The sequence below is a fragment of the Lemur catta genome, chromosome 2 (genome assembly GCF_020740605.2).
Source record: "Lemur catta isolate mLemCat1 chromosome 2, mLemCat1.pri, whole genome shotgun sequence".
Classification (NCBI taxonomy): domain Eukaryota; kingdom Metazoa; phylum Chordata; class Mammalia; order Primates; family Lemuridae; genus Lemur; species Lemur catta.
In genome coordinates, this window is record NC_059129.1 from 116,977,582 (window position 1) to 118,131,014 (window position 1,153,433).

At 35.8% G+C, this 1,153,433-nt stretch overlaps 3 protein-coding genes and 1 non-coding gene across 5 annotated transcripts; 1 reads left to right on the forward strand and 3 right to left on the reverse strand.

Moving 5' to 3' along the window:
* The first annotated feature begins 305,443 nt into the window (after positions 1 to 305,443).
* On the forward strand, positions 305,444 to 860,367 carry LAMA2 (laminin subunit alpha 2). Its single transcript, XM_045544336.1, has 65 exons — positions 305,444 to 305,639; positions 441,663 to 441,833; positions 447,481 to 447,593; positions 477,732 to 477,974; positions 524,265 to 524,444; positions 527,378 to 527,467; positions 528,814 to 528,931; positions 533,913 to 534,091; positions 538,035 to 538,134; positions 544,589 to 544,749; positions 558,353 to 558,493; positions 560,882 to 561,055; positions 608,883 to 608,984; positions 610,485 to 610,696; positions 618,792 to 618,903; positions 624,574 to 624,687; positions 629,259 to 629,386; positions 637,318 to 637,404; positions 644,532 to 644,743; positions 648,090 to 648,196; positions 654,161 to 654,341; positions 657,122 to 657,258; positions 666,274 to 666,510; positions 667,761 to 667,904; positions 668,560 to 668,739; positions 668,849 to 669,037; positions 669,121 to 669,254; positions 673,324 to 673,441; positions 678,709 to 678,843; positions 690,754 to 690,878; positions 697,359 to 697,445; positions 701,393 to 701,586; positions 712,740 to 712,882; positions 716,370 to 716,468; positions 728,229 to 728,340; positions 733,075 to 733,237; positions 734,600 to 734,810; positions 741,148 to 741,264; positions 741,923 to 742,086; positions 743,371 to 743,509; positions 768,587 to 768,689; positions 783,623 to 783,739; positions 786,276 to 786,458; positions 788,120 to 788,125; positions 790,801 to 790,955; positions 797,341 to 797,484; positions 798,487 to 798,620; positions 800,698 to 800,857; positions 804,564 to 804,688; positions 808,751 to 808,913; positions 809,604 to 809,748; positions 816,677 to 816,815; positions 818,901 to 818,912; positions 822,150 to 822,270; positions 824,767 to 824,943; positions 829,487 to 829,635; positions 834,648 to 834,824; positions 835,052 to 835,220; positions 843,913 to 844,025; positions 844,345 to 844,534; positions 851,913 to 852,068; positions 853,499 to 853,652; positions 856,314 to 856,444; positions 858,410 to 858,632; positions 859,996 to 860,367. Exons 1-65 carry the CDS (start codon positions 305,528 to 305,530, stop codon positions 860,151 to 860,153), a joined length of 9,369 nt encoding a protein of 3,122 aa, XP_045400292.1. The 5' UTR covers positions 305,444 to 305,527; the 3' UTR covers positions 860,154 to 860,367.
* On the reverse strand, positions 782,009 to 782,112 carry LOC123633711. Its single transcript, XR_006733729.1, has one exon. It is a non-coding gene; the product is annotated as a U6 spliceosomal RNA (small nuclear RNA).
* A 39,422-nt stretch (positions 860,368 to 899,789) lies between the features above and the next one.
* Positions 899,790 to 1,019,363, reverse strand: ARHGAP18 (Rho GTPase activating protein 18). Of its 2 annotated transcripts, none has more exons than XM_045544337.1 (15): positions 1,019,162 to 1,019,363; positions 955,622 to 955,821; positions 952,418 to 952,653; positions 948,768 to 948,831; positions 943,982 to 944,154; positions 935,413 to 935,578; positions 933,231 to 933,322; positions 928,759 to 928,836; positions 925,417 to 925,576; positions 923,431 to 923,513; positions 918,935 to 919,141; positions 917,403 to 917,543; positions 906,356 to 906,480; positions 902,525 to 902,586; positions 899,790 to 901,313 (listed from the first exon to the last, which is right to left on the reverse strand). In XM_045544337.1, exons 1-15 carry the CDS (start codon positions 1,019,272 to 1,019,274, stop codon positions 901,222 to 901,224), a joined length of 1,992 nt encoding a protein of 663 aa, XP_045400293.1. In that variant the 5' UTR covers positions 1,019,275 to 1,019,363; the 3' UTR covers positions 899,790 to 901,221. The 2 variants fall into 2 exon arrangements, with proteins under 2 accessions (XP_045400293.1, XP_045400294.1); XM_045544338.1 differs by lacking the exon at positions 1,019,162 to 1,019,363 and adding an exon at positions 974,987 to 975,091.
* Positions 1,019,364 to 1,116,744: 97,381 nt separating this feature from the next.
* On the reverse strand, positions 1,116,745 to 1,137,579 carry TMEM244 (transmembrane protein 244). Its single transcript, XM_045544339.1, has 5 exons — positions 1,137,419 to 1,137,579; positions 1,123,892 to 1,123,977; positions 1,122,279 to 1,122,352; positions 1,118,250 to 1,118,375; positions 1,116,745 to 1,116,889 (listed from the first exon to the last, which is right to left on the reverse strand). Exons 1-5 carry the CDS (start codon positions 1,137,449 to 1,137,451, stop codon positions 1,116,798 to 1,116,800), a joined length of 411 nt encoding a protein of 136 aa, XP_045400295.1. The 5' UTR covers positions 1,137,452 to 1,137,579; the 3' UTR covers positions 1,116,745 to 1,116,797.
* Positions 1,137,580 to 1,153,433: the final 15,854 nt, after the last annotated feature.

Genomic DNA, 1,153,433 nt, shown 5'->3' on the forward strand with positions numbered 1-1,153,433 from the left:
TTAAGAGGATTGAGTGAAATGTATATATTTTTCATAGAGATGTGGATTGAGTTATAGGTGTAGATATGAAAGGGCCTGGATGATAATAGCTGCTCAGTAAATGTTATTTTCCTTCTCTAATTCACTGAAAGTTTATGCACAAACTTGTACCCAGCAGAAGCAAGGTTTTATTTCCCAGTGACAGATCATGAGTGTACACACAACATGCATTTATAAGCAATTAGCTAATATTCTCAGCTTATTAATAATAACTAATTGCTTATGCTTTTCAGGTTTGTAAAGCATATTCACCCACATGATCTCAATCTATCCTCACTCCAACCCTGTGAAGTGGGCAAGCCAGGTAGTATGATTAATTTCACTTAACTGCGGAGGAAAACCAAAGCTTAGAGGGATTAAAATACTTGCCCAAGGTTATGCAGCTGGTTAATTGCAGGACTGTAACTCTGACCTGGGTCTTCTGATTCCAAATCTCACTTCCCCCCAATTCCTATGTACCTAATTCATCTCTAAAAATTTTCATTTGAGTCAAGTGTCAAAATCTTCAATGCCAATTCATCCAGCAGAGCTTCTTGGGCTGGTAGTTGGAAATGAGCTTCTATTTTCTCTTTGAAAGGAGAAAAAAGGAAAAAAATCCTAAAAGCATTTCCTTACAGTAAGATTCTTGCATGGGTATGTGTGTTGTCAATAGAGTCCCTGAGGATGAGAGGAGCAGGGAATTTCTGACAATAAAGCTCCTGAATAGAGACTTCCAGAAAACAAAAAGTGCTTATTACATTGTTATATCCTTAAAAGCTGTAGTTTTGCACGAATACTGGAGCCTTGGACTGTAGGACAAAGCCCATTTGCTCCCCAGAATTGCCCTGTGGCCTGGCCAGTTAGTGCAACACTTAGGTCTTGACACCCAGAGTATCCAGGAACAAGAGGCATGGTACGGCTGCATGCCTAAGTCTCTGAGGAAATTCTCTTCTCTATATGTTCTTAGACAATTCTGGATCAGATCTTAAGAAATACACTATATTCAAAATCGGAGTTATTTTGCCAGTCCCTTGAACCTTTTAAAATATCCATAACTGGGGATTAGTTCAGAAACACTAGTCAAGAAAATGCATGCTCCAAAGGTTTTATCAAGGGAAGCAAAAACTGCGAGCAGCTTGAGAGCTCAGTGTTGCCAATTTGGAAGAGCAATTTGCCTACAGCTGGATATAATTAACAAGCATGGGTCAAAAAGGAAGCCAATCATAAAAGTGAGAATTGGATTGAGGTGGAGGGATGGGACAGTGACAGTCACTTCCAGAGCTGATATATTCTCACTGGAAAGCCTCTCCCCATTTTCAAAAAGCCTAGTCCAATGATGTCAGAAGATTCAACTCTGAGGCAAAAATGCCTGGTCTTCACAGTCACCCAGTATGTGTGTGACAAATTGCCTTTCCTGGGACACTAAATGGTGCCTCATTCTCCCTGTATACTAATGAGTACTTTCCATGTCCCCAAAAATGTATTGTGTTTTTCCTGGCTCACTACAGAGAAAAACATATAAAAGGTACCAGCTATGCAGCATCCCACTGAATCCTGTTTGAATTCTTTTGGTCTGAATGCATAAATTATCCTGAGGGTTTTGTTTGTTTGTTATTTTAGTAAAAACCAGGAAAGAGGATGACTTAAAACTAATTAAATATATCATGCATTCAATAATACATTTTGCAGGGTTAAGAACTCATATGCAAAGTTGCAGCCTGACAAGAATTAACACAGCTGAATACGAAATCCTCTAATGATTATGCTTCTTCCTTCCTCCCACTTACTTCTCTAGGGGGCTGGGGGACTGGCTTCACATATGGAACCCTGTGGATCTTGCCATCTTTCTCCTCTGCTTATTCTGGTCTTGAGACAGAAAGAAATAGATTTCTGAACACAAAATACGCTACTTCCAAAGCTTTGGAGATTTTTCTAATCCTCCAAATGTTCTCCAATAAAATCCTCCCTCTACGCTGTTGGTGCTGCCACAGCATTCATAACCCAGGGAAGTCTGACAAGAAAATGAACCATTAAAACCTACACACAAACATAGGGGCTCATTTCCATGCTGAAGTCCTCTTTAACCAAAGCAAAGAATTCATTTTGTCATTTGTAAACATTTATTAAGTGTACAACACAGTGCTAGTTACTCTATGGGGGATACAGGAGAATTAGTAGCTTACATTTGAGTTTAACAGGCAAAAAAATAAGAGACAACAAACCACTTGAGGGAAGAGGAAGATGAGTAAATAAACAAATAAATATATGTATGTCTATGTATGTATGTATACGTGTGTGTGTATATCTCCTAAATGTGATGGAACAGAAAGCAAAGTATTAAATCATGGTGAAGTGCAGTTGGAGGAAAAAACTTTGCAGGGATGGCTAGTTTTGAGCTAGATCTTGAGGAAAGTAATGGTTGTTGCAGACAGGAGAAAATGCCTGAGGGGTAAACCATGTTTTGGAGTTTGAACTTGTTACCTAAACAGACTTTCTGGGAAGTAGCTGAATCTTAACAGCCGACCAGAGTGTGCCTCTCATTGACTGAATACTTGTCTGTCCTGGGGATGGGGTGCTCATTTTATTGATGAATTTTTTAATTCGCCTGAGAAGCCTTGTTGGAAGATACATAAAATACATAACAGATTTCTCATAACATTAGTTTATATGCTTTTAAAGCTTCACAACTGTCTAAACTAAATAAGCCCAGAGAGGAGTTCATTAAGAAATAGCTGCACGAGCACAGTGGAGTATTAAAATCACATGCAATTTCTTTGGGGCCATAATGAAATAGTCAATTAAGTTTTTTACTTGTTGACAACTACAGCTGATATAAACTAATGGTTCACTGATCTCAGCAGAAAGTCAAAGAACAAGTTAAAACAGGCTGGGAAAAGAATCAGAGGCTGAATTGGTCAAAACCTAGTTGTATTTCATTTTCCACATGATGTAAAATGGCCACTTAAGTACTTCACATAAACTTAAGAGGAGCTCCAATGTGAATGTACCTAAGAATTAATATTAGCACATTTTTTAAAAATACATGAGGTGGCAGGCAGAATGATGACAATACTCACCCCATGCAAAAAAAAAAAAAAAAAATCCATGACCTAATCCCCGAAGCTGTGAATATTGTCTCACAAGGCAAAGGAAATTTGCAGACGTGATTAAGTATCTTGCAATGGCAATATTATCCTGGATTATCTGGGTGGGCTTGATATAATCCACAAGGGTTCTTATAAGAGGGAGGCAGTAGAGTTATAGATGTAAGGATAGAAATAGAGGTCATAAAAGAGAGAAAATGGTACACTGCTGACTTTGAAAGTGGAGAAGGGGGCCCTGAGCCAAGGAATGCAAGTGGCTTTCAGAAGCTGGAAAAGTCAAGAGAACGGATTCTCCCCCTACAGCCTCCAGAGGGAACACAGCCCCGCTGACACCTTGATTGTGGTCCATTGAGCCATGTCAGACTTCTGACCTACAGAACTGAAAGGTAATAAATCTGTGTAGTTTTAAGCCAATAGGTTTGTAGTAATCTGTTACAACAGCAATAGGAAGCTAATACACATGGGTCAGGGGTCATCTCATTTGGTCCTTAAAAATTATAGCCATTTTACAGATGAGAAAACTGATGTTCAATTAGTTGTAGTTGAGGAAGGAATGAATGAACAGACTTTTCAAGGCCAAGTGGCTTTATAATCTGCCAGGCGAAGATGTAGAATTCTGAAATAATGAAAGAACAAACTCCTCAAAAGAGGGTTTAAGAATAATAGAACAGAGAATGAAAATCTTATTATAATTCCTGTGTTTATCTGAATAGTTTAAAACTATTCTGATGCAAGATATTTAAGTCTATATTTTCCTTCATCCTATTTCTAATATTTTTTTATTTATGGCTCTAATATTGATCAAGCATGCAGATTTATTAATTTATTTCTTTTTGTATTCTTCCTGCTGTCTGAAGAAATATTTCCCCTTGTATATAACAAACAACTGTTAACATCATTTATTTACACCCAGAGATATTGAAGACTTACTTTCAGAACTCATTGTGTGGTACTCAGAACTCAATTCCTGCTCCAGCTACGAGACCTGTGAGTCTAAATCCAAGGGATCCTGTATAAAGTGAGATTGCACACTAAAACAATTTAGGGCAGTTCAAATCACTTTAGATATCATAATATTTGAGTTTTCCTCTTCCTAGATAGCATTGAAAAAGGAAAGCTAAGTTCATACTTATTCAAAATGTTGTCTTTCAATAGTAATATATGTTAGTAGACAAATCATGATCAGGTTGATGGCCCTAGGATTCAGGCACTGGCTATATACTCTTAATTCAGGGTGATTTGATTAAGATATCTCTCCTGCCAGCCTTCCCCACACAGCCTGATTTCCTCCTTTGTTTACTTGATAAATATTCACTGTGTGCCTCACCTGTGTCAGGTACTATTCTAGATACTGCTTACATACTAGGGTGCTAAGTAGGCAAAAATCTTTGCCCTGTGTCTACATTCTAGTGGAGGGAGATGGACAATAAACAAATAAGTAAAACCTGTATAGATGATCTAGAAAGAAGAATTTCTGTTATTATAGTGAATATTTCAGTATCATAAAAATATCAGAAAAAAGAGAGATTTTTATTGTATTTTGCTCCCAAAACCAAGACTAAACTCAATGTAATAATGTTGCCAAAAGTAAAATTTTGACTCAGTGTATGAAAAAAATATATGATGAATACATTTTTTTCTTCCAAACCATGAGTATTTATATTTTATGAATAATTGTGTAACCCTATTTGCGTTTCCTTTTTCACTTTGGCTGCTAGGAAATTTAGCTCAAGTTGCAGTCATATTTAGTAATTGTGTACAATTTATTGATCTGCATTGTTATATACTGAATTTCTAGTAGTATTATTTTATTATTCTACCCTGGTTTTCCTTTCACTTTGATTTCTTTATTTATTTATATTTTAATATATTGGTTTTATTTCTGTAAACCAAGAACTAAGCTTACTGACTAGTAAGCAAAACTACCCCAGAACAACAGGTACTTAAGTTTTATAGTTTCATAGACTAAATCAAGAGGTTCTGCCTTTATACTTCTTAAAACTATCTGGATGAAAAATGCTAAATCACAGAAAGGTAAGGATCCTTATCCAAGATTTCAAGCATGGCTCATTAACTACCTATTAGACAAGTGGCTAATTAACCACTTAGAACAAAATGGGAGTGGAGGTGTTTTCGGCATTACGGAGGCTATTGGTTAAAATGTAATCTAAGGTTAATCATCTCTAAATCACAAAATTCTACTAGCTTTTAAGTTTCTATCTCCTTTACGTGACATCCTGCCAGTTATCTTTGAGTTTTGATGAAAGAAAGAAATTAGGATGATTCACTGGGTCCTCCAAATTCTTCCCAAATTTGTAAAGAAGAATAAATCTAGGTACAAAATCTGTAAATCATAGCAAATAGATCTATTTGAGGAGACTAGGTAAGACATTAGAAATGCCTTTAACTTATTGCAACATACACCTGCATTAAAAAGAAATTATGTGATTCAGATTCAAAGGTAGGATTTCAAAAGAAAACATGACACCTAAGTCAATAAGTGACATGACCCATAACAGAAATATTTGAAATATTTTGTCCAGTAGTTAATACAACTGCTGATAGGTTTACTAAAGAGCCCAAGGGGAAGATTAATTATTCAGCAGTGGAATAAATTGAAAAGTTGGCTCTAACTACTTCAACACAAATTGAAAATCTGCAAAACTCTCAGCAACAATCACAGGAAATACGAGTGAATTTGAAACCAGTTTTTGCAATTGGTCCTACAACATCTCCTTTTTCTTCCTCTTAACGCTCAAACTCCATTTTCCCCATTCCAGCTTATCCAATTACCCACCTCACCCCCACCCAACCACCCACTCTACACTAACCAACACCTTCCTGATAGGCAGGTCCTCTCTGCATCTTCCCTTCCCCCTCACCTCTCTCTCCCTTCCTTATGCATAACGCTCTATACTGGGCATTGAGGGTACAGAGATAGAACACAGGATCACATCCTCCAAGAGAATAAGTTACCATCTAATGGCGAGTGTGGCAGACAGGGAGAATGACATGTGAGAAAGAATTAGGAATAAACGCGAAAATGATAGGTACAAACAACCTGCTGTGAAAACACAGATGAAGAGGCAATTAATTTCTGTCATTTTCTAGCAAGAGTGGGTGACAAATGTCTTCACTGTGCTTATTCCCCTCCCATCTGTTTCTCTCACTTCTAATGGGGATGATTTGGGATCTGGGTTGTCAGTTTCTGCTACTGAAATGTGAAACTGGAGGATGAAATTTATTCTGATGTCAACTACCAGAAGATGCTGCATTTAACTTAGTATAGTGAAAGAGCAGTTTAATGACCAAATGTCTGGAAGAAACAACTGTTCTACATCCCTGTTGCCAGTTTCTACATTAAGATCCCCCAATACTAGCTGCTTTCAGCCATGTTTTCTCATTTTTTCCTCTCTCCTCCAACTTCCCAATGTTGTTCCAGGATTTCCCAGTGTTTTGCTTTTGCTAACTCATTAGTTCCTCGTACCAGGCTATTCTATTAATAGTTTCATTGTACCGAAAGTATATGTAGACCAGTCAATGTACCAAGACAATTTGTCCATGTGTTATGAATTTAGAGGCACTCTCGAGGGTCACTTTGTCTAAAATGCTATCATTGTATGTGTCTTATTAGTCATCCAAATATCCCTGTGAGGGCAAGGCAGAAGATCTATCAGTCATTTGTACCTCAGTTATAATTATTTTGTCATATCATTTTTCTCAAAACATTCAGCAGAGATGAACTACCCTGGGGAGGGTAATTCGCTCATTCAGCCACCGTTTGCTTAGGATCCTATTCTATGTTAAGTTGTTACAAAAATGAATTAAGACTTGTCTGACTCATATGCAGGCTGGGGAAAGAAACACAACCGTAATTTTAATAAGTGATAATTGTTTGGAGGAACCACCAACAGTGCCTTGAGCATTTGGTAAAGGCTTCGGAGAGAGGACCAGAGATTTGAGGTAAATCTTGAAGTTTCAGTGGGAGTTGACCAGAGCTAGGGAAGGAGGAAAAAAATATTAGGATTATGTACACTCTGAAATGGGAAGGGTTTAGGTGAAGGCTGATATAGAGACTTTAGGTAACTGGGAATTGCATTGTGGGTAGGGGAGAAGAGGTATAATAGATTCAGTGTTGGGGAGACAATGCCAAAAGAGAGAAAGAGACATGGGAGAATTATAAGACAGTCTATAACTATTTCAAATTTTTGCCATTGAGAGTTGTTTTAAGAGGCAAAGAATCGAGGCAGTTAGGATCAGATTACTAGGATAATTTGGAAGGAATTAGAATGTGAATAATGGAACTGACAGGGCATGAATTGTCAACATTCCTTTTAATCAATTCCTTTTCCCAGTCCCTCAGGTCTGTATTTGTTACACATAAACATATTGAGAAGCACAGGAATCCTGATTCTATCATTAACTCCTTAACACCCAGTGATCTAATTTTTCATATTTCACAGGAAATGTCCAGCGATCCAATTTTTCAATGTTTCACAAGCAAGCACAGGAAAAGATGATCCTTAGGATCTCTTTTAGTTCTAAAGACCAATTATTTTTATATCTTGAAAGAATTGTGCTGTGTATAGCACTATCTAAATAAACACCGTCTCCTCCTACTAGAAGTATAAACAGTGCTAGAACACTGACATTAAAGAATTCAGGATTTTATTATTTTAAATTTTAAAAATAACTTTTTTCCTCCTTACAAAAATAATACAAGTTCATTACAGAAAAATTAGAGAGAAGAAAATTGTAAAACATCACAATACCTACCAATCAGATACTACCATAGTGAATACTTGGTATATAGCCTTACTGAGAAGACTATTATTTCATGTAAGATTATATTAAATTGATGGTAAATTATTCCACATTAGAAAAAGCTTGTTTGTTTGCCTCTTATGGAGCCAAGAGCTCTTTGCACAAATAACTATTGATCATTTCATGGGGTTCACTGAATCTAGGCAGATTTCATTCTCGCTACAAAGTCAATCAACATACAGTAAGTAACAGCTAATAGAATTACAAGTCGGTATAAATGTCTTCCCTATAGCTTCAGATGAATACTTCCTTGAAGCCCTTTCAAAGGACACACTCAAATACTAATAGGAAGAGTGAATTATGGAGCACGTAGCAGGCACTGTACAAGGTGCTTTCTAGGTGCTAACCTTAAGCCTCATACTAACACTCTAAGGCAGGTATTTCTGGTCCCAGTTTTATAGATAAGATTTCAGAGGCTTGGAGAGATGAACTGACTTTATTACAGCTACGTAGCCAGTAAAGATCTGAGCCAAGATTCGAACCCCAAGCTGCCTGGTGGCAAATCTCATATTCTTATCAGTACTCCAGCATTCACTGAACTGTTTCCCAAATGATCCTAATATCTACTGAGATAATGTTCCATGAAAAAAAGGCTTCAACTGTGTTTGGGAAACATCATATTGCAGGAAAGAAACATGTTTAACGCAATTTAACACTTAGTTCCTTAATCTTATTTGGCAGTGAAAATCCCTTTTAAAAAAGAAACCCTGTTTTGAGGCGCACATGGTAACTTATACAGGTTACTATAGTTTATTTTTCTGGAATCACGAAGTTGGTTATGAAGATTTTGAAAATCTTCCCCACCTCCCGCCAAGAATACAGAGACAATGAAAATTACAGAATCACTTGGGTCTTTAGACCTTTTACAGATTCATCTCCATGGCTTGAAGTTATTGTGGACTGAGAGGAAGGAGTATTATCTGGGGACTAAAATAAAGTTACTGTCTTCCTTTAACTTCAAGTTTATTACAGGTTGCAGAGCCAGAGGGAATCTGTAAAACTGTTTCCCAGGGCAATATTTTTCTTAACTGAATGAGCTTCAGTCTCTTTGTCTATAAAATCAAGTTGATAATGCTAATACACAATTAATATTAATTATGGGAGAAAGGTTCCTGATTGTGGGAGGACCTTAACTGCCTTAGATTGCAAGACAAGAAATGTAAACTTGGCTGTTACACAACAGGGAGTTTTCACATTTTTTTTTTTTAAGCAGTTTAGTTTTAAGGAAATTGGTGTGATGGCAGTGTATAGCAGAGATTAGAAGGGGTTACTATATTCTGTGCCTACTGTTTGAGGGTCTAGCATTACACCAAGCTGCCTTCCTCCACTCCAGTGTGGGCTCTAGCCATGAACCAGTAGGTCCTCACTTCTTCCTTCAGGACATTCTATTATTGCCTGTGTCAAGGATTTAGTTCATTGACTCAAAGCTTACCTCTTTCCAAGTTAAACTTGATTGTAGCAGGGAACTTAAATTTGACAAAGTTATGACTGCAATTTTTAGTTGTCTCATAAAAGGGAAGATGGAATTGGCTAGACCAGGAAACTTGAAGTGAATAACTGCAGAGGTAGCAAGACTTGTGAATATTAAAGAGCTGGAGGAGAAAGAAAGCTGGCCTTGGCTTTTGGGTACTACATGTCTGTTTCCTCCTGATAGGCCTTCAGCCACATCACCCTAGTGACAACGGGGAACAAATGTGTGAGGAAACCCAGGAATCATTCCCTGAGCTAGGTTCTTTCCTATTCAGTATAGTTTAAATAACCACTGCCCACTAGGAACATTTTGTCTAAGTTCAGGGAACCCTGGAATTATATACCATACAAATGCCAAAAGTCATTATTTTCTTTAGAGTTTCAAGTACAAACAGAAATTGATTTATCATAAAATCAGATTAATGGAGCTTAATCTATTGGCCCCTTGCATGGATCCCTTTCAAAACCCTGGGAGAGACCTGACAATGCCTTTGTATGATCATAAGTTCTTTGTAAAATTTGCAAATAAAGATATTGTATCTGTAATTGGTTAAGACTTTTTCTCTTTCCTCTTCAACCTATCCTGTGCCATATTTTGGTATTAGCATAGTGGTGGGCTTTTGGGGGGTATTTAATTAATGAGATGAGTTGGGAATACAGTTTATAATACAATAATTCTCAACTAGGGATGATTTTGCCCCCCAAGAGACATTTGACAATGTCTGGAGATATTTTTGGGTGTCACAACTAGGAAAGGGGTTGGAGGTGCTACTGCCATTTAGTGGGTAGAAGATAGAGAGACCGCCAAACATCCGGGAATACATGGAATGCCTCCTTCCCCAACAAAGATTTTTTCCGTTCCAAATGTCAGTAGTGCTGAGGTTGAGAAATCCTGGTTTAGTGGAAAGAATTTTAGTGGTTTGCAAGACAATTTTATGTGCAGTTAAGCTATTCCTGGTTGTCTGGGTATAGAAATGGCTTCCAGGAATACTCCGTGCTGACTTGCCTGGTGTTCAGATCTGAAGACGTAGAACCAGAGATTATATCAGCATATGAATTTGCTCTATACTAGTTAGCACTAGACGTATATAGGTGGTGGAGGGGAAAGGTTTAAAATGAGCCAGAAGCTAGTCTCTGATTATTTTTCCAAACATCAAACATGTAAGAGTAAGGGTAAGACGACTATTCAAAACAATTCCTCTTCTGTCAGGAACATAATGCAGCATGTATAATTATAAATGCACCACGTTTTTCTCTCTTTTTTTGATGGGAATTATGCAAAATGGAACTTATACAATTCCTGTGATTATATGGTAAAAACCTATAGCAGTACTATGAACACCAAGTATGTCCGTTTTAAAAGTCATGTGTTTTATGCATCCCAACACATAGAAGAGTCCTTGGTATGACATTACCAAACATGAATTGTGAAGCTGAGGGAAATATTTCTAAACTCTCATTAATTTAAAACATATTGTGATTTACAAGGCTAGAAGACAGACTGAAGTATCTTTCCATTCCAGCTATAGAAAATATAAGAATTGTCATAAAAAGAGTGATCAGAAGTATACAATCAAAAATGCTGAGTGCCTCATGCCTGTAATCCTAGCACTCTGGGAGGCCGAGGAGGGGGGGTGGATCGCTCGAGGTCAGGAGTGAAATTATCTGGCCAGCTAAAAATATATAGAAAAAATTAGCCGGGCAACATGCCTGTAGTCCCAGCTACTCGGGAGGCTGAGGCAGGAGGATCGCTTAAGCCCAGGAGTTTGAGGTTGCTGTGAGCTAGGCTGACGCCACGGCACTCACTCTAGCCCGGGCAACAGAGCGAGACTTTGTCTCAAAAAAAAAAAAATGCTGAGGAAAAATATTATAGAGGTATGTTAGGCAGTTAATAAATTAAGTAAAATACGTTATTCTTGAATTTTTGGGATGTTCATTTTATTTGTCAGCTTTTTACGATGTATAATTTGTGATTTCTTTTATCATTTTGAATATTGACTTTTGAAACTAACTTTGAGTTGGTAACTTTAATTTCTTTTTCTTCAAAAAGGTCTACAAAGTTGTATAAAGTTCAGGCCCCACAGAACCTGGATATTCCCCTATATACAAATTTTATTTTGAAATGAAATATTGAATTGGTATTTCTTTTTATTTCTTTAAAGACAATGCTCAAGGCTCATTTCAGAAAGCAGCCCCACTGAGAAGTCTATTTTTCTCCCCCTCTTCTGCTCTGTCTTTCTAGGACTAAAATATTCTCTTCCATTTCCCTTACTTATTGGAAAACGAAGATGCAAGAAAAAAATCCTATTACCTCCGTGAAACCTGCTGCCCTAAAGTCACAAACATAATTTATGGATTCTAGCCATGCTTGCATTCCTTGCCATGCCAATAAAGTTTATAGAAATTGGAATTGGAATTAAAAAGCTTTAACCAAAAGAACCAGTCCAGAGGTCAGAACAAAATATATATGTAGGCTATAGCCAAATAAGAATATTATTCTACCTCCAGCCAGACTGTAATACAAGTTAGCAAAAAGTACTCTGTTTTATTTTTAAGCCAATCTGATCATGTTAACATTGAGGAAAATTTCTATTTTTGTTTAATATTTTATGACCTGAGACTTGTCATTCCATATTAGAATAAGGGTCCAAGAAAAATAGAACTTTTTGCCTTATGGTTCAGAGTATTAGGGCTTTAAGATTTAGAGAGAACATGACAAAAAATATCTCTGGTAAAGCTGAAATTACTAGTCAGGGTGAACATTATAAAAACGTAAGTAAAAACGAATTTAAAAGTGATATGAGTACATGGAATTGGTTGAAACGTAAAATCCCACAGAGAAGTATTTGAGGATTGCTGCAGGAAATCTACATTAAAGTACATTATTTCATGCTGAGAGAATCTTACTGAAATTATAAAGTACTCCTATGGCAAAAAGGAAAGAAAACCCACAGCTTTATAGCAGCAGTCAGAGTAACAGCACACATCTCAAAATAAATCCCTCACACTTTCAGAGGAATAACTCCTGCTAATCAAATGTCTCAAAACATCTGGGCACTACTTGAAGTTGCCTGAGCATTCTGGCCAAAGAGACAGAAACGTAGGTTGCAATAGGGCATAATAATATTTCAGAGCTCTGCTTCCAAAGCATTTCTAATTTCATTCGGTTTCAGAATGCCCTAGACTAATTGGGAGACCCAAAGGTGACGGGCATCAAGAGCCCTAGATGACAGCTTGGGGAAATATTTGAAGCTAAAAACAATTACTAGGCTGGATATGTGAGGATAATAGCAGAGAGTAGCATTTGAGCTCTTGATTTAACTTCTTATACTCTCTACTTTGCATAGCTCTGGAGTAATCAGACAGGCTTGTTGTCGGAAACTTTTAGGGAGTATCTGTAGACTTTGACCTTTAGGGGAGAATTTAGTTGAGAATTCTATCACTCGCCATTACGGAAAATATCTAGATGGCTATATAGGCTCAATCTTGTACAGAATATGGAGAAAAGGAAGCAGTCAGATATAAAGAAAAGGCCACCAATCTAGACACAGAGAAACTACGCATGACTGTGACCTGGGTCAATTTCTTAACCTTATCTGCAAAATATATAATAGTAGACATCTGAGGGAGTTGTGATGAACATTATAGTCGTGTAAGTGAAACAACTTCACAAGAGCCCTGGAACAGAGTAGTTTTGTTGTTACTGTTGTTGTTTAAATAGTTCTCTTCCTTTTTCCAACCCCAACTACTTAGGTGGTCATATTTAAGAGAAAGTTACTTGTCTACTACATTTTAGAATTAATCATAATAATTTTGTTTCTTTATATGGGTAAACATTTTGGAAATTTGAGGGAAAGGGTATTAACAAAATGATGAGAAAGACCTAGCATTAGATGATTCACGAAATAGTATTAGAATTCTCATTTGCAGAGAAGTAGGAATGGGAACACAACATTCCATAATACCTTACCTTTATAAGTAGCCAAACTACTCTGTGTATTCAGATTATTTTTTCTATTTATCAAATAAATAGAAACCAAATCTGGACAAAAATCAAGTTTAAAAAAATATTACACGTGAAAACATGCTAAAATGAAGTGAATATAGAACCACATTGAAAAAATAAGTGCATATTTTAATTTAAGGGAAATTTGTGGTAACAATTTCTAACATTACACATGGAAATGTCTAGTACATTATTCACCAGCATAAAGTTCACTTGGATTTCTTTCTTTCTATATTTTATTAACAGGTTTCTGATGGAACAGAATTCAGTTGGTCCTCAATCTCAATGTACTAAGTTTTAGACCTAAAAGATTTCACTAAGATAATCTTTTATCTGTAAGTTTGTCCTATATAGACCCCGATGAGAGCATCATAAGCAAGTTCCAATATAATAGGAATATAATAAACAATCTTAAATATATTATAGGAAGTATATGTAAAAGTATGTCTTAAATATACTGAGATGTGTTATATTACAATTCTTACAATTCTGCTTACCACACCACCATTCGCAATTCTTGAATTATTTTTTCTAAATATAGCAATATTGATAATCTATATTCTTTATAGTCTGGTTTCCCTTCAAACCACTAACTTGGCCAGCTGTTGTCAAATTATAATTGTCAGTCTAAAATGCACAAAGTATCCAGGCATGGTGATGTGTGCCTCTAGTCCCAGCTGTTTGTCAGACTGAGGCAAAAGGATCCCCTGAGCTCAGGAGTTTGAAGGTGGCCTAGGCAACAGCAAGACCCTATCTCCAAAATAATAATAATAATAAAATACAAAAAGTATACATATTGGTTTTATGAATCCATACACTTTTCAGAAACTACCTGGTCATTCTGTGAAAACTCTAATAAAACAAAATTGAAGTATAATACCCAGTTGAAGTACAACTCTTGGCTATAATTCTATATTATTTGCACTTTGAAAGTTAAAGTTGTGTGCATATATTTTCATGCCAGTTTTATGCCATAATTTTCTTCTCTCGTTTTTTTAAGATATTGAACTTAACAGGTCCACAAAGCTTCATCTGTAAATCTGAAATCCAAAATAACCCGAATACCAAAAGGCTTTCTGAGACTCATTTGTTGGCAAGTCTGCCATGGCTAAACATGAGGTTATTTATGATCTTTCTGGTTTTTTTTTTTTTTTTCTTTTTCACACAGTTATTGATCATACATTTCCCTGCAAAAATAATCATGTCTTTGACAGTGGATCTATGTAATCTCTGGTATGGGTACCATGTCAGTGTTCTCAAATCCTAAAAGTCTTAACTTTGATACACATCTAGTCCTGTGGAGTTCAGGAAAGATTGTAGGTATGGATTTCCTTCAGGATTGCTCTTGTCTCAACTCTCAACATTTTTTCTTTATTTCTGCTTTTCAAAAAGTCAGTAAATTTGGATTGCATTAAAGGTCAGCTGTGTCTAGAAGTTGATCAAGGGTTCATAATTCAGGACCTCTTGTGAACCATTAAAAGTAGAATTGAAGTTATTTCTGTCAGAGAGGAGAGGAAAACACTAGATGCCAAACAGGAGAATCCATTTGAAAACATACAAACAAAAGATATGGTCATTTATCATGGAAGGAAATAGGATGCTAAATGCTAGGTAAACTTATTTATAAAATAAATAAATTTTATTTACTTATTTATATGTAGGAGTTTTATTTTATTAGCATGTCTCAGACAGCATATGCCTGTCACTGTGCACTAACTGCTAGGAGTCCTACGATTTTCTACCATAATCCAGCTGTTTTTAAAGTTTTTGATAGATGGCTCTTACTGCTCTGCCACCCTGCTCTGTGAATCATGTAATTGTTTACTGTCCTGGTCCATTTAACTCCCATTTAGGACTATATCTCATACATATACAGAGCATTTGTATTTCCTTTCTTTGAGCATAAAAGAAAATACGTTTATGTTTTCTACTTACAAGATTTCAGAAGTCAAGTTATTAATGCAATAAGGTAATTTGGCCTATGTGAGTTCTCCCCTCCCTTCCTCCCTTTCTTCCTTTATTCCTTCCTTCCTTTCTCCCTCCCTCCTTTTGAGCCTCCTTCCTCCCTCTCATTCTCCCTTTCTTCTTTCAAATGAATATTATCTTTAAGGAACTTTGATGCATGTGGAGTCCTTCTCTTGAAATACAATGCTTTTTTTTTCCCATATGGAATTTAAACTTACACAAATGTTGCCCTATTTAAAGTATTTGTAAGGAACTTTTTTCTTTATTATGAAATGCTATAAGACAGAACTTGATCAAGTGATCGTATGATTATATCAATTAAGCAAACAGATCATACGTTCATATCATTTGGTATGGATACAAGAATAGAAATTTGAACGAATACTTCTCCATCTTGGTAAAATTTCCAAATCAATTCAGAGGAAGGATGAAAACATCATTCAATCGACTGCACCAATTTAAAGTGTCCTATTTGAGAAATTTTGACATATGTACACCTGTGAAAACAATACAATCAAGATCATGAACATATTCATCACCCACAAAAGTTTCTTCAAGACTATTTGTCATTCTTCCATCCCATCCCTCCTGGCACTCCTCCCTGTCTTGTCCCCAGGCAACCACCGATCTGCTTTCTGTCACTATAGAATAATTTGCATTTTCTAAATTTTTATGTAAATGGAATTGTGCAGTGTGTACTTTTTTTTTTAACTGACTTCTGTCACTCAGTGTAATTATTTTGAGATCCATCCATGCTGTTAGGTGTGTTAAGAGTTTATTTCTTTATAATGCTGGGTAGTGTTACATTGTATGGATATGACACAATTTCTTTAGCCACATACTTGTTCATGAATCAATTTGGGTATATACTAGTGTTTGATATTACAAATAAAGCTACTGTGAACATTTCTGTGTAAGGACATATGCTTGAGTAAATATCTTGGAGTGGAATACATGGATCATATGGTAGGTGTATATTTAACTTTTCCAGAACTTGCCACATTGCTTTTCAAAGCAGTTGTACCATTTTATATTTCCATCAAGAGTGTATGAGAGTTCCAGTTAGCCCATACTTTCAACATTTGGCATGGTCCAGCCTTTTAGTTTGAGAAATTCAAATAAGGGTATAGTGGTATGTAATCATGTTTTAATTTATGTTTTTCTAATGACTAATGATGTTGAGAATCTTTTCATGTTACTATTTTTCATCTATATATCTGTTTTTTTGGTGAAGTGTCTATTCAAATTGTATACCCATTCCTTAAAATTACTAGAGGTAGAGGAGGACATTACGTAATGATTAAGGAGTCAACCCACCAAGAAGAGAGTGCAATCTTAATGCACTGAACAATGAGCTGCAAAACATGGGAAGCCAAAACTGATATAAATGAAAGGGGAAATAGCCATGTTCACAATTATATTTGGAGATTTTAACTCCTTTCTATTAATAACTTATAGAAAGAAGAGACAAGACTTAGAAGAACTCAACAACACCAACAACTAGTAAGGCACTACTGAGATTTATAGACCATTCTACCCAACAACAGATGAATACACATTCTTGACAAATTCCATGGAACATATATCAAGATAGATAATATCCTGGGCCATAAAACAAACCTCAACAAATTAAAAATAATTGAAACTATACAGAGTGTGTTTTCTAACAACAATGAAATTAAACTAGAAATTAATGACCAAAAGATTATAGGAAAATCTTTAAAAATGTGCAAATAGACCACACACTTCTTAATAATTCGTGAGTCAAAGAAGAAGTCTCATGGGAAATAAAAAAATAAGTTTAAACTGAATAAAAGTGTAAAAAAAATCAAAATGTGTGGGACACAGATAAAGCAGGGCTGAGAGGAAAATTCATTGCACTAAATGCTTATATAGGTACAGCCTGCCTTTTGTATCCACGGGTTCCACCTATGTGGATTCAATCAACCAAGGATTGAAAATATTTGGGAAAAAAAGATGATTGTGTCTGTACTGAACATGTACAGACTTTTTTTTCTTGCCATTTTCCTCTAAACAATACAGTAAAACAATTATTTATTAATACATAACATTTGCATTATATTAGGTATCATAAGCAATCTAGAGATGATTTAAAGCATAAAGGAGGGTGAGTGTGGGTTATGTGCAAATAATACAACATTTATTATAAGGAACTTAAACATTTGTGGATTTAGGTATCCTGTGGGGGGACCTGAAACCAAATAGAAAAGAGAAAAAAGTCTCAAACTGATCACTTAAACTCCCACCTCAAGGATCTAGAAAAACAAGAAAAAATAAACTCAAAGCAAGCAGAAGGAAGTAAATAATAAATAACGAAAAGAGAAACCAAAGAAATTGAAAACAATTTAAGAAAAAATATTGAAAACAATAATAGTAAAATAAATGCAGAAAAGTTTGATTCTTTGGAAAGAGCAATACATTTGACAACCTCTGGCAAAACTGACAAAGAAAAAAAAGACAGAGAAAGGGAAGACACAAATTAGCAATATTAGTAATGAAATGTTGGATATCATTGCATATCTTGAAGCCACTCAAATGATAGTAAAGGAATATTACAAACAACTTTGTGCTCAAAAATTTGACTACTTAGTTGAAATGAGCCAATTTCTCAAAAAGTAAAAACTATCCCAACTCACTCAATATGAAATTGATAATTTGAATATCTTATAAGTGTTAAGAAAAATGAATTTGTAATTAAAAACTCCAACATATTCAGACTTAGATGGTTTCATTGTGGAATTCTGCCAAACTTAAAAAAGAGTTATTGCTAATTCTATATAATCATTTTCTACATAAAATAGGAGATTACACTTCCTAACCCATTTTGTGAAGCTAGTAATACCTTGATACAAAAAATCAAAGATAGTATAAAAGAAAAAAACTACAGATTAATATCTCCCACTAATATAGATGCCAAAATTCTTAAGAAAATGTTAGCAAATACATTTCAGCAACATAAATAAAATTATACACCATGACTTAGTAAGCTTTATTTCAGGGGTACAAGGCTAGATCAGTATTTGAAAATCAATCAATATAATTCACCATATTAACAAGCCACATAAATTGATACAGGAAACATTTGGCAAAATTCAACACATGATAAAAACTCTCAGAAACTTGGAATATAAGGGAACTTCAAATTGATTAAAGATATGTATACAAAACCTACCATGACATCATACTTAATGGGTGAAAGATTGCTTTTCTTCTAAAATTAGGAACAAGGCATTATGTCCACTATAATCATTGCTATTGAACATGGTGCTGGAAGTTCTAGCCAGAACAATACGTTAAGAAAAAGAAATAAAAAGCATACAGGCCGAGCGTGGTGGCTCACGCCTGTAATCCTAGCACTCTGGGAGGCCGAGGCGGGTGGATCATTTGAGCTCAGGAGTTCGAGACCAGCTGGAACAAGAGTGAGACCCCGTTTCTACTATAAATAGAAAGAAATTATCTGGACAACTAAAAATATGTATAGAAAAAATTAGCCAGGCATGGTGGCGCATGCCTGTAGTCCCAGCTACTCGGGAAGCTGAGGCAGGAGGATTGCTTGAGCCCAGGAGTTTGAGGTTGCTGTGAGCTAGGCTGATGCCACGGCACTCTAACCCAGGCAACAGAGCGAGACTCTGTCTCAAAAAAAAAAAAAAAATACAAATAAATAAATAAAACTGTCCATATTTGCAGGTGCTGTGTGTTCTACAGAAAAATCCTAAGGAATGATGAATACACGGACACTAAAATTAGAAAAACTATACCATTTGCAATCATTAAAAATATTAGGTGTAAATATTAAATTATTAAGCATGAAATGTCCAATTTTCTTAAGTACTAAGTTTGACAGTTGATATCTCTGACATTTTGCTTTGACACTTCTTGTTTTATTTTTATTGTGAGGGTACATCCGCATTCTTTCAAATACACATTGTGGCTTGCGATTTTCTTTCACATTTTTTTTAAAAGCAATTTTTGTGAAAACATGGATAAGTCAAAAATTTGTGTTATTTTCAAATGTGAGTTCTGTCGTGTAACCAATGCAGCACAGATAGCTCGAAATATCAACGAAGTGTTTGGGAAGGATGTGGCTAATGAACACACAGTTTGTTGATGGTTTGAGAAGTTTCATTCTGGTGATTTTAATCTTAAAAATGAGCCACATGGGCGACCTGAAACCAAGGTGGATAATACGATGAGCTGAAAACTGTAGTGAAAGTGAATCCATCTCAACTTATGTATGAATTAGCAGCAAGGTTTGACATTACTATTCCAACAATACTGGACCATTTGAAATAAATCAGCAAGGTAAAGAAGCTGGATAGATGGGTACCGCAGGAATTAAAGAACGTCAGAAGAGACATCATCTCAAAGTTTGCCTTTCTTTGCTGTCACAACATAAAGGCGAACCATTTCTACATCCTATTGTTATATATGATGACAAATGAATTCTTTCTGACAATTGCAAGCATTCGGCCCAATGGTTGAGTAAAGATGAAGTGCCAAAACACAAAACCAAATAAGTCATCAAAAAAAGTTAGTGGTGTCTGGTCGTCCAGTGCTGGTATTCTCCACTACAGCTTCATTTAACCTGGTCAGTCAATTACAGAAGATGTCTACTGTAAGCAATTAGATGAAATCATGAGGGTGCTTGTAATTAAGCAGCCAAGATTACTCAATAGGCCAATCGTCTTGCAAGACAATGCTCACTACATGTCGCATAAACAATGCTGCTCAAACTACGGAAGATGGAGTTGGAAACTCTGTCATCCACCATCCATCGACTATCACTTCTGCCAGGCTTTGGACCACTTCTTACAAGGAAAAATATTCAATTCTCAACAAGCTGTGGAAGACGCCTATCAAGATTTCACTGCCACTCAGTCTCCAGGCTTCTTTGCTGCTGGCACAAATGAGCTACTGTTAATGTGGCAAAACTGTATTGATAGCTTAGGTGCCTACTTTGATTAATTATAATGCTTCTTATTTAAGATGTAATAAACTACACTTTTGATTCAAAATTGGACATTCATATTTAATGACCTGAGTAAAACATGTACAGAACTTGTAATGATGAGGAAAGAAATTTTAAAAGTTCTAAATAAATGGAGAGATATAATCTGTCTTAGCATAGTATAGATGTTAATTCTTCCCAAACTGATATGGAAATAAAACACAATTCCTATCAAAATCCCAGCAAGATTGGCTTTTAGGAGGAGGAAAGTTAGTCTACAACAAATGGTGCTAGAGCAATTGGATATCTAGGAACAAAAGAACCTCCAGCTCAACTTCATACCTTATACAAAAGTTAACACAAAATGGATCATAGTTTTAAATGTGAAATGTAAAACTATACAATGTTTCAAAGATTATATAGGAGAAAATCTTCAGGACCTAGGGCTTAGTGAAGAGCCTCAGACATGACCTCAGAAAACATGATCCCTAGATAAAAGGAACCTATAAAGATTATAAAAAGACCAGGCACAGGCTGGGAGAAAATATTTGTAAACATCATATTAGACATAGCATTCATATCTTGAACATGTAACGTGTCCTCATAACTCAATGGTAAAAAGAACAAAAAACAGAAAACAAAATCCAATTATGAAATGAAAAAAAAAAAAAATAAAACCACGAAGAGGTAATTCACTGAAGAGGATATACAGCTGAAAAATAAGCTCATGAAAAATGTTCAGCATCACTAGAGAAATGTAAATTCAGACTATGGTGAGATATTATTTTGCATACATTATTAGAACACCTAAAATAATAAATACTAACAATACCAAATGCTGGTGAGGTTGTGGAGACACTTGATCTCTCATATGTTGCTGTTGGAAATGTGAAATGGTACAGACACTCTGGAAAAGAATTTGACATTTTCTTGAAAAACTACATACACTTACCAAACATTCTAGCGATTGAACTCCTGGGAATTTTATCCCAAAGAAATGAAAACTATGTGCACCCAAAACCTGCACATGATTGCTAATTGCAGCTTTATTTGTGATAGCACCAAACTGGAAACAACCAAAATGTCTCTCAATAGTTGAATGATTAAACAAACTGTGGTATAGCCATTCCACAGAATGTTACTCAGCAATAAAAAGGAATGAATTGCAGATACATGTAACAACTTGATGAATTTCAAAAGTTTTATGCTGAGTTTAAAAAGCCAAACTGAAAGGTGACATTGTGAATGATTGCATTTACATAACATCTCAAAATGAAAAATTATAGAAATAGAAAGTAGATTAATGGTTACCAAGGAGTAGGAATGGTGAGAAGAAGGGAGTGAATGTGACTACAAAGGGATAGCAGCAGGGAAATCTTATAATTCTGTATCTTGATTGCAATGGTGATTACAGGAATCCACATATAGAATAAAATGACATAGAACTATACCCACACATTGCACCAATGCCAATTTCCTGGTTTATATTGTAATACAATTATGTAGGATGTAACCATTGGGGAAACTGGGTGAGTGGTATACTGGATCTCTCTGTTGATATTTTTATTATAAAGGATAATGGTTTTTGTTATAAAGGATATATAAAGCGTACCCATTATATTAGAAAGAACTTTTCAAATTTAGGGAGATCAGTTGGAAAGATGATCAATCCACTTGATAACAGGGCAAAGAACATAAAAAAATTAAGAAGGAAGAACTACAAATAAATAAAAAAGCTTTATGTCATTAATAATCAAAGAAATCAATATTTTTGAAATAAGGTATTTTTTAACTGTTAAAGGTAAAACTATTTTAAATGATTTTAAATATCTAATTGAAGACGACATGGGAAAAATAAGCAAGAGTTACTCTCACCAGCAGTATATGGTAATGCCCATCCAATTTTGTGTTTTGTTCTCTGTTAAATGTTGGATGTTTTCCTAAAACATGTTTGGATTTGATGCTGGTGTTCTTGGACACTAGCAATGGAAGAGGTGGTGGTTAGTGGTGTGGGACTTAGAACTATTCAACATTGAGTCTTTTACTTAAAATTGATTTCTTTTTTCATCCAATGTCTCAATATCACTGACTAAATCTCAGGTCTTCTGGTGTAGCAAGGGGAGTAGAATGAGGGTCATTGGGTTCTAAGGTATACCTGTCACAGCACCAGTACTGGAAGCCTCTTGTTCTAGTCTTTACAGGATTCTAAATGGTGAATCAGCTACATTTTCTTTAATATTCTTCCCTGCAGGTCTTAGATTTCATCTGATCTGCCAATTTGATTACTACTCCTCCATCTGTTTTTCATCTTCCAAAAATTTGTTCACATCTCTCTTCCACTGTTGCCTTCTTTCTAATTCTCTTTGTCCTTGTAGGTTTATTCTTTTATTAACATTACTTTCATTTCTAGAAGTAATGGAAGTAAATGGTAGAGGTCAATCTAATGTGCTTAAGTGAAACCTTTAAAAAAAAACTACCACAAGAAATAGGATTTAATTCTAAAATTTAAAGTTATTTTAAAATGAATGCTGAATTTGACAGATGAGACCAGCTCCATCTCCATATTTCTATGATCCTATAATTAAGCATGAATTAAACACAAAGTAAATTGATTGCTTTATGATGGCCATATCCCATATATTCAACAGAGCCCTGTCAAGTATGATATTTTTACAGTTCCCTTTCTGGTTTTAGATTGAGTTTTAATTCTCAACACGCTGAACTGTTGTTTATATAAGATTCAGGCCCACTGCATGCAGGATGGCTTCAGACGACTTGTACGTTGAAGAACTGTTCCTACTTGAGAAGGAAATAATCTTCAGAGTTAGATGCTGGGAATATTTGTCTAGCTTATATTTTTTAAAATGCAAATTGTGGGAAAATTATGAAAGAAATAACTTATTAACAACATTAGAAATGTAAAAAAGCCAGATAACTACTAGCACTTCTGGGAAAATGTTAATTGGAATAATAATTGTTTTAAAAATGTCCCTTGACCTTTTAGGAAGTTATTGATTTGTTAGCTTGGGTCAGCTTTCACAGATGTTTCCTACAAAATTTGAAAATAGAAACTAAGTTTAACCCGTGTCATCTGATGTGTAAATATCTATGTTATGTAGGTATTTGTTAGTTTGCACCTCCTCATGGGCTGCAATACAGCACTCTCAACAAGAAGCTTGATCTTGTCTGCTCTATAATTGTTTTCATTTCCATTAAAAGAGAAAGGCACAGATAATAGATAGAATGAAATCATGCAATCTATGTTATGTCAGTAAATCCTTGATGTCTGTTAAAACCCCACCTAAACTTGCAATTCCCTTGACAGAGCATGGAGGAAGGCCTTTCTTCAGCTGCTGTTTTTGCTGATGAGATGCCAAATGTCTTTACAGATACATCTTCAAAATAGAGAGAGGAGAGAAAGGGAAATGCAATTATAGGAACTCTGCTCTTAAAAGAAGTGATTCAGAAAAGATGAGTGATTCTGTAGTTGCTAGATCAACATATGAGGATAATTTTATATGATGTTCATTAACAAAAATGAGAATTTTATCTGATTTTTAGATATTAGTTTATATTTAATAAATGATATATAAAATGTCCATCAACTGCCACTCAGAAATGAAGACCTTCATCCTGTCATGATTTTTGTATTCAAACATTTTGAAATTTTAAACTCTATACATTCTTTACATTTACCTGTAATCCAATTTATTTTTACATATCAACATTTGTGAGCTATACCATGAAGGCCTGTTATACCACAGTGAATGTAGAGGCACTCAATATGGAAATATTACTTATTTTCATGCATATCTTGTTTTTATATACAATAATGTAACAACAGGGTAGCACTAATGTTGTAAATATAAACTTTTTAGTCTGAAACAAAAGTTTCAAGAATTTCCTGTTTTCAACGTAAAAGAAAAATCCAAATAATTTTTATTACTTCTGTTTCTCACAGTCTGCCTTCTAAAGAACTTGCTCCTGATGTATGGGGTTGCTGGTTTGGACCAATGTTCTCGTTTGTGAACATATTATTGGCATTAGTCTTTGATACATAACAACTTCTAATGTCAAACTTGGGCTTTCAGAAATATTTATTATTTGCTTATTGCTATGTTCTCTAGGATTTTACGATCAGGATTATAATTTTGTGCTGTTATAACACAGTAAACAGAAATTTTCTTAGGTAAAAAACAAAAAGTAAAACAAAATAACCATGTTCCCCATTAACTCTCTTCTCTCTTCTCCCCCTTCTTCTCCCTTTCTCTCTCTCTCTTCTTTCCCTCCCTCCCGCCCTCCTATTCCTCTATCTTTTACTTCTTTTTTTATAATAGTAAACATAGCAAATTGAGTTCACAGCTATTTGAGATTGGACGATATTTCTTATTCATCACTTTCTAAGTTAAATTACACATCTGTTCTTTAAAGCATCGAATTGTTACAAAAGTGTGTCTAAAAAATAGAACTGCCTTTGAAGTCGGGTGATACATTTTCCGTGTTCTTGAATATAGGTGTAAATTGAAATGGAATAAAACAAGCAAGAGCAAACAGGGTAAGAATTAAAAACACTTTGTTCTTTCATTTCCTTTACTACAGAGTACAATCAATACTTTACAACAGGGTTAATACACGTTCTTCAAACATGCTATTATTCTTTCACAGGAGCACAATAACTTTATTAGTTATGCTGTCTGTAATCTTTCCAAAGTGACAAGATTGTGGGTGTATCGATCACAAGCAATTCTTGGTGCCCTCTGTTGGAGTATTTTCAGTGTACACCAACAATAGGACAAGAACCAGAATCTGTTTAAGGTATCTCCATAATGCTTTCCACAGGGGTTGCACTAGTTTGCAGTCCCACCAGCAGTGTATGAGTGTTCCCATCTCTCCGCATCCATGCCAACATGTGTTGTTTTGGGCCTTTTTGATAAAGGCCATTCTCACTGGAGTTAAGTGATATCTCATTGTGGTTTTGATTTGCATTTCCCTGATGATTAGGGATGTTGAGCATTTTTTCATATGTTTGTTGACAATTCTTATATCTTCTTTTCAAAAATTTCTATTCATGTCCTTTGCCCATTTTTTGATAGGGTTGTTTGATTTTTTCTTGCTGATTTTCCTGAGTTCTAAATAGATTCTTGTTATCAGACCTTTACCTGATGTGTAGTATGCGAAAATTTTTTCCCATTCTGTAGGCTGTCTGTATTCGATCCAGCAATCCCATTATTGGGCATCTACCCAGAAGAACAAAAGTCATTCATAACAAAGACACCTGTACCCGAATGTTTATAGCAGCACAATTCACAGTTGCAAAGATGTGGAAACAACCCAAATGCCCATCAATCCATGAATGGATTAGTAAACTGTGGTACCTGTATACCATGGAGTATTACTCAGCTGTAAGAAATAACAGTGATACGACATCTCTTTGGTTCTCCTGGAGAGAATTGGAACCCATTATATTAAGTGATGTATCCAAAGAATGGAAAAACAGCATCACATGTACTCACCAGAAAATTGGTTTCCCTGATCATCACCTAAATGCACATCAGGGAAGGGTACCAATTAGATATCAGATTGAGATGGGGGTGGGGGGAGGGGTTGGGTGTATGCCTACATGATGAGTGCATTGCGCACCGTCTGGGGAATGGTCATGCTTGAGGGTGCTGCCTCAGGGAGGTAGGGGGTGGGGGGAGGGGATGGAGGTATGACTACATGGTGAGTGCCAGGCGAACTGTCTGGTGAATGGACACGCTTGAGGCTCTGACTCGGGGGGATGGGCAGGACATGGACATTGTATATAACTTGAACTTATGTACCCCCATGATGAGCTGAAATAAAAAAAACAAAAAAAACAAAAAAACATTAGTACAAGAACCATACAGCTACAGGTAATTTTAGTGGTGGAAGTCCTCATTTTAAGTAGTATAATTAACTGAAACAAAGAAAAATAAAGGTTTCCCTTTCTGCTCACTGGTTATTGAATATTCAGGCCTTACATCTGCTCTCTATTCAAGTGAAGCCCGAGTTACATTACTTTGTTTGCAATCAGTCTTAGTTTTAATTCACATAAAGACAATAACTCAACTTACTCCTGGCAGAGTTAGCAGAGTTCAATGTTACTTCTGTTTTTTTTAAATTTTTTATATAGATGGGGTCTCATTATGTTGCCCAGGCTGGTCTGGAACTCCTGGACTCAAATGATCCTCCCTCCTTGGCCTCCCAAAGTGTTGAGATTACAGGCATGAGTCACTATGCCTGGCCCAATGCCATTTTTTGTAAGTAACATTCATATATAGGTTTTTGTGTTTCTAAAAATATGTTGAAAATAAAAATGAAATTATTTGAGCAACACTTAAGACTTCATTACTACAGTGTGTATTTCAGCCTGTGTTTTACAGATGAAAGCAGAATACCCTTTCTCTCTGATGGTTACCTTATTATTACCATCACCACCAAAATGACTAACATTAAAAAGCATTGTAAGTATAGAAATCAAAATCAAATAATGTGAATTAAACATCTACAGCATACATAACATCATATTAGATAATTCATCACTGTGATTTCAAATGGAAAAAAACGGAAAGGAAGCTGTTACAGGTGGAATTGTCACACCCAAAAAGATACATGGAAGTCTTAACCTCAGTATCCATGAATATGACCTTATTTGGAAATAAGATCTTTGCAGATGTAATCAAGTTAAGATGGGGTCATATTGGATTAGAACATTATCCAAATGCTGAAGTCCTTGTAAGGATAGAAAAGTCCCATTTATTTATTTCTATTGTTGCTGTGATTGCCCTTTTGAGTCTTCTTTATAAATTCTTTGCCTAGGCCAATATCTAAAAGAGTTTTTCTAATATTTTCTTCTGGAATTCTTATGAGTTCATGTCTTAGATTTAAGTCTGTGATTCATCTTGAATTAATTTTTGTGAGTGGTGAGAGATATGTATGGATCCTATTTCAGTCTTCTACATGTGGCTATCCAATTTTCCCAGCACCATTAATTGAATAGGGCTTCTTTTCCCCAGTGTAGATTTCTGTCTACTTTGTCAAAGATCGGATGGCAATATGTGGATATCTGTTCTGTTCCATTGGTCTATGTCTCTATTTTTGTGCAGTACCAGGCTGTTTTGGTTACTATAGCCTTGTAGTATAGCTTAAAGTCTGATAAAGGGATGCCTCCGGATTTGTTTCTTGAGACAGGCACACAGGAAGAAGGCTATGATGGAGACAGAGATTGGAGTTATTTTGCCACAAGCCTAGGAACCCTAAGGATTGCCAGCTACCACCTGCATCTAGGGAGAGGCAAGGGAAGATCCTTCCCTAGAGCCTTCAGAGAGAGCATGGCCCTGCTGACATCTTGATTTTTAGACTTCATGCCTCCAGAACTATGAGACAATAAATTTCTAGTGTTTTAAGCCATGCAATTTGTGGGATTTGTTATGGCAGCCTTAGGAAACTAGCACAGTATCCTCTGGCCAAGAGAAATTACTCCTAATCAAGGAGATTCTGTTATATTTTAAGGTCCTTAGAGCCCTGTGTACCACATGATTTGGCTGGGAGTGCAGGCAATGCTGAGAGAACACTTTGTGGAAGAGACATATCAACTGCTTTTGTACAGGATTACAGGAGGGCAATCACCCAACACCCAGTTGCTGAAGTCAATAAATGATACTACCGTAATGGGGCTCATTCTGACTTTCCTCAAATACTGAAATTCTGAAAAGGAAAAATGTAATATGTGCATTATCACCTTATCAACTGCTTAGCACAGCTAGTGTTCTCTTTTAAAAACATTCCTTGAGCAATTATCAAAGTAGAGAATTATGAAATATAAAACAGACCATTGAGTGAGAGTTTCAAATACTTTTAGGGCTGGAAGTCTTAGTAATAATCTTGCTAACTTACTACCCTGCGTGGCCTTTTTCCCCCGGCCCTTGCTTTTTCATGTTTTGGCACTGAATTATGATAATCCAGAGTCTGCCTGCAATATTATTTGCAAATACTAGAAATCCCCTAATATTGAGAGAACAAAACATAGATGATCCAGTGAGGATCATATGTTAGATTGAGAGAATGGAGGAAGATAGAAACAGAACTTTGACAGATGTACTACACATAAAACAATTAAAAGATGGCACATTACATCAACGAGAGGAAATAGATATTGGAAAGGAAGCATAGGAAAGAAATAATCAGAAATAGCACCCTGGAAAAATAAGGGAGATTGAAACAATATTAGAGGCAGAAAAAAAAAATCAACCTAAATTGCATTTGAGAGCAATATTTTAGAATAATATATAGCATTATAACTCCACAAATATCTTTAATAAATGAACAATTTAATTCAAAACAACTGTTAAATAATTATATCTATGTAGCTTATTTTTAAAATCAAATATGTTATTGGAGAGGTTTCTAATAGGTTTGTCAGAACGGTAGAGTAGTATAGATGTTTAGCGCCTACAACACTATTCTTAAATTAGTGTTCTACCTGCTTGTCAGTCTCAGGACTGGTAGGTTCACTATGTTGTTTTCCTTTAGATATTGTTAGTGGGAGCTTCTGTGATATTTAGTTCATTAGTGTTTATAAAATAATCATTTTCACAGTGTGATATAAAATATCACAAACTATAGTCAGGATTTTGTGTGTTGTATGTGTATGTGTGTGTGGGGGTTAGTATCCACCAATACAAGCAATACAGCACCTTTTTCAGATAGCTTGTTTGCTCAAATAATGTTCACACTCAATTACTCATGTGATGGGAGCCAGCTCATCTATTGCTGTGAACAGATAAGAGGCACAAAGTATGCAAGAAGAGAATGGAGTGGAAGGAACATTTTACAGTTTATCATATCTGCTATCAGTAAGTTATTAAAGAAAACATAAATAATATTATCATAAGGTCATCCCATCCCTGTGTGCTTTTCTATCTATGCTATTTTCCCCTTTGTTTCAATTATTTTCCATTTTCTACATTTTTACTGTTAACTTAGCCCTCAAAATCATTAACTTTCTAAAATGCTATCAGCCTGGAAAATGTATGTTCTCTCCACCCAAATCAATCTATACTACCTCACCTCCCTCTTTTAGTCATTTTCCCCCTTTCTATTGCCTAGAGAACTATCACATCAAAATTCTTCCTGTTATTTATAATTCCATAAATAAATGACTGATGAGGGATGAAGACTATTAGATGCAGTTCAAATCTCCTGAAATTCCTCTACATTATGGGGATATAAAATATCCCTTTGGGATGGCAGGGCAAAAAATACTATATATCTCTCTATATATAAATATATATTTATAGAATGTAGGTAATATTTTTTTTAAAAGCAGTGCATCTAAGGGCTGGGTAGGGGTAGCACCTTTGACATCTCTAACTCCTAGTTGCTTCTTCACACTGCCAGTACTAGATGTCTTCGTCTAGTTTCTGTTTTCTGTTTAAATGCAAAACGCATCAATCTATTATCAACTAATATTTTCATGGAAATTTTTCATGAAAATCACTCCAATGGCAGGCCTTGGGGAAAAGAGATTGAGCCCTAAGAATGCAGAGAACCTGGGAGGTTGGAAGGCCTCAAAGGGAAGCAAGACATGTTGGGAGGAGCTAAGGACAAACTGCCTCAGTTTGATGGCCCTGCCAAACAAATGTGCTACAAATGTCCCATTGACCAAATCTTTGCCACAATTTCTTTAATATTCAATGTTTATTTATCATCTGTTGCTAACATTTAGAGTTTCTGTCCATTTGATTTGTGAGCACAGGCAGGTCCCCCTGTTCAATATTAGGGTCAGGGACTTTGCCCTGACAGCCTGTATTTGTGTGTTCTGGACTCAGATGTATTAAACACATTTGTTAATTGGGAATATCATATGAAAAACTTGTCATAAATATTTACATCTTCCATTTGGGTTTTGTCATAGTTTGAATTCTCTAATATATGTATTTTCTTTTGCTGAGTTCAGTTGTCATTTCTATAGCACAACCATCAACTCTGTTTCTTCCCTGAATAACTTTTACCCAATGGCTTTCATTTTACTAACATATCTCTTGGTTACTTGTTTTCCTTTTACTATTTTTTGGGTTTACTTTTTTCCTTTTACTATTTTTTGGGTTTACTTTTTTCCTTTACTTCAATAAGCCTATATTCTTTACATCCTTCTATAGGATGTTCAAAGTCACCCCCAATCAAGGACCAGGCTGTGCTCACTCTCATTCGTCTCCCTTTTTGTCATGCTGCCTATAATCCACTCTGCTTTTCTCTCCGTAGTGTGCCCAGTCTCAGCTCTTTGCACTCTCCGATTGTTAAGAGCTCCCTCTTCTTTGCACTGATATCTATGACCTCCTTGTCTTCAATTGTCTTGCCCTTTTCCTCTTTCTTTTTTCTAATCCACTTAATCTCCCACTCTGCAAATGATTTCATTCTCTCATAAACTGCTGCATTTGTTCAATTCACTTCTACAGAATAAAGAAATATCCTTTATATCTAAGATCCTTCTAGCTCATTCATCATATCTTAAACTTTCCTTAAAATGTACATATTATTGGTTCTGGTAATGAATGATGTGAGTACCTATTTTTAAAGCATGATCGGTCCAAAAAGAACTGCAAAGTCCACATCTGTAAAGTGTAAAATTAGGAAAATAATTCAAAATGGTTACAATCATATAATAAACTCTGCTCATAAATAACAGCTAACACCAGAAAGATTCATTGTTGAAACTACGACTATTGAGGGTTTAAGTAGGTCAATTATATGAATGAGATAAAGCCGCGTTTATTTACACAAATTCAACAGGTATTTATTAAAGTTTTGTTACATATCTGAGTATGCCCCTATAAGATATGAAAAATAGAGATATGTTTGAGAAACTATGCATACCTTGTAGGAATTAACTAAATTTAGCAGCCTTCTTTATCTTTGAACTTGTTGTATTACTGTGCCCTCTTTGCACTTAAAAAATTATTGTCTTAATCAGTGATTATCTGGGCTACAGAATTAATGTTCTAGTTACAACATTATTTTCACAGGACCTATTGGTTATTTCTTTTAAATATTTCTCATGTTTCCTGTTCTATTTTACTATTATTACTTTAGTTTGGGCCTTACTTAACAAGTAACTAAGTAATTATATTAGTCCCCTAACTGGGACTATATTCTCTCTCTTTCTTTTTCTCTCCACCCATCATCTGTCTACCCATCTATTTATTGCCTACAATTTGCCATGTTCTTGACTTATCTCTGCTAATGCTGTGATGATACCAAGATGTTGCCTCCCTTAAGGAACGACAGCCTAGTCCAGTTCACTAGTGTTTCATTGAAGCTTGTATTTTCCTTTTTAAAAACCTTTAACATCTTTCAGTGACTTTTAAGATAAGGTTCAAATTTATCAGGGCTTGCAAGACCCTTCACATTTTGGCATAATATATTATGATTTGAGGGGAGGGGCAGGAGTCAGAAATGATCGATGTCCTGCAATGTACAGGTCAGTTCTGTATAACAAGAAATGACCCCACATATTGCATGACTTTCAAATGTCCCACAAAATGTCTGAAGAGATGAAAATTTCATCTGAACCCAGAGCCTAACTCTGTTTTTCATAATGTACAAAACTTTCATTTTATTTAATTTTTTGGATTAGTCTTAATATGCACTGATTTTGATGCTAATTTCAACCCAACTAATTTCTAGCCTCACTTCTAGATCCCTCTTCCATTTTCAACCTTCAGGAATCAAAACAGGGAAATGAGGAACACTGTGGTAAAACCTTGGGACATTCCCCTTCTGTTGCCCTCTGGACAATCTGTTAGGAGGTGCGTGAGTATATGCCTCTGTGTGTGTGTGTGTGTGTGTGTGTGTGTGTGTGTGTGTGTGTGTGTGTGTGTGTGTGTGTGTGAGAGAGAGAGAGAGAGAGAGAGAGAGAGAAGGTGATTTTTCCTGGGATAGGGTGCCATCCAACAGGGCAGTTAGAGGGTAAAATAGAAAGAGTACAGTTGGGGTCCTGTTCTTGCTCCCCTCACCCCCACTATCTTGTGACAAATAGTGCCTTCTCCAAATCCTCAGTCAGAACTCTTGAGCCAGTGTTCTCAGGAGTAAATTCAGGGCAGTAAAGCAGCTCTTTCCTTCCGAGGTGGTCAGAAAAACAGGTGAAGATGATCTGACTTCAGGCACTTGTGTTTCTACCGTTCATTCTCCAAATTCTTGGGATGGTGGTACTCAACCTTACTGCACAGTGAATTACCTATGGAGCTTTAAGGAATACTAATGCCTGCGCCCCATTCTAACAGCTTCTGACTTTATTGGTTTCGAGTGTGGCCTGGTGATTCTAAAGTGGTTCTCTCCACAGCATAGGACTAAAGAATTATAATCTAAGGGTATCTCCTCCAAATGCTGATTCTGCCTAGGGTGGTAAAGGGTGAAGAGCAAAGACCTGATCTGAGATTTTGCGGGGAAGAGAAGTGATATAACTGGTATTTGGGGCTCTTCATCTTAGGAGTCATCAATTCCTCACCTGCACTGTCTGACACATGGGGCTGACACATTGGAAAATACACACTGGCTGACAGCATAGCTTAAGAGAAGTGGTTTCCAAATTTTTCGACACATTGCAATCAGCTGGACATATTTAAACAAAACCCCTGACACATGGCTCCTCCTCCTAGACATGCTGATTTAATTTCTATGGAGTGGGACCTGGCTTTGTCAGTTTAAAAACGACCACAGGTGATTCTAATGGGCAGCAGAGCTTGTGACCTAGCTATAGCGCAAAAGAACTCATAGAACAATACAACAGGACATTTAAGGAGCACAGCCATTTCAAAAACAGTATTCTGGATTACAGATACCCATAAAGCAGAAATAGGAAGGCAAACAGATTGTGAATTTAAAATTAGGGAAGATATCTGACAGATAAAAGAAGACAAGAAAAGGGAGTGGATAGCCAAATTCAGATTTTTTTTCAGCAGAAAATACTTTATGCAAGAAGATAATGAGGGGATATTTTATAAGTACTAAAGGAAAACAATTTGAAATATGGAATTTTCTAGCAAGCCAAACTGTCTTCAAATATGCCAGCATAATAAAAATATTCTCAGGCATGGAAAGCCTCAAGAGGTTTGCCATGTAGAGACTCACAGAGACAACACTTTTGGGTTAAGTAGGAGGAAAGAAAAGTCCAAGAGATGTGACAAAAGATAGTTGAATTAAACTTGACTGAATAGGTTGGCAAAGTTTGTTGTTGTCTTAGCCATATATTTAAGACCAAATAAAAAGAAGAAATATATTCATAATAATCCAAAATTAAAAGTCTAGAAAAAAATTACATGATGAGGATCTGTGTGGAGAACTAAGGAATTTAATAATTTGCTAATTTCTTGTCTTAATAAGGATTGTCATTTTTTTAAAAAAGAGGAAGTATTACAAAGAAATAGAAAAGGTAATATACATAAAAAAGAAGTTAAGGTTGTAGAAACATGTCCAAATATACCAGTAATAATGGTGAATGTAAATGACTAGATTCACCAGTTTAAAGCTCAATATTGAAAAGTTGAATATTAAAAAATTCCAAGTATATATACTTTAAAAGGCACATGGACTTCACTTGTGTCCAACATGGAACAACAGAAACCAGATTTACCCTTCTATCTGAAACAACTAAAAAAACTGGACAAATATAGGAAAGAATAGTTTTCAAGACATTGGTACCAAACAACACAGGTCAGTGATCCCTGAAGACAGGAAACAAATGAGGAGATGGAGCTAAGAAACCAGGGGGAAGAATGCAGCTAAAGCTCACATGGCTACTGCCAGAGAGGAGATAGTCACACAGAGACAAAACTCTAGACTGCAGAGAATCACCCTCTAATAGTCAGCAAATTACTGATCTGTGTATGCATTTGAGGAAACTACCTCAATAATAATTGAGGGGAAAAGAACTACCCAAAATGATTAAAGGGAAGAGTCTAGCACCCACACAGGATGAAAAAAGTCTTGTCCCCAACATCCAGACTGGAAAATCACACAATGCACAGGGCTTTGCATAGCAGGGTTCTGTCTTGGCAGTAGGGAAAAATTAACCCTAAACTAAACATGGTGTTGTTCTCACTTAATAGATTTTCAAAGCAGAACACCAAAAGATCAAACTGTTTCCAAGTAATTTAATGCATCTCAGAAAAAGCTCAAGATATTTTTAGAATACAAAATATCCAGCACCCAACAGAGTAAAATTCACAATGCCTAGCATCTAATAAAAAATTACTAGGCATAAAAAGAGTGAGTGGGAAAAATGCAACAGATACTGAGGGGAAAAATCAGTTGATCAAGACTATCAATCAATCAGAACTAACAAAGGTTTTATAATTAGCAGACAAGACATTAAAACACTTATAAACTCTATGCTAAAATAGCTAGAAGAAAGATTGAACATGATGTTAAGAAAATTGGAAGATAGAGAACCAAATGGAACTTCTAGGGATGAAAACTACAATGTCAGAGATGAAAAATACACTAACTGATATTAGTAGCAAACCACCCACTGCGGAAAAAAAAGATTAGTGAATTTATAGACACAGCAATAGAAATAATCCAAAATGAAACAGAGAAAAGACTTAAAAGGAAAATGAACAGTGTATGAGATAGCTCTGAGACAATTTCAAGCTTCCTAATGTACATGGAATTGCAGTCTCTGAAGAAGAGGTGGAGAAATATTGGAAGAAATAACTGCCAATTTTGTTTTTTCAAATTTGATGAAAGCTATAAACTCACATGTCCAAAAAAAAAAAGTAATAAACTCAAAGTGCAAGAGACATAAAGAAACCTACACCAAAGCCCATCAAGATCACTTTGTTAAAAATAAGTGATAAAAAGAAAATCTTAAAAGAAGTCAGAGAAGACAGGACAGCTGAGGAACAGAGATGAGGATGATAGCAGATTTTGCATTGGGAACAATGCAAGTGACAGGACAGTAGAGCACCGTCTTTAAAGAGCTGTGGGAAAAAATAAACCAACAAAATCTGTTCACCAGGAATTCTATAACTGGCAAAAATATATTTCAAAAATAATGGAAAAATAAAGATTTTTCAGATTATTTATGCACAGGAATGAAGAGAACTGAAAATGATAACAATGTGGGTACAGGTAAAAGAATTATTTCTTCTCATTCAAATCTCTTTAAAAGATAAGTGATCATTTAAAAGTTATAACAATGTGTTTCAGAGTTTATAGCATAAAGAGAATTGAAATGCATGACAACAATTATGAAAGTTTACAGCTTTCATAAAGGTGGGCAGTTAACAAATAGAAATATATGAGCATAAAGGGAATTATAAGTGAAGTGATATAATATTGCTAGGAGGTAGCTTGTAATAAGACAGAAAAAGGCAAAGTTAAAACATAACAACAGTAAAAAGTTGAAAATAAAAGAACTTCAATGAAAAAAAAAAGCAATTGTAGGTATGTTAGGGCCAGATAAAGTCACATTGAAAGAATCATTGGAGATGGAGGAGATCACTCCATAATGATAAAGATTTTTTAAACATGCATATACCAAATAAAATAGTCTCAAAATATATAAAGCAAAAGATTGATAGAAATGCCATAGAAAGAAATCGACAAATCCAACATCACCCCTTTAATTTTTCGTTGGTCAAAGTGAAAAAATAAAAACAAGTATATAACAGATGAAAACAAAATGAACAAACTTGACTTAACAACACATGTAGATTCTGCATGCCACAATTATGGAACACACATTCTTCTATTGAGGACACAGAAAACATACAATAAGCCTTTAAAAAGCCATGATCTCTCACCACAAGGCAAGTTAAAAGTTAGTAACAATAACAACAACAAATTACTAGAAATTAAGAGCATTTCAAGAATTTCTGGGACTATAGCTTTGACACAAACAAAAGTATATTTTCTTTGAAATTTTCTAAAGAGCTTTTCACCATTTTGGAAAACAACATCACATTAATAATGTCAAGGGTATTTGAATTAGGGTGAGGGGAGTGAGGCAATTTGGGTGTTAAATTCGAAGAGTCAATCAATCTTGGAGTCACGCAAATGTCTCTTTACATTTTTTGCCCAAGGAGACTCACACACCTCACCCTAGTCCTGGCCCTCGTATCTGAGTCATCTGAACAAGTCACCTGTATTGGTCTACATTTGTAGCTTTTGCATGTAAATATGTTAAAGAGGAGATCTGTAGCTCCTTTTAACAGGTTTAGAATATCATTAAATCGACAGTTAAACAGCAAAGTCAAGGATGCTATGACATCTCACTAGTAAAGGTAACCTTAAAAAATATTTCTTATTTTTCAACCTATATATTTTTAATTTATCTTGTAATCCATTGATAAATGAATTCAGTATGAAAAAAGCACAGTGAAATGATTTATGTAATTTTGGGTTGGCAATTTTTTTCAAGCTCACTTAGATAACTCTTCTGGAAAATTAACTCTACAACTTCTCTATGGACTCTTGTTTTATAGTTTTTTTGCTTGTATATTTCCTCTCAATCCATCCTTTATTCCCCCTCACCTATAGGTATACTTTAAGTCCTAAGTACCAAAGCCTAATATATGCCTTGATAGGTAGTAAGCTTTCCAGAAATGAGATGTGTTTTCTGTGATGATACGTCAGGGTCTCATTCCATGCCACAACATAAGGAAATATTTTAACTCTACAAAAAGCTCATCTCATTTGTGAGGGTATCATATTTCCTTTTCTTTTCTCCTCTGTGTAAGTTTGAAATCCATCTTGACTTGCTATCCTTACTTCAGTTAAGGTTATGTCCCTCTTTCTCTCATCATGTAAGTAAGACTAGTCTGTTTCCCTAGTGTATTAATTTTCTATTCCTGCTGTAACAAATGATCACAAACTCAGTGGCTTAAAACAACAAAAATTTGTTATCTTTCCATTCTGTAGGTTAGAAGTCTGAAACAAGACTCACTGGGCTAAAATCAAGGTTTTGATAGGACAGCTCTCCTTTCTGGGGCTCTCGGGATGCAACTGTTTCCTTGCCTTTTCTGGAGGTTGCAGCATTTCTTACCTTGCGGCTTCCTCCATCCGCAAAGGCGCCAAAGGTGAGCTGTGCCCTTCGCATATCTGCATCGCTCTGACCTGGCTGCTGTCCTCACATTTCTCGCTCTGACTCTCTTCTACTTTTAAAGACCCTTATGATTACAGGGCCCACCCAGACAATCCAGGATAACCTCCCTCTTTAAGGCTAACTGATTTTCAATCTTAATTTCATCTGTGCAGCCTTAACTTCTCTTTGTCAAGTAACATGTATGTGGACATATTTTGGCAGCGGCATTATTCTACCTGCCACAATTTTTGGAACCCCTATTTTTGTTCTGTTCATGCCTACTTCTGCTCTTTTATTTTCCTATACTTATATAAAATGAGTGCACCTCACTTGTCACAAATGTATCTTAATAATTTCATGTAAGTATAGCATCTGACAATTTCATACGTCATCTGGTGTACTTGTGTCCTAGTACTTACGTGTTGAAATGTAAGTTATTAAGCTTCTTTTGTATTATGGCTCTATAATTTTATACTTAGGTCATACTTCCTCCTTTCCTTCTTTCCTTCCTCCTTCACTTCCTCCCTCCCTTCCTTCCTTCCATTTTTTTCTTTCTTTTTTGAAATTATGCATGTTGGTCAGTTACATTATCCATGGATTTTATTTCAGGATCATAAAGGAAGTGTAACAAAATAAGTATAATAAAAAAGCAGTGTTGGATGTGTTATGATTGAGAGACATTGTAGTACAAGCAAGAAGTTGGCTCCTTGGACTGTAAGCAGAAACCTCTTCAATGCAAATTGAAGTGTTCCATCCATAAAAAATTATGCAAACACCACCCACCCGCTACCTCCAAATACTTTGGGTATTCAAACAGATCTAGCACCATCGTCGGTGGAAATATTGACTTTGGTATGTCATTTAATTATTATACTTTTATCGAGAACCTCTGCTTGCAGACTTGTGACTAGAATATGAAATGGAGCTTATCTAATATAGATTAAGAGCCCCTCAGAGCAATCGTGGAAAATTAAGCAAATTACTGATCAATTCCAACCAAAATTGGGCTAGTTTAAAGAAATTTTTAGATAAAAATGAAAAATCTGTCTTAATGTTATCTTGGCTAGTAAATGATGATGTGCATAATTTTCAAAATTAAAATAAAGTTTTCAAAAAGTAAAAATAAAATAAAGATTGCATTCTTCTTTGCGACACACTTAATTTCTGCTTATAAGATTTGTAATGGAATTCATCACCAGAAGATTCCTTAATTCTATGGTGACAGTATACATATAAATATATATTAAGTTAGAAAGCTTTAGGGTTTTTAAGAAAAATTCTCTACATATTCTAATGGGATAAATCTCATCCCTGATGTCAAACACTAGTCTCCTTCAGATTTCTTTGACTCGCTAAAGCTAATAGTGCAACTCAGTCTTCTGTTTCAGAATTTTTCTCCCAGTCTTTTCTGCAGCCATGCAGTGATGAGGGGGAAGGTGGTGGTGGTTTAAGAATAGGGTTGGGCATAAAGTTCTAAAAATCCTATCCCTCTCATGACTATTTCACAGTTGGTTCCTTCCAGGGGCTTACTACCCAAAGAAGACACTCCAGGATCCAGAAAGAGTTAAATGAGGATAATTTGTGGAAATCCTATCCCTTGAGTATCTTCAGGGAGAGGTATCCTCAGCGATTTCCTCCTCCTCTGGGCACGTGTGTGTCTTCTAATCAAATTGTGGCTGGGTAGATGCTGGTCTTCTGTCTCTAAGAAACTGCTAATCAACAACTTAAATTGCCTCACTTCCCACATGCAAGTCCCAGTGAACACCAGGATGGGTTCACTCATTCACCTCCTCTCCCTGCTCCCTTTCCTGGTTTAGGCAATAATAATAACAGATAACTGTTGTCAATTCTTTTTGTTAGACATGATGCTCTTTACTCACATTATTTCATTTAATGCTTAACAGCAAGCACCTCTATGTGGTTATAACTATTATTATTTTACCAATAAAGGAATGCAAAAGACATTTAAGGAGGTAAAAAATTCTCTTAAGATTATGCAGTAAAAAATGGCAAGGCCCATCAATGAACTATGGTTTAACACTGGTTTGTATAATTCATTCATTCGTTTATTTTGCCTAGAATGTAGAGACCTGGCAGAGCTGTGAATGGAAGTTTGCACAGTGAGTTAGGTGTTAAGAATGAAATGATTAAGACAGAGAAGGGGAAATAGATGAAAGCAAGGAAGGAGATTGAATAGTAAGAATTTGTAATTATTTTGATGAAGAAATCACCTAGGAGCCCCAGGAGAGAAGGAAGGTATTCCAGATAGAAAGTTCAGGAAGTTCTCTCTGAGTAGCGACCATTCATTTAAGCTAAGTCTTTAGGAAGACAAAGGATGTGGCCAGCAGAGATTGCAGGCATAAAAATAGCATTCCAGATATGCACACACGCTAGTGTAGAGGAGGATGAATCACATACAGTTTGAGGAAGACCAGAGAGTTCATATAGGTAAAACAATTTTTTGGAGTGCAATTTTGTAATATCCATCCACATTTAAAATACATTTAAAATTTTCTTGGGTACAGAACTTTCTCTTCTTGTAGGCTTTAAAAAAAGTCTTGTATATGTGACGTAAGCTACATGAAATCAGGTAAATCTTTCCTTTTCCTAAGGGTCAGGAGGATATGAAATCCCAGGTGGTTGTTGCTATTTTTTCTTTTCTTTTTCTATCCTCTGGGCTCTAAGTTATAATGCTCCACTTTAGACTTTTTTCCTACTCTGCAGGCAGTCACTGATAGAGATCTTTCCTGGAATAGTAATAGGAAAATAATGCATGGCAAAACTGACACACCACAGTTTAGGCTGTATTGAAGGCATAATCATAACTTTTAATAACAAAAGTTTATTTTGGTAAAATAATATCTTTCCAGCTGTCTGCACAGATACCAGTGAGAAATGCTCTCTTGGGACAGGACTGTGGTGGAAAGCCATCCCAGTTCCCCAAGGACCATGTCCTTGGCGCAGAATCTCAGAGCACCCATAGTGCAGTAGTAAGATTGCAGCTATACCAGTAAAACCTGCTCTGTAGGACCGCACCAGGCTAGATTTTATTTCTGCTTTTGTTTTCCTTTAAATCACTTTTGAGTTTCTGTTTCTTAACTCTGGAAGCAGCAGGCTTGTAATTTTGGCAGAAACTTTCTCAGCAGAGTTCCCAGTTTTATTGTTTATTTAGAGTATGAGGGTGAGTAATAATAAAGAGATTGGTCCTATAGGTTAAGACTGGGCACATTTTCATTTCCAGCTCTGCCAGGTCTCCATATTCTAGGGAAAATGGAGGGTTAGGCCAATTATCCAGGTAGTTCTGGCAAAAAGGTAAAAACAAAGAGGATGATTTAGTGTTCCTTCCACTTCCTGATTGTGCTATTGAGTTAACAACCGCAATGTTCTGCTTTAGTTTGGCTGTAGAAACCTGAGCTTCATGGCTGTAACTAGTATTGGGAAAGTAGACTCTGTCCAGCTCAGTAGGCTGCAACTTCTCTGTGTGTGTGACATAAAGAATACATGAGGTTAACTGGGGCATATGGACAGACATGATCCAATTCCTGGTTCAAAACTTACCCCTCTTGCCTTGTTTTTTTTTTTCCCCCCTTTTGTATATTTTAAATCTCCAGCAGAGTTTGGCATCAATATATTTGGTTCTATTAAAAATTCTCCAGGTTCAATTCATGTGGTCAATCTGGGTAGACTGTGACATGTATTCACATGGATTTTATCTCCCTCCCTCCTCCTTTTCTTTCTTTCCTTCCTTTTTCCCTTCCTTCCTCCCTTCATTCCTTCTTCCTTCCCTTTCTACTTTGTTTGCTTTCTTCCTTCATTTCACATTTAGTGTCTATAATATTCCAGAAACTGCTACATAATAGAGAAACAAAATCAAACAAAGCATAATTCATATTCTAATAAACTTACAGTATAGTTGTTGGGGCAAAAGACAAATAAATAAATAATATTTTGATAGAAATATACATTGGAAGTTGCTAGGAAGTGCTACATGGGAACATTAGAGTGCCTTGACTGAGACACTCACATACACAGAAGATACACAAAACCAAACCAAACCAATGAACAAAAAACCAATAGTAAATAGCAAAGATACCCAGAAAAGACAATCCAGAATACCAACCCAGATACACATTAATGGAACTTATTAATAGTTGCTTTTAGTTTTATGGGAAATGAACCTGATACACAGTGATCGATGGTCTGGAAATACAGATAGATTGTATAGAAGAATTTTTTCAAAAGAGGTTCAATCTCTCTCACTGAATTTTAAACTCCATTACAACATGGCACACGTTTATTTATTCTTTGAACTATCTACATTTCCCGACACATAATATATGCTTAAGTGAAATGTTTGGAAGAAAGGAGAGATAAATACTATAACTTAAAAAAAATAATGATTCTTATTTTGGAGAGAATACTTATAAAACATTATATGCCTCTCTGTATTAGTAAGGTCAACACTAAATATAACTTACCGTATCTCTGAGACTCAGAGTCATTATGATGAATGATAATATTTAATTGAACTTGACTTGTACCTGGGGGAAGATATAGGATATGGGACAAAATGGGTATAAACATGATGAGGTACAGCACTTTTTCTTTCTTGAAAAGATCCCCAGATTCCTAAATGCTTGCTTTCTAGTTTATTTTCATTGGTCAGTTTTCTTTCTGACATATGTGAAAGGAAACCAGTGTATTGCTTGGCCCCGAGGGAAATGTAATGTGGCTATTCTTTCCCAGTGTAAATCATGGAATAAAAATACACAATCTTCTTTCAAATTATTTTCTTGCCCTCCAGAAAAATTCTTCTATCTCATTTCCAGTTGATTTCTCAGTAGCATTCAGATCATTATCTCTTTTTCCAACCTGTCACTATTAACATATCAACTTCAATATGCTTTTCTATATATTGATGCTAACATTTATTGAACACATATTTATTGAACACCTGCTATGTAGTAGGCATTGTTCTAAGAGTTCAAGGTACAGCAATGAACAACACACTCAGAATCTTAATTCCATGGAGCGCATAATCTAGTATGTATAACTGAAGTGTCTCTCTCATTATGTTAACAATTTGTGTTAGTGCAATTGGGATGGCTTTTTTTGAAGTGTATTGTATAATGACAAGAGTAGCAATTCATAAAGGATTTTATAGTATTTTATAGTTAACAATGCTCTTTTAGAGAATATGATTTCATTAAAATTTCACAGTAACTTGTAAGATAGATAGTGTAGGTGTTATTATTGTTTCTTGTAGTGTGCAGATGCAGAACTTAGGCTTGGACAGAGCAAATGATTTCTCAAGGTCCCACAGGTGTAAGTAGCAGAGCTGATGCTTGAGTCTAGAATATTTAAAGATTCCAAAATTGCCTCAGAACTTTTTGATTTAGAAAATAATTTTATATTCATTATTTCATTTATTCTTCACAGTGACCTACGTGGTACTTACTTTTTGCTCTTTAATTTTGGTGCCTGATAGTGTAGAAGTGTTGAGTCATCTGCCCAAAGTTATCCAGCTGGTAATGGTGGAACTGGGAATCAAACTATTAATATGTACACTGAAACAATCAACTGTGTATGCTAAATGCAGATTAATATTTTCTTTAATTTCCCTATATTCTTAGAGGCAAATGGAATTTTAAAAATTCATTGTAAACATGGAAGAAATTTTGGAATACTTTATGAACTCATTTTTCATAAAATTAAATATTCTTATAGCATTATATATTCTGAATAATACCCAGGTATACAGTTTGAATAATGAGGTAACAGTGGCAGGCAGCAAAATCACAAAAATACTACCTGACACATTCTGCTTTTAAGAATATATTCTACAATTTTCTCAAGTCAACCTATTATTCAAGCATAGTTTAAAGAAGTACATTGCAGGTGCCAAAAGAAGGTGAAAACAACCAGAAAAACAAAACAAAACAAAATGCTCGCCAACCATCTATTAACACATACCTTGTAAATAAACAGCTAGAAATGTACATTATTTTTGATGGATAGAATATTCAATGGTGAAGGTTTTATTACATAAAAGACAGCAGGAATGGCATATGCAAAAGCTTTTTCTTCTTAAACTCAGCAGTTTGAGATTATTACTCTTTGGCAAACAGGAGTAAATTGGACCACAAATTCAATGGCTTCTTAGAAGTAGTCCAGGAGACAGTGTTGATAAATGAGACCTAAAATACCATATAATTTTCCTGCAGCTTCATTGTTTGATGACTTACTTTCCACGGACACATTATGCCCTTAGGTTTCCTGTCCCACTGCCATATGTGAAAGCTGCTTGTCAGAAATCAACTGCCTTCAAGTGGCACATAAAGAGCTTCTGCTTTTTACTAATAGGAAACACTTTGTATAGTAATCTTCTTTCTATAGAACTCACTGTTATCCTTTTTGTATATACCTGAACCTTGCTGTGGATATTATTATGGTTTCCTTTGCCGGTGGATTCCCCAGCGAAGGGTCCTTTGCTCAGTCAGTACTGTTTGGGGTATCCTCAAGATGAGGACCTTCCAATACAGCAATGCCCTTGAAGCTCCTGTGGTCAATAGGACTCAGATTGTCCTCCTCTTGAAAAGCCTAAACCATGTCTGGGGAACTTTTTCATGTTGGGAGGCTGCATTAATTTAGCTATAATCAAATAAGGCTGCATTCAAGAAAATTCAATTAGATATACTTAAAAATGTACATTATCTTGTAAAAAATCTAACCACTATGTACTTAATCATTTCAAAAAATGAAAACTGTTGATTTTAAAGTTAACTAACCTTTTAATGACTTTGCTGTGTCTGCTTTTTGTTGGAAAGCATGAGAATATTTGGTTGCAGCATGGAGATCTGCAGTTTCAGTTGATGCTCTAGATGGGCATCAGTCACTTGTCACCTTAAGGGCATCTTGATTTGGGTTAGCTAGGAGAATGTAGATTCACAGCATTAAGTGGTTGAAAAGCAAGAAAGCATTTTTGGGGTATGTTGCTGAAGGCATGGGTATTCTACTGCACTTTTCCACATTTCACTTACATCTTAGCATCAAACAATGATTTTAAAATGCCATCTACTGAGAGCTCAATCAATTCCATCTATAGTTCTTTAGATGCCTTGGTGATAACAACTAGGTGAGGCTGAAATGCTAATTTGAGTGTGATTTCATGATTCTCAAAGTCAATGAACCTTTCATTGTAGTCCCCAATTAATAGGTCTATAACAGCTGCATCTTCTTCACATGATTCAAATATGTCATACTGCTCATCAATGATCTTTGCTAACTGGGGAAAATGTTCACCCAAAATTTCCTTTTGAACAGTGTTTTGAAAAAAGAAAGCTATCTTTTTTCAAAATGCTTGGATTTTTTGCCACATATCATATAGACTTAGTTTTACCTTGAAAAGAAACATGCAAGTCATTTTGATTTGACATTATATCACACAGATATGCTGCATTCCTATAGAAATCTTCTTTCAATAATTCACATTGCTGGCCAGGCGCAGTGGCTCACGCCTGTAATCCTAGCACTCTGGGAGGCCGAGGCAGGTAGATCGCTCGAGGTCAGGAGTTCGAGACCAGCCTGAGCAAGAATGAGACCCCATCTCTACTAAAAATAGAAAGAAATTAGCTAAACAACTAAAAATATATATAGAAAAAAATTAGCCGGGCATGATGGCGCATGCCTGTAGTCCCAGCCACTCGGGAGGCTGAGGCAGGAGGATCGCCGAAGCCCAGGAGTTTGAGGTTGCTGTGAGCTAGGCTGATGCTGCGGCACTCACTCTAGCCCGGGCAACAGAGTGAGACTCTGTGTCAAAAAAAAAAAAAATCACATTGCTGATTCTGTTCTTCATAAAATTTAACTATCTGTTCTCACAGAGATTTTGACCAACACTTGTCCCTGAGATAGCTAACACACTTCAGAATGATATGGCAAATCCACACTGAATACCTCATTGTTCAATTTTAGCATGTTACAAAACTGACCATACCTTTTCATGAATATAGTTAACAATACTTATAACTTGTTGCAAAATGCCATTTAAAATGGTAGCTTTAGCACAGAGATTTTGCTGATGCAAGATACAATGAAAAGAAATGAGAGCATTTGGATCTGTTAATACGTTTTTTAATCTGTGCAATAAGCCCCTTATGTTTTCCTGTCATGGAAGGTGAACTGTCTGTACATACACTCACTAAATTTACCAAATTGAGTCCAACTTCATGACATTTATCTTGAAAGTTGTTGTTGAAGATATCTATTCCCCATGTTCCATTTGCAAGAGTGTCAAAGAGAGTAAGTAACTCTTTGTAGCAAAGAAAATCTTCCATTATTGACCTTAATGAAGTATAAAACCTGTGCCAAGTCAGTAGTATCAGTTGATTCATCCAAAGTGATTGCATAATATGTATTTTCCTTTTGAAGTATTGCATGAAGTTGTTCTGTTAAGTTGAAGGCTAATTCATGCTGCCAATCCATTATGGTTCTCCTTGAAAGAGGCAGTTGTTTAAACTTTGAAACATTATTGGGGTCTAAGCATCCTACAACTGTGACAATGCATTATTTCACAATTTCTACATCATTGAATGGCTTCCCTTTTTCCCCGAGTATGTAAACTACTCTATAAGTTGCTTCAGTGGCATTATTTCCAGGTCTTGTTTGCTGCTTGAAAGAATTGTCTTTGATTTTGCTTTTCATCTTTTAATTTTTGCAATACAACCTTTCACATCTCTCCCTCTAATTTAAAATATTTGTGATCCTTATAAGTGTTATAATGTTGATGAGCGTTGAATCTTTTAATGTTGATATTGCAGTATCACAAAGCAAGCAAATCGTCTTATCTTTATCAAAAATGAGATAATATTGCAATTCCCAATCCACATTAAAAAATCTGTTTTCTTTGTTCAGCATTCTCTTCATCTTCTTTGACATGATGGGCTGTTAAGCAGACAGAATTAAAAGATACTGTAGAGCTGTGCAACTACTCACAAATTCCACTTCAAACAGAAACACAGTGCACTCTTGTCAAAAGCTGATAACACACTTGTGCTCTTGACCCCCATAAACTCTCACCAACCAGCCTCATGCGGTAGTGCCACCAGGCAGGTGAGAGAAGTTCGAACTAAATCATGAATGTAGCATCTATGAATTTAGCCATTAGGGCTTACTAATGTTCTAATTGTGCCGATCAATCTGCAAGGATTATATTGTTGAAACTCATTTTATTGTTTGGTATTTTAAATGCTTTCATTTTAAAAATAAAATAAAAATATAAAAAAATGAACAAACATGTATTAATAAAAATAAAAGGATTTGTTCTGTAAAATTGGGATTGAGTCAAAAGGCCACACTTAAGGACCTAGAAGACCAGATGAGGCCTTAAGGCCGCAGGTTCCCACCCTTGGCCTAAACTTAAATATAGTCTAAATACAGGTATTTTATGTTTTGTTCTAAGGGGTCATTGAGGTATTCCCATAGGGTAAGGGAAAGATTGGTAATTATCATATGTTGTGTACCTATTATATACCAGGAACTAAGAAGTCCTTTCCATGTACTATTTTATTTAATTTTCACACAAAAACTCTATAAATTACATATTATCCCCATTTTACAGATGAGAAATCAGATACTTAAGAAAGTTCAATAGCTTATCTAAAGTCAAATAACAGAGGAGGGATTTCAAACTCAGATTTATCTCACCTCTAAGATTAAGCTCTCTCTACTTACCGTGGGGTTACTGGGCTTAATTTACCCTTATACCAAATGACAGTGAAAGGATTTCTCTTCTGACAGACAAACTGGCAAACCAAATTTTTTTTTGAAAAGTCTTTTACTTTCAATGACTTTATTTTTTGTATGTTTGTTTTCTATTGGTAAAAATGGAGCATATCCAGTCAAAAGCAAGTATGGTTAAGACGGAATTTCAGAAGTTGGGTGGGAGTGGGGACTGCCTTACTAGATTGGTCCACTCTTTGCCCCAAATCTCCATTGTAATAGGTAGGGTCTACGCAGTCCAGGTATGTGTTTGTGACAATAGGTTAGAAAGGTTCTTGTACTTGAGGCTTTATGAAGTTGACCAAAAGACTTACTAAGAATGTCTACCTGCACTCAGGAATGGGGACTACATTCATTTTATGTATAGATAACTGAGGTCTAACTAAGGTAGCCATGGGAATAGTTTCTACATGTAATTGTTCCGAACACTTTGTATCCTCAGAGTGTTGAGTCCTGTAACCCTTTTGGTGTTTATCCAAGCTCTACTACCTATACTTGCTGACACTTTGTTTCGGAACCCTTACAACAAGATCTTGGTCCTTGTATCTACAGATAGCTAAAATTTACTTTAAGTAGAATGTTTACCAATAGATTTCTGTGAAGACTTGGCATCCCTCCAATATACTTGCTGCTTGATTTACTTATTAATTCTCACATCTTCTTGGCTTTTTCTCTACCTATTTAAGTAGAAAGGTTTTTTCTTTTGATTTTTTTTGTTTTATTTTTGTTTAAGTTAACAGAGAACCAGACTCAATTTGGCTAAAAAAGTAAAAGTGATAATCCATTCACATAACTGAAAGTTTTCACGGTATAGTGGGCTTTAGGTTCTGATCAGTGAAGAATCTGGTTCTATTTCTCTGCTATTCTTTTGGCTCTGGTCTCTTGCAATTTTAGCTTTGCCCTCAGTCTGGCTTGTCTTGTGGTTATAAAATGACTGCCAGCAGCTTCCGGAGTGACCTCTTTCTCCACTCAGGTTTACAGAGGAGAAAGAAAGAATTGCTTCCCAAGCCCTTACACCGAAGTTCTAAATTTTTCTCTGAGGGGATCAATCATGTATGTACAGGATGAATGAGATTAACCTAACTGATTTATTCTAATCAAGGTACATCTCTGGAAGAGGTCAATTCTTCCAACAAATGTGTGGTTTCTGTATAATAGAGAATGACAAATACTTGTTGGTAGGTAATCAAAATGCCCATCACACTGCGCTGAACCTATTAATGTTGTCTTCATTCTTTTTGTTCCCTCTTTTGCCACTAGCACTGGATCAGAGAAAGCTGGAGAAAGAATATTGGGATCTTTTTGCGGAGAAAGTGACATTCTTATTGGTAGCCATGATGAAAACATGTTTTCTTCCCTGTATCATTCTGAGACAGTGTCATAAACAGCTTTCGGCAGTAGTTAATATGGTCTAACCAAGTGGTTCTCAATCAGTTCTAATCAGTGGCTCTTTCTCCCAGGTCAGCAGCAGCAGCATCTGTCCTGGGAGAAAACGTTTAGAAATGCAAATATTGAAACAGATACTGTAGGGATAGAGCAAATCTGAGTTTTAACTAACACTGTAGTTGATTCTGATCTTGCTAAAGTTTGGAAACCACTGTTCTGACATTTCCATCATCACTATCTTGTGGTTTATATGTGGACTTGACAGGCACATTTCCTTTCATTTACTTGCTATTTGAGATTTTATGTGGCCAGAAAACTTTTGTTATTATATTCTGGGAAATACCAATAACATTTTGAATTCAGCCAACATTGTACAATCAGTTCCCCTATAATGACTTTTTTTTAAAAATGTGAATTTGTTCCAATGCAATTGATATATTGGGAAACTAGTTTAGCATAAGGAAAATTCTGCATTTACTTGTGTACTATTTCATCTGCTAGAAAAACCAGGTGAACGCAGGAAACTGCATACAGTTGAGCTGAGTGGTAGAAAGACACAAAACTTACACACTCACAATCAGACACCCATCCACATCTAGTGTTACAACCTCCTGTCAATTTCAGAAAAATGTCCCTTCCACCGCTTCACAATTACAAGCTGCAACCCTTCCACAGACTTAGGTGGTTTTCAAGATAAAGTGCCATATTTGTGGTAGTATTTGTGTGTTTTTTTAATCGCTTAGTTGTAAAATTGTGCTCCCGTTTATCACCTGATTCTTTTTTTTTAATGTCCTACTCACAAATTGTTTTAGTATTGTGCCCCAAGACTTATGATTTTTATGGTGTTCTTTTGCATATTGAGGAGATTTTTAGAAACTCCTAAATTGCATTAAAGCAGAATGGAGTGTAATTTGAGCAAAACTTAGCAACTTATAACTGTTACAATCCTTATTTCAGTGCAAACTTTTCATTTTGTGATCACAATGATTTTAATCCTTCATTAGTAGCACAAAAAACAGAATTTAAAGTGTTAAGCATCAGAAAGTGACAGCCTTTAAAATATTTACCAGTTTTTATGTTGATGTATTTTGTTTGAATTTAACATTCCAGGCTTCAGATACTACAATATATTGGTCTATGTCACAAAACATTTCAAGAAAAACATTGCATTTACCCTTATTTTCTCTCTTTGATAACCTATTATCACAGTAATATACAAATATCTGAAAATTGCCCAAATTATGCTTCTATTCTTGGAACAAAATTTTATTGATAAGAGCCAAAAGATTTTTACAACATGAGAAGTTTGATATCACAATAGGAAGATTTAAAAGCAAAAGTTGTTCATTATTAGTATTATTATTGCTATTAATATTTCCTTGAATATATATTTCTTTGTCTTTTTTTGATTCTCCATGACTGTGTTTATGCATATTTCTTTGTCTTATTTACCCCTTTTTTCTTATATTTTTAATCAAATCTTTAAAGAATTTGAAAAAAATGCTTGTTAATGATAGTTATCCTTCTTTGGTAAATAGATATGCATATGTGCCCTTAAAATAATTGGCTTAAGTGATGTTGTACAGCAATGACTCTTTGGACTTATTCATTTTTCACTATGTTCCCTACTCCCCCATACCCTTTTATCCAATGGAACAGTGCTAGGAAAGCATGATCTCTGGAGTAATGAAAGCTCAGCAAGAAAATAATATCACCTGATGGCCCTATAAAGCATTTACCAATTACAAGTGAGTTGTCCAAAATTCATCTACCCTGAACAGAAATACAGTGAAACTACTAAGTTTTATCTTTGTAATTATTCATTGCTTATTATTTTATTGTTTGCATACTCTCTGTTTCCCACCTCAGTGTTATCTGTCTTAGATTGTGATCTGTCTTAACCTAGACTCTGTTTTCTAAATTGCTGTGTGCAATTAAATGCTTTGTAATCATTATAGAAAGCATCATTATAACTGCTAGATGTCTCCATACAAAGCTGTATCCCATGGAGAGCAGCTACTGTCACTGAGCAACTGCTGGAGACAAACTGTATAAAGGAGAGACTGACAATTAGTCAGCTTAAAACAATCATTTCTGCATGTCTTTCAATAGAGAACACCAGGCTAGTTCTCTCTCTCTCTCTCTCTCTCTCTCTCTGTGTGTGTGTGTGTGTGTGTGTGTGTGTGTGTGTGTGTGTGTGTATGCAATTCACTACTTACTGTATAACAGAGAGAACAGCTCTTATATTGGGCCATACAGGAAGACCAATTAATACCTTTGTTAACTGAGGACCTTTTGATGGTTTTGTTGATCTCCTATGGTTTGGTCTCTTAAATCTGCTGTCTTTATTAGACTCACTAGTGACTCTCAGTAAAGGGTGAGGCATTTACATCAATAAATGTATTTTAAAATATCAAACTTTATATTTTGTAGCAGGTCCCAGACAATATTCTCAATTAACTTTCATTGATATTTGCCTAGTGTCTGATAAATCACTAGACATAGGGTCCCATATAAGCAACAAAATACTCTTCTAAAATTAAACTAACAGCATTTGTTAAGATGTTCACATTTTTAAGAAACAAAAAAGAAATCAAGGCAATGGGCCTGAGTCAGTTGACAGTAATACATATTTGGAACTCCTCCAAATAGTCTATAGAAATACCTGAAGAAATATGAACAGTCATTAATTTCCTTATTTTTAAAAGATTTTTTTCCCTGAATTTTTAGTCTTTTACTTGCTACCATGAACCAATTGGGCTTAAAAAAGGAAAGGGGAAAAAACCAGAAATGAATGTTTCATTCAGACATATCAAATTTGACATTAATGAAATACTCCTAAATATTTGATGAATGAACATCTTGAATGCCAAGTGGATTTCCCGGTGACATATAAACTGAGAAGCATTTCTAAATTTCTACAATAAATTTCCAAATTCTAAGTTACCCTTTCATAATGTACAAAACCCTTCAGTCATCAACACAAAGTACTTTTTTATTAAATAAAACACTGAAGCTTGAAAATAAGTTTATATCTCAGAGAGTTGGTGAGGAAATAATCAATTAAAGACTGCTTTTATAAACATAAACTTCTGGGGAAAAATAAGAATTTTAAAAGACAATGAAAACATTCTGACATTTCAACAGGATTTAGCACTGATGACTATATCTCATACAAGAAGTCTTTGTTTTCTACTTCTGGCTTCTTCAGAAACTCAGTTTGACCTTGGGCAGGTCATGTCATCTCTCAGGTCCTTGTTTCTCTTATGTCAAAGGAAGAGGTTTGCCTGTGAAATCTCTAAAGTCACTCTGTTTCTCAACTATTATAAAATTATTATTTAGGCGCCATGGTATGATTTTTAAAAACTATTTAAATGTTTACAGAAAAATTTTAAAATATCTTTTATATACTGATCTGTTATGTTGAAAAATCCCAGAGGTATCACTTAAATGTACTATTGCTCTGATGAAGAACTACAACTGGAGAGGGGTATAATTTCTTTCTAACAATTTATGTATTCACCTCAAATATTTATGGAGGAAAAAAGTACATGAATCTTTACACTAAAAACACAATTAGATATAATTTATCATAATAGATCTGTAGATGATATGGACCATTATCTACATATTACTTGTTAAATTTAATGTCCTTTAGCACTCAACTAATTGTATTGTGTATGTGTGTTTATCTCGAGTTAAGTTTATTTCAAAGATCAGTGCACCTGAATTAGGAAAAGGTCAAAGCTCTTAAATCAGTCCAATGCATGTCAATTAAAAGCCTCAGAACTAGTGGTATTTCACATTAGTCTCTTTCAATTTCAGGGTAGACAAAAAGTGTGAAATCACAAGGCAGGTATCTTTCTACAGTAGCTCGATTTAGTGAAAGTTGGACTAGTAAACCATCAACTAAATATAAAAACATAGCAAATACATATTTATCGTGTTTGTTTTCATGTTGCCTGCCATCCTGATAACAAAGGGGAAAATAATGTACTTGTAGGAGTAGGTAATCTTTGTGTCTCTGAGTTTCCTGGGCCTGAAATAATTGGCAATGTAAATCTGAAATGCAGACATAGAACGTCACCCTTGGTTTGATATCCTTTTTGGCTTTTCATGTTTTTATTTTGGTGCATTTTTTCCCCCTGATATTAAATATTACCTTAGTGTTAAAAAATTTAAGAGGGGAAAGTACAGGGAAGAAAATGAGGAGAATCAGCTCATTACTTCTTTCCTGGGTATGACTGGGCACATGTGATTGGTGCATTACACTTTGTAGTGTCATTTCATGCCTTTTGCTGTACACATCAATACTAGCAAACGAAAAGCAAAATCCTAAAGTGTGAAAATAAACACCAATTATTTATATATGCACAAAGTTTACATAGCATTTCTAACTATTGATCTTCAGGTAGATGTCTAGGCTGAAGTAGATTTAAATGTATAGGTAGTTGTGCTGTATTTTTACATTGATTGTAATTAACATCTGGAAAAGCAAGCAGGAAAAGACAAATAATCACTCTTATTATTTTCCCTGCTTGCCTCTGCGAAAGTAGGAAAGAGAAGGATTGCTTTCTATCTACCTGAAACAGACATTTGAACTATAGTGAATTCAAAATCCTTAGGCATTTTCCTCAAAGTTTTTTTTAGTGAAAATTGATATGAATCAAAAATTTATATTAAAAAAATGGCAAGGCCAATGTTCCTAGCAGAGTTGTCTGAATGATTTGTTAGGTCAAGCAATCTGTCAACAATTTTCCTCTAGATCATAGGATTAGTATATCAGGCTAGATTTTTATCTTGTATAATGTTGAGCAAAGTTATTTTTGGAATCTGAGAGAATATGATTTGACACTCCTAAAAGAGACTTTCTAAGACTTTACTTCCAAAAAATGAGTGACTATTATAGTAAAATATAATTCCTATACTAAAATACAGCTGTAAAAAACCAAAATGTAGTTTGAATACATTCAGAGTGAGTCTTCAATGCTTTCTCCATTAGATAAAAGGATTGCAAATTAAAAGTACTCAAAAATTGCAGTTGACATTCAGAAACTCATTAGCTTCATTCTTTCCCAAAATCACCATAGCAATTAGTCTAAACTTTAATTGGTCAAAATTATTCATCATTAAAACACTGATTTTTAAAAGACTATTTTTTCCCTCTGCCTTGGACTTAAATTTTTTAGAAATTTAAATCTTTCTCTACCAGTTCCTGAAATGATCAAGCACATTTGCATTTTATCTGTCCAGAGAAGATATTCCTTCCCTTGAACTCTTTCATTCTGACCTCTTCTGCTTGGTCAAATGTTGGTGAGAATCCTGTGCTGATCACCTATAAATTGCATGCCAATCTATGTTTTCTAAGAAAAATAGGAAAAATATGTACACAGGGTACAATTTATATTCACAAATCTCAGTATCTTTTGTCCATTTTTACTGTCTTCATGATAATCTTTAAATTTTGATCTGTTTCACTTCTTTTTAAATGTGAATCTTTTTTTTTTTTTTTTGAGACAGAGTCTCACTTTGTTGCCGGGGCTAGAGTGAGTGCCGTGGTGTCAGCCTAGCTCACAGCAACCTCAAACTCCTGGGCTTAAGCGATCCCACTGCCTCAGCCTCCCGAGTAGCTGGGACTACAGGCATGCGCCACCATGCCTGGCTAATTGTTTCACTTCTTTAGTTTAAGATATTGCTTCCTTATTAAAATATTTACCATCTTAAAATAACCCACTATAACTTAGTATATACAAACCTGTGTATTCCTTTGTTCCTTCATGTGTTCAGTCACTTGTTCATTCAGTATCTTCCAGTGTTGGCATCATGTTAGAAACATGGAGTAAGAAGAGGAAAGAGATGTGTTCTATGATCTAAAAGTGTTTATAAAGGTCAGCTAAACAAACAAGTGCATTTAAATGTTAAGAGAACAAAGGCAGTAGAATATGCAGGACTTGCTGGAGGACCACAGGAAGGTGGGATTTTAACCATCTGGGAGGCGGGTGGTGAAACACGAGGCTTGTAGGTGCAGATGGTGTTTGAGCTGAGTGTTGAAAGATGTTTTTTGCCAGATAGTCAATGAATGAAGGTACTCTCCCTACATAAGGAGAACCAGAGGAAAAGCACAGGGCAGGAAACTGCAGGATGAATTCAGGGAAAATGAAAAGTAGCACAGTTTGGCTAAAGCAGAATGAGAAGGCACATGTGTGAGGCAGGGACCAATTAATGGATGCTACTAAGAGAGTTTGGATTTCAAACCAGAAAATAGGGATCAGGGGAAGACTAAGCAAAGTTAAGCAAGAAAAATATATGATGTATATTTTTTCTGTTATGGAGAACACACTGGATATTTGAAGAAATAGAAATAAGACGTTTTAGAATCCAGCTTCTGCTTCTTGTTAACAATGTCTTCACTAAGGTGGAGTAAAGACAGAAGTATGGAGCAGAGAGAGAGAAGTTGCTTTCTGCACGTGATGACAGGACGAGTGGACTAGGCTGATCTGAGTGCAGCCATGTTTACAACTAATTGATCTCCACCAATTACAGATTTCTTTGTTCTTTCTCTACTCCTACTGCTTTACTTGACTAGCCTAACTTTTTTTAATGGTGAATTTTAGAACTCCAGAAATATGAGTACCTAAGCACAGGTCCAAAACTTCATCTCTTTTGCCAGTTCTTGGTAAATATGTGGGTAAATATAAAATTATATTCAATTAAGTTCCTTAAAAGCCATATGACAAAATGCAAAACAATAAACCATATGATTGGGAATATATTTGTAGATATATTTGACAACACTAGCAAAATGACAGGGATAAATAAATGGAACTGTTATTTTGCAAAGTTCTTACATTTTATTTGAAGTGTTATAAAATTAACTGTACATAGATTGTGGTAGTTGATGATGCAGATTATAATCCCCTCAACATACACTAAAAATAAGGTGAAGATGTATATTTAAAAAACCAATTGAGGAATTCAAAGGAGTGTTTAAAAAATTTGGTTAACCTAAGACAGGAAAGGAAGAAGATAAGAAAAAAAAAAAAAACAGATGAGACAAACAGAAAACAAATAGCAAGTTATAGCTGAGTCTTGCTTTTTTTAAAATCCAGGCTAAGAATTTCTGTTTTTAATAGGAAGAAGTAATCCATTTATACATAATATAATTATCAATTACATTGGGCTTAAGTCCTATTAAAAGACACAGATTCTTAGCTTTCATTAAAACATATAGCCCAATTATATCCTGCTTATAAGAGAAAAACTTTTCATTAAAATATACAGATTGATTGGAACAAAACAATGGAAAAGATTATACCATGTAGTCAGTAAGCATAGGAAATATGGAATGGCTGTGTTAATACCAGAAAAAATAGACTTCAACACAAAGAGTATTACTGAACATAAAAGATAATAAACTGTTGATTCATTAAGAAAATATAACAACTATATATGTGTATATGCCTATAAAAGAGCTTCAAAATCAATTTTTAAAAACCTGACAGAACCTAAAAGAGAAATAGACCGCTCCGTGATCATATCACTTTTCTCTCATTAGAACAACTAGACACAAAAATCAGTAACTATATGGAATATCAGAGCAATATCAGTTATCATGAGCTAAATGACATCAATAGAGTATATCCAACAACTGCAGACTATGCTTCTTTTTAGGTGCCCATAGAGCATTCACCAATATAATTGATGTGCTAAGCCCTAAAATATGTCTAAATAAATGTCAAAAGATTGCAATACTGCTGAGTAAACTCTCTAGCCACAATGAATGTAAGTTAAAATTAAATAAAATATCTAGAAAAGTCTGGAATATTAAAAAATTAAAATAACCAACTCAAATAGCATTGGGGTCAATAGCACAAGGTGAGGGGAGATGTAAGTTTTCCGTACATTGTACATAAGGAGGCATAGTATTATTTTAATGGTGAACACATTATTTAAATAATTTAATAATTTACTTGGGAGGCTGAGGTGGGAAGGTCACTTGAGCCCAGGAGCTTGAGACTGTAGTGACCTATGACTGCATCACTGCACTCCAGCCCAGGTGACAGAGTGAGACCCTCATCTCTAGAAGAATAAGCAAATAAAAATAATACTAACTTAAGAATATTGTAAAAAGTTAAGGATGCATATGGTAAACCATTGAAAACCACAAAATATAAAACACATAGATATAGCTAATAAACCAACAGTGGAGATGAAATGGAATACTAAGAAATACTCATATAATCCAAAAGAAACAGAAGATGAAAAAAATCACAAAGAACAAATGGGACAAATAGATAACAATAGCATAACGGTAGACTTACATGGAACTACATCAACAATCACATTAATTCAAATGGTTTAAATGCTCTAAATCAATAGGCAAAGATGTCAGACTAGGTAAAGAATGGAGCACCCAACTACATATTTTCTATATGAGATCCACTTTAAATGTAATGGCACAGGAAGGATTAAAAGTAAAAGAATGAAAAAGATGTACCATGCATTAGAAAACTGTTATGATATACTGGGAAGGCTATGGCATCACTTCTGTGGTAGTCCTAGCAAAAATGTGTGTCCTAAATGTAATCATGAAGAAACGTCAGGCAGCCCAAACAGAGGGAAACCCCACAAAATGACTGACCTGTCCTCTACAAAAGTGTCAAGGTTATAAAAGTCAAGGAAAAACTGAAGAATTGTTGCAGACTGAAGGAGATCAAAGAGGCCTACTGGTGTGATTCTGAAATGCATCCTTTAAATATAAACATTATTGGGACAATTAGCCAGATTTGAATACGATCCAAAGTTATGAGTTATTAACAAATGATAGTATTGCATCAATGTTAATTGCCTGATTATGATGGCTGTATTTTCTTTATACAGGAAAATGTTAAATGCCTTTATTTACAGGAAGTACACACTAAAGTAATCAGGGTGTTGAGGCTGTAGGTTGCTACTTATTCTCAGATGGTTTAGGTAAAAATTCCTGCTGCTATTTGTGCAACTTTTCTGTATACTTGAGAATTTTTTTTAAAAAAACCCAACTTTAAAATTGACCATAAAAATGAACAATAATTGGGATATCACTGAAATTCTCAATAGCAACATTAGGTGCTAGAGATAGTGGAGTAGTACCTTCAAAATTCCGAGCAAATCTGTTCACCACAGAATGCATACCCAGATCATCTATTATGAGGGCAGAATAGTAACATTTTCAGATACATGAGAACTCAGAAAACTTATTCCCTATATCAGAAACTGGAGAATCTATCAAAATGAGGGAATTAAAAAAATTCATTCATTGGGAAGAGAAATATTAAAATGACAGTGTTCAGGTCATCTAAAGAGTTAAAAGAGGGGCCAAAGGGTAGCAGTACAGGGGAGCAGGCAGAGGTATATCTGGAAATTCTTCTTCTTCTGTGTAGATCTTTTAAAATAGGTACATGTGTTACTTTAATGATAATTAAAAATGATATTTAGGATGAATGAAATATGGGGAAGTGAATAAGGAAGTGAGGATGGTAAGTGAAGGCTATTTTTAACAATAAAAGGAAGGAGAAAGCAGGAAAGGCAGTTAGAAAGGAATCTATGTTTGAGAGATTTTTTTTTCCTGCTAAATTAAGGGAAATAAGCATGGTGCTCCAATTTGAGGAGAAGACAGAGTGGGTGACCAAATAAAAAGTACTAGAAGGGGTGCTTTATCACTGAGGCTGGTAGAAAGGAGGTGACGTCCCACGTACATCTGTAGTCTAATGTGCTACAGAGAGCCTCATTTTCCTTTATACAAAGGCATATGCTAGGCAAAAAATAGGACATAGATAGGATAAAGAGAATTGCAAAGCTTAGTGAAGAGCTGAAATAACATTTGTGCCTCACAGTTGAGGGAGCTGAAAGAGGGACACTTAGAAGAATTGCCAAGAAATGTGGATGGTCCCACTTAAGAGGTGAACATGAATTTTTAGCAGCATTAATCACACATTTGTATGTTTTCTATTCCTCAAATGTTTTCAGCAGCCTGGGTGTAGATACTAAATTTAGATTTGGGATTTGTCCAATGGATGCAAACAAGGAATAACCCAGAGTGTGCTATAAATTGAAGAGAAAAGGAAAAGAAACTACGCAAGAATGACAGCCAGGATTAAGAAGGAGGGGCTGAAAAATTGGAGGTCAAAATACACTGAAATAGCAGGTGGAGTGGGATTAGAGGAGCAAAAAGCAGAGATGATGTGAAGTTGTGGTCTAAGAAAGAATGGAAGGTGGAGAGGGAGAACTCAGAATTGGGACTGACTATTCAAAAGATGCACTGGCAGAAAACACTGCCAATGGATAATCAGAGGTCCTTGCACAGAAAGAAGAAAAGCAAAGAGAGTTTCCTGGGGACCATGGAATCCTCCAGTTGTTTTAAGGGAGTTAGGCTGACTTAGAGCTTCTTGCTGTAGCCTTGTGTTCTTGGGGATGACATTTCCTGGGTGAATCAAACTTCCACCACATCAAACTATCTGTGGGTGATAAACCAACTGCTATGGAGCTGGCCTTTTCCACGTTTCTGCCTTGGCACCAATTTAATACCTGAGTCCTTTCTAGCAAGGTTTTTTTTTTTATTTATGTTTTCGATTTCCTCTGCATTTCAGTGATAGTTGTCTTGGCACACAGTCCCAGCTGCAGACAGCTTTTATTTTTAGGTTTCCCTATTCAGAAAGAATAGTCCCTGTTTAGGGATTTCACTGTCATTCTAAGCTTTCCACCCAGCTACGACCCTGCAGCTTTCTTCAAATTCAAGTCACTGGGGAGGCCTTTTGAAATGCTGAAAAGACAAGACAACATTTTGTACAAAGGGGAAAAAGCAACCAAAAAGAGTTTCCAGAACCAAGCAGATACCACGAAAAGGATGGAAAAGAGAAGACAGCGACAACAGCCAAAAGGACAAAAGACAATATGTCAAATCCTTAATAAACCAGAAGAAGCCCTAAGACCAAGGGCAGTAACCTGTAGTTACAGGTTTGCACACAAGGGAAGAAAATTCTTGCTTCATAATTCTCAAAAATATCACTCAAGTTACTACAGGTAATAAAAATACTTCCTCACATTAAAATAATAATTAAAATAATTTAGTCCACATTATTAGTGAACTGGGTTAGTTTCTAAGAGCTCTCCTAGAAAGTCATTCAGGTATACATTTTCAAAGTTGTAAGTACCTTATTTGAGTACAAGAACATTACGTTGAAGGTGCATTTTAAAAAGGGAATAGTATAGTTAAGTAGACTCATGCCTGGAATTGAAAATATATTTATTTAAGCACTGTCATATTTTATAAAGGATGTTATAATGCCCTTTTCCAATATTTGGCAATCCCAGCCATGATGCAAGATAATCCACAAAGTAATTGTAATCAAATATAAAGGTACAATGCAGGGCACGCATAAGGTATCTTTAAACACAGATGTCTGGAGCAATATCTACTTCTCATGCCCAGATATGCAACATTTTGTTCTGTTTGAGGAGCATGAAACTAGTGATTGTCAGGAGAGGATGCAGACCAGTCCCATGGCAGCTACAAAGTTGTAGGAGGAAGGTCCTAGGAAGCTTTAAAGTTTTTGGCTTGCAAATGAGGCTCTTTTTGTCTTAAAATGTTTTAAGAATGATTTTTCAGTCATTTATTTCCTAAAAATCAAAGGTATTTTCATCTAAAATACTTCGGCCACTCGAGGTGGACTTGCAAAAGACATACAAGACCACTTTTGTATCCTCATTGGCAATGTTGATGAACTCAGCTATAGCATCTCCTGTGCCTGCCCCCACCCTCTCCTGGTTACTGCCTTCTGCTCTCAGACTAAATGGGGCTTTGCCCAGGCTCATTCATTCCCAGCAGGGTGAGCTGGAGCTCAAGGAGCAGGGGCAGGAGAGCCGGCTGTGTGCAGCCCAGAGTCCAGTCCTGGCTGCGGGTCAGACGAGGCTCCCCCTTCACCTTTCTCCATGTCTTTGGCTCTCCTGAAGATTTTGCATGGCCTCCCTCTTTGATCACACATTTTGCTTTTCCCCTTGTATTTCTGTTGATCCTCTGTAAGCTGTTTGCTGGGACCTCTACAACTACTGACTTGCAACTTCTGTCCATGCTCTTGATTCTTCTGTTTACCTCTTTCCCTGACATTTTAAAATGTGTTTCTCTCCTGTTTTAGCTCTTCTCCTGACCTCCACTTTGTCCTGCCCCTAGATATCCTGCCATCATTTTTGTTGAATCAAAGAAGCTAAACAACCAATACTTTTTAGGACAAAAACTTCATTTGCAGGCCAAAATTCATAAACACTTTGAGGTGAGAAAAAAATCTTGCATTTTTTTTCCAACGGGTCCCTATAGATTTTGCTATCACTGTGTATACACAGGCATCAGTGGCATTAAGTGACAAATTACTTCTGGGGGTTGTATGATGATCCTGGGTCAAGCTCTCCATTCAGATCTAATGAGTCACTAGTTCCTGCTTGTGAACTGGTATTAACTTGTTTCATTTGCAAACACCAGCAAGAATTTTGGAGACAGGCCACAGTTACTGTAAGAACTGGCTTTGGAGTAAGTTAGGCTTTCGTTCCTGCCCCAGCTCTGCCATGTCTTAACTTTGATCAGGATAGCAATAATGATAATAATTTTCTCCCTAGTCTTACCATAGAGATTGACACAGCGAAAGTACTCAATAGGTATTAACTAATATGGTGATGAATAAAAATGTTTAATAAATTGCTAAGATTTAGATTGACTTTTAGAGGGGCTTTTGTCCATGGCACTCACTCTACCCCGAGCAGAGGTTATCAGAACCCTTTATTGACTGTGCTGTCCTCTAGAACGTCCACTTCTACACTTTTGGCTTCATGGAAACACTGCCCCTCCCGACACTCTATGCTGAGAGTTTCCACGTGGCATGGTATTGCCTGTCTAGTCAGATCTAACTTTCTGCCCCAGGACACACTTTCCAGAGGGACATCTCCCAGAGTTCATCAGCCGACCTTAGGAACCACTTGAAAAGTTTTCCTCCTGGACGTGACTCAACATCTCTGGCTGAGCCACTCAAACCTCTTCACCAATGACCAAGATCAATAGGAAAGTGGTGCTTGCCTCTTTGTCTACATCTTTTCCTCATTATGACTATTTTCATATTCCTTAGGTCAGGGTGACTTGTGCTAACTTGTCGCTGCTAGAGCTCTTCCTTGGCTCTTGTAGCATTTGCCACTTATGATTGTAACTGGTTGTTTTCAGCGTGTCTCCCTTCAAAACGCTAAGCTTTATGAAAACAAAGACAAGTATGTAAATCTTTGTTGTCCTGTCCCCTGGGATTGGCATTATCACGCAGTGGTTGAGAGCTTGCAATCTGGAGGCAGACTGCTTGTTTAAGCTTACAACTTCGCTCCCTACTGTGGATGTGCATTTATTCAGGCAAGTTACTTAAATTACCTCTACTTCAATTTACTTTCCTGAAAAATAGGTATTTTAATAATAGTGTTTACCTTTTAGAGGAGATTAAATATGTGAATATGCATAAGCACTTAGGCCAGTGCTTGGCACAGAGCAAATAGCTATTAAAATAGGTGCTCAATAAATATTTGATGAATTAAAAAATGCCACGGTAGGTCCAGCCATCAGTATTCTGTAGACATCATTTAATCAATCTGAATGATCCAGCTGCTTTCAGACTCTCTTGATTCTTTTTTCACATATTTTTTTCGTTTACTGCCTCCCAGGCTTTATTGTATTTGTGTCAAATCCACTTGTCTAAACATTTAAAAAAGCAAAACACTGTTACATAGTTTTAAAAACCATTATAATTTGACTCTATGGATTTCTAAAACTTCATATACAAGTACTTAATTGCCTCATTCGTGATTTTACATTGCTGCAAGGAGTAAAGTAGGATGCTAGGCCTGTGTGTGTGTGTGTGTGTGTGTGCCTGTGTATTTTTTTATGTGTGTATGTGTGTGTGTGTTTGGGGTGGAGCTGGCAATGTCAAAGATGAATAAGATGAAGTTTCTGCTTTACAGAATCTTGAAATTTAATAAAAGAGATAACCATGCAAACAACTAACTAAATCACAAAGCACAGTCCTCTGTGAGCCTCTGAGTATCTGCATCCTGCTCTGGGAAAGGGGAATAATCTTTCTGCATGTCTATAATTTTACCCAGGCTGGCATCTGAGTTAAGATTGTAGGTTCCTAATGTTTCACCTTATCAGTTTGTACAGTGCCCCACAGCTCTGCACGCTAAAATAAAATGTTGCCATTAGCACAATGTGAAAACAATTTTATTTTTCAAAAACAGTGCCGCGAACCTATAGAGAAAGGTAAGACTTTTCGCTGGAAGGATTTCCTAAGGAACACTTGGAGATATTTAAACAAACAAACAAAAAAAATAAGACAACTGAAGAGGGTTTAATCCTGTGCCCATTCTGTATTCTTCAATGCTGGTTCTTTGGACCTTTAGTGAATCGCTTCTTTGAGTTATTTATTTCCACCCCCACTCTGTCATAACACTAAGCGAATGCCCAGAGGGAGGCTATAGAAGTCTGTCAGCAGCAGGGTTTAATCTGGCAGGAAAACCATTCTATAAAAGAAAGAAGAAATGGATTTCCTCTCCCTGTAGTTCAATATTCTCCTCCTCTACATATTGGTTAAATTCCTCCATCCTATTTCCTCTCAAATGTCAGGGTTGGGTTGCCCCACTCTCAGACAGCTCTCTTCATTATGATTATCAGTGTTAATGCCTTGTCATTAATCCTCATGGGTATATGAGGCCTTACACTGAATGAATGGGGAAGGTCACCATGGAAACATTTGTCTCCATAGCTGACTCACCGCAACCCCATAACTGCTGAACCACATCCTGTCTCCCAGTTGTGCTGGATGAAGCCACAAATTTGGCATGTTCTATAGGACCATATTCTTTTTAAAAAGCTATTAAAAATCTATGCCAGGGAAACGTTCCTTACGAGCATAGTAATAATACTATTTGCAGCGTGTTTAAGTGGGTGATGCTATGCAATTAGTTGTTAACACCTTTTAATAAATGCACACAGTAAATATTACTTGTGGTTTTTCAGCTCCTGGTTTCTGCGTGGTGTTGTTGTCTCTGGAGAGAGGCACTGGCAAGGAAAAAAGTGCCCATGTAGAAAATAAGCAAAACACCTGCACTCTCATATTTCAGAAATGATCCTCCTTAGGGGTTAGTGTGGTCTATCAGCCTGTATCACAGTGAAGTGGAGGGGAATAAAACGATCTTTGCTGGATTTTTTTTTTTTCCTGCTTCGGTGAAAAAAGCAGGTAAGATAACCCATGTAGAAAAATTACATTTGAGGACTGCAGTACTCACATAGCCTTATCATGGGAATGCAGGATATCAGCATTTCCTAGATGGGAAATTAGGTCTATGCTGGGGGATATCAGCATAGACCTTAAATAAAATCACATGAGAACTACAGTGTACCTTGCAGTCACCTCAGCAGAGCTAAACTGAGCAATCTGCCCAGGGTTGCTATGATTAGAGTTGGCCATAACTATGCACACCTAAGCTCAGCTGGAGAAGCAAGCATGGTGGTAAAAAAGGAATGGACAACTTCCCAAACTGTGTACATCCACTGGATCATCAAAGAGGCAGGTTTTCATTTCTTGTTTATACTTTGAATCCTAGATGGATAATTCTTGAGTGATAATAATGGTAGACATTTATATAGCACTCGCCTAAGCATATGCCAAGCTGTGCATATATTAATTAGCTCATTTGATTCTGTAACTGATCATAGGATGTAGGCAGTATTCTTTATTTGATTAGGAAACTGAGGCATGAAGAAATTAAGTGATTCCCCCATGGTCACATAGCTCTTAAATGGCAGTGCTGGGACATAAACCTATGCAGTCGGCATCCAGAGTTCATTTACTTAAACATTAAGCCCTATCTCTGTCTCTCATGAAGTCATATTTATTCATTCTCCCTGCTCCCTCTCTCCTTTCTCCTCTCTTTCCCTTCTTAAGTCTCTTTCTCTCTTATCTTTTTCTTACTGCTCTTCCCTACCTGCCACCCACCTCTCCTCTTGTGCCCATGCCCACCTCCCACCTCTCTACTCCCTCTCTCCCTCTCTGGGCACATCAGCTGGCCCCAGGAAAAGGAAGTCTGGCTTCTTCCAAACTAACTCCTACTTGTAAAGCAGGAAAAGCTGCTTCTAACCTCCCAATCTTCCCTTCCCACCAACCCCCCTTTTCCCTCTCCCATCTCCTTTCTTTTCCATAGGCATACAGTTCTCCTGCACTCTTTACCAAATTTTTTCTTAGGAAACAATGGGACATCTTAAAGCCATCATATAGTAAATTCAATTGCTTTGTTTGTCTTAAAGTGTTCCCACTTTACGGACATTTGCTTTTTTTCCCCTTTTAACTTTGTTATTGAAGTACAGGATACCACAATAAATGGTGCTGTGGACTGAACTCTGTCTCCCTAAAATTCATATGTTGAAGCTTTAACACCCAATGTGACTGTATTTGGAGGTAGGGCCTTTAAAAAGGTAAATGAGGCCTGCAGAGTGTCCCTAATCCAACATGGCTGGTGTTCCCATAAGAAGAGGAAAAGACACCAGGGATTTTCACAAATAGAAAACAGGCCATTGAGGACAGAGAGAGAAGGCAGCTAGAGACCTCAGGAGCAACTAAACGTGTTGACGCTTTGATCTTGGACTTTCATCCTCCAGAATTTTGTGAGAATAAATTTCTGTTGTTGAGTAGTTTATGATATTTTGTTATGGCAACCCTAGCAGACTAATACATATGGTGAAACATACAAAAATACATGTCTTAGGTGTACAGCTTGATGGATTTTTACACATTTATAGACTCCTGAAATCACTACAGATCAAGAAACAGAACATTCCAAGTATCCCAGAGAGCTCCCTCCTGCCCCTTCCCACTTACTTTAGCAACCTGTGCCCGTATTTTGAGATCTGCTTGCCTGCAGACAGGGTCCTTCACTTAGGACCTTTTTTGTCATGCTGGAGGGCTCTGCTTCTGCAGGTGCCCACTGTGCCTGGGCCTGGATAGGTGAGTCGATTTCTGGGGTCAGGGTTAACAGGGCCACTTGGCCAAAGATCTAATGCAACAGTCTCCAAGCTATTTCACAAGTGATAGGATAATATTATGATATTTATCTGATTTTTATGTCTATTTCTAAATCGTTTCTGAACTGGGGATGGGAAAAGGGTATTATTAGCTCCTTAAAACCTAACATCTTGGCTGGGCCCAAGTTTGTAATTTTAAAAAATAGCTTACTATTTATATTATAAAATATTTTAAATATTCAAAAATATAGATACTAATATAATGAACCTACCATCTGATTTTAATAAATCAAGACAATTTACTGTATTTGCCTCTGAAAAAAGTTTTAACTTAAACTATTCTAGTATTAAATAAATCAGAGTTTCTTCTATTATTTTTGATATCTAAGGGTTCTGGGTCTTACAAACAAGTAACAGGTGCCTCTAACAGAATCTGATAAAAAACACAACAGAAAGTTCTCATAATTGTTAATCCTATTTTTTATCTAATGCACTTCCCATCATGTTTCATACCATCTGTTCATCTAATGAAATGCTCCAAGGCTCAAATTGATAAATTTAAAAAGTTCTCTTCCTTCGATATGTGATTGAGGATCCCATCTTGATTTGGATTAGAGCTTTGATGTAGGAGTAGGGGCAACTGAAAGTTATGCATATTTGGGGCCGTCCTGAATCACTAGCATCATTTGTCTCAATTCCCAGCCTCCAGGCAGGAATGGGACTTGGAATCTACTTACTTGCCCTTCCCTCCAACCTTACAGATAGGAAGAGCACATGGTGAGACACACCTTGAAGATAGGGCAGATACACCAAATGGTTTCAGAAAATCTGAACAGATTTGGAAGGGGAAGAGCATCATAAATTCTTCAAAAAAAATTGCCTAATGTGTTTAGAGATGACAAAGCTATATTGGTGAAGAGTCATCATGAAAAGTCCTGTGTCCTGAGTAAGCATGCTTAAAGATGAGAAAATGGGGGCTTTAAGGGAAGACATAGACAAACGGAAGCATTATTTCAGGTGTGTGAGGCAGAAGATTAAGTACAAACCAGGGTTTGTTACTGTTTTGCTGGAATTATCCAATCTAGGGCAGTGAAGGTGAACAACTATGGATGATTTGGGGCATACAGAACTCTTTGGCTTCAGTTACTTACTCCAGAGATCTAAAGATCATGTTTAAAAACAAATGGCCAGGCCTGAAAAGATGGGGTGTTGGGGCAGGGGTGGGGTGGAGTAGGGAGAGAGAGAGGGAGAGAGACAAACAGATATTGAGAGATCAAGAAAATGGAAAATAAATTAATTACTAAAAGCCTGCAAATAGTGAGAGCATTACATTATATAGAAAAGAAAAGGGACCAATTTAAGAAACAAGTTAAACTGGGTACATGCCTTCATTTTCTTGTGTGATCATCTTTTAACTCTTTGTAATTATCAATGTGAATGAGAAACCACATGCGTTCCAGTAAAAGAAAATCCCGTGCTATCACTGCTGAGGAAACTCAAAACCCATCCAGGTGTTTGAGTGAGATGCCTCTGTCAGGGCTCAGGAGTAGTTGTGTGGGTCACACCTCTAGTCTCTGTCTAGCCCTCAGGTCCCCCTACCTTTAGGGAGAAGGAGGGACTTATCTGATAGGCAAGTTTGGGAGTAGGTAAATATCATCAATGCAACCTGGTCCTCTCTCTTTTTCTTGAATCTGTATGCCAGGAGGAGGAGGGTATTATTGTCTGCTCTTTGCCATTTGATAAGGATCCTGCTCCACTATGGTTGGTCTGCAGCTTCCTGGATGTACTTATGATCAGAGAGGAAGGGGATAAATTTGTCCATGTCAGGGGTGAAGTGAACAAGTTCACTCTGCCCAATGTCTAAGTTATAGTCTCCCATCACCTTTGTAAGTAATAAAGATGATATTTTGATGTTATTTGATCCTAAATTTGAATATGGAGGAAAGGAATTTTTTTTTGACAATACCCTCATCAATATTTGGCTTTATTCCATATATGATTTAATAGAATTAAAATAAATTTGTAATAATATACAAATATAAATAAATGAAGCATCAATAATGAATATATGAATTAGGATAGGACACACTGACTTGGGCAAGTTGGGAAACAGAATATAAGGTCTCACATAATGATGATCATGTTAATGACTGACATTTACTAAGTGTTTATTCTGTCCAATTAATTTTGGTAACATTGTGAGCCTCTTTTTTTTTTTTTTTTTTTTGACAAGGTCTCGCGCTCTGTTGTCCAGGCTAGAGTGCAGTGGTGTCATTATAAATCATTGCAACATCAAAGTCCTTGACTCAAGCAATCTTCCTGCCTTAACTTCCCATGTAGCTGAGAGTACAGGTGCATGCCAGCACACCTAGCTAATGTTTCCATTTGCTGTACAGGCAGAGTTTTGCTATGTTGCTCAGGCTGGTCTTTAACTCCCAGACTCAACTGATCCTCCTGCCTTGGCCTCCCAAAGTGCTAGAATTACAGGCATGAGCCACCTCTCCCGGCTGTGAGCCTCATCTTTTGAATGAGGAAACTGATGTGTAGCAAGGCTAACTGATGACAGCCAATGAGAGGTGGAGACTGGATTCATAATGAAGGGGCTTAACTCAGAGTGGGTACTCTTGACTTACAATACACTGTAACTTTATTAAAACAAAATAGTCTCTGAACTTCCTGGAAAATAAAACTTTTGTTATCAATGCTAACACTTCCTTTTTCCTTTTAATACTCAAATACATTGTTAGAAAAAAAATAAGTTAATGATCTGTTAGGACATCCTGCCAATGTATACTCCAGAAAGTTTCCCCCAATTTATCCTACCACTAAGAGTACATAAGTGTGCAATTTTAATCCACCTTGTAAAAATAAGCTGTTATCACTTTTTACATTTTATTTCAATCATGATAGGCAATGTTACTTACCTACAGTAACAAGTAGCCCCAAAACTTCAGTGCCTTAAAACAACTTAGGTTTATATCTTGCACAAACTACACATCTTTTGCAGCCTGGATGGCTACTCTGTTCTGTATCATCCTTTCTCTGGATTCCCACTCAGAATAGCTCTGGAGGGGTTTGCAGCAGCTATTAAATGTTCTAGTCCAGAAACGAAAAATATCACTTTCACAATCCTATTAGTCATAACAAGTCATATAGCTTTACCCTATCACAAGTTGCCCAGGAAGCGCTAATCTATCATGTACCAAAAAGGAAGAGAGCTAGACAATACTTTGTGACCAGCACTAGGATTGCTACACATTTTTACAAGTTTCATAGCTGAAAAATGGCAACTTGCCTTATTTGGCATTTCTATTACCTTGAGAGATTGAGCAATTTTCTCTTTTGTGAATTGTTTGTGCATGCCCTTTTTGTCTTACATATTAAAATGGGTATGTTGGCAGAGTCCAGTAGAAATGTTGCTTGAAGAATTTAAGTTGTTCTCAAGTTACCAGCAAGGTTTATTCACTGCCTCTCTCAGCTACCACTCCCTGCCCCCCTCTGATCCCCAATCCATATGGGGAAACATTCTGGAGCGTAGTGACCACCTGATCTGCAACACACTACAGGTAATGTATCTTACAGTGGTTTCTGACTATTGGCACTGGGCACTGGGCCTACTAATGGGCACTGACCATTAACGATGTTTCATGACCTATGATTGATTCACAGGTACACCAAGATGACATAAGTCAGCCAGTCTACTTGGGGTACTCTGTCAAAGATGCCTATTCTTCCAAGGTATATTTGCTAGACCTCTCTCAATTGGAAGTGACAGAATTCCAACCTGAACTAGTTTTTTAAAAAAATAAAATGGTGCATCCTCAAGTAAAAATTACAAGGATTTTCTAGGTTTAGGCATGGCTGGATATGTGAGGTCAATAATATCATCAGAAATCTCTTTCCTTCGCTCCATCTATCATGTCTTTTTTCTTCTGTTACTTCTGATCCTTGACAAGTTTTCCTCTCAGGGCTGTACAGAGAACCTTTACACCTCATAGGTAAGCTTCAAACCTATATCATACTTATAACTAGGAATCTCAGAGAATAGGGTACAACTTTCTTTTACCACAGTTTTTAAATTTTATTTTTAATTGTCAAATAATAATTGTATGTATTTATGAGGTACAATGTGATATCTTAACATATGTATTCTTTCTGGCATGAGTAAGTCAAGATAATTAATATATTAATCACCTCACACACTTATTTTTTTTGTGTGTGGTACGGACATTTAAAATCTACTCCCTAAGCAATTTTGAAATATACATTATATTATTATTAACTATAGTCACATGCTGTGCAATAGATCTGCCATCCCCAACCCCAGGGAGCAGACCGGTACCAGTCTATAAGCTGTTGGGAACCAGGCCACATAGCCAGAGGTGAGTGAGGGGTGAGCCAACAAAATTTCATCTATATTTCCAGCCGCTGCTCCTCATTGCTCGCATCACCACCTGAGCTCGGCCTATGGTCAGATCAGCAGCAGCATTAGATTTGGCATTATGGTGAGTTGTATAATTATTTCATTTATATTACAATGCAATAATAGAATTAAAGTGCACACTAAATGTAATTTGTTTGAATCATCCCTAAACCCTCTTCCCCCACCACTCCGGGTCTGTGAAAAAATGGTCTTCCATGAAACCAGTCCTTGGGCCAAAAAGGTTGGGGACTGCTGCAATAGATCTCAAAACTTATTCCTCCTGTTTAACTGAAACTTTGTACCTTTTGACTCACACCTCCTTATTCTGCCCCCACCCACCCCAGACTCTGGTAACCACCATTCTACTCTCTGCAAACTAGAAAACTAATATGTATCCCCACTCTTGCAGTGAGAGTTACATTCCCATCCTGCAATGGCATAAGTATGGCCCTTTGCTTGGCTACCCAACCACAAATTCCGGAATGGGATACAGGCTGTCCTCAAAAGGAAAGAAGAGATTCCATGAATTGAAGGAGATAGGAGAGTCACCAATCCATGTTGGTCCAAAATGTCATGATTTCTCAGGACTATTCTGGAAGGAACTTTATTATTTATGATGGATTTCTCATTTAATGTTCTAAAACATTTTGAATCTCAACTTCAACAACCACAATTTGGCATAGGTTGGAATGACAGCAAAGCATAATGTTCACAAGGCTCTTGAGTCAATCAGGTCTTAATTTGGATCCCAAACCCATCATTTATGCTAAGATTACCTTGGGAAGTTATTTGAGTCTCCATTTCCTCATCTAAAATTTGGGGATAATGATTGCTTTTCTCCTGTAGTTGTTGTGAGGATTCCTTAATTAATTCATGCAAAATTCTTAATACAATGCCTAATGCAGTAATAGAAGTAAATATTGCCTACTACTGTTCTTGCTACATCTACTATTACTGCTATTGTTATATATAGATTATTCAATATACTGAAATGACCTAATTGCATATAAGTCATTCAGAGATTTGAATCTAGTTTTACTATTATCTTTAGACTTCATCTTTGATATACAAATGAAGATGATGGATCTAAAAGATCTTAAATATATCCTACGGCAGATTTAAGAAAGAGTCTAGAAACTGAACTTGCCAGATCCCACATATTTCAATGTTGAATATGTTGAATTTGAAGTGCCTGTGTGGTAACAAAATGGATAGATCCAGTTTACAGCTGGAAGTTTGATTCTGTAATTAAGGGGAGAGGTCAGGATAGTGAGCACTAATTGATGAGTCATTTGTTTATGTCAGAGATTGCAAACTAGCAATTTGAAGGAATGGGTTGTGTATATTTTTCCCTAAGAAGATTTTAACAATAAATAGGCTACTTTAATATCATATTGCACAAAAATAAAAAATTGAGCTTTTAAAAAATAAATCAGGTGATCTAGGCACAGTGCTTGTCATTTTCACATGGCAAATATCAAAGTGAACTGAGGAGTAGCTGCTTCTTTTGGCCGTGATTTCAACTCTTCACTCAGGGTATGTGTGCACACCTATTCCTCATTCATTCAGGCCACCTTCTTCCCATAAGGAGGAATTTGAGCACTGAATCCAATCAAGGGCAATAAAGGACCAGTTAATAAGAACACCATGTCAAAGTAGGAGATAGTGTTAATTAGAGTGGAATTGTCATTGCCACACCCCTCCCCCAAAATCTAATAGGCTGAGTAAAATAATCTATTAATTTAGTCAATTAGAAGATTATCGATGACATACAGTAATGAAAGCAGTTTCATTCTTGTGATGGGGCAGAAATCTACAATGGACAGTGGAGGCGAGGAAGTCTTTTTAAAATTATTTTTAATTTTTAATTCTTCTGTCTAATGGAGTTATGAGAGGGTTGCTTTTAAAATTACAGAATCAAAATGTTTTATTAACCAACTAGGAAGAAGTTTAAGGAGGAGTTACTGCAAATAGAATGAAGAGATAAAAACAATTGATGGAACGTGTTCGTACTGCGACTGAGCAAAATTTTAATCACGCCCATATGTGTGAATTTTAAGACTTGCTAGTCTTGAGGTGCATGTCCCATAGGTTTTGGAGCTCAAAAAGTTCAAAATTAATTTCATTAATTGATCCTACCCATCCTCAAACAGATTTCTATTCTTGTGTTCCCTCTTCTAGTTACCCAGTCTCTGAAATCAGAACTCTGAAAGTCATTTTATGCTTCCCTTTTTCACCACCAATCTATTCCTCTTATCTTTTCTGCCACCTCCCATCCCATCAACCGCAAAGCTCTATTGATTCTTCTTTTAAATATGTCTTGAGTCTTTACCTTTTTCTTTTTCTTTTTTTTTAATAAGGTTCTTTTTTTGTGATCTCCACTGAACTGGAAGGTCTTTGAAGATTAGGCCTATTCTTATTAATGTTTTTCCTCATTTCAAACCCTAAGTGTGTATAAAACATAAGATCCAGTAAGTTTTGTAGAGATGAACCAAGTGATCTAGTTGACAGTTTTCCAGGTTCATGTCGTAGGACCCTTGCATCCCACACTGCAGCTACACTGAGCAACCAATTCTTTCTCTGGTACCCCAGAGTGTTCCTTTGTCTTTGTACCTGTTTCCTTGCCTTTTCACAAGCTGTTATTTCTGCTTGAGGTGCTCTTTGATATGCATTGTTCACCTGGAAAACAGACCATATCTTTGTAGAGTTAGTAGAAGAATTAACACCCCTATGAAACTTTCCTTTGTTCCTCTACTTTTGTGCAGACCCTGCTGCAGAATACCAAATACATTTCTTTTCTTTTCTAGCATAGAAAAAGAAAACATTTCCCAGCCTTGCTTGTTGTTTGAAATGGCCATAGAATGTGAGTGGAAACAATGTATACACTCTCAGACTTGGCCAGTAAATTCCTCCCAGTTGTGATCCTCCATACTATTTTCCACTTTCAGATGGCTGATTTAAAGGACCCCCTCAAGTAAACCTCAGGAGCCATGTGTTGAAGATGGTAGAGCACAGGTCCCTTAGTTGTTGCTTAGAGGAAAGCTGCCCAGCCAGCAACTCCTGCACAGGACCATCTTGAGGGTGTGAACTAAACTTCCATTGTGTTAAACCACAGATTTTGGAATTTATCCATTATAGCCACTAGGGTAATCTTAATTAATGCAGCTCTCATGCATCCTGTATACACCTCTATTATAACTCATCATATTAGTCTATAATAATCTGTAGATATGTTTATCACTCCAATAGACTGTACCTGTCCTATAGACTTAGTGTTTATCAAATGTTCCCATTACCTGGCATAAAATATGTACCGTTTTATAAAAATAAACCCTAAATTTTATGAGAGAGCAACAGTTTAATATACTATCCTTTTCTCAATTTATTTTTTGTGGGAAAGTTTTTTCCAATTTTTTAAATCAAGATAAAATAAACCTAACAAAATTTACTATCTTAGCTATTTTTAACTATACAGTTCAGTGGTGTTAAATACATTTATAAAATTATGCAACCATCACCACCGTCCATCTCCATAACTTGTTTCATCTTGTAAAACTGAAACTCTATACTTATTAAGCAATAATTTCCCATTCCGTTATCCCCCAACCGCTGGCAACTACCATTCTACTGTCTGTATCTATGATTCCTGACTACTAATACCTCATGGAGGTGGAATCGTATAGTATTTGTGTTTTTGTGACTGGCTGGCTTCACTTAGCATAACTCCCTCAAGGTTCATCCGTGTTCTGGCATATGTCAGTATTTCATTCATTTTTCAGGCTGAATAATAATCCACTTATGCACCACAGTTTGCTTATCCATTCATCCATTGATGGACATTTGACTTTCTTCCACCTTTTAGCTATTGTGAATAACGTTGCTGTAAACTTGGGTGTACAAATATTTCTTCAAGACTCTGATTTCAATTCTTTTGGGTATATACCAAGAATTAAAATTTATGGGTCACATAGTAATTCTATTTTTAATTTTTGAAGACTTGCCATACTGTTTTCTACAGTGGCTATACTATTTTACATTTCAGAAACACTGCAGAAGTATTTCTATTTATCCACATTCTTGCCAACATTTGTTATTTTCTGTTTTTTAATTGTAGCTATCCTACTGGGTGTGAAGTGGCACCTCATTATAGTTTTGATTTGCATTTTCCTGGTGATTAGTGATGCTGAACATCTTTTCATGTGCTTATTGGCTATTTGTATATCTTCTTTGGAGAAATGTCTATTCATGTCTTTTGCCCATTTTTTAATCAGATTTTTTTTGTTATTGTTCAGTTTAGTAGTTCTCTACATATGGGTTGCCTTTTTACTCTATTGGTTTTCTTTAAAAATGTATTTATTAAAGAATTTCCCACCAGCTTTATTAAGGCATTATTGACAAATAAAATGGTGTATATTTATGATATACAACATGTTCTGATATGTGTACATTGTGAAATGATTAAATCAAACTAATAGACATATATATTACCTCACAAACTTAGTTTTTAGTGTTGAGAACATTTAAAATCTACTGTTAGCAATTTTCAAGTATGCAATACTTTATTGTTAGTCACCATGCTGTACAAGATAATGTCTTCTGATATACATTTTTTTTTTCATTTTCATCAAGTTCAATTTTTTGTCTATTTTTTATTTTGTAACCAGTGCCTTTGGTATCATTTCCAAGTACTCATTGCCAAATCCATCATGAAGCTTTTGTACTATGTTTTCTTCTAAAAGGTTTATAATGTTAGGTCTTTCTTTTTTTTCTGAGACAGAGTCTCACTCTCTTGCCAAGCAGAGTGCCGTGGCATTAGCCTAGGTCACAGCAACCTCAAATTCCTGGGCTCAAGCAATCCTTCTGCCTCAGCCTCCTGAGTAGCTGGGACTATAGGCGAGCACCACAATGCCCAGCTAATTTTTCTACTTTTAGTCCAGATGGGATCTCTCTCTTGCTCAGGCTGGTCTGGAACTCCTGAGCTCAAGCAATCTTCCTCCTCAGCCTCCCAGAGTGCTAGGATTACAGGCATGAGCTATTTTGCCTGGCCTCAGAATATTTTATATTTTACTTATGTTATTGATTTCTAACTTCATCCCATTGTGCTCAGAGAAGATAATTTGTATGATATCTATCTTTTAACATCTATTGAGACTGAATTTTTGCCATAACATATAGTCTATCCTGAAAAATGTCCCATTTGCACTTGAGAAGAATGTGTACACTGTTAATGTTGAATGTTCTATATATGTCTATTAGATCTAGTTGGTTTATCATGTTTAAGTCTTCTACTTCCTTACTTATCTCCTGTCTGATTGGTCTACATTATTGGGGGGGGCATTGAAGTCCATATTATTGTAGAACTACATTTCTCTCTTCAATTCTGTTTTTGCTTCAAATATCTTGATGGTCTGTTGTTAGATGCATGAATGTTTATAATTGTTATATTTTCTTGCTCTATTGAAACTTTTATTAATATGTAGTGTCTTGTGAACTATAGTTCTACATTTAAAATATATGTACTATCATTCTTTGTCTCTTGTTAACTTTCTTGATTTTAAGTATATTTTGTCTGGTATTAGTATAGCTACCACTGCTTTCTTTTTATTATTATTTGTATGGAATGTCTTTATCTATCTTTCCATCTTTTCATTTTCAATCTGCTTGGATCTTTGAATCTAAAGTGAGTATCTTGTAGAAAACATATAGTTGGATCATGTGTTTTTGTCCATTCTGCCAGCTTGTGTTTTGATTGGAGAGTTTGTTTAGTCCACATTTGTTTGAAGTAACTACTGATAAAGAGAGACGTCTGTCATTTTGTTATTTGTTTTTGTATGCCTGATAGCTTTTTTGTCCCTCATTTCCTACATTACTGTCTTCTTTTGCGTTTAGTTGATTCTTTATAGTGAAATGTTTAAATTTATTTCTCATTTCCTTTTGTGTATATTCTGTAGCTATTTTCTTCATAGTTACCATGGGGATTATATTTAACACCCTAAAGTTATAACACTATAATTTGAATTTATACTAGCTTAACTTTAATAATGTACAAAAATCTGTGCCTTTACAGATTCATCCCTACCCCCTTTTCAAATTTTTAAAAAATTTTTAATTATTATGGGTACATAATAGTTATATATATTTATAGAGTATATGTGATGTTTTGATATAGGCATACAATGTGCAACAATCAAATCAGGGTAATTGGGGTAGCCATCTCCTCAAACATTTATCATTTCTTTGTGTTAGTAACATTCCAATTCCACTCTTTTACTTATTTTAAATTATACCCTAACTTATTATATACTATAGTTTATTTGTTGTGTTATCAAATAGTTAAGGTTCATTCTATCTAACTATCTAACTATATTTTGGCACTCATTAACCATCCCCACTTTATTCCTCCTCCCCACTACCCTTCCCAGCCTCTGGTAATCATCATTCTACTCTTTGTCTCCATGAGATCAATTATTTTAAAATTTAGCTCTGGCATATGAGTGAGAACATGAGAGATTTGTCTTTCTGTGCTTGGCTTATTTCATGTAACATAATGTTCACTTCCATCCATGTTGTTGCAAATGACAGGATTTCATTCTTTTTGTAGCTGAATAATATTCCATTGTGTATATGTACCACAATTTCTTTATCCATTCATCTGTTGTTGGACACTTTGGTTGATTCCAATTCTTGATATTGTGAATAGTGCTGCAATAAACATGGGAGTGCAGATATCTTTTTGATATAGTGAATTCCTTTCTTTTGGATATATATATCTAGCAGTGGTATTGCTGGGTCATATGGTAGTTTTATTTTTATTCTGTGGAATCTCCATACTGTTTTCCATGGTAGTTGCACTAATTTACATTTCCACCAACAGTGTACAAGTATTCTCCTTTCTCCACATCCTCGCCAGCATTCATTATTGCTTGTCTTTTTGATAAAAGCCATTTTAAGTGGGGTGAGATGATATCTCATTGTGGTTTTGATTTGCATTTCTCTGAAGACTAAGGATGCTGAGCATTTTTTCATATACATACTGTTGGCCATTTGTATGTCTTCTTTTGAGAAATGTCTACTCAGATCTTTTGTCCATTTTTTAAATTGGATTATTTGATTTTTTTTTCCTGTTGAGTTATTTGAGCTCCTTATATATTCTAGTTTTTAATTCCTTGTCAGGTGAGTAGTTTGCAAACATTTTCTCTCATTCTGTGGGTTGTCTCTTCTCTTTGTTGGTTGTTTCCTTTGCTGTACAGAAACTTTTTAGCTTGATAAAAACCCATTTGTCCAATTTTGCTTTGGTTGCCTGTGCTTTGGGAAATCATTGCCCAGACTAATCCCCTGAAGGACTTCCCCAATGTTTTCTTTTAGTAGTTTCGTAGTTTTAGACTTTAGATTTAAGTCTTTAATCTACTTTTTAATCTCTTCAATGATCCACTGGTCATTCAGAAGCACATTGTTTAATTTCCATATGTTTGTATAGTTTCTATTGTTCCCCTTATTGACTTCTAGCTTCCTTCCATTGAGGTCAGAGAAAATACTTCAATTTTTTTGAAATTTTTAAGACTTGCTTTCTTGTCTCACATATGGTCTAATCTTGACAACGATCTATGAGCTGAGGTGAAGAACATGTATTCTGCAGCTGTTGGATGAATCATTCTGTAAATATCTGTTAGGTCCATTTGGTATATAATGCAAATTAAGTCCAATGTTTCATTGTTGATTTTCTGTCTGGATTATCTGTCCAATGGTGAAAGTGGGATGTTTAGATATCCAGCAATTATTGTATTGGGGTCTATCTCTCTCTTTAGCTCAGATAATATTTGTTTTATATATCTGGGTGCTCCATCCAGTGTTGGATGCCTATATAGTTAGAATTGTTATATCCTCTGTGGATTGACCCTTTTATCATTATATAATGACCTTCTTTGTCCCTTTTGCAGTTTTTGTCTGAAATCTATTTTACCTGATAGAAGTATAGCCACTCCTGCCCTTTTTTTGTTTCCATTTGCATGGAATATCTTCTTCCATCCCTTTATTTTCAGTCTATATGTGTCCTTATAGGTGAGGTAGGTTTCTTGTAGACAACATATAGTTGGGACTTTTTTTTCCCATTCTGCCATTCTATGTCATTTGATTGGAGAGTTTAGTCCATTCACATTCAATGCTATTATTAATAGATAAGGACTTACTTCTGCCATGTTGTTATCTAATCTCTTTTTTATTTTGTTGCCCTCTCTTTCTTTCTTCCTTCCTTCCTTCCTTCCTGTCTTCCTTTGTCTAAAAGTGATTTTTCTCTGGTAATGTATTTTAATTTCTTGCTTTTCATTTTTTTATGTATATGTTGTAGGTTTTTTGACTTGAGATTACCGTGAGGCTTGAAAAAACATTTTTTAACCAATTATTTTAAACTGATGACAGCTCTGCTTACAAAAAACAAACAAACAAAAAACAAGCAAAGACAAATCTGAATGAAACTACACTTTACTCCACCTCTGTGCCTTTTGACTTTTTGTTGTTCCCACTTGTATCTTTTTATACTATCTCTCAAAAAGTTGTTGTAGTTATTATTTTTGATTGGTTTTCCTTTTAGTTTTCCTACTAAGTTATAAGTGGTTTATTCACTGTAATTATAGCAATAGAGTATTCTGTACTTGTGTACTAACTGTTACTAGTTTTATACCTTCAGATTATTTTATTGTTCATTAACATCGTTACCTTTCATATTGAAGAACTATTTTTAGCATTTCTTATAGGACAGGTCTGGGGTTGATAAAATCCCCCATCTTTTGTTTATCTGGTGAAAGGTTTATTTCTCCTTCATGTTTGCAGGATATTTTTGTAGGATATAACATTCTAAGGTTTAGGTTTTTTTCCTTCAGCATTTCTAATATGTCATGCCACTCTCTCCTGGTCTAGAATGTTTCCACTGAGAAATCTGCTGTCAGATGTATTGGAGCTCCTTTATATGTTATTTTTCCTTTTTTCTCGTTTCCCCAAGACCTTTTCTTTATCCGTGATATTTGGGAGCTTGATTATTAAATGCTTGAGGTAGTCTTGTTTGGATTAGATCTGCTTGGTGTTCTATAACTTTCTTATACCTGAATATTGATATCTTTCTCTAGGTTTGAAAAGTTCTTTGTTATTATTACTTTGAATAAACTTTCTACCCCAGTGTGTCTCTCTACTTCCTCTTTAATGCCAATAACTCAAACTTGCCCTTCTCAGGCTATTTTCTAGATCTTGCAGGCATGCTTTATTCTTTTTTATTTGTTCTCTTCTGACTGTGTATTACCAAATAGCCTGTCTTCAAGCTTATTAATTCTTTCTTCTGCTTTACCAATTCTGCTGTTGAGAGTGTCTGATGCATTTTTCAATTGTCAATTGAATTTTTCAGCTGCAAAATTTTTTAATTATTATTTCACTCTTTGTTAAATTTCTATGATAGGATTTTTTCTTTTTCTTTTTCTTTTTTTAGTCAGGGTCTTTCTCTGTTGCCTGGGTAGAGTGCAGTGGCATCATGATGTCATTATAGCTCATGATAGCCTCACACTCCTGAGGTCCAATGATCCTTCTTCTTCAGCCTCCCAAGTAGCTGAGACTACAGGCATATACCACCACTCTCAGATAATTTTTCTTTTTCTTTTTTTGTAAAGATGGGGTCTCATTCTTAGGCTGGGCTTGAATTCCTGGCCTCAAGTGATCCTCCCTCTTGAGCCTCCCAAAGTCCTGGGATTACAGGTGTGAGCCACTGCACCTGATCCTCTGATGAGCTTCTGAAGTCCTTCTCTGTGTTGTCTTGTATTTCACTGAGCTTCTTCAGAACAGCTATTTGGAATTCTTTGTCTGAAACATCACATATCTCTGTCACTCCAGGATTGGCCACTGATGCCTTATTTAGTTTATTTGGTGAGATCATGCTTTCCTGGTGTTCTTGAGGCTTGTGGATGTTCATCAGTGTCTGGATATTGAAGAGTTAAGTATTTATTCTAATCTTCACAGTCCATATTTGTTTGAACCCACTGGCTTTCTGGGTATTCAAAGGGAATTGAGTGTTGTGATCTAAATCTTTGGTCAGTGCAGCTGTATCAGCACTGGGGGTGGCCAAGGCCCATTAATGCTATGAGTTTTACAGACTCCTGCCTTGAGTACTTCCTTGGTGGACTTGTGTAAGATATGGGAAAATTCCCTAGATTACTAGGCAAAGCCTCTCACTGTCTTCCCTCACTCTCTGCGCTGGGCTGCTGGAGTTGAGGGAGGAGTGATTCGGGCATTCCTTAATGGCTACCTCAGCTGGGACTGTGCCAGATCACACTTGAAGCCAGCCTAGTCTTGCCCAAATCCCATGGTGACTGCTGCCTGGCTGCCTCTGATGTTTATTCAAAGCCCAGGGCTCTTTAGTCAGCCAGTGGTGAATCCTGCCAGGACTGATTCCTTCCCTTCAGGGCAGTAAGTACTCTTCGGATCCAGGGTGGGTCTAGAAATGCAATCTAGGTCCTAAGGCATAGAATCAGAAGTCTTCTTGGTACTTTATTTTACTGTGGCTGAGCTGGTACCCAAAATGCAAGACAAAGTCCTTAGTAATCTTCCCATTTCTTTCCTTAAGTGGAAGACTCTCCCCAACAGCACCACCTGGAGTTGGGGGAGGGATGACAGAGGCACTCACTTGGCCACCACTGTTGGTGTATCACTGGGTCACATGTACCCCATATCCACTGGCTCCAAGGCAGCACAGCCATAGGACTTGCCCAAGGACCGTAGACTTTGTGGCCTGACTGCCTTTCAAATTTATTCCAGGCCTAAGGCTTTGGTCAGCAGTGATGGAGTTATCCAGAACTCAGGTTTCTACCTTTGGGGCAGAGGATTTCCCTCTGGCTGGGCTGGTCTAAATGCTCCCTCTATGGGCACTGGCAGAATTCTGCCTGTGCTGTGTTCCCTTGTGACAGGGCAGCCCTGAGTTCCAGTGGAAAGTCCTACAATCACTTCACTCTCCCTTCCCCAGGCACACAGATTCTCTCTCCACGCAGTGCTGATGTGGTGCTTCTGGGGGATGAGGAAGGGGTGGTATAGGCGATATAAGACTATCTTTCCTACCCTCTTTAGTGCTTCTTTCCTTGATGTAAAGTTAAAACCAGATACTATGATTGGTTGCTTGATATTTTGGTTCTTCTGAAGGTGTTTTCTTGCATGGATAGTTGTTGCATTTGGTGTTCCTGTGGAGGGATGATTGCTGAAGGGTTCTATTCAGCCGTCGTACTCCCCACACCCCCACCATTTTGTTACCACAGAACCAGCCCAATCTAGTTTAACTTACCTTTGTGTAATAAACTGGTGAGTTGTTTCTCAGTTGCCACAGACACCCAAGTTGTAAGTCATGTAACCTGAGCATTCCCAGATGAACCAAGTATGTAAGGATGGGCAAAACCTAAGTGCTTGGACTGAGAAATGGGGGCTAAATTAAGAAGTAGACACCACATAGCAGGATCCAGCATCCAATCTGTTCAAGCCATGGTGTCACTCCATGGCAGGGTGCAGTCAGATCATGCCTCCCAACATCACCTGATTGCAACATTCAATCAGGTCATGCCTCATTACCCTCTGACTATAAAACCTGCCCCAAACTCCAGCTTAGGGAGAAAGGCTATCCCTTTCTCTGTTTCTTCTGGAATTTCCACAATGTGTATGTTGGTCTGCTTGCTGGTGTCCCACATGTATCTTAGGCTCTGTTCATTTTTCTTTGATATTTTTTCTTTCTGTTCCTCAGACTCAATTCTATTTTCCTATCTTCAAGTTCACTGTTTCCTCTGCCTGCCTAAATCTACCTTTGAATCCCTCTAGTGAATGTTTCATTTCAGTTATACTTTTTATCTACAGAATTTCTTTTTTTTTTTTTTAGGTTTTCTGTATCTTTACTGATATTTCCATTTTGTTCATACATCATTTTCTTGACTTCTGCCACATCTTTCTCTAGTTCTTTGAGCATCTTTAAAGTAGTTGTTTTAAAGTCATTGTCTAGTAGATCTGCCATCTTTCTTTTTCAGGGATAGTTTCAGTTGATTTATTTTTTCTTCTTTCAAAGGGACCACACTTTACTGTTTCTTTATATGCCCTGTGATTTTTGCTTTTGTTGAAAACTGGGTATTTGAACCTAATAATGTGGTAACTTTAAAAGCCATATTCTACCCCCAATCCAATGGTTTGCTGTTTTTTGTTATTGCTTATTGGTTTTTGTTTTTGTTTGCTTGAGTGTTCTAGGCTGTGTCTGTGCCAAGGATCAGGATAAGATATAAACTTATCTTGTCAGGTCTTTTTTGAGCCTGTGCCTTTCCCTGAGCTTGTATGGCTACTTTCTAATTTTCTCCATCTATGCAGGCACTTTTGAAGATCCTAGTATTTAATGTCTGGCTCTCAAAAAGGAAAAAAAGAGAAAAATGAAGAAAGAGGAGAAGGGACACTGGCCCTTTAATTTCCTTGGACATCACTTCAGCATGGTGGAGAAGAGGGGATTCAGCCTTGGGGGGAGGTGCAACAATAATGACTGCCTGCTTCTTTACACTTCTGAGATCAAAAGCAGCAAATCAGCAATTAGAGCACAGATCCTGATATTTGCAGGGCAGGATCCTTATGCCCTCAGTTCCTACAGCTGTATTCAAGCTACTCCAGGAACATTTGCATGTCTGCCTGCCAAGGAGCTGCATGTGGAGGATGGGTTGCTGCTCCTGTGCTAAGAGCTGAAATTGATGAAAACTAATAGCTGTTCACTGTACAAGCCTTCCTTTGGAAGTTACAATCCTTCAGTAGACTCCAGAGTTCCAAAACAGTTACATCAGACAGATTCTGCCAGTGCAATTGTTCTAGGTGGGAAGATAGATTTCTGGTTCTTCCTACTCTGCTGTCTTCCCAGAATCATCATCAAATTATTTTTTTAAGGTGAATTCATAAAAAGTAGTTCTCATAATTACAGGTAACTAGATATTTTGCACATAAAATTCTCCTACTGGGAAACACATTAGGTGTCAGCAGTCATATTTTTAACCAATAACTACAGTCAGGAGACTTCCAGCTCTAACAGATCCCAGCAGATCTCCTTTCCGTTCTTGTTCCTTGGCCTGATGGCCTGGGTCCTTACCTGAGGACACCCAGCTCTAGCAAACCCCAGCTGGCAAAGTCTCTCCTTTTCCTTTCCCCTTCCTTTTTTCCCTCCTTACTTTCTAGGTGGGTGCACAGGGATTAAAGATCCCTCCTAACACCCATTTGGGGCATATTCTCTCAAAGTGGGACAAGATTTATCCAGACACTCTGAAGAAGAAACATTTACTCCTCTTCTGCAGAACTGGCCACAGTACAAGCTGGACAGTGGAAAACAGTGGCTGCCACATGGGACTCTAAATCACCCTACCATCTTACAATTGGACCTCTTTTGCAAAAGGAAAGGAAAATGGGCTGAAATACCATACGTACAGGCTTTCTTTTATTTATGGGAAAATCCTTGGTTGTACAAGGTGTGTTCAGAGCCAAGTTATACTATGGTGTTAAGAGATCCGTTCCCACCTGTTCTGAACTGGCCCCATAGCCAGGGAGGCCTGAAGGGGGCCTTACAAAGAGGGAGGTGGTGCTGTCTCTACCTCCACCAGGGGGAAAGGTGGCTCAGCTTCTACCTTTGGTGGAAGCAGCAGGGGAGTTCAGACCAACCTTCATCCATAAGCCCTTAGTTTAGTAGATATAAAACAAATAAAATAGGATCTGGGAAGCTACAGTGATCACCCTGATAATTTCCTTGCTCACTCTGTTACTTTGCTTCCTGGGAATTCTAATATTGAGTCCGAGCCTCATAAATTTTCTAAATAAATTCAATTTCATCCCGCCTAGAGGCCGTCATGCTAAAAATAGACCTATGATCTCAACCAACCCCAGCACCTACCTCCTCCTCACACCTACAACCACAACTATCTACTGAGAATATATACCAAAGTACCCTGGAGAATCTGCAAGAGGCCACCCTATTAGGAATCGTCATCCTCACTCAGCAGAAAGCAGCCAGATGAGCCAAAGCCCCTATCCAATGATTTGGGCCTCTAGAATAGAGAGTGGGGAAATGTTAGGTAGATAGCAAGGGACCTGCAACTCTCCTAGGGAAAAAGCAGGTGCCTCACCATGGTTCTGCATTGCCCCACCTGGGGAAGAAAGACAAAGGCTGGCCCCTGTCTTGGTGCTGCACCACCTTAATCCTGACAGGAGCAACTGCCACACCTGGGAATAAGGAGGAACCCCCGTTAATTTGCAAAAGATTGCAGGGAATTCCCCAGCCCAAGGGCCAGTCAGTCCAGGGAAATAGGATCTGGAAAGTGAACTAGAGTAACCTAAGGCTAATTATCATGTCATTAACTGTCCTTCAAAGTGGTTCAGTGCTGACATCTGAACCACAAGGAAGGCCCAAACCAGACGTTATAAAACAAGACCCCAGACCATTACCAGAGCACTTTTATTATGACAGGGGCAGCCCATTAATCATTTGTGGTGAACGTATCTACTCTTGCTCTGTGAACCTAATCTTGTCCTTCTTCAATAAACTTTCTTTCATGCTTGAAAAAAAAAAAATCCAAAAGAATGACACTGAACATATTTTCAAATTCAAATGTGGTTCTGAAATGTGTAATTTATTATTTATATTTTCATCAGTGCCAAATGCAATGGTAGTTTGTGCAAATTAACACTCACAGTAGTACTACTGAATAATAGCAGTGTAATTTGAAAGGTAATTTCATTATGGCAAGCATCCTGGGAAAAACAAGTGATTTGCCTGTTATAAAATTTGGACTCATTGTTAGAAATTACAAGTTCCTTGAATAATAAATACAGTAGTCTCTTGGCCTTTAAAGATGAAGTTTTGAATCAGTGGTAAAAGGAGGTAGTTTTCTTAGAATTACCTTCATTGTCTCTTTTCTTCCAAATTATCAAAACTTGATTTGGAAATAAAAGTGAGTTGTGAAGGGATGAAAGGATAACTCTTGTTCAAGTACAAATAATAACTCTTTTAGTTCTTTCTAAGCATTTGCTTTGTTCCAGGGCAAATAAGATATTTTTTAGTCACTATAATTATAATAAGTGATTGTTAAAATCATAAGAACAGAAAATGCCATTGTTATTCAGGATTATTCTAGAAAGTAATCAGTACAAGTAGATCTAGGAAGTATTGGTTACTAAAATCCAATGTAAGGTCCTATGAATATTATTGTTCATAGAACTTCATTTTTATTTCATCTTTAGAGTAAAATCTCATTAATTTGAATTGACAATTATTTAGAATTTATAAGTCAAACATTTTAAACTGCAGTTTGGTTTATTTCATTATTTTATAGAGTTGATAGTAGAAATAATATTTCAGAACATTTGTTTACTCTACATACACAGTTTACAGAAGAAAAAAAGGCATAGATCCTGTTCATGGAGTTAATGCCAATTATTAATACAACAGAGTCATAGCTCACCAATAATCAGGTTTATGTTAGTATATATACTTGTGTGTATGCAACTACATTTCTTTTAAAATATCATAGAATCTTAGTTTTCTTTGTTTTGTTAATTAAAAAAAAATTAAACAATAAGGGGTAAGTAGATAGAATTTAAAAGATCAATATTGAAATTTTTCTGTTGGAAAGAAATGCCTCCTTAAGTTAATGTGTACAGATTCAAAATAGGAGATTCTGGGAAGATAGTGACCTGAATTGAGTGCTCTTCCCTTCTACTACCTACCTACTCCAACACAACTGTCTGCCTCTCCTGAGAAAAATGGCTTCTGGGACCTATGAAGGGGCTGAGGGGAAAGGAAGTCTTGTTTCTCCCCCTTTGGTGGGGTAAGTACCCAATAACCTCCAAAGAAGCTTTGGACTAGATTGTTTATCACTGGATCCTGTAGAGAGCCTGGCACTTAGAGTCTAGTGGAAACCCAGTGGAAGGTTAACATGTTTGTGGGCCTGGTTTTTACTGGTTTCCAAAAGGGGAAAATATTTTTTTTTAATAAAGGAAAGAATATTTCATAATCCTTAGACTTCCTCCATGTCTGGGCAAGAACGTCTCATGCTTTAACAAGGACTTCTATACTCTTGGTAGACGATGAGAGAGTTCTCTTCATCTTCTAATATTTGTGCTACTGTAATCATTTGGGACTTGACAACTAGCCCTGAGTGTCACTGAGCAGATAAGTGAAATGAAACCAAGAACATCTAAAGTGGCGCAGTAGCCAGGAGAAAAATATGAGTCAGAACAAACAAAACACATGCTAATCAAAATTAAGCTCCTGGAGGAGATGGAAAAATAAATAGAGTGTTCAAGTATATTCAAGGCCTTCTCAAGAAGTCTTTTCAGAGATAAAACAAACCAACCATCAAAAAATGCACCACCACTATCTCCCCAAAAAGAAAAAAAACAAACAAAAGAAAAATGTAATTTTCTAACTTAACAATATACCAGAAGAATGGAGTGGTGGTCTTTGGTGAATGTGACAAACAGCTATATGTTCCATCAAACATGGCTCCTTTTTTTCCCCAGGGCATGTAGGTAGATTACATTCCCAGCCTCCTTTGCAGTTATGAATGCCCATGCCATTGAGTTCTTGCTAATGGACTATGAATAGAAGTAATGTGCACCAATTCCAGAACTAACAAACTTCCAATGTGCTCCTCCACTTCCTGCATCTGCTGGCTGGATATAGATGCCCAAGATGGCCTGGAAAGCCCTATGTTGAAGATAGCAAGTTTCTATTAGACTGGGTTGATTGAGTTACACATACTCTCCCTAACCTTTACCACCTACAATTTATGTGATCACAAAATATACTGCAATTGTGTTAAGAAACTGAGTTTATCTGTTATATCTTAATGAGCTCACAATTAGTGGCTTGGAAGATCAAATGAGAGAAACATCTCAAAGCACACATTTTATAAGTAGATTTATGGAAATTATAAGACACTTGGAAGGTAACTAACATGTGAATAAGTGGAATTCCAGAAGGAGGAAAAAAAGTGGATAGAGGAAATAAACTAATAGTAGAAAACTGCTTGACATAAAGAGATACCCACAAGAACTTAATGGTGTTCAAGTATAATTGATGTAAAAATGCATGCACCTTAGAATTTCATGATAAATGTTTAAAGAGGATCCTTATAAGCATCCTGCCTGAAAAAAGAACACAAAGTATTACAAAGGAAAGCGAATTTGTCAATGAACTTCCCATCTGTAAAAGGTTAATATAGAAGAGCATGAAATAACACCTTAAAGGTAAAAAGACTGCAAGCCAGGAATCCTATGACCACTCATAAAGATATTCATATTTCAGGGTGAAAAAAGATATTTGTGATTATGCAAAATCATGTACTATATACTGCATTGGAATAAAATAAATGAGAAAGGGTTGTATTCAAACCATAAGTAAAATAGAAGAGAGAGCCAATAATAGAAGAAGATTATAAATAACCATATAGCCATAGTTATATGGGTAATAATATCCCACTGGTAACACAAATGTTAAATATGGGGTCTTGAAACTGAAGGGCTATATCAGGATTGACTAGTAGCCTACAAACAAACAAAAGTACTAAAAATTATTTGAGCAAAACTGTAGAGTTTAGAGTTGATTGTAGAGACAAAAAGTGGGAATATTTAAATAGTTTTATCTGGACCATGCAAAAGAAGAGGAAACAGTACAATTCACTGGTGTGTTTAGTATGTTTGTACGTGTATATGTGTGTATATATGTTTGTGCATGGTTGTGAGTAGGGGTGGGAAAGCAGGAAGCAGGGTAGAATTAGAGCATTTTGGTTGAAGGAAGAGTTATTGTCTAATTTTTAAATAGTAGCAAAGAGTTAAGAAATAAAATGTGTCTGATTAAGAATCTCATTAATGTAATCATTAAAAAGTAGGAAAATATAGAACATTCCAATTCACATGAGTAAAAAAATGAAATGAATTAGAACAATTCAAGCAGAAAAAATAAGGAAAAGGAAAAAGAAGGAAAGATAATGTAAAATGCAGTCACTTCTACCATAACTCAATATGTCCATTTCTAAAAATGGTTGCCTTCTGCAAAATTGTGCAATTAAACAATGGCAGGGTGTATGGGGAAAATGAGGTTAGAAATACAAAGTTCAAAAACCTTGTCAATGACATATTTTAAAAGATAGGAACATGGAGGATGGGCATGCTTGCTGGGCGGTGCAAAGGCAATTTATGTAAACAAAGCATTTGTACCCCTGCGATACTCTGAAATTAGAAAAAATAAATAAATTTTAAAAAGTTGAAATTTAATGTTGCATGTAAGTGACCCTATTGTAGGAAAAAGAATATAGAGAAAAAAAGATAGAAACCTAATAAAAACTGTAGGACATTTTTTATATATGTTAATTGGTTAAACATACATATCAGTAGAACAATAAATATGGCACTTTACCTTGAAAAAGTCTGCAGTTTGCTTGTGAAAGTGAGAGTTGGAAGGATTTCAGTTCCTAAGTTACTATGAAGTGGTGGAAGGATGGTTACCAAAATTTGCAATCTTTGCAGACTTAAATTCTGGGACAAGTTTGTTTGTTTTCTCTTTGAGAGGCAGGCCCTTGGAGGCATGTGTTTATAATAGATACTTATTTCATAAATATTTAATATTTGATTTAATGCATAGACTTCTCCTTCAATTTACTTCAGTATCACTGCTGGAAATCCTCTGTGGCTTCCTCATCTGCACCCAGAGCTTTACCAACATGAAGGTTTTGGGAATCGTATTGGTGTTGGAAATCACCAAACCAATTGCTAGTAGCGCTGAGAGGAGCCAATTACGCAGGATTTGGTGATAAGGGTCTTTGTATATAGATAGTGCTTTCTCTTTGATTGTGAGAAAGGGTGCTCCTGATCTTTGCACTATTTGGTCTTGTATTCAAGTGCTCAACATTTTTTCAATTTCTTGTATTTCTTTAGTTCTTATTGATTTCACAGTACTTGAAGTCATTCCAGACATAGATATTTATTTTTGAAGAGATGTCTCTGGTGGTCCACAATGTGGATTCCTTTATGTTTGTTGCTCTGGAGATATCACATATTTTTTTGTTTCTTTCAAAACACTTTAGTTCAAGATTCTAGCCAATACTTATAGCTTTTGTTTCATATTCATTGCTTGCTGTTTTGGAACCCAGATGCTTAGATATGTTTGAGAAGTTAATTAAAAGAGTGTTTTTTTTTTCCACATAGGAAAGTTCATAAATTCAAAAGCATAGAAAAATACAACCATGTAGGCTAACGCACACTGTGGACTGAGGTAGCTGGTAGATGGTTCAGGTGTGAGTATATGTGCGTGTGTTGTATGTTAATTATCATGTGGCTTCATTGAGCCATGCAGTTTTCTGCCTTTACCTAGTGTTTCTTGAGATGAAATAATTCATAAGGAGACACAAAATTTGTTTTCATGCTCAAATTTTTCCCTAATATGTCAATCACGTTGGAACAAATTCTTGTTTTAAAACAAGTGCTATAGCAGAACTGACTGTATGTGATAAAAAGAAAGTTAAAAAAGAAATAAAAAGTTGTATCTGTCATTACACTGTGCTAATTGACTGAAATCTCACTTTGCAAGGACACCAACAGACTGAAGTAAAAAAAGCACAGCTATGTACTGCCTTTACAGGGAACGCATAATAACGAAGAGATGAACAGAGATACATGTGGTAAATGCAAACAAAATAAAGCAAGAGTGGTACTGTAAATATTAAATAAGCTGAAATGTACGGATAACAGCTCTAATCAGGATAAAGAAGGACATTATATAATAATAAAATTACTATAGATGGAAATATACTAATTACAGACTTTTATATAGGAGGATAGAGGCAAGATGGAGGATGAGAATCACCTCCAGCCAGAGTGTCTTTGCAAGAAGGAAACATTTTAGATGACAGTGAAAAAAACAAACAGGCAAACATAGATCATATGAGGGTTGTCAGGATGGATGCCTGAACCTACAGAAGACTCCAGGGAAGATGTTGCAGAGCAGAACTGGAAGGAGAAAGATATCGGTGCGGTGTAAACCCTTAGAGACTTGGAGACCAGCGACAAGGGTAGGTGGAGGGGTTAAAGTTCCCCTCCCTTACATCTCGGACTGCTGGTGGGCTCCCGAGCTGCTGGAGAGACCTGCCGACACCAGCCCAGAGACAGCTGCTGCCAGTGAGCCGTGAGCCTCTTGCAGATAGGGCACCAGGCTCCCAGCTTCCTCCAGACACGTCCCATCCCACAGACCCAAGCCAACTCTGACTCAGGTGAGGCAAAGGCAATACATGTAAACTAAACATGTGTACCTTCATAAGTTGCTGAAATAGAAAAAAACGAAAAAAAAAGAACAAAAAATCCCCAGAAACTTTTATATACCAAAGATAGTAACTAGGTCTATAAACTAAAACATTAGTAATCAAATTAAAATCTATTAAATTTTATAGTTATAATAAAACTTTAGGACACCACATTTAATTTTGAATAGGCCCACTCGGAAAAAAATAAAAAAAAAACTTTGAATAAAATAATATTATATATACAGACATATACAACATACATATATACATGTACGTGATAGCAAATATAACATTTTATATCCCTTATCTAGAAAAAATATAGATCAGTCTTACATTTTAACATATGGGTAAAAAATAGAAATTAAAGATTTTAAAAATAATCTTTTAATTCATCAAAAAATTAACACATGATGATAAAGGTTTTATTTTAGAAATGAATGCTGATTCATTATCAGGAAGTCTGCCACCAGAATTTAATACAAGATTTAATAAGAACTTAAAGAGAATAATAATATGGTTATAACAATAGCTGATAAAAAAGACATTTAAAAAATTTATCAGGGATTTCTAATCAAACTTCAAGGTAGAAAAAACAGAAACATTTTAAAATAAAATAGGCCATTTACCAAAATCACGGCTGATTTTTTTTCTTTCCTAAATGCTTAAATACTAAAAATTCCTCAAAAATCATTGAGGGACTATGTTTCCAAATGAAAAAATGGACAGATGACATCAATGGGAAATTCATAGGACAACAAATCCCAAAGGCCAAATGATGATCAAATTCACCAGGAGTCAGGGAAATACAAAGTAAATTGAAAATGAGATATTACTATGCACCTGGTTAGACTGGCCAAGATAAAAAGGGCCCATATCTTCCTACTGTTTGTGGTGGTATAGAGAAAAGAGTATTTCCAAATATTGCTAGTAGATACATGAATCCTTTTCTTTAAGACAGGAAATCTTGTAATGGGTATTACAATTAAAAAGCAAACAAATCAACCTCATATACCCTTTGACCCCAAAATTCCAAACCAGATATTTAGATCACAGATTAAAAGCACCAGTAAGGATAATTATATCAGGATGTTCAATTAATACTTTAATTATTATCATTCATAAAAGCAAAAAAATGAGAAGAAAAAATATTCATTGTAATGGTTGGATTATGATACTTGCATATAATGAATTATTCTGTAGCTATTTTAAATGAATTAGAGCAATATCAAGGTACTTTGCAAAATTTCCATGAGGTACTATTTAGTAAAAAGGAAAAGAAGCAAAAAAGTATGTATAAGATTTTATTTTTATATGGCAAATAATGAAAAAACCTATATATTTATGCATGTATGATATATGCTGACAATATGGTAGAATAGCTACTACATTTTTAACATGATTTTCTCGGTGAAGAAAGATGGAATAAATATATAAAGTGGTGAATGGGGAAGGTGGTGTCAAGAATAAAGAAAAACAAACAAGTGATAATAGACTACAAAAGAAAAAATAAGATGTCTAATATATGACCACATTTATGCGTTTGTGTAAATTAGTATTCTGCTAGCTTTATGCTTTTTAGAAGAGCAGAAAGATTGGTATTTAGCAATAATAGGCTTAATTATAAATGCAGTAAAAGCCCCAGTAATGGACAGCCTCACTCTATCAGAATATCAGGTTCCAGAAATGTGCAATTACATGACAATTTGGGATTAAAAAGGGTGTATTTTGTCTAGGTTACACTTACATCCTACAGACCAAAGAGGGCACAGGCAAGATGCTGACTTTACCTTGCTTTAAGAATAGTGCTGGGTTGAGGGCTGCACATTTCAAAAAGAACCAGTGAGATTATATTTAAATAAGGGTCATATTACTCTGCTTTGCCTTCTCTGCTGATCACTGGAACCAATACCTTTGAAGGTTAAGGCAGCAGCCTCCTCTGCATAGGAATATGAACCATTCCTACCTTACAGAAAGTATCCCTAGGTCTAAAAAGAATTCTGATGCCTGGGTCTCAACTTCAGAGATTCTGATTCAACTGTTACAAGAGGAGGGGCTGGGTTTCTTAGCTAGTTAGATAGAGATAGAGTGAGAGAGGGTGCTTTACTTTCCGGGTCATTCTATTGTTCAGTGAGAATCGTAATCCATTTCAAATCTATCTAAAGTTTCTGCCGTTGCAAATGATTCCATGTTGGGCTTAGTTACCAAATGGAACAACATACAGCAGGGGCTGCATTATTTAATTCTCATCTGTTAGTAAACTAGGACAAAAATAGAGTAATTAATTAATTATTACCTCAAAGGCACTAAAAGAGGGGATAAAAGGAAATGGTGATGTTTGTCATCAAGTAAATATATATGAGGTGGAACACAGACTAGAAGAGATGAGCCTCTGTGTGAGCAGCCTAATAGCACGTTGGAATCACCTGGGGAACATTAAAAAATAGTGATGACCCCACAAATTCTGATGCAGTTGTCCTAGGCATAGGGATTTTAAAAGTTACCCATGCGATTCTATTATGAAGGCAGTATTGAAAACCACTGACCTAAAAGGAAACAGTAGTGAAAAAAAGTATTTGTGTAGCGGTGCAAAGACCCTTTGAGATGGATGTCACTCACTCATTCATTTATTTATTCAGTTTAGGCATTCTTTTCATTACATTCAATTAATTCAATATTTATTAAGCACCTACTTTGTATTTGTCACTGAACGAGAAGCAGAGATTCTCTACCCAATCCCCAACCTCACCACTTATAGCTAAAATGTGAATTTGTTTTTACTAATTTCTCCTTGTGCCTGGAAGGCATCTCCTATTCGGGCTCTGGCTTTATTAGAAAGAAAGGCAAGTTTTTTATTTTCTCTTTTCTTTTCCTTTTTCTTATTTGGTTTTAGTAAAGTGGGAAAGAGAGGGATACAGAAAAAAGAGCCTAGGAAACTTTTATTTGGTTCCTATTCCATTAGGCAAGGATTTCCTTGTCACAGTTGGAACCTTACAACTCTGTGAAGGAGGCTTTATTAACTCTATTTTATAAATGAGGATACTGAGACTCAAAAAGATTAAGTAACTTATTTAAGGCCAAAAAAAAAATCACTTATTGCAAAACTAGGATATAAACTAAAAAGTGCTTCCCAAAACTTTTGATTCCAGTTTCTCTAAAGTCAGAGAGTAAATTATGTCCCCACTGGAAATTGTATTTATGTCCATGTATTTGGGGAGTTGTCTGGGAATGTAGTTTCTTTGAAATTTTTTCTTGTACCTTTAAAATTCACTGAATTTTTATTTGACCTTCTATATGTTATTAAAATACAAAAACTGTGTTTAACTTACTATTAGGAAAAAAATAATCTGTTTCTGTGTTAAAGGGTATAATTACATTGAGTTTATCAATTTCAGAAAATTGTGCTGAACTAAATACTGATTCTACTTAAAGGCTCAGCCTCTAAGCGATTGCTCTGCTCTGGTTTGTAATCACTACATTTCAGGAATTCATACTAACATAAATCTGGGGACAAATGGCAACTGACTCTCTTTCACTATGTTTCTGACTCCAAGTCTTGCTGAAAAGAGACCCTCAAATGCTGCCTGAATTGAAAAGTCCTCTGCATCCAGTGAGTTTGATTTACTCACTGATGTAGATCTTTATTTTCCCCTAATGGCATAATTTGCATCTTAAACACTTGTACCCCCTTAATATTTTGAGATTAAAAAAAAAAGGAATCTCCAGTGACTCATACTCCCTATTATTAATTCTCTTCATCCAGTTAAAACTTCATTTTCTTTGTAGTGTCTTATATATATTTCAACCATTTGGTTTCATCACTTATGTACTCTTGCAATTATTTATTTAACTCTTGTAATTATCTGTTTAATGTGTTTATTTTTGGCTGGTGTAAGATCTAGGAAAGTAGGAACTTGGTCTATCTTTTTAACTAATATATCCCTGACACCTAGCATTTAATATTTGTCAAATGATTATATTACGGGCTTTCTCAAATAGTTTACTCCTAAGATATACTTTTTACATGTCAAGCTTCCTGACCTTGAAGAAAGCCTGAAGTAATTTTTAATTTCATTGATTGTGCTTTTCACTGTATTGTTCTATTCAGAATTTCTTTTTAGTTGCAAAAATTCTGAAATTTTTCTTTAGAGATTTATTTGAAATGTTGTGATAAGACTGACGATATACTGTTTTTGCCTAGGGATTTTTAAAAAAGTCTCACCCAATATTCAGAATTATTTATAGCTCTTGATAATAAAAATATAAATAAGCATCAAAATTTATCAACACCTTTAATATTAATAGCTTCTATGTTACAACCAATTCACAAGTTTGGGTTAGGAAAATGTCCTTTGGTTGCTTCTTATGTCAAGATTATCTCAGGGACATCTGAGGGATAATTAACCATACTCTCAGATTGCTATGCATTTCCATTGCCTTGTATATGTCTGGTTTCAGGCTTATTTTCAAATTACTAGGTTTTAAATCCCTGTCAATACTGCCAGTTGAAGACATAACTTAAAAATTATTTCCCTTCTTGAAAGTAAATGCAAAGGATAATAAGTTCTCTTAACTACCCACAATTATCAAAATTCTCATGTAAATGAGGAGCTCATAATATCAAGAACCAAAATAGTATCAAACTTGCCCTGTGTGTATCTAGTATCCAGATACATGCAACCACTGTATTTCATTTATGATATTATTTCATATGTATTCTTTATCACATGACATTGTGAGTATACTAATTGAATTGTTCATTGTAAAATGGCAATCTTTGTTATGTGAATTTCACCTAAAAAGAAAAGTATAAAAATTAAAAAAAATAAATTATGTAATTTTATCACACACGTCTATATTATTTTTAGTAACACATGACCATTATATATCATTTCATGTTATCTTCACATTAACGGAGAAGATACTTGCTGTACCTTAAAAAATAAATAGCAAGAAGCTGAGAATACTGAGATTTAGTCTTGCCCAAGGTCACATATGCTCAGACAGAGTCAAAACCAGTCACAGGTCTGCTCTTTGTCTAGTGCTGTCTATTCTGATTTTCAAAATAGTGGCTGCTGTTCACTCTCTCCTATTTTAATTTCAGAGTTCTGGCAGAATGGGAGGAATATAAAGAAAATGGTTCACTGCTTACTGTGGTATACACTTTATCTTGTGAGAATTTATGGTGGGTGGTGTTGGAGAACAGTGCCTGCATGGCAATTCTTGCAGCATCTCTGCTGCAGTATATCATTCCATTTTCTTATTTGCCACACTGTAAATCAGCTTTGCAAATAGCCATTCATACAGAGAAGTAACGTGGCTGGATAATATAGTACTTTCCAATCTCGTATATGGTTTAGTAAGCTATATCTGCTAAATATGCCACATTTTTTTTATCACTGTCATCTCCAAACTACAATTAATATTAACCAAGTGGTGGATCAAGGGAATAGTCTCAAAACTCTTTTGGCAAAGAAATGATGCTATTGCAGCACAACTTTGTTAGATAGGATGTTATGTAGGTAATTAATACTTGTAGGGATTATCTAAATAAGTAGCATTTCTGTGGGGTTGAGGTAGAAAACTTTCACCAGCAGTTGGCCAAAATAAATAAATAAATAAATAAATAAATAAATAAATAAATAAAGTGAAAACAATGTAGTATAGTAAGATGTTGCTGAAAAATAACCTTGGCAGAAAGCAGAACGGGCACAAAGTATATATTTGGAGCTCTTTTCAAGAAAGTTTTGAGCTGATCTAACTGAATATAAAGTGCAGCTGCATGCTCAGGGTAAGGCTCTGCAGAGCTTAGCATTGGCTGTGTGTTTGTTTATGGTTTTCAAAGCTAAGAACTGTTTACCATGCCCGTGGCTTTGACAGCTTCTGGTAAGAGGGAATGGGCATGAGTCCTTAAGGGGGCATTGGACTGGCCAGGGCACCCCATACTGGCTAAGAGCTGACCTAGCCTCTTGCCTGGGGCTGGGAAGCTACAGCTGGCCTAGATCAAGATACTAGGGAGGAACTAAGCAGGTGGTTTGATCTGAAAGACTTGAACTAGCATAAGGTCATGTGGGCCAGACAGGCGAGGCAGAGGCAGACGTGGCAAGAGCTCCATGAACCTGTGGCTTTGAAAGTAGATGTCCAGCCTCAGTTCTTTTTGGTTAAGGGCTACTCTGTTGTTCTTTACCTTTTCTGCTCCCCCTCGGGTGGAATTTGCAAGTCTAAAAGGTTCAAAAAGTTAGGAAAAGCCCCGTTACCTGGAAATAATATCATATTCTTTTCTGGGAAAAGTCTTTGTGTTCTGAATTAGAACTTGTTATCGATCTTTGTCTTCATTAGTAAAACCATTCCCTGGTGTTAGGGGAAGGGGAATTTGTTCTAGGGAAAGGGGGAAATCTTAAAGCCAAGGATCCATCTGTCCTTAAGCAGTAAAATCCTAAGCTGAGAGGATCTATAAAATCTGCAGCTCTCCTTATTTTGCCCTTGACTGTGTCAGCTCCCTTACTTTTAAAAAAGCAATGTGGGGCAGACTGATAAGATGGGTTCCCTAGAGGATATCCACCCCCTCTTCCACCTGGCTGTGGGTTGACAGTTTATGTAATACCAACTCTGAATATGTGGAACTGACAGTTGTCAAATTAATATTTATACAGAATTTTCTCCGTATGTGAAACCAGTCAGGCTCAAGTTTTAAACAGGGGACACTGGTTTTATAGTTTCTGATGCTTTAAATATCACCCTGGTGTGATTGAACCTTACCTTGGCTTAGAATCGTGGTAGTATAAGTGCTGGGCCACTTTTAGTGCATAGTAATTGAGTGTCTCTTACAAGATAACTTTATTATTATCTCTCAAGATAACGACAGGATTTTTAAAACTATTCTTCCTTTTCTCTCCTATCTAGCTCCAGCCACAAATTCTCACAGAAAGGAGTCTTAACTAAATGTTTTCCCCAGAACTTTGGTACAACTCTATCAGAGCTTCAGCATTTGGAATAAAAGCTCCCTTTGGTCAGTCCATTCACTGACCAAAAGTTTCTCTTCTCTGCATTTACAAAATAGATGATAAGCTTATGGTGTCATTACTCCAAGAAATTGAACAAGCTGAAAATAGACACATGGTTAAAAGGCATATATGAACATTTAAAAACATTTAGACATATCTGAGCAATGTCCCTGTTACTTGTAAACATTATGGAAGATAATTACTCTCATAGTATGTCTCAATGGCAGTTAAATGGTCAGAACCGACACACCTGGAACCATGAAGATGTTTGAGAAAGAAAGCTTTGGGAATGGGCAATTCATGAAAAATTTCTGAGCAGAAAAGTAAGTAACACTAAGAGGAGTTAAGAAAGAGAATGCAACAGAACAAGGAAGAAAATTCTCTTTCATTCCTCATCAGATATCTTTATCATTTTATATATTTTTCCTTTATGATACTTGGTAAGTTTAGAATTATATATATTTGAGTCTTTGCATGATGCCTATTTCCCCAAATAAACTATAAAATCCACAAGGTAGGGACATTGCTTATTTTCCTCATCTTGTATCCCCCACACACTGTCCAGAGATCCTGCACAAGGTGAATACTCAGTATATTTTTATGAAAGAATAAATGAATGTATGGAAGAATGAATGAGTCTAGCAGATAATTAGAGGTTTAGACAGCAAGGAAGTAAATCCAAGGATGCCACAGAGAGTCAGAAGAGTTGACACTGAATAATAGACTGATGATTTTTTGTTCTGTGCTCTGATTTATAGCCTGTTGGATACCAGTGGCCCTGAGTGCCCAGGTGTTGACCATGGCCAGGGAGCACTGTGAGACCTGAAGGTGACTCTTTTCTCTGATTATGTTGGTGGCACAGCAAGCTGTTATCTTACCCTGGATTCCAATTACGTACTATGCATACAGTAATTGTGTAACAGGCCAGGTGAGCATTAAACAAAGGCTGTTTTTATTTCTTAAATTCCATGTACAACTCTTTAGCATAAAGGATGATAAACAATTTTGGCAAACAGTCAAATGTTTTAAACATATTTTTAGGGTGGTCATTAATACATTATTATTGTAATTCGTTAAAGTTTATGGTAACTTTTAATTGTATGTTCAATAGGAACAAATCCAAGCTGACCTGTCTAACTAGTTGGCTGTGTAATAGTTATTATATGTAACAGAGACATTAAAGAACCATCTTAGCTAATAATAGCAAGCTTATCTTCCCTAAGTGGGCTATTTTTTTTTCCAAAACAATTTGCAATATAATTTATTTAGGCTAGTTTATGTTCACCAATTTTCCTTATATTCTGTCTACTAGAAGCAATTTGTCTTTTTCTTAATAGGTTTATAAATTTGAGTTTTAAAGCCAATTAAAGAAAAAAAACCACCAAATTAACTCAGCCTAATTTATTTAACTAACTGCTTTTACAGAATAAAAAAATATGGAATTTTATGTCTTATTTTGTCATTAATGACTTTCATTGAAGTACCTTAGACTTCAGTGCTCCTGTTTCATATTTTTTTAGAATGGAATTAGTAATTTAATGGCTATCTAGAAGGTCCTCTAAAGACTATCAAACATGAAATGTCCAAAACAAACTTGTATTAAGAAATTTGTTTTTACCTCTTATTTACTAAAACATTAAAAAATTGTTTTAGAAAAAATTTATTCAAATACCAGGCTAGATGTTGAGGATATAAAGGTAAAAACATATACTTTGTCCCCAAAGTACTTTGTCACTGTATATTGGGACTATAAATAAGGAAGCCAAGCATTTCATTACAGTGCAATGAGTGGTATAATAGAGGCATTCACAGAATATTTAAGGATGAGAGCAGAAAATAGAGGCATGTTTTTTAACCTAAAAATTTACTTTGTTGTCAAATAGATATTCTAAATGCAACTATACTTGATGGGTGTCTTGAGGGAAAAGAAGATACCAGCCAGGAGGAAATGTTCTTAGGGGTTTGTGTACGTGCAGGGTTAGCAGTTTGGGTATTTCAGGTACATGCAAAGACATTAAGGCATCAAATACCACTTTCTCACTTGTAGTTCTATATCATATTTATGTTTAGTAATCATTGATGGAAGAAACTTGTAAATCATGCTAAACAAATGTCTCTTTATTCTAAGTATAACATATATTTGCTGAAGACTTTTACACAAATAGTTTTTTCTTTTCTTTTTGTTTCTAAAGAGTGCATGCTGTCTTTCAAAATATATATAAATAACATGCCTCCTTTACAGGATTTTGAAGTTCAAAATAAACATTATTTCTAAGAATAAAGCAATTATAATCTCTGATAAGACTTTCCCAATTATCTATCATGAATATGATATGCTTAATTAAAGAAATCTCCGTTCTTTTACCCTACTCCTTCCCAACACTTAGATGGGATTATCGTATGATATACTTGCAGTTACTCAGTTGAAAATAACAGGTTTAGGATCAGTGTGGAAGGTGGATAGAGAAATCTCAGAATAAACTTGGGAGGTCTGTTAGCAGGCTGTTGGGTATTGCAGGTAAGAATGATGAGTGCCTGTGCTGAAGTTGCTGGGGTAGAAACTGAGAGAATGGGATTGGTGTAAGAGATACTATGGAGGTTGGATCAATAAGACTGGGTGATAGATTGGGGGATGGAAAAGACACAATGGTTAAAGTTGACTGCCCAGTTTCTGACTCAGCCTATTGGGTAGATTGTGGCCCATATCATAATGTTTTGAAGGGATGAGTACAGAAAACAAGTAGGAAAGATGGTGAGTTCAATTTGGATTTATTGATTAGAGATGAATGATGTGTAACTAGCAATATGTATATATGAACTGGAGCTCAGAAGAGAGATCTGATAAAAAATATATTAATAGAATTGAAACTTATTGCTGACTAGGTAGTAATGTCACAGGTTCCGCTAACACATTCCAGGACAGATAGTTAACTGGAGTCAGAAGAGTAGAAATAAAGAAACCTTGGGAAAAACCCATATTTACAGGGATAAAGAGGAAGATAAAACCTGGGCCAGATTGAGAAACAGCAGCCATAGACATAGGAATTAAACCAAGACAGCAAAATCTTGGAAGATGATGGAGGGAATAATTTCAAGGCAGAAGAATAGTCACAGTGTCAAAAGTGACTGAGAGGTCACGTAAGTTGAGGAGCTAGTGTCCAATTTTGGAATTAAAAAGTCATTGGTGGCCAGATTGCCTCATTTCTGAAAATTCAAGTGGCATTTTAGAAATTTTTATTAAGCAAAACAATTTCTCTTTGAGTGATAAAACCAAAGCAGACCAAAAATACTCTGCTATCATAAAAGCATTTCCTTTACTTATTTTTCTAAATATTATAAATTGATCTCTCAGATCTATTTCTCTTTCTTTTCATGACATCACTTGTATTTCTTTTATAAATTAAATAATAATTCTGTGTGGTTTTCTAGAATGATTAATGATTCTACATTCATAATGTAGGGATCACAGTATGAAATTTAATATCAACTTTGGAAGGTAAGAAGGTAACTTTAAAAAGTATAACAAAAAAACCATAGCGTGCCTTATGAAGACAGGCTGTGGCCTTTCCCAAGTTAATCAATAAATTAAAATCATCAAGGAAAATTTATTCCCAGAACAAGATTTTTACCTCTGATTCAGGTTTTCTAGTTTAATTCTTAAACATGGGAAACAATGTACATGAAGTTTGAATTTGGTGACGAGAAAGACAGGAAAGAGGAGGGAAATACAAAGACTCACCTTCATTACTTAACAGTATTGTTGTAAACAACAGGTAAACTTCTATTTCAAAGTGAAGTGATCACAAAAGTTCAAAATAGCCTTGGGCACTATAGGAGAGCAGAGAAAGTACTGAACTGGATGCCAAGAAGAAATCAATGAGAGAGAACAGGTGAGAAAATGGCAGCAGGAGTTACATTGTGGGCCTGGGAAAGAATGGAATGGTTCCAAGGGACTACTCACTCCCTGAGACAGGATCGTGTGAATTATGATTCCTAGTCATACAGCACCTTCAGTGTATATAGTTGGGAATTTTGGAGTAAAATTGCTTATTTCATTCCAGGTCAATGCAAACATTTCTCAATAAATAGACCATCTCTACAATGCACAAAGGAAAGTTCCAGAAAATATAGCACTTCCTAAGTCAAGGTCTCCTTGGTGAATAAGTAGTTCACCCAAGGGACAGAGACAGGACCGATGAAGAGGGTTTCTATAAATTTAGCAGAGATGGTTGGAGCCCTTGGTCTTCAGAATATCCACAGAGCAATCATGTTCCCTAAATCAGATTGTAGGGGATAGAAGAGCTCATGTCTCTCCAGAGTCAGAGGGCATTCTAGATATGCTAGAAGGTTACAGGCACAAAAACTTTCCAGAAATCCCGCATGGAACTATATCTGGAAGTAGTCATTTCCTTTCTAATCTGATTTAAAAATCTCTCAGTTTGGAAACAAATTAGAGTTTTTGCCTAAATGTTTCAATAATCTAGCACTGTGCATCCCACATAAGATACCTTTGAAAATCAGTGTCCACATGAGCACACGGCCACACACAAGATTTCGAGATTTGATTCAAGATATGACTCAGGGAAATGAGATTAAAATCTGCCATGGAAAGTTTTCAAGTTTTGATATTTGTATCTATAGCATAAATTTCATCTTGCTAGATGTATGTAAATAATTTTTAAAATAATTATGCAACGGTGCTTTGGAAAAGAGGCACACTTCTCCAAAAAGGTTATCAGCCAAATGATAACCAAATGTTATCAACTAGGAACAGATGATTGCTCAAATTTCTATGATCTTGTGAAACATCACAGGAATGGCTAATTATTCCATAAAATTTATCTCCAATTTTAAATATGTGAGGGTTGCTGGAAACAAACAGTGTTAGTAAGCATATCAAAATCTCTTTTTGGAAGGAATAAGATTTCCACTAGACATGTTGAGGCAGTTCCTTAGGTCCTGGTTGTCAAACCCTGACTTCTTCTGAGGGTGACATCTTTCTGATGCCCACCTCCTACCACTCTTGTTCAAAAATATTCACTGACTGTATAGTAGCTAGCAAATAACTCTTCCCCCCAACTCCACCTGACAAAAATCTTACTCATTTTTAGATTCATTCTGAAATGTCACCTTCTTCATGAAGGCTTTTCTGAATCCTTTCAACCAAATGTAATTTCTCCTTCCTCTAAACTCACAAACTATCTCACTCTTCACTTTGTGACATTTATTTGTTTAGTTTGTTCACTTGCCACACTATTTTGTAACTTCCTTGAAGGCACAGAGTTTCTTCTTCAGGTTTGCATTCTCCATCTCAATAGACCAATATCAAGTATATAGACAGATCAGATCAATGGGTAAATAATTGCTATCCAAATATCTTATTTTTAATTGAATTAAATCACAGAGAGGAAAAGCAGGCAAACATAAAAGGATTTTAGAAGATAGAAGACACTTTGGCCAAAATGATCTTCATGAGCAGCATGCTAATGGGCCTACATTTAGAGGCATTATGCCAGTCTCAAGTTTTTTTCTTTTCGTCAACACATTTTTCACTCTTATCACAATAGCTTGTTTATTATATTTTTCTCTTGACTCATTTACTTCCTACTGGTGGGTCTTAGAATGATCATGTCCCAGCTGGCCAAAGCAGGAAATGTTTAGCAGTTTACTTGCAGAGGTCAAAGTTTTCACAATTTCAAGGTTATCTTATCTCTGCACTTTTAATCAACTATTTAGTTCACATTGCTCTTTGGCTTTTGTATACTTCCAACTCCAGAAAGTAATTTTGCTTCTTACTTTGGCCTCTATCTTGGGACCTTCAATTCTTGGGCCTCTGATGGCCCTTGGCTCCTCTACTTCTGCCTCTCAGTAACTCCCAACCCTGGCATGATCTTTTGTAAGATTCCTCATAGGTATTTTTATTGGATTAAAGGGAGATGTGCGAAGTGGGACGGCACAGAAGAAAATATATTTCACTGCTTTTCAGCGTTATCTTAGTTCATGTGATTATCACATAGCTCTTGCCCTTTAGTTTGTTTGATGGTTGTTTCTCTGTCAAATGATCTTGAAATCTTGTTAGGGATCTTTCTGGTTCAGCAGTCATTTCCATAGATCAAGTGCAGTCCAGAACATTTAAACTTGGGTTTTTGTCTTCTTGATTACTAATCAACTCCAACTTCCAGTATCCACAGGTAAAACTTTGGAGTCAAAAGTCTTTAATTGATTACTTTAAATTCGAAGGACATGTAACTTTATTTCCTGCATGGAACTGCAAGATAAAAGGAGATGAAATTCTAGAAAGTGGTATTGTGGCCCACAAATCCTCTGTTTTTACCTGCTTTTAAGGATATGGAGAAACTTGGGATATTCTGTGATGATCTATGTCATAGCTTTCAGGAAATAAAAAAATAAGAGTGAAAAAAGCTTCAAAACACATTAATAAGAAGGTAAATTACACATTTAAAAAACTTTCAAATATGTGTGAAAATCATGATGCACTTACCAAATTAATTTTAAAATATAGGCAAGTAAAATAAATTTATTTAATTTTGAAATAGTTCTACTTTTGTAATTTTTAAGTTCCTAATAGTTCTGCTTTTATAACTTTTAATTTCTAAAAATTGTATATTATAAAGTAAATTTCACTTTACAAGAATGATTTAAAATTTTGTTTTTTCTTAAATATACTATAAAATCATCTCACAATTTTAGGTTCAGACTCATTCAATGTAGTAAGCAATTTAAAACTCACTTGTAGCTCCCAGTAATGGTATGAAAAGGCAACCTCTCCTTATTTGTTTACTTGTCCAGGTTATCAGAACTTCTTGACAATTCATGGAATATTTACTTCTATCTCATTTTAGTTTTGGTTAATTTCTCATTGGAAGAATGTGGGAGACAATGAAATCTCATTTTAGGAAAGAAAAAGAGAAACTAATTCTTATTCAATACCTGTGCCAACAGCTGTGTCAGATACTTTAATCTGTATCCTTTGAAGTTGATAATTTGGTTTTTTTTTTTTTTTGCATTTATATGGTTGAAGAAACATAATATCAAAATGTTAAGTAACTAAGTTAGAAATAATCTAAATGACTCAAAGCTAATTGGTTCAATAAATTATAGTACATTTGTGTGGTACAATGTAAAAAATGAAAAATTAGTATGCTATTATTTGGTGACAGAAAATACCTCCTAGATATTGGTAAATTTAAAAAAAGGATTCAAAATTATTTATATATCCGTGTTTATGTATACATGTATATACACACATCTATTTTTTAAAAAATAAGTTAAAGACACGCAACACAAAGACTCAGAGAATCACATAAAGATAGAGAAAAAATTAACTTGGTAAAATTTGCTTTAGCACTTAGGGTAATAGATTACAAGTGACTCATTCTTTTGTTTACTTACTCTAAATTTCTGACAGTGAGTATATCTCAGTTTTATATTTTAAAAAAGCAACATATCAGTCAACATTCTTAAAAAGATACATACACAAATGTCACCCAATTGTAAATATTAGAGGTCAGATTTGAAATATAAGCCTGGATTCTTTCTGCCATGATCAAAGACAGACTACCTAAGTCTAAGGAAAACACTCATACACTCTTGTCGGGGTGTGTGTGTGTGTGTGTGTGTGTGTGTGTGTGTGTGTGTGTGTGTGTGTGTGAGAGAGAGACAGAGAGAGAGAATACTAGAGAGCTTGAGTTTACATTTGGCTCTTCCTCACGTTAGTCTACCTTCACATTGTTTGTGCAGATGTAAAAATCCTTCCAAAATTTCCCTTAAGGATAGTTTTTGAGTTCTACTGGCTGCTCTTACAAAGTCATCAAGATATTTATAATTAGCTTCAGTCAGCTAAAAATCTAGAGTTCCAGGGAAATACAGGTATAGATTCTTTTGGAATAGCTGGGCCAGCTGAAATTATGATGAGGTTAATATTCAACACAAGGGAATTTGGTTCTTCCTGTTTAAATGGCAAATTTAACCAAGGTCCAGTTTAGAAAATTACAAACCAAATCAATGGTTCACAGAGAAGAACCTGGAACAAAGAAAAAAATCGATTTGAACAGCAGACTAGGGGTAGTAATTGGGCCCGGAGACCACAAGCCCAACAAACAACTACTTTGTATTACCAGGTTGTATTACAATTCCAAAATCAGCAATAAAAGAAAATGAAGCCAGGTGACTAAGTCAAGGTCTGGTATGACAATGGTCATGAATCAGCACAAATCTTCTGTCCGCTGAAATTTGAGGACAGGTTGGCTAGAAGCAGGTAAGTGCAAGACTCAAGTAAGCTGCATGTGGTACTTGCTCTGATCTATTCTCTCCTTCCCTCCATCCCTTCCTCCCTTCCTTCCTTCCTTCTTCTTCCCCTCTTTCTCTCCCTCCCTTGCTCTTGTCCTTTTTTCATTTCCTTAATTTTTTTTTCTCATTTTCTTTGTTTCATAAAAAGTCTCTACTACATGGCACTGTTTGAAGCACTTAATGATGAATAAGATGTGTCCCCTGCCTAAACAGAGTCTTCAGAGTGTGTGTGTTGAGATCATAGGTTAAAATATTTGTCTTTACTTAGTATATCTTGAATACTTATTCGTAGTGTTTTAGTTGTCACCATCTAAAATATGAATCTAATGCTGAACACATGGATCATGATGTAGAAAGTTATGGGCCTTTGGGCAGAAACCCCACCTCTGACCTTCCAACAGAAATGAATCTCCTAATTGATGTAATGTGTGTAGCTAATGATGTTATACAGTAGAATTCATTTGTAATAGTGGTGCTGAGGGACTTGGATAATGGCCACATGTAGACTTAGAGGTAAAATAAGAGAAATTCATGATGGAACTTTAAGTAAGAGGACATGATTTTTTTTGTAGTATAACTGAATCGTTGCTATCATAAGAAACATTGGGGTGAAATTTTATAGAATTACACAAAACATACTGAACTACTGTTGCAATCATATGAAGTGTGATATCAAAACCAGAGTTGGATAGAATACAAGCTTAAGCTTAAAATATATTATATTTCAAGTTGAACTTCATGACAGCTGAATAAGGGATATGATATTGCCTTTTAATGAGCTAATTTCTTCCCAATTTTGAGAATGACCAAAGGTCAGCCCTTTTGGATTGCACAGCACACACTTGTAAGAAACCCTTATAAATCATCCTTATGTTCAAGTATAGGGCAGCTATAACACAACTCCATGTATTAAATCAAAAGCGCCTTTCAAAATACGGGAGGGAGAAGCAAATGTTCACAGTAACAATATGCTGAGTGCTTTCTGAAATAGAAAATTAACCTTGGTAGTTTTTCTGTGGACAAGGCTTAGATAAAATAGAAGGTTATTCCTTAGAGGATACCAAACCACATAGAATAATTCTCATTTTCATATGGATATTGTGCTGTCTGCTCATTTCTGGGTGTCAGTACATCATCACATGTTAGAAAATGTAAGCTATTTACAGCATGGCCCTAAGGGATAAGGTTGAGAGGGGAAGTGAACACACTGGATCATTTCTAAATGTTTGGTTCAGAGAGACTGAAATACAGCAAGTGCCCCATCTGAAACCAGTACAGATCCTGGGGGTGGGTGGGCGGTCAGAACTTGAAACTCATCCCCAGACTTCAAAGGGGATTCAGAGAAGTGTTTCTAATAAGATTGTAGTTAAAAGGATATGGCAATGGAAATACCAGTTGGTATAATTATTCTGAATAGCAAATTATTATTAAGAATTAGGTAGCATTAATTTAGAATTTATATATGCCAGGAACTATATTAAGTTATTTACATATGATCTGATAACTGAATTATTTACTATGTGTCAGGAATCTTAAAAGTGTTAATGTTCTTGATATACTATTTCTACATCTAGGAACTTATAGTAATAATCAATGATTTATATAAAGAATTACGCACTAAGATCCTTGCCCCAGCGTCCTTTATATAGTATAAAGTCTGAAACAAATATCCAACAATGAAGAAAGCTTAGGTCAAATTACATAATAAGATATCATGCACTTACAGAAATCATGTTTGAAATGAATGCCTAATAAAAGAACAGGATCTCCACGCGATGTTAGGTGAAAAATAAAGTAGAATGCAAAATAGTATATATAAAATAACTGCAAAGTTACAATGAACAACACATTTAGGCCCTTTGACATAAAGATTTAGAGGAAACAGCAAAATGTTAATTGTGGTTCTACCTGGGTGATGGGAATTATGAATAATTTTAGTCTTTTAAAATACATTTTCTGTACTTGCCAAGTTTCCTACACTAAATATATATTATGTTTATAATTTGAAAAATAAGCTTAAAATTTTTGTTGCTCAATGTAATTCCTGGCTTCTCTACAGGAAGATTCCCTTCACATGGCTCCCTGCCCAACTACCTTGTCAGTGGGACACCCTGCTTATCTGAAAATTCCTTTGTGCTAATTTTTGGAGCTCCAGGATACAGTGATTTTCTTCTGGGCTTTTGGAGCATTTAGTTTCCTGCCTCTTAGGAATCCACCACCCACAGCAGACTATTGATTTTGTCACCTCCCCTTGGTGAGGTGATCCTTGAGTTGAGATGTTTTAAACCATTCTGTTCAGCCTACAGTTGCTCACTGCCACCCTGTCTGGCTTCATGCTTTACTAAGGGTACTCTAGCAGGACCTCTAGGGATATACCGAGTTTCCCAAAAGGTACTTAAAATTTGAGGATGTCAAGGGGGGTGTATCTAGCAGTCCTCAGCTTTCAAAGGCTTGGCTACACATCTCTACACATATGACTGTCCACATTGAGGACTTTACTGGCAATACAGGCTACAAGAATGTTTTCATGAATGTGCTTAGGACTCCTGGGTAAGTTCAGGGTAAGGGACTTTGGGATTAAGAGTCAATTGCTCTCAGAGACTTTGGAGCATTATAGGAAGTCAAGAAATATTTGTTGAAGGAAAGAAGACTGGGGGAGATAAAGGTAGTCTTTAATATAATAAGTGTTTTTGTTAATCAGAAGAATAAATACTATTTTTCAGAGAACAGGGAGGAAGTGAGGAAAACATATGACGGAAGTAGGAAATCATTCTGAAGTAGGAAAAATTGAAGGACAAGTGCCCCATCTTGGGACAGGTATTCAGGGTTAATAAGATAAATTATGAGAACAGTTCATAGTGATATCAATGAACATGGAGATACCTGATATCAATCCTTCAACAAAGGAAATTGTAAATTGGCTTTTTTCTAAGGATTTAAAGAGGTAAAAGTTTCATGGGCCAGACCTTCAGTGGTTGACTGACTATAGTAGGTTGAACAATGGCTGCCCACAACTATCAAGTCTGAATCACTGGAACTTGTAAACATGTCTTTGCAGATGTGACTAAATTAAGGATTTTGAGATGAAGAGATTACATTGAATTATCCAGGTAAGCCCTAAATATCATCACAAGTGGCCTTATAAAATAGAAGCAGAGGGAGATTCCACACAGACACACAGAGGAGGAGACAAAAAGAAGAGGAAGGGGCAGTGTGACCATTGCGGGAAAGATTGGAGTGAACCCGCCACCGCCAGGAAACATGGGAGTCGCCCAAAGGTGGAAGCAGCAAGAAAGTGTACTCCCCTAGAGGCCTCGGAAGAAGCGCAGTCCTGCTGACATCTTGATTTTGGACATCCAGCCTTCAGGACTCTGGGGGAACAAATTCCTGTTGTTTTAAGCAACCAAGTTTGTGATAATTTGTTACAGCAGCCCTAGAAAATACATATAGTGACTAAAATGACTTACATTGGAGAACATCCTCATTTTTATTGGTTGGGGGGAAAAGCGATTCTTAACAGCGTGCTTGTAGGATGGTGGAAAATGAAATCAGCTTTGAATAGCCGGAAGCAGTGGTGTAGGTACCTAGGAACACAGTGGTGACAATCGCTTCTGCTACTGTAAGAGCACTGGGGAGCAAAGTGGGGAGAATAGGAGGGGAGGGGTCAATCTGTCTTATAGTTGACACATCAGACCTAGCCACCCAGATGAGATGAAACTGTTCTCGTTACAATACTGGGTGGCAACTGGAGCCAGATATTCTGTGGGGTTATTTACCCAAATCCTGGGTTATTCTTCAAAATTTCATGGCTGATCAAATAGGTTCATGCTGTAGTTCATCAAGATGGAAATCAATAGAAGTAAAGTTGCCTGATGAATTTTTCTGGGCCTAAGGACAGTTCTCTTTAAAGGAATGGCTTAAAGTACAGATTAAAAAAAAAAAAAAAACACACACACACACACACACAAAACCCCCCAAATCCCTGGCTGCTACAAAACTCAAATTAGACCACCTCGAAAAGCATTCTTCCCTGAAAACTACCTTGTGGATGCCAGACCTAGTAAATTTACATTTGACAGACAAATGGGAAACTTTTTCATGTTACACAAAGGCAACATTATAATCCAGCTGTCAGGCCTTAGCTCCACTGATGCACTGAGATGTGGGCCAGATGGAGATAATTCAGGGAACCCAGCTCCAGCAACAGTCTCAGGGAGCCCTCCTTTAGTTAGCTGAAATCCCAAACGCTTATCACAAAAGCAGGAGAAATTTGATAATGACCTGGCAGTGGCGACCAGACTTATTCTTGCTAGAACAAGAAAGTGATATTCAGAGATTGACATACTCTTAAAACGATCAAAAGGGAAATGCAAGGGGTTTTCTTTTCAGCGGTTCCAATCACACTGGGTTTGGTCAGATAGTGTGAGGGGCCCCGTCAAGTCACTTGTGACGATATGTAAAATAAAGTTGGGAAAGAAAAGAAAAGATGGAAAAGAATGAGGTATTTATTCACTAAAAGGACCAGTGAAACCGATCCCCTCTGAGTGTAAAAGGAGGAGTGGAGGTTACTCTGCCAGGTGTTTAAAATGTGTGGATAAAGGATTATTTCTAGATGACACTTAGTGGAGCTCAGCCATGGTATGCAACAAAGGCAGCAGAATTCTATTATTTTACTTATCTTAATAGATTAAAAAAATCAATATTGATGTTTCTGTTTTAAAAAGCAATACATATTCATCATTAAAAAAAAAAACAAGAGCTAATAATATGGAGGCAAATAATAGGGAGGTAAAGGCAAATAATATGGAAGGTGATGTTCCCACAAATGTCCGCTCCTTGGCGTCAGCCACACTTAATTTGGTGGACAAAATCACAGAAATAAGAACCAATAAGTTTGCAGACACCATCTAATCCAATTTGCTTATTTCATAGTGGAGGAAGATGAGGCAAAAACAAGGCTTTTGGGTTGTTGAATTTTGTGCAGCTAATCAGAAAAAGATCCTGGTTTGTGCTTAGATTACCTAAAGATACAGATAATTGTATTCACCTGTTTATTCTCTTAAGCTACCAGGGAGATATATCTTAGATATATTTTTTTATTTCAGGATATTATGGGGATACAGACATTTTGGTTACATGTTATGACTTTGCCACCCCAAGCCATGAAGCCATGATTTGAGGTGTGCCCTTTCCCCCCTACAACACTCACCACATTCATTAGTTGTGAGTTTACCCACCCCCAACTCCCCAACCCCCAATGAATATTAGTACCGTGTGAGCACCTTAGTGTTGATCAGTTAGTGCCAATTTGATGGCAAGTATATGTGGAGCCTATTCTTCCAATCTTGTGATACCTCACTTTGGAGGATGGGCTCAAGCTCTATCCAGGAAAATATAAGAGGTGCTAGATCACCATCATTTTTTGTAATTGAGTAGTATTCCATTGTATACATATACCACATTTTATTAATCAACTCATGGATTGACAGGCACTTGGGTTGTTTCCACATCCTTGCAATAGTGAATTGTGGTGCCATAAACATTCAAGTGCAGATGTCTTTATTATAGAATGTCTTTTTTTCCTTTGGGTAGATGCCTAATAGTGCTATTGCTGGATCAAATGGTATTTCTATTTTTAGCTCTTTGAGGTATCTCCAAATTCTTTTCCACAGAGGTTGTACTAATTTGCAGCTCCACCAACAGTGTAAGAGTGTTCCTATTTCTCCACATCCTCACCAGCATTTGTTGTTTTGGGATTTTTTGATAAAGGCCAATCTTAATGGGGTTAGGTCATATCTCGTTGTGGTTTTGATTTGCACTTCTCTAATGATTAGAGATGTTGAGCATTTTTTTACGTTTGCTGGCCATTATTTTGTCTTCTTTTGAAAAGTTTCTGTTCATGTCCTATGCCCATTTATTGATGGCGTTGTTTGACTTTTTCTTGTTGATTTTTTTGAGTTCTAGATAGATGCTATTAACAATTATCAGCCCTTTAGCAGATGTGCAGAGAGCAAGTATTTTCTCCCATTCTGTAGGCTGTCTATTCGCCCTAATGATAGTTTCCTTGGCTGTGCAAAAGCTTTTTAATTTGATCAGGTCTCATTTATTTATTTTTGTTGCTGCTGTGATTGCTTTCGGGGTCTTCTTCATAAATTCTTTGCCTCAGCCAATGTCTGAAAGAGTCTTCCCTAAATTTTCTTCTAGGATTCTTAAGGTTTCATGCCTTAGGTTTAAGTCTGTTATCCATTGTGAATTGATTTTTCTAAGAGGTGAGAGGTGGGGATCCAGTTTCAATATTCTTCATGTAGTTATCCATTTTTCCCAGCACCATATTGAAGAGATTCTTTTCCCCAGTGTATATTTTTGTCTGCTTTGTCAAAGATTAGATGACAGTATGTGGATGGTTTCATCTCTGGATTCTCAGTCCTCTTCCAAAGGTCTCTGTTCTTGTGCCAGTATCATGCTGTTTTAGTTACTATAGCCCTGTAGTACAGCTTGAAGTCTGGTAGACTGATACCTTCCTTCCAGTTTGTTCTCTTTGCTTAAGATTGCTTTGGCTATATGAGGTCTTCTCTGGTTCCATACAAAGTGTAGAATTATTTTTTCTAGATCTGTAAAGAATGATGATGGTACTCTTACAGGGATTGCATTAGTTCTGTAGATCACTTTGGGTAGTATGGACATTTTAACAATGTTGATTCTGCCAACCCATGAGCAAGGTAGATTTTTCCATCTGTTTATATCTTCTACAATTTATTTTCTTAGTGTTTCATAGTTTTCCCTGTATATGTCTCTCGCCTCTTTCGTTAAATATATTCCTACGTGTTTAATTTTCTTTGAGGCTATTGTAAAAGGTACTGTGTTTTTTATTTGATTTTTGGTTTGACTGTTATTGGTGTATATGAATGCCTCTGATTTGTGTGTATGGATTTTTGTATCCTGAGACTTTACTAAGTTCATTTATCAATTCCAGAAGTCTCTTGGTTGAATCCTTGGGGTTTTCTAGATATAACATCATAACACCATCAAAGAATGAGAGTTTGATCTCTTCTGCCCCCATTTGGATGCCCTTAATTCCCCTCTTTTGTCTAATTCCTCTAGCAAGGACTTCCATCTAGCATTCCATTCCATTGTTGGGTGAATTCCTATTGTTTTGTTTTACTCCTTGGGCCATTGTGGACTCCAGGTTCTAGATTTTAACTCTTGAGTGATTTTAATTTGGAGAGTGTCTATTGCGCTGTTCAGTGTGTAATGCAGGCCTGAGTACTTCCTATGGGCCTGGTCTGGACTTCGCAAATTCCATCAGTGATTGCTTGTCTGGGAAGGTCTTTATTTCTCCCTCATAGATGAAGCTTTGTATTGCTGGGTAGAGAATTCTAGGTTGGCCATTATTCTGTTTTAGAAGATTAAGGATAGGCAGCCAGTCCCTTCTGGCTTGTAAAGTTTCAGTTGAGAAGTCTGCAGTTAGTCTGATAGGTTTTCCTTCATAGGTTATCTGCTGTTTTTGCCTCACTGCTTGAAGGATTGCTTCTTTCGTGTTTACTTTGGTCAGCCTAATAACTACATGATGTGGTGATTGCCTTTTCACATTGAGTCTCTCAGGAGTTCTGTGTGCTTCTTGAATCTGGATATCTAGATTTCTGGCCAGGCCAGGCATATTTTCCTCCAGTATTCCATGAAATAAGTTTTCCAGCCCTTGTGTATTTTCTTCTTCTCTCTCTGGGTTGCCTATGATTCTTATATATGGCTTCTTTACATAATTCTACATTTCTTGTATGTTTTGGTCTTGTCTCTTGTTTCTGTGTTCTTTTTCTTCATCCGATTTGTTTAGCACACAGGCATTATGTTCAAGCTCTGAGATTCTTTCCTCTGCAAGATCCATTTTGTTCTTAAGGTTTTCCACTGTGTTTTGAAATTCCTTGAATGCCTCCTTCATTTCCAAGATTTCTGTTTGATTTTTCCATAGTATTTGAATTTCTTTAGAGAATTTCTCATTCATTTCCTGTATTGTTCTTGTGGCTTCTTTATGTTGGGTTTCTATTTTCTCTTCAATTCTATTGAGTTTTCTTACAATCCATATTCAGAATTCTTCCTCTGTCAACTTAATCATATCGTGTAAGTTGGTATCTATTGATGGAGATCAAATGTTTTCTTCTGGGGGTGACTTTTCTCTCTGATCTTTCACGTTTCCTGTGTTCTTTCACTGATTATTTCTCACCAGGCTACTTTGTCGAGAACTTGGGATGCTGGGGCTGGTTTATGGCCTATCTGTAAGTTCCCAAGGGATGTCCCCCTTTTTTTTTTTTTTGAGACAGAGTCTCACTCTGTCGCCCAAGCTAGAGTGCTGTGGTGTCAGCCTAGCTCACAGCAACCTCAGACTCCTGGGCTCAAGCGATCCTCCTGCCTCAGCCTCCCAAATAGCTGGGACTACAGGCATGCACCACCATGCCCGGCTAACTTTTTCTATATATATTTTTAGTTGTCCAGCTAATTTCTTTCTATTTTTAGTAGAGACAGGGTCTTGCTATTGCTCAGGCTGGTCTCGAACTCCTGAGCTCAAACGATCCTTCCGCCTCGGCCTCCCAGAGTGCTAGGATTACACACGTGAGCCACCGCGCCTGGCCAAGGGATGTCCCTTGACAGTGCTGGGGAGATATGCTCTGGTCCTGTATTGCCTTAGAGGTGTTTTAGCCTGTTGGGTTACCTCTGACCTGTTGTTTTCACTTCTTGCCAAAGGAGATTAGTGAATTTGGACCCCTTCCTTAGTCTCCCAGTTGGTGAATCCCTCGTGTGTGTGTGTGACTCTGCTGCCCTCCACTAGTTTGGGATGGAAGGCACTGTGTTGAGTTATGGGGTTACCCTCTCTGTTGTTGCTTGTAGTTTGCATGAAGGAGTCAATTATCAAGGTATTCCAATGACTTTGTGTTGGGCTCTAAACCCCTGAATGGGGTATACAAGTACCCCGATCTTTGGTAAATGTCTTGTCACCCCAAGGGTAACTTGAGCCATGTTGCCACTTTAGGGGGGGCAAGGGTAATAGTACCTGCAAGCCTGAGAGTGTATACTTTTGTGGTTGCTTGATCTGCTGCTAGGGGAGAGTGGCTAGTATGTTATTCAGGGCTCTTTTGCCACACTTGTGAGGCAGCTCCAGGTAGGGGGTGTCAATTGGGGCAATTGCTGAAGACTCTGGCCAGAATTTTCCTTCCCAGTCCACAAGCCCCAAAGCGGGGAGCGGCCTGGGCGCCAAGAGCGAGCCCTAGTGTTATGTTCTCATCAGATGATCAAAACCAACCCACTGGACTGAATCAACCGCCTGCCCCTTTTTGCTGACTTCCAGTCACACTGAGACAGTGACTTTTCTCCCTTCTCCCTGCCTCCAAGGGCGGAGTCTGCCCTGCTGGCCTGGGGTGGGGCGTTTCCTGAGACTGTAGCACGTCCCAGCCCCAAGAACGTCTTCTCTTCTCTCTCCCCTCTTCCAAGGGTGGGTCTGCCCTGCCAGAGAGGAAGTCAAGCCCCTGGGGTGCGGGAGGGGTGCTGCCCGAGGCCAGTGCCCTCTCAGCCTAGGAAGCGGCTTCTCTCCTTACTGCACCCCTCCAAGGTCCGGGTTTACCCCGGCAACGCAACAGACAAGCGTTCAGGTCGGGAGAGGACCGTGGCCAGAAGCCACTGTGCATTCCAGCCCAGAAAGCGGCCTCTCTCGCCAGTCTACACCTCTAGGGGTGAGGTTTGACCTGCCCACGGGAACAGGCAAGCGGCCGGGTTGGGGTAGGAACGTTCAGAAAGTGGCTTCTCTCCTTTCTCCCCTCCTCCGAGTCGGGGCCTGCTCTACCGGGCAGGGACAGGGCCAGGGGCGTTGCCTGAGACCATTACCCGGGCTTGCCCTGCCGGGCTGGGGAAGGGGTGGTGCCCACAACAGCAATGCGCCACAGCGTTTGCAGACCGCCAAAATGGCGGCTGCCCGCTCACACACAGCGAGCACCGGAGGCGACTGCTTGGGGGACAGCGGGTGCTGGGTTTGGCAGGCTGTCTCAACGAGCCCTCAGCCGTCCCCACTGCTTCCCTTACCTCGTGTCTCACGTCAGTCCCGTAGGGGGTGCTGCACTCTCCGTCCCACCCTGCGCCAGCCGAGTCTTCAGCGGTTTCCAGGGGCAGAGCCTCCCTTTCCGCGTTCCCCTCCTTTGTTCCGGTTCCGGCGACGCCAGAGGCAGGTACCCGTCTGCAGACTCCTGCGGACCCGGGAAGTCCGCTCAGTCCCGCCCCTCTCAGTGCGGCCCCAGCACGGGGCACTGGAGAGTTCAGAATGTTTCCCGCCATTGTCTCTTCTCCACACGGCCTGTCACCCCGGGCCACAGCTTCACACTGACTTCAGGCGCTTCCCCGCCCGAGGGATGTGGAGGTCGGTGAAGGAAGAGTCGTCCTCCCGTGGGTCGGGTCACACTGCGGCCGCCGACGGGCGCGGCCACCCCACGCTCTGTTCCCCACCGTATGGCTCGCACGCTCCAGACGTTGTGGTCGATTCTCCAATTCACCTTTTTTTTTTTTTTCCAGAGCTGCTTGTCCGGTGCTGCTTCTCTGCAGATTCGTGATGCTGTTCTTGTGGCAGAGCGACCCACTCGCGTGAAGCTGTCGGCATTCTTCACCCCCTACTCTGGGAGCAGAGGCCAGGAGGTCACCACACATCCTCCATTTCTTCCGGAGCCATCTTAGCTATTTTGAACCCTCTACTAGGTTTACTAAAACAAAGCAAGGAAAGAAATTTGAAAAATAGCAGAGGGCCACTAAAGACAGCTGCCTAAGGTAAGCAAATGAAGAGGTGGTTTATTATTGAATTCTTAGTCTCACTAAATTGAAAAGGGCTCCATTCTTATTTTCAAGCTTGAGATAAAAACACAGTAACAACAGAGTATTTGCCAATCTCCAGAACTTTCTTTGTTGAGCATAGGAGTATATTTTTAGCTCTTTCTCTAGGATATCAACCAGCAGTTTCTGAAACATTCTGGTCAGTTTCTATTAATATATGCTTCCAATCTATCCTCTGCAGCATCCCCCAAAGCTGTTTATTTTATGGCAAACAATATCAAAGGATTTTTTAATTTTTTCTGAGATATTCAGAATTTCACCTAGTGCTGAGGCTTTTTCTTCCAAAAGAATCCTTATGAAACTCCTTTTCTTGTTTCTATATCTTATAAAAACCACATTTAGAATTTACTTTCTCCAGGGAGGATTGTTTCAGTATATGAAAATCCCAGAAAAGTAATGAGAATTATTTTACCTATTCTTGAGAGCTTGTTTGGAGGTTCTAGCAGGGGAGCGCAGCTACTCGTATACCCTTGACCGAAGAACGGTCCTCCTCTATCAGGGAAGGTCGTCCTCTTCGACCGCTTCGACCGAGCTCGCAGCTTCGGGAGGGACGCACATGGAGCGGTGAGGGAGGAAGGGGACACTGGGCTAGCCAGCCAGATAAGCCGAATCAACCCTGGCGATCAATGGGGTGACAGATGTCGCAGCCAGATCACCCTCACATCCTATTTTACCTATTCTTAACCTGTGTTATGCCTTTTCTTTCTTAACTATCTCCATTTTTTCCCCATGATTGTATGCCTTTTTAGTTTTTCAAAGTATGGTCAAGGTAGCTCTCTTTCTCCCCATAATGTTGAGCATGATCATCAAAATGCCCTAAAATACATGTATGAATGATAATCTAATAATATGTGTATAAATATTCTGTAAACGTCTGTGTGTGTGTGTATGTGTATATATATATATATATGCACATACATATATATAAACACAAACACACACTTATGCACTGGTAAATATCTGAATAGGAAAGAAGCTTGGACTTTGAGATCAAATAGTGACGTCTACTTGCTGGTTGTATGATCTTGGTAAAGTCATTTAGCTTCTGAACCTTAGTTTCCTCATTTATAAAATGAGGATGACAATGACTCTCTTACAGTGTTGTCACAAGAATTAAATAAGATAATGACATAATGGGTATGTCTAATACAATGTCTGACGTAGGTATCAACAAATGACAGTTATCATTATTTTCTCATAAAATCACATTGTATTCTCAAACAACTAAACAATATTGCCTGAAAATATTCAGTATTTTTCCTTTCTGTTCCAATTTCTGTCCTTTAGAAAATGCTACTTCTTTGAGATCATTTGCAGATTGTAGCTTTATTCAGACTTTCTCCAACTTATATTTTCTCCTCTGCTCCATCTCTGACAGCTATAGCTGCTCTGTTATTATCACTTTCTGGCTTTACTCCTTGTTCATGCATCGTTTCAGATTGGATTGTAACATGTTCTGGAACCATTTCAGGTATTCTGCCCTCTGTGCAATTGCCTTGGAATCAACTTCTCCCACAATTGGTTGTCACTGGTTACATTTTTATCAGTTGACCAAAGCGCTTAGCTGAACATAGATTAGGTTGTCATGCCTCTGGAGTGAGTGCCTGCAGTTCAGAACTTTTTACTGGGCACTTTCTCTTGTCACTTGATGCTAAGAAGAACATGTCAACAGTGAAACTTATCTGAAAGCTGAATATGATGTAACTGATAGATTTAGGTGTCACATTATATAGTAGACAGTAGTGTTGCTTGATAGAACATTGTTTGACTCTGTGCCAAAAGGCACATTGGGTTCACTGTAGCTGTCTAGCTTTTCCCATATCAGTATGTCATTTGCTAGCATGCTAAAAATGTAGCAAGAGACCAGGATTATTTTTAGTTGGAAAAGCTTCGTTTACTTTTTATAGGCTAAATAGATCTTTAATGAATAACTTCTTTAATTTAGTCTCGTTTTTAACACACAAAAATAAATATTCAGTGATTTGAATGATGGGTTCTCTGTAACAATGAAATATTTAAATGTTCTTACTAGGAGCATTAATTGACCACAGTGTTTCTTTTTGACACCACAAGTATTTTCTGTTAAGTGGGAGTAATCTTTTTTAAACATAAAACCACAAACAGAGAGAGTTTTCATTTTTAGAAGTGAGCCTTTATTTAGATTACTCATGGAAGTATTTTCCTTATTTGTTTCATGCATAAAGATCTTCTAATGTAGTATTAATTTTATGATTAATTTTGAAACAGAAAACTAAATTGTAGTCATTGGCATGAAATGTTTCTTAGAGCAGGAAACTGGTATTTGTTTTTGTTTCCCACTAACTCAGTCTGATATTAAATGCCATATTTTCAACAATCTAAAATGATGGATAATTTACAAAATATTTCAATCCTATTGTTATGATATTGAGTATGGTGGACTATATATGGTAACACAAGCTCGCCAATAATGAGTTTGCTGAGATTAATGGTGAAATCTGGGTGAGAGATGTGTTTATGGAGGATTATCCTGCCTTGAGAACGAGACCCCTAAAGGTGATTCATTCATTTGACTAAAGCTTTTGAGTTCACACTCATGTGGTAGACTACTTTTCCTCCATCTCCTATCAAAATATGTGTAACTGGAGAAAAATAGTATTTTCAAATAATTTTATAGTAGGTTACGACATTAGTGCTATAGTTTGAATATTTGTCTGCTCCAAATCTCATGTTGAAGTATAATCCCCAACACCGTGATAGTATTGGGAGGTGGGGGCTAGTGGGGAGTGTTTGAGTCAAAGGGGCAGATTCCACATGATTAGATTAATGCTCTCCTTTGGGGGTGAGCAAGTTTTCCCTCTTATCAGTTCCTAGGAGAGTTGCTTGTTAAAAAGAGTGTGGCTCCCTGCTCTCTCTCTTGCTTCCTCTCTCACCATGTGACCTCTGCACACTCTTGCTCTCCTTCCCCTTCCACCTGGTAGAAGCAGCCTGAGGCCCTTACCAAATGCCCAGTCTTGAATCTTCCAGCCAGCAGAGCCATGAGCTAAATAAATCTCTTTTCTTTAAAAATTACCCAACCTCAGATATTCTTCAGAGCAACACTAAATAGACTAAGACAATAGCTCTTCCATTTTCCGTGCATATAACACTTGAGGTATATCATTAAGTAGCAAAAAGCCTTGATCTGTGTGGCTTTACCAGAACTGATGTAGAGATGAGCTATTGTTGTAGTTTATTTTCTTCTTTTTAAATTGTCTAAAGGACTATTTATCAATCACTTTTTGACCATTTCAAACTTGTGGCATTTTCTTGTACCAGTAGGTTTCAGTCAGGAAATCGGAAGCTACACAGGGTGTCTAAATAGGAAGGGTTTTAATACAGTAATGATCGGTGTAACCATTGTTAGGGCTGGGGAGTGAAGGTCAGGAAAGCCTACCTGCTGATTCCAGTGGCCAGTAGACCCTAGACAGCATTTTCAAAAGTTCATCTGGAAGCTTCAGTGAATCTCAAATTCTCCAAGAACGACTGCTGATGTTCTTCCTGCCTGAAGCATGCAAAGTGGCTAATTTGGAAGCCCTTACCTACAGAATCTCCTGTCTGCCTGTGCATAGTTCTTGAATTGTTGCTAGAAAAGAATGCTTCTTTTCTTCTTTGCTACTTTCTGCATCTTAATACTTGCTTGCCATTTGCAGACTAATCTCTAACCCGTCAGTTAAAGGGGTTCTGGGAAATGGAGTTTCAGCTTCCTCTCCTTTGAAGCAGATAAAAAGATAAAACAGGCACAGTAATGATGTCAAGTTGAACACAAATCTGACATAGTCCCTACTTTGTCAACCCAGTATCCATGTACACTCTTTTATCCGTAATTTAACTTCAAAAACAACCACCACCCAACTTCATGCTTCCACATGATATGATGTAACTGTGCCTTATCCACCATATACACATGTAGCCATATATACAGTTTACCAACTCCCCAGAGGAATGGACATAAATTTCCATAAATCACTGTATACTATCTTTGGGTGATGTCCACTTTTGTTCTAACTCAGTTCCAATTCTCCTTTGATATCCTATAACTTATAGACTGAATTATAAGGTTAATCTCTGCTAATATACTTACATATATATGCAACTATGTATGTCATAAAGCAGAAAAAGAAATAGGCTTAGCTTCTATGTGCTTCATTTCTGCAAGTGAATAAGAAGCCATCATTCGTATTTACAATTCCCTTCTCTCACTACCCATTCCATTTGTCCTCAGTAAGCACCTTATCTGGTCATGGTTATTTACCTGACGGGGTGATGCAAAACTTCATTTTTGAAGGGCTAGAGTTATTAGTAGCCTTACCCTTTTTCAGTTGCTCTACTCCTTTACTGACCTTTTACATGAGACATATGAGTACTAAGAGAAACCTAGAGAATCCTCTTTGCCTTTGTTATATAGCAACCACTCTATTTCTCCTTGATAATCAGTGTTATTTACTCCAGTTGGAACAGCAAGCCTTCTTTGCCTGTTATCTTAGTGCCATAAAGAATTCAAAGTGACAGGACATAATTTAAACTTCAAGTTCGGTGGAATCATTGTTAGGTCCACTAGTGGAAGCATTTATTTTTCAGGGATTAAGTCCTCTAAAACTGCAGAGCCAAAAGACTGGAAACAGGAAGCAAAGCTTTTGTGATTGGGTTTTTTAGGTTAATAGACAGAGGAATAACTCTCACTCCCACCTCTTGGTTCCTTGATCCATGTCTTCTGGCTATGGAAAAAGATAGTATCATATTGGTTCCTGGTTCTGAACACATACAAAATTTGTAGGACAGCACGTAGCCTAACATGGTGTTATTACTTAGTCAGCACCCTAACTGGGTCTTTAATAAGGTATCCCACTGTTGTCTCAGGCAAACCAACTTGAGATGTGGTACATGACAAGACCTACAAATTCTATGGGTGTGAACTTTTCCCCCATTCTTTTCTGGCAAATGTGTTCTTTGGCCAGAAGCAAAGTTGTGTGGGCATCATTATAGAGAATCGGGCATTCCATTAGCCTGTGCATAATGGTGCTTACAAAGGCAGAGCAGACAGGGAAGACACATTCATATCCACTGTGTTTATTCTGGTAAAATATGTTGCTTCTTCTTCCATGGCAGAAAAAGTCACCTTGAATAGGAGATCCACTTGAGAATGGTGCCACAAAAGGGAATCAGCCTCAAACTCAGCTGACAGTATGCTAGGTATTCAGCAAGAATGGTAGCTAGAATAATCTTGCTGAAAGGAAGACCCTGTGTTTGAGCCCATGGATAGCCTCTGTCCCTGATGCTTTGACCACTTTGTTAACGAGGCCATTTGGTCAAGCTGCAGTGGCTGGGAAAAATGTAATCATCTCCACTTTATTACTGGGAAAATGCTCTGCCATTGATGCCTGTTTGTGAGTATTTACTTAGGGCACAAGCATTTTCAAAGTCTTACCCATTCTCAGGAGTTTACCATTTCTTATTCAGATCTTCTTGTTATCAGTGCCTCATTTTGTTTCTTTCAAAATCCTGAGAAATGAGAAAACCATTATCCATTGCCCATTGTATTGTATAGACATGCCATCTCTTTCCAAAAAAAAAAAAAAAGGAAAGAAAGAAAAAAACTGAATTGCAGTTTTGCCCACCAGGAGGATTTCCTTTCTTTCTCACTATCCTCACAGGCTGTTACACAGTGGGACTGAAATGCTACAAGGTGACACAAGATTATCACATGGACACATTTGTAAACCAGGATTGATTTGTTTTACCTCAGTCACTTAATCATGAACTTCTCCTGAGGTCCAAAGTGTGGTTTGTGGTATAGCTGTCAATGTAAACTTTTGGTGGCAAAAGTTTGAATTCTGGTGTCAATTCAAATTCTACCCAATGTCCCATTTTCTACTCTGGCTGATGTGAAGGGAACTATTGCCAAATCAACATGAGCTTTCTGAATTTTTCCCTCTGATGTGATTGATCTGTGCTTTCAGAACAAATTGAGCTCAGTTTCACATATACATACCATTTAAGTTTGATAATGGAGTGCTGCTATAGACTCTGTAAAAAATTAACTCAATTTTGTTCAAATTTAATTTACACACAAAAGTACAGCCATTTTAAGTGTATAATTTTATGAGTTTTGACAAATGTATATCGAATGTATGACCTCCACAAAAAACAGTATATACAACACTTCCTTCATTCAGAAATCACCCTGTGGCCCTTTCTAGTCAATAGCCTTCTCCCAGCCCCAAACACACACTGATCTGTTTTCCATCACTATGGATTGGTTACACCTATTCTGCATTTTCATATAAGTGGAGTCATGCAGTATAAGTCTTTTGTGTCTGTTTTTATTTCACTGTATAATGTTTCTGAGATTCATCCATGTTCTTGCATGTACCAGCAGTTGATACATACTGAGTAATATTTCATTGTATGACTATGTCACAATTCATTTACCCATCACCATGCTGGATATACTTGTAAAAGTCTTTCTGTAAACATATGTTATTAATTCTCTTGAGTAAATATTTAGGAATGGAATGACTGGTTCCAATGTTAGGTGCATTTTTCACTACATGAGGAACTCCCAAAATGTTTTCTGAATGGTGGTAGAATTTTCTCTTCCCATCAGCAATATAGTAGAGTTTCTATTGCTTTTACATTCTTGCAAACATTTTGTATTGTCAGACTTTTTCATTTTAGCAATTTATAATGGATATTTGGTGGCTTTAATTTGTATTTTCCTGTTCATTATTGATGTTTCATATGTTTATTAGCAATTTATATATCTTTTTTGTGAAGCATCAGTTCAAATCTTTTTTCTATTTAAAATGTTGTTTTTCTAATTGAGTTATAAGAGGTCTTTATATATTCTGGAAACAAATTCTTTTTCCGATATGTGTATTGTGAATGTTTACTATCAGATTTCTTGCCTTTTTATTTTTATAAAGGTATCTTTTAAAGGGCAGTCATATTTAATCTTGATAAAGTACAAGTATTAATTTTTCTTTTATGTTCATGCTCTCTATGTAATATGTAAAAACAATACACAAAAACAAAAAATAGTATACCAAGGTCACAAAGATTTTTTTCCTATGTTTTATAGAAGTTTTATGGTTTTAACTTTTATACTTAGGGCTGTGATTTATTTTAAGTTAATTTTTATGTATGATTTGAGGTTAGCATTGAGACTTATTTTCACATTGCTGTTTTTATTTCTGCTTTGCTTTAGGTCTTTTTCATATCCTCTATGTCTCTATTTTAAATGCTTAATGTTTCCTCTAGCTTTTTGAATACCTGGATACAGTTGTAATAACTGTTTTAATGTCCTTATTTACACATTCTCTCATTTTCATAATTCCTGGGTCAGTTTGACTTATTTATTTTTTTCCTCATTATGAGTCTTATTTTCCTATACTTTTTATGTTTGTATGGCAGACTGTGAAATTTACCTTGTTGGGTGCTGGATATTTTTGTATTCCTATAAATGTTTTTGAGCTTTGTTCTGGGACATAGTTAAGGTACTTGGAAACAGATGAGTTCTTTCAAGTCTTGAATTTGGGATTAGAGCAGCTATTAATAATTTTGTCACACTACTGAGGAAAAACCATTATGCACATACTACCCAATGCCCCACTTTCCACTCTGACTAGTGGGTAGAGGAACTATTCCTGGCACTGTGAAAACTTTGTGAATTTTTCCCTCTAATCCTTTTGGGTTGTTCTTTTTCTGTCCTCAGAGAGTTTCCTCACAGAAATGGACTGATCAGTATTCAGCCAAAGCCTCAAGGGAGGGGGGAATCCTGGGAAGGTTTCTGAATCTCTGTGTGTGCAACTTTCTCCTCTCTAGTACTCTGACCAGAAAATGTAGCCTTCTGTCCAAAGAGAACTGGACAATGTGTCAGGGATTAGAGTATACTGGCTCTGAAATAGCATTAACTACCAAGGAAATGAACTGTTTTTTTGTGGTTATACCAAATTTTAGGGCCCGATTTCCTTATTGTCAGAAATACCTCTCATGCAGGCAAGAAAGCTCATGCCAGCTGACCACACATCCTCTCTCCTGGGCAGTGCTGGAGACCCCCTATGAATCTGGCCCTTTGGTATTCTTTTCCCTTTTGCATGCTGACATGCCCTTGCTTGATAAACACTCTTTCTTTAGTGATAACTTTGTACTTCTCTTGGTCCCAGTCACATTACAATCTTTGGTCATTAGTCATCTGACTTGGGATTTCCAAAACTTTTTATTCACAAATACTGATAGTCATAAGAATTATTCTCATAAATGAGTAATTCAGTAGTTATGTGTTAATTTTTTACTAGTTTTACTTTTAGAGATCAATTCCATTGTAAAATTATGACTACAATATTGTGAATTAAAATTTTTTGAATATATTCCTACTTTTAAACAAATTGTCTTTACTGGGGCCTTCTATCTTATTTGTATGAGCTTTTTTATAATCTAGTTTTTTGGGTATTGCTTATTTGTTAATATTTTCTAGTTTGCTCTTAACCTAATTTTAGTTATATTTCATTGTCTACATAATTAAAACTCTTGTATAGTAAAAACTGTAAATTTTTGCATTTACCTTCTCTCACTTCCATGCATAAGAATGAATTAATCTTTAATTCAGAGACCTAAAAAACATTAACTTCTATTTTCTGCTGGATTTTTGAATATTTATTTTATATTTACAAACATGTTAGAATGTTGTCCCATCTCTCATATTTTTCTCCCTCCTGACTGCTCCCCTCAGCACTTGGCTAATCCATAGTGTCATGGGGGCAGGTACATGACGGCTATGTTGACACCATCCAATTCTTCCTCTTTGATGATAATGAATATCTGAATCAAGATAGCCTAATTAGCATTATTTTCCTGGAAATTTTAAATCTGGGCTGTAAAATTTAAATTGAAAACAAGGAGAGCCACTTAAATGAATAAGATGTAATTTTATAATAGGACACTGTAGGATAAGCATCTTTGTTCAACCATATCACTGAGGTTTTGAGAGACAGAGAGAGAGAGGTGAATGAATGAAGTTAATGTTCAGCAAGAAGCAGAAGTGAGAGGAGAAACAGAATTTTCTGTGTTTTTTGTGTCTTCCACTTTTTAGTTCCAATGTTTCTCTAAAGCCACCCTATATTTCTGTCCTTGGACATTAATGAAATATACTTATATCTTTATGGTAATTCACTGTCTTTCTCTTTTGCTTAATTTAGCTAAATTTAGTTTATCGTGCTTCTATTTCAGGAGTTCTAACTAATAAAGTATTCAACTGTTTTTCCTTTTTTGTAATAATTTTGGTGTAAGCTGTCAGATGTGATATCCAACATCCACGCAAAGAGTAGAAAATATATAAACTATATTATCATCTTCTGGGAAACATAAAGGCAGTTCACAAAAGAAAGATGCTGAGGTCAAGTCAGAGGCTAGTTATGCAAATATCTATCAGATCTTATAATTTCTAAGACAACAGGTATTAAACCTGAGCTAGGTTTAAAAACAAATGCTTTGTGGGAATTTGGTTTTTTAAGTACCAACACTCTAGACCTACAGAAGGGGCAGAAGCAAAATGGAAGGGTGGTAAGAGCAGGCTAGAAGTAACATTTAGTAAGACGAGGCAGTCGATGCAGGATCAATCTAGGAAGATCTCACGACTGAGGAGTTTAGTTAATCATTTATTTTTTTAGTTAGCAGCTGTGTATGCATAAGGCACAGGAGAAAACCCAACATACAGCAGAAATCAAGGCAGACACTCCCCTTTCTTGTGGAACTCACATTCTTGGGGGTTGGACAAGGACGATATTAAACAATTAAGTATACATTATATATTCATTATTACTGTAATGAGTACAGTTAAGGAGTACCATTAAGGTCTAAGCTGAAGGAACTTGACCAGGTCTAGGCGACAAGGAATGATTCTCTGAGGAAGTGAAAGAAAGCATGTTTGTATATATTTTCTAGACTAGATGCTTAAAGTGGCAGACTTGTTCCAGTGAGCAGGTGGATTTTTTAAAAAAATTACTTTATAATTACTTGTAACAAAAAGTGGAAGAAATGTAAAAGTACATGGGTTTGAATTTCTGAGTTCTTTTTTTATGCCTTTGACATTAATTTTCTTCTTGAAATAAGTGTTAGTCTTGTGACTTAAAATGCAGAGAATAATACGCATTGTCTATCTTTGTCAGAAGGATGCAGTGAATGCAAAGAATTACCCTGGTTAAGAAATCTACCATTCTAAGTGGAAAGGCTTTAAATATCAAATATATGGGATGCTGGTTTATTTGATATTTCCTTACAACATTTCAGTTAGGTTTTCTTTCTCTGCTACCCAACTCACGTGGCTCAGACTTTTCTCCAAATCTTCAGGCACAGGCAAGGAAAAGCAGGTAAGAGAACTAAAAAAATTTTTAGCATGAGTCATACATCAGGTCCAATAGGAGTTGCTTGGCCATTTCAGCTGCTTGCTTCCTTATCCTTAGAAATCCATTGTTTTTCTCATTGATCTCTTTAATTCTCCATCAAGACAGAGCCTTTTCAGCAAGGCAATAAACTTTTGGAGTTATTGCATGGACTTCAAAGTGTCAGTGAAAACTTAGAAAATTCACATGCCATCATATATTTCTACTTTTCTGTAAATTACAATTGTATTTTATTGTTGTTCATAGAAATGTTTTATTTGTAAAAAACATATGTTTAGTTTAACGAACAATACGTGTAAAATTAGTTCATTCAGGTTATTACCTAATATTCTTGGGCTATTTTGAAAAGGGACCTTGTATGTGTCAATTTCTTTTCCTACTATGCGTAATTTAAAAAATGTTAGAGTTAATAGATTAAATAATATTGTTTAACTACTCAGTATGTGGTAGTCAGAATAATAGCCCCCCCAAATATTAATACATCTACTTCCTGATCCCAGAAGCTGTGAATAAGTTGTGTCAGGAACTTCACGGCAAGGGGGGAGTAAGGTTGCAGAAGGAATTAAAGTTGCTAATCAATTAGCTTTAGAATAAGGAAATTTTCCTGGATTATTTGGGTGGGTGTGATGTAATTACAAGGTCCCAAATATGGAAGGGAAAGGTAGATCAGAGTCTGAGTGATGCAATGTGAGAAAGACCCCCGAGTCTGTCACTGGCTTTGTAGATATTGGAAGGCCACAGCAGGTGTATCTGGCAGCTGGCAAAGGCAAGAAAACTGGCTCTCCCCTGGAGCCTCCAAGAAGGTACATAGTCCTGTGGACACCTTGATTTTAACCTAGTGAGACCCATTTTGAACCTCTGGCCTTTGAAATTTTAAGTTAATAAATTTGTGTTGATTTAAGCCACTGAATTTGTAGTAATTTGTTAAGAGTAGTAACAAGGAACTTAATACACGCTATCAGTCAGGAATATTAGATTACTTTTATTGTCTACACACTGTGGGACAAGTAATTGGTTAAGTACTTTACAATTTTTTCTTTTTTTTTTTCGGTTCTGACACCATAATCTATGGTCTTAACCACTCTCCTACACAACTTCTTTATTAATCACTGAATAAACTATTGAAATAGGTAACACCAAGCCAGTACACATATAAAGTACTCAGCACATGCTTATAAATAATTCTTTTAATAATTATAAATTGATTTTTTTATTAGAATTCAATTCTTAATTTTTCAAAGAGCAGCATTTTGGTCCATAGGAACGTTCAGGAGGCCAGAGTTATTCTACTCCCTGGATAGAGGTGTCAATGGCCGGAGCAACTTTGAGCTTAGCTCATTCTATTTTAGCTGATCATTACATTCATCATTTTAGATAAACTCAAGCCTTTGAGAATTCCTTTTCTTATAATTCTGAGAATAAGAAGATATATGAACCTCCTAGCACACCCTAGTGAATCATCTTAATCAGGGTGTTTCCCTCAAGGTGTTCCAAACCAACATTTTTTACAGTGTGAGAAAGCGAAAGCATATTGAACCTAAGGCCAAGTTATAGATTCCCTAATGGTAAACATCATATAAAACAACCGATCCATTTTTTCCTTCATCTTTCCAAACTTGTTTTTATCCATTTGCCTGAAATGTTTTTTCTCTTGCTCTATAAGTATGTTATGTGGAACTCCTGATTCTCCCTGTGGTATTTGCTTTCCATTAACTTCCTATTGATTTTCAGTTATGTGTACACAGTACTGCAGGAACATAAACTGCAAACACCAGACTTTAGGAAGTTCTGAACTATAACTGTTTTATCTTGGTGACAGTGTATACAACGTGGATATTATCAGTGGCCTCTTTTAAAAAATGTATTTAAAGGCAGTTGTGACAAGTAGGGTCAAGTCTAACTGAGTGATGATGTATATAAATTACAGTAGGAAGATAGTTGGAGTCTGGGGATGAAAGATGTTCAAGCAGAAAGGACAGGTTGGAACACATAAAGATAAGTTTTTGAAAATATGGCATTACAGAAGGTGAGGCAAAGTGTAAATCATTACAAAAAGAAAGGTACCAAAAAATGAGAAAAGTGGAGGGGAATGGTAAGGAAGTAGTACATGGCAAGTTGAGATGACACCTAAAAGGGAATACAGTTTTTGAAACAAATGAAATTTAAAAAGCTATTGTAACTTAATATGATTAATAATGCCTTTCACATTTAAAAGCATTCATTTTTATTGTTTTGGTTTAGAAATCTCAAACACAGTAGTACACTTTCAAATCACTGAGACTTGAATATCTATTGGGCAAAAACACTTAACTTCATCAGTCTCAGTTATGTCATCTGTAAGATAGACATTAAGTATTAACTCACCAAGTTAGTGAATGGGTTATTCCCAGGTCATCAGTTTCAGACTGGGAAAGCATAGAAGTTTAGCAATTGAATCTACTCCCTTTCTAGTGAGATAAAGCTTGGCTCTTTCACTGTGTTCATAATGTCAGCACTTTGTGTTAGAATTTAAGATGGAAGCAGAGTGGGGACTTTACAATACCTTCAACATTTTTTTCAGTGCCTTCTATGTGAAGCATGGTGACATGTGCTACCAGCACTGAGCAAAAGTTTTAATGGGAGGAAATACTAGTGTAAAACAGGAGCAGAGCAGTAGGATGTGTAGCCATCAAGGAAGTACCTCAAGATAAGATATGTTTATATTTGCTACAGACAATACTTTTATGTGTTTCATGCAGACCATTGATGATTTAGGAGATCAAAATATTAGCTAATAGTGAAATAATTAAATGACATTTACTGGTCTGGAAATTATGCCCAGTCTTTTTGAATGGAAGGAAAAAAAAAACTTACCTGGTCTTGTTCCCTAACTAAAAGGAAAACCAAAATCCAACAACAATCTGAGAAACAAAAGATCTTTCAAGAATAAGGCTAAAACTTATCGTATAACTTTAATAAGTAAAAGTAGAAATGTGGAAATCAACAGAAGTTAGGCAGAAAGAACAGATATAAAAATTGTAAACCTCAAGAGAAAAAAGAAAGTCTAGATCTTCATGAAACAAAGCTTTAAAAGAGGAAAGTTAATGTTAGAAACCACACAAAAGTCTAAAAGCTTGGAATGTTCAGCTCCCTAAAGAAATAAGGATACCATCACATAGATTTTATGAGACATTTTATTTTCACAATAGTTGATACTGAAAGTTGTTTTTTTCCCAAAGAGAATCTACCATATAACAACTAGCAAAATAACAAAAACAACAGGTAAAATTGGATAAAAGACTCCATTTTCTAGCAGCCCAGGAGTTTACCCTGTAATTTGTCTTTGAGTTTTTAACTTAGCCCATTCCTGACTGTTTCATATAACAATTGGTTTGTAGATTATCCTGTCATTGAGCAGTTTGACTGTCCCTGAATCATAGGCCAGGAAAGCTTATAGAGAGTCCAGGTCAACAACATTCAAACTAACCTAAAAATGTCACTCTTTTGGTTCTTAAAAATCTTTTCTGAAGGAGATAACACAACCTTCCCTTTATAAATTCTGTGGAAAGCATCTAATTGGTAGGCTATTTTTAGATACATCATCAAAAATTATGTTTTTTCCAAGTCTCTTCTCAATATGGTACTAGCACAGGATGCCAACAGCCCATACTATCATGTCATTCGAGTACTTTAACAAATAGACCACTGGGAATAGGACAATGAGTTTATTCCTTTTAAATGAGGCAAAGCTGGGACTTCGTCTTCAGGACAGGTTTCTTGGAGAGGCAGACCAGTGTTTTTGTCAGAGAAAATTCTGGACCAGGTGAACTGGGAACATTAATCTAGATTGGTATAGTACTTGAACATAGTGACTAGTACCTTGTAAATTGGCATGTCTGTGTTTTTTCTACTGTCCTTAGGATGCTAACATTATATTTTAAAATATTCATCTGGATTTATCTGCTACTAGATATCTGCTACTTTTGCCCATCTGTTACCTTTCTCAGGTATAGCATCATTCCCCTCCTCACCTCCTTTGGAAAACTAATCTGCCCCCACTTTTAGGGTTTGTGTTTTGGAAGGACAGACCACCAACCTACATCCACGTGTAGCTGTGATCTGGGCTTAGCCAATGAGTTTATAGAATTCCTATACCTACAAAGCATGATTGATAGGAAAAACAAATCACACTTTTCAGAGACAATCGTAGGGTTGAATTTTGAAAAGGAGGGACTCTTTCCACTGTGATTGATGAAGAAAGAGACACAGTCTGGAGCTGCTGGTGGCCATCTTGCCACTCCCTGGGATAAGTCTGACTGAATGAAGTCCACACAGAGAAAAGCAGATCTGAGAGAAAGAGAGAGACCAAGTCTCTACTGATCTCATTTGATCCACTCCTTCTAGTGCTTTCTGAAGTTCAATTTCTTGAGCCTATAGATTACCCTACCCCACTTTGTTTCCCACAAGCCACCATGACTTGCATTTTTCTGTTACAACCACAACATTCCTAGGTAATAAAATATGTCTGTTTTGCATTCACACCCATAGAGAGACTTGGGAGCGTCTATATTTTAAAGGCTAAGAATTCACAAAATCCACTTGCCTTCTGTCTTGCTTTCCCTTGTGAGGAAAGAACCAGGAAGTCAGGCATTAGTGAAAAACCAGTCAGACACACTACATAAATGACGGCCATGGGTCATCTCTTTTGTGTTGACAGCATAACAATAAATAATCCCTTCCCTTCTTAGAAAACAAGGTGGGTTCATTTCAAATTATAATTTCTTCTGCATTGAATAGCAGTGAAAAAATGATATTTTAAAAGAGGGATTCCTACCAGCAACCTTTGGTAGAGCCCAATAGGCTACAAGGCAAAAGAAACAAAATGGCACTTCTACTCTCTAAGCTGCACAAATAGAATATTAATGTAGAAGTTGTTGCCTTATAGCCTTCTTTCTATCCAGCAAGACTGGATGTTACAGAGGATTACAGATGCTAATCACTTGTTCTTGCTAACCTTTGAAGAGGTGGATAAAAGAAGAAAACAGACTCCACTGAAAAGGCATGATCTACAACAGTTTAAGTTAAGTTCTTTCCCTGGAAAATAACATTATGATGAGACACTAGGATATTATAATACTATTCTGGTGGCTTAAAGAAAAATAAATGTGTAACAGCAAACATTTATTATATTAGATGACATACATCATTTATAATACTAGTATAGGAAAAAAATCTTATTTTCTTTATTAATTTTCAAGTTGTTGCATCATTTTTTCCTTCTCAGTACTCAGCATGAAGGCCATTCATGTACTGGCAGATGAAATATCAAGTTGAGAAGGTTCTAAGTCATTTGACAGTAGGGAAAGTTGGGTTTTTAACTTGGCAGTAAATTTTATTTTATTATTTTTAGGAAACTGTAAAAACTATATAACTTAAAATTGATAATTGCACTAGATCATAAATGGGCAGCGTGATAAATTCTCACAAAGGGAGCATATCAGTGTAACAAACACCCAAATTAAGAGATACAATGTGATTAGCTCCCCAACATCCACTACTCAATTACTGTGTACCCATGTTCCCACCAAGGGTAACCACCATCCTGATTTCTAACACTGTAGATTAGTTACTGGTAGAGATTTTGAAAGGCAGAATGTCCTACTGAAATGTGAGGGAAATTCCATTAATGGTTTTTTACCTAAAACTATTAAGAACATCTTTTACGACACCTGCTTTCCTCCAAATCACACAGAAGCCCACCTGTGCCTAAGCCACATTTCCTTTAGAGCATTTTTATACTAACTATTAAATCTTTGGGATGTGTAGGTCAAGTAGGCATGTGATAGTCATGGGGAAGAAGGGCTAAGGGGAAGGTAGCCCTGTGCTTTCCTCTTCCCTCTTGTCCTGCTCTGTAACTATCACTGTTTACTCTTCAAATAAGAAAAGGGAAAGAAATAAGTGTCATTTAAGGAATTCCATTTTAGCTGCCTTGCTTCATTCTTAAACTCTGCTTAGTTTTTCCTGATTTCTACCCTAAGGAGTACAAATCTCTTTTGGCTGCTTCACTTTTCTTCTGAGAAACCAAAATTGAACACAAGTAAACAGGGTGAAAGATGGTCCAGGAGCAATGGCTAGTATGTGTCCTATGTGGCTGGGTCAAGTGGAGGGAAAAAGTGACTAGCTTTGGGAGGATGATGATCATTCCAGTGTCCTACTGGCTGTTCTGGGATTTGGCATGGATATTCTGCATCCAGCTGAAGTAATAATATTTTGGCCATTCACCACAGAGAATTCTGAATGATTACTAGAACCTAGTAATGATGTGGATGCTCCTCTTCAAACTAGTAGGTGTTACTCATCATGCTGGAATATTGAGAGACATTTGACTTTTAGAAGCATAGAGAAACGACTTGGTTTAAAATTAGAAACTCTGGATTATACCAATTCTGATAGCATTAAGCAGATTCAGAATTAAAAGAATGTGCCTTCAGAGAGACAAATACCAAATGATCGCTCTTATATGTGGAATCTAAAATGGTTAAACTTATAGAAGTGGAGTAGAATGATGGTTATCAGAGACTCGGGGTGGTAATGGGGAATGGAAAACGGGGAGATGTCAGTTAATGGGTACAAAGTTTCAGTTAGAGAGGAGGAATACGTTCTGGTGTTCTATTGCACAGCAAGGTGACTATAGTTAATAATAATATTAATATATTGTATATTTCAAAATATCTAAAATAGTTTTAAATGTTCTCACCACAAAGAAATAATAAATATTAGGCCAGGCGCGGTGGCTCATGCCTGTAATCCTAGCACTCTGGGAGGCCGAGGCGGGCGGATCATTTGAGCTCAGGAGTTCGAGACCAGCCTGAGCAAGAGCGAGACCCCGTCTCTACTAAAAATAGAAAGAAATTAGCCAAACAACTAAAATACATACAAAAAAATTAGCCCGGCATGGTGGTGCATGCCTGTAGTCCCAGCTACTCGGGAGGCTGAGGCAGAAGGATCACCTGAGCCCAGGAGTTTGAGGTTGCTATGAGCTAGGCTGACACCATGGCACTCTAGCCCGGGGAACAGAGTGAGACTCTATCTCAAAAAAAAAAAAAAAAAAAAAAGAAATGATAAATATTTGAGGTGATGAATATGCTAATTAGTCTGATTTGATTATTGTGCAATGTATACCTACATGTATCGATATGTAACATTATGTCTCATAAATATATGCAATTATTTGTCAATTAAAAGTAAAATTAAATTAAATTTTAAAAAAGAATGAGCCTTAAATGATATTTTGTTCTTTTCATTGAACAGTAATCTCAGTAACATTGATAGTGAGAATCTATGGATTTAGCAATTTTCAGAGCAGTCATTGTAATTGGATTTAAATGAGACATTATCTGGGATAAAACCCTCAAAATGTTTTTATATAGTAGTGCCATGGTTTATTGTGCAGAATTTATTTAAAGACACATACGTAATACATTAAAATTAGCTTCTTATAATCCTATATACTACGTATCTTTCTTCTTGTAATAAGTAATTATTGAGAACAGTTGATGGGGTGATTTTAAGAGTTTAACAAAGAAAGTCTCTACCCTAAGAAGTTTTCAGTCTTCTTGAAGATAGATGTTCTAAGTTTGTGTTTTGGTAAAGTGTTACCTTTGCCTGAAATAGTATGTGGAAACCACAATAATGGGAATGAGCAACGTATTGGAGGGAGGAAGAGACAGATCAGTCCAACTGAATGCTATGTTTATGCAAGCAGGTGTGTGTGTTTATGCACCACATGTAAAGTAAAGTAGAATACATAAAATTGGACATGTTATGGATAGTCTTGCATAGTAATAGATACAATTGTTCTCCATAAATGTGGAATGAAGGAATGGAGTAACAAAAAGCCTTGAATATCTAATCGAGGATTAGAGTCCTCATCTTGTAAGTAACAAGAGGATATATTATTTCTCTCTTTGTGACCAGAAAGGCTAGAATTCCTTGGATAGACAGAGCAAAGCTGCAAGTTCTCAAATAGGTTAAAAGTGAAATGACTTTTCAACTTTATAGAGAAAATTCCACCTAAATTGTACACAGGCAGTGGAATGAGTCAGTCAAACAAATGATAAAGAAACTCAAAACATCTCGTATGTAAATTTGGTGGTTCAGTATCCTATAAACTATAATCAACTCATCTTTCCCATAGCCTAATACCACATTTTTGGTGACAGTAAAAAGCTTTAAATTATAACAGCAAGATTTGTGACAATATCAAATGCTAGAGTGATAAATATCAAGTGATAGAGTGATAAAACCCAAATGCTGTAATATATATGTATGTATACATGCATTTGCCATAATGTTGTACAAGTATATGCACATATACTACATATATAAGTACTGTACACAAACTTATTAATTAGGTTATTAAAAATTCCATGTGATAAGATTTTGAAAACTTTAAAAAAATACTAGTTCATTACACTTTCTGATAGGAATCCAAATTTTATGTCTTTCCTTGAAGTCAGACATATGACTTTTTAAGTATAAACTAATTATTTTATATTGTTTTGATTTGTTTTATTTTTATATTTTTGGTAATTATTTCTAACACAATAGTTCACTTAGTTTTGCTCACATGCATAGCTGATGTCCCCATATTACCAGCCAAATGTAGGTGACATCTTTTGATTTCTGGTCCCATCATTCCATTGTCACATCAACATTGTTACCAAGCATGAGATGGGTAATGCAAGTCAATTATTTTCTGACCTTTACAGTCTGCATAATTTGGTTATCTCCTAGATACAATCTCTATAAAGAGTGTTTGTTGGGTTCTGGAAATTGGAGTAGACAGATGGCATAGGGAGAAATAATCACCAGTCTTACCCAGGTATGCAACAGAGTCAAATATACTATGAAGAAGGCTTGGATGTTGCTTGTGGTCAGCATGACGTTTTGCTCACAAGTTTCCAACATAATATATTAATAAAATTAGAAACAAAGTAGGTGAGAAAAAGAAAGCTTTAGGAATGTTTTTAGCCTGCTATTTTTGAGGAGCAACTGAAAGAGTCTGGTTATCATTCCATTTGGCATCTTTGAATTATGTTAATGGATTATGTCCCAGATGGATATTAGCGTATTGGTAGGGCCTGGTCAGCTAAGTGGTCAAATTTTTTTTTTTTTTTTTAAAAGCAACAGCTACTGGATTGGCTTCAACTGTTTCCTTAAAATGGCAGATTAGTTTTACAAGTGGTGTTTTTAATACAGCTTCACAGCAAAGCAGATTTGTGTAATTTGGCCACCTGCTATGAACATCAATTTTAATCAATCACGTATATCTTTGCCAATATAGTTTATCAGTGGTAAATGTTTGAATATTTTGAAATAAATTTCATGACAAAATTAAGCAGCCATCTGGAATTATAATATAGATTTCCTCTAAATGGTTTGCAAGTCATAAATCTGAAACACTGTATAGAGAGAATATACACATATAAGTATACATCCATTCTGTCCCTGTTTTGTCCCTGTTTACAATATTGTTTGCAAGGACATTTAATTGTGAATAATATAGAAAATTTACCCTCTTAACAGGGCCTGAAAGCAACTATGGGCAGAAAGAGGTCTGGGTTCTGCTGGTCTAGACCTGTGTGTTTACATAACGAGTCCAGCTGCTCTCGCCAGGGCTGCTTAGTGATTATGACTCAATCTCTGTAGCTTTTCAGTCAGTGTAAAATTATTGCAAAAATCAAAACCTGCTTTCTGATATTTATCTCAAGTGATATTGCTTTAATAATGTTCTCCCAATCCAAATATAATTTGTAGGAAAAATGTTTTCTTTATCCTGCATATGCAAGTGAGATGCCATTCCCCAACCACCATCAGAGCAGTAACTTCCCAAACTGTTTAGGAAATTCAAAGAATTTGCATAAAGATTACATTACAGTCTGGATCTGTGAAACAAAAGGTCTTCAGTATCTAAATTAGTAGTAATTTCTGTACTTAACCCCTCGATCCACTTATTTCAGCAGCATGGCTTATTTTTGGTTTTCTTTTCTTGGCTTATTTTAGATTTATTGGTTTATTCATTACTAGTGGTAGTGAATGTGGGGGTTGGTTTTTATCTCCTCTTTTTATACTCTTTTATTGCTCATTTTAACATGCCACCTGTGGGGGTTCCTCCTTGAAATAGCTAGTATTCCTCCAGCTAAGAATATATTTTATTAGTTTTATAGATTATCTTGCCTTTTACTCAAAATCATAGGTCTTAAAAAAGAATGGATGCAAATTTAAAATGTAAAATGTAAAAATGAACAAAAAAAACATTAAAAAAAAAGGTTTGGGATTGCCAATATAAGACCTATTGTTAGCACTTATAAAGTAAAACTATTTTTTAAAGCCATTTGAAATGGGATGACATGCTTTACTTTTAATTTCTGTGGCAATATTGAAAATACTGTATAGGGGACACATAATCCCTTATTTATAGAGATTAACTCTGAACATCTAAATAAACCAAGAATCATATAACCAATCTTGTGCATTCCAGATTTCATCTAAAATTAAAATATTTTATATATTTGAAGTGTATAACCTAGGTTATCACCTCATATAGAGAGATGTGGAAGTCTTTAACACACATAAAGTCAACAAAACAAAAATAGTGGGCTGGGTACTTATCTACATCACTGATACAAAAACCCTGTGAGATAACTGAGGCTAACTCTAGATGGCAAACTACTATCTAGAGACCACAGTACCTCTTATGTGTACAATATTTGTGACACAACTTGATGCATGGTATCACAGTTATGAATCCTTATCTGTTTGGAAAATATAGGAGGAAGCAACTCACTCTTCCTTGAATAATAATGATTTCACTGAGGAAGTCATATTTATACTGGGCCTTGAGGGATGCATAGGAATTTATCAGGCAGAGATTAGAGGTACAGAATATTCTAATAAAAAAATAGGATGCCTGTAATCCCAGCTACTGGGAGGAGGGAGAGGAGGAAGGATCACTTGAGCCCAGGAGTTCGAGGCTGCGGTGAGCTATGATAATGCCACTGCACTCTAGCCTGGGCGACAGAGCGAGAACCTGTCTCAAAAAAATTAAAAAATTAAAAAAAATTGTATGAGCGAGTACAATCAGTTAAGAGAGGGCTAAGAAGTTGAAGTGCGTAGTGTTGGAAAAGTGAACAAAATGGTGAAGAAGTAGAGTAAGGGGCTTCAGACTCATCTAAGGTCAGGTTATTAAGGATATTAAGGGGTTACTCTGTAGGCATGGAGAGCTACACGATACTTTAAAGCAGAAGACTGACATGAAATGATGGGCTTTTATAAATAGATTATTTGTAACAATCTGCACACTAGTAGTGTGGCAGTTGTACCAAACAGGAGCAGACTGATAGCAAAGCCAATTATATAGAAATGGCACTGCTCTGAGATTTTCTTTTATTAGCAGAAAATGAAAACATGGATTTTCCTAAAAAGATTTGGAAGATCTCTCATACATGTCATTTACTAGCACTGGTTTTACTGCTAGATTATAATAAAATATATAAAGATTAAACAATATTGTGCATACTTGAATTTTAAAATTTTTTATTTTTTAAAAAAGTTTATCCTCCTGTGATGATTTTAGTGCATCTTAATTCTTTTTTCAAGTCTTAGAATTTTTTTCATATGTTCAAGTTACTGTTACCCATGTTGCTCGGAGAGGTCCACAAGGTTGATGAATTAACTCCATTGTAACTAAAAAAACCCAATTTTAAAAAATAAATATATGTCTCCTCTACTAACGTTATGCAGATATCGAAAAACAAAAGCAATTGATTTGAGTTTTGCCTCCTTTACCAGACTCTTCCTCAAAAGCAGACACAAGGTAAACTACTAGAAAAATATCCAAAAGGCAGCTGACTGCAGAGAAAAGGTGAAGAAAGTATATAAATGAGGAATTCATCAAAAGATAGTTTAATTCTTGTGTAACTGAAAGTTGAAAAGACAAAATGTCATTGGCTTTGGAAAATAAGAACTTTTGTTATAAAGATTATTATTACTAGTATATACAATGTCTTTTTTTTTTTTACTGTCTTGTTTACATTGCTCAAAATCCCTACTGTGATGGGTTATGAAACAGAGTATTCTTGTGCCTGGAATTGTTTGTCCATGTCAAATATTATTTGATGGTTTTGACTTGATTTGACAGGTCAGGTCAATCAAAACAATCAAACAAGCCTCTATACCAGATCCAGTCTAATTATACTGTCAAAATTTAGATGTTTTGTAAGAGTAAAGCATATTAATTGTTTTGATGCAAGGCGTTTAGGGTCCTTGGCTGCCCTTCTAGCATGGAAAATGTTGTACACTTTAGTGAATATGTAAAGGAATAGTTGGATTAACTTTCAAGCAAAGCAATTTATTTCCTTACTTAATGCAAGACTAGTACTAATGATTCTTGTAACAATTGTCATAAAGATGATTCATATTTTTCTATGTGGCTTTATAAATGTACCATCTAGCATAAAATAGAAGATTCTAGTTTAATTGCTAACATTTATCTTTTTGGGTCTCATTTTCCCCCTGGATTAACATTTCTAGAAATGATAAAAAATAAATCATTACTTAAAAGATTAGGCTTTAAAAATGGAATTCAAGGTTATTAGATAAAAGTTTATATGGGGGCGAAATCATATGTATTATCCTAGTTTATATATTATTTGGTCTGTTAGGCCCTAGATATAATTAAACGGTTAATTGTTATGATTGTCTTTGGGGTTCAATGTTTAAATTAAATAAGTGATTGAAATTTGCTACATTTTTAATATAGGAGGAGGAGAAGTTTGCTTTAAGGTTATACTTTTTAAACAATACCTTATATGAATAACCTTTTTATGGTCATTCTCCCTCTCTTGTCCTCCACCTCCCCCAACTTGCATTACTTCCTCCTTCCTTCTTTTCCTCCCACAAATATTTATTGAGAGATTACTAAATGTATATAAAACGTGTTAATGTAATGACAAATATGTTGCTGTACAAACAGACGCCAAAATTTCTTAGATTAAAAATACTGTTAAGATTACTCTTGAGCAATATTTGAAGAAAGACAGAGCCACACTGTTGGAGGGAAAGCATCATGAGGGGGAAGTGACTACATCAGGGCAAAATTAACCAGGTAGGACCAGGTCCAAAATCTGGTTAGGTAGGAGTCTTGTAGGTCCTGCAGGTCTGGCAGACAAGAGGTTGTGTTCCAGCCAGCAGAGAGGAAGGTTCTATTAGATGATGACTCAAGTGAGATAATAATAAACAAATTGCAGTTCTACATGGCCTTTTTGCAGGCCCTTATGTGGGAAAAGTACGTGGTGCAGAAAAGGGGCACTGGCAGTAAGGAGGAGAGAGGCACAAGCGGTGCCTTGGGCTGTCCAAGAGGATGGGTTCATTACAAGAGAAACCAAGTCATTTTGTTTGGAACACTAGCTGGACCTTAGTGGGGATGGCCAAACAGGGTGGACCCTTGTCAAAAATATTAATTTAAATTGATTGGTTAGCTGGCTTTGGTTTTGTTGTTGTTCTTCTTTTGAGGGGAAAATATAGCTATTATGGAATCAAAATGGTATCTAAGTAGGATGATTTTAGGGAGTGTCATGGTTAAGAGCATATGCTTTGTAGTCGCACTGGCTGGATTCAATCCTAGTTTCACTGCCTAAAAACTATGCAACTTTGGGGATAGTTTGTAAGCCTCAGAGTTCTTATTTTTTAAATGGAGAAAATAATAGTAGACACCTCAAAGGATTGTCATAAGAATTAATTGAAATATTAATAATATTTGTAAGCCCTTAGAGTAATACCTCGCCAATAGTAAATGGTTGATAAATATATAAATATATAAAAAGTAAATAAAGGCTGTATGCATGAATAGCTCATGGCAGAAATGTTAAATACTACCATTGTAGGGGGAAAAACCCCCAAATGTATGGTAGTTAGGGTTTGGGCTAGAAGTGTTGTGTGGTATGTAAAGGAAGGAGTGGATCTAGAATTTATTTCCTCTAATTTTATAAGGCCAAACTAGTTCTTTCCCAAACATGCCAAATTTGCCTAGATGTACTGTAAGCTCAGTCATATGAGTATTAAAAGAATCTAAAATTTCAAATCCCTACTTGAAGGGACAAAGGCTATTGAGATCCAAAATCTACTCTAGAGTTAGGGAAATTGGACCAAATTTTTCTTTCCAAGTATCGTGAGACTATTCAGAGATAGAAACCTTGAGGCTTTTGTTAAAAATACCATATCCTGTAATGCACATGGTCCACATACTCTGAACAAACGGGCCAAACACAACAGCTGAAAGGATTTTTTAGAATTGGTTTAGAGACTGTAACCTGTGTTTGGCTCCTTAATGAATAGCTGGTCCTTGAGATTTGTATAGTTTTTTGTGAGTAACACCTGGGCCTTTTTGACACTTGAAGTATAATTTAATCTTTGAGTCTGTAAGGTATCCATTTGGACAGTCCTAAAAATGTGGAGATATTTTGTAGAAATTTGAGAATGATGCAGATTAAGAAGTGGTTAATTGTCCTATTGCAAGGTTGATTCATATTTTCCGTTATTTTAGGGGAAGAGTTTTATTGATGACAAAAATATGAATTTCTCTCTATGTCACTTAATTTAGTCTGTGGGGAGCAGCAAAGGATTATTCTTTACAGTATGTTTTCTAATGATTTGTCCAAACTACTTTTGTATTCCAGAGTCACGTATTGCTCTTGGGTTTTTCTCTCCACATTTCCCTCCAGTGGATTATTTATACTTTTAGCAAAATGATGAATGGTTCTTTGTATTCTAAATGTGTTTATTTCCTCTGGAGAATGTGAGTGAAATGAGTACAATCTTGCAGAAGAATCCTAGTATGGTTACCTATTCCTTTGAAATTTGCTTTATCTTTGACTCTAAAAATTCTCTACAAATTGAATGTTATATATTAACAAGCTACAGTATTTCATATTTTCAATAGCAGAGGTAAAATTGTAGAAACAAGTTATAATGGAGAAGGAATTTCAGTTTCTTCTGGAGAGAAGTATTTAATAACATAAAATAAATCCACTTAGGGATTTACAAAGTATATTCTCTATATGTTACTATGAAACTTTTAAGAGATGAAGTTATGTTTCTTCTTCTTGGAGATCCTTTCTCCCTTTCTCTCTCTGATTCCCTTCACTAAGCTGAACCCCTTTATTGTACTTTGGGACTTAAACATTTTGGTACAATTTTGACCTAAGAGATGTATCTGTTTATTTCCATAGAAATATATAATATATAATGTATTATATATATTATATATAATATATAATGTCATATAATATATAATATAATGTTATATTATATATAATATATCATATATAATAGATGATTTTAGGGAAGAAAGAATAGGACAAAGTAAAGATATAGAGCAACTAAGTCACAAAATTCTCTCATGAATTGCTTAATTTTTTGGCTTCCCTATCTAATCAAAGTATTATCAAAATTTATATTTAAATTTTTGGAATTTCTCAAATTATTACAGAATGATAGTAAATATCATTTAGAGATTTTTAAAAATGTAGTTATAAATACAACCATACTTAATTTTGTGGAATGTTGCATGAATAGAAAATATATATAATATATATTATATATGTAATATGTAATAATATATTAGCTGTCATTTACCCTGTTGAAAACAATTTCTAAGATGGACTTCAATAGACTATAGATTTTTAAGTTTTAAAAATTTTAAGCTCTGATCAAGGCACTGTGACTGCATGTACATGACTTGGTCTATACTCTCTGGGGCTTATAATTTAGTTTAAGAGAAAAGAAGTAGACACCATGAAGATACAAGCTAGTTTTTGAGCAGCACAGATCTTAGCCTAGCTCAGAAGACTAAAGGTACTTTTGACCCCTTAGGAGGATGTTGGGCAGATGTACATATGCATAGTTCTCTGGAGAAAGAATTTAAATATTCTATTAGCTTCTCCCCAAACTTTAAAACCATAATTTCTCTTATTGTCTAGGGAGCTATTGGAATAATCAGGGATGACCTCTTGGAGGAAGTAAGATAAATCTGGAACCTAAAATTTGTGTAAGATGCCTATGAGTGAGTTCACATATAGAGAAAAGGGAGAACGTTCTATGAGAGGGAAGAGAGTATGAATGGATGACATAAGGCAGGAAAGTGTAAAGTAAATTTATTCAGAAAATGATGAGGAGCCAGCCAAGTCAAATTAGAGCTGAATTAAGTTGGGCCAAATTATAGAAGGCTTTGGATTCATTCCAGTTAAGACATGATCAGTGTTATGATGTCTTTAAATGTTTTTGAAAGTCAAAATTGACTGTGACATATAAAACACATTGGGAAGTGGAAAGAGATGAAGTTGCTGTTATTGTTATTATTATTATTTTTATACAGCTCATATAAGTACATGTAAGATTTAACTGGAGGAAGAACAAATGAAGATGAGAGAAAATGATTGAAAAATGGAAAAATCTTTTCAATTAGATATGTAACTACAGGAGTTATAAATGCACTCATTCACTCCAACAAAAAATGATTGAGTGCCTATACTACGAGCCAAGCACTGTTTTAGAGACTTAAAATACATCAGTGAACAAAGCAAAGTTATTGCTCATGAGGTGTTTACATTCTAGGAGACGATACAGGAATTCTAAGCGATTGGGACGATTATGATGATGCAACATGCTAGTTGTAGGAGGAGAAATTATTACAAAGTGGTGGAGCTATTTCTAAATTTTTGTGACAAAACAGTAGGTAAAAATTTTGATCATTGGAATTGGGAAGAGATGATATCATTTGTCATTAATATTCTATTTGAACTAATGAGTAAAGTAATTCAAGAATATTTATGTTAAACAATTGTTTCAGAATAGTTTTACAGCTCATCAGTGTGATGAAGAAAAAAAGAAAGTAAAAGAAAAAGAGGAAGATATTTTAAAAAATGGGAAAAACTGGAAATGCTTTGGACAGCCAAATAGCAGCATTGACTTAATTGGGTATTGAACATCATATGAAAGAGAAGGTCTTCAATATATGGAAGTTTCCAATCATGTTTGTAGTAGTGAGATTTAACTCTGAGAAATACATTTTAGAGTGTTTCTGTCAGTAAAGTTGACTAATTAGCATCTTATCAGGCAATGTGAAAAGATTGGAAGTAAGGAGCTACAATTCCCATGGGACACTAGTCTTTTACTAATATTAAAAACTTTCTCTGCTTGGTGTAGATTTATGTGCAATTGAAAATTTTAAACTAGCAATATTTATTGAGTACTTTTTATATTTAAGGAACTGTAAAAGGCAATGGAAATAATTTTTTAAAATTATTAAAAAGACAGAATCCATCTCTAAAAAATTAGCTATCCAAATAGGGAAACAAACATGTTAAATGATCAAACCAGACCAAACCAAAGCTTTGGTCAAACAGTTAGGAGGAACTTAGAAAAAGAGTGTCTAATTCTGTTTGGGGCTATCTGGCAAGCTATGACCAGAGAAGTGAATCTCAAGGTAGACCAGGTAGGAACGGGAATTTCAGACAGAAGAAACTATACAGGTAAATGCCTTGAAGTGGCATAAAGTAGAGAATGCTAAGGAAATTGCAAACTAGATAGTAGAGTGCTGGTAGAGTTGTCAAAGGCTTGACCCCAGAGTGTGGCAAAGGCAGCCCATGAAATACTTTGTGCATTAGCTTGAGGTAGAATGTTCTGAAGTAGAGTCCTCTGAGCCTTGTAATGTTAGTGTAACCAGCCCCATGAACAAATTTCAATGACCCCTATATGTTTTTTGTAATCCTCTCCCTTAACTAACTACTTGATCTTTTGAGTTGTTTCCCAGAAGTGGTAGATTTTTTGGTAAGACAAAGGCACTGAGATTCTGAAGGCCCCTGGGCAGACTTCCTGACAAGATTCACCATCCCCCACAATCTGCCCCCAGTGCACAGAGACATGACAACCTTCCCCCAAGCATGTGGCCCCTCCTTTAAAAGCCCATGATCTCTATTAATTGGAGAGATGGACTGTGGCAGTTTCTCCCATTCTCCTGAGATGTCTCTTGTATTAAAAGTTCCTTTTTTCCTTGGCAGTCCTCACTGTCTCAATAATTGGATATATGTGCCACAAGCAACTGGATCTGGACTCAAACCTCCTTGTAGTTTAGACAACAATTATGGGGGCTCATCTGGAATGGTGTTGCTTGTGGTTCAATGGCTGCAGAGTGGGGAGAGACCAAAAACTTTCCTTATTAGCTGCTTGACCATATTTGCCCGAGGACAGCTTTGAACTTTCCCACCAGCTCCACCATTACCAGCCTCCATTTCATTGGTGACTACCTACTGATTGCCTCCAAAGAAAGGAATTCTGGATTTGGATTTTGACATTTGTATCTTAATGCACGAGTGCTATTTGAAGGTACCAAATGATGGGGGATATCACTCTCAATTTGGGGAATTCTGAGGGAATTCCTGTTTATTTTGGGTTGGATAAGCCCCCAACCCCTGTGAGAGTGGGAACTAACCTGTTTTGATTTGGCACTCCCAGAGATTATTAGGTAACACTGCAGTTCATTTGTTTGGAACCTATTGAATTTCTCCTTATGTTGAGTGTTTATCTGTACTGGTGTGTAGGCATGTAAATGTGGAGTCTGTTAAGCTCTTTGTCCCCTTTCTGTTTGGCTACTTTAAATTTGCTGTTCATGGCATTATAACTCTAGTACAAGGTCTGGGAGGTTGAAAGACACCTCTGACTGTAGTTTCTCTTGCAGTAGGTTCTAAGATCTGAGGATCTGAGAAGTTAAAAAAAAAAACACCCTCATCCTAAGGTCTAGGAGATTAGAAGACATCTCTGTTTTTGGGTCTAAGGAGATTGAAAGACATGTCCATCCATGGAGGCAATCTGGCTGAGATGTGGGGACGCCTGCTGTTGGACAGGGAAAGGGGAATGGAAACATAATGTATACAGTTTATGTGGAACTTCAGAGTATCTTATGGCTAGAGTTCTGAGATAAAAGCTATTGAAACTTGTTTGTGTGCGTGTGTATGTGTTTAGATGTGTTTTTTGTGTGTACATGTATTACATGTCTACATGGTACCAAAAGTAGCTTTTAAATAAAAGGAGCTCTTGTAAATTAAGTAAATAAGACCAAATGCTTTTCAAGTTTTTGTGAATTTAGTAATCTTTGCTAAATAAGCTTGTTTTTAAAAAATTATTGACAAAATAACAATAAAAAGTCTTCAAAATTATCAGTATTCATTTTTGCCCGAGTTTACTAGTCATTTTTACATTTGAAGGTGTCAGGGTTTGAAACAAAGGTTATAAAACTTAAAAACCCAGCCAAAACAAAATGATCTGTGTTTATATGAATTTTGATAAATAAGACTAATTTAATATTGTCAGTTTAATAAAAATAGCTAAATTTCCTGAGTTATTTGCAGAAATATGCATGTATTTAATTTTAAGGTTCTTACCTAGGTAAAAATGTAGACACGCCTAAACAAAAATAATTGCCAGTAAATTAGAATACATAAACCTCTAAGTAAATGATAGCATAAAAACAGAAGCTTATGGTCAAAGATTATGAAGATATTTTGGTTTTGGTTACTTTTTCTGAGTACTGGTTGCAAACTAGCCTGTTATGTGTACATTGTGTTGCCATAGCAAAGGCCTTTACCTAGATAATTTTAAAAAGAATCCCTGAACTGTTAATTTTTGTATATTAATTTATTTAAAAATGAACAAAATGGTTCTTAGAATCCAAAGCAAATCTCAAAACAATCTTATTCCTTAGAATTATTACATATAATTGAGTTTACACTTAAGTAGAAAAATGTTTTGAGACCAGTTAGATTGTTTTTGAAATAGCTTGATCTTGATCCTTATGTAAAAAATGTCATAACTTCATGCCATTATTTGAGATGTTAAGGATTAATGTTAGACATTTATTCATTCTACAGTCAGATAGTGTCATGTCAATAAATTTTATTTTGGGATATTGGTATTTTACAAAGATAAAATTAGTTAACATCTTTAAGCAGGATGTGTTCTAAAATTTCTACTGTATTTATAGAACTTAAAGATGTCACATTATTCAAAAGACCAAGTCTTACTCAAATACTTATGTTTGTTATTTTGGTAGGTGTTTTAGTTTAAAAGTAATAGTTAAAATGATATTTGTGATTGTTTCTTGGTCTATGTTTTAAAATTCATTTCCTTCTCTTTTCTCCCAATTTTGCTTATGAAAATACATTTAGATATTAAATTTGTTTAGGCCCTAAATGACTTTGTTAGGGGCACAATTAATCACATTGGTTGTGTATCTAATGTTCACAGGCTATCAAAATGGTTAAGTAAACTGCTAAAATAGGCAAATGTAAATGAGATAAATGTAATAAAATTGCAAGAGGTTTTCTATAATCTAATTCTTTTGAAACTTCTCAGACTTGTATCTCAGAAGTTCAAGTTTTGCTGTGTCTGACTGCTTTCAGTTTTCCTCCCGTGAGAAAGCCTGAGATGATAACTCTCTATTTCAACCTTTTTGTTGGCTATTGTAACTTTTTTCTATTTCTGGTTCTAAGTCTGCTCTTGAGGTCTGATGATGAAATGTTTACCTTAAAGGTCTGAAAAGCAATGTTTTTTCTTAGTTTCTTGATATGTCTGAATTGCTCAATATGTTAAAAAAAAAAAACTTCCTGTGCTGTTACTAAGAGTTGTGTATTCCCCTTTGCAAAGTCTTATACTTTTCTAGTTTCTTGTTTCCTTTATAACATAATGTTCTTCTTACGTCTGATAAATTCTGGTACCCTTTTCATGAGGTTTGACTTCCAAGCGTCTAATTGGGTTTCCCATAAGAAAAGCAATTGCACTAAAGAAGGTTTTCTTTACCTTTTAATAGATGGCCTAAGAAACAAAGATTAAAGTTTTATCAAGATAATTCCAATGTTGTCCTTATTAGTTTTTTGATTACTTGGGAAAACTGAGCTTTAAAAAGTTAAGGTTTTTCTCTGTGTTGCCTTTGAAGTCCTCTGATTATCACTCTTGGTTAAGTGAATTGCTATTATTTTATAATAACCTATCTCTCTGTTTTGAACACATGTTTCAGCCTTTTAACATCTTTGACAACTGTCCAGATAATTTAAATGCTTAGTTCCCTGTAAGCTTTCATTTTCTTGCCATTGTCAGAACTAGGCAGGACTTATAACCTTTTTGTTTAAAATGTTGTTTGTTCTTTTTGATACAAGAATCTCTAAATCCTTAGCTTGAATGGTTTTAACAAATGCGTATCTTTTATATAGTGAATTCCTATAAGTCTGACAGTAGATTGATGCTTATAGATAAGTTAATTTTTAACCTCGTTTTTGGTGGTTTTTTTTTTTTTTTGTTGTTGTTCTTCTTGCTCTTATGTTGGATAAAATGTTTTAAAGGTTGGTAAATCCCTTTCCACCTCCATTCCCATTTGGCCTAGAACATTTTACTGTCTATAGGCCTTTTTACTTTAAGCCCTTTGGCCACAGGGTCCTACTGAAGGACAGGATGGAAGAAACCTCAGCCGGTAGGCACATTACCCCAGTAATGATGGGACAAAATAGAAGTTTGGCCATTGATTCTGCCTCTGGCAAATCTTAGCTAAAAGAGGGGAAATGTAAACTAAAATAAAATCTTAGGCACCTCTCTCACTGACTGAATGGACCTCCTCTTGGCCAAAGGGAACTCATGGGAAAAAAACTTAAAACTGAGTTCCCGAGTATGAAGGGAAGGAAGGTGAGCCTCATTATACTCCCATTTTGTTGGTTAAAAAGGAAAAAAATCCCTGGAACTCAGGAATATCAGTTCATTCAAGATATAAAGGGAAGAAACCAAATAGTGGAGGATATTCTTCCTATGGTACCTAATCCTCACAGCCTCCTTACCACTTATTTAGAAATTTTGTCTGATTTTCAGTAATAGATTTAAAAGATGCTTTCTTTTGCATTCCTATTGCTCCTGAATCCCAAGTACTATTTACTTTTGAATGGGAAGGTACTGCTGGACTGTCCTCCTTCAGGGGTTAAAAACAAAACAAAACAAAACAAAAAAACTTCACAACAATATTTGGAAAATTCTTCCCAGAATTTTGAGGGAAATGGTTTTAGGCAAGGGAATGATTTTACAGAATGCAGACAATATCCTAATGACCAGTGAGACTGAATCTGAATCAAGACAACATGGCATTAAATTTACGACTGACAAAAGATATAAAGCATCTCAAAAAAGCTGAAATCTCACTGCCCATTGTCCGATACTTGGGGTTCGAATTGTCTCTTCAGTTCAAAACCCCCTTCCAGATTGGAGAGAGGATGTAAATCAAGTAGCCATCCATACCATCCACACGCAGTTGCAAGGATTCTTGGGTATAGCCAGGTTTTGCTGGATTTAGATTACTAACTTCAGGATAATAGAAAAATTACCCGTGAAGCCTTAAAAGGAGAAAAAAAAGAACAACTTACTTGGACCAGGGAATGCCACAAGGCTTTCTTGACTATTAAAGAAAAATTAATGGCTGCCCCACATTGGGCTCCTTGGACTTATATAAGCCTTTTGATCTATTCATTCCAGAAAGGCAATGGATTGGACTCAGGGCATTGACACAAACTTTGCTGGCTCATAAGCAACCTGTACCTTATTTTTCTGAGCAATTGGACGTGTTAACAAAAGGATGGCCTCCTTGTTTGAGAGTGGCAGCTGCTACTTACGATATTTTACAGTAAACTGAAAAGTTTACCCTTAGGCAACTGGTGACTGCTCATACCATGCATTATGTATTACCCCTACTAGAACAAAAGGGAGGCTTTTTGTTACTGGTAAGTCGCTGGATGGGTAAATGTGAAGCTACTTTGTTAGATAATCCTAATGTAACTCTGAAGCTGGTATCCACCTTAAATCCAGCCACCTTGCTGCCGATGGACACTCATTCCCCACTCTGATTATGTTCAGATTATTGACCAAATCTATTCTAGTCTCCAGGATGTGACTGATCAGCCCCTATCAGACATGATGAGGAGCTCTTGATGGACAGAAGCAGTATTATGAAATGGGGATAAGGCAAAGCTGGGTATGCTGTGGTCAAGAGATATTTGAGGAACAAGCCTTACTCCCTGGGATGTTTGAAAACATAACTCATATGTCTAACCTGTCCTCTGGGGATTTTCATTTTCCTGGCAAGACAACGTTTTAGTTAAGATCTCTCAATCCATTGCTTCTTCTGCTACCCTATCTCACTGCTGGATTAGCTACCTAAAACTGTTTTCATGAATTCCCTTTCTTGGGAATTTCAGGGTGGAGATTCCATCTGGAGAGCACTGGGCCAATATTTCCTGGGAGGGATAACAGAGGGGGTTGGGTACTTCTTTTGATATACTTTATTACCTTGGTGGGGAGAAGGTGACAACTCAACAATATGCACTAAAAATTTCAGTTACAGGCCCAACATTTTCATTGTTCCTCATACCCTAACTGTATCCCATTTCAGCAGGAAACAGCCAGACAGACCAACATCCTGATTCCCCAAGATTGAGGAAGAAATTGTATAGAAGGGGGGAGTTGTAACCAGCCCATGAACAAATTTCAATGACTCCTATATGTGTTTTTATAGTCTTCTTCCTTAACTAACTACTTGACCTTTTGAGTTGTTTCCCAGAAATGGCGGATTTTCTGTAAGACAAAGGAGCTGAGATTCTGAAGGCCCCTGGGCAGATTTCATGACAACCTGCCCCCAAGGGATGTAGCCCCTTGTTAGTTACACCATAACCTGCCTCAATGCATGTGGGCCCCTCCTTTAAAAGCCCATGGTCTCTGTTAGTCAGAGAGATGGATTTGAGGCAGCTTTTCCTCTTCTCCCAACAAGACATCTGTCATATTAAAAATTCCTTTTTTCCTTGGCAATCTTCATTGTCTCAATAGTTGGATCTTTGTGGGATGAGCAAGAGGACCTAGACCAAAACCCCCTTGTAGTTTTGACAACATTAGAAGAAATAATGCTGTTGTTATAATCCCCAAACATATTATGTCAAGCCATAACACAAATCTGTGAAGTGTTGTGAAATGGGATTGTGCAGTCTAATGTGAAGCAAGTGGTCATTTTTGCAGGATGAATCTAGATTCCCTGGGGTGAAGGAGAGTCTGACCATAAATAGAAACAAAAGGTTTCATGAGCTTCCAAAGGCAATCTTCATCTAGTCAGAATGTAGAAGACAGTCACAAAATGAATAATGCAAATTTATTAATTTAGGTATTAAGTATTTATTAACTGCCCATAATATATCACTGTGGGAGATGAGAGTCTTGCTTTTGAGGAGTTCATGAGGTACCGCAAGCATCAAGATCTTTGAGTAATAGAATTGGCTCGGTGATGTTGTGGCTACTTCCCACCCCCTGGTATCTTGAGTAAATTATAATTGCTGATCTTCAAAGAGTAGAAAGGTTAATGGACAATTTTGTTTCTTAATGTTCTTGTAAATGCTTCTTGTGTGAACTGAATGTTAGCCTATTTATAAGACATGCCAGGAAATAGTCTAGTGGGAACTCTTTAAGCTCATTCTATAAACTTGGGGTTGTGAAAAATAAAGCAAATTAGTCAGCATTTTCAGTGTTTAATGAAAGTATGGGAGAAAAAAATGAAAGAGCAGAACAAAGAGATAGCTATAACAACTATAACAGATTGTGTCATTTGATGGTCTATACCCAAACATTCATTGATTTTGTTCATACTCTGCCCTGGAAACTTGAGCATCAGGAGAATTTGGCTTCCTCTCCACCTCCAGGAGTGAAGCTTGATTAGTCCAAGCCAATTATGGTAATTCCACACCCCTGCCAACTGATTCATTCTGGCATAGGCATGTGACAGAATTTTGGCAAGTTAGATATGAAGGGAAATCAGTTGGGTAGCTTCTGAAACAGTTTTAGCCACTCTTATTTAGGGATATAAGGAAAAGAAGATGCCCTTTCTCCATTCTGACTTCTGGATATTGCTGTGTGAAGATGTAATATTTTTTTTTTTTTTTTTGTTTTTGAGACAGAATCTCACTTTGTCACCCTGGCTAGAGTACAGTGGTATCATCATAGCTCACAGCAACCTCCAACTCCTGGGCTCAAGCGATCCTCCTACCTCAGCCTCCCTAGGTGTGGGGAATACAGGTGCACACCACCATGCCCAGCTAATTTTTTTCTATTTTTAGCGGACACAGGGTCTCACTCTTGTTCAAGCTGGTCTCAAACTCCTGAGTTCAAGTTATCCTCCCACTTTGGCCTCCCAGAGTTATAGACACGAGCCATTGTGCCCGGTCTGCAAATGTAATATTTGAAGCTGCTGCAGGCACTTTGCTGTCATGAAGGGACAAGCCAGAGGACATAGGTCTACGTTCTGATGATGGTAGTATGGAAGGGATGGAGAGAACTGGAGTTATTTAAAGTATAATGGACTGTTGAATTAGCCAGCTAACCATTCCTGCCCTATCATAGCTCCAAACTCCTATATAACCTAGAAAATGTCTTTATTGAAGCCAATTTTGTTTTAATGGCTTTTCTGTTTCTTATAGTTGAAAGCATTGTTGAGAATGAAAACTTTTCTTCTACCTTCTTATTTGCAGTATCTGGGGGCCTGAAAATTAAACTGACAGAAGACAGATTAACAGGAGATAAGGCATTGATTTGTTTCTTTTTTTAAAAAATGATTTTATTGAAGTTTGATTGACATACAAAAATCTGTACATATTTAATGTATAAAATTTTATGAGTTTGAAGATAAGTGTACAATCATGAAGCCATCACATCTATGCCAGAAACATATCCAACATCTACAAAAGTTTCCTCCTGACTTCTTACTTATTATTTTGTATGATAAGAACACTTAACACGACATCTACCCTCTTAGCATATTTTTAAGTACACAATATCTTATTGTTAACCATAGGCTCTATACTGTACAGTTGATCTCTAGGACTTATTTATCTTGTGTAACAAAAACTTTATCTTCTTTGACTAGTAACTTTCTCTTTCACCCTTCCTCCAGCACCTGGCAACCACCATTCTATTCTCTGCTTCTATGAGTTTGACTATTTTAGATTCATTATGTAAGTTGTATCATGTAGTATTTGTTCTTCTGTATCTGGCTAACTTCACTTAGCATAATGTCCTCTAGGTTCATTCATGTTGTCACAAATGGCAGGAGTTCCTTCTTTTCTGAGACTGAATAATATCCTATTGTATGGAATTTTATTTTCTTTATCCCATTATCCATTGGTAGACATTTAGGTTCCTTCTATTTCTTGACAATTGTGCATAACATTGCAATTAACATGTGAGTGCAGATTTCTCTTTAAGATTCCAATTTTAATTCCTTTGATATATACCCAGAAGTGGGATTGCTGGATCATAGTCTAGTTTTAACTTTTTGAGGAACCACCATGCTGTTTTCCATAGTGGCTATACCAATTTGCATTCCCACAAATAGTGTACTAGGGTTCCCTTTTCTCCACATGCTTGCCAACACTTGTTGTCTTTTGTTTATTTAATAGTTGTCATCCTAACAGGTGAGAGGTGCCTTATAGTGGTTTTAACTTTCATTTCCCTAATAATTGGTGATACTGAGCACCTTTTCACATGCCTGTTGGCCATTTGTATGTTTTTATTGGAGAAATGCCTATTCATGTCCTTTGCCCATTTTTTAACAGGGCCATTTGCTTTTTGCTATTGAGTTGTAGGAGTTCCTTATGTATTTTGGATATTAACCCTTTATCAGATGTATGGTTTGCAAATATTTTGTTCTATTCCATAGGTTGACTTTTCATTCATTTGATTGTTTTCTTTGCTGTGCAGATACAGTTCTACTTGTCCACTTTTTCCTTTTGTTGCCTGTTCCTTTGTTGTCATATCTAAGAAATCATTGCCAAGACCAATGTCAAGGAATTTTCTCTATTTTTTCTTCTAGGAATTTCATGGTTTCAGGCTTTTTTTTTTTTTTTTTCCATTTTGTGTTGGTTTTTATGTGTGGTATAAGATGAGTCCAAATTCAATAGTTTTTGCATGGATATCCAGTTTTCCAATCATCATTAATTGAAGAAACTATCCTCTTCTCCATTGTATATTCTTGGAACCTTTGTCAAAGATTAATTGACTGTATATGTGTAGATTTATTTCTGGGCTCTCTGTTCTGTTTCATTGGTCTGTGTGTCTACTTTTATGCCAATACAAAACTGTTTTTATTACTGCAGCTTTGTGATATATTTTGAAATCAGAAGTGTGATGCCTCTAGTTTTGTTCTTATTCAAAATTGCTTTGGCTATTTGGGGTCTTTTGTGCTTCTGTATAAATTTTAGGATTTTTATAAAATTTCTCTAAAAAAGGGCATTGGGATTCTTATAGGGATTGCATAGATTCTGTATATCTCTTTAGGTTGAATGGCCTCTTTAACAATGTTAATCCAGTCCATGAACATGAGAATCCAACAATTTTCCAATCCATGAACCAGGAATGTTTTTCCATTTATTTGAGTATGATTTAATTCATTTTAGCTTACTTTTTGGTTTACATGTCTTTCCACTTTTAGATTAAGTTTATTCCTAAGTATTTTATTCCTTTTTGATGCTGTTATAGATGGGGTTGTTTCCTTAATGTCGTTTTCAGATAATTCATTATTAGTGTATAGAAAGGCAAATGATTTTTGAAAATTGATTTTGTATCCTGAAAATTTGCTGAATTCACTCATTAGTCCTATTTTTTCATGGAGTCTTTAGGTTTTTCTACATATAAAATCTTGTCATCTGCAAACAGAAATAACTTTACTTCTTCTTTTCCCATTTGAATGTGTATTATTTCTTTTTCTTGCCTAATTGCTCTGGTCAGGACTCCCCGGACTATGGTGAATAGAAGTGCAGAATGTCGACATCCTTGTCTTGTTCCAGATCTGAGAATAAAAGCTTTCAGTTTTTCACCATTGAGTATGTTGTTAGCTGTAGGTGCTTCATTTATGGACTTTATTGTGTTGAAGTAAGTTCTTTCTATACCTAATTTGTTGAGAGTTTTTTCATGAAAGAGTGTTGACAAATGCTTTTATCTGCATCTATTGAAATGATTATGTGATTTTATCTTTTGTTAATCACATTGATTGATTTGTGTATGTCAAGCCATACTTACATCCCAGGGATAAATTTTGCTTGATCATGGTGTGTAATCCTTTTAATGTTGTAACCGGCCCAATGAACAAATTTTGATGACACCCAATATGTCTTTTGTAATCTTTCCCTTAACTAACTACTTGATCTTTTGAGTTGTTTCCCAGAAATAGTGGATTTTCTGTAAGACAAAGGAGCTGAGATTCTGAAGGCCCCCGGGCAGACTTACTGACAAGGTTTACCATTCCCCACAACCTGCCTCCAATGCACAAAGACATCACAACCTGCCCTAATGCACATGCCTCTCCTTTAAAAGCCCATGATCTCCATTAGTCTGAAAGATGGATTTGAGGCAGCTTCACTCATTGTCCCAACAAGACATCTGTCATATTAAAAAAAAGTCCTTTTCTTTGACAATCCTCATTGTCTCAATAATTGGATCTTTGTGTGACAAGCAACTGGACCTAGGTTGAAACCCCCTTGCAGTTTTGACAACAATGTACTGTTGAATTCAATTTGTTAATATTTTATTGAGAATTTTTGCAGTCAGTCTAATCAGGGATGTTAGCCTATAGTTTTCTTATTTTATGGTGCCTTTGGCTTTGGGATTAGGGTGATGCTGACCTTATAAAAAAGAGTTAGAAAGTGTTCCCTCTTTTTCTATTTTTGGAAGAGTTTAAGAAAGATTAGTATTAATTCTTCTTTAAATGTTTGGTAGAATTCCCCTGTGAAACCATTTGGTCCTGGGTTTTCCTTTGTTGGAAGGCTTTTGATTCAATTTCCTTACTTATTATTGGTCTGCTCAGGCTTTCTATTCCTTCATGATTCAGTTTTGGTAGGCTGTATGTTTCTAGAAATTTTATGTGTTTCTCCTATGTTGTTTCATTTTTTGGTATATAATTGTTCATAATAATCTCTTATGATCTTTTTAATTTCTGTAATATTGATTGTAATATCTGCTCTTCCACTTCTGATTTTATTTATTTGAATATTCTCTCATTATTTCTTATTAGTGTAGCAGAGGGTTTTTCAATTTTGTTTTTCTATTCAAAGAACTAGCTCTCAGTTTTATTGATTTTTTTCTATTCTCCATTTCATTTATTTTTGTTCTAATCTTTTTTATTTCCTTCTTTTTAACTAACAGGAGCTTAGTTTGTTATTCTTTTTCTATTTGCTAGAACTATAATATTAGGTGGTTTGAGATCTTTGTTTTTGATGTAACAATTTATCACTATAATTTGCTTCACATAAGTTTTGGGATTTATGTTTTCATTTTTTTTAATTTTAAGATATTTTCTAATTTCCCTTTTGATTTATTCTTTGACTCAATGATTGTTCAAGGGTGTTGTTTAATTATCATGTATTTGTGAATTTTTCCATTTTCCTTTTGTTATTGATTTCTAATTTTATTTCACTGTGGCTGGGAAGATATTTGGGACATTTTCAGTCTTCTTAGATGTGTTAAGACTTATTTTATGACCTAGTTTGTGATCTCTTTTAGAGAATATTCTGTGTATGCTTGAAAATATTATGTATTCTACTGCTGAGGGTGGAATGTTTGGCATACGTCTGTTAGGTCCTTTTAGTCTATATTGTTGTTCAAGTCTGCTGTTTCCTTATTGATTTTCTGACTGGATGATCTGTCCATTATTATAAATGGGATATTGAAATCACCTACAATTATTGTTACTGCTGTCTATTTCTCCCTTCAGATCTGGGAATGTTTGCTTTATGTATTTAGATGCTCTGATATTAATTGCATATGTATTATTTATACTTAAATATTACTGTTGAATTGACTTTTTTATAATTATGCAATGACTTTTTTGTCTTTTGTGTCAGGTTTTGAGTTAAAGTCTATTTTGTCTGGCATAAATATAGCATCCCATGCTCTCTTTTGGTTACCATTTGCAAGGAATATCTTTTTCCATCCCATTCTTTCAGCTTATGTGTGCACTTAAATAAAAATTTGGTCCCTTATAGACTGCATATAATTGCGTTCTGGTTTTTTTTCTTTGTGTCCATTCAGCCACTCTATATCTTTTAATTGGTGAGCTTAATCCATTTACATTTAAAGTAATTATTGATAGATAAGGACTTATCTCTGTTGTTAATTGTTTTTCTGTTTGCTTTGTAGTTATTGTATTTCTTTCTCTGTTTCTTTTTGTCTACCTATGTGTTTTCTTGATTTTTTTTTTGTGGTGATATCCTTTAATCTTTTTCTCCCTCTCTTTTTTGTATCTGATATAGATTTTTTCCTTGTGATTTGAATGAAGCTTGCATAACACTTCTTATTGTTATAGTAGTCTATTTTGAAATGATGACAACTTAACTTTAACTGCATATAGAAAATACAATTTTACTCCACCCCTACTTTATTGATGTTGGAATTTGCTTCTTTTTATATTGTGTATCCATTACAGAATTTTTTGTGGTTGTATTTATTATTAATATTTTTGTCTTTTAAATTCTGTGTTAGGGTTACAGTAATTTATGTACCATCACTACTGTATTACATTTTTTACTACTTGTGTATTTATTTTCCTTTACTGTTGCAATACATACTTTCATATGCCTTCATGTTACTCTTTATTGTCTTTTCATTTCAACTTGAAGAAATATCTATCATACTTCTTGTGTGTCATAGCTAATGATAATGAACTCCGTTAGTTTTTGTTTATCTGAGAAAGGGTTTATTTCTTCTTCATTGTTAAAGGAAAGATTTTCCAGGTTTAGTATTATTCATTGAAAGATATTTTTTTCTTTCAGCACTTTGAATATATCAGTCTAAGTCTCTCCTAGCTTGCAAGGTTTCTGTTGAAAAATACACTAATAGTCTCATGGAAGTGCTTTCTATGTGATAAGTCACATTTCTCTTGCTGCTTTCAAAATTCTCTCTTTGACTTCTGACAATTTACTTATAATGTATCTCAGTGTAGGAACTTTTAGTCTTTAGGTTTCATGTGAGGGCTTTGGGCTTCATAAATCTGAATGTCTATTTCTTTCCTCAGATTTGGGAATTTTTTGGCCATTATTTATTAAGTAAACTTTCTACCCCTTTCTTTTTTTTCTTTTCTTTCTGGGATACCTGTAATGTAAATATTGGTTTGCTTGATGGTGTCTCATAAGTCCCATAGGCTTTCTTCACTCTTTTTCATTTTTTTTTTTTATTCCTCTGAGTGGGTATCTTCAAATGATCTATCTTTTAGCTCACAGATTCATCCTTCTACTTGACAGAGTCTGCTGTCGAAACTTTCTATTAAAATTTCAGTTCAGTGATTATTTTCTTTGGCTCCAAAATTCCTGTTTGGTTCTTTTTGTTGTTTCTATCTCTTTATGGAATTTCTCATCTAATTTATGTATTATTTTCCTGATTTGTTTAGTTGTCTGTCTGTGCTTTCTTGTGGCTCACGGAACTTCTTTAAGGTGATTAGTTTGAATTCTTTGTCAGGCAGTTCATAGACCTCCATTTCTTTACGGTTGACTACTGGGGCTTTATTTTGTTCCTTTTGTCATGTCATATTTCCCTGATTCTCTGTATCCTTGTGTTTATGTCTATGCATTTGAAGAACAAGTCACTCTTTTCAGTCTCTATAGGATTGGCTTTGACAGGGAAAGCCCTGCACTCAACAGTCAAGCCAGAGATTCTGGGTGAGCTGGTTGCTGACGTGGTGCGGCAGGACTACTGTTGGGGACCATAGGAAGGTGGACCTAGAACCTGAGTTTCTGGAGGCAGGCCTGGTGCTGGTTGCCACTGGAGTAAACCTGGTGCTATGGTCCATGGTCAGAGACTCACTTTGCTCCCTCCCTTTTTTCCTCAGGACAACTCCTGGCCAGTGGGATCCCTTTTGGTACTTCACTAAGTGGTCTTGGGGTTATGATGATGTAGATAAAAGGTGAAACTGTTCTTTCTACTCTGTTTATTGTGTCTTTTCTCAATTCTGTGCTCTACTTGTGTGTTGTAGCCTCTCATCTGAATTCAAGAGCTCTCATAAAGTTATTTATGCCCACGGATGACTTTTAAATTAGTGTTTCTATGGAAGGGTGAGGCATGGAACTTCCTATTCCACCACATTGCTGATGTCATCTCCTCAAATGTTGCTTTACTGATGTTAATATTTTTATGAACATGAGACCTCATGGAAAAGAGGAAGTTAGATCCAGGGACATAGATACCACTTTAACAGGAGCAATAAATTATAGACAAGTAATTAGACAATGAGAAAGGAGTTTGAGAGTCCTAGAGGCAGTAATTCTAAATATGACTAGGAATGTGGAATGTGTATAGTAGATAGGAGCTATTTAGTATGGTTTGTTATGCAGATAAGAGTCGTTTTCCTCTTTCTGCTACAGGACAAGAAAATACCTTTACAAATGGAGATTCATGCCAATTTTATAAAGGAAAATTTATGACCTGATATTAGGTAGAAAATGAAGAGCAGAGAATTATTCCTGCTGCTTCTCAATTACCTTCAGGTCAAAGTAATACCGATGCCAAAGTGAAATATTTTGAGGTGGTATATTCTGATCATCTTCAGCATCCTACCTGGTACAATTACCTCACTCTTGTGTTCTTAGAGTTGGGCTTGAGGCTTTTGTTCAGGCTTGTGGGTATATTTTGTACTCTCTAGTAGCTAAAGCAGTTTGGAGGGTTAGTTTTTATGACAGCTACATTTGTAAATTATAGTTTTTGTATCTATAGTAAAACCAAATTTTAAGCATCATTATAGCAAAGCTGAAGGTGGTAAATGAGTTGTGAAATTTTTTAAATATTGAAACATTAATAGTTAAAAAATCTATATGCAGGTTTTAATTTAATATTTAATATCTTAAAATTAATATTGTTTTTATTTTTATGAATAATGATAGTAAAAACACAAGAACCTAAAGCAAATGATCAAAAACTAGCAATGGACTGGGCAGACAGCTATTTTTTAGATATAAAAATAATTCTGTTCTGTCTGGAATTGAAAGGGAGTGGATGACCACCTTCCTTCCCCTCACTCCCCCCAGCTATCCCTTAACATAGACATATAAGGAAGACAAAGTTTAACCCTTATTAATAAAGCCTGGAATGTGGGAAATTCAGAAATTTGAATCATATGACCAATAAAATGTCTCTTTTTAATAATATATCACTATTACATTATTTGTGTAGGGGTTTGAATGACATTTAAGAACCCTTCGATTATATGAAATTAAATTTCAGTGGAAGTAGGCTGTTATTTTGTGAAGTATCTGACAGGATTTTTTCTTTAGGAAGATATCATTTTAATTAGTGTATTTGAAGGTCGAGTTGATAACTTTATTCTTTTTAAGTAGTGATTTTCTTCACAGACCTCAGTTCTATGTCATATATTACTGACCTTTACAGTGTCTCTGAATTACTGCTGTTTTCTCTTCTTAAATTGGGAGAACTTTATTCCTGATTGAGAAGCAAGAACTGAAAATGTCATTTCTCTCTTTGACGTGGGGAGGAAATCTTTTGGAAATATTCAGCCTCTAGTTTTAATGACGTGCAACTTGTATAGAATGTTAGGTCAAAATTTTTCATCAGCAGCATTTCTCACATTCAAGTGTAAAGCCTTGATGCTCATGTAAATACAAGCAGCAGACCTGACAAAAAATCTCCACCTGTTTCAGAGACTTCAGTACCCAACTGAAAGCAATTATAGGCAATATTAACATGTTGGCAAGAAATGTCAGAGTTCAAATGGCCAGTCTGTTCACTTTTTCCTTTACTTGCTCTGTGATCCTGGCTTAAGAACATTCTCTTTTTAAGAAAAGTTGTGACCTCACATGGATTTAAAGGTGGAAATAATGGTTCTTATCATATGTGTCATGGCTTCTGACCAAGTGAAAATTATTCATTCACTTGGAAAATGTCTCCAGTATGGGAATTGATGTCCTAAAATGCACTAAGTTTTGGATCGTATGGTTGGATTGTCTCTAAAAATCAATCATAAAACTTAAAAAAATTGTTCTAATATCTTCCTAGACTGCATGGAGAAAAATTTCATTTTCTTATATTTTAACTGGGTACCAAACGGGACATGGACCTGTACTATGTTATTGATGACCATAGATAATTAAGAATAAATACAGTCTGGTAGAATAAAATAGGTGTGTATATGCAGAGATAACTACAGGTAATGAGCTGCAGATGAAATAGTTGAGGAACAATTAGCTGCAGGTGATATAACTATAGTACAATTATTGTTGAGCTAAAAGACAAAGGACGAAGATTAGGCACTCTTTGATAAGAAGAAAATCACCCATCATCCACACAACAACTATTCATTGATCATCTCTAATGTGCCAGAGACCCTGCTTTGTACAAGTGTTATGATGGTGAACAAAATAGACTTTTGGAGCTTATTCTTGGATGATAATATATTAATTAATAGATCTCTCTAATATTTAATGACAGCCTAGAGTAAGTATTGTAGCTGAAGTGTATAGTTGTGTGTGGGGTGTGATATATCCAGGGCAGAGAATTTAACTTCTATGTTTTGTTAATGAACTGGGAACTGTGAGGTGTGTTATATACTTAGATTTAACTTGTGACTTTTTTGTGCTTTAATTTTTTCATCTTCAAAACTAAGAAAAGCTATATTCATCTTATCTTGTGCATCAAATTAACATAAATGTAGGAGCCCTGGAAAATGAAAAGTATTATACAAGTGTAAGTTGCATAGCATTACATGATAATTGTTAGTATGGAAGCAAGGAATATCCTTTGTAGGGAGAGGTTGTGTTGACTTTTGAGAACAGATTAGTAGAATGTCAGATGCAGAAAACAGGTCACAGGAAGAACTCAGAGGGGAGGAAGTTTTGATTCAATTCCTTTAGCAGAGGCACAAGCTGGTAGAAATAGCTCCTTATTAAATTCTGATGTGTTTTCTCAGGGAGAAATTCTTTCCCCTCAATCTTCCTCTTGAGCTTTCCCGTGCCCTTTTGGCCAGAAATGTCTCATACCTCCAGTGGGTAATTATGACTTCTCTGCAAGCTAAATAGGTAGAAGATCCCCCAAGGACCTATGCCTGGGGTCCTTGCAGGTTTAGGTCATACTTGAAGACGTTGCTCCTTCTTCTTCTTTCAGAGTACTTTGTATTGTTATCCTTTCATCTGTTCTGAATATTTTTCTAATTTATATCGTCCACACATTGTTCTTCTGGAGGTAAACCATTAAAGATGAAATTCTATAGCTCTTGTGCTTTCTTCAACCTGATACTATGGCACACTGAAACAAGATTCAATATTACATGTTTTTGACTTTTTGCAGGTAGCCAGGGCCAACAGATGTCCCTAATAGTAAACTCATAACAAATCAGTACAAGAGGTAGCCCATGACTTCATGTCCTTCTCAAACCACTCAAATTTATAATCCATTTTAGGAAAGAAAAAATTTCTAGAGCTCCCTGTTACCTTCCTTTATGTCAGATAAGCATCCTGTTTGATTTCATAGCTTTTTAAGGAACATTATCATTTAGAATTGGTAGTTTTTTTGGTAGAATTACCAACTGTGATATTTATTTTATGCCTACATATAAGTCTCAGCAGGTCAAAAATCATTGTATTGTGAACATCTAAATTGGTTCTTTAATATATTTATGTTAGCAGTAGCCCATCACCTGAAAAGCAGCCCTTAAATAGATTCTTATGGACATGAGGATGATTTGGCTTTGATGTCTGTCAGCTGTTAATAAGAAAGATTTGACTGATTTTATTTGTTTTCTGGCTAGCCCCTTTGTCTTCTGCTCCATTTTGTCCTTTACCAGGTTGCAATCTTGGGCAAATTAAAGATAGCTTCCAAGGTAAAAGTTTTCATGAGAGGTATGAAAATCAAGTACTTAAAGGTAACATCAGTTAAGTTCAGTTTCCAGGATATACAACGTCACTGAGGGTAAGAAGAGCTTTTTGGGACCCTCTGTAGAGGAACACTCCAAATTCATTAACATTTTTCAGACATTTAATGACAGTTTGCTATGTGCTAGGCACTCTCTGTAGGATGTGAGCTCAGGCTGGGGACCAGGTGAGGGTGGAAATGCAGATGAACGTAAGTGTGGACATACACAAAGAAGGCACTTTCAGGCCTTTACTTTCTTATCACCTGCCTGTATTTCTATTCAAACATGAAGAATTAAAAATAAAGTAAGGGGTATGGTCTTTCTCCAAACAAGGTAGGTTATTTTCCCGTTTGTACTTGCAACAATCTTTCCTGTAGTGTACATTGTCCTTGCACGCCTCCTGTTTGTTTCCCACCTGATAGAACCCTGTCTGTTTTGTGTTTTCATGGCCATTTTTTTATTTTCATGGAACATTGGAAGAAAGTAAAACCGGACAAGCCTGTATTACTTTGTGCTCTGTGTTATGTCTCATCATTCTTTTTCTCTTTTCTCCACTACTTTAAAAAATAAAAAAACTTTGTCCATGCTTTTCCCTCTCTTCTGAATACCTTTTTTGGTTTTTTCTTTCTTCTCTTTTGTCTTTCCTGTCTTAGTTAACATTATAAGTTTTCTAAGTTTATCTAAAGTTCATTTTAAAAGGAATCCTATAATATTTGTATAGTCCTCTAGTCATGTTCTCTACCAGAAAAACTAGAATAAAGATTGTCATTATTTCTATGTAGATTATACAGTGTGAACAAGACTCTGTCCTTGTACTTTCCATGAAAACACATTTACTGTATATGTATTGCAATTCATGTTTAAGTGCTCAAACACTGATTTAGAGCCTTATCTCAGCACTAGCACTTATTTACTCTAACTCTTCTTTATTTGAGTAGGGAATTCTTCTTGTGACTTCTTTCAGGGTATGTACACACTGGAAGACTAATTATTCGCATGTAACCTGGGAAAAAGTGAGGTGGCAAGTGTTGACATTTGAATTTCTAGAAGAGACACTTTGTTTTATCAGAAAAGAATGGTGCCAATTAGGATTTTATATGTGTTGTTTCATTTTCAGAATTACGAAGTTAGAGGAAAACTCAAAAGTGAAGATCTTCGTGGAAGTGATCAGATGATAAAACTTGCTACCTATATAAGAGGTGAGACAACCAAAAATTTTTAATAATATATTTTTAAAAAGAATAAAAGAAAGCTGATTTTAGCACTATTAGAAATTCTACACTAGGAATGGGAAAAATGAAATGAAGAGAAAGTAATTTTAATCAACTCTAAACTCCTTATTTGAAGGTACTGCATATTATGTATCTATTAATCTTGATAAAATAACACCAATGTACATTTACCTGAACTCTATCAGTACTGTCATTATCATTGTCATCTTCATCAATATTATCATTACCATTGAACACTCCCTCCATACAAAGTAAGACATGTGTTTGAAGTATAAGCAGAGATTAGACAATAATATGATCACGAGGATGCTAGAATAGAGAGTAGATATGCATAACAATGAAGGAATATTTGGTGGTATCTAAGTTGTATACATTAGCCTTAAAGAGTTCCTAGAATTTGCCCTTATTAATTGTGATTTTCTCCTTCATGTTGTTACATATAATTTCTCTAACCATAGTGATTTGATTAATATCAGATTTTAATTTCTGGTTCATATAAAGAAAATTTGTTATTCCAGACATTATTTGTCCTCTTTACAAAATTACTCTGGTATGAACTATATTTGACTCAGTAGAGAGTACAGTATAGAAATTCCTTAAATTATTGGTATCTGTATTAATCAGGGTAACTAATGCTTACTACTAGAACAAGTAACCCTGAAAATCTCATGTGCTTACCGCAAGGTCTGACATGGGTTTTGGTGGGGGTAGGTGGCTCACCTCTAAGCAATGACTGAGGTACGTAGGCTCTTTCAGATGTATGGCTTTGCCATCTTGAAGTCTGTCACTTGATGCCTCAGTTATAGGAAAGAGAAAGAGAAACCATCAAATGGGACTTTTTAGGAATAAGTCACTTATGTTGATGTTCCCTTGGCTTGAATTTAGTCCTGTGGCTTCAACTTAATAGCAAGGGTGGTTGGGAAATGTAGTCTTCCTTTGTGTCTCCCCAAAAAGAGAAATGAATTTTGTTCGTACACAGACTTTTCTCTGTCGCGCTGTAGACTATCACAGTAGAGATGGCAGTAGGCATTTGGAAATTAGGAAATTAGGAGAGAGGATGAATGATAAATGTAGCTTTAGAAGACAATGACAATGATATATTAGTTGGATATTGGATAATAAAAGCCATTACTCAAAAGAAAAAGGGTCACAGATGATTAAAAAGAAGAGTTAAAGAATCGTTTTAAAAATGAGGGATAAAGATGGAATCTTGGCATGGCATAGCCTTTTAATTGCCTCTTAATGTCTTTTTTCCTTCTTCTTTTGTAACACAACTCTGATTATTACTTGGCTAAAAGAATATTTTGTACCCTTCCTTGTAGTAGGGTATAACCATGTGACTGATTTCTTTCTAATGATATATAAGTGAAAGTGTTATGTGGGATTTTGGAAAAATTGTCTCTGAAAAGAGTGAGTTGGCTGTTTGTCTCCCTTTGCTCTTTTTGGAACCATGAATTGACCCCTAGAAGGGAAAGCATGCACTAGGATGGTGGAACAGGAAGATAGAAGAAATCTGGGTCTCTGAAAGCTCTGACTGCCTTCCTCTCAGAATTCTTTCCCATGAGAGAAAATTATACTACTGTTTTGTTCAACCCACTATTAATTTTTGTTTTCTGTCTCATGCAGCTGAGCAAAATTCTAAGTGGTACACCAGGAAATATCAACGTTTAACATAATTCCATTTGGTAGTTCATATTTGTGATTCTTTCTTAATAGACATCAGAGTTTCATGATATCAGAAGAACCAAAAATCAATAGAAGATATAACCTCTGACTTTTTGTCATTCTCAAACCACTCAAATTTATATTTTATTTCAGGAAGAAAAAAAAAACACCTAGAGTTCCCTGTTATCTTCATTCTGTAAGATAATCAATCTCTCTTTCTAGGTTTTTAAGGAACTAATACCTTTGGAAAATCACCATTTAAGAAAACATAGACAAGGGATCTATTTTTAGGTGTTTATTGCTACATGATATATAGAGATCCGATGGAAGGTGAAAAAAGTGTATATGGTTATAAAAAATTTAATTGATTTTGATAAACCAGTTCTTCCTATAAGCTGTTTATATATAAGATATCTTGGAAAATTTAGAGGGCAGTAAAACTAATGAGCAATAAGTAACATGGTCTTATAAAGGATAAATCTTATTGAAATTGATAGCTTCATATAGAATTAAAAACTTTTGATAATATTAACAGATAAAAGACCATATATGCAATATACAGTTTCTAGAACTTAATAAACCATTAAAAACACCTGAAGAAAAATGTGAAAGATTAATTTGAATTGGCACTGTCACTTTGGCTGAGAAACGAGTGGCATTGAATGAATTGAAAACTGTCCAATGGGTGATAAATACATAGTAAGATTAATGCATTGCGTTGTATTTTGGGAGAGCTGTCCAGAAACAAGTCTGTCCTGTAAAGATCTTCTCTTTCTTTTTTTTTTTTGAGACAGAGGCTCGCTTTGTTACCCGGGCTAGAGTGAGTGCCGTGGCGTCAGCCTAGCTCACAGCAACCTCAAACTCCTGGGCTTAAGCGATCCTACTGCCTCAGCCTCCTGAGTAGCTGGGACTACAGGCATGCGCCACCATGCCCGGTTAATTTTTTCTATATATATTTTAGTTGGGCAGATAATTTCTTTCTATTTTTAGTAGAGACGGGGTCTCTCTCTTGCTCAGGCTGGTCTCGAACTCTTGAGCTCAAAGGATCCGCCCGCCTCGGCCTCCCAGAGTGCTAGGATTACAGGCATGAGTCACTGCGCCCAGCCTCTTTCTTTTTTTTTTTCTCTTTCTTCCTTTTCCTTCCTTCCTCCCCCTCTGTCCCCTTCCTCCCTCCCTCTTCCTTCCATCTTTCCTATTTTCCTTCCTTCCTTTCATAAATTGATTGTTTTGTTTTCATTTAATGCCTTTGGTTTTTATGAAGCTGCATTTCTTGTTTGTGGTGGTTGCAAGTTTCTTTTACACACTTGTGATCTATATTGTTTTCCTTATTCTTAAAATTTTTGGAAGGGGCACAACTTTCTACTACTACTTCTCTTTCTTGCTCTATTTTCTTGAATGAATTTTTTCTCATCCATCTTCCCAATCTCCCTTCTTTCTCTTTATCTATCCAAAGTGACATATTTGTAGCTTAATAGAGATGACAGTATCTAAGGCTTAACTTTACTATACCTCTTAAGTCACACTTTGCCAAATTTTATTCAATCAATGGAGCATTAGATTGCCTCTGAAAGAGAAGAAAGGAACAAACAAAATATTTCTGACTGTGAGTGTTTTTTTATTTGGCACATTCAATGTGAATTTAGGGGAAATGTTAGTGTTGGCTGTTTTTTGTATCATCTTGGGAATATTTTCTCGTTCCTGTCTTGATTTCACCCTCCCACCCATTCTGATGAATGCCCTGGTGGTGGCAAGCGTGGAGATGCCTAAAACGTAGAAATAGTAAGAAACAGGCTGGTACAGGGCAGGGTTTTGAAGTGGCTACTGTTGTGGGAGTTAACCATATTTTTCTCCTGCTGGAATTCATGACCTTGGTGATAGCTTAGTCAAGAGCAATGCCAACAGTGAAGAGGTAACAGCATTGACAGTGACTACTCCTAAAAATCCTCTTCTCTGCTCCTGTGGAAACTCCTAGTGCTCGCATCATGACATTTCCTCTCCCTCATCTTCCTGAGTGGACGACTTTCACTGGAAATGTTAAGAACCAAGCCAGTTCCCCTCTCACCATTCACTCTCTTGCTTTGCAACACTGCAGCTAATGATGAATTAGTTTATGTTTTCTTAACAAGTGATATTGTTGTCAGTTGAGCTATTATGTAGAAGGACATACTACTCAGTAGAAGGCAAGTTACGATTGTAGAAATTGGGTGTTTAGTGAGAAATTGCTACTTAAGTGACTACTTAGGAAAAGAGGTGCAGAAATGCTTGCCACCCCCAAGGAGCCACAGATCCATTTCAGTTGACGGTGCTGCTGCAGGTATCACTGTGAATATCTGTATTGTAAATAAGTGGTAGAAATACAAGGACAAATCCATACTCTATGGAAGTAAGAGGACAAGAAATTTGTTTTCCTAAATCTGTGAACATACCCTATAATTCCTCAGAAATAGCAAATTCACAAACACCAAATTGACAGAAATATGCAAAACTTTTCCAACAGTTTACTTTTGAATATATTACAAAATGTGACATAACATAGTAAATTTCTTGTCATTTTATTTCCCAAGGGAAGTGCTAGGTTTGTAAATTCTAGAATATCATCAAACTCTGTTTTGAACTTCATCTCTGTTTGAGCTAGAATTTTAAAATATTACATTTTTTTTTTGCAGAATATATTCATCCAGTTACTAATAATGATGCTGAAGGAATGGAAATGTAATTTCCAGAAATCACTTACCAGTTTTTGAAGTTTTATAGTTTGTGAACTAGAATACTGAAGATTGAAGTTTGATTTAATATTTGGTAGAAACAGGAGAGTTTATTATTTATAGCTCAGATATTAGAAATTATTTGAAGTTTCTGCTACCAAACTTAATAAAATAAATTTCATAAAAATGATTCTTAAGTCAGGTTGTACATTTAAAAAAAGATATGCTGACAAGAATTAGATCTTTAACATTGTAGCTGACCTAAATAAATTGGAGAAAGTTCTTAAACAATTTTGTTTCATTTTCCCATCAATAAATGGAATGATAATGATACTTAATTATTTATTGCACAGGAGTCTTGCAATAATTAATTAATGCTTTGAAGTACTTTGAAGATGAAAACAATTTTATAGGCCTTATTATTAAAGGAAAAATTTTATGATAAATATTAACCAACCAAAGTCATTCGTTTGGTCTCCTACACTTATTTTTAAATGCTCCATTTGGATCCATGTGTTAATTTAAAATATTAAAAACAACATCTAGGAAAACACATATAAAATTCTGCTTCAATCTTTATGCTTAGACTATGGAATCATGGGTAACTTGTTTTTCTGAATTTTGTTTTTTTCATGGTCATAATCCTCTCCCACATCTCAGTGAGTGAACAAGTATTGCTCCCAGCTCAGTATTACAAAAATAGGTTTGCATGTTAGAGCCCCTAAGATTTGACTTTTTCTGAAGCCCTTTATTTAATGTAAAGACAAAGTGTCACTGTTTGATTGCAGTTCTGCACAGGAAACACAAATTTATTCATTCATTTACACAAATAGATGTTGAGCATATGCTATAGCCTGCAAAAGATACACACACCACTAGGTAAATTGGGACTATAGTAATGTTCTCATTGTCATGGAATTTTTATCTGATGGAAGAATTCCAGTAATTAAATTCCAAGTAGAAAGGGATAGGTGCTACATAGAAGGTTAAAAATTGGTATTACAGGCTGGGTGCAGTGGCTCACGCCTGTAATCCTAGCACTCTGGGAAGCTGAGCTGGGAGGATCGCTTGAGGCCAGGAGTTCAAGACCAGCCTGAGCAAGAGACAGACCCCATCTTCACTAAAAATAGAAAAAATTAGACAGGCATGGTGGTGTGCGCCTATAGTCTCAGCCACTCAGGAGGCTGAGGTAGGAGGATTGCTTGAGCCCAGGAGTTTGAGGTTGCTGTGAGCTAGGCTGACACCACAGCACTCTAGCCTGGAACCCCGGGGAACAGAGAGAGATTGCGTCTCAAAAAAAAAAAAAGTAGGTATTACAAAGGCTGAGACATTATATATAGAGAGAGACATGGAATGTGGTTTCAGGAAGCACTCAATTTTTGTGAAGATAACATCTGAGGTGCCTTTATATTTAATAGGAAAAAGAGAGGAGTGGTATTCTAGACCAGTGGTTCTCAACAGGCAATCACCCCCTATCCCCAAGACATTTAGCAATGCCTGGAGACATTTTTGGTTGTCAAGGCTGGGGAAGTGCAACTCACATCTAATGGGATGTGCTAAGCATCCTAAAATACACAGGACAGCTCCACACAACTAAGGATTATCTGGCCTCAAATGATAGCAGGGCCAAGCTTGCGAAATTCTGTCCTGCATGGAGAATACAGAACTATCAAATGCACCACATGGAGAAAGTATAGCATGTATATCATGAATAGTTTGACAGGAGTAGAGAAACAGAGGTAGGTAGTATTGAAAATGTTATTAGGATAGCCTGATTATTAGATTAGACTACAGTGTTGATTCATTCTTTTTACTCAATCACTCATGCACTCAGTCATTCGATAAACATTTATATCTCAGGCAATGGGAACAGAGAGATGAAAAATGCAGTTCCTGCTCTCAAGTTTACAGTATATTTGGAGAGTCAGGTAAACCAGCTACTGTATGTCTAGTGCTCTTGGACCAAAAGGATTTCTGTAAAACACCAATTCTACTGTGTCTTTAAAAAGGGATCAATTAAAAATAAATTTTGGAAAAGAGTACCCACTATATACTTCCCCATACCTCAGGACTATGTAAAATTCTATTTTATATATTGATTTGGCTTTATCTCAGCCAGCATTTCTTTTGCCAATGTACTTTTTCTTTCCTTTTATGTAACAACTACTAGCAAACCATGATGTGTTGGATAGCTTCCATTCTACCCTCTCCATGTTGGTCGATGCCCCATGATGCTGATCTTTATGAATTTCATGCTTGAATGGCCATGTGTTTGGTTTGTGGTTGTGTTTGACCCAACAGAGACATTTATAGGTGACGTCCCTCAGTTCCCTCTTGTAAATAACCAGGTCACCACAGATTTTTCTGCATCCCTCCACTGAAGGCCACAAGTGCTTTCAGATGGCCTTTCCCATAGAGCTACTCTCTCTGGGTCCTTATGATTTCTCCCTCTCTTTACCCCTGCAGACCTAGGGCTGGCAAAGCTCCTCATCTGCTGCGAGCCTTGTGCTGTTGCGTTTTCCCTTTTTATGAAACTGCCTACACATTTGTAAAAACCCTTTATTAAGCACTCCTCAGATCACACATCTAGGATTCTTGTTGTTATGTACAGAGCACATGACTTTGGAAAGCATATGGTAGCTGCTTATAAAAAGTTGTACAGGGGAAGAGTTTCAGAAAAGTGAAGTGGCTCAGAAAGAGCTGTGCTTTATTCTGGCAGATGGATTGCAAAGGAGGGACGAAGGCAACGAGGCAAGGAGAGCAACATTCAGTACTAAGGAATTAATACTTTATTCCTCATGTTTTCTTTTATTTTCTAGTTCTAAGGAAATAAAGACAGTACATTAAAAAGGCAAGATAATGACTTGCAGAGAGAGTAAGCATCATGAATAATGCTTATTTGCACACACGTGTTTGTGTAACTGTATGTTTTCATTTTTCTTGGGTGGACACCTAGGAATGGAATTTCTAGGTTATATGGTAAGTATATTCTCGACTTTTTAAGAAACTACCAAGCTACCACTTTTCCGGTATTGCAGTAGCGTTGTACATTGCCCCCAGCAATGTAAGAGGTTTCCAGTTTTTCCACATTCTTATCAACACTTGTTGTTGTCAGTTGTTTTGATTATAGTTACTCTAGTGAGTATGTAGTGCTATCACCATTTTCTTAATGATTACTTGTGTTTCATAAGCTTTTGTATAGCCTTTTTAAAAATAAAGTGTCCATATATTTTGCTCATTTTAAATTTAGTTATTTTCTTCTTGGATTATAAGAGTTATTTTTATATTCTGGATACAAGTCCTTTATCAGATATTATTTGCATATATTTTGTCCCTGCCTGAGACTTGTCTTTTATTTTCTTAATGATGTCTTTTAAAACCATGCTTATATAAATATACATATCTATAAATATAAACATATGTAGGGGTATTATCTGGTCTTCTTGATTTTATTAAAATGGATTCTCAACTCTATATACCTTTCAGCAGCTTTATTTTCTTACTCAACATTACCTCATGGAAATTCATCCATGGTTTTTTTTTAAATTTTTTTTTATTCCAGGATATTATGGGGGTACAAATGTTTAGGTTATGTATATTGCCCTTGCCCCACCTGAGTCAGAGCCTCAAGCATGTCCATCCCCCAGACGGTGCACACTGCACCCACTAGGTGTGTATATATCCATCCACTCCTCCCCCCTCCCATCTGCCCGATACCCGATGAATGTTATTCCTGTATGTGCACTTAAGTGTTTATCAGTTAATATCAATTTGATGGTCAGTACATGTGGTGCTTGTTTTTCCATCCTTGGGATGCTTCACTTACTAGAATGGGCTCCAGCTCTATCCAGGATAATACAAGAGGTGCTAGATCACCATTGTTTTTTGTGGCTGAGTAGAACTCCATGGTATACATATAACACATTTTATTGATCCACTCATGTGTTGATGGGCACTTGGTTTGTTTCCACATCTTTGCAATTGTGAATTGTGCTGTCATAAACATTCTAGTGCAGATGTCTTTTTTATAGAATGTCTGTTATTCTTTTGGGTAGATGCCCAGTAATGAGATTGCTGGATCAAATGGTAGTTCTACTTGTATCTCTTTGAGGTATCACCGTATTACTTTCCACAGAGGTTGTAGTAGTTTGCAGTCCCACCAGCAGTGTATGAGTGTTCCTATCTCTCTGCATCCACGCCAACATTTATTGTTTTGGAACTTTTTGATAAAGCATCCACTGGTTTTAATTCATTATTTTTAATGACTGCCTACCATTCTATGGTCTACATTCCACTATTTATGAGTATTCAGTTTGTTTCTAGGTTTATTCTCCCACCTCTTGAACAGCCAGTGAAAGAACAACCACAATTGTATTCATATCTTTGTATCCTTAAGTACTGATGTTTTTTTATTTCTATAGCTTGGAGCCCAGGAGTAAGATTTTCGACTGAAAGTCTGTATGTACTTTCTATGTTGATAGATGCTGCCAGATTGCTTTCTGAAATGTATGTGACAATTCACTTTTCTCCCAGATGTGTGAACATCCTTTCTTTCATAACCACATAAGTCAGAGAGGTGTCCGTTTACAAAGGTTTGCCAGTGAGAAAGGTAAACTGTGACTGGGCATTTGCATTTCTTTGATGACTAGCAAATTTGGGCATTTTTCATATGTTCACTAGTTGATCAAATTTGCTCATTTATTAGCTTTGATTTAACCCTTTATATATTTTTCCATTGGGTTGTTTGTCTTATTTTTTCAGAATATGAATATGTTTGGATATTGTATATATTAGCTTTTGCTATTTGAATTGGAAATATTTCTTCCAGTCATATTGTTTGACCATTGCTTTTGCTTTTGTGTCCTTTGCTATAAGAATTTTTAATTTTACAATTCCTAGTCTTGGTTAAGAAAGACTTGTCTGCAGTCTTATGTAGTTTCTTGAAATATTTGCATTGTCTTTATGATACATTTTCTAATCCTTTTCTAATTCTCTAAGGTAGGTACTAAATTCCTTTATTTTTGTCTTTTTCTTTTAATGTCCTGAAAGCAGTAACATGCCAGTATTAAATACCTAGAGCCCAGATCTTGGTTTCTGAATGCCATTCACTTCCCAAAAGAACAAAGTGTCCTTGGAGAAATGGCTGATTACAGGTTGTGGTCAGGAGAAAACAACTGAGTCTGGATTATATTGTGATGCCAGAAACAAAGAAATGCTCAGAGACTAATGAGGTCATGTTAAAAGGACTCTGAAATCAATTGAAGGAGCTCCTGCTGTTCTAATTTGGGAAAATTTGAACATGAAAATTAGAAAATAAATAATAATGGTAAATGATCATAAAACATTTAGATGAACAACAACAAAAAAAACCCCCATGAATCAGTAGAGATATTCCAAAAACAGAAGAGAGAGAGAGAGAGAGAGAGGGAGAGAGAGAGAGAAATGTGGGAGAAAAAATATAAATTTAAAAATCCCTATTGCAGCCTCAATGTAAGATTAGGCAGGGACATGTATGAAGACTAGAATTTTTTTGCCATTAGATTTTTGGGGAATACGATAGTCTCATAGTGATAAAGTATAACTCCAAAAATTGCTTACAAATTGCTTACTAACTGCAAAGGGGAAAACATACTTTCAGTATGGAAAGATCTGACAACCAAGCAATTTAACATTGCTATTAATAGCAATAGGACGACCTGACAGTTTGTTTCTCCTGTGCTACCTGGTATAAAGTATACAAATCATCACCAACAAACTATTCTTGCCAAAAAAGTTTATTCTAAATTAAGCATCTACTTACCTTCTAGTTTACAAGAAGCATTGGAATTAGAGAAACAAGTTAAGTGGCACCATTATGCATCAATAAGACACATCTATAATTTGGGACATTCTCTAAGTCAACTGGTTTAGATGTTTTAAAAAGTTAAAGTCAAGAGAAAATAAAAATGTAGGAGGACTACCTAGATTAAAAGTGATTTCAGAGATATAATCTTTATTGCAATATGTGAATTTTTATTTGGATACTGGAGTTGTTTAAAAGGTATAAGATATATTTTGATGACAATTGAGGAAATTTGAATATGGACTAAATTAGATGACATCAAATTATTATTAATTTTTTCAGCTGTGATAGTGGTATTGTATTTATGTAGAAGCATGTCCTAATTAGGATGTGTGTGCTGAAATGTAGGCTTTAATCGCTGGAAATTCTTCTTTTTATAGAGTCAAAAATCTTTTAAGTACTACTATTGGTCCTCATTCTACCATCTGGAGTTGAAAGCATGAGTTGATACTGCCACAAGAAAATTATCTTCTTTGTTATTAACAAACAGTTAAAATGAAATGTATATATACAAGAGATAAGATTATAAAAAATACATACCCTGATACTATTATATTAATTTTATGCTACTGTGGCATAAACACTTTTAAATATATGATTCCTCCTAACAGATATGTTTAGGCAGAGGTCTGCATTAGCACTAAGTGGGGAGACAGGAGAAATTTCTCAAATCCGTCTCCTGGATAATTTGGGAGACAAGGTTTTGATTAGCCAGTTAGGTTTGCTAATTGGCTTGGTGCAGAGCAAAATTATAGGGGTGTAGAAATCATGCTTCCGTTCCTGGGGTCACAATTCCAGTTGAGTCAGTTTCTTAGTATGGGCCCCTGGTCTGGGTAGGTCAGCCAATCCACTGGAATGCAAGACCTGGAAGATATCTCAGAAACTACCTTTAGGTTTCTAAAGGGTGATGTTGTCTATGGAGAGAGTTAAGAATCTCTGTGACTACCAGCTATGTGACTCCAGAGTAGCAATTATGGACAGTGACTAATTAATTATTATCATTACTTTTAGATTGTTCCTTCACAGAGTTTTGGGGCCCTTACCCCAGTTCTCACTTTGCACCCCTTTATTGATTTGTGTAAAGGGTGGTTTCAGAACTTGGAGACAGAGAGAAGGTTAAATTTAGTGCGTCCCCCCCAAGCCCAACATTTGTATCACTGATACAAAGATATTTTGTATTTTAAGCATGTGTGGTAGTAGCCAAGGGGAATCCAGAATGCTGTTGTTTATTTGCATTTTAATTTGATTCAGAATTGTTTATTTTAGGTACTTTGATTGACTGCTAGTTTAAATCACTTTCAATAGAACATTGTTTCTTTCCCTTCATGCTTTACAACCCCAAATAATAAAAGATACCGTCATTTACTTTAAAGTCCGTATTCTCTAGGCGTGATTTTTGAGATTGTGTAGGTTTAGAAGAAAGGCTGATGAATGGTAGTGATGCCATGGTTATAGAAGCAGTTGCATAGGGCAAAAAGCTTGGTTTTAAATCCAGCTGTGCTTTATATTAACTGTGTGAATAGGTTAAAATTACTTAATCCTCATACCTCAGCTTCCTTATATGTAAAATAAGAATAACAATCGAGTAGTTGGGAAGATTAAATGAGCTAAGGCAGGTACAGTGATTATGATGTTACCTGTGTATAAACCTCAAACATTTAGCTCTTTTTATGCTTATTTGGTTGATAAGTAGGTGAAAAATTAGGTGGGAAAGCTGGGAATTCATGATTACATCATTGCCATGATTACAGTGTATGATGATCCATTTGCTGAGGTTGTAAACAAAGCTGAGGAGAGAATGCTCCCGAAATAGAAAGGGGCAATGACTGATGTCTGCTCTAGAGAATTGAAAACAAATGGGAACACACTTCATGAAAGACAAGGAAATCAGAATACCAAGGACAGAATTCTGAGGGGAAGGAAAGAAAAAGAATAGAAAAATTATCACATATGTTGGGGGAAAAGAAACTTGAAATGAGAAATTTCACAAAAGGGACTAAAGAAACATAGAGGTGATTATTCTGAATTTATCTTCTCATCAATGGACTAATCAAACAGTAGGTGTAAAGTTGCAAGGTGGAAGTATGAATTTTTCTTGACCATTTATTTACACAGTAGATGGATGCTTTTGCTTATTAATGACAACTATGGGAAGTGACTGGAAAATGTCACTTAGCCCATGTACCCGGGTACCTCGATCTTTCTTGACTTTCCCAGGGAAAGCTTTTTTTATGTAGAGACTACACATTTTATTCTAGATACCAGACTGACTATAGAGGTAAGACATGCAGCAGCGCTTTGGAGTTTGTATTTTCCTATCTAATTTTTTTTGGTTACTAGTTCACAGATTTGGTGAGAAAAACAATAGTGTTAACATATATTAAGATTCAGCTGTTACCTTTTTTATTTAAAAAAGATTCTGGTTTGAATTATATTTTTTCAGGTGTGGTCTACTGTTCCTATAGCATCATTTAAATAGTAGTGTTTAAATGTCTCCAAGCCTGAAAGTTCACTTCAACAAATGTGAAGAATCATGAGCACTGATTTCAAAGAAGCTAATAAGAAGTTTAAGTAACAAATTAGCTTAATTTGAGTATACAATAATCTAAAATTTTGGAAAGATTTATTTATTTACATCTCACAATGTGATTTTTCATTACACATTTCTTAGAATAACATGCTTACTTTCAAAGGCTTACAACAGGGATGCAATACACATCATTCTGTTTAATATATATACTTGGGGATACATTTAACATTGAAAGTTTTAAGGACTTTTTTTTAGAATTTAGATTTTTATTTTTACCCTCTCTAGAAAGATAACTTTGAGATATGTGTGAGAAGAGAAATATAAAGTAGATGACAAAATAGAATGCTATGATATGAAGGAAAATTTGATGAAAATATAATTGATTAAGAGATTTTTGTTGAACAAATGAAACCAAGGAGTTTTTCCCCAATATCACAAAGTAATTGCATTTCTTTCTGATTTCCTTGAAGACACATGTGGAATAAAATGTAATAAATACTGTGCTTGTGTGTTTACTTACCAGAATGTTCTCCTCAGAAAAAGTAATGATACCCTTTCATTGACATCATCCAAGTGATAATATACTTTTGTTTCTGTCATTGGAGTAATAATAACCTTTCAACCACATCACTGCACGGTGCATCTTTCTTTTATTGTACATAATGCATAAAAATAAAAAGGCTATATCATTTCTTAAGGAAAAAGGTTGTTATTTTAAATTCATAGGCATCAGAAAACTACGGTGCCTTGATAATATGTACTAAAATTTCTATAGATACTTGTAACTTTGTACAAAAATTTAATTTTAATATTCTTTCAATTGTCATGTTATACTTAACTACAGATCTCTGCTATTTCACATCTCAAAAATATCATTTAAAACTAGTTATAGTTGTTTATACCCTGGTGATAAGGGATTAGATTTTTTTTTTTCCAAATCCTTCTCAGGCTAGGTTTCAAAGTCTGGTTTGTATAAAAAATTACTGGTAGATAAATTCTTTGATAATAAAGGACAAAAGTTTTGTTCCAGCTTATGATGGTGGGTGAATTTAATATAATTCAATAAGTACTGACACTACTCACAGTGAAAATTTAAACTTTTTCTTTCAAAATTCTTTAATCACTTAAATGAACTCATAGTTTTAATGTAAAACATTTGATACATATTAATAGTCTTTTATGCATTGCTTCCTACCGTGATAAATTGAATACAATGTAAAATAAATTGTTACTTTGATCTCTTAATATTTCCTAAGATTGAAGAATATAAGTGCTTTCTGTTTTTGCTTAAGTTTGATTTACTTTATCATAAATTGTAATTATATGATTTGTACTGGATGAAGGAAATCCAAACGTTGTTGCTCTGTATAAGAAGAAAGGGAACCATATATTGGATGTTTAAAATAAAGAACTATTCTTAATAAACTAATCAGATAGTTTGATCATGCAGACATGAATCTCAGGAAATAGGCCTAGTGGAATTTGACAGTAATTAATTATAAAAATTTTGCATACTCTAAATAAATGTTTATTAAAGAAGTATCTATATTTGATCCTGTTCCACGCTCCAAAGAGCTTCATCTGAGCTCAATAAGATTAGCTTGAAGGCCCACTAACAAATGGAGGGCAGAAATGTTATCACTGTGTTCAGATTTCTACTACTGCAAATAGTCACTAAGTTAATGCCAAAGTTGTTGTCTACTGGATTTTATTGGAACAGGGAAGCCTAATTAAAGCATTTTTCAAAATACATATTTATTCAACAGAACAAGAAAACAATTTCAAGGTGACATTTATCTGTTATAAAAGTCATCTTTGATTTTATTGTTGGAAAGAGAGGGATTGTTCATCAAATCATTAATAATAAGAGTGCTGAGATGACCCTGTTATTTAGTTGGTGTGACTTAGTATGCCAGGTTCCTTTCTGTGAGGATTAAAAATGATGTGTTATTCTCAGCTGATATTGGCTAATAATTTTTTTGGTAACAGCTTTATTGAGCTGTTAATTCACAAACCATGAAATTCACCCATTTAACATGTACAGTTTAATGGTTGTTAATATATTCAGTTATATAACCATCACCACAACCAATTTTAGAACATTTTCTTCACCCCAGAAAGAATCCCATGCCATTAGCAATCACTCCTCATTTTTTCCTAACCACCTCTCACCCCACCTCCTGGCCATAGACAACCACTAATCTATTGTCTATCCCTATAGATTTGCCTATTCTAGGCATTTAATATAATTCAAACTATATAGCTTATGGTCTGTTGCTACCAGACTCTTTTATTTCTCATAATGTTTTCAAGGCTTATCCATGTTGTAGCAGGTATCAGACTTTTATTGCTTTTAATTGCCAAATAAAATTCCATCCTATGGATATACCACATTTTATTTAGCCATTTCTCAGCTGAAGTACATTTGGGTTGTTTCCACCCTTTGGCTATTATGAATCATACTGCTATGAACATTCATGTACACATTTTTGAGTGGATATATATTTTCATTTCTCTTGGGTATATGTCAAGGAGTGGAATTGCTGGCTGATATGGTAACTCTATGATTAACCCTTTGAGAAACTGCTGGACTGTTTTCCCAAGAGGCTATGCCACTTTGCATTCCCACCAATGGTGTATAGTGATTCCAATTTCTGCATGTCCTTACCAACACTTTTAATTATCTGTCTTTTTGATTATAGCCATCTGGTGGGGGTAAAGTGGTAGGTATTTCATTGTGGTTTTGAATTGCGTTTCCTTGATGATGTTACCATCTTTCAGGTGCTTATTGACCATTTGTATATCTTCTGAAAGAAATGTCTATTTAGATCCTTTGCCTATTTAAAAAATTGTGTTATGTTTTTATTATCATTGTAAGAGGTCTTTATATATTATTTTATCAGCTTTGCTTTGTGTAGTTTATTGCGATAAAATCTTTATTGTGTCTGTGATTAATAAATTCAGTTGTTAGCAAAAATATTAAAATAATCAACTATAATTTTTGGTCAACCTGATATAGAGAAACTAATTTGACTCAACTTTTCTTTCAATTGTTCTGGAGTTTGGTTGACTATCAAACTTTGTGAATCTTAATATGTTACCTAGTGCAAAGCTTATAAAATAATAGGATGTATTGATTGGAGTTTATTTTCGAAGGAGTAAAATTTTTTGTTGTGTACCTTCTGAAAGATTCATCCTTTTGGAAAGATATCATATAAATAAAGAAGTACATTTTTATAGGCCTATATTTTTTAAAACTGCATCTCAGTTATTTTTTAAAGAAATATTTAAAATATTAGCATTTGAGCACCCATCTTTCCTTTCTTCAAATTTTTCTCATAATCTTTTCCTTGCACATATTATTATTTATAGGCTGTAAATTAAAATTAAAAGAACATACATGTTTTTCCATTTCAACAAAAACAATCACCTCCAGTGCGCACTCCCTATCTTCAATTGAATAAGTAAGAAAAAAGTAAGAATTATGATTGCCCCCTAGACACTGCTGTTCTGACCCACTATCCAAGCACAGTGTGGTAGAGATATAATAACCTGGTTTGCATGGAACATCACTTAAAAACAATCAACTCTTGGAGAAGAAATCAGTTGCCACTAACGTGTCAAAGTATTAAGTATTTCTGCATGTGTACCTAGAGGAAATGGAAAAGACAGCAGAGTCCTCATTATGAGGCCCATGATCCTTGGCATTTGATAGAAGGGTGACAGGTGTTGATAGTCCCTTCCTTTGAGTCCCTTTTCTTGGGTCAGGGTTGTACAGGAAAGTTGCCTTAATGCACTGGTCAGAAAGAATGTGTAGCACAACATAAATATGACCTCCTTTTTATGAAAAGAAGAAATTCTTGGGACGTATAGTTGAAAATTATCATGCCACTTTACAAACTCACTGGACAATATGAATTTCTTTTAGGTTCCTAATGTATTTTTGTTAGACAATAAATCTTTATCATGGAAAAAAATGAAATGTCTCATAAATATCTATAAATACATTTATAAATATATACAAATACTTTTTTAAAGCAGATGCAATTCTTGGTCATAAACAGATGAAATCCTAAATATCAGAAAGTTTCTACTTACAAAAAGATGCAAATGAAAGTCATGATCCAAAACTTGGACACAGTAATAACTTTGGTGTCTGGGTTGAGTATTAGCTCCTTTCATCAGCTGTCAGCAAAATCATCTTCTGAACTTCTCACTCTTATGCCTGCTTGTCTTTATTTTAGTGCATAGACAAGCAATTGGAATTTTGCCATTTAACAGCCAAGCCCTGTGGCAGGATAATAAGTAACAGTCCACTAACAGGAATGTGGAGAAAGCATATGTTAGGCCAGGAGGGATGGAAATTGTCCACATAGAAGAAAAAAAAAGTAAGTAAGAGAAAAAGAGAGAGTAAGAGAAATAAAACCTCAAGGGCAAGAATTTTCTATTTACTAATAATCATTCCTTTAGCACTAGCTTTTGCAAGTGGGTGACTGCATTTTGTAGTCTTAGTAAATCATGGTTGCTTAACCATGCATTTAAAGCTACTAAATTAAGTTACCAACAGCCAATCCCCCAAACTTATATGCACGAAAAGGCGTAAACATAAAATAAAACAATAAAGAAAATTTCCTATTTAAAATTTAATACTGATATGATTAAAAACATATATCAGCAGCTTAAAGGCAATCAGGCTTCCTAATCAAGGAGTAGGCTTGTTATAATAAAAACAAGCTTTATTGTCATTTCTGGTGCAGGTTTAATTTATTATTATTTTTTAAACAGCTAAAAATGGTACGAAGTGATTCATTTATTTGGATTGAAAACTGCATCTGGTTCAGAGTTAATAGTCATCTACAAGTAAAGTATCATTTGAGAATGCTTGAGGGTATGCCTGAAGTTTTTACTTCTACATCATTTGCTAATAAGCTAGTTATCTGGAAGCTACTAAATTAGAATATTTGATTTTGCTGAGATTAAAAAGAAATATTGTACTCATAGTTAATATTTTGTGCAAAAAGCTTCCACTACATTCTCCAAAGTTTTTAAAATCGAATGTAACAGCCTATTTTTATTTTTGTTTTTGTTTTTGGTTTTTAATGTTTCTCTATTCATTGTATATAAAATGAAATAAATGTAAAAGTGGAAGAAGGATAATGTTCTGGGCTTATGTTTTACAAAGCTTTAAACTTTAGAACTATTCCAGGTTTAAGGAATTTTACGGTTAATATTTGTACTGTATAAATTCACTGATTCCCAATACTACATGCTAAATTTCAGAAAGCCTGTATCCTGTAGTTATAACAAAAGAATTTTTTTCTCTTTGGCTCTAATAGGAAGATCTGTACAATATAGGAAAATGTGAGAATATTAGTGAACTGCTTAGGAATAAACTAAAATTGAGAAAAAAGTAAAAAGGTTAGAGGTGAGAGAATATCATGACCAATACAGGACTTAACATACATTTATAATATTTACCAAGTGTTATAAGTTTTTTAGACTGAATTTTTATTCACATTTGGTTTCCCTTCATTCATCTTTCTATTTTTTTTATTCTTTCCACTTCTTCCTTCTCATTCTTTTATTTGCTTCTTTTCTTTTCTTTTTTTTTTCCCCCACTGGTATTATTTTCTGGCACAAGCAAGACATGGTTTCCTTCTGAGGAGAATTTTAGAATGCCAATGTCTTTCTCTTTAGTTTCTCGAGCTCAAGGCACATATGTATGAGTGTATGTATTGGAGACGTTTTTATTCTAAGAAAATTTTGAATATAAGTTTGAATTTATCACCTTTCTCCTCTGCCTAGCATATTAAACAAATTCTGCTTAGTTTTGGAAACAAAATTCAGTAAACAGTTCACAATCCCTTTGATCATATTCTTTCCTTAAAATTCCTTTCTTATTAGAAATATCTAGATTGATTTATTTGAACTACAATATAGTCACAAGTAGATCTCCCTATAATACTTTTCTCAAGTTTCCAGTTAAGGAACTGCAAATATGAAAATACCACAACAAATTTCTTCCACTAATTGTTAAACACAGTCTTCGGTTACAGTTGAAGATCAACTTCTTTGGAACAGGGAGTTTTGACTTATGAATGAAGTTTTAAAAATTTCCCTTATAAGATGATTATTCTGAAAATTTAGAAATAATTTTCCTATTTCAACAATATTAAAAGAATGAAACTTGGCCCAGAATGACCCCAAAACTGGTTGTTTTATCTCATAATAAAGCTGAATTATAAAAATCTAGACTGTAATGCATTGTTTCTGGAAAAACAAATTTGATTGAAGCTCTCTTAATTTTCTGATTTACTGGAATTTTGCGTTCCCTGTGTAATCTGATTCTTATCTCTAGCTTCACAGCTCCATAGGGAAAGAACAAGGAATTGTTCAGAAATTGTTCACCACAATTTCATGCTTATTTTGACTGAGCCCATACCCATACTCTTCTATTTTTATGTATCTCTTACTGGTTCTCTAACAAAATATCCAAAAGAGTAGCTGCCGTGGATATTTCATTATCTTTCCCCTTATATTTCCAACTCCACATTCCCTTCCTCCTCAGCTTCTATCCTATTCTTCATCAAATGATTACTCTCTATTTATTTGAAAAGATTTAGAGCATCTTCCCTTCTTCTCAGCTTGTCAAATTGTTATTTCCTTTGATTTTAGAGAAAGAGATGATTCTACTATAAAACCAACCTCTGTGTCCTTGACCCAGGTTTTCCTGTCTTATAAGGGATATTATTCTGAGAGATATTCTTTTCTAGTCTTTACATACAGATTTGTTCCCCCATATCCCTCTGGCGACTGTCCTCTTTTCTTCTTTTCCTTTACTGACAGACATCTTCCATGTCCTTGTCATCTCTATCAACCTGGTCTTAAGTTCATTTAATTGTTTTTTCTTCTTTCCTTTTCTATTGGGATTGCCTTCTCAGGATCAATTTATTGTCAGCTCTAATAGCCATTTATTCGCTCTCAACCTGCCTAATTCTTTATTGCATTTTATTCCTTAACACTGCTTTTCTCTTGACCTCTGGGAAAGTACATTATATTGCTCCACAATACTCAAATTCTTCTTCTCTTCCTACCCTTAAATGCTCAATCTTTTTCAAATATTTCTTTTTATTACTCTGTTGTTTTTTCTATTAAATTCTAAATCTCAGCTATTTCATCTTCCGCAGAACTCTCTCTTTTCTGTGTGAAAAATTACAAAGTAACAATCATTTCCAGTTTTCAAAGAGCTTTTACTTGCATAATTATATTTAATCTTCAATATGAATCTGTGAGGTAGATATTAACTCATTTTACAAACTCTCAAATTCATATTTTAAGTTTCCAACTATCTTGCCATTTTCCAAAAGTTAACTAGACATTTATTGCACTTAGGCATTCAATATAGTGTAGTAATATACCCAAGATTAAATTTCTAATCTTTTTCTGTCCCATGCATTGTCACTTCTCAATTTTCCCATTGGGGTTAATAATAAAACTATTGGCCAAGTCTGTTAGTTCAAAATCTTAGAGAGAAACCTGATTTCAAACAGGAAAGACTTCCAGTGAGATTAATCTGGATCATCGTCCCTCTCTTGCTGGGCCCTCTCCGTTACCGCATCAGCTCATCCTCTAGAAGCCCATCGGGTGCTGACTCTTTCAATGAGTCAGTCGCCACCTGGGAAGGTTCCTGGGAACCTTCTTACAATTCTGTGTTCCTGTGGCACTTTTTTGGTCCCTATCCTGATATTAATAAATAGTGCAGCTGTCAGAGCTCAGATTCTTGGGTCAGACAGATCTGTACCCTAATAAAGTTGTCCCCAACCTTTTTGGCACCTGGGACCAGTTTCATGGAAGACAATTTTTCCATGGATGGGGGTGTGAGTGGCGGATGGTTTTGGGATTATTCAGGTGCATTACACTTACTGTGCAGTCAGATCTCTCTGCTAATGATAATCTGTATTTACAGCTGCTCTCCGGTACTTACATCATCTGAGCATCACCTCGGATCAAGCATTAGATTCTCACAAGGAGCACTCAACCTAGATCCCTCGAATGCACAGTTTACAGTAGGGTTCACGCTCCTATGAGAATCTAATGCTGCTGTTAATCTGACAGGAGGCGGAGCTTATGAAGTGATGCAAGTGATGGGGGAGAGAGGCTGTGAATACAGATAAAACTTTGCTCACTCCCCAGACACTCACCTCCTGCCGTGCAGCCCAGTTCCTGACAGGTCTCAGACTGGTACCAGTCAATGGCGCCAGGGGTTGGGGACCACAGCTCTAATAGATCTGAACTCTAATCTTTGTGTTGTCACTTACAAACTGGATGACTCACTGCAAGTCACCTTTCTGAACCTTTATTTTTCCATATTGGTAAACAGTGTTCACAATAATAATGCTTAATTTGTAGGATCCTTAAAAAGATTGAATGAGATAATCATTCATGTAGCTGGAAGATACTAAGTGCTCAAAAAATTGTTAGCTGACTCAACTCCTAAAGCATAATATTGTGAACGTATGCTGAACCTGGACTTGTAAGATCCAGTTCCTGGGTTTGTGCCCCAATGCTATGACCGGGTCATGATACACAAACTCGGAGAACTTTGATTATCTCTGCTATACAATGGGATGAATTATAATTAAATGAGTACTTGTGGATGAGAAAAATTTCTGTAAAGATATTAATAAACTGTAAGATTCTTGGTAAAATGTAAACAATGATTAAAATCAAGCACCTGAACATAGGAATCGAGTTTTGTACATCTTTGCTTGTAGTACATTATATAAGCCACAATACAGAGTGGCTTATATATAAAACTTTTAGATACTTGTTGATTGAATTTACTCTGATATCAACCTTCCACTTCTCATATATAATTTCTAAAACCTATTGATAAAAAAAGAAAAAAAAGAAAATTGTCAACTTCATTACCCTGTAACCCAAACCACTTCTCTAATAAGACTCCATCTTCCTTTCAGAATAAACTGTCAGTGCCTCCTACTTGGACCTCATAACTGTACTTTTAACTCTATTAATCCATTCATTATAACAATGTAGAATAAATAATTTTCCTTAATCCCTTCTTTGACCATCTCTTGCCTTCTTTAAGAACTTGCAATGGCTTGCTTTTTCCTAGCACAACAAAGCCAAACACTTCCTCTGAATTTTAAAGGCCTCCATCTGTTTCTACTCTTCCTATGCAATATTATTTTCCATTATTCCTTAACAAGCTTCCACTGTCCTACTGAGACAGGTATATTTTTTGTCTCTAGTAAACTAGGCCCTGAAGATAAAAATTTGCATAAAATATTCAGTAGCATGTTCCTTATTTCTCTCTCACCTTCTATGATTTTACACATGCTGTTTAAGTCTCCTGGAATGTCTTCTTCTCTCCCATCACCTTACATAAATTTATCTAAACTCCATGACCCAACAAATGTTTTTTTCTCCCCTATCAAATCTTTTCTCATTAAACTCCCCCCACTCTTGTTATCATTATATAGTCTTTCATAGTAGTCTAAAATAGGTGATTTAGTCATGTGGCGTACGATTCAGAAGGGACCATGGGACATGTAGTTAAAGTCCCTGGGCCCTAGTAGCGCCCCTCCCAATTTCCCTCCTTCTCCCAGAGACGTTCTCTATATTAACAGATATTATGAACATTTTCCCTCATCCCTCTCTCCCTTCATTTTAATACAAATGATGGAGGGAGTGATGAAGCTGTCCCTGAGGAGGTCGCATTTGAGCCGAAACCTAAATGATGAATGAGCATGTCCAGTGAAGGTCTGAGGAAAGAAAATTCCAGGCAAAGTGAATAGTAATTGCAAGTCCTTCAGGTGGCAGTAAGTCTCTTATGCCATGGGACAAAGCAGCTGGATAGTGTCATCTGAATGGAGAGTGAGAAGATTACAGCAGATGAGGATCGGGAGGTGTGAGGGACCAAATCCAGGAGAGTGCTCTAAGCCATGGGAAGGAGTTTGGAATTTATTCTAAACTTGATGAAAATCTATTGTCAGGTTTTGAGCAGAGCATGCCACAAACTTCATATTCTACAATGACCATGTGGATTCTCTTTTGGGATTTTTCAATAGGCAAGTGTAAGTAAGCAAGGAAGATGTTTAGGAGTCTCAGAAAAAGATGAAAAGTTTCCACAAGAAAACTATGAAAACACTTTCCTAAATTGCCCTTGACATTACAAATCAACTGAAATTACAGATTTCCTAGAAATTAATGACATTAAGATTACCATATATTAAAACCTATAGGATATAAGTGGAGTGGTGCTTGGGGAGCGGAATTCATAACAGTAGATACATCCTCTTAAAGTGTTGAAAGTAAATAAACATCAACTAGACAAAATAGAAAAGTTAAAAAGTAAGATAAAATAATGTATGGAAAGGAAGAAGCAAACTATAAATAGGAATTAAATATAAATAAAATAAAACCAAAAATTAAAATTGGCAAGTTTGAAGAAGAATAAAAGAGAGAAGATACATTAATACCTGTTATGGGTAATTCTTATGAGGGTGGTCCAGCTCACAATTCCACCTTTTCAAGGCTTGGCCTCCAATGTATAGAGATTGATGCTTCATGGCCCCATGTGTAATATGCAGTCCTATCCAAGTAACCATGATTCATTGAAGAAGGACTAGAGAACTCACCCAACATGAACCAATTATATTATTTCCTGGAAATTTGACATTTACAATTGTTAAAAAAAAAAACAACCAGCAAGTAGTTAAGAGAGAGCATAGAGCAGAGATCTTCATCGGGGGATGTGCCTCTGTGGATATATGTAGACACTCCAAGTATTACATGCATTTATGGATTGTTCAAGGGAATCAGTTTCCATAGCCACATTATCCATAGGTACTCTTTCCTAAGTTGATCTGCCTGAAAGGAATACAATAAAAAAATTATTTCATTTTCACAGTAACCTTTTTCTCCTTTACAAAAGGAAGGCATATGCTTCCCTCAGTCTTCTTGAGTATTACAATGGTGCATTGTACCAGTGTGTACAAACCACCAGGGTGCCAAGCAAAGGACAATGGAAATATTGATGTTGGTGTTGAGAAAGTGAACGCCTTCTTGCAAATCAGATTTCTTTTTCACTGAATTAAATAAAATTTAAAGAGAACCTAATAGAATTTCCATTGATTAATCATTGAAAATAATTTTTGAAGAAATATCACCAAGTAATTCTTGTCATAAATCCAATAATGAGTTTGAAGAATTGCATAACATTGCTATATCAAAACTCCCTCTAGGACCTGGTTTTAATTTATATGAATAAGCTAAGCTTTCTTAGCACTCATATCTATGGAAATGTAAGTGGAGATAATATAGATGCAAATCCTATTTCATTCAACAATAATAACATTCATCAATGAATATATGAATTAATAATAAAAAATAAGTCAGAAATCAGAAAAGCTGATGTCATTAAAAAATCCCATCCATTTCATTAAAAAATACATTTTCAAGGCCAGGTGTCGTGGCTCATGCCTGTAATCCCAGCACTTTGGGAGGCTGAGGGGGGAGGATTGCTTGAAGCCAGGAGTTCGAGACCAGCCTGGGCAACATAGTGAGATCCTCTCAAAAAATAAAAAAAAAATAGCCAGGTGTGGTGGGGCACACCTGTAGTCTCAGCTACTCAGGAGGCTGAGACAGGAAGATTGGTTGAGCCCAGGAGTTTGAGGTTATACTGAGTTAAAATCATGCCACTGCACTCCAGCCTTGACAACATAGCAAGACCCTGTCTCAAAAAAAAAAAAAAAAAGTAAATATACACCCACATAGTTTTCTTGTAGTATTTTTTGTAATATTAAAGGATAATCAAAGATGACCAAATGTAAAAATATATATTACCTAATATAAAGTTTTACTACGGGTACAAGTGAAAGACAAATAAATGGATTATGGTGGGTGTCAAATCACCACACCCACCTGTTTAGACCTACTGGAATCTAAATATGTTTTAGATTCTACTAGATATATTTTAAGTGACATAACAGATTAATTTTTTAATCACATATTTGCAATGAATAGAAAAGTATCTTTTTGCAACTTCTTAAATTTATAATGAACAATTTTAATTCTCAACTTAAAAATTCTTATGGAGATACATAAGAAAATGTTTGAAGACTTCTGTTATAGAGAGAAGACCTACTCCTGAAAACTGTGCTGCAGAGGTCTTACTTACAAAAGAATTTCTTCCTTTCACAAAGTAAGTTAGATTTACAACTGAAAGAATCTTAAGAATTGTCAGATTTTTGTAGTGTATAGGTTAGGTACACAGGTTTTGAGTTTGAAGCCTTGGTAGGTGACTTGCTTTCTGTATGATGTTAGACAAGTATTAATAATGTATTGATTTATGCTTCAGTTTCCTCATTTAAGAAATGGGAAAAATGTGGTACCTATCTCAAAAAGTTGTGAGATTTAAATTGATACAGTGCCCAACATAGAGTAGACATTCAAAATATTAGTATCATTATTATAATAAAAGAGACTCTAATTAAAAATGTGATAAGCAGGGAAAATATTACAGTAGCTTAAACAAGTATTTGACAAAATAACTGTGAAAACTGAATTAATTGGATTTATTTTTAAGAAAATATAAATTACTGATTTTGAATTATATAAAGAAGAATATTTGAACAGGGCAACAATTATAGAAAAAACCAGTACCTAAGAAAGTTACCTGGCATCGATGATTTATGACCAAGCTCTTCTAAACTTTCAAGCAAGGGAAAATTTTTAGGTTTTAAAAAAATGCTTCTGAAAACAGGACAAGATGGAAATCTTATTGATATATTAACATTAGCATAACAGTTATAGCTAACCCTGTCATGTAAAGGAATCATTTATACACATGCACACACACACACTCTTATGACAAATCTCACTTATAAAATATAATTTAGAAATCAAAGTTTGTTCCAGGAATACAATCATGCTGAAATATTAGAGAAACTACTGCTACAATGGGATGAAAAATTATTAACCACAACATACTACATCACATACTTACATTGATAGTTGCTGACCTGAGAAATACAGGCATATAGGATGTTCTTAGATTGGAAAACAGTATGTTCAGCTGTCAATTGTCCTTAAATTAATCTATAAATTAAATGTAATTCAAATAAAAATTTCAATACAGACTTTATTCTCAATTTCATCTGAATTTAACTAATCATTGTGTTCAAAGAAATGGCCATTCTCACTCCTGCTTGGTGGGAGTGCTATTTGCTACAATATTTTTTACCTAAATGCATAATGTACACATCCTGTGATCTAGCAGTGAGATAGATATTAATTGATTGATTGGTGAGTATTAGTAAGGGTAGAAAGCAAGTTGAAAAACTATGTTTTATATAACTTTTTTGCTAAAAATTCATATTTATGAATTTAGGCATATTTATATTTAGAGAGAAACATATCTCAAAGATGTACATCTAAGTGTGAACTCATGAGGCATTAAGAACTCTTTACTATTTACTACATATGGTACTGTAATGTTAGACTTTTTTAAACAATAAGAGCACACATTTTCATAATTAAAATAGAAGTCAAATCTTGGAAGGAGTCACAAGATTGGCAGTGGCTATTGGCAAAACACTTAGCTTGGAATTACAGTCGAAGAGACTGTAGGCTGATGGGGAGAAGTCAGGCTCAGAAAAAGTATTTCCTTACAGCCTCTTCTCTATTTAGTAATTAGTGGCAGATTTGTGTTAGAAACTAGATTTACTCTCACTTCAACTGAACCACCCTATCTATTTTACAGTTGAATATTTAGACTTAAGTATAAGACCTCACATTTATCTCATTTAATGTTATCTTTAAATTATCCGACCTCACATTTATCTCTTTTAATGTTATCTTTAAATTATCCGGTTCTCCTAACTTAATCCAGATGGTTTGGGGACTTTTGGTCAATTGAACAACACAGTTTCTTTCTAGTTTTGTGTCATGTTAGGTATTTATCTAAGTTATTCCCTAAATGTTTTCATCTTATAGAAAAAAGGGTAGGACATAAGTCTGAGTGCTGGTACCAAAGGCCTCCTTTTTTCAAGGATATGGATGTTAGAAAGATAGACTTTCATAAAACTGTGATGTCGGCATCTATCCTTGGCATGTTCCCACATTCCTGTCTTTCCTGTCATTGCTCTGCCTTGCAGTGACATCTTCCACTCTGAACCCACCCAGAAGCATTATACTCTCATTCTTCCCCAATTTTTCCCCTTGGCTGTCCCTACGTTCCCTACACAGCCATTCAATATGGTCGTCATCTTCTGTCAGAGTGCTCTGTCTCTCTCTCTCTCTTTGTCAATCTCCTTATCTTATCTATCTACATATCATCCGTCTTTCTGTCTGTCTAACAATCATCTATTTTTTTTTTGTTTGTCCAACTCTTCCTGATTTTCACATGGATATGATAAATACACTTACACTTTTATGTTAACAGCCTTATATGTTATCTTTTCCAGGAGAGTCTAAACTTGAAAAGAGAATTTGATCTTAAAACTTTCTATAGATTTATTCCAAATAGAAGAATAAGAAGTCTTTACAAATTCAATGGACTTGGAAAAATAGCTTAAACCACCCCAGCAAACTACTAAATGTATATATTTAGTATACATACTAAATATCTTTGAATCCCCATGTTTTATCTCTATAATTCAAGTATTGCCAAATTCTACTTTATAGTATGTTTATTTTGCTATAAAATTCTGGTTTCAAATATAAAGTAAAGTGAATTATTATTTTGCCAAATCTTTAATGAAATTGATTCCCTAAGAAGATGTATTCTGTTAATGCTATCACTCCTCAGACTTCCTTGCATAGCACCTCCCCAAAGCACAGTACTTACTAAGTTAACGTTCATATGCCTTTGTGTTTGGGACTGTGTGTGTGTGTTTGAGTAGGGTGTTATTATTTGGTAAGGAGAGTTTGTCTTCTCCATGTTCCCTAGAGGATTGCTATGCTTACTTGTAGGAGTTAGACATAAAGAAAAGCATAATGTGTGCATAATCTCCTTCCTAGGATTTCTGTGCACTTTGAAAGCTGAATTTCTAAGAGGCCATTTCAGTATCTTTTGAAATTAGTCACTGGAAGGAATTGATGGAGCTTTTAAAAGAAACAGAAGTTCCCAGAGAGTGCTAATGCTCTGCTAGAATGAGCATCAGTAGGCAGGTAAATCAGTCATACAAAATGAAATTATGTATGCACCTATTAAAGATTACCTTCTAGCTAAATAAATGAAAAATTTTATGATAGACATATTGCTTGTAATTGAAAGTCCTTGATTTCAGGGGTACAGTGACAGCAGGGACTCAAGGCAACCTGTTTTAATAAATTCCTTTTTATAAAAATATCCAAAATGCACATTTAAAAAGCATATTTTACTTTCTTCCAAACGTTTGAAATCAGAACCATAAAAGGAGTAAAATAAATCTCTTAGCGCTAAATAGGGTTAGAGAGTTTATTTTTTGTTATAAATAAATATAATTCTTTCAAAGCATCATTTTAAATAATTTAGCATGTGTGATCTGAATAATTTACAGTTACAAGGTAGATAGCAGATGTTTACTAGAAACCATTTACATGAAACAAAAAAGGGATACTGTCCTTGCTAAAATAAAGGTGAGGGGGCAATAAAATAAAAAGCAAAGCCTACTTTGAGCAAAATTTAGGGACTTTGTTAAGGATTAAAGTGTTTCAATGGCTCACAGAAATTGTTTGCTGGTAGAACTGGCACTTACACAGCACAAGATACCAGCTGTGAAAGTCTCACCAAGCAAAAGATTCTCTTTTCATGGAAGCAATAGAACAAAATGAGAAAATTAATCCAGATCCTAAGAAGTAAATGTGTTGTATGGGTGATGGATGAGTGTCATCAGTCATTGTTTTATAGCACAAGTTCTATTGTCCTTTTAAGTTCTACCTACCATATTAAATTGGCAATTTCATCACCATATTCAATTTCCTTCTCATCTTTAATTCCCTCATCATTCTGTACTTTTTCTTGTTGCGCCCATGTGAGTAAAAGGAAGTGGCAGAGCTGTTCTCAGCACAAACTTTCCCTAAGCGACTCTTATGTCACTTTGGCACCTGAAACTCAAAAGAGGGAGCATTGCATGTCTAATTTCTGCTTAGCTCTGTGCTGGTGCCCAGCCAGCTCCAGTCAAGAGACTTAGTAAATAATGGCAATAAAACTTACTAGGAAAGAAGTTCAGGACTTTCTTACATATTGTATTTTTTCTCCAGGGAGAATTCCCCTTCAAGTATAAGATTTCCCTGTTCTAATATGTGCTCTTTTTGCCAAAGTCTCTTCTTGCGGAGTGACAATGAGTTCAAATGATGCAGTAAGTCACTTTGACCTCTCATTTCATTTCATTTTTTCACAAGTGACAGGTGTTTGAGCTGAACTGTTTTCCTGTTTCTGCAGAACCAGTGACCTTGAGCTTGTGAAGGTAAATTTTTTAACACAAAAACTAGTAAGGGAAGTAAATGATTCTCTCAAGATTTTCTTACTAAATACTTCACATTAGTCTAATGTTGTGGCTTAAGTATAAATTGTCTTCTTTGGTACAGTGTGGAGTTAATGTTTAGGCTTTATTTTTCTGTTGGCTAGTTTTTTCTTTGCTCATTCGAGCAAATCTTGTGGCTTTTCTTTTTGTGTTATTCTTTTTTGATTTGTGTACTTGTAGTGAGTGAAAAGGAGTTTGTGTGGGAGGAAATGTCATTTGAAAAATTATCTTAAAGTATTTTAATTATATTTTAAATGATAGTGATTTATGTGTCTAAAGACAATTAAGGTAAATAAATTTGGTATTTTGACTTGTTTTATAATGCATACCACTGAACTCTTCCCCACATTTTTGGAGCTTTGTATAAATTTGGTTTCTAAAGGCCAACGCTAGGGGTCACCCTTCCTTATTTAAACGTTTTAGTCACTGCCCAGAACCCACTGACAGTCCATTAATCTCAAAAGAAAGTAAGCAATTTTTTAAAGGAAAGCAAAAGACTTTTGGCTTTAAGAGCGCTAGTAATGTTGCTTTTTGTCCTTGCCCTTTTGTGAAGCCCAAATTTGTAATAGAATTTTATGAATGAGGAAATGCTGTTAAACTTTTAGGGCAAGCAAAAATATTTTGAGAATAAAAATTAACTCAGTTGGTTTGAGGGAGGACTGTTCAGAAAATTAACATTTTAATGTATTAATATGTAGAGTATTACCTGAAACAAATTTAAAATAAGTTTTTAATTTAATAATTTATTTATATTATAGATATGATAATGTTTTCTTAATAAAATGGTACAAATGTCTTCATAAAATAAAATGGGAGGAGTTAGGTAATTAATAATTATGGATATCATGACTATGGGCTTATAAATAAAAGTTAGCTGAGGCTGGCACATTAGCTCTCGTCTATAACCTGAGAACTTTGGTAGGCCGAGGTGGGAGCTTCCCTTGAGCCCATGAATTTGAGACCAAACTGGGCAATATAGGGAGACCTCATCTCTAAAACAAATGTAAACATTAGCCAGATGTGGTGGCATGTGCCTATAGTCCTAGCTACTTAGGAAGCTGAGGCAGGAGGATCCCTTGAGCCCAGGGCTTCAAGGCTGCAGTGAGCTGTGGTCAGGCCACTGCACTCCAGCCTGGGTGACAGAGTGAGACCCCCTTTCTAAAAAAAAAAAAAAAAAGAGAGAAGAAGAAAAGTAAAAAGTTAGCTGAGAATGAAATTTTAGATAAAAAGTATATGCTGAACCATATGATGTCTGTTCATGCTTTGGGGGGGGGGGAGTGTATCTGGTTGAAAGAATATTTCCATCTATAATAGTGCAAAGAATCTGCAGAGTAGAAATCACCAGTTCGTAGCTTTGCTCTGCAGTTCAATTTTGAAGCTATGTCTTACAGTTCTATTAGGAAGCTTGCATCTTCCTGTCCCTATTGCTTCTCAGCTGGATTATTTCAAACATAATGAGGCTCAAAAAGAGACCGCAATTCTGTTTGGCAGTCTTAAACTCTTTTTTTTATCTTTCATTTAAAAACTGTTAACTATGCCCTCTTTGCCCTTAAACTTTTTCTTTGTTTTGAATGTGTTCCCCTTAATCTTTCATTTCAGTTATCCAGATAATAAAGATAATAATCTCAGTTATTAAATGCTTATTATGTGCTAAGCCCTGAATCTTTACAACATCTTCATTTTAGAGAGGAAGAAACTGGGACACAGTGGTGTAAGCAGAGTGCCAGAGATCTGAACTGTAAGAGATCCGAACTGATGCTGAGAGCAGAAGTTCTTCAGCTCTGGGCTGTGCTGAGTTGGCCAACTGACCACCAAATTGCATATTGGTTACGCAGCACACAGGCGTAAGCATGCCAAGAGCACATAGTTAAGCACTAAGTGCTAAACATACAATTATCAGGAGCCTTCTGAAGATAGTGATCTAATTTCAAAGGAATGATTCTAATAAATGGCATTTTAGGAAAAGTAGTAGGGCAGCTATCTGAAAACAGCGAGGATTACACAACACCCTAAATTCTACCCACAAAGGGAGCCCCATCCACTTTGAGAGAAAAGCCTCATTATATGGTGAGCAGAGCCAGCAGCCTTCGTGGCAACACTAGGGTGAAGCTCTCCTATTCCTTGTTAACAGCGACGTTTCGGGGTGTTGGGAAGACAAGGAGTGGTTAACTAAGGATTTAATGACAATTAATTGGTTCTTTAGGTAAGTTATTTTCCTTCTGTGTTGTGGCTTTCCCCCAAACCCAGAGGAACAATAAATTTCTCCTTCTACTGTGCTCCTGTAGCAATTTGTATATATATTATTACTATAATTTTCTCATTACCTCATAATTATGTCTTTAGTTTCCTGCACTTAACCTAGAAGCTCCTTGAAGCTGAAACTATGTCTTGTTCTTTGTGGCCTATCCAACACGGATTACAGTGTCAGATGTGGGAGAAACTGACAGAATGCTTGTGAAGAAATGAATTCTTAATTTTAAGGGACTCTTTGCCATATTTTGCAATATGAGATTAAAATGTTGCTCAGTACTAGTAAGGTAGGGATTGGGGCTGGGGTGAACAGGATGCTGTGCTGGCCGGATGCTGCCTATTAGAGGTGATTAGGAGAGAGAATCGGAGGGAGAGAGGCTGCGAGGAGGAAGCTCTGTGGCTAGCTTGTGCTCTGGCACAGGCTTCGGAAATGGGAAGAAAAGGCAAGTGGCAGCAGGCAGGTGAGACATGCTCTTTATTATTGGAGGGATACAGCAGTGGCGAAAAGCATGGCCGAGAACATGGTGAACGCTTATATATATGGCTCTCAACAATAGTGGCAACACACCATGGGAAAGCGTGATCACATGGGTTCACACAGGAGACAACAACTTGGTTACATGAGTGTGCTGACTCACGGCTCCCCAGAAGGCCACCTAACCAGGGGGGGCTGGGCTGGAAAAAACACTGCTGCAGTCATCTTAGTTTGGCCTAAGAAACCTGTTGCCTATACAAATGCAATTTCCCTTACAGAGAGACCCAAGCTGAATTTCCCGGAAGGGAAAAGGAGGGGAGGGAAAAGGAGGGGAGAGGAGTAAATGGGGAGGGAGGAGCGGGAAGGGGCTCACCCCATTCCTGGACCAAGGCAGCTGTTCTGTGTCAATTCGCAGGTGGCAGTCTGTATATTGCACTGGAAAGTTTAAAATAATCTTTCGCCAAACTGAGTTTGGTATAGACTATTAAATCGTCCCTGCTTCATTTTCAGAGTTGACAGAAACTCTGTTTGGGGGCTCCTCTTATAATCTAGATGCCTATTGCGGCATCTATCACTCTGTACCCACACCTGCTGCTTTTGTTTACACTGCATCAATCTAGTTATGAAATCTGCCAATTTTCCATGTTTGCCCACAACATTCTCACACACACTGAGTATTTTTGGAGTTGAGAGACTCTCTTTAAGACGTAAGAGGTCATGCAGAGCAGTCACGTGCCCACCTCTATATGGGCTTTACACTGTCCGTTTAACCCATCACGTCTTTCTCCTCTTCTCTGAGCAAATCCTTCTCCATGCCTCATACACATACACCCTCTGCCTTAGCTGGTGGAGGGAAGAGAAGAAATGAGCAGGAAAATTCTTACTTGACTGATGTTTTCATGAGCTGGCATTGAGCTCTCCAGAACTTGATGTTTTTTCAAGCTACCTTTTTCCTCAAAAGGCAAATTTTCTTCCCCACCTTTATGTTTAGACATACATCACTCTCTAAATGGTTTCTTCTAAGAACTGTGTTTGGCCTTGAGGTAAAGATATGAGAACCTCTAATTCTCTTTCCCTTGTAGGGGAGAAGTGCAACACAACTCTCCAAAAATTCTCTACCGAATTCCTCCAACACTTTTAGACACTCAGTGTGGATGAGGTATTAAAGATCCCCCAAATCAGTCATCCCACCATTTTCTGCAAATTTCATTCGTAGTCTTACACCTGACTTTGATATGTAATCTTAAGGCTTTAGCTGAAAATTGAGATTAAAACAGTTCTATTTTAATATTCTATTAATCAAGCCAGAACTTGGGCCAATATGCTGAAAAAGAACTAAAACTAAAATACTCTCCTAGTGTCACATATCCACTAAATGGAAGAATCTACTTTTTAAAAAATTTGTGGTAAAATATATATAACATAACATTTATTATTTTAACCATTTTTAAGCGTACAATTCACTGGCATTAAATTGTACCACTGTTAGCTATGTGCTAGAAATGAGCTGAAAGTTCATTAATATAGGACTGGTTGAATAAATTATGGTACCCATTGTACAAAAATTTCCTGTAGCTATTAAATTTAATGAGGTATATTTAGGTGTATGTGTTTAGGCATAAACAATATTTATCTATGTATATACCTATTTGCATAGGAGAAAATCTGGCTAAAAGTCTGACAAAAAATAGTTTTCTCTGGAGGTGAAATTATGGCAGACTTTCATTTCTTAGTGCATTTCTAAGTGTTATTAACATGTTTTCCAAAGGACATGTGTTGTTTGTACAATCAGAATTTTTCAAATGAAGTATAAAAAAAGAAAAGTTATACTAATAATCAAAGAAACACAAATTAAAACTATAGGAGATACCGTTGTCTTTCAAATTGGTTGAAAAAAAGAAGAAGAAAAAGCTAACACAATGTTGGCAAAGATGTGGAGAAGTAGACATTAATACATGGACATTGTATTGGCACCACTTTTTCTAGAGGATAATTTGGTAGGGTCAGCTACAACTGCCAGGCTAGCTCATGGCGTTAGGCAATACTGCTCCCTGGAGGTCATCATTCTCTGGTCATACAAACTTTCAGACTTAGTCCAAGGGACTTAGAAATAGATGGCCTGCTAGGAGTCTAGGCCTAGGAGTCCATGCATGGGGACATTTCTTAAGCATCCAGTAAACCAGCAATCTGTCCACACCTAATCCTGCGTTCTTCATTAGAGAAAGAGATCAGTGATTTGAAAGAATTGTGTCATCAGAGGCCCAGAGCTTGTGAAAGAGCAAGGTCTTGGGATGTAAAGAGCTTTCTTGTTATCTGAGAAGTGGAAAAAGTGCCAGTGCTCAGAGTTCCACAAGAGGGCAGGGTCAGGTTCTGCAGGAAAGAGGAGGAAGGCTGTAAAATTAGCAGGTAGTCCAGCCGGGAGACTGCAGAATTGCTGCTATCTCCCTCTACTCCTCTAGCCCACTACATATATGAGGAATAGTTAGGAGAGCAAAACTGGACAACACCAAGCCCCCTCCTAATTTGTGTCATCACACTGCATTAGAGTCATTTTTATTTCCTAGCAGGGAGGCCAGTGACAAAGATACACATACCAAGGACAAAAAGCATATCTGTTCACCTAACAATTCCACTTCTAGGAATTCATCCTAAGACAAAATATTTGGTATGACCACAGATTTATGCATAAGAATGGTTATTACAAGTAACAGAAATAATCTAAAGTCCAATAGCAAGAGATTGCTGAAGTATGTTTATGACATTATCATGTGATTGGATATGGGGAAGTCTTAAGATAATCTTAAACAATATTTACTATCAAGGGAAATGTTGAAATATTTTAAGTGAAAAAAAGGACTGCAAACCATACATAACCAATTTTGTAAGAAATCTAAAAAGCATGAATATATTCATATGCTTGAAAGAATACACGTACCAAAATGTTAACAGTGGTTATTCCTTATAGGTGGGATTTTTTGATGAATGTATTTTTCTCCTTATATTGTTGTATACTTCTAAAATTTTTTATAATAAACATATATTACTTTTATAATTAGAAACTATTTAATCTAGGCAAGTATCCCTATGTGAATTATGGATACAATTCAAATTCTTCCTCTTATGTAACTGTTTTCATAATAGTTTTTTTACCAGCTTAATTTGACTCAATGATTTTAGATAACCTAATGTGTATCTTTAAGATTGTGCTCTTCTTATTTAATCATGAAGAACATAATGATATATATCATTTGGTTTTTTAAAAAATATTTTTTAAACTAAGGAGAATGGTATATGTAGGTTGGGGAAGTATCCTTCTCTACAAAATAGAGCTAATATCACTATCTATGCCATAGGCTCTTTTTGAGAAGTAAATGAAATTGATTCATGCAAAAAGCCTCACGAAGTGCCTGGCCCATAGCAGTCTCTGCTTATTACCTATTAGCACAGCAGCAGCAGCTCATGACTATTATATTATTGTTTCTTCCTTTGCTTTCATTGTTTAGCACTGGCCATGTATACTTTGCAGAGAGTTGTATATATTCAGTGTACCTCCAATTGTTTGGTTAGATACTGGTGAACAACATGTTCACTATTCAACAATTTTTATTCTCCATCCTTCTGAGAAAAATTCTTACATATTCACCAGATTAATGAAATCTGTTGCCAAAATCCATATGGGTAGAACACAGTTAAATGCTGTTTGGCTCTCCATTTGTCCTCATTTTAATCAGTAGTTGAAAGAAAGTGCCATCTTCATGTCAAAACATTCTAAGTTCTGTTGGTTTTCATTTTTTTATAAGCTTGCTTCTTGATATAATCATACTTTGCTCAAATTCATCATCTAAGTAGAAAGCAATTCTGAAGGTGCTACATTCTACTCAGATTTAAACTGTGGATAATATTGGTAAATGGATTAATTAAGCAAGAGATGAGCAACTACAAAAGGTACAAATAACTACTTCATATTTATAATAAAAATGTCTCACACCCACACCCATACCCAGAAAATTCAGGGGAAGGCTGAGCTTTAACTGTTAACCATTTTATAATATTTCAACATTGTAATATTTCTAAATAAATATCATGATAAGATCCCTATCAATTCCTCTGTGACATCTTACTACCCAAAAGCGAGTTGAAAATAAAAAGGATCTCAAAAGTCATTTGAGATGCACAGTCTTAGTTTGAAAGATGATTGTTGCATTTATTTTTTGCAGTTCTTCCACATCAAAGAAAATCTGTGGATTGGGCAAGCCAGACTTATTACAGTAGTACAAATGTGTAAAGTTAAATAGATTTATTAAAATGCAAAGCACATACCCTATGTAATTATTAGCCTCTTAAACTGTAAGTAAGAAACACATAATTTTAATGGAATAAATTACTAACTGAAAAGTTTGTCATGGGAATTCGAATGACCAACTTTTTAGGGTATGAATTATTTATTAACAAGAAATAATCATCAAATGGCCCTTTTCTATTATCATGTTTATAGGGCCAAGATATGAAAAAGGAGCAATATTTAAAGTGTCAAAAGAAGTAGCAAGATCAATTTAAATTTATTTATACTGAGAATTCAGAACTTGTAGCTCTCAATTTCTCTGATTTAGCAGCTTTTAAAAATCAAGAAGGACAGGGAAATCTACTCCTGACTTGTGAACCGCAAGGTTATTGGACTATCCAAGCAGGGTTAGTCTCTCTTCAGAGGCAATACATTAAAACTTCTTACTGATTTTTTATGCAAATTTATGCTGCCAACTGGAACTCGTATAGTTATCTCTAGAAATTTCACTTGGTCTAAATTATTGCAGATTTTGACTTACAAAATTTTAAACAAGTTTTTACTGGAAGTTTGAGAAAATGAAAATAATAACTAATTGATCTCAATCATATTGTATAGGTTTGCTGCTATTTCCAAAAATATTTTGGATAATATTCCCTAAATGACTCTACCAAACAAAATAATTACAATGCTTTTAGAATATTTAAACATCTTGAAACGTATTGCTTAACTGACACAAAGGAAAGGAATTTAAACAGGACAAACACAATATGAAAGTAGAAAACCTTGGAGGTAAGTAAGAGTCCAAACTTAATTTCACTCTGAAAGGCATAGAGTATAGAGAATAAGATGTAAAACCTAGAACCATTGTATGATGGAGAGTTTTGCAGGAGATATTTGCACAAAACTAAGACCCTAGTGTAAGTTTTTAAGAGTTAAGAGAAAAGAACCCGCAATGCTGATGGGGATAGCAAGGAAATTTTCCTCTATCAATGTTTGTTCTGAAATGGAGGAAAAAAGTAATATGAAAGTTCATTTCCATAATCCAATTCTTGAGTAAGTTTGCGGTCCAAATTTACACTGAGTTGTTCTAAAATATTTAAATGGAGAATTTAGCATACGGTTGTTGAGGGTTGGTAATGCCTTCAGGAAATTTCCTAAAGCAAACACAATTCTCTCCAGTGAAATACAACTTCAAACATGTCCTCATGAATTTCCTCATATCAGGTTCCCAGAATTGTGAGTAAAAAGTAAAAAAAAAAAAAAAAAAAAATTCTTTCTTTCTCTCTGTCTCTCACACACACACAGAAACATACACACACACAAAGAAATAAGAGACCATATGAAAGAGCAAGATGAAATAACAGACTTCACAAATAGACTCAACACTTTAGACTTTGTTACCAATGCATCTTAAATTACTGAGGATAACTAAAACAGTATATACCAACAGAGTATAATTTTCAAACAGGTAGAAGGAAAAATGCTAAGAAAACCAAACTCCAATCAAAAAGAATACAAGAAATTAATAAAAGTAAAAAAGATACAGGAAAATGCAAAAACCAAGTCAATAATAAGTACATAAAAAGTTGGTATAAGTAATTCCAGGCATAGCAGTAATAACAATAAATATAAATGGATTAAAATCTCAAGTGTATCATTCCCAAACTAATAGGAGAACATGAGGAAAAAGACTAATCCAAAAGAAGACAAGAAATTAGTAAAAGCAAAAAGCAAACAAAAACAAAAAAATGCATAAGAAGGCGGTGCAAATAAATCCAAACATATTTGTGATCACAATATATATAGTTGAACTAAACTTTCTCATTAACACAAAATTATAAAATTATAGTAAAAATTATAATACATGCTGCTTATGTAAGATAAAGTTCATATTATAACGACACATAAGTAAAAAAGTGAGAAAAAACAGACTGAAAAATACTAAGTCAAAGAAAGCTATGTTATTATCAGACAATATCAACTTTTAAAGCAAAAAGCATTATTAATAGATATGAAAAAGTACTAAATTTGCTATAAAAATGATTAAAATGATAAATGAAAAAATTCACTGTTTCAGTAGAAGACTTAAAAATGCAACTTTTCAGGAATGGATAGTTCAAGAAATCAAAATGAATAGAAAATTACAGAACATTGATATGTTTGGTCTAATAAACAGAGAATGATGCCCCAAAGGTATCAGTGGAGTGAATAAGGAATATTCACCCTCACCAATGTGGGTTCACATCATCCAATCCCTTGAGAGGCCACCTTAACAGACCAAAAAGGCAGAGGAATGGTGAATTCTGGCTCTCTCTTCTTTAGCTGGGACAGCCACTTGCCCTGGGATATTGGAGCTCCTGGTTCCCTTAGGGCTCTGCAGGCACTTACACACCAGTACTCCCCTCCCCTCACTGCCTTTGGCCTTGAACTGGGAATTGTACCACCACCTCCCCTGTTTCTCTGGACTTTGGACTTGAGCAGCATTACAACGCCAGCTTTCTGGGTTCTCTAGCTTGCAGATAGCATATAATGGGACTCCTTGGTCTCCATAATCAGGTGGGGCAATTTTCATAATAAATCCTCTTTTATATATGTATTTCCTCACCTATTATAAGGTTCACAACCAACACTCCTATGAGAAAAGACAGGTTAACAAAAGAAAAGCATAAGAAATTTATTTAGTCTAAATTTTATATCATACAGGAGCCTTCAGAAATGAAGACCCAAAGGACTAGGAAAAACTTCATTTTTATGCTTAGATTTGATGAAGAACAGACAGCCATGTAGAAATGTGATTGGACAAAAGGGATATGATCCAATCATAACAGACTGGGGGGAGAAACCCAGCAAGGACTCTGTCAGATTCTGCTTCACCTCTGTGTATCATTCCTTCCTTTGGGGTATTGGACCCCTTTGGGACAAAATTCTTGTGACCTATACTATCAGACCAAGTAGGTCAGAGAATTTCTTTATTGCCAGCTACTACACAGAAAGGTGGGGGAGGAGTCAAATAATGTTTCTAGGTTTTATGGCCAGCTTTGAGAGGGAGGGGTTCTAGTTTCTATAACTTGTGGCAGGAAAGAGGAATTCTGGTTTCTATGATTCACTTGAGGGGAAAAAGTGATCTGGAGACAGGAAGGCAGAAGATCAGAGAGAGACTGCTCTGAAGCCTTCCAATGTTCTTTAGTACAAAGTACTCAACATGCCAAAGCATCACACTTTGGTGTGTGATCTTCTGAGCCCTTCCACTCTATGGTATCAGCACATTGTTTATATGTGTGGAATTTACCAACGAATCAGAGTACCATAGTCCCCCTTTTATCCAAAATGCCCTGTGGATGCCTGAAGTGGCGGTTGATACTGAACCCTATATAAACTATGTTTTTTCCTCTACGTACATACCTATGATAAAGCTTAATTTATGAATTAGGCACAGTAGGAGATTAACAGCACTAACTAACAATAAAATAGAGCAACTATAATGATACTCAAAATGGCATGCAATTTAAAACTTATAAACTGTTTATTTCTGGAATTTTTCATTCAGTATTTTTGAGCCACAGTTGACTGAGGGTAACTGAATTGTAGAAAGTGAAATCGTGGATAAGGGGGGACTACTGTACAGTTTTGACTTGAGGGCTGGCTCACGTTGGAGAATTCTGGAGAATGCTCAAGCAGTAATCTCTTCAAAAGTTACATCTCTACTTATCTCTCCCATTACATAAATGTTTTAGCCTTTCACTCCATCCTCCAAATTTCTTAACTACTTTTTCATATTTATTCTAGCTTCTCTGAATTGTATTCTAGATGAGTTCCTTCCTTATGTTCATCTTCCTAGTTATTCTAGGAATGGCCAGTTTCCATTCTAGTTGATTCCATTTTTATATTAATCACATATTTTGCATTTTATTTTAATGGCATTATTTTTTATTTTTGGCATATATAAGTAATCTTTTTGTATTGTCTATTTCTTAAGGATCTCTAAATTTTATAATTTGTTAAATTTAAAGGGACCTATCCCTCCATTTTCCCATGAAAATCTCCATATTTATTTTAAAATTTTTGCCCCAATTTTTTTTACAAGTTTAAATTAATAGGAATTAATTTACATTCGAATTGTTGATTTTCTCAACTGTGTTTTTATATTATATTTCTTTATGTGCTTTATAATTTTCACTGTCTCTCTCATTTCTTTTTCTCTCTTTTCCTCCCTCTTCTACTTCCTCTCTCCCTCTCTTTCTTTCTCCCAGCTGTCATACCCCCTCACACTTCCTCACCCAGCATTTTATATTGTTTCTAGCCGGCCCTCTGATTCTCCAGTTTGGAACCAGGGCAGACACCATAGCAGTATGATACCACAGTCTGTAGTTACGGGCTGGTGGTGATATCAGGAATATCAGATATATTCACAAAGCCAGTGATTGGTTTGATTCAGCCACTTGTCACAAGGTTGTATATCTTTTTGTCTATTTTCTTGTCCTGAAACATTAGTGTCATACAATGTTTTACATTTATATTCCATTTCTGGTCAATGGAGATATTTACTTGGAAGTAGAGTCTGGCTATGTCATTTTGTTTCTCTATATTTTATTTGCCACTATCATGGAGCAGGGGAGTTTATCAAAGGGTGTACCCTTTGTACTATTTTGACCTGGATATCTGTTTATTCATGTTAATGTTTGCTCTTCATCTTTTCCTGCCTTGATTCATATTTTGTCTTCTTGGTATTGTGATAAGTTTTGAAAGTTGGCTATAAGTCTTTCAAGCTCCCTTTTAATTTGTATGTTGTCTGGTTACTGAGTCATAAGCCTTCACCACCCTTCCAAGAGTAGTTCTATTATTGGAGCTGCTAATAATAGCTGCTCTAATAATAATTGCTATGCTTCTTGGTCCTCTGCACTTTAATCTGTGCCACAGTTTATTCTTCCCTTAGACTCTTCTGTTATGTTCCGCATTGTCTCTCAAATGCACTGTAGGGGAGAAAAAGTAATATTTTTTCCTCATCCATTGCTAGGTTCGTGACTGAGGCATCTACAATAAAAGCCAGATTAATAAGAAAAAAGCATACAAATTTATTTAACATAAGTTTTATGTGACATAGGAACCTTCATAAGTGAAGACAGCTAAAACAGGCAAACCTGTGTATTTTTATGCTTAGGTTTGATAAAGAGTGGACAGTCATGGGAAATATGATTGGAAAAAGGGGCTATGACCTAATAGTAAAAAACCAGGGGGAACTTAGGAAGGCCTGTTTGTTCAGATTCTTCTCTGCATCCCTGTGTCTTCAGGGATAAGGACATGTCTTTCCTTTGGGTATAGGGAGAGCACCTCTGGAATCAGGATCTATGACCTACTTCAAAGGAAGGTCAGAGAATTATTTTATGGTCTACTTCAGGGTGCTATACACTGTGGGATAGTGTGTCCTGAACTTCATCAGCACCAGTTTTGATTTTTCTATTGACCATTTAAACATAGATCTTCTTTTTAAAAATCTCAATTCTGGCCATCTGACAACAGTGTCTTTGAATTTATGGGATGTGTTCTTGCTAACTGTGACCAGCTCTCAGCTTGGTTATTTTTAACTTTGGCAGATGCTGTTGGTGCCTCATCCACATCCTGGTGGCATTCGCTCTAAATGCTAAGGTTTTCTTTTTGCAAACACATATGACTTTCCCCCTGAGGGCATTTATGGCTGAAGTATAGTTTGCTTGGTCCACATGCAGTACAAATCAGGAGTTCTGGAGTAGTGTTGCCTCCAGAAGCAGTCCCCAGAAATACTGGAGAAGATGTGGAGTGTAACTATTAATATTACAGGTTCCTTGTGCCTCATTTGGGATAACTCTAAAACATATTTTACAACATCATCTCCCAGAGTTCCGTAATGGGATTTAGTTCCAGTTGTCTCCAGTGGTAACTTACTTGTTACCAGCATTTATTGGCTTTCTTTCCTTCTTTTTTTCCTCTACTCTTTTATAGATATTTTCCTGGATCACTTAACAAATTACTCACATTCTAACCTTTTTCTCTGAGTTTTGCTTCTGTGGCAATTCAGACTCAGATCCCACCTGTCTCATCTATATATTCTGTTTAACTAGTGTTCTTCCATTCCTATTTGGTATCACAACAGATTTTGGCTATTTCTTCTGAATGTTTTCATTTGCTCTCTATGTACATGTCTGCTTTTCCTATGTGCTGAGCTATGCATGTACTCTTTAAGAGAAATCACCTTATTTTTCAACAGGTGCTAAGATTCCAGCAGTGCCTTTGAGAAAAATTCTCCCTTATCAACTCTTAGGGCCTTCCTTTTAGTCTTTCTTGTGTCTCTTTTGAAACACTATAAGCTGCTAAAAAAATTTGCCGGATTCACAGTATAATCTTTATAAACAGGCATAGTTTGCAGTAGGCATAGGTAAAGCCTTTAACTTTCTCTTTCAAGATAGTTACTATGAGTTGGTTGATTTTGCACCAGCAAAGACATGATTGCATAGCCTGCTGAAGGATGGAAAATTAGACTTGTTTGTTTGATATGAGAATTTAAAAGAGTAGAATGGAAGATGGTGTGATTGAAAATTTAGGTTATAGGAGTTAGATGCAATGGTGTTTTATCGTCCTACTACGTCTCTCCCTCCTCCTTTTCTTTTTATATAGTGATAAAATTATTTAATGGGTAAAATGGTAAATCTCTGTAAATGTATTTTGGATACATAACTAACTTTTGTAATGCTACAACTAGCAAGAGCTTCCTTATTTCCCATTTCTTTGTCTCGTTTCCTTTTTTTCAGGAGGGAAGTCATTGATTTCTGCCCTGGAAAGAAGGCTAAAAACTGCCACACACTGCTCTGCAGGGCAACTTAGTCTCAACAATCAGCTAGCTGAATGAATATCATTCAGAGGCAAAAACACCACCATGCTAATTCAAGAGCATGTAGACCCAACTTATTTTTAATCTCTCCCCAGTTGACAATAGGCAAATATTGATACTGGGTACTAAAATCTGTAAAGCAAAAAAGAATGATTTTCATGGCTATTGAATAAAGCCACTGGAGTCAGTTGTGGCTTTTTATCTGCCAGTTGTTGTTCCTTTTTCTCTCTTTGAATTGGCTTATTGTTTCAGGCTTTGTGCCTCACTTAGAGGCAATTTATATAGCAAAGAGGTTTCATTTGCATATTCTGTTGAAGAATTCAAAGCATGTTTCCTTGGAAACTTTGGTTGTCTGAAACAGTTATTTACATAAACAATGTTTTCATCAAATCTAATGTTTCCAAAGGAAGGAGAATATTAATAATTTGCCCCAAATAAAGCATGAATTAAGACTAAAATATTTTATCCTAAAATTCATTGGGATTAGCAAAATTTAATTGCCTTTGTCAACAACATGAAATAACTACAAATAAAACCTTTCATAGTATATAAGTGCTTATGTGTTGTGTACATTATACAACAGTATCCCTCCTAGCCAATTCAAGACTGGTAGATGGAAAAGTTAATAGCTGTTTTAAAGCACAGTATCAGAAAAAAGGTAGATAATCTTAAAGGGAAAAATATTCATGACACTGGTTAAAGATTGTAAGGCAGACTTTATTCCAAGGGGACCATGCATGGAGATAGGGGCCACTGCAACAGGATCCTGCAGTGAGGGATTGAGATTGGTTGGACTCAACTCCCACTGCAACCAGTACAAGTGGGGATTTATAAGCAAGGAGGGGTGGGGGTAGGGTGGGAGTGGAAAGGGGGTAGGGTGGGGGTGGAAAGAGTAGGGGCAGTGGATGGGGTCAGTTCATGGAAAATTACTTAGAGGGAACATGAAGGATAAAGGGCATCTGACTAAACTGACTTGATAGGATTATTGCTGAAGGTAGACCAGGGTGATTATGTCACAGCCTTACCAGGTTCATTGCCCACTGCTCAAGAGGAAGCCACTACCCTGAGGCGGCAGGAGTTGCTGCAGAGAAAGAGCTTAATATTGCAGTTGCCATGCAAGGAGATGGAAAGAAGTTCTCAAATCCAACTCTCTGAGAAATTGGAAGAAAGAGTTTTTAAAGATAGCTTGGCAGGCAAAGGGCTAGGCAATTGGGTCTGCTAATTGACTGGGTTCAGGGCAGAACCATAGTGGGGTAGAAATCACCTTTTTTGCTGAGTCAGTTTTTGGGTGGGGCCATAAGATCAGTTGATTCAGTTCCTTGGTATGGGCCACCAGTCTGGGTGGGTCAGCTGGTCTACCAGATTGCAGGGCCTGGAAGATGTCTCAAAAACTGGCCTTAGGTTTCACAAGGGTGATAGTATCTGTGGGAGCAATGGAGAAAGCTAGGAATCTTTATGCCCATCAGCTGTATGACTCCTGAGTAGTAAGCAATTATGGGAAAGAAAGCTAGGGAAGAATGTCTGGTTATATATATATTTCCCCTACCACAATTCTCACCTTGTGGCCCTTTATTAATTTTATAAAGGTTGGTTTCGATCAGATATTGAGGGTGGTCAGATACTGATACTGACAATGGGAGATCTTTGCTAAACAGACTTGGCAGGATTCTTGCTCAAACATAATTCTGCAGACAGAGAGGGAACCCTATGATTGGACCTAGTCAAGTAAAGGAGTCAGAGGAGACCACTAAACTTTTGGTCAAAGGACAAAGTCTTTGTCAATACGTAATTCAACATTTTATTTATTTATTTATTCATGTATTTATTTATCCATTCATTTATTTATTTAGAGACAAGTTCTCACTCTGTTGCCGAGGCTAGAGTTCAGTGGTATCATTATACCTCACTGCAACCTCAAACTCCTGGGCTCAAGTGATCCTCCTAAAGTGCTAGGATAATAGGCATGAGCCACCACATCCAGCCAACATTTCATTTTAAATTAACACAAGTGAATTTGTATTCATTTGCCAGTCTTTTGATGGAGATCCAAGACCATTACTTTGGTAGATCTGCCGAGAAAAGTTCTACATCTTCTTTTTTATATAAGCACATCCATAATGCACTATGTAATTTACAATTTTTAGACTTTAAATTTAGACTGAGAGTCCATGTATTTGCAAAAAAAAAAAAAAAAACTTGAGTGTAACTTCTTTCTAGTTTTTTTTTTCAAGTCTCTTGTCAATTTTTTTTTACGGTTTTCTTGCCTACAACTTTATACAACAGAGAATATATGTTAGGGATATACATTTATGGAATCTTCAAGTGTTTAACTTAGTTTCCATAACAAACCATTATCAATCACATTTCATCTATTTGCATAACATTTAATTTAATTACATAATTTTGGTGTAGGGGTGGAAAAAGTGTGATACATTTGCTCACCCCTCATAAGGGTCACAGCATATACTCCTATAACAAAAGACAGGTTAACAAGAGAAAAGCATAACAAATTTACTTAATCTAAGTTCTAGGTTACACAGATGCCTTCAGAAATGAAGGCCTAGGGAAAACTGTCCATTTTTGTGCTGACATTTGATGAAGAATGGACAGCCATGTAGAAATGTGATTGGACAAAAAGGGTGTGATCTAATGGTAATAGACTGAGGGGGGAAACCCAGCAAGGCTCATCTGCTTAGATTCTTTTAAGCCTCTCTGTTTAGTGTTCCTTCTTTCCAGGTGTAGGGCAGGAATCTCGTATTAGACAAATTAGGTCAGAGAATTTCTTTGTGACCAGTTCCTACACAGAAAAGTGGAGGAAGGTTAGAGTAATATTTCTAGGTTTTGTGGCTGGCTTTGGGGGAGAGCAGTTCTAGTTTCTATGGCCTATCGTGGGGAAGAAAGAGGGATGAGAGCTAGGCAGGAGAAAGAGAGACTTTGCTTCTGAGGCCTTACAATCTCCTTTAGTTCAAAGTACTCAGTATGCCAAAGTGCCATCCTTTGGGGTATCATGTTCAGAGCCCCAACATTAGTAACAAGTACAGCTGATATAAACTGTTTAGGTAATTCAGTTGACTTTTGGTGAGCTTACAACTGTGCTGGTGGGAGAGTACCCACTTAAAACAAAACCAAAAACATATTGAACACTTATGTATACGAGTACTTGTGCTTTCTTCTAGCGATATAAGAGTAAAAAAACAGGTAATCCCTGCCAGCGTGGAGGGATGGGTTAGTAAGTTAGTAAATAAAAGGTGATTAGTAAATAACTATAACCTTTCTTATGACAAATCAGGGATGTTCTCTGCTTCAGTACATTCCCACATTCACAAAATGCGTGTGTCCTTTGTCTGTCGGAGGTTCCTGATGTTGAAGTTAAAAGCTATCACTAAGGTCCTTCCCAAGGTTGAAAAAGATGTACAGTCTGGCTAAGGTGTGACATCTTTTCATTCACCTTTTCCATTCATCATAACTTTTCTGACTTTGAACAAGGTATGTATTCTGGCTGATGATTTTCTGCAGCACGCGCTATCTGAGCAGAACTCTGAGGGCCCTTAAAGAATATTTGGCAGCATTCAGGATGCAGTGGACATTAGTTAGTATTTTTCTAGTAGGAACGGAGACAGTAATGCACTTTGTTGAGTCAATCAAGTAGACTGATTCTTCCTTATGTATTTGTCATTACATTATGATTTGGGGCATAAGAATACAATTAAGCATGCCTGATCATTATTTTTTCTGACTGGCATAATGAAAATTTTTTTCTAGAAAATATAAATAATGCTGTATTTACCTTATGTTAAAATATTAATATTATTTTATTATATTATCTAAAAAGTAATATTTTAATAATGAAGTATATGTTTGTTTATAACTCTTTTCATCAATGCCACAAACCAACTTTCTAAAACTAAAAAAATTTTAATGACTTTTTTATTATGTCTTTTTAATGCTTTTCTTTGTATTAAATTATGTCATAGCCCTACAGAAATAAGTCATAAAGAAATTTAGGATAAACACTATGTCTGGTTTATTTTACCTTGTAAAGAAAAGAAACGAGGACTATGGCTCTTTTCAAATAAACACAAACATTAAACATATACAATGTAATCATGCATCCATTAGAACACTCCCACTATGTCAGTAAATAAAACACTTTTATTTTTCAATTTAGCCTCTTCCTATTTCTCCACCAAAACAAACTCATCTTAATTGTAGTTTTCTGGGTTTTTTTTTTGGTGATTTCTTAAGGAGCAATTTTAGGCAAATGAGAAACACTTATATGTGTGGGAAATAAGTGATGAAATGGGCTTGGAATCTAAAAGAAATAGGTATAACTTGCTCTGTGATGTCTCTTTTTAAAAAAATGATATTGCATTTTTATTTGTCATATTTTTCAGAAAATATTTTTGGTAATATTTTCAAGTTGAAACTGAAGTTTTAATTCATTCATTAGCTAAGCCTTTACCAAACACTAAGTGGTAGGCAAAATTCTAAATATTTGGGATATATCAATGAAAAAAACAGCCAAGATTCCAGCCCTCTTAGAGCTCTCCTTCTAGCAGGGAAAAGCAAATTGTAATAGTAAACATAAGAAGTAAGTAAATTACATGTATGTTAGGTGATAAGCACTAGGAAAAGGAAGCAGAGGAGAATAAGGGGTATTGGGAGTTTTAGGGGAATGGTAAAGGCAGAATAGGTCCCATTTGGAAGGTGATAGTGGGTCAAAAACCTGAAAGAGGTTGGGGGTAGTTTAGGCAGTTACAATGTGGAGAGGAAACTGATTTAAATTTGTAAGGGGGAAAAAATAATTTTCTCTCTACCCTCCTAAATTCTCTTCTGGAACCTCTATAGCATAAGACAGATTAACAGGAGAAAAACAAACAGAACTTTATTAATATGTATATTTCATAAATACATGGAAGCAAACTCAGGGAAAGGGTAGCTCTCATAGAACTTAGAACTCTGGCTTATGTAACATCTTCATCGAAAAACAGTAAATATTTAGAGAAGTGACAAAAGAAAGGAAAAGAACTCTGTGTCTCTAGGGGAGGGAAATTGTGGGAAGGTAGATATATGAAAAAGTAATGGTGGATAAATGTTAGTTAATAAAGTCTGTTATGTAGATTTTTCTCATGCAGTGTCTAGACTGCTAGGAGTCCAAAGTTGTTTTAGTCCATTCGGGCTGCTATAACAAAACACCATAAACTATTTTTTTTTAATCAATTTATGCTTATAAACAACGGAAATTTGTTTCTCACAGTTCTGGAGGCCAGGAAGTCCAAGATTAAAGCAGCAGCAGATTTGGTATTTGGTGAGGCCCTCTTTCTGATTCATAGATAGCTCCATCTAGCTGTGTCTTTACATGGTGGAAAGCAAGAACTCTGATCTGTTCAGCCCCTTATAAGGGTATTAGTATCATTCATGCAAGCTCACTCTCATGATCTAATTACCTCCTAAAGGCTCCACTTCCTAATATCATCACATTTAGGGATTAGGTTTCCATGTGAATTTTGTGGGTATCCAAACATTCAGACCATAGGAAAAGGATCTAAAGTCCATCTCTGATTAACTTTTGTCTTTCCTAGTAGAGAGGAGAGAGAAACTCCTTTGTAAATTTATATCTTAATTTTAGGCAAATAGGGGGAGAGTATCTTAAGGCAATTGAGAAGAAGCAGATACAAGGAAAACTTTCTTAAAACTTTCTTAAAGCTTTAAGAAAGTTTTAATTGCTTGAAACGTACTTACGCTAAAGTGGCTTTTTTGGGGGGTAGCATATTCGGCTACCTTTCAAAATCTCTGAGGTAGAAGTATGCCTGGGGTGATGGAGGATAGACAGCAAGGGGGCCAGGAGACAGGAGCTGAGTGACTGAAGGGAATATTAGAAAGAGAAATGTTGGAGCAGTAGAGAGGCATGAGCTCAACATTTTAAAAGGATCACTCCAGTTGCTATGCTGAGAATAAACGGTTTGTGGCCACAGGAAGAAGTAGAAAGGACAGTTGGGAGGCTACTGAAATAAAACAGATGAACAATGATGGTGGACCAGACCCTGGGTTTTACATGGTAGGATTCTGGATATATTTTGAAATCAGAGTTCTTAACATTTATATTATTACATATTTTAAAAATAGTATTCTGCTTCTTGGCATAAGATGGAAATCATATCTTGGAAAGATTCAACTATTGCTTTGTAATAATTCTAGGCACAATATACTACTCTTCCTTAACACTAAAAAATTTTTGAAAATCTATCTGGCTTATACTCACACATAAAAAAAATTATTTTTTTACTGAAGGTGATAGATGATTGGAGATATTGTTCCCAGATTGTACATAGATTAGTTTTTAAGATGAGCTTGGCTCTCTATGGTGTATCACTTCTCAGTGCTTTGAATATAAAAATGTCTATTAATTATAGAAATACTATAATTTATGCCATGTTTTAATGTAGTTTATTTTCAAAATAAATGCTATGGTTATGATGTAAAAATATGTATATATAAACAAAGATGATATACATATATGTATATCACACATATATTCTAATTTTTAAAATAGGAATTCCTAAACTAATAATAACTTCATGTATTCTTTTTTTATTACCAAATTACTTGAAATGGGGAAGCTGACATTCTGAAATGTTCTCAGATGTATCTTATAATTTTCCTCTTTTTCTCTAAGTGCCAGTTCTGTTCAGAAATTGAAAAACAAATCAAGTATCACCAGCCTATTTAACATTGTTGTCAAAATCATTCTACTTCACATATAGTTGTTCCCTAGATTTTTGATTCCCAATTATGATGAGGTATCTAGTGTTCCATTTTTCAGTCTCTTACCCTAATCTCTATTTTAGCAGCTTATTTTCTTTCCCCAAATTGAAAGTTATGCCATAACTAATTTATTGCTTTTCTACTGACATAAAGCTATATTGAAAATTTTTAGGTTGTAAGAAGTGATGTGATAATGGAAAAGACAGACTTGGAAACAACTAAAGTTAGTACAAGAATAGGGAGTAGATGTACCATAGTGGTAAAATCCAGTTATTTTAGATAGAAATCTAAATGTCCTGAACATTTTTTACATCAGCCTGAGTTTGGCACCCTAGATTTTACTGATAGTTAAAAAATATGTGCTGAAAGTTTTAACATTTCTTGGATATCAGTAAGCTCATTTTTCCTTGCAAAACTAACATGTTCTTTATCGGAATTTTGGTAGCTCTTCATGGACAACATAGCCTCAAAATGATGGTAGAAATGAAGAAAAAATGATTCCCTAGTAAACATTCTCAATTCTCAATTTGTTTCCATGTACTTAGGGGTTCTTCATATTTTATTTAGCTCAATTTCCATTGTCAAATGAAATACCACTGACAAATTTTTCTCTCTAGCCAGATCTTTCCCCTGAATAACATGTTTGTATATCTAGTTGCCTACAATTAGTGAATTCCAAACTGAACTCCCAATCTGTCCCTTTTCCCATCCTTTCCAAACTCTGTAAAAGTCGTCTCCATCTTAATTATTGCAGCCTGTAATCCTTTCAAGTGCTCCTGCCCAGAACTTGGGTTCATTCTTAACTCTTTTTTTTCTGTCTAATCCTATATCCAATCATCAGAAAATCCTGTTTGTTATCATTTCAAAGTATGTACAGCACCTTAACCACTTCTCTGTCACCTAATTGCCATCTATAGACTATAGACATCTAAATGTTCTTACTAGACTTTTAAATGGTCTTCTTACCTCGAACTTGCTTCTTTCCAATTTACTCACATTAAAGCAACTAAGTGAATCATTTAAAACACAGTTTATTTTCATGTCACTTCTCTGCTAAAAACCTCCATTGGTGCCCCATTTCAATTGACATAAAAGCCAAAGTTCTCACAATGGCCTATAAACCCCGCACAACCTGGCCTACTGTTACCTCTCTTACACAGGCATCCTGTTCCAGATCTACCAGGGGAAGGGGCCTTAGTGAACATTCCTGGATGTCGGATGAAAACACTGAGGAGATTACCACAGCAATGAGTACAAACCAGAGGAGTCTCAACAAAACTGTAATCCAGACTCTACTTAGCTCAGTCCCTTAGTAGATGCAGATGACAGATAAACCCCTCAACTTTATCTGACAAGTGTAAAGAGGGAAAAACTTTGAATGAAGTCAATATTCTCTGAAGTCACCCCATTTTTTTTACATACAATTCATTCTATTTCACTAAATAGGCATTTTAAGAGATAGGGGCATATAATCAGAAATACAGAGGAAAAACAGACAATAGAAGCAGATTCAGAGGTGATCTAATTATTAGAGTTAGCAGATAGGAATATTAACATAACTATAATTAATACATTCAATAACATAGAGGAAAATATGAGAAAAAGGTGTAAAGTTAAAGAATATTATCAGGGAATTAGAAATCGAAAAACAAATTGACATTTAAGGCTGAAGTTAAGAACTCTATAAAAAATTAGAAATAGCAGAAGACAACATTCAATAGAAAATATCCAACCTGAATTCTCAAAAGAGAAAGGACATTAGAGATATATGGAACATATGGATATGATCTGAAGTTCCAGAAGTGGGGAAAAAATGTAGCTGAGGCAATATTTAAGTAGACAATAGCCAACAATTTTCCAAAATTGATGAAAGATTCAAGACAGAAAGACTCACAGAAAGACTGTACCTCAAGCAAAAATAAATACAAATAATTCACAGCCAGGAATATCATAGCAAAACTTAGAAAACCAAAGTCAAATAGAAAATTTTCAAAGCAGCAAAAGTAAAAATGACACTTCATCTTCAAAGTCTGATAGCAAATTACTCAGCAAATAAATGATGGAGTCCAGAAATCAGTAGAATGATACTTCAGAAGTGCTAGAGGGAAAAAAAAGGCCTACTTCAATTCAATATCAAACAAAATAATCCTCCAAAAATGCAGATGAAATAATTATGACATTTTCAAGTTAACAAAATGTGACAAGTCACCATCAGCAGATCTGAATGAACACAAATGCTTAGGGAATTCCTTAGGCAGAAGTGAAATAATTTGAGATAGAATCATGAAAATTCAAGAAGTAAAGATAAACATGAGAGTAAATTCCATCATATACTGTTCATACAAAACAACAATAATAGTAATTATTTGCAATGCTTCAAATATGTGAAGAATTAAAACACATGACAATACAAAATATAAGAAGAGATAATAACCAGTTTATACTATTATATTAACATTCTTGACTTTTTCTAACCTCTTTCCTTGGATCTACAAGCTGGATGACTTCCAATATGTTGATGTTGACAGTTTTACCAAATATTTTATCATTGTGTGTTACAGTCTTTCATCTTTTCTGTTTCTAATTTCAGTTTCCTCATTGTCTACTGCCTGATCACTAAGCCAACCCCACACAAGCAAGGTATTTTTTAAAGAAAGTATCCCACTTGAAATTACCAATATCTATATTAGCTATAATATCAGAAGCTGTAAAATTAACAAACAAAACAAAATTTTTAGTGGGTTTATATAACTAAAGATTATTTTTTGCTCAAATAATAGTCCAGTACAGGTGCTCTTCTTGGATAAGTAGCCTTATATCCAGTGATTCAGGGCCTTAAGCTCCTCCCATCTTATATGTTCACCAACCTTAGGCCCTCGAAGTCCTCTGCATCTAGTTGGCAGATACAACAAGAGTTGAGCTGTTGTTTTTTAGTGTGAGGTGACATATATCACTTTGACTGACATTATATCAGTGTCCTTACTGAAAGGTGGCAAAAGATTGAAATTGCAGACTTTGAATAGACAGCTGCTTCCCAATAGAAACTCTTACATTACTGAGAGAAATCATGAATTTTTGTTGGACAGTTAGCCAATTCTGTCACAAGAGGCTTTATGAATGAAAAAAAAATAACCCAATGGTTTTAAACTTATAAACAAAGCTTACCTCCTATCACAATAACCTTATAACACATTCATAATTAAATAGACTTGATAAGGTATCTATGATGGAGGGATAGAAATGTCATGTATTTTATGCCAGTATGTAAAATCTTTCAGTTAAATCATTTATCTGGGAGTACATATCGCTAGAATAATAAGCATAAATTGAAAATCAATGCTGTAATCAATTATATACCATATAAATGTTGCAAAAAATATATTTTACTTGAGAGAAATATTTTTATATTGTAACCTATCTGTAATGAATTTAACTTAGTTAAAGACACTAGAAATTAAGAGAAGGTATTAGTGAGAGTGTTTTATTTTAGTAAGTTTCATAAATGATGACTGACAGGGTTGTTTGAAGTGAACTCCATTTACTATTCTCTTTCCCCTTTGCATTTAGATATTTGCTCTTTTCTCTGCGGATCTTGTGTCTATTAAAGCACAGGATACATTCACTTGAGTTAAGTTCTTGTTCAAAAGGGACCTTCCAGTCTTTTGATTTTGCTTTCGATAGCAATAGAGTTCTGAAGTTACTCAAACTTTCCAGACTTTGATTATTCTTTCAAAACTTATTCCTCTTCACCATAAGAGCGTATAAAACAAAATGCTCATATTTAAAAAGATTGTGCTGAAATGCTTAATTTCTCAAAATTACTCATATCTCTACTTTAACAGTAAAAGAAACACATGAGAATTATGGTCCTCTCATTTGTGACCTCAGTCCGCACCTCCAGGTAATAGAGATCATTATTTTGACACTGTAAATTCAAACTCACAGTCTATTGCATATATTAGATACATGTTGCAGTATCAAACACATTTAACTGGAGAACACATTTTATAAGATGCAATAACAATATAACACATAAAAATGTGTCTTATATATTAAATCTAAATTAAATATCTGCTCTTGATTATTTATATTAACCATTTACTATAGAAGTACTACTTTTTATGTTTTAATTTACAAATAGTAACATTTAAAACAATTATATCTATCTATGGATATATTTATTTGCAGCTAAGAATCAAATGAGATGGCCATTTAGAAACTGCTCAATCTGATAAACTGAATTTATGCCTTTTATTAGTTTGCTGAGCCCATTTAGATTTAATGAAAATCTCCCACCAGTTATCGAATTTTTGAAATCCTTATTAAATTAGTGCTGAAAAATTGTGCCTATTAAGAGTAGGATTCATTCACTCAAGTTGAGTTCCTGTTCAAAAGGCACCTTCCAGTATAACACAATAAAAACACCATTAAAAAGTTTTAAACATCATATTAAATGAAAATTAGATCCAGTTAAATGTATATTAAATTTTTATTATAGTTCATTTTGTCCTTGATTTATTATTGAATATGGCAGATGCATATTTTTTAACTTGGTAGCAAATGAATTGTTTTCAACTATACAATGATCATTAAAACTGCAAATAACCTGTTGATTTTCCTTTTGTTTGATTCAGAATTTTTATTTGGATTTCACAATGGAATTTTTTGAATAGACAAAGTAGATGAAGACTTAACTTTCAGGTATTTATTTTGCCTTCAGGGCCAACACTAGAAAAATTAATGTACATATTTCATTGCCAGAACCAAGAAAACTGTGGTCTTTATAAAGACTGTAAGTTACCTGAGGGCAACAATTATGTTTTAGAGTCTTATAGCCTAGAGCTGTGACAAAGGAAGGGGTGCAAGAATGGGGAAGGGTGGGCAGGGGAGGGCAATCAGAATCCCAGGCCGCAAGAGCCAAAGTGAATGAGAAGTTGCCTTGTGGCAGCCTCTCAGAAGATCAGTCTCCTTCACCAGCATACACTATCTTCCTCTACCCCCAGCATGGGAGCTGCCTGGGCTTGTTGCTCCTTTATGTGAGGTTCATTCATTTCTTGCTGAAATTTAGCTCCTCAAGGCTTCCATGCATTGAACAACCTTTGATAGTCCCATACAGTATTGTCACATAGTGAATTTTCGGTCAAGGGATGGACTGTATATACAACAATAGTTCTGTAAGATTATAATGGAACTGAAAAATTTCTATTGCCTGGTGACATCACAGCTTTCATAACATCATACGGCAATGTGTTACATGTTTGTGGTGATGCTGGCGTAAACAAATCTACTACACTGCTAGTCATATAAAAGTACAGCACATATAATTATATGCAGTACATAATACTTGATGATAAAAAATGACTGTATTGCTGGTTTATGTATTTACTATCCTATACTTTTTATTATTATTTTAGAACATACTATTTTTACTTATAAAAAAAGAAGTTAACTATAAAGCCATCTCAGGTGGGTCCTTCAGGAGGTATTCCAGAAAAAGGCATTGTTATCATAGGAGTTGACAGCTTCATGCATATTATTGCCCCTGAAGAACTTCCAGTGGAACAAGATGTGCAAGTGGAAGACAGTGATATTGATGATCCTGACCCTGTGTCGGCCTAGGCTAATGTATTTTTATGTCTTAGTTTTTAACAAAAAAATTAAAAAGTAAAAAACAATTTAAAAAAATTTAAAATAGAGAGAAATTTATAGAATAAGGATATAAAGAAAGAAAATATTTTTTGTGCAGCTGTAGATGTTTGTTTTTTAAACTAGGTGTAATTACAAAAGGGTCAAAAAGTTTAAAAAGTTAAAAAAATTATAAAGTAAAAAAGTTACAGTAAGCTAAGGTTAATTTATTATTGAGAAAAGAAAAATATTCTATTTATAAATTTAGTGTGGCCTAAGTATACAGTGTTTACAAAGTCTACAGTAGTATACTGTAATGTCCTAGGCCTTCATATTCACTCACCACTCAATCACAGACTCATCCCCAGCAATTTCCTATTCTGCAAGCTCCATTCATGGTAAGTGCCCTATACAGGCGTGGTGAGCCTCTAGTTTATAAAAATCAATAAATGGTTCATGAAGCATCATTGCTATGTTTTAGCAAACCATGCAGGTTGTTAGCACCTTCTTTTTCCCTTTCTCTTTTGTCTCACTCACTCTTTTAGCAATCCTTGGGGAACTGCCCTGTCCTCAAGTGAGCTAAGCTCTGCTTACAGAAATCTGTCTTCTAGATTTTATCCAGCGTTTGTACGTGCTCTGTGGTTGGACATCTACTGTGCCATATTGACAGAAAACAGAAGTCACTTCTTAGGGTTTCTTATAGCTTTTGGCTTTTACTCACACAAACTAGAAATACTATTTTTCTTTCTTTGAAATCCTCCCATATTTTTCATGTTCTTTAATGACACTTAACATGTTCTGGGTTGTGTCATTGCTAGTTTGCATGCACGTCCTAGCTGTACTACAAGAACGTAAGTTTAATATGGAAATAATTTTCTTATATTCTTTACATCATCTTTAGGGCTTGGTGCAATACATTGTGTTTACCGTGTACTCAGTGGAGGAACTGATGTTTAAAGAGTGTAATAATGTCAATGAATTTCTATAGGGAAAAAACAAAAAACATTTCTGTGGCCAAGGAAAAATTCTGAAGCTATTTATCCCTTTAGCTGTAAAAGCAGACAAGAATAAATCCAAAGGCAAGAAGACAATGGTGCTTTTCTCAAATCAACGTTACGTTGCCTTCATTCTACAGTTGCCAAATTTAGCAAATAATCATATAATCACTGTAAAACACTCAGTTAATTTGAATTTCTGATAAACAACAAATAATTTTTAAATATAAGTATGTCTCCAATTATAATATTTGTTGTCTCCAATTATAATGTTTGTTGTTAGGTGAGGAGATAGAATTGAAAATTATGTCTCCCATTTTCAAATGCAGTGCTCTTTCTAATACACTGAGTTTTACTACACTCTTCATAAACTTATCTTAGTGTCAGTAATGATTTATCACTTAGGTTGACAAATACATGTGGATTCTTTAAATAATTTTTTTAAAACTGATTTCCTTTAACTGTTGAAAAACAGAGGGTCTCTGGCAGAGAAATATTCAAATATGAATTGCCTGAGTTATTCCTACTTTGATGCTTCTTGACAAACTCAGAGGTATCAATAGAGTTTTACCTGTCTTTAAGCAGATCTAGTCTTCTTTTATTAATTTAGGGTTTGGAACACATTGTTAGAGTGTTTAATCAAGGATGAAAATGTCAGAGCTCTTGCCCTAATGATTAATTCTAATTAACTCATCCAACCAGTCTGGTTTACATTTCTATCCTGGGGTTTCACTAATTTCATAAGTTCAGACAGTGCTACTGCTAGGAGGATAATCTCAGGGGACAGCATCAGTGATAGTGCACATTCCTTTTCTGGTACTAGAGACAAGTGGGTGAAAAAAGGCATTGTTATGAAGCTTGGATTTGTCACTGCCTGTTCAAGCCACCTGCTTCTTGGGTGGGAATCAGAGGCCATCTACTCAGATCAATATAATTCATTCTACTCACAATGTAAATTCTTTTACATCCATCAATGTAATTTCTAAACTTTGAAAGGTACTCTAATTTTTTTTGCATGTCTTAAACTTTCTTTTTTGTCTATTAAATATGTATGTATATAAACTCTTATCAGAATTACATTCTCTTGGTACAAATTCACTCATTTATTTAAAAAAATATTCATTGAGTACCTGCTATATGCTAAACAGTGTCCTAGGTCGTGAGCACAGAGCCATCAATAAAACAAAGTCTTTGCTCTCATGGAATTTATAGTCTGGTTGGAACTTAGAGATTTATACTCTGGTAAAGATTTTATACACACACATATACGTGTGTGTGTGTGTGTGTGTGTGTATGTCTTCATATATATACATATATATTAATATATACATGTTTACGTGTGTGTGTGTTTGGTGGTAAGGGCTAAAAAAATAAAGTGAGAAAGGGGACAAAGAATTTCACAGGGGTGCTATTTTAGCTAGTCAGGGAATGCCTGTCTGGTGCAGTGACATTTAAGTAGAGATATAGATAAAGTGAAGTGAACCAAGGCAATATTGAAAGGGAGAATGTTTCAGGGCAAGGTTGGAGCTTGCTTTGTATGTTTGCAGAATTACTGAGAAGTGATGTGGCAAGAGCACTGTGACAGGAGAGTGTGAGGACATGTGGTCTGAGGAGATGTCAGGAGCCAGGTCAGATAGAGCTTTATCGGCCCAGTAAGGCTTTTGTATTTTATTCTCTATAAAATAGGCATATACTGGAGGGTTTTGAATTGAGGAAGGACACAATGGACTTATGTCTTAACAACATAGTGCAGTACTATGTGTGTGGTGTAGAGAATAGACTATCATGGAACTAATGTAGAAGGAGGCAAGAAATGATGCAATGTGGCATCTATAGATGGGTCAGATTCTCAATACATTTCTAAGGTAAACCAGCTAATGTTTTGGATGTGGAATGTGAGGGGAAGAAAAGCTAAGATGACTCCATGAATTTTGGCTTGAAAAACTGGAAGAAAAGAAGTTGCCATTTTAGTAAGAGGGAGAAATAATATTAGTTAAATGGTGACCTCCAAAATTTGGCCTAGTAATATAACAGTTCTCACTGGCTATAAGTAAAAACTTGCCCAAAAGATTGAATTGGTTCAGTTCCCCTTTCTGTTGCTTCTTGAGCATTTTTCACACTTGCTAATGAAAGCTCAGGTTGGCAGCAGAGATAAAAATGATTGGTGGAGCTATTAGGGAAATACTCACAGAGGCTAACAACCATCTTGCTTGACAGGCAGAAATGACAATTATTTAAATGGATTTTGGAACTGGGAGTGGCCTAAAAATCCCTAGCTTAAAGGAATGCCAGCCTTCCCACAGCCACACAGAGTCCCAGACTTCACTATTTATGTGCTACTGCAAAAGAAATAGGGGAATTTCCCCTCCTTGGTTGGATTTCAAATCAGTACTAAATGCTTAAATGCTAAAAATTAAATTAACTTAATTTTTCCTTTTTAATTAGAAGGAATGGACTTATTTTTTATTTGATCCCTGGGAGTGGAAAAAAGAAATCTAGGGCCATTTAGTACACTGATACTTTTCATACTGACAGAAAAATAGTTAGACTAAAAGCATAATTAGAAAAAGATAAAGAGAAATTTAAAAAATAATATTTAAGAATAATTCCTAAAATTTGTATAATGAACTTTTTTTTCTGGATACACACTTTTTAAATTTTTATGTGTGGATTTCATATAATCTAGGATATTTTATTGCTAGGGAAAACTATGTTTTTAAAAAGAACACACTCAAGTAGTAATTTGAAAAAAATAGAAGAATGTACCAGAATGTAAACATCCCCAGTAATGGTACAATGTTTTCTGTACTATATTTGTATCCTACAGCTTCACTCCTATAGCAATCTGTCTTTTTTTTCCCCTAAAGACTCATGCTATGCTCTCAGATATTTCAAACCAAATCCACCACTTATTCTGAGAAAATAAACTGCAAAACAAAAAATTTCCAGGTTCCACAAAGCAGGAATATTTAAAATTTTTAAAAAAATTTTTATTTTGAACTCATTCCTGAAATATACCACTTTTCAACTGAGCATTTCCTTCAGTTCTTTGCCCCTCCTGATGACACTGCTAATGCTGTCCTAGAACATTGCCATCAGGTACCAGGACTGTCCTCTTTGGTTTATAAACCATTACTCCGCTGGCATCATGTAAAATATTTAATACCTTGCCTTGTTTTGAGACCTTTACCATGACTCCAAGCCACCTTTCTTATTTCTTTCATAAACAGGCTTCTCGGTCTTTCCATTCAATGAATGCTTCAATATATGATTACAGTTTTCTACTTCTCACCACATTCCTGCTATCATTCTTGGTGACTGCAACAAACTTGGCTGATTTATGCAACATTTGAATTTCTCAGTTTCTTGTGCTCTTATCTCTACCCATCTTCATTCCCTCAGTCATATTGTCATATCCTAAAAATGTTACCACAAAGGACTTACCCATCTCTGAAACATTCAATTCCAAATCCCAATTTCTGTCCTCAACCTCTTCTCATACCAACTTTCTCACTTACTTCCTTTACCTTGTCTGTTCTCTGTCCTTAGTGGAGTCCCCGGCATCTGACCCTTTCATTTTCCTCCTTTGCCTGCCCCTGCCTTCACATGTGTTCTTATTCAGGGTAGATTTTCTGGTTTATTACTTTACTTTCTTTCCAATGTCTTTAATCTCACATCAAATTCTCCTCCTATCTCATCTGCTGGGTAAAACATGCCTGTATCCATCAGGAATCCTTGTTGCAAGTGACAGAAACTGCTTCAGACTCATTAGAGCAGAAAGGAATATATTAATATTAGAAGGATATTTACCAAGTAGCTCACAAAATAGGTAGGAAGACAGGAGAATAAAGATCAGGCATTAGGCTGGCAGCTAGGGAAGTTCTGTACAGAACCTGTGAGTAGGATCAGACCACAGGGACATCTGGTTAGTACACTGACACTTTCTCAAGATTCAAAGTCTCAGATGGGAGTGTATGTTAGACTGAACCTGGTTCAAACAATTATATCCCAGTTTTAAGAATGGGGGAAGAAAGTTCTCTCTTATTCATCTTCTGTAGTGGGAGGTGAGACAGTGAGTACTATCCACCACACAAAATGAGAATTTTTCCCCAAATAGGAAAAGTGTTTGGAAGCTAGTTGGCCACAATATTGAGAAATGCCTGACATGCAACTGTGTATTAATTCACTTGGCTTCCTTATCTCATTTACATGTGGACTACCGAACACTGTTAGAAAGAATCCTGCAGCTCCAAATCTATATTCTTTGATCAAAATTAGACCCTTACCATTTCCTAAAAATCCCTTCTATAGATTCCTAATTATCTGTCTCTTCTCCATAGCAATTATTGCAATTTTTTTTACTTTCCTCATTATTTTAATCCTTCCTCTTTTCTTTTTTCTTAGAGGTTGACTTCATCACTTTCTTTAGAGAGAAAAATAAAAATTCAGAAAAGTCCAATTTCCTGCCACCATGCAAACAAATTCATCATGTCACATTCATATTTTTCTATCCTTTGTCTCAGTTATTAATCTTTCTATCTGAGCTCTAGTTCTGTGGTCCCCAACCCCCGGGGCCAAGGAATGGTATTGGCCCGTGGCCTCTTAGGGACCAGGCTGCAGAGCTCCATCGTGCTTTTCTCGCCCCCGCCCTTTTTATTTATTTGTGTGTTGACATAAATGTGTTCAAATTGCTCATAAAAAAACTCTTCTTTAACCCATTTTTCTCAAGCTGCTACCTTATTACCCTATTTAATGATGCTAGAAAGCTTTTTATGGTTGTACTGAAAGACTGTTTCTTTCCGGTAGTTATATCTGGGATGGTTTTGCTGGAAACCAGATGGAAATTTTAACTGAGCAGTTTGCAGAATTAAAAGGTAAGCTAAACACACAGACTTTCCAAGTCCTTGATTGGGAAGGAGTAGGACCCTAAATTAGGTTGACTTGAATGGAGATGAGAATTTTACAGATACTCTTTGCCAATAGAAAGAGTTCCTGTTCCTGGGTCTGAGGAAACTATCCTCCTCTTTCCTGAACCTCTTCTAACATTCGCATGTAAGGCAGTTGCATGGTAATGGGATGCTTACTCTCTTCACACTGAGTTGATTTCCTGACCATAAAATGCTATCTCAAATTTAGTGGCTTAAAACAACACAAATGTATTATCTTATAATTTTCCAGGTTAGAAATTCAATACAGATCTCACTGGGCTAAAATCAGTGTCAGCAGGGTTGCATCCTCTTCTGGAGGCTCTAGGAGAAAATCCATTTTCTTGCCTTTTCCAGATTCTAGAGGCTGATTGCATGTCATTGCTCATGGTCCCCTTCCTCCCCCTTCCAAACTAGCAACAGGGGTCAAGTTCTTCTTCCATCACAAGCTGACCTCTCCTTTCTGCCTCTCTTTTCCATTTTTGAGGACGCTTGTGATTATATTGAACCTACTGGAATAATCCAGAATAAGCATTTTAAGGTTCTTAATTTAATCACATCTGCAAAAACCCTTTTGCCATGTAGGATAATATATTCATAGGTATGGCAATTAAAACATGGGTATCATTGGAGGGCCATTATCTTCCCTACCACACACCTCAAGCACTCTTTTTTTGCCACTGGATTTCTAACTATGGTCACTTATCGGCATGCTCCAGAGTGACAGGTAAAGGTCTGAATAGGGAGAAAATAGCTTATTCACTAAAAGAATTGCAACATTTTTCTGATATATATTGCAGATACCTGATGAATAGATGTGGAAGTGTGTTCTAAGTCTGTCAGACCAAGGAGGACAGAATATAACGTATTAGACCAATTTTTTGAAATGGTTAAAATTATCAGATGTTTTAGATCTTATATGCTAACTTATGCAGCTGGAAATAGCTTTTTTTTGTTTTGTTGGTGATTTAAATTGTAATTGAAGGAGGTTGATATGCCCAAACTTCCCAGCTTAGTGTGAAGGAAGAAATCCAAAAGCTTAAGGAAATGGGATGTTGGAAAATTGACCATGTATGACCTGTGCATCCCCATCCGTTATATATTCCAAGGAGACCTAGAGGATCCCCCTTAACTAAAGCATTGAGCACCAGTGTCCCAAAAAGGCCCTGTGGTCACTGTCTTCTGTGGGCCAGTGATGACAACATGAAATACTACCAGTGAGATAGGTTCCCTGATTTCAATAGGGATACAAGAGCAACAGAAACTTAGCAGCTATGCATTTATAGTACCAAGGACAAGGTAGGTACATTTACCAGAATACTAAGTAGGGATGAGGCGGTAATTTAAATATTGTAACCCACAGAAATCTTTGGAGGAAACTATTAATATATTTTTTAAAAATGTATATGTGCCAAAGGTGTATTTAACCTATTTTTGGTATAGCTAAATGATAAAACTGATTAAAAAAAAAACTGTAGAGTAGAAAGAATTTATAGCCATAGAAAGAAAGAATGCTATATTAAGATTTCCAAATTATATACCAAAAAATTCCAGTGCCGTACAGGGCATGTGAGGTATTCTATGGGATAAAAATCCTTTGTGTATCTATAGGACAAAATTAATCTGCCCTGCTATAGAAACAAAATCATCTGCATAACCATCAGTTTTCCACTCTTCAATACCTACCCTTACAGAGTTGTAAAATACTATAATCAAAGGTACATCCCTCCAGGGGGTTAGATAATCCTTATTAGATAAGCCTCTCACATAATACCCTCATATGACATTGAAAGGACATGCAATCCTCCATTTGCCTATTTCCAAGTGTTGCACAATTTATTTTGTTTTAACAATCCGTCCCTTATAAACACAATTCTCTTTACCCCTGGCTGCAGACAACCACTGATGTTTTATGTCACTATAAATTATATTTGTCCTCTTAGAGATCCCAGAAATGGAATAATGCAGAATGTACTCTTTTAAGCCTGGATCTTTTGCTTATTATAATATTGTTTGGCTAAATATATTTTAGTGTTTATCAGTAGTTAAATTTTTTGTGTTGTTGAATTGTATATGCATACACCAACATTTATATATCCTCTTACCTACTTTTCATGTCTTTTCATTTCTTTAATTTTGAGCTATTTTAAACAAAGCTGCTAAGGATCTTCATAACTAATAAGTCTTATGTGAACATATTTTAAACTGGATAAATAACTCTGAGTGAAATTAATGAGCTATATGAATATTTACCTTTATAAGTGTCAACCTAAATAACAAACAGATAAAGGCTCTCTAAAAGCAAATATATTTATTTGGGAATAGAGCATTGCAATGAAAATAAGCGTGCCACAGTAAATTATGTATGCATTCGGGGAGGTAAGGGAAGACTAATGTTTTTAAAGGAAAAAATGAGGAGGATTACATAATTGTTTTGAAACAATATCTTTGGTTGCAAAGATTGATAACAATGGTGATACTAGTCTGAAGTTGGATAGGCACTTGCTGGGTAAATGTTCTTGCAGAAGTATTTTTGGTATAAAGTTGTGATGGCCGTTGTGCATGGTTATAGTTTTTGCCGCATCTTTTGTAATAGCTTTTGTTATCAGGCACACATGTGAGAACCCTCTCTTCATGGCTTTCCCTGCCTCTATTTTTCAGGGTATTTTTAATATCAGTGACTGTATTTTGATTCCGGCAACTTTCACATTTCCTCTTTTTGATCAAGGTCTTTCTTCAAAAGCATTACTAATCAATCATCCTGTAGTTAAATTTTGACACCCTGTGGTGCCAGGATGAAGCTGTCTTGGAGCCTGGTCTCATGTCACATTGTGGGGAATGACTGGCAACTAGGAGTCAGAGTCAAAACCCTTTTGGCCACATTTGAGCAACAGAGCAGATTTGAGGGAAGTAGCTCTAGGCTAAGTCTACCTGGAGTCTGTTATTAAGTTCGATTTTGTCTGTTCAGTCTTTTGCTTTTATCTCAAATTTCTGGGTCAGCATTATTTTGTTAGGAGTTGTACTTCTGCAAAAAATTTTAACAAGCAACAGATACAAAGTTCAAAAAGAGACAATACAAAGTAAAATTAATAGTAATATGACAATTCCAGATTGCATAGTAGTTTTGAGCCATGAACCTGGGCTTAAAGACAACCCATTGAACCTAGGCAACCAATCAAAAATAGACAACCAATAGAAAACTAGGTGAGAACTGCTGTAACCATATGGCCTATTTTCTTATTTCATGTATATGGGTCTCAAGTTTCACCGAGGAATTTATCTAAGTATAGCATGTAGTATTAACAATAGCACATATTTTTTTTTTATTTAACCAGTGGATACTAAAGGATTTCTTAGATTAGGTTCTGTTAAGTTGCCAGCAGAAGCTAGTGATTGTAAAATTTCAGTTACACCATCATCCTGTCAAGTGAAAAGGCAGCATAAGAGGGGTAAGAGTCTTATTATAATATCAAGTCTTATTCAGTATCTTGGGAAAAGCTGTATACAGTGTGAAAACATCAACTTTTCCTCCCAGTTTGCACTTTCAATGTCTCTGGTCATGACATTGGGCAGTTTGGTGAACTTCTTGTGTGGCTCATACATCAGGCAGGAGGCTTATTCCTTAAAATTTATCTATTTTCAACTTATAGGGTTATAGAAACAGAGCATTTTTTGTTTCTAGTTAGAGAGTTGTAGCCAAATATTGGAAGATATTAGGAGAATCCAGGACCTAGTCCTGTATATGGGCAGATAAAAGGAACTTGAAAATAATGCATAGGGTTACAATCTAATAATAGATGTATTATAGTTTTTCTTTAGAAACATAAACTTTTCTCTCTACTTTTATTACATTGGAATCTCAGATTTCAAAAACTCTTGAGGCTAGAAAGTCAAAAAAGGCAGGCTTTAGATTTTACTTAGTCTTAAAATTCTTGGGCCTGCCAGAAAGTGACAATTTTTATTTACTCATTGTAAGGCTGGGAACCCTTGAAACCAGGCATTCTGCACATTCTCAAATATGCTAGTACATATTCAGTCAATGCCTTGGTAATACAACCAATGTTTCCAATTGTACCCTGATTATAAAGAGGGAGAGAAAGGTCTTTATTGAACTTATGTAAATAATCATATTGTCATAAGAAGAAGAATACTCCCAAATAGTTTTCTAATTTTGGAGGAATAAAGTAGGGAGAAAAAGCAAACGCTTCCATCTCTGTTCACAAAAGTATACTTTACCAAATTATTATAAACTATAGATAGCTTATGAGAGAAAATTTTTTCTTAAATATGGAAAATAAAACATTTAAATAAAAAAACAATGTTTTAAATAAAAGTTAGAAAAACATTACCTCCATTAATTACTTAATTTCATATAATTAATTTTTTGTTTTGCTTGATCTCAATAAGCAGTTTCATGAACCCATCAGTTTCATTATTAGATTCTGGAAATTTTTATTTAGACCATTGATCATAAAGTTATTAGAAATCTGTGTTGAAGAATATTTGTTAGTCTTTTCCATGAAAATTAATTTTGCAAATGCTTTTAGAGAAGAATTCAACAGTAAACTGGATAACAAAAACCTAGAATACCCATGGTTAAAAATCTAATGAAAGTTCACAATTGACAAGGAAATTTACTTATTTCTATTACATGCAGCATTTTAAGATAACCACCAGATTCATGACTGGCAGCATCACCATCAGGACAATCAGATTTTTATAAATTTCATATAAGCTTTAGAATACTTACATTAATACCATACCCATACAAATATAACTTTAGAAAAGATTTAACATAGGCAAACTTATGAGTGATAACATTAGAATTCTATGAATTTATATAATTTTTAATACATTTCTATCAATAACATACCCATAAATGTAACTGAAAGATCCAGTATCATTTGTTATTTGACAATGCCTCCCATATAATTTATCTGGCATGCCTAATCATTTAATATCTTTACGAGATAAGAGATCCATTCTTTGAAGCCAAGTGGAAATTCCCAGAGTTAATTTTAGATTAAAAAGACTTAATTTAAGACTTTCATTCTGGCGAAACCTGCCAAAGATGTCCACAGGTTCAAAACATTTGATCAGAAGAGAATCACAGGTCCTTGTAAAATAAGTCATTCATTTAACCAGACTGATAATCAAAAGACTCTAGTTACCAGAGGCTTGGAAAGGTAGTGGGGACGGGGGAATAAATGTAGACTGGTTAATGGGTACAAAAATATAGTTAGGTAGAAGGAATAATATTTGGTGTTTGGTAGCACTATAATTAACAATAATTTATTGCACATTTCAAAATAACTAGAGGAGTGGATTTGGAATGTTCCCAATATAAAAAAATGATAAATGTTGGAGGTGATGGAAATCCTAATTACCTCGATTTGAACATTACACATTTCATGCTTGTATCAAAATATTGCATGTACACCATAAATATGTACCAGTATTATATATCTGTAAATTAAAAAAGAAAACTTCAAAAGCAATACAGAAAGTTACATGGATGTTATAAACCTTAACCCTTTAAAAGCTCAGTTTTCCTAAGTAATCAAAAACCTAATAAAGACAACACAGGAAATTATCTTGATAAAACAAAATATTTGTTATATATTTTTTAGGCCAGTTACCAAAAAAAATAACAAAAAACCTGCAGTGTGATTATTTATTTTTATAGGCAGACCATTTAGATAACCTGACAGTCAAACCTGATGAAAAGGACACCTGAATTTAATCAAATGCAGCAAGATGTGTCCAAGGGTTATGTGTGTGTATCATATTATAGAGGAATGTAAACAAGAGAACTAGTACCTTGAGCAGGGAAATATTAATACACGGCTCTTAGTAACAGTATAGGAAGTTTTCTGGTCATATGAAACAATTCAGAAACATCAAGAAAATCCAAGAGTACCAAGTTATTATAATGAAGGAAAACATGGCTTTTCTGGGCTTTTGAGATAAACATTTTAGCATCAAGCCATAACAGCAGAGTTAGAAACTGGAAACAAAGTTACAGGAGTTGACAAAAAGGTTGAAGGAGAGAGTTATCACCTCAGCCAAGCAAAAAAATATATCTTTTCCAGAGGAGAAATATCGGAAGGCAATGATGTATGACCTGCAAATCCCGTGCTGTGAGGTACAGCAAAAGTTGAACTTCTGAGATATAAATCTGAGAAGTTTCAAAAAGGAAAATTTTACCTTAAAAATGAAATTACCATTCAGAATGAAAAAGACAGCATTTTCAATCTGAAACTAAGGAAATTAAATAGATCTCAGGAAGAAATGTGTCAGAAATGGAAACTATCTAGAGTGCAGAAGATGGCTATTAACAAGACATTTCAGAATTAAAATCAAAACCTCTTGCAATTTTATTAAGAGAAAATCAATACTTTGAGAAAACACATTTTTTAAAATTTTGTATAGTATGTTTTTAATATCAAAGCTCAATCTTTAGAAAGACTTTTAAGTAATTCCCTTCTAATTATAGCCAGTTTGATCACACACAAAATTATTTTCATAAATCCTCCCCCACAAACCTTTTTACAATTACCCAGACTATTGATGGAACCCTTGGACTTTTTGCTTTGTCCTATATTTCTTCTTTCCTAAAGAAATAGTCATTTTATTTTAGGACAAAAATTAGCCATATAGAATTTTCCCCATATAAAATTATTTTCTTTCTTTTTAACTTTTCTTACCAAAATTACGTCTTCATATCCATAACTTTCTTCATATCTCTCTTTCCTACACACCGACTCCTTTCTATTTTTTTTCAAATCCATATTTTGAAATAACCTTTAAATACCCTCTAAATTAGACAAAATTTCTCAATAACATGTTTTATGACTTACTTATAATTTTTTCAATTGAAAACACAGCTTACATTTTTGGGCACATTTTATATATAAAGTTATACATATTAATTTGAATTTTTAACTCTTAGTAACCTTAATTTTTTGTGAAAACCTAAGAAGTAAGAAATCTTGAATTGTGTGTCACATATCAGTATTTCATAGGTGAGAACCATTTTATAATTTTCAGAAACATTTTCTCCATAACATAATTTTTAATGTGTATTAATAGACCCAATTATATTTAATCTTTTCATAAAATTAAGAAGTCAAGAACAAATTTATATTTATGTTCAGAAATTTGTTTCAGTTTTAATTTTATTTGGAAATGAACTACACATTTAATGAGTGCCCATTAGTTAATGTGACATAATTTTAAGATCTCAAATTATATAAAAACTTTATTTATAAGCATTTGTCCCATTGATATTGACATTTACAGTTATGTAATTTATTTTTTAACAGTTTACCTAGATTACTTATGAAAACTGAGACATTACATAAAGCTAGTCATCATTTTAATTTGTTTCTTTATTAACAATTTTTTTTTAAATTGAGACAGAGTCTCACTATGTTGCCCAGGCTGGTCTTGAACTTGTGAACAGTGGAGTTCTTAGTGGAGACCTTATAAGCTAGAAGGGAATGGGGATACATTTTACCCTTTTTAAATAGAACAACTGTCAGCCAAAAATTTTGTATCCTGCAAAACTAAGTTTCATAAATGATGGAGAAATAAAGAATTTTCCAGAACAGCAAACACTAAGGGAATTTGTCACTACTAGACCTGCCCTACAGGAAATACTCAGAACAGCGTTATACATGGAACAGCGCAGTGGATACCCACGAGTGTAAAAACACCCAAAAGTTAAAGCTCACAGTTCTAACAAAACAATAGCACAAAATGGAAAACAAAACAATAAGGTATCATTCAACATGATGAACAGAATAGTATCCCACATATCAATACTAACACTCAACGTGATTGGTATGAATGCCCAATTTAGAAGGCATAGACTGGTTGAATGGACGAACAAATGCAACTCAAGTATCTGCTTTCTCCGGGACTCACACAGACTCAAGGATGGAGGGATGGAAAAAAATATTCCATGCAAATGGAACCAAAAGAGAGAAGGTATAGCCATTCTCATATTAGATAAAACAGACTTTAAATCAACAATGGTAATAAAAAAAACAAATGGTCATTATATAATGGTAAAGGGAACAATCCAATGATAAAACATAACAATCCTAAATATATATGCACCTAACACAGGAGCTCCCAGATTCATCAGCACACGGGACATTCTCCAAGACTGATAATATTTTAGGCCACAAAAATAGTCTCAGCCAAGTCAAAATGATCAAAATAATACCATGTATCTTCTCAGACCCAGTCCAATAAAAATATAAATCAATTCCAAGGGAAACACTCAAATATGTAAAAAGTCATAGAAATTAAACAACCTGCTGCTGAATGATCCTTGGGTCAATGATGAAATGAAGATGGAAATCAAAAGATTTGTTGAACTGAATGACAAAGGGGACACAAACTATCAAAATCTGTGGGATACAGTAAAAGTAGCCCTAAGAAGAAAATTTATGGCCTTAAATACCTACATCAAAAAGAGAGAAAGACCAAAAATTAACAACCCGATGTCTCATCTCAAGGAACTAGAAAAGGAAGAGCAAATCAAACCCAAATCCAGCAGAATAAAAGGAATAACAGAGCTCAAAGCAGAACAAAACAAAATGGAACCCCCCCCAATATAAAGGATCAATGAAACAAAAAGTTGGTTCTTTGAAAAGATAAATAAAATTGATGGACCTCTCGCTAGATTAACCAGAAAGAAGAGAAAGGACAACCTACAGAATGGGAGAAAATATTTGTCAACTATATATCCAATAAAGGGCTAATATCCAGATTCTATAAAAAACTTAAATAAGTCACTAGAGAAAAACAAACAAGCCCATTAAAAAGTGGCAAAAGACATGAACAGAGGTTTTTCAAAAGAAGATAGACAAATGGCCAACAAACCTATGAAAAAATGCTCAACATCACTAATCATCATGGAAATGCAAATTAAAACCACAATGACATCACCTTACCCCTGTCAAAATAAGCATTACTAAAAAGTCAAAAAACAATAGATGCAGCATGGATGCTGAGAGAAAGGAATGTTTATACATTGTTGGTGGGACTGCAAATTAGTACAACTTCTATGGAAAACAGTATGGAGATCCTCAAAGAAATAAATATAGACTTACCATTCAATACAGCAATACCACTTCTGGGTATCTAGCCAAAGGAAAAGAAGTCATTTTATGGAGAGGACACCTGCATTTGAATGTTTATTGCAGCACAATTCACAATTTCAAAGATGTGGAATCAACTTAAGTGCCCATCAATTCATTAGCAGATTAACAAAATGTTATACACACACACACACACACACACCCCCCATGGTGTACCACTCAGACATAAATGGGAATTACATAATGTCTTTTGCAGCAAGCTGCATGGAATTGGAGATGATTATTCTAAGTGAAGTATGTCTGGAATGGAAAAACAAGCACCACATGTACTCTGTAATAATTGGGAGCTAATCAATGGGCACACATAGGCACAAAGACATGTAAAGGTCATAGGAGATCAAGAAGGGAGAGGGGAAGAAGGAGAGGGTTAAAAACCTACCTATCAGGTACAATGAACACTATTCAAGTGATGGGCAAATGAAAATTCCCAATGTAAGCCTTATAAAAGGTATCTATGTAACAAAAACATTTGTACCCCTTAATGTTTTGAAGTATATAAATTATTTAAAAAGCCTTATGTAAAAGCAGGAAGCATATGTGAAAGAGGGTAAGTTGTTACTGTGACTTTAGAAGGAATTGTTCAACTTTGCTCATTCATTAGTTTATTCAATCTACAAATATTTATTGAGCTTAGCACCTGCAGTATAATACATTGCTATGTGCTGAAGATATAAAGTTATGTAAGCTCTCCTTTAATTTCAATGAGATCACATGCTCAAAAAGAAAGAAGTTAATTTTGATACCATGGTAAAAGTGGTAATATAAATGTATAGTATGTATGCTCAATGAATAGATACATGAGCCATACATTTTATAATGTTAATAATAACCATGCTAATACTATAAATTATATTAGCCTATATTTTGTAGTTTCAAAAATAGTACTTTATTGTACTGGCATATAGCTCAGAGTTAGATCCCATATTTGCACTGAACACAACATGTGTTTGGTCTTTCACAGTCCTATAACTTGGGACACTAGAATTTTCATGACTAGAGTGAGTCTTTTCCAAAAGGTTCTGCAGTCAAGAGTTATAAACTTGTGCGAGACCAAAAGAAAAGCTGAAGAAGAGTGTAAATCTGGCATGATGACTTCATCTGACAGACTGGTTTCTAAGCATAACTACAGCATCCTTAAATGCTTCCAGGAAAAAAAAAAAAACCCCTAGTGCATAATGGAGGGCAGCCTATTTCCTGCTTAGGCACATTGGAGAGAGGGTGATGGCTCATAATTAAATATCTCTCCATTTTTTAAACTACAGGCTGTTAAGGCTTGGAAATACTGGATATAATTAAAATAAATCCAAATCAGCTGAGATAACATCTCCATATTATATAATGTTTGTTTCAACCTGAATAAAACTAACACAATTATATGGAACACTTCTCACAAAAAGTGAATGCAGGCAGCAGTATTGAGAGCTTTTTTTATTAAACTAAATTAATCAGGGGATTAAAAAGGCTGATTTATGTTATTTTTATTTTTGCCATGTCAAACCAGAAAGGGTTGCTATCAAAGAAAAATCAACAAATAAAGAAGCATGTGATAGAAATTCTGTGATAGAAAGAGTTGATTTATATAACTTCTTATTAATATATTCTCAACAAATACCATTACTATTATTTTTATTCAACTTTTTATTTTGAAAAAATTATATATTTACTAGTCCTTTCAAAAATAGTATAGAGAGGGTCGATGTATGCATCATCCAGTTTTTGCCAACAGTAGCATCTTATGCAGTATATTATCCAAGTCAGATATTGATATTGGAAAATTGTAATTAAACTCGAACAATTTCTTAAATACTACAAATTACTTAAACTTACCCAAGATGAGATAAATAATTTGAATGCTATTGCAGCTATTAGAGAAATTGAATTTGTAATTTAAAAACTTCTGAATAACAAGTTTCATTGGATAATTTTACCAAGTACTTAAAGAAGAATTGATATAAATTCTATACAACCTCTTCTGTAAAACAGAAGAAGAAGGTACATTTTCCAATAAACTTTTTGAGGCCAGCATTGTCATGACACAAAAACCAAATGAAGACTGTAGAAAAAAAGCAAAGTACAAACTAGTATTTTTCATGAACATAGACGTAAAAATTCTCAAAAAATATTGTCAAATTGAATTCAGCAATATATAAAAGATTATACACTATGACTGAATGAATGTTATCTCATGTATGCAAGTCTAATTCAACATTCAAGAATCCATCAAAGTAGCCAACATATTAAGAGACTACAGAAGAAAATCACATGGTTATACCAATCGATGCAGAAAAAGCATTTGACAAAATGCAATGTTCATTCTCGATCAAAACTTTCAGCTAACTGTGAATGAAAGGAAACTTCCCTAACCTGATATAGAGTACCTGTGAAAAACTTACAGCTGACATCATCCTCAACACTGAATACACTGGAAACAAGGCAAGGATGTTGCTATGGTTTGAATACCTGTCCTCTCCAAAACTCATGTTGAAATTTAATCCCCAATGTGGCAGTTTTGAGAGGTGGGGCCAGTAAGAGATGAGTAGATTAATGCATTTATGGATTAATGGGTTACCTTGGGAGTGGGACTGGTGGCTTTATACGAGGAGGATGGAGACCTGAGCTATCATGTTCAGCCCTTTCACCATGTGATGTCCTGTACCACCTTGGGACTCTGCAGAGAGTTCCCAGCAGCAAGAGGTGGTCACCAGATGTGGTCCTTTGACCTTAGACTTCTCCACCTCCATAAAGGTAAGAAATAAATTCCTTTTCTTTATTAATTGTCTAGTTTTAATTATTCTGTTATAAGCAAAAAAAATGGACTAACACAGATGTCTACTCTCACCATCTATTTAACATAGTATTGAAAAAACTTGATGGTGTAGTAAGTTAAGAAAATGAAGTAAAAGGCAAGCAGATTGGAAAGGAAGAAATAAAACTGCCTCTATTTTGAAAAGATGTAATTTTCTGTATAGAAAACCACAAGGAACTTGATAAAACCTCCTAGAACTACTAAGTGGGTTCAGCAAGTTCACAGGATACAAGGTCAACATATAAATTATTTGTATTTCTTCACACTAACAACAAACTATTGAAAACCAAATTTAAAACACAGTACCATTTATAATCACTCCAAAAATATGAAATACTTAGGTATAAATATAACATACATGAACAGAATTTGTATGCTAAAAACGTCAAAGCCATTATAAAAAATAAAGATCTAAACAAATAAAGAGACAGACCATGCTCACAAATTTTAAGGCTCAACATAATAAAAATGTTAATTCTTCTCAAAATAATCTATAAATTAAACACAATTCCTGTCAAATTCCCAGGAAGATATTTGTATATAAATAGAGAGATGTACCTTGAAATGAATACAGAAAGGCCAAGAAACTATAATAGCTAAAACAATTTTGAGAAAGAAGAATAAATCTAAAGGATTCACACTAAACTTTACAACCATATGGTATTTGCAGCAGCATAGATACATTGATCAATGTTAAAATATAGAGAAATAAATGTATACAAATATGCCCAACTGCTTTTTGTCAATGACACTAATGCAATTCAATGGAGGAAGGATTGTGTTTTCAACAAGCGATCTATGAACATTTGAAAACCAATAGATTAAAAAAAAAGAAAGAAAGAAAGAAAAAGAAAAAAAAAAACAACCTTGCCCAAAACCTTATACAAAAATTTGCTCAAAATAGATCATAGATCTAAAGCTATAAACATTTAGAAGAGAATGTAGGAGAAAATTTTCATGACCTAGAGTTAAGCAAAGACTTCTAGACATAATGACAAAAGTGTGATACACAAGAGAAAAAGTAGATTAATTAGACTTCATAAAAATTTAAAATGTTTGCTTTGCAAAGACTCTGTTAAAAGAATAAAATAAAAACCACTGACTGGGAGAAAAATGTTAATATTTGCAAATCACATATATGACAAAAACTTGAATCCAGAATATAAGTTTTCAACTCAATAGTCAGAAAAAGAAGTAATCTAATTAGAAAATAGGCAAATTCTTGAGTAGATACTTCACCTAAACAGATATACAAATGGTAAATAAAAAGCATAAATGAAATATGTTCAATATCACTAGCAATTAGAGAAATGCAAATTAAAAGCCACAATGAGATGCCAGTACACATCTATTAGTACTGCTAAAATAAAATATGCCATGAAGGGTGTATAAAAACGGGATCTCTCATACATTATGGGTGCAAATGTAAAATGATATAGATGCCCTGGAAATCAGTCTGGCTTTTCATAAAAGTTAACTATGCACTTACCACACAACCCAGCGATCGTAGTCCTGGTTTTTCATCCTAGAAAAATAAAATTTTATGTATACACAAAAGCCTGTACATAAATGTTTATAATAGCTTTATTTTTTATAGCCACAACTGGAAACTATCCAAATGTCTTTTAATAGATATGGTTAAACAAATGATGGTATAGCTAAACAATGGGATAATACTCTGCAATAAAAATCAATGCACTATTGATACAGCAAATTACATGAATCTCAAGGTCATAATGCTGAATGAAAAAGGCCAACCTCAAAAGGTTACATGCTGGATGACTTCTATCCATTTAAATTCATCAGTATTTATTTATCTTCCAGATTAGAGTCTATCTTGGTATATGTTCTGTGTATTCTTGAAAGGATTTGTATTCTTTTTTGACTAATGAAGTTTAATTTCATGTTTAAAGTGTTCCATAAATGTCAATTAGGTGAAGTTGGTTGATAGTGTTGCTCAATTCTTCTATTAAATATATTCTTACTGATTTTCTCTCCATTTACTCTATGAATTATTGGGAGTGTGGAATTGAAATCTGCATGTGTAATTATATGTCTATTTCTCTTGCAAGTCTATTCTTTTTACTTCATTTATTTTGAAACTCTATGACTAGGTGAATAAATGTTGGTATTGTGATGTCCTCTTGATAAATTTACTCTCTTATCATTTATGAATTGACTTCTATTAACCCATATTCTTTGCTTTGAAGTTTACTTTGATATTAATATGGTCATTCCACCTATCTTTTGATTTTTCCATCCTTTATATTAATGTTTAATGTTTGTGTATTTATATTTAAAAATCAATTTGTTGCTCATGGAAGCAGAGAGTAGAGTGGTGGTTATGAGGGAGGGGCTGGTGGAGTGGGGTGTGGGATTGAGGATATGTTAGTCAAAGGATTTGAAATTGCTTTTTTATTTGTTTCAAGTAGAAGGGTGAACTCAGTTCCTGTAACCCCTTAGCTAGATGTGAAAGTCTTCCACCATTCTATTTTACCTGGATGTTTAAATATTTCTCACATTTTTTCCCTTCTGCCATTTTCACTCCCTTCTAGTATATTTCCTTTGTTACAATCATAGTGGTTCTTTTAAAATACATAGTTGATCAAGAAGAACTCTGTTTAAAAAATTTTAGGGCTTCCCATAGCATTTAACATGAAGAATAACATCTATTAAATAATAAAAGATTAATATGATTTAGAAGCTTTCTGTCCAAATCTTGCCTCAATTCCAATCTAAAATCTTTCAAGTCTTCATTTCATAGCCTATACTCCAGCTACACTGGACTTTAAGTGTTCTCCTTGTTATCTCCTGTTTATCCTTATTTCCTACTCATCTTTAAATGGAGAACATTTAAAGTACACTTCCTCTAGGTTTAACTCAATACCTACTACATAACAGGCAAATAATAAATACTTCCCTTTGCATATTGTTATTTGGGGTTGGAGAGGGAAAAATAGAGTAGAAAATAGAGAGACTAATTCTGAATATTTGTGACATGTTTTTAAAACTAAATGAGTTCTAAATAAAATTATGTTATTCATGCTCATCATCCCAAGATCTTTCTTTTTTTAACTAGGTAGCTAAAAGTATGTTTGTTTTCAACAAGTCAAGTTGGCAGTAGTTTATCTGCCTGCTTCCTGTTCTTATCACTCCTACTGAGTCATCTGGACTTTCTCCATGTCTCTCCATTTAGTGCCAGATTTTGCCCAATTCAAGGTTGGTATAATCATTCAATTTATTCTAGGAAAGGTCCTTCTACTCCTTCCCCAGGCCAGCTGGCATCTTTTTAAAATCCTTTCCAATATTCATGGGCTATCTTATGTTCCAGATTCCTCTTGCCTTGGCTTTTTCTCATGACACCAGATTCTCTAATGAGGCAAAGGCTATTTGTCTTGACTGGTGGTTGGCAGAATTCCTAGCCCTATTACAAACCACCAAGCAGAAATTATTTAACTAGTGAAACAAGATAGCATTTAAAATTTAAAAAAATTAAAGAATAGAAATAAAGGGGAAAATCTTATTTGTACACTTGATAAAGGTCCCCAAGACAATATTCTCACATAATGTTTTAAATTATTCACATAAAACTGTACTTTGGAATATGTTTCAAAGGAATTTTTTTCCTGTTATATGACTTGAAAGTATGTGTAAAATAATGCTTTCTTAAAAAATAGTTTTTTCTTTGATATTAATTTTTTGAGCTCTCTTGAATATAGACTGGGTTTAATGTTTGCTTTGCATATTCATTTGTCATAAAATATTTATTAAGCACTAAAATACACAAAGCACAGTGCTTGATATTGGCGACACACAATCTACATGTGGTGTCTGCTTTCATGTACCTACATGTGACTAGATCACTAGAAGGCAAGTTACTGGTTCAGAGCTACACAATTTTAGAGCATGTACATTGTCTATTTTATATAACTATTATATTTTTTCATATTTTGCAGAAACTGATACGTTAACTAAATTTGCCTTCCGTTTTATCTTGTTTCTTCATACCCTAGGGATATAGAACTGGATTAATATTTATCTTTATTTTATCACATACTCTCATCAGTGGCTCTTATGTACCTTATTTATTAGTTTTTGTTTATAAGTGATAATGTAAGAAATACCAGTTACCTAACACCAAGTGTAGAAACTAGAACATTTAATGATCTTGTCCTTCCCCTTTCTGTTCCTGACCTACTCTCTCATTAACTTCCAGTCACTATTCTTCTGGATTACATATGGATATTCTCTTACTTTAAAAAAAATATGACTTTGTCATAGCTATGTTTCCTTAAAGAGTAAATTATTTTGTTTTATTGTTTTAAATTTTATAAAAATATATTATGAAGTATTTTAACTTTCTGAATTTACTTCTCCCACTTAATGTTATGTACCACAATGTTATGTACCACACAGTAGAGCATTCTGTATTTGTGTCCTGACTGTTATCAGTGAGTTGTATACCTTCGTAAGGTTTCTTACTGCTCTTAACCTTACTTTTCTTTCAGATTGAAGAACTCCTTTTAGCATTTCTTGTAGAATAGGTCTGATATTTATGAAATCTCTCAGCTTTTGTTTGTCTGGGAAAGCCTTTATTTCTCCTTCCTGTTTAAAGGATATTTTTGCAGGATAGAATATCTTAGGGTTAAGGTTTTTTCCTTCAGCACTTTGAATATGTCATGCCACTGTCTCCTGGCCTGTAAGGTTTCCACCGAAAAGTTTACTGCCAAATGTATCGGAGCTCCTTTATATGCAATTTTTTTTTCTTTTTTCTTACTTCCCTTAGGACCTTTTCTTTACTTGTGACCTTTGGAAACTTGATTATTAAATGCCTTGAGGTAGCCTTGTTTGGGTTAAATCTGCTTGGTGTTCTATAATCTTCTTCTACCTGAGTATTCATATCTTTCTCTAGGTTTGAAAAGTTTTCTGTCATTATTTCTTTGAATAAAATTTCTACACCAATCTCTCTATCTACCTCCTCTTTAAGGCCAATAATGCTTAGATTTGGTCTTTTGAGGCTATTCTAGATCTTGTAGGTGAGCTTCACTCTTTTGTATTCTTTTTTCTCTTCTGACTATATATTTTCAAATAGACTGTCTTCAGGCTCACTAATTCTTTCTTCTGCCTGGTCAACTCTGCCGTTGAGGGACTCTAATGATAGATTTCTTTGTCGGTCAGTTGGATTCTTAAGCTCTAGAATTTCTGCTTGATTTTTAAAAATTATTTCAATCTCTTTGTTAAATATCTCTGATAGTTTTCTAAATTCCTTCTCTGTGTTGTCTTGAAGTTCATTGAACTTCATCAGGGCAGCTATTTTGAATTTTTTGTCTGAAAGGTCACCTATCTCTATCACTCCAGGATTGGCCACTGGTAACTTATTTAGTTTGTTTGGTGAAGTCATATCTTCTTGGATGTTCTTCGTGCTTGTATAACAGACGTTTGTTGATGTCTGGGCATTGAAGACTTGACATTTACTTTAATCTTCACAATCTGGAATTGTTTGAACCCATCCTTCTTGAGAAGGCTTTTTAGATATTTATAGGGAATTGAGGGTTGTGGTCTGGTTTTGGTCACTGCAGCTGTATCAGCACTGGGGGTGCCCCAAACCCAGTAATGCTATTCCTCTTGCAGACTCCTGGTGGTATCATCTTGTGAGCTTAGGTAAGATACAGGATAATTCCCTGAATTACCAGGCAAAGTCTCTCATTCTCTTTCCCCACTCTCCGTGCTGGGCTGCTGGAGTTGGGGGAGGAGTGACATGGGCACTCCCTTGTGGCCAGTGGCACAGCACCAGGTCACACCCAAAGCCAGCCCATTCTCACCCAAACCCAGTGGTGCAGTGATGACTGTTATCTGCCTTCCTCTGATGTTTATTCAAAGCCCAAGAGCTTTTTAGTCCACAGGTGGCAAATCCTGCCAGGACTGGGTTCTTCCCTTCAGGGAAGCATGTTTTCTTCTGGCCCAGGTTGGGCCTTCCAGGAACTAAGGCCTGGACTCCTAGGCTTCAGCAGTCTTCTTGGTACTGTCTTTATTTTATTGTGGTGCTGGTACCCAAGTTGTAAAACAATGTCCTCTGAACCTCTTCCCTTTCCTTTCCCCAAGTGGAAGAAGACTCTCCCTGAGCCACACTGCCTGTAGTTGAGGGAGAATGACACAGGCACTGGCTTGGCCATGGCTGCTGGTATCTCACTGGGTCACATGTACCCCAAGTCCACTGGTTTCAAGCCAGCACAGCCATAGGGATTGCCCAAGGACTGCAGCCCTTTTGGCTTGACTGCCTTATTAATTTCTTCCAGGCCCCAGGTTGCTCTTTGCCAGTCTGTAGTGGAGTTAGTGCGAACTCGGGTTTTGGGGCAGAGGATTTATTTCCTTCTGGTAGAGCTGGTCAAAATGCTCCCTCTATGGGCACTGCAGAATTCTGCCTGTGTTGTGTTCCCTTGTGCCAGGGAGCCCCTGAGTTTCAATGCGAAGTCCCATAATCACTTCACTCTCCCACCCCTGGGCACACAGATTCTCTCTCCACTTGGCCTACTGGCAGGGCAATGCCAGGGGATGGGGAAGGGATGGTCTAGGCAAAGCAAGACTATCTTTTCTGCCTTCTTCCGTGCTTCTTTCCTTGATATAATGTTAAAACCATGTAGTATGATCACTCTCCTGATTTTGGGTTCTTCTGAAGTTGTCTACTTGCATGGGTAGTTGTTGAATTAGGTGTTCATTCATAGGGTTGATCACTGGAGGTTTCTATTTGGCCATCTTGCTCTACCCCCTCTCTCCTACTTAGTTTTGGATCGCTTATATTCATTTGTATTGCTGTATGAAGCATTTATTCCTTCATTATTTAACATCAAATTTTGTGAATATAAACTAATTTATTCATCCATTTGTCTGCCAGTGTGCTTTTGGATTGTTTTGAGGTTTTTGCTATTAAATATTGCTAATATAAACTGATATTCTTATACAGATGCCTTGGTTTACCTATGCAAGCAATTATCTTTGATATAAAAGTGTCTCAATTAACCATGAGTTTCCTAAAATTTATTGAGAAAATAGAAATGTCTTAGACCAAACTTTGTTGTTATGTGAACTCATGTATTTCAGATAAATTCTATTTATTGTGAAGTACGTATGTTTAGAAATGTATTTTTAATACTTTTCTAAAGGTTAATTTCTTTCAGCAATCTCACATTTGCTGTTCAAGGATTAGATTCAACATGAAAATATTTTTGTTTGCCTCACAGGGTGCTTTAAAATATTAGATGCTGACATCTATTTATTGAGGTATAAAATACAAATCCTAGTTTTTATATCCTCTTGAAAAATAGAGCAATTTGGCAGCACTGAGCTTTCATTTCACCACAATTAGCAATAACTATGTAGTGACAGACTCTTTAAAAATGGGTATCTGTTAAGAGGCATAAGGCTGCAAGTTACAGAATATCTGCCTGAAAGTGAACTAAAGAAAGGTAGTTTAATAATAACCCTTCCTTTACTCCACAGGTAGATGGTTTCAGCAGTTCAGCTTCTCAGTAACTCTCTTGAATTTCTCCTCATGGCCACAAGATAACAGTTACATTGTCAAGAATTATATCCTCAAATTACAATGTCTGAGGCAGGCAGGAAGAAATTAGCCTTCTCCTCTTTATCTGGGAGGACAATTTTCTCAGCCATCTCAGCAGGTTCCACTGGCTAGGATTGTGTTCATCTTAGTCTGTTTTGTGCGGCTATAAAAGAATACCTGAGACTGGGTAATTTATTATGAACAAAAATTTATGAGCTCATAGTTCTGGAGGCTGTGAAGTCCAATATCAAGGTGCTAGCATCTTGAGGGGACCTTCTTGCTGCATCATCACACGGCAGAAGGGCAAAGAGAGATCAAGAGGGAGCTGAACTTGCCCTTTCATAATGGCACCAATCCCACCCATGAGGATGGAGCCCTCAAGGTCCAGTCACCTCTTAAAGGCCCTCCTTCTTAATACTGTTGTAATGGCAATTGAATTTCAGCATGAGTTTTAAAGAAGACAAACACCGAACCACAGCAATGACAGATGCAATGGTCTAGCTGCAGGGGAGGCTGCATACGTAAACACCTGGGATTTTTAATCTTTCCAGCAGGAAGCAGGTTCTGCCAAACAGAAAGGAGGGTCCTAAACAGTTTTCCAATGTTTCTACCTAGACTATTTCACTGATACACAATTCATTCATGGCCTATGTAGGCATTTGTGAACTTTGCTTAACATAATCATTTATCAGATAGTTTTAACAGTCCTCAGGCTCATGCAAATTTGAGCAACATTTCTATTGACCAGAACATAGAGCAGTCTCTCATTTCAATCCATGTGCTCCTACTAAAAGTGTAATATCTTTTGGCAATATACTGTGACAGTGACTTTTCTTTTTTATTTTTTTAAATTCAGGATATTATGCAGATACAAACATTTTGGTTACATGAAATGCATTTGCCTTGTTCAAGCCAGGGCCACAAGTGTGCCCTCCCTCTATACAGTGTGCCCTGTCTCCATTAACTGTGGGTTTACAGTGACTTTTCTAATGCAGATCTCAATGAAAAGAAAAAAAATTAACTAAAATGGAGTATTAAGAATTTCAGGCTTTTTATATAAGACTTGGGCAAACAAGTCAGTACTTATTACTTTCAGACATATATTGATTCAAACTTTAAAATTCTGTTAATAGAATGTTTTGCTGAAAATTTTGTAGAAAATGTTATAAAGTGAAAAAGAATACAGGAAAAAGTACTTTCAACTTATGAAGTCTTATTTGTCTGATTTTTAAAGGCTAACAGGTGCTCCTTTACCTAATTGGGAAAAAAAGCATGTTGTTTCTCACTGGCTATAGCAAAACATCCATTTTTATACTGGACAAACATTTTTCATGTTAGCTAAAAAAGGCAAGGCAAGACTTTTGAACAGATTTGACAAATTGAGAGAAATTGGAAAGCATTTTCCAAATACCATTTTTTTATATGAGAGAGCACATCAGTTTGAACAAGCAACTTGGAGTAAATGAATCCATTGATACATGTTCAATATGTTGATATTATTCAACATCTCTTTTAATGGTCTCTTACAAACTTAATTTGAGATTTTCATTTTGTCCTAAACCCTCTTATTCCAATCATTTATCTTGTATCTCCTTTTCACACAGCAAAACTCACACCAAACATTTTTTCTGTGACCAGGTAGAACAATGGTAGTACTTCCTGAAGTTACTAAACACATGATTCTTATTTGCTTTTCTTAGGGCTGGTTTTATGCACAGAAATTTTTTAAGGTTGCATTTGTAATTTATTACTTTACCACAAGGGTGCACTAAGAAGCCCTCATAAACACAAGAATCAGCTACTTAATTTGCTCTAACTCATTTAACCAGAGCAGTAAAATGTTTTTGTTGGATTCAGTTCAAAGTATTCATACTCAACTTTCTTACATTGTTAGAGATACTGTATTTAGGAGCAAAAATGTATTCCCTTCACAAATATACTACAAAAGATAGAGTTTGTCTTTTATAATTGATTATTAAGTCTTTAAAAATGTTTCATGGATTGTTTCAGGCATGAAAATGAATCTAGTCAGGAATTTTTTTTTATTTCTTTGGCAATTAAAAGTAGTTTTCCCCTTAAAAATTTTTTTAATTGTTTGGGAGAAATAGTGGTTGGATTTTGGCATATATTATAATTATGAACTATAAACCTCATATTTTGTTAGGAATATGGTCAATTTTTCTTCATTACATGAATTGTTAAGTAAAATTGTGTACTGGGTTTTTACAAGCCTTACATAAATCAAGAGGCACTGCACATATTGCACATACTGATCTGTACTATTGGAAGTGAATAAATTACTTTTTGAAAAACAAACACTCACATCAACAACAGTGCCCCAAGCTTAATTATATCTATATATTAGAAACACATTGCCTCTGTCATCTTATTGACAAAAAGTGGCTATCATTTTGCTTTTAGATAAAGCTTTGCAAATGATGACATATATCTGCCACATCCTTTATTCTCCAGTTAGCACTTATTAACTGCCTATTGTATGTCAGGCACTGTGATAGATCTTGCAGAATCAAGGATTAATAACATGAACAACAAAGTCCCCTTTAAAAGGCCTTCACCATCTATCAGGATGACAGTGGAGCTGGAGTTATTAAAAAGGAGTTTGAGGGGTCAGAGTTTTATTGAATATTCACTGAAGAGTTTGCATTAGCAGACTGGATTTATTTGCAAGGTACATTCTCCCATATTATGATTTTAGGTTGGGTAGTGGAAGAAGCACTAGGTTGAGAGGTAAAAGTTTTGGATTTTAGTCTGAGCTCAGTCAATAACACCTTTGGAACTTCAAAAGATCCTGTTTTTTCCTTTGTAAAATTCAAGAGTTTAGAGTAAATGATCTTTCAATTTTCTTTGAACTTTAACATGCTATGATTCCACTTATGTGACTACATATTTGGGAGATTTTCTCTGCTAAGATGTTAAAAAACGAAACAAACAAAAAAAAACCACTGGATTGCAAATTGAACATTTTGTAGTAACAGGACAATACATATATTGTGAGCTTTTAATTTCAAACATAGAGACATTATTCATTTTTACAGTTTAGTTCAGCAGTGGGCCTCCTGCCAATACGATAGGCACAAAACGACCCCTTACATACAAAATAATCCTTTGACTACCACAACATTCCAATCCACTGCTATTCATCACTGTAAATTTCTTGGTAGGCTAATTGGCTTAATGATGGAAAAAATATAGAATGCCAGTCCAAGAAATTATTTTTAATACTGGAGATTAAGTACTGTGGAATTTTACTGAGGACTTTCTTATGTCCCATCACACTTACCGTCACCTTTATTTGACATTTACATAATTTTACAAGCCTTCTTTTTAAATTAGGGAAAATGTCAAACATATAAAAATGAAAGAGAATGGTATAATAAATTCCCACGTATTATTCACACAGCTTTAACAATTATCAATCCATGACCAGTCTTCCTTACCATATGGTGTCTACCCTGATTATCATGTCATCTGTAAATACAATCACAAAGCCATCAACACATTTGTAAATCAGGCTCAGGCTTTTTCCTAGTCCTTTAGCTGTTTGTATTTGACCTCCCTCCTGCCGCATGGCCAATGTGAGCTGAGGTGGGTGATAGGGGATTCTAGGATGCCTGATGACATGTCTTATTAATATGCTTTAGTCTTGTCTGGGCTTGATCTGGTTGACTGTTTCTATCATATGATGGATTACTGCTTAGGTCTGTCTGATTTTATGACTTAGTGGACCCAACAGAACATCGCTTGTGAGAGGCGGTTCCAAATCCATGGTCAAGTGTTCTATCTTTTCCAGGACCAAGTAGTCCACCAGGAGCTGTTTTTAATACAGGTCTCCAGTGCACATGGCATGGTTTCGCTTCAGAACCCGAGTTGCCTGCATTGTGATTTGCCTACTGGGACTTACTATAAATTCCTCACTATCTTTTTCCACCACTGCAACTTCCACTTTTATAGGGTCTACTGTCTTGTATAGCCTAAGCAACAAGCTCCTTACTCCCTGATCTGAACCTGTTTCAGATCCCCAATCTGCTCTGACTCTAGTAAAAGACAGCAGCATTTTATGGACCAGATCAGTATTCCTAGGCAAAGAGTAAGTTACCTTCAGAAGCTTAAGAGAGTTCAGAGGCAATATGTTTCCTACTTTGTGGTTGGGGATACAAGGTCTAGTAATTTGTCTTAATTTGAAGGTGTTCTGCTATCTCTTGGACCACTGGACCTCTTGAAATTTTGCTGCTATGGCAAGGTGCTGAATCTTCATAGAAGTTTACTTCCCAGATGTTCCCTGGAACTCATGTGTCTTACCAAGGCTTCCAGTGTGTTAACTGCATTTTGCTCATCCTTCCTGATCAGCATGGTACAAGTGATGTAGTAGATCCGTGATGTTCTAGGGGTTGTTCATGTGATTAAGGTCTCTTTGGATTAAATTATGACATGGAGCTGGAGAGTTAACCTAAATTTGAGGCAAAACTGTGATTGTTGATTATTCTTTGTAAGTACAAACCCTTTCTGTTCCTTTTTCCTGATTAGGATAGAGACATACATGCACACTCTCTCAATGCACCCCTTACCATGTACCTGAAGGTGTATTAACGTGTTTGAGCAAAAATACCCAGTTCAGCAGAGCAGCTGCAATTGGAATACTAGTCGGCAACCTACAGTCAATCTCCAGAATCCGTCTTTTTTTTTAGGAGCCAGACTGGTGACTTCAATGGATGTATATGATAGGGATCACCACTCTCTGTCATTCACTACCCTCTACCCACCCCACTCCAGAATTTGATTTTCTATCTTATCAGAGAGGTGAGGGGGCTGAGAAGGTAACGTTTCTGAGGCTTCCTCTTGGTATTTTCCTCTGTGATAGCTCTTACCCCACAGGCCAAGAATCCGAAGCAAAGGCTAATCCAGCTATCAAGAATATCTATCCCAATTATACATTCAAGGACAAGTTTGGTTTCTCTATCCAATGAACCACTATAAACTTTAGCTAGAACTCCACTTACTACTTCCCCCACCATTTATACTCACTTTGAAAGGGAAGCCATGATGATTCTTTGGAGATCATTGCCAACCTAGATCCTCTGACCAAGAGTTCTCAAAATGTCTGTTTATCCTAGTGTACAGAGACTTGAGGCCTGAGAAGATGGCCATAGATACTCCTGGAGGAGGACAAGGGGAGTCATTACTATAGATACTTGTCATGTGTTTCAGGGTTTATCCTCTGGGATAGTTGCTTTGGAATAATCAGACCTTTAAAAGATTGGTATCATAGAATTCTCTGGTGTGTTTTTTTTTGTTTGTTCAGTCCCTGATAAGCTCTAACTACTTTCTATTTCTTTAATAGCAAATGGTTATGTTTAAGCTTTCTATTTCTATTGGGGTCAACTTTGGTAAGTTGCCTTTTGTGGGGAGAATTATCCTTTTTATCTAGATAAAATATATTAGCATAGAATTGTTCAAAGTAATTTCATTACTTTTTAATATCCCTCGTTTTCAAGGAAGTTCCCTTTTTTTCTTTGATTATTGCAGGTAATGTTGCATCTATTGTGTTGACAACTTCACAGATCCAGGCTTTCAATGTTCTACTATTTTTCTGTTTTTTTATTATATTTATTTTCATTATTTATTTTTATTTATTAATTTTTCTCTTCTGCTTACTTTTGCTTTAATTTGTAATTCTTTAACTTTCTTAGTTGAATTATCAATTATTTTCATTGATCATTTGTCTTGAGAGATGTATATAATGCTATTAATTAGCCCATGATAATTATTTTAACTATATCCCATAGTTTCTGATATATTTGTTATTTTCAAAAGAATTTTGGAGTTCTGTTTTTCATTTTTCTTTGTTTAATCATGTGTATTTAATTTTCAGTTGGATAAAACTTTCAAACAAAAAAATTAATATCTAGTTTTATTACATTGTGGTCAGAGAATGATTATATTATTTCTATTTTATGGAATTCATTGAGGTTTTTTGTGGCCTATATCTTTTTTATCCTTACTTACTTTTTTCTATTGGTCTGTCTTGATATATGTTAAAAATCTCTTGCTATTAGTTTATTGCTATGTCTTCTAAAAATCTCCTGTAATTTCTTCATTATCAAATATTTTCTTCTTATTATTTTAATAAATATTAATACTATTCTTCATTGCCAATTATAAACTTTACAAACTATCCTGCTTTGTCTCTTTTAATTTTTTTGTTTGAATACCACCTTATCAAAAATCAAGATTCCCTGATTTTTATTATTTTGGTTTCCTGATATAGCTTTGTCTATCCCTTTACCTTTAACATTTTTGAATTTCTTTGTTTTAGGTGTGACTCCTGAATATAGTATAGTGTTAGACTTTGCTTTGTTAGTAAATCTAAACACCACTCTTCAAATAGGTGAGTTAAGGCCACTGACTTTTATCAATACAATTGATGATTGTCTTTAATCCCATAATATATTTATTGTTATATTTATATTTAAGTATGTCAAGTCCTCAATCATATAGTCTTCAATGTTTTGTCTATTTTATTTGTGCTTTTTCTTTGACATATCCTTTGATATTTAGAAACATGTACATTTCTGTTCTTACGGTTATCTTTATACTAATGCCTTTATAAAATACCCTTATTCCTTCCCCACTGCTTTTTTGTTTTGTTTTGTTTTGTTATTGCCCATTGGTGTTCTGCTATGAATATTAATGAATTTAGTTAGTATATTTCTTTCGTAAGGGTGCCATAAGAAATTACCACAAACTTACTTGCTTAAAACAACAGAAATTTATTCTCAACAGCCCTGAAGGCCAGAAATGCAAACTCAAGGTATCAGCAGGGCCACACTCCCTCCTTGCTTACCTATTCCAGCTTCTGGTGGCAGCTGGCACTCCTCTGCTGAACTGCTCTAATCTTTGCCTTCGTGGTTACATTGCCTTCTGCTCTTGTCTATTCTCCGCATGTCTCATAAGGTTCTTGTCATTGGATTTAGGGCACACTCACATAATCCAGGATGATCTCCTCGCAAGGTCCTTCACTTAATTACATCTACAGAGACTCTTTTCCCAGATAAAGTAACAATTACAGGTCCAGAGATTTGATGTGGATATCTTTTGGGTGCCAGTTTTTGGCATACCAGAATTAGTTATCTGTTCTACTTCCTTCCTACACCCAATGTAAAATAGTTATAGTGTATGTATACCTCCAGATAAATATACCATTGAGACTATGCTATTTTCTTTATGACCACTGTTTACTTTTAGTTCTGCAGGCAAATATACACTTAAAGCTCATTTCAGACCTCATACTGATGGCTCCTCCCAATTTATGTAGGTTGTTGAAACTTGCTCTCTAACAGATTCCTCCAGAAGTGCTTATGGAAGCAATATTCTTTGTCTTCTTGATGTTCCTAATAGTTGAATGCTTTTTATGCTTGTATAGAGAGTATGTTTGTATGTGTATGTATGGCAGTTAGCCCCAATACAAAAATAATTGGCTTCCATTTTCTTTCATTATGTTTTTCAAATCTGTTTCTTCATTGTCTTCTGGCATAAAGTGCTACTGTCACAGTCTAATAACAATCCAATTTCCTTTCCCTTTTAAGCATCTTGATATTTTCGTATAGATGCTCAAACCTCCCTTCTCCACATTTTTTTTTTCTTTTTCTTAAAGAATAGTTTTGTTAAAATGTGTTTGGGACTTATCTGTTCTGGATCATTTGTCCATGTATACCGTTTGCCTTACAATATGTACTTTCAAATTTTTTTTCAGGGTTTTTTGAATCATGTTTTTACTGTTCTTTGTATTTCATGATCTTGATTTTTTGGTTTTTTTTTTTTGAGACAGAGTCTCACTTTGTTGCCCGGGCTAGAGTAAGTGCTGTGGCGTCAGCCTAGCTCACAGCAACCTCAAACTCCTGGGCTTAAGTGATCCTACTGCCTCAGCCTCCGAGTAGCTGGGACTACAGACATGCACCACCATGCCCGGCTAATTTTTTCTATATATATTTTTTAGTTGTCCAGATAATTCTTGTTTCTATTTTTAGTAGAGATGGGGTCTCGCTCAGGCTGGTCTCGAACTCCTGACCTCGAGCGATCCACCAGCCTGGGCCTCCCAGAGGGCTAGGATTACAGGCGTGAGCCACCGCGCCCGGCCATGATCTTGGTTTTTGCATGTTGGACCTGGCCTATCTTCTAGTTACATCTATTGTTTTCTTTTGAATCCCCATTTGTCTCTTTCTTCATTTTATTTTGATTTTTAAACATTGGCTTCTTTCTATCTTCTGTTTCTCTTATGTCATTATTTGTGTGTGTGTGTGTCTATGGGTCCTTTCTAGTTTAGGCTTTATTTCTGACATGCTTTTTTCTTTCATTTATAATTCTGAGTTTTATCAGCTCTCTTTTTTAAATCATGCTTTTGTCAGTCATCTGATTTACAAATTTGTGTAGTTTTTGTCTGAGCTATTCATTCAGAACTTCTAGCATTTTCTTAATTTCTTGGATTCCTTGTTTTACAATTAGGAAACTGTTTTGTGGGAATGTCTTCCTAGTGCCCCATCATTATCTATAAGGCCATAAACTTTCTCCTTAATCTTAGTTTTAATAGTTTTATTTGTGATTTGACTGTAAACTTTTTCATTGTTCATGCTTGAGATTAATTTTCCTGCAGTCTTAGGAGAGAAGAGTGAGTAAGATTACATTTTTAGGTTCATGATCCTAGATATTCTTCTGTTAGCTTAGTGATGTGTGAAAATAGTTTGTTATTGTACTTTCTGGGATCTTATAGCTGTTTTCTTCTCCCCTACATTAGGTGACCTCTCTCTTTCTTTGCCTTATTGCCCATCTCCTGTTTAGTTTGATTCTACTCCCCACCTGGTTTTGGAAGAAGCTTTGCTTGAGTTTTGTTTTTTGTTTTTGTTTAGTTTTAGTTTTTTAAATTGTTTTTACTAAGTTCAAAGGGCTTAGACTACTCCACACCATATGACTTTACCATGTTTTCCTAGATTATAGCCACAAATTGGAGACTGTCAGTCAAGTCCTTTGCCAAATTAGTTACTCTTCCTATTTTGCTTTCCAAGCTTTCCAGAGCTTGGAGGTTTGGGTGTTTTCTAAGTCTCACGGCTCTCAAAAGCCCGAGTACCTTTTCTTCTGTTTCCTCCTGCACAGTCACACAGACCATTTGGCTCATGTTCTTGCACTGTGGATCCTCACCTATGAGCATTTTAAGGTTTGTGAGGATAACCTGCCAGCTAGTATTACTGTAGAAGTTGTCTGTGGTTTTTGATTTCACTACTCAGTGCTCTGTCTGTTTTTACGGGAACATTAGGGAAGATTAGAAAACTATTGGGAGGCTGAGGCAGAAGGATCACTTGAGCCCAGGAGTTTGAAGTAGCTGTGAACTAGGCTGACACCATGGCACTCTAGCCAGGGCAACAGAGTGAGACTCTGCCTCAAAAAAAAAAAAAAAAAAAAAAGACAAGAAAACTATGCATATTAGTTTGCTAGGTGGCCATAAAGGGTACCAGAGCCTGGTTGGCTTAAACAACAGAAATTCATTGTCTCCTAGTTCTCTTGGCTGCAAGTTCAAAATCAAGGTGTCAGCTCCTAGTTCTTTCTGTGGGCTGTGATCAAAGAGTCTGTTCTAGGCCTCTGTCATTGGCTTGAAGACAGTCATTTTCTCCCTTGGGGAGGACACAATTCAAACGGCAATACAATGTAAGAACTGCTGACTTCTAATTCTTATTTTCTTATTTAAATTTCTTTAATCACAAGTCAAAAATTAATCAAAGCACTTTATGTAATCCATAATATGTATTTATAATGCCTATAAAAGAAGACTATAGTCTTTAAGGAGTTTACAAACAAATGGAAGGACAGTTATAAGACTGAAACACATGAAAAATTGAGCGGTAAACAAATGATTTAATAGTTGAAACAAGAGAGCTCAATAAAGGTTTGTATAATCAGAAAAGATTTTCTTTGAACTGAGAGTTGACCTAAGTGTTAAAGAATAATGGGAAGGATCTGGATAAATTGAAAAGAGCATGTTTCAGATGTGATCAAAGACCTAGATGTGAGAGAATGTGCATGCCTGTCTAAATTGTCCAGGGAAGACTTAGAAATTACAGTGTACCTAGGGAAGTAATTGGGAAATGGCTGGATAGGAATAATGTGAGCAGCTTTTGGTGACCTTGAAAGTGAGGCAAAGAAGCTAGACTACTGAGAAAAGAAACTAAAAACTGATCTTTTTAGAGGTATATTGTGTGTTAAAGCAAATTTAAGGAGATTAGTCTATCAACAATATGCTTTGTGTATTAAAACTAAAATTAGTATATTAGTTTATAGTTTATAATATATGTTTACATCCATTTTCTCAATGCTAGTGGAAGATAGGAAATGAAGACTTATTTAGCTTTTGTAATTGTCCAGGAGATTTGCATGATTGCTGTCTCATCTACTCTTTGCAAAAGCGCATTGATTTATGTTCATGTTTATGTTAATGTTCATATATTATGAATGATGAAATTAAGCCCAGAGTTGGAGTTTCTCAGAATTAACTTCCTCAAAAACATATATTTCACAAATGTTTAAGTTGAAATTTCAATGTAGGTCTTTCCTGCTCCAAAGTTCATGCTCTTTCCACTATCCTTCACTGCTTTATAAGAGGTTACTAGGTTTTAGGAGTGTTAAATACACACACACACACACACACACACACACACACACACACACACACACTAGAGGTTTGGCAAAGAGAAAGGAAAGGAAGGGATAAGTATAAGAGATTTTGGAAAGTATGTTAAGTTAGTGAGTGACCATATTTTCTTTGAAGCTAGGGCTTATATCTAGCTCATTTTTGCATTTCCTGCACTCAGTATATTGTGGCAACACCTTAGTCTCTTTATAAATTTTTTAAAGCAAATTCAATATTGAACCTTATTCTCAGTATTACGCAAGTCAAAATAGCATTATATAATCTTTTTTCTCTTACCAGAGTAAAAATGTTTAAAAAGTTAATAGTACCCAACTAATGGTTTATAGATTTACTTGTTCTACATATTAAAGGGAGACATTTCCTTAGTCATTTAACTTAAGTTAGTGGTCAACTTTCTCCTACTTATTATGAGTGTTTTGGTATATTTTAGGTGTTAACTTGACTGGGTTAAGGGATACCCAGATAGCTGGTAATGCATTGTTTCTTGGTATGTCTGTGAGGATGTTTCCGGAAGAGGTTGGCATTTGACGCAGTGCACTGAGTAAGGAAGATCTGCCCTCAGAGGAAAGGTGAATTCTCTCTCTCTCTCTCTCTCCCTCTCTCTCTCACCCTCCTGAAGCTGATACAGCCTTATTCTCCTGCTCTTAGACTTCAGAACTTCAGGTCTCTGGACATTGGTCTTGGGACTTGCCCCAGTGGCTCCCCTAGTTCTCAGGCTTTCAGCCTTGGACTGAGCTATGTTACTAGCTTCCCTGATTTTTCAGCTTGCAGACAGCCTATCATGAGACTTCTCAGCCCCCATAATCACATGAGCCAATTCCCATATTAAATCCCTTCTCATCTGTCCGTCTTTATCTGTATTCTATTGATTCTGTTTCCCTGGAGAACCCTAACCAATACAATGGGTCTAAGATAAGTCTATATAATAGTTGAAAGTACCAAAAGAAAATTGAGAGAGGGAAGAGAAGAGCAGGAATCACTTCTAAGTCTTATACTGGGGGGTTGTATTCAGCTCAATAGCAACTCAATCATGCTATTTTGTCTATCTTCCCCCCGGGTCTGGTTCCTAGTCTGTCATGTTTCTACATTCTGAACAAATTTTGGAGCCCTCTCAATTATATCATATTATGGATAATGTGAGGATGTTACTGTGTTGTCTCTACAAAACAGGGTTGAGAAATAAGGGATACTAATTACAATGAAAACATGAAAAGAATGAGGAGTTTTCTGCATTAAATATTTTAAATTCTGTTTAGTATGATGTTTAAAATAAAGAAATTATGTTAAAGTATTATGTTAAAATTTAATTATGTTACATTTTTATGTTAAAATTATGAAGTTAGGTTAAAATTGAGGAATATATTTGTAAGCATTATTAATACTTATTGATATTATTTTAAAAATACTTTTAATGTATTATAAAATTTAAAACCTTACAAAATTAAACTCTAACAATTAAGCAATGAATAATCAATTTGAGTTTATTCTCATAATTAAAATAAATTGATATATATGAATCATGGGGGAGTTGCATTGTAAAACATTTTTTTAACCAAAAGAGCATTGATTAGAGTTTGATTCCAGTAAGGTGAATAACTTTTATCAAACTGATCCTCCTATTGACAACTATTATAACTCTGGATTTAAAAAACCCCAACTATTTGAAGATATTAGAAAGTAACCAAAGCATCAGAAACTGCATGGGACATAATCTTTTAAACTGAAGAAGTGAACACGGTGATACTTTCATTTGGTTTGCTTTGCCCGTAAGGGTACTTCCCAATTTCTTGCAACATATAAACAAATAGAGGTCAAATAATAATTTACAGTCTTAGGGGATTGAAAAGGCAGAGATTGCAAAAGACAAGAACAAATAGAAATGGAGGGGAAAATCTCAGAAAGGAGAGAGCCGCAGAGAAGGGATGCCCACTCCCAAATTCTGCATATACAATTCTGCACACACATTTCTTTCAAGTCCTTCAATGATTCCTAAGATATACATAAGACAAGTGAGACTCCTAAGAGCCAAGAGGAAAGGAGAAGCTGGGAGATAAAAGAAGCAAGAGGAGACTTCAATATCATCCCCTTGCTCAGGAAAAAGTTTGCCTTTTAAATGTTGCTGAGTTCTAGTCTCTAGAATTGTGAGACAAGTTTTTGTTGTTGAAGCCACCCAGTCTGTGTACCTTGCTACGGCAGCCCCTGCAAACCAATATAAAAAGCCAATTGCATGCAGCCATATGTAACAAGGATAATAAATCATGACCAAGTGCAGTTTATTCACTGAACGCAAGATTGGTTTGAAATTTGAAATCAATCAATGTAATTTCACATCATTAACAAAAAAAGAAAAAAAATGATCAATAAATGTAGAAAAATTATTTGACAGAATTCAACACTGGTTTATGAGTAAAAAATAGATATCCCAGGAAACTAGGAATACAAGGAAACATTTTCAATCTGAGGACATCTAGGAAAAACCTATAGTTAACATAATGTATATTAGTGAGTGACTAAAAGTTTCTTCTTCAAATGGGGAATAAGGGACTCATTACTCGCACCACTTTTATTCAACATTGAAATGAATGTCCTAGCCAGTATGTGAAACAAGAAGAAAAAAACCAAGAGGTTCCAAGCAAATAAGAGGACAAGCCACAGATTGGGAGAAAATATTTGCAAAAGATATGTCTGATAAAAAACTGTTGTCCAAAATATGTAAGAAATCTTAAAACTCAACAATAAGAAAACAAACAATTCAATTATAAAACAGACCAAAAACCTTAATGGACACTTCACTAAAAAGGAGATACAGATAGCAAATAAGCATATGAAAAAATGTTTCACAGCATATGTTATCAGGGAAATACAAATTGAAACAACAGTGAGATACCACTATGTATCTATTAGAATGGCTAAAATCCAGAACATTGACAATGTCAAATACCAGCAAGGATGTGGATCATCAGGAACTCTCATTCATTGCTGGTGGGAATGCTAAATGGCATAGCCATGGTGGAAGACAATTTAGCAAGTTTCTTAAAAAACTAACCATACTCATACCATATAGTTGAGCCATCAAGCTCCTTGCTGTTTACCCAAAGGAGCTGAGAACTTATGTCCACACAAAAACCTGCACACAGATATTTACAGCAGCTGTATTCATAATTGTCAAAACTTGAAGGCAACCAAAATGTCCTTCAATAGGTAAATGGATAAATAAATTGTGGTAATCTAGGTAATGGGATACTTTATTCATTGGTGGAAAGAAATGAGCTGTCATGGCATGAAAAGACATAGAGGAAAGTTAAATGCATATTACTAAATGAAAGAAGCCAATCTGAAAAGGCTACATACTGTATAATTCCAAATATATCTGATATTCTGGAAAAGGCAAAACTAAGGAGCTGATGAAAAGACCACTGGTTGCTAGGAGTTGGGGGAGGCAAGGAAGAGGGATGAGGAGGAAGAGAATGGAGGATTTTGGGAGGCAGTGGAAATACTTTGTATGATACCATAATGGTGGGTGCATGTCATTATGGATTTATCCAAACCCATAGAATGTACAATGCCAAGACTGAACCCTAATATAACCTATGAACTTTAGGTGATAATGATATGTCAATGTACATTCATCAAATGTAACAAATGTACCACTCTGGTGGGAGATATTAATAAAGTTAAAATCTCTGTACCTTCCTCTTGACTTTTCCTGTGAACTAAAAGTGCTCTAAAAAATAAAACTTTAAAAAATTTTATTTTTTTAAAAGTAGGAAGATTAGAAAGGAAGAAGTAAAACTTTCTTTATTGAGGATGACACATTGTATACATAAAAAAAAAAATTCTGTGCATCCTACAAAAGAAAACAAAAGCAAAAGCCTACTGGAACTAATGAGTGAAATTAGCATGGAGACACAAACTCTTCCAGAAAATTGAAGGGGAAGGAATACTTTCCAATCTATTCTTTGAGGCCAGCATTATTCTGACAGCAAAAGCAACAAAATGCATTACAAGAAAAAAAAATGATGGACCAATGTCCCTTGTTAACACAGATTCAAAAATTATTAACAAAATTTTAGCAAATCAAAGATATACCATTGATAAAATGTTATGACCAGATGGTGCCTATTCCAGTAATATTTGAAAATTGAAGAATGTGATTCACTATATGAACAAATTTAAAAGGAAAGACTACATGTTTATCTCAATACATGCATAAAAACCATTTGACAAAGTCCGGCTTGTATTCCTATTAAAAATAGTAAACAGACTAAGAATAGAAGGTGTAGTAGTCAGCATTCTCCAGAGAAGCAGAGGAGATATAGATGGATAGGTAGATAGATGGATGAATAGATGCATGGAGGCAGAGAGGCCTTCATCTATTCATCCTAATTCCTTATTTTAAGGAATTAGTTCAAGTGATTCTGGTGGTTGGCAACTGTGAAATTTGCCAGGCCAGTAAGCTGGAATTTCTGGCAAGATGTTGCAGTGTTGAGTCTAAAGGCATTCTGGAAGCAGAATTCTTTCTTATTTGTAGTCTTTTTCTCTTAACACTTTCATTGATTGAATGAGGCCCAAGGACATAGTGGAGGGTAACCTGTTTCACTCAAAGTCTACTGATTTAAGTGGTAGTCATATCTAAACAAATACCTTTACGACAATATCTAGACTATTGTTTGACAAAACCACTGGACACCATAGCCTAGACAAGTTCATACATAAAATTAACCATAAAGAAGGGAATGCCCTCAACCTGATAAAGGTCATCTATGAAAAACCTACAGCTAACCTCATACTTGATGGTGAAAGACTAATGCTATTCCTCAAAGAAGAGAAAGAAGGCAAGGATATTCTATTTAATATCTCACCACTTCTATTCAACCATTGTATTGAAGATTTTAGCCAATATAATATGGCAAGAAAAAGAAATAAATCTAGATTGGAAAGAAAATTGCATTGTTTGTAGATGACATACTCATAGAATATCCCATGGAATCCACAATAAAGCCACTATAACTAAGTGAGGTTAGCAATGGTGCAGGATATAAGATCTATATATAAAAATCAATTATGTTTCTACATATTGGTAATAAACAATAGGAAAATACAATAATACTATTTTTAATAGCATCAAAATATGAAATAGGGATAAATCTGATAAAAAGGGAAAAGACCTGTATACTGAAAACTACTAAACATCTCTGAGGGAAATTTTTTTTTTTTTGCCCGACTCCCTCCCTTCTGTCTCTAAGGAAAATTAAGGAAGAACTAAATAAGTGGAAAGATATACTGTGTTCTTGGGGCAGAAGACTAAAGATTGTTAAGATGTCCGTTCTCCACAAATTGATCTATGCATTCAACGAATTACATTCATTTACATGTTACCTAAGGTGATTTAACACTATAATAGCAGATTTGAGTAGTAGTTGTAACAAGAGACTGTATGGTCCACAAAGCCTAAACTATCTACTACCTAGTCTTTATAGAGTCAGTTTGCTCTGTTTTATTGTTTACACTACGCTAGTTATTTTTCGGACCCCCTCTCGTGTCACCTCCCATCCCTATACACCACCAAGAACTTCTAATGGATTATCTAATGTGCCATGCTGTCTCTCATCTGTGGTTTTGCACATGTTATTTTCTCTGCCTGGAAAATTCTTTAACCTCTCTACCTCCCAACTCACTTGCTTATCTCTTTTCACCCTTCACGCCTGAGTTTAAGATGTTGCTTCCTTGAGAGCACCTCTCTGAGCTAAATTCCCCGGGAGTTGCCCTGACCATGTGCTCTTATCATTGCATGTTTTCTAGGGTAGGGGTTAACACACTGTAAATAATTGCTTCTATTTTCTCTGAAAGATTGTAAGCATGAGGAAGGAAAGGATTTTGTCTAAATTTTTTACTGGGACTGGTATTTAAGGTCTTCTCAGTAAATAATTATTGAATAAATTAATATATAAATGACATCATTGGATTAAAATAGCTTTGGAACTAGACAGCATGGTTAAAAAAAAGCTTCGTGAATATTATAATGGCACTGACTATTGTTCTCTTCTCCATGTCATTTCTCCTTGTTAGACTAGATTCTAATTTGAGACACAGAGTTACAGTTCTCTGACTCTAACATTTAAAAAAAGTTGTGGAATCATATCACAAAGCATTCTTCTATAAACATTTGTGAAATTTCCTCTGGTATAAAATTGATAGAATTCTGCCTAAGACACACTGAAACTAGATTCTTTTGGTCCTATCTTAAATGAAAAAAACAAATTAGACTACTGACTGATATGCTAATTCAAGAGGCAAATTCCCTAGGCTCCTTTCTCAGACAAACCACTGACTTATTTGGTATTAAGAGTGCACACTTTTATTTGCAGCCCAGCTCTTCCTATTTAAAGTGGTGGGACAATTATTTTCCACTTAATTCCTTAATATGATTGTTGAGAGGATCAGTATTCCTGCAATATTTTAAAGCACAAAATTAGGAAGATCTCTGAGTGTAAGCTCAGGGTCCATGGAGGAAGAACAAGCACAGCCATACTTGGCTGATAGAAAGGGTAGGTGTTAGCAGTTGGGTAAAGAAGAGGAGGAAAAAAATTACACTTTTGTTATGTAAATAAATACTGTGTTAATATTCAAAATAAATAAATGAAGTGCTTTAAAATAAAAATAAAATTTGACACTGGTGTGTGATGGGAACAACCATATGATGTTGACAAGTAAGATAGATGTGCCAAAGTTTTACCAGTGAATATTACAAATGGAATCTTGAATGCAAATTAGTGATTGAAATAGCTAGTTACCTAGTCTTACAATTAGAGAATTTGACCTAGGACAGCTGCATTTTGACTAGAGGAGAAAGGGCAAGCTGGCTTTGATACTACATGCTAAGTAGTTTGGATTAAATGCAGGAGGAGCAAATTTAGGAAGCTAGAAGGTAAGTGAGACATCTAAACAATGAAAGGTCTATAATTGGGAAGGAGATGAAGATCCATTATTGAGACATTAAAAAGTTAAAAGAGGTGTTAGACATAGTGGTTTTTTTTCCAAGATAAGGATTTATGTCATAATCATTATTGGATTTTGAAGAAATAGCAAAAACATATTGCAATCTATGGATTTTAAGTTGGCTAGAAAGAATACAATATGACATCAGTCATGTTGCCCCAGAAAAAAAATGTCCTAAAATCTCTATCTCTGTTTTTTGCACTGTGCATTTGGCTTCCACCTGTGCAGAAAAAAGGTGACAAGCAGAAGCTGCTATCATCCCTGCAGAACATTTTTGACTCAGCAGCAGAAAGTGACAGCTTAAGTTATAGAAAATTGGTGGAGATACAATTGGATAAATAAAAGTCATTTTTTCAGAAGTTAGAGTGTATAAACTAAGAAATGGAAGTTTGTAAATCCTAAAGATCCAAACCTTAGAGGAGTAGGCAGAAACTATTGATTTAGAGTAAAAAATAAAAAAGGTAGAGAAAGAGTGAACACATAATAGGATTACTGTAGTGTTTTGTTCTCTTTGGGTCATCTCTTGGTTTCCAGAGACAAAGGAAAGATGTGTGAGAAAGCGAGGAAAACAACAGCAAGGAATAAAAACCAACACCAGCCCCCCAAAATGTGAATATCTATTTAAAAAAATTACTTGAGAAAGAGAGAGACTTCAAATCAATTAGTAAGTGTGAATTAAGAAATACATTTTCAAAAGATTTATGATATTTATTGAATTCAGAAAGTATCTTCAGAGGGAATGTGTTCTTGGAAGAAAAATAATAAACTCTTTGAAGTTGCATTCAGGGGATGGTTTTTCATTCAAATTTTTATAATAACAAGAGCCATTTCTTGAAGAGGTGCTGTCGTTAAGATAATAAAAGTGTTAAAAAGCCTTTAGATATGGGGAAAAGGCGATTTATTTAACATGATTCCTTTTACATTGACAGGTGACAACACTGCCCTTGGATACTGAATAGCAGAGCTATACTCCACACACTCTGCTGGGCACTAGTGACCCTCAGGAGACGGTCACAGTACCGTCTATTAAGCTGCTTATAGTGTGAGAAAGAGACATGGAAACAAGGAAGTACACGCCCATGTACTTTTGGAGAGGTGCACGTGGTCCACATATGAAATATTGAAGAAAGAGCTCTTATGTCTCAAATTGTCAGAATGGATTCTCAATTTGCAAGGGAGAGAGACCTTACCTTTTTTATTCAGTGCTGCATTTCCCATTCCCAGGATAGTGAATGACATACATAGAAGACTATTCAGAATTTTTTAAAAGAACGAAAAAAATTAAATCTGTCTTGGGGTGTTAGGCTAAATTTCACAGTGGAGGTGATGCATAAACTTATTCAGTAGGAAAGACAGGAAAAAAGCACATCAAGATACCCAATGGCTGCTGGGCATGGTAGCTCAGGCCTGTAATCCCAGCACTCTGGGAAGCTGAGGCGGGAGGATCGCTTGAGGCCAGGAGTTAGAGACCAGCCTGGGCAAGAGTGAGACCCTGTCTCTACAAAAAATAGAAAAAAATTAGCCAGACATGGTGGCGTGTGCCTCTAGTCCTAGCTACTTAGGAGGCTGAGGCAGGAGGATTGCTTGAGCCCAGGAATTTGAGGTAGCAGTGAGCAGTGATGAGGCCACCGCACTATAGCCTGGGCAATGACAGAGAACAAGACCCTGTCTCAAAAACAAAAACAAGCAGACAAACCAAAAACAACAACAACCCCCTCCCCCCAAAACCCCAAAATAATACCCAGTGGCACAGAAGGATAAAGCAGCTTGATTATCTGGTCAATAGCTGACAGTTCTGAGTCGCTGCCAGCCCTGTGGAGGAAATGAAGCCTCTAAAGGCCGAGGAGTCTGGAGAGGTGGGCAGGGGTCATCATTTTAGATGGGTTAGAAATTTGGAGGATATTGAAGATTTGATATAGACATTTGCTGAGATAATGGGAGAAAATCACACAGCTGAAATTTTCTTCCTGAAGAAAATGAGTTTTAACACCCTGTTAAATCTGGTTTGAATGAGCATCTCAATCAGAGCAGAGAAAGTTCTGAGACTTGCAAATGTCAGGAGCATTTCTGGGGCTTGGACTTTTTGTGTGTGTAGATTGTCTGTCTCTGGGGTGAGGAGGCAGCCCAGGAGAAGGAGTCCCTAGGGATGGACTAGAGCTACTCCTAATTATAGTATAAGTCATTTACTGTTCAGAATTCTGTTCCACTATCACAGACTGGTGATATCACCCGGTAGGACTTGTGTCCAAAGTTATCATCCAATCTCAGTTGACTATGGGATATTAAGATAAAACGTTGGGATATTCACAGGGAGATTGGCCATGAAGCCATCGATGTCTTATGTAGTTGCAGTTTGATAAGACACATAGCACTTAACACATTGCTTGGACACAGGAAGTATACATAAATATTAGTTGCCTTTATCTTTTTTGCCTCATATTATGAATACACCCATCATCACAGGTATTTGTCTCTCACTTGTCTGAATTAGTGAGCGTGCGAATTTAGTGTCTAATCTTTTTTTCTTTGTAGACAAATTTTATTCCTCTTTTTCCTCTATTTAAAATGCTTACCAGCTTTCTCTCCAATGAGCCTTGTTAATTCCATTGAAATCTGGGGATTATCTCTATCAAGATAATTAATATCAATCTAACCTTGTGTGTTTGTTTTCTATGCTTGAAACTGCCTTTCCTATAGTCCCACCAAACCTTAGCCAACCCTAAAGGCCCCTCAGCTCCCACCTAGTCCAAGGAGATATCTTCAACCCTACTGTGTTTGAATTCAAGCTACTAGGTCTTAATGATTTCGTGTGCTAGTGATGGTGTCAGGGATAGACTGTAAACTCCTTAACTGTCAGGCCTTATGTGTATTTGTACCCCTCACAGTGCTAAATCCAAAGCTGAGCATATGATAGATACTTTAGGTGCTTGCTGACTTAAAGAGAGCTCACGCTCACGTGTGGGTGGAAGAAAGATTCTTAAGTCTCTGGACAACATTAACATTTGTACCTTTCTGAATAGTCAGAGTGGGAAGGTGCCTCTTTCTCTACCCTTACCTTCCAGACATCTTCATGACCTTTCTTCTGCCATTCCACTCTTTTCCTTCTGTCATGATTTCCTTTCCTTCAACAATTTGCTCAGCTCTGCATCTGGGATCTTTATGATTATAAAATGACATGAGGTAAGCATGGAACAAATTTGTTGCAAATCACTGAATAAGAGATGTTGCTCATATGAGGTAATGTGATATGGCAAGCCCCTAATCACTGGAATGTTCTGAGTATATTATTGAACACAACAAAAATGGAACAGTTACGCCATGCACATATGACTTTACAAATTTATTCTCAGATTTGGTGAAGTAGTAACCATAAATAGCTGCTTATATTTGGCTGTGTTATATATAAATGTAACAACTAAGTATAGACTTATCTCCAGCATCTGGTTTAGTCAACTGGTTATCAGATATTTAAGGATTTTACTATCATATAAATACAAAATAGAACCGTGCTTGGTAAAACTTTTCTTTTGTGCTCCATAAGGGTAGAAACAATAAGCATGAATATTGGAACATTTCTGAGCAAAATAAATGTTGTACAAAAAATTTTGTGTAGACAGTTGGACCGTTGATATAAAATTGTCATCTGAATATTTTCATATCCTTTTCTCAGATCTTTTTAAAGATATAATTTTCTAAGTTATTCTAAAGAGTAAATGGACATTAGTGAACTGAACTACAGTTGTATTTTTCTGGTGAGTAACTTGGAATATTAGAAAAGGCAAGTTGATGTATTGTCTGCATTTGTTCTGCAGGCATAGCTGTGTTTTTACTTCTACTGACCATAATAAAAATTTTCTCCCTGAGTTGTAGCATGGAAGGGAAGAGTCATTTTTCTCTAAGAATATCTGTGGTTGTTATTCCTGAGAGAAATTGCCTAAAGGCTCTCTTCTCCAGTTATAAGCTTTCTCAAAGATGGAACAAAACAAAACAAAAAAAAACCTAGTCTTTCAAAAGCCACGAAGAGCCATGAGCAAACTAGGCCTTTCCCTGTGGGTTTTTCCATAACACTCCAGGTCTAACACTTCAACTATTTCCCTCAGCACCTTTCAACTGGTTCTGATTTTGAAATTGAATAGGGTTAGAAATTGTTAGTGCTAGAAAGACTATTTGGGAATGCTTGGTGAGATCAGCTTAACAGCCACTGGTAAGCAGTCATAAGCTATGAATTAAATATGATAAAGTGAGGCAGAACCCTAGAAGAAAAAAAAAACAATACAGTTGTAGTACTGTTTTTGACTGTTCATTGGTATCTTTAACAATGAAAAATGTGATGAAATAAGGTTTATGCGTAGACTGTGTACATACGTATGCTTTGTTACTGTTAAGAGAATTGTTAGCTTCAATTAGTTACAGGCTGATCCTTTTTTTTTTTTTTAATATACTCACATCACCTTTCTAATGGCTGTTTTCCTGTTTGTGGATGTACTCCTTGAAGCCAGGAAAGAGGTTTTCTGAAATGAGAGCCACAGTCTGTGAGAAATATGCTGGTGCTGATAATTTATTGCAACTTTTTTTGCCTTTGTTAGTCTGTCCTTAGGATTTGGACCACATCAGCCTTGGACATAAGCTAAGTCTAGAGTAAGAGTTACAAAACCATTAATCTGTATAGTTTTCTCATATTCCAAATTGCTCATCAGAAAATACTACCATAGTTCAGTTAATTAAGTCCCCACCTCGCACTGTTGCCGAAGCCCCTAGTCATCACACTGGCTTATGTGTCTAAGTTTTCATCTACTCATTCCGACGGTCCAGGTAATCTTTTGCTGTGACAGCTGCTCCCACTACCACTGAGAAGCTCCTGCAGGACTGTTAGTGCTCTTTCACCATGTCGATCTTTAGAATATTAATTCAAACTTATTTTTTCTCACCGGTACTCATGTTTTCCACTCATCTCTAAATACTACCACTGAATACTGTAAAGTTCACAGAGTTTGGCAGAGATTTTCTTTATTGATTTCAACGTAAGTGACCAAGAGTGAGTGGTTACAGTTCCCAATGGTTACTCCATTTTATCTCCAGCTTTATAGTCCTTTTCACTGACGTTACAAAGAAGAGGTGTAATCAAGTATAATAATTTTCTAAAAATATTTTCCAAAATGTTCCTTTGGCAAACACATAAGTGGGCTTTTTGAATCTCCCTTCATGAAAGGACTTGCTGTTTAACTGCAATTATATCGGTAACCTGAGTGCCTACAGCTGTGATCACCCTCAGTCTCTGTCCCAGCTTTTGCTCCAAGTCCATGCTGTTCTCAGACAGCCCCTAGTCAATGACTGAGCATGGTTTGAGTACTGGTGCATCTGCCCAGTACCAGGCTCCACTAAGGGACAATCTTTGCTCAACAGTTCCCTGTTGGTTGAATGAGATTTCATCAGATGTCAGAAGGTTGACCTGTCCAGTCCTTTTTATAGCTCCTTTTTCCTCTCATAAGAGTCAAATTTTTGTTGTGATCTCAAGCCTTTCTCTGCCTAATCCTACTTCCTCTAACTTTTATCTTTCGGAGGAGTTACTTCTCAGAGTTCTTGACCTCCTATTTTTGTCTCAGAGTCTGCTCCCCAGAAAGCCCAACTGACATGGTATTTTAACTGATTTGTTTAATACTTTAAAAATTCACTATAGTTTAATATCCAGTTTCCCCTTTAACTCTCTTAAGTTCCCCAAGAAGCAGAGCTTGAGACTGGGGCTTATGTCCAGACAGCTTATCTTTCTAAGACATTCCAGTGAACAGGAGTGGGCACCAAACAGAATGAAACAGATAACCCTAGGGTAGTTAGATGATCACTGTGAGCTCCTGAGGCTAAGTTCTACTAAAGACTTGCTGAGGAGGTTGGTCAAACCCACTCAGAATTGTCTGCTGGAAGAATGAAAAAAAGGAGTAATTTTTCTCAGCCTCTGTCCCTCATTGGTCAGGGGTTGCCCTTAGGGTGTTAACGCCCTTGCACTGCCTGGTTTGCCCTTGTATCCAAATGGCTGATGGACTCCTCCTGGCAACTCAACAGTGGGATAACAGAGAATCCCTCCTTTGCCAAGAAGTGAGAGAGTTGAGGAACAGCTGAAGAAAGATGCTGTCATTTACACCTCTTTACAGCTGTTAGCTGTGTTAATGCCTGGAATAAAGTGTCAGGTCAAGAGAAAGTGAAGTGTGGCCCAAGATGTGCCCAATACACTTCCTGTAGAAGACTTATTACCACTTAAATTTAGGTTAAATTTCTCTTATCTTAAGGGCTTATGGAAATTTTCCATCTTTAAGCATCTATTTACTGTATTGAAGAAATTTTGAAATAAAACTATAAAGGATGGTGTAATAGAACCCCATATACTCAGCTTTAACAACTGTCAGTCTTCTACTATTCTTATTTCACCAATCATTCCCCCACTTTTTTTCTGGTGTACTTTAAAGAAAATCCAATGTAACACATTTATTTTTACCCACAAGAACTTCAGAATATATCTCAATTAGATAAGAATTTTAAAACCTAATCATGATACCATTGTTAACTTAGCAAAAGAAACATAACCTAATATCGAGTCCATGTTCATTTTTTCCTGTTTCTAAAATGCTTTTTATAAAGTAGCTTTATTTGAAATAGCATCTTAACATTGCATTTGGTTTAATGTTTCTATTCATTTAATCTAGTAATACAATGGTTTAGAAAAAAACATATTTATATACTTACATAGCTCATTTATTTGTTGAAGTAACTGGACCATGTGTCCTGAGGAATTCCCTACACTTTTCCATTGACTATTAATAATTTCATGGTATTTATATAAAATATTCATCCACACCAGAGTTCTTAACCTGGGGGTCCTACATCCGTAGAATTCAAGTTTGTCAACATGAACTAGGAAAAAAAAAAAAAGCATCTTTATGTTACCTAACCTCTAGCAGAAATGCAGCATTTTCTTCATGTTGAATGTAGGAAACAAATAACAAATATTAGCACTACTACATAGATTTCTTTTCTATTGTCATAAATAGAAGTATTTATGTCCATATCATATTAGAGTAGTTGCAGATTCCTTGAAATATCATATTTCCTTCATCATTTCACTGATTATTATTATTATTATTTTTGAGACAAGATCTTACTCTGTTGCCCAGGCTGAAGTACATTAGTGCAATCATAGCTCACTGCAGCATTAAACTCCTGGGCTCAACCGATCCTACTGCCTCAGTCTTCAAGGTAAGTAGGCCTAGGAATGTGCACCACCACACCCAGCTAATTTTAAAATTTTTCTGTAGAGATGTGTCTCCCTATGTTGCCCAGGCTTGTTTCAAACTCCCGGTCTCGAGTGATCCTCCCTCCTTGGCCTCTCAAAGTGCTGGGATTATAGGCATGAGCCACTGCGCCCAGCCCCTACTGATAATTTTACATCAAAACTTTACTGTGGTTATTAGATATTCCATTAGACTCCAAGTAATCACAGGGTTCTTGTCCAAAAACCTCATTGGCCAACTAGGAGGCAAACTAGGCCTAATAATTATTTAGGAACAACACAGTGACTTCATGTGGTGAGGCTAAACCACATGAGAATTGTCAACTCTCTGTGTTATAAAAAGGCAGTAGCCTTTTGTAACACAAATTGTTGAACAGGCTATGACTGTAGACCAAGCAAGTTTAAACATGTCTTAACAGTTGAGGTAAATACAATGTTTGCTATTTAATGTAACTTATTATTACTACAATCAGATTGTGTGCTACCAACTGTAAGCTCTGTGAGTAGCAAATTCTTTCTTTTGTTTTTCTGTTTTTTCTGGTACACTTTGAATACCATGTTATAAAATAAAAACATTCACATACCGAAATACTAGCAATGAAATTCAATTTTAGGGAGTCTGTTTACATATGTGAAAGAAATCTTGGATGTGTATGTGTTAAAGTCGATTCTGGTGTATTTCTTTTGATAAGTCTAAGTCAGTTAACAATCATTGCTCCTAATCTGTGTCACTTGAAGATGAAGAAAATAAAAAAAAATGAAAAAGTATTGTCTTAGAGATAATTTCTTTTTACTATTTTATTTGAAGATTTATAAAAATTCTTCAATTGTTGAGAATCCTTTATCAAATTGCAGATGGCAAGAAAACATTTGGGATTTTTAAGATACTTAAGTATTACCTTCCATGTAATTTAGGGTGAGTGATTTTGAGTGAAATAGGATTGCTACTATTGTTTGACAAAGGTTACTAGTGGTACACTGTATAAATTTGACCTATTATCTAGTATATCTTTTGAAAGACTTCCTTAATATTTTAAATGTTAAACATTAGATTTCTAAGAAGTTATAATTTATTAATATATTATCAATATTTTAGTACTATAATATTAATAAGTTGCTATTTGCAACACTGCAAGATTTAGAATCCAAATGATACTAAAACACTTTCCATTTTGATGTCAACCAGTAGTAAACTAATATCTGAAGGAAATAATTCAATTTGTTTATGAGCTAAGGAGCTCTTTCTCTTCATACACTTTTTCAATGTCATTAATTTAATGTGGAGGCACTCAGATTTATAGTGATTATAAATCAGTGGTTCTCAAACTTTTGCCTGCATCAAAATCACTTGAAGGCTGTCTAAACTCAGATTGCTGGAACCCAGAATTTTTGATGCAGTAAATCTGGAATAGGATTAGGGAATATGCCTTTCTAAGAAGTTCTCAGGGAATGTTGATGCTGATGATCCAGGAACCACACTTTGAGAATTACTACTATAAAATATAATGTGAATTTATTGAGTCATTAATTCAATAATTATATAAAATTTAGAATGAGTATCTACTGTATGCCAAAACCTGGGGATAAAAAAGTAGGGAAGTTGCATTTTCTTTACTGGAGGATATTATTCTGAATGAGAGTGTATGTTTACTTTATATCACAAAATAATTGTCAGTGTTTAGCTTCTGCCTGCAATTTCATGTTTCCACATCATTTTTACATCACTCAATTTTTTTCCCATGTGGAATGAACTAATATTTTATTTGTCAAATCAAGACAATTAGGCTTAAATAAAAGGTGATGTAGAACTACCTCACTAAATATGAAAAGTGAGTTAGGTCAGAAGATCTTATATTTATAAATAGTGCTTGAGATACTGTATTAGCTTGCTAGGGCTGCCATAACCAAATACCACAGGCTGGGTGGCTTAAATAACAGAAATTTATTTTTCACAGTTCTGGAGTCAGGAAGTCTCAGATCAAAGTGTTGCCAGAGTTGTTTCTGGTAAGGCCTCTATTCTTGGCTTGCAGATGGTTGTCTTCTGCCAAAGGCCTCATATGGCCTTTTCTCTGTGCCTGTGTGTTCCTGGTGTCTCTTTTTTGTCTTATAAGAACATCAGTCATATTGGGTTAGAGTCCCATATTGGCCTCATTTTAACTTAATCCTGTTTTTGCAGGTCCTATCTCCAATGTGGTCACATGCATTAGGGCCCACTATAGGATTTCGTATAACCTTAATTACCTCTTTAACACATTAACTGCCATGTGAGTTGTATTAACTCATGCTAGATCTGAGCCCGGGGCCTTGGTGAAGCATATATAACTTACATGTCTCTTCACCTTGGGAGCCACGTGAACTATTTTTCAAGTTGCATATAACTCACACACAGAAAACAGTAAAAAAATAACAAATTTTTCATTAAATTAGGAAAGATTGTTTTGTTTTTGAAGTTTTTATTCTATTTTTGTAACAAAACACCATGGCCTCAAGGAAAATTTTTTTTTCCTAGTGTGGCAGTCAATGTGTTAAAGGTTCTGTCTCTACATTTTGAGGTCCTAGAAGTGGGACTTCAATATATGAATTTGGGTGAATGTGATTGATCCCATAACAGATATTTGCAGTTCTTACAAGGAAATATACAGCTTTAAAATTGCTCCCCCTCCTTGAATTCCTTTCCAAAACATCATCTTTTCTTTTTCCTACAATCAGTCCCTCTATAATCATATATTAAGAACCACTACATTTCCAGGACGACAGTAGGAGCAAAAGGAATAAAGGAAGCTTACTTTGCCTTCATTTCAAAGGTTATTTCCAAATATTTATTTGTGAAATTATCTGTTTGAAAATTACAATGAATAGTTCTCTAGAAACAATATTTTGGTTAAGGGTCAATTTCTCAGAAGAACTCAAAATGTCTATTTAATTTCTAATGAGGTTGAACTGTCATACAACTCACTACATACACTAATCTAATTTCAATTGGAGTAAGTCCAAATTTTCTTGATACAAGTGGTAAAACAATTCACCCCAGATAGCTTAAAGGAAGGCTCCTGTAAAAAAGAACTACTTAGGGAGATGTGGGCAGTGTGGAGGAAACAAAGAAGGTATAGTCAGGTCCTCAGAGCCCACCCATTACCACTCTTAGATCTGAAGGTTCAAAGGCAGGAAATCCTGGCATTGGATCCTGGTAAAAACTGGAATCATGGAGGAAGGTCACAGAGTGATAGCCGTGAATTGGGTGAATTGGGGTGTGGAGGGAGTGAGATGGGGATAGTTGCTGACAGAAATGTAGCCCAAAGTGAGGAAGTAGTGAAAATAAAATGTGTCAACTTCTCTTTCCTTCTGCTCTATATTCCCCTGATGGTGACTTCTTTTATCCAAATCCCATAGGAAGCCAAAAAACAAGGGAACTTGAGTGATGCAGTCTATCCAGATCAGCAGAGATAGGAGAAGAATAGGGAGGACGGGAGGTCCAAGGGGTAACAGCAAATAACTAGCACAGACGCTGCAGTGGACTTGAGAGCCCAGTCAGAACAGCCATTTGGACACGTTATCTCCAGACAAGAATACTTGCAGGTGAAGTGTTGTTTTTATGAAGTAGAACTTGTATTCTTCTGCCTCTAAAATCAAATCATGGAGAAGACTAAGTAACATATGCAAAATATTACAGAGCCACAAATAATAGTAAACGATCATGAGCTAAGTAAGTTACCAAAAGTGGAGGCTCAGGCAGAGTGAGATCTCTAGGGGTTATAAGTTTATATTTTAATAGAAATAAAATTTGATCAATTGACCAATTTATTTAAGGATGGCCTAACTAGTTTTTCCTGAGCATTTACACTCAGTGTCATGGTAGTTCCATGGCTGACGTAAGATATTTTCCCAGTCTTTGTGAGGATATGCCCTAATGGGATCTATTTCTATGAAAAGGTTTTGACAGTAAAGTCTTGACAATATTCCCAGGTGACCAAGTCTTTCTATCTTTGGAAAGAGTTGTACAATTTCAGAAATTACTATAGTAACTGGATGGTATTTGGATTCAAAATGATTGAATGATATTTTCAGGATGTTGTGTGAGCATGAAATATATTAAGTGACAAGGTAAATGAATCTTGTGGAATAATAGGAAATTACCAAGTATTTATGTACACAAAACAGCAAAAGTTAGAAATAGCTTTATAAAATATTTTTACCTCATTTAACAAAATAGTTGGAACAATTTTAAATATTAAGAAATCCACCATCTTATCAATTTACTCCCATCTCTGCATAGTTTCTTGGCTTTCTGAAATGCAAGATATTATCATAGACGATTAACTCCATCTCTTAAACAGTTGCTACAACTTCATCTCCTCTGACAAGTATTTCTAAGTTCAATGTATCTAAAAATATACACACTAGAACTCATTATTCCTTAGTGTATCCTTTGTATAAATATATATCACTACTGGAAATAATTAGATTATTTAATTACTAGATTTAATTCTATTCATATAACTGCTTGGTTGTCATCTGTCTCTTCAAATATTTGTGGTAATTATTTTATTTTTATTTTGATCAACTTTAAATTGCAGAAGGATAGCTATTCTGGGAAAAATCATCCACTGATTAATCCTGTAGGTTGAAGCTGGATTCTATGGATTTGAGCCTCAGTTCCCTCCTTGCTAGCTTTTTACCTTGACCAAGTTATTGAACAAGCAAAAGTCCTAAAATGCACTTTTTAAAATTCAGTCTCTGATTGGATCAGTTAGGATCACCTCCATATCTTTGAACCAAGGGAATAGAAACATGCTGATTGACTTAGATCAATCAGATACCATACTGTTAAGTTTGACTTCCCTCAGAACACATAGGCTGCATAGTGGAATGGTGTACACCCAACTTGAAATTAATAATGCTTTCAGGAAGGAAAAAGGAGCCAATAGGTGCTAACTAGGTGACCAACTAATTCACCACAGGCACTTTTTTCAAAGTCAGCAGAAAGAATCACAAAAATCATGAAATCTCATCTTGGAGATTTTGTTAATATAATCATACATCTTAAATTATATCTAGAAATAAATAAAAAACAGATGTGTCTACACATGTCTACAAATATTACAGTAATCCTAACTTTTTTCCCCTCAAAATGAATCTGTATTCCTAAGGGTTATCTATTTTTCTATATAGATCTTATCGAAGTTTTTGAAGTCTAGAGATACAAAAGTCTTAAATGACTGTGGCTAAGTATGTATTGGGTAATGTGTTCTAATGAAGTGCCTTATTGGTTATGTAAATTGGACACTTGTTAAAAATGTATCTTTAAATAAATAAATAAATAAATAAATAAATAAAATCTTGTAAAAATATAGCCCTTAATGGCATCTGGATGACACCTGTCATGTGAACCCATTGTGCTCAGTTCAGATATCTTTCTATCTGGCAGCATGGTAATATTGGATTTCTAGATCTGGTTGAGTATTGGATGGTTTAAGAGTGTTAAAGTATAGCATATATGAAAGTTATAAGTGATTTTATCTCTTCCATTTCTCTGGTGCCATCAAAAACCACACCTCCTATTTCAGATAGAATTCGAGGACTGACAACTGTGTCTGAAGAGGGAAGGAAGAGTTAATATTCCTCTTTGTCTTTTTGGTTTTAGAAGAATTACTCTGGATGAGCTGAGGCAGAACTCCAGTTAGAAGGATCTTGAGAACACTAGACCAATACATAATATGTATTGGTTAGGATTCTCCAGGGAAACAGAACGAATAGGCTCTGAACCTGTAGGTATATTCAGAATCAATAGAATCTATATGTATTATAAGGAATTGGCATATGTAATTACGGAGGCTGACAAGTCCCCAGATCTGCAATTGGCAAACTGGAGACCCTGGAGAGCTGAGGGTTTTATTCTAATCTGAGTACAAAGGGCTAAGAAACAGATGAACTCATGATTTAGTTCCAGTATGAAGGCTGGTAGATCCCTGACGCAGGAAGAGCTAATGTTTCAGTTTGAGTTAGAAGGCAAAAAAACAACAAAAACAAAACAAAACAGAAAATGAATGTCCCAGCTCAAAGGCAGTGAGGCAAGAATTCTTTCTTACTCAGGGGAGGGTGAGCCTTCTTGTCCTGTTCAGGACTTCAGCTGATTGAATGGGGCCCACCCACATTAGGAGGGCAATCTGCTTTACTCAGTCTACCTATTCAAATGTGAATGGCATCCAGAAACACAATCACAGACACACCCAGAATGTCTGACCAAACTGTCTGGGCATCCCTTGTGCCAGTCAAGCTGACACATAAAATTAACCTTCACACAAAATAAGCTCAGGATAGTTTGTGTGAGAAGTTGAGAGATGCTGTAAATTCTTCTTTAGGTACTGAAAAAGGCAATTCTGTTTGCAATTCAAATGAACAAGATACAAAGCTTTGCTTCAAACCTTTTAAGACTTTAGACCCAAAATTCTTCAGTCTGTATACATTTGTATCCACATATAATGACCTACACAGAACAAATAAATATGGGTTTGTATATGACTATATTTGGAGGAAAGGAATAGAAAAAATAAGGATATAGGCAATATTATTTAGCCCAGAAAAGAGTTCCAGAAAGGATACCTTGATAATGTGCATATCTTCAGGCCAAACTGTGCTTAAAACTTTCCAGAAATATTATGGTGCTAATATTTCTTAAAATCTCAGACAACATTTCAGTAGTCAAGGTATTGTGTACTATATGTAAAAGGGATTGCTGCTAAGTCAGGCCATATATGAGTTGACCTGCATGAAGAAGAAAGGGCTTGAAGCTGCTTTTCCTTGGTTGGGGTGGCAGGGTGGGAAAGTGCAGAGAAAGATACCCGTGACTACACCTGAGACTATGAGCAGAGGGGTAGCAGCCAGTAATCAAAACAGCTCTTTTTATAAAGGATTCCATGAAACAATGGAGGCTCCAGCAATGCCATTTCAGGGCTCTGGTCTGAAATCTAACAGAGAAAGAGAGGGAGGTACATTCCACTTGTTTATTTTTTCTAAGCAACACAGCATGATGCAGACATAGTGAAAACTGAAGGACATTCAGTGTCATTTTGTTCCCTAGTGAGCTTGCAGCTTTGTGAGCAACAAGAGAAGCTACCCTTATCTGGAAATAATGTTTTCATGGAGGGCACAGACAGCAGCAGCAGTGTGAGGGGGCCACCCTCCGAGTCCTTGTTAGATAGCAAACTTCAGGGAGATGCTGGACTAAGACCAGAGAATTGTTTGTAAGCTTATATGAGACAAAACAACAGAGGATGGAGGACTGGGTGAGGACATTGAGTATTTTTCTAGACAGATGGAATCATAATCCAGTGGTATTTGAGTAGTTGCTATTAATAAGATTATTTCATATTGGTAAGGAATGTAGACAATAGCCCATTGATCTATGATCTTAGAACATTAAACAAACAAATGAAAAAAAAAACAATTAATGAACCTCAAGGCAAAGAATGGTATATTTATGCTATGTATTCCAAGAGAACACTGTTTTCCTCTTACATTGTTTTCATGTCAGTTACTTCTAACTCCAATTGTATAAAGGACAGTAGGTTACTTACTTTCAATTTAGAGGTTAGTTTGATCACCTGGGGCATGAAGAATTAAATGTACAAACGAAGACACAGGAGTCCCGTTTTATCTTGTGGGACCCTAGCATTTTATATGGAAACCTTCAGAGAGTAATTCCTCAGATTGCTTAAAGGTATTAGATTTGGGAAGTATTTACTTATGAGAATAACATGGGATGGCTTTGATGAGTTGGCATAAATGACTTCTCTACATTGCCCAAATTCTAATATTTTTCAGCGTTTTAAGTAGAATTTTTTTGAGTAAAGTAAATTGCAAGTATGTGAGCTTTATAATGTCTTTCAACATATTACTGGTTGTGTTTATTTTAGAAATGTTGGTTTACGTAGTCAAACAATAACTGTCTGGTAAATGGATCATATATTTTCTATGGAGTTACTAAAAGACACTTTTATTTAGAGTATATTTATTTAGATTTAACAATTTAATTTAGAGTATATTAATTGTTGACTTGGATGGTGTTGGGTTCTACCTGATTCTCTAGGCTCTGTAATTTTTCTTCTGTCATATTCATTGCCTCTTGACTCCGTCAACTTTGTTTCTGAACTGTTTTTGACACAAGAGAGGAAAGAGGTAAGGGTATTTCGTTTAGTAGGTTGAGACTCAATCATCACCATGACCAATAATCGAGCTCTCACCTTTTACCTTTTTTTCTGAAAACTGGGGTTCTGCCTTGCTCCATTAGTAGGATGCATGGATTAATTAAATGAACTTATTATTTTTCATGGATGCAAATATGTTCTTTCTTCCAAACTCTCTGCTTCAATAAAACCACAGCATCCAAGTAAGAAATTTTGGAATCATCCGTAACTCTACCTTCTACCTCATACCTTCTATCCTACATTTAGTTGTTTATTAAGTGTGATTATTTTCACCTCAAAAGCCTTTCTCATCTGTTCATTTCAACTCTTATGTTTTAGTCTATGAATTCTATCATCTTTTGTCCAGTCATTGGTATTGCCTCTTATTGATTTCCATTGCAACTAGACTTCCATTTATAATTTATCTTTCAAGCCACTCCCAGAAGAGTTGGAGTTAATATGTGCAGAGTGAAAAAAGAGTCTTGATTCTGCTGTCAGACTACAACAGTTTCCCTTTATTCACAGGGGGCACGTTCCAAGTTCCCCAGTGGACATCTGAAACTTCAGATAGTATCAAATTATACTATATACTGTATGTACTGTTTTTTTCTATACATACATATCCATAATAAAGTTTAATTTATAAATTAGGCACAGTAAGATATTAACAATAAATAATAATAAAATAGAACAATTATAATAATATACTATTCTAAAAGTTATGCAAATATTGAGTCTCTCTCTCTCTCAAAATATCTTTTGTACTATACTCATCTATCTTCAAACTGCAGTTGACCATGGGTAACTGCAACCACAGAAAGTGAAACCTCAGATAAGGGAGGACTACTGTATTTAGGTCCAAATTCTAACTCTACCTTGGCAGCTTGACCTTCGGTGCATTGCTTTACCACTTTGTGCTTCAGGTTCCCATTCTATAAAATGGGGGTAGTAGTATGTATTTTGTGGATTTGTTTTGAGGAATAGGGGAGAATATTTACATAAGGCACCTAGAAAAAAGTGTTCCATGAATGCTGACATTGTACAACATGGTTCTGATCTGGACCCTAAGATGTTTCTCCTTTAACCTACTGAGTCCATCTGTACCATGGCATGCAAAGATTTTCGCAAGGATTTCCCAGTAATATTTCCAGCTTTGTCTCTATGCCCCATAAGGTAGCCTTTCCTCTAAAGTATATGCCATTTAGTAGGCACATACTATATATTCCAAACATATCTCCTCATTTTCTCTCCATAGTATGATCTTGTGGTGTTTTTCTTGGAAAACACTCACTTGCATTTCAATGCCACAGTCCAATTCACTCTTGCTTGTAAATTTTTCTGACTCTTTCTTTCTACAATATTAGTTTTTGTAGTGGACATTACTGGCATTTTGCCCATACTCTCCTGGTTCTGCCTATCCTTTCCATGTACAATGGCCTGGGTTCCAATGGCCACTTTTGTCTAATGGCAGCCCTTGGGATACTGAATCCACTTTGCCATCCTGCTACTGAATCCACTTCACAAAATAAGAGCTGGGATGAGAAGATAAGAAAAGAGGTTCCTGGAAATTAACATTCCTTTAGGAATGGCTCTTAATTACTAAGTAGCATGTTGGCTCAGGGTCTGTTCTTAGGGGATTTCAAAGTAATACACTCTTTCATCTGTTTTTTATAGCATTTTATACCTGTTCTCTCTATGTCTCTTAGAATATTTGATTATAGAACATTTATTAGTTTTTCTCTATTCTACCACCTTTTCTGGACCATGAGATGCTCCAGCAAAGGGCCATATCTCATCTACCTTTGCATTCCCATGATCTTGGGCTAAATTTGGCTCATGATGGACCTTCAATAAATTGGCTACTAAAATGAACCAGAATTATCCTTTGTGTCATCTAAATCCCTTAATCATTCTTTTTAGTCACCTGACTCTTCTAAGATTCTAAAGTGTTTTACCCTTCTGTTTCAGGGACTGGAATTTTGTCACTGAAATTCATACTCATGGCTTTTGCCCTCTAATTGATGATAGTTTTTTTCTTTTTGCCTGATTCTGCTTTCCTGGCTGGTTTTTCTAGATAAAAAAGGAAGGAAGAAAAGAATTAAGAAGGAAGTGAGAGAAAAAAATATGAAAGAAAAGGAGGGAAGGAACCAGCAAAATGAGAGAGAGAGATGCGGGGGAGAAGGAGGGCAGAAGTAAAATGGCAGGACAATTGAAATGGGGAAGAATGTTGAGCATTCATGTTTTAGATGTTGTTCCTTTTCTCAATAAAGTTGGAGAGGAAATCAATTGCTGAGATAAAGAGGCAAGAAGATACAGGCTTCAGTGACATGAACCAGGCTTGGGAAACCTGTTGAGAAGAACAGTATAGATAAAAATAGTCAGTAATGAGTCACAGCATTGGCATTTCTTCAATCAGTAAACAATTACAGAGCGCTTATTATGTAACATGTCCCATACTGAGCATGATTGAGACCGTTGTATCTGACAAATACAAATCCGTTCCTTTATATTGATATTTTCGTTCTAACTTTCTTTGGCCAAAGTTACCTCATAATACATACAAATAATACCATTAACCTAAAATATGAAAACACTCATTTAAAAAAAGTAAAGAAAATTAAATTATTTAGGCCTTGAAAGTAAGCATTCCTCCATAATGTATAGCTGCTATCCATGTCAAAATCTATTATTTTGATATTTTGTTGTCCAGTAAAGAGAAAAGCACCTCTGGCAATATCACTTTCTTTATTATCTTCACTGATGTTATCCAGAAAGCAATATATTGAGTCATTGTCCCAAAGCAAAAAAAAAAAAAAAAGAAAAAATATGTGTACATCTATATGTCTCTGCTGAGGTCTGTTCAGAGGTTTTACAATATATTCTAAAGTGTAATTTTATAACTAGAGTCTTTGACTCAATTTCACAATTCTGAGAACTTTTAGGCCTATGGCAAAAGTTTTAATCAAATGATTCAGGTTTTAAATTCAATCACAATCTTACATTCTTCTTCTTTCATATGACATTTCCTTAGCACTTTATCAGTTTTCCCCAAGAAATAAAGCAATATTATATGTCAAAATTACTATATACTTTAAACCTTGTAAGAATTTAATTATGCAATTATAAACAATGAACATAATAGGTAAGAGTGTGGATTTGGAATAGACCTAGAATAGAATTTCTCCTGTCACTTATTAACTGTGACCTCAAAGAAGCTATATAACCTCATTATATTTTAGTTTCTGCTCCCAAAATGGGGAATGGAGTAATGTAAGAACCAAATGAATTCATATATATTAATAGAAAGCTAATAAAACAGTGCTTGGAAATGGCCAACATTTGACGTTAACAATTTTTATTGAAATTTGCCTCTTAGTTTGTTTTAAGCTGTTTATTTTATATACTTTTCTATATATAGGGAATTCCTGACCTAAACCCGTTAATTATAGGGAGTCTACTTCCCTATACGCAAGCTTAAATGGCAAGTGTTTATGATACTTGCCTGTCTAGCCTCCTTTGCATTTAGGCTTGGAAACCGAGTGCATGTGGCCTACACTTTGAATTATGAGATAATGCTGCAAAGAAATATACACAGAATCTGTTTGATGGAAGACAAAGACAGGCTTAGCAGTGGCAGATAACCACCTTCTAGGGGCAGCAGTAATAGGAGTCCCAGCAGTGACATCCAAAATTGCTAGTGGTGCTTCCTGTAGCTTTGAACATGTTTCAGCAATAGCAACAGTCACACGAAGAGTGGCAAGTTGATAGGGTATCATTTTGGCTGCTTCTCTAGCTGTGTGGCTTCTCATTCTGGTCCTCTAATGCTGTTGGAGTTTATTTCAAAATATTCTTTTACCTTGAATCAGCCAGTGTCAGCCTTTGTTGCTTTCAGTGAAGATCCCTTATTAATATAAAATTAGGATGGTGGAGTGCCTGGGGATTGAGAAGTCTGGGATTTGTTAACTGGCCCAAAGGCAGAAAATTCCAGTGAATATTAAAGGATAGAACTTTGGTAGTCAATGGCATGTGTACCTGAGCCACGAATTCAATTATCTCCTGTGGTCATATACTATGAAATAATCAGTCAAAGAAAGGCTGCAAGAGACCAGTGGCTGTGACAATGTAGTATGAAGAGCAATTCAGTGAGTATGAAAGATTTTTTTCATAAGTATATGAACATCTTAAAAAGAAGGGTGATTTGGTCAAATTCTAAAGTTCTTGGCTTTTGTCACAGACCATAATTAAGGAAACATTTCTATGTCCATGCTAAAAACAAAACAAAACAAAATTATCTCTTTTTGCTACATAGAGCTAAGATATTGGAAATGAAACATAAGTTTGAGTTTGTGTATCGTTATATTATGTTGGGTGAATTCCTTGTTAACACTTTTATTAGTGCATGGATTACAAATGCAAAGCACTGCCCAGATAAAGAGATAAATAGGTCTTGCTTTTCAGTACATAGAGTCACAAACAACTTAAACATAGTTGTTTAATCTCCCAGATTACCCCATCTGTTTTCATTAGATTTATATTTGCCTGCAAGTAGGAAAAATCCAACTAGTGTGGTTTAAATGAGCAAGCATTCATGTTGCACCTAGACCAAGATGTCTGGAGGTAAGCAGCGGTCAATGAATTCAACAGCCCTGCATGCTGTTCCCTCATAGCAAAGGATGGCCACTGCAACTCCTGCCTATACATTCATGTTCAAGGCAGGCTCAAGTTAAGGAACAAAAGGCTAAATCTGCTGCTTATTCCCCCTTTGATCAAGAAAGCAAACACTTTCCAAGGAATGCCATCACTCTGACACACTTCTGCTAGCAGTGGTTCCCAACCTTTTTGACACCAGGGACCAGTTTCATGGAAGACATTTTTTCCATGGGAGAGGAGGGGGAAGGGATGGCTTCAGGATGATTCAAGCACAGTACATTCATTACATTTGCAGCTGCTCCCCAGTGCTAGCTAGCATCACTGCCTCAGCTCCACTTCAGATCATCAGGCATTAGATTCTCATAAGGAGTGCACAACCTAGATCACGTGCATGCGCAGTTTATAGTAGGGTTCACGCTCCTATGAGAATCTAATGCCCCTGCGGATCTGACAGGAGGCGGAGCTCAGGTGGTGATGTAAGCGATGGGGAGTGGCTGTAAATACTGATGAAGCTTTGCTAACCCCGCTGCTCGCCTCGTGCTGTGCAGCCGGGTTCCTAATAGGCCACAAACACGGGTACCCTTTGGCAGCTTGGGGATTGGGGACCGCAGTGCTAAGGTACCATTGCTAGGACTAAGTCAAATGTGTGTCCACCCTGACAATAAAGTTAAAAAAAAAAGGATTTGTCATGGGCGCACACATTGCTGCCTGAATTAAAGTGAGGGTGTTAGCAAGAATAAAGTGGAGAATGAATATTAAGTTGTTAACTAATAAGGTCTGCCCCATTACCCCATATTTATTTTGCCAGATCCTAAGTGTATGATTGGCATACATACATTCAGCAATGAAGAGCACTTCGATGTAACCCATCTAAGGCATGGAATAAAGGCTCCTATGATAGGGAGAGCCAAAAGGAATCTGTGGAGCTTTTTTTTTTTCCTAGCAAGATAATAAATTGAAACCAATCCCTTATCCCTGGAGAAATGAATAACATCATCAAAGTCTTGAACGAACCCCAGGAGGCCCACTAAGAGCTATGCTTCCTTTTTAGTGTTGGGAGGTGTAACAGCGGTCCCCAACCATTTTGGCACCAGGGACCAGCTTCATGGAAGACAAGCCTTCCATGTACCAGGAAGCGGGGGCGGAGTGCGAGGGAGAGAGCAAGGGGATGGTTCCGGGGACAACCCAAGCGCACCACATTCACTGGGCAGCCAAACCCCTCTGCCAATGACAATCTGCACTTGCAGCCACTCCCCCGCGCCCGCCACCGCCCAGCTCCACCCAGGACCATCAGGCACCAGACTCTCGCGAGGAGCGCACCGCCTAGATCCCGCGCATGCGCAGTCCACAGTAGGGTTCGTGCTCCTGAGAGAATCCGATGCCGCTACTGGTCTGACAGGAGGCGGACCCGGCGGTGACACGAGCGATGGGGAGCAGCTCAAACACAGATGAAGCTTCGCTTGCCCGTCCTCTGCCAATCTCCTGCTGCAGCCTGGCCCCCAGTAGGCCACGGACCTGTGTAAGGTACAATTTGCCCTGTCCTTTGGCAGGGATCTTCTGGCATGCCGTACCTCAGACCGCTGACCTCTCCCCTTCCCCCATTTCACTATACCCCTGAATTTCCATGGAATATGTTTCCTGCCTTCTGGAGCTCGTTTGTCTTACCAAGGCTTCCAATGTAGTTGCCTTTTATTGCTTATCCGGCTTCTTCAGCATGATGTTATTAATATATAAAGAAACATCTTACTGTTCTGTGGAATGTCCAGATGCTCCAGGTCCTCTCAAGCTATGTTATGAAAGTGTGTGTGAGAGTTAACAGAGATGAGGGAGAAAATTTTCAGTGCATTTACCAAGAATCGGATCAGTGTCCTGAGCAGTGCTTTAGGTTGGAAAGCCTGATGAACCACAGTCACGTGAGTGTGTGCATATGCGTGTGTGTGTGTATGTATGTGTGTGTGTTTGCAAAGACAACTCCAAGATAGGCACTGATTTTTTTAAGCTATATTTTTATAAATTGGTTATTTGGACTTTAGATTATCATTCCCAAAGAAAAACATATTGTATTCTTAAATAGGATAGTTACTAGGCTAGCCCACACCAGCCAACTTAATCCTATGAGGCTATAAAGTAGGTACAGTATGATTATGCTAATGTACATTTTAGGTCCTGTGAAAAGGAATCAATGAAATACAGTGAGAAAAGAGAAAAAGAGGCCTCTTCCTGTTTTTAAGGCTTTAGGAAAAACAACCCAAATCTTTCTCAGCCTACTTATTGATCCCCTTGCACATCTACTTCTCTGCCTACAATTAATTTTCTAACCCAGTATTGAAGTATAGCACTCACTGAACTTCACTGCAAAATCCAAAGAGATGCATATTCCAAAATTTTTGACCTCTTTTTAATGAATTTACACCAATATTTGTACCTCTGTATTTGCCTGTAAATGTGGGGATGCTATAAATGTGGTTTGATGAGCGACCGTGGTAGTAGGCTGGCTCTGCCTGTAGGTCACCAAGGTTGGCTCACCAAAGCTCTTTGGCTTTCTACAGCCTCCCCTTTTCTCCATTTCTAAATATACAGATGATTCGAAAAACTTGAAGCTTCTTCTGGAAGTTCCTTTGGTGGCACAGTTTGGCTTCTGAGGTTGGAGAGAGTGGGTAAAGGTAAATGGTTACATTTGGGGATTATCTGTAAATTGGGTTTTAATGAAACTGAGGCTTGTTTGAATAAACATTATCTCCTTATTAAGCAGATATCATTGTTAGGAAGTACCAGTTGTTTTATTCAGGGGCCCTTAAGGCAGTAGGAGTTTCCAGAAAGAATATCAGGGACCACTGCAAGGGAAAAGGAGGGAAAAAAGGAGAGAGCTGTTGAATGGACAGGGCTCTAGCTCTCTTCTCCCCCACACCCAATTATCTACAGGGACTTCCATCTGAGCAAGTTATTGGTTATAAAAATCAGATTTTCATCTAATTTTATTTGAAGAAAGAGTTCTGTTGCTTAAAGGCTTGGGAAGCACTAGATAAGATGATATTTAATGTCCTTTCTAAATCTGAAATTCAGTGGCTCGATACAAACTAACCACTTATAAAATCTTTTGAAATTTTTTAAAATATGTGAAATATTTTTTGTTTAAAAATCTTCACTGAATTTCAGAAAGATTAAACAAAGTATATTTTTAAGTTTATTATAAATAAAAATATAAAAATTAATAATAAATGAGTACATTGAATTTTAGAACAAAATAAAAGTCTTTTATTTTCTTCCAAGGCTTGACATATTAAAATAGGATTAAATCCCTATTCCAACATTTCCTAGCAATGTGAACTGGAAAATTGTCTTAAACTCTTTATTCTTCAATTTTCTCATCTGTAAAATGAAGATAATGACAGTATCTATTTAGTGGTAATAAAAAAATCACAAGACATTTAAAAGCTTTAGGAGAGTGGTGGAACCTAGTAAGCACTCAATATAAATTATAATTTTTATTATTGCTTACATGAAAATCATCAACTCTATGTTTCTTGACCACTGAACATTTGAATAACTAATCTATGCAACTGCAAAAAAATTAGGACGTCTAGAATAGCTTAAAGTAGAAATGCAAAGAGGAAAACAGATGGGCAGTATCCAGAAAGAAAATTTTGCTCAGTATTGCCATCTGCTTCTCTCTGCCTGCATGCTTTGCAGTCATATAAATTTTCAAACAGCCAAGTAATATAATCCTCAATCTAGTTTAATTTGTGTTTGCACTTCATTGGCTACTGGCAAGGGAATGGTTAGGTTCAGATTTGATGATAATGCCACATAGTCCTCATGTTTATCCTATGAGAGGCAAAGCTGTACAAAAGATTAAAATTAGTAGGAGGCAATTATTCTCCTTATTAATCAATTCTAGACACATTTGGCAGCTTTTCTCTTGCAACAGAAGTACTATTCAAATAAAGGTGGTAGAGACTCTTTTCAAAAGTGTTAATTTTAATTGAAAGCATCAAGTTCTCTTCAGTAGGCCATAACCTTCTTTGCCCAAGAATTTGTTAAGATTAGTGTTTTTCATTTGTAAATTACATAGTTTTCTAAAAGCACCATCATTATTCATTCTCTTATTACTTTAAAACATACTTATTCACAGTAAAAATAAATAGAAGCTTATTTGATTCAGGAATTAAAGAATAATGCATTTTTCTCCTAATGGAAGTTAGTGTTATTTTGATTTCTTTTAATAAATGGCCATTCATATAGATTCAGATCAGAAATTGGATGAAGGTTTTTAATGGCAAGACTAAAATAAATCTTCCATATTTAGTAAGCAGTAACCAGTTTTTATAGCAATAAAGATAGTGATTATGTCTATAGATTACTAGACCAGATGATCCTTTTTCTGTTTTAATAAGCCAATTCAAGCAGGCACTTGGGAATGAAATATAAAAAAGAGTACTTTTTCTTCCTTTTAATCCAGAAGAGGAAAGTAGACCAAATGCTTATTCTCTCCTTTCTCCTGGATCAATCTTGGTATCTGTAGGGATAGGAATGCTCTACTAAAATCAACAAATCTGAACTCCCAAGGTCTTAGAACAACAAATGTTTATATCTTACACTATATGTCGCTTAGAGTGTCATGGGACCCAGGCTGATGGCACTGGCTTCTCTGGACCATTGCTAGTCCTATGACAGAGTAGGGGAAAAGCATGATGAAGTACACAGAAGTGACACATATCACATTTCTTCTTTCACCCGCCAAAACAAGTACATGGCAAGCCGGAGTGTAATACAGTGGAGAATTGTAATGTCTTACTGTTAGGATGAGTGAATGGCTCTTGCAGCATTCACCACAAATATAACTAAAAGAAGTCTTGTCAAATCCCCCATAGACCAGCATCTGAAAAATAGGGGGAGAGGAGAATTTTACTTGTATAAGGTTGATCATTTTTCTAGTATGGGAAGAAGTAGAAAAATTCAAATAAAAGCAAAAATGTTAAAAGTGACCTTTTATCCTGAGTATCACCTCTAGCCATCCCCAAATTACTCTGGTTAAGAGTGTTTTTAGATTATATGCCCTGACATGAAGAGGGTGCTTAAATCTTGTAAGGACAATTTGCTCACTAACTTAAAATTAAGAGAGTCTGTCAAATCATATTCTTTCTCAATACCTCTTTTGATGTAAGTGTTCTTTCAGCTGAATACTTCTGTAGCACTACACTTGTTATAATGAATCTACAAGTACTTTGTAATTCTTTCTATATTCCTTTTCATAATTTTTGCCTCCATGTAGATCATGGATACATTTCAATCCTAATTAAATTATAGTATGATGTAAGGTAAAACAGGTTGGGAAGACATTTGGATTCTAAAGAATATTATTTGACACTTAAAATATAAATTTCAACCCTGTTTTTCTCCTTCAGAGGAGTGCTGATTCAGGAAACTGTTCTATATTCTTAAACCTCTAAGTTGAGGTTAATGTTAACATTTTATGTTTCACATAAGGGCTTCAAGTTTATCTACTGCAGAAGTTATGTAAAAAATTCTGAAAGGAACAAATTTATTTTAAAATTGTAGAAGCTGTTTTACAATATATTTTAGCAATTATATTAATAACTAGGAGTTCCTTAATTATTCTTTGAAAGGTTTTCATCTCTTTGTGGTTTACTACCCCTAATTACAAATTGAAATCTTTACCTACTCTTCTGGCACACCCCTGCCATTCTCAGTGTCCTGACTGTTTTTTGTCTATGAGGGGAGGAGTGAATTATCCGGTTGATAAGTTGGGGAGGAGGAATTAGACATATAAAGCTGTGGCTTTTCTATTTTTGGTATTTGTCTGCTTGCTTAGGTCCTCCACTCCATAAATAAGTTCTCTTTGAGTGGGGCCCTGTGGCGGGGTAGGGTGGTGCTGGTAGTTTCCTGGAATTGCCTGTGAGTGGATAAGTGGCTCACCCTGAAGTTTGGTATTGAGAAGTTCTCCTGGCTACATTTTCCAACAATGCTATGGAATATATGGATATTTTATTTCTCTTCTGCCTGGCTTCCTTGTCTGTCTTTAATTGTCTGTATTTAATTTGTCTGTCTGAACTCAGGCCAGGAAAAAATTATTCTTCTTCAATCACTAAACATCTATCCTTCCTCCAGCTAGCCCCATCCTTTGTTCACAGCTACAGATGAACTGGTCTATATCCCCTTGTTAGTCCATCCAGCTTTCCTGTTACTCTTCACTGGCTGAAATGGAATTGCTACAGGTGGGTCTGGGAATCTATATTTTTATAAAACTCCACATATTTTTGATGTGCTCACAGGTTAAAGAAGGTATTGATATATCGGTTATGTGTGTTGCACATGTTTTTCAAGCCTGTGTTTATCTTTTCATTTTATTTATGATTTTTGACATAATAAAGGTTTGAAATTTACTAATACAGGCTATTCATATTTATCTTTTTACATTTCTATCTTCCTCTATTTTGAGAGCTGAACATTTTCTTGTAGATTTTCAGGGTTTGAATTTAAAGTAGGTTATTTAAGAATCACTACATGAATGCATGCATATTGTTTTGAAAGCCTTAAATTGTATAGAAACATATTTATTAAAACATAAAAATTCTCCACTAGTAACACTTCCATCCTTACATGTAACCATCAGGAACAAATTTAGTACATGCAGGTATAATTTTATATTCCTACTTTTAATGTTAAAATACATATTGCTTAGTAACTTTTAAAAATTAATATATCTTGGTGAAATTTTCATGCCTACACATCTACTTATTTTTGATAATAGCATAGTATTCTACAGAAAGGAAATATAATTTATTTAATCATTTCCTAATTGATGGACTCTAGGTTTCGAAGTATTTACTGTTACAGTCCGGAAATCATCATCCTTATACTCACATCTCTTCACTCACTTTTGTAAGTACAGGCTTTCTTCTTTGAGCTCCTAAAAAAGCCTCATGTTCTTCAAAGCAGTGCAGTTAAGATAACAAGGCATAAAATTTGGTTGTGCAGACCACTCAATACCTGTGCACCTTTGAAACTAGATCACCAACAAAAACAGAAAATGGTACTTGGGGAGATGGTGTGGACTGCACAGGCAAAGAGCACTGTGTGTCTGTAGGCTGTCACAATGGATATTAAAAATGTACAAAATCACTAAATGGAAATGCTGATAAGAGTAGGGCTGATGGTGCTGAAAGAGTGCATTTATAGTAGAGTAGTGAGCTGGGTAGAGGTTATTAGGGTGAGCAAAGGTAACTTTGGAACCTGCCATGAAATGAGCATTATTTAAGCCTGAGGGTGACCCATTATTATGGGGAAGCCTGGGTGTAGGCTCTGCTTCTCAATAGAGTCCTGATACTACTGCATAAGGCCAGCTGTGGGCATTTTTCCTTTCATGCTGAAGGTTGTATTTCTACTCATGCTTTCCCCACTTCCTTTTCCTGGAAAAAATCATATGGAAATCTACACAGCTTCTCTGTGATATTTGCATCCATTACTCTATTTATGAATCACGTATAAAGAATTCACATTAAAGAAACAGGACTTAGGTAAAATAGACTTTGTTTATGAAACATGTGTTTCTACAAGTGGAATAATTAGGTGAAAGGAAATGAATGTTTTAAATGTTGCAGATTGTTGTTGTTATCATCGTTTTGGGGAACACCTAGGCAGAATATCTGTTTTCCTATATTTCCATAAAGCATTAGCCAGGATTAACCTTTAACTTTTGTTTGATCAATTTATTTCACCCATAGAGTGAAAATAGATACTTTATTATTAAAATGATATCTTATTAAGTAGTTAAGCAATTTTTATATCTTTTTTTTTTCTGGTTGAATCATTGTTCTTGTGAATTATTTGTTAGTATTTTTTGCCTGCTTTTACATTGGGTTGTTTGCTTTCTTCTTAGTAGTTCATAAAAACTTTAAAAAATAAATGTATATAAAGTATGTGCTCATTAAATATTGAAAATATTCCTCACAGTCTGTGGTATGTAATTTAACTTTACATGTGGTTTCTTTCTATTTATGTGGTCAATTCTGCTAATTTTTCTCTTGTGGTTTGGAGCTCTATGATTTGTTTAGGAAGAACTTTCCTACCCCTATATTGTTCACATATTCTCTTATATTTTCATTTACATTTTTGAAGTGCTATTGTATTGTTAAAATTTGAATCCATTTGGCATTCATTTTTACGTAAAGTATGCAGTAGTAACCTAATTTCATCTTTTCCTCAGTTGATAATGGTCACAGTGACATCCTTTCTCCACTAACTCACAAGTACTGCACTTATACATCTAAACATATACTATTAAATTGATCTGTTTTTAAATTGCTGAAGTGTTAATGTCTTCCCTGCTTCTTTTTCTTTTTTGTAATCGAAATTTTGTTTTGGATATTTGTAAACATTTTTCCCCCAAAAAAACTTTAAAGTGACAAAAACTTTCTCCTTGACCAAATTTGAATCAGGCCCTGTGAGCCCTCTTCTCAAGGAGGCCTTGACTCTGGGCTTCCACGTGTGTCCTTGCAGAGTCTAGTTTTTAGCAAGAATCCTGCTAAGTAAATTTGGAGAGAATCCCTGACCCCTGATGTCTCTCTTACATGTTTCCATCCACTGACCCTCATAACCTGCTCCTTGGCTACAAGAGTTGAGCCCAATCTCTCTCCCCTATTGTAATAGTCTTGACATATACAGAAATAATCTTCAATAAAGTCTTCCTTATCTTTTCAACAAGTGTCAGAATAATTTTTTCTTTAACAAGAGTCAGCTTATCAGATTTCATAATGAATTCTTCTAGGATTTAATTAGTATTGATTAATTTTGGGAATAATTGATATATGTAATAGTTGATTCTTTCTTTAAGGCACATGGTCTGTATCTCTATTTCAAGAGGTCTTGAGGTCTTTTTTTAATGCCTATTTAGAAGACTATTATTTCATTTTTATAGGTGTAGGATATATGCATACAAACACATATATGTAGTTTTAAGCTTTAGTAACATCAGAAATATAAGCATGACAAACTTATAAAACATATTTAAAATTTTATTTAAATTCCTTTACATTTATTTACTTTTGAGATTTGAATAATAAATTTTTAAATCTTTTTAGTAAATGTTTGCCATCTTCAAGCAGAAAGACTAAAACAAAATTAAAAATTAAAAATTTATGACTCACTAAATTAAATACATGTACTGGATATAAACAGATAAACTTTCAAGTGATTTTTGAGGTAGGTTTGTAGAATTTATAAAAAGGAACAACATTTCAAAATAGATGGAGGGGCAAGGCTTTTATTGACTTTTTATCCTGAGAATAAGACTAAAATTACAAAAACAAATATTTCTCTTATTTTATAAAAATAAGAGATATCATTTTAGCTGCTCTTATTTTTGGCATATTGAAAGAATGAATTGAGAGTGTTTTGCAGTCAATTTTTCTGACAAAATTACATAAAACATGATAAGAAATCATTTCACATTTGACTTTTGCCACAGGGTCCTAAAACAGGCCATTTCTACTTAAGTATGCAAACTCTGTTTGCTAAAACTTTGATCTTAAAACCTCATTTTAAAACATTAAGATTCTTATTTAAAGCATTCATCTTATTACCATCCTTCTTCATTTTCTGTTTTTTAATTGCTCACTGGACTAACTTCAAATGGTCTGATCTGTGCCTTGCATAGTTCCCAAGGTCACTTTCAATGATTTCCTGCAGTGTTACAGTTTTTGCATGGTTTTCATTTTCATATTGCAAATAATTTTCAGTGTGTTTTATTATATTATAGAAAATAATTTTTGATAATTAATAAGAGACAAATTATTTAGTGTGACACACAGGGATAGATGCTTAAGTTTGGGAACTAATTTTAAAATTGAGCTATTGAAATAGACTATTTTAATGTTATAATGACAATAATGACTTTATTTTTCTCTATTAACCTCACAGCTATGGGGACTTAGGTAATTTTTACTCAGGTAATCATCATACCATTTGATCATGCAAATATTATTATCCTATGTATTTTCAGCCAAATTCCTTTTTTTTATATGCTATATTAGGTATCTTTTCATGTCAGGACCTATAAATATATTTTATTCTTTTACCTGGTGTATACCCTTTATATGTTTATCTATCTTCTGTTGGTAGAAATTTAGGGGACATCTGATTTTTCAATTGTACAATGAAAATCATAAATAGCCTTTTTTAATTGATGTGAGAAGAATATTTCTCTAGAATAGATACCAAGTGGACTTGCTGGGTTGAGATGATAGGTATTTTACATTTAATTATATTTTATCAATTTTTGCTCCTTCATGTATTTGCCAATTATGCACTTTTATAGATAGTATATGAACATACTATGTTATGCTTTGTCTATTCTTTGAAAGTTTCAACTTTTTTTTTTTTTTTGGTAACCTGATTGATGAAAACTGACATTTCATTGTTTTAATTTGTATTTTCTTACTAACTGGCAAGGTTGAGGATGTTTTTGTATGTGTATTACTCTTCAATTTCCTCTTTTGTGAATATCCTCAACATATTCTTTGCCCATTTTTTTTATTGAATTGTCTTCTTTTGTTAATTTCTAAGAGTATACTTTGAATTCTAGGTTCTAAAATTTTATCTTTTATATATGTTTCACATACTTTCTACTTGTCTGTTGCTTATCTGTTACTTTTATTTATTGTAATGTTGATAATGTTTATGGCTTTTGAATTTGGGGATGTTAAGAATGATTTCCTACCTCTGACTTTGTTTACTTTTAATGTGTTTGCAATTTTATTTTTAACAATTTTAACATTGCATTTAAAACTTAGCTTTAAGTTAAGTTTACGTTAGTTTCTTAATCCATTGGAAATTTGATTTTGTGTGAAGCAAGGAAATACTGTGGGCTGTATCTTTAAAATATACTTAGTATCTGCCACTTCTTTCCACCTCTGCTACTCCTTTGGTTCTAGCTGCCATCACAGTTCTAGATTTCTGCAGTAGCCTGCTAACTGATCATCTTCTGTCTACACTTGTTCCCCTCAGGCTATTTCAACACAGCAGCCAGACACATCTTTTAAAAATGTAAAATAGCAATAGCTGCTGTTTTCACTAAGAGTGAAACCAGTGTCCTCTGAATGGCTAACATGGTCTAGACCCATTTTCCCCAAGCTGTCACTTTGCCCACCTCTCCTCTGTCCCTCACTGTCTTCAAGTCTGCATTGGCTTCAATTTACAAACCACCCCAGATCTATGCACATGTCCTGCTTTCTACCCAGAGTAACCGTAAGGATGGTTTGATCTGTTCCCATAGGCTTCAAGTCAGGCTGCTGCTGCGGCAGCTACTGTAGACTAATGGGACTGCAGTGCTTGCTGTTCCTGGTCCCTCTTATATGTATGAATGCAACTTCCCTCTTGCCTCCTATTTGCAGGTTTCTGTATTGCCCCTGAGTTTCAAGACACAGGATACAACTCTCCATTTTACTAAGCACCCAGATGTGCAACTCAGAAGTGTGTGGGGCTAATTCCTAAATGGTGAACTTTGACAAAAGGGGAATGGAATCAGTGGATAAATTCTTTTCCCTTCTCTCTCCTTTTGGAGGCAGAGTAGCTTCATGTGATTTCTCTGAAAATGTATTGCATGACCGAGCAATCAGCTTGCCATAAATCTGCGTCCAGCTAAGTAATGCTTTCCCTCATTTAGTTCTATCTCATTCCCTACCTTACTCCACTTTTCCAGCATTCCTTCTTCCCTGGGATTGTACTTCCTAATAAAATGGTAGCACAAATATGTTTCATTCAGGGTCTGTTTTCTATAATACAATGACTAAATCAAGTCTTTCTGCAAATGTCACACTTTCATCGAAGCCTACCCCAGCCACCCACTCCCACCTCCCACCCCACATCTCCTTGACCTTTGCATTTATTATTATCTAATGTATAATTTACTTAATTATCATGGTTATTATTTTTACCTGCTCTTCTTCTCCAGAATAAAAGCTTTAGGGTTGTAGAGAAACAAAGATCTTTGTTTTGTTGAGAACTATATAATATCCCTAGCACCTAGGGCAATGCGTGGCATATAGTAGGCCCTCAGTGAGCATCAGTTGAATGAACTGAAAGAAAGAGTGCTGGTATGAATGCTATTGACTGGGCGTTACCAGCACTGCCACTACAACACATTTGAACTTGTCTCTGCTTCTTTATATTACCACTTGTCTGTTAGAAGGCCGGCTTGTGTAGGAGCATCTGATTGGCAATCATTGATACTTTTGCCCTCATCAGCATCCAAAAGAACTATTTGTCTTCTGTATTGGATGAGAAGGCTCTTCTTCCTATCAAGAATCAAGTAATAGCTGGGTTCCCCAAGGAAGGACAAGCCAAAAGAACAAAAAAGATAAATGTTCCTTATAGGATTTATAAATTTATAAATTAATTTGGAGGGACTACAATGTTGAATCTTCTTAAGAATATAGAAGAACCTTTTATTTATTTAGGTCACATTTTTATGTTATTTGGATCTTTTTGAAATATTGTTTTACATATTGGTCTTTTGTATTTCTTGTTATATTTATTACTAGATAAGATTTTTCAAAACTAGTGTGAGTACTCTCATTTTCTAATTGATTGTGTTTGTACATACCCCAAATATTATTTTTATTTCTATAATAACTTTGTACATATCTTCCTTGCCGTGTTTATCATTTTTAAAAATAATTTGTAATTTTTTGCATTTAATCATTAAATTTATTGGGGATTTTATGTATGATATTTAGTGAAGATCTAACTCACTTTTATTTTTTCCGATTGCTCAGGAAATTATCTAAGCGATTGTAGTTGATATTCCTTTTTTCTCTTCATTAATTTATGATGCAAATGAGCATAAACTAAATTATTTTGTTTCTAGGCTAGCTATGTTTTCTAATTATTCCCTCCATACACATTCCTCAACTTCATAGAGAAATCTATTCCCTTGACTCTGTGCTCTGCTCATGGAATGACTGTGAAATGCTTTGATAAGAGCTAAAAATAACCATCTGGACATCTCCAATAGCAATGACTTCAACATATCTAACTCACACCTGGCAGTCTTCCTCTATTTCCTATCTCAGTTATTAACACTGCCAGACGGCCAGTTGCTCCAGCCAGAAACTTTAGAATAATCCTTAAATCCCTATATCCGGTTGGTTAGCAAGTCTTGTCAATTTACTGTCCTAAACATCTCCAAAATATTTTCTCTCCTCTGTGCTAACACTGCATTCATTGGAGTCCTGTCCTCTGTCAGATCTTAGCTTAAATGTTACCCCCTCACAGAGGGTTACCTGACATCCTATTTAAAAAAGGCTTCACCTTATAGTTACTGTCATACCACCTTGTTTGTTTCTTTTATGAATGATATAATAATTTGTAATGACTCATTTAAAACATTTTACTAATTTATTATTTGTCTCTGCACTAGAATGCAAGTGGTATGACAGTGGGGACTTACCTATCTAGTAACCACAGTGTCTAGTTTTTAGTGTATAGGAGATTATAATGTTATAAGAATGCATGAAAGCAAGAAAGAATGAAACAATGTCCTCTTATTAGGTTTATTTGCTTCCATTTCCCTTATTTATTTATTTTTTCTGAACAATCCTCCACACTGATAGAATTTTTCTTTATCAAAAATAGAGATCTGTTATATTTCTCAGCTTATAAATCTGCAGTGTTTTCTTAAGCACAAGATAGACATCACTTTCCTCAGCCTATAAAATGTGGTAGAACTACTTGGAATCTACTTTAAATGAAGTTTTGGGTAGAATTCAATGTATGATATTAACTCCAAATCATAAAATTATTCATATTTGGTCTTAAATTCTGTATTTAAGAAAAACCGATTATATAGTTTTAGAGGGAAAAATACCCATGAGTTTGTCTAGATTATATTTATCCTTTCTTCAAAGATGTTGCCATCTTATAGTTTTCCATATATTAAATTCTATTATTTTTATTTTCCATCAGTTTCTATTATTTTTATACATTTGTTTCTATTAATATTTTCCTATATTTTAGAATCTTAATAGTTAAACATTATTCTTCCCTGAGTAGAGCTCTAAAAATTCTACAGAAAACATTGTATTTTGTGATTAGTCTGTGGGGTTGATTTCTCTCATACCATTCTCCTTTCTACAGCCGATAACCAATACAGTATGATAAAACTTTCAGTGCCAAAGGAAATGTCTGTGTTTCCATATAGTCTATACTGTCCACATGTGGCTTTTGAACACTTGAAGTGTGGCTAGGTGACTGAAAAACTTGAATTATTAATTTTATTTTAATAAAAAAACGATGTGCAGCTAGTGGTTACTGAATTGGACAGTACAGGTCTAAACATTCCAATAAGAAGGCAAAGCATATCAGCTTGTTTGGAAGAACAAGACAGTTGTATGCTGACTGTATGAGACAATCTCTACATATAAGGGTAGAGGATGGGAAAATATGCTAATTGAACATTAATTATCAGAAATATAGAGTAGATATATGAGTTTAAGGCAGATGGATTTTAGTAGATGAAATATCATCAGAAATAAAGAGAGACACTTTTTAGTAATAAAAGGTATGATTTTCAAGAAGACACATCAATACTAATGTATAGACACTGATAATAGAGCTTCATTATTATTAAAAATCTTATGATGAAGAAATGTTAATCTTACAATGAGGAAAAATCTTGTAAGATGGTGGCAGTTTTAAAATATATCCACAAATTTTTTTATATTCCTTCCTATATAAGGTGGAACTGATTTCCCCATTCCTGGAGTGTGATCTTTACTTATTGATCTACTTTCATAAATAGAATTTGATGAAAGAGATGGTGTGTAACTTCTGCAAATATAATCCATAAATAGCACTGTGGATTCTCCCCCCCCCCCATCCCGCCTCCATCACTTGCTCTAGGTAAGCCAACTGTGATGTCATAAGGACACTCAAGCAACCCTTTGGTGAAGCACATGTGGCAGGGAGCTAAAGCTTTCTGCCAACAGCCATCTTAGAAGTGAATTTTCTAGTCTAGCCCCATTTTAGCCTTCAGATAGATGATGGTAACCCTTGTTAATATCTTCACTGCAACTTCATGAGAGACCCTGAGTCAGAGCACCCAAGTAAACTCTTTCTGAATTCCTGATCCACAATAACTTTGAGTTAGGAATTATTTACTATTTTAAGCTAATAAATTTGGTGGTAATTTTTTGTGAGGCAATAGATAACTACTAGAAAGCCTGAAAAGTGAGATAGAAATATCCACAATTATAGTTGAAGATTTCAACATTTATCTATTAGTAATAGAACAAATAAACAGCAAACAGATAAGTACGAAGAAAAATACTATGAACCAACTTGACTTAACCATTATAGAACACTCCATCCGAGAACAGGAGAATACGATTGTTTTCAAGTGAATGTGGAATATTTGCAAATATAGATCATATTCTGGAATATAAAATAAGTTTTGATAAGTTTAAAACTATTAAAATTATACAGAATGTTTTTTCTGACCATAGTGAATTAATTAGAAGTTAATAACAACAAGATATCTAAGAAAACCTCAAAAAATTTAATATTTACAAAGCAGTTTAAAATGATACATAGGTCAAAGAACAAACCACAAAAAAAATTTAAAAAAGATTTTGAATTGAGGCCAGGCACGGTGGCTCATACCTGTAATCCCAGCGCTTTGGGATGCCAAGATAGGAGGATTGCTTGAAGTCAGGAGTTCGAGACCAGCCTAGGCAACATAGTAAGACCCTGTCGCTCTAAAAAAAAAAAAAAAGCTAGGACTAGCACCTGTAGTCCTAGCTGCTTGGGAGGCTGAGGTTGGATGATTGCTTGAGCCCAGGACTTCAAGGTTACTATGATACTATGATTGGGCACTCCAGCCTGCCTCTTAAAAAAAAAAAAAAAAAAAGGTTTTGAATTGAGTGAAAAATTTTAAAATTTCAAATTTGTGACATGCATATAAGGCTCTGCTTAGAGGAAAATTCATAGCTTCAATATTTATATAAAGAAAGAAGAAAGTTCTATAATCAATGATCTATTCTTCACCACAAGAAGCTAAAAAGAGTGAAGTAATCACAAAGTAAGTAGAAGGAAGAAAATTTTAAAGATTCAAGGGGAAATTAATGAAATAAAAAATGGACAAATAATTTTTAAAAATCAAACCAATACCAATTCTTTGAGGCAATAAATAAAATTGACTAGCCTCTAGTTAGACTGACATAAAAAAAATAGAGGAGACAAAATTTACCAATATCTGGAACCATTATTGGCAACCAGTGATGGTCTTTAACCATTATTAAAGAAACTACAAACATTATAAGGATAATAAAAATATTCTGAATAACTATTTCCCAATAAATTTGACAGCTTAAACAAAATAGACAAATTCCTTGATAGATACAAGTCACCAAAACTGATATAAGAAGAAATAGAAAATCCAAATCCCTCTATGTCTACTTAAAACATTGAATTTATAATTTGTAATAAAAAAACCTTTCAAAAAGAAAACTATAGGCTGAAATGGTTTTACTGGTGAGTTCTGTAAAACATTTAGGGAAGGAATTATAGAAACCCTACATAAAGTCTTTTCAGGAAAGGTTGTATTCCAACTTACTATATAAGGCCAGCATTACCCTGATACCCAAACCAGATAAAGATATTACAACTATAGATTGATATCCCTCATGAATATGGACACAAATATTTTTTTAAAAAGCTTTATTAAGGTATAATTGGTATACAACATTATACATATTTAATATATAAAATTTGATGAGTTTGGACATATTCATATACCTGTTAAACCATTGCCACAAGCAAGGTAATAGATACATTCATCACTTCCAGAAGTTTCCTCGTGTCTCTTTTTTTATGTGTGTGGTAAGAAAACACTTAACATGAGATCTGCATTTAAAAATTTTTTAAGTGCACAATACAGTATTGTTGAATATAGGACACAAAAATACTTAATAAAATATTAGTAATTTAAACCAGCAATATATAAAGGGATAATCCATCATGGCTAATTGGGGTTTATGCCAGGACTGTGAGTTTGATTTAACATTGAAAAATCAGTCACTATAATTCACTATATTAACCAAAGAAAAAAATAATGTTTATTTACAGAAAAAGCATTTACCAAAATTTAATACTCCTTTTGTCACAGAAACTCTCAGTAAAGATCTCAGCAAAGAAGGGAACTTCCTCATCTTTATATTGAGCAACTATTGAAAACCTATAGTTATCATCATAATGATAGGTTATGATAATATAAGTTATGATGACATAAAGGAATGAGTGTTTTTCTCTTCTGATCAGAAACAAGGCAAAAATGTCCATTCTCACCCCTTCTGTTCAACTTTTTACTAGACATCACAGCCAAAGTAAAATGGCAAGAGAAAATATAAAAGGTATACAGATCGAAAACATAGAAGGAATACTGTTAGTATTTGTACACAGCATGATCTTGTATACAGAAAATCCTAAGGAATGAACATATAAGCTAGTTCAAGTGATTTTAACTATTTTCTTTGGGATTCAATGTATAAAACCTAAATCAATTGTATTACTATCAGTATGAAAAATGAAATTTAAAGGTACTGCTTACAATAGCACTCAAAAACCATGAAACACTTAAAGATAAATTTTAGAAAGTATGTTCAAGACATGTACATTGAAAACTAAAAAAGCACTGCTTAGAATATTAAAGATGTAAATAAATGATGACAGTCTGATTTTGTGGAATGGAAGTTTCAATATTTCTAAGATATCAATTCTCCCACAGTTAATCTATACATTCAACCTAATTGTAACCAAACTCCCTACTAGGTTTTTTTTTTTTTTTTGGTAGAAATTACAAGCTGATTTTAAAAATTATGTGGATCTTAGAAAACTAACCATATATAAAAACCTACACAATCAGCTCCAACCTGGTTAACTCCGGGTGGGGAGGAGGGACAAAAAAGGAGAAAGAAAATTAAACATACTCTTAGCAATTGTGCTTCTGGGTATTTATCCAAAGGAGTTAAAAACTTATGTCTACATGAAAACGTGCACAGAGATATTTATAGCAGCTATATTTATAATGGTCCAAACTTGGAAGCAACCAAGATGTTCTTCGTAGGTGAATGATACATCAAGACAAGGGAATGTCATTCAGTGCTAAAAAGAAATGAGATAGCGAGCCACAGAAAGACATCAAGGGAACTTAGATGCATATTACTAAGTGAAAGAAGCCAATCTGAAAAGGCTACTCACTCTATATGATTCCAGCTATATGACACTTTAGATAATGCAGAACTAAAGAGACAGTAAAAAGATCAGTGGTTGCCAGGGTTTGAGGGTAGAGGATGGGAAGGAGGGATGAGGAGGGGGGAGTACAGAGGAATCTTATGACAATGAAATTACTCTGTACGATACTGTAATGGTGGATACATGTCATTATAAATTTGTCCAAATAAAATATATAACACAAAGATTGAATCCTAATGTAAACTATGAAGTCTAAGTGATAATGATGTGTCAATGTAGGTTCATCAAATGTAACAAATGTACCACTCTGACAGGGATATTGATAAGGGGGGATGCTATGCATGTGCATATTGGGGGAAGGGAGCATAGGACAGATCTTTGTACCTTCTGCCCAATTTTTCTGTGAATATAAAATAGTTCTAAAAAATAAAATCTATTAAAAATAAAAACTAAAATGTTCATCTTCATCAATAAATTAAAGAAATTTTCACCCCAAAATTATATGAAAATTCAAAGCACCTGAAATAGTTAAAAGAATTTTGTTTTATAAACCAATATTGTAGGATTTATATTACCTAACTTTGACACTTACTGTAAAGTTGTGGTAGTGGCATAAGGAGATATATATGTCAATGAAAAAAGAGTCCAAAAATAGACCCACTTGTGGTCAATTGATTTTTGAAAAAAGAGGCAAGGTAATCAGAAGAGGAAATGATATCTTTGTTAATAAATGGTGCTGAAATGAATGGATATCTGCCTGGAAAAAAGAAAAACCTCACCTAAGCCTTTATTAACTTCACAACAAATGTCAAATTTACTTGAAATAAATCATACACCCAAATGTAGAAGCTAAGACTATAAAATCTCCAGGAAAAAAAGGAAAAAAAAGTAAAGAAGATAATGTTTCCAACTTTGATATAGGCAATGATTTCTGAAAAGGACAAAAAATATTAAACATAAATGAAAACTTAATAAAGTGAACTTAATCAGAACTAAATGCTCTCAAAAGTAGTCAAGAAAATAAAAATCAAGCCACAGATTGAGAAAAATATATACTATATTAAATATATTTGACAAAGGACTTTTATCTAGATTATGTATTTAAATCTAAAAACTTAATGAGTTATACATTATTAATAATATGGCAAACAAAGCAAATAGGAAAAATGAACAAAAGCTTTGAACAAACACTTCACAAAAGAAGATATAGAAGTGCCCAGTAAGCACATGAAAACAAATATATTAACATGCCATCCACTAGAGGTGCTAAAATGAAATAATAGTTGATAAAGTGTTGGTTAAGAGGTGGACCATCTGGAACTTCATGTATTGCTGGGAGTGGGAATATAAAATGATACATCTATATAGGAAAAACAGTTTCACAGTTTCTTATAGAGTTATTATATGCTTACCAAAAAACCCAATAATATCACTTCTAGGAATTGAGAAATAGAAACACGTCCTTTCAAATAGTCATAGCAGCTTTACTCTTAATAGCCCCAAACTGGAACAATCAAAATGTATTTCAACAGGTGAACATATAAACAAATTGTGATATATCCATTCAATAGGATACTATTGAGCAGTGAAAAAAAATGTACTACCCATGTAAACAATGTGACTATACCTCCAAAACATTTTACTAAGTAAAAGAAGCCAGACACAAAATGTTATGATTTTATTATTCTATTTATATGAAATTTGAGAACAGCTGAAACTAATCTATATTGACAGAAATCAGATCAGTGGTTTCTTTTTTCAGAGGGTGGAGGTTAGGAGATTTATTGAAAAGGGCAGAAAGGAAACTTTTTGGGATGATAGAAATAGACTATATATTAATTGGGATAATTGTCAAATAGGTGTTTACATTTAAAAATGTATCAAATGGGAATAAATTATACCTTAATTAGGTGTATTTGAAAAAAATTATAGCTTTGATTATACTCAGTCAGCATCTTAATTCTGGTTAAATATTATACTTTTTAATTTTTTCCCATGTGTTGACTAAAACAAGTAGACTTGACAATGGAGATCAGAGTCTTATTCTCAAGGCATTTTTATGTAAAATAGGATCCCAGGAAAGTGGAGTGACTTCAGAAGACTGGGTGCAAATATTGATTATAAAAATTTATCTAGGAAAGCTTAAAGTGGAAGATAATAGAGGGAAAATGGTATATTTCCATTCCACAGTTAGAGTTAGCAACTGCACCATTCTGATTTTGCTTTTCTATTCATTTCAGATTGCCTAATTTGAGTTGAGGCCATGACATGGTTAAGTGAAAATAGTCATTCCCAGCATAGAAATAGATATAAAAACTAAGTTTAGGGTGCCTCTCTGCTATTAGAGGTACCCAAAAAATCTTTTAAAAAGCAAAATTAGAGAAAATTAAAAATATTAAAGTTTTAGTTATAATAAACACTAAAATATAAATTTTATTATTGCTATATTATCATAATAAATGATGTAGTGTTTAAGTGTGAAAAATTGGGCCAGACTCCATGCTGCAAATTTCCACATTAAGGCAAAATTATTATAAAGTGTTCTGGTACTAATATTAACAGAACTAAGGAAGATGGATAATATTGAAGGAAGGATGAATTTTTGCTAGTGATTCTCAATCAATCCTATTAGGAACAATATCTCTTTTATTTTACTGTAAGGAAATTCATAGATAATATAAAATAATTTCAATATAATATTTTAAAAATCAATGTAGTAATAAGAAATAAAAAGAAAAACATCACTATAAAACAGTATGTATTTCAATATATAAATGCTTGGGTAAAACTAACTGAGTTAGCAGGCAAAATAAAATAGAAGTCTGCACCTATGACTAAGAGTCACTATCAATTTAATCAATGGGGTATTATTGTCCTGGTGTCATTATGTACTGATGACTCAAATACCATGAGCAGGGTTAACAGTGATGTGATTTTCTGAAATGGCAAGTAAATCTTAGTAAAGTCCAAAAACACAAAGTACATTATTTCCTAAATTTTTATAGATGCAGCCTAGAAAATAAGAGCCATGCAAAACATTTTATATGCAAATTAATTTTCAAATATAATGCAAGTTTTTTCTTTTTTTTGGACCTACATGAGGGCCCACTGGTCATTCAGGGGTCTGAGAAGGATAATTTATGGATAGGATTGTCCTATCCATTGAGGGACAGCTAACGCCTTTGCACCCTTGACCCCCCCAGTCACAGTACCCTGCTCTGATACCAGTAATACCCCCACCCTCATCCCTGAATAAAGCGAAAGACAACCTGCCAATTTCATAAACCCCATTAAGGAGCTGTTTCAAACCTTATGAGAACCACTGACCTAGGCTGTAACAAACAAACAACAACAAAAAACTAGTTAGGATCTATCACCTGAACTGGGATGGCAGAAAAAAGTTTCCTAAGTTCCGTCGAGTTAAAAGGGGAAAAAAATCCAGGACTGGGAGAGTTTGAAAGGAAACAAATGCAGAGGCCTTTATTCCCTTTAAATAAATGTTTCCTTACTAAACTGAGCCTTAATTCTTTCATCCTCCTAGAGGCTCAAGGGGAGCTACTTTATTTTGTCCCCGCTTTGTTGCCTAGCCAACCGCCCACCAAGCACTAAGTCCCCTGGTCTGCAGTGCAGTGTCCCCAGAGGCCACGTTCCCTGCTCTGGTAACTTCTCAGTCTCCCTGGCCTTTGGGACAGTCGTGGCTCCAACGTGGATCACCTGGACACACGGAGTTGCACACAGTTTCGCCACGCCTTTCTCCAGAGGTAAAAGTTCCTAGCTGTTTGGATTTCCCACAAATAATGCTTTCCATGTGTACGCACTTTACAGATCCCAAAGTGCTTTCGTATCAACGACTTTCTTTAATTTAAAAGTTCAGATAACAGGTCTTGGAAGGATCCTGTCTCAGGAATGATCCCCTCTCGGAGGGAAGGCACGCCGTAGGGAAGGAGGACCCTTTAAGGGCCTTCGGTGGGGCCAGTGCCCGTGCAGGGGAAGAGTGGGGGAGTGTCCTCTTTCTCCCCCCACCCTCAGGCGGCGGCTGAGCCAAAGCCAGAGGGGGCCGTCTCCTCCTCTTCCCCAACAGCTGCAGCTCACTCAGCTCACACAAGCCAGGGCCAGGGGACAGGGCGGCAGCGACTCCTCTGGCTCCAGAGAAGTGGATCCGCACGGGCCACTAAGATGCTGGGAGCCGCCGGGGTTCTCCTCATCCTGCTGCTCACCGGGGGCCTCGGGGGCGGCCAGGCGCAGCGGTCTCAGCAGCAACAGCAGCTGCCGGCGCATCAGCAAAGAGGTACAGTCGAGGCACGGACTGGGCTGTTGATTGCATCCTTTGCGGGGCCCGCAGCTCCTCACTCCTCACTGGTCCCTTCTTACTAGAGTTGCGGGCCGGGACCGCGTTCTCGCTTTGCCTTTAGACAGTGCGCTTTGCGGCAAGAGTGGCTAAACTTGATGCAAGTTCACTTTCAACTCCCCGAGGGAGTGCTGTAGGGGGAATTACTTACGTCCAGCAAAAGGAATGAAAGTCCTTTTCATTGTTCATCCGTTTCTGAGAGGTCTTGCCATTGCTATACATCCTACAAATTGATTTCTGAAATCTTTCCAAGAGGCAAACTTTTTCCAATTGAAAAACAAAACAAAACACGTTTCTTCAATCAGATTCCATCCCTGCAGAGAAAGGTTTCCCAAGCTGTGGCACATCTTGGAACTTTATGGAGGATAGTGGATGCAACTTTTTCCTTTTTCTTTCTTTCTTTTTTGTTTTTATTTTAAGGTACTTCATTTCCAACTATTTAAACAGGATTTGTAAAGTACTTAAATATGTGGATTTTTTCATTTATGGCAATGGTGCTTCCAAGCCTCACCTTTTCTGTACCCACATCCTGTATTGGTATCCTATTTTATTAAAGTGAAATTTCTCCTTTTGCTTAAATACAGAGGATACTTCTATGTCATGTATATTTTAAGACCACAGTGAGCAGATACACACTTCAGGGGACTTTGGACAACAGTGTATTTAATGTAACTTAACTTCTTGTAAGAATGTCTTAATGTTTATATGCATATCATTTCTGAAACTCTTGAGAGCCTTTGAAGAATTATTTTATTATCATGAATTTTAAAAGAGCACATGTGAATTTTAAAGAACAATTTGTAATATACTATTTCAGCAAACATTTCTGTAAGTTGGAAAACCTGTATCAAAGTAAATAATATTTAAGAAATAGTTAAGATATAGTTTCAAATATCAAAATGTTTATCCTAAGAGTACAAAATCTTGAGGTTCATACCTTTTGAAAGTTTTGATAAGACTGACTGAGTCTGCTAAAGTTTTGAAATATACTTATTTCTCTTCTAGTTAACTGGAATAAAGCCATGTGTAATACTTCTGATAGTTGTTCTTATAGTCTAGCATTTTTAGCAGTACTGCACTGTTTTTTTTTAAAGGAGTAAAAAGATACTCTAAGCTTCTTGCTGTAATAATAACTCCCTGATTAAAATTCCTAGAATAAAAATGACCTTGAGTATACTATATAACTTTTTTCTTCTATTTTTGCTTTTCCTTCTCTGGGAGGCAAAATGAGGCCAATGTGGCTAAATCAATAGAACTTATGGCAGTGATTTTGAGAGAATCTCTGGCAGCTCATTTTTAAAACCCTACTTTTAACTATTAATCTTTGCTCAATTATGTGGTGTATTTTGATGACATAAAATACTTTAGTACTGTTAGGCAGCTAGGGGAGAAGAGGGGCTGGGGATACCAACTTTTCTGTCCCCTTGGAATGGGACAGAAGCTCAAAGCATGCAGAGTAGGGATCAAGTGGATTGTTCCTAAGAATTTGCCACCCATGCACACATTTTCTTTGCTCTCCACTTCCCTTTACTTTCTCTTTTAACTGAGATAAAGTTAACTCTGATTTCTATGGTTCAGGCACAAGTTGAGGTGAATGCAGCAGGAAGGGGTTATACTGCTATTATGTTGAGAGATCACTGGATGCTGTATATAATGAGGAATTTTATGCAGAATAACTATAACAAAGAATCTATCATATACTTGTACAATCTGCATTCCAGTATCTATTATTGACTTTGTTATAGACCCTTTGTAATATATTTGGAGGTTAGCTCAAGGGCAAATTGCCTAAACCCGTTAATAGTAAAAGTATATGTAAAATACATTGCATGAAACCTTAAAAGTGTGTAGTGGTGTATAATTTTAAAATGCCTTGTACATATGATCTCTTTCACCTTCAGCTATTATTATTCTCATTGGACAAATTTAAACCTAGGCTTGTAATGGTCTTGACTTAAGTTTACCTAACTGATAAGAAGAATTTAATTTTCAACAACTAAAAACACTTTTAGTATTGTTTACGTTGAAATTCCCTTTTTATGGTTCCAAGGTTTATTTCCATTTATTTTTTGAGACCATGTTTCCTGTTCAATGTTGTTTCTTCAAAGCAAGTTCTCAGTGAAGATCACTAGATATGAGTTTGACTGAAGAAGTGTTTTCTTGGCTATCATCAGTTTTTCTGTTTTCGATTATACTAGCACTGACCTTTCTGGCCAAGCACTAATCGTGTAGGAGTTCTGTTTTCCCTTATAGTACATTGCCAGTTTATTAAGATATTAACATGAAGCAATCATTTTTAGATGTTGTAATCGAGTTAGAAATGTAATCAGGCTTTTTGTTTGTTTAAAAATTTTTTTTTCTTAAAGTCTTATGTGGTTTCCATTAGCATACTGAATTATAATATGAATAGTATTGATTCAGCAAGTATGATATTCCAAGGAAATTCTTTAACTAGATATAAGATTGACAGAAATAGAAAAATGATGTAATGAAAGTGATTATGTATTTCAGCAAGGCAGTGGATAAAATCTTTTTTGATATCCTTGTGAATAATACGTGGAAAATGGAAGCATAATGGTAGGTAAATTGTAACTGATTGAAAAATAGTTTCCAAAGAATATTGCATAGTGAATCAAAGTCAATCTGGAAAAAAGTCCCTAATAGTGTGACAAAGGTTTCCTTAAGTTCACCTATCTTGGTAATGGCTTGATGGAAAACATAGAGTCCAAGCTTATCAGAGCTGCAGATGGTCCAAAATTGATTCAAGTGGCTAAGCTGGTGAATAACAGGCTCAGGAATTTTAAAGATCTCTAAAGCCTTGACCATGAACGAAACCCACATGGGGTTGGTTTTATTATTTATATCCAGATGTTAAATAATTCCATTTGTCCTCTCTTCTGGAAATGTGTTATGTCCTTTATATGTACAGCAATAGGTAAAAATACAGGATGAGAAAGGCCAGTCTAAATTACAGCAAATTCAGTATGAAGATAAAGTGTGACAGGGTGACAGAAAAGTTAGCTTATTTTCATATAAAGCTCATAGAAACAGAGAAGTCTCTTGGTTAACATACATTTGGGTACTTCATTGACAAATGGGTGTAAATTCAGAGAAGGGAGAGCAGAATAGTTATGAGTTTGAAAAGATGAGCCTTTGGATCTGAAGAAGAAAAGATTAGGGAGAGGAAGTCATAAGAGATGGTCTGAAATTTTATTAATAATGAAAGGGTTATTATGTAGAAGAGGGACTAAAATGTTTTTCCTAAAGGGATCCATAGGAGGATATAACAAAGAGGAATGTCTGAATTCTTTAAAATGGAGAAAACTACGCCTTTTTCCCCACTCCCTCACTCCTCACCCTTCTACATTTTGAGCTGTGCAGACATAACTGGGTTGTGCATGAGTACCTTGCTTCTGGAAATGTCCAGGCAGTGGTCAGATGTATAGCTGGTTAGGGATGCTTTAGGATGGGATGCCTCTGTGAGAGGAAGTTAAGACTCATGAAATCTCCAGTCTCCTTTTAATTCAAAGATTCTAATAATATAGTCTATTGTTTTTGGAGGACATACTTGTATTTAAATTTCTGAATTCTTAAAAATGTCAAGAAAATGTTAAATGTATATAAGCGTGTTTTTAGATGCCTTCTGGGATTTAAAATAAAAACATGTTTGAGACAATTCTCACACATTTTTGGCAAGAATACTTAAAAATTTAGCATGGAATTTCCACATCACTGTCAATTGCACGGTTCTAAAACATCCTCTGTTATAAAATATGAGAACAGTTTATGAATTACCTGAGAAGCTTTTTAGGGTATTTATAGTAGCCATAACTCCCCTAAATTAAGTTTTTTGTATTTTCTTTTGCTACATATATAACTTGTTGGCTTGTTCACTACATACTGACCTAATGGTTTAGTAAAAATGATTCATAACAGATAAAATGCATGGCCGAGAATAAGAACATATTCAACATTGCCTATTATAGATGTGGTAGAATTAATAACATTTAAATAAATTTTATATTATATTTTATCTCACATATTGATGTGCACAGATTTCCAATAGATCTTATTTTTAAGATTTTTCTAACCTAGAATTTAGTGCAAAGTAATGAACTGAATCTATATCAAGAGTTACTGGGGTTTATGAAAAAACTGAGCATGTTTTAACAATTCTTCAATTCACTTCAGTTACTTTAGCTCCTGAGATATGGGATAACTGCCACCTGTGCTATAATAACTAAAGAAGTTTTCACCTTCTGCAGGTATAATTATTTAAAAACTCAGATAGGTATTCCAAGGGTCCTATCCAGATATGGTTGTAAGAAAAAAATGAGCCTATATTTTATGGGAGGGACTTAGTTAAACAGGAAAAGGAATTTCTGAGTAGGATTTGAAATTCTTACACCTTTCCACTATACTACAATAGCTTTGACTCAAAGAAAGTTTTCTTTAGGTAGATTTCATGTCTCAATATTTTCTCAGTCCCATTTACCTAAAGCAGAACATTGTCACTATTTTTCCATTTAGTAAATATTGATTATTTATTGACAGTGATTAATGTGCTAGACATTTCAACTTGGACCTCTGAGACGAAAGCTCTGTTCCTTTTGGTCCAAATAGATTTAGCAGTGGACCATTAAAAAAAATTCACTTAAACTTTATACGAGGTTTCACATCTCCTTTCATAACCTGTTTTAGGATTATGGAACCACAATTCTGGCCACAATAGAAGGGGAGTAATTGGGACCTAGCCAAGTCCAGAACAGGGAAACTAATCTCAACCTAGCAAGATTAGTGGGGTGGCTAATGGGCTAAATTATAGTATCCAAGGGATGTTTGATTCCGATCAGTGTAGCTGTCTAGTAGGACTCGACTTTGTGGGTAGAGTATGGGTGGATTATGGCTGGAAAAGTTTCCAAACAGGGTGAAGACAAAAAACAAAGAAACAAAAAAACCCACCAATCAACACTTATGTACACATGTGGAAATAACATTCATTGGAAATCAAGCAGGTGGTGGGGGGAGGAGGAGATGGATAAATTCACACCTAACAGGTACAAATGCACACTATTTGGGAGATGAGCACACTTATAATTTTGACTCAAACAGTATAAAAACATTTATGTAACCAAAATGCTTGTACCGCAAAATATTCTGAAAAAAAAAAAAAAAAAAAGGAGTGGTGACTGTAGGTCATCTGTCCACTTTGCAGTAGGTCCTTGTTTAGCAGGTGGAGGACTGTAAAAAAGATCAGGAAGAAATGATCGTCAGTGGTCATACAAATTGTTTAGCTTCTAATCCAGAAGATTGGGGTTTAGGATTTCTGTATAGTCGCAACTTTAATCTGGGTAGCTAAGCAGGAATTTAGGCAGAAGCCCAGTTGCAGTGAATAAGAAAAGAAGGTAGAGTTTACAGAAAGACTAAAGTAGATTGGCACATGGCTCTCAAGACTCATACCAGGCTTGGCATATACCAAATAGCCAGAAACAAAACTAATTCTGGGCTTTCCCAGTTGGTAAGACTGAATTTAGAGATCAGAATTTGTGATGGAAATTGGTGGGGTTGGGCCTATGTGTATTAGAATGTGGTAAATGAATGAATGTGTTCAGTGAGTAAAGTAGACATCTCCCCCCAAAAATCCCTGCTCTTGTGGAGCTTATATTTAGTTAATATAGAGAGGGGGAGACAGGAATACAACGAATGTATGATGAAGAAGTAATATAAGAATACCTATATGGTATAGAATGTAGTAGGTGGTAAATTCCCTGACCAAACAAATCCAGCAGGGTAAAGGCAGTGAAGAACTGTAGGAGTGGAGGGAGGTTGTTTGCTATTTTAAGTAGGTTGATAAAGGCTGACCTTATTGAGAAGGTTGCAGTTGAGCAAATACTTGAAGGTGGTATGAGTGATTCATACAGCTGTCAGGTAGAAGAACACTCTCAGCTCAAGGAACACACCTGTAAGGGTCTAAGGTTGGAGCATGGTGAGAAGAGTCAGAGAAATAATGGAGATCTGGATCACAGAGCATTGTTGACCTAGCAAAGATTTTGCCTTTTAGTCTGAGTGAGGTGGGGAGGTGTTAGGAAGTTTTGAGCAAAGTTAAATGAATGAATGAAATCATAGTTATTTTTTCCCCAGATATAGGCTCTAATTCATGGGATTAGGCTGGTAATCCACACATGGAATTATTTTAGATTCATCTCTTTCCCCCAGACATCTCAATCATAGAGTATATTTAAGTGATTCTACATTCCAGAGCATTCCACTTCAACAATCTTATCACTGTGAAGCTCAGATGCATCTTGGTAACACTTTTTTTTTTCCTTTTGGCTTCTCAATACTATTCCACAATTCAAAGTGTATCAGTATCTCAAAAACAACCAAAGAATAAATTATAAATGAGATAATGATAATTTTCAGTCCAGTAGCTATATGTTAAAGTTCTAAAGTGTAATCCCGGCCGGGCGCGGTGGCTCACGCCTGTAATCCTAGCTCTGGGAGGCCGAGGCGGGTGGATTGCTCGAGGTCAGGAGTTCGAGACCAGCCTGAGCAAGAGTGAGACCCCGTCTCTACTAAAAATAGAAAGAAATTATCTGGCCAACTAAAAATATATATATACAAAAAAATTAGCCGGGCATGGTGGCTCATGCCTGTAGTCCCAGCTACTCGGGAGGCTGAGGCAGTAGGATCGCTTAAGCCCAGGAGTCTGAGGTTGCTGTGAGCTAGGCTGATGCCACGGCACTCACTCTAGCCCGGGCAACAAAGTGAGACTCTGTCTCAAAAAAAAAAAAAAAAAAAAAAAAAAATAAAGTGTAATCCCTTTTAAGTGGCTTATAACATGCAAGGTCCTATTCTAAAGGGGGAAAGAGAGATACAGAGTTTGCCACATGAAAAATATTTTTTTCAAAAGCCTACATGCTGCCACAATTTCCTGACTTATTGCCTACTATACATTTTTCAATCAATGAATAAGACCAAAAGTATGAAGGAAAACATGAAGCAGTACAGTTGTCATTTCAGCTAGCTACCTTATCTCATTGGTTTGTTGAGAGGCATATATAGAACACTTAATGTAAAACATGGAGCATTTGTAGTACAGCCTCAATAAATGTGAATTTTCAAAATGCCTCAAAAAATGAAGTAAGTCTAACAACTGCCTTGGTGCTATGAAATACTCTATCTCAAAGAAACACTTTTCTCCAGCACTGCGTGGTATATCAAATTCAGCTGAGGCTTTTTGTGAAGGAATTTGCTTATGTACTTTAAAACAACTATATATGAATTCAGTTCTGATTGGAATTTGTGCTGTAGTATATCTTTATTCTGAACTGTCTAGCTTAGCCTACAATAAAAACCCTTAACATATGCCTCATTATATCTTCAGTTTCCACATACATTCCTGTGCTTTGGAGGTAACTTTGAATAGTAGAAAAACTATGGACTTAGAAGGCAAGAATTGGATTCATAGCCAAGTTACCACTTAACTAAGAACCAAGGCTTGAGTCAATGGAGTTTATATTTCCTATTAGTAAAATAGAATTAAGTTAGGTAATAAATGTGAAAACACTTGGCAACTAATCAGTAAATGTTCACCCTTTTCTTATTTTTCCTTTATTATATGAGCATAAAGCTCAAAAATTATATTTGCTTTGCATGTAACATATCTCTATGCTTAAGAGGGGCAAATTATTCTAAAAGGTTCTTTGAGTATACTCTAAGACAGGGGTCCCCAACCTATGGTGAGTTGTATAATTATTTCATTATATATTACAATGTAATAATAATAGAAATAAAATGCACAATAAATGTAATGAGCTTGAATCATCCTGAAACCACCTACCCCCCCACCCGGTCCATGGAAAAATTGTCTTACATGAAAATGGTCCCTGGTACCAAAAAGGTTGGGAACTGCTGCCCTAAGAGATTATAGATGGCAAACTATCTCATTGTAGAGGGATCAAATAATTCTGTCAAAGTTACACAAGTCAGTGACAGAGATAAGAAGAAACATAAGGTCCTATAATTAGCTAATGGTTATGTTAGAATCTCAGTGTGAGAAGTGATTTAAAACAGACAACATGATGGAAATTTTAGCAATACTTAATGGCCATGTATACTTCAAATATGATACAATAAACATTTTTTCTAGGAATCTCTCATTTTTGAACATGCATTTATTGTGTTGATAAACTCTATTTTTGGTTTAAATATATAAAGAAACATATAATGACATATGTAGATATGTTGTTGAAAAAGAGAGAAGTAGTTTAATACCTTTTAAGATAGCTATAAATATTCTTCTTTGATTCTACACCAAAACTCAATATGTGGTAGTTTTAAAGATTGGCTGCATTGTGGTATCTGAAACTGTATCAGTAATGGTTTTGTACTCTGTTTTGTTAAAATTCACTGATCTGTCCTGCACGTGGAAAGAATTTTAATCATGTGTGATGTTATAACATCATTCATTGATCATTTAGAAAATATTGATTCACTGAGTTATACAGATCACCCACAATTTGACAAATTTCATTATAAAAGATTTTTAAAAATCACATTTGTTATAGTACTATTGATCTCATAAAAAATGTCTCTAAATATTAGAAGATGTTAACCTCACAGTGGTAGAGACAAGTTTTCCAAAATAATTATTTTCATTTGCAAGTTCAAATGCAATTATTTATAAATTTTGCAAGTTATTTTTCTTGAATGTAGTTACTTTATTCATTTTCAAGAAAATGTCTATCAAATAAGTCTTAAAATTCATAATTTGTCAGACACTTTTTGTAGTAAAAAGGGTATTCCGTGAAAAAAGTGGTTAGTTTAGCTTGCAACTGAAAAAATTGTACAAATGCTTTTCCTCAAATCAACCATCATGTTTCAGTGTATGGTTTATATTAAAAAGATGTACTAAAGGGTGAAGAGTTAATAAATGTAATCATTGTTCCAGTTTCAAGAACATTCTTCTGTGAAACCAGCTGTTTATTTATTTTTTTTCTTCTGGAAGTATGTAGTGACAAAAAGTAAAATGACCACTAGGATAGTTTGGTACCTCTGCCTTGATTTTTACTAATGCACCATCACTGTTACCCACATTACTTTTGTACTATCAATGCACATGTCAACACAATGAAAAGGCAAATAAGGATTGTCTTGTTATTAAAAGAATTTAAACCTTATGTACCCATGGATGAGGTCTTGGGGACTCCAGGGATTTGTAGACCATTCGTTGAGTTTTACAGGGTTATACTATTGCTGAGTTCTTTATCACCTGCAGCTTTTATCAGTTCTTCAAAAGCTACAGACATGTGAAGGTAAATTTTACAATCAAAAAGAGCCAAAACCACTTTAGTTTTTAACCCAGGTCTAGTTTAGGCCAATGATACCATTTCTTTTCAAGGGGGCAGAAACCCAGAAAAAGTTTCTTCTCTTGGAAAAGTAGGGAAGGGTTAAAACCAGAGATTTTGGAAAATCAAAATCTCTGCCATATCATTTGCCATCCTTTCTTTCCTTTCACTTCCCCAAACTAGAAATAGAAATAGTTCATTTGCCCAAAGTTGGAAAGATTATGTTCTCCCTAGTGGATTTATTAAATAAAAAGTGAACTTACAAGCAAAGTTTAACACAAAGGAAACATACTAATATTTGGAATCCTGAATATTAGCAGAGGAGATATTTTTTGAGCTTTCTTATTGAGCTCCTGAATTCGTATCAAGAAGGATCCTTCATGCTTCTCATTAAAAAAAAAAAAAAAAATCCTTGTTGGAAGCACTGCATGTCATGTATCTTAGAATATGGAATTTCCTTCATTTATGTCTAACCTTTGAAGCCCTTGTATTTTTCTGATTTCAAACCGTTCTCTTTTTCTGTTGTATTCAGTAACAGTGAAGACTTCTTTCCATTTCAGGGCCTTTGTCCTTGCTGTTCTTCTGTCCAGGACATTGTTCCGTCAGATCCCTCATGGCTGTCTCCTCAATATTACAGACTCACTTCAATGTCACCTCTATAGAGGCATTTCCTGAGGACAAATTTAAAGTAGCTCCTGTCATGCACTCATCTCCGTGTTTTAATTTCTTTGAATAATTTAATGTTTGTCTAGAATAACCTGTTTATTGTTGTCTGTCTCCACTGACCACTGGAATATCAACTGTGTTGTAAAAGGACCTTCATCTCCAGAGCCAGTGAGATATAGAAATATTTTTCATTTTGAAATAACATGTGGCTGTGTCCAGCTTCTTCTGAACATAATTCCATGGAGTAGGTCAAAATTGGATTCATGTCTATAATCAATCTGTCCTGTTTATGATTTTCAGTTATGTAGTGAATTAGAAGACCAATCCAATCATATTTCAGATAAATCTCAAGAGCAATTCTATTGTAGAAAACCAGGACATTTAATCAACTAGTTTCTCTTCGAAGATCTTCAGTCATTTAACAATTAGAAATCAATAACATAAGTTTCATAGTGATAGGACTTTTTGCCTTTTATTGCTTCTATTGCTTTATCTCCAGCTTCTAGTCTGGTGTATGGTAGGCACTCAAAAAAACTGAATGAAGAAGCCACACTTTTTTTGGACAGAGCAAAAATGTTGCCTTTAAATAAATTTATCATGTAGGCATACACCCATCCCCTCCCTCCACCCCCCATCTCATGGTGAGTGCCAGGCGCACTGTCTGGAGAATAGACACGCTTGAGGCTCTGACTCAGGGGGATAGGCGGGACATGGACAATGTATATAACCTGAACTTATGTACCCCCATGATGAGCTGAAATAAAAATAAATAAATAAATAAATAAATAAATAAATAAATAAATAAATAAATAAATAAATAAATTTATCATGCTGCTCTGCTACTTCCAGGTTGGGCAAAAGAGTGAGATTCTGTCTTTAAACAAACAAGGCCCATGTACTTTTCTCCCCTGATGCTTTTATATTTTGGATGAATGTTTTTATAAGATACAAATTTCCGTAAGTACTAACACATAGTATGGATAGATACAGGTTATTGTTATTAATACCACATAGGTGATAAATAAAGTATTTTAGAAAATGGAGCTACCTTAAATTATCTTGCTTCTTGAGATATTTTTTTTCCCCTTAAGATATTCCAGTAAGAGTTGAGCAGTATTTAAGGTTTGGACAAAGAATGCATATTTCTTGGCTTAGAACTTTTCTAAATGTGAGGCCTTGTCAGATGAGAATTATATTACATAAGATTAAAATGATTATTTAGTATGTAAATTCTAGGGATAGAATATAGGTAACCCATATGGCATGACTTGATTGACATCTTTTTTCCATTTTTCTTTATATCTTCTTAGACACTACCAAAGTTCTTTCTATTTCCGGGGGAAAAAAAAACACTTAAACTACACATGAGGCCTCTACAATATGCCAAATGATGCATGTACTGTACCCTTAGGTGTGGTCTCTTCCCTGGAGTTATTGGCAATCAAAATGGTTACATACTTAAAATTAATAAAAGAGATTTGTAGCTCAAGAAATGTAGTGTTTGCACTCTTCTCCATATTTTAAGAATGAAACTGTATTAAAAGGCAAGGCAGAGGTTCTTTGCTAGTTTCCTTCCTAGGTCCTCCACACTTTTAAAGCTCCTCATTTGGACACAATTCCCTCTTTACTTTTCCCAAACAAAGCTGTTTTCACCAACTTTTTGCAAAAAAGACAATACCCTCCTTTATCCTTTTACTAAGCTATTTGAGCCACAAAGAATACTCTCCTCTTTCCTTAGCATATCCTATTTTGAACACCCTCCTCTTCTACTTTTAAAATAGGGCTAAAAACTTATTTCCTCCAGGTCCTCATTGAGGAATTCACCTTTGATTACTTTAGCCCCAAAGATCATGATGCATAGTGAAAATTCTTCAGCATACTATTAATATATATTTGAATTTTTTCTTATTTTTTCTTGCTTGATTTATGTGTTTATGTGTTTATGTATAGGAGAGGTGGAATTTGTCTCAAAATTATATGTGTTTTCTTCTTTTTAATACACATTGAAGCACCTAGTAAGTGAATTCTGTATGAACTCACCAGGCCATGGCAATATCTTCAATTGGGAATGTTTGAAAGGAATAGAAAAGTGGCATTCTGCTTTAATTTTTATTCTCTTGGTATGTATTCTTCATGAATAAAGAAAGATTAAAGTGATTGAAAAGACAATATGAATCAAATAATTAAGAAACTCTGCAGTCAGCTGTAGAATTATTAGCTAAATCTTCTCCAGACTGGAAATTAATATTAAATTCTTTAAAAATTTCTGTGTAGTGATTAGCTAATATAAATTTCAGAGAGATCCTATATACTAAATGTCTAAATTTCAGTAACTATATAAAATAGTTATCATGATTTCTATGGAGATATAAAATCAAATCCTTTCTGATAGACTTAATTACATCTTCCTTTTCCACCATGCTGGTACCATATGCTTTACATTTGTGTAGTGTCTGGTATCTAGGAGGTTTCATTGTTTCACCGCCATTTACAAACCTTTGAGAACTGTGGTGTAGAAGGCAGTATACCTCTACCATTGTGGTAAAGAGGGATCACTGCTTAAAATGAATGGCTTAGTCTGATAAAAATAAGAAAGGGTAGAAATAGAATCCCAGAGGTCCATTTCAGTTCTACATAAATTCCAGACGTCCTTTTCTATGTAAATTCTTCTATAAGTTCTACATATAATTCTTCAGTTCAATGTGGAAAGTAGCATTTTTTAAAAGGAGAAAGCTAATATGAAAATTGCAGCATTGTAAAAATGTTTAGAGATGAGAGGGTTAGTTTCTGAAAATTGAATCTATAGAAAATCTATGACATGTTTTTTTTTATATATTCAGTCAAAAAATGATGGTTTCTCATGTTTTCTAGAGGGAAACATCCATTCATTTTATCAGTGTGCTTAATATAATTCTTATTCCTTCCTTCATTTTACTAAAGTGTTTATTTTTTATTTTTATTTTTGAGACAAGGTGTAGCTCTGTCACCCTGGCTAGACTGCAGTGATATCATCATAGCTCACTGCATCCTCAAACTTCTGGGCTCAGGTGATCCTCCTGTCTGAGTCCCCCAAAGTGCTAGGATTAAAGACCTGAGCCACTGCGCCTGGCCTAATTCATTTTTATATTCTTCTGTTCATAAATATGACCAGATGCAACTTAAAATATGTATATTGTATTATTTTATATTAACATACATATTGTTCTTTCATGATAGATTTTTATGGTTTCAGTAAATGTTGAATTTATTATAATTTATTTAGTAAAATATTGATATTAAAAACTAGTATGTTTATTTGAGGGATATGGGAGACTCATAGTGAAGTCATTCTTTCACCAAGATTTCTTTCTAAGAAGACATTCACTGTTACTGGAATTGCGTTTTGTGCATTAGATTCCATTGACGTAATTTTAAACTTCCATTCTACTTCAGAATAAATGGAATTTCATTATGTCTGACTCCACAATAAGTGGGTACCAGAATTGTTGACATGTAGTAGAATTACAGATCTTAATGTCTTTGTATATTTTGCATTAAAATGCATTATGTGCTCTTTCGTTTCTGTTTTAAAGAAACTACCATTGATTTACATAGTTGTATAGAAGAGTTCTGTTTAAACTCCATTGCTTGATTTCACAGTGACTGTTTTCCTTCTGAAATCATTTGAAAATATTTCTTAGTATATTTTCTACTATTGGATAAAAATGAGGTAAAACTTATGAATTATAAATGTGTTTAAGTGAATTTTCTCTAATAGTAAGTCTTTCTAAAAACCTTTGTGGATTTTAAGCTGTAATTGTAGCCTTTGCTTACAACTTTCTTTTATTCTATACTTTGTTATAAAAGCCCTATAGGAAATTAAGTATTTTACATAATAATGCTTAGAACATCTTTCTCTTTTAAAGAGTGAAATCAAAATATAGAGCTCAATAAGAATAGGCTCTTTTCCTGGATTCCATGTATCTGAGGTTTGGGGAACTTCTGCTGTGGAGGCCAGGAAGGAGGAATCTGGGCTAAGAAGGAGACAAAGAAGGTGGGCTTTGATTCTCAGAGGCCTGGTGCTGGGATCTTCTCAGCCATCCCTAGAAGTTCTCAGAAGTAGGCATCCAGGATCAAGTCATTGTTTTTTCAGTTCAATGGACCCCTTATGGTTCCAAACCCAAAGGAACAATTGCCTTATAAAAGTCTTAAAGCTGTCAGTTCCAGAACAACTGTATTCTCAAGGAGCTGAGACTGAGGGACCAATTCGTAGGACACATTTACTCAGTCCACTTTAATGAGAGGGACATTTTAAATTCATCCAGGTCAAGATCACCCACTAGGCTTGTGCATTGCCTCTTCTTCTTTTCTGTCTGGACAAAAAGGGTCCCAGAGTTGATAATCACCTCAAAAGACAGCTTTCTGATTCATCATTACAGTACCCACAGTCTTAGTTCTTCAGCTTGGTTTGAGGGTATCCTGTGCATAATTTACGAAACAGATTTGGAGTAAAAATGTCTTAAACCAGCGGTCCCCAACTTTTTTGGCACCAGGGACCAGTTTCATGGAAGACAGTTTTTCCATGGCCTGGGGGGGGGGGGGTGGTGGTTTCGGGATGATTCAAGCACATTACATTTATCATGCACTTTGTTTCTACTATTATTGCATTGTAATATATAATGAAATAATTATACAACTCACCATAGGTTGGGACCCATGCCCTAAACAACAGTTTTAATAAGCATTTTTAATTCCATAATAAATTGATTCAGAGAATCATTTTCTTTTCTATCTCCCTGGATAAAAGTATGTGGAGGTTGGATTTCCTGCTGAGTTTCTTAGCCTTATTGCCAGGTCAGAAACTAGGCATATTAACATGAAAACATGTTGTTCTGCATCTGGAAGCCAGAACACAATAAGCATTGTTAATTTAGTTAAAGGAAAAGACAGCTGTTGAAGATTAGGCTTCTTGTGTATGTGTGGGAGTTAACAGAACAATGTCTCTTTTCCAAGATGTGTAGGCTTTTCTTTTGCTTACATGCAAATTTAAATTGATGAAGAAATTAATGTTAAATGAAATAATAAACCATTTTGTAATTTTAGTTGGAAATTGGTTGACCAGTGCTCATATGAATGAAGGTATAAAGTTCTAGAAACCAGATAACTTCCACAATCTTTCCATACTATGCATTATATTCTGGGTCATAGTTTTCTATAGTATAACTAGTAAACCAGATAAGTAACTCTGTTTTCAAAATCAGCCTTTGTGCTATTATTTGGAGCCCTGGCCTAATTAATGGCATGCAGTTAGAGCACTGTTGTTTCATGATATATATTTTGATAGTTACTTAGATTACTCATATTTATGTAGATGTGCATAATGAGGTTTCTTTGGTAAATACAGTGTGTATATTTAGTTAAAACCTGTTATCTCCATTTAGTTTTCATAGACTTTAATGATTTTTCTGTTCTATGGAAGGGGTAGTACCAGTTATGTATCAGGCACTGACTCACTTTGTTTCAACTATTCTGGAGATCCCTGAGGACGGGCACTATTGCAGTTAAGATTCTGTAACTGAGTTAAAGAGGTTCATTTGGACAGTAAGATATTTATAATATAAAGGTACAGTCTCTTTTTTCAAAACAAGATTGTTTAAGGTATAATTTATACAGTATAACATTCACACATAAGTATACAGGCAGGTGACATGTGACAAATATATACCCCTGTTCACCACCACCCAGGTCAAGAAATAGAACATTTCCACTTTCCCGGAAAGCCCTCACTGGTCTTCTGCTATCTCTTCCCACACCCCTCAAACTCTTATGTGATTAGTTTCATGTGTCCTAGAATTTCCTTTATATGAATCACCAACTATGTACTTCTTTTGTCTGCCTTCTTTCACCCAGTCCAATGTCTAAAAAATCATCCATGTTTTGTGTTCATTACTATTTTGTTTCTTTTAATTGCCAACATTTTCCAATGTGTGAATGTGTCTCAATTTTTAATTCATTAGCCTGTTGATGACATTCAGACTGTGTAGTTTTTAACTATTATGTATAAAGGTGCTATTTATAAGTCATGTGCACGTCCTTTTATGGACATCTGTTTTTATTTTCCATGTTCCTCTAGTAGCAGAATTCCTGTGTTAAATAAAAAATGTACATTTATTTTTTTAAGAAATGGGCAAATTGTTTTCCAAACAAAGGCATGATCTTAGTCTAATAATGTTTATCTACTTCTAACAACATATGTATTTGGTAACCTAACTTTTTGGATAAGGAATAATACCATAATTGATACTTCTTCTTTCTTCTTCTTCCTTCCTTTCCCTCTCTCTCTCTTTCTCTCTCTCTCTCTTTAAGAGAATTTAAAAAAAGGATAAATACCTCAATTCCCTGGTAAATTTAAGATTTCCATAAAATTCTGAATAGCTATATAAAACAGATTTTTTTCAACTTTTTAAAAAAAGTCACTTATTAGCTAATTGTTTTACATGTATTATGATCATGGTTAAGACCCATGTACAGAGGAAGAAAAGAAAAATCCCAATTTATTCAGGAAATAAGAATACATTGAAGATGTACTATGAGCAAGAATAGGTGTTCTACTATACTATAAATACAAAAATGAGCAAGACAATTTTTCTTCCCTCAAGATATGTATAGTAAAAAGTAAAAGTATCTATACAATGAGATTAATACAATCAGGATTATGTGGAAAGGGCTTTAATGAAGTTATTAAAATTGTTTTTAGATTCTAAGGAAGTAAAGAAATTTTCACCTAATAGGAGTATGGACAATTTCACAGAAGAGATGGAATTTGAACTGAGCCCAACAGAAGAGAAGAATTTTGATGAAAACTTACCTATCAAGTACAATGCATACTATTCTGGTGACAAGCATATTAAAGCTCTGGTATCAGGATTATACAATGTATTCATGTAACAAAAACATTTGCACCCCATTAATATTTCAAAATTAAAATAAAGAATTTTGATGAGGAGATCAGGAAAAGAGTAGTTTGGGAAGGAAATGGTGGGTTGTGGGGTATGGGTGGTGAGAAGGGCAGATTAAGTTGAAACAGGGTTAGTGAGATGGGAAAACAAAGAAATAAGGGACTTGAATTTAAGTTTAGTTTTATTAGTAGTAAAGGAAAAGGTTAGTTTGTGATGAGAGAAGGGAAGCTGAAAATTAAAATGTTGAAAATTTATCTACTCTAAGAGATTATGACAAGTAAAAATGGGGTCTACTACTGTGTTATTGAAATGGAATGCAGAGACGAGTCATTGGTGTTTATAAAGCCTAGAAGCTGTGGGAAATGTCATCACTATATTCTCAATTCTAAACAGCTGGAGAATTTTAAACTTTCAAATTCTACATTTTTAGTAAATTTTCAAATTTTATAAATTTAGCCAAAGAAAAAGACACCCCATCGTTGATTTAACCAATCATTATCATGATTTATTTGATGTGTGTACTTTTTCTCCACATGACACGTTTCTGTGAAAAAAGATCAGTTTCACTAACTACCCAGGCTTCTTGTTATGACTTTTCATGTAGGACAGACATCTATACACATTTAAGTTATCTCTTTTTTTCCACTATTGTTTAGAAAATGTTAATAATTATCAACTACAGGTATTTTAATACAAGATTCCATTTAAAAATTGTGTACTTGTAGCTCATTGCAACATAGTGACTGAAGCTACTGTATTCCTACTTCTGGAATCAATTTATGGGCATTTTAACAGGATATTCAGAACTGCAGTAGTAAAGCAATCAGAGTTAAGCTCACAGAGCAGATTAGAGGATGCTTATTAGCAATAAAATATAGTCCAAATATACCAGGCATAATCATATTTTTATGTAATGGAATTATCTCAGTACATAGTTAATCTAAATTAAATGAGTTTCCAATTGAGGTTTGTATGCAAGGGAAAAGAAAATTCGTCTGTTATGGAGAATTTCTCTATATTTTTAATATAACAGCCAAAGTCTTAGATATCTTTTGAGAGTACCTGTAGGTGGCATTAAATTCAGCTGTCTTCTTCTGCGGTGGGTATGAAGATTTGGCAAACCTAGGCAAAAATTAGAAAAATAAGAAAGGGACTGTGGGTAAATGGAAGAAAAAAATTGGAAGGAAAGAGGTAAGATAACTTCCTCATCCATTTTTTTCCTCAAGGTTGTTAACTGAAATAATTTCCAACATAAATTGTTATGATGGAAAAATAGGAAGAGATTTTATTTTTATTTTAAAAATAGCTCTCTGTGGCTGAAGGTTTGCTTCAGTTGTTTTATTGTCACAACCCCCAAAAGCCACCTGGCTGTGGGATGTTATATCAATTTGATACTTCAAACCAATGGTTTGTATGGTTTGTGCTCATTAGCTCCCAGATGCAAATAGGGAGCTTAATGCTACTTAAATAGTAGGTACATGTGATTTTGCATGTTAGAAAATGTATGCATATTTATTAGAAAAGCGAATGCTCAAATTGGCCAACAAAATGTGAAGTGAGCAACAAAGAAATACTACTTATGATAAGAGCTGACTTGTATAATTTGAGTGTGTAGTCCTCTATAATATATGTATGTAAAAGTTCGAGTTCAACGTAGCTCCTGGGCCCAGTACATCCAAGTCCAGGGTCAAGCATATCTAATTTGAAAATAGCTATGCTCACTTCAAAAGAAGAATTTGCTGTAGTTTTATTTTATTTTATAGGCTTTAGTTTCAAAGTTGTACCACTTAAGTAGATAACAAAGGTAGCTTTCATGGACACCTCCATTTAGAATAGTCTTATGAGCACTTTGTGAGATACACGGTGTGTGTGTGTGCGTGTGCTATCAGACAGGTCTTTTACTAGAGCCATGGTTTAATTTGTAATGTCTAAAACATGTTCTTAAATTCAGTAGAATATTCATATTTATATGGTACTTTTTAAGATTTTTATTTTACTAAAAACAACAAAAATATTATTTTCGTTCTCTCAAAACGTTCTTATACTTAATGTAGATTACTGATTTTAAGTAAAAGAACAATTAAAACAATTAGCTAGACCCACCAATAGCTATGAATAGCTCTAATTGGAGTGGTTTGTTGCTAGACCCTATCTGATGATAGAGATAAGATTGAGATGGAAGAATAGTTGGTCTAATTTGAAATACTTTGTCTTCACATAGAACTTTGCCTGGATACCATTGCTATATATTCACTGTTTGGCCAAGTGCTGAAAATCAACATATATCTGCCTCTGTCAAAATGTTTTGTAAACATTCAACTCATATACTTACATGAACAGGACAGAAAGTTAATGGAAAAAAATTACTTTTCTTAAAACACACACACACACACACACACACACACACACACAGTTTTCCCTCTTTTAATTGCTAACCTGCTTTTTAGATTATTCCATGGTTGCTTTTGAAGAGTTATAGGAGAACAGGCAAGAGCTAAGGAAACAGTTCTACCCAGAGCATTTCCAATTCTCTTAAGTATTTTGTGGAACAGCGTGAGAGATGTCTTCCAATTGTGTAGGATAAGTACAGCCCACTGAATGCTGCTTAACAGCAGTTTACCACAAGCCAGTTATAATGTCAAAAACATCGGAACCTTTTCTTTTCTTCTATATTTGAATAATGATAAATGCCTTCACGCTGTGTGAGAACTATTGAAGTGTGTTTCTCTGCAGGCAAACCTGGCAGTGTCTCATATAACTCCACTTGATAGGAGTATTACTTAAACAGTGTGAAATACATTGTCTGACAAAAATTGTTTCACAATTTGGAATGATGTTTATGCAGGTGGATAGTTGGCCAGTTATTTTATAGCCTAAAAATGAACCTCTGAGGCCACAATATAAAACCTAAGTCTTTATTTGGATATTTGTAATGAAAACTATAATTGTTCCTTGTGGGAGAATAATGTAAGCTCAATCATTTGGCGATAGTCTATCAGAAATGTATGATGAGAAGTAACTTGCCTATTCTTCATTTGTAAAATAAGATGTCTAATATAAGAAATTAATCACTATTTTTAAAAAGTATTTAAATATGATTTTCACTGAAATTCAAGTATTAATTACATCTGTACCTAATGCCGGATTATTTGCATGTTGGCTGATGCTGTCTATTAATCTAACTCTGTGCCGTTCTTAACTGCTGCTAGTTTGTCTCCATTCATCTCCCTTGGTGATAATAGTCCTATCTTTCATGGCAAGTTTCAATGATGATTTCATGGTTCGAAGTGGGCAGCATAATAGGCAGGTGACCAAAAGGCCCATTTGGCTAATTGGGATATGGGAAAGGAGGCCAAAAATTTCACTCCTTGGCAAATTTTTGAAAAACTTCAATTCTGTTGATTCATATTCCCATTCATTGGGGTTTGTAGGCACTCTAAATAAATATCATAGTCAATGAGAGCACTAATTGTAGATGCCAATTTTGGCAACTGAAACCGTTGATATTTGAATCGCTGAGCTTCTAATGTGGGAACACCTGACTATTGTGTGGCTACTAATGAAATGGAGTGTGCAGTGCTCTTATAATGGGGCATGCCAATTGAATATTGCTTCGATAAAATTACTGGCCTTTCAAGTCTTCCTTCTTATTTGATTGCTTTGTCTTTATCCGGTGATTGCTTTTTAAGTTAGAATCTAGTTGGATAGAGATCCAACATCCTTTCCTATAGAGTGGTGTTTCTAAAATAGCATGGACATTGAGAAGCTAGGAGGCATCGTCCCACAACTCGGAGATGCTGTTGGTGTCACAGCAGCAGTGGCTGTAAGGTCAGCCCATGAACTGAGGGCTAGAGTTGAATCAGAGCCTTCCCACTTATTAATAGCTTCTTTTCCATCTGAACATTCAGGTAAAATTGGAAACCTGTTGGCCCTCAAACTAGATCTTTTCTCTATTTTAATGGGAATATCTGGGTAAGTTACAGGGCAGATGGTAAGACTGGATCAGATAGGGTAGAGTTTGGGGAAGTGGAAAAATTTAAGCATTAGGTTTAAGATAGGTAAAAAGTGACCTCTTCTTCCCCCCTCCAACATGGCGTTATCTTTACATTTATGTTTACTATTCCCCCTTATCTACCTTGACCCACCTCTTATTCTTTCTTTTCTTGTTCATTCTCTTTGTATTGGATCTCTTTCATCTTCTTATATCCCATGCTCTGTTATTGCCTCTTCTTATCCTTCCCATTCTACAAATAGGACATGAAATTGAAGCCCTTTTTTAAAAAGCTAAGTGTAGAAGTAATATATGCTTACTATTTATTTACTAGAATTAGAAACTATATATAAACAAAAAGAGAAGTATATCCCATTAATCTATATAAGGAATTGATGGAGTGCCTTGAAGAATTGTAATTGTATATACAGATGTATATGTTAATTTATTTTTCTTAGGTATTCAAAGTTTGTTCCATGTTCTTAATTTAAAAATTCATTTTATCTTTTTCTTTGCTCTTTTTTATGCCACAAAATCTAAATTAAATTTTCTTTGTTTTATATATGGCTTATTAACCTCAATGAAGAAAGGCTCCTCTTGCTTGCTTCAGGATTTATATATTATTAATATTATGTTTAGTCTCATAGGTAAGTAAAATGAGAAGAGCTTGACAGCAGCACTGGTTCTTCCTCATGGAATTTTAATTTCTCCACAAGCACTTTACTGTATGTGTATAATTTTGTGTTCTTTCATTTTTTTAACATCTCTTTTTCTCTACCCCTCATTATCTGTCTTTTTCCTTTTTATCTTCTTCATATCTTTTGTATTTCCTCTTTATTCTCTTTCCTTTAAACTCATTGTTATAGAGTGGTAAGGATCAACCAAGTGTGATGGTAAAGTTTAGTTTTATTATTTTTTTGTGAGTGAAAGGTTAGATGTAAGAAAATGTAATTATTTTATTCAATGTGATGATGTTTACCAAAATACTGGTATCATTACTATAAATATGATAAACTTATAATTCAATTTAGTGAAGTAGGGCTTATGTACTTGATTTTAGGAATACTGAAAAAATACAATTCAGCATGTAAGGTAAACCTGTTAGAATGAATATATATATATATATATATATATATATATTAGCATGCCAGTACTGGTTGTGTCTATTTGTAAGTTTAATATATTTTTTGTCATAAAAATCCACATAATGCCAAATTATCTAAAGAAAGATTAGAGTTAATAAAAAGAAATATACAAACGTTGGAAGTTATAATTTGCACATTTATTATGTGTCAAACTGAATTTATCACCTTCCACTCTTATCTGTGCTGTCCTCTAGTAAACACTATCTAGAAAATCACTGTCACTTGACCCTTTGTCCAACCAGAAACCTAATAGTCTTGCTCACTTCACTTTCCTCATTCTCTTCCTTGCACCCAATATTCCTTTACAACAGATATAATATGTGCAGTATTGTGCAAAAAATGTACATTTAAAATTTTTACTATGGAATCTGATCTGCGACTCTGAGACTCCAGTTTGCTTAGGGCAAACTACTTAGTCTGGGTGCTTTCAGTTAATTTCAGTCCAATTCAGTAATTTTTCCATTACTTTTACATTAAAACTGAGTCAGTCCAAGGTTCAGCCTCCTGATTTTTCTGATATGCAGTCTGGGTATAGCGGGGAGCATATGTAATGTTATGGTGTCAGGACGGGCATTTTGGATCATGATTAAATGTGTTAACCTAGATAGGGTATCATGATCACTGCAAATAGTGGAGATCAGAAATTCCTCCCGGTACAGGTTCAGTTCCCTCACAGTAACCTCAAAATTAGCTTCAACCATACATTCCATCTAACCCATGGTGTTTCTCCTTGCCTATCACTGCACTATGTTCTGGTGATCTCCAGCAAATGAACCCACTCCTACTCTGTTTCCTCAATGATGGGACCATAAGAGCATTGTGAGAGTTTTCTTTTACCTCCTCCTTTGAGAACCATGGGGCACTCATGGGGATTGTGGTTCTGGGAGTGGTTCCTTTTTTGTGCCTATTTATGTATGAGCTATATACAATCAACTGTTCTTTCAGCATCAAGAAGTAGCAACTTTTAAGTGTTCTATGTTTTAAACTTTAATGTACAACCTGTGTTAGTCAATCTTGATAATAATAACACTCTCACTAATGATCATCATCCTTGTTGGTGTCATCATCATCACCTAACAATTGTATGGTGGTTAATATTTGCCACCAATCCATCCTATTCCTGAAAATCTATTAGTTGAGCCTCATGAAACTGCCATTTTTGTAGGTTAAAAATGGTGAGTAGTAGCAATTTCATATGGTTCAACCTAATATTACTTCATCAATCTCCTTACAGGCTCACAAGCATTACAGTGATACAAGCCACCATCTCACAAGTAGAAATCACTGCAGTGGTCTTTTAATGGATATTCTTGCTTCCAGTTTAGTCCTCTCCCATTTGTTTGTTGTACTTCAACTAGAGTAAGCTTTGTAAAATACAATAGTATTGAGCCACTCTTCTATATAAAATGCTATAATGGCATCTGATTGACCTTAGTGTAAAATCCAAGCTCCATTAATGTGATTTATAAGTCATGTAGCCATACATCCCAGTTAGTCTCTGACAGCCCTGGTTTACAACTACTGCCCCAGTCTAATTAATAATGGTGCCCCCTTTTATTCTCAGAAGTAGCCTGGTTAGGATGATGAATTATATGATCATGTTATTTATTATATAAGGTGCCTTATGATCTGGCCTCTGCATTTCTCTCCCGCCTCATTTCTCACCACTTTTTAAATCATAATCTGAGCTGTAGCCATTCTGAACTCCTTTGGATTTATGTAATATATCACATTCTCTTTCAGTTCTGAGCTTGGGCCCATGATGTTGCCACTGCCTACAACAGTTCTCTATTAACCTGACTAATGCATACCAATTGTCATGTCTGCATTTATATACTTCCTTCAAGAAGCCCTTCCTAATGTCTAAACTAGATTGAATTTCCCTGTTTTCTGTACCCATATTTGCTCTATTCTTCCCCCTAATCAAACCCTTTTCCCACCTAACCATGTTTGCATACTAATTTATGTGCTTCTCATTAGAATATAAGTTCTTGCAAGACAAGACTCTGTCATTTTGTTCACCATTGTATCCCCAGGGCTTTCTAAGTGTTTGTTATATAGATATTACTTATATATGTATGTATATTTACATATGTGTGTGTATGTGCATTGAATGAATTAATGAGACAAAAAACTTTAGGATGCCTTTGCACTATGACATCTGCCCTTGACTTTTTATGTTAGGAGAGAGATGTTGAGATAGTATAAAGCACCATAAAAAAGGAGAAGAGAAAGAGAGACCAGTAAGGACCAAGACTGAGTATCAAGAAGGAACAAATGGAAAACAACTGAGAGGCTTTGAACTGACAGTTTGGATGGACAACTACATTCCATTTCTGATCATTTGATCTTGTCTTTGCACTGTTGCTTGCACTTATCTTAGCAGGGGTTCCTAAAAGTCTGAAACCCATTATATTTTGCCTGCAGTGTGCAAACTTATTAGAACCTCTTACATAGTAACATAATTTTCAGTTAGTATAAAAAGTAACTATGTTTGCATTTGAGGAAGCATTGGACTAAGATTATCTCTCCTTTTTAAAAAGTTGGTAAAAGTTATGTAAAACAAAAACAAAACAATTTCTGAAATTATGATTAGAAGTAAATGCTGTTTAAATCCATTTTAACAGAAGATGAGAGGGGGAAGCTAAGGTGGCATATCGCTTATAAGCTATTTTTGTGGGTTGAATTGTGTCCTCCAAAGTTTGTGGTAATTTGTTATGGCAGTCCTAAGAAACTAAAAGGGTAAAATATATGCAATATATTTGACATGGAAAGGATGGGGACCGAGATAGTAGAATGATCAGAGAAATGAGTATTTAGGATTTAAACTGGGTGTTATCTTTTCCTACTGCTCTCAATATCACTGCTAATTCTTTTAATAACACAATTACTCAATTCCTAATCTGCTGTAGTAGTCTGACCAATGCTAAGCCATGCTGCAGTAACAAATAAACTCCCAAATCTCAAAAGTTTAACATTACTGAGGTTTACTTTTCAGTGATGCAGTGCCCCATGTGGGTCCATCTGGTGACTCAGGGTCCCAGTTGTCTTCCTATTGTGATGTATCCAACTTAGCAAATGGCATCTGTGGTTGCTATGGCAGAGGAAGTGAGGAGGGTGGAACTGGCAGTTCTTCCAGCTAGAAAGTCTTACCCATTACTGTGATCCACATCCTTATTATCTAGGAATAGTCATATGCCCCTCCTAACTACAAGGAGGCTGAGAAGTGTAGGGGACACAAAGAATGTTTGGTGAGAACTACTATCTCTGCTTACGCATACGGCAAAATAAAATATTCTCCAAATCTATTAAAATCACACTATCTTCTCAAAGATTTTAGCTACTCCCTTAAATTGGTTTCTTTTTAACCCAGTAATCTTTTACAAGCTTTTTAAAACATATATATAGCTGTTACACAAGTCCTTCTACTTACGTCGTGTTTTATTTGTCCTTACCAGAACTACTGACAATGTAAAATTTTTCTCTAACCAAAATCATTCCTATTTAAAGATTCATTAGTATTCAGTTCTAACATAATTGAACTGATTATAAAGAAGGGGACAAAGAGGAGAAGGTGGAGGAGGAAGAGGAAGAAGAGAAGTCATCCACTAAAGTTTTTAGAGTAAAAGAAACATCCTGACATGCTGATTATATTGTTTTTTGTATCAATTAGTTTATCAGTTAATAATTCAGGAAAATATGCCCCCCCAATGTCCCCTATGTAACAAACTAAAGCTTTACTCAACATTCTTCTTAATCTCTTCCATGAAAAACTTGTATTTCCCCCTTAGATATTTGTAAAAGCTCAATGCACAGGTAGCTAGAACACCCTCTCCCCAATCTTCCTCTTGGATTTTAGGTCCAGCTTATGAAGGTGGGTTATTTCCCAGCATGTGGATGCTCTATTTGACTCTACTATAGGCCAGTCACCCCTTCACATCAACCCAGTTGCAGTTACTTTTCACACAATTGCATCCTCTTTTAGAGAAGAGAATTATTTAACCAGAAATAACATCAAAAAGCTTTTTACAGAATATACATGCTTAAGTTTCACAACACATTTTTGAGATATTTATAAGTGTTTAGTAAAACAGTACATGAATATATTTTGGTTGTAAAAACTTCAAATGAAACTTTATACCCATTAGGATGGCTGCCATAAAAAAAAAGAACGAAAAATAGAAAATGGAAAATAAGAGTTGGTAAAGATGTAGAAAAATTGAAACCATTATCCTGTTCATGGGAATATAAAATGGTGCCGCCACCATGAAAAACAATATAGAGGTTCCTGAAAACATTAAAAATAGAAATACAATATGATTCAACAATTCCACCTCTGAGAATATACCCAAAAGAGTTAAAAGCAGGATCTTGAAGAGATATTTGTACAAGAAAGTTCATGATAGTATTATTTACAATGGCTAAAAGTGGAAGCAACCCAAGTGTCAACTGATGAATGGATAAACAAAATGTGGTATATACATACAATGGAATATTATTCAGCCTTTAAAAGGAAGGAAATTCTGACATATGCTACAACATGTATGGGAACATTCTGATAGGTGAAATAAGCCAGTCACAAAAAGACAAATAGTGTTATGATTCCACTTATATGAGGTACCTAGAGACAGAAAGTAGAATAGTGGTCTCCAGGGGCTGGCGGGGAGAGAGGAATGGGGAGGTATTATTTAATGGGTACAGAGTTCATTTTTGCAAGATGGAAAAGAGTTCTGGAGATGGATGCTGGTGGTGGTTGCACAACAATGTGACAGTACTTAATGCTACTGAACTATACACTTAAAAATTGTTAAGATGATGAATTTTATGTGTATTTTACCATAATTTAAAATCATTCAAAAATAACATCCTCATTCCTAGTGCTCTACTCAGAGAAAACCACTTTCTTTTTTTTTTTTTGGTTATTAGGACTTTTCTTATGGATTTACATACAGACATATATTCACATAGCAATATGTGGTTTATTTTTTGATTAGTTTTTTTTTAACATAAATACTATCTTGATGCACATCTTCTTCTGCATGTCCAACAATGTTTCAGTCAGAGAGACGGAGCACGGGAACTTCCTGGTCCCAAACTGAATAGACCTTTTGTTTCCCTCTCTACCGCATTCTTTGCAGCCTTGTCTCCATTGGACTGAGACTCTCCATTGGTCCTTCACTAACGAGCTGTTCTGGCAAAAATTTTCATGCTCTACCAGATCTAAGGTTTGTACCTAGCCCTTCTAACATTTCCACATTGCTTTGCCTAAAATTTTCTGTTCTACTTGAAAATTGTGTCCCCCCCACTCTCTCTCTCTCTCTCTTTCTTTCTTTCTTCCTTTCTTTCTTTCTTTCTTTCTTTCTTTCTTTCTTTCTTTCTTTCTTTCTTTCTTTCTTTCTCTCTCTCTCTCTCTCTCTCTCTCTCTCTCTCTCTCTCTCTCTCTCTCTTTCTTTCTTTCTTTCTTTCTTTCTTTCTTTCTTTCTTTCTTTCTTTCTTTCTTTCTTTCTTTCTTTTTCTTTCCTTTCTTCCTTTCTTCCTTCCTTCCTTTCTTTCCTTTCTTTCCTTTCCTTTCTTCCCATTCCTTCCCTTTCTTTCCCCTCCCTCCCTCTCTCTCTCTCTCTCTCTCTCTCTCTCTCTCTCTCTCTCTTCTTTCTTTCTTTCTTTCTTTCTTTCTTTCTTTCTTTCTTTCTTTCTTTCTTTCTTTCTTTCTTTCTTTCTTGTCATCTCTAGGGGAGTTGTGGAGTGATGAGCTTCAAATGTGATGATGGATCTTTTCAGAACTCTTCAAGCTTCTATACCTTTGAGTCTGTTCTGAATTTCTTCAAGCAACTTTTTGGTAGTGGTGAGAATATGGGTTGGAGTATAAATATTAGCTCTCCTTTAGGCCTCTCTTCTTTACATACAAGCAGTTTAAAGTCTCAAGGATTAGAATATATCGTATCCCAGATTGCCAGAGGTTACTCAGATATTTGTTATTCTCTAATAATAATCTGATTTTTTCCTCAATATTTAGGGTGAACCCAAGATGAATTGGAAAGAAAAATTTCAAAACTCTAATGGTTTAATAGGCTCCCAAACTTCTGACAACTCAAATCATCTTGTTTCTTTTTTTGACAGAGAGAAATGTAAAATAATGGTTAAATAGTATTAACTGTTATTTTAATACTAATATTATGTCTTGGTTAATGAAAGATACTATAGGCCGTATTTTGAATATTTATGTGCCTTTTTAAGTATTGGTAATGCTTTTTCTGAGATAAATTCAGAAAATCCGGCCTTTCTCCTGAGCCCTTTTGAAATAAAAACCATTTTGCCAATTAGAAATATTTAGTATAGTGCTAAAGCTCAGAGTTGAAAAGATGTTTTAGTATTCATCAGATGTAATACTGTAGTATTACTGGTAAGACAATGAAACAAATCCCGTTACACATAAGCTAACAAAGATGAAATAGAGAATTAAGTAGGTATATGCTGAATCTGATTAAGGTTGACATCCACTTTGAATACATTCATACTCTAAGGTATAGTTTGGGGTATAAACCATCAACCAAGCACAAAATGGTGATATTGAGAGCAGCGGGACACATAGATCTGGTGGATATTAAGGAACTTAGAATGATCTATCGCTACTGAAATGGGGTGTGAAATGGGATCCATAGCTGATATTTGTCTTTAACTGAGAAAATGGCTAAAGCATTTCCTGGTTAACACACCAATCTCCCTCCTCTCTCCTCACTCCTCTAGAATAGTGACCTTCAAACTCTTTTCTTGAGAAGAAATTCATTTACATTGTTATAATTTCTTTCTAACACATGCACATGCACATGCACACATATACACATACTAAAAATGTCGTAAAATGTCTTGAAGAACTACTTATACTCAGTGCACTCCAATATTCTTATTCAATATTCTTTTTTCAATATTGGTTTTCACCTAAATTGTTTTCAAAATCTAACAGATGGTAATAATAATTTTAAAAATACTCTCCTGAGTGTTTCACTTTACATATTTGACTTCATTAGGAGAATAATTAAATGTGTGCTGATTGTATAATGAATCATTTCAAATTTACCTGCATAGACAGTAAAGAAATGTTCTGTAAGCTGGAATCTTAGCTCAAGAAATTTACTTGAAAATCTTCATAAAGGATTTCAGTCACTAGTTCTTTACTAAAAATTTACATCTGTACATGTTAAGGCAAAGAGAAAGGAAGGCTTTCTTTAAAAATTGCAAAGCTGTTACAATGCCTTTCAGAAGATCATCATTAAGTATGTGCTTCTTTATTATCCCAGTGGAAATCAATAGTCTTCACTTGTACTTACATGGTGACCTTCTGAGAATGAGAGAAAAGCTATAAGACTGTATTAACAAAAGACTTCTGAAGGATTCAAAATTCATAACTGTCACCAATTTTAGTCCTTAAAAATTACTGTTCCTTCTTTCTGAAAAACCTTCCAAATTCTGTCCACATTATTTTTGTCATTAGTAGTTTATTTTTTTCCAGAAATATGAAGTCAGTAAAATAAGATGAACATTCTTTCTATTGGCTGAAGAATGTAGTAAAGTCAGTCTAATGATACGAAATTTGCTGTCTCATCTAAGCTCATAGATTTAAACATTACTTCTATATGTCTGTGACTCCAAAATCTTATTTACATATTTGACCTCTTCTGTGAGCTCCATCTCCTAATTTTCCACTGTCTTTTGACTATCCTTACTCATATATCCTTGCCAGGACTTACAGCTTAAGGTCGTTTAAACTTAACAACTAAACATTCTCTCTTTGAAGTACCCTATTGTCTACACAGCCTCCCCTGTAATCATCAACTCTTTCTCCTATTTCCAAATTTCTTCTAAGAGCACCACCAGCATTCCAGACATAAACCCTTAGAGTCATACTAGATCCTTTACTTTCCTCCCATATTATATCAATTAGAAAGACCTTGATTTTATTTCTAGAGTATTTCTTATACTTTCCTATTTCTATCCATTCCCTCTACTTACACCTTTGTTATCTTTAATCTGAACTACTGCAATTACCTTTTGAGGTAATCATTGGTGCTGTTTATGGATACTTCCAGTTATTCTCCTTCTAGGCATGTAGTAGGATTGTACTTGCCCACCCTGTGAAGTTAGGCACAGCCATAGTCAATGAAATGTGAATGGAAGTGACTTGCCTTACTCTTAGATTGAGTCCTTTACAAGCCACTGCACAACTCACCATGCTGTAGAGACAAATGATCTTCCAGAGGGATGTTTGAGTGAGGAAGATATGGATCAGGGCCCACCCTTTCCTTCCATGGGCCCAAAATGTACATAGAGCAGGAGCAAGAAATAAATCTCTGTTATGTTTGTTAGTTTAATCCAATGAGACTTTGGAGTTTGTGGTTATTCAGTATCCTAGCCTGTCCTGACTGATAGAATCCCTTAACTGATTTCTCTACTCAAAATCTCTTTCCTCTCCAATTATTCTATATTGCTATCATATTAATATTCCTAAAATATAAGTTTAATTATATAAATTCCTTACTGAAATCTTTCACTATCCCCCCTTATCTTCATTGATCTTTCAGACCATCACAGGGTGCATCTCAACTTCCTTTTAAAACAACCCCTGTTGTTTCTTTACATGCATACAATGAACACTTTCTAACTCTTCTGCTTTTCTAGTCCTATGCTTCTAGGATCCCCTCCTCTTCTAGGCCCCTCTGAAGTGCTACCTATTCTTAAGTAACAATTCAACTGCCATTGTCTCTATGAGGACTTTTCTGGATCCTTGCATAAAAGGGACAAGAAACACCTTTCTCATTTGAGCTGCCAAAGTACATTGCATCTTTATGTAGTTCTCATCTCATTTTAAATGGCTATTTTGAACAAATTTTTAGCTCTTTTCGGGCAGAAAATAGTCTTCTTTCACTTCCATATTAATTGCAAATTCTCTTGCATAATGCCTAGTAAATATCTTAAAGTTGAATAAATGAATGAATAAATGAAATAAAGGTTACATTTTACTTTAAAACTGCCACTTTTTTCTTAGAACACGTGATTATTGGCAACAACATGGCAATAATATTTCTTAAGTTAAAAATTGTAAATGGCATGGTAGTCATTTTTTTAAGTGATCTGTGTAAAAATTATTTTTTTCTAAGATACACATTGACTTTTACCTTTTATTTTATTTGATTTTCAAGCATTTGTTTGTGACTTCAGTTTTTAAATAATTTAAAGGAATAAAAATTAAGTTAGAAAACTTACTTTCCACTTGAACTGCTCTTGTAAAATCTATTCTTATTCTTCTAATTTCAGATCTATTGTTTTGTTTTAAAAATAATAATTGTTTATTTGTGATAAAACTGTATTAGATTGCCTTAAAAAATAATAATTGTCATTATATTTTTTCTCCAACTGCTTTAAATGAACCAACCATTCTTTTTTGGATAATTTAAGGATCCAAGTCAATAAATATTCTTTGACATTGCCCTAACCTTGATTATTAAAAGTAAAAAAAAAAAAAATGCCTAAAATGTTTTATTCTACAAAGTCATACTAAAATATTTAGTATTTTAAGCCTCTATTTTTTGCTATAAAAGTAATTTTTGCTGTAGTAGGCAAAAGATCAAGACTGAGTTATTCTACATCACACATTGTAAGAGCTTTATCTCTTCTGCTGTGGGCCCTCTAGTGATATTCTCTCAAGTAAAGCTCTGTGTCATTGACTGCAATTTTGCTAATGAGAAATCTTCAGTAGGAGTGACCAGGCCTTATGCAGATCTCCCCAGTTGTTTCTTCCAGTAGCGATGCCTTGAAGCCTCTAAATCAATCACTCAGTAAGTGTTTACTGAGAGCTTACTGATACTCAGGCCTTAAGCTGTTACTAAGGAGAATGCCAAATATGGCATATAATCCCTGCCTTGAGAGTTTATACTCAAGACAAGACTTAACATCTGTTACAAAGAAATGTAACAGAGTAAATGATTAAGCTCTAAATTGCACTGCATAGCCTATAAGTGAAAAGAACTGAGAAAAAGAATAAATAAATAGGAAACATGAAATGGTACAGGAGAATGGTCCTTAGGTAGGGCCAGATATCAGAGAGTGAGCTCTGGGTGACAGTTTGTAGGAACGGTAAGAACATATCTAGTCCTGGAGTTAAGGTTTCTATTTTTTTCTCCAGATTCATTGAAGTATAACTGACAAGTAAAAATTGTATATATTTAAGGTATACAGCATAATTATTTAATATACATATATATTGTGAAATGATTACGACAGTCAAATTAATTACTATGTTTGTCACCTCACAGTTACTGCTTTGTGTGTGTGTGTGTGTGTGTGTGTGTGTATGTGTGTGTGTGTGCATGCACGGGTATTGAGGACACTTAAGATTTCCTTTTGGAAAATTTCAAATAAACAATACAGTATTATTAACTAAAGTCATCATGCTGTACATTAGATCCTCAGAACTTACTCATCTTATAACTGCAAGTTTGTACCCTTTGACCAAAATCCTCTCATTTTTCCCAGCTCCTGGCAACCACCATTCTACTCTTTGCTTCTCTGAGTTGGACTTCTTTAGAATCCATTTAGTGAGATCATATAGTATTTACTTTTCTATGTCTGGCTTATTTCACTTAGCATAATGTCCTCCAGTTTCACTCATGTTGTTATAAATGACAGGATTTCCTTCTTTTTATGGCTGAATAATATTCCTCTGTGTGTGTGTGTGTACATCACATTTTCTTTATCTGTTCAGTCGTTGATGGACATTTAGACTGTTTCTATATCTTGGCTGTTGTTATTAATGCTGCAATGAATATGTGTATGCGCTATCTCTTCAAGATATTGATCTTTAAAAATATATATACCCAGAAGTAGGATTGCTAGGTCATATTGTAGTATTATTTTTAATTATTTGAGGAACGTCTTTACTGTTTTCTCTACTAGTTGTACCAAATTACGTTCCCATCACCAGTTTAAAAGAGTTTCTTTTCTACACACTCTCACCAACATTTGTTATCTTTTGTCTTTTTTATAATAGCCATTTAACAGGTGTAAGGTGATATCTCATTGTGGTTTTGATTTGGATTTTCCTGATGACTAGTAATGTTGAACACCTTTCAATGTACCTGTTGACCACTTGTATGTCTTTTTAGGTCCTTTGCCCATTTTTATTATAGTAGAGTTACTTGTGTTTTATGCTGTTGGGTTGTATGAGTTCCTTATATATTTTGGCTATTAACCCCTTATCATATATATGGTTGCCAATATTTTATTCCATGCCCTAGGTTGTCTTTTCATTTTGTCGACTTTTTCATTTGCTGTAGAAGCTTTTTAGTTTGATGTAGTCCCACTTGTTTATTTTTGCTTTTGTTGCCTGTGCTGTTGGTATCATATCAAAAAAAATCATTGCTGAGAACAGTGTCAAGGAAGTTTTTCATTATATTTTATTTTACAAATTTTATGGTTTATAGTCTTCCATTGGAGTCTTTAATCCATTTCCAGTTGATTTTTGTATATGGAGTAAGATAAGGGTTCAGATTCATTCTTTAGCATATGAATATCCAGTTGTCACAACATAATTTATTGAAGAAACTGTCTGTTCCCTATTGTGTATTCTTGGTAGCCTTGTCAAAGATTAGTTGACTATACACACACACACACACACACATACACATACACACATATACATTGGTTTATTCCTGATCTATTTTGTTCTGTTGGTCTGTGTGTTCATTTTTATGCTAGTACCACACTGTTTTGATTACCATGGCCTTGTAATATGGTTTGAAACCAGGAAGTGTGGTGACTCCGACTTTGTTCTTTCTCAAGATTGCTTTGACTATTTGGGGTCTTTGGTGATTCCATTTGAATTTTAGAATGATTTTTTCGTGAGAAGGAAAAGTGGCAAACTAGAAGCAGCCTGCTAGCATGCTGCTCCCAAGGAAAGAAGTGAAACATGCAGGCAGCAGCCTACATATGGATTGCTCTTCCCTGAAGCAGCATTGTAAGATCACAGAGAAGCAACGCAGGATACTCAGAATGTAAAAAAAAAAAGGTGACAGGGTGATACATATAACAAGGTCAGAGAACGAGCAGGAAAAGATAGGAGAATAGAGCGCTGGGTTGCAGTACTCTGCTGGCCCAGTAAGAACTGAACTGCAGGACAGCTCCCACCACCCCCACAGACCTCTGCTTGGTCAGACTGGGGACCTGCCTGGTGTCTGTGCAGAGGCATTGCACCAGACAACAGGTATGGTAGGGATCGGGCAGCAGGTTAAACCATCCTGAGCTCTCAGGTGCACCGTGCCAGGTCTGCACTAGGTTCGGAAGGGAGTGGACTGACCTGTGGATTCCCTGAGACATACCTGGAGACTTGAAGCTAAGAGCTTCTCCTCTAGAATGCAAGGAGAGCTGAGCATGGTAATTGACTGGGGCATAGCAGGCCCTGACTGGCATTGGGTGACCACTTCGGCAGGTCCTGCGTGGGGAGTGGAGAGCTCCAGTCTCTGAGCTGCTGGAACTGACATCTGCCCACCTGACTTGGCATACAAGGGGTCCCTGAGCCTGAAAAACAGCCCGCCACTTGCTTGGCCCCGACTCTGTCCTCTAGGCTCCAAATGCCTCCTGCCTGCTTGGTCCTGACCCTGCCCACCAGGTTGAATCAGCCCTGCCATCCACATAGCACTGCTTCTGGCTCCTCGGCCCTGCTCTGAACCTCTGCTTCTGACTCCTCCCCAGTCTCAGCACTGAGACTCTCACACTGGAGCTGGAGGCTCTGCCGCTGTGCCTCCAGAACCCCCACCATGCCTGAGACACCATCTCCAAGTCTCTGGGGCTGCACCTGGACCCCAATACCCCACCCACCCCAGACCCTCCACCACCACAGCAGGGTTGGAAGAACTGCTCCAAAGTCCAACGCCCCACCAGGGACCGCCTGCCCCCTCCCAGCCTCAGGCCGCCAGTACACTGCCACTGGGTCTGAGTAAATGCACACAGCCCATGAACCTATGACAACCACACCCTGCTGCTGCTGTTACATCTGTGGCGTAGAAGTAAAGTAATCCCAACAACACCAGTCTCAGTGAAGAGGGTCTTATTCAGCTTCCAACTCTTAACATCCTACAACTATCTGGTGAAACCCATCACCCAATCAAAACAGCATTCAGCACAGGCTTGAGCAGAGGTGATCACAGGCAAACAGAACAAATCAGAACAACTGCATTACAGTCTTCTAGTGAGCACGCCCCTCCTCTGCCAGTCAGCAGTCCAGCGTAGGGGGAAAAAAGAGCGCCATCTAGTGACCTCCCTTACTCCAACCAAGCAGGAGAGTTTCCAGTAAGGAACAGGAGCCCTGCAAACCTATTAGCTCTTAGCCAAGAAAAGAAGTTTCAGATGAGGAGAAACCAGCAGAAGAACCCTGGCAACATGAAAAATCAAAACAGATCAACACCCTCAAGAGATTACAATTAAGCTATAGCAGAGAACTCCAAGGAAATTGTCGAAATGACAGAAATGGAATTCAGAATATGGATGACAAGTAAGGTGAATGGAATTGAAGTAAAAGTTGAAAACCAACAAAAAGAAGCACAAACAATGTTTCAGGAAATTAATGAAAATGTCACTAAAGAACCTGGAAAAATTAGGAAAGATATAGAACTTAAAGAAGTGAGTCATTCAGGGATATTCAAAACATAGCAGAAAGTTTCAGCAACAGATTAAACCAAGGAGAAGAAAGAACCTCCAAGCTTGAATACAAGGCTTCTTGAGCTAACTCAACTATTTAAAGACGCAGAGAAGAGAACCCAAAAGGTAGAGCAATCACTTAGAGAGATGTGGGACTGTGTGAAGTGAACAAACATGTGAATTATAGGTATCCCTGAGGGAGAAGAAGAAAGCACTGAAAGCATATATATTTGCTTTTAGGAAATATATTTGAGGGGATTATCAAGAACAACTTCCCTAATATCACCGAGATCCAGACATCCAGATACAAGACGGTCATCGAACTGCAGGAAAATTCATAAAACGAGGACATCTCCAAGACACATTGTAATCAACTTGGCCAAAGTCAAAATGAACAGGAAAATTCTGCAATCAGCTAGGTGAAAGCAACAACTGACCTACAAAGGAAAACCCATCAGGATAACAGCAGACTTCTCAGTGGAAACCTTACAAGCCAGAAGGGAGTGGGCCACCGTCTTCAATCTTCTTAAACAAAACAACTTCCTGCATAGAATTTTGTATCCTGTAAAACTAAGTCTCACATTTGATGGAGAAATTAAGTCTTTCTCATACAAGCAAACATTGAGGAAATTTGTCTTAACTAGACCTGCCCTGCAGGAAGTACTCAGATCTGCATTATACATGGATCAGCACAATAGACAACCACCAGGGTGAAATCACCCAAAAGCTAAAGGTTAAAGCTTAAATGCCACAATGGCTCAAGAAGTAAAACAAAGCAATAAAGTTATACACAGCAGGTCAAACAGAAATCCACCCCAGTTATCAGTTCTCTCAATACATGTAAATGGCTTGAGCTCTCTGCTGAAGAGACATAGTCTGGCTGAATGGATAAAAAAATATAAGCCAAATATCTGCTGTCTCCAGGAAATGCATCTAACCCACAAGGACTCATTCAGGCTCAAGGTGAAGGGATGGAAAACAATATTCCATGCAAATTAAAACTAAAAAAAAGCTGGTGTAGCCATTCTCATATCAGATAACATAGACTTCAAATCAATGAAAGTAAAGAAAGACAAACCTAGTAACTGTATAATGGTGATGGGACCAGTTCAACAAGAAGACATAACAATCTTAAATATTTATGGACCTAACACAGGTGTGCCCAGATTTATAAAGCAATCCCTACTTGATCTAAACAAAATGATAAACAGGAGCATTGTAATAGTTGGGGACTTCAACACCCCACTGACAGAACAGATTCTCTAAGTATAAAATAAACAAATGATAGACTTAAATGGGACTCTAGAACAAATTGGCCTCACAGACATCTACAGAACATTCCACTCCCAAACTACAAAATATATGTTCTTCTCATCAGCTCAAGAAACATTGTCTAAGATTGATCACATCCTAGGCCACAAAACATGCCCCCCAAAATTTTAAAAAATAGAAATTATACCATGTATGTTCTCAGACAACAGTAGAATAAAATCAGAAATCAATTCCAACAGAAACACTTAGCTCTACAGAAAGTCATGAAATTAAACAACCTACTGCTGAATGATTATTGGATCAAGGAGCAAATTAAGATGGACATCAAAAGATTCTTTAAACTAAAAGACAAAGGGGACAGAAGTTACCAGAATCTATGGGATTCTGCAAAAGCAGTCTTAAGAAGAAAATTCATAGCTTTAAATGCCTATATCTAAAAGACAGAAAGATTACAAATCAATAATCTAATGCATTGTCTCAAGAAATTGGAAAAGGAAGAGCAAACCAATCCCAAACCCAGCAGAAGGAAAGAAATAACTAAGTTCAGAGCAGAACTAAATGAAATCGATTCCAAAAAAATTAAGCAAAAGATTAATAAAATAAAAAGTTAGTTATTTGAAAGGATAAACAAAATTGATAGGCCTTTTGCTAGATTAACCAGGAACAGAAAAGAAAGGACCCTTTAGCATCACAAGACACTGTAAAAAAAAAAAGAAAGAAAGAAAGAAAGGACCCTAATAAGCTCAATCAGAAATGAAAAGGTGATATTACAGCTGATACCACAGAAATACAAATATCATCTCTGAATACTATAAAAATCTCTATGCACATAAACTTGAAAATCTTGAGGAAATGGAAAAATTCTTGGAAATACACAGTTTCCCTAGGCTCAATCAGTAAGAAGTAGAACTCCTGAATAGACCAATATCAAGTAACGAAATTGAAACAGCAACAAAAAATCTGCCAATAAAAAAAAAGTTCTGTACCAGATGGTTTCACAACTGAATTTTATAAGACATACAAAGAAGAATTGGTACCTATACTGCAGAAATTATTTCATAACATTGAGAAGGAAGGAATCCTCCCCAATTCATTCTACGAAGCCAGTATCACCTTGATACCTAAGTCAGGAAAGGACACAACAACAACAAAAAAATCCTATAGACCAATATCCCTTATGAATATAGATGTGAGAATTCTCAATAAGATCATAGCAAACTGAATTCAGCTGCACATCAAAAAAATAATCCACCATGACCAGGTGGGCTTCATCCCAGAGATGCAAGGATGGTTCAACATATGCAAATCTATAAATGTGATTTACCACATAAATAGGAGCAAAAACAAAAACCATATTATTTCTTAATAGATGCAGAAAAAGAATTCGACAAAATTCAGCACCCTTTTACGATAAGAATGTTTAAGCACATAGGCATAGATATAACATACCTCAAAATTATAAAAACCATATAGGGCAAACCCCGACAGCCAACATCATACTGAATGGGAAAAAGTTGAGACCATTCATTCTTAGAATGGGAACAAGACAAGGGTGCCCATTGTCCCCACTTCTACTCAACATAGTGCTAGAAGTCCTAGCCAGACCAATCAGGCAAGGGAAGGAAATCAAGGGTATCCAAATGGGGAAAGAAGAGGTCAAACTATTACTCTTTGCTGATGATCTGATCTTATATCTAGAAAACCCCAAAAATTCTGCCAAGAAACTCCTGGAATTGATAAATAAATTCAGCAAAGTCTCAGGTTACAAAATCAACGTACACAAATCAGTAGCATTCCTACACACCAAGAACTGTCAAGCTGAGAATCAAATCAAATATTCAATACCTTTCACAATAGCAACAAAGAAAATAAAATATCTAGAAATATATTTAACCAAGGAGGTGAAAGACCTCTACAGGGAGACCTATGAAACACTGAGGAAGGAAATTGCAGGGGATATAAACAAATTGAAAAACATATCATGCTCATGGATCAGCAGATTCAACATTGTTAAAATGTCTATACTACCCAAAGTGATTTATAGATTCAACGCAATCCCCATTAAAATACCAATGTCATTTTTTGCAGATCTAGAAAAAATAATTATGTGCTGCATATGGAACCAGAGAAGACCCTGTGTAGCAAAAGCAATCCTAAGCAAAAAGAACAGATTGGGCAGCATTAATTTACTAGACTTCAAGCTATACTACAAGGCTATAGTAACCAGAACAGCATGGTACTGGCACAAGAACAGAGACATAGATAATGGATCAGAGCAGAGAACCCATACATAAAACCATCCTCATATAGCCATCTGATCTTTGACAAAGCAGATAAAAACATACACTGGAGAAATAATCCATATTCAATAAATGGTACTGGGAAAATTGGATAGCCACATGTAGGAGACTGAAATAGGATCTCCACCTTTCACAAAAAGTAATTCATGATGGATAATAACCTTAAACCTAAGGCATGAAACCATAAGAATTCTAGAAGAAGAGGTTGGGAAAACTCTTCTAGATATTGGCCTAGACAAAGAATTTATGAAGATGACCCCAATGGCAATCACAGCAATAACAAAAATAAATAAATGGACCTGACCAAACTAAAAAGCTTCTGCACAGCCAAGGAGAAAATCAGTAGAGCAAATAGACAACCTACAGAATGGGAGAAAATATTTGCATGCTATACATTAAATAATGGGCTGATAACCAGCACTACAAAGAACTCAAGCAAATCAGCAAGAAAAAAATCAAACAACCCCATTAAAAAGTGGGTAAAAGACATGAACAGAAACTTTTCAAATGAAGACAGAGTAATGGCCAACAAACATATGAAAAAATGCTTAAAATCTCTGATCATCAGGGAAATGCAAATCAAAACCACAATGAGATATCACCTAAGTCCAGTGAGAATGGCTTTTATCAAAAAGTCCCAAAACAACAGATGCTGGCATAGATATGGAGAGAAAGGGACATTTATATACCATTGGTGGGACTGAAAACTAGTACCTCCATAGAAAGTAGTGTTGAGATACTTCAAAGAACAAAAAGTAGACCTACCATTTGATCCAGTAATCCCACTATTGGGTATTTACCCAAAGGAAAAAAAGACATTTTATTAAAAAGACACTTGCACCCGAATGTTTATTGAAGCACAATTCACAATTGCAAAGATGTGGAAGCAAGCCACGTGCCCATCAATACATGAGTGGAGTAATAAAATGTGATATATATACACCATGGAGTACTACTCAGCCATGAAAATTGGTGAACTATTATCTTTTTTAACCACCTGTATGGAACTGGAGAGCATTCTTCTAAGTGAAGTATCACAAGAATGGAAAAGCAAACACTATATGTACTCATTACTAAATTGGAAACTATTGATTAGCACTTATGTGTACATAGGAAGTAAACTTCAGAGGAAATCAAGCAGATGGGAGGCAGGTAGAGGGGTTGGGTAAATTCACACCTAATGGGTACAACACACACTATCTGGGTGATGGGCACACCTATAACTGACTCAAACTGCACAAAAGCAAACTATGTAGGCATAATGTTTGTACCCACATAATATTCTGAAATAATAAAAAAATGATTTTTTCTATTTGTGAAAAACGTCACTGAATTTTTGATAGTGATTGCATTGAATCTATAGATCACTTTGGATGGTATGAACATTTTACTAATATTAATTCTTCCAATCCATGAATACAGCATATCTTTTCATTTATTTGTATCTTCTTCAATTTGTTCCATCACTGTCTTCTTTCAGTGATAGATTGTTCATCTCCTTGGTTAAATTTATTCCTAAGTATTTTATTATTTTGGATGCTATTGAAATGGGATTGTTTTCTTGATTCTTTTTGGACAGTTTGTTGTTAGTGTAGAAGCACAACTGATTTTTGTATGTTGATTTTGTATCCTGCAACTTTACTGAGTTTATTATTTATAACAGTATTTTTGGTAGAGTCTTAGGATGTTCTATATATAAGATCATGTTACCTGAAACCAGAGAAAATTTACCTTCTTTCTTCCCAATTCAGGTGCATTTTATTTCTTTTTCTTGCCCAATTCCTCTGGCTAAGACTTCCAGTACTACATTGTGTAGAAATGGTAAGAGTGGGCACCCTTTTCTTGTTGTTGATCTTGATAAAGATTTCAGCTTTTCATCCTTGATGATGACTTTAACTGTGGACTTGTCATATATGGCCTTTATTATATTGAGGTACATTCTTTCTCTACCTAATTTGTTGAGAGCTTTTATCCAGTTATTAGGTATAAAAAGAATGTTGAATTTTTTCAAACGCATGTTTTGTATCTAATTAGATGATGGTATGATTTTTTCCTTCATTCTGTTAGTGTTGTGTACAGTAGTCCTCCCTTATCCATGGGAGATAACACTCAAGAGCACTAATGGTTGCCTGAAACTACAGATAGTACCAAACCCAATGAAAACTATATTTTTTCCTATACATACATACATACCTATGACAAAGTTTAGTCTATAAACTAGGCACAGTAAGAGATTAACACCAACTAATAATAAAATAGGATAATTATAACAATATACTATATAAAGAGTTATGTAAATGTGATGCTCTCTCTCTCAAAATATCTTATTGTTCTACTCAGCCTTCTTACAATGATGTGAGATGACAAAATGCCTTCATAATGAGATTCAGTGAGGTGAATGACATAGGAATTTTGACACAGCTTTAGGCTGTGATTGACAAGGATCATCTGCTTGGGATGATCTTGGATCATCGATCCATGACAATGTTGATGATTGGATGCCAGGAGCAGATGATGTCAATGACTAGTAGAGAGGTGGAAATACAGTTTGGATACACTGGACAAAGGGATGATTCACATCTTGGGCAGGATTTAGTGGGATGGTGTGAGATTTCATCACACTACTCAGAATGGTACACAATCCAAAACGTGTGAATTATTTCTAGAATTTTCTATATTAATATTTTCAGAGTGAAGTTGACTGTGGGTAACTGAAATGTGGAAAAGGAAACTGCAGAGAACTACAGTGTCACATTTATTGACTTATATATGTTGAACTATCCTTGCATCTAAGGGATTCACCACTTGATCATGGTGAATGATCCTTTTAATACTCAGTAGAATTTTGTTTGCTAGTATTTTCTTGAGGATTTTTACATCTATGTTCACCAGGGATATTGGCCTGTAATTTTGTCCTTTTGTAGTGTTCTTATCTGGCTTTGGTATTAGGGTAATGCTGACCTCATAAAATGAGATTGGAAATATTCCCTCCTCTTCAATTATTTAGAAGAGTTTGGGGTACATTGGCATTAATTCCTCTTTGAATGTTTGGTGGAATTCATCTGTGAAGCCATCTGGTCTTGAGATTTTCTTTGTTGGAAGATTTTTGGTTATTGATTTATTCTCCCTCCTTATTGGTTTGTTCCAATTTTCTATTTCTTCATGATTCAGTCCTGGTAGATCGTAGATGTCTAGGAATTTATCCATTTCTTTTAGCTTATTGAATTTATTGGTGTATAATTGTTCATAGTAGTCTTTTATGATCCTTTGTATTTCTGTGGTAATGTCTCCTCTGTCATTTATGATTTTATTTAGTTGAGTCCTCCTTTTTTCTTGGTTAGACTAGCTAAAGTTTTGTCAATTTTGTTTATCTTTTCAAAAGACCAACTTTTAGTTTCATTGATCTTTTTAATTATATTTCTAGTCTCTATTTCATTTATTTATGCTCTAATCTTTATTATTTTCTTCCTTTTTCTACCTTTAGGCTTAGTTTGCTCTTTGCTTTTTTAGTTCTTTGAGGTATAAAGTTAGGTTGTTTATTTGAGATTTTTCTATTTTCTTAATGTAGGCATTTATCACTATAAGCTTCTTCCTTAGAGCTGCGTTTGCTACACCCCATAAGTTTTGGTATGTTGTGTTTTCATTTGCATTTATCTTAAGATACTTTTTGATTTCTCTTTTGATTTCATCTTTGACCCATTGGTCATTTGGGAGTGTGTTGTTTAATTTCTGCATATTTATGCTGCATATTTGTGCCATGCTGCCTATGTTCTAATTAAAACTTCACCACTTGCAAGATATATGTCTTTAGGTAAGTCACTTAAACTCTAAATGCCTCAGTTCCTTATCTGTAACAATGAGAAAGTTGGTGATAATAATAAAAGTACCTATCTCATTGACTGGTTTTGAGGACCAAATGAAATATTAAGTAGAATGTAGTTGTAATAGTTCATAGTATATGATAAGCATTTGCTATTATTATTTATAACTAATGTTGTATGAAGCCCTTACAGTGCTAGGCACTGTTTGTATAGATTATTGCATTTGACTCTCACCACTATCTTATAAAGTAAATTTCATTGTCCCATGTTTTAGATGAAGAGACACTTTGAGTGGTTATAGTTTATTTTAGGCACCAGTTAGTATATGGAGAAGCTGGTATGCAAACATAGGAGTTTTCATCTAGTACAAGAACCTGAGCACTTTACCACATCTGCCTTCCCAGTTGAGTATGATGAATTCAGTACCTCGATTCTATGAAAATAGAAAAGGGTCAAAGCGTTGGTCATTAAAAATAACAACTCAAACTCCTCAAAGGATTGCTTTCTCAGAAGTATTCTTCCTCCTACTTACTTGTATTTTGTGTACGTTAGTTTGGTTTTGATTGTTTGTAGATTTCAGTTTGTGATTTCTTGTGTGCCACAAAGGAAAGAAAGAAAGTCCTGGGTGTACCAACATTTATGAGTAAGAAAAAGACTAGAAGCCAGCAAAAGGGATAGAATTCGATCATCTTAACTCCCAAACCATTCATGCCTGATGGTCTTACTCTGAGTTAATGACCCCTGGTGCCTGATACAAAAACCTCACAATGATCTCATTCATTTCTCTCCATCTACATTGCTGTTACCTCTTCAGAGTCCAGACTTAAATACTTTCCACTTACACTTTCACTACTGACTTTTAACTCATCTCTTTGCTGCTGGACTCCTCTTATTTTGTATAGTCCTGCATGGTACCCTAAGTCCAGGGTTATTTTCCCAAAAGTCAAAGGTTCTGCAACTTCTAACTTCTCCCCAATTCCCCTTCAGATTCTTCACATTCTCGTCACCCAGTCTAGAAGGGTTTCATTCACAATTTTTCTTGGCAAACTATTTCGTCCTTTAAAACTCAACAACTATGTTCCTTTTTATGAAAATTGGCACTCTTCCATCCTCTTGATACTAACAGTTTTTTATTCCTGTCTCTGAAATAGCCCTTATTATAATGTATCACAAGTTACTTTCCTCCATTAGAGGAAAGCACAAGACCAAGAATTTCCTTTTTATTCCACTGCTGTATTCCTATGGTTGGCACATGAGAGGCATTCAGTAAATACATGTTGAATGAAAGCATGAGTCTGTAACATCTTTACCTTCACTTGACTTTAAGTTTTATAAGGACTGCAACTGCTTCTAATTCATTTACTTCATTTTTAATTAGCAGAGTATCTGATACATAGTACAAAAGTTAAACATATAAATGAACAAAAGATTAAGTGCATAGATATTTTAGAGCAGTGGTCCCAACATTTTTGGCACTAGGACCGGTTTCATGGAGGACAGATTTTCCACAGACAGGTGTGGAGAGGCAGGGCTGGGGGTAGATGAATCACTGCAGTTCACTTCCTAACAGGACACAGACCAACCGGTACTAGTCTGCGGCCGGAGATTGGGGACCACAGTTTTAGAGAGATACTGAAAAGAAGATATCAGTGTCCAGGAATTCTGGGCAAAGATGGGAGACAGATGAGTGTTTATAAGTAGGGAAGCAGAGAGGAATTGAAGAGAGGAATAGGAGGATCAATAAAAAATAATGATCAAGGAGATTGAGCAGAGACTGGAATGGACATTCCTTTGTTATCTTATTGGCCAACTCTTACTTCTTATAAACTAATTAGCTTAAGGATTACCTCCTGTGAGAAACAGTATCTCTGCTAGGCAGATTGAGTTTCCTTTCATGGTTCTACCCACTTTGAGCAAGCCCCATTATTGCCTTCTGGTAAAACTTTCCTTTTCCTTTCTTGCCCACTCCAATCTGTTCTACTCACTGCATCCAGAGATGTTTGTCATTCCCCTTTTTTAAAGTTTATAGTGGTTTACTACTGTTTCTATACTGGAGACCAAAATTGGCTGTGCCATTCTTACCCATCATTGGTTTTTCCACTCGTATTTTTCAAGTTATGTTTTGTCCATATGGGGTTCTCTTGGTTTCTTGAATGTGTTCTGTTCTCTCTACTGCTTTAAAAAACCATCTCTGAGTCTTCCTACTGCTTTAGAAGATCACCTCAACCCAGCCTACTCATTTTTCAAACTGCAGTTCAATATCACTTCCGTAGGTGAGTCTCATCAGACTATCTCCCCCCTCCCCACCTTCAACTAGATCACATTTCTTTTCAGGGTATTATTATTCGTTATTCTTTTCATTTTTATAACTCATCATTGTAATTATTGACCTATCGAACGAGTGGATTAGTGTCCCTTCCTTCTCTATTGTAAGTTTTAAGAGGACAAGGACTATTTTGTTTTTACCATCTTTCTCTCTCTTAATGCTTACACATTGGTTGGCACATTTTAGACACCTAATAAATATTTATTGGAAGGAGTGAATATTGAGTGAGAGAGTAAATGAATAATGCATTCATGAGTGAATAAAGAACACATCACATTTTTGTGGTAAATATTTTATTTGTCTCCAATGGCTAAACCTAAAAGAGTTCCATATCCTGAAATATGACCTGGAAAGCATGGAATGAAATGTTTGATATGCAGAATATTATTTTAAATATGAAAGAGAGATGTGTAGTATTTACAGGGGTCAGAGCCATATATTCCATAAAAGAAGAAGTTAAGAGCAATGACATGGAATAAGCATGGAGCTTTTAAGATAACTTGTCTAAACAGAGAATTTTCTTTGGATAGTAGTGGAAAATAAAGCTTGCTGGAATGGAGCAATCCAATGGAAAAGCTTCACAGTCAGGAGGAGCAATTTAGACTAAATGAATTTATTTCAAACTTTCAACAAACATTGACTGAATATCTACTAGTTACCAGCCATATACTATTAGGTGCTAGGGAAATAGAGGTAAGTAGAATGAGGTGGGGAGAGATTCATTGTGAGCTCTTAAAAAATAAAGTACATAATTAAAGTTTGAGTTAGAAAGACTAATCTGAAAACTTTTACAAGATGGATCTGGGATAGGGAGGAGGTTTGTTAAATGAATGAATGAATCAATCAAATAAATAAACTAATCATGCTTTTAGTGAATATTCTGTGCATCCTCACATGACTATGAAATTTGAATTTGTATTTCACTAATTCTTTGGTTCTCTTACATTGAATTAAGGAGATTTTTAAAACATAATTTTCAAGATTCAGAAACAAAAAATAAATGACACCCTTGAGAAATAGATATGCTTATACCTAAAAAAATAATGGAGATGGTAAATATGTAAGTGAGAAGCATGATAATGATTTTCATTAGCAAGATAAACCATTAAACGCAAATATATTCTCATGTGGTACACAGTAATTTTATTGTGTCCAGCATCCTATCTACTGATGGTGATTTTTCAAATGCATGGTACAGCTAGGGGTCATCACATAACCCACATGCACCTTGTCCCTGAGAAGTTCAGAGGTAGAAGATGCAGGGGAGCAATGTTGGCCTCCATCAATCTTAGCTTGAAAAGAGCATCTTTAGGGAGCACTGTCTAAATTTAGCTATCTCCAAAATACTCCACCATAAAAGAACAGTAGAAAATAATCTCATTAAAACAAGTTCAGAAAAGAATTCCAAGATATATGATTAAAAGCAAACCAAACAACTGAAGCAAAAATAGTATGACCTCTTGACTTCTGCTTGCAAAGCTCCACTTATTCAAGTTCTGTTTTGGACATTAGGTTTTTTCATAGCCATAACTTTTGTGGTTATTAATCTATCCCATCTATTCATTTTTCCCTTTTATTTTTTATTGCGTTCTTGAAGCAGAAACTTGAAAAAAATCTTTACAAATCAAGGTTTTCACTCAAGTGCTTTTAAAATAACAGTACATCACCAATATCATTTAAAAGTATCTGTTCTATTGTCACTTAAGTTACTGTTTATTGAAATTTCTTTGAAGACTAGAGAAATCCTTTTCTTCCAGTTTAGCTCAAAAGGAAAATTAAAAAAGATGGACAGCAGCTAGAAATGTTGAATAAATTAGTGTCCTTTTTATTTAATTTTTCAAACTATGAATTGACTCATTTAAATGAATTATAAAAGTTTTTTGTGTGTGTTTCAGAACACTGTTGTCATGGAGATTAAAACTTTTTTTTCCCTATTGTGTATATGGGGGCTGGCAGCTTTCTTCTAGCTGATGCTTCTGCAGAATAATAATAAAAAAGTTTAGTTAGAGAAATAGGTTTTAATGGAATTGTTAATATTTAGTCTTATTTTGGATGGTATTTTAAAATCACTTATCTTTTTTACCTGTTTATTGTGGCTTTTGTTGAGCAGTTGTCAAATTGCCTTGGTTGCAGTTAAGCCTAAGTACCTATGGAAGGGAACTCATTTGGGGTGGCAGGACTAGCTGCAAGGTGTGAGAGCTTCAGGGTTGTTCCAGAGAGAGTTGCTGGCTCGGATTGTGCACTTAATGAGGAGGGGCACTGTCTGTGTGAGATTTCCTCAGCTGTGCTCTGTGGGACTCAGTTGTCATCAGTTGTACATTGTCTAACATCATTTCTTCTTCTTCTTTTAAACAAGTCAAAGTATTCATTTTTTAAATGTGTCTAGATTTTATTCTTGTGTGATCAAAAGTGTGTCTGTGGCAACTTCTACTTTTTGGAAATTAATTATGATTTTCTTTGTGATTTTGTACACAATATATTTTTCTAAATGACATGGAAGCAATGAGAATTTCATAAGTTTTTTTTCCTACTCACTAGCTTATCAGAGAGAACTGGTGGAAGTGATATTAAAAAGAACTCACCAAAGGCTACTCCTGGATAATGTAGAAGAAAACACAGAATAATTTTATGACATAGATGAAGAAGAGAAGAAGAAAAATGTCTACCTTGTGAGAGTACCACTGTAGGTCAGGTAGGAGGCACCTTGGGAAGACAGAGCCACTGACATTAATAAATATTTAGAGAGACCACTTATATATTTATGACAGCAAGCTCATTAGGTATATATAACAAAATCAAGATCTCACAAGATCTGCAAAGGTTAGAGTGATCCATCTCTTACGATGCAATTAACTGTGTTATATCAAATGTCTTATAATTTGTTCTCCAAAATTTGACAGTCTAATACTTTGTAGGAACTCATATGTGTTCCCTTAGGGGGTTTAATGGATCAGAAGTTTATTAGGTGTCAGTTTCTGATAGGATTAGGAAAAAGCTAATGGGATCTTAAACAATTTTAATAGGCATATTTCTCAAACAGTGGTCTGTAGTTCGCCTGAGTACAGATCAGAAAGGTGTTGAAAATGCACAGTCCAGGAACCTTACCTAAATTAAGTGAATTAATCATAATCTTTGGGTTTGGGTCCAGAAATTTGCATTTTTACCAAACTTCAGTCTAACGTTTGCAAACCACTCGTCTAAAATAAGAAGGTGATAGCACTGATCTATCTTTTGTTTACCAAGTTAAATTGGAAAATATAAACCTCAGGTGCAATACTTCAGAAGGATATAGGAAAGCTGGTTATTTTTGGAGAAAAGAGTGGATGAGGCTTTGAAGGTTTGTAACATCAATGGCATTTGAGAAATGGCTAGGGTGATGGAAAATATTTATCATATAGAATATCAGGCTCAGAAGAGATATACCAGTTGTCTTCAAATATCTAAGAGAGTATCAGTAAGAAGAAGTATAGTCATAAGTGTGCCTCACTTGCCTAAAAGTTTTGACTAAAAATGCATTTTAGTAGGTTTAATTATGATGTTTTCCTCTGGTGACCATCTGTTAGAATTTTGAAAACCTAGACCTATGAAAAAATTTGTCAGTAAGATACATTTGTTACACCAGTCTTCTCAGTTCTGGACTTTTTAATCAGCACGGTTGCCGTCAGACTGACCAACCAGCTCGCCTCCTAATCCATCTGATCTGTGTCACACGAATCCAGCAGGGAGTGGAGAACAGCTGCTGTTCTTATTTCATTCTCTATCTGTCATAATATCCAGGTGCCAATAATTGGGGATAGGAATTTTACCAAGAGCAGTTATTACAAAAGCTTCAACTTAAATCCCAACTTCCCAACTTATTTTTCACAAAATAAAGTTTAGTGTAAACTTTAATAGTGGCATATAGATTAAATATTTGAACTATACTTGAACTTTTAAAATTGTGGTTGTTTTTTAAAATGACTGATGTGGATGTTTGAGGATTTGTGTATATACAGTCATTTTTGTGGATTATGTAGTGTGGTACAAAGATTCTAAGACAACTTTCAAGTTTGCCAATCCCTGGGGTACATGTCCTTTATGTTCTCCTCCCCTTGAGTGTGGGTAGGACCTGCAAATAGGATATCACTCCTGTGACTAGGTCACATTTTATGGCACAGTAGAAGATATAATTCAGGTCTCTAATTAGCTTACTTTGAGTTACTCAAAAGCAAGATTATCATGAATGGGTCCAACCTTAAAAGAGCATCTAAGGCCCAAGAAAACTTTTCCTACTGGCCTTGAAGAAGCAAACTGCTGTGTGGTAGGAAGACCACGTGGCAAGAGCTTCAGAGGCCTCTAGAAGCTGAGAGCAGCCCCAGGTTTATAACCAGCAAGAAAGCACAGCTGAGCTGACACCGAGACTGCAGGCTCTCTGCTGCCTGTGAGACCCTGAGCAGAGGATCCATCTAAACTGTGACCAACTCCCAGTCCTCAGAAACTGTGATAATAAATGCATGTTGTTTTATGTCACTAAGTTTGTGTTAATTTGTTATATAGCAATAGAAACCTAATACATCCAGATTAAAAAAAATACAGATGCTCCTTGACTTAGGATGGCATTATGTCTTGATAAACCCATTGTAAGTTGAAAATAAGTTGAAATGCATTTAATACACTTAACCTATCAAATACCATAGCTTAGCCTAGCCTACCTTAAATGTGCTCAGAACATTTCATTAGCCTACAGTTGGGCAAAATCATCTGACAACACAGCACACTGTAGAGCATCGGTTGTTTACCCTCGTGATCCCATGGCTGCCTGGGAGCTTTGGCTTGCTGCCACTGCCCAGCTTCTTGGGAGAGTATTGTATGGCATATTGCTCGCCTGGGGAAGATCAAAATCCAAAATTCCAAGTACCAAATGCATATCACTTTTGTACCATTGTAAAGTCTGAAAATTTTAAGTTTAACCATGGTAAGTCAGCAACCATCCCTACCACCAAATGATAACCCATTACTTAAACACTGAACTTTTACTCTATAATGCATGTAACTTCTATTTATATTGTCAGTACTTACTGATTTTGAAAAAGGATTGGATTATAACAATTGAAAGTTTGAATGATTATACTCATTATTTTTTTACTTGATGTACAAATCAGTATCCATTTTGAAAATTGCCTAATTTTAGTTCTAAGGTTGTAAATTGTTGAAAGTTGAGGATATCTTATTGAATATACTGTGTTCACCTTTGATAAATATGTATCATTGGACATCACAATTAAACACAAATAAACTATTTAAGAAGGTTGAGAGACATACTGTTTAACCAAAAGGAAAAAAGGTAAATATAATTATAGTTTATATTTTCCCCTAATTCATGGACATTGACTATTAATTTAATGGTCTACACTTGAACCTTGTTAAATTATTTGACATGTACTTGGAAAGTAAAATGTCACATCAAAGATAGCTTTTCCAATTGCAAACCCATCAACTTTGTTTATTCATTTGTTCATCAGTCTTTGATTAGGAATCTATTCCGTGCCAAGTAGTATGCTAGTTGTGAGAATACAAAGATAAATAAAGATAAATAAAACTCTTGACCTATGGAGCCTTTAAGTATACTGTGGGGGAGAGAAATATAAATAAATGTGTCTAAGTATTTTAGCTGCTAGTTTTGTGCATTTATATCTTTATGCTTCATTTGGATTTTTTCTGGCTTCAGTGTTTCCCATTTTTAAGATTAAACTCAATAGTCTACTCTTTCATGAAAATTAATTGCTCTTACTTTATGTCTCCATCTATAGGAACAGAGTTAAATAAACAATGGAATCTAATGACATTGAAAAGTGCTTTCAACGTACTGTTGAGTGGAAAAGCCATATTTTAAACTTGTATATTCAAGGTGATCTCAATTTTATAATTCTACTCTCACTCCATATATGTGAATATAATATATAAAAATTATGTTGGAAGTAATTTAATCATGAGGTTAACAAGTTTTATCCCTGATGAGGTTTTGAGTTATTTTTAAAACAATTATACAAGGGCTGTCCGGGGAGTATCCAGCCATTGTTAATATAGTAAGAACAGTTTACATGGATGGATACTTTCCAGACAACTTTCATATTTATTCTATAAAATAAGCATGTGTTACTTTTATAACCATTAAGTAAACATTATTTTAAAAGAAGGAAGTGAATTTAAAGTGAGGAAATGAAATAGTAGTTGTTACATATTTTTTTGTGTGTGGAACTTGGTTAGGAGAGAAAGAGGGACAGAGATTGTGGGAGACAGAGAGAGCTGCAAGCGTGAGGAAAGTTACTGTATTTTGAAGGGAGAGGTTTAAATATCATTCTCTCTGGGCAGAAGGGAAAAATTGCAAAGAATTAAAGGCTAAAATGGAACGGAGAAAATAGTTTAGCAAGATTTTAGGGAAGCAGAAATGACTCAGATTTGACATGTAGGTGACAAGATTAGCCTTGAGGAGGAGAAAGAAAACCTCTTCTGAGACTGCAGGAAGGGAGGTGAGAGTTGATGTAGCCATAAAAAATATAGACATGAGCGGGTGAGAACTTAAAGGAGCCCATGCATGTAGCCTAAATGCTTGCTTTGAATCAGGAAGCCAGGTCTTTAGCCGAAATTGAGAAGAATGAGATGGGGGTGGTTCTTGAGGAGGTTAAGGCTGGAAAAATCCAAGCAAAGCAGGTAATGAGAGAAGGACTTGATTTTGTACTGGTGAACATATTTGAGACTGGATCAGATGCCATCCTGAGGTTGCAGTATCATGACCTTGTAGTGGAAGCTCTGTAGGAATACCGATTTCTCCTTCATAGGCAAAGATATTATATTGGTCCTATACAAAGGCTTAGTCATTTCCCAGTTTATTTACTTCCAGGTTATCTTCCTAAAACATACATTTATTCAGTTTATTCCATAACCTGATCTCACTCTGCCTGCACTTATTCCAAGACATACCACTACCTCTAAATCGCTCCCACAATACACAGCGCACACTCTGCTTGAGTCAATGCAAATGACACACCTTCCTCTGAACATTAGTGTGAAATTAGGAAATTAGAGAAATGAGATATTTGATATCCCCCAATCTGGGATAAATGTGATATAAATATTTGAATGTTTTTAAGAGTTAATAATCTCATATAATTCTTACAACAACCCCATTAAGTATGCCTTATTTTAATATCATTAAAAAGATGGAGAAGATAAGGCCAAGAGAGGGCTAGTGACTTCTCAAGGTCACACAGCTCTTCATGTGAGGGCTGAAACTCAAAACCCGACCATGACTTTGTCAATATGTACTTTTGTTCCCACTTTGCTATTAGCTGCAGATCATTCTCTTCTTTACTCAGGTGCCAAAGAACCTTTTAGTTTTTTCTCCTCTCTCTTATTCTTAGAACAGAACTGTTGCTCTCTCACTTCAGTACTTAAAGTGAGGTGGAGGGAAGACTGCTTCAAATTGACTGATGAAATTAACCCTGCGGGAGGTCAGAAAAATGCCAGATAACTTACAGGGGGTAAAAAGGAACATAAATGTCAAAATTAGGAGAACTGTTTTTTGAAGAAAGGCAAGAAGGAAAGGGAGAAGAGAGAAATAAAGAGGAAAAGAAAGGAAGGAAGGAAGAAAGAAGGGAAAGAAATTTGATGAGCCTATGAAGGATGTTTCTTTGCAACTGTGTGTGCGAATTTAGGTGCATTTACTTAACACAAAACAAAATAAAACAAAGAAAAAACCCAACCAGATACATTCATAATTTAAAATGGAGTAATTGTTTCTGTTTTCATTTCATATGTCTCTCATAACTGCTTAGAGTTTTAAAAATTTTGTAGACATATTTAAAATGTTCAATTTTCACTATAATAATCACATGTTTAACCTTAGGGTCATGTATTTGGTGTGACAACCTAACATTTACCACCTAGTATTAAAGATGAACCAGTTTTAACTTTAATCAGAAAATTATAAACTTTTTTGATTGATGTATTTGAAGATTTTGGACTATGAAAAAAAAAAACCCCAAATATGATCCTTTAAAAAAATTATTTCTAAAATATTTTGATCCTAAACAAATATCTGTAAATGCTATGTGGAAAATTTTTTAAATTAAAAATTTAAGGAAAATATTGTTTTAAGTATTTACAATATGCCAGGGACTATACCTAATGCTAAAAGTAGCAAGATGTAATGATTACAGACTTCAAGTGGCATCTTTTTTAGATAGATTTCAGAAACGATAAATCAAAGTACAACATGATGCGAACTTGTTCCACCAATAGGTATAGGGTGCTCAGAGGAAGGGGTGTGTGGGGCTGCAGCCAGAAGAGAAGCTTTGGGTTAGACACTCCAGGAAGTGTATGCTCAAGGCAAGAGGAGAAAGGGCATTGATCCTTTAAGAAAAGTGAGTATTCTGGGAAGGGTCATCATTTCTAAAGCAACTCACCAAAAAGAAGCCAAAAAAGAACACAAAACAGCACTATGGAAGATATGTGTGCAGCCAGGCAGAGAGAATGGGTAGAACTTGAGTATCATATTTCTCCATCTAAACTCCAGTAGTTCTAGAAGTCTTATGGATATTTTGTTTACTTAACTTTTTGTGTAAAGTTCTTAGATTTCCAGGTATTGTCCAGTTCAGTGACGTGTGAAGAGTCACCATCCAAGAGTGGTGTAGATGAGTTCCAGAGTCAAAAATGCCTAGGTTTGAACCTCCATCTCCCACTTAGTTGTGTGACCTCAGTCAAGTTATGTGAACCCTTGTGCCTCTGTTTTCTTGTCTGTAAATTGGGGATCATAATAGTTATTATATACTCCTAGTTACCTCATAGGAGTATTGTGAGGATTATATATTATTATATTACATTATATATACATATATACATACATGTGTAAGGTGCTTAGCAGAGTTCCTGGTACCAAATAAGCACTGAATAAACATTAGACATTATTATTTAGTTTACCTGAAGCATTCAAATGGTATAGCACTAACGACACCAAAAATATTATAACATGTACCTCCACTGCTGAAACTTTATCAAATTTTGGGGTAACTAGGATAGAGAGAGGGAGGAAGGATCTAGTAGTACAATATTTGAGAATCAGCAAATTGTTTCAACAATATCATGATTGTATTTTTTTCATTTGTGTGAACTTTCCCTGATGGTCATTTTCATAGAGCCAGCAAAAAGCATCAACCTTGGAATTAGACAGACATGAATTTGAATTATAGTTTTTCCATCTGCTAGCTGTTTGAGTTTGTGTGAGTGCCTTTAACTCTATTTTTTAAATTTATGAAATAGGGATTCTTTTCTTGGAAGATTCGTGAAGAGGATTAAATGTGATAATAGGTGTAAGTGACTAGTAGGGGGCCTGGAACAGGTAAATCTTCAATGATTGGTAGCTTCTATTACAAGGAAGATATTAGAGGAGATAAGGCACCACTTCCAATAAAAATCCTGGTTTGATAATGGGTGGGACCACTTTAAGAGAAACCTTGTTTTCAGAATGATATCCAAAATGAAAAGTTCTCATTTACAATGCAAAAAAAAGGAATCTCTTTAAATAAATTCACTGACATATCAAGCAAATCCAGTGAACTATAGCTTGCTTTGAGTCTGAATCACAAAGTAATCTATGGTGATTCCAGAGAGTGATGCAAAGCCCAAGGCAATGATTGTAGAATAAATTCTACTGATGTTTTCAATCTAGTGTCATCAATATTAGTTCTCTTTTACAGAGGGAAAAGCTTCTTATTGTCCCTAAAGCTGTTGATATTCGGTATAAATCAGCATGTCACAGAAATGCTATTTATCCATTTTGGCTTTCTCGTTTAAAAACTTTTTCATCCTTTTTGTTTATTTAAAAAATTTTCTATATTTCATAAATAATACCAAGCAAATCAAAACTATTTAAAAAACATTTCAAATTGAAACATGTTTTTCTGAGTTGAAAAAAAGACTTTCTTTAAATATATGGAACAGTAAATGTCTTTCCTATAGTACATTATATTTTAAGAGCTCTTGAAAATTCAGTTAATTGGCCTAGTGCTGTGGTAATCTGGATGTTAGCCAACAGGAATAGAAATTAATTCCATACATTATCAACAACAAATAATTTTTGAGCATCTTCCATAAATAAGGCCCTACTTTAGAAGCTGGAGATCTAAATATGGTAAGTTATAATTCCACCTCTTGAACATCTCGGTTTGTTGAGAAAAATAGGTATCATAACAAATAAATGTTCTTGAATTTAACAAAATTAAAGCTTGACTCTTCAGAAGGCAGTTGCATCTATGGTTGGGAAATGTTTGCAGGTGTTGAATTTTAAAATGTAAATCTGGGTGTGGCAAAGTCATAACATGTAACCAAAATGTTTGTACCCCCATAATATCCTGAAATTTTAAAAAAAAAGTAAATCTGAGCTGTTTTTACCAAAGAAGAGTCACCCTCTTCTATTAATAGTAATAATAATTATTAATATTGTTGGATACCTTCCATGTACTGTCCTAGATACTTTATTTATTTCTAGAATTATTAATATATAAAATAGTTTTTCTTATGTTAGTCTTTAATTGCAGGTGATAAAAATCCAAATTTACCTTCTTTTTACTCCTTTATTAAACTCTCCAGAAACATGCAAAGGAGACCTGACTTAGCCATTTGTTGACCAGACATTGAATCATATCATCAGGATTTTTCTCTGTTCCCTCTCAGCTTTCATCTTTGCTGTCTTTATTTTCATTAGGGCTTTTTCCACAAAACATCTAAGATGGCCATTGATAGCTACAGGATTAGATGGTCCTTAGTACTTTAAATCTCAGAATGAAAAAGACCTCCTATTCTTGACGTCCCCATTAACCTCTGATGGCCTTGTGTGAGTCATGTGCCCAACTGTGTGTTCACAAGGAACAACAGGGTACCTTGCCAACTTAGGGCACATTTCCATGAGTATCACAGAGGTGAAGTTTCTTGATATGTATTCCACAGCGGTAAAGACAACTGGGACTGGAATCCATGCTCCTTCAGGACGATCACCCTGCATATACTTGAAGTAGTTTTCAATTGAAACTGTTTCCTGGTTTGTGACTTTAATTTTGTGTGAAAAACCATCATCCTCAATTTTAAGTAAAAACAATGAAAAAGGCCCTCTAATATTTTTTTCTTGCAAAGAAACTAGCTTTTACATATAGTGGACTTCACTAGTAAATCTAAGCTTTAAGGAAGAAAAACATAGTTTGTATGAAATGCTAGAATATCCTTTATTATTTAATGTATCCTGGATTCTAACATAATTGACAGCCTGTGTGATCCACTTGCCATTCTCCAGATACACCCTTGGTTGAAAAACAAACATCTGCATTTGTGCATTTGAATATTTGTCTCTATAGATGTGTGTGTGAATGTGTGTTAGTGTATGTCTGTGTATGTGTAGTGTCTGTGTAAGGGGCAAGAAGAGAAAAAAAGAGTATGATGTTAGTTTAACCATATACTATGATGATTTTGTTGCCTAGTTTCCTTTTTATTTCTTTTCCAAACAGAAAAAAAAGGATAATTTTGGGTGGGCTGTTTAATGGAGTTGAACTTTCCCCCTAAACTGAAGGCAATTTTAAAAGAAGCTCATTTCTTAGATGTTTCTAGTCAAAATGGCAAACCTACAAAGTACATTTGCATTATTTTAGGTATATTTTATTGGCAGTGTCCTTTAAATGTTGAATCCCAGATGATTTTTCTGGATCTTCAAAAAGTTCAGGGACCAAATTATATTCTGCAGATTGTTGTGTTAAATTTCATTTTTCATCTCTTCTTCTGCTTTAGTTCTACAGAGATGTTTGGCTGAGATTGTTTGAGGGTAAAACTTGAGTATGTCTCCTTGATAGATGGATTATTTACCAATTTAAAAAAATGTAGCATGCATATGGAAGAAGATGTATATTTTCAGTGTCAGTGTGTTGTCATTATTAGTAGCAGAGCACATCCTTCAAAGAAAGGAAATATAAACTTCATAATGATACCTTAATATTATTCTTGAAGATGGCTATCATTTTAGCTGTTATAAAACAGGAAGAAACATCACAGAGCATTAAAATATAATATCTATAGTCATAGTAGCACACCATTAAATAAAGTAAATGCATGAATATTTAAATTAGAATTTGTTTTTTACACTATATTATGTCAGGGAGAAATTGCAAGCTCTGGAAATTCTTTGTGTCTTAGTGAAAGAAGATTCTGTTTTTTATAGCTCTTTTAAAGAAATATCTGCATCAGCAGAAGATTGCTAGCAGTCATCATATTTGATTTTATTTAGTATTTCTTAAACACATAACAGTTGTTTTTATGTGGGTGTGCTATGTTGGCATTTTTACGTTACCGATTCCTTGATTTAATTTTTACTCTATGCTGACCTGTCATATGGGATAAATCTACACTGTTTCAAAGCTCTGTTGTACTTAAGGATGTAGCCAGATATAATACATTTGAGTGAAAAAATTACAAAATCCTAGAAGGGGATCTTTTTAAGAGCTTTTAAAACCATCCTTTGGTTTAAGCCAGAGAAGTATTCTATAATCAAACACTAGATTGCATAAGATGAGGCTGTGCATGTTCCAACTTAATTTTATTTATTCTAAGAACTCTTCACATATATTTAAATTTCAGCAATATTAGTGGGCATTCTTCAGTGTGTCAGGAGAAGAATATTATGATTTATGAGCTTGATAAACCTGTAAGACACAGGTGTGAGCAAGGAAAGTAGTAAGAATCAGTTTTCATAAGGAAAGACTAAGTAATCGAATTATTATTGAGAAAATTCACATACCTTTTTTATCTACAGTAATAAGATCTACTTTCTTTAGAAAGAAAAAAGTTCGATCCAACAATAATTGGAAATTTTCTATTAAATGTAGTGATAAATCTTGTGTTTGTATTATTTTATATAAGATCTCAGGGATAGTCAAAGCAAAGGCTTATATGGTATCTATTAAACACCAGGAAATATTCTGAACTCTTTACATACAAATCATTAATTTTCTCAATAATGCTATGAAATAGGAACTATTGTTATCTCCATTTTATAGAGAAAGACACAGAGACAGAGGTTTAGTAACTTTACTGAGGCCACATAGCTTGTAAGTGGCAGAGCCAGGATTGGGGTGCATATAAAAAGGCCCTAGAATCTGTGTCCTTAACCACTAGCCTATATAGCCATTGCAAGTGAGTTATAGAAAGATGACAATGCTTAGCTATAGATTCCTTCACCAAAACTCAGAAAGAAAATGTCAAAATACGTGGAAGCACTCAACATTGAGTATGTTTTCTCAAATAGAATAAAATTTAATAGAAAAAACATTTAATAGTTTCATACTTATGTTACTTTTACCATTCTTATTATGGGTATTTGGATACAGTTTGGGTTTCTAAACTTGTTTTTATAAAATAAATAAATCTATCCTCTATGAATCTATTGTGTTTATCTCTCTTTGCCAGTTTTGTCTAATTTGAGGAGCAAAAATAGAGCTACCCATGCAAAGACTGAAGATTTAAAAGTTTTAGCATTAAATCAAGCCATTAATTAATCATTGCAAAAGCATTTTAAATGTCTCTATTTCTTGGATGAGAGGTACATCTTGAGGATGGGATGTAGGTAGGGTGGTTGATCAGTGTTGTGTAAATAGACTATAGTGTGCAAAAACATTCAGGAAAAAATATTCCTTGAGCAAAAAGAAAAAATAAAGACAGTTCATTGAAGCACATGAATTTATATGGCCCAATAATCCTATTATCATAAATTTTACTACCACTTTTATGGAAAAAATTTACACAGTTCACAATGTGGGAAGCCATTACCATCAGAGATACATAGTGATATGCCATGGAGTGCATAAAGCCACAGTGTGAAGATGGCAGGTTTTCTTGGGCCATCAATTTTACTCAAGGGCAATTTTAAACAATATTTTAATATTAATGAAAACATACCATGCAGTAGAATAAAATTTATTTGAATGTTTGAAATATCCAGCCTGAATTTTCAAAGAAATTTCAGTGGTGGCTGTTAAATTGGAACTATGCCACCAGACCCTGGGGTATATCTACTTATTCTTCTCTGCCTTTAGGGAAATTTTAAAAAAATTGAGAAGCACTGACATAATGTAGCTTCCCATAGTTATTCTGTTTGTAGATTGGTAGTAAATTTTTGATACTTATTATGAACCCAAGAGTGAAGGTGAAATACAATATTGGATATTTTTACTATGAATTGCTTTATGTTACTTAAATAGGATAGATAGATCAGTAGTCTTGTTAGTGAAAGAAAATAAGGAACAATTAATATAAAGAGAAACTAAGGTTACATAATATTTTACACAGCATAGGAGTGAAAAATATGTGTGTTTAGCAATTTATTTCACCTTAGCAATTATTGCTACCTTTTGTAGGTTTTTCCAGTTCTCTGTAAAGACACTGCAGCCTGTTTTAATTATTATCATCAACTGCTTCTATTTTATTTGTCATGTCATACAAATTCATGTTTGGTTCTCAACTAATACAGTTTCAAGAGGTCACAAAGAAGGCAAATTTTTTTTAAAGGAACAGTAAAATTGAATGATAGTATGATGGATTTTATGTGTGAGCTTGTGTAGAGTGAAGAGAAATTCAACATAAATCGCTCTGTGAGACACACTGCATGGAAATATCAAAGCAGTGCAAGTCCTTCATAAATTAAAAGTTATACTCTCATTCTATTTTTGGCCTATCCAGAACATAATAATATTTTGAGAGCCACAATTCCTCAGGGCACTCTTCTGTTTCTTCTGTTTTTGACTGTGAAACTTGCCAGGGAAAGAAATAATTTGCCTTCATGGAGTCAATGTTATCAAATTAGGAATGTTTTCCCCCCAATTTTTCAAATTATGGAGTGCTCATTATGAGTATTTATTATGTGCAAGGTGCCAGGCTAATTGATGGTCAGATATAAAGGTATTTGGACTCTGGCAATATTATTTAGGTTATTTATTTTTTATTTCTTGTTTGTGTCAATTTATATAACATTGAATCTTATAGGTTTAATACTTGAAATTCCTTTTTGTCTTAAATTTACCTACCCCAGGCTTTAAGGGGTTATTTCAAATACTCAGTTGGAGTTTGATATACTGTTAGTGTTTTTTGTATTTTCATCATTATATATATTTCAAATGTATAGTTCCCTTCTTTTCTTTAATTTTTCTAGGCTGAAATATTTATATTTTAAAATCTGTCCTATAGCAGTTGCTCCATTGCAATAATCACTTTTGCCTTTCTCTGTACCGTTAGGTGTTCTTGAAGGTGTACTTACCATAGATGTGTGAAGGGTGCGATTTTTTTTGATAACAAGTATAAAATCATAATTTCTCTTTTGTTTTTAATTGTTTTAATTTTCAATGATGTCCCGTGTTTCACTGATCTTGTTGGCTGTCTCAGTGGCTAAGATGTGCTGTCTTCAAGGAGCAGTTTACACTCAGTGATGACTAGGTCTTTGAGAGCTTGTAGCTCATCACCTTTTAAGTATAATTTGGAGTATTTTTCTCAGGATGTACTACTTCATGCTAATGTTCTGTCTATTGTATTGAAAGTTTTCCCTGAAATGAATATCTCTCTATGTATTTGATTACTAAGAAGAGTTGTGTCATCTGCAAATTTGAGGTTTCACTTGAAAATCCTCTTAGCCTATACTGGGAATAATTCCCATTCTAGTAGGTTCTCAATAGCTTTTTCTGTTTCTAATCCATTTATTGCTTTTTAAAAATTACCATATATTTTTTCCTAATTATAAAATATTGCATGTTCATATTAAAATTTGGAAAATGCATAGAGGCAGAAATGAGTAATCATGTTAGTCAAAAATAATGTCTGCTAACATTTACCATATGTTGTAATCTTTTTATTTGCAAATTTGCAACTTTACATACTTGATATCAACATTTACCTACTATTTTACATATGCATTTCTTTCTTCATGGCTTTCAGTCTCTAATCTACCTTCTTTTATTATCTGAATGTGACTTTATTTTAAGATTATCAAGTGATCTTCTAAGATTACCAGGTGAATTTTAAAAAGTCTTTGTAATACTTACACAATTTATAAAAGAAATCCCCTTTCAAAATTTATTGTCATTTTCTCATTGTTACACAATTGTTAGGCTTGAGAGAGATCATTCTTTTTTGGATTTTCATCTTGGTTAGGTTGTTCTCTCATTTTTAAATAAGGAATACAAATTATTGCATAGAAAATTTTAAAAATGACATATCTGTTATCAAAACCTCTATGCTGATTATCAAGGTAATGTTCCTTAATTACAATTATTAATGTGTTTTGGTTTTAATTTTCAGCAACTGATCTTCTTGATCTGTGGCACACAGTTTTCTATGACTTCCAAATGATACTATACTATAAAGTCTCTGGGCTTCTTAGAGCAAAATTTTTTAAAACTATCATTTATATGCTTAATATACTTTTATCTCTTTCTACATTTATTTCAAGGCAAAAAAATAATACAACAGACTCCTGGGTATCCATAGTAGTTATTATATTATTAAGAAATAAAATATTACCTGTACAGTCAAAGCCCTACCAGCTTATCCCTTTTCCGCCCATCAGAGAGAACCAGTTGCAATTTGCGATCATGAATGATTTCAACCAATTGTTATGGTATTTATATTTATTCTGCAACTTCGCCCTCATTGTCAACCTTGTAATAGGCTTTTTAATCAAATAACATATAATATTCATATGTTCTGAATTTAATCACCACCTGCCTCTTGCTTCAGCAAGTTTTACAATGTATTTTTAAAAAGATTATATGTATTTTCACTCAATTTAATTGTATCTAAGTAATACCCCTTAAAGAGTCAAATTATACTGAAAAGCTCATAACAAAGTTTCAATTCTTGTATCCCTCTTTCACCCCCAGAGACATGACTGATCTATCTTAGCTGTTTCTTCTAGCATTTACCTCCAGATTTTTAAATAATGTATTTAAACAGCTATAACTTGATTTAAAATTTTAGGCATTATCTGTTCCTTTCCTAGTATGGAAGACAAAGATTGAGCTCTCTCATCCAACCCTCACACATTTCTACCTACATTATCCAACATATACTTATGTTTAAAATAAATATTTAATGTTAGTATTATTAAAACTATATGAATATTACTCACACTGAGCTCTGTGGTGTACTGTGTCTACCTTTTCTTTTTTATACATTGTTGCCTAGCATTAATAATTGCACTTTAAAAAAATATTCTGTTTGATATGTGTGTATATATATATATATATATATATATATATATATATCCCCAATTCTAAACTACAGTCTCTGACGGAATTAATAAATTCCCCTTCATCTGCTCATTCACATGTCGGAAATCTATTTATTGAAAGTTTTTGTTTTTATTTTTAAGAAAACAGTCCTGGAGCTCTTTACTCCCACATTTTTGTAGCTTCCCTAGAAAGAGTAAATAAAAGGCAAATGTCTTTATGGATGATTTTTCTCCTCTTTTAAATATCAACTGGTTCTAGAATTCTAGGTGAAAAGCATTTATTCTCAGAATTTTGAAGGTATTGCTTTGTGGCTCTCACCTCTTCACTCACGCCACTCTAGCCAAACTGGCACATCTTTTCTTCTGTTGGGGACACAAACCATGTTTCCACTCCACTTCCTTTGCACTGGTTGGACCTCTGTCTGGAATGCTTCTGTTGAAGACATCTTCATGGTTAACTCCCTTCCCTTCTCCAAAAACTGCTAAAATGTATCATTCTCCATGAGCCTCATCTTATCTTTTTATTTATTTTTACAAACTGCTCCTGCCCACAACCATTCCACAAGTCCTGGTATTTCTTTCCTTTCTCTTATCATCTCCAAATACACTATATAGCTTACTTATATGTTAGGTAAACTCTCTGTACCCTGTTCCCCATGCTCTTCCTTACCCCCTGCCAAAATGTAGACTCCATGAAGGCGTGGATTTTGTCTTTTGTTTTTATCCAAATAAATGACACATCCAAAGTGACCAGATGTTTTCTCAGCTCTTAGAAAAGTGCTTGGCACATGTTAGGAATTAAAAAATATTTGTTAATGAACAGTGTTCTCATTTTTATATGTTGAAATTGAGGAGTCTTGCCTATTTTCTTCATCTCATATATGTGATCAGATGTTTGCCTTTGTAAGCTTTTAGGGTTTTATGTTGATTCCAACATTCCATAGTTTGATGACCATATACCCTGTGGTATGAATTTTTTGACCCTGGAAATTCATAGTTCTAAATTATGGATTTCAATTTTTTATTATTACATATTTAATATGTTATCTATCTATGGGGCTCTTCTTAGTTGGCTGTTAAATTTCATGGATTGATCCTTTAACTTTTTGTCTCTTCTTTATTTTGATGTCCTTTTTCTTTTTATTCTACTGCTTCCCTCTAGGAGACTTCCTCACCTTTAACTTAAAACAATTTTTTGTTGCCATAATTTTATTTTTACTAACTCTCCTGTGCTTTCAATAGCTGTTTCAAAATTGATGTATCATCCTGTTATTTCATGCATGCCATATGTTTTGCTGGTTCTCTGAGGACATTGAATAATTTTTGAAGTTTTAATCTTATCTTTGTCTTTGTTATCTCTGAGTGCCTTCTTTCTATTTCTCTGTTTTATTTCATATCTTCCATGGTAGACATAAAATTTCTGGGGAAATTTAAATGCCCAATCATACCTAGCTGAGACACTGAAATTATTAGATCTCTGGGTTTCTGAAAAACTTGTTAGCTTAAGCATGAACAAGTGGGCCTTTCATTAGGAGACTCCCAAATACCTTATCTGTATACTGTTTTTATGAACAGGTATTTTCCAATCTTTTTCTGCCAGCATTTCTACTGGGAATGAAGTAGGGTTAAGGATTAGAACCATTACACTATTCAATATGCAGATTTTCACTTTGTTTGTTTTTACTATGGAATCCTATACTATCCCTTTCCTGCACTGCATGGAGACTGGAAATGTCCTGATTGAATTTCTCTAGAGAATAAATGCCCTGTGTCCTGCCAGGTCAGCAATGGGGCAGTAACTAGACTTTATGGGGTTGGTAAGGGGACCTGAGTACCTAACTAAGACAAATTTTGCAGCCTCAACGCTTACTCTTGCCTTATATGTTATTTGGTACCTCAAATTTCACATACTTTGTGGGATTTAACAGCTCAAAGTGTCTTGCTGTGATTTGCTCCTTCCCTTTGCAGACACATCCTAACCCCAGCTTTCTCTGCTCTGGGTTAGTACCACTTACTTCATCCACTTTCTTTCCATCCTCTATGAATTTTTTAGCATTCTTTTTCAGCTGTCATCTTCTGTCTAGTTATCTGTCTACATATCTTTTTAATACTTAACTCTTACTTTAGAAGGTTTTATAGGTAATAGTAGAATTTATGTGTTTGTGTTCATGGCCATTTTTAACCAAAGTCGTAGGTTTGGATACTTTAATGTGGAACACAAACAGAATATAATATTACTTTCATCCCTCTGCTTTTGAGGGGCTGTGATTCTGAGCCCTATCTGTGCTTTTAATCAAATTACTAGTGATATGAAACTATTCAATTTTATATGCATTACATTAATACAGAGAATTATATGGTGACTTAAGAGATTTTTCAATTGCATGACTATTGGGAGGAGGATGTTTATGAGTTATTCTTCATTTCCATAGAGACAAACACAATGAACATATAGTATAATTACATTAAGAGTTTTGTTAGAAGTTAGGTGGTGGTTTTTAATTATTAAAAAATAAACTAATAACATTTCTCTTTTGGCATGTGCTTATAAAATGATTTAGTCCGAGGCTTTGCCATCAATGTGATGTGGACCTCTGGGTGCTAAAGAGGTCTATAAATCTCAGTCACAGCCATGATTAATTTAAAAAATCTTATGTATGTATTTATTTAGCTGATGGCAGGGGTAGAATCAATTAAAAATTAATTCAATTCCAATGGCTCTATTTCCCTTCATTTGAAAACAGAATCTTTTGAAAGGCAAAGAGAAAGTTTGTCGTTTACGTCTCTTATTAATGAAAGAAAGGGCAACAAACAAATACCCACATTTCCTTCTGAATAAAACAAACTGCTGATGAAAGATTAAGCTAATTATTTTTAGTATATTTGTTGTCTTTTAAATATTATTCTTTTAAAAAACAACACAAAACAAAACATGGTTGTGTTGGGGGAAGAATATTGACCTGAGAAGTAGATGGCCTCGTTCTGATATAGTTCTTTCACTAACTGGTGGTTTTAGTCTCTGAAGTGTGATCAAAGATAACTGATCACAGTGCTAGATAAAATCTTTAAATAGCCTATCCTCCCTCCCTTTCCGTGTTTTGCCCTTCTTCCCTTCCTGATACTAAGACATAATTCTTGTTCTTGACTGACTCACATTCTAGGGGTGAAAGCGATGGTGCGCTTTGGAGGCAAACATACAAATAAATCCCATGTGGTCATATTACTACTGTGAATTTGTATGTCCAAAATGCTGGGGTAATATGGACTATTTTAAAAATAATCTTATTTCTTACCTCGTAGACAGTTAACATTTTCAATCATGGAAATGTAATTGAAGTAGTGTCTCACATGACTGAAATCCTTCACATCTGGCAATCTTTAGGCCCTATATTATGCAAAATTCACTTGGTATTTTCCACTGAGTGCCTTATTTACTGTTATAAAATCTTAAATCAAAATTTTACATCAAAGGAGAAGTTTCATCAAAAGAACCTCAGCAAAAACCTCAAAACAACCAAACACTCCATTTGACTGTTTAAATCATTAGGAAAGGCAGCACTGTTAGTTATAAGCTAACTAGACTCATCATTTGGCCTTTTCATGTGTGCTTTTCCCATGGCCAAAATGTCTGCAACTTACTAATAAATACTGTCAAAGAGAGAGGTTAAAAACAGGCAAGCAATTGTATTTCAGTTGGCAAAGCATTCATTGAAATGCTGTCTGTGTGAAGCACTCAGAAATTCATCATCTGAATAGTCAAAATTATAGTACGTGAAGAATGCAACCTACTTGGGGGACATACCTTCAACATCCTTCTAGGTTAATTTAAACCAACGTACAGATGTTTTATATGCTTCATGTGTGGTATCCCAGAAAGTTGTGTTTTTCCTTGCAAGCTTTGAATATGTTGATCACCCAAACAGTGGCATTCAATACAAGTTGGAAAAAAATAATCTTTTTCTTTGTAGGTAAGTGGTGGGAAAGAGAAATCATTAAAGACTAGAGTGTAGAATTGTTGATTTAAAAGGTGTCAAGTGAGTTGAATGCCCTGTATTTTAAAAATGGGAGTGGGCTCCATTATTACCAGGAAAAAATGGTTGGGGGGGATGCTTGATGAGTAGCAAATGATGTTGAACTTGCTGTATTTTCCAACTGACTTGTTTTTCTTATGAAGGCAGCATTTTAGTAAAATTGTGTTTGTTTTTCTTTCTGATAGGTTATAATTGAAGTTTGAAGGTTCATTACACAGTGCCTGGGAATATATTGTCAAATACAATTCACCTCTCCCATAGTGAATGTTGGCATAATGTTATAGGACAGAGGACTCCAGAGGGCTCAGCTGTCATAATATTTGGCTCCAATTTCATTCATCATGGATGGAATATCTATAGTTTTGAATCTCTACTTTCAAATGTCAGTACACTGACACAAATATTAAAGAATGGGTTTGAATCTAAGTGGATAAACATTGGCAGTCAAACAAAATATTATCAGCTAAACCTCATGTCTCCTTTAATTATGTTGAAATAATGCAACCTTACATGTTTCACAGATAGATCACCTGAAATCCAAAGAACATACTACTTCATCAAAGTCATCTTCATTTAAGTTTAATAGTAAAAGTAAAAATCTAAGATATTTACACTTCTTACACACACACTTTTCATTTATTAGGACATTTTTTATTTTACTTGGGAAATTGTATATATGTTGGGTAGGATTGGGTTGCTCAGTAAATGAGTCTATTTCAGTGTGAGGACTGTTTTTATTAACAGATTTTATAAACTGGTTTGATAGTTTCCAGTTCTGTGGCAAGAACAATCTATCATAATAAACCTGTAACATAAATGTACAGGATACATTCCTGTTTCAAGAGTCTATAAGAGGAGTCCCTTCATGAACAATTTATATGAGAGGATCATAAAATAAAGTTCAGCAATTGCCCAAGCAACTGCAGTGAATGGTGTGTTGTTAAGGTACTTTAAATCATGAAAAAATATACTTTCGAGGATTTATTAATCTTACTCCAAATACATATTTTTTGGTAAATATCAATTGGAAGGAAGAGTTTATATTTTTTAGAAGTACTGAGCTGACCAATATATTGAAGAACTAAATAAAGCAGGGCAGCCATCTCTGTTTTGAGTGAAATATTTTGCTCTATTTGACATCTGTGTGCAACGATGTCTGTGCCAGTGTCATTTTAATTTTCTCTTGTGCAATTTTGATAAAACTCTTTAAATATTAATATGTATTTTGGAAAACACAACTCTGTTATATGAGGAAGAAAATTAGCCTTAGGATACGAATCGGATTGGATAACATGGTCATCAACTGAACTATGCTATTTATTTAATTATTCTAAATAGATAACATGGCAAAAGATAATTGGAATTTTTCAAGTTTTATTTTACTCCCATCCTGTTTCTTGTTTACTTGAATCAATCATTTTCTTCTTCTTTCTGTTCAGAGAGGCGAAGCTCTCAAAAGAAAAGGAGAAATATTAAGTGCATAGGTTTCTAGGTGTGGGTATTTGTAAACAAACAAAAAATTATTGATGACATTATTACTTATGGCATATAAAAACTATGTTTAAACAGTTAAAAATATCTCCTGGTGAGTTACATTTATTTTATAATGTTTAAAAATGACTCTTCAGAGTGTCTCCCAATATTATTCCTCCTCTAGATAGCAGTATTTGAATCTTTCCTAAGTCATCTTTTATTCTAGTTTTCCTTTTTCTGAGTGTAAAGACAATATATTAAAATAACATATGAAAGCATATACTCCTATAGTTTCTCTTTTATGTTGATATATAGCTTTCTCTTTGGAAGATTAGCATGTAAACCTGGCTTTTTTTTTAATGTTTAGAACAATCTGACTCTTCAAAAAAACTTCTGAGGATATTACTAATTGTCAGTGGGGAACATTGAGATCCACAGAGAAACTTATAAGGAACACAAAAATTTTTGCATGAATTTTCAATATTTAAATAATTTTAGATCAGAACTAAGACTTTTTTTTAAAGACTTTTTCAATCTTTAGGACTTCACATTGGGTTCAACCTAATTCTGAAATGCAAATGCTTTCTCTTTTTCGTGAAGCAGTGTTCTAAGCGATTAGTCATAAGTTTGAAACTGTGGTGACTGTTTTTATGTTCCATGTTTGCATAAATTTAGAGATTAGACACTTGTTTAAGATTCTTGAATATGTGAGGTAAATTATATTTAGGAAATAAAGTTTCTTCTATAATTTCTACCCTCTGTGAATAAGTTCTTGAGGTCTCTTGTGTTGTTTTTGGTTAATACATAGGTCTTTTAACTAAAATTTTACAAATTAAAAAAAATAACACATACAGACAAAGACTGGAAACAAAAGAAAAATAATTTAAATTCAAAAAAGAGATTTTATGAGACAAGGCCTCAGAGAATGTGCCAGCTCTTCTTAAGAACGACATTGTACATAAAGGCCACATTTAGCTGAATAGATTGCAAAATCCTTATTATTTTGAGAAATGATTCAATTGTTGTCTTAATGCTAAATATTCATAAAAAGTATCTATTCATTCACACAGTCCTTTTAAAAATGAGGTAATTAAAGAAAAAGCAGGTCAATGTGCTGAGAAATGGGCTTTTCTTTATAAAATGGTTAATTCTGTATTCTTTAAAATAAGCAAAATTCCCCTCAGTAAATAAGATACTTGTAATAAGGAAAGTACTATACAAAGGAAAACTTTTTGTTTTTAATCTAGAGTGGATTAATTAAATTTCATTGTAGGTATATTGCATAAAACATATTTCAAAGACAATTCTTCCTCATTATACAACTAGTGAAAGTCTAAATTTCAATGATTAACTCAAGTTTAGGTGGGAAAAAGTGCTCATGAACTTTATGCAGGTTGTTAGAAAATCTTATGTAAGATCATTGTGAATACAGATCAGGAATGTGCCCAGGAGTCAACAGGCTCAATTCATTCATGCTGCTACAAAGCTTTCAGGCCTAGCCTCTTTGCACTGAGACATAGAGCAGCAGCAGGGAAGATCTGGTTATCACTTGTACCCAGCATGATTTGTCTGACTGCTAGTGGACACAGGAAAATTAAGCTATTATTCTCAAAGACATACAAAATCAAACATTGATTTAAGTGGGAAATACGAAGGAAATAAATTTTAAAAGGAAAAGGAAAAGAAGAAGATTTTTTTTTTTACCAACACACCAAAGAAAAACACAAAGAACAGTTAGTATCAATTATTTCATTAAATATTTATTGAGCAAAATATTTGTGTCAGACAATATTAGACTGGTCTCATGTGCTTTACATGAGCACCCATTTGCTATCTGTCAGGCTTGGAGACATACTTCTGACCACTCTTCATGCTAGACATGATTCCTGTCTGATATGGTGCAGAAGGGTGACCAAAAACTGTCCTGACTCATACCAATGTATTTGCCAGACACTTAAAAACTATCCCTGCTCAAAAATGTAAGGGCATCCTTACTAATCAGGTGCACAGGTTTGCATGGGTTCCCAGGAGGAAGAGATCAGTTTATGCTTTAAGCCCCTAACCACTCCATTCTCTCCCTGGGGAAGCACAGATTCTACTATTCAGTGGGTGATGAAAATTTGAGTCTGAACTCTACATCTTACATCATTTGTAAGTTACTCAGTCTCTAAAAAGCGTAAGATTCCCAGCCCAGGTCCATGGTTGTTCAAGGATAAGATCCCAGACCTAGTGCCTGCATTATTTCCCTCCAGCCCAAACTGTGAGGACTAATTTTGCTCCTTAAAGATTTGCATTAAACAAATCAATACCACCAGAATCTTTCTACTGATAAAAATGGGTTTATTCAATCAAACAAAAGGAAATTGATGCTATGCAAGTATTAAGGAAGGGCTTTTCCTCCAGATTGTGCTAGCTCTATTCTTGGAGGTCTTTATAAAAAGATGTAGCAATACTGATACCCTGGATGTAACCTTTTCTTCTGCGGAATATGGCTTAGTGAACACATTGGGTTGAAAAACATATTCATTTCATTCACTTATTCTTTAAATAATTCATTTATTCAACAAATATTTTTGAGCTCCTGTTATGTGCCAGGCACTGCTCTAAGGAATGGGAAAACAGGCATGAACGAAATCTTTGTTCTTGTGATGTTTTTATTTTAGAGGGGATGGAGAACCGGGTAAAAAGCCAATGAACAAGAAACAAATTAAATCAACAAGACAACTTCATATCACTTTAAGGGATGAGAAGAAAATAAAACAGGTGGAGTGATAGGCCAAAGGTTGGGAGTTAATTTGACATGAGTGGTCAGGAAAGGCTTTGCTAGAGAAGTGATGTGTTAGTTAGAGACCAGCTGAAGGAGTTTTCAGCTATCGGGGTGGTTGCAGATGGACAGAGAAATGCAGAGAGCCTAAGATGGTAATGATCATCTCGTGGGGATTAACTTCTCATGTTTGAGGAACAGAAACAAGGCCATAAAAACTCCAATATTGTGAGCTGGGGTAAGGGTGGCAAGAGGTAAAATCATGAGACAGGTAAAGGCTAGATCATGTAAGACCTTGTCCTTTGGTGCTTTGTTTGAGTTTTATTCTAAGTGTATGGGAAATCACTAGATGATTTTAAAAATAACACTTGGTTAATACTGTTTCACTCCGTTTACTATTTGGGAAACAAATTGTAGGGAGACAAGAGTTAGAAGCAGGCAATGTATCTAGTCAAAGATGCCATGGTAGACTTTACCAAGTTCAGTTTTTATAATTACCAAACTCTGAAGGAGACCACTACGGGTTGTTCCTTAGTTGCTCTTATTTTTATGGGCCAAAATCCCTGAGTAGATAAATTTTGGCTTCAGTCACACTGTCAGTTCTGGTTGACACCTTGGCCAGTTGAAAAGGGTTAATGTAACCAGAGGGAAGATGACAGATGGAAAACCATTTTTTTAGCTTCGGTTTTTGATCTTCACAAGATGACAATGACACTTTATAATAATCGCACTTATGTAATTTACCAGAAGTTTTGAAATCTTCGATTACCATTGACATTCCAATTTCTAAAGGCAGTTCACTTGAATTCCCACAGCCCTTTGAGGATAGATTTTAGCTATTATAGGACAACTTCCTGTGTAGTTTTAAATACTTGAGTTAATATTTTCTTTGAATTTAAAGAAAATTAATACTATATGTACAAAAGCCATGACAACAATCTTGCTATTAATATTTGTATAAAACAGGGAAAATTAAAAGTCCTCTACAAATGGAAGATATCACATACTTTAGGAATAACTTTGGCACTGGAATGCAGGTAGGCTCAGATCTAATGTTGTGTGAAGTTCAACACCAAATCTAATTATAGCTTCTGTTATAGTTAATTTAAGGTCTAAAAAGGGATAACAAATATCTATAATAGAAAACAGAATCTGGGTAAAAGTCAGTGGAAATAATTTTTATTTCAGCAGGATTCAGTAAATTGAATGAAATGAAGAATCTTGTTCTTAAGGGAGAAATATGATATCTTTTTCTTTAAATTTCTTTCAAATTTGTAAGTTATGAACTGCACATCACTAGCGTTGTTTACAAATTACTAAGTTTAATTCTTATGAAAATTGAAAAATCTCCTGAACCCCAAGTCATATTTTAGCCACAGGATTTTTTTTGTTTCTTTAATCAATAATTCTTGAAAGAATGAAAACTTATGTGACTTTTATTATGCTACAAGGTTTAAAAAAATTTTTGCTTGAATAAAACATCGTGGAGCCTGAATTCAAAGCATAAAGGGTAGAAAGTAAAGTGTGAAGATCCTTCAAATGTCTGTCACTTTTAATAGTCCTGTTCTATCTTACATGACTTATGAATGTTAAGAGTCTGCAAGAGTTTTTTCAGCTGCATTTGATTTTACCAACACCCTGGGGGTACAGTTAAGATGACTTATTTGGGGCTTTACAACTGAAATTCAATAAGGTTTAAAGGTTTAACAGATATAAATGTGCTTTAATTAAATAAATAATATATTTTTTAATAGAATTGCTCAAATGACTTTTCTCTAAAATGTATTCCTGAACATCAACAAATAAATTTACATTACAAAATGGAAAATTCAATCATTGAAAATCATATTCTGATAACTCATTTCTCTTAACTTGTAAGGAAGCTTTTTCTTAAAGTGTGTTTTATGATTTTTGATAGAATTACTATCATTAAGTTGAACATTGCCCATTGGTTAGTCTACATTAGCTGCCTCATAGTGAAATGAGTTAAGTTCTAATTTAGAAGGAGAATAGCCTACAACAATGAACACTGATAGTTGAGTGTGTCTCTAGTGAGAGGCACTGGCCTTCTTTTGAATATCTATTGAATGTCTCAAAGCAGGATTTTTTGGGATAGAGCCAGTTTTATTGGTGACCATGTGGGAAGGTGAGAAAAGGAGCCCAAGCTATTCCTTTCTATTGCGGGCACATGGTATCTTCTTTTCCTGCTTGGTGCCTGTCTATCATTTGACTCGAAAGGATTGGGGTGCCCATAGCTTTGATAATCAGGAAGAGCCCATCTCCTTTGCCCTCATGTGCCTGGTACCTTAAAGACCTAGTGAACCCTGAAAGAAAAATGTTTATTTTCTTACATAGTAAAAGCATTTTATTACATATATCTATTATTTAACGTGATACATATATTGATCATTTAAAGTTCAACACATTATTTCAGCAAGTAATTATTGACAGTTTTTATGTGTTTAGGGTTCTTATAGGTATAAATGAAGTAGGGCACCTGGCTTCAAGAAACTGTATAAGGTTATTAATGGATTGAAATAAGAGATGAGTGTTTTCACAGGGAAAAATTAATAATTAGACACCAGTAGAGAGAACTCAGGCAAACAGGTGATATGAGAATGTAGAGGAGAATGGGAATCATTGCCAGTAAATAATCAAAGACAGCACTCTAGAAAAGGTGGTACTTCTATTGGGACTTGGAGGATGTGTTGAGATTAAATAAGAGAGATTAGGGAGAAGACAGCCAGATCTTCCAGGCAGAGTGTCTAGAAGCAGAACCTGCAGCTGGGATTTTAGTGTAGGTAATTTACTGAGGGAGTGCTCTCAGGAGATAGCTGTGAGAGAGTGAGGGAAGCTGTAAAGGGTAGGGGAGAAAGTGGACAAAGATGTGGTTTCAGGAGAAGGTGAGCCTCAGCCTGATATATGGTGCGGTTTGAAGAAAGAATTGCACAACAGAAGGGGTTTTCCCCTTAAGGAATGGATGCCAGGGTTTTATACCCCATATCCGTCAGTTACTGGCTGCAGGCCCAGGAGCTAGGGGGAGTGCAAGTGATGGATCTTGCTAGGTGTCCTGGGGTAAGGGGCTCTCATCCAAAGAGGTAGGTCTCTGTAATGACGCAGCTGCAAGCCATTAGCAGCCAACCCTTGCTGCAGCTGAGAGACGGGTGCTCTAGCCTGGTAAAGGTTCTGGCTGTGGCACCAACAGAATTTCCTACGCTGGGGAAATATTAATATATGTTATGTGCCTAAAATGTTAAATGTGAGAGAGGAGACTGGCTTGATGGGAAGTATTCACTAATGCAGATTTGTCAAGAATTCTAGTTGGTAATACTTTATATTAGACTTTAGATATTGCTACCTTATGTGTTTTAGAGCAACAATACTTTTTCAAAAAACTTTATTTTGTAAAAGATCCACTCTTTCTCATAGACAGGATAGTTTATTAATTAAGAACATTGGATCTCTAGTCAGACAGACTTGACCTTAAACCCCAGCTTTGTCCTTTGCTGTATAAATGGCTTTGTGTGTTACTTAACCACAATGCCCATCGGTCATATGTGGAGTCTAGTGTCTGCCTCATGCTTGTTGAGAGCATTAAATGCAATAATTCATGTGAAGAAGCATTTAACACAGTGACTGCAGCACAGTAAACATTCAATGAATGGTATATATTACTTCACTCTGAATGAGTAAACCGTCTATGCTTTCAATAGCAGTTATTTGCCACCATTGTTGATTCTTTTCTGGGGGGTTATTAATAGGGCTGAAATTAGGGTGAGGCAAATGCCATTTCTAGGCACTTGCATTTGCAATACCTGAGAGTGAGTGCTCCCTTAAATTTTGTACCCCTGGGCACCTCCTTTGCCTCATCATTAAAAAGAAAATCTTTGTGCTGCATTAGAAAAAAAATTGCTATTGGAAAGGATGGTTTAGAGGAATGTTAGAGCAGCCATAAAATCCATTACAAAGGAAAATATATTAATAATGAAATGATTTTAGTAATACCTTGAGAACTGCTGTAATTCCACATGATCTCTATGTCTCTCGTAATGGCTTTCCAATATTCTTTGAAAAATATTGATACCATTTTAATTATGATATTAGTATTTTGATTTAGTTGAAATATCCTTTTATTCTTGAGATATAAAATTTCAACTGAATGGCAACTCCAATGAGTTGAAAATACACAGAAAAATAAATTACAAATTAATCAACTTATTAATTTAAAAGCACTTACTAGCAAGTTACTATATTGCAATGGAAAAAAAAAAAAAGGTTCTAAGACTGGTAATTCAACAATTGCTGCCCTAATAGCTGAAGTCATTATTATTTGCAGCAATCCTAAATCAAAGATGCTACAGACCTCTTAATAGCTTGACTCCGGTGCTAATGAGCCCAGGACATTAGAACTCATTTGAGAGTAGGATTCATGATTCCTTTACTATGTAGTACTCCTACCTCTGGCTTTGGCTCAAAGATATAGCCACACAGAGAAAAGGACACTGATAATAAGAGAATTTGACATTCTTTATAATTTTTCTTTTGCCAGGATCCCTTTATGAATCTTGAATCAAAAAGATTGAGGACTTTATTTTAAAAAATAGAAGCTAGATTTAAAATGTATTATTTTGTGTCTTTTTCTTTTGACATTATTTTGTTTAGAATACCTTTAAAAACTCCACTGGTGAGTAAAAAATTGAAACTGTAACATTTTTATGGCACGATTTTTAAATACTTCTTTTAATTATATACTTCTGTAACTATATGACTTACTGTTTGGTTTAATTTTCTTTAGACAATATTAGTTAGGAGAGTTTGCTGAGTTTCCTCATCGGAATTTGAGAATAAAAGAAGGGGGGAGAAGAGATGAGTGGAGTAAAGATAGAAACTCTGTTTTTTTCAGTCTACTGAAGGAAACTTCAAATGCTAAAAGAGTCACAGAGACAAGGTACCATTTCTGCATAGGGTTATCCCTATTGCTTTTCCTGCTCCTATGAATAAGTAACTAAGGCAGCTCACCACAAGTGGTTAGCCACCCTGGGAGTGGACAGAGTTCTTGTTTTGTGGTGGCAACACTGTGGAACCTTAATACTCCCTTCTGTAAGGGAGGACATTGCCTTCTAGCACGGATGCAGACTCACATTTGAAATAAATGCATTTCCCTCCTCAACTGCTTCTTAAGCTTTGCACATTAACACTGACCTACTGCACCATTTAAAAGTCCTAAATATATCACACAGTGGCTAGCCCAATCAAGGTAAGTAGCTGGCAACCAGCATGCTGTGCACAGTATGTCAGCTGGCCTTTTGTATAATTCAGGGTATCCCATTTATGCCCAGTTAACCAGGTGACCCTCCACTTGCTTTATTAAGCACAGGCTTGACTGTTAAAGAGGTCACAATGGGGACAAAAAGTGTTCCTGAATCCTATAGAAAGAGTTACTTGCTATTATTTGTTAATGTTCAATTTCCACATCAAGACATGCCTCAATGGCTTGTGAGAAAAGTTCATTCTGTAGGTAGGTGGGGTCTCCAACTCAAATACTCGCACCTATTAGGGGATCTAGCAGCACAGCAGGAGATTGCAAAAACTATGGAGTAGATATAATATCATCCTGTGGAATATAAATTTTACTTAAATGTTTTGATGGAGTATAGGGTAAGGAAAGCACTGTTTTGTATTAAGATACATGAAATTATATCATGGGATGGCACAGAAAATTCACATGCAGTTTTCAGCTGTACTTTCAAAAGTTAATATTTCCTGGGTACTATTCACACTCTTCTGCCAATGGTATTAATACCTTGGAAAAGTTTGAGAAGTGTTGTCCTAGTGGAAAGGAGCCTGTGGATTCACTGATTCATTCATTCATTCATTTATTCATTCATGCAATATATACTTAACAAAGTCACTTTTGTGGATTAAACATTTTGTTATTAACTTAGAATATCAAAATCAAACAAATAGGCATTATATCTGTCTTGTGACACTTGAAGTCTAATGAGAAAAGATTTTTAAAATAAATAACATTGAGTGAATTAAGTACAACAATAAATAAAATAAGATGCTATAGGAGCATGTAGCAGTAAAACAACAGAATGAATGGTGGAAGAGTTAAGGAAGAGTTCCCTGAGGAAGCAAAAATTAATCTGAGATGTTTTTAAGGTTGAGCAAGAGAATTTCAGGCAAATAGAATTCACAGTGGGGTTGAGGGTGGGTAGATGAAACTTATTATTCAAGGCAAATAATTTAGCAGTTTAGCTTTTGAGGAGAGCCCTAAGTGAGAAAGTGTGTGGCCTATTCTAGGAACTGAAAAAAATTTGGAATGCTTGGAATATAAAGTGTGGGGAGAATGATGGAGAAGGAGGAAGCAGGGACCAGAGGGAAAGAGTGGGGAGAGGGAAGGTTGAACAATAAGCAAGAATCAGATTATGAGCCACCTCGTGAGCCTTGTTAAAGAGTTTCAGAAGAGAGATCCCTCTGAATGCAATGTGGAGAATGAATTGGAGGGATCAATAGAGGAAAATTCATTAAAAGGCTATTAAAGTAATTAAGGTATTTATGATACTTGCCCAAACTAAGATAGTGGCAGTGAGGATGGGCAGTGTGAGTGGACCGACAGATTTCTTTAGTGTTTTGACTGAAGAGGAGTTGGTAACAGATGCAGAGTATGAAGAGGAAAAAGGGTTAGGCATGATGCTCAGATTTCTGATTTGGTTAAAAGAAACGCAGTAAGATAGATTTTAAGAGGGAACAAGGCTTCCCACTTGGAGGGGATGTTTTTTTGTTTTTGTTTTTGTTTTTGTTTTTTCAATTTCCTGATAGACATTCACACTCAGGTGTCTAAGTGGCAGTTAAATATTTAGAGTCAAAGCTCAGGGGAGAACTCTAGCTGGTAATAATGATTTGGGAAATTTCAGCATATAAATGCTCATTGGAACCCGGGGGAATGGGGACTGTTTCCCAGGATAAGTTTGTAGAGTGAAGAAGAGGTGTAGTAGGAACACTGAAAGATATTGGCATGGGAAAGGAAGAGATGCTTTGTTTGAGGGTGTAGCCGACATTTAAATTTTCTCTTTGAGAGAAGCATCATGAAAACAAGAAAAAAGAAATTTAATTTCTTCCATATTTTACTATTTTTAAAGTGGTATCTTACTAATAATGAAGAGTATATGATATGACTATTGTTGACATTCATGAGGAATGTATCTTGGGGCCTTCAAATGCATAAATATAGTTTTAGTACATATGAATCCCAAGAAATTCTGTGAGGCTTAGATTCTTTGTTCTGTGTTACAAGGTATTTCCCAAATTTAGTGGGATCATAGCACTAATGAAACCGATCCATACGATACCCCTGTGACTCAATATATGGAAATATATGCCAATATGTGGAAATATATTGCCAATATGCCAATATAACATGCCAATATATGGAAAATGATTACTATTCTTGTCCTTCAAATTGTGGTTCCCAGTATAATAAGGCAAGACTACCATGTGCTACCAAAAAAAGACACAATCTATATTACATCTTTTTTTCCTCTTTAGATGTTTATAGATTCATTTTATTCTGCTGATATCTATCTGAAATGAATACCTTTTCTGGTCTTTTTTCCGTATGAATACCTTTGGTTAGAAATCACTTCACATGGCTACCTGGTCAACTTTCAGCCTCTCTCTCTTTTTTTTCTTTGTTTTTTGAAGAAAGAGAAAGATATTTTTAAATAACGAGGACTAAATTTTACCTATGATAATTGGTGGTTTATAAGTTTCAACATTGCTTTCAGCCTCTGATGTTTCACAGAAATGATTATATATACTTTATATTTCACCTGAATCAGGTTTCTGTTGAGACAAGTATTTTTTGAATATAGCCTCGTTTCACAAAATTAATTTATTTTCAACTTCTCTCTAGATTTACCATTGTTTTAATAAATAGTCTTATAATGAAGGAAGACATATTGAAACAATTTTGTGGCTTTTTTTTGTTTGTTTGCCTCAGAGAGTATGCTTAATTCATTCTCTCCCTAGGTTGGAGCCATTCCAAAATCAGTGTTTTACTTTTAAATGAATCCAAAATGCATAAATTCTGGCTAAATACTCTAAGCACTATTAGTTGTCTTTCTTTTAAATGGAAATTCTTTTTTGAAAAGAATCCATTAAAAAAGTAAATTCCATGAGTTACTTTCTGAGTATGGAATAACAAACCTACAATAAAATAAATATCCTAGATGTCCAGATTCACTGACTACTTTAAGTGACTCACTCTTATACCTTAACCAAGCAATTCTGAGATTCAAAGCAGGGCCTGAGGAGAATTATCAATGAATATTTGTACTGAATTATTGGGTTTCTTGTGAATAGCCGAAACTTAAACTAGTAGGTCTATGTATGCCACAAATCCAATTATTCCTTTAGCAAGTTTTTTCTGATCCCCTACTCTGTGTCTTAAACATAGTTACTAAACAAAAACAGACCTTCCTTCTCTGAAAAGGCACTTGCAGCCCATGGGGGAGATAGACTTTAGTCAAATAATCAAGTTAACATAAGTATCATTTGACGTGAGATAAGGTAAGGAACCGCGTCGATAGTGTGGTCTACAGAGGGACGGTAGTCAGGAAACACTTCTCTGAGGAAGTGACTCTTGGAGCTGGTTGGGCAAGTTGGGGTTAGGCAAAAGGTTGAGGAGCGTGTTCAGAGAGAAAAATCCACACACAGGAACATAGTTCCTCTCCTTGTACATTCTGGAAAAGCATCAAGCCCCAAGACATCTAAAAATGTCATTGTGGCTAAAGCACAAAGATGAGGGAGAAGGAGTTTGAATTGAGGAAGGGTCTAGATCATGCCAGGCTTTAAATGTTGTTTTAAGGATTTGGTGCATTATGCTAATTAAACAATATTGACTACCTGGGTCAACAGACATTCTGTAAAGGGCCAGATAGTAAATATTTTAGCTGTTGGAGGTGATACAATCTCTTGCGACTATTCAACTCTGCTGTTGTAAGGGAGAAGTTAGCCATAAACAACACACATGTGACTGGATGTGTCTGTGTTTCAATAAAACTTTATTTGCAGAAACAAACCATAGACAGTACCATGCCTACCTCCCTAATTAGGTAAATTCTAAAGTTACTGCCTTGTTTCCAAATGTTTCCATTTGAATGGGTGCAGGAATATTTTGGGGACTTTAGCAATGCCTAGTCAGCAAGCATCAATGAACTTTATGCATTGAAGATTAGGTCAAGAAAAAAAAATGAACTCCTTTGATTGTCCTTTGAAGTAATGTCACAAGAAGAAAGCAGCAGGCTGGTTCATCTGCCAAGAAGAGCATAAAAGACAAAATGAAATGCCAGAAACTGGATACTACAGGGAGTGAGTGCTAAGGAAATGTTAAAAAGGTTTCTTGAAAAGTAAGGATCATTTGGGAGGTGAACTTGTTCAAAGCATGCATTACCTTGCCTCTTGCAAGAACAAACCATATTACAGGGCTCTGCTCCAGCTTGTCTGATACAGCACCTGTGGTCTTGCAAGAACAAACCATATTACAGGGCTCTGCTCCAGCTTGTCTGATACAGCACCTGTGGTCTCTGTAGACAACAGACTCTGTACTTGAAATACTTTGAGTTTTGTGTTCATGCTGTAGCGAATGAGGTACTGTCATAAATTTTAGCACCAGACACGGGTGAAAGAAATTTATTAGTCAGGATAGGCTAGGTTATGCTGCAAAAATGAATAACTCTAAAATCTTAGTGACTGTAAACAACAAACTCCCTCTGCCACTCACCATCCATGTTTATCATAGTCAGCAGGGAGTTCTGCTAATCATAGTTGCTGATGTAACTATGCTAATGGAGCAATCTCCTTCTCAGTGTTGCTGGTGGCCATGATAGGAAGAAAGAGATAACTCTAGAACAAGTAAAGGCTTGGCTTGGAAGTGTATTAATTTTTCTCACAATGACTTAGCCAGAACTAGTCAAATGGCCCCCACTCACCCACATTGGGCAAGGATATTCAGTCTTAACATCCATGCTCCCAGAAGGTGGCAAGCTGGGAATATGTGGCAAACAGCACTGAAGACTACTACAGACAGTTTTATATTTGTGTGTATAATTGTTTTACTAATGCCCATCTCTTTAACTGATGGAGAGCAACATGAAAGCAGGAATCTGTGATTGTTTTTACTCAGAGTTTCCTCCACCCAGTGTCTAAAACAGTGCCTGATAAAATGAGGGGCTCAAAAAATATTTGTGAAGTGGATGAAGCTATCTATCTAGTCTACCCCTTGGACTCTAGACCGTGAAAGGCAAGTGTCATTTTGTGTCATCAAGATTTTCAGGCATTTGGGTTCTACGTAATGTTATTTTTGAAGTAGATGTGAAATCACTGTTGAAAATTATAGCCAGAAAATTTGTCTTTAAATTTATAAGTGGTTTAGAAGGAACCAAGGATAATTTTTTAAATGGCCACCTTTTCCCCACTATAACAGGAGAAATATTTGAGATGTGACACATTTCATCTTGAGGTTTACTCAGCTGGTTCATATTAATCAAGATTATTCTACTGTAATAAGCAATCTCTAAAATCTTGGTTGTTTAATACAATGGAGTTTATCTTCTCTCAATTGTCCAACTGGGGTTATCAGAAAGGCAGGAAAAGGCTCTGCTCCATGTAGCCACATTAGGAATGAAGCTAATGGATGTTTCATTGTATAGAAAATTGCTGGTCACCTTGACTAAGGCGGAGACAGCTGGAGGGTCCCACTTATCTCTTCTATGTTTGGCCAGGAGAGTGACAAACACCACTTCTACCTATAGCTTATTGGCCAGAACTCATCATATGGCCTCACCTAACACAAGGGATCTTAGCAATGTGGAAGAGCAGATGGGATGTTTACTGAGTACTAGTTGTTCTGCCACAGTGATAATCTGGACAGAGATAGTTGAAAAGCCTAAACATTTATACATTCATATGTAAAAGAGCCCCTTTGCAACTGTGTGGATTTTATTCTGGATCTGGAACTGACTAGAAAGCAAAAGTATGCTGAGACTATCTGAGAAAGAGTAGCTTAGTCATGGTTTGCAAAAGCTATCAATGTAACTGATTTGATGATTAAATAATAGAAAGTATCAAACAAGAAAGATTAGAGTTTTAGTCATGTTTGGGCTCAATAAATGTAGGCATAATAAATGTAAATAAATTACTTCTGTTGTGATACAAAACAAGGAAGGGTCTACTAACATATTTGTGGGAGAAACATCTTATTAATTGGTGTCAAAAATCACTTCTCATATCACATATTAGAACAATTCAGGAGAAAAATGGTTATTTTACATTCTAAATCAGTATCACACACTAATATTTGATGTGCATTTAAAAATATTTTTGTGGTTGCCCTGTAAATATGTCAACTTTCTGCACTGTGTACAACTTGAAATGCTAATACTCTGCAAATATTAACAGTCTGATAGTAACCCACCAGGTTCTAGACTTTCATACTAATTGCTGTTAGAAGAATATGTAGATTGAATTTTTATAGGGTGCGCATGATAACATTCACAGAAGGCCAGAGGTTCTTTTTGGGATTTAATTTTCTGTGTGAAAAAGAAATCACTTTTTGTTTTTCTGTGGGACATTTCTCAGGGTATAATGGGTCATATTAGGTTAAGTTTAGGAAACTGATGTTTATTGAGCTGTCCCCATATCTACTAAAGGAATTTCACATCTATAAATAAATAAGCTTATGTTTCCATGGTGCCAGAGAGATAATGAAACTTTGATATAAAACTATTTCTACCAGCTGAAATATCATGATTGTTATTCTAATATTTCCTCCACAGATACTTAGTGAACTGTGTGTCTGTTTTAGAAATTTGGAGTAGATATTTTAATTTTTTCTTGCTTCTTGAGAACTACTTTCAACAGGAACAAAAAATAGCCTTGATTATAATATGTATATCTTAAGATACTAAAATGAAAATAAATCTGCAATATCAATCACTGGGCAAATGTAGGATTTCTGTTTTAATTTATACTTAAATCGATGTAAGATAGTATTTAGAAAGTCTTAGTCCCTATGTTTCGAGGTACAATCGTCATTGTCACTAGCCCCAAACCAAGCAGACTGACTCCTCTATTTCCTAACTTGGGGAAGGATATCTTAATCTTCCAGGTGCCTACATCAGAAACCTGGGAGGCATCCTCTCATTATTTCTGTCCCTCACAGTCACAAGTAATTAGTCCTGTGGTTTTCAGTCCCTAAATACTTCTGATCCCCTCCCCTCTGCCATACTACTTTTCTCCCTAACTCAGATAATCACTTATCACCTAGCCTATTGTAAGATCAAGCTATTAATATTTGGTCTCCCTGCAATGATTTTTCTATAATCTACAACTGGTAATATCATGCCCTAATTAAAAGTCTTTGGTGGCTCCCATCACCCCAGATAAACGTGAAACTCTTGAGTGTTGGATCTGTTTTTCTTTCTGTCTCACCATTGCCTGCCTTTCTAGCCTCAACTCTAATAAATCCTTCACATACTGCTAGGACCCCAGATATTGAAAATGAATTCTAGTTCCTCCAAAATATCATATTCACTCTTGCTGGCTCCCTTTTGTAAGTACTATTCTAACTTCCTTCAACACAGAAACCCAACCCCAGCTCCCAGTTCATGGGCTCCTACTCATCTCTTAATTGCCAGCCCCTCCTTTGGGACGCTGTTCTCCAGTTCCTAGTCAGGCGCCAGCTTCTCTGCTCTGGTAACATGCAGTCTATTCCTCTAACATAGCATTAGTCACGTACTAACAAAATGATTGTTTTACTTGCTTGTCTTCTTTACTGCATTGCTCCTGGAGGGTTGCAACTGTGTTTCTTTATTAGCCTTTTTATATTGAGAAAACTTTAAAAATACAGAAAATTAGTGATAAAATATATACCTATCTGGAAGAAATAACTTTTCACATTTTGTCATGTTTTCTTTTTTTTACTAAAGAAATAAAATACAGTTAACTTTTATGGTATCCTAAGTCCTACCCTTTTCCTGTCTCTCTTAGAGGCAAACATCATTGTGGGTTTGCTGTCATTTTCCTTTGCATTGAAAATATTTTTACATACATATTGTGTGTCCATGGCAAACATATCGTACGTTTATGTGATGTTTGTGGTTTTCCAGTTTTAGAAATGGTTTCGTACCTTCCTTAACCTGCCACTTCTTGCAATTTTATTTCAAAATTATACCAATATGTATAGATCTCAAAAACATAATATTGAGTGACTATGTAAAGAGATAGAATGTCAGGTGAAGTTTAATTTTTATCAATTTTCCAAGTGAAAATGGTTGCTTTTATTTGTCCTTTTGGTTAATAATGACATTGAACTTTTCCCTATTGCCCATTCAGATGTTCCCTATTCTGAATTTCCAGTAAATTCGTGTATTTCCAGAGAATGAAAGCCCACAGACTTGAGGAAATGGGAGAATTTTAGATGCATAGACAGGCATTGTAGCTAGTACCCACTTTATTGTGCAAGAATGGTAGGAGAGGAAGGGGAGGAAGATGGGGGAAGAGCTTGGATGTTATTTTCCAGTGATAGAAATTTATTGATGGGCTCTAATCAGGGTTGCAACTGCTTCAGAGCTGAATTTAAAGATTCATCTTATAAAGGATGCCATGGAGGTCAAGGCAGTAGGGAGGAGAAGTTTTAAAGCAGGAAAATGACTTAGAAAACTGCAGTGGACCAGACAAGAAATGGTAATGGTTTGAAATGAACAGAGGGAATGGAGTGGAAGAGAAGTGGCTGCCATTTGCCATTTATCTGAGAAATCGAATTTCAAGGATTTGGATTGGGTGAAGGTATGTTGTGCATATAATGCAAATGTTAATGATGAGATTTATTTAATATGAACCTATGATATTAGTTTTTTTCCTTCACTAAACTGAAAATTAAGACAATCAGACCCTATTAAAACACTGCAGTCACCATTGTATGCCCAATGTGAGTATATAAAAAGTGTACAATGAATTAATACAATGGACATGTGTCCACTACTACCTGTGTTTTGTAGAAAGTGGATATGCTTGCAAATTTTACCTTTTCCCTTCTTTTCAGTCATTTTTGTTTCTCCATGCCCCGAGTACCGTTAACCATCACATCTTTTTGTTTTATTTTGTTGCCTGCTGTGATGCTGGTGCAATTCAGAACTACTAGCGAATTCTCATCTTTAGTCAGATGTGATCTTTTCCTGCTCATAAGCTGCTCATGTGCTTGCTGTGCTGTAGTCACTCTGCATAACTCATTTGGCTAAGGCCTCCTCATTCATCAGAGATGTTTGAAAACTTACCTCTCTCCTTAAGGACCCATTTGTATGTACTTAAACAGGAAGATCATTAAAGATGCGTATCCAGATGTGAACTCCCTCAGCTATTCTCTTTTTCCCTAAAACTTCTCATTTTCTCTGTTCAAAATATTGCCATCTTTCAACTCTGTGGGCACCTTTTAAGAAAAAAAAGCTGTGTCTTACAGATTTTGTAGAATTGAATTACAAGTTTCTCATACTAAAAGGTATTTTTTTCTGTGGAGGAAACAAAGTTTCTTTGTAGAAATGAAAATTTAAATGAATTTTTTTTCTACAATGGGAAAGGATATTTCTCACTAGTCTTACTGGTTTCCGTTTGACTTTCTCTATAGTTTAAAATTGATAGTCATTTAATGGCAGGAAACACAGGTTAGTTAAATTTTACTCTATTCCTTAGCTTTCCTGGGGGAGTATCTGCTGCTGTGTTTGTGTTAGAAAACAACATAAATTGCATGTCTACACCTTAGGAATCACTTGACTGCATTGAATCAGGATAGGAAATAAAGATTCATGAATATTTCACAGTTTACTAGAAACCATCACTTTCTTGCTCTTCCATATATATCTTCTACAAATTAATTACTTGGTAGGTCTAAGATACATGATTTTTATTATACATTCAAAGACTGTATTACTTTTTATTCCTTTGAAATAAATCATAATATAGTATCTTGTAAGTACAGCTTTTTAAAAACTTCTTTCATAGGCTGCCTCATTCTTTTTAGATTTATGTCCATGATGTGCATGGTCCTGAATGTGGAATGGGTCTCTGTGAAGAAAAGTGGGTCAGATGGTTGCTTGTGCAGATTGGAAAGAAACTGATAGCTTCCTGGGCTCTTTTGAAGGGCGCTGTTTTAAAATACGGATTAGTCAAGGTTTACAGTGCTGTTACTAGCCTGAACACTTCAAACCACCATGCAATTTAAAACCATTCAGCGCTTATAGCAAAATTCCGGTCTTTTGATGTTGGGGCAGGAATAGACATTTTATTGGAATGTAAGGCAAAAATGGAGATAAAAACATTGGATGATTTTTGGGGGGGGTTGATTTTTTTAATAAGAATTTTTGACACATTTAAGATCTAGAAATGTCGATAAAATGGCAAATGGAAAACAAATAAAGAATTCATTTTAGAGCCAACTTAAGAATTTGATATTAATCTTGCAATGCTTTTAAAAATGTTTTATTATGAAAAATTTCAAACATAAAAATGGAGGAACCTCTCCAGTCCATATAACTTACTTCAGTAATTACCACTTATCAACTAGCGTTTTTCATCTGTAACCCTACCAACTGTTCTCTTTCCCCACTGGATTCTTTTGAAACAAATCCAAGATATACAATCTGTAATCTGCAGATATTTAAGCATGCATTTCTAAAAGATAGAATTATTTTTAAAAACATAATCTCAATACAATAAAATACTAGAAAATTGACAATAATTATCTTGTATCAATTAGTGATGGTCTCTTATTCTTTTTTTTATATATATTACCTAGAATACTTATGTAGGGTAAAGTCCTTCTATCGTTGACAATTTGTTTACCTCCAGGTAGAATTCACACAGGAAAGCTGATCAAATACTTGATTCTTCCTCTTTATTTTCAAATTTTTGGAAGAAATAAGTTGGTTCAATAGTATCCTTTAATGGTACCCAGTTTGCTTTTTATATCTTTACAAACTCATAGATTTCCAATATATTTTATATGTTTCAATTCATTGCAGTTATGATTCTTTTCAGTAATCAAATTGTTCCATCTTTTGCTGGTAGGAGTAACTTCAGCTTGGCTTCTAAGGCCTTTAAACTCAATATTCCTTGATAATTTCCATGCTTTCTGACATATTGAGATGTTGTACCATTGTCTTGCATATTACCTGCACTAGTCTTAGAAACAGTCATTTCACTGAGGAGCTTTGGTTCCTTTTAGTGGGAAAGGATACTTAAAGATCACAATCTGGGCCTGTGTGGCTACTCACTGTTAATATGTTGGTGGTTTCCAGATCCTTTCATTAGAACATGTGAGAAATATATATTTTTTAATGGAGAAAGTACATCATGAGTTCATTCTGACATGTCCATTTAGGAACACAGGGTTTACATTTAAATTAATTAATTTTGTAATTGTATTTCTTTTCTCATCCACTGAAAAGTTTTGATTCCTAATAACTTATTTGCTCTATCATGCTCTCTCTCTTTACATATCATTTTGGAATAATAGTAGCAATGTTATTATATACAACATCATTTCGTTTCTGAAATGATTTTTAAAGATTTCCTAGCCATTATTTTGTTATTTCTAAAACATCCCACTATGGATGTACAATCAAATTACCTTTCTTTTTTTAAAAAAAATTCACTTAAAAAAATCTTCTATGGTTATGCCAACTCTAATCACAACTTTGTTTGTTTCAGGCGACTTTTCACTTTAAAAGATTTTAAATATTTTGCTTTATAATAATGTAAAACTTTCACATAGTTCTGAAGTCAAATTTGCAAAATAAGGTGTATTCAGAGAAGAATAGACTCCACCTATATCCATCTATTCTGTTTTTTTCCTCCCTAATGAGTAACCATTTGCTTTAGGATCATCTTTCCATTTTTTAGAAATATATTAAAATAGTGTTTTCAAATAGTCACTTAATATTTGTCCCAGTCTTTTTCTACTAAAAGTCATCTTGCAATCAATTGTTTTGTGCATGAGTCTTTGTGTTTTTGTAAATGTGTCTTTAGGATAGATTTCTAAAAGTGATTATTCAGTCAAAGGGTAAAAGTAGATATAAATTTATTAGATATTGCCAAATTCCTCTTTATGGAGGTAATGCCATTTTCCTGTCCTAAGACCAGTGTGTGAGAATGTGTGTTTTCCCACAGATTCTCCAACAAATTATGTTGCTAAACTTTATATTTCAAAGCTTTGTGGGAGTATGTCTGCTAGTTGGTTGGAGAAGAGAACGGGGAAAGCTGAGTATGAAGGAAAGAATACTGGCCTTGAAATTAAAAGACCCAAGTTCAGTTTTGATTTGTTAATGATTACTTGTTTGACCTTAGACAAGTTAGTCAATTTTTTTCATGTACTCTGTAGATCTGTGGTGAGGATTAAATGAGATGACATCTATGATCTATATGACAGAATATTTTGCCATAGTAGTTACTCAACATGTAGTTTTTAAAAGGTAAAGCAATTGAGATTTGTAAACCATTTGGAAATGTCCAAAAGTCCTTTGATGACTACAGACAAGGGGATATCTCAATGTCCAGTGATATTAAGATTACACACCTGTTATTAACAAAATACCTTTTCAAATACCAAAGCAAGACACAAACTAAGAATATGTGATCTTGGGTAAATAAAATTTGAATTTCTCTATCAAATGTGTTTTTGGGTAAAAAACAAAATACACAAAGTAAAAAATATTTTTATGGGCAAATGTTTTAATAAATGAGTTTTCATTATTTTCCATTGAACAAAACCTGCTGAGCCAGCACAAGACTAAGGCACTGGACTGCAGTGCAGCACAGATAATACTGTCGGCAAGACTGGGAGACAGGAAGCCCAATCCTGTGTAAGCATTACCTGGACAATTAAATAGTTATTGGGATTTCCAAAAGTTCTTAGAATTCAGACCCACTTAGGAAATTTTCTTACTTTAAGTCTTAGAAATCATATGACTTAAAGAAATTTATTTCTTCACTTTTTTTTGAGACAGAGTGTCACTTTGTTGCCCAGGCTAGAGTGAGTGCCGTGGCATCAGCCTAGCTCACAGCAACCTCAGACTCCTGGGCTTAAGCGATCCTACTGCCTCAGCCTCCCTAGTAGCTGGGACTACAGGCATGAGCCACCATGCCCGGCTAATTTTTTTGTATATATATTTTTAGTTGGCCAGATAATTTCTTTCTATTTTTAGTAGAGACGGGGTCTCACTCTTGCTCAGGCTGGTCTCGAACTCCTGACCTCGAGCGATCCACCCGCCTCGGCCTCCCAGAGCTAGGATTACAGGCGTGAGCCACCGCGCCCGGCCTATTTCTTCACTTTTATTTTTTATGCTTGATGGGGATTAAATTTCATCAGAGATGAGCCCAATAAATTAAAACTGAAGCATTTAATTTAGAGAACTCAGAAATTTCTTCAGGCTAAAATTGTTCATTTAAACAAGTCTGTTAGATTTGATTCCAATTAATAGGATACTGAATAAAAATGAAATTATTCTTTCCTGGACAATGAAATGAAAAATAGAACAAAACAATTATTTTATAAGTATTAATCATATAAATTGAGTTTCTAGAATAGCGAAGGATTATTGGTCTTCAAGAAAACATTCTATGAAGAATGGTAACGGTAGTGGTGTGTAGATGTAAGATGCTTAAAAATAATGATTATCTAAAAGATGTTAAAGATGTCATGATTATGTTTGAGTCTGTCTTCTCTAATTCTGTAAATTAGTTGAACACATTTATTGATACTTTAAAAAATAAATTTAAAGTGGCTTAAAATGAGACTCTATCCTTCAAAGTTATAACAATAGAATTTGTAGTAAAGAATACAAATGTGAAACATTTTTTCTTGATTTATAAAAAATCAAATCTACAGTATGAAGACAAAGTAATGCAGAGAAGCTGAAGAGGAGAAGGGTTGATTGATTCTGAGTCAGGTGAGTTTTAGTTTCTTTTGAGTAAGTGAAATCATGCATTCTTCCTATATGTGCCAATGTATAAAACATCAATTGAAAGACTAGCATCTGAATTACTTGCATAGGCTTTGCAAGCATAGACCTTTGAATTTGCATTGAACTTCTTGATAGACTTTTTCTAGCTGGGCTATTAGAAGGCAATACAGTTTCCTTTTAGTGCCTCAGGTGCCCCATGTGTTCAGTGGAGATTGCAATATCTGCCTCACCCAGCTGTCCTAAGGATTAGAGATAATGTGTACAAAGGGCCTGGCACATAGTAGGTGCTCGTAAATTGTAACACTATTCTTCACTTCACATCAGGCTTTGTTGATATTTATAAAAGCCAGTTTCATAGATAATTTGCTGAATAGAACTAAGAGTAGTTATAAATACTGTGTTAGTCCATTCGGGCTGCTATAACAACATGCCATCAACTGGGTGGATTATAAACGGAAATTTATTTCTCATAGTCTGGAGACTGGAAAGTTCAAGGCCAAGGCAGTGGCAGATTCACTGTCTGATGAGGGCCTGTTTTCTCGTTCATAGACAACACCATTTTTCTGTAAGCTCACATGATGGAAGGGAGCAAGGTATTTCTCTCAGGCCTCCCTCATAAGGGCACTAATCACCTCCCAAAGGCCCTGCCTTCTAGTTTGCTCACATTGGAGATTAGGTTTCAACACAGGGTACACAAACATTTAGAACATAGAAAAATATATATTATTTTTAAATGCTTTCTTTTTCTTTATTATGGCCACTATTAAAACAAAACCAGACAAAAGCTGTAGAACTAGCGTGGATATCTTATATAGCTTTGTTTCAGAGGAGTGTTTATCAAGCTTACGATATGTGGTTAGCTTTTTCTGTTTTTCCGGTCCTCGGCGTGTGCTGTTTCGAAAAGAATATTATTCTCTTCTGTATTTCTTATAGGTTTCCTGAAGGAATCAGTTATTTTAATTATTGATTATTTGTGGTTTAATGGAAAACCATTTTATTCTAACTCACAGGAATAAAACAACAAATGGGATGCATGTGAAATACCTCACAAATATATCTAACAAAGAAAACATACATCTTCAAATATGAACATGCATTTAGAGCTTGTCTTGCTGTCTGAGCTCTTAACAATTTATTCTGTGCTTGAACTTTCTACTATAATAGATCCCACAAATGGAGGCTCATGGTCCACAGCTAGAGGTAATAGCACCCTACAGAGTTTCCTATCTGGGAAGAAGTGGACTTCTTTGTGGTTAGGTGATTAAATATTTAAAAGTTTGCCTTAAGCCAACTGCATAGTAAGTCTAGTTTGTTTTTTTGCTTTGTTTTCAAGTAGGCCACTTTCACTCTGATTTATTGTGCCTGAATCAGAGAGCTCATTTTTTATTAAAAAGCTTTAATCTGAAATACTTCCATTGTGTGTATGTGTGTTACCTAAACCAGATCAACTAAAAATGTTTTTAATTGAGCTGTAAGTGATGACTTCTCAGCACATAAATTGCACAATATTATATATTTCTTATATGCATAAAGAGGATATTTTAATCAGCATGTATCCCTGTATTTAAAGATTAAAAGAACCACTATAGAGCTACAAATGAAGGTATTTTAATTTTTAAAAATTATTTAAAAAAAATTATTTTAAAGGAGAAAATTCCACTATTATTTCTTTAGTGTTGGGTGGAAGATTATGCTCTAATAAGTTTAAACAACTGTAAACAGAGAGATGATAATTTAAGTTGGATTTTGACTCAAAGAATAAGTTCTTAGAATGTGAGGTATTGCACAATCTGCCCCATACAGGGGGAAAGAATCATCTTGTGAGTTTTACTTATTTTTTTTTCCCTGAGAACAGCATCCTGCTGGGAAACTTATTTTATTCTCTTAGATTTGCTTCCTCCTTTATTTTTTTTTTGTCCTGAGAATGATGACTGGTTTACAAATAGAAATTTATATCAACTGACACAGTCCTTTTTCCTTCTACTGTTCATCTCAAAACCGTTCTGCAGTCCTAAAATATGAAACACTATTGCTATTTTTTGGTACAGCTAGTGCTTCTCAAAAATGTAAATGGATGAAAGTGCTTCAATCTATTACAGAGGCAGAAACATCTTCATATCTGCTTTACAAATTTTTCCAAGTAGAATACAGTCAGATATGTAACAATGCATAAAAACTCATTTTAGAATTCTTCACAATAAATTGAATAAGATAAATCAATCTGCTTTTCATATTAAATTGTGAAGTGAAAACCATGATTTTAAAGAACTCGTTCTGTTTTGTTAGAGTACAAAATCTGGGATATTTGCTAATTTCTCTAAGAAACCCTTTAGGTGAAACTTATGGTTGGCTATGAAATCCATTCCAGGACAAAAGAAAATGATATTGGAATTGCATGTCTAATTGTACAATGAGATATTTAGGCAAACTAACCATTCACATTTTAATTTTTATGAATACTTCCTATATACTCCTGACATTTGTACGTGTGTTTAATTTTCAGTGAACTCAAAATCCTGCAAGTGGTCTCATTTGAGTATTAACTTGGGAAATACACAGTCTGGCAATTTTCTTTTATGTCTACATTATTTTAAATCAGAACATAGGTTTGCCCCTGTGATTTATGGCTAGAAAACATTTATTTGCAAATTATTTAACCCTTTTTATATTATAACATATGGTATAGTACTATACCAATTGATACAGTCAACTGTTAAAAGATTCTAATGCAATGATAGCACCTTGGCATTTATAGAATTAGCATTCACAGTCACAACTCTTTCAGATTCAGACATTTGTGAGAAATTTCATAGGTATGTAAATACAATTTGAAATTTGTAAGGACAAGAATTTGTGCTCTGACTCTGGTTATTGACAGCCATTGATGGAACACAGCTGACTACCCAGTATCAACATCGCAATGTGGTTGTTTACTAATTGATACCTTATATTAACTTTTATGAAGTAATAAAAACTATACTTCATAGCAGGAACTGGTACCTAAAAATAAGTTAAATTGCTGGTCCTGTAGGGTTTTTATGTATTTGGAGATTTGTGATCTCAAGACATATCCTTCAATAAAATAGTGGTTTTGCTGAAGTTAAAGATATTTGTTATAGTGTGATCAGATTATTTCAGTAGTTGAGATATAATCTCACATTAAATAAGAAATGTTGCAAGTTAGAAATGGTTTACAAATAGAGAAGCATTCAAATAACTGTCATTTGTGATAAAAACCTCTTTTGGAGTTCAAGAGAACTGGATATGGGGCCCAGTTTAAAGAGACCACAAATCATGCTTTTCATACTTAAATTTAACTCAAATATCTATATTCTATAGTATCCAATTATCTTCATTGTTGAATTCCTAATTAGCTAGGTTGGGGTAGGAAGACACCAACTGTTTATTAATTTTGTCCTATAACATTTCAGTTTTCCCACGTGGCTTTGTCCTTTCTGTCTTCACTTTTTATTGATGCTTTTGTTGTAGGCACTTCACATGCATCACCTCGTTGAATCTACTGGTATGAAGAGAAAGCTAAAGTTTGAGACAATGCGAAAGTAAGGTCCAATTCTCAGTTATTTACAGGGCTACACAAAAGAAAAGTGGAAATTTCATTTAAAGCAGCTGAGTCTTTTAAGTAAAAATATTTTGGGTTATCATATGCCAAACACATCATTGGTGCTATTTAGTTTATCTCCCTCAGTGAGAACCATCCCTGAGATACATTGCAAAATCTTTCTGTGGATGAAATCATGTAACCCCAGGATTGCCTCAGAGTATTTTAAACTACAACAACCACATTTTCATGTACATACAGTGACCATGCCAAAAACATTCTGACTGAAAAGCTCAAAAGAAAATAATAAAGTCCTCTCTTTTCCATATGAAGACATTACTGACCAGCAGAAACTGGAAAATTTATATACAATATAGATAGATACTGACTTAACAATGAGTGAGCACTTCTCATGAATTTAAGTAACATTGTCTTGACAGTGGTTCATGGCACTTTTGTGTTGCTAGGCAACCTAAAAGGGGACAGAGAATTTAAATTCAAATTTACTTATATAATGTTAGATTTTTATACATATTACATTGACAGTGTATTACACATGTCATTACAGGCTAGTTGTGTATTTCTATTCTATCTTCTGCATGTGCTTCTCAGTATATACATACTCTGCCTGCATCCTTGCTTCCCATATTTTGAAAATTAATCATCCTAATATATACATTGTTATGGTTGACTATTGTGACTATATGAGAGAAAACATGTAACCTTTATTGATGAAGAAAGAATAGTTTTTTTTTTTTAAACATATAAGCTGTGTATGTGTCTGTGTGTCAGAGAAAAAGAGAGAGAGAGAGAGAATGGCAGTGTTTCTGAAACAAGAGAGCTATGAAAGAAAGGAATAGTCTCTTGGTTCCACCTGGTTATTCTCATTTAGTTACTATAATTAATAGATGCAGAAGAAAAATTAATAGGGTTCTTAAATCCAGGGAGATAGTAAATGTCAAAAGTGTGGATATTTGAATTAAAGACTAATCAACTTGAATACACTATGATGTTTAAGTAACTGGTAGCATATTCATTTCAAGTGTGAATTTAATACTTGATAACTGCAGTGGTTTTATGAATCCAATTTTAAGAGTTAAATGTTATGTCAGTGCCACAAATCAGAGAATTAAATATTTATAACAAAAGAACTTTATGGGATGGAATAGTAGACTGTGATGCTTGAAACTGTTGCAAATTGATAGTCTAAATCAAAAGGATGAATTAGGAATCTTTGTTGAATGATTACACACCTATTGTTTTATGAGAAGGACAGGTAAGAGAGCAAGGAATATCAGGGACTTTTATTTCAGGGAGGACTCAGAATTTGAGGGTATACCTTGTTGCATTAGCTTTGTTTATATTATAGCTAGTTAAATGGTGGCTATTTGTGAATGAGAATTTTTCAGTATATAACATCAAGATCATGACACCATTCCTGGAGAGTAGGTGGAGCTTTTTAATCTCCATGGTATCATATACAAATCCATGTGTGGGAACACTAAAGGGGTAGAATTTGATACAGTTAGAGTCTGATTCAGTTTGAATTCCTTATGTTACCTCGAATCAATATTTAGTTGAATGCTGTTTGTTCATTTTTTTCTATTATTCCTGTGAGATTGACGTATATGGTTTCTTCTTTGAAACTAAAGATTAAATTGAATAGAAGTTCTATATATATTTTATCAAGATTATTTTAAAAATAACATTTATTACTGGAATTCTGATCATATATCTAATGTAATCTATCATGTAGAAATTTAGAGATAATGAAAAATTATACTCATGGGTTTGATTTTCTGGGCACACACAATTAAGAACTTTAAACGTATCACATTGAATTATATAGTCAATAGAAATTATTTTGTGGTTGAAAATTCTTGTATGTCAGATGACATAGCTAATTAACATTAAGTCTACCATATATACCTGGGTGAGTAAAGACTTCTGTTGGATGAGTCCAAGAGGTGTTGATAAGCACCATTAATAGTTATTTAGTAAAGAAAGCCCTTGATTCCTTAGATTTGTGACTCTTCAGTGCCACACTTAATTACTTAATGCTTTTTGAATATCAGAATTCTTTGTAAATATTATGGCTTGTCACATTTTTATCATGTAACAATTTAATTTTGATTCTCCTGTAGATGAGTTTCTGGGTTCTATCCATCTTTCCTGCTGCCTTGAATTCAGTTTTTAAAAATTGAATTTAAATACTATATTTAATTATTATATGCTATTAACCAATTTTAATGATTTGTTTCTTTTTTTAATTAGTAAATTTTTATGTCATTAAAACCAGTTTTTGCATAGATGAGCCTTTATATGACTTAATTTATTTTATTTAAGTAAAACAAAACAAGAACATAACCAACTTGGTATATGTTGATTTTTTTGTTATGGATAACTAAATAAATACTGAACTTTCTTCTTTACTACTTTTAAGCTTTTTTGACAGGCATATAGTCAAACCTTACTCTCTCCTTACTTCCTTTTTATTCACTCTGATAATTTGTATACAAATTCATTTTTTACTGATAATATAAACGTGAATAAAATTTATAAGGTCTTTGTCCTCGTGGAACTTATAAATCAAATGCAGGAGGCAGACAGTAACTAAACAATACAATTATATATTTGGTAAGTGCTATGAAGGAGATAAACAAGGTGACACAGTAGAAAGTAGATGCGTCTGGTTATTTTAGGTGAAACGGTCAGAGAAGGCTGTGAGTGGAGGTGACATTGCAGCTGAGACAGGATGGTGAGAAAGAGCCTGGCCTGTGAAGAATTGGGGACATAAGCACATCCGGCAGAGTGAGGAAAACGTGGAAAAGCATGATGGTGGGAAGGATTTCGTGAGTTCAAGAAATTGGCTAGCCAGTGGGACTTGAGTGAAGAAAGGGAGGAGAAGAACTAAGAGTCAAACCTGAAATCGAAGATACGAGCTGGCTCTTCAAGAGTTTGTACCTGTGATGATAAGAAGTTCAAATTTTCTGGTGTTTTTTAAGTAAATGATTGAAGCAGTTTTCTAGACAGAAGAAGAAAGGAGTTGAGGTTTGTGATGCAGTGATTTTAATGATGACTCACAGAATTGTTAAGCCAGAAAGGAGGGAATGAAGGCAGGGAGAAGGTAACAGATGGGAGAAAGGACCCTGAGTTGTCGTAGCAGGGCCCAGGAGCACGGAAGCTGAAAGCATGGGGTAGGTGGAGTGGTGAATGCCAGGTAAAGGGAAGAGCTATAAAAGTGGTTGCCTGAGATGGGGAGGAGGGAAAGAGGCCCATGAAGTCAAGGGCTTCAACCCAGAGTAAGTCATGTTGGTAGGTTTTGCAGTTACACAGCAGAGGTAGGAAGGAAGATGGTGAACCAGAAACTAAATCCTTAATAACTGACTGGAAGGTGGTTTTATGAGGGATGTAGTGGGTATAAAGCCCAACGATAGAGGCTTCAAATAAGCTGATATTTTTGGCAAAAAAGAGAGGATTAATTAGGAATTAGCAGCAAAGAGGAGCAAAGTCGACATAAAACAAATATCTGGGTCTTAGAGAGCTGTTATAATATTAAGTTTCCAAATCAGAAGTATAATGGTGGTGGTGATTTTCTTTCAAGTAAAATCATGTCTCAGTACTCACTGACTGGCACCTATATGTATTTCTGGGCAAATTTACCATGAATTTATCCATGAAGGCAGGGATATGTTTTGTTTTGTGGACTGTTGAATCATCAGAGCCTAATATTTTGCCTTCTCAGTAAATACATGTTGGAGTAAATTAATTAAATAAACTATAAACTCAATTGCTTGTTTTTCTTATTTTGATTTTAATTATTTGATTTTAATTTGCAAATGAAGAACAATGTATTTTTATTATTTTCTGGCCTTGTTTCCAATTCCTTTTGTTATATGCTATTACGTTATAGTATATACTTGTATGTTGACACTTTATAATTATTATCAAGTTATAAATACCATTAATTAATATCTCCTAGATTCCTAGATTCTTCATAATATTCTACTAATCAATATTTGACACCTTTCCACAAAACACATCAGGATATTTTTATAGTTAGTGCTTGTTGGCACTCTTTCATCCTGGTTTCAATTTATGTGATCCAAATTTTCAAGTAAAACTTCATGGAATTATCAGATTCTTCACTAACATTCAAAACTTTTATTAAACATCTGCTGAATTTTCGGACATTTATTTTGGAAAGAAAAATATGTTGAGAAGAAAAACTTCACATACTCTAATGTGTTTTATGTTGAATAAAAAGGTCTAAAGGTTATGATTTTACTGTCCTCTCTCTTTTTTTTTTTGAAAAATGTTTTCTTTCCCAGAGGTTACTAGTTTATTGTCAGTTTTTATATCAGCTAGTGAGGTTAGAGTACATGAGGCAATAATTTTTAAATCCTCCCTTTTTGCACTCCCTTCCTTTTTTCTTTCCTTTTCTCTTTTCTTCCTTTCTTATGATTTTTTGAATGTACATATCTGTTTTCTTAAGGGGAGGTGTAGATAGTGATTACTGCATTCTTAGACCAGTCTACTGTCTCACCCTTGACATTTTAAAAAATGATTTACAAACATTGTCTATCATGCTTTTTATTATAAAAATAATATCAAAGAAGACTTGCTTATTTTTAACATTTTTATAATAGTATTTTACCAAATTGGTGGATATTGATAACTTTTTGATTTCTCATTACTTTCAAATATCAAATATTACATTTCAGTAATTTAATAGTAATTGTACAATTTTAATTGAATTCCAGATCCTATGCTAAATGCATAAAAACTAGTGAGTTGATGTTGAGGGAATAAGTCACAATATTTTCATTCTGAAAAAGTTTTCCAATTACTCTGAAGCTCAATAGATTAACCCAAAGATGCCTCTACTTGAGGGAAAAAATATACATGTGTAACTACATATATATACACACACACACACACATATATGCACACATATGTATAAAATTTTTAGCCATATATGCAATTTTGGGGTCTTTCTGTCTCTGTATTTATGTACCTATCTGTAAACTCCAGTGTTATTATCTTTTTGTTTGGGGAACTAATATTTTCAAGGTTTCTCCTTTGTTATCTTTCTTATTCAGAACTATTTGTTGGAGATTTATTATGATTTTAAAGAAAATATATGTAAATTTGATATAATTAAACTTAGTGTTTGATAAACAACAATAACAACAACGAAAACCCTAAAACTGAAAAGCGTCCATCAGTGTCACTGTTGGGCATTTTGTAATAAAAATTCAATCAGTGTTCAGTAAATCTAGAACTAAATAAATAACTGTTAGCAGCAAATATCACAGCCTGAATCAGGACCAGCTTAAGAAGTCTTTAAAACATGAGCCTCCATAATTGGGTCCAAGTAACATTTCATTTCGTGTTTATTGCAATATACTGCATAAGAAATAGTATTGTTCTCTGAAGAACTTTTTAGCATTTTAATATGAATTTTGAAGTGCTTTCTAATAGTTTAATATCTCTTAATGTGTGTCAATATTTTTGGTAAGAAATGTGTGATAATTTTATTTTACCCAATTTAAACCTACTTGCCTCATTCTTAGAGGCTGGGGAATGGGCAGCATGACCTCTCATCTCTTCCTCTGTTTCCCTGATCTTGGTGAATGGTGTCCCATTTGCCCATCTGTCCACACCACAAGCCACACTGTGGAGCCCCCTTTCATGGTTGCCATCCTCTCAGCAACCATGTCCTACAGGTATTGCCTCTGACGTTTTTTTCTAAAATCCATCTGCTTCTTTCCAGTCTTACAGCCAGTGCCTTCACTCAAAATCTAAATATTTCTTCCCTTGACTGCTGAATTGCCTCGGCAGTTGGTCATCTGCTACCCTCTCCTCATTCCTCCCATTCTCATATTATTCCTGCTAAATATTCTCTTTGGGATCTCCATGGTCATCAATATAAAATCATATTGAAACTTGTAATAAGGCATGCATACCTTTATAATTCAGTCCTCATCATCAGTCCCACCTAATCCTTGACCTTCTTCCTCTGACACCAAGCCCCTGTCATGCTGGATTCTCCACATAGCTGGGTGTACTTGTGCACTTCCCTTGGGCTGTCCCTCCTGCCTCTCCTCTCTGACACCTCTTGTCATTTGTATGGGTGATATGCCCCCACCTTTTAAGAATTTCCTGAAATGATCCCTGATAGCCTGATCCCTGAACAATCATCCCTTTGTGCTCACGAAGGTCTTTGTACATGTATCATTTATCATACAGTATTTCCACTCAAGGTTTAAGCGCTTGATCCCCATCATGGCTCCTGAGTAGCTATGCAGAAGGCGTAGGCAAAGCAATCTGGAAGAAGGGGGCCAAGGAGACTTGTCTCTAAGCTACATTGGCAGAGCAATGTTTTACTTAGATGAGATTTATTTAAGATGGATTTATGGAGGCTCAGGGAGATTATTGGAGGAAGGGGAAATATAAGAGACCTGAAGAATCTCTTGGCACCCCTGCTGTGTTTCCTTTACTGTGGAGTGAGCTTCTGGAAAACAGGGATGATGTCTGCCATCAGTGTGTCCCCTGAGCACCACATGGTGTTTGACAAATAGAATATGTCTGGTACATAGTAGGCTCTTAATAAATATTGAGTGATTTGAGGATTGTAGATGCTATTTTTGTGTACCATATTAAATTGCTTTCAAAAAGTAAATCCTCTGTGGCATTGAAATTTTTTAAAATAATACTCTTTTTCCAAATATGTCTGATCTGTGCAATTTGATTAATATGTGTGGGCTCAAACAGAATTAAACCAAAACATTGCCATATATATATATACGTATTGCTTGAGTAACTAATCTAACATTTTGTTTGCTAATGGAGACTTAGTCAAAGGAATCTCTTTGTCCAGTATTTTCTGATGAAGGAGTAAGTCAGAAATATCAAAAGTCTGTTTCCTCTATTTTAGGCTGCCATTTTTTTCCTAATTGCTGTTATACATCAAGCATACCTAAATTGCCTTTCTGAAATACGAGAACACAGTGTATTGTCAGTAAAATGGTCTGTGTTGATTAGTTTGTCTTTGGGGTGTAGTTGATTCATCAGATGATGGAGATCCTGCTGGCATTTTGTGCAACCTGCTATGGTATGTGGGCTTTATTGGCTTCCCAACAGCGACACTGACACAAATTGTCAGATTTTATGGGCGGTTTTAAACCTAATGAAATACATCCTCGAGAAACTTCCTTCACCATTTTAGTAGCTATACAATTTGAAAGAAAAAAGTCAGTTGTACACCATACAGGGTAGTTCAGTATTGAAATCATGGAGGATGGTGACAGCATGCCTATTTTGCTCTTGCACGTGGTGTCATTAACTGCACGCTGGGATACTAATGCTGCCTCAGAGGCTGGTATTAATCTTTGTGCCAAACCTTGCAGAAACCCTGTGTGCCTTTACTGACATAAGCGTTGCTGTCCATCTTTTTGATCTTAAGATTGCTCCTTTGGAGTAGAAGGTAATATAAGACTGCTGAACTTTAAAAAAGAATTCAAAGTTAGTTAAGGTAAGAGATGTTTATTTTCTTTCAGTGCTGAAAATTAAGAGTATAAAGACACGTGATATTACACAAGAGAAAGTAGTCCTATCACAGATAGGTAATTTGCATACATTATCTAATTTAATCACAATCCTGAGAGAGTGGAAATATTGTTATTCCTATTTCACCAGTGAGAGACTAAGTGATTTGCTGGTATTTTATCCAAGGTCTACATGAATCCAAAGATAAATCCTTAATAATCTATAGAGTCTTTCATCAAAGTGATTATTTTACTAAATTTTTGCTCTTTACTGAACACAGATGCAAAAAAATACGGTATTTTCACGAGTAAAAGAATGTTGACCAAAATTTATGCTCAAGATTATCTAATCCTTTTAGTTTTTTCTACCTCTTTAAATATTCCTGAAATGGTAATACAGTCAGGATTAGTATATTGCTGGGAACTTTGGCAAGATGAGGGATTACTTTTTGGATAGAATCACTTGCAGGAATTTTCCAAATGATTCACACAGAGTCAACTTAATCTTCTGGAAAACATTTTAGGGACCACAAATACATATTGTACCCAGGATGTAGTGTGCTCACTGCAGTGTGGTCTATGATTTTTCTTTTGGCATGCATAATTCAAAGACCTTGATAGAAATGCTAGCTATAAAACAAATACTTTCCTACAGGAGAATATCTTCATTCATATTAAACATGCCAGTATCTATAATAAATACAGTCAATTGAGAAAGACATCATGCCATTGGGGTCTCACCTAGTCGTCATGGGGAAGTGGTCCTCTTTCTTGGGTGTCTTTTGAGAATATGGATGTTAACTCTTTAGTCAAATTAAGATTCATTTAGTATTAAAAAATGATCTATAAAATGCTTGAGCCACCTTGTAGAAATAAGTTAACTGTTTTCCCACCCAGGCTACAGTCTTTCAAGTAAGTATTAGGAATTCTCTTTTTTCTTCCAAACACTTTGGAATTATGGTTCGAATTCTTTAAAAACTGAGTTTTGTGATTGTTTTTTCAAAAACCTCAAAATGTTGACGAATATTGCACATTTTCTTCCAAGTCACATAATTATTTTAAAAAGTCACAACATGCTTAATCCAAAAATCCAGGCTGAAAATAGAAATTAGAATGGGTCTTTAGGAAAATGAAGAAATAATCCTTTATGAAAAAGTGTGGAGTCATTAATTAAATATTTGACCTTTTGTGGCTTCACAAATGTCCATTTTTAAAAAGATGGAAGTAGTTATAAGAAAAAGACTATGAATGTAGATTCAGGGCCAGAGGACAAAAACAGTTGAAATTGCCTTGATATAGATTAATAGATTGCAAATGAGCAATTTTTAAAATTTAAACCCTTGAATATGATATTGCAGGCACAGAGTGAGTTCTTTATATATATAAAGATTCTCACTGCCTACCAGCTGTGTTCCGATTTCAGAAAATGACCTTCTCTATACGTTTTATACGAAACTCATAAAACACATGGCTCTGGAGAACAATTATCATGACAGGAGTGTGCTTTCTTGATTATACGGTGGGGTCCTGTTTCCCACCTCTATTTTTGAAGGATATTAAAGGTAAGATTAAAAATGCTCCAGTTATTCTGCTCGCCTGATTGTAACAGTGAAAGAGACAAAATTGATTCTAGCTTATGGTTCAGTGTTTCAATGTTATTCTGCAGCACCTGTTGGCCAGCAGCTGTTGGGGATTATTGCAGGTTTCTTTGTCAGGAACAGTGTGGCAACAATAATAAATCAGATTTAAACTGGCTACTGAAGGGGTTTGTTTAAAAGATTTAAAAATCTCTTTTATAGTCAAAGATGTTAATTCTAAGTGGTGAACCAGAATGATCCTGTGTATATTTTGGGACTGACTTATATTTTCTAAATCTGGGTAATGATCAGACGTACACTGAGGCCAGGACAACCTTCTCCCAGAAATAGACAACATTGGAAGACTCTCTGCCAAACATGCATAAGAAGATAGCAAGGATACAATATTTCTTTAATGTTTTTTTTTTTCTCTTTGGTTTAGGTGAAATGGAGGGTACAGCTCTGATAATTAGAATTTCATATGGCAAATGCTGACACACATAGTGGATTTGAGGAAATCAATTTTCACTAATCTAGAAAATTCTCTCCTCAAGAGAAAAGGGATTTAGAAACTTTCATGATGTATTTAAATTCAACATATCTTTCACTTACTTTGAATAAGGAAAAAGTGACTTTAAGGTCATAATGTGGAATTGATTTTACCCTTTCTGATATAGAATGACATTTCACATTGCAGCAAACTAGGGAGAAACATTCAAGAGTGAATGGGGAGGAGAGAAATGTACTTTATTATTTTATTATTTGTCATGGCAATACATACTTTATACAATCCATCAATCCTGCTTGCCTATGTGTTTTCTCTGAGGGAGAATTTTAAAAAAATTCCAGAAGATGTTTTGGAGGTTCTGTGGAAGAGGTGAATAGTTGAGAGGTAAAGCAAATGTTATATGACTTTTTATTTAATATATTTATTTCCTGTACCTATTACCTTTACCTATGCATACATATATACCCATATCTGTGCGTATTCAAGGGGTCATTTTTCATATTCAAATTTTATTTGTGAGAAAAGCAGGTTTATTCTTAATCCCATTTATCTATGTGGAGAATAGCTCCTTGCTCATTTTATTCTGCAGGCCCACTTGCTATTTTTTTTTTTAACCTCTTCCCTTCTGTTTCTTTTTATTCTGTCATTAATAGAGCCTTTAGCTGCTAAGGCACACAGGACCACTTTATGAAGAGAAACTGAAATTAACCACATACATCGTTTTGGTAGCAACTCTCACAGCCACCAGTCATTTACAGTATGAAGTCCCCGCTCTTTGGGTAACAGTGGGTAAGAAATACTACACAAGCTCCTCATGTGGAGAAAAGATTGTTCTCCTATTTGGAAGACTTGTGCCCACACCCGTGCCCTTTGCACATTTATGAAATCACTGTTTTTCCGAGCATTCAGGTAAGTAGGTTAGGCTCTACCTAATGGAAGGAATTACTCTTATCCTGTGCACAGGTGGCTCACCCATCATGAAGTCTTTTCCAGCATCAAAGGCAGCAGTGGTGTGGCCCTCATCAAGGCCGAGCAAGAAAAGAACTTCCCAGAGATTACTCTTAAAATCTTCCATTCTGAGAGCACCTGTTTCTCCTAGTGCTGTTTACTTCAGGACTTTCAGGGTCAGTAGGAAAGCTTTTCAACAAATTTGGTTTCTCTTAAAGACTATTATTGGTAGTTTTGTTACATGTGCCTGGTAATTCATTTCAAGTGAAAAAGGGATGGAGATAAAGGGTAGGTAGAATTCTAAATGTCCTGAGGCTCATCCTAATTTTTTTTCCATAAATTTTATCTGGTAACATATAAAAGTTGTAAAAACAAGAATAGGTTTAATGTTATTGAATGAAGGAAATTTATTTAAAGGGGACGAATGTGGCACTAAGCTTCTCTACTGTTGTGCATGTTCTTCACCCTTGTGGTCGCCTCTACTCAGGACTCATTTGTAAACTCTCAGGATTATTTTTTGTAATTTCATGCAATTTCATACTGTACCTTGTTTTTCTGCAAAGCAAAGATAATATTGTAGTTCAAAACTTGGCCATCCACAAACCTTAGGGAATATGTTTTTATTATTTTTCAGCAGGAACATTTAAAATTTCTTTAGTGATATTTTTGACTTACCTGAATTCCTAAAAATAGAGTATAGAGAATAAATTTCCCTATTTTTGTGACTCACTCACCATTATTCACCATTATTAATATAGTTCTGATTTGAATACAGTGATAACTTATGCCCTGTTAAGTTATACAGAACCACTTACCTCTATCTGCAAATAACCTCAGACTCCCATAATCACCCTTCATTTGTTTCTTCAAAACTGCTGTAATTTGGAATCACAATTATTATAATTGTGTAATTATTTATGATATAAGAAGCCTTCTCCTATGGATCTTATATACATTTCTTTTGGATATTTAGATGACTTTTTGTTTGTTTTTGGCACACTTCCTTTTTCTTGACTATTTGCAGGAAATAGCCAGTTACATTTTTTACCTAAATCTCATTAGAGATAATGGATTTTTGTCCTAGAGGAAAGATGCTATGTAAATAATGTTTGCTCACTGAAGACAAGAATATAATGTAATTGGTTTTTTGTTGTTGTTGTTCATTGAGGTGATGGTTCATAAAGAATAAATAAATGTTCCATTGACAAAGTTAGCTATGTATTTTAGCTTATTAAATGAATTTTAGAACAATGGAGAGAAAATTATTTTCAAACTGCTGTGCTCAGTCCTCACTAATTATATTTTTGCCCGTGAGATATAGATTTTGGAGGTTGTATACAATCAGTGACACATAAACCATTTATATATTATAAAATATAAAATGTTTATCTTAAATAGAGAAGTGCTGTGATGTCCCTTTCCCCCTTCAACATAGTTATATTATACCCATCTCTTAAAGACCAGCTGAATTTCCATCGCTTCATGAAGTATTACTCATGGCCATCAGGCTGTCGTATGTGACCCAATTTTAAAGATAAAGAAAAAATGCCAGACATCACCAATTATTGAAACTAGGTGCGTGGGTATACAGGTTTTATTTGAACTAGTCTTTCAATTTTTCTGTAAGATTGACATTTTGTTAAAAATTTTTGAATAAATATAATAATGTGATAGCAAATGACAAGGTGGCTATTAAGGTAGTTCAGGAAAACTCAATAAAGGAAACCAGCATAGTATGGTGTAGGAGCCAAAAGAATTCTGCTGTGACTGGATCACTGAAGGTGTGGGTTAGACACATAGAATGTCTCTATTCTATAGGGAAATTTCATCCAGGTGGGGAGGGACCTGAGCGTGTGGTGTCTTTAAGCCAGGAGAGACATTTGCATTTTATGTTGATAGATTTTAAGTAGACATGTGGCTTGCTTCTGACTTATACTTTAGAAATATTTCCTTGGCTACCAAATAGAGAATTTATTGTTGGGGTACAAGATCTGAAGTAAGAAGACAAGTTAAGAGACTGTTGGATTCTAGGTATAATAGTGGTGTGGATAGGGTGGATTTCATGGAAACGGGAAAAGCAGACATGCAGGATTTTTTTGGCAGGTGGAATTAATAGTATTTACTGATGGACTGGAGGTGTAAGCAGTAAGGGAAAGAGGAATAAGTTTACTTAAGGTAGTCAGGGAAGGAGAAGGTGGGAGAGATTTTGCTACAGACTTCACAGACCACATGTGGAGAGTGTGGCCTTTGATATGAAGAATATCGTTTCACCTATAGTGATAGGTGGGAAGGCAAAGAGTGTGCTACAGATGTTGCTACATTGGTATACTGGTGTTCCAAAAATGAGAAAGTTTCTGTCTCATTGCTTCTAGTTCCTCAAAGGGATATGAGGCCAGCTGTGGAAAGTAAGGTAGGGGAGAGGGATATCTACTTCATTTGAAGAGCAAGAAGAAGGTGTGGATATCTCCTCCATATAAAACCTTTTCCAGTTAGCTGACATTTGGATTCTGCATCATTTTTATATTAGCCTGGAAACCTAGCAAAACCTGGAGCAGCATTTGTCCCCTCTGCACCTATATCATGTCAGTTGACAGGTCTAATTTTAAGTTCCATCTTTTCATAGTTGATCATTCATTTATGCACTAGTATTTATTATTAGTTCATTGAGTACCAGAAACAGCATTTAGTCTTTCCAAGCTTTACTTTTCCATCATTCCATTGGATTTTGGCTACATCAGAAAAAGCCATATAAAAGCTGTGTTCAAGGCTGGGCATGGTGGCTCACGCCTATAATCCTGTCGCTTGGGAGGCTGAGGCGGGCGGATCGTTTGAGCTCAGGAGTTCGAGACCAGCCTGAGCAAGAGTGAGACCCCCATCTCTACTAAAAATAGAAAGAAATTAGCTGGACAACTAAAAATATATAGAAAAAATTAGCCAGGTATGGTGGCAGATGCCTGTAGATCCAGCTACTCAGGAGGCTGAGGCAGTAGGATTGCTTGAGCCCAGGAGTTTGAGGTTGCTGTGAGCTAGGCTTTTGCCACGGCACTGTAGCCTGGGCAACAGAGTAAGAGTCTGTTTAAAAATAAATAAATAAATAAAAATAAAAAAGCTGCATTCAGATGATCCATGAGATGACCCCCAAGATTTTCTAGTTTCATTTCTGAGTACAAGGCAGAAGAAAGATGTGCTTCATTCTGTGTACAACTTGCTACATTGTAGTATAGTTTATTATAAAAGAGCATCAATGGGCCGGGCACGGTGGCTCATGCCTGTAATCCTGGCTCTCTGGGAGGCTGAGGCAGGCGTATCGTTTGAGCTCAGGAGTTCGAGACCAGCTGAGCAAGAGCAAGACCCTATCTCTTCTAAAAAATAGAAAGAAATTAGCTGGACAACTAAAAGTGTGTGTATATGTATATATATATATAAAGTGTATATATATATATATATATATATATATATATATAAATTAGCTGGGCATGGTGGTGCATGCCTGTAGTCCCAGCTACTCGGGAGGCTGAGGCAGGAGGATTGCTTGAGGCAGGAGGAGTTTGAGGCTGCTGTGAGCTAGGCTGACACCATGGCACTCTAGCGTGGGCAACAGAGTGAGACTCTGTCTCAAAAAAAAAAAAGAAGAGCATCAATGAAAAGAAAAAAAACATGCTATTTAGGTTTGGATTTCTAATTTTCAGATTAAGTCTCTTTACGCCATGTTTCTTTGAAGTCATTTATTCAAATCTCAGCTCTCCTACTAACTAGATATTTGATCATGGTAGAATTACTTAACCTACCATTTTAAAACAAAGAATATAAAATCTAACTAATAGAGCTGGTAACATGATTATGACAAAGTAAGGATATAAGGATTAAAATATTTAATGTTCAACATTGTCATTAGACTCCAATCATGCGTGTATTAGGTATTATATTTTGGCTAGAAGAACTATCTAGCCTTAGTGCTTTGAAATATAACTCAGAAATCTATTCAAATAAGAAATTAAATATGATTTATTCCAAAGTAACCAATTAATGCTTTTCCAAATTAACTGAGAACACTTTGTCTGAAATTGAACTCAATACAGCTCATTTATCAGTAAAAATGTAAGCATATTAACTAATATAACAAACTTAGAGGTTAAGAAAGGAAGGTAATCTTATTTGAAGGTACAAACCAAGAACACAGACTTTAAAGAGAGGTTGTCATAATTAATTATATCTAATCCCTGGAGTTCCACACCCCTCTTCTCCTTCAAAACACATATAATACAAGTTTAGGCTGATCAGGATATCAGTGTCTTTTCTCTGAGATCATCAAAATCATGCGTCCAACCTAAGAAGTACTGGTGACAAATAAGAGCATGGTAAGGGAGCCAGAAAAGGAGGCCTCACTTAGAAGCCCAGAGAAAGGAAAAGTTACAGCATTTCAACAAGCCCTTGCCTCTCCAGTTATCTGTATGATGGATTGTAAAGGTACTTAAAAAAACATTACACTTAATAAAATAGTATCCATAAGCATTTCACCACAAAAAACATTGAACATTTTAAATATGTAGGATGAAATGCACCACCTTTGACTATTTTTATTGACCATATTTTTGCCAACTCTAAAGTATACTGATACTCTAGAATTTTAAAATTGTTCTATTTTTTTATTTTTGGTATGACTGTCAAAGTTATTACTTTTAAGAATTAGAGCATTTCTCATTATTCCTAATGAAAGAATTTCTTGTTATGTAGCCTGCACTAGGAATTGGAAATGATGCACATAAAATAACATCTTTTTAACCTGCAAGGTTGTTTATGCATCTTGGGTTTGCTTATTTTAGCAATCGTGGGTACTTAAAAATCACATTTGTGTTTTGTGCTCTTGTGGCTCTTGACTGTAATGGAAATTTGGATGGAGACAATGGGATCTGTGATGTACAATATATAAACTTGCATCCAACTGAGAAAAACCACCACTCTTGTCTACACTTCAATCAGCAGGAGGTTCCCTTTTAGTTTGTTTAGAGCAACTAGGGCCTGTCATCTGCATAGTGTACAATATTTGACAGAGAAATTTTCTTCCTTTTTAAGGCCCTTTCTGTCTTAAATACTGAATGCTACAGAAACTTCTGTCTAACTGTAGAACAGTTGACGGTATCATCTATGACAATGTTAAAAATAAAAACAAATAAAATTTTATGTTATTATGCATAATAGACCAAGGGCCATTATCTGAATACCAAACAGAGCCAAATAATTCTCTATGATTCAGATTAGACATAAAAATGTTTAAAACCAAATATGTGGCATAAACCACTTTGGAAAACCACTTGGCATTATCTGCTTAATTGAATATATGCATATTCTATGGTGCTGCAATTCAACTCCTAAGCATATATCCAAGAGAAATATGTGCACTTGTACACCAAGACACATAAAAGAATGCTCATAGCAGCACCATTAATAATACTTAAAGCTGGAAATAACTAAATGACATTGCTATAGGCATGGATGAATATTTTGTGGTATAGTCATAAGGAATACTATAAAGTAGTAAAAATGAACAAACAACTGTTACACCAAACAGCATGGGTGAACTCAGACATAATGGTAAGGAAAAAAAAAATTAATGTAAAAGAGTACATACTGCCTGATTCTATTTATAGAACATTCAAACATAGATACAATTCAACTATTATGTTAGATAGAAGTCAAGATAGTAGTTATTTTTATGGAACGTGGAGATAGAGATCCAGAGGAAGGAGTCTTAGTATGGGCAATATTCTCTCTTAGTCAGGATGATGGTTGTAGGTTCTTAATTATGATAATACATTGATAATATTATTGTGATAAAACATTGAAGTTTTTATTTATGGTGATAAATTGATATTATTCAAAGATAATACGTTATGCATTGTTCTATAAATACATACATACATTACATATGTCATATATTAATATATAACATATACTAAGTTGGTATATATTATGTATCAATTTTTAAAATGCTTTAAGTGGAAAAAGAAGAAGAAAATTTCAGGAAATAGAAAATACCCTGTTTCCTCCTCACTAGACACAAATAACTTATGTACAAGCATGTATGTAGTATATTGTGTATATGTTAAAATATGCTGAACAAGCAAATCAGCAGCTCCGTCTAGAAGTTTCTTGTGGTGCACAAAGCAGAACTACATTTAAATGCATTGTATTTAGCCACTTAAAGAATTTTTAAAAAAGCCTTTTATTCTGAATAACGTTCAAGTATATTAACAATAAGTAAATTTCATATGAGTCAATTATTTTAAATGTTTTGTAACTCAGAGTCTGTTGGATTTATCTTGGCTTTTATTGAGTTCAACAATTCATTTCAATTTCAAGCTAAAACATTTTATTTTGCTCCTATTCTTTGTGAGGCACTATGGTTTAGTATAAATGATACAGATACAGCCTCCCAGTTAGAAAATTTTGTCCATGAGAGTACTATTGATTTTAGCTAAATTTACATACTTACTTATGTAAATCTATAGATTACTTACCTACTGCTGAATGATAAAAGACTTTTATATACATTCTTAGTATCTGACAGCTGAACTTTGGTAAAATAAAGTCTAGAAAATTTTATTACTCAAATGTATCTATTTTTTAAAAAACTATTTTTCATAATCCCTTGTGATGTATCATCCAAGAGAGTGATAAAGGTGATACTAATAGCTGCCATTGACTGGGCGTCTGCCACCTGCCAGATGTATCACGACATGGCTGATTATACCTATGATATGTATGTATCCAAAGAGAGTCAATTTAAACAAGGTATTTTTTTCTGCTTTCAAATTAATTCTTTTCCCTAAAACCATTATTTCATTTATCCTATTAAAAAGAAAATTGGCATTTTTAAAGAACACCATCCTTTGATGGCTGTCATCTGAAATACAGTTTTTTTTAAGTTAGCCTCAAGGGGGAATAAAAAAAAAAATACAGTTGTTTTACACTAGCTCCTGTATGTAGATCTAAATATATGTATAAGTATACTTAACATTCTGAAACTCATAGTTTTGCTTAGAATAGCATCTCTTTCCATTATGTGATCTGAAAAAATTTTAAGGAAACTTCTTGTCTATTTTGCATGGAAAAAAATAGATTAACAGTATTTGTTTGTCAAATCTGGTTTCCTTGGAACAAGAATGAAAGAGAGATGATGTGTTGGGCATTATAAATAATTTTTGCTATTTCAAGTTAGAAATGATTTTGAAATAATATTAATAGTTTCACACTGAGTAAGAAATTTTTTTTAGGAAACAAAAGTGGAATATTTTTTAAAAAGATTTATTAAAACAGGACATGATGATCTTGTGTGTTTCTTTAAGAAGCATATGCAGTAGCTCTTAGGGGTTTGAAAATATCAGGAAATCAATCTAAAGACAAATCTGCATGTATGAAATGCATCAGAAATGATGACTAGGATCTTAAGAAAAAGGAAGAAATAATAGAATATGTTTAAAATGATATATAAGTCAAAGGAAAAGATTGGTGAGATTTATTATTATGAAATTTTGAAGTTTTTTCTAAACTGAAAATACAAGTAAAGAGAAGTTAAATAGTATTGAGAAGCTTGAGATTAAAAAAAAAACAACCCAACAACACATTATCCCACGCCTACCCAACTGCCAATCATGTTGCCCTCTTAGCTGTCTCATGATAATACCTCTTGGCTATTTCCTCTGGTATTTCTAAATGATAGGTTTCTTTTCATATTTCTTAATTTATTGATTTTAGTATCAGTTGACATTCTTTTTTTATAAATTGTGATTTAGCTTTCTTATACTCCATCTTCTATGCTGATCCTTCTATATCACAATTTTCTTTAAATAGTCAGTATATCTTTTATGATGTAGATATTGTCCAATGTTAGAACATCTGCTATTTCATGTTTATATGTCCTATCTTGAGAAGTTATTTATTTATTTATTTATTTTTGAGACAAGTTCTCGCTCTGTTGCCTGGGCTAGAGTACAGTGGCATCATAGCTCACTGCAGTCTCAACTCCTGGGCTCAAGTGATCCTTTCTGCCTCAGCCTTTTAAGTAGTTAGGACTACAGATGCATACCACCATGCCAGCTAATTTTTAAATTTTCTGTAGAGAGAGGCTCTTGCTCTTGCTCTTGCTCAGGCTGGTCTCAAACTCCTGGCCTCAAGGGATCCTCCTGCCTTGGCCTCCCAAAGTGCTAGGATTATAGGCATGAGCAACCACGCCCGATGAGAAGTTATTTTTCATTCATTTATTTTTCCTGGGTTTCTAGTTCTTCTTGTACTATTTGCCATTTTCATATTCTTTTCTGCTCACAAACATTTCAACATATTAGTTAATGTGAATAGTCCCATTTTTCTTTAGAGCTTTTTGCTCAAAGCCCTCTGTGTTCTGCCTCAGCTTGGGTTGGTTGCTCCCTAGGCTCACTGTTCTGTATTCCTACATTGGACCTACCTTGTCTGGGAATCCATAACTTCCTCTTTTTTGGTTTACTTTTTCATTTTGCAGGAGTGCATCCTCAAATAGCTTCTTAGGAAATGTAACATGGACAGTAAATTTTCTGAATCCTATGTTTAATTCATTGTAATGTACAAAATGGTAGGCCCTTTTAGATTATATACTTATTCCTTCAAGTTTGGGTAATTTCTGTGTGTTACTATTATTTTTTTAAATATAAATTCCTTCTATATAGTTTCTCTATTTTATTTTTTGAAGCTCCGACTAGTCAAATTTGGCTTTTTTGTATTGATGATCAATGTCATATTTCTCTCATATTTTAATCTATTTTTTGTTTCTCTTTCATGACAATCTCTTCAACTTTTTCTTGCAAGAGTTGTATTAAAACTTTATGTTGGCCTGGCGCGGTGGCTCACGCCTGTAATCCTAGCACTCTGGGAGGCCGAGGCGGGTGGATCGCTCGAGGTCAGGAGTTCCAGACCAGCCTGAGCAAGAGCGAGACCCCGTCTCTACTGGAAAAAAAGATAGAAAGAAATTATCTGGCCAACTAAAAAATATATATAGAAAAAATTAGCCGGGCATGGTGGCGCATGCCTGTAGTCCCAGCTACTCAGGAGGCTGAGGCAGTAGGATCGCTTAAGCCCAGGAGTTTGAGGTTGCTGTGAGCTAGGCTGACGCCACGGCTCTCACTCTAGCCCGGGCAACAGAGCGAGACTTTGTCTCGGGAAAAAAAAAAAAACACAAAAAAAACAAAACAAAACAAAAAAGCTTTATGTTAAAAATATTTATAATTTCTTGTTTCTTATTGCTCTATTCTTTTTCTCTTCTTAAATCTCTTCAAGAATATTAATTACAAGTTTATTTTTTAAATGTTATTATTAGTCCTTTGTATTAAACATAACCTTTTGTTTTCTGGACTTTTTTTCCTGTTCAATCTTGGTTCTTCTTTTCCATGTGGGACCCTTTACGCAAATATCTGCATATTCATTCCCTATTAACGTTTAATTGTGAGGTCCTAAAAGAAGACTCCATTAAGGAGCTGATCGAGAGGATTGGGAGCTCTGTGTGAAGCACAGGTGATTTGGTAGAGAGCCAGCTGTTTTAAAGCATCTAATGCAAGACTGTAGATATTTTTCCTCTGGGATCCTATCATTTCTCCAGAGACGTAACCTCCGTACTTATCACTGGGGGAGAGGTGGTTGGTTACAAGTATTCTGGGACCATCTCTGTTCTTGGCCATGTAGTGGTTAAGCTAATTTTCCACCATCTGAAGGTTCAATCTCGAATAAACTTGAGAGTAGACAAATTAATATGAGAAAAGAGATACAAATTCATTACATGCACATGCACACAGCAGCCATGCAAAGTATGAGACCCGTAGGAGGACCAGAATATTGAAATGTAAATGGCATTTTAAGTTACAGAAAGAAATAGGGGCTTACTGGCTCCTGGAGTGTGGTGACAACAAACTATGGAAGGATGAGGAAAGAAACTGCACTGCAAACGAAGGTTGTCTTACTATACAGATAAAGTCTCTTAGGTAGCAGAAGAATAGGTGAAAAGTCTGTCTGGGGTTGGTGTCCTGGGTGTGGAGAAATTTAGTTTCCTCTCCTTTAATAAGAGTTAATCTTCTTTGGTTAATGTAGATTCCAGGGAAGCAGTTCAGGACAATTGCATTCCTTCTGGAGGAAATTCCCTTAGTCAGGTAAGGGTAACTTCAGAGAAAACCCCTTCCTGTGCTTCTGCTGAGGCAGAGAAGCCAAAAATGGGGCTTAGGAGGAAGTCAGAAAGACCTTGGTTCTGCGACTGCTTCTTTAGTCATACTTTGGAGTATGGTTTTCTGAGTCCCAACAGCCAAAAGTGGAAGAAGTGTCCACCTATACAAAAAGTTTCCATTACTTTTGTCAAAGGATGTATCTTAATATATCACATCTTATGAAAAAGTTTTATTTCATATATCTGAAATAAAACTTTACAATGTTGATTCCTCAGTAAATCCTTGAAGCCTCTCCTTTTTGGATTTTCATTTTAATGTATAGTAGGCTTAAATCCCAGTGTTTGAGAAAAACTCCAGCTTTTGAATCACAGTCCACCTAATTATAGTAGAGCCTTGATTGCTAAGTTATAGTATCTTATGCACTGGGCAAAATGTTGATTTGTTTAGAACTTTATATCACCTATTTATTCTAAAGTATTTCATCTATGAATTAACTACTCTTCCATGTAGACTTCTTTATACAAAAGTTAAAGTAAGTTTGGAAAGGCAAATTGTTCTTATGCTGAAATTAGCTTTTCATTAATTTAAAGTAGATTGTATGTAGCTAGAATTAAATATGTACTTTATGTAATACAACTTATTTCTTGAAATTATACACAAAGTGCATAATTCTGGAAATAAAAGTGTTCAAAAGCTAAGAAGCTCGCTCCTATTATTTTTCTTCCATTTGCTACAAACATATATAAAGTGTAGTTACTTCTCTAGCCACAAGAATTAGCAGTAGCTTTAGAGAGAAAGGGTAGGAGAAAGAATGCCCTGAACATCCTCTTGAATAGCTCAAGCAAGAACAGGTGCTATTATCCCAGGAGGAAACGGTGAGTGACTTTTGTGTAATTGGGAGTGTGTCCTGCCCTGATAAGAATTTGTGGATGAGGAAACGAGACCGGTAAATAGCCCAAGGTAAGAAAGCCAGCAAAGCTTGCTGTGTTCCTCCACTTAAATATATGTCATTTCTTTAGGGTCTGCAGGTTTTACAAAGAGATGAAGACTAATTTGGAATGCTACTTACCTCTGTTTCCAAAAAAGAAAAAGAAAACTCTAGAATGTGATTTTAAGTAGGCCATGGACTAAAAATAGGCCATAAGGCATGCCAGGCAGCTTTATGAACTTCAAGATTCTAGGAAATTTCATCTGTTGGAGAGTTCCCCAGTGCTTTAAACAGTATTAGAAAGGAAATAGCAGTAAAAATCAACCATGCTGGTAAAAATCTCTGCTACAAGAGATTATTGAGTGGTGTAGCCTAAGTAGTTTTGCCTCTGTTGTCGTTTTGTTGGTGGGATGGTTTGCTCTGGATATTTACTTCTTTGCATGCTGATTTTTTTGCATATAAATAAAATTTGTCAGGCCAACAAAAGAATATAATCTTTCAGGAGGCTTTAAGATAGCATCATACATTTTTGAGGTTTTTAAGGCTGAGATTTAATTTTGTTTTACTTAAGAGGAATGTCACAATGCTGAAACATTTTTGCTTATTCTACATTTTTACTTATTCATGAAACTCAGAAGAAATTCTGTCCATTGACAAGCTCTCATTTTGTATTCATCACCACACGAAACCCTCGTTTACTCTAAAATTAAGTGTTCAATGAGATGCATGTTATAAATTCATTTGCAGTTGCAAAATTTTCGTGGTGCTTAAGAAATTGTACTTTAATTACTTTTAGCCAAAAAGTTTAGCAAAAATAGTCCTTTGACATGCAATGGCAGCCTGTTCTTAGATTTTGATAAATGTGGACAAAATCAATAGGTAGATGCATGAGGAGTGCCCAAATAAAATCATCATATTTCAAAAGCTTTTCCTCACATAACTCACAGCTGTAGCCTTTTCCTTTCAAAAACAAGTGAAAACAGTTTTCATAACTAGAAACCACCTACACAACTTTTTATTCAAAGGAAACTTCTTTGCAGGAGACAGAGTAATAACTCAAAAAAAAAAACAGATAGAATCTCTAACTTCAAAATACTATTATACTCAAAAGTAATGTGAATTTTAGAAATTATTTAGTGTTTCCAGTTTAGATATTTGAGAACACTACCTGCCTCTACATGTCATTATGGACTGACGCCTTCCCCCAGCCACCATATCAGGCTTCCACTCCATCCACTATCTTTTCTTATAGTTACACCTTTATATGCCACCCTATTAGTTCCTTTTTTTGCAGCATTTCACTTACTTAATTTTCCCCTTTTAAAGATAAAAGAAACAAAAATTTATATACCACCCTCCTTGCATTCATGTCCATACCTACTGCCTCATATTCACTCTTCAACTAGTGACAATCTGCATTCAGTTTCCATCTCTGCATCAAACTCTTTTTATTAAGTTCACCAATAAGCCCTTCACTTCTGAATGAAGATTTTTCTCTATCTTTGCTCAGTTCTTTGTGCTCAGTTCAAGTTAACTTGTTTGCACCCTCCCTCTTTCTTTGAGGATCCTTTTCCATTGACTTCTAAAACAACACTTTTTTCTAATTCTCTTCTACCCTCTTAGGTTTGTCCTTGTGGGTAACCTTTATAGATTTGCCTTTATAATCTGTACATACCAATGTTCTTCTGAATTCCATACTGCTCCTTTTTACCCATTTTCTAGAGTTTGGTTATGTATCTCCAAACATTTCCATGGTGTCTTTTTCAAGTATATATTGAAAAGGCCCAGGTCTAGACTTTCAACTTGATCTGTTGTTCTTGCTGTACTCCAAACCTGAGTGTCAGCACAGACACCTGGAGATTATCCTTGATTCCTCCTCTCTTACCCCCACATTTAATGAATTACCAATCTCATTGATTTCACCTTCCTAATATCACTTAAACGGACCGTCCTTTCTCTATACTTAATGTTAGCACCCTTCAGCTGTGGTGACATTGTGTCTGCAGTGGGAGCATTGCACCCAATTTGCTATCTTGTCCCCAGTTTTGACAGCCCCACTTAATCCATTCCTCAAATTTCTCTCTCTTTTTGCATTTATCGTACCACCTATCAATTTGCATTATATATTTGATTTTACTTATTTACTTATAAGTCATACTCTTTGTTAGCTCATTAGGTACCAATTCTATATGAATATTATTTTTGTCTTTGCCATTCATTCCATTTCATAGTACTTGTGATAGTGCTTAACTGATTTTTTAAATGAACTGATAAGTGAATAAATACAGACTGAATGCGCCTAAGCTAGATGATAATGATCAAATGAATGCTGAGACAGTGACGAGAGCTGGTCATTGAAATAGGAAGGGTATTTTAGCAGTTGCTTTAACAAGAGTCTGGGAGAAGTTCTCTGTCTTTTCCTTGCATTTGTGAAAGTTGATCTGTATTAAAAGCAGGATAAGGTGGAAATTTTATTTAGAACTGAAACATAACCGCAGCATTGGATCTACCTAAGTACTGTGTTATCTATAGAGTATATGAGATAAATAAGTCAAATAGTATGTGAAAAAAGTATGGAGCATGATAGAATTATTTCTTAATTTGTAGAGGAAATACAATATGACCAAGGAAGAGAGTCAACCCAATTACTGTATGGCTGTAGATTTGTCTAAATAAATTTACATTATGTTATAATGGTAATAGTATATCCAAATATCTATCCATTTTTTGATTAGGCAAAAATGTGCTTAAAGTCAGTCAAAATAAAAAGCTGGGCACAGCATTGTGCACCTGTAGTCTCAGCTACTCATGGGGCTGAGCCAGGAGAATTGCTTGAGCCCAGAAGTTTGAGGCTGTGTTGCCCTATGATCCCGCCTGTGGATAGCAACTACGCTCCAGCCTGGGCAACATGGCAAGATGTCCTCTCATAAAAAAATAAATAAATAAATAAAAGTCAAAGTCCTTAAATATTTTTTTCACGTCATAAAATTTAAAAATTAATTTAGAGCTAAATAGTTTGGGGTTCACAATGTGTAGAACTGAATTTTGCAATAGCAACAATTCCCCATTACACTTTGTAAATGTCCATATCTGAGTCATTCTGTTGAGGAGTCTGATTTCATTTTAATTATCAGGAAAAGAGATGATTAAGGTATTATAAAATATGAAAAATCAACTGAACTGTGTACTTCTGCTATTTTTACATAAAGTAGACCTTCCACTTCCTATTACAAAAACAAGACATTTTTCACTTTTGGGTTGCCTGTTTATCTGTGTAAGTAAATTTATGAGAAAAGTGGAAGTACTCATGTACATGGTCTTTACATTTAAAAGAAAAGAGTATATTTTCAGACATGCACTATTTTAAAATATCAAAACCTAAAATCATGAATTTTGCTTGACTTAAGGATTTTTTTAAAAATAGTGTTGAAAATAAATAGATAACAAAAAACAAAACAAAACAAAAAAATAGTGGTCTTAGAGTAGTTATTGTTTTTTAATAAAGGTGGAGATATCACATTTTGCTTTAATATAGCTATAGGCACCTTTTTTTCATCAATAGTTTTGTTAGTAGGTCAAGGAGAAATCATACCTAAGTGGAAAGGTCCATGGAGATAAGAGACAAACCATATCAGAATTAAAATTAAATTGAAAAAATTTAAATCAAGGGCACCATTTTTGCTTCTTTCAGTATGATGTGCAAATTCATGCATTTAAAATGGGAAATGCTAAATTTCATAGCTACTGAATAGCAATGCTGTGAGTGCTGTGGTCAGAGTGGATACATGGTACAATATACCTATGGATGCTTTTGCTCATTTAAGGAAATAGCATTTGAAACATTCTAACTCCATTATGGAGCCACAAGAAAATTTACAGTGATTTCTTTTTAGTGAACAAAGTACTTGCTCTTTTTTGGGTTTTTTTTAGCTCAGAATCATTTTCCAATCTTACTGCACTTAACAGGGAGTGCAGAGTCAGCCATAGAAATGTATTTGTTGTGCACACAGCTGCATACACAATCACACATGTAAGGTTTTTCTAATCAACTATGTATTTCTTTATGTGTGTCAAACTTACCCATCAACTGGCATTTGTGTTTTAGTTTGAATACTAATTACCCCATTAATAAAATGCCCTTCACTTACTAATCTCTTTACATATAAACAGTTTTCCATAAGATGTGTTAGTGATTTTATATATAATATAGTATGGAATGGAATGAAAAGTTGTTTGAAATTAAAATCATGATATCAGTTATCTTTCTATCACAAACAATAAAATGAGTACTTTGACCAGATATAAAAAGTATCTATGGTAATTAAATACATTTGTACTGCATCAGCTAAATTTGTAGAATATTGATTTCTTTATTAAATTACATAACATATTAAAACAAATATATTGTCAAGCTGTGAGCAGTATGGTGGTAAAACTGTTTTGCATGAAGACAGTTGCATAAATGTGCACTAAAATTGGGTCTAACTGCAAAGATGAATACAGCAGCAACACATTTAGAAAGAAGCTCTAAAAATAATGCTGTCTACAAGCTAATAGTATAGATGTGCTTTGTTATTGTGAGTGGGATACATTAACTCTTTCAGACATAAGGGTTCTATTTCCCAAATAACTCCATTCATGTAAGCAGTGCACTTCATGTGAGTCAGGTTTCAGCTTCCAGCTGTTTTCTAATGTCAGAAAGTGGGTTTGAAATGGTTCTGGGGACACAGCCTTTCCTGTCAGAGATTCTAGCAGATGCTGATATAATTTAATATTCGTGGAAGACAGGGCAAATATAGAATATCATCAAATTGATTTTTCAGAGTTTTCAAGCCAGATGTCCCTTGGCATTTACATGGAAGAAGTCTACTGTGTACCAAGTTGCATATTTTTATGTGTAAATTCTCAGCCATGGTATGTAGTCATTGGTGTTTTGACAGCCATCTGCTTAGACCTTACTTTCTCTATTCAGCCATAACTAAAGTTTAACATTTTCAAAATGGAAAATTCCAGGTAGTTTGATTTTAAAAGAACAGAGAAGAAAACTAGTATTCCATATTAAAAATAAAAAGCAATACTATCAATAACCCCTGAACTGAAAGAGAATTTCTCATAAATAGCTATGAAAATAAGTGAACTCATTAAGAATAGAAATCTCATGTTTTTATGATCTGAGTTTGTTTTAATCATGTGCAAGGCCTCAGCTAGACACTAAGGAAGTTAAGGAAATGAGTAACTCCAAGGTAACTGGTGCAAGGATGGTCTTATAGATAACAAGCACTCCATAAATATTTGCTGAATGAATGAATATGTTAGAATCCATATGTAATGACTTGTCTGTTTGTATATATTTTGACCCCACTGGTAGGTTTTAATATATGGAGGTATGAGCATGCACACATCTCTGTGTGTTTGTGTGTGAGATATGTATGTTTGTAAGTTGTAAGTGAATGAAAGTGTGTTTGGTAAGAACTTTGGAGCATTGGCTATGCACCTATTTATAACCAACCATTCTGGAGATTCAGAGAATTATGCAACATTGTTTCTAATTTCATGAGGACAACTACATCTACATAAAAAGAATAAAATAAAATATTTTTAAAAAATGATAAATTGTATGATATAGATCCATTGATAGAGAACATGAAAGGATGGGAACTTTCTTTATGAAGAATATTGATTTTGAGCTGATTTTTAAGGAAATACTAAATTTAGACTTATGGAGAATCATTCAGGAAGGTAAATGAACACTACCAAGGGGAAGTGGGAAGTGAGATGGTATATTCAGAGTAAGATAAGGAAATCATTTGACTAAGGATGGAATTTTAATTGAGACTATTAGGAGATAAAATTAGAATAAATTTAGGGAAGGTGTATTAGAGTGAGATTACAGAACACTGTACTTGAAATATCTAGATGAAGCATTTATATTTAATCTAAGAATCAAGTGTGAGTTATTAGAGGCTCTGGAGTGAGGCAAAAACGTGAAGAATATAGACTTCTGTGGAGCTTAATGTACAGTAATGCACAGGAATCTAATAAATTACTGTAATCTCTGCTTTTAATAAAAATGAGGATTTAGAGTACATCAGTCCTGATGGAGAAAAATGTGAAAGCATACTTTGAAAAATGAGGATACAAACTGATGATTAGAAGATAGAAAAGAAGGATTTGCCTCAGATAGCTCCAAAACAATGCAAATACACACTCATATTTTAAATGATAAACTATTTTTTTGCACTCCACTGTGTAAATTTTTCTGATTCATATCAGAAACCAGCATTATATGTTGTATTCATGCGTTAATTAGTTCACTTATTTAACCATCTCTTGAGCACATTCTTATGTAGGGCATTACATTAAGCAGATATGTTATTAAACAAGGTTTCGATTTAGTTCAGAGAAAGAAAGATGATAAATAAATATTGTTATTACTATCTAGATATCTTAAGGCCCCAAATCCATCCATCAGTTTCATAAGCATGATTTTTCAAGCCTGCTTTATTATTGACAGGGTAGACAAAATATATATCTCTAAAAAATAACACTTTACTGAACATGTTTGTCGTAGCCAGATAAATACATAGTATTCTGAAAATATTGTTTATATCCTTTGTTTCAACATTCTTGGGACAATTTAATGTTTACAGTTTTGTGAGTGAATAAATCTATATACTGAGAACATTTCATTCAATAAGTTGACCTTGAGTTTTGAATAAATTTTGGAGCCTGAGGGAATCAATATGGTTCTTCACTTTAATTTTCTAGATGTGCCTCAGTTAAACTTTTAGTATAATTATCAACTCTTTATTATTATTGTTCTAATATTTCATTAATTTAATTACCTTTGGAATATTTTACTGTAATTAGTAACTTCTAGCCATAAAACATTCTGGTGGTAATCATGAAATTCCATATTAATAATAAAAGAAAAAAATGACTCTCCTTTGGCTGTCTTGACATGCCCAAATCCACCAAATACATATATCACTTCTAAAATAATCTAAGGATATATTATCTATCTATAATTTTAGATGATGCAGTGTATTGCTAAATTAACAAGTAGTACAAAAACAGATAAAATGTTACTAAAAATACAAAGAGAGTAATAAGTTGGAAAAATGGGCAGACAGAAATCAGAAATTCATATAGAAAATTGAGAAGTAATTTACTTTAGAAGCAAAATTCTCATGACATTAAAACAGGATGACGAAGAAATTACTCTGTGTGCAAGTGCAGAGAAAAAATAGCTTGTGATACCATAGTGATCTTAGAGCTCATTATACATCAGCAATGAAGAGCTCTAACTACCATGCAATTAAAATACTAGAGAGTATAAATAAGAGTATACCATGTGTGTGTGGCAGCATATAAAAAATCAGAAGTGGATGAATTTTAGTAGAGTGATGCTCTTGAAAAAGCAAACTGATTGGGAATATTTAATTGGAGAACAGTTACACAGACACCTTCTGTAACCTCTTTCAAGTAAGAATGTCTCATTTTGAGCATCTTACTAATAGTAAGATTGATTCTCAAAACCCTTTTCGAAGGTCTGGAAATATTTGCAATGATATTTATAATGGGAAACACCTAGAAAATTTAAAAGTTATTGGCGTAAGGAAAAAATATATAATTGGTGATGCTGATCAGTTTTCTTAATGCCTACTAATAAATGGAGAAAAGAGATAATGCTCCCAAATATATGAGTTGTGAGAAAAACTGGGGAGAAAGACCCCACAAAATATAGGGAAACTATGGAAATGATCTTAAGGAGCAGTAGCAAGCTATTTTGGGTTGCCTTTTGAAAGCAGTTTTTAGTAATTTCTAATTTTGAGAATCTTAAATCGATTTTTAGGAATGGCGTAGCCATTTCTTTCTCAGACTTCTAGAACAACCAATTGTAGAGACTTCTAACCTCTACTAATTGTCTCAGATCTGCTTGCATAGCTGAGTGCTTGGAAAGTTGGAGGAATTCAATGAATATGTGTTGCATACAGTTTAAGAAGAACTGGAATTGGATTTAAAAACACATGTTTTGTACTTAGGAAATCATCTATCATTGCTGATTTTCCATTATTTTACCTATAAAATTTAGCAAATAATACATGCCTGTCAACATGATAATTTTGTTATGAGAGTCAAGAGATAAGTGAAAATACTGTGTAAAGTTCAGTGCTACAAATTTATTATGGTCAATGAATTGCATTACCTGAAAAAACATTAATAGTACCTACCATGTGATAAAGAAAGGTTTGTGGTTTGGGGGTTTGTTTCTGTTTATTTGTTTTAGAAAATCAAATAAACTAGAACAAATATAGTCCATGCAGAATTTTTTTTAAATGTTAGAACTGGTGTGATTGATTTATAGACTCTGAAGTCATTCATTCATTTTATGAATTTTTTACTGAGTACCTATTTGATATCAATGACTCTAGTTTTCTCTGAGAATAAAAAGATTAATAAATCGTGGTCTCTGCCCTCAAGAAACTTAGAGTTTAGTGGTCATAGAATGTTGTTAAACAGGCAAAAATAAAATTCTGACAAAAAATTCATTATATCTGAGGTTTATATGTGCTTGGTAAATGAAAAGTATTATTAACAGTACTATGCTGAATGACTATAAAATGCTGATTTTTTACTTCAAGTATTTACAGGAGGAAACAGAATATTTGTGAATTTTCCTGCACATTTATGTGTGTGTTCAAACTGCTGCTAGAGAACAAAGTGTTTTGCTGTAAACACTGTCAAATCTCACTTCGAAAAAAATTTGTCTGTAAAACAAGTATTTTCATAGATATGCTAAAGCTGCATAGAATTTGCTTTTATAGCATAAAACAGAATTAGATGCTTGAGTCAGCTATGAAGTATCTTTTCATGCAACCCTCATTCTGATGCCTTACTCTATGCATTAGGCTGAGGCTTGGTACATTTGAAAGTGATAATGCAATACAGAAGTTCCAGGAGCAATCTCTCAGTTAGTGTGACTTTAACATCATGTTTATTAGAGCAGTGCATTTATGTCATCCAATGTTTTTTGAGGAGTGTGGACCTGGGTATTGGGAAATACATCAATCAGTGGATCAATCAATTAATCTCCTGATTTATCAACCAAACCCACCTAATCCCAGATAAGATTTAACGGAACTCACAAAAAAACACAAAAGACAGAAAGTTTTGCTATTTTCCAAGACAGATAGGAGTATCTAATAAGGAAGACAAATAACACAATAAATTTTGAGGAAATATTGGTGTTAGCTTTTGATGCTAACATTATTTCTGCACTGCCAAGTTACTAAAACAATAAATGTGTCTCTTTGTGTGTTATTTTTGTTGTTTTATTTCATGTTTTATTCTTTTTATTTTTGACAAGAGGAAGTTTGCCACTTTTCCAGAACAGGCACACAATTTTTATGTACTAAATTCTGATAGGAATTTCTCATTGGAGAATATTTTTCAGTCCCTTTATGTGTCCAGCCCTGTGTGAGGTTCAGAGAATACAGTGATAAACAAGGTCAACAGAACGTACTTGATTTCTTCCATCATGAAGGTTCTGTTCCAGCAAGGAAGTTAGATAAATAATAATTATTTAAAATTACACCTTGGAATCAGTGCTACACAGGAAAAATAAAGCACAATTAGGGATTATCATGGAGGGGGCCTGCTTAGAAAGGGTTAGGAGAGACCTCATAGGGGACGTAAGATACAAGGAAGAAACACTGTGAAAGAGAGGAAGGTATGGAAAGTCAAGGAAGTTGAGGAGCAGGGAATTCTGGCAAAGTCCTGAGAAAAGAAAAAGCAGAACTTTGTTCTAGAAACTGATATCCAATATTCTTTGGATGCGATGAGAGAATATTGCAAGCCAGAATAATTTTGAATTTTTAACCTAGGTGCCATTAGAATCCACTGAAGGGTTTTAAGAAAACGGACCTGATCAGATTTGCATCTTAAGAAAATCCATTTAGTGAAAAAACAACTGAAGAAAGGCAAAGGGTAATCAGGAGTCCATTTAAGAGGCTATTGCAGAAGTCCACATGTTACAAATGCTGTTGACGTGGCCTCAAGTGTTGACAGCAGTGCTGGAGAGAAGCAGATGAATCTGAAATTTATTTTGGAGTTAGCATAGTATTTAGTAATGGAATGGCATCAACAATAACTCCCAGCTTTCTTTGTGGACACTGGGTGGGTAAAGTAAAATGTGTTGAGCTTGAGAGAACTTGGGAGTAGCTAATTCTAGATGTCTCTTGGGATGGGGATTTGGAGCACTAAAAACTACTAGCTCTGCTTTGGATAGATGAAGTTTGTGATGTTCATGAGACAACTAAGTGGAGGTTTCACCCAGGCATTTGGATAAATATTAAATAGGTCTATACCTTCAGAAAGTTATCTGGCCTGGAGATATAGCTTGGGAGTTATTGACTCTACAGGTGATATGTAAGTGGATTAGAAACGATGAGATTTTGGAGGGAGGAGAATGAAATAAGGATCCAGGATCAAGCCTTGAAGATCTCTAATACCTACTGATTAAAGCAAATGAAAAAGAGCAAAGTAAATGAATGTGACTTTTCTTTTTCATTTTTGTCTAGGTTTTTTAAGCCAGGGGAAACACATGTAGAACAATGTTTTTATGTGTGTTTTATTACTAGAGATGAGAAATCGTCGAGCAGTCCTTAAGGAGCAGGGCCCATGGGGGACAGTGTCAAAGTGTACGATTCTCTTTTGATATTTTTATTTGAGGGACATAAATATAAGCACATGGTCCTAGCATAGCAATTAGTTTAAAGGTCTATCATATTTTTATTTTTTTTTGGATCATTAACTGCAGACATAGCCACAAAATTTTTGATTTGTCTTTTGTATTACAAACACCTCTGTTGTGGGGTAATTGCCAGTTTAAGGCTCTAAATTTCATTTTCAATGACTTACAAGTGCTTTTTGTTCCCTCTCCTGTGCTTTTTTACTTCTCATTTTGAGTTTGCACACAGACCTGCCAAAGAGACATCTAGTTTATGGGCTTGATTTTGGAAGGCAGGCAGAAGAGAGCAGATACTGAACATATGTTCTGCTGATATTGATGAAATGAGGTTGGGAGAAGCTTGGAAGCAGTCTATTTCTCTCCAACTGCCACCCCCTCAATGAATATTTTGGGTACCCTTATGCTAGAACATTCCAAATAAGTGCCCCAGCTATGATAATTATTTTTTATCATAACAATTTTGAAAGCCTTTAGAATGATTTAGAACTGTTCTACAAGTGGAGCATAATAAAACCAAAACAAAGCAATATGTGGACTCTAATTTTAAATGAGTGGCAGGTAAGATTTCCATGCAAATTGCAAGGACTGGGAATGTGGTGCCCAGAGCATCACCTGCTAGGTAGTAGGCACTCGATAAATGATGGAAGCAGGGTGCAGCGGGGACCTGTTTCTTGGGAAGATGGATTTAAAGTTAGACAAAGAATTTTTCAATCTAGAGATGATGTTTTGCCAAACTTGATTTTTTTTTCTGTATTTCAAGGAGTTTTTATTGATTAGAGGTAGTATGGTCAACTCCAATTTACCAAGCATAAGGTGGTTAAAGTAGGTTTCAAAAAAATATTTGGAGGAGTTTGGGGAAGTTTGAAGTACAAGTACATTATTTGATGTCACTGTTATAGGGATGACCTATTATGACCTTCATGCTGTATCCATTGATTTTCCTACCAGAAATCTGGATTATGATGACAGTTATTTTCTTAGGTATGTCTAAATTTTAATCACAGCAAATTCATGATATAATCCTGTATTAATTAGATGAATGAGGCCCTTTGTCAGGAATTTAATAATATCCTATATTTTATAGGACTGACTGGGCCAAGTGGCTAAGGTGGCATTTGAGTTCATAGTGGCCCAAGTAGTCCTTCTTTTATTTGGGGTATCTACTAGATAGAGTAAGCACTGGTGTTGTATAAGAAATACCTGCTTAAGATCTATTGAAGTATGAGTGGGTTATCTCTGTTTATTTCATTTTTGATGATAATAAAAATACTTAAATTTTCATGTTAATCTGTCTGGAAAGAGCAAACAATTTTTAAAGTTAATTCCACAGAGAAACATGAACTACTTTTTCTGATTAAAAAAGAAGAAAGGAGGCCAAAGCAGCTCAGAAGCCTCCAAAAATATCCTTTTATTGTGGAAGCTAAAAAGGGCAGAACTAAGTACAAGACAAATTTGAAAGTCCTGTAAACAGGACTAAAATACGTGCTCTTTTGGGTGTGTTTGCTTCTGAACAACTGGATTCAGCATTATTTTTTGTTCCAGCTTGCAAGTGTTGTTGTGTCTGGGAAGCTATTAGTTCAAATTGGACTGATTTTCCAGTTTTATAAAACTCTTCATCTGCATTGTGGATCAAGTGCATTAAGTTACTTCCTGTAATGCACAGCTGGAAATCATTCTTTTCAACATCTTGTTTCATCCCAGTTTTGTTTTATACCAATGTGTTCCTACACACCCACATAGCTCAGGATTTCAACAGACAAGTTTCTCCTTTTCTTCCTTGACACATCTTAGAACATTTTAAATTGGTGTGTTCTCTTTTGTCTTTTAAATACTGAATCACTTGCAAACAGCTCTGTTTGCATGCATGAATATTTTTATAAAATGCTCTATGGACTTCGAAACTGAAATGGAAAGTTAGAAACGTTCAAACAGACAAGTTTTATTCTCTTGAGAGGTAATAGGTACTTGGCATGAACTAGCAGGAGAAATATTGTATACCAAGACTAGGATGAAGGAAGAGAAAGAGAAAGAGAGAAAAACAGAGAGGCAGAGACAGAGACAGAGAGAGAAAATGAGAATCTGCCATGTATTCTTATAAATGACGTATGATGAATCTTAAAAGTTATTAAAGATGAATATATTGAAAACAATTGTTTTATTGAATGACTTTTTATCTGATATCAATTATATTAATGGTCTTTAAAAGCTTGACTACAAATGTTAAGAAGCATTATCTGAGAAATTAAAATACACATATGTATGTATGTATCTATATATGTATCAATTTATATGTATCTATTGGTATCTTTGAGTGTTAACTACAAATAAAATAAAATACTAGGCACAGTAAATGAAGAAATTTACTCCACAATATTCATTTAGTTTAATATTTAAGCCAATGAAACAAAAAAATATTTGGAAACTTTTATGCCAGACTACATTAGAAAGATTTTCTTTAAAGATGTGAGCTAGATAGAGGTTATTTTAAAATAATGATTTACCAAACTTTACACAGTTAAAGGTAATGAAAAGAAAAAGCACAGTATACAAAAGAAAAGCTAGAAGGAAATTTTCACCGTGAAACAGAATTTTTTAAGTGACACTGTGGCCATTTCTGATCATGGTCATTGTATAATCATTGGGTCTTTGTATAAATTGTTATGATTAGTGTGTCACTATTACTGTTCCTTCACACTTTATCCTGTAGATGTTTAAATGAAGTAACTGTATGCATATTTATTCATTTTTTGAGTTACAATAAAGTTGTTTTTTCTTGATATTCCTATCTTCACTGTGTATGTGTGTCTGGGAGTGTGTATATACATAACATGTGATCTTTGTATTCATCTGGCTGCTTGTCCACAAGCAACAGAAACCACCAATAATGTTTAACTTAAGCAGAAATGTATTTGAAATATATCACATAACTTGCAGAATTGATGGACATATTTGAAAACCAGCTCAGATGAGAGACATCAAGGTCGTCCCTAGGTTTCAATACATAAACAGTCTAGTCATTGCTTTGCAGCTATTGCCATCACTACCCCTCTTCCATTCCTGCTGGTACTATTGTCTCTGCTACTATTATTATCTGGTTTTCCTTATCTCCCCAGTCTGTGTTTCTTGTGCTCAAGATTCAGATCCCTAGGTCAAAACATGTGCACATGTCAAGAAATGACAAAAGTCTACTACATTTTTCAAATAGCTTTGCTTTTTCTTTGAATTAGTTTGCTTAGCTAGGGTACTAACACAAAGTTCTACATTTCCACTAAATCATGGGTCTGATTAGTTTAATGGTCTTTTTTCGCCAGATTCTTCTTAAGATCATACTGTGCATATATTTATTCTCATTCAATAAATTCAAACTTGAGTGGCATTATATGTAGTGTTATCCATGCACTCAGTAATTTTATAGACTAGAGAGCCACTGTAAAGGATATGAAAGTTGTAGCATTATGAGAGTTATGCTAAAATATCAACTAAGTACTACTATGTGGACACCAAAAAAGAAACAGCAAATTCTGTGTGTCAAGGTCAGGAAACGGTTTCACAGAGCAAGGAATATTTAATCTAGGTCATGAAAGATGACCATGTAAGAAAAAAAAAAAGAAGCATATTCTATGTAGAAAAGGTAAGATAATGTCATGACAAGAATTGTCAAAGTACCTGTTATATTTGTAAACAGGAAGATGTCAGTACACTAGATGTATAGGAAGGAATGAAGGAAGGTAGAAACAGATGAGTTCAGAGAGGTGACAGGGGCCTGATTTTACGTGTTCATATTACCAAGGAATCTGGCTACTGTGCTATAGGCAACAAGTAAATCACAGAGGCCTTTAAAAAAAGAAAATGACATGATCAGACTTAATTTTTAGGAATATAATTTCAGTGACAGAGTGGAAGATGAATGGAAGTGAAGTCATGTAGGAAGACTAGTTTGGGTGTCATTGTGACAGATAAAAGGTAAGGATAGGACATCTTTATATAAAAGTTTATGTGTTATTGCATATATCAATAGTTTGATTTATGTTAATGTTAAATATTATTCCATTGTATTTATACAGTTTCTGTATGAATTCTCCCATTGATGGAAACCTGAGCTATTTTCAGTTTTGGCTACTATGATAAAAGCATCTATGAATATTTTTGTATAGTTGTTTTTTTTTTTTTTTGTGGACATTTACTGTTATTTACCTAGGCTGGAAAATGTGGGTTAAGGTTTTTCTAAAGTGGTTTTCTAAAGTGGTTGTACTAATTTACACTCCCAATAGCGATGTAGTAGAGTTTCACTTGCTCCACAAACTTTGTAATATTTGGTGTTGTCAATCTTTTTAATATCACATCACTTAATGTAAAGCATAAGAACTTTACAAATATATTGATCCATTTACCATGATCCCCCACCACCATTTCTTTGTTATCATTATTAGGTCATTAAATATGAAATGTCCAATTTCGAATCAAAAGTTTAGTTTATTATATCTCAAACAAGAAGCAGTACAATTAATCAAAGTGTATGCCTAAACTAATGACACAGTTTTGTCATCTCAATGGTAGCTTGTTTATGCCAGTAGCGAAGAAGCCTGGAGAGCCAGTGGCGATGAAATTGTGAAAGGTATTTTTTCACAGCTTGTTGAGAACTGAATATTTTTTCTTGAAAGAAGTGGTCCATATTACTTTCGATAGTGGGGCAAAGGCAATATATGTAACCTAAACATTTGTACCCCTTAATTTATGCTGAAATAAAAAAAATAATAATACTTAAAAAAAAAAGTGGTCCAAAGCCTGGAAGAAGTGGTAGTCAGTTGGTGTAAGGTCTGGTGAATACAGTGCATGACTCAGTTTCTAAGTCCAGTTTCTGTACTTTGAGCAGTGTTTGTGTGACACGTGGTCAAGCATTGTCTTACAAGAGGATTGGCTTGTCTCTATTGACCAATCTTAGCTGCTTAATCACAAGCATCCTTATCATTTTTCCAATTGGTTGCAGTAGACATCTGCTGTAATTGATTGGCTAGGTTTTATGAAGCTGTAATGAATAATACTAGCACTGGACCACCAAACAGACACCATTAGCTTTTTTTGATGAATATTTGGTTTTGAACTGTGTTTTAGCACTTTGTCTTTATCCAGTCCTTGTGCTGAATGCTTGTGATTGTCAAAAAGAATCTATTTTTTATCACATGTAACAATACAGTGTAGAAATGGTTCACCTTTATGTCATGACAGCAAAGAAAGGCAAGCTTCGAGACGATTTTTCTTTTAACGTTTGTTTAATTTATGTAATACCCGTCTATCCAGCTTCTTTACCTTGTTGATTTGTTTTAAATCATCTGATATTGTTGGAATAGTAACACCAAACCTTGTTGTTAATTTATGTGTAGGTTGAGATGAATTCACTTTCACTACACTTTTTAGTGTATCATTATCCACTTTGGTCTCAGGTTGTCCATGTGGCTCATATTTAAGATTAAAATTACCAAAATGGAACTTTTTAAAACATCAACATACTGTGTGTTCATTAGCCACAACCTTTCCAAACACTTTGTTGATATTTTGAGCTGTATATGTTGTATTGGTTTTCTGATATAACTCACATTTGAAAATAATATGAATTTTTGACTTATCTGTGGTTGTACAAAAATTGTTCTAAAAATCTGAAAGATAATCACAAGTCAAAGTGTGAATTTGAAAGAATGAGGATGTAAATTTACAATAAAAATAAAACCAGAAGTGTCAAAATGAAATGTCACACACAGATACTGTCCAACTTAGTACCTAAGGAAATTGGAAATTTCATACTTAATAACCTTAATATCATATGTATTATACCTACAAACATCGTAACCTTCCCAAAGCAATGATATAATTTTTGTTTGAAGTATTCATATACATTTTAAAGAATTTAAGAGGGAAAAACAGTCTATTGATTTATCTTCAAGTTTACTTATACTTTCTTTGGCCATTTCCCATTTTCTGTTAATCACATGCAGTGGATTTTTTTATTCCAGATACTGTGTTGCATTTTTGAGTTCTAGAATTTATTTATGCTTGGTATTTTTGTAGTTGTTACTTATCTGATGAGATTTACTAATTGTCTTTTCATTACAAGCATTTGTGTATGTGTGTGTGTGCTTGAGCATAGTTAAAAAGCTACTTTAAAATATTTGTTTATTCCAGCACCTGGTTTATCTCAGTATTTGTCTCCATGGATTAAGTTTTCTCTTAAATGTGGATTACATTTTCTTGTTTCTTTGTATGTCTAGTATTTTTTTTTAAAGAAATCATATCCTGGATGTTGTGAAGCTAATGGTAAAAGTCTAGATTTTGTTATGTTCCTCTGAAGAATACTGATCCATCTTCTTTTGTTGTTATTGCATCAGTTGTTTAACTTGGCTAGACTCAAATTCCAAGTTCTTGTCTTCCCTGCGTAGTGCAGAAGCTGTAATCTCTGTTCAGTTCTTTAAGTTCTAGCTGGGGTACTTAGCATCTGCCTAGGTTATATGTGGGTCTGGCATCAGTGAGTGATTTTGGCAGAGTTTATGCACAGATTTGAGGCTCCCTTTCTGTGGCTCTTTCCATTCCAGTATTTCTCCCCCTACTTTACAGCTGCTGTGGAAGTTTTTAGTTTGGTTTTCTGGTTCTTCAAGGCATTAAAACTATGAATTTCTATTTTAATTTTAGCCACCCCACATTGTGCAATCTGGGGATCATCCAGTGTCTTTTCCTTCTTCTAAGCACACACTTCCCTCCTGGCTTACCTATTTTTGGGTGCTCTCCAGCTACTTGGTGTATAAATACACACACATACACACACACACAGACATACACACACTCCAGAATTTATAGCTGTTATCTATAAATAGGGCCAGGTTTTAGTTCTTCATGCCCTGTTATCTGTGAAAGCTTTGCGCCAATAAAAGCCACTTCGCAATTATTAAAAATAGAACCTCTCTAAGTAGATTTTAGAATGCTTCTGCCATTTGGAACGAGAATGTGAGATTTTGAGAATGCAGATCATCAAAATCATGCCAACCTGTACAAACATACCACATTATCTAAGTAAACAAATATAGTATAAACACATTCAAATGAAGAGTGAAAATTTTCTAAATGTTTGCCATATTGTAGCAGAATTTCTAATTTTCACATGATTTATACTTAGCCTTTTTCTAGACTGTCTATTTACCATATATATTATAGAGTAGAATATATTATTCTATATATAGTGTAAATATTCTAATGTCTAAGAAAATATACATATATGCAGAATATTGTTTTTTGTTCAGATTTTGTTGCTTATAACCATAAATCCAACTAAATTTATTTAGCCTAGTAATATCCAGAAATAAAATGCCAGCTGGGTGCAGTGGCATGCACCTGTAATCCCAGCTACTTGAGAGGCTAAGGCAGGAGGATTGCTAGAGCCCAGGAGTTTGAGACCAACCTGGGGAACATAGCAAGACACCGTCTCAAAAACCAATGTCTATCATAGTTGTATGGATAGTGATCACTGGCTTTTATGTAATTAACATTATAGGACCTCAGATTGAATTAAGAGGCTGTAAGTCAATACTCTATGAAGGTTCATCAGCTATTTACAGTTCATTTATATTCCTAGTGTTTACATAATCAAGTAATACATTGAATATGGCAATAAATATTCTTTTGATGCTTTTGAATAGGAATAAATAGGCAAGCCTAAGAGAATTAGCATATAATGAAAATGGGTTACAATCTCTTATACCACATGCTGAAGATTCAATAAAGGCTCAGATATTGACTGATTCTTCAAATTGCTCATTAGGATTTGTTTTGTAAAATTAAGATTCAGTCAAAAGGCCACACTTAGTGGCCTAAAAGACCACACACATGTGTCCTTAAGGCTGCATGTTCTCCACCCCTGGTGGGTGGATGGACTCTGGAGCCAGATTGCCTGGATTAACGTCACAGCTTTGCTACTTGCTAGCTGTAATCCTGGGCAAGTTATTTAACACATTTGTGCTTCCTTAATAAAATAGAGGTAATAGTAGTATGTAGCTCATGTGGATGTTTATGGAGAAAATTAATTAGTCCACGCAAATAAAAAGTGTTAGAATAGTGCTTGACAGAGCTGGGAACATTATAGACCTTCAACAATGTTGGCTATCTTCCTCCTCCTCATTATTATTATATGCAGTTGATGCAGAAGAACATTTATGAGGCCAACATTTATAATTCATGTATTCATTCGTTTTACAAATACATTGAATGCCTACTCTGTCCCCAGCATGCGTCAAGCTCTGAAGATAAGGCAGAAAACATTAATAAATTCAAAACTCTAGAGATCTCAGTAAAACATCAGGCCATAAGATTTAGTCGAGAGGGACTTTCTTTCAGCAGTTGAATTGATATAGACCTACTTGGCACATTTATAGAGCTGAGACAATCTAGATAGCTTCCTTACATGGATTGAGTCAAATTATCTGTAATCTTGAATGAACTTCCTTCAAGAAGAGATTTTCATTTCAAGAGTGGCTTTTGATGAGTGACTTTACTGTACTGTCATTGACAAGATGTCAAGAAAATGCAAGTGCTAGGTATGTATGAAGCAGAATTAACATTAAGTTATAGGAAGTGAAGAGTCTGAATTGGTCTCTCAGATGGAATGAAAGATCTCTCTAGTCCTACACTTAGATGGGTGTCTGAGGTTGTATCTATGCAAGTCAAACATCTCTATTATAATTAAGAGATAATTTCCAGTATATGATCATGGACTACTGTGATGATTTATTACTTGCAAGGTATTACTATATAATACTCCTGGATAACATAGAAAGCAGTAAAAAAAATGGTTTTCCAAAATATTTTGTCACTCTCTATCTTCTCCAGTCTGAAGATAAAGGAGTTGTAATAATCATTTACATTGCATGATAATGGAGCATAAAATGAACATGAGAAACATAGCTACATAGTTTGCAGAAACTTTACATGTGATTACAATTTAATACTAAATGTAAAATAGCTGAAGTGGGAAAAGGAAGATTCATTTAAGGTTGTTTACCAATAATGTCAACAGAAGATTTTTTTTCTTTTTTTTTTTTTTGAGATAGAGTCTCGCTCTGTTGCCCGGGCTAGAGTGAGTGCCCTGGTGTCAGCCTTGCTCACAGCAACCTCAAACTCCTGGGCTCAAGCGATCTTCCTGTCAGCCTCCCGAGTAGCTGGGACTACAGGCATGAGCCACCATGCCCGGCTAATTTTTTCTATATATATTTTTAGCTGTCCAAATCATTTCTTTCTATTTTTAGTAGAGACGGGGTCTCACTCTTGCTCAAGCTGGTCTTGAACTCCTGAGCTCAAACAATCCGCCCACCTCAGCCTCCCATAGTGCTGGGATTACAGGTGTGAGCCACCACGCCCAGTCGAAGATTTTTTTTTTTTTTAAGTGTATGTTAGAGACAGGAGCTTCTTTCTTTCTTTTTTTTCTTTTGTTTTTTTTCACTTTTTAAAATTTTTTTGTAGAGACAAGGTCTTGCTATGTTGCCCAGGCTATTCTTGAACTCCTGGTCTGAAGTGATTCTCCTGCCTTGGCTTCCCAAAGTGCTGGGATTACATGTGTGAGCCACTGCACCCAGCTGAGACAGGACTTTCTTACTAATTAAATATTAGAGGCTAAAAATTAAGAAGATAGCCTTAGACTCCATATTTAAGACCCAGAAAGAAAAAATAATGGTCTTTTGGTAACACTAGTATTGATGTATAGTATTGAATTAAGTCAGGCATTTATCACTAATTATTTTATTTTGGATTATTTTAATGCTCTGAAAAAATCCTATCTTAACTGCATTTTAAAGTACAGCAAAATCATAACTGTTTCTGGCTCAAACATTTCATTTCTCATTTTTTTTCAGGTTTATTCCCTGCGGTCCTGAATCTTGCTTCTAATGCCCTCATCATGACCAATGCAACATGTGGAGAAAGAGGACCTGAAATGTATTGCAAATTGGTAGAGCATGTACCTGGGCAGCCTGTGAGGAACCCCCAATGTCGAATCTGCAATCAAAACAGCAGCAATCCTTACCGTATGTATTTTAGTATTGATTTGTATGGCACTGGGTAGGATCTATAATTGAGAGATTTTGAGGGCCAGTTGCATTACATTCAAAGGGCTCGTGATCCTAAGAATCCCCAGAATTTTTCTTCCACTATGAGCCTCTTTACAGCCCCTCTCTTTCATTCAACAAACATTGGAGTTCTTTATATGTACCAGGTATAGTGATTGGAGAAGGTTCTCCAGCTTAAGACCTGGGACAGTCGTTAGGTTTACTGCTTCCAGAATGGTATCTTATGATGTGGTTATTAACTTGGGCTTTAGTCATTCATTGGTTACTTATGTGCCAGGTCCTTTGCTTGAGATCCAAGAGAAATAAGGTAGGGTATGGTCTTTGGCCTCAACCAGTGAGCTGGTTATTGCTATATAGTGTGGTAAGTACAAAGGAATGAATGGCAGAGGGACCTGAAGAATAGAGGGGAAGGTCACAAATTCAGTCTTGGTATAAATGAAGGCTTACCAGAAGTCCTGTGTAATCTGATAACCAAGGATAAGTACCAGCTGAGCAGGTAAAGAGATGAGAGAGGGGAAGAGAAGGAGACATGCCAGGAGGAGAGATCAGAATAAGACAGAAAACCTTACTTGCTCAGGTAGCTACAAGTAGTTAGGTATAACTAGAGCTGAAAGTGTCAGAGGCAAGAGAGTAGAGAGGGGTATGATACAGAAGGCTGGAACCAGATTATGAAGGTTTCTAAAATCCCCACAAGGAGCATGCTAGGGAGAGGCACCTTGCAAAGCCCTCTTGCTGGCCTATGAACCACGATGATATCCAGAGTCTTTTGTGTATTTATTCAACAAGCATTTGAACCCCTACTTCTAGCAATGCATTGTACTGGAGCATAATGTCAAGTCATATGTAGCCCTTGATTTAGGGGACCTAGAGGAGAAATAGAGGAAAGAGAAGAGTAAATCAGGTGCTAAGGGAACATGTTGGTTCCACGTAGATGCTGTGGTCATCTAAGCTTCCTGGAAGAAAGTGATCCATATACTGAGAAAGTATGAGTTAGTAAGATTAAAGGGCAGAAAAGCATTATAAAAGGAAAAGCACACATAAATATTTAAGGTATAAAACAGCATGATATATTCAGAGAACTATAAGTAGTTTAGGTTAACGAGGAAAGAGCTTGTATGACAAAGGGGAGAATGGTATCAGATAATTTTAGAGATGGAGGTTGACTAAGAGAAGTACATTGAAAAATCATTAAATATATACCTATATATTGAGGAGGTTAATAAAGTGAATATTAATGCCAATTGAGGTGAGTTATGATGAGGATAAAGCTTCACAATTATATTATTTTTAAATTTGCTCAGTTATCCTTTTCTCAGGCTCTTTCTCTCTATTTAATAGACTATTCTTTAGAGAAATTTTAGGTTCACAGCAAAACCAAGAGGAAGGTACAGAAATTTCCCATATACTCCCTGCCCCAACACATGTATAACCTCTTCCATTATCCAATTCCCTCTCCAGAGTGGAACTACATTGACACAACATTATCACCCAAAGTTCATAGTTTACATCAAGGTTTACTCTTGGTGTTGTATTAATACATTTTATGGGTTTGGACAAATGAATAATGACATGTATCTACCATTATAGGTCATCCAGAGTAGTTTCATTGATTTTTTTGGATTTATTTCATGTGATCAATTTAAATGACCACCTTCATTGCATTTCACAGTTATGTTTTGGTACTAGAAATTTAGAAAGACTAAAACTCCACAAGAACAAAAATCTAGCAATAAACCACATGAATATATTTTAGTAAAAGTTGGAGCAACAGACGATCAAATTCTACAAATTCAGTGAACTCCTAGAATAAATCTGGAAGGTCTGCACTTAATTACCATGCAAAGAAAATGAAATTTGAACTTTCTGACTGTTAATAGATTGTGCTTCCCAATTAAAAACTAGCAATTTGAAAGGTTTACCTCATCAACGACTCCCTAGCCAGTTTTCAGATGCAGTTAGCCCTTGGATTGACTTGCATGGTTATCCCCTGTTGAGGATATCATACATTTCTATCTCCTTTTAAATAAGGGAAATATGCCAACAATTCATCAGTATTTGCAAATTAATTATGATTAAACTTTCATAATGGGGATTATGGTTAATTGTTGATTCATTTCCCAGTCCTTCTTTTACTGACTAATTCTCACATCAATTTGACCTGAGGTGGCAGATATCAAAATTTCCAATTAGACAGCTTCTCTCACAATTACTTAAGAGCCATGAATTTAATTTGAAAATGTGGTTGTGTTTGTATTTTTCTATCACATATTAAATATACAATCTGTAAAGAATATCCAGGGAGACGTTTGGGGAATGTTTTCTGTGATATTTATTTTTCTTTAGAAGCAATGCCAGTAATATTTCATTTATAATTCTGATTCCTAATATGCCAATTTCAGCACCTACTTATGCCATCAGGGGCATTTATTTGATATTTAGTTATGCTTCCGGTATTTGCTGTCATTATAAAGACCTGACACCTTCCCAGGCTTTAACAGAACAATTTAACTAACTCTAATTATTAAATATATTCAGCAATTTTGTTTTTCATTAATGAGGCATCGTGCCTCATTTTGGTAGACTACCATGTGACAAGACTTGGTGCAAAGTCCATCCAGCTGTTTAGTTGAATTAAAAATTTTACCAATATAAATGGAATATTTTTGTCATGTCCTATATGCTCATATTAAGATTTAGAAGATGAATATCCCTATTTAGAATACTAATATCATACCAAGTAACTCAAAGTCATAGCATTTATGTTTTCAGTTAAATGTTATAGCAGGCTATGTAAGTAAAATTAATATATAATACAAATGTTCACAAATTTGAAAATGGCAAATTTAATGAATATTCAGTTTTTAATAAAAATTTTTGTTTTAAAGATTTTTCTTTACTATCAGATTCCTATTGCATTAAGGACTTAGTTTTTGTTTGATTTCAAATCTTTTATTAAGTGCAATTTGTCTTAAATTAAGATACAGAACAGTGTACATTTTGAACAGATGTATAATTTATTTTACATATGTGCATAGTAATAGTTAGAATATTAATAGTTGTAATGTTCACTGGTAACCCTGTGAGTAAAGGGTTACCATCTAGGATGTTTTCAATGGTCCATGGCAAATTAGGAAAATGAGAACATTCCATATTTTTCATGAAAATAAAAAGGACACATTTTGAAGAATTGTCCTTCATTTTGATGTTATGGTACTGTTGTTGACTTTTAAATGTTCTTTATTTTGTGAAATAATAGTGGTGGTATATTAAATGATAGTAAAAGTAGATTGGAGGTTATAATTACTTGGAAAAATGAAAAGCTACAACACCTATAAGCAATTCTACAAATCAATCTCACACAGTTTTTTGTTTTTTTTTTAACTTCAGTTTTTTTCTGAAAGTTAGAATCTGGAAGCCACTGCTGTGGGTGGATTTTGTTATTCTTATTGTGGAGATGACACACAGAGTTTAAATGATTTGTTCGTGGTCAGTTAAGTAACAAATGGTAGAGTCAAGAGGAATATCTATCTCCTCATAGGCCAACTCTTCATAGTCCGAATTTCTTTCATTTACCATCATATTAGAATACATGGCTAGATTACTGTATTATGCAGGTAAATTGAAAGTCCATGGTTCCTCAAAGTGATGTGATTTGTTCGTTATTTGAGGTATTCTTTCAATTTAACAAAGGGTTGTATTCTAATCTAAAAGGTTATTCATAGTCCATTCATTTGAAACATCTTCCCAGAGAATTAGTTTTAGAAAGCTCTGAAGACTGACACCCAAAGTGTACTTAATCCATAACAAATAGAAGAGCACTAGGGAGGGTCACCTCCACTTTGTTTACATTCCTATGGGCAGATGTGCTGACTTCTTCCAAGTGGGATGTTAGGAACTAAAGTACCCTTACTGCAGCACTAGGAGTAGAAAGAGAACATCAACAACCTCCATTCCTGCCATTCTTACCCATCTGGTGAGTGAGGCCTGCTTAGAGGAGGAGAGAAAAAACAGAACTTGTGTTACTTGGAAAATGAGAAACAAAGATTTCTGACAAGAACCAATGACTAGAAACCAAACTGTACTGAGAGCTCTGGCAGCCCAGGGGTGGCTGTTGTAAGATACATGGAGCTGAGTTGGAAGAGGTGAGAATCTGTGAGGTTTGAGGACTATAAGAAGGATGGGAGCTGTAACAAAGGTCTGTGGGGGTGGCAATGACTGTCTAGGCCCCTCTTTTCTATCTCCAATCAGTCTTCCTTTGGATTCTCACAGTAGTCCTGTTCTCATCCACCTGGGGTAAGGGTGAGGGAAGATCCATGTTTTGTTGATAAGATGGGAGGTTGTACCATCATCTCCCTGCTTGCCATTATTGTCCAGATTCCTAGAGTTAGTGATTATGGGAACAGGCAAATGCTGGATGGAAGGTTTGGGATATTTTTCATTATATCATTAAACAGTGGTAGAAAATTGGCAAGTTAAAGACTGGCTGCAAAAAGCCTCTGTAGGGGCCAAGCGAAAACTTCCCCATTGCACTCTGAAGGTTCGCTGAAAAAGCAACTGACAAAAGACAGATTAATAGAAAAGGCATACAAAATTTATTTTGATGTGCACAGCAAAGGGGAATCACAAGAGGATGATTATCCAATAACCCAAAGGGGTACAGATGCTTATATAATATACCCTTCTTCAAAGAAGAGATAGAGGAAATATGGCAATTTGAGGGATAGTAAATGATTTTTAGGGCAATTCAATGGGCTTGGAGAACATACAGTGGCCTAGGACAAATTATGTGGGCCCACAGAACAGATAATGGTTTGTGACGAAAGTCTGTCCAAGTGTATTGACAGACTTCAGTCTCTTTTCCTGCAATATGACTTAAATTGATGAAAACTTAGGGAAAGGACCAGAGGTAACTGTTTTCTTCATGATGGATCCAGACTTCAGGTGGATAAGGGAATATCAGAGTAAAATTTCTTCCAGTGTCTGCTGCTCTCCAAGGGCCTTTAATTTAAAATAATCAGCATACCAGGGTGCTGTATTTTGGGATATTGGTTTCCAAGTCCCAACAGCTCATAGGATGGATTTAACGGTGTTTTATATTAAAACCAGATACATATTGGATTGCCCAAGCTTTGCTAATAATGAATGTGTCAGAAGGGCAAATCTTCAAGTACCTTTTAGCCACAATCCAGGATTCTATGTTTCTGTTAACAAAGTTGATGGAATACTAGTGCTGCCTGAAATAGTTTTTAATTTTTTTGAATGATTGACACATCAATTAGATTTCAATATAATTTCTTTACATTTAATTTCTAGAATTATCTTTGAAGTTGCCCATTTCAATTGGTGGCCAGAGTGCTGAGCAGCTTCTTCTCCTATAGCCTAAAGCATTTAACCATTTCCTACTACCTGGTACAGGGCTAGGAAAAAGTTGTCATTGAATAAATTCTGTTGAAGCTACAAATTGCTCTCTTTTTACATTATTTTAATGTTTGATGTCCACATGATGATTGTTTTAACTTAGTTTCACTCTTTGGCTTTAATGAACCAGCTATAAATTAGTTACATGCTCTTTTCTCCTCTTTCCATGATGCTGCTCACTCAATAGAGAGACACCCGATTACAAATGCTATTGATGGAAAGAACACTTGGTGGCAGAGTCCCAGTATTAAGAATGGAATCGAATACCATTATGTGACAATTACACTGGACTTACAGCAGGTATAGTGCCTCTTTTTTGTAATTTTCCACTGTTGAAATTGTATCTTGCATTTGCTATTTGTTTAGTCAGTAGTTCCTGGGTGAAAGGATATTCTTTCTTGTCACCCTCTGTTATTTTCTTGATCCAGTGAATAAAGGGTCCTGTTTATCTGGCATATTGTCATTTAAAAATACTTGGCATTTACTTCTAAAGCACAACTAAAATGGATGTATGTGAAGGATTTAGAAGTGTATTAGCAGCTGACACTGTTTTAACTAGTTGGAGTCAATGAAAATACTGATCAACAAAGTTTTACATAAAGACAATATAATAGTATCATTTTTAACTTTTAAAATAATACAGTGCTCCCATTCTGCTGATGTTGTGTGCATTTAAAGGTTTTTGGATAATAAGGCTCTTGAGTAAATTGCCTTTTGTTACTGAAAGTTGAGCAAGCTTTGACAGTTGATTTCAAATTAAACTTGGGCCGCTAAATGAAGTAACAAGCCTCGTAGTTATAAAATTGATGTTGGAAGTTGTTAGAGTTTGTGTTGCGTAGGTCTGAGTGCCTTCTATGCTTAATTCCTTTCTTCTTTCTGTTCACAATATTCATCTCAGGCTGAAATTATTAATCAAGAGTCACCATCACCCCAAATTATTTAGGCTTGCAAATAGGATGAAATCCTGGACACATGTTCCTATGTTTTGCTGTTATCCCAAAAACAAAGGCTGATTTAATTGATTGGAGGCTGAGACTGGGGCATTGAACTTAAATGACCTCTTTAATTCAGCCTATTTCTCTTTCACTGTCTGGATTCAGCATAGTAAAGGCCCTCAGCAACTTCTCCCTGGGCCAGCGTGTAAGCAGACCAGCAAGGGAGTTTGGGGTTAGTGCAGGGGTGATCGACCAGACAGTTGATGATGTATACTACATACTTTAGAGGTCATGGTCTTCAGAGGCTGCCATAGTGTGGGGAAGCACCAGCCAGTGGGCTAGATAGACAGCAGACATTTCCCTAATGTACGATGTTTGCCAGCAAGAGGACAACCTCCTTCCCCCAGGGTCTAGATCCATTTTGGTGAGGGCTGCCTGCATTCAAGAGCCACAGATAGCTGGCTGGGGAGCAAGCAAGCTAGTGGGGCTCACAGCAGACCTGCTTCTGTCCACCTATGACCCCTCAGGACCTGAGCAATGCCGTGACATCAGGGGGTCAGTGCTGCAGCTTAAATTGCCAGGTGGCATGGATTTACTTCTACCCAGTATATAGCAGCTCTGAGTTAATAGTATTTCCCAAGAAGTCTCAGAGCACTATCAGGTAATGGTAGGACAAACTACCACACTGATCAATCATGTTTTAGGTCAATTAATCCTGTGCATGAATTCCCTGGGGATCCTGGCCTTAAAATGGACTTCATTCTTCTCCTGATAAAAACAACTTGGTCCTTTATCAGTCACAGCAGTTCTTCCCCTTCATATGATCACTGAAAGCTTCCCAATCAAGAGGGAGTCTGCTGTCCATTGACTCAGGTCATCTGGGATAGGGAATCAATAAATCGTGATGGTTTATTGCTCTGTTTTACTCTCCATTTATTCTTTTAGATTGCACATAGAGCAAGGAGTCAATTATTAATATAATTTACACAAATCATTTATACTACTCTTTGAGTTCAACCGCAATATTATTTACCTCTTATCAAATATAGCAGCATTTTTTCCTTCTAATTTACAACTGGATGGTGCAATTGCAAGTTTTTACTAAATCATTTCTATCTAACTTGCCTGTTATTAATTCAGCAAGTCAAAGAGTTCACTTGAAAGCCTATTTTTCAAAAGGCTATTTGTATTTTCCTGAGTTTGTTTTGCAGCCCCCCTTATCCATTTCCACACAGTATCTTAAGAATTAAGTGGATTTGTTTTCCTGTTTTCTCCTCCTCCCATTTAGCTGAATAAAAAGTAAGGTGAGTGAATACTGTAAGGCATCTTTTATAGTTCAGTTATCAAACAAGTGACAGAATTCTGTTTATAACCCACATCCACTGGACTCCAAAGTCTGGAATTCACCAAGTAGAATTGGTACAAAGGATGTGTGCTCAAACAGTCCCATATTCTAGGATGCTGTCCACCAATATCCTTATTTATTTCAACCTTCTCCTATTTCCTGAAATCAATCTACTGTGTGTTTAAGAGAAGTGGAGTACAAATAATCTATAAAATGAAATGCATCCTTATTTCTACCTGACTCATGATTTTAATTTAGTCAATTATTTAATGATATAAAAAGTCAGAAGGTTTTGTAATCAGGTCCTGTAATGAAGCTCCTCAGAGTAGAAGGGGCATCATATACTTCTCATTTGACCTTGGGCTTTGGAATAGCAAACTGTGGGTCATGTTCATAGTACTTATTCAGCTATGGAAGGTATATTGTCATGCATTGGCAACAGAGAAACTGTGGACATCTTTATTATGTCACTTCTCACAGTAATCCTACAAGCCAGCTAGTATTATTATTTCTATTGAATAGTTGCGGAACGCTGAGAAAAGTTAAGTGACTTGGCTTCTTTACAAATCTTATTATGGGCAGGCCTGGGATTTCAGCCTGAATAGTGTGAATCCAGACCCCAAACTACACGAGTCTTTCTTAAACTGGGATCTGAAGACTGAAGCCAAGGGAGATCATGAGAATGTTATATAATTTCAAGGGGACCATAGGTAGTTCAGGTTCAAGAAATACCACACTATGTTCTCTTGGCTTCTATGGGAGAGTATAGCTCACATCTCTTTTGTCATAAAACTGAAGTAGATCTCTCATTTTCTAGTATACTCTAGAATGCCTCTAAAATGATGTAACTTCTATCTTTTCCACCTACAGCATGGAGGATTAATAGGTCATTCAACATAATAGTTCATAAGATGAGCCAGTATCCAACTGAGAATAAAGGGTAGTAATGTTATAGTGCATGGGTAAATATCACTGAATGTTTGTTTATCATTGATTCCATAAGAAGTTTTTACCATTTATTAGTTCTTTTTATTTTGAGATGTATGAATTTCAACAAGTGCCAGTATTTTTGTTCATATATGAGGGCTGTCTGGAAAGTATCCAGCCATTGTTAATATAATTTTTCACATTTCTTGGCTGGATACTTTCCAGATCGCCCTCATGTACTTGGTTCCTCTCTGAAACACTTTTGATGAATTAGTATCTTAGATATAACAGCAACCACTGGATTTTGTGGATTGAATCACTATGGATTACACTGGGAAATATTTTTTACATCTTAACATTCAAGATAAGCACTAGAAAAAATAACTATTTATTTAGAAGAAAGTAGCTCCTTATTTTATAAGTAGATTGTTTTTAGATGTTTATTTCTAACTTTTCTTAATTCTGTTTATTCATAGCATATCTTAAACAAATGATTTAATCATGCTGTGTCTCAACTTCTAGATTAGCAGAGTAAATATTACAGTATCTTGGCAAGATGTTTGAAATGGTGGTAATAGCAATATAGCAACTAAATTCTATGTGATAATTATAGTGTAAATATTCAAAATGTCCTACCTGGATACACCTTGTTTAGTATAACAGAATATAATTAAAAACACAGTTCTTCACCTGTTTTAATTCTATTTTTTTAAGATAATTGATTCAGTATCGCAAGTAGGATCTGTGGTTAATTAGAAATATGTTCTCCCTTTAAATGAATTGTGCTGACTTTTTAATCATTAATGAAGGTGACAACCAGCGTCAGTGTCTATCTTGTGCAGAATATTAGTCCTGATTGGTTTCTACTCATCTCCCCTTTGCTCTGTTTCCATTGTAGCAGTCATGGCAATCTCATTTGTACAAAATCATGTCACATCAGTCTTTCCACTAAAACTCTCTAATGGCTTTCCATCACATTCAGTGGGAAAAGCACAATGACCCACAAGGCCTTTTGGACCTTTTTCTCACCCTCTTTCATCTGAAGATCTCCCTGTCTCATTTGCCCCATTAGTTACTTCTCTGTGTCTTGAACACTCACATCTGGCACTATCCTGCCTCAGGGCCTTTGCATTTGCTATTTCTTATGCCTGGAATTATTTTTCACAATTTTCACTTAGCCTGTTTCCTTACCTCCTTTTGTTTTTTATTCAATCGTCACCTTCTCAGCAGGGACCTCCCTGATTATTTAAAATTGCAACTCCCTCTCCACTTCCTAAATCACTTCCTTACTTTATTTTTCTCCATAAAATATATCACCACCTAACTTACTATGTTTATTTTAATATATACGTTGAATATTATTTACCCTTTCTAAATGCAGTTTTCAGGATGGTAGAGATGTTTGCTGTTTTCTTAATTGCCATATTCTAAACACTTAAAGTAATGCCCAGTGTATAGGAAGTTCTCACTATATAATGATTGAATGAATGCATAATTTAAAACATTAATCTGTAATATAATCTTACTGAAATTGAGAAGTAAAGGATTAAGTGATCTCATTGTGTTTCTTACGATAAAATGTGCTGTGCATTTTTTTAATTTATGAAATTTCCTTTAAGTCTCAGGTTTAATAACATTGTCTTCATCTGTTTGGGCTGCTATGACAGAATACCCCTAGACTGGGTGACTTATAAACAGCAGAAATATATTTCGTATCTGGAGGCTAAAAGTTCAAGAACAAGGTACTGGCAAATTCGGTGTCTGTTGAGGGCCTTCTTCCTGGTTCATAGATGGCCATCTTCTTACTGTAGCTTTACATGGAAGAAGGGGCAAATAAGCTCTTTGAGGTCACTTTTATATGGGCACTAATTCCATTCATGAGGGCTCTGTCTCCATGACCTAATAACTTCACACCTCCTATCATCATTACATTGGGGGTTAGAATTTCAACATAGGAATTTTTGAAAGACACAAATATTCAGTCTGTAGAAAACAGAAAGTAAATTTTGTCACTATTCCTCTTTCTAAGCATGTTATAAACCCTAGTCACATTTGTCACTCTGTAAGTGACTTTATCACATTTATAGCTTTATTTGAGAAAGGAGGTTTTAATTATTTTGACTCTTCTTTTGTAACTGAGAAGTCTGTGACTGTAAATTTTTTTTGCTTGGTATTTTGTTGTTTCATAGTGGGGAAAAAAGTAAGTGTAAGAAAGGAAAGAAAGAAAAAGAACCATATCATGATGCTGTTTAAGCAAGATTGCAAACATAGGGTATGTATTTTGATTTAAAATGCTGATAAACTAAATTCTAGCAACATCATGAAAATGTAAACATTTTGTAAATGCAGATCCTATTTCAAATAGAATCAAGATGTCTGCCCTGGGAAATGCTTCTTGAAGCCATGGAATAAATTGGAGGATTGTTTCTTTAAAAACAGGAACAATAATACATAGAGAAGAGATCTGTTAAAAATCTGTGGAAAAAGATCTGTTAAAATGTTTAAAATCACAGTAATTCTGTTATGGAAAATTTGAACAGGACTTTCTAAAATAGACTGAATGTGGACAATTTTCACAGCTGCCTGATGCCTCCCACATATAAAACAACTGCATTTCGTCACTTTGGTGAAATAGTGTGCATTTTCCCATTATATTCCTAGAGCTTAAGTTTTTATTTATTTTATATATATATATTATACTTATATATATCTTTAACATGTTAAAAATATATATTCTATATATAATACATATAGTTATATATTAGATATACATAGTTACTTATATGGACATGTATGAGAGATTTTTTCCTAGAAAATGGCTTCATATTTAAGTAGTGGGATAGCATGTGTGTTTTAATTCAGATAAGATATATTTTCAACATTACTCTGAGTCTCTAAAATACAGAACTGTCGAGAAAGATTAGAATTCAGCTAAGGAGAAAGGGGGAGGTATAATTGTGCCCAGGTTCCATTTCCTAACATACCACTTAGCATGTAGCAATTCATTTACTTTAGGTAAGTTGACCCACTTTTATGTTCCTCAATTTGGTCATGTATAAAATGGAACTAATAGTACCGCTTCCTTATTTAAGGGGATTATTATAAGGATAAGTAATGTAATGTAGGCAAATAACCTAGCACATTGCGGCACGTTAGTTGAGACTGAATAAATATCAGTTCATGGTCTTCTGCACTGAAAACAATGCTGAGCAAAGAACAAATGGTCTAGAGTTGTAATGCGAAGAATGTAAAAAAGCAAAACAAAAGCTCAAAAACAGTTTAATTACTGGGATACTCAGAGAGAGACGAGATGGCTGACCACAAACACCAGCTGCCAGATTATCTCAGAAATAAGGAAAAGTTTTAGATGAAAAAGTAAAAACAAACAATCATAGATCAGGTATAACTCCGAGGTGAAAGTGCCAGAACCTGTAAGAGATTCTATGGGAAGAAGTTGTGGAGTACAAGAAGAAGGAGTAAGATTTCAGCAGAAGATAACCCCCAGGGGGCTTGGAGTCCTGTGAAAAGGGTAGGTGGAACAGGTTGTTTGTCCTTCACTCACATCTCTGGCAGTCAACGGGCTCCTAGTTGATAGATGGCCATCTTCTTACTGTAGCTTTACATGGAAGAAGGGGCAAATAAGCTCTTTGGGGTCACTTTTATATGGACACCAATTCCATTCATGAGGGCTCTGTCCTCTGTCCGAGCTGCTAGAGAGTCTTTCTACCCTCAAGAGCCCAGAAGCTCTTGCTGCCAGTGAATTGGAGCTTCTTGAGGACAAAGCACCTTGGGGCACTTCCTGTCACCATGGACCCAAGCCAAAATGGCAGGCACCATATTGCTTCTCCACCCACTGTGCACCTTTGTCCTTTCCAAGTGGCTTTAGCCCCTCAGTTTTCATCTTGCTTATTCTCACTCAAACATTTTCCAACTCTGCCCCAGACTGCAGGAACCACAGGGGGCTGCTGGGTCTTGGGGGTTCTGCTTGACCCCAGAGCCTGGACATTCTGGGTGGGCTGCCTCCCGGAGAGAGGGACAGAGATGACTACAGTGCTAGCTCTCCTCTATCCAGACTCTTTCCCCCCCCTCCCCTCCCTGACCCATGGCTGCAGAGAGTGATGATTGAGCCAGGGCTTTCAGGAGCTGCTGCTTCCCCCCTGTTGGTGCATCCACCACACTGGGACTTCCACAGAGAGAGGACTCAAACCTTTCCTCTTAAAGAGCTTCAGTGGAGTAAGGGGTGCTCAGACCGTGAGCTCCCTGCTCACTGGCCCTCCCCAGTGCTGCTTGCCCAGCTACTCCATCAGAGCAGGGCACACTCGGAAGCGGGGGGACATCAAACCTGTTTGAGTACCCCAAAGGCAACTCAGGACCAGCACACTTCTCCCTGGCATAGTCAGGAGTGATCTTTGGGGACTCAGAGACAGGCCCACAGGCCAGATCCCATACAACCAGGACTTGATCATGTTGCTCAGGGGCATGGAGGGGAAATTTGTGAACTAATCTTGGCAGGTGAGGGAGCCTGCATGGACAGAACTCTCTCTTTGAGAGAAAATGGGTAGAAAAATTGTATGTATTTTGTTTATAGTTTAAAAAATATCAGAACATATTATCAGATAAAATTTCTATTTTTGTGAATTTAAGGAACATTCCAAATTATTTCTTTAATATTAAAACATACTAATTATTGGAATACTTTGATGGATTATGAGGAAATCAAGAAAAAATATTTAAAGTCGAGATCATCCTGGAAAGTTTGAGGTGCATGAAATTGTCATCTAAATTTGGCCTAAACTAAGTTGGTGCTATCCTTAGTAGGAAGCACCATGCCCTTTGTGGTATCAGCCCTGAATAATACATAAGGATACTAATTTAACAATAATACATTTGAAAAATGTGTATTGATCAACTACTACTTAATAAGCACTGTTCTAAACCAGAAGTTCTGGCCATGAAGGAAACAGGAATACTTGCTTTCCAGGATTTTGCATTCTCACTGGGGGAGAGAATTGGGGTGAGAGAAAGGACATGGGCAATCAAGTAAACAATTTAGAAGTGAAAGTGCCATGAACAAAACAAAACAGGATTATACTATAGGGAGGGATGAAAGAGCTACTTTATTTGTATGTTCCATCTATGCATTTTTGAGGAAGTGATATTTATTTGTGCTAAGAATTAAATAACAGAAAGTGCTAGTCATAGAAAAAGCTGAGTAAAGTTTATTACTAGCAGGAACAAATGAGGTGGATTGAGGAAGAGAAAGAGGCCAACATGGCTGGAACACAGTGAGCAGGAGCAAAGGTAGCATGAAACGATGTCAGGGAGGTATCAGGTCTTCTTAGGTCCTGTAGGGAGGAGTAAGTCATGACAGGGAGTTTAGATTTAATTCTGGGTATAATGAGAAACCTATAGTGAGGTTTAAGCAAGGTGCAACATGATTTCCTTTATTTTGATAGAAATATTATTTTGTCTGCTAAATGCAGAACGATTGTAGTCAGATGGGTGAAAACTAAATGGCATTTAGAAAACCATTGTAATTTTTTGGCAAAGGGATGATGGTGACTAGAGCTTGGTTGATAGTAGCAGAGAGGAACAGAAGTGGTAGGTTGGGATTTATTTGGAGGTTGATATGACCAGATTTGATGGTGAAATGGATGTGGAGAGTTGGGCAAAAAGTTGACTCCTAGGATGTTGGCCTGAAGTAATTTATCTTACCTAGCTAGTATAGACTGAAGGATTAGCAGATTGGGGAGGCTGGGTGGTAATTAAGGGCTCTATTTTAACGTGTCATGTTTTAAGTGTACTTTAATCATTCAAATGGAAATATTAAAGAGACAATTGGATTTATGAGTCTGGAGGGTAAGGGAGAGAGAGTAGAATTAGTGACAAGAATTGGGGTATCAATGACAAAGAGATTGTATTTAGCACTAAGGCTTTGTTTAAGATAATCTAGAAAGAAAGTGTAAAGTTAAAAGGAAGGTGTAGAATTGGTTCCTAGCCAGTTCAAATTTAGAGACAATAAGAGAAAATATGTCAGGAAAAAAGGAATAGTCAACTATAGTAATGCAGCTGCTGAGAAGTACATGTTAAACCACTCAGGCATTTGAAATACCAAAAGACAGGGAACAAAACACCTAAATTTCAATGAGTAACATTTTTTTAAAATTACAGAATCTTTAATAAAAGTGAATGGCTCAAGCAGTGAGATTTAATTTGGAAGCTCCCAACACAGCAGCACTTACCAGTGTTCAGTTTGTTTATTTAAACACACAAATGTTGACTGTGTAATTTTTCAATTCAGGTAATAGCCAATTAAATTGTACAAAAAAAATAGGGGTAGTGGATGATAGCATCTTTTACTAACTAAGCAGTTTTATCCAAATATTAAAAATAATATATTCCCTTGTGAAAATAATTCAATTTTGTTTGTGTTTAAAAATTCTTTAATGTGGCTTTTCAGCCAAATTTGCTGTAGTAAGGTCATGGAAGATTAATCTCAAATTAGCTGAAACAATGGACATAACTACAACAAAATCAGTCTTGTGATATAATACAACCGAGGAGATCAGTCCAAAACACTAATGAACAGTTGCCTTGTAGCATTGGATCATTATGATTATACTAATATAATAAGTCAGGTTCAGGTTAGGAAGCAAAGGTGAATAATCTTCAAAATGCAGAGTAAATAATCAATTTAGCTGTCCACGTTCATGGTATTTACTATTTCTATACTAAAATCTTGCAGTATTGGGCTGGAATACATGATTTTCTCAGTCATAGTATTAATATTTAAATTGAATTTCACTTTTTGCTTCATCATCATCCTCACTGCCGCTATCCTTAGTGAATTTATGGGAAGGATAATTTATTTACTTAATGATCCTGCAAATGTGCGATTGTTTATAAAATGAAGTACAAAAATTAAGAAATAGAGTAGGAAAGGGAAAACATATTTCCCCAATGATTTTAGAATATACTCAGGAAAATTAAACTATTGATAAAATAGATTTAATTAATAAGATAATTTATAAATTAATTAGAAATTTTATTCTGATGCACATCACTGAGATTTTGCAGAATGTTTTATAAGTAGATAACATCCTGATACCATGATTTATAAATAAATAACACCCTGATACCATGATTGACATACCTCCCTCAGTCATATTACATTTCAAGTGGCCCTGCTATCATTTTATATATGCATCTAGATAAATATGGGTATTTACTGAGACATAGAAGAGAAGATATGGAGAAGTTGTGTTATTCTGTTTGGTTATGTGGTGATATAGAGTACCCCATGTGGGTACGATATCATCTTTTAAGAGAACCCCTCATACATCTTTTAAGAGAACCTCATAGAGCTTCCTAATTCATCACTGAAATAGTTCCCACTTCTTATATTACCTTTTGATATGTCAGAAAGTTTCTTTTTCTAGAAAATGTTGTTTACATCCACATCATTGCACAAACTGACAATCAATAGTAATATTTTTTTGCTTTCTTTAAAAAGAAATCAGGGGTTAGGGCAGGAGGTAGAGGGATAAATAGGCAGAACACAACGATTTTTAGGGCAGTGAAAATCCTCTGCATGTACTATAATGATGGATATGTGTCATTATACACTTGTCTAAACCCATAGAATGTACAACACCAAGAGTGAACCCTAATGTAAACTATGGGCTTTGGGTGAAAATGATGAGTCTCCAGTGTCCATTATACCACTCTGTGTGCCCTTGTGTAGCCATAGTTTAGCTCCCAATTATAAGTGAGAATATGTGGTAATTATTTTTCTTTTCCTAGGTTACTTCACTTAGGATAATGGCCACGCGTTCCATACAAGTTGCTGCAAAAGCCATTATTTCATTTATTCTTATTGCTGAGTAGTACTCCATGGTGTGTATACACACACACATACACACATACGCCCATACAAGGGGATGCATACATAAACACATACACAAGGGCTGTCTGGAAATTATCCAGCTATTGTTAATATAATGAGAACATAGTACATGGCTGGATACTTTCTGGAAAGCCCTCATATATCATGTCTTAATCTACTCACCAGTTGATAGACATTTATAGTAATTGTGTATCTTTGCAATTGTGAATTGTGCTACAGTAAACATACAAGTATAGGTAGCTTTTTGATGTAATGACTTCTTTCCCTCTAAGCAGATACCCAGTAGTGGGATTGCAGGATCAAATGGTAGATCTACTTTTAGTTCTTTTAGAAATCTCCATACTGATGTTCATAAAGGTGGTACTGATTTACATACCCACCAATAGTGTATAAGTGTTCCCTTTTCATTGCATCTGCAGTAACATCTTTTGTTTTTTGACTTTTTAACAATGGCCATTCTAACTGGAGTAAGATGGTATCTCATTGTGGTTTTAATTTGCATTTCCCTGATGATTAGTGCTATTGAGCATTTTTTCTTATGTTTTTTAACCAATTTTATATCTTCTTTTAAGAAATGCCTGTTCATATCATTTACCCACTTTTTAATGGGGTTGTTTTTTTCTTGCTGAGTTGTTTCAGTTCCTTATAGATTCTGGATATTAGTTCTTTGCTGAACACATAGTTTGTGGATATTTTCTCCCATTCCATACCTTGTCTATTTACTCTTTTCATTATTTCTTTTGCTGTGCAGAAGCTTTTTACTTTAATTAAGTCCCATTTGTCTATTTTTTGTTTGTATTTCATTTGCTTTTAGGATCTTAGTCATGAATTCTTTGTCTGGGTCAAAGTCCAGAAGAGTTTTTCCTAGGTTTACTCCTAGGATTTTTATTGTTTCAGCTCTTATATTTTATAAGTCTTTAATCCATTGTGAGTTAATTTTTTGATATGATAAGAGAGAGGAATCCAGTTTCATTCTTCTGCATATGGCTATCCAATTTTCCCAGCACCATTTATTGAAAAGAGTATCCTTTCCCCAGTGTAGGTTTTGTTGACTTTGTCAAAGATCAGTTGGCTCTAAGTGTATTGCTTTATTTCTGAGTTGTCTATTCTGTTCCACTGATCTATGTGTGTATTTTTTATACCAGTACCATGCTGTTTGGGTTAGTATAGCCTTATAGTATAATTTCAAGTCAGGCAATGTGATGCCTCCAGTTTTGTTCTTTTGCTTAGAATTGCCTTGGCTATTTGGGCTTGTTTTTGGTTCCACATGAATTTTAGAATTGTTTTTTCTAATGCTGTGAAAAATGACATTGCTATTTTGCTGGGATTTGTACTGAATCTGTAAATTGCTTTGGGCAGCATGGTTATTTTAACAATATTGATCCTTCTGATCCATGAACATGGGATATTTTTCCATTTGTTCGTATTATCTATGATTTCTTTCATCAGTGATTTGTAGTTCTCCTTGTAGAGATCTTTCACTTCTTTGGTTAAATTTGTTCCTTCATATTGTATTTTTTTTGCAGCTATTGTAGATGGGATTAAGTTCTTGATTTGATTCTCAGCTTGGTCATTGTTGGTGTATAGAAATGCTATTGATTTTTGTATATTGACTTTATAAACTAAGACTTGCTGAATTCATTTACCAATCTTAGGCTTTTCTAGGTGTGAGATCATGTCATCAGCAAACAGAGATAATTTGAATTCCTCTTTTCCAATTTGGATGCCCTTTATTTCTTTCTCTTGGCTGATTGTTCTGCTTAGGACTTCCAGTACTAGGTTGAATAGAAGTGATTAAAGTGGGCGTCCTTGTCTTGTTACAGTTCTTAGGGGAATGCTTTCAATTTTTCCTTATTTAGTATGATGTTGAATGTGAATTTGTCATATATGGCCTTTGTTATTTTGAGATATGTTCCTTCTATGCTGAGTGTTTTGAAGGTTTTTATTATGAAAGGATGCAGGATTTTGTCAAATGCTTTTTCTGCATCCATTGAGATGCTCATGTGGTTTTTGTTTTTAATTCTGTTTATGTGGTTGATCACATTTATAAACTTGCATATATTGTACCATCCTTGCATCCCTAGGATGAAACCCATTTGTTAGTGGTGAATTATCCTTTTGATGTGCTGTTGGATTTGGTTTGCTAGTACCAAACCCCCAATTTTGTTGGGGGTTTTTGTGTCTATGTTCATCAGAGATACTAATCTGTAGTTTTCTATTTTTGTTTCACTCATTCCTGGCTTTGATATCAGGGTGATATTGGCTTCCTAGAATGAGTTAGGGAAGATTCCTTTCTTCTCAATCTTTTAGAAGAGTTTCAGTAGAATGGGCACCAGTACTCTGTACATCTGGTAGAATTCATCTGTGAATCCTTCTGGTCCTGGGCATTCTTTTGTTGGTAGGTTTTTTATTACTGCTTTAATCTAGGTACTTGTTATTGGTCTATTCGGGAGTTCTATTTCTTCCTAATTGAAACTCAGGAGATTGTATATTTTCAGGAATTCATCCATTTCCTTTAAGTGTCCTATTTTGTGAGCATATAGTTGTTCATAATGGTTTCTGATGGTGTTTTGTATTTCTGTGGCATCAGTTGTAATATCTCCTTTTTCATTTCTGATTGTATTTGTTTGAATCTTCTCTCTTCTTGGTTAGTTATCGTTTATCATTATATTTATCTTACTGAAGAACCAACTTTTCATTTTGTTGATCCTTTGCATTTTTTTATTCTCTATTTCATATAGTACTGCTCAGATATTTGTTATTTCTTTTCTTGTGTTAAGTCTGGGTTTTGTTTGTTCTTGTTTATGTAGTTCCTTGAGATGTGATGTTAGGTTGTTAATTTGTGGTCTTTTTGCTTTTTGATGTAGACATTCAGTGCTATAAATGTCCCTCTTGGTTCTGCTTTTACTGTATCCTATAGGTTTTGGTATGTTGTATTTTCATTTTCATTCATTTCAAAAGATTTTTAAATTTCTGTCTTTATCTCTTCATTGACCCATGATCATTCAGGAGCATATTTAATTTTCACATGTTTATATAGTTTCTGAAGTTCCTCTTGGTACTTACTTCTGGGTATGAGGTGGGAATGATTTATATTTTCAGCCATAGTTCTCTTAACATTTCTTGAGAAAATTTTAGCATAGCCTGATACATATATATATCATATATATATATATAAAACTTTTGAATCATGTGCTATTGGAAAGAATAGCAGTGAAGAGTGCCCATGTAAAATTTAAGAATCTTAAAACAAGACAGATACAACATTGTGTTAAAGGAAATTAAATCCTGGACAATTTTGCTCAGCTTGCTGAAAGAAATCATCAGTGAAAGGCCTGTGATAACTGAGAAAGAGTCAATTAGTAAAACAACTAATGTATTATTTGTACAATTTATGGTTTTTATAATATAAATATAATATATGAGTACTCATATCTGAAATTGCAACGGAGGCAGTTTTGCCTCTAGGAAGTTACTACTGTATTTTTTGAAAACCAATTTTGTCCTAGACACTGGACAAAATGTTTTACATGACTCATCTTATGGAATATTTTTAGCTCTATAAGAAAGATACTATTACAGATAAGAACATTTTGTATCAGAAAAATTAAGTAACTTGCTCAAAATTTCACAGTTGGAAAGCAATAGAGCAAGAATCCAATTCCAGTTCTAATTTCAAGGTGTGCTCTATATACTCCAAATAGACTTGAACCTTAGAATAAGTGAGAGCATCAGGGCTTTTCTGCTGTATACAAGATTATGCTTGCCTATAATCAGGATAATCTCACTAAAACAATACTAACTTAATACAAAAGAGTATTAAAATGTAAAACTCCACCTTTAACTATAATTTAGGATTTACCAAAAATGTTACTAACCTCTAATATACAGAGAGAACTATAACTTGAAATATTAAGTTGACCATTTAAATATATGTGTTCTTCATCTTAAAATAGTTTGGTGAAAGTTATCGTATTATTAAATTCTATCTGTTGCTCAATTAAAGCATTTTTCTCCTAAGGAATCATGCAGAAATTGTAGGTCTTTGATAAGAATTCCTTGGGCAATTTCCACTGCAATATGCTAAACACCGTGCTAGAAGATTTGAGAAGGATTATCATTGATCCATTAGATCGAAATCATTTTCAGAAATTTAAATCCTTTCTTCTTCATTTTTTATGTGATTCATTGATTTTCCTAAGGAAGGGCAATTAACTTCTCTACAGTAATCACAACAAAAGCCTGACTGAATGTTTATATATCAATACAGAATTTAAAGTTCTTATTACTTGTAGACATTTAATAAAATTGAATACTGTAAATTTTATAAAAGAAGTATTTCTGAAGACGGAGAAAATAAGAATAATTTTAAACACAAGAAATTACATGTGCTTTTTATATTATCATCAAATGTAGAAAATGAAGGTTATGATGCTAAAACAAATTACTAGAAAAAACTGGCTTATCATACACTTGTTTAATCCATATGTCAAATATCTGGGTTTTTAAGTCATATAGCACAATCAAAATATTCCTAAAAACATATTGAGAACTTTCAAAAAACAATATTTTATACTTGAAATAAAATTAGTCATGGACAGTTGGATTAAAAGCCAATAGAAATTGTACACTATGTTATTTATATGTAGAACTATATGAGTTCTTTGTAATCCTTTTTTATGTTACACTTTCCAGCATCTATGTAGATACTGGTGATTAGCAAATAATAGTTGCCCAATTAATAGATGTTGAATAAATTTACTGCTTTGCTGAACCTTCTTATCTCTGAGCTTTCCTCTCTGTTACTATTACATTATTTTCTTAATTATATTCTCTCCATCCTCTATAATACTATTATATAAGTTATTCCCTGTTTAGGAATACCATAAATTGCTAATCCAATCCCTCAGACTTAACTCAGTTTTTTGGTGACCTAATATTTTAAACATCTAATAAAGATATAATATGTTACTTCCCCAGTAGGTGCCCATTTTGAAGTTTCCAAAAGCATTCAGTTTCAACAAAAGTACTTGTATATTTCTCTGTTGATTGCATGATATGAGAATTATGTTTTGGGAATCCACTTAAAGTAGATGATGTCCTCAACTGTAACAAAATAAGATTCTAATTTATTCACAGTCCTTTCCAAATTTGACTATATCGTCAGTTTCTAAGAAAAATCTTATCTTTACAGCCTCTCTGTATATTGATAGTATTAAGGCTAGCTTTAATTCTCTTGATTTTTATTAAAACTTCTAATTCCAAATTTATTAGTGAACTACATGCCTATATAAAAGTGCATTTAATCCAACATCTTTTTTCTTTATCTCTTTAAAATCATTACATTTTACTATTTCCAGCATGGTTTAAAATTAATGCTTTTAAATTTTATTATTGAAAAATTTGATTTTCCCATTGGTACTTATATTGATAAGTTTTCCGATATACATCTTGAGATTTTTATCTAGGTTTCATAACAAGCATAACTATACAGATTTTTTTTTCATAGACTAACTTTTTGATATGGATTCTGATTTTTATCTTATAAAAATTATTTAACAATATTAACATTTGGATTTATTTTTTCCAGTTCTCTTCTACAAACACACACACACACACACACACACACACACACACACACACATATGCACACACAAACATTCATATATTTTAAATTGATAGCATCCTGTAGATAAATTTGTCTGTCCTGTTTTGTTAACTGTATATTATATTATGAACATCTTCCCTCACGTAAATACATAGTCTTTGAAATTTAGTTATTTTAAAAATTAAAGTGAAAACATATGATCGTATAGATTACATTTCTGCTTCCAGTCCTCCTTGAGGTTGTGGACTCCCAGAAATGTGAGGGTAAGATAAGTGAGACAGAATAGCTAGCAGAACCTCAGGAAAGGCCCCTGAGTTTATGGTGTCTGCCAATATCACGGACACCAGCAATATGAACTTTCAAACTAGGTGATACATTTCTATTAATAGGTGAATATATTTAAAAATATATTCTGGCTTTGCATTTACAATCATAGATGGGACAGATGGGAATGAAGCCAGATAGACTTTACCCCCAATTAGAATATGATTACCCACTAATCTAATTTCTCAGTGTCTTTCGTTCAGTTAATCGTTTCAAAATAGATGTGAGTTCTCTTGTCAACTAGATATTCAATGTTCCTTTCCTTTCAAGATTATATAAAAGGTATGACTGAGATCCTATGTTTAAAACTGGAAATCGGTGAAAATATCACCACTGATTATAACAACTAATATTTAATGAGGCTTAATATGAAACAAATACGGATCTAGGCATTTCACATGTATGATGTTTTGTAATCCTCTCAACTTTATGAAGGAAGTATATTATTATATTATTTCTATTGCCTAGATGGAAAAAAGAATGGCACAGAAAAGTTAAGAAACTTGCTCAAATGATTGAGCCCATTTAATACTACACTGCATCTTCTTCTCAACCATCAACTCCACTTGAATGTCTAATGGAGCATCACAAACTTCACAGCTCAAAACAGAAGTCTTGATTTCCTTCTTCAAGACATGTACTTCTTTCAGTGAATGGCACCATTCTTAATCCAGTTGTTCAGGCAAATAAAGAAAAACAAACAAAAACCCAAGGAATAATCTTTGATTATTCTTTTCTCTTCATGATTCTTATTCAGATTCCTGGAAACACTATTACAAAATATATCCTGAATCAGACCACTTAGCTGCACTACAACCACCCCTCATCTCTAAGCCACCATCATCTCTCTTACCAAGACTGCTAGAATAGCCACATGTCTGGTATCTCTGTTTCCACTTTCCCTCTCCATAGCCCACTGATCAAACAGCAGCCAGAGTAATCTTTTAAAATTATACATTAGATGTCATCACCCCTATGCTCAAAATCCTCCAATAGCATCCCAATATACGTAGACTGAAATCCATACTTACCACATCCTGTACAGGCAGCCTCCATGGCCTGGGCCCTCTGTGCTTCTCCAACATATAACTGACCACAATCTGTTGGTCCTATTTCATTCTGGCCACGTTGGCTTTGTTGGGGTAAACCAAGCTCATTCTCCCATTAGACTCTTTACACTTGCTGTTTCCTCTACTTTAAATGCTGTTTCCCAAGATCTGGAGGTGAGTTTATCTCTGAAGCCACTAAGGTCACTGCTGAAATATCACTTTCTCAGAAAATCCTTCCCTGACCACCATCTGTTATAGAAACCTCTATCTAAAATTGCATTATTTGTTCATTTACCTTGTTTTCTGTTAAACTCATATCCTGGCAAATGTTTAACAACTGGCTCTCCAGGGGATAAAAAAAAGCCTTGATTCAAAATATTAGCCAATGTCCATGGTGTGAATATTCCCATCATGACCAATTTCAAGTTACCAATGTGATGTCATTGAACAAAAAGTTGAGACGATATATACAATTGGCTTTTGAGAACTAGTGCAAGCTGTCTCCACCACACTGCTGGTATATGAAGATTTCATATTTTTCTAAAATATAACCCCTGTGAGAGAGCAACTTTTTCTTGATCACTGTATTTCAACAGCTAAGTTAAAGGCTGGCACAGTAAATAATGTGTTACTTAATAATTTTGGAAAATAAACGAATCAACGAACTAATTAATATATCAGTCTGTGGGTCTTTGAAATATATAAAGAAATGCAGAATATTAGAGTCTGTAATGTGAATCCTGGAAAACAAAGATGAGGGTAATGCAAGCTAAAGTGGATTTGACTGTAGGTACAACTGTCCTTCCCACCCTTCTTTATTGAGGAGTCACCTCAATTCCCATTTGAATGTTCTCTTTTCAACCTCCCTAAAAAGATTACTGAGGAGGTAGACATTTAAATATATTCTGTTCATATTTAAATAATTTCATTTATGTTGAGGCTACAAAAATTGATCTGAAGTCAGTTCAGTATATTGCATACTTCAAGCATTGGATGCATTGCTAAAATGTTGTTCGTGTCAAGTACATCTCCAATTCAAATCATGACCTTCTTTTGGTTTGTATTCTGACCTAGACACAAAAATGATTAACTCAAGAATTTTAATAGTCAACTGCTGTTCTTCACTTCTGTTGGTGATGATACTTGATAGTGTAATGTGCCGAATGGGCAAACAATGGAAGATTATCCTGCACGCAAAATGTATGTAAAATCAGCTTTCAATAAGTGACTGTATTTACTACATGCTATTTATGGTCACTATTTGCAATACCATTCTTATACTCCCTGTAGATGGGAAGCCTGGGCTAAAGAAAAGTTAAGCCTCCATTCTTTATACCTCTTCTAAGGCTTTGCTAATAGTTGCAGTTATTTCACCACCATCCACTGGACATTAAGCTTTAAGAGAGTCTTGGCTTCATCATGGAATGCTTCATTAAAATATTTTTATGGTGTCTCTGTTCACAATTATCCGTCCATATATGTGTATGATAGAATTGCATGGGTATTCTGCTGTCATCCATTCTTTGTTGTTTACACAGACTTAGTTTATAGTACAGGTTTTGCTACTGAAGATCTTCCAGCTTCACCATTTGTAGTCATTCAGACTGCTCAGGAAGCCCAATGGATTATGTTTTATAGTATGGGTATCACAGATGAGGTAAAGCTTGATTCCATATTGGTAAAATCCTACTTCTGCTTTCCAAAGACATGTTGTTCTTTAAGATTTGTTTCTAAAGTTTGTGACTAAATGCTTTATTTGATAGTGATTTCAGAATCAGAATTGTGTGACATTTTGTCCTACTTTAAGGAGGTGTGTATGGGTTTTTCTAGTAAAGGCTTTTACAAATCATGTTAAGTGCTGATTGAATGCTCACAACAGGACACTTAGCACCACAGAAAGTCTCCAAAATTATTTTCTCTTTTTGGGGAAAGCTATAGCTATGACTTTTTGTGACACCCATAACCTGTTGAAATGGAAAGATTTCAATGTTAGAAAATTGTTCTCATGTAGCTTTTAAAACTTTTTCTTTTTTCCTCCTGCAGCATAAGTCCTAGTTTGATTCAAATAGACACACTTGATTTTCTCCAATGGTAATATTACAAAAAAAAGACTTTTTACTCTGATGCAACCAATTAGGCCTACATGGAGGACTTTGGAAGAGCCATGAACAGTCAAACTTGCTAACAGCAAAATGCTTGTTTATGAAGGCAACAGAGCAAGGACAGAGATGTTCTCTAAGTGTCATGTGTGCCATGGATCCTTTTGAATTTCAGAAATCCAGCTCTCAGCACTTCATAAATCATTTTTGACTTGACCTCTGAAGTTATATAATGATTTGATGAGTTTCTACCTCAGAAAGAATCAGGAGAAGTCTAGGTAGAATACAAAGTGTGAAGAATTTGCAGGGCGATCCTTACAAGAATTTTTATCACGTGTTCTTAAAAATGGTAGCCTTTCAGAAGTATTTGTTAACTTTTTGGTAGTCAATCTTTAGAAAACATTTATATAGTTATATATGAGTGTCATCACCTATCCTTGTTTTGAAATTGCAGCCGGAATGACATCCGGCTGTGCACATTCTCAGTTTTCATTTCATTTACACTCTTAATGCTTCATTGGCAAGTGAGGTCACCTCTTTAAAATTTGGGGTAAAGGCCAGCTGGACAAACCATGGAAGAATGCTCTCTTTTGTAAATTTTCATTTTAGAGGGAGTATATGTGATGTAGAAATGTTTAAGATTGTTACGTTGGTAGAATTTTTCCTCTGTCAATGATGAGGGGTGTGACATCTGTACTTATTAATGTTATGTGGTGGTTAAGTAGGTTCATCCTTTAGGTACTTGTAGAAATCACCTCAGAGGTCCCTTAAATTGTCTCAGAGGTGGTATTCCATTTTTGATCATCTATTCAATTGAATTGAATTTTAAAAATAATTGAGCATCTATTATGTATAAGACATTAATAGACATGTATAGAGTATTCTATAGTTTCTACTATTAGAAACTTGTAACTTAGTTTTAGTGGTAAAATAAAGGCAATATTGTTTCATTACAAACCAAAATTAAATTATCATAAGAAATATCCAGATGTTAGTATGAAATATAAAATGAGACATGAGAATAAGGTTGGGCTAGAGACTGAGATGTGGTAAATATCTGTATCAAGAAGTTAGTTAAAATGTAGTCATGAATGGTATTATTATGCAAAAAGCAAAAATAGACATAACTGGATCTGTAAACTTGCTCCACAACTTACTAGTCACGTGAAGTAGAACAAGTTACCTAGTGTCTTGGTTTTCTATTGCTGCCGTAACAGATTACCACATGCTTAGTGGCTTAAAACAACACATATTTATTATCTTGCAGTTTAATAGGTTAGAAGTCTGACATGAGTTTCACTGGGCTAAAATTCAGATGTGGGCTGGATTGCATTTCCTTCCAGAAGCTCTAGAGTAAAATTAGTTTCCTTGATTTTTCCAGCTTCTATAGGTTACCTGCATTCCTTGGCTTGTGACCCCTTCCTCCATCTTCAAAGCCAGCAACAGGTTGAGTCCTTCTCATGTCGTATCACCCTGACCTCTTCTTTTGCCTCCCTCTTCTCTTTGCAAGGACCCTTGTGATTACATTGAGCCCACTTGGATAATCCAGGATTATCTTCTCATCTAAAGGTCTTTAACTCAATCATACCTGCAAAGTCCCCTTTGGCATATAAGGTAACATATTAACAGGTTCCAAGGATTGCGGTGTGGACATCTTTGAGGGACCATTATTCAACCTACTGCACCTAGCTGCTCTCATTTTAATTTTCTAATCAGTTACAGTCTATCTCATAGAGTTATTGTGAGCAGAAACAAATTTCTGTATGATGGAGTGCCTGGCAAAAAGTAGGCACTAAATAAAATATTATTTTCCCCAATGAAGAGATTATTAGGAACTAGAACATTGGGACACACCTTTGTTTTAAAAACTCTAATTAAAAAAAACCATAGCAGGAGTTACCATACAGAGCTTGGAGAGAAATTCAGGTTAGTGCTGACTTCTGAACACTCTTTCTGTCTTCACTCCCTCCTCTCCCATGGTTTACTTTTTATTTTAGGCAAAGAGATATATTAGGAAAATGTGGTTTTCTTTTCTTAAAAAAAAAATCCCTAAATTATAAATAGATAGCACTTTTCCAAAGAGAAAGACAGTTTCAGATAGGGGGAGAACAGCACAGTCAAAAGCTTTAGGTACTTCAAAGAAGATGAGGATGGAGAAAAAGACTATGAATTTTCCAACCAGGTCACTGGTAACTCTTCTGACGGTGATTATGATCAGGTGATGGGGTGATTTATACATGGGCTGCAGGGGATTAAATAGAGAGGAGTGGTAAAGTAATAAACAGAGGTCAAAAACTACTCTTAAGAACGTCTCTAGAGAAAGACAAGAAAGTGGGGCAATATGTAAGCATGAAAATAGCTAATGCTATTTCATTTGTTAATAGCTCAAATTGAATAAGTGTTAAGTGACTCTGATCTATTGAAAGAATTCATGAACCAAGATCAGAAACTTCCTTCTGTCTTTGATTTGTTATTCTACACTGTTAACGTTATATTTCTAACACTTCTCATCACTACAAATCTTTGCTATTATTTCCCAAACGCTTTGAACTAGAGTGATTCATTCATGGCTGTAATGTCATAAATTGGAGAGTGCATAGGTTCTTCTTAACCTGGTAACTACAGAAGCACAAAAACAAAGCAATGCTGGGTATTTCTCCAGGGTGAATAATTTTTAGAAGGCAAGTTTAAACTGTCACATTTCTGATTGTCTGTGATTCACACCATTGTGCTCTGTGATGGTTTCATTGAAAGGACTGTCATGTTCTATGGGGAACTCAGCCTACCTGCTCTTTTACCAGTAGCTGGTGTGAAAGCCATGCTGTGCCAATGACTTATTCACAGGAGACAGGTCAATCTTTGAAACCATAGATTGTTTCAAATGAGAGAGAAATATGTGAGAAGAGAATAGATATCAAGGGTAGTGCTAAAGACAAGGAAAATGCTTGCCTGAGTTTTCCCTGAAGCTAACATTGTTAAAAATGATAGCAACTTAATGAAGCATGGAGTACTAAATGTATTAGTAAGCCAAGGGGGGACCTTATTCAGTCCAATTTGGATTCCATTCACTTGTGTTACTAGTTTTCTTAAGACTGGACTAAAATTTTGAGACCTTATGGGCCAACAATGCCCTTTAGAGTTGATAATTAATTTGCAAAATTATTAAGACATATTTCTTGAGCTCAGAATGCAGTGTAGTCCCTGTAAGAAGCAGAGTTAACCATTTATCAAGATAATTAAGACAATGCATTTAAATGCTTGCTTTTTAAGAGCAAGCACTAAATTACCAGTAGTTGCTAATATCATTATGTGAAGGAGAATTGTTTGTTTATTAAAATGAGATGTATTAGTAAGCTTTTTAATTCTGATTATAAAAATTTTCAAACACACACAAAAGTATAGAGACTACCATGGACTCAGGTGTACCCAATACCCACCTTAAGTATTAATTCATGGTTCCTCTTGTGTCAGTTTCAACTCATCCACATCTTACTCTGCACCCCCCATCCCCAGATTATTTGGAAGCAATTTCCATAGGCATCACTTTCTCCATAAATATTTCAATATATATCTCTGAAGGATAAGATTTTTTTGTAAATGAAACCATTGTTGCATTTTAAAGTTAACACTATTACTAACTACTTCTTAAATATTAACAAATATTCAGTCAGTATTCAAATTCATCACACTTGCTTCCATTTGTTTTTTTAAATTGGTTGAATCAGGATATACAAGAAGTCACATATTGCATTTGTTTGATATATCTCTTAAGTCTCTCTTAATCCATAATCATTATTTTTCATATTCTTGCAATTTATTTTTTTGAAGAAACCACATTATTTGTCCAATAGACGGTCTCACCTCCTGCATTTGCTCCTTGTACTCCCATAGTGTTGTTTGTGTGCTCTTCTGTTACTGTATTTCCTGACAACTGATCATTAAATTGAGACACTTGCTCTGATTCAGTTGACTTTTTTGGCACAAGCACTTTATAGACAGTGCTGTGTGCTTCAATCACAGAAAATATCTGAGTGTCTCTCCTTTGGGGATGTTAATGGCCATTAATGAATGTTGGTGGCCACCAGTCCATCATTTCCGTATGGGTCATCTTCATACTAAACTGCAGCATCCTGTGTACTACAGCAATTTAACCCATGTTGTTTTTTCATTTAACAATAGATTCCTCCATTCATTATTTCTACATCTCAGAGTTTTCTTGCTTATTTTTGCTTGTTAAAAGTTCTTCCAAATCAAATTTATAATCATCTTGTCTAGCTCTGGGGAAAAAACACTAATTTTTTCATGAAAAAATGAAATTGCATTACATTTATATATTATCTTAGGAGAGTTGAAAATAAACTCTTGCTATTTTTCAGAGGTAGACATTTAGATTTGCTTTCTTATAGATTGAGGTAGAGAAGTCCTTCAAAAACTGTCCCTTGAAAAGTAAGGCATTGATTTAAACCCTTTTAAAAAATAATTTCAACAAATAATTGAAAATTTTCTCTTCAAAGGATTATCATTAGTCATCCAGTTAAATTATTGTTTCTTAGGAATTCTGGGGTGGTAGAGTAATTTATTTTCAAATGTATTAACTTCACATGAGTTTAATGTGAGTGTAAAAAAGTCTGTTTAAATTGGGGGCAGAGTGTTTCTGTTTCTCTTGCAACACGGGAGCCCCTTACCCTGAGGTTCAGTGGCACGTTTGCTTACCTGCAACTTCAGGAAGCTCATGTTCAGCAATTGCAGCATACATTGGAGTGGAGTAGATAAGTGGGCCGCACATTATCATTGAGTGACAATTACAAATCATTTCACTATGTGAAAGTATATTAAATGAATTTGCTTGAAGTAGAAAGTGTAGGTGGGCCAGCTCCTCCTGAGCTCCCCACCACATTATTCTAGGTTTATTGAAGTCATTGGAGCTTGACTTAAAATTAAGTCTAGTTAATAGTATTCTCAGAATCTGTGTAATTATCCTCCAGAGAATTTTTAAGATAATAGCGAACAACTAATTTTCTGAGATTGCTCAGAAATTTTTCCTGGGAAGTAAGAGCCTGGTTATTATGTGGCGTAGGTGGGAATGGGGCTTTGAGTGAATCCTCTATGGACACAGATTTTCTATAAATTCTCTATATTTAGCCCACTTTTCACATCTGCTTCCCTCAGACCTACCTCTATGAGGTTCTGGACATCAGCCCAAGCTTCAGCGACTCTGAGTACTTTAGTTTATGATCTTCGCACTCCTTCATCAGTGACTCTCACTGACCTTCCAGAAAAATGCTGAACACCTGTCATCCTTTTCTCTTTATTGTTATTGGTTTCTATTTTATTTCTTCCTTTTCTCTTTAGAGATCACAGGTGGAAGAGCTGATAATTGTGTGAACTATATTCATCAATTCAAATAGAGAAATGTTATCTGCATTTCTATAAACCTTCCCAGATTATTTTAATGGTCACTATGCTTGAAAACTCATGATTTCTATGATCATTTCTGGTTCTGATATTGAATAACTCATCACTTAATGAAAGCCAACATGCCTATATGGATAAATGAGAGAATTTGACGAACACATGGTTAGAACTAAGAATACAAATGAGTTTTCCAAATATATTAGAGATGGCATCACAACATACGGAAATGTTAAAGTCCATAACATGGGCAAGAGCACATACTAGAATATTGCAGAGCCTCTTTAGAAATGAAGCAGCTTTGTTATGTGGACAACTATTTGCTGTAGGAAGTTCACAGATAGACAGCAATGTGGGAAGAAGGTAGAGCTCAACATTCAGCTTCTGCCCAATTAGATGGCCACATGCTGTTCTCTTGAGAGATTAGGAAAGAAATGGAAGAAAGTAGTTCAGGTTAAGTCCTAGAAGGATGAGACACCATCTTCCATAGAGAGTGGGTTAATATTTTTATGTCTTTTGTCTAGATTAGTCTATAGTAAATAGAAGTCCCATGGCCATATTACATCATTAAGGAGGCAACGGTTGGGCTCTCCCAACTGTGTGATGGTGATGCTCAAAAGTCTCAGTAAAATCTCCAAAACACAATACTCTTTAGTAGCATTTCCTAGATTTGTTGTTCTTCTGGAGACAAAGGATCTAGGATAAAATAGGTTCCTGAGAGTGAGAACAGAGGCTCTTTCTAAAAATTCCAGACCTGGCAACGCATGTGCTAGAAATTGGTTCTGGTTTTCAGACATACCGACAGGGGTTATAGGTGAGCTAAGACAGTCAGCTGCAGAGCAGTGCCTAGAGTGGCCAAAGCCCCTAGGTTGCTCACTTTTGCCCCAGTGCTTTACAAATGCCATTTTATCTTAGCCATGATATGAAAAATATTGGGAAATATCACTCTATGTGATGATTGTTGTATGTACTTTGGGACTGAAGGATTCTTCAGAAAGACCCTATTCTCCAACTCCACACTAAATGAGATCAAGTTCTCAATACTCTGCTTATTATAGAAGGAATACCTGACTCAATAATACATCAGTAAAGTAATTAAATGATATTTTGTTAGGTAACATATAAATGAGGAACAAATGGAATATAAAATACAATGTTCCTTTTTTATAGTAAAATGTCAAATATTTGATATTATTTTAAATGTTATTTTGGACTTTTTTTAGGCATCAAGTTTGTAAAATGTGCCCTCCAAAAGAAAAAAACATTTGATATCTTACCAGTCATAACATTTTAGTATTTCTTATAATCGGCATGTTTGCTTTCCTTGTTGCATACCACAACAGATTGGGGTTCTATTCATCTGGAAATAAGGTGTTATAACTATTTATCTTGAAGAGTCTTTATAATGAAAATACATGACACAGTTAATAAAAGTACCATAGGTAACATTAGAGGGTTATTCTATTAGGGCCATTAAAAATTTGGAGCATAATACTTAGACTATCACTGTTAGAATTTTTACAGTTATTCTCTGAAGCCTGCAAAGAATACTTCTGCTATTTATTGCTTTTCAATAATGGCATCTACTACATTTTAAAAAGTTTACTCAAAAACCACATGCCAGCTAATTTAATTAATTTTGCACAGAATGTGAAAGAATCCATAGTAAATAAATGAAAGATGGATATTGTTTTGAAATGAGACTCCTTTCATATTCTCTAAGGCAGTGACCACTTTTCTGTGTTCCATAATGCTGGATGTTATATTGAATTATAGAAAGAGTCTGTGGGGTTTCTAGTAGAACTTTTTTCATGGATTACTTTTCATCCATTATTCCAGAGCCAACACAGTAGCTGCTAAGTCATAAATCCATATTGTAGCTCCATGAGAACTTGACCTCTTCCTATATTAGCTTGCTGGGCTGCTTTCTGAGGAAAGTTCTTTATCCGTAACCTCAGTGTACTCTTATTTTTCTTATTGAGTACCTGTAATCTCTTGTATGCTTTGTTATCTCTCTTCTTGTTTTCTATCTTTAAAAATATCTCTGTGTGATTTATTTTTCTGGAAGGAAAGATGCTAACAAAAATTTGTATAGATTCTCCCTTCCAAAAGAACATGCAGTGTTTTGTATTCATTTTCTCATTATCTCATCCATGGTTGTGTCTTTGGAAAAGAAACATTGGGAAACAGAGGGTAAAAGAGTTTAAGTAATTTCCTCAGCTCGTAGAGACTGGCTGAAAACCCAAGCAACGCATGCCTTACTTCCTGCAAGTGACGAAATATGCTAGTGTCACCTGGGATTCAAGCTCTCACAAACAGAAAAGACCAGTGTTAAACTAATAGCAGTAACATGGAGGCACGTTACAGCGACTTGGGTTATTCAACTAAATATTGAATATAATATTGATATTAAATATAAATACTGAATACTCACCATTTCAAAAGAATTATAAGAAGAACTGTAGCAACTTGAAAGATGTAAAAGCTATAGCTTCTGCCTTCTGGAAACCCACAGTTTAGTTATTCAGATTGTTTATCATTTTAAGACCTTGTCAGGAATACTTTGGGATTATCAACAATTAGGACCAGAATATTTCATATTTGATAGTAGAGACAACTCTGTCTCTTCATTCTATAACACTAATCAATTGGCATTTTGGAGTGAATTTCTATATAAAGAAGTTCCACATGATGAGTTGTTGAATATGAACTGTCTAAAAGAAATAATCTCTTATAAAACCAAAAAATACATAAATAGCAAATATTTTATATAATGGTTGATGGAATGTGATCTATCTTACTCTCACTTTTGTCCTTTCTCTAATACCTATTTTATTGTAATTTTTCTTTATTTTAAAAATAATTTTATTTAGAAGACATTTATGTTAATACAAATAATATAGCAGAATGTGAGATGAAAAGTAAAAGTCCTCCTCTTTCTTTCCGTGACTCCTCATTCCCAAAGCCCAGAGGCCACAGCTTTAACATGTTCATGTATATCCTCCCCGCAAATGTCTAAGCATATTCAAGTATTTATAGGCATTTACATAGATATGAGTGTCTATCTGAAATTTAAATATTTGTAAACCTTTGTAAGTATAATGTGCAGTGATACTCAGTACAACAGAATGATCAAGGCCCAAACCAATCAGAACAGATGTCTTGGCTGTTTCCTGCTATGCTGGGATTAGTCTGATGGTCTCAGAGTAGAGGAGGCATTTGGGAAATTGGGCAGCTGTGGTTTGCCAACAAGTAGAGAAGCATTTCAGTATTTTAAGCATCAGTGTTTCCACAACTGGGTCTAAAGGGCAAATACTAGCCCTACTTTTAATCATTTGATGGCCTGCGATTTTCCCTGCACTACACACAAGCATGCCTGCATTATGGTAAAGATCTCAGAGGACAAGCATCAGAGCCACCTGTAATGTCCTTCTATACCCACTTTTGATATTTTTAAATTCAGTTCCTTAGAGTATACCATAAATGCTATACATGTATTCATAAAGGTACCATGCCAAAACTATAAGGCAGATAAAATTTATTTCTAGAACATTCCTTTCAGGTTTCCCTCTATAGCTCAGCAGGCTCTTTAATCACATTGTAGTGGGCCTGTCCTCCCAGTTGTGCCTCACCAGTGACCCCTAATCACCCAAAGCTTGGAGCTGTCAAGCTCTCCATATCTCATAGCATGTACTGGTCAAGAACATATACTGCTTTATTGATATAGTACTTTTCATATGTAATAGTGAGTTATTACAATATATTAACAACCCATTGATGGTGGGACAGTAATTTAAACTAGTTTATATCTGTCTTACTGCCCAGGACGTTGGACGTAAATGTCATTCAGTAATGTTTGTGCATTATTCTTTTGGACTTTTGGATGCATTGGTAAAAACAGAGATGTGCACTATCACAAAATATTCCGACTATTTCTTTTTTAATGTCTTCAAATTCTATGCCAATTTGAAAATAAAATATTGCTACATTCCCTTCAATTGTCACTCTGTTGACTTACAGTAATTATGACTCTTCCCCCTTTCTTTTTTTTACACATTTGTCTCTTGTAAAGAGATGGCTACAGAAACCCTTCATTTAATGTATTCTAGTTTCAATCAGTTGTCTTCAAGTCACTGGAATTTCTTTACCTTTATTTTCTATTTTAGGATGTAGAAGAATTGACATTTATTATTTACTGCTAAGTTCTTGGCCAGGTACTTTGCATACATTATCTCATTTAATCCAAACTGTCTCTCAGTGTTGTGCTTATTATTGACTTTAATTCACAGAAAAGAAAGACAAGAGTTAGAAAAGTAATCTTCTCAAGTTCACATAAAGGCTAGGACCACAATTTGAACATAGGAGTATGCCTATGTTGTTTTGGTGTACCATACTAACTCCATCTAAATGGTACTTTTTTGAGGATTAAGTGAAATAAGTAAACATGTTTTCTAAACTATCAAGTTCTATTCACACATGAAATTTCCTACTCATGTTTTACAGTCACTAATATAGTAAGGTGAGTAAATTGGCATGTAATAAATAATTTAGGTGGTAATTATTATAATGGAACTTTAAAAATCAGGTGAAATGATGTCAGTGAGTAGTTAGAGAATTAAAATCCAGTCATGATCCATTTCTTTTTAAAGCCATGGCTGTCAAAATGAAACATCTCTTTTTAGCAAAAAGTTATTAAATATGAACATGCAATAGCTAAATCATTTCAGAGAACAGAACAGCATTATAGAATAAAATCTGAAATATAATCTACCATAGCATTTAGCCTTATATTTGACAAAAAGTGGTGAGAATACTTTTGTTACTCTTCCCTAGGTGTTCCAGATTGCGTATGTGATTGTGAAAGCAGCTAACTCCCCTCGGCCTGGAAACTGGATTTTGGAACGCTCTCTTGATGATGTTGAATACACGCCTTGGCAGTATCATGCTGTGACAGACACAGAGTGCCTAACCCTCTACAATATTTATCCTCGCACTGGACCGCCATCATATGCCAAAGACGATGAGGTCATCTGCACTTCTTTTTATTCCAAGATCCACCCCTTAGAAAATGGAGAGGTAAGATGAGAAAACTCACCATTTAAATACATTTAAGATGGCAAAGTAGGCCTGTCAGAAAGACCTGAATATATCAGTAATTAATGTCAGGGAGATTTTAAAATAGGATTTAGCAGAAGTACATTTAAATGAGTTATTAAATAAAAAAGAAAAACCTGAGGTGATTAGAATTTTAACTACCTTCATGTGTCTCCCATCTCCAATAAAGATCAGAGAAGAGGAAATGGGTTTAAGTTGGAAAGTCAATGATTAATTTTACATATAAAGAGACTTTCTCAACAATGAGGATTACTAATGATTAGAAAAGGACTGGAGACCTTAAAGGCCACCTTACATTGTGTACTCTGGTCTGAAGATGGAGACAAAAGAGATGAATTTGTGAAGAAATATAATCCTCATGAAAGACCCAAGTAAAGAGTGATTCTGTCATTTTGGAGGTTTTTTTGCTGTCACCATATAGGGCTATAGTGAAGCTTCCTCACTGGGTCAGGCTTTGCAGAATAGTAATATGCAGGAAATCTTAGGTTCTCCATATGTACAAGCTAGGTTATATGCTTAATTCAAATGTGTTCTGCTCTCTGTAGTGTCTTTTTTTCCTGTGGTTAATATTTTAGATTCATTCATTGGTTTTAAGCTACAGATTCTAACCATGGCTTTACCTGTTATTAACTATGTGCTCTTGATCCAGTTACTTAAATTTTCTGTGCTAAATTATCAGTTCCATTTCCCATAAATTGAGAACAACATTAATAGTTTTTATCTCATATGATTGTCAAGAAGGTTAAATGAATTATCATATTTAATGTATTACAGCAGTACTGATGTATACCTAAGCACTCTGTAAGCATCAACTATGACAATAACTACTATGATTATTATTCTTATTTTTATTCTTAGTCTCTTCTCAAATACCGAAACATTGACTTTATGATTCTCTTGGACTCTCTAATACTTCTTTATTATCTTTCCCTAACATGTCTCCCTTTAGCATATGTGTCTGTTTATTCTACCTCTTATATATTAATACATCTCCATTTATACTCATGTCTGATATTGTCTCCTCACTATTTCACACATTTGAAGCTGAAATCGTATATTCACATTTTTCAGAAAGCCCATATTCACATTCTATCATGCCCACCCCAGCCAATCTAGAGTTACCTCTGAACACTTCTGGGGGAAAGTTAGGTTTTTGATATAAATCTATCAGACTCCCTTTGACACTATTATTCTATGAATGTATACCGGTGCCATACTATATTTCAAATTCCATGTTTGAAAATGCCAGTTTTGGGGAAAAACATCACAAGTGGTGCTCTCAGCAGAGATCTCAATCTGCCAGATGACAAAGAGTCAGATGCAGGGACTTGAACAGCTGTTCAACCTGCTTTGTGCCCAGAGGCATCCAATTCCTGGCCAGTCTGGCCTGAAGATATGGGAGTAGGAAGTGCAGAGAATACATTTGAGTTGGATTTTTATTATTTTTATCTTGGATCCAGTGTTTACCCAGGACTAATAATTCTCTAATATTTTTAAAACTATTCTTTACCTGTTAAAAGGTAATCCAACTCAGAAATTGGATGAGCAATGTGAAATATAACTAGGTAGGTGTGTAACATATGAGTTAAATGCAAATCCCCTAACCATGTTCTCGCTACATTAATGGTGGTTCTCTGTCCTTTAGACATCACCCTGCCAGCATGGAACAAACAGATGTGTTGTTTGTTTGTTTCTTTTTTAACTGACTCTATTGTTTTCACTCCTAAACAACATTCACTACAAACTGCTTATTGATAGTGACTATTAAGAGCAATTAATTCAACTTTCTCTGTGATATGTTTCCGAATTCTATTTGTCTCCCATGGGTAGTGAAAACAATGATCAACAGAATGTAATTCAAAATGTTGCTTTTCGGAATACACATACCCAGAGAAAGCAAGTGATATTCTCCAAGACTCCCAGCTCAACTGGTAACAAAGCTAAGAATCTAGATCCTCTGATTCCCAGGTTAATGTTCCTTCCATCCTGTAATAAAGACTAGAAGTTGGTTTTTAAATGTTGGTAATTTCTAAACTCAAAAATGTTTCAGAGGAGATACAATGTTGCTGGATCCAGTATAAGTAGAAAGAGCCCTAATTCTGAGATATAGTAGAGGAAAACATATATGGAATTAGAAGACCTGGGTTCTAGACCTGATTCTAGTTCTTTGTGGGACCTTAGTCAGGTCAGTTAATCTCTCTGAGATTGAATTTCTTTAATAGATGAATTAGTTTAATACATTAATTGTTCTAAGGCATCTTTGTGTTTTAAAGTAATATAGTTTTGTATGTCATAAAACATTTGAGAATATTCTGAACATTTTGGATGCTTGTCTCCAACATTTCCCAGATAGGTGACAGTGAAATAAATCTTACTCTCACTCATTAGCTTTTAGTTTTAAAATGATGTTCTATTGGGTAATCTCTGAAATATAACTATTAGGTGGTTATATTCAAAACTTTCCAAAGAAGTGACAGTTAAGTAACAGAAACAAACATAAACTAGTAAATAAAACATAGGTGCTACAACAGAAATGTGTACAGAGAGTAATAAATCTCCCCCATAAGTGAGTGGAAGGAGCCACATTGAGAAGACAACTTCTCAGAATACAGGGAAACCAGTAACAACTCTTAGTATCTCAAAAGATTCAAAGCCAACATGCAAATTCATCTCCAGTAATGTCTATGTGTTAAGCCAGGTATGTAACAAAAATCACCTCAGTTGTTGAAGAATATTATTATTAGGTATAGAATTCTAAGTTTGCAGTTATTTTGTTTTGACACATTTTATTTTTTTCTGGTTTCCATTGTTTATGTAGAGAATGTAGTTATCTAATTACTATCCTTTGGAATATCTTTTCTCTGATTTCTTTAATCAGAGATTAAAGATTTAATCAAAGATGAAAGTTTTTATCTTTGTCTTTGTCTTTCCTTATTTTAACTATGATACTCCAGATTTGCACTAATACACTAGCCACTAGTCATATGTGCGTATTTAAATTTAAATTCCAATTAATTCAAATTAAATTAAAATTCAGTTCCTGTGTTGCACTAGCCACATTTCAAGTACTCAGTAGCCACATGTGACAAGCAGCTACCACAATGGATTGTGCACAATAGAACATTTCCATCATTGCATAAAGTTTTGTTGGACAATGCTGCTCTAGGTTGTACCTTTTTATTTTCTGGGTTGGGATTCATTTGGTTTGATATATCTGCAGAGTGATGTCTTTCATCAGTTTAGGAGATAATTCAGCCATTAGTTCTCTGAATATTGTTTCTTCCCCATTCTCTCTCCTTTAAAATTCCACTTAAAAATAACTTGGAACTTCTTACTGTGTACACTATGTCTCTTTCACTCTCTTCTGTAGTTTTCATCCTTTTGTCTTTCTATATCTTCATTCTAGATATTTTCTTCTGTCTTACTTCTAGTTCATTAATTCTCTCATTAGGTATATAAAATATGCTATTGAAACTATTCATAGAATTCTGAATTTTATTTATTATATTTTTCAGTTTTTAGAATTTCTGTGGTTCATTTTCAAATAGAAGTTTAGGGTTTCTAGTTTTGTATTGAAATTTTATATTTATGTTAAAATTTTAAGTATCATTTATTTTAAATATCTCCTTGAGTATAACCTAACAATTATTTAACAGTTTTTGTTTGATAATTCTAATATCTGGCCTTTGTGGATATATTCTGTTATATGTTTCATCTGCTGATTCTTTTTATTTTGTCTTATATCCCCATATGCCTAATTATTTTTGAATATATAACAGAAGGTGTATTTGAAAAAGTATTTGTAGAAATAATTTGAGGGCTAGGATATTTTCTTCATCCTGTGAGGATTTTCTGATGCTTCTGCCAGGCAATAGCAATCTAGATCATCTTAATCCAATGTCAAGGATTCAAATTTCTGGGACATTCAAATGATTCAAAGCTTTGCTATAACCCAACGACAGCTGCTTTAATTCCAGTTTACCCTTATTCGTAGGCTGCCCGTTTTCGGAATCCAAGCCAACGTGTGGGATTAACCAAAGTCTCACGCATACATGTCCTGGAATCCAACTTTGGTCTTCCTAATACAGCAAAGCTGTCTAAAGTGCTGCTCAATATCTCAGCTGTGTCTCTAGACAGGGAAATGCCGGCAGGACAAAAGCTGTCATAATATACCAATCACCTCTCTAGACATCTTTCTTCTCCTTGATATTGAGAAGGTTATTGTTCACTCTCTTGATAGCTCTCAGGTGGCTTTAAACAGATGTTTTTGTATATTTTATCCAGTTTGTCTAGTTATTACTGGGAGTATTGACTCTAATTATATAATCTACTATAAAAAGAAGTAAAGTTGCATATGCATTTAATTTTTTTAAAATTTGGAGTCATGTTAAATTTACATAAATGTAGGAAGATTACAGAGAATACCCCTATCCCCTTCACCCAGCCAACCCTAAGAATAATATCTTACATAATCACATTTGTTAAAACTAAGAAGTTAAACATTGGTACCTCACTATTAACTGAACCACAGACTTTATTCAGGTTTCATTAACTTTACCATTAATGTCTTTTTTTTCCCTCCCTCCCTTCTAGGATCCAATTCACAATACTATGTTGCATTTAGTCATTGTGTCTCCTTAGTCTCCTCTGATCTGTGACAGTTTTAAGAGAGATTACCACTCAATTTGGTTTTGCCTGTTGTTTTCTCATGATAAGATGAGCTTCCGGGTTTTGGGGACAAATACTAAGGAAATAGCTTTCTTATTACATCACTCATTTATTTTTTTATGTACATCTCTTTTGTTTGTTTCCTTTCTGTTGGTTTACAAGTCTTATTAGGCTACAAGATAAATTTTTATTTTGGACAACAGTGTCTAAATATTTATCATGATTTCTATTAATAATGTATATTTTTAACTAAACATCAAATGATTATTTCCTTGCAAACTTTCAAAATGTCCTTTAGATATGTGTAAGTTAGAAAAAGGAAAAATCAGAGTATTTTAAGGCCCACTCATGAAGCAAGGCATTATAAAATAAACATGTCTCCATTATAACACACTAATTAGACAACAATGTTTATGTTTTAGGCAGAGGGCATGAATAGAAAATAGTCTTCTTGTGACTAATGCCAAATCTACTGAGTCTAAGGTTTATTACATTGTCAGTTGTCTGGAAAATTTTAGAGACATATGCCAACATTTTTAGAACATTCTAAAATATTATATTTCAGGTGAAAAGTACATCATTTTAAAGCCAAAAGATACCTTAGGTAATTTCCTCATTGATCTGTTAAAGGATATTGTAGCCCTAGACTTCAGCCTCTATATCCAAACTTAATACTGTCCTGTGTGCATAGTATCACCGGAGAGGTCTAACTTTTAGTTCTGTCCTCTTTAATCCTAACTGCATCATCTCTGCTTATTTCTTCAGCTTTATTATTGCTCCAGCCACTCCTATCCCTTCCCTCCATGGTTTGGCTTGGCCCCTCCCCTGTCCACCACTCCACATTGCCTTGAAGTGCTCCACAAAAGTTAATCATGTGGCTTTACCAGAAGGGTACTTTAGGGCACACACCCAGTCTCCTAGATAATGCAAGGTTCAACTACCACCAACAAAGAGATTAGCCCTGCAGTCTAGCATCTTGGCCCTGTACCCAAAGGAAGAAGAGAGGCTCCCTCTGAGCTATGAGATAATCATAAGGTATTAAGTCTCAAGGCCTGCCAAAGGAGGGATAATGAAGGACAAAGGAGAGATAATAATATGGCCCTATATGCTGTTATCCAGGCTGCAAGCAGAAGGAGGCTTTGAGTAAAAACCTGAAAAGGGTTTCATTTTAGAAGGGCAATTCTGTGTCATTAATGGCAAGAGTTGGCTCAGCAGGAACCCTGCTTTGCCTTGCTTTGAAAGAAAGATACTGAGCTCCTAGTAGGAGCTTCAGGGTGTGCAGCAGCAGACGGCGAGGGCCTCCATTACTTTGAGGGCAACCACAGCAGAAGCTCTGGTGGGAACAGCCACACAGACATGCCTCTCCAGCAGTGCTGCTGGGAGCCCATTCATCAAGGCCTACTCCCAGAGCCCAAGTGTTTGTTACCTCTGCCCACAGCAGTTGCCCCAGATCCTATTGAGAACTGCTAACAAGAACTGCCACTTGGAGGCACCACTGAGCACTTGGCTTTTCTTAGAAATCACCTAGGAATGTTTATAAAATAGCTATTCCCACAAGAGCTTTAAATTCAGTAGATCGGGGAGGAGATCAAGAAGCCCTATGTATATTTTAAGCTAGTATTTCTGATGATTCTTATGTCTCTCCTCTTGGCTTATTCTTCAGATATTTCCAGCCTTCTTAAGTCTTATAGGAGAAGAACAGGGCAGCAGTTATTTAGGGAAAGAGTATTGATCATTCTAATTACTTTCAACTGAAAAAAGAGGCTAATTTTTCTGTCAGGAAACTTGATAGACTTTCGGTGGATCTGGGTGGGTTTGAGTTGAGTAAATAAACTTTGAGCTATAACTATGTTATCGATGGTTGAAGAGGTGGCTGAGAGAAGAATGACAGTCATAATATTGAGGAGGATGGGCTATCTAGATGGGACTGCTTTAGGGATGCTAGAATTAAAATTATAAATTACATAATTTATAAATGTTTTTCTGTTACATGAGATTCTCCCTTTTCTATAACTAGGATTATTATTTTTAATTTCTTTGGATTGTCACTAGATTGCTAACTAAATGTTCATGGTTACCATAGTGATTTGCTTCAATTTCCTCATACAGAGACCTTTAAGTTATTTACATATGATTTCCTTTTCTTGTTACCACAACCTTCTCACTCTTCTGGACTGCAACTCAATGGAATTTAGATTCCCTTTGATTTTGCTTTTGAAACATGGCAGGCTTGTATAAAAATCCCTGGAGAAGCCATCATTAAATCTTGAAGACACTTTTTTTTTTTTGGTAAACTGTATGTAGAGCTTTGATATTATTTTGATTTCCTATGTGACAGAATTTTATACATACAGACAGAATATTCTTCCTCTTTTCATCACCTGACATTGCGGTGATCCTTAGAATTGCAAATACTGGAGAAGGAAGACACAAACCCAACAACATATTAAAAAATGTTTCAGAGATTCCCTTTTGATATAACATTGTTAAGGCCATAGTGTGATTTCATGTGTGAGTTTGTGTAGAAATGGAAATGAGGAACTAGCCTTTCTCAATTACCCTTGGAATTTCTCCTTAAGGGAGAAGCAGCAGAGTATTATTAATTTGTATCACTTATGAATAGAGATTTAGGTAAATAATTATTTGGGGTTTCAGACTTCCTTTCTCTAAAAATCATTCTGACATTTTCCAACATGAGACCAGTTAGTACCTGGAGCAACAACATCAAAATGTCTCTCCTTCAGTGAGGTTTCACATGGAGTCCGCCAAGAAATGAAATGTTTTGACTCCAGCTGGACTACACAGAGCACTTGAAATATTTTGGAATCACACACACACAAAATATATAATTTATTTAAGGCGATTTATTATATTTAAAAAATGCATCTTTGTAATAAAATAAAGGTAAAATTAAGAAGATTATTTTCCTCCTTTTTCTCTGTTGGTCAGTTTGATACTCCTCTCCCCCTCCAAAAAATGTTGTGCCTAGAGTGTATCAGCAAATCCTTATTAATACAGTATTGTTGAAAACCAAAGATGGTTGAAGAAACTAAATAAGAATGGAATCTTGAGGAGATAACACTAATATTTAAGAGACCTGGTTATCTCAGTGTTGTGGAATAGGACCTACTCAAATGGAATAGAAAAGTAATAAGCTTTCGTGAAGCTAAGTAAGGAAGTCTAGGGTTGTGGTAGAAGGCACAAAGACACTGGGTGCTCTCTTTTGGGGTATCCACTAGATTTGACTTTCAGAGAGCTCTGCCAATGATTCGCAGTGGGGCTTGGACAGACAAGTAAACTATCTATTAATAATATGTGCCCCCCCCACCAGTTCACTTGGCTATAATGAAGATCAAATTAAATTATTTATGGCTCTGTCTCCTTGTAACCTTTATAATATGATAGCAAATTCTCCAGGTTCAATAGTTAACACTGGCTTAAACCCACTCCTAATTGTGGAATGCCTGAACTGGCTCAGCCTGGAATGGGAGTGGGGAACGTGGAAGGTGCAGATCCTCCAGTGTGGGGTCATCACTAGGGGAAGGGGCTATTAAACAAGACTGAAGGAATAAATGAAGCAAAAAACCATGAGCTTGCTTAAGTTTAAATGACCAGAAGGAATAGGTGAGGGTCTCAGTGCTGATGTGGGGTTAATCCAGGGCCAGGGAGATAACAATAATAATGATAATTATAATGGCTCACATTTATACACATTTATTTTATGGCAGTGTTATTCTGAGAGTTTTATAAGCATGAACTCATGTGCACTAATACTCATCCCATTTTACAGCTGAGGAAAAAGTGGTATAGAGTGGTCAAGTAATTTTCCCAGGGTTCCATAGCTAGTAATTTTCAGAGCTGTGATTTGAACTCAGACAGTGTGTCCTCAGAGCACCAGAAAGGTGCAAGACCTCAAGTTTTTTTCTGTTTCTGGGGTTTTCTGGAAATTACGCTGGGCACTGCAAGCCAAGGAGTGCCACTTGCTAGCAGTTTCTGATTTCTATCTGTGTGAGGTTGCACAGGCCTGGGTTTGGGCTGCTGTCTATTTTTTTGTTTCTGGGTTTTAGCCTTTTTATGTTTTATGTTTAAAAAAAATTCTTTACATTATTTTTTTTCTTTCTGATGGGTAAATCACTTCTTTTTTGTATCTAATTTTTTAAAACTTCACTTTATTTTCTTAACTTTTTTTTCTAACTTATTTTTCATCTCTTTAATGATTTTACATTTCTGATTTTAAGAGTTTTATTTTGGCATATTTACATTTATCATATTGTTTTCCTTCTCAATTTTTATTCTAATAAATTATTTATATTTCTTTGGTGTTGTTTCTGTAATATATATTTTATTTTTGTTTTTGGAGTTTTATGTGTTCTAATTGTGTTATTTACTTGTCAGAATTTTTTTCTTTAAACTTATTTTTAATCTGGCTTTTTTCTCAAACAACTTTTTCTCCTAATTTTACCAATTTTATTATAGCTTAAATTTTAAGGTATTTTGCATGTTTTGATCATTTTACTTTTAGTTTATTTTGCACTTTTGATATTTAAATATAATCCTAAGTATTCCATGGTGTGTGTGTGTGTGTGTATGAGCCTGGGCTGATTTGATTTGAATGAGAATCATATTAGAGGAGATCCAGTGGAAGCTTTATAAAAAGGGTTTTAGAGGCCAGGCATGGTGGCTCATGCCTATAATCCTAGCACTTTGGGAGGCTGAAGCAGGAGGATTGCTTGAGCCCAGGAGTTGCAGACCAGCCTAGGCAGGCAAGAGAGTGACACCCCATCTTGAAAGAAAAGAAAAAAGAGGGCGGGGGGAAGGAGAGAGAGAAGGAAAGAGAGAAAGAAAGAAAAATTTAGCCAGGGGTATGGTGGCACATGCTTGTAGTCCCAGCTATTCAGGAGGCTGAGCCAAGAAGATAACTTGAGCCCAAGAGTTCAAGGTTGCAGTGAACTGTGATCTCGCCATTGCACTCCAGCCAGAGCAACAGAACAAGACTCTGTCTAAAACAAAAAGGCATTACTATTCACATTTAACTTCTTTCCAGGTATGCTTATGGAATGAGCTCTTGATTTTAACTGCTTTCCAGGCATGGTTATGGAATGAGTCTGCTAGTATGTGAGTGTCCCAGGGGCCACCCCATATTAAATAGGCCAGTGATAAATTAGGTAGGGCAAGGTTTCTCATCAGGAGCATTTTAAGGACAGAATCCATTGATTCTCTGTGAGTGTTGGGAATTGGAGAAATGAGAAGATGTTGGACAATGTGTTATTCTCATAAGTGAATAACAGAACCTGTGTGGTGTGGCTAAATTGTACTTAGAACTCCAGAACACCTCAAGCATCGTATACAGGTTTCAGTTTTGTCCACAAGTTTTAATGCCCCACCAAGAAGCTCTCTAGCTCTCTGTGTATAAGAATCTTTTCTTGTCCATTTCCATAAAAAAGAACACGACGCTATGTTAGACATAGTTGAGCCCCATTATAATAACATCATTACTTTTAAAATAAAATTCGCAAATGCTCTAATATATAAATCCTTTTCTGAAGTTTTTAAAATCGGCTGCCAATATTAATAATAAAATTATATTTTATAACACAGATAACTATTTTATGCACATAATAAGTGAGGCTGTAGAAATTAGGGGGGTTTTGTTTGTTTGTTTTTTAGATAGGGTCTTGCTCTGTTACCCAGGTTAGAGTGCAGTGCTATGGTTGTAGCTCACTGCAACTTCAAACTCCTGGGCTCAAGTGATTGATCCTCCTGCCTCCGCCTCCCGAGTAGGTAGGAAACTAGGATTTTAAATGACTTAAAAGAGATTTATTTCTTCAGACTATAGGTAATTATATCAATACTGTATTTGACTGAGATATAGTAATTCTCCATCTTATAGTTAATTTTATTAAAAATATTGAATAAATCAACAGGTGAATAGATTTTTGGTTCAACAAAACTAAAAATGTATGTTTTTCTTTTATTTTGGCTCAAACTAATTCCTTCTGTTGTTGTTATTATTAATTAATCCCTTAAGTAAAATTCTATCTGGACTGAATTGACATCATCTACCCTACTGTCAGAAAAGACAGCACTCTATACTCTTTAATTTACCAATTTGCTAGTCTTCTGGACTTTTCTTCAAAACTGTCAGTTTTTATCTAAATAAACTCCAGATTTCATTTTTTTACACAGGTTGCTTGTGTATGAAGGACACTTATGTTTTCATACACTCCACTCTTGGTCATTGCTAAAATCACTATCATTTTGTAAGGAAATTTGCAAAGGACCAAATAAGACCTAATATTATACAGACTACTTACTCTAGCATATGTATCTAATAGCACTTCTTTTCCACATAAATATTATAGAGAGAGAGACATACAAGTGTTTAAATATCCTACCACCTTATTGCAAAAAAACTGGATAAAATAAGTTCTACTTGTTACACTCATTGCAATCTATCATAGAAAAGCCTATATTAAAGTTCTCTGAACTGAAAATTATAAACTATTGTCAATAATTCACATCCCAGTTCTAAAGTGTATTGAGATTACAAAACCATGAAGCACTAACAATATTTGTTATCTATAGAAAGAGGAAGAAAATAACTATTAAATGGACTGGATATTATAAGAAGCATTTAAGACGGTCAAAACTCACCTTGTGGCATTTATAATCAAGTGTGAAGTCCCAAGCAAACATGTCAGGAGGAAATGGCAGGTCATGCCAGATCTGATGGGTCTCATCAGTCTTATTTTACATTATCAAGTAGAGTCTAAGCCCTTCTGTTAAAATGTGAATCCCAAGCAAAGGAAAAAAACAGTGGATTAATTATTGTTTTTGTTGTCAATAACATTGGCAATAACCATTTTGTCTATGGTGCTGCATCAGTTTCAAAGCACTTTGCCATGCACCCTTCCCTCTGATCCTCACCAAAGTCTTGGATACACTTGAAGCCAAAATTTTTATTATTCTTTTTTTACAGATGGAGATTAAGTAACTTGTTTGAGGTCATGTAATGGTAAATGTTCAACATTAATCTCTGGTCCAGATCCAGTCCAGATCTCCTGATGGCAAATCTCATATCATTCCACTTCATAAACTGAACGCTTTGGTCCAATCAGCCATTTTTAAATGTGTATTTACCATTGGCCACAAGGGCTCGTATGATACCATGTGGATAATTAAGTGCCATCTACCATCTCTACTGGGAAAAACCTGAGGTGGTATCAGTTAATCAGTCTCACGCAGGAAAGATAATGTACTATTATTCTCATTGCAAAGATATACTTGAAAACACAACAAAGGATCTTGAAGCTATTAAAATAAGCTTCTGATCCTTAGGGAAACTATTTCAGCACTAGAGCTATTATCAAAAGTCCTTGAGACAAGTAACCCAGGAGTGGAATGGTTATGATTACACTTTATAAGCAAACTTAAAAAGACATCAGGAGCTGCTTTACCAGGTCCCCTGCTATGAAATGAAAACTGGAGAAAAATCTACAGCAAAGAATTCTAGCATGAAGGTGTGTACTATTTTGCACCATAGCAGACCAACTTCAGCCAAATATTTTCACTGGAAAAAACATAAATGAATAACTACTGAATTCTGCTACCTGGGGAGTACATTAGGGATTAGAAATCAAATTCTAATCATGGGAGCAAAAGTCCTATGATACTCCTTTTGCAAAGGAGAATGGCAATCCTGGCAAGATTACAAGTTTGAAAATTATATTTCCTTTGTGTAAATTTGTTCTTTTGCTTCATTCAGTAATAAGAATTATTTATTTTCTTATTCAAATAGCAAGTGGCTCCTAAAACCAAACCTAGTATTAGGTTGAACCATATGAAATTGCCAATATTTGACTATTTTTAGTCAATAAAAATGCAGTTTCATCTGGTTTAAACTAATATATGCCAAAACATGAATAGAAATACAGAAATTTAAACTCTCCTAAATATAACCTTGGTTGTATGCAATATTTTAGTGAAAGCACCAAAGGGAAATCAAGTTGTTTCACTGAAACAATAATTTGTAAGTGTAATAATTTACACTGGTTATTTTGCAAAGGACTTTTCCTTGCTGTATTAGTAATATGATGAATATTAAGCTAAAATGAGTCATACTGCACTTATTTTTTTAAATTTTGTGGGGGAGGGGAAAGTAGCAGATAGCATTTTTCATATGAATAATCAGGCGCTACCTCAGGTAGCCATGGGGAACTGCATGGAAGCTGAAGGTATATTGGTTACTAGTTGTAAGTTTGGGAACTGTGTTGTTTTGGCTCATAAAATATAAAGCAAGTTATGTATATATCTGTGTTTCCATACAGACACATTGCACTACCGTAATATCTGCAGCATAATCACATGTGTGGATGTTAGTTGTATCAGGAGTGACAGCTGCCACCTTTTTAGAGGTATTTCACATATTTTTAAATCTGACATCCACTTACAGCAGTTATCTACTATTCTCTTCAGGATGAATTACCTTATTGAAAGACTGTTGGTAAAAATTCTTAAGGATTATGTCAAGGGAGAAAAAATGCCTGTATAGCTTTTTAAAGAAAAAACATAGTAGTGATTTAATTTTGCCTTTTTTTCCTTATCTCCAGGTTAGTTTGCTGTTTCAGTGGATGAAAAACATTTTGCCCTTCCTTCTTACAATGTGTTATGTTGCATCCATTTCTCTTATAACAAGATAAACGTTTGTGTTGAGTTAGCTGCAGTAGAGCAGCTCACATATTAATCACTACTTAAGCAAATGCACTTACACAAAGATAGGATACCAAAAATATGGCTGGTATACAGATTCAGTGGAACCAACAAATTATTTGATAGTATGAATAAATTTCATGGGTTTACATAGCCAGTGAGTAGTCCTCAACATTTAGTATTTTATTCAATTAACAAATACTGAGCACTGCCTATGTGGCAAACAATGTCTTAGGTGCAGAGGATAAAGGACATTGTATATTGCGGTGATTAGATAAGAGATGAAATAAATCATAGAAAACATGTCAGAGTCTGGGACAAGGAGGTAAAGGTGTTCCTAGCACAGAAAAGGCTTGGTTCCAGGGTTACAGAGAAAGAGAGGAAGTAGCAGTGACCTCTCTGGGGAACTGCATGGTTGCCACCTAGAAAATGTGGGAGGAAGTGATGGGAGATAGGCTGTGATTCTAGCAATTGCTTTGACTTTCCATGATTATTTCAGCCACTGAAAAACTGAATAAGTTGAGTAGAGGGGCTGCCTGTACTGAGCTGTAAAGCAGTTTCACAATGAGAAAATTCTGTCTTAAACTTATGCTTAGAAAAAAACAAAAATAACCAAAATACCTGCCTTGCAGAAACATGTAACAGAAGCAGATTTTAGGGGAGCAGAACTATGCCCTGTACAATAATTTTGGTCAAGTGCTTGTTAAAATACAAAGAAGTTTCACAAGCCTTAGCCCCTTAAAAAAAATTAAAAATAAATTAAAAAAAATAAAAATAAGGATGTTTATCAGCATAAGGCATGAAAACATTTGGAGTTTTTGCTTTAGTTTATAAAATGTGAGTTGCTTTAGAATTCTCTTCCAACACTGCTTACATAATGTAGGATTCACTCTTTAGCATGAAAGTCTCTGTCACTAGAGTTGCAATGTTTTATCTACTCTTTCGCACCGGTGTTTTGGTCAGTCTTTCCATTGAGAGATAATATTTTAATAATTCCCCAATCATAGGGTAATGTTTGCATTCTAAGTTATTGTCACAGATAAATGAGTCCCATTGACAGAAGATGTACATACTCTTTTTGCTGGGCTTCTGGGCTAAGAAAAGCATACACATTTTTCTTGAGACAGTGGCTAGCTGAAAGCATCAGAGAACTGATGGAACCCAAAGGTAGAGAGAAAATCCAAAACAAAGCAACTGGTTTTGTCTTTAGCACTTACATGGTGCCTTGTGGATGTTATGACATAGTCTCTACTATTTCATTCCATTAAGCATAAGATGACTAACAAGGCCAAGCTACTTACATGGGCCATTTAAATACAGACAAAACAACTACAACAAAACAAGAATAACAAACAAAAAGCACAGAAAGAACATTTAAACATGGGTAGAGGACTGCAAATGCTCTTCTCAGGAAGATAAATCATTAAGACAGTAGCAAAATGAGGGGAAATGGTGTTCTGGGCAACTGAAAGTGTTCATACCTTTCTGATCCACAGAGCCAATCTGCTGAAACTTGCCAGGGTTCACAGGTGTCTTTCAGACCCCCCAGGGAGGGGAGCCCAGGAATATCAGTCACCCTCAGCCCTGCCCTGGTCAAGGGCCTGTATTAGGACTGAGAGGAGAGAGAGTTCAGAACATTTTATCTCTATTGCCAGAAAAATAGCACAGTTGGTGCCTAACATTCTTTTTTGAAAATAGCACAGGTAATTTTTCAGCCAAATGGGCTTTTTATCCAAAGAGGAAACACAGGCAGAATGTGAAAAGGAGCTGATGTCAGTGCTTCCAATGATACTCAAATTTCTTTTAAAATAATAAAAGAAACAGCATCTCCAGGTCCTTTAAACTCCAAAATTGGAAGTAGATCAAATAACGACAAATATGATATTCATATATTAAGAAAAATGAGAGGACTTGTACAGAGTAAGGTAAATGCAAATCAAGGTGGTGAAGATATAAAATAATTAGGTCAAGAGTAATCAGTAGAATATATGCCTAACCAAACAATACTTTGATATTCTGATCTGGAAAGAGGATTTGAGGTTATTTTGAAAAATAACGTCACTATAACTCTGTCCAGAACTCACAGCTGCAGAAACAGAAGTAAACAAGCTATCCTATTAGAAGACTGCAAGGTTAAAAAACAGCTAAAGACCCAAAACTAAATGAAATTCTTGTTAGTTCCCATTGATATGATTATAACTCATACAATTCCCTAGAGGAAAACTACAAAAGGGTGTTTCTTGAGATAGGCATACAAATAGGCTTTTGCTTGTTTGTTTTGTTTTGAATCTGATAACAAGAATGAATGTTTTCTGTATTTTTACTTTAAAAAATGTCTCTATATTTTATATCTAGATATTTAACATAAAATCTTTTTGCAATACCTTTTCATAGGTGATTAGGTAGTTGAAAGATACTACTGTTTACTAGGCATTGCCAGTATGTTCCAGGCTATTGAGTTCTATGAAGAAGGGGACCATGACTTCTTCCTTTTCGTATTTTCCCATTCCTCAGTTTATATAACATAAACATATGTGTAAGGTCTTCCACATAGTCAGCCAAATCAGATAAATCAAGCCTGGGAGTAGAAAGTGGATACTTATGTAGTTTGACTATCCTGGTCAATGAACCAGCTAGTTTTCCAATATCTATTAAATATGTGACAAGAAGGTAACACCTTAAAATTTGGTAGTATTTGCATTTGCCATTCATTTATGTGCTAGAGCTACAACAAAATCTCAGGAAAATCAATAACAAGATGATAACTTATTATTCTGGATTCAAATTTAAACAGCCACACAGGAATATTAATAAGCACAAATTATTTGCGTGACAGTAACTTTTATTTTTTTGTATTTTATCTCTGGAGTGCCTAAGAAATCTATACTTTTTCAATCCAAAAGCAGCACATAAGCAAAATGTTACAGGGGCCCCAGAATGTTGCTCTGAAAACTGTGCATTAATTAATCAAGCCAGGAAAACTTAATTTTGCACTTTATTCCACCATTTGAGAGAGATCTTCCCATGGGTGTGTACTAAAAAAGCAGAGAAATAACCAATCTTCTGTAACTTAGCAAAAAAGCAAATTGGTGTCTCCACTTTGATTTCTCTTTCGAAATCAATTTTCAGTTTGGTTTTCTTTTGCCTCTGGTATTCTAGATGAGCATTTTGTAGCATCTGGATAATTTTACACTAACATCTGAAGTTGAGTTTTTTATTTGTCTGATGCATATAGAATACTTCTGTAAGAAATGTATTTTCCCAGCTTCTGTTTATTCATTTCGAAGAGACATGGTTAAGTGAATGTAATAGCTTCTAAAATTCCTTAGGAAACACAAACCATGTTTAATCTGAAGTCCTGCCAGTCTATTTTCTCTCCTATCAGCTTTTCCCATGGCAGAAGTGGTTGAGACCTATACATAAGAAGAGACTTTAGAATGGTAACAGGTGGTGTCGTGGAGTGCAGGAGCCTTTAAAATCAGGCCTGGTTTGGTCTGGCAGTCGTAGCTCTGTAACCTTCGGCAACTCTTTGAAGTTTAGTTTCCTTATCTCAAAATGGGGAAGTATAAATACATATGTGCCCACATTGGTTATATTAAATGAGATGATTTGTATGAAATATCCAGCTCAAGGTGCAGACTCAATAAATGGCAGCTGTTATTATCATTCATTTCAGCACAGAATGCAACTTAGCATTTCTTCCTTTTCTGACCTCCTAGGTCTTTTATGCATGCAATTAGCAGTTTGGGATTTGTACAAGGTTTTTCCAGAGTACAAGATTTTTGAGAGCTGCAATTGAATCCTGTCCTTTAAAAACACGCTCTTTGAGTTTTTATTATTATCTCCAGCAAGGGAAGCTGGCTAATAACATTATAAAGGAAGCCAGAGAATGTATGCCTCCTTTCTGAGCTTCGGTAGCACAGGCCATGTAGTGTGCTAGCAAAGTAAATTCGATATTTAAGCAAACTTCAGAATTTACAATAAAATAGTCTATAAGTCCAAGGTATTGTCATAGAGGGATAAGAGAGCTCTACAGTCATTATAATAAATGCAGTGTTGTTCAAAATGGTTTTGGAACTCTTCTTGGAGTTGATTGTTTTTATAATGATGAGTTATTCACCAGTCTTGACGCTAAATTACGTTTGTTCATTTCCCCTCCAAAATTATTCACCTTCAAAGATGAAAATGTGTAATATTCAGATAGTCAAAGGAATATCCTGAAGTTCTGATCACAGCTTTGAATAGTTCCAAAATCTCTTGAGTGGTGTTGGGATATGTATAGAATCAAGACAATTTGTGTAAAAGCTTTTTCATTTATTTAGTTTTATGATTTTTGATATATTTGTTAAAAAAATTAGCAGATTCATTTTATATTCACAGATTAAAAGGCACTTTTCAGAGGACCGTAAATTAGAGTTACACAGAAATGATTTTAATAATATGTATTTCACACATTTATTATGAAAGCTCAATGATTTTCTTAAATGTATGCTCTTATACTACCTTAATGAAATTGAAGGTTTACAGATTGTCTAGATTTTCATACTTTTTCTAATACAGAGTTTGTGCTCAATAATGCTAGATGAGCAAATTACTGAAGAAATTACAAAAATAAATGAATTTATTACTATTATATATTAAAGATGTGTTCCTTTTAATTATCAACTTATTTTTAAGAAAAGTGTCAAGGTGGTGTATATAACAAAACACAACTTTAAACTGACAACAGAAATGAAAATTTAACTAAACAAAAAAATTATAGAAAAATGCACATTGCTCATCTGGGAAGTTAGTGCAGTTAAACTCTTCATGTAATGCAGAATTTTTGGACAATTAGGGCCAAAAAAGGAAAATGTTAAACTATATAGTCTCTGACAAAAAAGAGCACTTTCAAATTTTCAAGACAAACATTTTCTTGGCAACAAATTCTCAGAGCAAATTTTAATGGAGTCCTTATGTAAAGACATCAGATAGCAAAATGTACCGGGCTTTTAAGCATAACTAGTACAGAGGACAATATTACTTGTTTGTTTACTACCACAGAAGAACTCTAAGGATATAAACTTAAACTTTTTATTCTTTAATGATAAATGGGTCTCCGAGAAACTAAAATAATATAATTCAATCCCACATTTTCTGAGAGTCTAACTTAATCCACGAAGGATCCCTGGGGATGAATGGTTAGTGGGTCAGTTTTATTGTTCCTCTCAAATGTCAAATGCTCAGGGAAATTCTCAGGGTTGAATTACTTGACAGGGACTTAAGTATCAGTATTCATTGCTCAGTAGTCTTCTGTGTGATTAACATACATAATGTACTCTTACTTAAATGGAGAGCCAACCCACTGCCACACAGATTTGCTTTTTTTGCATGGCTTGTGGTGAGAACCAATACATTTTCCCAACGCACGTTGATCACTTCCCATGTTCTAGATACCATTCTAAGTGCTTTGTACTTCTTAACTCATCAAACCTTCACAGTAACCCCATGTCATGGACACTATTATTGTTCCCATTTTATGCATTAGAAATCTGATGAGCACTGTTAAATTGCTGAAGGTCATACAGCTATTTACGTGGCATAGCCAGGATATGAACCCAGGCTGATGCTACAGCCTGTGTGCTTAGCCACAATCATCAACTGACTCTTAAACTGCCTATGAATTCACATAAGCATGTGGATACTCCAAGATGGAGACTTTAGCCTCTTTCATATAATATAGAAAGAATAGTGAGATGAATACCTACAGGGGAGTAGTAGGTATGGTTTATGTTTCCTAAGGAATTTTAGAAGCTATTACATTCACTTAACCATGTCTCTTCGAAATGAATAAACAGAAGCTGGGAAAATACATTTCTTGCTTGCCTTACTCATGGAAGAACATCGATGAGACTCCCTGACAAATATCTCATAATGAAAGGAATTGTGTTGTTAGCAGGCTAAGATGAAGAAAGTGAAAAATGTACCCTGAAGTAGCTGAAAGAATGAATTAACCTATTTCATAGCATCAGGTTGGAAAAGAATGTTTGTCTTATGTGGGTGGTTGTGGTCTAATAGAAGGTGCATTGAATTTAATGTAAAACAAAAATAAAAAATAAAAACAGGATTTAATTTCCAATACTACCACTCATTGTCTCTGTAACTTACTAGACTCCACCTTCTCTGGGATCTTTGATGTATCTTCTTAGAAGCTAAGTTTTCTTATCTGTAAATTGGTTTAAGATTCCTTTTCCCTCTACCCTCTAGCTTCATTGTGATACCAAATAAGATACTGTATGTACATATCCTTGGAGATTTTAAAGCAACCTGAAAATGTGCAGTATTCAAACATACTGGACATAGGTGAAAGACATGCATCTGATGAATATAAAACCTCGACCAAGTTTTTATTAATCTAGTTAAAAAGACAAGTATCTTATCTACGGGCCCATATCAAGACTTTTAAGTTGGAATTTCACCTGTTACATGTCTGTTCATAACTACTCTGATCCTGCCTTTAAGGAAACTTTAATAGACTGGAAGAAAATACATTAAGGGGACAAAAAGTAGCAAAGCTACTTAAAGTTTTGCTCTAATATTTTAAAAATGCCAGCTAAAATATAAATACTACAAAATTATATAAAGCAATTGTGTTGTTGTCAGCAGAACAAGATAAAGAGTCCTCTTTTCCCCTCACATTGTTTCCACTACTAACAATGATTAGTAGTTTGGTATATATCCTTCTAGATTTCAGGTTCTATGCATATATGAGCATACATTTATAAAAGTGTATTATATATACCTTGTTTTTACACAAATGGAATTATTATCTACATGGTGTTTATGATTTTCATTTTTACTTATGATATTGTACTTTTTTTTTTATTTTAGTACCAGTAGTATTACTTTGTTTTTATTTTAATGTAGTACTCCATTGATACGTAGGTATCCTACAACTTATTTATTATATCTCCACTAACGGTCCTTCAGGTTATTTCTAACTTTTCATGATTATTAGCAATTCTTTAATGGTGATCTTGTACAAATATATTTATGCTCCTAAATGAGTATTTCTGGTAGGGGAAATTGTAGGTCAAAAGATGTATGCACATTTTATTTCAGTGCACTGACAGAATTTAGTGAATAACCAATAACTAAATGTGTCTAGGTAATATAGAAGTTTTCATTGTTTTAATTATTAGAAAATTATCTCTTACATGGGCTCTTGTGTGATATGACCAATTTAAGAAACTTTAAAATATAATTTTTAGTACCTGTATACCAATGTCAGAAAGAGAAGTTCTATTTATATAATCAGAAATTGTTAGGTCCACAAGCGAAACAAATATGTTGAGAACATTTTTAAAGTTGCCAGAACAGATTTCAAGATCTTCCAGCCTAAGTCTCTCAGATATATATTTTGGTGCATTCACAAAAGTAAAAAAAATGATTTAAATATCCAAAATGCCATTCACTATATGTGAGAGTCATCAACATATTATAACATTAAAAATAGAGTTTTAAATATTTTGGAATTTCTGAAAACAATTACTGAAAATCCATTATGTAACCATTTGTGAAGTTTTTAAAGTTTATCATTAAAAAATACAGTGAAAATCAAATAAAATAAAACAAAAAAGCTTTGTTCCATGGGACATTGTCTCTCAAAAATTAACATAGTTGGAGGCTAATAAATATTTGAACCTACAAGGTTTTATGAGGACTAGACTGAGTAAAAATGTGTAATTATTTTATAAATAAGAATATTTTTGGATTTCAGATTCAAAAGTCAAGTTTGTGCCTCCGTAATACTCTGAAATTTAAAAATAAAAATAGAAGAGATAAATAGTTTTACAATATTTAAAAGAAAATCATTAGTAGACCATAAAACATGTAAACTGTAGATATGATTTATATAATCTTAAAAGTCAGACCTTTCTTTCCCTGACAATGACTTTTTGTCCCCAGTGCTATTTTGTTTAAAGGCTTATTTGTGTGCTATTAAGTGATCTTTCTATGACTTTCATCATGTCTCTTCACATTGGGTGGAGAAATCTTCAAGGAAATTAGTATCTTTGAGTCTATACAGTCTTTTACTATTGTCTTTGCTCTGACTTGGAACAAAGGCAAAAAACACAAGAAATGTAGAAGTGAGCACGGTAGAAGAATCCAAATGTCTTCTCATGCTACTTCTTTATTGCCTTTAATAAAAAATAGCTTCTGAATTGCAAGGATATTTTTAAGCCACATGAATCAGTATGCCCCTTCAGCTGGACTTTTCAAGGAGACTTTTTGAATGCTGAAATGATTAACATGATGTGAAGCTAAATTGCACAGAACCATGTGGTATGGCAATAGTGGGTAGGAATACATATTAGTTTAAAGGCCCCTGCTGAGCGCAAGACAAAGACTCCCTTCCCCATTGTTCCTCAGTGATGGTGGGCTTGGGATGTATTTTCAGAAATAATTATTTACAGAGAACTTATAAAAACAAATGAATCACCCTCATCACTGTGGTTGTCCCATTTGGGGATGTTTGTCTACTAGGCTTTCTAAATTGGGAGATTTAGAAATTTAATAATTTAAACTTAATAATTTAAACATTTTTAAAAAATTTTTTGAAGACCTGAGAGTCTTCTGCAGATACACTTTCGATTTTTATTACAAACCTTCTTAATGCTGTTGTTTACCATTGCATTTTTATTTAATTTGAATATTTTAATTTATCATGAATCATTCCCATGGATTAACAACTTTCTATTCTAGTTTACCTAGTGGTATCTTCTATGTGTTTTCAGTGGTGTGTTTGCTACTTCAAAGATTTCCCTGAATTTTACATGTTAGAACTGACAGAGCCTTGTGACACCTTGAGTAAAAGCAGGATGCTCTGTAAGGAGGTGCTAACAAATAACCTCAAATCTGGAAAGTGTATGCTTTAGAAAAATAAAATCATCTTGTTAGTGAATCTCTAGATTAGATCTTTTAATACTATTATACACAGGTTTTAAGATTAATGGTATTGGTAGCATTTAAAAAACATGAAAAAGGCTGTGGCTCAAAGAAATTACAAGGCAGTAGCAAACTATAAACAATATATTTTGAAGTTATAATTAAAATTAACTACAGTCAATTTTCTGAGGCATTGAGCTATTAGAGATTTATGAGTTGCCTCAAATCTCAAATCTTTCTTGAGGTAATCACTTCAGTTGAGATAAAGGGAAGGTATATTATTTGCTACTTTACTGCTCGAACCAGCATGAAAAAATAAAATTTATGACTATTACTCATTATTATGATCCCTATTGCAAAATTACAGCTAACCCTTAAAAAAATTTATGTAAAAAAAAAAAATCACCAAATGTTGTTTTAGTCTTTCCTTAAAACTTACAAACAAAACTTACAAGTTACCTAACCTGATTCATTTCTACTTGTGTGTGTAGCTAATTGTTCTATGAAAACTTTAGGCTTAACTCAGTGTAAATCTTTCGTCATATCAATTGTTAATTTATAAATTATTAATAGAATAGTGAAGGAAAAATCTTGTATCAGAATTTATTTCTTGTATGCCAGATGTTCCTTTGTGGAATAGCACCAGCACAGACTTTTTTGCTTTAATTCTGGGGAGCTTCATTGTGTAAATATGCTTATTTTAACAAACACAGTTTTACTAATACTTGTGATCCAAGATGAAATTAAAGCAACTATGACCCAGAGAGCCTTCATGCTATTCTTTCTTTTGGAAAATCTGTGGGAGATCCTGTCTCACTAGACAGAACATTGGGGAGCGGGATTATATATGGTTACCATTGATCTTTCCCCAATGCTGTTACACAAACATTTGTAACTTTTCACGCACATGTGTGTGTGAGAGTGTGTGTGTGTGTGTATGTGTGTGTATATGTATTGAACGCTCTCCACGTTTGCTGCGTGGGGTGGTGGAGAGCAGTTATCCCTCACTGAGCACATTCTCATTGTGTCGGTGTGCTCTGGTTCCTCCACATTGCTCCACACCTTCACCTTCCCACCCACGTAGCTCCACTACACTGTTGGACTTGAATCCCAGGTCTGCCACTCCTAGCTGTTAGGGCAAGTTCTTTAACCACTCTGAGCCTGTTCCCTTATCTGCGAAAATGAGGAACATAGAAATACCTTATTCACACTAAACATTAAATAAGATAAATTATAAAATCAGTACGTAGGGAATGTAAATTGGTGCAACCACTGTGGAAAAGAGTATGAAGGTTCATCAGAAAATTAAAAATAAGCCTACCATATGATCTAGCCATCCTATTTCTGGGTGTACGTCCAAAGCAATTAAAATCAGGATCTCAAAGAGATATCTGCATTCCCATGTTCATTTTAGCATTATTCATGATAGCCAAGACACAGAAGCAACTTAAATGTCCATTGACAGATGAATAAATAAACAAATTGTGGTATATATATATACAATGAGATATTATTTGACCTTTAAGAAAAAAGGCAATCCTGCCATTTGAAACAACGCAGATCAACCTGGAGGACATTGCATTAAGTGAAATAAGTCAGACGCAGAAGGATAAATATTACATGATACCACTTCTTTCAGGAACCTAAAAAAGCCAAAACTCATAGGAACAGAGAGTAGAAGGGTGAGTACTAGGGTCTGGGGTGGAGGGAAACAGGAGGGTATTAGCCAAAGGGTACAGAGTTTCAGTTATTCAAGATGATTAAGTCCTAGAACTCTACCATACAGCATAGTGCCTTGAATTAACAGTATGTATTGTATACTTAAAAATTTGCTAACAAGGTAGATCTTATGTTGTGTTCTTATCACAGAACAATAATAATAAAAGGGTGAGAGGAAACTTTTGAAGGTTATATATATGTTTATGGCATAGATTGTAGTGATAGTTTCACCGATGTTTATCTCCAAACTCATCAGGTTGTGTACAGCTTTTTGTATGTCAATCAACTTCAACAAAGTGGTTTTTAAAAAATCAAAATATAAATGCCTATTTTAAAAATTATTACAACCTAAAGCCATCTAACTCATGTGGTGTTTTTTTTTTAATTAAATAATAGCTATATCTTGGTTAGTAGTTGAGATATAAAAGCTTAGGCCTAAATTCATATAGAAACCTTGGGCAAATTAGTTATAAATTTTACAACTAAGAGCACAGATTGTCTTTTTTCCAGACTATCTTCTCAAGGGTGTTTGTAGAGTGAATAGCCTTGTAAGGTAAAGATAATATCTCCCTGTGAGGCAGAGCACATGTTTGCTTATAGCTTGGGAAGAGAGAGATGGTATCTCCTTCCAGAGCAGGGTCAAACATGCTCACTACCAGAAGAAAAGATTTGAGTTCCTTAAGCTCAAGGTTCCTCTTCTGTAATGCCACCCACTGTGAGTGCAGGCATCAGCTGGACTGCTTTCTCTCTCTCTGTGGGAAGTGGAACACAGGGAACTGGCACCAACTATGCTAATGCTCATGCTGCTTCCTGGGCTGTGAGTAAGAAAATCCTTTTTCCCTGTTTTAGGAGTCTCATATGTTCTGCCAGCAGCCGTGAAACTGTGTCAGGCTGACTTGTCTCATAAATAGAATAAAATCCCAGACCCTTCAAATCTTTTTTTTTAAACAGCCTTATTAAGATATATTTTACACACCACATAATTCACTAATATACAGTGTACTGTTCAGTAGTACTTAGTATATTCACAGAGTTGTGCAACCACTCCTGCAATCCAATTTTAGATCATTTTCAACACCTCAGAAAGAAACCTTGTACACATTAAGACTCATTCTCATCCTGCTCCCCACTACTCTGCTTGCTCTAGCTGTGCTGGGTTTATGTCAGAGCATAGGAGGGAAGGGCAGACACAGGAGAGCAGTTAAGAGGCTTTTGCAGCAATTCAGGGGACATATGATAGTGTCTTAGAGTGTAGTAGCAGCAGTGAAGGTGGTGAGAAATAGCTGAATAGAAGATATATTTTCAAAGTAGAGCCAGTAGGATTTCCTGACCAATTGCGTCTGCCAAGAGGATGTGCTGATGGATTTTCCATGAGGTGTGAGAGAGTGAGATGAGTAAAGGATGAGTCTAAGGTCTTGGCCTGAGCAATGGGAAGGATTGAGTTGCCATGAAGAAGGTTGGGGAAGAATGTGAGTATAGCAGGTTTTGACAGGGAAGAACAGGAGTTCAATTTTGGATATGTTAATCTTGAAATGTCTATTAGACATTGTTGTGAAGTTAAAAAGACAGTATGCAGAATTCTGGAATTCAGATGAGAAATGCTGCTAAAGATACAAATTTGGGAATTTAAAGCCATGACAGTGCATGTGATCACCAAAGAAGTGTGTGAAGAACAAAAACAAAAACAGACCTAGAACTGAGCCCTGAGGGACATCAACCTTTAGAGGTCAGAGAGATGAGGTAGACCTGGTAAAATCAAAGAGCAAACACACACAGTTTTGGACAGAGAGATTTCTCAGAACATTGAAAGTATTATCTATTCTTTTTGTTGCAGGATGTGAAAATAATCTGTTGGGAAATGTGCGCTTAGACCTGTGTGTGATTTATACAATAAGTGATGGACAATTTGCTAATTCCATTTGATTCCTAAGAAAATGAAAGTGTTATTAAATAAACAGTGTCAGGGGAAGGGGCCCTAGGTGCATAAAGGAAAACTTGACCAGGCTTGTCTAGGTTTGGTATACATTAAACAAAGGCAAACAAATTAGTATATGCTGTTTTATGTCCCTCAGGATCCTCATTCTAAATTATCATCTCAGATCCTAAATATTGTATATCCAAGGATATATCACAATGGTACATTCTGGAAATAACATCTGAAGGCTAAACTCTTAATTTAGACACTTACTCTGAAAAAAAAGTTACAATAAAAGATATATTGTTTTCAGTTTCTCATAGTCACATTTAACACTAGCTATTCAAAATTAAGTTTTGATTCTGGATTTTGGTTGTATTTATAAAATTTTGAAAAACATTTATTTTTTTAAGAGAAAATTTAATTATGATATTTAAAAAGTCTCATCAGTAGAATTGTACATCTTGAGAAAAAAATGGAGCACTCACCACTTCATTCATATTAGTTTGTTCTCCTTTAGAATAAGCCAGACTCAAGAAACATTTTATTTTTGTGTAAAACTAAGGTAGTGTCTTATGTGATGCCAAACATCTGGGTGAAACTGAAAAATATAGTTAGTCATCAATGTTTATGACTATCTGGATATTTGATGTCATGGAAATGATAAATCATAATTAGCATTTCAATTTGTCAAGCAGATGTTCACTGAAAAACAAACATAACCTATTCCACAAGCTGGAAGGGCGTTTTAGATGACCCACCTAACTATAATTGTTCTTCTGTTTCTCAAAGTTAAAAAGAAACAAAATCTGGCAACATGATCCATTCAATGATGTGTAAAGATAGGATATGTGATGTTATAAACATAAATATGAGACTTTATGCTAAGATAATAATGTGTTGAAATTTTATTTAACCTGTTGTGTCTTAATGATATTAATGACTGAAGACAGCATCAGGCCGAATTATAAACTTAAATATAATTTATAGCATAGGTGTATATATAGGTATAAGCATATTGCACATTTTTCCCAGGTGTTGTTTGATGGTTTTGCATTTTTTCTTATAAATTGACAATTATAATTGTATAAATTTATGGGCTACAAAGTGAGGTTATGATTATGAATATAATGTGGAATAATTAAATCAAAGTAGTTAACATACCCATCACCTCAAATACTTAACATTTTTTGTGATGAGAACATTTGCAATTTACTCTTTTAGCAATTTTGAAATGTGCAATGCTCTATTATTAACTACATTCACCATGCTATGCAATAGAACTCAAAAAATAAAAACTATTGTACATTCCTCCTAACTGAGATTTCCTACCCTTTGACCATCATCTCCCTGTTACTCCACTCCTCCCCCCAGCCTCTGTAACCATCATTCTACTCTGAGAACTTGCAGTATTTGTCTTTCTGAATCTGACTCATTTCACTTAGAGTAATGTCCTCCAGTTACATCCATGTTGTCGTAAGTGACAGAATTTCCTTCTTTTTAAAAGCTGAGTAGTATTCTATTGTATACCTATACCACATTTTCTTTACCCATTCATTTGTTGGTGGACACTTACGTTTATTTCATAACTTAGCTACTGTGAATAGTGCTACAGTGAACATGGGAGTGCAGATCTCTCTTCAACAAACTGATTTCACATCTTTTGGATACTGGGTCATATGGTTATTCTATTTGTAGCCTTTTGTGAAACCTCCATACAATTTTCCATCATGGCTGTACTAATTTACATTCCCACCAACAGTGTACCAGGGTTCTCTTTTCTCCATATTCTTGCCAACACTTGCTATCTTTTGTCTTTTTTTTTTCTTTTTTTTTTTCTTATTTCAGCATATTGTGGGGGTACAAAAGTTTAGGTTACATATATTGCCCTTGCTCCCCCACACCCCTGAGTCAGAGCTTCAAATGTGTCCATCACCTAGACAGTGTGCATGGCACTCATTATGTATGTATACACCCATCCCCTCCCCCACCCACATCTCTCTTTTGTCTTTTTGATAGTAGCCATTCTGAAGTGTGAGATGATACCTCATTGTGGTTATAATTTGCATTTCTATAATGATTAGCAATGTTGAGCACTTATTCACATATCTGTTATTCATTTGTATATCTTCTTTTGAGAAATATCTATTCAGTTTTCTTGTCTATTTTTTAATTGGGCTTTTTATTTTCTTGTTAGTAAGTTGATTGTGCACCTTATATAGTTTGGCTATTAACCCCTTAATGGATGTATAGCTTGCAAATATTTTCTCCCAATCCCTAGGTTGTCTCTGCACACTATTAATTTTTTCCTTTGCTGTGAAGAAGCTTTTTAGTTTGGTGTAAATCAATTTCTTTATTTTTGCTTTTGTTGCCTGTGTTTTTGGGGTCAAAACCAAAAAAATCATTGCCCAGACCAATATCCTATAGTTTTCTCCTATATTTTCTTCTCAGAGTCTTAGAATGTCCCATTTTACATTTAAGTCTTTAATTCATTTTGAGTTGATTTTTCCATATGGTATGAGATAAGGGTCCAATTTCATTCTTCTGCATATGGATATCCAGTTTTACAAACACGGTTTGGTGAAAAGACCATCCTTTTCCGGTTGCGTATTCTCCGCACCTTTATCAAAAATCAATTGACTCGGCCGGGCGCGGAGGCTCACGCCTGTAATCCTAGCACTCTGGAAGGCCAAGGCGGGTGAATTGCTTGAGGTCAGGAGTTCGAGACCAGCCTCAGCAAGAGCGAGACCCCGTCTCTACTAAAAATAGAAAGAAATTATCTGGCTAACTAAAATATATATATAGAAAAAATTAGCCGAGCATGGTGGTGCATGCCTGTAGTCCCAGCTACTGGGGAGGCTGAGGCAGGAGGATCGCTTAAGCCCAGGAGTTTGAGGTTGCTGTGAGCTAGGCTGACGCCAAGGCACTCACTCTAGCCTGGGCAACACAGCGAGACTCTATCTCAAAAAAAAAAAAAAAAAAGAAAAGAAAAATCAATTGACTGTATGATAATGAATTAATTTCTGAGTTCTCTATTCTCATGCATTGGTTGATATTTCTACTTTTTTTTTTTGCCAGTACCATGCTGTTTTAATTTTTATAGCTTTGTAGTATTATTTGAAATTAGGTAGTGTGATGCCTTCAGTTTTGTTCTTTTTGCTCATGATTACCTTGACTATTCTGGTTTTATTGTGGTTCCATATGAATTTTAGGATTGCTTTTTCTATACGTATGAAAAATGACATTGGAATTTTGATAGGGATTGCCTTGAATCTGTAGATTGCTTTGGGTGGTATGGACATTTTAACAATATTAATTTTTCCAATCCCTGAATGCAGGATATCTTTCTTTTTATTTGTGTCATCTTCCATTTCTTTCATCTAGATTTTACAGTTTACAGTGTACACAGGTCTTTCACCTCCTTGGTTAAATTTATTCTTAAGTATTTTATCATTTTTTTAGCTATTATAAATGGGATTATTTTTTACCACTAAGTCTTTTTTTTATAAGAAGCATTGATATAGTAAAATTTTTTCATTGTGAATAATTATTAGCCTTAAAAGGATTTGATTTTAGAGAAGGAACAAAGATTTCTTAAGTAAACAGTCTTTGGTTGCCAGTGTCTTTGTCAAATCTTTAATATTCGCCAGTAGCTTCATGTGGATGATTCTTAAGGAATACTGAAACAGAAAGGAGACCTGGAGTTCTGGGTGGTAGAGGAAATATGTGGGCAGGCTCCACTATCTGTACCTTCCTCCTCCATTTCCAGCATTAATTTTCTTTTTCTTTTCTTTTCTTTTTTTTTTTTTTTTTTTTGAGACAGGGTCTCATTGTGTTGCCCAGGCTGATCTTGAACTCTTGAGCTCAAATGATCCTCCTGCCTCAGCCTCTGGAGTAGCTGAGGTTACAGGAGCATGCCACTGCACCCAGCTGTAGCTTGAATTCTCAATTTCTATTCTGACCTTTAAGTTTTGTGACCTATTTTCCTTTTCTAATAACCTTTGTTCTTGAAATATTCTTCCTCCTACAAGTTAAAGAAAAAATCCAGAAATAAAGAAAAACATAACAGTATTAAAATGGCTGGAGAAAAGTCAATATGGTTATAGAGTATCCTGAAATTATTATTTTGAAAGGGCAACACTCATTTGGATGTGTAAACTCTGGAATTCTTATTTTTTAAATTGTTCATTAGTGTTGACCTATATACATATTTGTATTTTTATCTGAGGAATTCCAAATTCCTCAAATGTTGGTGGTGTATATATACTTCTATGTAGATTGTATAAATTGATGATGTTTGTGGCAGAAGAGAATGCTTCCCTCTCTTTTTTCAGTGCCATCATGCCATTTCTCAGACCACTGCAAAGAAATAGAGACAGATAAATACGATAAAAGAGATCCAAGTAAAGACAGAGTGGTGCACGTACTTAGAATTGAGAATAAGGCATACTTTATTTTTAAGAATAACATACTTTAGAGACTCAGTCAAAGAATTTTAAAGAATCTGGAATAAGATGTAGCAGTTAGGAAGAAGCATCATTTCAGCTAAAGTAAATTATTAGAGGATAGAAAGGTCAAGAGATATCCTAGGGAAAGAACTTAGTTATGATAGAGAAGAAAGGATTAGAAACAGAAAAGAAGGTGTATTATTAGGCATGAAGTCACGAAGGGACTGAACATTAATCAGATTTTTAGACAAACCTACAAACAAACCACAGCCCACGCTTACACCAGTTATAGGCCTGAGATTTATCAAAACCAGCTCTCTAGGGATGCACTCCAGTTCACTGTGAATAAAGGTAGCCCATGGAGAGTGGCCATTGTGGTCCCTGGCTCTGTGCTATGGAGGTAGGGATAAGAGACACATCACCTCTCCACATAAGTACCAGAGCCCATCAAGCTGCCTGTAAACAGGATTTCAAAGATTCATACTTTTGTTTCTCAAAAGACTGCCATACCTAGCCATCTGATAGGAAATGGCATCTCTTATTAATGAGTCTATGCCTTTATTTGCACCTTATCAGACTGAGAGATACTGAAGATGGCAGTGATGCTGATAGTGTGGGACATGGGAGACAGAGACCAAAGCTGCATGGAACACTGAGATGGGAGAGAAAAAGTAATTTTTGAAATAGATTAGAAAATTCGCATTCTGGGCAGTGAGTATTCACTGGACTTACAGTGTATGTTTTTTTCAAGGAACCACATTCACAGTTGTTAGAACTACAAGAGCAACATCAGATAATCATGACATATGCTTATTTTTAATTTTTATGGGTGTCATTGTTATGAACTATCTCAGTAAAGAGATTAATGTTAGCGTCTTATTTCTTCCCTTGAGAGAGAAGAAAAACTGGAACAGTCTTATTGCCGCTTCTCACTGGAGCCAGTTTAGAATAAAAACAACCAAATGAAAAAAAAATCCTCTTAAGCCCAATAACAACATTCATAACAATTTTCCTAATTTAACTCCTTTTCTTTTTGCTAAGGAGGAACAGTTGTATTTTTGTCATTAATAGAAAAGGGAACATTGCCTAAACAACCTATTATAAATTCTTCTGGGAAAGCATATTACAAATAATTGAAAACAAACCTGATTCTGTGAACTTGGCAGCAAATGTATAACAGAAAGCAATTCAGCCCTGGCCCCTGGATGATTGATTAAATGTTTTATTCCTTTTACCTTTCACTCACACTGTGTTTGTCAAGAGGAAAGAGAAAAAGAATGTTGTGAAACAAAGTCCACTTTAGACAAATAACTCACGATAATGATCAATGACCTCTAATCAGCTATTTATTCATTTTTCTTAAGTTTTAATGTTTGTAAGTATTAGCAATTCTGCATGGGTTCCTGCAGAAACTGAAGCCCTGAGTTTCAGCATGTCCTCACTCCCCGCCAGCTAACCAACAACACAAGCTGTATCTGAGCTTCTTTGAGGGCACGGCCCTGCAGCTTCCTGTGGTCAGTTATTAGTCAGAGTCCAGCAAAGGAACAAGAACACTGTGTACTTGGTAAATCTACAGAAAACTTCATCTTCTGGTTGTGTGGGAGGTGAGGTCCCTTTGTGCACCCTGTTCTTTGAAGGGACTAGAGACCCGTTGGTGCTGTACAGATGTCGAGGTGCACAGAGCCAACATCCTAGAAACCTAGTAAATAAATAATTATGATCCAACTCTGTACAGAATAATGGCAGGAACTTAAACTTAGGATACTGTTGACATGTATCATAATTGTTATTGTTCTATAAAGCATGTAAAATTGACACTAAACCTTTTCAATGAAACACTTTCTTACAACCTTGATATTTTTCAATGATGACTAGCCAAATGTGTACATCACAGGGGTGAGCTGCAAATCTTGTGTCTCTAACAAAAGTTTGAGTATAATGTTGGGTTTATAGAGGGACCCTTCTCACTTCACATTCTTTTCTTTTTCATTTTTCTACTCTTAGAAACTACTGCCCAGATGTCAGTAATTCTACAACCTCCTCTTCTTGCAGCCTTTGTGTTGGGACTTGATCAGCTACTCCAATCTCAGCTCCAGAAGCCATTATGGCAGGGGATGAGACTATAGGCCATCCCTAGAATAGTAGCCTTAGCACAGAGCTGGAGGGATTTGAGCTAGGAAGTCCTCTGATCTTCCTTTCTCTTAATTGCTCATGGGAAAATTGGGTATGGATAAGAACACAAAACACAAGAACATGTCCTGCTGCCTTATTGCACGTTCTCCCATTGACATTCAACCACCTTAGCATTTCCAAAATTATCTCTCGTCTCCATTGTGGGTGGGAACTTTGTTACTGCTACTCATGTTGTCTCAGGCTGTCCAGGTTGCTAACAGGTAACTGCTATAAAGGGTGGAGCACATCCTGCTTAGCAGAAAGACATAGTCATTTGCATTATTTTTCATACTCTTTCAAGAATAACCACAACTAACAATAGTTTTTCCTGTGTGGTAGATATTATTCTAATGAATTCACATAAATTATTTATTTTAATATACCAAACAATACTATAAGATAGATATTATTATTTGCCTTTTATAGAGAAAACTGAGGCACAGAGAGATTAGGTAAATTTCCTAAATTCACACAGGCAGTAAGTGGCAGAGCCAGAATTTGGATATAACCAATCTATCTCCAAATCAGTATATGTGATCTTAAACTGTAGTTAATTCTCTGTGCGCGCACACACACACACACACACACACACACAAACACCTTCATACAACAGTTATACAAAGTATCGGGCACACAGGTATAGTCAATATTAGAAGAGTGTACCTATACAAACATCCTTGCAGCCTTACACACAGACTTAGATTTATAAACCCATGAAATGAAAACTCATGCATTTAAATATAGAATTTTGTTCCGTAAAAACAAATTTAATGTTTTTGTTTATTTTTTTATTCCTTGTGCAATGAAAAAATCATAAAATTGAAGAGATAAGACCTGTAGTTTCCTTTAACAAAGCTGAGCTAGGGGGTCATATTTAGACTAATAGACCACATGATTTCACTTGAAAACATATTAATAGAAACTTGACCAACTATGGATATTCAATTTCACTCTAAAGATGGAATGAAATTAAGTAGGACAAGAGTAAATAAATAAGAGATAGATGAAGAATAAGTAATGATATGGAAGGAGACATCAGAAAATTAATAACATGAAAACAAAACTAAGAGTAGAGGTGGCAAAAGGGGGAAGATTCAGAGAATGTTGATATATAGGTGAGAGTAGGGAGTCAGTAGGCAAGTGTCAGAGGGTGGGAGGATGGTGACAATCACTAGGGACACAGTTTGCACACACATAATGTTAGGGACATTAGAAGTATAGTTAGCCTATGGAACATGCTCAATCTTGAGGAGCTTGTGTCTATGTTCAAATTCTTCTCTAACTGCTATTAATAGTGTGATTCCATAATTTAAAGTCTCTGACATCTTGTTATTTGAATATGAACCTTTCTGAACATTAAATCACTTGACATTTCCAACATCCATCTCAAAATGCTGCTTCTATACAATTGGGAAAAAATTCAAATTAATGTATTTATACAGCTTTTTATTTATATACTTGTAAAATACACACATATACACATACACAATTTCCCTATGAGGAAGCCTTGAGTCAGAGAATAAGAATGAAAGAGACTGAATTTCTCTTTCAAGTGTGTGTCTAGGTTTTATTCCAATCTAATGACACAGGATCTGGCGTCTGCCTGCTCCAAGATTTTATTTTAATTTTAAACAAGTGTTCCCACACAGGAACTGAAAACAAAACAGGAAAATGTTGCTTAAGTTTTCCTTTGTGCTGTTATTATATGTCTTTCAAGTGTACTGATTGTTCTGTCTCACCAATGTAGGTCATTGTACTCTCAGTGGCTTTTTTGTTTTCCTATCAGGACTTTCTCTAATAGCTCTCCACATTACGGGATATTATGTTAGTTTCACAGTTATTTATTTTTGATATTAAGACATTTTCTTCTTTTCCCTATAATTTGAAGTTTTAGTACTTCCTACCTTGTAGAATTTACTGTGAAATATAATTTTTTTTGAACACCAGTGAATGGTTTTTACTTACTAAAATACTTAAATACTAAAGCTGACATAACCAATTTCATTGGTCATGATGTTAGTAAGATTTTAGGAGTTGTTGGTTCTTTCTAGATAACAATGCTTTAGCCCATAGCTCTTAGGCATGTTTCGCTTCTGGTTTTGGTCAGCATAGAGCTTTGCTTCCACTTAACCAGAAGGGTCTTTACTGATATGGATCAATGACTAGAGGTATTATTAGGTCTGGTACTCTCCTTTGGCTTAGTGATCATTTGTGCTCTACTGTGTCTCACTCCTGTCCCTCCCAGAAGGCCTGAGCACCATCCGATCCAGTGGTGGGTCCTGAGTGGTGACCTGGGGGCTGGTAAGCAGCCTACCCCAGGGAGTCTAGAATGGATAGAACAAGTAAGATAAATTCAACACAAATTCATGAAGAGAAGCCAAGAGCTGGGGAAATGAAACAAGAAAGATAATTCCAGAAGATCAAGAGCAGGATAATAAAGAGAAATTGGAGTTAAAATGCTGGATCTATCATAAAGAGGATTGGCATAGAAGCCCAAGTCAGATGATAGGATGAAGGGAAGGTGCATGAACTAGGCTCTCTCACCAATGGTGAGCTTCCTTTTCTAAAAGTCTTCAAATAATGCCTACATGATCAGCTGTTATTTATTTGACAAATGCTTACTGAACCCCTTCTCTGTGAGGTAGTGTAGAATTGGAACACATCTTAGCTGTATGAACTTAGCCATACTCGTTAAAATATCAATGTCTGTTTTCTCTTCTTAAAAAAAGGAGATAATGATAACACCAGCCTCATGAGGATGTTGTAAGCATTGAGTTAATATTATATGAGTTAATGTTATACATATAGATCAGAAGCAAGAGTATCTGATATCCAGTAAGTACACAATAATACCCAGTATTATTTTTATGTGCAAGGTCTTGTGTATTATAAAGGGATTTCTGAAATAGCTATGAAGTTGGAATAGATGACTAATAATTCTATTCTCTTAGGCAATCTCTGGTTGGGGCACACCCAAAACAAAATGTGGAGCAATGCAAATGTTTAAGGAGAGTGAGAGAACTTCCTTCTGGTGATTTTCCTTAATGACTTGCTCTGAAGCTACTCCACTTAGATTTGTTTCCTGGCTGTGAATTTCAGATGATGACTGTATTCCTGTATAGTCTTAGGTTGACAGCATAAAGATTTAGCAATGACATCTGTATTTGATAAAATGCAAATGAGAAACTCCCTAAAGAGATTGAGAAAATCTATTTTGACAACTCTGCTTTTTATCTATGTAAATATTATATACTTTAACTGCAGAAAGAAAACCACAAAGATAAATGAAATATTTTCAGCTTGGAGTACTTTTTTATTATTATTTGAAAGCATTTTAAAATATATGTAAAATGAACTCCTGTACATTAGGGTCCTTTAAGAGCAAAAATGAGTGGGGGGACCGAGATTTGCATTTAGTAATGATTTTCTCCTTTTGAAAATTCAAGCACTTAGTGGTCAGTGTTCCTTTTATAACCATGACCAGTGGGAATGATACCAAAATCTTCCATTCAATTATGATGGATTACAGGACACCCATATGGGCATGTTTCAGAAGAAACTAACCTAAGCTTACCTTGAATAAGGGGCTTAGAAGTAAATGCTTTGCTGGATTACTTTGAGTGGTACAAAACAAGAAGAACACCAGAAGCTTTCTGAAAAGAGGGACCATACCAATTTTCAGACTTTGAGAAAATTGGAACTCCTAAAGCAGCTGAGACTGTTTCTATTTTTGACCTTTCCTAAAAACTTAGTCCTTCTGTGTGTTCAGTAGTTCCACAGTAGTTAGAATGCACTACCACATGAAATCTACAAAAAAAGTGTTGCAACTAACCCTAATACAGCATGAGAGAGAGAGAGAGAGAGGGAGGGAGAGAGAGAAAGGAAAATATACTCTTCTTTGACCATTAGAAAAGCTACACAAACCTTTGATGTACAATTTTGCAACCAGTTTCACTAAGAGAGAAAAAAATAAAAATCTAAGATGACAAATTCTCTTTAATGGAACTAATTTTCTTATTATGCTGCAATTTATTGATGACTATTGCTTTGACAGTGAAGAATCTGTTTAAATATTTGTGAGAGGCAAAGCTTTAGTTAAAGAATGACAGTGCAAGAACTATAATTCTAAAAAACAGGAGAAAAACAATTTTAAGTTTCAGAGCAATTGGAACCAAGTAAGTATCAAAAGCAAAATGCCTTTTTGTAGGAGAGTGAAAGACCTGTTAAGACTAAGCTCAGGGGTAGAGTTGTCAATGGTACAGTCATATTTGTTAAACAGTTCATTAAGCTGACATTTCCCTGCATTCTTGGAATAGGTTAGTTAAAGAAGTTAAAGTTGCACACAGTTCTTGACATTTTATTATCAAAGTCTTACTTTCTAAGCATCTCAGTAGCCATGAACCATGTAAGAGTAGTTCTTTTGTTTGGGCTTATAAACTTCTAATGATAGTGGGATATCTATTAAAGACCTTCCAATTAAGTCTGTGCACTACATGTTACATGAAAAGAAAGTCTTTCTACTTATGGTTAGTAGTAATATTGAAGTACTTGAAGGGATATATCCATTTATACAAGTATATTCCATTTTATTTCTCTTTAGAAGTGGCTCTATTAGCGTTTTTAATAATTTTTCATTGATTTACCCAAATATATAGAGTACCCATATAATATTTTTATATGTGCTTAAGCTGTTGCAACTCTAAAATGATGTATTATATGTTGATAAGTAAATTCACACTAAAATTTATGATGTACATTCAATACATGGAATTCAAAATGTAGGTAAGCATAGTTAAAATATATACAAAGTCAAATTCTAAATGATACATGCAATGTGTGAATTGAGAATGTTTGAGGAGAAAGTTAATTCATTGGCAGTCCTAGAATAGTCTATAATATTTGGGCACTGATACTGATTTATTCATTCAACAAATAATTATTGAGAATCTATTGTGTAGTGCTCAATGTGTTAAGCACTGAAGATATGCTATAAATAAGACAAAGTTATTACCCTCATTGAATTTATAGTCTAGAAGCAGACACAAGCAGACACAAGTAAATAGGCAATAGAAATAAGGGAGAGTCAAGGGAGCTTGGAGAATTTATAGGAGGAACTCCTAGACTCATGGAGGTATGCATGGAAGGATGGAACTGGCATCGTAGCTGAGACCTTGGAGATGTACAGAGTACATCTGTGTAAATGGGGAACAGTAAGGAAACAGAGAGGTGTTTGAGGAAGAGGCCCTGCAGTGTTGGGGAACCTTTAGCCTGAAGGCTACATGTGGCCTTCTAGTCCTTAAGTGTGGCTTTTTGACTGAATACAAATTTTACAGAATGGGGTGCAGCAGAGAAAGATGAAGGCTTTCTTGCCTCTTGTGGTGCTTAAAAAAGAACAATCTTGAAATCAGAAAGCCACAAGTTCCCCATCCTAGAAAGTGACCACATAGTAGGCATCCAACAAATATATTTGAATGAATGAGTGACTGACAGACTACATGAATGAGAAATATGGACATGTGAAGAGTAGGACCAGAGATGAAGCTCTGAGAGGTAAGCATGTGTTTTAAGCCTTCAGAGTGCCTAATTTTCTGAATGTGCAAATAGCAGTGCTTGAATTTATAAAAATAATTCTAAAAATGACAGCTGTTGGAAAAAATGACAAAATATGGAAAGTGAAAAGAAAATTTCAATAAACTGTGCCTGGTATAACAGGAAATAATGTCCAGGAAAAGATCGAGTCTATAATCTTCTGTTTGCTCATTAAGGCCCTAAAGATTTTTGATGGGAAAATCTATAGACTGAAGTGTTTAAATATTTTAGTAACCTGTATTATAAATGACATGTTATACAACTTTTATTATTTATCCAGTGCGTTTATATTACCCATGCATTACTGTTTCATGAATTCATGTATTTTCATATTTTTATAACATTTTAAGATATCCCAATATTGCTTTGATTTAAGATTTTAAAAACTACAATGAGGCTGGGCGCAGTGGCTCACGCCTGTAATCCTAGCACTCTGGGAGGCCGAGGCGGGTGGATCGCTCGAGGTCAGGAGTTCAAGACCAGCCTGAGCAAGAGCAAGACCCCATCTTTACTAAAAATAGAAAGAAGTTATATGGACATCTAAAAATATATATAGAAAACAATTAGCCGGGCATGGTGGCACTTGCCTGTAGTCCCAGCTACTCAGGAGGCTGAGGCAGAAGGATCGCTTGAGCCCAGGAGTTTGAGGTTGCTGTGAGCTAGGCTGACGCCAGGGCACTCTAGCCAGGGTGACAGAGCGAGACTCTGTCTCAAAAAAAAAAAAAAAAAAACTACAATGAAAACTTTCTGATAAGGTAAGGTTATTTTTCAACAACTATTCAGTTACATATAAAAAAACTAGTAACGATTCATAAAGATTATAATACACTTAATACCAACCTTTCTGCTAGAAGCAAGGTAGTGTGTAATTATTATAATAGTTACTTATTGATGGTTACTGATTATCCATAGGGTTTAAGTAATGTACTTATAATCCTAATATAGTTTATTTTTTATTGACTCTTATAAATAATAGCATGTCAGATTTATAAGTTGGAGAATGAAATAGCCAGGAAATGATTTGCCCAAGGAAGGAACTAGCCAATGGATAAGGTCCACTCTGCTCTGATTAACAAAATTAAGTTGAATAGTTCTTAAGTTCAAATCCAATTTATGCTTCAGAAAACACATTTACGTGTTATTCTCAGCTAAAAACATCCTGTCAAAATGAAACTCCCTTGTAATAGAAAATAAAGTTAACTAATATTTAACTATTATTAACAAGCATAATAGACTTAGATGTAAGGAACTCATGGATCAAAGCTGTTAATTTCCTAATTTTCTCTAAATCAACTTAACTCAAGTGCTTGGGTAGAAAATTCTATGAAGGATTACTGAGTTTAATTTCATTTTGTGAAAATAGCACACTCAAAGATTTACTCTTATAATAAGAGAATAATCATATAAATTATATAAATATAATAAAAAGAAAAAAATCTGATTCATTATTCTGTGAAATTGCTTTTTAGATAGAAAGTTAGTTGAACTTGCCGAAGATTTAGGAATTACATAAATTTCATTTATTCAAAGGTTTTTATTTAGCACTTCATTTTTTACCAGATGCTGTCCTATGTGCTGGGGATTATGTCAATTAACAAAACAATAAAAATCCCTGAACTCCTGGGACTCAAGTCCTAGTGGGAAGAGAGAAACAATCAATAATAGTGCCCCAGGTGGAAGATGAGGCAAGCTTGGCCCAAGACAGTTTTAAAATGGAGATGGTAAGTGTTAGGACGCTTAAAGTAGAGCCAACCAAGATTTAAAGGTAAAGTTGATGTAGAATGAAAGAAAACAAAAGGAGTCAAGCATGAGTCTAAATTGTTGGTCCCAAGTAGCTGAAAAGATGAAATTATTTAGTGAGATTGAGAAGACTGGGCATGAAGAACAGGAACTCAGTTCGAAATGGGTATTCGACAGCTGAGTAAATTTAGCAAGTAGGCAGTGGGTTTCTGCATTCTGACCTTCAGAGAAGTCAGGCCTGGATAATTAGATGTGAGAGACATCAGTACAGATGGGATTTATAGGCCTGAGGTTTGATGGTCTTGCTAAGTAAATATGGAGAGAGTAGAAGAAAAGGCCAAGGACTGAGCACTGTGTGGTGCTCCAATATAAAAAAGTTAGGGAGGAGCCAAAGTAGTAGTGAAGGAGACTGAGAGGGCATAGCTGGAGAGATAGAAGGAAAATAAGGACATGTGTTCTAGAAGTCAGTGGAGTAATCAGTTGTTTCAAATGCTGCCAATAGGTCCAACATGGCAAGGACTGAGAGTGGGTCATTTTAGCTACTAATGTGAAGGACGTTGACATCTTTCCCAAGAGCAGTCTCAGTGGAATGGAGAAAGATCAGTGGAACAATAGGAGTATTGTGAAGGAGTTGGCCAAAATGTACCTATTTACCACTCAAAGCCAGACCCAGAGCCTTCACTCTGTGCTAGAAAAACAATAACACACTATTGCACTATCCACTTTCCCTAAGCTTCATATAGCTCACCTCCCTTCCCCAAGCATATACAGTGAGGTTTCCAGGTCCCTGGCTTCCACACTCATGAATTCAACCAACCTCAGATCAAAAATATTAAACAAAAATTTTCATCTGTACTGAACATGTAGAGACTTTTTTCTTGTCATTATTCCCTAAGAAATATAGTATAACAACTGTTACATAACATTTATATTGTATTAGATATTAGAAGTAATGTAGAGATGATTTAGAGTATACAGGAGGGTGTGCATAGGTTATATGCAAATACTACACCATTTTATATCAGGGACTTAGAAATTCACAGATTTTGGTATCCAAGAGGGTCCTGAAACCAATCCCCCCCGGATACAGAGGGATGACTATACTTTTTTTTTCTCTTTTCACACAGTCTAAAATAAAAAAGATTAGGCTCATTTTTCAAAGTTATCTTCATAATCTTAATTTCTTTCCCTGAACTAATACTATTAAGCATGATTGGATTTAAGAGGTTTCCAGATGTCTCAGCCACTCACTTACATACAAATTGTTTGACTACACCCATCGATAGCTAATTTCAACCTGCACATAGGGATTTATTGTTCTATCTCCTGGGGTCAGCTTACTTCAACTTGTTGTAGTAAGATTTTAAAATGTTCTAAGAGTGCATACTACACATAATGTTGTCAGCTGTCCATTTCTGCTACTCACTTCAAAGTTTCTGAGACTTATTGATGATCTTCTAGCAGCCTTCATTCTCCCATCCATCCATTCACTCAACACTTTGATCAGTGGGGAGGGTATTAGGAGTATAGCTCTTCCAGCCTTCTGAAGCAAATGCAGCAATACAAATAGACAAGCATAATAATAAGGGGCAATTATCTATACTAGAAATATGAGTATTTGCTGGATAAACCACTTTTAAAATGTATTCTAAGGAAAAATGCCTTAGAGGTGCAAAGGTCCATCTTCAAGGGAAACATAATTTAAATAGTACGCTTGCACTAATAAAAACAGAATTATGTGGGTGAATAGAGTATAATATTGATTTAGTCATTTGGTTATAAAATGAGTTTTTTCCCCTTTACTTGCCAACTAATTTCAAAGAAAAGTGTAATTTTAAAATGCAAAAAACCAGTTGATAATCATAGGCTGATATTTTCAGTTGTAATGAATTCCTGTGACAGCATGAACATACACCCACCAACATGTCTGTAATAGAAACCATTTCAGGAGACACTAGATGGCCACAGATTTCCCAGGGCCTCACAGCAAGACAGTGGTGGTCTCGGGGATTGATACTTTTCATCTTCCTTGAAGAGAGACATCCTCCAGTTGTCACCCTGTAGGAAATCAGGAAGTATGCTAAGCTATCCAGTAGACTTGGAATTACACAGCATTGTGCCAGTGGAAATATCCTATCCAATATTATGGTTTATTTTGAAGGAGAGTGGAAAAAAATTAAAAAAAAAAAAAAGTTGGAAGGAAGCTGCACACAACATGGCCAAACAGCTGGCTGGTTTTATATCCCAGAAACAGCTTGGGACTAACTATACTCACAGGATCTCTTGGCAGAGTAGCTTGATGAAAATACCAAAGCTGTGAGAAGTGTTCTTTTGCTGAATCCTTCATGTAGCTATCATATGGTTTATTAACCTAAATTAGAATACATACACCTTTTTTTAAAGGAAGTCTTTGTATGTCTAAGTGAGGAACTTACTGATTCCTTTTACAACACAAATGTGGTTCACCACAGCATTAATACCAAATAAACCTTAATAATTTTCAGAAACTATAATCCTAGATGCATAGTGGTTTCCTCCTTTCTTTCAAATAACATTTTTGGGGGCAGTCAAGGGAAAACTTGATAGAAATTTAAGCATGAATTCAAAGGCACTGGTGACTTTTTTGAATGCCAAAATTAACCTCCAAGGGAAATTGGTTGTAGTGACTTCATACATCTATTTATTCAGTCTTTTAACATTTAACTGATACCTCCTTAAGCAATAGAGACAACTTAATTTTAAGCATATTTCTGGCTCATCTGCTAGATTCCATAATTGTGGAATACATAAGATTTATTTTACTCTTTTAGAATTTCTTACATTAGAGGGTATTCAGTATTTTGAAATTCAGTATTGTGGTAGACCTATCACCCCAAAAAGGTTTTGATTAAATGAATTTATTCTTTACTAAGTATCCAAGGTAGGGTCAATTTCATATTTTTATCATGAGGCATTTTGAGTTTATTCTTTGTGACATCAGAATTAGTTTCTCATCTCAGAGTTTGCTGTATTTCTCTAGTGACTCAAGTAGTTATTGGCAGTCAGTTTGTGAAAAGCTCTCTGGGATTATCTAAATGCAGGATGTTAGGGATGGAAATACATATCATTGCTTCTCCTGTCAAAAAATGTAATTAACACACATGATATATCATCTTGCAAAAGTGTATGAAAATTTCAGTGGGCGACCTTGACTCATATCTCCCCAGTGTAAGTACTAACTGCCCTGTCCCTGAACATCTTCCACCCCAGCACAGGACTCTCTTCTTGTATTCCTGTCTCTTTAGCCCTGTGTGTGTGTGCATGTGTGTGTGTGTGCGTGTGTGTGTGTGTGTATTTTCAGTTCAAAACCTACCACTGAATTTTAATTTCTTAAACAATTTTGATTTGATTCAATTTATTGCACAGGTAATATACCATTAATATAGTGCAAAAAAAGTGAAAGTATGTACTTTTTCCAATCCGGATATTGAGAGGTTCCTCATTCTTTTTTATGATTGTATGTAATTCATTATATAGATGTATAATTTATTTAACCAGTCCCACACTGATGGACATTAGGTTGTTTTCTAGTCTTTTGCTATTACCAAAGAAATGCTGAAAGAATAATGTTGTCTTTGTCAGTTCAGGCTGCCATAGCAAAATTCCATAGACTGGGTGGCTTATAAATAACAGAAATTTCTCACTGTTTTAGAGGCTAAAAGCCTGAGATCAGGGTGGCGGCATGGATGGGCTCTGGTGAGGACTCTCTTCCTGGCTTGCATACTGCTGACTTCTCGTTGTATCCTCATACAGTGGAAAGACAGCTAGCTAGCTCTCTGGGTTCTGCTTATTTGAGCACTAATCCCATTCTTGAGGGCTGCATTCTCATGACCTAATTACCTCCAAAGGACTCACCTCCAAATATTATCACATTGGGGTTAGGGTTCCAACATATGAATTTAGAGAGGACAAGCATTCAGTCTATTGGATATATTCAGTCCTTATGTAATATATTAGTAATATCTATATTATTTTCTATCTATAGTATAATTCTCAGAAGTGGAATTGCTAGGTCAAAATCCTGTGCATTCCTAATTTTGATATTAATAGATATTGCTACATTGACTTTCTTAGGGGTTTGTGCCATTTTACACTCATACCCATGAATGTAGGAGATATGCCTATACCCCTTAGTCTTGCCATTAGAGGATATTACCGATATTTGGAGGTTTTGCCAATCTGAAAAAATGGGAAGTTTATCAGTGTGTTTTTAATTAACATTTTGAGTGAGGTTCAACATTTCATCAAAAGTTTAACAGCCATTTTTATTTTTTCTTTCAATAGTTCCCTCATTTATTTGTTCACTTATGTGTTATGGTGTTGTCCTTTTCTTTGTTGATTTACAGGAATTCCTTAGGTATTAGGGACATACTTCCTTTATCTGTGATAGGAATTCTTTTTATCAGTTTGTCCTTCATTAGAATTCTCTGCTCTTGAGAAGCTCCTGAGAGAGCATGTCAGCATTGTGCAATTTGGAGGGCAGTTCCTTGGCAATTTTTCCTTTTTTTTTTTTTTTTTTTTGCATAGAAAATGGTTTGATTCAATTATTCTGGTGTCAATTGTGCTAAATTATTTTTCTAAAAATTTCACCATTCTATCCAGGGTTAATGTATTTTCATATAGTGTATTTTTCCTGGACTATGTTATATTCTTGGTAAAATTTTGACTTCTTGGTCTATCAATAACTAAAAAAGAAACCAAAAAACAACAAAATACAACCTATTGAAATATCTCACTGTGATTATACATTTGTCTAATTTCCTTGTAATCTGTTGATTCTGCTGTCGATATTTTAAGGCTATATAATTTGATGCTTTCACATACAGAATTATTCCTCATAGATTACTGATTTTATCTGATATTTTATAACTTTTAACCAAGTTTTCTGATTTCCTGCTGTATAACAGATTCTTAAATAATTTAGGTCACAATACTTTTCAGAAAAGGAATGATTAATTTAAGAATTTATGTGAGAGGTGAAAGGCGCAGATCCTATTTCAATCTTCTACATGTGGCTATCCAATTTTCCCAGCACCATTTATTGAATAAGGATTCTTTTCCCCAGTGTTATGTTTTTTGTCTGCTTTGTCAAAGATTAGATAGCTATATACACATCTGATAAAGGACTGATAACCAGAATCTATATAGAACTCAGGAAAATCAGCAAGAAAAAAATCAAACAACCCTATCAAAAAGCGGGCAAAGGACATGAACAGAAACTTTTCAAAAGAAGACAGACTAATGGCCAACAAACATATGAAAAAATGCTCAACATCTCTAATCATCAGGGAAATGCAAATCAAAACCACAATGAGATAACAATTTTCTCCAGTGAGAATGGCCTTTATCAAAAAGTCCCAAAACAGTAAATGTTGGCATGGATGCAGAGAAATAGGAACACTCATACACTGCTGGTGGAACTGCAAACTAGTACAACCTCTGTGGAAAGTAATATGGAGATACCTCTAAGAGCTACAAGTAGAACTACCATTTGGTCCAGCAATTCCATTACTGGGCATCTACCCAAAAGAACAAAAGACATTCTATAAAAAAGACATCTGCACTCGAATGTTTATAGCAGCACAATTCACAATTGCAAAGATGTGGAAACAACCCAACTGCCCGACAATACATGAGTGGATTCATGCAATGTGGTATATGTATACCATAGAGTTCTACTCAGCCATAATAAACAATGGTGATCTAGCACCTCTTGTATTATTCTGGATAGAGCTGGAACCCATTCTACTAAGTGAAGTATCCCAAGAATGGAAAAACAGGCACCACATGTGTTCACCATCAAATTGGTGTTAACTCATCAACACTTAAGTATACATATAGTAATAACATTCATCGGGTGTCAGGCGGGTGGGAACGGGGAGGATGGGATGGGTATATTCACACCATCTGGGGGGTGGACACGCTTGAAGCTGTGACTTGGGTGGGGCAAAGGCAATATACGTAACCTAAATGTTTGTACCCTTGTGATATGCTGAAATAAAAAAAATTAAAAAATAATAATAAAAAGAAAATTTACAGAAATCCCAGGAAGGTCAAGTTGATGCAATGCCTTGGAACAGAGGAATATAAGTAATTGTAGTATACAGAGAATGCCTAAGGTACAAGCAAATGCATCACATGTAGACATATTAAAAGTACCATAACATACCTGACTTATTTCACTAGATTCCAGTGAGTAAACATGAGCCTGAATCTACCTGAGAGAACAAGAACTTACCTTTATTTTTCCAAGAAAAAAGAAACAAAATCATATATTTAATTCTTGGTACACTTAAATGTTATATTATTTCCCACATTGTATAGATTCACATCTCTTTAATCAATGGAAGACCAAGTGCTGATGATCCTTCTCCTGAACTTTTGGAATTTACCTCTGCTCGCTATATTCGCCTGAGATTTCAGAGGATCCGCACCTTGAATGCCGACTTGATGATGTTTGCTCACAAAGATCCAAGAGAAATTGACCCAATTGTCACAAGACGAGTAAGTTATGATGAAATATTGGAGCCTGTGAATGATATCACACCTATCTTTGTAATTGTCTGTTAAAGAATTTAAAAAGAAGTCTTTCAATGATTTGTAGGAGTGGCTATTCTCATTATTACTATTTAATTTTAAACTTTTCAATTATTTTTATCAATAATAATTATTATTTAAAGTTTGATAGACTTTCCTTTGTTCAAATCCAAGCTCTGACACTTATTGGGTGTGTAACACTTATCAAACTTTTTAACATTCTTAAATTTTAATTTCTTTTTTTATAAAATGATGATCATTATATCTAGTTCATAATCTTATTTTTGAGGACAATATTAGTTTTTGTCACTTTAGATAATCTTCATTACTATTATAATTAGCTTTGAGGAGTTACTACTGGAAGTTCAGGGGCTTTGAAACATTTTTGGCTGCAATCCACATGAAGAAATACATTTTATATCATGGCCCAGTACACACAGATACACACGCGTACACACACACACACACACACACAGAGCAATATGTCGTAGTATCAGCTGGTGATCTTGTGCAAATACAGATTCTGAATCAGTAGTTCTAGGGCAAGGCTGTGATTCTGCAATTCCAGAAAATTTCCAGGTGATGTCAGTGTTGCTGGTCTGTGGACCATTTTGTCTAATCAAATAATTTAGTTTTATGCTTTATTAATGAATCATAAGCCACAGTGTGAAAAAAGCATTGCTATAGGGGAAAACTGATTCTACATACTGTTTTATTTTTTTTCCAAATTAAATATCAGGGAAAAAAGGGTCAAAGCATCTTTTCAACAGATCTTTGAACATGGAAGCTAACAAGTGCTCTCTTTCAGTGTTAAATTGGAATTTGTGGGATTATGATATATACATGATCAACCCAGCTTTCTATGAGTGATAACTGTGCTTCCTACTTACTTGCTACTACGTTTACTGGTTTCTGGCACCTCCCAAAACTGCTGCTATGCAACCAAAACATTATTACCAAGGGAGTCAAATCAGCCATAAATCCATAAAGCAAATCTGTGCTAGCAGAGTATCTACCATATGACTAAATATATAGGTAAGAAAGAGGATTATAGGGAGAAACTAATATTGTGGGTCAAAGCACTTTTTTCTAGAATGATCCTACTAAGGTCAGACCACACTGCTACCAACTGCCAAGTTGCTAAACTAGTAGGCTGAATATTCACAGTTCCTGAATGGTCCTCATACGTTTTCTCTCCTCTTACTTAACTTCCCCACATCTCACCTCTCCATCATCATAAAATAGCATTTAAAGTTTTAGTTATTCCCATACAACATATGTCAGATGTTTTAGTGCCCTGTATTTTCCAAACCTGAAACAATGCTACCTTGACTTATATTTCAACATATTGCAAATTGTCTCATGCAGAACTAATCATTATTTTATAGCAATGCTTAGATTCTTCACTTGTTTAAAAAAACACTTTTAATTTTAATTTTGCCATAACTTAAAAATATACACCAAGGAAGACTGAATAATATTGAAGTAAAATTTAATCTTTCCTGACAGCATATCTATCAGAGAGGGAAAAAAAATCAATGAAAATAAATTAGTGTTCCTTTTATCATCTTTTGCAGGAGGCAGAGTGGGGGCTGGTGTGTACATCTATTATTTATAACTTTATTGTACATGAGCCTCTAAAATGGTGCAGAAGTCAACATATAAATATGTTATTTTGAAAGTACTCAAGTTCAATAAACACTACATGTAAATTTAAATATATAAAAATAGGATATTGAATTTCAGCTCTTCATGACTCAAGAGCAAAGCATTATACATTTATGTTTAAAATAGATACCCCAATTTTAAAAGCACATACAAATACTACTGTATCAACTTTCTGAGGCAATATCTCCATTTGTATCTATGTTATTATTAAGTGAAAAAACAAAGATTTTTACATTACCCAACTTCCTAGCAAGTTCCATTAGTTCAAGGTCTAGGTATATCAAATAAGGATATATAACAAAAAAGTTTAAAAGACACTGTATGTACATAACAAAAACGAAAGAAAGAAGAAAAAATAAGTGAATTGAAAAAAGTGGATTTGTAGTCAGGGAACTCAGGTTTGTGTCTGCCTACTTATTCTTGCTAAATCTGTTTTTTCTTTCATGTGTATAATTGGAATAATAGAACTATCTACCACTGTGATGGTTATTTGGATGTGATAATATAAGGTGCTCTGACAATTATAAAATAGTATATACACATTAATTAAAATTTTAAAAATACTCTGGCTTTGTAATTATAAATAATCTTTAAAAAATAGGTGAGTAGATTACAATAATAAGTAACATAGCCCTATATTGACTTCATATGAGTAGGTAATTATGTGGACTTTTTAACATAATAATATAAAAAAGCATGTGTTCTGTACAACAAAATTATAGTTAGTTACTTTTAATTTTTTTTCTTGTATAGTTAAGGAGAATATTATTATGAGCGCAATTTATTTCTAAATTTTGTTGGTTCTTTCCAAATCCATAAAGTGAAACAGATACATAAGATTTGTGAGTACTGAGTTTCCTATAATCATAATAGAAAAGAAGGTATTCTTGTAAGAAACCATGTACAAGTTTTGTGAAGAATTGTTGTGCTTAGTCACAGATAAAAACCACTTTCAACAAGTACTCCAACATGGAGTTTGTACTATCTGTGAGAAAGAAATCTGTAAAATGCTCACCTGACATAAATTAAAGGCATTCTTGGTTTGGACTCTGATTACAAAGCTAGGAGTTACTTCATTCATTTTGTGAGCTCTCACTTGTCCTCGATAAACACAAACATGCTTCTGACTAAGGATAAAAATGGAAAATAAAGTTTTTAAATGAATGTTCCCTTTTGTTACTTTCACCTTGCAGTCATCTTAACAGCATTTCTCTCTGGATTGCTTTTTGCAGTATTACTACTCGGTCAAGGATATTTCAGTTGGAGGGATGTGCATCTGCTATGGTCATGCCAGGGCTTGTCCCCTTGATCCAGCAACAAATGTATGTATATTTATAGGATGCTTAGGCAAAATGAAGCCCTGAACTGTAAAAAGTTTCATGAGAGTCTTTGCTGACATGGAACACTGTGAATGGGTGTCAGGTCCCCACTTAGATGGTGTAACAAAAAGCCATGCCAGGGTGAAATAAGATCTGGCAGTTAGGATGATAGACTTTGAAATCAGCCATCACAGTATCAGAAAACACATTAGTTTTTTTTTTTTTTCTCCAAAAAGGTTCCAAACTGGTCTATCTATTTTGAAACCTCTCTAGCTATGACAGCCTGCTGCATGATTTAGCTTTAGAGAATGCCTACCATCAATCAACCTGACCATTTCTTTTAAAGTTTTTAATCAAAAAATTAATGCAAACAAATGAAAAATGTACATGGAAGTAAATATATAAACAGCCATGGACCAAAAGGCTAAGGTGGGGCAGGGGCAATAAGGAGTGAGGTGGAAGAGAGAATTCTTAAGAGAACATTGACAGTGCCAAGCCAGAAAATGCTGGAATGCTTTGGGGTAGAATTTTTCATTAATGACAGTGAATTAAGTGAACGTAACCTAAAGGAGATGATGAATGAGCATCTGTTTTTCCTGTCATAAACAAACTGGTGAAATTCAAAATCATCTACTTTACAGTCTATGGAAAAAATACATTGAATAGTGAGATCAGTGAATATAGGTAGGGCTATGGATTTTTTTTTTTTCCTCAACTAAAATTGTGATACAAATGACATTACATTCAAAGCTAGTTTTCTGATTAATGGATAATAATGTTATCTCCTAGGAAGATTCAAGTACCCTGACATATTTTTATGGCAAAGTTGTAGTGCTGTTCTCTGCGTGGTGCAAGTATTTTCTATGAATTTCACTGATGGGCAGTGTTTCCCAGGCTTTGAGAACCCACAAAGCACTGTTGGAGGCCCAGGTCCATGTGGTAAATGGAGACTATACTCAGAGCACCCACAGACAGGAGATTTAGTCCTGGGGACATTAGGTTTCTGTTCTACCTATGGCCCTAGATACTTAGGGATCAAATCCTTTGCCACATCCCAAAATGTTAACAGCATTTCAAGAGAAGCCTTAAAACAAACACATCCGACCCTCAAAAACATGCAGATCCCAAGCCTAAACCCAGTGATTCCAGAACCAGCCTCGACCTCCCTAAGCTGATGGTGATCAGATATACCCACCCCAAGGCTAGCACGGTTTCCTTCCCTGGCTGAAGTAGTTATACATTTTGGTACATAGTCTAATAGTTTTTTCTTCATACTACCTTTCAGAGAGAGCCCCTCCCTTAGGGTTCTAACTAATGCTAACAATGTGCTCCCCCCTCCTTTTGACTAGAAATCGCACTGTGAGTGTGAGCATAACACGTGTGGCGACAGCTGTGATCAGTGCTGCCCGGGCTTCCATCAGAAACCTTGGAGAGCCGGGACTTTTCTGACTAAAACCGAGTGTGAAGGTATGTTCTTGAAAAGCCAGCAGAATGTGTTATTCTTCCTTTCCTGGGACACAGGTAATATAAACATGTGGTGATTTTAGGTAAATTCATATTTCCAATTTATATATTTTATCAAAAGCAAGAGCTGGTAAATTCTTTACCCTGCTTAGTTACTCAGCTTTTCAGTTTTTTTTTAATATGGCAAATATTTACCAAATATCTATGAATTTACCATTGTGTGAGGATTATGAGAAACAGATATAAGCATAGTATGTACTTATCATTAGGGTGAACCTGAAGTTTATAGCATAATGTATATATAGACTAATAGAAATGTAAATAAACAATTAAGGCAAACCTAGATTATTTAGACACTAGCCTTCTAAACACATATATTTATGAAATGGTTCTGAAACATGTATTAGCTCTAGCTTCTAGAAGAAGCAGCCCTACAATTTACCTCCCTCTGTGAGTAAATAGGCTTGAAATACATATCATCTAAGAGAAGGAGGGAAATCAGAGGTGAGAGTTTATACTCCACATGTTAGAGCCAGTTTATTACCTGAAAAAAAAAAAAAGCCTATGCTTCATTAGCTATAATTATAAACGGTGGTTTTGGGGGGCAGGAGCTGGGAAGGATACAAGAGTAAAAGGTGACAGGGAAAGCAAGAGATCAAATTTGTGGAGAATAAATACTTATCCTAATAATGGGCATGAATATTTTAAATATATGGATTATCATTAATGACAATAGTATAGAGCTGGTAATATGAAAGTGGCATCGGGGATAATCACTAGTATAAACTAAGCTGTAGCAATTATTGGACAGTGACCAAGAAAAAAGCCAGTAACAAAAAATAGGAAAGGGATAGGCTATGCAAATGTGTCAACAAATACTCATTTGCACTATGACTTTGAAGACAACCCATATGTCTAGTTTTTACTGAAGGGAGATACCTAAGAAGTGTGGCAGATGATTTTGTAGCCTAATATAGCCCAATATGGTGACAGGGGTACTGGAGAAACATGTTTCTGGAGATCGTCTCAGGCCAAGAAAAGACTTAAAAATAGACTTGTGCTGAATGTAAACCCAAACTAGTCTGAATGTAAACCCAAACTAGTCTGAATTCAACTGAATTCAAATATTAATATTTTCGTGAATCATCCCTAACCATATTTTTTTTCAGTTCATTGAGTATATTTGGCTTCAGACAGGCTTGGTAGACGTTTTAAACTAATACCAACCCTATACACTCATTGAATAACTAATTAAACTCATATTTATCATATATCACACCTTACACATGAAAGATCTTTAAAACTATTGAATCACAGCACACATTAATCATAAAATATTCCCCAATCATAAAATATAAAATCAGCCTTCCATATCCATGGGTTCTGCATCCATGGATAAAACCAAGTGTGGATCAAAAATATTCAAAAAAAATTGAATCTTTACTGAACTTGTAGAGACGTTTTTTCTTATCATTATTTCCCAAACAATACAACAACTATTTACAAAGCATTTATATTGTTTTAGTATTACAAGTAACCTAGAGATTAAAGAATATGAGAGGATATGCACAAATTGCATGCAGATACTACACCATTTTGTAGCAGGTACTTGAGCATCTGTAGATTTTGGTATCCAAGGGAGGTCCTGGAACCCATCCCCCACAGATACCGAGGGACAACTGTATTTTCTTTTCAGTTTTAGATTCTGCAAATACTATCAATGTCTTGAGTTCCTTCATTTTCTGCACTCACCTCATTTGCTTTTTGATTTGTGTCTGCCTGCTTATAAAGATATTATGGAGTAGAAATATCCCATCATCACTGAGACATATTTGGAGGTATGGTCCGCCATTGGACAGGCACCCACCATGGTCGGGGACCACTGGAGGCCCAGCCTTTGTTTTTGTTCAACTACTTCTAGCCTTGTTCTGGCTAATCCCTCAGTTTTCAAAGCTTCTCCATAAAAATCAGACGTTCTTTCCTAAGAGTGACTTTCAACGAAATGCCACCCAGGGATATTTACTCTCAAACTTCTTTAAATTTTAATTAAATTTCTCTTATGTTTGTGGAATATCAGCAATCACAAGTGGGAGCAGAATTGCTATTGAAGGTAGGAATTCTTCCTGTTTCCACTGACATCCTATCATACAGTTATAATTATGTGAAGTAGATCTGCGAAATCCTTTAACACTTGTGTATCTGTGTAAACACAACACAAAAAGAACAGACCAACTTGTTAGTAACAGAGGTAGATGAAGCAAAGCAAAAGATTGCCACTTGCTACCATATACATTTTTTAAATAGTGGGATTATGAAACAATTTTTTTCTTTGTAGGGGAAAAAAATGTATATTTTCCCAAACTGAATAATAAACATTTTAAAAACCTAGAAATTAATGATGAGGGTCTTAACCATAAAACCTTATAGAAACATCACACTTTTGTCAATATATGCATTCCCATAAGCCCATATAAAAATTTTCTTTTCCAAATTGAATTTTATTCCAGTCACCTTAATAAAAATCCTTCTGTGACATGACAAATCCCTCCATAAAATGAATAATTGCCTTCTAATTCATTTGAGTTCAATTTGGATTTTCATCAATCCAGCTTACTTAAGGGAAGATATATCTCTAAAGATACGTGAGGAATAGTTTTATATCATATGTCTTGGACATTCTGTGAAATAGTAAGTTGCTGATGACAGAGCAAAATAAATGGCTCTTTGTGAGCAGGTACTATCCATGTCCTCTGAGGCTGTAGTCAGAGCTGGGCTGGATGCAGTGTATAGACAGCAAGCAGGGCCGTCGGTGGAGGGTCCTGGCTGCATGTAGTGTGAGAAGGACTGTTGCTGAGGCATCGGTGTTTTACTTACATCAGCTCATGGTTCTAAATACTTGTGGCAACACTAATTCTAAATAGTGCGAGAATAAATTTGTATTATTCTATATTTCTCTATTCTTCTATTGGCAGCAGAAATTTTGACTGTTTCTTGCAGTATATTTTTACTAAAGAGTTCTTAAGAATTCATATCTGTGTGGTGATGCACATCTATAATTCCAGCTACTCAGCAGGCTGAAGCAGGAGGATACCTTGAGCCCAGAAGTTTGAGACCAGCTTGGGCAACTTGGCAAGACTCAGACCCATCTCTTAAAAGAACAAACAAAAAAAAGAACTCTTGTGTATTGTCCTAGATATATAAAACTGCTTATAATGGCTAGTGATTTATATTTTTTACTTTGTGTTTTCTAGAATAAAGTTTGAAACTCTCTATTAATATAGCAAAAATATTTTATTCTAAACCAAAATTCAGCAGATTGTGTAAGGTATTTGCAACAAACATGATAATAGGATAATATCCTTACTGTATTAAGAAATATTACATATCAATAAAAAATATTCAATAAGCCTTTTAAAAATGAGCAAAGATCAAAACAGATCTTTCTCAGAAAAGAAATAATTTATAAACCTATAAAAAGGTGATCATATTCATAATTAAGGAAGTGTGAGTTAAAACAATGAAAATATTATTTTTAACTTATCAACGTGTTTATTCATCCACTCAGCAAATATGTCCATTCAAGTAGTACACTGTATAGCCTTAGGGGATACATATACTAATATGGAAAGAGCTCTGTGATTTACTATTAGTAAAATGAAACAGTTTGAAACAGTATATAAATGCCCCTCTCCCTTTGTGGAATAAATAAAAAAATTGGACTGTATGCATACCTGTATACCTATATACACACACACGTGGAAATCAATGTAAGGACATGTAAAAAAAATCAACATGAGGTAAGAATGAGACTGCATAAATATCTTTCCCTAGTTCCCATCCTAATAAAACCTAATGTAATTTTTTCATATTTTTCAAAGCCTTACCCAGTCCTTTCTGGGGAAAGTGATTTTTCACTTCTTTGAATTCCTCTAATGGAACATGAAAAAGACAAGGAGGATGAAGAGGAGGAAAAATCAATTGACAACTTATTTATAAGGCATCATGCTAATGATTTTACATGCATTATCTCACTTGGTGCTTTTAAATATCCCTGTCTGGTCATTACTATTGACCACGTCATGTTTTATATGGAAACTGAGCCTTAGTGAAATTAAGAAGTTCCCAACCTCACATGACTAAGTGCAGAGGGCACCCAGATCCAAGACTGTGTGATGAAAATAGCGTGATCTTAGCCACTAAGCAAACTAGCTCTCAGCTTGTCTTGATTAGTTGACACCTTTCTTGTGTCTTATTTCACTTGCCAGGTAGAAGGTGAAGGGATTCTGGCAGTTTTTAGCAGTGCAGACTCTACACCGCACTGACTTCAGAGTTTGGTTTCCAATACTAATTAGGTTACCTTTTGCCAGTTATTTCACTTCTCTGTCTCAGGTTTCTAATATAACAAAAAGAGGTTAATAATAATACCTAATTCATAAAGGCATTTTGAGGATTAAAATCAGTGGTAGTAACTATGAAACACTTAGAACAGAGCTTTGCATGTAAAATAAACAACTAAATAAGTTTTAGTTATTATTCATAGTAAAAGAAAGGAATTGTATCCTACATGTTCTTTTTTACCCATAGAATCTAACACAGAGATTCCCATATAGTAATTACAGATTACCTGGCTGTTAATCATTCAGAGTCATCATTCAATAATTCATTATTTGTCATAATAGGAAGATATATATTGAACTGTATAAAATTCCACTTTTGTAAATCAAAATCAATCAAATATTGGCAATTTCATATGAGTCAGCTTAATTGATATATTTTAATTATTTCAAATTTCATTAAAATATGGGAATTTATGAATACAGCCAATAAACTCAGATACTTTCTAGATGCCTTTTTGTGTGTGTGTATGCTAAATGAATGTAATTTCCTATATAGTATAAAAAATCTATTATGTATAACAAAAATGATTTTTAAATATATCTGAAACCTATAATTAATATTCATTATTTTATTTTTTCTAATGTAGCATGCAATTGTCATGGAAAAGCTGGAGAATGCTATTATGATGAAAATGTTGCCAGAAGAAATCTGAGTTTAAATATACGTGGAAAGTACATCGGAGGGGGTGTATGCATTAATTGTACCCAAAACACTGCTGGTATAAACTGTGAGACATGCATTGATGGCTTTTTCAGACCCAAAGGGGTAAAGCATTCCTTTTCTTTCAAAAAGCATTATTTTTGATTTTTTATACAAAGAGATATAATACAGAAAAGTAATTTTGAAGGCTTTGCTAAAAAGTTGAACTTCAAATTCTAAACGGTGACTAGGGATATTTCATATTTGAAACTGATATACATCATTGAAGCTATATACTGATATATTTCCATCACTCCAGAAAGTTTCATTGTGCCTCATTCCAATCCATCCCCACCCCCAGGCAAACTCTGTTCTGACTTTTAGAGCATAAATTAGTTCTGCCTCTTAGTGAACTTCATACAAATGAAATTATAATACATACTAGTCTGTATCTTCCTTCTTTCACTCAACATGTTTCCATATTGTTTGTACATCAGTAGTTCTTTTAAAAAAAATCGTTTTGTAGTATTCCTCCATGTGAACATACCAAAAATTTTAATCCATTGTCCTGTTGATGGATATTTGGGCCATTTCTAGTTTGGCGTTAGCTCCTACAAATTATTTTATACCAGTCTTTTTGTAGTCAGGTTTTATACTAGTCTTTTTGTAGTCATATATTTATCTTGTGTAAATGTGTAGAAGTAGAAGGCTTGTTTCATAGGATGGGTATATGCCTGACTTTATAAGAAACTGCCAACAATTTGCCAAATTAATAATAATGTATAACATCTTCACCAAAATAGCATATGAGTTCTGTCATATTATTAAAGTTATTACCTTAAAATTTGATTTTAGATTTATTTACCAAATACACATATTTAATTTATACATGCTTGTAAATTATGTATATAATATATAATACAATGTTTACTTAGAGGATGGATTAATAATCTGAATTATTTTAATAAGATTAAAAACCATGTAAAGTAGATATGTTTGTGGAATCTCATAGATTAGATTTCCTGAACAATAATCTAATTTGGCAGATTTCCCTAATTACCACAGGGGGGGCAGATAATGAATTATTAATAGAAGGCTTTGTTTGTCATCATTGGGATCCTAAATCGTATTTCTAAGAGTTAAAATTTTATCCAAAATAATTTTTTTTTGCAATAAGTCCGCAAAGAGCTTTTGTTTTTGTTGTTTTTCATGTCCTGGTGGTTTCTCTGGGTAGAAAGTCCTTCTTCCAATTCGCTCTCAAATTGCTACTCATACTTCAAGCTCCAGTTTAAACGTCACTTTTTCTGTGAAACATTGCTTTGCTTCACTGTGTTGTGTTATTACCCCCTACTCTTTTGCCCCACAATGCTCTGTCTGTATGTCTGTTTTATCACTTGGCACACTCTCTTTAATCAACATCTTTTAAGTCTATTATTTCTATAAGCTTGTTTAAGACAGAGACCATGCCTTACTTATGCTGTGAATAGTCCTTACTTTATAGTGGGGGATGAATGGATATGTCTTAGACAAATGATGATTTTGAAAATGATCTGTGAACTTAGTTGATTGACTTTTTAAAATCATATATAAAAATAACTCTAATTTTAACATGCTTATTTATATTAGTCAACAAGTTTTGTAAATTAAGCCTAGATATATACACGTGGAAGTTCTATTTAATGAGGGGGTAAATATATATACATATATGTTATATATTAATATATATACACAAAAATGTGTGTGTATATGTATGTGTACATATATACACACAGATATACATATATATATTCTACAGTATTTTCTAGGCAAATAATTTAGGTTCTTTTCCTATTTCATCTGGAAAATAAATATTGTATATGTAGTGTATTAGCACAGTCTAGGTTTGTTTAATTAAATATTCTAACAGTAAAAGCTATGAGTTATATTATATGCCAGGAATATGAGATGCTTTATATGCTATTCCTTTTAATTTTAACGTATATAACATCACTTTAGTTGCTATCATTATCCTCACATTACAAGGAAGTAAATAAATTGTACCAGGCACAGCCAGTAAGTGGCTACATTGGGATATGAGCTCGAATTTTCCTGATTACAGAGTCCATGTTGCTTCTTCCCACGTTATGCTGTCTCCCAGAAAAACACATTTTTAAATATTTTAAATATTTTAAATATTTAATATTATCTTTTTCTGTTAAGTATACCTTTCTATTTAATTAAGTCATACCATAATTAATGTGAAAAAAGGTTCTGAAAAATAAATTTGGGGAAAACATTTTCCATTGCTAATTTTGAACTATGTTATAATAAAAAACAAAGCAACTGGGAAGACTTTATTATGAAATATGTATTAGAGCATACCAATAAAATATTATTTTTTTGACTATGATAATGACACTGTGATTTCAGAGATGCTTTCTGAAATGTGTAAGTACTAAAGGCTTTATATATAGGATTTTCTTTATTTTTTCCATGGATTTTTTTAATTTTTAATTTTTAATTATTATGAGTACATAATAGTTATATATGGTACATGTGATATTTTTATATAGGCATACAATGTGAATTAATCAAACAGGGTAATTGGTGTAGTCATCATCTCAAGCATTTAACATTTCTTTGTATTAGGAACATTATAATTCTACTCTTGTAGTTATTTCAAAGTATACCCTAACTTATTGTTGATTATAGTCACTTTGTTGTGCTATCAAATGTTCATTCTATCTAATTATCTAACTATATTTTTGCACCCATTAACCATCCCCACTTTATCCCCCCACCTCCACTACCCTTCCCAGCAGCCAGTAGTAACCATCATTCTATTCTCTGTCTTTGTGAGATCAATTTTTTTTTTAATATTTAGCTCCCCCATATGAGTGGGTACATGAGAGATTTGTCTTTCTGTGGTTGGCTTATTTGACTCAACATAATGTTCTCCAGTTCCATCCATGTTGTTGCAAATGACAGGATTCCATTCTCTTTTTGTGGCTATATAATATTCAATTGTGTATATGTACCACAATTTCATTATTCATTCATCCATTGATGGACACTTAGGCTGATTCCGTATCTTGACTATTGTGAATAGTGCTGCAATGAACATGGGAGTGCAGATATCTTTTTGATATACTGAATTCCCCCTCCTTTGGATACATACCTAGCCATGGGATTGATGTGTCATATGGTAGTTCTATTATCAGTTTTTTGAGGAACCTCCATACTGTTATCCATAGTGGATGTACTAATTTATTAAATACATTCTCACCAAGGACAACCAAAGTACAAGGGTTGTCCTTTCTCCACATCCTCACCCTTATTTGTTATTGCCTGTCTTTTGGATAAAAGCCATTTTACCTGGGGTGAGATGATATCTCATTGTAGTTTTGATTTGTGTTTCTCTGCTAACTAATGATGTTAAACGTTTTTTAATAGACCTCTTGGCCATTTGTATGTCTTCTTTTGAGAAATGTCTATTCAAATCCTTTGCTCATTCTTTAATCAGATTATTTGATTTTTTCCTATTGAGTCATTGGAGTTCCTTATATATTCTAGTTATTAATCTCTTATCTGACAAATAGTTTGTAAATATTTTCTCCCATTCTCTGGGTTATCTATTGACTGTGTTGATTGATTCCTTTGCTGTGCAGAAGCTTTTTAGCCTTATGTGACCCCATTTATCCAATATTGCTTTGGTTCCTTGTGCTTTGAGGTATTACTCAAGACGTCCTTGCACAGACCAATGTCCTGAAGTATTTCTTTATCTGCGATTTTCTTTAAAAATTTAGAAAGGATAAAATGTGATAAAACTTATATGGGAAAATCTTGACAATTGTTGAATCTAAGTAGCAAATATATAAGTTTATTGTACCGTCCTTTTTACTTTTGTGTAACCATTTAGAAGAAATAGATTTTAGAAATTGTAAATATGTATTAGATGTAATTACTTATAATTTTGTCAAAATAATTATTACTCTGTTATTAAAACTAATTTGTCTGAAAATTTCATGAATTGAAACATATTGCTGTTTTTATTATACTTAACTAAAAGCATTTTGAATATTTTTGTTAGGTATCTCCAAATTACCCAAGACCATGCCAGCCATGTCATTGTAATCCCATTGGTTCCATAAATGAAGTCTGTGTCAAGGATGAGAAACGTGCTCGACGAGGTAAGAGCTGCAATAGAATGTCACTGCTCTCATGAAAGGACAAATAAAAGCCAAATATGATTCTTTTCAGAAGAATATTTTGCAGTTGGTGTCATTAAACTAATAAATCAATTCTTACATATATCAGTTTATTAGTGTTCCCTCCAAGAAGCAGTTTTGTATTCCTCTTAATAATTAACTTTCATGTTTAATTATAATGCTTTAATAGCAAGAAGAGTTGAATCATTTGTTTGAGATATATGTGTGTATATCTCAAACAGAAAAAGAGAGAGAGAGAGAGAATCACAAATCTGTGGTGTATGTAATTTTGTCATATCTTACTAATTTTTAAACTGTTTTGTAGCTTCTATGGATTCTAGCATGAAATGACAGCAGTCATTAAGGGGGTTATGTGTTGAAGTGGGAAGAGCAAATAGAAGAGATCACACATTGAGATGGAGGCAGTAAGAGAAAGCAAGAAATGCACATAAAAGACTAAAGAAAGCAGTAGTCAGGAGTTAATGAAAGGAAAGAGACTGACACAAATTTAAACCAAATACTTTCTTTGAATAATGAAATTCATGATGAACTCCAAACATAAAGGAATCAAATACCAACCTAATGCCTTGATATAAAACATTTGGGAGTTACTTCTAGAGCAGTTGTTTGCCAAGTTCAAGTAGGAAATTCACGGAATGTATCTGGAACAGTTTATTGAATTTTTTCTTTGGAAAGACTAAAATAAATCATGGCAACAATGTAGGCTTTTTCCCCTAATGACTTTAGAGTTAAAAGATACAATGTTTCTTTGGCACAGTTTGGCTTACCTGCTCTCTTTATAAAACTGTAAGATTATCAATTTGAGCTTTACATAGTTTTAAATCTTCAAAGACTAAAAAACTAATGCAATTTAATATTCCCCTGATGAATTACTGAAGTCATTTTTCATCTTAAGCCCCCCTTTTTTTATTCGGCAACATCTAAATCATATTATTTTTGGTAATGTCATTTAACTCTCCTCCCCCCACATTTTAAAATAAGTATATCATTTATTACTGTAAAAGTTATAAAAAATGAAAAAGTAGAAAAAGAAATATATAACTTAGTGGTAATTCAGCAGATACCACTATTAACATTTTTGTATATTTTCTCATAATGCAAATTTTTGATGTTGCTCCTTTTAAATTTACCTGATAAGTTTCCCCTAAATATATTAAAAAATTTCTCTGAAATCTAGTTTCAGCACCTAAATAATACATCATTATATTATCATGCCATAATGATTAACATTTATCTACTCAACTTTATAAAGACATTATGATTGTTTCAAATTTTTATTTTTTGTAACCAGGGCTTTAATAAAGACTTTCCATATAAACATTTTCAATTATTATACAAACAATATATACTAAAATAAATTTTTAACAGTAAGGAAGGGAATAAAATAAATAACAGTAGTGTCCTCTTCAATCTATTTACCCTAGCATCATTTTCAAATTTAAACATAGTGAGCCTTTTCTCCAATTCTGTTCTTTCATTAGTTATATTTAATATCTAAATAATATTATTATCAGTATATTTATCACCATTGTCAATTGACTCTCTCCATCTTGAAAGAAGAAGAAATGTTTCATTCATACCACCTCCCTCTTTGTGTCCATACATTTTTATTATACATTTCTTCTATGGTATCTTTATCATGTTAAATAGAAAGTTTAAATCTCTATTTCATGATGTTTTTTTTATTTTTATGTTTTTATTTCTTATAGAAATGGGGTCTCCCTACATTGCCCAGACTTGTCTTGAACTCATGGGCTCAAGTGATCCTCCTGCCTCAGCCTCCCAGAGTGCTGGGATTACAGGTGTGAGCCACTGTGCCTGGCTCGTGATCTAATACATTTAGACTTTCTTTTGAGGTCCTGCTATGCAAGACAAGAAAAAGACCATCTTTACATTCCCCACCACTTGGCAGTGTCTGTCAATCACATATTCATCTTTTCAAAAATTTTAACAGTCATATTTGGTTCTAAACCAATAGTTAACTCTCTTAACTTTAAAATTGAAATCTAATAATCAAGATGGAACTGGAGACTATTCTCCTAAGTGAAGTCTCTCAGGAATGGAAAAACAAGCAGCACATGTATTCATTAAATTGGATCTAACCGATCAGCACTCATGAGCACATACAGAAGTAAAACTCAATGGAAATCAACCAGGTGGGAGGCGGGAGGAGAGGATGGGTGAAATCACACCTAATGGATACAGTGTACACTGTCTGGGTGATGGGCACACTTATACTTTCACTCAAGCTGTACAAAAGCAATCTATGTAACTAAAACATTTGTACCCTGGTAATAGTAATATTCTGAAATAAAAAAAAGATTTTAATATTATAATTAAATACATATTGTTCAGTATAGACCTGAGTTGCAAAATTGGATACATACCTGTAATACATTTTTATCTTCATGCATAGTCTGATAACCTCTTTGGGAAAGAGTCTAAAATGTGGTTTAATAATTTCAACTTCTTAGTCAGATTGCATAACCAGATAGTAGAAAATGATATTCCAGTGTCTTACTGGCATTAACTTGATTACTAAGGAAATACAAATGTATTTATTTTGTGAATTTTCTTTTTGTTTTCTTCATTTTCTTTTTGTATCAAGTAATTTTTCCCCCCATAGATGTGTAAGTTTTTTAAATATTAAAAATAATAATATTAATAGTATGTCATATTCATTATAAAGAATTTCCAGATTTGCTTTGTGTTTAACTGTTTTTGATAATAATTTCTAATATATAGAACTTAAAAATTTTTGTATATTCAGCCATCAAAATTCACATAAAATTCTTTAGCTATAATAATGATACTATGCTAAAATTATTATATATTTTAATATTTTTCTAGTGGATTATTTACATGCCTTTATAATTCTAGAACTCTTATCTATCCCAAGATTAGACAAATGTATTTTTTCATTTGTGTCATTGTATTTTATAATGTTTAATTTTTTAATCCATTTTAAATTTATTTTGGCATATTTTATATAGAAGGTTTCTAACTCTATTTTGTTTTCCAATACTCTCTTTTTTATTCATCTACATTTAATATTATTTTTATCTCTTTAAACCTATTAAATATATGTATTTTATATTCTGTATTTGTATCATTCTCTCATCTATCTGAGTTTTATTCTGAATTTGATTTTCTGCTAACTCTTACTCATTGGGTCCTCTTTTCTTACGTGTTTCATAATTGTGTGCATGTTTTATCTGTGTGTGCATGCATGCATATGTATTTCTTAGTTTACTCTTTCAGAAGCCTTGAATTTATATAAGGTTCTCTGATTATGATCTCCTAGCTTGTGTAGGACCTAGGATTTTTTTTTGTTGTTCCATGAAGCCATGCTCCATGAACTCTAGTCTAGTTCATCAGAATTTGCCAGTCAACTCCAGAAGAGACACTGGCTTAAAGGCTGACTTACCTCTCTGGAAGTCAGTTTTGTAGTTTCTCGCCTCTAAGGGTTTTCTCTATTTCATACTAGCACAACTATTCTATGTCTATATATGTCTATCTATCTATCTATCTATCTTTAATTTTATTCTACATCTTTAAGTGTTCTGAACAGGAGGGAGTCTTTTGATATCTAGTCCACAATATTCCCAGATACAAAAGTTAGGTTGGAGATTATTTATTACATGGATAACCTCTATATTTAATCTAAATTTCTGTTAATAGAAATTTTAATATCAGAAGTAAATGTTAAATTTTTTAATACTTTTGCAACATTTATTGAAATTACCACATTTCTTTTCCATTTGATCTATTGATGTATTTTTCAATGAACTTGTTAATATCAAACAATATTTATATTACCAGAATAAATTCTACTTGGTCATAATAGCAGATCCTTTTAATGTACTTAGGATTCAATTTGGTGTTTATTTATTATTTTTTTCTGGATTTACAAGTTAAATTGGCTGTGGCTTTGATACCAGCCAGTCGTGCTACTTTGGCAAGTCACTTAATAACTCTGTAATTTAGTTTCCTCATCTGTAAAATGGGAGAAATAATAGGGTCTATATCTCATATTCATGTTTTGAATGTTAACTGAATTGATCCGTATATAATGTATAATGCTAAGTATAATGGCTAATATAAAACAAGTGCTACTTAAGCTTTAGAAGTTATCATGTTTATTTTTACATTATCTTTGTTACATTTGGATATGAAGTTTTTGTTAACTTCATAAACTAAATTACATAGCTCTCCTTTTTTATATGCCCCATAAAAGTTCTAAGTCCTTAAAAAAATCTGTAAAAATTAACTAGTATTAAAACATTTTGTGGGCCGGGCGTGGTGGCTCACGCCTGTAATCCTAGCACTCTGGGAGGCTGAGGCGGATGGATTGCTCGAGGTCAGGAGTTCGAGACCAGCCTGAGCGAGACCCCGTCTCTACTAAAAATAGAAATAAATTATCTGGCCAACTAAAATATATATAGAAAAAATTAACCGGGCATGGGGTGCATGCCTGTAGTCCCAGCTACTCGGGAGGCTGAGGCAGTAGGATCGCTTAAGCCCAGGAGTTTGAGGTTGCTGTGAGCTAGGCTGACGCCACGGCACTCACTCTAGCCCGGGCAACAGAGTGAGACTCTGTCTCAAAAAAAAAAAAACATTTTGTGGTAATTCTTTGATAAATTGTTCTCTTTTAATATCCTTGATTAGCTTTGTTTAAGGTATCCTTTTTGCTTTTCTATTTTTCAAGTCTCTCTTCTTTCCTGTGGTATTCATTTTGTTTTGCTGGTTTTTTTATAATTACAAGAATTAAATTTTAATTAATTCATGCTTTAAAATAACAGAACTATTTAAGTCTGTAAGTTTATTTTGGCTACAGTTTTTCATAGCCAATAAACATTGCTAAGTTCCTTTCTCACTGCCATTACATTCTACTTAAACAAGTATTTAATTTGCAATTAAAGTCTTGGTTTTTCACTTTAACTCAAGAATAATTAAGGAGAGATATTTATTTTTTAATTTTTAGAATGGTTGAATTTTGTATAAAATTCTATCTTCGTGCTTGATATTCATAATTAACTTAATCCCAATTTTTTTGATATTAATCTAGAAGTAGTAATTTATGTTAAGAAAATAAACAAGCCTTAGATAATTTCTGCTTTGATAAATTGAACATTTTTGTGTATTAGTAAATGCTGGGCTGTGGTAAATATAGTTATATACCATATAATATATAATTCAAAATTATTAGATTATTCAAATTTTCTATGATTTTTTTCCTATCATCTGTAAATATTTAAGATGGTAGGTTAATGTCATTCTCAGCCATTGATATTTGAACAATTTTTCTTTGATTTCCTATACTGTTGTTTTCTATATATTCTTGTATTTATAATTAGTACTTAATTGAAGGGTAAATATAATAACTTCAATCATGTTTTATTGCATCTTTGTTAATGTAAAATGAGAGTTTTAATCTATTTTATTTGAATTCTCTTTGACCCTAATTAATACTACTGCAACATTTTTTCTTATTTCTATGCTTTCCTAATATATATTTATGTTCTTTTATTTTTAATGTTTCTGGTCATTTTGTGTATCTCTTATACACAGTACATGTACATGTTTTTAATAAGAACAGTAAGACTGTTTAACTCATTTGTATGTATTTGGTATGTATGTTTGACACCATTTCTGTCATTCTGTTTTATGCTTTCTCACTACAATGTTTCCCCTCCTTTCTTTTTTTCTGCCCTCCTTTCCTTTTTCTGATGGATTATATTTTATTGATTTGCCCTTATCTTTACCTAGATTTTGAAGGTCTGTATCTTGTATTCATTTGTCTTGATTTTTTTTCTATTTTTCTAATCAAAGACATGAATAAAAATTGTCTTTTGAATCTCTATGTAAAAAAATGTAAATTTAAACTGCTTTCATTTCCCTGTTCTATTTCTCCCTATCCCCAAAATAACCACTCCCATGAACACCTTTTGCCTTTTCTTTAGTAATACTGCCAGTGATGTTGTCCTTAGATTGTTGTTGTTAAATTGTTTTAAGTAATATATGTTTATTTCCAAGGCTCTCTTTCATCTTGTGATAGTCTGGTGGTAGAGGCTTGTTTTATGAGCCGTCATACATACACCAGCTCCTGTTTGTCCTTCTTAATGTGGTACCATCAGCCTTAGAGTTTGTGGAAATTACTCCTTAATCGTTGTTACAATTTTCTGTAGCCTTAGTTTGGTAGATGCTTCGAATAGAAGATGCTATGTTAGCATAATCATAGCAAGCTTCTAATTAAACCCTATACCCTTTGGTTTTAACTTTTCTTTGTTGATGTACACCAAGAATCTAATTTTTGTATCAAAATAGGCCTCTGGAGGTTACCATTATTGAAACTTTAAAAACTAAATTATATATTTGTTTTAAAAGTGTTGCTATGTGGCTCATCTTCCCTTAGGCCTGGCACCTGGATCCTGTCATTGTAAAACTGGCTTTGGAGGAGTGAGCTGTGATCGGTGTGCCAGGGGCTATACTGGCTACCCAGACTGCAAACCCTGTAACTGCAGTGGCTCAGGGAGCATAAACGAGGACCCTTGTTTTGGGCCCTGTTACTGCAAGGTACATTGTTTATTCTAATAATGTCCCACTGTTAAGGCAGAAGATTATTTTCCTTGGTTTCTCTGTTATGTCTGCTGGCATTAAGCAATTGTAACAATTTCTCCTGTAAATATTCACTATCTGTTCTGTCTGTGGTATTCGTATAAGTGTCTTTAAATGCCTACCATGTTCACTGCAGCAAGACGTTTATAAGGCACTGGCCATTTATCTAAAAACCTACAAATTCACAGAGGATAAATCACTTTAAGAGTCTGTGACATTTTATGGGAAAAACACTTTTCCCTCCATTGCCCAAGTAGTCTGTTAATTAAAAAATATACAGCACTAAAAATAGAAACCCTTAATACCCTCAGATTTATTATACCTTTTCATCTAATTCTGAAAAGCGTTCTGTCAAGAGTTTCAGTCTGGATTTTAAAATAATCTTCAGAAGTTTGAATCCAGATAGAACTTAAAATACTCACTGTATTCAAACTCTTCTGTTTAATTACCAAAAATGTATGGAGCACTGGTGAAATTGATTAAAGACTCAATATCTTCTCCCCAAAATACTTTTAGAAATGCAACTTCATTTGTTATGCATGCTCAGCTAATAGCACATCATGTTAACACCGAGCAATGCATTACACCTGCAGATAATACACATAGAGGAAAACAGAGGTATGAACAAATCCAAAATGATAAGACTGATTTACTCTAGCTATAATAATCAGCTCCATAATGTTTGGATCAGACAGTGGATATCTACATTAGCTGAGAGAAGGAAAAATTCTTGGAAAAAGTTGGCATGCCATATTGACATAAACATGAAAATTCTTTCTTTTTTCCTTCATAGGAGAATAAAGATGGAACCTTATTAAAAATGTTTTTGTTAAATCATTAGTCTTATCTAGACAGCTATAAAATATTATGTGCTTATAGTTGATACATGTGGGCTCATGTGTGTATACAAATATTAAGCCATAACATAAGTAGCAAATATTAGTTTCAATGTTAAGTGCATATGTATTGGTATGAGAATGTCTGAAATATCAAGTTAATTATTATAATAGTTTCATAATAGGTATATATTACAGCAGGGGCAATTTAGGTACCTATTTTAAACTACAGAAACAATAAAATGTTTACACAAGCAAGCAAAAAGTCTGTAAGTCCGTGGTAAAGAGTTGTCATGTGCTGAATATAGTAAATTTTCTAGATCTAGTACATTTCATTCCAATATTATCTGAAATGAAAAATTGCTCTGGTAAACCAACATTGTATAGCAGCCTGTGAATGATTACTTGCTTAAGGATACCTCCCCTCTCCATCCTGAATGTCTCTTTGGGCAATCCTGATCCTGCAGGCTCTTAGTACATCTTCTATAATATTTATCAAAACATATTGTGTATGTGCTTTATTCTTTTTCAAAATTCCCCTGAAATCTGTAACCTTTACCACTCTTTCAAATAAAGGACAGGCAATGCTAAGCTTAAAATGGAAGTGATACCTCCAAAGTCTCTAGAATATAGGAAATCAAACAGGAATAAAAAAAGGAACTGTTTTTATACACCTAGCATTCATAACATGTATGGTATTTGCAAGGAAAGAGTAACAAACGAATTCATTCTCTTTGGTAAATACAGCAGGTAAGACTAAAACAAGAAAGCTATAGTGATTAGCAGAGCTCCAAGGAGCCCCTGGAGCTGCCTACTGCCTGCTCTCTGCCTGACTTGATATTGCACTGAGAGTGATTATAATCCCGGAAAGAGAAATGCCTCCTGCAAAGACACTTGAAGCACTACATAGACAATTAAAAGTATAACAATAAACAGCAATTAAGAAATCATAAAAGCGAATGAAAAATTAAGTAAATAGTGTCATTAAAAGAAATGCCTTTCAACCATGTGATATTTTAAATAGAAAACTATGTTCTTATAAACTAAATTATTTTAGGATAAAAACCTTTAGAAAGCAATTTTCATAAAATGTCTACATAATTTAAAAATCACAACTTATGTGCATATAATATATGAATTATATAACAAAATTATATAATATCACAATATAGCACGAGTTATATCACAATGTACATACAATGTACTCTAATTAGGTGCCTATAATCTCTTTAGAAGAATAAAAAATAACCAGTATTTCAACAAAATATGCATACAATTTAAATATAAATACTGGAAAGATGGTTATTAATATAGAGATAAATGTAATAGTTTATTCTATTTCACAAAAACATGATTTGACTAGATGGATCAACTGATTATTAAAAACAGTATGCATCAAAATGCTATGTAAGAAGCAAAATTTTATTGAGAGACTAAGATACTAGAGACTTAAATTCAAATAAAATGACAGATTTTTTGATGAATAGGAAGAATATATACATACATGTCCATATATTTATATCAAAATTAGTAACTTTGAATATATTTATCTGTAAATAGAAAGAATATAAATTACATGTAAAATAATGTCTATATTAAGTATTCATCTCCAAAATGCATATTAACCTTAAACACTTGTACATTTATTCCCTTATACTATAATATATGAATTTTTCATAATTTTTATTAGAAAGAAGTATCTCACTTCCTGAAGGCTGAAGACATTTTAAAGCAGTGCTTCTTTATGAAGTGTTGTGCCTAAATTTTTTTCTATTATAAATTTTAAATGACTGGTATTCTGGTAAAATGCCATACTGATCTGATATTGACACCATTTTTTTCATTCTATTATTTCAAAAACATAGATTTGCGGGATAAATGTAGCAAATGAAGTTATGAACATTTAGATCCAGGAAAGAAAGGGAAATTCCCAGGTGTCAGGACAAAGAGGGAAATCTAATTTAAGCATAAGCTCAAGAAAACTGAGAGCCAGAGTCATGGGAGGTGGGGCAGAGGCTTGTCTCAGTTTTAGGATTCAGGCTAAAGTTTGGAGTTTTAATGCCCTCACTAGGATTTGGACCCACAGAGGGAAATTGCAACTGAACTCACTTAAGCTGGGACTCTAGAAATGCTTTCTGACAGTGAATGGGGGCTAGAATATTCTTCCTGCAAGCCTGGAGAGGCATACGGAAAACTTTCTCTTTTCTTTGGGACCCTGAGTGGGGGAAAGCTATTACCTTGTGCAGGACCAAATTCCCAAACCTGTGTGTTCACATGGGAATAGGGTCCATTTTATTTTCTCTTTATGTGCTAGAATTCTTCAACAAGTCAAGCAAACAGTATTCCTACAAGAAAAAATATATATATAGCCTCAATTGAAAATGAGGTCAAAGTAAAGCAATGCAGTGCACAAAAGGAAAATAACTAGAAAAAGAAATCAGTAGCCATAAATATCACAGTATTTGTACACGAAGAACTAAAAAGGATAATCTTAAAGAAATTGTGTAATAATAAAAATGTGATGATATTTTGATATATAAATCATAAAAATATGTTTAAAATATATAATTATAAAACTTTGATTCAGAGATTAAAGAATAAAAAAGAAGGAATAGGAAAAACAATATAAAACAGCACTGTATTAAAATAAAAATAAACAGGTTTGGAAACGAAACCCATGTAATTTACTTCTAGAAATTTTATATCTGTATAGTCATTGAAATCAGAAACCCAGTAGATGGGTTAAACAAGAGGTTAGAAACTCTGGATAGATAATCAGAAATATAGACCTGAGGAAATTACCTATAAATTAGCATAAGGAAGTAAAGAACTAAAACATGATGCTAACTGACTGATAGAATTGTAACATAAATTTCAACAGAAGTTTAGTAGGAGTTGCCAAAGAGGAGGTTAGATGAAATTGAGGAGAAACAATGTTCAAGAAATAATGAAGGAAAAAATAATGATAATGAATTAAAGAAACTTGTACATCCTCAGTTTGAAGAACATAAAAAAGAAGTCCACTCATGGTTGAAAACCTGTCCACCTGCAAGACAAAGAGGAATATACTGAAACCAAAGGCAAATATCTTTATTGTGAGTGTTTACCACTCAGTCCAACTTCATTGAAAGAGACATTAAATGATGTATGTAATTTAGTAAGAATATTGTACCCAGAAGAGAGTTCTACTAGACTGCAGTCTATAAGAATCAATCTGTAAAAAGCAGTAGCATTTCTTTCTACAGTGACAACCAAATAGAAAATGTAATAGAATATTTAAAATGGCAACAAAAAATTTATGAAACCTAGAAATAAATGTTTTTAAGATGACAATAATTTTTAAAGGCTATTGGAGACCATAAAAATTTAAATGAGGAGATAGCTGATCATTACCAAGTGCCACTGAAAATCTGAGGAAATGGAAATGTTTACTATTTCTGTTATTAGGATGAATTAGTACCACAATTTAGGAGGGCAATATGGCATTATCTAGTATCTTTGAAGATGACAAAACCCTGTCAGCCAGCAATTTCACATCTAAACATTTACCCTAAAGAAACACTTATATTATGTACAAAGAAGTAAATAAAAGACATTCAACATAGACCTACTTACTATAATGAAAATGAGAAAAAATCTAAATATCCAAATAAATAGTAAAAATAAATTATAATATTTTCACTTAATCTGATAAAAGACATAGCTAAAGAGAATGAAACATGCCTATGTGTATAAACATTTATAAATTTCAGAAACTTCAGGTAAAGTGAAGAAAACAAAAGCCATTATGTTATTACTTATGTCAAGCTGTAAAACAGAAAATAATTCTATACTGTTTGTAGACACACACATACATAATAAAAAACATAAATACACTTATATGATATAAACTAATTTCACAATAGTAGTTACCCTAGAGAAAGAGGAAAGGGAGTAGCACAGAAATGAAATGAGATTTAATTGTGTGTAAGTATTATTTCTTTAAAAACATATCTGAAGCAAATATGTAAAATGTAAATTTTTTACCTCTAGGTTGTGGATAATGGGTGTCATACCATATGTACTTTTCTGAGACTTTAAAATAATTCCTAATTTAAAATTTCTTTAATTGAAAGTAAAAAGGAATTCCAGATTTAAAAAGAGGTGAATGAAATTCTTAATACAATATCAACTAAAGTATTATTACCTTTATACATAAGGTTTTTTACTTATAGCCTTATTTAGACAATGATACTAATGAACATCATCCTCAAATATTTTAAAATATTAAAACAATGCCAACTCAAGACAATAAAATGTATACAGATATTTTTGCATTATTAAAAATTTTGACATTTCTGTCGTTTCTTACGAATTACAAGGATCAAGCCATTCTCAGATATATGACAAGTCAATTGGATGTAAATGCTGCCTGACTCTCGGTATTTGTTTATTTCAAGTACCACATACTAGATATTGACTCTTTTGTAGTTTGATGTCATGTTACTCAGTCAATGTTGGTTTGCAGGATTTCGTAAGTAATATAAATTGACCTTGATCTAGCAGAAACATGTGCTTTTATTTTTATCAAAGTCTTATAATGGAAAGATAAATAGTGAAGTAAAAGATCAGAAATCAAAGCCTGTACTTTCATCTTTTTGCTTTGTGTTTATTGTACCTTCTGTTCACAAGATGATGTGGTCTGGCCTTGGTTTACCTCTCCAGAATGTTCTTGAGCTTCAGTCATTGTCTTCCAGCATTACTTAAATTCCTTGAGCCAACAAGTTCTTTATAACTCTGGAATTTTACACGTTCTGTTAAGACTGTGGAAAACCTCATTTCCATTTCTCTCCTTTTGCTTAGAGAGGCCTTTTTCAAGGCTCAGCTTAACCTCTTCTTTCTCTGCCAAGTTGCTCTGGATCCCCCTAATATATATTATTCTCCTTCCATAATCATTTTTCACACCTTTTTCTTTCCTTTTATGAGCTTTTTACAATTTGCAATTCTGTTTTATGTCTATCTGACCTCCGGTGATGACATAGACCCTATATATTTTCTTCATCATTGTGCAATAGAGGGTAACACAGTGACTCATACATAAGAAAGAGGAAAAGAAGAAAACAAAAAATTGTGAAGCTTTGACAGTCAGTTAACCTATCTGACTCCATTTCATAATCTATGGAAATGGTGATACAGAATTTTACTGCCTAACTCTCAGTAGGTATAATTATAACATTGAAGCCCTGGGATAAATATAAAGTATAATCATAACTATCTTCTGGATTACTTTGTTGTTATTGTTTTTTATATTGCCTTTCATAAGTAGAGATAAGTTTTCTTTTTTTTTCCCTCTAATAGAATTTTTATGGTTCATTAATATTTTTTATTGGTTTTAGATTTCCCTACTCTTTTTCATTTGTGTACAGGACTGGTCACCCCATTAATTTGTTAGACTTAATCCCTGGACATTTTACAAAGAGACTTCAATTTATACATTTGATCCTGAATCTAAATTACAGATGTAAAATTTTGGCATAAAAGCTTCATGCAGGAATTGGTCTCTTACAACAGCTACAGTTCAAATATTATGTTAATCAATTTTTACATTGACAAAGTCTCTCTCCTTGACCAAACTGTAGTCAGGCTCCTCTGAGCCCTCTTCTTGACTAGGCTTTGTCCTGTCCTCAAGCCTAGTCCAGTTGTTGCAAGAATCCTGCTAAGTCAGTTTATTGAGAATCCCCCACCCTTGATATCTGATCACCCTGGCCTACCTTGAGCAAAAATCCTGTTAGGTTGGTTTAGCAGTAGTCTTCCCTAATGTTAATGTTTCCTCTCAGTAATTGTCCATCCACTGACCTCCCTCCCTCTTAGCTACAAATCGCCACTTGTTCATGCTGTACTTGGAATGGTGCCCAGTTTTGGGCTGAGGTCTTTTTTCCCCTTTTGCAATAGTTTCTGAATGAAATCTATCTTTACCACATTAACTGCTATCCAGCTGTAGTTCTCTTCGACAATATTAAAAGCTAAGCTTGTGAAAAGTGAGAACTAATTTTTATTTATTTTCTTCTCTCTCTCTCTCTCTCTTTCTCTCCCTAACCCACCAACTATTTATTATCTAGCTTTGGAACAGTGCGTTCTAAGAGTAAACATTCAACAAATACTACTAATTAACTCATTAGCCTTCCTTTTGTTAACTTCTTTTAATACTAGGATGCATTAGTATGAAGGCCATAATAGAAGAAAACCTGTAATTGACTACAAACACCCAAACAACGAAGCATGACTGCAAAATTCCTAAAGTAATTATCACAAGAAATAACTTAAATATCACTGGAGATGTTCCTGGTAACTGTCAATAGAATTCCCAGTTGACTAACAATCACAGTTAAACATGTACTGCCAAAGTTGTACCTAATTTATAAGGAGGCAGCTTCATGAGAAGGAATACAGGGAAACTACTGTGACTCTATTTCTCCAGAGAGAAACTGTACTGAGGAAACTGTACGAAAAAGAAAATTGATGTCAACCTCATAGTATCTGACTTTAAGAAACCAAAAATAAAAGAACTTACTAAGGTTCTTCCAATTCAACTTTGTTATTAGGGAAAAAGGGCACTAAAGAAAAAAGCCTTTATACATTTTTTGTAGAGTAGGCCACAACACATTTAATTGGACATTCAGCTGATATGTTCAATGGAAGTATGTGTTGTTTAAAGCACACATTTCTCCCTATGGAGATGAAAATTGGTTCTTGAGAGGCAAAAATATCATAATTCATTTTATATATAATACGAAGCAATCATATTCACACAGTGCATCTGAACATAAAGCATTTCTGTAGTATTAAAACTTCATGGTAAGGATGATTATGAAAAAAATGACTAAACAGGCTTCATAGGGGCAAAATAATGAAAACTAAGTAGAATAGGTTAAGAACTCTGCCCTAAAGTGGCACTTTTTAATATCACAATATATAAGAATATAAAAATATTTATTGTATGAATTATTTACAGTGGAAAAATAATTAACTATTATTACTTCATATTTAATTTTTGTTAATATGGTCAATTAGAATTATGATTTAGAAAGAGTGAAAGTAGAGTATTGGAACATTTGGTTTTAAAAAACTGTAGTGATATAAGGGAATATTAATCTCTAGAATGAAAGTCTGGTGCATTCTGGAAATTACCCTATTTCATAGATTTCAGTTCTCATTTATAAGTGGGAGCTAAATGATAGATATATATAGTCATAAAGTGGTTTAATGGACATTGGAAACAAAGAAGAGGGGACAGAGGGAGGGAGGTGAGGTGTACCTGTCCAGTACAACGTCCACTATTCTAGTGATGGGTACATTAAAAGCCCTGATTTCAGTACTAAACAATTCATCCATGTAAAAAGAAATACTTGTACCCCTTAAATCTATTGAGATAAAGAAAATTTAAAAATTAAATTTGCATATGGAAAGAAATGGATTCACAAATAAAATATTAAAGTAAACTTATTGAATTGACAGTAGCTGCCCAGAGGAAATTCTGAGAGATTTAATATGATTAGACCTCATTTTGTTTAGATAAACTGTTAAAGCAACTTTTACAAAATTTATTAAATTATATGTTAACTCTTTCAACAGTTGATTAGTACAAATCAGTGATAAAATAATAAAGGAAAGAGAAATTGCATAAGGATTAAAATAGCATTTGGGCTGGAAGTTGTAAATTTTACCAATGTTATTAGATATTCAGGATCAATTAGGTTCTCATCTTTGTTAGGGAATGAGTTGGGTGGTAACAAGGTGTAAGATATGGTCTCTGCCAACCTTATAATATAAATGGCATGAAAAGGACAAAAACAATGGTTTTACTGCTTGTATCTCCCTCTCTCTCTCTGTCTCTGTCTCTGTCTCTCTCTCTCTCTCTCTCTGTCAATATATGGCATTTAGGAGGTATCCTTACACATCTGGAAACATTCCAGTTGAAGAGAACAATGCTGTTGTAGTCTATTCTAATCCTATCATGAAAATCTTGGGATACATCTTTTTTTACTCAAATCTATGGCTTTTCTGACTTGTTTTTCCTTCAGAGGCATAGGGAACTCTGGTGATAAGTCTAGTGTCAGACCCAGGACATGTTCTCTGTTTCCATCTTAGGGCAGTGATTTCCTTCTACTTTATGTTATACTATCTGCACACTTCTCTTACTTCCTTTGTCATAATGCTCTTGAGGGCATTTTTATATATTCTGTGATATCTTATATAACACCTTGTATAAAGTACCTCAACTATGATTTGATGAATAAGTAATATGAAGAATTAAAGAACAATGAGAAATAATGTGCAGAACATTTATTAATAATTTGATATTGATAGCAAAGGAAATTAAATTGCTCAAAGAGCTCACCCATAAGGCAGATGGTTTACTCTCAAGCTGGAAATCAAAAAAATTTAACTCCTGGACCATCCATATCAGTCACAGGGAAGTTTTGAAAAAGTGATAATAGAAAGAATTGGGACCCAGGCTGCAAAGAGCATGTATATTAGCAAACTCTAATAGAAGGTGGGAAACTTTTGTGTCTATATAGGTGGAAATGAATGTCCTGAGTCACTATACTTCTGTGGTTGAATTGTGCTAACCTAAATTATATAAAATATACTGAACATCAAACTGTGATGTTCTCTAGTAATCACTGTTTTAACAATATTTTTTTAAAAGAAAACTTTGGAAACATAATTCTCTAAATAAACAATTACTTAGAGATGTACTTAGATATATACTTTCTCAAGGGAGTTTGGAAAAGGAAAAAAGAAGTAGAACCTGATATAACTAGTTTGCTTTCTATATGTTGAGACATGTCTAGAAAGTAGAGTTCTAATGAGCTAAAACAGTTCTTCTCTCTGAATCTCCATCTTCCCATCAACCTCAAAGGATGCTTTAACTAGGCCATAATGACAGAGAGATAAGCAAGTACTAATATCCACCATATTTACTATTTCGTTGTGGTTTCATATTTATCTGCAGTAGAGCCTGAGAAAAATCAAAGCCTAGAATTTTCAGATTGAATGAATCTACCTCAATCTGATTATGAATGTTAAAAGAAAAACTTTTGACAAATTAAATTTAACTTAGTTTCTTTGAGGAAAAAAAGATTTATAAATTAGGCAGTACTCAGAAACAGAAGATGTTCAGAGAGCTCTGCTCCCTAATGTGGACAATGAGTATTTATAGACAGAAAACAAAAGTAAAGTACAGAGATATCTTGATTGGTTACAGCTAGGCATTTGCCTTATTCGGACATGGTCTGATAACTTGGCAGTCCGTGATTGCTGAAGCTTGGCTGCTTGGCTGAGACCTGATAATCTATTACAACAAATATACTCCTAAATTAGATTTCAGTTTGTTTACATATTAAGTTAGGCTGCAGATCATTACATAGGGCTCAAGTTACAGAGATGGCCTCAGGACAAATTTAATTTAACAGGAACTACCACTCACTAAGGAAAAAGTATGGTATAGACTCAGGAATAAAAAGTGGGAATCTAGAATCTTAAAGTTGTGGCATTTACAGGCTTACTGTGCAACCTTATGAAGGTCTATGCAAATGTTATGAGACAACAATCTTTTCTGAAGAGTACTGAAGTGATTTGGACATGGGGGAGATAGAAGAGGAATAGCCTGAGAGCCTGTAACGGGGTCTAAAATATTTTGGTTCAAAGATTTGTCACCATAAACAAAACAAAATTGCCACTTGACTAACATGTTTTTATAGGTGTAGATATCCTACACCAAAACTCAATAGGTTTGGAGTGCTCAAACTCTGCAGATTACAAAGGATGTTATAATGTTCTAGGGAGATAACCTATATGCCCTTGGAATATCCTGCCTGATAAAACTGTCTGACAGAGGTAGGATAGGATATCCTATATCCCTATAAAACCAGCATAGTAAGGTGTGTTGGGGATCCCCAAGACAACCCACAGTTTCAGTGATTTTCTTGAAGGACTCACAGAACTCAGAAAAGCTGTTATATTCATGTTATGGTTTATTACAAGAAAAGGTTACAGATTAAAATCAGCAAAGACAAAAAATACACTGAGTAGAGTCCAGGAGAGACCAAGCACAAACTTCCAGTTATGCTCTTTCAGAGGAATCATACAGAGTACTTAATGCTCCCAGCAACAATGTGTGACAACAGGATGAAGTATTGCTAACCAGGAAAGCTCACCCAAGTTTTGGTGTTCAGGGTTTTTATGGGGGTCAGTCACATAGATATAGAATGTTTATATGACTGACCTTAACTACTCTGCCTCTAGTATACCCAGAGCTCAAACTGATAAGGCATGGCCCAGAGCCTCCAAGTGAACAGAACCAGGCATTCACCATAAATCACACTGTTAGCATAAAATATCTGGTGTGACCCTTGGCCCCAGGTATACAGACAGTTTTATCAGGCAGGATATTCCAAGGGCTTATAGATTATCTCCCTATAACATTATAATATTCTTTGTAATGTGCAGGGTCTGAGCACCCCAAAGCTGTTGAGTTAACTTTTTACTACACTGTATAGTAACGAAAAATTTCTTTGTTCCCATGTCTCACATTTCATAGACATTTTACCTGCTACTGCCAACTTAAGTGACTCAGGTGTTGTTCTGTTGATTTATCTCCTGCTAAGCAACCGTTAATGACTTACCAGTTAGTTCTCAAGGGAAAAGGTCCATACCTCTTTGGGTAGCCTTAAATGTTCATTATCTGAGGGCAGGGTTCCTGGATTTCAAGTACCAGGTCAAGTTCCCAGTCTATGGAAGTACTAAGTACAGACTGAATATCCCTTACCCAAAATGCTCGGGACCAGAAGCATTTTGGATTTTGGATATTTTCAGATTTTGGACTATTTGAAGAATACATATCTGTTGAACATCTCTAATCCAAAAAATCTGAAATCAAAAATGCTCCAATGAGCATTTCTTTTGAGTGTCATGTCAGTGCCCCAAAAGTTGGATTTTAGAGCATTTCAGATTTTAGATTTTGGGATTAGAGATGCTCAACCTGTACATTTGTTTTGAAAGAATAAATAATGAATGAACCCTTCACTAAAATTAATTCTTATATCTTTGCTAACATAAGTCTCTCATTCTATCTCTGCCAACAAGTTGAATTTTTAAACTACACTTCCAGGTTAGGTCAAATTCCACTCCTGTCATAAAGCCTCCTAAAGCCTTCACAGTAGGAACTGATGTTTTATCTTCTGTGTTCTCATAATTTAATTTATTTCTGAGATGCACTTACCATAATCCACCTTGCATTATAGTTGATTGTGAGTGTAGCTTTTTACCAAACTAGATGTTGGCTTTTAAAGACAGAGACCTTGACTCACCCATCTTTACAGTACCTAGAATTCCTACCCTAATGTGTTGCTTTAGGTTATTAAACAAAATTGAATATGCAATTACTTAATCATAATTTCTGCAAGGTCATATTACCAGGCTAAAATGGAGCCAAAGAAAATGTAACTAATGTCTACAGATTTCTAATTGTTGAACTCTGTCTGAATTTCAGAATACTGGTATTATAAGCTTTCAAATTAGAGTAAATGAAAAGTAGATTAGACCAAGCACACAAGAACACAGTGTACAGAACAGCTGTACTGTGTCCTCAATGGGATAAGCTAAATTATAATTATAGATATGTTTCATCTTTCCTGCCTGTGTACTCTTTAGAAGATGCTCTCAGCTTCAGTGCTTGGGGATTTATTTGTCACTATAAGTCTGAAATCAGTTTGATTAGTTTTGCTGATCTCAATCATCTCAAAATATCTGAAATCTACCTTAAAAGTGAAAACTGTCAAGAATGTTAGTGGCAGTACCTCAATTTGTGTACACATTAGGATGCTAAAGTTTAACACATGAAGCAGGACTAGAGACACCCCCCTTTACACTTATATAGAAGTGGTTGAGGTTGTAAATGGGTCACAGAAATTAAGAGCCAAAAAGTTAATTTCAAATAAATATTCTCTTGGTTATAAGGAGAACCTCTTTGCTTATTCTTACAAATTCTTATCTTTTTGTGTCATTTTTCTCTCCTCTTCTGTTTTTCTTTATATGTTCTCAGATTTTATCATCCTTACCTTCTGCATAATCTGGGTTTATTAAAAATATTTTTAGTAAGCATCCACCATGTGTATAGCACTTTTCTATGAATGGAAAACACAACCACCAAGAGGTTTATTTAAACTTAATAAAATTTCATAAAGCTAGCACTTGGTGTTGTACTAGGAACACTGTTATTTTCTTTAACTATAAAAATAAGTAAGATAGAGTTTCTACTGTATAGCTACAGAGAACAACCTTCGAACTATGCTTTTTTATGGTTATAACAGGGCAATGTGTAAAGGGCTATGGAAACACAATTGGGAAAGAAGTTAGTTTTCCAAGGGAAAATAAAATCTTCAGAATTGAGGTAATAAGGGAATTCAAAGAAGAAAATGTGGAGTAACGGCATGTTTAGGGAATAGTGCACAGTGTTTACCACAGTAGATTAGCATCCAATAATCTTTCTCACCAGCTCAGTTAGAAAGGATACAGCTTAATAAGGAGCTTTTGAGCATATTTTTAAAAATATCATTATACATTAAATATGGTTGAGAAGGTAAAATGAATAATACACAGTTAATGTTTTCCTCATACACACATAGATAAAACTCTCAATTTTGAAGAGTACCGCTGTTGGTAACACACCTCTCTATTTACAGGAGAATGTTGAAGGAGGAGACTGCGGTCGTTGCAAATCCGGCTTCTTCAATTTGCAAGAGGATAATTGGAAAGGCTGTGATGAGTGTTTCTGTTCAGGCGTTTCAAGTAGATGTCAGAGCTCCTACTGGACCTATGGCAGTGTAAGCAACCACTGTTTCGTTCTGTGTGCTGCTTCATGGGCCTTCTTTGTTGCTGCTATTATATGAAATTTTTAAAAACCTTCATTCTCCTAGTGAACGTTTACATAAAGTTATCATGTAGAAGTGATGGCAGGTTCCTCAAATGCTATTTGTGTGTTTATGGGCAAAGCCTTTGAGGTTTTATTTGTACCAGTGTGTAGACTGGAACCTCCTAGAAGTAGACACTAGCATTTTCAGTGTCCATGATTAGTATGTGAAACAATAATGGATTTAATGTGGTTTCAACCCAAAGGGCACATGATTTAATAGAAAAAAATATGAGATTGTGATATGAAGAATTGCATTTTCCATTCACCAATAGCTTTTGTATACAAGTTAACAAAGACTCTTATCATTTACATACATAATACATATTAACCCCCAGGGTTTAGTTACTATTTGATACTCCCTGGGCTCTTTCTTTGTTAAAGGGGAAACTCAATTTGAACTTTACCTTCATTTTAAGTTGATTTGAAAAATTCTAAATTATTATCTCAACTAGGTTAGTAGTAACTGGGATTTTCTGCCTTTAACATAAACATGTTTACCTTTTTATCTCCACTGCCCACACTCCCCACTGCCTCTTCAACTCTGCAGAGAGCAATTTTGTCTCCCTATAAAAGAGATGTGAGAGGAAAATGGGACCTTCAGGGAACTTCAGATACACCCTTTGTGGCTGGACTTAAGAGTGCAGAGTGGTAGGAAGCAGGGTGGACAGAGAGAAACCTAGAGGGGGAATGAGAAACTAGGGCTTATAGGGTTGAGTATGCTAAGAAGTTGGGATATTCTACTTGGAGAATCTTTGAAGGATTTTAAGCAGAAGAGTGACATGATCAGAGTTGTGTTTTACAAAGACTGATATTTCAATAAACTATCTCCCAAACTGCTTCCTTTCAACTTTAACCAGTTAACTAATCCTGAGCTCAATAATGTAAAATATTTTTCTCTGCCTGTATTGCTTTTCAGTCAAGTCTGAAATATTACGGGTAGTTTCTGATTGTACTCTCATGTCTAAATTTGAATCTATGTGCATACTTTATCAAGTGTATTGCTTTTGAAGCAGCCTTCAAAGAATCAACCACAAACAGACATTAAGTCTAACTTCTTCATTCTGTTTATAGAGTCCCATCCCACCCTCAAGACCGCTTATTGATACATCAAAGTTTCATAGCCAGCCAAAGGGCAGAGCTGGTACTCAAGCTTTGGTCTTCAGAAAGTAGGTCCACTGAATCTCATTCATCTGTCTTAGAATGCCTGATGGGTGATGTTGGAAAAGGAAGCAGAAGCAGGAATATATTACTTATTGTCTAGCAAGCCAGTAAGTTTTTACTTGGCCTCTATTTCTCCTTTGACCAAGGCAATCTCAGTGATTTCATAGCTTTTGGATAAGCAGAATCAAATAATCTCCACATGAAGAAATTTTAAAAATATCTCAGCCACATATTGTCACCATTACCATTCTTCTCCCCATTAGCCACAACACCAAGCAGCTCACACATGTCTGGTAGCTGGCAGCTGGTAGCTGGCACCCTAAAACCTCAGTAACCAGTTCTGTCCTGACCAGGTAGGATGGTTTAAATTAGAAATGTAGCTGTATGCCTGACCTTGGCTGGAGTGTGAAGATGTAGAAACAAATCATTATGCATTCCTTTATTCCTTCTTTAAGGTTCCTTCTGTTTCTGGGCCAGGGAACTGGGCTGTGGGTGCTCACAGCACTTATGACCCTGTTTGAAGAAATACATACAGTATTATGAGGTGTTGTCATAGCAACAGGCTGGTGGATTCAAATGTCCTGAAGCCTCAAAGTCGAAATTTTAAAAAGTAGGAGGGGAAGAAATATTGGTTGAAAAGCCACCTTTCAGGTGCTTGCATATTTCATTTCTTTTTTTCCCTCTGCTTTACAAATACATATGTAACCGTTGTTGAAATATTTCTTCCGTAAGTAAAAAGAAATTACTAGTGGAATGAAAAATAGGAAATTCAAAGTCCAACTATTTGATAAACTGTATGATATAACCATTGTGTGACTTTGAATGAATTTCTATTTTTAATAAAGTGGTATTTGGAACCATAATTTTTTTTAAAAAAGCATAGAATCAATAAAAAGAGATTATTATATAGTACCATCGAAACTGCTGGAAACATCAAGAAAAAAATGAACAATGGGAGCCTATGTGAGCACTTATAATTTTAATAATATTCACAGCTCTCATGTTTTTTCCTAAATGTTTATGGTTTAGTTTTGTTTTAATTTCCAAAAATGAACAATATAAGGAATATGAAAAAGAAAAGAAACTGATAAGGTTTTTTTTTTTCCCCTAATTAAAATGATTGTGTTTATTCTCTAAGATCCAAGACATGAGTGGCTGGTATCTGACGGACATCTCTGGTCGCATTCAAGTGGCTCCTCATCAGGACGACTTAGACGCACCCCAGCAGATCAGCATCAGCAACGCGGAAGCCCGGCGAGCGCTGCCGCACAGCTACTACTGGAGCGCGCCAGCTCCCTACCTGGGAAACAAGGTAAGTCCACGCAGTGCTTTGCCCACCGCTCTACTTTAACTGGCAGATCATGAGAATAGGTTTTATGTATTAATAGTATTTCTTTAAAGAGAGAGGAAATCAAATACATACTGTATTGTATTCCCAGATCCAGCTAAATCAGATGGAGTTGAGCATCTCTCCCCATGTTGCACAGAACATTAATGGGCCATGGGGTCCCTGGCACAGGACTTCATATAGTTGGTAAAGACTGTATAATGTAAACTTTTTGAATGAATGAAGCCTCTGGGATATTTGCCTAAAACAAATTATAGGTATTGGAAGAAACTATGTTGTGTTTATGTGAAAATAGCTGTTTTCTAGAGTTGTCTGGGGTAGGATACTTAAGTTTTCCTCATTTGTTGCTGTTTGATTTCAAAACAGATACTCAAGAGATTTACTTTTTCTTCTACCTGGTATGAATGTTAATTGGAAAAAGAAATGTATTACATGACTAATTGAATGCTTCCCACCAGGCTTATGTAAACAACATATTTCCTGGAGCTCAGACAGAGATACCCTAAAAGTGCCAGACTGGAAGCACTCATTTGTTTTAAAGCCCACACGTATATAAAAACATACACAGATAAACAAAGGTAGTAGCTTTAGAAATGCAGATACTTTTTTTTCCTGTTATGGATTAACTGTATCAAGATAGGTGTCCTGGTGTTTAGAATTTATTTTATTTTGCCTAATACTTTGTTGGAAACAAAATTGGGTGGCTTAATTCTAAATATGAATACTTGCTTGTTCTCTGAGAGTTAATATCTTGTCAGCTGATAGTTAAATTACCTTATCACATCAGAAACTGTGGTGAAAAAATCCCTTACTGATTTGATGCTATTTAAGACTAGCATCTTATAGGTTTTCACCTATAAGAATATACTGCTATTTATGAAGAAATCCTCATTGATGAAACAAATAAAAGTATATTTATAGTTGCAGTTCTCTTGCATGGCATGGAAGTACTGAAATAGAAAAACTTAGTAGTTCATATGCTACTCAGTAAATGGGAACTGGTGGTTTTTGCTGATTGAAAAATTTCCGCTCATGGCCAGTTTCTTATTTTTAACAGGCTTCTAAGTGCTATTACAAAAAATGTGTAAATGAATACAACACATTTTCAATGAACATGTATTTTAAGAGATAGCGTATGTTGCATAAAATTCAATAGCAGTAATAAAAATCTAATTAAACTTTTATTTGCAAGGTCCTTTATGGGAAGAAGTCATTTTATCCTATTCTATTTAGGAATCTCCTCTATTCCCAACAAGAATAAAATAGCACATAAGGCTTGAATTTCTATTGCTTAAAATTGCCAAAAATATATATTTTACACACACACACACACACACACACACACACACACACAGTCAATTTGTTTTTTACTTCTCCAAGATCTTTGGGTCAAAACTGGATGAGTTTCAGAGGTCTTATTTTTTATATGATAGTAAAATTTAGTTAAAAATAACTTATAATAGAAATATTCTTTGCCATATTTTCCATCATTTCTTCTTTGCTCATATGCTTTTTCTTTCTGTTGGCTGAAAATCAAACTGACAGAAGGAATGCAAGCAAATGGGATATTAAATAGCATCAGAGCAAAGAATTTGGACATCCTGTTCATAGTTGTTTGTTCCCAAAGATAACTTCCCTTATCCTGGTTGAACTGTTTCTTATAACCACCCACAATGAAGCACTTCATATTCCCCTACAGATCATTTTCACATCAAAAAGCTGTGCTTGCCTGTGCTCCACTTTCCATTCAGCAAACAAAATAATGGTAACAGGGTGTGCAAATTGTTTGAATATGGAAGACATTTTTTAATGTAACGTGGAAGCCCTAAGTGGTTTACTGTCAGGCATCTCAGTATGAATGAAACAATTTGCCTTTATAACTGAACCATATAAATTTTTGATACTACAATAATACTGCGAGCTCTCAGAAATTACCATAGTACATCTTTACTGTCATGTCACATCACGTAAATTATAGTCATGATGACATGCTTAGCTTGGTTGATTTAATATCTAGCTAAGGAAATGGAAAATTGTAGGGCCTTGTTTGTAAATTCAATAAAGCTACTTTTCTAAATAGTTGAGGCTAAATTTTTTTTTTACCAGTAATTGCTGTTCAAATCAGAGCCATTGCCAGAAACTGACAGAAATAGTATATCAAGATACTAGTGCATCTGCTTAAATACTGTATTCCATTTACACTCATGGGCCAGGAGGCTGTGGGGACATAATTCCTCCTCTGTTTTTTTAGTGTTAATTCCTAAATGTAAAAAATATTTGTGAGATGCTATTAGCTTTTCTTAAATATTTATATACCAATTTTTAAATATTTTCCAAGTTGCTTGATTATAAGACTCCTTGTAACAGAAGGGAGATACTCTGTGCATATTCTCTTAGAATGGAGATGCCACATGCCGCTCTTCTTTTTTTAGGAGCCTAATCCCAGATAATAAAAGTGCTCCCACATGGGACATGCTTTGCTAGCGCAAAAGTCTGCCTGATAGTAATAAAACTCAAGAATACCAACCAGTTTAGCAAATGAGTACTTTTGATCCCATGAAATATTTTTACATTTTTACTCTTTGTAATAATGAAGTATAAGTTAGCAATTATGAGTGTATGTGTGGATAATGGGAGAGACCTAGGAAAACTTAACTCTTTTTTTATGCTCCCTACTTAAAAGTCTCCCACAATCTCAACTATGAATTAATTCTTCAATAGTAATCTTGAAATATTTTTTTCTCATATGTGAGTGAATATTTGGCACAATTGGCACAATCAAGTGTTAATTTTCCTGCCTCATTCTAGATAGTCAAAGAGAATTAAGTCAGGCACCCACAGGGCTATACCAGACTCATTTCATTTTCAAAATGTTTGGCAAATGTTAATGCTTGGTTTTAGGGAATTTGTTTAAGCAACCAGGCAGGAGTGGTAAGAGCTAGAGGACAAAGAATCCTGCTGGTTTGCCACAGGCTACAGCTATTCAGAAACAGTTTGGGAATTTCAGAGTTGGGATAATTTACTGCTTTAGTAAACTAAGTGCTACTGGAACATTGAAATAGTCATTTACTTAAGGTTACCCTAGCGGTCTGAAATAGTGCAGCTTCCAAAAACAATTCTCTTTGCATCTGTGAAGTTCTTAGGCTGGCTCGGCTTATCTACTGTTCCTGCATTACCATTAAGGTTTGAATTCTGTCTCTGAACATTATTAAATTAATATGTGATTTGTTATTTATCCCAAAAATGCTTATTTTTTACAGAATCATGCTGTCTTTCTGTTTTCTGGCTTAGTGAAGCTTTTAAATTGTTTCATGTAGTTGCCAAGAATACCTATAGCCTAGCTTAAGATGCACATTATGAGAGTCTGCTGACATAATAGCATCTGGCTTCTAAAAGAAATCTCTGGTAAACTCCTTTGCTGTACTTGCCAGACTTTCAGTTTTACCTCCCAGATCCCAAATTAAAGCTGTGGATTTCAAGAACGAGATTGATGTTTGAGATTATATAGGACAGGGTAGTTCTTGTCACATAAAAAGAGCTCAACAAACCCTTTGTGATTGATCCTACGTTCTTAACACAAATAAGCAAAAATTTTAAAAAGTCATTTTGATTATGTTGCTCAGAAATGACCCTTGTGTTGGAATTTGTGTGTAAGTTAAAAGATTATTTCAATCTTGCTAAAACAAGTCAAAACTCACTAACAAGTATGATCCACTCTCTGTTACCAGCATAATTTGTACTGGTGATTTTTTTGCTCCACATTCCTCAAAATTATTTAAAAGTAGAATTCAAAACCCTCTTCCTCATCCAGAACTCCCTTCAGTTTAAGTTTTGGATTAAATAGATTAATTAAGAAGATCAGTATGCAAGTGAAGAATGGCATGGCTGTAAAAGTAAATAGGATAGATCAACTGTGAATGACTTTTTATTCCGTAAATCAGATCCTATCAAGAATGATTTGGCAATAGAGTGGGACCAAGAAGAAGATTTTCTGCTTAAATAAACCATATGAATTGCTAAGGGTAAATGAGAAAATAAATATTAAAAAATGAAAAAAAAACAAGGATTCATTTAGTGCCTGTGGTTATGATAGAATCTACTATGCAAAATTAACTGACCTAGGAGGGCTGTAGGTCAAACATAGAAATCTCTTAGTCTTACATATTCTTGTCATAATATTATGTTGATATTTTTTCTAATTAAATTTGTAAAGCACTACTTCTAATATTGTAAATTATGATATAAAAAACATTTTAACATTCATTGCATTCTTCCGTTTAGAGTATAATTTTGTTTATAATTGATCAACTGAACAAGTGCTAGATAGGGAACATTCAATTGAATAACAATTTGTGGGAAAAATAAAGGAGTTTACTTAACAGTCATTTTACTATGTGTTGGTATGTGGTGTGGTTGACAACATCACTAACAGAATCTAGGGCTACATTGAAATGGAAAAAAGATCCTATTTACTGGTTAGGACAAAAGAGTTAATGGTTATATAGATTCTGCACAAAATATGTGTCGCCTAAAATATTCAGCTTACTTGTGAATTTTCTGTTTTCATCCATATTAAAATACATGACCAAAGTCATCAGCTAGTAAACCAAGGTATCCTAAGTAGGAAGAAATCAGAGCCAGTATTGAAATCCAATCATTTTTTCAATCAATTAAGTTTATTAACTCCTCTGAGACATTTCTCTTTGGAATAGGGATGCTGAAGCAGCTTATCCAAAAGAAAGCATAAGAAAGGAAACAACAAAGATATGAATTTATATAAATATAGATGAATGAGATAGAACACATATGTCACCAGTGAGGACACAAACCCAATGACTTGTTTGTAAAAGGATTACAAAGCTCTGGCAAGATTAATTAAGCAAAAAGAGGGTAAAGGCATGCATGAAACAATTTTAGGAATGTAAAAATGGTCATAACTAAAATTACTTCAAAAGATAAACAAATAAGGGAATATCAGAAAATAAACAAATTGGAGTGTATTATGAAAACCTATACTCAAGAAATTTGAATAAAATTTAGAAAAGTGAATAAATAAATTGCTAGAGAAATGTAACTTACTAAAATTGACTCGAGGGAAAAAAATCTAAAAAGTCATATAAAATTAAAATAATTTAATCAGTAGTCAAAAAAAAATCTTCCCATAAAAATAACACCTAGCCTATTTTGTTTACAATCAAAATTCAAACTTAAAAAAAAATTTCAATCTTATACAAGCTTTCCAGAGATTATAACAATGGGACCATTCCTCAAGTAATTTTACGTTGCTTGATACCTTGATATAAAATCTTAGCAAGAATATGGAAAAGGAAACTCCTATCCAAATTCACACATGAAGATGATGCAAATATCCTAAGCAAAACATTAACAATCTGAATCCATTGATTTATAAAACTAGTAAGACTGAATTGGCCAAGCTGATTCTATCATCAGTGTTCAAGGTTGGTTTAACATTAGAAAATTAGTTTAATTGACCATATTGACTGATTAGAAGAGAGAAAAAAACCTATTATCTCAATAGATGCAGAAGAAGACATGGATAAAGTTAAATAACCATTCATGATGTTTGAAGCATTTCCCAAACTGGAATTAGAAAAGCACTTTAACTGATGAAGGGTGTCTAAATAAAAACCAATAGCAAATATCTTATTTTATATAAAATGTTGAAAGAATTCTTTAAGATCACTAACATGAAACAACTCTATCACCACTCATTTGTATTTGTTTGAGTTTGTTTGAGTTTACAAAGCAGGTAATCATAGCATCTGTAAGTGACAGTGTTATTTCTTCCTTTCCAGTCCCTGTATCTTTTATTTCTTATCTTACTATACTGTCCAGATCTTCTAGTACCAAGGAGTAAATCTGTATGAAAGCAAAGAGCCAAGCATAATCATAGGAAATCCTAAAGGAAAGCTGGAGATGTGGTTTTAATCAAATCTTACCTGATATAAAGACTTAAGTCTTATATTAAAAGGTATAATGATTAAGACAAAGTGCTGTTAGTGTGAAAAACAAACCAATGGAACTGAAAAATAGCCCATAAACATCCCATGCATATATGGATATTTGATTTTTAACAAAATAAGTATTGTAGATCAATGACAACAGGAAAGGCCATACAGTAAATGGTTCTTATACCATTGATTATCTAGAGAAAAGAATAACAATTTCTGCATCCCTACCTCACATCATATATAAAAATAAATTCCAGTTGAAACAAAGACTAAAATTTTTAAAAATCATACTAAAAAAGCTTTATAAAGACAATCCATTTGATTACTGCTTCTGACCATGTTTGAATAACAATATCTAGATTTACCCACCTACCTTAAACAACGAGAGAACTTGAGGGGAAAAAATGTGAAACATCAGTTTTTAGACACTGGACAATGAATAGCATAAAACTGTGACCCATGAGAAAAGATGATTGCCTGGGGGCAGTTTCCACGGTGACATGTATTAGTATATTGAGGGAAAACCCAAACCAAGCATGGTCTTGCCATGTTGAAAAACAGAGATTGGAATTCAGGGAGGGGGAGGCCAGGCCAAGGCAGCTAGAATTTGTAGCACAGAATATAAGGGAAGAGGAAGCTTCAGAGAGAGAGAGAGAGAGGAGAGAGTGAGCTGCAGATTTGTGTAGAGAGAAATAGAGTATTGAGCTACAATGCATGAGGGAAAAATACCTAAAGCTGATAGAAAAACCACCAAAAACTAGTAAGAGAAACAATTCCTGAAGCTGACCCAAGGCTGGTAATATTAATAGTTTATTTTCCCACCACCCCAAGTGGAATGCCTTCATAATGGAGAGGACATCAGGTAAATTATTCAGAGGGTATTGTCTTAATACAGGGGCTAAACTAGCCCAGACCACAGGCTACTCTAGGTTCGCTGTAACAAATCTTAAAATTAAGCCTTAAGGGAAGCCAATTTATTCTAAATAAGTTAATTGCGTGCCAAAACAAAGTCTACTATTACTTAATTACAACAAAATCCAAAACTCAACAATGTAAAATTCATCAAGTCTGGTATTGAATCAGTAATTACCAGGTCCATAAACAAGCAGAGTATATGAACCATCCCAGGAGGAAAATCAATCTAAGGAAACAGACCCCAAAATGACAAGAAAATCATGCCAAGGTACATCAGAATCAAGTTATTAAAAAGACAAAGAAGAAATCATAAAAGCAGTCAGGGAAAAAAATTACACATGTCCAGTGGAACAAAGATAAGAAAGATAGGAGATTCTTATTCAGACACTGCTTGATGAATGTTGATGTCTCCCCAAATTTATATGTTGGCACCTAATACCTAATGTGACAGTATTAGGAGGTGGAACTATTTGGGAAATGATTAAGTCATGAATGCAGAGCCCTTATAAGAGATTAGTACCTTTATAGAAGAGGTTAAGGAAACTGCATTGCCCCTTCCTCTGTGTGAGGATCCAGCAAGAAGGCACTATTTGGAAGTAGAGAGCAAGTCTTCACCAAACATCAAATTTGCTGGTGCCTTGATCTTGGTCTTCCCAGCCTGCAGCACTGTGAGCACTAAATTTCTATTGCTTATAAATTACCCAGTCTGGCATTTTGTCACAGCAGCCTGAACAGCCTAAGACACTATGCAAGCCAGAATAAAATACAGAGATATTTTAAAGTTTTGGGAAAAAACACCAAAAGCAAGCAAACAAACAAATACTATCAGCCTAGGATTCTTTACCAGGCAAAAATATCTTTCAAAAATGAAGGCAAAATAAAGACTTTTTCAGAGAAATAGAAGCTGAGAGAATTTATCGCAGACTGATCTACACTAGAAGAAATGTAAAAAGTTCTTCAGGCAAAAGGAAAATGATACCGGATGGAAATTTGTTCCTAAAAAAAGAAATTAAGAGTATCAAAAAAGGTAAATAGCAATGCTTTCTCCACTGGAGGTAGCTAACACAGGACCTCAGGCCAGTCATCTCTTTAGCCGTAGGGCCTAACACAATGGTGATTGAATGAATAACTAAACACAAAAACATAAAATAGAACTTCAAGTACTCCTTGTATAAAATTTTCTCTCTGAAGTTGCAAAAAAGACTGTGACATAAGGAGAACAGAAAAACGGCTTTCTTCTCCAACTCCATTCCTGATCTCAAAAATAAAGAAAGAAAACCAGCATCTATTTGAAAGTGTTTCAATCAACTCTTAATGTAAAAGTTTACAGTTTTTCTATATGCAGTAACTTTTTACACTCCTGTTCCATGTGCAGCTCAGTGGAAAACTATTAGGAACCAGTGGATTGTTGGTTCTGGCGCATTAGCTCAAGTCCATGTGTGGCAACCCCCAATATGCTGACCTTTTCCATTTGCAATAGATCAGCCCCACCAATTGTTGTATTTTAGTGGGGCAGATTCATGCCAATTCTGAACCTGTCACAGTGAGAGTGTCCTTTAAATATTGGCCTTTTTGTTTATTGTTTAAATGTTGCTGGTGGTGGGAGATCAAGGCAGTAGGGAAGATGTGCCACAGACATGTACAGAGGGAAGACAATTGTGAAGACATGGGGAGAAGACAGCCATATGTAAACCAAGGCGAGAGAGCTGGAACACATCCATTCCTTACAACCCTAAGAAAGAACCAACCCTGCTGACAGCTTGACTCAGGCTAGCAGACTAATACATTACTTTTGATCCTTCTTTGCTTTCATGAGAATTGGCTGCAAGCTTTTATTTATGTAAGAGGATGACCTGGTTCTGTTATCTTTGTGGTTACATTTGATTAGTGTTTTGGTCTTTATGCTTTTCACAGACCTGATTCAAATGCTGGATCTCTACTTATTAGCTTTGTGATCTTGGACACATCCCTTAATCTAGTTGAGCCAGACTTTCATTATCTGCAAAATGAGGGTTCTAGCACCCCCTCAGAATTATACAAAGCTCTCAAAAATGCCCTTAGAACACAGAAGCTGTGCAACAAATGCCAATTGCTTTGTGAATTTCTATAGTTGCATGCTGCAGTAATTTGTATTGGAGGTAATCTTTATATCAGTAAGAGATATTTGCTAAAAAATACTTTGTCCACTGCCTATTTATTGCTATCTGACATACCATCTGGTGGTGGTAAGGATAAGATATCATTAAAAATAAAAAAGGACAATCAAAAAGAGTTAATTTTAGCAAGTAAGTAGATTATATGACTTAAATGCCACCTTGACTGCAAAGTGAAAAGAATAAATAAATCAGTTAGTAAGCTTTTTGAAATACCTGCAGAGTGTTTTTCACTTTATTCTGAAGGTACCAAAATGGAACTAACATACATTGCTTTGTGTCTTCTCAAGCAAATGACATGATAAGTATCTCACTATCCCTGCCTCACTGAACAACTAGCAGTTAAGGGCATTTGAGATGTCTACCCATCAGTAACTGATTAGAGGAGTAAATTTTATAACTAGTCAGTATCCTATGGCTATAATGTGGCAAGTTAAAATGAGGTCATTAAGGTGGGCCCTAACCCAATGTAATTGATGTCCTTATTAAAAAGAGGAAATTTGGAGACAGACATATACAGGTAGAACCCTATGTGAAAATGAAGATGGCCATTTACAAGCCAAGGAGAGAGGCCTGAAATAGGCCCTTTCGTCTCAGCCCTCTGAAGGAACTAACCTACCCACACCTTGAATTCAGACTTATAGCCTCCAGAGCAGAGAGACAACAAATTTCTGTTGTTTAAGCCACTCACACCGTAGTATTTTGCTATGGCCATTCTAGCAACCCAATACAAATAATAAAATACTAATTATTTTTAAAATTCCATAATTTGCATCCTTTTTATGTATATATATAAAACACACAAAAGGGAAATCTCTCTAATGTACAAAGAGGTTATCAAAATTGATAACAGAAAGACCAGCAGTCCAACAGAAAAATAGGTAACAGATATGAATGAGCAGTTCATAAAAAAGGAAATACAAATGGCTCTTAAATATATGAAATAATGTTTAACCTGACTCATAATATGATAACTACACTGAGAAATAATTTATCATCTATCATACAAGGAAGACAACAAAATGGATAGAACACTGTATTATTGTGGCTTTAGAGACAAAAATCCTCATCAATTGATAGTGCGGATATACATTGATGCAATCCATGAAAATCAAAGTTACAAATGTACAGAGTCTTACATACTTTTCTTCTGGGAATTTATCCTGAAGTATATATAAACATGTGCAAAATGACATATATGCAAAATTATTCATTCCAGAAATGTTTGTGATAGCCACAAAAATGTCTATCACAGAGAGGCTGATTAAATGAGTTTTGGTACATCCATGTAATCAAACACTTTAAAACTATAAATAAATAAGAAAAGAAGATTCTTTGTATAATAATATGGAATGATCCAAGTTATATTTTTAAATGATTAAATATGACTACCATTTGTCTTTTAAAGTGGAGAAAAAGAATATGTATTTGTAATTACAAGGTGACTTAGCTACTCAGAGTCACATCTTGCATTTGAATTGAGGTGAGTTTGTCTCAAAGCCTCTGTCCTGCTGCCCCACTCAAGAACAGAATATTGTCAAATTTGTAAAATATTTTAACTAGAATAGCCTTTATTTTTATTTCTAATTTAATCTATTAGAAGATATCACTTTTCTATTCTAGACCTTGTTGTAAAAATTATTGCTTGTGGTTGATCACTTATTAAGTGTTAAATGCTGTAATCCTATCCATTAAAAATTGGTTGACATACATGATTAATCACAAGGATTCAGAAAACACTCTTATCTTTACAGATATCTTCAAGAAATTCAGCAGGGCCTGTTAGGGAATCATAAAGCTTACATCTTAATTCCTGATGTTTTCTCATCACTTCCAACAGTAGCCGTTGAGTCAAAGCGGATACTCTCTTACCTTACTTTTTCTAAAACTCTCTCTGTTACCTAGTTCTGAGATTGCAAGCAGTTAAAAATCAAACATTTGCCACATTGAGAAAGGAGGTATGTGATAGGACCCCAATCTGAAATGTGATGAATTATTAAACAGGTAGTTTGTTGGGTGATTGAAAAGTACCTGCAAAAGAGTGCTTATCTCCTCGAGGCACATCGAAAGCTAACGGAATTGAGCCAATTAGACTGACTGTCTCTTCAATGAGTTGTGACCTATCAATGGTAATAGCTTATTATGATGATAAATGAACCCATCTCTCAAACTGAAGCCTGAGTACACACTTCAGCAGTTTCCTTGAATCATGAGGCCATTACCTCTCAACTTCAGATCGACAGCTGTGACAACCACGGGAGTAGAGAGCATGCATGACTAGACACAGATGATTGTTTTACTCAGATGAATATATTTACAGCTATTTCCAAAGAAACAGGCCCTCCTTGTGCATTGTGTGTTCATACTTGAAACACCACATGATGTTTCCTTCTAGGAAGAAAAGCCCTCCTTAGCTTTAGCTTTCTTAGAGAACTGGATTTGGGATTTTTTGTTTTGGGATATATTTTTTTTTAGTTTTTGTTTTTTGTTTGAATTCCTCATTCTTGTTGGTCTCCTGGATGAGTAAAATTCAGAATAAAAGTATTTTCTTACCCTGAAAAGGCTTGTAATCTATGGACAAGTATGTTTTTTGAAAATTAATTTCATCCTATTAAAACATCACAATTTATATTTGATTTCAGTTGGGAGAACCAACTTAGCTACTCCTTTTTGTTTATAGAGAAGTTTTGTAAAGATCAGTAGTTTAAGAATCTCACAGTGTAAATACCTTAATTTGGGGCTTTTTTTTTTTTATTATTTTAAGGGAATGTCAATTTTTTACCTAAGTAGTTACAGAAGTTTGGTAACTTCCATATGCTGCTACATTGATATCTTTCGCTTTAGGAGAATTAGGGGAATAGGGTTATTTTTAAAACAAATTACAATCTTTTAATTTTTATGAACCGTAAGTATTAAACAGATGTCAGCTGACAGCTTCCCAAAAAGATCCCTGAAAAAAACCCTTTGGTTAAGCAAAGCTAAATTTATGAAGTTACTACAGTAAAGAGGAACACCACCTCGACAGAGTCTTAGTAGCCTCTCTGAAGGTAAAGATCTGAGGAGGATATTTATGGGTTTTAGGGGAAAGATTGGGTAATTTCAAGGCCGATCTTGCATGGCAGGGAATTGGTTGGGATTAGGCAGAGTTTGTGACACAGTAGCTTTGGATTTGTCAGCAGAGTGAGGCAAGGGTCTTGAATCAAATGTTGAAGAACATGCTATTAGTCTACAAGTAAGCTGATTTAGATGGATCACAGTCTAGGAACAAGGTTTTCTTAGAGCTTGCTCACAGCATGGTTTAAAATAGGGATTGGAAATGATGCTTGCACCCAGCACTGTTTAACACGGGAACAAGGAATTGTGTTGGCTTTAGTTCTTACAGACAATAAATGTGTGATTGTACGATAGTTACTTCATTTTTCCTTGCTACTGTTTCATGTGTAAAATGAAAATAACATCAATACCTACTTCATAGGTATTTTGGGCATTAAATTAATTAAAACATATGCAGAACTCAAGACTGCCTTAAAAATAATAAGTACTTGGTATTAACTATTATTATTAACTCCACCTGAGCCTAATTTGAGGTCAAACATTATTCCAGTGACACTTTAGGAAGGCTCTGCACACATATATAAACACACAGAAAGAAAGAAGAAAGAAAGAGAGAGAGCCACACACACACACATAAGCACACAGAAAGAGAGGAAGGAAGGGAGGAAGGGGAAAGGAAGAAAAAAAGAAAACAGAATGAAGAAATAGAGCAAGAAAGGGAAAAAATAGGAGGAATCTGCTCATATATATTTAATTTTGGGGGTGTTTGATTTATAAAGTAACTGTTGATCAGGACCTCTCTTAGCGATGAACTAGTTGGAAAGTAAATGCCTTTTCTCTCCAGTTTTCTTTTGTGGCTGGGTTTGAAGTGATTATCAGCCTTAGGGCTCTAGAAATCAGTCCTTTATAATGAAATGGAATTGGAAATAACCCAAGACAAAAAGCTTTGCAGACCATGGAAGATGCCTAGGGCATTTAATGCCTTTAGCTTGATTTTACTCATATCACGGAAAAAAAATGAATAGGGCATTATTTTTATCACATCAAATAGTTTTAAATTAAGATGTGGTGGGTTTGTATAAAAGTCAAAATGCTTTATTTTTGCTTTTTTCTTCAAAATATGTTACGTGTAAAGTAAATTTAATTATGTTAATATCTAGTCTTGATACTGGTTTTGATCAGAAATTCTTTTGAAACTTTACACAAAAAACAATAGAGCAGTTTAATGTGTCTCACAATCTAGCGGATACTTGGAGGATGATGGATAGAATAAGTGCTTAAAACAAAAAAATAATTTCTGTTGTACCAAGCTCGTGAACTTTATGCCTGGTGAAAGATATTGAGGCTAAAGAAGATGTTAACTGTGCTGGAAATGAAACCCATGAGAGCTTGATCCCATAAGATTCAGCCAGGATGCGGTTTGGCTCCATGTCCCTGACTCCTATAGTAGAATATTTTTACTTAAAGGAGACAAGCCAGGTTAAGGGGTTCAGCAAAACCATTGCATTAATGCATTTTAAAATCTAGTTATAGCTACAACAGTCTCTCAAGTGTGGTGCTCAGGCCACTTTGCATCAGAGTCATCTGTAATCTTTATTTAAAATGGAAATTTTTGACCCTTATTCTGGATTCGCTGACTCAGAAGATCTGGGGTAATATGTGGAAATCTACATTTTTAACTACCTCCCCAGTGATTCTTCACCAATGAGATTTTTGAAGGCCACCCCTTATGATTACTTTTTAAAATTATTGATGATTAATTATCTGTAGATGTTTCTAGACTTTCCAAGGCTTCAAAAACAAAACAAAACTGAAGCATGCTTTAGTCTGAATTCAGAGGTTTACTTTCTTATCCAATAGTTTAGTCTGTAAAATAACTACTTAGCCTCAACAACTGTGTAAATCCAAAGTCATCAGTCTCCTTTATAAACCAAAGCATGCATGTACCCACACATAACACACATACCCATTTACTTAGGACAAAATAAATCTTACAAAGGAGCGGTTTTCTTTTTTTAAGAGGCAGTCTAACATGTACTACTATTACTATTTGGAATGAGGAAAAAAGGAAACTTGGCAGGACGAGAATCTTGTGTAGGGGCTGGGAACAATTTCAGATTCCACAAGATTCCAACTCTTCCTAAATATATGTGTTAACAGTTTTGCTGTTTGAGCTCTGCCACCCAATAGCCAAGTGTAAACAACACAAGACCCCTAACTTCACAGGGCCTCAATTCCTCATTGCTTAAATTGAGAGGAGGTTATAATTTCTTAGTGACAGAACCTAGTTTTCAAACAAAAATCTTAATTAGAACATCCCCAAAAGTGCTGGTTATAATGGGTGATAGGAATGGTGAAGGTTACAGTGGGCAACAGAGAGCAGATGCTGGTTACAGTGGTTGACAGGTTGGTTTGGGTTGAAGTGGGAGATCGGCTGATGTTTGTTACAGTGGCCAGCAGGCCTGGTTTTGGTTAAAGTGAATGCCAGAGTTAGGCGCTCTACCTGCATTAGATCCCGTGGCCTCATCTGTGCTTTCCCCATAGGAAACCTAGGCTTTGGAGAAACATGGGATAAAACAAACAGATCAGGTGAACTAGAAGGTCTGCTGCAGATTTAAAATTTAATGATTTTTATATTGAGCAGAATCATACACTCAATAGACTACCAACAAGGAAACAACAACTGTACACAATATGGTAAAGTGACTACATGACAACAGTTGAAAAGAAAAGAATTTTACTCAGCTGAGCTATTGTCCATATCCAGATGCATTGATGATAGATAAGCCCAGCCATAGAAAATGTGGGATGTGTCAGAACAAAGCAACTAAAATGATTCAAGACACTGAGCAGTTGGTGCTCAGGCTATATCATTTCTTATCTGGATTGCAGAAACAGCCATCTAATTTTTTCTACCTCCAGCCTCTCCATTCTAAAATGTTATTCGCATGCCTGATGGAGGAGAATCTTTATAAAACTCAAATTTCATTAGCTTGGTTCCCTGTTTAAAATCTCACTGTCTTAAAGACACAATGAAAGTTTAAAATGTCTTAAAGACACAATGAAAGCTTGGAGACCATTCCAGACTTGAAGCTGCCTTATAGCTCAGGAGGGAATGCTGAGGTCCAGCCATTAAAATGCCCATAAATAGCCAATGCTGTCTCATGCTTTCCTATCTCACAGTGTTCCTCTGTCCAAGATTTCTTCTACCGTTTTCCTGAGTGATTAACTTCTATTCATCCTTCAAAATGCATTCAGGCATTGACTTCTATAGGAAACTTATCTGATCACCCTATCTCCCAGCTCTGGCTGAGTTAGGCCTTCCCTGCGCCATTCCCCTGAGACCACCCACCACCCAGCATGCGGGAATATTCCTGTTTGACTTTCTCACTAAACTCTGAGTTCCTGGAAGGTGACAACTGGATTCTGTTCTCCTTTGTACCTCTAGGACCCAACAGATTGCTTTGGACAGCATAGAAAATTTAATAATTCCTTGTTGAGTATATAAATGGTTGCTCTGTCTGAACAGTAATTATTTCGGTTGGCATAGAAGATGAACAAGAGAAGATATAGGTAGAATTTTCCTAAACTAAAAAAAAAAAAATTGAAACCTTACAAAAAGTACTTGGTTGGAATTTCTTCTGAAGTGCCTGTGTGGATTTTCTAAATTTTTTTTTTTCAAATATTTCTGGGATCATTTAAGGCCACATCTGTTCAGAACCAAGGGGAGGGCCTAAATAGTCTGCCAAATTCTTTTCCAGCCGTCAAATTTTATAAGCCTGAGCAGCATTGTTTGGGTAAAAGTCTTGTTCTTTGTGGATCAAGAGGAAGTTAAGACATTTGGATATTTACATAGAAACAAAGAATTTGAAGAGTGGAAGGAAATTGAGCAGGATTCTATGAAATGATTTTCACACTGTGTTCTGTGTGGTCCTTCCATGCTAGGGCAGGAGGTATGATGGAATAGACAGGGAGTCCCTTTCCCTGTTAAGCCAAAGTCCTTTTTTATCTGTTTTTTATGTCGTGAGTTCATGAAATGAAATGTGGAAACTGAGACCTTCGGAGATTAAGTCACTTCAGCAAAGATATGCAGCTTCCCCAGAAACCAGGCAGACATTAGATTTATGATTTCCTGACTTCCACTGAAGATCTCTTTCCATTTTTCTATGTAAAACATAAAAAAAAAAAAAATAAGCTGTTTACTTTATGGTCAAGATAGGTTAAAATGAAGACACTTGTTTTCAAACATTAATTTAGATTTCATGTCATCAAATTTAAGAATTTGGTTAACTGAGTTTTATTTGCTTTGAGTTAGAAAGCAGCTGCCTTTCAAGATAATAAATAAACAGATACGATAATATTTGGTCAGCTGTGGCTTTTAATTTAAATGTTTGATTTAGTGCTGTTTAGTTTGCTGAATTGCAAAATATTCTCTGCAAGAGAAGCATGTGCATTTTAAAGCATTTCAAATGTTTATTATGATGTCCTAGACCCGGCTATCTTTCTGTTTCTGTGCATCCCCTGAAAAGATGTGACATTGCTTTGCCAACACATATTTTCCAATAGATACATTATTCTCATAATCTAAGATTTTTCAGAAGTGACAAAGATGAGGTAGGCCATTTTCTTTTTTGCTGTCCCCATAGTTTTGCATTTTCCAAGATGTCATATAGTAGGAAACATATAGTATGTAGCCTTTTCAGATTGACTTCTTTCACTTAACAACATGCATTTAAGGTTCCTCCATGTCTTTTCATGGCTTGATAGCTCATTTCATTTAAGCTCTGGATACTATTCCATTGTCTGGGTGTTCCACAGTTGAATTATCCATTCACTTACTGAAAAACATCTTGGTTGTTTCCAACTTGTGTTAATAAGAAAAAAGCTGCTTAAACACTCGTGTGCTGGTTTTGTATAGATATAAGTTTTTCACTTATTTGGGTAAATAGTAAGGAGTGCCATTGCTGGATGATATGGCCAGAGTATGTTCAGTTTTATAAAAAACTGCCAAACTGTCTTCCAATGTGGTTATACCATTTTGCATTCTTATTTATTTTTATTTTTATTTTTTTTTTTTGAGACAGAGTCTTGCTCTGTTACCCAGGCTAGAGTGCCATGGTGTCAGCCTAGCTCACAGCACCTTCAAACTCCTGGGCTCAAGTGATCCTTCTGCCTCAGCCTCCCGAGTAGCTGGGACTACAGGCATGCACCACCATGCCCAGCTAATTGTTTTCTGTATTTTTAGTTGTCCAGCTAATATTTTTGTTTTTTAGTAGAGACGGGGTCTCACTCTTGCTCAGGCTGGTCTCAAACTCCCGAGCTCAAACAACCCACCCACCTCGGCCTCCCAGAGTGCTAGGATTACAGGCATGAGCCACCACACCCGGCCCCCATTTTGCATTCTTTTCACCCATGAATGAGAGTTCCTATTGCTCCACATCCTCACCAGCATTTGGTGGTCAGTGTTTTAGACTTTATAGCCATTCTAATAGGTGAGTAGTGGTATCTCCTTGTTGTTTTAATTTTTAAGTCCCTAATGATATATGATGTTGAGCATCTTTTCATGTGCTTATTTGCCATCCGTCCATGTATATGACGGTGAGGTGTATGTTTAGATTTTTAAATTGATTTGTTTATTTTCTTGCTGTTGAGATTTAAGAGTTCTTTGTATATTTTGGAATAAGTCTTTTATCAGATAAGTCTTTTGCAAATATTTTCTCCCAATCAGTGGTTTGTCATCTCATTCTTTTGTGACAGTGTCTTTCACAAAACAGAGAATTTTAATTTTAATAAAATATGATATCAATGTTTCTTTAATGGATCTTGCCTTTAGTGCAGTATATAAAAAGTCATTGCAAATCCAAGGTCATTTAGATTTCATCTTATATTATCTTCCAAGAGTTATAGTTCTACATTTTATGTAGAACTCATATTGAGTCTATGAGACCTTATATTGAGGTCTATGGTTATTTTGTGTTAATTTTGTGAAAGATGTAAAGTCTCTGTCTAGATTTATTTTTTAACATGTTATCTTAGTCCATTTTCTGTTGCTATAACAGAAAACCCGAGGCTGGGTAATTTATAAAGGAAAGAAGTCTATTTTAACTTACAATTCTGGGAGCTTACCTTGGAGGTCCAGGTTAGGGCATCCCTACTGGTCAGCTTCTGGTGAGGGCCTAGTGCTGCATCATAACATGACAAGCAGTGGAAGGAAAAGTGGGCATGAGCAAAAAGACCAGACACAAGAGGAAGCCTTGCTTTATAACAATCACACTCTCCTAAGAAAAGCATTTATCCCTTTTAACAATCTCATCACCTCCCAAAGACACCATCACCCCACTGGGGACTAAGCCTCAATATGGGTTTTGGTTGGGATAAACCATATTCAAACCATAGTACATGTGGAGGCCCAGTTGTTCTAGCATCATTTGCTGAAAAGACTTTCCTTCCTTTCTCTATTGAATTGCCTTTGCTCTTTTGTCAAAGATCAAACGACTGCATTTGTGTAAGTATATTTCTGAGCTCCCTGTTCTATTCATTGATGTATTTGTCTTTTTTCTCACCAATACTACACTATCTTGAGTACTGTAGCTTTATAGTAAGTCTTGAAGTTGGATAGTGTTAGGCCCCCAACTTTGTTCAGTATTCTTCAGAGTTGTGTTGGCTATTCTTGGTCTTAGTCTCTCCATATAAAATTTAGAATAAGTGTATTGATATCCACAAAGTAATTTACTGGAATTTTGATTGGGATTGCATTGAATCTATACATCAAGTTGGGAAGAACTGGCATCTTAACAGTATTGACTCTTCCTATTTATGAATATGGAATATTTCTTGATTTATTTAGTTTTTCTTTGATTTCTTACATCAGAGTTTTATGGTTTTCCTCATATAGATCTTATACATAATTTGTTAGATTTATATCTAAATATGTTTTTAGAGGGTGCTAAGGTATATTGTATTGTGTTTTTAATTTCAAATTCCAATTTTCATTGCTGGTATATAGGAAAGCTATTGGCTTTTCTACCATTTTTTTTCTTTAAACAGATGGAATCAAGTAACTTAGAAATTAGCTCTGTTGTTCTAGCTAAGATAAGTATCTTAAAAGTTCTAAACTTCCTTCTGAGAACCATAACCTACACATCTCAAAGTTATGGATAAAATTCTGCCTACAAAATCCTTGTAAGGCTTATGGTCTGAAAGACTAAATAAAGCTTTAAAAGATGATTAAAAAATCAGAGTTTTTGATTCCCAGTGGATTCATAAAGGGTTATATATACAGTATCTTAGCTGTAACTCTAATTCAGTATCAAAGCTTCTGACTTTCACTTCCACATATCTGGCTGAGTTCCCCCTCCTCCCAATAAAAAGTAACTAGAGATACTGTTCTGCCATTCTATACCACAATAATGAGTTTCTTGAGGATGCTACACAGGGATATATATTTCCTAAGCCCAGACCATATGTAGTTCTCAAAGTTGTGTGGTACTGTAGAAAGAATGATGGAATCAAATAGACCTTATTTTGTTTTTTAGAACTTAACAATAGCTGTGAGATCTTAGAGAAATTCCTTCACCATGTATTCTTTGTCACTTTATAAAGTGGAGATTGGAAATGCTACTTCATAGAATTATCACGATGACTTAATCTAGTAACACATAGAGCATCTGATATATAATAGCAACAGGATCATTATTAACACTTGCTTTCTCTTGATATTTCCAGAAGAAAACTCTTGATTCCATAATGAAGGTTATATGATAGATTCCAGTAGACTAACTGAATCTGGGGGGAAGAGGTGTTTGTCACATTTTTTTCTCTCTTCTTTGGTTTTCAAAAAGTACCTATAGAAGTACATTCAGTGACCATAAACAAATTGCTGCCTCCTGATTCAGTATGGACAGAGACAATGATGATTATGCCTTAACTGTACAAGGCAAAAATGAGCTCAATATCTGATAGAAAGATATCAGAAAGAAAATTTTGTTTTACAAATGATAGGTAGCCATGAAACAACTAGGAAACACAGTCTATGATTATACAACTACAGTAACCTATAGCTACATTCTACACAATAAACACCATTATAGAGGTGGAAACTTTATCGCTTATATTTTATAAAAGCTGCTCTCCTTTGTTTGCATGTCAGTTTGAGGATAGAAGAATATCCTTGAGGGTAAAACATGCCTTTCATACATTAGGGCTGCCTAGAGCATATTCTGGCACATTATTTAAATATTAGGTAATACGTATAATTAAAATGATGTTCTTTGGAATGAGAATGGAGACACATGGTTATCTCAATCGCCTTGAGCTAATTTTGCAATAAGTAGATTTTTACTTTTCTAGAATATGTAATGAATTATACTATGTTGCAAGTAGGTATTAATTAATGGTTGAAATACAAAAGACATTTTCTTTGGATTATGTGATGATATACACTACAACTAAAGGAATTTATCATTATAAATGCGAGTCAATGTTGAATCAGAGAGGACTATATGGTATCTATTTTCATTCTTAAAGAAAATTATTATTTCTTGTTAATACAGTGAATATAACTTAATAAATGATGAAAGAACACTAACATAAGGTATAATTCTTAATATTCTATTTATGATATGCATGATTTTTGTTGCACAATTAGAAAATAAATTCATTGAGAATACTTGAAAAGGGTTGTAATTATCAGAAACACATACCTAAATATGTATTAAAGTCTTTGTTTTGAAAATCAGATTGTGGAGCAAGAAAGTAAGCAGTATAATTATGCTCTTAGAATATAGGTAAATACAAGGAGTGCATTTTGAATACAAAATATGTATTTTTGGAATCTCATACCCATACGTTACTTCTTTCCATATACAAGTTCCAACGTCTGGTTTCTATAATCAGTCCACGTCTACTAGGTTTACAATTACATTAATTATGTAAGTGCACTTGAATAGCAAATATTTTGGTCAATCTTCAAATTCCTTTTAGTGATTATCTCCTCTCCTTGGGGTTGAATTCAGCCTTCCCTTTAAATCAGAGAAATGAGTGTCAACAGGCTACGTTTGGTGAGACCATCAGAAAGCTACACATCAGTCTATACAAAGCAAACAATCCCATAGTGCTTTCAAGGGAGATCATCTGTTACCATGTTGTGAGTAAATACAAATCTTTTCGCTTTTGAAATACTCCATTCTTATTAAAACAAGACATGGTTCCTCCTTTGAAACAAGATCTCTAAAAGATCCAGTTCAGACTCTTTTGAATACTTCCCACATAGAAAAATGAAAAAAAATTTAAACAAATGTCAGAGTTTCTGGGAAGCCCCAGGATGTAATCTATTCTAGACTGTGTCATTCATGTACAAAAAGATACCTTCCTATTTATAGGCTTGGGCCAATTCAGCCTCTCTAACTTGAAGAAATATTAAAACCATTCTCAAGCTCAGATATAAATGGATCTTGTGAAGTTTCACAAAATGTTTCTCAAAGTCCCTTGAGAAAAATAAGTTTGGCCTAGTAGCTGATAGTTTGTGGCCCAGTAGCTAATAGTTTGTATTCCAGCCAACTTCTTTCTCCCTTTGTTCCTTAGAGGTACACAAAGGAGAAGACAGTGTCCACTTGAAAGCCAACTAGCACTGTCCCAATGTCAAAATCTCTTGACTCACATCACCAGAATTCACCAGAATTCATAGACCCTTTTTTCAAGTACAGAAACATCAAATTTTCCTTGCCATAGAGGTCATGATGTATTTTAATGTAAGTGCAGAAACTATGAGTAATGAATGAATACTTAAAACAGATAACATTAAGAGCAGTTTTGCTGTTAACACAGATGACATCATAATTAACTTAATATATCAAAAATATATTACATATATTATTAGTAATCTAATAATGATATTCCATAGAAACATCTTATTGTCTGGTGACAAAGATTCATTTTTGCCATATTTCTCCTTTTCTAGACTTTAACGTTCTTGATGGAAAGAACAGTATTTTAATCGTCTTGTGGTGACCCTCCCTCTACATGTTGCCTTAGACGTAATAGCTGTTCAACAATGTGTACTGTATTTGATAGAAATGTATAAATCTTGTTTTTAAAAGTTTGATATACATTCAACATACGTGTGCAAATTATAAAGCCTTTCCTCTAAACTGGCTGAGACATATTTAGTTGTTAAAATTCTGACGGGAAATTTTAAATTAGATGTGATCTACCTCTCTAATATAAAATAGCAGTAGGCTCCAAGTTAAAATAATGATTTTTCTCATTTTTCAGTAACATTCATTAAATGCCTAATACAATTCTATACTTTCTGAAAATTGACTATAATGAAGAAATTCTGGCCATTATAAAATTGTCATCTAGTCATAGGTAAAATAAATGAGAGAGTTATGGTGATCCAAATATAGAAAGTGTTTAAATTGGAGAAAAGATGGAATTTTGCCTCTAAAGCATCTCAGTATTGTTCATTTTCTATATTTTTTGTTGAATAAAGTAATATGGAAAGATAATATTTTCATTTACTGATGCTTAAATTTAGATACATGTTTAATACTATAAATCATTATTATTAAATATTTATATGTCAGACCTCAAACATACATCTACCTTAATTGTGGTATAGTAATAACAGTGCTTTTGTGTCATCAAGATTTGCCAATTTTTTATACGTTAAAGAATATATGATAATTTGCTGTTTTTTATGAGTTTGTGTTAAGACTCCTTAATAATACCTTGAAGCATATATGTCAAAATATATGGGTAAAAAAGACACTCTAAGTCAGCAGTCTCCAAGCACCCAGGAAGTATGTGATCCATAGGAATGTATGTAGGGGAATATCAGGACTTCCATAAACATATTTTATTTAATTTAAAACATAAGAACAAGCAAACACTTTCTAAAAGTTTAATGTATGGATTGACATGGATTGACACTGGCCTACTCACCTGGTGGGGTACCATGCTCAAGATGGTTTGAGGGAAAAATTACCACTTAAACCACATGGGAAAATTTATACTGGGACCTCACATGTTCATTAATTTTGACATATTATGAAATAATCATATTTTATTTTTGCCCAACTAAGTTGACTTTTGAGTTATATCACCTAGATTTTTAACTAAATGAAGATTCACCAAATAAATACATGTATTAATATATCCCTTCAAAAAACTTGTAGTAATATAATATTAACAATGCAAGTGTAAGTAAAGAGCAAGGAAATACAGGTGCTTTTCATTACTCTTAGGAGGAGCATTTCCTCAAGAAGAAAATGAGGTAAAAGTAATGACAACATCAACCCTGACAAAAAGTCGGTCAACAAGTGAGAAATTAACTGTCTTGCAAAAGCAGTTTTTATTATACAGAAACCATTTTGAAAGCAGTTATTTGGAAAGTTTCTATCTTGTACGATTCTGTGGCTTTAATTAGTATTGGTCTATTAACCACAAATACTATTTTCTGCATATTGCAACTAGAAACTACAATTATCTAACCTATTTTTAAAGTCTTCTGAACACAAAGTTTCATTGAGCTTTGAGCCTTTATGTTAAATATGTCAAAATGTCACACTTTCCAAATAGTTTTCAAGTATAACCAGTTAGCAACAGGAAATTTATTAGCCAAATTTCAACCAGAACCTAAAATAATTGGGGAGAGGATTGAAAAATGATTATCATAATTTAGTGTGCTCAGTCATTGATGTAATTCTTCTAACAGGACCTGTGTATTTTTTGTCTGTGTGGTATCTCTTTTCAGCTGTGAAAATCTTTAATACTGTGTCAAAACAAACTGAACCTAGAAACAGACCTTCAAATATCAATAATTAGTACTATTTCTAAGTATTAAACCAAGATTTTCAAAAATAGAAAACCATATTTGTTTATATTGCTCTTTCTAAAAAAGATAGTAATATACTGTTGAGCATAAAAAGTTTTATATCAATAATAATTAAATTAAGTACCTTTAAAGTATTTATTTTATTTGTCATACTTTTAAATATTTATATTTTAATAAATACATAATATATTAATATCAGAGCACATGTATATAATATGTAAGTAAATATATATGACATACTTAGAATATATATACATATTTTTATATATACACATATATATACTCTGAAAGCATTTTTCCTGATAATATTTAAAACCAAAGTCTAGAGACCTCAGTTCTAGGTAACTGAGTAATGCAGTAAATCCAGCATAAGAAAAAATTATGAAACATAAAGTTTATCTTCCATGAACAAAAACATCTTTCTCCAGCTGTGAGTCTCACCAGCCTGATGTTGTCTAGGATTTGTTACCGCTCTCAATACATTATAAGGTTTTAAGCACTTAAGATAGACACTGAAGTGAATAACTATTGCAAAAGTAATTTTAAGAGGACCATTTGATTGACTGATTTATGTATTCATTTATCCCAAATATATTTGAAGATTTGATTGGCAATTTGATTCCAGATTTATTAATTTGCCAGGAACTTTCTAGCTTCCAGGCAATGAACACAACATAGAAAAATTTGACCTCAAGGAGCTTACATTCTAGTTAGAAGAGAGAATATTAAGATAAGCACATAAAATATATAGTATATTAGATGATAATAAATGCTAAGGAAAAAATAGAGCATGGAGGGGATAGGAAGAATGATGGTAGATGAATAGTGCTTTAATTTTATATAGAATATTTGGTCAGAGAACCGAAGGTGACTTAGAAACAAACCATGTGGGTATCTGGGTCAAAGGGTCTTAGGGTAAGAGGGCAACAATTGCAAAGGCCTTAAGACATGAATGAACCTGCATGTTCAAAGCACATTGAGGACTGGGTAAGGGAAGGGGAGAGTAGAAGGAGACGGGGAAGGGACAACTATTGTAGACCTTTAGGACATTGTAATTAATGTCTACATTTTTCTTGAAGTGCAATGGGGATCCACTAGAGTGCTTTGAGCACAGAAATGTAATGATCTGACTTATGTTTTAACAGGGTCAATATGATTGTTACCTTGAGAATAGACTGAAAGGGGACAAGGGCAGCTAGATAGACCAGCTAGGAGACTTTGCAATCATCCAATCATTAGATATGATGACTTGGACCAGATTGGTGGCCATGAAGGTGATGAAGAGTGATTTGATTCCAGATACATTACACAGGTAAAGCCAAAAAGATGTGCTGATAGTTTGACTGTGGAACATGAAAGAAAGAGAAGAGTCAAAGATGACTTCTACTCAGCGATAAAGGATGACTTAATGCCTTTTGCAACAATTTATGTGGAAATAGAGACAATTGTCGTAAGTGAAGTATCTAAAGAATGGAAAAATAAACACCAATTATAGTCACTATTAAATTGGAACTAATGGATGAGCACACATGGTGCATACAGGGAAGTAAATCTCAAAGGCAATCAAGCAGTGAGGAGGGCACTGAGGGGATGGGTGAAAACCTACCTAACAGATACAATGAACACTGTCTGGGTGACAGGCACACTTTTAACCCTGACTCGAACATTACAAAAGTGATCCATGTAACCAAAAACATTTGTATCCCCTTAATACTTTGAAATAAAAAAAAAGGATGACTTCTAGGTTATGAGCCTGAAGAACTGAAAGAATAGAGTTGCCATTGATTTAGATGAGGAAGACTGTGGGGAGGAGCACAGTTTTGAAGGAAGATCGTAGGCTCAGCTTAGGTAATTATATGAGGTTAGAGATGCCTATTAAACATCGAAGTGGAAATGTTAAGATGATAGCTAGTATACAAGCCTGAAGTTCAGTGGAGCAGGGGCATCTGAATAGAAGATAAAAAAATGTTTGCATCACCAATACTGATGTCATGTAAACCGGGAGCCTAGATGTGATAACCAAGAAAATGAGTAAAGACAGACAAAAGAAGAGATCTGGGGATTAAGCCCAATGTCATGCCAACATTTAGACATTAAGGAAGTGAGGAGGAACCAGAAAGGAGACTAAGAATTGGTGGCCAGAAAAGTAGTGTATTGAATGTCAATTGAATTAATCAAGGGTGGCTAACTTTGTCAAATACTATTGATGGGTCAAATAAGGTAAGGAATGAGAATTGACCATTGGAATGAGCGATAGATTCTCTTGATAACCCTGAGAAGTGCATTTTCAATGGAGTGATGCAGCAAAATGTTAACTGGAATGGATTTAAGAGAGAATAAGAAGAAAGGATATGCAGACAACATGTATAGATGTCTCTTTCTAGAAAGAAAATAAGGACACAGATGCTTGTAAGCGGGTTGAAATGGTGCTGGGACACGTGGAAGTCTCTTCTGTTGGTCTTTATATTCTTAGAAAATAGAAAATAATTGAACATGAGGATATGAAGGGAGGATTCTGAAGCTGTGAGGAGAAGGGAGAAAGTGTGAAACAGTATCTAGGAACGTAGTAGGAAAGAAAATGAACCAGGCAGCTTTAAGGATCTATGTGAGTTTAGTAATCATGAATTTGAAGCAAAGTCAGTCAATAGGTAGTATGTGTTTCTTCAGACATGTCCAGCTCAGCAATTGCAGGTACAAGGAAGATAGAAAATTGGATTTAACTGAAGTTGTGGTTTAGCCAAGGGAGTACAATGGAACTAGAGATTAAAATGATTGACCATGGAATTTAAAATAGTGATAGAACACCCTCAGACCAGAGCAATTTCCCCTTTTTCCCTCCTTCTAAAATGCTATTGGTACTTCAGGCAAGACAGTTTGGGGGACTATAGAAGGCCTTGGAGGATATTTGGTATCCTTGGCCCCAGGCACTAAGAATCAGTCGCACTTTACTATGAATTAAAGGAAGAGTGTGTGATCTTTGACAGTTTTTTTTTTAATTCCATTGCATTTCCTCTTCCTTAGAATGGAGTTTTTCTCTGTGTCCCCAAAAGCAAGCCTGTTTATATAACATTAAAGTACTTATGCAAACACAAAAATCAATCTGATCATCTATTTGTTGTATCCAGTACAAACATGCCAGCAAGGAAAACGTAGGTTAATGTTTTCAAATTATACTTTACTAAACATAAGAATTTCCACCAATCATTAAACAGTTGCTTTATTTCTTAGATATATTAATTATAGTAATAATTGAAAAGTATACATGTATATCTGGAATGTGCTTAGTGTTAATGTGTATATCTGGTACACTGGTAATTGTTTTGCCTGCATTATCTGGTTTCATCTTCACACAGTGCTCTGAAGTCTGTATTATCATTATCTTCATTATGTAGCAAACAATACAAAAATGTGCCTGTTGCTTGGAGAATGGAGAAATGTTTTGCATACTTGGTTGTTCATTTTTCATCCATATATGTTACAATGAATATTTTCAGGCTGCTAAGGCAGCACTGTCAGAATCCACTCTTTTTTCTAGGCATACACACACCTTATTCCTTTGTTCTTTAGTTCCTTAAACTGCTCATGCACTTTCTTCTTCTTTCTTTTTACATTGATGATTAAAATTCAGAGCCCAGATTTTTTTTAATAAAAAGCCAGCCAATGGAACATATGCCCTCCAAAATATCATTTAGTGCATCTTCAACATAAAATGATTTAACTGCTTGAAGAACATTTTCAGCTTCTGAAATGGCATGCCACTAGATATTAGTGACATTTATTTATAAACAAATAAATGTCTTCAGGCTCTATGTAGCTACCATCATATAGCCACACAATATATATGGAGTTCCAAATATATCACAAAAAAAATGATATAGTTATAATAGTGGTCACTTATGTCCTCTTGATTGAAAATGTATTATGCAGTGTTCTTTCCTCTCATCTCAATAACCTGAAAATATAGCTGTCTATTTAAAGAAGACATTTTCTTGTTTGGCAGAATATTATCATCATACAGCATATGTACAATATGGTCCTAATTTGTGACTATATGTGCTAGGCTTAGAAAACTCACTTTAAGTTTTACTGAATTTATTTTGGAGTTTAACTCTTACTTTTGACATGATTTATATTCTAAGGAGATCTCATCTTCTTCCTGTTTAAAACTCTGCAAAGTGACATTACATAGATAGAAAGGTATATGCTCTTATTATAGCAGCGTCTGCCAGGGCTGCAGTCCTGTTGTTAGAAGCCTGTCAGAATTTTCAGCGTAAGCCTTCCTTTTCTCGGTTTTGTGATTTAATCTGCTACCTCCTATTACTCTCTGAAAACTGTGCAGCCTTCCTACATCTTAGAACAATATCCATATATGTGCATTCCTGGTTTTTCTCAGTACCTACCTTTCCCATGTTTTAATTTTATTATTTCAAAATTATAATCACAGCAAGTAATTCCAAATTGAAATTCTGTATCTGTCTGCAGAACTGGTGGCTAGTGACCTTCTCAGGAATTTCTTTATGTTGATTGATATATATGTGGTAGGCTAAATAATGCCCCTGCCAAGATGTCCACATCCTAATCCCCAGAACCTGTAAATATCTCACCTCACATGGTAATAGGGACTTTGCAAATCTGATTAAGTTTAAGGACCTTGAGATGGGAGGATAATCCTGTATTATCCAGGTAGTACCAATCTAATAACATGAAGCCTTAGAAGGCAGAAAGGAAGTAAGAATAGGGGGTCAGAGTGATGTAACAATGGAAGAAGAGGAAGGAGAGATACGAAGTATGAAAAAGACTGCATGTGCCATTGCTGGCTTTGAAGATGGAGGGGCCCATGAACCAAAGAATGTGGGTGACCTATAGAAGCTAGAAAAGGGTACTGGCTGACACCCAGCAAGGAAATGGGAACCTCACTTCTACAACCACAAGAACTGAATTCCTCCAACAACCTGAATGGGCAAGGAGATGGATTCTCCCCTAGAGCCTCCAGAAAAGAAAGTGTCCCTGATGGTACCATGGTTTTAGCCATTTTAGCCCAGGAAGACACAAGTTCGAATTCTCACCTACAGATCTGTGAGATAATATATTTTGTTGCCTTCAACTGCTAAGTTTGTTATGGTAGCAATTGGAAATTAATACAATATACAGCTGACTCTTGAACAATGCAGGGGGTAGAAGCACCAATCCCATGCATAGTCAAAAATCCACATATACCTTTTGACTGCCCCCAAAATTAACTACTAATAGCCTGCTGTTGACCAGAAGCCTTAGTGTAACGAACAACTGATTAACACATATTTTGTATGTTACACATACTATATACTGTATTCTTACAATAAAATAAGCTAGAGAAAAGAAAATGTTATTAAGAAAATCATAAGGAAGAGAAAATATATTTACTATTCCTTAAGTGTAAGTGGATCATCAAAAAGGTCTTCATCCTCATCCTCTTCATGTTGAGCAGGCTTAGGAAGAGGAGAAAGAGGAGGGGTTGGTCTTACTGTCTTAGGGTGGCAAAGGTATAAGAAAATCCACATATAAGTGGACCCACACAAGTGAAACCTGTGTTGTTCTAGGGTCAACTGTATGTGCATGGTGGCCTCTTTGGACAGATGGAGATGGGAGGTATTTTGTGGACAAGATTGGAAGGAAATGATGGGATTGAAAAATCATAGAGAAGAGTTCATGTTATTTGTCCCTTTTTCCCCCTATCCCCTGCATTAAGGGCCTTGGAAAAACTGGTTTGAAGCTTTACTCCAATAGAGAAAAGGGAAGACTGAAAGTGAAGGAGAATTTTTTGTGAAAAATGTTGTGAGACAAATTATGACACAGGGTTGAGGAAAGGCCTGTTTCTCCCCACATCTGACCAAGATTAGGTTTGATATCCTAAGGGTTAAGGACAGCTTTGCCTGAAGCTAGAGTCCCACTGTGGAAACCAACAGGAATGGAGAGATACCTTGATGGGATGCCAGACCAAATTTTCTTTGGAGATATAAAGGGGCCCAAGAACTATTCTTATTGGACACCAAAGTAAGTGAGATTTTATTTCCATCCATAGGTTTGTGAGGTGTAGAGATAAGTACATTATATAAAAAGACTGTATTTATAATTAGAAAAACCTCAAGTATTCAATGTCCAAATATTCAACCAGTTTCAATGATGTCCACATAATACTACACATAGATGAAAACTTAAAGAGTGATTCATTATAATAATTCTTCCAGTATCATTGTTTGTTATTTTGTAGAAGGTCCTCAGAGGGCACTTGGTTCTGCTGAGTTTTTTACTTGTATCACAATACCAGAATGTTCAAAGTATAGCAAAAATGAGAGGTGTGTTGCAAAAAGAATGCAATAATGGTATTTCTTCTAATATACACATATTATATTGGAGTTATTTTTTGTAAATAAGAAATCCATTAGCATTAATATAGTTTAAATTGAATAAATTGAATTAAAACAACAAAATGTTTATTTGGGGGTACACTTTATGAACAGTTGCAAAATCAAAACTGCATTTTTAAATTAAGCCATATTGGTGCAACTAAGTCATTAATATGCTCTTCGTTAACTGTGTATGTACTTTTATGTTATTTAAAACATTTAATTACATAGATGGTGTTTTAAATATTCAACAGGTAAACCACCTAGGTAATACACTAGGAGACATAAAACAAATCATCAACTCTATGTCTTTGTGAAACTAGATAAAGGGAAGAAAAATTTGGCAATTACTCAGCCAGGTTCACCTTAGTAGTCTACTACAAATTGAGGCCTGTGAGTTCGAGTGAATGAAATCGAGTAAATTAAGTTAATCAGGTCTTATTCTAATTTATTTTAGGCATAAATGCATGATTTAAAAGAGGTGGAGGTAAAATCTTCAACATATTTCTGAAATATTAAAAAGATAATTTCACAATTCAAATCTTTACAAGAACTTAGCTGACCTGTCTGAGCATATTTTACAATCACTATTGAATGCTCATGTGACTGACAAGCAAGAAACTTCCAGAGACCAAGACGCTTAGAACCAACTGAACTAGAACAAAATAAACATTAGGTATTTCAGTATATAGAGTTTGTCGACAAAAAGAATAGGTTCTTATCAATTATTGTGCTGCTAGAATATCCAGTTTTGCTTTGTTTTGTTTTGCTTTTACCAAACCTTAGTGAGAAGCAAATGACCTCTAACCAGAAGTCTCAAAGACACTGGGGTTCCTACTTTCTCCCCTGTTACTGGCCATGCATGGTCTGTACCTCTTCAAAAGAGCAAACTTTGCTTCACTTCACCTTTTCCATTTGTTGACAGAACTACCAGGTTTTTCTGTCTTTCTACCATGATATAAAAAAGAGATTTATTAATATAATTTTATGAATTGAACCAAAATAGAAATACATAGATTCTCTTTGCTATATCCTTAGATTTACACTCATGTTGCATAGAGCCAGACTTAACACTAGGCCATATATAAAAATATGCTTGTTGAATTACCTAATAATAACTAAAAAGATAACAGAATTGTACTTGGTCCAGAAAGATGATTAAATTTTCTTGAATGTCAGATATATAAAATAAGATATTAGAAAATTTAATAATATGATATATGTGCTTGCCTAATGATTATTATACACATTAACATTTCTTCAGTTCTCATTAACTAAATATAATGTAACCCTAAAAATGTCTATTATGGCATTAATCTGCTGAAAATTTATTATGCAACTTACCTTGCATAAAGAATATTTTGCCTGGATGTTCGTTTCTTTTCTTTTCTCTTTCATTTTCGAACTTTTATTAATGAATTTAAAGTATATTGCCAGATTTGATCACTTTTTTAGAAATAGTGAAACTCTTTGTTTTGTGTTATTTAATTTTTTAATTCTTAGTTAATAATTTTAAACAAACACATAATTATATTGGGAACACTTTTATAAGAAATTTGACCAAAAAAATAATAGTTCAAAGCCACTCTATTCTGGGCTCAAAAAAATAATATATAAAAAGAGAGACTAATTTTAGGTCCCAAAGAAAGATCATTAAGGAAAACAAAGCTATAGATCAGCACAACTTCGGACTGGTGGTAGCTGAACTTATCAAATTAGCCAGATACTCAACCTCATCTGGGAGAAACTAAGACCTAAGAATGTTCTAGTAATGAATTGCTAACTGGAATCATGAACCACATCAAAATTAGCAGTGTAAAAAACTTATTTTAATATGCTTGCAAATTTTGCAGGTAAGGAATTTGAACAGTATGTTGTAGAGATGGCTGTCTTTGCTCCACAATATCTTGGGTCTCCACCAGGCAAACTTGGATGAATGTGAGTGAATTGAATGGCTGGGGGCTTTTTGAATTACGTGTCTGGTGCCTGGACTGTAATAACTCAAAAGCGGAGCTCAGTTGTGATAAACAATCAGACATCTCACATGACCTCTATATATAGCTTGGGCTTCCTCAAAGCATGGTGGCCCCAGGTAGCTTCCTTCATGGCAGCTCAGAGCTCCAAAGGAATAGGTACCCAAAAAACAAAGCAAAAGCCCAATAATCCTTTCTAACCTTACTTCAGAAGTTGCAGAGCATTACTTCCACAATATTCCATTGGTCAAAACAGTCGCAAGCCCATTCAAATTCAAGAAAGAGGGCAAAGACCCCAATGACACCCACTGGGATGGATGTCAAAGAATTGGTGACCATATTTTAAAACAATTATAACCAAATAAAATAGAACATAAAACATGTTGTGTCAAACAAATAGTATCTATGAATACATATAGAGACACAGAACTGAAAGCTAAAACCCAGATCTTCTGCCATGATTTGCAATTTGACCTTGGGCAGATTATATATCTTCCCAGAGATCATTTTTTCTTAATGACAAAATAAGTGGTTTGGGGTTTTAAAACATCTAAAATGCTTTGACAGCTGAGGAAATAAATGTAATCAATAAGATTTTCAGGCAACTTTTTGATTGCATGATTACTTTCAGAAATTAAGCTGTACATTCTGAAGTGATAAAAGGTGGCTGATATTATCAAACTACCGCTTATTCATCATTGAATAAATGACTACCAAAGATCAGACAATGGTACATATAGGTTTTCTTTATAAATTAGTGAATTTCTAAGAAATTCTTGCTATTTTAAAATTAAAACTATTGCTCCTAAGAATTACATGAGTGGTGTAAATTGATTTGATTTAGGAGGGAGTTAAAGGTTAATATTTTATGTCTTAGCAGTTATGGTATGGATTAACTCAAAGAAATGTTTTCTTTCTTCTCCCTTAGTGAGAGGAGAAGTTTCTGTTAAATGAACCAAAAAGCTTATGGAGCTTTGAACTAGGAAAATCTTTGCTATTGCCATTTCCACACAAGTATATGAGGTACTATGCATTCAATTGGAAGTATTTTATATTAGTTGTTAGTAGCCAGTGATAGCCTTCTCTTTTAACTGATAGCACAAGTCCCATGCATTTCCACTTACTAAAATCTAAATGGTAGCTCAAAGAGAAAAATTGATGAGGACCCTGAAAATTAATGAGACATAAAAGCTTTGACTATGACTTTGAGATGCAGTTTGGTATTTATGATGTTAAATTACTTGCCTTCTTTTAAATAGAGAAACAGCTGGTCTATGTGGGAGAGATGTTCAGTTATGATTGAGAAGAAAGAGAGAAACAACGGAAATTTAAAATCTTTCAAAAATACCATATAAAATAAAGTACATGCTACAAAATTCAATGCAATGTGTTAAAGTTCACAGAATGTAGGAAGGTGCCCCCTGCAAGAAGTATACAGTTACTGCTCTGATGTGAAAGTGCATGAAGAAAATAAGTGTCCAAAGCTGCATAAATATTTGCGCCCCTGTGAGAGTGTGAGAAAGTGTGTGTTTTATGTTGTGATTGATAGGATAGCTTTCATGGCCCACTTTGAACTCTTAGCAGGAACTTTGGAATGTCCTTAGGGTCTGTCTCTCTGCCTTTGTGTGGCAGAAACTCTGTTTTCTTAGAAAATAGTAGAAAACAGTTTGTACTCCCTTTGTTCTAAAAGAATACCTATAGTTTATGAGAATTGAGGAACTTGGTAGAAAAATCACAAACTTTCTTGTATACCTTATGAAAAATTCTCAGCTTTATTTTGAAACTGTGGCCATTGTTTTCTTTTTCTCCTTTTTCTTGTCCTTCTCTTTCTCCATCTCTTTGTTTTGAGCTATGGAGGCCATCCTAAAAATGAATGTATGATAAAATGTGCAAATCTTACTGAGGCTGTTTTATTCTAATGATTTATCTACTGAAAAATAAAAAGAAATGAAGTGAAGGCGAATCTAAAATACTGTATCATAGATTTACTTGAAAGCAATAAGTTCTGTTTACTTAGAGAATTTCCCTATTAAACAAAAGGTCTTGAACACTTCATTGAAGTAGTGTGATCAGATAGGCATCAGATTTCTATTCTCATTTAAGTCAGGAAATTTTTAGAACTAAAGGTGTCAAATAACAAAAATGTACATTGATGTAGCCTCTAAAATGTGTTAAACATTACTTCATAATGAATGTCAAAATAACACAGTAAAATAAGCAGAAAAATTGTTTAAATTTGCACAGTACAGATGATGATTTTAATGCTCACCAAGGTAAATAATGTGTTCAAAGTCATGCTGCTGTGAAACACTCAAACTGAGACATCATTCCGGCTCTTTTCACTTCTATATTGTATATTTTGGTTTTGTTCTTAAGAAACAAATATTTTTAAAGTGAAGCATCTGTTTTGAGCAGTGCTGGGTAACGCTCAGGAGTCTCTTTCCTTATTTTTCTCAATGTTACCCTTCCATAAACCTCTCTGAATTTCTGACTATATGCTAAAAGCACTCTTTATAAAATGCACTTTCAGATTGGTTACCAGTGACATTTTGCAAGTGCTGAAATCAAAAATATTTCACTTCACTCAGATATTCCAGGTAGCGATGCTGATTTTTTTCTATTAGAGTCATTTCAGCTGATAAAATTAAGAATAAATAATATTGAAATAGTAACTACCATGTATTTTAGGGTTAACTCTTATTTTCCCCATTTACATACTTTTATGTTTTAATAGATAATATATATTCATATGTATTATATGTATGCACATGTGCACTCATATATATACATAGAGGCATATATGTAGTTATTTTTCGTCATTTTGCACAAATGGTAGCATCCCATACACATTATAAAAGCACATTATAATGTGGTTTTATTTAATAAAATTCAAAGTCAATTTCATAGTAATAGATAGTTACTCCTTATATATAATTTATGTTTATATAATATGTGTCTGTATATATATATTTGGTTAATTGTATGCCATTGAATGGGTGCATTCAAATTTGTTCTGCAATCAGCATAGAGATTGAACATTGACTTTAGTGCTAGACTGTGAGGGTTCAAATCCTGGTTTCACCACCTATCATCTTTGTAACTTTGAACAAGTTTTATAATCACCTGATGGTTTAATTTTCTCATCCTTAAAATGAATATAATAATAATGATAATATTCCTACCTTATAAGGCTGTGTATATTGAGAATTAAATGAATTGATATATGCAAAGCCACCTTGCAGAGTGCTTAGCAGTTACCAAGCATGATATAAATGTTAACTGTCACTTCCATCATTATCATTATTAATACATCTATTAGTAATCTCTATTGATGAACATAAGGGTATCTTCATTTTTTTTTTTACTATGAACATTGTTGCAGTGAATAATCATATGCTCAGCTATATCTCATATGCACCAGTACAACTGTTGGATAAATCTCTAGAGATGAAATTGCTATATAAAAGTATATGTTCATTTGTAATTTTAACAGGTATTACAAAATTGGCCCCATAGACTTTATGCATGCTACTGCCAATGCATGAAAGGACTTGTTCCCTAAACCCTTCTTTAGTAGAGTATGTTATCAAGCTTTTGGGTCTTTACAAATCCAAGGGGTGAAAAATGTTTTATGTTGTTTTTCTCTTGTTATTAAGGAAAATGATATATTTTCATGTTTAAGAAACAATAGTATTATCTTTTCTATACAAGCATTTAAAATCAAATTCACAAAACCTATTTTGAACTTACTGAATCCTCAGAATTATTAGGAGAAGAAAAGATATAATGTTTAAATAAATTCTGTCTGATAGAGAATATGAAGAATAGGTTTTATGTTCCTCTCATGAATTCCTTATAAAACCCCTTTAAAGCAGATATTTTCATTCCCTGTTATACATAAAATAATTTATACTCCAGATTTAATTTGCCCCAAATCACACAGTAAATATATGGGTTAAGATTAGAGAGTGGGTAGGTCTCATTCTTAAACATATATCTTTGCATTATAGTCACCTCATGCATACTGGGAGGGTTTGAGTATATTTGTGTGTGGTGTGAGAGAGAGAGAGAAAGAGAGAGTCTTTACAGGGGAACTGTTTAAAAAGATAAACATAACTGGAACAATTTAACCTCTTAGAGTCACAATTTCCCCATCTATACAATAGAATAATAATGATGATAAACCCACACTGTACAATTTGGGGAGATTAAATGATAATGAAGAGTACTATAGAAATTCTAAATTTCCATACAATATAATCAACATATAATCAATGTTGGCTTTCATTATATATGGTTGGGTAATTGGGTCCCCTTATTTTTTGATGCCTATTATATTTTTGTGTTATCTATATCTTCCTAAAATAAAGCAGCACATGCTTTTGTTTTCAAATTTTAAAAAAATCCAGATCATACTAATTTGTTGCAATGATATGGCAGTCATAGAATCTTGCTCTCCACAGTTACAAAATCTTGGACATTGTTTTACACAATGATAACAATAACAAGAATAATGATAACAGCTAACCTTTACTAAACATTTACAAAATGTCAAGCACTATTCTAGGTTATTCAGCTGAATCCTTGCAACAGCCCTATTAGGTAGTTACTGTTGAATCATCTCCATTTCCCAGATGAAGATTTGAGACAAAGAAAGACAGTAATTCACTCTGGTCACACACAGCTAATAAGTGGCAGAGCTGAATGTTTTACCCCAGGCAGTCCAGTTCTAGAGCAATACTCTTTTCCACTACACTATACCCTCTCAGTGATACTATCTGTACAAGGAGTTTTCTCTTAATGAAATGTGTTGCTCTGTCCTATGTAAGCTTTAGCTCTAAAATCACAGAGGGGGGGAGCAGGTGGATATAGAGCTAATTGCTATTTTGATGCTCTACAATAGAAATTGCAAAGTAGCACAGTGGAATTGCAAGTTGCCTGGTGAGATAAGATCTCATCCAACCTCTTAGCAGATGTAGGAATTCCTTTTCGATTATCCCTAACAGATAGACCTCTATTCATATATCTTCAGAAATATGAATACCCTATGATGTAGCTCATTCCATTTTCAAGAATTCTATAATAGATATTAGAAGTTAATTTTTACATAAGATAAAAAATAATTCCTCTTCCAACACATTCTTATTTAGGTTCATTTTTGTACCATAAACAGCAACATTTCTATTATACTTGATAGAGCTTCAAACGTTTCAAAAAAAAAATCATGTTTTCCCTAGGTTTTCTCTTTTAACATTAAATGCTCCTATTACCTTCCCAAACCTTTCATTCAGCTGTTGCAACTATCAACATCCTGGTTACACCTCTTTGGATGAACTCTAATTTCCCAACCACTCTCTTAAATGGTGGTGTCAAGAATTGATCACAGTACTGTGGATGTGCTCTGACTAGCTATGATTACAGTTGGATCACTGTTTCCTTTAATCTGTACACTATGTGTCTTCTTAGTACAGAGAGTATGTTGTTTGCTTATATATCACAACATATTGAAAATGTATTTATGACTTATAAAATATGTATTACTGGGTACTGGAGTTTACACAAGTATCCTAACATATAGAAGCTGGCAAAAAGTAATGCCATATAGTTGGTTTATGGTGTAAATCTCTAAATGACTTAAATATTGATTTTTCCCCTTCAACTGCAGATCAAACTTCCTAAATGCTAAAGGTTCCTTATTTTAAAACAAATGCATTTGTGGTTTACCAGTCAGCAGTACAGTAAGCTTCTATAAGTAAGCTCAAATCATGAAAAACCTCAAATAGACACATTTCCTTTGGTCTGTTTTTAGGACTGATAAAGATAAGAATAGAAAAAAAGCCAATAAAGATATATTTTAATGACTGCAAATTATCTCATATGGGTAGTACAAATTTATCCCAGTTTTTTATGCCTTTTCCATGTATAATACATTGCAGTGATATATGGTGTTGAATTTGATTAAAATTCAGCAGATATTTTTTCAGGTTCTACTATCTGTAAAATGCTTATGCAAAGCACCATAGGGAAACATTAAGACATGAATAAGATCTGAATTCTGCTAGGACTGTGATCTCTACCCAAAATCCTAGGATTTTAAAGTGCACTTAGAATCATGAAATAAATATCATTGTCATTAAGCTTTTAGTGTGAAGTGTTTATGGTACTTAATTTTGAAAACAATACTTATTAAAAAAGTATGACTGACAACATTTTTGAATATATAGAATGTGCTGTGTACCAGGTGAAAAGTTTTATGTGTATTTTTTTCATTTCATCTTCAGAACAAACTTCTGAAGTAGGTATAATTCAACGCATTTTAGTGAAAATTCACTGATGCCCTGAAAGCATAAATAACTTTCCCAAAGGCCATATAACACTTAAAGGCAGAATCAGAATCCAAAACCAAGTCTGGAAAATCTCCAGGAATGAGCTTAATCTTTTGTGTGATTTACATGTGACTCCAATATTAATATACGTGTCACATAACTAACACAATTCTTTTATTGTTTATTCTGGACAAAGACACTTGAATATATTTTATTACCCTGTTGATTCTTCTCTGGAGTGTGACTTAGTATCTATTGCACCTTTGGGATTCTTACCTTCTAGAATTCACAACCAGCTTCTACTGCTATAATAAAGAATCACTTGCAGAGTTCAGGAATGAGGGAAGAGAGAAAAGGGCATAGTGACTGATCAATAACATTTAGCATCAAATCAAAAATAGTTTTCCAAGGTTGGTGTTCTAGTTTCTGCTTTTGTGAGAAATAAGTTGACTGCTATTTCAAAATGCCCTCCATCTGAATAATTCAGCCTTAGATTAATTGAACTTATTTAAACATACAACATTTCAGGCTGTATTCAGGGTTTCTGAAGGTGTACACATTGAGGATTGCCTACAGGCAAGATGAGAACTCTGACACTCTTGTCAGAGTTTGCAATAAAGGGGGAAAGGTTGGTACAACAGCCATATACCAACCGAGGTAACAAATATCCTTAAAAGACAAAATCTTTAAGCAGTGAGAGAAAGGTGGACTAAAATTCTCATTCAAAAAGAAAATTACAATGCTGATATCTCTTTTTCACAGTGTTTCCTTAAATTTTCCACAAGGATTATACATTTTATCTTTATTCATTTGTCATTTACGTGACAATAGTGTTTCTCTTTAACTTAATGGAACTTGGATTAAGATGTGTCCTATTATTTTAATGAGCATCAACATCATGAGTATGCAGTTTTCCATTTTCTTGGCAGAGACCTTGAAAAAGTTTTAAGCCCTAGTCAATAAGAATCATATTATATATATAATATCCATAACTTATGGTTTGTTTGAATAAATGTTTAATTATGCATTACATGTATTTTTTGTACTGAATATATACACATAAATTAATCTAGCCCATAGGAAGAATACTAATGGAATGTTCCACCCAAACATAAGCAAGTAAATGGAAAACAAACAGCTGTTGCAATGACCCTGTTTTTGAGTCTGGACCTAATAACACAAAGCAATTTAGAGATTTTGACCACTACCATTTACTCACATCTGTTGACATTATACTATTTCAACTCAAGATTTTATGAGTGTATGTCACAATGTAGCAAGTAGTTCTCTAAGTTAGAAAACTTAAAGGAAGCATTAAATACTAATTAGCTATATGGGATGTTGTCTTCCAAGCAATTCATCATCTTCTATGTAATGTTTAGCAAATCTATTCAGAGGGTGTATGTATTTTTAAGTGTCCCCAAATGGATCTAAGAGTTTCTAAAAGATAAATGAAATAGGAAAAAAAAAAAAGAAAAACTAATCCATTTGTTGTATTTTAAAATTTGGCTTGCTTCCCAAATTTTGTTGGACTCCTTGTTATGTGAGAACCACTAATTGTGTGGTTTTCTGTTGCAACCAAAAGCGTTCTTAACTGATGAAACTCTTCAAATTCTATTTGCTTTGAAACATAACTGAGTATATGGAAAGTATAATTGGGCCTTACTTTGTTACAAAGGAGACAGAAAACATATGCTGAAGATAGGTTGGTGCTATTCAAGTGAATAAACAATTTAACAAAAATTTGTGTAAGAAACTCATATTGGTCTTTAACTCTGTTTATGTTTCTCACAATTATTCTTTTCTCCCTCTGCCAATAAAAACACTACAATGAATACCTCTTGGCATTATCAACATGAACCATTGTATATAAATATTGAATAGGAGGTAGTTTGTGGGAATTTTGAGTGTTATGGTAAGATGTGGGAAGAATAAATATGAGTGGATAGTTCTGTGGGCAGTTGAAGGGCTGATCTGCAAGGACATCAGTGAGTCAGTGAGTGTTAGTTGTGCTGAGGGAGTATTTCTGGTGGTCTGTCCCAGCCCTCTGTCCTTGGCCCTGTCTCATTCATACTTTTCATCACTACTTTGTATATTTCTGAAATTTAGATGACATTAAATACAGAGGATTGCAAAATTATCTTACCAGGTTGGTCTGATTGTGGTGGTCAAGTCCTTTGAAAACATCCCAAACTTAGGCTTTTTCTCAACCAGTTCTAATCTAATTATTGCACATGTGAAGAGGACATAGTTATTGTAAAAATAAATACTATTAAAAACTGTCTAATGTCTACCAAAAGAATAGAAGAAGACAAAGACGAAGACCAAGAAGAAGAAGAAGGAGGAGGAGAAGAAGGAGAAGAAGAAGAATAATGAAGAGGAAGAGGAAGAGGGGAAAGAAAAGAAAGGAAGGAAGGAAGAGAAAGAAGGAAGGAAGGAAGGAGGGACAGGAAGGAAGGGAGGGAGGGAGGAAGGAGATGGGTAAAAGGAAAGAAAGAAAGCAGGAAAAGTAGGCAGAAAGGGAAAAAAAAGGAAGGGAGAAGTAAATGTAGGCAGGCAGAATATTTCTTCCTCCAGCTTTTCTTCTTTGTATTCCTTGGACTGCCCAGTCTCTTTGCCTTCTAAACCAACATTTCTAGGATATATTGTCTCTGTTTGACACCCACAACTTCTAGGCATTTTCTGTGCATTAAAGGTGACGTAACTTTAAGACCTCTGGTGTAAATTCTGCCTGTTCTCTAATTCTACATCTTCTTTCTTCTGTTCTTTCCTAATAATTATCAAGCTTTGGGAGTAGACAAACATGCTCTTATCTCAATGTTATAAATTCACTGAAGAACATAACAAAACCTTGAAGCGGAGTACTATTTCTGTGTTAAAGGAAAGCTCTGTGAATAGATACATTAATAAACACTTTTATGGGAGGGATACCTTTTTAGAGTGTAAAGCTCTGGAGCTTTGGAATCTAGAAAGATGAATCACATGCCCTGTTTGTGATACCAAATGGAAATTGACAGATATGTTTAATTTATCCTGCTCGGTATTACAAAGCCTTTTCCTCATTTGATTTTAGTGTATCCCTCCTGAAATATTTGCTCTGGTAAGCAAAAGCAAATATTAGGTTTTACACTCCATTTAGTGGAATAACAGTGATGATAATCTGGCATCAGAGAACCAAATATTCCAGGCTTATTTTACAAAAAGAATTTCCTCCCCAGATACATCGTCCTCAATAGGTTATTCTGTCCTTCACCCCTCAATTCATATTTCTTGAAATTAGGAGGAAAAAAAAGGAGGCTAGAATACAAGTAGCCGAATACTAAATACTGTTATAAAGCTTACTTTTATGAATTACCTTTAGCCTTTTCCACTCATGAGGGAAAACTTTCCCACCTCATTAAATCTTTAATGCAATGTATGCCATGCACTCTATATTATTATGTGTGACATTAGGTTATATATTGCACAGTAACTATAATGTTATTTGCAAACAAGCTGTTTCTTTTCCCTGAAGGTAGAATTAAAACAGGTACTCATGGGAAGCAGCTACTTGTGTTGTTCTTTTCTTAATGGGGTGAAGCTGAGGATCAAGAGAGTGAACGGCTTAGCCCTGAACCATCTCCAGGAATGGGGGTGCTTTTTCCTTGCAGTGCCGTCTCCATTTGCTATCTGAATCTCCCTGAAGAGAATTTCCCTTAATAGATATGGAGAAAGAGGTAAAAGGGCAGGCCTCTGGGGACCCTTATGGAGTGGAATGAACTAGTCTCACTAAATTCACTTTCTCTCTGTATTGAAAAGGAATACAATTTTCGTCTCCAGTAAATGTAGTCTAATCCATCCAGAAAACATAAGAATTGCCTCAAAGTGAACTGAAATTGCCCTTACTTCTACCTGTGGAAAACCATATTTCTCTAGCCAATAGAATGATGGCAGTTTAGTTTCTAAATAGCAGAAGAAAATAAAATGTTCTATTGGCCGAACATGCCACGCTTTGTAAAATTACAGAAATCAATATTGTCTTCAAAATGAACTAATTTGAAAGTCTCAAAGATAAAATTAATAAATTGAGTCTGCAAAGTCCAAAATTGTGAAAAATTAAATTATAAAAAGAATAACACATAACTTACCAATATCAGTTATGTTTTGTTATGGTTCTTCAATAAATGTTAATGGATAAATTTGTTTAAACAGAGCTCTCTGTTCTAGAATCCTTTAGTTCTCTTATTCACTGTGGTGGCCACTGACTCATCAGTATTTGAAAATATCACTAAAAACCCTTTTTTCCTCAATTGTCTACCTAGTGAGATATCAGTGAAGCAAACAAAGAAATGCAACATTTAAACAGTAAGAGAGATGCAGGGATGAAAATTTTAGCAGGAAAATTAGTTTTAAAAAATTTAAGTAGCAGAATGGATAGATATAAAAAGAGGATAGATCAGAAGTTCCCAAACTTTCTCAGTTTATAATACTTGTAATGTCTCCCTAATTTTTTCTACTGCCTCCTTGACCAACAGAAATATGCCACAGTTCTACTTATTAAGTGGTTAGGGCCAAACAACTTAATAAATATTCATGTTTTAACAACTTAGTAATTATTTAAAAAGAAAATGTACATAAACTCAAAGACACTGTTAGAGTTTATTTTCTTCTTAAATAACCACAATTACTAATGGGATCTGATGTCTGTTGGGCAGTATACAACTTCTCAAACCTGAATATCAGATTGGACAAGGCTACACTTACTTCCTGTTCCACATTGATTTTTGTACGGTACTTGCTCTTTTTAATTACAGTATCCACTGAAAACCTTGTTTAACAAAGATATGACATGGCCAAAAGTGCAAGTAAGTAGAAACATGCCTCAAAATTTTGAGAACATCCTTAAAAGGAATGGAGCATTTTCTAATGTTAAAATTGTTTACTATTTCAAACTAGTTGTTTGTGCAGTGTACAACAGATATTTAGTGTAGTTGTGTTTCCTTCAAACATTTACAATATCCCACAATGCTTTTGTGAGTTCACTGTAGCTCTCTGGGGTATCTCTATACACAGTTTGTGAACAGGGCGCAAGATAGATCCTAGAGGGTGTTGAAACTACAGAAACTTGAATGATATTATGGATCTCAGGGCCAGTAGAGAATCTTCATTAGAGAAGAGCAGCAACAGAAGTAAGAGTTGAAACTTTCCCCAATAAGAAGACTAAAGTCAGAAAGATAAATTCAGATGCTTGATGAGGATCTACCAAGTGTGATAGAGCAATGGTAATAGAAAATTAGATAAGAAGCTTTTCAAGAGAATAGATTGAAGGACTAATAAGAAATAAATAACAAGGTAAAAAAATACTATGTTGCACATAAGGTTTCTAATTTAAAATAGAGAAATACATCATTTGGTTTGAATCAATCATGGAATTTGAGAAAATGATCAGGTTTGGTTCCTGGAAAAATTTGGAGAGTGAGATTAACTTTGGGTATGTTGAGTGTTTGAGATGTATCCTCCCAAAAGTCCTTTGTTGAAGTCCTAATCTCCAGTAACTCCGAAAATGACTATATTCAGAAATAGGGTCTTTTAACTCATTTAAGTTAAAATGAGGTCATTAGGGCAGGTCCTGATCTAATATGATAGGTATACTTATAAGGAGAGGAAAATAGAGCACAGGCATATGCAGAGGAAAGACCATGTGAAGACACAGAGAGAAGATGGCCATCCATAAGCCAAGGTGAGTGACCTCATAAGAAACCAACTCTTCCAACACCGTGATCTTGGCTAGCTTTCATAATTGTGAGAAAATAAATTTCTGTTGATTAATCCATTCAGTCTTTGGCACCTTGTTATGGTGGCCTGAGCAAATTAATACAGGGACATAGCACAGACAGGACAATATGGATTGAGGAACCAGTTATAAATGTAGTTCAAGCCATGAGAGGGGGATCCATATGAAAAGATAACCAAAAAAGAATGAGAAAGCATCTTAGAGACATCCACTCATTGAGTATAGATTAAGACCAAAAGAATTGTCTCTATAAGTGAGACAGAGGTATGACCCGGGCAGGAGAAGCAGTATCAGGAAAGTTGAGTGTACTGGAAGACAAGGGAATCAAGAATTGTAAGACCTATCGTATGTCATGTAAAGAAAGATTAAGAATAAAACTCAACAGAAAGGCCATTAATGGTTGCTATATCCAATTTATAACTGACCTTTCAAGAAGTACCAAGGGTAGACAGTAGGATGCAGGAAATAAAATTTGAAAGGATGCTTGGATAGAAATAAATAAAATGAGTGTAATACCCCATATCTCAAAGTTTAACAGTGAAACTAATAAATAATCATAAATGAGAGTTAAAGGATGTACAACAATTATATATCCATAATACTTAAAAATTAAAAAAAAATTTAAAGAGCTAGGGAAAATAATAAAGTCAATTGATTATTGGCATCCCTGTGCACCTTTGATTTGCTGGAGAAAGTGAAGATTGGGATCCTGAAAAGGTTATAGGAGAGTGCAGAGCAGGGCAGGGAGGATCCAAGCAAAGTTGGCATCCGGAATATGGAGGCTTAGATGGATGGAGAAGAGGCAGAGAATTCTCCATCTAAAGCTACATGAAAGGACAACTTGTACTCTGAATATTCTCGGAAGTTTTTCCCTGAAAAACAGTATGCCTTAGAAAACAAAGTGCTGTCTTAGACTCATTACAAAGTCTCTCATACAATGGTATGTACTCTTTGGAGAAGACACATTAACTGGAAACAACACCAGGAAATCTTATGAACAGGTTACTTTATGGAGCTGAAGGAAAAATAAAAACAAAGGAATTTAACAAAGAATAGGTGATTATTCTTAGGGGTTCAACTTCTAAATTGCAAGATGATATCTTAAGCAATACTTTTAAAAATTATTTAAATAAGTACTTGACTAAGTAGTTATTTAGATGTGATCATAAATATACACCTTTAGGGTGAATGAAGACATTAACTCTAATATTGTGCAGATGGGTACTTGTGGCTTGGGGAAGAACATCTGGTAACTGTATCACGCATATTTTTTAAAATGGTCTGTTCTTCACACAACTTAGGTGGAAGTAAAATAGATTCACTCATGAAAATTTTTAGGTAATTCAAAAAATGTAATAATGCCAAAGCATGAGTATCAAAGATGCATGAAAGAGTTTGGAAAAAATCATTTTATGAAATATGAGTTAACACAATTTTTCATTATTATGACTATTATTAGCCCTCAGCAGAATAGGGTAGATTACTTCTACTCCTTAGTTCATATTTTATATTATCACTGACCTACATAAGGTCCCTCTCTTTTTCTGTATATTTATTTGCTCCTTCTTCTTTCCTGTCTGTAATTCCTCTCTCATGTTCTATTAGCTTATGTATTATATGACTTTATAACTATTACAAATAGGTATGAAAACTGCAATAGCAAACCAAATATTATAAGTGAACATTTTGTACTTCATCTATAGTCTTAAAAGCTTGGACATTCAAAGTATGCAACTTTGACTCTTTTTATTGACAAAATGGAAATTACCCTTAATTCAAAATTTCTTTTATTTGGGTATGTACAATAATTTCATAAATTAAGTTTAATAAAGAAACATATTTAAGGAAAATAATAACATGTAACACAAATTTAAAATAATCAAAATATATTTGGAAGCTCAACAGTTTTGGAAGTTATAGGCCTGTTTCCCAGTGTTCTTACCAAATTTAATCTCTACGTTCTACTAAATATTTACATTAATTTAGAAAATTCTAAATGTTTCAGTCCCCTTTGAAATATATAAAACATTTTTTTCTCCTGCCTTTCTAAATTCCTCTTATTGAGAAAATGTGTAGCTGGTTTGAACAAGCATGCTATGTGAAATTTTGAATGCTTATCTTAATAGAACCCAAAATCTTTTACATAGGTTCACCCCTCATTACTCACAATAATGCCAAGTGCTATAGTCCAGGCAGATATTTATTATTTTATATATGAAAAGACATTAGAGTAGGGCCATTTCTCAGTGAAGCAGGGGAATAAAAGTTTTCTGAATTTTAGTTTCTTATAGAGCACCATGTAATGAGCTCTTAGAAGACATTGCGGGGCTGCAATTTAAAATCCTGTTTAATCAGCCATAGCAAGCTGTGTGTCATTCCCCATGGAACAACTCTGAGTGGATTCAGGGTTCCTCCTCCTCCATCCAGTGCATTGCCAGGAATTGCTTTCTGGTCAGGGTCTGCTGTGAAAGGTCACAGAGAGCCAACCCCTGCAAAGCTGGGTCCCTGTGTGTCAGTATGGAGCAAACAGCAGAATACAAATCATCAGCTTTGTTTTATGAATGTCTTTATTTACAGTGCTGGAGTGGAATTTTTAAAAAATGACTGCAGCATTTGCATTGACTGTCACTCACAACTTCAGTTTTGATTCCTGTCCTATAAATGATCTTGCTCTCCCATATTTTAAAAAAATTTTTACAAGGTGACTGTCAATGTCAGAAAATGCAAACCTCAAGCATACATTGTATGAGGCTTAGCATGTGTGTTAGAAGGAAAGAAGTTTGCTTAATGAAAGGGGGATAAAATTTATTCCAGCTACGCTTATTTGATTGCACAGGGGAAAGTATACCTTCTTTGGTAGTTTGGATTGCATTTTAATATAATATAAAATTTACTGCTAACCTTTTATTTTTCTTTGGCCAACAACATTTCTCAGCTTAGCTTATGGGCTATGTAAAGCATCTGTCAAATGGAAGGATGTCTTTGTTGAAAGCATTCAGACTCACAGAAAGTTGGGTGACCCTCAGGGATGGGTAGAAATCTCCCAATTTTGATAAAGATCCTCCTCTGCTTGGGATTTGTACAGCTCAAACTATGGACTAAAAGGATGACAGGAGAGTCTGTGTTTGGTTTCATGGAACTTAACCTATTTCAGCAAGCCTGCAATACTGAGGGAAATAATACATGAATTTATATGTATGTTGGGCTTGCAATTGATGGGTAGGATTCGTATAAAGGTTACTCCTAAAGAAATGTCTATCATTCCCACTGTGCACTCCAGTGATTTTTGCTTCTTCCAAATACTTCCTCCTAGAACAATAAAAATGTTTTAAAATAATAGGTAAAATGTGATTAAATAGCCCATCTCTTGTCATGTAATGATTCTGTATCTTCTCTCTTGTAGCTCCCAGCAGTAGGAGGACACTTGACATTTGCCATATCATATGACCTGGAAGAAGAGGAAGAAGATACAGAACGTGTTCTCCAGCTTATGATTATCTTAGAGGTGGAGTACTGAGAGCATCATTTATGTTCAACTGTGTTACACCCTTATGTTTCTTGAGGTTACCAGTTCTGTTCTTCACCTGCCTGGTTTAACATGAATTTACATACTACTAAAGAAAAATATACCTTAGAAGTTTTTTATACCACTGCTGTTTCACTCTGAGATATGTATAGAAGACTATGTGTATTCATTGGGTTCCAAGGATAAAAGAGACCTTTAGACCTTTAGACTTGAAATTTAAATTTAAAACATAATGACCATGTCTCCAAGAATGTGAATACCATAAAAGTGTTTAGGAGAACATAATGAGCATGTCTCCAAGAATTGAATATCATAAAAGTGTTTAGGCGATTTATGTAGTTGTATTTTTTCTAGCTGCCCTTGTTTCTAAGAAAATTTTATTGTTTTCTTCCTTGTTTATATTAGTCAGAAGTAAGTGAAAAAGGAAACCTATTTATTTAGCTGTAGTGAGGTCTTGACTTCAAAATCCGAATTTAGGTAAGAAAGATATAGGAGAAACTACTTTCAGGATTTGGAGGGCCATAGGCAATTCTAAAATGCTTTCAGCCTGCAGTTATCTTAGAGGCCCTCTCCCACTCTTTCTCATGTCCTTTCTTTCCAATAACGCATACCCCCCCCACATTCGTACATACTCAAAGGCACGTACGTGCATGCATGCTCATTATTCCAAATGGGTACATGTTGCTTTAGCACCTGATTCTACTGTTCTTTGTCCTGAACCTTTTATGACAAAATTCATTCCTTCAAATGAATATTTTCCAGTATTAGATGAAGTGGTCTGGATTAGTGTGTGTGTGTGTGTGTGTGTGTGTGTGTGTGTGTAACAACTAAGCAAATAGATGTATACCTTAGAATTCCTTATAGATAAAAGGGGTTCTCTACATGTAAAATGTTAAGAAGTTATATATCATTAATATTAGTGAACTAAGATTAGAAGAATTACCTAAATGTCATAGGTCAGTTGATATATTCATTATTATGAGGTCATTATCCTATTGTAAACATTAGACCACAGGCTTTTTTATTGTTTCCCCATACAGAAAAATCTTTTAAAATAATAGCTTGATCTGCTATATTGCTTCTTTACCTATTATTCTACACAACACACATCCATCATAAAATAATATATTTGAAATATATAATTTTGTGCACTTGTATAAAAATATATGTTTGTAATCACATATATGTTTGTGAATTGCCAAGTACCTATTATTTTAGTAAATGGGGAAAATAAGGTCTTGCAAACCCAAGAAGCTTATATGTTGTAATGCATCTGGCTAAGGCTAATATTAAAATTGCATTGCCTTCCCTTCATGTATACCAGAAATATGCTAAATGACAGGGAAAGTCAAGCCTAAATTAAAAGCCTACTGAGGATAATGCACAGGCTGGAGAATCTAAATACAGATATATTTTACTTTTTTATGCCCTCTTTTCAGTTTTACCCTTTTGTATTAATACTTTCTTTTTTCCCATTAGGGAAATGACTTGAGAATCAGCACAGCCCAAGATGAGGTATATCTTCAGCCATCTGAGGAACATATTAATGTATTGTTACTGAAAGAAGAATCATTTACCATACATGGCACAAATTTTCCAGTTAGTAGAAAAGAATTTATGACAGTGCTGGTGAATCTGAAGAGAATCCTCCTACAAATCACGTACAGCTTTGGGATGGATGCCATCTTCAGGTAAAATCAAGAACTGCACCTCCAGTGGTCACACATTTACCTGGGGGCAAACAGGAATGTGCCAGAAAAGTGAATTTTAAGGTCCCTGGGCTAAGAACGGAGCCCTGGTTTTCTGAAAGGTGTTCCTATTAAACCTTTAAAATTTTAAATACACAGAATAAATTTTCCTTGATTTTTGATATTATTAATGATTCCTTGGGAGTTCTGCCAGACCACATGATAAATAATGATCCCTATATTGAAAAATGCTATACTGGAAAACAAAGCTTCCTTTATGATGGCTCAGACAGTGGGAAACTAAAGAAATGTAATCCCAGAGTACCCATATTTGGAAAGTGGTTTGTGAAATATTTTCTTTCATTAACGAACTAGTTTCTGACTTCATATAGTTTGTAATTTAAAAAATGTAAGTTTCTTCATTTTAATGACAACACACCTCTTTATAAAATACTGGAAGATGATAATGGCCACTTGTATAAAGGAAAAAGTATGAGCTTTGGAACCAAACCAAGTAGGAATTAAATAAACTTCATGGCTTAGTGTATTTGTGACCTTTGGCAAGTGCTTGGGTCTTGTGGAACCTTGCTTTTGAGTGTGAAGTGGAGATACTAATGCCTACTTTTCAGGATCTTTGTGAAAATGATATGCACTAATTACAAAAGTACTCATTACCTAAAACACTTTCAGTTCCTTCTTGATCTCCTTTTTTCTTTTTAAAGAGAGGACTTCCTGACTTAAACAAAACAGGCCCATATCTGACTGATGGTAGACGGCTCTATTTGCCATTTTTAAAATAATGACATTTCTGTCTGACAAAATTTTAACTTCAACTGGGTCTGAATGAGCTCCTTGCCTTTCTTTTTTCTATTCTAATAATAAAAACACAAGATATCATGGGAATTTCCTTATAAATCAAAGCAAAGTCTCCAACATTGGATTTTTTATTGCTGATACCACCCCCCCATATCATTTGCTTGTGCTGCCTAGTTTGTCTTTCACTGGTAATATTTCGACTAAGTGTAATCATCATTACCATTTCCCAAAGGAGAGAACTGCAGATTTATAAACAGAACCGTTGCCAAACAATGTACCTCTCTTGCATAGGCAATTCTGCTAGAAGCTGGGTTAAAATGCCATGAAGTTGAGAAGCAGCACTTAGGAATTAATTATGTTTTTCTCATTTAGTAAATAGAGATTGTCGTGATGTTTAAACAGTACAAAGAGATGAGTCCTCTAGCTTTCAAAATGAATGACAACCAAATTGACAAAAAAGTGGCTGGGGGCTTATTTATTTTTGTCAGCATTGCTTCTCAGTCTAGTTAATCCAAAGACATTTCCCCCTGATTTATGTCAGACAGTTTCAGTGTCTACCCATCTTAAAATCATTGGTTTCATCTGAAGCCTTCTGAGATTTTCTCGTACATGAGTGATGCATTCACAGAGCGTGGCTATGTGAACTGACACGGGAACTAATGCAAGTAGGTGGCTGCTGTCTGCCACCTCTATTACCTAAAGCACTGTGGTTCAAGAAGCAAAAGCTAATGTCAGATTTGAAACTCCTACTCATTTCAGGTGAACTGAAGGTTGGCATGAATCTTGAGTCACTAAACTTGTTATATTTTATTTATCTCTGATCTACTAGTAGACTGAGTCATATTTGTAAAACACCACTTAAATTGATTTCAACTTGTCTTGCACAGTAGGCTTCTGACTTGGTATACTGTTTGTGTGCAAGCACAGGTAAATTGAAGCTCAACAAAAATTCATGTTTAGACTTATTTACAGTGGATTTACTTCCATGGTAGTTCTCTCAGCAAATGGGCTTCATTTCCTGCAGTTATATGATTAAGATGGAATTGTGTAGTGGAAGGAGGACTGGGCTGCAGGTCAAGGATTTTGACTTTTGTTTTCAACTCAGCTATTTAGTAGTTGTAAACATAAGTATGTCTTTGACCTCTTTGGACTTCAGTCACTTCATCTGTAAAATAAGAATGAAGACAATTGCCCTGCAACTTCAAAAGGTCACTGTGAAAATGGGATTAGAGAGCTGCAAAAGCACTTTGCTAATGGCAAATCAACACACAAATATTAAGTATTTCTATCTTATCTACCTCATCCCAAGAGATCCCACTTTGTTCAAGTACCATTACTTGTTCTCCAAGACTTGGAGACCTCCAGAATAAGGCATGTGCTGATATTTCCACAATTATGATGGTTCTTACTGTCATTCTTTTCCAGAATGCTGAGAGACCCACTCAATAATATTAATTGACTTCCTTCTCACTGTTCTCACTAGGAAGATGAAGACAAAGATAGAAAACTTTTAATTCTTTTAAGAATGGAAGAGAAATCAAACTAACCTAACTGCACATCTTTCTCCTTTAAATTCTCCAAACCTTGCATTTAGTAGCAACCTTGGTCCTTAACTCAAGCAAGGCTTTTCTTAAGCACCTATTTGATACAGAACTCTGCACAAAATATACTTACTTTTCACCTTACAGTAGACATTACAGTTCACCAAATTTCTAATCTTGCTCTTTGGGGACATTACATTTTCCTAACCCTTGAGGGTAGATGTGGTTATACGACTTGGATTAGCCAATGAAATATGGCAGAAGTGATGTATGTATTTTTTTTCCCCTGGGGAAAACATTGAATTGCCAGTGAGAGACTCTCTGGAGCTTATTCACCACCCAAAAGATCGAAACAGCCTGTGGAGGTCAGATGCCTGAACAATCACCCAGGCCTATAGAAAATTTTACATGAATAAACTGTTGTTTTTTAATAAGTCACTGAGAATTTGGAATTATTACTACAGAATAACCAAACCCATCATGACTTCATCATGACACACCTCACGTGTCTTTATTGCTTGAAAATAAATACAAAATCTTTTCAAGGCAAGATATTTTCATGTGACTTTTAGAGTACATTTGGGGATTTTGTATCAAAAAAGATTATACGGAAGTTGCATACCAAATAATATAGAAAAATCCTTGTAAATAGTATTGAGGAGTGCATAGTATGCTTCTGCCTTTTGAAATTAGTGGTTCAGGTAATTACATTTTGAAGAAATTATACTAATAAGGACACAAGGACTTAAAAAGATTTACACAACTCTCTTAGCATCAGGCTGTTGGTAAGAGATGCAGCCAGGATTTTAACCCATATGTATTTCCTCCCCATTATCTTTGACTACCTCCCAGTGATATTCTGTAAATATTGGATTCATTCAGTCTGAAAACATTGACTGAGCACCTTCCATTTGTATCTCTCTAAATCCCAGTTCCTCTTCTGTAAAATGGCAGAAACAATATCTAATTTTCAAGATCGACAATTGAGAAAATAATGTCTATAAGACACCTGACATAGTATCTAGCATATGTTGGGAGGCAATGTAGGCTAACAGAGAGATCACTGGTTTAGGAGGCACACTTGGGTTTGAATCTGTGCTGTACATTTGCTAATTGGACAAGGCACTTTACTTTTGTTGGCCTCAGGTTCTTCATTTGTAAATGTGGATAAACATGTCACTATGACATTGTGTTCAGTGAAACTTAGATGAAACATCTTTCAAGCCCCCATTACAGGACACAGAAGATAGTAGATAGTTAGTAGTAATTAGTAACACGTGGTACTTACAGGCTACGTGAAAAGGATACAAAGCCAAAAAAAGATCATTGAATTCAAAGAAGGCATAGTACAGTAGGAAAGGTGATGTATATACTGTGCATTTATGATAATATAATGAATACTGTGATAGAAGTGTGCACAGTGCACACTGGTAGGACTAAGAATGAAGAGATGAATTCTTATGTTAGCATTCAATATATTTTTAATAAATAGCTGCAACCATATTCTATTCTGTCAGTTATTTCTCTTAGTTGATGTGGGATTAAAAATATTTGGAAAAAATATCTTGCTTCTTCCCAGATGGCCCACCCAGACATTTACTGGCCCACAGAATGATTCTGTTGCCTACTTAGGAATGGAATATAAACTATCCAGCTCCTCTAATTGTGCAGTATTTTGTGGTATTTTCACAAGACAGAGACTAGAGGAAGTTCTGAGTAATTATCTTATATTTTGACAAAAACAGAACAGAACAAAACACTTTAAAAGCAACAAAATCTTTACATATGGTAGTTAACCCAAAGTAATATTCTTTTAAGTTGAATGGCATAATTGTTCAATATTACAAAAAGGTAGATTAAAAAAACAATTATTTAAAAGAGTTTTAAGATCAAAGGTCTTTTGTTGTTTTAAAGTATAATGATTTGTAGTGGTTGTTTTAATGTAGTATGGCGTATCTCACTCTGGTGGGAAATGTAGTAAAACAAAAATATTGAAAACAATCTTTAAGGCAGTCCCAGGACAATGTTTCTGATATGATTGCAGTATTTTCCACAGAAGCTTATATAATTGTGTCTTTTCTTTTCATCCGTCATCTCATCTGTATTTTTAAGTCATAGTAATAGGAAAATAGTCAGCTAAAGCATTTGACTTAATTGACAATCTTTGATAGTTCATGCATCTCCAAAATTTATTACTGCCAACATTATGTATTTAAATAAATGCAGCCTGGTATCAAGGAAAGAAAATGACCATATTGAAGAAAAAAAAATAAACTGCAGCCTTCTTCATGAGTAACACTAAAAACTGTTAAACGCATTAAAATCCCATTTAACAAATAGCAGGACCTAATGAACATTGCTCAGTGAATACTAATGTGGAATATTACTGGGAAAGATGTTTGAGTATTGAAATTCCTCATAGCTCAAAATGGTTATACATATTAAGGAGAGGAACATCTGTTCTTCAAAAGAGATGAAATCTGGCTGTTCATTGAAAATATTTTTGTTTTCTATCTTTATTTTTTTCAATTGTTCCTTAAAGTAGTCAATTTCTCATTCTTTTATTTTGGAACCTCCAATTCGCTTTCTTTAAGTTTTGCATATCAATTTTATATTGGAAATGCTATCTACATATAGTTGACCAATCTGCTGTTTAGTAAATTGTGACTATCTAATGTATGATAATCAACTAATATATCGACCATGAAATCATCTAATTCTGAAATTAAAATGATCAGAATTATAGGTTTAGCATGTGACAGTCCATTAATTCTAGGCAGTTAGATGTCATAGTACATTATAAGTTCTGGTCTCTGGCCTCAAGTTCTAACTCTAACATTTTTCCATTTATTTTCTGTGTCAAATCAAACAAGTAATTTGTCTTTTACTTATCTGATTTTAATCATCTGAAATGTAGATGGTAGGCTTTATTGTATCATTTGTCATGAAGTATGTTAGTCATTGTTTGTATTCTAACTACATTTCATTCATCTTTTCATTCATTTATGTATGTATTTAGTTAGTTACTCTGGCATCTATCGATCCATCCATCCATTTGTTCACTCATCCAACTAAATCATACTGAGCATATACTGAGACAGTCATTCTGTGTATATAGATGCCATGGCAGGGTTTCTGTTCTCAAGAAGTAGCTCATAAGCTCGTGTTAACATAAATAAGTACTATCTTTAGTTTAGTAACTCTTCCAAACCCTGCTGTGTTAAGAAGACTTGCCAGATCCAGAAATTCTACTCTTAGACATATGGCCAAAAGAATTGAAAACAGGTATTAAAAAAATACATGTTCATGAATATTCATAGCGGCATTATTTATGGTAGCCAAAAGGTGGAAAAAGCCAAATCCATCAGATGAATGGGTAAACAAAATGTGGTATTTACATTCAATGGAATATTACTCAGTCATAAAAATGAATGAAATACTGATACATGCTATGATGAGATGAGAATAAACCTCATAATAGCATAAATATTATGCTAAGTGAGAGAAACCAGGTGCTAAATTCACATATTATATGATTCCATTAATATGAAATCTAGAATAGGTAAATCCATAGTGGCCAAAAGCAGATCGGTAGTTGACAGAGGCTAGAAGAAGAGGAGAGTAGAGAGCCACTGCTGTATGGGTTCAGGGTTTTCTTTTGAGTTGATGAAAATGTCTTGGAACTAGATAGAGGCGGTAGTTGTACAACATTGTGAAGATACTAATGGACACACAATTGTGCGATTTAACATAGTTAATTTTAGTTGATGTGAATTTCATCTCAGATAATAACAGGAAAAAGAAATGCTTGTGGCACTGTACCTTTTCATGTCCTAGGTTACTTGGTTAAGTGAAAAAAAAAAAAACATTTAGTGATTTCAAGTGACACATGTAAGCTAAACTATACAACAGTGATTTTTTTTAATGCCTACCAATCTAGGACCTTCTACCTACCAGGTTGCCTTGTCCTAGAGAAGATAACATTCAAGAAATAGTGTTGGATGAGTTTATCCGCAGTTAAAGATAATTTGCTTATGTTTAGAGGGTGCCAGCAGCGAGGTTGATTCCATCTAACTGCCTAATTTTGGAGATTTCAGGTTACTTTCCTTTTCTGCTTCTTGATCATATATGAACTCATACATACTCCAAAGTACTGTCAAGTGTCTCGGATTAGTAAAGTGAGGGATAAAAGCAATAAAAACTTTAGAAACTTGTTGCTAAAGAGCTTACAACTTGGTTAAAAGTTGTCAGTTTTGAAGATACATTTAAGCCTTGTAATGAGCCCTTTAGCTTTGCTTTCAGGCTCGATTACAGCATAGATTCCCAAATCTGGCAAGCAATTGGATAAGTGTGAATCACTGATCAATAAAAACCTACCATTCCTTCTGAGAAAGGAACTCAAAATGCAGGCTCTAGCAAGAGTCAGTTGAGCCTATCTTATGGTTAAAGAATGGCATATTATGTGTTATAAAGGTCTATGGATAATTTTTAAAAACAGTAATTATTATTATGAGTCAATAGAAGTTATCTAATTTTGTACTCTTAGAGTTTATTTGAAATTTATTTTCATACATCAAAACGATTTAGGGATACAAATAGTACAAATAGTATTCCTTATACTACTCAATGTAGTCTTTTTTACCCTGTTGCAACAATGAAAATATTTTGATAAAATGTCTAATATTTAATAATCACCGATTATTTGTTATTATATTAAGAATTTTATACTCATTTTTTTAATTTAATAATTTAATCAAGCTCATGATGTATGAACTATTATATATCTCTATGTATAGATGAGAAAATTGAGGCCTGGAGAGAATAAGTAATTTTTTCTGGCCCACAAGGCTGCTAAATATCAGAGACAGACTATGACTCCTAGTCTATTTGACTCCTGAAACTGTGGTCTTAACAATTAAGCTTTTTAAATTTTCTTTTATAAAAAAGTGGGAAAATCCAATAAGAAACCAATAACATTTATTTAAATTGTGAATGTATATTAAGGAAGGAAATGTATATACATATTATTTGTTTATTTTAGGTAACAGCATTTTTTTAAGATTTCAATTTGGCCAACATAGCTTTTCTCTAAAATGATGAGTGATGCCAAATCACTCTGCGAAAATTACCAGATTATACAGAACTACCAATAAAATGAAGCCCATAGGTACAGAGAACAATGAATTTAATTTAGGCTCAAAATACATAAAGGAAATAATTCTAACTAATGCAACTGAGCATTTGAGAACATTTCACTTATTTCTATTACTAACATGCAGGTTTATCTCTGATAAAAAGAAACCAAAATTGTGTGCATATTTTCTTTCAGTCTGAAAGCTGAGATTGAATATTGTCTCCTTCTGCTTTTCTTGTTTAAATGTTAAAATAAATAAAACAGTCATGGGATTGTTTTCTGTTGACAAAATGCCCTCAAGTATATGATTTTAAACTGTCTATCTATCTCCAAAAAATGGAAATCCAAACACATAGCCAAGAACCAAGAAATAAGGAAGAACATTCTCACATCCTTTCAGTATTTGAAGCAGTTGATTCTCAGCACTAACCTGAGCAGACTTTGCCTAATACAACAAATGACCAGAGCTTCAAGTTACGAGTAGTCATCAGCCTTCTTTCTCAGCATAATTTGTTTATTTATGTCTTTGTTGCTGTAGTAATACTCCAGCTATATAATACCTGAGAGCTCATTTACTCGTTCACCATCTTTTTTCTCTTTGCCCCAGGTTGAGCTCTGTGAGCCTTGAATCTGCTGTCTCCTATCCTACTGATGGAAGCGTAGCAGCAGCTGTGGAAGTCTGTCAGTGCCCACCAGGGTATACTGGCTCCTCTTGTGAAGTAAGTTTGCAGGAATATATCCTCAGTGTTTTCTGAGTTCCCTCCACATTGCTTTCAATAAGCTGTTCTTATTGAGTTGTTTTTTTCCATCAATAATTACACAAAAATTTGATAGTGTAATTACTTAAAGAAGAAAATTGAATTTCTACTAAAAGTCATGGCTTTCAAATAGAGTACTAAGCACATAATGTCATTTTGAAATTGTGTTTCTTTTGGAAATATTTTGCCTAACTATAACTGAAAATCTGATGTTTCAATAAGTGTTAGTTCCCTATTTAATCGAGCTCATGCTGGATGATAGCAGATAATATTTCAAAATATTTTCACTTCATTTTCATGTTAGTGATTATCCAGAATTTAGCACTATTTTTTAAATTTTCTCTGATTTTTAAATTCTGTATATCACATTGTCTTCTACTTCATTTCCAAGAATACAACTAAATCACAATCATCTGAAGCATACAATCTTTAGAATGTCAGTGTTTTTCCATATATGGAAAAAATACCTTGACCTAGAAAATTCCCTACAGGTCTTTTATTTGTTTAGGACTTGATGTTGGAGATATTTATTGTTGTCTCAATATCCTAGATTTCTACTTAGGTTAATGTTTCTCACTTAATACCAGTGTGTCATCTTAAGGTAACAATTTTTATTCACTTCTATGCATTTTCTTTTAGGTCATGTGAAAAATGGTTTTACTTGAAACCTGGTCAAAAAATGCAAACACCATTTCCCTGATACAAGGCATGGCTTGCAGATAAATAGGAATTTAATTTCTTTAAAATGGTGCCTTGAAGGAATCATTTGAGTGTATCAAGATGTTCCACTTCAGAACACTACCTCATTATGCCATTTATAGAAATACTCTAGGCATTGCTTTGTCAGTTCTCTTGTACTTTAAAATAATGCATGCTTCCAGAGATATACAGGGCATAGAGTCATATTTGTGACAAATGTGTTTTCTTTAACTGGACTTAGATTTGCCTATGTAGAAATAAAACTAAATGTAATTCATTGAAGTGCTTGCTTTTCTAAAATTCAGGTAGAGAAGAGAAAAGTAATTGTGGTATAAATTAGCTATGTCAACTAAATTTGATTTTATATATACAATACATGCTATATTTGATGAAGCATATTATTTTATTAACAGCCTTCCAGTTTTGATTCCAAACCAGACTCTTTGAACTTTCCAATTCTTCTTTCAATTGGAATAATAAATACCTTGATTCTACTCTTGCTTTGATACTTATTTCCACATTAGTTATTCTCAATCTTCTGCATTATCTTTTATACATGTTACAAATGCCCATTGAATATTAATAAAAATGTCTGAATATTAAAATTATTTAATTGGCTATGCTTATTGTCTTTTCCTTCTCTATTTCAAAAATATTTTTGATAAATTCTGTATAGATTTGATAAATTCTATCAATTTACCTGTATAAATTATTTACATGCATAAATAAGTATATACAGAATAATCCCTGTCCTTGAGCTAACAATCTGTTTAGGGAGACAGAACACATACCTATAAAAATTGGATCACAGCACTATATAATTAAGGGACCAGTACATGGCACAGAACATACGTACAATAATCATTCAAAGGAGGGAGCTCTTGCAGTGGAGAGAGACGTCTTTTATAGTATCCTGGAGTGGAGAAACCTGAAATTGGATGCTAAATAATGGTAACAGATAGGAAGAGAGAAGCATGAGAGTGTAAAAAAGAGAACAAAGAAGTAGAGGAGGGATAATAAAAGCCTCCTGTAGGTCTCACACAATAATTGTTTGATAAAAAAGTTACTTTGAAATCCATGAAAGTATTCAATCAAATTAGGAGACAATGCATTCTGTAACTTTGTGGTTTCTCTCTGACTTCTTCATTTCTCCTACTCTCTAATAATTCCTCCTTTTCTTTATCAAAATTTCCTATCCTTAAGCTCACTATTATCCAGTTTTATTCTTTCCTGATCTCATTTGCTTTTTTATTGCATTTAGTTCATAGGCCAGTCACTGTAGCATTGTTAACAACTAATATCCTGGGATCCCATAAAAGCTGAGTTAACTCCAAAGACCATTAGTATCTTAATTCCAGCTTGCTGAGAACCTCTAGCCAAAAACAGATCAAATGGCTCTATTATAGACATTCTCTTTTACTTCATTTGGGGCCACAGTATTGATTCAGAATCTTTTTTCTCATTTCTACTTGATTTCATATAAAGTGCTCCACAGTTAATCTTGCAAATATTTTCTGAACATTTGTAGTGCTATCATCATTCATTTCACCTGACAGATGAGACAGATAGGATACTACAAAAAAAAAAAAGTTTTAGACCGAATCTCAGTTTCTTCTTCTATATAATGAAAGTAATATTAACTATCTCATAGAAGTGTTCAGACTTTCATTTAACTAACAAGTATTCAATGAGCATGTATTTTGAGACAAACATATTTTGAGAATAATGTGATGAAAAATACAGATATGTTCCCTGCCCTCAAGGACATTGCATTTAATGGTGGGCTAGACAGTCTGCCAATATGCCAAGAAGCAAATTTAAATAAGTGTGACAAATGCCATGAAGAAACTAAACAGGGTGCTAGGAAAGAGGTTTTGTGAGTGGGTGTCCAAAGAACACAGAGCCTATTTTATAAAACTTTTTCAAGACAGGCTTTCAGACGTGGTGACATCTAAACTGAGTGTTGAAGATGAGGGGGCGGTGATGTAAAAAGAGCTGGTAAGGAAGTGGCTTAGAGTTTTGAGTCTGCAAGGACTTGAAAGAAGGCAAGTATGGCTGGAGCTTCGTAAGCAAAAGGAAGAGTGGCACAAGATGTGATCGAAGGAGCCAGGCCATTCAGAGCTTTGCATGTATGTTAAGAACTGGGGATTTTATTCTAAGTTCCATGAATCATTAGAAGTCTTTTAGCAAGGTAATTTCATGAACTGAGTTAAATTTTTGAAAGTGCTATTATGACTATAATAGGAAGAAAGTCATAGGAGGGCATGAAGAGTAGGAAGGAGAAGGGGTTAATGTGCTATTGCAGTAGAACATAGCAATAATAATACAGAAAGATGGGTATATTCTATATATATTTTGGTAGTGGAATCAATAGGACTTACTGATAGACTGTATGCCAGGGGGAGGTATGGCATAAATGAAGAGTTTAAGAATGAGTCATAGGTTACCAGCTTGAACAATTGGACAATTGAATGTGGTGTCATTTACTAAGCCGTGAAAGACTGGGAGAGGAAGAGTGGGAGATGGGGAATGGACTCAACAGTCCATTTTAGAAATTTTAGGTTTGAAAAGCCTATGAAGTGTAGATGTCAACATATAGTTAGAACATTCAGATCTTAAACTCAGCATATCTGTCTGGTCTAGAGATACGTTTTTGGAAGGCATCATAAACTGTGCAACTGAATAAAATTACCTGGGAGAGAGTGTGATAACAAAGAGAAAAATCATCCAAGCCCAAGCCCTGAGGAACTCCTGGCAATGAGAAAAAGGGTTGAAGCATAGGAGAGAGCAAACAGATAGGGTGGAAATTTGGGAAGTGTCATGCCATGGAAGTTGAGAGAAAAAGGCATTTGAGGGAGAAAAAAGTCAAATAGTCCAAAGATTGATGAGAGGTCAGATAAAATGCAGTCATAGACTTGTCTGTTGGGTTTGGCTACCTAATTTGATGACAAGGACAAGAGCAGTTTTAATTAGGGGTGATGGCACAAGACAGATTAGAATGGAATGAAGTGTGAAAGGGAAGTGAGGAAGAAAGGACTTTTTAGAGTAGTGTTACTGAAAAGAAAAACAGGTAGATGACTGGAAAAATTATGTGATGTTAAGAGAGTAATTTTGTCATTTTTGCTATTTCTGCTAGTTAGTTTTTGATGGAGACACTAGATCATATTTTTGAGTTGATGGTAATGATCCAATAGAAAAGAAAGTTATTACAGATGCAGCAGAGAAAAGGAATATTGAGAAACCAACATATTGGAATGCAGATTACAAATGGATTAATATTCCTTTGAGAGGAAGGATCCTGCATGCACCACTGCTATTGTTCCAGAAGGGAATATAGCTAGAATGTGTGGAGATAGACGCTATGTAAAGATGGCTTCTGATGGCTTTAATTTTCTCTGTGACTAATGAGATAAAATCTCTGGCTAAGAGAGAGGTGTAAGGAGTTGGGAAGTTTGAAGAAAGATGTGCTATGAGTAGTAATTTGCAGAGTATTAAAATGAAACTCTTGTTAAGGAAAACTCCATGAATATCTTCCCTGAAAATAGTAAATTAGTTCTCTCCCTATTCTCAACAACCTTAATTTTTACCACCTTCTGGATATGTAGCTTCACCAGTTTTTAAAAATATGTATTACAGGAGGAAATCACTTCTATGATGAATCTAGGGAGACAAAAATTTTAATAGGGAGAAATTATTGAAAAGGGATAGAAAATTGACACTTTCTTTTCTTATTCTGCCCAAATTAAGGGGAAAATTGATTTTCTTTTCAGATATGAAGTATCAACACATCATTTTTTTACGTGTTTGTTATTGATGTTCAAATTTAAGAGTCCTCATATCCCGAGGCAGTAGGAACATTTCCAACAATACACAACACAATTCTATATATTTTATTACTTCAGTGGTTTTACTCTTGTTTCCATTTTCAACTGGAAAAAGAAGGTCTTTTCATGATCTATCATGTTGTATTTAACCATCCAGAAATACAGTAAATAACCCACAAAATGCAATTATACTTAAGGGGCATGGCATCATAACCTCTTGGAGGGCAGCAGTATTTGCCTTGCATTAGTTTGCACTGCATTCACTTTGTAGTAATCCCCACAGAAGTGAAATTTAATTAAGGTTGATGGGGAACTTAGAGCAAGCCCTGACACACAGGCAATCTAAGACCCAAATATCCCGTTTTTTTCAGTATTCTATTTTTATGTAATAAAGCATTTCACATTTTACAAAAGGGATGATGAATATAAGCAAATTTAGAGAAAAAGAATGCCATAAAACAAACCATCAAGGAAGTATATGATAAATAAATCATAAACTATTTTGTGTAAATACAAGGACACATAATTGGATGGAGGATTTAGAATGAAATACATGAATTATATATGCATAGAAGTCAGGTGTGCATGTGGTCAAATATAAGAGTGGGATGCTACCTTTCTTCCAAATGATGTCAGAGATTTTCTGGAAGTGAAGGAGCTAAGGGCAGTTAGTATGTGAGAAAGAGAACATTCCCAAAGAATCAGAATTGCTTGGGATGACACTGGGTGCTCTCTTAAGCTAAGATTCTCTGAAGAATCCTATTATATCAGCTGCTCTTTTTCAGTACATTTTCTTCTATTAATATTTTCCTGTCTGTGCTTTTTACTTTAGACTGTCACATTTCAATTCTTTTTACCTCTGCTTTACTATTTCAGAAGAGACACCAAGCTAATGCTTCTTCTAATCTCATACCTGCCAGTAACACTAAGGTTAGTACGAAGCCCCAGTGTCAGAAGGAATAGATCTGTATGTAACAATATTTCAATAATATCACTGCTTTGGCAAGCACATTTGATGAATTTCCTAAGCTATTTTCTATTATCAAAAAACAGAAACAAAAAACCTTATATTTTAATCCCCACGAGTGACACCTTTTCTTTCTTTCAGTCTTGTTGGCCTAGGCACAGGCGAGTTAACGGCACTATTTTTGGTGGGATCTGTGAACCATGCCAGTGCTTTGGTCATGCGGAATCCTGTGATGACATCACTGGTGAATGCCTGGTAAGTGCTTTCTCCTTTGGGGATGCTGATTGACAAGGCTGAAATCAGCTTAACAGGCCTTACAATTCAATTGCTACCTTTGGGACCTTCAACACTTGAGTCAAGAAGTGATTTGACAAAGATCTTTATATTGAACTAAGCTGGAAGCTGAGAATGATTTTTCAGATGTGATCTCTGCAATGAATATTAGGAAGTGTTTATTCATATTAGTCTAAGAATTGAGTTAGGATCAGATACATTATTTAGCATAACTAATGATGGAATACATATCTACCATGAATATATATATATATGTTATAGTTTCACTCCCTTCTATAAATTTACCAAAGGCAGAGTGTACTTTTAAGATAGAAAACAATTTGTGTCCCCATGATATGAAAAGTGTAAAATACAACCTTTTCAATAAACATAATTCATACTTTTTCATATTGAAAATGAGGATATGCTGTATGTTTATTTAAAAATTTCACAATTTAACTAAATACAAAGTTTCATATATAGATTAAAAATAATAACTATATATAATACATATCCACCAGAGCTACTGCTTCTTCTACAATTAAGTCTATACTTTTAACCAGAAAATAAGCTCTAGAAAGTGCAAAGCACTTTCCATTCTGCTAAGAAGCCTTTGGATTGGAGAATTACGCTGAATAGACCATTCTGATTAACTCAAGGGCATGTTAGTTTTATATTGTCTGACATGGCATGAAGCTTGAAACAACACTTCTCATTTCATTAGTCTTGCAGAAACACAATTTGAAACGGTGCCAATTTAGAAGGATATCATACTCTCATTTCCCTGCAGAATTTCAGGCAGACTCTGTGATCTGTAATTCTTAATGTTCTGTCTTTCTCTTGCTCATTTTTCCCCCTTTCTTTTCTACTTAAAAGCTTCTGGGAAAAATCCAAAATGAAAATTCAGGGCTTTTGTTTCAATGTAGTTTGGCATTTAGTTTTATTGATGCTCTTTCTGTTTTCTCTATATAAGATTTTGTTTAATTGCTTTGCAGTATAAAGCATGAGAGTCTTAATTTGTGGATCAGTAGATTTTTCAAATGGCATTTTTATGAATAGAAAAACTAAGCGATTTTCATTTTAATTAAAGCATAAGTCTTTTAAAATGTGCTATGGGAAAAATATTGAGTTACCTATAAATGCTTTACTAACATGCAATACAAAATATTCAGCCCAAAACTGATGTGGATTTGTTTCACTCACTTAAGACAAAAATAAATACCTCATGATACCAAATTCATAATGTTCTCTGTAGTAATATTTCATGTGGAATTCATTAGGATAAAATTAAATCATGCTGCTGGTCCATTTGGTGATATGATATTTCTAAGAATGGAAGCCTTTTTTAAAAAAACAAAATAGTGTCATTCAGCATAATTTGGAGAGAAGGAAGAGAGGAAGCCGTGATATCTGAGGCCTTCTACTAATTAAACCTAGTCTATTGACTCTGTTTCATGGACAGAGAGATAGGAGGCCACTTCAAATAACAGAGGGATCTTGGGGCAACAGTGGACATCTTGAAGATAAAGACAGAATCTGGTGTTTCCTGAGTTTTCCATTGTAGCTGGTAAACAGGTGATCATGAAGGATATATTCTGGAGACTTTCAAGTGCCCTGTCTCTGAAATGGTATTGATAACTAACTGCTGATATCTCATTTTGAGAATATTTGTTCTGATATAATCCATAAGAGAAAAATAGTTGAATGTTGCACATCAAGGGTATTCTTACTGTTCATTCGACCCTGCATTTTAGCTTTATTTATTATTTGTGTTTTTTTCCTAGCTTTAAATAGGTAATTTATGAACTTTATGAATACACTGCTTTTAAGCTTAGGTTGGCTTTGAAATCTGATTATAAATGAACTGAAATATATTTTCGACATCAGAACAAAATCCAGACCCCTGCAGTAGTGTGGGTCTATATGAAAAAGTCATTTTAACTCAAAATACATTTGAAGTGACCCAGGAAACATTCAAAGCCATGTGAGAAGGTTGCACACTTGCTCCTTCTCACCATTCTTGTGATACGTGATGTGAACAAACATTTGGAAAGCACTTTATAACAAGACACCTGTAAAAATTACCAGCCTCTCAGAGTGAAACTTCCACCTTTTTCAGTTTTGGTGTCTATTATATTGGTTGTCTAATGCTGCTTTATAGTTTAAATTGCAAAAATACTTGCGTTTTAAGATTATTTGTAATCCAATTAATGAAGCATGATATTAGGAAATGTAAGAAATTTCTACATATTATTTCTCTTTTAAATCACTAGTTGAAGAAAAACATGGTCTCTGAGTTATGCAAGATTTTCAGTTAAGTTTTAGAAATACCATTTCAGCATATTTAAGGCATAATCAATTTTATGATCCTGTGTTTTTAAAACCCTAAATCTAATCCTAGCACTCTGGGAGGCCGAGGCGGGAGGATTGCTCGAGGTCAGGAGTTCGAGACCAGCCTGAGCAAGAGCGAGACCCCATCTCTACTAAAAATAGAAAGAAATTAGCTGGACAACTAAAAATATATAGAAAAAATTAGTCAGGCATGGTGGCACATGCCTGTAGTCCCAGCTACTCGGGAGTCTGAGGCAGGAGGATTGCTTAAGCCCAGGAGTTTGAAGTTGCTGTGAGCTATGCTAACGCCACGGCACTCTATCCCAGGCAACAGAGCGAGACTCTGTCTCCAAAAAAAAAAAAACAAACCAAAACCCTGAGTCTTTGAAGACATAATTTTAATTGTGTCAGTATGACAACATGTGAAGAATTTTTCAAAAAACAAACAATTCTTTAGTAATAGATAAGTTTATCTAAACTCGAAAAGTGAAAGGAAGTAATAAGACGAAATCAAAGGAGTTTGCATTCTTCAAATTAACCCATGTTTTGCATGTTACCTCCCAATATGTTGTGTTATTTAGATAACTGTTAATAGTGAAGTTAACCTTTCTGGTATTTTTTAAAAGGTTTGCTAAATAAATTTGAGAAAGAATTTAAAATAAAGGAAAGTCCATTTTCAGCTATCACCAGTTACTACAGAAATACCTATTCATTTGTAGTTGATCAGACTGGCATGGAATTTCAGAGCTTTAAAACTTTATAGATCATCACCTTTAGTTCCTTATTTCACAGGATATAAATGGAGGTTCAAAGAGTTAAATGATTATAATTTAGATATCTTCTACTCAATAAAGAAATCTGCCCCTCTCCCAGCTAACTTTAATAAGCTATGTTCAAAATGCATATTTATTTATGGGTTTTTTTGTTAAATATGTTCACTAAATATAATTGAAGTTGAACTTATTTCAAAATATATTAAAATAAATAGTAATTCAGAACTTTCATTAACGTAGTCTGACCATTCCACTGATCATCCAGATTAAAACATTTTTACCCTGTGTTTAAAGTTAATATATAATTTAGCTATTTCCTTCACAATTTGGTTATGGATCATAAAATAAAAGTTGTACACCCCTGAACTCTGTTGAACTCTTTTTGACATGGGGAAAAATTATAATTGCATATGCTTATTAAATTAAAAATGTATATCAGTACCAATAAATCCATACTGTATAATTTTAATAAGAATTAGATACACTTTATTGTACTATTATAAACTGAAGTTATGTCTCCATGATGCCAAAACATCATAAAAATTTATCAAATTGTGCTATTTGAAGCTTAGAGACAATTCCACCACTTGATTGAATTTTTCACCTTTATACCAGTGTTGATGAGTTTTAGAAACACAGCCTGAGTTGAGGAATGTACTTTAATTAATTTGAAGAAATCAAGACATAAATTATTGTATTTTTATTTTTTGTTTTTGAAAAAGACCTGGGTTTAAAAATACTAATTGGCAGAAAAATGCAGTTTCAGCTTTCTTTTAAAAATGTCTGAGGGAAATTGTTATTATTGTAATATGTGCCTTGTGGTTTCATTATATATTACTATATGTTCAAATTTTTTTCAATTTTCTCAGTGTTTAATTGTGAGCCAAGCAAAGCTCTTTATAGAGGTAATACAGTAGTGCATTGTCCAAACCATGAGTCCACTAAGGTCAAAATTAATGTCTCAGCTAAGAGAGCACAGTCCCAGAGGATTTGTTGATTAGCCACAGTTCTCATTAAATTAGCAATTTCAAGCTTAACAATTGATTTATACCTAGAATCAGCTATAATTTCTATTAAACATATGTTATTAGGGCTCTATGACTACACATAACACACACACACACACACACACACACACACGCAATCATATGTATTTTCTTAAAAAAATAAAACCTAAAGAAGAAAGTAAGATTTGCATAATGAAAAAAATTGTAACGAATATCAGTGATCTTTTTGTTGTACATACGCATGTGCTAAAACTAGCGTGTAGTATGTAAGCTAGATATTAAATTAACTTTCAGTGCTATTTCCCTGCTGTAAAATTGACCATTTAATGTGGAAAAATTATTCTTCCTGGCAGGGAACAAACTAATGACTTTGTAAACCTATTTTTGGCAACATGTTGTGTGAGAACAAAATAATAAAGTCTGATGTGCATTTCTTCCTCAGAACTGTAAGGATCACACAGGTGGCCCATATTGCAATAAATGTCTTCCTGGTTTCTATGGCGATCCAACAAAAGGAACCTCTGAAGACTGTCAGCCCTGTGCCTGTCCACTCAATATCCCTTCCAATAAGTGAGTAACAAACTTACCTCACAGATGAGTCTGGCATTCAGTTCTGCAAGTGCACTTTTGATATCAAATGTACACTTTCTCTTATCACACATAAATGAATAATAAGAATTTGCATTAATTTTTTCAGGAAGGCATTATAGGTTTTTCAAAACATAAAATATTTAAAGTTATGACTGTTTCTAAGAATTTTTAATATTTTGGCTCTAGTTTGGTGATTGAATATCTCTGAGTGTAGAATAGAATTTATAAACCAATTCCAAAGAACAGAAATATTTTATACAAACGCATACATGTGCATGCATGTACACACATACACACACATATCTTCATACTGTAATAAAGGACCACTGATATAAATGCAACTCATTTGGGTCTTAGTCTCACACTATTTATTTATGAATCTTGGGTAAGTCACAAACCTCTCAAAAGGTAAAATGAAGGGATTAACTGACCTTTAAGGACCCAACCTATCCCGTAGTTACCACATAATTTCTTATATTTATATGCTTGTAATTGTATAACTTTTATTAAAGTTGTTTTAATAAGATGGTGCATATTATAAATTATGAGTATTGAACTATGGATGATAATTACCACCTTACTTTATATAAACTATTTAGATCTTGACAAAGTTCAATGCAAACTCTGTTCACTTTGTTTAGTCATCCAGTGTTCTTTTTTTTTTTTCTTTCTAGTTCTTTACCTAGAAAAACACCCTCTTAAAGCGGACTTAAAAACGAAAACACTCTGACTGCCTCTTCCCCTTAACCTTTTAGGGGAATGCTCTATTCCAGATGCTCAAATTCACATTCCTTCAGGGCAGTCATCTCTAAGTAAACATCTAAGCAAGACCCTGAAACCAAATTGTTTTGTTTTGTTTTGTTTTATTTAAATGGGGCATACCGTGTTGAACAAAAATCAACAGTTTTTACTCGTAAACAACTATCATTCTAAATGAAAGGAATTTTTTTTTTGAGAACCCTTCTTAAAGGTAAGTTTAGTGTTTGGTAAATTTCATATTACATTATGCACTTTCCAGCTATTTCTAAGCACTGTGATGACGCAGACGCTCTGTCAGCTATGGTCTTTTAATGTGAAGGTGTGATCAGGTAGGTCATACTCCAAGCTCTTACCCAAGATTCTCCTAATTAAAATGGTCTTTTATTAGATTCAATGAATGCTACAAACTAAAGACTTTGCGAATAATTCTAACATTAAGTTGAAAAGTCCTCCTTGGAACTGTACTTCCTACTGTTTAGCCCACTTGAAATCCTTATCCTCCCAACAACCCTCCTCTCTCAGAATTTTTGCCTTTACTCATTGTTTGGAAAAGAAGAGAAAGAACTAATATTTAAGAGTACTATATTTGGTATTATTTTACCTTCAAACATAACCCAATAAGGTGGATATTATTATACCAATTTTATAGATTAAGAAATAAAGGCTCTGAGTAGGAAAATAGCATTATGATACCAATTCTGGAGCCAAAATTTTTTAGTTTAAATGCTGGATTCCACACTTTCTAGCTGTGCAACTTTCGGCAAGTTACTTAAACTCTCTGTGCTTCAGTTCATCATTAGTTGTGATAATAGCACCCACTCATAGGGTTGCTATGAGAATTACAAAACAAAAATATGTAAAGCACCAAAAACAGTAATTGGACGTGGTGACCCTAATGTAAGTACTGACTGTTATTAGGTAACTTACTCAAAGTCATAAAGCATTAAAATATCACAGTTGGAATTTTCACTTTAAAGTTTATGTGCTTTCCAGTTCCCTACATTCTACAGTGAGGACTTCTTTTTAAAAATACACATTTCTTTTTAAATGATAGCACTAAAAGAAATTAATTGATCAACCAGGTTAGTCAAATTCCCTAGCAAGGCCTTGAAAAAATAAAACATTGGTTTAATGTATATTAGCAATCAAAATGTTTTCAGAGTTTAAAGCATGAGCTTGGATGGGCATAAAACTGAAGATTCTTTGACAACCAATGGTGTCTGAGAAGAGGAAGAAGGCAAGAGGCAAACCTACTGAAAAATAATGAATGTAGGATGAATGTAGGGGAACAAATGAAATAAATTCCTTCATAATTAATGCCTGCTCAGCTCTATGGGCCATAACATGACACCAAACTTGCTCTCTTTGTACATATGAAGTGTTAGCTCACAGAATGGAAGACCTATTCATTCACTGTGGCTGAATGGCATTCTCCAAGCCATCCACACATATGTGAAACTCGTTGTTCAATACTAACTGACCCTGAGGAAAGCAGAGGGACTGCATCTGGCCACTCACATTGGATGTCCTACTCAGCCAAAATGTCATGGGTATTAACACAGCTACCAATCCAGCAGAGCAGGCCACTTATTGTACCATGTGAATCCTAGCTGAATACATTTTTATTAAATTATTGATTGACTATGTAGACCTTACATATTTACCCTTAAGTCTGACCAACATTACTATAAATGCAGAAGACTCATTAGGGAGAGAATTTTGCTTGGGTAATTATAGGCATTTATGACCCATCCTTGTCTCCATATTTGCTGTGCTTCTACTTTCATAATTGATTCTAATTGTGTTGTTACTGAAAGAGAAAGAAAGTCAGCAAACATTAAAACACCATCCAGCAGTTCCAAAGGGATCAGGGTTCCAGTGTTCAATGACAGTATTTCCTAAAATATGTATATTCTAATTTGACATAATTATGTAGAGCCTGATTTTTTTTAAATAAAGACAACATAATGATACCAGTAACTTCAGATATTTAAAGATTCTTCAATTTTCAAGGTGATTTCACTTACAGAAAATATTAAATTACTACTAATAATTTCATCTTTAGTAGTAGAATTGGAAATAGAATAGTAACCTATTTTAAATTCCCATTTTAAATGTGATATTTTTATAAGTAGAAAGAGAGGTCCATGATAATACACTAGGTTTATAAATCCTAGAAGTTTTGTGGCTAGGGCAATGAAGTCTTTTAAATTTAAAACAATGTGGAAAATATTCATAGTTTAACTGCACAACTGTGATGGGAAAAGTCCATTTTGATCTAATAACCTGGAATATTTTTTTTAAAAAATCACTAAACAATTAGATACTTAATGACTTAGAGAAACTATCCTTTTTTAAAAGTATTTTAAAAAAACATTACTGTTATAATCTGAGTTAGAAACTCTGAGGTATAAATTGAATATTAGCATATGATCCTGAAGTTGGGATTTGATTTTTCACAGGTTATTCAGGAAAAAGAGAGAGAAAGAAAGAGGAAGGGGAAGCTTGCTAAAGGTCACCGCAACCTTCATGTGAAGTGTAAGGCTTAGTGATGGTTTTACCTTGGTGATTTATCTATTTAATCCCTGGTCATAAATCTTATAGATCACAAGCATTTTGGCTCCAAATTTCTTAGATAATATTGCTAAATAAATCAAATATGTAGGAAGATAGAGATAGATTGGTATAATTATCATGATGTATGAATACAGACAAGCATATAATATTTAAATTATACATATCAACTTCATCATCTGTTTACAGTGTCCACTGTTTGCTTGGCCTTCTCATCTCAGTGATGTATATATTCTAGCTATAGATTGTAACGAGGTAGTAAAATTTATCTCTAGAGAAGCAAATAAAAATGTAAATATTTCTAGTGTTTCATATTCATTAATTTCTGGCAGCATATAGCTTATAGGTTAAATAAAATATGAAAAGGGCACCATGTCTGCCCTCGAATACTTAGGATGTATTTGAATGGATAATATTATTGAAGTTGTTACAAATTTTCATTAGTTATATAATAAAATTAAAGATATTCTTGGCACAAGGCTTGGCAGAGGTAGGCTCTCATTAAGGTCTATCTACTAATATCATTATGAATACTACTACTTTGAGTACATCAGGAATGCTAAAAATTTAAATTTTTGAAAGAATGGAACACTTTTAGAGCTAACTTTTAAGTTCATTCAAGAGGTCATATTGGGTTATCATCATTGTTAAAATTAGTACTTATGATAGTAAAATATATTCCAAGACGAGAGGTAAATTTAAGGAAACATTCCCATTCATTCTTTAGAAATTTGAGAATGCTTTAGATATTTTAGAACCCTTTCCTAACCATTGTTGTATGTCTACATGGGTAATTATGATGGGTCCTCCTAGTTACGTATACTAGGGGAGAAAAGTCAAGTCCAGAAAAATTAAATGCCTTAATAGTGATCATACAGCTTGCTTCTGGCAGAACCAGTATTAGAACCCATATATTTTGACTCACCTTTCTGTACTTCTTCCAGTGGGGCTATAGAAATATAAACAATTAGAGAAACATTGAGGAGAAGCAAAAAAAAAAAAAAAAGAATCAATAGAACTTAATGTTAGATAAACTGTGAATGTTCACTGTAAAAACCAGTAAATGTGCATTTATTTGGCATAGTTATGTTAACTTACAATTATGTTAACAGTTATTTTAATGTAAGGTACTAGAATAGGATAACAAAAAGCAGATTTAATTATTTAATCATTAACTAAATATCTTAAACATTCAAGAAATCAATATATCTAATATATCTTAATTTGTTATGAAAGGCCTTACCAGATCAATCATATTATTCCATTTTGCAGAATGAGAAATATGTTTAGAGAAATACAGTATCCAAAGACATACTTAGAAAATAAATCAAGTCTAATTCCAAAAGCCAATTGTGGAGATTAAATCAGATTTCATAGTATTTAAAGATAATTAAAGAAATAAGTATTTGCTTAATGATTCTCTTGAGAATAAGTAGAGCACAGATCATTGAACTGAAGAAGAAAAAATTAGGGAGAAATGTCAAAAATTCATGTGGACTAAACCAAAAACATGAAGTAAATGAGTTTTTCCTTCATTCTCCTCTTCCTCTCAGTCAGTGCTCTGTCCCTTCCTCAGTTGTGCTTGGACATACTCATCACCCTTCCCGCTTGCTCCCTTTCCTATACTTTGCCACAACACATCCCTTTTTGGTTTCTCTGTCCTTACCCAAGTGTCTGAGGTAACAATTTGTTGAAAGGAGTCCTGATCCCCTGTTGTACAGGCAAATACAAAACATGCGCTGATTGTCTAACCCTCATGATGGAAATTTTATGCCAGTAATGAAAGGAGTGGTCATTTTATATCACATCACAGTCCCAAGAAGCAATTCAGAATTTTTTATTCCAGATGCATGACAGTTAAAGAAATGCAAAATACTTTCACACATTCTCTTAATGTGTGCTTAATTTTATTTTAGGGCATTGGATTAACTCTCTGTGGGAGCATTTTACATTAGAACTGAATTTTAGGACCCACAGGAGAAATTTTCCTATTGTCTGATTATCAAGAATAGTTGAGCTTCTATTAAGCAATTTATTTTTTTCTTAGCTTCTGGATGGTCTGAATCATTTATGTGATGGTTCCCTTTTGCATTAGTTGTGAAAAAGCTCAGCCATATGTTGATCCACCACCATCAAATGAACATTCCTTATAATATGCTTTTTGAACTCTAAATATACTCTTGATTTTATTTTAATTTTTAGCATTTTTTTCTCTTTAACCTTACTATATCATTTTATTTAATATACATATTTTGATAGGTAGAATTAAACTCTCTTTGGAACAAAACTAATTGTATCTGTATGTATGCATTCACATACATAAACACATACACATATGTTCACACACATACTCATATACTTTGTATACACACATATTTACATAATTATAAATGGATCATTATTAAATAAAAATATGTTCAGCCATTAAGACGGCCTATTCCGTTTGCAGATCCTTACTATCTATTCCAACAGTAGCTTCCCTTCTTCCCCCATTTGTGGAAAACGCCTGCTGTTCTTGGTTTTTCTCTGTTTTCTGTGGCATGGGTTAGATAATCCAGGAAGCAAAACATTCTCTCTGCTGGTGTGGAGCTAGCCAACTAGAGTCAAATGGTATAATTTTGGAATCACTTGAAGTGAATGATGATCTTACAGTTCCCTCTTTGTGTCACAAAACAATTAGCTTCCTGTTTTGGCCAAAATCAGTGTCAAGTTGCTACCTTTGCCAATCCAAATTCTGTAGATACTTTTTGTTGTGCATGTTTATTTCTTATTCTAACTTTATTTATATTGTGAATGTCATTTTCTGTCATAACTCTGACTGCAATTACAGAAATAAGGGAGTAAATCCTCAGTTTATCTTGTTTAAAGAATATCAAAGCACAAATACAGATATATTTTATGAGAAAGTTTTATTTGAATGCATCACTCCAAGTACTAGAAGTTTAAACTCACTTAATTCTTACCAGTAGGTTTGAATGATAGTTGGTTATAAGAAGAAGAGAGCATCAAATTAAGAATCTGAAGTCCTGGATCCCATGCTAAACTCTCCTAAAAATTAGTGTATGACCCTGGCTAGGCAAGAAAAATTATGCCTGCCCCAACCAACTCATAAGATTTTGTGAAAATGCTGTAAAATTGTTTGTCAAAGTACTCTGAACTGTAAAGAACTAGTCAAATCTTGTTATTGCTCAATTTTTTTCCTAAAAGTTTTGATATTTGTCAGTGAGCACATTTTACTTCTACTTCTGTTGCTTTTAACTGACATGTGAGTATATTTACGAATTTGAAATCTATTTTATAAACAGTTTTAAAGTGTCAGAAGCCTTGTGAACTGCCTTTGACGTGACTTCTGATAAACTGATTTAGGATTTAAAAAAATAATTGGCATGGTTTTCTTTCAATCGCCGTAGTCCCACAGGGTAGGAAAACCAGTGCCTCTAGTTGGAGTCACTTCCTCCGTAGCTGATGAGATAGTGATAGAATACAGATTTTCAAAGAAGGCATCCATGCACTCTGGAGATTTGTCAACATCTAGTCCCCTCTTTTGTGTCTGAAAACAATAGCAAATCACTGGATGAGGATGGGGGAAAATCCTCTTTCTTTCCATTTTATTTAATATCATGTGCCTCTTCTCTTCAGTGAAATCATACTCCTGCCAAGAAAAGCACCCACAGTGAGCTCCCCTTGGGTCCTAGGCGGCCAGGCACAGGCTGCTCTCTAAAGGGAGGTTCTCTTCTCACAGAGCACAGGCTACATGCGTCTTGATTCTGCTGTTTGTGACAGCTACCAGAATCCCTTAATGTGGAATCTTTTATCTGGATAATATTTACAAATTCAAGGTATCCCAGACCAGACCTTTCCCCCTAAATCCAACAGATTCCTAATTTACTTCAGAGTACAATTAAAAATATTTGTAAAAAGAGAGGTAAACTTTGGAATATACCAGTATGACATGGCAAGGTTGTTTTGGTTTGACTTGCTTTATTATAAGTTTAAGTAGCATATTCACACTTGATCTCTCCTGCAAGCTTTCCTGAGGATTCCACGAGTGTGGTGGCAGCATGCCTGCGAGTGACCCTGGGCCGCAGCCTGCACACATACACCCCATGGTGGCAGCACTGGAAGTAGGAACCCCTGCAGCCACCACTGCCACCACCACTACCATCTACTGCATTTTCCAAAATCTCTAAACAGATTCCTCTGGGTTGCTTCAAATTCAGAGGGATCTGGCTAGAGAAAAAGTGAGGCTGTGTTTTGCCAGGCCCAGGAAATCCCTAAAAAGCAGATGTGCATTCCCACTTGTTCTGATGAGCATGACCCAGAACAGTCAAAAGTCAGTTAATAACATGTCACAGTGATACTGCTCTCCACTGGGCTATATTCACGTCTGCAGAAACAGCAATGTCATTTCATCCTCCATTGGCCTGACCCTCATCTCCGTCTGTGAGATGAGAATGACCAGCCTGTACCCTTTTGTCACAGCAGTAGTGGAGAGAAAGAAATGAAAATATGTTGCTAATGACTTTGTGTATGTGCTTCTTCCTTGTCCCTGTTGTTCTCCCACAACATCAACATAGCTTTAGCCCGATGTGCCATTTAGACCGGAGTCTTGGACTGATCTGTGATGAATGCCCTGCCGGGTACACAGGAACACGCTGTGAGAGGTAAGCACATGCTACACTGTCTTGCAAAATGAGTTCTACCTTGGGAGTTATAAAACCACAGGCATTATCATCCTTTGTACTGTCCCAGAGAAACTGCCACACTCAATGAGGTGAAAGTTTCTCACCACACTTGTCAAACAAATGCATTATATTTTTGTAGCTTATTTATTTTCTAGAAATTGCTCTATAAATCTTCATTCACTCAGAGAATATCTGATTAATGTTTTAATCTTAAAGGTTAAGCATTAACCCACAATCCTTCTAGAAGGCATTGCTCAAGTGGAAAGTCATACACTTTAAGATTTATCTTACTGTCTATGTAGGCACCATTTATTTTTCATAATTAGCTTTTTGTTCTTAAAATGTGGCTTAAATGCATAGTTCATAGTTCAGCAAGTGGTCCATAATTTACTTTAAATATATTTGAAAATAGAAAACAAACTGTAATTTATTATCATGATTTATATCCTCTTCTAATTACTCCTAAACCAGTATTTTAGTTCTTGTTGATTTTACTAGGTTGCTTTGCAGTGGAACCATGGATACTATTTCACATAATTTGTGTGATCGTATTTCCTCCTGAAATGTTTTTGAGGAAATGGTTCTGTGTATTCAGTCTCAGTATAAAAATGGTGCAAACTCCCCCCTTGATAGCTTTGCCAAACACAACAGCCTCCCTCTGGTTTTAGCACTGAAACTACTCCCTTTGCTACCATCGCTGGTGGCAGGGGAGCGGGGCTGCAGAGGAATTGACCTGCTTTCACTCATAGGCACCGAGGCACACCCCAAAGAGGGCTGTTTCTGCCTATCCTAGCCTGTCTTCTTGGCATCCATCACCCCTGTTTCAACCAGAATGCATAAAGGTAATGAAGCATGAGCCTATCACCCAGAGAGAATTTAGCTACCAACTAGCAGTCTGTGGACAAAGTGCCAATGACACTCCCTAGCAACAAGTACTATTTGTGAGTATGGAAGCATCTGTATCAAAAACGTGAAACAAGGAGGATTTATTTGCCATCAATAAACTGGAAATCTTTAATTATGCTTTTTTAAGAAACAAAAAGGCATATGAATATTACTTATTATATAATAATAGGAGAACATATCATTGCTAAGGTAGATTTACATCAAATGCCTAACTCCTCAGCTCACTACAGGCAACCTTTTTTTTTTTTAGCAACTGGAAAATGACAGCTGCTCTGTCATACAGGGCCATTAAATGCACTTATCTAGCTGAGCATAGTCTCTGATGTATTTATATCGCTCTGCCTTGTGCACTATATTTTCTATGTGTGTTAGACAATAGTTCTGAGCCATCGAAATTTAAAATGCTACATTTTATTTAACAAACATCTCTTTAGCAACTACCATGTGCTAGCTATAAGGCTAGATGTTGGATATAAACAGATGCACTATACCATCCTTGCTCTCAGCAGCTCACATCCTTCTTTAATGCAGGTGAGAATGGTTCCATGTATTCTTGAGCAAATTCTATTTGAATAATAAAAAATCACCAAGGAAAGAAATACCTGACAGAAAGCATGATTTCCTGTCTAAAATCTGTATTAATCTCATTCAAAAGAATATGGTGACAGGCATATACAGTATAGCAGATGGCATATCTTATATCCAGCTCAAGTGTTCTTTTTCAGTCAAAAATAATATTAAACTATTATTATTTGGACAAAAGTATACTATGTTTTTCTAGCCTAATTTGGATTTGGGTTTTCCAGGAATATTTAGGATTTATCATTTCACTGTATATATATAAGCTAAAAAGCCCATTAGATAGATCCAAAATATTAGCAGAAAAATTTTTTTTGAGATGTGCACATTGAAGTAGAAGGGAAAGAAGATGAGGATGAGTTAAGGAGGAGATACTGGTTGCACTGAAAATCTTATAATGAAAACCATTCTCTAAGTGATGTGCATGATCAGCTTCTACGCATCATCTACAGAAAACCAGCATTTAAAAACTAAGGCAGCATTTCCCAACCTGTAGATGTTCCTAGAATGAAGACTTCTATGATCACATAAGTTTGGGAAGTATCCATTGGCGTGTTAAAAGTTGTGGCATGTCCTGCAGTGTGTAGTGAAGAAATCTGTTCAATTTGTTTAGCTCAGCATTTCCTAAACGTATGTGGCCATAAATTTTCTGCATTTACTATATAGCAAGAAAATATCTCAGATTACAGCTCAAGTGGACAAGAATTATAACTTTATGTTCTTTATCACAATTTAATTTCCATTTTGAGACCCCTTTCTCTATATATGGGACTTGTGAGAGCTTAGAAACATAATCTCAGCCAGTTTTTTTTTTTTCTTTTACTCTTCTCACCTTCATGCTTGAATTAACATTCTAACAAGCTTTCCTAGTACCCAGGGGCTTGTATGCATGAGTACTGGGGTGGGGGAATTGGATGTGTATATATTGGGCAAAGAGACATGTCGTGGGGCCAGCCAGACCTGAGTATTTCATCCTGGCATCTTTCTGCTGACTCATTCCTTTTCCCTATCTTCCTAATTACCTTTCTCTTCAGGTCTAGCAAGTCTCTCCACTACTTTCATCCCATTCTTGGAGATACAGGAATCATTTAGATTCTTTCTTTCCACGTTGGGACCCACCAACGTCTCTCCCGTCACCATTTCTCCATCTGCCTTTCCAATTTCATCCCATTTTCTGTTTGGGAAAGGAGGTGCCACACTCATAGAAATGACAATTTCTAGAGCCCAAAGTCCAGAAGATTCCTATGTTTCTGATTTCTGCTCAGTCAGATCCCTTCACTCAAGCATGTAGCACAGGATGGGCCTTGCTTCCTGAACTGAGGGAGTGAAGAACAGTGAATGAGTGGATGGCAAAACAAGATACAACAAAACATTGACTGGTATTCTGTCACGTATAGAACACTAGTCACAGCTTGTGAAACATTTAGTTGGGGTTGCTGCACCCCTATTTTGAGGTATCACTGCTTTGCTGGGGAATGTTTTAAAACAAAGAAAAAGAAGAGAGTAATGGGAGAAGGTATTCATCATGGCACTTTGCTAAGATTCTAGGCTTTTATCATCTAGACAAGAGGAGAAAAATTAAAAATTAAAAACTGAGAGACAGCATCTTAGAGGGCTAAAAGGGATTAAGTAAGCATTGGAACATCAAGGAAAATTAAAAGGAATACATAGCAAAAAGTGAGTTAAATGCTGATGACACCCGCCATTACTGGACACTAAGTCACTTTCAGAGTAAGTTTGTAGCCTCAGCAACATATCATACATCAGGGAGAAAGACACTTAAAAAGACTGTGGCAAGTTCACCTTGTGGATTCTACAGGACAACATGAATCTTAATGGGATACATGGACTTTTTAAACCCTGCACGCTCCCTAGCTGGCAAACTTTTAACAACTCATCCCTAGGTGAGGAGAGAGAGGTCAATAGTTAAGACTAATTTCACAATTTCCACTGAGAATGCAGAAGTTCTTTGAATCTAATTGTTTAATATTTTGAAAAATCACCTATAATACCATTTAGATATTCTCTGCTTCAGAAATGTCTGAATTTGGATCAAGTCTAATGACCCTCTCTGGTCACTATAATCACTGGTGAGAACTTCTATTGACCCTCGGGTCCTGAATATAGAGCAAGAGGTTACAGAAATAACAGAAGGGAAACAGTTATACCTATCTGGTAGTATCATTAGCAAAATTGTGACTCCAATTGACGTTTCAAGAGGCTGCTCATGTGTGATTGTGAGTTTTGTACACTGCACAAAGGCATTCAGGGCAGGGGCAGTTTGGGAGCTTGAATCCAGTGTGCCCTCTTGTCAGGATACCTTCTGTGCTGGGCCTGGTGTCCATTTATGTCCACTCTGTCTTCACTTTTTCTGCATATGCCTAGAAAGGACACTTTTTTCCAATTTTAGAAAGGCACCCGTATAAGCAGACAAACTCCCTCAGTCTTTTGCTGATTATGTCAAATGGAAGGAAGTAGAAACACAGCGTTACAGCACAGCCACTCCTTGTTACACTCCAGCCTTCCTCCTCTGCACCTTTGCCAATACTGTTCCCTGTGCCTGGAAGACTGCAGCCCTTCCTCTCCTCCCCCTGAGGTTACCCCCTTTTCAGCTCTCAAAATTGAGTTCTATCATCCTGAAAGGGTCCTTGATTAATCCTAATCTAGTTGGTTGCCCTTTTCTGTGCTTCCATATAGCCTATCTCCAACTGTTGTGCTGCTACATTTTTAAAAGTCTATTTCTTCTCCATGGACTGTAGTGTAAAGACTGTGCCTGATCATGTAAAAGTGCTCAGTAGATTTTTTTTTTTTTTTTTTTTTTTTTTTTTTCAGAAAGGGAGTTGGGGGAGGGGGAAGCAAGAGCTTTTCTAATTTGCTTAGAGACATTGAAACTAGCATTTTATGGTTTCATTGTTTTCAGACTATAGATAATGGAAAAGCTGGCCATGGATTTTAGCCAAAAGTTGCTGCAAAAATGATGGGGCAGAATGAGATAAGAAAAGCCCCGTCAGTGCTGTTGTATTGTTCTCGTTGCTGTTTCTCTCCACCTCTGCCATTTTCTCTCTGTCTTCCTCCCTCGGTTCCTCCCTCCCTCCCTTTCTCACTCACATTGATATTGTTCCTAAGTTATAAATAGCAGCTACTGTAACTCATAACTGCATATGTTTGCTGGGTATCTTTCCAAACTATTCCAATTTGATTTGAAAAAGTTAACAAATGTGGAAAGGAACAATGACTTTGTTATGTCAAGATGCCCATCTCTAGCAAGCATTCAATAAACTATCTTTTTTTAAAAAAAATGCCCTCATTCTGCCTTGCATATGAAAATGAGAGGGCTTGAGATTTCACACCATAATTCGTTTTCATAGAGTGAAAGTGTGAGAAGCTGGAAAGGTTCAAAGGACTGTGATTTAAACTAATTTTAATTAGGTGAATTTAACTTGATCAAACTATAAAATGCTATTATTATGAATAAAAGTTTTATGATTAGCAGTTTTGTATTCTTTGACCCTAAAATTACTTTTTAATTCCTAATGGAACATTTTTAGAAATCTCTAAGAATGCTATTCTCTGCATAGAAATGCACACACACATACACTAGCAATGTGCTGAATGTGCTGCATAAAAAGGTCCCACTTTCAATAAAATGGTACATGAATTTTTTGTCATGTATATTCACAAATTTTCCTTACATGTCCTGCAACAAAAAATAAAAGACAGATGCTTCTTTGTTACTTTATTTAATTATAGTTATTTTCTCCCTGGAATGATGTTTTTTTATTATGGGAGAATTTTGGACTTATGAATTGGTATCTATGTTAAAAAAATATTCCCAGATCTTGTTATATAATCCCATCTCTCCTGAGGGCAGTAAGTCATTTTGAGGAAAGTGAGCTGAAAATAATAGGTTTTCGTTGGCTGTGATAATGATCATTGTATATCCTTATTCCAGTGGAGCAAAGCCATTCTCAGTAGTAAACACAATGAGATGTGACTATATGCGGATGTGATCATAAGCTCTGAATATTAAATAAGGCGAGAAGAATCAAGTTAAAATTCAAAAAGATCTTCTTATTATCTTTATTGAATACTGCTACTGAAAGGATTGTGGGGAAATTTTATGCACTAAAATGTTACCACATATTTATACTAGAGAATTAATGAACAATTATGTTTGTGGCTGGCCATATTCTTCTAAGCAATATTTATACAGCTTTCATAATTTTATAAAACATTTTGTGAATGTAAGTAATCTCATAGTAATCTCATTTTTAAAATTATGATAAAATATGAAATCTAAAAATTATGGCACCTATAAATTTTCTAGAAAACTTAGAATAATAAATGTATCTGTACCCAATGACCTTACCCCATAATTGTGATGTTATTAAAGTATCCTCTGTATGAAGTACTGGATTTAAGCCATTTCTATTTCAAATGGTAGAGAGCCTTTCTCTACACAATGACTTCTGTATTTGTGCATAGATAAGCATAAAATTAGTGCATTATTAAAGAATTTACATTCTCTTACATTGTTTTTGATGCCCTTGAATTTTGACCCTTGCTGCAAAAGAATTTATTTTGATAAGATGGCATAGATAACAGAGTTAGGCTTACCATAGACTTCAGGTGCCCTGTTCTGTTTCTCCTTTGGCAAATGTAGCTTAATACAAAGCTTGAGCAAGTGTGACTGAATGAGAGGACACCAGAATGTAAACAGGCGCTGCCAATAAGGATGTATCTGTGCACGTGTAACATTAAGTTGCATTTTAAAACATAATATTTTGGTCAAGGAAAATTTGATACTGCAATTTTTTCAAAATCTTCTCTGATATGCCTTATAAATAAATAAACTTTTATCATTTTCCAGTGATATATAAAGTAGTTTTTGGTTGTTTAAAACAGAAAAGAAGAAGACCTAGAGTTTGTTAGTATGAGTTGTGGGCACAGTTTGGCATCACTTTATGTCAGGTTCCCATAGGCAGGTATGCCTTCTCACACTTCTCTTTAAAAAGGAATCTTCAGTGAAAATCTGCCTCTGAATGTGTAAGCAAATGCATACAAACCGATTATTAATTCAGAGATACCCACAGTCCCCACCCAATTAATAAGAATCTTCTGAGTCACGATTTCTACTTAATAAATTCTGAACTCTCATTACTGCATTTCCTCGTGAGCCTGTTTCCTCATAACAAGCTCTCGCTGCAATAACAACAAAAAAAAAATGTGAACCTTACATATTTGTAGGGAAAACAACCAATTGGAGTAGAGACATCTGATGTGTTGTACTACAAAGACTATCCAGCATGGACCTGGATTCCCTAGAGTGCCAGCAGCAGATTTCTTATTATGCTTTGGTCTCATCTTCAGGGCCAGTGACAAGATTTTTTTTTTTTTTTTTTTTCTGGCTGAAATCTAATTACTAGTGGGCTGGCAGGATTTCATCTTGTATCCACACTGTAATTATAGAAAAACATTTTTTTAATCACCTTGCATTTGAGAAAAGGAACACTTTAAAAGGAAAAACCATCATCCTGGGAGAGGTATAGAGTGAAAAATATGTAAACATTGTCTCTTCTGAGTTTCCCCCAAATAGTCACTGACAAAATTTCTTGCCTTAGGTGTGCAGAGGGCTATTTTGGACAACCTTCTGTACCTGGAGGATCATGTCAGCCATGCCAATGCAATGACAACCTTGACTTCTCCATCCCTGGCAGCTGTGACAGCTTGTCTGGCTCCTGTCTGATATGTAAGCCGGGTACAACAGGCCAGTACTGTGAGCGCTGCGCTGATGGATATTTTGGAGACGCAGTTGATGCAAAGAACTGTCAGCGTAAGTCCTGAGCTATTGATGCCCCTGACAGAATTGATGCATTGTTCCTCAAAGTAGCTGATGAGTTCTTGAGTGGGGATTGAAGAACAGGAAATTTTGTGTAATACGTGGATGATCGATGTGCAGCATATACACAGAGTCTGCATATTCTAAAATATTTCTTTGTACTAATAGAGTAAATCCTTTTAAAATTGCTGCATTATTGAAGTGTCATTGTTTTTCAAATGACACATATGTCTCTGTTTACACGTGGAAGATTTTAAAGTGAACTTATGTCCATAACAGGAAAGAAGAATTTGAAAATTAGGTAGGCCCTATCTAATCATTTGCTTGAAATAAATTTATCAGCCAATATTGTTTCATTAAGACCTGTCAGAAGGTGTTAATCAGTTATGCTTTTATATGTGAGGTTTACAGCCTTATATTTCATAATAGGTGTAAAATTCTGACAACATTTTCACACACTGGCATTTGTAATTGTTAAGTGACTAGCCTCATTTTAATTTTCTAATAGTCATTTTAGATCTGTTCATAGAATGCTCTTTCTGTGTTTTCATTCCCCCAAATTAGGGCTTCATCCATATTAGTACAATACATTCCTCCCCTCATCTGCCCCTCCTTAGCCATATTATTCAGTATTGCATAGAATTTACAAATCCTTTTTATTAGTGTTCACATAATATGTAAGGGGAGATCTTGTTGAAAGTCAAATGGAATGTAAGTCCATGTTAGCACACAACTGTCATCAGCTTCATCTGCTGTCACAATCTTTAGACAGAACAGGTTATGAGACCAGCCCAACAGTTCATTCTTGCCGAATTTATGATGTAAGAAGATACTTCCAATTATTCAGGTGGGTCCCAGGACCTACAGAATTATAGAAACCACGAGAAACATAGTCTGTCATCATCTCTGCTGTAAGCACTGGAGACCTGGTAGGGTACTCTATTTCAATAAGAAATGTGTCTCTCTCATCATGAGTTTAAAAAATGCTAATTTGTTGAATCAAAACCAAATTACTCTCTAGACCAATTGGCATCTATTAATATCACTTGTAAATTGATAATTTTTTAAGGCAAAATTTCCAACAGGCTTAGAGTGCCTTTAAACACTGTGGATTTGGGGCATATGTATAAAATTATAGGGAGCTTAAGAAATTCTTCCACTCAAACAAATCATCTGGGATATATTTTCTAGCTGTGTAACCCTGGGCAAGACATTTGACCTCATTGAGACTCAGTTTCTCTGTCTACAAAAAGGGTCATGGATTTTGCATGGGGATTGAAGGATCTGGCACACAGATGGTATCCATTGAGCCCCTGGGGCCTGGAGATGCTCACATATGGTAGCTCCTTTGGTAGTAGTGTAGCAGTTATGAGTATCAGCCTAATTCTAAGGCTACATTAATCATTCAATGACTATTTCTTTCCCATCTTCTAATAACCCCCTCCATAAAGTTGAGGATGTTGTTCCACTTCTTTTATTATGGTAAACTAGCGATGTGTGACAAGAAGTCCTAAGAATATATAGAAGAATGTGGAAATAAAAACATTTAGCACCATCACCAATTTTTATACCACTTGCCGTAAGTATAGACATGATTATGATTTTTAATGTTCTTTGCCATTTAATTACAATTAAAAGTATAAGAATACATTTATTATCTACCCTTATAAATTTTTATGGATACAATAGCTCTTCCATGCATAGGTGGTAAACTCTCAAGAAAAGAAAGTTCATGCAAAAAACTTTATTTTAGTCGCCTCTAGACTTGTGAGAAGTATACTACTACAAAGAAATGTATCTTGATTTTTAAATTTATGTGTATTTTTATGTCATACTTTTCCATTAAAAAAGTACTTTTGTAGACTTTTATATTGCTTTTATTATTTTTAAGATGACAGTAATTAATTACCATAACATTTATGATAAATTTAATTTTGTAGTCCTAACTCTAAAAAAAAGTGACTTCTAAATTCTAAATATTTTGAGATTTTAAAAATTTATGTATAATAACATAAGAAACTTACATAAAGAAATAAAAATATATACAATTCTATTGTCCAAGTGAAAATGAATATGTAAAGAAAGTATTTTCTTCAGCCTTTTCTTACACTTTAGCTATAGACTATCCTTAGGCTCTTGCTAGTTTCTCAATGGCCCCCACACTAAGTATCAAGTTAGCAGTCACTGAAAGACAAAGGTTGCTGGAAGATAAATCAAACAATTTTTAGAAAAGCAGCAAAAGGAAGTAGAACCTGAAGCCAGGTAAACAAAATAATAGCATAGGCTAACAAAGTAGCTGTTTTTAATGTAAGTTGTGTTCAAGTCAAAATATTCAGGGACATTGTACAAAATTTACCAAAACCATCCATAAATAGCCTAAATTCCCATGTCATCTCTCCCTCACATTTTTATTCTGGTATCAATGCAATTATATGTAGCATTAAAAATATAAAGAGTAAGCAATTAGTTACTATTTTATTTGTGAAAAGCCCATTTAAGTTTTAGACTGATTTATAATATTTTTCAGAATAACATCAAACTTCATAATAAAGTAAAAAAAGACAAAAGATTAATTAAACCAAATATATTTTCTATCTTTGGAGATAGTATATAAATTTTTAAAAAGTGATGTCTAAATATTATATTAATGCTATACTAACACACTTGAAAGTGTTTTTGTTATTGTGTATAGTTTTCTAATCTTAAAGTTACATGTATTTATTTTACTTAACCCCCAAAAACTGTCCCATAGTGTTAATAAATAATTGTTAAATTGAAAAATATAATTAATTAAATGTTTCTTGATTAATAGTAACATTATAATTATTCCATGGGTGCTATTCATTTTGATAATTTCTCAAAACTGTTTTAGCCCTAACGTCAGTAAACATTACTTACCATACGATTACAATATTTTCAATGTTATCCCAATGCTTCTACGAAGATGTGAAACAGAATTGCCCCTGAACTCAGGGAACTCTAAGTCTCATTCAGGTTCTAGACTCATTTCTATGGCCTACTAAGCACATAACCTTGTATAAGTTATGGTTTCCTTGAATTTCAGTGTCTTCATTTTTAAGATGGGAATAATAATGATGACATTAATATTTCAATAGCATATAATAGACCAGGCACTGTGCTAAAGCCTTTATATGAATTATCTCTACAGCTTGTAGAGTTGTTATGGAGATCAAATGATAGAATCCCTAACAATACTTAGCAGATTAAAAAACTGAACTCAGGTGTCCGTGTTACCATGTGGGCTATATTATTATTTAACAAGCCCATTAAGACTATTAGAAAGTTTTTTCCTGGCCACAGATCCCTCTTCTCTTTGCAGCCTGTCGTTGTAATGCCAATGGCTCCTTCTCAGAGATTTGCCACACTCGAACTGGGCAGTGTGAATGCAGAGCTAACGTGCAGGGACAGCGATGTGACAAATGCAAGGTAAGGAGCAGGAGCTGACTGATGAATTACCTCCTCCTTGAAAATTGTCACTGGCTTTCAGTGACATGTTTTGTACACCTTAGTATATTGAAAGAAGAGCTCAGGATTATCAAAGTCTACTGGCAAAATTGCTGTGATCAGTGAAATACTTTCAGAAACTAGAAAAAAAAGTGCTGTACATTAGCATTTGACCTTCTACCTGCATTTCTTCGGCAATGGAATTTGTATCATATTTGCTGTAATTCAGATATTTTTCAAACAAATAACATACAAGTTTAATCTTAATCTATAGAGAGTAAAATACTCTTTCCTTTGCCTTCATGGTTTGGAAGAGTAAAATGTCACTCCTTTTGCTTTTAGCAAACACTTTCTAATTCCGTCTTTTAAAAGCTAGTTCCTGCGAGCACTCTATTTAACAAACATTTTCAGTAGAGAAGCCAATCAAGGTACTTTTTAAGACACACCATTTTGGTAAAACGAAATATTCAGTTAAAATACAGTGTCGGCCGGGCGCGGTGGCTCACGCCTGTAATCCTAGCACTCTGGGAGGCCGAGGCGAGTGGATCGCTCGAGGTCAGGAGTTCGAGACCAGCCTGAGCGATACCCCGTTTCTACTAAAAATAGAAAGAAATTATCTGGCCAACTAAAACATATATATAAAAAAAATTAGCTGGGCATGGTGGTGCATGCCTGTAGTCCCAGTTACTGGGGAGGCTGAGGCAGTAGCATTGCTTAAGCCCGGGAGTTTGAGGTTGCTGTGAGCTAGGCTGACGCCTCGGCACTCACTCTAGCCTGGGCAACACAGCGAGACTCTGTCTCAAAAAAAAAAAAAAATACAGTGTGTTGCTCCCAATCCCTGAACATACCGACTGCTCTGCCTTCAGTATGGTGAGCACCTGGAGATTCCTCCCTGAGAACACCTGCATTTGGGCTGGCTCTTTCACATTCGTACATTCTATTCGTGATAAAGAGTAGTAAGCAGAACCAAGCATTTCTCACATGTCAAGCAGGCCTTTCTGTAGGAAGTTTGAAAATATCATCTCCTATCTCTTAAATAATACTGTATGCTCTGTTTTGTTTTCATTTTATTTTTCTGTTGGCTTTTAAAGCCCAATATGTGGTGGGACCCAGAGAAGCGACTCTGTATGCTCTGTGACTGCGATCCCCGTGGCTCTGTGTCACCGCAATGTGATATTACAGGAAGATGTATCTGTAAATCAGGCTTCCTAGGGAAACAGTGCAACCTCGGCAGGCAGGTGCACCGACAGCAGGAACAGCCTCGGAGAGCGCAGCGGGTGCTGGGGTCTCACCAGAGGTGGGGCATCAGCAGCTCCAGTGGGTGCCCTCGGGGAGCCTATCGGGCCCCAGCTCCGGTAATCCCAGAGGCGCTGCATGGCTCGTGCCTCAGCATGTTGTGTTCTGTGTGCTGCAGCTGAAGTTCTCTGGTGGCATTTTACGAAATAACGATTGCTAAGTGTGCAAACTGCAAATGCAAAAATTAGACAATTGCTGATTGAACCCTTGCCTTTTTAAAAATTACTATCCATATGCTTTAAAAAGTATATTTAAGTTCATAGCTTCATAAAAGTTTGAATTAACCATGGATATGTAGATATCAAATAAAAATTTATTTGTGGAAACCTATAATCTTAGAAATGAAAGGGACCTCGAGCATCGTTTAGAGAAAACTCAGTTTTATGCATGAATAAATAAAGGGAAATCTAGCAAAGAAAGTGACTTGCCCAAAAAAACTCAGCCCATTTCTCTGACATTTGTCCGACATTTCATCATAATTAAGAATTTTGGTAATTTCCACATCATAATTGTGCTTATGTGTACAACAAACACAAGAAACATTTTCATGCACTATAAATGCACAACACATACAAAATGAGAAAGGTTGTTTTCAATTACAAAAATGAGGTCCCCCATCTCCCAGGCAAAACAAAACAAATGCTGGGGAAGAAGGAAGAAAGGAAGGGAGGGAAGAAGAGGCCCCAGTCCGAGTTGTGAAGGAACAGGAGACAAGCCTTGCCATTGTGAATTCAGGGCCTTGTGGGGAGTTGAGGGCATAGAAGAAGGAGAGAGTAACATAAGTAAAGGAGAAGAAACAAACAAACAAAAAAATTCATGGCTTTAGCTTTATCTCTTGGCTCATTATTGCACGTTTTAAGAAAACAAATTCTGACATCAGAAGACCTCAAATCCCAGCCTCACCACTTGCTATAAGTTCCTTGAATCTTTCTGTAATTCAGCTTCTTCATCTACAGTAGGACCCACTTCAGAGGGTTTGTGACTGCTTGGATCCTCCAAGAGGCAAATACCAAGAGATTTCCTCGGGAAAATGCCATGAAGGATGAAGGGGGAGAGAGCATAGCATGCCAGGAGCCTTCTGCTACAATGGGATTCTGACTCCTGAGAAAAGAAAGAGAAGGAAAGATTGTGTAGGAAAACCTCATTTGGTGCATTTTGCCAAAATCCCAATTTTTTTGACCAGGCCAATGAGAAATGCCCAGGCAAATTTTGCCCATTAGAAGAATCCTGAATTGGGCAGGAAAGTTTTAATACCTTACTGTAGTCAGCCATTGATGGGGAGAAATCTGGAAGCAGCATTACCTTGTGTGAGGTCATCTTAGTCCATGTGGGCTGCTATTAGAAAACAGCATGGCTGTTGCGCATAATCAACAGAAATTTATTCCTCACAGTTCTGGAAGGTGGGAAGTCCAAAATCAAGGCATTGGAAGATTCCCTTTCTGGTGAAGGCTTGCTTTCTCTAGATGGGCATCTTCTCACAGTAACCTCATATGGCAGAGGAATCTCTCTGAGGGCACTTCTATAAGGGCACTAATCCCCTTCATGAGGGCTCCATCCTCATGACCTCATTACCTCCCAAAGGCCCAACCTCCTATCTATACGATCACATTGGGGGAATTAGGATTTCAACATATGAATTTGGGGGCACATAAACATCAGTCCATTGCAGAACTCCTCTGATGGATCCAAAGACTGAAAACTGGAGGTTGTCAGTCGTCAACATTTGGCACCACGGGTTCTCTTGCAGGTAATCTGATGATGCACCTCCAAGGCTGTTTTGGGGAGGAAGTGAGAACAGCACATAAGACAGAAACATGGAGAGTTCTTAATAAATCTTACTACTGTAACATTTATTGTTGTAAATAGTAATAAATGTATTATTACTATTGCTATGAAATAAAGAAATCTTTAAATTTTGTTTTTCAAAAACAGATGCATAAATTTAAAAGAAAGGAATATTAACTCATCAAAATATCTCCAAAATATAAATTTAGCAGAAAATCAACACTCATTCTTGCCCTTTTCCTACATATCTTACAGTACTGTTATATAAAGCAGTGTTTTATCCTGAGACTGCTTTTCCTCTGAGGCCCTATGTGTGAGAGTTAAGAGCACAGACTCTGAGGCCAGCCTGGCTGGTTTCGAACACTGCCCCCACGCTTGGCTAGCTGATGACCTTAGGCAACTTACTTAACCTTTCTGTGCCTCAGTTTCACCACTCTATAAAAAAGTGATGAAAATAACAACTGTCTGCCAGGGTTGTCCTGAAGAATAAATAAATTCATATTTGTGAAATATTTTAGAACAGTACTTGGCACAAAGGAAGCACAATATGAAAGTGCTGGTTTTTATCTTTACCCCAGGAAAGAAGAATTTCGGGGAGCCCATGCAACTTCTTACTGAGTCTGGACAGACATTCTCTTCCATATGTGCTTTATGTCATTAATCTCAATTACTGACAAGGAACATTTGCTCCTGAAGTTTGTTTACTAGTGGGGTTTTCCTTAGCCTTTGAAATAAATTTTTGAATACTAAATTTATTAACAATTTATTACTGAAATTCGGTAGTATTTATTTTGCTATAACTTAGCCTTTAAAACTATATTATTTAAGGATTTTAAAAGTGTGGTAGATACATTTCTTCTTGCGTATGTCCTTACATAATCAACTTTGGAATGTTTAAATGATAACTATGATTTGGAATTTCATTTAATATTGATTGATTTACCCATTAAAGGGTGAGTGTGTGTGTGTGTGTGTGTGTGTGTGTGTGTGTGTGGTAGTGAAGAAAATTTCAGACATTAAGATGAATGCAAGTATTAGTTCTACAATTGAGATATTTTTAAAAGTTTTAATATATTATGTTCTAGTCTTTTGTGTATATATTTGTGGTTCTATTTGTGTGTGTCTGTGTGGTATATGTGTCATTATAGATATGTAGTTGGAATCATAGTATTTATATAATTTTATAATCTGCTTTTTTAAACTTTTATTTAATGCTATATCCTAAGCATGTTCATATCATTAAAACTACTTCAAAATTGGATTTTAATTATTGCATATCATTTTGTAGTGTGAATTTAGCATAATTTATATTCAACTATTTCTCCAACATTGAACATTTAAGTGCCTCTATAGGTATTCACTATGATAAATAACATTGTAATGGGCATGCTTTCTCTTTAATCATTGTCCCAATTTCTGATTATTTCTCTAGGCAAGGTATCTAGAATTTTCAATGAAATTACCATTTTGAATAAAAATATTATATGTTTTAGTTTTTCTTTATATAGGTGAATTCAATTTCAAAATCATGTTATTTGCTGGAGATGTTATGCATTTTCTTCTTTAATCATATAATGAAATCTGAATTAGAACTAGAAATAAAAATAAAGCTAGCAGTAAACATAAAAATTAAAATTCTTACCAAGCTCAATCAACCCATTTTGCATTTAAAAAATAAAACTATTCTTAGCTATAGTCATTTTAAAAGTCTAATTTTCTGTGTGATTTTGTTTTCTAGAACTTATTTTTAAAACTGCTAACTGCTAACAATAATTTAGCTAAAACATATAATAAGGCTTATTCATTTCTCTTTGGGTGGCTCACATTAAGTGGCAAGATTTATTTTTACCAGGAAGCAATTATTAAGTCTAATTTTCCAAAATAAGAATTATTTTTACAAAGAAGTAATTACTGAGACTAATTTTCCAGATTAAAATATCATAATAATGTGACATACTTTATATTTAAAAAAACCACCCTGAAGTAATTTAAGTAGGATATATGCTTTTCATTTTTTTTTACTAGGAGTGATTTTTTTAATCCACCAGCATTTTCTAGCCTAGTAACTCTAGGCCTGATAACATGCATTTTCAAAAAAGTCAGCCAAAGCCAGTAATGCAAACTTGACCATAGAAAACAATTTTTTACAAATAGATAAGGGATATGCATATGAATAACTCATCAGAAAATGAAAGTTCTCTTTAACTTACTTAATCTTTAATATGTGTTCTCACAAATCAGTTTCGATTGTTAGAATGAAACCCAAGAAACCAGATCTTTGTTGAGCCAATTATTTGGTCAACTGTACACATAATCTGTAAATTATATTTATAATGTGAACACTATAGTGATGATAAGTATTTATGAATATATAAGAAAATTAGATCAAACAATAGAGGAGAAAGATTATTTTAAATTTAGGCTACTGGTAAATAATGTTGAAAGCATTTTTACCAAGTAGAAGTTCATAAGACCTGAAAGTAATCAACTCAGATTATTCAGAATAAAGCAAGTAAAATTTTAAATTAAAACTAGAAATACCACCCACAGCTTATTTCCACATTGCTATTATAACCTTGGGAAATACAAGGAAAGGCTGGTGAAAATATAACCGAAAAAATGGTACCTAATTTTGCCATTAATTTTTGGTGAAATTCCAGAATAATTGAACTTTTCTCTTTGGATATCATAGAAAAGGTCCATTTAGTTAAATGACAGTCCAATTGTCTGAACATTAGTTAAGAACCCTGATAGCTCATAGGTTCCTCTCTTCCCACTTATTTTCTTGATATCTATCGTGCATCTTGTTTCACTGTGAGTTAATTGATTTAAGTTTTGTTTTTCCTCATTCCTGTTCTGTGCCAGCCTGAAACCTTTGGACTGCAATCAGCAAGGGGGTGTGTTCCCTGTAACTGTAATTCTTTTGGGTCTAAATCATTCGACTGTGAAGAGAGTGGACAATGTTGGTGCCAGCCTGGAGTCACAGGGAAGAAATGTGACCGCTGTGCCCATGGCTATTTCAACTTTCAAGAAGGTGGCTGCACAGGTCTGTAAAAAGGACTTAAGTCCTACATATTCATTCTCTGGTTTTGGTGTCTTAGTTTCTGTAACAGTTTGGTTAAAGGAAGTGCACATTCACAACCAATATATGATACAAAATATTTAACCTAATGAGTAACATACATTTATTTTACATTATTCACAAATGAAATGTATTGCAGTTTGAAACACTGCCCTATAAATAACTTTGCTTGCAAGTCCTCCATAAAAATCAGCTAATACCAGTTCTGTTGTGTCCCTCCCTGTCTGTGACCTCCATTTAGCCAGTCACTCAATGACTGCTGCAGCTTGAAAGTAAAATGTTCAATTTTTTCTGGTGCCAATGTTATCTTAGTTTAAACTCTACTCCCAAGCCAATGCATTTCAACTTTTCCTTTTCCTATTGCAATATTGGCGTAGGAATCAGGAAGTTAATATTTTTTCTGGTACAAAAAATATGTTTCCATCTACTTTCAGCTGCCTTGAAAATTGTGATGTTCTGAGAAACAGGTTGGCTCTGGATATTTAGTTCATGGGAAAATCTAACCATGATTCCTTGAAGTATTAATAGTATTCTTATACATCCAGACACAACTTCACACAGATCATGAACTAAGAAAATGCCAATTAGCACAAATCTTTCCAAAAGCAAAGATTGAACATTACCTTTGATTTATATGCCACTAATTTAGAATTGACTCTTATTCTAACAATCACTAGGTTGAATATTACCTTTGCTTAGTAAACTCATTGATTCAACCTTGATGAAATGCCTACACTCTAAAGCATCATGGTAAAATTTTAAAACATTATTACTCACTATTGTAGCAAATTTATATGAGAAGCAGTGGAAATAATATTTTAAAATATTTAGAGAACCAATATCTTTTACACATTCTCCAACACTTTAGATATATGTGGTTTTTATCATAAATTAAGCCATTATAAGTTATTCTAAATGTTATAATTGTAGATCCTTGAAGAATCTGTGTGTGATCTCTAAGCCAATATCTGTATATGCTAAAAAGTTATAAAGCTGCATGTTAAAATATACTGTTATTCAAATCCAGCACTCACATTTTACTTGATAAGAATTAATGAGATAGTACTATACATTCAAATATATCTACTAATAGAAATTAAAAATGAGACCAAGGGTATTATTCAAAATTATGAAATGGTGATAACATTTTAGAAATGTAGACCTAGTAGCATTCTAACCCAGAGAAACAGAATAGGGGAAAAAAGCACAAAACGAGCAGGATAGCATTATGGTTGAGAACACGACTTTCACCAGACAGCTGGGATTTGTCCGGTGGCTCCATCCAATCAAGTTTTGTGACCTTGACTGAGTGATTTGACCTCACTTTTCCTCTACACAGTTCATCTATTAACCTAAGATAATAATGGTATCTACCCCATGGAGTTTTTATAACAATCAATTGAGTTAATGGCTATAAAATATTTAGAGTGATGCCTGGCACATAAGTGCTATGTGTTTATCATTATTATAATTCTCTTTATTATTATTAATTGTGGTAAACATCGTGCTATGGCAGAGGAAAATGAGCTAATTATCAGGTCTTCTTCCTATTCATTGTTATGATTCCACTAAAGAACCACTTAGAGAGTTTCTATTTGCAAGTAATGATTTGAACTGTCCCAAGACACTTTCAGCACATAAATTTAAACATAATGTTAACTATTTTTCTTCTTAATGAATGGCACATATAAAATAAATGCTTTAGCTTAAAATTAGCAAGAACAATAATAATAACAAAAACAACAAAAACTAACATTTATTTAGTGTTTGCTATATGTCACGTATTTTGCTGAACAGTTTTTCACAGCTGGTATAGAATGCTGTGAGCGATGATAATTGTGATCTCATAAAAAGTAAACTTAATCAAGTATTCTAAATATGTTCTGTTAAAATGATTTAATCATCATATAAACAATTAAAACTTTCTCGTAACAGTAGTCTTTCATTTGAATTCCAGTATTTGCTGTTTCTTCTCTACTCTTATTTTTTTATATGAAATGTTGCATTAAAATATATTCAGTAGCTGAGTCAACTCTCACTAATATGTGGCATACATTTCTTATCTTGGATGCCTTTGAAGTTCTTCTCAAACTTTTGCATTCTTTGAAAAAGTGCAATATAGGAAATTTGTACTTTTCCATATGTATATTGCATCATAGCAAGGAAAACAAAAAATCTATTTTTAAAAAGGCAGGTGGTAAATAAAAATGAAAGTATCCTAATATTTCGACAGTGTCCATAACGCAACTATTTTTAAATATTTGCAAAACTGGAATATCCTGATGTGTACCATTTATAACTGTATACATCATGTACTGAATTTGAGAACTATTAAGCTTATTGGTTTTTACTGCAAATCAGCATCATCAACAGGAAGGAAAGATTAATTTATACAGCATAGAAAAAATTTAAATTTTATAGTACCTGGATATAAGGTATTGCAGATAACATAGAATCTGATAACACCAGTTCATTCCTTCCTTAAACTTAATAGTAAAGCAAAAAATGCCTTGGCGTTCAATATTATTATATGAAATACAACATATATTTATTGAACAATTCCTTTCTGAAATATACTGTACTATGATATAAAAGATGAATAAGTTTTTATTTCCAAGAATCCTTAAACATAGTATAGAAAAGAAAATAATACAAATCAACACAATATAAAGCTCAACATTTTATATCTAATTTTTACTATTTTTTTGTGTGTGTTCTTTGTTTCTCCTCTTTCACTTGTGAAGCTTGTGAATGTTCCCATCTGGGTAATAACTGTGACCCAAAGACTGGTCGATGCATTTGCCCTCCCAATACCATTGGGGAGAAGTGTTCTAAATGTGCACCCAATACCTGGGGCCACAGTATCACCACTGGTTGTAAGGTGAGTGAATCACATTTTTCATCTGATAATTTTTTTGTAGAAATGTTTATTTTGGTAGAACTGTACAATTGGGCATTTCAGAATCCAATATTATATCACAAAATACTATAGAACTATCACTATAGTGTGATTGCAGATATTGATCAGTATCTTACATTTTATTTGTGGGAAACATGATAACATAAGTACACATTTATGCAGCTGAATTGGTGATAAGGGCAAAAACAAAAAGAAAAGGAAAAAAAGGAACAAAATTCTATAATAAAACCAGGAAACAGCTATAGCCTCATAACTAGACAATGAAATATATCTGCAAAATATAACGAAATGAGAAACTAATCAAAGAAAATTTCCAAAAATCTATAGGAGTTGCCCCCAATTTATGACTAGGTTTTAGTTTTCAGGAAGTAGTTGAGAAGATTCTGAAGAGTCATATTAACAATGTTTACTTAGAAAAAAAATCCTTATTTTTTTTTCCCATGAGTGGACCACAGAAAGTGGCATGGCCAGACTCATGTTTAATCTCTCCACCATCAGCAGGCAAGGAAATATTAAGGAGAGATGCCAGGAGCCTGGATGCAGCCAACAAGCCTCCATGATCTCAATAGGGGGTAGGCTACGTTATAGAGCTCAAGCTGATGTGGCATGGTGAACTCAGATTTAGGGAATAAAAAAGAAAAAGCTTAAGGATGCCTCCCAGATTTTGCTTTGCAACAGAGTAGATGATGATATGTACCATTTAGGGATTATAGGAGGAGGAGCAAGTTCAGGAAGGAAAAGTGATGAATTCATGGATTTTATCAGCTTTTTGTGAGGTATCAATTAACTAAAATCAAATTCACTTATACAAAGTGATAATTTTCACCAATAATTACAGTTGTGTAACCACCTCTTGTACTCCTTTGCAGTCAACTCCTTCTAACCCCACATGCAACTACTGTCTTGCTTTCAAGCACTGGAGTTTTGCCATTTCTACAACTTTGTATAAATAGAATCATACTCTATGTTGTTTGGGGGCTTTTTGTTTGTTTGGCTTCCTTCACTTAGTGTTATGCTTTTGCAATTCATCCATATTGTTGCATATATTAGCAGTTTGTTCTTTTTAATTGATTAAATATATTCCATTGTATGATGTTCTATTACTTGTTTATATTTACCATTTGATGGACATTTGGGTCATTTCCAATTTGGGGCTATTGTGAATAATTTTGTTTTGAACATTAGTGTACAAGTCAAAAGCATGTTTGTGAGCATACACTTTCATTTCTCTTCACAAGAACCCTCCACATCTTCACCAACATTTGGAATTTTAACTTTTTAATTTTAAGCATTATGTTGGATGTGTATTCATATGTTTTGCATTTCTTTAATGCCTGATGATGTTAAGAATCATTTTATTTCTTTCTTTGCCATTCATACATCTTCTGTGAAGTGTTTACAAATCTTTTGCGTATTTTTGTTTTGTGTTGTTTTCTTAGGAATGAGTTCTAAGAGTATTTTATACATTCTGGATACAAGTTCTTTAACATATATATGTTCTGTAACTTTATTTCTCCCAGAATATAGCTTGCTTTTCACTTAGTGTCTTCATCTAATTTTCATATACACTAGTTTATTATCTGTTTCTTTTATGGTTCATGCTTTTTATGCTGTATCCAAGAAATATATATTTGCCTAAGTCAAGGTGCAAAGATTTCTCTCCTTCATTTTCTTTAATAAGTTTTATAGTTTTAGCTCTTAAATTTAGGTCCAGTTCCATTTTGAATATTAATTTTTGTATATGGTGTGAGGTAATGGTTGAAGTTCACTTTTTGTGGATACCCAATTTTTTCAACATTTGTTGAAAAGACTATTGTCTCTTCCATTCAATTACTTTGATTCCTTTGTCAAAATCAATTGATCACATATATGTTCATGCCTTTCTGAACTTTATACTCTTTCATTGGTCTATATGTCTACCCTTATGCTAACACCACACCGTCGTGACCACAGTAGCTTTGTAGCAAGGCATAAAATCAGTTCTTGTAAGCTCTTCAACTTTGTTCCTTATTTCCAGTACCTTTCGGTGCTTAAGATCCTGTACATTTTCACATAAATTTTTAATTCATCTTGTCATTTCTTTACCAAAAAGTCTGCTAGGATTTGATTGAGATTACATTTAATCTATAGATCAATTGGGGAAGTATTGACATCTTAAGAATGTTAGATCTTCCAATGTATGAACACGGCATAACTTTGCATTTACTTAGGTCTTTTTTTCTCAGCAATGTCTGATAGTTTTTGGTGTGCAAGCTTTGCATATATATTGTTAAATTTATCAGTGCTTTATACTTTTGATGCAAAGTTAATGGAACTGTTTGTTCTATTTAAGTTTCCAATTGCTTGTTGCTTGAATAGAAAAATACAAGTATTTTTAAACATTACCCTTCTATATTGTGCTAAACTTAGTTCTAGTTGCCTTTTGGTAAATTCATTGGGATTTTCTATGTAATCATGTCATCTGCAAATATAATTTTACTTCTTCCTTTCCAATGTGGGTAAATTTTATTTCATTTTCTTATCCTATTGCAGTAAAATATTGACTAGAAGTGATAGAAGCAAACACGCTTGCCTTATTTATTATGTTAAATGGAAAGCATTCAGTCTTTTATAGTTGAGGACGATGATTTTGCCTATAGATGCTCCTTATTGGTTTGAGGATGTTCCCTCATATTCCTAGTTTGCTAAGAGCTTTTATCTAGAATGTGTGCTCAATTTTGTTAAATGCCTTTTCTGAACCTATTGAGATGATTATAAAATATTTCCTTTTAAGCTGTTAATATGGTAAATCTTATTGATTCATTTTCAAATGTTGATCCAACCTAGCCATCCTCAGATAAACCCTGCTTGGTCATTGGGGATTATCCTTTTTAAATTATGTTGGATCCTGTTTGCTAGCATTTTGTTAATGATTTTAGATTTATGTTCATAAGAAATATTGGTATGGAGGGTTTTTTTCTTCTAGTATTGTTGTTTGGTGTTGGTATTGGAATACTGCCAGCCTCATAAAATGATTGGGAAACATTTCCTCTTCATTCCAAAAGAATTTGCACAATGAAATAGATAACAGAAATACTTTAGAAGAAACCAAAAGCTGGTTCTTTGAAAAGATTAATTAAGTTGATGATATTCTAGAAAGATTGATCAGGAAAAAAGGAAGAAGAAACAAATTTTAAAAAATCATAAATAAAAGAGGGGATATCACTATAGATCTTATAGACATTAAAATAATAATATGGTAATATCAATAATTTTTACCAATAAATATAACAACTTGTATAAAATGACTTACTTCAAATTTAATTTTCTCTTGTGTAACAAGTTTCTTAACATGAAAGCTTAGATAATTGACTTGTGATTTTTCTTCTTTACTAATATAAGCATTTCATATTATAAATTGCCTTCCAGGCAGTACTTTAGTTGCACCCACATATTATGATATGTTGCATTATAATTTTCATTAAGTTTAATACATTCTTTAATTTATATTTGATTCATTGGTTATTTCATAGTGTGATGTTTAACTTCCAAATATTTGGAAATTTTCAAGATAAAGTTCTTTACTGGTATCTAGTTTAGTTCTGTATTGGTCTGAGTACATAATTTGTATTATTTCAGACCTTTGGAAATTTATTGAGATTGGTTTTACGGCCCAGAATAGAGTCCACTTTCATTATTATAACTTGCGCACTTGAAAATAATATGTATTTTGGAGTTTTTAGATGAAATCTTTTGTGAAGGTCAATAATCCTTAATGATTTTTATGTCTACATGTTCTCTCAATTACTGAACATATTGAACTATAATTTTGATTTATCTAATTCTTTCAGTTCTCTCAGATTTTGATTCATGTATTTAGGAGCAGTGATATTAGATGTATGCACATTTGGGATTATTATGTCTTTTTGAAAAGTTGATGCCTTTGTTGTTATGAAATGTCCCTCTTTCTCCCTGGTAATATTCCTTATTCAGAAGTGTACTTTTTTCTGATATTCACTCAGCCATTCCAACTTTCTTTTCATTGGTGTTTGTGTGGCATATATTTTTCCACACTATCATTTATTCCATCTCTCTTTTTAATATTTTAATGTATTTCTTTTACATAACATATAATTAAATCTCTGGTGTTCATATGATCTTAATACTTTGGCCTTTGATTGGAGTATGTAAATTATTTCCATATAATGTACATATTGGTATGTTGGATTAAGTCTACATTTTGCTACTTGCTTTTGCTTGCCCTAGCTGCTCTTGCCTTCTTTATTTCTTCTTTACCTGCCTTCTTTTGGATTGAGTCATTTTTTAAATAACATCTTCTCTTCATTTTTGCATTATTAGATATACCCCCTATTTGTTCTATATATTTGGTGTTTGTCTAGGAATATATATCTTTATATTTCCAGAATGTACCTTAAAATGATATTATGCCACTTTATATTTAGCATAAGAACCTCACAACAGTAAACCTCCGATTCCCTTTCCTATCTTTTGTGCTATTGTTATCATATATTTTACTTCTATATATTATATATCTTACAACATAATCATATGATTTCGATTTAAATAGTGAATTATCTTTTTTAATGAAAGAAACTTATTTTCTATTGTTTCATATGTGTATTAATTCCAATGCTCTTAATTCCTTTGTTTACATCCAAATTTCCATTTCATATCATTTTTCTTCTTCCATTAACTACCTTCCTAATCTTTATTATTATTATTTCTAGTATTTCAGGTTTGCTGACAATGATTCTTTTCAATTTTTTGTTCAAAAAAGTATTTTTGCTTATTTTTCAAAGATATTTTTGCTAAGTATGGAATCCTAACCTGGTTTTCAGCACTTTGATTATGCTATCTTTTTGTGGATTTATTTTAATGTTTGCTTTTCATAGGGTTAGTTGGATCTGTTGGCTCTGTGGGATTATAGTTTTCATCAAATTTGGAGATTTTTCAGCCATTATAATTTGAAATATTTTTTAATCTTCACTTACATTGTCGCCTTCTAGGAATCATGTGTATGTTTAGCCACTTAATATTTTCCCATATCTCACTGAGGTTCTGTTTATTTTTTGTTGTTGTTTTTCTTTTTATCCCTATTTTTAAATTTTTGATAGTTTCTACTGTTAAGTGTCCAAATTCACTGATTTTTTTTCCTGCAGTTTCTAATCTGTTTTTAATCCAATTGAGTACATTTTTTCATTACAAATATTGTATGTTTTATCCTTGAAATTTCCCTTAGGATATTTTTTATATCTTTCATTTCTCTCTTCATTATACTCCAATTTTTTATTTATTCTTGAAAGTTTATAATATTTATAAATACTTGCACTTTTAAGATGGTTGCCTGCTAATTTCATCATTTCTTTTATTTCTAGACTATTTCTATTGGTTGATTTTTCTCCTGGTTATAAGTCATATTTTTTTCATTCTTTAAATGCCTGGTATTTTTTATTTGGATGCTAGAAATTCTGTATTTTTCATTGTTGTCTATTGGATTTTGTTGTATTTCTTCAAAAAGTGTTGAACTTTATCCTGGCAAATAGCTTAGTTATTCATGGATCACTTGGATCCAATGGCTGGAAACAATTGTTTCTTGGTTTTTGTCTTTGGATTTTGTTGTTGTTGTTGTTGTTGTTGTATAGTTTAACAGCTTAAGAAAGAAGTAAACCATGTAAGTGCTCTAAAAACCAAGAGGAGACTGTTCAAAAAGAATAGGCTAGGTGTGAGGGCTCATGACTATAATCCTAGCACTTTGGGAAGCCAGGGTGGAAGGATTGCTTGAGGCCAGGAGTTTGAGACTAGCCTGAGCAGCATGGATGTGGTGGTGCGTGCGTATAGTCCCAGTTACTCAGGAAGCTGACGCAGGAGGATCGCTTGATCCCAGGAGTTTGAGGTTTCAGTGAGCTATGATGATGCTACTGCACTCTAGACCAGGCAACAGAGAGAGACCCTGTTTCCCCCATCCCCCCTCAACAGAAGAATATTCATCAGTACTAATTGCAGCACAGAGGTCAAGTAAGATTAGGGCTGAACTATGTTTATTAAACTTAAGAGCTATAAATAAGGGCAATCTTTATGTTAGTCATAAAGTCATTCCAATTGATCACATTGGAATATTGGAACATGATGATCAAGTGTGGTCCTGTTTGACTTGTGATAATAACTTGTAGAGATGTAAATCATTTTTTCCTATGAGTTATCACACATGAAATAGTAGACTATAGCCATCTTTACATGTATGATAAAACATCTAAACACTGGTATAGAATATACTGTACCTAGAGGAGAACTAGAGTATTGATGATTGCTCAAGGCAGTTTAGATATCTGACTTCAATTAGACATGTGATTAGAGGAAACAAAAACTAGACAGGACACTCATTTTTTCTATTGCCAATGACATTATTAAGTTTGAAGTTCCATAGAGCCATAATTTGTGTAAAGAAAACAAAAATTTCTCAAGAGTTTCAGGTTTTTTTTGAAGACTGAACAATGCTATGAGTTTCTGTTACCAGCTTTTACATATTCAACTTTGAATCCAAGCATCCACTCTATCACTGGACTCATGAATAAGCCCTAAGAAAACTTCTGAGAGTTCCATTCTACCCACAAACTACTGTCAGATGGTCAAACTCTAATGAAACTCCTGAAATCAAAACTGATACCTAACATTCAGGATATAAATCAGGATAAAATTGCAGTCCAAGCATCTACAAAAATGTAGTTATATGAGAAGGAAAATAGAACAGCAACAAAAAGAGTTAAGTCACAGGCAAAGTACAAACACTATATGGTGGCAAACTCAGAAACAGAGAGAGGTGATAGCCACTTGGGTACCAAATCAGGCTCTGCTTGGGAGACAGAAACCATACAGGCTATTTAAACAGGGAAAGTGGAATATAAAAAAAACTGTTCACTGGTAAAAGGTGGTTAGTTTCTTAAAAATGATAAGAGAGAGCTGTAAGGGGTGCTGAAGTCTCAGGTACAAATAGCAGCTACTTCCTGTAGGCTGAGGGAGGGGAGTCAATGAAGGAACGAAGGGGTCGGAGGGGGCACACTCCCTCCCCCCACCTGCATCAGGCCTGACATTCAGATTTCTTTGAAGAGGGTGTGGCCACCACAGGAGCACACAGCCTGCTCATGGTAAAACAAAATCAAACACAAACGTGCCACGGTTCGTGGGCAAGTGCTGGTCTAGGGAAACTGCCCGTTGTTACTGGAGGATTTGAGCATGCTGGGGCTACTGAGAAGCCGCCTTCAAGGTCGGAGTGTGTGTGCAGGCCACAGCCAGTTAGAAAGATGCCTGTGGGGACAGAGTGTGCCCTCTCCGCTGAGGGCACAGCTGGGATTCTTTCTGAACCGCTGGGCTCCTGTGTTAAATAATGAGAAAAAGATATGATGAAGATACTAATGAAGAACCAGAGCCCAGCATGGAAATATCATGGGCCCACCTCTATGGCGTTGTGTGCTCTTTCCAGGGCCCTCGATTAACTAAACCTAACATTCTGCCAGCTGGCCATGGAGAAACGTCTGTAGGTCTAACTACAGGATCACAAAGCAGGGAGAATTTGCATCATAGAGATAGTAGATTGATAATTGGCACAGCTGGCCCCTGAAAATGATTTATTCCAAGATCCTGAGTGATATTTTATAAACCTACTTGATATTTTTATTAAATTGCAAGCAGATATGAGCTCTGTAAATTAATTTCAGAAATCCTTAAAAAGAGAATATAAGACAAAAAGACAATTGGATAAGCAGAAATTTAAAATGACTCCCTTCTCTTTCTTTGGGATGCCATACTGTCTCTCTGGTCTCTTCTCTCTCTCTCTCTCTCTCTCTCTCTCTCTGTCTCTCTCTCTGTCTCTCTCTCATTCTCTCTGTCCTTTTAAAAAATAAAATAAATTCTTTACTTTTGTATCTTAAAAAAAAAGAAATGGAAAATGAGTGAGGATACATAAGAAAATTATTCAAAAGAAGCTAAAATTGCAAAATAAGCATTGGTGGTAATATACATACAATAAAACTTTCACTGTAAAATAGGATGTGTAAAATAGAGAACAAATTTGAGAGGCAAATATAGCAAGAAAGGTAGAGCAAAGGAAAATGATTGCAGAAGACATTAGGATATTATAGATGTGGCAGATAGACAAGAGTGATGAATTATAGGTGGTCCTGAAGAAGAAAATTGATAAATTAGACCAGATGTCAAAATCCAAGACAAATCTGAAGAAGAAACAGCATTGAACCAAAACACAATTATGTTCCCAGACTGAAAGAACTCACCATGTTCCAGTAAATTATGAAAAACGGCTCAAGTTTTTTAAAAATTCTAGCAAAAATTTGAATTACATAAATAGAGAAAATCCTGTATACATCCAGGTTGAAGAAAAAAAGTTACCAGCAAAGCTCAAATACCAAAAAACAATATACTATATATTATTATATTTCTCCTCTAAGTCCCTTCTGGCTCCCCCAAGTCTGGTTTGGTGGTCCTTATGTATTCTTATAGCATTTTGTGCTTACTATATAATTCCTGTTCTATCATGTTATATTTACATATTTACTTGTCTCCCTCTGCTAGGTAGTTCTCTGTAGAACTTTTTAAGTGATACAATTACAAGATGATAAGGTAAATTGACTTTGTCTAAAGTTTAATCTTTGAGACAAAAAGTGTTTGAAGAAAACCAATACCTAAGCCCTGCCTACCACAAAAAGTCAGAGAAAACATATTTTCTTTCTTATGCACACAGCATTATGATTTCTGGACAATCTTATATTTTTATAAACACAGGAAGTAATTTCAATGTTTATGTTCATTGATGTTTCCCAAGCGACTAAACTAGAATAGTACAAAGGATATAATAGATACATGATTAATATGTGTTTAGTGGAAGCATAGAAACATTAGAATTAAAATTTTAAGATATTTCCCATAAAGTTGTATTAATGGTTGCTGTTTTTATCTCCTCCATAGGCTTGTAACTGCAGCTCAGTGGGATCCTTGGATTTACAGTGCAATGTAAATACAGGCCAATGTAACTGTCATCCAAAATTTTCTGGTGCAAAATGTGCAGAGTGCAATCGAGGTCACTGGAACTTCCCTCACTGCAATCCCTGTGACTGCTTCCTGCCAGGGACAGACACTGCGACCTGTGATTCACAGACTAAAAAATGCTCCTGTAGTGATCAGACCGGGCAATGTACTTGCAAGGTATGTGCTGCTGAAATGCAGTAAGAGAAAAAAACCTCACTCAATACTGTTTCCACTGCTCAGATTTCAGTTCATTCTGTGTTCTTTATTCCCGCTTCATTAAGCTAAACAAACAGACAAAATGTCATTGTGAGATCCTGAGTTCTCCTTGATATATGTTCGTTGGCTTACGGATAAGCACTGCTTTTCTACCTAAACCCAACTTTTTTCTAGTTGGTAGAGATGATGCATTTTTGATGGTAAAGGCAAATTATTTTTCTTTATGTATTAGTTTTGCTTCAACAAGAATAATCTGGGAGGGAGGGCTGGGAAGACAGCTCTTTTAAGCATGATCAGAGAAAATCACAGCTAAATAATAAAGCTTATAAAAAAACCATTTCTCCTAAAGTTAATCTGCAATCACCGTACACTGGAAAATATATTTACTGCTGCGGAAATTCAGTAAAATTTCATCACATACAAACACTGTCATTACAAACAGTGACTATGTGCAAATTTTAGCCCTCATTAATATTGTTAAATGGTGTAGAAAAAGAGCCAATTAAAAAGGATAAAAGGGATTTTTCTCCTTACATATTTCTGAGAAATCAATCCCAGGATAAGTGCAGTTAAAACTGTGTCAGAGGTGTTTTTTCAAGATGAAGTCTGTGCAAAGAGGGATAGAGGAAACGGGGGATGAAACCTGGACAGTGCTTGTTAAAGTAGGCTTGAGGGGTTAGGGCAATGGCAGCTTCTACTGTCAAAGGCCACAGCCAAAACAGAGTTCAATGCTGCATTATTACATCTTATAATTGAGATCCCATATTATATTTAATACATGTTATATCTATGTATATACATTACGTTATAATTATATAAATGTACATTTTTAACCTCCTGCCTGATTTTTTACAATTTTAATAACAGCACTGTTTAGGAATCAATATTTTTATTTTGCTTTTGAAATTCTCATGAGTCTTTCATACTGCTTGCAGCAGAATTGTAGGAAATGTGCCGCTTAGATTTAAAAAACAATATACAATACCTTTAGGAATGTACTTATTTATAAAGAAAGCAATTTGGAAAGACCCATGAACAATGAGATTCAACTACATATGCCATTTGAAATATGAGTCTAATACTCAGTGCTCTTTTGTTTTCATTTTTTTTTTTTTTTTTTAAAAAGAGTATGCTCCTATTTTTCGTTCTCAACCTGATTTTCCCCATCTCTTTGCCATGATGAACTCTGAGGGACTCTCATCTTTCTTCAGGTGAATGTGGAAGGCGTCCACTGTGACAGATGCCAGCCTGGCAAATTTGGACTTGATGCCAGGAATCCACTTGGCTGCAGCAGCTGCTATTGCTTTGGCGCTACCACTCAGTGCTCTGAAGCAAAAGGCCTGATCCGGACGTGGGTGAGTAAGGAACCGCTGAGCCGTGTAATGGTATAATGTTAGTTCCTGCTGGTGTCTTTTAGTCAGGCGCTGAGGGGTAGTAGGAAATGGCAAAACATTTAAGTAACCTTTTCCCCTGTGCACATTTAGAAATGGGAAAGGGGCCACGTGCCGTTAGACAGCTGGAGTAAATGTCTTTCTTATTCTTTCTTAAAAATAGTTCACGTATTCTCCAAAAGGAAATAGATGCCAAGTGAAAAAGGGAAGCATTACAAGAGAACCATTACAGTTTGCAATGGGAAGAGTCAGAGCACCAGAGCATGAATGTTGATATGTGCTAACACTGCCATGAAAACCAAACTTTTGCATATTTATTCCAACCAGCCTTAGGAAATCATCAAATTTTAGGGTGGGCGCCTGTCCATTTTTAGTTCTACTTTTATTAGTGTAAAAGACTCCAATTTTCACAGATATTGTGGCTTTCACTATGCAAACTAGTCAAAAAAACTTTATTTCCTGCCTTGCCATCCCACTGTGTGAGTTCTCTTTCTTATGAGAACGCCTCATCAGAATGCTGACAGGGGCTGCAGGTTAGACGTGCAGTCCATAACTTAGTTTTAAAGGAATGTCCAAAAAACTTAAACTCAGCCTCCTGCTGTACTTTGACCCCATGAAGGTGACTCTGAAGCCCGAGCAGACCATTCTACCCCTGGTGGATGAGGCCCTTCAGCACACAACTACGAAAGGCATTGCTTTTCAGCATCCAGAGATTATTGCAAACATGAGTCTAGTGAGACAAGATCTCCATTTGGAACCTTTCTATTGGAAACTTCCAGAACAATTTGAAGGAAAGAAGGTAAGAACAAGAACTTTGAAGTCACGTGAGAACAAGATAAAATATGTTTTTTGGAATCATGCCATTTGGAGATTCATCTAACTCATCAGTCTCCATTTTATTTTGTCAGTTGATGGCCTATGGGGGCAAACTCAAGTACACAATCTATTTTGAGGCTCGGGAAGAGACAGGTTTCTCTACATATAATCCTCAAGTTATCATTCGAGGTGGGACTCCTACTCATGCTAGAATTATCATCAGGCATATGGCGGCTCCTCTAATTGGCCAACTGACCAGGCATGAAATTGAAATGACAGAGGTAATATTATTAGTTGTTGAGTGCAAAGATGCCAATGGTTTTGTATTCAGTTTTGTCAGAGTGGTTTCTTTTCTTGCCAACAGAAAGAATGGAAATATTATGGTGATGATCCTCGAATCAGTAGAACTGTGACCCGTGAAGACTTCTTGGATATATTATATGATATTCATTATATTCTGATCAAGGCTACTTATGGAAACATTATGCGACAAAGCAGGTAAACTCTAACAGAAAATACCCAAGTTAAGTTCTTCTTCTATGGAGAAGTCTATAGGAAAGGTCAGTAAGACATCATATAAGAAAGATTTAGAAGCGGTTGGTTTTTGAGTGTGATGATAGTAGATAAGCCAAGGGTGGCTTCCATGTGACCTGAGAGAAGCTACCACCATTCACCAAAAAAAAAAAAAAAGGAAAATAGCATGAGAAGCAGTTTATGAGGAAAAAAATTGCATTTACTTTAGACATGATGAGTTTAAGATACCAGTCAGAAATTCAGAAAAACACGTATTGTAGGTCATATGCAATTCACTGTTGTGCTGTCATTGGGTTATAAGAGACAATTGTGCTGAGACAATTACTTCCTTTGCCCATCAGAGGAACTAGGCAGGGCCATGTTGGTCCCATCTCCTTCAACCCTGAACATTCTCATGTCTTCACCATACAATATTGTGATTTTCCTATGCATCATGATTTTTCAATACATCATCGGTAATCGTATTAAAAGAAAAAACACAGAAGATCATCAAGAATGAACATGGTATCATGGAACCTAAATGGTGGGAATACTTCAAGGGAGTATCCATGGTTTTTATATGACCCAAAGAGTCCAATTAAAATGAGCCTATTGGGACTGACAATTAGGACCGTACTGGTGACAATCATGATACCAGTTTCAGTGGAGTCCTGGGGCATAAATAATCTCAAATGTTTAAAGGATGAATGAGACACGTGAACCTAGTACTGTGAGTGTAGACTATTGTTTTCCATGAACATAAACGTAAAAGGAAGCAAGGGCACAGTGTACAAAAGTGAAAGGATGATTAATTGTGAGAAAAGTAAGCATGTTTATAGACCATGGGAAAGGGATTATAAGCAAGGAAAATATTAGCAATATAAAAAAAAAGAGAGACTAACGCATGGAGGATCCAGGAGACTTCAACATCGTGAACACACATGGCCTTATCCAATGATATGAAATGAGATATCACACATATGTAGACAAATTTTATACCATGGAGGCAGAGAGTTGAGTTCATACACATAATCTTAATTTCTCTTTCATGTCAGTTTATGTTATGTTCTTTAAGAATATGGAATCAATATATGTTCATAAATAATCTAATTTTATAAATTATTAGACCAGCGTAGGAAAACAAAACAAAAAAATTGTGAAGCCTCTCATTGGGAAACTAATGAATATAAAAATATGATACTTTAAATGTTTATACTATACTGAGCACATAATAGAGCAGAAAGTCCTTTAATGCAGAAGATCCATATTGCTTTTCTCATTGATGTGGAGACTCTTAGTAAAAGAGTAAATCAAGGACCAAAATTCACTTTTAAATCTGTATTCCTTTGGTTTCCTTTTGATATTTCTCACTATAACAGGAGATTGTTTTTGTATGAAATAAAAAAAGCATGTACTTTAAAAATGCTGTCAGCTATATTGTTAATTATTTTAGAATATCAAATCAGGTGTCAGGCAGAAGCCATAGCAGGTTTGTATGTCATAGAAGATACCAGGTAATTTTGTGAGTATGCAAATAGATTATTTTGCAAATTGTTCTGCACTGCAGTAAGAGTCTGGTGGTACACAGAACATCTTGTTAGTGGAATTGATGGAAACAATGTTGTCATACATCTTTCATTGTACCTTCTTTGCCTCTCTCACACTGATTTCACCTGGCTACACTGTGATACTTTGTGGTTGGTTTTTTTTTTTTTTTTTGTCCCCATATGTCTTTTTCTCTGATCACACTATTTCACATACCTCACTAAATGAGATTTTTTAGTTTAAGTGACCTTTTCTTCAAATTTTAGAATAAATAAATATTTCACGTTTCAGCTCAATTAAAAACTACAGTCATTGTTCAGCAATGATAACAATAAATAAGGCAGATCATCAGCACTTGGTTTTGTAAGACAGTAGAATCATGACAAGAGTTAAAAAGGTTTGAATATTCCCCCCAAAAGTAATTGAGACATAACCCTGCGTCTTTTTTATTCTGTTGCAAATTTTAGTCTCAGAAGCAAAGAGTTTAAGAGTTAGCATGTGGTTTGAGATTTGAACTTTCTACATTTTGCCAATGCTGGCATTTTCTTTTCTGTTTTTTTTCCCCCTTTGTCTCCTTTTACCTTATTTGAAGAAAATAATAAGTTTTGTATTTCAGTATTCACTTAAATAGAAGCCAGAATGTGGCCAAATCCCTGATGCAGTCAAAACTGGTGCTCTCTAATCCCCTGAGAAAAAAGATGTAGTGCAGAAATATCTATTGTTGCTGCCCTTCAAGCTTCACTTGATTTGTAAACACTTGCTGGTGTGCTGTATGTATGCATGTGCAAGAGAAGGAAAGATGGCACAAGTCGCTCCTCGGGCTATAAAATACGATGGAGATGCCAGTGGCCAGGACTTATCAACAAACAACAAGTTACCTTCTTACTCCCACAAAGAGTCTCAGACAACATAAAGATGGAGTCTTTCTTACAGGAGGGGAGTGGATTGTTTACAGCTCACCATCTCTGTGTGTACTGTAAGGAGGGGAGAGTGAAACCTGAATTTTAACTGAATGTGTGTTTCATAAAGACTGACTGATTTTCAGAGTGCAGATTACAGTGTTAGTGAAGCCAGAATGTACATTCATAATTCAGTTTCAATAAAACCTACCTATACTTGTTATAAAGTTTATGATTCAAACTCCTTAAGCTGTTGGAGGTGCCTTTTGTTGAAACAAAACTATTCATTGTCTCATTTTAAAGTTTATTTGCAGAACATTTTTGTGTTACCAGTTAGTCAGTCATGAAATAGCCTGAATTTATGGAGTGCACATATTTTTTAATGTATACTTTCAAATTAATGAAAAGGACATCAATATTTTAACTGTGAATAATTTTTTTTCAATTATAAGGACTTTTCCAAGAAGGGTGAATGAAGTTACTTAAAGGATTTATTTAATTAAGTTAACAAATTATTAATTTGAAAGGTTCTTTATCCTCAGAAAGAAATCAATATTATTAGGTTATACTTGATCATTGTTTTCTAAGTGGTTTTCTAAAGTTCTTGAAAGGACATTTGCAGGCTTTAGAGGAAGAAATCAGGAATGGTGGTAAATTAAAAGCAATATCACAAGTGACTACAGGAGATATTGTATGGGAAATGACCTTGGGTTGTCTGTTTGCAAAAATATAAATGTTTCATTAATTGGCCATGTCAACCTGAAGCCACTCATATTTTAAGAAATGGGAAAAAAACTCCTTATAATAACTTCTCAACAGGGTATCAGGCATCCAATTTACTAAACTTCTTATGATTTATGTGAATATTTTACTAATGTATAATCATAACCTTTGAGGAAGCAAAAATGCAGTAATAAGATGTAGCACATAAGCCCCTAGAATTTAGGCAGCTTTAAAACAATATGTTAATTAGCTTGATTTAATTGTTCTACAATGTATCCACATATCAAAACATTACATTATTGTTTCGATAAATACATTTGATCCTTGAACAACACTGGGGTTAGGTTGTTCAAAAATCCATGTATAACTTTTGACTCCTCAAAAACTTAACTACTAATAGTCTACTATCGTTTGGAAGCCTTACTGTTAACATGAACAGTTGACCAATGCATGGTTTATATATGTGTTATACATTGTATTTGTACAATAAAATAAGTTAGAGAAAAGAAAATGTGATTAAGAAAATCATACAGAGGAGAAAATATATTTACTATTCATTAAGTGGAAGTGGATCATCATAAAGGTCTTCATTCTCATAGTCTTCATATTGAGTAGTGAGGAGGAGGAAGAAGAGGAGGGGTTGGTCTTGCTGTCTCAGGGGTGGCAGAGGTGGAAAAAAATCCATATAAAAGTGGATCCGTGCAGCTCAAACCCATCTTGTTCAAGGGCCAACTATATATACAATTAGTTGTCAATTAAAGACAAAAGAAAGACTAGAACTTGTTTGACATTGAAGAAAACCTGAGAAGATTCTTCTTGTAGGATTGTTTACTAGATGACCATAACTGACTGGTGTGGCAATCTAAGTATATGCTTGTTGTCTTCAGGATTTCTGAAATCTCCATGGAGGTAGCTGAACAAGGACGTGTGACAGCAGTAACTCCTGCAGCTCACTTGATTGAAAAATGTGACTGTCCCCCAGGCTATTCTGGCTTGTCCTGTGAGGTAAGCTAGCTCCTACTAACCTGCTTAACCTCAACTCACTTCAGGAGCCAAATGGAAATACTCCCAGCACTAGGGTTTTGAAGTTGTAAAATTCTCTGATTCAGCACTATTATTTTACTGTAAAAGATATTTATTAAGTAGTCAAGGTTGACCTGTAGATATCTTGAAGAGAAAGTTATTACAGCTGTGTTTTTTCTACATCTATTTAAAATAATGCTGTTCACTTAGGAACAAAAATATTAGTAGGGTAGCAAATTATTTTAATGCAGTCCACCTTCCATTCCAAATTTTAAATGTGAAATACCCTTTTTATTATGATTGATAGGCTTTTCAAATAGTACATTCTAAAACATGCTTTCCCATTAGTTTTAGTCATTTTCCATCATTATATGAAAATATAAATTAGCACACATAAAGCAAATGATAAATGAATAAAATCAAAAAAACTTATGAATATGTACAAACTACCATCTGTATTGGTGGCTTCGCCTTTGTACCATGACTTTCACTTAAGCTTCTATTTACAGACAGTAATTACAGTAATATCTTAGTGGAGAGATTATGGAAATAAAGGCCTATCTCTCATAATAAGGTACCTGAGGTGTTCTCCACAACCCATTGCCTCTAATCCATTATACATCTTATTTATAATTCATCTTGATTCTAAAGTGTAATTACCCAGGCATAAAATCTAATCATCAAAGCAAGAGCTAAGGACAGTTCTGAAATAATACATCCCATTCCAGTAACATATGCTTTGGGTCATGAATATACAAAGCAATTCCTTTACAATATTTTTACCAAATGTGTGGTATTCTAGAGACATCTGCATCTATAGGCTATTCATTTCATGTTTTTATCCACAATGTGGTTGCAAGTAAACAAGATTAAATATTAGTTACTTATAAAAAGATAGCCGGTTGTAAAGACGCTTAGCCTTTGCCTATTACCTATAGTGTTATGACACTGCAGCCTTGTTCATTAAAAATGTTAGTTTTAGAAATGTCTAATAATTTCAATTTATGATTTGAAGTAGAGACCAGATTACCTTTAGGAGTCAAATAAAGGACACTATTTTCTTACCAGGTTTGTTGGTGTTAGAGCCACTGAATTTATTATACTTTACTTAAACTGCTCATTGGGTTAGATTAGGTTTAGGTTATTGCCTAAACTGACCAAAACTGAATTTAGTTTGTATGCAGATACTATTCTTACTTTTATGACTTTCTTTTTTAAAAATGTAAAATATTTAGCATTGAATATGTGGCTGTCTGCAATAATATCATGAAAATCAGAAATTCATCCATGATCTTTGGGTCATGTTTTGATCATTTCAGCTCTTTCCCTCCCCGCCCCCCCCTTATTTTAATAGGACTCTGGCTCACAGCTGAAAGGCTGATGTCTATTGGGTCACCACTCAGAGGCTGTCCCTTATAGTTATTAAAATTGATTTTTTAAAATCCCCAAACAGTGCATACCTATTATCAACTTATAAAACCCAAAAGGCAAAATGTGGAAATAGACTGGTATACTTACATGTGCATTTCTCTATCCTGTATCATTTCTGTTGCACATGGGAGACCCAAAGACTCTGTTTTCATTTACATACAAATATTGAGGGCCACAGTGTGGGTAAGTGGCATATGTTACAATTTGGTTTCCTAAAAGAACTTAAAACAATCATGGTTTCCTTTATTTTTAGTTTTTCCTAAGCAATTACATTTAAAAAATTATTTGGGATAGAGATACCTATGTCAATATATTGTGTGTCAAACATTAAACATATATTATCTCATTTAATCCTCACAACTACCTTATAAAATATCAAAAGTGTTTATCTCCTCTGCAATCTCAAGTACATTTCCTAATATACTTAAACAAACATTATCGAATATGATTTATGATCCTCATTTTATAGATGAGAAAATTGAGGCCCATGATCACAGCTAAGCAGCAGTTTGAACCCCAATAAGTTTGTTACCAAAACATAGATAAACTTACACTTAACTATTATGTTATACAGTCACACAAGGATATGTTCTAAGAAACATGTTGTTAGGAAATGTCATTGTTATGTGACAATCATAGAGTGCACTTACACAAACCTAGACGGTATAGCCTACTGCACACCTAGAATATGTGGTATAGCCTATTGCTCCTAGGCTAAAAACCTGTACAGAATGTGACTGTACAGAATACTGTACACAATTGTAACATGATGGTATTTGTGTATCTACACATATCTTAATATAGAAAAGGCACAGTAAAAATATAGTATTATAATCTTATGAGACCACCATCAATACGTGGCCTGTCATTGACTAAAACATCACTATGCGGTGCATGACTGTACAATATTCTTATGTTCCAGGTGAGGAAACTAAGACCCACAGTATTCAAAACCTGCACAAAATCATATGTAGTATGTGATACCAGCACAAGTATCTATTTTTATTGTTAAACTCTGAGGAAAAAAGGGAATGATTTATGTGACCCTGAGCCTGGGGCATGTTAACTCTCTAATCACTTTCATTCCCTTCTCTCTACTCTCCCACATTTTTGTGTGAATTTGAATCCAACCTTTTGATGAGACACCATATAATGAAAATAAATTAAAGGTAGAAGAATATTGAGCTCTGAACAATTTCAGCACGTGAGAAGAGAACTTTGAGAAAGTTTGAGTTAGAGAAAAAAGGGATAAGATGAGCTGAGGAAAGTGTTTTGCTTTTATTTATTTGCTTTTCTTTAATTCTCCATTGTGTTCCAGAAAGGACTTTAGATAGTACTCAAAAAATAGCTCTTTTGTTCCCAACTCAAACCTAATCATTTTCATGAATTTTTCCCCAGTCCACCAAGAAGAAAAATAATCCAACACTGAAGAACACCCTAAAAAAATTTAAAATATAAAGAATAAATAGAAAAGGATCCAGGAAAGAAAAGGATTAAAGAGGAATAAATAGGTTCCATTCTGTTTTTTAAAAAATGTGTTTTAAGTTTCTAATTTTTGCATTATATAATAGTCTTTTTTTTTGCTAACTCTGAGAAATTTAATTCATCAGGGTACAAAATTAATCTAAGCTAATCTAAATTAATTTAAAACTTTAGAATTTAAAGAAACCTTAGAACTTATCTGAGTTACTGTACCTGCTCATTTGCAGGATGAGGAAACTATGTCTCAAAGTAACTTGTCCACATCTCTCAGACAAAACTAATGTGTAAAATCAAAGCTTCCATATTCATTCATGTCATAGAACCAAGGAGTCTATGTGCCTTTTACAAGCACACATTCTCAGCAAAGAATGTAGAGCATGCCAGTGGTTCTGGATCCTAACTGCTTAGTAGACCTTCTTAGGAGTTTTAAAACAAACCCAGGCCCCAACTCTTCCCCAATTAAATTGGCCCCAGATGATGACAAGACCCACGGAGAAATGCCTAGAAAGTTCTACACAGAGCACAACTTGGAGCCCAGGCCATAGACTCCCACCATGGGTGCTTTTCTACTGCATCAGGCTGCCTGTCCAGGAAAGAGCCGCAGAAATAGGAAACATTTGTTGTGCATTACAGTAGATTTCACCTCAGTGCTCACCTTCACATTTCAGTGTTTGACACTGAACTGCATATGACTCCTCGGTGAAGAATATTGCTTCTTAACTTTATTTTTCTTCTGAGACTTGCTGTAAACTTCTGTTTGGGGTATAAAGTGAAGCTAGGAACTTTCTCTCAATTTGCATGATTTTTACGCACACCTACATACACACACACATACACACACCAAGCAAATATACCAATAAGATAACAATAATTATATAGGTATCCAAGGATGAAATCCATGTAAAGAAAATCCAATTTTATTCAGCAGTCAGCATGATAAAGAATTAGAACAACCCACACTGTGAGCCACTTTTAAATACAACTTGAATTGTTTCTTCAGTTACGCTTAAATGAATTCCTTAACTATAATTTCCAGACCTTATTCAGTAATAATGGCAACAATGAGCCTTGATTTTAAATAATATGAACAAACTTTATTAAAATATATGATTATGTCCACCATAAGACAAAGGAGACTAAAAATATTTTGAATACTAGTCTCGGTTTTCTTTATCAGCTTGCTCAAAGCTGGGACATTATTAAATCTCATTAGAATTTCTTATAGGCTGTGATAAAAACAGAGAGTCTCTTAATTAAGTGCTTAATTGAGGTACTTTCACATTATCCAAATCAAAATAAACAAGGAGAGTACTGACTTTTGATGTTTTTCTCTACCTAAGGAACTTCTTCATATACTCCACTCTGGAATACCTAGACTAGAACCAAAAGGACACAGAGGCCCAAGGAAGTTCTTAGCCCAACATTTTTTTCTTTCTTTTTCAGCAATCACTTTTCTTTCATCAATGGAAGCAAGATGTTTAAGTAAAAAAAATCTTTACCAAGGGAGTAAAACAATCTCTTTATAATCTTCAGTGGGATCTAAGAAACTGACTGCTACCTTTTTTAAATCAAACAACATCTGCAGCTTTGCAGGCCAAGAGTGCTAAGCTTGGAATGCAAGACTGTTCTCATCCCCTCTCCAGAGCTGTGGCCTTCCTTCCAGAAAGCTAGAAACTTTTGTTGATACATTTACATGATAAACTTGAATGAAGATGGAAGTCTGGGTTTTGCATATGTCAGCTTCACTAGCATTTTTGTTCATTTTTAAGTTTTTATTACAAAATGAAAAAAAAAATAGATCAGAGAAAGATAAATTTTATTGGTGGCCTAATAGTCCCAAGACATGTAGAGCTTTTATTATTTTGAATTTCTTACTTTATAGCCTTTATATTGGTATAAATAATGCATCCATGACACTTTTTTATTTTTTTTGCTGAGTTTCATTGGACATTTGTTAATTATCCATCAAGCACAGTAGCAGATTTTAGTTTGTTAAGGATATTTGAATTCTCTCTTTAGCCCATATGACAATGTTATTTAAAAACAAACCTCTTTCTCAGGAAAAAGAATATCTTAAGCTTTTGCAGGCTGAGTTGTATATGAAAATGAAAGCTTTCCTTGGCTAAAGTCTGATAACACATGGATGCTGCCTGCCCACCTTAGGGACCAGGCAGAAATGCACATTAGGTATCAAAGTTGTCACTTGTGTTTGTAAGTGGTGTTGCCCCTAACCCAGATGGGGTAAAGAAGTCTGTTTTTCTAAACACTGAAGAACCAAATGTTGCTAATGCAAGATTTCTAACTTAGTTGTCCTAATTGGCCTCCTTTTCTTTCAGACATGCTTGCCAGGATTTTATCGACTGAGTTCCCAGCCAGGTGGCCGCACCCGTGGACCAACCCTGGGCACCTGTGTCCCATGTCAGTGCCATGGACACAGCAGTCTGTGTGACCCTGAAACATCCATATGCCAGGTAGTCCCCTGAGCCTGTCTTCAGTAAGGTCCATGTGCTCATTTCTCCTTACACACACTCGGATAGATACTGCATGCAGAAGCCAGCTAAACTAACTTCAGGGAACATAACTCTGTGTGTGTGTGAAATAAAATATGCCGGGGGGGGGGGGGGGGGGGGGGAAGGCATTCACCACAGTCTATATTTTAAAAAGTAACAAAAAAATGATAACTGGGAAAACTACTCCTTGTGTCAAGAAATAAAATATTAACAGCATCTTAGAAGAGCATCAGAGGATACAGCTATGTGAAAATTACATGAAGTATTTTTTCTGATTACAAACAAAGATAAGCTTTTTATAAGAAATTTGAAAATTAGAAAAGAATTAAGAAAAATAATGAAGAAAGATATAAAAGTCAGCCAATATTCAGCATTAGATAAAAGTTTATTATTTTAGGTATTTCCTACCAATTTTATTCATGTGTTTACAAATAAGACTTATATTTAATATAATACCATAGTGCTCTTTTATGTTCTGCTTTTTAAATTTACCTATCATGAGGGTATTATGTTGCTAGATACTCTTTAAAATCTTTACAGTTTTTGAGTAGATGTCCCATAATTTATCTATTTCCCTTAGAATTGAGGTTGCTGTTATTTTTTTATGTTCCTGCTGACACCCTGCATTCTCTACCACTGCTGTCTGCCTTGGAACAATCAGGGCTATCATGTATTTTACCCTTTTTATTTCAGTCACAATAAGAAATTCAGGTTGCCCCTGTCACCACCTGTCCCTCAAACTGTAACCCACACAGCTCTGGGCATCTTTGCTGAGCCGATCTCCCTCCTCTCCTCATCTGAAACCCTTCTGCTGTGCCTTGGGAACTCCCAGTCCAGCTTCAGCAAAACCCCCCAGAGAATCCCCCTCTTCCATTCATGTTCTCTTCACCTTGCTCTTACCGAAACCCTGGCTCTCCCTTGCCTGCTGCCACCTTATAGCCCTCTCCAGTGGCAGCCACTGCTTTCACTGTCTCCATTCTCCTGAGCCTGAAGGTAGGGGGTGTCCCTGCCCCACCCTGCCAGTTTCATGTCATCCTCACGTTCTCCTCCGTGACACCCGGCTTCGCCCACTACACCTGCTCGTTGAAGTCACCTACCAACCCTCAGATCGCCCACCCCATTCCTTGCAGAGTTTTCCTCCTTGGTATCATTGCTGCTGCCTCTAGCACTGCTCCTATCATAATGATTTTAATGTCCACAAAGTTAACTCTTCCATGCCTTTAACTCTCAGTTTCTTGTGCCTCTGAGGTCTCTCAGTGTCCCGTTCTTTGGCCACCCTCTCTTTTCTCTCCAGTTCACATCTTAATACTTCAAATTCAACATCTATGGTCTCACCATTCATGCTCTCACCATTCATGCTCTCTCACACTTTTTCTTGTTCTTGTTTTTCTTGCACACACCCTTATTTTCTCAACCAGCTTAATATACATGACCCTTCGTTAGTATCACTGCTTTGCAAGGCTCGTTTTCCCTGCCACTCCCTTACTTCATTTTACTCAGCTAACTCCAGCACTGTGTAAATCCTCCTATCTCCTCCACACCTGCGCCCTCTAAGCTGCACGTGGCTGTAGAAAAAGAGGCACTTGTGCCATCATCTAGTGTCACCTTGAATTCGTGATCACTCTCTTCAAATGGATCCTTTGTGCTGCTCTGGATAGTGCCACCTTTCCTCCCCCACGTTCCTGAATGACTATTTCATACCTTCCCCTCTCTGCTCAACCCCAAACCTCTCCTCCCACCCCTTCTCATCCTCACTGTCAGTTGATGGTGTTGCTTCTTACCTCACTGAGAAGTTACAAGCAATCAAAAGAGAAGTACACGAGCTCCCACTGCCACATGCAACCACCTTGCTGTATATGTGCCCAATTATTCTGACTCTTTTCCATTGCTTGGGATAAGCCATTCTTGTTTCTAGAAAAGATCACGCCTTCCACATATGCTCTGGATCCCACCGCTCTCCCACTCAAGGACATTACTCTGGCTGGTCTTTCCTCCCTCCTACATTATCACTTTTTGTTTCTTCTTCTATCTTAAAAACAAAACAAAAACAAACTTCACCTGCCTTGTAGCTACTACTTCATTCTTCTCCTTCTATACAGTGAAGGGTTGTCTATACTCTGTCTACAATTTCTCTCCATCCGTTCTCCCTGGAACTAATAAAATAGGCTGTTGCCTCCACCACTGTATTGGAACCAATGCTGATACTAGGCAACTAGTGTTCATCTTATTAGATCTATCAGCAGTGTTTGCCACTGTGAATCACTGCTTTCTTCTTGAAAGCCTTTGTTCAGTTTGCTTCCCAGGTCATGAAATTCTGGGAATTTTCAAACTCAGTGGCAGCTCTGTCTCAGACTATTTTGCTGTTTCTTCCTTATTATCCTGAAATCTACATAGTGGTATTTCTGGGACTCAATCTTTGGAGTGATTTGCATCGCTAACTACACTCATTCTGATGGAAATCTTACCCAGCACATGGCTTTCAATACCTGTACTGGGATCCCATAGTACTTACCCTTATTTTTATGATTTCATTTTAGATCCACTTTTTAATCTTTCTGGAATTTATTGTGGTATGGGGAGGTAATCTTTCTTCACATATAAATTATGGTAAAGAAACATTATTGATTAACATTTCCTTTTCCCCTTGATACATCCTGGTATCTGAATATATGCAAATTTATTTTATCCATATTAAGATATGTTTAAGGATCATCCATTTTGTTCTACTTACCTTTTAGTGCTTGTTACAATGTTTTGCTTACCTTTATTTTATTGTAAGTTATAATATCTGGTACATCAAGACCCTTTATTACTCTTCTTTTTAAAATTTTCTTATCTAGATGTTCTTACATATTTTTCCAGCTGACATATTTTTCACTATTTCAATCCCTTTCCCAAAAAATGTTACTGGAATTTTAATTGGAATTAAGCCTATTTGTAAAGAATTGCTATATTTACACTACTTAGTTATTTTCCCTCAACCCAGGAATATGATAGTCTTCTCTATTCAAACATTTTATGTCTTACAGTAAACTTTTAACTATCTATCTGGAGCATATATTTCTCGTATTAAAATTATTTCTAGTATTTTACATTTTCATTTCAATAGTAAACATGACATTTTTGCTTCAACATAGTTTATTCACAAACTGGTCATTATTGGTAAACATTAACAAAATAGATGTTTTGTACATGTATTTGATATCCAGTTACTTTTGTTTTGATTCTAGAAGTTTTTCAATTGAGTCAGTTATTTTTTATGTTTACAATAATATTATTTACAAATAATTATAATTATTTTTTTACTTGCCAGAAAATATGTTATAATAGTTTCATATTTTTACACTGATTAAGTCTTCTAAAAAAATGTTAAACAGAAGAGTGATCAGCTTCCTATTTCTTCCTGATTTTAATATGAATGTCTCAAGTTTTTCTCCATAAGGCATGATGCTGGTGGTTAGTGTAAGAAAAATATTTCTTGTCATGTTAAGAAAACTTTTTTCCATCTCTGGCTTCTTAAAGGTATCTTCTTTCAATAAGGGTAGGATATTGAAATTTATCACATGTTCATTTTAGACGGTAGAGTGAGGATTCAGATGTACTTAAGAGGTGATCATATATACTTTTTCACCTTAGCAGAATGATAAATGTTTATGGACTAAATGCATAATTAATATTAACCATCCTTGAATTCCTAAAATAGTTACTATTTGGTTTTGGTGTAGTATTCTTTCATCATTGGCTTGCTTATAAAATTCAGGTAATTTGTGGGGAGCAAGTTAATTTATGCATTCAGAATTAAATACATTTTTCTTTCTTATGCAATCTTCACTAGTATTTTTTAGCAGGGCTATGTTTGTGTTTTATGATTAACTTAGAAGCATTCATAAAGGATGTAATTTAATTTCATTTTTTTAGGATAAAACTTATTATCTTTATACTGTCCTCTTTTGACCAATTTTGTTCCTTAACAACCCTAAATGCTGGCCAGCCAGAGTGGTGGTTTGTTCCTGTAATTCCAGCTTTTCAGGAGACTGAGGTGGGAGGATCCCTTGAGCCCAGAAGTTCAGGACCAGCCTGGGCAATATAGAGGGACTCCATCTCAAAAAAAAAAAGTAGTAGTAAGTTCAGGTCTATTTTCTGAGAAATCCCTAGATAAAGTAAAAAATAAATAAAGACTTCCATCAAATAAACACAGTATAAATTGTTATGCTCTGAATTTTTATATTTTCTTTTAGAGAACCTACAATTTTTTGAATTTAGGCAACTTTGTTCAAACTGGAAACAGCCTCATGAGGCAAATAGAAAATAGCTGCTATTACTCCCATGCTGTAACTGAAGAAACCAAAGCATACTGATTTCTCTTTTATTTTATGTGGATAATGGCATAGTGGTACTTTGGTATAATGGCAAGCACAAACTCTACAGTCACACTGCCTTTATTCAAATTCTGTCTTCACCCTTTACCAGCTGTGTGAACCTAGACAACTTTTTTAACCTTAGTGGGGTCTTAGTTTCTTCATTTATAAAATGAAAATAATAATAGTACCTACTGATAGAGTTTTTGTAAGGATTCAATGAAATACTCCGTAAAAGGCTTGAATACTAATTAGTACATGGTAAGATCCATAAAAGCAATTGCGATGATGATCATCATGAAGATGGTAATTACCAAATATGTTATCTACCATTTATAGTCTAAAAACCAATCAGTTGATAATTAATCAAAAACTGTAAAAAAGCATTTTCATGTCTAGCACTATGCTAGATTATCTTACTGTTTTAGTCCATTCAGGCTGCTATAACAAAATATTATAAACTAGATAGTTTATAAACAACAGAAGTTTACTTCTCACAGTTTGTAGGTCTGGGAAGTCCTTGATCAAGGCTCCTGCAAATTCGGTGTCTGGTGAAGGCCCATTTCATGGTCATAGATGATACCTTCTTTCTGTGGCCTCCCGTGTTGGAAGGAGCTACATAGCTCTCTGGGATCTCTTTTCTAAGGGCCCTAATCCCACTGATGAGGGCTTCACCCTCATGACCTAATCACCTCCAAAAGACCCCACCCCTAATAGTATCACATGGGGGACAGTATTTTGATATAGGAATTTTTGGAGGACACAAATGTTCAGATCATAGCAAGCCCTAACCCTGATGTGGTAATGTTTGGAGATAGGGCCCTCACTTATCTTTTTTTTTCTTTTTCTTTATACATTTCTTTAAAAATATGGAGTAGAGAGGAAATATAACTATAGGAAATGTTATAGGCTAAATATTTCAAAGAAACCCAGATCACTTTGTAACTGTGTTCTTCATAATACCTAATGACATTTCCAAGAGAGTTGTGCCTTGATCCTAGGCATTAATAAATCCTACACATAGCCATGTTATTATCAATAGCTCAGTCACTGTTGCCCCTTAAAGAAATTTTTTTTCAAAATGGAACAGTAAAACCTGTGTGATGTTGAACCTCAAGCAGGGGAGTAAGGGAGGTAAACAAACTAATACTAATTAGTATACACATACACAGTCAGACAGATAGGTGATATTCCCATTTAATCATCACTATACCCATGGTCAGAATTATTTCTCCTATTTTGTATCTGGGAATATTGAAGTCTCAGCTAGCTCAAAGAGCTTTTTAAATATTAAATCGTTTGTGAAAATTGACTCTATCATAATTCTTATTTTTAAAATAAAAGAATAAAAAACAAATGTCTATCATTGATCTGCTCTGTTGCCTGAAACATTACCAGTTATCCATGGGTAAGCAATTAGCCCTACCTGCAGTAAATAGACAGATTTACTGTGAATCTACAGATTTACTAGAATCTGCTGTGTTTAAGATGTGTCATAAACCTTGTTTAATCTAACAACCTTGACAAAATAGGAATTATTAGCATCTTATTACAACTCTGAAATTAATGCTAAGAAAATTTAAGCAACCTATAGTGCCTTGGCCAAAATACCAAAAGCAGGTTTCAAATCCTCTACAAAATGCTTTCTCCAGATTGTGAGAGAATATACACACTCTCAGCTGATTAAATGAGTTTGACTCTGAAAGCTGAAGTGAATTATAACCTAGAGTCCTAATACAATCTGCAATAGTGATTAAGGGCCATGTCTGAAAAATATTTCAGAAATCATGAGAATATGATATTTGTCACAGGATAGAAAACAGTGAAATGTTTTTTCCAGGTTTATAAAGGAAAATAAAATGTAGGAAACAGACTGATTTTGATCTCCAATGAAACTCAAGGGTTGCTTACTTAACCAATATTTCTGTCAACTGTAGAAAAATTAAACAGTGCTCATTAGGGATTAGATAGGTTCACACAAAATAACACGTATCACACTAAGTGCTCGGATTACTATATACATAATATATAAGACCCTAGTTTCCTGAATCACAGTACAATATCAGATTTATCAGACAGTATGATACATCATATCTCAAACTGAGCAAAAATAATAACAGCTACCCCATGTCCAGCCTTATATATGTGCCAGGACCAGGACTGTACATAGATTTTCTCATTTATTCTTGCAATAAATTTATAAAGTAGACAGGATTAATTCTTCTTTTACAGTTGGTGAACTGAGGCTGAGAGAAATAATAGTTTAAGTCATAAAACAGTAAAGGTCATACCTATGATTCAAACCCTGGTTTGTTTAAATAGGCATTTGATGGAATGGTTCATGCTATCCTCACAAGTGAGGCTGAAAATATGGGCTGGATGTTAACCAGCTGGTAGGTTGATGGGAGTATAAGTTACTAAAAAATGTGACCCACAATGAGCACTAAAGATGTTTCCAATTATGAGGCATACACTTGGTATTTGACCCTGTTGTGCTCAAAATATCTGTCAATGATTTGGATGAGACCTATCAAATATTCAGATGACATAAAACAGGAAGTGTTGCCTAATGTGTTGGATGGTGGGAAAAGATTGCAACAGTTAGAACTATGAGTTACGATTAACAAGATGAAATTAGTAGAAAAGATTTGAACTTATGTAGGCTTACTTGTCCATTCATTCTTGTGGCATGAATTATCATTGCCGATATGCTGGCCTAATGGTAGGTGCTGGGAATGTTAAGATGTGGACTGCATGGACCTTGTCCTCTACAAGCTTATTTTCTAGTGTTTAGAAAAGAAACACTAGTTAGGAAAAGAACAGAGGAAATGACATATATTAGCAATTCATGTGAAACAGCAGTTTTACTTGATTGCAGATTCACTAGGTGCCAAGACATGGTATTATACTATATGTGCAAGATTCAAATCAAGGAAGAAAGTACATTTGATGTATTTGCAAATCACAGCTAGAGACTTACAATCTACTATATTTTGGAAGTAATTCTTAGTAACTAGGATTGTTAAATATTTAGCTTGGAAAAAAAAAGATTTAGGAAGTAATAGTATTCTTAGATATTTGAGAACCCTCCCTGGGAAAAGGGAATTAGACATAATCTGCATAGCTTCAGAAGGCAGAACTTGGATTATTGACTGAAAATTAGAATGAAACAAATCTTCATTCAGCATAAGGAAAAACTTTGTAGCTTATAGTTATGGAAGATGAAAAGGGCTGCCTTGTAAGAATTTATGCATTTAACGATATCTCAAGGAAAGAATAGAAGGCATCCTTGTATGGGAGGAAGGTTTGGCTAAGTAACTTCTCACCTTAGGTCTTAGATACTATAATATTAATGTTATATTCATTTGACTTAGCAGAAGGAATATATACCACCAGCTTTCCAATGAGCAAAAAAAAAAAAAACCTTATGAATCTCATATATTCTAATCTATTATTGAAAAGATATTAGCACATATCACTCTTGATAATATAATTAAACTTCTCATTAGTCATCCAGAATATAGAAATTTTCCCTAAAGTCTAATTTCTATACCAGAGAAAATATTATGTACACTATCTCAAAGCAGACAGGAAAGTCATATGAGCTATGTCAAAAAGTTTCAAAAATAGACTCGTGATTTATGTGTTGTGTTTGCAGACCTAACCGGGACATGTGTGATTCAATTAACCAAGTTTAGTATGTCAGCAACTCTATGAAATATTTGCTTGCTCTGTGAAAAAATTATATAAAGTTGCAGGTATAAGAGAGACAAAACCATATTTTTAAATCTCTATATTTTTAGTAATGATCATTCTCTTTAAGTATTTTGATTCAGTTATTAATGTTACATGTAGATTACATAAAATAATTCATTATGCAATGATTTTATTACAGAAGCAAAAATGCTACAAATTATGTTGAGGATTTCATGTATTGTTGGCACATGTTCATTTCTATAACTATAAAATATGTGCTTAAAACATTCCCCAGTTAACACTTATTCTTCAGTATGACACCTTGCTGAATGATTTGAGACTTGAATTCATAGATAATTATTTTATCTTGGAGCCATTATCTCTTACAATGCTACTGTTAAATATGGGATGGCTATTTTATTGCTAAAAAATGATGGTTCTTTTGGATGGTTGAATAAGGGAGAATTATGGTACTTAAATCAATACCAAAATATGACAAATCATTTTCCCTTGCTAACCACTTTTCTGTAATTAGACTTGAAACTGGGCCTTCTTCATCTTAAAAAGCCTGACCCATTTTATCTATACTGCCAAGAACATGCATTCATTCAGTCATTCATTCAAAACAGTCATTGAAGGCCTACCATGTTTCATACACTGTGTAGAGCTAAAAGGAGCATCTAAACCAGATTTAGGGAATCAGAGAAAGTGACATTTAAAATAAGAGCTGAAATGAATAAGTGCTAGCCAGATAAGAGGAGGACAAAAACATTCTAGAACAAAGGGTTTGCACCCAGAAGTGAGAAAAAGCATCCACATAATCTGAGAATTTCGAATGGTCCCGTATGGCTACCGTATTACATGCAAACGGAACAGTGGCTAGAGGTACACCTGGAGGGGTAAGGAGGGGCCAATTATCATGGTCTTCCTGGCCATGCTGGAGAGTTTGTAATTCATCCTGACAACAGTGGGGAACAAGTATAGGCTTTCAAGCAAGAGAGGGCATGGTATGGTTTGCTGTGTTCTATAGGATGAGCACTCTGATTTCAATGTGGAGAAATCACTGGATGAGAAAATTTGGAAACCACAGGATCTTTACTTAAGAGGCTGTTCTAATAATCCAGAAAAAAAGATGATAGTGGCCAGATAAAAACCGTAGCAACAAGGAAGTCAAGAAACAAAGAGTAGTAAAATCATGGAACCAATCATCAAACAGATATTTGGGTTAAGAGAGGCCTCTAGATTGCTGACCTGGGGAATTGAGTGGATGACAGTGACCCCAAATGACATGGGAAATACAAGAGGATTAGCAGATATAGAGAGAGGTGAGCTTAATTTTTGACATTTCAAATTCAAAGTGCTTCTTTGTTGTACATGAAGATCGATCCAAGAAACAATTAGAAATGAAAAGTCTGGAATTCATTAAATATATCCAGGCTGAATGTATAAAAATGTATAGAGTTATTGGCACACAGATAGCTGAAATCATAGTAATGGATGAAATCACCAAGGTAAAATGTGTAGGAAAAAAAAGAACTGAGAGCCAAAGTTAGAATTAAGGACATCAATATTACTAAACAGAAAGGGAAGGAAGAGTTCATGAGTAAGAGTAAGAAAGAGTAGCCACAGAGGTAGGAGAAAAATCTACGGACTTGCTGTTAAACCACAGGAAGAGAAAATTTCAAAGAAAGAGGATCCAGAAATATCAGCTTCTGCAAAAAATTCACCTATCATGAGAACTGATTATTGTCAGTAAATTTCAATTTAGCAACAAAGCTTTATCTGGAATTGTGTCAATGGTGACATTGGAAGAGTGTTTAAAGGATAAATGGGAGATGAAGAAGTAGAGACCAGGGATGTAGGCTTATCAAAAATAGGATAGAAGTTGCCAAGCAACTTGAGACCCCACAGATGTTTTTTAAGATAGGAAAGGCTCGACCAGCTTCAAATGTTGATGACAATAAGCCAGCAAAAAAGGAGAGAATGAAGATGCTGGAGAAAATGGGCAGGTAGGAAGCAAGGAGACCAGTTTAGGAGGAGAGTAACTTTAGACAAAAGACAGAAATAAATGTCAAAAGGATAGAAAATAATGCAGGCAAGATAGTGAATTGTTTGGTGACAGGAAGCTGAGGGAGCGACCAAATGAGAGAGCTTGCTTTTCTCTGAAAATAAGGGGCTATCATCTAGTGAGAGTGAGGCAGAGAATGAGAAGATGTGAGATTTGTACCCTGTCATGTCAGAAAACTGGATCCATTTTATATTAAGTTATAAAATGCATCTATAAGTGTCACAGTATATTTTCAACTATAGCACCAGAAATGTAAAAAAACAATAGCTTAAAATTCATTGTGGCAATGTCATGGTTTCACTGCAGGCAATGACATAAACACCCAAAAAGAGTTAAGAGAAGTTCTTAAAAAAAGAGAATTTTTAAAAAGATTAAATTGCATGGCAATCTCTGTGGTAGAAGTGAGTGACTTCAGCTGTTGTTTGTCATGAATGACTACACATACCATTCCAAACATTGCATGAAACATAAATACATTCTTCTTGATTGATTGAATAAAGCAAAGAGTCCAGTGTATGGAATGTCATCCAAGTTCGATACAGAGCTTGCAGGCAGCTCTGTGGCTCCAGCTGAGTTGATCAGGAAATCAGTTCACTAACATGTCCATCTATTTTGTTACTGCCTTTTTGGTTTTTCAACTTTTCTTTTGATAAACTTATTTATAAAATGTAAGTCACTGTTCTGACTACTCCAAATCCTGTCATAAAATTAAGCTAAAACTCAACTCTCAATTCCCTCTATTTCTTCCTTTTTCTCAACTCCCAAAGTCAAGTGTCACATTTCCTGTAAACAACATTCAGTGGTGTGTTCTTGCTGCCATGTTTGTTATTTGTCATGTTTCTTCTTTTTTATTTTGCCAAAGCTGAAGTGAGTCCTAGAAGGTGGGATATTATTTTACCTTTTTCCTCACCTGATTCTCTCAGTGCTTGTTTCAGTGCCTCGCATGTAGCTCTTCCTAAGTCCCTATTGTATAATTGATTATTCTGTTTTAAATATAATTCTACTTCATGAGAATTTTAATTTCAAAAATATTTACATGCTATTCAGAAATTGTTCTCATTTCCTTATGTAAATGTCTTAAAACGTTATCACCCTGGTGTCTCTTATTGTACAAGCACTAAAAAAGAAAATATTGACCTGAGATTGCTAGTTTCACATTGAGTCCTCTCTATTTCTGAAGAACCACCAACATGTGAAAAGAAATAGATGAATAATGTTCTTAAGGTGGTTAACTGGGCTGACCTTTTTTGCTCTTGTTGCCTCTTGAAACATTTATGATTTCTGCCTTGCTTTAGTTTCAGAAAGCCCCATGATGGGCATATGCTGAGATCCCAGTATTTTTAGCATTTTTTCTGGCACCTCATAGGCCTAAAACCTGGGATGTGAAGAAACATAAGCGGCCAGAAGAAATAATAAATGTTAGAGATTCTTGAAGTCTATACCCTAATTAAGAGTAACAAAAATTTACGCAGAGATTGATATAGGGAAAAGAGAACAAAATTCTTATTGTCAGTATAGTGATAATAGCACAGTGTAAGTTTCTCAAATGAAAGAAATTTTTAAAAATATGTTTATATCAAAAACTGAGCTCCCTGTCAATGATAAAGTGTATGTGCATGTATGTATGTGTGTGAGAATGACAGTATATGTGTTCGTAGACACACACACACTCATAGATGGGGAGCTATATGATAAATTACATTCTTTCACTAAATTACAAACAAATTTTTTCTCCTTCTATCTTTACAGAATTGTCAACATCACACTGCTGGTGACTTCTGTGAACGATGTGCTCTTGGATACTATGGAATTGTCAAGGGATTGCCAAATGACTGTCAGCAATGTGCTTGCCCTCTGATTTCTTCCAGCAACAAGTAAGACTGAGAAATATAACCATATTTCCCGATCAGTAATGCCATCTGTCTAGCACATGGGCTGTCTATGATTTGGCTATTTTTTCCATGTAGACAAAAATCTTAATTTAAGATAGACCTTTTTTAATAATATAAAAATATGATAAAAGTGAGTACATAATACTCTATGGTTTATTTTTCCTTTGAAAATCCTGTTCCAGTGAGACTCTGTCTCAAAAAAAAAAAAAATCCTGTTCCAAGTAAATAATACTTATTAATTAAAATGTAAATACCAATATTAATATAAGATATATTTATAAAATGAATGATATATGTAAAAATGTGCATGGTTTCATAAGTATACAAGACTAGTGCTTGCATATAGTTTTGCCCATAATATCAGCCATGAAGGATTGTTTGGGTGCATATTATATCACTTTTGTGGTTGTTTCCATTTATTTTATGTGTTTAATTCAAGATTGGGAAATAATTATCAATAAAACTATTGAAATATAGCACAATTAAAGCAGGATGACTTGTTACTATGTTCCAAAAAAGTCGTATCTCCCAGAATCACAGCCCCCTTTCTCTTATGATAGTCTGAGCTTGGTACCATGGAAACACAGCCATAAGGAGAAACAAAAGCGGGAATATCTTATTTCAGTGCTGTCTGAACATTATGCATTAGTTTATATATTGATGAAAACCTTACATGTTTTCATCTACCTTTTTGCTAAGACTACCTACACTTTCTGTTAAGTGATTTATAGACTTCAATATGGTAGTGTAGTTTTACTCTAAATTTCTTTTTGAAAAGAATGTATGTCAGTTTGTTCAGAATTAGAATTCTGGACACCTTACCTTCAGTATTAAAGAACCACAAAGCAATTCAGGCAAAGTGATCTTTCCACCTGTGCCTACTCACTTTTCTTCATCTTTGGCTGAAAACCGAAATGAAAACATTTTCATGTAAATTGTCTCCTTTTCCTCTGTAAGTTCCTCTTTCTTGCTGGCCGGAATCATAAAGCTTTTATAGGGTGTCAAATGTAAATTTTTAGGTGAGTTGGATATTGATGAGGATAATATACATCATCTTACTTTTCATCCAGGCACCAAGTGGTAAGTGTATAAAAAATAATATTATTCTCATCTCCCTTTCCCTAATCTCCCCTGATGCCCAGATTTAAACAAGAGAATATTATTTGTGTATTTTTCTATTAAAATGTGAACCATTTGGATTACAAATATTAAGTAATTAACTGATACTTTCTTGTGGGTACACTATAATAAAAACTACAGGGCGTATAGGAGAGAAATGTGCCCTTTCTTGGAGAAGCTGACTATAAAACATATGTCTTAAGGAATGTCAACTTAAATGTAAGGAAAATTCAAAGGCACAAATACCACACTTAATTTTGAAAACTTCAAGAACATATTAAAAGAAGTAGTAATATGTATGATAGATCTTAAACAGTAGATTGAAGGATTTTTACTGGTGAAGATAAGAAATGATATGGGCTTGAAAACAGAAAACAGAAGGAATGTTTCAAAACTAGGAAGTAACAGAGTATGGAGCATGGAGTTCAGATATAATTTCATAATCGTAGATGAAAATGAATGGGAGAATGGAGCCATATTGTAGAAATTCTTAAATACCAGTCTAAGGAATAGCTATTTAATTTTCCATGTAATAAGGAAACACTACAACTTTTTATTTTAAGAAAAAGGTTAATATGATCAGAGCAACACTTTAGGAAGACTACTATGATAGTATTAAGCATAATGAATTAAAACAGGCAAAGGAGAAAAGCAAAGAGACCAATTAAAAGGCTAGTACACTAGCTTAGGCAAAAGATAATGAGAGCCTGAAGGTAGGTAATAGTAACAAGAATGGTGACAAGGAGACAAATGTGAGAAAATTGTTTAATACCACCCTACAGAAATTGATAACTAATTAGATGTAAGGGGTGAGGATCCAGGCAGACATTGAACACTGAGTTTTTTAGCTAGATTGCCCTCCAAAATGGTGGTGCTATTAACTGAAACAGGGAAACCAGGAGAGAGTTGCTGCGGAAGAAAGAAAATTTATGTTTCAAATAGGTTCAAATTGATGTGAAGTATCTGTCTGAATGGAAATATGCAAATAGCTGCAGGAAATGGAAATCTGAAAATTGCAGGAGCAGATGAAAGAAGAGATACGTTAATAAATGAATTACAGTGGGATAAGATTTCCCAGGCTAATGTTACCCATGGAAGTATACAGAAAGAAGGAAAGACAGGACTTCCTATGTTGGGAAAGCCAGAAGAAAAGGAAGCATTAAGGCAGGAACAGTCAGGAGATGTGGGAACGCAGGCAGCAGTGTCACTGATACCGAGGTAGAGAAGAACAGCAATGAACAGCATCACACGTTCCTCTCACACAGGAGGAGATAGAGTAAATACGGTGCCAATTAACTATGAGGGTCATTGATAAATTTTGACCATCCATAGTGGAAGCAGACAATAAGTTACAAGGGTTTAAATTTACAGTTTTAAGAAATTTCAAGAATAAGGAGAAAGAATACTACCTTGATTGGTTAGAAGGATCAATAAAAGAGTGCTTTTCTGTTTCTGTTTTGTTGTTGTTTTATATGATTTGTATAATTTGGGTATATTTTTATACTCAAAAAGACCCTGAAAGAATCAAAATATCAAATTAAAATGGCTAGTTCAGGGGCTTTCAAACTTTATTGATTGAACCACCATTAAGAAACACTTTTACATCATAAGCTAGTACACAAAAACTTGTAGTGTAGATACCAAACCATTTATCAATTTTATCACCTCACATTTTTAGAAAAAAATCTTGGTCAAGACCCACTAAATTGATTTCATGACTCGCTAATATCACAACTACTTGGAAAATATTAGGCTAATTAACAAAGCAAAGACCTATATATGATGAAAAGAGAAGGACTAAAATGTGAAGCAAAGAAACCAGCCAGGGCAAAGAATAGAGACACTTCTTTCTGAGGTATGAAAATGGATTCTAGGTATAGATGGAAGAGGCTGAAATATCTCATTTTTGTGACTTCAATCTGTGAAATCTGTGAGAAATAGAAGTAAGATGTGGTGAGTGATTGTCAACTCACTTCCACGGCACTAGTTCAAGTCTTCACTGTCTCTTACTAAAATAAATATGGTAGACTTTTAACAGCTGTGACGGAGCAGCAGTGCTCACTCACTCTCCAAACTTTTCCACTGCCTACCCAAGGAAAGCTCAGATGTGTTGGCTGGAAATCTGCAATCTGACTCCCTTTCCAGCCTCAATGCCCTCTGTTCCCTTCTATAATACTTGATGCCAAGTTCCGAATTTTCTTGCTCTTCTCGAAACATGCTCAGCAATTTTTGCTTTTGCTCTTCCCTGTGACAATCCCTGTGAAATCCAATCCATTTTTGAAGCCCCATCCAGACCCCACTTCTGCCACAAAATCTATCCATAGCTCAGCATATATTTTGTACATTTTACATACAACTAGCACATTTTACCTTATGTTATCATTTCAATCAAATGTTCTTTCAGAAATTGAACATCTACTAAGCATATAATTTATTCCAACACTGTAAATAAAAGATGAAAGATATGTGTCCTGTCCTTTATTTGTACATATCAGTCTCTTATGCAGAATTGTAAATTCCTTGAAGATAAAGATAGTATTTTATTTATTCCTTTATTCAACAAATATTTAATGGGGACCCAACTCTGCTAGACATACTTCATCATGCTGAGAATATGTAAGTGAAAGAAACAGTCCAAGTTTCTACCTCTGGAGTTTATATTTTTTTCATAAGAGAGTAAAACAATAAACAAATATATAATGTAATATCAGGTAGTGACAAGTGCTATCAAGAAAAACATAGTAGTCTCCATGAATATAGAGTGACTGGGGTATCATTTTAGATAGGGTGGTAAGTGATCGCCACAAACAGATGAGACTTGTGCAGAGATGTGCCTGAAGTGAGCCATGTGAATGTCTGCAGGCAGGGCAGTCCAGCCAGAGGGAAAACCAATTGCACTGCCCAGAGACAGGCCCACACTTGGTCCATGCTTGGCAGACAGCAAGAGGCCAGGATGGCTGGAACTGCATAGATGGGAGGAGGGTGGTAAAAGGTGAAGCCAGCAGAGTGCCAGTGATTAACTAAATGTCCTAAAGGCTTAAAATTTTCCAATGGCAAGAGGTAGGTGGCTTGGTAAAGGATAATCCAGTGATGTTATTGATGGTAGCACCAGCAACATATGAGGATAGAGTACATATGGAGTGTGAGACAGAGGGATACAAAGTTGAGTTTATGGGTTTTGGCTGAGCAAATGGAAGCACGGAGTGGCCATTGACCAAGATGGGGAAAATTATAGAAAGGTCAAGTGTATTTTTTTAGGGGCAGAAGCTTAGTTTTAGATCTGTTAGGGTAGACACAATATTTAAATCCCTTAAGACCGAATGAGATCATTTAGAGGAAAGGAGAGGAGAAATCTGAAAACGGAACTGTGAAGCACATTTGGAGATCAAGGGCATGACATAGATCCAGCAAAGGAAACTGAAAAGGAGCAACTAGTGAAATGGGATAAAAAACCAGAAGGAGGTGGTTTCCAGGAAGCCAGTTCATCTCTGGAGCATCCACAGGAGACAACACAGAGAACAGACTCTTAAAATTTAAGTTTGTGGACGGGAGTTTGGAATTATCAGCTGTAGGGAAATGTAAAGGATGGTCACCAAGAGAAAAACACAAGGATTTCTGAGTGGTCATGCAGACAAAAGAAGAACTGAGAGCAGATGAGGGAGTTCTAAGCAGAAAGAATGGCCTTGAACTTCAAACAAGATGGAACTCCTACTCTGTCCTTCAGAAGTTCTTTTATGTGATATAAGGAAAAGGTACAATCCACCATAATATCATAATTCAAAAAAGTTTATATCAACTATTTAAGGAGAATTACTACATTCCTATGCAGTACTTTGAGACATTTTATATATTGAGTACATTATTGACTTCATTATTTTATTGTAAAAGGAGTATAATTTGACCATGTTGGCTCTCTAGAGTTCCACTTGAAATGTCTAAAATCTGTTTCCTAAGGCCCAGATATGTTTAAGAGTTTGTGTGTGTGTCTGTGTGTGTGTGTGCGTGTGTGGATGTGTGTGTATGTGCAGGCAGATGCACTCAGCGTCAAGCTTTAAATTAAAGAGCTAAAAACTTGGCAGAGTGTGTCAATTATGAGTTTATGGGTCTATTTTTTTGTGAAAGCAAAAAACAAATTTGTTGGATAATGAGTTTGTGAGTAGTAGATCAATTTGTTCACATAATTTGCAAAAGCTAGAGTTTATTACTCATTCATGTACTATTGATTTAATGCATTGGAAGACAGTTAAAATAGGTTCCTAATGGCACTTGACCAAAAGGAGTTGTGGCCCTGGCCTATATTACTTATTGCTTTTTCAGCAGCAACTGGTTTAGCAGACCTGCAAAAAGAAAAATGGTGTTTGCAGCATTATCATTCTGCAACAAATATGTTTTCTCTTTCTAAGTTTCCCATGCATCATGCAGTTTTATTCAGTGGGAATGCAGCACTGCTTACATTTGAGAGAAGTTTGTAACAACACCAAACTACATGCTATTATAATATAGTTTAGTTTTCAAGTCTTGTCAAGTCTTTCTTTTGTAGAGTAAGCTAATCAGAAGTCCTAGAGCAAGACAGACCGGCTGTGGTCTACCAGCATTGTAGAGAAAACATAGGACAAGTTATATAAGTCCTAATTATTAGAAAAGACCATAAAATAGCCAGGAAATCTTATTAATTTTCATAAAGAAAGCTTTCTCCTCTTCTCACACTAAATCTTGTTACTTAAGAGTTTAAAGTAAAATGTAGTTTGAAATCTGGATGTAAATTAGAAAAGGGACTCTTTTATTCTAAATAAAACGTTTATTCACACTTCATGTATTGAAGTGCCAGTGGCCATTTGGACTTAGTTTTCAGGAAAAAAAAATATATATATATATATATATTATATATATATATATATAATATATATAATATATATATATAGCTTTTATGTCCTTTTTTTAAAACCTGAAAAATATTCAGTAATACTTATTCTACTATCAGACAAATGTGTGTAAATTCTAGGCATATTTTTCTTTTGATTAGTGAACAATTGGACATTTTTTGCTAGATGTTTAATATTTTCATGGGTGTCATGTTATTAAAATTCCAAAATATTAACATGTTTAGTGTGATGCATTGTTAATTCATAAAAAGCCAACCAACATTTATTTGTTGACTATTATTAGTAGTTTTTAATTGTGAAATACTACCCTGAAGAAAGAATTTCATCAGTAATTATGAATATGGCACTTATCACCACCTAAAAATATGTCCCAATCACCTTGAAAATACATAGGAGTACTTAATTTCACAAAATAAATGGGTTAAAACATTTCTATAATCCTTTTCTTTTCTAATTTCAGTTTCAGCCCTTCTTGTGTGGCGGAAGGCCAGGATGATTACCACTGCACAGCCTGTCCCCGGGGATATGAAGGCCAGTACTGTGAAAGGTACCAATAGTCATGACACAGAGAGAGTAATGGTGCATGGAGATTATAGGGTAAAGGGTCACAATAGAAAAATATTCATTATTTGAATAATTTTATTATTTTCATATTCTCTAGTTTATGTTTTTTATTTCAGGATATTATGGGGGTACAAACATTTTTGGTTACATGTTATGAATTTGCTACATCTCTAGTAGTTTAGATTATATGCTTTAAAACTTTTTGTGTCTTAAAGTTTGTCCAAAGAAAGTTGTTTACTTCCATCCTATGTTTAGACTTTCTTAAAGATTCCAGATTATCTCACAGTTGTCTAATTTATGTTTTAGTATACATATATGTTTATATATAAAATGTATAATTTTATAATAACAAATCAAATGAATTTCCAAAAGCTTATCAGTAGTTACTAATGATAAAAAGCTGGCCACATATTTCTCATTTTAATTCACTGGAAAATATTATCTAGCAATAACCACTTGCATGTCATTGTTATGGCGCTCTATGGCACTATACCTGCAAGTGTATATGTAATTCAGAATATAAATGGGGACAAAGCATTTTTAACTAATATAACCCAAATGATGAAGTGTTTTTTATTCAATTCTCCTTCTCAACAGGCAAATGATATTATTTAAATGTTTCCTTTTATCATATTTCTTACAAAATCTCATAATGCATGTATGTAGCTATTAAATTGAATTCTAAGTATAGTACAAATGGTAAATTAAGGAATACAATTCCAGACTGACTCTCTAGTAAGGTTGTAATTAATATTTTCCCGATATATATTTTCCATAAAATCAGTATCCTGGATATTCAAACTTGTCACCATCACTTTTAGTACATTTTAGGTATTATCTCTAACGTAACCAAGAGTAAGTCTTTTTAACTATTAACAGTATACTACACACATGATAATCTTAGCATAATTGATAGCATTATTAAAGTTTTATGAAGATCTGTGGACTTAGCTTAATCCAACAACTAAGCTGGGTCCCATTTTTCTCATTTATAATCTCAGAAATAACTGATGGGCAACCTACTTTACACTAATATTGTGATAATAAGTGTGTAAAGGACACTGTTAGCGCCCTGCCAAGGCACCTATGCAGAAGTCTTCTCTCCAACAAGAGGGGCAAAAAGCCCTGAGAATTTACCCCACCTTTCTTTAGTGGTCCATAGCCAATGACCACCTCGTGTGAAAGTACAAAAGTCTAGCTCTTTTGCATCAAAACAGAACAAATTTGAGATTATGTATGCTCCAGAGCTCTCCATGGAATTAGGCTAAGACTGGGACCTCACCTGATATCACACCCGTTCTTAGATTTTTTTCTTTTCCATAACCTGCTTCACCCATTCCTTTGCTAGATTATTCTAGGAACACTTCCTTAAATTGTAAATTTATTTGCAGATATAAACTAATATTAATTTCTATCATCACCCACTTAAGAATCTTCTTTTATATAACTAGCAACAACTGTATTAATAATGACAATACGTAACTAATTAGACTTAAGTTTTATAAATTCCAGTGCAGTTCCTATACACTTGTAAAATATATTTCCAAATAAATCTGTATGTGGTAACTCGAAACACAATATCCAATACTTGCATATATATAACCATGCATTCAAAATTTCTATGCCAACAGAAATTGGCAGCAATTAAATAACTCAAAGCAACACAAAATCCAAATATTTCCACTTATTTTGAAGATATATACATCATTTGGATATAGGTACAGGTATAGTTATAGATGATATATTAATATGTATATTTTTTGATGTCCACCAGTGTGCTTTGGTATTTATGCTTAGACTAATATTCATTTCTTGCCGTTTAAACACCAGTAGATGGGGACTAAAAGCATCCCTGGACACCAAGGGGATTATCTGCAGTAATTTATGGAAAAAATGTTTTACAGTATAGCTACATTTATAAATTGGAGTTACCACTATCTACAAAAGCATGTGTATAGAAAAGACAGGAAGGGTACACTGAAGTGACAATTATTGTCTTAAAGCAGAGTGATTACAGAAAATTTATTTTGTAATATCCATTTATGTTCATCAATAAGAGCTGACAGTTCATATAGCATATAGATGAGCAAGGTCCTACACTATCAAGTGTGAATAACTTGAATTGTTTTTCTAGTTCTCAAATGTTGTTAAGCCTTTACATTCATCATCTTTAACATATAAATGATCAGGTTATATTTCCCTGAAAAATTGCTTTTATTCAGCTAAATTAAACCAAAGTTCTTGGTTAAATTTTTATTGTAACTTTCCAAATAAATTTGTTCCACTGCTGAGAGCTTCTTAAATCATTTAAATCATCTTTAGACCTACCCAGACTCATCATGTCAGGTCTAAAACTGCTTAAATTTCCTGAGTGTCCCTGTAATGTAGAAACCTCTCCCCATACTTTATTTTCATTATGTTTGTAATAAACTCTTTGAGCATTTAATCAATCTGACCCTGCTTAGAATATAGTTATTCACCTATAAATGTTAAAAAGCAATTTAAGTGGACTTATTTAAATGATAGTTTTATTGAGCATTTGTAATCTTACATTGAAAAGAAAATATTCAAAAACATGAAAGTATAAAAGCCTAATGTTACAAATAGTTTTCTTTGTGCTTGTCTTTTCTAACCAGCACAGGATGAATTAGATTTCAAGATCAGCCATGCAAATTGTCACTATCTTAGGCTGCTAAAGATGGTCTGTCATTATCTTGCCAGTATTTATAACTTTTGTTCCCAACCCTGTACTGTCTCTCAACTTTCTCCCATACTTGCCCTCTAAACAAAAATTCTGTTGGTTGTATTTACACTGACCATATGTATAATTTGTTGTCCAATGAATCTGACGCTCTAATGAGGGGCAGGAAGTGTTTTTAATAATTAAGCCAAAACAACAGGTAATCTGGAATTGTCCTGAGCAAACCGGAATATCTGGCCCTACTGGCGTCTTATAAAGTTGCCAAACTTCAAGTATCATAACCAATAGTGAAATATACTTAGGTGAATGGATGCATGGATAGGTAGAAGAGTCAACGAATGGATTGCATTTGGGGTTCATCCGGTTAGACTTCCTTTCGAATTTTTCAAATCAGTGTTAATATATTTTATTTGCATATCATTAACCCATTTCCACAGACACACATGAACAATCCATCTTGAGGAAGATGTGGTAGAAAGGAAAGATGGATAGGATTAAATAGAAAATCTTAGTAATTTATTGCGACTTAACTTGTCTCTTTTTCTTCATTAGTAAAATTATTAGGTTGTATTATTTGGTTATTTTGATTTCTAAAGTGCATGAGTATAGGAAAGCCCAGGAATCAATGTATAAATTGTATTCCTCTCCAATTATAAAAGAGGACTTAAAAAGTTTATGATCTAGAGCAGTGATGGGCAAACTATATCCCTCAGACTAAATTTGGCCCCTTGCCTGATTCTGTATGGCACTAAAGCTAAGAACTGTTGTTACAGGTAAACATTTACGAAAAATTCGATGATAGGATGTATTACATTTGAACCTCAACTAAGAAAATTTGATATTTTAATACTTCAGAATGAATCCCATTCTTCTCATTAGTAGATTGGTATTACAAAATAATTTCTGCTTAATTATTATTACATTATTATTATTGTTATTACTATGTATTGAATTTCATCAGCAACAACAAAAAAACCTTGAAATTTTATTTCTCTCTCACTGCATAATCTTCATTTTGCCTCTTAGCCTGCAAAGCCTAGTATTTACTATCTGACCTTTTACAGGAAAAGTTTCCTGACTCCTGACCTACAGACTATTTATACCAGTTTCGTTTCATTCAAAACAAAACACACATACACACACACACACACACACACACACACACACCCCAAACACAGAAGACATGACTTGCTATTGACCACCTTTGCTTTGTCACTGTTTAAATTCAGGTGTGCCCCTGGCTATACTGGCAGTCCAAGCAGCCGCGGAGGCTCCTGCCAAGAATGTGAGTGTGACCCCTATGGCTCACTGCCTGTGCCCTGTGACCCTGTCACAGGACTCTGCACGTGCCGACCCGGAGCCACGGGAAGGAAGTGTGACGGCTGCGAGCGTGGGCATGCACGCGAGGGCAGAGAGTGTGTTTGTACGTATACTAACTTAGCTATTAGTTTGGGGGGCTTTGGTTCCATTTCTGTCTCAATCCAATGAGAAAGACTGACTTTTTTTTTTTGACAATAGCTAGTTCTACTCTTCACTCTTTCTGACACAATCTGTCCACCTTGTGCTGTTCGCCTGCTGTTTTTGTCTCCATCCTGCTGAGCCAAGAACAGCTGAGAAAATCCTCAGCATGCTTTAGTCAGTGCATTGAAGACATACAACAAAGGTCGTGAAGGCATATCTTATTTCATTTATTTTATTTGTCCATCTCGGGGTTTCCAGCTTGCCTCAAATTGGCATTGCCTTTGTGACAGATTAAAGATTCTAGCATATTAAAATTTTTAGAATACTCCTGAATTTGTAATCAGCTGGACAGACACTTTAAGCCTTGAATTACAACTGAGTTTTTTGGGTTTTGTTTTGTTTTGTTTTGTTTTAATGAGAAGGGGTCTCACCTTTGCTCAGGCTGCTCTCAAACTCCTCAGCTCAAGCAAAACCTCCTGCCTCAGCCTCCCAGAGTGCTAGGATTATGGGTGTGAGCCACCGCGCCCAGCCAACAACTGGGTTTTCTTTTCGCTACTTTTACAGAAATCCATGGGCATGCTGCTTCATCTTGAACTACAAAACCTGGAAGCAGTAGCAATGAACTCAAGTATTTTTACTCACATATAATAAATGGAGAGCAGTTTGCACTCTCTCTCTCTCCCTTTTTGTTTCTGTTCTGATTCTGGATTCAGCAATGCCATATGGAAAGTACATTGGAATCGGGAGTTAAATATAATTCTTGGATCTTACATAAATTCTAATCTAAAATAGGTTATTTATACATTTAAGGAAGAAGTGTTGTACTACAGTATTCTTTTCCTTAAGGAAATTTATTTCAGCATCTTTTATTTCAACATTACCTATTTTAATGTATTTATGCATGCCAACATTTCTTGTTTTAACATCTTGTGTGTAAATCTTAATAGCATTGTAACTAGAAGAGTTTTTGTGTTCTAGTTTTATAAGAGTTACCTCCAAAGCTAAAGCTGAATTTTAAAATATGCCATAAAGTTAAGACTGGATGTGTTTGGTTAGACAGGTTTTTAAATCTTTTTTTTTTTTTTGTATTTCAACCATCTTTAATGAAAATATGTTACATTGCAAATAAAAGCAAATGTGAAGGTAGGTGAGAGGAGACAAATTAAATGTAATGTTATATACATTTATGTTATCATATTTAGTCATTGGCATATACATACTCACTCTTCCCAAGTATAATGACACAGTTCAGTGATAATTAAAGAAGTGGACTACCAAAGTATTTCATAATATTGCTTTCAAGTTAAATTATTAGCATGGATATAATTTAACTAGATAATATACAGAATTCCTGACATAAACACTAAAGTCCTTGAATTATAAGTTATCAATTTTATTAATTATCCATAAGTAAACTTGAAATAAAAAGATAATGTTTAATATCAAGCACAAAAATTAAACAATAGCACATTAAAATCTGGGAAAGACAAAATAATGGTATTATTTTCTGAACATTTCTTGTAAAGAGAATTGACATTCTGCCCATCAGCAACAATGGCTTTAAGTTTTTGTTGTTGATAATCAATACTTTATTTTAAATAAGTTTATCATAAGAAAACTTAACTTACCCATCATGAATGTGGATTTCTAATCTCCATGTGTCCCATGTGACATTAACAAAAGTACCAATCCTCCAGTTACAAAGTTATGTCAGTTTTAGTGTTCATTTGCATTATTCTTGTCCCACAAGGAAATGTTCAGTTCAGTTGCTGTGTCTGGAAATGTTTATATTCTTCTGGAAGATTAAATAAGAGCAATTTTTCTTCTACAAAAATATTATTATTAATTGTGGGGTTGTTTTTGATATCTAGACCCTTTTCCTAAAGTGTTTATAATTATTTTATAATTATGCTATATAGATTTTCCTCATACTGTTCTAAAGCTTTAGTGATTTCCACTTCTAGTAATGTTTTCTCTTCGCTCTTCATTAAATTAACTCCAGGAATTGTTACACAAAGCATCTTTAGATTTTTCTTCTTCTCCTTTTTTAAAATTTCTCTGTTTATGGAAAAATATGCCATGATTCTATGATATTAGTCTTTCCCAGGACTCTGTTTCTACTCCTAGTTTTTAAATCAGATAACAAAACAGATCACAAGTATGGACATAACTTTGACTTATTCTCAATTCTTTTTGAAATATATTTCTGTTTCCTTAAGCTGAATTAGGGAAAAATAGATTCACCTGGCATGTTTGATCTGTGGGACCGGTTTTATCACATGTGATCATGGTGGAATTGTATAAGGCCCAGGAGTGAGAATAAGGGAGGTAGCCTGGCTTGACAAGGGAATGTGTATGTAGTAAGAGAAATATCTGCGGTGCTGGTTGTTAACATGGTGCTGACTACAGAAAATAAGCTCTCTCCTGTTAGTTAGAATATGTAAATACTCAGATAGTAGCATGTATTATACAAGAGTTAATTTTGCTCTCTTTAGTTAATTCTCTAGAAAACGCAATTTAAATTGGCTCCCCTTATGGATTTGCATGTTTCTTAAAATGCATAATCAATGACCTAGGCATGATCATTGCATTACCTCATGTAAGCTGCATATTGGTGGAAAGAATCTATACACTCACTATACATTTAGATTAAGCTGTTATTTACCAGGATTATAAAATTCTGCTAAAGAGATCAGGCAACATAAAACAAATATAAGAATAATGGGAGAGTTTCCCTTGACCACTGAAGTCCCTAAAAGGGATTTATAGCTGCTGAGGACAATTGCCAGTGAACAAGCTAGGATTTTACTGGATCCAAAATGGGATTTCTTGCTGGACAACAGGCCATTGTACATGGAGTTTACATTACTATCATGAAGAATTCACACAAATAATCTGTTTCCATATTAGGAAATATTTAGACACCAGAGTCACTCATAGTTAGTCAAATTCAGTCCCACCAAGGTTACCAACTCCACCAAATAAAAGCAGTGCCTGGGCATGACTAAGCAATATATCTACCTTCAGATCCTTGGCATTCTCTAAAGTCCCTTTCACCATATGTGGGTTTATTATAACAGTAATTTTTTTAAAGGGTCACCTTGACTGAGAGGTGACCATTTGCCAGATACTATTTAAATATTTCATATGTGGTTCTTTTAATTCTGGCACTGTCCTTGTTCCTTATTATCCCCACTGTATGATTAGAAAACTGAATTTAGGTGGGCTAAGTCACTATCTCAAGGCCGCCCACAGTGACTTTTCAGAAGAGCTATGATTGGAAGCAAGGTCTGTCTTGCAAATCTTATTTTCTTAACTTCTATGCTGGGTATAATGCAAAACACAGGAAGTGAACATGGTTTACTCAATATACTCAACATTATCAAGTTCAGTCCTTTATTAATTTACTTCTGTGTGTAGAGCCCATTCTGCCTCAATGAAAAATAAAGATGAAATGAACTAAAATATAAAATGAAAAATGTTAATACATATAAAGACATATTTTTTCTGCTAACCATTGAGACTCTCTCCTCTAAAATTTAAAACATTATCATGTTTATGATAAATTCTTATTCATCAGAAATTGTCAAGTAGAGATTGTCTTCTTTACTGGAGAAAAGATGCACTAGCTGGGTGCTCAGACTAATTTCACAACCTTTTTGTTTGTTTCTATTTAGGAATTATTTGGGACTGCTCTACAATGGGTTTTTCCCCCCCTTTATGTATATTGGTGAGTTCTGAATAGATATTTTACTGATTTCCCAAATCAGGATTTCTCCTCAGTAAGTTAGGTTGATACAAATCCATTCTCCTCTTTCAACCCTCATTCATAATTTACATTTCATAAAATGAGAACAACTTCCTGCCCTTCTGAAATTTGAAAATGAGCAAAAAAGCCATTAATAGTAAAGTTTTGTATTGTGAAACACAAAACTTGGATTTGTTCATGTCCTATTTTATGTAAACTTGGAGTTAATACAGAATAACTCATGTGATGTTCAAAACAGATTATGAGTGGCATGGTAAAATATATTACTCTCCTAAAGAACAGAAATTAAAATTAGTAGCTGTTGGCAAGATACTACTCCATAAAAAGTGCCTGAAATAACATTTTATAAATATCAAATTGATGTTGGCTACTTTTAATCACTGCATATGAGGTATTTGGGATATATTAGCATTTATTATTTATAGTCACAATTTATTTAAAATATAACATATGAGAGAATGCTTTGCTTGCCAATGTTGCAAAAGTAATCACAAAGTGTGTTTTTTTACTGCCAGGCTGAGGTAAGCCTAGCTAAATGTGGCAACTTATCTTACTCACTAAAATATGCACCTTCCAGCCACGTGGTAAAACCTTAAACATAAAGTTTTACTAATCTGAAGAGACATGATCAAGATTATAGTTTTTAATAGCCAGTTGCTGCCAAAGATCTTATCACAATAATGCAAAGGCCCTTATATATTATTACTAGAACGTTGTACACTTATAATCAAAGATGATTACTAATGACAGTTATTGCTCCCTATATATGGGACAGGAACAAAATAGTAGAATATGGTTATCACCATAAAGAAAGTAGGACTTTCTATTCTAAAAGATGTTGGAAAAACATCAATTGATCTCTAGACGCTGTTTATTGATCTGTGACTTTGCTTGTTGTACATGTGATGACCTTCCCGTCCTAAAGTCCTTCTCTTTCTGCTCTCTTAGTCCCCAAGTTAAGTTCTTATTCAAAGGTCAGAATGTCTGCTGTAGTTTTCTAGAACTCTAAGCTATGACATGTTGTTCACATTCAGGTGTTGAGCAATCTATAAACGAAACTTCTGTTCACCACGTTTATACCTTTTACTCATACTTTGTTAGTAAAAAAGGTTTGAGTTTCTTCTTGTCAACCTTCTTGGTACTGGTCCAGGCTAGCCGTGTATGGAACACAACTGTCATTCTGATTCCAAATAATTTTTCTAGTTCTTTGGATCAGCCTCAGTGGTTTGTATGTCATGATGAGAAAGCTGTTCTGTTGGCAGATTAAAGAGTTGCACAGTTTAATTGTCATTTATAGATACCTGATCACTGTTGCCTTTATTTTCAATCAAGCTTTAAGAGTAAACTAAACTCACTTTGATTACAATTTTCACTCTGCTAGGCCCAGGAGGTTCACTGACGTTGAAGAACAATAGAATTGCATGATCTTAAAGTTGGAAGAAGTCTTAAATGTAAGGTAGTCTAACCTCTTTTTCTGTGGCATGCCCAAAACAGACAGTATCCTGATGCAAGGAAGCATGCTGTTATGAAGGTTTGAATCCTAGTTTGCCACATAGAAGTTGTGTGGCATTAGATTAGTTAACTTTTCTGAACCTCATTTCATCATCTGAAAAATGGAAATTAAATACTACATTCATGTATGTGAAGTATCTAAGCATAACAGATGCACAATAAATTCCAGCCATTATTATTATCGTTATTATGTGACCATTTTTTTAATATTTTGTATGCTCATCAGTTTCTGATGAAATATTTTCTTTAAATTAGGCTGAATTCTTATTTTCTATAATTATCTCTAATTCTACACTCTGCAAGTCACTGAAAACCACTTTTCTGACCACTTTACATTTCTCTTCTAAGTTCTTCACATGCATTATTTATAGATTCATAAAGACACCTATTTTTCTCATCTGTAAAATGAGGATACCAATGGTGCTCACCTCATAGGGTTGCTGTGAACATTAGGTGAGATAATGATGGCAAAACTGAATACGTTGCCTGCCATGTAGGGACTATTGTATAGATAAAAGCTACTATCTCCTTATGATTTGTAGTACTTTCGGTTTCCATTTGTTTTTTAAAAAGCTACACCATCCTTGAACCATATTGAACTTGTTTTCATATATATTACATATAGAGTTTTATTTAATTTATATATATATATTACATATATAACAATGTGGTATGTGAACAAATTCATCAGTCTCAGCTAAAATCTACAGAATACCTTTCCTTCTATCAAAGAAATAACGGGGGGGAAAAGCCTTCTTAATGAGTCTGAAATCACATTTTTATTTTAGAAGGTATTTATTTTAAAATAATATAGAATAACCAAATAAATTCAAATAATCCCTAAATATATGATAATCTAAGTGTTTCTTCTTATAGAAGATAAGGGAAAGAGGGAAATATAAAATTTAGATTCAAGGAACCATCAATGTCATTCATTTAGAAGAATTAATATAAAATATACATATTAAGACATAATTTTATCTTTTCCTAATAACGTGTATTTACTCATTTTATCCCTATTTGATTAGAGAGACAATTTATATATCTTTTCCTAAAATTGGTTAGTAGGTTTGACCTTTTCAAAAATACTCAATGTACTCATTTCAGCTTCAGCTTCTTTGGTTTGGATGCAGTGTGTGATTTTTTTTGTGACAGTAGCCAGTAGTTATTATGCATGGGGGACTCTGGTAGAAATGCAATATTTTGCACTAATTACTAACAGAAAGATCTGTATTATTGGCTGCATGATTTGCCCCTTACATGTGCCTAGCTATAACGATCTGAATTTAGTACTGCATTTGTTAATATTAAACACAAATTTATCCTGACACTTTTATAGGCAAAGCCTCGGAAACATTTAGTCATGTAAAATATAATCATAGTCTTGAAATATTTGCTTTTGTGCCCATGCAGGATCTCACTTTATAACCTTATCTGTATTGCTGAATTAGGAGAATGGTTTGGAGAGGTTCTTTGGGGGTCCTGATTGTAAGATAGGTGTTAATTTATACTAAGCCATTATTGCACCTTTATCAAAGAACAGTTGTTTACATAATGTGAATATTCCATCTCTATACACTCTTCAGATCTTTCCTATTATAGTGAATTAAATTTGGTTTTAATTTGCATTCCATTTCCAGTGTTTGTTGCCAGACACTTCAGACTTTTTGAGGGCAAATAAAAGTAGCTTGTGGTGTAAGTAAAATATTTTGTGTCAGAATAAAATAGCAAACCATTAGGCAAAGGGCACATTTTCTCATGTGTTTACCTTATAGCTGCATGAGCTAGACTTGCACAGAAGCTTTGAAAAAATCCCCATGGCTGTCATATTCATAAGTCTTTCTGACCCATTCAGACAGATGTTAGTATATTACTTGGAGCATACTATAAAACTTACCTTTCACTTATGGAAATGTGCTTGGACTTTGTTCCCCAAAAAGCAAATACAGAGACCATGAGACATGGGATGATAATAGGCCTTTGGACATAGAGACATAAAATGGAATGTATGAGTCCTTGAAAGAGCAATTAAATACATTTTCATTTTAACAACTGAAGATGAAGAACCAAAACAGATGGGCAGGGGGTAGAATAAATGAGAGAAAAATCAGTATTCATCATGCCTCTTGGCATTCTAGTGTTCCAATTTACTCTGTAGTACATTACAGTAAATCAGATCTAGTTCTACATTCCAGTCCCTGGTTTATTCTTACATGAAATAAAAACTGAGAAAACTGTGGGTATTCTCCCTGGTAATTTCTAGGACCATCTAGTAAGGAGCATCTAGCCATACCATATCAACAAACTGACTCAATTCCTTCTTGGAAATAGGTAAGTTACACATTATAAATAAATTGGGGAAAGGGCTAGCAAAGGGACACACAGCCCTAGAAAGCATGGTGAGATATCATATCATCAAGTATATTTCAAGATCTTGAAAGTGAAAAAAGAGCAAATTGCTTGCTTCCATCCTAAGAATATCTGCCAAAATACATCTTCACCAGAAGTTGAATGGAACTTTTTAAATGATGGTGAACTTGGGCTCAGTGGGAAAGAAACCTTTATATTCTTCATAATTTTTAATAAAATTAAGAATTGTCTTGTTTTTAACCTATGAATTGCAACTTGAGAGTCTCGGATCTGAATCTGCATTCTAAATCACACCTGCAGAACGTGGGAAAGTGTGTCAATTATGTTGTTGCTGCCATTCCAAAATTTAGTAGCTTAAAACAAGCATATATATCCTCATGATTCTGTAGGGTGGCAATTTGGGCTGAGCTCAGCTGGACAGTTCTTTTATTGTCATGTCTGGGGATCCCAGATGGCCTCATTCACATGTTGGGGCTCCAACTTCCCTTCTCTGTCTGACTCATGTTACCTCTATTCCTTAAGGAGGCCAGCCTAAGAATGTTCTCAAGGCCGCAGGGTTCCAGGAGTGTGAAAGCAGAAACTGCAAAACTCAGAATATCCCTCTGCCACATTGTGTTGGTCAGAGTATGTCACAAAGCCAACCCACATTCAAGGGGAAGGGAAATAGACTTCATCTGTTAATGGGAAGAGTGGCAAAGAAGTTGTAACCATCTTTAATTCCCCCCAGAAATAAGCATCTCTTTGATCTGGTCAATATCTGTGTTGTTTCTTTCCTCATAATATTCCAAACCTATTTTCTTCCCCTCCATCCCCCCGTTCCAATATCTCTTTCCTGGGTCAAATCTGAATTACACCAGGCAGGCATAACAGGCATCTTTCTTGATTTCAGACAGTCCTCTGCCTCTCCAATCACAATGCAGTTTGCTTTCTCTCTCTCAAATCATTGTTTTTATCCTGTCCTCCTGTTCCTCGCACCTCTTTGAGGTTCTCTGTCTCCTCACATTCAGATGTTTTGGTTGGCCCAGCCTACCTTCTCTCTCTCCCCCTCCCTCCTCTCCTCCCCTAACATTCTCCCTCCCCGATCTTCTCACGGTCTCATGGACCTGGGTACATGCCATGTGCAAATATTAACCTCTGCTGTTCTTTTAGTCCAAAATATTTTTCATCTCATCTTCCACAAAGATATTAGCACACAAATATTTACTGAATGTTTGCTGTGTGCAAGGTACTTTCATAGGCACCGCGACCAAGATGTTAAAGGTCCTTTCCTTAGTAAGGGATAAACAATATATGAATAAGTAAAGTAATAAGATAGCCAGGAAATAACACTGGAGCACTTGATGTTGACTAGGAGCAAGGTGGGTGAAGATGGAGGGAGAATGTTCCAGGTAGAGGAAAGAGCAAGTAAAATGACCTTCAAATCCCTGCTCTTTTTGGGATTGAGCATGCCTACAGTTTATCACCTGGTATAGTCGTTCTAATCCCTGACTGCATGATAGAATCTTATGGAATCTTTTAAAAATAATGATGCCTGGACCTTACCACAGACGCATTAAGTCAGATTCTCTGGAGATGGTGAGGGGAAGGACTCAGACATCTGTATTTTATAAATCCCCATATGATTTTCATGTGTAGCCAAAGTTGAGAACCACTGATCTACAGCAGTGCTTGTCAGACTTTAATGTGCATAGATCACATGGGATCTTTCTAAAGTGCAGCTTCTGATGTCCTAGATCTAGGGTAGAGCCCAAGATTATGCATTTCTGATAAGCTCCAGATAATGCCAATACTGCTGTTCCAGTTGTTACTCAAAGTGCAGTGCACAGACTCCCAGTATCAGTATGACTTGGAAGCTTGTGAGGAAAGCACGTTCTCAATCAGAGAATCAGAAACCAGGTGATTCAGTCACCTGACTCAGAAACGCTGGGGGCATAGCCAAGCCCTCTGTGAGCTCAGAAAGTCCTACAGCTGATTCTGAGGCCCACTAAAGCTCAAGAACCAGTCTGTGGAACTTGATGTTTAGCCATGGTCAATTTGGCACTTAATTGTGTTCTATGAAGTGCTTTCTATAATCGTTTCATGTACACAGGTCTGTTGAAGCTTGCATTGAATGAGGGTATAAAGCCAAAGTGCTCTCTTTCTTTTACTTAGTTTCCATGCAGTGCAAATTCTCTTTCATTCTGGTAAAGAGTAAAAGGTACAGCTCTAGTTACAGACTTCTGCTCCTGCCTGCAAAGCCTCTATTCACTCAGCTTGTAAAGCATCAGGAGCTTGCAAAGCCCCTGCAGATGATGCTCTACGGTTGCAGGTGTCACCTGCAAGGAGCTGATTTATTAAAAGCCCTGCTGGGGCAGTTTAATCCCTGTGAAAGGATATTGTAACTCACCTCTAGCTGCTGTCCTATCAAAAAATCACCCTCTGTATTCCTTCTCTTTGTTTACAAGCTTCGTTAATGGTTTTCTCTCCATTAAGCAGCTCAGGGGAGTGCTATTTAGAGAACTAATTGAATTCTTGCCAATTCTGGGCATGATCCAAAGCTGCTCCAAATCTCAGTATTTTCCATGTTATGTATTTTCCTCTATTCTAATGTGTGTAGTTTTGATACCTCAATCTGCGGCATATAAGATAGAAATTATAACTGTATACATGAATGCATATCATAAATATGTCCATTTCTGCTTCTTAGCATGAAGATATACCTCATTACTCTGCCATGCAAAACTAAAAAGTTCAAACTGAAATATGTATATTTTTAAATCATCCAAAAGAATCAATGTACATTAATTTTAGAAATTGTACTACTATTTATAAGATTAATTTGATAATGAAGAGACAACCCATTTTTCTCTCTACCAATTCTACCCCCATCCCTGCTCCACTACCACCAATTTTAAATAGTTCCTCTTTCTGATTATTGACAATATTATAGGTAGTTAGTTAATGAAAACTCAGGGAAGTGACTAGAGGTTTTCTTCTTTGGTAGGTCCAGACTTTGGGCAGATAAGGGAACTTCGGAGAACAACTTTATTATCCCCATGCTTTGGGAGAGACGGTGGGGTGCAGGGGAGGCCATAGGAACCTTGAGGCTGCTTTTTCAGTTCAGCAGGCACAAGGCACCATATTTTGGGGTATCAGTTTCTGAACCCCAACAGTCTTAAAGGAGAACTTTAATCCTTCTGCAATACACTCCCCTCCGCCCAAATCTGTTTGTTCCTCTTCTTTGGTCTCTCGGTTTATATCATCATCTGTATTTCAGGTCCTAAGCGACAGGCATATCTGCTCTTTTGTTGTTCTCATCTTTTTTCAACTGTCATCCATTCGACAGCATTAATTATCTGAGATGAGTAGCTTCATCGTTCACAGAATTATTCTTGGACCATAAACTCTTTCATAGCTGAAATCTTTGAACATCTGCCTGGGACGTTTAGCAGAGGTAAATATTCTCTGTCGCTTCCCTTTCACAGTTTGTGGAGATGAATGCACAGGCCTTCTTCTCGGTGACTTGGCTCGCCTGGACCAGATAGCCATGAGCATCAACCTCACTGGCCCGTTGCCTGCTCCGTATAGGATGCTGCATGGCCTAGAAAATATGACCCAGGAACTAAAGGTAGGTTGGTGCAGCAACAGCAAGAGCCAAGGACAAGGTGACAGAAGCTTCCCAATGGGTATGGGCCATAATTGGTAAAGCTCTTTCCACTGCCCCAAATCAAAAGACACAGTTATTAGAGAAGTTCAGAGATTTTCTAAACCAGTGTTTTTCAAACTTGGGAACTATAATATACAGATTGCTATTAAGGGAAAAGAGTCTCACGTATGCCCTTCCCTCCAGTGTTTGGCCTATATCAGTTTTATGATATTACTTAAATATGTGCAAACTTAAAATCAGGTATGAACTCCTTATAGCTCTATAAAATCAAAACAAATTAATCCTAACAGAAGGCTACAAAACCAATAAAATTCAAATTAAAAACATTAATATAAAGTAACATGATTTTGGCTGAAAAGGAGTTGCTGCTTGCAAAAAAATAGGATACTAACTACTTCCACACGGGTTCTTCCATCAGCAGGTGACATGGGGTAATTCAGTTGTCCTACCTTTCCACATGTGAACCAGAAATTCCCTTGCAAGGGGTCTTGAAGTGACCTGTGGCATCACTTGACAAGTTCACGTGACTTATGTGCTCAATCTGCCACATAATCAAACATACACCCCGATGTAGGCTCCAAGATCAGGTGGCAGTATTCATCTCTCAGGTGTCTAGCCTGGGATCCAGAAATACTTGCATTAATATTTGAGGTTACTGTCACAATGAAAACACCAAATTAAAATTTCATACTAGAGAACTAGTAGAACTTTGAAAGTACTTCAGCAAGCACCAATATGAAAAACGCTGTATTGAAACATTGTTGAAGCTTCTGGTAGTTAATAGGATAGGAGAAAATGTTAAGGAAATTGGGGTGGTTTCACCTGGTGGAAAAATGAGAAGTGTCAATTGTCATTATCAGTCAATTGTCAGCTATTGATTGAGAAATTATAGAATGTCCAGCATTGTACTTGGTTCCCTGGGGGTTTCATGACTCTTATAATGCCTTCATTACCTCAGGGAGCTTATATTCTATGTAGTTTAAAAATAATCATTAAACAATAATCAAGCAATTAGCAAAAATGCATAATTACTACCTTCTTTATAAAGATTTGAAGTACAATAGAGTACAAAGATTGGAGAAATAAGTAAGATTCAAAGCAGCCAGGGAATGCACATTAATGAGAGCATAATTTGTGTTGGAACTTGAAGGGTAGATACCATTTTAGTAGGCAGAGAAATATTGGTTAGGACTGGCTGAAAAATCTAAACTTTATTCACTAGGCTTTGGTAGATACTTCTCTAGGGAATATATTCTTTAACCCCCACCATAGCTTTTAAGGTAAGTATTATTATTACTATTTTCCAGAAGATGAATCCCATAATGCTGATGGCAGGATTATCACACATAATTCTTGTAGAAACTCCAAGTAGGAAAGTTGTCTTGGAATGAATGTTTATATCCCCGAAAATTCATATGTTGATGTCCTGTCTTAGTCTATTTTATCTGCTATAAAAAAAAATCCATAAACTGGTTAGCTTATAAGCAACAGAAATATATTTCTCACAGTTCTGGAGGCTGGGAAGTCCAAGACTAAGGCACTGGCAGGTTCGGTGTTTAGTGAGGGCCTGTTCCTCATAGATGGTGACTTCTTGCTGTGTCCTTACATGGTGAAAGAGGATAGATAGCTCTCTGGTGTCTCTTTAACAAGGGCACTGATCCCTGTCTTCATGACTTAATCACTTCCCAAAAGCCTCACCTCCTAATATCACCATGTTGAGGGTTAGAAGCTTAACATGAATATGAGTTGACACAAACATTCAGACAACAGCAAGCCCTAGCCTCCAATGTGATGGTATTTGGAGATCTCCCTGCCATGTGAGGACACAGGGAGAAGGCGGCCATGCTTAAGAGAGACACCAGAGGCAGTCGTGTGAATTTGGCCTGTCCGGCAGACATTAAAATTCAGACCTGCTGGTGAGAGATAAGGATGGAGACTTCAGTGGGACAGGGTGATGTGAAAGGCAGCATTGAAAGCCAGGCAGAGGAATCCGAGTTTCCCTTGCAGTCCCGGTATTCAGGGATGTGCAGAGTTTTAATAAAAAGAATGCAGACCAGTTATTTTCCTTGTATATGGAGTGAATATAAAGAAAAGAAATTAAACTAGAAAGGCAAAGATTTTAGTTGGATGTAAAACATTTTAAAACTAATATAATCCTTACGCAATGGATGGTGAAGTACGGAGGGCCCTGTGGATGAGGCTCCAATCTCTGGACGTCATCTAAACCAATGGATTCAGCCACACACCCCTTTTGGCGAGGTGTTGATCCAAGTGATCTTGATTTTCCTTAAATTCAAATCTTTCTTGATTCTGCATTTGTGTTCTTCTTTCATAATTCATTTAGTATCTGAGATCCCACTTTGATATTATAAAGCCTTAATAAACAAGTTACCTAATGTTTGCTCAGTTCCTGTAACTGTGTCCATGCTCTCTAGGTTCTAGCCAAAGGCCACCAAGAACACACATGTGATGGAACACAATTGGGTTTATTAACTCATTGTGACAAGGGACTTTGATCACCCCAGGAAATTGCGGAATGTCTCAATAAGTGGATGGGGAATAACTTACAGCATTTGGACTTGTGCTAGGCAATTTGAAGGGAAGTTCAAGGAAGCAGGAGTTTGTGCTTTATTGGGTGCTGGTAGGAAGTGAGAGTAATTCTATGATTGAATATTCTGATAAATCTTATCTAAAAGGAGGGGACAACAGAGGGATTCTAAAGCTATGATAAGTAAGGAGGCAGTAGTCACTCACATTACCCAGGAAATGGGTGGTTGGAGTATTTTTGTGGTCTATACAGAGACCATGTTTTTTCTGTGCTTGAACAAGATTAAAGAGTGGTATCATTTTTTGTTTCGTTCATCACTGACTCAGAGTGACTCTGTGTAATGTTAGTGTCCTGTGAAATTATTTATGCTCAATAGGAAAAGAATATGGCCCAGCTGTGACTGCCAGGCCAGTTAGTTAGTGCCCAGCCAGGTCCATGGGTCAAGGGCTGCTGTTCTCTTTCTTACTTGTAAACTGTGTCTCTGTTGATTGGAATGGGAGCCTTGAAGAATCAAAGAGTTCATCTTAACTCTGCCCCTTACTGGCTGTGTCATCTTGTGCAAGTTTTTAACCTTATTCAAACCACAATTTGCTCATCCACAAATGGAATAACGCTTACTTCATAAAGGTATTGTGAGAATTAAATGAAAAAAAAAAAAAAAAAAGCCTGGCACATGGTAATTTCTCAGTAAATTACTGCAATTTTTATTATTTATCTGAATATTTGGCATGGTACTCAGTATGTAAGTGCCCAACTGAAATAGTTTCTTTCTCTTTTCTTTCAAGGTGAGAAGGCTAAGTTATTTGAGGATATAGGAAAAATGTGTTCTGTTAAATGTTCAACCACATGATCATTGCAAGACCATTTACTAAAATATATATGGAATGATATCTTTTTCAGCACTTACTCTCACCTCAGCGGGCCCCAGAGAGGCTCATTCAGCTGGCAGAAGGCAATCTGAATACACTGGTGGTGGAAATGAATGAGCTTCTGACCAGGGTAAGTTGGCAAAATCAGGAATCTTTGGAAAGCAGATAGATTATGTAAATTAAGGAAAATTACTTTAAAGTTCTGAAATGCAAATCTTGCTCTTGCTAAGTCCCAATTTGCTGTATGAAATAGATGTATTATGACTTGTTACTTCTACTTCAAACCAAGTGGTAGAAGCCAGTTGCACAAGGCAAAAAAAAGCTTGGGATACTTAGGAAGTGTTGAGAACAATAGCTAAAAATACCAGAATGACAGTGCATTTTGAGAATTTTACTCAGTAGCCTCCATGGCAAAGTTTTTATCAATTCTGAATTCCAAAAGCACTATCTTCGATTATGTAAAGAAAAAGAAAAACAAATGAAAATACTTGTGGTCTCTTTGATTGCATCATGGGATTTTTTTCATTTGTATAGAAACAGCCTAAATCAGTATTCCTACACAAAAGAAGAAATCTTCTTTATTGTGAAAATTCAAAGCATTTAAGACATTTTTAAAGTCATAATGTAGAGTCCATGTTGCATTTATCAGACTTTTTAAAGAATTTGAAGTTTTAAATTTTCAAATCTGCGAGGGAGTTAAAGTTCTTTTTGTTAGAGAATGAAGAAAACAACATAAAGCCTGCCATCTTGTGGCCAGAAAAATGCATGAAGTGGGAAACTGGCCAGCAATGTAGAGATGTAGTTTGAGTATCTAAGAGCTTTAAATGATAGAAAATATTGGAGCAAGAGGGTGCTTAGAGTTATGTAGTCCATTTTGTATTTTAAAGAAAAGCTGCCTCAGAGCATGACAGTAAAATGAATTGCCAATGGCCACACAATTTGCTAAACTCGGTGACTTAAGCAGGACCCCCTCTCCAGATTCCCACTGGCCCAGTTCTTTCTCCACATAACCTGCTGTTGGTTTAGGAAAATTTCCACAGGGAAATCAAACAGGCTTCTGAGCACATAATGCCAAACAATAGCCCTGATGTTACTTTTCCAGAATCTCATACCAGCAACATACAATGTGCAGATACAAAACAGTTTCATGCCTAATGTATTTAGACATTGAATTAAATTAATGAGTACATGTATCTTATATTAATTTAATATTTAACAATTTGTATTTGTTATATGACTACTACTGAATAATAATTTTCAAACAGGTCATGGCAGAATAAATTCGATTCAAAAAGCACATATGAATGGTGACAACATACAAAGCTCAAGTTAAGCATTGGCAGATGAAAAATATTAATGAGGCTCAATCTGTCTTCAAGAAACTTTTAGTTGTGTGTGTGTGTATGTGTGTGTGTGTGTGTGTGTGTATGTAAGCATTTACATGTAGAAAGGATAATATGAGATAATGGCATGCAAATATATAATAAAACATGCAATAAAATAAAGGAATGTGAAATGTCTTGAGTAATACATAAAAATGGGACAATTTAATCAGGTTAGGAGTAATTAGAAAAAATTCCATGAAACAGGTGCCATTTCATTCATTTATTCATTCATTCATTCATTTAATGAATACTGATTGGTGTCTCCCTATAGTATTAAATCAATGCCTCCCGTAGGCACTATGACAGACACTAGGCATAGAGGTGTAAGCAAAACTGACACAATCCTTACCCTCATTGAGCTTATTATAGTCTAATGATCTGAACCTAGAGAAATGAGAAATATTTTGTTAGGCGTGTCAGATTTTTTTTATGTCTTAGCCTACATCCTTTCATCTTTCTAGCAGACTTTTTTATGCTATGTTTTTTTAAATAGACTTTATTTTTTTGAGCAGTTTAAGGTTCACAGAAAAATTGGGTGAAAAGTTCAGAATTCTCATACACCCCCTACCCCTACTCTACCGTCACATACCTACTGTCAACCTCCCCCACCATAGTGATTCATTTATTACAATGAACCTACATTGATGCATTATCATCACCTAAGTCCATAGTTTACATTAGGGTTCACTCTTGGCATTGTACATTCTATGGGTTTGGACAAATGTATTATGACATGTGCCCACCATTATTGTATCTTACAGAAGAGTTTTACTGCCTGAAAAATCCTCTGTGCTCCACCTATCCAATCCCTGAAAACCACTCATTTTTTTACTATCTGCATACTTTTGCCTTTTCCAGAATGTCATATAGTTGGAATCGTAGAGTACGTAGCTTTTTTATATTGACTTCTTTCCCTTAGTAATATATTCTAGAGGTTCCTTCATGTCTTTTTGTAGCTTTATAGCTCATTTCTTTTCAGTGCTGAATAAAATCCATTGTCTAGATGTGTCATAGTTTACTTATCCATTCACCTACTAAAGGATATCTTGGTTGCCTCCAAGTTTTAGCAATATGAGTGAAGCTGCTGCAAATATCTATGTGCAGATTTTTGTGTGGACATAAGTTTTCCACTCATTTGGGTGAATACCAAGCAGCACAATTGCTGGATTGTTTGGTAAGAGTATGTCTACTTTATAAGAAATTGATGAAATGTCTTCCAAATGGGCTGTACTATTTTGCATTCCCACCAACAGTGAGTGAGAGTTCCCATTGCTCCACATCTTCACCAGCATTTGGTGTTGTCAGTGTTCGGGAGTTTGACCACTCTAGTGGGTGTGTATGGTATTTCTTTTTTGTTTTAATTTGCAATTCCCTAATGACATATGTTGAACATCTTTTCATATGTTTATTTGCCATCTGTATATCTTCTTTGATAAGATGTCTATTCAAGTGTTTTTCTATTTTTTAACTGAGTTGTTTTCTTATTGTTGAATTTTAAGGGTTCTTTTTATATTTTGGATAACATTCCTTTATCAGATAAGTCTTTTGTAAATATTTTCTCCCACTCTGTGGCTTGTCATTTCATTCTTTTGAAAGCGTTTTTCACAGAGCAGAAGTTTTTAATTTTAACGAAGCCCAGCTTATCAATTATGTTTTTCATGCTTGTGCCTCTGGTGTTGTATCAAAAAAGTCATTGCCATACCCAAGGTCATCTAGATTTTCTTCTGTGTTCAATTCTATGAGCTGTGTAGTTTTACATTTTTACATTTAGGTCTATAATCCATTTTGAGTTAGTTCCAATTCTATATTTTAAGTAACCTTTTTATTTTAGAGTAGTTTTAGATTTCAGAAGAGTTGCAAAGATAATACAGAGTCCCCATATACTCTGTGGCTTCCTGTTGTTAACATCTTACATTAATAGCACATCTGTCATAACTGATGGGCTAATATGGATACATTATCATTAACTAAAGGCTATACTTTATTCAGATTTCCTCGGTTTTTACTTAACGTCCTTTTACTGTTTCAGGATCCCATTTAGAATACCACATTACGTTGAGTCATCATGTCCTCCCAGGCTCCTCTAGACTGTGACAGCAACTCAGACATGTTTTTGATGACATTGACAGTTTTAACAAATGCATGTGTTTTATAGGCTGTTCCTCAAATTGGGGTTTGTCTCATGTTTTTCTCGTTAGTAGAATGGAATTTGAGTTTTTGTGAAAAAAAAACCCACAGAGGTAAAAACCACTTTTATCACATCATATCAAGAATCCATGTGACCAATATGATTTATTACTGTGGATGTTGACCTTGATCACCTGCCTGAGGTAGTGTTTGCCAGATTTTTCCACTCTAAAGTTACTTTTCTCCCTCTCCTCCAGTGCCATTTTTATCTGTCCATTCTTCAGGTTCAGTAACACAAAAGACCTAAAAATAAGGCTTCTAAAAGCAAAGATTTCCTTGATGGGTTAAGGATAGAAAGGAAATGTAAACTCTTATTAATTAACTTTGTCCCTATCATATTTATAATTGGAAATACAACTTTCATGGAGACCACAAATACTCAAGTCAACATATCCAATTCTCTCTTTCCCTGTGGTCCAGCTATATGATAATCAAAAGGCAAATTGATACACATGGAATCATAACTAGAAGGTTAGATGCCTTAAATAACCAATAATGTCAGGCTAAGACCACGAATGCCTCTATCTCACAGTCATGAATAGTCCTGCAAATGAGACCAGAATATGAGAAATGCAGTGATCACAACTTTCTGTTACTCATGACTAATTAAAAGTGATGGTGCCTTATACTAGGACTGCACATTGGAATTGCCTGGGCCCACTCCCACACCCAAAGATTATGATGGAGTTGGTCTGAGGTATAGTTAGAGCTCCCCAGATAATTCTGATATCAGCCAAGGATTAAACTACTATGATTCTATAGTTACCTAATGGCTAAGGCTGGCTCCCTTTCCTCTGGAAAGTATTTTGATTGCTACTGCCAGTCTTTGTGATACTCCTTTTTCTCTACTTTGTAGGCTAACTACTCACTTAAGACACATGGCAAGTTTCACCCTGCATAGCTGGTGTAGGAGCTGCCCTCTCTTTGTTGAATACTTTTATATTTTGTTTTTTAATGGAGAAATCTGGTTAAATGTAGGGAACTAACATTTAACATGTATTTTGATATATTTTAATTAATGTGTAAATATAAAGAAGATATTATGCAATCATATATCTCTTTCAATGTATTTTGATTTATTTTCTCCATTGGAATGTAGGTTCCTTGAATACGAGAATCATATTTAACACATTCAAACTGCCTTACAGTGTGTGGAATATCAAGATGCTTTTTGATGATGACTTTATATATCTCTATAGCTACTATCCTTAGCTCCCTTCTTTTTTCAGAGCCAATTTTTTTGAAGGGCTCTGAGACAGGTCTGTATTCATTTCTCTCTCCTGCTTTATGGATTTCCACTCCCATCCCACTACTGAAACTATTTTTATGACATAACCAACAATAAGCTAGTAACTAAATCCAGTGGGCACTATTAATTTTACTTGAACTCCCTATAGCAGTTGGCAATTTTGATCCTTTCTTTCTTGACATACTCTCCTCTCTCTGTTTTTCTCTTAATTCTCTGACCTTTAATTCTCAGGCTCTTCCTCTGTCCATCCCTTAAAAGTTGGTGTTCCCCAGAGTCTAGTTCTCAGTCCATGTTTCCTCTCACTCCATAGACTCTTACTTTGGGCTTTAGTTGTCATGTGTAAGCTGATAATTCATAAATCCACATGTTCAAAGCAGACTTCATTCTCACGCTTTGGTCCTTGGTATGTAAGTACTGATTGGACATCTCAAACTAAAATTATCATTTCCTCTTACCATACTTTCTTTTATTTAGACCATCTCAGTGATTTATCCTCCAGTATCTACCCAGTCTCCCAAAAGAGAAATTAACAGGTTGCCCTTCATTCTACCCTGTCTTTCACCCTTAACCCAATTCCATTCCCTTCTATGAATGCTCTTTCTAAGCCTTATCCAATTCTAAGCGATTATTATTCATATGGCAAAGTGAACATTCCAAACCACAGATCAGATCACGTCACTCTCTCCTTAAATTGTACAACAGCTTTCCACTTTGTTCAGGATGACATGCAATGCTCCCCCACGGTGATCTAATCCCTGCTTATCTCTCATCTCTCCCCACCACTCATAGTCTGGTCATCTGAACCCCATGGATTGGGCAGACAAACCAAGGAAACCTAGGAATCCTCCTCGATTCCTCTTTCTTCCTCATCACCCTCCCGCTTATCCAGCTCGTTACCAAACACCATGGGTTCCACTGCTGTGCACAGCTTTCAAATCTACTGTCCCACCCTCATCCAATCTCGTAATCCTTAGTTTGGGATCACCAGGTTAGCTTTCTAGCTAATCTCCCTGCTTTTGCTCTTGTCCTCCTAATCTGTTGTCTGCAGTATAGCTAAAATAAACTTGCTATTCCAAGTGTGAATATGTTACTGCAGGGCTTTAATTCTTCTTCTGACTTCCCTTAGGCTCTTAGGATAAAGGCCAAAATTCTCCCGTTATCCACATCTCCCGTCATTTGTGTCCCTGGCCATGTGCACTCTAGCCATACTGTCCCTCAGTCACTTCATCCCACCACACAGCCTTTACACATTTTTTTTTTGTTAATATTTTGTCTGGAAGGTAGCCTGCCTCCCCCTACATTTTTCTAATTTCTATTAAGTCCAATTCGCCTTTCAAATCTCAGTTTATGAAAGTCCTCTGTGACATTCCAGGTACACTAAGAATCCTCCTATAATTATCTTAGACCACTGTTTTTTCTCCAGTTTGTAATTATAACTTTTTTACATGATCATTTGACAAATAACTCTCCACCTCACTGGACTATAAACCCCAAAAGGACAAGAAGAAGGTAGCTGTTCATTCGTAGTAACTATTCAATGCTTGTTTAATTAATTAATTGTGAATAGTTGAAATAATAGCATTTGAACAACCAGATGAAAGATAGACAAACCCAAAATAAACATTGATTTTGGATTTCTCTAAAATACATTAAAATCAGGCATATATTTATAATTATATTGTTGGATACTGTGTTTTCTTTGATAAGCACCTCTTAAATGTGCTCTGTAGGAGGACAATGCTATGTAATAGGCTAAACTATAAAAAATATCAAAATTTAGCTTTATTGATATTGTATTTTACTGCCTGCCTACTGAAAATCAAATTTAATGAAGATGAAGCATTTCCAAAATGATGAAACTAGTTTTTAAATGATGTATGTGCCAATAATATTATGTGTTTACAGTTTATAGTTTTTAAAAGGTTTAAGTTGCTGACGTCATTTATCTCTGCTTTTCTATTCTAAAAGAGAGAGAGAATATATAACAAATCATATTTGTTTGGTTTGGAATTTTTAAAATTGGCACCTGAAATATTTAGGAAGAAATTCTGCATGAAACTGGCTCATTCCACAGGGTCAGCGACTGCTCCCTATCTCTTTCCTTGTGTGTTGTTGGTCCTAACAGCTTGCCTGAGGAGTGCTTCACTGCCACTTAGATGTACAGAATTGGTAGTGTCTGAAGATGACACTTGAGAATATCACATAAATGATTCCATCTGAAATTTAATTTTAGCAGGAAACTGTGGAGTCTGCACATGCAAAGGTGGATGGTATCTAAGCAGTGCTATCTATTCAGTGGTTAGATTTGCTCCATTAGATTCTAGTTTTAACATAAAAAAGGCAGAAAATAAAAGACACTAGCAATATCCAACTAAGAAAATAATGTGCAGATTTCAAGAGGCACACTGAGAACTGTTTGAGCTAAAGCAAGAAAGTAACAGCTACATTGTTCAGAAATAAATTAATGTGCACCTAATGGTAATGCATGTTGCCTAGATATAAATACTTTAGAAAAACAAAACAAAAAGAAAGAAAAAGAAAAGAAAAGAAAAGACCTAGTTGAGTGAACTTCTACTACTAAAAAAAAGCTAATCAAAGCAAAGAAAGATACATACAAGACACTATGTAAGTCATCATTTACAAAGAAACATTGGAAAGATTGCAGAATAGAGGTAAGAGGATGTAAAACTAAGAAAAATCAAAGATAGAGAATGAAAGGAAGATTGTACAACATATTAGGATAAATGAGAAGATATCTGTCAAATACTCAAAGGACAAGATAATAGTGAATAAGCAAGAGGATGACTTAAGAGATGGGGATGGTAATTTAATAAAACACAGAAACAGCCAAAATGAATCAGAGAGATAGTTCCTATCATGCAGTATTTAGCATTCATCTGTAACCTTATCAATAGCTTTTCCTGGCTGAAACTGATTTTTGTGAATTTGGCTTTTACAGTGATACCACTGCCTATCACCATTACCCATAGGTGAGAGTGCATTTGTCAGGGGCTTCCCTACGGAGTCCCTCATGGGTAGTTTTGACAAAAGTGAGTCTTCAACTGAATTTCTATATGAGACATGATTTAAAAAAAATATCTAGATGATGTTATGATACGGATTTTGAAATGTGTTAATTTACTAAAGGCCAAAGCGTATACACTTAAAGTACTATTAATACATAAACTGGAGCAATGTCCTCCTCCCACCCAGAATGCTCAATTTTTTTCATGTATTTTTCTAGTCTTCCTGGATGTTAACCAAACAACAAATGGTGTATGGTACAGACAAAATATAAAGCTGTGACACAAAAAAATTTGTATTTTGTCACCAATTCCCTATATGTGTGAGTTCAGATAAGTCACTTAACCTCTCCACACCTTCATTTTCACCTGTGTAAAAATATGGATTGTGCCTTCTGTGTATCTCTAAACGCAGAAAGAGTAAATGAGACACAAGAGAGTGTCGTAAGCCCTTCTGAACATGCACATAAATCTGGTGCAGAGCAGAGCCTCACTGTGTAACTCATCTTTTAGAGTGCTAACTCACATAAGTCAATGCTTTTCGTGTCAGCAACCTCACATCTCCTCCTCTCCTGGAGTGTAGCCAAGAGAGCAAGCTCTTCTTTTATGTGCAGAGGGAAGGGTTCTTCTTCATTAAGTTCTGTGCTGGCCCTGAAGAGTTCTGCCCACCTCCTCTACCCCCACTGCTGCCCCCACCATCACAGGCCCAGTTTTGAATTACCATGAGGCCAGTGGCTAGAATGCAATCTAGTTGGGGCTGGAGGTTCTCATGCCTGGCTCTCCTCCCAAGCACTCAACTGAAGCTCTTGAACAGCAGCTTACTCTGTGGTTCTGAAAAATGCCCAGAAAACTACCCAGCCATCCACATTTGCTGGCAAGCATAGTACCAAGCATATGGTCAGTTTGAATGGTGTTGGGAATCTTCCAACAGGTTTTAGAACTTCAAAGGTTTGCTTATCATCATATTAGCCAATCACCCAGCATCTGTGACCCACTACATCTTTCCTGGCACTGTGCCTGGCACTCTGAGGAATAAAAAGAGAAAAGACAGAGCCCTAACCCCCAAGGATGGAGATTAGATAGATATGGCAAAACACCTAGCAAAGTAACTACCCATTGTAGTCATGAATGATGGTAGTAATAGTTGTTTTGAAAATCTAAGCAAAGGAAGCGTGGGCTGGAATAGGCAGGGATGGGTTTACTGAGAAGATGGGGTTGGAACTGAATCTCAAAGGCTGGATTTATTTTAGATAAGTAGAGAGGAGTTAAGAAAAAAAATCTTTTTTTGAGAATGTTCAAAAAAATGTAGGCAGGAATGATAATAAGATTGGCAAGATGGGTTAGGAAAATTGTTTAGTCATGCATATAACAACATTCAGAGAATATTTGCTATATATAAGGCATCATACTAGGAACTGGATATAAAGTGATGAATAAAACTGACCAAGTTTTTACCCTTTTAGAGCTTACCTTCTAGCTGGGGAGATAGTCAATAAATAGGTAAACCAATTACTTATTTATTACGACTAAATAAGTAATTCTAAAATACATGGTGCTATGAAGGAAGTATTTTTCTGCAGAAAGTACAGAAACCTAGATAGGTACCCTGGGATTAGCACACTAAGAAGAAACAGTTAAATTGAAATCTGAGGGATGACAAGGACCCAGTCTCTGAAAGTATAAAGAAGCTCACTCTAGGTAAAGACAACAGGATACAAGAAGGCCCCAAGAGGGGAAGAGTTTGGCATGTTTTATATACTGAAAGGAAGCCAGAGAGGTTGATTACATAGGGCCTTAGTGATAACTTTTCTAACTTGTTTCTCATCATGGGTCATGTAATATTCTTGACATCTTAACATTGAAATACTCATGTAATCAGTACTAAGAATAAAAATGTGTGTTAATGAGGACAATTACACATTATCACATAAATGCAATAGGTGAGCAGGAAAAGTCAAGACAATGAATATTATTATCTTGATCATCCAGAATTTAAAAGAGACAATGTATCCATATATACTTGTTTTCAAAACAATTAGATGCTTTGAGTTATTAATAAGAATTGGTACACTTGATGGTGTGAATACTTATGTCAATTATAATCTTTTGGTAATATAGAAAAGATATTGATAAAGCAAAAAATAAATTTTTAGTTCAAATTATAATGTACGTTTTCTAAATAGTGAGAGATACTGGTGTTGATACATTAGTTCTTAAGATAAGGCATTAGAAGATGACCATGATGTTGATCAGGTTTCTTATTATGGTGTTCTGTGATATGTAAAAATAGGAATGTTATCATAGGGTACAGTCAAGTCCAGACTAAAAAACATATAAAGCAATTTAGACTGTCAACATCTTAAACAGTTGACCTTAGCTAAAGATTCAAAAGTAATATTTAAAAATTATGTGTGTGTGTGAGAGTGTGTGTGTGTGTGTGTGTGTGTGTGTGTGTATGCGTAAAAAGTTGTTAGACCCATCAGAGCCTTGAATGCAAACATATGCAGGGAATCAAGGAAATTAATGGGACACAATTGCAGTGCCCACTACAAAAGCAGGAATTTCAATAACTTAGGGATTGCATGCACAGTTATTTCCAAAAAGAATTTTTAAAAATCTCAAAGTGAAAATAATTCCATTATTAATATTTTAGAAGAGTAAATACAGACCATTATAAAACACTGATTAATTCTCTTCAAATCATTGTATGTATGTCCTGCAAACTATAAAGAAGAATTTTAAAATAAATTTTCCAATGGATTATCCTTTCAGTCTTCTATTTGTGATGTTAATGCTTGGAGGTTGAGAAATTAGATGATAACAGTTGGACTTTATATGCTACTTTTTATGCAAAACCTTGAAAACTTTCACAAATTAAACCTCTTACTGCCCTGGGGAAATTATAAAATGCAGTACAATTCCTGTAGCATCTCTTAACCATGTTCTGTGCTGGCCAGACATTTAGTTCTATTTAAAATCCACTTATGTACATTTAAAAAATTAATTCTCTGGCCATGCCTAGTATGCAAGCACTCTGGTACAAGATTGTAGAGTATTAATACTCTGCCAACTTGGACCTTACTCAAAATTATATTAACACAGTTTGTGATTCTCTGATTCATTATGTGTAGTTAGAATGTCCATGTCTTTTTAGTAAAAGAGAAGGCATATTTATTACCATATGCATACACATATAAAAATAAAGTATAAACCTATTTCAGGGTGCTTGTATCTTTAAAAAAAACATTTAATGTTACACACACCATTTTTATTTGACTAAATATGGTATATCTTAACTATGAACACATTAAATGCATTCCACTATGTAATATGATATGTTAAATGTGAATAAGGTGAATTTGTATGAGGATATTCTTTGGGAGGTAGGTCTATTTGAGGGTTCTGTTTTATTTTGTTGACAGTAGTATATGGTTCTTTGATTAACAGCCATATTTATGGCATTGTCATATAATAAAAGTTAGCATTTATTCTCCCCTAATGTTTTACTGGCATCTTTAAAGTGTTATAAAACAAGCATTTACTACTGAGTAGCTAAGTGTTTCACCCTTTGTTTCTTTAATTAACATATTGATCTAAACCAAATCTATAGGATGAAGCTTATTGAGACAGACTGCCTGTTCCTCTCTCAAGAGATCATTTCTTCACTCCACACTTTTTCAGTAAATAAAATACGGACAAAACTGCAACATGTGGAAGCTGAAGATTCCATTAAAGACTTTTGGCCATAGTACCTTAAAGATATTCCCAAAATAATTGCGCTTTATCACTTCTTTTTTGCCATTGCATATAATGAGAGTTTTAAAAAGACCAAATACAGCTCTCTGATTTCCATTTAATGGAAGAAGTAATAAAGTTTAATTGTATACTTGAGCACAGGGTGTCATTTCCAGTACATCTGATCAATAATTCATCGATTGCCTTTGGCTCAAAGTAATATTTGAAAGAAAATGTAGCCAGTGGGAGCTTAGCTAGCTGTAGCTTAATCATCTCTATTAATTATGCTTTTCCCGAATTTGGATCATTAGGCTACCAAAGTGACAGCAGATGGCGAGCAAACTGGACAGGATGCTGAGAGGACCAACACAAGAGCAAAGTCCTTAGGACAATTCATTAAGGAGCTTGTCCAGGATGCAGAAGGTATTGGAAAAATCATGTCTTAATAATGATTTCTCCCAACAGAAAAAATAGAGAAAAAGATTACATAGGACTGGAATTTCTCTTATAAAAAGTGACATTTCTAAATTCAAGGGTTAACTTTCAAAAAGTATTTTGGTTAAGATATTCAAGGGCATTAGCTCCTGACAACTTACAACCTACAGTGTTAAATTAGTGCCAACAGTTAGTGAATTAGTGATTATGAGTACAGAATAGCAGTAAATTCTTGAGGACCGGCTATTATGATTAAATAACTAATTGGCAACTTATGCTTTGGTATTGTTTGTATTCAAAGCTATTTAAAAGAGTTTCAATTTTTTAAAAAAGCTAATTTTATCATTCCACTTGGTACATTAAAGCAGCTCTTTAATTTCTCAAAATGGCTTTCAAATACTTAGCACTGGTTTTTAATGAACATCTGTTGCTTGGGATTTGTATTTGCTACTTTACCACAAGCTCTACTGCATTTAGTCCACAATTCTCTAGGAGTTAGTTCTTGGCATCTTCCAATATGATTGAGAATCAAAGTGGAAGCCATTTAGGGGCAAAAGCCCAAATTAAGAAACTCATAAAACAGATAATACCCCTCCCCTCCCAAAATACCTAGTTCTTAGGCATTTATTAATATATAATAAACATGCATGCATGTTTAGAAAGTAAGGAAAGGTGAAGGTTTTTTATGCTTTAAAAAGTAAAACATTTTTATTGCTCTATAATATTATGCATTCTAGATAGTTTGCTTTGAAATATAGCCAAATAAATAAGGATATGAGATTAACTTCAAGACAGATTCTGACTGATAATTCTTAGGTATCACAGGCCAAGAAGAGACAGAAACTCCCAAATATTCCCCATGCAAGAAGCAACAGAGTTTTAATCTGTGACCTAATCTGAGGCAAAGCATGTCAGGACCTGAAACAAAAATTACTTTTGCTAGAAAAATTTCAGTTAACTCATTGTGGTTTATCCTCTGCTAGTGTAGTTGTTGGACTTTCTCTGGTGTCATTTTCTATTTATGTGACTTGAAAGTCTCCCCCTTCCCCCAAACAACAATAACAACAAATCCCACTGCAGGTAGAGCAGTTTCACTCTGTGTAGATCCCTGGAGGAACTAGTCAATACTCCAGAAACTTTCCTTTTCTCTCCACCTGGAATCTCAAACTCTCAACACATAGCAGCCTATCCCTGAGACTCATTTTTAAATCATTTCGATCAAATATTGGTATGTGAGAATAAATGCTAATACATGTTTTTATAGACTCCAGTATCAGAACTGTCTACTTTCCTCTCTACATTGAGCCCTCCATGTCCAACCACAGAGAGACACATATTTATGGCTACCCCTTTGGTCAATATGGATTTTTTTTTCTGGACATCTAGGGCCTCTGCGTACAGTTTGTGCACTACACAAAAGCACCAGCAGGGGGACAGAGTGGAAACGATATTTAACCCAGGTTTTGCTCACCATCCAGAAGCCCTGGCCTATCCACCAGAGAAAAAGATTGCCTATTGCCAAAGGTGTCCCTAAATCGTGCATTGATCAGGGGGTCTGACTGTGTCTATCAAGATGGGGCACTTTTATCTACTTCACGTGAAGTGCGGCATGGGATAATTGTACCTGAGGAAAATAGGAACAATACTCACCTTTGCCTGCTGGCTCTATCTGGTAGAATTAATCTAACTGTTTAAATTTCATGAAAGTTCACATTTGAATATACCAAAGCTACACTGTATCCTCACTGAGATATACAAAAAGGCTTGGCAGTTTAGGGGAGAAAGAGAGAGAAAAGAAGGGCTCACCAAAACCTTTAAGTAGGTTTTACAACATATGCACACCTCTTTTTTTCCCCTCAAAACTATAATAACAGGAGATAATCATCAGTACTTTTACATTGTATTATTTGCAATAAATTGCTGTAGGGAAAGTGAACACTGTAGGCTGACATTTGTCTATTTCAGTTTTATGTTTAGATAGATGGAATACTCATCCTATCTTCCATTGTAAGTCATGGCCTCTTTATAGATAATCAACTTCTATTCATCTAAAGCATTCTTATCTCACTATAATTTTATAGTATCTACTGTGCTATGACTCCTGATTAGATCATGAATAAACTGTATTTTATTCTATGCATTATTAGAATTAATGAGTGGACATAGATAAGCCTTTTAGTGTTTACATCCTGACATATAATAGGACTTAATAAATGCTAGACACCTTTTTTTCCTGTTTCTCAGGGCAAGGCAGTATTTTTTATTCTTGATAAATTTACCCATCAGAAGATTTTTTTTTCAGATTTAGTATGAAAAACAGCTTTGCTTCTTCTGATGAATTAATTTCTTTTTATTTTACAGATACTGTATACCTCTTAAGAATGCCCTTTCTAATAAGCACCACATGTTCTCACCATCAGATTGGTTTCACTGATCATCACCTAAGAGCACATTTAGGAATAACATTAATCGGGTGTCAGGCAGATGTGGGGGGAGGGGATGGGTGTATACATACATAATGAGTGCAACGCGCACAGTCTAGGGGATGGACACGCTTGAAGCTCTGATTCCGGGGGGAGGGGGGCAAGGGGAATATACATAACCTAAACTTTTGTACCCCCATAATATACTGAAATGAAAAAAAAAAAAAGAATGCCCTTTCTGTTCCCCACCCATTGGCTACTAACATGCTTAGAGCTAGACATACGATGCACTGCATCGAACAGTATGACATACTTTTCTGTCTAGTAATTCTTTCTCTGATTTATAGTAATACCTTTATCCCGATTTCCTTTTATGTTAATTTTATCTCATTTTAAAGATATTTTAAAATTACCATAAATCCCTACTTGAAATAAGGTGGAAATAAAGAAGTAAATTCAAAAGATATACTTATTTTACAATTATTTTTAATACTATGGAAAAGAAAATATATTGAAGTGATAATATAAACCTTTGAATAAAAGATTAAATAGCACATTCATCTTTAGTTTAAAAATACTCAGAGCAGTTCCAAATGCCATGTATATAAGCAGTGGAGAACTCAGCCCTCTTCTATTAAAATGCTTTCTTTCTTAATACACTACACCATCATTTTACTAAAGCTGTTTTTGTGTACCCTAATAATTTCTTCTAGTTGTTTACAAATTGTTTTAATTTAAAAGAAATGATGTATGTGTTCCGAAAGATACAGCTACCTCCCCCCAAAAGCTCCACCTCTAAATAACATCACATTGGGAATTAGATTTCAACATAAGAATTGGGGAAACATAAACATTCATTCAGTCCTATATGACTATCAGGAATAAGGTGTTGACTGCACAGACTTTTTGGCCAAAGACATTTATAATGAAAAGGAAATTATAAAGATGCATTGTGGAAAGGCTAGAGTCTGAAACACGATTTCTTCTACTACCCCAGTGTTTCTCAAACCTAGTGTGCACCAGATGCTTCTAGAGAGCTTGTTAAAACACAGATTGCTGGTCCCCACACCCAGAATTTTTGACCAGTAGGTCTGTGGAAAAGCCTGAGAATCTACATTTCTAACAAGTTCCAAGATGATACTGATGCTGCTTGTTGGGGACCACATTTCAGAACCACTGTACTAACCCACCATCTCACATCCCACTTTGGCTACTCTCCTTGCCCTGTGTGCACCTGGTTCAGGAGCTCTGAGCAGCACAAACCAGGAGCACCACAAACCAAGTCTCTCCAATAATAGAAATGGATTTTCAGGACTCTCTGTCTTAAAAGAGGTCTCCAGATGCACCGTTGAATGGTAGACCATGTCTCTTGGCCATCCCAGACACCTCATTTTAGGAGTTTTCATGGGTAATATTATACAAATAAGTATTCAGCAGAGAAGAGTTTGAGAAAGCATCTCTCTTCCACTCACTAAATAAATGCCCCATAGAACACAGTCCAGGAAACTTCAGTCTACAACACATGGTAGAACTGTGTAGAAATGTTTTAGTTCACCAGTTTTTCAAACTTATTTGACATAGAATTCTTTTCTCAAATGAAATCTTGCCCAGAACATCAGCCTATAAAACAGATTCTTGGTGGAACAGACATCATTTGTAGAATACCTGAAGCACCTGGAGAATCCTAAGATTCCAAAGAGCACATTTTGAAACCTCATTTAGTGCATAATAAACACGGAGTCTTGCGATGGCTGCTCTTGCTTTGAAGCCTAATTTATAACGCTTGTCCCTAGACCACTGCTCTTTTCCTCACTTCTTTTTAAAAAATGAGCACCAAAGAAGTGTGTGGAAATGCAAGGACAGGTTCCTTTTCAGAGATCTCATCACTGAGAAAATTTCCGTGCTCAGTATTTTAAAATTGACGTAATATGACTGTCTTATCAGGAATGCAGAGCTTGTCTTTTCAGCTTCCAAGTGTTATGCCGTATATTATATTTTTTACCTCTTAACTGAATATGGTTTGACCCACTTCATTATTTGTGTTTTTTCCTTTTGAGTTTAGAAACACCATGCTTTAATTACTGTGCCCCCCCCCAAAGAAATATAATACGGAGAAATATGTCACATTTCCCTGTTTGTTACTGACTGTGGTCTCATCTGCATCTCTGTTTCCCAGCAGGAACACCCATGGCAAAATACATTTCCTTTGGAAATGGTGGTAAAGAGCAGATGCTCAATGCCATGTATGCATGTGGCATTTTTGTTTACTAATTTACAAAATTTGTTTTACCCCCTGCAGCTGTAAATGAAAAAGCTGTAAAACTAAATGAAACTCTAGAAACTCAAGACAAGGCCTTTGAGAGAAATTTGCAAAGGCTTCAGAAGGAGATTGATCAGATGATGAAAGAACTGAGGAAGAAAAATCTAGATACACAAAAGGAAGTTGCTGAAGATGAGTTGGTGTGAGTAGATGCTTTGTTGTTCATTGATGTGATGAACTGAGATTGCCAAATAATTTACCATTTTCTAAAATTTCATTATACATATGAACAGAAGATACTTTGTTTTTATGACCTGGAGAGGTTTGCTGTTTATTTATTTTCATTTACTTATATAGTTATACTTTATCTTGCTCCAAAATGAATAAAAAATGTGTTCTTGCCTGTATAAATAATCACATAAATGGTCTTTTCTGGTGCTGTCCCTTCTATAATTAGGCTAATGGGCTTGCTTTATTAATCACCTGTATTAGGGACTTGTAAACTATCAGTAGTTTTTTGTTTTAATAAAAATACCTTTGGATAAATAAAGTTATAACTTTACCTTTCATGTATAGGTCAGCCTATACATTTTATCATCTTAAGAAATGCTGAAAAGAAGAGTTATCAAATAATAAACACCTAATACCTTGAAATAAGGGTTGAGAATTTGAGGGTTGGGAAAAGTGAGTGATTTTACCAATGCTAAAGAACCTTTATGATAATGCACTCAATAAAATAGATACATGTTTACATTTATGGTCAGCTAACTTCTAAGTGCTAGTGTTATTAATACTTCAATAATATATACTAAACCAGCAATATCAGCAACACCTGAGAACTGGTTAAAAATATAAATTATCAGACCCCATCCCAGACCTACTGCATGAGAAACTTCGGGGATAGGGCCCAGAAATGTGTTTTAACAAGCTCTTCAGGGGATTATGATGCATGATAGTTTGAGAACAACTGTTTTTCAAATATTTAGCCATTCTTAAGGGCTCAGATATTATCGCTTTGGGGTAAATAAGTAAGTTAAACCCAACGAACTCTAAGATCAGTTGGAAGTAAAAGAAAAGTAAATCAAAATAATGAAATTACACTAGCATGGCAATAACATAGAGTTCTGTTCACAGTTTCTAAGCAAACATATCAATATTCATCCCTTGTGTTCAAAGTAGTAGAGAAAATGTCTCATTCTGGTGAAAACAGGTGAGTTTTTTTGTTTGTTAGTTTGTTTAGGTGTATGAAGTGAATTATAAAACTCATTTCATCAGTCAGATCTTGAGAATCACATGAGACCCTTTCCAATTGACATTGTCATCTTACAAATAAATTTAAAATATTTTTAAATCTTTTTTGCTTTAATTTGAATGATAAGTGGTCTTGCCACCTCCACGTACCAGTTTCCAACTTGATTCAGTACGTGGTGAATCTGCTTTGCATATTTTCTTATTTTTTCATTCTTCTCATATTAGTATCTCTTTATAACACAGTTTAATACCAATAAACCCTGAGGCAGTGACATGTATTTATTGTCTATTATTGGGCTGGGGGTGGTTACAGAGCTGCAGAAAGCCTTCTGAAGAAAGTGAAGAAGCTGTTTGGAGAGTCCAGGGGGAAAAATGAAGAAATGGAGAATGATCTCCGGGAGAAACTGGCTGACTACAAAAACAAAGTTGATGATGCTTGGGACCTATTGAGAGAAGCCACAGATAAAATCAGAGAAGCTAATCACTTATCTACGGCAAACCAGAAAAACATGACTGCTTTGGAGGTAAGCCTTAGGGGCATTTTCATCATAATCTCAGGGTGGGGGACAGTCTTGAGCATGGCTGGACTAGTCAAGTTGATGCACATTCACTAAGGTAGAGAGTGACAATTCCGAACAAAGATATCTAAGAAACAGAACCGGGAATGATTCTTTTTTTTTTTTTTTTTTGTCCTTAATGATCATTACCCACCAAATAAAATTGAGATAACTTAAAATATTGAAGATTTTTAAGGACAGTATGATACAGTGGAAGAAGCTCTTTACTGGGAGTCAGGGGACCTTGGTCTCAATGACAACTGTGCCACTGACTAAAGTGCAAATTGGGCAAGTCAATTAACATCTCTAAGCATCAGTTCCCCAACCCTACAAGGAGTACATTGTACTAGAGCGTATAAGGTATTTTCAGATACTAATATCATAATATTTTGCAGTTTATCCAACCTAATCCACAAAACTGGTTCAGATCTGGTGCCAAAAATCACAGAGGTTCCCTACATTTTCAAATTGAGAGATCACAGCTTGGGAAAATTTTGATACCCCTTTTACTTTGCAATGTATTCATTCTGTGCAACTGGAATCTTAAAAGGAACCAATGTGAACAGATCAGGTCTGGGTTATGTTCCCCCTTTTTCCTCACAAATGAGGTATTGCTCTCCTCTAAAAATTGTGGGCAGTCTCTGTCTTTTTCAGAGTGCTGATGGGTGTAGAACTAAAACAGATTCCTCTCTTATTTTTTTCTTTCTTTATTTTTTTTTTCAGTTTTTTCCTTAATGTTAGTATGGTAAATGATCCCTTTTCTAGGAGTAAATTCAGCACATATGACATCACAAACCTGTATTTGGTATTTAAAGCACAACAACTTTCTCCCCAGAAACAAACCTACCTTTTCTATTTCAGATCTGAATCCAACAGATCTGAAACCAACAGCAGAACTATATCTCTTCTAACATACAATTTCACCTTCAACAATAACTCAACACTCTCTGACATGTTATGTTCTCAGAAATGTTGATTGAATGGCAATGATGGTTGAATAAAACAAACCAGGATTTTTTTTTTATCCACTCATTTTTCTCTATTTTCCTTTGGAATAAGAAGTAAAAGGCTGAATTAAATTTTTAAAAATATTTTATTTCTGGGCCCCTCTTCTTGGACTTAGCCTTGTCATTCTGGTAGAAGATTGAAGAGGCTCACTTTTTTCTTAACTGATGCACCTAATCTTAACCAGTTTGGAGTCTACTAACATGCTAGCAGGATTGCAGAAAAAGCACGGTCTTGTGAGGCAGGATGCTGGGCCACCAGCCTATCACAGGATCCAGCATGATTCATCCTGCTCCGTGACACACCAGCCGTGTGACTAACCCGAAGGTGCACCTCTCCGTTTTATGGCAACAGTTTAAGAAATTAAAATGACCTGTGTGGAAAGCATAATAAGCATTTGAGAAGTATTTCAGTAAGAGTTATACAGCACAGTAAATAGTGCCTTCAGCTTTTAGAGATGTTTAAAACCAGGAGCCGTCATTCTTGGGCACCCCTACAAATGCCAGGAGTTTATGTAGTCAGTATTGAAGTTCTAAGCGGTTCTTTTTGTATTTTCATTTTATATGCTGTGCTTAACTAAAGGCTCCTTAAAACTCGCTGAAGGAAATAGATTAACTAAATTACATGAATAAGGGATAGATTATTTAAGGTTGCATAGGTCTACCAAGGTGAATGCCAGATTGGCTGAAAAAAGAAATTACCTGGAGCATTTGTTAAACAGACACGTCCCACAGTGTTTTATTGAGACTGTCTGAGCAGGTTGCTGTGGGGTTTGACCCAGAGTCCACATTCTGAAACTCTCCCTGGGCTAATCTGATACTCATACAGGTTTGAGAACAATTGACATATTGTACCCATTTAATTGAATAATGAGCTGTTTTTTAAATAAATGACTCCATTGTGTCTGTGCTCACAAAGAAGATGATATAATTAAGACCTAACACAAATGTTTTTTTATTTATTTCATGGTGATAAGTGTGTAATTTTATTATTAAAAATGTTTGTCAAGCCCCTACTCCATTCAGGAAGTATGCTAAACACAGACATCGATTATATCAAACACTGATCCTCATGATGTAGTCCTTGGAGCAGCAGCAGCAGCATAACCTAGAAGCTTGTTAAAAATGCAAAGTCTCAGGCCCCACTCCCAAACTATCAACTCAGAAACTCTGAGAGTGAAGCCCAGCAACCTGTGTTTTAAAATCCCTTCAGTGATACAGATGCATCATTAAGCTTGAGTACCATTGATACTTAACAGATGAAAAAGACCCAAACTCTGTAAAATAGTTTAAAGAGGTTTATTTGGAGCCAACCAGCCTAGAGCACATGGCCTCAAGAATTCCTGAGAAAATGTGTCCATTGGAGCTAGGTTGCAGTTTGCTTTTATACATTGATGGAGACAGGAATTACACATGAGACCCTAAGTCAGTATGTTGAGGGCATGTATTGCTTTGGCCTAAAAAGGCAGGACATCTCTAAGGGGTGTGGTGGGGGGTGTCTTATAATTATAGATGGGTTTAAAAGTTCTTTCATTTGTAATTGGTTAAAGAAATGAAGCCTTGTCTAAAGGCAAGAAATGTTTTAACTTAAGACAGTGATGTCTGTTGATTAGACAAGAAGGGAATGCAAAGAAAATAAATGATAAATTGCTACATAAAGGATAGACAGAAAGACAGTTTTTGCAGGTTCCTGAAGAATCCACCACACACACTGGAAACAAACAAAAAAAGGCATTCAACTTGCAGAGCTCTGGAAAAAATTAAGTTGTAATTAATTAGAAGTTAAAAGTAGAAATATAATCAACCTTGATATCCATACAGAATCATTTAACAATTATGTTTATGCCATACTTTTGAAGGATAATTCTCTCTATACTTAAGCATTTCTTTTTGTTCCTTAAACACTCGAAGCTTCCTATCTTATGCATTTTATAGACTACGTCATCCTCTATCCATTCCTTCTCTGTATTTATTTTTATAGCACTCATCTCATCATTACTTAAAAATACATTAATTTATCTCCATTTTCTCCTTCCTCCAGACAAGCCATGAGGAACATGTCTTCTTCCTCATGTATCCCCAGAGGCTAGAACAGTGTCTGGTACAAAGGCAACACAGATGTTTTTTCAATGAATAAGTAAAGTTCCATAAAGCGCACACAAATAAATGTTATCTCTATACTTTATCAATATTTGGGAGCTCCAGATTTTCATCTTTCCTCAGCTATATGCCATCAGTAGCTAATCTGAAAATTAGCCACCTCTAAAATTTCTTTACTCTCTCGATCATCACAGTCATCATTTCTGCTTTAGGATGAAAGAACACATTTTGATCTTTGCATGACAATTGACTTTTAAAGTGACTCAATCAGGGCTTTTACAAAAGATTCTAATTCACTACTTTATTGGAACCAAAATGTGTGTAGCTCTTCACTTAACACACATGTGGAAGTATTCCCCTCCCTTCCATTGGTGTAGCATTTTAAATTACCTTGATTCATTAATACAAACAAGCCTTGGCGGAAAAAAAGATTTTTGAATTTCTGTGCATGCTGTACTTTAAATGAGTTCATATGAAAGCTGATGGCTAAAACTGCCAATCATGTAAAAGAATGTCAGACTCTTGGAAGATAAGATATGACTTGTAACCGGGGACATCAGGACTGCTCCTACATTTGTTGCCTGTGAAGAGCGAATGACATAACAAAACTTCCCCTGAATTAGTTAGTGATGGGATCAGTTGGATGAGCCAAATGTCACCAGCACAGGACCCAGGAATGGACTCCATTTTCATTTATTTATTCAAAAATATTTATTGAGGAAATTCATCTAGGTATTAGAGTTAATACTATAAGACTGTTTTTATGGGATCTGTTATAGTGAGGGAGAGAGTCACTAAACCAAAAAACAAGCATATAATATGGCGATAATGTCTGGAAGTCTGGGCTGACATACATAATAAATGGTTTATTGATATATAATACACGACAAATTCCATGATATTGCATGATACAATCAATGTGTTGTCCTTCAGCAGCAATGTATAGTTCAATAGGCTGCGCTTTTCCACTAGTTCCTGTACATGCATCTGTGATGCATTGATATCTCTGATTTTCATTAAATAATCGGTGCTTTTAGCAAATCCCAGAAAATGTCATTGAGATGGATCAATCTATATTAAAAAAATAAATAATATTATCTATGTTTGTTTATGGCCACCCTATAGAATATAATTTAGACAAATGAGTGCCAAGAAGAAGAACAAAATAAGGTAATAATAATAATGATTAACAGTTACAGTGTTGCTGTGTGCCCACCAGTGTTCTAAGCCAAGTTTTCTCTAATTTTATTGTGTACATCAATCCCCTGGCTTTCTTGTTAAAATGTAGGTTCTGAGTCAATAGTTCCCAAGAAGGGACTGAGACTGTACATTTCTAACAGGCTTCTAGGGGATGCCAATACTGTTGGTGAACAGGCCAGATTTTGAGTAGCGAGGGACTGAGCATTTTACAGGAGGCTAAATTACTTGCTCAAAGTTTCCAAGCTTGTGAGTGAGCAGACTGGGATCCCAACCTAAGCAGGCTGGCACCTGAATGCAGTTTTAATCACTATGCCCTAGTATATAGAGAATGATTGGGATAGGAATGGATGCTATTTTAGATAGGGGGCCAGAGAAGTGACCATGAGCAGAGGATGGAGGGAAGAAGCAAGCCATAAACAGGAAGAGCACATGGTGGAAGGGACTGCAAGTGCAAGGCTCAGAAACAGGAACTAGATGTATGTACCTGGCAACATATTGAAGTGGCTGGTGAAGAGAAAGAAGGGTATGAATTAGCTCTATCCCGGTGCAAATAAGAAATGTGATTTCTATAATAGCAGAGACAGCCTTTTCATTGTCTGAGACCCAAGATCTATCCTACTATTTGGTAGATCGAGGTTTAAATCTTAACTGCACTGTACTAACTATGTGACTCCAGGTAAATCATTTAATGTCATAGTCCATTTTTGCTGCTATAATAAAATACCAAAAATTGAGTGGCTTATAAATGATCGAAATTTATTTCTCACAGTTCTGGAGGCTGGGAAATCCAAGATCAAGGTAATAGCAGATTTGGTGTCTGCTGAGAGCCCACTTTCTCATTTATAGACACCGTGTTTTCGTGTCGTCACATGGTGGAAGGGTGAATGAGCTCCCTCAGTTCCCATTTATAATGGTAGTAATCCCATTTATGAGGTCTCTGCCTCATGGCCTAATCACCTCCCAAAGGCCCCCGCTCCTAATACTATAACCTTGGGAGTTAGGATTTCAACATAGGAATTTTGGGGGGACACAAACATTCAGACCATAGCACCTAACTTATTCAATTCCCTACTCATTTAAAAGGTGGTAAATACAGGACTAGAGCTAGTTATAATAAAATAAGAAAAGCTTATAAACTGCCTGACACATATTGAGATCTAAATGAATATAAATTAACATTATTTGTATAAAACATAAGTGATCTAAGCTTAAAATTATAATTGATGCAGTTAAATCTATAGGTAAAATGGTGATTGGAAGGGTAGGAATGAGTCAGAAATGTAAAGAATAAAATAGCCAAAGGTATGCTCCAAATGGAGAAACAGCAATATTTCTCTCTCATCGATTTTACTCTCCTAGGCCAGAAATGAGTTTCATGTAGTTTTAAGACAAGCTGTAAGTTTCAAAGAAAAATTAGAATCTACTCTTTTCTTATGAAACAGTCCGTTAGGTTTATTCTTGCCTATTATAGTTTCTCTTTTTCTTGAGGAATACTTCCCCTAAGTTCCCTTTAAAATCCCACTTTTTTAATTTTACAGAACTCTCATTGAGTAAATCTGTTTTATGTGTATGCTCACAAAGTACTGATTTGTATATAGAGCCTGGAATTCAATATGGAGTTCCATGTAATCTAGTGCACTACCACCTGTCCCATAGTATATGTTTGGGACTTACATTTTGGTTTAAAAATGGATGCTCCATTTTGGTCTAAAACTTGTTTTAATCCCTCAGCTACTATCACATAACTTTTCTTCACTTGGATGGCTTTCTCACAATGGGAAGGAGAAACTACCTGTACCAGGGCTCTAAATAGAATAACTCTGGGAGGACTGACTAGCTGGGTAGTTTATATCGTTCTCACCCAGCTACATTGTCAATATGATGTACCGTGTTTGTGAAGCTTTTGTTCAGACAGCTCAGGAAAGTCAGGAATGAATACAAGGGCTTGATTGGGTTTTACCCAAATGGGATTTTGATGTCTTGTTCATACCACACTACAGAAAAAGAAGGAGGCTGTTGAAAGTGGCAAACGGCAAATTGAGAACACTTTAAAAGAGGGCAATGACATACTGGATGAAGCCAACCGTCTTGTAGATGAAATCAACTCAGTCATAGATGTGAGTATTTGGTAGAACCCAAAGTTAAAATAGAGATGATAACACAGGCTCTAACAAATGGGAACCAATGAGAAATCTCAGTAATATGAGCAAATGCTAATATTTGTTTTCTTGCGGAAGTAAAATTATTTTTGCATTATTCTATTGTAACACTGCCTACCTATTGGTGACAATTAGAGCTTCATTTTATTCTCCCACTCACAAAAATCTGTTTTTATTCCACAGTGATGAAGGCATTTCTTTTTCCTAGAGCAGCACTTAAACAATCTGTTTCAATATTTATATAACATTAGTTAAAAGAGAAATGTACATCTATAAACAAGCTTTTAACATATTGTCTATTGCCTTACACAGAGGGGTACATGGTAATAGAAATGCAAATGTTCTAAAGATCCTAATGACTATCATTTATGCATTTACACCTATGAAGTAGCATTTTTAGAAAGATAAGTTCTTGGTATAAACTGGCCTCGTAAATTTCCTAATCTCTGTTATTAAATAATAGTTTTTATTCTAAATTCTCTTTTTGCTATGTTAGTAAATTTGAAGTTTCATTAAAAAACCCTAAGCATGTGTAATTAAATCTCATAGAGAAATTAGTAAGTAAGAGGAGGTTTAGATTCACTTGCTTAAAATGCCTTCTCTTTTCTACTATCAGTATGTTGAAGACATTCAAACTAAATTGCCACCTATGTCTGAGGAACTTAAAGATAAAATAGATGACCTCTCCCAAGAAATGAAGGACAGAAAGCTTGCTGAGAAGGTGTCCCAGGCTGAGAGCCATGCAGCTCAGTTAAATGATTCATCTGCTGTCCTCGATGGGTATGTCATTTGTTGTTGGAAATGTCTGTGTATTTGGACTCTTGTTCAAAAGTTTTGACTAGCAGAAATGGTAGCGAATCACTTTCAAATCTTGATTTCTATAATTATGAACATACTAGCTACATGGCCTTTCTGTGGAAGGGCCTAATTAGGAGAGTCTGGGCCAAGCTCTACTGGAGCAGCATCAAAAGTGTGAGTTAAAAGTAGATTCAAATATGGCTTGGTAGGGAGTGAACATAGCCGTAAGCTACAGTTAGAAAAAAATATTTTCTGTTCTTTATTGGGAAGCACAGCAGTCGCCTTATTAGCATTTTAAATAATATACATATAAACACATTCTGCTTCAAAGTTCAGCTTTATATTTCTAATGGAATCAAAACAATTTATTGTTAAAAGGGTAGCTTTTGAAAATGTGTCACATACATAGCCTTTAAATCTTTTTTTCTCTTTTAAACTCCAGGGAGACACTATGTACAGCTCCGTAAAATAATAGTTTACTCTAGCTGGGATTATTACATAGTCCAGATGAGGGAGGGGTAAGAGGGAAGGGTATGTTTGACTTGTAAACAGCCCTCTAGGTATAACTGATATGCTTCCCCTACAATTTTGAGATTGTCATAATAAATAGAAGTGCTCTTAGCCCTGAGAATAATTTTCCCAAATAAATCTACACCACATGCAAGACTATGTTCCCAGATTTAATATTAATTATTACAGAGGAAAATATTAATTTTTGAAGACCCTAGGAGTTATAGCACAATTCATTTTGTAACAAACTTTTGCCACTTTATAGGAACAATAAACTACACATCAGCAGACCCAGACTCCAAGTCGTTAATTAAGGACATGTTGGTCAAGTGACCCGAAGCAAGCCATTTAACCTGAGATTCATTTATCCTCCCCTAGGAAGTGCACCTGCCCCAGGAAATTTTGTGAAATTAATTCCAGTACTATAGAACAAGTGCTCTGAACCCTTTAGTATGCTCCAGAAATAAAATAAAGGATTGTCTCTCTGCATACACTTGCCTGTACACATGGTTGCAGAGGCTTTGGGAGGATGCTAGGGATATTTAAGATATGTGTTTCATAGCTGAATTATTGAGAGATATGAGTTTAAGTTAAAACTACAACACAATACAGTAAGTGGATATCTCACTATGATTTGGAATTATCATAATTATATTGACCACAATCATTTGAAAGCCATATTTGTTATAATTAGGTTGTTCTTCACTGGAGTACCATTGAGTGCTCTAATATTTGTTTCTTGGGTCATCCCAACAGAATTCTTGATGAAGCTAAAAACGTCTCCTTCAATGCCACTGCAGCCTTCAAAGCTTACAGCAATATTAAGGACTATATTGATGAAGCTGAGAAAGTTGCCAGAGAAGCCAAAGATCTTGCACAGGAAGCTACAAAACAGGTAAGAAACAAATAATATGTGTGCTGAGAATGGAGATCAACCTTTTTGATTACCTAAACCAAATTTTTCAAATTTAAGTGAGCTCTGGAAAATATTAGTAAATTAGTGTATTTGTTTTGAATTATATTTGAAAGCCTCTTTTAAATTTTATCCCAAAATTCTCAGTATGCTGTTATTATACCAGAACTCTTTTCTGTCATCTGCTACTTACCACTGTCAGGGTCTTGAAATTATAGCAGAGACCAAGGAGGTTTGTGCGACCAACTCACAAAATAAAAATAGGTAAACAGAACACACTGGACATGGAAATTTATCGCTATTTATGCCAAATGTCATCAGTTAAAAAAAAAGTGCCCTGGGAATTAACACCATTACTTATAATCATATACAAGTTGTTTATATATGAAGTTTGCCTATAAAAATGCACATTTTGCAAAATACATCAGATCATATGCTTCTAAACTATTTATACCATTTTTATAAATGGAAAAATCTCTTAAACTTTGGCTGTAGTCATTGCTGAAAAACATTTGGAACCAATTTTTTAGAGTTTTAGGATGCCGAGTTATATCACATTATTTGAATATTTTCAATAGTGATGAATTTCCATTATTTATATGTAGGGCAACATTTTGTAAATAAGCTGTGTGATAAACCTTGGTAATACTATTTTAGGTTAAAAAAAATCTCATAGGGAGCATGCTGTAAGTTAAAATGCTCAGAACCATTATTTACTCCTTTTGTTTCACACAGAATTTTGCAAATACATCAGAATTTTGTGGGGTGAGGGAAAGCCTGATTGGACATTCAACTATGAATGAAATATACATAAATAATGGCATTAAAGAAACAGATCAATATTCTCTTTGGTTTGGTATTGGGCAAAAATGCTCTCTTGGATTTCAGGAATATTAGAAATATTTACCACAGTCTTAGGAGGTTAATTTTGTGGTTATAATGAATGCATCACAATTTATGAGCAATTACTGCTGTTTTTGGCTTTCTGGAATGAGTTCTAATAATGCCATATGTTCTGTTTACTTTTTATATAAAATAGCGGCATGATCATTACAAAAGCTTTCCTATGTTCAGTTATCCTTTTGTAATGAACCTATTTTTCAAATGTACACTAAATTTTAATCCATCTTCTTTGAGGTAATTTTTTATAAATTTAAAGACCCTAATATCCAATTTCACCATTTCCATTTAACCTGTTTTATTGGATGATCGTTTTCAGCCTCTAGCACAGTGCGCGGCAAATAGTAGGTACTCATGAATGAATGAATGAATTTCATTATGATTGACACTTTTCGTGCTATTTACAATTTTTTGTACCAATAAAAATTTTGCTATTATCATTGCTTCATCGTTATAAATTTCTTCTAACATTTTATGTTAAAGAGCTGTTTAATTTCACTCAAATTTAAAACATCACTTTATACTTAGGAAACTCTAATTTTTATGCGGACATGAAATGTGCCCTTAATGCTCCTTACCACGGATAGTAGGCTAACCAACCTCAAACTAGAGCTTTGGTGAGTTGCAATGCATTACAACATGTCCCCTCTTATTATTATTCCTTATCTCTTCCATTAACCCTGTAAAAATAATTAAATTGTTGACAAATGACGAGATAAGTACTAAAGAGAATCACTGATTTATTAAATGGCTATCAGAAAATACAAAGGGGGCTGATTTGTCCCAGAAAGTTTGTTGGAATGTGTTTCATGAACAGAATATATAATGCTTTAATTTTAATAGGTTATTAAAATATAGTTCTATAAATATAGTTGCCAAATATTAAGTTAAGCAATTACCTAGATAGGATTAATCTCCTATAAATATAAGATCTGATATTACTGCTAGAGCTATAGATAAACACAAAAGGATGAGATTGTTTATTATTTACCTATGAAGGAATTCAAAGAATAACAATATAGAAGAATCCTCTACACATTTGAGTCTAACCCTACAAAGAAGGAAGAATGTTTTCAATAAATTAAAAAGAAAAAAAGTGGACATTTTCAGGAGGAAATAAAAAAGAACAATTAAAGAAACACTGTAACAACCAATTAACACTGTGAAGAAAATGGAGGTGAGGTAATTTGAAACCAAAAAAAGCATTGAAAATACCATAAGAAGAGAAACGAATGGCAGAAGTAACCTGTAAGCATGATTAAGACAGTATTTTAAAAACAACTTCACTCTTTAAAATTCACTTACGTCTACCTATTTACAAACACACAGAGATAATCAAGAATGGAATTAAAAGGAAAATATGAGTGAAAAGAAAGTTGATCCCTTATAAGCAGGAGGAGACTGCATACAATTTAAGTTTGTAGTGTGGTATTCTTATGTAAAGAGTAACAGCTACTTGTCTTGCATTGATAATTTCTTTAAATCTCAGGATGAAATACTTTAAGAATGTAAACATTATGAAAAAATATTATTTTTCTATTAGTGTTTGGTGATAAAAAAAACTATAAACATTTGTTTTTCCATGCAACCTCCAAGATAAAATCTCATTTAGGACCTCTCTGATGGGTGCAAGGAAAAAGAGAAAGGAAATAGGTCACTTTTTAGAAAATGGAGTACAAAGATCCAGTCCTTTTTTTCCTAATGTTAATTGCTTGGATCCTATTTTAAAAAGACTCTAAAACAAATGAGAATTAAGAATTAAACCTTTTAAAAAATTTTTCCAAGTCATAGGTGAACTTGAAACCTACATTATCTACCAGATCAGATTTCACAAGTTGGTGAACAAATAGATTTGATATGCTGTTGGACCCTTGCGATGGCCACTAGAGACACTAGGCACACTTCCAGTGGCAATAGGGCATGAGGACCTCCACTGGAAAGGTCTTAGATGCTGTAACTTCAATCTGGTATATTCAAACAACAAACAAGAGAAGGCTAATGTGGAATGAATTCTGTAGTTCAGGTTCTTAATGAAGAATCGTCACACAACTATCATTACACATTCTTTACCTGATCTGAAATGTCATTTTCCTTCCTTTCATCCATTTCTCCTTCTTTTTCTAGGTCAATGAAATGTGCTAGTTTGGTTTATATACTTTGATGTGGAAAATTTAGGCAGTTCTCAACTCTTCTAGGTATCTTGCATTAAAAAAAAAAAAATGAATCACGCTTTCACTTCCCTTGGCAACTTAAGATTTCCTTTCTTCTGTCTCTCTTCTTCACCTTGCAGTCACTGTAATTGTCTGAAACTTTCTGTCTCTGTCTGTCTCTCTCTCATACACACACCCACACAATGTTGCTTAATAGTCTCTGAATCTTCTTTCTCAGTTTGTCTCAGTGTTTGTTTAGTTAGATCTTCATTAGGAATGAGTATGAAAAATTGAGAAAAACTTATACTGCCTGTATTAGTCAGAGTTTTCCAGAGAAACAGAACTAGTAGGAGATAAGAGAGATAGATGATAGATAGATAGATAGACAGATAGATAGATAGATATAAAAGATTTATTATGAGGAATTGGCTCACATGATTGTAGAGGCTGAGGAGTCCCACAGTCTGCCACCAGCTGGAGACTCAGAAAAGCCGATGAGGCAGTGCAGTTCAAGTTCAAAGGCCTGAGAACCAGAGAAGCTGGTGGTGTAAATCCCAGACTAAGACATTCTATAAAAAAGACATGTGCACTAGAATGTTTATAGCAGGACAATTCACAATTGCAAAGATGTGGAAAGAACCCAAGTGCCCATCAATACATGAGTGGATTAATAAAATGTGGTATATGTATACCATGGAGTACTACTCAGCTGTAAGAAACAATGGTGATCTAGCACCTCTTATATTTTCCTGTATAGAGCTGGAACCCATTCTACTAAGTGAAGTATCCCAAGAAAGGAAAAATAAGCACCACATGTACTCACCATCAAATTGGTTTCACTGATCAACACCTAAGTGCACATATAGGAATAACATTTATCGGGCGTCAGGCAGATGGGAGGGGCGATGAGGGGATGGGTATATACATACATAATGAGTGCGATGAACATCATCTGGGGGATGGACATGCTTGAAGCTCTGACTCGGGGGGGGGGAGAGGCAAGGGCAATATACGTAGCAAACATTTGTACCCCCATAATATGCTGAAATAAAAAAAAAACAAAGGTACTAATTTAAAGTGAATATACAAGCATATCTGAAGTTAACATAATGTTGAAAATGAGAAAAATAACAAGCTATGACATTGTCATTTAAAATACGTCTTTCTAATAGTCTCTCTCTTTCATATCCTTAAAGGCTAAATTCTTTTCAATGATATATTTTGACTTGTAGTTTCTTTTTCAAGTTATATACAATGCCAGAAAATTCTGCGAGAATTTTAAAATATCCATCTTTCTTGAATGGTACATAATAAATAATTGAATTCAATTTTTAAAAAAGCGCCAGGGTAGAGGAGAGGAGATGTCCCAGCTCAATCTGTAAGGCGGGGGGAAAAAAAGGGCGAATTCCTCCTTTCTTTGTCTTTTGTTCTTTTCAGACCCTCAACAGACTGGGTGATGGGCAGTCATATTGGAGAGGGCGATCTACTGTACTTTCATCCAGAAACACCCTCCCAGACACACCCAGAAATAATGTTTAATCTGGGCACCAATGGCCAGGTGACACATAAACTTCGCCATCACACTGGCCTCAACTCCAGTACACAATGTGGTCTTTGTATTTATTCTCCAAATTCAAATTCTCTCACTTGCTACAATTACCCGTATTTCTTGGGAGTCATCATTCTAAAAATCTTTGGCAAGGTCTTTCTCAGGCATTTCTAGGAAAAATAACATAAAATACAGAAGAAAGTGAGGACAATTTGAAAGTATTTCATTTTCTTATAGAAACAAAAATAGTGGACAGTAAAGAACAGTGCTGGGTAGGCAAGATGTAAGCTTTAGGCAAACTGAAGAAAGGGGTGGGGAAGCCTAGGAAAAAGTATACTATACAGGAGGAGAATATTCCTGAAGATTAAACAGTCTTAAAGCATTAGACTCTTATATCCCAATAAATACATGAACTACTCTTATAAGTGACTTCTCAGTGTTTAATCCCTAATATGAAGAGAATGAAAAGCCTATAAAAACTTCAAAAGGAGTTTTTTTTTGCTTTAGGGTCAAGTGTCTAAGGAATAAACTGGATTTTTGAAAATTTACTCTCATGTGGCAGATCAGTGAGGGGGAAAAACCCTGACAGGAAGCGCTGAACAACTATAAAATACACTATAAAACACACTTCATTTGCTGTAAAATACACTGTGTTCATTGAACTACTATAAAATACACTTCAAAAGGAATGTCAACAAAATCAAAGAACATGGATATTAAAGAGATGAAAGTGAACAAAAAAATAGTAAATGTGTACAAATCTAAGTAAACATTGTGAAAACCATAATAAAAATGTGTGGCATTAAAAGTAGACATAAAAGACAAGAAACTAATAATATGGGAAATGGGTCAGGTAGTCAGTTAAAAATTTTTAAGGTCTTTGAATTTTGGGGAGGAGAGTAAAATGTTGTTACCTTTAATCTTTGTTAAGTATAGGTATTAAACATAGAGGAAAATTATAGAAGAATGGCAATAACAGTTTTAGAGTTCTACAGAGAAATAGAACCAGTAGGATATATGTGTGCGTGCATATATACACACACATATAGAGATGTATATTTTAATTGATTATTTTTTTAGTTTAATAATTTTTATTTCAAAATATTAAGGGGGTACAAGGGTTTTGTTACATGGATAAATTGTATAATGCTGAAGTCAGGGCTTATAGTGTGCCCATCACCAGAGTAGTATACATTGTACCTAATAGATAAGTTTTTATCCCTCACCCCCCTTCTCTTCTCCCCCATTTTTAATTTCCAGTGTCCTTTATACCACTTTATGACCATGTGCATCCATTGTTTAGCTCCCACTTATTAGTGAGAACATGTGGTGTTTGTTTTTCCATTCTTGAGATACTTCACTCAGGATAATGTTATCCAGTTCCATTTAAGTTGCTGCAAATGGCATTATTTCATTCCTCTTTATGGCTGAGTGGTATTCCACGGTATATATATATATACCACATTTTCTTTATCCACTCATTAGTTGATGGACACTTAGGTTGATTCCCTATTTTTGCAATTGTGAATAGTGCTGCAATAAATATATGAGTACAGGTATCTTTTTGATATAATGATTTCTCTTCCTCTGGGATTGATGGATTGAATGGTAGGTCTAGTTTTAGTTTTGTGAGGAATCTCCATACTGTTTTCCATAGAGGTTGTAGTAATTTACAGTGCCACCAACAATATATAAGCATTCCTTTTTCATGGTATCCATGCCAACATCTATTGTTTTTTTGATTTTTTAATGATGGCCATTCTGATAGGGGTAAGATGGTATCTCATTGTGGCTTTTATTTACATTTCCCTTGTGATTAGTGACGTAGAGCATTTTTTCATATGTTTGTTGGCTATTTGTCTATCTTCTTTTGAAAAAACTCTGTTCATGTCTTCTGCCCACCTTTTAATGGGGTTATTTGTTTTTTTCTTGCCAATTTGTTTAAGTTCTTTGTAGAGTCTGAAGATTAGTCCTTTGTTGGATATATAGTTTGTGGATATTTCTCCCATTCTGTAGGTTGTCTGTTTACTCTGTTAATGATTTCCTTTGCCATGCAAAAACTTTGTAGTTTAATTAAGTTCCATTTACTTGTTTTTGTTGTTGCTGTACTTGCCTTTGGAATCTTACTCATAAATTCTTTGCCTGTGCCTGTGTCCAAAATAAATTTTCTTACTTTCTTGTCTAGGATTTTTGTGCTTTCAGGTCTTACATTTAAGTTTTTAATCCATCTTGAGTTAATTTTTGTATGTGGTGAGAGATAGGGATCCTGCTTCATTCTTCTACATGTGCTTATCCAATTATCCCAGCACCGTATATGGAATAGGGTGTCCTTTACCCAGTGTATGTTTTTGTCTGCTCTGTTGATAATCAGTTGGTCATAGCTATTTGGTTTGATTTCTGGGTTCTCTGTTTTATTCCATCAGTGTCTATCTCTACCTTATACCAGTACCATGCTGTTTTCGTTACAATAGATTTACAGTGTAATTTGAAGTCAGGTAATGTGATACCTCCAGATTTGTTCTTTTGGCTTAAGATTGCTTTGACTATTTGGGCTCTCTTTTAGTTCCATGTGAAGTTTAGGACTATTTTGTTTTCTAAATCTATGAAATATGATGTTGTTGGTATTTAGATGGGAATTGTGTTGAATCTGTAAATCACATTGGACAGTATGGACATTTTCACAATGTTGATTCTTCCAATCCATGAGCATGGGATGTTTTTCCATTTGTTTGTATTATCTATTACTTCTTTCATCACCATTTTGTAGTTCTCCTTGCAGAGATCTTTCATCTCCTTTGGTAAATATATTCCTATGTATTTTATTTACTTTGTGGTTATTGTAAATGGTGTTGAGTTCTTGATTTGACTCTCAGCTTGACTGTTATATTAGTATATAGAAATGCTACTGATTTGTGTACATTGGTTTTGTAACCTGCAACTTTGCTGAATTTATTTATCAATTATAGGAGTCCTTTGGTGAAGTCTTTAGGATTTTCTTGATACAAGATCATATCATTGGCAAACAGGTGTAGTTTGACCTCCTCTTTCCTGATTTGGACATCCTTTATTTCTTCCTCTTGTCTGATTTCTCTGGCTAGGACTTCCAGTACTGTGTTGAACAGAAGTGATGACAGTGGGCACCTTTGTCTTGTTCTAGCTCTTAGAGGGAAAGCTTTAAATCTTTCACCATTCAATATGATGTTGGCTCTGAGTTTGTCATATATGGCTTTTATTATTTTGAGGTATGTTCCTTCTATGACTGGTTTGTTGAGGGTTTTTATCATTAAGGGGTGCTGGATTTTATCAAATGTTTTTCCAGCATCTATTTAGATAATCATATGCTCTTTGTCTTTACTTTTGTTTTTGTGGTGAATCACATTTATTGATCTGTGTATGTTGTATCATCCATGCATCCTTGGAATGAAACCCACTTGATCATGGTGGATTATCTTTTTGATGTGCTGTTGAATTCTATTTTCTAGTATTTTCTTGAGGATTTTTATATCTATGATCATAAGGGATCTTAGCCCATAGTTTTCCTTTTTTCTTGTGTCCTTTCCTGGCTCTGGTATCAAGGTGATTTTGGCCTCATAGAACAAGTTAGGAAGGGTTCCTTCCTTCTCAATGTTATGGAACAGTTTCAGTAGAACAGGTGTTAGTTCTTCTTTGTAGGTCTGGTAGAATTTGGCTGTGAATCCTTCTGGCCCTGGGCTTTCTTGTTGTTGTTGTTCTTGCTGTTGCAATATATTTATTACTGTTTCAGTCTTGATGCTTGTTATTGGTCTGTTCAGGAGCAGGCTTCGAGGTTGTGTGTTTCCAAGAATTTATCCATTTCATATAGGTTTTCTAGTTTGTGTGTAGATGTTTCTATGGTAGTCCCTGGATGGTATTTTGTATTTCTGTGGTATCAGTTCTAATGTTTCCTTTTTCATTTCTGATTGAGTCCTTCCTCTTCTATTTCTGGCTAATCTAGTGCTCTATCAATTTTGTTTATCTTTTTAAAGAACCAACTTTTTGTTTCATTAATCCTTTGTTGTTGTTGTTGTTGTTGTTTTTTTTTTGGTTTCTATTTTATCTAGTTCTGCTCTGAGCTTTGTTATTTCTTTTTTCCTGCTAGGTTTGTGTTTGGCTTGCTCTTACTCTGTTTCCTTAAGATGTGACATAGGTTGTTAATTTGTGATCTTTGTTTTTGATGTAAACATTTAAGGCTATGAATTTCTGCCTTAGTAATATTGTTACTGTATCCCATAGATTTTGGAGGTTTGTGTTGCCTTTGTCATTCAATTCAAATTTTTTTTTATTTTTATCTTGATTTTATCATTAACCAATGGATCATTCAGCAGCAGGTTGTTTAATTTCCATGTATTTGTGTAGTTTTGAGAGTTCCTCTTGAAATTGATTTCTATTTTTATTCCACTGTGGTCTGAGAAGATACATGGTATGATTTCAATTTTTCTAAATTTATTGAGACTTGTTTTGTGGCCTAACACATGATCTATCTTGGAAAATGTCCCAAGTGCTGATGAGAATAATGTATATTCTGCAGTTTGGGGGTAGAATGTTCTGTAAATGTCTGTTAGGTCCATTTGTTCTGGAATCTCTTTAAATCCAGCCTTTCTTTGTTCATTTTCTGCCTTGGTGATCTGTCTAATTCTATTAGTGGCGTGTTGAAGTCCCCAGCTGTTATGATGTTGCTGTTTATTTCTTTCTTTTGATCTAGTAGAATTTGTTTTATGAATCTGGAAGCTCCTGTTTTAGATGCATATATATTTAGAATTGTTGTATCTTCCTGTTGAATTGATCTCTTTTTCATTATATAATGACCTTCTTTGTCTTTTCTTACCATTGTTGATTTAAAGTCTATTACATCTGTTATGAGAATAGCTACTCCTGCTTGCTTTTGGTTTCCATGTGCATGAAATATCTTTTCTACCCCTTTACCTTGAATCTATGAAAATCTTTGTGAGTTAAATGGGTTTCTTGAAGACAGCATATATTTTGGGTTGTGTTTTTTTAATCCATTCAGACAATCTACATCCTTTGAGGGAAGCATTAAGACCATTGACATTTAATGTTAGTATTGATATGTGAGATACTGTTCTGCACGTTTTGATTGTTACTTACTTGCTTTGTGACTGTTTTATGAGAGATGTGAGTTATAACTTTTGGGTATTTTACACTGGTCAGTATCAATTGTTCTGTTGCATGTATAGAGCATTTTTAGGCATTTCTTGAAGGGCAGATCTAGTGATGACAAATTCCCTTAGCGTTTGCTTCTCTGGCAAAGACTTCATTTCTCCTCATTTATGAAACTTAGTTTTGCAGGATACAAAATTCTTAGATGGCAGTTATTCTGTTTAAGGAGACTAAAGATACGACTCCATTCCTTTCTAGCTTGTAACATTTCTGTTGCAAAATCTGCATGCTGACCCGTGGGTGGAGAAGCAGTATGGTGCCTGCCATGGCAGCTCAGGTCTGTAGGGACAGGGTGTGGCCCTGAGGTGGCTGGCAGCCCAGTGCTCTGTTCTCAAGAAGTACCCAGTTCACTGATGGCAGCAGCTTTTGGGCTCTTTAGGGTACAAAAGCTCTCTAACACTTTGGGAGGCTGCAGTCTGCCAGAGGTGTGAGGGGAAAAAAAAAGCCAAACACCCCCACCTACCTTTCTACGTGCTCCAAATTCTTCAGGGGTCAATCTCTGCTGAAATGTTGCTCCTTCTTATTCTGCTCTGCAACTTGTTCCTATGGAATCTCGTGTAGGTTCTGGCCCTTATCCCTCAGAATTATAACTGTGATATGTTTTTTTCATCTAAAACTTTTCCTTCTTTCTGAGACGATCTTGTGACCAATGTCTCTAGTCAGCCATCTTGCCTCTTCCTCCTAGATATATATTATAAAGAATTGGCTCACACAATTGTGGAGGCTGGCAAGTCTAAACTCTGCAGGGCGGGCCAATGAGCTAGTGTCAATGTTGCAGTCTTGAGTCTGGAGGCAGAAATCCTTCCTCTTCTGGAGACATCAGTCTTTCCTCTTAAGGCCTTCAACTGATTGGATGAGGATCTCCCACATTATGAAGGGTAATCTGCTTTATTCTGAGTCTACTGATTTGGGCCGGGAGCAGTGGCTCATGCCTGTAATCCTAGCACTCTGGGAGGCTGTGGTGGGAGGATCACTTGAGATCAGGAGTTCAAAACCAGCCTAAGAAAGAGTGAGACCCCCATCTCTGCTAAAAATAGAAAAATTAGCCAGGCATCGTGGCGCGCGCATGTAGTCCCAGCTACTCAAGAGGCTGAGGCAGGAAAATTGATTGAGACCAGGAGTTTGAGGTTGCTGTGAGCTAGGCTTATACCACCATGGCACTCTACTCAGGGCAACAGAGTGAGACTGTCTCAAAAAAAAAAGAAAAAAGATTCTAGTGATTTAAATGTTAATCACATCTTTAAAAATATCTTCACAGTAATGTCTAGACTGGTGTTTGACCAAACAACTGGGTACCATAGCCTAGTCAAGTGGACACATAAAGTTAAGCATCACAAACAGCTGTCCATTCCAAATAAGCAGAGAGAAAAAAAATGTTTGAAGAGGAGGAGAATTTTCAAGGAATCCTATAAAAGGCAAAAAATAGAAAAACAAAAATTAACAAACAAAAAAACATGGTAAATATAAAACATAAGATACAGTAGAATTAAATCCAAATACAGCAGTCAGGGTAATTATCACTAATTGCCTCAAGAAATAACTCCTGAAATCTCAAAGGCTGAACACAATTCAAGTTTATATCTCATATCACAACACAAAGTGAGTGATACAACCCTCTCCATCTTTTAGTTACACCATACCATGTAGCCTCCATGAGCGTCCTGGCAGGGAAAGAGAAAGAAGGAAGAGACATGCTGGCTCTTACCATGTTGGCTCATGTAGGGCCTGGAACACATCTGGTCTCAGTCCATTGACTGGAAGTAGCCAAGTGACCCAAACTTACTGTAAGAGAGGCTGGGAAAAATAGGAGGCACATAGAATATTTGATGAGTGCTAACTATCTTTGCTTCAAGTTGTTTACATAATAAATGAAAACAGACTAAAAGTGCCAGTTAGGTAACAATGATTTTCATATTGGATTAAAAAGGCAGCCATTTATATATGACTTACACAAAATACCACTAAGCCATAGGTACACAGAAAGACTGAAAATGAGAGATAAAAACAGATACACCAGGGAAACTCTAACCAGAAGAAAGTTGATATAATACTGTTATTAGCAATCAAAATAGGCATTACATTTTTTAAAAGGTGTTATTTGGGATATAGAGAGTCATCACAATAGAATTAAAGGAACAATTTAGCAGGAAGATACAAAAATTGTGAACCTGCAAGATTGTAACAAGAAAACATAAGAATAAATAGACAAATGTGTCATAATGAGAAAATTGACATATAACTATAATAGTGAGAGATTTTACCATATTGCTCTTAAAAATTGATAGGTCAAGCAAAGAGATGTAAGGATGCAGGTTTTAAAAGTGCCATAAACAAGGTGACTTCTTGGCTTTATAGAACTCTGTCAACTAGATAATTAATTCTGTGTGTCCCATTAAATAAAGTACTCATGAAACTTTGAAAAAAAAGGACTGTAAACTAGATAACAAAGCTACTATCAGCAAATCCTAATGATCCAATAGCACCTAAACTACATTCTCTGATCACGGTGTAATAAAATTAGAAATTGATGCAAAACAATTGCTCCAAAAAAAGATTCCAAATAAAAAACATACTTTAAAGTAATTCATGAGTCAAAGAAAAAATATAATTTATATTCACAAAATATTTGATAATGGAATGTAAAACTTCTCATCAAAATTTGTGCAATGCAAATAAAGTGACACCAACAGGAAAATGTACTGTTTTAAATGCAGATATAAGGAAAGAATAAGAACAGAAACTAATTATCTAAGGTTTCTGCTCAAGAAGTTAAAAAACGTACAAAGAAAGAAATAAAAATAAAAGCAGAAATTAATGACCTAGAGAAAAAGAACATTAGACAGGGTTGACAAAACAGAAAGCTGACTCTTAGAATAAACAGGCAAATAAACAGAGAAGACAAGAACGATCAAGCAAACAAAGAGAGATGACACATATGAACAGGATTTGTAATGAAAAGGGGAATATCATTATAGATACAGTATAGATTAAATATAAACATGAATGTACTAGAGTACATGAGCAACTTTATTCAAATGAATTTCAATACTTAGGTGAAGTGAACAATAGGTCTAGAGACCAAAATTTACTCAGAAAAAGTAGTAAACCTGAGTAGAACTATAATCATTAAAAATTGAACTAATAGTTAATACAAGAAAACAACGTCTACAAAATTGCAAGGACTCATTATACAAAACGTTCCAAAGAATAGAAAAAGAAGGAAAGGTTCCTCAGCTTAGTTTGAGGCCGTTAAAATCTTGATGGCAAAACTGTATCAAGGACCATATTTTAAAAGAAAAACTATAGGCCAATCATTTAAATAGAGATAGAAATTGTAAATAAAATAATATCAAACCAAATCCAAACAGTGATATTTTAAAGATTTGGACAGCAAAAAGTCAATATTTGTCAGATATGGATGATGGGAATACAAATGTCTGTATAATTTCTTATCTGTATGCTTAAATTATTTAGGTAAATGTTTTAATAAAAATGAAAGTAAGAGGAGATAGAAAATCAGTCCTGCAAGGAGATCTATCCTAAAAAAAAAATTTTAAAGTAGGTTTAAAATGGGTCTGGAAATAAAATAACAGCCCTCATTCTTTACACTAACAGGAGACCCTAAATTTCTTTCTTTGTTTATTATGTATACATGTTTTAACTTCTTTTAAATTGAAAAAAAAAGGCTGATAATTTCAAGCAACAACTTATAACCTAACTTGTCTCACTTCTAAGTTCACACCCTCAGGGGCAATCACTTCTAAGTCTTTCAAATATTTCTTCTCCTTCTATATCTCTTAGTAATATTAATATCATGCCATTACATATTTCATTAATATGTATTAATGTAGGGCATTATCTGTTTAATTACTGCTGTGATGAAGGAGATGTAGTTCATATCACATTTCCCTCCCATCCATTTCCCAATATAGATACATCACCACTTTTAGATCCTTTACCGTTTGTTTTTTAACCTAAGTAAATATATTTAAAGCTTTATTTCCTGTTTCATAAATAATGGACGCCACACTCTATAAGACTATTTGTGCCCTCATACTTCCCTTTAGCCTACTTTCTTCCCTCCTCCTATCAAGTTCTACCCCTTTAACTTTCATATTGTGATGGCCAATAACAGTTGCATTTTATCTATAGCCATAATTGTTCCATGGCAGAATGCAGAAGTCTTTTCTCCTGAGCCGTTCATTTCCCAAAAGACTCCCTCTGATTTTTTTCAGTGGGGGGCAGTTGATTGCCTGCTTGCCAGTTGTTCTGTGCAAAAGAGAGGGGGTACTGCATTTCATAAAATAACTTTCAGTGAATTATTCATTTTTATTCTCACAACTGATCTAATCCTCTACCTCTGCACTCCCCAACTCCCAGGCTACACACCAGTACTGACCCATGGTCTGTTAGGAACTGGGCTGCAGGAGGTGAGTGAGCAAGCAGAGCCTCATCTGTGTTTACAGCCGCTCTCCATCACTGGCATCACTGCATAAGCTCCGCCTGTCAAATCAGCGGCAGCATTAGCTTCTCATAAGAGCATGAACTCTACCATAAACTGCACATGCGAGGGATCTAGGTTGCACGCTCCCTATGAGAATGTAATGCCTGATGATCTGAGGTGGAGCTGAGGTGGTGACACTAGTGTTGAGAAGCAGCTGCAAAGACAGATTATCATTAGCAGAGAGGTTTGAGTGCACAATAAATGTAATGTGTTTGAATCATTCCAAAGCCATCCCCCACACCCTGTGGAAAAATTGTCTGCCAGCAAACCGCTCCCTGGTGCCAAAATGGTTGGGGACCATTGCTCTACCTTACCTGTTGTTTCTGAGCCTGGCCTTCTCCAGATTCTGTGTGCCTCCTTTTTGGTGTATACCATGTGGTGTAAGCTGTGGATACAAAAACTCCAAAAGATTGAAGGGCAGGAATTATGTAAAGACCATGTAGGTGTGGTCAGAGAAGGGTGTCCATCCTGCCAAAGGGAAGATTCCTCTTCTAACGTCATACACTTGCCTTGATCCACTTCCTTTTATTCCATCATAGTTTTTATTCCCACTGTTATCTCCTACATCACTCCATTTTAATCTCCTGATACCATTTTCTGAAAATGATCAGTCTTTTGCTCAGAATTCAAAATACATTTTATAATCAGTTATTTTATACATATTACAACTCTGTTTACAAACAAGCAAAGAAAAATCTAACAGAAATTCCACCCTTAACTCTCTATCCCCCCCTGCTTTTTAACTTTTTGTTGTTTCCATTCATATCCATATCTTTTTATACTATCTGTCTCTCAAAATGTTGTTATAGTTATTTTGGTAGGTTTGTATTTTAGTCTTTCTGTTCAAGACATAAGTGGTTTATACACTGCAATTACAGCAATAAAGTATTCTGTATTTGTGTACTTATTGTTACCAGTGAGTTATATACCTTCAGGTGATTTCTTATTGTTCATTAATGTCCTTTTCTTTCAGATTGAAGCGCTCCTTTTAGCATTTCTTGTAGGACAGGTCTGGTGTTGATGAAATCCCTCAGCTTTTGTTTACCTGGGAAAGTCTATTTCTCCTTCATGTTTGAAGGGTATTTTTGCACAATATAATGTTCTAGGGTTAAGATCTTTTCTTTCAGCATTTTGAATATGTCATGCCACTGTACTAGTCCATGGCCTGGGGGTTGGGGACTGCAGAGGTAGAGGATTCAATCAGTTTTGAGAGTAAAAATGAATAATTCACTGAAAGTTATTTTATGAAACACAGTACCTCCTCTGTCTTGCACAGAGCAACTGGCAACCAAACAATCAACTGCCCTCTACTGAAAAAAAATCAGAGGGAGTCTTTTGGGAATTGAATGACTCAAGAGAAAAAAGACTTCTGCCTTCTGCCATGGAATAATTATGGTTATAGATAAAATGCAAATGTTATTGTCCATCACAGTATGAAAGTTAAAGTGATGTGGGCACTCTGTCTTAGCCACCAGTGCCAGGTCACCCCTGAAGCCTGCCCAGTCTTACCCAAAGCCTGTGGTGACTGTTGCCTGGCTACCTATGTTTATCAAAGCCCAAGGGCTCTTTAGTCGGCAGGTGGCAAATCCTGCCAGGACTGGGTTCTTCCCTTCAGGGTAGCATGTTTCCTTCTGGCCCAGGGTGGGTCCAGAAATGCTGTTCAGGAACTAAGGCCTGGACTCAGGGGCTTCAGACGTCTGCTTGGTACTTTATTTTACTGTGGCTGAGCTGCTACGCAAGTTGCAAAATAAAGTTCTCTGAGCTCTCCCCTTTCCTTTCTCAAGTGGAAGAAGAGTCTTCCTGAGCTGCATTGCCTGGAGTTGAGGGAGGGGTAACACAGGCACTGGCTTGACCACAGCTGCTAGTGTCTCACTGAGTCACATGCACCACAAGTCACCATGTTGTACACTAGATCTCTTTAACTTATGCTTCCTACCTAACTGAAATTTTGTATCCTCTGGACATCTGCCCAGTTCTACCTCCCAACACCTTATAACCACCATTCTACTCTCTGCTTCTATGAGTTCAACTTTTTTAGATTCTACATATAAGTGAGATCATATGACATTTGTCTTTCTATGCCTGGCTTATTTCACTTAATATAACACCCTTCAGGTTCATTCATGTTGACTTTTTAATTTCTACATAAAGCACTGTACAATATTACAACAATATATATTGCATTCAAAAGGTCCGATAAAGTATGATGTTAGCCATGTTGCAAACTTTAACTCACATATACCTTCTATGTTATTCTGTCAACCATTACGTAGCAATCATTCAAACAATAATTTTGGCTTCTAGTTTATATCTATAATTATTGGAGCTTACATTTTATACCAGTCTAGTGTTAATGGGAAAATGATATAAATGATATAACACCATAATTGATATGACAGTTCAATCTGTGACTAAAACTGGTGAGCATTTTTTCTTCCTTATCAGCAATTCAGCAACTGTCTGAGAATTAAGTGGTTTGCACAGTAGCAAATATAGAAAAGTCAGTGAGGATCTAAGTTACGTAGAAAAATATTGAATCTGTGTGTGAAAATAGTGTTCATTAAGCCATCCTTTAAGAAAGACTTTAGTGACTTTCTTTGTACATGATACTCTCATTTGAGTCAATAATGAAAAAACAATCTATTGGAAGGAGAGAAGCAAACTTTTATTTTATGACCTAACATTAGACATATTAAAAAATTTAGAGCATAAAATGATAGAAATCAAAGAGTTTGTGTCATCAGTCAGAAGCACAAAAACTCTTTGGGATGATGCTATGATGCAAAATGTTTGACCTAATTCTCTTCAAGGCAGAAATGTTACTGGTGCCATTCCACCTGCTCTTTAGAATTTCTACCCATAGGTGGAATAATCAAGAGGTGAAATTGCCATGTTGTGCTTGACTGTGGACATTAACTGGAGAGAAAACTCTAAGCCCTCTGAGAATGGTCTCTATCTCAGCAGACACCCCTTCATTGCCTTTACTCAAGATCCAGACCCCAGTTAGTGTCCACCCACCCTACCTCTAGTGTCCAGCTGGTAGCCCAGTGCCTGCCTCACTGCAGCAGACTAGTGGCATGCATAGGTGCTAGAGCAATTATGGCTGTCATGCTGTAATTAGGGAAAACCAATTCTTACTCAGTTATATATTTTTAAATCCTCCCTGATGTCTTTCTTGGTGTTCCCATCAAGCTAAAATTTCACAGTCACAAATTTGCAATTCTCATGAGCAATTTTGGGGATTTCCAATTTCATCTCCTTTGTGTGCTCAGTTGATTTCAATCTGCCACAGCGACTCGACTGATTCTTCTACCGTCCTAGGATATGTTAGTATTATGAAGTGCCAGGAATCTGCAACCTTTTCCACAGACTTCTGACCAAGGCTATCTCTTTGGGTTGTTTCCTGACTCATTTTTGATTCACTATTTCATTTTAATATTCTACAGTACTTAAAAATATATGTTATATTAAAACACCTTTAAAATTGATACATGGTGACTTCCTTATTTTAAAATTGTGTATGATCTTTTCAATTATTACAAAGCAGTTATGTTCATTATAGAAAAATAGGGAAAAAAGACAAGCAAGATGGACAAAATATAAAATGTGCATAATCCCATCAACCAAAAATAATTACTTTTATAATATTGTTGTATATATACCCATACCTTTTTTATGGAAATAGTTTTTGCACAAATGGAAGATTTTTTGTAACTATTTTGTAACAATTATCAGTTAACATCACATACACATTTTTTAAAATATTCTCAACAAATTACATCTTTTTAAATGTATATAGGACTAGATTCTACCATTCCTTCTGAGAATTTACTTTATTATAGTAAAAACATTATCCCCGATTTTTAACAGTAGTCTAACATGCCAGAATATAAATTTCTTCTGATAAATATTCTACATAAAAACATTGCAGCTAATCACCAACCTTTATATATATATATATATATATATATATATATATATATATATATATATATATATATATCCCTGCACATTTTGGACAGCTTTCTTTATTGAAAAGACTTTACATTTAAAATCGAGTTACATATTATCTTGGTACATTAACCCCTGTGGAAATGTGCAAGACCTGTCTTCTAAAATAAATCATTTCATAAAAAGAGAGAAATGGAATAGGTCATAAACCATGCTGATGAATTGTCAGTTGCTATTTTCTTTAAAAAAAAATAAACAAAAACAAAAATATTCTGCATCTTTCCTGAGAGCCAACTCTTTCAATGAATTCAGAACATTTATCTCTAATAAAGAAGTTATTTGAGGAACATTTAGAAAAATAATAAAAGCATAATGTAGAAAGCAATGTAAATAATAATTTAAACTTGTTTAAGAAAAGAAATCAGTGGGCTACAGGTTTGCGAGCCTGATAAACTAATTTACATTCAGGTCTCACCATACGTTTTTCTCTCCTAATAGAGCCTCCTCTGATAGCCAAACACTTAAGTAGTTTCTGGGCTCCGCGATGGCAATGAGCACCTTTTTTTAGGGGTGATTTTGTTTGTCTCTCCCTCCACTCCACTCCGGTTCCATTAGAGAAGGCACAGTCTTTCCATTTTTGAATATTCAATGCTTACTGTGGTGCTTGAGACAAATGAAAAGTCTTGTTAGGTAAATAAATCAATTCATTCATCTATTAATCAATGACGTTATGCTTTAACAAGCATCACTAGGAATATTTAACAAAGAGTAGGAAGAAAAAAACTAACATGTATTAAAACGCAATTACATGCCAGGCTGTCTATTAAATCTTCATAGATTTTATCATTTCATTTTTTTCCTACTCTAATGACATCTTAAATTATCTCACATTTCCATAAATAATTATTAACTAATAAAAACATGCAGCAACTTATATGTAATAATAGATTCTTTTTGGATGATATAATTAAAATGTTCATATAATTTTTGCATATTCAATATGCATGTATACACATATACACAGAGAGTACTGAGAAGTTATTATTTATAAAAATACCTCTAAAAAGCAAGAAACAAAATATCTTGCAACTCTAAGAATCTAATTTATATTTCACATATGCTGTAGACACAGCTCAGAAACTCAGATTTGATGCTTATGAATATTTATAAAGTATAATTAGCTTGGAAAACGCTGCTTCATCACCTGTTCTGATATCGTTGACGTGCTTCAATAACTTACTAAGCAATGCTGGAAAAGGATCTCTCCAAATTCCAGTGAGTCGAAACTATTATTTTCATCCGTAACATGTTAGTGTTTTCCATTTCCTTATCATAAGAAAAGGCTGTCCTTGAAACCTGAATTGTTGGCAGACTGCTTATAACTGACAGTTGTATGCCATCAACTCTTTACTAATATTTTAGAGAGCTTCTTCAAACATTGAGGCCTGTCTTATTCCTCCATAACTCCTGAATCCAAACTTCTCAATTCCACAGCCCTTGCCTGAGGTTACTGCTCTCTTTTCTCTGACCTGTACTGTTACAATAGCCAACTGGTGGCTCCTTTTTGCCCACACAGCTGCCCAGTTCATATTCCTGGACTGCGGCTCTGTCTGCACTCTCCTACTCAGAGACTTTCAATGGAGTCAAATTGCTGCCCGATTTCCTTATTCTAACATTCCAACCTTTCAGAAATTGTCTCTGACTTACCTAATGGCCTTATTTCTCCCCATTGCCCTTCACAAACCCTATACTCTTATAGAACTGAAATACTTCCTCTCCCACCCACACATCAAAATTCCCTGCCTTCCTCCTGCCTTTCCTTAAACTGTTTATACTATATCTTCTACATTCACACATATACCCCCTATCTCTTTATATCTGAGCAAGGAGTGGTTGACTAAGGATCAGGGAAGAAATCACTGGCTTCCTGAAAAGCAGGAAAGAAAAGATGCCTGGAAGCAAAAAGCAGGTGATATTCATAAATGCAAGAAGCTAGAAAACAAGCAACAAGGAGGCCTAATCAGTAGATAGTTTTCAGTCAGGACGCAGTTGTGTTGCTGAATGAAGGTGTATGCATCTGATGGAAGGTAAATAAGTTGACAACCATCCAGCCAGACTAATTAGAAAAAAATCAGAAAGGTCACCAATTGCCAAGATCAGGAATAAAAGAGGTAAAGTCACTACAACTTTTGCAGGTAGTAAAAGAAATTAAGAGAATATTATGAACAACTTTATGCCAGTAATTCAACAATTTGGATTCTTTAAAAATCATAAACTACCCCAAACTCATTCACAAATAAATAACCTGGATAGTTTTATATTCATTAAAGAATTGAATTTATAGTTAAAAACCTTCTCACACACAGCCACACACACACAAATTCAGTTCCAGATGACTTGTGAATTCCACCAAACATTTAATAAAGAAGTAATAAATTCTCCCAGAAAACTGAAGGTGAGAAAATACATCCCACTTCATTCTATGAGGCCAGTATTATTCTGATACCAATACCAGACAAGGATATTTCAAAAAAAGAGAATTATAGACCAATATCCCTTATTAATATAGATGCAAAATTTTTTTACAAAGTTATAATAAATTAAATCCAACCATTTATTAAAAGGATTATACATTGTCACTGTGAGGTTAATCCCAAGAATGTAAGATCAGTTTAATATTTGAAAATCAATCAATACAGTTTACCATATTGAGAAACTAAAGAGGCAAACTATACAATCACGTCAATTGATGCAGAAAAAGCATTTAATAAAATCTGACATCTATCCCTTAAAAAGTTCTCAGCATACTAAGATTAGAAGGGAATTTCATCACCTGATAACTATAAAAATTGATTTTTTAAAAAAACTTACAGCTAATATACTTAATAGTTAAAGATTAAATGCCTTCTTCTTAAGGTAAGGAACAAGGCAAAGGATGTCTGCTTTCATCATTTCCATTCAACATTGTACTAGATGTGTTAGCCAGTGCAATAGACAAGAAAAAAGAAATAAATGGCATCCAGATTGGAAAAGAAGTACAACTGTCTTTAATCACAGATACCATGGCAGTCTAAGCATAAAATTCAATAAGATCTATAAAAAAAGCTACTCTAATAAGTGAATTTATACATGTTATAGGATATGACATCAGTATGTAAAATCAATCATATTACATACTGGCAAAGAGAAATTGGAAGTTGAAATTACAAGAATATTATTTATAATAGCACCAAAAATATGAAAGACCCATACACTGAATAATACTGAAAGAAATTAAATAATACCTAAATAAATCAAGACATATACCATGGTCATGGATCAGAAGTTTCAATATTCTTATAATGATAATTTTATACATATTGATCTACACATTCAATAAAATCCCAATAAAAATACTAGCAAGCTTTTTTCTAGAAATTGACAGCTGTATTTTAGAATTCATATGGAATTGAAAAGAATAAAAATGTTGGAAGAGTTATACCACCTGACCTTAATACTTACTATAAAGCAATAGTAACCAGACAGTGTGGCACTGATATAAATATTAACAAATAGATCATTTAAATGGAGTAAATAGTCAAGATATAGATCCAGACACATATGGTCAATTGATTTCTGACAAAAGTACAAAAGCAATTCGTCTATTCAACAAATACTACTAGAGGAATTGGATATCCATTTGCAAAAAAATGAGCTTCAGTCTGTATCTTGTACTACATTCCAAATTTAAAATAGATAATAAAGTTAAGTGTATAACATAAAAATATAAAACATCTAAAAATATATGAGAAATCTTTGTGATATTGGGTAAAGCAAAGATTCTTAGATACAATACCAAAAGCAGGGTCCTCAAAAGGAAAAAATTTGATACATTAAACTTCACCAAAGTTGGCAATTTCTGCCCTTCAAAAAATACTTTTAATCAATGAAAAGACAAGCCACAAACTTTATATTACACACCCAAAAAATGGCTTGTATCCAGATTATGCATAAATATCCTTCAAAACTCAATAGTAAGGATAACCCAATAAAAATTAAACAAAAGATTTAAGCAGATACTTCACCAAAGAAGATGGCAAATAAGCACGTGAAAAGACCATTAGTCATTAGGAAAATTTGAACTATAAACCAAAATAATGACCTATTAGAATGTCTGCAATTTAAAAAGACCAACTGTACCACATATTAGCAAGGATGTAGGCAAATGGAATTCCCATGCACTGCTGGTGGAAATTTAAGTAGTGCAAATACTTTAGAAAACACATTGGTAACTTCTTAAAAACTTAAACATATACATACTGTATGATTCAAGGGAAATGATGGCATATATTCCTACCAAGATGTGTACACGTCCATATGATGAAATACTACTGCCAATAAAAAAGAGATCAAATATTGACAGACACACAACATGGATAAATGTCAAAATTACATTGAGTGAAAGAAGCCAGACAAAAAAAAGGGTACATGTTAAATAATTCCATTTATATAAAATTTGATAAAATGCAGACCTGTAGTAATGGAAGGCAGATAGGTGTTTGTCTGGGGATGGAGGGAAGACAAGGAAGAATGAGGGAGGGATTAAAAAGAAATGATGGATGTGTTCTCCACCTCGATTGCGGTGATGGTCTCGTGGGTGTATGTAGGTCAAAACCTATTAAATTATAAATTTTAAGTATGTGCAGTTTATTTATGCCAGTTATACCTCAATAAAGCTGTTGAAAAAGTGTGAAAAAGTAAAAAAAAGTTAACATTGGTCCTCTCTGCTCAGGGTCCCTCAATTATTTCCACAGCTCAGACTTTAGTCTCTTACAGTGTCGTGTGGCCCGTCTTCCTCTCTTCTCTCTCCCTCTTCCCTTTACTGTCTTATTCACAGTAAATCAACTCCTCTCCCTCCCTTAACCTCAGGTCTCATTTTACACATCCAAGGTTAACTTTAAGATTGTGATTTTTAAATGCTTGTCAGATCATGTTTTATAAAGTAATACATATTTTATAAGAAAACAATTATGTTTTAATATAAAATAATTTTTATTAAAAGGTATTCACACCCAAAGGCTATGGGGAAAGCTGTTTTCTTTTTTCTTTTCTTTCTTTTTTCTAGTTTTATTTAGTGTTATAAATAATCCATATTATCTTGATGATGCAGGAGTACCAACCTTAGTTATTTTCCTACAATGATGTATGACATCCACTGAGCCCTGCTTACCCCTGTATATTTTACCCCTAAATTGATTTAGACTCTTGAGCTTTACAATTTTTTCTCTTTACTTTTTAGAGTTTTCTCTTCTCTTTCCTCATTGTCAGATAGATTGTCAGCCGACACTTCTGCTGTATTCATGTGTCTATTTAGAGAATCTTCATGCTACATTTGTGGTTTCCTGTCTCTAATCTGTTTTGATTCAGAAAAGCTATAACCAAGGGAGTAAGAACAGTGTGTAAATTTGGAACAAATATAGAATCCGAGTAGGTAACCAGAGACTTACTTTCCTGAGTAAAGTGCACTGGATTTGTGCCATTAATTTTGACACTGTTACTTTTTTTTCTAAAATAAATGATACTTATGTGATATTACTGTATCTAATTCCCAGGGGAAACTATAGGACTAAGAATGCCTGTGTTCCCAGTGGAAGACATCATCAATTTTCCATAGAATAATTTGCCAAGGTTGTCTTTTGCAAGAATTATGTACAGTATCCCTTTTTATTTATGTAGATGTTTGCAATATGTCCTTTTGTAGATATCATAGTATTGTACAATCAATCTGTTCTGTGAGCAATAGATTATTTAAATGAAAGCTGTTGGGCTAACACATTAAAATAAATTTGACCACAGCAGTACCAAGTCTTGTAATCTCTCCTAGTTTAATGCTCAAATAATGTGACTGATAAAAATGATGTAACTAAGGCACTGCAGATGTCATTAAAGAGTGTTATGTCTGGGATAACCTGAGTTCAGATTTATTACTTGAACAGTATTTAGCATTCTCCAGCCCTTCTTGCACCCTGCAATACTTTTCCAATTTAAAATTTACACATAAGATCCTGTTTGATTTATCTCTTGGTATACATGACTTATGTAATGATTGCTGAGGAGCAAACACTATTAAAATGGGTAACTAGACATTCAAGTTAAACATTCCTTTTCCCATATCATTCTATTATCTTTGTGTCACCTTTTTTAATCTAAGCCTCAACAAATACATCTTTGCCAGGAGATGATTGTGGCTCAGAGACTGTCATTTACAAGATTGTGTTTTGCCATAGTACTTTGAGATGCATTTTAAAAAGGAGTAGCGTTCTTTCTCATTTCAGCCCCTAGGGGATACAGGAAACACTCCCCACTCCACAACTAGAGTGAAGGTGCTTATGGATAAAATCAGTGGATGTTTTTAGTTCTTAATTTGCTTGACTTCTGGAGTACTTGGTAATACCGACCAGTTATGTCCTGGCAACACTGCCAGCCATTATGCATTGAGTCACTTCTGTGTCTCTTACTTTCCATAATGTCACGCTCTCTTAATTTCTCCTTTTTCTCTCTGGAGTCTTCTCCACCTTGCCAGTCCCACTTTCTCTGCCTGCCCCGTAAACATCGAAGTTCCTAAGAATTCTGTTTTGGACCACATTCTCATCTCCCAATAAACACTCTCAACTTTAATTACCAACTATGTGCTGGTAATCTGTTGATAATTCCAAATCTGCAGCCCAGAACTCTTTCTGAAGTAAACTCTGTGTACCAGCTGCTTTCTGGATACCTCCAACTCATTTTTCTATGGTTTTAAACATGTGACGCTTTTTTTCTGTCCACAGGCAATAGGTCCTCAGGGTTTATTAAAGGAAGATGCCAAAGGCTCTCTTCAGACAAGCTTTGGGGTTCTTAATGAAGCCAAGAAGTTAGCAAATGATGTAAAAGGTTAGTGTGGCCAGTTTTCTTCTAATGTTTAGTTTAATTGCATTGTAATTGGTAGGATATTTTATCACACTATTGGAGAATTTAATTGTTTTAGCATAATTTTTATGATTATTCTGTAATCTGGATTTAATACAAGTAAACTTTCTTACCAGTTTTACAAAATTTTGTCTTCATATCTCATTTTGCATTGGGTATATTTCATAATTTTTAAGCCTAATTTCTATAGCATCACTTCACTGATTTCTAAAGTATAGTGACTCTTAGTGTGATAAGTTTTTAAGGATACCAAACTCCACTGTTTTTAGCTTCAGAAATGAAAGTCACAAAGGAATGTGTCAGCCTGGTGTGGTGTAAATGTCATTGTTAAACTTTCAGTTTTGTTAGTGGGTCCCATTTTTTGAAAAGTCTCCAGATCTTTTTAATACACTTTTGTCTTAAATTTTATTCCTAATTTAAGTATCAAAGTACATAAAATATCCACCCTGATGTATTATGGGTTTTGTGTTAAGAATATATTAGTGAACATGACTGCTCTCTATACAAGCTGTTATGTTTATTATTTCGTTCAAGTATCTCTTGTTTCTCGTTTGAATTGCCTCCTGTTTCTCTCTCCAGTTTCATTTCTTACCATTTTCTGGCTTGTATCCATTTTCCCAACCTTACCTAAATATTCATGGTCCCTCCAAAACATGCTACTATGTTAAGATTAATGTTTTCACAGTATTACTCCTTCTCCTTAGAATGCCTCATCCTCCATCCCTCTTCTTTATCTAACTATCTTCTACCAGACCTTCTAGATTTAGCTCCAATGCCATCATCTGTGGAAACCTAATGCTACATCTGATTTATATGCTCCATCTCTCTGTATACCTTTCTCATGGATTTTTCAAACCACTACAACCATGGAATACTTAATATGCTGTCTTCTTTTACTTTTTTGACATTTTTTATCGATACATACTAGATGCACATATTTTAAGTATTCCATCTTCTTGAAAAAAGACACAGGATCTTTTTAACTTTGTATTTCTAGTACATATCATAGTGACTAGCTCAAATTCAGAAACAATTATTTTTTAAATAAAGGAATGATGTTGGTCTTTACTTACCTTACATTTCTTAGAAAAAGAGGAAGTTTAAAAATCATTTGTATTGGGGCCAGGCATGGTTGCTCACACCTGTGAATCCCAGCACTTTAAGAGGCAAAGATAGGAGGGTTGCTTGAGTTCAGGAGTTTGAGACCAGCCTGGGCAACATAGCAAGACCCCATCTCTACAAAATATGTTTTAACAATTAGCCAGTCATGATGGTGCACACCTGTAGTCCCAGATTCTTGGGAGGCTGAAGCAGGAGGATTGCCTGAGCCAGAAGTTCAAGGCTGCAGTGAGTTATGATCACACCATTGCCCACTAGCCTGGGCAACAGAGGTGAGACCTTGTCTCTAAAAAATAAATAAGTATTAACTAATTAAAAAATGTATATTTGGTGTGCTTTGGTCTCCAGTAGAGGCTTATATGGAACTATAATTTCTATCTTCATTATAAATGGCACTTTGATAGTAAAATGCTTTGGACTGGACTATGTATTGCAGGTGAAATAAAACTCCCTACGTACATAATTCTGCGTAGGAGGTAGCTCTTATTGCAACCTGAAGAGTGATTCTAAAGTGCCAAAAGCTGTTTTCCTATTGGACAAGTGGACTCGATTCCAGTACTCTGTGGTCACTCCTTCCTCACTGATATCCTTGCCCAGAGCTAGGACTAGGAAGTGAGTGAGGTCAGTCATAAAAGTGCAGGTGCAGATCCTGCCTTTAAGACTTTTTTATTTTGTTCATTGTGCATCTTGTTTTATGCATTAATTTTGATTTTTAAAAATATTACAATAAAATATTTTCATCTTGACTACTGAGTTTTTTGGGTGTTCCTTTAAATTTCATACCTGAGCTGAGCACCTCACTCATCCTATGCCCAGCTCTGCTCTTGCCTCTATTTCCCCACAAATAGTGGAATTATGAAAATGAAGAAAGAATTCCATTCTTAGGCATTTTTCCAATGGAAAAAGAAATCTAAGGACAGGCATGGTAGAAAGGGTTAGGAAACAGAAATGTTCATTAGTTTAAGTGTCTTTTTTTTGTAGTTAAGGTAGTACATTATTTAAAGTAATGAAAACCCACAAACTACTCAGGTAATAATTCCTCCAGAAAACCAAGCCAAGGCTATGACGGAAATGGGAATGTTTTCTTGCTACATTATGACATTCCTCTGATTTGTGGCCAATTACACAGGTTATAAAATGGCTGTTAATCAGGGAAATGACATATATTACCATCAGGAACTGCTGAAATAGGCCCTACAGAGCAAAACTCTTGACAGCAGCTATTAAAATAGAGATTTAGTCATTTCTCTCTCTATGGTGCCTGGAGTTAGAAGGAATAAAAATGGTGGGGCCAGTATCCCCTCCATATTTCTAATTTGTTGCTTGGTTCAATTCAGTACAGTTCAGGCAGTCCATGAGCTTTAGTTATGAATGACTTAGTGCTGCTCCCTGCCATTTTTATGCTGTCCTTGCCTTGAGGGAGTCTGAACTTGCCAGGAGCAATTTGTTTGGCTTTTTAATTTTTGAATATACATGTGTTAAAAGTAAATTTGCCCTTGTGCGAGTTCGAGATTTGAAGCCAGTCTACATTGCACTGATTGAATGTCTGTGGAGATAAAAATCATTTTGTTGGTGGATATAAGGCTTGCTACAAATTGGTGATGGAAAGAGTCAGAAGATGAATTAATACCACCAGGTATTACCACTACTTTGCAGAGGGACAAGACATTTTTTCAGTAAAAATAGCCAGTTGAGGTTTTCATGGAATGTGTACAAGGCAAGGAAGAATTAGAGGATGACATATTAAAAGTCTGAGAATACTAAGATTTTAAAATTATACACCTTATCTCATATAAATTAACTTTTCAATTTTATTTCCTTCTCGATTTGCCCCTAATTTTTGTCTCTGACCAAGATAAGTGAAAGTAGATAACATTTCTATAAAATGGGTAATGCCCACATGAAATAAAAAGGTCTATTCCCAAGCCCAAGAATAATGAATCAGTGTATTGTTTGACATATGGTGCTAACACACAGAACAGTACCAAGCATTACTCCAGTCATTAATTTTGATCAGACCGGTTGACACTTTCCTTCTATACTGTGGTCTTTTGAACAGTTAGTCAGAAAGGTTATGAGATCATGGATATAATATAATTGCAATTAATCTGTTGAGATTCTATTATTATTTTATATTAGAAAAAGAGAATAAACAGGAATACTGCAGTGCTATTAAACCAAAGTATGATACAAGAGTTAAATTTTGACTGAGGCATTATTTTTCATTAAAGATATACTCCTTTTGCATTTACGTGCTACCTTTTGTCTGAATCAGCCTTTCCATAGACAGGCGTGTGAAAGACAGAGTCTGCTCCATTGACAAAAACAACTTTAGACTAAATGGATGAAATTAAGCCTGAGTCCCTGGTCTACCGTCGTCTGGCAAACAAACCAGTCTTTTCCCATTGAAATTGCTGATCACTCATGCAGAGTTTTGGTTCCTCCTTTGGAGTTGAACAGTGAAAATCAAGAAAATAAAACTGGGGTATATTTGGATTAGAAAGAAAAATGAAAAATGGCAAAATAGTGGCAAATAAAGAGAGGCAAAAGAGCTTCCCTAAGAGTGAGACGTAGCTTGTCTTATCCAACCCCACCATGTGAGTAGGGAACAAGAAGCAAACTTTCAGAACGTTCCTCTCTATCATCTTAGCAAAAGACAAAGACCTGTGTGATAAAAATGGGGGTTGCAGCTATTTAATATAAATTCATCTGGGCTTTGTTGTTTGTCCAGAATCAGAATCTGTGATTCTGTGGGTTTTTATACAAGTAAATTTGTCTAAACTCGAGATAAACATACATGTCTTCAAGAGCTTGGCAGATAACATAAAGAATGGTGACACCTGTATTAAACCAGAGAGCACTTGTCTCATTTAAAGGTATTCAAATTCAATTTCCTTGCTAGCCCAAACAAAACAAGTCTGCAGGCCCATGGTCCGCATATTCTGGAGGAACCAGACGTGGGTGTTGCTATCTAGTCATTTTAGTTTGTCACTCTACTGGCTCCAGAGGAATAGCCCCTCTATCCTAATATCCTAAATCTTTGAAGAACTTGCTACCAGACAAGAACCCCTCCCCTCCTTTCCTGAGGCATCTACTGTGACCCTCCACCAGGAGGAAGAACGTATGCAAAGCACTGTGCCCATTGCGAACCAGATCTAATTGGGCACTTTCAGATCAGAACAGGGTTGCTCAGTAACATGCCTCCCTATAAAACACAGTGATCTCTGAGGTGCCCATGTACCTCAGTATATATGTCTGTGCAAAATAGGTAATCGTATATAGGACACATCCCAAATGTGTGACAGCTACCAGGTAAAGGGAGGCGTAACAATCATGAAAGAAGGCTAGAAGTAAAAAAGGTTAAAGAAATAATGTCATCCCTAATCATTGTCACTAAACTCAGTGATTGCCTACATAATGCAAAGAATTGGAGGAATTTAAAAAAAAAAGTTGGAAACACTGGGTATAGCAACCTCATCAAATTCTTTTTATTTTATTTTATTTTATTTTATTTTATTTTATTATTATTTTTTTTTTATTTCAGCTCATCATGGGAGTACATAAGTTCAGGTCATATACATTGTCCTTGTCCTGCCCATCCCCCCGAGTCAGAGTCCCAAGCGCGTCCGTTCTCATTCTCCAGACAGTGCGCCTGGCACTCGCCATGTATTCATACCTCGATCCCCTCCCCCCCCACCTCCCCGGGTCTGCACCTTCAAGCATGACCATTCCCCAGAGGGTGCACAATGCACTCGTCATGTAGGCATACACCCATCCCCTCCCCCCACCCCCCCCATCCCAGTCTGATATCCAGTTGGTATCCTTCCCCGATGTACATTTAGGTGATGATCAGGGAAACCAGTTTTCTGGTGAGTACATGTGATGCTTGTTTTTCCATTCTTTGGATACTTCACTTAGTATAATGGGTTCCAGCTCTCTCCAGGAGAACCAAAGAGATGTCGTATCATCGTTATTTCTTATAGCTGAGTAGTACTCCATGGTATACATATACCACAGTTTCCTAATCCATTCGTGGATTGATGGGCACTTGGGTTGTTTCCACATCTTTGCGATTGTGAATTGTGCTGCTATAAACATTCGAGTACAGGTGTCTTTGTTAAAGAATGACTTTTGTTCTTCTGGGTATATGCCCAATAATGGAATTGCTGGATCAAATGGTAGGTCTACTTGAATCTGTTTAAGGTATCTCCATATTGCTTTCCATAGGGGTTGCACTAGTTTGCATTCCCACCAGCAGTGTATGAGTGTTCCTGTCTCTCTGCATCCACGCCAACATGTGTTGTTTTGGGATTTTTTGATAAAGGCCATTCTCACCGGAGTTAAGTGGTATCTCATTGTGGTTTTGATTTGCATTTCCCTGATGATTAGGGATGTTGAGCATTTTTTGATACGTTTTTTGGCCATTCTTATGTCTTCTTTTGAAAATTTTCTATTCATGTCCTTTGCCCATTTTTTGATAGGATTGTTTGATTTTTTCTTGCTGATTTTCCTGAGTTCTAAATAGATTCTTGTTATCAGTCTTTTATCTGATGTGTAGTATGCGAAAATTTTTTCCCATTCTGTAGGCTGTCTGTTTATTTTCGTGACTGTTTCTTTGGCTGTGCAGAAGCTTTTTAATTTAATCAGGTCCCATTCGTTTATTTTTGTTGTTGCTGCAATTGCCTTAGGGGTTTTCTTCATAAATTCTTTGCCTAGACCAATGTCTGTGAGAGTCTTTCCTACATTTTCTTCTAGAATTCTAATCGTTTCCCATTTAAGGTTTAAATCTGTTATCCACCGTGATTTGATTTTTGTGAGAGGTGAAATCTGTGGGTCCTGTTTCAGTCTTCTACATGTGGCTATCCAGTTTTCCCAGCACCATTTATTGAATAGAGACTCTTGTCCCCAGAGTATGTTTTTGTCTATTTTGTCAAAGATTAGATGGTTATATGAGGATGGTTTTATATTTGGGTTTTCTGTTCTGTTCCACTGGTCTGTGTCCCTGCCCTTGTGCCAATACCAAGCAGTTTTAAGCACCACAGCTTTGTAGTATAGTTTGAAATCTGGCAAATCAATACCTCCCATTTTGTTTTTATTGCTTAAGATTGCTTTTGCTATACGGGGTCTTCTCTGTTTCCATACAAAGTGTATAATTATTTTTTCTAAATCTGTGAAAAATGATGTTGGTAATTTAATAGGAATTGCATTGAATCTATAGATTACTTTGGGTAGTATAGACATTTTAACGATGTTAATTCTTCCAATCCATGAGCATGGTATGGATTTCCACTTATTTACGTGTTCTGCAATTTCCTTCCTTAGCGTTTCATAGTTCTCTTTATAGAGGTCCTTTACCTCTTTAGTTAAATATATTCCTAGATATTTTATTTTCTTTGTTGCTATTTTGAAAGGTATTGAGTCCTTAATTTGGTTCTCCGATTGAATGGTATTGGCATATATGAATGCCTCTGATTTGTGTGTATTGACTTTGTAACCTGAGACATTACTGAATTCGTTAATTAATTCCAGGAGTCTCTTGGTTGAGTCCTTGGGGTTTTCCAGATACAACATCATATCATCAGCGAAGAGTGAAAGTTTGATCTCTTCTGTCCCTATTTGGACACCTTTGATTCTGCTCTCTTGTCTGATAGCTCTCGCAAGGACTTCCAATACAATGTTGAAAAGTAATGGGGACAGTGGGCAGCCTTGTCTGGTTCCAGTTCTGAGTGGGAATGCTTTCAATTTTTCCCCATTCAGTATGATGTTGGCTGTGGGTTTGTCATATATGGCTTGGAACATAAAAGGAGAAATCACAACAGAAGCCACAGAGATCCATGACATTATCCATGAATATTACAAAAATCTTTATGCACACAAATTGGAAAATGAGGAGGAAATGGACAAATTTTTAGAAACACACAGCCTTCCCAAGCTCAATCAGGAAGAAATAGAATTCCTGAATAGACCAATATCAAGAACTGAAATTGAAACAGCAATAAAAAACCTTCCCAAAAAGAAAAGCCCTGGTCCAGATGGGTTCACACCTGAATTTTACCATACATACAAAGATGAACTGGTGCCCATCCTACATAAACTATTCTTCAATATTGAGAAGGATGGAATTCTCCCCAACACATTCTACCAAGCCAATATAACATTGATACCAAAACCAGGAAAGGATGCAACAAAAAAAGAAAACTACAGACCAATTTCTCTCATGAACGTAGATGCAAAAATTCTCAATAAAATCCTAGCAAATCATATCCAAGTGCTGATTAAAAAAATAATTCATCACGACCAAGTAGGCTTCATCCCAGAGATGCAGGGGTGGTTCAACATACGAAAATCTATAAATGTAATTAACCACATAAATAGAAGCAAAAATAAAGACCATATGATCCTCTCAATAGATGCAGAAAAAGCATTTGACAAAATTCAACACCCTTTTATGATAAAAACCTCATCAAATTCAATTGGCCGGAGACCAGTAGAGGAATACAGTTGTAGATTTGACCTACCTTTCTTCCTTGCTCAAGTGCGCTTTATTTTGTTTTTTTCAGGATCTCAAGATCTTGCACTGGGTATTTGGGTAGACTTATGAGAGGGGGGTCTTTATAAATCTCAATATTAAGAAGACAAAAGATTATATAAGTGGATATAAAAGTATAGTGACTTGAGTGAAACTGTACCTCTTATGTTCTTAAAATATCCAAAGATGAAATATAATATTGAATATAATAAAATGAATGCAATAAAATGTATAGAGTCATCATATATTATATGATTTAGTAAAGTTGGCCACCTCTCATACAAAAAAACATAATCATTTAAGTGAAACACTAACATTTTGAATAAACTATTAAATCATTTTTTATTTTACTTCTCTCATAAAATTGATAAAAATTCTACACAAGATTATAATATAGTCATCCAGAATGAACAAAAAGGCAAGTAAATTATTTTGTTCATCTCTATTTCTGTCTTTTTGTTGTCCTTTGTTTTGCAAAATACTTTCCTCTGCTTCACAACTTTGTTATTTTTGACTCCTCTCTCTGTATCACCTTCCACATCCAGTCTGTCTCCAAATCCTGCCAAATCTTTTTTTCCTCTCATTTTTCAGATCTGTCCTTTTTGTTTCCACAATCAGTGCTACTGCCATATAACTAATCTGCTACCCCGTCATCATAAGTTTGTATGACAGCAAACTCACAGCTATTCTTCTCTTGCGCCTATGCACAACTCCCAGAATGATCTTTCTTGAAATGTCAAATCTGCCCCTGCAACAGAATATAAACTGACTCTCGTTCTAGGGCTGCTACTTATGGTTGTACAGGTAGACCACAGCACAACTCCAATGGACATCATTTACATGTGGTGTCATTGTAAATTTACTATGAAAATTTTCCAGCAGATGCTAGTAGTGTCTTGAGGAATGGATGGAGTTTTCAAATGTGCACCAAGGTGCTATGTGACCCAGGGTTTATTGCTGTATAAAATCTGGACACTTGATTGCTCCTTAGGCCAAAGGTCCTCCATGAACTTCCTCCCTCCCAGTGAGCTGCTCAGGGACTCCAGCGCCATACGTACACACTCCCCTCTCCACCCTTATCCCCTTTATCATCTCTGAAGTGGAAATAATGATGCCTATCACATGGGGAAGTTGTGAGGAAAAAATATTATATCATATATAATTATTTAGGGTCCCAGCTTGCTATTTGAGGCAAGATTTATGGGATCTTCTCCATGTAAAAATCTAGATTTGTCTCCTCAGTTGCCTCAGTGACTGGTCTTAAGCCATTGACACATCAGAGACAATGGACCTTTCTGATTCTGAGAGTGTTGTGTTTCTATTTATTTTTTAATTTTAAGCAATTTTTGCAAAACAATGAACAAAGTTTCTAAATGAAATAGTACCAAAAGACTTGAATAAAAGTGGTAGCTTGCTGTCTCAGCCCCATCAAAGCCTGCCTCTCCCTAAAGGTATTCACTCTAAACCCTCATAGCTGTTCCCTGCTGGAATGTATCTTCCTTACATAACTAAAATATGTTTATAATGTTATTTATTGATGCTTTGATTTAATAAATTATCTCTTGATGTCATTATAATTGGTGAGGAGGGAGTAGGCATATAAAAAAACTAATATTTTTTCCTCACAACTTCCCCATGTGATAGGCATCATTATTTCCACTTCGGAGATGATAAAAATGAGATTCAGAGAGGTTAGGTGAACTGTTCCAAGTCCCACAGCAGGTATATAGTGGAGTTGACAACTTAGCACAAGGTCATCTGGCTCCAAAGCTGATGCTTTTAACCACTGCTGGACAAAAACACTGAGCTTCTGCCATCGTCCAGAAGGTGGTATGTCAAAATCCATGGCCCTAAAAAAAGCTTGATAAATGAATGAGTGAGTGAATACTTAAGAATAGCAGAAATCACTCATTACCTGGAAGGTCAAAACCAGGGTTTCCACAGGACCCCATCCAGATGCCAGGTCTATTCAAACTTTCTGCTTCAGAACCACAGATAGAAAGACTGCAGAGATTAACCTACTCTGCAATTCGGAGGGAGCCTCTAGAATGAAAGATGAAGGACATTTGTAAAAAATAGTAGTTATGTGAACTAACTAAATTTTTTCTCCAAGGAAATTTTAAAGAGAGGATATTCTTTCATTTTTTTGGAAAAGGGGCAAATGAGAAATGATAAGTCTGAACAAGTAGTAGTTCATAAGACGAATGTCATGAAAGTGAAAAAGTCCTTTGCAAATGTTATGTATTAATAGGTGGCAATTTAGCAGTAGACTCTATTTAACTAGATCCTTTCAAAAGTAATAGCAGTTCTATTAACTTCACCCTTGTGGATGGGGAATTCACTCAGGGCATTTATTTGTGCCCTGTTCATATTAATAAAAACAAAAATTATATCTGAGGAATTTGACTGGATGGAATTGAATAGTCAAATTAAACATTTTCATTAAAATTTATAAAATCATCCTGATATTTAGTTGGAAAGTGAGGGATATATATAATACATATCCTTAGGAAATAGGAAAAGGAAATAAACTTGGGTTCTGGACCAAGTAGTTTAAATGAAGAAGAAAAAAGTCATAAATAACATTATTAAAAACTGGTAAAAACAAACCAGCACAATTATCAAACCAATGTGAATGCATTACCTTCTACTAAATAACTATGGCAAATCTACTACTATCTTATACATCTTCCAATTTAGTTCATATACCAGTTATATGAAGGATGATGCTATTTTCATTTTACACATGTAAAAAATGGACAGAAATGACAATTGAACCTGCATCTTCCAACTTGGAGTCCCTATAATGAGTTCATTTCACCACACTACTTTTTGATGACTAGAATTTTATAAAAGAAGGCATTATTAATGATCAAAGAAATAATGTGTGAGAGCTTTGAGATTTTTCATAGCATAGTTCAATGTTAGAGGGAAGTTCTAATATAACTTAAACCCTAATTTATATTCATATTTAGCACCATGCCAGGTACATGGTAAACATGAGTAACTACTTATTATTAGAAGTGACATACAACTCTATCCAGTGATTTTCATTCTCGATATGTCTATCTTGTACAGTTTCAATGGGCATGTGACAAGGGAAATGATATTTGTCAGCGTGTTTGCAGCCAACCCTTGCTGCTCTGTTGCTTCCCCTCTCTCACTTTAAGAGCCCCGTCTTTCCCAAACTCATTCCAGGACGTTAGTCTTCTACTGTATGAGGAGAAGATGAGAAAGGGAAAGCCAGACCCAAAGAAGTATGTGTGTGTAGCCTTTGAGTTTTGGTGGATGTGATGTTTAGAGAGAAGATAAAATAACTAGGCTACAGGTATTGGGTATGAGAGCTAAAGGGTTAAGGAGAGAGAATCTACAAAATGTAGCTATGGATTATAAATTGGATCTTCTTGCTCTCCAAAACTTACAAGTAAAGAATTAGGTTGGATTTTCTTTCAACTATCAATAGTACTGTTTCTTCAGCCACGTTGTAATTCAAACAGGACCTACCTTTTAGTTATGGATACACTATGCCTTTTATTTAAAACCAGCCTTGGAATGCTTATTTTTCTGTTTTCCTTGCTATTGTTTTGTAAGTTTTCCATTTTAAAATCTGCAATTCTTCTCTGAACACAGTTTCCACTCACTTAATTCTATTTCCAAAGTTGCAAAATGTTTATATTTGGCTCGAGAAATTCCAGAAACTACTTTAGAAAAAAATGATCGGTGTAGGAAAGGGTAAATTAAGAAGGATCAGAGTCAAGTAGCTGAAACATAACAATCAGGATAGAGTCAGAATATGCATATTTTAACTTTCTTATACAGAAAGCATTGAGAATTGAAATTACTGCTTTAGAACTTCAGGGGCAGCAGTAAAAATATTCTTCAGGTCAGTCTTTTTTCTGAATAAGTGGCCTGATTGTTCAACCAGTATTTGCTATCAGAATGTAGAAAATAATATAAGCCCAGGGATGCCCTTTAAATTAATGATTTTCTCCCTGTACATGAATATTTTGCTTGCCAGAACATTTGAATGCTTCATTATTTAAAAAATCAAATCCAATCAAGAAGCTAAGAAATGAAATTTCTACAGTTCCATTTCCTTAATTGATGAAGACTTTCAAGTTAATATAAAAAGAGCAGCCCTTTAATTATTCTTAAAGAATTTGTATAGATATCACAGTCATAATCAGATTGCCTTTATTTCAGAAAGTATACTTTTGATAACCTATCCAAAGATTTTATTTTAGTGAAAACAGTAAAAATAACAGAAGTATTAAAAGAAAGATGAATTGTGATTGACAGAGGAGAAAATTCAATTACTTGGCAAGTATATTTTGAGGAACTAGAATTGAAAATAATAATATATTACTTACTGAAATGGACACATTGATGTTTTAGAGCCATGCTTTTGCTGGAATACTTTATGCTTTGTTTTTCAGTGATGTCAAATCTTTGGCTTGGAACTTAGAAGCAGACACCTTAAACAATGTTATGTGCTTATAAAAGTAGAATCTGTAGTATAATGGTGGTTTAATCAGTCTGCCTATAAAACCCTTTATATGAAACAGAGTGGATCATTAATTAATATGTTTAGTACTCTTCTTCACATCCAGAACACTGATAGTTCAGAATCCTCCATCTATCTGCCTTTCTCTTTGCTATTTTTCCCAAATGCAGGCCAACAAAGGCAAGGGGTGTTCTCCAGCTCCCAGTGTGCTGCACAACTCCCCTACGGAGCTAGATGCGCTTCTTCTCAAGGGGGTGGGCACCCAATCAAATCAAAACTGTTCTGGCTCTATTGTCGGAGGTACCTTCTCTCCTGATCTGCCCTCTCTGGGTACCAGGAAAGTGATGCAAGTAACAGTCTTTGTGTTGGCAAGTAACAAGATGGTAAATAATACTCTTCCCCAGTTCAGGTTACTTAAGTATTTTTTTTTAAATAAAAGAACAGAAATACATACACAGAGAAAACAATTTAACCAGCACAACCAGGTATAAAATGAGAGGTTTTAGTACATCGTCCCTCGTGCCACCATCAACTGCCCCATTCACTTCTAGTTCCTACCCACCATAATTACTGTAAAGGCTTTCTGGTATTTTCTTCTCCACCAAGCTCCCGCCCTGCCAAATTTTTGTATATCTGTCAGCATTACATATGGTGCACCTTGCTTATTTTCATGGAAAAGTTTTAAGGATCTTTTCCTATCCACACCTACTTATCTAATTTTTTTAAAGATTGTATATATACCATTGTGTGGACATGCTATATTGATATAAGCAGTACCCTAATATTGGATATTTTTATTTCCTGTTTTTTCTATTACAAATAAAGATCTGGTAAATTTCTAGCAGTAGAATTACTGGGCCAAATACAAGTCCATTTAAAATTCTAATAAATTTATTAAATTGCTCTTCAAAAAAGGGCTTAAATTTGCACTTCTACCAGCACTCTTGTGAGCACTTGGTATTTATTATAAGACATTTAACTTTCCCCAATCTGATAGATGACAAATGGTATCTCAGTGTTCCTTTGTTTTATAGTTCTTTAACTATGATAATGTGGAGATCTTTATTTTAATTTTATAATTGATTATTTCTATTTTTTTATTGTGAACTCTGTATTTTGACCATTATTTTTAAATATATGGAACACTTTGTACATTTGCCTGTCATTTTTGCATAGACATTGCTAATCTTCTCTGAATGATTCCAGTTTGATTATACATGTTGCTTAGGTAAGGCTCCTCTGATTTCTGAAACTGTGACCAATTTTTTTAAGACAACAATAAAGAAAATGAGAGGGAGACAAAGGGAAGGAGGAAGAGAAGGAAAAAGGTTGAGGGTATGGGTGGGAATAAGCGTAGCACTGCTACTTAATATACTCTACTAATCCCTGGTTTTGACTACCAATCCTTAGTAAAATGAAGTAGTCAGCATAACTTCTGCCATGAAACTGTGTGGTATTTGAATCCCAACTCTGCCATTTAGTAACCATGCGACCTTAGGAAATTTACTTAATTCTCTAAATCTCAAGTTAGAGATTTGTAAATTGGAGATGGTAATAGTATACTAATCATAAGTGTTATTGTTTACATTAAGTAAAACAATCCGCTGAAATTGACAAACAGTAAATGTGGCACATAGCACACACACTCAATCACTGTCACCCATTACTATTACTAAAAATTGACAAGTCCTGTCCAGGAGGGACTAGAGCACCCTCTCTTTCTGGGTCCTTTCTCAACGCCCCTGGTTACTTGGGAACTGTATTTTTTATTTACATTTTGTGTTTCTGTGAGGCTAATTTAAACAATTAGCATGATCTCCCAAAGGAACAAATATTTTGGCATAATAAACTATTAGAAATATATTCAAGAAATGATCTGCTTTATCCAGTCAAGAGAAGGCAATAATATTGTGGGACACAGGATTTTATATATTTTATTTTTTCAGTTCCACTATTCACTAATAAATGATGTAAGAAAAAGAAGATAGATGAACTCCATCTCAATCTTAAGGTTACGTTTGCAACGTGATGCTTACCTAAGTAAGATTTCTAAATTTACGTTCTTATTTCAACAGATTGGATCTTTATTTTCTACTGTTATACTGGAACTATAAACTGCTTAGTTACTATTACAATATAAACTAACCTAAAGTTTAGAGAATGTTAAAACTAGTGGAAAGAAGCTAAAAGATTTAAACCTGTCATATTAAATTATCTATAGCAAATGGTATTTTTGAATATTAAAGAAAGCATACCAAAGTAACAAGAAAAAAACCTATGTAAAGTCTATGTGATGCAATTTGCACAAATACTGTTTTCTCTATGAAAAAATGACAGTTTTATCAGACATGTGCTAATCCAACAATCTGTTTTGGTAATAACATTTTTTAAGTAAGTGAAATTATTGGAGTGATGTCAAGAGGGCATCGTTACAAATGTAAAAAGACTGGTTCTTTGGAGGTTTCTTCTCTATAGGAAACTATCAAATTAAGTCAGGTAAAGATCAGCTACCAAGAAGAAAATGTCATTTTTGACCATTTTCAAGTGTCCAATGGTCATAAAAACACATAGTTTATATTATAATTAAAAATATACTTATGGATAGATGCCAATAAATTAAATACATTAAATCAATTTTCTTGCTTTTTACTAATTTTATATTAAAATAACCTGAAATTGCACTGCCAGGTATAAGCTCATAGATTATTAAGATTGTTTTATCCTTTTTTTGTTTTCTGTTCACAGAAAATGATGACCGTCTAAATGGCTTAAAAACCAGGTTAGAAAATGCTGATGTTAGAAATGAGGATCTCCTGAGAGCTTTGAATGACACTTTGGGAAAGTTATCAGCTATTCCAAATGGTAAGCATTCAGGGCACGGCAAACTGTGTGAGCTGACCTGAACTTTTGAAGAATGGTGTTAACTTTTACAACTTTTTCTTTCTTTTTTAAATACAAAATATTAAGGGAGTACAAATGTTTTTCTTACATGGATAGCTGTTATAATGCTTAAGTCAGGGATATTAGTGTACCCATCACCCGAATAGTGTCCATTGTACCTGTTAGGTAGGTTTTTCCTCCCACCCTCCTTCCCCCTACCCCCTTCTTGATTTCCAATGACTTTTACTTCTCTCTGTGTCCATGTGTACCCATCGATTGGTTCCAAATTATTAGAGATTACACATGGTGTTTTTTTTTCTATTCCTAAGATACTTCACCAAGGATAATGGTCTGCAGTTTCATCCAAATTGCTGCAGAGTCATTAATTCATTTATTTTTATGGCTGAGTAACACTCCATGGTATATATACACACCACATTTTGTTAGTCCATTCATAAATTCATGGGCACTTAGGTTGAATCAACTTAGGTTGATTCTTTGCAATTGTGAATTGTACTGTGATAACCATTTGAGTTCAGTTGTCCTTTTGATAAAATGACTTTTTTCCGTTGGGTAAATACCCAATAGTGGGATTGCTGGGTCTAATGATAGCTCTATATTTATTTCTTTGAGAAATCTACTTACCGTATTCCACAGACATTGTACTAATTTGCAGTCCTACCAACAGTGTATAAGCATTCCTTTCTCTCTGCATCCACACCAGCACCTATTGTTTTCTGACTTTTTAATAATAGCCATTCTGAGAGGGGTATCTCATTGTGGTTTTAATTTGCATTTCCCTGATGATTAGTGATGTGTAGCATTTATTTATATGTTTGTTGGCCATTTGTCTATCTTATTTTGAAAAACTTCTGTTCATGTCATTTGCCTACTTTTTAATGGAGTTGTTTGTTCTTTTCGTGCTGGTTTGTTTAAGTTCTTTGTTGATACTGGTTATTAGCCATTTATTGGATGTATAGTTTGCAAAATAGTTTCTCCCATTCTATAGATTCTCTATTTGCTTGGTTGATTATTTCCTTTGTACAGAAGCTTGGATGTTCATGTACTTGATATAAAATGATATAGTATTTGCATATAACCTATACCCATCCTCCCATATACCTAATATAACGTAAATGCTATTTAAATAGTTGTTATACTACATTATTTAGGGAATAATGACAAGAAAAAAAGTCTTTACATGTTCAGTAGAGATTCAACCATCCTTTTTTCTCCAAAAATATCCAAATATCCCAATACCTGAGGGTGGTTGAATCCACAGATAATGCTGAACCCAGGGATATGGAAGACTGACTGCACTTTCTTCTGTGTTTTAACCCAAGAAATCTTGTATTAGTGGGAAAGAATAAGCTCATATAGGCACTATTCTCTAAAATACTGATGTACTGCCCCAAAGTCACAGTTTATTGTAGTACCTACAGTAATACATGAGACCAACTGCCCTTCTCTCTTCACAAAGTTCAATTCCTTAGTTCGTTAGCTATTTCAACTTTCAAAAACATAAGTGGCCAAGCCATATCTGTAATATCTTCCTACCTATTAAAACTGCTTGAAATTATTGCCTGGTGCTAGTTCCTGAAAGCATGTATTGTTTTAGGGATATTGTTTTTGCTATTTTTATATTTTTAATAATAACAAAGATTACAAACACTTATAGAGTGCTTACTTGTTATGCTTATGTTAAGTGTATACAATCCTCATAGTAATCCTACAAAGCAGGTAGCATTATTATCCCCATCTTATGGGTGAGAAACTGAGACTCAGGGTACTGAAGACCATTGTTAAAAGTGGCATATATGAGATTTGAACCCCGCAGTTTGACGTCAGAGACTGTGGTCTTAAACACTAACCTGCACACACAAGTAGGCATCTATATGTACAATATATGTTCTATACACAAATTATGATTAAGAGACAAGTGCACACACTTATCCAACACAGGAAATTTAAACTTTAAATGTTTGTTACTTTTCTAACATTAAAAAACATGAGTAACTTTTTAGATTTTTGTTACCTCTTGCGTAGTATAAGTACATTGAAAATTTCCAATGCTGTAAATAAATATAAATACACAAACACATGGTCTAACATATTTGAAAAAGTCTATCTGAAAATGTCAATGCATTCATTCCCCCCGCCCCTGCAGAAATGCAGATTAAATCTTAACCCTAGTTTTGATGATGCACATGTGAATAAATTTCTCTCTTTAATATATTCAGCAGCAAATCACAATATGACCTTACACAATGAAATTTCGAATAATCACTTTGCTACTTTACGAGCTAATCAGGTATTCACAGCAAAAGTCCCTGAGAAAATTTAATTTAGCTAAAAAATTTGCTTCATTTGCAACACCTGAATGAGACAAAGTTCAGCCTTTTCCCTTTGTAAATGTGTCCCTGAGGTCAGCCAACCGCAGCCTCACTTTGGTAAGCATGGATTAAGCCACTAATTCCAGACCCGTTGTTTTGTTTCTCACACCCTCATCTGCTGACAGACACAGTCACTAAACTGCAAGCTGCTAAGGACAAAGCCAGACAAGCCAACGACACAGCTAAAGATGTCCTGGCACAGATTAAAGTGCTCTACCAGAACCTTGATGGCCTGAAGAAAAATTACAATCAACTAGCAGACAGCGTAGCCAAAACGAATGCTGTGGTGAAAGATCCTTCCAAGAACAGTAAGATCTCCTTTTTCACTGTAATGATGTCATTTATTTCCTCACACTATAAAAGGATCCTAGACTCATAAATGTTAGAGCTGGAAAAGACCCTCACAGTGGTGTAGTCTGCCGTCCTCATTTCACGGACTGGGCTCAGGAATTGGGTGTCCTGCAGTCCCAGGACTAGCATCCAAGTCTCCCAGCTCTGTTCCGGTCCTTTTTTCATCTGAATTTTGTCCAATCAAAGGGAGATGAGGAATTCTTAAGGTCTGCATGGTATTTAGTATAGTAATGCCAAATACTTTTTAACCCATTAATATAATTAAAAATACAGTTGTGCTTGGGAAATTATATTTTCAGAATTGGCCAAGTTTCATGGAACATAGAGGTTAAGGAACACACTCATTAGCAGGCCTGTTAGGACAGGGTATGAAAATAGGATGGACTTGAAATGTATCATCATTTGAATATCTTGATATTTTATTATTTAGATTCCAGTTATTGAACATTTCCAGAAAATAAAAATAAAGCATTTATCTAGTTTATAAAGAAGACCATTTCTTCACATCAAATTCTATAGACTTAATAAGGATTTACTGAGAAAATCTGGGAGAACTTACTATAATAATAATTTATATAATTAATTAAATATAGACAATAAACATTAGGATTCTTTTATGTATTTTTTTCTTTTCTATCAAGTGATAAGAAGTTATCTTGGCACACAGTTTCACCAAAGGAGGTGCTTGAGTTTTTGTACTTTTCATTTTCAAGAGACTAGCCCTCTTTATATACCAACATTTTCATTGGGTGTCAAAATATTAGTAGAGTATAAAAACAAAAACAATGGTATTGACATTAAATGCTACACAATTCAGATGCTATTTGACTGAGGAGTGGAGCCTGATTTCAGCATCCTAGTCTCAAAACAACTGCTAACGAAGCTATGATCTCATAGACACTGTTAGCAGGCCTCCTTCCTGAACAAAGAAGAATACAAATACATGTAACACGTACTTCAGAGCTAGGGAGAAAAAGGATTCATTCCTTGCCATTTCTTCAAGGAAGAAAAAGGGGAGATACAATGTTTTTAATTTTCTTTATTTTTTTTCATCACTATAGCTCTCAGATCTTATTTAATTTTTTTTAATGTAAGCCCAGAGATAGCTTCCCTCATAGTTTAAATATTCCATAAGAACAATTTCCTCTGATGCTCCGATGTATGCCAAATCACAATATTTTCCCCAAAAAATGAATGAAAAAATTTTAAGTAAATGTTACTATTTTGCTTATTTTAAAATTTAAGATATCATTTAATTCTATTTTAGATCTCAACTAAAATAATATTTCATAATATTATCTCTGTTTTTGATCCTATCCTCTATTGAGAGAAATAGTTACCTATAAATACTAATTAAGTTGGGTCCGTTTTCTGTCTTATTAGAAGATTATAATAAAGTTTCTTTTAAAATGAACAATGGTTGCTAAATAACATATTTTTGTGTACTTTTATTTGATTACCTTTGTCTGACTTAAAGTGGGGTATATTTGTAATTAGTACCTGTTGTGAAAAGTACCATTTTTATAGTCACTATTTTAAAATATCTCTACAAAATATTTCCTCATGATTTTTCTAATTGTTTCTAATTTGTTTTACTTCCATATGAAATTACCTGCAGAAATCAGTATGTATATGTTTACTTGCATATTTTTTAGTAACTCTTATGCTTAAAAGCTTTAGCTTTGCATGTTACCATGTTTTAGCACTGCTTTAAACATTACATAGCTATTCTTTCTGCTGTCACAGCATTAACGCTAGGTACATAAAAGGAATCTTCCTATATAAGCAGATAAAATATGGATGTATTAAATATAAAGTGTTTTTAATAGTGCTATGAAAAATTAGTGTAAAATCTGTATGATATCCACATAAAAGTGGAAAACGGAATTCCTTCACAGACTGAACTAAATTACAATGTTTCTGATAACACAAATTCAGCCACTGCCACTGAAATGACTTCTTTGCGGTAGAATTAATATAAATTAGGTGTATTTGCTTATTGTTTTTCCCCAGACACCCACTTTTTCCCCTCCTTATAAGTAATTATTCTCAACTTCTAGAGAGTTATATTTAGAAAAGCACATTATAAAATTAGATCTTAACAAATATGTAACTACTGGGATGTAAAAATATTCTCTTTTAAACATCTCATAAGTTACATTTTAAGTCAAAAATAAAACTGCAAAATAGCTAGAAAAATAACAATGAAATTCAACATATCAAAATCTGAAAAGTGTCACCAAGGCTGTCCTCGGTGAAAAATAAGAGCAAGTATATAACTAAACAAGCAGTGAAATAAATTTTAGACAATCAATTTGGTGAGTTAGAAGTAAAGTTAACTTAAAGAAAGAAAAAGAAGAAGAAAAAAATGAAAACAAATTTAGGAATTAGAAAACAGTAAATATTAGATCTGATAAATTCAAGAGGTGAATCCTTGGGAATTAAAGATTAAAAATTAAAAAATTGGTAGGTTTAATCATGAAAAATAGAGCACAAATAGGCAAAGTTCTAAAGGAGATAAAATTAGATAAGAGAGGAAATTTAACACATAAGAAAGTAACTGGCAAAACTCTATGCTAATAAATTTTAAAGCCTAAAGGATATAGATAATTTTCTAGAAAAACATCAACTAAACAAAATCTATCATCAGGAGTGATTTAAAAATCTACACAGTCAAATAATTATAGAAGAAAGTAAAAAGTTTTCAAAAACTACAAGAAAGCGTGACAATACCACAGATGATTTATTTTTCAGACCTTCAAGAAGATAATATCCATATGGCTTAGACTGCTCCAGAAGACTGGAGGGAAAAAGGAGGGAGGAGGTGCACCCCTATGTTCTATTTTGAAGCATTTGATAAAAACTTCTGGGAGCTTTAGATGGAAAGGATCTGTTATCTGCCTAAGCCTAAGTAGTCTTTGTTTAACTACTTTTTCTCCTGGCTCATGAATCTAAATCTAAATCGTATTTCCTCAATTCTAGAGTAATTTGTAGAATTACATTGGAAAAATAAAGAAAGGAAAAAATGATCAAATGGTTCATTAAAAGTGTACAAAACAAAGGGATAACTGTGTTTATCTTATCTATACAATTATACAGTGAGGGCTTTGACCCAGAGAACTTGCATTTGAGAAAGGAAATACTGTACTCAGTTTTGATCTATCAACTCTACTAGTTTATGTTAATAGTAGACCTATATTCTTCTTAAATACCACTAACAATATAACTCATATTTATGAGCATGAATTCAAAATACCTATTTAAAACCTAATTTAAATATAATAATTTACTTCCATCTGAGCACATTTGATTCATTCCTGATGATTAGTTCTCAGTGGTCATGTGTCAGCCAGAGAGCAGATCATTCACAGTCTAACAGAGCATGTAGCCTTGGACTTTAGGCAGTTTAACTTTTTCATCAGGGTCACAATGACAGAAAGCTGAACAATACACACTCAATCAGATAATAAATGGCATAGTTTGGATAAGATTGCCAGCATCCCAGAGATAGAATAATTGGTTTTCCATGCGTCATATGCCCTCCTTGAAAAGCACATACTGAAAGTCTATGGATCAGTGATAACCTTCAATGTTTTAGGGTTGAAACTTTTGAAATTGCCAATATTCAATCTTTTATTTTTTTTTAGCCTACAAAAACAGCAGTTTAATATGGGTCAACCTAATATAACACAGGATAATCAACTATTCTTCAAAATGAAATTGAACTGCAGCATGAAAGATTTAATTAAAGTATAACATAGGCCTTAAGTCTAAGGGTTTTTCAACATCAAAATGTTCTTCAAAAGACATTTTGATAGCTTCTCTTTTTAAATGTGTAAAGAAAGACAGTGAGAAAAAGAAAGAAAACTAATTGTGTGTTAAGAACCCTGATTTAAATACAGTTCTGGCGTGGACAGACTAAGTGACATTTTAAAGATGCTTTCATTTCCTTGCTTCTATGACTAAAGTTCTATTATGTAAAGGTTAACTTTTTGGCTAAAGCTAGAAATTAAGCATTGAATTAAGTTCATCATCTTCTCTATCTTCAAAGCTTATTTTCACCTTAATCACAAAGCCAATATGGTGGCTGTCTCTCTCTAACGTCCCCTCTGGCCTGCTTGAGTCTCAACTAAAATACTCTCATTTGCCATCACACACTTTGCTTCAGCCAGCAGTAATGGCCCGCCTTTGTCACATGGATAAGATGAAATTGTTGAGTTACGCATACTACTATTCTCATTCTCTGTGTGAGTGCGTGCGCATGCACATGTGTGTGCGTGGTAATTTTGTTCTATGCAGTTGCAGATGCAGATGCCACTGTAAAAAATCTAGAACAAGAAGCTGACCGGCTGATAGATAAACTCAAACCCATCAAGGAACTCGAGGATAACCTAAAGAAAAACATCTCTGAGATAAAGGAATTGATAAACCAAGCCCGGAAACAAGCCAATTCTGTAAGCTTCTTTTGTTTTCAGAATCATTAACTGATCGCAATTGTTGGGGCCTGACTGTAATTGTTGGATTATTCCCAGAGCGAACGTCTTTCCCCAGTGTTACTTGTTGAATGATCTCTGGTTGTTTTCCTTTAACTTGAGCTATTTGGCGTAGGATGGAGGGGGGAGATTAGATTTTTTTTCATAAATTTCAAAAGACATTTCATGAGAACAATAATCACTACTAATTGTTTTAGAGTTAGGAATTCTGATATATAATTGTTTGAATAGAGTAAGATAAATAGCAAGAATGAAAACCTAATATTATATTCTAAAAAGGATAAGAGTGCCTTGCTCTTGATAAAAATGAAAAAGACCAACTTAGTGGGGTTGTGGCAGCAATAAACAAACAAGGTTACAAAGAGTAATAGCAAAGAGAAACCATTATTTTATGTATATTCTCTTGTCTGAGTACAAGCAACAATAAAAATGACATTGGTTACAATTTCTACATTTTTTTACTTTGGAATAAAAATAGGAAATACCTTACTTATCTCAAATTTTTGCTCTTTATTTACCCAATTAGAAGTTAACTAGGCTAGAAGCAGAACTTTCTGGAAGGGTAGCGTGTTAATGAACCTGGACAGAACTGTTAAGTGCCAGTGTGAAACTTTAGCTGAGCTAAAAAAAAAAAAAAAAGATAATTTTCGTGTTGTCAGGCTTAAATGCAAACCTTTTTAGATATGTAAGTCTTCCATCTCAAAAATTCCAATTTTTGAACAACTTCAGAGCTAGGATGATCAGAAAAACTTTTTCTTAATCCATCAATTTATATTTTTTAGTAGTAGCCGAGAATATGATGCTTGTGTGACAGTATATGCTTTTTCCTTCTTATGCACATCTACCACCTCTAAACAAGGCCAAGACAAAAAGTTTGAGGTAAACCTTGAAAATGAATCCATGATTGACTGAAGAAAAACTTAGAAAACAACGAAAAGATCAGTGGAGATGATGTTACATAAGATCAGAGTAAAAGAAGCAGTGAAAGGGTCTGAGAAGAACCTATATCCAGCTACAATATGAAAACCATGTAATAAGGTTAATAGGTGATCATTATATATGTAAAACACAGGATTAAAAGAACCAGTTGTTACTCCAAGATTTCGAGTTTTATCTAAGATTTAACCAATGTAGAAAAAGCATCTTCTATGTTCAGTGCTACATTCTGTGAGGTACATAAAGATGAAAGAGGTAGTTCTTCCACTCACAAAGTTTATAATGTAGTAGGAAAAATAAGACGTGTTCACAAACAACTCTAAGATAATGCAGAATATTATGCCACATTACATGAGCCATGGGGAAGTGCTTTAAAAGTTCTAGAAGGAGCAGTCACATCTAGTATGGCCAGAAGATTTCCTGAAGAAAAGGATTTGAGCCAGACTTTGAAGTCAGATAGCACTAGATAGTGGGGGGCATCCTGAGAAGAGGGAATGGATGGAGCCAAGGCAGAGAGAGAAGAAGTTTCAGTGTCAGTTTATGAAAGAGAAGTCCAGATTCCCACGAGTAATTGGTAAAGCATTAAACTTGAAAGGTCAGTGGAAGACAGATCTTGTCAGGCCTTAAATACTAAATTAAGCAGTTTCATTTAACAACAATTGTAGGTGGAATAAACCTCACTAGTGAGGATAAGCTGAAAGTTTTTGAGAATGAAACATAGTATAATCAGAACTATGCTTTTTAAAAAAATAAATCTGGACCGGACACGGTGGCTCATGCCTGTAATCCTAGCACTCTGGGAGGTCGAGGTGGGTGGATCGTGAGGTCAGGAGTTCAAGACCAGCCTGAGCAAGAGTGAGACCCCGTCTCTACTGAAAATAGAAACAAATTATCTGTCCAGCTAAAAATATATATAGAAAAAATTAGCTGGGCATGGTGGCGCATGCCTGTAGTCCCAGCTACTCGGGAGGCTGAGGCAGTAGGATGGCGTAAGCCCAGGAGTTTGAGGTTGCTGTGAGCTAGGCTGACGCCACGGCACTCACTCTAGCCCGGGCAACAAAGCGAGATTCTGTCTCAAAAAATAAAAATAAAAATAAATAAAAAAATAAATAAGTCTGGAAGTAATTTGTGGAGTAGATGAGAGAAACTAAAATGAAGGACCCAACTATAGCTGTAGCAATAGGAAGAGAAAGGAAGAGATTAATATATCATTCCTATATTTGCAATATTAACTTGGTAGAATCAATAATAGTAAATATTCTTTGTGAATCTCACATTTAGCCATACTTTCTGCCTTAGTCATCAAGTGGGGAAATCTGGACATTTTTATGATTTTTCATCATAAAGATATCTAAACATACACCCATATAATTTTCAGTTGTGAGTGCTTTTCCCCTCCATTCAAAAAGATAAAATTCTGACATATAAGCATATAAAACCTGTCTCAAAGTACAAAATGAAAGGAAAGTATAAAAGTAATAATAGAAAAAATAACCATTGTTCATGCCTTTCAAGAAAATTTCCAATTACTTTTGGAAATGGAAGTCGCAAGAAAATGCCTTATTTTTTGTAAGATGTTAGAAATACGCCAACAGCCAAATTTTTTTTCAAGTGAGTTTTGCACTAACTGAAGCTTACATTCTGATTTGTAAGTATATTTGTAACCTGGCATGAATATTTGGATGTGACTTTAACACTTACTTAATAAGACCAAGAAATTAAAGACATTTATTTTAAAGTAGCTTTCTTTTGGTTTGTTGATTCTGAAATTGAGTGGCTGATACTCTTTTAAATGAATGACCCACTTACTGGATAAAAAATGCAGTGAAAATCCAATAGAGATAATGATGGGATACTCAATAATGTTTAACTGAGTTCATGATGATTAACTGGTGAATAATGTTGTATCAGAAATGCCTTAGAGATACTTAATGATTTTTGTTTAGAAGTCTTGCTAGGATTCACATTATAAATAGCAATAATTGATAGAACCATACGTCCTAAGAAAATATGTACATTTCAGAAATTTCTCCCCTTTTACAAGAGAGAAGAGATGCTAGAGATCTCTTCCAGATAAATTTATAGATATTGTATTTTGATTTACTTGTTTTATGTTGGTTAAAAGAAACACCTATAATTGGAACTTAAAATATGAAGTATTTAAAAGGAGAGATTATTAGTTATGAACTGATTATCAACAATCTGGGCTGCCTGAATTTTTCAGGTACTGAGGATATATTCAAAACCATAAGCCAAAAAACAGAAATCCAAGAGGGTTTTCCATATAACAGTTGAGTAATAGGTTACGGTCTTAGTCTGTTTTGTACTACTATAAAAGAACACCACAGACTAAGTAATTTATAAAGAACAGAAATTTACTCTAACAGTTCTGGAGGCTGGGAAGTGCAGGATCAAGGCATCAGAAGGTTGGGGCCCAGTTTTTCTGCTTCCAAGATGGTGCCTTGAATGCTGCATTCTCCATAGGGGAGGAATGTTGTATCCTCAAGTGGCAGAAGAGCAGGAGAGAAAACCCACTCCTGTAAGCTCTTTTTATAGTGCCATTAATCCATTCATGAGGGCAGACTCTCATGACCTAAATAATTCCCAAACGGTCTCACTTCCCAACAATGTTGCTTTAGGGATTAAATTTTTAACACATGAATTTTGGGGGACACATTGAAACCATAGTGGTTACTTTACAAGATTAACTGCTGGCATATTGGGTATAATAGCATCATTTTTTTTCAGAGAATCATATTTCTCAAATATGTAAATGTTGCTATAAAGTGGATTAATTGTAACTTCTAGTGGCATTGCATACTCTTAGTTTTAAAATGGCTACTCTCTTAGACTTTGAATCCTCTGATGGAGTTTCATCAGTTCAGTTGGATTTCAGTGCTGGAGCTCTGTCTTCTACTCTTTGGCAACCCACTTTTCAACACATGTAATCCCATATTATTAATATTTCTACCAGGTTGACCTAAGCAAGGACTGAAACTCATTCTGTGACCAGATGGTCACACATTCTATTATTCAGTCATTTCTTCTTTAAACAATAACTGAGGAACATTATTTGTGTTTTTTAAGTAAAAATTACTTATTAGTGATTAAACTAGCCATAATATGGCCCTATGGCCAACCCTACAAAGCATTTACAAAGTAAAGATTAAATAAACTACACTCAGACACTTTTGGCTTCTAATCCAGCCCCACTAGGAATTTGGACGTGACTTCTTGCCAGAGATAACTCAACTCATGAATTCCAGTCAAATCTTGATTTCTTGTTCTCTTTGATCTTCTCATGATGTCAATGACACTTATGGCCTGCCTCAGATATTAAATTTGCTAAGTGCCAAGGTCTCTGATGACAATTTTGGTTCGTGTGCTACAGATTCTTAAAAACTCACTATATCCTACACTCTTTTGTGAACATTAAAAATAACTGAGGAGTGCATTTTCCCTACCTGCACTCTACTATATTGTCTTTCTCTTACTTTGATTCATCCTTTTTATCTCTAATCCTTTGGATAATCCTTCATTTAGGGGCCATTCTATCATATAACACCCTTTGCCAATTCCCATTGCTTTATAATATTAGCATCCATAGTAAAAATTGTACATTTCCTACTTCAGTTTTTCTGCAATTCATTTTGATTCGCCTACCCTCAGGTCTGTAGGTAGAAAGATAATTCCATGACTTGTGAAGCAAAGAACTAACCTCCTGACTGAAAACCACTCTACCAGGAAGACTATCTCCCTAGGACACAGAGCAAACATTCTGGGGACCAGAGTTGACCCATAGTCCTACGCCACCGTTAGAGAGAAGGCAAGGACAGGGAAAGCAGTCTAAGCAGTAGGCTTCCTAAGCGTTCCAGCCCCAGGCCACCACACACAGGCCTCCAGGAGTCACCCTCCTCCTGGCGGTGGAGAAAACAGCCCCTGTTTCTTAGAACACAGCTTGCTCTGTGTGGAAATGCAGTTTGGTTAGCAGATCAGGTGAGGCAACAACAGTATACAAATACATGACTTATACAGGGTCTGTAGGAGATACAGCAGGTCTGCTGTATCCCTAGCAGTTCTCAGACGTATATAAATTTATCTGTTTGTCAGAACCAAAAATCCCTCCTTCACTTTCTCTTTTGAATTCAACCAACTTTGCACCCAGGACATTCACGGTATACTGTTCACCACCCTTGCAAAGGGGCCACAGTGCTAACTACATTCACAGGCAAATGAGACTCTTGGAGACACCTCCTGGTATCACCATACTGTGGAGACTGGTTTGGTGGCCTATCTTCTTTGGAGTCTACATAGCACTTCCATGGGTGTAAAAATAATGCTAGTTGGTTTTCTTCCAAATGTACAAACTATATGAGTAGCAAAAAATGCTAGATGAAATGAGAAAATGGAAATTCACTGGTAGTGAATTTCAGGCAGCCGGGCATTTGAACCAGTAGCAAAGAGAAGTATTACATCTTCCCCTCTCTCTGCCTCCCTCTTTGCACATTATCGCTGAGCAAAGTAACAGATTCTCTCTGAGTCCAAGCAACTATATTGCTGTCCTGAAAGTACCCCTTTGATGGCGATTTTCCACCAGACCCAAAGGAAATTAAATCAGATAATCAACTAGTGTTATTTGTGATTGAAGGAAGGCTCCCTAAATGTAAGTAAAAATTGGTATGAACAGTGTCATTCTAGTCATATAGGAATTCCTTTCTTAGCAATTTATAGTAATTTTCAAGGTATTCTTCAAAAGAAAAAGGACCTGTTAAATACATTAGTAGTGATAGCCATTGGAAATTATTTCCATTTCATTTCCTGGCAACTTAATAAAAAGGTATAATTTATTCTGAAATGTATGTTCTGAATAGAATGATTAATAGTCTTATTGTTAGAACATCTAGAACAAAATCTATTTGTCCTCTTTCAGCTGAAAGAGCATGGGAGGGTAGGTAATTTCTTCTTGAAAACTAAAAGGAAAACGGTTTCCTACTTTAAGTGATACCAAAACTGCAGAAATTTGAATTGTAAAATTTCATTAAGAAACCTTAATGAAGATCATTCCTGTTAGCTCCATGTAAAAATCACCTTTTGAAAATGTTCCAGTATTCATAAAGGAGAAAAGTATGAAGGTAAGAATTTTTTAGTTGTGTGCTTCAAAAAATAGTAGCATGCTAACAAGACATGGAACTGTGAACAGCTCATTGTCAAAATACTCATGGAAAACTGCTCTTCTGTGCCCTCATTAGTGACTGTAATGGTGTCTGCATATGGGCATTTAATGGTACTATTTGATGGCAGAAAAATAACTTCAAAGAAGAAATGATGATGGCTTTGTGGTTGTTTGGAAGCTACTTTAAACTTTCTGAGAGATTTAGTTTTGGTTCTTTGTACCTTGTTTTTCTTAAAGATCAAAGTATCTGTGTCTTCGGGAGGTGACTGCATTCGAACATACAAGCCAGAAATCAAGAAAGGAAGTTACAATAATATTATTGTCAATGTAAAGACAGGTGTTGCTGACAACCTCCTTTTTTATCTTGGAAGTGCCAAATTTGTAAGTCTAATGTTTGACTTTTCTTTATACTACTGTACGTGTGTAGTTGAAGATTAATTCTAGTATTGGGGAAAATGTATCAAATCTAATAATATGGTCCCCAAATTGTCTAATGTATACTTTCAGATTTGATAACCTCAGAATCTCAACTCACAAAGTTCTGAAGTGTCAAATTAAGTTAGAAGTCAAATGAAAGGAAGAAAACTAGAATATTTAGGAACATTTGCTTTCATTGGTCAGTATACCAGCATTAATTTTGAAGTATATTTTCAAATTCAGCTGCTTAAGATAAAAGGTTATAGGAATAAAGCTTTTATTTACTCTTCTCAAACTAAGAAATTACAATGACCTTTCATGTTAATGAAATGAAAATAGCAAATTATATACTAACTTCTTACCAATGAAACTCTTCTAAGTCTTGTTGAATTCATGACTCAAACTGAAATAATGTAGGCTGTATCTACAAAAGCTCATCCATAAAGGTCTAAATCCATCCATCTGAACGTTTTGACTTTTCATGTATGGGGACCTTCCAAAACGAATAAGACTTCTTAACAGATCAGTTCTGACATAAGTCAATTTTTGCCATTCAGGTAAGGAGCTCTGGATCATTTTGAGTAAAAAGAATCATGGCTGCCCCTTCATAAATGTCAGTGTCCTTGGTAAAAACAATAGTGAACTCTGAATCCAAATATTTCCTTTTATCTCTACCACAAGTATCAGAATAAGAAAGGCTTTTGTCTCAAAATTAGATCTAACTAGAATGAACACATATGCCTCAGCGGTGTGGACATTATTTTTGCCTTAATTCATTATACAATAATAAACTGTCATTTTAATCATACATAATAATAAATCCTATCATTTCAGAAGTTTTATCATGAGATTTCACATTATTTCACACATCTGTAAATGGCACTTGTCTAAAAGTACTCTGTTGGCCTCCTTTTTCAGGGTGTTTTACGTCTGATAGCTATTGTTTTTATATTTCTCTGAATTTAGATTGACTTCCTGGCTATAGAAATGCGTAAAGGCAAAGTGAGCTTTCTCTGGGATGTTGGATCTGGAGTTGGACGTGTAGAGTACCCAGATTTGACTATTGATGACTCATATTGGTACCGTATCGAAGCATCAAGGTAATTAAATGACAGAACTGTGAAGTAGTTTATAAGAAATAGCTTATAAGTAGTTTATAAGAAAACTCCTATTTCCATTTCTATAAGGCAGCTGTGTATACATATATACATGTGTATGAATTTTATATATGTACAAATACATGGAAATAAGTATTTTTTCATATCTGTTAAGACCTGACAAACCTTCAAGGTATTGATCAGAGTGACCAGGCCATTTCTGACACCTTCATCTGACGTCCAGTAGGAATTTGGGGGTTTATCTGTGTTCAGTCATGCTACCTCACCTGACCAAAAAAAAAGTACTGACATTCATTCTTACGAAGTACAAACCAGAGCATAAGAGCTGTTATCATTGCCCATCTTTGGTGTACACAGCTCCCCTTCTAGTCCATGTACTGACCATCCCTGCGATCGCATGCAATATCTAAATGCTGGGATCCATATGTAATATGTCAGGTCCACACTACTTAAAATGGGAAGTAATAGGGAATCGATTCATTAATTCTATCTTTGAAGCTTTAATTATCAACTTATAGCAGCATATAGAGTACTTGCAGAACCATTCTTGTCCTCAGTACCTCCCCCTCATTTTCTCTTCTTCGTTTTCTAATTTTCAACCTCCTATTAAACTCGAAGCAGCTAACAATTGAGAGGTATAGTTGAGGGACTACGGCTAGAGATGCAGCTGATCAGAGATGGGTAGAGAAGACGTAAAGAACTATGTTCAATCTATGTGATGGATAGATAGAGTTTCATTCTGTTTATATGTGCTTAAATTTTTACATAACAAAAAGTTTAAAAGAAGGAGCTGAGCACAATGCCACTCACCTATAGTCCCAGCTACTTGGGAGGCTGAGGCAGGATGATCACTTGAGCCCAGGAGTTAGGGGCTATAGTGTGCTATGATCATACCTATGAATAGCCACTGCAGTCCAGCCTGGGCAACAGAGCGAGACCCCATAACTTAAAAAAAAATGTAAAAGAAAACTTAATGAGAATCAATATTTGTAGTTCTTTTTTAAGATTTTCAGCAAGAGCCTGTGTGCATGTGAGAAAAAGAGAGAGAGCCTACAACAGACAATGCACTTGCATGTGTGGTGGTGCTGGGGGGATTAAATACTTAGTACAGAGTTTAAGGACATTTAACTCACAAGTGCAATTCTTCTATCAGAAAAGATACATTCTATTAAAGAAGGTAAACCTTATTTAATAAATTCCTTCTTTTGTTGCCGTGTGTTTCACTTAACACTGCACCCTGAAAGATAAAAAGATTACCAAAATGAGACAGCAGGGAGAGACATGTGACACTGAAGTTTTGTTATGACTGCTTGTCTCTGAACAGAGACCAGATTTTCATATTTAACAAGTCATGGAAATCAATCACTTTAAAAAGGAAATGAAATAAAATGATAACAGCTTTCAAAATTCTGTTAATTGAATTTAAAAGTTAACTTTTAGACAATTTACATGTACAAATCTGAGCACTAGATATTGTACTATACACATTAAGATGGTGTGCCAAACAATAAAAGACAAACAATTCCAGGAAGACTGCTTCAGCAAATTTGGATCCAAGATATTACAAAGAATTTTAGGAGAACTCATGCAGCTTTTATTATAATACAGAAAAATGGCTCATTTGGGGTCCACTTGCTGAATTAAATTAGACAAAATGCTAAATGAAGTAATGTAAACTTGTTTACATTGAATGTGTTGGTAAATAGCAAATTATTATGTAAAGCAGTAGGAAAAAACTTTTCCATGTAACCCATAGCAATTCCATTAGTGAATTACTGCTGTGTCATTTCATATCAATGAACACAGACAGAATCAGGATGTGGTACTCGCTGATCCTGGTTGAATCTGACAGTAAGTATTCAGCAAAGATCAGACTCTGGATGTTGATTTGAGATTCAATGAATCTGGAACATTTGAAGCTAAACACCCAGTTATTGCTTACATTTTTTGAAACAAGTCTTTGCATTTTATAGCTTTCAAATCTGAAGTTACCTGAAATGTGATACATATTTCATTTCCTGTACTTTCTTCTTCTTCATTTCAACACATACCTTCGAAGAACGGGGAGAAATGGAACTATTTCTGTGAGAGCCCTGGATGGACCCAAAGCCAGCATTGTACCCAGTACATACCATTCAGTGTCCCCTCCAGGGTACACTATTCTAGATGTGGATGCAAATGCGATGCTGTTTGTTGGCGGCTTAACTGGGAAATTAAAGGTAATGTGTTCTTCTTCATCCTGTTTATTTCATCTTTATAGACAACTTCAGACATGATTACTTTGGAAGAAGGCATAATAAATAAAGCCCTGCAAAATTTGACCACTTTTCACTTAACTTGTGTTTATGAAAACATGAACTTATTTTGAGTAAGAATTTTCTTCCTTGAATATGCAATCTGGAAACAAAATATTTAAGCCTATGTGTACTTTTGAAACAATTGTTGTTTTGTCCTTATCAGTGGCATCAGTTTTTTTCTTTATATTCTTGTTGTAGTTGCCTCAAGAGCAAAATGTTTTTTAAGTATACCTTGTATTCTGAATCAATTTATGATTTATAGATATGAAGTGCTGTAAAGTTCATACTCACATCTAATTAAAAGATTTATGAATACCTTGGGAAAAATCACAGGAGCCATAAGCTTTCAAATCATGATCTGGTTTCAAAACTTTTCAAGTTGCTCTTCTCATTCTTACAGGGTAATGCACTTAATATTCATAATTGCTTCATGACAGGTCCTTGTGCATTTCAAATTGCAAAGTGCTCTCATTTTAAAGACAGTTGTGTTGATTAAATGGAATTAGGTGTTGGAAAACGACTGTGGGTGAGATGCAAGAGCACAACCAAATATAATGGATAATCCTGGGCTTGTCAGAATCACCCTGGGATGGGATTAGTCAGAAAATGCGAAAAGCCAGGGTGACCCCAAATTTATGACAACTCAATCTTCATATAGAGTGAGGTTGTTTTATTTGCTCTGTGTACGAGATGTGACTCTAAAGTACAGGAATTGATTTCACAACTACACACTAAAGTCATCCTCACCTCTTAGAACCACATATAATATATATATGGTACATAGTAATATATAGTCAAATTACTAACTTTCTCTCCTTCCCAGAAAGATAAATATAGAGGTAGCACACAGTTGTACAAAAGCTATGAATTTTGAAATCAAATCCAGGTTGCATTTTCTCCTCTACCACTTACTGAAATATGATCTTAGGAAAGTCACTTAGCCCTTTGGGCTTCAGTTTTCTCAGCTAGAAAAAAGCGATAAAAATATCTACTTTCTTCGCATATTGTAGGATACAATCATAAAGTTCTATACATTTTTATAACCCTTACCATGTGTAAGTAATGTTCTAAGTAATTTACACGAATTAACTTACTTAATTTTCACCAAAAGGTATATCTTAGTCTATTCAGCCTACTATAACAAAAATACCATAAAACTGGGTAGCTTATGAACATCTACTTCTCACGCTTCTGGAGACAATAACAAGTCCAAGATCAAAGCACCAGCAGATTCAGTGTCTAGTGAGGGCCTCTTCCTCATAGAAGGCACCTCCTTGCTGGGTCCTCACATAGTAGAAGGGATGACCAAGCTCCTTTGGGCCTCTTTTATAAGGGCACCAATCCCATTCCTGACGGCTCTGCTTCACAATCCAGTCGCCTCTCAAATGCCCCATGCCCTAATACTGTCACTTTTAGGGGTAGGATTTTAACATATGAATTTGGGGCAGGGTGGGGGGAAACAAACATACAGATCATACCAAAGTAGTACTAAAATTCTCCTCATTTTAGAGTTAATCGGAGACTGAGGAAGAGAAAATTTAAATATCTTGACCAAGGTCATACAGTAATTAGTACGAAACTGGGATTTGAACACAGGTTGACAGGCACAAGAGTCTCCATTCTTAACACCTTGTTTTATTGACACAATGAATAGTGAGCTTATGAGTATAAAATATCTGACAAATGCCTAAGATACAGTAGCCACACCTTAAATTGTACCTTACATAGTAATTATTATGCAGATGGATCGGCACAAAGCAACTTTCTGTCAGTCTCAGAAAAAAAGAAAACATAGACAAATGAACTCTATAGAAAATCTTAAGAAATAATTTTGGCCAAGAGTTTCAAGGCTCCTGCCACACCAGAATATGAACTGAAAGCTGAAAACAAGTAACTAAATGAACTCGCTGATGAGAATTCAAATGAGCAGGAAAATATCTCAAGTGTAGCTTTTCAGGATGTGAGGAGAGGCGAAAAGCAAGTAGAATTCACAAGTAGGATAATCAACCTCTAGAAAATTAAGAGGCTCTAACTGATGATGGCCCATTCCAAGGACCACTCTCACTTGTAAATGTCAGGGGTTCTGATCAACATTCTTTCTACATGGCTGTGCAGCAATGGGAAGATGTACATGTTGATGGGTTTAACCAAAAATTACAACTACACATTTTTAACTATTCAGTGACCATCTTCTTACATTTGTTCTAAAACCCAAACAAGTCAATCCACTGCTTTTCCTACATAATTCAAGTAAATGTGTATTAGCTTTGGCACAATCTCTAAAGGGATAGGCCCCAGAATATAGTACTGTCATGCATCACTCAGTGACAGGGTTATGTTCTGAGAAACACGTTGCTGGGAAATTTCATTGTGCGAACATCACAGGGTGTACACAAACCAAGAAGGTATGGCCTACTGCACACCTAGGCTATATGGTATAAACTATTGCTGTAGGCAATATCTAAACATATCTAAACATAGAAAAGGTACAGTAAAAATACAGTATTATAATCTGATGGGACCACTGTTATATATGCAATTGGTCGTTCTGTGGTGCATGACTGTATTTATTTGTAATTTGTCAATGCCAAAACAAACACAGTTGTTTAAATTATGACAAGTTTCCCTCTAGAATGGACTGGGTCGTTCCCCTCCTTAGTGATTGTGGTATGTCAAGCTCAGACTTTTCCCAGTGACAATGACACCAGGATTGGAATTCAACAGATATTTTTTGAGCCCCTGTTAGACATGAAGCTTTGTGCTGTGTGTACCAGCAAACACCACCAACATGATCCCTTCTCTTACAAAATTGCTTTCTTGTTCTTCGTTCTCTTGAACTGGAAACCTGTTATATAGAAATGAAAAATGTAGTGCAGCATTATCATAGGCTAATTGTTATGCATGCGTTTAAAATCTCTTTTAGTTCATCAGTATGTACCCTTTCTCCTGATCCCGGGGGAGAAATCTTAGTGTATGTGTAGCCCAGATTTGCCCAAATTAAATGGTGTATGGTGTAGGAGTACTAGCATTTATTTTAGCATTTAACACATTTACTGCCACACTAGGAAAAAAAAAATTTCCCTGGGGCCACAGTGTTTTATTACAAAAATAAAATAAAAACTTCAAAAACAAAATAATCCTTTCTAATTTAATGAAAAATTTGTTATTTCATATTGTTTTCTGTGTGTGAGTTATATGCAACTTGAAAAGTAGTTCTTGCAGCTCCCAAGGCAAAGAACCATGTGAGTTACACATGCTTCATGAGGTCCCGGGCTCAAAACTAGTGTGAGTTAAATACAACTCACATGCCAGTTAATGTGTTAAACACTTTCTCTGTGCCAGGCACTAAGCTTGGTGCCATAAATAAATTGTCTAATTTTATTCCCACAATAATTCCATGTTACAGATTAAAAAAAGGAATCTCAGAAAAGGAAAGCAGCTCACTTGAGGTCAGAAGCTTGGAAGTATTTATTTACTAATGGAGATAAACTGATAGAGCAAAAAATAACCAGAATCCATTGATGCAATATTTGAGCTCTGGCTTCTGCTGATAATAACTCTCATGGATATTCTGCAAGACTATTTGGGAAATTCTAAATTCTAACAAATCTAACACTTCTTTCTACAGAAGGCTGATGCCGTACGTGTGATCACATTCACTGGCTGTATGGGAGAAACATACTTTGACAATAAACCTATAGGTTTGTGGAATTTCCGAGAAAAAGAAGGAGATTGCAAAGGATGTACTGTCAGGTTAGTTGAGATGAGAACTCTCCCGAGGTCTGTCCTGTGCATCAGAAAAGCTGATTTTATTGTGCAAGGTTCTATTATCATGTGGATGTTGTGGGGCAGGTTTGAGATGATCATGCTCAGAGGTGGATTTACCACGAAGCTAATGAAACGTCAAGTCTCTGCCCCCATCGGTGCAGGCATCTTCTCAGGCCCTGGGAAGTGCCCCAGCAGGACATTTTCATGGTCATATGTTTTTGTAAAATTTGCAAAGGTGATATTTTAACCACAATTAGTTAAGACTACTATTTCTTTCCACCCCAACATCCCTTCAGGTCCAGGGGATTTAGTGTGTCTGTAGGTAGCTTGTAAGCTTGTAGTCATAATTTCTTTTTTCTTAAAGAGATTTCTCCCCAAACTGATTACGCCTTAGGCCTCACTGAGCATGGCTTCATTTACTCATGTTTGTAAGACAATATAGAACCACAGCCCAGGCTTTATCTCCTACAGGATTTTAAAACAGACACATAGGGTCCTCCAAGTGGTTCAATGGAAATCTTTGGGGTTTGAAGATTCTGCTTAAGGAAAGAAGGGGAACAAGAGGCCAAGATAAGCCAGCAGAAAGTGCTATAATACATATAAGCAATTATAGGTAGAAGTCATAACAAACAGGAATTTAAAAATATTTAACATCCTAGCATATAAAGCATCTATAGAGAACAAATATTCATGTATAAAATGTATCTAACATATCTAGCACACAAAGTATATAAAGAGAATAAATATTTTTATATAAAAATTAATAGAGGAAGTAAAGCAATTATCTGGAAATAGAAGTTTTTTCAGCATTAAAAATCTTAGAGCCCACTAATCACCTGAACCTACAACAATTTTAATTATATTAAATTAAAACTATAAAATATAAATTAAATACCTGGAAGCTTAATGTGCCATACATAGCAGGTCAAAAACCATTAGTTGCTCAGAGGTTTGTATTTATTTTCCAATTTAAGGGGCACACACACATTTTCAGTGCTCAAAATCCTCATTAATGTAGCATAGTACATTTTCACATTTAATTCTCAACATCTCTAGAGTTTCACAGAAGTAACCCTAAAATATTCTCTCTGTAAAAGTTTTAACTTCCAACAATCTCTTTCTTTTTGATAGTATGTAATTGTCAACAGACATTGAGAATAATTTGAAAGCCTGGCACATTCACAGTTTAAGATATTTTGTCAATAATCTTCAATAAAATCTAATATGGAAGGTTATCTGTAAAATTCTTTCAACATACCAAAGACAAGGATGTCCACATTAATATTCTGCTACTCACAAACAAACACAAATTTTCCCTAGGCATTTCTTTCGTAAATTTCTAAGTAGGATTTTCAAAAGCGTATTATCAACAAAACATCTTAAGCATTTAAATATCCAGTCAGCAGTGCGTGCCCGGGGAAGACTGTAACATCACTAATTGTCAATTCTGCAAAGGTCTTGCACTTTCAACATATAAATTATCATGCTAATTAATATAATAATATTCCTATATATTCATAGGTTGTTTTGTAGGTTACAGAGATTCATGCTTACAACTTCCTGATATTAGCATGAATACAACCTAGTCCCAGCCACTGAGACACCTGGCTGGAAAGGGAGGAAAAGACAAATACTAAAATAGTCAAAATGTAAGACATAATAGAATTCCCTTTGAAAAGGTACACTCAAGGTATACCATGATTATTCACATCGGGTTAAGGGCATCAAGATCTGCTTCATGGATGAGGTAACATTTGAGGTGGGCCTTGATGTGGGATGTGAGTCCAGTGAGAAGAGAGAGTAGATGGAATGTGGACAGATCTAGTCCCAGAGACCAGTGAGAGCAAAGGGAGGAATGTTGGAAAGTGAGAGCGTTTTTAGAAAACAAGTGTAAATCCACTCATCCAGGATTGGCAAATGGGAGAATGATGTGGATAAGATGCAGTGACCACACAGATTCATACCCAGTTATTCTAGCATAGTCATGTTTTACACCAACGAGTAAGGGTAGCTGAATGCAAAGTAAACCAAGGCAGCAAAGCCCCCAAGCTTGATGGTACTGTACCCACAGCACAACCTGCACAGTGTCCATTCACCCATGCCTTGCCTTCAGCTTGCTTTGGCCAAGCACGCCATGTTGGCCAAATGAAGATGGCACATTCATTGCCCAGTTCTCTTCCATCACGGTGCATTTTCACATTTCCATCACTGGATAGTGTCCATCCTTCCTTCTACCCCTTTTCATCAAACTACCTTCACTTTTTCCTTTTAAGGTGAAGTTCTATGTTTACCACAATAATTCTATATTTTTTAATTTTTTAACATATCTTTTTGAGCTATGCTAATATTTTTATCAGGATTGTTATTGTCTTTGTGACTGCTCTAATTCCATATTTATATAAGTTTTGAGTGACCTGCCCAATACGATTTTTCTATAAGCCCTGTTATTTGTAAGAATAATTTTTACAGAACTCCTGGTGTGTGTTTGTTTTTCTTTTCTTTTCAGGAAAACATTTATCATATTTTAACATAAAGACCAATCATTCCAGTTAAAGAGCAGGAGTGATTTTTATGGGGAAGATGTAAAAGATGAAGCTAAGAGGTAGACTGGGAAAATTTTGTACAAGATCTTAGAATGGCAGCTTTAGAAATTTACATTTATCCAGTAGTCAGTAGAAGGGATATAATTGTCATTATGTTTTAGAAAGAGCAATCTGTCAAAGATATTTTTTAAAGTGTACCTTATTTTTCTTAAACTTCTTAAATTTACATTAAGATTAAATTAGACAAAACTACTACAAGTAAAATGCACTTAGCTGAACATTGAAACAATGATGAAATTTTAACAGACTAAGCCCCAAAATACATCTAGTTCTATAGCTAACAAATTACATGTGGAAGAACATGGCTGTTCAAAAATAGCTTAATTAATCCTTACTAACTTGATCAAACATCAAGGTTCAAAAGAGAAGGAAAGTGCAGTTTAAGAAGCTTAGCACTTATTAGTCACAAAGGAGTATTTACTTTTTTGGTAAACATATTCAAAATTAATAGGAAAACTCTAATATAATGTTAGATGTTGAAATATTATAAAGTATACTTGGAAAGACTCATTTTTTTGCTCATCCCAAAGTCACCAATTCAAAGCCAGACTTACCTTGTTTGGGCCAGTATCAGCTAAGTGAAGTAGGCCAATCTACATCTCTATTTTTAGCTACTCCCAGCACACAACTCTTTCTCACACGTAGCCCCACAGTTGAGACTTCCTCTAAAACAACATGAGCTAGATTGATGATTGATAGATAAATAGATAGAGCATCACATTTGAAAAAAATATTTTAAAGGTTGTGTTCACAAGACTTATCTTAGATATTCATTAATTATTCAACCAGTATTGATTGAACATACATTCTCTGTGAGGCAATTTGCTATACTAAAATCTGTTTCATCCTACAAACATTTGCTGGATTCTATGAGCCAAGTACTATACCAGATTCTGAGTTTTTGCCTAACATAGGGACTGACCTATAATCTCTAGATGGTGTCATAGAGCTTATATTATAGTGAAGAAGACAGATAAAAAACAAATAAATAATAGGCATCCTTCATTGTCTGAATTGAATCTGTTCTAGAAAAACCTGTTGGAAGGCAAGTATTCAGAGTGTAGAGGCCTATATTCCATTATGTTATATATATAGGAAATGTAATGCATTCTCAGCCCATCCAGAAACCCCACCACTTTGTACAAATACCACTAAGACACACTTAAATATCAATATGACTATCAAGTACTTCTGCAAATCATAAAATATTTAAAACATCAATGACCTAGTTATTCAATACCTAATGAAAGGTGAGAGATGGTGGTTACTCAGTCTAGGATGGTGGCAGTGAGGGCAGAGAGAAATAGAACAATTGAAGATGTGTTTGGGATTGTCCCTGCCCTACAATAGCTTGCAATTCAGTCCCAGAGGATAATTAGATGCACTGAATAATGACAAGCCAAGTAGACATGCTCTGATTCATGGGAAATGTCTCTCTCTTCAGTCCTCAGGTGGAAGATAGTGAAGGGACTATTCAGTTTGATGGTGAAGGTTATGCATTGGTTGGCCGCCCCCTTCGCTGGTACCCCAACATCTCCACTGTCATGTTCAAGTTCAGGACATTTTCTTCAAGTGCTCTCCTGATGTATCTTGCCACACGAGATCTGGTAAAGATCATACATGCAGAGTTCTTTCATGACTGAAAATGTGTTTGCTTCTTTTATGTAGACTTCCAATACAAATACCAGTTATTGGTGAAATTATCAATTATTGTTAAAAAAAATTCCGAGATGGCTGTGTAACAGCAAAAAGTGGGTGATATAGATAGTGCTTATATATTTTATTGATAATTTTAATCACATATGCAATTTAATTACTATTTATTTTCAGTATAACTCTCTATATAATCCTTTAAAAAAAACATCCAGTAAATATTTTCCAAGTGTGGAATTACACACCAACAAAACTACTCCCTTAATCATCTTCTGGATGCGTAAGTTAAAAGGTGACTCTAAATATTCTTTGGCCTCATTTTTTTCAGGCCAATATTTCTTAGCAAATTCAGGGAACATACCTCTTGGTTGACTTAATATGTTTTCAAAGGAACCCACTTTTTACTACTGTGATAAATGGATGTGTCCTAGAAATTTGGTTGTGACCATTTGCACCATAACATCACACCCACAAAAATTCACAAAATAGAAACACCAATTCTATTTTCAAAATATTATTTCTATAGCAGAATAACACATTCAGCAATTTAGCCTAAAGGCCTTATTATGAACCCACAAAAAAAGTGAATGCTCATAGATTTCTCTGTGTATCTAATCACTGGTGTATTTTTATTCTATTAACAGAAAGATTTCATGAGTGTAGAGCTCACGGATGGGCACATAAAAGTCAGTTATGATCTGGGATCAGGAATGGCTTCCGTTGTCAGCAATCAAAACCATAATGATGGGAAATGGAAATCATTCACCCTGTCAAGAATTCAAAAACAAGGTGAGTTTTTATGGTAATAATGCAGTATGGGTTTTAATCATGCTATCCAAAGTGTACATGCACCTGACCAGGAGGAAGACCCTGTCTGTAATTTTAGCTACTCACAAGTTCTGTGAAAAATTGATATAGTCATTTCTTTGGCTTAGATTATAGGTGATTTGGATTAGACGTGACTGATTGAAGAGCCAAATGGTTCTGTCATTTTCTTTTGAAACTGAGAGCTTAATTTGAAAGCATAAAACTGTCTTACAGCTTGTAAAATTATATCCTGTAATAGGTTTGAAAAATGTTGCGTGCTTTTCTTTTTTTCCTATTTTGCCGAGATGTTTCCTTTAAAGCAGCCCACAGTAGAATTTGTAGAAGTGGTAGGGCATAGCTACCAGTTCTTTGCTTTTTAAAAGTGCCAAAAGTTTGTCTGCATGCAAGTAAATAATTGATTAATAATAACATGACATTTTTATCATTCTGCTACATTTCAAAACACTTTCACAAACATTATTTTATTTGATCATAGAAGCAGGTATTTTGTTCTAGTGCTAGAGAAAGTGAAATGTGTACTCAAACTTACACGTGATTACAGATGTGTATATATATATGTGTGTGTGTGTGTGTGTGTACGTATATACATATACATATATATATACATATATCTCACAACCAAGGCAGAAATCCAAGTTCATTATTACTTACTGTAGTACAATTGCTATTTAATGCTCCTAATTCCTTGTGCTGGTAATGCAGATATGGCATTACCAATATCTGCAAATGAAACTTTGATACTTCTGCTAATATAAATAGACTTAATGTTTATGATTCCAATACATCATTTTATGAAAATTTGGATTTAACTTTGTACCATCTTTCATTCCTGCATTTAACACATATCTTCCAAGCACCTAAATGCTGTGCAAGAACTAAGTGAAGTTCTAAGACAAGTCCTTGCCTTCAAGGAACTTGCAGTCTAATGAGGGAGCTGGTTAGAGGATAGAGAGCTAATTGCTGTGATAGAAATGTATATTGTAGACTAGCAATCTCAGAAAAAGAGAAACACTGAAGTGGAACAGAGAGGTCAGGTCCCAGGGGAGTGGCCCTAAGGCGCAAGCAGGAGTTGAGTTAGCTGGATGAAAATCACATGTGGACATTTCAGAGTGGTGAAAATTGCATGAAAGCCTGGAGCCACCAGAATGCATAATACATCCTTTTCCAACAGCATTTCCTTGAAACATGAAACCCTTGAAAAACTCCTCACTTAGCACAAAAACTGGTTTTGTGCTTCTATAAATTGGAGTACTGCTGCATACATTGTTCCCATGTAAAAGAAGAACAATACATATTTGCATGTTAGAGGTTCTGTATAGATGTTCAGTAAGAACATCTTTAACTCTGTTTGACCCAGCATTTCCCAAACTTCTTGGATCACAGAAAGTCTTCCATTCCTGCAATACTAGCATTCTGCTGAACACACTTTGGGAAATGCTTTAGTAACTACAAGTGAATCCATAGCTTAAACCAATGAATGTTGGCAAAAAATTATCAGATGAGGCCAAGTGTTAACAGAGCCAGGACACACAGGGCTATGTGAACTAAGTGAATGAGTTTCAACTTTATCATGAAAGCTATAGGAAACTATAAGAGTTTTAATCAGGGTGTGACACCATCAGATTTATGGTTTCGTAAAGTTTCCTTAGCAGCAGCTTGGAGAGTGGATTTGTGACAATTTAGGATGCTACAGCAGTGTGCAGTAAACCAGGTAGAGAGTGAGGAGAATGGAAAATAAGTCAATACCCATGAGAATGGGGAGGAAAGAATGGAGTTGAATGATATTAAGCATCTTAAAATTGAAGAGCTTTGTGATATACTTGATATGGAGGCTAAGTTTAAAAAAGAGACAGAAAGATGTAGAATGATTTTCTTTTTGCTTAAATAACAATAATATTTCAGTGCCAGTCACCAAGCTATTAAATACAGAAAAGAGAAATGGATTCTGGAAAAGATGCTGAGTTCTGTTTCGGCCTAGGGAAGCTGTAATTTGGAAGGCAATTAGTTATTTGTATCTGAAGATCACCAGAGTTTTAGAGAGAAAAGGATAACTAGGAATTACTGCCATATTCTAAATAGTTCTACCTAAATAAGGGTAAGAAAAACCAAGCAGTCATGTCTAGAACAAGATGATCCAAAGCCCTGGAGCACACCAATATTGAAACAATATAGTAAAGGAAGACCCCAGAAGGGAGGCTGTGAAGAAATAATCAGAGAAAGGAGAAATGAATCCTTGAGAAAGTGTGGTATCACAGAAGCAAAAGAAAGAGTTTCTAAAAGAATGAAAAAGTTAACTCATCATATGTCAAAAAATGCTCAAGGAAGATAAAGACAAATTCTTTGTCTTTGGAAATACAAGGGTGATTGGAGGCCTTGGAAAGAATGATGGCATGGTTATAGTGAGAGCAAATTACAGAGTATCATAGAGAAAAGCACTATGGGAAAGCCGACCTCAGTGAGTGTGGACTGATTCTAAAGGCAGTTTGGCTCTGAAATCCAGGAGAAAGAAACGGAAGTAGCTAAGAAAGAGGTACAGAGTTGGAAGGCATGGAGGGCAGGGATCATGAGGTAAAGGACCGTGTTGATTTTCTCCATCAGTTCCTAGCACATGGTAAATACTCAGTAAATATTTGTTGACTGAATAGATAAAAGATTCTTGACCATGTTTGTAGGCCATGGATGATGTATTAGTAAAGGGGAAGTGATTGGAAACACACACACAAAAAAAAAGGAGTAATAGATAATACAGCAGGGGCCAGGCATGGTGGCTCATGCCTGTAATCCCAGCAATGTGGGAGGCTGAGGCAGGGGGATTGCTTGAGCCCAGGAGTTCAAAACCAGCCTGGGCAACATAGTGAGATGCCCATCTCTACAAAAAATTTAAAAATTAGCTTGGTGTGGTGGCACATGCCTGTAGTCCCAACTAGTCTGGAGGCTGAGGCAGGAGGATTAATTTAGTCTAGGAGTTCAAGGCTATAGCAAGCTATGGTCATATCACTGCACTCCAGCCTGGGTGACAGAGCAAGACCCTGTCTCATAAATAAATAGATAGATGATAGATAGATAGATAGATAGATAGATAGATAGCAGGGTCCTTAGAAATCCTGAGAGGATGGCACCCAGACTAGCAAAAAAAGCACCCAGTCTAAGACAAAGAGAGAAAAACTTCTTCCCCAAATAGCATGGAAGGAGAAGAGGGGCAAGTGAGAGCAGAGGCACGTTTGTAGGTATGGAATGGGATTTTGAGATAATTCTCCTAATGCGCCAATTTTTTTCATTGAAGTTAGAAGCAGAAAATTGACAGAATAGGAGTGGTTGAGAGGTAGTAGAATAGCAAGTTTGAAGAAAGAAGTAAAAGATTGATATGCATTGTGAGGACATCACAACGTAAAAGAAAAAAAGATACCAGGAACACTGGGCTAAACTGACTAGTGATATAAACTCTAAAGATAATATGTTAAGCAAATCTATAATGTAACTAACAGGGATAGAATTATTCATCCACTTAGGAGAACAATTTCCATAAATCATCACCTTGGAAATACCAATTTTAATAATCAGTTTGCTATCTAGACTTTTATTCTACCTATTATTAATAAAACAAGTAACCAAAAGATCTGTGCTCTGAATCAATGTTAGTCAAAGGTCAAGTTATAGTACTGTATAAGTAATTAAAAATATGTCTTGAGTTTATTGCAACTCAAGCATTCTATCAGTTGAGAAAGTTCTTCCCCCAGTTAGTCTAATTTTTCCAGATTTTACTAGAACTACATTGTTACTAATCTGTGGTCCAAAATCAGAAAGAGCTTTCCTTTATGTTAGCCCATTCAGTATCTTCTGCTTCATTTCTGTTCTCTAGTCCCATCCCTTTGCAGTTGGCTGATATCTTCTCTTTCATAAATCTCCACCCCGGCCTTCAAATTCACTCTAATAAATTCTTTAGAAGTAGTAAACACTAAAGCAGATACTGTGGGAAGAAAGAGAACACTAACTGAGCCCTAAAATATTTTGCACAGTGATCCAGACCAAGTCTCACCTGTTGAATGTGGATTTTTAGGCAAAGTTAGGTCCAGACATACATATTTTTGACTTATCAACATACTGTACGTAGATATAAACTTGAGTTTACCCAGTTGGCGTAAACCTGAGAAGTGGACAAAGGAAGGGATATTAAGGAATATAAACATTTCAGAAGTGTTCAAAAAATAGGTCTCAGGGAAGGAGATTGAGAATGAGAGGTAGGAGAAACCAGAAAACTTGGCATTATGGAAGCCACAAGAAGAAATTTCCTAGAAGGAAGAAAATGCTAACAGCATCAAAAACTGCATAAATATGGATTAAGATAAGGACTACAAGGACTCCATCAAGTTTGGATATAGGGAGGTCTCTGAGGACTTTAGCAAGATCAGAGTTCACAGAGTAGTGGGATGGGAATTTGAAATAAGGTCCCAGCAATGAGGGGCATCTCTCCTTTTCAGTGACCAGATTGGTTGTTTTACATGAATTATTCTCAACTAGTCTGTATGAGAACTGTCCCTTGAAATTCAAATATAATCCTTCAGGAGGGCATCCCATAGTCACTAATAGGAAGTATGCCATATCCCTCAAATGCATTGTTGTGAAAATGAAGTTGAGAAGGATGATTTCCATTTTCAATAGATTAAAAAAGAGAAAAAAAGAATTACCAAAGTAAAAACAATTAGCTTATAACAACTCAGCATTGATTGTAAAATACTTGTTAATCCCCTATTGTGTCTATTATTTAATAAAACCCTTATTTCCTTGCTTGCCCATATATGACATCTGAACTCATCAACTCTGAAAGTTTGTGCTAATAGCTTGCTTTTCTATTGTTAGGAAAAGAAATAGGGCAAGAAACAAAAGCAAGTGTTAGCATTTCATAGTAGAACCCACTTCTTCACTATCACTTACAAAGAATAGAGTAAAGCTCTTCCTTTAAGTCAGTGAAAATATGCCATCCTACATCTCTCTGCCAGAGTTAACTCTTGGGCCAGTGAATTTCAATTCAATTGTGTTGCTGCTCTTTAATCATTTTTTTCATAGAATTATTTCTCAAAATGCATATATTCACTCAGGGATAAGGAGGAAAACTACCTCCAGTCACTGGCTTGCCTGTGATAGGGAGGCAGAATTTCATTTTCAGATACCATTAAAATACCCACCAGGTCTGCAGAAAGAGTCTATTTTCATGTTCCAGTTGACAGCCCCGTGTGAAAACATCTTCGCTGATCTAGATTAAAAGGAATATGTATGAAAAAGTCTTGAAAACAGTTTTACAAATCTATTTTCTTTTAGCTGCCAGTCCAGTCAAGGAAATATATGGTATGAAACTAATTATGTATATGAAAGTAATTAAATCTGTGTATGGAATTAATATGCATGAAAGTTTAATTATTTTGAAATCTTAATTTGCTAAATATTTTTAATAGGACAATTATTCCTTTTAAGTGTTTTTGTTGTTTATTTTTTATAAAAGTCTGCTTTGAGAATTTAAGGTGTTAATAGGTTTGGGTATTTTTGATTTTGGCCATTTTTTACAAGGCAGTTATGTTTGGTTTTATTGAAGATACATCTTTTAGAATGGTAGAACTATAAACTACAATCAAATTTTGGAATTTGATATTTATATGTTTTCTAAAAGATGCTAATTTTAAGAGATGATGAGTTAAGGAAAAAATAATATTTGATGATCAAATAAATTTGGGAAGTACATCTTGCTCTGTGTCCCTCTCTTGGAGAGTGCATTACATATTAGCATTGCATATTAGTTGAAAGATCTTGGCAGGCACAAAATTAAGATATATGTTTAACTTCGTTTTACCCAGTGTTTGTCATATTTATTTGCAACAGGAACATCCAAGAAACTAGTATTCCAATGAATAAACACAAATTCCCTTATAATCCATTGGTTCAAATGTCCATTTTCAAATCCTTGCTAATTCAGAGATCCTACATCAGGCAAAGATCTAAAGGCCAAATCTGTCATGTTAAGGAACTTATGTCTCAATATGTATCAAGGATGCATACGAAATAGTTAAAGTCTGGGTCTAAGTAAATGTTATGTGATAAAGCATGAATTCAGAAAGAGCCTAGCTCAGCCCTTAAGAAGGGGCTGAGTGGGAGTGACGGGGATCAATGAGATAGAAGTTCCCATCTGCTTTCTAAACAAAGCAGTTTAAACTGAGAAGTACCTCTTCTTTCCTTTTTTCCTGTCTGAATTTTTGTATTCACCATATTAGAAATACCTTGAAAGACCCAAGAGAAAAGCGATACGGCATGAGGACTGTGCCTCTTTCACAGCCCTCAGCATCCCAGTCTAGTATGTAGTTTACAGTGGACTGTAGGTCCCATCATCTTGCAGAACCAAACAGCCCCATCCCTCCACTGCCATGTACAACCATATTATCCAAAGGAGCAACACTTTGCAGATGAGCCTAAACCTTAGTAGTTCTGTGGAAAGTGAAATTTACAGAAAGAGCTGCAGATTCAGCATGTTTCCAATGAATTACCTGATTCCTCATCTATGTTAAGATTTAATTATTTTATCTTACTTTATTTTCTTACTGCTTATCTATATTACAGAGCACTACATCAAATGGATCTTTGATGTCTATTTTATCTTCATTGCTTTGCCTTCATTGGTATTCAAACTATTAGTTTCATGCTTTTTTGTGGATAGTTTAATAATGTATTTTATTGATGTTATTATAATTTCTGCAACTATTAAATGTCCAAATACAGTACAAGTGCTTGAGAAAGTCAATGTTAATTTTAGAATTAAATGAAATTTATCTTAAGGTAACAGTAATGATATAGATGTGGTTGATATTATTCAAATAAAATGTTAAAATTTCTATCTCCTTTACAGCCAACATATCAATTGTAGATATAGATACTAATCAGGAGGAGAACATAGCAACTTCATCTCCTGGAAACAACTTTGGTCTTGACCTGAAAGCAGATGACAAAATATATTTTGGTGGCCTACCAACGCTGAGAAACTTGAGGTAATTTAGCGTATATTTAAAGCTAAGGATTAAGTTTTAATTAAATGGCCACTATGCTCACTAGAGTTCTGAAGTTTAATTATAAGAAGAATGTCATATAACCTTCAGTTTCAGAAAGGCCTCATAAAAAAAATCATGTTGCATGTTAAAACAACACCAGAATTTAGAAACCAGAGGATTAATTTGACATCTTTGTTGAAGAGATGAATTTGAATCACTGTTTCCCTTATATGCACCTGCTTTAAAGAATTATAAAAGTAATTAAAGGTGGAAGCCAGAATTGAATGTGGATCTTGTAATTGCTGTTCTCCTTGCACATTCACTGGAGATAATGGCACTCTGACATTGCTTAGTGTTCTGAAAATTACTCAGTGTTCCAGGATACTATGAGTAGAACCTATTTTATTGCTAAGCATTAGGATCATAATGGCATATTGGAGCTTTCCCATATGTCCAATACTAAAACTGTATTAGTTGTTCTCATACCCATGCCAATGTTTTTTTTTTTAATTTCACATATGCTTTTTAGCTAGCAGGATGGGGAGACATATTTACTTCATAATTTAGTTAATTAAAAAAATAAAGTAACTAAAAAATGTCAGAAAATATTTCACATGGCATTTAATTAATTCACTGCTTGTTAGAAAACATAAGAAATAAAGCTTATAGGGTACTTGGTGTTCAATAAACATTAATTGAATTTAATTAGAGTGGGATTCATTGATTTAGTTAAACCTTAAGAGTTTATTACAAATACAGACTACCTTGTTTTTAATTTTTGTTTTGTTTAATTAGTCTGGTAGTTCTTAATGGATATAAAAGTCCTGTCTCAGTATTATATTTCTGGTCCAAAAAGACAAATTATGTTTGGAAAAATCTCAGAATAGCTGAAAACTATGGTGCTTAGTTATTTCCTTATTTCCCAAATGAGTCGTGGAACTTCAGTCTCATGTTACGATAGCTAGCATGCAGGCTGAGATTTCCTCTTCTTCCCAAATCTAAACTCATAGACCAGGCAACTGTCTAATTACCAAGCTTTCAAGGGTTTGAGTTGACAAGCTTCCTGGTACAAATAAACTGGCTCTGCATTTATCTATATTATAATATATTTGTGCTGGAAATATAGATTTAAAGTGTCATGTCAGAAAAAACCATTACAAATCGAATTTATTTGAATAGTGACATAGTTATTATCGGAAATCCATTTATCAGTCATTCAAGTGTTTTTTGAGCACCTATCATGTGACAGGCACCATACTAAATACTGGGATCCAGTTGTTCAAATCTAACATTTTACTTTACAAGATCATTAACTATATTCTAGTGACTGAATTAAATATAGCCAAAATAAGGCTAACCAAACCTAGCTTCATTTATTCAAATGATTTTAGTTATCATAAAGTAATTATTAGGAATTATCTACAAAGGTGTACCTGTTAACTTCTCTGAAAAGGGTTTATGTCTTGGCTTGGAGACTATATATATAAAATGAATCTTTATCACTAAGATGTTTTTACTTTCACAGTAGAGCATTTCATAATTACAGCATAATATTGCTGTAGTATAGCACATTACCTCAAAATAATCTCTAAATGTATATTGTGATTGATAAAGCACTCACACTTACCTGTTATTTTGCCCATGGACAGGATCTCCATATGATAAAGTACAAAGGATGTAGTAAACATAAATTATTTTTACATGTATTGTTAAGCTCAAGTTCTTTGAAAGGCAATATTTATAAGCTACTCATGAATATTACAGAATAGTGACATTCATGTATTTTCCCATTGATTAGATTGATATAAATAAGTACTTTAAATTCATATTTCAAAATTAAAATTTTCCGAGAGTAGTGTGAGCAATGGTCATATTTGTATTTTAATTTCACTGGATTTTAATTTCAAGGACATATGTCTGTTTTCTGTTCATCTGTTTTCTGCTCTGTCATTGTTTTGCATGCCCTTCCTTTGTAGATCCCTGTAAGATGATTTTTTTAAAGATTTATGATTGAAGTTTATTGTTTTACTAAATGAAGTACAATTATAAATAAATTGTTTTTGTTTTCTCTTTCCTTTGACCTAGTATGAAAGCAAGGTAAAATTTAAATTTATGCATGCCTTCTGCAAGTGCATGCATTCAGTAAATGTGGCTTCTTAGGTAAAGCAGCTATGCAGACGCGGAGTGCCACCTATGCAGCTTTGTTCACAGTACATTCCATGAGCAAGCCACGCATTCTGAGAGTTTCCATGCTGCTCTGGCTTATGAAGATGCTGCTGCTTATCCACTCTCAGTCGAGCTGCAATTTGAGTTGTCTGACCAGCAGTGACAATAAATTTGCTCTGCTTACTTGTCCCACCACCTGCGCACAGCGCCCCTGGTGATCAGCAGCACACACTCAAAGGGCAGCTGGGCAAGGTTTTGGGCACAGTCTAGTCTGTTGGGTTGAACCCCAGACTCTGGTCTCCCTAGTACCATGCTTTCTGCTGAACGATCAACCTGTGCTCTCAAACGCTTACCACTGCCTTGTTGCTTTTTGCAGGCCTGCAAATATGCAAATATTTACAGGGCCTTTGCACCTCTCATCAAAGCTGCTTATTTATTGCCATGTTTATTTAAAATTAGCTATGGAGCCAGATGAAAGGAATCTCTGGAAATACTATGTTTAAAACAAGTGTTTTTGTTAAAGGTGAAGAAGTTTGCTAGTTTCCCTAGCTTCTCAGGAGCACTTTAATTCTCACTTGCAGACAGGCATTAGCATGAAAACTATGAGTGGCATGCCTCTGTAAATGGCTGATCAAATCCCAGAGATGTGCAGGGCTGCATACTCTGGCTAGAGCTAAAGCCTGGTGTTTTGGCATTCCAGAGCCTAACTATGCCAAATTTCTTGGAAAGAACATAATGAGGCTGAACTGATCCAAGAAATTTTTAAAGCAAAGCCTAGATTTTCAATATCAGAAACTCAAATACATAGAAATGAAAGTGGGAGAAAAACAAACCACATTGTTTTATCATGATATAGTTATGAGACCAGTCGTACTATGTTTGCTGAGATGGCTAAAAGTCAAAGGCTGGTTTTCATGGAAATATATGATAATGAAACTGAGATGGCACTGTGTAGCTTGGTAATTTAGCTTTTGAGTGGTGACCCTCAAGAAACAGAGATCCATGGTTACCATTAGGAGTCCAGTCATTGGATGTGAGTATTTATCCCGTGATTTTCATAATGCTGAGCTTGCTAAATCATTATATTCTGAAATGATTCTTTGCATTTTCATGAAACAATGAACTATATAATTTGTAGGAGTGATTTACTTTATTGATAGGACCTCTGAAAAAAATATGATAAATCTGTCTTTCCCTAAAGCAGGGGTCCCCAACCTATGGTGAGTTGTATAATTATTTCATTATATATTACAATGTAATAATAATAGAAGTAAAGTACACAAAAAATGTAATGTGCTTGAATCATCCTGAAACCATTCCCCACTCCCTGGTCCATGGAAAAATTGCCTTCCATGAAAATGGTCCCTGGTGCCAAAAAGGTTGGGGACTGCTGCCCTAAAGGAAAATATGGAAGCAAGTGAACACTGAGAATGAAATTCACCATTCTCTTTGCTTTATACAAAAAAAAAAATATAAGCAAGATCCTCACCCTCCAGTTGGGCATGTTCTTCATAATAACCAGCCGAATGAACATAAGGAAGACTTTGGGAACAAGGGAAAATTATCAATGAAAATAAAGAAGTTCCGTAAAGAGAAAGAGAGAAGGGGAGAAAAAAAGAACAAATAACCTGACATGAAATAAATCACCTTATACACACTGCCAGGGTCTAATTTGCTTTCCCACCTGTTTTTCCTCATGCCATGTGTTTTTCATTAAGATAAAAAAGGGAAACTTGGCATCATGTGACAATGAGGAGAGAATTAATCATTACCCTATCAGGTAGAATATTTTGACATCAATTAGACAGTTTTTACAGACGCTTATTAATACCACACAAAGAATTACCTTTTTATTTCTATATACTTTCACTGTTTGATAGAGTAGCCGATATATAGTTCGATATAATTCAGTAGTTCAATATATAGTTCAATATAATGCCAATATAAATTAAATACAATTAAATAACAATAAATATGCAGTTTCTCATTGGGACAAGCAACATTTCAAGGCTCGATAGCCATGTATGGCTAGCAACTGCTGATTTGGACAGTGCAGAACAGAACTTATCTGTCATCACAGGAAGTTCTGTTGGACAGCACTGTTACAGCTAAAGAAGTATCATCATCTTTGGCATCCTGCTAGCTCATGTTTATTGAGCACTTACTGTGTGATATGCTATTTATTAAATTATCCAAACATCACAACTTGATAATGTAGATACTGTTGTTATCATGCCGATTTCACATATAAGGACTCTGAGTCTCTGAGAAGTCAGCTCACTTGCATAACGTCGTATTATAAACCAAAGCAATATCTGGGCTCAAGGACAAGAACTTCACTTTCTAATCTGCTGGCATGTTTGCCTCATTTCAAGAAGTAGTGAGCAAAAAGTAAACATTCAAGCATAGTTTGGGTATAAAAGCCATTTTTCAATCTTATTGGAAAAATGAAATGTATGTTTTTTGCATTTGGTTGCTTTATTTTGTTATTGTTCCAATATAGAATACAGACTTTGGTGTCAGTCTGTAAAGACAATTTAAAATATTTGTTTTTAGACTATGTAATCCAAAAGAATGTTCCTTGGGTTTTGTTTGTACTTAAAAGCTTTAAAGATATATATATATATATATATATATATATATACATATATATATACACACACACATATGTATTGTCTTATTCTTTAGCTGCCCCCAAAAAACACATCAATGAAAGAAATATTTTCTTTTCAAAATAAGCATTTCCAGATATTTTTTTTCTAAATCTTGAGCAAGATTTTTAAAAACTTTTTTTATGTAGTTTGATTATACTGCTTACACAATTACCTGCTGTTTGGTGGAAAAAAGAAACACTTCATTATGCATATGAAATGTTAATAAGAAGTCAGTTAATTCCTGTGCCTTGTGCTTAAATACTGTGGGTGGGATTATTTTTAAAGAGGAGAAGAACTATATAAAGACTCCTGCTGCCGGATGATGTTAACATCCACTTAGTCCAACCGGTAGATAATGGAAAGCAGAGTTTGCTGGGTACATGTGTGCACAGTTTGATGTCTGTGATGTACCTGCCTGTGTGTCTGCTCCATATGGCTTCTTCCCAGTAGTCAGAGAGTACGCTGCCATCACCCTAATGATATTGCTTTTGTTCTCCATTTGACTATTCAATAGGCCAGAAGTAAACTTGAAGAAATATTCCGGCTGTCTCAAAGATATTGAAATTTCAAGAACTCCATACAATATACTCAGTAGCCCTGATTATGTTGGTGTTACCAAAGGATGCTCACTGGAGGTCAGTCTGTTTATAACGGTTCCCTAAATACATTTATATCAGCTTTCACTTACAGAGTGTGGGTGCTCTTATGGGGATCAGTCTTTTGTTAATATATTTTAGACTTCTCCTGACCCTAGTCTTAGCTATGCATAAATGATAAAACAAGACTGAAGCATTCTATAAATTACAATGATGGAAATGATATTATGAAGACCCAAAATTATGATCCACCTTCCCACATGTATAGCCCTTCATAGCATGTATCTTTGATATTAATCTCTTTTCTGTGTCTCTGTTCCTTTTCAACACTACTTTTCCCTTTTCCTTATTTTTGTCATCTACTTTAAATTTATTTTCCCATTATGTATTGTATATGCTTTATTAGCAACCTTATTTTTTTTCTGGAATGTGTTGGAGTTTAGACAAATAGCAAGGAGTACACCATAGCCACTAGTGCGTGGCATCTTGTCTGCAGCTTTGGACTCTAGCCCTCTTGTCTTTGAAATAACATAGACTGGGACCTGTGGTGTCCAACTCTGCAAAGACTCATGTCTCATATGACTGTAAAGTCCCTTGTTAGCTGATATCCTCAGTATCTCTTCTTTGTTGCTAAAGCAGCTCAGCAGCATCCTGATCCTACCTGACTGTTTTGTACTGACTCTTCAATCCAGACTACCCATATGTGAGAAAAACTCAGGTCACGGCTCTGCTCTCTTAAAATATCTGTACACAAGAGCCAGTGGTCAATAGCAAATATTAGTGAGAATTTTATGGGAACTCAACAGTAATGAGCTTATTTTAAAAAGAAAATATTAAATCTATCATGCTTACTATTTTTAATTACCTTGCTATGCTATAATTATTCATTTGGCTATTTTCTCCAATTAAAATTATTTTAAAGCATTCCAGTAGAATTCAGGGGAATGAAGAGAGAATAGGAGGAAAGAAAAAGTGAATCTGCCACCTGAGTGATGAGGTTTAAAGACTGGAATAGAACTTTCAGGATCGTCATTGTTCATGCTACAGGCTCCAAGTTGGAATTGGCTATAGACACACACCCTAAGAAGCTTGGGAATAAGGAAAAGGGAGATACATAAAGAATCGAAACTCTAAGAACCTGTACTGGCTTCTTAAGGAAAGTTTAAGTGAGAGTTTTAATCTTCAAAGCCCAACTCTCGTCCACATTCAAAAGACATACACATGAGGATAGAAAACTGTCTAGAAAATGAATAGCCTCTATGCATGGAAATGATGATTCTGTAAAGGCACTTTTCAGTAACCAGGAATTATTTTGCAACTAAAATATGAGGCAGAAATTTGACGCGGATAAATACTGAAAAGTCTGCACAGTGGTTTTATCTAAACTATCTAAAACTCCATGATTTGCAAATTGGAATAGAAAATAGATTATACATTTTACTAACTCTTGTGTCATTTAACTGGGCTTGAAACACTGTGGGGGGGGGTGGAAATAGCCCACAATAAAAGATTCCTTGCTTTTACTCCAGCAAAATCCAGGACTTTAAAAATGAATACTTTAAGCACTTTAAATGCTTAGCTATATGGGCTTACTTAAATAAATACTAGCACATTCACGCAGTGGAAAGTCCTGCAGCCATTAAAAGTGATGATGATCTATATTTACTGACAGAGATATCCTCCACATATGTAAGCAAAAGAAAGACATTAGAAATGAACATGTCTATCAAGATTCAGTTTAAATATAAGAAGGAAGAGAGCAATGTTATGAAAGCTAAAATGAATGGGTGAATGAATGAATGATAGAAAGCTATATGCATCTGTACAGCTTTGGGATTGTGGTAGTGGAGGGTGATTCGCTCCCTTTTGCATTTTGTTACTGTTTGAAATGTAACTGTTTAATTTTATAATCCAACAAGGACAGTGGTATTTTAATTTGGAGAAAAAACTGGACTATGAAATGTTTGGTTTATTTATTCTTAAGGTTTAGGTTTTATCTTATTTTTCTAATGTATTCTAGAGTATATGTATACTTTTGTAGCAGTGAACAGATTTACCTTGGGCTTATTGCAGAGGAACAATGCAGACATAGACCAATGTCATACTCCTCTGTAAAACACAAACAATTAATTGACAGAGTGCATTCAAGGGATTAATTATAGTGTTTTCAAGGGAGACTTAGAGAGATTGATAGACATGTACCTGCCTATGTGTCAGTTTGGTTTAAATCTTTGGCTTAAACCAAAAGAAAATATTATCTATCAATGATAATTTTCTATATTTTAAATGAAAAGTTCTAGAATAAAAACAGAGGCCATCATTTTGATTTTAACTCAAACTGTTCAGAAGATGTGAAGTTATAACTGGAAATAATATTTCTTCTGCTCTTAAGCTCTCCATGTAACCATGGGGATTTCATACTTTCTGAAACTACAATGTATTTCATAATCACATTGAGGAGAGCAAGTGAGATGGCTAAATTAATTTAAACTTTCATTTCTAATGATTCCTTCTCTTCTTTCCTTTTACCTGCAGAATGTGTACACAGTTAGCTTCCCCAAGCCTGGTTTTGTGGAGCTCTCCCCTGTGCCACTCGATGTAGGAACAGAAATCAACCTGTCCTTCAGCACCAACAATGAGTCTGGGATCATTCTCTTGGGAAGTGGAGGGACCCCAGCACCACCCAGGAGAAAACGAAGGCAGACTGGACAGGTATGCCCACACCTAGTTGATAATGCGTTTTTCCTAGTGCTTATATAAAATAATTAATTCTACTCTCATCTTGGCTAGCCAGGACTGAACATTCCATTTACGCATGCTGGCCTCCTCTTTCTCTCACATCATCTTCCTAAAACAATTGTCTTCACTAGCATTTTCCTGTTGGTCAATTCCAGTACAAAGTCATACTTGTACTTGCATCTATATTTTTATATGGACTTAACATATGCATATATAAAGATGAAAGCTTAACATATATTCATATTATATTAATCTTTTTTTGTCTCTCTTACCAGATCTGTAGATATTCAGCTAGGGTTCCTTAAATTTAAATTTCAGTTCCTTCAGAGATCAGTTTCCCAGTTGTACTAGCCAAGGTGATGCAGTCTGTTGGAGCCTGATTTGTTCTACCCTCTCTGGACACAGAGAAAGGCAGAGAATGGACCTGGGGTGGGAGAAAGCAAATAGAGCACAACCAACACAATAGCCTAATAGCACTCAAGGATGGAAAAATAAAGCCTAAAGAATATCTACTTTGTAAGGACATAAACTTGAGTACTTATGTCCATCTGATTTTGTTGAAAGCACTCTCTCAACTCTCCAGATTTAGGCATCATAACTCTTTACTACCTTGATATTCCTTTAATATCTTCGATCACATATTTTAAAATATAATTTCACATTTAATCTAGTTTTTCTCAGTGAAAGGGTTTATAGGAATTACTTAGTAAGTCTGCCATGACCAAAAGAACAGAATCCTTTACAAATATGTCCTTAGGTATGTATGTGCCCTTGTAAACTAGGTCGTGTTATTTGTGTTTATATGTGTTTTTAAAATCAATTCTAGCATGTAACATTTAGTGATCAATATTATATAATAAATCTTATTCCTTTTCCTAAAAAATAGAAAGCCTACACAAAATATTAGCAAACAGAGTCCAAAGATGTACAACCATGAGTAACTTCAGTTATCTCAGGATGCAGGGGTTGTTTAATATTAGAAAATCTAAAAATCATACAATCATTTCAATAGATATAGTAAAATCATTTGGTAAAATTTAATACCTATTCATGATTTTTAAAAAATACTTAGTAAACTAAGGAAGGAACTTCCTAAGCCATCTATAAAAAAACTGTAACAATTATAAACATTTGGTACAAAAATCAAGCCCAAGAAAAGGATGACTTATAACTGCACTTATCTTAGCCAGTGCAGCCAGTGCAAAAAAAGAACAATCAAATATAGTGCAAGAACAAGTATAAGAACAAGTATATAATTTAAGAATAAATATAACAAAGTAGACATAAAACCCATAGAGAGAAAATTATAAAATTTTATTAAAAAGCTGTAAAGTATTCTTCAATAAATGGACATAGTCAACATTTTAATGGAAAGACTTAATACTAAAAATATGCCAATTCTACCCAAAATGATAATATATAGATTGAATTTCAAAAGAAACATCACCTTATCTTTTTGTGAATCATGACAAGCTTATTCTAAAACTTACATCAAAGATGAAAAACCCAAGAAACTTCTGAGATACAAGAATAAGGTGTTGGAGCTGTCTCACAGAGATCAGCACATTAGAAGATAGAGTTCTGCATTGTGGTAGTACGGTGTTAATCCATGGAGAGCAATGTGCAAGTGGAACAGAATAGAGAACCCTGATTATACCCAAGCATAGGTGAAAACAACATTTGGCAATAGTTGGCATTGCAGATCAATAAAAAAAACAGTGGGCTGTTCAGTGAATGATTCCAGGGCAATTTTATTATCCATATGGAAAAACTTAAACTGAATTTCTACTTCACATCAAACCAAAAAATAAATTTCCAATGAATTAAAATCTGAAATATGGAAGGGAAAAAAAATCTTTAAAAATTTTAGAAGAATATATAGAAGGATAACTTTTGACCTTGGGGGAGGGAAGGATTTATTGAACAAAACAAGATTATAAGTGCAACTGTATTAAAACTAAAACTCTTTGGTCATCTAACAACACAAAAACAAGCCTCATCCTGGCAACTTATATAACACATAACCTACAAAAGATTAGTAACCAGGATATAAAACTAACTCTTACAAACCAAGAAGAAAAAGACAAGAAACATTAGATAATAATGGACAGAAGACTTTAACAGGCATTTCACAGAAAAGCAGATATGATTGACCAAAAACATATTTTTAAAATGTATATTCTCATTTGTAATGGGAGGAATGTAGTTTTAGACGATGCTAGATTTTATACCCAATAGAATGATGAAACATGAAGAAATATGATAATACCAAGTGTTGGAAAGACATGAATCAAAAGTAACTCCTAATCATTACTGATGGAAAGAGTAAATTTCTATAGCTACTTTGGAAAAATTTTGGCACTGTCTTATAAAACTGAATATGTGCATACCTTAAAAGCCAGCAATTCCACTCCCAGGTGCCAGCAATTCCACTCCCAGGTATAAACCCAAGCTCTCGAACATGTGCCTAGTGAGACACGTACAAAAACGTTTATAGCAGTATTCTTTATAATATTAATAGTAGAATAACTAGAAACAACCCAGATATTCACCAGCTGGAGAACAGATAAGCACACTGTGGCATTTTCACATAATGAGATATTAAGCAATAGTAAGAAGGAATAAATTAAAACTAAACATAACAACATGGATGAATAGAAAATAAATAGAAATGAAAAATGTACAGTATACTATATGATACCATTTTTATAGATTTTTTAATACAAGTAGTGCAAACAACATATATGTGAATTTTCGAAAATAATTTTTAAAAAGTGAGGGAATGATAAACATAAAATCCACATTAGTGGTTACCTCTGAGATGGAGAAACAGAGATGGTTTATAAAGAAACTCATAGGAGATGCAATGGTATTGTTTCTGAAATCAAGTGGTAGATTTACAGCTATTTGTTTTATTGTAGTGTTGACATAGCTTCATCATTTATATGTATGTCACTTATATTGTGAGGAATGTATCAAATAGTCAGAACAAAAATATTTTTTGAAGAATGGAGGAAAGTGTTATTTCATTTCTTACTGCATATAATAAGCACTGAATAAATATAGAATATAAATTCCTCTTAAAGTCTTTGTCCTTTAATCCTGAAAAATAGTATTATTTTCTCACTATTACAAATAGTAAGCTAGTTATAATAAGAGGACCAGATCAAACATTGTGACATAGATTTCCACTAAAGGATATTTGATTCCTTGGTCATTGTCAAATAATTAAGCAACACCCACTGGCTCCAAATTTCTCCTCATCAGGATTAAAGAAACAGATGTGAATCCCGAGCTTTCAGGATAGTTTTTAAAATAAAACAGTGTCCTATTAAAACAATTAAAATGAGAAAATACTAAGTACTATAGTACAAAGTAAGTTAAAATGCTACTTTAATGTTTCAACATTTTAATGACAATGAATATGTAGTTTTTAAAATCTCATCTTTAATGATAATGAATATGTAGTTTTTAAAATCTCATAGTAAATGTTGTCTCCAAAACGAAACAATGTTTAACAGTTTGTGTCTGTTATAGAAAAAATGCTGGTTAAATTGACATAGTTTATATTTCAAGTTAACAGTTCTGATATCCATAGGGTTCATTGTGATTATGTTCTGCTAAATGGGTTGGAGATATCAAATAGTCCGTCAGCTAAGAAATTATTAATTGAGTGAGTAGTTTGCAGTTGCCCCTTTGACAAATGGTGAGTACTAGTCCAGATCTTCAGCACGTTTTGTGGTGGACAGGTAGCCACATAGATGACTTAGTAAATTATCGGAGACATGATGATGTTTGATCAAAACCGTCTCCACCACCATAGATGACTCGTGGAGGACTGAGCGATCACTGTGCAGCCATGCCCTAGCACTCAACCAGAAAGGGAGCGCACGCGGCATCCGCTTGGGGGACAAGGACTGCATTCAAGCTCCCTGGGGTTCATAATCGGATATCAAAACCATACTGGTTGCTATGGTAACAGTAGCAAGAAGAGAGCAGGCATGTTTGTGGATGAAAAATTGTCTTCCTTCTTTCTAAATGTGGGAGACAAGTTACATGTTTGTGATAGCAATCTATTCCACCAGCTCAGAGAACAAATTGAAGACAAACACTCAAAATGCCATAAGTTTGAGAGTCAGACCTGATTTCCAGAAGCTAGCTGTCCACTTCTGAATACAAGAGAGAGGGATTTTGTTGACACCCTTTGTTTCCTGATAGGTTTTGTAAGTTACAGGACCAATGCAAGCACAGCTGTACTGTCAGCATCGCAAATGTGCTTTGCAGAGAACTGCTATACTACTATATCCACTCTCCACATCGTCTAACAAGCACAAATGGTACATGATCAAAAAGCTATACCTAGCTGCTTTAAAAACTCTGTGTAAGAAAATATTAAGTCTTAACTTCTGAGGAAAGGTCTCAGAGTAGATGAATCTGTGGTTGTGTCAGGGAATCTCTAAAGCTAAGTCATAAATGAGACTCCTGTTTAATCTTCAATAACCATTTGCTGTTGCAGGCCTATTATGCAATCTTCCTCAACAAGGGCCGTCTGGAGGTGCACCTCTCCACAGGGACAAGAACAATGAGGAAAATTGTCATCAGACCAGAGCCAAGTCTATTTCATGATGGGAGAGAACATTCCGTTCATGTAGAGAGAACTAGAGGGTAACAATAGCACTGGAGTACTTATTGCTGTTCCTAACATGCACTTCCTTTGCTAGCATCAGTCTCTGCCTGAACCTCTGTGTGTGTGGATGTACTATGCATTGCAAAACGATAAAGTGTTAGCTTAATCTCCTCTTCATTACGTTTCATACTTCAGGAGCCTCATTTACCTGGGCCCTTTGGAGTTCTACTCTTAACATTTTTATTCTATGCAGTTCTCCACACCTTTGGAAAAACCAAATGCATCTTCTGAAGCTATAGATAAGAGAAATCCCTCCCTCTGCCTCTTTCAAATATTCTCTTCTCAAATAAGGTATGCACACAGTGAAGCGCACGGAATAGCTCAGCTGGAGCCGGCAGCCTTTGGCAGCTGCTGTTTCATTCAGGTTCCAAAGCAGTTATGACAGCTGCTTAGAAACCTGTCACAGATACGGAGCATGGCTACAGCTGCAGGACCTACTGAGCCTGTTAAGTGCACACCTTGTCCCTGTCCCCCTTCCCAAGGTGTGCATGGTCCCTGCAGAGTGGCTTCATGAGGGAATAGAATCAAGGGAGAAAAGGGAAATAGCTACTGCCCTGAGATCAGCTCATGGAGGTCACCTCCCTACAAATCCACCACAGCACTTGCCCCCAGCCCTGAGCCAGAGAATTGACCTTAATAGTGAACAAACTGATTCTCATTTCTTTAGAATGTTGCCATACTTTATACTTGCTTTATTGGGAAAGTCATCTGTATTTTTCATCAAAATATTGTATGACAACTCAGAGAAGTAATTAGTTTAGTAGGACAATTAGAAAAAAATGAAAACAGAAGCCCAGAGACTTCAGGGGCCTCAGACTTCCAAGCCAGCAATCCATTTATTAGATTGAAGACACAGAAAAGGACTGGAAATCAAATTTGATGAAACCTCAAAACACAGAAAATACTTGTAAATGCAACGAGTATGGATGTGTAGCAATAGTTCCAGTAGGCAAATGCTGTTCTTTAGTTAAAGATCTATATCTTCTAATTATCCTCAAGTGGATAACTGATAAGTAATAAAAATTTTTCACCTTCTAAGTAAATAATAAAGCTTTCCTCAGATCATTGTTTTGTTATCATACAGAGCATCAGGTTGTGGGCTGAATTGATACTAAGCACTCACGCAGAGTGTGTACTAACTGAGATGCTTAGAAGCCATGATTAAGACAAATGAGGGATCAATATTTGGACTAACTATGAACTTTTACTAATCTAATAGCCAGATATTGTAGTCATGGTCTCTGAGGAGAAATGCAAACTGAATTTTCTCATTTAAATCTTAGGGAATGCTGTAGAATACTGATTTTACATGTCTTTTCGACTAGATTTTAGGCCCTTTGCCAAACTTTAATTCTTTTCATTGTGGGAAGGGCTTTTTAAAAGACGTAAACTTTAAGGAATTTCAGTAGAAAAAATGCAGATTTGAGAAACACAGTTGACCAAAAATCACCCAAAATATGTTATTTTTTAAAGAAAGAATTAAGATATTCCCAAATGCATTACAGTGTTGTAGTAAGGTGTCCTTTGAACAGATGTTTCTCTTCAAGAAGGGCATTTTATTATGCCAACTTCACAGCTGTTGACCATCAATCCAACCTTTATTTGATTAAGCTCAGTGTATAGTACATCACTGAAAACTGGTCATTCAGTTAATCAGCCATATAAACAAACAGTTTTACCGTTCACTGTTAATTACAGGATAATGTATTGGACATATTAGCGTGTAGACACTGAGCTCTGTGCCAAAACAAGAACACATTTGCTACCATAATGGCTCTTTCAACACTCTGAGGTCAAACGCAATCACCATCTACCCCATAAGCAAGTGCTACATTAAACTGATTAACAAGAGATCATAAATGACCACAAGAACTTCACTCAGAAACATTTTAATGCTTCATGTGCCTATTCCATGGCATGACCTATCAAATAATAGACAAAGATTATGCCTTTTAATCATTCTAAATGTATGTGAGATCTGTATTAATATTCTTTCTTCACAGATGAGAAAATATTAACCAGCTTGCCCAAAATCACATACTACAAATAACAGAGCCAGGTTTTAAATGAGATATATTTTACTTAAATACCTTCATCTATGCACAGCCAACTATTAATTCTTACCCTTTTTTGTAACCCTGAAGATTTATATTACTTTATGTTGATTATGATATACTGTTACTAATTTGGAAATATTTGTTTTCTCCCAACGCTTTTCAGAGTATACATGGTATCATCATTTCTTTCCCTAAAACCCTAGATAAGAAGATAAATTTAATACCACGTCACAAAATTATTGCACTTTTACCAAATTGGGGGCCAGATTTCTCAAGATGTTCCTTCTGTCTCGCCCTCTGCCTCTCTTTACCCCTTCTTCTTTATTCTCTCTCCTTTTCTACCCCTTTCTCTGGAAAAATCTCTCTTCAGTCACGTTGGTATTTAATTTCCTGGTTCTCCAGTGACTCCTGCCTTCGATATCTGCTTTGCCCTCTGGTCTTTCTCCTGGAGTCCACCTCAGTGTCCAGCTAACTGGACAAAAACATCAAACCCTAAGAGCCTGAAATAGTTGCTTAGGCAAATAAGATACCAACAGGCTTGAATTTCTCCTCAGTGAAAGCATTCTTCACACAGGTACAGACTGAGGCTACAGATCATGAAGTAGGATAAGATGTTTCAGCAGTAATGCGAGGTTTCCAGAATGAGATCATGATTTGGACACTGCAACCCAAATATTTTCTTTCTTACCATTCAAAATATGTTCAATCATAAAAAATTTCAGATTTTATTTTTTGTTTAAATTACAAATGTCAAGGCACCTCTCTTAATATCTTCTTCTACATATACAACCCAATTGGTCGTGGCTTAAAAAATTCTTGGACTAATATTCAAAACAAACAGGAAACAATGTAAATAATAAGATATTTCATTTTGAAACTCTAATAATCAACCATTGAAATTGTAAAAAAAAAATACATATATGTACAACTGACCTATCACAATACAAATAGTAATGCAATGTTTAATATACTGTTTTGCACATAGCAGGAAAAAAAAAACAGGAGACACACACCCCACCAGAATCATAATGGACATGCTCGTAATGTTTTTCTCTACAGAAGAACTAAATGAATGATCTAGATTTGATGCTCCTAGAATGTAAAATACAAACAGGATTCAGCTATAGTTCTCTAGCAATGCCCATATTAAGTAAGATAGCCTCAGGGCAATCCCTTAATTAATGTTTTCCTCCACTTGAAGTAGGTATTTTTAATCTCCATTGTATGAATGAATGAAATGAAACTGAGCATGATTAAATAACTTGCCCGAGGTCACACAGCTAGTAAGCTTCCAAACTAGTACTGAATTCCAGTCTGTCCCTTCCGAAAGCCCACATTCATTCTACATCACCACCCTGTAAACCAGTAGAGAAGGACCAGTAGAGAAGGACCGTAACCACTGTTACGGTCCTTGAGCAGAACCAGGCTAAAGAGAGAGTCTACACCAGAAAGAGGAAGGCCCCTGGCTCTTTAAAATTCTAATCAAGAGCAGAGATTTACTCTCCTTAGACAATCTTTAATAGTAGTTTAAAGCCCTCATTAAAACCCTTAGGAGCACTGTTACATCATGTTAGTAAGAGACTACTTTTAACCAAAGGGGGGAAAAAGGTGTTGAGGGGAGGGTTTTTTCAGTGAGTCACACATACCTAGAAGTGAGTGGTTTTCTAAAAGTCTCATAAAAGCACCAACACTCTTAGCCAGGAAACTGAACCTCTTGATACTTGCCAACACATTTTTCCAGAGTCTGGTAAACACATACACACACACACACACACACAGTATGTCCTTTCTCCCTATTTCCCCTTTGAAACTCAATCTGATCTGTTCCTTCTCCTCTACCCCCTGAATGGTGACATTTTGAGACATAATGAAATCCATCTTTTGCTCCATTCTCTTACTTTTGAAGCATACCAAAGTGGACCAGTTTCTCAGTGCCAATTCAGAGCATCTTTGTCCTGGCTTTTTGTTTCTAGTCCTACCTGTAGTTTTTCTTTATAAAATCAAGTAAGATGGCACTTTAAGACCGAGTTTCCCACTCAGTACTTAAAGTACTTCGGTTTTTTCCCCACATATGAAGTAACTTTTCAATAATCCATTCATGATCCTCATTCGGGCTAGTGACTAATACTTATGACTAATAGCATCATGATGACTGTTGGAATTGAAGCTCAAAACCTGCTTCTAAAACAAAAGAGAAAATGCCTTTGGTCATTTTTACCATCAGAACCCTTCGTTCGTCTCCTTCTGAGTCTTTGCTCCAGGATCTAAGGATGTTGCAAATAAGTAGCATGAGGTTCTCAATTAGCAGTGTGTGAGTTATCTCTCATAAGCAAATTAGGGAAATTAATGAAACAGCCACTAAGGAAAATCATTGCAGGGAACAATTAACATGGTGTTACTGCCTGCCTCTTCTATTCAAAAGCCAGCAGCTACGTTCTTTATAAAATCATGCTGTAAGTGTTTGCTGTTGATTCCTGCAATCTAAGCTCTCAGGAGTACAGTTTGTCCCCTAGCAAGAAGATAATAGCCAGCACAAACCAAGAAATAAAGAGCCAAACAAAATGTGACCCCATGCTGTGCTAAACCCACTGATCCTGATACGATTAGACATTATTACACAGTACAGAAACCTCAGTTCTTACAGGCTCATGTGTTGGGCTGCACATTACTGATGTCACCTCCACCAGAGGCTAATGTCGCAGCTATACCATTGCCTGGTTTCAGTAAACTTTCAGGGAGCGTGAACCAGGGAGGCATGGGACAAGATCCTGAGAAACAAGAACAGTTGCTTAGTGTAGAATTCCTAATCACCGAATCTGGGTTCACTTAAAAGCTACGAGAGGGAGAGATATAGGGTGGGAGAAAAGAGTTTGATTTCCAACTATATTGAACGCGATGTGATTCTGACTTGTTTATTTTAAATGTTTTATCAGCATCTTGACTGTTCAGGTGGATGAAGACAAAAGACATACGCAAAACCTGACGGTAGAACAGGCTGTTGAAGTTAAAAAGCTGTTCATTGGGGGTGCTCCCCCTGAATTCCAACCTTCCCCCCTCAGAAATATTCCTCCTTTTGAAGGCTGTGTATGGAATCTGGTCATTAACTCTGTGTAAGTGAATTGCCTAAATTTTGTTTGTTTGTTTTGGTATGAGGATTACCAATGCATCTCCACTATCCAAAACCATAGGGGGGAAGAAAGGAATGAAGATGTTTAAATTAGATTTAGAAAATTGCACCGATGGTCTTAAAAAGGGGGTAGGGTATCTGATTTAATTGTAAGGAAGCAAGACAATGAGAAATTTTAAAATATATTTTATTTCAATTATATTATCTTAGCCTTATGGACTTTGCACGGCCTGTATCCTTCAAAAATGCAGACATTGGTCGCTGTGCCCATCAGAAACCCCGTGAAGATGAAGATGGAGCCGTTCCAGCTGAAATAGTTACCCAGCCTGAGCCAGTTCCCACCCCAACCATCCCTGCACCCACCCCAGTTCCGGCACATGTGAGTCTTTATGTCCCCACTGCTTTTTAATTTTTACCCAGCATTTTGAATCTTTTCAGAAGGAAAATTACTCAGGATATCTGGTATACTTTACTGCTACAATTAGAGGAAGGATAACCTGTCTATAAAAACTTATTCTCACATCTTCGGTGGATTACTTTTAGTTTTTTCTGTTTATAAAATAGTACATTTTCAGTTGAAAAGTCAGAAAGCACAGAAATATCCAGAATCAAGACTAAAAGCCACCTATAATCTCACTGCACAGAAGCAACCATATTGATTTTCAGTCACTTTCATTTGCATTTTACATCATAGGTCATATACCACATATACAATATGGTATCCTGTGTTTTTAAAAACTAGTAATACACAATTAAAACTGTTTCCCAATATCGTGAATGTATATATCTAATATGATTTTATATTACATATATACACACGCACGCAAACACAGAGACACACAAAATATTTTATAATATTGGGGGTAATATATCCTTGATCAGAGTGTGGACTCAGAGTCAGACTTCCTGTGTTCAAATCCCAGCACACTAACCTACCACCTGTATGAATTTTGGAGAGCTACTTAGCTAATTTATTCCTCAGTTTCCTCATCTGTAAAATGAACACATTTATCAAAAAGTCATTATCAGGATTTTAAAAGATAATGTTTATTACATGCCTGGCATAGACTAAGCACTTAAGAAATGGCATAGTTACTATATAGGAATAATAATAATTACTGCTTTCAAGTGCTTACTATGTGCCAGCTACTGGCTAAATGATTTCCATTCCATATATATGTCATTCTTATAACAAATCTGTAAATAGAAATTGTCATCCCATTTTTAGTTGAGTTAATACGAATTAGCTAGCTTAAGTAACTAATCCACCCACACAGCTAGTCAAGGGCAGAGTGGGAATTTGAATCCAATGGGTCTGGCTCCTGATCACTGGAACACTCTGCCTTTGCAATTTATTCTACTTTTCGTGGCTCATTCTGGGCTATTTAGAGTGTTTTCAGTTTTTTTCTATTAGAACCATACTCTGATGAGTACCTTTGTGCATCAAATTTTTTCATCATTTCTGCTTATTTTCTTAGAATAGATTCATAGATTAATTATGAGGTAAAAAAATGACTATGTCTAAGCTTTTCAACACACATATCTGAATTGCTTATTCCACAAGTTATGCCAATTTACATTCTCAACACCAACATATCAAAGAGAGTCAGTCTCACTACACTTTTTACACATGCATCATGTTTATAATACATGCCAATAATGGGTGGAACATGTTGTCTGGAGTGCAGGTTTTGAAAACTCTTGAAGATCTCATTGTCTTCATTAGTTTCCATGATGGAATTGGTTGTTCTGTAGAGAATTGTGCTCCTTGACACTAGAAATATTTATTAAATGAGAAACTAAACAGTCATCCTTCAAGAAAACTGGTGATTTATTCCAAGCATCATTTCATCCTCTGTAAAATTACACCTACCTTGCCTATCACATGGAGTTACTGTAATAATCAAATGAGATAATGTGTGTGGTAGTTCTTTGAAAATTAGAAGAAGCACATCTACGTAGCTACTTTGAGGAATCCCTGCATTTACTGAATAACTGGTATGTGTCCAGTACTTTACTAGACATTTTATATCCACTATTTCATTTGATCCCCACCAGCTATTGTTTTATTTACATTTATTTATACTCCTGGAAGTATTATTATCCCCATCTCACAAAAGAAAATACCTAAGATCACCCAACTAGCTAGTGGAGGGCTATCAGTCATGTGGGGATTAGTTCCCAAAGTTAATTTCCTCCTAAGGCAACCCTGAGATCTGCTGCATGGATTTCAAAATGTCTCCTCAACTCTTTCATAATGTGGCCTTGGGCTGGGTCTTTCCCCAGCAAAGGGAAGGTTAATGATCTTCCTTCTCTTTCCCCTTAGATCCTTTAAAAGCATCTGTCTCCTAGCCTCGAGAATGTGTTTTCAATGGAAGAATTCAAAAATGTCATGAGTTGAACAGACTTTTTTGACCTTGGATCCTAATGCCCACTTATAACACTGTTTCTAGAAAAAAACAGAGCCAAATTTCTAAACAACTAGCTTAGAATTATAAATTATAATTGGCAAGAGCTCTAGAGATCATGTGGTCCAATCACCATCTTAACACATGAATTCCTTTTATATGATACTTGGCATGGGTTTGCAGCCTTTACTTGAATACTTCATTAATGAGGGTTTTCCAGTGTTACAATGAAGCAGGCTCTAGTTGCTAGAAAACCGTTGATTATATTAAAGTTAAACTGTGTCCCTATAACTTCTACATAATGATTGTGTTTCTATAACCAAACACATTACATTTATATCTTCTCTGTCTAATGTCCCTTCAAGGATTTGAAAATATCTAAGTCTTCTCCTTCCCTAGACTAAGTATTCCACAAGCTCAGGTATTCTTCACATAACCTAATTTCTAATTCTTGTAACTCCCAGTGATTAATATTCTTAAGTTTGAAATATCCCTTTCAAAACATGACACCTAGAACAGACTATACTACTTAAAATGAAGTGATCAGTTCAGGGAACAGTACAACCCCTTCCTCCCTTAGTCTGTTAATGTTTTTATTAATGTACCTGAGAATGCTTTAATGTTTTTAACAAAATGCATCATGCTACTGACTCCTAATCAGGTGCCATATTTGGTCAAGCGAAACCTAGTGGACCTTCTTGTCACTAGAACTTCCTTCAGTCAGGTATCTCAGCCTTTCTATATTGGTTTGGTTTGGTTTTTAGGGGACAACCCTGCTGGCTTCCACTTACACCTTACTTTTCTAAGTGGCCACACAAACTTTGTTTCATAGGGCACCACAAGCACATCACATTGTTTCCCTTTTTTCTCAAAATAAAGATACTTGCCCATATGGGACTGGAGATTTTCACTCATTTGAGGTTTTTTTTCTAACCTTCTGTTCTAATTCCAATTTCCATTTCCTCTCAGCAATGTAGGTTTTAACTTTTCTGAAAACAGAGCATTCCCTTTAGTAGATGAAACAGAAGCAAAGGAGTTGAGTAGCAGCTCAAATTGATTGGTTTAGAAAGAATTGCAGAACACTGGAGCTGGAAAACACCTTAAATATTCCAACTCTTAATTTACACATGAGGAAGAAAAGCCCTAGAATGTACAGCATGGCTTGAGGTTACACCCATGAGTAACAGTTGGCACTAAAACCCAGATATATAAATTCCAACTGCTGTCTCCCCTTCTCTTGCACATGACACTTATTAATGACTGTGTGGTCAGAACTATATTTCTAGAACTTTCCATCTCTATTGAATTACGTTGCACTTTAGAGTTTCCGATCTTCTCTTTTAATTTGATTTCTTTCTTATGTTCTTTCTTTTTCATGTGTGGGAAGAGGTGTCTTCTTTTTAAAGGTTACTAACAGTAAAAGGCTTGACAATTTATTTTATAACAAATATTTATTAATATCCTACTAAATGCAAATATGAGTAAGATATCATCATTGCTAGCCAGGGAAAAAGAAAGAGAGAGAGAGAGACATACTTCTCCTGCCATGGCCCACCAACCTTTCTTCAATGAACTCTGGCAGGACTTGTCCTTTCTAAATGTAAGATAACCCACTGAAAAATAAGAATAATAATATCTCCCTTCAAGGATTACCATTATGAGGGAATAAACTATACATTGTATACAAAGCGCCTAGCAAAACTCCTGGCTCAAAGTAATACTCCATCGCTTCATTAATTCTTCTGTGTTAGTTTAACTGTAACTTCTGTGTTAATTTAATTCTATTAATTCTTCTAGTTACTTTAACCTTTCACACTTTTAGTTTGGGGACAAGTGCTAGGAAAAAAGGAATGTGGTGAGTATTCTATTATTAAGCAATTACAAACTCCAGCATGATATGGTTCTTAGATCTCAAGTCTCCCGTAATTTTTAATTCTCACCATTTTCTTTTTCTCAATCAGAATTTATATTTTTAAGAACCATTTAAGAACTAAGACTTAGGTTCTTAAGTTCAAGTTAATTCCTTTGGGGGGACTGCCTCTTTGTGAGCCCATGTTTGTTCTAGCACAGTTGACAGAAATGACCTCCTGGTCTCAGTGCCTTCTTTTTCTCCTTTCCACCCGTCACACCCAACCCTGCCAGCCACTGATGGCAGGAGGACAATACTCACTATACTGTAGAGCAATGTAGGAGTGTCTGGAGAAAGCCCTGCCCTGTGAAATGGATTATGTCAATCATACGATTAATTCATGTTAGAACATCATATTATAGATTAGACAGCATTTCATGCATATTATCTCATTTGATAATGTGGAAGCTTAGCTTCTCGTCCTGCTTCTGCCTTATTCTTTAGCCCATTTAGAACTGAAGAAAACATTTCTGCACATTACATTTTTGGATATTTCTCATGGAGGATGGCAGTGGGTGGGGAGAAGAGCCTGGACTTTGAGTATTACAGATATTTGTTGACATGTTGAAATGTAGCAAGTTCTCTACAAGTATGTACTCTGTTTATACCAAGTCTTTATAACAAGCAGGGCCTGTGTGGATTTGTATGCAATGAGCTGGCTGCTTTTTCTTTCTAAACTTAAATTTTATTGGAAAGTTGAACTGTAAACCTCAAAGTTTAAAATTTGAGAACTAAGAAGAGCAATACAAGAGGCCATGAAGAGTTCTAGTGCTGATAAGGGCTCTTTGGGAGTTGGGGGAAAGAAGTAGGCAGAGGAGGAAAGAATAGAGGGAAAGAAAGTGATTTCTCCAGCAGCTGTAACACTACAACTTTAAAAGCTAAGTACAGTCAAGGCCAAAGGATAAATTGATTGCATACTGATATCTATTTAAAGAGAAACCAAACATTTTCCACACTTCAAGAAATCTGTTTAGGAGTTAATGTGCCAATATTACTGTAAAATACCCTCTACCCACCAAAAGAACTCAACTGAACATAATTCAGTTTCTCAATAAACAGCTTGAGTAGGGATTCTATGTTTCAGAACATTAAAGTCAGTGCTGTAAAAAGTATCTTTTGCTTATTCATCCATAAAGAAGATTATCACAAATAAGCATCAGATGTGATTTTTTAGCCCATCTTTATTAGGGAAATTATTGACTCATGAAAGAAGAAAATTATGCAATTTTATGATGATTCATCGTTTGGTGCTTTTGAGAACAAAGATGCCATTTTTGATAAATTCAATTTAAATCTCTGCTCAGGACCTATCTAAATTCAGGGGATGCTTACCAACGAGTCATATGCTATCTTGAATCTAATAACTCATTTCCAAATGCCAGCCACCAACTGGCAGTTAGAAATGACCACTGCTTTATTCTGACCTGAAATTAAATGAGTGCTCTAATAAACAGATTCACTGTCACGTTAGACTCCCTGCCCAAGTCCTATCTGCCTACAACTTGTCACCTGCTAAGCAGAGACAAATAAAAACCAAGCACATTGTGTCCTTTCATACCACATTTTCCCCATATGTACTTATAGTACTTTAAAGAGTTTCCACAAGGTGGCAGAATTGTAACATGTGGAGATTGATGAGCGTCTACTGAGACCCTGATTTTTTTTAACTGTTGTTATAACACATTTCAGAGATCAGTGTTTCCAAAACAACACAGGTGAAGCATCGCGTCCGTCAGAGTGATGACTCCTTCAAGCTCATATTAGCTTAGAGGAGGGATATTCATCTTGCAATGACTATTCTTTAAAGATTCCTTAAAATTACCTCATTAGAAGATCTCTCCTCCTACCCCTTTTTCCTCAGCTTAGATCTCTATGGGAAGCAGGGTTGAAAATGTCCTTGCTGACAAGTTCATTTCGTTCCTGTGCAAAACACAGGGCACTTTCTGCTCCATCCTACATGTTCCCCTTTAAAATGCTAGAGGGAAAAAAGGTTGAGCAGCAGCATGAGCAGCTCCTCCCACCAGGGGACGTGAGGGCGGAGGATGAGAAGACGTGACCACAGCAGGCAAACCGAAGGACGCGCTGCCCTGCACCCGTCGTAACATCAGACCCGGCTTCAGTTCACCCAGGGGAGAGTGATGCACAGAAGGCATGATCCAGTCTGGTCTCCCTTTAACCAAGCAAGGGGAGAGATTTAGATTTGCACCAAAACGTTACCACATTAGTGGTCGGAGAATTTTCATCTCATTTAAAAGCTAAAGTACAACTATACAAAAACCCTCTTACACCAGCACTTCTCAGTCCTTTTCCAAAACTGCCAATTGTACAAAGGAAGGTGATCAAAGTTATATTAAAGCGATACCCGTAATATCCATCCTGTTGCAAATCGATGATAGTAAACATCATCTTGGATGTCCTCAAAGAAAAAATTTACCGTAATGGTTTTATACTTTAAGGTTACCTATTAGAGTGATCACTTGTTACCATTCTTTTTTATACCATTGGCCGATCTAAGAATAACGTTTTATTAACCACCGCTTCTGTCTGCTGCTTAAGATTTACTCATTGCCCAAGCGAAGCCGGATCCCCTCCAGGGGGCGCTCCGCCTCCTAAGTTTCAAGTGCGTGTGTCATGAAATGATTCTTAAAAGGACCTGGACAAAGTCGCTGTCCTTTTCTGGTCATAGTTTTTTCTAAAAAATGGCTTAAACAGTGCCTTTCCATCTAGAAAATCTTATAGAATATGACAAAGCACTGCTGCTCAGCTCAGAACCAGTTTTGGAAACACCTGTCCACTCTACCAGCAAGCAAAGTTATTATGGTGTTTGGTCTACCATGGGACAAAAGCTCGCCACAACATACAGCTGCTACCAATAAAATAATCTTTACAACTGCCACCTTGACAATTTTAAAAATTATATTAGAAAAGTTATTTTATATTAACAGCTATTTATAGTAACTGGACCAGTGACTGCAATAATAGCAATAATGTAGACATAACCTACTGGTGGTTTTCTTTTAGGCTACAAATTATTGTTTCCTAATTCTTCCGCAGTCATTGACCTTTTCAGTCCCTCAGTTTTCAGATTGAGGGTTTAAAGATGTTTTAGTGAAATTCTGCCCCCGATGGACTCACAGCAGATAGGATTCTCTTAGAAATTTCTGAGGAAGACTGCAGGTTATGTACGTTTGTTGAGATGGTCCTCCGTACAGGGAATGTCGTGAAAGGTTGATAAATGATCCCAATTCTATTAATAGCATTCATAATGGAGACATTAAGGCACCAAAGCCTCTCCATTTGGGCTCTTTTTGCAGGCAGGGTAACAAGAAAGGTGCCACACGTTGATTCCAAAAGAGGCCATTCAGCTGTGCAAATGAATAGCATTTTCCTGTCCTACCCACTGGGTTTTTGCATGGCTGTGTGAATTGCAGCCACAGTCTGCTCTTTCTAACTGACCATCTCCTGGGAAGCAAGATGGGAAATACTTCCATGAAGACCAATTTTATAGCATTTCAAAACACTTTAAGCCTTTTACCTGCTGTGGCAGAGTGCTCCGTTTGACTGAGATCAAGAAAAAAGAGAACAAGGCTTTCCCTCATCAAGTCAAAATTTCCTCTGTGCTGATGAGTCATCTCTGAGTACACTCTTTGGGAAGAACACTCTGCATCAAAAGCCTGCCTTAGGCTACTCCAGAACCTCTGCTGACTCAGCGCTCAGTGGGGCAGTGGCCCAGCCAGAGCTATTAAGTGCAGATCTTAAAAACAGATAGTGAGAGAGAATGTCCAAGTTATTTATTTTCTCATGCACTGTGTGTTCTAAAAGACTTCCTAAGCAGCCTGTACATCGAGCTATCTTGTATGAATAAAAATAGAGAACAGGGAAAGGAACTGTGGCCTTGGTAATTTAAGGAGCCTTGATTATTTATCGAGCTATGCGTTAGAGTAGTCAAATATGATCCACTTAGCCAGGACTGGCTGTATTATTTGCAAGGCTTAGTGCAAACTGAAAATTCAGGGTCCTTGTTCAAAAATTATTAAGAATTTCAAGATGGTGACAGCTGAGCATTAAACCTTGTTGGCTGCGCAGCTGTGCACCTAGCTCTCCCCTCTTAAGCACCCTAGGAAGCTGATCTTTGAACAGTGGCAGTTGAAATGGTGTACAGTGGGTTACATTTTTAAAATGTTCTGGGTTGCCTAGCAACTGGATGAGGGCCTGAATGGGCTGACTTGCAGGTTTAGATACACCATCTTGAAAGTCTAAATTCATGGAAACCTTCTAGTGGGCCGATAATTTTCAAGGAAAAGTAATATAGTGGGAGATGGAAATGGGGAGGGCAAGAAGAAACACATTTTCTACTCTTATAACCTGGGTGGCTAGCTTGTCATTTTCCCTGCTCAATCTTCTAAGAATAAAAACTCTTCATAAGTGAAGTAAAAGTGAAAAGGAAATTCCAGCTTTCTCAGAAATATAAACAACATTTTTTCTTAGATGATAATAAAAATGTTAATCAATATTTTTGATCACATTCATTTAGCAATCGAAGGCTATGATATAAGAAAACTGATTCACATTCACTGATCACTTAATAAGTACCTACTATGTTGTAGATTACAGAGATGAATAAGAGACAGTTTTTATTTTTAAGTAATTTAAGATTATATGAGGACATTAAGCTAACATATAAGAAAACAGTTAGACGGCATTTCCTTTTTAAAGAACTAATCTCCTCTCTTTCTCTTTTTGGTATTTTGCAGGGTCCTTGTGCTGTAGAATCAGAACCAGAGCTTTTGATGGGGAGCAAACAGTTTGGGCTTTCGAAAAACAGTCACATTGCAATTGCATTTGATGACACCAAAGTTAAAAACCGGTATGTATTATTCTGAGATATTAGCAAAGAGCTGATAAATGAAGAACTGAGTATTCTCACTTAATCAAGTTTAATCAACTATATTTATTAATTAATGAGGTTTTTTTTTTTAATTCACTGAGTACAATAGAGAATAGAATTCTATTTTTCTTAGTCTGAGGAGCCCAGTTTAGGAAATCAGTAGCCTTGGAAAGTCCTTGTCTCTGAGAAGGTTTTACTTTTCTGTGTGAAAATACACCTATGATCTGACACCAGACTCTATTTTAGCATAAGTATGTTTTTATTTTTCTGTTTTACTTTGCATGCTTTTGTTTCACAGTCTGACGATTGAGTTGGAAGTGCGAACCGAAGCTGAATCAGGCTTGGTTTTTTACATGGCTCGGATCAATCATGCTGATTTTGCTACAGTTCAGCTGAGAAATGGATTTCCCTACTTCAGTTATGACTTGGGGAGTGGGAACACCAGCACCATGATCCCCACCAAAATCAATGATGGCCAGTGGCACAAGGTAATAGTCCCCCAGCCGTTGGCAGGATGCTAAGAGCGGGTTCCTGCATGGTGGCCATTCAGCATTCCCCTGGTGCCAGTACTATTTTGCCAGTGCGGACACTGACTCTGGTGTGACTGAATGTGGCAGAGGTTGAGAATAAAGCAAGTACCACAACAGTATGCAACTGCCACAACTTTGGAAAATGTGCTCAGACCTTAGTACCTTTATCTTTGACCACTTATATGCTTCATCACTGTACTACAAGGCTCCATCATTGTTACAGGGCTGTGGTTCTCAAACATCCATCTACAAACTAAGGCCAGGTAGTTGAAGGCATTTCCACTGTTCTAAATGAGAAACACGGGACAACAGAATATGTTAATCAAATCATAAAGCCCTATGTATTCAATTTAAGGGAATAATATTTACTCTGAGATTATATTGTCCTACTTTTAAGGTGCCAAAAAGGCCTCTCTTTTATGAAATAATATTTGTCCAAAGTAAAAGTGGGCAGTACTAAAATGAGTCCTAAGACTTATCTATCTCCCAATCTCAACACACACTAGTCTGTGAAAACCAGGAGTCTGGGAATGTCTGCTATAATGTGCTTAAAGGGCTCTAAGGTATCATTTCCACTGACAGTCATTTGGAACAACTTTTAAAATGTTGGCCTTACACCGAGAAACTGGTACTGTTATGGGCACAGAAGGCTCATTTGCCAGCCTACTGTCCTCTTTGGCATGACGGCAAGTAGATAATATACTGCCTGATTAAAACAAAAACTCAACATTTGTCTCTGCACCTGTGATGGCCTATTAAAGTAAAGCTTCCCTAGGTAGACCAATAAAATTTTTAATTTTCAGAGTAGGATATTGTTGGATGTTAGTTTTGATATATTAACATACTTTGATTTGTCATATCATATAGAAAGCCAAAGAACCTTAAAAAAAATACAGACTCAAAGTCAACCAATTTGTTATCTAGAATCTTCATATTTAGGTTAAGTATAGAATGTCCAATTTCCTTAAGTACTAAGTTTGAGAGTTGATATCTCTGACATTTCACCTTGACACTTCTTGTTTTATTTTTATTGCAAAGGTATATCCTTAGTCTTGCAAAAGCACATTTTGGCTTGTGAGTATCTCTCAAAAAATTTTTAGAGCAATTTTTGTGAAACCATAGATAAGTCAAAAATCCATTTTATTTTCGAATATGAGTTTGTTGTGGAACCAATGCAGTGCAGACAGCTTGAAATATCAACGAAGTGTTTGGGAAGGATGTGGCTAATGAATGCACAGTACGATGATGGTTTGAGAAGTTCCATTCTTGTGATTTCAATCTTGAAAATGAGTCATGTGGGTGATCTGAGACCAAGGTGGATAATGATGAGCTGAAAGCTTTAGTGGAAGAGAATCCATCTCAACCTATGTGTGAATTAGCAGCAGGGTTTGATGTTACTATTCCAACAATATTGAACATTTGGAAACAAATGGGCAAGGTAAAGAAGCTGGATAGATGGGTAACACGTGAATTAAATGAGCGTCAGCAGAGAAATCGTCTCACAGCTTGCCTTTTTTTGCTGTCACAACATAAAGGCAAAACATTTCTGCACCATATTGTTATGTGTGATGAAAAATGAATTCTTTCTGACAATCGCAAGCATTCACCACAATGGTTGGATAAAGATGAAGTGCCAAAGCACAGTCCAAAACCAAATATCCATCAAAGAAAGCTAATGGTGTCTGTTCGGTGGTCCAGTGCTGGCATTAGCCACTACAGCTTCATGAAACCTGGTCAATAGATTACAGAGGATGCCTGCTGCAAACAATTGGATGAAATGATGAGGATGCTTGGGATTAAGCAGCTGAGATTGGTAAAGAGAGACAGGCCAATTCTCTTGCAAGAGAATGTCGCAAAAAACAAGGCTGCTCATACTACAGAAGCTGGACATGGAAATTCTCTATCATCCACCATATTCACCAGAACTTGCACCAACTGACTACCACTTCTTCCAGGCTTTGGACCACTTCTTGCAAGGAAAAGTATTCAGTTCTCAACAAGCTGTGGAAAACGCCTTTCGTGATTTCATCGCCACTCACTTTCCAGGCTTCTTCGCTGCTGGCATACACAAGATGGCAAAACTGTGTTGATAGTTTAGGTGTATACTTTGATTAATTGTACTGCCTCTTGTTTGAGATGTAACAACTACACTTTTGCTTCGAAAATGGACATTTCATATTTAATGACCTAAATGTTTACCAATATTTATGTACTAATATTTACTTGTGAGCTTATGACTACCAAATACTGATCCTAATGAAGGATAAAGGAGCCCTCATTAAGGTTTCTTTCTCATCTCTGGCTAGTAGAATAATAAATAGGACACATGAGAAAAAGACATAATTTTGGGCCACAGTGAGGCTGGGATTGAGAAAGGAGCTTAAATACTGTAATGAACCAAATTAAGGACAGATTTTATTTTTGAAGGTTTTTAAAAATTACTTCCCCAACCAGGATAGGTAAGTGTAAAGCGAGGTGTTAAATTACTCTAATCCTGATCCAGACTCATTTTTAAACCATCATTGTACTCAGCATTTCTTAAGCTTACATGCTCCTTTTCCTAAATTCAGACTCAAGGTTTTTATGTTCAAGCCAGTCTTCACACCCCTTATTTCATTCTGTCTCAGAAGATAATTCACTCCACTGCCATAATTTCAGCATCAGTCAGGTTTTCATCTTCCTCCCTGACTTTGTACTGGTCAGCTGCTGCAGAAACAGCATTCAGCCAGGATATGCTGCTCTTCCTTTAATTCTGCATGAGGGCCTGTTAGGCAGAGGGACATAACATATCTGAAATTGTGTTGAGAGCCCAGGCTTTGCTCAATCTAAATAATGTACTTTTAAAACTGGACATGTACACTCTGGTTTCTCTTCAGATCATATAAATCTTTTGCCTGTGAAACTGGACGTGAATTTTGCAGCCCAGTTAATTCATGACAGAATTATCAGCATGCAATTTCCTTATGACACACCTACCTCTTGATACATAGAACCTATGGAAGAGACTTCAACCTAAAACTTACCCAGGAAAATTTTGCATTCTTTTGGCAATGGTAGTCATGGAAAAGATGGAGTTTAAGCTATTTTGTAAAATAGGTTTACTTTCATTTCTATTATGGGTTTAACTAGGCACTCTGTAAGTCATTTCACTTTTTCATGGAAATATCCTAAAAGTTCTTATATCTTATACTCAGCATATTTGGAATTTGTTCAATATTGGCATTAATGCCAGCCTAGAATCTTGCACCCTGCAAAACTGAGCTTCTTATAAAAGGAGAAATAAAGACTTTCTCAGACAAGCAGACTGAGGAAATTCATCAAGACAAGACCTGCCCTCCAGGAAGTACTCAGAACAGTATTACACATGGATCAGCATGATAAACATCCACCTGTGTAAAATCATCCAAAAGTTAAAGGTCAAAGGTCAGATACCACAATGGCTCAAGAGAGAAAACAAAGCAACAAAGTTTAACTTAACAGGATGAACAGAAATCTGCCCCACTTATCAATTCTTTCAATAAATGTGAATAGCTTGAACTGCCCACTAAAGAGACACAGCCTGGCCAAATGGATAAATATACACAAGCCAAGTATCTTCTGTCTTCAGGAAACACATATAACCCACAAGGATGCATTCAGACTCAAGGTAAAAGGATGGAAAACAATATTTCATGCAAACAGAAGCCAAAAGAAAGCTGGCATAGCTGTTCTGATTTCAGATAACTTAGCCTTCAAATCAACAAAACTAATGAAAGACAAAGATGGTCACTACATAATGGGGAAGGGTACAATTTAACAAGAAGACATAACAATTCTAAATCTTTATGCATCTGACTCAGGTACACCCAGATTCATAAAGCAAATCCTACCTGATCTAAACAAAATGATAAACAACACTGTAATAGCCAGGGACTTCAACACCCCTCTGACAGAACAGGACAGATACTCTAAACAGAAAATAAACAAAGAAACAATGGACTTAAACAGAATTCTAGAACAAATGAGCCTGACTGACATTTACAGAACATTATACCCAAAAACCACTGAATATACGTTTTTCTCGTCATCTCATGGGACATTCTATAAAATTGACCATATCCTAGGCCACAAAGCATGTCTCAACAAATTTAAAAAATAGAAATTATACCATGCATCTTCTCAGACCGCAGTGGAATAACATTAGAAATCAACTCCAACAGAAACTCTCATCTCTACACAAAGTCATGGAAACTAAACAACCTTCTGCTGAACAATTATTCCATTAGGAGGAAATTAAGATGGAAATCAAAGGATTCTTTGAAGTAAATGATAAAGGGGACACAAGTTAACAAAATCTGTGGGACACAGCTAAAGCAGTCCTGAGAGGAAAATTTATATACATAAATGCCTACATCCAAAAGACAGAAAGATCACAAATCAAAAATCTAATGAATCATCTCAAAGAACTGGAAAAGGATGCACAAACCAAACCCAAACTCAGCAGAAGAAAAGAAATAACAAAGATCAGAGTAGAACTAAATGAAATTGATAATAAAAAAATCTATAGAGAAGATTAATAAAACAAAAAGTTGGTTCTTTGAAAAAATAAACAAAATTGACAGGCCTCTTGCTACATTATCGAGAAGCAGGAAAGAAAGGACTCTAATAAGCTCCATCAGTAATGAAAAAGGAGAAATTACAACTGATACCACTGAAATACAAAATATCATCTATGAATACTATAAAAACCTCTATACACATAAACTTGAAAACGTGGAGGAAATGGACAAATTCTTAGAAACACACAGCCTCCCTAGGCTCAATCAAGACGAAATAGAATTCCTGAACAGACAAATATCAAGTACAAAATTGAAGTAGCAATAAGACACCTTCCTAATAAAAAAAGTCCCAGACCAGATGGTTTCATATCCAAATTTTACCAGACCTAAAAGGAGAACTGGTGCCTATCCTGCAAAAATCATTCCATAACATCAAGAAGGAAGGAATTCTCCCCCAACACAGTTTATGAAACCAACATCAACCTGATACAAAAACCAGGAAAGGATGCAACAAAAAAAAGAAAACTACAGACCAATATCCCTTATGAATATAGATGCAAAAATTCTCAACAAAATCCTAGCAAACCAAATTCAGGTGCTTATAAAAAAAATAATCCATCTCAATCAAATGGGCTTCATCCCAGAGATGCAGGGATGGTTCAACATACACAAATCTATAAATGTAATTCAGCACATACTTAGAAGCAAAAACAAAGACCATATGATCCTTTCCATACATGCAGAAAAAGCATTCGACAAAATTCAGCACGCTTTTATGATAAGAATGCTTAACAAAATAGGCATAGATGGGACTTACCTAAAAATGATGCAAGCCATTTATGACAAACCCACAGCCAACATCATACTGAATGGGGAAAAATTGAAAGCATTCCCCCTTAGAACTGGAACCAGACAAAGCTGCCCTCTATCACCACTTCTATTCAACATAGTGTTGGAAGTCCTAGGCAGAGCAATCAGACAAGAGGAGGAAATCAAGGGCATCCAAATGGGGGCAGAAGAGATCAAGCTATCACTCTTTGCTGACAATATGATCTTATATCTAGAAAACCCCAAAGATTCTATTATGAGACTACTGGAATTAATAAACAAATTCAGCAAAGTCTCAGGTTACAAAATCAATGTATAGAAATCAGTAGCATTCCTATATACCAACAACAGTCAAACTGAGAACCAAATCAAAAACTCAATACCCTTCACAACAGCAACAAAGAAAATAAAATACCTAGGAATATGTTTAATTAATGAGGTAAAAGACCTCTACAGGGTGAACTACAAAACACTGAGGAAGGAAATGGCAGAGGACGTAAACAGGTGGAAAACCATACCATGCTCATGGGTTGACAGAATAAACATTGTTAAAATGTTTATACTACCCAAAGTGATCTACAGATTCAGTGCAATCCCTGTTAAAATCCCAACATCATTTTTCACAGATCTAGAAAAAAAATAATTCTATGCTTCCTATGGAAAACCAGAGAAGATCCCGTATAGGAAAAGCAATCTTAAGCAAAAAGAACAAACCGGTAGGCATCAATTTACCAGACTTCAAGCTATACTACAAGGCTATAGTAAGTAAAACAGCATGGTACTGGCACAAGAACAGAGACATAGACCAATAGAACAGAGCTGAGAACCCAGATATAAAACCATCCTCATATAGTCATCTGATCTTTGACAAAGCAGACAAAAACATACACTGGGGAAAAGAATCCTTATTCAATACATAGTGCAGGGAAAATTGGATAGCCACATGTAGAAGACTGAAACAGGATCCTCACCTTTCACCTCTCACAAAAATGAACTCACAGTGGATAACAAACTGAAACGTAAGGTGTAAAACTATAAGAATTCTAGAAGAAAATGTTGGAAAAACTCTTATAGACATTGGCCTAGGCAAAGAATTTATGAAGCAGACCCCAAAGACAATCACAGCAGCAACAAAAATAAATAAATAGGACCTGGTCAAATTAAAAAGCTTCTGCACAGCCAAGGAAACTATCACGGGAACAAACAGACAGCCTTCAGAATGGGAGAAAATATTTACATGCTACACATCCCATAAAGGGCTGATAACCGCAAAACAATAAATGTTGGCATGGACACGGAGAGATAGGAACGTTCATACGCTGCTGGTGGGACTGCAAACTAGTACAACCTCTGTGGAAAGTAATATGGATATACCTCAAAGAGCTACAAGTAGAACTACCATTTGATCCAGCAATCCCATTACTGGGCATCTACCCAAAGGAACAAAAGACATTCTATAAAAAAGACATCTGCACAAGAATGTTTTAAAACAGCACAATTCACAATTGCAAAGATGTGGAAACAAACCAAGTGTCCATCAACATGAGTGGATTAATAAGATGTGGTATATGTATGCAATGGAGTTATACTTAGCCACAAAATCAACGGTGATCTAGCACCTCTTATATTACCCTGGATAGAGCTGGAGCCCATTCTACTAAGTGAAGTATCACAAGAATGGAAAAACAAGCACTACATGTACTCACCATCTAATTGGTATTAACTGATCAGCACTATGTGCACATATAGTGGTAACATTCATCAGGTGTCAGACAGATGGTGGGGGGAGAAAGGGATGGGTATATTCACACCTAATGAGTGTGGTGCATCCTGGGGGATGGACACCCTTGAAGCTCTGACTCAGGTGGGGCAAAGGCAATATATGTAACCTAAACATTTGTACCCCCATAATATGCCAAAATAAAAAATAAAAAAAGATTGGCATTAATGACCCCTCCTCTTTTTTGTAGATTAAGATAATGCGAATTAAACAAGAAGGAATTCTTTATGTAGATGATGCCTCCAACAGAACCATCAGTCCCAAGAAAGCTGATATCCTGGATGTTGTGGGAATGCTGTATGTAGGTGGGTTACCCATCAACTACACTACCCGAAGAATTGGTCCAGTAAGTGTCTGGTTCCTTCTTTGTTGTCTAAATATCTGGCTGAGTCATTTATTTATGTATTTTGAATTATTAGGCCACATAGGCCCATGATTACTTGTATGTGAAAACGAAATCATCTTTTTCTAAGAAGTGACGAAAGGTTTTCCAGACAGATCTGACTCTGAGAACAATATCACAGAATGCTGAGTGTGGACCCTGGAGCCATAATCCTTCAGTTTGATGTGGCCTTGAGCAAATTAATCTTTCTTTGGCAAAGTTCTCTCTTTTGCAAAACAGGGTAATGATAATACCAAACAAAGTTGCTGCAAAGATCAGTTGAGGTTATATATTTAAAGCATTTCAAAGAGTACCAGGCATATAGAAAACACTAGACAACAAGGAAGATAAAAATGATGGTATTAATAGTGTTGTTTTAGGACTACAGATTTATCGAATATTGAGAGATAGTATTTAGAGCACAGTTATCCAATTTTGGATTCAGAATTTAAAGTCCTCACAATGTTCTGAATCAATATTCACAAAATAATTCTTTGTCAGACCATGTGTCCTAGTTTGCTTTAGAAAGTATTATTCTGAGAAGCACAGGGAATTAATGTTTTTAGAGAACACTCTAGATACAAATGTGATACATTTCTATACTCAAATTAGGACATATGATAACGTAGATTTGTTCATTCATCAAAGAAAATTGCCAATTATAGTTGTAATTCTCAGCATTTGGCTTCTCTTGTAGATGATTAGTATTACTCTCCTTTCATAGCTATTGGATATGCTTCCTAGGTCAATCAAAAACAAGAGTCTCTGAAGTGACAGTGGCAAAAGCGATTAAGTTAATTTCCTAAAACCATATAAAATATAATGGAGCAGTATATGACTGAGTTATTTCTGAATTCCTTGAACCCCAAATATTTCATGCCAACTTTCATGGTTTATGTGTATGTGCATTTTCTTAGGGGAGGATCCACTGCTTTCATTAGATTTTCAAAAGGAAAAAGCACTAAACCAAACCTAATTACCTTTTCAAATAGAAATTGAACATAGATTATGACAAAATGTATATATAGTAAGGTTAATAAACTATTAATAGAAATGTGGAATCCGGGACATAAGAGAGCAATTAAAACTTACAATACCCATAGAGGGCCCATAGCTCTGTCAAACCAGTGGAGACATAACGTGAAGTAATTAGGATATTGGAATAATCATATTCTATGCTAGATACATCCTAGTTGAGAGGCACAACACAGGATTTGCTGCACCCGTGCTGGGAAGTCTGGTGACAGTACAGAACCCAAGCAGCTTTGGGGGATTCCCTAAGACAACCAGCTGATGATTACATGCATAGAGTACCCCCCAAGTGATTATATTCTGCATAAAGAGCAAAGTTCTGCTAAAATTTGGCATCTGTTTTTTCTGACCTGAATATTTAGGTGACCTACAGCATTGATGGCTGCATCAGGAATCTTCACGTGGCAGAGGTCCCTGCTGATCTTGAACAGCCAACCTCCATCTTCCATGTTGGGACATGTTTTGCAAATGCTCAGAGGGGAACATATTTTGATGGAACAGGTTTTGCCAAAGCAGGTAAGGCTCTTCCATTTCTTTCCTGTTGAATATTAACCAGGGTTCACTTCTTGCTTGTACCAAAAAAGAAAAAGTCCCCAGCATCCTAAGCTAGCATCGTTTATTTAAACCAGAAATGAACTTATAGAAGTAATTTAAAAATGCCTTTTAAAAATTCATGTATCTGATTGTGATGAGAACTAATAGAAGAAATAAAGTAAAAGCCTATTTGGAGAGTTTATTCCATATCCTTCACTGGAGATCAGTAACAGCAAAATAAATGTCATTCTGCAAGAAGGCACTTAGGTTTACACTACATAATTTTTCTACCTTCCAGTTTTCTCTTACTACCTTTCTAGAAGTGATATACCATTTTCCTTTATTCATCGTCAATTCCTTGCACACCTCCATTTCTTGGTCTCCTCCCCCTCAACACACACACACACACACACACACACACACACACATATACACACCATGCACACACAATGGTGACCATTTCTTGTTGGTAGTAATGGTGAATGACACCATTCCTGGCTTTCTTTAAGTATTCCCCTCACCCTCTTCCAAATAAACATTTCCAGTATGGGTCTGGATCACTGATCATGAATGTAGAGTTTGGAAAGTAAAATTAGAAATAACCTCTGCATAATAATTTTTAAAATCTGACAATATACTTGAAGATAGAACCAATCCTATGGTTATTATAAACATGTGTTTGTTCATTAGAAAGAAATTAATGAGCATATAATATGTGAAGATAATTATGGGAAAAAGAAAAGTAAACAAAATATGTTTTTTTCTTCAAGAACGTATGATCAATAGTTAAGATTCTGTTTGCTCAGAAATCACAAGAAGGCAAGTAAAAATGGTTACACTCTGGAAAAGACATATAAGCAAAGTTCTGTAGATATTTAAAAGAAAGATTAATTTTGGTTGGGGAAATCAGGAAAGGTTTTGTGGAGGAATTGACATTTGAGCTAAAATTTAGAAGATGATTTGAATGCTCCCATGTAAATGTTGTAGGAGGTGAAAGAGTAGGACCCTTCAACAAAGTATAGGCAGGAAACTTCAGCTATGTAGAAGCAGAAAACTTAAAAACACAGGATATGTTAAATATTGAAACATTTGGGTTATGTTGAACCTCAGATTCCATGTGCTGTGAAAGTCCAAAGGCTTCCCCAAGATTTCTGCAAATTCACAGATGGCTAGCATTCTCTTAGTCATATCTGACAGCAAGCTTCAGCTTCAGACCCTGCAGTTAATGGATTGACTGCCATCTGCCTGGGCTCTTTTGGTTCTGGATCAAACTGGACCAGAAAATTAACCACTTCCCCCATTTCCAACAACTCCTGCCACAGTGCACTACAACACACAGTGCAATACAATTTACATGAGATGTAGATGGTCAGAGAAGATTGCTTCACTGGAAAACACAACTTCTATTTAATCTTTGACATCTTTGTTCATAAAAGCTTTCTGGCCCCGATCACTGGCATTTTTATTGGCCTTTTCATTCCCTCTGTCCTCAGCTGAACTTACGCATGTCAGTCTTCCCTTCTCCTTACTTCTCCCTTTCTGTTTTATTTTTCAGAACAACTTAGCTTCTTCTACTCTTTATTTTCTGTCTTTTGTTAATGTTTTTTGTTGTTGTTGTTTTTTGGAGTCAAGGTCTCACTATGTTGCCAAGGCTGGTCTCGAATTCCTGGGCTCAAATGATCTTCTTGCCTCAGCCTCCCAAGTAACTGGGACTATAGATGCTCACCACCACTGCTGGCTACCCTTTACTCTGAAAGTCTGCTAAAGCCACCTTTGTCCATGCAAACCCATCAAGATTCTCAGTAGAACAAAAAGTCTTTCACATAACAAATACCATCCTTCATTGGAGAGCTGTAGTTACACGTAGTATTTATTTCTTACCTACTAAATAGAAGACATAGGAAAATTCCCATGAGCATTTCCCTAATACTCCATGCAGCTGATGTGGTCTAGACTGATGTTAACAAATCACCTTGTTCCTAAGAGGTATATTTGAAATACTTGCTCAAAGATTAAGTTAATCAGTGAGCCAAATATGGAAAATTATAGAGAAAAGAATTGGATGAACTAAGAAGTCTATTTTTGTCCCAGAATTTTCCCATCAAAACTGAACTTGCAATTCCTCTATTTATTAATAAAATATTTAGCAACTTTTGAACCCTTTCAGATGATTGTATTATTTAGAGTGTCCCAACAAAATCTTGCTGAATAATCACTGAAATGCTTTCCTTAACCCAAAAGAGAGACTTCTAACATAATTATACCTGGCTGGGAGATTCTTTGAGTCAATCTCAGTGTGTATTCATTTATTTAACAAATATATATTAAACTTGCATGATATGTCAGATACTTTGGTAGGCACAGGGATAAAGTAATGAGCAATATAGACAAAGTCCCTGCCCTTACAGAACTTACATTCTAGGAGGGAAGATAGCCAAGAAAATAAGCAATAATTATAGAGTGTGTTACATGACACAGTGGTGGAAATGTAGGCCATATGGGAGTCTGGAACTTACAGCCCTCATCAATGATTATAAGTGGCTAGCATCTGAATTAAAATCTAGTAAAACCATTGCATTGTAGAAATCTGAATTAACAATCCCCATATTCTAATCTGCAATTTTAAAAATCTTCATTTTACAGTTGGTGGATTCAAAGTGGGATTGGACCTTCTTGTAGAATTTGAGTTCCGCACAACTCGAACCACTGGAGTTCTTCTGGGAATCAGCAGTCAAAAAATGGATGGACTGGGTATTGAAATGATTGATGAAAAAGTGAGTGTCCATAGTCCCAACATTTCTGATTTCTTCCTGACACTGTTGATGTGTAGAGAACTCTATTTTGAAACCTGGCTATATTCTTAGTTGGGAGAAAGGCCAGTTGTATCTTTTCCTCCTTCTGGATTATCTCAATTTGTGTGTGTTTTCAGCATAACTATTCTGTGGACCAGTATCAGCTTTAACTATGTTAATTCTACAGCAAGCCAATGTGTTAACTAATAAGGGACCAAATCATTTGAGATCTCAAGCGCTTACTGTGTTACTATAAGTACACTGTTATTCTCCTCTGTAAGAACACACAGACTCTGAAAGTAGTGATTCCAGTGGTAGAAAAAGGAGGAGGCTGGGATCATCTGACATCAATCAGCCTCTTATAATAGGGTAGGCATCTCTCAGAAGTCAGGGTAGCCAGCTGACCTATATCAGCTTCTCAATTTTTATTTAAAAGCATCCAGATACCATTTCAAAAAAGAGCAAATGTATAAGAATATTGCATCATTTTGCTTATAATTGTTAGTCTAATTCTGAACACCTATTTGTACTCTAGCCCAAGCAGCAGAGTGAGACTCTGTCTCAAAAGTAAACGAACACCTTTTTGGTCCCTGCAGTGAGACGACTTGTTTAAATGTACTTTGTACTACAGGGAGCAGGTAAAATGAGAAGACAAAGCAGGAAATTTCACAACTTTCCTCCTTGGCTGTTAAGTGGGAATCATACTTCAACTCTGTTCATATTTCCACCCTTAGTGTGCTATTGCCTCCCAAGAAGAAAAATCACTTAGTGACCCAAAATGCCCTTTACTTGCCTCTTTCCTCCTTCCCCTCAGTCTTCAAACCATTCTCAAAGGCAATGTTGAGGGAAAAAAAAAAAAAAAAAGATCCAGGAGCTTAGTGGCACAAAAGGATGAACAAATAACCAGCACTTAATAGTCTTGGCAAATTTTTAAAACATACTTTTACTATGCCTTGTTGAAGTAAGCTTCGTTTTATCACCTGCTTATAACCACAGTTACTATCAACATCTCAGTGCATTTCTCACCAAGCTCCTCATACATGCAAAATCCTGTTACGATAAATGCCACCCAGTATAGTAAAGTCTCCACAAACATTTACATCACTGTAGAGTTTACAACCTTTTCACCTATTTACTTGCACTTTTAATTTTCTTTTTAAAAACCCCATTTCTATTTTTTTACCTTGTCAAGTGTGTTGCCAAATTGACTAATGGTTTTAATGTTTCAATATGTTTCTTTTCTTCATCAGCTTCAAAAGAATTCGGTCATCTCAAATTTCAGGGGCCTTTCCACATTAGTAAAAAACAGACTTTTCTCATTTAGACAAGAACTTCTACTCTAAGTTCTTGATTGTTAGGAATTTAACTGGCCTTCTGGTTCAGGTCTTTGGCACCTGCGACACGAAATGGGCCCCAAAAAGTAATTTATGTAACTCTCAATTTTGAAGTCCATGAAGTAAAAAAAAAAGTACAATTAAAACATCAAAAGTTTAAATTAAAAAAAAATTACTTAAAGTAAATTTGTAAACCAAATTAATGAGTCACTTTAAACAACATCTTTTAAGAAAATTTTATAAGGTTCACTAAGAACTCTCACACTCTAAAAAGAGCTGTGGTAGAATTTTTCCCTGTGTACAAAGAGGTTCTTTTCTTGTCACCTGGCCTCAAATTTTCCTGAAAGTAGAATTATTACTAGCTTCACACAGTTTGCCTATTATTCCCAACAATGCCCAAAAGCAAAGAACATAATTTGTGACTTCTGGTGATTAGATTTGTATTTTAATTTATGTCAAGTTTTTAAAATTTTTTCAATATGCCCCTGTGATGTTCACTTCTAATAATTCTAGTCGATGCCTTTCCTAGAGACCTAGTAATTTTTCCTATGTGAACCATTATGATACCCCAGTAATGAAACCATCTGTGACCATTCACTTTCCTACTTTCTAGCTTATGTTTCATGTGGACAATGGCGCCGGCCGATTCACTGCTGTCTATGATGCTGGGATCCCAGGGTATTTGTGTGATGGACAATGGCATACAGTCATTGCCAACAAGATCAAACATCGTGTTGAGCTCACAGTAGATGGGAACCAGGTGGAAGCCCAAAGCCCAAACCCAGCATCATCCTCAGCTGACACCAATGACCCTGTGTTTGTTGGAGGCTTCCCAGGTCAGTATTGGCTACCCCAGCATAAATATCTTTGCTCCATTATGTTAGTGGTTTTGAAAATGTTTCTGTTTATATAAGTATGTCCAAGAATGTATGCTTAAGTGTACTTGCTTCCTAGCTTTAGCATCTGCTCCCATAAATAACACCTTACCTAAAATTTCCAGTGTGTAAAATGAGCATATTACTTATATAAACCACATGGGACTGAACTTTTCATGATAGCCCCTAAAGTTTCATTCATGGAGAGATTGAGCCTAGAGGAAATGAATTTGGCTTATAAAAGATATGAGGCATTTAACAGCAATTCGAGCCAAAGTTGGTGTTCTTTTTGATTTTTTAAAAAATTAATATACCAGAGGAATCATAAAATGTTATGAAACTTATTTCCCCGAGTTCTGGAAATCATTGGGTTAAACATAGCTAATTTCCCCCTTAGGTTATTACAGAGTTTATATTTATATTACAAAGAAACCCAAGCAATAAATCTACATTCAAAATCCTTCTCCAGTGCATTAAATATAGCATGTGAACCACAGAGAGTTACCTAAAGTGCCCATAAACAAGAGTGGCCAACTTGATGAGAAGTAAGCCAAGTGCCTCTTAATAATACTATAATAACACAGACTCCCGGAATGATCTTTCATCATTTTGTCAAGAGAAATTTTGGCCCGATTTATATAAAGCTCCTCTGCTTAACAAAACAAACAAAATGTATATTCAGCAGTGGGTGACAGAGCAAAAGATAGAGAAGTAATGGGGGCCAATTGAGAGCTCCTCTTTCCAAGGTTTCTTCTGGGTTTTAAAAAGATCTTTTACTACAATCAGGATAAACCCCAATATATTAGGAAGGAGATAATGTACTTCTCCATTCAGTTTATGAAATGGGAGCCCAGTTAGCACCTAGTAGGTCTGCGGAAAGAAGGGCCTCCTTAATAAAAGGAAGATTTTATGTAAGTTTCCAAACAGCTTCATCTTTGGGGATTTATTTTTACAATGTAAGGAAGTGATAAAGTCACCTTTAAAAATCCATGTTCTAACTCAGTAAAGTATTTGATCAATTGTTTTGTTTCATGAAATAAAATTGTATAGTTTTAAGTCCCAGCTCTAAATTTGTTCTTTCCAAACCAAATGGTTTGATGTCTTAAAAGGTATCATTCTAGATGTTTTCATATTTCATAATACAGATTTAAAAAGTTGATTATTTCCCTACAATTCTTTTAGTAAAGCTGAAAACAAAATCACTAACTTTACATTAAGACAGCATTCCAGTGTAATCTCAAACTAACAGTTGACTTTGAAACATGCTCTTAACATTCAGTGCAGCAGCATTTCAAAACTGAGCCCTCTTGCGTTGTTTTCTCAGATGGCCTCAACCAGTTTGGCCTGACCACCAACATTCGGTTCCGAGGTTGTATCCGATCCCTGAGACTCACCAAAGGTGCAGGCAAGCCGCTGGAGGTTAATTTTGCCAAAGCCCTGGAACTGAGGGGCGTTCAACCTGTATCATGCCCAGCCAACTAATAAAAGTAAATGTAACCCAAGAAGGGTCCATCAAAACAAGTATATCCAGAAAAAAAAAAAACATATTTTACCTATGTATGATAATAAAACTAATTTGTGCACATATATAGAATCCTTTCTGTATTCAGTTAGTGCTAATTCAGACCCCAGACTGGATTTTAATTCAAGGTCTTTCTCAAGTCCATAAATATTAAACCAGTTATTTTATTCTAAATAATTGCTTGTTTTGTGTGATTTTTAAGGATAAAAGGCAACTGACCATAAATTGTTGAATTTCCACATGCCCTGCAAGGCGTCTCAAGGAAAAGAGCTCAAATGTAATTTACAAAGGCAACTTTTTTTTTTAAACTTATTCCTATTAATATTTTTAACATCCTTTTCCATGTATGTTGGCTTTGGCTTTCTGTCTAAGCCACTGAAAGCAAGTAGATTTGGCATGTGTGATTGGGAGGAAATCAGTTTCCTTACTCACTCTGTTTGTGAAAGCATTAGCAAATCATTTCCCTGATCCAAGTTCATTATTAGAAAGTTTAACTAGCCATATGAGTGAATACCTTTTTATGCTGAAGGTAGAAAGTATAGATCAGATTCAGGCCAGAGAGCTTAATTACTTGATTTTCTTGTTTGATAATGATTTATAGGCTTTGGGGAGATCCAAGAACCAAGCTTCTGAATGACAATTAAGCACACATTTGATACTACAGTACTGAGGTTTTGGGCTCTTTAAGTTTACAGTGACTATCATAATCTACAGCTAGGTGGAGAGGAATAATGCTGAAATGTATTTTTACTTTCCAGGAAACAATAAGCCAGAAACTTAACATATTGACTGCCACAGGAGAAAAAAAAATTTTTTCCTTGGGGCCACAATGTTTTATTACAAAAATAGAATAAAAACTTTAAAAACAAATGATCCTTTTCAATTTAATGAAAAACTTAATGAAAAATCAAAATTTATTGACTTCTATCCATTTAATTCACGTTTTTAGAATTAATTTGTCAATATTAATTGTAACAGTAAGAACATCAGCAACTAATATTTTCAAGAACCAGCTGCAGGGTTTTGCTCAAGTTTTGCTTCACAAGGCCCTGGGCTTAAAACTAGCATGAGTTAAATATAACTCACATGGCAGGTAATGTGTTAAAAGGCATACTTCATTGAGTCTTTTTGAGTTGTAATTTGACCTAACAAATTCATTTTCTAAAAAATTCCCATGTTTTATTCTCTTTGTACCCATGATTTCAATCGTCTTCAAAGGGGTCTGTGAGAAGACTAGCCTAGATTTTATTCGTCAACTTAAGAAGGAAACATTTAATTTGCCATCTTTAGTAGAAATGGTTGCAGTCTAATAATTCAGAACACTTAAAACAACAGGAGACTTCCTTCAGTATGGAAATTTTAGCCAAAGAAGAATCCTCTCTGACAATGTTATCCACTAGGGTAAGGAAGGTGCTGTTTCTAATCACGGTGATGGCTAACGCACTCAGCATTTCACTGTTCACCAGTTGCTTAATACAATTTGTCCACACAACTTCATCCTAGAGAAGCAATTCTCAACCTTGATGCAGTTTTTTTTTTTAGAAAATTGCCTGAGAAGTTTTTTAGAAAACTGATGCCTGATCTAGCAATTCTGATTTGGTCTAGGGTATAGCCTGGGCATAAAAATTTTAAAAACCCTTCCAGATAATTCTAATGTGATGCCAAGGATGAAAATCACTATTCTAAAGAGAAAAGTTATCTACCACGCCAACAAAGAGTTTTATACTCATTTGACAATCCTACTGTTAGCTTTGTCTTAGCCATTTCCACACATATTAAGAAAATAATATATTGAATCTAGTGAATGTCTTTTAACAGAACTTTATGGGATAAAATTATTTGAAAACCAATGTGTTTTGATAGTGAAAACATTACTTCTGCACAGAACACTGACCTGACTTTTTGGGCTTATTCAGAACACCAAAAAAGCTAATGCCTTTCTTTCTTGAGTCCTGTGTAGAAAGAAAGATACACAACAAATCTGAAAGCAGAAGTACTTATTGGCACTCCTGTCAGTGTCAAGTCCTGCCCACCTTGATTTGTAGGTAGGTGCCTTAGAATGGTAGAGTTGGAAGCAGGCTTTGAGATCAGTGAATACAGTGATTCTCAACTTCAGCGAGACATTAAAAGTGCCTTGAGTGCCTAAAAAAGAAATCTACATCTGGGTATCTCCCCAGTCCAATCACACTCTAATCTCTGGGTAGGGCCCTGGCATTGGCATTATCTAAAGATCCCCAGTTGATTTGAATGTACAGCCAAGACTGAAAACCCCTGGGCTCAAACCACCTCCACATTTTGTGAGAAGGAACTTGAAGGAACCCTTAGTATTGTGTCCAAGTCCCACATTAGTAAAATCTTCCCAGGTAGTTCCAAGAAAGTCACACCTGGACCCAAGGAGAATTCACTGAATCAGGTTTTGATTAAACTTGTCCCATACAAAATCCATATTCTGGAATGGCCCATGAATTTGTAAGGACAAAGCTTGTCCAAACTTTAAGATCATAAATAAGGAAATTTTATTAAAGGGAAAAGTTTCTCTAACATATTTCAAATTCATTTTCTACTTCAAAAATAAAATTAATTTTTATCCAAAACAAGATAATATGTTTTTGTCGCCCAACCTTGTCCCCTCAATGATTTCCTCACCTCCTGCCACCCACAGCAGTCATGGAGAAAGCAGAATACTTTTCATTTATTTTCCAAACACCCACTCCTGGGTTGTCAGCCTTCTTCTTTAAAAAGGTGCTTTACACATTAGAAGAAAAACATTTGTGAGGGGACTTTTACTGAAGTTGCCATGGTGAACACCACTGACAAAGGAAAATAAGAACAGAGCAGATTTCACCCCAACTCACCAGAACAGACAGACACTTAACGCTGCAATTAGTGGTTTTAAAAATCGTAACTGTTTTCTCTCACTTTGATTTAGCCTATTGTCCTGAACTACAGAATTCTTCTAGATTTTTTACTTAACAACGGAAGAAAAGAATACTTTGACAAATTGAAAAAAATCTCTTGATTTTGTGCGAATTATTTGCTGAATTATTTTGTGTATAAAATTAATCTATTATTAACATGAAAGCAAAACATAATACAGTAGTCAATTTTTGCAAGTCCTGGGTATAGTCTTTTTCACTACCACATACAAAGGATATGACTTACTGGTGATGTGAATTTTTATCTCATTTTTATATGTTTTTTAATCAAGACAGATATGAACATGTATACTCTTTTGCTTGACTGAGATTAGTATGACCCAAAAGGCAGCTGGAGGGAAGTGATGCCCCAGGGCTGAGCGCTGAATTACAACACTATTTTGCAATCTTGATAGGCAGAGTGGTGGCTCAGACTTACTAGTTGGCATTTGTTCCAGAGACCCAAGCGAGCAAGACATTCATGCCCATTACTGATATTAGACTGTTATGGCCTGAATTATGTCTCCATGAAATTCCCATGTTGAAGTTCTAACCCCCACTACCTCAGAATGTGACTGTCTTTGGAGATAGGACTTTTAAAGAGGTAATTAAGGTGAAATGAGGTCACATGGGTGAGACCTACTCCAATATGACTGGTATCCTTACAAGAAGAAGAGACTAGGACACAGACAGGCATAAAGAAAAAAACCACATGACGATGCAGGAGACAATGGCCATCTACAAGCCAAGGAGAGAAGCCTCCAAAAGAATCCAATCCTGACAACACCTTCATCTTGAACTTCTAGCCTCCAGAATGGTAAGAAAACAAATTTCTGTTGTTTATGCCACCCAGTCTGTGGTACCTTATTATGGCAGCCCCAGCAAACTAACATAGAGTATTTCTTCACTAAAAAGAAAATTTCAAGTTTTTTTTTAAACCCAAAGCTTCAGCACATATCAGGTTCCCTGAAGGGTGACATGCACATCATAGAAATCAATTACTTTGAACAGTGACTATTATGACTTAAATAATGATTAGAAAAAGTTGGAGACTAAAAAATAAAAGTATATTCACAACATACTTAAATCAAAAAGGGTTTTTTTTTAAATATACTCTTGGTGGTATTAGAAATAGCTACATAAGACTAGAAATGAGAGAAATATCACCATTTTTTGAACTTTTCAATAGCATGGACTCTCTTGAGAGCTGGTTTGTATATTTAGGTTTGGAGAACTACTCATTCACCCTTGGATGGGTCAAGGCCCTGCTTTATTTAGGAAAATTGTCTCCCTGGAGCTCAACACTTCCACAGGACCACACCTAGTAATATAACAGGTGGTAGCAGTAGAGGTAATGAGAAGTAATTAGACACTGATATCTTCCGGAGATGGACTAGTGTTTCCCAAAGGATTGTCTATGGAGTATGAACAATAAGGTACTGATAGCTTCTAATCATCTGAAAGGACAGAACAGACATTATCGAGGGATGAGGGATATGGGTAGACTAGGCTTTTTTGTGGAAAAGAAAACCCAGAGTTTAGATTTAGACATGTCAAATTTAAACTATTAGGTCTCTAAGTGCATCGTGCCATAGTTGGATATATGAGTCCAGAGTTCAGGAAAAAGACCTGAACTATGGATGTAAATATGGGAGTCGCCAGAATATTGATGTTATTTATAGCCATAAGACTGGGTGAGATCACCAAGGGGGTGTGTGTAGAGAGGACTATGGACACACTTCCCCATTAAGAGCATTAAGAGTACAGGTATCAGAAAAATTACCAAGAACTTCCAAACAGGCAAAATAAATTTCCAGATGTCCTTTCAGTGCAGCATTTACTGGGCTTGACTTTCTGTCTCCTGGTCTATTTTACAACTCTGGGGGGGAAAAGGTTAATTTGTAGGCTTTTTTTGTCTAATAGAGATGCAAATAAGTTCTGCCTGGTGGAAGAGATAGGACCAAAGGTAACAGTTTTGCATCTAACCAAGAAATCATATTCTAATATTCCTTTATGAAATTAAATGCCTGCGTATGTATGTATAGCTTCTCACATTCTTACACCAGTTTTAACCTCTTATTTGTTCCCTCATGAATTGAATGAAATAAGATCTTTGGCATGTGTTCACATTATATTTGCCTGAAAATCATAAATTTTTAAACTTTGAAAACTGTAACAGGGGAAAAGGGGAAAAGGAGCTACCAGCTGAATTTGCCCAGGTTAATTCAAAACTAAAAACCAGTTCACATAATGTGTTTATTGATGATTGAATTTTCTCAGCTCCCTAACCCTATGTTTCCATCACTGCATTTCTTGTGAAGTAAATATTACTTTAAAAAGTTACTTTCATGCTAAGGGGAAAAAAACTTTAGAATTTTGCCTTTTTATTTCACATTTGTTGACAATTACTCTCTCCTTTTAGTTCAGCCTCAGCATTTATACACACACACACACACACACACACACACGCACACACACACGCGCACACACACACACACACACAAATCCAGTCTTATTTGTTTGGTAATGCTGGAGCCAGGAACAGATTATCTGTAACCAAATTCACTATTGACTTTTATATTTCTTTACAGAAGTGTGACCTGATGTTTTGACACAAACTCTTGGATAGTAACACACAATCACAAGAACACCAATAGAATTTTTTAATCATTTTGTTATTTTTGAGTTGTGTAAGACAAACCAATGATTTTAAGGAAAAAATTTGTATTGGCATATTATTTAAGATCATTTGATAGAATTAATTTATATAATATTTTCAAATAAAGTGCATTATCTTACATATAACTTAAATAAAATTATTAACTTAAAAAATCACAAAAGAAAGAAATATCTGAATAGACTTCTACCAAATTTGGAGAGCATGTTTTAGATTGGCTGACTTAAAACGCAAACTATGAAGCCTTCACGGAATTCATCAGGGATGCCCTAATGGGCACCTCAGGGAGATGGGCAATTATCCCTGAAACTGAAGTATCAACATTAGAGACTGTTGACTGCTTATGGAGGAAAAAAATATATATATATATGTAGTAAGACATGGTGAACAGAAAAAAAAATGATATCAAGTATGACCTTCAAATCAAAACTCACTAAGCAGATGCTACAAATTGTATTTGCTAATGAATCATTGAGCCATATTTTGCATTGTGAACTCTCTAGAGTATGTTCCAGGGTTTAAATAAATAAATGATTGTACATAGTCTTTCAATAGGCATAGGATAGGCCAGCTAGCTTCCTTCTATATAAATAGATGGAAATGGAAGAAGGGAGGGAGGGGTAGAAAAGAAGAGAGAGACTGATACTTTTCCAATTTTTAAAGGTGATGCCCACTTTACTTTAAATAACTAAATAAAAGCAAATGTATTTAAAAAATTCCTTTGTTTGGTCTTATACCAAATGTTTATTAATATTTTGAATGAAATTTTAACAATGTGCATGAAATAAAAAATGGATCAAAAGTAACTTTATGATCTGATGTTTGCAATTCTTATATTTATATACTTGAAAATGTCCATTGGTTTATTTAAATGCCCTTCATTTTTTGACTCTCAATGACAATTAAACGAGAAATTTTTACACCACTATGGGCTGGCACTTCTCAAAAATAACACATTGTTGCTATAAATAGTTTAATCCCAGTAAATTAAAAGTAAACTGGATATAATTTAAAATTTTGTTTTCTCTTACAAATTGGTTTTTAATGTGTTAGTGGCAATCATGATGCCTCAGATAAAATTTTTTATCAGATGCATATCAATTATCAGTTTGATGAGACAGACATGCAGAAATTGCTTCATAGTAGTCAAAACAATCAAGGTGTCAAGCACCACTCCCTTGGGAAATAAACCACCTGAGTAACTGAATCATGACTATGATTATCTGGCTCTTATTAGTTGACATGCATGCTCCCTTGATGTGCTCCAGTGGGCTCTCAACCGTGCAGTTATTAAGGGGAAACTTTTAATAATTATTTCATTTTGTATAATGCCTTTTTAAAGGGAAACGGGAATAGTTGCCATTTTTGCCTTGTAAAGATAAAAACTCTCCTGAACACAAACATAAAACCCTAGGGGCACAAAATCACTAGTGAGAAAGTACAGCTTTAGCAATAATATTCAAATTGTATTGTTGAGTGAGATACATCAGTGGGCCATAAGATCAAATTACACATTTGTAAAAGAGCAACTTATGTAATATAGTAGAACGGAAGAAAATAGAGTAGAACAGAATAACATCAAAGTGCATAGTACAGAGTAAGTATGGTTTTGTGAAATTCATTTTATGTATGTTTTATGTATGTATGAGCTTACATATTGGGTCACAATGCAAAATGTATGTAAAATGTATTTATTTTTGTGGGTTACATTTTTAAAAGTTGAAGTAGTGGATATTAGAAATAATATAGGAAAAATAAAATGGGGAAAAAAGAATTGGATCAATAAAGAAATTATTTTTTTTCTTCAGGGAGATTAGAATAACAAATTTGTAAAATTTAGCTACTATCCTAAATAAGATTGACTTAGTAATGTAATATAGACCATAAAGCTGAATTCCCAAACTGCACTAGGATGTTACATTAAAAAATGTAGCTTAATTAATAGCTTCCCAATCGTGATGGCTCTGACTCTGCCAGATACCAAGGGCTTCAATTGTGTCCAGAAAGAAGCTCATCTTTGAAAAGAACAGATAAAATGTGGTAACAATAAAGACGAGTCATAGGAGAACAAAGCTCTTGAAGGAATAATTGAACAGGAATATAATAGGAACTGAAGACATTCGGATCCAGCACACTAAAACTAAGAGTTCTTTTTTTGAACTAAAACATTGCCAAAATCTCATTTCCTTAGCAGACTCTGAAGAGAAGAGCCCTCATAAAAGAATTTTTTAAAAGGCAAATAAAAGACAAAGAAGGATTTGTTCAAATCAACCTTTGAATTAAGAATAAAGTATTTCTTAAAATCCATTTCTAAAAATCTTATTGAGACATAAACTAATAAAATTTATGCAATAATTGTAAAAGCTCATACATAATAAAAATATTGGAGGAAACATGTTTTGTGTAGGTTTTTAAAAATTCCTTTCTAAGTTATAAGAAAGGTACATTTACTGAATTTATTGCGCTGTAGCAGACAGACATCTACCCCAAATCTATTCCTCTTACTTCTGGGAAGAATTCCCTACGTTTCCTTTAAGGACCTAACCCTCCCACCACTCCTACTCCAGAACTGGGTGCTGTTAATTCAATAAGAGAATCCCCTTCCATTCAGCTGCCTACAATGCCTGGGATGATAATGAATCCAATCAGAACCAATGAGTTTTGGGTAAGGCCTATTTAAAATGATACACCCCTATCCTCAGCTAAACCCTTGTGCGTCTAAGGATGTGATGAGGGGGCTGTTGTGCCCGATTTACTACTAAGTGGGGAGAACCCAGATCTGCCAAGGACCCATCAGGGATGCAATCTGAGAAAGATGATGACACTGCCAAAGGCGGAGTGGAGAAACTGTATTTCCAGGTAAAACCTTACCCGAAGCCTGTCGTAACTCTGGCCTTTGCAACTACATGCACCTGAATTATTTTTCCATTGTTAAAGGCAATGTTAGAGTTTCCTCTCACTTGAAACATTTGGTTCCGACAGACCTGTGAACTATGTGCTGGGCACTGTACACACAATTTCCTGGTTCGTCCCCTCAGCAGTCCTTTGTGACAGCACTGTTATCCCCATTTTAAATAAGGAAAAACAGAGGCTTAAAACAATTAAATGACTTGCCCAAAGTCACTAAGCCAGGAAGTCCTGGAACCATAAATTTTAAATTTCAAACATTCTCGTTAAGTTGCATAGTTTCCAAAAGTAAAATCCTAGATTTTTTATCTTACACTTCAATTACTTTTAAAAATTAGAACTTTCATCATTAAGGTTAAGTAATGAATGATTGTGTGCAGAGTGCTGTTGTCACTGCAAAGGGAGGTAAAGCCATCATTTCTGATCTTTCTTTCCATGTATAGTATTTTAATCCTAAAATATACAGGCACTCTTGAAATAAGAATCACATATCCACAATTCTTTAGTTTATAAGTAAAAATCTTCAAAGAGAAAAGCAACACACAGGTGTTTATTATCAGAATACGGGGTTTTTCCATGAAATCCAAAGAAAGAACAGAAGCCTGAGCTCATAAGGACTTACAATCAAGGACTGAAAACTATCAGGTTCTGCAGCAGCTGTTCAGCCTCTATCTCTGCTTCCCACTGTGTTGCTGCTTCAGTCTTTTTCTCCGGATGGGATGCCCTGCTCTGGCTGCATGTAAATAGACAACCTCTGACTGTAACAGTTATTTTCAAGGGGCCCACGGAGAAGAACCAGCTGCTCTTGATCCAAATTATAAATTCTCTAAAAAGAAAGCATGATTGGCTGGGCCTGAATCAAGTGTTGACCTCTTGTGATCCAATCAATATAGCCATGGGCAGGATCCGGTGGTACAAACACACCAGCATCTGATACTCGCCCTGTGGCCAAGAAGTGGGGGCGATCTTAGAGAGGAAGGAGATTGGCTTCACAAAAACCCAAAGTGTTATTTGACTGTAGTATAGCAGGAAGATAAACCAAGACAAAGTCAGTGCTGAATTTAGGATGCATAGAAGTCCAGGGGAGGAGTTCTGTTGGGTCATCAGGAGAAACTTGGAGTCCTTGGCGGTACTTGAACTTGGTCATAAGGGATTTGGGAAGGAGAAGGGAAGGTAATCCAAAAAGGGAAATCTGATCTGATGAATGCAAGTATGCTTTTTAAAATAAAATATGTAACAACAGAAACAGACACTGAAAAAAATTGAACTGACATGTTGAAAGTAGAGCTTTTTTGATATCCCCAAAGAGGTATTAATAGTAAGAATTATGTGGTGTCTTTTCAAATCCTTCCAAAAAGACAGACAATAAATGAATTTCTCAACTAAGTGTTGGTTTTGAAGTGAAAGCTTTATCACCACAACTACAAAATATGTAGTCATTGATTAAATGATAATGAGTTTTTAAAATCTTTCTTCATTCTCTCGCTGATTCTAAACAACCTCATCTGCCTGATAAATCAATCTAAATTGCTCCATAATTTAAGGACCTGGTGTCTATTCAAAATGTTTGGTTTGTGTGTTTATTGCAGTCCACATAGTGTAAATATGAAAAAAACAAATTTTCTTAATGGAGGGTCTATAATTGACTCAATCTAATGTATTTCTGAAAGATTAGTAAAGCAACTTTTTCTCATGGCAATAAGGCAGCCATTAAGTAAAAACTTTTCTCAAGAATGAATAGTAATCCCAGTGACCTCCTTCTCATTATCTGCAAGCCCTTTATAAGCACATGCAAGTGGGATAAGCTTGTTGGATCCATGGTCATCTCTCCTGAACTAAACTAGATCGTTTTCCCACTCAAGCGGCATAAAAAATGTAAAGCTCATATACTGACCTTTATTTGTGCTTTCTAGATCAAACATTATGATTCTCAGAAGTGAGTTGTCAATTAATTCTAAAACAAGGTGCTAATATGAATAGCCGGGTAAATTACAAAATGCCTCTTCCAAGCTTTTCTCTTCCTCAGTCTTTTCCCTTTTTCTCTGCCTTTCCATTATGTCACTCTCTTGTTTAAAAAACAAAATCTAATCTTGATGAATGCCAGATTGCTATCAATAGATATGGTTATTAAAAATAAGAAAAAGAAAAGTTATTACATATCTTTCACCCAGCATCTAAGTTTGAATGCCTTGACTAGGTGCTGGACACACGTTTAATAAGACAGAATCCCTTGTCTCTTCCCTTTTTCTGAGATACAGTTAAGTAGAGCAGTAAATAAAATAAAACTTTGTTATAAGTGCTATAAAGGAAACAAACAGGGGACTAAAACAGAGAAACAGCGGTTGGGGGCCACCGTTAGAATAGGTGCTTGGGGAAGACTTTTCTGAGCAGATGACCCTTATGTGGAAACCTAAAATGAGAAGAACCCAAATATGTGAAAGTATGTGGATGTGTGTGGGAAGGGAAGGGTGTCACCTGTCAGAAGGCAGTTGAGCAGAAGGACTAGAACACAGACACTGAGGTAGGACAGAACAGCTGTATTCTAGGAATGGGGAGAAGAGCACTGTGGCCAGAGGTTAAGAAGCCAGGAGGAGAAGGGTGGAGAAGCATGAACTGAGTTGGACAGAGTGACAGGGCCACATCATGCAGGGTGTTACAGGCCACGGGTGTTGGGAGCGGTCTCTGATTACGGGTGAGCACATAGCCAATAGAATCATTGCTGGAGCCTTGTCAGGGCCCTCTACCAATCACTTCCCGCCACGACTACCTGCAATGGTATATAAGCCCACTGTCCTTCCTGTTCGGGGTCTCTCGCCATGTAACTAGACTAGATGCCTCATTAAACTGCTGTTGGAAGAACTCCAGTTTGTTGCGTCGTCCTTGCAGGCGAGTGCGGCGCGACAAGTGGTGCCGAGACCCGGGAACTTCTCGCACCGGCGGAGACGACCTCTTTGGAGGTGAGTTCAGAACCACAGCAGCTGGGGCGGCTTTATTTTGGACCCCTGCCCTCTTCTGACGCCGGCACCGGGTGCTTGTGACCTACCCCATGGGGAACTCTCCTAGTTATCCCTGACCGTGTCCTGTGCCATTTTGTGCAGGACGTGGACCGGGTGGCCCCATGGTTTCTCCACTCGGGGTCTTTAACGGTTCCGAGTTGGGATAAGCTAGAGCAGGACCTTCGCCGTGCCCGAGAGTCTGGTCCCCTTTGGGAGTGTGTTCTCCCTGTGTGGGCACTGGTGCGCTCCTGTTTAGAGGACGACCGTTGCAGCGGTCCGGTCCGGGAAGGTCAGCAAGTACTCAGTGATTATCAAGATAGTATGTCTGAGAGAGGCAAAGTGGGTCCGGCTCGGCCGGGGCGGCCGAGGAAAAGGCCGGAAAGGAAACGTAAGTCCGCGGGTAAACAGGAACGGCAGGGACGCCCGCCGCCTGAAAGGGACATGGAGGAGGTGGCTTTCAAAATGGCCTCCCTCCACATGTCGGCTTCCTCTTCTTCCTCTCGTCCCTCTTCTTCCTGTTCTTCATTGTCTCGCTCTTCTTCCCGTTCGCGTTCTCGCGAGGCGGAGGAGGGGCTGTCTCCGCAGGAGAAGGCGGAGCTGGAGGAGGCGGCGGCTAGATATGAGGCGGAGCGTAATCGCCCGCCCCCGTACGCTACTGCCCCTCCTTTTCCCGTTGCGGGATCCGCCCCTCTAAATATGGAGGGCGGAACCTCGTTTGTGCCTCCCCGAGCTAGAAAGAAGATACAGAGGGAGTTTGCTTTCCCCGTCTTTGAGGACGCTAATCAACATCGCTTTCACGAACACCTAGATTACAAGCAACTAAAAGCTTTGGTTGAAGCTGTCAAGGCTTATGGGTGCAATGCCGCTTACACCCGTGGCCTACTGGAACGGCTAAGTGCGCATGCCATGACCCCCAGTGATTGGGCTGGTACCGCGCGGGCCTGTCTATCCATGGGGCAATATTTAGATTGGAAATCCATATATCAAGAAGTCTGTATTAATCAAGCTCGGCAGAACGCGCAGCAGGGCCAGCCTGCCTGGGATGCCGATATGCTCTTAGGACAGGGTCGCTGGCAGAATAATCAGCTTAATTTTCCCATTCAGGTCTATGGCCAGATTAATCAATTGGCTATAAGAGCCTGGCAACAGCTGCCTAATCGCGGGGAAGTTGCAGGTAATTTAACCAAGGTCATCCAAGGCCCTGCAGAACCGTTTTCTGACTTTGTGGCTCGGATGGTGGAATGCGCTGCAAGGATTTTCGGCGATGCCGACTCGGCTATGCCATTAGTGGAACAGTTGGTTTTCGAGCAGTGCACGAGAGAGTGTCGTCATGCTATTGCCCCTTGGAAGGGAAAGGGCCTCAGTGCATGGTTAAAAGCTTGCAGAGAAATTGGAGGCCCTCCCACCAATGCGGGCTTGGCGGCTGCCATCCTCGCCGCTAAGGACACTTCCGAAGTGACTTGTTTTAAATATTGGAGGGTGACCCTGATATACTGTCCCCCCGTTCGTTCACCTTTGAGGCTCGGCAGGCTCTTGCTAAGGTCGAGGAAGCTCTTCAGCAAGCTCAGTTGGTCCGCATCCAACCGGACCGCCCCTTTTCCTTGTGCCTCTTGCCCTCTCCCGTGGCGCCCACGGCAGTACTCTGGCAGGACGGGCCTTTGCTGTGGATTCATTCACATGCTTCTCCGCGGCGTGCTATAGAACATTATCCTACGCAGGTTGCGGATTTGGCCTTATCTGGGCTTTCGTTGTCCCTTTCCCACTTCGGTATTTACCCTACAGTTATTCATTGCCCATACACCAAGTCCCCAAAGCTTGTGTTGCAAAACAAAAGGGGGAGCTGTTGGGAGCGGTCTCTGATTACGGGTGAGCACATAGCCAATAGAATCATTGCTGGGAGCCTTGTCAGGGCCCTCTACCAATCACTTCCCGCCACCACTACCTGCAATGGTATATAAGCCCACTGTCCTTCCTGTTCGGGGTCTCTCGCCATGTAACTAGACTAGATGCCTCATTAAACTGCTGTTGGAAGAACTCCAGTTTGTTGCGTCGTCCTTGCAGGCGAGTGCGGCGCGACACACGGGGATGAATTTGGGTCTTGGTTTTAAGAGCAATGAGAAGCCGCTGAAGGACTTTAAACCCAGGGCCTGATGCACTTTCTGTTGCTGCTTTCTGGAGATTGGATTGGTGGGGCACAGGAATAGAAGCAGGAGACCCCACACGAATTCTGGCAAAAAGATAATAGTGGCCTGGACTATGGGATGTTTGTAGAGATAGAATACATTAAAGAATATTCTGAAGAAGGAGTCGGACCTAAGATGAATTGGGTGCAGGGGAGGTATCCGAGGGAGCAGGCAGGGAGGGAGATTTTAAGGATAACTTCTAGATTTGGGATTTGAGTGACCTTATCCTAATGGAAGATGATGATATCATTGACTAGACTAAGGAAGACTACGGAGGTGCCTGGAGGATAACGACTGCCGTGCTTTTGGCTAACAGAAAGTCCAGACTTAATTTGCCTTAATTCTTATAAAAATGTATGATCTAACATAACCAAGAAATACATACAGCAGGATCCAGGTGCTGGACTTTAGGGCGCTGGGGCCACTTCTCTGCGGTCCTCCTAGCTCCGCCCTCTCCCATACGGGTCTATCCTCAGGCACAACAGCTGCAACAGTTTCTGGCATTGGTATATCTAGAGATGGGAATGGCCACCTCAACCAGGCTCCTTCCTAGGAGTGAAGAGAGATTTTCTAGAAGTTTTACGACAGTCCCTATTCAGGTCCAAAGGACAGAATATGACCAGCCCAACCAACTGCATGCAGGAAAAAAGGGATCTCCATATTTTCTTGTATCAATCAGCATATTTTTCTGAAACTAAAGATAAAATCTTCCCCCCAAAAAATGTCAGGAAGTTGCAAATGATAAAATCAAATCAGGATTTAGGTGTTAACCCAAACGTATTGAAAATGTATATCCACCAAAAACCTTGCACACAGAAGTTTATATTGGCTTTGTTCATAATCGCCAAAGATTGGGAGCAAACAAGATGTCCTTCTTGTTTGAATGGATAAACCATGGTAAACCCATACAATGGAATATTATTCAATGATAAAAAAAAAAAAGCCAACAAGCCATGAAAAGATATGGAGGAAACCTAAATGCACATTTCTAAGCGAAAGAAGCCATTCTGAAAAGATCGCATACATATGATTCCAACTATATGACATTCTGAAAAAAGTAAAACTATGAAGATGGTAAAAGGATCAGTGGTTACTTGGGAGTCAGGCAGAGGAGAGTGGAGGGGTGAATAGCTGGAGCAGAGCGGATTTTTAGGGCAGTGAAACTAATCCATATGAAACTGTAACAGTGGACACATGACAAATGCATCAGTCAGAGCCCGCACTGTGCAACAAACAATGAACCCTAATGTCAACTATGGACTTTAGTTAATAATAACTTATCAATATTGGTTTATTAGTTGTTACAAAGGTACCACGCCAAAGCAAGATGTTAATACTGTAACAGAGGAAATTGTGTGGGGGGTCAGGGGTAGGAAGGGAGTATGTGTGAACTCTGTACTTTCTACTCAATTAATCTGTAAACCTATAATTGCTCTAAAAAAATAGTCCATTAAAATAAAATTAGGTCTCTGCCAACAAGAAATATAGGATAAACCGAGTTTCATAGGTGGCTAACAGTGTCTGTGATGGGTGAGGGAAAGAATGAGTGTTTTTCTTCAAACATTGAATTTGAGATGTGAAGTATCACGTGAATGTGTCAGATGGGCAGTGGATGTGAAAATCTGACACTCAAAGGAAAGATCTGGCCAAGAAATATGAATTTTGGAGGCAAGGACTCAAGAATCCATGGAAATTGAAATTAGTAAGATCCTTAGCGGGAGAGATTAATAAAGAGGATTTCAGGAGCAGATATTTCCAAAAACAAGTTCTTATATATGCATATTACCAGACTTTGGTTTCTACCATTTAGGTATGTGACATTAGGTGAATCACTTAATCATTCTGAGCCTCATTTGTACATAAAAATAATAATCTCTGCCTTGCCTGACTCAGAGACTTCAATTTTGCATCATTTCCCCTCCTTTCCTACATTACATTAAATAAATAATTTCCCCATTTTTCTCAACAGGTTTTACACTTATGCTTTCTATTTTTATTCTTTTAATTTTCTTAAATTAAAGTTAACTCTTTACCTTAAGGACATACAACTTACAGTCTAGATTTGATTGGAATGTCTAAAAGAACTTAGAGGACTTCATCTTCATCCTTTCCATCTTAGGTTATTTCTGTCTAGTGTTTTCGTCCTATTAAACTAACCATAATTGGTTGTTGCTGGTTTTGGGGGGGGACTACTTTTTCTTCTTTTTTTTGTTTTGTTTTGTTTTATTTTTGTGTTTTGGTGGGGTTGGTTTATTTTTTATTTTTAGATTTTGAACAATGTTTTTGAACTTGTTTCTGTTTAACAACTTATTTTTGTTTACTGTTGTTTCTTGGATTCAATATTTTCCTTCTGGATTCGTTTGTTTTTCTTGTTAAGGAATAATAGTTAAGTAGATCATTTAGTGAGGATAAACATCTTGATTTTTAAATGCCTGGAAATGTGTTTGTGCAGCTCTTAATCTTAAATGATAGTTTTAAGTATAGAATTCTAGGTGAACATTTTCCATCAGCACTTTGAACATAGGATTCCATTGCCTTCCTGTGTCAATTATCACTAATGAGAAGTCTACTTTTATTCTGATTGGTATCTTTGTAGTGTTTCTTTCTTTTCTCTCTAGTAGTTTTTAAGATTTTTTCTTTGTTTATGATAATCTGTAGTTTCACTACAATGTATCTAAGTTATAGTTTGGTTTTATTTGTGCTGTTCAGAACTCAAAGTACTTTTTTTGATTTAAGATTTAAGTCTCCTCACAATTTGGGGAAATTTTCTAACATATCTCTTCGAATATTTCCTCTTCCAAATTCTCTCATTCTCTTTGTTTGAACCTTGCTTAAATTGGAGCTTCTCATTTTATCTCCCATGTGTCAACCTGTCTTTCATACTTCCAGAAACAGATCCAGGTTTTTTGAGACCTGAAATTAATACAATCTGGAGTCTTTAAACTTAGACTACCAGAAAGAATCCAGGAAAGAATACAGAAGTATGAATAGAAAATTAGACTTGAAATGAAACGTCTTTAGAATGCAAAAAGCAAATCACACAAATTATAAATTTGAACAAAACAAATTCTATAAGCATAATAAACATAGCATAGTATGCATATTACCTTCTGGAATACCTCAGGATACATTTTTTCTCCTTTATATTTGGGTTCATATTCTTCTATGACAATAATTATGTAATGCCTTTTTCAACTAAAGGAATAGAAAAATATTTCAGTCTCTTCTCTAGCTTCATTCTTATTATTGATAGCTTTTTTAAAAAAAAACCACAACTCGTCATTGATTACATATGTAAGTTTTTAGTATTGTTGACAAACATACAGGAAAACTCTAGCAATTTTCTTTTGTGTATAAACTGTAAGACCACCTTATGGCTCCATACGTATCAAACTTTATTTCTTCATTGTTTTTACTGTCTTAGTGTCAGGTGCTATAGGATATTTTCCTATCATGAAATGACCTCTGGCTCTGCCATTCTGTGACATGATGCCAAGCATTTGGCACAGTAGTGGTAGAAGTATTCCTGGAAGCCACTTCTACATTAGGATGCCTACAGGGGCCAGCTGTGCAGAGAAGTTATTGCAGACTACACAAATATATCCCACCAAACCCAAACCAAAATATCCCCAAGTCAGCTTTTCCAAAAACGTACCTGGCCACTCCAAAGCTACCCAACAGATGTGACAGAGGCCAAATGGAATGGAAAGATTTAGCAGTCTTCACCAATTGCAGTTAAAAATCTCACTTTTATAAATTTCATGGAAACCGTATAACAATAGAAACACGTTGCTAAGGAGTGGCATATTGCTAGAAGGGATCCATGCAAGTGAGGGCCTAGGGCTTAAACATCATTATTTCATTACAAATCCAGTAAATCTGTCTCTGTATATTTCCTGTTTCTTTATTTCTTTCTGCTGTATTCTAATCTCTTTACTTCTATTTTGTATTTCATTAATTCTCTTTTCAGTGGAGTTAATCTACCATTTAGCCCATCTATGGACTTTTTCATTTTAATGACTGTTTATTTCCAGAATTTTTACTTTTTTCTTTTTTACACCTTCCTATAATTTTCAAAAAATAACAACTTAGTATCTTATGTATTCAATTTCTTCTTCTCTCTCTTTTTTTTTTTTTTTTTAGACAGAGTCTCACTCTGTTGCCCGGGCTAGAGTGCCATGGCATCAGCCTAGCTCACAGCAACCTCAGACTCCTGGGCTCAAGCAATCCTTCTTCCTCAGCCTCCCGAGTAGCTGGAACTACAGGCATGTGCCACCATGCCTGGCTAATTTTTTCTATATATTTTTAGCTGTCCAGATCATTTATTTCTATTTTTAGTAGAGACGGGGTCTCGCTCTTGCTCAGGCTGGTCTTGAACTCCTGACCTTGGGCAATTCTCCCACCTCGGCCTCCCAGAGTGCTAGGATTACAGGCGTGAGCCACTGCACGCGGCCAAATTTCTTCTGAAGATACTGATAATTCAATTTATTCTAAGTTGTTCTATTATCTATAATTCCTTGAGTGAAAATGCTCCCAGTCATATGTGGCTCACCATCTCAGGGTGGTAGACTGCCTTGTGTGATTTGTAATTTTTGACTGTGAGCTTATGATGTGGGTCCCACATGTGCCCTGGCTTATGAAGATGCTTCCCATGGAGCACTTTCCAGTTTACCTCTATGAATGGAGCCCAGATCTGACACTCTGCCACATAAAGGGCCTGCAGCCTTGACACCATCTCTGCACCAGTATTTAAACCCCATCTCCTTGATGCAAACAGATGTAAGATAATTGGTCATTCAGCAAATAGCAGATTTTGAGGGGTAAATATTGTTATCTTCCTGCGGGTAGAGGTAGACAGCAGTTGATACCGCTTGCTGATACAAACACACATAGAGCTGGAAAGATGGAAACCAACAGCTTCATGTCCAGAGTGAAAAAGAAACTTGTATCTTCCAGTTGCAGCTGTAAAACTCCAGTGTACAATGCTCCTCTTCAATATGGTGTTCGGATCCAAACAGCCTGATGTGAGCCAAACATCATCAAGAAAAACATAACTCTTACACCATTGAGACAGACATTCTAATTCTGTTTACATGATTGCAAGGGTTTTTTTTAGCAGCTATTGGCTGATGTTGAGTTTTTAAATTACCTGTTATTTTTCCCACATGCATGCAAGTACACAGTGTAGGAATCCTTTATTCTATAACTGCATGATTAATTTTTTACACCTAAATTTAGGGATTATATGTATCCGTTTTACATTTAATCTTACAACTTTCCCTACACAATGTCCAAGGTTTTTTTTAGAATATTTATTCTGCCATCTGGGTGAACAGATGGATGGATGGATAAAACGTCTAACATTACTCCACTCAGTAGAGCTGTTTTACAGTCAGCAGTGCTGTCCTAAAACTATTTCAAGCTCTGGATCTTGCTTCTATTATTTCCCTATCATTGCCCCACTTTCTCACTTTTTTTTTTGATATTGCAGTCACCACTAGCAGCCAAGGAAATTGCAACTGAAGAGAAAAGCTTATGAAGAAACATAATAGTAATTTATGAAGCGGTACCCCAGTGGCCTGGATTAATACAGGCTCCCAGTGAGCCTGACTCCCTTTGGGGGTGCAGTTTATGCAGTAGGAGAAGCTGATTCAACACATTTCTGATTCTGTACCTCTCTTGGTACTGGGTATGCTATAACCAACTCTGCTAAGTGATCAGGTTTCATGGCACATGTAATGATAGCACAGCGGGAGTTCAGTAAACAACAAACATTAGAGTTAGCTAGGGAAAGCAAACAATTATGGAAGAGAAAAGCCAAGGACTGGGGAGAGGCAGCTCCTAAGGCAGCCTGTTTCAGGCTTGCGTCTAGGGAAACGTAAATACAATGGTCTATTGTACGATCGTCCAGTAGTAATGGGTTTTGCCCACTACCAGCCTGAGGATGTTCATAGCAGGCAGTCCTAAACGAAATTGGGCTGGTTATTAGTCCCTGAATCCATCTCATCATTCTGTGCTAGATAATAATAATAATTTCAAAAGTTTTGCATACACTGAGCTTTTAAAAACTCAGTGCAGTCATTCGTAGCAAAATACGATGTGATAAAGGCTTTGGAATCATGTTACTCATGTCCAAAAGCTCTTGAGGGATACAATGTTATCCCATTGGATATCTGAGACTGTAGTTTTTGTTAAATGAATTATGTCCCTGGAGATGAGTTGAACAGGTACAGAAGACTTTTATTCAATGATTTTTTTTTCCTCAAAACATTAAGGTCCCCTGTGTATATATTTAAACCATAGAATTGATTTCACTTCCCCTTATAGAATTGCCCCAGGGGGAAAATGCCTGTAAACCTACCAGAGTTCTCTTTTTGGAGTCTTCACACTTGATGTCCTTTCCACGTCTCCTAAACCTCCCTTCCCATCCCAAGCTTTCCTTTCATTTTGTTAAATATCTTCATTTTATATTCACTTATTCATACAAGGAAAATCTGTTTCTTGGTTTCCTGGTGGTGCTGAATCCCTACTTTCTTTCAATAAAGTGAATATTTACAATGAGAAATTATTGCAGATTGTCAAATGCTGACACCACCACAAACATCACAAAATCCAGAAGAAGAAAAAAAAAACATTCTTATTAACTGTTTGGCAACCACCACAATACTTTTTGTTTAGCTGCCTACACTTTGTTGCTGCTCCTTTTTTTTTTGTTTGTTTGTTTTGTAAAATATATACACAACTTTACCATACTTGTAGGTGCTGAAGACCAGCATTTGTGGCTCACTATGGGCTGATTATTATGAAAAGCTCCCTCACGGGGCCTATTTCATGTTTAAAAGATGCTAGCCAAAATCCTTTGTGTGTAAAGAGGAAATTGCTTCTTCTGTCTTGATTCTGGATTGTCTTCCTCATCTGCTTCAGGAATAGAGAAAGCGCCGAGGCTGCACAAGTCCATCCCTGTGTACAGGCCAGAGAATCTCAATTCATACGTAGCTGTCAGCGCCAGCTCTGACAAAGCCTCCTCAGTGTCTTTCCTAGGGGCTCAGCTGAGCAGGGCCTGAGCTGGGGACCCTCCCTCTGTAGCAAATGTCTGCGTGTGCACATTTCTTGTTAGGGTAATTACTACCCCAATAGTGGTTTCATGCACAGGGTGGCTGCAGTGTTGTGTGAACATGTGAGTATGTTAGAGCAGGATGTTGGGGAGGAAAGATCTTTAACTCAGAAGAAAACAAATCAGCAAATTTACCAAAGAAGTACCCAAGTGAGTAAAGAAGCGTAGGTTCCGGTTTGATTTTAATTGACTAGAATCCTGTTTAAAAAGACAGATTTCAGTTTTTCTGTGTTAAGAGTAAGTGCCTTTATTTACATTGCCTGTTAAGAAATATGCACAGAAAATAAATACACACAAAAACTATGCTGACCTAGATAACTATTTGCCTTGTCTTCTGTAAATGTAAGTTGAAAGTGCTGATAAAGGAACTGGGGCTCCTCAGAGGCCTCCATGTAATTACAAAGGAAACACACCAGAAAACTAAAATGGCAAATATATTTAAGGTAATTCCCCGTGAACAGACTTTGGTTGCCACCATCCATTTTGTTATTGCTTTTCTAAATTGCTTTCTTGCTGTTCCCTACCTGAGCCTCCGATCAATCTCTAGGTTTTGTTGTGAGAATTTGTCCAAAGGAATGACACCTGGCACAGAGCTGTAATTGTTTTGTGGGCAGGGCACATTACTCTGTGCACTCAGTCTTTTTCTTCATTAAGAGACATTGACTCTCATAGTAAGTTTTAAGCACAAAAGGGGGCACCTTGCAGCAAACATTTTAGTTTAAATAGAATTTCTCCAGAGAGCGAAGATCACAGGGTCACCTGCCTTAGGGGAGTGAGAGGTGGTGGGGAGATGCCTAAAGCACAGTGTGAGTTACAGCCTTATTGCCTCTCAGCTCCAAATCCACCTTCCCTCCCGTGCTCTGAAATACTGGAGCTGAATTCTGTGAATATTAATATCTCTCCATCCCCAGCTGGCCCAATGTTTGGCTCTGTCAGCCCAGGGGCCCTGGAGGAGGGAGCGTTCTCTCTTCCTCGATCTGCAGCGCTCACCTTGTTGGGCTCCTGAAGAGAGTGTAGTTCTTTCAGCAGTGCCTAGGATAGGAGGCCGCTACCTATGGCAGCTCCCCCAGCACACCCTGCAAGAGATGTCTTGGTGGAGTGCCTCACTGTGACTGGCTTTCCAGCACATTCTCCCCCCATGTAGTTTCCTAGGGGAAGGCCACTCCCCTTAAAAAGTTTCCCTGCTCATGTCCCTGAGGAAGCTTCACAGCAGAGTGCCAGTGGTCATGGCTTCACCGCTACAACAGCTTCCCCAGCTCCCCGCAGCCTGTGGAGTTCTGGGGCACAACACCTCCATGAGGTTGGTTTCCCTTGGAACTCCAAAGAAAACCTTTCCTGCAAGTCCCACCAGAACAGCGTTACAGCAAATGTCGCATTCTCAGAGCCATGGCCATGCCTCTCCAAGATCTGTGTCTCAGCCTCAGGAGAGGTGGCCTTTTTCCTTGGGTGCTCATTCCAGCCCCAAGGGTGGTAGCTGCTCCCTGTATCTGCTATTCTTGTATTTGTTAGCACTCTCTCTGTTTGTATTAGCCAATCTCTCATTACTAAAATCCCCTATTCTTTTTTTTAATTTCAAAATATTATGGGGATATAAAATGTTTTTGGTTACATGGATCATTTTTGTAATGCTTGAGTCAGAGTGTTCACTGTACCCATGAGGTAGGCTTTTGCCCATCCCCTCCTCCACCCTATGCTCTGCTTGACTTCCACTAAGTTTTACTTCCCTCTGTGCACATGTGTGCTCATCAGTTAGTTCCAATTTAATAGTGAGTACATGTGGTGTTTGTTTTTCCATTCTTTAGATACTTCACTTAGGATAATGGTCTCTAGTTCCATCCAAATTGTTGCAAGAGGCATTAATTCATCCTTCTTCATGGTTAAGTAGTAATCCATGGTATATACATATACCACATTTTGTTAATCCACTCATGAATTGATGGACACTAGGGTTGATTCTACATCTTTGCAACTGTGAATTGTGCTGCAATAAACATTTGAGTGCAGGTGTCTCTTTGATAAAATAACTTCTTTTCCTTTGGGTAAATACGCAGTAGTGGGATTGCTGGATTGAATGGTAGGTCTACTTTTAGTTCTTTGAGGAATCTCCATACTGTTTTCCATAGAGGTTGTACTAATTTGCAGTTTCACCAAGAGTGTATAAGTGTTCCTTTCTCTCTGCATCCATGCCAGCATCTATTGTTTTGGGCACAGCTAAGGAAATAATCAACAGAGCAAATAAACAACCTACAGAATAGGAGAAAATATTCATGAGCTATACATCTGATAAAGGGCTAATAAAAAGAATCTGCAAAGAACTCGAGCAAATCAGCAAGAAAAAAACCAACAACCCCATTAAAAAGTGGACAAAAGACATGAACAAAAGCTTTTCAAAAGAAGATAGACAAATGGCCAATAAGCATATGAAAAAATTCTCAACATCACTAATCATCAGGGAAATGCAAATTAAAACCACAATGAGATAGCACTTATCCTAGTTAGACCACCTTTTATTAAAAAGTCTGTTAATTCTTTATGTTAAGCTTTCCCTGTTAAAAACTGTTCTGCATTTTCTGTCTTATTGGGGCTCAGAAAACAATCTCCCAAAATGAAGGCCTCAGAAGCAAAAGTTTTTCTCTGACTTTCTCCTACCCTTCTTTCTCTCTGTTCCATTCTCCCCACAAGCTAGCCAAACAAACTAGAACCTGTCTTCCCCAAAGTGGGTCCTGGAAACCAAAACCCCTTTTCTTGAATGCCAGTAATTAAATCTTAAACCTAAAAGTATTCTGTGTAAAAACTGGCCATAATAAAATGATCTGACCTATTTTGACTGTAGGTCATAAGACCTCCATTCCAAGGTGGGTCCTGCCCCACATCCAGAAGGAAGGAATTCATGCCCAGAGAGGCCAAGAAGAATCTAGACAGGCCTTCCTGGGTTTCCCCACTCAATCTATTAGCATTAGATCATACCCTTTTTGTCCAATCATATTTCTAATTGGCCATCCATATTCTGTTGAACCTAAAAGTAGACAACTTCCCCTGTTTCTTTGGATCTTCATTCTGAAGGGTCCTGTGTATAAACATTAAATAATTTTGTATGCTTTTTCTCCAATTAGTCGTTCTCTTGTGAGTTGATTGTTTAGCGAACCTTCAGAGGGACTTTGCCCCCACAGTCTCCTGTTGGATCCTGACTGATAGAATCCCTCAGTGTGGAGGAAGAGAGAGGGCTTCTCAGTGCTTCACAGAAAGAAGCGCTGCCCCGCCCCAAGCATTTCTGCTCCACTCTTTCATCTTCCCAGCAATGCCCTTGCCTGCTCTCTGCATACAGGCTTTCACTGGCTTAACCCCATTAAATATTGTCCCCATAAAGGCTTCTACGTCACTCACTCTGAGAGCTTCCCCACACCTCTGCCCATCTTAGATGCATCTTTAGGAGGATGAGTAAGAAGAAACACTTTAATTTCTCTAGGAAATGTACTGAGGTAAAACCTGTACCTTGACCTTTAAAAATATCCCCAATTTGATATTTTGTAAGAGTTTCTTGAGTAGGATGCTGACTTGATCAATATTGCAAATTGTCATGTTAGTGAAAGTCCCTGAAAATCATGCTGAGAAACAGCAGAAATTTGTTCATAAAGTGAAGGTCAGTCAGGAATTTCTGAATTGCATTGGGCAATATCAGAGCCACAATGGCCTGGTTTTGACACCATAATCTATCTCAGTGCTCATTGTATAATATTCTAGTGCATGATCAGAGTAGTGACAAATTGACTTCCCATGATGATTATAAATAAAAGAAATGCACTGTAGGCTCGCCATTCTGTGTTATAGTATAGCAGCCCATAGTTAAGTTAAAGTTAGATAGAGATTTTGAAATATGCACTACATACATTTCTTTGATCTGATTCCTCTATTGTCCTTTATTCTCTTGGCCCAAATAGACATATGCTTCAATTATTCTTCTAGGTGTAGGTAACTTTAATCTCAGTTTAAAAAAAAAAAGAGTGATTCATCTGAAAATTTAAAATCTAAGTATAAAATGTGAAATAAACAATGGACTTTTGTCCAATACATGGCCAGATTCTATTTCACAAGCATGCTGCCAAAGGTATGGAGCTGTCCATTTTATATTTGAAATTCACTCACTTAAGAGTATGACATAAAGCCTAGTTCCTGAAATCTGCACAAATACTGTACTGAGGCTCAGCCTAGGCAGTGCTTGGAAATACAAGGTTCATTTTGGTATCCATTATATTCTTGTTGACCCCTTCAACTAGCCTCAGAGCTTGAAGACATAGGGGATGTGTTAGTCCATTTAGTACTGCTATAAAAAATTACCTGAAGCCAGATAATTTATAAAGAAAAGAGGTTTATTTGGCTCGTAGTTCTGCAGACTGTGCAAGAAATATGGCACCAGCTCTGCTTCTGGTGAGGGCTTCAGGGAGCTTCCAGTCAAGGCAGCAGGTGCAGGAGGAGCAGGCGTGTCACATGGCAAGAGAGGGAACCAGAGAGAGGCAGGAGGAGGTGCCAGGCTCTTTTGAACAATCCCCTCTGTGTGAACTAATAGAGAGAACTCATTCATCACTGCAGGGAGGGCACCAAGCCATTCATGAGGGCTCTGCCCCCATGACCCAAACACCTCCCACTTTGTCCCACCTCCAACACTGGGTACCAAATTTCAACATGAGGTTTGGAGGGGACAAATACTGAAACCATACCAGGGGATTTTTCTCTTGAAGCACTATGAATTTCAGAAGCATTTTAATTTGATGTAATCCCATTAGTCTGTTTTTGCTTTTGTTGCCTGTGCTTCAGGGGTCATTGGATCCATATTGGTCCTTTTGGAGATCACACCCAGTTTCTTTCTTTAAAGGTGCTGATGACCCTCAAATTTACATCTTCAGCCCAAATTTCTTTCCAGAACTTGAATTTGCATACCTTAATTGCCTACTGACCATCTCCTCTTGAGGTCAAATAGACATCTTTTTGTTTTTCTCAGCACCCATTAGGTGAATATACCCATCCCCTCCTCACCCCTCCCACCTGCCCGACACCTGATGAATGTTATACTCCAAACTGAAACATGATCTTTGCTACTCTATTGCCGGCCTTCTCTCCTGAATGCTTCCCCATCTTAAATGATGGCAAATGTATCTTTTCAGTTTCTCAAGCCAAAATCTTTGGAACCATCCTTGAGTCTTATATTTCTTTCATGCTTCATATCCAAATCCAAATTATCAGAAAAGTCTATTTGATCTACCTTCAAAATATGCCCAGTGTTGCAGTAGGCCTCTTGTTGGTGAATTTCTACTCTTCAGTAAGTGGTGGCTGTGACGCTTCCCTGGTACTTTCTTTGTTTCAGCTTGAGCATTTTCAAAATAATAGAGAAAGAGAGAAAGCTAATGAATAAAAGGTTATTGTGTGGGTGTGATACTCTAATTGCTTCTTAGAATTTCTTTGTTTTTAAGGAAGTTGTGCTTTGAAACACAAACACTGAGCAGGAAGAAAAATTAGAAGCAAAGTAAAACTATAGCTCTTGTACAACGTTTTAACATTATTTTCTGTACAGCCTCTATCACATTCAGTGCTTAATGATTGCTCACCCATCACAAATAATACCATCTCACATTTATATAATGGCTTACACGTGCACAGTATTGTATGTAATATGAATCTCATTGAACCCATCTACTACTTCTTTTTTTTTTTTTTTTTTTTTTGAGACAGTCTCACTCTGTTGGCCGGGCTAGAGTGCCATGGCGTCAGCCTAGCTCACAGCAACCTCAAACTCCTGGGCTCAAACAATCCTTCTGCCTCAGCCTCCTGAGTAGCTGGGACTACAGGCACGCACAGCCATGCTCAGCTAATTTTTAAGTTTTTTTAGAGATGGGGGTCTTGGATCTTGATATATTGCTCAGGCTGGTCTTGAACTCCTAGCCTCAAGTACTCCTCCCACTTCAGCCTCCCAAAGTGCTGGGATTATAGGTATGAGCCACTGGGCTGGGCCTCCCCTCCATTTGAATACTTCTCCAAGCCAGCCCACTCAAGGTTGGAATTCTTTATTGTTATTAAGATATTCCTGACTTAGCATAACAAATATCTACTGAGTTCTACTATCGGTCTGTGGGAGTTTTCTACTCAATGGCCTGAATTCTGTTCTTTGGAATAGTACAGAATATATCTAATCTTTATCTGTCCCCCATACTTTAAATATTTGAAGACTGCTATCATGCCTACCCTAAGTGGTCCCATTCCTTCTGGGTTATTTTCCACAATGTTCCATGTGACATGTTCACATTTCTTGCCATCCTGGTCCTCATCCTCTGAATACAAATTAGATTATCACTAGGTTCACCACTGGGAAAGCTATGTAAGTCCTCTGAGCTTCAGTTACCACTTCCGAAAAGCAAGATAATAATAGAATTCCATCATACATGAGTCTTCATCAGAATTTAATGAGAAAATGCTTTCAGAGCACTAACACAGTATACGGCACAAAGTACCCAAGCAGTTGTTACGGTTATTATGTTATTTTTGCAGTAGCCCCTTTTTTCCCCTTACGTGTTTACCAGTGCATTGCCTCTGAGGAGTTGTGAAATGGCATCCTGAAAGTTAAGGGAGGCAGGAAAGAGACCAGTAAGGAAGTAGCAGAGTGAATGTCAGGGTCAATACCAAGTCATCTTTACCAAACACAGAACACACTCGCCTATGACTCAAGCAAGGACCGGGAGCTGTGTTGCAAAGCAAATGTGTTAGCAGAGAGCAGATTAAGAGGCGCGAGGGAAGCTGTAGGCAGGAGCCAAGGGGAGAGAGAATGACAGAATCTCTACACCAAGAGGAGGTCATCTCCTCTAGTGTCTGGCTCACTGTCGCCAGGAATCTGACGGCACACAAGGAGGAGAGGATAAACGGGAACACTGGCCGTACTCTTGGGCTGCAGCTGCCTTCTCTGTAAAAACACAGGCACATTCACCTTCCTTAGATGAAATGGGAAAAGAAGCTGTTTGTTTGCAGCCTATTCTGAAGAGCATGAAGTGCTTCCTATCATAGAATGAAAAAGAACCACTTAAAAACAAGACTGTTGTGAACAAATAAAGTTTTGAAGACACAATCTTATTAGATACTATCGAGACTGAGAGAGCCTGGTATTTCTGAGCTTTCCAATGGATTTGGACTGCCAAGGTTTATATTAATGAGTTGCATATGGCTTAGGGAAAAACCAGCAGATAATTGAATTTTCCAAAAACCAAGGGAGTAAGTGTGAGTCAGGCACTGCTTTGTTGTCAGTTTGAGTCCTGGCTTAGCCATTTAGCCGTGTGACCTAGTGGAGAAGGTTCCTTTCTGGTAAAACGGGAGATAAAAATATCACCCTCTTAGGTGCATTGTCAAAATTAAAAGGCGATATATATATATATATATATATAAAGCACAAAATAAGTGTCCAATGAAGGTGAATAATATCATTAATATTCACTAAGGCAACAGTCAGTATCTTGCTGCTATTTGAATATAATGTCTATACCTAAGAACAAAAACAATAAATAAATAGAAAAATGGCCACTCCAGGGCCTCCAACCACCTGGCCCAGAGTCCTGCCAAACGCCTGATGATATGAGCCAACATGTGACAGAACTGGGCAAATCTTCCCTATGATAACTTTAAACATGACAAAGATACCAGCTTCTTTCAGCTAATTATGCCTTGGTGGTGGCTGAACCTGCCTTCTTTGAATCCTTTTCAAATCCTACATATTCCATGTGGGAAGCTCCAGGCGTTTATTAGCCACAGATATCCACTGAGCACCTGCTACGTGCCAATTACTGCATTTCGACTACTGGAGTCGCCAGGTAAGAAAAGAAAGACCCTGTTCTCAAAGTGCTGACAGTCTCCTTCCTGGATGCATTATCGACTATAACTCTTAGTTTAATGTTCGCTGCACATTCACCAATCCACAATGAACACGCCTTCACGGTTTGTAATGGCTTCACCTCCCAGGTTTCACATTTCCAAGCTGGAGCAGAGTGGTCTTTTCCAGCTGACAGCATCCCTCATGCCATTGCTGCCAGCCCTGCTCTGGCTCTGGTCCTGTTACGACAGCATCACCACCACTGCTGTCATCATAACTAACGTTCACAAATGATGGGTATGTTTGCAAAGTGTGCTGGTGTAAATTACCTCGTTTACTGTATCCAGACTTCACACATGGGTTGGTTTACTATATCCCTAGAGGGCACAGTCTCTGCTAGGTTTGAGTATCCCTTTTATATTATTTATTTATTTTTTGAGACTGAGTCTCACTCTGTTGCCCGAGCTAGAATGCCCTGGCGTCAGCCTAGCTCACAGCAACCTCAAACTCCTGGGCTCAAGCGATCCTCCTGCCTCAGCCTCCCGAGTAGCTGGGACTACAGGCATGCGCCACCATGCCCGGCTAATTTTTTCTATGTATATTTTTAGTTGGTCAGATAATTTCTTTCTGTTTTTTAGTAGAGACGGGGGTCTCGCTCTTGCTCAGGCTGGTCTCGAACTCCTGACCTCGAGCGATCCACCCGCCTCGGCCTCCCAGAGTGCTAGGATTACAGGCGTGAGCCACTGTGCCCAGCCGAGTATCCCTTTTAATAAGCCTAGATGCTCAGCGTGCTTTTTGACCATAGCAGGTTACAAGGTCCTTGACTTCATGGAACAACCTACATGGTATCTACTAAGATTCTACGCTAGGTTTGGACTCAGGGTATTACATTTTGTGTTTTAAATTTCAATTTGTGTTTCTCCCAAATCTGTGGCTTTGTATTTACTGTCCTTTAAGGTCATCTGCTACCTTTGTAGCCATTCAGAGTATTTGGTCGTTCTTATAGTGTGAGGTCAGACCCCAAAGCATCTTTGTTCTAGAATAATCTTATGTTGCCCTAGGACTGAAAGATTTTTTTTTCCAGAGAGCATTTAATAGCATTTATTTGTTTGTTTGTTTATTATTTATTTATTTTTCAAGAAAGAATTTTAATTTATCTTTGTTTCGTCAATTTTTGTTCACTAAACATATATTTCTAGAATTTTAGTCATTACGTTTCTCTACCTAGAGAATTTTTCTTATTATTGCTTCTATAGGTGGTTCCCTAACCCAATGACTCTGACAGTTTAATAAAAATTTTACTTGTACTTAGCATATATTTTGGTGTGAATGTTTGAGAAATCACTTTTAAATCTCAAATACATACACCAGTTTCCCTCTACCTAAATGCCTCATTACTGTCACGTGGGAGGATGTGACACCCATGCTGTGGTGAAATAGCACAGCCACTCCGGTGGGTCAGTGCTCACGCCACACCAGTGATTAAAATGTGACTAGCACGCCTGTGTCCACAAGTTTATATGTGTATATTTTGATATAGACCAGTTTTAAATATTGCCTGACTTCCTAGAAAAAAACTGATAGAAAATCTCAAGTTGAATGGAAAATGGCTGAAAGAAAACTTCATTTCTCTAGCAATTCCTAGATTTAAATCAAGTGAAAGGAGAGGATAAGGATAAATGTTATTCTAAATACCAACTTTCCAAGGACAGAAAGTTCATAATTTCTAAGGAAGCCTTCTGTGTTAGTCAGCTCAGGCTGCCATAACAATGTCACCAACTGGGTGGCTTAAACAACAGACATTTATTTATCATAGTTCTGGATATGAGGAAGCCCAAGATCAAGGTGCCAGACCATTCAGTCTCTGGGGAGGACACTTTTGCTGGCTTGCAAACAGCTGCCTTCTTATTATACTTTTCTTGGTGCATGCACTTGGAGAAAGACAGAGACCTCTACTAATCCCATCATAAGGGACCCACCCTCATGACATCATCTAAGGCTAATTAACTCCCAAAGGCCCTATCTCCAAATACCATCACATTAGGGATTAGGCCTTTAACAAATGAACAAATGAATTTTGGGGGAACACAAACATTCAGTCCATAATCCCTTCTGTATTGAGTAGTGATCTCTTAGTTCAGAAAAACTCTGGAATATCAAGCCAAAAAAAAATGAAGCTTTATGTTAAAAAAAAATCAAAATAGGCCAGGCGCAGTGGCTCACGCCTGTAATCCTAGCACTCTGGGAGTCCGAGGCGGGTGGATCGCTTGAGGTCAGGAGTTCGAGACCAGCCTGAGCAAGAGTGAGACCCCATCTCTACTAAAAATAGAAAGAAATTATATGGACAGCTAAAAATATATATAGAAAAAATTAGCCGGGCATGGTGGCGCATGCCTGTAGTCCCAGCTACTCGGGAGGCTGAGGCAGGAGGATCGCTTGAGCCCAGGAGTTTGAGGTTGCTGTGAGCTAGGCTGACGCCACAGCACTCACTCTAGCCCGGGCAACAGAGAGAGACTCTGTCTCAAAAAAAAAATAAATAAATAAAAATAAAATAAAATAAAATAAAATAAAAATATTTAAAGTCAAAGTAAAGGAACTATTTCCTATTAAAAATATGGAAATGCATGATGCTGCATAATGATGCTGCTGAGGTTGACTAACTTACACATTACTTACTATGTACCAGATGCTCTTTTATAACATGTATATGCCTATTATATATACTCATTCAGTATATAAATATAAGTCTAAGTATCCTAAACATATAGTTTATAAATTATACAGTATATATAACTAACATCGTAACAGAGAAACAAAGAATACAAAAAGACATCTCTCTTCATTTTATGAATTCAATAATAAACATGAGACATTATTAGCCTCATTAGTTATCCATGAAATGCAAATTAAAACAGCAAAATGTCATTTCTTCACCCATGAAATTAATGAATATTAAAGAAGATGGTGAGAAGACACTGAGATCATCACTCAACTGCCACTGATGGAAGTATAAATTAGTACAATTTTCCTAAAAAGCAATTTGACGAAATATACAAAAAGAGCTTTAAATATTTTTCTACTCTTTGAGTCAGTAATCATTTTCTGGCATCCTTCTCAGAATGTGAAAAATGAATGAGCAAAAGAGCTGGGTAACAAATTCTTATATAATTCAGATTGTTTCACATTATTTGCTTCCAAAAAATACAAAGGCTCTATTAGCTGGTAGATCATCACAAATAATTTTGATGACAGATATATGTGATTTCTATCACATAATGAACTTTAAAGGAGTTCAAAAACCTCAGTATTGCCGCTATAACTAAAATCTTTAATTACAATTTACATTCATGTGTGAAAAAGTTTCTCAGCATCTACACAAATATATATAATTAAAAAAGGGAACTAAATTAATGCTGAAATTATTAGGTATAATCTCTCTCCACTGATAATTAAACTGAACAAAAACTTAAACCCTATTCTCATTAAGAACCCCATTTTCAATAAAATTTAAATTCTATATAGGGCATAGCCAGGAGTTGGCTATAAGGTGACTATAATTTACAATTTAGTGTATATTCTCAAATAGCTAAGTGAGATTTTAAATGTTCTCAACACACAAAAAAATGATGAATGTTTGAGGTGATGAACATGCTAATTACTCTGATTTGATCATGACACATGTATACATGGAATATCACACTGTACTCCACAAATATATACCATTATTATGTTTCAATGCAAAAGAAAAAAGAAAAAAATATATTAACTATCAAAATTTGTGATATATTTTTGGTTCATCAGCAATAACTTCAATATATATGCTTATTTTTGTGGCAGAGAAATGTAATCACTTTGTACTACTGAATATATTACTTTAGGATAAACTTCTGAGGAGGAAGTACCATGGAAATAGAAGTTTAAAGAAAAAAATAATGTAAAAGCTTGCTATTAATGAGAAGCTTTCACACATTTTTAAAAACAGATAACAGGGTATCACATCACATTGGTACTGATATTCCACTTGAAATATGTTAAAGTATTAGAATGTCTTTTGCAGTTGTTTAAAATTATGATGAAAAATTTTGGATTTCAGTGAAAAAATATGCAAGGTGGTATGTTGTAATGATCATTTTGGGGGGTAGATAAGAAAGCAGAAAACCTTGGAGAACAGATTTAAAGGGCACTCAGTGCATTGTTTACCTTTCAGGAATTAGGATTTGGAGACAAAGCTTCCCACAACACTTGTCCTAAATCATGTTTTATTTTCCAGTTTATTAGTATATGTTCCTCAGGTTTTGCTTTATAGATTATAGTGGGCAGAGCAAAAACTTACTGTACGTGGCAATGCAGAAAAGCAGCGGGAGCCAGGGTGCCACCTCCCAACCAAGGATATTTTCAAAGGAGCCGCTGACATGGGACAAGCTTTAGTGTCTCAGAGTCATCAGCGCTTCCACACTAGCTTCCAAACAAGCTTATTTTAAAATCATTTGATTTAAGCTCAGAAAAGATCCTTAAATGCAAAAATCATAAAAATAAAATGTAATGATCTCTCTCGCTTAAGGACTGGCAAAATTCTTGGAGAATTTTTTACTTTTAGCACAATTTTCTTCAAAAGTTAATCATTTTGAGTAATATTTTCAATCAGAGGATCCAAGAAGCCCTTAAATTAATTAAACATAGAAATACAAATAATTCAGATATTAGGAATTATGTAGGAAAATGATTTTATGATAAAGTTTTCTTTCCGCAAAATATCAGAGGAAAAACAAAGAAAGCCTTGATAAACCTTATTCCTCTGCCTTTCCCCCCAACAATCCCACCTAAATTCAGAGCTTCCGATTCCTACCTATATCCTGGCCTATTGCAATAGGCATCTGTTTCTATCACTGCAAAACACTTTAGACCTGTGCTCTAGAAGGTCGGCTCTGAGCTTGTAAACTTCAGCTCCAGTGGTTTCTACTTTATTTTCATCTGGTTCACTTCCCTCAATTGTTTGACACAGCTGATCATTTCCTTTTTGTTAAACCTGCCGTTATCCCTGACATCTATGATTTTTACTCTTCTGACACACTATTACTGTAGTTTGAACTGCTCTTTCTAAGGCAGGGGTCCCCAACCTATGTTGAGTTGTGTAATTATTTCATTATATATTACAATGTAATAATAATAGAAATAAAGTGCACAATAAAAGCAATATGCTTGAATCATCCTGAAACCTCCCCTCCACTCCTCCACCCCACTCCCACCCGTCCCCAGTCCACTGAAAAATTGTCTTCCATGAAAATGGTCCCTGATGCCAAAAAGGTTGGGGACCCCTGTTCTAAAGCATCTATTCCTTTATGCATCGTTAGGTAGAGAAAGGCGTACCTGAAGGTTGTTCTTAGCCCTCTCTTGGCTCTACACTGTCAATGGACCAGCCTTTTGCTTCTATGGCTTTAACTATCACCTCCCTGAAAGTATTTTCTAAATGTATACTTTCCAAAGAAATCTTACCTCAAATAAGTTTCCTCTGTAACTGTTCAGCCTCTTCACACACCTAAAGCTCAACATATCTTCATTTTCACACCCATAAAACTCTCCCCTTTCTTGACCCAATCCGGTCATCTCAAACCAATACCTCCCCGTTCTGGGAAACAGTGAAAAGAACCACCGTCTTCTCCCGGGGTCTTTAACATTTCCTGTCCTCGCTACTCTGCATCCACTGGAATCACCAGGTCTTCCTGACCCCAGCTCTGCAATGTCAGCCAGTCTACCCCATTCTCACTTTTCACTGCCACCGGCCTAATTCTGCGTCTCATCACTTCTCACCTGCTCTGGTCTCTGGCATTCTATAGTAACTGGGTTCCCAGCTTAAATACCACTGTCTCCACTAACAATTACCCAATTAACAGCATCCTTTCTCTATGTTCCTGCTATATTTTATCCATACAGTACATTGTGCCCATATCTTCCTCCCTCAGCATCCACTTGCTGAGAATACATTCCTTGTCACCAGCCTCTATCAACCCTACCCACAAATCTAAAGCTAATCTCCTTGTGGAAATGCATCCTATGATTGATTTTTACATCATCAGAATATAAACCATGGTACAGCACATAGCAAGCACTAAAATGTTTAGAAAGAAAAATAAAGGAAGGGAAGAAGAACAAATAGATAGCCATATTTCCTTCTGAACCTTTAAAATATTCCTTATTATAATAACATTATCTAATGAACTCACGGTATATTTTAAGGCACTCTCTAGTTATGCCTAAAAATTTCATAATAAGACATAAAGATGAGCATGAGAATGAGTGAAGCACATCCTAGAAGGTGTTTCAAGATTCTTGGACAAAAGGAGACGCACAAGAACAACAGTCAATTCTTTGTGTTCTCAGAATTCTTTTTTGCCAAATACAAACTGGGTGACACAAGTAACCAAAGCTAAGATGTCCCAAGATTTCCCCCATTGAAATGAGAGTTGTAAAGGCACAAGTAAGACTTATATCACTCCCTTTTTGGAACAAGGCTACAGACAGGTGAAAGAAAGAACATTTTTAACTGATTGCTCAGAATTGGGCCGCTGTCTGTGACTCTCCTTATGAACTTCCCTCTAGGGGAAAGTCCTTGTTCGTGTTGGCCCCAGCCAGAGGGGAAGGTGACTTCAGGCAGAGATTACATGAAAGCTGTCATTTTGTAAAGGTTATAGGAGAGGAAACAGGAGGCAGCACTCAGCTGCCAGGGAGGAGTGAGAGGTGAACATCAAAAGAGGAGTAAAGACAGCGGAGAGTGGAGCTGCTTTCTCTGAAGCTTATCTGAGCTCTTTCGGTTGGGAAATCAAGACTTGAAATCTCAAGATAAAAAGCTGGCTTGTGACAAAACCAGATCGTCTTGGCTTTAGTTGGAAATACCATAGAAGCAGCTTTTCTAGCAACCAATCTGTTTCTCTCATGCAGTCTGCAGCTACATGGGACAAGAAGGCATGAAACCCTTCAAAGAAACCTTAAGGACGTGAAGAAATGGTTACACGGAGGGAAGAGTTTCTAATGTTTCATATGAAATCCTTTCTACCAAGAGCCAGGCAACCCCATACAAGACTTTAGGTTGCAAGTGAAAAAGAGAAGCTGGATGCCAAGTCCAGATTCCAAGATGTGAGGCCAATTGAAATAGAAGGGAAATTATTATTGCTACTTGATACTTATTAAATATGAAATTTGAGAGACCACAGACCCAGAGAAACCAGGACAATGACATGGAACCCCTGCCAGCAGGAGCAGCTAACCCCAAGGGAAGGGGCCCAGGATCACCCTAGGGGTGAACAAAGTATCAAGATGGAAAAATAAACTGGGGAAAGGTGGTTTTCTTCCTAGACCTCCTGGTTTGAGATGCAAGGAGAGAATTCTGTCCCTATGCCATTTAGATTACCTAAAATAAAACTAATAATATTTAAAGTTGAGCTGAGATCACTTGAAGTAGGGAAAAGGTGTTCTGGAATTATTTCTGTGCCCTTTACGGTGCCACAGATATTCCAGGAAGAGTTACTGCCACTGATTTCCAAGTGAGATAGTGTGGCATAACCCCACATGAGATAAGGAGGGACATTCCTCACATATTCAAGAAATCATTCCTACCTTGGGGAGAGGAACATTCATGGCAGATGCTATCAGAATTGCCTGGGGGAGGGGCTTGTTATTCTAAATATAGTTACTGCCCTCCCTTCCCCCATTCTCTCACCTGTTTATGTGATCTGTTCCTGATTGGGTCTGTTACATAAAATAGACAAAGAATATGGCAGTAGAATAATGTTTTGAGATAATTCTTAAGGTACAGCTCCAATAACATTGATGATAATAACCAGTAATAAAATATTATTGAGTATTTACTGCTAGGCAAGTATGCTGCCGAGCACTTTATTTGGATTAATTCTAGTAAGCTGCTATGAAGTAAATATTCCTATTCCTATCTTTACACAAAGCAGAAAATGAGGCACAGGTGAGTAACTTGTCCAAGGTCACATTAGTTAACCCAAGTGGTCTAGCTCTAGAGAATCCATGTCACTTCTCAAAATGTTACTTAACTACACCAATTCGAAAAACTTTCACCCAGCATTGAAGGCCCTCTATAGACCACTTCTTACTCCTTCTGCTGCTAGCGTCTCATTTATTTGCTCCCTTGTGTAGCAGCACAACTTTGCAAGAGCTGTCCATTCTTACAGTCTTCAATAATTCTTCTCCCACTCTCTCTTAACCCCACTGTAACCACCCCTACCACTTTGTCAGGTTTCTGTGTGAAAATGTTGGTTCTTGACACACTCATGGCCAAAGAATGACCAGATGCACACCAAATTAAGGCAAGCATGAAAATGAGGTTTATTGAGGAGAAAAAGGTAGGATTATAGGGCAAGAGCAAGATATAGCTTTACAGAGCATGATACATAGGCCACAGATGATGACCAGACCCATTGTCACTGCAAAGGGAGAGCAAAAGGGTGCAAAAAGGGACTTCGTTATGGTCTGCGTCTTGTTTTATAGTGTCTGGATTGGGATCTCCCTTGTGGTTCAGATGTCACCATGGAACCACTTTGATTGAACAGTTGGGAGTTGCATTACTACACATGCAGGTTGTTCTAGGTTAATTTCCAGACCCTATGGTACCTAATGCTGCTTGGCCCGTGGGCTAGAGTCCTCTGCATTCTTTTGTAGCTGGCAAGCTAAGTTATGATTGGCGAATTCATAGAGTATTCCCTCCTCCCCCAGGTATGGCAGTCGCTTGGGAGATTAGGGAGGGACAGGACCAAGATGGAAGCCATCCACCAAGAGAACAGCACCCACTTTTGTCCTAGGAGACCCGGAATCCCTCGCTATCTACCTAACAACTTTACCTAAAACTGCTCAGCAAGATCAACAAAGACCTCCGCATAGATAAATCCAGTGGTCAATTCCTAGCCTATAGCTCGTTTGACCTGAGTAGCCTCTTAAATTACAATCACTCCTTTCTTCACTTGGCTGAGGCACAACACAATCTCTTGGTTATCTCAGAGGTCATTTCTTTTCTATCTCTGTAAGTGCCTTCTCCTCTTCCTAATGTAACTGCACCAGACCAATCTGCCTTAACTTTTATGTGACAAAGTTGTGAGTTGTTTTTCAGTTGCCTTGGACTCCCAGGTTGAAGGTCACGTTAAGTGGAGCATGGCCAGATGAACCAAGTGTGTACCCATGGGCGGAACCTAAGTGCCGGCACCAAAGAGCAGGGGCCGAATTAAGAAGCAGACACTGCATGGCAGGATCCAGGATCCAATCAGATTGCGCCCTGGCATCACTCCATGGCAGGACCCAGTCAGAGCACGTCTCCTGGCATCAGGCCATTGCAAGATCCTTATCAGATCATGCCTCATTATCCTGACTATAAAACCAGCCCAACCCCTTATTTAGGGACACACCATAAGCCCAGTTGTGCCAAATAATAAAAACCCTCTTGCCACAACCAGCTTGGCTGTGTCTATTGACTTGATAACCACCAAGTACCTTGCCTCTTGTCACCATGCTTCTGCTTGAAAGAAAAACCTCCTCTCCTCCCTCCCTTTCTACTCAGTGGGTTAAGGATAAACAAATAGACTGAACAGAGAAACTCTGAAATTATTATTTACAATTTCAGAATTGGTAATCAAAGCAAGAGAGCCACAGTATTCTTAACTACCTGGCTGCATGTGCCTGGCACTGAATCTCTGCTACTTACCTATGAACTCAGTTCATTTTAAAACTTCCCGTAGTTTCGATTCAAAGGAATCCCTGACCAATACTGCCACCTACTGATGAGTAGGTGAGAAACCAGGATGATCAGCTAGACAGTGCAAATGGATTTAATGAAAACTAGGAAACACAAACAATGAAAAATCCCATGAAGTCAGTAAAATAAACCGCTTTTCCCAAAGAATTGACATTGAATTCTACAGCAGCATTAAGCAAATATGGGGTAAATGCAAAGAATTACAATGACCTCTTTCAGAAAAGAGGAAGAAGCATCACAAAAGTGTTAACTGGGCAACCAGTCTTCTATAAATCCCAACTCCTTCACTTTTCATCAATCCCAACTCCTTCTTAAGGCAGCTGCCTTAAGAGTTAAAATGTTTGTGACTCGGAGCAAATATATTTGTTTTTATTTTCCCTCTCACAAAAATAAAAACAAATCTATCCTGAGATTTAAAATTCACAAGGAAAGAATAATCACAGCAAAACCATTTGGATTAATACCAGGACATTTGTATTCGAGACTCTACACTAACAAATTTTCCTCTTTAGAAGTGTAGTTTTTTTTTTTTTGGTACTTAAATGCAATATTGTTTCAATGCCAATGAACTTGAGTCATGAGTTGTGAGAAGGACTCAAAATAAAATGACATTTTCATTTTTCTTTACCGAGATCTGGTACTTGTGTCTGTGTCTCCCCACCCCCTCCCAGGTAGGCAGTAAGTGTGGTGAAAATTAGCTGACATATGTTTAAAAAACTTCTTATTTAAATCATCATATTCATTGCTGTCTTTTTTTGAAGTTGTATGCTCCTAAAATGTTTTAAGCACTTAATTTTTCTTTTATAATGTTGTTTTCATCACACCACTAATAAAATGTTTTAAGCACTTAATTTTTCTTTTATAATGTTGTTTTCATCACACCACTAATAAAGCATCATTTTGCTAATTGCAAAATTAATACATATTGTCAAAACCAGAAACAGTAAACAGTGTGTTTTGAAATTCCTAATAGAAATCTGCATAAGGAAAAAACTAAGGAAGGAAAGTTTATATCTCCTTACACGTGTTTCCACTTTAAAAATACAGGAGCAACAGAAGAAATGAAAGAATAGAAATGACTTTTAACAACAACAAAAACAGTCCATTTGTCAACTAAAAATAATATTAATGAAAAAAGAAAAAGCAAAAATAGACTCAAACACACAAGATTAAAAGTAATGATTCCAAGAGAAGATAATTTTGAAAAAGGCATTTAATTACAAAATTTCTTTTTAAATAAAAAAGCAATGGCACAAATCACCACAAAATTATTTAAGTGATCATATCCACAGGCTGCTCTTGTAATTATATGCTAAAAATATATGACTGTTCTCATTAACAGCATTTTCTCTCCTAATTAGACAGACTGACATCAAGAGCTTCTGAGAATGTGTAGTTTTCCTAAAGTACTACTAAAAGTATCATAAACACGGTTTGTGCTGTATTCACGTACATCACCTTTTATTTACTATACTCTAAACTCATAAAATATTTAACATTTCTCTTACTTCATTTCTCTTATTTACAGTACAGAGGCTCATCTCTTGTCACAATATGGTGTGTGCATTAAAATCCCTGGGAATAGTACTTTCCACAACATTTTAATAAATTTACTCTGATTAAAGTAAGTGCACAAAGAAAAGCTTGTTCACATGACTGTGTCATACCCAGAAGAATAACTCACTCTTCCAGGAGACTTATTCAGGAGTAAAAAAAAAAAATCCCTATTTAAGTAGAATACATTCTTCAACCATTACTGGATTATGCTATCATGCATATTTATAATGCTCATATGACAACAGGTAAAGCCAGCGATGACTTTTTCAATTCCATTTGGAAGAGTATAGCATGCACAGAGTGATCTGGCTTTTACTCTCTTTTTATCCATAATCCAGTTATTTCACATGGGCATATTTTATTTATTCTTAGTATATAAGTATTTAATGGTTCAGTAATAACTGGCAGCTTCTGACAGCCCTATTTTCTTGATCGTGGATACAGTTCTGTGCACATATGTCAGATGAACTGAAAAAAAATGCAAATCACCTCATGTGATACAGCAGGAAGAAGCAGAATGTTATTATTTAAACAAATGATTCAAAGAGATGAATACTAACATTCCAGTGACAGGAATACTATGAAATTAGGTACGTTTTAATATGTGCTGTCTTCACAACTTGCCAGATCTGGTATTTATCTTTTTGGTTAAAAAGCAAACCTAACTGGGGGACGGCAGAGGTGAGGAGGTAATAAAGGTGAGGAAGCATATATTATAGTATATATGATTTTAGGAGGAAAAAAGTGAGCGAGAAGAGACTATATTTTCATATTAAAAAAAAACTATGTCATGTCTGGACACATTTCACAGAGAATATAAAACTAGCACATAATTTAATTAAGCCTCTTTCGTCCCACTTCAGAAACATTTTTTATAATAATATTAATAATAATTAACATAATTCTGGCAGCAGCATAAATCTACGACTTTTTAAGGCTTGAGAGTGTCACTTTTTAATAGTTGGGTACAATCGAATGAGAGTCCTGCCATTTCTTTTATTTACACTCTTGACTCAGCAAGAATTATCACAGAAGTCCCCATGGTGGTTATCTGCAGCTTGTTAAGTCTTCTACGATGGCTTTGACTTTATAACCCATTCAGCATTTGGATTGAGCTGATATAAGTCCTTCATGTAAGTGTCGTCATCGAGGCAGCGTTCCCCTATTAAACAGATGTATCGGTTTAACACAGTGGGTAGACTGGGATGCAATTTTAAACTGAAGCCTAATGATTTAACTCTTAAGTCTTAGACTCCAAACTACTTCTCCTTGTTTCCTGTTTCTCATAATATTATAAGAATCAGCCAAAATATTGCAAAAGTCCATTTGATAGTCTTTCTCTAAATGAACAGGTTTCACATTAATTTAGGAAACTGAAAATAGTTTGTACGATGGGCTTTAAATGGTTTCTTAGACATTTATTCAACTTTATTAATACTGGCAACGGTTTTGAATCCACCTAAGAAACTACACTTAATTTCCAAGATCTAATAGTAAAATGAAGAATCAATTATATTCACATTTACATAAGCTTTACTAATAGAGTTAACAATTCCTGGTTTCGAGTGGAGTTGTGGTTTATTTAAATTTAAGAATGAGCCTTCATATTCCTGTATTCCACTTTCAATATTTACTAACAGTTTTAAGTCCCAGAAAAAAATTCAACAAAACTCATCTTAAAATTATTTCCAATTACTATTTTGAATTCAACATTATTTCACTTATTTCTTAACGATTTTACCCTTACCATTTTCAGAGTCAAAAAAAGATAAAAAGTTTCCTTTAAATTTTAAAAAAGAGGTGAGATCCACCGATAATTACAAAAGGGCAAAATAAATTATAGAACACAGTCTAAATTACTTCATTTATTCTATTTCCATTTCCTACATTACTAATGTTAATGTCAGAGAGAGAGAGTGTGTGTGTGTATGCATATAAAATTTAGCAGGAAATCAACTATGGCCAAAATTATTTGTGTTTTTACTAAAAATATCTAACACTGTACCTATGATAAAGTGTTATCTTATTCTCAAATAAGCCTAACTATTTCCTTTATTATGTGACATGAGTCACATAAAAAAAGAAAGAAGTTTCAAAAAACTTGCATCATTAACCATGCTAGAAATTACTCCTATCATATAGGGAACTTGACTTGGCTGAGGTTGAACACAGATGGGCATTTGTACAGAAGGAGCTCAAATAGAGCCTGAAGAGAAAGGTCAGACCATTAAACAAACCCACAATATTCAGCAGCTATAAAGCATGTAACATTTTACTTCTGATTTCCCTTTTTTCCCTCCAAAGATATAAATAATAATCGCTGGCAATGTCAAATCAGCATATGGAATGCAAAGAGAAAAAAAATGTGCTTACCAATATTTCCTCCAATTTCATACAAAAAAACTTCCCCTTTCTTGAGTGTCTGGGCAACCCCACTATTAAGGACAAAACAAACTGATTAGTTGTATCATCAAACAGCTTGCAAGTAAATCACTTTAACGTGCTTGGGGAATTCTGGCTGGTATGGAAAATTCATAACTTAGACACACCGTAATTATCTACACATTTGTATTTTCCCATCTGTTAAATATGCTGAATAGGTAATAAAAGTATCACACCTGTAAATTAAAATAAACAAATGGAATCATATATCTGAAGGCAAAGTAATAAATCAGTATCTAAATTTGGACAATTGAAAAGTTAACATTTAGCTGCCAATCAATTATTAATATGATTATCTACTATGCATAGGGGCCAAAATGGTCTTCAGAAAACTATAAAAAGAAATGTTTCCAACTTAGTTTTCACATTGTGCTTATTCAATAAGTATTTACCACGGGTTTGCTGTGCTGACACCCTTAATAGCGTGTAAGATGAATGTGAGGAATAAGGCACGCTCTGTGTTGGCTGTTCAAACGTGGGAGGTACAAACACTGACAGCAGAAGTAAATTATGTCATTACGAAGACTTGACTTTACCAAGCAGGTTGTGTTTACAGATTTACACTCTTCAAAGAATAAACTCTTTTAGAACATTAGGTTCAAACATAAAAATTGGTCAAACTCAGTGGGTGTCAAATCTTTCTGTAAAAGAATCACCTGAGAAACCTGCTAAAAATTCAGATATAGAGCTTTGGAAACTGATTTAATAGGTCTAGGACGAAGCCCAAGAATCTGCTTTGAAATGCTCTAGAGTGGATTCTGATGCATGGAAAGGTTTGTGAACTGAACCACCACTATAAGGCCCTGAAGACACTCTCTGGAACTAAGAAGAGAAAATGAGGTCTGGCTTGTATTCAAGCTGTTAGGAGAAATGTGGTTACAGGAGCAGCTTTCCTAACCAACCACGGAATGGCTCATCTGGCCATCTCCCCGTTCTCTACCACCCTGTGACCCTGGCACCCGGATGCTCAGGGCTGTACAGGCCTTCACTCTTAAGTTCCACCTGTGGCACTGCCTCCTAGCCAAGTGTCAACTCACTTTGTTTCCAACCAGGTGTAGGGTTATTTTTTTAATTTAAATAATTTAATAATGGTTCTTATTTATAACATAGTACATAACCTAATCAACCATGAGTATAAAAAGAGTCGCTGTTTCTGTGAAAACCAAGTTGAACGTTTCAGGAGAGTTGATTAAAAAAAAATAGTCAGATATTGCTCTCAGATTGATTCTCAAGAATCTATGTTCTTGTTCCACTTTAAAGAAATATGAACTGAATTTCCTGGCATATGAAAGCTTTTGCACAATACTAATCAACAAACTCATAAATAAAGAAAAGGCAACAACCCTTTATCAAAGACTGGTGGATGAATGTGCAATTGATTGTACATTTATTTTTTGTCATTCATGTGTTCGTTGGCTCCAGTTGAGAAAGTGGGGGGAGAGAAAGAATGGGAGGAAAAAGGGTTTCCAACTGCTCCCACACAGGTGGAATACAAATGGAAGAAGCATGGCAATGTGGTAGGAAAAAAAAAGATACATATGAACATTTACTGAGGATTTTACTTACTAAGTGCCCAGACAGACAGTGCTCTGTGCTTCTTGGTCATTTTCCTAGTTAATTATCGTAAGACTCTAAGGTAAGTCCTAGTGTGGTCCACTCTTACAAATGAGGAACTTGGACTTAAATAGCGACCATAAAACTAGCCTAAGGTGAAACAGGAATTGCTAGTTTTGAATCCACATTGAATGTCTGTCTCTGGCATCCCCAAGCATAAGAAAAGGGAAAAAAGAAGTAAATGGAGAGAGAAGCTTCCCAGACTTCCCTCTGGGTGGAGGAGGACAGAAGGAGAGAGGAGGTAGAAGAAGGAACTAAGAAGGCAGCAAGTGCTTCTTTAATAAAAGCACCACAAGCAGAAAATCCAAATATGTGAAGAGCAGTTGTCACAAAGATGATGCTTTCTATAATGGTGGATCTACTATTGTTTCATGTGATGGCCTAAATATTGATATTAGTCACAGTTGAAGATATGATACAGCTTCATAGTCACATCTTACATTATCAGCAAATAGCAGAACAAAGGCACAGACTAAATCAAGCACTTGAGTACTGAAAGTAAATACTGTGTAAGTTAACTGTGTCTAGCTTGGAAGATGGAAGAGTTGCTTAAATCTGAAGTCTGGCCAGATCTTCAGGTACACATTCTGGGAGAGGACGGGACATCATCCCTCGTGGGAAGAATGGCAAAAGCTGGTACCTACGAACTGAAGACGGGGAATAGGGAGGAATCGGATGGACTCCAGTGAAGCTGAGAGACCCCGTAGGGAGCAAAGACACCTGAGAAATTCTACTGCTGCCAGGACTTAATGTCAAGGGACCATCTACTCCCAGACTCTGCACCAGTGGCCCCCAGATTCGTGATGCTCTCTAGACCCTGCCACCAGTGTGGAGAGTGGCTAAGGGACTGCCTTTGGAGACAGAAACCACAGATTTAGAATTCCAGACCTATGAAACACGTATGACCTTACAAATCTCAGTTTTCTTAACACTAGAAAGTAATGACAGTACTTACATCAGAGTGTTATTGCAAGGGAAGTTTATGCTGGTTTACTGAAAGCCCAGATATTACCAATAAGCCTCTCTCCCATTTCAACACCATCTGTTAGCTGCACGGATTCATCCCTTCTCCCAATTTACAAACCCTGAGGGAAGGTACTTTAAAATATACGTTTATACTCCTTCTTCCAGTACCTAGCAGAAGGCCTTAAATAGAGCAGAAACATATTAAATACTTGTGATACTGTATTAAAATTGGAGAGGCTTTGGCAGAAAGCTTGATTGAAGCTCCCAAATATTAGAATGAAATTAAATTCAACAAGAGGCCAAAAACAGAGTATTCATAAAGCAAGATGTTGATGCTCCAGATTTCCTTCTCTTTTTAAATATTTAGATTAGTTTGTTTCAATGAGTGAAAATGGGGGTGGGGAGGACAGGAAAACATGACTTTAGCTAAAAACAGGAACGTAAAGGGTAAAACCTGAAAATTCAGTGTACTTTGTTTGAACCTCTAAATTTCAAGGAAAGATACTGCAAGATGTTTTGGAAAGTGTGTGCTCTAGCATAGGCAGAGGGAGGCTAACAGCTTTCAAAGGACTCTCCCTGCCCCATCCATCCCAAAATAGAGGTGAAGGACTTGCCCTTAATGAGGACAGTAGGTTCTCCCCTTGGGACTTGAGAGCTCAAGGGACTGGCCGTCCTCTCTCAGTTTTTCATGGATTTTTGTTTTCAAATTTGAGTATTTTTTATTCTGTATATTTCCCATATTAAGTTGTGCCTTTTCTTTATTTTAATCCCATTGCATCCTAATTAGTAATTTTCCTTACAGCCTACAAACAGTAATTAACCTCCAATCAACATTCTGGAAAGAACACTGAGTGGCCTCCTTTGCCAAGCACATGGCAGGCCCAGTGAAGGAAGCTCGAGAGCCTGTCTGAATCGGGCTCAACCTGAACACAACTACATCAAATGAACCAAACTCATTCCAACAGTCTAATTGTTCAGTCTGCTCTGCTCTTCTTCTGAGAAGACAAAATTTTTAAGCACTTCATACCACCCCATAGTTAAAGAAAAAGAGAGAGAAGGGGAGAGAGAGAGAGAGAGAGGAGGAGGAGGGAGAAGAGGAGGAGGAGGGAGGGGAGGAAGAGGAGGGGGAGGAAGAGCACGTGAGTTATACCATGAAATAATTAACACAAAACAGGCCTCTACCTTTCTTGGCTGAGAAACCTGGCAAGTACATCACTGGCTTTTAGTTCTTCAGTTAGCTGTATTGCCATGGAAACTTTCGAAAGATGGGGAGCTTGCACTCGAATCACTCCCTGAGGAACGTCAGCCTGCAAAGCAATAATGACACTGGAACAAAGCTGGCAGCAGCTGGAACATGTAACTCTGTACAATGCATTATATGGCAAGTGTGCTTAACTACTATGCATTTTACTTCACTACATAAAAACCTTAACTACTGTATAATGTAATTTGCTAAATTACATCAAACCTCAAATATCCTCTTAATGGTGATAGGGGAACTTTATAATGCCTGTGCAGTAATGCTTAATTATTTTTAAAGATGTAAAGAATGACAGCAATAACCATTACTGCCATATTAAGTGCTGATTTCTGAGTATTACCTACTAGAGGGTGCTTCTTCACGTAGCAATTTATGAAATTGAATCAGGAAGAAGTTACTTTGTGCGCGTTTTAAAAATCTTCCTGCACATTCACAAAATTTCACAAAAATTTTTTGTCCCAGAGTGTTTAAAAAAAAAAAAAAAAGAAACATACTTTCCTAATCTATTTGCATTGTGTCTGCTCCCCATTTGGTTAATGAGCTTACACTTTTGACTATATACTTTGAACTTACGATGACCAATTCTAAGCCCTTTGCCCATGGAGGTGAAGAATATTTTATGAATTTGGGGATATCAGTGAAAGTTTATGAGGTTTGTAATATCTAAATGTCAGCTATAGCATTAAAGATATTAAGCTTAACTAATTCCTAAATGGTTCTGATAAAACAAATACTAATTTATTATTTATAACCATATGTCTTAGATCTTAAAACAAACAGCATACACAAATCATGTTTTATGACAATGCTTTAAATACTACAAATACCTTTTCAATTGAACTAGAATGTACTAAGCATCTACTGAGTACCAGATACTGTGCTAGGTCTACTTACTTACCGAGTAGATAAATAAGACACAAATCCTTTATTGCACAATATTATTTTTGTGCCCACAATATCATGTCTTTTTTTTTTAATGTACATGGTCTTGAATTGCTCTTGATTTTTAAACATCAAACACAGATATACCACAGATGCCATTAATGTGCTTTCTTTCAAAGCTCAACAAAAATAATATCCCTTTAGAATCAGGCTGCATAAAACTGTAGGTGTCCCCAAAAGATTTAATATTGCTTCTCGGTAATATCAGAGACCGAGTGTGGGAATAACAAAGAAAAGAAGCAACACTATGTAAGACTGTATAAGGCTGTGCAGTGAGCACAGGATCGGGTAATCCATGGACCGCCGCAAGCCCTGTGAACATAGCAAAGAGGGCCCGACCTCCAGCCTCAGAAATCCCACCCCCCTCACCTGAACACTCAGTGGAGGCCACAGCGCACACTTACTCCAAATCTAGACAAAGACAGACAGTCTTCTGAGGCTTCCCAAGGGTGACCTGCTGGGTGAGGAACTGTGGTCGTAGTGTCCTCACCTAACATCCCTTCCGGGAAGTATGATGTTCAACTCAATCCTTAAAGGACACCCTAACTCCAACCTCCCAATTCCAAACCCCCAATTCCAACCCTGCTCAGACCCCTGGACTCCTGCTCAATCTCTCTATCCAGCCTGGCCCCTTAGCTTGGTTCTTTGACTTCTACTTTCTGGGTCACATAGTTTGGCCTGATACCTTAGTCTAGTCTATGGCTTTGACCTTGACCTTGCTCCTAGGATGCCATCATAGTTTACCTTTTTCCTTGATTCTGTGACAGATTTTATGTTCATTTGTAACACTTTGGAAAATACAATGCTTCTTACAACGGATGGGGCATTTCATGTGGTAGGGTTACCTTGTTCCTTTCAAAAAAGTTATTAAATCAATGGTGTAACTAAAAACTCAGGGACTATGTAAACTACTATATGAACTTTCCTTTTGGGTTTGATATCTAGCTTATTTCCTATGGTGGCCCTTCTACCTGCTGGTATGGGCTCACCTGTTTCCTCATAAGTGGTAAAAAAAACAATAAGCCGACACTCTGACACTTTAATGTCAGAGTGAAAACTGTAACAGCAACATATGAAGCACTGAGACTGTGCTCATAAAACCCCTTGTCTACTCAGTAAGGGGTACAATATTGGCAACCTTGGATTCTGTTTGTTATCATCATCATCATCATTACTATTATTTTATGGAGGGACCTTAATGGCAGGCCAGGGTTTACAGATAACCATATGCTTTATGCTGATGTTAAAAAGTTAGGAAATCCTGGTCAAGTCATACTGTCAAATATCCTTACACATAAGTTTTGTTTGATGGCAGTAATAGTGACAAAAAATGTTCCCATAATTACATCTTACCCAGCCCTAGAATTAAAAAAGGCAGCCAAATCTATGCTGACATTTAAAGTAAGATGATATGATTAAGTTTTTATATATAGAAGGTCCACGATAAATGAGTTATAAAACTAGAATGATCCAGAAAAATAATGTACTACCACAGAGAGCTCAGGGAGATGCCAACCTTAGTGTGCTCCCTGCCCTTCCCCCCACTATTCCTTGTGGCACCTTCTACTGTTTAGACTAAGAAAAGGCCAAATTTTGCTATGAACACCCTACACTTTCCCATCTCTGTGTATGTCCTACTCCCCTTCTGAAACATCTCTCTGCTATCCAATTTTCAAAGCCCAGCTCAAATACCTCATGGAATCTTCCATGATCTGCAGGGTCAAAAGGAATTTCTTTGTTCCACTGAATCTGCTGTATGATGGGGTCCTAATATACTACACTTGTATTCTAGTTACATGCCACATGTCGGTAGCCACCCATCAAGGCTACTGATTAAATGGATCACTGAGAAATAGTTTTTACTAGAAATGATACATTAACAATAGAAAAATTTCTCTAAAATAAAGTATATCAACATACATTTCCATAATGGCAAAGAAATAATCTTAGGAACATGTCTAAAAGAAACAAATTGCTTCTATTTACCACATGTTATTCCCTCTACTGTCAAGACAAGACAGGAATGGCTGGGCGAGGTGGCTTACACCTGTAATCCTAGCACTCTGGGAGGCCGAGGTGGGTGGATCGTTTGAGCTCAGGAGTTCGAGACCAGCCTGAGCAAGAGCGAGACCCCGTCTCTACTAAAAATAGAAATAAATTAGCTGGACAACTAAAAATATAGAAAACAATTAGCCGGGCATGGTGACACATGCCTGTAGTCCCAGCTACTGAGGAGGCTGAGGCAGGAGGATCGCTTGAGCCCAGGAGTTTGAGGTTGCTGTGAGCTAGGCTGATGCCACGGCACTCACTCTAGCCTGGGCAACAGAGTGAGACTCTGTCTCAAAAAAAAAAAAAAAAAAAAAGAAAATTCATTAAAAAAAGTTGTTTCTGGAAAGTTTTTGCTGGGTATCTTGACAAGGAAGGCCAAACCGATATTTTTACATAAAGATGAGAAACAATAAATTGATGCCCGAGATCTCATTTAAATGGTATATGACAACCACTATTCAGTTCTAGAATCATGCTCTATCAAATACTGAAGCTATTAGTATACTAATTACATTGAGCTGCCAAGCTTTGAAAGACATAACACGCCTGATCATTAAGCCAAACAGTCTGTTCTTAACTTGAGCCATAATAACAGCCGAGTCTGTGCTCCGTATAATCTTTGTAACCTATTTCACATTTTTTGGTTTAACAGCTGTGACTCTGTGTCCTGCATTTTAGGGGGGGCAGTGGTACTTGTGAACTGAAGTTATGTGCTGCACAGCAGGGCTGGAGAAGAGTAGTATTTGACTAACATACCATTACAGTTTAGTCACAGAGGATTTTACAACTTCAAGAGTGTTAATTTCTTATGCATGCAAAATTACTGTAATAGAGAAAATGATCTCATATGGTCCTCACATGGTTTACATATTAAAGCATATTTTTTAAAATCTGACTTTATTTATTATCTGATTAAATGATTTTAGTTTTTTTCTATACAGTGTGTATAAACACTGCATTGCTCGTATTTTCACATTCTATTCTAAAGATTGGAAACTTAATGTCAGAACTTTCAAACAGACATTAATTTCTTTTTCTTTTTCATTAAAAGCTAATTTAAATGTAAAGCTGACATTTTTAATGCTGCAGAAAAACCTTTTATCTTCAAAAGGGCAAATTGGAAACACAGCTTTTTCTAAAAGGCGGCCAGATATAACACATAGTTTAGAAAATTAAACAAGGACATTTTAGCAAGGTATCTTAAACTGAAACGGCACATTCATCACTCTAGTCTGAACTGACAATACTGGGAGGTGCTGATATAGAAGGAATTCTCTACTATCTTCAGCTGTCTGTGTTCTGATTATAATTGGGTCTTTGTTATCCAAATGCCTTAAACTTATTATCTAAGTCACAGATTGAAAGAATTTTAAAGAAGGGCCTTCAATAACTTCCATAGTTAATAACCATTTAATTTCTAATAAAATAAGTTCTGATATTTTTTCTTTTAATATGCTATTTTTTACACACTATAAAAAAATCAGAGAATGTCATAAAAAGAAATAAGATTTTGTGCTTGACATTGTAATTTGATTTTCCACATGGGTCCCTAAGTAAATCCAGACACTGTTTCCAGACCTAAAGCAGATGCTTGAAACGATACCTGTGACAACGGTCTGGAGTGAGAGCTGTTAAGTGAAACCAGAGATGCGATTCTAAATTGGAGTTGCAGCTAAAGGCATGTAACCCTGGCCACAGCTGACCCAGCATCTATCCCGCACTGCTACCAACTCCAGGATTCTTCTGGTGGCAGCAACAGATTTCTTTTTCATGTCCAAAGCCCTAAACCTGAAAATGTCACAAGATCATTCAGGAACTTTTAGCAAGTCACGTAAGCTCTCTAAACCTCGTGTTCCTCCACTGTAAATTAAGGATGTGGTACTAGGTCATCCCAAGTTAACACTGATGTTCACCCTACAAGAGATATTGTCTCCTTGACCAGTGAGGCCAGATGTGGTGAGCAGCGTGGCACGTTTCACAAAGTCTCACGGAGCCCCACACTGGGCCCTCACACCCTCATAAATGTACGGCTTCCCTTGGAGAGGTGAGCTGGACAGGCAGAAGAAAGATCGTACAAATCTAAGTCACAATGACCTTGAAGCCTGGATGATTCAGCAATTCACAACTAAGTGCTCATCAAAGCTGCCCCTACATCATTATTAGGCAGAGAGAAATGCAGTGTGAGGTAATTGGGGGGAAATGATGGGATCTCTGGGATTTCCTTAAACATACTAAATGGAAAAAAAAAAGGTGTGGAAGACAGGATGGAATGAGATCAGAAAAATGTGTCTGATTGTTGGCAATGAAGGTTTGTGGGGGGTTGTATACTGTTCTTTTTCAACTTTTGTGTGTGTTAAAAAATTCTGTGAAAAAATTAAATACTTGTGTTCACTCACATACACATCAAATAGGGGTGGGGGTCCTACCCCACCATTTTATAAAAGAAAGTGAAGCAAAGAGAAGTAAAAATGACTTGTCATACTCATTAATGGCAGGGCTAGGTTTATGTCCTCAAGCCACATGACTTCTGGGTGTGTGTGTGTGTGTGTGTGTGTGTGTGTGTGTGTGTGAGAGACAGAGAGAGAGAGAGAGAGAGAGAAAGAGAAAAAGAAATTCTAACAAGTTAAAAGCTATCAGAAAATAATCATTTTAATGGTCTAAAATTTTGTTATTTTTTTCCCCAATTGTTTACTCCTACTATAATTAATAGATAAGACTTATTAGTACTTACAAATATCCACATTTGGACCGAACAATTAACATGCTGCAGTCAATTAAAAAATTTGTCTTATTAGGTAAATTAAGTATGTCCTGCAACCTGGCTCACACTATTAATTTACGTAGTCAAGCATGTCTTAATAATATGAACTTTTGATTATATATAGTTAGCTCTCATAGCACACAGAGTGTTTTAAAAAAAATATTACCTTAATGAATTTTCATAATGTATAAACTCTGTTTTTCACCCTCCAATCCCTGGCAATCTGGCTTCTTCCATCAACAACCACTAACCATGCTTTGGAGAAGGTCATAAGTGAACTTCAAATGCAAAAACCTTTATCTGTTGTCAACCTCACCCAGCCTCTCTGCAGCATTTGGTACCATTAACTAAGCTCTTTTACGTACTTGCCTCTTCCTGCCTGGGCTTCTGAGACACTACACATGCTTCAACTCCCTCTTACTTCCTATTATTTCTTAGCCTCTCCGATGGCCCACTACTTAAGTATTGGTATCCCGCAAAGATCTGTCTTTGCCTTTTTATTTCTTACACTCTCCACCTTCAACTACAATGTCCTTGCTAATCCCAAAGGTGCACCTCCAACCCTGGATGCTCCTTGAGCCTCAAGCCCAAGGAGCCAACCCTCATACAGGCATGTCAACCCAAAATGTCAAAAATCAACTCTTTATTTCAAGTCTGTTCCTTTTGCTTGATGATTTACCTTGATGATAAAGTCACACCAAGGTCAAGTCATTCTAGATTCCTCCTTCTTCCCCACTGCTCACATCCAATCAGTGTCCACATCTTGTGTGTCCTACTGGCTCACATATTCTAAACCTTTTTCCTTTCCCCCGTTGCTCTGGTCCAGGACTGTTATAAACGATACATATAAAACATATTTTGTCACAGCAGTAATCCATGTTCATTGTATTACCACCCTGGTAAACCCAGGGTTTTGGTATCTATCCTTTTTAGAGTTTGCCTGTGATCTGTGGGGAAATAGAAGATAATAGTAAAGAGTCCATGAAGTTAAAGTCATATTGATTTTGTTTCAAATTCTGGGTCCACCACTTCTTATCTAGATAACTTTAAGTAAGATTGCTAATTCCCACTTTTCTCATCTGAAAAAAATTAGACAATAATATACGCCAACTAGATTACCATGAATATTAAAAGAGATAATGTTTGTAAAATGATTAGCATCATGCCTGACCTCTGGAAAGCATTCGAAAAAATCATAGTTATTGTTACTCCTTACAAATACAGCAATATACTATTCACTGATTTGCAACTTCTTTTTTCACACAGTATTATATTATGGGTATCTTTTCATGTCAAAATATATACTTGTACATTTTCATGGTATTTAACTATATAGATATAACGTATTTAACTAGCCACCTCTATTCTTTTGGATTTTTTTCTAATTTTTGCCAGTATAAAGAAAATGGCAATAAGGCCGGGCGTGGTGGCTCATGCCTGTAATCCTAGCCCTCTGGGAGGCCGAGGCGGGTGGATCGCTCCAGGTCAGGAGTTCGAGACCAGCCTGAGTGAGACCCCGTCTCTACTAAAAATAGAAATAAATTATCTGGCCAACTAAAAATATATATAGAAAAAATTAGCCGGGCATGGTGGCTCATGCCTGTAGTCCCAGCTACTCGGGAGGCTGAGGCAGTAGGATCGCTTAAGCCCAGGAGTTTGAGGTTGCTGTGAGCTAGGCTGACGCCACGGCACTCACTCTAGCCCGGGCAACAGAGAGAGACTCTGTCTCAAAAAAAAAAAATAAATAAATAAAGAAAATGGCAATAAACTTAACCATAAATATTTGCATGCTCATCTTATTATCCCTTTGAATGAATTTCTGAGTCCAGTGAGGAGCATATTTTTCAGGCCTTTGCCACATGCCAACTGTTCTCTGGAGAGATTCCAATTTATATAATTCAAATTTATATAATCCCAACAACAATGAAATTACCCAGTGTCTCCAACCTAATCTCCTATCTTACAATCCTCCAATCTGACTGTTCTAAAATGCAAATATAATATGTAACTCCTGAAGTCACAGCCTTTCAGCAGTTCCCTGCCGTACACAGAATAGAAGCTTTGCTTTTTCTTAAACCCCATTCCTGCTTCCCCTCTGCCCCTCTCTCTCTACACACCTCACAGGCCGGTCAGTGTGACCTGATTTTCCCTCCAAACACCCTCAAATATCTCCCCTTAGAGATCTAATAGACATCTCACACTCAACAGTCACCAAATTGAAATCGTGACCTTCCCTATCTGGCAATTCCATCCTTCCAATTTCTCAGGCCAAAAACCCTCAAGTCACTTTTGACTTCTTTATTTCTCTTACAACTCACATCCTTTCCATCAAGAAATCCCAATGGCTCTAACTTGAAAAAAATTACCCAGAATCCAACCACTTCTCTACTTCCAATGCTGATACCCTGGTCTGAGCCACCATCATTTTTTTGCCTGCATTACAAGAACCTCCTAAATAGTCTCCCTATTTCTATCTTTGCTCCCCTGTAATCTATTCTCAACACAACAGCCCAAAGGATCATTTTAAAACATGGTATAGGTTTTCAAGCCTTGCTTAGAACCCCCATGTCACTCAAGGTAAATCCAAATTCCCGAAGATGGTCTACAAGGCCCTACGTGATTTGGTCCCATTGCCCCTCTGACCTCATCTCACACTGCCTTCCCCTTGTGGCTTCATTCTAGCCACATTCACTCCTTGCTAGTCCTCAAATACCCTCAGCAAGTGCCTGCCTTAAGGCTTTTGCACACACTATTCTTTCTGCCTGCAATGAGCTTCCTGAGATATACACACAGCTCAGCTCCCTGCCCTCCTTCATATCTTCACCAGAATAAATGATTCCCAGACTACCCAACCTCATAGTGCAAGAGATTCCTCCTCTCCATTCCCCTTTTTCTACTCTGTTTTTATTACTTTTAGACCACTGACCAAACACTAACACACTATGTAATTTACTTCCCATATTCATTTTTATTTGTAGAATTTAAGCTCTAGAAGAACAGCAATCTTTATGTAGTTTATTCAATAATGCATTTCAAGGGCTGAAGAACAATGCCTGGCACACAGTAGGCACACATCAAGTAATTGTTTATCAAGTGAATAAAATATCCCAGGCAGTTTCATGCCCTATATTTCATGCTGCATATCCAAATGATTTGAGGGGAGAGTCAAGAAGGTAAAGCAATAAAGGCAGAATGAAGGAGGGCGAATGGTGTCTAGCAAGGTAAATGGCCCATGCTCCAGCCAAAGGCAACAGCTGCTACTCAAATCCACAGGATTGTTACCTGGCCGGAAAGTAGCCCCCCTACTGCCAGGGGGTGAGGGCTGCACCTATATCCATGTGTCATTAAGATGGTGGTCCAAACTCTTACATTTAGTCTTTTAGTTTTAGAATTCTGGCAGTTGTCAGATGTAAGCAACAGGCAAAAAACTGATTACGACCACATCCATCCACAGCATTTGAACTTATCTTGAACTTTTATTTGTTGTTCTGTAATTGTTTTCAATGTATATTTATGTATATTTATTCTCCCTAACAAAATGACACCAACTTGAAAACAAAATTCTGGAAATTGATTAAAAGTTTTTTTTAACTAAAATGACAGGCCAAATGGGCCTCCACTGTGGGCTGTGATGTCAAAAAGCTTCCCCTGCAGGTTAGGTTAGATCTCTCTCCTCTAGGGATACCTGAATAACACAGACTTGTTTTTCACATCGCGTGACTCCCCAGTGAAGCATCTCCGATGCCACTTCCTGTGTCATAGCCCACAGTCCCCTGGGCAGGCTCCAGTCACACACCTCTGGCATCTCTAAGCTACGCCCCTTCTAAAATAGTGCAGAGATAATTCTCAGACCAGCTTATGCCTAATTAACCCAAAGTGCAAACTAAAGAAATCCAAGTTAATGCTGGATTTTTGTAAACAACAAAATTACTTAAATATTCACATCTCCAAAAAGTGACCTTTTAATTTTTATCTAAAGATTTATTAGTAAACATGTACATTACAAATGGCTCTTTGAATAGATACTGACCTTCAGAGTGCCATGGATTATAAAAAAAGATAAGGCCATAAAGTCACAAGTTAATCTGAATAAGAGGGGCTACAAAACAGACGATATTCACATATTTACAAGGGTTTAAGAGGTGATAGAACATTCTAAAGTTAACAAAAAATGACATCTCAAAAAAAATCCTTTCTAGCCATATGATAATATTAAGCCCTTTCTCAAAAACCATAAACACTATTTACAATTTCCCTTTATTAAATTTTCTGTTTTTAAAGATACTTTAAAATCGATTTAAAATTTTGCCATGCCAAGAAAGTATTATTTTTTTAAGGGTGAAAACTATCAATACAGGAAAAATAATTATTTTTATAATTACAGGATCCTTAAGCAAGCCAAAACAGAAATATCAAAGGCTGATAACTGCATTTTCACATGATTCCACAAGATGTCAGCATGTAACTGAACAACTTCAACAGCGGTGGTGGTGGGGAAGGGGTGTATTCACTTAAACAGAACAATAGAAACCCTTTCGTTTCATGATCTTACACTAGAGCTTTAGTAACTCACTTCCTAAATGTATTTTCATGTGTATTTCAATATTGTAAACCCAGTTCTTAATATATTCTTACAGTAGTTTGTAAATACTGATATTTAGATATTTATTTTTTGAAACATCTTAATTTTCTTTTTCCTAACATAACTCTCCCTAAATCCTTCTGATACAATTAAGAACCTTCAAATACTTATTGAAGTCCAGGAATGATCCTAGACACACACGAACATTAGCCTATTTGCTTATCTGGGTTATCTTTTGCCCATTTTACAGATTAGAAAATTTAAGGAAAAAGATCAGTGGTTCACACACAAGGAATTCTTTACTCACTACACATTACACATTCAGTGGGCAACTAGAGTCTTTGCAGAAGTCGTGTGTGTGTGTTCAGACAGTTCTGTCTTGTTATCTTCCTTTGTTCCCCATTAACAACTCACATACTGAGTCACCAATACCTACCCAACTGTTAATACTGATATTACCAGTAATAGAAATTGCTATTGAGATTGTTATTGTTATTGATGTCTTTCACTTACAAGTAGTACCATCATCTAGAAAGTGCTAGAAAGTCATACTATAAAAACATACAAAACATTTGGGGGGACACTAAAAAAATACTAAAGTCTGAAGAAATGCATATGTGCAAAATTTTCTTACATCATTTGTATTCTTATCTTGCTTTTCATATTTTTCTCTGTCATAAGCCATTTTCTTCAGCAGTTTCTTCATGGCTTTTTTATCCTTTTTATGATTTTCAGTGTTTTGCTTCCTCACTTGGTTGACAATAAACTTGGGAATCTACAGAGAAAACAAATTAAGTTTGGGGAGGAAAAATTAATGGCATCATTTTAAACTACAGGAATAATTATCTTTATTTCTGAAATTTCGAGAAGAGTAAAAGGTTTGTCTTTTTGATAAGAGACTGCCACTTTACATGTACTATTCATTAAATCTGTGAAAAGAAAATGCATATTATTCATTTAGCAGGTGTACGGAGCACCCACGTGATGTAATTTACCACCCACTGTGTACGGTTCCAAAAGAGGCTTTGTGAAGTTCAAGGACATAGTGGCCATCTTCCATGCCATGGATGTCCAGGCTGGAGACCCCCTGAGGCGACTGGCAGTAGAGGCCACCACCTCGGCAGGTCTTCCCTTTTGCAGCCACCTATCGACAGCCCTGCTAGCTAACCCGCAGTCCCTTTCTAACAACCAGCTACCCTCTGCTGTCACAAGAGGAAGAACAACTCCCCAAGAAACAAGAGCTGACAGGTAGCTAGGGAAGAATCCAGGAAAAATCTATCCTAAGAAATCACATTAACAATAACAAAATATTTTAGGTTGCCAAAATGTAACCATGAGATAATTTGGCGTTTAGAAAATAGAAATTTAATAAATGGACATTAATTTTTTTTTTAAAAAAACTGCATTTGAAATCATCTACATCAGTTGCCTTTTTATAGGATATAAAAATAAATAAAGACTTCAGCATCTAGATATCATTGCTCTTCTTAACAAATTAATATTCGGAGATTCTTCAAATAAGAGATTAAAATATTTAATATTATAATTTTGCTTGGAATTTCTTTAGGTCATTTTTTCTAAATGTGTATAAGATACCTCTTTGCAAAATTATAAATTCCACTGGAAAATGAGAACTTAATCAACTAAGCCTCTCCTCCACCACCACGTTCTGATTATCTGTCAAAACTCAAGCTCAAAATAAGGGTAAAACAGAAGAAACCATTATCAGCAATCAGGGTACAAAATGTATCTCTTTAAATAAAGAGTCTATGAAAAATATCTGTGAATGATCTGAAGCCAAGACTGCATGAGCTTTTAAAAAGGCAACAGACCTAAATACTGAGAAAAGAGAAAATGGACAAAAGTAAATAAATAAGGAGTACTTCTTACAAGGCATGTTTTCTTGACATAATTTGATTTTAAAATAGAAATTTACAGGCCCTACCTTACCTATGTGAGTAAAACACCCTTAGTATTTCTACACTCACAAATTTCAAATGCAATTTAATAAACCTGGTAACAAATGTGCAATGTGTTTTCTAAATCATTAAGAAAAAAAGCACAGTACATTTTCATATCAGCTTTATAAAATTATGTTCAAAATCATTATAAACAATTACGTTAAGAAATTATAGGATTGTTAAGAGTTTAAAAATATAGACTTACTGTCCACAGAAGTTTTTGATACTTAATCAACAAGTGCATGATATTTGCTGTCCCAGCGGCCATTACAAATTCTCGTGGTTCACTGGACTTCAAACCCAATGCATTACACATAAAGAGATTAGGGGCCATGACCATTGCTACGTTCTTGACAGTCATTTTATTCTTCTCTTTATTATCTATTACTCTTTGGAGAAATTCAAGCAGGGCCTGAAACAGAAATGACTCTTTGAGATTTGTGTTGTACATGAAGATAAGAGATTAAAGCCCTAGCATAGAGAATTTTTATTTCATTTAAAAAAAATAAGTTGTGCATAACCACAGTTGGCCAGCTACATCCAACAGGACTTGTTATCAAAGTTTCTCCATTTGGTTGGCGCACCCTGAGATGGTGCTTTGCTTCCACTAAGGACCACGGCACCGGAGAGTGAAGTAGAGAGGGCACACATCTGAACTAGGCTGCAGGGAGAGGAGCGGAGAAGTGTCAGAGGAAAGACCTCTGGCCTACAGGAGCCATGGAGCACTGAAAAGTAGTTTAAAATATCACACAAACACATTGTATGTTTGTACTTTTCAGAAAGTGCTGTACTTTTCTCTGTAGAGATTAAAGAAAGAACAAAAGAATGCCCTTGAAAAGACTCATTCAACCTCCATTTCATTTGCTTAAGGCACTCAGTAGTTGGCTGGCATGGAACCTAAAAAGAATGAGCCGGTGCAGCTGCGAGCAGCTGCAATCCCCGGGACTCAGGAGGCTGAGGCAGGAGGATCGCTTGAGCCTGGGAGTTCGAGGCCAGCTTGGACAACATGTGAGACCCCACCTCTATAAAAAATAATAACAACAAATTAAAAAAAAAATTTTAAATGAATATTGTTATAGGCAGGGAGGATAAATGAGAGACCAAAGAGAAAAGACTTTTTAAAAAATGAGTGAAGGAATGAATGAAAAGGCACTGTTTATCAGAACTGGCTCGATTGTGCTCTGGATGATGCCACCTGCTTCCACCTCTATGGCAGATACTCACCAACCTCTGAGGCCACCCTCCACAGAAGCCAGAGGCCCTACTCCGAAAGGGTTTAAGGTTTCCAATCACTCTTTTGCTTTTTACTTAAATTAATTTGGTCTAGAACACTAACAAAAATTGTACAGGTATTCAGTGTTCTCTCTGGGTGAGAGAGTATATTAAGCACATTATAGAGATTATCTTACTTAATCCTTACTGGAGGCAGATGCTATAATCACCCCATTTTACAGATGAGAAAACAATGTTTTAGAGAAGGTAAGTAACTCACTGGAGGTCACAGAGCTAGCAAATGGTGGGAAAGGAATTTAACTGCAGGTCTGTCTGGCTTTTGTTTCTAAACTCATTAACTACCATAACAATCATGTTTTCTTATTTAAAAAATCCTATCTGAAAAAGGCCAAATATACTACACCAAAATAGAAAAAAGCAAAATCCAACAGCATCTATTTTTCAAAGAATTTCCGAAAAAGGACAATTCCTCTAAGTGCTAACAGGTTGATCTTGAATCAAATTTAGCTGCTATATAGACCTCGAAAATTTGAAACAAACTAAAGACAGAGCCTTAATATCTAACAATGAGATTTATGTATCTAATTTCTGGTACAGTGCTCAGAAAGTGAAATTGTAATCCAAGCATAAAGTTATATAAAAACAACACGTTCTCAAATGAGGACAAAAGATTAATTGGTGAAGTTTGAAAAAAATATTTAATTTTGTTCCACAGAGACCAAAATAATTGTTCAGGGACCAGTGTATCTCTTTCTTTATGAGCATAAATTACAGAGATTAGGTAATAAACCATTTTTATTATGGTGTGCATATGCAATAAGGTTATTCAAAATATTACTATCAGAATATAGAGCAACAGAAAGAGAGTGGATATGAAATTAATAAGATGTTAGCCTAGCCCTTGCTGAAAGAACTGCATTATTTTCTCTTCATCTGAACTGTAAGAACTACTCCTATTTAAAAAAAGTGTTTACTTTATCGCCAGCCAGCCCAGTGGTGTAGATGCATCACTGGATCCAGTGGAAAATCCAGGCTTGACTCCCAGCATAGTCAGTTACTTATTAGCTATGTGTGATCTTAAGGTAAATCTTTTCATACCTTTGTTCTTTAAAGTTTTCTCATTTGTAAAATGGGAATACTAATCTAGCCTGCAAAGTCTGAGACAATGTATATAATGAACTACTTAAAACTACAAAAAGGATAAATGTCAACAATTATATTAACATGGATCTTCTCTTGATATCTTAAAATCAGTTTTCCTTATTTCTCCAAGTCAAAGGTAGATACCATCATTGGTCCAAACGTGTAAGAATCCAAAGTAAAAAAATAATTCTTGTGAAGCAGCTTGCCCAAAGACACCTGTCACTTTACCCTTAGGCCAGGAGGTGGTATTTATCGTGGTGCCTCCTAAACCTTACTTGGGCTTGCCATGGAAATATTCTACACAAGTCATACATATGATTCTGTCCTCCCACATGGCAACTGAAGGGAGTGGTGCTAGCACTGGATAAATTGGGGAACTTTGCGTCAGGCTTCCTAAAATTATATTAGGATGGAGTTTCCCTTCTCTTTTATAGAACTAAATTTAAGGTTTATTCTTTGTACATATGGCATTCTTGTTACAATGTTTCTATTATTAAAATTCTTGTTTGAGACCTTCATCAGAGCTGGCTAATTAAGTCACTGAGGCTTAAGTAAGTAAAATTACTTGTTTGCATCTCCCAGTTTTTGACCAAAAAAAAAAAAGGTATTTCCCCCCTTAATTATAAAATTATGCTTCCAGTAACATCACATGCAAAAAAAATTGCTCTAAAATTTTAAAAATATATTTTTAAACAATTTTTTAAAAGAACATGCCTGGGACTTGGAGGCAAAGTCCAAGGAAGAGTTCTAGACCAGCCTGGCCCAATAACAACCATATTGGAATAAGTGTTTCCTCTTACAACGATGTGAACTCATCTGAATACAGGTATATTTTAAGCAAATCATGTATCTTTCAATTCCCATCATATACTGCTCATTCACAGGGCTGTCACCCAAACAAGAACCTTCATGTAAGTAAGAAAAAGATGTTCCTTCCTCTTTCCAGGCAGTTGAAGCCCTACTGTCAAGGGCATGGCTGGCAAGCAGAGAATAGTTTGGATAATCGGCCCCACATTGTCCTGGGCCGCGTGTCCCTGTTTCAGCCACAATCTATACAACCTTACACAGCACCCTGGGTCAATGTTTGAATGTAACCCTTTCTGGAATTGGCCTTTGTCTCAAAAACAAATCAAAACAAAACGTAATGCTGCCTTCTGGGTTACTCATTTGACAAGCAGTGAAGCAAAAGATTTTTTTTCCGACTTAGTAAAGGGAATAACTCTTTGGAAGTTCTCCTGTAGCGGATGTGGCGCTTTGCCTCCACTAATCCCCATAAGCTGCTTCGTCCAGAAAAGTTGAGTATTAATATTCATTCCATGGGCATTAAAGAACTATCACTCATGTAGTTACAATTCAAAGAGTTTTAATGAGTTGCAGGAAAAACTTTCCAAGATTTACCAACTGGTAGTTTTGTTTTCTTGACTTGAAATGTCTTGTCATGAGATTTTATTTTAAATAGAAAGAAATGTAGGTGGTATAGAGGCAAGGGCCCCACCCTACCTATTAAAAAAAAAAAAAAAGTTTTAAGGCAATGGCAAAACGTAAGATACTTTTCTAAATTATGTATTATTTTTTTTCCTTTTTCTTTTACAAAAGTTTACAATTAAACCTTTACAACTAGTCTATAAACTCCTGCCATTAGGAAAAATAAATCAGCGTGCAACAATCCACTGATTATGAGAGCCTCTGACAACACCTATAATAAACAGTATTTAATCATATAAATATTAGACCAAATCACTCCAAAATGATGATATAAATCAGAAACTCAGGATAAGCCCTTAGAGAAATAATTGGAATTTGTTTGAGTTGGTCTATCTTTTGACTGACAAACATTTCAAATCACCATTACGACTTATTTCAAACTCTACCACTTTAAACTACCGACAACTGTAATATCTTTAGGCAGCATTGGGTTTATATTTAATGAGCCTTAGGATTTTTGGTTTAAACATTAATATTTCACCTTACTAACACATGTTGATTAAATAAAATTTGGAAAATGAAGAAAAATAGAAGAAGAAAATTAAAAAGCAACCATGTTTCCATTAACCAACAAACCTCAATCATCTGCTTTGGAAGAAGTGCTATACTAAAAATTTAAAACACAGGAAAAAAACAGTAATATTAATAATATAACAATCCAGTAAATGAATTAATAAGGAATCAAAGACATGCTTTCATCCTCTGTCCTTAAAAGTAAGCTTTTTCTTTGTAGACTTTTATTAACATTCACAAGATAAACATCATATTGTTTTGCCACAAATAGAGAAAATTAGTCTGCTTAGTTCTCAGGGATATTTAATGTAAATGAACTGAGCTGACCTTCAGTGTGTCCCTGTTTGCATCAGGTAGGAGGATGACAAGAAGGTTCAAAGCCTGTAGTTGTTGCTTCCTGGTTGGAAGACCTGCAGACAGATTAAATAAATCTGAACTCTTTTCTTTACTGAGCATTTTCCTTTACTTTCTTTCTTCATTTTTTAAGAAAAAAGTTATTTGGCATAAACATTACCATAAAATGTAAGACACAACGACTGAGCAGCAAGCCTTGTTGAGAGCGTGTTTGTGGGAGATCCATAGAAGCAGCTGCTAAGAGCTTCCTCTCTCTCAGAATGCTCACTTCCAACTGTGATCATCTGACGAGCGGCCTTATGTTTGCAGACACACAACAGGGCTTTGGAAATAATTTTAACTTCTGTGTGATAATTATTCCCCAACGGAAAGACATAAAAGATTGGACCTTCCATGATATGGTATCAGGGGGCGTCCGTAACAATGAGGTTTCTTTCTTTTAATGGTGGGTGAAAAAATACAAAGTTAGAGTCCATTAATTCCAACAGGAATGTGTAAAGCAGGGCCTGGAACACAATAGGTGTTCAATAAATGTTTGTGGAATAAATGAGAACACCAAGAAGCAATTATAAAAAGGTCTAAGAAGTACACTGTTATCATTAATACTGTCATTTTCAGTAGCCCTCACCCCATTTAAGTCATATTTGTAGAAACTTGGAATCAACCCAGTATTTCATTTTCAGTGATAAATTTGGTCCTTTAATCAATCTGTATCCAGGAAATGTAGGCAAAAAGGCACAATTGAACCATTAAAAAATATTTTAAAAAGAAGATTATTTCTTTTGTTTAAAAAAGAAATCTGTTAAAAAAAATACTTTATAGCCTGAGCAAGAGCAAGACCCCGTCTCTACTAAAAATAGAAAGAAATTAGCTGAACAACTAAAAATATGTAGAAAAAATCAGCCGGGCATGGTGGTGCATGCCTGTAGTCCCAGCTACTCGGGAGGCTGAGGCAGGAGGATTGCTTGAGCCCAGGAGTTTGAGGTTGCTGTGAGCTAGGCTGATGCCACAGCACTCTGGCCTGGGCAACAGAGTGAGATTCTGTCTCAAAAAAAAAAAAAAAAAAACTTTATACAGAAGGCAATTTCAGCCATATCTCTCCTAGAAATTCTGAAGAAATGTGATGATACTAGGTGACTCATGAAATCATCTCAATATTGCATTCTTTAAGAATAGCCTGGACAGTTCTGGTTGACACTCTAGTTCACCATAATCATACAATAGCGCCCCTCTTTCACTCTCAAAATGTCCCACCTGGGAAATTAAAGATATGGTTACTTGAATGTGATGATGGCATTTTACCTTTTTTGATGGCCTCTAGGAGTAAAAGGGATAGCTATAGCAGTACATAAACCTTATAAGATTTCTGTGTTCACCGGAAAAAGAATCAAGAACGATTAGAGACGTTAATTTGGAGCTTGCCCAAAACCACGAAATGGCAAGACATAAAAAATTTGTGATCTTCCACCAATGAGGCAGCAAAATGCTTTGTTCCATGTTTCTGCATGACAATCTCAGAATTTAATTTTTCAGGAAATGCTCACAGACTCTACCACGTCTCCTTGTGCTTTTATGATAACTGTTAATCCACAGCTTCTCCAGTAAGTGTTGCTTTTAACACTTGGCAAGGAAACTGTATCAGAGATCTTATGTGATTCATTCTATTATAAGAGAAGCGTGAAGTTTCCAGGTTTTAACGCTATAATGCATTGTGTTTCTTAAATGCCATGCGATTAATCTGTACCTGAAGAGAACATTCTGTTATCTATTTATTCAGAGATGCACGTTTATAAGAGAAAAAGAAAACAGTGCATGGCCTTTGAGCACCAGTCGACATCAGCAAGTCAACATGCCTACCCAAATACATCTGGTTATGTTTTCCGTAAGGCCAATGTCATTAAAACAATTAGTATGAATGGCACCAGCACAAGGACTGCTTCAAAGAGGAATAGCACTTACTCTGGACAGCCTGGAAGGCTTTGAGATATTCCACACTGAGCAATGGCTGGGGCAGCTCCCGGATGAACAGCTTCAGCAGGCTGGCTGCGTCGTGCTGTTTGACACTTTCCCAATTAAAAGTCCCTTCATAAAACTTTGCTTCTAGTTCTTGGCAAAGGTTCTGAAAGGCATGGAGGGGAGGGGAAGCTATCAGTAAGTGCATTTTTCTTCCCCACTGAGAATGTGATACATTTTCCACTTTACAAAGAGATTCTACTCTTTAGAAAAGACATATCAAAGTACCAAAAGTCAATACTTCTCTGTTACTCAGAAAAAAATACTCCCTCAACCCCTATTGTATTTTACCAATAAAAAATTATACCATAGGCCAAAAAAAAATTTTTTTAATGTATATTTTTTCCTGGACACTTAACAAACCATTAGTAGTAAAGGTTTAATTAAGAGATTGGTTACAATAATCTTTTCCTTTGGGGGCTTCACCTAGATACTATAAATCTTCATTAAATGAAAAAAACTCATTGAAGAAAACAAGCCTATGTTTTAAATTATTTAGAAGTATATTACGTAACAAAATACATAATCAATCTCTGTGCCAAAAACAGAAAGCTACCTCTGATTAGTCACCTCTGGGAAATGGAAAACCCAATTCTATAGCAAATGAGGCATGAAAATACATCAATATACCTGTCTTACATGCACAGCCATCCTGCTGCCAGCTACATGAGTCCATGTAGAATTAGAAATACCAATTTCATTTACCTCAAGGACTCTACAAAATTTGCCAGGCAAATTATTACTAATAAATCAATTTAGTTTCATAATTACTATTTTCTGTATGCTTCTTTACTGTGACATACATAAATCCTATCGTGTTAGAAATCCTTCCAAGTTTCTGTCACTTCCTTCTATCATGTGAAACTATTCTCTCAAAGAATGTTCTTTGTTTTTCTTGTAAGGTGAAGGAGCACATTTTCTCTTCCCAACACTATCCCTATCCTCCACCCCAATTATTTTTGTAATTGGTAAGTTACATGGAGGTAAACCTAGAAATGGGGAGTGGGGGAGAGTGGGGGGAGGGAGAGTGGGGAGAGAGAGAGAGAGGGAAGAAAAGAGGGAAAAAAGGAGAGACTGAGAGAGGGAGGGAGGGAGAAATAAAAGGCAGAGAGGGAAAGAGAGAAAAAGGGAGCGGGATACAGGGAGAGAAGGAGGGGAGAGAGAGGCGGGCAGGAAAAGACAACAGAGGGAGATGGAGAGAGAAGTGGGGGAAGGAAGGAGAGGGAAGAGTACAAAGAAATTTGGTGGGGCAGGGGAGAAAAGAGACAACCAAAATTTTTGCACGTTATCTTTTAAATTATTTATAATGGACCAGCTGCTGCTAATTTGGCATATGACAACACGCTGGGTTGAAGAGTTGAGCCAGCTGAATCCACTTAATTGGCCTTCTTAGAAATTACACTTAGTTAAACTTGTCCTTCTGCCAGCCTTCTCATCACAAAGTAAAATCTGCATTATATTCGCTATTCTGTACTAAAGTAACGTGTTGTCGACTCCTGTAGTTGGCCACTGTGCTCTGAGAGTGAGGGCCCACGTGCTTCAAACACTGAACACGGCAGCACTATTCTTGCCGACATGGGTAATACGATATTACGTTATGTTACATGTTTCTCAGGGATTATTTCTTTGTAAGAGAACGTACTTCTCAACAAAATTATCTCAGAATCTCACACACTCTGTCCATGACTGACTGGTGATGAACACACCATCAGTGCCAGTACATGAAGTGAGACAATGGCAAGTTATCAAACTTACAAACACACAGAGACAGTTTCAGAGACCTCTATGTACCAGACACCAAACCCAGGGGACACAAGCGGAAATCTGTGAGCAGGGTATATCGGTTTACTAGAATCCTATTAGAATGAGATTACTATGCATTTAATAGCAAGAGCCAAAGAGCCCGAAACTAGTGTCCTAGATTAAGTAAACTAATCAAAATAAGCAGGTGATGCAAACCATGGAATGTCGGAAGAATAAGTCCAATCCTGGCAGCACCACAATCCATGAGTCACAGGCAAGAACACTGTGCACCCACCGAGAATCGCTCCCTCCTGATCCAGATCTAAAGATCTCATACAGAAAAGATCTTAAGGAAACGAACAGGGAATATCTTCTCCCTCTATCCTGTTTTCTCTTGGATTTTCAAACTCAGGAAGCCAATAGATTGGATGTAGGCAGTGACCTGTGCTATCTCAGTGGAGAGCTCAAGCTCAATTTGGAAGACAGGGTGAAGAAAGATAATGGATAATGACTGCTAACTGAAAACTTTTTCTAGATAAATTTTCCAGATAGAGCTGCAATTCCAAGAATAAATCCCCTTTAAAATGCAAATTCCCTGAGAGACAAATGTAGCATGCCTCCCTTCAGGGGAATTCCATCTTTATCAGGCATTCATGGAAAGCATTCTCTCCACTGCAAGACTTGGGGCACAAAGATGGAACCCTGGGGTAGCAGGAAGGAAATGCCATCCAGATGGTGAAGAAAGGGTAAGGGGGAAAGAGGAGCTTATACTGGGATATCTGGGAGTCCCCTCACTTCTTTCACCAGCCAGACTCAGACTACCTACTGTGTACTATTGTCAAGGTCTCTAATCTGCTCACCTGCTAAAGTCTATGTTCCTGCGTTAAAAAAAAAAACAAAACCCAAAAGCTCAATTGTTATTACTCATCCTGAATAGATCTCTCAATAGCCGCCCTATTAATATTTTGACTCACCATATTCTTTAATCATAATATTATTACAGGTAATATGGTAATTTTGAAAAAAAACCAAATTTACCAAAAAAACAGAAGTAACTGTAGAAAAGCTAATATAAAATGAATGTTAAGAGATTTTAGGCCGGGCACAGTGGCTCACACCTGCAATCCTAGCACTCTGGGAGGCCGAGGAGGGAGGATTGCTTGAGCTCAGGAGTTCGAGACCAGCCTGAGCAAGAGCGAGACCCTGTCTCTACTAAAAATAGAAAGAAATTACTTAGACAACTAAAAATATATATAGAAAAAATTAGCCAGGCATGGTGGTGCATGCCTGTAGTCCCAGCTACTAGGGAGGCTGAGGCAGGAGGATCACTTGAGCCCAGGAGCTTGAGGTTGCTGTGAGCTAGGCTGATGCCACGGCACTCTAGCCCGGGCAACACAGTGAGACTCTGTCTCAAAAAAAAAGAGAGATTTTATTGTTTTATCTTACCTACTCTACGAACAGGGGTAGGGAGGACAAGTTAGCTTTTAAAATGCAAAAGTGTAATTACACAATAAAATGTTTACATTGGAAGAACCAAGAGGTTACCTTGATTCTCATGGCAACTCCAGGTATTCGTAAGAGGCCTTCGGTTCCCAAACCTCCCTCTTCAATTCGAGAAATCAGCTGTGTATAAACAGAAAAACATTCTGATTTTGATATTTGTAACAGGTGCAATTCCAAATTTAGGATCTGTTTCACATATAAATAAACGAAAACGATTACAATGATATGTAAACTGGATTTTACGAGGTTATGATGCTATTACACTATCCTTTAAGACAATAAATCCAAAAACTTTAGTTACGATTTAGAAAAAGTTGGGTCTTATTCTACTTTGAAACAGAAGGGTATAATTTCACACAACAGCTGTGGTACTCCAAACAGGGAATGAAGATGTTTATTGTTTAAAAGCAACTAAGAAGATTCCCCTTTTTTTTTTAACTTTTCTACAAATTCCGCAATCAAATAAATGCTATGAAATTCTAGCATCTGCATATTTACATCTCATTTTTGGTTTATTCTAAGAAAGAATTATTTATGATATGACGAAAGAAAACTGTTTGCAAATATTCATTTTTAAGCCTTCAGTGGTAAACTTAAAGAAAATGTTCTTGGACATAGCTTCTAAATCACACCTGGTGCCCAGTGAATACATATAGATCTCTGTATCTCCAAAACCCCATCAAAAAATTATTATTTTTTTTAATAAGGCAGAAATCCACAAAAATAAGGCAAATGGAGAAATTACAATGACAAACTGTTAGAAGCTAAGAAGAAGATAAAAGAGTGGTCAGTTTCCTGGCAGAGTGATCTTCCGATTAGACTATGCATTCCCTGAGCAGTACATAAATTTACAGAAAGTATTCTGCTATTTTAAGGAAATCAATTTTCATGTTCTCAGTTTAAATATAAGACATGTCCTAGCATCATATAGGTTTTCTTTCCTACCACCCACTCCTCATTCACAATAGCCTTCTACTTTATAAAACACAGACCCATTCCTCACTCACTGAAATCATACTATAATATACTCTGCACATCCTAAGGCATAAAATCTTCTAGAGTGCCAAAAGAATGTAAAAAAAACTTTTTTTCAGGGAAGCCTTTTTTAATGATTAGCCGAGGCTCTATAAACTACATCAAGCTTACTGTTTTTCCTTTGCATATAAAAGTTTCTGTTAGGAGCAAAGCACGGCATCATAAATGCAGTCTTTTGACCTTTGTCTACATGTTCTGAAATCAGATATACTGTACCATGTGGACACTGGAAGAGATGGCAGTTTTTTAATGACCTCACCTCTTCCATCCCTGGATTAGATTATGGCCAAATGCACCGATATTGAGGGAGTCAGGTAAGAATTAAGCAAAGAGTAGTCTAAAAATTCTCCTAAGGATTTATTATTAGGAAAATAGAAACATCTCAGGCCAAAGCACTACATGATTTTTTAAAATTCAACTGGAATATTTTCTAAGACTACATTGTTCAAGTGACACTGCATAAAAACCCACAGCAAAAAATTCTACATGAATTATTTTAGATTAGATGGACATTATTAAATAAGCTACTTAAAACCAAATTTAAGAAACATTCAATGGATAGCCAATTTTCATTTTATTTCATCTTATAAAATGTTTAAAATGCTTCTGTGTCCTATTAACAAAAAATAAAATTATATGCTAGCTACTGGAGCAAACTAGGTTTTAGCAATATATGACTTTCACTTTCACTAAATACACAGGAAAAATTGATTGTGACTTCTAAATAACTGAATGAGAGTAATTTCTACAATTTTATATTTGAGCCCCTTTTATTATTCTCTGAGGCTGAATACTGGCACCCAATAGAATTATGTATATATATTGTCTGAAGGAATGCTGTGTGTTTGCTCCTATTGAAAATAACATACTTTTAGTTATCACATTATATTACAATATTAAAATATAAATAATAAGAAATACTTTATAGCTTTCCCTTTATTTTCAAGACAAAATAGAGATGGAAAAAATCATATTGATCTATATATTTTAATCATGCTGTTTTTCCTAATTTATCTTACAAGATATGTTCTGTAATTTATCAGTAATATTCATAGCATTTCTCAAAATATATACATACATATATTACATACTTATGTGACTTGAAAAATGAAATGAAAATGAAGTCAGACTTTTTGACACAAAGCGTAGTTGATTTGACTGATTAGTTTGACTGTGGGAACACTGGATTTGCTAATTAGGTTTTTAAGGCAAACTTTTTCATAGATTAAAATTAACAATATTTCTATTTCCCAAACCCTTTCTGAGAATATGGTCTAAATAAAGTGTCTCTGAGCAAAAAAGACAAAACAAAACAAAATAGATACAGTTCACAGACATTAAATAAACTTTAGCGCCCTTTTTGGGTATACAGCCTCAAAAATTAAAGCATAATCCTCTAAAGACTGGTAATGAGTCTTTTTGCAAATCAGTGGTTTCCAATTCTTTCCTTTTTACAAAATTGAGAGAACTAACTGAATTGTCAGCTGATAAATCAAAAAATATTTTTCATAATAGATCACTGTGATTTTTGCTTAAAATTCAGAGGCAATATAAGCAGATTTTTTTAATTGCTATATCACAGGTGTACATATTGGGGGTACACATGATACTTTGATGCATGTATACAACATAAATGATCAACTCATAGGTGGAATATCCATCACCTCAAACCAGACAAACATTATCTGCAAGTAAATTCTTCTTATTCCCTTTTATTTTTTATATATACAAAACCATGTTAGGGCTGTAATCTAACACTTCAAACTGGTAGGCAGTGAGAGTCTCCAGAGAATGCTGAAGAGACCAAAAATGTAAAATAATTAAATAAATAAGAAACAAATTTCAAGAGAAAGCGACCCAGGGAGATTTATCTTAATGGACTAGATACAATCCTCAGCCTGGCCAGGATGCATCATTGAACCTTCATAGGAATCAAAGGCTCCTGTACTTCCGTGGTGTGACGGTGAAATCTGTGTGTCAACTTAGCTGGGCTATGGTGCCCAGCTGTGGAGTCCAACACCAGTCTAGGTGTTTCCGTGACACTGTTTTTTAAGATGTGATTAACCCTTAAATAAGTAGACTTTGAGTAAAGCAAATTACTCTTCATGACATGGTGGGCCTCATCCAATTAGTTGAAGGCCTAAAAGATCGAGGTTTCCCAAAGCGGCAGCAATTCTGCTTCAAGACTGCAACATACAAACCCTGCCTGCAGATTTGGGACCCAAGACAGTGGCATCAACTCTTGCCTGAGTTTCCAGCCTGCCAGCTGCTCTGCATGTCTCAGACTCGCCTGCCTCCACCGTGGCATGAGCCAATTCTTTAAAATAAATCTCTCCTCTCTCTCTACGTATATTTTAATATTCGTTCTGTTTCTCTGGAGAACCTTGACTAATACACCTAGAAAGGATGCTGCTGAGATCTCTGCTTTGTATAGCCAGCTGTGTTTAGTAACTTGCACCTTTTATTGACAAAAGGATTTGAATATGCAGCCTATATTTTGTGGTCTCTCTCTGTTAATCACAGGTGCTGTTGACAACTCCCCGTACAGATACAGGTTCCACTGGCTGGCAGAGGCTGATGAGTGGGATAAAGTGTTTAGAAAGTTTGTCAGGAGAAACAATGAGATCCAGGTTTGAAGGTAATGGTGGAGATGAGGAATAAAGGCCCCAAATGTTAGTAGGTAAGACAGCGAAATGACTGGTTCGGAATAGGGGAAGAATAATTGCCAAGTAGACTGAATCTTAGTATTGGACGAGTTTGCTGAGCCAATTAAATGCAAATCAATTTCTGCTGTCCCCAGAAACTTCAGAACCTGCCATATGCCTGGGCTGTAGGAAAGAATCCACAGTTTGGGTAGCCCATACGTGATTTGACCTGCCTTGCTCACTGTGCATTCCCTAGCTTTTATCAAATGTAATCGGTGATGCTGAACAATGATGCCTCAGAGCTTGGATGGAAATTTTTATATTGCCACAGATAATCCCCTTATGAATAATTGAGTGTTGACTACACAAGTGACTTAATAGTTTAGCAATCATTTTCTAATTCTACTTTATGGTTTCTTTGCCTACTTTGTAAATAGGCACTGGTAAATTAAATTGGACATCCTCACTGTAAATAGGAAAGCTTAGGAAATACATACAGGCATGAAATATTCATGATGATTCAATTCCCTAGAAATTTATAAGCAGTTCCCACTCCTATGTGTTATAGAATTGAAATCTCAATTATACAAAGCCAGCTAATATAAGACAGGAAAATGATGCCAGGTAATCACAGTTACAGTAATAACACAGAAAGCATCACCATGAAATAAAAATTATGAGCCCTTGGAACAAATTCGCTTCCTGAATAGAAAATCAAAGTACAAAATAAAAGAGCATATCAATTGGAAAACTATACTATAATAATATGAATGCAACAAACCACTAGTAGATCAAGTATGTTCTCTCTACTCTGACCAGTTCAGTCCTACTTACTTTTTGAAAGATCAGGGGTATTCGAGTTCCTGGTACTTTCCTCTGATCTTGTTCTAACAATATTGCCAATGGAACACCAAAAAGACCAGAATCTGCAAGAAGAAAACAAAATTTCTTCACTTCCACCAATCCATAACATATTAATACAAAAATGTTAAAGCATAAAATTTCTGACATTGTTGTTCTACCAGACAATTATTTATTGAGCACTTACTAAGTGAATGATACAATCTAGCCATTAAATATACACAGGCCAATTAGCCTGCCTTATAGAGCAATTTGGCAGGGAAAGACAACTAAACAAATGATTGCAAATAATCACTGAAATGATTAGAAAAGTACAAACTACGATATAAAAGAAATAGAGCACTGTGAGACTATATATGCAAAATATTCAAATAATTTTGCTAAATGTAATCAAATTAAAAGTTCTGACTTAAAAGCAAACATGACTTATCTCTTCCATACTACATTGACATTTAACATTCTACAATACTGGCAAATATAAACACTTGCTTTTTGAGAAGTCAGCCAACATTATGACCTTGTTCTATGAATGTTTCCCTTTGGAAAACATAGTTGATACCTGGTATTCTTGAATTTAAATTTGAAGTTTAATATAGGAATAACTCCAAAAGAAATGACAAGTCATAATTTATAATTTTTCTAAATGGAACTCATAGGCCTTGAGTCTGGTAGGAACATAGCTTCTACTAGCACCTCCCTCCCCACAGAGTGGATAGTTAGCACCAAAGTGACAATTTTTTCCTTTATGACACACATCATCAGGGAAATAAAATTCATCTGTGAACATGGAAAAGGGGATTACCTTGTGGTCTGTGACACTTAATCGAGATGTCATTCAAAAGAAAGCCAGTAACCCAGTTATAACTTTTCAGTTTGGGAACTAAGAAAAGATGCAATCCTTAAAAATGCCATGGGTCTAGCGTAAAATATAAGATAAATATCTTGGCTTTGACACACATGTTTTAAAAAGATGGAAAGAAATTCTATTCTATTAACAATGACAGTCTTAATGTGAACAACTTAATATTTCTCTGCTAGGATGCAATTTTAAAACACAACAAAATTAAAAACAAAACCTCTCTAGGCTCCTTGAAAAATCTTGGGCACTGACTCCCAACTATTTAAATTATATTTCTCTGTTGTATTTGGGGAAAGCTTTGTGATAAGCTTCTAAAAAAGCATCTGAAGTCTTCATTATCCGTAATGGATTTACAAAAAACCAGAGCAGCACTTAACTCAAAAATTCACCATCCTAGGCCTTAAGCTAAAATAGTCAAAGGAACTGGGCGCAGAATGAGGTCTTCTGGGGCCCAGCATGACGGAGGACCTGAGGGGAAGGTACACTTCGGTCCTATCGAGTAATTGCCTCTAAAACCTAAATCAGGTGAATACTTGTCTTTGCTAATGTTACCATAGCAACTCAGTAACCCTCCTTGGTTTCTCTTCGGGAGATACCTTTAAGATTAAATAAGCGGACGAAGATTCCTAAACAGCTTTGTCAATAGAGAATTATCTGGACTTCTGGGCTGCTAAAAGCTTGTAGAAACAAAAACTAAAGCATATTATAAAAAATAAATTGTTTATGTAATGGGTAAAGCAAGCTGCTTACAAAAGAAAAACTACACGTTTCCATGATGAGTACAATCTAGTGGTATTGTGTGTCACAATGGCATCATTTTCTTAATAGTGGAAAGAATGTTTTTCCAAAATAGTTAAAATGAGAATGTCAATGAACAAAGGGTACAGACCACTAACTATCCTCTGTATTTCCAATAAGCAAAAGTAAGCATTCAGAATCAATCAACTTAATGTCATTTTTCAAGATTTTGGAAATAAATGTGTACCAAATGTTTCTTTTTAAATATATAATTTTCAAAGGAGAAAGCACAAGTTAGGATTCCTTGATTCAGAATTCCCTTCTATGAGAATCAACTTATTTGATTATGCCTTTCCTTTCTACAGTCTAGGACACAGTGTATTTGTATCAAATTATAAAGTTCTTGAAGGCAATCTTTTAGAATCTGAACTTCAGAAATATTCAAGTGTTAGTTTATTTTGTAGTTGTTCTCCTGTCCAGCAGGAATACCACTAAAAAGCCAAGTCCATCCTTGCTACTTTAGAAGTAAATCCAACTGTTTTTTCATTTCATGATTACCTTTCATTTTGATTTTCACAGCTTTTTGTTGTTTCAGTTCAATACCCAATACATCATAGAGGGCCGTCAACTCAATTAGGGCTAAATGGCAAACTTTCTTCATGTCCTGGGGCGCGAGGTCACCAATCCTTGTGGTGCCTGTTTTGTCTTTTGGCAATCTGAAACTCTAAAATAAATACCATTAATATAGTAAAGGTTTACTGTACCGAATCCCTTTTGTAATGCAAGAAGAAGAATAAATGTAACTATAGAAAGAAGTTACACTCAGAATAAGTGACTATAAGCCAGGGTAGAACTTCTCCAGGCAGACTGAAGAGCAATCCTGTCACAAAGATGGTCCCCAAAGCCGTGGGGAGTTCAAAAGTCAACAACCAAAGTCTGAAAGGCAATGGAACCAGACCGTTGTGCTGGGAGTACCAACATCAGTGGCTCAGAGGACGAGAGAGACAGTGAGCCCAAAGGAGAAAAAGACTTCTAGGTCCCTGACCTTTGAGAACCAAGGAAGGTTAAAAGTCAAACACTAACCATGATGGGGGTAGAGGAGGAGGAAGACTGAGGGGAGGTGAAGGAAGAGGAGGAAGACAACACACCAAGACAAACAGGAAGAAGAGAAAGAGGAATAGTAGCCATGAGTGTGTGCGAGAATGGACCAAGTACCCTTTACATAAATTACATATCTTTTATATGTCACACAAAAAAAACCCAAGTAAGAATGGTACAGAAGGCTACATAGCACTGGGGGAGGGGAAGGGGGGACAAAGGGGCAACTAAGGGCAGGGACTTCAGAGCCAGAGTGCCTACCAGTCACTAGCTGTGTGACTTATGGCAATTACCTAACCTTTCTTTCTGTAAAATGGGAGGAGGAGAAGGCCACATAATCCAGAGGGCTGCTGTAAGGTTTAAATGCCAGATCTTCCCAAGAGGTGGTTGTTATTATAGGTTGAGCATCCCTTACCCCCGAAATGCTTGGGACCAGAAATTTCAGATTTCAGATGTTTGAATATTTATAATGAGATATATCCTGGGGACAGGACTGAAGACTAAACACATAATTCATTTATGTTTCATATACACATAGCCTGAAGGTAATTTTATAAAATATTTTCACTAATTTTATTTCATGCATTAAAAAAAGTATTTATGTGTGGAATTTTCCACTTGTGGCATCATGTCAGTGCTCAAAAAGTTTCAGATTTTGGAGCATTTAGGAATTCGGATTTTCAGATCAGGGATGTTCAACCCGTATTATTACTTTTACCACTGAATAAACTGAGACTTAAAGATATTACTCAGTATCACAGGCAAATAAGTGGTGCATTTGTTTTTTGCCTTTCTCAAGTACCATCTACTACCTATTCAGTCTCTTTTAACATTAAACACATTAAATATAACAAAACAAACCACAGGGTAAAAACATGAATTTCTCTAACATATGTAATACAAATTACAGTCCTATTGTGTTTACCCACTACTAAAACAATGATCATTCTCTAGTAGTTTGGGTTTGTCCTTGACTTTCTCATTAAATTGCTGATTAACTGATTCAGCTGATTCCATTTTGTTCCCTTTGCTTTGCTGACTTTTGTACCATATCATTAACACCTCATGGTCAAAACACTAGGGAAAAAGACATGTCTAAAGCAGTAATTCTCAAAATGTGGTCCAGAGACCCATGGGAGTACCCAATACTCTTCCAAGAAGTTCAAGAGATCAAAACTATTTTAATAATTAGCACTGGGACACTATTTTGCCTTATACACTCTCATTCTCTCGTGAGTGTACAGCATAGTTTTCCAGATGTGGCATATGCTATTGCAAGAGAATGAATGCAGAAGTAAATATGAGACTATAGCTGACCTCCACTATAGCCAGACATTAGAGACTTGTTAAAATTAATTTGTGTTAACCATAATATTATTACTTTATTTATTTATTTATTTATTTATTTATTTATTTATTTATTTATTTATTTATGAGACAGAGTCTCACTCTGTTGCCCGGGCTAGAGTGAGTGCCGTGGCATTCAGCCTAGCTCACAGCAACCTCAAACTCCTGGGCTCAAGTGATCCTCCTGCCTCAGCCTCCCAAGTAGCTGGGACTACAGGCATGCGCCACCATACCCGGCTAATTTGTTCTATATATTTTTAGTTGTCCAGCTAATTTCCTTCTATTTTTAGTAGAGACGGGGTCTTGCTCTTGCTCAGGCTGGTCTTGAACTCCTGACCTTGAACGATTCTCCTGCCTCGGCCTTGCAGAGTGCTAGGATTACAGGTGTCAGCCACCACACCCGGCCATATTACTACTTTAAGTGGATTAATTTTTTTAATTGCTCAATTTTAATTTCTGATCTGGTAAATATCCATATTACAACCCACATACACAAAAGCTTTTTGAGGTCCTCAATAATTTTTCAGAGCATAAGCGTTGTGAGAACAAACTATATGGGAGTTGCTCTCCTAAGCAATTCCTTAAACCTACAACTTTTGGAAAATGAGCAGCTAATTCTTTTTAAGCAAACTCAACTCCAAGAGAGTTGAGCCTTCAAGTCCACTGTAAGAGAAAAGGTGTCTTTCTTAACTTTTTGTAATACATTTTTTTTCCTAGAGAACATTAAATAAAACAGCAATAGACATCATTGAAGATGGAGCCTCAGTGAATTCCCAGCAGGGGTAGGGGTGGCCTCTGTGGTGTAGAGCACAGAAATTAAAGTGGAGCCAGGCAGCAGGGGGCCAATCCTGTCCTCATTGCTGTGGCTATGTCCCCTATGTCACTGTCTGTGCCTCAGCCTCTTTGGTTGTGGTGAGGACCAAATGGCACATAACACTCAAGAAATGTTATTATCACTATATTTTTTCACAGAGCTTTTTAAATAATTGCAACATTTCATGGGTTCCCTTTTCTCCTATATACGATGGGAAAGAAAAAAATAAGGATAATGCTCATTTTTGATAAATGGTTTCACATTATATTCTGCAAAAGTCACAATAGGTTAAGAATTATTATGGCATATTCTAGGTGGGGAAACTGAGGCTCAATAAAGAGGCTTCATCATGGCCACACAGGCAGTGATGTAGCAAGGATACAAATGCAGATCTTCTAAATCCTAAGTTCAGTAACTGTTCTGTTCTACTCCATTTTCTCCATCCACCATAGTAGGCAGGGAGAAATCCAGGTTGATGGGTATTGATGTGGGGCTGGGCCACATCTTAATCACCTCTGTAACCCCACTGCACCATAGACCTGGCAGACGACAGGTGCTCTGGCATGGTCTACTGAACGAACATCCTACAGGGACAAAAGCACAGAATCAAACTCAGCGAGGGGAAGGGGCCACTGGATTGATGTTCTCCTGATGTTCTGTGATTAGTATTGAGCTGTACTTTTCAAATCATATAAAACTTGTCACATTTCTCTTATGCTTAGCCAGATATTTCTGCTAATTACTTTGTTTTCTGAATGGCTGAACCAAACATATGTACCATCTATTTTTTTAAAGAAGTCCTAAACATTTCATTAAAATAAGTTGCTTTTGGTCTAATACGCCAAACACATGTAATACAATCATTGAAAGCATTACCCAAGGTAAATGTTTAGAGAAACCTGAAATATTACTAATTCAAACATTTGATTTACCTAGCAATATATGTCATGAGCTTATTTATTTATTTATTTATTTAAACATTGTGCTTAATGAAGGAGTTAGTTCTTTAACCCAATGTTTAATTCATAGCAGCAGCTTTAAATATTTATGAAGTTTCCTGTCGTTTTTTTTTTTTTTGGTTAAGTTAATAGACTGAATGGTTCAGTTCGTTGGCTAAGAGAAGGCAGTGGAATTTCAGCAAGAGAAAAGCTCTTTACCTTTTGAAAAATGTGTTTAAAGAATGAAATAACATTTTTCAAAAAATATAAGGTCATTGGTTCCCACGTGTTACCATAAATTAACTAGGTAGCTTTTTGCAACTGCACCCCTCTATTATAGGACTTACAATACAAAGAGCCCTCAGGCACTTCATCAGTAATGATGAACTTGATTTTTTTACTCATCAAATCACTCTAGCTTTGACTTGAAAAGCAAGAGAAAAGCTTCAAAAGCTTAGTCATTAAAGTCAAGCCTCAGCACGTCATGTAATCTAATTCGTTTTCCTGTATAAAAAATAGGGTTAAGAATATCTACCCCATAGAGATCATTTGATAAATAAATGAAATAATTACAGAGCACACTTTCTGAGCTATACTGTGTATACAATAAATAGTAGCTAAATTTTCTAGCAAAAGCACATTGAAGGCTATAAAACCTGCTCTCCAAATTTAAGAGGAGAAATTTGAATCCACTGTGAGAGATCATAAAGAATTAACAAAGACTGCGCAATGCTGTAAGAAAAAGGAAGTGAATATGCAATGAGATCAACAGAGAACGATGTATTACATAAAGCCTACTGCTTATTTACAGAAGCAGGTGAGCATGGAGTAGAAATGGAACTTAAGGTTTTATCTGCTTAGACACCCGCCTCAGAGTAGTGAATACAAATATTCATGTCACCAACCAGATGAAGGACTTGTAGAATCTTTACAATGTTCCCATGCCTTCTAGAAGACATAGAGATTTTTTAAAAATGCTATGTAGATGAACAGATGCATTTATACACAAACAAATAAGTGAATAGATTGATAAGCATCAAAAACATGTTACTTAATAGTTCAAAAGGTGATTTTATATATCTTATCTAATGTAAATTCACAATCAGGAACTACGTAACAGGAAAGCTGGACACAAAGCTAGACTCGGAAGCATAGATTAAGGTTTCCTTGGCAAATATGGAACAACAGAGGGATGGAAATGAAGAGGTCATTTTACACCTGGGGCACAACACGAACAAAATCAAGAGGGCAGGTGAACACAAATTAGTTTGTTAAATAGAGAATAAAATGGCAGAGGCTAGGGGCACAGCGGCTCGTGCCTGCAATCCCAGCTACTCAAGAGGCTGAGGAAGGAGGATCACTTGAGGCCAGGAGTTTAAGACCAGCCTGGGCAACATAGCAAGACCCCATTTCTAAAACAATAAAATACTTAGCCGGGTGTGGTAGTGTGTACCTGTAGTCCCAGCTACTCTGGAGGCTTTGGCCCAGGAATTCATCTAGCCTAGAAGGACAAAGCAAGACACTGTCTCTTAAAAAAAAAAAAAAAAAAATGGCAGAGGATGTCTTGTTTTGAAACTTCTTAAGTGGAGATTAATTATTCCATTGTTTGAGTCAACAACTTAAAAGTCAACAATGTCTTCATTCTGTTTAATTACAATCCACTATCCTTCAATTTAAAACGTTTCCATCTTTTTGAGATGAAGACTATCACTTCAAAAGCATACTTTCCTAAGGATTGTCTGGAGTGTGGATCATCAGTTTAGGCCAAATTTTGCATATCCCTTTACTTTTTCTACCAGGTACAAAAAAAGATTTTTAAAAACATATGAGAAAGCCTGAAAACAACTCAGATGTCCACCATTAGGGGATTGATTGAATAAATTATGATACATCCTCACAATGGAGTACAATGTATCTATTAATATAAAAAGGAACAAGAAATATTTCTCTACTATTATGCTATGATCTCTGGAATATACTGCTAGGTCAAAAAAATGAAAAAAAAAATCAAGGTGGAAGAAAGTGTGTATAGTGGGCTACCATTTATCTAAGAACAGAAGGATAAACCATAATATTAAAATAAATAGAAGTTTGCCTCTAAGAGGAGGGATTGAATGGGATAGAAGCTAGACTTCTAATATGTTTTGTTTTTAGATTTGACTTTTGGACCATATAAATATTTCACATGCTTAAAAAACAAAATTAAATTTCAGAAAAGCAAACTCTTAAAAATGGAAAATAAAATGAAAAAATCTAACCCAACCACATACCCAGTTGGTGGCTTAACCATACAGAGAACAACAATCCTCAGCAACCTAAAGCACAATCATTTTGCTGTATAAAATCCCCTTTGGGATATACCCCAAGGACACAAAAAAACTGAAAGAACACGTTCAAACCAGTTTCTAGTAATCATATTGCTGGTGGTAGTGTTAGCATAGTTAGTTCTGAGAATGCTGTGCATTAATGCAGGAGAAAGCAAACAAGTAATTACGTGATATTCTAAATATATCATCTGCCATTTCCTGAGGACTGCAATTCTCAGCATGGAAGAAAGAAGATACAGATGTATTTCTGTTCTCTGAAAAGCCTTGAAAGCAATGACCAACCCAGAGAAATGAACACTCCTACCTAGTGTCTTAATCATAGTCACGAAAATCTATTTCTAATAATGGAACCAGGATTTCTTACAGAAACAGGTAAGTCTAGGTCTGGATCCCAGATAAGCCTGGGAAATTTCATCTAGAGTCCCACCGAATATGCATAAATCCATGAGTTAAGACTATTTTCACAAAATAAACAAAAATATTAATTGGTCACTAGTAAAAGATGCTAAGGAGCCAAAAGATTTTAAAAACCGGTAAGTAAAAGGGAAAAGTGACCATTTTCAGAAAATTTTTCTTAAGAAGAAATATCTACATTAATAAGTGGAAAAGAGAAGAAAATATTAGATCAAAATCACTTGGAATAGGGAACTGGGTAGGGGCAGGGATAGGGTAGGATTGGCCATGGGCTAATGAATATTGGGGCTGGGTGATGAGTATTTGGGGGTTTCATTGTACTATTCTCTTTAACTTTTACATGTGTGAAATTCTACATAATAAATGTATTTCTTAAAAATATAAGACACTCAGTAGTAATAAGAATACTCAGTACACAGAGACTGGTTTCTAAATATTAATAATATAATTTGCTGCTAAAAGAAACCAGAGCTTATTAAAGACATAGATGCCTTCAAGTCTGAGCAGGGAAAATCCCAAGGAGAGCCTGAAACATCTTGTGCTAGAAAGCGAAGTAGCAATCATTATGGAGGATTCCCAGCCAACAAATGTAGAAAGAATAATAGAATTGAAAAGAACTGCCAGGCGTGGTGGCTCACGCCTGTAACCCTAGCTCTCTGGGAGGCCAAGGCAGGCAGATCATTTGAGTTTGAGCTCAGGAGTTGAGACCAGCCTGAGCAAGAGCGAGACCCCGTCTCTACAATCAATCAATCAATCAATCAATCAATAAGCTGGACAACTAAAAATATATACATAAAAAATTTGCTGGGCATGGTGGCACATGCCTGTAGTCCCAGCTACTTGAAAGGCTGAGGCAGGAGGATTGCTTGAGCCCAGGAGTTTGAGGTTGCTGTGAGCTAGACTGACGCCACGGCACTCTAGCCTGGGCAACAGAGTGAGACTGTCTCAAACCAAAAAAAAAAAAAAAAAATGAAAAGAACACCATTTCTCAAACACCAGTTTAATTATTGTTTCCAACAAGGGTACAAATGGATGGGGAAACCACTGGGCAATAGGTTATTATTAACAAACAGGATATTCGCTCAGTCCAGGGATCACAAATTAGTATTAACTGTGATGGGAACGGTATCTTTACAATGAGGAGATCTACTGAACATCTCTTTTTAGCCAAGTTGGTGATCAAACTTTTATTACCAACAAAGGCACCATCTGACACTACGCACTTCTGAAGATGCAATCAATTGCATGAACATCGTCTATGCAACAGTTTGGCCAAAAATGTTTAACTTGAGTCCAGTCATGGGGAAGTAATCGGACAAAATCAGAAAACTGATTTGGACTCTTCAGAAATATTAAAGGAAAAAAAAAGCAAGAAACTAATTTAGATTCAAGGAAACCCAAAAGACATGACAATAAATACAACATATGAGCTTTATTTGAAACCCAAATGGGAGTGGAGAAGGGAGCAGTTATAAGGGACAATATTGTGACAACTGGGGGAATCTTAATATGACTGTATATTAAATATAATTATCACTTTAGTTTCAACTTCTTAAGTATTATAACTGTGTCTTGTTTTGTATGTCTTTGTTCAATTCAAAGAACAGTGAGTGCATATCTGATAGAACATCCCTAGAGATATATAAATGTGGAAAGACAGAAAGAAATGTTAATAATGGCTGAGTCAATCTATGAAGGCTGCATGGTGTTTTCCATACTAGTCTTCCAACTTTCTGTGGGTTCTAAATTTTCAAAATAAAAAGCTGATTAAAAATATACATATATTCTTAGCCAGGTGTGGTGGCTCATGCCTATAATTCCCAGCACTTTGGGAGGCTGAAGTAGGAAAACTGATTGAGGCCAGGAATTTGAGACCAGCCTGGACAACATAGGGAGACCCTGTCTCCACAAAAAAATTTAAAAATTAGCCAGGTGTAGTGTTGTGCACCCGTAGTCCCAAGTACTCAAGAGGCTGAGGCAGGAGGATCACTGTAGCCCAGGAGTTGGAGGTTATAGTGAGCTATGACTGTGCCACTGCATTCCATTCTGGGTGACAAGGCAAGAAGACTCCATCTCTCTCTCTCTCTCTCTCTCTCTCTCTCTCTCTCTCTCCCTCTCCCTGCCCCTCCCATATATATATATTCATTCTTATGTTAGTGACATCTATTAATAAATAGTGTATTACGTACAGGTGACAGGGTATCGTTGTCTATGCTCTTCTGGGTCTTCTCCTTGGAGTTCTCTTTCTGACTGACTGCTTGCTCAGCAAATGACACCTCCAGGTTGATGTCTGTTTCAGAGGCAGGTGCATCTTCAGGTAGCATCAGCTTCTCTTCACCAACAATGAGATTGGATGCCTGATCTGAGATTGGGGCAGAGGAGACCCAATTCATATGCTTGCTTTCTTTTTTTTTTTTTAAATTCTAATACATTTACTACATAAAAACCTTTGGGAAGAGAACTATTTTCTCTAGGCAATAATTAACTGTTATTTTAATAATAAAGTAATAAAGAATACAGTCAAGAATCCTATCAATGTGCATGGGAAGAGGGTAAGGAGATGTTGGTGACCAGCAATTCACAGTTCAACTGTGGAACCTTTCTTTAAAATAACAATTCTTGGTTAGACTGAGTCCAATTCCAAAACATGGCTGGAGGATATCACAAACTTAATGAGAAACCTCACAGAAGTTTAGAAGACTTAATTGTTGTTTTACTCCACACCAAGGAATTAAAAGCAAAAAAAAAAAAAAAAAAGAGAGAGGTGATTAGCTATAATCTGTTGTAGAGCTAGCGATATACCATTTAATTTTTTCACAGTGGATCAGATTATTGGAATAAACCTCTTCCACACCCTGAATATACTTTCTGGAATGTTACCTACCTATCATGGTAAAAATTTCAAAACAACAGTTAGTGCCAAAAACTTATCACTGTGAGAATGATATGGGAGTCAGGTCTGGAGGTACCTGGTACAAGAACCATTAGGTTTTGTAACTGATTATATCAAACAGTATAAAAGTTCCTACAATTATAAACACTAGTCAAATAATTTTCACGTATTTACATCAAAATTTCAAGGATATAATAAGTCTAACTTACTTTTGGCTTTTTTGGTTTGTTTGTTGTTAACCCTTCAAGAAGGAATTAATATCCAAAACCTTTTTGCTGAAAATACCAGCTTTAAGCTTTGGAGAAAATACTTCTAAATTTGAGTATTTCATAAATTTTTGGTTTTAATGAAACTCACGTTAGAAAAAAACCCTAGCACCAATAACCAGGATTACTGATATTTTCTCACCATAGATCTTTGATTCATAGTAAGAAACTGAAATTACAAAATAAATTTACACAGTGCATTTACATGCTTACATATGAATACAACACAGTGATGGAAGGTAAAGTTAATGTAAAGATGTAGTAAATACATCATAAATACATACATATATTATTAAAAGTCTGTTGTTCAGAAAAATATGTTTATAGTCATTTAAAATCAAACCAGAATAAACCTGTTTTAATTAAAAGAAAATTAAGAAGTAAATATGAATCTAGTCTTATTTACTTCCATTCAGTATGTAGGGTTGGGCTTAGTGGGCGTGTGACCCGTGCAGCCACATAGGCCCTGAGCTCAAAAGAGTTCCACAATGGGGTTAATGCCCTTCTGTCACCATCTTGACATGTGAACAAGAGGCCCTCCATTGTGAGTTCCCTGGGCCCTGCAAATTACATAGCTGGTCCTGGTAGCATCTCACAGTTAAGAAAGTAAGCATTTACCTACGCCAATTCCAAAAATGAAAATAAATTTGAAGCTCCTTGGTATTATTCGTATTTATCTGCTATCTATGTCACATTTAGTTTTTTAACAGTCTATGACCTTTTTTTAAAAAAAAAATTAAGATACTTATACATTTTACAATTAATTTTTTGAAGTATTAACACAAATGTCAAAGCACAATTTTATTTTCCCACTGGTTTATACTCTTCTGTGTTTTACTGTGACTAGCTAGGTAGGTTGGTTTCCTAGGAAACCATTCTAAGAGGAAAAAAATGATTAGCCATTTTCTTAAATTAGAATCTACCTTTATAGCAGCTATTTGTGGACAAGAATTTGAAAACTCCCCTCTCTTTTCAATGCCTCTATGTCAGAGTTACAATAAATACCCCCCTCACACATACACCCAAACAAATGGGCTGTGCTGAAGTTAAAACGGAGTAATTAATAATTAAGTTAGAACAGCCTAGCACAGTGGCTCATGCCTGTAATCCCAGCACTTTGGGAGGTTGAGGTGGGAAGACTGCTTGAGGCCAGGAGTTTGAGACCAGCTTGGGAAACATAACAAGACCCTGTCTCCAAAAAAAATAATTAAAAAAAAAAATTCAGCCAGGCTTGGTGGCACATGCCTGCAGTGGTAGCTACTTGGGAGGCTGAAGAGAGAGGATATCTTGAGCCCAGGAATTGGAGGTTACAGTGAGCTATGAGCATGTCACTGCACTCCACCAGCTCTGGTGGAGCGAGACACTGTCTCAAAAAAATAAATAAATAAGTTAGAACACATTTAAGACATATGAATTTTCTCCAAAACTATGGCAAAAATTAAAAATACAATATATAAAAGCTTCAATTCAAAGGGAAAAATCAAGTCGAAGCTGAAAGCAGAAAAAACAGTTTCAGAGGTATCGGGGGACACTGCTATAAAAAATGGATGGTTAACTGACTAATAAAAGTGATGAATCATTTATCTACTCTCAATAAGAAAAATTAACAGAGAATGTTGAGATAAATCTTTTGGCTCTTAAAGTCCTAATGTGTAAATACTATTTGTTTAATCTATTTTCCTTTGAGTTTGAAGTGCACAATAGCAGTGCATTACAAATCTTTTACAAATCTCTCTAAACTCTTTCAATTGTCCAAAATATTCCAAAATGCCTGTATTTAAAGAATAAAAGATTTTTCCTTCCTCCATGGGCATCCAGAAGAAAATTAAAAAGTATACATATCAATATGAAAGTATAAAGAAATTATTTGGGCATTATTAATATTTCTAAATGTATGTATTACACACTGGGGCTTTCACAGAGTTGCATCATTTGGTCAAAAGTTAAGATTGATACTTAGCAGTGGATTGATTAATTTGAAATGTGACAACCCTTGCAATATTAAAACTTTACGGCTTTTTCATTTAGAGTAAGTATTATTGATTGAACATGTTTCAAAACCCAAGTGTGGGGAAAACCCTTAAAAGAGACTATGTCACCCAAGCCTTTGCATTTTAATCACACACAACCCCACTTTTGAACCCCAGACAATGTTTCTCTATGCATTTCATTCTGAACTTTCCAATGTTTGCATAACACTGGTTAATTCACTGCCTAGTGAAAGAGCATGGCCTTGCCCAGAACAGGTGCAACAGTAAATACTCAGAGACTTGGATGGCGTTACGCACATTCCCTTGTTATTCTGGTTGGAGGCTCTATGCCCACTTCATAGCATTCCAGCAAAAGCAGATGTAAATCAGGCGGCAAGTTTGTCACATTTCCCTCGCCTGCTGCAAGCTAGGCTGGAAAGTGCTCACACAATGAACTTGTCTTCCAGAACTTGTGTTGATATAGCCTACATCACGATCTCTGGCAAGGGAGGAAAACACCAAAAAAGGACTATGTTTTCCTCAGTATCCGTAAAACAACTGCCATTCACTCTTCCCCGAAACCCAAAGCATATTGACATTGGCACAAAGAATTCATCTGTCTCTCCCGATGACCCAGCTCTCCAGCAGGCCAGGGCTGGCTCTGCCAGCTTGTTTGCTGCTTCAGTGTTAGCTGCTACATCGATGGGAGGAAAACCCAGTGATTTCATTCTGATATAACACATGTAACTAAAGAAACCTCCACAGAATAGTAAAAAGCAAATGCTTTTGTAGATATTAATATATATATGCATGTGTATGTGCACACGCATACACACATATATACACATATGTGTGTGTGTGTATATGTATATATATATATTTTTTAAGGTAGGTAGGAATGCAGGAAAGAAGTTCTGGGAAAAGTATGGAAGGAAAATTAGCGATATGGATGCCCCAAGATTCCAAAATGTCCCATATAATCTTGGCCTAATGTACGATTTTTATAGGAAGGTTGGGAACACTTCCCAGTCCTTCAGTTTGATACTCCTCCCCCCACTGTGTCCAAACCAAATGCAACACCATTAATGGCATGAACAACCCAGTTGCTAAATCTTAAGAAGATAAAAATAGATCATCTTCATTATAATTTGTTAAATCACAATTAAGGACTAAAGTTTTGAGCTTTAATCTATGACCTTAATTTAGAATATTTTTCCCTTTTGTAAACAAATGAAATAGCTATAAATTGTTTCTTGGTAAGTACTAACAAAGCCTTAGTATTTATTTTCATCCATGCTTTGAATTTCTAATGCATTTCTGAAACATACACTAGAAAAGTATGAAAAAGAAAATCATAATCAATTGCCAAAACAACTATTATTTTACATTTTTCTAAAATTTCTACAAATTAATCCACTTATGAATTAGGAGGTGGTGATTTGAGAACAAGGTTCCAAATTCAATGGCTCCAATTACTAGATATATGGTCTTGGAAAGTGACTTCACAGCTCTAAACCTCAGTTCTCTCATCTGTAAAATGGGTTAAGAACAGTACTTACTACACAGAGTTAAGTGTATTAAATGAGGTAAACATCTCATAGCACCTAACACATAATAAGTGTTCAGCAAGATATGTATATGGATGTTGGATCAGATAGGGATGCACATTAAAAACAAAATCCAAGGCCAACTATATGTTCAACCTCATGTAATTATCCACTTGGGACCTTACATTAGCATTTTAATAGAATTTGCTTACAAGAACTGAAGGTGAATGGTTTCAAAGGTTGTATCTGTTTGTTATACTAATTAAAAGGAAAAAAACAAAGGAACAGGTTCAACATACCATCTCTTCCTTGGTATTTGTTTTCATTTGTTCTGACTGATTGCGATTCAGGGCCATCTGGAGCCTAAACATAGAAAACAGGCCATTTAGTCATCTCCACTCACAACCAGAGACAATGGTATTGTAAATAATTCCTTTACTAATCTTTAGAGTACAAGAAATATACTCAGAATTATAACAATCACAGTGGAAAAAAGCACTATGGTTAAATATTTGATTACCCAGAACTGGTAAGACGTAATACTAAGCCCAGGGGGAATATGAAAAATAGTCACGTGTGTCCCTGCCATCAAGAATGCCACTTGGCGCAGTGGCTCATGTCTGTAATCCTAGCACTCTGGCAGGCCAATGTGGGAGAATTGCTTGAGGCCAGAAGTTACAGACCAGCCTGAGAAAGAGTGAGAATCCGTCTCTACAAAAAAACAGAAAACGTAGCCAGGTGTGCTGGCACGTGCCTGTAGTCCCAGCTACCCAGGAGGCTGATGCAAGAAGACAGCTTGAGCCCAGGAGTTTGAGGTTGTAGTGAGCTGTGATGACGCCACTGTAATCGAGCCAGGGCAACAGAGTTGAGACTCTGTTTAGAAAAAAAAAACAAAAAACGAAAAAGAATGCCACCATTTTTATTTAGTTGAGGGGAAAAAATAAACATGTTAAAAAATTAGTAATATCTGTTATCTAACGAGTGGATAAGCACAATGTGGTCTTATCCATACAAAGCAATATTCTTTGGCTATAAAAAGAAATGAAATGCTGATACATGCTACAACATGAATAAACCTTGAAAACGATAAACTAAGTGAAAGGAACCAGTCACAAAGAGCCACGTATCCTATGATGTCATTTATAGGAAATATCCAGAACAGGCAAACCACAGAGACACACAGTAGACTAGTGGTTGCCTAAGAGCAGGGAGGGGAACATGGGGAGCGACTGCTAATGGGTACAGGCTTTCTTCTGGGGATGATGACAATATGCTACAATGGATGGTGGTGATGACTGTACAACTATGAATATACTAAAAACCACTGAATTGCACACTTTTAAATAGGTGAATTGTATGATCTGTGAATAATATCTCAATAATGCTGTTATAAAACAAAATTATAAGCTGACGTGTCAGTAATAAAACAGAAATTCTTCAAACTAAAAAAAAAAAGCACAAGTAATAAATGTGAGATAAATTGAAACTAAATTACCAAACTGGCAGTAAGAGCTAAAGTGTTCAGAGGAACTCCTGTTTTCAAGGGGTTGGGGCAGTGACACCTAAAGAAGGTGTCAAGGGTGTACAGACATCGTAAACCATGGCAGGCTCTGCTCACCAGTCCGTGTGGCCAGACAGTACTTCCTCCTTTCCAGGTAAGGCTTTGGAAAAAATTCAAGAATCAGGAAGGGAGTCTGGATCAACCACACAAAGAGGCCTGTTTGAAGGAATTATTTTTAAAATAATCATCCTATCGGATTTCATCTCTACAGACAGAACGTGGCCTCTGTAGTCTCACCACACATTTCTTTCTCCAACTATTATCCAAGAAGGACTCCTCCCTCCACCTGCAGTCTAAGAAGAGTCTGGAAAGGCACCAGGGCAGGTACATCTAGGCCATTAGTGTGCAGCTGAGAGAGTGGTGGCACCCAGGACAGTGTTCAGTGACTACCGAATCACTTAGGTGGTAGGTCAGTGCCTGGCCCCACTTTAATCCCCTGCAGGACAGAGCAGTACCATTCTCCTACACCTCACTTTGCCCACAAGCCTGTTGAGGGCTGGCCCTCCACGACACAATGATCACAGTAAGTGATTCTAATCTTACAAAAGAACACACATTTTGGAGCATGTGGTCGGAATTGTTTTCGTTAGCAATTGAAGATGGCAGGGCAGATGGTATTCATTTCTGTATTATATTTCCTAGTGTCAGCAAGGGCTTCATGAGGAAGCATTTAAAATGGAAGAGCTGACTGAATATGCACTTACTCAAAAACAGAAGAACTGCAAGTGAAGATGGCTGGCCCAACTTTGCTTGAGGGATGCGGGATGCAAAGTGAAATTCTGAGGGGTGGCAGTGTTCCAATCAAAGGCATGCAGTGTAAGCACGTTAACATTATTTTAATTTACTTGTGCAATTTATCCCTTAACGACTCCATCAGATGATACAATCCACCAATTACCTTGGACTCAAACCATGTGGTTTAGATACTGCCAGAAATTTGCTGACAAATGTTGCTTCTAGCAGCAAGTAGCAACATCCTCTTGGAAACTGGCAGGAATCTCACAATAGATATATATTTTGCTTAAGTTCAGCTTTCTGCGCTCTCCCCCTTTTCACTCCCTTAGGGAGGGTTCTTTAATTAGGAAGAAAATGCCGCAATACGGTATTTCCTTACCATTCATTTTTCTATGGCTGGAAACCTAGTCCAACACTAGTGGATGTTCCAAATGACCACTGCGGGGTAAGCAAGCTTTCAACTTAAGCAAGTGCCTGGAGCAATCTAGTGACCCCCAAACTCCTGTAAAATGGATTGGACCTGATCCACAATTGGTCATGCAAATAGAATAATAATCTGCAGCTAGAAAGGCTGTCTTGGAAGAAGGGAATGTCTACAAAGAGTAAAAAAAGAAAAGAGAAAACCACCCTCTACATGACAGGAAGATACCTTAAATATAAGCCCTTCCATTCTATTTTTTTTAAAGAAAGCATCATAATATTTTTGTTACCCCTTATTTATAGTGTAAATAGAATCTGATATTCAGAAAACTTAACATGAGGATCATGTATGAAAATGCAAATCTAGTAGGATAGAGAGTGGTTAAAGGCATGTACTTCAGAGTCAGACAAATTTGGGTTTACTGTGTACAGGACATTGAGCAAGTTACTTAAAGTCTATGAGCCTCAGCCACAGAATGGCGATGGTAATACCTCACTCACAGGACAGCTGCAAGGATTAAGTGAGGTAAAGCATGTAAAGCAGTTAGCACTGTGATTGTTCAGTAATGGGGCAGCAATTGTTATTGTTATTATTATCATTGCAATCATTGTTCGACAGTGCCTTTGTTTATTCCCATTCCAACCATACCACTGGGTCTTCCGGGCCACAGCCAGTATATAAATCAACTTTGATCCCAAGAACACCATTTAAGTCAGCTGATTTCTTTTTTTTTGGTAGCAAGACTTTCTTGATGAAAGAAAGAATGATAATTTACATTCTGCACAAGCTCCTTATGTCCTTATGGATGAGTAATGAGTAATCCACCAACTGGCTTTTTCAAGTAGCAGTGAAATGATCTAAGCCATATAGATCTAGCACTTTAACCATGTCTTCCCTGCCTTCCGTGGTATCTTTTCATTCAGCCATCACATGGTCTCTAACAGATGACTCCAACAGCTTCTGCTAATAAATTAATCATCTGGACAAATATTTACTCAATCGCAGCATTATCACACAGAATTTTAAGTTGCTCAGTTTTCTGCCCCATCAGTGTTAACTTCCAGAAGAGCAGAGATCAAGTTCCTCTTGTTCACTGGCAGCATGGAGCTTTGTGCCTGGCATGAAATAGGTGCTCATTAAGGTTTTTAATGATTTGCATGAAACTGGGTTGGTCCAGTTGATTCTAAGCAATTATTCCTTTGCCTTAACATCAAAAAAGAAAAAAAACCTACTTTGTCTTTTGACTCCCTCTGTTGAGCAAATATGTCTCTGACGTCGGGAATCTGGTACTGTTTGTTTTTTTTCCTCAAGGTCTGGGAGACTGTCTCTACTCGTTTCTGAACAGCTGCTGCCTGGGTCCGGGTCAGTGTTGATAAAAACACCATGCTTTCTTGGGGATCACCAGCAGATTCTCCGAAGAGATTGGACAAACCAGCCTCTTTAAGCCACTCTTCTTCCAATTCTCCCTCTGAAACAGTAGAGAAAAATGGTATTTAAGTCACAAATCATAAGAAATTTTACATTTCTTAAGCTGTTAAAAACTCTTGCGAAACGTCTTCTATTATAACCAAACCACAGTGCTAAGAGTCATTATCTGAAATTTGGAAGACTGCCATACACTCCAGCCACAATGATATCAAATTTTAGATCGATTTCATATATACTCAATTAAAATTTTTAAATGGCTTCACATGTAATTAACCTCTATAACTTCCCTGCAGATTAAGTCAGAGGCTGACACTGTTCCCCTTGCAGAGACGAGCAAGCAATGAAAAGATAACTCACTTCCATCAAGTTACACAAGGAAGTCGGTGCTGGGGATATACATTAAAGCCCCATTTCTTGGCTTAAATTCAGCACTACCTCAGAGTCCAACACTAATTTATTGAAAGCCTTGTTTTCTCTGTTCACTGTAGCTGACAGGAAGTGTAGCAAAGACGTACACAATAACTGAACATGGGGAACTAATCAATTTCAAATTAATTTTTCTAATCCCCCAAGTCAGCACATCAGATTATGTTATTTTTTACAAATTAAAAAAAAAAGCACACTATCTTCAGCAAAAAAAAAAAAAACAGAGAGTTTATCAGGAATATAATTAAATAGCTGAATCAAATCAAAACACTGAGAGCAGGAAATAAACATCTATGCAAATATTGTATAACGTATAATGAAAATTATAGAAAAACAGAAGGATAACTAGAATAGATTCACTCCGAGCACCATGTTTATAGAGGGGAAATGTAAGGGCAATGACTTAGGACACAAAAGACCTGGATCCATAGCCCATTTTGGCACCTTGATAGCTACAGCACTTTGGACAAGTCACTTAGCCTCCAGCCGACTCCATGTTCTCATATGTAAACTAAAGGACAACTGTCCCAGCTCTGTCATTACCAAACATATGGGAAGGAAGAGCTTTGCGAAGCACTAGAATAACCTGTATCACATGGTGTAGCACTGACTGACCTGCCTATCCTTCCATACTGTATAAACTCTTTGAGGGCAGAAATCAAGTATTAATAATTTTAGCTTCCAAAAACATGATCCAGTGCTAGGCACTCCACATGACAGGCATCAAAAATTGTTTACTAACATAAAAAGTCAGCCAGCCATTATTAATATTATTATTAACGCTGTTAAGGTGGAACTCAGTATAGACGCAAAAAACCAAATAGCCAGAATAAATCCGATATTGCCATGACAAGGAAAATAAACAAGATTACTATATAGAGTGACTTGTTCCAGTGAAAAGCAGAGAGAAACCTCAAAACAATTTAAAGTCTAAGAAAAGGTGTGGGCAGGTAGAACTTTCCCAATCTCCTTGATGATCACTTGTGCACAATAATTATAAATCTAATTTAACTTTGGAGAGTTATCAGACAGCTAATAACACACAGGCTTAAATGCTGCTTTCTCTAGCATATTCTCCTCTTTTATTTAGCACACTACTGATAAGCTGCTTCTACCTTGAAACATTGGGAGAGAAAGGTTGAGAGAGGCTATTAATTATCACAAATAAGCTTGACTGTACTGGTAACATACTGGGGAAAGAATGAGAGAAAAAATTATGAGAAACCAAAGAATAAATTGATTATAGTTTTCTTTTATAAATCTAAGAAATGAAATAAATTAAGAAAAATCTCTAGTTTTTCTTTTTAAATTATTATTGGTAGATTTTTTCCAAGTAATGTTGCAAAGAAATCTATTTATATAGATTTTGCTACTTAACTTGATCCTAAGTCATTTAGTTAAAAAGTCATTCCGTTGAGGAGGTCTCCATTAGTGGATGACAAGACACTGATGATGGCTCTCACATTTTGCCATTTATATATCAACTTATACACCAAACATACCTACAAATTTACAGATGACACAAGGCATAGAAAGAAAGCTAATATAACAGATTCCAGAATGGGCATCAAAAACGGGGTGACTGCTTGAATCTAACAGATTAAAAGAAAGAGTATAAAAAAAATTTTTTTTAAGTAAAGTTTTATGTTTCTTCCAGAATATCTAGTAAGTGGACAGTATGGGAAACATGGCTGGAAAGAGACTTGACAGAAATTATGGACTAAATACCAGAAAGAAGCAAATATGGAAGCTAAAAATGCTAATGCCATCTTCCACTGCCCAAATCTATATTCTGAGATCAGTTGGCAAAACACGGGGCATTCATTGCATTGAATCTGGAGTACTATACTTTGAATGATAAAATGACTGAGACTACAATAGGTCTGAAAAATCACCCACAAGGATTACTAGTTTATGTGAATTTTCCATTTAAAAAGGACTTGTCTAGGAGCAAGATAACTATCCTCAAATATTTGAAAGACTATCATGTAAAAAGAGAAAAGATTTGCTCTGTTCTTCCCAAAGGCAGAACTACAGCAAGTGCATCAAAGTTAAAGGACAGTAGATTGTAAATCAATAAAATAAGAATGAAAACAACTCAAGCTGACTGACCACTGGGAAAACAGTATCACTGCGAAGTCGTGTGCTCTCCATCACCAGCGGCACTTGGTACAGACCAAATGATCGTGTGGCTAACATATTACAGAAGGAATTTAGAAAGATGTTAGATGATCTCAAAGATGGAGTCTAACCCTAAGAGTCTATGATACAACAAGCTTAGCCAACAAGATTCCAGCCATATCTACAACTATGTGAATTTATTCATGCCCCTTCTATCTGGAAGCTGTATCCATAAATCTGCCACAAACAAGTAATTTTCAAGTTGAAAGGCAACTATATAAACTCCTTGAGGGCAGAAATCAAGTATTAATAATTTTAGCTTCCAAAAACATGACCCAGTGCTAGGTACTCCACATGACAGGCATGTCCTATCTTTAATTTTTTTATTTGTTCTCCTCCTCTCCATGCATTCATTTCTCATAAATACACATAAAAATAACAAAAGTTTATTTAGTTATTACCATCAGGCTCTTTGACAACAACCACCTCTTGATCTTCTTGTCTGTTTTCACTGGATTTCTGGATGTTTTCTAGTTCCGTCCAATAGTCCTCCATAGATAGTTCATCCAAGGAATCCTGGGAACTTGATCGATCAAATGGAGGCCTCTCTGTAACTTTGGTGGTGCACTCCTGGTTCATTGTGTACTGGCCATATCTGCGACTATAAATTCAAAAGAAAACATGGTTTATTTTAGTACACGACAAAGTAGTATCATTTCTAAAATATCATAGCACTGAGCTGGAGAATTTGTAAACTTCTTAAGTTCTCCTTAATAAAATCAAAGACATATTTTAAAACTGTTTACCTTAGGGTGCTACTGATTATAATATGCATGTAGAATGAATAGTTTCATGCTCTACATGAAAGTATGGTGAAGAACAAATAGCAACATGGTAAATTATTTTTCCATTTACATTACACTCGAATTATTTTAAGACTCATTTAAACCTGAAACTTTGTTTTTAGAAAGCAACAGTTTTAATATTGATTACAGACTATTCATTAATTAAATTGAGAATGAACTTTACATAATACTTTCTATTGATCATTTCTATTTATAAACTTAGCCCACTCTAATATAGCAAATACCTGCAACCAATGAAGTAGTATTTGAATTTCCATTTTATTTTTGGAACTGAAATATAGAGGAATGATTTACTAAGTTTGCTGCTATACTCTACTGTAGAAAGCAATCTCTAATCTTTACTTATAAAGTATCCATGACTTATTATGTATTAATAATTTTACAATATGCCAAAAACTCAATTATTGTCAATTCTGAATAGCTTGGATTACCACAAACATTTATCTCTCAAATATTATCCATAATGAAAAGTACAAATTGAACAAATGAGAGTATTTTTGTCACTTCAAATAAACTACATTTTTTCATTATAATTCACACCTCACCTACTTCTAAAATTGAATTAAGGAGCTTATAATATAAACCCACATATAATAGAAATATTAAACTCTTGTTTTATTATTATTTCCAGATAGAGAAAAAACATGCCTAATTACTTAAAAGAGGAAAATTTTCAGCTATGGTAACTTTCCTTTATATACAATTTGAGTGGGGACAACAGCTGGTGAATAAGTGCTTTGATATTCTAATTTCGACATATTCTTTTGTCTTCCACGAAGGAGTTCTAGGAAGCAATATTTTGTTGGCTATGTTGGTTTTATTTACTGTACATATTGAAAATAAAAAATACAATAAAATAAAGTTCCTTAATAGTGTGTGAATATTCGCACATTTAAACTGGCCTTTCCCATAATTATTTAAAATAGTAGGATTATTTAAGTCTTAGACATATGATGAAAAAAAAGAAAAAGAAAAAAAGAAAATAGTAGGATTTTAATACTACATAAGGGAGAGGGTCACTAAACTTTGGGCTGTTTAATTCCAACTAGTTTGTTAGAAAAAGTCAAAGAACTTAATTGTCTATTGCTATAAATAAATGTAGTATAATTGAGTGCTTAGTTGTAATATGCTAATCGGCCAGTTTTATTCCTTTAAAGATAGTTCTCTCTGCCTTGATTATGTACTTTATTACTGCTGGTTGCATGACTGAATAAACAATCCCTACACTCTCTCCCCAGTAGCAACCTTGGGGTGGTGATGGGTAGGTGTTAGGACTAGGGCCAAGACATGTTTGCGAACCTCTTTCCTCAAGTCTCCATTGTTCATTGTTTGCCTCCTCCATCCCTTAATTCAAGGGGTACTTCCTCCCTCCATGGACCCAATCATCCTGTTTACAGCTCTGCATCCCATCCTGGTCCCCTTATCTGGTCCCAGTGGTCATGAGATAGCCAGTATTTTTATTGTAGCATTTTCACTCCTGATTCATAAACTAAAATGTAAATGAGCAAGTTATCCCTCTCTTAAAAGTGAAAAACATATATTTTTAAATTTCTGGGATCAGCAGCAGCTCAACTTATCTATACGGTTCATATTTCTTAATCCTGCCTTACTAGAATAGCTAAAGCTAATTTACAGATGTCTGCCAGACTCATTTTTTTGTTTATTTCATGTCATATATATAGATGTCCTATCCTTGCTTTTATCTCTCATTATAGTGTAATATGGGCCACCTCATTCCTGTCTCCCACAACTCTTAGCCCCCATGGGAGACAACAATAAGTACTGTGAATTATGGGAAGGATAATGACTAATGCCAAATAATTTGGTTTATCTGCTCACGGGAAAGAGGTACAGTTGAACTAGAAGTGCGTTAAGCTTTTCAGTCCTGAAGGAATGTGTTTATTCTGGCAAGGATTTTCCAGTAAATTTCCATTAAGATAGCATGTGCAGAAAAATGCAAGGGCATTGAGTAACACCATTGTTATATAAATATACCTTCTATATCAAGCCCTGCTTTCAAAACGTGCATAAAGCAAAAATCTAATAGCTTAGTGCTGATGAATTGACTCAATATTTTGACTTTAATAAGATTCAGAAGCTGAATACGTCTGTGATAACCTGAAAATACTGAGTCATGGAAAGAAGGAATTTTCTTGCTGCTGCTTCTTTTATTGGGGGGTGGGGGGATCAGTAAATATTGCAAAAAAACATGAAAACATTTTCATTTTTAAATATTAGGGGATGAGGAGAAGGCAAACATTCAGTGACAGACCATCCTCCTTTGTCAACCTGCCATGTATTTTTTATTTTCCCTAAAAATGTAAGTGAATATTCTTTTAGTATATCAATAAACATTCTGTGTCATTTTTTTTTTCTTCTTCTTAGAATATACTCTCCTTTTGTACTTCAGACAGGCAATGGCTAAAAGTCTGGACCTTCTTAAAACTGTTTTGGTAAGAGGCAAGTTATTATAACTGGTTTCCTCTTTTCTGTGTTTAGGAATATGTTATATGATACCATGTTCATTCTGCAAATTAGGTTCAAAAACATAAAGCAACATCTGCTAGATGTCATGAGGTACAGAGCAGAAATATTTCCTATTTCCAAAACATCCAAGCTGACACGTGGTACTGAAATCAAAGAAACGCACAGTTTACACCACAGGCAGTCAGTGACCCCCACCTGACTTACTGGCAAATGATTGTTCCAAGTTCTTTCCTGCTCACTCTCCTTCCAGAATCCAATATGCTAAACCATCCCATGGCCACGCTTTGAAACTCCCATATTTCTCACCTTTTACAACTATCATCACAGAACTAGATACTGTCCTCTAAAAGTTGCCTGTGTTGCTCTATAAAGAATCACTTCCTAGCTTGCTGTTGTAAGCTAGGAAGTGATTGCTCTTTCCAACACACCAGAGTATAATCATTTTGCCTTTTCTTCAGGGACTCTATGACTAGCAAATACTCACTCTACAGACCCTTATGGGCTTTCCTGGAATATGTCTTCTTTTTCATCTTGCTAGCAGGTCTTCCATGCTGTATTTATAAAAATTAGGGCTTTGTTTTGTTGTATTTTCCCCTCGTATATGCTATCCCATTTTTCTGTGATACTTTTTCCACCTGGTCAGTGCAATTCCCAAGGCATTGATATCACTGAGGGTGTTAGGAATGCCTGTTATTTATTTTGTCATAGAGAATATTAAACTTGCCTGACACATTTTATTCTTCACAAGGAGGTGGGGCTTGCCATTTATTATTCTGAGGTCAACTAGAAAAGTAGTAGCTAACCTTTTTGGCACCAGGGACCAGTTTCATGGAAGAAAATTTTTCCACAGACCAGGAGTGGGGGGAATGGTTTCAGGATGATTCAAGCACATCACATTTATTGTGCACTCAAACCTCTCTGCTAATGATAATCTGTATTTGCAGCCACTCCCCAGCGCTAGCATCCTTACCTCAGCTCTACCTCAGATCATCAGGCATTAGATTCTCATAGGAGCATGCAACCTACATCCCTGGCATGTGCAGTTTACAGTAGGGCTCATGCTCCTATAAGAATCTAATGCCATTGATCTGACAGGAGGCGGAGCTCACGCGGTGATGCGAGCGATTGGGGAGCAGCTGTAAATACAGATGAAGCTTCACTAGCTCACCCACCACTCACCTCCTGCTGTGCGGCCTGGGTTCCAGTTCCTAACAGGCCACGGACAGGTACGGGTCCACAGCCTTGGGTTGGAGACCGCAGAACTAGAAGATGGCAAGCTGACTGATGATACATCCTAGTATCAATGCAGTCAGCAAAGTCGGCAAAATGGAATGGAAACACATGGAACTGGGAGTCGTAAGTATCAAATGATTCTAGCTCTACTTAACTGTCTTTGCAAGTCACTTGACTTCTCTACTCCTCACTTTTCCTATCTATAAAATGGGAAGAATAACAATAACTTTGCTTGTTTTGATTGTTGTGAGACTTCCTACTGAAGTGCCTCATAGGTATTAACAACAATGAAAAGGGCACTGCAGCTAGTAGCTTTGCTGACACATGTACTGTATTGCTAAATATATAACTGCCCCTCCCATGGTTTAAAATAAGGTCCAGAAGAATCACTTACCCTCTGGGACAGTTCTCAAACTTTTTGGTCTCAGGACTCCTTTACATAATTAAAATATTTCAAGGACACCCTCCACATACACCAAAGAGTTTTTGCTTACATACGTGGTATCTATTGATATTTACAGTATTAGATATTACAACCAAAAAATATTTTAGCTACTATTCATTTAATCAGAGAATAACATTTTAAAGAAAAAACTATTTTCTAAATTAAAAAAAATAGTGAGATGAGTAACATTGTTCTAAATTTTTGAAACTGCCTTTAATATCCAGCTTTATAGAAGACATCTGGCTTCTTGCATCTGCTTCTGCATTCAATCTTTTGCAATACTGCAGTTTATGTAGTCTCTGGGAAACTCCACTGTATTCTCATGAGAGAATGAGTGTGAAAGAGGCAAAAAACATCTTAGTGTTATTATGAAAACAGTTTTGATCTCCTAGAACCCGAAAGGGTCTTGAGACCCTCAGGTGTTTCCAGACCACACTTTGAAAACTGCTGCTCTAAGATTTCTCAATCACAATACCTAATGGATCTGAAAATGCACTTTTCAATTCCAAGGACAATGCTTCAGGAAGCCCTACTGAAAGAAACAGACATGCTTTCCTAGTGACTCTTGACCTACTTCTCTGTTTATTTTCGTTTTGCAGCCTTTCATAAAAACTGGGACCTATTCCAATGATATAGCCATACTTAATTTATACCATAATGACAAAGAATAAAAATGTCATCTAAAAACCCCAGCCTTGCCAGTATCTTTAATGATTTACTTGTGTCTATCATGAATAAGGGGCAGAAGTTCTCTCTAGGCTTCCCCTTTTGGCCAGTGTATTTGGACGTGTGTATTTCCCTTAATGCTCCTTTGACGTCCCTAATCTCTTCCTAAGACCCCCTCAAGGCAACTTTATTTGTAAATAGGGTGTTTCTCTGGTCCATTTCCTTCTTTTTGTTTCCTACCCTGTCAAGAGTCCCCCACTGTGACACTTTATATCCAGTCTGTCTTTTGACCCTTCCAGAAGCATTTTTGTGGCCCAAAGTCTGTTTTTCTAAAGTCCTCTGATCCTACGACCTGTTTGTTTTGTTTTCTTACAAGATCCTTTCATAAAAGGCTATACTTTCTTTCATGTTGCTTATCCTACCTTGATTTTTATGCAGGACAAGAAGTGACTGGATTGGGATATACAGTACAAGACAGAAGAATAAAGTTTATTTTTGCTTTGCTTTTGTTCTATTTTTAACATGTAAAAGAAAGGGGAGTGGGGGTTTATTAGATCATGACTTATCAGCCATCATCACTAAGTGTACTTTAGAAAAAGTCATATATTTATTCAAGTATAAGCATTAGAGTAGTATTGGACCTTAGGGATTTAAACCTATCCTGTCATTTTCTAGACAAGGTAATGTTAGGTAGATAGGGAGGGATTCCGGGTCTCCTAGCAACAAAAGTCGATGCTGTTGCTCCCATCTTGGTCCCGCCCCACCCTAATTCTCCATACCTGGGGGAGGAAGGAATACCCTACAAATCTGCCAATCAAAACTTGGCGTGCCAGCTGCAAAAGAATGCACAGGACTATCTAGCCCACAGTCCAAATCGCATAGGTGCCATAGAGTCCAGAAATTGACCTAGTACAACCTGCATGCATGGTTGAGAGTCAGGTCATGTGATTCCCAACTGTCCAAAGTTGTTCCATGGTGATCTCTGAACCACAAGGGAGGTCCCTATCCAGGCACTATAAAATAAGACGCAGAACATAGCCAACCTCTCTCTTTGACCTTCCTTTTGCCTGCCCTGCTGTGATAAGGGGTCCAATTGTCATCTGTGGTGTACGTACCATGCTCTGTAAACCTATATCTTGCTCTTCCCTATAATCCTTTCTTGCTCCCCGCTCCCCACCCCCCAAATAAACTTCACCTTGTGCTTGCCTAACTTTGGCATGTCTGGTCATTCTTCAGCTGTGAGCGTGTCAAGAACCGACACTTCAGACTGAAACCTGACAGTAAGAAGGTTCCAGGGTTAAGACTTCCTCAAAGTCGTCCCACAAAAGGATGGCAAAACTAAGATTAACACTCTCATTTCTTCCTCAGTGGTCACTTTGTTATACCAAATAAACTAAAAAGGGTAGAATTTACTTTTTTTCTCATCACATGCTTCAGTCTTTCTGAGTATGTACTGCATATAGCCAACCCAAAAGTGATCTTGTTGACACAGTCTATAATTACCATTTTCTTTTTTCTTTTTTTTTTTTTTGAGACAGAGTCTCGCTCTGTTGCCCGGGCTAGAGTGAGTGCCGTGGCATCAGCCTAGCTCACAGCAACCTCAAACTCCTGGGCTCAAGCGATCCTCCTGCCTCAGCCTCCCCAGTAGCTGGGACTACAGGCATGCGCCACCATGCCTGGCTAATTTTTTCTATATGTATTTTTAGTTGGCCAGATAATTTCTTTCTATTTTTAGTAGAGACGGGGTCTCGCTCTTGCCCAGGCTGGTCTCGAACTCCTGAGCTCCAGCGATCCGCCCGTCTCGGCCTCCCAGAGTGCTAGGATTACAGGTGTGAGCCACCACGCCCGGCCTATGATTGCCATTTTTCAACAACCATTACACTTAACAAGGAAAAAAAATACATTTGAAAATCAAACCACATTTCTTGAAAAGGCATAAGAAACCTTTTCCAGTGCACTTTCTGAAATATGCTTTGTGTCATCTAGGCCATGACTTCAAATATAACCTGTTTTTTTTTTTAAAGAAATTGTTTTGTCAAAATTTAATATTTTTTAAATGTTTTAAAGATTCACTCTGCTTCCTCATCTACATTATCTCTATGTTGGAGGGGAAAAAACATGTTTCTGATGTGTAGATTTTTCTCTTTCATTTCAGCAACGATATTAAAGAAGTACTGTAATCACTACCATGGTGAGAAGGTAAAGCTATTAATACCATGTAATGGCCCTGTCCATCAGCATACGCTGAATTTGAATGACTATGAAGAGTTGCAGCCTATGAATGGCCCAAGTCATATGTTTTTTTTTTTTTTGGAAGTGAATGCCTACTATTGTTTAGCTGAAAGCAGTAATTATTAGAAGTGGCTCTGACATTCAGGAAGAAAGCACACTTGACAATGCCTAAAGGCAGTGAGAAGTTGATTAGAAAGCAATTCCTCCTCGCCCCCACCCCACACCCATGCAGCCATCAGAACCCAGGGAAAGGATCCCTGATCCCTTCTAGCCAACCCAATTGCTATCGTTTTAAGGATGTACTCATTCATTTCCACACTTTATACAAACTTACTTCTTTACTCTTTTCATAGCTTGTCTTTTCATTTGGGGGAAAAATGTATTCGCTTCTTTCAGCTTTTTCTTTAAAAATATAACTCACTGTACATCTTGCATCTTGTATAGTGCTTTGTAGTTTTTCAAACAGCAACCACCCACTTTTTGTTTTGTTTTGTTTCCACCTACTTTTGACACAGAGCAAAACAATGAGCAAACAAACTGATTATCCTCTATTTACACAACATTACCTAAGCAAAACTGAGCAGAGAAGCCCACTGGTGACACTGTTGAGAGCTGGCTTTGAAAACTTGGCTTTGTCAATTTACGGGAAAATGACAAAACCACTTTATGTGTTGTTTGTTTCTTATTGTTGCTGCTTTCACTAAACTTCCTTGACATCACTAAAAGAATAGAGACACGGACAGCAACCACCACCAGGTCTGGTAGAAAGAAGGGAAGGAAGGGACAAGACAGTAAGCCATGTGGTGGCAGGAGGCAGCCAAGGCAAGTTACAAAAACTCACTTCTGTTTTAGGTCCAGACACAAGGAACATAAATGTGACAGGTGGGGCTATCACTGGCCACCAGATGTAGCCCTTTCTTGTTTTGGAGCTCTGCTTCTGGGCAGAAGTGAGATCCTCTGTTTCTGAGCTCGCAAATCTCTCTGAAGAGGTAGTTTTCCCTCCTCAATTGAAGGCACAACTACTCCACAAGTAGCCAAAAGGGAGCCACACGTGATCTTAATGTCGAGATCATCTTGCAAGAGGAGGATGACAGTATCTGTAGTGGAACTTTGACATAAAACCTGAGGATCCTGGAATCTTGGTTCAAAGCATAGTAAACTGAGTTGGCATATCCACTTCATTCAATCATCTGTCACCATGATTTGTATTCACGTGACACCCTGGACCTGCTGTTCTTTCTCCAGGACTCTGTCTTGCTCTTGCTTTGCCCAGCTGTAGAGCCACCTGGAAATTAAACACCAGTAGCTACTTTGCATTCTGAGCATCGGCTCTCCAGTTTGAACTGTCTTCCAGCTGTCATTACTCAGTTTCGTATCTCGGTACCTGTCTCTGTGGGGATTGGAATAACCTCGCTTCTACAGCCTCCCCACGGCCCTGACCACATCCTATACTGTGATGATCTGCCCACCCTTGTGTCTCCACCATTCCTCGGGGCAAGAATCCACGTTGCTTTTTTTTCCATCTTGGTATCCCTGTGTTCAAACAAACTGCTTGCCATAAAGATGTTTGTGAACTGTTCAATTATTAATTATGAAATTATTGCTGCCTCCAAAATAACAACCTCTTAATTTCTAATGTGTTTTTTATTTAATGGCACAAAACTACAAAGAAATAAGATAGGCCGGGCACGGTGGCTCACGCCTGTAATCCTAGCACTCTGGGAGGCCGAGGCAGGAGGATTGCTCGAAGTCAGGATTTCGAGACCAGCCTGAGCAAGAGCAAGACCCCGTCTCTACTAAAAATAGAAAGAAATTAGCTGGACAACTAAAAATATATGGAAAAAAATTAGCCGGGCATGGTGGCGCATGCCCGTAGTCCCAGCTACTAGGGAGGCTGAGGCAGGAGGATCGCTTGAGCCCAGGAGTTTGAGGTTGCTGTGAGCCACGCTGATGCCACGGCACTCTAGCCCGGGCAAGAGTGAGACTCTGTCTCAAAAAAAAAAAAAAAAAAAGAAATAAGATAGAAACATGAACAGCAAGCAGTAAAGAAATCAGTCATCAGGGAACCCTAATATTAACCAGGTAATTATTCTGTCTCTGGGACTCTATTTTGGATGTTTAGTCTAAAAGCAGATTTCCTAAAGGGTAGGGAAACATACAAAAGGAAGGGCTGATTTCATATCAGATTGTACCTAATATTAAATTACAAACAAGCTTTGGCTTACAGTTTATTAAGCATTCCACGGTTCCATTCTGTCACCTCAATCTCTAAAACAAATATTTATTGACTGCCTTACTCTAGGCTGGGCACCTTATCAGAGATGTCTGTTCAACTAAACTCTTCAAACCTTGAGTGTCAGGTAGATGATAAAAGACACCAATATCAGTCACGAGTGGAATTTTCCAGTTCCTCATTCTCACTGAACTAGTGGCCCAGACAACACTGGTCTTGGGGTCACGACCTCTGCGATAGCATGGTCCCTAACATCAGGCCCAGCTGGGGCTCACCGCTCCCTCCCCAGGAAGAATTTCACTTCCTCTCTGGCTGTTACTGCCACTGCTATCCACTCGCCCTCAACTCAGCCCCTATGCAATCATCTCTCCAGATTGAGAACAATAATTTGAGGTAACCTCCATAGCCCCTTGCCATGGTCTAAATGCTTGTGTCCCCCCACAATTCGTAAGCTGAAATCCTAACCTTCAAAGTAATAGTGAGCGGGGTCCTTGTGGAGGGGATTCGCCTCCTTCCCTCACAAAGGAGGCCCCACAGAGCTGCCTCGCCTTTTCCACCACGTGAGGACACAGCAAGAAGGCACCATCTATGCGAAAGTGGGCCCTCACCAGACACCCAATCGGCCAGGGCCTCCATCTTGGACTTCCCAGCTCCCAGAACTGTGAGAAATAAATTCACATTGTTTATAAGCCACTCATTAATGGTTACTTTGTTACAGCAGCACAAACAGCCTAAGGTGCCCTTCAAGGAATCCCTCCCTCCCTCTTGCTCTATTTCTCACTGTCCTCCTGGGCTTGCCTGAGGCCTACTCACTGGTCCATTATTATGGCTGTTCTTCCTGAGACCACGTCTTCCTCACAACTGCCTATGGCTTCAAAGGTAGCTATTACCATCCCAAAATCTTGTCAACCTTTTATCCATGTATTTCTATTGCTCTTGGCAAATCACATTTTTTGCCTTTTCGGTTTCAAAGCCGTGCTCCTGCTTTCCTTCTGAAGAATCTAGCAAATTCTCCACACATTTTCATAGGTGAAATGAAGACAGACAAAGACCAAAGGTGTTTCCACCTCCCCTCACATTCGTGAACTTGTCACTCAAAAGCCTCCATCATAATTTCTATTAATTCAGACTCTCATTATTACAGTTTACCAATATGCCTTAAATATAGATTAACACAAAGAGATAAATTTGCACCAAGATGCAAATTTCCTTGCATACAAGACTGAACAATATACTTCAAGATCTGAAATCCAGGAAAAGCATTTAAATGTCAGCCAGGAAATTTATTTTGGGTGCTGACCGACTACAGAGTTAAAAATTATAATATTCTGATTCCTCCAGTTCAACAAGAAGGTTGCTATTGATTCATAATGCCGGCCATGATATAAGCACTAACAAAATATTGTGGACACAACATAAAATTATGAACAATAATATTTTTAATGTGAGAACATTACTAAAGATAACAGTACTGAATACAATATCGGTTTTGCTTATTTCTTATGGCAAATCTCTTGCCCTCCAGTAGGACTTTTATATATATATATATATTAACATCAACTTTCCAGTGCTAATAAAAACACAGTCACAAGGCAAAATTGGATTTAAAAAAAACTTTTGACAATAACTAGAGCTAAATACATGGGAACTATTGTAGAAGAAGTATGGGCATTATTATTCAACTCTTCTTGGTTCTTTGTGATTATCTATTTCAATAAGGTAGAGGAATCATCTCGTATCTCAGTGAGGCTATAGGGGTATAAATCCAACTTTCCACCAGCCAGCAAAAGGGAGGCCATAGACAAACAGTGAAAGAAAATCTTACAAGTATCTGTGTTTACGTTAGAAAATAAAAAGGGAGAAGATATTTATAAAGTAATGCTAAGGAATACTAACAGTAGGACAATTAAAAAAGAAAGCAGTTTCCCTTAGGCTGCAAAGTACAATTTTATGGGCAGCTTCAAATGACCTGCAAACATTCTAATGCTCCACTGATAAGTACAGAAGGCCAGGAAATATTTTCATAAGCCAGGTGCTTGCTAAAAGTCACCTCTCCTAGGGAGAGAGGGGGTGGAGAAGTAACTTCCAGCTAATCAAGTAATTTAGTAAAGCCTAGAAACCATTCACCCATAATGTTTTCTATTAAATGTCTTCAGCAGTCAGTCACAAAGTAGAACATGTGAATATTATAAGACAATTTTTCCTTTTTAAAATGAGATTATCTAAAGCCACTTTTTTCTTAGTCTGTTTTAGACTCTGAGCTGACCCAACGCCAGACAGATGTGCGTGCAAGTAGCCTAAAAGATACAGGAGATATAAAATAAGATCAAGAGAAACTAAAGGCAATTTCCAATTGCAGAACACTGTTTGGGGTGGGGGCAGGGACTTGAACCTTAATATTTGAAGGGAAGAAAACCAAAACAAAAAAATCTCACAAAAACAAAAAATTAAGTGTTTTCAGTAAAAGCCACAGAGCTCTGTTTGGAGGACAGGAACAGGGCTCACACGGTTGTGAGATCAGAAGAGACCACGAAGGGTGGGCAAAGGGTTTTACAAGAAGTGATTGTGGGAACTTGCAAGGGGTGAGTGGAGGAAATGCAGAAGGTAGAGAAAAAAATTGTAATGAGGAAATATAATTAATGAAATTAATGCTATTCTTGGGCATTACGCGATGTTATCTAGCACAATATGGGCACACTGAGTTCTGGCAAATCCCACCCACAGACACATCAAATTAAAGGAGGATTAACCTCTCCAAGTTGGAAGATTATGAATTAGTTTAATTCCTACCCTGGTCCTCTTAGGAAACACCCCTACCACTGCCCCCTCCTCCCCGAGTTTGAAGCTCATCGCCAGGCCTATGCTAGCCTACTGCTTACCTCTTGCTTACCTCGGGTAGCAAAATTTCCTCTTACCCACAAGCAATATGGCAAATGGTGCCAAAATGCCATTCCACATGGGGATTTGAAGCAGGTTAAGAAGTGCACAAGTAGTTCTCGCCCTTGAGAGTTCCCTTCCTAGCCACAGTTGGCACTCTATAAAAAGCTGATGTTGAATCAATGGCCCATGCAAGAACTTCCACCTCTAGTTTTCCATTTCCATCCCTTGGGTTTTCCTCTGCTTTTCCCATTGCTTCACACCTGGATTCTCCTCTCTGCCTAGTGTTTGTAAGGAAATAATCCAGGTTGATTGATTTCTATTTCTCCCCAAAATGTTGCTTGCTAGATCATCTTCCTGAGCTCTGAATTCTGCACTGGCCAAGCTTCCCAGGACCTGGCATTTCAGCCGGGTCATGGTACCCATGTTCCCTGCTTGTTGGGAAAGAGAGGTGGAAGAAAGAATTGTTGTCTCTGAAAGCCATCACTTCAGAAGAGATTACTTAATGAGCTACTGAATAGAAAGCAGAGCCTCTAGAGACCAGAATGGTCTGAGTAAATTCTAAAAGGGGAGGATCAAAGGATTAAGAGCATGTCATGCCCACCAGGACAGAAGTCAGTATTTATGCAGTGGGTGTGACAAGCATGGAAACCAGCTTAGATGATTGAATCAAAGATAGAGCTTCCTCTACTATTTTGCCAGGATAAGTCTACAGAAAGATCTAAGTTATCACATACTCTAAGGTAAAGATCTAAGACTCAGAACTTTTTCCTGTTCTTTTTCTTTTTTTTCTCCCCAAAGTCAGATGTTTAAGGGCCAACTGTTATAGCTTCCCACCTCATAAATGACTTTAGTTATTTGCTAAAGCCAGTTCTATAAAGTAAAATGCAGAGCTTTTATAAGACAAATATTATGAAACTCTAAGCATGCTTGCATATGCCAACCAATCTGATATCAGTATGTCAGTTTCTTAATCCAATAGCTTTATGAATAGAAAGTTTCACTGAACTACAACGCCTACATTTATTCATTGGTCTTCCTTCATTACAGATAGTAGACAGAATTCTGTATTTAGGTTTTATTTTAAAAATCAGGTCGGGCGTGGTGGCTCACGCCTGTAATCCTAGCCCTCTGGGAGGCCGAGGCGGGTGGATCGCTCAAGGTCAGGAGTTCGAGACCAGCCTTGAGCGAGACCCCGTCTCTATTAAAAATAGAAATAAAAATTATCTGGACAACTAAAAATATATATAGAAATAGTCGGGCATGGTGGCGCATGCCTGTAGTCCCAGCTACTCGGGAGGCTGAGGCAGTAGGATCGCTTAAGCCCAGGAGTTTGAGGTTGCTGTGAACTAGGCTGACGCCACGGCACTCACTCTAGCCCGGGCAACAAAGTGAGACTCTGTCTCAAAAAAAAAAAAAAAAAAAAAAAAAAATCATTGTAGTTATGGTTTAAAAATGAAACTAATCCACATAATGTATATTTTCTATGTCAAGTAGTGCAGAAGATACTGAAAAAAAAAAAAACAGTGGAATTGGGATGAAGTCAACATTTCAATGTTTTGGCAGAGTGATATTATAGAACTTGGGCTCTTGCTTCTTAAACAGATCACTAAGCTGTGCTTCATATATTCATTCAACAAATATCCCTCTCCCCATTAATTGCATGGTATTATACATGCTGATTTCCAAAGTCCAAAGAAGCACAGTGCTTCACCTCTGATCCCCAGCCTACATTCTGATACAGGAGATGAAAGCATGTCATGTAGGACAAGAACAATGCTGGCTTCGTGTTACAGGAGTGTGACAGGTGTTGCAGTGCTCACTTCTGGTTACACAAACATAGGCAAGGACAAGATGCCAGAAAGTATAAAAAATGTTGGTAGCACAGTAAGGGGAGGTAAGAAGGGAAATCCCTGCCTCTTCCTATGCCTCATTCTAATTTTATAAAGCTCTCCCCAGAGCCAACAATGTTTTCCTGTTGTTTGATTCAATTTTACTTCCCTCTAATTTAAGCCCATTTCCTCTGAGCAAAGAAAGAATTAATCAGTGTCCTCTTTATATTAACTCCTTTGCTGGGAATACTTTTACATCGGTCCTTTACTATACCTTGAGTTGGCCAAGGAATATTACCCCTTTACTTTTTCCTCCTACATTTTAAAAAGCAACATCTTAGAGAGACAATCTATAGCATACATTCTTATTGGCATCCAAATCATGAAGATATCTGTAGGCAACAGCCTATCATCTCTGTTCTGAAATTTTTTCCTTTGGGCCTTTTTCAGATTAGCTGTTGCTCAGCAAGTGAAAGCTCCAAACTGACACTGATTTTAGAAACAGGTACCTGTTTAGGCCCCAGTCGGAGGTCCTTGGCATAGACACCAAAATTAGAAGCCTAATCATAAATGTTTTTTCTTCCTAACTGAGGAAATTAGCACTGTTACTAATTGCTTTCCATGGTCCTGCTTTCTTTTTAAAAAAGCCTTTGCTGATCATTTGCATTAATATTATGCTAATAAAAGTAAGGGGATGGTAACTAATTCAGTCTCTTCAGTAGTAACTACGAATCAGAGAAAGGTAATTTGCATGTTTTCTTAATTGGAGTGAAATGGCATTTAAACACTCATTGTCACCATTTTCAAAAATAATATGTGTTGGGCCAGCCTGGACAGAAGTAATTTCTCCAGTGGAACCATCTAAACCCAAGTATTTCAAGAGACATTTTGCTTCTAAGCTTGAATCTCAAATGACAAGGATGAGCATTCAAACATAGGGCAACCATCTGCATCACAAATACATTTCAGTTCCTCTCTGCAGAAGGAATTCATTTACTGTTGAAGGCCATTCACTTCCACTTCTGAGTGCTTATTCCTCAAAAAGCTTCCAAGTATTGTGAGAACAATGATTAAAAGAGGATCTTTCCATCTGTGCTACATTAGGCTGCAAGACAGCCTCTCCTGCAGAAACAGTTTTTGCATAATTCATTATGCCATTTTAAACCCTAATCAGTGAATTGCAATAAGCGATGGAGTATGCACAAGAGAAGAGAGACTGACATTTATTAGCTACCTCCTAAAGCATTCACCTAATCCTCACTTTGGGCTATTGCTCCATGAATCATAGTATACGTTCCCTCATCTTCTCTCCAATAAGTTTTTACTCATACCTGAAGTGATGTCATCATTCTTAGCCCATACTAATGGTTCCAAGAAAAAAAGCATTGCTATTACCACACTATTGTGTGGGAAATAAGATTCTACTGGGAAACAGAAGAACTTGGTCTATCTCCAGCTCTATTGTTCACTGCAGGAGCATGACAGATACATTTACCCTACAAAAGCAAGGACAATACTTCAGGTCTCTTCCAGTTCTAAAAAGTATATAACTCTAATCTGTTAACACTGATTTTTCACCCATAAAGCCTTAATTTAGCCTGCCACTTTGCCTTGGAGGTGGCAGGGAAGGTCCTCTCTGGGTCTCCCACTTACCCCTCAACCATAGCAGCTTCGTTTTGTTATATACTGATCCGTTTAAAGATGTACTGGAAAAGAATTCTGTGCTTACAGAAAATTTAAGAAGCAACTGCCTTAGGAACCTCAAGTTTAAAAAAAAAAAAGCTTTTAAAGTAGTAGAATCCTTAAACTTTAAACGCTGAAAATTTGATTAAGCAGAAAAATTGATTAATGATAGCATGCAATGTATTGATTTTGAATCAGCAAAAGTAGTGAGAGACTACGTGGGCAGCAGGGTTGAGGATGTGGATTGCAAATCTTACACTAAAATGTTTCACTTTCCATCTCTTACTATTCCTTAGGTCACAGTAAAAGGAAAAACAAAACACAAAAACATTTTGAGTTTTATATTTATAGATATCATCAATAGTTGACATATGTATGGTAAAAGTTCTTGAGATCTAGTTTGGTGATTCAGTAAGAATTTAAAGAATCATCTCAAAGACAGACACAGCTTGAAAAACTGAGCTCACTGGTAGTATCTTCAAATAAACAAATTTATTTTTAAATCAGTAACTCATAAGAATTGAAAACATAACTAAACATAAATACTTGACAGAATCTCAGCACAATTGTGGGGGTGGCAGAAAACCTTCCTGAGTTATTTCAAATACAAGTAAATTGTTATTTTAGAACAGTGCTGGCCAATAGAAATAAAAGGTAAGGGTTAGCACAAAAGTAACTTAATATTTTCTAGTAGCTACATTTAAAAAGTAAAAACAGGTAAAAATTAATGTTAATAATATACTTTAACCCACCCAATATACTCAAAACATTATCATTGCAACATGTAATCAATAAAAAAAATTATTCATGAAATCCTTTTTTAAAATTCTAAGTCTTTAAAATCCTGTGTGTACTTTACACTGCCATCACACTTCATATGGAGCAAATTTCAAGTGCTCAATGGCCACAGGCAGCTGTTGGTTACCATATGCACAAGGCAGCCACAGAATGGAATGAGCCAGTAGCCAAGCTCTCCTTGCATAGCCCTCTACATACAACTGATGGAATTCCTTCTTACTGCTAACACCTAAAAGCTAATGCCTATTTATCTATAGCATATTTGTTTTTTCATTGACTCAGCAAATATTTAGTTAAAACCTACTTTACTCCATACCATGCTAAAGTGTGGAACACAGATGTAGTTCAGGCAAGACAGGCCTAGAATTTAGAAGGCCACAAAGAACAAGTGCAACTCCAACGCAGCATTCTAAGTGGTAACTGCTATGGAAGCAGAGATTAGGGAAGTCACAAGCTCTAGTGCGGAGACTTGTTTAAGGCTTCAGAGAAGTCATATGAGCTGGATCCTGAAAGCTGAGTAGGGTCCACTAGGTAGAATGTGACCAGAAAGGCATTCAAGGCAGTGGTAACCATTTGTGCCAAGAGAGTGGTGTACGGACAGTGATTCTGAGAACCATGAGTGCAGTGATGGAGACAGACTGCGCTTATTGTCATGGAGGTACAAGCCTTAGGGTATGAGGGAGACTGCGGAAACAAGGCCAGGAGCCAAACGCCGCAGGATCTTGCTTGTCAAAATTGAGCAACTTGGAATGCAGGCAGTGCAACAGTGGAAAGTTTTTAAACTGGCAAATGTCACTATCAAATTTGTGTTTGAGAAAGATAACTCATAAAGCATAAATTCTGAGACAGCCTGAGGCCAAGATGCCCTGGGCTAAGCAGATCCCTGAGAGATGATAAGGATCTGAATCCAGAAGGCACCGGTAGAAACAAAAGTGAAAGGACAATTCAAGAACCTTTTCCTCAATAGATTCAAAATGTCTCAGTGACCAATTAGGTAAAGCAGACGAAGGAAACTGAGGAAACAAAGATGATGCCACAGTTTGTTCTTGGACAGGAGGGTAGACGGTAAAGTCATTAACTGGAAAAGGGAAGAGAGACAAAAAGAGCCAGTTTAACAGTGAATGTGATGCCTTCAGTTTGGACCCGCTGAATTCGAGACACATTGGAGACCACTGCCACAGTGCGTTCCACGGACAGGCAGCATCAGGCATCAAGCTTGTCAGAAAGGCAGAATCTCAGACCCCACCCCCGATTTGCTGGATCCAAATCTGCATTTTAACAAGGTCCCCAAGTGACTCCTATGCTCAGTCAACTTAGAGAAGAACTGATCCAGGCATTTGAAAATCCACATAGAGCTCATGCAACAGTCACTGGCTGGAGGATAATTTTGGAATCATTAGCATATATGTGAGATTTAAAACTATAGGAGTGAAAGAGCTTACAGAAAACAATTTAAGATAATAGAATCTGTGTGCACTGTGAAGGAGTTTGCATGTTTGGAATTGAAATGAAGAATCATCATAAAGGTAAATAATGGCTATCTTGTTAAGTGCATTAAATAAAAACTGACCCAAGAAGAAAAAGAGGAGGAGGAGGAGAAAAAGAGGAAACACAATCTTTAAAAATAACAAAAGAATCAATGGTGAATCCACATTAAAGCTACAAAAAACTAATTATGATTAAGACAAACTTATATTAATGTTCCTTAATATTCAGGGATGCTGGACAACAAAAACTAATTTGATGTGAGTGGAGGCAGAAGTAAATGGAAACTTTTTTAAAAAGTGGAAGATGCCAGGCATGGTGGCACGCACCTGTAGTCCCAGCTACTCAGGAGGCTGAGGCGGGATGATCGTTTGACTCCCACAAGTTCAAGTGCAGCCTGGGCAACATAGTGAGAACTTGTCTCTCATTAAAAAAAAAAAAAAAAAAAGTGGGATACAAAATAGGGATAGTATGTTTGCTAATTTGTAAAAAAAAAAAAAAAAATCTGTTACTATGAGGGATGATGACTATAAAAATATTAACACCGGTTGCTTGGGATGATTTTGTTATTTGTTCTACCCTACTGTTTCTTTTCCCCAATTTTGTTTAATAAATATGCACCACTTTTTTCTTTGAAACAAAAACAAAAGGCTACTGCTTGCTGGGGGCTGAGGTAAACAATCAATGCCAGGAGGGAGTCAGAAGACCTGAATTTTCAGCCAGTTTCACCAAGCAGCTACCTGACCTCAGGCAAGCCATTTCACCTCTGCTTGCTGCAGTCTCCTCAGCTGTATAATGAGGAGCTTGAGAAGAAGATGTTCTCTCCTAAGAAGATTTCCAGCTGTGATTGTCTATGACCCAAATTGGCAGCAAGTGAATTCATTTGTTGCCTCCAAACTCCACCTTGACAGCAGCGTACAGGATATGCCGGGCAGCCCTTCCATTACCCACCCCCAGCCCACCCCAACCTCTTCATCCCGCCAGCTCACCCAGCAAACGATTTTCCTGAAGTTTTGTTCAGGACCCAACAGCTGTTTAGAGCTGGTTTCAAGTCCACGAAGCAGTCATTTGTGTCCTGTTTCCCAGGTGACACTGTTGTCCCTGCCCAGTGTTGCCACACACACCCCCACAGGACGCAGTAGCCTTGCAACCAAGAGCCCCTCCCAAGATCCGTGCAAGCTGCAGCTCCCTGAGGCACAGCACCCTCTGAATGCCTCTTGCTCGATGCCAAATGATTGCAAACCACTGTGCATAATTACTATTCCATGTAAAAAGCTTTAAAATATATTTTTTAATGGTTTTATTTCAGGTCACAGAAGCAAAGGCAGGAATAGCAAGCTGTGCTCTTTTATGTGGGGAATAGAGCACATGAATACAAATATGGCAGAATATAAAAGTGCAGCAGTCAAGATGGCAGCCCAGAGGGAAGGGCCCACCAGGGCATGCTGCCTGCTTCTCGGCTCCTCGGAACAAATACTCAGTGTCAACCCGCACTCTACTTCTAAAGTGGGTGCAATTTGTCCACTGTCATCCTCTCGCCTTAAATTATGCTCCAGTATGGATCTGGAGAGGTGTTTTTGTTCTTCCAGTGCTGAGGTCCTTTCACATTAGGCAGTGAAAACTACTAAAGCATCTTCTCGTGTAATAAATGCTTCCCTCTACAGCAAAGTTGCAATCAGATGGTCACCTCTGAGGGATATCCGTGTGCGATCCTTCTTTCTGCTCACTATGCAGATTCATGGGTATGACTATCCAGCCACATGCACACAGTTAGCTGTTTGCTTAAAATTAGGATACCTACAGCTCACACTCATCTGGTACAAGATTCACTGGTCTCTGCACCTTCATCAGTTGGTTTTGTTCAAATACAGAGAGACATACTAGGCTAAAATGAATGTATAATTGAGGAACAGCCCACTTTTAATTCCACATGCGTCTCAATTCCTAATAAGAGCTTTAAGTGCCTAAAATCTGCTGAGAAAGGGAGAAAATTCTCATGCTGCATTTTATATGTAAATGTTAATTAAAATTTTATTATTTATACTGCCCAGTTGCTCATTATAAAAATAAAAGGAACATTTTTGATATTCAGCCAGGAACAATTACAAGACTGGGAGGTAGTTACCACTATTACCCCCATATTAAGGATGAGGAAACTGAGGCTTAGAAAAATAAATCCACATGGCCAGGAAAGCCTGGATGCAATGCAGGCCAGGTGGCCCCACCACCCTGCTCTTAGCCTGTGTGATAAAAGGCTTTGAGATCTGTCCTCAGAAACGGTAACTCAAGTTATGACGGAGTTGAGAGCTGAAATGACACTAGAGATCACTAAGTCCAATCATTATCAACCTATCTAAACTTCCAGCTGGCTCACCAGGGGAAGAACAACAAATACATGATTATCCATGTGCTCAAAGACAGACGTGATCGAAACAAACGATCCAATCCCTATCTTTATCTGACAACACAGGCTTTTTTTCCCCCGCCTAGAGACAAAAATAAAGAACCAGGTTCAAGTCCTGCAAATCTTCTGTGTCCTTTATTTCCCAGACCTCATAAAGTCCAGCCCTTAATTAGTCAAACGTGAATATGGCAGTGCAAAAAATTTGGGTGATTTGCCCAGTAACATCCAGGTAGTTAATGGATGCACCAAGCCTCTAAGAAGGTCTAATTTCCAGGCAGGAAATAGCATAACCAAGTATCCTCCATTAGGACAGATGGTATTATGGCAGAGAAAACACATTACTCTTCAACTTTATCACCAGGGTAATAAAGATAGGCAATAAATACTCTTTTATTGATAATTATTTTCCCCCTGTGAACTTTGACAGCCCAAGCCACTGATCCTTTGGCTAAAGAACAGTTAACCACAATGATACCACTTCACATGTTCCCCACCATATTCCCACTTACTGAAATTTACTCTGGGGGGCGGGGGGTGGGGAAAGAGCTGTTAACACTAAGACTTCAGCAGTCACAAACCAGAAGTCCCCAGGGGCAATCTGGCAGACAGAAGTGCTTTGTTTGGCCAGCAGGGTATTCCAAACATTTTTAGATTGGTTTACCATAGTTTTCTCATGTAACCCGTTTCTCTGAGCAGTCAGCAGGTGCTGTGGGGCTGCCCCTTTGAACAGGGGATACACTTCCCTATTTGCCACAGTCCTCACCAGCCCCGTTTGAAAGTTACACTATCTGCCAGTCCCTGTGGGCATTTAAGTTTGCAGCCTCTGTTTTATTGCATTAATATTATGGCATTAAAACAACATGACTCACTATTGCAAACCCATCACCAACGATTGATATCTGAATTCTGCATTAAAACAGGGCATGTTTTATCAAGAAGAAAATGAACACAGCAGGGCATAAGGGGACAGGATTGACCTGGGGAACACAGTAGCTTGATTCTGGTCCTTCCTCCATCAGTAAATAGAATTACTTCAATCAAGTCACTTACCCTCAACAGATCATGCTTACTTCCACATTTTTAAATTAGGAAAGCTGGACTGGCAATTTAAGATTTTTTTTCCCCCAATTTAAAAAGCTTGTGAGATGATTCTTACCCAAACTGTGTACACATGTAGGAATTTTCCCAGGCAAGGGGACATCAGGGAAGGGGGTGTCTTAGGAGTCCCAAAGACTATAATTTGAAACCTGGTTTCATCCTTTTCCATGAGATCTTAGGCAAGTTATCTAAAACTCTCAGAGTCTTGGTTTCCTCACATTCATTCATTTACTCAAAATAATTTACTGAGCATCTACTATATATCAGACACATTCTAAACACTTAGGATTCGGCAGTGGACAAAACACAGTGCTCTCATGAAGCTTTCATTCTAGCAGCACAGAGACAGAAAATAAATAAAAAGATGTATAACCCATCAGCTAAGAAGTACTATGACAATACGGTGAGTTAAGAGAATGGGTGGGGACCAAGGGGTGGGCTACTACAGATGGGAAGAAAAGACCTCTCTGATAAGATGCCACTTGAGCAGAAGCCTGAATAAAGTGGGGGCGGAAGGTGCGGAGGTTCAGCTGTGCAGGTATTTGGGTATAGACTACTCCAGGCAAACACCCAGTGATGTGAAAACTTAATGATGTGACAAGCAGACCTCCTGGGAACTTTTCAGCAGTGTGATAAACTCCTTTCCTCCCACCTCTTCATTCCCCACTTTCCCTCTTCTAATCACCTGTCTTAATCTTCAGGTCTACTCTGTGCCTTCACATCAGCACCAACCCAACAACAAAGTGGACCAAGGGTTTCATCCCATGATCTAACCAATGACAATCTACACCCGTCAAATCCTATTTTTGACAATCAAAAGAGCCAAAGCCTAACTACATTATGTTTCGAGAACAATCCTTTCATAATAAAATACTCCACAATACAGACAGGTAGTTAATAACACAGAGCGGAGCAGAAGAGCTTATGACCATCGCCTCCATATCAGAAATGCCTGGATCACATCCCAGCTCTACTGCCTGCGTGACCTGTACTAAGTAGCAGAGCCTCTCGGAATCTCAGTTTTTTCACCTGTGAATTGGAAACCAACAATGTTACCTCTTTTCACAGTTGTGGTGAGACCTGAATGAGATTAGGTATATAAAACATAATGCAACTTTCTTGGCCCAAAGGAAAGAGCCCGAAGATGTGTATCTATTTCTATCAGGGCTTTTAATTACAAGTTACAGAAATTAACCTGATCAAATAGAAGAGAATTTTACTGAAAGCTTACTGGGTTGGCTCCCAGACTGTCCAGCAGCCATGAATAAAGCCCCAAACCGTGCTAGAGAGTGGTCCAGGAGCACCACGGAGCAGTGAGGACACTGGCCATGCCACCAATGCCTGTGGCACTGGACACTGGCCTATTTTTCAGTGTGTGTGTTGGGGGCGGGGGGGGGGGGTGCTCTGCCTGCCAGCAAAGCTCAGAAGGTAGGGAATTCCCCACACTAGAATGTGTGCTCAGATGCCGGGCAGCCCACAGAATGAAAGTGTCCAACCACATCACTATCATAATACAGTCCTTTCTAGGTATCTACAGGGATTGGCTTCAGGAACCCCCCCAGATACCAAAATCTGCAGATGCTCAGGCACCTTAGTCTGCCCTCTGTATCTGTAGGTTCTGACACAGAGGGCTGACTGTATACAGTATCCTCACCAACCCCCCTTTAGAGCATTAATTTGCTTACGCTGCTTCCCTCACCAAGATTGCCTTGGCCCTCTCCTCGTCCTACAGCTGCATCCTGGAGGCCCCCACTCTGGGACATCTTTCAACCTGACTCCAGAACCCACTTCCTTCCTTCCCCAGCTAACTCTCTTACAAGGCACCTTATTATAAACTGATTTACATCCTGACTCTACCTACCCATATACAGGCAGACACAAATCCTTTCGAGAACACACAGGGTAGAGATTAAAAACAAAAACAAAGGCACATACAGTTATAAATAACACTGCCTGGTTCCCTAATCATTTCATGTGTGTGTATCTCACCCCACAAAGCAGGTTACAAGGCCTTGCTGTCTGGGAACACCATTCTTTTCTCCTGTACCTGTTAGAAGCCTATTTCCTGTTCTTTGCAGATGCTTAATATTTCCACCTTTAAATCTGGAATGAAACATAGTTTTTATATCAAGGGTCAAATATTTAATTTATCTACAAATACTCCTTTGTTAAGAAAAATAAATGAAAACTCACATATATAAACGGGGAAAGTAATTATTGTCGATACATTTCATGATATTGAAATACTTGTAAATGATAATAAATTATCATTGTATGAATTCATTTTTACTACTTATTTTTAGATCGAAAAAATAAAACAAACTATCTTCCCCCTCTGGAAAGTGGAGAATCCTACACGGCCCCAATTTTTCCAAGAAAAAAGAGGTTTTTTCCCCATGGAATAACATCTCCATCTATTGAGCACATCAGTGGATGTGGGTGGACACGAGTGGACATTAGTGGACATGGGTGGACACTAGTGGACGTGAGTGGACATTGGTGGACATTGGTGGACATGAATGGACATCAGTGGATGTGAGAGCACTATTGCTCAATGTTTTCAAAAATCGGCTGGGCACAGTGGCTCACGCCTGTAATCCCAGCACTCTGGAAGGCCGAGGCGGGCGGATCATTGGAGCTCAGGAGTTCGAGACCAGCCTGAGCAAGAGCGAGACCCCGTCTCTACTAAAAATAGAAAGAAATTACATGGACAGCTAAAAATATATATAGAAAAAATTAGCCGGGCATGGTGGCGCATGCATGTAATCCCAGCTACTCGGGAGGCTGAGGCAGGAGGATCGCTTGAGCCCAGGAGTTTGAGGTTGCTGTGAGCTAGGCTGACGCCACGGCACTCACTCTAGCCCAGGCAACAGAGTGAGACTCTGTCTCAAAAAAAAAAAAAAAAAAAAAAATGTTTTCAAAAATCATGGAGGCATTTTCAGAACAGTGACATCCCTTAATACTTTGCAGAGATAGAACTGAACTACAAACCCTATTTATCCCATAAGCCAGAAAAGTTCCCTATGTCTTCAATAAATGCCTTGTTCATAAAGCACTTAGAGACTTAAAATAATTAAAACCAACAGTAATGAGTCAAGCTTCAACCAGGTTTACACAACAAGATAAAAAGATATATATTTGAATTCACAGGTACCTAGAGGAAGTCCTTCCATAAAAGGATTCTCTTCAGCCATGAGTAATGAACTCTTTCAGGAAACATTTATTGAGATCCACCTGCCCCTCGGGTCAGGATCTGCCAAGCAGAAGGCAACGCATACATGGAGGGCAGAGAGAAACTGACAAGGGCCTCAGTAGTTCCCAGCAGGCTCCTGGCCAAGGGCAGGAGGCTGATAATATCTGCCTGGGCTCTTGGCCAAGAGGAGAAGGTTACTGGGCATTCAGAAATATGCATGTACCATACAGTTGAAAAACTAGAAGGGAGAGGAGGGTTAGGAAACAATGGAACAATGGGAAAGTAAGGGAAGAAAGCGTGAGTGGTATCCTTTTCACCACAGAGAAGGAAAGACATGTACATCTATCAAAAGGAAACAAAAATGGAAAGTGAGGAAAGAGGCTGACAACAGTTCCCAACTCTCTCCTCTCTCTGTATTGCAAATGCCCCTTGGAAATGCAGGTAAATCTGCAACTTAGAGACACCACAGATATTTGAAGTTCCCTAGGCACCACCTGTCATGCTTTTGGAATTACCATGCAACAAGCTTATCTGGTCTTGTTTATATTCATTGACCTCATTCAAGTAGTCCTTTTCTAGAGATAGAGGGAACATGTTTCCCAAGCCAGGACATGATGTAAACCCACTGATGCTGGCTGTAATTTATTTCAAAATGACCTTTTTTATTGAAGAAGGTTATCACCGCAATGATGCAGCACATGTGCGGTATAAATGCAGCATCCTCAACCATCAGTCCTCAAACCATCAGCTTATCCAAATAAATAGTCACCAAAAAAATGTAAAAATATTCCACAGATTCAGCACATCTCCTCATCATCCCCAAATTCCTGTTAAATCTTTCTAAACTATCAGAGCAGTCAGTACAGGCAGGAGCAGCCTGGTTCATTCAGACCCCAGACTCTTCAGTCTGACCTTCAAGCTACATGAGCCTCAGCTTTTTTCCCTGTTCTGTCTCATATTCTCCTCCTACTTCGCCCTTCAAGCACCCCACTCCTGTCCAACAGTACTGGCTTGCAGAGCCCACCGCAATCCAGGCACTTTTCCTACATCAAGAGCCTTGTCTGCCTAGGTCCCACCATGTCTAACACCCACCATGCTTTCCCTAACCCCTGCACACAACAGCAAATGCCATCCTTCACTCCATCTCTAAACTCCCGCCACATTGTGCATAATGACCCCATAATTATGACAGGACCCCTTTAGTGACAGAGTGTAGTGTTGCAGGGAGAAATAGGTCTTGCAGTCCAACAACCCTCGTGTTGACTGGATGCAGAACTTTGGGCAAACCATCAACTCTTCGAACATCCATTTCTTTATTTGTAAAATGAAATAACACCTACCTTGTATGGCTGTTAAGAGGATTGGAAATAATTTACATAAACGGCCAAATGCTACATAGCAGATGCTCAATAAACGAGGATCGTCACTCAAAATGAAAAACAGCGTGACTGCCTCAAATCCAGAGAAACAAAGCAATTTTATGTGTGGCTGTAGTACAAGCTGTGCGCTCCTTGAGAGCGGGCCCATGCCTTACTCTCCTCTGTGGACTTGGTACTCCAACCACCGTGCTTAGCATCCTACAAACACTTTCTAAGGAGCAAAAAAAAAAAAGGCTAAAATAATCTGCACCAAAATGTTAACCATACTATATTCTGGCGCTAGCTTTGTAGGCAATTTATTGGGTTTTCTTATTTGCACTTTTCAATATTGCCTTAATTTTCTAGAGTGAACAAATATTATAAAAGTCACGCTAAATATATTCACTATAGAAGTTTTGACACCCTAATCTCTGTTACAAGTAGAAATTACATTAACAATTTTTTCCTTTTCACTTGACTTTATATCTAGTTTTTCTCCCCAAGTACTTATGCTTACATGAAGCAGCTTTTTATAGACTGAAACAGGGACAGTTTTTATTAAAATTCCACTTAATTTCAACTCCAAAATATCCCCTCAGAATTTCATTCGTGATGGTAGTGTTAATGTTAGATATCAAATTCAAACTTTCAATGGTCTGAAATCAACCAAAAATAAATGAATAGACCTAAGAAATGCTACATTAGAGCTTAATGAATGTCTCATTATTTTGTCATTCCTACTTTCTCATATGGCAGATACCTACAGTCACCTACAGTTTTAATATTTTAAATATTCTCTAATATCTCATACAAGCCTCACAAGTTAGAGAAACTCTCTAATTCAAAATGAAGTGGCAACTGTATATCTGATAAAAAGGAAGAGCACATAGCATGGATAACATTTTTCCTGTATTTTTGGTAGAGGACATTAACATCCATGATGGATGACGGTGCTCTCTCATAATTTAAAAGCAAAACAAACCGACAGAAGAGAAGGATACGTTGATGGGTAGCTAAATTATCTCTGACACTACTGATTTCCCATCAGAAGGTGAATGAGCCAGGCAAGGTGGCGAGTGCCTACAGTCCCAGGTACTTGGGAAGCTGAGGCAGGAGGATCACTTAAGCCCAGGAGTTCAAGGTTGTAGTGTACTATGATTGTACCACTGCACTCCAGCCTGGGCAACAGAGCAAGACTCCATCTCTAAAAAGAAAAAAAAAAAAAATTTTTTTTTTTTTAAAAGAGAATCATCCAGAATCAACTAAAAAATGTGTGAAGTCATAACTCCTTTTTTTTTTTTTAACTGCCCTCCGCTGCCGGGTCCTCTCCTTGTGGCCGGCCAAGCCAGAACCCCCTTCCCTTCTCGGTCCTCTGCCTGACATCAGCTGGAACTCAGCTCTCCCCAGTGGCCCATCACGTTCCTCCCCTCCAGATAGATGTCAGCTTCCTGAGTCCTTCCTGGATTCACAAGAAGTAGCTGTTTTCTACCTAATTCTCAAACTGACGTCAGTTTTTAACATTTCCCAGTGTTAAGCACTTCCCAGTATAAAAAACCTACCTCTTTCAAGTCACAGCAGTCGTAGAAAGGCCGTATTTCAGAGATGTCAGCAGTTAGAAGCCTTGGAGACCCTCTAGTTAAGTGATTCTCTACCTTAAAAGACTTAGGTGCCACTAACGTAAAACATATTTTATAATCATCACCTTTACTGAATTTCACTTCAGAATGGTATGTGTACGCTTATGTCCTCTATCATAATATTAAGGAGAAATAAAGACAAATAATTTAAAATATTATGTATTTCAATAAGTGCCTGGACACTAAAAGACATAAATTGAAGTGGTCAACTGTTTATAGCTACTTATGAGTGAGTTCAGATTTGGAAAAAAATAAGACCAGAAAACATTCCCCATGAGAAATACAGAAAATAATAGGACAAAGGGAGAGGTGATGTGTGGAGCAAAACTTGAGTCAGGATAAGCAGAGGTGAGATTGATTTATATGTGACATCCTTCAGGAATGCCAACCAGGTCATTCTAAAGTCATGTAGCACACAGATAATTCTTAGTTTGGCAGGTGTGTCCTGAAACCATAAAGACTAGGTCTAACACAACTAGAACCTGCCCTGCAAACAATGGGACAACATAAAACACCCCCACAAATTTCCAAAATGCCCAATACTGCCCCCACCGAGAAGTCCTGATCTAGTACAATTCTTACTCACCCCCAGTTTGCCTCAGAGAACACAGAAGCCCTGAGAGGTTAAGTGATTACACTCACAGCAGGAGCAGGTGACAATGACAAAGCTGGTTTCAAAAACAAGTCTCATAATCACTATGGATGGGGACACACACACACTTCATCTCTTCCCCTCCTCTCTCCTACTCCTTGCTCAAATTTTCTATCCCTGCCTTCTGCAATCATCACCTTTCAAATTGAAACATCTGTGTCCCTCCGACCCCACCCCTGGCACACTCTTGCCTGACTGTGTATGCCAATCTGACTCCCTACTACTGCACGTCAGGTCTCACTGCCACGGTCACAGCCTGAGCCTTATTAACTCAAATCACAAAGATGTCTAATGCAGGTGCCCCTTCTTGAACCACAGCCAACCTCCTTCCGGTCTCTGGGACCTTCCAGTTCCCAACCAGCCCATTATATGTCAGTTCCTTCCTTCCCACTTCAATTGTCTTGATTAACCATTGCTCCCTTCACATTGTTCATCATATGTATCATGAATCTTGGTTAATTACCCACTGTTAGCTTTTTCCTTAGTCCTTACTGCACAGAAGTGTGAAATGCGTTAAGTTCTGCATCTAAGCCTATGACACTTCATATTCATCAGTGACCGTATAATTCTATTCAACGCAGTTCTAGCTGCTTGAAAATGTCTTTCAATGACCGTCCCAAACCTGCTGAACCAATCCCTAATTCAATCCACCTATAGGAAACAACTTTGCTTGTATAAGAATGAGGCAATAAATTATGAGGATGCTCTTTCCAACAATGTCTTTGTTCATACTCGACTTCTAATTGGAATGTTCTCTCTCTGAAACACCAAATCTTATGTTTCCTTCAAAATCTGGTTCCTGTTAATATCCTCAAGAAAGCTTTCAAGCTCTTGGCCCATCTTGATCTCTGAATTCTCAAATGATTAACAATAACAGATTTGCAGAGAATAAAGGAAACTTCAGAGCATCTAGTCAAGTCATTTTATTTCACAGATGAAGGAACAGGGACTCAGAGATGTGAGCAGTCTCTGGTGATATAACTGCTTGTCAGCAGACAGCGCTGCAACTTAGGTCTCTCCACTTCCTGCCCAGTTTCTTTCAAATACACCAGTGAGTCATTTCATGACATTTACAGGCCTTTCAAAATAGCAGAAGAAATTTTTCTTTAAAAACATGCTTTTGCATAATTGTTAATAAGGTTATTACCATTATTCTATTATGCTTCAGATTGTCCTTCATTCAGTACTTACAAATGGACATGTTCTTATTTGCCACATATTTGCATGCTACATGGAAATTTAATACAAATATCCAGTTCCTATTTCCCTTGTTAATTTCATTTTTTTTTTTTCAAGTCAAAAACCATCTGCAGCACGCTTCCCAGGACAAAATAGTCATGCCAAAAAAGAAAAAAAGAAAATCTTAAATGAAGTAGCCAAATTAATGTTCCGAATGAAGGCTTTTAAGTTTTAAAGCATTTTGGTTTCAAACCAAGTTTATTTCACAAGTGTTTTTCCTCTTTATAGGAAGGATGAAGCAAAGAAAATCACTATTTAACCTAAAATCATTTCTTAAATTTCTAAAATGTACTTGCATGCCTTAACTACCGTTAGTCAACAATGATTCACACGTTTTTAAGCTCATGATGTCTGTCTCATTTTAACTTCTCAGATCTTAACTATTTAACATTGTCAACGTCTTCAATGACCAGATTAGATTACTTCCATTCTTTTCACTCAGTTATTTTTACTATTTGCTTCTTTTGAATTAATGTACCATCAGTTAACTCTTTTTCATAGTATCTGCAGAGAAAAGCACAGTCAAAATCCAGAATACCAATTCACTTCACACCTGAAGGTATATGTTACTGTGCCCCATGAACTTCACCAGACTTGAAAACATGAAGTTTCTATCCTATGAGGTTATTTTACACTCTATTTTAAATTTAATACAATCAAAATGTAAGGAAAGGCTGGGCACGGTGGCTCAAGCCTATAATCTAGCACTCTGGGAGGCCGAGGCGGGAGGATCACTCGAGGTCAGGAGTTCGAGACCAGCCTGAGCAAGAGTGAGACCCCCATCTCTACTAAAAATATACAGAAATTAGCTGGACAGCTAAAAACATATATAGAAAAAAAAATTAGCCGGGCATGGTGGCACATGCCTGTAGTCCCAGCTACTCGGGAGGCTGAGGAAGAAGGATTACTTGAACCCAGGAGTCTGAGGTTGCTGTGAGCTAGGCTGAAGCCACGGCACTCTAGCCCGGGCAACAGTGTGAGACTCTGTCTCAAAAATAAAAAAAACAATAAGGAAAAAAAGTGGAATACATTATCCCAAATCTATTTAATTGAATGACAAAACAAGGGAAGTCTCAAAGGCACCGGCTCAAATTTCATTTTCTTAACCTCTAGACTAGACCCACAGAATAACTCACACACGCGAGTGTGCCCGAGCACACACATATATGTCCCTCTGATCTGTTTTGGGCTTTTTCCCAACTCTGCCTCAAGCTTTTAATCTCTCCTTCATCATTAAGGAAATATACTTTATTGAAGTATTTTATAAACTGTCTTAAAATTTCAATTAACTATTTTTATCTATATGAAAAGTGTTCCGTGAAATTCTCATTACGACGATCCAGTATTGAAGTAAAGTAGTGTAAGATGTTAGCAAGGCAAGAGGTACACATGAAGATTGGCAATACATGTCAATGACTTAAAAGAAAGAGACCACAGGCTGCTTTCCTGGCTCTATCATTAACTACGTAATCTTGAATATGTCACTTAATCTCTCTGGCCTACTTCCTTCCTTGTAAATCAAGGGAGTAGAGAATATGAACATGGTCTCTGTTTAAACTTTAAAATTCTATGGTTCTAGGAAATTATAAAAAATGTCCTGAATTATTTTTCTGTAACATGACTAAATGAAAAGATTACACGTACAGTCAGCCCTCTGTACCTGTGGGTTTCGCATTTATGGATTCAACCAAGCATGGATTGAAAATATTCAGAAACAAAAATTTTTAACAAAGTCTCAAAAAGGAAAACTTGAATTTGCCATGCACTGGGTACTGTGTTGAACCTACGCAAATGAAGCGATGTATAGACACTGTACTAGGTATTATAAATACTCTAGAGATGATTTAAAGTATAAAGGAGGATGTGCAGAGTTTGTACTATGTCATTTTATATCAGGGATTTGTGCATCCTCTAATTTTGGTCTCTTCGGGGGCTGGGAGGTGAGTTCTTGAACCAATCCCCCCAAGGATACTGAGGTACAACTGTATATATTTAGTCATTCCCCTCAGTAGAGGCATTCCCTAAGAGTTAAACTCTGAATCCCTGATGTTTGCAACATCAGTTCATTATCACATATTAAGTGTTGGTCAAGTGAATGTATAATTAATTCAGAAATTTTATTTTCATAAAGTGTTACCTCTATTCTTCATTTAAAATATTTTGACAAAATTGCTAGTGAAAGAGCAAAGGGGCCAAGAGGGAACAGAATAACAATGAAATGATACCAGAAGCTTACCCTACTGAGCTCTCACCATCTGCCAGGGGCTCTTTTAAACATTTGCACAGGTATTTTTGCATTTACTCCTTACAACCTTACTATCCCAATTAGTCAGTTGAGAAACAGAAGGATAAGTGGTGAAGTAACTTGTTCAATGTCACACCATAGTGGGAGGGCTGGACTTTGGCCCCAGGCAATGCACCTTTTAGCTGGCTCAGGTGGCTAACCCCTTCACCTGACAGCCAGTAATTAAGAGGCTGAGTGGCAATATGAAGGTTAGTTCAGTCTGACACTGACCAGCTACATAACCCTGGAACTCATTTTCCACTGGAAGTCCCTGGAACTCATTTTGTAGATAGAAAAATGGAGGTGCTGGAGGAGCTTTAACATTCTACTATCTGGTGCTGTAATCTGGAAGGCCCACAAGAGCAATTACCACTGACGCCTAAAAAAAAGACTGGCATTTCTCTCTGGAGCACCTCTTAGAACACAGCCACCTGCCTTCTCCCTACTTAGTATAAATGGACATAAAGCAAGGAAATACCCTGGTTCCCAGCCCTAAGAGATTATGAGAGAGCATCTCAGAAGGAATAAGAAACAGACTTAATTGTTTTTCCTCATCCCTTTTCCTTGGGATTCATGTAATCAATTCCCCTCCCTATATCCCTATGCCTACCTGTGTGACCAAAGAGCTACCAATCCCAGACCAACTCCCATTCCAAGCTTAGCCAACAGTCACCTCACTCCCATGCTCCCATGCTTGCCCACAATTGGAGGAGCAATTGAATCACATGTAAGGACTAACCAATAAGGGACCAGGGGTCATTTTACATGGTAGCTCTTATTTCTACTGAATGTATAAGACAAATCCACCCCAAAAGACCAGTTGGTGTCAATGGGGTCAGGCACTTGATCCATTATATCAAGTGTCAGACTCTGATTCTTCCCTGGCTGTGTTCCAGAAGAGGTTACTGAATGGGGAGAAGAGTGGGAGAGGATGGGGAGAGCTGATGACTGTGCAAAGTTCCTCACATCTTATAGAAATGGTCGATGTTCCTCTAGCAGATGGAAAAGCAGTAATCTGTGGCAAAAGTAGTTGATGTCTCCTTACGAGTAAATGTGGTAAGGACTGTTATTTCTGCTTTCTGACCAAGCATAACAGTTAGATGACCTCAGTGAGCTGCAGAGAGGGCAATGGGTCAAATACTGCCACTAGAACCTACATCACAGGGTATTCCATTAAATGGTGGGTAAGGGGTTTAATCACTGAATATTCACTAGTATATGAAACCACCAAACTATCCAAAACCAACCACTGATGCTCTATCAAGAGGTGTGCTTGCCATGCACCTTGTAGGTGGTCTCTGAGCCCTTACACCCTTAGCATCTCCAAAGTTAGAGATCGTGTGAAAAACATTCCTTTTCCATCCTGGTGAAAATGGAATGAAAAGACTCAAAACACCCATGGAGCTTAATATAGATACTACACTTTGTAGAGCTTCAACATAAGATTGTTACACTACTACTCTTAAAAAATGCCTAGAAAGTAAGATGCATGCAGGAGGCACTTCACTGAATGACATTCATCAGGGATTCAGGTTCTGTTCCTTCCATCACCAGCTGGATGTGTGACCCTGGGCAGTCATTGTACCTCTCCAACCTGCATTTCCCCAACCTGCTGTGAAAGGAAAGAGACCAAATGACATTAAAAGTCCCCTTCTACACAAAAATCTATGGTTACAAGGTTAAAGTCATATCCTTGAAAATTATCTAACAATCAGTGATTTATTTATCTAAAAACAGACGAAGAATTTCTCATACATTTTTTAAAAAGGAAGGAAAACAATATTCAGGGACAATAACACCATTAAATTTTTATTATCACTGAACATAGATAAGATAAGTAACAAGGCCAGATCTCAAATTGTAAATTAAGAGAGATTGTCAGACTCCTGTGCCAAAGGTCAACTTTAAATAGTTACTTTTGTTAATTTACATACTCCTCACTACCCTTCTTTGTTGTTCATAAAAATTACAGTTCTTTATCATTATGGCTAGCTAGTTTTAGCCAGTTTGGTGAATTCCTGCTTTCACTAAGCATGCCAATTTAAAATTCTGGTTCTAAAAGAAATAAGGCATTTTTTTTTTTAAGTATTTAGATTTTATCTCTTGGTTAGATCTGTATGTCCTATTCAGCAAACTCCTGGAAATGTCCTAAAATTGAAAACTGATGCTTACAGAATATTCAATGACAGACACAAAATAAGAATGGTTAAACTATTTATCAGAATTTTGTCACCATTAAGAGTACCTTGAAAGGCTGGTTGGCTCCTTCCCTGGACACACATCCCCAATCCTTTGGGTCTTCTAGAAACACCTTTCACAAGTCACTTCTTCCTATCATCATTTTTCCTTGTTCTTGCAGAAACCTTTGCTTTCAAACTTCAACACTTCCACCATCGGCCAGCATTTAAGCTTCCCATACAGCAATAACACTACCATCAAAGCTATGAGTAATTTTAATGTGTGAAGGGGAAAGGAAATGCAAGATAGCAATAATTAAAAGGTAAAAAAATAAAACTAGTGTATGAATATCATCCACATTTCTTTACCAGCTATGCCTTACATTTCTACCAAAGTAGAATTAATTAAACCTGTTGTAAAATAACAGAAAGATGATTAACGTGCATGTAAGTTATACTAGCTCACCCTGGGGGAGCAGCAACCTTCAAGCATGTATTCTTTCAAACTGTGCCCCACTAAACCCCAGGGGTCCATATGAGAAGGCCCTTTTGGATCTCTGAGCAATGTTTACACAAAACATGAAATGAAATTCCCCCTTACATTTCTGAGCACATATTTGAACCTAAATGCATTATGGATTAGAAAGTTACAGTTCTCCATTGATCTCTTCTCTAAATCCACGGTGATACAACATTTGTGCTCAAGAAAAGCTATACAGACAAAGACATCACTCAAATATACACAACACACTCAACAGATGCTCAAAGTGCAGGAGCCATTGATTAAATGCATCCAATCTACAAATATTTATCCATCATTCTGCACCAGTCTCTCCTTGAGGCACTGGGAATATATCTGCCCTGATGGAGATAGAGCATCAAATAAAAAACTGATGGCTGTGACTCATGCAGGGTTTGAGACTAATTTGTCTGGAGTGTGGCCTGAGTTTCAGAATTTTCCTAAATTTAAAACCTTGAGTCCAGATGTAAGATTTACATGTATTCACTAACCCATTGTAAAAACATTTCTAAGTGCTTAAAGTTTTCAAAATAAAAAGTTGGGGAAACGATATCAACCATCTTATCTTTTGATCATCTTAGATAAGATATTGTCTTAAGTACAAAATTCAGCCCATCACAAGCAGAAAACTACTTTCAGATGCTGGAAATGTTTATGAATTCATTAAGAAGCTTAATTTCAATTTATTAAAATAGTTTACTATGAGCTCTTTTTGTTTTGATGCTCATTTGAAAATGCTTTTAAAAGTTGTAGTCCAGTGCCTTACTGACATTATTCTGAATATCAATTGCCTCTGTAGAATATTGCAAGCATAGGATGCATTTGGGTTTTATCTATACTGACCCTAAAAACACTAAAGTACATTTTAAAATAAATCCTTAATATACATTTGATTTGTCCTAATTCCCCTCTTTCTCCTAAGAGATGTTACAAAAATGTTCCAATTAATATTTATTATACAATCGGTCTATTCTAGTGCCATCTGTTGTCCGGACAGTTATTATTCATAAGGGAAATTGTAGTTATTATTCATTATTTATATCTCACCAACTTGATATTTTTTCCCTGGCAAGAACACTGAAAGAGTTGCGAGAAACATAGCTGAAAAAGCAGATTGGAGCCCTGACTTGGCAAATAGTCATACTTAAGCATGTACTCATTTGGAAAATATTTACTGAGAACCTACTATGCACCAAACAATGTGGATACAATTATACACAGGCCAAACACGATCTCAAATTTATGGTCATGTCGGGAATACAAGCATGCATGACACAATTAGAGGGTTGCATTTGGAAAGCTCATCTGATAATCAGAATTAAATTAAACCAGGCTCGTATTAAAAGTGTGTATCATGAATAAATAAAGAAGAGGGTTCTTTCATGAAAATTAAATTTGGTGGTAGAGTCCTCCTGAACAAGTTGCTTTCCATTTCATTTTTAATTCTCTTCCCTCCTGTATTGGTTTCCTGTGGCTGCTGGAGCAAACTACCACAAACCTGGTGGCTTAAAACAACAGAAATTTATTTTCTCATAGTTTGGACACTAAAAATTTAAAATCAGGATCGTTGGACTGAAATCCAGGTGTCAGCAGGGCTGCACACTCCACTCCCTCTGGAGCCCCTAGGGGATGCATTCCATCCCTTCCAGCATCTGGGGGAACCGGCATTCCTTTGCTATGGACACATGACTCCAATCTCTGCCTCCATCTTCACAAGCTTCTCTCCTGTGTATGTGTCAGTTCTCAGTCTGCCCCCCAAAAAGACATCTGTAATGCATTTAGGGCCCAAATGCATAATCCAGGATAATCTCTCATTTCAAGATCTTTAACTTAATCATATCTGCAAAGAGCCTTTTTCCAAATTAATTAAGATCTCAGGTTCCAGGAATTAGGACTTTTTTATTTTTGGAAGCCATTCTGATACTATCACACCTACAGAGAAAGCCTAAGAGTGAAGAGGAAAATAATAATGATACAACTTGTCTAAACCAGAGCTTTTACAGTTCTGCTCCAAACACAACTGAGGAGTTTATCTGCTTCTGAACAGGCCCCCCAAATGCAAGGTTGTTTACTCCTCTGCTATTTCATATTTATGATGAGAATTTAATTAAATGAGGCTGGAAAGCACCATACCAATTGAAACTAATACCTTTTTTTTTCTTCTTTCTCTTCAGTTATAACTCAAATTTCCTTGCAAACAGCTCCCATAACTTTCACTTACCCACTTCAGAACTCTGGCTTGATATTTCACTATATTAAACACCCAGCTAAGTTCAGCAAGGCAGCCCTGCACAGGGCCAGTTCTCAGGAGTCTTTAAGATCAGAGGTAACATGGGCAAGGCCAAGGCCTGGTCTGGCGGAACCCTGGAGCTAGATCCTTTCCAGAACTGGAGGAGTGACATGGCACTCACCCTGGGGACATTCTAGTTACAGTCAATTTTCTACAGCTACAAAAGTCTTGGCTAGAGATGCTAAGAAGCCTAAAGCCAAAAGTATATGGATGTGAAGAATAGTATGGAGAAATGTCAAGATTCCAGCACAACACTGAGGAGGCATTATGCCTGCTGTACTGTAGCAATTACAACAGTGGAGGCTGGGCCACATCTTTGTCTTCCTAACCAAGCATTTGAGTAAAACTATAACATAGACCACCATAATCATGACTTGCCTTTTTCCTTAGTTGCCTAGATATGGAAAGCTGCTGCCATTCTATTAATAGAATCCATTTGCTAACATCCTTATTCAGAAGTATTGCTTAACATTGTTAATACCTAAGGGTGTCCTCCAAAAAAGAAAACATCCTGGTATAGAAAATCTAATATGAATCAATAAGTCAATAATTGCTCATATATAAGTCCCATCTACTTTCTCCCCACTCCAGATCTGAACTAGTGTATAAATTCAATCCTTAGCCTCTCAAGCAAGAATAAAAATACCACCTCATATACTATGATGCCATTACAAATATATTTCCATTTTATTTGGGCCATTTTTTTTTTGCTTTTATAAACAGAATAAATAAAATAATTCATTTCATTATTGTATTGGCTTAAAAAGTACAGTAACATGCAGGCAAATGCAAAATAAACAACAAACCAAAATCCAAGGGATATTAGACAAGGGTTGTCTGTGAAGGGCAAAGACTTAAAACACTGAATTTCACATTCTTGTTTTCCAAGTGTAAGGTGAGCAAGCTCACCAGATTAGGTAATACTTTATCTCCTCTTCCTCATTTATTGGCCTGCCTTCAGATAGCAGAAGTTCCATAAAAAGTCTATTGTTTCCTTGCCACTGTATCGCATCATGCAATATCTTTCCACTCTAGTGAAAAGCCTATATTCTCTTACAGAGCTCGTTTTAGCTTATCAAATTTATAATTTAACAATTGTGCCAACAGAACACGTTGTAATTACAGGATCATAGAATTTTTAAAAGGAACAGTCACTGGAGATCCAGTGTACAAAAGCAGACATTGCATCACGCCCCATCAGACCACCTGAAGAACAGCCCCTCCACTTCTGTCCCCCCCAGTTTTGGCTGAACCAAGGAAAGGACAATATTGGTGACTGTTAAGTATGAAGGCATGCCAGGGTCACAGAAGAGATAACTGCAGCTCTGGAACATAAAACAACCCATGCCATTTTTCTTTGCCAAGCCTGAATCCTGACGTGACCACTGAAGCTCCCTCGTCTCATTTCCACGTGCCTCAGGCTAGCTTCTCTTCTGGCAGAACCCAGAACAACCGGTGAGGTCTTAGAGCCCAGTAGCAGTACAGATCCAAGAGGAATCAAACCATAGCTGTCAAAAACACAGGTTGCAAATGGCATCTCCTCGTGGACAACTGGGTGTTGTTATCTGTAGATAGTTACTGAAACATGGATTTCTGACACTGGTGTTAGTTGAATTCTGAAGTATTATTTTGTTTAAAAAAAAAAAAGCTAAAACCCTACAGATACAAAGAAAGATTGTTTTGTCCCAAAGCATTGTCACATAAAAGGCAAGCATTTATTGACTGTACACAGCACACCTGGCATTAAGCAGATGTGGGGATTCAGGGATAAAAGAAGAAGAGCAGGATGTGGTGACTCAAGCCTATACTCCCAGCGACTTGGGAGAACGAGGCAGGAGGATCGCTTGAGGCCAGGAGTTTGAGGCTGCAGTGAGCTATGATCACACCACTGCACTCCAGCCTGGGGGACAGAGCAAAACTCGTTCTCTTAAAAAACAAAAAGGAAAGAAACCAACATGTTCAATGTTTTTATGGGTTTATGTTCTAAGATGGATACAGTAACTGGACACATGTAGATGACAAGAAACGGGGACTAAACAATAAAACAATTTTTTTGAAAAAATTGCACACAATGCATTGTTATCAAAGAAAAACATGATAATGCATTTTTACCAAAGAACATAGCTTGATAATATTACTATATTCTACTGACCTATTTCTTTCTCTCTCCCTCTTCTATACCTCCGTTCTTTTTTTACTGTTGTGTTTTCATGCAATTATTCCCATACTTCCAAAAAAAAAAAAAAACATCTTTTTAGAAAATTAGAGGTGACCAGGCATGGTGGCTCAAGTCTGTAATCCTAGCACTTTGGGAAGCAGAGGCAGGAGGATTGCTTGAGGCCAGGAGTTTGAGACCAGCCTGGACAACAGCAAGATCTTCTACAAAAAATAGAAACAAAAACCTTCACTGGGCATGGTGGCAAGCCTGTAGTCCCAGCTACTCAGGAGGCTGAGGTAGGAGGATGGCTTGAGCCCAGGAGTTTGAGACTGCAGGAGCTATGACAATGCCAGTGCACTCTAGCCCAGGCAACAGAGAAAGACCCTGTCTCAAAAAAAAAAAAAAAAAAAAAGGGGGTGTGTGTGAAAGGAACCAACACAAGGTTGCAAACTTTTTTGCCAAATAAGGGCATTTTATTTTGAGAAATGAAAACCTGCATCTACTTGCATTAGCTTCATTTCATTAGAATACTTAAATCATATAAAAGAATTTGTCATCACATTCATTTAAGTATAAACAAATAATATCAGATCCTTTCATATTTTGATTAGGAATGTGACTTATAAAGCAAGAATGATACCAATTGACAAAGAAAAGAAGGGAAAAGCCCTGATGAGTCAAAAATGTAATAGAGAGAGAGGCTAGAGACAGCAAAGAATCTCATTTCCCACTTTTCTCTAGGGCCAGCTCAATTTACCTGTAACAACACAATTACAAAGAACCAAGGTGTATCTCCACCTTGCGTGGAGTGGAGGAAGTGAATGAGACCACCACCAAGAATCACAAAAGGATGCAGGCACACCTGGAAAGCAATGTGGAGGTGGAACCACGGGGGACTTCCGCTAAGGAAGGAACACCGAGCAAACACTTGGGAGAAAATGACATTTTAAAGTGTGGATTGAGAAGAGAAGAAGCTCAAGGCCAAGAAACTGACATTGACAACATGAGAGGACTGAAGTGCAGATTAGGGCTGAGTCTCTACAGTTGAAAAATAAAATACAGATATGAGAAATCTTAGGGAGAAAAAAATAACAGAGCTCAGTTACAGGCCCCTTGAGCAGGCCAGAGGAGAGAGATGTCAGTGGTGACTCAGACGTCAGGAGTGGGCCAGCTGCAGGCCTGCCAGTGACGAGGAGGAAGTAGGAGAGGAAATGATGCATGCGATAGCTAAGAAACAGTATAAATGGTTACATATCTGTGGTTTCTCCAGCAAAAACCCATGTGTGAAATGTTCTGTATTCTACACCCTGGTTAAAATGTAACCGTGAGGATAACATATTAACTACACAAACTATTGCTTTAAGATAGCAGGCTTAGGAATGCGCCTGTGAGAAAACATGGAGGGAACGTACAATTCAATGGTGGCTCGCTTGGGGGCAGTGTTGTAAGTGACCTTTGTTTCCTCCTTTGCACTTTTATTTATCTTTTCCAAATTTTCTCTAATGAGAATGCTACCTGGTAGGTAGAAGTTTTGAAATTTCATAAGTGAATATGTCAGAAGTCTGTGTTTATGAACCTCACAGACACACACAGAGAACATGTTTGCCAACTTTAAGTAGCTCACTAATATATCCATAGATGCCAATGTGGATCGTCACAGTCTGCCATCTGGTGACTTTCACATATTTAATGTATAATCAGAACTACACAGATTGACCACACTGTGGCCAAATCATAAAGGCCAAGAAATTTCAGCCCAATAAATAAATTTAACCTAGAGCCTGACACCACCACACGGAATTTTTCACTGAGATTTGTGAATATCCCTCTAGGATTACAGACGATGTCAGCATTAAGATGTTCTCATATGAAATACAGCATTTTATGATCATGAAGAAGTAGAAGGGGTATTTCCAAAGTAAACTGGGCAAATCCAGTATGCAAGGTCACTGGAATATTACTCCTTCCTCAAACTCAGGCTGTGGACAGTGGACACAGAGCACTTATAGACAGAACAGACTCAGAAACAGGCTGTCGGGGCTTGAAACTCAGCTCTACCACACTCCTAGTGTGTCACCTTGAACAAGGTTCTTAACTTCTGGGCCTCGGTTTCCCCAACTGTAAAACAGAGACCATAATTATACCTCCTCTCACAGTATTGTGAAGTATATATGAATCAGTATTCAAATATTGGAAGGATATTGTAAAGCACATAGAGAAGGTACTGTGTTAAGGTTAGCTGTTGTTATATACTTTTCATCATAAAGCAAGAGGTTGAAAAAGCCCAGCCTTCTCAAAATTCTACTTAAATGGAACCGTAAACTGTGCTATTCATGTGGTGATCATTTGACATAGTTTTCCATTCAAAATACAAGTTGCTTTTTTCCTCTCCCACTTCCTCTTATTTTTCCCTCTGATCTACATACAGGATTAATATAGTTGATACCAGAGTTCCTCAAAATAATGACACCTCAGGAGTGAAGGGCCTAGATGTTTTCACCCCTGGCTAAAGTCCTCCCTTAAGAAACCAACAAATCTTATTTATTCAACAACCTCGTATGTTGGCAACTTTCAAAATCAAAAGCAAATTGATCCCACTGTAAAAGAGAAAAGCTAAACTGAAGGAAAATTAAGTAAATTTATATTTTACAAAAGGCTATAACAACTAGATCTCCCACAATGCTGCACAGCTTCTCAGAATCGAACTCTTGAGTATTTCCTCAGGTCACCTCTCTGGATAAAGAATCTTATCGCAGCAGGGCTGTCCATTTGTGTGACAAGTATTAATACCAGCAGAACATAAACCACGAGCACCCACTCCTGCCAATGCCCCCACCAGGGTTGCCCTTTGTCTCCCTCAGCTGTGCCCCATTTTCACTGTCCCCTGCAGGCTGAGCTGCTCATCCCCTGGTGAGCTTGTCCCACAAGGGTCCCTACATATTCTACACATCATTATCAGGCAGCACCAGAAAGCACCTTGGGCCCAATGAGAGCAGCTTCCGGCCTAGCATTCCACCAGTAAGATTCCAGTAAGCTGGCAAATGCCAGAGGCTTAACCACAATTCCCCCAGCTGCTCTCGGGTACCAACCTCTCCAAAGCTCAGTCTCTTCTCTGGGATACTGAGAAAGCCACCCACCCACCTAGATACTCCAGAGAAATGTGGGCTGAGCTTCCTGAATCCTCAGATTTGTAACCACAGGAGTGTTTATGCAGAGTTCTGTCTTTCTTCAGATTCACATTTCTTTCAGGAGTCAGGGGAGTCACCTTGTCAGCTTTCATTGAATTCTCTCCCTAAAATACCATTCTTTATAAGCACACAATTTCATTACTTCAGGACAATAACTGGCTACAGGTGCTGAGCAGGTACTCAGGGACCAGCTTCTATATACCAAATATACCACACCCTCAGGACTTGCAACTCCAATTCATGGGTCTCAGAGAAATTGCAAACTATCAGTTTCCGACCTTCCAAGTTACTGCAAATGGCAGAAACCACAAATGTTTGGAAATGCCATGGGTCTGGGGGTCCACTGAGACAGCACATAGCTGAAACCTCTTCTGCACAGAATCAAGAAAGTGTTTTCCTATCTGTCTGGGGCTGACAAGCCACAACCCCTTCCCTCTTCTCGGGCCCCAAGCAGGACTCATCAGAACACCTAAGCTCAGGCTCAAAGCCTGCCAGAGTAGCCCTGTCCTGAGGACGTACCTTCATTCTCCTCCCAGAGCAGGGGAAACAAGGTGAGCATCTGTGTTCTAGGAAGGCAGGCTTCACTGCAAGAAATGGCGACTACTCACATTTCATACAAAAAGCCATCATTTCTTCTATTAATAACTCACACCTTTAGCTGTGTTGACCATCTCCCTATCTCCTCATCACACTGCCTATCTGCGGACTCATCCCAGAGTTACTGAAAACCACGTTCATGACAGGACAGAGAAGGAAACTGCCCCAGATGGCATAAGAAGTTCAGTAGTGGCCAAGTGTTCTTTTAGTTATTTAATTTATTTTATTTATTTATTTATTTTAGTTATTTGCCCATTGGCCTGTAGGCTTTACCTCTTTTAATCTTCACAACACCACTGAGGCACAGAGAAGTTTAGTAACTCGCTCAAGGTGAGATAACTAGTAGGTGACCAATCCAAGATATGAAACCATGTCAACCCATCATCCAACCCATCCCTCTTGTCAGCACATTCTCATTCCATTATAACAGCCCCAATTCAGTAGATCCAAGTGTCCAAGATGGAGCAGCTGGGCATTCTGAAAAACAGGCAGGTCACAAGCAGATACTGATGGAATGCCATTCCAGTTCTTCAGTTAAGACTGACCTTTAAGACCTGCCACAGGCCGGGCCTGTTGGCTCCTGTCTGTAATCCTAACACTTTGGGAGGCTGAGGCAGGAGACTCACTTGAGGCCAGGAGTTCAAGACCAGCCTTAGCAAGAGCAAGGCACTGTTTCTACAAAAAGTAGAAAAATTAGCTGGATGTGGTAGTGCACATCTATAGCCTCGGCTACTTGGGAGGCTGAAGCAGGAAGATTGCTTGAGCCCAGGAGTTCAAGACTACAGTGAGCTATGATGATGCCACTGCACTCTAGCCTGGTGACAAAGTGAGACTCTGTCTCAAAAAACAAACAAAAAAAGACCTGTCACAAATTGGTCACAACTACCCCTTCCAGCCTTACCGTCTCTCTCCCCTCTATCCACGTCAGCAGACTCATAGTATAAACCCCCATCCAAACTTCCCTCTCCTCTGAATGAATTCACCTTCCTCCCCCAAAGCTCAATCCTATCCAACCACTCTAGCAAGACAAAACCTGAAACTTTCTCTGATCCTTAGCTGGATGTAAGAGGCCATTCTTCTGTAAACACCCATAGCAAGATTGTTTTTACATCTCTGTTATAATTATTGTAACTTTCAGTCTTATAATATAGATACATGATAGAGCTCATCATCCTTAGTAGAAATTTGAACACTCTTTACAGGAGTCTATCTCTGTATAGCACCATGCAGCTAGTACGGACAGTATACAAAGCATCTGCTCAAAAAGCTCCAAGAAGTTACTATAGCATAGTTTTTTTAAAAATATGTCTCCTCATTAATAGCTGCTACACTGGGTAATGAAAACTAAATATAGCTGCTACCAGTAATAATGATTCCATCTTTTAGAGACTCAGTAGACTGATGCTAAGAGTACTCCATCTAACTATTGTCTAATATAAAAATCTTTATTTTCTGTCCCCTTGAGAATCTCAATGTCACAGGACTAAAAAGAGGCAGATTCTAACATCCAAAATGTACATGCTGTTACTACTCTTCTTTGTCTGGAATTTAGTGAACCAAGCAGAAACCAAGGGGTTAAATCTTAAATTTCTAGAGGAATAAACAGATGCTGCCACTAATGATCATCTCTGAGGCCTTTTCAAGAGCTTGGAAACAAATTTATCAGTCTCTAGCATGAAAGACAAAAAGGAGAAAGCTGATACATTTGAAAACTTTCCTTGAAGATAGTAGATAGTAGAGGGATGATAATCCACTTACACATTATAGTTTTGTTTTTGGGGTTTTTTGTTTGTTTGTTTGTTTGTTTGTTTTTTTGAGACAGGGTCTCACTCTATCTCTCAGGCTATAGTATAGTGGTGTTATCATAGCTCACTGCAACCTCAAATTCCTGGGCTCAAGTAACCCTCCTGCCTCAGCCTCTCGAGTAGCTGGGACTACAGGTACACACCACCACGCCCAGCTAATTTTTCTATTATTTGTAGAGACAGGGTCTCTCATGCTATGTTGCTTAGGCTGGTCTCGAACTTCTGGCCTCAAGTGACCCTCCCACATCAGCCTCCCAAAGTGCTAGGATTATAGGCATGATTCACTGCACCCGGCTCACATTATAATTTTGCACTAAAATGTCCTTTCAGCATAATTGGAGACATCCTTGTGAGTGTGAAGGCAGAACGCACACATATGGACAGCTTTCTATTCCTCTATTTCATCAGTCAGAATAATTATCCATTTGCTTTTCACAGGGATTCCAGAAAACAGCATCCCCGGGAAAACAATTCTTTCTATACCTACCCACACTCCTGGCATCCTAGCCTTCAAATTTCCATTCTGAATTCCAAAACTACAAAGAGGTTTTATCATTTAAGTCAATTTGTCATCTAATTTTAAAAGGAGGCTGATTCATTCATGTTTTAAATAATTACCTAAATTTAAATTATGAGTCTAATGTTAGTAATGAGTATACATACAAGTGCTTTGGCTAAACAGCCCATTTTCAACATTTTATTCATTACAAAATCAACATAAATGTCCTGCCTGTGTAAACATGTGTAATGATTTGTTTAAAACTCATAAAAATGTACCAAAATTTATTCATAATACTAATGTTATCTTCACATACGTGCAGTGCCTAAATTGGTACAATCCACAAAAATGAATAAAATCACTGCTGAGCTAAATATATGCTCATCAGATATATTCCTACAAATGCTATACTTAAAATGCTATACTTAAAATACTTAAATATCTGATGTAGCTTAAACAAAAGTGGTAGATTTTACCCTCATCTCTAGTCATCTGTCATCACATACAACATATAAATTCTCCAAATGCAAAGTGATTCATGTTCCAAATATAGCAAAACATGACAACTGAGATAGTAAAGAGTTGATTTTCTACATTACTCACAAGTAACCTATAGATAAGGTTCATTTACAAACAAATAATATCTTCCTTATTTACTTTTTTCTGAGATGTAATGCAAATAAAATATTAAATGGTGTGAATATTCACTTTGAAGATATTCATGCATAGAGGATACATATCAATAATACAGCATTATATAGATTTATAGCATTTCATATTTCTCCCCCCAAAAACAGATACACTTCAGACTACAATTTCATGAGCTTAACATCATGTCACAATCTAGAAGATTCATGAGGAGCCAAATAAGTTTTATATGCTTTCACAATATTAGAATGTTTTCTTAAAATCTCTGAAATTGCAAAGTCACTTCAATGCTATCACTACTTATTCAACACAAACTACTTTTGAGTAATTTTAAAAAGATGCTAGATGTATGCAAACTCACCACATAACAATTGCTTTGTATCTTAATTATTTATATATGTGCTCAATATAAGCCAATCCTTTAATACAATGCATGTTATAATGCTGTACAAAATTCTCACAATTTAACTGGATACTCGATCTTTAATTTAGCCCACTAATCAAGATGAGACGGGGGAAGAAGGAGTTCGTATGTGCAAGGGAGAGAGAAGGAAGTGAATGACACAGAAATGGTCACCTTCAACATAAATACACTAATACACTTTCCCTAACCCCAGTCCTTGATAAAAGACTCAGACTTTGGCCCCAACTCTTATCAGCATGGGGCCCTTAGAATTCTGGGGAACTTGACTTAAAGAGCATGAAAATAGGAACTGGGGTGTGGGGAGATATTGAATCATGCAGATCCTCTGCTGTAGTCATCTCCATGGAAAGATCTATCTCAATCTAAAAGGAATTCTGCGCACACTTTAACATTTTGCTGAGTAAGCTGGTTTTTCCTTATGAAATTCACTTGCAATCATTTCTTCAAAATGCTTAGACTATTACGATTTCAGGTGGGGATTTGAAAAGTAGCTCTCTCTAAGCATTAAAACTTACTGGCCAAGGGTTCACAGAAAAAAAGTTTATAAGCGACATTTTTTATTTCAGTACTAACAATGAAAAACTGAAAGAAGGTACACCTGAACAGGTGCCACCTCTCCAGGAAGCATAATAGAGGGGGTATGAACTAGGCCACAATGGCAACAAACAACAGGTCTCTGGCTGAGACGCCACCACATAATTGCAGGGGTCCTCTCCCGCCCACAGCACACAGTCTGTTTTCAGGTTCCCAAGAGGCTGCTCAGGGGCTGTGTATACTCTTCCCTGCAGCCACGAACTCTGGTAACTGTTCTACTCATGCACCTGATGTCCTGGTCAGCCCGCAGTGGCTCCTCCAGTCCTTGGCTGTGCTGGCATGCCACCTCCATTGCCACAAGGACATCAGGCGCAGTCTCCTCTTGTGGCCACCTAGGCCTAACCCAACACTGCCTCAGCACTGACACAACACCTCTCTAAAGTGACAGCAGCAACTGTCCCTTCCTTCCATAATTATTCTCCTCTCCAGGCTCCTGCCTATTTTTCTGTTCTAGACCCTGAAGCCCAGAGAGCCTCTCTTTCTTTAGAATGAAACCTCTAGGCCCACTGACCCAAGACAAGGGCTGGACAGCCTGGGCATTTCTATGGATTTTGTTCTTACACTGTGAAATGTTTTACTCTTTAAAAAATGCATGCGTCCCTTTCCTCCTTCTCCCCAAAGAGGCAGGTTGTCCTGGAAGTTAAGCTTGCCTGAGTAGGCCCCTTTCTCAAAGCTATTGCATTATTTCTGGGTTTCCAGGGGACACACGGTTTGTATTTTCCTTCACTCTCCCTGTCCTCCCTGCACTGGGTCTGTCAACTTGGCAGTTTCAGAGGCTCACTCTATGCAAACCATTTGCCTAGGTACAGAGAAATGATATCATATCAAGGAGCTTAAAACAGCACAGAATTTTAGGGGACAAATACAAAAGCATACAGACATCACCCAAATAACTCTACCTGGAAAAGGCAACACACGGATGACATCCTAAGAAAGCAAGAACAGTCTGAGTGGACACAGAATTCTATTTTTGCTAAGATTTGCAATTTGTGGCAGCAGGACATTTATGGGAACATGTCATGCAGGGACACCTTGGCCTGGAAATTACCTATTTATAGGACACGTCTAGGTTTAAGACCAAGAATAAGGCAATCCCCATACTTTCAACTTTCTGACAAATTTCACATTACTTTGCCTAAAAATGGAGAAGATCTTAAAAGAGCTGTAGTGAGTTGATCACTTGGTGAATATTTATAAACTAAGAAAATCTAAAATGCTATGAAAGAGATCCATGGTTAGAAGTCAGCCAGCCTTCACTCAGCACCCTCTTAAGTATTTTCAGTAATTTAATCAAAAGAGCTTTTGAAACACCAAATAGGTCATTTTATTTTGAGACCTTTGGGTCTGTGGTAGGCCAAGACTTTAATGTCCTTGTCCTGAAGCATTTGAGTGACTTTACTACGTGAAAAAGGGCTGTTCATCGGCAACTGTGAGAATTCCAAGCTGCTTTACAGCCAGAGCACTGCACGTTTGGATTTCTCCAAATCAGAAGTTCTCACGCAACAGAAAGGGTGCTGAAGCCATCTAGGTTGCTAGGGGACACCTGGAGATAATGGAGACTCACAGCTGCCTTACTGTCCTATTTCTAGGGCTAAGGAAAATCTGATTATTCAGTCTTTTTTAAAAACAAACAAACAAACAAACATTAATGGCCGTGATGATGGTGCCGGTGGCAATAGTGTTTTAAAGGATTATACCTTTTTACTGAATCACACTGGTATCACACTGGTTCCGGGACATTCTCCATGCATCTGAAGAGGGTTTCCATTTCACAACTGCTCACTGATGGAGAGAGAAGAGAGACCCCAGGCCAGGGCTTTCTCCTCGGCTCCATCTGCAGGAACCCTCATTTCCCCCTCGGCCCCATGGCTCCCACCACAGCCACGGCACATCAAGCTGCTGCTTTGGCAGATCAGATCACAGCCTGCCATACAAGATGTTCTGCCCGTGAACTGAGGCCCCACTGCCACCCAGACACACCTGCTTTTTTTTTTTTGAGACAGACTCTCGCTCTGTTGCCCTGGCTAGAGTGAGTGCCCTGGCGTCAGCCTAGCTCACAGCAACCTCAAACTCCTGGGCTTAAGCGATCCTACTGCCTCAGCCTCCCCAGTAGCTGGGACTACAGGCATGCGCCACCATGCCCGGCTAATTTTTTCTACATATATTTTCAGTTGGGCCGCTAATTTCTTTCTATTTTTAGTAGAGACGGGGTCTCACTCTTGCTCAGGCTGGTTTCAAACTCCTAACCTCGAGTGATCCACCCGCCTCGGCCTCCCAGAGTGCTAGGATTACAGGCGTGAGCCACCGCGCCCGGCCTCACACCTGCTTTGAAGGGAGAAACATGACAATTGCACTGACTCTACACCTCTCAGTAGAATGAAAATGGCCAAGGTTCAAATCAGAGTCGATCTACACGCAAGCTGTGAGATCTGGGACCAGGTGTTCCATATACCTGTGTTTTCTTTAAGATGAAGATGATAATTCTCACCTTATGAGGATGAAACAAATTCTACTTTAAAGTAGTTGGAATACAGAGAGTGCTTAATAATTATTTCTTTTTCTTTTTCTCTACAATACAATTTGCCCCAGTTACATGAACAGCTGACCATGAAATGCCAGGAGACCTCTCAAGGCTACACAAAATGATTTACTAAATGGCAGAATTTTGTAAAATTATTTACTACCTCAACATAGTAACGAGTACCTTGGCACCTGAAAGCAGTTAAGGTGATTTCCCAACATGCCTATTTTACTACCAATGAATTGCCTACAATCCAGGCTGGCATAACGTTCTCTAAAGACCAAAGGGAGGAGCTTTTATTATGAAAACAAACACAAACGACCAGACCTTCAAACAGTCCATTGTCTTTCCACTTGCTCTGTACACACTTCTAGAAATCAAATTCAGTTTACAAAAGTTGGAAACAAAATTATTCCTCTGAATGGCGTAGTGGTGAAGACCCTGACCACAAACTGCCCGGGTCCAAATCCCAGCCCTGCCACTTACTAGCAGGGTGACCTCAGGCAAGGCACTCTACCTCTCTGTACTTCCGTTTCTTCATCTGGGAAATGGGATAATACCCGCTGCCTGACTGGGCTGTTAGGAGGATGAAATGAGGCGAGATAGCCTCTCCAACTTAATGGGAGTGATCCTTACCTGAAAATCAATGTTCTGCAAGAAAACACTGAGATTGTCCCATTCTTTCAAATGCAAAAAGATGTAACACATCTACCCAAGACACTAAACCAATGTTTTCAAAACAGAACACACAACAAAACCACAATACAGAATAAAGAAACTATCATGTTAAAATGCAAAATGCTGTTAACTGAAGACTAGACAATTAGTAAGTGTTCCTTCCAGGTAGTGACATGACATATAGCCTGTTAGCTGACACTGTGTATGTTTTTCAACATGTCTACATCACACTAAATATGCCACTTGAGATATTGCCCCCACATTTGTATTTAAAATGTCATATTTGGTTTGCGAGCATGAATATAAACTTTCCCTATAAAGACGTAGGGTAAAAAAATGTTTCACTAAAATACATGCGTTCGATGAAGCTTTGGTATTAAAAAGCAAGAAATATTCTTACTATGAAAATAAGTTCACCAAGAGGAGTCTGCAGAGTATGCCTGTATCTATAATACATATGGTGGCCAGCAGAAGAAAGGCAATTTAAAAACTACTACATTATTATAAAAGAGCCCAAAATATTTTACTAATTCCAAATTATAGAATGTTTAACACTTTTCCATATAAAAGGAGATAGCAATATTTCAGGATTTCAAGTTATATTTCCTGGAACATTGGTAAGTGTTCTGCAAAAAATAAGAGCTCCTACCTAGGTCAAGTAAATTTGGAATATGCTGCTTGCTACAAAGTTTCTGCATCTATCTTTTATGGATTTAAAATACTCATTAGCACATTACACATTACAAGAGGTCCTGCAGTCAACTTTGTTTACAGCAAAATATTGGACCACAAAACTCTTTTTTAATGGAACACCTATTAACAGTGTTTCACACACAATCTGGGAAACAGGGATCTAACACCAGTTTCTGGAAGAAAGTTTGCTTTAAGCAGATTAACAAAGTATTAGTCTCTCCTGAGATGTGTAAATAGCTATTAGAACGAACCTTTCCTTTTATGAGCCCCTCTCCTGGACTTTGCCTTCAAGCTTCAGGCTTCAAACGAAGCTCAAAAAAGGATTGGTCTCTTTCCTTTGCCTACAAAATGGAGATGATACGATTTCCAATCTGTAGTATAGGGGATGGGGAAATTCATGAAAATTTATTTCTCTAAATGACATTAAAATCTTACCAATTAAGTGATCTGACAAAGCATCCCCATCATTTCTACAGACAAATAAATTTATGTATTAGGTTCCCACAAAAAAGTCCTAAGCTGAAGATACAAAATATTTTTAAAGAGATATAAACATCTTAAAGTACTATTTAAAAAAAACCCTCATTTACAGGAAATACACTTTTCCTCCTATAGTTCAGAGGGCTGCCTAGTCATTTTTCTTTTTGTGAAGGAAGTGTGGCAAGAGGCGAATAGAGCTTAGTAATAGGTACAATAAAGCAAAAGTTTCTAAACAAGAAAGGAAGGAAGTCCGACAGTGATGCTATTTATGTATGTGGAGGCTCAGTGATAACAGTCACTGGATGACTGCTAAATGTAACTATTGTACTGGGAGTAGAAAAACCGAGTAACTCAAATACTGGCAATTAATTTTTATATAGCCTCTGGGATGTTTCCCATACATAATATGTGATCTCAAAAAATATTATGTACTCCAAAATACTACATCTGTGTCCAATAGTCCCTTAGAGTAAATATTATTGGATGTAAACAAACAAGGGCTTTTGGCAACTTAGCTGCCAATAAATGAAGGGAACAGCTTAATTTATCATACTAAAAGGATAACAGCTAGCTAATGTTTCACGAGAACTTACTATGTGGTAGACCTTGTCACATTCTTTCAAAGGAGTACCTTATTTCTCAGGACTCTACTCTTCCCAAATCCAAATTGGCACTCACGCCCAAAATCAAATCTGAATTTAGATCCTTTTTTAGAAAACATTTTTGAGAATCAAGCATAATTTTTTGGCAGAAAGAAAAAAAAGGTTATATAATAAATTGTCTTGCAAACAATAAAAGCCCAATCCTTCCAAAATATCAGTTCACAAATATAGTTGAGTCCTATTATATGCAGGGCATTGCATCCATCTAGTGCTTAGGATAAAGAAAAATTAATACCAGACCCCTGCTGAAGGCATTTCTGTTCTTTATGAACAGAAAAATTCTCCAATATAAAGTTACCAAACAAAGCAAGGCAGAGGGAAAAATGCACACAGAATATGCATTTATATACTGATGGAGAATATCAAAGTCAAGCTCCAAGAGAGGGGTTTTTATACAAGAGCAGCAGGCAATAAGACCATGAAAGGAAGGTAGGGCCAAATGTAAAGAGACTGGAATAACAGAGTAGCTTTTTGCCAAAGATGGCCACCATCAACCCCATCCTCTCCTTTTGTGTGCATGTCATTCCCCCATTGAGAGTGGTAGCCTACTCCTCCACGTTTTAAAAATAATAATAAAAATTATAATTATTATTATTTTAGAGATAGGGTCTTGCTCTGTTGCCTAGACTGGTGTGCAGTGGTGCAATCATAGCTCATTCACTGCAGCCTCAAACTCCTAGGCTCAAGTGATCCTCCTGTCTCAGCCTCTTGAGTAGCTGGGGCTACAGGTACACGCCACCACACCCAGCTAATTTTTTTGTTTCTAATTCTTTGTAGAGATGGGGTCTCACAATGTTGCTCTGGCTGATCTCCAACTCCTGTGCTCAAGTGATCCTCCTGCCTCAGCCTACCAAAGTGCTGGGATTATAAGCATGAGCCACTGGACCCGGCCTTCTCCATGCTCTTGAATTTGAGTTGGCCTATGATTAGCTGGACAATAGAATGACGCCTAGTGACACTAAGTAACTTCAGAGGCTAGGTCCCAAGAAGCGTGGTAGGTTCCACTTAGACTTCTTGGCATGGTTACTCTGGTGTAAGCCAACAAGAGCGTAAGAAGTCTGACTACCCTGATACTGCCATACTATGAGGGAGCCCAAGTTAGCATGGGGAGAAAGGGATAACCTACTAGCCCAGGCATCAAACAAGTATGTATAATAAAAAGCCTTTGATGACCTCACCTCAGCCCATTGTGTTTAATGGACCCCCAAAAAGATGTGATCCTCCAGAGTCTTAAGAGAAAACTGTTATTTTTAGCTCCTAAGTTTTGGAGTGGTTATCAGTGAACTGACAACCTTGTCCATTAGGAAAAGGGTCACAAACTGGTGATGCCGGGTCAGATCCAACCTGCAGATGATTTTTTTTTTTTCTGCTGATTCAATATTTTTAAAATTCTAGCTAAAAATTCTAGCTGACATTTTCTACCAAAATTCAAATTTTTCTGAGGCCTACACTTTCCAGTCAGCCACTTCACTCATTTATTACATTACCTGCCAGGCCTCTATTGATTCTTTAGTATATAAACTTTGCTCTTAAAAAAACAGGGAACAAGGAATTAATACATTTGTATAATTATCTGAATATATCTGATATGATGACAATGCACGATTACGCTATAATAGAGAATAATTCAAAAATTCTATAATTCAAAAGAATTTCAGTCTGGAAACACTAAAGTATATATCCTCATTTTCAATAATAAATTTAAAAACTAACAATCAATGATACAGCTTTGACTGTATTATCTGAACAGAGAGAAATGAACAGGCGCACGCTTAGTAACTCTAGTAAAAACATTAATTATAGAATAAGTTGATCAAGTTACATGTCTCTAGACCACCTATAAATAGCCTAAGTCACTTTCAACTTCCAGTTGCCAAGTTACTTTTTCTTACTCAAACTTAATCTCAATTACTCAACAACAAATTCTTTTAAAATTTCATACCTCAAAAGAGAGAACCACGCCAAGGCTTCCTAAATATGATCTGAAGAAGTTGTTTTAAAATCCATTTGAGTTTTATTGCAAGCTCCTTCAGAGCAGGAATTCTTGTATTTATTTTTTCTAGGCTTATCATTTGTACCCAGCAAGGACCTTCACAGTAGTTTAGTTGAAAAACCCATTAAAATTTTTTTTTTAATTTTTAAATTTAAGATATTCCATACTTACATATCCTTAAAGTCTTTCTGAGTTACTCAAATCTCTAAGTATGATTTTAATGTTACGCTTTTCATCAACAATATACAATTCCTATTATTTTCCTCAAATAGAGATGGCATCATTCAGAGATAAACCAGATTTTTACAGCCAACCTGCCAAAATTTCAAAATTATTATTAGTGTGAATCCCAAGAGTTTTCTACAGAGTTCTAGTTTTACAGCAGCATGGTATTAAAGCATTTCTCATTTTACTAAATTAATTACATTATACAGTTCTAATTTGATTCAACTAGAGTCACAAGAATGTATGTCAATCTTCACCTTCCTAAATCTTCCAAAATAAATGACAAATGTAGACAAGTATATATATAACCCCTAATGGGAGACAGACACATGTTTAGAAGATGTGGAAAGACATATTTATTGGGGTTTGCAAAGCTCCCATGTAATAGAGTAAGATAAAATTAGAGGCAGCAAAAATCCAGCACTTTAACTTCTCAATTCACAAAGGTCCTGAGAAGCAACAAAGATACATTGAATAGTAACCCCCAACTTAGTTGAAGATTTTATCTGGGTTTGAAAAGTTTATTTCTAAACCTGTGGTTGAGAACTCAGGACACAGTTTCCCATAGCAACAATGCTACAAACAAATAGCACTTGCAGTTTTCTGGCTAGAAAAAAAGAAATCTATTAATCCATAAAGTAGAATTGGACAAGTTATAACTCTATGGAATTTAAGTATCATTTATGTTATTTTTGTCCCTATGGAAAATGCCTTCTGCATATCTAATTGGCATAAATCTCTACTCTCCCTCCAGTTCAACCTTCCTATAGTTACCTCCACCTCCACCAAAAAAAGTCCCCCATCTCTTAGAGGTGGAAGCAAAGCAGCCTGCCCTTGTGAGCTACTTGTAAGCAGGAACTACTAAGTTGATAGAAACTTGAAATGCAGGAGCAGGGAAGGATGTGAGAAGAACTGTCTAGGAGGACAAAGTTTCTAGCACAGTAGGCATGTAAGTGAATTTATTAGGTAGACAGAGAGGAAGAGAAAAACTAACAGTACAGTTTTCAAGTTTTTGCAATAAGTGGGAAAGAGGATGGGGCCCAGGGCTTAAGAGGAACTGGGTGAGGGAGACATGCCCCCTAGATCTGTGCTGTGGGTATGATACCCTCAGCTTAGCTCTGCTCCATGAAACAGCACTTCTGGGTTAGGAGATCAACAGTTGTTCATAAAGCATAAAAATATATTTTAAAGACAAAAAAAGTATAAAAATTAGTTTTTTCTCAAATACTTGTGCTATAATGACACATCCATACTTTTACCTGCAAGTAAGCAGATAACGTAAAGTCAATTTGCTCTTTGAGGAACATGTACAAATAACTCTTCCTGCTTTACACTACATGAGTTTCCATCTTCTTAAGAGTAACGAATGCTTTACAAATTAATATCCCCTCAAAATGAAGCATTAAAACAATTCAAAACAGTCACCTGGGCCTAACAAGAATTCAATGACTTCAAGCTTTTTTAAGATTCTTTTTTGATCTTCACAGTAGTTACTAAAAATAATAATATGCCATATTTTATTTAACTTGTCCCATTATTGTTTTTAAAACAAACAAGTTATATTGCCTGTGTATCAAAGCAAACATTTATTATATTTCCTAAACCGTTTACAAATTGATGTCAACAGTGCTTGCCAACACTATTTCCAAATTAATTCACCCATGGGTAACCATGCCTAAGTGCTCTTCGTCATCATATAAAGCATGTGGTACTTTCTGTCAAGCACTCTTGTAAGTATGTTACATATGTTAACTCATTCAATCCTTATAATAACTCTTGAGTTAGGTATTATTATCCTCAGTTTGCAGAAAAAAAGGAAAAACTGAGGCCCTGACACATTAAATAACTTGTCTAAGGTCACACAGCTCTTAAATAACAGAACCAGGACTTCAACTCAGGCAATCTGGCTCCAAAATCTGTGTATGCAGTCACTACAACCCCCTCCCTCTCACATTCATTCATTCATTCATTCAAACTTTTATTAACTGCCTAGAGTGGACCAAACATTTTGCTAAAGCTTAGGTAAAAAGAGACACACCCCAGAGAAGCCCCTAAAACAAGCAAGGTTTCTACCCCCAATAAACTTACAATTGAATATATAGCAAAAAAGTAAAATGCACATTACATTTAAAGGTTCAGTATGACAACTCTGGTTAAGTGAAATGTCTGGGGAAAATTTAAGATACTATACTGAACAGGATTTAGTAATAATGCTCCTCATCTGTCTAACTTCTCAACACTCTCCAAAGCTACACATTTGATCTTTATAATTAACTTTGTGATGCAGGAAGAGCATTATTACACTGATTTCATAAATGAGCACACAGATAAATGTATTATGTCCTCAGCATCTTAACAAAGATGCCACGTCCTTTCCCCAGGAAGTCTGCCGTACCCACAGACCCTGCTTGTCTAAAAAAGACTCAGAATGGCCAAATCATAAGCTGCCTCAGGATCTACCACAGCAAAAAGATTAACTGGGCAAAGCTGATCCCTTCTAAAAATGTAAAATGAGAAAATAAAGACATGGGTCAGGGAGCTGCTATAAGATGTAAGAGGACAGACGGCAACAAGGTCAGGGCATCCATTAACTAGCCAACACGCTCAAGCTGAAATGAGATTATAAAGCCAGTGGGTGGCAAAGAGTAAGAGTCTCAAAGACAAAGCAGAAATGCCACGAGTGTCACCACATGACCAGTCACTGAGGGCAGAAGAGAAGAGATGCCTTTCTTCCCTATGACCCAGATTCCTGTAATAAACCTCATTTCCCCTAAAGAAACTTACGAGCTCTTTGCAGCCAAAAAGCAACTACCAAATGCCTGTGTAAAGGAGATGAGTTCTACTCTCTTGCAACACAGAAATTCAGATACTTAGTGAACTTGGGTATGGAAAAAGACTCCAGATGTGGTAACTGGCTGTGTAGGTCTCCATGGTTTCTGTTTATTTCTTGCAAAAAAAGAGGATAAACTTGGCCAACTCAGAGCACAAACATGGAAGTCAAAAGAATGTGCCTTCAGAATGATCCAGATATCATCCCTTGCTCCTCCTGCCCTAATCCACGCCTGACCCCATGACTCATCCCCACTCTCCTCAAATAATGAGACTTCTTGTTCTCAATCTCCTTTTATCAAAAGAAAAGGAAAAACCCACCAAATATCACACTGAATAAAACTTTTACAACAAACCATCCCCTCTCAAAGTATTCATATGAAATGAAAGGTTTGGATTAGGACAGAAAGCACCTAAAGGAGAGTTCAGGAGAGAGTTGTCATCATACCTGGTCTAGCAACAAACACCAAACCAATGGGGTGATCACACTGTTAACAACCTCCACTGAGACCAGCTGCCGGGATCTCCAGTTCCTAACTGTCACAGTGATGTCACAAGGACGACAAGGAGAAAGGCTTCTCAGGACTCTTGGACACAGCCAAATCAAGAAGAGGCAGGAGAGAGAAGATAGCCAAAGGGAGTGAGACCTCACGGATTTGTGAGCAAGGAACACAGGGAACTTCTACTTTGGCTAGGAGCAGCCTTGGCCTCTAGGATACTAGGTTTTTTTTCTAATGCATGTGTGAGACTGATGTTTACAGCTTAGCGGGGAATTAAAAAATAAAAGAAAAATAAAGATAATTTGTTCTGGTGGTTGGTCCAATTATTAAAAACGATCTAAACCTAACTGTCACACAGTCCAATAGCAATCGTGCATATCATTAAATGCATCATTAAATGTTCTGAGTCCATTTTGCTTCAATATTCATGGAAGTATGATAAATACAAATAGAACCTAAAATGTTTTAAAAAAAATAAAATATAAATGACAGCAAGCCTCACTCAGAAGAGACAAGGGTACAGAGTGCTGTTGTGCAAGAAAAGACGTGACAAAAGTGTCATGGAAAACAAGGCAAATTTTCAGCAGGTTTTTTAAGGGAGGAGGATGGTGGCTCTTGTGATTTCTTAATCCTTATATCTGAAAGGCATAAACCTAATAATAAGTTCCATAAAGATAACTTTAAACAGGCCCACAAAAATCACAGGTCTCCTCAATGAGGACAATCAAATGGCAAATCTGACAGATCTCTAGATAAAGGTAAGAACTCCCCAGTTGGACACTGGATGTGTCTTTTAACGATTTAAGAGAAAATCACGGATAGGGCTTCTAAACTCCGGTAAAGAAAATAGGTCTTTAAAAAGTACCCTTATACCATGAAATTGAGGACAAGGTTGATCTAGAAAACAATTATCCCTATAGACAGGTTAAAATGCATTTGGTCACCAAATCCTATAAAATGAGAATGAGGAAAACTACCTTAAAAAGCTCAGGTAAAGAAAAATAAAAGGAAATGTTACTTCATGTATTACATTAACTGCATTATAAAAACTCATTACTATCCCTTTTTTCACCAAAAACTAACTTAATTTCAGAGAATACACAAATTCAGAAGGAAGGAATGTTATTAATTAGGTATAGTACATAGTTTTTTAAAATGCTGTGCAGATACATGTAAAAAACACTGAACTAATCAAAAAAGACAATCACATCCTTCTTAATGCTTCTCTCAAAAAGATGTTTCTAAGTTGTATCCCAAAACTGAGCTTCAGGTCTGGCCCAACCCCTCCCCCTTACACACCTCTGGAAGTCTTCCCTATTTAAACTCATGGCAACTCTACCCTTACAAGTTTCTTAGGCCAAAAATCTTGCAACCATTTTTAATTATTTTCATTTGCTTATTCACCACAACTATCAGGAAATCTTACAGGCTGTACCTTCAAAAGACTTCACTGCCCACCCTGTTCACTACCAAAATGATTGAAATCCTGGCCCAAGCCACCACCACCTTAGGTTCTTGAGTAATGATACTGCTTCTACAGTCTGTAATCAACAGGGCAGCCAGAGGGACCTTTTAAAACTGCAATTTGCTCTCTTCCTCCAGTGCTCAAAACCCTCCCCCCTTCCATGGCTTCCCATCTTATTTCAAGCAAAAACCAAAGTCCTCAAATGCTCTGCAAGGCTATCAGCTTCCACCTTCTTCTCCTGCCCTCCCCCCCCTTACTCCCATCCCCCAGCCAGGTAGGGCTCTTTGCTCTCTGGGTACTTGCTCTTGGACTTAATCTAGGATCATTGGCTTCTACACTCCCTACTTTCTCTCTGCCATGAAAGCTCTTCCCCTAACTCTTGCCCCCAGATTTCTGTGGGGCTCATCCCCCTCACCTGCTCACACCTTTATTTTCTACTCCAGGCTCCCTTCCACCACACACAGGCGTTTGTCTGTTTGGTTCCCCGTTATAGCCCCAGCACCTAGATGATGCCTGCCACACAGTAAGAGCTCAGTGATTGTATGTGGGATGACAGAAGGATTATGCTCATAGAACCAAGGAACAGGTCAAACTTGAACAAGTCGAGAACTGATATAAGCACATGAAGATGACAGCCCTCCCCCACTTGGCTTGCTGGGTAGTGGTAGCTCTCAAAGTAGAGGAGAGAAACATAGAGGCAGGATTGAGTCCTGCTGCCAAATGAGGATCTACCCACCTCCCATCTAGCTATAAAGTCAACGTCTGCAGATCTCAATGCCCATCCATGCCCAAAGACAGGCCTGCTATAGGCAACTAATCATTAATGATGTTATGGATCAAAATGACATTTCCAAGGTCTTTCAAACTTCAAAGGCCTAAACTTTTACATTATGGTTCATTTTCCAATATGTCATCCTGGATCGTGCCCACATTTCTTAACACATAACAAAATATGATATTTATGAAAATGCTTCTGAAATGAGGAAAAATATTCTATATGCTGCAAAGTTCAATATTTTTTTTCCTTTTATTTACCTAGTGTTAAGTAGTAGCTAGCTATGAACCAGGCACTGTTCAATGAGCTGTACGTGGATCATTCCACTTAATTGTCCCAGGGAGGTGAGTACTATGATGAAGTTCAATTTACAGGTAGAGAGTTACATAACTCCTCCAAGGTCACACTGCCAATGGGAGTTGGGATGTGATCCCAGGCAGGTTGGTGGTAGAGCCCAGTGTCACCACAGTGTAGTGCCTCTTGGTTCTTCCTTCCCAATACCAAGGACAAATGAGTCAACAAGACTTACATGATGAATGCCATGTATTTACTCATGGAAGACATAAAAATACCTCATTCTTTGACCTACAGAGGTAGAATCAAGTGGTGCAATAGGAAAAAATACCATTTAATATTAATATTAAAATATTAGTCAAAAGGCGATAAAAGAAATCAGAATCATTTTTCTTAAAATGATGGGAAGATCAAGAGAACAGTAAGAATAGACAAAATGTAGTATTCTTTGAAAAACTGCTTTTCAAAAGTAAATATGAAGTGCCTGCTTGAAAAACAAGTCTTATAAATATAACTACTCATAAAAAGTGGTTTCCTTTGGAAACATTTAACTGTGTACAAGTCAGTCCAAAAAACTAATGTTAACATATTTCTTCAAATCCTGATGTTCTGAAGAGGAAACATGACAAAAGAAATGAAAACAGGATTCTATAAATATTTGAGAGGCTCTACCCAGGAGTGGGAGGAATTCCTTTATCTGGCATCCAATGACTGTGTTCTGATAAAGAGGGATAATGGAATGGAGGGAATTTTAGACTAACAGATCACTTAGAAAAATATTAGTTCTCTAATATCTCAGGTTTTCAAAACACCAAAACAATAAAAAAAAAGGACTTGGTAAGGTTAGGCTAAAAATCAAACATTTTCTATAAATATTCTAAATCATATACATAGCCCTTTATATTTTTGAAATGGCATTATTTATATATACAAGAGTTCATCTTACTGAACTGTTTGGTTAAACAGTTCATCAAAGTACATATTTTTTAAAGAGACAAAATCTTGTGATAAAAAAACTTATACTTCTGTGCTCCCTCCTACAACTTTTAAATAGGCAAGAAGGAATGCAGCCCAATTGGGCTTCTATTTAAGAGTTTTAAGTTTTTGGAGAACTTTTTAAAATAGGCATCAACCATCAATCTTGTATCTTGGAGCAGCTTCCCAATGCTTAAAACACCAGCTGACCAACCCAGCCAAAGCCAAGTCATATGCACCCCCACCCCACCATTCCTTGGGTGGTCACTACTGACCCCATCCCACCCTCAAATCTCCCTTCTTTCCATCCATTCCCACCCCCGTGCCGATTCTAGTATCTCAATCCTTCCAGGCTAAACAGGGTAACTCCCAAAGTAACAGTAAGCTTATCTGATTAATTATCCCACGCTTAAGGGTAAAAGCCAATAAGCACTATCCCTAATCTCTCCTTCTATCTTTTCTTCCAACCCTCCCATCTTCTCTAGCCAATTTCAATAACTATCCCTAGGACTAATTCAGCAGTAGGAATTTGGACCCAGTCTGGGAAGGCAATGTGGCAGCCAGGGGGGAGACATTTGGGAGCTGACCGGGAGCTGTGGTCCCACAGACAGCACTCACTGCATGGGCAGTTGCCAACCCTGCCACCTTACTACCTCTTGGTTCTGCTTCTGCACAGACTGAGAATGACCTGTTCCTCTCTTGTTCTCTCAACCCACTCAAGGACAGACCACCCACAACAAGCTGCCAAACTGCAAACACAGGAGAAGGAATCTCCAGAACTGGATATGCAGCCACAGGCAAAGGCTTAGAACCTTGCAACCACTTAACTAACCCCTGGGGTTTGAGTCCCCAAGGTAAAAATGAGAGGTTTGGAATCCAGGCCCCTAAGGTTCTACCCACTCTCACAATCCAGATCCAAGATTCAGCTGGGATCCCCGGGCCACACAAGCCTAAAAGTCACTGGAGAATTCGCTGAGCTTGTACAATTCTGACACTTTTGACTGTCCTGTGGAATCCAAGTTATGGCCGGTATGGGGTTGGTGTGGTAGGCTCCTTACTACTGAAAGATTACTAATACATCACTGTTCACCAGAAAAAGGGATGAGAACGCTTCATGATCTCTCACAGAAAGTACTTACAATCACAGAAAATAAAATGCTAAGACATCTAAAGCACAAGCAGCAAATTCCCTTTTATCTCTGGAAATGAATTCATTCAATGAAATACAGACTGCAGATGCTATGTGAGAAAAAAGTACTGGTCAGCTTGGGAGTCCAACGCAGAGTATTACAACCATTCCTTTGATTTTTCTCCCTCCCTCATATTTGGGGATTTTAAAACAAATGAAAGAAAGCATTCTTTCAGCTTTAAGGGATAGGCATAAGTCAGATAACAAAGAAGGTTTTATTGCCACATTAAGCATCAAGGAGGAAATGTGCTTACTGATAACTAATTTAGTGTTCTGGGCTATTAGGTTAGCATTTGCTTTTTGCAGTCTTCTAGGCCAATATGTACAATTTATATCTAGACTGGAGGTAAAAAAAAAATGTTCAGCTAGTTAGAAGGTCATTAAGAAGGAAAAAAAAAAGCCCTTGGAAAACAGAACAAAGTACACAGATAGGAGAAAGGTACTCTTTGCGCCTCAGTGGTCTATAGAACATTTGCCCTCCCTGCCTATAAAGTGATTTAACATTAACCACATTTCATCTGGCAGCAGAGTACTATCTCCTGACAAAAACTCCTTTTTGAAAGCCTGGAAAAAAAAAATCCACATACACAAAAGAATGTGAAACATATTGCCACAGGCCAGTGTCTTGGGCTCTTTGCCTAAGAGGTTTGCTTTCAGTGAGAAGAGGGAAAAAAACACACACGCTCTAACAACAACAGCTTGTGCAGTGAACAGCTCCCTGCTTTTTGGCAGGCTCTCCCAGCTCAGTTCCAGCGGCAGTGCCTTGAGCCCATTCAAGAATTCCACCTCATGAGGTAGGTTTCAAATATAGTTCTCTGGTCTTTCAGCATTTAGCAAGTGCACCTGCTGGGCAACTAGTCCGATAGCCATACAGCAGAATCCCCAGCTCTCGTCCCTCTTCACCATTATTAATATGGGCTATTTCACACTTGGACTGGATGAGATGAGAAGTACATTAAGAAACTACGCCAAACATTTCTGCTGCTGCACGAGGTTAGGTTCGGTTCGGTGTGCAGATGCAATGCCCTTCTCCCCGCCGCCAACTTCCCTGTCACTTTTTTCCTGGAGCAGGTAAGAGGGTGTTGTTTTTGTTTTCTGGCTTCCAACTGCCAGGGCTTACCTCGAGGTGGCTTCCTCCCCTGCCTTTGCATGGCTCCCCCCCACGGCCTGGTCCTTGCCGCTGGGGTGGTAGGCCGTGAGCACAACTCCCTGCGAACTGGAGAGCCAGCTCATGGTGAGAGAAGGGGCATAATTTCTGCGATCCTGACACAGAAACAGGGAAATAAGTTCCTGCCTCGCCCGGCAACTCGGCTCATTAGCATCGGCCGGCTCCGCCCCCAGGGCCGGCGATTCACACAGGAGGGGCGGGGCCTCTCATTGAAGGGCTCCCTGGCCGTCCAATCAAAAGCTGGGATTCAAAGAGTATTGTTTAGACTCGGGGCAATTCCAGCCTGAGCGGCCCTAGTTCATGAGGGGCATGTTGGTGGCCCCCGTGCCCGAGTTATTCTGATCTGGTTACACTGCCAGGAGGTGCGCTCAACTCATCAATGTAACTACAAGCCGTTTTGGTTAGGAAACAATGAGTTGTTGCAGAGCGTTTTTTTTCCCCTTCCCAATTCCTGTTTCCATCTGATAATTTCTGCTACTTCATGTAACGTGAGTAAGGGCATTTCTTAACCCCTTCGCGTTCAGCGTTCAAATTAACCGTAGCAAAAACCAATAAATCTGCAGCAAAACTGTGCAATACAGCAGACAAAAAGGGCTGTACCTCTTGTGTCAGGTTAAAAATGCCCTTATAAAAATTACTGTGTGCCCTGGAATGTCCTTTGCTTTCACATAAAAGTCAATGCCAAATATACCTTTTGTTTTATCAAAACCCTCTTCACTGCCAAAAACACACACATCTGCCAATGCTCTGTTAAGTTTTATTGATGGGAATAAAAGAAGTTCCTACCATTTGTTGAACACTTGCTATATGGCAGGCTCTGTGACAGGTGTTTTGCATGTATTACCTCATTCAACACTCTCTACACATACACCCCCACAAACCTCCCCCCACACACACCTCTTGCAAGATAGGTATCATTATCATCTACATTTTACATAGCACAAGGAAAGTAAGGGTGAGAGACAGGTTAAGGAATGTGAGTAAGATAACACAGTTGCTAAATGCCAGAACTGGATTTGAACAGAATTCCAGACTAGATTCCATTCTTTTTCACCAGCAAGCTGTTCCTTTTTTTTGTAGATTAAGAAACAAGCTCAAAAGTTACCAACAAACACAAGAGATGATTGTGTTCTTTCTCCTCTAATAAATTCTACTCTCTTTTATATGCCTGGTAGTATGAATTGAAGTTTTTTGTTGATCTTTATGATTTATTGGTTTACCTATCTAAAATTCCTCATTGAAGTTTTTTGTTGATCTTTATGATTTATTGGTCTACCTATCTAAAATTCCTCATAAGCAAGCTTTCATCATTCCATAAACAGTGTTTATACTTTCTCATTATTTATAGTCATGAAAAATAAGTAATTTATTCATAAATTAAAAATTTATGAATAAATTTTTATTCATAAAAATGAATGAATCTCTAAAAATATTTAAAATTTATTTTTTAAAAATCCTTCTCTTTCATATCTACAGTAAACTCTCATTTACAAATGTCTCCCTTAAAAAGAGCTTATTATGTCTTCTTCCCTCCCCCTCTACAATTAGTTGCTCAAGCTTTCCATTTCCACCTCCATAGATCTCCACCTGCTGTCTACTTCCTACCCCATGATCTCAAACTCCTCTGGGCCCTATAATTTCTTAGCTGCAATCTCACAACATCTCTTTTAGCTCATCTCCTTGTCACCTTGTCTAAATTATTTTGCACATTATTATCACTCCCCAGCACAGCTATACTGATGTCTCTCCTTGCTTCAAAACCTTCCCTGGCTCTCCACTGCTAACAGAGCCAGTTCTAAAGTTCTGAGTAGCACACTGGACATTCCGGCTACCTTACCCATACAAGTCTTTCCATCTCATCTGCCAGACACCACTCCCTCAGGTCCCACTGTCATTCTTTTTTCTTCCTTCCACATCTAACTTAATTTTTCCACCTACTGGGCCTTCAGTGAATGATGGAGGAAGAATTGAATGAATTTAAGTTCTCCTTTAAAACTCCAGTAAATTTTTATATTAAAATTGGTAATATCAGACAAGTGGTTACTTTGCACAAACCAGTGCTAACCTATGATGAAATTTCACCAGTTCAGGCAAAAGGAAAATTGTAGGAAGAGAGAAGCAAAAGGTGAGTAAATTAGAGTATATGAGTTTTGTTTTTTTAATGTCCTTACATGGAAAAATGGTTAATACCCCCACATTCACTCCTCTTTGTTGTTGGTTTTTTGAGACAGGGTCTTACTATGTTGCCCAGGCTAGCCTTGAACTCCTGGGCTCAAGAGATCCTCCCATGTAGCTGAGACTACAGGCACCTGGCTACACCACTCTTTTTTTATGTAGATGCCCTAAAATGCAAAAATATGGGAATCACTGCCTTATGCAATTATCGGTGGTAGTCACTACACTCTATCTGTTGGAAATTCATTTCTTCCCTGTTTTCCTCTCCACCCCAACCCTCCCTTTTTTTCTTACTTCCCTGGACCTCCTTTTGATCTTCTTTTGTTTCTTTTCTATATTTTTCCTCGTTCCCTTGCTAAATCTTTAGTCTGTCTTTTTCGTGCACACATACTAGCAGCCACAGACACTGCCAACTCTCATGAGACAATTTGTGATAAAGAGAGATTTTGTCCAGTTGTAACTAAAACAATGGTTATATTTTTGCCTAATTATAGTCTCTTCATTTGTTTAATAACAGATAAATAACAATATACGGTTCAAAATGTAACTATTTTACACATTCAAAATAATATTTGGGTTCACAACAACCATACTTTTTAATTTCTGTGAGGCAGAAAATAAAATGTGATACAGAGTGATTTACATAGCTTAGTACATAAAATTTGAATCCTACTGCTCTAATTTTCAGGTACATGGAAATCCACTGGGCTCCTCCTTTCTTCCCACTGAGCCCTGTTGTTACTGGTCTGAGGTGTCGTCCATCACAGGCAGAGAGCTGGTAGGATTGTGGCCTGGTGTGTGTGGCCTCAGATACAGACTCAAGCAGATGAAAAATGGTTTTCAGAATTTCCCCATGTCATCAGGGAAGCACAACTAAGTACATATATGGGCCCTGAAAAGGCTGTTTTTATTTCATACCCTAAACTCTACCAAGACTTAGCTAGGGTCTATCCCTTATACCATATTACTTTTTGCAAATAGAAATATATTATGAAAAACAAAAACAGAACACTCTTTTACTCCTTTCCACAAGCATTTTAAACACACTGAGAACCTCATGTCCTTGAAGATGTTAAGATTCCAAGCTATCGAGTGCATGCCAAACACTTTCCTTTATAAAACATCTTACAAAGTAATTAACAACATCAAGACAGTTTAAACATTCATTTTATTCATTCTCTTTAGATGGGGTATGCTGACAATGACACAGGAAGGAAATGACAGAGGAAGGAAAAAGGAAGTATAATTTATGTACCCAGATTATTGAAAATAGGGTAGAGATAGTACTGTAGCCTCTGACAATTTGACACTCATGTTCAAAAATAATGAAAAAATTTTTCGTAGGTTCAGTGCTAGTAGTAGCAAATTGTTTATTAACTAGTCACATTTTGATTTAGAAGCCTATGTAGTAATGTGGAATTGTATTTGAAGGATTCCAAAATTGCAATGGAATCAACATATAATTTATCAAAATTTTTCTCCATCAATTTCTCTTTAAAAGGAAATAACTAAGAAGAATGTGCACATTCAAACAAGCACTATAAAATGATCAAAAGCCTATATAGGGACACAAAGTCATGTGAAAAATGACCTTTCAAATGGCAAAGTTAAACCCAATTTATAATAATATAACAAGAATTTGAATAAATTAACCATCAACTGTAGTTAAAGTTTTACATAGGTGATAAAGCCTAGATTTATAAAGTAGCATTGACTAATGAGGAGGGTGTGTTCTAACATCCCCTACCTGAAGTTTTATCAGGGGTTTGTATGAATAATTCCCATGAGCTTGCAAGCTATCCAACTCTGTGCTGGAGTACTACGACTGAAAATTATTCAATATACAGAATCTCAACCTATTTCCTTGGAAATTACACTCATTGTTACTAATACGGCCTATGGAGCAACAAGGAATAAGCCTTTTCCCTCTCTCTGGATAGCTCTAAAAATTTCTGCATTATTCTCAAAGTTATTTTCTTAACTATTCCTCCAGGGAGAAAATACTAGCCATGCCTGAGATAATTTGTAACTCCTATTGCCAGAGGCTAATTTAGGCTTTCTGACAAACATTTAGAAAAAATCTTTGTTACAGCTAAAGAGCTATTACCAATAAATAATAACTAATAATTGAATGCTTACTCTTTGCTCGACATGTTACACATGGTCTCTCATTTAATCATCACAACAACCCATAAGAGATGGAAATTATTAACAGAATTATGCCCCCTTCAGAGATGAGGAATTAGCGGTCACCCAGCTAGGAGTGGGCAGAGCCGGGATGGGTAAACCTAAGTCTATGTCACCATCAAGCTTGAATTAAAGGTTACAACTGTCCTGGGACTGACACTATTTCATTTATGAAAAGCACTGTACGAATAACTAACAAAGTAAAATAATCTACAGCCAATCTGAAATCTTTCACCAAGTGGAATATTGATATGAATGCAATGATATGGGGACTTACATTCAGACAGGCACAAATGCATTACATAGTTTTTTTTTTTTAAGGCAAGCACAAAAATGATGTTTATTGAGGAGAGAAAGATAGGATCATAGAGCAAGAGCAAGATACAGGTTTATAGAGCATGATACATACACCATAGATGATGATGACCCATTGTCACAGCAGGAAAAGCAAAAGGAAGGGTGCAAAAAGCTACATAGTTTCTTTTCTGGCACTTTGCAACTTGTTTTGTTGTTGTTGTTTTAAATTAGAGATGGGGATCTATATTGCCCAGGCTAGAGTGCAGCGGCTCTTCATAGGTGTGACTATGGTGCACTCCAGCCTCAAATTCCTGGCCTCAAGCAATCGTCAGGCCTCAGGCTTTCAGGTAGCTATGACTACAGGGCACCACCACACCCTGAAACTTATTTTTCATGTCAAATTACTAGGGTAATGTGGCATAGTATACATACCACTCTAAAAAGTAGTATGTATGCTATACATAGTATACATTCTGCCATCATACCTAAAATTGTTTCCACTGATAGAAATGAAAGAAAAGCACTCTGACCATTATGATTATGAGCACTCTTTTTTGTCTCTTGTCTTTTTTTTTTTCCTGAGACAGGGTCATGCTCTGTCACCAAGGTTGGTCCAGTGGCAAGGTCATAGCTCACTGCAGCCTCCCACTCCTGGGCTTGAGTAATTCTCCCACCTCGGCTTCCCAAAGCACTGGGATTATAGTGTGAGCCACCAAGCTCAGCCTTTTCTTTTTTTAATATTAGACAGATTAGATTTGTAGATTCCAAAGTTTATAGAATTTGTTAGCTATGGGGCTTTGGAAAGGGCATTCGCAAGAACAGGACTCGGAAGGTTCAACTTCATTTAACTTCACAGTAAATCCACCCCTAAACTGGAAATTATCCAAGAAAAGAAAGTGCAATGACCCTAACTTTTCCTTTGGTTTTCTCTTCTTTGCTGAATAACAGTGAGATTCATGTTGCAAATGCATGAAGTCAGGAAGGATGAAGTACATTCTGGAGGCTAGTACATTCTGGAAAAGTAGAATTTTGCTTATGAATAAAGGCTCAATTGGAAAACCCTGGGATTGTATCTTATATTTGCCCAAACACAAAAGCATTGGCCAGAAGTAGATTACAAAGGATGCTTATCCTTTAGGCATGTAAAAGAATCCACTGTTATTGGAGATGACTTATGAAGCTGCATATCTAAGGAAAGGGATGAGGTGGTTTGTGGCTTGGAGGAGAAAAAAAATGGAAGGCTTGTTTCTATTTTTAAAAAATGGTGATTATCCACTTTAAAATGAATGCAGTTCTTCTAATGTTTTAGAGTAGTTATCCTATTTTTCTTGTGCAAAATACTTGATAAAACTGCACAGACAAATGCCATCAAAGAAGAATTTCTATTTTTGTGAGCCTTTAGGAAGTTTCTAATGCTAGAAATGTCACAAAAATGGTGAAGCCAAAAATTTTCCTGGGAAAAAAATAATCCTAGTACTCTACTTACAGATGGAGCACCCTGAAATGTTCAACAGCACACTGATTTTGCTTCTCTAGTGAAGGAATTAGATTCACATGTCATCATGGATCTATGTTCTCTATAAATACACACATTGGTGGCCAAAACAACTATAATGTTTTGGGGCTATGTAAGGTATCAACCTTATCACAGCTTGAGCCTTTGTCACTAACTTATCAAAATAGAGTTATCAAGAAATAAAAAAAATATTAGTATCCTTTTTTGTGACACAGAGCTTAACTAGTTTTCTACAGTATGTCTAGATAGGTTTGACTGTACTTCATGGAGAAGTTGCAATTTTTAAAAGAAAAGAAAATACTTAAGACTCTGAATCTGTTTCCATCCCATTCTTTTTTATAAGGTTATGGATCCCTTGTATATTGAAAATTTCCAAAATTCCTGATGACATTCAGTGACTAAAACCAAGGATTCTCAAGCCCACGCAAGTCTCATCAGATTTAAAAGAAAAGAAAAACCCATCCTTCAAGATCATTTCAAAGAGGAATTTAATGAAGGAGGGGTTTGGCTTATTTACTAGTAATTTTATCTGGTCAGTTGAATGAGTAAATTTTTTCATTTTTAAAGACACAGAACAAGAAGGGTTGTTATACACAAGCAGCCACCATATCAGCAGAGGTTAGAAAATGAAATACTAGACAAATTTTTTTTTTTTTTTTTTTTTTTTTTGAGACAGAGTCTCACTTTGTTGCCCAGGCTAGAGTGAGTGCCGTGGCATCAGCCTAGCTCACAGCAACCTCAGACTCCTGGGCTTAAGCGATCCTACTGCCTCAGCCTCCCAAGTAGCTGGGACTACAGGCATGAGCCACCATGCCCGGCTAATTTTTTTTTGTATATATATTTTTAGTTGGCCAGATAATTTCTTTCTATTTTTAGTAGAGACGGGGTCTCACTCTTGCTCAGGCTGGTCTCGAACTCCTGACCTCGAGCGATCCACCCGCCTCGGCCTCCCAGAGCTAGGATTACAGGCGTGAGCCACCGCGCCCGGCCTAGACAAATTTTTTAATGCCACAATTGAATGCTGATAGAAAGAGAAAACTTCTCAATGTCTCTGCAAGCAAAAATCTCAGGAAGGTGAATATAACTGTTTCAAGTTTGCTTCTACCCAGACAAATGGGAGAGTAACAATTCTTGACTTCCTGATGTGACTTCATCTCATGGCCCTGTAGGATAGCAGCCCTCACATAGGCGTATCCATGTTTAGCAGAGCAAGTTATGTAAATTCTAACTTCCTCTGCTACTACAGACCTCTGAGAATCAGGGTTTTCAGGAATTATCAAAATGAAGGCAAAATGAATTGTATTTAAAAGAAAATATATGCATTACTTTGTGGGAAAATAAACTTTTTATTAAAATTTATTTTGGGAAGAATTTATTTTGTCTCTTGTTTGACCATTAGGATTTTGTTTTTGTTTTCTGGAAATAATCATTAATTTTTTTTTCAAGTAAGACATCGTTCTTGGTTAAAAAAAATTTGGTACCACATTCCCTCAATTCTAAGAAACAGATTTTAATATACCCTGAAATATTATTTGGTATAGGGGCAAGACTTTTATTTCTCAAAAATCTATTAACTTGATTCATCTTACAATTAATAGCAACCTAGAATAAGAAAATATTCTATCTCTGCAAAATTTTGGTGTAATATAGTTACTTCATTGGGTATAATGTATTTGCTTCATTTGTTATAGATTTTTACTCTATGAAAGAATAAATTTCCAGTAAAACAAGTAAATTACATTCAAAATTTTGAGTATAATTATTTACATCAATTTTTCTGAGCCAAGATCTATAAGTTTCAACAGATTCTCACTGTGCCTCCAGAAAAATTGAAGACTCATTTGCTCTAGATAGTACCATAAAGGTGTGCTCCTGAAAATAGCTAAAAAGGTTATTTTCCTTCATTCTGTTTAATAATTTGGCTAGTTTGTTACAGAGGCTCAAAGAACAATACAGCTATAATCACAAGGATCTTGGCCTCCAAAATTTTAAAACAGACAGCCTTGAACTTACAGGGTTGAGATTGTCCAAAGTTTATCTATATCTAGTCCAAACTACGTCTTTTATTGAAGCAGCCAAGGAAGGAAAGGTTAGGCAACAGCTGGTCAGGCAAATGGTTACTGGGTCAAGACTGTAAGATTTGAGGAAAACTCCGTATCGTGGCACCAAAGTACTTTCCTGCAGTATAAACTGCCCAAGTTCAAAGACGGCCTCAAAACACAGTCCCTGGCTCAGCCAAAGTATCTATGATGAGAAATGATGTCAAACTCTTACAAATCATTTCTAAATAATGTCTTCAAAATTTCTATTCCACCTCCTACTCCAATAACCCCACCAAAACAAAAAAAAAAGAACCTGAAGGTTGTCTATAATTCAAACAGTGAAAAAAAGATTGAATTCCACTACAGAGAGTAAAAAATATATTATTTTCCATTAACCTGTCTTCCCAGTAACTATATTTCATCTTTGTATTTTTCTTTAAAAGTAAGATATATATTTTTCCTTTCCCAATAATGAAATTACATTTTTAATATCACATGTCACATTCCTACAGGTAAAGATTAATAAGTAACAATAAACATAATAAAATTCCATGTAGTTGTTATCCTTCCAAGCACGTCACAATACATTTTCTGTATACGGCAAATACCCACAAACACTGTAGACTAGATATATTCATAAAGAATAGTTTTTATCACAAGTTGGCACGAGAGAGAAGAAAAAGAAGGAAAAGAAGTGCCTTGGTGTGACAAAAGTAGATTATTCTTTCAGTTTTCACAAACATGTTATATAATATTGCTTCTTCCTCTTAAACAGAAGTCGTTTTTAAAATTTTTCCAGAAGGTGAATATAACTTTCCAAGTCTTTGAGTTTAAATCACACTCTATGATGTTCTTGGAAATTTATATCACTATAAACTATCAAGGATTCAAATCAAGACAGTAGAGCCATATTTTTGGTCCCCAAAATGAGACATACATCAGAATTCTCCTTACTCTGAGTCTGCCGGGCTCAAAAGTAATACTGTCTTAACCTTGCAAAGATCATCAAAATAAAGCTGTGCTGAGCAAATGAATACACCACTTGGAGGAAACAGAGTGAAATGGGCAGAGCCCTCTATGATTTCATTTCTTTCAAGAGAGACTGCCTTTACAGTGTTCGGTGCACTCTACCAGGAACATTCATGTATTAAAGGAATATAAAAAGAAATTCAGTAGAGTTACCATCAAACATAAAAAAAAGACTTTTTTAAAGGTTTCAGTCCAGAGCAAAAATGTGACCATCTCACTGTGAATGAGAAGCACAAAATGAGCCTGTCTGAGGCTTCTTACCTGAGCTAAGGGCAGGTACGAGGCACCAGCAATGGCCTCCTCGACGTGCTTTGAGAAGGACAAGCAGATCTGCCCCTAAAACAAAGTATTTCTCCATCAGCCCACGCTTCCACCATTCAGGTCACAGGTGGGGTCATATTGAATAGCACTGGCTCACTTCAGACAAATACCTGGGAGAGGTTATAGATGAGTCAGATAAAACAACACAGCCCCCAGGAGTTTATTTTCAGTTAGGTATCTATTTACCAAAGCAAACATTGTATCATAAATGCAAAAATATTAAAAGTATATTCCACTGCCAAGGGAACTAAAAAGAGGTAAGTAATTCCAAGATCCTATTAAGGTTTCAAGGAAAAAGTAGTATGCATATGTGATTTCCCCACAAGCTTTCCGTGTTAAACATTTGCTATTTTAAACCTAGAGAAAATGTTAGTAAACACACATCAAGTGCTAACAACATACTAGGCCTTGAATTAGGGAGAGTAGCGCAGGGCTTTCCACAAGGAAAGGGGGACAAAAGAAGCTAAGGCCGACTGCTGACACCAAGTCAAGGTGTGTTCACAGTCGACGGCACTGTGAGCTATGCAGGATGGGAGGCAGGCTAGGGAGATTCAACACAGAAATACATAAATTTGTACCAGATGTTTAGGGACATCTAAAGCCTTGCAAGTATTTCATCTATATTCCACAGCAGTGGGGAATAATCCAAGGTGACCGAGCAAGATGGTAACGCAATCAGATCTGCAGAAAGAGAAAACACTGTGATGGCTGTGAATAAATGGCCACGGACAGGAGGAGAAGATGCAGAAGAGAGGTCAGTTAGGTCGTCGCTACAGTGGAGTCTAAGAGTTAGGAGGATGTTATGATGGTTGCCCGTGCTACGCACAGCAGGTACAATGCAAAGACATATTGCAGCGATAGAATCTTCAGGACTGGGTAAATATACGGAAGTAGGAATGGAAGAGGGAGTCCCTGGTTTCCACCCCAGATGAATGGAGATGTCTAAGAAATGGTTAGAAGTCAGGTCCTGCTATGTCCCCACAATCGGAATGCTTCAGGCAACACACGGTTTTGAAGTATGTGGTAGCAGATGGAAGTTTCGTTCAAAACGTCAATGAAAAGTTTTGAATCAAGGATAAAGAGTTAAAGAGGGAAGAAGAAAGATCAAAAAGGTGAACTTTGCATCTATCAAGTTTCAGGCACTTGCTAGGCCCTTTAAAGTATTTTTTCTCTCTTAATCCCCCATTTGACACAAAGGGAGGCTGAAGCTTTCAGATGCACCTGTGACTTGGGCAACATGGAACAGCCAACCTTTGGCAGAGCCTGGAATCAGGCCAGGCTCTTTCTGAAGCTCAACTGTAACTTCCAATAACAGGTACCCAATGTCATCTTTATTTAGGTTTGATGTTATTTTTTATTACTGAAATGTCTATTTCCTTGATATTTGATCCATTTGCAGGCTAATTAAAAATGTGGTTACTGAATAGAAAAAAAAAAGCAATCCTAAGGCTAAAAAAAGGGGGCAAAAAATCTCATAATTGAATATTTTCTGGCTAGACCAAGAAACTATAAAAGCAATTTCCACAGCACTTACCAGTGATTCTGCCTTGGATGTTTAAGGCCTGAAGGTCTAATATCCACTGTCTATTGCTCTATCATAGTGTAACACTGATAACTTTCTTTTAGGTTTGCACCAAGCTCTTGATCTTTAATTTTCAATCCATCCTCATAGCTTTGTTCTGTCCAAGCAAAAAAATAGTATGAATTGATTTATGGATCACAGGATTTTTTTAACATTTGGTTTATACTATCTTGAACCAATTTTCTGTGAACAATGAGAGAAAGGAAAACATCTGCTCCCAAAAATGCTAGGCCAGGTGATATAATATCCTTTTCCCTCTTCCTTTTCCTCTTCTTTAAATAGAGGCCCATCCTTGTTTACAGGATGAGGGCAAGAGGTAAAATCCTTTCCAAAAAGGATGTAGTGTATGATATTGTTATTAAGTTATTGTGTAAAACTGTTACATTGGCTGCCCAAGGAGATTTATCAACAAAAGATAGCTCAGCTCTCACCTGTATCAATAGTTACCTGTAAGAAGCCTAATGGAACATTGAGGAATACTAGAAAATCAAAGGCTCCAGGGAGGTTTCTTAATTCATTTGTGCCACTAAGCTTCTGTCTCTGAACCTGTAAAATGGAAATGATGTGTTCTGACCTAGCAGGGCTGTTGAAAGGTACAAATAAGCTGGTTAAAGGGCTAGAGAGAAAAAAAGGAATAAGTGTTCACTGGATTTTGTTCACTGAATGTCTACACGGTGCAAAACCCTAATATGAATGCTTTTTCCCCATCATACAGATGAGAACACCGCAACTCAGAGATTAATATCAGGGCAAGCTCTTTGGGAGGCCAAGACTGTAGGATTGCTTGAAGCCAGGAGTTCAAGACCAGCTTGGGCAATGTATCAAGACCCCATCTCTACAAAAAATTAAAAAAAAAAAAAAAAAAGGAAAACAGCTCAGTGTGGTGGTGCATGCCTGTAGTCCCAGCTGCTCAAAAGGCTGAGGCAGAAGGATCATTGGAGTTCAGGAGTTTGAGGCTGCAGTGAGCTATGATTGAGCCACTACACTCCATCCTGGGCAACACAGCGAGACCCTGTCTCTTAAAAAAAAAAGTTCATTTGATACAAAAATCCATGCTTTTCCCACTATTCTATTCTGTGTATAAAGTACCATATGCATTATTAAGGTAAGTTTAGTCTTGTTATTGTAGTTTACCAAATCTAAAAAACTTATCCCTGTTAGACCTACCATTCATCATTTTGCAAACCCCTGTAAGGAAAAACATTGCCAATAATATTATGAACACCACCAATTGTAAGTTGCACCCCAATTTCAGAGAGATTCAAAAATGCATGGAACAAGTATGTATCAAATATAGAAATAGAATGAACAAGCAGACGCAATTTTTTAATTTTATCAAAAAGTTACAGATTTGGTTCTTTTAAACTTTACCATGTATTTGAAATCTTTAATAAATGATACTACTAAAGTCATTTATTCAGACATTCCGACAATAATTTAAACATTTATTTAACTACTATGTGTGTAGCACTGTCTCAGCCTTCAAGGATGACAGACATGTTACCAGAAAATAGTAACTAAGTGCTCCAGGTATGAGGACAAAAGACTGCAAAGGTAAGAGTGTGCACGGAGTAGTTAATTCTTCCAGGGACAGAACAAGCTGTCAATCTTTTCATGAACACAAAAGTTGAGTTAGTTGTAGGCAGTTACTTACCTCCTCCTCATCTTTATTACTTACAAATAACTGACATCAAATGCAAAGCACCCATTTTAATATGAAAGCCCCTATACTGAATTTATCTGTTTATCCTTGCTCATTAAGAAGCCTCATCACCTTTCGGAGTGGCACAGAAGTCTTTGTAACGGGGGAATGGGTTATTGGAACCTGCCCAGGCCTGGATTCCCCCCTACTTGCATGTCACCACCTGTACCAGTCACGTTCCTTGGCTTGGTTTTTGGGCTCCTAGACAGACTCTGGGACTGTCCCTTGGCTAACCCATACTTTAGCATTTTTACTGAAACAGTCCGGCTGGGACGAATTTCTGTGTTTTCTAGGAGCACACACGAAGCCCTGAAGAAACCCTAGAGACCACCTGAAATGTCCTGGATCACTTGGCAAGGACTCAGTTTACTTCCTTTAAGATTTGTTTTGCACCAGCCAATGCATTTATAGTAGCTTAACAGACTTCTGGTAGAAACACAGCCATTCATTGCTGAATATCAAAGCTGCTTATTTGTCTCATTAATCAATGTAGCAAACTTTAAGTTAATTAATAAAAGAAGAGAATCCCTAACTTCCTTTTCAAAGTTGTGAATTTTCTCGTAACTCCCCATTTCCTGGATTAATGTAAGGGCCACTAAATTGGCCCTAAAATATCACTCATAGCATAAATATTGTTAATCCATTTATTTATTATTCTATGGAGATGTGTTCCTTGCCTACTCATCAGTTTATTCATTCAGCAAATACTCCCGGCATGCACCTACTAGTGAAAGACACTGTATTAGCTCATAGTAATATATTGATGAAGAAGATAAAATGATAAACTTGTGAAAGGCTAGAGGGCCCAAATTCTTAAATCCCCCAGTTGAAAAAACATGCATTTATTAAAATGTCAATTTTATACTACCCTGTGCTACTTTCCATTTCTGTTATCTCACATAACTTCCACCTCTTTGCCTCTGTTTGACAAATGAGGACAGTGAGAGAATGGTCAGAAAGATTAAGCAATTTACCAAAGATAGAGCCAGCAGGGCTTGGATTTGAACCCAGGTCTCTTAACTCTAAATCATTCATTTGATCTTTTTACGAAAGCATGCTGCTCCTGACATCTATTCAGAAAGAGGTATTATGGTGCAATTAGAAATTTTAGGCTCAGGTAGATTTGCGTTGTGCTAGTGTGAGCATTGTTATGTTATTAATGAAACCTCAGAGCACAACTTACTAGCAGCTAGAGCAATAGTATTTTTAATATTAGTAAGTTTTTCAGCTAAATAAGTAGACAAGATACCCTCATGGTTATTTACATTTCATAAAGGAAATACCACGGATCCGTATTTTAATCATACAAATGCTCCATACATTTTCTCTGTAAGAAGCTAGTTGTGTTTTTTTTTAAGGTAAACATTGAGCAATTAATATTTCTCAGACTTTGTATTTGTTAAAGTTATAATGTTGTCACCTTGTTGTAATGAATTCCAGGCTATAACAAAGGATCGTTCCAAAGGTGACCCATTCTTCCATCGAGATAACACTTGGTCTCAATAACTAAATCCCCATGGATCAGAGTCAGCTATGTTGCTGACGTCTTGCTTACTTTCCTTCTGTCTCTGTACTCTGTCCCTCATAAGAGGGGTATGAGGCTGTTCTTGTAGGTATTTTAGTTAAATGTGTACTGCTAAAATACATACACAGCCCTAGCCTTTTAAAAAAAGGGAAAGTTTTTATTTCCTATGGAGAAAAACTAATTATTAATTTAGATTTCAGACATCCTCTAGAAAGGTCCAATTATTGATATATGAACAACACTTCAATGTATAATAATTTGAGCTGCACTTTGTTCCCATGGAATATGTCTGGCCCCCTATTCTACCACTATCACGTTATCCTGGAGTTATTTATGTTTCTGACAACCCCTTCTCCTCTACACACACACACACACACACACACACACACACACACACACACTCCATAGGACCATATGTTCCTCAAGGGCAGGAAGTTCCAACCGTCTCCCCACTCTCAATGTATCAGCTGGTACATGGTCGTTCATTGGTATTTATTGACCAGATATGCTGAAGTGCCACTGATCTGGCCAAGGACACAAGTAGATGCTTCAAGAGCCCTGCTCCACTACAAAAAAAGTAGATGAATCAGAGCAAACCCAATGAGAAATGAATTTGTTCTGGATCCCTGCTAGAATAGTTTTTTGGCTGATAAGATAAAATGCTGGAAGTCTGTGGCAAGAATAAGCTGTTGTACTGAATCAGTCATTGTTCATATAACCCTATGTCATCTGTGAAAGAAAAGTACTGTCAACTATACATTCTGATATAGGAAGGAAAAATAATTGTTTCCACTCTGTTCTTTTACCTCCCCTCTCCTAAAGAAACCAGAGTCACTACCACATTAGAATTGACTAATTTGTCATTAGTCACAACCTATCTTTATCTTACTGAGCTTCAGAATACATAATAAAAATGCATCAAGAACACAAAGTCCATACTACTCTACAGCACAGCATTAAACTGCCACTTTAATCGCTAATCAACAGCTATAATGTAGACTAATTATAAATTACAAGTATCTAATTTTAGAAGACCTTTGCTTTATAAATCCTGGATGTTAGAGACGTTATTAACTTAGCTCCTTAAAATTATTCTGGGGCTGGAAACATCTCTTCTACATTCTTGCCTCAAGTATTGGGCCTAGGAATAGTCCTGCAATCAGGATCTTTTTCTCAGGTTTATAGGGGTCAGAGCAGTGATCCATTTGGTATGAGCTGAGCATCTCTGAGAAGGCAACTGTATACTATCCACCCAAATCTCTCTTCTCCTTATACCAAAACATCCCCTGGTTTCAGATTTTAATTGCTCCCCCACCCCAGCCCTGAGGTACTGGCTTCAGGAAGTGTGGTAAATTCAAGCCCTATTAGTTTTACAAAGACCTGAGACCCCTGAAACAGGAAGTCTCAAAAAGGAAGAAACAAACTTGTTGCAGTATAAATTCAAGTGCATAGCAGAGTACACAAGCCCCTTGCTTCTAGCTTTGAACCACCATTGATTATGTTTCTGTTGGGTATCGAACATTTTCAACTAGACTGGAGACAACCAAAGTTATTATCTTTGCCAGAGATAAGTACTGGAATTAAAAAAGGAAGGAAAAAAACATTCTGGTCATTTGAGATGTGATGGCCCAGTGACAACCTGCTGAGTTTTCTGACTTGTAAAATGGGAGGTTGCACTGTCGTGGGGGAACTCCACACTCCTTTGAGCTCCAGCATGGTGGGTCTATGGCATGAATTTCAATGACAGTGTGATGGACTACACTTCGCATATTGGCAGGTTACGTAGATATGACAGTGACAGTTGCTGACTGACTGAAGACACAGCGTCCCCAAATCCCTGACCCCTGGAGATAGTAGATGGCCAAGAATGGCAAGAAGCAAACAAAATGGGGAAAAAATGTTTGCTCCTCTGGCCTCCTGCTCCTTGAAAGGCCTTTTATAGGAAACTGCAAATCGTTAAGAAAGCTGCAGGGTAGCAGCTTTAGCAAGTGAGCACTAGAAACTCTTCTCCCTGGAATGTGGCCAGTGATGGTGATTATTGGCCATTCCTGGCAATCGCATAATACTAAGCGCATATCAAGTGCAATGGCTAATGGGTATGTTCTTCCTGTAGAGAGAAAGGTGGCCTAGCAGGGACTTGCTTTGGAAAAGGAAGCTAGTATTAGGGGTTTATCTTTCCTGTTTAGGGTTGACTTTATTTCAAAGGATGTCAGCAGCACATGTCAGATGACAATGAGTGGGTCATGACATGTCTTCTAAATGCAGTCATCATAATTCCTGTCACACTCACTACCCTGCCCACCATCCCTAGAAGGAGAGTAGCTTGTCCTTGACAGGCATGCTCTATACCAATGGTCCCCAACCTTTTTGGGAACAGGGACCGATTTCATGGAAGACAATTTTTCCATGGACAGGGGTGGGGTGGGGGAATTGGTGGGGAGGTGGAGGCTGCAAGGGGGTGAGGCAGAGCTCAGTGATGCAAGCGATGGGGAGAGGCTGTAAATACAGATGAAACTTCCGCACACTCACCCACCACTCCCCTCTTGCTGTGCAGACCCGCTCCCCAAGTTTCACGGAAGAGAATTTTTCTACAGACGGGGATTGGAGGGAGGGCTTAGAGCTCTGCAGCCCTGTCTGTAGGGGAGGGTTGGGAACCTCTCAGTTCTATACCATCCACCTCCAGCCAGAGGTAATGATTAACCCAGGGGTATCGGTATGAAAAGACCAGTGGCTTTAGGAGTTTGGGTTTCTAAAACTGATGTTGATACTATCTAGCTCTGCAACTTTGGGCAAGTGAACTTTTCTATGCGTCCACTTTCTCAGCAAACAATGAAAGAGCTAGTTAGATCACATGGGCTCTCAGATTCCTTCCATTTTTGGTGATTCTGTGATAATAACATAAATTATCTAAATAGTACCATTTATTATGCTTACTTACGGTGTGTCATGCACCATACTAAGTGCTTGTCATGCATGTCTGCTTGAATCCTCACACAACAGTAGGTGACAATAATATTATCCCCACTTTACAGATTAAGAAACTAAGACTCAAAAACAGAGTTTACAGAGGGTTCTACCCTGTTAACACCTTTTTAAGTCTTTTAGTCAAAGGATGTATTTTGTTTAAAAATCACACACAAATTCACAGTGAGCAAACCAAAAAAATTCACGTAAAACCAGATTGAAGATAAAATGAAATAGTATTATTATAACCATTCTATTTTATCAACTGATGACTTCACTTTTTACTCTGCTTTTTAAACTGCCAAATCAAGTGAATAGATTCATTATTTTAAACACAGTGTTGCATAAATCTGGATGATTCCTCTGACAAGCCTCTAAGAAGGTGTATGACAATGATCCGCAAGTATTGAAATCAAAAGCAGCCTTAGGAAAACTAATCCTCTGTGTCTGGGGCCTAGTGTTAAAAATGCCTTTGTCAGGGGTGACTTCCCTTCACTGCCAAATGTTTTTCATTCACCTGTCATTTCCATCAAGCATTAATATGAAAAAGGCAAATTTTTTTTACCTGTTATCATAATGAGGTGAGCTTTTAGCTTTAATTTGGTTGCCACCTGCTGGCTAAACAACAAAATCTTCCCTCTCTAGCAAAAACTGCTCCTGCTCCGTAACTCTGAAGGACAAATGCAAACAAATGAAATCCGTATCATTAGCAAAGCAAGAGTTACCTTCTTTCAGGTTGTTTTCTAAAAGGGAAGAGAACTCATATTTACTGTGCCTATCATATGTCAGGTGCTGTGCTGGGTGCTTGAAATGACAATATGATTACATTTAATCAGCTCCAAACCATGTGACATCCCACCATTTTGAAGAAGAGAAAACAAGCACTGGCTTCAGATCAGATAACCAAAAAGCGGCAACAGTTCAAAACCAGATCTCACTTAGACATCAACTTTTCTTCCTCATCAACACATCCTCATTCCAGTAGCCCATGATCCTTTTCTACCACAGTGTGTCCCAGTGATCTCATGCTATACAGAAAATGCTGGTGAGCTTAGGCTTAGAAGCAGAGCTGGAACTCGCTGCAGAGACACAAAGCCCTCTTGATATTTCATAGGGAAGCAGAAACAGGCCAGAGAAGTATTTCATAACTTTGTCAGGGAGAGCCAGCGACAATTAGTCAAAGTAAGGTAGAATGAGAATACTGTGAGAGCCATCAAAAGAAGCAATTTCAGGGAATCAGAAAAAAAAACAACTTTTAAATGATAATTATGAACATTCAGTTCTTTAGCAAAAAAAAAAAAAATTGAAAAGAAGGGTGTTGGGTATCTTTCTTTGGTCCCTTTAGGAAGCACTCACCCGTTCACCCATCTCCTCATGGCCTCCAGCGTACCTGGTGCCATGTGTAGCACGTATGTGGCCCAGTGCCTGGCCTCAAGGAGCATGCGGTCTGGTTGGCTAGGCACAGGTATGAAAGGTGGCTTTCGTTCCCAAAGTGCTCAGAGGCCCTTTCTCATCTACTGGCTTCTTTTGTCTCTGAGAGGCACTCCCACTGGAAAAAACAATGGCTAGTGTTTGAGCGATAACTGTGTTCCAGACAGTGTCTTTAGCACTTTATATTAACTAACTTATCTTCACACAATGGTATGAGATAACTGGTATCTTTCCTCTCTCTTGTACGGATGGGAGGGTGAGCAGCTTGCCTAAAGATCACAGAGATCTCTTAAGTGATGGAACTGATGTTCCAATCCAGGCACTTTGCTCCACAACTCATATCTTTTTATTTATTTATTTATTTATTTTGAGACAGTCTCACTTTGTTGCCCGGGCTAGAGTGCCGTGGCATCAGCCTAGCTCACAGCAACCTCAAACTCCTGGGCTCAAGTGATCCTCCTGCCTCAGCCTCCCGAGTAGCTGGGACTACAGGCATGTGCCACCATGCCCGGCTAATTTTTTCTATATATTTTTAGTTGTCTGGTTAATTTCTTTATATTTTTTAGTAGAGATGGGTCTCGCTCTTGCTCAGGCTGGTCTCGAACTCCTGACCTCAAGTGATTCTCCCGCTCTGGCCTCTCAGAGTGCTAGGATTACAGGTGTGAGCCACCACGCCGGGCCCACAACTCATATCTTTAAAAAGTAGGCTATGTGGCCTCTAAGAGAAGTATGATTGTCCTGATTTCACAGAAGAAGAAGAGGAACAGAAAGGTCAAGTGATTTGTCAGGGATGTGGCACAGTTAAGTAGCCAGCAGAGCCAGAAGCAGAACTAATTCTCCAACCATTAGTCAGTCCAGTTCTCTACTACTACCACCTCATTGCTTCTGAAAATAGGAAAAACAACACAAGAATCAGGAAGAATATTCATAAACATCCTCTAAGGGAGTTCAAGGTCAGGTTGGTGGGAACAGAACCTGCAGCAATGATGACAGTGGAGTGGCCTTATTCCAGGCAAGGCTGCTGGAGGCTGTGAGTTACCTCCAGACCCAGCCCAGCAGGCTGTGAACTCCTCCTCTACCTGGGAAGCCAGCTCTACTCCCCCACAGAGGCCTGGCACAAAGAAACAGTTCTGTGAGAAGTGGTTAACTAGACATCTCAGATAGCAACTGTACTTTGAGGAAGCATGTGAACTTCCATTTACATGGTTTATGAGATTAGAATGACCATCAACTTCTCGGGCTAATTCAAATGTCAGCACTACGTTCTAGAGTGAATTGGAAAGATATGAGAATTGCAATCCACTCCCAACAGCCCTCTGAAAGTAACACCCACACAAAATCATTATTTTCAGATGAAATTTTACTTGGAAGTTTTAAGATGAATAATAATCATTTTTCACATTTGTCTAAAATCACTATAACTGGAGAATATAGTTATAACTAGCATTTACCACCAAACAAATTATCGACACTGAAGGCAGTGTATAATGAGACAGATCAGGAAATTAACCTGTCCAGAATTAAAAAGACATAAAATCATGGCTAATGATCACCAGTAAGTAGACCTAACGGAATTTGATGAAGATTTCTTCTTTGATTGATTCTTCGTATTCAGTTTGTTAGGGAATTAATTAATGCTTGTATAGCTTCATGTTGGTTTTTTTCCCCCACCATAGAACGGATGTGTTTGTTTTCCTATATGGGGGCTATGGAACAAAGGGGGAAAATGCAAGTAAAGAAAGGAAAGAAGTACAATGGTAAATGCAGGTGATTCCACAGAGAATTTTACAAATGAGTTAGAATTTTCATTGCTGTAAAATGCTTTATAATCATTGCCAATAGCTTAAAGATACATATATCATGCTCTGCCCTGAGCTAAAAAAACTGAATTTTTTTAAGCTCTATAACATTTCCAGAAAACGGTGTATCTAGAGAGAATGATTAGGATGGTATGAAATTCCCAAAATATATAGGAGAAAAAGTGGAAGAAAATAGGAATGCTTGTCCTTGAGAAGGAAAAAAACATTCAGAAGTAACAGCAAACATTTACTGAATGTGTATACTAGACACTGTGCTAAGTAATTTACATGTATTATCTCATTTAATCCTTACAACAATCACATGAGGTAAGTACTATTACAAGTCACAGATGAAGAGTTGAGTATTGGAAATACTCACCACTCACCCAAGATCACAAGTTAACAAATGGGGAAGGTAAAGCCTATCTGCAGGGCAGCCTTACATTAAAGCCTAGCGTCTCATTGGACCTGCTACAGTAGCAGGATGTCAGAGACAACCGCCCGCCTCTGTTGTAGTGTTGATAGGCAGGGTTCTGGTGCCACTGCTGCCACCACCTGGGAATGTGACTTTAGGTAAATCGTCGTCTCAATGGATCACTGTCCCCTCATCTACAACACAAAACTTTGGATGATCACTAAAGATTTTTATAGCTCAAAATCTACAACTCCAAATATTTGAAAGTGTATTGAACAGAGAATGAATTAATTTTTTGTTGCCCCAGATGGCTGAATTAGAAGAAATAGGAATACAGAGACTGTTTATGTGTGGATTTTTCTGGCACTGCTCAAGAATAAAATGGAACAAAGAGATGTGCAGAATAAAATACATAACTGAAAATAGAGGTCTCGAATTCATTCAATGATAGATTTGCATTTTAGCAGTATTTTTACATATTTCCTAACAATGGTATAGTAGAACCAAAAGTCGACCCTTAATTCAAATTTTATCATAACATAAAATTCTAAAATTTTACTCTGCACATCTTCTAATTATTATTTTCCTATCTTCGAGGCAGTGACTTTCAAAATAATTAAATTCTGAACCCCTTAAATGCTAAAATGATTTTAGCAATTTGAGACAGTTTAGATATAATTTGGCAGCACTAACAAAAAATGTTTTGAAACATCCATAATGAACAAAAAACTTCATGTTGACAGTATTTATCAGAACAGTCAATTCTGAAATATAAATGTTTTAGATGACGTATTTATTTTTCTATCAAAGTAAGGTTATAATAAAATAAAGATATTGATAGAAAATTTATGTTGTATAGCCATTCTACTCTAAAAACTGTCACTTCTACAGAGATGACTTGCAGTCTTGAATTCTATTCTCGGTTTCTCTTCATTTTAATGCCAGTTCTTGCACTTCTGACAGCCTGGAGGATCCTCTACTGGGCGTCCCTTCCACATCTTGACTCTACATGCACATCTTGTCAGTCTGCGGAAATTACGGAATGGTGCCCCCAGAGAACTTTATAAAATGACAGCAATGAGCAGTCTTCATTCTCTGATCCAAAGTAACATGAAAGATAGACAGAGCAACTATCAGGACAGCAGGATCATGGCAGCGGGTTTATAACCCCACTGAGTTAACACACTGAGAGAGGAAAGATTATGTGGATCAAAGGGGTGAGGGAGGGGAGGGGAGGGGAGGGGAGGGGAGGGGAGAGAGGGATGGGCGAGGCAGAGAAAGCAGAGAGACGCATAGGAAATAGCAGAATCTACCCAACTGATGTCCAGGAGGCCAAGAGCCTTATCAACTGGACCTTACTAACTAGATCTCATCATTGAGAGAAATATCCCAAGTCTGTTACATCTAGTACCCCTTGTTGTTGCTGATAAACTAATTTTTTATTATTATTAATGGCACGGCTTCATATGTTGGTTTGCCTAGAAGTAGATATAGTACTGTGCTAATTAGATAAACTTTAAGAATTTCACATTTCTTTGTCACTGGTCCCAGATAATGTATCAATAAAAAGGCTTCTAACTTACTTGACAGAGTATGAATTGACCATGCCTACCTGAATACTCCTGTCTTGTGACAAGTCAAATATAACACATGAGGAAATATGTACAGAACAGAGATATTTAGCTCCGTGATTTATTACAATGCAAACACTCAAGTAACCACGACCCTGATTAAGAAATAGGATACTGCTAGCCCCACAAACCTTGCTCCCCTTCCTTCTCAATTACCGCCCCTACTATCTGAATTTATATGATGATCTATTCCTTGCTTTTATTATTTTTTTTTTTTGGTAGAATTGCCACCTACGCACACACCCCTAAAACCATGTTTTAGTTTTACCTGTTCTTTGAACTTTTTATAAATATAAAAATACAGTGTGTTCTTCACTGCCTGGCTTTCATTTTCTTTTTTTTTCTTATAATTATGCTTAATACAATCCATCCACATTGTTCAAAGAAGTGGAGTTTATTCATTCTCATTTCTGCAGACTACTCCACTTGTATAGATAGAACACAATTTATCTACTGTAAATAGAAGTTAGGGTTATTTTCAATTTGTATCCATATAAATAATGTGCTATGAATATTCTTGTATGCCTCTTGGTACACTTGTAAATACATTTCAACTGAGGCTATACCTAGGAGTGTAACTGCTGGGTCACAGGGTTTGCATATCTTCAACTTCAGCAGGTAACACTAAACAATTCTCCAAAGGGGTCATACCTATACATTCTCTCAGCAGCATAGGAGAGTTCCTACTGTTCATACCACACCACTGTCAACACTTGGCATTGTCAGTCTTTTGAATTTTAGCCAATCTGTTGGGTAGAAAAGCTGTTAAAATCACACATAGAGTTGAATTTTATCGAACACTGTACACATCTATTTAGGCAATCAAATAATTTTTCTCATTTTTTTCTGTTAATGTGGTAAATTATAAGGATTTTTTTAAATATTAAAGCAATGCTGTATTTCTGGAGTGAGCCCAACTTGGTCATTACATATTATTCTTCTCATATGTTGCCAGAGTTTGTATGCCAGTATTTTGTTAATGACTTTTGCATCTAGCCTCACATATAAAATAGGAATATATACTATGATAGGCAGACTTCCTCAAAAAATGTCTATATCCTAATCCCTGGAATCTGTGGATATGTCATATTACACAGCAAAGGGAAATTAAGGTTGCCAATCAGCTGACTGTAAAATAGGGAGAGCGTCCTAGATTATCCAAGTGGGCCCAATGTAACCACAGGAGTCCTTCGAAATGGAAGGAAGAGGCAGAAGAGGAGGTGAGAATAATGCAATCACATAAGGACTTGACAGCTGTTGGTTTTTTAGATGAAGGAAGGGGGCCCACAAGCTAAGGAATGCTGGCAGCCTCTAAAAGCTGGAAAAAGCCTAGAGCTTCCAGAAAGTAATACAGCCTCTACTGACACATTGGTTTTAGCCCAGTGAGATTTGTATTGGATTTCTAGCCTAAAGAACTGTAAGATAATAAATTCATATTGTTTTAAGCCATTACATTTGTTTTAATCTCTTAGAGCTATAATAGAATACTCTGATGTGCTTAGGTGGCAATTCTACAATGAATAAAAGGAATTGATTATCGTATCAATGTCTTGTAATAGCCTTTCTGGTATTTGATATCAAGGTTATTCTGGTTTCATCAAAAATGTTGAACACGCCCTCTTTTTCAATGTCTCAAAGAGTTCAAAAAACATTTTTTTTTAAGTGTTTTGTATTATAGAATTCAGCAATGAAGCTATCTGGGTGAAAGGTGCTCCTTGTATAGGTTTTAGTCACAAATCCAAGTTATTTAATAGCCATAGGATGATTCCAGTGTTCTATTTTTTCTAATGTCAGTTTTGTAAGGTTATATTTACAAGGAATTTGTTAATTTCAACTAAATTTTCAAATATATTGGCATAAAGTTTACATGATGTTCCTGTTTTTTTTTTTTTGAGATAGAGTCTGTCTCTGTTGCCGGGACTAGAGTGCCGTGGCATCAGCCTAGCTCACAGCAACCTCAAACTCCTGGGCTCAAGCAATCCTCCTGCCTCAGCCTCCTGAGTAGCTGGGACTACAGGCATGCGCCACCATGCCCGGCTAATTTTTTCTCTATATATTTTTAGTTGTCCATATAATTTCTTTCTATTTTTAGTAGAGGTGGGGTATCACTCTTGCTCAGGCTGGTCTCAAACTCCTGAACTCAAACGACCCACCTGCCTGGGCCTCCCAGAGTGCTAGGATTACAGGCATGAGCCACCACGCCCGGCCCATGATGTTCCTTTATTCTCTTTCTTATGTCATTAAGATTTATAGTGATGTCACATTTTCTTCCTTGTTGTTGGTATTTGTGCCACCTTCTCCTTTTATTAATCTAAGTTTTACGAAAAGGTTATCCATTTTATTTGTCCTTCCAAAGAACTTGTTATTTAGGATATGATTGTTCTTTATTATATTTTTTCATGTCATTAATTTCTGTTATCTTTATTTTTTCTTCTATGTTTATAGACAAAATGTGCCAGTCTTTTTCTAGTTTCTCCTGATGGATGCTTAGCTCGATATTTAGACTCTCTCCTAACATTTAGCTGTACATTTCCTTCTAAACAGGGCTTAGGTTTAGCTACATCTCACAAATAGTAATATACAGTATTATATATTACATACAGAAAATATCAAAATTTTCCTAATTCTAGATTAGATCCAAGGGTTACTTAATGCCAAACAGTTATGTCTTTATTTCCAACCATATGGATTTTTTTTTAAGGTCTCCTTTGGTTGATTTCTAGCTTATTTGAAATGTGATCACAGAACATACTCTGTAGGATTTCAATCCTTTGAAGTTTTTTGAGACTCGTTTTTTGGCCCAGTATATAGTCTATTTTAAACATTTTGCACATGCTGAAAAGAAGGTATATGCTGCAGTTGTTGGGTTCCACATATGCTCATCAAATCAGGTTTGCTAATCACGCTGTTCAAATTTTCCACATCTTTGCTGGGTATTTTCCTCCCTACACAGTCTATTAGTTACTCTGAGTGGTATGGTAAAATCCCCACTATGGTTGCAGATTCCTCTGTGTAGTTCTGTACATTTTATGTAATAGTTATTTCTTATTGCAAATTAATGAACTGGCATTCTGATCTTTAGCCTTCCATGAGTGTTATTTAAATAGAATGAGCCCAGCTCTGAAGATATGATGGCCTCTGGACACCCACAAATGTCTCTGGGTCAGGGGTTCTCAAACTTCATACCCTGAACCCCCTTTGTCAGTTTGGTGAAATCTGTAAACACTAAGTTTTTAATGCATAAAACAAACAGGATAACAGATGAAATCAACTCCTTTAAAATAGTTATCAAATGTTGAAAAAATTGATATTTTAACATGTGGGTTTCTTTACTGGCACATTCAACAACAAGATCTACTGGTCATTCTTATTAACCTTGAAAATTTTAAACTAGTGATGAGCACAGCAGTTTTTCAAGATATTTGCAACAACTTCTATGTAATATGAAAATACCTGTGGTCTCCACTGGTGACAACAAAACAGGCTCTGCTAATACTATTGTGCTTTACTATCTACATTCTTAAAGGAAATGGTCAATTTCAGTGATGCATTAGTGAAAATAAACTTGTAATTTTTTTCTGTCCATGTCCACAGGTACCCTGGACTTTATCCATTCAGGGGTTCATGTTTGTGGACCATGTGCTAAGAACCTCTGTTTCAGGTCATTAAATCAGAGGTCAACCTTTTGGAAAGTGCTTTAATGGTGTTCTCACCTCTAGCTTGCTAGCTCCTGTTCAGTTCTCATTCTTATATTTTCCCCCCTTTATCACTCTTGCTATTCTTATTTAGTTTATAATAAAAACAAATTCCTAATCTTCCTCCTATTCCTCCAACAGCTTTTTTCATAAATTCACTATTTCAGTTGATAATATAATCATTTTCTTAAGAAATATGATTGTTTCCTTCTCTGAATACCTACAGCAATCTGTTTCTCTGATTGCATTTCTCATATTATGCTTTGCATTATATTTGTATACTAGTCTTATCCACATTACTAGATAATAAATTTGTTCAGAGCTTTACTCATCTTTATATTTCATGTAGTATGAATACAATAGATGTTCAACAAATATTTGTTGAACTTCTATAACTTTGCATCTAAAAACTCTTACCTTCTAAAATTTTATTTATCCTTCAGAGATCAATTGAGTGAATGAAAAAAAAAACTGATTATTTCCTTTGTATTGTCCTATTTCTTTCCTGAATAATGTAAATCTAGATGAGATCTTGATTTTACTTATACTAACCAAAACCTAGAAATCATCTGAATGCCTATTGATAGGAAAATGGACGAACTGTGGTATTTTCATACACTCAGCAATTTCTCAAAAACATCATGAGAAAACTGACACACACAAAAAACCAGACACAAAAATATACATGTATTTCATTTTAAATGAAGTTCAATAATAGAACAAGAAAATCTATGGTGATAAAAATCAGAATAGTGGGAATACAGGAGCAGCATTTGTCTGAAAAGGTCACAGAAGAACTGTCTTGGATGACGGACATGTGCCTTATTTTGATCTAGGTAGATGGTTACATTGGTACGTACATTTGTATACATTCATCAAGCTGTGCACTTAACAAGCCTATATTCTGCCACAGATAAATTATGCCTCCATAAAGGAAACAATAAAGTTATTTTCTTTATTGTTTAATAAAGAAAATAACTGCAGCATTTTAAAAAAGCCTACTACTGGGCACTATTCTAAACACTGAAGATATAGCAGTAAACAAAACACAGTGACATGAAAGAGAAAAATGAATACTATTTTGTGATTGTAAACTTCTTTTGACCATTGTAAAATATATGGCTAGTAACATAATTTGAATTGCAACTTTTCAAAAGCACTCCTTCTTGTTTTCCTATTTTTATTACATTTTAATGTCTTTATTAATACATTTTCATAATGCATAGCAGCTAAGTGTTCATTGTAACAAAGAAAAATAGGAAATCCAAATAAGCATAAATAATATTAATTATCCATAATCCCACCATAGAGGATATTTTCTTTTTATAATACCTAAAAAAATTATTTGTTCTACTATTGGACTATGTCCAAGGTAACAAGGAGTTTTTAACCATAAATTCCAGGATCCCTTCAACACTGAAAATATTCCTTTCTAGTTGATTCATCTCTCATTAAACATCAAAACAAGAAATAGCTAGAATATGTTTTATTTACAGCTCTTCACAATAAAGGGAACATGGATCTATGTAACATTACAATGTTAGTTTCAGTCACATTAAAAAATATAATAAATCTGATGAGACTTGCGTGGGCTTGAGAATCCTTGGTTTTAGTCACTGAATGTCATCAGGAATTTTGGAAATTTTCAATACACAAGGGATCCATAACCTTATAAAAAAGAATTGGATGGAAACAGATTCAGAGTCTTAAGTATTCTAAATGGGTCCTTCCCAATGAGGGGTGAAGGCATTGTTAGCAGTTCTGTGGTCAGTACATTTAGGAAACAGATCATATCTTTTCTCACCCAAGAAAAATCACAGTTCACATTTAGTCAAGTGATCATCTCAGAAGCCCTACAACTAGAAAACCACCTTGTTTTTAATAAATATTCCCCAAGACTTACTTGGTTACTACCTAAGCTGTTCTCTTCTCACTCCCAACCTTAGTGACAACTAAGGACATCTCAAAATAAGGCTATACTTGGAAGCACCAGCCCCATCGTGATGGTCCCAAGCCACCCACTAACCCCCTTGATACCCTTTTCCCAAGACACAGCAGCATGGCCTGATACGCACCCCCTGGTGGCCCCAAACACCATCCCCAATGCAGCTGTTTCCTGAGCATGAATACTTTGCTCCCCCTTAGACCTCCCTAGCTGGGGATGCCTTCTCACCCTTTAAGTCTAAGTAAAACTTGCTCTGCTCTGCCAGGAGACAGGCAAATCTCCCTCTAGGCCTCTATTTTACATTCCGATCTTCTTCATTCTAGATATTTCCACAATATATTGTAATTGATTGTCTTCTTGTGTAACGCCCTACACACTAGTCTAAAAGTAAGATCCCTAGATGGTAGGACTTCTTCCTTTTCATCTTTTACTAAGGCAGACTAGCAGATAGGAGATTTCTAAATATTAGTTAAATAAATGAATAAATGAACAGTAAATTATGATACAAGCTTTCATCAGGGAGGGAAATCAAAATGAAATAGCAGATGAAGGTATCTGTATTCTTATTTCATCAACTAATGTGTGCTGCTAGAAGTCTTACTTAAAGTGTATTTCTGAATAATTCCAGATATCCCCACTTATTATCCAGTGAAAAACAAATGGACTAAATGCTGCTGAATTGTACATTTAAAAATGGTTAAAATGTTTTATGTTATGTATATTTTACCACAATAAAAAAGCAAATGGAAACAAAAAGTATTTATCTGATCGTTGTGAGAGAAACACACTTAGCAGAATGCTATAATACCTACAATGCTACCATATAATTTTTAAACCAATTTCTTTAAATAGATCAGGAATTTATTTATTTATTTTACAACCACAGCAGCGCTGTGTCCTATAGACCAACCATCTTTAAATGTGTTGAGCTGAAACTGAAAACAAAACTAAGGATAAAAACAAAGCAAGTGAAAAAAATTTTAAAAGCAAAGATACATGTTTTTGTTATAAAATTAAAACACAAAAAGCTCCTTAATTAGAATAAAATAGAGAAGCATCTATTTGCTATAATGACATCCCCATTAGTACCACTTAATTAATTGCAAGGGACACCCTACAGCTCACGTGTGACTATGGCATAATTTAACTGGTTTTACAATAAAACACATTCTAACACCACATAAGAACTGTCTGAGAGAGCGATTTTTATGTGGTTCTAAGCCTATTCCAAAAGCTATTCCAGTAGAGGGGTTCCTGGAGTACTTTGATATCTGCGAGACAAGTTGTAATAACACATCCCTACGCCATTTACTCCTCATAAATTTTCTTCAAAGGGGAAACCATTTCTGGTTTCTTTTAGACTAATCAGTAGGGACTTTATAGGGAAACTTCTTTATTCTAGAACTTTAGTCACAAGCACTAATCTTTACAATATATGCAGAAAAAACAATATTGAAACTTGATCCAAAATTCACATGACTTATAGATACCCAGATCAAACACATTCTAGTTCTTTTATTTTTGTCATTCTTAAAAATAAAGTACTTTTAAAATTGGTTTAATGAAGATTTTTCAGGTTTCCCTTATAAGTTAGGTAACATGTAACGCCGATGAAAAATGATCAGTAAAGAAGAAATAAACACAGTTAATCACATAAATGTGTTCCTGACCCAACAACAGAAAAGATACTTTCCTAGAAACAGTTACAGCCTAGTAGGTAAACAGCAGTAATAACAACTTTCTAAAACAAACAAAAATTCTAGAATTTTCTCTGTTCACCTCTTAGGGCTGTTATTTTTCTTAATCAAATGTGAAAAAGATAAGGAAAAAAGCATTATCTGTTTACTTTCATGATTTGGCAGGAGACAATACCTTTAGTATTTTCTGTCACCTTTTTATTGAGATTGAGGTCAGGAATCCCTGTACTTTTACAATCTTTACCCCACGATCTGCTACAGGCCACACAGAGTTAATGAATTTATTTTTCCATTCCTTTTTGTAGACACATTATCCAGGATCATAAATGAGAAGAAACCAGTGCATTTAGAACGAGCACAGCCAAGTAGCCATCAGCTACTGCTGCTTCCACTCCGCAGAGCAATTACTCAACAGTCGCACTCACAGATGCCAACCGCACATCGTCACCACTGCTCACTCCTTCCCTTTAAAAGTTGGGACCAAGTAGGTAAATTTTGTAGGAACCTAAATAACTTATGAGAGGAGTACAAAGTAAAAGCTATTTATCAATTCTGTATGACCTGCCATACCCTTTCACTCATCCTGGGGACATAACTTTCCCCAAATGACTCAAGTATCAAATACCATTATTTTGGGAAGCTGGGCGCGGCTGCTCACACCTGTAATCCTAGCATTCTGGGAGGCTGAGGCGGGATCAGGAGTTTGAGACCAGCCTGAGCAAGAGCGAGACCCTGTCTGTACTAAAAATAGAAAAATTAGCCAGGCATGGTGGCACATGCCTGTAGTCCCAGCTACTCAGGAGGCTGAGGCAGGAGGATCGCTTGAGCCTAGGAGTTGGAGGTTGCTGTGAATCAGGCTAACGCCACGGCACTCTAGCCCAGGTGACAAAGCGAGACTGTGTCTCAAAAAAACAACACCCCCCCCCCCAAATACCATTATTTTGCTGCTGTTTGATCTACTACCAAGGCCTAGTGTTTGGATCCTGGCATAGAAATTTGTCCAACAGATCTTCCATCCTCCTCATTGTGCAACTTCTCTACCTGGTTCCACAACCGTCTCCTCCACAAGATTCTAAACTTGAATTTCTGACTCATTCCTCTGTTGTTTTCTTGGGCTGTGATCCCAGTCCGTACCTTACGACATTAGCCAACTTCCCCTAAACTTGACTGCTGACATGGCAGACTTGTGATACCTATCAGCCTACCTCCTTGCTGAGCAAATTCCAGACACTGGCACCCTTGGCCTGCCACTTCATTGTAATTTTTAGCCTGTATAATTTACACAATAAAGGGTAAGAAGTTATTTTGCAGTAATGCCCAAGCTATTTGGGAAGGTAGGTGAAGAGACACATTTGCATGGCCACAGACTGATAATAAGGACTCCGATTCAAGAACAGACCTATACCAAGGGAAAGACCACATCTTGCTAGCAAAATGTGAAACATGCAACCAGTTTCACAGAACTGTGATGCATAAAATAAGGCTTATCATCAAAATGCAAGTAAAGAGAAATTGAGGACTAGCATCAGAACATCCTGTAAAGTACATCATGTGCAAAGTTAATAGAGAGTAAGTTAGGTTGTTTTCAACAAATCCGTTTGTTTTCTTCATATAACTACAAATATAAAAGAATCTCGAGATAATATCACATAGGTAATAGTGAAAGAGACAGAGAACAGCATGTATAGTGTCTACCATTGGAATAAAAATAGCAGAAAACAAATACGTACATGATAGTTCTCCCAACCCTCTGTAAAACCCACAGACAAACAGAATGCTTGAAACTTTCTATGTGGGTCAGTGGAGCTCTTCTCTCATCATTTGAGTTATATACGTTTACCAAGAATTGGTAAGTTATTCAGACTGGTTGGACCTAGTATTTCACTTAGGTAAATTATATAATATCAATTATATAGTCTTCACTACTAGTAATCTTCACTACTCTTATAGAAGAGAGGAAAGACTGTAGTGAACCACCTCTGCCATCCAGTTCCCAGAACCTAAAGATCCATCCTTCAGGGAACCAAGGGATCAGCTGTTTCAAACCTCTCACATGCTTGGCCTTTAGTACAACACTTTCTTGTCCATGTTTACCTATAGTATTTTAGTAGAAAATTAACATTGCCTGTTTGTATCTATAGCCCATAGACCTATTTATAATTCCAAGTCAGCTTGCCTTCTGTGGATTTTCAATATTTAACTCTGGGCCAGTGCTTCATTCAAGCAATGCCTGCCACACATTATAATTTAACTGTAGGAGCAATGCATTCATTATCCTTTGTCTTCCCACTAGACGGGGAGCATCAGATTGGAAGGTGCTTTACTTTGTGTTAATTGCAAAGGATGGAGGTCTTTGACATTAAGGTCCAATGACGCATTTCCAAGTATATAAGAGGGAACAATCTAAGAAAATCTTCATTTTTTTAAAAAAAAAAGTTCATTTAAAAGGAAAAATGTAATAGGGAACAAATTCTAAAAGAAAAATCATAACTTTTCTACAATGCAAACTAGTAATTCAACAAGATCTGGGGCCAGAAATAAGAATCCAGCTCTATTCACAATGTCACAGAAATTTTTCAAGATATTAAGAAGTGAACATTTGTGTATTTTTTAATATTTTTTCTAACATTTTCCCCTTTCCAATAAATCTCAACCCTTAAACTTTAGTACAGCTTTAAAAAAAATCCACCCACCTCACAGTCTATTCTTTCCTCTCTACTAATTCAATTAGTTATTAGACAGGCTAAAATAGTAGCTACCATTTATGTGTCTAGTGTCTACTGTGCATCAGGTACTTTACCTAATGTTAACTCATACATAGGGGGAATTCAGCATCACAGAAGTTACCTAACTTGCCTGTGTTTCTATACAGATAGGAAGTGGTAAAAGTGGAATTCAAACATTCCTAGAACTCCCTGGATTCCAGGTGAGAACAGGTACAATGAGCCAAAGACAGGGATATGAATCCTCCAGCTTTCCATTTTTGCTATTAGCTCAATAAGTCAAAACCTACCTTAGGAGTAGATTTCATTTGGTTTACTTAAATTAAAAAAAAAAAAGAAAGAAAGAAAAGCAGCCATGTGCGGTGGGTGGTGGTATACACCTGTAGGCCCAGCTACTTGGGAGGCTGAGGTGGGAGGATGGGAGGATGGGAGGATCTTTTGAGCCCAGGAGTCCAGCCTGGACAACACAGTGAGATCTTGCCTCTTGGGGGAAAAAAATAATCAGGTGAATTAATCTGTACCAATCTGGAACCACTGAGTTAAAAAGTGCTGAAAAATAAAGTTTAAAAAAAAGATTAGGTTTACTTTGCAGGGGTCCCATCACCTTGGTTGTGCTCTAGAACGATTTGTCTCCACATTTCTCCAGGACGATTCGAGAAATAAAAAATAGAATATTCTAGAGCTACTACAAACTGGCATCAATTTTTCAGGTCCACTGCAAAAACACCTCCACTCACTCTGAGCCAAAAGGACCATGACTGGGAAAAAACTTTCTTGACACTTAAGTTCACACTAGACTGTTAGGGAAGCTGTACCCCATAAAGAGGTTCCTAGCGGGAGAAATCGGAGTGCAACCCAGTGCAGCTGCCTTTGGCTTAGGCAAGAGTCCTGACAGACACTGATCCAGCCTGTTTCACCTCATGGCTCTTCCCATCCTGCCTTAATAATTCATCTGGTTTTACTTTCACACACACACCCCACACAAATGTATCACTAGGAGTTATTTACTGTATCTAACAGTATACTATAGTATATCTAACTAATTAGATAATAATTATCTAATATTAATGTCAAGAGCATGTGTTCTGAGCCTATCCAAAAATGCAAATATTTTTCTCTGGGAAGAAAATATGCTTATTTCCACACATCTTTTTTTCTCAAAGTAACAATTAGATTGTTCACATGCTGTACACTCTGTTATGTACAAAACCAGACCTTTAAGTCTGATGTCAAAAGTGGAAGTCAAACACAATCATCAACTAATTTGATTAGCAGATGCCATAGTTTGCAAATTATCTGCTTTCTGTTTTCCTTCTCTACTTCCAATTACTGGAAAAATAGGCAATGTGGTACAGTAGAAGAATTATGAACTTGGGCATCATGAGCCCTGGATTCTAGTCCTGGCTCTGCCACTACTCTGTTGTATGACCATGGGCTAGTGTCTTAACTTCTCTGGTCTTAGTTTCCCGATATGTGAAAAGGGAAGAAAGAAGAACAGATAATTTCTAAAGATGACTTCCAGTCTAATCTCCACTTTGGAGACTACTGATCTAGTCTATGACAATCTTCCCTACCTTGAACTTCCACTTGGACTAAGCGTGAACTTTTATTATCATTAACTTTTATCACCATTAGAAAAAAAGACCTCTCCATTACAAGACTGACCAAACATCTGCTCTATTCTTGCAAAAAAGAAAAAAAAAGAAAATAAATAAATAAATAAATAAATAAATAAATAAATAGAGATCTGAGGAAGCAGGAGAATTGCTGTACTACCAACTTCTGGGTGAAATGAAATTTGTGGTTATTCGATGCCATTGACAAAGGTCGTTATTAGACTCTTCAGAATTACAAATGAGGTTGGAGGTACTATGAGATATTAAGCAGGTTCTATTTCATGATAATTAACAAGGATAGAAAACGACACATACTAAATCACATCAGAAATTTCTCTGGGCTGTTTTTCAGGCACTCCAGGAAGAACTGGAGTAGCTTTTATGGCTCCTCCTATGCCTGTGCTCCTGACGGGGGAGGGGAGCAGCGGAAGAGCATTAGTCATCTGCAATTAATTACTCACTGAATTTGCTAAGCCATGATCATCTTTCCTTTTGAGCTTTCCTCTTTAAGTATCTCTAAGAACTTTTGAGTATTAATTATAACAACACTGTCTTGAAATAATTTTTGGCTTTGATTAAAAATCGTGTGCCCTACTTTCTGTTACTCTCTTCAGGTGTGGAGACTGAAGAATTCTAGAAGGTTAGAGCTGGGAAAGCTGCTAAAGTACATCAAGCCGCGCCCTCACATTCTACAGACGGTTTTTGAGATTAGGGAGGTTAGGGGACTTGCCCGATTCCACACAGCTTGTCACTAAGCAGATTTAGCATCGAATGAACCACATCCTGTTCTCCAAGGCCTCACTTGAGCTTGTGCCAAAATAACACATTTCATAATAATCTTTTACTCACTCACCTCCTAAGTTACTAAAAGAAAAAGTAGCTTATGGATAACTTTCTTAGACATAAGGCCAGCATGTAGATGGGAATGTCTGCTGCATTTAAACATGATGTGAGAACTTAAAACATTTCACTTCTTGAAATTTTCAACATTTGTGCTGCCCCTTCATAATTAGGGTAATCAAGATTAGGTTAATCATCTTTACATGATAAATTGCATACAATTGTGGACATAAATGGAATGAACTGTGTTCAAACCCAAGAAAGCAGCACCAAACATTAAAAAGCCCACTTCACCTGGCTAATAACATTAGAAGCTGGGTTCAAGCATTATGCTGTCTGTAAGGGATAACAAAAACAGGTGAATTAGCTTCTTTATTACTTTTTTAAGTCACCTGTAGTGCCCAAGTTTCTCTGGGGACACTGGAGCAGGAAGGGAAGGACACTGGAGTATGAATGGGAGAAAGAAATAAGAGAACACTGAAAAGGTATCTAAAGAATATTTCAATTAATTCACAATATGGCATAGGTCTGGCTTTCAAATGCCACACTTATCTAGGGGAAGACCATACTGACGTAGTTCAAAGTTGGGCCTTGAGAATCAGACAGAGCTGGCTCTTCCACTTGGTACCCAGGAGACCTTGAACATAATATTTCACCTCCTTAAGGCTCAGTTTTCTCATCCATAAATTGGGATAATCATTGCCGCCCACCCCACCCCCAAGAGCTGGTGGGAGAATTAAATGAGATTATACAAATAAACAGTTGCAAATGTTAGTTACAAGTAAGCAGTACTCAATAAATTAACTCTTACATTTGCTTCAAAACAATTGAGCCATCCTTACCCCAAGTATTTGGCCTTTAATGGCTAGCGTAGTTGTGAAGAGCAAAGATACTCTTCGGACATCCTCTTAATGATGCTATTTTTCTTCTTTCCTTTCATTTTTAAAGCTGTGTTTAAAAATGAATTTTTTGTGTGTTGAAGGAAGAGGGCTTAAACTAATCTTTCTGACCACCACTATTTTTATTTCTTCAGAGACATTCAGAAAATGAGGTGAAATTATACTGACCTGGGTCACATTAGAGTATCTAATCTGAATACTGCATTGTCTGTACCCTGTAATATCCTTCATTTTCTACCTTTGTTTCCTACCTTTCACGCTGCCTCACTGGGCTCTAGGCCTCAAAGCAAGCACAGGTGATAACAAGTGAAAAAAAATTACGAGTAATAGTTGAAAATACAAATAAGTTGAGTTAACAGAGCCCGAAGTCTAGCGTCTCATGACCTAAAAACAAAGACCTCTAGAGAATAAATGGGCATGCTTTTTGGTTCTGTTCTTCGTGCCTTGCATGTCACAAACCTGCATTCCTGATTACATTTTAATCCTCAAAAAGCACAGTTCATTTTATAGCGCTCATAAGAGTATTCCTTGACTCTATCATCTTCTCCAAATATGCAATTTGCTTTAATTTTGCTACAGTTAAGGCCAGAATTATTTAACAGAAATGATGCCAGGAGGTCTGTCTGGTTAATGTTCTGCCAAAAATAAAGAATTGGCTTTCTGCTTAGATTTATCAAAGTTCTACTTCAAATGAGAGATGAGGTAAAGTTTTATACTGGCGAGATATTTTATAAGGTCAGGTGTTTGTTATGCTAGTCATCAGTAGCCTGGAATCATCAAGGATTCACTTCAGAAAATAAATTCTGTCACAAGTTGAAATGAGGGTTGAGTGTATCCTAAATGTCCTCCATCTCTTTTGTTCTCGCGCGCCATCTAGTGTCACTTAAGGGAATATTTAGCTAAATTCCCTGGCTGGGAAGAAAGCCTTAGCCTGCCTGGAGAGAGATCAAGAGTCCAACACTTGGCCTTCATTTTTCGCAGGAAGCCAAGTCACTGCTTTCCGAAGATGAAACACAGATAATCACTGATCGATCCGGGATTAGATTTTACTCTGGGGTACTGGGAACATTCTCCATTATGCCCTGTTGACTTATTTTATTTACTGTTTATCACCATCATAATTTATTAATAGTTTCAGTTGCACAGAATTGAGATATAGAGAATGTTCATTAAAAAAAATTAGGTATCAGAGTGGTTTTGGAGTGAGACAAGAAACTCTGATTTTGGTGCAAGTCGTGGACTTCACTCAGACTCAGCTCCATCTATAAAATGAGCATCGTCATATCTATCGTCATCACCGTATCTACCTCAGAGGGTTGTTCTGAGGGGGAAACAACAAAAAAAGAATGTGCAAAGGTCCCTGGTAGAGTTTATGACCCACAGAAGCAGTCAATCAATGGCAGCCATTTTTAGTATTGCATGAATATTCCGATAAAATGGAGTTCTCAGAAGCCAAGATTCCATCTGATCAGCATCCATTGGGATAAATTGGATGTGGTTTGTTCAATAACTAGAGTACTTTTTCTTTCTAACAGTTCTTCCCCCACGGTGTTGGCAGTACAGAGCAATGGGTGGCTGCAGTGGCTCTAGTGCCAGCAGGTGGGGCTCAAACCCCCTCCTCCACTTAACCAGCCGAGTGACCTCAGGCTTTGCACCTGACTGCTCTGTGTCAAGTTTCAGCATCTGTCAAATTGGGACAGTGCTAACAACTATGTCACTGTTTTGGGGGGAGGATTAAACATGCTGATATACGTACCTGGCACATACACAATAGCTAAATTATATAGTACTTGATAAGTATTAGCTGGAATTTAAAATAAAATAAAAATCATTTACTTGATACACATAATAACACTGTTGTAGCACTAAGAGATATTTAACAAAATCTAAATGTTCAAGGAAAAGATTGCTATAATATAGAGATTGATTTCCTTAATCAGAAATGACTAGGAACACTTCTATCTTTTGACTGTTTCTAATGTTATTTTAAAACACCATCTTGAAAGATCTGTTTGATAGAAGTGTTTTAAACAATAACAACTTTCCCTTATATCTTGCTCTCTGCCCCCTACTGTCTTATGTTCTTCCACGTATTATGTCACTTAATCCCCATGACAACGCTTTGAGGGAAGAAGGCATGGCCATTTTCTAGACTGTGCAGATGAGGAACTGAAGCCTTAGAGAAATTAAAGAACTTACCGAAGAGCTAGTACGTACGAGGGTTAAAAAACAAAGCAGGATCCAAATCATAGATGTTTATAACCACTATGTTAAACAGCCTCTCCACTTATAAATGGTTGAAATGGTGTCCTGTAAATGTGTCAAGAAAAAATAATCCCTAGCTTCTAGAGCAGATTGCTTAACTTCTCTAAGTATCAGACTTCCTTAGATGTAAAATGAGATCGAGTGGATCAGATGGTCTAAGATGCTGAAAACTCTAGAATTTAAAGCAAATATTTTTGCTTTATAAATCTGATTGGTAAATCTAGGAATTTATGTAGAATTTAAAAATAGGTCTACTAAGGATTCATCTTAATTCATTTGAGTTGCTATAATAAAAATATCATAAACTAGGTAGCTTATAAATAACAGAAACTTCTCACAGTTCTGGAGGCTGGAAAGTCCAATTTAGTGCCTGGTGAGGCCCACTTTCTAGCTCACAGACAGTGCCATCTTGCTGTGTCTCACATGGCAGAAGGGCTAGCTAGCTCTCTTACAAAGGCACAAATCCTAATCAGGATGGCTCTACCCTCATGACCTAATCACCTCCCAAAGACCCCACCTCCTAATACCATTACCTTGGAAGTTAGGATTTCAACATATAAATTTGGGGGGGACATGAACATTCAGACTATGGCAGGATTTTTCTGTTGGATTATCTAATTGGTGTTCTAAAAATTATAACTCCTCTATATCAGTGCAAGAAATTGTTAGATTTGATATTATCTAGTTAGGAATTCAAAAGGACTAAGGATATCTATTCTTATGTAAATAATATCAAAATATACAATATGTTAAATTTATATTAAAATATGTAATATCAGACAACTTGCTTAATTCCACATATCCTTCTCTTATTCTATAATATTTAAATTACCATTTCATCAGTTACTCATTAGCCCATCCCAATTTCTTTATTTTAGTAAATATAAAACAAACGGGAAATCTGCCATGAGTCAATCTAAATATTAGTTGCAATAGACATCATTGCTGGCATTTAGTTTTTATTTTCTGCAATTCGGCCAAACATATTTATAAGAAATAAGAAGACAGTAATATTAGTGCAATCTTACATTCTTTAAGCATTTGATTAACACACATCCAACAATTGGTAAGGGGCTACTTGCTATTACAGTACTGACATAATGGACAGTACTGAACTTAATCTCAGCCCCCATAAATCATCCTATACAGCCAAGTCTCTAATGGCCTGGCCAAGAATGTGAATTTTGTAATGGTTCCTGAGATAAGGGAACTGAGCTCTTGACAAATTAACACATTAGTGTGGTAACAACATGTAGAAGGAAGGAAGAGGAGAACACCCCGGCATCCCTGACCACCCATTTTAAGGTCCATAGTCTCTCACATAACACTATTTTCATTCTCTTCGCAGGACTCATAACTTCAACGTATTTATTTATTCCCTAATTTATTTTTTAGTTGACAAATAAAAATTATATATATTTATCAAGTACATGATGTTTTGAAATAGGTATACATTGTGGAATAGCTAAATCAAGTGAATTAACATATGCATTACTTCATACTTACCGTTTTTTTTTTGTGGTGAGAACATTTAAAATCTACTCTTAGCAATTTTTAGTAATTTAATACATGGTTATTAACTAAGGTCACCATGCTATACAATAGATCTCTTGAGCTTATTCCTTCCATCCAACTGAAATTTTGTATCCTTTGATCAATATCTTACCAACCACTCTCCTTCAAGCCCTAGAGCCCTGGTAACCACCATTCTACTCCTACTTATGATTTCAAATTTTTTAGATTCCACATACAAGTGAGATCATGCAGTATTTGTCTTTCTGTGCCTGGCTTATTTCACTGTAAAGTGATGTCCTCTAGGTTCATCCATGTTAACACAAATGACAGGATTTCCTCCTTCTTTAAGGCTAAATAGTATTCCATTGTGTACATGTACCACATTTTCTTTATCTACGCATCCATGATGGACACTTAGGTTGATTCCATATCTTGGCTACTGTGAATAATGCCACAATGAATATCAGAGTATAGATAATATTTTTGACATTCTGATTTCATTTCCTTTGGATATATTCCTGGTGGTGGGATTGCTAGATCATATAGTAGTTCTATTTTTAATTTTTTGAGGAATCTGCCTACTGTTTTCCATAATGGCTGAACTAATTTTAATTTACATTCCCACTATGATGTGTTTAATTACCATCTCTCTTTTCCCCATCCAAATTCAGCTTCCATGACATGAGGAAATAACCTGTCTTCTAACCCCTTTATCCCTAGTACCTAGAATAGTAGTATCGAACATATAATGGTTGCTCAGAGCACATTTACTGATTAATGAATGAGATAATGCAAGTGGTTAAAAAAAATTACATTCTCTTTCTGGATGATTTTTATCCCTAACCCCTTGCTGCTAGTTATTGTCCTTTCTACCTCCTCATCCACTATGACCAATCTCCTCCCACCTTTGTTTACAAGTGTGTCTTAATCTGAAAACTCTTCTAGACCATGACAGACAACCAATGGTTTGATTTCGAGCTGTTAGCAACCTGCTCATGAGCTCTGCATATAACCCTCCCTCCAGGCAAGAGACATTTTAGGGTGGTTCTACCTCTCCTTTTGAAACTTCTTGAGTGTCTTCTCATAGACCAGACACTTTCATTCAGCAACATGACCTTTGCACATCTCCATTATGTTTAGAGTTACAAGGTTCCTTTTTTTTTTTTTTTTGGTAGAGATGGGGTGGGGTCTTGCCATGTTGCCCAGGTTGGTCTCGAATTCCTGGCTTCAAGCAATCCTCCCACCTTGGGATTACAGGCATGAGCCACCACACCCAGGCTAGAGTTACAATATTCTTTATGTTTTAAGAGAGCTGTGTCTGATAAGCATCTTCATCTTTCATTAGGAGATGCATAATCTGTACCATAGTGTGTGTAAGATATACTCCTGCACCAAATCCTTGCTCCCTGAATGAAAACCTGGGCAGCACCTGGCATTGTGAGAGATGGACAAGCCCACATCCACAACTCACTTTAGGGGACCCCCACTCCTTGCACAAACCTGTAGTAGTTCTGGTAAGGCCCACATCCAAACTGCACATGAAGGTAATAGGCTGACCATTGGGCCTTTCCATACTACAGTCCCCTCTGTTCACCTCCACTTGTAGGTAGATTTCATTTTGCTAAATCTGTGATGAGGAGAGTGGGTGGCAGTCTGCTGGTACCTTATGCCGCAGCATGGTTTGTAAGGCCAACCTTCACCTCATACTTTGGGATTTGATGGGCATAAGCTGCACAGTGTCAATCCCTTCCAATGGGGCATGAGCAGTTAGACAAATGGTAGCCTAGTCTATTGCAATAGCACAAGATCAGGCCAGACTTGAGTGTGTTGTACTTACTCTTCACTTAGTTATCTATTGCCCCACCCATCATATCCTAAATTTCACTTGATATCCTTTGGAATAGGCCTTTTTCTTGACAACTTGGACAAATTCCATCCCGCCCAACAGAAACCCACACCCAAGGCTGGGCACAGATCTGCAGGCCTCGGAGAGCTCTGTGGGAGAAGACTGACCAGGCACACTACTACCTAAGGAACTTCTTAAATACAGATTCCTAGATTCCAGTCTCAAAAAGGTTTTGACTCAGGAAGAGTGCAGGAGGGCCAGAACTTTCCTCAAAAGTTCATTTGCAGCTGGGCACAGTGGCTCACATCCGTAATCCCAGTACTCTGGAACACTGAGATGCGAGGAACTCTTGAGGCCAGGAGTTTGAGACCACCCTGGGCAACACAGTGAGACACTGCCTCTACAAAAAATAAAAATTTAAAAAATTAGCCAGGTGTGTTGGCTCACACCTGTAGTCCTAGCCACTGGGGAGGCTGAGGTGGGGGAATTGCTGGAGCCCAGGAGTTCAAGGCTGCAGTGAGCTATAAGCACACCCCTATACTAAAGCCTGGGAGACAGAGCAAGATCCTATTTCAAAAAGAAAAAATAAAGTTCATTCACTTACTGGCATTTCTACCCAATCACCACCACTCAACTATCCATCTCATTGTGTCTGAAGTATATTCATGTCAGGAACACATTGACCTAAACCATATACCTATGAGCAATGCAAAAAGCAACTGTAAATACTTCATTTTCCTCTCAGAACAAGAGAAGGAATCACTTATTCATTCATTCATTTTTGCATCAGACACCATGCTAAAAACCTATAGGGCAGTAAAGATGAATAAAATACAGTTACTGTGGGCAGGGCTGACTACATAATTTATGGAGTGTAGTGCAAAATAAAAATGTGGGGCCCCCTTGTTAAAGAAGTATTAAGAATTTCAAGACAGCAAGAGCAGACCATTAAACCAAGCATGGGGCCCACCTGAACATGGGCAAAGCATATTCATTTTGGGAATCCACCGACGTAAACTATATTCCTATGAGCAATGGGAAAAAAAAAAAAAAACAAGAATAAGGAGAAAGAGCCCTCAGTACTACACCCATGATGCTGGCCCAGCCTACATATGAGGAAGGGATCTAGAACATTCCCACCTAAGAAATGAAATGCCACTGACAGACAAAAAGTGATGAGCTAATTAAAATATTTATCATCATTAAGAAACAATCTCCATTTCAATTTTTCTAGTTTGATAAATAACTAGTCCTTGAACTTCTAATGAGTATACTTAAAATAATAACAATAACAGAGTAATGAATAAACATTGTTCATTACTTTGGGGTTTTCCTGGGTATTATTGCTTTTCAGAAGCTATAAAAATAAATCCTAACAAATAAAAGGCCCTCTTTGTTGAACTGACCCGGGCATATGCAAGTGATATCCATGGGTTCATGAAAAGGAAAGAATAACAGGTCTTCATTTCTACATAACTCGCAGTAGCTTCTAAATATCCTTTCTAATCTTAACAAAATGCAAAAAAAAAAAAAAAAGTGTGAAAATTTTCACTCACGACAGCCAGGTTGAAACTTGAATTTATCCAAATGCACTTAATAAATGAGCTCTTCCATACTACAGAACATTATTCTTGTTAAGCCATTTGTCAAACTCATATTCTGACATTTCACATTAGTAATCATCATGAGTCTATAATACAGAATTATGTAGTTTAAGAAGTTGATGGTTATTTTGTTGTATGGATTTGGGGATCTGTAAACCCAAATTTTGGTATTTATTTCTATTCTTTTTAGACCAAAGAATTAAAAAATATAAAGTGCGCAGGCCAAAAGCATGACAGAAATGCCTTCCCTTCATAAATATAGTGCTTAAGAGGTTTTTGCATAGCTCAAGATTGTTGCAGTTACTATATTAGCTGCCAAACTGCCAAAGGCTTGGTTCTTCTACATTTGCTATTTCACTGTTGTTTTGCCTTATTTGTATTTGGACATAATACTTGGCTTCAAAACATTACAAAGAGCAATCAACAAAATTAAAATGAACACAGCCAGCCATATGGAATGCTAAAATTGCGATACAGGGGAAATAAGTTCTCTAAACAAAAGCATTTACGAGCAACTAGGGCTTTATATTGTTTAAAAGACACCTTACTCAGATGTGAAGGGCTGTTTTCTCTCCACAGAGTAGAAAGAGCCAAGAAAGAAGATCTAGCTAGTGCTGCAGCCAGGAAAAGGCACTTGCACATCTGAACTTGTCACTGTGACACCAGGAAGAGTAGCAAAACGTGGGCTGTTCAGGCCCCCCTTCAAAATAAAATCTCACTCACTTGCAAGGAAAAGTAGAAAGGGGAATGATCAGGTATGGAACCACAATTCATTTTACACGATGAACACAAATTTATAAACTAATTGTCAATTTACTAAGGAAAAAAGAACTTTTCTGAATTAAACACAGTGTACTTTTTGGACTAGTTTTATTGCAGTCCACTGAAAAATAAACGTAATGTCCATAAACAAAATTCCAGTTTATAGTTTTTCTTAAAACTGAGAATATAATGAAATCTGTATCTAATTGTTCCTTCAAACTATTTAATCAAAATATCTCATACACACCTTAACCAGCAAAGCCTATATGATAGTTCTAAAACCATGACAATTAAACAAGTGTTCTTCAGAATCACTTACAGGCCAGTCCTAGGTATTCTAAGTTGGCACGTCTGGGGTGAGGCCCAAACATATTTTTAAAATAAAAAATTTAAAAGTCCCTATGTGATTCTAAAACACAGCTAGGGCTCAGAACCACTGTTGCAGACCAACAGTTCTCAAAACGCGGTCCCTAGACCAGCAACACATCTGGGAACTTGTTCCACATGCAACTTCTGGAGCACCACCCAGAGGTACTGAATTAGAAACTCACAGGGTGGGGCTGGGGAGGAAGGCATAAAGTTTGTGAATCCCTGTTTAATCCAAAGATGAATTAGGTCAAAATCATCTATCTTGTAATTATTAAAACAAAGCTACCAGACCTTTCACCAGATTTTCTTTTATATTAATAGTTTCTGTATTCAACACACAAATCCATATAAATCTTAGAAACTCATTACTACATTTAAGGACCTAACAGCTGCTACTTTGGAAATGTTCCTACCAGCAGTTACTTTTGCCACCCTGATCTTAGCCTCCAGCTCCTTCCCTGGGATACAGTAAAGGTCAGGTCAGATAGGAAATGTCGTCAACTTTGCAGGCCACATGGTCTTTGTCATAGACATTCAACTCTGTCATATACAGTACATACATGAATGGGTGTGGCTGTGTTCCAATAAAACCTTACAAAAACAGGTGTCAGGCCAGATTCAGCCAAAGGGCTGTAGTTCAGAGATGCCTAAGTTTAAGAAATTATGGGAGACTAGTTGGGGAAGAAAAACAAAAACAAAACACAACACACTACCCCTCACCCATGGATGCACACTCTCCCGTGAGCACAAACTTACTCAATCTGGAAGGTGTTTCCCATAAGGAAGAGGAGAGAAAGTGTTGTGTTTTATTTATTCACTTATCACTTATTCACATAGTAAACATTAATTAGGTACGCACTAAACATCAAGTCTCACAGAAAATAAATTAGAAATGGAAAAAAATAATGTTTTAACGTTGATCAAATTTCTCTGAGAATAGAAAAGGGACAATTGACAAACTCTGAAGCAGCAGCCACAAAACAGGTGACATCAGGTCTGGATCTCTAGGAATGAATAGGATTGTACCACTAGGAGGAGGAGGAGGAATAATTGGGGAAACGGAAGGTGCTGAGGCATAAACCTCAAGACCAACACATTCAAGAAGCAAAAAGAACAAAATAGCTAGACCACAGGGAAAAATGGTAAGAAAGGGAAGGAGACTGACTTAGAACATAGGAAGATTGAGATGTACCTTGTATTTCTGAGAAGTCTGGAGTTTATCTGGATATGTGATTTTGTATCTTATAAGCTGGAAACCATCATAATCAAACCCCCTTAAAAAAAAAAAAAATAGATCACCCTGGCTGCAGGGTGGACCAAATAAGGGAGTACTGCAACTTCCTGCAATATTAATTGACTAAATATAGGTCAACCTAAACAGAGAGAGGCTCTTTAAAATATATTTATTTGGGAACAGAACATTGCGATGGGAATACACTGCCATAGTAAACCATGTGCATATTCAGGGAGGTAAAGGAAGACAAAGATTTTTTTAAGGAAAAACATGAGATTACATAATTGTTCTGAAACAATTATGCTTGGCTATGAAGATCAATTCAAGGGTGATGCCAGTCCAAGGTTGGACAGGCAGTTGCTGGGCAGATGTCCTTGCACAAGTATTTTTTTGTGAAGGTTTCAATGGTCTTTGTGCAACCTTGTGATTTCTGCAGTCTTTGTGATTCATTTTTTTTTTTTAAATCAGGCATACAAGCATGAGAACCCGCTCTTCCTAGCCTTCTTTTTTAATTATTATGGGTACATAATAGTTGTATATTCTTCACAGCCTTCTGCGACGCTTAACAGACCTGGTGAAAGAGAGGAAGGAAGAATTGATCGACCGAAGCAGGGACTGGGAAATAGATGGGAAGAAAAATTTTCCGAGGCTTTTCTGAACTTGCATAGACATTGTTTTCTAAGCAATGGAAAAGTAAGAGCTAAAGAATATTTTGACATTCTATTATGAGGAAAAGAAAGAAAGCGCTAAAGAAGATTCTCCGTTTTCATTTGGGAGACTTTAGAAAAGGTAAGACTCTTAACTGAGACGGGAAATACAGCAAGAGGAGCAAGCTTGGATTACAAATATAAACCCCATTCTGTTGTGAGTATGTTGAATTTCCAACATCTGGGGACTGATAAAGAAGTGTAGCCTTAAACGTTTATTTCATAAAGTAACATATGAAATTACTCTAAAAGCTTGAAAACATAAATGAAAACCGTACTATTTTTAACAATAATAGAGACATGACACACCTATAAAATGGCATGTATGTGAAACCAGACTAGGAGGTGAAATGGATACATTCTCAGAGGGTTGTAAGGAGACTTCTGCAAGATTTGTCCCAACATGTTTCAGGTAGCCACCGTCTCCCACTTCCTCCTTACTGATAAGTACCTCTGGAAAGATAAAGACTTATGAGCAAAATCCTAGGAAGAAAATGTTTGGTCCTCCCAACCCCAATACCTCCCTTGGTGTACTCCAGGCCAGAGTCCCACCAAGTTCAGCCTCTTCCTAGGCTACTTCTAGGAAAAGATTCCAAAAATAGCACGAGAGTTCTAATACCCAGGTTTCTGCTACAGCAAGATAACGAACAAGTATAACTTACATATTAGGACAGAGGGTCAAATTCAGCTTTCCTAACCTGAAGGAATGCAGTGCTACCAACACGTGATGTGGGAGGGATGGTTAATCGAGAAAGCAGAAACCACAGATCATACAGCCCCAGCATCTGGGGTACAGTAAAATATTTAATGAATAAATGAAGTGACTCTGTGGAATGTAAACTTATCTTTTCATCCAGTCTTAGGGCAGATGTTTTCTAGTTTATTTCAGCCAAAAGGTGTTTTATCAGAACATTCAGAATAAACCAACTTCCTAAAAATCATATATTGGCTTCAGAAAGTGTTCACAGGATACCAAAAATATTACCAGTAAATTTGGGCGGTAAGATTATGGAGTATTTCATTTCTTTGGGGGACAGGTCCTTGTATTTCTGAGTTTTTTATGGGATACCAAAAATATTACAGTGATTAAGTTTGGGTGGTGGGATTATGATTTAATTTCTTTGGGGTCATGTCTGCATATTTTCTAGGATTTCTACAACAAAAGTACATTATGCCTGTAATCAAACATAAAATATAATTTATAAGAGAAAGAAAGTCTACATGTTGGCTTCCACCTCCATTGCTACCTCCTTAGTTCAAGTTATCAATATCTTCTGTCTACAGCAATAGCACTTTCCCTGATCTCTCAGCTTTCCCTCTTGACCCTACAGTGCATTTTCCATAAGGCAGCCATAGTGTTCTTTTAAAATGGAAAGCCCAGGCCGGGCGCGGTGGCTCACGCCTGTAATCCTAGCTCTGGGAGGCCGAGGCGGGTGGATTGCTCGAGGTCAGGAGCTCGAGACCAGCCTGAGCAAGAGTGAGACCCCGTCTCTACTAAAAACAGAAAGAAATTATCTGGCCAACTAAAAATATATATACAAAAAATTAGCCGGGCATGGTGGCTCATGCCTGTAGTCCCAGCTACTCGGGAGGCTGAGGCAGTAGGATCGCTTAAGCCCAGGAGTCTGAGGTTGCTGTGAGCCAGGCTGATGCCACGGCACTCACTCTAGCCCGGGCAACAGAGCGAGACTCTGTCTCAAAAAAAAAAAAAAAAAAAAAATGGAAAGCCCAGGAGTTCGAGACCAGCATAGGTGATACAGCAAGACCCCATCTCTATTAATTAAAAAAAAAGTCAAATGGGTTCCACTGTGCTTTAAAAATCTACTCTCTTGGTAAATTTTACTCCCTTGCCTCTCTGACCTTATCTGCTATCTCCCTGCACCTTCCTGTTCTGATAACACTGCTATACATCCATCACTAGAACAAACCAAGCACCCAGGAACATGTCCCCAGACTTAATTCGATTCCAGGTTCAGATCAAATGTCACCTCTTCAAAGAAGACATCCCCAAGTGCCCTACTTGAAGTTACACTCTACACTTTCTGTCTGCTCTTCATAACACCAAGGAATGCAAATATTCAGATTCCAACTGGACTTGGACATTTGAAAAGTCGTCAGCCGTGGCCCTACACTTACCCTCCACTGCTGAGCTAAGTGGCAGAAACAATATCACAGAAAAACAAGCTTTTCCTCAAAGTTCAGTAGGTGTCTTTATTCACAAATTGCACTCCTAACAGTGATAAACTGAAAGTCACTGGCTGGGCCAAAAGCTAACTATGTCCTTGAAGACAAACACAGAATCCCTGGAATTTGGGGCATGAATATATCAATCCTAGAACTAATTTGATATTTCTGGCTTCTTGTCTAGAATCCAGTTAATGTTTGAGTATTTCCAGTTCTGTGTAGATACAATTATCCTTTCATTAAATTGCTCAAACCGCAGCTAGGAATCATCTAAGTAATGGAAAATTCATTTATTAAATCAAAATCAATCAGTGACTAGTCCTACTAAAACCTTGCATGCTAAAAATAGTTGATTAGCACTTTTTAGACTGTTATGAAAAATCTGATGGGGGGATAGCTGAGAAAGTTCTGTATTTCATTATTAAAATAAAACATTTCTGATCGTGTGGCCTTCTATTGAAGGTACGGGGGATTTATCCTGGGCCAGGTTGAGGATGAACAAGCTATAACTGAACTATGCTCTAATTCTAAACACTAGTTGTCCATCTCAAAAACTTGGTCAAGAAATAAAAAACACACACACAAAAGTTCTAACTTAATGAAGGAAAGAACAGGGAAAACACATAACTGAAGGAAGTTTTAGTATTATTTGACTGTTAAAAGGGAAAATGGAATTCATCATATTTCAAGCATTTGCTTCACAGACTAACTTTATAAAATCTCACTTTCTAGCTGATATGGAAGAGACACCAATGGTGGGTAGTGGGGACTGGGACAGATGAGGGACAGAGTATGGGATGGACCCCACCACCATTGGGAAACACAGGACTTACACTGAAACAGTTTCGCTCCTCGTCATTTGTCCTAACTGGAGGAGAGGAGGAGAAAAAGGAACGGAGCAGCCTACCTCTCCTCAATATTCAAATGTGGAAATGACCTTTTTCCTGTTTTCTTCACACTGATCATTAAGGCACTATCCTAGGTGATTGCTGATTGTGCTACTTAGCATTGGAACAAATTTTATGTCTTACCAGAACAGGAATGGTCATTGCTGGTTAAGGACTTACGATTCCACAGAATGACCAAACCCAGCCAGGGCATGGGAAGCAGTTTTTTCAGTAAAATTCTGGGTCTTTGGGAGCTTCTGAAAAGGACCCTTCTTATGTTAATTCCCCTGAGGGACTCCTGGCTGGGGCTGGTGAGCTCTACAGTGTGAGCAGGTAAAGGTCAGGGGCCAAACTACATAGATCAACACCAGAGCCCCCAGGCAGCTTTTGTCTTGCCAAGAGTCAGCGGAGAGCTCAGAGAGTGGGGTGCCGCTAATGCACAGAGCCAGGGTATTTACACCAAAAAAGAAAGGAAGGAATGGCTTTCTCCAAGCTCCCAGGCAAGTAAAGAGACTTTTAAAAACTTCATCCCTTTTGTAGAATAAAGCTTGTTCACTGAATGCAGCTGGGTTCCAGTCCCTACAGAACAAAGCAGAAATAGAAATTTCTAGCTCTGTACAAGCTCAACCCCGCACCCTTTCTTACTAGAAGCTGTGTCCTCAGGTTTGTCTTTCTTATCCCTTTTATCCAACTTTGTTAGAATTTGTTGACCAGTTCCAATTATCATCTTTTATTGCCCCTTTCCAGGGCTGACACCTCCCTTGCATTACGCACCTGTCTTAATTTCACGCACCAGGCACACATTCATAAACTTGTACAGCTCTCCTGTGGAAAGCTATGGAAAACAGCAAATGCTTCAGTAAAGGGTTGGATTACCATTTATAAAGCAAATTTTGAATGTATATTCCAGTTTGCCCATAAAGATATTGTCACTCATGCATGGTAAATGGGCCTGCAAGGGAATGCATCACAAATACTAAATTATGTTTAAAAGAAGGCTTTAAAAGCAACCATCTGTCCAGAAACTTCAACTTTTTTTTCAGTCACGTATTTACCACTTAGTATCAAGTATTTCCTTGTCCTTTTTTCCTCTTTATCACTGCAAGATTTGTATTTTTTTGTACTTTGATGGCCAATTAATCTCTATTAACATTCCTCTATTCTTGTATTATACAACCAATAAATCAAAAACTTATCAACTTAGCAGGTATTTCCTCAAAGATTTAAACATCGGTTGCTGTATTCTTTTTAGTTTTGATAAGAAAAACATCCTTTGATGTCTTAGAGAAATAACACATAGCTACTATTTTAAATGAATTGTTACTAATAGGTTTATCTTTAAGCAGAAAATAAAGAAGTCTAATATCAAAGTAGGAAGAAGACATTTTTCTGCCCCATTTGATTACAATTGCTAAATGCTAAGCAATACTCATAGACCTACTATTACCTTGTTAATTTGGGATTTACTTGGAAAAGTGCTCTCAAAACCTCCAGCCAAATTAGTAGCAATTGAAACTGTGGCTATTACTACATGACATTTTATATAGTGTTTCTTTGGTAGCACAGTTAAATGTTTATGCAACTACTCTTGGCTTAAGTTCCTAAAGCCTCCTCTGTCTTTTTTTCTTTTATAGGAAGAGCCATCTGAAGATGTTGATCCCACAAGTTCCATCAAAAATGTTAATTTGCAAAAACAAAACTACATTTTGAAAACATGTCTTTACTCTTAAACTGATTCTTCTGTGGGGAAGCCATCCTGCTCAACACCCAAAGAATATGATGAGTGCTAACTTTTAATTTTTGTTTCAATTTGTGGGCTCCTATTTGTTTCTCAAGAGTAAAATCTGAATGCTTGTTTTGTTTCTCACAAAAAAACAGATAACTGTAGTATGAATATTTCCTCTAGTCAGCCTAAGTTCAAGGCTGATGGAAATTTTAATGTTATTAATTATTCTCTCTTGGCTGTGACTGAAATCGTAATCATCTCAAAAAGGCTATTATCAAATCAGTTTACCTACAGGGCATAAAGTACCTTTCCAAAGAGTATCTCGGAAATCTTTAAAAACAAACAAAAAAAACCCTCATCTTGCAAAGGGAGACTTTATTACATGGCAGCTTCCATGCAAACTGTTACCAAGCAGGTAAATTTTAGAGTCAAGAATGACAGAGGTTAGCAAGCAAACTAGTGCTAGTCTTTAAACCTCAACCTGAAAGGATGTTTAAAATCACCCCAAAAGTCCTTTTCCTCGGTCTTCAAGAACAAACTAGCAGCGTGAGAACAAGGCTAACAGTAAACAAACAAACAAACAAAACCAAAAATCCTTTCCCAGCTGAAGATGTCAAAGCTGATGCACGCACTGGAAAGAGAAAACGCAGGCAACGATTCTCACCTGAGGCGAAAGCAGTGCACCAGCTTTGTGACCACTGTAACCATCTTTCCCAGGTCAAGCGCAGGGGACGCCAGGGTCACAAGAAGTGAAGAAAAGCGGCAATCAGAGCTCCCGCAACAATCTTCCCAAAGTACTTTCTGCCGCGACACACCTCCTCTCTGCGGTTCTCACTCGCCCTTCACAGTTAAGCACGGTCCTGTCATTTCTGCTCAATAATCCGGCAGCTGCCGGCAGGACCGGGCTGCGCGTGGGCGCGGGGAGGAGGAGGAGGAGGAGGAGGACGGGCGTGAGCGCCGAGCGGCAGAGCGGCTCCCGCTGGCGACCCCCGGCCCCGCGCGCCGCCGCAGCTGAGCATCCGAAGCCGCGGGTAACTGGGCAGAGATCGGCTTTCCAGGAACGAGCATCAGCTGCGGCACGAGCCGGCGGCTTCCCGAGCCGAGCGCGAGCCGGTGCCGGTGCAAACCAAGGCTTGCTGTGTGCGGGGAGAGCGGCCCCAGCTACTCACTGAGCATGCTCCACTTCCCAGCCGCCTTTCCCCGGGCCCGTCTGCCATTCACTTCTTCTGAATGAAGTGGGCACGAGGCTGAGAGTCAGGGAATGTAATTTCTTAAACTTGGAGATGACCTCCTCCTCATGCCCCGCTGCAAAAGAAAAAAAGGACCAAAGCATGCATTGCTCTGCACTTAGCAAATATTTTTTATTGACGGGTTGATAGTCATGTTTGGAAGCTCACAGTAGCTTTAGTCTTTAACGCCCTACTTGCACAATCAAGTTACCTCAGGGGTCAGGCATGTGGTGTAGGCTGTGAAAGGGTTTAATCCTAACAAATCACTGTTGCTCGAGGATTAGAATTGCCTATATTTGAAGGTCTAGGCAATGTGCCACAAATTATGTCTGTGCAAACGTAATCTGTCTCCTACTAGACAACAACTTTCTTAAAACAAGCATCTTATGAAGTAATTATGCAGATTTTGAAATTTAAATGTTAACCTATATGATAATAATGTACATTTTGAAATTTAAGTCTTTCGGATGGCAAGCTCAATGAAAGCAGACAATATCTGGCTAATTCATGATTGTAAACCCAAATCTTTTCGGGATTGGGGGGATGGGGGGTGGCTTGGTAGATGGCCAGTATTCCATAAGTGTTTACATAAGAATAAACTGATGGTTTTGTTAGATAATATGTAAATGCCACTTGCTGGAAAGCTAAAGCTCTTGAATTTAGTATGGACCCATATTCCAACTCTGACCTTCCTAGCTTTCTATTTGGGCTGGTCAAGCATTTGAAAATAGAAATACACTACACATGAAGTGTCCAATGCATAAACATATTGTCTTTTAAGTACTATTGACATTTTAATGTTTTCATTGTAGCCCTTTTTCTTCTCATTTTTTCAGCTCTCTAAGATGCTACTAGCCAAGTTGGGCCATGTTCAGAGCATGTTGTCTCAGCTACTACTGAAACCAATGACATTGACTCTTCATGGTTTGCAGATAATGAAATTATTCCATTTTGAAAAATGTCTATAGCCTGTCATTGCTGCCAAGTCTATGGAGGGTGAATCCGAGAGGCTTTCACAGCTGAAAGGGAGACTGAAACAGCCTAAAAGCTGGGCCTGTGGAAGTCCATTCAGAAAGCATAGGTGTGCTGGGAGTCGGCTGTTGCCTCCATCTTTACCAGGTGTCTCCTTGGAGCACTAATGCAGTTCCTTAGGGCAGGCAAGTCCCCCTTTCTCCCTCTCTGACACTTCCTCTGGCCCCCGGAGTCCCCTGTGAGTCCAGGACCTTCCTGGACCCCTTTCCCTGTGCCTTTCCAGTGCATAGTTTTATCACTACCCTTTCTGCATGGTCTTTAGTTGAATCACACCCTGCCTATCAGCAGCTTTGAGTCTGTTAAAGGTAGTGACGATGTTGGTTGTTTGCATCTATACAATTGTGTACATCTGCACAATTAATGATTTTCACATGTCCAGATTAGATGAGGCACAGGAGGAAGTCTTTCTATTATAATGACCACTTAGAAAATTGGTGGAGTTAGTCTAGGGATTGTTTCTAAAGGAAGTGATTCTCACGCCTGTAATCCTAGCACTTTGGGAGGCTGAGGCCATAGGATCACTAGAGCCTAGGAGTTCAAGACCATCCTGGGCAATATAGTCAGACACTGTCTCTACAAAAAAAAAATAAAAAAATAGCCAGGCATGGTGGCACAGGCGCCTGTAGTCCCAGCTACTCAGGAAGTTGAGGTGGGAGCATTGCTTGAGTCCAGAAGTTAGAAGTTGCAGTGAGTTATGATCGTGCCACTGCACTCTAGCCTGGGCTACAGACCAAGACCCCATCTCTTAAAAAAACAAAACAAAAACATTTTTAGTATAACCAAATCAAAGATTTCATAACTGGAAAAGAAGATGCAGACCTATTTGTGCAGACCTGATAAGTACAGATAACTAGAGTAGAGCTGTTTTATGATTTTTTAATCCCTGCTTCTCTGTCCCTGAATAAAAATAGAAGTGGAGATGCAACTGCTCCTGCAATGGACCCCTTGGACTTATTCAATTTCATAGCAAAGATTCCTTATTCCATCTCCCTCATTCCCCTCCTACATTTTTCTTTTTTTTTTGCTACTCATTATATAGCAATGAATCTTGTTTTCAAGGGTTGCCCAGGGTGTCCTCATCACTAAAGCCAAAAATTTATCAGTTTTGATGACAGAATCATAGCTAGCACTTATTTGCACCTCATTCCCTGCCAGACACAGCTAAATTCTTTACAAACATCACATTTAATTACCAGAAGCATTTTTAGTAGTATTTATCACAATTTTATATTTTGAATTTACAGTATATATTAATAACATTTGCTAATGTCAAAATCATACAGCCACACAAACAATAATTGGTAATAGTTGAGGACAGAGATTATCTGCTGATGATGTAACCAACACTTTGAGAGCCCAAGGTAATGTAGCTAATAGGTACAAAAGGGTATGAATTCCATGCTGTTTGGCACCAAAGTTCATCAGTGCTTAACCAGTCTAGATTATAGCTTCACTCCTCAGGAGTACCTTCCCCAAAGAAATATGGCTAAATTTGGAGGCAGGAGCCAAGTCCAAGTTGACATGATGCTATTGCAGCTCAGAAACTGATACCTCAAATATTGCGCTTAGGCATGCTGAATTGAAGAAGTCTCAAGGTTGCTCGGACCTTTCTTCCTCTCCCCCCATCTCTCTCAAAACACAGGCTGAAATTGAAGTTCCTTTATCTGCCTAAGATCAGGACCCACAGAGGAGAACAATTGTTTTTTCTTCCCCTCCCAATAAGACAAAAAATGTAACCACACCTGAATAGACCCTCTCAGGTGTGCTTACCATCTTGGTTGAGAGAGAGAGAGAGAGAGAGAGAGAGAGAGAGAGAGAGGAGGGGGGGACTGTCTGTCTCTCAGCTTTTTCATATTTCAAAGAGAACTATCGACAAGTTCCAGGTCCATCCATTCCCCCTAATAATCCTTCATTGCTCCTCAAAAGAGTCCCTCTTCTACCTCTTCCTATAATCTGTCTTGCGAAGATGGTATATAAGCTTCTTAACCCTGTTGAGGGTTGAGTAATCACCCTGTGCTTTTCCCTGTGTATGTGTTAATAAATTTTATATGCCTTTTCCCCAGTTAATCTGTCTTTTGTGAGTTGATTTTTTAGTGAAACTTCAGAGGGTGAGGGGATGTTTTCCCTTGGCCCCTACAATGCCAAAGCCCAGCCTTCAATCCTGCTGCACAGTCCCACTCATCTATAAAATTCTCTCCTGTTTTGAATCCCCTGACATTGCATTCTCTGATTCTGCTCATTTCTTGTTTTTTTATTTTAATTTTAATTTTTTTATTAAAACTTTTAGAGACAGGGTCTCACTCTGTCTCCCAGGCTGAAGTGCAGTGGTGCTAGCTCACTGTCACTTCAAACTACAGGACTGAAGTGATCCTCCCACCTCAGCCTTCTGAGTAGCTAGTACTACAGGTATGTGCCTGGCTAATTTTTTTTTTTTATTTTTGTAGAGACAGAGTCTGGCTATATTGCCCAGGTTGATCTCAAACTCCTGGCCTCAAATAATCCTCCTGGCTCAGCCTCCCAAAGCACGGGGATTATAGGCATGAGCCATTGTGCCTGGCTTTCTTGTTTTTTTTTAAAAAAATAAGATTTCTTTCTCATTCATCCATTTATTCCATTGTCACTACTCTGGTTGTCACCTCTTGTGACTGCTGTATTAGCTATCTAAATAGTCACCTCATTTTAATCTCCTACTCTGTCATCCTTTTGCCATACAATCCCCAAAAGTATCTTCCTAAAATCTTCTTTGCCATTACAATAAAAATTATTATCTTGAGAGAATCCTCCCAATTTTCTAATAGATCCCCAACTGGGATTCTTTATCCATTCATACCCCCAATAGTCCATTTGCTCAAGGAGCAGTTGACTAGTCTGATTAATTTTATGACAACGCCACACCCTTGCCATTCATCGGTTAAGGAAAGGGTATGCCACCCAATTTTAACAGATGAAGAGGCCAGGCAGGTTGGTGGCAGTCTTCAGGAAGGTTCTTCTTTTTTCTTAAGAGAGAGTCACCGAGATCCATTAATGTCTCATATTTAAACAAGGAAACATGCAGCCCCTAATGCTACTGGGAAGCATCTCCACACCTTGAAAAGATCAGCTGTGAAAAGTCAACATTGTAAAAATGAAGAGCAGAGATAAAAGCTTGGGTTATTGGTGACATAACTGAACTGATTACCCACCCAAAGGCTTATTGCTTGATTTCTTAAAATTTGAGACAATAAAACATGTTTAGAACCACTTGAATTGGGTGTTCTACTTGCAGTCAAAAAGCCTCCTGAGATAAACTTTTTCTACTTTCCTATTCAAAATGTTAAAATGATTAAGAATAAACTTCACTTCATAGCATAGCATTTGAGAGCTTCCTGCTGGCCTCTTGTGTCTTTATACCTTTGTCTTGCATTATGTTCTGCTATGTACTTTACATTCCAGCCATGCTGGGCTACGTGCTCTAACCATGTCATTTGCTATTCCCCAGGCCAGCTTGCCTTTGTCCTGCATTTTCTCCTACCAAAATCCAACTCTTCCATTAAGGTCCAGATTAAAAGATACTTTCTCTGAGATCGATTTTCAAAATTAATATTTCTTTTATGTCTTCATACATGTTGCTTATACTCCTGTGTATAAGTCTGGGTCCTCCAAGAAACAGAGCAACCAGAGCAGCCATTGATAAACTGCAATGACTTTATCAGAGGAAAAATGGAGAGGGAACCCCGAGGAGGCTGGGGGATGTGTGTGAGCCTGAGTGGAGGAGAGAGAAAGGAAGGAAGGAAGGAAGTTGGGTGCAGTACAGTTCTCAGGAAAGTTCAGCAAGACTGGTGGTGAATCCTCAATTCAGTCTTCTATTAGAGGAGTCCGGCTTCTTCAGGAAATGGGCTGCCCTAGTATGGCTGCCACTCCTAGTCATTGCCTGGGAGCAGCCTGCAGGAAGTGTGGTTTCAGAATAAATGCTGCAGTGGCTGTCAGCCCAGAAGCAGGCCTTGGTCAGTACACTCCCTGCAGCTGGGGGAGTGAGAGGCACTTGCTCCTGGCTGCCATATTCTTTATTTATGACTCATTCAGTTTGTCCTAAATTCTGCTTGTCATATACATGAATGTCTTCCTTACTGGCTTATAAACTCCTTAAGGGAAGGACCCGGGTTCATCATTGTGTCCCATTGTGAGTTTCCTATAGTAGGAACCCAGCACAGTATTGCTGTGTTACTGAATTCTATTACAGAATATATGGCCTCAGACATCTGCATTTGCAATGCCTTGCAAAAAGGAGTAGAGATAATACCCCCTAAAGTCAATGAGAACTTGCTTCTGGAAGACGTAAGACCCTACTCCATGATTAATATTTTTTAAAAATATTAATTCATTCTCACTCACCTGACTACTAAACTGCAAGCCAATGTGTCTTCACAGAGAAGTTTGATTCTGAAACTTCAGTGTCCATGAGGTAGTAAACTAAAGCATTTGCTGAGTAATACTCCATTTTTCACAAACTTAATCTCCACAGTGAGTGGATTATTGAATTTTGGGGTTAAATTTATTATGCACTTTGGCTCTTGACTGGAGAAATAATTTTCTCTGGTATGATATGCTCTGTACTATTTCCTTAACATTCATTTTTAAATGATATGAAAATCATCTTTCAGGCACATTTTTCATATAAAAGGAAGATTAATAGTGGTCACTAGGGAAAAGAGATTAGAAAAATCTGTGATTATTTAAGGTATAATATGCATTATTAAGCAAGGAGGAAAAACATTATAGGTATTTTGGCATATCATTATGGTCCATATAAATAATGTTCTATGTATCATTAATTTAGGGTGAATCAGTTTTTCCGGTGGTTAGGGTGTAATAATAAATGGTGCTTGTGTGAGTCAAGGTCCAATAAGGAGACAGAAATCTCACAGTAATTTTAAAAGAGAGCATTTAATATAAGGAATTATTAACAATTTATAGAGAAAACTGCTAAAAGGGAATAAAAGATAACTCTAAAAAATAGCCCAAGGCTCGGGAGGATACTCAAGGAAGCAGCCCCTCCACCCCCCCACCCCCCGCCCAAGACTGGGACTCAGAGCTCTTTGGAGCAGTTGCTGCCCACTGGATGGTGGAGAAGTTCACTGGCTTGCGCAGGCCAGCACTGGTTCACAAACAGAGGCTCAGACTCACAAGTTGGCAGCCTCCTGCAGAGGTGCCAATGGGCTGAGGTAGTTGGCGGAACACCGACTCCTGCAGTGCTGATATTTACTGGGAACCTGTGTGCAGGGATTGGTGTTGAACCTGCTAGGAAGTTTGGCTGGATACTGGCTGGAATTGCCAGGAAATCTCCAGGAAGTCACCTGCAAGAGGTTTTGTTAAGCTCTCTGGGTACCCACAGAACTCACCAGAGCCTACCTGTATAGGTGTGCCACTGAATTTACTGATGTGAAGCTAGCTGGCGTGGCTGCAGAACTCATCTAGAAGCTGCTGCTGGGGGATGGGGAAATGCCACTGAATTCCTGCCTGGAGAGCCAGCTAAGATGACTGCAGAACTCACCTGCAAACTGCACTCACTACTGGAAAGCCTCCTGGGGCCCTTTTGGAACCCACTGCAAGGGCTTCTATAGCGGTGCTGCTAAAAATCACTGGGGGTGAGCTCTACTGGGTGCCCTGTATGCCAGTCCAGTACCAGGAGCAAGAACTCTGGGAAGCACACTGGAACCAGGAATAGACTGCCCTCCTCCTGCAGTGTCCCTCCAGCACCCTCTACTGACAATGTCTAACATCGTGCCAGTTGGTAAGAGACAAGCGTTTCAATATCAGAGAGGTAATAAATGGATAACTGGCATAGTGCTGTTGTCAAAATCACTACTTTGTATTGAAATTATTTCTTTGCTCATTTGTCTTGTTCACTAGTAGACGATATGTGTTTCAAAGGTAAGGATAATTTTTATATTTTGTGTGTAGTATAGTACCTGGCATATACTATGTGTTTACTAAACATGTGCCAAAATGTTGTACTGAACATATAAATATTGCATCCTGTGCTAAGAGACTCACACTTGGTCTGACAAGCACTAGGTGTGCCCAAATTTAGTTGGTATAAAGGGAGGCCACTATTTTCATTGTGCACAGAAGGAAAATGGCGATAGTGATGATTGACATGTTGCACATCTGTAGTCACTATTTTCTAAGAGTGTGATTTTTTAAGTCACTTGGAGTTTTGATTGGGCTTGACTGACCGGAAATTCTCCACAAATTACTAGGAGGTAAAAAAAAAAATCCTCCCTTCTTTTGAGAAGGAGATTATTCTTATTCAGAAATTTACTGAAAAAATGGAAACAGTTATACTAGTAAGCTGAATGATGTCCATTTCACATAGGCTTTAGTAAAATGGAAAAAAATAAAAACTACTCAAATATATAACAAAAGTTCATTGTGCTTAGGTGTATATCAACAAGATCAATTTCTTTGACATTCTGATTTGAGAACTGAGTTTTATATGTTGAACTTGTTATCTGTATTGAACGGGAATTGGAGAATAGAGAGATGAATCTATTTAGCCAATATCAAGTATTAAATAAATGCCTCATGTAGAATAAAAATCAAAGAGAGAGAGAGAGAAATCTATTTTAAGGAATTGGCTCACAAAATTCAAGGGACTGGCAAGTCTGAACCTTGCAGGCCAGCAGGCTGGCGACTCAGGGAGAGTTGATGTCTCAGTGTGGAGGCAGAATTCCTTCTTCCCTGGGGGACCTCAGTGTTTTTCTCTTAAGGGTTTCAACTGATCAGATGAGCCCTGCCCACATTATGGAAGGTAATCCTCTTTACTCAAAGTCTACTATCGATTTAAATGTTAGTCATATCTTAAAAGCAACATCCAAACTGATGTTTGAACAAACATCTAGGCACCATAGCCTAACAAAGTTGACACATAAAATTAACCATCATGACATCTAACTTCTTTTGAAAACACAATAGCAATGATAACACCAAAAGTTGACAAAGACAGAGAGAGAGAGAATATTAGTGTAGAAATTGCAAAGAAAATATTAACATACAGAATTTAACATAGCATTAATGGTATAAAATATTGTGACCAAGTGGAAGTCATTGGATAAATGCAAAAATAAGTCAATATAAGAAAATATGTTTAAACTCATTAATAGATGAAAGGATCAGAGGAAAACAAATGTAATTATCTAAGCAGCAGCTTAATAGAACCATTTTTCAGGTGAGAGGAACTGAGATGGGGGACTTTAGGAGGCTGAGAATGTGGGGGAATCCCTAAAATGAGCGAGTGGAGGAAGGGTACTCCCTAATTATATGTACAATCTGACATGAGTCCCAAGCTTATATCTGATCTATTTGTGTACACAACAGACCCAAAGAAGCACAGCAAAGGCTTTGGTAATTCAACTACAGTATAAAACAGTACCCAAATCTCAGGCTGGCCCATGAGTGGTGTATGCACAGGATGGACACACACAGCATAGCAAAGCTTTGAAAACTGAACTGACAGCAGAACCACAGCCCAAGATAGAACTTTCAGGCTGAATGTTGACCAATATCAGCGATCAGTCAACATTCTCCACAGGGTTTTAACAGGACCCAACGGCTCATAACATAATACTCACAATGCCCATGATAAAATACAATTTTATAGAAAGTACCAGAAAAATCTAACCAGTTCTTGTAGGAAAAGATAATATACAGATGCCAAATATGAGAAGACCAGATGTTGGAATAAGACAAAGACAACTATTCAGGAATAAAAGTGACTGAAATACTGGTGTACACAACATGGATGAATCACAATTGCATATGTTATGTGAAATAAGTTCGACTCAGAAGGGGACATTCTGTATGATTCCATTTATATGGTAGTCTGGAAAAGGCAAAACTACAAGGATGGCGAACAGATTGTGGTTGCCAGGGATTAGGAGTTGGAGGAGGAACTGACTACAAAGAAGGCGCATGAAGGAATTTTTGGGTGATGTAAAGGTTCTGTATCTCGATGATCGTATGATTACGTGACTCCATGCACTTATCAAAACTCAGAATTGTACAGCAAATAGAGTGAACTTACTTTATGTAAATTAAAAAATAAAAATTAAAAATGTTTTTTTTATTTTTCTTTCCTGCTTCTAAAGAATATTTTAACTCGATTGATCCATCTCCTGTCTTGCGTATTAATATTGCCCAGTATTTTTATATTACATTGTTTTTATACCTACAAATTAGTCACCATATTTATTATTGTTTTTTCTATTTAATCCCATGTTTTTAAGATTTGCCAAATCATAAAAAGTTATTTTATCCTTTTTAGATCTCATTTCTTTCTGAAATTAATGTTCTCCTCTCTTAATAATTCATTCAGCAGCATTTGTAAATTCCTTCAGGTTTTGTTTATCCTAATAGCCGTTCATTTTGACCTCCCCCCGGCACACTGATTCTCTCTCCACCCAGTGTGCTGGCACAGCACTGCTGGGGGATAAGGGAGGGGTTGCACAGGCAATGCAAGACTATCTTTTCTGCCTTCCTCAGTGGCTCTTTCCTTGATATAATGTTAAAACCAGGTAGTATGATCACGTACTTGATTTTTGGTTCTTTTGAAGGCACTTGCTTGTGTAGATAGTTATTGAATTTGGTGTTCCCAGGATGAGGGGGCCATAATGGCTGAAGGTTTCTACTTGCCTATATCTTACTCCACCCCCTCTCCTTTCTCATATTTTTGTTTGTTTAGGTTATACTAGTTTAATTATGTAAACATACTTATTTTATAATTTGTACCTGATAATTCTATGCTTGGAGGTGAGATCTAATCGTATCTTTTTTTTTCTCTGTTGCCTCTTTTATTGTAGATTGTTTCCTTGTGTGCTTTATAATTTTATATTGTGAGCTTATCTTTCCAAGACTTTATCATGGGACTTCTATGTGATCTAATTTGTTATACCCTAGGATTATAACTAATCTAGGACCAAAATTTATTAGTATGTAGCTCCCCGACTATAGAGATGATGGAAATTCAAACCTAAAACCTTTGTGATTAGGCTTATGATTATAAATTTACAAGGAATATTTTTGTTTGTTAATTTTTTTCAACTAGACCCCTGGCTGAGACTAGAAGTTTACTTGTCACCTACCTGGGCTGGGGACAGATAATTTTTAGTCTACCTTTCTCCAATTGGTATATAAGTTCAATTTATTATCTTTTTGTAGGCCCAATTTCTTATGTGCTGTCTCAGCATAGATTTATGGTCAATTTTCAAACCTCTAGTTTATCAAGACTCACAAGCCCCTCTTAGAAAGCTGAAATATCAACTCACGCTCATTCTTGTTGTATTTAGTTCCCTTTACATTTTTGTCCTCTGGAGATTTCTCTTACTTTCTTGTTAGTATAGTGATATATTTTTAAATTATGTTTGCTATCTTTTATCCATCATTTCTATGTATTTTTATATGAAAGATTGTCAGTCTATGTAAACTGCCTTATTTTCAGAAAACCTTCATTTCTTTTTTTACATTATGTTAAAACACATTCATTTACCCAAATCTTTATAAACTCATCAAAATATTTTTATATTATTTTTGAAGGCATTTTAATAGCTTCAGATCAGGACAAAATTGGCCATGTTTGGCCAATAAATGGTTTATGTTAGAAGCCTAGAATGCTGATCATAAGTTAATAAACAATATAGTAATCTAGAATTTTTGCAACTGATTTCCTTTTTTCAAAGTTGGGCAATGCCCTCGAACCAGAGTAGGTTCAAAGAGACTCCCACAACTGATTTCTTTTAAAGAACATAATGAATACAGAAATGGTCAGGGTAATTGTATACATAACTTTTCTTCCCAAGCAAAATCTTTTATTAATGGATCCTAATTCTAGCAAGAAAATTGACATAAAATTTTAAAGGTCTAGCATGCAAATTAATGGTTCTGGATGCTTGCTGTTCATCAATTCTTAGAGACATAAAAATGATTTAGCACAATGTTGGCAGGCATACAGGAAATGATTAAATGCTTTTATGGCTGATAGTAATATAAATTGGTGCCATTTTTCTAAAGAGCAAAAGGGCAGTATGTAACAAGATCTTAAAAATATATTTATATCATTTGACAAAAGTTCTACTTCTGATTATATAGATTTCTTTTTTCTTCATTCACCTATTTCTTTGTTCCTTTGTTGATTGACCAACAGTATTTAGTAAGCCAGTTATGTGCCAAGCATTATGATTATTCTATGAATAAAAAGATAATTTAGGCATGATTCTTTCCCTTGATAAACCACAGGGCTAATTGTCTAACATACTTCCTCTCAAACTTTCACACTTCTACCATGCCTCCTAAAGACATGCATTGTCTACAAATACATTTTACAATTTGATAATTTATCACAGCAAAACTTTTTTCCATATAAGCTCCTCCAATATTCATACAAAGGAAAATAATAACAACAAAAAAAATGAATATGTGGGATTCTGCTTCTTCTATGAGGGAGTCATACAGTTTATAAATAACTTCCGGCCATAAATATTTAAATAATTGAGAGCTATAAAGAAAAACTACTTTTATTATTTATTTTTTAATCAAAAAATAAAACATATATTTATTAGGTACAACATAATATTTTGAAATACAGATGCATTGTGGAATGGAGGTAGTTAACATATGTATTACCTTACATATTTATCACTTTTTTATGGTGAGAATCCTTAAAATCTACTCTTTTAGCAGTTTTCAAGAATACAATATTAACTATAGTCACCATGTTGTACAATAAAGGAAAAGCTATTTTTCAAAATTGGAGAACTCACCACACAGGACTATGAATTCTAAAGTGAAAAAAATTAATGGTAGGCCTACTATCACCTATACTTTCTGCCCAAAGGTAAATTCTTTATGGTATAGGTAGGGGAACCTAAATAGTCTGAGTAATTCTGAGTTGAGTAGACCAAGGTTGAGGGTATAAGAGGATGAACCAGTTGAATTCACGGGGCAGATTACCCCAAAGATGGGAGGTACCTGGAGAAAATCCTCAGAAATCAAAGTAGGGAACCCTTGAATTTTTACCTGAATACCAAAGTATTTTTATATAGGGTGAATGCTCCATAAGAGCAGACAAAAATAGCTTTCAAGGAAATAACAATTACTGAGGACTTGTACGACAATCCCCAGAGTTCACAGAACCAGAAGTTGTTACCCTCAATCCAGAGTAGAAAGAGTTCATTGAATACATGAAGCTCAAAGGGCCATACCTTAGAAGTGGAGGAACATTGGTCCTAGAAGAAAGATTACTCTAGCTAGACTCCACTTAAAAGAGCTTAAAAACAAATCTCAATAGCAATAAGCTAATGCAAAGAAACTTGGCTGCTTTCCAGAAAATAATCAAAGAGTATTTTAAAATACAACAAAATCCAGCAGGCAACAATGTAAAATTCTCAACATTCAGCATCCCATCAAAGCTCAATAAATATGAAGAAGGAAAATATAATTCATAATCATAAGAAAAATCAGTCCCTAGAAACAGAAATGACAGATGATGAAATCTATAGAAAATGATATTACAATGTCTATTATAAAAAATGGTGCATATGTTTAAACATGTAAAAGAAAGTAGAATCATAATGAGGAGAGAGACTGAAAGTATAAAAAATGGATTGTATTAATAACTCCTAGAGGTAAAAAACACAATAATATCTGAAATGAAAAATACACTAGAGGGGGTGAACAGCATATTAAACACTGTAAAAGTAAAAGGTTCGTTTATTTGAAAACCTAGCAATGGAATCTATCCAAAAAATAAAGTGCAGAGAGATAAAAGACAGAAAATAATAAATGGGACACAGTGACATGTAGAACAGTATCAACCAGGCTAAATACACATACTTGAAGTTCCAGAAAGAGGGAAGCAGACAAAAGAGTCATCAAAAATTTTCCAAATTTGATGAAAACGATAAATCCATAAATCCAAATAGTTCAACAAAACTAGAGGAAAAAAAACATAAAGAAATTTATGCCATGGCATATTAAAATCACTGAAAATGAGTGATAAAGAGAAAAATGTTAGAAGCAGCTAGGGGAAAAATGAGTCCTTTTATACAGAGGAAAGGATAATTAGATTTTTTGCAGATTTCTTGCCCAAAACAATGTAAACCAGAAGAAAATAAAGAGACATTTTTAAAACACAAGGGGAAAAGCGATACTCTCACCTAGAATTTTTTACTCAGTGAAGATAGCTTTCAAAAATGGAGATCATTTTTCCACAGTTTGGTTCTCTGAAAAACTTCCATCTCCCAGTGAGAGTCCAAGAGTGAAGCAATCATATGCCAGAACCTAAGGGCCAACTGGAAAGATAGTATGAAAACTCTCTCTCTCATGAGTTGATTTTATTTATCGGCACAAACTTGAAAATGCACAGTCCTTGAAACCATGGTTTCTCATGCACATAGGTAAGGTTTTTTTTGGTAGTTCTATTTTTATTTTTTTAAATTTCTTTTACATTTCAGCATATTACGGGGGTACAAATGTTTAGGTTACACATATTGTAGTATATGTATACTATGGAGCACTACTTAGCCACAAAAAATAATGGTGATCTAGCACCTCTTGTATTATCCTGAACAGAGCTGGAGCCCATTCTACTAAGTGAAGTATCACAAGAGTGGAAAAGCAAGCACCACAGGTAATTTTTTAAAAGAAGAAGGCAATAGGAAAGGGCCTGAAATCAGCACAAAGGGGACTGTGCACCCAAAATCAGCACAATGAAAACAAACAATAATGAATAATGAGCACTAGAATTCAAATGACCAGATGTTTTAAAGAGATAGGGTGCCAGTTTTCAATTTTGTTTTGAACAACACATTACAATAGAACTATTTTTAAAAATATGAAAGGATTGAAGGAAATAAAAAAAAAATTTTAAGAATTCTAAACCATTGATTGAGCTCTTCATTTGTTCCTTTTTAAAATTCTTTTGATGGTACATAATAGTTGTACATATTTATGGGGTACATGTGATGGCTTAATACATGCATACGTGTGATGATCAAATCAGGGTAATTCAGGTATCCATCACCTCAAACATTTATCATTTCTTTGTGTTGGGGACATCCCAGGTCTTCTCTTCTAGCTACTTTAAAATATGCAATAAATTATTATTAAGTATAGTCACCCAAACACTAGGACATCTATCTGACTGTAATTTTTTACCCATTAACCAACCTTTGTTCTTGATAAAGTTCAGTCACTTCTTTTGTGACCACATATTCCCTGTTCTTTTGCAGTAAGATTATCAGCAATTCTGTGACCTTCAAAGAGAAATCTGAGTGAATTCATTGGAACTCTCTATCTTGGCAGTATGATTATTTTAGTTTCTTGAGATGTGTTGCGTGAATCTCACTGCCATTTGAATTTAACATAGTCTCCTTCCTGCTTATCCTCCAAGGCCTTGGTGAAAGGTTTTGCTCCCTGTTCAGACAAGGTGACAGTGGCTTCACCTGGGTGTCTCCTCAGCATAGCAGCAGCTTAGTATAGGCAGAGCCTCCTTCCAGGGTTTACAAATCTTTCTCTTCCTCAGCACAGCCAGGGAACTACTCTTTTGAGGTGGTCATCAGGACCCAAGCTAAGCTAACTAGACTCTTCCTGGCACATGTTTGCATCAGCAGTGGAGCTGCAACTGGTGGGAAAGGAAGTACCATGAGTCATTTCAGATATAGGTGTCCGTGAATTGCTGCTAGAATGTATTACTGGTACCTGCTCCCAGGAGTATACAAGCGTCCTTCATTGATACTTCCCAGATGTGTTCCTCTTGGTTGTAGTCTAAAAGTTTGCCAATTTCCAAAAAATGAGAATAGGCTACCCTCTTAACTAAAAGTAATATGATACTACCATTTGTTAAAATTTTAAAATGTAAAACAGGCCATATACACAACCTGTAATGATTATAACAACCCTACAAAGAAATTATTGTGACCCTCCTTGCAGCAGAATGCAAACACTTCTTCCATTCAGCGTCTTGAGTCTTAATACATTCTCTCTCCCAATGTAACAAACTTGCTGTTCATCCTATACTCTGTCCCTGTGTTCTTGGTTTCATCTCTCCTGACTCAAGACTTTGACACACCTTTATATTTTAATGTCATAATCTTGTCTTGACTTACTCATAGATTCTCCTCAGCCTCATCCATCCCAGGTCAGGCTAGCTAGCCCTTTGCTATATTTTTTCTGACTGCAAAGGGCATTAAATCACCACAACACGCTAAGGCAGCAATGAGGAAAAGCAGATCCACGGCCAGTACAGTGTGTAACTTTTCAGAATGAGTGCTCCTCTGGCCAAAGCCAAGCCTATTAGTGAGCTCGATGAACTCAACTCAAGTGGGCAAGAAAAACGCAGCAGAATGGCATAACTGAGAGAGAAAACTTCAATGACAGCTGATTTGAGCATATGCTTTGGTTCAATTCTAATTTACAAATATTTATGGAGCATCTAGGCAGAAGTAGGAAATGGGAATTTGGTGGTGAGTAAGGCAGAGAAGATCCAGGCCCCACTGTAACATACACTTAGCGAGGCAAATGGAGACTAAGTGTGTGATGAAAATAACATAAGTTGAAATGGAGGGCACTTACCCTGGTGAGGAGTGAGGGAAGATGATTCCAGGCAAGGGAAACAAAACTCACCATGACTCAGAATTGAGCAAGAGCTTGAAGTGTTGGAGGAACTAAGGATGGAGGGAGGTTGTTGTCTGGAACAGGGATAACAGGGAGGGGGCTGGGGAGGGGTGAGAAACAAGTGGAAAAGTGAGCAAGATGCTGAGCCAGAAGCCATCTGGAGCCTAGTTAAGGATTTCAAAATTTATCTCGAAGAAGGAGGGAGTCTTTAAGGAATTTTAAGCAGGTGACATGATTAGATTTACATTCTTAACCTAACACAGTGGATAAAATAAGCAGAATAGGGGATTTTTGTTCAGATACGTCAGATTGAGCATGTACAGCTCTGCTCGCTCCCCCATCCTTTCTAAAATGATCGTAACCATACTTTTTGAGAAGGCATAAACTGAGAATGACAAGGAGGGTAGTAAACGTGATCCCATCAATAAAACTTGGGAAGCAGGAAAGCAGATGGCCAAGTGGTAAAGATTTAGCAGATCCGAGAAAACTAAATCCCAAACCAACAATGGGAAAGCAGAGAAGCAACCTGGTTTATATAGTAGAATCCCCAAAAGCTCAGCAACTAGTGCCACCAGCTGCCCCTAAATGTGGCGATGAGAGAGGACAAGGGGAGACTAGAATAAGGAGTACTGAAATGAGGCACACTGCTCTAACATCTGTCTAAGAAGCAGTCAAACCCTCTCCTCTCTTCCAGGTAGCTGGGCAACTGTCTCACCCAGGAAGACTGAAGTCTTATTCTCTGGAGAGGAGGTTTCTAGACTGGGGGACACTCAGGCATGGCCAGGAAGAAGGGATAAATTAGATGATGTCACTAGAGTGATACTGAGACCTGGCAGCTTAATGCTCCACTCCTGGAGTGCCAACAGCCAGGCTTTTGTTCGTAAGGTAGGATCGTGCTATGGTCTCCTTTAGTGAAACTTCTTGGCCCAGGAAAAAGTCCTAAAAATACCAACATCAAAGGCTCCACAATTGCTGGGATTAAAAATAATCTTATTTTTATGAAAATATTTAATGAGATTTTATTAATGTCCCTCAATATAATTTCAGGTTCCTTTAAATAATTTTATGTCAAAATTTATCTTAATCATGATCATTTTATTTGCATTTTAACTTTTATCTATCATTTTGAATATTTTAGAACATAACTTTTTTCGAAACATAGAAACAAAATTTTGATTTACATATTTAATGAAAATACAGTCAAATTAAGTTCACTTTGAATATAATTGCATTTTATTTCTTAGTCCTTTAGGTTAGTGAGAATGAGTTCAAGGTGAGAAATGGAAAATATAAAAGTAGAGCTTGAGGGAAAAAAAAAAGTTTAAAAGCATAAGGAAATAGGAAATGTTCAAAGAGGCAGCCTAATTAACTTTTTAAGAACTGGAAATGACAAAAATGAGATTTATATTGAGCGTTGACCCAGACAAAATTTGTAAACAAGACATTGCAAATTCTTTATTAAATAAAGATTTGTTATAATTACTGACTGAAAGAATAAAAATGAACAAAAATTATTTTTATCAAATCCACAACTTGGACAAGTCAAAGGAATTTTATGTAAATGAAGATATTACAGTAAGAGACGGTGAAGATCACAAGATAAGTGGTAGATGTTTATATAATGAAAATAAATATGTCACAGAATTTTCTATAAACTATGTTTAAACTTGGCAAAATTTTTGTTTCACTCCTAAATGTCTGTATTGTGAGTTTTATTAACAATTTCATTGGCTTAAATTCATTCAGCTGAGCAGCTTCTCCAAATGTAAGTTAATTAAAAAGAGTCTAAGAACTACAGTGACCTAATTTGGCATTAATGTTACTAGAACACAAATTATGAGAAAATCGTAATTTTAATATAAGTAGTATTTTTTAATGTTTAAACGTTTAGTTATTAGATAGCATTTGGGCCTTCGTTTGTACTTTGCCACAGACCAGTTAGTAGTTAGTAATGGACTCGAGACTGGTCAATATTTTTAAATCAGAACACATTAACTTTACCACCTATGTACTCATGAGCTTAACCAGGGGATTCTGTAGACCTGCCTGATAACCACCCTTAATACCTGCCTGAAATCATTTGGCACGTAACAACGCAAATAAATTAACCTGAAGAGATTCAGCCAGGGTAAAAGACATCAAAAAGGATGGAAGTAAGATAATCACTAAAGCAGGCTCACATCAGAATCACCTTCATAAAACATTGAATAGAGTGGACAGGGCTAATTAAATTTTTCACCTGGAAAAGGTTTAGCCAAACTGTTTTTAGATTGTATGCAAATCTGGAGTGGGAAAGAGTTGCTTGTTATGTTTTCTAAAAGAAAATTCTGGTGATTCTGGTGTATGGCAGCAATTACAATAAAGTATGCTAGACATGACTTAGTGGTACCATCTTATCATTGAAAAATATCCCAACTTCATCTTATCTGTAATGGAAATGGAGTATTTTTTTAGTGCATATAATGGAAAAAAATTATAGCTGTCAGAAATGATAGCTTAGACTACTTTTATAAAGCACTTCCTTAAAGCTGTAAATCACCAGTGTTAGCACAATCTTGTTAACTTTTCTGTTCATTCCTTTTTTATTTTTCTCCCTGTTTATATTTCTTCTCCTCTTTGTTTCTTTTAATTGTTTCTTTACAAGTGTTTACCCAGACTGACATTTTGAATTATGCTTGTCATTAAAAATTTTAAATATTTTTATATTTTTGAACATATTAAGTGTCAAAAATTTGTGGCCTTTGTGTTATAATAATTCCTGTTTAGATTTATGACATATAAGGGAAGAAGATACTTTTAGTTTTGATATTTGAGAAAGTTTTTACCAGTATTAAAACATATGTAATAATAGTCATTAGGATTTAATTTTAATTTAAATTTTTGTGAAGACAGGGTCTGACTGTGTTGTCCAGGCTGGTCTCTTACTCCTGGCTTCAAGCAGTCCTCCTGCCTCGGCTTCCCAAAGTGCTGGGATTATAGGCATGAGCCACTGCACCCAGCCCAGGATTTTTATTTTAACATGAAAAATATCATCAAGAAAATGCAGATAGCAGCAACAGTTAAGAGCATTGGCGTAGGTCAAACAAACCTCAATTTAAGCTGAGCTGTCCATTTACCAGCTGTGTAACATAGAACCACTGGCTTAGCCTTCATGTGTCTGAATTTCCTCACCTGTCAAGTGAGTGTAACAGTAATTTCTATCCCTTAGAGATGCGAGAATAAATAAAATAATCTGCATAAACTACTTGGAACCGTATGAGGCACATAGATAAGCCTGTGGACATTATTGATCCCACTGTTTTTATTATTAGTTATTGTTTTTAACTGCTTCTGACCTTCTTTTATAAAATAAAATAATACATGCCAATAATAGAAAAATGTACATTGTAGAGAAGCATAAAATAAAGTGAGAGTCTTCTTTCCTTGTTGCTATCATCCCCCTCTCCGTTAATGGCTTCTTATGTGTCCTATCTCAGACTATTTTGGGAACCAACATATATATGGGCCTTTCTGAAACTTTACGCTGAGAGATCAGACTTGCCCCTTTCTTGCACTTTTGTCACCTAACAAGTTATCTTGAATGTCTTCCTTTATCCACACACACATCACTCTCATTCTTTATAATAACTGCACCATGTTCCATTGTATACAGGTACTATAATTTATATAACCACTCTTTTTTGCAGTTTTTGTTTTTGCAGTTATGCCTTTAAGGAAATTTCCTAGCAGTAGAATTTCTGGATTAAAGTATATGTGCTTTTTCTACTTTGATATATTTTGCTGAATTACCCTCCCTAAAAGTTTGCACTAATTCGGTTCAGAAGTATTTAATGCATTTGAGTATGGCCCTGAAAACATGTGTGTAAATAATTTGTTTGAAATTGATTTTTAAATTAAATTCACTAGGGGTATGATTTACGTTTTAGCAGAGTTCATGACTGTTTTTGATAATTTTTGAAAGATGTGGACTTTCATATTTTTGATGGTGTGCATTCAAGAAAGTGCACATATGTACATATTTTTAGAGGAAGCCCATATGTGGTAGGTTGAACAATGGCCCTTCAAGGATATTCACATCCCAATCCTTTGATTTTAGCCCAGTGAAATCCATACCAGACTTCTGGCCTTCAAAACCAAGGTAATACATTTGTGTTATTTTAGGCCACTAAGTTTATGGCGGTTTGTTATAGCAGCAATGGGAAACAAATACATCACCCACGTATCCCAAATGAGGATCCAGCTGTGTGGCACATGCCCTCTATAAGAATATATGAGAGCACAGCTTTAGAAAACTGAAAATTTGTAGTACACAAAGCAGTTAAAAGTTGAGCTGGCCACATTTGCAGCAACAAGGATGGACCTGAAGGACATTATGCTGGGTGAAATAAGCCAGATATGGAAAGACAGATACTGTATCATCTCACCTATATGTGGAATCTAACATAGGCAAAATTCATAGAAGCAGAGATTGGAAGGGTGGTTGCCAAGGGCTGGGGAGGGAGAGGTAAGTGGGGAGGTTGTTGGTCAAAGAGTACTAAATTTCAGTTATGCAAGATAAATAAGTTCTGGATATCTGCTGTACAACATAGGGCCTACGATAATATTATATACTTAAAAATTTGCTAAGAGGGTAGATCTTATGTTAAGTGCTCTTATCATAAAAGGAACAACAAACAAACAAATACCAAAGAGAGCAGGAGGAATTTTTGGAGGTGGTGGATAAGTTTATTGCCTTGATTGTGTAATGGTTTCATGGGTGCATCCTCATCTCCAAACACATCAAGTTGTATACATTAAAAACCTACATCTTTCTGTATGTCAATCTTATCTCAATAAAGTGATCTAAAAAGAAACAGTTGAGCTGGCCACTCCACCTCCCTTGTCCTCCCACCGCCATAGCTCCCAAGCATCTCCATGGAACTTCTAGTGTTCCAAGAATCAGATTAAAAACTAATCTTTAAAAAATTAAATAAGCTTTCTTCTATGATTTCAGCATGTCAATCTGGTCTTTAAAAAAACACGTATTGTCACTTAGTAAGTATTTATTTCATTGACATTTATTTTAGGGCAGCTACAGTGCTAGGCTCTGGGACACAGCAGCGAATAAAAGAATGTAGCCAATTCCAGCGTAATATGACACATGCTTTGATGGGGAAAGACCAGGGCTGTGTGGATGCGCAGAGGGGGGACTGTCCACAGTCTAATAGGAGGAGGGGTTAATAGGGACAGTCCTGAAAGAACCAGCAAGCTGATTCAGTTGCCAAGCTGAGACCGAGCAGAGTTACCCAGCAGAGGATGAGCCTGGGTAGGTGTAGAAAAGGGTAAGATGGTGACGTGTTGATAATTATTCCCATAGAGGGAACAGCATTTCCAACGACTTAGAAGTGAGACAGTAGGGTAAATTTGGAAAGCCAGACGTACTTTGTCACAGCAGAAGCACAGAATGCCGTGGAAACATGGAAGGAAACGAGGCTGAAGTTTCTGAGGGCCTTGCTGTTTCTGTGAAGGCACTTCTGTGTTATTCTCTTGTCCCGTAGGCCTGGGGCGGGGCCCCATCTGCGTGTAGAAGAATGACTCTGCCCAGCCTGTGGAGGACAGAGGAGAGAGCAACACTGGAGGCAGGAAGAGAAGTGAGGAGGCTGCTGCAGGATTCAGCCACTAGCCCAGCCACTAGCCCAGCTCACTCCCTTTCCAACACGTGTTACTGCAATACTGAAATGTCATCACGGAGAGAGGTGGGGAAAGAGCATGAGTTTGAGCCCCAGACAGCCACTTTACCTCTTTTGCATAACTTTGGACAAATCACTTAAATTCTCTGATTCTCCATTCTCCTTTCTTTTTGTATTTTGCCCTATTTTGACATACAGACATATTTTGACATATTTTGACTTACAGAAAATTTGCGAGAATAGTACAAAGAATTCCCAGAAACCCTTTAACCCCATTCCCAAAATGTTAAGTTTCCACAGTTATTTTACCCTTTCTCAATCTCTGGGTGTGCCTGTATACACATACACTACACATATCAATTTTTTTCAGAACCACTTAAGAATAAGTTGCAGCCCTCTTTCCCCTAAATGCTTTCGTGTATAGTTTCTAAAAAACAAGGAATTATTTAACTTACCACAGTACAATTTTTAAAATCAAGAAATTAACATTGAAACAAATACAATGACCTAATCTACAGACGTTACTGAGATTTTGTCAATTGTTCTAAAAATATCCTTTACAGCAAAAGAAAATCACAGATCATGCATTTCATTCAGTTGTCATGTTTTTTAAAGTCTCCTTTAATCTGGAAAAAATTGAGTCTTTCTTTGGATTTGATGATATTGGCATTTTTGCTAAAAAAAAAAAAGTTATTTTGGAGAATGTCGCTAAATTTGGGTTAGTCTGATGGATCCTCAAGGTTAGATTCAGATTATTTGCTTTTGGCAGGAAAGCAGGGAACCGAAGCCAAATAATTGTCGGTGCACCAGGCAGGAGGTGCATGCCGCCGACAAGTCCCGTGACTAGCAACGCTGACTTTGATCATTGTCTAACGTGGCATTTTCCAGGTTTCTCTACTGTAATAATAGTTTATCCTTTGTATTTAAGGAAAGATCTCGTGGGGATATCCATTTTTCCCTAAACAAGAGGAATTATTTATTATAATTGCTGGCAAATGTTGATTTTTACAGTTTCAACATTCTTTCTAGATTTATGAGTTGGCATCTCTCTGTCAGGAAGAGTTTCCTTTTTTCCCCAATTTGTCTGCTTATTTGTTTTTTTGTTTGTTTTACTTGAGACTCAGGCAATCTTACTTTATTAGTAGTGTAAAATCCTTCAATTTACTCTTTCTTTTGATACTCAAATTGTCCCAGGTTTTGCCGACGAGAGCCCCTTCAGCCTGGCTCTTTTATCTTTTTTGGTATGTTCCCGTCATCTTTTGGTTACTTTCTTACTTTTTGGTACGACAAGATGTCCCAGGCTTATCTTGTTCTTTCTATGATCCCTGCCCCACCCCCTGTCAGCCATTTTCCCGAAGAAACTTGGCTTCTTTTAGTGAAGAATGGTATGTAGAAAACAAGACTTGATGCTAAGAGGTGAAACCCATTGCGGCTGGGGTTTCATTTCTTCTAGGTCCTCTCAGAGGACAGACCTGGGGGGGAGGGCATTGTATATATTTAGTATATACAGTGTGCAGCTATAGGCACAAACACACACATATACATAAACAAACCCACATCCGTCTATATCCGTTTGTATCTACTTGTCTATCTATATCCCTGTGAGTTCACATTGATATTTCAAATTTCAGTCTCCTTCCCAGATTTACCACCATCTTTTCCAGCAGTGAGAAATCTGGCCCCTGTTATCAACAATATATGTATTTATTTGTTTGTTCAATCCTAGAATATATAAAAAGTAGTTTCATAATTACTAACCTATGCTTCTGGGGAAAAAAGATGAAAAGAGGTCTACTATTAAATAATTAGTGTTCCATATTTGTTTAGAAGTCTCTTCGCCTTTAGCGTGAAGGGACATAATCTAGATATTGTGTTCAAAATTTGCTTGAGTTAATTTCCCCCCTTGAGTGTGATTATGTCATTTATTTAATTTATGTAGTTCAGTTCATTTATTGTCGTTTGTATTCAGTTTTAGGGTTCCCCTCCTTATAAATATCATTTATTTTCCTTTTTGAGTATGTGAAACATTATGTGTTAAATAGTGCCTGCCCTCCCCACTGCTTCATATGTCGAATTCCTTACTCCCAGCAGCTCAGAATTTAACCTTACTGAGAAACAGGGTCATTGCAGGTGTAATTAAATAAGTTAAGATGAGGTCACACTGGAGTAGGTAAGCAAATATGACCAGTGTTCATATAAAAAGTAGGAATTTGGACATAGAGACATCCACACAGGTAGGGACGCCACGTGAAGATTGGAGTTTTACTGCTACCAGCCAGAGAACTAGCAAAGCTAGGAGAAAGGCCTGGAACACATTCTTCCCTTGTGCCTTCAGAGGAAGTGTGGCCCTGCCAACACCTTGATCTTGGACTTCTGGCCTCCAAAACTGTGAGACAATAAATGTCTCTTACTTAAGCCACTTAGTTTCAAAAGGCTTTAAAAGTCAGGTCTATCGAATAAAAAGTATATTCAGAAAAATGACTTTCCCCATTTTCTTTATACTTTCTACCCAATTCTCACCATGGCTAGTAGGTACCAACATTTTAGTCTCTGGTTTTTGCTTCCTGTGTTTCTTTTCACTCAAGCTAGTAGTTAAATGTATATATAATTTTTATTTTCTCTGGAAATCACTCCATATTAGTTCACATAGACCTTCATTTTTTATAGCTGTGTAGTACTCCGTTGTGTGCATGTACCATAGTTTATTCAACTAATGCTCATATGTGTGGACATTTAGGGAGTTTCAAATATTTTCAAATGTGAACAATGCTGCAATGAATAACCTTTGCATTTATATTTTTGTGTTGTTGAAGATATACCTTTAGAGTAGATTCCTAGAAGTGGGATTATTTGACCAAAAGGTAAACGTATTTGTAGTTTTGTTAAGTATCGCAAAATTCCTCTCCAGAAGGCTGGATTCCCTTCAGCAACATATGAGAGTTCCTGTTTTTCCATAGCCCAATCAACAGTGTGCTATATTTTTTTAATATTTGCTAATTTGGTGACAAATTATATATGAGTATAGTTTTAATTTACATTTCTCTTATCATGAGTGAGGTTAACCATCTTTTCATCCATTTTTATATCCTTTTTATGAATTGTTTATTCCTATCTTTCCCTCCATTTTTCATTTGGATTTTTAAGAATCTTCTGAGTCTCAGTTCAGAAGAATTTTTTATATATTACTAAAATTACCCCTTTTTTCTGTGTGATACATTGTAAATGTTTCCTTCCAGTTTGCCAGTGATCTTTTGACTTTGTTTATGATGCTTTTTGGCATGCAGAAGTTTTTAACTTTTTACATAGGCAAATTTATCTGTTTTTTGTGACTTCTGGATTTAGAGTCTTAGAAGGCCTTTTACTGGGTTAAAGATGGGCTCACTCATACTGTCTTATTGTATTTGATGGTTTCATTTCAATTTGGAATTTATTCTTATGTGTCATGTGAGCTATGGATCTAATGCTACATTTTTTCAAGTGGCTACCTGTTGTCCCAGAACCATTTATTAAAATTCACTCTTTGCCTTAGTGATTTGAAATGCACCCTTTATCATATGCTACAGTTTCATATATACTTGGGTTTCTTTCTGGATTTTCTATTCTATTTAACTTGTCTATCAACATCCACTAGTAACTTTACAGTATGTTTTAATATCTGGTAGAGCTAGTATTCTCTCATGGCTTTTTTGAAGTGCTTTTCTGGCTATTTTTGCATGTTTATTTTTCTACATGAAGTTTGTGGATTTTTTTTTAGTGGGATTGCATTAAAGTTATAAATTTTCTTAGAGGACTGACTCATCATCATTTTAGTGATGTTGAATGTTCCAATCCAAAAATTAGGATGTTTTTCTGTTTACTCAAGTCTACTTTTATGTCGTTCAGCAGTGTTTAAAGTTTGCTCAGATAGGCTTTGAACATTTATTGTTTAAATTAATTCTTAAGTACTTTATCTTCCTTGTTGCTAATGTAAATGGGGCTTTCTCTGCCATTATGTTCTTTAACGGATTATCAGTTGTGTAAATAACTGCTACTGATTTTGGCATGTTAATTTTATAGCTTGCTATGTTGCTAAATTCTTTGATTGTTTGAGTTTGCCATTGATTCACTAGGATTTTCCAGGTATATGATTATAACATCTGCAAATAGAGATAATTTTATTTCTTCTTTTCCAAATTTCATGCTCCTACTTGATTTCTTTTGTCTGATTGCATTGGCTGACATTGTCAGTAGAATGTTGATAGTAGTGGAAACAGTGGCCAGCCCTGCTTGGTTACTCTTCTTAGTGTTTTCTCATTAAGTAAGATGCTGGCTTTAAAACTAAGGAATGTGTGTTTTATCATGTTAAGAAAGTATTTATCAATGCTTATTTTCTCGAGTATTTATTATTTGAAAAGGGTATTGTGCTAGCAACTAATATGTCATAGAAAAAAAAGAAAAGGGTATTTTTTTTTAAGGGCTTTTTCCCAGCATCTATGGAGATAATCATACTACTTTTCTCCTTCATTTTAACATGGCATATTATACTAATGAATATTCTATTTTTGAAACAACCTTGCATTTCTGAGATAAATCCTACTCGATCATGTGGTGTATTTTTAAATGTGAAGTTGGATTTTTCCTATTATTTAGAACTTTTTCATCAATATTTGTAAGTGATATTAGGCTGCAATTTTCTCTTTTTGTACTGTCTCAGGGTTAAGTATTAATGTTATTCTTGCCTCATAAAAAATCAGGATGTTTTCCTTCATTTTCAATGCTCTGCAACATATAACAATAGAGCATTGGGACTGTCTGATCTTTGAAGGTTTGGTAGTGATTTTCAGTCTCTCTAGCACAAAATGGGAACAGTTATAAATTCTACGGAGTTGTCAGATCAATTAAGTTGATGGTCTTGGTAGTGCTTTACAAACAGCACGTCTCTAGTCACGTGGTGATTATTATAATAGAGGCAAGAATGAAGTATGATGCAGAATGGGTAATTTCAAACCTCTCTCAACTGGGAAAGAGGTAGATACCTGAGAAGGTTTCATAGAAATTACTTTTAGTTCAGTTTTGAATGAAGAGTAAGATTTTACTGAACCAAGGAGTAAATAGTGCAGATAAAGGAAAGAGCATAAAGTAAAGAAATTGAAGCTTATGATTGCAAAATTTACCATATCCATGTAATGATATTCAGTTGACACTTTTACATGAGTTAATTTCTTTGATTCTTTGAGGAGGGTAGGGTAGATGTAATTTCCATCTTAAGGTCAGAGAGGGCACAGGCCCTGGCACAGAGTAGGTGCTTGATAAATATTGGGAGCATTTTCTAATGATACAAAACCACAATAGGGTTTTGTTTCTTTTGCCCTTCCTTCTGTTCCTCTATTATTTTTGTGTATTATGCAATTATTACCAATGTATAGTGCTATTTTATATAATAATCATATTATCCATTCATTGTTTCATTTGTGTTTCTCTTATCTTCAAAACTACACTGTAGCTCCTTTTGGTAGGTAAAGTATTTGCTGCTTCGACTCCTTATTAACAGAAACCCAGTTTTTATTCTTGTACCTCTTTCTACAAGTAGTTCATGGGTTTCAAGGGAAGCTGACACCCTCTTCCATACCCCATTCCTCTCTCCCACCAGTCAGGGGCTCAGACTGTCTTAAGCTGACCAGCACATCCCACTACCCTGGCCACAGTGATTGACTTAGGATCCAATGTGAGCCAATAAAACTGGAACCTTCTGGGAAAGAAACAACCTTGCTCTTTCTCACTGGATCTAACAAGAAACATGAGCAATGAAATGGGAAACACAAAAGGCGAAACTTGCCAAAAATGGAGCCCCTACAAGAGAACACATTAGAAAATAGAAATAAACCAAATCTTGAGCCACCATTTGAAGCCTCACCGAAAACCAGCAGACTTCTAGACTTTTCAAATACAAAAGCCAATAAATGCTTTTATTCTTAAAACCAGTTTCTGCCATTTTCAATCAAAGGTGACAACTAATAGAATAAAATAGATAGTGCTAGTTATAGTAAAGAGGTAGGCAAAAAAACATTCATTGAGTTTTTGTGAGAGTATAAATATAGAGCAATGTATGCATTCATTTCTTCCTTCAATACACATATACTGAGCATTTACAATGCCACCGGTAGATAGTTTTATAGGCAGAAAAATCATGTGAACTACCATTAATATGATTTTAAGTTTATTTTCCTAGAACTTTCTAGGAATGATAATTTATTCATTCATTTACTCAATTCAATGAATATTTTTTGAGCACCTACCATGTGCTGGTCCAATATTTCTCAGAAATGATCTCCCTTGTGACTAGCAGGATTTGTTTATGGGAAAAACATTGGTTAATAACTTTGAAAATGAACTCACATTACCAGTCCAAATTACAAAGCTAAAACTTTGCACCATTGCCCAATTCTTTTTACTATGTAAATGGAACTACAAAAAAAGAAAAATGAATGTATTAAGTTAAACTTTCATACAATTATCAAGTCAGATTCAATCTGGATTTTATAAGTGGTAAGAAAAATAGCTGAATATTTAAACATTGTTACATTTCCTTATTATGCAAATACATCCTGTAGAAATTGAAGTGTATTTAAACCTGACTTCATAAGTCTATGCACATTGGTCAACAGAGCATTTGTCCTCACAGCACAAAAGGATCACACAATGATGATTCAGCTTGAGAAAATGAATCTTACTTATGTTTGTTTCAAACAGTATGATATATAATCCATTTTAGTATTAACATAATATTTTGAAGCTACATTTGGAAAGGAAATTCGCAAAGCTTAGAATCTTCAGTGAGTTTATAACCTTAGTAAGTCTTCAAATGATGACAGACACCTGTAAATTGTCTTTTTATTGTAACAGTTTGATCAGCGATTAACTTTAGCTTCACAAACAACATTAGAGATGTTCTTTAGAATAGGCCGCCTGAGACCTAGTTTTACATGTTCTACTGCCAAATGGATATTTCCATTTCAAAATCCTATTGTCAGCTCAAAATCAACATGCTCAATACTTAAATTAATCTTTCTTTCTCAGTTCCATTCCTAGTCACTCTCACCCTTCCCCCAGGCAATCTGTATTATGACTTCAATGCAAATCACTGCATCATCATGCCTGCCATGTGTCTATGCACCCATATATAATACATAATAACACTCATGTCCATGTTAAAAATCTCCATAAGGAAGTCAACATGTTTTTTGATTTTTTCACCCATATTTTTGAGATCTATCATGTTCATTTATCAGCCTCTTGTTAATATCTTTAAAGGGCTGATAGAATTTCACCTATCAATAAATTTTTAAAATCCATATTCATATTGATGGACATTTATGTTGCTTCTAATTTATCTCTATTAGAAATAATGCTGCAGGGTATATTTTTGTATACTTTGTCCATGAGTTTGCCTGGGGTGTTCATACACAAGTTGACTTGCTGGGCTTATTGGATATCATAGAGGCACACTTACTAGATATAGTTTTCCAAAGACGTTATTCCAATGTAACTCTATCAGCTGAGTTTGAACATTCTCTTGTCTTCACATTTTTGACAACATTTAGTATTTCATCTACATTTTCAACTTGAAATTCCCTAATCTCAAACCACCTTTGACAAATCTCCAAAATATTATTTGCAATATAATTTGTTATGCCACTAGATGCTTCAGTATTTTTTAGCTAATTTCTAGTAAAACTCGGTACTATAAGACACCTTCATGACACACAATCCATTTTAATGAACTAAAGATTCTAATCACATGGCCAAATACTGAACTCCCTCTCAGATTCCCATGACCAAAATTTTGGCAACTATTTCAGTCCAACCTCCTAAAATATAGCCACTAAAGAACTTTAATTAAGCATGTGTAACCTCTCGTGCAGGCCCCCAAACATCATTCCCCATGGGATACAATTAACAGAATGTGGGGACACAGTCACTTTTATATATTGCTGATGGGACTGCAAATTGATTGATGCATTAACTTTGGTGTGTCATTTGACCACATCTAGTAAAATGAAAAATACACATTGATTGTATTGAGTTTTTGTTTCAGCCAAACTCATTTGGCAAAAAGTACTATTATATTTTATAAACATTTTAAATTAAATTTCTTTGATTTTGAGTGTGGCTGGACATCTTTTCACAGATATATTAGCCTTCTGTATTTCTTTTTCTTTTTTCTTTTTGCTTAATTTCCAGTTTATATCTTTTGTTCATTTTTCTTTTGGGCCATTTGTATTTCCCTATTCATATGTAACAGTACTTTCTATAGTAACTATTTCCTAGTTTAATTTCCATTTTATTTGTATAAATTCGCAAATAACTTCACACTATTGCTTGTCTAACTTTGGTTATGATGTCTTTGTTCTTTCTGTTCTCTAACTTTGTTCTTATTATAAAATATTGTTTAATTTTTTAAAAGTTTAGGTTTCTAATCCATATGGAATTTTTAATGGCATAATGAAGAACTCCAATTTATATTTTCCATATGGAAAATAATTTATTGAATAATATGTATTTTTTCTACCCATTTTTAATGTTACCTTTGTCTCATACTAAGTTCCAGAAACCGCTTGGGTTTGTATACACTTTATTCTGTCACATTGATTTATTTATCTGTTCCCAAACCAATATCACAATGTTTTAATTACTATAGTTTAATACTAAATATTGATATCAGGTATAGCAAATCCTTCTCTTAATCTTTTCAAAATTATCTGGGCTATCTTGGACTTCTACTCAAATATCAATTTTGGAAATAGTTTGGTAGTTTTTTTCATTGAAAAAATACTGATTTTCAAAATTAATTCAAAGACTATTGACTTCTTTACAACATTGCCTCTCTTAGTCTACAGACATCTGTTCAATTACTCAGTGCCTTTTTAATGTATTTCAACATAGTCAGACACATTTTCCACACATAATTGTTTTGTTTTATTCCTGGTAATTTAAGATTGTGTTGCTATTTTAAGTGAGATCTTTATTAGTTTGGGATATGTTCTAATTGGTATTGGAAATGGATACTATCAATTTTGTGTGTTTATCTTATTTCCTACAACTTTGCTATATTCTTTTATTGATTCTAATTAGATGGGCATTTCTTTTTGTTTTAAATGTCATATCATCATGTAATCTGCCAAGAATAACCTATTAATCTTTTATTTGTTATTTTAACTCTTGTTCAATTGGTTAAGACTCTCAGTAGAATATGGAATCACGGGCAAGTGGTATTGTCATGATTATTTGCAAAGCAGTGTCTAACCATTAAATATATTATTTGCTTTAGGGTTTGATGCATGATTCTTACTAGATACATAGATTTCCTTTTGTTTGTAGGTCAATATTTTTTCTAAAAGCATAATTTTGAGGAGTCTATTATTTCCTAATTTCTATTAAGAAGATCAGAGTTTTCTCCTTTAATCTGATATATTGTGATTTATATTGATAGTCAAGTTCTGAACTATCCTTGCATTCTCAGAATAAATTCTATGATGATGAATTGATATTTTTAAAACGCATGATTGGGATTAATTTGGTAACATTTTATTTTTAAATATATTTTTATAAGTAAGATTGATCTGTTATTTTATTCTTATTTATTATATTTGTCCAGTTTAGGTATCAATGTCATGCCAAACTGGAAAACTAATTGGATAGCTTTTCCTCTTTTTCTATTCTCTGGGACAGATTATATATGATAAGGATTATCTGGTCTTTAATAGTTTCATGCAGTTTACAATCTGAACCAGATGTGCTTTAGGGAAAAGATTTTTTTGTTTTTTTGTTTTTACTGCCAGATTGTTTCTTTAATGATTATTAATTTATTTTCTTTCTATATCTTCTATTTTTCTTTAAAATTGTCTATCAAATTCTAAATTTTTAATTACATGCTTTCTAGAATCCTCTACTGCATCCAAATTATATCTATTATTTTATTCCTAACATTGTTTATTTGTATTTTCTCTCCTTCTTGGTCAGCAGTAGCACTTTCCACATAAGGTAGAGGTTTTCAGATCTGGAAATATCAATTTCTTTTGCCATTTTCATTTTATATTTAGGGATTTTAGTTTACTTAATATAAATTTACACCAACAATCTATAAACTTCTTTTAAGGAAATTCTTGTAAACAACAGGCTTTTTCTTTTATTAACCAAATTCGGTGTCAGCAAGGCCCAATCCTCACCTGGTCATGGCAAGGTTGGAATATATAGTGTTGGGAGAAGACAGAGTCAATACCCAGATATTTCTGGACAATATCTCTGCCTCATGCTGACCAGCATTCTGATAAGTCCCTTTTCCTACATTAGGTAACCTATCTTTTATTTCATTTTGATTTTTAAGAATTTTATCTTTGTCATCATTATTTTTCAATTTCTGTATGTTTTGTCCAGGTTTGGGTTACTTCATTTATCTCACTTGACATTTGCTAAGCTCTTTAATCTGGAAACACATATGCCTCTGCTGTTCCAGAAACCCTTCAGTTATTATATCCACATATTTTCTCTCCTTCATTCTTATTGGTGTATATATCCTCGTAGACTGTGATTAAATGGGTGTTGGGGCTTCTCAATCTCTTTCATGTCTCAACTTATCTTCTGTATTTTCCATCTCTTTTTCTATGGTGAATTCTCAGTGAGTCTCTCAATTCTTTTTTTATGTCATTAATCTTTCTCTTTAGCCATATTTAGACCACCAATTATCTTGTCTACTTAGCTTTTTATAGCAATGGCTGTATTTTTCATTTCCATGATTTCTAAATCTGTTACATTTGTATGATTACCAACTGTTCTTGTTGCAGAGATGATGCCTCCTATTTTTCTATTGGAAGGAAAATATGGAATATTTATATTTTTGTTTTAAAAATTGCTGCCTTATTTTCTATCTCTGTGTTTGAAATTCTTTCATATCTTGAATGTGCCATGTTCCTTAGAGATCTGTATGTTCAATTGCTTTGTCATTTTTGGAAGAGCTATGTTTTGTAAAAGTTTTGTGTGAATGCTTTGCTCTGATTTGTGGATTCATGTTTTCCTTGGACCTTCTCTCCATGTTGCATAGTCCAGACCACGTCTTCCGTTAGAGCTCCTTGAGAAGGCTCTTCTGTGTTGGGAAGGGTGGGGGTGGCACTGAAGCAGAGAAAGGCAAGGGGATGCTGCTCAGAGACTCCTTTTCCACAGAGCCACATCTGGAATCTCACCACTTCCTGTAGACTCCTTATTTTCCTCCAAGCTGTGTGGCTCCTGGAAAATGCAAAGCCCTTCACTCATTTTAGGTCCTTGGGGAAATCCCAGATACCACCCAGGGCCTGGGCCTGGGGTGACAGGATTGGGGGAAGCTAGATTACCCCTCCACAGGACTGAGCCAGGGAGGTAGGTCAAGGCCAGCAGGAGGCACTCTGCCTATAGCAGCACGGGGGTGTCCCCACAGAGTGAGGCTGTTGAGATGAGCGGCAACTAGATTCACATCAAATCTTCCTGTGACCTTTGCCAACAAAGACTAGTCTGAGGGCAGCTTGCTTAAAGGTCTGCTTCCAGGGATAATATCCTCTTTTGTGAGTGGAAGCTTCATTCAGGTGGCTGAGATCTGCTGCTGGCTTTGGCACAACGCTTCCTGGCATTTGGCAAGACCAGAAGCAGGCATGAAACCCCACCTTCCAAGGAATAATCTTGCCCAAAGACTTGGCACAGAAGAATAGAGGAAAATGAGAGGAGAGCAGAGTAGCCAAATAAAGATAATTCTACAGTGGAAGGATGCTAACAGTAGGGACAGAACCCCCACCTTTGTTCTTTTTACCTGTCCATAAGCAAATACTTGTGTCTCAATTGCTCAATTGTACAGTGACATGCTGTACTTATGCAGGGCTTAACATATCCTACCATACTATGGTTATTAGAAACATTTCTGAGTTTTTCGGAAGGAACCAAATAGTAATTTTTTTTGCCTAATGCCAGCCCTCATTTTATTAGCATCCTAATAATCTTATGAGAGCAGATTCCTAGAAAGAGATGCTTATAATTCACAACCAGGTACCGCTGATACGCTCGTTAGAAGACTTGCTGACTACTTTGAATTTGTTAGAAACTAAACTGCAAGTCCAACTTGACAACTCCTGTATAAATCTTAATTTACTAAAATTATTATTTAGTGTCAGATAAAAGAATGAAGATCTGAAATCTTCAGGCAATAAAAGAACAGCAAATTAAGAAAAAATCGTAAAACATTTTGGAGGAAAGCATACAGGTAGCTATTATAGGATTAAACGTACTATTAATAATATCTGACAGTATCTTCTGGAAATGGCCAGTTAAAACCTAACTCAGTCTCAGAGTTACCGAGAGTCAAAAGTTATTCTTAAGCTCCCAAACCATTCAATATATAGAATGGTCCTCAGTGGAGAAAGCCACTGTGACTATAAAAATCATCATATGACATAGTAGGTGCTGCCTTGGATTCCAATTCCCATGTATTCTTTCTCCTGGACTCCACTGACCCACTGGATGCGGACGGTTTGGAATACACTATCGTGTAGTAGGCCGCTTTGACTGCACAGGTGGTGTTAGTTATCCAGGCAACCAGGAGGCCTATCAAGGAAAGGAAAAGAGCAGCTAGATTGCAAGATTACAAATTTCTGTGATTGTTTATTGTTTGTTTTTAAATCATGGCCAGCACATTTTCACATTTAAGACCCACTGATACTAAACACTCATGAAAGGAAAAAAAAATCAGTTTCAGTCATAGCACCAAGGTAGAAATTATATTTTTTATATGAAAAGAAAAAAAGACGCTACCGTATTATGCATTACTGGACAATGTACACACAGCCTTTATGCACCATGGCTTGGATGACAATCACTGAGTTTTCTATGCACTTTTTCCTTTGGAGTGTCCAGAGTTCCAGCAAACTGGACTGGGCTTCATTCCTATCCCCACTTAGGGTTGTGTCCATCTGACAGCTCCCTGGAGAACGTAGTGCATGGCAGATGATGACTTTCCACAAGCCACTTTGAGATTGTTCACGTGCTTATGTGCCCATCCCAGGCCATGCTAGGGAACAGATTCTCCCCCCATCACCCACAGCCACCAAGACAGTGTCCAGTTTGTGCATCTCCATCTGGATTCTTTCTGTCACTGTGGAACTGAAGGGTTTTTAAATCCTCTTACCTCCCAGTGCAATAGTTGATGCCCAGAGAAGAGGGGAGGTGAGATCTAGTGAAGACCCTGGAAAGAAGCACGTCCATCACCTCTAATGCTTCTTCTCTAGGATGGATCTTTCTGCCCCTAGGAACTCAGCCTCATGCTCAGCCTGGCTGGGAATTCTAATATCTGCAGGTGGTTCTATCTTTTCCTTGTAAATGCAAAGGAGATCCCCGAGATCTGCATTGTCCAATGCAGTAGCCACTAATTTAAATTTAAATTGATTAAAATTAAATTAAAAATTCAGTTCTTCAATCCCAGTAGCCACATTTCAAGAGCTCAATGGCCACATGTAGCTAGTGGCTACTGTATAGCACAGCACAGATATTGTAGAACATTTCCATCACTGAAGAAAGTTCTACTGGACAGAGCTGTTCTATGACATACATAGAGCATTTCCATTCTAGCAGCAAAATTTGGCCCTGAGAAGAGACATGATGTCTTTTGACGAGGTGAATATCTTGGAAAGTCATTTGAGATGGAGCAAGGTGATACCCTGAAGGGACAAGATTGGACAACAAAGGACGGTCGTTCTTCAGGCAGTTAAGAGTTTGCTTTGATTATTGGCATAAGTTAGCCGCAGTCTGAAACTGATGGGCTTGGAACATACAGGGATTTTTTAGAGGCTGCGTAGGGAGAAGGTGAGGAAGAGGAAAGAGAACTGGCGATGAGCAGCAGCCAGGGGACAGAGCCACTCTGTCCAAAGAGGGCATGGAGCAATGTGCTAGGACGAGTGCAATGCCATCCTCTCCTTCATCTTCCAAAAAAAGCCTTGTGTAAAATACACTTTACTCATGAACGCTTTGGGAATTTAAATGTTTTTGCTGAGTCTGCTCTCAACACCAGTGTGGGGAAAGTACAGTGTGTCCAATTATATTCAATATAAACATTTCACTCCCTTGCTACTTGGTATCCTTCTTCTCCAAGGCAATCTGTGCATATCTTTTCCTTATGACATCAAAGGCTTTGATAGGCCGGATCAGTTCAATGATCAATCCCTTCCCAGGCGTGCCAGTGTCTGACACTTCCCCAGAGTCTTCCAACTTGCAACTAATTTGGTGGATTGCAGCTGACTGCTTTGAAACAAGGAAAAACAAATTTGTTTTTTTCTCCTCATTTAATAAATATTTGTTGTGCACCTAATATGTCTGATATGTCCCAGACACTGTTCTAGGACTGGCTATATAGCAATGAACAAAACCATCTTCCTACCTTGAAATAGCTTAAATCTCTTCTCCTTTTATGCCCTATAATCTACCCAACAACAGTTCATTAAAAATATATTAATAACAACTGCTAGATACATTGCTTTACCTCAGTTACAGCTGAACGTTCTAAACATTATTTAATTTAATCATTGCCATTTATTGATAAGGTAGGGTAAAAAGCTTTCTCTGGGTCACAAAGTTAAAAAGAGCAGAGGCAGTGTTCCAATATAAACTTCCCCCTTTCTGTCTTCCTTTTGCCCTCTCTTGAGGAATTAGACGCTTAGACAAATCTGAGAGTGGAAGGTAAGAGAAAAATCAGATGTGTCCTTTGCTTTTGTATTTTCCATAGTGCCTAGCATGCTACCTCAGAGCCTAGCAAAATTGCCTGACACATAGTAGGCACTCAATAAATACTTGTCAGCTGGTTACATGAATGGCTAGATAGATGACTGGGTCACTGATGTCCTGTGCACAGTAGGCACTTGATCTGTGTTTGCTGTCAAAAGCTACTCCAGAAGTAGGATAAAACTAAATTTTTCTAAATTCAAATTAGCTTACTGACCACCTAATTTAGGTTTCAATTATACAAATCATTTTGTTGCAACAACTTAGGAGTTGGTATGCATTGTAAAAATATAATTAATATTAATGGATGCTTATTAATAGTGTACATGCCAATTCTTAGTGTTGGAAGGCTACAGTAAAATGGGTACTCTCAAACTTCGTGTGGAACAATAAATGGGTACAACCTTTCTGAAAAGCGATTCGGAAATATTTTTCAATAATCAAAAAACAGTCACACTAAATGACCTAACAATTCCACTTTCAGTGATCCATTTTAAAGAAATATCTGAAAATGCAAATGAAGATCCATCTAATGTGTATCTACTTAAAGTGGGAAAAAGTATAAAGAAATGAAGCATCAATAATAAGGAAATAAATAAGTTATAATTTATTTATATTACAGAAAAATGTACAGCCATTAAAAACATGTTTAAAATATGTTTAGTAAAATGTATAGGTGGTAATGTTAAGTAAAAAAAAAGCAGAATTTAAGACCATAATTTAATCTAAAGTAGTCAAAAAATGCACATGAACACACACACACACACACACACACACACACACACAATGACCCCAACTAGTCAGATTATGAGTTATCTTAATTTTCTTCTTCACACTTTTCGCATTTTCCTATTTTTGAACAATGAAGAATTTATAACTGTGGGTAATCTCCAAGAGTATTAACATAAAGAAATATACAGGAATAGTAAAGAGATGTGAGCCTAGTTTTAAATCACTAAATATAATATTATACCAGCTTTTAAAATATCAGCTAGATTAACACACTGATATTTTGTAAAGATGTCATTTAAAATGATTGGTTAGAATAATATTTTTAGTTCTGTCTTGTTTGCATTATTGGGCACATGGGGACGGTGGTGGTGAACACTCTTCACCAAGAAGAAAGTCAGCTGGTCATTAACTTTGTCTTTTCGGATGTGTCTGGGCCTCTTGTTACCGAACTACCAGAACATTTATAGAATAAAAAAAAAATTAAATAAACAGGCAAGGCAAGTAAGAAGCAATAAATGAAAAAGTTGTAATCTTATTGTTCTCTATTAAAAATATGCAACATTCCCAAATTTTTACATATTTTATAAGGACAATTTTTACAGTAGAAATTTTATTTGAAGAATTACATTATCTTCATATCCACCAAATTGTATTTCCTTCCTTTTCTGACCATTTTTACCACAGCCATATCTATGGATGCTTTTGCTATGCATTTATTTACCTAGAAATTCATGTTTCTAAAGTTTATACAGCAACCACTTTAGGAAGTGCTTTTATTTTTCCTTAGATGTTTGTCATAAGCAAAAATCTCTATCTTGTAATATATATGTTCACACTTTTATAGGATAATCTCTACAGTGCTAGTGATACTAAACAGCTTTAGAATTTACCAATTCAGCTACTAAGGTAAATTTGTTGAACAAAACCCATAAAATTTTAAATAGGAGTCTAATCTTCAGACTGCAAATTCGAAAATAGTCCTCGCATATTTTGGAATCATTGTCAGCAAAAGTAAAGATGCTGTTCATTCATTTGATATATAATTCTTTTAAGAAAAACATTATTACAGGAGTATGTAAATGGATTTAAACTGTAAAATAACACAATGGTATAATAACTTTAAAGCATATTTATGAAAAAGTTATGCAGAATATGAAAGTATTATCTTTCTTAAAAATATACATCAAAATACTGGGTACGATTCTACCAACTTATGTTTTTATGGAGGACACTGGAAAAGTTAGTTAAATGAGCATAACTCTTGGCCTTTGAGAAGATTTTATATATCATTTAAGGCAATAAAAACTAAAGTGAATACTTAGCTGATAGGTCTGATAAACATTTTTTTTGTGCTAAACTATGCACTCTCATTGAATTTTTAATTTTGTGTCAAGAGATGTCATCAGATAGATAATAGTAATCATTTTAATGAGTAAAAGAGGAAAACCACAGATTATTCTTGTGATTAGGAGAAAAAAATAAAGAGGAGTAACACAATAGTAATTACCTGAACAGATGGATTTCTAATCCTAGAAATCAACATGCTAATTAAGCTACACTACAGAATGACAAGATATTAAGGTCTTCTGAGTCTGGAGAGATTGTTATTCTAATTTACTAGTGGAACTTAATTCTCATTATATTAAAAAGTACTTAATCAACCCAATCTTTTTTAATTAACACATTTATTTAGGCAGTTTTAATGTTTCTATAAATTTCTTCCATAGGTATGAGTTTTATAGGGTACACTTCCTCATCAGTGTATTCATGGTTTGCTCAGTATCTGCATTTTTCATAGAGCAGAATTGAGTTTTGTTGCATCTTTAGCAAGATACTCTTTCCTGGGTGCTGTCAATGGGGTTTTCAGTAGGGAATCAAGATCAGAAAGTGGCGCTTTCATAGCTACCCTATGCTGCCTTCCTTTAAAGATGACAAATCTTCATCAGTAATCGGAATTCACAGTCCCTTGAGTGATTTAGGTGAGCTACATGTTTCGTTACTTCCATGAACAAACATTTTGAAAGAAATTAACAGGAAGAATGGGAATAATGGATGGAATACAAAAGTTTGTGGGAATAAGTAATGTGAGAAAGAAGTAAGGGAGCCAGGATCATTATTTTCATGTTTACATGTGTATGAAAAGTTTAAATTTTCTAAACCAGGAACTGACCAATACAACAGAGTTTTTGGAAGGTCACCTGGAATACATAAAATTAGCATGACATTTCTTAGTGGGTGAATGAATATCTTTATGGAAGAAATTTTTTTTTTTTTTTTTGGTAAAAGAACTCACCTGGGATAGAATTCTAGGAGATGGTTTAGTTTGGTTTCTAATTGTTCCCAAAAATATTTGGGGGAGTCGGGGAGTGTATGCTACTTTCTTGCCCTTTTCCTGTTTGTATTTTAGTTGTAACCATGGTATGCATTTATTTTATATCAGAAGATATTTTTACTCTATTAAAATGTGGTAAATATTTAAGATAGTTATAAAAATTTAACTCACCTTAGTTTAAATCCAATTCAACAAGGATTGATTGAATGACAATGATATAAAAACCAGGATTGGTGATGCAGAGCTACACAAACTTAAAAAAAAAAAAAAGATAGTCCCAACCACTTAGCCCTTGCTACTCAAAGTATGGTCTATGGACCAGTAGTACTAGCATTTCCTGGGATTTGCTAGAAGTACAGAATCTCGGCCTTCACTCCAGCCCTATGAACCAAAATCTGCACTGTAACAAGATTCCTAGGTAAATCAAATTCATGTTAAATTTTGAAAAGCACTGTGTTAGAAGACCAGAGTCTAAGGAAAAAAATAGATATTGATATTTTTTTAAAAGGCAGTGGTTTCCTAAGAAATGCTCTAACACAGAGCAAATATTGAGGGACAACAATAGAATGTAATTCTGCTGCAGGAATTCACAGCAGTTTGAATCTGCCCTCTTCTACCTTATCCTTTCCATGATACATCAGCATCTTCTAAAATGTGTCCCTGGTTAAGTACATTTGAGAAACAGCACATAATGTACATTACAGCTTAGAGATGCCTTGTTTACAACAGTATGTTAAAGATTCTGAGAAGTCCTGAAATAAATAAGTCTGTTTTACTTAGACCCAGGATTCCACAGATATACTTAAACATGAAACTTTTTTTTCCTTGCATGGCAAAGTTACATCCATTAGAACCAGTGTTTTATGGAACATACTTTGGGAAACACTGCATTTTATGAGCTTGTAACATTTTGTTCCTGAATTCTTTACTAGGGCTGTCTTGCTCTCCATTAGCTTCTCTTTTTCATTTTATAAAGTATAATGAATAAATTTAACCTTAAATATAAGTATGAACAAAAAATAAAATTTAGCTCTGACACAATGTATGTTATAGTATAGAAATTCGGAAGCAAATTAATCCAGATGTTCTGTTAAAAATCATCCAGATCTGGATAGATAAAGTTGTCTTTGAACAAGCAGTATGCTAATGTCTGGCCTCCACATATCATTGAAATTAAGCCGAATCCTGCAAGTATATGAAAGGGAAGTTTTGGTTAACTATCAATAAATGAATAATTCATTGGTGAGATTATGAATAAGAACCAATTGTCATGACTAAAATAATATTCCTGAAACTGACATAGTATTTGAAATAGAGTGGTTTATAGATTCAGCTAAGAGAGTGTAGGTATACGGTCTGAGGCTGGTAAATTGTTGAAATTTAAAACTTCCTTCAGGGAATAGGTGCATGGTTCTGTCAGATTAATAGTAAGGAATTCCTAAAACTCAGAAATTCAAAGGCAATGAAGTCAAAGCATATGCCAAGGTATTCACAATTCTCAATTTTTTTGGAACTTCAAACTGCCATTTGTTTGTGTTGTTCCTATTTAAATATATATTTTTATAAGATGTTTTCCCTCTAATTATAAAAGAAAGTGTGCTTACTAACTTGGGAAATATTTTTAAGTATAGGAAATATTTTAACAACCAGAATTTCACCTACCTGAGCTAGTTGGTTTTATGAAAATGTATTTAGTTATGATTTTATTGACCCAATGACTCTTGTTTGTTTTAAAATATTGATCTGACTTTCCAGAGCTTTCGTAAATATGTTGTTTCTTGTGTGGCAGGAACAGCATAACTCCCATAAAAGGTCTGAGGTAGGAACCCTGACAGGACTGCACAACTTCCTTACACAAAGACACGGGTCCAATGTGAGACCATGAGATAGAATTTCCCAGATGTTTAGCCAATGTTCTCTTATATTGAAAGTTTTTACTCAAATGAAAACAAAGAAGGCTATCTCAAATGCCATGTGGCCACTGTCTTCTGAGTAATACAACCTTAGATATTGAAACTCAAATAGTCACCCAACTATTTTAGCAAATTCTATTGGCCATTCTGGTCAACTCTTCTTGCCATCAAGGTGAACATTTGCCATATAGTCACTGGCTAAGGCACCATAAATTTTGTCGTATTGTGAATAAAATCCAAAAAGGATAAATTCTTGTTTTCCAGAGAGAAAAAGATCATGTCCACATACACTTATAGCATTTCTTGCAGTACCTTTTTTCTGATTTATTAAAAATTTAAATCTTTGAAAGATTTATACAAAATAAAACAGTACTTTCTACATGTGTTTTCTGTATATACCAAACAATACTGGAGAAAATTACACATCTAAGATTTAACAGACATAGGAGGTAAGTGGAGAATTAAACTCTAGCAAAGGGGGCTAATAGGAAATAGAAATAGAAATAATACTGGTACTATAAACAGCTAACTTGACAAGATATTGTAGTTGATACCTTGCTTATGCTAAAGAAAAATCTTTGGAAAAGTCTACTTTCACTTGGTTAATTTTCTTACTTGATATATGATTGATGAATTTAGTTCAATTTGCAAGCAGAAAAAAATAATTGAAATAGTTTTCACTGCTCCTTGTACTACTACAAAGACAGTAGTGCCATGCATGAAGAGCAGATAATGTGTCACAAATATATGTCCAGGGTGTTATTTACTATAATTTTAGAATGACAAAGTCTTTGAATAGTCTTCTGATCCAATTACCTACCTGACCCACATAAAAATATTTTTATGCTCCCACCTTATATATGTCTATATTTATATTATATAAATATCATGTAATGTATGTATTAATATATTTGTAATATCTGTTTAATATATAATACTGTGTGTAGATATATAAAATTACCTGTAACAAGTAATTATCTATATTCCTTTTTAACCCTCCCAGGGTAAAAATTAAACAGCCTCCCTTGGTAGTCCACTGTGTCAGGAGCCCAAATATACTCATTACATGCCAGGAAAATCTCTGCTATTTAATTTCATCTAATTTAATTCTCACACAAAAAAATATTTACTGATGCTCTACTTTGTGACAGCCACTGTGCTGGGGACTGGATATTTTATTATGAACATTTTAGCTCTTAAAATTTTTTTTTAAATACTTGAAAATGAAAATTAAGCTATTCTATAATATTGTTTTCAAAAGGCTAAGCAACATTTTACTATTTTCCAATTGGGTTTAGAAATAAATACTTTGACCATCTGAATCTTCTTTCCTAAGTCATGTCTTATATGTTTGCATCTGTTTGATTTGGAAGCAATAGTCACGGAACTAGAAAGTGACAGGGAAGTCCTATCAGAGCTTGTGATAACAATTGATCAGTCTGTCTTCTTTTCTTTTTTCTTTTACTCTTCTCTTTGCCTAAATAGTGTTTGTCTCCATAAATTTCTGTAAGCTCTGCTCTTAACCTTGTATATTCTCTGTCTTAGAGATCATACCCACTGCAGAGCCAGCAACTATCACATCTTTGCAGTAGTAGCTTCAAGATTTCTACGTAGGAGTCTCTGGGGTGGCCGTCTATGTTGCAAGAAAAGACTGGTTAGAGGATTCACTATAGTGGCTGTGAGAATTCTACTAAATCATCCAATTCTAAAAGCTGCAGTTTCTATATTTGCAAAATTGGAAGAGAATACGCATCTCACAAAATTGTAATAACGGTTAGTGAGATAAATGCAATGTCCCTGGCTCATATTATGCAGATCAATAAGTGGTAAGTACTATTAATATTGTGTAGGCCATTAAAATTGAGTGGCAATACCAGAACATATTTGGGTATGCTTGCTGTTGTCAGAACAGATTGACGATATTAGACAAGATTACTGCCAAATCAATAAAAGCAATTTTTTAAAAATATTATATGATCTTTATATTTGAAAGCCAGATATAACAGATTTAGAAGTAAATAGTTTCCATACTTGACAAATGTTGAAATCTGTTTAGAAGCATCCAACTTTGCTTTATGTGGCAGTTGATTAGCACAAGTAAATGTTAATATTGTGATGTTGCATTTCTTTCCTAAATTTCTAATTATTATTACATATTATGGCTAAGAAAGAAAATAAAAGTGATATTGTAACAATCTCATTTTCTATAGTTTGCTGTTTTATATCTTGATTTTCCAATTTCATAAAATAGAATTCTGTGGAAAATATGTTATTTAGATGGGATTATTTAAAACTAATAGCTAAATGTAGATGACTACTTCTAGAAAATGATGATATTAGAATACAGCAAGGGAGATTAAAGTTAGACACCTTGAAGAATTTCTCAATTGTAAGAACTTGAAAATACTGTAAAGGCATAAAATGTATTGACCTTGTTTCAAGTTAGGGTTTGCATAAGAGAATAAAAAAGGTTAAGAATGTTCTGTATGCCATTGCTGCTCAAAGTATGGGCCATGGGCCAGCAGTGCCAGCATTACTTGTACCCTACCCAGACTAACTTTTGCAAGATCCTCAGGTGATTAGCATGCATTAAGCACATTACAGTTTGAGAAAGTCTGCTGTAAGCTACACTTTGAGGCCCTTTATACTAACAGGGGGAAAACAGCAGAGGCTAATTTACCTTAGTATAGTCTTATGTTCTTTGTTCAATACCCGGGAGCTCTTTTCACACTTTATTAGTTTCAGTATACAATCATTTCTGTTGTTTTTTCCACTTCCTTCATCATACTCTGGTCTTTGTAGAGATATGCCTCACGTCTTGACTATTTCACTTGAATCCTTCTATGGAGGGCAGTTCCCTCCGGTCATCTATAAATCAGGTTTTAGGCTCTTAAAAATTCTCCTAAAAATTCAACCTTTTGAGGAGCCATGCATGTTAAAAGAGGATTTATTTAGATTAAGTTGTGGACAAAAAGAAGTTAGAGGAAGCTGTGTCTTGGGATGTAAGAATATATGAAATACAGTCCCATAATCGATGTGAGAGCATGAAGCTCTGTGAACAGATGAGGAGATGTCAGAGAAGGAAAGAAGAGGAACTGTATTATTTGGTGTCTCATACTGTTGCTGGGTCTACCCTGGTGACCCACTCGTGCAGTGGAACATTCGATGCACCTGTGTGCATATGAGCAAGAGTCTGTATGTGGATTCCATTAAAAGTGCAAAATTTGTCCCTAAAATACTTTTTAAAGAAAGTTATATCTACTCTAGTTTCCCTACTCAGGGTAACTCAGTCCTTATCCCCTGCCCTAAGGGAAAATATGATGAGGAAAGAGAGAAAAAACTATTGTCGATTAGACTTGGAGGCAAGATAAATAAATCTGTGGCTTAATGAAAACTTTTCCAGGATGTAGAGTCTTTGATGGTGTTCACTCACTTCAGCCTCTCCTCCATTATTGTTCAACATATAAAGTCAAGTCTATGTCATTTCTTTAGAAATTCAAATTTTGTTAAAAGGAGAAGTAGAGGCCGGGAGCGGTGGCTCACGCCTGTAATCCTAGCACTCTGGGAGGCTGAGGCGGGTGGATCGCTTGAGGTCAGGAGTTCGAGACCAGCCTGAGCAAGAGCGAGACCCCGTCTCTACTAAAAATACAAAGAAATTATATGGCCAACTAAAAATATATATAGAAAAAATTAGCCGGGCATGGTGGCGCATGTCTGTAGTCCCAGCTACTCAGGAGGCTGAGGCAGTAGGATCACTTAAGCCCAGGAGTTTGAGGTTGCTGTGAGCTAGGCTGACACCACGGCACTCACTCTAGCCAGGGCAACAAAGTGACACTCTGTCTCAAAAAAAAAAAAAAAAAAAAGGAGAAGTAGAGTATGCTATATATTATATGTCTATTCACTGACCTAGTTTTGCTTCCAAGTACATGTTAAGATGGCACCTTCTCTCACATGGATTCTATCTGGGCTGACCTAAGAGTATATTTGGGCCAAAAGAAACAACCAATGGAGCCTATCTGCAGTAAAATGTGTGCTTTTTCATTATTTTAGACATCATCATTATTATTATCTTAGGTAATACTATCATAAAATCTATCTGAGATAATAAAATCTATTTCCAAAAGTTGTTCTATTTAACATCATTTTTGTGCATTAGAGAATTTAAACTGGAACAATTCCAATATACCTAAAGCAGCCCACCAATGTGATGTCAAGGGGAATTCCGACATAACTGCAATAGAGAAAAAAAAAGGTGTTCATTTTTTAAAAGCATACTTTTTTTTTTTAACTCATGAAGAAATATGTGTTTGGTCAAATCATATCTACATAACAAGCAGAAAGTTTATCCACATTTCACAAAATCAGGTAGCCCCAAAGTTATACTTAAGTCATGTTCTAAAAGTTTATGTATTAAGTCAAATAGTTGGAACTCGCTCCTGGAAATGATGTGAATTGTTGAGTTCTTATGTCAGCAGTGACAGGCCTAAGAATGAATCCGCAATGCCTGAGTCTCCCTGGAATTCTAACCACTTCACTCCGAACCCAGTGCTCTCCAGCAATCATTTGTTAAGCATTTTTGATGTGCCATATGTTAGATAATTAACTCATAACTCTCCTGGGTCTAGAACCTATAGCTCATCTCAACTCTAAAGATAAAACCACCTTATGCCCCCAAGTCCTTTTACAAATATTCTGTGTCTGACTTGCAGAGAAACTTAAGCCCTAAAGTAAAATAAAAAATTTGAGATGACGTCGGGGTGAGGGTGGGGACCGGGTGCAGGGGAGGGGCAGGAGGGGCAGTGATTCTCCGAATTACTGAGGGAGAGTTTGTATCTGAGGAAATCGATGCTAGGGAGTTAACATACTGGTATTCTCAAGTAGCATTAACGCTGGGAAGTTGCAATTTATTTGGAAATTGTGTGTTCTTAGATTGGAGACAGATTTACTCCAGTAGAGAAGTACATTCTGAATGGAGGGATGAATGAATGGATGAAATGATCATTCATTTACTGAGTGATTATTATATACTAGATACTGTCAGACAATTTCTCATTGTCTCGCTGAAACTTCACCCCATCTCCTCCACTTCATAAAGGAGGAAACAGATGTGAGAGATGTGACTTGTACAAGACCTTGTCTAACACCCAGTAAAAGGTAGAACTGGAATTTGGATCCACTTTCTTTTGACTCCAAAGACCACAGATAGAAATGAAAACCCCTTAGTCTAAAAACTGATATTCTTGTTAAAATAACTATTGTTGGACATGTTTCCTTGAGTCCCATTTTCCCCAGTTTCTGCCTCATGGAAGGATTTAGGAGGAAAAATAAGTCTTACAGAAACAAACACTGTACAAGCTGCTGACAAGTAGAATGTGAAAGGAGAATAGGAAACACCTACATTCTAGTACAGTTCTGAATTGGAACATGGAGCTGTAGAAGAACTTGACCAGGAGGGGAGGAGTGAAGAACTTTTATCATCACTTATTATTTAGCCATCACAGGAGAATATGCATACAACAAGGGTCTACTCAGGAAGTGATTTAGGTACAACATAAGATTTAATACACTTTCTGGTACTTTATTTTGCTTACCAATTGAAGTGATGGCAACATGAAGAATAGTTACTAAAATAGCATAATCCCAAACCCATTCTTCCACAATCAGAACAAAAAGCAATCCACAAACAAAGTAGGTGACCTCTGTTGAGATTAATAGAACTGCAAATAAAAGAAAGAATGTTATCATTTAGAACTAGAGCAACCAACAATTCTGAAATACAGCTAGTAACACGACCATGAAAAGTTTCTCTGCGAAGAAATTTAACTTATGTAAGAATTTTTAAAATGCTCCATCTCTTAACAATCCTCACATTTGTGTAAAAACTTTTAACATAGTCCATCTTCTAATAATCCTTAGATTTATAGAAAAATAACAGTGTATAATTTGTATTTCATATTCTTTGTATTCAACACTTTAGAAGGTGAAGTACAATAAGGAAATGTTACAATATAACCAATGCATGCAAATCTGTAATTGGATTGCAAATCTCATTTTAAGATGAATTAAAAACTAATGAAAAAATTCAGTTCTAAGTTTTCAGAAATGGAAAAAAATCAAATGTAAGAGTTTACTGAACTATAACATTTCTTTGGTACCAAGCACTGCCTAACTTGGAAATGAATTCCTTTGTGTCTTTGTAATAAAATTGTATGTTCAGGTAGTTATCTGGGAAACATAACTGATAACCATGGATGAAAGACAGCCTCATAAATGACAGGTGTGAATGCAGATACTCTTCTAAATCCACTGAGTCACAGAATAGTTTCCCTGAACATGTATAAAGAACTAGATATTTACAGGTTAGAACCACAAATCTCTAAGAGCCCTGAACATGTGATGAGTGAACCATTTGCCTCTTGTCTTTGGTGTGGATCTTAAGACTACAGTGGTATCAAAGGAGAGATTCATCAAACGTCAAATTGGTGAATATATGTGATATACCACCAAGGTGCCTTTGTAAATTATACTTTCCATACAAATTACCTTTCTTTCCTTTTAAAACACAGGAAATAGTTGTTATGTTCATACAATTCAGGAATCAATAAATCTAGGCAGACAAACTCTATACTTTTCAAAGCAACAATACAATAATCACCTTCTGTCCTATTGTGCAGAAGTAATTTATTATCCAACAAGCCAGTGATTGTCTAGTGAGTAAGCAAGACACTTCAGTCAGGAAGTCCCAGGTGCAATCTTTTTAAAGGCCTCACACTTATTCCTCTTCAATTCTATTTAATTTAACTCAATAGGTTTCAAAAGTCGAGTGGAGAATTTGTACTAACTCTTTTTCCATTGCACAGGAATTCCTTTGCGCAATACAGATCAGTTCAGCATGTCCTGCCACCTAAAATCAAGGAAGGAGCTGTTCTGTTGTATCAAATTGATCATATTGACACCACCTCTTCCCATCACACTTCACTCCTTCCTCCACCACTGGCTTACAGAACCTCCACGTTACACAGGGAAATAGAGCTGCCTCTTTTGTCAAAATTTAGAGATTTTATAGGTTAACTTGCATTTGCTTAGAGAAAGTGATTTTAGTCTTGCACAAGACGTATTGGCATATATTGACAGAGAATTATGCTTTGTTTACGATATGAAAGAAAGCATGATTTAAAGGAAGTAGTACAAAATTGGAAGTCAGGATGCCAGCATTCCAGACTCACCTTTACAATTTAAGAGTTATGAGAGCTTGAGCAGGATTTTAACCTCTACATCAGTCTGTTTCCTTCTCCATAAATTGGGAAGTGTAGTACTAGTTTATCTATCTTAAAAAATTATTGGAAGGATTTTAATTTAAAAGAAAGGAATTTGCAAACTATTCTCTGCAATGCAAAGGAAAGATGTTAGGAATCAAAATGTTTTAACGGGACCCACACTTTCCAGTGTCCTTGCTAAAACTGATCTCCTTGGGTGACAAAATTATTGAAACAGATGGGAAACCTGACCCTAAATACATGCCCAAGGCTCTGAGATTACTCGTACATTTTATCTCCAAGATTAAACAAGTCTTTATTCTCAAAGCAACAACTTTCAAGAGTTATGGCACTTATCTCCCCAAGTCCCAAATTAAAGATCTAATAGGCTAACGGTTTATTGATATCTTTGTACAAATGTTCATGTTTCGTGGGAAGAAAGGACAATATAAACTGTGCCAGACATCCTGGGGATCTTCACTAATCTTAGCTATGTAAAAACATAGCCTTCCTTGACCAGCCTGTGACGATGTCTTATCTTTATTGACTAACCCAAAGGCAAGAATGAAATAAGAACACTTGAGTTTTATTTTATTTTATTTTATTTTATTTTATTTTTATTATGCTCACTCAATGAACAAGGAAACACTTGAGTTTTAAGTCTCTCCCCCTACCCAAAACATACCACCCCATACTTGACTCTTTACTGTGACTATCTTCTTATCATTTGTGAATTGTCTTGGTAAAAACTAGGGAAGTGCCCAAAGAGAAAGTGAAGATAAAATGTTAGACCTCTTGTATCTCATTAGAATAAAAATCTCTTGTTCTCACATATTCTTTGTTATCCAAAACTGAATCAATAATGGCACAAACAAGAATACTCACTTGAGGAAGCTGTTCAAAAGCTTTTCATTTGAATTCAGTAATTCTAGCTGATCAAGTCTCCTATACAAATTATATTTAAAATCTGGTTTCTTTGGCCTCCAGCAATTTTTGTATATTTGCATATTTTTCCCCCAAAAGATTGTCTGATAGTATTCTGAAGAATTATAATGTTTAAAGAATTGACAATACATTGAAAAAAAAAGTGTAGGGAGAAATTTAACAGAATGTTAAGAATAATTACTGTGTATAGAAAGTAAGTTTGTGATTTATTTTCTTCTCCTTTCTATTTATACATATCTTCTAAGCTTTCATTAATTAATCTTCCTTATTTTATAATAGAAAATAACATTAAAATTTTACTCTTCTAAAGATGGGACAAACTCACCATGAGTACCCCCAAAATGAGTATATTTGACAAATATTAAATAAATATAGGTATGATTATTGTATACATACATAAGGTCTGTGAACATACTAGGTATTAATTAATAATTACTTATTCAACAAAAATGCCAAATTTAAAAGAGATAACTTTTGTCTTAGTATATTCTTTCTTACTGTTTTTCCTCTGCAACAAGTTCTATACTATTTGGGAAGAAAAATAAAACAAAGCAGAAATGTGCAAAGTAGAAAATGAAAGTTCTCTGTCATCCCACATGGGAGGTAACAGTTTGTTGCATAATTCTCCAGACTTTTTACCACTGACATCATGTATTTTACTCTGTTCTACAAAAATGAAATTATACCATACAAACTCTTTTGTAGTTTTTATTTTCTACTTCAAACTTCAAGAACATTTTTCTATATCAGTACATTAAATTATTCTTCCTTTTCTTTTTTTTTTTTTCTTTTTTTTTTGAGACAGAGTCTCACTTTGTTGCCCGGGCTAGGGTGAGTGCCGTGGCGTCAGCCTAGCTCACAGCAACCTCAAACTCCTGGGCTTAAGCGATCCTACTGCCTCAGCCTCCTGAGTAGCTGGGACTACAGGCATGCGCCACCATGCCCGGCTAATTTTTTCTATATAGATTTTTAGTTGGCCAGATAATTTATTTCTATTTTTAGTAGAGACGGGGTCTCGCTCAGGCTGGTCTCGAACTCCTGACCTCAAGCCATCCACCCGCCTTGGCCTCCCAGAGTGCTAGGATTACAGGCATGAGCCACCGCGCCCGGCCTTATTCTTCCTTTTCTTTAAAAAATATTTAATGCACAAAAGATTCACCCATAATACCATGAAATAAAAATTCACATAAGAATTCTAATTCCTTTTCTCTACCTATTCCATCCTATTCCACCTCCTAGGAATAGCCATTTTGAAATTTTTGATGGTACTTTTTCTAATTAATTTTATAGTCAGACATAATATGCAGATAACTCAGGGGCAGACTGGATATTTATAAAATTTTTATTTTTAAAAAAATTTTGATTTTTGGAGGCACTTAGTTTACTAATTGGTAAGGATTGAAAATTAAAAACAATTACCTTTATAATTTGTGTTGAGCCATGAGGGATTTGTTTTGAAATCAAATGGTGCCAGGACATCCAACTCATATACCCTGAAGATGTTAGAAATAAAAATAGTTTACTCTGTAGGAGACAATTCATAACTGTTTCATAACTGCACATAAAAGCTCTGCACATCACTGTTCACATGCAAGGGTAAGTCATTAGATTTACACACAATGTGGCATATTTTAAAACTGGCCTACTTGGATGGCAGCCAAATAACATCTTGTCCACATTGTCTTCTTTGTCCAATTAAGTTCCACTTTGTCCACAAGTGGGCTTAATTGTTTTCGAGGTCTCAGCTGTAATCTTGGTACTTCCTGCCATCAAATGTGGGAAAAGAACTTCATACCAAGCAGAGAGCAGACAAAGGCTTGGAAGCAAAAAGACTCAGGTTCAAATCCTGGTGGGGTTGTAACTGTGAACTTGGCCAAGTCACTTAACCTCTCCAAGCTTTTATTGCTTATCTGTTAATTGAAGAGCTTAATTGCTGAGATCCCATCCTGTACTAAAATATAATTCTATAAACTGTACATTTGGACTTTCTACTATGCTTGTATTTGCAGTTCTGTGCATCACGTCAACCAGTTAGCTGCCTCCCAGAGCTTTAAGGTCCAATTACTTCAAATTCCTCGCCTCCAACTCACATTAACTACAAGCCTTTGAAATCTTGTGCTGGACGAGACTGTGTCCAGCACAGTCTTGCCTATTCCCTGCCCCAGGCATGACCTCACTGTCTCCTGTCCCAGGCAGAGGCTGAGACTGTGTGTGAGCACCAGATGCTTCCTCAGTGGGTTTGCCTGTAAGCATGCTAAATTTCATTCTTTCCATTGCAAAAATTGGTATAATTATTTCTTGGTATTAATTTGCATATTGAAATAAAATTTCTTGCTTGCACAATAAAATTAAATTGTACAAACACTCAACTTCTAGGGAATTATTTGTAAATATGTATGATATATTTTAAGACAATCAAAATATCGGCAACCTAAATCAGTAGGGACAAAATTCAACCACTGCAAGACAAAAAATTACCAGAAAAATAATGCATCGCGTGGAAATAATACCACTAAAAATACGTTTTATCTCATTTCATCTTTATGATAACTCTTTTTGGATTATTATTTCCATTTGACAAATGAAGACACTGAAATAAAAGAAGCTCTATGGTTTGGTCAAGATGATTCAGGAAGTTAGTAAAAACTTGGGTCAGAATGCAGATCTCCTGACTCCCCAAAGCTATTTGCAGGGTGTAACAGAAATTATTTAAGTTGGTTATAGATTATCTCCAAGCTCCCACCTCTGATTCAATACCAGCCCAGGGAGTAATATTTTCACTTCCTTTGCATGACCATCCTCCAAAGAGGTAAGAGAGACAGTCCTGCCTGGTGCTGTCCAATTCATCTCATGCTTGTTACTTTTATCATTTTCAAATATAGAAGATTTGCTTATTTTTACCTAAAGAAGTAAAAAGTCATTAAAAAAATCCACATCCTCTAATCCATAAAGACATGTGAAGTATTAAGTATACACTCCTTTCATATTCAATGTCAGCTTTTAATTCTGTTTGAAGACAATGTGCTACTTACTTGAGCATCAGGCAGCCCATGCTCAGAGACACGTAGTACACAGCATAGAACAGGATGACACAAATAACAAGGTTCTGCAAAACAATCTGTGGAGAAATCAGTCGTGAGGTCCAAGAGCCTGGGCTTTTTCACATGGTTGCTGGTTAGTAGTTTGACAAACAAAAGATGATGAATGAACGCTAGTGTTGGCTAGCCTTGTATTGCTCCGAGACCCATGGGGTGGGAAGGACTTCAAAGTGCCAAGTAGGTGTTGCTGACTGAAGAGCCTGGCATATTATCCATTTGCACCAAGCATTAATGCAGTATATAAATCCATATCACCCATCCTCCATCCACTAGGACGAACTTCCTAAATGCCAGTATTTCTATTTTAACTTAACAAAATGATTCTAAATCTCAGCTGTGGTAATAATAAAAATATGAGAATAAACTTCAAAAAACATGAACCAAAAATCCCACATCATAACACAATATTAATAATTAAACCTGCATGCCAGAATTTATAGAGCAATTGGCTAAAACACAATAGATGGTTTTGAAATGGATTCTTCCACATCCGAATCTTAAGAAGGAAGCATTGCAGATAAATGGGATTCAGAAGGATTATTCAGCAAATGGTACTGCGAAAATTGTCTAACTTCTGAACAGAAAAATCCCATTAGATTCCAATCTTGTACCAGACACCATAATAAGTTTCAAATGTATTAAAGGCTTAAATGCCAAAGAATAGGTTGGGAGAAAATATTTGCAGCATATATCACAGGCAAAGGGTTGATATCTATAATATATAAATTCACACAAATAAAAAGATAAACAAACCAATAGAGAAATGGACAAAGTATATAAATAAGCAATTCACATGAAGAAATACTTAAGCCAATAAACAATCAAAAATGTGCTGAACTTCACTATTAATCTTTTAAAATATATTCTTAAGAATATAACAAAAATTTCAGCATTTCACATGGGAAATGCTTAGTTTATCCAGTTTATTCTTTTCCCTTTTGAATCTTTTGGAAAGTCATTTTTGTTTAGCTGACACTCTAACACTTTAGGATTATTAATATTCTTTAAATGACTAATTCACTAAGTTTACCAAATCTGTTTATTGGCCTGGGTACAGAGGAGCCCTGTGCTCCAGGCATGAGGAGGAGGTGAGTAGCACGGAGCATACACCACCCATTGGCTGAATGGACCAAATGTACAGGTTTACCATTAAAAAATGGGTGGGCTGTCAGACCTAAGAGGGCCTGGGAAATGAGAACTCCAAGGCTCTGGGACACACCATCCCCATCCGCCCCCACTCTTTGCCTGTGTCCCCCCCCCCCACCTGCTAAGTCTCTTCTCTCTCCGCTTCTCCTCCTCATCCCCCCTTTGCCCTCAGTGTCTCACATTCCTTGGCCCATTATCTCCCCTCCCTCATAGCCCTCAGTTTCCCTTTCCTCAACCCTTGGTCTCCTCCTATCCTCAGCCCTCATTCTCTCCCGAAGACCTGCATAGGCTGTGGTTCCACGATGGCTGACACAATGCTTTAAAAAAAAAAGAAGTAAAAGGACGGGTGCAAAAAAGACCTTTTTCCCACAGCTGTTTTTCTTTTATTAGAGAATAAAATCTTTCCGAGAAGCCTCCAGCAGACTTCCCATTGTGTCTCACTGACCCCCACTGGGCCATGTGCCCACTTACTGCACAGTCACAGGCAGAGAGAAAAGGGTTTCCCAGGGTAGGTTTAGAATATCAGGACTGCTCCCCGGGGATGCGTATCCACTGCCTTGATGAAATATTAAAATAGAAGTTGGGATTCTATTAGCAATCAAGAAAGAGTGAGGGTGTGCAACAGTGTCTTCCAGATGGAGAAATCAAAATGGAATTGGCTAAAAGCCCTCATTTTGTAGAGAAGATTATGTAGAAGTCAAGAGGAATGTGGAGGCTTTACCTGAGTTGAAGGTCCAAATACAGTGTCCACCCATAAACTGGCTCAATTCCTTCCCAACTGTCAGGATGAGAATCTGCTGGTGGGAGCTGGGTATAAACTAGGGAACAACTTGGAGCTTCTTCAGCCCTCTAATTCTCCTAAGAGTAGTGTGTCTTTGCATTTACTTTACTCTTTTTCTTTTTGAGACAGAGTCTCACTTTGCTGCCCTGGCTAGAGTGAGTGCCGTGGCATCATCCTAGCTCACAGCAACCTCAAACTCCTGGGCTTAAGCGATCCTACTGCCTCAGCCTCCTGAGTAGCTGGGACTACAGGCATGTGCCACCATGCCCGGCTAATTTTTTTTTCTATGTATATTTTAGTTGTCCAGATAATTTCTTTGTATTTTTAGTAGAGACGGGGTCTCGCTCTTGCTCAGGCTGGTCTCGAACTCCTGAGCTCAAACAATCTGCCCGCCTCGGCCTCCCAGAGTGTTAGGATTAGAGGCGTGAGCCACTGCACCCAGCCTACTTTACTCTTTATACTATGTGTTAATATCAATTAGTTTTTCTTTTAATAGCCTCTCATTGAAATATCTCTAGTTGATTGCATTATTTCATTTCAATCCAAAATAAGATGAATAATATATAGTCTCTATACTAATACATATTTTCAAACTATTCTTATTTCTGTTAATATTGAAATTTATCTATTTATTATTTATTTATTTTTATTTTAGCATATTACGGGGGTACAAATGTTTAGGTTACATATATTGGCTTTGCCTCACCCAAGTCAGAGCTTCAAGCGTGTCCATCTCCCAGATGGTGCACACAGCACCCATTATGTGTGTATACACCCATCTCCTACTCCTTCCTCCTATCTGCCCGACACCCAATGAATGTTATTACTATATGTGCACTTAAGTGTGGATCAGTTAATACCAATTTGATGGTCAGTAGACGTGATGCTTGTTTTCCTTGTGATACTTCACTTAGTAGAATGGGCTCCAGCTCTGTTCAGGATAATACAAGAGGTGCTAGATCACTATTGTTTTTTGCGTCTGAGTAGAGCTCCATGGTATACATATACCACATTTTATTAGTCCACACATGTATTGATGGGCACTTGGGTTGTTTCCACATCTTTGCAATTGTGAATTGTGCTGCTATAAACATTCTAGTGCAGATGTCTTTTTTATAGAATGTCTTTTTTTCCTTTGGGTAGATGCCCAGTTTAAATAACATTTTCATTTTTTCATACATTCTCTTGCTATAAATTTTTACTTTTATAATCCTAACAAGAGGATTGTGCTACATACTTAGAAAATCCACAAATACAAAATCTCTGTAAGACATTTAGAACTGTTTTTTTTTTTGAAGTTTAATCATAATTTGTGGGAGAATATATTCGTTGACAAATTTTACATATAGATATACCTACTTTTCCTGACAAATTTACAAAACACTATGTGTAAATATAACAATAATACATGTTAAAAGGATTTTGTAAAAACTATTTTGAAAAGCAAGGCATAGTTTTTGTAAACACTTTTTTCTATCTGAATTGTAAATCTAGATTTTCAAATAATGATTTTCTTACAAGCAAATTCACTTGCTTCTAATAATTTCTTCCTTTATACTTTACACTAGTGGTCCCCAACCTTTTGGGCACCAGTTTCATGGGAGACAATTTTCTCCACAGACTAGGGTGGCAGGGAGGTCACGGAGCTCTCTACCTGGGTTCCTAACAGGCCGCAGATGGGTACCGGTGGCGGGGATTGGCGACTACAGCTTTACACAGCCTGTAGAACTTAGAACTTTCTAAAACACAATCGTATCCTGACATTCTTCTCTTGATATCCTTCTATGACTTCACACCATCATCAGGATTTATTCATACATTTTTTCATTTGACAAACAGCTACTAAGCTGGGCGGCAAGGCAAGATGAATTGGATGTGGTCTCAGCCATAGAGACCCATCCTAGCAGTTCTCAAAGGTGCAAGTATTAGACAACCTGCAGGGCCTGTTAAAACACTGATCGCTGGGCCCAGCCTGAGTTTCTGATTTAGTAGGTCTGGGGTGGGCACCAGGAATTTGCATTTCTAACAAGTTCCCAGGGGATACTGGGTCTGCTATACCTATTACCACACTTTGAGAACCACTGGTCTAGAGGCAAGAATGAGTGAACAGGTGGCTACAATACAGAGAGAAGAGGTATGACTGAGGAGTGTACAGAGTGCCATGGAAGCCCCAGGGAGAGAAAGTGGAGGATAGGGGGAGAGAGAGAGAGAGAGTGTGTGTGTGTGTGTGTGTAGGGGGAGTGGCAAGGAACATTTCTCCAGCCAGTGTTTGACAATAACATTTATCAAAGGTTTTACTGAGTCAGGTACCACATGGGCATTACCTCACTTAATCCTTATAAAAATTCTGAAAGGTAGATTCCTCTTTTAGCGAGAAGAAAGATGAGGCTCGGAGAGGTTTAGTAACTTCTTCAATGTTTGACAATAAATTGCAGAGCCAGGACTCAAGCCCTGCTCTGACACGTAACCCTTGTGCTGTGTGTGACCAGCTGGCCTGGTGGGGCGGGGCTGCTCCAGGCAGGGGTAGATGCGCTTGCAACGAGGGGACTGGAGCTAAGCTTGCAGTGGTGGGGGTAGGAGAGTGTTTAAAGAGCTGAGGGCAGATTGTGAAGGGAATTTTATGCGTTGGTGAGGAATTTTGCCTCTCTATAAAGGCTGTGAGGAGACTGAAAGATTTAAGTAGTATAGTTCGGAGAAGAGCCATTAGGTAGAGAAAGCATTTAAATGGGTTTGCAATATCCCAGGCCAGCAATGGAAATGGAGAAGAGGACAGATGTGCAAGCTGTTAAGGAAATATAATCAACAACTTGTAGGGGTTAAGGGAGAGGGGGACATTGATTACATCTCCCAAATTTCCAACCTGGTTGACCAGATGGACCGCAGGAGAACACATGATCAGTTTGAAAAGGTTGGAATAGCAATTCATGATCTAGCCTGGTGCTGTCCAATAGAAATATCATTCAAGCCACATATATAAGTTTAACTTTTCTAATAGCCACATTTATAAAAATTTTTAAAGGGTGAGATTAATTTTAATAATATTTATTTAACTTAATATATCCAACATATTATAATTTCAACATAAATTAATAAAAGTATTAAGATATTTTGTGTTGGTTGTTCATACTACAGGTTAGAAATTTGGGGCATATTTTATTTACAACACATTTCAGTTCGGACTAGCCATGTGTGGCTAGTGGCTACCGCACTAGACCACATAGTTCTAACCTCTGCCTATCCTTCCAGCCTCATCCCCTCATCCCTACTCCAAACAGTTGATAGTCTAACTATATTGACTGTTTATTGAGGGATTACTAAGTGACAATCACTGTACCCATATTTTCTCATTTTATCCACCCTTCCCTGTGCACCACCATTATGTGCATATGCGAAAAACTCTCTGGGTTTGGTGAAATATCATCTGCATTTCACAGATTTAGAAACTGAGGCAAAAGAGGTTGAGAAACGTATCCCCACTCATACGACCTGTATGTGGCAGGGCTCCAGTCCAGATCTGCTGATGTCAGTGCTCTTGCTCTTAACCCTGTGCTGTCCTGCCTCCCACCTGGTAGGGTCACGAAAGCATGGTGAGTGATCAATTCTAGTTCAACACTTTCTTTTTAAAAGTATGGAAACTGAGACTTGGACAGGTTAAGTGAATGGCCCTAGGACATGCCTTTATTTAGTGGCAGAGTTGAGGTTAGGGGAAAAAAAATTATATTGAATTACCCAAGTAAATGCACTTAATAATGTTGTCCAAATGACTGACCACATAATTTCATTATGCTATAAATATTATTATTGCACTCCAGGAAAATCCAGTATATGAAAATTTGTAGCAGCCTAGATATGTAGCTCCTGTCAAAATTTTTATTATTCTTTTAAATATATATTTGGATCCTGAATCAAACTATAAAAAAATTAGGACATTTATGAGACATTTGGCTGTTTAAACTTGACTGGATATTTAATGATGTTAAGGAATTATTGTTAATTTTTTAAGGTGTGATAATCGTATGGTTTTTTTAAGTTCTTATCTTTAAAGATATATCAGGACATATTTGCATATGAAATAATATATTTGAGTTAGCTTAAAAGTAGATGGGAGAATAGTAGAAATGTAGACAAAGCAAGATTGAACATGAGTTGATAATTGTGAAGCTGTGTGATGGATAAATGGAATTTATTATACTATTTTATTTAAATTTGCAAGTGTTTACTTTTTTCCTAATAATTTTTAAAATTCTCAATAAATGTATTCAATCAGTGAGCATCTTTACAAGTATACTTTTATTGATGAAATTTTGAAGAACATCCCTATTTTTTACGGGATAGGGTAAGGGTAACCTTTGTTTAATACCTGTACATGCAGGTGCCAAGCCAGCCACTTTGCAAACCTTGTCTCCTTTCATCCTCACAACAACGCTGCCAGATAGGAAGCATGGTCCATATTGATCATAAGAAAACAAATGTTGGCGCTTTGCCCTCTGTGGTGAAGGACACACAGTTTTAGAGGGTTTACAAGTACTCTGGGCCATTGAGATAGGGTGGGTTTAGTGGGAAGAGGAATGCTTAGCAGTTCTGTGTACTCAGCAAAGTCCCGGGGACCAGAGGGCCTGTTGTTGTGCTGGCCTATCCAAAGGCGACAAGGAGACAGCCAGCTGTGCCCACCAGCAAGGAGGAACATACCTTCTACAGCTGCACAGTGCGCTCATGGGGATCTGGAAGGGATTTGTCCACAGCCAGTGGTTCACCTTCCTTTCGGCCCCCAGGGCCCCAGCCACAGAATGTTCTAGGCAGGACATGTTTTTGTTCTACTGACTCTGCTCTTCTCTGTAGGCTCCAGCCCCTGCAATTCAGTCTTGGGCTCTCCCCTGACCACCACCACCTGCCACCACCTCCTCACTGTCTGCCTCTTATCTCCCTCCAGATCTGGTCCCTCAGCTACATCCCTGGGGAGGGTAGTCCAGCTACCCTCTCTGGGATTCCCTTTTCAGTCTATTTTTGGAGCTTATTATGGAAGTCAGAAGAACAAATAAGCATCCTCAACACTGAATACTCCTTTTCATTGCATTCCTGCAATAGCAAACCTAATTCTCCTGGACAATGTCACCTCCAATGGAGAAACTGGTAGACAAGAAAAATGCAAAAACATTTCCCAACATTATCTTGTGTGTATATTAATATCACCCCTGGGTTCTACTATTTCCTTCGGGTTTGCCCTCCTCTTTGGTGCTCTAGCCCTACTGAAGTACTTCTATTCCTGGGAACGTTCAGTGCTGCTCACCCTGTCTAGAACTAGCTGCTCCTCTCTTTAGAAAGCTAAATCTCATTCATCTTTTCAGGTCTCAGCTGACCCCTCACCTCCTCCAAGAAGTTTCCATGACTTGTTATTCTCCACTGGGGGCTCTCTACTCTTATCTTCTCTCCCTAACGTAGACCTTATTAGTCTGACTATGGGTATAATTGGTTATTCTAATACAGACCATTATAAATGCAATTTCTTTATTAAAAATCTTCTACCCTTTTTTCGCAATACTACTCTGAAAGCGAATTAAGTCTGCAAATTGAAAAATTTAAGACATGATGAATGCTTTGCAAGTTGTTTTCAAAAAACCAGCTGGTACAAATCATTTTTACATTATCATCTTCTTTGATCAAAATATTTTGATGTCAACCTTCCTTCCACTGCCTCAAACAATAAAGCATTTTTTTATAAGATGAAATTAAGGAAGGACTACACCTACATGAAAAAGAATAGAGGAAAGTTCCATGAATTCAATGTTTCAGAATCTCCCCAAACCAAGAGCAGTATCTTTGACAGGGCTAGGCTGGGACCTGGACAGAGTACAAGTATGTGCAGGTTGCATCCCTGAGTATGGGACCCAGAGTATGACAGCTGCATGACTCACTCAACTGTCTTGTCAGTGTCCACATTGGCTTGACTGGGCATAATTCAAAAGGAAAAGCTCCTATTTCATTCCCTTCTCCCGGAGTTGATAGCCACCTCTTTTCATTTGTCTCTTGAATTTTTCTTGTTGCATTTAAAAACACACCTCAGTGGAATGTCTTCCACATACTGCTTTATGGTTCTTCAAGTAATTGCTAAAAGACATAAGACTTAATTGTTCTTTAACATCCCATTTTATCTAAGAAGGGATTAGGAAGGAAGAAATGTGTCCACTTTGCTCACTAACATATGTGTAGTGTCCGGTGTTATTCCTGGTGCATAGTAGGTACTCAAAGAATATAAGTTGAATGACTCATTACAGTTTTAGGATTGCTAGAAGCACAACCCTACAGGACATTCTGGTTATTTAAAAAGAATCCATTATGATTGGTCAGAGTCCAGGCCACACTGAACACCACCCAGATCAAAGCAATATTTGCTGTAGAATAAGAGAGTAATCAATCTGCAGATAATTATCAAGTGTTGACATTCTGTTCAAAGCTGTTTCAGACTTCTTGGGGATAAAAAGGAATAAGTAAGAGACAAAATAATCATGCAGAAAACAATTAGAACAAGCAAGTATACCCAACATCATATGTTCCTTCAAAGTGTACTGTGTAGGTTAGCTCACTCATCAAGATAAACAGGTGTGTTAGGATTACAGTCACCTCTGTGTAGATGAAGAAACAGAGACCCAGAGAAATCAGGTGATTTTCACAAAGCTGTTCATTGGAAGAGTTTCAATTTTATATCAAGTTTATTGACTCCTAGTCAGAAAGTAAACTTTGTGACTCTGATTACAGATGGTCTCTGACTGATGTATAAATTTATGTATTTATTATTTATTCATGATAACTGATGGTCTTCTTTATTTTCTACATGTCATAATTCATTAATGGGATCCCTGTTGATGCTAAAATTATCCCAAGTTTGACCAGTTTTAGCACCTACAAGACACTGCCTGTGTTCTTTCTACATATCCCCCTCTTTTTTGGTATTTCCTTGATTTCTGACATTCCATTGAGATACTACCATTTTAATTACTATATTTCCACATATACTTTTGTCTATTTTTAAGCATTCTGTTCTCTTCCATTGATCTTTCTATCTATTCATGAACCAATAACTCTACATTGTTTTAATTATAGAAACTTTATAGTATGTTTTTTTTTTTTTTTTTTTTTTTTTTTTTTTTTGAGACAGAGTCTCACTTTGTTGCCCGGGCTAGAGTGAGTGCCGTGGCGTCAGCCTAGCTCACAGCAACCTCAAACTCCTGGGCTTAAGCGATCCTACTGCCTCAGCCTCCCAAGTAGCTGGGACTACAGGCATGTGCCACCATGCCCGGCTAATTTTTTGCTATATATATTTTTAGTTGGCCAGATAATTTCTTTCTATTTTTAGTAGAGACGGGGTCTCGCTCTTGCTCAGGCTGGTCTCGAACTCCTGACCTCGAGAGATCCACCCGCCTCGGCCTCCCAGAGGGCTAGGATTACAGGCGTGAGCCACCGCGCCCGGCCTATAGTATGTTTTAATATCTGAGAAGGCATTTTTTAAGAGGATAGAGCTCATGTTAAGTGTTCTTACCACATACATGCACACAAACCTATCAAAGGGGCACAAGAAAACTTTTGGAGGTGATGAATATGTCTGTTACCTTGACTATGGTGATGGCTTCACAGCTGTTTGCATACATCCAAACTTATCAACTTGTGTACATTAAATATGTACAATTTTTGTATATCAATTTACTCAGAACTGATTTAAAAATACCTCATAAGGCTACTTACCTCTCATTTTTCTTTCTTTTTCATTTGTAAAATTCTCATAGCTATTTTATGTTTATTTTTCCACATAAACTTCAAAATGTACTTGAGTAGCTCCATAAATCAACTTTGTTATTTTTATTGTGATTATGCTAAATTTATAGTTAAGATGGAAATAAATGATAGCTTTATAATGTTTATTCATGCTAAACAAAACCAAGAAAAGTCTCCAAACTTATTCAAGTCTACTTTTGTATCTTTCTATATGTTATTTTTTCTCATATAGATATTACACGTTTCCTGTTACATTTATTATTAAATAAATTCTCCTTTTGCTACTAATGTAACTATAGTTTTATCTTCCATTACACTACCTAACTAGCTATTGTTTGTGTATAGACAGGCTTCTGATTTTTGTATTTTAATTTAATAGTCTATTATCTTACTATATTTTTATTGTTTGTTAGTGTTTTCATTGATTGTCTTGAATTTTCCAGGTATACTACAATATCGCCTGGAAATAGATATAGTTTAACTTCTTCTGTTTCAATTCTTTTGTTTGTTCTGGTCTGAATTAATTGACTAGTACCTCTAATATATTCTTAAATAGCAGTGTAGTTAGTGGATACCTTTGCCTTATTCTTGGCCTTTGTATGAATGCCTCTAGTATTCACCATTAAGTAAAATACCAGCTTTAAGACCGTAATGTGTGTGTGCATGTAGTTGTAGATGTATATTAACACTAAAGAAGAAATCATCAGTTCCTATTTTATTTAGTGTTTTAATCAGGAATATTTGTCAGTTTTTGTCAAAGGTAGTTTTAGTATCTATGAAGATGATCAGATGATTTTTCTACTTAAATTTACAAACATTGTAAATAATGTTACTAAATAATTTATTTTTGAATCATCCTTACATTTTTTAAATAAATGTCACTTGGTCGTGATGTTGTATTTTTATGATGAGCTCTTGGGTTCTGTTTGCTAATATGTTATTTAGATTTTTTCTTCCATATTCATAAGTGAGGTTGATCTGTAGTTGATGTTTTTGCACTGTCTTTATATGGTTTAGGTGACAACGTAATTCTTGTTTCTTAAAATACCTTGTGGCTTTTCTTCTTCTATACTCTGAAATGATTTAAGTAGCATTGAGAGTATATGATCTTTGAAAACTTAGGAGAATTCCCCTGTGAAATCTGAGCCTAGTCCTTTAATAATAACTTTCTCTGCTTAGTCTGTGAAAATTGGAAGCTTATGTGGTTTTGCAAAGCAGAATGTTCCCATTGCCTACAACACCTTTACTCTTCTTTGCAGAGCAAATAGTTGTATATTCTCAAGGTCTAGCTCATATGTCATCTTCCTACCCCACCTCTACCATACTAGCACCTCCACTCTCCTAATCCTTCCCCACTTTTGGTCTAAGATACAGGTCTCTCTCTGTCACCCAGGCTGGAGTGCAGAGGTGCCTCCCAAATCTCTGGGACTACCGGCATGAGCCACCATACCTAGCTCCTCTACTCCTCCTTTTTTTTTTCTTTTTCTTTTTTGCTTTTATGGCATTATGTATATGTATCACAGATCTGATCACATTGGTGTTGTACCATATTTATTTACGGAGGATGCTCATTTCTCCAGCCTCTCAAAGATAGAGACACTGATTTAATCATGTTTAATTCTTCAGACCCCAAAATATTGATTAGCCCTTGGTAGGTATTCAATTAATACATATTGAATAATAATGATGGAAGGAAGGAAAAATATAATGGAAGACCCCTCCAGTGGGAACCCCTATTAATAAGGAATATGGACTCTACGTCAGGTACACTGGGGCTTCTTTCCCAGTTCCTCACTGACAAGTGTGTGACACTGGCTGGTTACTTTCTGAGTTTCGTTCTATAGGTAAAAATCTCATAGGGGTTTTGTGTTCAGAACACGTTGGGAAATTTCTGGTCTTAAGTACCATATATGCTCGACAGATAACACTTTCCCTTCCACTTCTCCCCATGGGAAAGCCTGCTTTTTAGATCTGTGGACAAGCCCTACAGAATTCATGAGATAATGGCTCTCTCACTTGTAGGATCACAGCACAGGGTCTAGCCTACCGATAGTAGTTCCCTTTGAAATTGCCTGTGTGAATGAAATTCTCTAGTTCAGGTGAACAATTCCAAGAAAATGCAGGAATGTATTGTGTATCTGAGATTTTTACACATAGAGGAAAGTTTATATTAGTTTACTGTAGTTAGGAAACATGTATTCTCCTGGAGTAGAATATATTGTATTCTGAACAACAATTTAGCAGTCCTCATACCTGGGCTTTCTTCCCAGTTTTTGTGCTATTTCCCCAGACAGAAAATTAATTAAATGGCCTTTGGCCATAACTCTTTCCCTTGAGTCAGCTTTTCTCTCATTTAAAGTATAGAGATAGGGGGATTTAATTAGCCCACTGCCTGGCACATTGCATGCACTCAATAAATGTTTGTTGAGTCTTAGACTTATCTTTAGATGAAGGTCACTTTTGCTATTACTATTAATTTATGAGCATATCCGTAATTCTTGTGCTGATAACACTGACAATGAACAAGGACTTAAAAGGAGAGTTAACGAATAACCTACAAGGATGTATCATGAGAATTGATTCTCAACAACTCACCTATTTGAAACATATTCACTATTGGTCTAATGTTCTAAGGCTGTGATTCTACATACAGAGCTTTGGGATTCCAAAATGTTGAAGAACTGCAGCAACTATCTGGATATTTTTGCTGCAATAAGTGTATGTGTGTGTGTGTGTGTGTGTGTGTGTGTGTGTGTGTGTGTGTGTGTGTGTGTTTAAGCTCAGACTAAATATAGAGTCCCCATTCTTTGTGTAAGCTACTTAAGAGAAAGGATGTTATCTTTTAATTTTTATCTCTCCAGCAGGAGTTATTATTGCTAGTTCAATCCCAAAACTATATATAAATTATGAACAGTTTAAAATCTTCTTAAAAATAAGTTTTTAAAAAATATCTTCCCTGAAATAATGTTTTTACTGATTCTTCCTTGAAAATTTTTCTTAGCTATTGCCATGCTCAACGTTTCTTACTGATGACATCTGTGGTGATGATGGCAGTGCACAAAAAAGCTTGAGCAAATACATACAGTGCCGATATTTTACTAAAATGAATGTAGCACTAATTTGTAATCATAATTTAATTTTTAAGTAAAAATCTGAGTTTCCGGTGTCATTCCTTTAAGGCTGCCTCGTTATAGGCCCAAAGCCTGTGTGAATTTACACAGCTGCTTTGAGGCTTTGCATATTTTCTTGTTTTAGGTCCTTTGATTTTTTTTTTTAAAAAGGGATATTTTTACACTGAAATAAAACACAACTATTAACACTAGCCTCCAGGGGAAAAGAAACTAACAAACCTACAGCTTAAAATGTTTCATTACTCTGCCTTTAAAATCGTCCACACTCTTTAGAAGTTACAAAAATAAAAGCCACCCCCTGCAAAAAAAAGATTGAGAACAAATTGTTATGATTTCAGAAAAAAACCATAGGAGAAGCGCAGGTGTTAATGCTAGAGAGCTTAGTTCTCTAGTGAAATGGTACCTCTGAAACAGCCACTATTTAAATGTTTTAGAATCCTTTCTTGGGCATAGGCGCGTCTACATTGCCACATTACTGCAAGATGCAAGCAGTGTGGCAGAATGTTTTCTGTAGGGTATCCAGCCAAAAGTGAAACAAGTTGCCCACTGACAAAGAGGCCATTTATAGAACATATTCATTTACGCTAGTGCTAGGCAGCAAGTGAAAAGCAATGCAAAGAAGAAATTTCTTTTTACCTTGCTTGGAGCAACTCTGACCTGGAGAGCCATGTTCACATCCTACGTCAAGGAGGTGATGAAAGCCCCACTCCTTTATATTGAGGACATCTGGAAGAAGAGACAATTGTCACTGTGAGCTTTTCAATTACTCCTGGAGACTAAGTGTGAGACGCAGTAGTGCAGGATAATTGGATTACACAAAACGAGACAGAAGCCATCTGTGAGCCATGCGTAAGCTGCTGAGTGCCAAAATGAACATCCTTATTAGACGGCAGTTCTCATACCATTTGTAGTTCGGTCAGATTTGAAAGATGAGTTGATTGTTTTAAGACAGCGCTGCAAGTAGACAGGGACTTGGAATTCTCCCTGGCTATATGAGTAATTACTGTCTCATACTTAAATTAGAAGCATGGGTTTTCGGTTAGGAGGTCTTGAGATAGTTTCCAAAGGTTGCTGCTGCATTCATGTGGAAGCATGGCCTGCCCTCTCTGTTTCATTTGCAAGGGCCACAGACTTCTGGAGAAACAAACCATTAATCCCTTTCACGTCATGGCAAAGAAATATAAAAATTCTGGCTTTCAGTTAGGAAGCAAAAGGGTTCCCATGCTCTAAAATATGGCCACAATACAGTCAGTGAAATGTTTTCAAGAGCTACCAGGATGTGGTATTGGAGCTCCATCTCTCTCTGTGTCCCAAGGCACAGAACCAATCCTTCATTTACCACAATTCATCACCTCATCTTTTGACTGGCACCAACTTTCGATGGGAATGTAGCTATGCTCTGTAATCCTTTTCCCATTACAGCAGCTTAACCTCCATAAAGAACACATTCTGCAATACATGCCCCCATACATAAAAGCATGGGTCTGGCAAAGGTACAACGAGTGTCTTCAGCAAGTTCAGGGCTTGATAGTTTTCATTTGGATATGTTATTAAATTTGGCATTCATAATGCATATTAATAATGTTATCAAAACTGCAAGGGAGTTTCAGCCTAGGTCCGTTTGTTGCCACACAGATAGCCAATTATTGAGACAACAAGGATTTCCAAGGAAGAAAGGAATTTTGATATGAAAGACATCTTGTTGGGAGAATGGGAGAAGCTGCCTCAACTCCATCCCCCTGACTATCAGAGAGTACGGGGGGTTTAAGGAGGGACTACGTGCACTGGGGCAGATTGTCGGGGATCAGGAAGTCTGCCCAGGGGCCTTCAAAATCTCAGCTCCTTGTCATGCAGAAATTTCATCTTTCCTGGGAAACAACTCAGAAGGGTTAAGTAGTTAAGGGTTCTGGTCATCATGCCTTACCGGCCTGAGAATCTAAAATGTGAGAGGGAGAGAATTATATAATAACAAATATATAGAGGGATCCTTGAAATTTGTTCACAGAGCTGGGTTACAATAACACTATCAATGGCCTTTTATTAATATACCTTAGAGGACTCCTTTAATATGTGGTTCCCCTGTTCTCTGCTTGTAAGTTCTTGCAGAGAAGGGCTCTTCTGCCTGCCAGTAACGTTGCAGCAGCTCCTAGTGTCTGCTTCAGATTTTGGTATATGGTGGACTCTCAGTAAATGTGGATTGTCTAAATTTCACGCATTGCCCTATTCGTAGTAGCAATGGGTCAGCCTTTCTCCTTAAAGAGGGCAGGTAGAGCTCCCTGGGCGTCACTGCCCAGCGTAGAGCAAAGGACTTGTGGCTTATTTGCTCTACTCCCAACACACAGAGAGGGCTTTGTGTACGACTTAGATTCCTTCCGAATTATTCAGTTAAATAGTAACTACCCAAAACCTATCCTCTAAGGAAGTTGGCACTATATATTGAGAGCCAATACAAATTTTATTCCAACAACTGTACCGGATAAAATATTGAAAAGTCCTAGTTTTCCATAATTATACTGGGAAAATTAGGTGGCCAATAGAGCATATTGGGTGGAGGTTGTATGTGCGTGTGTGTGTGTGTGTGTGTGTGTGTGTGTTTACATCTACAATAGCCATCTTTTTTTTACTGCTACTATAGTCTATTGTGAGAGTAGGGCACGATGCACATACACACATGCATGTATGCATTTTATATGTATATGTGTGTATATAAACCTCATATATATATATTTGTACAGCAAACCAATATGTTAGTTAAGGAATAAAATACATAAAAATCTTCACATTCTTTTTTTTTTGGTAGAGACAGAGTCTTGCCATGTTGCCCAGGCTGGTCTTGAACTCCTGGCCAAAAGCAATCCTCCCCACCTAGGCCTTCCAAAGTGCTGAGATTATAGGCGTGAGTCACCACACCAGGCCAAAATCTTCACATTCTTACGTTCTGAACTGTGCTCCTTGACTTTCATCATGATTTGAAGTATTTTCAGTCCCTTTGTATAATTTATACCCAGAGTTGTTCTTTTTTTAAAACCTAACCTTAGCTACTTCCTTCATGGTAGAGACATTCAGAAACTGCAAGGTATTAAAGAAATATTTTCAACATAATAGTACATAATTAAGAATGTCTTCCTGATAAAATCAAAGGAGCAAATGAGATCAGATCCACAGTTACTAATCCCAAATCTTTGGGTCCAGATATATTTGCAATTTCAGAAAATTTTGAATTTTAGTCAGATAACAGGATCCATATAATATATAACATGCCCAAGGGGTCTAAACTTTAGCCTTGTATTCATACATTATTTCAGCAGAAAAATGTATGGATATTTACTACAAGTAGGATAAATAAAAACTAAATAATTTTGTCAATTTGGTTTTGCAAGCAAATTCATTCAAGTTAAGTTAGGTAATATTCTGCCACCAAAGGTTATAAAAATAGTTTTTGCAGCTCTTTAGATTTTTGGGTTCACAGATAAGGAACTGTGGACAAGCACAGATTTAATCATAAGAATCTACAGATTGGTGCTGATGACAGAACTCCTGTTAGATTGAATTAAATTTAGCCTAAAGCTGCTTCTGTACGAGCACACTGCAACCTAACTTAGTATGTAAACAAACTGAAAACTAACTTACGAGTTAGTTTACAGTCTTACAGTCTCACTCTGTTGCCCAGGCTGGAGTGCAGTGGCGCAATCATAGCTCACAGTAACGTCAAACTTCTGGGCTTGGGGAACCCTCCCACCTCCCCCTCCTGAGTAGCTGGGACTACAAGCCCGTCCCACTGTGCCAGGCCAACAGTATATTCTTGTAACAAGTAGTTGAGCCTCAGCCAATCACAGCAGCCAAGTTGCAGCCAATCACCAGCTGCCAACTGATCAGAGCATGTCTATATTAAGCAAATGCTGAGCTGTAACCAATCAAGTTGTTTTTGGGCTGGGCACAGTGATTCACACTTGCAATCCCAGCACTTTCGGAGGCTGAGGTGGGAGGATCACTTGAGGCCAGGAGTTCAAGACCAGCCTAGGCAACATAGTAAGACCCCATTTCTACCAAAAAAAAATTAGCCAGGCTTGGTGGTACATCCCTGTAGACCTAGCTACTTGGGAGGTTGAGGTGGGATGACCACTTGAGCCTAGAAGTTTGAGGCTACAGTGAGCTATGATCTACCAATGAACTCCAGCTTGGGAAACAGAGTGAGACCCCCGTCTCCGAAAAAAAAAAAAAAAGAAAAAAAAAACTTTTTGTAGGTTATTTCATTTTTCTGTCTATAAATACTGCCTGCCCACATTGTTAGGTGGAGCTCTCTCAACCTCTCCCAGTTCTGAGGGACGCCCAATTCGTGAATTGTTTTTTGCTCAAATAAACTCTGCTAAATTTCATTTGTCTAAAATATTTAACACTTCAAATACAATTTTTAATGCCATGATAAATATAAAGATGCTGCCTTAACAAAGTCAAATTACCCACAAGAAATAAAAAAGTAAAATTTCTTTGCCCCAGTGCCAGGATGAAATGAAACAGATTTCCCCTAATGCTTTTTGCTCCTTCTATTATAGCTGGCTTTGCTTTGGAAGCCTAGTAGTGTATATTTTTAGTTTTACTGATTCTCTCTAACCCGTTTCTCCCTTTCAGGGCCTTGTACGACATCTGTTGTTCACTGCTTTTTTGAAATTAAAATATTCTACAGGACATCACTAAATCATAAAAGAAATTAAGAACAAACAGACTCTATTTTATTTCAGGGAGCCTTAGAAATAATAATCAAAGTTGGGATAATTTTTTTTTCTGTTTACAGCCTTAATGGAATTTCCTTTAGCTTTAGACCCACGTTAAAGAGAAGATACATGTATACACACACAAGTACACACTATTCCACTGTCTCAGATTTGTTGAGTACTAAATTATGTTGTGAAAGATAAAGGCACAATAAGGGCAGTGCCCTAACTATTAGTGGCACAGCATCACAAAACAGTTGGCACAGATGACTAGCTATGAGTATCCAAACCCTTATTAGGTAGGAGTTTTCACACTCCCTCCCATAAACCTAAACTGGGGCTACTAATAACTGCAAGTGTGGACACTTGAGTTTCAGCATCTCATTTTACCTACTTTAACACCATGTGCTGTATCTTATCCTAGGCATTATAGAGTGAAGGAGCATTAAGAAGATACAGAAAAGAGCTGGTGAGTATATACATTGCACCAGCTTGAAATAAAGTTGGGAAAGAAACATGCAAGTTAGAGCAAATTCAATACAGGGATGACAGAGTAAAACTAAATATTGAATCATAAAGTTAGAATATTAATTCAAAGAATGTGAATTGGATTTCAATAGGAAGAGAATATAGAGTGGTGGGGAGGAGGGAGAGGGCATTCAGATAAGAGAAGCACAGAGTACAAAGGAAGTGAGAACAAGCCAATGAGATCTGCTTGGCTAGAGAATGAGGAATAAAGCTGGCGCAGGGGGGAGTGTTGATTGGTGGAGGGCTGAAAGGACAAAAGGAGCATTGTATTTTGATTCAAAAGAAAATAGCACTGTTCTTGAGCAGCAATGTCAAAGACAAAATCAGCATATAAAAGTTATTTTAACAGCAATATAGGGTTAAAGACTACAAAGAGGATATAGGTTGGTTTATTGGAGAAGGCTTGGGATTTGGTTTTGTGGCCTAGAATAAGTGACAAGGATCAGATTTTTAAGAACACCTTGATTACAAAATAGGCAGCCTTCTTGATGAAGGACTGAAAAACAAGGCAAAATAAAAAACAAAAATGACTTCGGGATTTTTAACAAATGTTTAATTTAATTTAATTTAATTTTTTTGCTCTGAGACAATTATCTTGGGAGTGCAGTGACGTCGTTATAGCTCACTACAACCTCAGACTCCTGGGCTCAAATGGTCCTCCTGCCTCAGCCTCCTGAGTAACTAGGACTATAGGCATGCACCACCACACCCAGCTAATACACACACACACACACACACATATATATATATATATATTTTTGTATTTTTTGTAGAGAAAGGAGTCTTGCTCTTGCTCAGGCTGGTCTCCAACTCCTGAGCTCAAGCAGTCCTCCCAACCTTGGCCTCCCAAAGTGGTAGGATTACAGGCGTGAGCCACAGCGCCTGGCTGACTTCGAGATTTTGATGCCAACAAATTAAGGTGGTTGTAGCACTATTGATAAGAATAAGTTATGAAAATAGGAAATGAGAAGCAAGATGTTCAGTTAAACACATCAAGTTTCATTCAGGGCCAGTTCATACTTCAGCAGGCGTCATAGTCACCTGGAGAGTCACCTCCATAGTTTCTGACTCAATAGGTCTGGAGTGGGCTTAGTGTTCGCATGTCCAAGTACCACGTTTTGAGAGCCACTTATTTAAATTACGTCCCCTAAGACAATTAATGATAGTAGAGATGGGGATGGGGGGTCTGAGCCAACAATATAAGTGTGGGAATTATCCATAGCCAGGTCATTGCTGAAAACGATGTTGTGGAAATTGCTGATTTCCAGCACTTTTCATCATTTTGATACCTTCTATCATCTGTTTCCTTAATTATATACTGGCATTAAAGTGAAATAAACGTTCAGTCTCTGGCAGTAGGGAATAAAAAGGACTGAAAGTTTAAGAAATAAAAACATTCTGAAAATAGACAATGAGTGGATAAGGGAAGATCAGAGCATAGCTTTTGAAGGGTGCAACAGAAAGATTCAGGAGAGAGTTGCAATCAGGCATCACGTGGCAGTGGGGAAAAGGACCTCTAGGTACTTGACAATCTACTGTAGAAATGTCTTCTTACTCTCTGTGAAGATGCAAAAAGGTGAAAATTTAAAAGGAAAAGTTAATAACTCTACTTTGTATTTTAATTATTGTCAAGTGCCCAGGTGCTTAAGTGAAGAGTTTCATGTACATATAAATTACTTCTGTGCCCTAGCATATTTGTAGAAATCTAAATGAGACGTTGTTCCATTTAAAATTTAAATAACTCTCTTGAGAAAGTGCCAACCAGACTGCTTCAACAAGAAGCCAATGCATAAACATGTATTTGCTATTTACTTGTTAATGTGTTCTGTATCTTGAAGTATTTGGGGTTTTTTGCATGAAACCTAAAGCCCTCTGTAATGTGATTTGATGACCCTAAAATGATGTTTAAAAAAGTAAATAAACAATGTTGCAGTAGATACAGATTAGTACCCCATTTATACAAAGGCTTTTGTTCCCCTTTCGGAGATAATGGTTACAAAAGGGTTCAGACGTGCCTCAGCTCGCACTTTTCACAAAATGGCAGGTTCGGATCCACGCATGCAACTTTTTTTTAGTGGTGACTCAGTGGAGGCAAGTTCGCCTGAGACTCCAGAGCGCTGAGGGCGATTAAGGGGCGAACTTGGCTTTGTTCGGCAGGCTGATTGAGTCAGCATTGGTTCTGGCAGAGCAGCTGCGAGCAGAAACGTGCAGCCATTTCACATGCTCTCTGTCCTGATGGGAACCTACCTCTTACAAGAATGATTTGAAGTTAAAGTGAGGGTGGGAAAAAGTTCAAGTAATCTTTAATACTTGAAAACACACAGCCTCTACGCTCCAACTGGAGAGAAATCCGACTAAAAACAGATTTTATATTTACATGTATATGTAAAATGCCCATAGGGTTTCTTGGACGTAAACTTGTTTTTTGAAAACAACAATATGATGAGTTAATAGTGACTGAATCAGAAACATACGGATTAAATTTTCCCTGAAATTTGCATGGATTTGGAAGTTGTAGAAGAAAAGGGCACTTGGCAAGATGCATTTGGGATTTTACTGAACCAAAAACATTCGAGAAATCACCCGAGGTACTTTGGTGGACACACAACTGTGACAAATTCTTTCATTTCATAAATTGCACTACAATTTAAAAAAAAGGAATAAAAATCACCTCGTTGTTATTTAATGAAGACATGGAATACTGCTTGTACAGCAACTCGCAAGCTTCATAGATAAACACCAGTTTTCTAAGGGATAGACTAAGGGTGTTTAAGTGCAAATCTATTATAAATCAAACAGAGACTGTAGTTCTATAAAGTACAAATGCTCAGTGCCCACAGATACGGCAGGAGTACAACCTGATGCTGACAAGAGAACGTTTTATTTGTTGGACATTTTTCTCCCTCAACCGAAATGAAATTAATGTATTAACTGCCATGTGAGTTGTATTTAACTCACTAGTTTTGAGCCCGGGAGCCTCGTGAAGCAAAACCTGGGCAAAACCCTGCAATTGGTTTGTGAAAATCTTACTTGTTATGTTCTTATTGTTACAATTAATATTGACAATTAATTGCACATAACTCACAAAAAACAATAAAAAAACAAATTTTTCATTAAATTAGCAAGAATCCTTTTGTTTTTGAAGTTTTTATTCTATTTTTGCAATACAATACTGTGTCCCCAAAGAAAAGGGTTTTTTTTCTAGTGTGGCAGTCAACATGTTAAACAAGAACAATAACTAAAACACTACTTTAAGAAAAACACATAGTGAAGCTTACTGTATGCATTATTAGGTTGGTTGGTTTGTTTTAGTAAACAGCAAGTCAATAAGATGATACCTTCGGGGGTGAGGTTTGCTCTAGCAAGGACCTCTGGTACTTCTAGTATCGGGTAAGACAGAGCCAGGTTTATACTAACTTTGGTGCTTTAGCAAGTAAAAACAAGCTTCAAGTTGCTTTATAAGCATTTACAAGGTCACGAACAAAATGATATATGAAGAAAATATATAATTTTTCAAAACCTCAGTTCTATTGTTTTCATTGTACTAAATATTTTTTAGCCCTAGCAAAGATCTTAGTGTCACTTTTTTTTTTTTGCATGCTTTTTTCTGGAGGATCAAAAACTAGCATCCTATTCATACAGGATTCATATAGGATCCTATTCAATAGCTGTATCCCTGTAATGGCTTAGAAAATAGCTATAAAGACAGACATTTTCTAAATTGTCACTTTTTAGTGTTTAGTTGAAAAGAGAGGTAGAGAAGAGGAATGGAATGCTTGGCGAGGGCTTTGATAGAGATGGAGACCAGAAAGTACGATAATCTCTGTAGTAGTTAATCCATGGACCTAAAATTGAAACTCATACCATGGACACAAGCAAGAATGTCAGAAACTTCAACTTACCTCAGATTTGCCCTTGACCCTGCGTCAGTGAAATTCTCTCTTTTTAACTTTGCAGATGGGTTCTAGCTCCTCGAAAGGAAGGTTCGTGTGAGCATAAGATCTATCATAAGCGCTTTGCTTTCTGGCTAATGAGCTAGTGATAAACGAAGGTTTTAAGTGGAATCCAAGAGGAACTGGAAAGTCATTTATAAAGCAGATCCTGCTAGGTGTGCATATTATTACTTGGGCAAACTAAATTAACTGTATAAATACCATTTGAAATATCTGAAAGTCAAAAAAAAAAAAAGAACTATCTGAAAGTCAGTCCCTCTGACTTCTTACCTCTGGCGATATCATGTAGTATGCAGGGGAGGGGACCTTCGAGAGGACAAATAGCAATGTGAAAGTGGGTGGATTTATTCAGAAGATGGTAAAAGAGACCCAAGATACTAATGCTGAATTTCTGCAAGTCTTTGTTTAGAGAAAATATCATATCCATCTGAAGGGATAGGCCTACATGTTTGCAGGGAGGAGGTCCTGAAACTTTTATGAATGCCCAAATTTGTGAATTCCACTGTAATATACTATTTTCCTACAAAGTAAAAGCAAAAACACAAGTGAACATCTATACCCCTCTTCAGACTCATAATGATTTATCTTGCTCACTTATTAGTACATTTTACTGGCTCTGGTACTTGCTGTAGCAGTTCTACAATCTGCTTTTACTTACACAGGGGAGCTCAGTTGACTCATAGAGCAGAGCCAATGTAAAACTTTTCAATAAATCAGAGATTTCTATTTTTTTGGCTAGAAGGCATTAATTTCTTATACCAGTTCCTTCATAGTCACTTCCATCTTTGGCCTTAAAAAATGTCTTGCAGCTGGGCGTGATGGCTCACACCTGTAATCGCAGCACTTTGGGAGGCTGAGGCAGGAGGATCACTTGAGTCCCTGAATTCAAGACCAGCCTGGACAACCATAGCAAGACCTCATCTCTACAAAAAAAACAAAAACAAAAACAAAAACAAAAAACTAGCTGGGCATTGTGGTATGTGCCTTTAGTCCTAGCTACTCAGGAGGCTGAGCCAGGAGGATCACTTGAGCCCAGGAGTTGGAGCTTGTAGTAAGCTGTGATTATGCCACTGCACTCCAGTCTGGACAACAGAACAGACCAAAAAAAAAAAAAAAAAAGAATTGTCTTTCTTTCTAGGCCTTGTTTTTTAAAATAAGCACAATTTTGTCCCTTCACCAGATTTCCTGCATGTACCATGTTGGAGAGAGAAAATCTACTGCACTGAGATGTGGCTGCTGAATAAATTAACGGCTGCACTCACACGTTAGTGAGGTGAGCAGTTCTTAAGGATGAGCTCCACAGCATATACAGCTTAAACTTGGGCCTCCGCTTGGATGTTACCTCCTTTAGGGGTGCCTTCCAATGCTCTCCCCAACCCCAACTCATTTGCCTTCTTAGTTATTGCTTCTACCTGTGTGTTCCTATGGCATCTTGTACATTGCCCATCATAGCCCTTGATTTTGTATTGTGACTGCCTGTTTACTTGTTTTTATATTCACTGGATTGTAAGCCCCTTTGAAGGGAAGTATTGTGTCTGACCTGGTTGTTCATTTCTATAACTGAAGCACTTAGAAAGGTGCCCAGGACACACACACACAAACACACACACACACACACACACACACACACAGAGAGATATTTGAATACATGTATTATGGGTTACATTCAGATATATACAGTCCTTTAGTAGAATGCAATATCTACTAAAGGACTATATACATTTCAAAGCATGAAAACATGAATAGTATGAAGAATGTACAAAAGTAGAACAACAGACTTAAACATGGTAGATTTCCAAATCAGAGAGATTAAAATTTTTTTTAAATTTAGAAGTACCTTTCCTTTGGAAACAATACATTCACACATTTCACACAATCTTTAACTTTCTTCTGTTCCTCAACATTGAATAAACTGTCGACTGCGTTAGATTTCATTGAGAAACAAACTGAAGCTAAAACTTGTTGCCTTCAGCATGCCGACGACGTCCATCTTTGTCTTGCGATATCACATTTATGACACCTATGGCTTTTATCATTAATACGGAGTTTTCATTTTTCCAATTTTTATTGTTTTATAAAATAAGAAGGGAAAGGGCTGTAAAGACTAAAGTGAGTGTATAAACAACGCTGTGCAGGCCAGAAGGGGGACAGTGCCAAAAGAGCTGAGGTTTGGCAGGCAGCTCCCCACATGCAATCCATCAAGTTCCTCTGGATCTTCCTCCAAAGCGTACCTTGCATATGTCAGCTGCTCTCATTCTCTCTTGCTGCCTCCACCGTCAAGCTACCCTCAACCCTCCCTATACTGCCATCTAGTCTCCTAAAAACACCCTGCTTGTATTTTTGCCACCACGTAATACTCCATTTACCACAAAGCAGCCAGAAGGATCGTTTAAACTCTAAGTCAAATCACTGGTTTAAAAATCCTCATTGGCTTTTCATTGCTTTTAGAAAAGAGATTCTGGTTTCTTATTCTGTCACAAAAAGGCCTCCCCTGACTGGGCTGGTCTACCTGTCTGACGTCATCTAGCACACGTTTGTACGTTCTTCTCCCACCCGTTGACCTCTGTGTCGTTCCAAGTGCGCCAAGCTCTCTCCCATCTGGTGGCCTTGACTCTCTGCTCCTGTCTGTGACACTCTTCCTTTCATCTTTATCCCTTCTTTCAGATTTCAGGCTATCTGTCCTCCAAAACAGATAGCCTGAAACAGATCCTATTTTACATCTCTGCATAGAGCTTACTGCTCTTTAGTAGTTTTCTTCTTTTTTGTTTATCATCATTTTCCTCACAAGAATAACACTCTGAGAACAGGGGCCTTATGTCTCTTGGGGGGAGTTGAAGCTCTCAGTTAATGGATAGTTCTTGGATTGTTTTTTATACAAACCAAAAGTTGATTATATCCTTAACAAGAAAATCGTGTCAGGAAGATGCTAAATGCTAACAAACTCCCCTTGTCCGTGAGATTCCTTTTTCTCTGAATACGCAGGCTAATTGGGAAGATCAAATGCATGTGAAGTACCACAGAAAGCACTGCTCACATACAAAGTAACGGGAATGGGAACCCAGAGCATGACATGTGCGAACATTTAACACAGGACCTAACACATATTGGGCACCAAAATTTGTTCATTGGTTCATATATTTATCACTCATTATTCATTCATCCCTTTATTTATTCACTCACTAGATCTAGTTCAATAAACCCAAGGGGAAGGGGTGGATATTGATTACAAAAAGGGCACGTCTTCAGAGAGAGGTGAGAGGTCATCCACCAAAGTCTAGAAAAGCCGGACCAACCTGGAGCCTGCCGTTTGCAGCCTTCTGACGTCAAATAGTAACGAAACCAACAAGGAACTTAAATGGCCCAGAATTGAAAACACTCAACACAGAAACTTTCCTAAGAAGAGAATTTTGATAGAAGATTATTGGATGGTTAAGCATGTGCTTGATCTTGGAATCACTATTGATTTTCAATACTCTTAAAAGTGAGAATCAGTCTATAAATTTGCTAAATAAGTATACATTTAAATATTATTCTAGTTACTATGGCTGTGTAACAAAGTACCCCAAAACTTGATGGCATAAAATAATGACTTATTATGCTCACAAATTCTAGGACGGCAATTCAAGAAGGGCACTGTTGGTTAGTTCTCACTTAGGGCTCTCTTGTGCTTATTGTCAGATTTTGATTAGAGTGACAGTCATCTAAAGGCTTTGACTGGGGTTTGAGGATCATTTCCAAAGTGTCTCCTTCACAAGAGTGGGAGGTTGATCAGGTGCCTCAATTTCCCTCTCAAGGGGCTGCTTCAGTGCCATCATACTATGATGGTTAGCTTCCCCCGGCAGTCCAAGGGACCAAGTGGTAGGTGCAATACCTTTTACAACCTTGAGGTCATACACAGTCTCTTCTGTATTCTCTCAGACACTCAGTGCCAACCCTGATGCATTGACTGCTATTAAAAGGGGACTACATAAGAGTGTTAATACCAAGGGGTGTGGATCACTGGGCACCATTTTGGAAGCTAGCTAACACAAATTTCATTAAGTGTTAGCATTTGAGGTAGACAATACAATTAGAGGATGCCCAAGGACCAAAAAAGGATTTTTCCATGACAAAAATTAAGAAAAATAAATTGATTACAGCAATCAGTAATATAGCAGCATATTTTTAAATAAAAATACAAAACTGTTGGTCGGGCGTGGTGGCTCACGCCTGTAATCCTAGCCCTCCGGGAGGCTGAGGTGGGTGGATCGCTTGAGGTCAGGAGTTCGAGACCAGCCTGAGCGAGACCCCGTCTCTACTAAAAATAGAAATAAATTATCTGGACAACTAAAAATATATATAGAAAAAATTAGCCGGGCATGGTGGTGCATGCCTGTAGTCCCAGCTACTCGGGAGGCTGAGGCAGTAGGATCGCTTAAGCCCAGGAGTTTGAGGTTGCTGTGAGCTAGGCTGACGCCACGGCACTCACTCTAGCCTGGGCAACAAAGTGAGACTCTGTCTCAAAAAAAAAAAATAATAATACATAACTGTAGTATATTCATAAGAGAATATAAAATTGTTTTAATCACAGAAAATTCCAGTTATCTTTATAGACAGGATCATTCAGTCATTCATTCATCCACACATGTATTTCACTAAAATTTATTGAATGACCGCTTTATACATGGTCCTGTGAAAGCACCTGTGGGAAAAATACGAATTTGCGATCCTCTTTTCAAATGTAACTTAGGCCAATAAAGGTATTGGCTCTTTGACCAAGAAATTACAGAATGGAACGACTCTGCACAGATTGCCGCCTTAAAAAAATAATTCCAAAAAATGTCTTGGAATATTTAGACCCATTTCCTCATAGTTTTCCACTGCTCCTTCCAGTGCAAACCCACAGTCAGCACTGGGAACAGGGGTAGGAGCCTTAAAACTTGATTTAAATAATCACTAGTTTTAATGTATACCTTGTTTTTTATTTAAGGACACATATGTGAGCACATACGCGTGTGCACACACATCCACAGACATCCCACAAGCATATGCACGTTCCTATAAAGTATCGGTTTGGCAATAAGTTGTGCAGCTGATTTTTTTATTTTCAGGTTCTTCTCTCTGAAAATCAAGTCCAGATGATCTAAAACAAGCTGACAGTAAGAATAAGAGAACAGGTTTTACCAAATTTAGACCCACTCAAAGCCTCATGAAATCTAAGTTTAGAATAAACAAAATTTTCCAGATCTTTCCAGGTTTTGCTTTGCCTAGCACCAGGGAGTGCATCTTTCCAGCAATTAAAAGAAGGAAGAGAAGAAGAAAGAGCAATAGCAGTTCGTGAAATAACTTCTGCAACTTTTAGAAAATAAATGGTGTAGGTAAAACCACACTATGATGACTTAATTGGTAACTTTGCACATATCTGTAGAAGAATTCAGTTACCTTTTAGGGCATAAACAGTTTCAAATGGGTAAGAGTAGAAATAGGTTAGGTGAAGTTCTTTTGAGTTTGACCAAGCCTGAAGTATTTGAAAGCTATCTGGAAATAAATGAGCCTAAACTACCACTGGACTTATAATAGATACTGTGTTATAGAATTGAGCATTTTCAAAATTTATGAAAAGAACCATTCAATAATACCATTTCAGACTGCCATGATGCAGACAGGTGTTCTATAAATAAGTCCATAAGATACGTATTTACATTTCCAGCCTGGTGTTCTTGTAAAATTCAATCATAATGTCTTTCGAGTCTAGCGATTCAACTGAGCACAGTTGAATATAGACAAATTTACATAGACAGTTTTGTGCCAACATAGGATATTTATGTTTGCACATAGCAGTGGCATTCTTAGAAAATTTGAAGTTTTGCATAAAAACTCCCATGTGAGATAAGGCCTGATATATTAATTACACTAGCTTGAACTAATTGCTGAGATACAAACTGATATAGTCACTTATGGGTTAAAAAAATAATGACCTATTGCAGGAAGTGAAACCTAATTACATGAAACCAAACCCACGCAAAACTGAAGCTACTCAGATAAAACAGTTTCCTCAAAGAAAGCTCTAACGTGCCCTTCTCTAAGACATTAAATGTTTAGCGCTATATGTGAGATTTAAACTTGCCAATAAGACAGTTAAAGAATGAGTATTTGTCTTGTAAGAACCTTTTCGTCCTTTCTCTTTTCAATGGCAAGGTCACACAATTTTTTCTTTATGTCCCCTTACTTTTGGGAGCACATTTATAATGTAAGAAAGAGACTTAGGAGAAAGTCTTGTGATTATACACACCCCTCCCTTAGTCAATGTTTATGTAAATGTCCATTCATAAGGCTGCTCACCCCGGGGATTATTTACCCTAACATAAATAGTATTAGCACAATTAATTGAAGAAAGATTCCTCCCATTGTTAGTTACTCCAAAGTTCTGCTTTGAATAAATTAGCCACTTATCTCACAGTGATGAGTAAGATGCTTAAGGATTACTGAAAGGAAAAAAGGGTTTCTATCAGGCCTCTCCCTTGACCTTACCAATAGAACCTTGATGAAACAAAGGCAAACAAAATTAGAACAAAAGAAGCCAAACTGACACCAGGGAAGAGACAGATGGATGGGTCACCATTAGCTAGGACAGATACAATGGGAGCAGCACCTGGCCAAGGTGAGCACCCAGACAAGAAATAAACCAGATTTAGTGGTAACCCAAAGACAGTACTTAGAAACAGATAAAACCAGGAAATGTGTCAAATTCGCTTAGGAAAATTAGGGGAATATGGAAACTCACAAAGAAGATAAAATCTCACATAATTTCACTTATCAGATACTATCCTTGTTAAATTTTAGGCTATTAATATAACATTTTTTGTTATTTTTAAAAAATATAGATTATATTTTATAAACTTTTTATTGATACTTCTGTGTGCTAATAACTATTCTATATTTAGAATGGCTGTAGAATACTGCACATATGGAAGTATCATTTTATTTAACAAATACCTTATTGCTGGGCTTTTACCATATAGAAGTTTGGTCGCAATTGTTGCTGTTGCTTTACTAATTTAAATGATGCTGTGGTGTAAATTTTTAATAGGCTCACACCTGTAATCCCAGCACTTTGGGAGGCTGAAGCAGGAGGATCACTTGAAGCCAGGAGTTCGAGACCAGCCTGGGCAACACAGCAAGACCCTGTCTCTACAAAAAATAAAAAATAAATTAGCCAGGCATGGTGGTATATACCTATAGTCCCAGCTACTCGGGAGGCTGAGGCGGGAGGATCACTTGAGCCCAGGAGTTTGAGGTTCCAGTGAGCTATGATTGAGCCACTGCACTCCATCCTGGGTGACAGAGAAAGACACTGTCTCTAATTTAAAAAAAAAAAAAGAAGAAGAAGAAGAAGAAAAATGTTCCTCTAGAAAGGTTATCCTGTTTGATAACCAGCAATGTAGATAAGGTGAGACTCTTTTCAAGGCTTCAGTCCCA

Coding starts and splice junctions, on each gene's coding strand:
- TMEM244 (XM_045544339.1), bottom strand. CDS start 1,137,451: ATGGCTCTCCAGGTCAGAGTTGCTCCAAGCAAG. Junction 1,118,376..1,122,278: donor GCTCAACACAAATTATAAAG/GTAATTGTTTTT, acceptor TTTTATTTGCAG/TTCTATTAATCTCAACAGAG. Junction 1,116,890..1,118,249: donor TGTTGCCATCACTTCAATTG/GTAAGCAAAATA, acceptor TCTCTATTGCAG/TTATGTCGGAATTCCCCTTG.
- LAMA2 (XM_045544336.1), top strand. CDS start 305,528: ATGCTGGGAGCCGCCGGGGTTCTCCTCATCCTGCTGCTCACCGGGGGC. Junction 544,750..558,352: donor TTGGGCCCTGTTACTGCAAG/GTACATTGTTTA, acceptor CTCTATTTACAG/GAGAATGTTGAAGGAGGAGA. Junction 844,535..851,912: donor ATGATGGCCAGTGGCACAAG/GTAATAGTCCCC, acceptor TCTTTTTTGTAG/ATTAAGATAATGCGAATTAA.
- ARHGAP18 (XM_045544337.1), bottom strand. CDS start 1,019,274: ATGAGCTGGCTCTCCAGTTCGCAGGGAGTTGTGCTCACGGCCTACCAC. Junction 928,837..933,230: donor TACCCCTGATCTTTCAAAAA/GTAAGTAGGACT, acceptor GTTTATACACAG/CTGATTTCTCGAATTGAAGA. Junction 902,587..906,355: donor AGGTTTCTCAGCCAAGAAAG/GTAGAGGCCTGT, acceptor TGTCCTTAATAG/TGGGGTTGCCCAGACACTCA.